Here is a 1,153,433-nt window from a genome sequence, read left to right on the forward strand (position 1 = left end):
GCTGTCCTCTGTGGGAGGCGTATCGTCATCGTCCTGCCTTTCCCCCCAGCCACGCACCAGTGATGGACCCGAGCTGCGTTGGGTGCCACCCCGCTGTGACCATGCTTCATCCTCATCCTCCTCCACCTCCTCCTCATCCTCGTCCTCCTCGTCCTCCAGTAGTGGGCCCTGGCTGGCCACATTTGTACCTGGCCTCTGCTGTTGCAAAAAACCTCCCTCTGAGTCACTTCGAAGAGACTGGCCTGAAAGTGCTAAAAATGACCCCTCTTCCTCATCCTCCTCCTCCTCCTCCTGGGCCACCTCCTGTTCCATCATCGCCCTAAGTGTTTTCTCAAGGAGACATAGAAGTGGTATTGTAACGCTGATAACGGTGTCATCGCCACTGGCCATGTTGGTGGAGTACTCGAAACAGCGCAACAGGGCACACAGGTCTCGCATGGAGGCCCAGTCATTGGTGGTGAAGTGGTGCTGTTCTGTAGTGCGACTGACCCGTGCGTGCTGCAGCTGAAACTCCACTATGGCCTGCTGCTGCTCGCACAGTCTGTCCAGCATGTGCAAGGTGGAGTTCCACCTGGTGGGCACGTCGCATATGAGGCGGTGAGCGGGAAGGCCGAAGTTACGCTGTAGCGCAGACAGGCGAGCAGCGGCAGGATGTGAACGCCGGAAGCGCGAACAGACGGCCCGCACTTTATGCAGCAGCTCTGACATGTCGGGGTAGTTGTGAATGAACTTCTGCACCACCAAATTCAGCACATGCGCCAAGCAAGGGATGTGCGTCAAATTGGCTAGTCCCAGAGCTGCAACGAGATTTCGCCCATTATCACACACCACCAGGCCGGGCTTGAGGCTCACCGGCAGCAACCACTCGTCGGTCTGTTGTTCAATACCCCGCCACAACTCCTGTGCGGTGTGGGGCCTGTCCCCCAAACATATGAGTTTCAGAATGGCCTGCTGACGTTTACCCCGGGCTGTGCTGAAGTTGGTGGTGAAGGTGTGTGGCTGACTGGATGAGCAGGTGGAAGAAGAGGAGGAGGAAGCCGAGAAGGAGGAGGTGGCAACAGGAGGCAAAGAATGTTGCCCTGCGATCCTTGGCGGCGGCAGGACGTGCGCCAAACAGCTCTCCGCCTGGGGCCCAGCTGCCACTACATTTACCCAGTGTGCAGTTAGGGAGATATAGCGTCCCTGGCCGTGCTTACTGGTCCACGTATCTGTGGTTAGGTGGACCTTGCTACAGATGGCGTTGCGCAGTGCACACTTGATTTTATCGGATACTTGGTTGTGCAGGGAAGGCACGGCTCTCTTGGAGAAGTAGTGCCGGCTGGGAACAACATACTGTGGGACAGCAAGCGACATGAGCTGTTTGAAGCTGTCTGTGTCCACCAGCCTAAATGACAGCATTTCATAGGCCAGTAGTTTAGAAATGCTGGCATTCAGGGCCAGGGATCGAGGGTGGCTAGGTGGGAATTTACGCTTTCTATCAAATGTTTGTGAGATGGAGAGCTGAACGCTGGCGTGTGACATGGTTGAGACGCTTGGTGACGGAGGTGGTGGTGGTGGTGTTGGTGGTACATCCCCTGTTTGCTGGGCGGCAGGTGCCAACGTTCCTCCAGAGGCGGAGGAAGAGGCCGAGGCGGCAGCAGCAGAATAGGCCGAGGCGGCAGCAGCAGAAGAGGTAGCAGGGGGAGCCTGAGTGACTTCCTTGGTTTTAAGGTGTTTACTCCACTGCAGTTCATGCTTTGCATGCAGGTGCCTGGTCATGCAGGTTGTGCTCAGGTTCAGAACGTTAATGCCTCGCTTCAGGCTCTGATGGCACAGCGTGCAAACCACTCGGGTCTTGTCGTCAGCACATTGTTTGAAGAAGTGCCATGCCAGGGAACTCCTTGAAGCTGCCTTTGGGGTGCTCGGTCCCAGATGGCGGCGGTCAGTAGCAGGCGGAGTCTCTTGGCGGCGGGTGTTCTGCTTTTGCCCACTGCTCCCTCTTTTGCTACGCTGTTGGCTCGGTCTCACCACTGCCTCTTCCTCCGAACTGTGAAAGTCAGTGGCACGACCTTCATTCCATGTGGGGTCTAGGACCTCATCGTCCCCTGCATCGTCTTCCACCCAGTCTTGATCCCTGACCTCCTGTTCAGTCTGCACACTGCAGAAAGACGCAGCAGTTGGCACCTGTGTTTCGTCATCATCAGAGACATGCTGAGGTGGTATTCCCATGTCCTCATCATCAGGAAACATAAGTGGTTGTGCGTCAGTGCATTCTATGTCTTTCACCGCTGGGGAAGGGCTAGGTGGATGCCCTTGGGAAACCCTGCCAGCGGAGTCTTCAAACAGCATAAGAGACTGCTGCATAACTTGAGGCTGAGACAGTTTCCCTGGTATGCATGGGGGTGATGTGACAGACTGATGGGGTTGGTTTTCAGGCGCCATCTGTGCGCTTTCTGCAGAAGACTGGGTGGGAGATAATGTGAACGTGCTGGATCCACTGTCGGCCACCCAATTGACTAATGCCTGTACCTGCTCAGGCCTTACCATCCTTAGAACGGCATTGGGCCCCACCATATATCGCTGTAAATTCTGGCGGCTACTGGGACCTGAGGTAGTTGGTACACTAGGACGTGTGGATGTGGCAGAACGGCCACGTCCTCTCCCAGCACCAGAGGGTCCACTAACACCACCACGACCATGTCCACGTCCGCGTCCCTTACTAGATTTTTCTCATTGTTATGGTTCACCACAACAACAAATATATTATTTGGCCCAATGTATTGTATTCAAATTCAGCGGGATATAAATTTGAGGCCTAGTATTTAGGCGCTGGGTGACCGGTATGGATTTAGTGACAGAATTAGACTTGGAAATGCACAGAAGCGTGTGTGTGAAGTTATTCTGAATGACCCTATGTGCACCTTCAATATTATATACCCTTTTAGGGATAGATTTCAAATAGCTCTGATATAGCAGAAACCACTAAATTATGAAATTGCTAAATTGGGAATTGTACTTCAACCCAGAACAAAAAATGTGCTTTGACGGACACTAAATATCTTGCCCAGCAACAACAGTACAGTGGTGGGTAACGAGAGATTTAGAGGGATTTAAATTTGAGGCCTAGTATTTAGGCGCTGGGTCACCGGTATGGATTTAGTGACAGAATTAGACTTGGAAATGCACAGAAGCGTGTGTGTGAAGTTATTCTGAATGACCCTATGTGCACCTTCAATATTATATACCCTTTTAGGGATAGATTTCAAATAGCTCTGATATAGCAGAAACCACTAAATTATGAAATTGCTAAATTGGGAATTGTACTTCAACCCAGAACAAAAAATGTGCTTTGACGGACACTAAATATCTTGCCCAGCAACAACAGTACAGTGGTGGGTAACGAGAGATTTAGAGGGATTTAAATTTGAGGCCTAGTATTTAGGCGCTGGGTCACCGGTATGGATTTAGTGACAGAATTAGACTTGGAAATGCACAGAAGCGTGTGTGTGAAGTTATTCTGAATGACCCTATGTGCACCTTCAATATTATATACCCTTTTAGGGATAGATTTCAAATAGCTCTGATATAGCAGAAACCACTAAATTATGAAATTGCTAAATTGGGAATTGTACTTCAACCCAGAACAAAAAATGTGCTTTGACGGACACTAAATATCTTGCCCAGCAACAACAGTACAGTGGTGGGTAACGAGAGATTTAGAGGGATTTAAATTTGAGGCCTAGTATTTAGGCGCTGGGTCACCGGTATGGATTTAGTGACAGAATTAGACTTGGAAATGCACAGAAGCGTGTGTGTGAAGTTATTCTGAATGACCCTATGTGCACCTTCAATATTATATACCCTTTTAGGGATAGATTTCAAATAGCTCTGATATAGCAGAAACCACTAAATTATGAAATTGCTAAATTGGGAATTGTACTTCAACCCAGAACAAAAAATGTGCTTTGACGGACACTAAATATCTTGCCCAGCAACAACAGTACAGTGGTGGGTAACGAGAGATTTAGAGGGATTTAAATTTGAGGCCTAGTATTTAGGCGCTGGGTCACCGGTATGGATTTAGTGACAGAATTAGACTTGGAAATGCACAGAAGCGTGTGTGTGAAGTTATTCTGAATGACCCTATGTGCACCTTCAATATTATATACCCTTTTAGGGATAGATTTCAAATAGCTCTGATATAGCAGAAACCACTAAATTATGAAATTGCTAAATTGGGAATTGTACTTCAACCCAGAACAAAAAATGTGCTTTGACGGACACTAAATATCTTGCCCAGCAACAACAGTACACCGGTGGGTAACGAGAGATTTAGAGGGAATTAAATTTGAGGCCTAGTATTTAGGCGCTGGGTCACCGGTATGGATTTAGTGACAGAATTAGACTTGGAAATACACAGTAGCGGGTGTGTGTGAAGTTATTCTGAATGACCCTATGTGCACCTTCAATATTATATACCCTTTTAGGGATAGATTTCAAATAGCTCTGATATAGCAGAAACCACTAAATTATGAAATTGCTAAATTGGGAATTGTACTTCAACCCAGAACAAAAAATGTGCTTTGACGGACACTAAATATCTTGCCCAGCAACAACAGTACACCGGTGGGTAACGAGAGATTTAGAGGGAATTAAATTTGAGGCCTAGTATTTAGGCGCTGGGTCACCGGTATGGATTTAGTGACAGAATTAGACTTGGAAATACACAGTAGCGGGTGTGTGTGAAGTTATTCTGAATGACCCTATGTGCACCTTCAATATTATATACCCTTTTAGGGATAGATTTCAAATAGCTCTGATATAGCAGAAACCACTAAATTATGAAATTGCTAAATTGGGAATTGTACTTCAACCCAGAACAAAAAATGTGCTTTGACGGACACTAAATATCTTGCCCAGCAACAACAGTACAGCGGTGGGTAACGAGAGATTTAGAGGGAATTAAATTTGAGGCCTAGTATTTAGGCGCTGGGTCACCGGTATGGATTTAGTGACAGAATTAGACTTGGAAATGCACAGAAGCGTGTGTGTGAAGTTATTCTGAATGACCCTATGTGCACCTTCAATATTATATACCCTTTTTGGGATAGATTTCAAATAGCTCTGATATAGCAGGAACCACTAAATTATGAAATTGCTAAATTGGGAATTGTACTTCAACCCAGAACAAAAAATGTGCTTTGACGGGCACTAAATAACTTTCCCAGCTACAACAGGACAACGGTAACGAGAGATTTAGAGGGATTTAAATTTGAGGCCTAGTATTTAGGCGCTGGGTGACAGGTATGGGTTTAGTGACAGAATTAGACTTGGAAATACACAGTAGCGGGTGTGTGTGAAGTTATTCTGAATGACCCTATGTGCACCTTCAATATTATATACCCTTTTAGGGATAGATTTCAAATAGCTCTGATATAGCAGAAACCACTAAATTATGAAATTGCTAAATTGGGAATTGTACTTCAACCCAGAACAAAAAATGTGCTTTGACGGACACTAAATATCTTGCCCAGCAACAACAGTACAGCGGTGGGTAACGAGAGATTTAGAGGGAATTAAATTTGAGGCCTAGTATTTAGGCGCTGGGTCACCGGTATGGATTTAGTGACAGAATTAGACTTGGAAATACACAGTAGCGGGTGTGTGTGAAGTTATTCTGAATGACCCTATGTGCACCTTCAATATTATATACCCTTTTTGGGATAGATTTCAAATAGCTCTGATATAGCAGGAACCACTAAATTATGAAATTGCTAAATTGGGAATTGTACTTCAACCCAGAACAAAAAATGTGCTTTGACGGGCACTAAATAACTTTCCCAGCTACAACAGGACAACGGTAACGAGAGATTTAGAGGGATTTAAATTTGAGGCCTAGTATTTAGGCGCTGGGTGACAGGTATGGGTTTAGTGACAGAATTAGACTTGGAAATACACAGTAGCGGGTGTGTGTGAAGTTATTCTGAATGACCCTATGTGCACCTTCAATATTATATACCCTTTTTGGGATAGATTTCAAATAGCTCTGATATAGCAGAAACCACTAAATTATGAAATTGCGAAATTGGGAATTGTACTTCAACCCAGAACAAAAAATGTGCTTTGACGGACACTAAATATCTTGCCCAGCAACAACAGTACAGCGGTGGGTAACGAGAGATTTAGAGGGAATTAAATTTGAGGCCTAGTATTTAGGCGCTGGGTCACCGGTATGGATTTAGTGACAGAATTAGACTTGGAAATACACAGTAGCGGGTGTGTGTGAAGTTACTCTGAATGACCCTATGTGCACCTTCAATATTATATACCCTTTTTGGGATAGATTTCAAAGAGCTCTGATATAGCAGGAACCACTAAATTATGAAATTGCTAAATTGGGAATTGTATTTCAACCCAGAACAAGAAATGTGCTTGAACGGACACTAAATAACTCGCCCAGCTACAGCACTAGGGACAGATTTAGCTGGATATAAATTTGAGGCCTAGTATTTAGGCGCTGGGTGACCGGTATGGATTTAGTGACAGAATTAGACTGGGATATGGCCAAAAAATGAACAGACTATTGCTGGTTAAATGCACTTGGTGTGACAGCTTCACCCTGATGTAGGCTTTAGCCAAAAAACAACCACACCATTGAGGGTTAAATGCACTTGGTGACAGGCGCAGCTTGCCCCTGATTTTGTATATGGCCAAAAAATGAACAGACTATTGCTGGTTAAATGCACTTGGTGTGACAGCTTCACCCTGATGTAGGCTTTAGCCAAAAAACAACCACACCATTGAGGGTTAAATGCACTTGGTGACAGGCGCAGCTTGCCCCTGATTTTGTATATGGCCAAAAAATGAACAGACTATTGCTGGTTAAATGCACTTGGTGTGACAGCTTCACCCTGATGTAGGCTTTAGCCAAAAAACAACCACACCATTGAGGGTTAAATGCACTTGGTGACAGGCGCAGCTTGCCCCTGATTTTGTATATGGCCAAAAAATGAACAGACTATTGCTGGTTAAATGCACTTGGTGTGACAGCTTCACCCTGATGTAGGCTTTAGCCAAAAAACAACCACACCATTGAGGGTTAAATGCACTTGGTCGCAGCTTGTGCTGGCGCACCACAAGACACAAAATGGCCGCCGATCACCCCAGAAAAATGAGACTGACAAACGGTCTGTGCAGCCTAAAAACAGTGAGCAATTGAGGATCAGCAGCTCAATGATCCACAGCTGCAGATCGATCAGTTAATCAAGTCCTTTGGAGGAGTTAATCTGCCTAATCTCGCCCTACTGTCGCAGCCGCAACCTCTCCCTACGCTAATCAGAGCAGAGTGACGGGCGGCGCTATGTGACTCCAGCTTAAATAGAGGCTGGGTCACATGGTGCTCTGGCCAATCACAGCCATGCCAATAGTAGGCATGGCTGTGATGGCCTCTTGGGGCAAGTAGTATGACGCTTGTTGATTGGCTGCTTTGCAGCCTTTCAAAAAGCGCCAAGAAAGCGTCACAAAAGCGCGAAGAAAGCGACGAACACCGAACCCGAACCCGGACTTTTACGAAAATGTCCGGGTTCGGGTCCGTGTCACGGACACCCCAAAATTCGGTACGAACCCGAACTATACAGTTCGAGTTCGCTCATCCCTACTCCCCAGTATCCATTCAGTTATTTTACCTCCCTGCTACTTAATCCCCGTGGATACCTACTCCTAACAATGGACGTAGACATCTATGTGTATCAAGGACATGTGTACACACACTTCCAGACATTCAGTCTGCTTCTAACCACAAGACTGGTCTACTTAATGAAAATACACACGATAACACTTTGGCCATTGTCTTGGAAAAGAGACAGTGATTGCTTGCAAGCCATGTGACCAAGCCCCTGTTTTGTAAATTGAGTTTCCCTCAGGGGAGGAGTTTGATGCTGTTTAAATTGAATTCCTTTCCTTTTCATAAAAACGTGTTTTGTTTCAGCAGTAAGCTTTGGCTCTTGTGTGGATTATTCTGTGACACCAGTGATATTTTACTCTGTGGATTGGCAATATTATTTCATGGGAATAAGGGAATGTCTGTGAAGGCTCTCATTTATCCAGGTCATGGTATATCTGTAAAGAATAAATCAAGGCAACTGGATTTACAGTAAGTCCAGTTGCCTTGATTTATTCTTTACAGAATAAGGGAATGACAGACGGTAACTAATATTCAGTCTGTTACAAGGAGCATGTGCGGCGTAAGGAAGCCTGGTGCTGGCTGCAGACTCCAATGTAGGACACAAGAATATGGTGGCCATCCCCATTACAAGAAGCCGGGACGGTGGTGGGTATGCAGTACCATCGTGACATTAACTATACATTAGAATGGCCAGAATGTAATTTTCCTTGTAGTGGCCATTGAAAGGGAAAATATATTGTATGATATGGCTAAAAGGGTTGTCTTAAGGGGGATTTGCCACAAAATCAACCAAACGCATCCGAACAGTGAAAGGAAATTGTAGGTTACAAGTAGGGATGGGTTTCTATTCTGAGCTGGTTTCTCCTTGGGGGTTTCTTCACGAAGGTAGGGTGTGTAGGAGTCTTTGTAGGGTACGGGGAGCCCTGTTATCAGTATTTGGAGTAATTCCTTCTCCCCCTCATTTTTTACATCAGATCACTCTATCCCCTATTTCAGGGCTGGCCAACCTGTGGCTCTCCAGCTGTTGTAAAACTACAACTCCCATCATGCTTTGCTGTAGGCTGATACCTGTAGGCAGTCTAGGCATGCTGGGAGTTGTAGTTTTGCAACAGCTGGAGAGCCTCAGGTTGGCCATCCCTGCCCTATTTGTTCCATCTGACAGCCTATCCCGCTCTGCACTCTTGTGTTACATGGTGCTATACTATCATCTTCATATTGCTGCCTAAATGATGGTTATATTTGTGGACCTCCACATTATTATTTGTTGTGGAATATATATATATATATATATATACATACATACACACAGTGCCTTGTAAAAGTATTCACCCCCTTGACTTTTTTCGTATTTTGGTGCCTCACAACCTGGAATTAACATGGATTGTTTGAGGATTTGCATCATTTAATTTACAGAACATACCCATAACTTGAAGATGTTTTATTTATTTATTGTGAAGCAAACAACAAATAGGACAAAATAATAGACAAAGTAAATGTGCATAACTATTCAACCTCCCCCCCTAAAGTCAATACTTTGTAGAGCCACCTTTTGCCACCTTTTGCGGCAATAAAAGCTGCAAGTCGCTTTGGATAAGTCTATAGGAGCTTGGCACATCTTACCACTGGGATTTTTGCCCATTACTACTTGCAAAACTGCTCTAGCAACTTCAAGTTGGATGGTTTGCGCTTGTGAACAGCAATCTTTAAGTCTGATCACAGATTTTATATTGGATTGAGATCTGGGCTTTGACTACGCCATTACAACACATTTACATGTTTCCCCTTAAACCACTCAATTGTTGCTTTAGCAGTGTGTTTGGGGTCATTGTCCTGCTGGAAGGTGAACCTCCATCCTAGCCTCAAATCACACACAGAGGGGTACAGGTTTTGTTCAGGAATATCCCTGTATTCAGCAACATCCATCTTTCCCTCAACTCTGACCAGTTTCCAGGTCCCACCTGCTGAAAAACATCCCCACAGCATGATGCTGCCACTACCGTGTTTCACTGTGGGGATGGAGTTCTTTGGGTGATGTGATGTATTGGGTTTGCGCCAGACATACCATTTTCTTTGAAGGCCAGAAAGTTTAGTCTGATCAGACCAGAGCACCTTCCTCCATACATTTTGGGAGTCTCCCACATGCCTTTTCGCAAACTCACAACATGCCTTATAGTTTTTAGCTGAAAGTAATGGCTTTCTTCTGGCCACTCTGCCATAAAGCCCAACTCTATGGTGCGTACGGCTTATTGTCGTCCTATGTACAGATACTCTAGTCTCTGCTGTGGAATTCTGCAGCTCTTCCAGGGTTACCTTAGGTCTCTGTGCTGCCTCTCTGATTAATACCCTCCTTGCCCGTTCCGTGAGTTTTAGTGGGCGGACGTCTCTTGGCAGGTTTGCTGTTGTGCCATGTTCTTTCCATTTGGTTATGATAGATTGATGATCCTGGGGATCATCAAAGATTTAGATATTTTTTTATAACCTAACCCTGACTTGTACTTCTGAACAACATTGTCGCTTACTTGTTTGGAGAGTTCCTTGGTCTTCATGGCAGTGTTTGATTAGTGATGCCTCTTTCTTAGGTGTTGCAGCCTCTGTGGCCTTTCAAAAAAGGTGTATATATGTAATGACAGATCATGAGACACAGATCATGAGATTGAAAACAGGTAGTCATCATTTCACTAATTATCTGACTTCTGAAGGTAATTGGTTGCACCAGAGCTTTTTATGGCCTTCCTATCATGCACACATGCCAATTTTCTGTTTTCTATTTCTAAACAATAGTCTTATTTATATATTTTTCTTATTTCACGTCACCAACTTAGACTATTGTGTTCTGATCCATCACATAAAATCCAGATTAACAAAACATTGAACTTAAGGCTGTAATGTAACAAAATACGAAAAAAAATCAAGGGGGGGGTGAATACTTTTGCAAGGCACTATATATATATATATATATATATATATATATTTTATTTTATTTTTTTTTGGGGGGGGGGGGGGGGAAATAACCAGCAGCACCACCAAGTAGAGTTGAGCAGACACCTGGATGTTCGGGTTCGAGAAGTTCGGCCGAATTTCCCTGAAATGTTCGTGTTCGGGATCCGAACCCGATCCGAACTTTGTCCCGAACCCGAACCCCATTGAAGTCAATGGGGACCCGAACTTTTCGGCACTAAAAAGGCTGTAAAACAGCCCAGGAAAGAGCTAGAAGGCTGCAAAAGGCAGCAACATGTAGGTGAATCCCCTTCAAACAAATGTGGATAGGGAAATGAATTAAAATAAAAATAAAATAAATAAAAATTAACCAATATGAATTGGAGAGAGGTCCCATAGCAGAGAATCTGGCTTCACGTCACCCACCACTGGAACAGTCCATTCTCAGATATTTAGGCCCCGGCACCCAGGCAGAGGAGAGAGGTCCCGTAACAGAGAATCTGGCTTCATGTCAGCAGAGAATCAGTCTGCATGTCATAGCAGAGAATCAGGCTTCACGTCAGCCACCACTGCAACAGTCCATTGTCATATATTTCGGCCCAGCACCCAGGCAGAGGAGAGAGGTCCCGTAACAGAGAATCTGGCTTCATGTCAGCAGAGAATCAGTCTGCATGTCACAGCAGAGAATCAGGCTTCACGTCAGCCACCACTGCAACAGTCTATTGGCATATATTTAGGCCCAGCACCCAGGCAGAGGAGAGAGGTCCCGTAACAGACAATCTGGCTTCATGTCAGCAGAGAATCAGTCTGCATGTCATAGCAGAGAATCAGGCTTCACGTCAGCCACCACTGCAACAGTCCATTGTCATACATTTAGGCCCAGCACCCAGGCAGAGGAGAGAGGTCCCGTAACAGAGGATCTGGCTTCATGTCAGCAGAGAATCAGTCTGCATGTCATAGCAGAGAATCAGGCTTCACGTCACCCAACATTGGAACAGTCCATTGGCATATATTTATGCCCCGGCACCCAGACAGAGGAGAGGTTCATTCAACTTTGGGTAGCCTCGCAATATAATGGTAAAATGAAAATAAAAATAGGATTGAATGAGGAAGTGCCCTGGAGTACAATAATATATGGTTAAGGGGAGATAGTTAATGTCTAATCTGCACAAGGGATGGACAGGTCCTGTGGGATCCATGCCTGGTTCATTTTTATGAACGTCAGCTTGTCCACATTGGCTGTAGACAGGCGGCTGCGTTTGTCTGTAATGACGCGCCCTGCCGTGCTGAATACACGTTCAGACAAAACGCTGGCCGCCGGGCAGGCCAGCACCTCCAAGGCATAAAAGGCTAGCTCTGGCCACGTGGACAATTTAGAGACCCAGAAGTTGAATGGGGCCGAACCATCAGTCAGTACGTGGAGAGGTGTGCACATGTACTGTTCCACCATGTTAGTGAAATGTTGCCTCCTGCTAACACATTGCGTATCAGGTGGTGGTGCAGTTAGCTGTGGCGTGTTGTCAAAACTTTTCCACATCTCTGCCATGCTAACCCTGCCCTCAGAGGAGCTGGCCGTGACACAGCTGCCTTGGCGACCTCTTGCTCCTCCTCTGCCTTGGCCTTGGGCTTCCACTTGTTCCCCTGTGACATTTGGGAATGCTCTCAGTAGCGCATCTACCAACGTGCGCTTGTACTTGCGCATCTTCCTATCACGCTCCAGTGCAGGAAGTAAGGTGGGCACATTGTCTTTGTACCGTGGATCCAGCAAGGTGGCAACCCAGTAGTCCGCACACGTTAAAATGTGGGCAACTCTGCTGTCGTTGCGCAGGCACTGCAGCATGTAGTCGCTCATGTGTGCCAGGCTGCCCAGGGGTAAGGACAAGCTGTCCTCTGTGGGAGGCGTATCGTCATCATCCTGCCTTTCCCCCCAGCCACGCACCAGTGATGGGCCCGAGCTGCGTTGGGTGCCACCCCGCTGTGACCATGCTTCATCCTCATCCTCCTCCACCTCCTCCTCATCCTCGTCCTCCTCGTCCTCCAGTAGTGGGCCCTGACTGGCCACATTTGTACCTGGCCTCTGCTGTTGCAAAAAACCTCCCTCTGAGTCACTTCAAAGAGACTGGCCTGAAAGTGGTAAAAATGACCCCTCTTCCTCCGCCTCCTCCTCCTCCTCCTGGGCCACCTCCTCTTCCATCATCGCCCTAAGTGTTTTCTCAAGGAGACATAGAAGTGGTATTGTAACGCTGATAACGGCGTCATCGCCACTGGCCATGTTGGTGGAGTACTCGAAACAGCGCAATATGGCACACAGGTCTCGCATGGAGGCCCAGTCATTGGTGGTGAAGTGGTGCTGTTCCGCAGTGCAACTGACCCGTGCGTGCTGCAGCTGAAACTCCACTATGGCCTGCTGCTGCTCGCACAGTCTGTCCAGCATGTGCAAGATGGAGTTCCACCTGGTGGTCACGTCGCATATGAGGCGGTGAGCGGGAAGGTCGAAGTTACGCTGTAGCGCAGACAGGCGAGCAGCGGCAGGATGTGAACGCCGGAAGCGCGAACAGACAGCCCGCACTTTATGCAGCAGCTCTGACATGTCGGGGTAGTTGTGAATGAACTTCTGCACCACCAAATTCAGCACATGCGCCAGGCAAGGGATGTGCGTCAATCCGGCTAGTCCCAGAGCTGCAACGAGATTTCGCCCATTATCGCACACCACCAGGCCGGGCTTGAGGCTCACCGGCAGCAACCACTCGTCGGTCTGTTGTTCTATACCACGCCACAACTCCTGTGCGGTGTGGGGCCTGTCCCCCAAACATATGAGTTTCAGAATGGCCTGCTGACGTTTACCCTGGGATGTGCTGAAGTTGGTGGTGAAGGGGTGTGGCTGACTGGATGAGCAGGTGGAAGAAGAGGAGGAGGAAGCCGAGAAGGAGGAGGTGGCAACAGGAGGCAAAGAATGTTGCCCTGCGATCCTTGGCGGCGGAAGGACGTGCGCCAAACAGCTCTCCGCCTGGGGCCCAGCTGCCACTACATTTACCCAGTGTGCAGTTAGGGAGATATAGCGTCCCTGGCCGTGCTTACTGGTCCACGTATCTGTGGTTAGGTGGACCTTGCTACAGATGGCGTTGCGCAGTGCACACTTGATTTTATCGGATACTTGGTTGTGCAGGGAAGGCACGGCTCTCTTGGAGAAGTAGTGGCGGCTGGGAACAACATACTGTGGGACAGCAAGCGACATGAGCTGTTTGAAGCTGTCTGTGTCCACCAGCCTAAATGACAGCATTTCATAGGCCAGTAGTTTAGAAATGCTGGCATTCAGGGCCAGGGATCGAGGGTGGCTAGGTGGGAATTTACGCTTTCTCTCAAATGTTTGTGAGATGGAGAGCTGAACGCTGCCGTGTGACATGGTTGAGACGCTTGGTGACGGAGGTGGTGGTGGTGTTGGTGGTACATCCCCTGTTTGCTGGGCGGCAGGTGCCAATGTTCCTCCAGAGGCGGAGGAAGAGGCCGAGGCGGCAGCAGCAGAAGAGGCCGAGGCGGCAGCAGCAGAAGAGGGAGCAGGGGAGCCTGAGTGACTTCCTTGTTTTTAAGGTGTTTACTCCACTGCAGTTCATGCTTTGCATGCAGGTGCCTGGTCATGCAGGTTGTGCTAAGGTTCAGAACGTTAATGCCTCGCTTCAGGCTCTGATGGCACAGCGTGAAAACCACTCGGGTCTTGTCGTCAGCACATTGTTTGAAGAAGTGCCATGCCAGGGAACTCCTTGAAGCTGCCTTTGGGGTGCTCGGTCCCAGATGGCGGCGGTCAGTAGCAGGCGGAGTCTCTTGGCGGCGGGTGTTCTGCTTTTGCCCACTGCTTCCTCTTTTGCTACGCTGTTGGCTCGGTCTCACCACTGCCTCTTCCTCTGAACTGTGAAAGTCAGTGGCACGACCTTCATTCCATGTGGGGTCTAGGACCTCATCGTTCCCTGCATCGTCTTCCACCCAGTCTTCCTCCCTGACCTCCTGTTCAGTCTGCACACTGCAGAAAGACGCAGCAGTTGACACCTGTGTTTCGTCATCATCAGAGACGTGCTGAGGTGGTATTCCCATGTCCTCATCATCAGGAAACATAAGTGGTTGTGCGTCAGTGCATTCTATGTCTTCCACCGCTGGGGAAGGGCTAGTTGGATGCCCTTAGGAAACCCTGCCAGCGGAGTTTTCAAACAGCATAAGAGACTGCTGCATAACTTGAGGCTCAGACAGTTTCCCTGGTATGCATGGGGGTGATGTGACAGACTGATGGGCTTGGTTTTCAGGCGCCATCTCTGCGCTTTCTGCAGAAGACTGGGTGGGAGATAATGTGAACGTGCTGGATCCACTGTCGGCCACCCAATTGACTAATGCCTGTACCTGCTCAGGCCTTACCTTCCTTAGAACGGCATTGGGCCCGACCATATATCGCTGTAAATTCTGGCGGCTACTGGGACCTGAGGTAGTTGGTACACTCAGTGGCGTAGCGTGAGTTGCCAGCACCCGGGGCAAGCCAAAAATGTCGCCCCCCAACCCGTGGGCACACCCCTTTTAAAGGGAACCTGTCACCGGGATTTTGGGTATAGAGCTGAGGACATGGGTTACTAGATGGCCGCTAGCACATCCGCAATACCCAGTCCCCATAGCTCTGTGTGCTTTTATTGTGTCAAAAAAACTATTTGATACATATGCAAATTAACCTGAAATGAGTCCTGTCCCCGACTCATCTCAGGTTAATTTGCATATGGATCAAATATTTTTTTTTAACACAATAAAAGCACACAGAGCTATGGGGACTGGGTATTGCAAATGTGCCAGCGGTCATCTAGCAACCCATGTCCTCAGCTCTAAAATCCCAGTGACAGGTTCCCATTAACAGATAATGTAGTAGATCACTTGCAGTCCTATGTAACACCACAGATAACAGTGATAACTCTCCGTGTACAGATAATGTAGTAGATTCAACTGCAGTCCTATGTAACACCTCAGATAGCACAGTGATTTCTCTCTGAGTACAGATAATGTAGTAGATGGGTGTGAGCCCCCAGAATTCAGAACACGCACAGTGTGACCTGAAGTCTGGGGCCGAATGCGGCAGGGTAGGCGATATTCTCAATCTGCTCCCCCAACCCTACCATGAAACAGATATGTGCATGGGCATTATTATTACAGTATAATACCGCCCCATACCTGTTACATCCAGTGACCTCTCCTGTGATGTAGACTTTCCTCAACGTCTTCATTCAGAGATAAGACCTCCATCACACCTTCTTTCAGCCGCTTCTCGTCTCTGCAGAGTTTCACAGAATGTTTTTTAGGTTCCTCACTTTACTATCATCCTCTCCTTCCTGGTGTCTCAACAACTCCTCCTGCTGCCCCCCAATACTGTGCTAGAGCCAGACAGATAGTCCCCCATTCCCCATATTATTATTCCCCCTGTATATAATGGCCCCCTCTTTATTATTAATGTATTTGCCCCCTCTTTGTTTTTAATGTATTATTAAAGTAAATTGCCCTCTGAGATTCTCAGTGAGGCCTGGCTGAGGCATGGGGCCTAATGAGGACTAACAATAGATCAATACAAAGGATTATTACTGTGGGGGCCTAAGTGGAATCTGCTGCACAATAGGCCTATGGGAAAGAATATTACTAGTACTACTCACTGTGCATATTCCACCTAGGCCCCCACAGTAATAATCCTCCATTATTAATACTGGTCCAGTATGACTCCTCCTGAGCCTGGGCTGAGACACATTTTCCCCACAAAAATTACCTCTCTGGGCAGCAAGCAATCGTTACCTGAAGAAATACAACTACTGCTGCCCTCACTCCCTGACTGGTCTGAGTGGTGCAGCAGGCCAGGCTCTGTTTAGTTTATAAAATTGTGCCTCAGCTCAGTGTCTAAGGCTACTTTCACACTAGTGGCAGGACGGATCCGTCAGGCTGTTCACCCTGTCGGATCCATCCTGCCGCTATTTCGCAGTGCCGCCGCTCCGTCCCCAATGACTATAATGGGGACGGGGGCGGAGCGCCGGCGCAGCACTAAAAGGTCAGAAATGCAGTACTTTCAGTCTGGCGGCCTTTCGCCGTTCTGTGCCGGAGCTCAATGGGGACGGAGCGGCGGTCCGGCGAAATAGCGGCAGGACAGATCCGACAGGGTGAACAGCCTGTCGGATTCGTCCTGCCGCTAGTGTGAAAGTAGCCTTAGGGTCCATTCACACGTCCGCAATTTCGTTCCGCATTTTGCGGGAACGGAATTGCGGACCCATTAATTTCTGCTGCCCAGATACGGAATTGCGGACCCATACTTCCGGGTCCGCAATTCCGTTAAGAACATGTCCTATTCTTGTCCGCAATTGCGGACAAGAACAGGCATATTCTATTAGTACCGGCAATGTGCGGTCCGCAAAATGCGGAACGCACATTGCCGCTGTCCATGTTTTGCGGATCCATGGATCCGCAAAACACGTTGCAGACGTGTGAATGGACCCTTAGGCTGAGCCTCAGAGGGACTTAAACTTGGTCAGTGACTGTCTGGACTCTGCAGAGATACTTGTCTGGACCTGAGACTGAGAGGAGGGCAGACCTGGCTGCAGCCCTGAAGCTTACAGGGACCCAGCTCAAAACCTGATTCCAAAGCAGGATATAAAAGACCAAGAGGAAGCTGAAGTGCCGTGAGAGCCAGTCCAAGCAGGACCATGGCAGTCAGGCAGTGCTGGTGAAGTACTGTCTCTGGGATGCCATCTGCCCATCTCTGCTGTCCACTCCATATACCAGGGTAGGCCTGGTATATGGGCAGCAGAGATGGGCAGAAACTGCAGATGGCATCCCAGAAAGGCATACTGTCTCTCTGTCAGTGTCCCTGGGCTGGTCATCCTTCACCAGCACCCTGACTGCCATGATGCCATCTACTTGGCAGCCTTGTCCTGGCTCTCATGGCACTTCACTAGTTCACTCATATATTACCCCTAACGCCTACCCTCAGCCCATGCCAACATACACACTGTGACTGACCTAATTCACTCAGGCTGGGACTGGGAATGACACTGACTGCAGTGTCACATACTCTGTCAGGGTTGCTTTCAGGCTGCCTGTCTGGACTCTGGATAGACTCTCTGACCTGACCGCTACAAATGCTGAAGCAGGGACAGTGCGGCAGCCATCTTCTGCTTCTATCTTCTTCTGGCTCCTGGCTCCTGGCTCCGCACTGTCTTTCCTGCCTGGTGGTGGGCGGAGCCTATCAGTGTGATCGTACTGCGCCCTGCCTCCTCACTCTACTCTGCTGTGCTGTGTGAAGAAAAAAACACAGCATCAGCCATTTAAGATTTTGTTGTTGCAGCTGACAGCGCCCCCCTGCAGTGTGGCGCCCGGGGCAACGGCCCCCCCGGCCTCCCCCCCACGCTACGCCCCTGGGTACACTAGGACGTGTGGATGTGGCAGAACGGCCACGTCCTCTCCCAGCACCAGAGGGTCCACTAACACCACCACGACCATGTCCACGTCCGCGTCCCTTACTAGATGTTTTCCTCATTGTTATCGTTCACCACAACAACAAAAATATTATTTGGCCCAATGTATTGAATTCAAATTCAGGCCTTTTTTTACAGACACCTAACACTATCTGGCTATCTATTTAGGTACCGTATTACACTAATACAGGCACAGCAGTAACCACAGATTTAGCTGAATATAAATTTGAGGCCTAGTATTTAGGCGCTGGGTGACAGGTATAGGTTTACTGACAGAATTCGACTTGGAAATGCACAGTAGCGTGTGTGTGAAGTTATTCAGAATGACCCTATGTGCACCTTGAATCTGATATACCCTTTTAGGGATAGATTTAAAATAGCTCTGATACAGCAGAAACCACTAAATTAGGAAATTGCTAAATTGGGAATTGTATTTCAACCCAGAACAAAAACTGTGCTTTGACGGACACTAAATAACTTGACCAGCCACACCAGTAACGACAGATTTACCTGGATATAAACTTGATGCCTAGTATTTAGGCGCTGGGTGACAGGTATACGTTTACTGACAGAATTAGACTGGGATATGGCCAAAAAATAACCACACTATTGATGGTTAAATGCACTTGGTGTGACAGCTTGACCAACCACACTACTGAGGGTTAAATGCACTTGGTGACAGGCGCAGCTTGCCCCCGATGTAGTATATGGCCAAAAAATAAACAGACTATTGCTGGTTAAATGCACTTGGTGTGACAGCTTGACCAACCACACTACTGAGGGTTAAATGCACTTGGTGACAGGCGCAGCTTGCCCCTGATGTAGTATATGGCCAAAAAATAAACAGACTATTGCTGGTTAAATGCACTTGGTGTGACAGCTTCACCCTGATGTAGGATTTAGCCAAAAAACAACCACACCATTGAGGGTTAAATGCACTTGGTGACAGCTTGCCCCTGATGTAGTATATGGCCAAAAAATAAACAGACTATTGCTGGTTAAATGCACTTGGTGTGACAGCTTTATCCTGATGTAGGATTTAGCCAAAAAACAACCACACCATTGAGGGTTAAATGTACTTGGTGACAGGCTCAGCTTGCCCCTGATGTAGTATATGGCCAAAAAATAACCAGAATATTGCTGGTTAAATGCACTTGGTGTGACAGCTTCACCCTGATGTAGGATTTAGCCAAAAAACAACCACACCATTGAGGGTTAAATTCACTTGGTGACAGCTTGCCCCTGATGTAGTATATGGCCAAAAAATAAACAGACTATTGCTGGTTAAATGCACTTGGTGTGACAGCTTTATCCTGATGTAGGATTTAGCCAAAAAACAACCACACCATTGAGGGTTAAATGTACTTGGTGACAGGCTCAGCTTGCCCCTGATGTAGTATATGGCCAAAAAATAACCAGAATATTGCTGGTTAAATGCACTTGGTGTGACAGCTTCACCCTGATGTAGGATTTAGCCAAAAAACAACCACACCATTGAGGGTTAAATGCACTTGGTGGCAGCTTGTGCTGGCACACCACAAGACACAAAATGGCCGCCGATCACCCCAGAAAAAAGTGACTGAAAAACGCTCTGTGCAGCCTAAAAACAGTAAGCAATTCAATAGCAGCAGTTCAATCATCCACAGGTGCAGATCGATCTCTGAATGAAGTCCTTTGGAGGAGGTAATCACTGCCTAATCTCGCCCTAACGTCGCGGCTGCAACCTCTCCCTATGCTGATCAGAGCAGAGTGACGTGCGGCGCTACGTGACTCCAGCTTAAATAGAGGCTGGGTCACATGGTGCTCTGGCCAATCACAGCCATGCCAATAGTAGGCATGGCTGTGATGGCCTTTTGGGGCAAGTAGTATGACGCTTGTTGATTGGCTGCTTTGCAGCCTTTCAAAAAGCGCCAAGAAAGCGACGAACACCGAACCCGAACCCGGACTTTTACGAAAATGTCCGGGTTCGGGTCCGTGTCACGGACAGCCCAAAATTCGGTACGAACCTGAACTATACAGTTCGGGTTCGCTCATCCCTACCACCAAGCCAAAAAACAGAGTAAGAAGGGTGCAGAAGGATGCACCCTTCTTACTCAGTTTTTTGGCTTGGTGGTGCTGCTAGTTATTTTTCCCAATAATTCATGTGATATTGGCTTAGCACACCTGTAGAGTTTTTTCTATTATCATTTTTTCATTTTTACTGTATTAACATGTCGCAAGATGATACACCTGGTGGTTGCGTCTTTACGCAAGAGGATGCGGAACGCATAATCAATGGCATACAGGGAGATACTGCCTTTCTCACCAACCCATCTCTAAAAGAACTTAGAAGAAAATACGAAAATTTGTCTAAAGGGACATTATCTTTGAAACTACACATGACTACTTTGGGGCACTATTACAGGGAACAGAAAATTCCAAGAGGGATGCTATCTCACCTGCACCCCAATTAATTTTCTAGCAGTGATCCATTTTGCAAACGGTTTGAGGCTTTATCCAACAAATACTCTATGGACTTTATTTTGTTAAATATTGAGTTTTTACAGCAGGAAGTTGCTATGTTGACAAGTGATATGGCGCAGATTGAATTACAGCTACGTGCACTTATGATGGAGGATCAATTCACACAATTTAATGATACTACAAATACACAGCTCCAACAACTACAATTGGAATTGGAAGATGGTAAGAGAATCAAATGGGCCCGGGATATTGAGGATTACAAAAAAGGTGACATCTACAATTGGCAACCTGGGAATTTTGAATTTACCAACGCAAGGGATAATAAAAAAAACAGGAAAAATGTTCAATTATATAAAGGAGAAGCAGAGACTTTTTTAGGGAACAAAATGGACTCAAATTCAACAAAAAGAAGCGAACTAGGAGAGGTGGCCGCAGATACAGAAGGTACCGCAAAAAACGTGCAACATGAAAACACGGACACAGTATCAAAAAACGAAGAAGTAGCAGTCATCAATTTATCTTCTAAAATCTTGACCCCTGCACAGGTAACTGTTTTGTCCAAGGGACTATCCTTTTGCCCTAATACACAAGTGAACTGGCAGGATGTGGAGTCTGATCTAAGTAACTTTTTTCGTTCCCTTAAGTTAAAGGTATGGTTCCAGGGAATAAGTGGTGAACAGATAAAAAGATCTAGTGAGTTCAATTGCAAGATGTTTAACTTGTCTAACAGAAGCTGCTTTCAACCGGTGGTTAATGAACCAGCCATTGAGGCCTACATCTCGGCAGTTAAAGCAGAGATTGGGGAGCTGAAGTCTCTTCCGCAGTCAGGGGGCTTCAGGTATCCTAATCTTACTGCAACAGAGGTGTATGCGTTAAATGAGCTTAAAAGGGATAGTGACTTGACGGTAAAACCCGCCGACAAAGGCGGTGCTGTTGTGGTGATGGACACTGTTAAATATATAAAAGAAATCCTAAGGCAGTTGAGTGATAATAAAGTATATAATCCATTATCACACGATCCAAAATTCCATATTACACGAATGATTGATGAACGTGTTTCTGGGGCCCTGAGGGCAGGTATTATAGATGAGGGGCTCAAGGAATACTTGTTGGTATCTCACCCTATCACGCCGGTAATTTATGTATTACCAAAGGTCCACAAAACAATGGGGACCCACCAGGGCGCCCCATTGTTTCGGGCACTGACTCAGTGTTTGGCCACGTGGCAATCTTTCTTGATAAGGTGCTGCGTGTCTTTTCTACTCAGTCCTATATTAGAGACACTTCGGATTTCCTAACTAAGTTGAGCCAAGTGAATCTGGATGAGACTAGATCAACTATTCTGGTCTCTTTTGATGTCATATCCCTTTACACTTCAATTGACCATACAAAAGGTATCTCTGCAGTCAAAAGCATGTTGGATATGTCATCATTGAGACCTGAAGCTTGCTCTTTTATCATCGAGTTACTCACGATTGTACTGGAACAGAATTACTTTCTGTTTCAGGACACGTATTATGTCCAGAAGCGGGGCGTGGCGATGGGGTCCAACGTGGCCCCAACCTATGCCAACATATACATGCGCCAGTTTGAGGAGGGTGTCGTCTATTACTCCCACCATGCCCAGTATATACTGGGGTGGTGGAGGTATATAGACGACATCTTCCTCATCTGGACTTGGACCGAACAACAACTGCAGGACTTCCACAGATATCTGAATGGGGTGGATGATGAACTACAGTTCACGGTCACTTATTCGGATACTGCCGTTCAGTTTTTGGACACTAATGTAATGGTGTCCAATGGGGTTTTGATTACCGAACTTTATACAAAACCCACTGATAAAAACATGATGTTAAAGTATGAAAGCTGTCACCCCAGGAGTATGGTAAAGCACTTGCCTTATTCACAATTTCTAAGGGCTAGGAGGATTGTGGCAGCAAAAGATACCTTTGAAAAAACAGTGGACAGCATGATTACTAAATTCAAACAACGAGGGTGCCCCAATACACTGCTTGAAGCACAAAAGTTGAAAGTGCTGGCAGTGGACAGGGATACCCTGTTGAGGGGTAAGAAAGAGAGAAAAAACCATAATAGAATTACATTTGTGTCCACCTATTCAGAGCAGAGTAGTGCTATTAACAAAATACTGAAGGAACATTGGGCAATACTAAGATGTTGCCGGACGACGGTACCAGAATTTGGGCCATTACCGCTATGTGCCTACCGTAGGTGCAAAAACATTGGAGATCAGCTGGTGAGAGCTGATGTGGGACCCAAATCAGTCACCAGACAGACAATGTTGGCACCATTGGGTACTGGATGTTTCCCATGTCTCCATTGTGTAAACTGCCGGGTAATATGTAGGTCGAGGGTATTCACACACCCTGGTACAGGACAGATGTATCCCATCAAGTTCCATTTGACATGTGACTCCTCATATGTCATATATATTTTATCATGCCCATGTCAACTTCTTTATGTGGGTGAGACCTCCACCGATCTAAAGACCAGATTGAATAACCACCGTTACACTATTAGAAAGGGACGCACAGATCTTCCAGTTCCTAGGCATTTCGGCTTGAAGAAGCACAGTGAAAAAGATCTTAGGTGCTGGATTATTGATCAGGTGCATATGCCACGGAGAGGTGGGGATCGGGTATCCCTACTTAAAAAAAGGGAAATGTATTGGATACAGACCCTAAATAGTCTGCACCCCAATGGACTGAACATTGACTATAGATATGTTGGTGGGATATGAGTAGGTTGGTTTGCCCTATTATGCTTTGATTGTGTGTGAAGTAATTCACTTGCAGTAGACGGATTCATTGGTAGGGATATATATATATTTTTTTAATTAGTAATAATAAAAAAAAAAGTGAAATAAACCACAGCACTTTGATGTATAGTGCCTTGAATGTGCATCACTTTTAATTTTTTTTATTTCTATTCCCAGGTACACTTACACTTTTGGAGAAGGTATCTTGTAAAATTGATGGACCTGGACAGTGGATGAGAGGCCTACGTAAAAAAAAAAAAATAACATATTCTTTTCTTTTTGAATATTGTTTCCTTGTGATTCTTGCATATGTCCTGAGGGCGTAGAATAGAGAATTGTTTTCCATTTTGTCCCCTCTTTTCCCAATTTCTAGATAGGGTGGAATCTATGTTTGGATTCTTTACTGCCGACCTATTGATCACTGATAATGAGGAGAATCCCTCTTAGTCACGTAGTCTAGCAGGTTTGGGACCCACAGCACTGATGGAACTGACGTGCCCACAGAACTGGGGTAACGACTGGAATTGAGCCTCTACTTGAAAAGGGTCGAGACTCTTCCAACCTGCTGACACATGGGATTGACCCAGAGTGACGTAGTGTGGAACGAGAACAGAAGTCTGTCTAGTATATACTAATAATAGGGCAATGCTCCCTCATCTAATATGGCGGTTAGTACATTGGGGACACCTCATGCGCTTCCCTCTTTGATAGATGTATAGGACGCGTGGGTTATCGCATTGTGCGCCACTCACGTCACTGACATGTGACCTTGCGACGCACGTGCGTCCCCTAGCGGGCGCCGGACAATGACTTGGCAGCCTATCGGGACATGTGCAAAGGCTTTGCAAGGACGTGCTGTACAGCGCGATGGTCTGCGTGGTCGCTAGCACTCTCCCAGGTATCAATTTACTGGTTACCTCCTCCCACACATGTGTATCATTATGATTTATGTGATTATCACGTTTTGTATAATACAGCTGAGAATAATTATGGATTTTGAGGAATTATATGTAATTTTGATGCACCATTTACTGCACGTGTCACTTTATTCATTATATCAAATTGGAAGTATGTTTTTTCCATTTGAAACATTTTTGTTGATATGTTTGTAAGTGTCAATTAAGTTGAAGCACTAATTGTTATGATTGATACACCTTTATATGTAACCTGTTCACTTCTTAGCAATGCTTGAGAAAGGCTCATATGTGAGCCAAAACGTCGCTTGTGCCACCTCATGGGTGAATAAATCCTTTTTTCACTGAAGATCTTTTTGGAGTGCAGTCCGAATTCTTTATTATATATATATATATATAGATAGATAGATATATTAGTAGATTTTGAGTAAAAGTAAATTCTGTGCACTACGTGATATATATTTTTGGATCAGCACGGTGTTTTATTTGTACTTGCAATACTTTATACCTGTTGCCCTGTGATAGCAACCTCCCCAATAGCAACACAAAAAATGAGAAAGGTCAAAATCCATTCTCTGCAGCATCAGATATCACCGTGCAGCACAAAATATCTCCCCAACAGCACCAAATGAATGCCACCATGCAGCCCAAAATACCTTTCCGCACCATTGGCTCTTGACCACCCCTTATCCACTGGCAGCAGCTTTGTCCTTATTTCACCCCTTCCTGATGCAGTGATTTTCAATTTTATTATTTTTGTTTTAGTTGATCCATTGATCCAAAATTCTGTGGGAGTCAGTGGAATAATAAAAAAATAAAATTCCACCATAGTTTAATGGGTTTTGTTTTTACAGCGTTCCCTATGTGGTAAAAATGACATTATCTTCATTCTGCAGGTCAGTACTCTTACAGAGATACCACATTTTTATTGTTTTTCTTGTATTTTTACACAACTTTTAAAATATATATTTTTTTTCTTCGAATAATCATATTCTGACAGCCACAACTTTTCATATTTACATCTACTGTACAAAGTTGTGTGAGGGCTTATTTTTTGCAGGATGATCTGTTTTTTACAATTATACTATTTTGGGATGTGCATGACTTTTTGATCAATTTTATAAAAAAATGTTTTTGAGAGCTAAAGTCACCAGCGAATCAGCCATTTTTGTCTTTTCCCTTACAGCATTCACGGCGGTAAAGGATAAATACCTGTACTTTTATGGCTTTTCAGAGATTTTGATACTGATGACCAATCCTCAGGATAGGTCATCAGTATCTGATCGGTGGTGGGTCTGGCACCAGGGGACCCCCGCTGATCAGTGGTTGAGAAGGCACTCCTGTGAGCATGCAGCCTTCTCGCAGCTTCCTGAGCATAGGTAATCAGCATAAAAATCTAAGAAAATTCCTTTAAAGGTTCCATTCACACGGATCAGCAAAACACGGACACTGGCAATGTGCTTTCTGCATTTTGCGGACCGCACATCGCCGGCACTTAATAGAAAATGCCTAATTGCAATTGCGGACAAGACTAGGACATGTTCTATTTTTTTCGGGAATGGAATTACGGACCCGGAAGTGCGGATCCGCAACTCCAGATCTGGGCAGCACATCGTGCGGCCCAATAGAAATGAATGGGTCCGCAATTCTGTTCCACAAAATGCGGAACGGAATTGCGGATGTGTGAATGGACCCTAATAGTTTGTGCATTTTAGGATACAGTGTTACTAATTAACTTTACTTTTTTATTGCTTATTGCTTTATTTTTATTTCTAAAATGGGACAAAAGGGGGATTTGAACTTTTATACCTTTTTTGGCTTTTTATATATTTTTAAAAACTTTTTCCAACATTTAATTTTGGCCCTAATGGGCCTCTAACATGCATTTGTCTGATTGCTTCTCCTATATTCAGCAATTAGTTAACAATGCACTCTATGGGAGAATCATTCAGTTCATATCAAACCCTGCCAATTCATGTCAGGAGGCCCCCTGACAGACCGGGCCAGCGGGAATCTTCCCAGTCTGGGCTTCAATGTGGACTTCATACAGTACATGTCACAAATCTGTTCCCTTAGTGAAGTCCAAGTTTAGCTAACATATTAAGAATATAGCAAGTCATAAAAGCAGAAGATTAACCATTATCTACACAGAAAATTACTTTCCATCATAGTGGCTCAGAGTCTTGAATATATAAAGTAGCTAACTTGTAAAAAAAAAAAATGTTGGAGAGTGTTCTTAACCCCTTAAGGACACAGGGCGTACCGGTACGCCCTATTTCCCGAGTCCTTAAGGACCAAGGGCGTACCGGTACGTCCTGACTTAAAATCGGCATTCCGGCGCCGCGGGGGTTAATCGGAACGGGATTTCGGCTGAAATCATTCAGCCGGCATCCCGTAACAACGCAGGGGGGGGTCATTTGACCCCCCCGTATCGGCGATCGCAGAAAACCGCAGGTCAATTCAGACCTGCGGTTTTCTGCGTTTCCGGTCCATTCGGGTGTCCGGTGACCCGATGAACCGGAAAAAGACTGCGATCGGTGGCGTAATTATACACCACCAATCGCAGTCCGAGGATTTGAGGAGGCGGTGCTGGCCCTGGTGCTGAACACTGCTGTCCAGGGTGCTGATTGGTGCAGGGGAGAGAGGCGCGAGATTCAAACTTCCTGCGCTCCTCTCTCCCCTCCTCTTCCTGTTCTGCACGAGCACCCGGCAGCATCGTCCAGCACCAGCTCCTGTGTCCCCCTAATCGCCATCCATCACCCTCCTGCACCCATCGCCACCCAGGTAGGTTAGGGTCAGTGAGGGAGAGGCATCGTTAGGCAGGGAAAGAAGGGAAAAGTTAGTTAGGAAAAAAAAAAAAAAAAAAATTTTTTTACTTTTACACAAAACTTTTTTTGATCCATCTATCAGACCCCAGACCCCCCCCTGCCACTTGCCCCCCCCTACCAGCCCCCCACCACCACCAGCCCCCCCACCCCCTCCACCCATCCCCCCACCACTCCCCCCAACCCCCCCCCCCCACCACCACCACTAGCCCCCTCACCACCACTTTTTTTTCTGCGTTCGCTGACTGGTCGGCACTTTTTAGCGTCCGTCCACTGTTAGCGCATCGCCTGCCCCACCGCTGATCAGCGTTGTACCGCTAATCAGCAACTTTTTTTTTTTCCTAACACTTGCCCTTTTTTCCTTTTTTTAGTACGCGAACACCCGTTGCCCCCACACACACGCACATATAATAAAGTTTTACACACACGCACACCTACACGCACACACACCCATGGCCCGCCGGGTGTTCTCGGCCGAGGAGGCATATGCCCAGATTGCCTCCGACTCCGAGAGCCCCAGTGAGGATGAGGATGACCCCACATTCCTCTTATCATCAGCATCCTCCTCATCATCATCGGATGACGATGAGCCACCAAGGCGGCGGAGACGCCGCCAGGCGGAGCCAGGGGCCGCACATGCTAGGGATCCTGTGGCCCACCCTAGTACGAGCCGCCCTGGGGTTCGTACTGGTTTCCCGGCCCACCAAATAAGTTCACCGGAGACCCCTGCCGATGAACTTAGCTGGTGTCCCCCAGTGGACTTTGAGCCTGAGATTCCGGATTTCGCTGGCAATCCTGGAATCCAGATTCCCACAGTGGGGTTTACTGAAATTGACTATTTTAGTTTTTTTTTCAGTAACCCACTGGTGAATTTGATGGTGGAGCAGACGAATCTGTACGCCCAACAGTTCGTCGCTCAAAACCCAGGCTCAGTTTTGGCTAGACCCGGTGGCTGGACGCCGGTCAGTGCAGCCGAAATGAGGACATTTTGGGGCCTCGTGCTGCATATGGGTCTAGTCCAAAAACCCAGTGTCAGGCAATACTGGAGTGGGGACGTCCTGTACCAGACCCCACTGTACAGTATGGTCATGACACGCTCCCGGTTTGAGGCCATCCGGAAATGTCTGCATTATTCCGATAATGCAGCATGTCCACCCCGAGGTGATCCTGCCTATGACCGGCTGTATAAGATACGGCCTGTCATCGATCACTTTGGGGCCACATTTCAGCAGGCCTACGTACCTGGAAGGGAGGTCGCGGTTGATGAGTCGCTCATTGCGTTCAAGGGGAGACTCAGTTTCCGCCAATATATTCCCACAAAGCGAGCGAGGTATGGCGTGAAGCTATACAAAATTTGTGAGAGTACCTCAGGGTACACTTACAAATTTCGTGTGTACGAGGGGCGAGATTCCCGTATTCAACCCCCAGAATGTCCCCCCACTCTGGGTGTTAGCGGGAAACTCGTGTGGGACCTTATGTACCCACTGCTGGATAATGGTTACCACTTGTACGTGGATAACTTTTATACCAGCATTCCCTTGTTCAGGTCCCTTGCCGCCAGATCTACGTTCGCTTGTGGGACCGTGCGGAAAAATCAGCGCGGCCTCCCTGCCTACCCCCTCCAGGTACCTATCCCCAGGGGTGAGACCCGTGCACTTACCAGTGGAAACCTGTTGCTGGTCAGGTATAAGGACAAGAGGGATGTCCTTATGCTGTCCACAATCCACGGTAACGGCACCACCCCAGTCCCTGTGCGAGGTACCGCGGCAACGGTCCTCAAGCCCGATTGTATCGTCGACTACAATCGGTATATGGGAGGAGTTGATCTCTCGGATCAAGTCCTCACGCCATATAACGCCATGCGCAAAACCCGGGCATGGTACAAAAAAGTTGCAGTCTACTTGGTGCAGGTTGCCATGTACAACTCTTTTGTACTATCCCGAAGCGCTGGCAGCACAGGGACATTCCTCCAATTCTATGAGGCAGTCCTCAAGGACCTGATCTTTTCGGACCGGGAAAGAGCAGGCCGGAGTACCTCGGGAACTGGAGGCGCCCGGATCGTCCCTGGCCAACACTTTCCAGGTGTGGTCCCCCATACTGGAAAGAAGGGACGAACCCAAAAAAAGTGCAGAGTGTGTCGCAGGAGGGGGATACGGAAGGACACCACCACTCAGTGCGACACGTGCCCCGATCATCCGGGCCTCTGCGTTATCGATTGCTTCAGGGAGTATCACACTTCCATGGAGTACTAAATTTTTATAATCCCCAACAGTTCACTAGAGAACATAAAACACTATGGCTCTCAGACTTTGGAGACACGAAAACTATTTTTCTTTCCCCCAAAAATATTAGTTTTAGTGCAGGCATCCTCAAACTGCGGCCCTCCAGATGTTGTAAAACTATAACTCCCAGCATGCCCAGACAACCTACAGCCATCAGCAGGGCATGGTGGGAATTGTAGTTTTACAACGTCTGGAGGGCCGCAGTTTTAGGATGCCTGCTTAGTGTCTCCAAAGTCTGAGAGCCATACATATTGGGCATCGTCGCGTGCGTAAAAGTCGTCGCTATAAAAATAACTTTTGACCAAACGCCTCGGATGAACGGTGTTAAAAATATAAAATAAAAACGGTGCCAAAACACCTATTTTTGGGCAAAATTTCAATTTAAATCCATTTTGCCGGTAATAAAGCAAGGGTTAACAGCCAAACAAAACTAAATATTTATTGCCCCGATTCTGTCGTTTGCAGAAACACCCCATATGTGGTCGTAAATGGCTATATAGCCGCACGGCAGGGCATAGAACGAAGGAAACGCCATACGGTTTCTGGAAGGCAGATTTTGATGGACAGTTTTTTTTTTGACACCATGTCCCATTAGAAGCCCCCCCTGATGTAGCCCAGACTAGAAACTCCAAAAAAGTGACCCCATCTAAGAAACTACACCCCTCAAGGTATTCAAAAGTTACTTTACAAACTATGTTAACCCTTTAGGTGTTCCACAAAACTAAATAGCGAATGTAGAAACAATTTTAGATTTTAATTTTTTTGTTACATTGCCTCAAAAAAGAGTAATATAGAGCAACCAAATATCAAATTTACCCCAAAAATAGTCCCAAAACAACAACCACCTTATCCCGTAGTTTCCTAGATGGGGTCACTTTTATGGAGTTTCTACTCTAGGGGTGCATCAGGGGGCTTGAAAGGGTACATGGTGTAAATAAACCAGTCCAGCAAAATCTGCCTTCCAAAAACCATATGGCGTTCCCCTTCTTCTATGTCCTGCCGTTTAGCCAAATAGTAGTTTACCACCACATATGGGGTGTTTCTGCAAACTACAGAATCAGGGCAACCCATTTTGAGTGTTGTTTGGCAGTTAACCCTTGTTTTACTCCTAGAAAAAATTGATTATATTGGAAAATTTTCCAAAAAATTGAAATTTCATAATTGTTTCTCCATCTGCCATTAACTCTTGTGGAACACCTAAAGGGTTAACAAAGTTTGTAAACCCAGTTTTGAATACCTTGAGGGGTGTACTTTCTTAGATGGAGTCACTTTTTTGAAATTTCTATTCTAGGGGTGCAACAGGGGGCTTCAAATGGGACATGGTATAAACAAAACCAGTCCTGCAAAATCTGCCTTCCAAAACCCATATGGTGTTCCCCTCCTTCTATGTGCTACCGTTCGGCCAAACAGTAGTTTACGACCACATATGGGGTGTTTTTGCAAACTACAGAATCAGGGCAACCCATTTTGAGTGTTGTTTGGCAGTTAACCCTTGTTTTACTCCTAGAAAAAATTGATTATATTGGAAAATTTTCCAAAAAATTGAAATTTCATAATTGTTTCTCCATCTGCCATTAACTCTTGTGGAACACCTAAAGGGTTAACAAAGTTTGTAAACCCAGTTTTGAATACCTTGAGGGGTGTACTTTCTTAGATGGAGTCACTTTTTTGAAATTTCTATTCTAGGGGTGCAACAGGGGGCTTCAAATGGGACATGGTATAAACAAAACCAGTCCTGCAAAATCTGCCTTCCAAAACCCATATGGTGTTCCCCTCCTTCTATGTGCTACCGTTCGGCCAAACAGTAGTTTACGACCACATATGGGGTGTTTTTGCAAACTACAGAATCAGGGCAACCCATTTTGAGTGTTGTTTGGCAGTTAACCCTTGTTTTACTCCTAGAAAAAATTGATTATATTGGAAAATTTTCCAAAAAATTGAAATTTCATAATTGTTTCTCCATCTGCCATTAACTCTTGTGGAACACCTAAAGGGTTAACAAAGTTTGTAAACCCAGTTTTGAATACCTTGAGGGGTGTACTTTCTTAGATGGAGTCACTTTTTTGAAATTTCTATTCTAGGGGTGCAACAGGGGGCTTCAAATGGGACATGGTATAAACAAAACCAGTCCTGCAAAATCTGCCTTCCAAAACCCATATGGTGTTCCCCTCCTTCTATGTGCTACCGTTCGGCCAAACAGTAGTTTACGACCACATATGGGGTGTTTTTGCAAACTACAGAATCAGGGCAACCCATTTTGAGTGTTGTTTGGCAGTTAACCCTTGTTTTACTCCTAGAAAAAATTGATTATATTGGAAAATTTTCCAAAAAATTGAAATTTCATAATTGTTTCTCCATCTGCCATTAACTCTTGTGGAACACCTAAAGGGTTAACAAAGTTTGTAAACCCAGTTTTGAATACCTTGAGGGGTGTACTTTCTTAGATGGAGTCACTTTTTTGAAATTTCTATTCTAGGGGTGCAACAGGGGGCTTCAAATGGGACTTGGTATAAACAAAACCAGTCCTGCAAAATCTGCCTTCCAAAACCCATATGGTGTTCCCCTCCTTCTATGTGCTACCGTTCGGCCAAACAGTAGTTTACGACCACATATGGGGTGTTTTTGCAAACTACAGAATCAGGGCAACCCATTTTGAGTGTTGTTTGGCAGTTAACCCTTATTTTACTCCTGGAAAAAATTTATTATATTGGAAAATTTTCCAAAAAATAGAAATTTCAAAATTGTTTCTCCATCTGCCATTAACTCTTGTGGAACACCTAAAGGGTTAATAAAGTTTGAAAAAACAGTTTTGAATACCTTGAGGGGTGTAGTTTCTAGAATGGGGTCATTTTTGGGAGGTTTCTATTATCTAAGCCTCACAATATGACTTCAAACCTGAACTGGTCCATAAAAAGTGGGATTTTGAAGATTTCTCAAAAATTTCAAAATTTGCTTCTAAACTTCTAAGCCTTGTAACATCCCCAAAAAATAAAATATCATTCCCAAAATGCTACAAACATGAAGTAGACATATGGGGAATGTAAAGTCATCACAATTTTTGGGGGTATTACTATGTATTACAGAAGTAGAGAAACTGAAACTTTGAAATTTGCTAATTTTTCAAAATTTTTGGTAAAAAATGTATTTTTTTATGCAAAAAAAATAACTTTTTTGACCCAATTTTAGCAGTGTCATGAAGTACAATATGTGACGAAAAAACAATCTCAGAACGGCCTGGGTAAGTCAAAGCGTTTGAAAGTTATGAGCACTTAAAGTGACACTGGTCAGATTTGCAAAAAATGGCCCGGTCCTTAAGGTGAAAATGAGCCCGGTCCTTAATTAAAATTGGGGGCAAATACTGGACTTGCAGGCTGAATGCTCACTGCCCTGCTAAAGATGAATACACTAAAAGGCTGAATTATTATTAAGCTTTTCTATGTATAACCAAACCCATTTTATGATGACAGATCTGCTGAAAAAGACAAGAGAAGTCTGTAACTTCTGAGAACAATGTGGAAGTCAGCAGGTGGCCCTCTATACAGATATAAAACAGCTCAGATGCTGCTACTAAAAGCTATACTTAAGTAGTCTTTTTATTCCACACTAAACAGAACAAAGAGCTTTCTGGTCTCTGCGATGCAACAGATGGTTGCCATTTGAATGCATTGACATTTTTATTTTTTATTTTTTTATGAAATAATCATTAATCAATAATTTTGTTCTTGCCGTCTACATTTTCTCCCTTTGTTCATAACTTCACATTTTGGATTACGCAAGGTGTGCATGGGTAGGGAGAGTCTACGACACGGATAGGATAGATATTTTGCTGATCTAACAACTGTGTGCAGAACGTCCCCCACATAGTCAAATTCAAAAGAATGTTCTCTATTCTTGCCCTTTATCTGAATGTGAAATTAAATATTAAATATCAACACTGAGGACCATAGCCTATATAGGCACAAAGAACTAAATAGACATTCAGTGTGGTTTTTTAACAAAAGTGCATTTTTAAAGTCATGTATCCAACATGCAGCGTATTTGGAGTCATTTTCATACAGTATATCTCATTAAAGAATTCTGAGGTGCCAAGAGAATAGAGTGGTTGCCCACAGTGCCCCTAGCAATGCAAGACATGCCCTGTAATGCAATAGGCAGACAACTTGTTGATTTGGTACAGCATGATAATTCATTTCACCTGTGGTGGTGCTGCAGGGAAATTAAACACTCACTGCCAGTTTTTTTCACAGATTACAACCAGTGATACTGGCAGCCCCCTGATATTCATCCTTTAAAGAGGACCTGTCGGCTCTCATAACATGCCTGTTTTAATAGCTAGTGAAGAGCGGCAGGGCCTATATTCGAATTCGCAATATTTAACACATTTTTCGGCGAATATTCCTCATATATTCGCGAGTTCGTGAATTCGAGATTATTTACTTGATTGCGAAAAATCAGCAATGTAATATTCGCTTAATGTGTGCAAAATACAGACGTGGGTCACTTTTGCTACATTTTCCAAGCTGCTAGAAGTTTCCTGAGACTGGAGAAAATGGTTGGCATTGCAGATCATTAAACATGGCTTTAAATGCAGTTAGAGTGCTCCAATATATTCATGATGGCGCTAATCAGCTCTAATGATGCGAATATTTTGCCGCAATACGTGAAACTTCACATTTTAGCAGGTCTGCATGTATGTAAGGACAGCAGAACCTATCACACTACCTAACACCCTGCACTGTAACAGCTACACTATATCAGGATATAACCTACACTGACTATCTGTATTATATATATATAAGCTATCTAACTATCTGAACTATATATTCTTGTTTTAGAATATTACGAATATTCTACAAAACGAATATATAGCAATATAGCGAATATAAAAAAAACAAATATAGTGCAATTTAGCTAATATAGTTCTATAATCTTCTTTGTCTAATAGTCGTAATAAAAAAAAAAGATTATAGCACTATATTAGCTAAATAGGTTTACATTATTTTTTTTTATATTCGCTATATTGCTATATATTCTTGTTTTAGAATATTACGAATATTCAAAAAAAGAATATATTAGTTTTTTTAGAATATTCGTCTTTTTTGTTTTTTATCTGCAAAGTTGTTCCACTTTGGCATACTCCTCCCCGACAAGCGTCCCTGTCACCATGGGAACGCCTGGGGGTTAGAATATACCATTGGATCTGAGTTTTCACAATCTCTTTGATTCTCATTATGAAAATTTGCAATCAACCCTACTCCTAAAGTCAAAGATATTGCAGCCATCTCATTGGCCCACAAGCTAGAAGCAGGGAGGGATCATGTGTACTGATAAAAAAAAAAAAATCTTGAACATTCAAAATTCTGAATATATATCACTATATTCTAAATATTCACGAATTCTCAAAGTTCCAATATTCACAATAAAAATGTGCAATTCGAATATTCGTGATCAACGCTAGTAAAAATTAGGGTGTGCACATGCCTGCTTTTTAAGGACCAGGGAACACTGGCACAACCTAGGGGAAGATAGAAGAGGACGGGCAAGGAAGCCAGACCAGTAGCAGTGACAAGGTGAGTAACACAGAACCTGTGCTCGCCTGACGAGGTGGGACAGTGGCGGGCATGGGCCCCCAGTGTAACAATAATATTATTAAAAGTTTTGCACTGTTCTCTGAACAACAGAAAAATGTGTTTGTAGGCCTTCCAGCCAAATGTTTCTCTTCCATTCCCATTATGATCTGTAAGCTCATGTATTGCTGTGGTTAAGCATGCATAGTTTGTTAGGCTCCTCCCCAACGGAGTCTCTAAGAAATGTCTCAACCAATGACTGCGCAGAGTGTCTCATGAATGTGCACTGATGTGCTTCAGGGATTATAGATACTGTAGCATGAGGAACTGGTTTCTTGTCTCATGAGATATGTGGTGCCTAGAGTTGAGCAGACACATGGATGTTCAGGTTCGACGGGTTTGGCCGAACTTCACAAAAAAGTTTGAGTTTGGGACCCGAACTTGAAGTCAATGGAGACCCGAACTTTGGAGCACTAAAATGGCTCTAAAAAAGTCATGGAAAGGGATAGAGGGCTGCAAATGGCAGCAACATGTGGTTAAACGCATGGTAAGTGTTCTGCAAACAAATATGGATAGGGAAATTACTTAAAATAACATAAAATAAGTAAAAATAAAAAATAATAATCTTGATCTAGGAGGACGAGGTCCATATGGAGTAGCAGGTTGAGGAGGCTGTGGATGTGGCGGTGGAGGAGGTAGCCATCACTGGCTTTTGTTTTTGTTTTTTATTTTATTTAATTTTTTTGTTCAAATTTGGGTACACCCCAAAACATTTGGAAATATAAAAAAAAAAAAAAAAAAGAGAAAGTGCGCTTGAGTACAACAATGGCTGGGTGAGGCTGATACACATGTCTATTCTGCACAAGGTATGGACAAGTCCTGTAGGATCCATGCCTGGTTAATTTTAATGAATGTGAGCTTGTCCACATTGGCTGTGGACAGGACCTAGGCTTGTCTGTGATAACGCCCCCTGCCGTACTAAACACATGTTCAGACAATACACTGGCTGCAGGGCAGGCCAACACCTCCAAGGCGTAAAGGGCAAGCTCAGGCCATGTGCCAAATTGGAGAACCAGAAGTTAAAGGGGGAAGACCTGTCATACAGTACGTGTAGGCATGTGCACACATACTGCTCCACCATGTTGGTGAAATGCTGAACATTGGCTGTGGACAGGCGCTAGGCTTGTCTGTGATAATGCCGCCTGCCGGTCTAAACAAACATTCAAACAATACACTGGCTGCAGGCAGGCCAGCACCTCCAAAGTGTAAAGGGCAAGCTCAGGCCATGTGCCCAATTTGGAGACCCAGAAGTTGAAGGGGGCAGACCCATGTTAGTACGTGTAGGCGTGTGCACACATACTGCTCCGCCATGTTGCTGAAATGCTGCCTCCTGCTAAGATGTTCCATATCAGCTGGTGGTGCTGGTTGTTGTGGCGTGCTGACAAAGTTTTTCACATTTTGGCCATGCTAACCCTGCCTTCTGAGGTGCTGGAGGTGCTCCGGCTGCATTGGCGATCTCATCCTCCTCCTCTGCCTTTGCCTTGTGCTTCCACTGTGCCCCCGCTGTCAGGTGGGAATGCCATCAGCAGCATATCTGCCAGCGTGTGCTTGTACTTGCGCATCTTACGATCACGCTCCAGTGACGGAATTATGGATGGTACGTTGTCCTTATAACGGGGATCCAGCAGCGTGGCCACCAAGCAATCAGCACAAGTTAGAATTTGGGCAACTCGGCGGTCGTTGTGGAGACACTGCAGCATGTAATCGCTCATGTGTACCAGGCTGCCCAGAGGCAACGACAAGCTGTCCTCCCTGGGAGGTGTATCATCTGTGTCCTCTGTATCCCCCCAGCCACGCACCAGTGATGGCCATGAGATGGTTTAGGTTCCACTCTGCTGTGAACACAGTTCCTCCTCCTCCATCTCCTCCTCCACCTTGTCATCCTCCAGAACTGTGCCCTGGCTGGACAATTGTGTTCCTGGCGTATGTTGGTTCAGGAACACACCCTCAGAGCCACTTGTGAATGACTAGCCTGAAACCCTTGTAAATAATCCCTCTTCCTCCTCCTCCTGTGCCACATCCTCTTTCATCATCGCCCAAAGCATTTTTTCAAGGAGGCATAGAAGTAGGATAGTAACGCTGAGAACGGCGTCATCGGCACTGTCCATATTGGTGGAGTACTCAAACAGTGCAACAAGGCACACAGGTCTCGCATGGAGGCCCACTCATTGGTGGTGAAGTGGTGCTGTTCCACAGAGCGACTCACTCGTGCGTGCTGCAGCTGAAACTCCACTATCGCCTGCTGCTGCTCGCACAGTTTGGCCAGCATGTGCAAGGTGGAGTTCCACCTTGTGGGCAGGTCGCATATTAGGTGGTGTCCGGGAAGGCTGAAGTTACGCTGCAGCGCTGACAGGTGAGCAGCAGTAGGGTGAGAACGCCGAAAGGGTACACAGACGGCCCACACTTTCTGCAGCAGCTCTGACATATTGGGATAATTTTTCAGGAACCTCTGCATCACCAAATTCCACCCATCAGTCTCTTGTTCCATGCCCGTCCACAGCTCCTGCGCGGTGTGGGGTTCGTCCCCCAAACAGATACGTTTTAAAACTGCCTGCTGTCCTTTACCCATGGCTGTGCTGAAGTTGGTGGTGAAGGTGTTACGCTGACTGGATGAGGTAGAGGATGAGGAAGAGGAGTAGGAAGCAACATGAGACAAAGAGAAATGCCCTGCAATCCTCGGTGGTGGAAGGACATGCGCCAAACTGCTATCTGCCTCAGGCCCAGCCGCCACTGAACTTATCCAGTGTGCTGTTATAGAGATAAAACGTCCCTGACCGTGCTTACTGGTCCACGTATCCATAGTTAGGTGGACCTTGCCACAGAAGGTGTTGTGCAGTGCACACCTGATTTTGTCCCCCACTTGGTTGTGCAGGAAAAGGATGGCACGCCTGGAAAAGTAGTGGTGGCTGGGAACGACATACTGTGGGACAGCCACAGCCATAAGGCTTTTAAAACTCACTGTCTCCACCAGATGGAATGACAGCATTTCAAAGGCCAGAAAGTTTGAAATGCTGACATTCAGGGCCAGGGATCGTGGGTGGGTAGGGGGGTACTTCCTCTTTCGCTCCAGTGTTTGGGAGATAGACAGCTGAACGCTTCCATGGGACATTTTGGACATGCATGGTGACCCATGTGGTGGCGCTGCTAGCACATCCTCTGTTTGCAGGGTGGCAGGTGCCACTGTCACTCCAGAGGTGGATGAAGAGGCCGAGACTGCCTTAGAAGAGGAAGCAGGAGGAGACAGAGACCTTTCTTTGTTTTTGCGGTGTCTACTCCACTGCAGCTCGTGCTTTGCACTTAGATGCCTGGTCATGCAGGTTGTGCTCAGGTTTAGAACGTTTATGCCTCGCTTCAGGCTCTAATTGCACAGTGTGCAAACCACTTGTGTCTTGTTGTCAGCACATTGTCTGAAGAACTGCCACGCCAGGGAACTCCTTGAAGCTGGCTTTGGTGTGCTCGGTCCCTTGGTGCGGTGGGCCGTAGAAGGCGTACTGTCTAGGGGACGGCCGCTTCGCTTTTGCACCCTGCTCCCTCTTTTGCTGTGCTGGTGGCTCTGTGTGACCACCACCTCTTCCGCCGAACTAGACAGGTCTCTCGCATGACCTTGATTCCATGTGGGGTCAAGGACCTCATCGTCCTCCACATCATCTTCAACCCAGTCTTCACCCCTGCCCTCCTTGTCGGTCTGCACACTGCAGAAAGCCACAGCAGTTGGCACCTGTGTTTCGTCATCATCCGAGACGTACTGCGGTGGTCCTACCATGTACTCATCCTGAAACATAAGTGGTTGGGTATCGGTACACTCAATCTCTTCCACTTCTGGGTCAAGGCTATGTGGATGGCCCTGGGAAACCCTGCTAGCAGAGTCATCAAAAAGCAGAAGAGACTGCTGCATGACTTGGGGCTCAGACTGCTTGGCTGATTTGCAAGGGGGTGAGGTGAAAGACTGATGGCCATTGGCTGCAGGAGCCAACTCTGATCTTTCAGCAGGAGACTGGGTGGGAGACAATGTAAAGGAACTGGAGGCACTGTCAGCAACCCAATCTACTATCACCTGTACTTGTTCTGGCCTCACCATTCGTAGAGTCATATTTGCCCGATCAAATACCGCTGAAGGTTCTGTCACCTACTCGCACCTGAGGAAGGGGTTTCACTTGTGCGTGTAGCTGGCACAGATCGACCACATCCTCTCCCTGCAATAGGAGCTCCACTAACACCAGCAGCACCACGACCGGGGCCACATCCCTTATTTGACGCTCTCCTCATTCTTTGCGTTCACCCACCAAACTAACAGATGGTTTATGTCAGGTGACAATATAACCGCCAATAGTCAACAATTAAGTTCACTGACTGTAAGGCAGTGCCGGTGTTATAAAAAGGAAAAATTTATTGAGGTCACACAATTATACAATTACTTAACGGTCACCAAAAAATGTAAATTTGTCATCCAACAATGTAACAGCCGTATTGACTGATTGTATTGGACTGTCAGAAATGCAGAAAAGGCCACAAATGTAGTATCTTGCACAAAATGGGTGTTTTTTTAAAACCAGAATATAACAGCAGTATTTAACGCTTGTATTGGACTGTTACAAATGCAGCAAAGGCCACAAATGTAGTATCTTGCACAAAATGGGTGTTTTTTTTAATCCACAATATAACAGCAGTATTTAACGCTTGTATTAGACTGTCAAAAATGCAGCAGAGGCCGCAAATGTAGTATCTTGCACAAAATGGGTGTTTTTTTAAAACCAGAATATAACAGCAGTATTTAACGCTTGTATTGGACTGTTACAAATGCAGCAAAGGCCACAAATGTAGTATCTTGCACAAAATGGGTGTTTTTTTAAAACCAGAATATGACAGCAGTGTTAAACTCTTGTATTGGACTGTCACAAATGCAGCAAAGGCCGCAAATGTAGTATCTTGCACAAAATGGGTGTTTTTTTAAATCACAATGTAACAGCAGTATTTTACGCTTGTACCGACTCTCAGAAATGCAGCAAAGGCCGCAAATGTAATATCTTGCACAAAATGGGTGTTTTTTAAAACCACAATATAACATCAGTATTTAACGATTGTATTGGACTCTCAGAAATGCAGCAAAGGCCGCAATTGTAGTGTCTTGCACAAAATGGGTGTTTTTTTAAAACCGCAACATTATAACAGCAGTATTTAACGCTTGTATTAGACAGGACACCCTTTTTGGGCAAAGTACTTAATATTGCACCCTCTGCTGCATCTGTGATTGTTAAAAATAAGCTTGAAATAATTCTATTATTTTCTGGGTTTTAAAAAACATTTACCATTTTTGGTAATACCCTCCATCTGGAGTCTCTGCCACATTAGTGAGTGTGCAATTAAAGCTAGAAATACAGCTATAATTTTCTGGGTTTTAAAAAACACCCTTTTTCTGCAAAATACTAAATTTTACAGCCCTTGCTGAATGTGTACGTGTGAAATTCAAGCGTTATATACTGCTGTCATATTCTGTTATTAAAAAAATACTGATTTTGGTCTTGTCTGCATCTGTCAGTGTGAGATACAATCTTTAAATACAGCAATAATATTCTGGGTTTAAATTTTTTGGGGCAAAGTACTTAATATTGCAACCTTTGCTGCATTTGTCATTGTGAGATACACACGTTAATACTGGTGTTCTATTATGTTATTAAAAAAAACACCCATTTTGGGCCAAAATCTTAATTTGCAGCCTTTGCTGCATCTGTTAGTGTGATACATGCAGTAGATACTGCTGTTTTGTTCTGTTATTAAAAAGAAAAAACGCCAGTTTTGGGCCAAAAACTAAATTTACGACCTTGTCTGCATCTGTCATTGTCATACACCCTTGTCATACACCCTTTAGAGACTGTTGTTCTTTTCTGTTATTTAAAAAAAACACCCATTTTGGGCAAGATCCTAAATTTGAGAAATATGAGGAGAGCGTCAAATAAGGGATGTGGACCCGGTCGTGGTGCTGTTGGTGGAGCTCCTGTTGCAGGGAGAGGATGTGGTCGATCTGTGTCAGCTACACGCACAAGTGAAATACCTTCCTCAGTTACGAGTAGGCGACAGATCCTTCGGTGGTATTTGGTCGGGCCTAATGCGGCTCTACGAATGGTGAGGCCAGAACAAGTACAGGCGATAGTAGATTGGGTTGCTGACAGTGCCTCCAGTTCCTCTACATTGTCTCCCACCCAGTCTCCTGCTGAAAGATCAGAGTTGGCACCTGCAGCCGATGTCCATCAGGTTTTTCACCTCACCCCCTTGCAAATCAGCCAAGCAGTCTGAGCCCCAAGTCATGCAGCAGTCTCTTCTGCTTTTTGATGACTCTGTTAGCAGGGTTTCCCAGGGCGATCCACCTAGCCCTGCCCTTATGTTTCAAGATGAGTACATGGGGGGACCACCACAGCGCGTCTTGGATGATGACGAAACACAGGTGCCAACTGCTGTAGCTTTCTGCAGTGTACAGACCGACAAGGAGGGCAGGGGTGAAGACTGGGTGGAAGATGATGTGGAGGACGATGAGGTCCTCGACCCCACATGGAATAAAGGTCATGCGAGTGACCTGTCTAGTTCGGAGTAAGAGGCGGTGTTCGCACAGAGCCACCAGCACAGTAGAAGAGGGAGCGGCCATCCCCTAGACAGTACGCCTGCTACTGCCCACTGCAGCAAGGGACCGAGCACACCAAAGCCAGCTCCAAGAAGTTCCCTGGCGTAGCAGTTCTTCAGACAATGTGCTGACGACAAGACACGAGTGGTTTGCACGCTGTGCAATTAGAGCCTGAAGCGAGGCATTAACGTTCTCAACCTGAGCACCACCTGCATGACCAGGCATCTAAGTGCAAAGCACGAGCTGCAGTGGAGTAGACACCTCAAAAACCAAGAAAGGTCTCTGGCTCCTCCTGCTTCCTCTTCTGATGCAGTCTGCATCTACCTCTGGAGTGACAGTGGCACCTGCCACCCCGGAAACAGAGGATGTGCCAGCAACACCACCACCTCAGCTCTCCATCTCCCAAACACTGGAGCGGAAGAGGAAGTACCCATCTACCCGCACACGATCCCTGTCCCTGAATGCCAGCATTTCAAAATTATTGTCCTTTGAAATGCTGTCATTCCGTCTGGTGTAGACTGAGAGTTTTAAAAGCCTTGTGTCGGTGGCTGTCCCACAGTACGTCGTGCCCAGCCGCCACTACTTTTACAGGTCTGCCATCCCTTCCCTGCACAACCAAGTGTGGGACAAAATTAGGTGTGTACTGCGCAACGCCTTCTGTGGCAAGGTCCACCTAATCACGGATACGTGGACCAGTAAACACAGTCAGGGATGTTATATCTCCATAACAGCACACTGGGTAAATGCAGTGGTGGCTGGGCCTGAGGCGGATAGCAGTTTGGCGCATGTACTTCCACCACCGAGGATTGCAGGGTGCTTCAGTTTGCCTCCTGTTGCTTCCTCCTCCTACTCCTCTTCCTCATCCTCTACCGGCTCCTCATCCGGTCAGCGTAACACCTTCACCACCAACTTCAGCACAGCCAGGGGTAAACGACAGCAGACAGTTTTAAAACTTAAAAACTTTTCTGTTTGGGGGACAAACCCCACACCGCGCAGGAGCTGAGGATAGGCGGGGAACAACAGACCAATGGGTGGTTGGTGCTAGTGAGCCTCAATCCCGGCCTGGTGGTGTGCGATAATGGGCGAAATCTCGTAGCAGCTCTGGGTCTAGCCGGTTTGACGCACATCCCTTGCCTAGTGCATGTGCTGAATTTGGTGGTGCAGAGGTTCCTTAAAAATGACCCCGATATGTCAGAGCTGCTGCAGAAAGTGCGGGCCGTCTGTGCGCCCTGTTGGCATTCTCATCCTACTGCTGCTCGCCTGTCAGCGCTGCAGCGTAACTTCAGCCTTCCCGCACACCACCTCATATGCGATGTGCCCACAAAGTGGAACTCCATCTTGCACTTGCTGGCCAGACTGTGCGAGCAGCAACAGTCGATAGTGGAGTTTCAGCTGCATCACACACGGGTGAGTCACTCTGTGGAACAGCACCCCTCTACCACCAATGAGTGGCCTCCATGCGAGACCTGTGTTCCTTGAAGCGCTGTTTTGAGTACTCCACAAACATGGCCAGTGCCGATAACGCCGTTCTCAGCGTTACTATGCCACTTCTATGCCTCTTTGAAAAAACGCTGCTGGCGAGGATGGAAGAGGATGTGGCACAGAAGGAGGAGGAAGAGGGATCATTTCATAGGGTTTCAGGCCAGTCATTCACAAGTGGCTCCAAGGGTGGGTTACTGCACCCACAAACACCAGGTACACAATTGTCCAGCCAGGGCACAGTTCTGGAGGATGACGAGGTGGAGGATGAGGACGAGGAGATGGAGGAGGAACCGTGTTCACAGCAGGGTAACACCGAAACCATGGCTGGGGAGATACAGAGGACACAGACGATACACCTCCCACAGAGGACAGCTTTTTGTTGCCTCTGGGCAGCCTGGCACACATGAGCGATTACATGCTACAGTGTTTCCGCAACGACCGCCGAGTTGCCCACATTCTAACTTGTGCTGATTACTGGGTGGCCACGCTGCTGGATCCCCATTACAAATACAACATACCATCCTTAATTCCGTCACTGGAGCGTGATCGTAAGATGCGCGAGTACAAGCGCACTCTGGTGATGCGCTGCTGTTGGCATTTCCACCTGACAGCGGGGGCACAGTGGAACCACAAGGCGAAGGCAGAGGAGGAGGAAGAGGTCACCAACGCAGCTGGGGCACCACCAGGACCTCAGAAGGCAGGGTTAGCATTGCCGAAATGTGGAAAAGCTTTGTCAGCATGCCATAACAACCAGCACCACCAGCTGATATGGAACATCTTAGCAGGAGGCAGCATTTCACCAACATGGTGGAGCAGTATGTGTGCACATGCCTACATGTACTGTATGACAGGTCTTCCCCCTTTAACTTCTGGTTCTCCAATTTGGCACATGGCCTGAGCTTGCCCTTTACGCCTTGGAGGTGTTGGCCTGCCCTGCAGCCAGTGTATTGTCTGAACATGTGTTTAGTACGGCAGGGGGCGTTATCACAGACAAGCCTAGGTCCTGTCCACAGCCAATGTGGACAAGCTCACATTCATTAAAATGAACCAGGCATGGATCCAACAGGCCTTGTCCGTACCTTGTGCAGAATAGACATGTATACAGGCCTTAACCAGCCATTTTTATACTACAGCGCAATTGCTCATTGTTGGATATTTCACACTCTTTTGGAGTGTACCTCCACCTCATAAATCAAGTTAATTTTTTTTTTATTTGTACATATTTTATTTTATGTCATTTCACTAATTTGTCTGTTACATTTTCGGGTGAAAATCACCACTTTTTCGGTGTGATATACCACTGCTCTACCTAGTAGACAGGTAACATTTCAATAATTTGTCTGTTACATATTCAGGTGAAATTCACCACTTTTTGGGTGTGATATACCCCTGCTCTACCTAGTAGACAGGTAAAAACATTTCACTAATTCTTCTGTTAGATATTCGGATGAAATTCACAAAACTTTGGGTGTGATATACCCCTGCTCTACCTAGTAGACATGTAACATTTCACTAATTTGCCTGTTACATATTTGGGTGAAATTCACCATTTTTTGGGTGTGATATACCCCTGCTATACCTATTAGACAGAGAGAATGAGACAAATGGTGCAATACCAGAAGGTTCTTGTTGAAAAATTGCTCCAAAAATTTCCATCTGACAACGCTGGCGGCAGACTCCGTACTTCCATGGCTAACCGAGGAGAGGAGAAAAGGGAAACACACACAGCAGTTCCAACAGAGGCAGGGCAACACTCTCCAAAGCCTGGGACAGTTTCATGACACCCCGTAAGCACCCTCACCCTGATGCGCGTCCTACTGTCACACGGAGGGAAAATATTTTGAAGATGGTGAAGGAGTACATAGCATACTGTGTCAGCGTCCTCAACGATCCCTCAGTGCCTTACAACTACTGGGTGTTTTGTCATAAAGGTACTTTAAATGTGTTGGTTATAATGTACTGAATACACTGCATTCCAATGCACCCCTTCCACCACAAACAAGGGTATATGGTTGAATGTTAATTTTCTCATCCTCCTTCTCCTCTTCCATCATATCAACATGCTTATTTGTCGCATATAATACCCTTGCATAAATGAACTCGCATATAATGTTTTACAGGGTCAGCTTACCTGCAGGCCCTCGCATAATTTTTTTTTGAGGGTTAGCTCACCAGCAGGCCCTCACCTACAATCTTTTAAAGGGTCTGCTCACCTGCAGGCCCTCACCTACAATATTTCACAGTGTCAGCTCACCTGCAGGCCCTCACTTACAATCTTTTACAGGGTCAGCTCACATGCAGGCCCTCGCATATAATTTTTTAGAGGGTCAGCTCACCTGTAGGCCATCGCATATAATGTTTTACAGGGTCAGCTCACCAGCAGGCCCTCACCTACAATCTTTTACAGGGTCAGCTCACCTGCAGGCCCTTTCATATAATTTTTTTAGAGGGTCAGCTCACCAGCAGGCCATCAATCATAATTTTTCAAGGGTGTATGATGCCCTTCTTTATGTGTAATAAAGGGTGTATTTGAGTGCCGGTTCCTTGCAATTTTTGGCAGCCCCTTCAATTAGTGCATAGGCTTTATGAGTGTAGGAGTCCCACTACCTGAACAATTGTGCCACAATGTGAATGAGGCCCTTTATGTGATATACATATTGTATAGGAGTGCCTGTTCCCGAATCATTTCAGTGGTGTTTCTATCAAATTTCATCAATTTCTGACCTTTTCTTGTGAACCAGACACCTTCCCCTCCTCAGAGCAGGGGTTGCCTGGTTTAATGCTTGGGTTCACCCATTGACTTCCATTGTGCTCGGGTGCTCGGTAGAGCACCCGAGAATCCCGAAGTGTTTGGCCCGAGCCTTCGAGCACCCGATCAACACTGATCTGGGCCATCCTTCCATTCTGGAGCAATTTTCAAATATGCCTGCTGAATGTAACGTCTAAACTTGCAGCTATTTGTGACGTCATTAAAATGATGATACCTTACAGATTATTTTTTTTTACACATTCTTTTCATAAAACCATTTGCCTCGAAACCCTCAAATACATCTAGTTAGTTAACCAATAAAATACTAAGAATATAAACTATAATCTTTCTTTAAATTTATCATTATAGTATGGTGTGCATGGGAATCAAGTAGAAATAGAGAATAGAGTAGAAAACAACAAAAACAGAGGCGGGAACAGGAAAAAGCAGACTCTAGTATACTAAACTGGAATGCAATTTACAAAGTAAATTTAAACAGCATATTTAATGATTTCCCATGAGGTAGCTTATTTGCTTACAGGAATTTAAGGGTTAATATCTGTGTAACTTTTTTGACCGCAATTAATATCCACTGAAAGTAATCATTATCTTCATGATCTATCAAGCCAAACTATATTTGAACCTATGGATGTTTTGAAACTTTACTCCAGATGTCTGTACTCCCAAAGGTCGAACCTTTGCACATGTGCATGTTCTGTATTGCAAATTTGTGGCTCCCTGCAGTTATCATATCAGACAGATTTCCATTTGATTCTCTTTTCAGCAACACAATGTCATCTTTTAATCTTTTCAAAGCAGACTAAAGGCCTACCGTATATTAAACATCCACTGAAATAAAAGTGGAGCAAATGTAACAAGTGTAAAAACAAAAGTACAGAAGGGGCAAATCCGGAGGACATTTTGGTCTCCTGCTTCAGAATTCAATGGGCCAGATTTATCATTACTCTGACAGCTCACTCCACTTTCACATATGGCTAAAGTCAGTTTTAGCCAAGTCAGATTTATGATCGGCCCTTTAAGACTGTAATAAATGTGGTTTGACGGTAGCAGTTTATCCGTCAGTAAGCAGCTTTACAAAAGTCGCACATCTTTACGAAAAAGTCGCACATCTTTACGAAAAAGTCGCATGTTCTATTAAAAAGTCTCATAAGATAAGCATGTTATAGTAAATCTGTCTAGAGATTCATTTACATAAGAAAACACGCCCACTTAAAAAAAAAATGGTGAGCATAGTGCAGAGCAGAAAAAATGCGCCAATTTTTGCGCAGTTTTAGTGATTGCGCAAAAATTTGCGACTTTTTCACTCCATTATTCTGACTTGAGCTAATGATAAATCTGGCCCAATGTTTCTATTGAAAATGCAATGAGCTCTACGTTCTTATAGCATGCCTACTTTCATATAGCAGCATAAGTAGAAGAAATGTGCAATGAAGCCAACTAATATGCAATATCACTTTCACAATGAAGTTCTTCTGATGGGAGATCAGCTTGTAAGGTGGAAGTGGCAGGTGAGCCAGGCATAGGATTCAGCCAGCTCCCTCTAGTTCTCCAGATCCGGTTGTTAAAATTACAACTGGATCGGAGAACCATGTTACTGGCTGAGTCCTGATCTGATGCTCTGGCGGCAGCAGGGCAGCTGGAAATGTTCACTTCCATTGCTTCGTGCTCCGCTGATAGTTTAGTTGGGTGGTATGTGTGTGTAGTGTATATATAGTGCATTTATGAATGTGTACCATGTATATGGTGTATTTATGTGTATATGTGTTGCATATATATGTTGTATGTATATGTAAACATGTGTCATAATGCTGCATGTCCACAGTTGATTAGGGAACCTGTTAAAAAGTTTAATCTAACCCTTGGGGTGAGCCACAAATAAACCACACTTACCGCCATACAAAAGTAATGTTCTGTGCATATGCCTTAAATAAAAGTTGTTCAATTGTACTGTTAAATATTATTGTACCGTACATTGGAGTTGCGCTCCCTCAGAGTCTGGACAACTGCCTGGGGTAACAGTTGGTGAATCATCATTAGTGGTGTTGCCATCTCCTGCTAGTTGATAACACTAGAAATGAGTTTCCTGGTTGCCTTCCCTCAGGATTAGGAGTATCAGTGTCAGTGGAGGCCATTATCTTGGTGTAGGTCTGACTTAACAGACATTGTCCTCCAGGGAGACTTTAGGCTACTTTCACACTAGCGTTCGGGTGTCCGCTCGTGAGCTCCGTTTGAAGGGGCTCACGAGCGGACCCGAACGCAGCCGTCCAGCCCTGATGCAGTCTGAATGGAGCGGATCCGCTCAGACTGCATCAGTCTGGCGGCGTTCAGCCTCCGCTCGCCTCCGCACGGACAGGCGGACAGCTGAACGCTGCTTGCAGCGTTCGGGTGTCCGCCTGGCCGTGCGGAGGCGTGCGGATCCGTGCGGATCCGTCCAGACTTACAATGTAAGTAAATGGGGACGGATCCGTTTGAAGATGCCACAATATGGCTCAATCTTCAAGCGGATCCGTCCCCCATTGACTTTACATTGAAAGTCTGGACGGATCCGTCCGAGGCTATTTTCACACTTAGCTTTTTTTAGCTAATATAATGCAGACGGATCCGTTCTGAACGGAGCCTCCGTCTGCATTATTACGATCGGATCCGTTCAGAACGGATCCGATCGAACGCTAGTGTGAAAGTAGCCTTAGTCGGACACCTTTTTCTACTGCCGTGATGCTTTTGCTGCATATATCTTTGTTTAATCATGTTCGTAGATCATTTTCTCCCTTTATATGATTAACTCATTGTTAGCCCCCTCCCATGGTCCCGTTTTGTAAATGTATACTGAATCATGCAGACTGCATTGTATGTCTTTTATTAATTGTATTTCAATAAATCTTTTTGTGTTTATTAAATGGTCGTGTGCAGTTTCATGATCTGAGTATACACATTGTTCTGAAGGTGACTAGTAGATCATTTTGAGAGGGGATGGAGGTCAGCATAAATCAGCCAATGAGGAACAAACCAATGAGTGATGGAAGCCTGTGTAAAGAACAGATCTAGTGTAGCTGCAATTTTGGATAGTGCAAGTTAGTGTTAAAGACCATTGGAAAGAGTGATATGTGAGACCTCATTAAAGTTACACAAGTGAACTATCGTGTTAATGAGTCTGAAAGACTGTACTATATGTTCACGGGGTCCTGAGTTTGTGTATTGTGAACAGAGTATTTGGATCTGCCTGGAGGTAAGTTCAGCTGGAATTCAGGGCTGGCTCCCCAATGGCCATTGAAAAACTTACTTTAGTTTCCATATAAAGTGTGCCTGCTGTGACTGGAGGAACAATTTAAACTTAACTGGTCTGTGTCTGTGCTGAAACCTTCTCTTATATAGATGTAAAAAGTGAAACCAAGTGGTCAGAGTGACCAAATTGTGTTCTAAAAAAGAGCAATATTATCTGTGCAAAGCTCAGTTTAAATTGTGTTTACTCTTCTCAAAAGTTGAAGAGAATCAGTTTTCATAAAGCATTGGCATCCCCAACTAGGAATTTGAACTAATATTGAGGTCAGTGACCGCTGTCTAGTTGTCAAACCTCCCAGGGAGCCAGTAGTGGGACGAGGAACCCACTGGCAGTAAGCAGCTGACAGCCCAGAATGCGGTACAAGTTTAGGGATAATCCAAGAGGGGTAGTCAATGTCCAATCCGGGTCGAGGCAGGCAGCGAAGATTCAAGGCGGAAGACTGTCCAGGGGTCAGTAGCCCGGAAGGATACAAAGAAACAACAGGCAATAGGAGGATCTGCAGGGAGGCTAGGTGTTCACCATAAGGTGGAATAACTCAGCAATGAGCCAGAGCTCAGGCCAGGTCTTTATAGCCAGGGAAGGTAGGAACCACCCTCCCCAGGAACCAATGGCAGGCGAGGAAAGTGGAAGGTGTGTACTGAGAATCTCCCTCAGCAAGGCTCACATCTGACAGCCGGATAATGCAGGAACGCTATGCACCCGGAAATGTGCGAGCAGCCTGTGTACTGCGCACGCGCACACGCCGTGCACCCGCACCTCGGTCACCAGGTGTTCTACCGAGCTGAAGGGGAACCCGTGCCCTGCGCCGTGCCCATGGTCCCCGGGTAGGGGTAACACCCCCTGCTTCCTGACACTAGTTGATAATGCAAAGCGTAGTTGGTATGCATGTCTTTATGTCCACAGTCATGAGTGGTCAGTAGGCAATTCATGAGAGAGGTATCAGCCTAGTGGTTGTTAGATACCGAAAATGACACAGTTGGTTTGAGAAGAGTCATCAGCCTGACCTCCCTGGAGGACAAGTGGTGTTGCACACTGTTATCTCGGCACCTTGGGAATAGAACATTAATAATTCCAATACAAGGATAGTGTAGTGTAGTGGTCTGTTCAAATGCAAGTTTTCCACCAAGTAAGAGTCTAACCAATGAGTATTGTGTGCAACTTAAAGTGGCAATAACCAGGAAATATGTTTTGTGTCCATATTAGAGAAATAGTAAAGAGTTCGTTTGAAAACACAGTCTGCAACATTCAACTGATAGTGGTAGTGTTCCACACATAAATGTAAGTTTAGAAACTGTAGATATTGTGACACAAAAGTATTGTCTTGTTCTCTATTCAGCAGATGTTTTCTCCCCCTTTCCTAAACATTCTCTCTAAATTCCTGTGTTAATTCCTTCTTGTGAGATAAAGCTGGTCTACCTACTCACTAAGAGATCAGATTATATCATCCTATAAATCTCTGGAGAGTAGAAGGAGCAGTGACCAACAGTGTTACGAAGAAGATGTAGATCAGCTGTGTCACTGAAATAGATTTGGCTTGGGGTTACTTAGTTATATAAGTTCAGTATTTAAACCCTATATGTACATAGATCTGGACTCTGCTGCAGGATAACCATCAGGCAGCTACCTCCTTGGGGTAGTCTTTGTTAAGGTAATGGATGACCCACGGGGGTCAAAAGATGCCAGTGCAGAGCACCAAGGGATCAAGCAGAACTGTGGTCAGGGATAGGCAGAGTTCATCTGATCTGATACACAGTCTGAGGTCAGGGCAGGCAACTTAGGGTCAGGACAGAGATCATGTAGAGGTCAGACAGTGAAGAGTCAAATCCAGGAAACAGGCAGAAGTCAGTATATGGGCAGATGAATGTAGAAATAGCCTACATTCCCACAGGGGAATGTGCCTTAAGTGCTCCAAAGTAGCCAGCCACATAATACCATAGTAACAGTTCAGTAGACCCTCACTGAGCTGGGAATTAACAGCAGTGTTCAGTCCTATGATGCTTCTTGGTGATCCTGGGTGATTGAGAAAGGCTTGGTGAGCAGAATCTACTGTCTATATATGTAGTCTATGGCATGATATGATGAGCAACTACTCTCCAGTCACCAGCTCAGAGACAACTGAGAATTAGGCCTCTTCCACACAAGTTATTTTTTTTCCGTTTCCGTTCCGCAATTTTTTTTTAATGTACTCCGTATGCATTCCGTTTCTATATTTCCATATTTCCGTTCCACTGAAAGACAGAAATTGTCCTATTATTGCCCGCAAAATAACGATCTGTGGCATTAATGATGAAAAATTGTATGTTTTCATTTGCGATCCAAAAACAACGTATCGCATACAGAAACCATACAGAGATTTTTTGCAGAAAAATTTTGGAACGGAAACACAACGGAATCACAACGGAAACATAAAAATGAACAACAGATTTGTTAAAAACAGACTGCAAAATACTGAAAAAGCCATACGGTCGTGTGAAAGAAATGCCAGATACAAGTCATATAATGGTCAGGTTTAGTGTTATCACTCATGTTTACACACACAGTTTATTCTAAAAAGTTATCTGAAAGTATAGGTAAATTTTAAATTATTAATCTGTTGCACTTTAATGGGCTTTATAAATGTTTTAGTTTTCTAAAATGTACTATATTATGCATTAGATTGCCATGCTTACTAAAATAGAAGAAGGAAAGATTGTCTTTTGCTGCAGGAATTACAAGTTCACAGCAAGCAGCAAATTGATCCCCCATTATAGACACAGCATCCACAGTCATAGCATTTAAAAGCTTCATGGATTGTACCTTCTGGAATTTGGAAGAAAGTGCAGTTAGGCAGTTTGGGACTGTAGACATATGTTTTATAGCAAACAATGTATTTTTTTAACCCTTTCAAGAGATTTTTTCTTAATTTTCCTTTTTTACTCCCAGACTTTCCAAAGCCGTAACATATATATATATATATATAGTAGAATAGACACAGACGGCACTCCTCTTCTCCAGGGGTCCCGGTGCACGCGTCAGGGTAAGACAACCCACTTAATACTTCAGAGAAAAGACCGGGACTCAAGTTGTTTGTTGAAGATAATGCTTTATTCAAGCATACTCCAGCATCAGAGGAACAGAGCAGAAAACAAGCGACACGTGTTTTGGCTCAAATTCGAGCCTTTGTCAAGTATAATACATCTTATCAGAACACAAATTTAAATAGTGCGCCACCCTTAACGTGAATGACGTGTTGACATCACATCATGCGCAACAATTATCCACATTGTTGCTGTATAGAACAAATGCAGTAATTCAATACATTGTTGCAATACAGTTGCAATGGAATTACAATACAACTGAATATTACATTTCTTATATATATCAACAACTAAATGTTACATTTCTTATATCTATCAAGAAAAATAAATCTATAAATCAGTGAAAAGAGAAAAGAGAAACAGCTGATAGTATGAGACAGCAGCATAGATAAAAATCTCATGTTATATAGGATTTTTCACATATAGATTGGAGCTATCTTAGGCTGCTTTCACACTAGCGTTCGGGTGTCCGCTCGTGAGCTCCGTTTGAAGGGGCTCACGAGCGGACCCGAACGCAGCCGTCCAGCCCTGATGCAATCTCAATGGAGCGGATCCGCTCAGACTGCATCAGTCTGGCGGCGTTCAGCCTCCGCTCCGCTCGCCTCCGCACGGACAGGCGGACAGCTGAACGCTGCTTGCAGCGTTCGGGTGTCCGCCTGGCTGTGCGGAGGCGTGCGGATCCGTTCAGACTTACAATGTAAGTCAATGGGAACGGATCCGCTTGAAGATGTCACCATATGGCTCAATCTTCAAGCGGATCCGTCCCCCATTGACTTTACATTGAAAGTCTGAACGGATCCGCTCAGGCTACTTGCGCACTTGCGAAAAAATTTTAAGTTATTAATGCAGACGGATCCGTACTGAACGGAGCCTCCGTCTGCATTAATATGATCGGATCCGTTCAGAACGGATCCGATCAAGCGCAAGTGTGAAAGTAGCCTTAGCAGTATTCTTTCTTTATTTTATTTTTTTATTTTTTCTGTGACTACAGAGGAAAAAAATATAAAAAAGTGTAAAAAAAGGTAATATTTTAATTATTATTTCAGGTTGAAAAACATATTATATTTCACAAAAAAGCATTTAAGTCATACTCTCGATTGAGACCGATTGAGGTCTCGATTGAGACCTCTAGGTTCCAGAGTTTGCAAAGTATGTATCCAGAAACTTTCCAGTTTTTTAAGCATGAGCAATCTGTTGCCACCTCTTCGTGGTATCTGATATTTGGAATCTGAGTTGTGAAACATTGTGAGAACATCTATCAAAATGAAGGGGAACTGGCAACAACAGATTTTTCTTACGTATAGTGGATTTATGATTGCTAAATCTATCTATATATATATATATATTTTTTTTTTTCATTTTCATTTACATGAGGGCTTGTTTTTTGTGGGACAATTTTCTAAAGGCACCATTAATGGTTGTATACAATGTAGTGGGAAAACACACCACAAAAAATGAGTAAACTGAATTCCCATAAAAGTACTGTTTATTAAATAATGCCGATAAAATTACATAGCATTTTTTGCAATAAATATTTGTTCCATATCAACATCCGTAGAAATATCTAATACCACCTTCATTACAAGCATTCTAGGGTAGTATATAGAGTAAATAATCTGGAGCTAGCGACCACTTTCCCAACTACTTTAAGGCTGGGTTCACACCTGAGCATTTTACAGCGCGTTCCTACGCGCTGTAAAACGCTCAACACTGGAAAACCAATGCTTCCCTATGGACCTGATTCACACTTGAGCGTTTTACAGCGCGTTTGAACGCGCTGTAAAACGCCCGACGCATAAACAAGTTCTTGAGCTTTTTTTGGCGTTTGTCGCGTGTTTTGGCCCATAGACTTCAATGGGAACGCGCAACGCTTGAATTTAGCACGTTTTTGACACATAAAACGCGCGTTCGAACGCGCGTCTTGGATTTTGCAACATGCAGGAAAAGGCCCAACACCAGGTGCAAAGCACAGTTTTGTGGAGAGAATCCAGCATGGAGGAGTCTCTCTGTGACACCGAGAACCTCATCAGGCTGGTGCAAGGAAAACGCTGCCTGTATGACACACAGGATGCCAACTACAAAAATAGGAAGAGCAGACAGCAGGCCTGGGAGGATATTGGCAAAAACATCTGGCCAGATTGGAGAAGTTTCACCAAGACAGTGAAACAGGGAAAAGGTATTTCAATGTGTGTTCTAATGTGAAAAGTAAACTCCTTGTGTGCAGTGGTGTCCCAACTATATGTAATAGCCCTGGCCAGCTCTACCTGCAGTCCTCCAGCTGTTGTCAAACGCCACCTCCACAAATGCTGGCCTGTATTTTCCTTGCTGGAGCCTGTGCAGGCATGCATGGACTTGGATTTTAACAACAGCTAGAGGGACGCAGCATCACCATCCCTGTTCTTGTATATGGGCACTCAGTGGCCTTAGTTTACAAAGAATGATGTGCACATTACATGTTGTAATAGTGTCCCCTCACCCATTTAGTTTTTAGTACTGTCCTGGTTCACCCTCCCCCACATTCTGGTACAATGCAATGGCCCAGTATGTTCAATTTGCAGTGGTTCCACTGTCTTGTGCCAGACTGCGCTCTTTCAATCCGCAAATGTAGGCCTAAGTTTGGGTTGAGGGATTTGAATCCTAAGTTGTTATTGATATTGTGTACTTTTTAGCATTAGACTGTTTGTGGGCTATGGGTGGCAAGGCATATGTTAGGTGCTTCGGTTTGTAACGTGCCAGTATTGGGCACCTTGATGGGATCCGTTATTTCACCCTCCTTGGCTTATAGTCTACTGGCCAAGTATTGGCCACTTAAATGGGACACATGATTTCGCCCATATTTATAACCCTTGTTAATGGGCGACTATTGATGGCCACTATAGGGGCATCCTCAAGGGGCACTATATAGGTTAAAAAAAAACAAATGCACAAAAGATCATTTCCAAATTTCTCATTTAGCCCTAGTAATAATCAACCAAATTTGAAAATCAAATAATATCTAAACACTCTTTTCAGACAAAAAATATAAATGAACATAAACTTAGATGGCTTCCAATTGCCAGGGTAACGCCCCATGTGGTGTCAAAAAATATGCGTTGAAGTGGTCCCGGACAGCTGCACCGTGCCGTTTCCCGCGCACACCGCTCGGATTACGACTCTCAAAGGAATGGCTGAGGGAATCTTCAAAATTAAAGCCATCCCGTAGACTGACAAAATTATGCAGAGCACACGCTGCCTTCACGGCCGAGATGGCGGTCTCCAATTTTAAATAAATGGGAGAATGGAGAAAGCGCCATTTGTTAGCTAAAATGCCAAAGGCGCACTCCACCACCCTGCGTGCCCTTGTCAGCCGGTAATTAAATACCCGCCTGGCAATGGAGAGTCCCTGGCTGGAGTACGGCCTCATCAGATGCTCCCCCAGCGCAAAGGCCTCGTCCCCCACAAAAACAAAGGGCATAGCCGGAAAAGTGGTCCCAGGCAGTGTGGTGTTCCCCGGGAGGTCCAGCTCATTATTATTGAGCATTTGCCCAAAGGCAGAATGCCCGAAAACAGCTGAGTCTGAGCTGCTGCCGTAGGACCCCACGTCAATGTACCTGAAGCAATAGTTTGCATCACACACCGCAAAAAGAACAAATGAAAAATATTTTTTATAATTAAAAAATTGACTCCCGCATGGGCTTCTGAACGCGGATGTGTTTGCCGTCTATTGCGCCGACACAGTTTGGGAAATTGCAGGATTCTAAAAACTGATCCGCAATTTGCAGCCAGTCCTCCTTCTGTGGTTGGGCCATCACAGCAGGATGAAGGACGTCCCAAATTGCCACGCAGGTTTCAGGGACGATCATACTGGATGTGGACTTCCCGATGAGAAAGGCGAAGTGTAGACTGGCCAATGACTGTCCGGTAGCTAAATACCTGAAACAAATGTAAGAAAATAAAGAGACATGAACGGATGCTTTTTATTTCGTTTTTCATAGTCAACACTATCAAAGGCAAATGGAAAAGCCTGAAAGACGCCTTTATCCGCCATCGCCGCAAACAAAGGGAGCAGAGGAGCGGATCGTCCCCAGGCGCACGCTCCAGTTATGTGCATGCAGCACAAATGTCATTTTTGATACCGTGCACCGAAATGCGGAGGTGAGTCAAGGGCATACACATTGAGGAGAGGATGTGGTATGACATTACATACATTCAATTTCATATGGGGAACATACTTACCTATATTTTCCACTTCACAGCACCGATAGTAGCTGGGAACACAGCCAGGCGCAAGCTGATGAGGAAGAGGACGAGGGCACAATCATGGACAGTGAGCCCGGACCATCTATGGGGCCAATGAGTCCTCCAGGACCCCCCCACTCCGAGTTTCGTCAGCCCCATGCAGACTGTCCAAGCCGTACCAGAGGCAAGTCGGCAGCCCCGACATAAAAGGAGGAGAACAGAGAGGCAGGAGGACAGGCTAATCGGCTGCCTGGATGCCCTGGCACATCCTGTGCCAAAACTTAGCAGCGATGCCTATTTTCTCCTCAGTCTAGAGGAGAAAATGCTACATGTGCCGAGACATCTGGTCACAAAAGTAAGGGAGGAGGTGACTAACACCATTGATAAGTATTGCCTCCCTTATGAGATAGCAACATCTATCAGTGCCCCACAGCAGGCCCCACAGCATCCCCCACAGCAGCCACCACAGCAGCCACCACAGCAGCCAGCACAATATGGGCAACAATATGGGCCACAATATTGCCCACAATATGGCCCACAATATGGCCCACTACATCCCCAACATGCACAACAACACCCTCACACATACCCAGCACACACATACACACAAAGTAACATACAACACCCTCTTGAGACATGGCAGACACAGCACACATCATACCCATATCCCTCTTCAAGCACGGGCCCAAGCACCTCCACCATCACCACCACTGAAATGCCACCCGCCAATCAGTCTCGCGGAGCCAGAGAGACACGGCTGGATCCCGAGGCAGAATTTTCAGGGCCGCAATATGAAACCCTTTGAGAAACTTAGAAGAGGGAAATTCTCCGGCTCAAGGGTTTGGGAGCCAAAAAGGGCACTTATATAGAAAAATTTGTGTAATATTTTTATGTTATTTATACTACATTGCTTCTTTGTTTGTAAAACAGTTTAAACACATTTTATTTGGAAATGTATGATGTGAATACATTCACCAAAGTTAAAAAAATTGAAGCAACTGTTTGGACTATTTTTGGAAAGTGAGGGGTAAAACATGGCCAAATGTGGATACACGATGCATGTATGGGATATCTATGCCACGCGTTGACAACATACACATCACATACCTCCCGCACAAACACTCATACGTCACAAACAGCAAGAGAAACAGGGCGAAACTCAGATCATGGCACAACACACTGCAAATGGTTTAAATGGCCACAATAATAGGCTACTTACCGCAAAGTAATGACCAGTCTTTCCCGCATGAAGGTGTCCTGACGCTGCAAATGAGGAGACAACAGAACCAGGAGCTCGTCAAAGCTGGGAAACAATAAAATGTTCATGGTTAACTATACAAAAAGCACAAAACACTTAGCTTAACCATTGCAAAAACATTGCAACCACGTATACGTACTAACCTGTGGATGGACATCCTGGTGTAGTCCAAAAACTTGTCCTCATGGGCACGGAGGTTGGCATACAGTGCCCAGAACTGGCCCCTCTCCTGTCTATTCGCAATCACAGGATGGACCCAGAAACGTCGCCTGCTGTCCCGCCTTCTCCTCAAGCGTTCCAGGTGGATAGCTGCAACAAGTGCCGCAACACGTCGCCGTCTATAGCATTCCATGATGACTACAAACCACACACTCTACCAACACACATGGAATTTCACACCTACAATGCCCTAGGATTGGCCAAACTTCATATACACAGGGATATTTGCTCATTGGACAACACTGCAGTCAATCACTGCGTCAAACGCGCGTTTACTATTGCAAAAAACGCGCATAAAAACGCACATAAAACATTAAACGCGCGTCTCAGAAACGCTCAGGTATGAACCCAGCCTAAAGGTATGACGTGCCTCATCACTATTTTCTTAATTATTTAGCAGTCATTAGTATTTGTACACTTGTAGATTCTTGCGGGGGCTGATCTTATCAATGAGGATGTTTTTCTCTAGATGTTACTCCAGACCGCATTGATTCTTTATTACATATACTGCCCTAGAATGCTTGTAATTATTTATTGATTGTGAATGAAGGTGGCGTTAGGTATTAGATTTTTCTATGGATGTTGATATGGAACATATGTTTATTGCAAAAAATGCTATGTAATTTTATCTGCATTATTTAATAAACAGTATTTTTATGGGAATTCAGTTTGCTCATTTTTTGTGGTGTGTTGATATTAGTTTTTGAGTATCCCAGTCACCGCAGCTAACACTAATCTAGACCTTATGGTGTTATATTAAATGTAGTGGGAAGCAGGGGAAAAAATCCAAATGGGGTGGACTAATTTAAAAAAAAACAAAAAAAAAAACAACAACAGTTTTATGGGTTTTGCTTTTACAATATTCCCTAAGTGGTAAAACTGACTTGTCCACTTCATTTCTAGGTCAGTACGGCGTTTTTACAGGCGGCCATGCCCATGATGTTTTTTATTTATTTTTTATGTTTATTTGGATTTTGGGAAAAGGGGGGGTAATTTACATTATATATATATATATATATATATATATATATATATAATTTTTTTTTACACTTTTTAATGGTTCCATAGGAAACTATGACAAGCAATCATTAGATTGCTTCTCTGATTCCAATGCATTAGTATTGGAGTCTATATGGGGGACATTTATTAAGACCAGCGATTTAGAAGTTGGTCTTAATCCCTCTGCACTGCCGGTGGATGCGCCAAAGTTATGTTGTGGCGTGGCCTCTACATAACTTCGGCGCTTGCTACCTCTCCAGCCATGCAACATGCTTTAATCTACGCTAGCTCGCTTGCTGGCGAAATTTAAGCTAATTTTCCACTCCAAACACTGGCGTTGAAAAGTATAAATGAGACGGGCCTGCTGGGCCGCCCTCTTCCTTCAGCATTTTGCAAAGGTGGAGTGAGCGGGGAAAAGTCACAGATTTTGACACAAAACACTTTTGCAACAAAATCTGCAACATAAATACGTCAAAAAGTGGTGTAAAAACCACAGGCAGGCTCTCCACATGAACTAATGTGTGACACCCTATTGTCACTCTGGAGGACAGAGGCTGCTGCACACAGTCCATCTCCCCTGATCCTCGCCAAGGGGAGCCGCTGCACAGCCAGGAGCGCTCTCTCTCTGTCTTTAACCTACCAGATACCATGATAACATTTGACTACGGCATCTGAGGGGTTTAATGTGTGCGTGCGAGTGGGTGCCATATTTAAAGTCCCTACCGCCAACGTAAATTTACGTGAGGCAGTCAGGAATGGATAAACGCTAGTGTTAATCGAGCACCATAGTGCTCGGGGGCTCGGGCCGAACACATCGGGATGCTCGGGTGCTCTACTGAGCACCCGAGTATAATGGAAGTCAATGGGAGAACCCAAGCATTAAACCAGGCACCCCCTGCTCTGAAGAGGGGAGGGTGCCTGGTTCATAGAAAAAGGTCAGAAATTGATGGAAACACACCGAAATTGTTTGGGAACAGCATGGGGAGAATGTTTAAATGACTCTTGTACTCCCAGGTTGCTGCTGAGAACGATGTTGTCCAAGTAGCACGCCATTTTTACAGACTGACAATAATACGCGCAAAACCAAAGATAAAATCGATTTTAGAAGAAAAATTGTTAGGAAACATACTTTCCTGTATATTTATTTGTATTTAATGTGCAAGTGCTGCCAAAAATTACAAGGAAGAGGCACTCCGATACAACCTGTATATCACATAAAGGAGGGCTTTATTCACATTGTTGTACAATTGTTCAGGTAGTGGGACTCCTACAATCATAAAGCCTATGCACTAAGTGAAAGGGCTGCCAAAAATCACAAGGAACCGGCTCTACAATACACCCTTTGCTACACATAAAGGACGGCATCATACACAGCCTTGAAAAATTATGATTGATGGCCTGCTGGTGACCCTCAAAAACATTTGGAGCAAGGGCCTGCTGATCTGACCATCTAAAACATTATGGGCGAGGGGCGGCTGCTGCTTTGGTGACTCTAGATAACTTGGGCCCGATCGTGCGTCCCCATGACGGCGACGATCCATCCGGATGTCTGCTCTATCAACTTTCGATTGTATTTTCAGCGCCAACCATAGTGACCACAGGTAACAGGGAATCAGGGTTTGATTACGGAGAGAGGGAGCCTGAGAAACAGCTATGGCTACCACATCCAAGAAAGGCAGCATATGCGCAAATTACCTATTAGGTATAATTAGGTGAGGGCCTGCAGGTGAGCTGACCCTCTAAAGGATTGTAGGTGAGGGCCTGCTGGTGATCCGACCCTATAAAAGATTGTAGGTGAGGGCCTGCAGGTTAACTGACCCTCTAAAACATTATATGTGAGGGCCTGCAGGTGAGCTGACCCTGTAAAAGATTGTAGGTGAGAGCCTGCAGATGAGCTGACCCTGTAAAAGATTGTAGGTCAGGGCCTGCTGGTGAGCTGACCCTCTAAAAAAGTATATGCGAGGGCCTGCAGGTGATCTGACCCTCTAAAAAATTATATGCGAGGGCCTGCAGCTGAGCTGACCCTCTAAAACATTATGGTTGATGGCCTGCTGCTCAGTTAACCATTTAAAAAATTATGGGAAAGTGCCAGCTTCTTAGCTGACCGTTTAAAAAATTTACAGTGTTCAAAGCAGGCCGGGTCGCCTGAATACTTCAGCTAGGAATAATGGAATAGGACTCCGGTTCTATTTTGCTGGTTTTCGGAACTGGGGTAATGATTAAGAGGGATGGCCGGGGGCATCCGTATTGCGCCACTAGAGGTGAAATTCTTGGAGTGGCGCAAGATGAACCAAAGCAAAAGCATTTGCCAAGAATGTTTTCATTAATCAAAAATGAAAGTCAGAGGTTAGAAGACGATCAGATACCGTCGTAGTTCCGACCATAAACGATGTTGACCAGCGATCCAGCGGCGTTATTCCCAAGACCTGCCGAGCACCTTTTGGAAAAGTATTTGGGTTACGGGTTACGGTTAATATGGTTGCTGAAACTTAAAACAATTGACAGAAGTGCACCACTAGAAGTGGAGCCTGCGGCTTAATTTGACTCCACATGGGAAAGCTCACCCAGCCCAGACACAGGAAAGGATTGACAGATTGATAGCTCTTTCTCAATTCTGTGGGTGGTAGTGCATGGACGTTCTTAGTTGGTGGAACGATTTGTCTGGTTAATTCCGATAACGAACGAGACTGCTCCATGATAACTGGTTACGCGATCCCCGGCGGTGAGGATTATGTTGACCAGTCTATTGGATAGTGAGACTGGACTTGTAGGTGAGGGCCTACTGGTGAGCTGATCTCTAAAAAAATTATGTGCGAGGGCTTGCAGGTGAGCTGACCCTGTAAAACATTATATGCGTGGGCCTGCAGGTAAGCTGACCCTGTAAAAGATTGTAGGTGAGGGCCTGCAGGTGAGCTGACCCTGTAAAACATTATATGCGTGGGCCTGCAGGTAAGCTGACCCTGTAAAAGATTGTAGGTGAGGGCCTGCTGGTGAGCTGACCCTGTAAAAGTTTTTCATTGCGGGCCTGCTGGTGAGCTGACCCTGTAAAACATTATATGCAAGTGCCTGCTGGTGAGATGACCCTGTAAAAGATTTTATGTGCTGCCCTGCTGGTGAACTGACCCTGTAAAACATTGTAGGGGAGGGCCTGCTGGTGAGCTGACCCTCTAAAAAATTATATGTGAGGGCCTGCAGCTGAGATGACCCTGTAAAACATTGTAGGTGAGGGCCTGCTGGTGAGCTGACACACAAAAAAATTATATGCGAGGGCCTGCAGCTGAGCTGACGCCATAAAAAATTGTATGTAAGGTCCTGCTGGTGAGCTGACCCTCTAAAAATTATACGCGAGGGCCTGTAGTTGAGCTGACCCTGTAAAACATTATGCAAAGGGTATATACAGACGTGGACAAAATTGTTGGTACCCTTTGGTCAATGAAAGAAAAAGTCACAATGGTCACAGAAATAACTTTAATCTGACAAAAGTAATAATAAATTAAAATTCTATAAATGTTAACCAATGAAAGTCAGACATTGTTTTTCAACCATGCTTCAACAGAATTATGTAAAAAAATAAACTCATGAAACAGGCATGGACAAAAATGATGGTACCCCTAGAAAACACAGAACATAATGTGACCAAAGGGACATGTTAATTCAAGGTGTGTCCACTAATTAGCATCACAGGTGTCTACAACCTTGTAATCAGCCATTGGGCCTATATATATGGCTCCAGGTAATCACTGTGTTGTTTGGTGATATGGTGTGTACCACACTCGACATGGACCAGAGGAAGCAAAGGAAAGAGCTGTCTCAAGAGATCAGAAAGAAAATTATAGACAAGCATGTTAAAGGTAAAGGCTATAAGACCATCTCCAAGCAACTAGATGTTCCTGTGAGTACAGTTGCACATATTATTCATAAGTTTAAGATCCATGGGACTGTAGCCAACCTCCCTGGACGTGGCCGCAGGAGGAAAATTGATGACAAATCTAAGAGACGGATAATCCGAATGGTAACAAAAGAGCCTAGAAAGACTTCTAAAGAGATTCAAGGTGAACTTCATGCTCAAGGAACATCAGTGTCAGATCGCACCATCCGTCGTTGTTTGAGCCAAAGTGGACTACATGGGAGACGACCAAGGAGGACACCATTGTTGAAAACGAATCATAAAAAAGCAAGACTGGAATATGCCAAACTACATGTTGACAAGCCACAAAGCTTCTGGGAGAATGTCCTGTGGACAGATGAGACAAAAATCGAAGTTTTTGCCAAGGCACATCAGCTGTATGTTCACAGACGAAAAAATGAAGCATATCAAGAAAAGAACACTGTCCCTACTGTGAAACATGGAGGAGGCTCTGTTATGTTCTGGGGCTGCTTTGCTGCGTCTGGCACAGGGTGTCTTGAATCTGTGCAGGGTACAATGAAATCTCAAGACTATCAAGGAATTCTAGAGAGAAATGTACTAGCCAGTGTCAGAAAGCTTGGTCTCAGTCGCAGGTCATGGGTCTTGCAACAGGACAATGACCCAAAACACACCGCTAAAAACACCCAAGAATGGCTAAGAGGAAAAAATTGGACTATTCTAAAGTGGCCTTCTATGAGCCCTGACCTCAATCCTATTGAGCATCTTTGGAAGGAGCTGAAACATGCAGTCTGGAAAAGGCACCCTTCAAACCGGACACAACTGGAGCAGTTTGCTCATGAGGAGTGGGCCAAAATACCTGCTGAGAGGTGCAGATGTCTCATTGACAGTTACAGGAAGCGTTTGATTGCAGTGATTGCCTCAAAAGGTTGCGCAACAAAATATTAAGTTAGGGGTACCATCATTTTTGTCCATGCCTGTTTCATGAGTTTATTTTTTTACATAATTCTGTTGAAGCATGGTTGAAAAACAATGTCTGACTTTCATTGGTTAACATTTATAGAATTTTAATTTATTATTACTTTTGTCAGATTAAAGTTATTTCTGTGACCATTGTGACTTTTTCTTTCATTGACCAAAGGGTACCAACAATTTTGTCCACGTCTGTATATCATGGCATTATATGCAAAGAATAAGCATGTTGATATGATGGAAGAGGAAGAAGGAGGATAATTCAAAAATATACTCTTGTTTGTGGTGGAAGGGATGCATGGGAATACAGTGTATTCAGTACATTATAAAAAACACATTTAAAGTTCCTTCCTCTGGTGGAGTCAAGAGGTCATGGTCAATCCAGGCCTTGTTCATTTTTATGACAGTCAACCTGTCAGCATTTTCAGTTGACAGACGGATACGCTTATCTGTTATAATGCCACCAGCAGCACTAAATACCCACTCTGACAAAACGCTGGCGGCAGGGCAGGTTAGCACCTCCAAGGCGTAGAGCACCTGTTCGTGCCACGTGTCCAGCTCTGACACTCACTCAGTAGTTGTACGGCACTGAGGGATCATTGAGGACACTGACACGGTTTGCTATGCACTCCTTCACAATCTTTCAAAATTTTTCCCTCCTTGTGACAATAGGCCATGCATCAGGGTGAGAGTGCTGGCGGGGTGTCATAAAACTGTCCCAGGCTGTGGAGAGTGTTGCCCTGCCTCTGTTGGAACTGCTGTGTGTGTTCCCCTTGTCTCCCCTACTCGGTTGACCAAGGAAGTACGGAGTCTGCCGCCAGCGTTGTCAGATGGAAATTTTGGGAGCAATTTTTCAACAAGGATCTTCTGGTATTGCACCATTTTGCTGACCCTTCACCACAGAAATGAGAGATAAGTTCTCTTTGTAGCGGAGGACGAGAAGGGTGAACAACCAGTAATCCGTGTTGTCTAAAATGCGTATAACGTGCGGGTCACTGGAAAGGCAGCCTATTATGTCAGCCATGTGTTCCAGAGTACCAATAGGTAATACTTCACTGTCGTCATCAGGAGGATCACTCTCAATCTCCTCATCCTCTTCCTCCTCTTCTGTCCACCCATGCTGAACAGATGGAATTAAACTTCCATGGGTACTAACTACCCTCTGTAGCGGAGGCAACCATCTCCTGCTCTTCCTCCTCTTCATCGCCCAATTCGCGCTGAGAAGACGAACTGAGGGTAGTCTGGCTATCACCTTGTGTAATGTCTTCCGCCATTTCCACCTCTTCCACATGCAAAGCGTTGTTCTTAATTGTGAGCAGCGAGCGTTTGAGAGGACACAGAAGTGGGATGGTTACGCTGATAATAGCATTATCGTCGTTCACAATCTGTGTTGATTCCTCAAAGTTTCTTAAAACCTTACAGAGGTCAGACATCCATGCCCACTCGTCGCTTGTGAATAGCGGAAGCTGATTGGAAAGGCGACGACCATGTTGCAACTGTTATTCCACTACTGCCCTCTGCTGCTCACAAAGCCTGGCCAACATGTGGAAAGTTGAGTTCCAGCCCGTGCTCACGTCACACAACAGCTGGTGAGCTGGCAATTTCAAGCGCTGCTGCAGTGTTGACAAACGGGCCGAAGCTGTCGATGACTTGCGGAAATGGGCACACATGCGGCGCACCTTCACCAGTAGCTTAGGCAAATTGGGATAGTTTTGAGAAACCGCTGAACCATTAAGTTTAAGACCTGGGCTAGTCATGGTAAGTGTGTGAGCTTCCCGAGCTCCAAAGCCGCCACCAAGTTACGGCTATTATCAGACACAACCATGCCTGGTACTAGGTTGGTCTCTTATCCCCTGCCACAGTTCTGCAGCGGTGTGCTGTTTGTCCACTAAGCATATCAGCTTCAGCGCGACCTGTTGCCGCCTCCCCACTGCAGTGCTACACTGCTTCCAGCTACCGACTGATGACTGACTGGTGTTGCACGCGGATAATTCTAAGGTGGAAGTGGTGGAGGAGGATGAGGAGAAGTGGGGGTTGGAGACACTAACGTAGGTGCTGGCAGAAACCCTGATCGACGTAGGGACCGCAATCCTTGGCGTCGGTACTACCTGTAACATCCCAGGGAATGACTCGCTCCCGGCCTCCACAACATTCACCCAGTGTGCTGTCAGGGAAATGTAGCGTCCCTGGCCGAATGCACTTGTCCATATGTCCTTAGTTAAGTGAACCTTCCCAGTAACTGCGTTGGTCAGGGCACGTGTGATGTTACGGGAGACATGTTGGTATAAGGCGGGCGCGGCACACCTTGAAAGATAGTGGCGGCTGGGGACTGCGTAACACGGGACAGCCGCCGTCATCAGGCTGTGGAAGGCCTCAGTGTCCACAAGCCTAAATGGCAACATTTCCACGGCCAGTAATTTGGAAAGCTGAACATTTAGTGCTATGGCCTGTGGGTGGATGGCTGGGCATTTGCGCTTGCATTCAAATGCCTGGGGTAAGGACATTTGTATGCTGCGCTGGGACACGGAAGTGGATGTGGTCTCTGATGGTGCTTGCGAAGAAGCGAGCAGTAAGGGACGGGGCAGTGGCCGTGATGCTGATGGTGCACGCAGAGGCCGTGGCCCTGGGAGTGGTGAAACTGTAGCTGCTGTCAGGGCACAAGAAAAACAATCATCCATGATACCTAGCTTCATGTCCCATGTTACGGTTACTCCCCAGCTAGCTGGGAGCTGGACCGCTTGGATAGTCTGGATCTCGGTTTAGGGAGAGAGAGAGGAGCCGCTTTGTCGCGATATCCAGAAGGATCCTGTAAATGTAGAACAATCCCGGTAACGATCTTTCAGCTATGATAATCCTTCCCCCCTCCACAAACGAGTTGAGGCTGCGATTTGAAGGTTAAGCAAGACAGACGTTTATTGACCCGGGGTCTCCTTTTATGCAATCCTGCCCTGGAAAGGGCGACATTTACATGATTACCACAATACAAAATTACATGTCTGGTACAACCCCCACGGCTCCTCCCCTCAGATAAGCCTTTAACATAATTAACCCACACACAATATTACCCAAGTTCTGGATGTACCCCAAAACGAGGGGGTACATCTTTACATTCGGTATCCTCAGACAGTCCTGGTGTAGGGGAACAACATATCCAAAATCCGGCCTCGTCGGTCCAAGGGTTCGGGAGTTACAGGTCCCTGAAGTCCTGACCGACCGCACAGACTTTTCAGCCGAAAATGGTTCCCCAAGCTTTGGTCCTGCGGCCGGTCTCCGCTCGTGCACCCAAAACCCCCCAAAACCCCTGCCCCCCCACAGCCACCTCGGTGACCGCTGGAATCAGCACTACTCTGCTTTCCAACAAGTCCAGTTTCAGTAGCCAAGAGTCTGCTCAACCCAATCCTCACCCTGATCCTCCTTCCTCCCACCATGGAGAGTCTGGGCAAACAAGTGATCCCACACTCGGATATTCCGAGGAGATCTTCTCAGCGCCATTCCTTGATTTTCTCTGATTCCCAAACTCTTGAACATCCATAATCACAAGGAGATGACGGTGGTGAACAGCAATTACTGTTTAATGAGGTGGATAATGATAAGACACAGTTGCCAATAACTCAACGGCAATTACTGTCTCAAGAGGTTGATGAAGAGGATGAGACACAGTTGTCAATCACTGAGCTTGTGGTTAGGTCAACAAGTCAGGAGGATGAGCAGAGTGAGGAAGTGGAAGAGGAGGTGGTGGACGATGAAGTCACTGACCCAACCGGGGAAGGTGGAAAGCCGAGCGAGAACAGCAATACAGAGGGGGAGGGATCTGCTGCACTGCAAGAGGCTGGAAGAGGCAGTGGGGAGGCAAAAGAGAGAAGGCGGAGCAAACCAAACAGGCCCGCAACTGTTCCCCACAGTCATCTTCTTGTGATTATGGATGTTCAAGAGTTTGGGAATCAGGGCAAATCAAGGAATGGCACTGAGAAGAGCTCCTCGGAATATCCGAGTGTGGGATCACTTGTTTGCCCAGACTCTCCATGGTGGGAGGAAGGAGGATCAGGGTGAGGATTGGGTTGAGCAGACTCTTGGCTACTGAAACTGGACTTGTTGGAAAACAGAGTAGTGCTTAAGCGACTGGAAGCATTATCTGCTGCAATCCAACAGACCACTTGGTCGCACTGGTCTGAATTCAAGAGTGGTGTCCTGTGTCGCCCTGCAAACTAGGACATGAAGCTAGGTATCATGGATGATTGTTTTTCTTGTGCTCTGGCAGCAGCTACAGTTTCACCACTCCCAGGGCCATGGCCTCTGCGTGCACCATCAGCATCACGGCCACTGCTCCGTCCCTTACTGCTCGCTTCTTCATTATAAATGTTATATATGATTGAAAGTCTGTCACACGTACAGTAGCGTAGAATTTGGAACTGTATACGCAATTGAAAAATTACAGTGAATGTAACAGGTGTTTGGGATGAGGAAACGTTATATAGGAGAGGTACCACCGGTAATGTCACTGTCCGCAGTGTCTACGCAAAAAAGTACACTGTATGTCACCGATACATTTTTGAAGCGCACACGTTACACTGCAGATGTGGCCCTGGTAAGGTCACTGTCAGAAGCAGACCCCGTCTACAGAAAAAGTACACTGTATGTCACAGATACATTTTTTCAGCGCACACATTACACTGCAGATGTGGCACTGGTTATGTCACTGTAAGAAGCGAACACCGTCTATTGAAAAAGTACACTGCATATCACAGATATTTTTGGGATGCGCACACTTTACACAGGAGATGTGGCGCAGATAATTTAACTGTCCGCAGTGAACACAGTCTATGGAAAAAGTACACTGGATGTCACTGATATATTAGGGATGCGCACACTTTGCGTGGCACGGATAATTTAACTGTCCGCAGCAAACACCGTCTACGGAAAAAGTACACTGGATGTCACTGATATTTTTGGGATGCACACACTTTACACAGGAGATGTGGCACAGAAAATTTAACTGTCCGCAGCGCCATATTAGATGTATTTTATCACTAAAAATATATTTTGTTGCTGACACACACAATAGTCCTAATATAAATCTTCCAAAACAATCCCTACACTGTCTCTCACTGACTAAGACGCATTCCGGCCAGCCAATCACTGTAATGCCAGTAACCAACATGGCTACAGCATTAAGCCTCATGCACACGACCATTGTGTGCATCCGTGGCCGTTGTTCAGTTTTCCATGATTTTCTGCGGACCATTGACTTTCAATGGGTCCGTTGAAAACTCGGAAAATGTACCGTTGTTCATCAGCGGCCGTGATCCGTGTTTCCTGTCAGTCAAAAAAATAAGACCTGTCCTATTTTTTGGACGGACAACTGTTCACGGACCCATTCAAGTCAATGGGTCCGTGAAAAAACACGGATGCACACAAGATTGGCATCCGCGTCTGTGATTCGTGGCCGTAGGCTACTTTCACGCAGATCCGTCTCCATTAAAACTTTTTCATAATGATGGGGACGCTTCAAGTTAGAATATCCTACGAATTGTGTACATGACTGCCCCCTGCTGCCTGTCAGCACCCGGTCTCTTACAGGGGGCTGTGATCCGCACAATTAACCACTCAGGTGCCACACCTGAGGGGTTAATTGTGCATATCATAGCCCCCTGTAAGGGATCAGGTGCTGACAGGCAGGAGGGGGCAGACCCCCCTCCCTCCCCTGTATTACAGTCATTGGAGGCCAGTGTGGCCCTCCTCCCTCCACAATATTATATTCATTGGTGGCCAGTGCAGCCTCCCCTCTCCCCCCCTAATTAAAATCACCTTCCCACATCATTGGTGGCCAGTGCAGCCTTCCCTCTCCCCCCCACTAGTTAAAATCACCTTCCCCATCATTGGTGGCCAGTGTGGCCTCCCCTCTCCCCCCTAGTTAAAATCACTTCCCCCCATCATTGGTGGCCAGTGCAGCCTTCCCCTCTCCCCCCTAGTTAAAATCACATTCCCCCATCATTGGTGGCCAGTGTGGTCTCCCCTCTCCCACCCCCTAATTAAAATCACGTTCCCCCATCATTGGTGGCCAGTGCGGCCTCACCCCCCCCTAATTAAAATCACGTTCCCCCATCATTGGTGGCAGCGGAGAGTTCCGATCGGAGTCCCAGTTTAAATGCTGGGGCTCAGATTGGTAACCATGGCAACCAGGACGCTACTGCAGTCCTGGTTGCCATGGTTACTTAGCAATTTTTAGAAGCATTATACTTACCTGCGACGTCTGTGACCGGCCGGGCGCTCCTCCTACTAGTAAGTGATAGGTCTGTGCTATAAGCAATGCGCCGCACAGACCTTTCACTTACCAGTAGGAGGAGCGCCCGGCCGGTCACAGACATTGCAGGTAAGTATAATGCTTCTAAAAATTGCTAAGGACTGCAGTAGCGTCCTGGTTGCCATGGTTACCGGTCAGAGCCCCAGCGATTAAACTGGGACTCCGATCGGAACTCTCCGCTGCCACCAATGAGGGGGGAAGGTGATTTTAATTAGGGGGGAGAGGAGATGCCGCACTGGCCACCAAAGATGGGGGAACGTGATTTTAATTGGGGGGGGGGAGAGGGGAGGCCGCACTGGCCACCAATGAAGGGGGAACGTGATTTTAATTAGGGGGGAGGGAGGGGGCCACACTGGCCACCAATGAATATCCTACGAACTGTGTACATGACTGCCCCCTGCTGCCTGGCAGCACCCGATCTCTTACAGGGGGCTATGATACGCACAATTAACCCCTCAGGTTCGGCACCTGAGGGGTTAATTGTGCGGATCACAGCCCCCTGTAAGAGATCGGGTGCTGCCAGGCAACAGGGGCAGTCATGTACACAGTTCGTAGGATATTCTAACTTGAAGCGTCCCCATCACTATGCGAACGCCTCTGTGTTAGAATATACTCTCGGATCTGAGTTTCACGATCTAACTCAAATCCGATGGTATATTCTAACATAGAGGCGTTCCCATGGTGATGGGGACGCTTCAAGTTTAAATATACCATCGGATTGGAGAAAACTCAGATCCAATGGTATAATAGGGACTCCTGACTTTACATTGAAAGTCAATGGGGGACGGATCCGTTTGCAATTGCATCATATTGTGCCAATGTCAAACGGATCCGTCCCCATTGACTTGCATTGTAAGTCAGGACGGATCCGTTTGGGTCCGCACGGCCAGGCGGACACCAAAACGATTTTTTTTTTTTACTTTCCATCATGTCCGTGGATCCTCCAAAAATCAAGGAAGACCCACGGAAGAAAAAACGGACACGGATCACGGAACTACGGGACCCGTTTTTGCGGACTGCAAAAAGAAAACGGTCATGTGCATGATGCCTTACAGTGAGGACAGCACTTACCTGCACGTTTATTGGCTGCGTAGCAGCCAAGAAACATGCGAGGAGGAGACTTGAGCATTGCGCTCGAGCACATGCAGTACTCGGCCAAGTACTGGTGTTCGGCCCAGGATGCTTGATCAACACTAATAAACACTGATTTTCCCTACTGACTTTAATGGGTAGAAGAACATTGCATGCTGTAAAATTCCTTCAAAATATTGTAAAGTGTGAATAGGTATCTCAAACACATTTAATATTTGGCTCCATTTATATTTGTTCACAGAATAACTAATCCATTGGAACATAAGAAGGGAGTATATGTCAGTCAGTAGTCAGAGAAAAAAAACAGACTGCTTTCACACAATCAGCGTTTCGTCAGTGTTTGATCAGTGATTTCCATTAGTGATTGTCAGCCAAAACCAGTAGCGAAGCCTCCGCATACATAAAGATCTGCAATCTGTTCTGTGCTTTTAAACCCACATCTGGCTTTGGATCACAATTAGGGCTCATGCACATGAACATTTGTTTTCCGTGTCCGTTCAGTTTTTTTTTTTTGCAGCCTATATGCGGAACCATTCACTTCAATGGGTCCACAATAAAAGGAAATTAATCCGTGTGCATTACGTCTGTATGTCCTATTCTTGTCCATTTTGTAGACAGGATGCAATACGGATGTCACACGGACGTCATCCATTTTTTTGCATATCAGTGTTTTGCGGACCGCAAAATACATAAAGTGGTGTGCATAAGCCTTAACTGCTGGAAATCACTGATCAAACACTAGGTACTGACTGTGTGAAAGCGGCCTAATACTTCAGGCTCCACACCACTCTGATGACCTTTATTACAATACTGAAGCATCTTTAGATCTAATGAGGACCTATCTACTCATAGATTAAGATTAGAATTGAGCGAATCGAAGCTGATGAAGGGGAAGTCATTACGAATTACAGGAAAAATTTGATTTGCACCGAATGCGAATTTCCACACACTTTGTGGTAACGAATCAAATTTTTTCCTAAAATGGCTGCTGCACATGTGAGGACATAGACAAAGGAACTCTGGGAAGGCAGGATCACCCATAATGACATGCATGCAGCCAATCAGCAGCCAACCAGCCCTGTTGATGTCACAGCCATATAAATAGCGCAGCCATCTTAGATTCTGCCATTTACCAGTGTACTTAGTGCAGGGAAAGACGTCTGCAGGTGCTAGGGACAGTGATAGAAAAAACGTCATTGTGCCAACAAAATAAGATTGACAAGTTCAGGGAAAGATTATTCAAGGTGTAGGGAAAGGATAGGGAAGAATCATTTCACAGAATTTCTGTTGAGCAGGGTTCAGTCGGGGAGGTGACAGCCTGGGTAATAGGAACCATCCTATTACACCTTGCAGCACTGACTGGAGATTCAAATTGCCATTATGTAGCTCTGTAATTCCATCAAAACGTATTTATTAGGGTGCAAGTGCTGTTTGGTACAGGCATTAACAGAGTTTATTACAAGAAAATATTTCTACATTTTATTTGCACTAGAGTGGTGCAGTTATACGTTCTAAAGCATTTTTTGGCTTGTATTAGTGGAAAAAAGGGCTTGTTAGTCGTTGTGTGATGAACTGCAAAAATTACAGCCCTTTTTGTCATTTATTAATTTTAAAGCCCTTTTTTGCATGTATTAGTGGAAAAAGGAAAAATATCTTTGCCGCTCAGCGGTGCACTTATCTGTTTTAAAGTCCTTTTTTGTGTATATTAGTGGAAAAAGGAAAAATATCTTTGCCGCTCAGCGGTGCAGTGGTATATTCTAAAGCCCAGTTTGCCGTGTATTTTTGGCAAAATAAAAATATATTCACCGTTCATCGTTGCACTTATCTGTTGAAAAGCCTTTTGTGTAAAAATAGAAAAAAAATAGGACCTAATTGCCATTGTGCAGTGAGATATTTTAAAGCCCAGTTTGCCATGTATTACTGGCGAAATAAAAATATATTCGTGGTTCATCGTTGCATTTATCTGTTGAAAAGCCTTTTGTGTAAAAATAGAAAAGAATTAGCCGAAATTGCCATTCTGGGGTGCAGTGATATATTCTAAAGCCCAGTTTGTTGTGTATTACTGGAGAAATAAAAATATATTCGCTGTCCAGTGTTGCACTAATCTGTTGAAAAGCCTTTTATGCTGTGTAAAAGTAGAAAAAAATGAGGGCCAAATTGCCGTTCAGTGGTGCAGTTATATGTGGTGAAGCACTTTTCGCTGGATGGACCGAATTACGTAGTGGTCAAATTTTTTATGTGAAACAGGCTTTTTTGGGAAAAGATAATGGGTGATAGTAGACTTTCTGCTGAGTAACGTCCCAATTTTCAATGTGGAGATGGTCAATTTGCAGGATATCAAAAGCTTTGGTCAGGTCTTGAAATGTGGATATGGAAAATCTCTGACCGTTGAATATAAAAGACAGACCGAAAGGAAAAAGCCACTTATACATTACTTTGTTGTTGCGTAACCACATTCAGTTAGTGGCTTCAGGGCCCTCCTTTTCTTTAAAGTGGTTTGTGCTAAGTCCTGATAAATAGAAATCGGACAGTCATCCACAGTCACTTGTGGGGCATTTCTAGCTCTGCTCAATATAGCGTCCGACAGGATAGTGGAGGAATCTACAGATCACATCCCTTTGTGGTTTTGTAGGTTGAGGCTTAGTCTGCAGTGCCCTGTGCGCTCTCTCAATAATGATCTCATGAGAGGAGTCTGGACCCAGCAGCTGCATGCATATATTTGTGACAGCTTCATTTATATCATCTGTGCCCACAGACTCTGGAATGCCTCTAAATCTCAAATTATTGCATCTTCCCCTATTCTCCTGGTCCTCCAGGAGTGTGTACAGGGAATTCAAGTGCTTTTGATGCAGGGACATAGCGGAGGAGGTTTCCTTTTGATGCGATATAATCGCCGATTGTGTGTCCTCTAAAACCTCTACCCTCCTCCCAATGTGTCGCATGTCTTCTTTAATGGAGGCAAGGTCCGTTCTCAGGGGATCCAGCGCTTCACTCAGGGCTTCTTTCAAGAACGATCTTGATATTGGTAAGGAATCGGCCCCAAGGGAGATCTCCCTTACCTTCTCAGAGGCCGCGGCAGCTTTCACACTGTTCCCCGCTGCTCTCGGCGTTCCGGGTGCCATCTTGGAATCCTTGGCCATGCCACATGTGCCTGTGCGGCTTTCTTTATGAATTTATCCATGGATTCTGTAGAAATCTCTTCTTTAAAGTGTCCCTGAGTGTCCACGGGTCTGGGACCACCTATCTTGACCATTCTGGGTCCGCGATGCTGGAGAAATAAGACAGTGAGGGCTCTTTACACAGCAGAGCTGCACTTCAGGCTGCCATCTAGCTCCGGTGCAGGCTCCGCCCCGTAGACTTTCTTCTGTATGAACCGAATTCCATTATACTTTCATTGGTGAAATTTTTTATTTCAACCATGTTTTCTTCGGGAAAATTGATGGGTGATTGTACACCTCCTTTTGCGGTATGGACCTTATTACGTTGTCGTGGGTCCTGCGGTAAACATAATGAAGATGCTAATGACAACACACCAGCAGACTTTGCCTTTACCATCTATTCACAATTAAATCAAGCAGCTTCACTAAGTTGAAAACATTCATGGGTTTTTACCTGCTCCATCTGCATTCGATCTCCACATCACACAAGACATGACAGGACAGCATCTGCTTTGGAGTCCAAGTCCAGTTTCTTAAGATCAGGAGTTCCATCAGAATGTGCATAACATTCTTGCTCCCTGTGCAAAGCCATAACAAAAGGACCCCGTAGGCATACACATCAGAGGAAGCTGAAGCTGGTTGCCCCAATTTTAATTCAGGAGCAGTAAACAGCGGGAAGCAAATAGAGGTGTCTGAACTCTGCTGCTCTGTATCTTTTGTGAAGTCAATGTCTCCAGCAATGCCCCTCTTGATATTTACAGAAAATACATTATTTTTATGTAGAGATCCAAAAGTTATGTTGGAGGCATATAATGTATGCAAGCCATGTGCGACCCCTCTCAATTAAGGGCCTACTTGCCGCTCAGTGGTGCACTTATATGTGGTAAAGCCCTTTTTGCTGTGAAATTCTCTATGCGACACTGGCCTTTTTTCGGAAAATGTATGGGTGAATGTAGACCTCCTTTTGCGGTATGGAACGATTTACTTAGTGGTGAAATTCTTTATGTGACACTGGCTTGTTTTCTGAAAATGTATGGGTGAAATATACACCTCCTTTTAGTTAGCTTATATAAACTGTATAATACAGATAGTTAGTGGGAGATAGTCAGTGTAGGTTAGCTCGTGATATAGTGTAGCTGATAGGTTCTGCTGTCCACACATACATGCTACAGACATAGTGCTGTGATGTCACAAGTTCACATTACTTCGTGCACCAATCAGTATTTATTGTAGTCAGACCTGCTAAAATGATAAGTTGCACGTATTGTGCCAAAATATGCACATCATTAATTACATTGGAGCACTCTAGCTGCATATAAAACTATTGTAATGTTCTGCCATGCCAACCATTTTCTCCAGTCTCAGGAACCTTTTAAAAATGTAGCAAAAGTGACCCAAGCCTGTGTTGCGAACGCAATACGCGCATATTACATTGCCGATTTTCGCAATCAAGAAAATAATGCATAATTCTTGAATTTGTGAATTTATGACAAATATTCGCCCAAATATTTGCGAAATATCGCAAATTCGAATATTGCCCCTGCTGCTTATCACTATTCTTTATGTGACACTGGCTTTTTTCTGCAAATGTATAGGTGAATGTACACCTCCTTTTGTGGTATGGAACAACTTACTTAGTGGTGAAATTCTTTATGTGACAGTTTTTTTTTTCTGCAAATGTATGGGTGAATGTACACCTCCTTTTGTGGAATGGAACGATCTACTTAGTGGTGAAGTTCTTTATGTGGCGCTGGCTTTTTTTCGGAAAATGTATGGGTGATTGCACACCTCCTTTTGCGGTATGGGAGGAATTACGTAGTGGTAAAATGTGTTATGTGAAACAGACTTTTTTGGGGAAAATTGATGGGTGACTGTACACCTCCTTTTGATGTATTGGCTGAATTACGCAGTGTTTAAATTTCAAATTTCAAAGTAAATTCCACTGACTTGTATCTTTTGTGAAGTCGATGTCTCCAAATATGCCTCTCGCAATTTACACCAAATACATTATTTTAATGTAAAGATCCAAGAATTATCTTGGAGGCATGTAGTGTATGCAAGTCATGTGCGACCCCTTTCATCACTCTCATGCTGTTCTGCCCCTGGTTTGCCTGGGCGAATGGAGCCACACAGGGGAGGAACTGCTCCGTGTCCTTCATCAAGAAATCGAATCCTGGCTTTCTCCGTGACAACTGAAAATCTGAACCATGTTGACCGACACGGGAAGAACATGGTGGGGCACTGCGTCAAGGAGGGCTGAGCCATGCGCTCTGCATTGCACATGTGTTCAATCTGATTGTCAAGCGGTTCCTTAAGTATTTCACCCATCTGCAAGACATTCTAAAAATGGCCAGGAAACTTTGCATGCACTTCAGCCACTCGTACACTGCAAAGCACACCCTCCTTGAGCTGCAGTGGCAGAACTGCATCCCCCAACATAGGCTTAAATGCGGCATTTCCAACCATTGGCATTCCACCCTCTATATGTTGGACCAACTGTATGAACAGAGAAAGGCCATCAACGATTTCTTGATTCAAGTGGACAGGAGTACTGTTGAACCCTATGGAAGATTTTAACTACTTCAATGAGCTGATTAAGCTTAAAATTTGAAAGATTAAAAGTGATCATGGCAGTACATAATTATTTGTGCAGCACAGCTCATTGGAAACTAATCACCGAAAAAAACAATCTTCATTATGAGAGCCATCTCTCATTCTTTGACTTACTGTAAATCAACTGTAAACTGATGCTATAGCTGCTTGAAATTAGTGATCAGCTGTAGTCCATGTTCTGGTGGTTATATACTGTATATGAAACAGGCCCTTTCAGACAGTGTTTTAGTCGGACAATACAGGAACACACTGGCAGAGATACAGTTTCCTTCTCCAGGATTTATTGGTCAAAACCAGCAAATTATACAGGGTTGCTCCAGTACTAAGTAAAAGTTCATGAAAAATAGATGTCCTTAAAGTCAGGTAACCACAAGGTGTGGCACAGGTTTCTCACCCACTTTAGGCTCACCTGGAGCTTCCACTTGGCACATTGGTCTTCCCACTAAGTCTTACTCTCAGACCAGCATATACAAAATGCTCAGTGGAAATTTGCCTTTCCTAATTAGTTTAGCACCTAGTTAAAGCAGGATTGAGTATGGGAGTAACTTTCCCACCCAAGCTTTTCAGTCACTCCTGAATCCCAGACCCAAACGCTATCTCTAACCAACAGACTTCTAACTAACAGACTCAGACTTAGCATCACTGGTCACACTTACCCCTCGAATGTTTACAATTAGAGTTGAGTGGACACCTGGATGTTCAGGTTCGACGGGTTCGGCCAAACGTCACAAAAAAGTTTGAAGTCGGGTCCCGAACTTGACCTGAACTTGACCACAAACCTGAACCCCATTGAAGTCAATGGGGATCCGAACTTTTGAGCACTAAAATGGCTGTAAAAAAGTCATGGAATGGGCTAGAGGGCTGCAAATGGCAGCAACATGTGGTTAAGATCATGGCAAGTGCTCTGCAAACAAATATGTGGATAGGGAAAAGACTTAAAATAACATAAAATACTTAAAAAATAAAAATAATCTTGATCTTGGAGGACGAGGTCCAAATGGGGTAGGAGGTTGAGGAGGGGGTGGATATAACCTGTTATAACCCCCTCCAGCCATGCAAAACAAACATTCAGACAATACACTGGCTGCAGGGCAGGCCAGCACCTCCAAGGCGTAAAGGGCAAGCTCAAGCCATATGTCCAATTTGTAGACACAGAAGTTGCAGGGGGCAGACCCATTAGTCAGTAAGTGTAGGCGTGTGCACACATACTGCTCTACCATGGTGCACGTCCCCGTGATGTCCACAATCCAATTGGATATCTTCTCTATCAACTTTCGATGTTCTTTTCTGCGCCTACCACGTTGATCACGGTTCCACGCCGGAGAGGGAGCGTGAGTAAGGGAGACTACATCCAAGGGAGTGTCATGGTCTTACCTCCTTGCTGTTCCCTTCGTTTGACATGTGCTGGCGGCCATCTTGGTTTCTGGGTTTTCTTGTAGCCTCCCACCCTGCGGCTCCTCCTTCCCACTGGGAGGAGCTGGATGCCCAGCTCATATATATAGGAGGTCTGTGGCTTCAGTTCCTTGCTTGGTCCTCCTGTGTTCACATGCTTCCAAGACTGCTGCTGCTTCTGGTTCCTGATCCTGGCCCCGTCTGACTACCCCGTTGGTTCCTGATTCCGGCTTCGTCTGACTACCCCGTTGGTTCCTGATCCTGGCTACGTCTGACTACCCCGTTGGTTCCTGATTCCGGCTTCGTCTGACTACCCCGTTGGTTCCTGATCCTGGCTACGTCTGACTACCCTTCTGGTTCCTGACCTCTGTCTCCGCAAGACCCTGCTTCGGTCTAGCCATCCGTTTGGACTTTGCTTACGGCTTGCTCTTCAATAAAACCTTCTTCTTCTCCACTTATCTCTGTTGTACGTCTGGTTCATGGTTCCTTGACATTAGGACCAAGCCATGAATTCTGACGGTACAGGGCCACCCTCGCTACCTACGCTGGTTGCCAGACTTGATCAGCAGAATCACCTGTTGGGTCGGTTCGCTGTGGCGTTGCAAACCCTGCTTGAACGCACGGCTCATTTAGCTTCCGTTGCCGATGGGTCGGTTGTCGCTCCTGGGCCCGCTCCTACTGCCGCTCCGGTTGTTGCGCCAGAGTCTACCCCGACACCTGTTGCTGCGCCTGTGGTGTTTCGGGGTATGACCGGTTCTGCCCCCCTTCCACAGCGCTTTGGGGGAGAGCCAACTCAGTGCCGAGGTTTCCTTAACCAGGTGGGCATTTACTTCGAGTTGCTGCCACATGCCTTTCCTACTGAGAGATCAAAGGTGGGCTTCTTGATCTCGCTGCTCTCGGACAAGGCCTTGGCCTGGGCCAGCCCTTTATGGGAGAACAACAATCCGGTGGTTGCCGAGTTTTCCGGTTTTGTTGCTTCTCTTCGGAAGGTATTCGATGTGCCGGCTCGTGCTGCCTCTGCTGCGAAGCTCCTTATGTCCATCAGACAGGGTTCACGATCCGTAGCTGAATACGCCATTGAGTTTCGTACCCTGGCAGCAGAGGTGGGCTGGAATAATGAGGCTCTGGTCGCTGCTTTCTCTCATGGTCTCTCGGATGCCTTGAAGGATGAGGTTGCAGCTAAGGACCTACCAGTGGAGCTCGAGTCTCTTATTTCTTTCCTGATTTTGATTGACACCAGACTCAGGGAGAGACCTTCCTTTAAGGAGAGCCTGCGGAGGTCTCCTAACAGATTGGCGCCTACGTTTGCTGTCCCACCCGTGCCTCCCTCTCCTCCCACACCTCCTGGGGATGACTTGTCTGGGGGTGAACCCATGCAGCGGGGGTTTGCTCGCCTTTCCGAGGGGGAGAGGGCACTCCGGAGACGCGAGGGCCGATGCATGTACTGTGGTCTCGGTGGGCATTTTCGGTTGGCATGTCCGAACCGTCCGGGAGAACGCTCGCACCTGAGGTCCTGTCGGGGGCAGATCTTGGGTGGAGTCTCCTCGTCCCCGGTTTCCCGTGTTGACAAACCACTGATTACTGTTGTCCTCTCCTGGGTCGGGGGCTCGGTGACGACCCAGGCGTTGGTGGACTCTGGTGCTGGTGGTTTGTTCATTGATGGTGTGTTCGCCGCCGCCAATTCCATTCCTCTGCAGCCTCGAGGTTCCCCACTGGCTCTTGAGGCGATAGACGGCAGACCCCTTCTGCCGCCACACGTGACTCATGAGACCCTTCCAGTGGGGATGGTCATTGGTGCCGTTCACAGAGAGTCGGTCTGTCTCCAGGTTATTTCGTCTCCACACTACTCGGTGGTCTTGGGGTACCCCTGGCTCCAGAAGCATAATCCGACTTTCGATTGGAAATCGGCCGAGATCCTCTCGTGGTCACCGCAGTGTGGGGCTAGTTGCATCCATGGGCCTGTCAAGTTGCTGAGTACTTCCTCGGACTCTCTGTTGCCTCCTGAATACGAGGAGTACCGGGATGTATTCGATAAGGTGCGTGCGGTTGCCCTACCTCCGCACCGCCCATACGATTGTGCCATAGAGTTACAATCTGGTGCCGTTCCTCCTCGTGGCAAAGTCTATCCACTGTCGGTAGCGGAGAATGAGGCCATGGAGGAGTACGTGAGGGAGGCGCTTTCACGCGGACACATTCGCAAATCCTCGTCCCCGGCAGGGGCTGGATTTTTCTTTGTGAAAAAGAAGGGCGGTGAGTTGAGGCCTTGCATCGATTACAGGGGTCTCAATCGCATCACGATCAAGAACGCTTACCCGATACCCTTGATTTCCGAGCTGTTCGATCGCCTCAAAGGGGCCACGGTCTTTACCAAACTCGACCTGAGGGCGGCATATAACCTGGTAAGGATCAAGGCGGGCGATGAGTGGAAGACCGCGTTTAACACCAGGACCGGTCATTATGAATCCTTGGTTATGCCCTTTGGGTTGTGCAATGCGCCCGCAGTCTTCCAGGAATTCATCAACGATGTTTTCCGTGACCTGTTGCAGCAGTGTGTGGTGGTCTATTTGGATGACATCTTGGTATATTCTGAATCCATGGAGGCCCACATTCTGGATGTCAGACGAGTGTTGCAAAGGTTACGAGAGAACAAGCTGTTCGGTAAGCTTGAGAAATGTGAATTTCACCGATCCCAGGTAACCTTCTTAGGTTACATCATTTCCGCTGAGGGGTTCTCCATGGATCCTGAGAAGGTTTCGGCTGTCTTACAGTGGCCCCAGCCCAGTGGTCTTCGTGCCCTGCAGCGCTTTTTGGGCTTCGCCAATTATTATCGGAAGTTCATCAGGGACTTTTCCTTGCTAGCCAAGCCTCTCACGGATCTGACCAGGAAGGGAAGTAATCCCCAGGTCTGGCCGCCCGAGGCCATCCGAGCTTTTGAGGCTCTAAAATCCGCATTTGTGTCGGCTCCGATTCTGTCGCATCCCAACCCTGGGTTGCCGTTTGTCCTCGAGGTGGACGCGTCTGAGACGGGAGTAGGCGCCCTCCTGTCTCAGCGTAGAACACCGGAGGGTCCTCTGCTTCCTTGTGGGTTTTACTCCCGGAAACTGTCTTCCGCGGAGTGCAACTATCAGATTGGTGACAGGGAGTTATTGGCCATCGTGCAGGCCCTTAAAGAATGGAGGCACTTGCTCGAGGGCTCGGTGGTTCCGGTTCTCATCCTGACGGACCACAAGAATCTGACCTACCTCTCTGAGGCCAAGAGATTGACACCACGTCAGGCCAGATGGGCTCTGTTCTTGTCACGTTTTAATTACGTGGTCTCCTACCTACCCGGTTCCAAGAACATCAGAGCGGATGCCTTATCACGGCAGTACTCCGAGCTGTCCGGGGAGGAGTCGATTCCGACTTCGGTCATACCTCCGAATCAGATCCTGGCCGCCATTCGCACCAGCCTGACCTCTCCCCTGGGTGAGCAGATTTTGGCGGCTCAATCTGGTGCTCCCTCTGGGAGACCCAACGGCAGGTGTTTTGTGCCTGAGGAGTTGCGCACTCGGTTGTTGCGAACCTACCATAACTCCAAGGCCGCGGGGCATCCTGGAAAGAATCAGCTGTCCTGGGCTGTTTCACGTCTGTTCTGGTGGCCTTCCCTACGTTCCGACATCGCCGCATATGTAGCGGCATGCTCCGTTTGTGCCCAGAGTAAGTCCCCTCGGCACCTTCCGTTGGGCCTTTTGCAACCCATAGCCACCGGGGAGCGTCCATGGTCACACCTGGGGATGGATTTCATTGTGGACCTCCCTGCATCCCGAGGCCATACGGTCATTCTCATGATAGTGGATCGGTTTTCCAAAATGTGCCACTGTGTTCCTCTCAAGAAGTTACCCTCTGCACAAGAGTTGGCCTCGATTTTTGCCAGGGAGGTCTTCCGGTTGCACGGTTTGCCCAAGGAGATTGTGTCGGATCGGGGGAGTCAGTTTGTGTCCAGGTTCTGGCGCGCCTTTTGCTAACAGTTGGGGATTCATCTCTCTTTCTCCTCGGCCTACCACCCTCAGTCCAATGGGGCCGCAGAACGATCCAATCAGGCCTTGGAGCAATTCCTTCGTTGCTATGTCTCCGATCACCAAGACAATTGGGTTGACCTCCTGCCTTGGGCTGAGTTTGCCAGGAACACGGCGGTGAACTCTTCCTCTGGGACGTCTCCCTTCATGGCCAATTATGGGTTCCAACCTGCCGTGTTACCGGAGATATTCTCTCCCCAGGATATTCCGGCTGTGGAGGATCACCTTTCCGTCCTACGTGCTTCTTGGGTACAGATCCAGAGGTCCCTTGAGGTCTCTGCGCAGCGCCAGAAACTCCAGGCTGATCGCAGACGAGCGCCCGCTCCTTCCTACCAGGTCGGAGACCGCGTATGGTTGTCCACCCGCAACCTCAACCTTCGAGTGCCCACTCCCAAGCTGGCGCCTCGCTTTGTTGGTCCCTTCCGAGTGCTTCGCAGGGTAAACCCGGTAGCCTATGCCCTTGCGCTTCCTCCTGGCATGCGGATCTCCAACGTGTTTCATGTCTCCCTGTTGAAGCCGCTGGTGTGTAATCGTTTCACTTCCTCGATTCCTCGGCCTCGTCCGGTCCAAGTGGGCAATCGTGAGGAGTATGAGGTGAGCAATATCCTGGACTCACGCCTGGTCCGCGGCCGGGTGCAGTTTTTGGTCCATTGGCGTGGTTATGGTCCAGAGGAGCGTTCCTGGGTTCCCTCCGCAGATGTCCATGCTCCTGTCTTGCTCCGAGCCTTCCACGCACGCTTCCCTCAGAAACCGTTCCTTACTCCGCGGAGGAGGGGCCCTTGAGGGGGAGGTACTGTCATGGTCTTACCTCCTTGCTGTTCCCTTCGTTTGACATGTGCTGGCGGCCATCTTGGTTTCTGGGTTTTCTTGTAGCCTCCCACCCTGCGGCTCCTCCTTCCCACTGGGAGGAGCTGGATGCCCAGCTCATATATATAGGAGGTCTGTGGCTTCAGTTCCTTGCTTGGTCCTCTTGTGTTCACATGCTTCCAAGACTGCTGCTGCTTCTGGTTCCTGATCCTGGCCCCGTCTGACTACCCCGTTGGTTCCTGATTCCGGCTTCGTCTGACTACCCCGTTGGTTCCTGATCCTGGCTACGTCTGACTACCCCGTTGGTTCCTGATTCCGGCTTCGTCTGACTACCCCGTTGGTTCCTGATCCTGGCTACGTCTGACTACCCTTCTGGTTCCTGACCTCTGTCTCCGCAAGACCCTGCTTCGGTCTAGCCATCCGTTTGGACTTTGCTTACGGCTTGCTCTTCAATAAAACCTTCTTCTTCTCCACTTATCTCTGTTGTACGTCTGGTTCATGGTTCCTTGACAGGGAGGTCAGTGGCTGCAATGTGATCAAGCTGAAATGTGGGACAAATTATTGAAGCCGAAGCTTCCAAGTAAAGAAGGGGGCGCGCAGCAATTACCCACTCCCGACTGGTAGTGACGATAAATAACAATACAGGACTCTTAAACTGATCCGGACATAGAACGTACAGGTACACCCTGATGTCCTGGTACTTAAGGACACAGGGCGTACCTGTACGTCCTGTGTAGTTCAGATCACCGCTGCGTGGCGGGCGAGGATCTGAGCTGGGTGCCTGCTCAAATCATTTAGCAGGCACCCTTGTACAATGTGACCCCGCCGTGTCGGCGATCGCAGCAAACCGCAGGTCAATTCAGGATCGACTCTGATTAGTCGGCTGGGGTGGGCGGGCCATTCAAATTACTGCAGCGCTCCTCTCTTCCTCCTTTTGTGTCCGGGAGCCGAAAAGAGAGCTGCACGTCGATCTCCAGAGCCAGCACCCCCATCTGTGCAGGAAACATCAGCCAGCACCCCATCTGTGCCCCAGCACCACCTTCACCAAGGTATTTAGGGAAAGCTTAGGGACAGGTTAGGTTAGGCAGGGATATTCAGGGAAAGTTAGTGGGGGAAAAAAAAAGAAGGTTTTGATTGCATCACCCTAAATCGGTTGACCCTAGAAACCCCCAGGGGTGCAGCAGCTTGCCCCCGTGCCCCCCCACACAACTTTTTTTGGGGGGCGCAAGCATTTTTTTTCTCTGCGTACGCTGACTGTGGCCGGCACTCTTAGCGTCCGGCCACTGTTAGCGCATCGGACACCCCACCGCTAATCAGCTTTGGACGGCTGATCAGCGAATTTTTTTAAAACATTTTTTGCCCTTTTTTTAGTTAGTTTTTTTTTGTCTGTTAGGTTTAGGGTACGTTCGTGAACACCCGTGCCCCCACACATATGCACACCAAATAAAGTTTAACACGCACGCACACACACACACTCCCCTATGGCCCGACGGATGTTCTCGGCCGGGGAGGCATACGCCCAGCTTGCCTCCGAGTCTGAGAACCCTAGTGAGTACGAGGATAATCCCAATTTCCTTTTGTCATCCACGTCCTCCTCATCATCTAGCGATGATGATGAGCCTCCAAGGTGGCGGATACGCCATTCTAGGGACCCTGTGGCCCACACTAGTACGAGAAGGTCTGTGGCTCGTACTGGTTTTCCGGCCCACCAGTTAAGTCCACCAGAGCCCCTACCGGTGAACTTGTCTGGTGTACCCCAGAGCAGTTTGAGCCCACGATTCCTGATTTTGTAGGCCACCCAGGAATCCAGATTTCCACAGTTGGCGTCACTGAATATGACTATATTAGTATTTTCTTTCAGTGACCACTTTGTAAATCTGATGGTGGAGCAGACGAACCTGTACGCCCAACAGTTTGTTGCTCAACACCCGGGCTCCTTTTTGGCTAGGGACGGTGGCTGGACTCCGATCAGTGCAGCCGAGATGAGGACATTTTGGGGCCTTGTGCTGCACATGGGCCTAGTCAAAAAACCTAGTGTCGGGCATTACTGGAGTGGGAACGTCATTTACCAGACCCCACTTTACAGTACGGCCATGACACGTACCCGGTTTGAGGCCATCCAGAAATGCCTGCATTATGCAGATAATGCAGCATGTCCCCCCCCCCCCCCCCAAGGTGATCCTGCCTATGACCGCCTGTACAAAATCAGGCCGGTCATCAATCACTTTGGGGCCAAATTTGTGCAGGCCTATGTTAGGAGGTATTTGGAGCAGGAGTTACGTGAGGACAGACACATATGGCTACCACAGACAGACCACCAGAAGAGAGGATTGCATGTTGAATACATTTGCGTTAATAAATACAAAGGTATTAGGAGAGTGATACCTTATTAGACTAACCAGAAAAAAACATATTGCAAGCTTTCAGAGCACAAAGGCTTCTTCTTCAGGCAAGATTACAAATAAAAGACTGAGAAATAGGTACAACACTTATAAGATGTTACAGCAAAACATGTACATATGGGGATGCATATCTTAATTATGATGCATGGGAGAGCTATTCAAGACTGCATACCACTCCTAGGTTTTCCATTGTTGATTGCAGAGATTTGCCCAATTTATCTGTTGTTTAAAACTGCTATGGCGCTTGCAAGTGGGCTCCATTTTTAAAGACTTGACTTCAAGAGAACATGTAAGGTGGCGGTCTGGAAAGGGTTAAAGCGGATGCAGAGTCAGGGTCCTGAGGCTTGCAACTTTGCTTCCTTTTCTATATGTATGGTGCTGCCTTCTATTTTCAAATCTAACATCCTACAACCTACAATAACCCTGTCTCCTGTCTGCTACCTGTCTGTAGGGATGAGCGAATTGAGCTTCTGATCCAAGATCCGAATTCAACTCGCTAAAAACTTCGTTATCATGCTGTACTGAGATCCGTCTCCGTACAGCATTAAAATGTATGGGCTCCAGCGAGGGAAATTCGGTGTCACCAAAGTCTTGTAGGACTTCAGTGAATAACTTCGGGATTTGATTTTTCAACTTGAAGACCATTTTAAAACTTGGTTCCAAAGTTGACTTCGGTACCAACTTCGGATTCCTGTATTAAATTGGTTTTCAAGTTGAAAAATCAAATCCCGAAGTTATTCACCGAAGACTCGCAACAGTTCGGTGATAACTCATTTCAACTCACCAGAGCCCATACATTTTACTACTGTACAGAGATGAATCTCCGCACAGTATTCAAAAGACGTTTTGACTGAAGTGACTTCAGATCTAGGATCCGAAGCTCACTTCGCTCATCACTACCTGTCTGTTATTATCTTGGTTCATGTTAATTATATTAGTTTTTGCATTGTTTATGTAAATCCTTTTCATCAGAACAATACTGTAAAATGAATGGAACTTTAAAATTAGTAATAATAATTATCTATCTATATCAATTTTCTAAGTACAATCAAGCACTTTGCTTTGAGGTTTATTAGAAAATGTTGATCTGGAGGACTTTGGGAAAATGTAATATACTTACACTTATAGTTTTGGGAAGTGACATTAACAGTATGAAAATTTTATGTGACTATAGTGGAGTGTTTATTTAGGGTGTTAGTTTAGGTTTGTTTGCCAGCATTCTTTGAGACTGTGAGGAAGTTAGCCAGACTCCCTGACCTCATCACCCTTACAATATTTAAAGTTTATTTTTTTCAGTCCAGATAGCAGCACCAGGAAACACATTCTCCTCTTTTGGCAAAAAGGATACTTCCTACATATGGAAAATTATTTAATGTGACAAGTGTGTGATCTGCCTAGTCTCTTTGCACATGAATACCCTCAAATAGAAGTGGTAGGCTGCCTTAACACCACAATGTGATGTTACATAGAGACAGACAGATCGGTCGAACATGACCGATCGGTCGATCGCAACAGATTGATACTATAAGTAGATAGATACACACATACAGTGGCATGCAAAAATGTGGGCATCCCTGATCAAAATGACTGTTGAACAGTTAAGCAATGTGAAGATGAAATGATTTCCAAAAGGCATAAAGTTAAAGATTACACATTCCTTTTGTGTTTTAAGCAAAAATATTTTTTTCCATCTTTTTACATTTTCAAGGTAAGAAAAGGGTCTGAAACAAAACTTTGGGAACTCTGCATGGTTAGTATCTAGTAGCACCCCACATCACAGCTTGTAAACGTTTTTTTTTGTAGCCAACCAAACAATTCATGTTTGAGAGATTTTCATCTATTCTTCTATGCAAAAGTCTAAAATAAAGCTTATTTCAATACTTCAATACCATTTTGATTAAACCCAGGTGATGGTTCAGAGGCTAAATTATGAAAATTCTGTTCTAGTTCAATTACTTTTGGACCCAGCTATACATAAAGTAGATATGGTAGGTTTCCTTCTGGTACAAATGTATGCTTGATTAATTGTGCTTTTTTATTTATTTATAGTGCCTAAAATAGATTACCATGACTCGCAAAGGTGAAGCTGAGTGAAAGCAATTATTTCAATTACCTAATCTTGAGCAATGTACTGTATATAGCCCCTATGCATCATACTGCATGGTGAGAAATGTTTCCAATATTTCTATACTTGATGTACTTTTAACAGTCTGGTAATAGCAGTAGTCTTATTTTTAGGGATGAGCGAACTCGAACTGTATAGTTCGGGTTCGTACCGAATTTTGGGGTGTCCGTGACACGGACCCGAACCCGGACATTTTCGTAAAAGTCCGGGTTCGGGTTCGGTGTTCGTCGCTTTCTTGGCGCTTTTGTGACGCTTTCTTGGCGCTTTTTGAAAGGCTGCAAAGCAGCCAATCAACAAGCGTCATACTACTTGCCCCAAGAGGCCATCACAGCCATGCCTACTATTGGCATGGCTGTGATTGGCCAGAGCACCATGTGACCCAGCCTCTATTTAAGCTGGAGTCACATAGCGCCGCCCGTCACTCTGCTCTGATTAGCGTAGGGAGAGGTTGCGGCTGCGACAGTAGGGCGAGATTAGGCAGATTAACTCCTCCAAAGGACTTGATTAACTGATCGATCTGCAGCTGTGGATCATTGAGCTGCTGATCCTCAATTGCTCACTGTTTTTAGGCTGCCCAGACCGTTTGTCAGTCACATTTTTCTGGGGTGATCGGCGGCCATTTTGTGTCTTGTGGTGCGCCAGCACAAGCTGCGACCAAGTGCATTTAACCCTCAATGGTGTGGTTGTTTTTTGGCTAAAGCCTACATCAGGGTGAAGCTGTCACACCAAGTGCATTTAACCAGCAATAGTCTGTTCATTTTTTGGCCATATACAAAATCAGGGGCAAGCTGCGCCTGTCACCAAGTGCATTTAACCCTCAATGGTGTGGTTGTTTTTTGGCTAAAGCCTACATCAGGGTGAAGCTGTCACACCAAGTGCATTTAACCAGCAATAGTCTGTTCATTTTTTGGCCATATACAAAATCAGGGGCAAGCTGCGCCTGTCACCAAGTGCATTTAACCCTCAATGGTGTGGTTGTTTTTTGGCTAAAGCCTACATCAGGGTGAAGCTGTCACACCAAGTGCATTTAACCAGCAATAGTCTGTTCATTTTTTGGCCATATACAAAATCAGGGGCAAGCTGCGCCTGTCACCAAGTGCATTTAACCCTCAATGGTGTGGTTGTTTTTTGGCTAAAGCCTACATCAGGGTGAAGCTGTCACACCAAGTGCATTTAACCAGCAATAGTCTGTTCATTTTTTGGCCATATACAAAATCAGGGGCAAGCTGCGCCTGTCACCAAGTGCATTTAACCCTCAATGGTGTGGTTGTTTTCTGGCTAAAGCCTACATCAGGGTGAAGCTGTCACACCAAGTGCATTTAACCAGCAATAGTCTGTTTATTTTTTGGCCATATACTACATCAGGGGCAAGCTGCGCCCGTCACCAAGTGCATTTAACCCTCAGTAGTGTGGTTGGTCAAGCTGTGACACCAAGTGCATTTAACCAGCAATAGTCTGTTCATTTTTTGGCCATATACTACATCAGGGGCAAGCTGCGCCCGTCACCAAGTGCATTTAACCAGCAATAGTGTGGTTATTTTTTGGCCATATCCCAGTCTAATTCTGTCACTAAATCCATACCGGTCACCCAGCGCCTAAATACTAGGCCTCAAATTTATATCCCGCTAAATCTCTCGTTACCGCTGTCCTGTTGTAGCTGGGAAAGTTATTTAGTGTCCGTCAAAGCACATTTTTTGTTCTGGGTTGAAGTACAATTCCCAATTTAGCAATTTCATAATTTAGTGGTTTCTGCTATATCAGAGCTATTTGAAATCTATCCCTAAAAGGGTATATAATATTCAAGGTGCACATTGGGTCATTCAGAATAACTTCACACACACCCGCTACTGTGTATTTTCAAGTCTAATTCTGTCACTAAACCCATACCTGTCACCCAGCGCCTAAATACTAGGCCTCAAATTTATATCCTGCTAAATCTCTCGTTACCGCTGTCCTGTTGTAGCTGGGAAAGTTATTTAGTGTCCGTCAAAGCACATTTTTTGTTCTGGGTTGAAGTACAATTCCCAATTTAGCAATTTCATAATTTAGTGGTTTCTGCTATATCAGAGCTATTTGAAATCTATCCCTAAAAGGGTATATAATATTCAAGGTGCACATTGGGTCATTCAGAATAACTTCACACACACCCGCTACTGTGTATTTCCAAGTCTAATTCTGTCACTAAACCCATACCTGTCACCCAGCGCCTAAATACTAGGCCTCAAATTTATATCCTGCTAAATCTCTCGTTACCGCTGTCCTGTTGTAGCTGGGAAAGTTATTTAGTGTCCGTCAAAGCACATTTTTTGTTCTGGGTTGAAATACAATTCCCAATTTAGCAATTTCATAATTTAGTGGTTTCTGCTATATCAGAGCTATTTGAAATCTATCCCTAAAAGGGTAGATCATATTGAAGGTGCACATAGGGTCATTCAGAATAACTTCACACACACCCGCTACTGTGTATTTCCAAGTCTAATTCTGTCACTAAACCCATACCTGTCACCCAGCGCCTAAATACTAGGCCTCAAATTTATATCCCGCTAAATCTCTCGTTACCGCTGTCCTGTTGTAGCTGGGAAAGTTATTTAGTGTCCGTCAAAGCACATTTTTTGTTCTGGGTTGAAGTACAATTCCCAATTTAGCAATTTCATAATTTAGTGGTTTCTGCTATATCAGAGCTATTTGAAATCTATCCCTAAAAGGGTATATAATATTCAAGGTGCACATTGGGTCATTCAGAATAACTTCACACACACCCGCTACTGTGTATTTCCAAGTCTAATTCTGTCACTAAACCCATACCTGTCACCCAGCGCCTAAATACTAGGCCTCAAATTTATATCCCGCTAAATCTCTCGTTACCGCTGTCCTGTTGTAGCTGGGAAAGTTATTTAGTGTCCGTCAAAGCACATTTTTTGTTCTGGGTTGAAGTACAATTCCCAATTTAGCAATTTCATAATTTAGTGGTTTCTGCTATATCAGAGCTATTTGAAATCTATCCCTAAAAGGGTATATAATATTCAAGGTGCACATTGGGTCATTCAGAATAACTTCACACACACCCGCTACTGTGTATTTCCAAGTCTAATTCTGTCACTAAACCCATACCTGTCACCCAGCGCCTAAATACTAGGCCTCAAATTTATATCCTGCTAAATCTCTCGTTACCGCTGTCCTGTTGTAGCTGGGAAAGTTATTTAGTGTCCGTCAAAGCACATTTTTTGTTCTGGGTTGAAGTACAATTCCCAATTTAGCAATTTCATAATTTAGTGGTTTCTGCTATATCAGAGCTATTTGAAATCTATCCCTAAAAGGGTATATAATATTCAAGGTGCACATTGGGTCATTCAGAATAACTTCACACACACCCGCTACTGTGTATTTCCAAGTCTAATTCTGTCACTAAACCCATACCTGTCACCCAGCGCCTAAATACTAGGCCTCAAATTTATATCCTGCTAAATCTCTCGTTACCGCTGTCCTGTTGTAGCTGGGAAAGTTATTTAGTGTCCGTCAAAGCACATTTTTTGTTCTGGGTTGAAATACAATTCCCAATTTAGCAATTTCATAATTTAGTGGTTTCTGCTATATCAGAGCTATTTGAAATCTATCCCTAAAAGGGTATATAATATTCAAGGTGCACATTGGGTCATTCAGAATAACTTCACACACACCCGCTACTGTGTATTTCCAAGTCTAATTCTGTCACTAAACCCATACCTGTCACCCAGCGCCTAAATACTAGGCCTCAAATTTATATCCTGCTAAATCTCTCGTTACCGCTGTCCTGTTGTAGCTGGGAAAGTTATTTAGTGTCCGTCAAAGCACATTTTTTGTTCTGGGTTGAAATACAATTCCCAATTTAGCAATTTCATAATTTAGTGGTTTCTGCTATATCAGAGCTATTTGAAATCTATCCCTAAAAGGGTATATAATATTCAAGGTGCACATTGGGTCATTCAGAATAACTTCACACACACCCGCTACTGTGTATTTCCAAGTCTAATTCTGTCACTAAACCCATACCTGTCACCCAGCGCCTAAATACTAGGCCTCAAATTTATATCCTGCTAAATCTCTCGTTACCGCTGTACTGTTGTTGCTTGGAAAGATATTTAGTGTCCGTCAAAGCACATTTTTTGTTCTGGGTTGAAATACAATTCCCAATTTAGCAATTTCATAATTTAGTGGTTCCTGCTATATCAGAGCTATTTGAAATCTATCCCAAAAAGGGTATATAATATTCAAGGTGCACATAGGGTCATTCAGAATAACTTCACACACACCCTCTACTGTGTATTTCCAAGTCTAATTCTGTCACTAAACCCATACCTGTCACCCAGCGCCTAAATACTAGGCCTCAAATTTATATCCTGCTAAATCTCTCGTTACCGCTGTACTGTTGTTGCTGGGCAAGATATTTAGTGTCCGTCAAAGCACATTTTTTGTTCTGGGTTGAAATACAATTCCCAATTTAGCAATTTCATAATTTAGTGGTTCCTGCTATATCAGAGCTATTTGAAATCTATCCCTAAAAGGGTATATAATATTCAAGGTGCACATAGGGTCATTCAGAATAACTTCACACACACGCTTCTGTGCATTTCCAAGTCTAATTCTGTCACTAAATCCATACCGGTCACCCAGCGCCTAAATACTAGGCCTCAAATTTATATCCCGCTGAATTTGAATACAATACATTGGGCCAAATAATATATTTGTTGTTGTGGTGAACCATAACAATGAGAAAAACATCTAGTAAGGGACGCGGACGTGGACATGGTCGTGGTGGTGTTAGTGGACCCTCTGGTGCTGGGAGAGGACGTGGCCGTTCTGCCACATCCACACGTCCTAGTGTACCAACTACCTCAGGTCCCAGTAGCCGCCAGAATTTACAGCGATATATGGTGGGGCCCAATGCCGTTCTAAGGATGGTAAGGCCTGAGCAGGTACAGGCATTAGTCAATTGGGTGGCCGACAGTGGATCCAGCACGTTCACATTATCTCCCACCCAGTCTTCTGCAGAAAGCGCACAGATGGCGCCTGAAAACCAACCCCATCAGTCTGTCACATCACCCCCATGCATACCAGGGAAACTGTCTCAGCCTCAAGTTATGCAGCAGTCTCTTATGCTGTTTGAAGACTCCGCTGGCAGGGTTTCCCAAGGGCATCCACCTAGCCCTTCCCCAGCGGTGAAAGACATAGAATGCACTGACGCACAACCACTTATGTTTCCTGATGATGAGGACATGGGAATACCACCTCAGCATGTCTCTGATGATGACGAAACACAGGTGCCAACTGCTGCGTCTTTCTGCAGTGTGCAGACTGAACAGGAGGTCAGGGATCAAGACTGGGTGGAAGACGATGCAGGGGACGATGAGGTCCTAGACCCCACATGGAATGAAGGTCGTGCCACTGACTTTCACAGTTCGGAGGAAGAGGCAGTGGTGAGACCGAGCCAACAGCGTAGCAAAAGAGGGAGCAGTGGGCAAAAGCAGAACACCCGCCGCCAAGAGACTCCGCCTGCTACTGACCGCCGCCATCTGGGACCGAGCACCCCAAAGGCAGCTTCAAGGAGTTCCCTGGCATGGCACTTCTTCAAACAATGTGCTGACGACAAGACCCGAGTGGTTTGCACGCTGTGCCATCAGAGCCTGAAGCGAGGCATTAACGTTCTGAACCTGAGCACAACCTGCATGACCAGGCACCTGCATGCAAAGCATGAACTGCAGTGGAGTAAACACCTTAAAACCAAGGAAGTCACTCAGGCTCCCCCTGCTACCTCTTCTGCTGCTGCCGCCTCGGCCTATTCTGCTGCTGCCGCCTCGGCCTCTTCCTCCGCCTCTGGAGGAACGTTGGCACCTGCCGCCCAGCAAACAGGGGATGTACCACCAACACCACCACCACCACCTCCGTCACCAAGCGTCTCAACCATGTCACACGCCAGCGTTCAGCTCTCCATCTCACAAACATTTGATAGAAAGCGTAAATTCCCACCTAGCCACCCTCGATCCCTGGCCCTGAATGCCAGCATTTCTAAACTACTGGCCTATGAAATGCTGTCATTTAGGCTGGTGGACACAGACAGCTTCAAACAGCTCATGTCGCTTGCTGTCCCACAGTATGTTGTTCCCAGCCGGCACTACTTCTCCAAGAGAGCCGTGCCTTCCCTGCACAACCAAGTATCCGATAAAATCAAGTGTGCACTGCGCAACGCCATCTGTAGCAAGGTCCACCTAACCACAGATACGTGGACCAGTAAGCACGGCCAGGGACGCTATATCTCCCTAACTGCACACTGGGTAAATGTAGTGGCAGCTGGGCCCCAGGCGGAGAGCTGTTTGGCGCACGTCCTTCCGCCGCCAAGGATCGCAGGGCAACATTCTTTGCCTCCTGTTGCCACCTCCTCCTTCTCGGCTTCCTCCTCCTCTTCTTCCACCTGCTCATCCAGTCAGCCACACACCTTCACCACCAACTTCAGCACAGCCCGGGGTAAACGTCAGCAGGCCATTCTGAAACTCATATGTTTGGGGGACAGGCCCCACACCGCACAGGAGTTGTGGCGGGGTATTGAACAACAGACCGACGAGTGGTTGCTGCCGGTGAGCCTCAAGCCCGGCCTGGTGGTGTGTGATAATGGGCGAAATCTCGTTGCAGCTCTGGGACTAGCCAATTTGACGCACATCCCTTGCTTGGCGCATGTGCTGAATTTGGTGGTGCAGAAGTTCATTCACAACTACCCCGACATGTCAGAGCTGCTGCATAAAGTGCGGGCCGTCTGTTCGCGCTTCCGGCGTTCACATCCTGCCGCTGCTCGCCTGTCTGCGCTACAGCGTAACTTCGGCCTTCCCGCTCACCGCCTCATATGCGACGTGCCCACCAGGTGGAACTCCACCTTGCACATGCTGGACAGACTGTGCGAGCAGCAGCAGGCCATAGTGGAGTTTCAGCTGCAGCACGCACGGGTCAGTCGCACTACAGAACAGCACCACTTCACCACCAATGACTGGGCCTCCATGCGAGACCTGTGTGCCCTGTTGCGCTGTTTCGAGTACTCCACCAACATGGCCAGTGGCGATGACACCGTTATCAGCGTTACAATACCACTTCTATGTCTCCTTGAGAAAACACTTAGGGCGATGATGGAAGAGGAGGTGGCCCAGGAGGAGGAGGAGGAGGAGGAGGAAGAGGGGTCATTTTTAGCACTTTCAGGCCAGTCTCTTCGAAGTGACTCAGAGGGAGGTTTTTGGCAACAGCAGAGGCCAGGTACAAATGTGGCCAGCCAGGGCCCACTACTGGAGGACGAGGAGGACGAGGATGAGGAGGAGGTGGAGGAGGATGAGGATGAAGCATGGTCACAGCGGGGTGGCACCCAACGCAGCTCGGGTCCATCACTGGTGCGTGGCTGGGGGGAAAGGCAGGACGATGACGATACGCCTCCCACAGAGGACAGCTTGTCCTTACCCCTGGGCAGCCTGGCACACATGAGCGACTACATGCTGCAGTGCCTGCGCAACGACAGCAGAGTTGCCCACATTTTAACCTGTGCGGACTACTGGGTTGCCACCCTGCTGGATCCACGCTACAAAGACAATGTGCCCACCTTACTTCCTGCACTGGAGCGTGATAGGAAGATGCGCGAGTACAAGCGCACGTTGGTAGACGCGCTACTGAGAGCATTCCCAAATGTCACAGGGGAACAAGTGGAAGCCCAAGGCCAAGGCAGAGGAGGAGCAAGAGGTCGCCAAGGCAGCTGTGTCACGGCCAGCTCCTCTGAGGGCAGGGTTAGCATGGCAGAGATGTGGAAAACTTTTGTCAACACGCCACAGCTAACTGCACCACCACCTGATACGCAACGTGTTAGCAGGAGGCAACATTTCACTAACATGGTGGAACAGTACGTGTGCACACCCCTCCACGTACTGACTGATGGTTCGGCCCCATTCAACTTCTGGGTCTCTAAATTGTCCACGTGGCCAGAGCTAGCCTTTTATGCCTTGGAGGTGCTGGCCTGCCCGGCAGCCAGCGTTTTGTCTGAACGTGTATTCAGCACGGCAGGGGGCGTCATTACAGACAAACGCAGCCGCCTGTCTACAGCCAATGTGGACAAGCTGACGTTCATAAAAATGAACCAGGCATGGATCCCACAGGACCTGTCCGTCCCTTGTCCAGATTAGACATTAACTACCTCCCCATAACCATATATTATTGGACTCCAGGGCACTTCCTCATTCAATCCTATTTTTATTTTCATTTTACCATTATATTGCAAGGCTACCCAAAGTTGAATGAACCTCTCCTCTGCCTGTGTGCTAGGCCTAAATATATGCCAATGGATTGTTGCAGTGGTGGCTGACGTGAAGCCTCATTCTCTGCTATGACATGCAGACTGATTCTCTGGTGACATGAAGCCAGATTGTCTGTTACGGGACCTCTCTCCTCTGCCTGGGTGCTGGGCCTGAATTTATGACAATGGACTGTTGCAGTGGTGGCTGACGTGAAGCCTGATTCTCTGCTATGACATGCAGACTGATTCTCTGCTGACATGAAGCCAGATCCTCTGTTACGGGACCTCTCTCCTCTGCCTGGGTGCTGGGCCTAAATTTATGAAAATGGACTGTTGCAGTGGTGGGTGACGTGAAGCCTCATTCTCTGCTATGACATGCAGACTGATTCTCTGCTGACATGAAGCCAGATTGTCTGTTACGGGACCTCTCTCCTCTGCCTGGGTGCTGGGCCTAAATATCTGACAATGGACTGTTGCATTGGTGGCTGACGTGAAGCCTGATTCTCTGCTATGATATGAAGACTGATTCTCTGCTGACATGAAGCCAGATTGTCTGTTACGGGACCTCTCTCCTCTGCCTGTGTGCTAGGCCTAAATATATGCCAATGGATTGTTGCAGTGGTGGCTGACGTGAAGCCTGATTCTCTGCTATGACATGCAGACTGATTCTCTGGTGACATGAAGCCAGATCCTCTGTTACGGGACCTCTCTCCTCTGCCTGGGTGCTGGGCCTAAATTTATGAAAATGGACTGTTGCAGTGGTGGGTGACGTGAAGCCTGATTCTCTGCTATGACATGCAGACTGATTCTCTGGTGACATGAAGCCAGATCCTCTGTTACGGGACCTCTCTCCTCTGCCTGGGTGCTGGGCCTAAATTTATGAAAATGGACTGTTGCAGTGGTGGGTGACGTGAAGCCTCATTCTCTGCTATGACATGCAGACTGATTCTCTGCTGACATGAAGCCAGATCGTCTGTTACGGGACCTCTCTCCTCTGCCTGGGTGCTGGGCCTAAATTTATGAAAATGGACTCTTACAGTGGTGGGTGACGTGAAGCCTGATTCTCTGCTATGACATGAAGACTGATTCTCTGCTGACATGAAGCCAGATCCTCTGTTACGGGACCTCTCTCCTCTGCCTGGGTGCTGGGCCTAAATATCTGACAATGGACTGTTGCATTGGTGGCTGACGTGAAGCCTGATTCTCTGCTATGATATGAAGACTGATTCTCTGCTGACATGAAGCCAGATTGTCTGTTACGGGACCTCTCTCCTCTGCCTGTGTGCTAGGCCTAAATATATGCCAATGGATTGTTGCAGTGGTGGCTGACGTGAAGCCTGATTCTCTGCTATGACATGCAGACTGATTCTCTGGTGACATGAAGCCAGATCCTCTGTTACGGGACCTCTCTCCTCTGCCTGGGTGCTGGGCCTAAATTTATGAAAATGGACTGTTGCAGTGGTGGGTGACGTGAAGCCTGATTCTCTGCTATGACATGCAGACTGATTCTCTGGTGACATGAAGCCAGATCCTCTGTTACGGGACCTCTCTCCTCTGCCTGGGTGCTGGGCCTAAATTTATGAAAATGGACTGTTGCAGTGGTGGGTGACGTGAAGCCTCATTCTCTGCTATGACATGCAGACTGATTCTCTGCTGACATGAAGCCAGATTGTCTGTTACGGGACCTCTCTCCTCTGCCTGGGTGCTGGGCCTGAATTTATGACAATGGACTGTTGCAGTGGTGGCTGACGTGAAGCCTGATTCTCTGCTATGATATGAAGACTGATTCTCTGCTGACATGAAGCCAGATTGTCTGTTACGGGACCTCTCTCCTCTGCCTGGGTGCCGGGGCCTAAATATCTGAGAATGGACTGTTCCAGTGGTGGGTAACGGGAAGCCAGATTCTCTGCTATGATATGAAGACTGATTCTCTGCTGACATGAAGCCAGATTGTCTGTTACGGGACCTCTCTCCTCTGCCTGGGTGCTGGGCCTAAATTTATGAAAATGGACTCTTACAGTGGTGGGTGACGTGAAGCCTGATTCTCTGCTATGACATGAAGACTGATTCTCTGCTGACATGAAGCCAGATTGTCTGTTACGGGACCTCTCTCCTCTGCCTGGGTGCCGGGGCCTAAATATCTGAGAATGGACTGTTCCAGTGGTGGGTGACGGGAAGCCAGATTCTCTGCTATGGAACCTCTCTCCAATTGATTTTGGTTAATTTTTATTTATTTAATTTTTATTTTAATTAATTTCCCTATCCACATTTGTTTGCAGGGGATTTACCTACATGTTGCTGCCTTTTGCAGCCCTCTAGCCCTTTCCTGGGCTGTTTTACAGCCGTTTTAGTGCCGAAAAGTTCGGGTCCCCATTGACTTCAATGGGGTTCGGGTTCGGGACGAAGTTCGGATCGGGTTCGGATCCCGAACCCGAACATTTCCAGGGATGTTCGGCCGAACTTCTCGAACCCGAACATCCAGGTGTTCGCTCAACTCTACTTATTTTACCTATTACAATCAGTGTCAAAATCTAATCTGACAACATAATCTCCATGGTTATCGTCTCACTTTGCACAACAATTTTTCTTATATACAGTATGATCAAATATCATATACGTAAAACATAAATCAAATCCTGTATGGTACTATAAATGTACAGATGAAGTGGATAGATACCAAACAGTATTATTTAGGAGAACGCAATTTCATCCATTTTCGTTCTTTTACATTAGTTTTTTGGTACTCTGTTTTCATAAACCATTTCTATTAGCCAAAACAGTAGCCAAGGATGGGGTGAGAAACTGGCATATGTATGTCTGTTTCCAATGACTACTCTAAATGAGTCTTCAAATTACCATTTGCATCTGTTATTCTGGCTGATAGTTTAGTTCCTAAAACTCCATTACATGCCAACAGTAAAGCTAACATATGTCTCATTATTGTAATGTTCAGCTTCTAATTTTCCCTCCATCCCTACAGAGCACCCAACCAGTAACCAGAGGCTGGGATACACCATAAAAAATTGAGTTACAGCTGTATTTCTGTGTTCCAAAGCCGTGTTTCATGGTAAGCAATCGATTTTTCCTGAAGTGCGGTAAAAATAATAATCATACTAACCTCATTCATTTAAGTGCGAAGAGGCCAGCACAGCTATCTTACTTGAAGATCCCACTCAAAATCTTGTGTGCGGTGATGTATAACGGACTCTTCATGCTCAAATAGATGAGGTTCAATGATGGGGGCCGGGCAATCACTATTTCCTGTCATTACACCCGCTACAAAAACTGCGCTTCATGCCAAATCAAATTTTTAAGAACTTTGCCAATCTGTAGCTATAAGGGATAGGTAATAAAGAACGCTTGTTAGAAGAGATCCGGCAGAGGTAGTAGTTACAACTATGGAGAATGTATCTTTTATCAATATACCAACTATAGTGTCACTGCAGAAATAATCCTTCTCCTGCAATCTAGCTCCTGCCTTCTCATTTCCAGGGTACTATGTAGGGCTATGTAAAGAACAGAGGAAGTGGCACATCAGCATAACAAAGCTGCTGGATCTTATCTGAACCAGATCAGCTCTGCCATTATAAGGGCTATTTTCCTTTGTATCCGACTAAATAAAACAATGCAAAATGTACATATATAACAAAAATATAGGCAAATGTGGCCCATAGTGGCCCTCTTATAATGTGTGCCAGTACCAAACACTCCTTTTTACAGTCACAATGTCCACATAGTGATTTCTCTAGTTACAAAATAATAACCCCCACCCCATTGTGGCTCAATAACATGTTGCCAAATAAAAATAATAAACTCAAATACTTACCTCCATTCTGCTGTCAGCTATGCAGTGCAAAATACTAAATTCTTCTAGTCTGTGCCCTGAGCTCTATGCAGCCAGGCTCAGGCAGAGCGATTATGATGACATCGGGGGGTTTGGCTTGGCAGCCAAGGCTGATGGCCACATGATTCTTGAGCTCCAGCACCCAGCGACTTTCCAACACTTTCAGCCCTCAGAATCTGCCTAATTGAAGCAAACTCCTCTCGCCTTGTGATGGCTCAGGAAAAAAGAATCCTGCAATAACAAGGCAAGTTGGACTTTTATTTTGACAAGGACAAAGTAAACGAGGATGCCAGCCCTCCTTCCCCAGAGTCCCTAGCCAACTCCAGTGGCAAGGAGCATTCTGCAGGGAAAGGATAGGGAGGAATTGTTCCACAGCCTTTATGTAGAACAGGGTTCAGTAGGGGAGGTTTTATAGGAACAATCCTATTACATCTTAGTGCACTGACTGGGGATCCAAATTGCAATTATACAGCTCTGTCATTCCAGCAAACCGTTCTTGTTATTGAGGTGCAAGTTCTGTTTGATACAGCCATTAACAGGGTTTATTACAAGAAAATATTTCTACAGTACGTCTTATTTGCTCTTGTGCGGTGCAGTTATATGTTGTAAAGCCCTTTTTGCCATGTGTTAGTGGCAAAAGAAAAATATATTTGCCATTGTGCGGTGCAGTGATATATTCTATAGTCCTGTTTGCCGTGTATGGATCTACAACTCTGGATCTCCAATGGCCTCTCCACAATCTCTTTCCTCATTGACAAGTCCCAACTGTGCCAATTTTCAGCCCTCCGCAAGAAATTCCATATCCCTTTACAGAGAGTTCTACAAATACCTTAGATTTAGACATCTACTCCAATCCACAGATCCCTTTACTGTACTCTCCTGTAAAGAGATTTTTGAGCTTTCGGACTCGAAAATACTATCTCCTAGGGGCCTAAAACATATATATTCACTTTTGGAATGATATGGATTTCTGCACAAATTGGTCATAAAATGTGATCTTCAACTAAACGTTTCCTGTAGTTGCAGATCAGACATGCACAACGGTCAGGAGTAATTCTTGACCATTTCTCTTTAGAGAACTGTTTCAGTTCAGCAATATTCTTGGGATGTCTGGTGTGAATCGCTTTCTTGAGGTCATGCCACAGCATCTCAATCGGGTTGAGGTCAGGACTCTGACTGGGCCACTCCAGAAGGGGAATTTTCTTCTGTTTAAGCCATTCTGTTGTTGATTTACGTCTATGCTTTGGGTCATTGTCGTGTTGCAACACCTATCTTCTATTGAGCTTCAGCTGGTGGACAGATGGCCTTAAGTTCTCCTGCAAAATGTCTTGATAAACTTGGGAATTAATTTTTCCATCGATGATAGCAATCCGTCCAAGCCCTGATGCAGCAAAGCAGCCCCAAACCATGATGCCCCCACCACCATACTTCACAGTTGGGATGAGGTTTTGATGTTGGTGTGCTGTGCCTCTTTTTTTCCACACATAGTGTTGTGTGTTTCTTCCAAACAATTACATTTTTGGTTTCATCTGTCCACAGAATATTTTGCCAGTACTGCTGTGGAACATCCAGGTGCTCTTGTGCAAACTGTAAACATGCAGCAATGTTTTTTTTTTTGACAGCAGTGGCTTCCTCTGTGGTTTCCTCTCATGAAATTCATTCTTGTTTAGAGTTTTACGTATCGTAGATTCGCTAATAGAGATGTTAGCATATGCAAGAGACTTTTGTAAGTTTTTAGCTGACACTCTAGTATTCTTCTTCACCTCTTTGAGCAGTCTGCGCTGTGCTCTTGCAGTCATCTTTACAGGACGGCCACTCCTAGGGAGAGTAGCAGCAGTGCTGAACTTTCTCCATTTATAGACAATTTGTCTTACCGAGGACTGATGAACAGCAAGGCTTTTGGAGATACTTTTATGACCCTTTCCAGCTTTATGCAAGTCAAAAATTCTTAATCGTAGGTCTTCTGAGAGCTCTTTTGTGTGAGGCATCATTCACATCAGGCAATGCTTCTTGTAAAAAGAAAACCCAGAACTGGTGTGTGTGTTTTTTATAGGGCAGGGCAGCTGTAACCAACACCTCCAATCTCATCTCATTGATTGGACTCCAGTTGGCTGATACCTCACTCCAATTAGCTCTTGGAGATGTCATTAGTCTAGGGGTTCACATACTTTTTCCACCTGCACTTTGAATGTTTACATGGTGTGTTCAATAAAAACATGGTAACATTTAATTCTTTGTGTGTTATTAGTTTAAGCAGACTGTGATTGTCTATTGTTACTTAGATGAAGATCAGATCGCATTTTATGACCAATATGTGCAGAAATCCATATCATTCCAAAGGGTTCACATACTTTTTTTTGCAACTGTATATCCTGGCTCTTCAAATCTCTGTTGGAGAGGATGCGGAGGCAGAGGTTCATTATTTCATATACTCAGGTCTTGCCCTCTCCCGCAGGACGTCTGGCAAACTAGCTTCCAGCTCATATTCTCTATCTCAAGGATGCAAATCAAACCCTCTCTGCCACTAGCCTTACTGTTTCTTGGCATAACAGACTTCCCAACACACCAACGTACTGTAATAGCACATGTTCTACTCTCCACAAAACTAGCCATCACAAGGTACTGGAAATCTTCTGCAACTCCCCTCATCCAAGAGGTGGTAGAAATGGTAAACACTACCTCGGCACCTGGAGGAAAGAAGGTTTGTACACAAACATAGAATAGGATTCTTTACGGTAAGAGCAATGAGACTATGGAATTCTCTGCCTGAGGAGGTGGTGATGGTGAATTCACTAAAAGAGTTCAAGAGGGGCCTGGATGTATTTCTGGAGTGTAATAATATTACAGGCTATAGCTAATAGAGATGGGTTGTTGATCCAGGGAGTTTTCTGATTGCCTGAATGGAGTCGGTAAGGAATTCTTTTTCCTTAAGTGGGGAAAATTGGTTTCTACCTCACAGTTTTTTTTTGCCTTCCTCTAGATCAACTTGCAGGATAACAGGCTGAACTGGATGGACAGATGTCTTTTTTCAGCCTTATTTACTATGTTACCTGCGCCCATGAAAACATTGATAGCTCTTATGAATCACAACATTCCAAGTTTGCCTCTACGTGGCAGATTTGTCTGTCCTCCCCTAAGGCAGTCGTATCTGATCTGTAGGAAACCTCACCCTAAGAAAGCTGGAACCAAGAGTGCTTTGTTACTGTTTTTGTTTATTTATGTTATATTTTGCTTACTGCTTTCTTTTATTATTTTTCTTGCACCACAGTCTGTTGTAATAGACCAGCACTCCCATAAGCAAGGATGCAAAAGAGACTTTATTACCTGCTTTCTCCACTGTAATGTTTTTGAGCCACTATAGTCTCATGTACATGTGTCAAAGTTGCACTATGATCTGAGTGATTTGTATCAGTAATCTGCAATATGCACTCTGTGCAATCTCATATAACTATGTACTTGTTGTAACCTTGTACCTTTGAAAATTAGAATAAAAAACATTTGATGATAATGATGACACTAGCCTCTAATAGGCTACAGGAACTAGGACTAAAGTGTATTAGAGGAAATGGTGGGCCAGGGAGACATCATTCCAGTGCCCTGTCGCTGCATTCAGCTGCATTGCTGTACTCAGTACAGCGATGCAGTTTAATGTGTAGAGAGGAACTTTTCCACAATGGAAGCGCTCCCTGCCCATGGCACTTCCGATGCCCCCCTCTTGCCCCTACTTGGTGCTGTCTGAGGCAGTCGCCTCACTTCGCCTCATTGGCGGTGCACCCCGTAAAAGACATATGAAAGTTTGCAAAAAAGCACCTAAAGGACTCTCAGACTGTGAGAAACAAGATTATCTGGTCTGATAAAACCAAGATTGAACATTTTGGCCTTAATTCTAAGCATCATGTTTTAAGGAAACCTGGCACTGCCCGATACTATTTATACAGTGAAGCATGGCGGTGGCAGCATCATGTGTTTCAGCAGCTGGAACAGGGAGACCAGTCAGAGTGGAGGGAAAGCTGAATGGAGCAAAGTACAGAGATGTTCTTAATGAAAGCCTGATCCAGAGTGCTCTGGAGTCTGGACCTTAGATTAGGCCAAAGGTTCACCTTCCAAAATGAAAATGACTAAGCGCAAAGCCCAGACAATACAGGAGCTGCTAAGAAAAGTCTCTGAATGTTAAGTGGCCCACAAAACCCTGATTTGAACCCAATTTAATATCTCTGAAGAGACCTGAAAATGGCTGTCCACCAGCAGTCCCCATACAACCTGACAGAGTTTGAGAGGATCTGGAGAAAATAAAGGCAGAAAATCCCCAAATCCAGGTGTGGAAACCTTGTGGCATCATACCCAAGAAGACTGGAGGCTATGGGGTACTGAGTACAGAATAAAGGGGAAAACTTAATTTATTTTTTTATTTTAGCACAAGGCCCCAACATAAAATGCGAAAAAAGTGAAGGGGTCTGAAGATTTTCCAAATGCACTGTAGCTGATGGTGCCATGCAGTGTGCAGCATGCAGAGTTATTTATCTTCTCCTCAATTGCACTGTTCCTTGCTTCTCTTCATAGGCAGTGCCATTGACTATATACAGTGTATCCTGATAGTTTGAACAGTGCTACTTCACCACAAGGCTATGAGATAGCCAAGTCATATTATATAATAAAGTCATGTGGCAGCAACTTTGTTACTCTGCTGACAAAAAAATAAATAATAATTTACTGTTTGAAAGGTTTTTCCCACAAATGACATGGTGGAATGGATATTAAATGTCTGGTCGCTGGGGGTCCACCAATTTCTAGAATCTTCCAGTTGCTCAATGTTTGATTTTACCCCTTCTTCTGCTAACAAAAATGATTTTGTACTTAAAGTGGTTTTCTGTGATTTTTATATTGATGGCTTATCCTCAGGGCAGGTTATCAATATGAGATCGGCGGGGGTCAAACCGCTGATAAGCTATTTGAGAAGGCTGTGGTGCTCACCGGATCCCTACTCACAGCTTACCAACCACAGTGCAGTCCATTGGATAGTGGCTTGAATGGAACCGATGAAAGTCACGTCACATGTCCTAGAAAGAGCTCATGTAGCACAGTGACAGCTAATCGCTGATATCATACTGATGGCCAATCCTGAGGATAGGTCTACTGAGACTATGGCATTAAGGCTACTTTCACACTTGCGTTAGGAGCGGATCCGTCTGGTGTCTGCACAGACGGATCCGCTCCTATAATGCAAACGCTTGCATCCGTTCAGAACGGATCCGTTTGCATAACTGTTTTTTTCAGATCTGATTTTTCACTTCGGAAAACTCAGATCCGACAGTATATTCTAAACACAGAAGCGTTCCCATGGTGATGGGGACGCTTCAAGTTAGAATATACTGAGAACTGTGTACATGACTGCCCCCTGCTGCCAGGCAGCAGGGGGCAGACCCCCCCTCCTGTATTTAACTTATTGGTTGCCAGTGCGGCCCCCCTCCCTCCCCAGTATTAATTGTAACCAGTGCGGCTCCCCTCCCTCTATATTCATCGGTGGCCAGTGCGGATTCCCAGTATTAAATATGACCAGTGCGGCCTCCCCCTCCCTCCCTCCCTCCCTCCCCAGTATTGAATATGACCAGTGCGGCCCCCCCTCCCTCTATATTCATTGGTGGCCGGCCAGTGCGGATTCCAAGTTTTGTGATCAGTGCAGCCTCCCCCCCCCTAATTAAAATCATCCCCCCCCCATCATTGGTGGCAGCGCAGAGTACCGATCGGAGTCCCAGTTTAAATCGCCGGGGCTCCGATCGGTTACCATGGCAGCCAAGACGCTATTGCAGTCTTGGCTGCCATGGTTACTTGGCAATAAATACAAGCATTATACTTACCTGAAGAGCTGCGATGTCTGTGTCCGGCCGGGAGCTCCTCCTACTGGTAAGTGAAAGGTCTGTGCGGCGCATTGCCTATAGCACAGACCTGTCACTTACCAGTAGGAGGAGCGCCTGGCTGGTCAGACATCGCAGCTCTTCAGGTAAGTATAATGCTTGTATTTATTGCTAAGTAACCATGGCAGCCAAGACTGCAATAGCGTCTTGGCTGCCATGGTAACCGATCAGAGCCCCAGCGATTTAAACTTGGAGTGCTTTTCCTGTGTCATAGCGGTCTCCTGACATCAATCCGTACTTATCTGGGCAGATGGCAACAGTGTTTCAAATGTACCTGTCTATTGCGTCAAGTATTGATATATGTCACACATAGTGGCGCTTCTTTCTATTCATTGCAGCTTTGGACTCTAGGTGTTACATTTGTCTTTTTACAACTCCTAGTGCGGTACATGGTCATACTGTTTAAAACCTATCTAGGCATGAACGTACAGTTCATTTAGATATGTGTTATTGATTCAACAGGTCTGGATGGACGATATATGTTGATTATTGCCTCATCTTGTTCTCGCTCTTTGATATCTGCCACTCTTATGTTTTAATGTGGCCCTGTCAGGTTTTCTATAGTGCTGGGCTTGAATATTCGAATAGCAGTATTTTGCAGATCTGAGAGAGAGAGCAGTGACATTGCTGTGCTCTGTGCTTTCCTGTGTCATAGATAGTTAGTTAGTTAGTTGGCTTATTTATATATATTTATATATATATATATATATATATATATATATATACAGATCCAGAAAATGGACGGCACTCCAGTAAGATGGGTGTGTTACAAAGATGTGTCATAACACAGGAAAAATAAACAGTGGGATGATAACAATAAAAATACACTGTGAAATTAATAAAAAGATAGGGACATGATCATAAATGTCACATATTCGCATATATAGTGTGGATAAAAGTGGCAAAATAATCGATCAAGTACAGAGGTTGATCGATAAATACATACAGTGAACATGTGTCATACAGGGGGAGGAGCAGGGAGGCGATCGCGCAGACATACCCAGCCGGTGAGAGCCTCACTCCATGCGGCTGTTCGGCGTTGTGTGTACTGTATTGCGCAGGCGTGGCGCTACACCTATCCAGGACTAGCGGCGGCTGGAAGACGTTATCAGGACTAGCCAGCATTTAAACGTCATCCAGGCGTTGCTCCATTCAGCCTTGGTGTATTTTCCGGCGCATGCCCAGTAAAGATCTGATGTCCAACCGCTATCTTAAGAACTGGAGAAGTGCCCATGAGTCATATAATCCTGCAAAAAGCATCAGACCTACTACAGAATTGAGTATTGCGACATTTGACAAGTAGGGCAACTCTAGAGAACAGGATGCCCACATACTATTTCCAGGCAACCTCCCACCACACCCACGGAAAACCGCGGTTTAAAGTGGGGTATTGTCCAGGATGTCAAGCCACAGTCATACTCGGGAGGGTTCTCCTCCTGCAGGTACACAGATGCCACAGGACAGACCCATAACTGATAAAGCAAAGTAATATGCAGATAAGTCACACCATCAAGGCTATTATAACAAAATAAATAGCTCCAAAGGTGTTCGCCAAGCCAGGCAATACCAAATATAAAAACCACACAACAATAAGAATAAATGATAAAATTGCATATTGGAATGACCCCCTCCCAGATGGGATGCTGAGTCCACTTCATCTGCATGCTCCAGCCCTCCTGGTGCTGAATACAAATGATCTATGGGCAGAAAAGAAAAAAAGAAAAAGTTACTATTGAGACAAGAAATATTGAGATATGTAAACTCTCTTTGTGTGTACACAAGTCACTAATGAGCGATCCGCTAGACATAGGAGGCAAACCAAACTTCATAAAATATCCCCAAAGTTAAATTCTACATTTAAACCGTTAGGTTTCAGGCTGTTCAATCTATGAATCCAGCTTAGTTCCTTGCTCTTAAGTAACCTAGACCTGTCGCCACCACGTCTGGGCTGAGGTATGTGATCCAAGATCCAACACCTCAGGTCTCCCTCCCTATGTCTGGCTTCAGAAAAATGCTTGGATACCGGTAAATCAAGACGTTTCTTCCGGATACTCAAGCGATGATTATTTAAGCGTGTTTTCAGCTCAGTCGTCATCTCACCCACGTAAAGTAGGTTACACGGGCAGGATAACACGTATATAACGTAACTTGAGTCGCAAGTAAGATGAAACACAATGTCATAAGACTCACCCGTGCTGGGATGCACAAATGTTTTCCCTTTTCGGATATATCTACAATTGACGCACCCCAAGCAGGGAAAACAACCCAAGCCGGGCTGCGTCAATGTAGTTTGTCTAGAGGACCCCTTAGAGCCAATATCGGCTTTAACCAACTGATCTCGTAAATTCCTTGAGCGCCACTAGGAAAACAGTGGTGGACGTTGAAACTCAGGAATCTCCTTAAAGCAAGAGCCCAGCAGATTCCAGTGTTTCCTAAGGATCATGTTAATTAAGGGACTGAGTTCACTGTACACTTAGACAAAAGGAATCCTATCGGATTTAGCGACAGTTTTCAGTTTAGACAGTAATTCACTCCTGTCAAGACCGTGAACCCTGTCCATGTGTTCTTCCAACAATCGTTTGGGGTAACCCCAATCCCGAAATTTAATGGCCATGGAATCCAGGGTCACATTTAATTTGTGCTCATCGGATGCGACACGTTTCACCCTGAGGAACTGGGAGAACGGGAGTGACTGAACCATTCTCCTAGGGTGGGAACTGTTGTAGCACAAGAAGGTATTGGTATTGGTGGGTTTGGTATATAACTCGGTGTGCAGCACACCTCCACTTAACACAACCTTGGTTCCAAGAACTGGATTTCTGTGTTAGAATAGACGAGAGTGAATTGCAGATTGGAATCATAGCTATTCAAAAAGCCATGAAAATCAGCCAACTCAGTCTCGCTCCCTGTCCAAATGAGTAAGATGTCGTCGATATATCTCCACCACCCCAACACATGTCTAAAGTGGTGGGACAGATAGACGACATCTTCCTCATAACACTGCATGAAAATATTTGCATACGTGGGGGCCACGTGAGACCCCATGGCCACGCCACGTTGCTGCAAATAAAACACATCTTTAAAAAGAAAATAATTATAGTGGAGAACAATATTGAGCAAATCAATTATGAACTCAGAAGCATGAGGAGTGTACAGTGAAGCCGTTAGCATTTTCTTGACTGCCTGGATACCCCTTTCATGTACTATAGATGTGTACAGTGAGGTCACATCAAACGATGCAAGCAACACTGAAGACACATGCGACACATCTGTGTCCCGGAGTTTAACAAGAAAATCTGATGTGTCCTGAATGTAGGAAGACCCCCCAATGGAGAAATCACGTAACACTTTGTCTAAAAAGATAGCTATGTTACTGAAGATGGATTCGCATCCCGAGACGATGGGATCGATGAGGGTCTTGTGAATCTTGGGCAGCACATAGATCACCGGAGTGACCAGATGTGCCACCTCAAGAAATTCACACAGATCCCCAGCAACCATAGCATCCCTCAGACACTTGCGGATAATACCAGCAATCATGAATCTGGGATCAGAGTCTAATACTCTGTATACTTGTGGGTCCCCCAATTGTCGCATGATCTCATGAACATATTTGTTGGTATCCATTAACACGACCGCACCACCCTTATCGGCTGGTTTCAGAGTAAGGGTGGGGTCGGATCTAAGTGATTCAAGGGCCTCAACCTCAGTGGAAGTCAGATTAGGGTGTCTGAAGTCCAGATCTCCCCCAAGAGAAGACCCGAGCTCAGACACTCCCCGTTGGACAGCACCGATGTAGGCTTCAACAGCAGGTTCATTGATACTATATTATATTGATATATATATTACAAAAAGTTAGTGGGACATAGTCAGTGTAGGTTAGATAGTGATATAGTGCTGTCCATACATACATGCTACATACTGTACATACATACATAATGCAGTGATGTCACAAGTTCACAAGAATACTTAGTGCACCAATCACTAATAAGTAGTCAGACCTGTTAAAATGTGAAGTTGCATGTATTGAGCCAAAATATTTGCATCATTGGTGCCGATTTCACAATCGCGAATATATTGGAGCATTCTATCTGCATTTAAAGCTATTGTAATGTTCTGCTGTGCCAACCATTTTCTCCAGCAGCTTGAAAAATGTAGCTATAGTGACTCACGCCTGTATTTCGAGCACATTACAAGAATATTACATTGCCGATTTTTCGCGATCAAGAAAATAATCTTGAATTTTTTAATTCTCGAAAATATGATGAATATTCTACCAAATATTTGTGAATTATCGCAAATTTGAATATTGCCCTTGCTGCTCATCACTAGTTTTGTAGCCGCCTAATGATCCCCCATGCTAAGTTTTCAGAGAATAGACGCATACCTACTATTAACAGCATGCGATCGCGATCCGGGCCATGCTGGCATCTTCCAGACCCTCCTCCCTCTTTGATTGGATGTTGGAGACATCGCCTATCCTTCCTAATCACACCGCTTCCTTATTTTACCAGCGGGAGTCGGCGGCGCGCTTACGGCCATCATAGCACACTGATGCTGCTTCTGACACGTGCAGCGTCCACCGCCGGCTCCTGTCTGTTACAGTCATATATAGAAGTTAGCGCCTTGCTCCTGATGACGTGTCCTGTCCAAAGGAACACAGAAACGCGTTGAGCAGATGAAAGGCTGTATATTCTGATACAGGGCCGGTGCAAGGATTTTTGCCAACACAAGCGAAGCTACATTTTGGCGCCCCCCCTCCACGCTTCTCCTCTCTGTGGTCCTGTATCTTCTCTCTGCTTCAGACAATGGCTGGTTTAAGGATCATATTTTTCGCCCTCTAAGACACACCTAGGTTTTAGAGGAGGATAATAAGAATTTTTTTTTTTCCATGTTGACCATGTTTATAGTTTTGACTCTGACTAGACTGAATACATACCATAGTTTTATTCAGACACTACTCCCGATCTCCCTGTCTTTCTTGGTGATTTTAGCAAGGCAAAACTAGCTGAGTGATTTTACTATAAAAAATGTTTTAATAAAGATTTATTTTGTTATTTTTAACCGTCCATCTAGGCAGTGAAACATTCCTGAGGATAGGCCATCAATATGAAAATCCTGGAAAACCCCTTCAACAATATATGATGTATTCACAGTTTAAGCTATTATCTTTCTGTAAAATATTGTGTCTACAAGGAACAAAAAGAATAGTATTGTTTGGTTGGGTAAAAGGTCTTGTCCACATTTGCGTGGGCCTTTTGGTCTAAACCCCACATCATAGGACCTGCGGAGGGAAGAATACTTTTCTGCTCCCTGTCTCTAGGTTCCAGCTGCCTCAGTCCCTGGTTATCAACATCCGGTTTGACAGACGTCAGGTGTGCTGTTTTAGCCAATAACTAGCCACAAGAGTGACGTATCTCCCATGCATCCCATGACTCATTGATGGGATGCGAGGGGGATACATCACCAGCCAGGCACTGGCTGTAGTAGTACATATGACTCCCGTTAAACCAAATTTTGATACCCAGTTTTGGAGCAAATTTGTGACAATATTGACCTGAAGGAGCAAGAACCCAGTGGCAAGAAGCAGATAAGTATGCTTCCCTCTGCAGATCCAGCGATGTGGAGAAGGTCAGGCTAAAAGACTCCTCAAACGTGGTCAATCATTTTAACCCCATAAAGACTGGGCCCATTTTTATCTTTACATTTTTTATTTTTCCTCCCCACGTTACAATAGCCATAACGTTTTTATTTTTCCGTTCACATAGCCATATGAGGACTTTTGGGGGACAAGAAACATTTTTTTATGCCGCCACTAAATTTATCACATCTTATATTTGTGGGGTAAAATAAAAAATATATATATACAATTCCACCAAGGTTTTTGGGGTTCTGACATCACAGCGTTCACTGTTTGCTAAAATTGACATAATATCCTTATTCTGTGGTTCAATACGATTGCTGCAATACCAAACTTTTATAGTTTGTAGTTTTTATTTTGTTTAAGACAGCCATAACGTTTTAATATTTCGCTCTAAAGAGCTGTATGTGGGCTTGTTTTTTGCATATTGAACTATAGTTTTTATTTGTACAATTTCTGTGGTATGCATGACTTTTTGATCACTGTTATTTATTTTTTGGGGGGCAAGATGACAAAAAAATTGCGAATCTTGTGTTGTTTTTTTTCTGTTGCGATGTTCACCTCACAGGAATAAAAAAAAAAAATTTGAATAGATCATTGATTTTTAAACGCGGTGATACCTGATATCTTTATTTTTTATTGCAAAGAAAAAAATGTGATGGGTTTCAGCCCGCACTACCTGTATGCAGGTGCTCATTGCTATGGCGAAATACAGATACAAACGTAAAAACACAAATGCAATCGCACTCTGCAAACCAGCACTCTGCCCTGCCTTTAAGCTGGATGTTAAATGAGGCATTGGTGTACATTTTGGCCAAAGCGTAATAAGCCACTCACCGCGTCAAGGTCGCCTCCATGAGTGGTCCCTAACACTAGTTCCTACCTGTTGTTGGCCACGGCAGCCACACAAAATCCAGGGAGCGCAGGTACAGCATACACGCCAAGCACACTCTGCTTCTAACCCCGTCCGGTGCCATTACAGCTTTCATCGGATCCAGGGATGCAAGTACCGACATGCTTGCTGAACCCACTATATACTTCTCCTGGAGCCAAAATGGCTACTGGTAGGTGCTATATAAGCAGACTCAGTTTTATACTGACTTTAAAACCAGCCGCCAGGGCAAATTAACTAGTCAGGTGTGCACGGCTGCATGGAGATCGCCACGCCTCCAATATATACTGCAAAGAAAAAAATGTGATGGGTTTCAGCCCGCACTACCTGTATGCAGGTGCTCATTGCTATGGCGAAATACAGATACAAACGTAAAAACACAAATGCAATCGCACTCTGCAAACCAGCACTCTGCCCTGCCTTTAAGCTGGATGTTAAATGAGGCATTGGTGTACATTTTGGCCAAAGCGTAATAAGCCACTCACCGCGTCAAGGTCGCCTCATGAGTGGTCCCTAACACTAGTTCCTACCTGTTGTTGGCCACGGCAGCCACACAAAATCCAGGGAGCGCAGGTACAGCATACACGCCAAGCACACTCTGCTTCTAACCCCGTCCGGTGCCATTACAGCTTTCATCGGATCCAGGGATGCAAGTACCGACATGCTTGCTGAACCCACTTGCTGAACCCAGCGTAACACTGGGTTCACACCTGAGCGTTTTACAGCGCGTTCCTACGCGCTGTAAAACGCACAACAGGCAAGAACCAATGATTCCCTATGGGAATGGTTCTCACCTGGGCGTTTTACAGCGCGTACGATCGCGCTGTAAAACGCCCGACGCTCAAACAAGTGCTTGAGCTTTTTTTTGGGCGTTTGTCGCGCGTTCCCGCACATAGAAATTCGGGAACGCGCGACAATGTGTGAACGCCAGTCTCTGTATGCACGATTGTAAACGCCCGTACAATCGCGCATACAGAGCGCTCGTTTCCAAACGCTCAGGTCTGAACCCAGCGTGAAGCTGCTTTCACATATGGGATTTTGCGGGAATTTTTGAATCATTTTTGCAGCTGTGTTTTTTGTTCATGTTTTGTAAAATGCCAACTCTAGATGTTAAGTAAAGGTCTATGAGAACTAAGAAAAGCAGGACATTCAAGCGTTTTTTGCTACTGTCTATTTTATTTACTAGGTGGAATTTTCCATCTCTCTTCCTTCTTTTCAAAAATTCAGCTTGCTGTGACTCACATTTTTTTCAGACGTCTTCACATCACCATGAAGAAAATACTAGTAGGCAAAAATAGTTTGCAAAAAAAAACAACTCACAAGTAACGCCAGTGTTAAAAGAAAAATGCATTTTTGTTTTTAATGGTCAAAAAATGCACGTGCTAATTTGTGTGTTTGAGGACCCTAAATTTAACAAAAACTTTTGCTTATTCTTTATAAAACATCTAATCTTAAAGAGGCTGCATGTGGTTTAAATTGAGTGCATTTTAAGCACTGTTTGCTTCTAAATGGAAGAAAATTATTGCAAATATATTTTCTCCCGATGTATTAAATCATTTGTATGTTAATTATGTAAACAATTTAATGCGTCCAGAGGAATGGGGTTACACATCCATGGAAGATAATAGACCACAGCTGCTGGCGTACTGCACACCAGCCTTCCCCTTAAACAATGAATTCCATATGATACAGCAGTCGTGTTCAGAGTCAAATAAGTTTATTGTCTACCGTTATTGTCTACTGCATGAATAATGGTCGATGTTATGAAAGGGCTAGTCCAAAATGGTGATGTCTAGGAAAATTATAAATGCTTGACATGCAGTGTGGATGTACAAAGCAGAAATGCCTGCACTTATTTAGAGTGAAAAGTACATTGCTCTGTCAGAACAGAACCATTTAATGTTCCAACAGCGCAATGAGAGTCCGCGCAGCCATCTCTAATTGCATCAAGATGTGTGTTTTATGCTTGGCTGAAGCAGAGACTGAGTTTTCTGAAATAAAAAGAAAACACATGTTATGTGGTGGTTTCTCAAATTTTACTTACTGTTTGAATAGGGAATTTAGAGAGTCAAAAGTTGCAATTAGTATGGGATTGAGTATTGAGAATCAGATTATGTGAAAGGCTTAGGGTCCATTCACACGTCCGCAAAATGGGTCCGCATCCTTTCCGCAATTTTGCGGAAAGGGTGCGGACCCATTCATTCTCTATGGGGACGGAATGTGCTGTCCGCATCCACATTTGCGGATCCGCACTTCCGCATCCGTGCTTCCGTTTCCGCAAAAAAATAGAACATGTCCTATTCTTGTCCGCAATTGCGGACAAGAACAGGCATATTTTATTATGTCGGCAATGTGCGGTCCGCAAAATGCGGAAAGCACATTGCCGCTTTCCGTGTTTTGCGGATCCGTGTCTCCGTGTATCCGCAAAACACATTGCGGACGTGTGAATACAGCCTTAGAAGGAGCCATCATATTTGATAGATCTACGTGATGAAGAATGGACTCTATTGACTTAAATTGGGGTAACTCAGGGTGCTATCAAGATTTCCATCATTTGTATAGCCAGAATGGTGCTACATGTTGCTGTATTCTTTCCATTAAAGTGATGGAAAGTTGGAACTCCCTAATGGAGACTCTAAGTGTAAGTAAATCAAACCTTAAAAACGTAATCACTGTACTGTACATGAGGGGTAAAGAATCAATGTGCAACTTTTTGCAACTTTTTTGGAGTGTTTGTTTTGTAGCCAGTTTTTTTTACAAAAAAATTATAAATAGGCTCATGCAATTTTTTAAACTTTTTTGTACGAGATACAGAGTTTTGAGATTTGAATTTTAAGTCTAATCATATTTCTTACCAAATTTCTGTCAATTTGTACTCCACTGGGGACTGAAAAACATTTTATTTCATGTGATTTTTGCAAAAAGTTTATAATGATAAATCTGCCTAAAAAAAGCTCCGCCCACAAATTATCTGCCTTAGTAAATATAAATTACTGGGCGCAAACCACCCTAAAAATGGTGCAAATACATACGCAGCCATGATGTTGTGATTGATGCAGAATGTGGTCTGGCATTATCTTGTTCAAAAATGCAGGGTCTTCCCTGAAAGAGATGACGTCTGGATGGGAGCATATGTTGTTCTAGAACCTGAATATATTTTTCTGCATTGGTGCATTCTGGTGCCTTTCCAGACATGCAAGCTGCACATGCCACACGCACTCATGCAACCCCATACCATCAGAGATGCAGTCTTCTGAACTGAGCGTTGATAACAACTTGGGTTGTCCTTGTCCTCTTTGGTCCGGATGACATGGCGTCCCAGATTTCCAAAAAGAACTTCGAATCGTGACTCGTCTGACCACAGAACAGTCTTCCATTTTGCCACACTCCATTTTAAATGATCCCTGGCCCAGTGAAAACGCCTGAGCTTGTGGATCTTGCTTAGAAATGGCTTCTTCTTTGCACTGTAGAGTTTCAGCTGGCAACGGCGGATGGCACGGTGGATTGTGGTCACTGACAATGGTTTCTGGAAGTATTCCGTATTCCTGAGCCCATTCTGTGATTTCCTTTACAGTAGCATTCCTGTTTGTGGTGCAGTGTCGTTTAAGGGCCCGGAGATCACGGGCATCCAGTATGGTTTTACGGCCTTGACCCTTACGCACTGAGATTGTTCCAGATTCTCTGAATCTTCGGATGATGTTGTGCACAGTTGATGATGATAGATGCAAAGTCTTTGCAATTTTTCACTGGGTAACACCTTTCTGATATTGCTCCACTATCTTTCTGCGCAACATTGTGGGAATTGGTGATCCTCTACCCATCTTGGCTTCTGAGAGACACTGCCACTCTAAGAAGCTCTTTTTATACCCAATCATGTTGCCAATTGACCTAATTAGTGTTAATTGGTCTTCCAGCTTTTCGTTATGCTCAAATTTACTTTTTACAGCCTCTTATTGCTACTTGTCCCAACTTTTTTGTGATTTGTTGACACCGTGAAAATTTGAATCAACTTATTTTTCCTTTAAAATTATACATTTACTCGGATTAAATGTTTGATCTGTCATCTACCTTCTATTACAAATAAAATATTGACATTTGCCATCTCCACATCATTGCATTCAGTTTTTATTCACAATTTGTTTAGTGTCCCAACTTTTTGGGAATCCAGTTTGTATTTGAGTCAATATATTTCACCTTTATTTATGAAAAAATCCCAAATTTACCTAAAATTTGGAAAAATTCACAATTTTCCAAATTTCAATTTCTCTGCTTCTAAAACAGAAAGTCATAGCTAATAAAATATTTATTACTTAACATTCCCCATATGTCTACTTTATGTTGGCATCATTTTGGAAATGTCTTTTTATTTTTTTAGGACGTTAGAAGGCTTAGAAGTTTAGAAGCAATTCTTAAAATGTTTAAGAAAATTTCCAAAACCCACCTTTTAAGGACCAGTTCAGGTCTGAAGTCACTTTGTTGGGGCTTACATAGTGGAAACCCCCATAAATGACCCCATTGTAGAAACTAAACCCCTCAAGTTACTCAAAACAGATTTTACAAACTTTGTTAACCCTTTAGGCGTTCCACAAGAATTAAAGGAATATGGAGATGAAATTTCAAAATTTCACTTTTTTTGCAGATTTTCCATTTTATAATTTTTTTTTTCTTTAACACATTGAGAGTTAACAGCCAAACAAAACTCAATATTTATTACCCTGATTTCACGGTTTACATAAACACCCCACATGTGGTCGTAAACTGCTGTACGGGCACACGGCAGGGCGCAGAAGTAAAGGAATGCCATTCGGTTTTTGGAAGGCAGATTGTGCTGGATTGGTTTTCTGAACGCCATATGTTTTTTATTTTTCTACCGATCGTCTTGTGCAGGGGCTCATTTTTTGCAGAAAGTGTTGAGGTTTTTATTGGTACCATTTTTGGGTACATAGGATTTTTTGATCATTCATTATTACACTTTATGGGGCAAGGTGACACAAAAATATGCTGTTTTGGAACAGTTTTCATTTATTTATTTATTTTTACAGCGTTCATCTGAGGAGTTAGGTCATGTGATAGTTTTATAGAGAAGATCGTTACGGACGTGGCAATACCTAATATGTATACTTTTTCTTATTTATTTAAGTTTTACACAATAATAGCATTTCTGAAACCCAAAAAATGATGTTTTAGTGTCTCTATAGTCTGAGAGCCATAGCTTTTTTATTTTTTGGGCAAGTGTCTTAAATAGGGTATAATTTTTTGCGGGACGAGGTGATGGTTTGATTGGTACTATTTTGGGGGTCATAAGCCTTTTTGATCGCTTGCTGTTGCACTTTTTGTGATGTAAGGTGACAAAAATAGCTTTTTTGGCACTGTTTTTTATTTTTTATTTTTATGGTGTTTATCGGACGGGGTCTATCATGTGATATATTTATAGAGACGGTCGTTACGGACGCGGTGACACCTAATATGTGTATTTTATTGAATTTTTTCATTTTTTATAGGAAAAGGCAACTTCTTTTTTTAATTTACACTTCTATTTATTTATTTATTTTTACTTTTAATATTGTCACCTTTTTTTTTTTAATCAGTTCCCTCTTGGATTCCAAAGTATAATACTTCCGGATTGCCTGTAGGTGGCAGCACTGGACGCCTTCGCCATGGCAACTGGACGCTTTTGCAAACCGTCCGGTTGCCATGGCAACCATCGGGTGCTGCAATCACAGCGCTGCAGCCCCGATGGTGGAGAGAGGGAGCTCCCTCCCTCTGTTAACCCCATGGATGCCGCAACCGCGGCATCTACGGGGTTACAGGAGAGTGTCAGCATAGAGCTGACACTCTCTGCTGATGGCGGCGGCTCAGTAATGGAGCCGCCGCCATCACACACAGAAGGGGGATCGGGGGCAGCGCTGGAAAGGGGGGGGTCGGGAGGCTGCCTACAATATTGAGGGAGGATGGGGCAGGAGGGTCGGCTAAAAAATGAATGCATGGGGCGGGGAGGGGGTGGACCGCAGATGAGCGCAGGAGGCAGGAGAGGGGTACAGATCGGGGGGGCACAGGTCAGGGGGGGGCACCGAGGGGCACCAAGGGCTTGGAGGGGCACAGATCGGGGGGCATGAGGAACACTATCTGCTTTCAGGCTCTGATCAGAGCCTGAAACCGGCATTTTTTCACTGCCGCGATCCGATTGGTTAGTCTGGCATTGGTTGCCGGCATTACTGCACTGTATGCTGTCCGTGACAGCATACAGGGCAGGGGCAGAAGCTTTAATCCAAGCGCTTTGCAGCACTTGGATTAAAGAGCTGCCAGAACGTTTATATACGTGGTAGCTGCACGGGGTATGTGCAGCTATCACGTATATATACAGATTGCGGTCAGGAAGGGGTTAAGCAGCAAATATTCCATGAAGGAAAGATCTAGCTCTGCGAAGTATCTGTTAAGATCTGTATTTGAGACTAAAACGTTATTATGTACTAAATTCCTTATTGGTGCGAGAAATAATTCTTCCACCTTCATTATCTTATTTTTTTGATCTTTGAGATGGGGAGTGACTATTGTTTTATCTGGCTGCAATATATAATATTAGTGCAACCTGCACTAAATTGTTTGCAATTGTTTTGCCGCTGCTGACAGTGACACAACCTCTGCTACATCTGTTATGTTACATTTGTGCTTCCTAAATATCTGTGACATTCAGCGCAATTGTTTGGCTGACAGCAACATTACCTGCACTACATCTCCTGTATAATGTTTGCGCATCCGGTGAAACTGTGCCTGCTGCCAGAGCACAAGAAACACACTTTTCCAAGATACCTAGCTTCATGTCCCAGTTTGCAGAGCGGCACAGCACACCACTCTCGAAGTCACACCAGTGCGACCAGGTGGTCGGTTCGATTGCAACAGATAATGCTTCCAGTCGGTTAAGCACCACCTTGTCTTCCACAAAGGCCAGTCTCAGTAGCTAAGAGTCTGGTCAAAAGAATTCTCACCATGATCCTCTTTCCTCCCACCATGGAATGTCTTGGCAAACAAATGATCACACACTCGGATATTCTGAGGAGCTATTTTCATTGCCATTCCTAAATTTGGGCCTCTCGCCAAGCCCGCTTGAAGAGGGACATGAGGAGATCTTGTGCACTAATTCCAGAACTCTTGAGCATCCACAGTCAGAAGAAGATGGCGGTGGGGAACGGTAATTAGTGTTTCACGAGGTGTATGATGATGTTGAGACACAATTGCCAATAAGTCAATGGCAATTAGTGTCTCAAGAGGTTGATGATGAGGATGAGACACAATTGTCAATAACTGAGGTTCTTGTTAGAGCAACAAGTCAGGAGGATGACCAGACTGAGGAAGTGGAAGAGGAGGTGGTGGACAATGAAATCACTGACCCAACCTGGGAAGATGACAAGCCAAGCAAGGACAGCAGTACAGAGGGGGAGAGATCTCTAGCACCGCAACAGGCTGGAAGAGACAGTGGGGTGGCAAAAGGGAGAAGGCGGACCACACCAAACAGGCCCGCAACTGTTCCCTGGAGCACCCTCTTGTGGGAATCTCCCTTGCCAAGGGGTAGGTGTTCCGCAGTCTGTCGCTTTTTTGAGGAAAGTGCAGACAATAAAATAATTGTCATTTGCAACTTGTGCCATACCAAAATGAGAAGGGACGTGAACACTAGCAACCTCACCAACACCAGCATGATCTGCCACATAGCATCAAAGAACCCTAATAGGTGGGCCGAAAGCCTGGGCCCACAATCTGTATCTGCGGGTCACACCACTGCCTCCTTTTCCCCTGTGTTACGTGCTGGCCAATCCCATGTCCAAGACGCAGGCCCAGATGCCTCCCACCCTGCACCTGGACTTTCGCAAGCACCATCAGCTTGCACATACACTTCTGTGTCCCAGTGCAGCGTACAGGTGTCCATACCCCAGGCCTTTGAACGAAAGCACAAATACCGAGCCACCCTCCCACAGGTCATGGCACTAATTGCGCACCTTTCCAAATTGCTGGCCCTGGAAATGTTGCCATTTAGGCTTCTGGACACTGAGGCTTTCTGCAGCTGCCGTCCCCCGTTACCCAGTCTTCAACCGTCACTATTTTTCCTGGTGTGCCGTCCCCACCTTACAATAGCATGGGTCCCATAACATCACTGTCCCCTGACCAATGCAGTTATTGGGAAGGTCCACTTAACGACTGACACATAGACAAGTGCTTTTGGCCAAGTATGCTACATTTTCCTGACGGCACACTGGGTGAATGTTGTGGAGGCCGGGAGCGAGTCATACCCTGGGATGGCACAGGTGCTACTGACGCCAAGGATTGCAGGCCCTACTTACATCGGGATTTCTGCCACACACCTACATTAGTAGCTGTAAACCCCCCCTGCTCCTCCTCCACCTCCTCAGTAGCTGGAAGCAGTGTAGCACTGCAGTGAGGAAGCGGCAACAGGCTGCGCTTAAACTATTTTGCTTAGGTGACAAACAACACACCACCACAGGGCTGTGGCATATAAGGGACCAGACTGAGCTGTGGCTCTCACCACTCAACCTACAAACAGGCATGGTTGTGTCTGATAATGACTGTAACTTGGTGGTGGCTTTGGAGTTCGGCAAGCTCACACACATACCATGCCTAGCCCAGTGTTCAACTTAGTGGTTCAAAACCTACCCCAATTTGCCTGAGCTACTTGTGAAGGTGCGCCGCGTGTGTGCTCATTTCCGAAAAGTCATCTACAGCTGCCGCCGGCCTGGCAGCGCTGCAGCAGCGCTTGCAATTGACAGATCACTGACTGTTGTGCGACGTGAGCACGCGCTGGAACTCCACATTCAACATGTTGGCCAGGCTTTGTGAGCAGCAGAGGACAGTAGTGGAATACCAGCTGCAACATGGTCGTTACCTTTCCAGTCAGCTTCCACTCTTCACAAACGACGAGTGGGCATGGATGTCTGACCTCTGTTAAGTTTTACGCAACTTTGAGGAATCAACACAGATGGTGAGCGGCAATGCCGCTATTATCAGCAAAACCATCCCACTTCTGTGTCTACTGAAACACTCGCTGCTCACAATTAAGTCGGATGCTTTGCAGGAGGAAGAGGTGGAAATGGGAGGAGACAGTATGCAGGGTGATAGTATTAGCCAGACCACCCTCAGTTCGTCTTCTCAGCCCAAATTGGATGATGAGGAGGAGGAGGAGCAGGAGACGGTTGCCTCTGCTACAGAGGGTAGTACCTATAGCAGGTTTATTCAATCTGTTCAGTGTGGATAGGCCGAAGACAAGAAGCTAAAGGATGAGGAAATTGAGAGTCATCCTCCTGATGAGGACAGCAAAGTCTTGTCTGTTGGGACTCTGGCACACATGGCTGAATTTATGTTATGCTACCTTTCCCGTGACCCTCGCTTTATATGCATTTTGGCCAACACGATTACTGGTTGTTCACCCTTCTTGACCCCCGCTACAAAGAGAATTTCTCATCTCTTATTCCTGTGTTGGAGAGGACTAGCAAAATGGTGCAATACCTGAAGGTCCTTGTGGAAAAATTGCTCCACAAATTTCCATCTGAGAACGCTGGCGGCAGAGTATGTAGTTCCTTGGGCAACCGAGGAGGGGAGAAGAGGGGAACACACAGCAGTTCCAACAGAGGCAGGGCAACACTCTCAAAGGCCTGGGACAGTTTCATGACACTCTGCCAGCACCCTAACCCTGATGCGCAGCCTAGTGTCACAAGGAGGGAAACATTTTGGAAGATGGTAGAGGAATACGTAGCAGACCGTGTCAGCATCCTCAGTGATCCCTCTGTGCTTTACTATTGGGTGTCCAAGCTGGGCACATGCCACGAACTGGTGCTCTACACCTTAGAGGTGCTGGCCTGCCCTGCCACCAGCGTTTTGTCAGAGCGGGTATTTAGTGCTGCTGGGGGCATAATAACTGATAAGCATATCTGCCTGTCAACTGAAAATGCTGACCGGTTAACTCTTATTAAAATGAACAAGGCCTGGATTGCCCCTGACTTGTTTACTCCACCAGAGGAAAGCGGCTGAACATAAAGGCACTTTAAATGTGGTTTTTATGGTGTATTGAATACACTGTATTCCCATGCACCCCTTCCACCACAAAAAATGGTATATGGTTAAATTTTCCTTTTCTCCTCCTCCTTCTCCATCATATCAACATGCTTATTAGGCTGCCCTCGCTCCTAATGTTTTAGAAGGTCAGCTCAGCAGCAGACCCTCACCCCTAATGTTTTAGAGGGTCACCAGCAGGTCCTTGCGCCAAATGTTTTAGATGGTCAGATCAGCAGCAGGCCCTTACTCCTAATGTTTTAGATGGTTAGCTAAGCAGCAGGCCCTCACCCCTAATGTTTTAGATGGTCAGATCAGCAGCACACCCTCGTCCCTAATGTTTTAGAGGGTCACCAGCAGGCCCTTGCTCCTAATGTTTTTGAGGGTCACCAGCAGGCCATCAATCATAATTTATCAAGGGTGTGTATGATGCCCTCCTTTATGTGTAATAAAGGGCGTATTGGAGTGACGGTTTCTTGTAATTTTTGGCAGCCCTTTCACTTAGTGCATAGTCTTTATGAGTGTAGGAGTCCCACTACCTGAGCAATTGTACCACAATGTGAATGAGGCCCTCCTTTATGTCATATACAGGTTGTATCAGAGTGCCTCTTCCTTGTAATTTTTGGCAGCACTTCCACTTTATATACAAGTAAATATATAAGAAAAAAATGTTCCTAACAATTTTTCCTCTAAAATCAATTTTATCTTTGGTTTTGTGCGTATTATTGAAATAATAAAAGTGGCATACTACTCGGACAACATCGTTCCCAGAAGCGACCTGGGAGTCCAAGATGCATCCAGACATCCTCCCCATGCTGTTCCTGAACCATTTCAGTGGTGTTTCCATCAATTTCTGACCTTTTCCTGTGAATCAGACACTGTCCCCTCTTCAGAGCAGGGGGTGCATGGTTTAATGCTCTGGTTTTCCCATTGACTTCCATTGTGTTCTGGTGCTCTCCATCCCAAAGTGTTCTACTCGAGCACCAGAGCACCCGAGCACTTTGGTGCTCGATCAACACTAGTGCAGAGCACTTGATACATAATCCTTATAATACTTGAATTTAGATCACACATTAGGGAGGCAAAATATCAAGTGCACTGCATCAGAAAAGTGGACGGCAACCAATGATTTTAATAAAGTGAGATCAAAAAGTCATGTTAGTACAGTACCCTCGTTGAAGGCTTGTTTAAACCTGCACCAAACTTATCACAGTGGCTCAGGCCGGATGATGAATGTGGTGCAAGGTTACACAATGGACACTTTTGTCTAACTTTATACCAACTATTTGTTGGCTTACTGTGAGACAGAATTTTATGTCTGAATTGCGCTGCAATTTGCCACAAAATATTGCATCTTAGGACCTGTTCCCATCCCAGCCAAGCTCTTCTCCTGTAAACCCAGCGCCCTGTGTGATTGACAAGCCACCGGCAGAGATGCCTGAGTGAGTGGTAAGCGCTTGCTACTGGCAATGCAGGAGGAAGCTTTTATACAGTATATAGGGACAGTAATATACAGGGAGTGCAGAATTATTAGGCAAGTTGTATTTTTGAGGATTAATTTTATTATTGAACAACAACCATGTTCTCAATGAACCCAAAAAACTCATTAATATCAAAGCTGAATATTTTTGGAAGTAGTTTTTAGTTTGTTTTTAGTTTTAGCTATTTTAGGGGGATATCTGTGTGTGCAGGTGACTATTACTGTACATAATTATTAGGCAACCTAACAAAAAACAAATATATACCCATTTCAATTATTTATTTTTACCAGTGAAACCAATATAACATCTCAACATTCACAAATATACATTTCTGACATTCAAAAACAAAACAAAAACAAATCAGTGACCAATATAGCCACCTTTCTTTGCAAGGACACTCAAAAGCCTGCCATCCATGGATTCTGTCAGTGTTTTGATCTGTTCACCATCAACATTGCGTGCAGCAGCAACCACAGCCTCCCAGACACTGTTCAGAGAGGTGTACTGTTTTCCCTCCTTGTAAATCTCACATTTGATGATGGACCACAGGTTCTCAATGGGGTTCAGATCAGGTGAACAAGGAGGCCATGTCATTAGATTTTCTTCTTTTATACCCTTTCTTGCCAGCCACGCTGTGGAGTACTTGGACGCGTGTGATGGAGCATTGTCCTGCATGAAAATCATGTTTTTCTTACCTTGCAGACTTCTTCCTGTACCACTGCTTGAAGAAGGTGTCTTCCAGAAACTGGCAGTAGGACTGGGAGTTGAGCTTGACTCTATCCTCAACCCAAAAAGGCCCCACAAGCTCATCTTTGATGATACCAGCCCAAACCAGTACTCCACCTCCACCTTGCTGGCGTCTGAGTCGGACTGGAGCTCTCTGCCCTTTACCAATCCAGCCATCTGGCCCATCAAGACTCACTCTCATTTCATCAGTCCATAAAACCTTAGAAAAATCTGTCTTGAGATATTTCTTGGCCCAGTCTTGACGTTTCAGCTTGTGTGTCTTGTTCAGTGGTGGTCGTCTTTCAGCCTTTCTTACCTTGGCCATGTCTCTGAGTATTGCACACCTTGTGCTTTTGGGCACTCCAGTGATGTTGCAGCTCTGAAATATGGCCAAACTGGTGGCAAGTGGCATCTTGGCAGCTGCACGCTTGACTTTTCTCAGTTCATGGGCAGTTATTTTGCTCCTTGGTTTTTCCACACGCTTCTTGCGACCCTGTTGACTATTTTGAATGAAACGCTTGATTGTTCGATGATCACGCTTCAGAAGCTTTGCAATTTTAAGAGTGCTGCATCCCTCTGCAAGATATCTCACTATTTTTGACTTTTCTGAGCCTGTCAAGCCCTTCTTTTGACCCATTTTGCCAAAGGAAAGGAAGTTGCCTAATAATTATGCACACCTGATATAGGGTGTTGATGTCATTAGACCACACCCCTTCTCATTACAGAGATGCACATCACCTAATATGCTTAATTGGTAGTAGGCTTTCGAGCCTTTACAGCTTGGAGTAAGACAACATGCATAAAGAGGATGATGTGGTCAAAATACTCATTTGCCTAATAATTCTGCACGTAGTGTACTATACCTGTCCCTATATACAATAAAATTGCTTCCTCCTGCCTCCGTGCATTGCTAGTGCAATCTCTTACCGCTCACTCAGGCATCTCTGCTGGCGGCTGGTTTATTACACAACGTGCTGTGAATACAGGAGAAGAGCTCACTGACAGCGCTGGTCACCTTGATCAGTGAGCAAGAACTAAATGTATAAATATATATTTATTTTATAGTTATTAGTGTACTGTCCCCACTAATATATGAGGGAACAGTGAGGGCAGACGCCTAGCACCTCCCATCCCTGCCAATCTTTCTAGCCAAAGCAGCCCTGTGTTGTTAGGAAGACAGATGTCCCTTAGCAGCACTCTCTGCTAAGGGACATTTATGCCCAAGTTTTAACTACAAAAAATGTTTTGCCTAAATAAAGTTTATTAGAAAATTTTTCCTATTTCTGTCCCTACACATTAGGGAAAAAAATATGATAGTTACACTTAAAAGGAGTTATCTGGAATCACTATAGTTTTTAACAGATGTGTGCAGTGGGCCAAGGAGGTGAGAGAGCAGGGATGGAAGTGGTAGTGGTGGTGTGGATGGTGGTGGTAGTGCTCACGGGGGCAGTCCTCACTCTGGTGCTCCCTGGCCCATGCAGTGGATGGAGTGGTGCACTTTTTCCTCTTCCTGGGGAAAACCCTAGTTTCATGTCTCTTGCCTGGTCACGGGTTCAGATGCCTTTAGTGTCAATGGGTTTTTGGGTGCAAAGCAGGGATACCTTGTGATTCAGCATGTTATAATGCAGTGGCAGTACAGGTCAGGGTGCAATGTGCAGTACCCCTGAGCAAGGGGTTTTCTGCAAATTGTTCATTTCTTTATGTAATGTTATGTCATGCTATGTATTTAACCCAGTATAACCATGTATGGGTGGCACAGCCAGGGTTAACAATCCTGGCTTAGCCCTTATATGAGGTTAAGTGTGGACCGGCCCAGTGTTAGGGAGACTTTGGAAGGGAAATAAAGCTGTGACTTGAGCTTACTCTTTTCGGGCTAAAAAGCTACAAAGACTCACCGATCTTGGCATGATATACAGCAGGAGAGAAGGAGTAAAACAAATAAGAGAACTAGAGAGCCTAGAGTCTTCCTGGCCAATCATTAGCGTCAGCAACGTAACCTGTTACTAAAAGCTGTTAAGACTTTACTCTAGTGAGGGAAACTGTTACGACACAATTCACAGTTGGACACAACCTGGTCAGCTATCTCTAAAATCTTTCTTCCTTAGTGGACATTACGGTCACTATTTCAAGTTTTCAATTGCCCGCCATAGATTCTGCAGGAAAATATTTTTAGAAAGATAGGTAAGAGGGGCATAGTTCCCATCCTTGCCTAAATTGATACATTGCTCTCTGGGAAGAATTGCACTGGAATAGTTGGAATTGTGTTTTGCTATCATTGGATGTACTATAACTCCCATTTTACATTTATGTGTAATAGAAACGTTTTAAAAAACACTCAGCATCTTAGGCACCCCAGCTACCAGGCAGGAGCCCCAGAACCATGGTGTGTCCCAAGGGAAGAAAGAGTGCACCCTCCTTTTACTGCACTGACCCTGAGGAAAGCCACTGCCACTACCTTCCTCCGCTCCAGTTTTTACTGTCAACCTAGGGTACTTTCACACTAGCGTTTTTCTTTTCCGGTTTTGGGTTCCGTCCTAGGGGCTCAATACCGGAAAAAAACGGATCCGTTTTATACTAATGCATTCTGAATGGAGATCAATCCATTCAGTATGCATCAGGATGTCTTCAGTTTAGTCACTGTACGGTTTTTGGACGTTTTTATTCCGTTCTTAATACCGGAACACTTGCCGGAGTGCCGGATCCGGCATTATTTTACATTGAAATGCATTAATGCCATGCGCAGACCTTTAAAAATGTGAAAAATATAAATACCGGATCTGTTTTTCCAGATGACAACCGGAGAGACGGAACTGATATTGCAATATATTTGTGAGATGGATCCGCATCCGGATCCGTCCACAAATGGTATCCGTTTGCATACAGATTGCCGGATCCAGCAGGCAGTTCCGGCGACGGAACTGCCTGCCAGAATCCAGCGACGCTAGTGTGAAAGTACCCTAGCAGTTCATTAATACATGAATTTTCAAAAATAGGCACAATCTTTTCACACCGCATCAAGTACTTCTCCCAAAAGGCTGTGTAGATGGTAGGAGGAAAAAACTGTATTAAAGAGGACCTGTCACCACTCCTGACATGTCTGTTTTAACAGCTACATGCATTTCCCATGTAATAACAATTCTGGAGCATCTATTCTTGTGGCTCTATGGTGTACCATTCCTCTGTTATTTCTACTAGAAGTTATGAATGAATTGCGAGCAGTCTGCAGTAAGGTTACAGAGGGGAGGTAACCAGTTGGGGGGTGTACCTGCATAGACTCACTCTATCCAATTAGTGCTGCCATTTTCAGACTGTGCAGGTTCTCATAGTGGTGGCTATCAGCAGACAAACCCACCCTGATTAAATATTAATGGAATATGGCACAGGACCCCTTCTGTGATTTAAACTAGTTTCCTTAGACAAGCATGCTCAACCTGCGGCCCTCCAGCTGTTGCAAAACTACAACTCCCATCATACCCGGACAGCCTACAGCTATCAGTCTACAGAAGAGCATGGTGGGAGTTATTTGTTTTCAACAGCTGGAGGGCCACAGGTTGAGCATCCCTGTCTTAGAATATACCTACATGTCCTACTCCTATTGAACTCAAGCAAATAGACAAAAAGAAAAACTGACTATCTGGATTTTGGCATGCTGTTCACATCCGGAAATGGGACATAAAAGATGAGGTCACCTTTTTGGTAATACCAAAATACTACTCATCAATTTTTATTCACACATCTTCTCTAATGCGGCCTACTAGCACCAGAGCATTGCCGAAATTTTTGACTAGTTTGACTAGACTTGAATTCATAAAAGGAAAATGTGCAGAGGAGTCAAGTAAGGAGAAGGGTTCTCATTCCTTCATCTTTTACAGTGTAATAGTAAGTCCAAACATGACACGAAAATACTTGCATATTAGGGGTGCTTGGTAAATAAAACAATCTGTAGGATTAAAACATTATTTACTCTACATATTCTCCTCCACACATTGGTGACTTTGTTGTACTAGCTTTTTAAACGCATCCAAGGAAAAATCTTTTGGTTGTGCTGTAAACTAGTCATCTGCAGTTAATGTGACCTCCTCAAAACTTGAAAAGTTTCTACCCTTGAGATGCTTCTTGAGCTTAGGAAAGGGGTAGTAGTCTGAAAAGGCCATCAGGTGAGCTGGCCAAGTATTTCAGGACTTTAAAGTAAAGATCTGCCAATGTTGGTATGTAATGCCCACTTTATGAGGCGTGGCCTTGTCTTGAAGAGGCAAATTCCTTTCTAAAGCTGCCCTTCAGTGTTTGGAGACTAGATCCTATTTTAGATTCTCAAGAAGTGTAACACAGTACTTTTCCATAGTGGTTGCTACATTTTCCAGGTAATTGTCACGTTTGCGCTGTGACACTGTTGCCACACTTGAGGTTGCCCACGGCAACGTGTTGCTGTGAGAGCATGCGGTGGCAGTGTCTCGGCCTTCTGGGTGATTGCCGGGACACGGTTGCCACGCATGCTGTTGCCGGTGGTAACGTGTGGTTTAGTATGCTTGTGTGTGCACTTCCCCTTTAGTTGTAGCCTTCCCCTGTCTGGTGCAGTAAGGGTTAACTACCTTGCTGGATGTGGCCGCAAGTGTGGCAACAGTGTCACAGCGCAAACTAAAGGCTGCGACAGTAATCTACAGTACAAGTAAAATTTAATCTTTTGTCCAAGAAAACAGATGTTAATGCCTTGCTTGTTAACTTTAGTGTCTTGTACTTTTTGGACATGAGAAACTACTGCCTCCATTCTTTGGATTGTCTCATCCATAGTGATAAGATTCTACTGAATCGGACCAAAATGGTTTGCGAAGCTCAATCTTTTTTCTGACCAACAATTAAATATTTGGGAAAGCATTTGTCTGAGAGTTTTCTCATATGTAGAATCTTGTGGATAATATAGCCTACTCAATTTTTGCTAAATTTTTTGCATAGAAACATAGAAACATAGAATGTGTCTGCAGATAAGAACCATTTGGCCCATCTAGTCTGCCCAATATACTAAATACTATATATAGCCCCTGGCCCTATCTTATATGAAGGATGGCCTTATGCCTATCCCATGCATGCTTAACCACTTCAGCCCCGCTAGGTGAAACCCCCTTCATGACCAGAGCACTTTTTACACTTCGGCAATACACTCCTTTCACCGTTTATCGCTCGGTCATGCAACTTACCACCCAAATGAATTTTACCTCCTTTTCTTCTCACTAATAGAGCTTTCATTTGGTGGTATTTTATTGCTGCTGACATTTTTACTTTTTTTGTTATTAATCAAAATGTAACGATTTTTTTGCAAAAAAATGACATTTTTCACTTTCAGCTGTAAAATTTTGCAAAAAAAACGACATCCATATATACATTTTTCACCAAATTTATTGTTCTACATGTCTTTGATAAAAAAAAAATGTTTGGGCAAAAAAAAATGGTTTGGGTAAAAGTTATAGCATTTACAAACTATGGTACAAAAATGTGAATTTCCGCTTTTTGAAACAGCTCTGACCTTCTGAGCACCTGTCATGATTCCTGAGGTTCTACAATGCCCAAACAGTAGAAAACCCCCACAAATGACCCCATTTCGGAAAGTAGACACCCTAAGGTATTCGCTGATGGGCATAGTGAGTTCATAGAACTTTTTATTTTTTGTCACAAGTTAGCGGAAAATGATGAAGATTTTTTATTTTTTAATTTTTCTTACAAAGTCTCATATTCCACTAACTTGCGACAAAAAATAAAAAATTCTAGGAACTCGCCATGCCCCTCACGGAATACCTTGGGGTGTCTTCTTTCCAAAATGGGGTCACTTGTGGCGTAGTTATACTGCCCTGGCAATTTAGGGGCCCAAATGTGTAAGAAGTACCTTGCAATCAAAATCTGTAAAAAATGGCCTGTGAAATCCGAAAGGTGCACTTTGGAATATGCGCCCCTTTGCCCACCTTGGCTGCAAAAAAGTGTCACACATCTGGTATTGCCGTACTCAGGAGAAGTTGGGGAATGTGTTTTGGGGTGCCATTTTACATATAACCATGCTGGGTGAGAGAAATATCTTGGCAAAAGACAACTTTTCCTATTTTTTTATACAAAGTTGGCATTTGACCAAGATATTTTTCTCACCCAGCATGGGTATATGTAAAATGACACCCCAAAACACATTTCCCAACTTCTCCTGAGTACGGTGATACCAGATGTGTGACACTTTTTTGCAGCCTAGATGCGCAAAGGGGCCTAAATTCCTTTTAGGAGGGCATTTTTAGACATTTGGATCCCAGACTTCTTCTCACACTTTCGGGCCCCTAAAAAGCCAGGGCAGTATAAATACCCCACATGTGACCCCACTTTGGAAAGAAGACACCCCAAGGTATTCAATGAGGGGCCTGGCGAGTTCCTAGAATTTTTTTATTTTTTGCATAAGTTAGCGGAAATTGATTTTTTTGTTTTTTTTCTCACAAAGTCTCACTTTCCGCTAACTTAGGACAAAAATTTCAATCTTTCATGGACTCAATATGCCCCTCAGCGAATACCTTGGGGTGTCTTCTTTCCGAAATGGGGTCACATGTGGGGTATTTATACTGCCCTGGCTTTTTAGGGGCCCTAAAGCGTGAGAAGAAGTCTGGAATATAAATGTCTAAAAATGTTTACGCATTTGGATTCCGTGAGGGGTATGGTGAGTTCATGTGAGATTTTATTTTTTGACACAAGTTAGTAGAATATGAGACTTAGTAAGAAAAAACAAAAACAAAAACAAACAAAAAATTTCCACTAACTTGTGCCAAAAAAAATGTCTGAATGGAGCCTTACAGGGGGGGGGGTGATCAATGACAGGGGGGTGATCAATGACAGGGGGGGTGATCAATGACAGGGGGGTGATCAATGACAGGGGGGTAATCATCCATATAGACTCCCGGATCACCCCCCTGTCATTGATCACCCCCCTGGTAAGGCTCCATTCAGACGTCCGTATAATTTTTACGGATCCATGGATCGGATCCGCAAAACACATGCGGACGTCTGAATGGAGCCTTACAGGGGGGTTATCAATGACAGGGGGTGATCAGGGTGATCACCCCCCTGTCACTGATCATCCCCCCCTGTAAGGCTCCATTCAGATGTCCGCATGATTTTTACGGATCCATGGATACATGGATCGGATCCACAAAACACATGCGGACGTCTGAATGGAGCCTTACAGGGGGGTTATCAATGACAGGGGGTGATCAGGGTGATCACCCCCCTGTCACTGATCACCCCCCCTGTAAGGCTCCATTCAGACATCCGCATGATTTTTTACGGATAAATGGATACATGGATCGGATCCACAAATCACATGCGGACGTCTGAATGGAGCCTTACAGGGGGGTTATCAATGACAGGGGGTGATCAGGGTGATCACCCCCCTGTCACTGCTCACCCCCCCTGTAAGGCTCCATTCAGACATCCGCATGATTTTTTACGGATCCATGGATACATGGATCGGATCCACAAAACACATGCGGACGTCTGAATGGAGCCTTACAGGGGGGTTATCAATGACAGGGGGTGATCAGGGTGATCACCCCCCTGTCACTGATCACCCCCCCTGTAAGGCTCCATTCAGACATCCGCATGATTTTTTACGGATCCATGGATACATGGATCGGATCCACAAAACACATGCGGACGTCTGAATGGAGCCTTACAGGGGGTGATCAATGACAGGCGGGTGATCAGGGAGTGTATATGGGTGATCACCCGCCTGTCATTGATCACCCCCCTGTAACGCTCCTTTCAGACGTCCGCATGATTTTTACGGATCCATGGATACATGGATCGGATCCACAAAACACATGCGGACGTCTGAATGGAGCCTTACAGGGGGGTGATCAATGACAGGGGGGTGATCAGGGAGTGTATATGGGTGATCACCCGCCTGTCATTGATCACCCCCTGTAAGGCTCCATTCAGACGTCCGCATGTGTTTTGCGGATCCGATCCATGAATCCGTAAAAATCATGCGGACGTCTGAATGGAGCCTTACAGGGGGGTGATCAATGACAGGGGGGTGATCAATGACAGGGGATGATCAGGGAGTGTATATGGGTGATCACCCGCCTGTCATTGATCACCCCCCTGTAAGGCTCCATTTAGACGTCCGTATGCGTTTTGCGGATCCGATCCATGTATCCGTGGATCCGTAAAAATCATACGGACGTCTGAACGGAACCTGACAGGGGGGTGATCAATGACAGGGCAGTGATCAATGACAGGGGGGTGATCAGGGAGTTTATATGGGGTGATCATGGGTGATCAGGGGTTTATAAGGGGTTAATAAGTGACGGGGGGGGGGGTGTAGTGTAGTGTGGTGTTTGGTGCGACTGTACTGACCTACCTGAGTCCTCTGGTGGTCGATCCTAACAAAAGGGACCACCAGAGGACCAGGTAGGAGGTATATTAGACGCTGTTATGAAAACAGCGTCTAATATACCTGTTAGGGGTTAAAAAATTCGGATCTCCAGCCTGCCAGCGAGCGATCGCCGCTGGCAGGCTGGAGATCCACTCGCTTACCTTCCGTTCCTGTGAGCGCGCACGCCTGTGTGCGCGCGTTCACAGGAAATCTCGCGTCTCGCGAGATGACGCATATATGCGTGACTGTGCGCAGGGCTGCCACCTCCGGACCGCACATCTGCGTTAGGCGGTCCGGAGGTGGTTAAACTCCTTCACTGTATTTGCAGCTACCACTTCTGCAGGAAGGCTATTCCATGCATCCACTACTCTCTCAGTAAAGTAATACTCCCTGATATTACTTTTAAACCTTTGCCCCTCCAATTTAAAACTATGTCCTCTTGTAGCAGTTTTTCTTCTTGTAAATATTCTCTCCTCTTTTACCTTGTTGATTCCCTTTATGTATTTAAAAGTTTCTATCATATCCCCTCTGTCTCGTCTTTCTTCCAAGCTATACATGTTAAGGTTCTTTAATATTTCCTGGTAAGTTTTATCCTGCAATCCATGTACCAGTTTAGTAGCTCTTCTCTGAACTCTCTCCAAAGTATCAATATCCTACTGGAGATATGGTCTCCAGTACTGCGCACAATACTCCAAATGAGGTCTCACTAGTGCTCTGTAGAGCGGCATGAGCACCTCCCTATTTCTACTAGTAATGCCTCTCCCTATACACCCAAGCATTCTGCTAGCATTTCCTGCTGCTCTATGACATTGTCTGCCTACCTTTAAGTCTTCTGAAATAATGATCCCTAAATCCCTTTCCTCAGATACTGAGGTTAGGACTGTATCACTGATTTTATATTCTGCTCTTGGGTTTTTATGCATCAGGTGCATTATCTTGCACTTATCAACATTAAATTTTAGTTGCCAGATTTTTGACCATTCCTCTAGTTTTCCTAAATCCTTTTCCATTTGGTGTATCCCTCCAGGAACATCAACCCTGTTACAAATCTTTGTGTCATCACCAAAAAGACACACCTTATCATCAAGGCCTTCTGCAATTTCGCTGATAAAGATATTAAACAATATGGGTCCCAGAACAGATCCCTGAGGTACCCCACTGGTAACAAGACCACAACCCTCTGTTGTCTGTCCCTCAGCCACTTCCTAATCCATTCAACAATATGGGAGTCCAAGCCCAAAGACTGCAATTTATTGATAAGCCTTCTATGTGGGAGAGTATCAAAAGCCATACTAAAGTCTAGATAAGCGATGTCTACTGCACCTCCGCCATCTATTATTTTAGTCACCCAATCAAAAAAATCAATAAGATTAGTTTGACATGATCTCCCTGAAGTAAACCCATGCTGTTTTTCATCTTTCAATCCATGGGATTTTAGATGTTCCACAATCTTCTCCTTAAGTAGGGTTTCCATTAATTTCCTGTTGCCAGTGATTGGTTAAATAAATCTGTTAATGGTTTTGCTAGTTCACCGCTGAGCTCTTTTAATAGCTTTGGGTGTATCCCATCAGGCCCCTGTGACTTATTTGTATTCATTTTGGACAGCTGACTTAGACCACTAGCAGAAATGTTTGCAGCACTGGAGAATGGGGCCTTTAGTATTGGGCAGAGTCGTAGCCAGAAAAGGATGGGCCCTCCCGTGGCTAGTCCCATGCTGGACAGGAGGAGGAATTTACAGTATGTCACCCGGGGTCATGTATTACCCCTTATTCCCCAAAACAATAGTTCTGCCCCTGTAGGGTTAATAAAATAAAATAAAAAACAGTAATACTCACCTAGCCCTGTTCCTCCCACACCTCGCTTTCCCCAGAAGTGACATAATCGCACCTGCTGCGTAGAGTAGAGTAGGAGAGAGCACAGACCAGGGGAGTGATCCTCGGTGCGTGCGCTTTTCTATTCTGCCCATAAGGTGCAATCATAGCAATGCATCGCGACTGATGAGGAATGCATGTCAGGGGAATGTCATCCATTACTGCCCGGCTGTCGCCTGCGAGTACAGACACAGTAATCATTACTATGTATTTACTGGCAGGCAAGGCTCGAGACACCCTGCTACATGCTACGGCTGTATTTCCACCACTGGTATCAGAACCACTAGTAAAATTATTGCATCACTTACAGTTAAAAATTATATGGTGTAGCGTCAGAATAAGACTTTTTTTTTAGACCTGCTGTCATACTTTTTTTTTTATGTTGAATGACAATGGACATAGTCAAAACTAGTTGGGCGCATTTCTAGATTATCAATTGCTTATGTCTGGGATGAAAACTATAATATAGAAAATAAAGGACTCCATACATGTTAGACTTTCTTTGGCCAAGAATGTGTTTGGGGGCCACCGGATTCTCCTCCAAAAGATTATCACTAGGTAGAGAAGGACCGAGTGCATTGAATTAAACGCCAGATCCTTTGTTCTGGCAGGGGATGAGTTGCCGCCATACAGCAGTAGCAGCTTTCTCGTCTCTTACCATTGAACATGCTGTACATGCTTGACTGGCCAGAGCTCTAATGTGTATGGAGGAGTCAGGAAAGACAGCTGTCAGCTGAACAAGGTATTGAAGTCAGGGAACCATAGAAATGAAAGCACACTGCTTGCTGGATAAATCATTATTTTAAACATTCAAATGGTGTTAAAATCACCTTATAGATATTGTGAAGAATCTGTGGTGTAGATGATAGTGATCGTGCAGAAGGCTGTTTCATACCCTCACTGCTCTTACTTGTGCTTTGTATTTACTACTGCTTGGGCCGTTCAAAATACATGGCGTGAGTGACGCTCCAATCTAAGTCCTGCTAATTCTCCCAAGTGCATGCTTTATCAGACATAGATTTACCCAAAATTCTTTCCGCTCGTCTTTTATTTCCTTATAATCCCCAGTTATTTCTCAACTGCAGTCCTTATCTCTTAAGTATGTTAAGTACATAAAATAAATGGATTAGAATGATAAAGGTATTAGCGGCGGTTCAAAGGTGGCAGATACACTGTGGATTTGGCTTTGTGGATATTCATGGTGGAAATCCTCACAGTTTCAGCAAAGTGAAAAAGATTTTAAGAAATCTCGTCCACATGCTGCGTTTAAAATCTGCAGCATAAATTAATCTGCAATGCGGATTTGAAATCTGCAGCATGTCAATTTATCCAAGGGATCTCAACTGTGAATATCATCCTCTGCAATGGAGACAGTGAGGTCCACAGCAATTTTCTTGGCAAAAAATGCATGCAAATTCATATGGTTTTGCAGCAGACTTTTCTCGTGGACATACCAATAACAATATATTGGTTTGTTATGATTGTTCCATCACCATGTGCCCTGTGTATAGCCATTACATTAACAGATGTCATATAGTAGAAGAATATTGAGCCTATATATAACGCCATACACTTAACAGAACACTTACCATATTTAGCTGACAGCTACCTCCTCAGCTTCCCTTATACCTCTTTTTATTGCCAAAGGGGTATGGAGATACTGTAAGTGGTTGCTTTATATTTACTGTACATATATCTACATATTTGCTAAAGCAAGAAAGTATCAGATATTTGAAATTCCAAAAAATGCAATCCTTGTTTCCTCAGCACAGATTGGGGGTACAGTGAGTCAAATCAAACCCCATACTGGTAATCTTCCCTACTGGGCAGATTCCCAATGGGGTGGTCTGTCAGGACCCCATCTGACATAATTAGACAATAACTGCACTAATGGTGCAAACCCTGCAGCATTTAATGCAGTTCTGAGTCTAGGAAAGCTGAAGGACCTGTGATGTCATCATCATCATCATCATCACAGACCCTAACTTACTAAGAGAATACTAGAACTGTACTTGCAATTAGTACACTTCGAGGTTAGAGTAGTGCAGAACCTGTGATGACATCATCACAGGTCTTTAGCCCTCTGAAAGTTTGAAGAGGAACTGCAAAGAAGCATCTGCCTCCAACTCCAGCCTACTACCTTGCCCTGCCAGTCTGCAAGACAAGTGAGAAATGTAAATGAGGACAGTGTTGCTACCAGTGTGGAAAGGTTGGTCAGGGGGTCAGTTTTGCTGTCAGTGAGGGAGGGGTGGCCATTAAACAGGACAGTGTTGTTGCCAGTGTGGAAATAATGGTCAGGGGAGCTTTGTTGGAGGAGTGGTTAAGGGGTAATACTGCTACCAGTGGGAAAGAGTTGGTTAATGGACAATGCTGTTGTCCTGCATGGTGGTATCGGAGGTATTAGGAAGGTAATTTGTGCTCCACAGGGATATTAGATGCTGACAAGGATAAGGTATGTATTGTGACTACCCTAACTATCAATGTCCCAAATCCAACTAGTGTGCCCTATCACTGCTCCCTATACTACTGTGTGTAGTAACCACAGGTATATGTAAAGTTCTTCATAATACACACAATATATTTCCCACATAAACAAGTCAATCAGGAAACTACCAGGATTGGTGGCACTGGAGAGGAAGAAGAAGTCCTATGTATGTGGAGTCCTCTTGTATAAGCAAAAATCCACTTAATCAACTTAACCTGCTCTCCTCCAATATAAATTAATATTAGATTTAGGTTCTGGTATATAAATAAGAATGCATAAAAGGCTCCTAAACATTTACTCTACATGAAATGCACAATGACATAGAGGAGAATATGAAAAGCAATATAAACTTCTAAGTATTATAAAAATTTAATAAATACCACAAAGAAAATATATTTCACAGATGAATGGTTGCTAAGGAATAATGTCTTGAACTGGATATTATTAATAAGATTCATAAATAAGAATATGGAGAGATCTTAAAGAACTGTAAAGAAATAAAAAATAGTATAAGAAATGGTCTCACAGTACAAATTGTTGTTAATAATTCAAGGGATTGACTAATAAAGAGCAGGATGTTCAAAATGTTTGTGAAAAATATTAAAGGAGTTATCAAACAGTCTAGCAAGGGAGGGTAACCAGCGTGGGTATCCAGAGAGGGTATCCAGCGTGGCAGGTGGAATCGTCACACCGAACTGGACAAAATTATCTTCCGCAAATGTAGACAATTTTATAACTGTGAACATGAATGAGGCATGCATATATAAGGATCTTCACACACTTTGGGCTGAGGCCAATAAATAGAACTGCCATTGCTGACAGTGACTATTTATGCTCCCAAAAAAAGGGAACGTTTTTGGATGCTTGCTCAGAACTAGAGATGAGCAATGTTTTGAAAAATTTGATTCGGCCAATTAGCCTGTCTTCGAAAAGAAATTTGATTTGCTATGAATTAATTTGCCACAAATCATTATACAAGGTATACCCAGGTCTCCTAGTGTGAAGGCTTGAAAGTTAACCATTTCCATACTCCAAAAGGATGTCTGCTGCTTTAAAGAGCAGAAACCTGGCACTAATGTCTGTGACCGGAGGTAATGGTGGTCACAGACTTTTAACCCTTCAGATGCCATTACACCATACAAGCAACAGCCCCTGTTTGGTGACCATATTATATGGCAGCTAGTTTTCATTGCCCTTATGGCAATAATCCAGCAGCTATGTTTAATCCATCCATCATATTCGGTCCATCTGGTTTTCACCCTATTTGAAAGCAAAATACAATTAGTAGATTCATAGTATGGAGGGATCCTGGACCTTATGGAGGGATCCACATGGGTTAAAATTTCGCTGTAATTGCACAGTGACATAGAATGACATAGAATTTGTTTGAAATTTGTTGTAGCTGTAAGAGTGATGCAGAATAAAATTTTCGCTAACAGAACATGTTAGCTAGGAATGATGAATTTAAGTCCAGTTGGTGAACCAATTTTGACCGTGGTCTAATGCAACAGCTAACAGAAGCCATTCACTAATATAAATTTTGCTCCACTGCACAATTGAACATGGCAAAATATTTAACCGTGGCCTAATACTGATGCTAAGTAATGCAACAGTTAAAGGGGTTGTCCGGGGTCACCCAGGCAGCCCCCCTGATATGAGCATTGGAGCATTTTATGCTCTGATGCTCTCCATTGCCCTGCGCTGAAAGACGCAGGGCAAAGGCTTTTTTTAGGAGATTCAGTGACTTACTGGGCTTTTAATGGGGAAAGTTAGATGGAGACTTCCGTCTAGCAGTGAGCCAGGTGATTTCACTGGCACTAATGAGTGGGCCTTAGCCCTACCCTAGCCTGTAACATGGCTAGGGAAGCTCTAAAGCCCACCCATCAGAGCCGGTGATGTCATTGGCATAACTGGTGGGTGGAAGCCTCTGTCTAGTAGTGTTATAATATAAACAAACATCCCTTACAGCACAGGGCAAGGGAGAGCATTGGAGCATGAAATGCTCTGATGCTCATATAAGGGGGGCTGGAGGAATGAAAATGGGGGTATGTCAGGGTTCAGCTCTGAACCTGGACAACCCCTTTAACAGAGTGTATTTGCTATGATAAATTTGCCTCCACTGCTCAAACAGGGCAAAATATTTAACCGTGGCCTAATACTGAAACTATGTAATGCAACAGCTAACATAATGCATTGAAATATTACACCGTCCTGGTATATGGATGCAAGATAACTGTTTCACTAACATAATGGATTAACTCTGAATGTGTGTGCAGTAGAACGTGCTGCGATATATGTATTACACAACAATATATCTTATCCTGCCCAGGCACCTGCCCAGGCACACTCGGGAAGATTTATAAAAACTGGTGTAAAGTAGAACTGGCATAGTTGCCCATAGCAACCAATCAGATTCCACCTCTCTTTTTTGAAAAGGGCTCTGCAAAATGAAAATTGGAATGTGATTGGTTGCTATGGGCAACTAAGGTCTTTACACCATTTTAGATAAATCTCCCCCACTAACTGTAAGAGTAAAATAACCGATTAACTCTTAATGTGGGTGCAGTAGAACATCATGCACATGGTAATACTCAACCTGCAGTCTCCCTACTGTCTAACTACAGTCTCCCTGCACTCGCCTTCTTCAATATTCTTTTTTAAACCAGGTTTCAGCAACACTGTCCCTAGCGCATGAGTGCTTGCCATGTCTCTCCCTATGCTCAGCTCACAGGATGAGGAATTTATAGGGCTGCGACATCACAGGGGATGGCTGCCTGCAGATTGGCTGGCTGCACTGCATTATGGGCTATCTAAGCATTTACTGGCTGTGTGTATATGTTGTCATCTGAGATAATGTTGAAGAGTGAGTAAACCTTTCCAGTACAGCTGGATTTTTGCTAAAAACACAACTGCTGGATGACATTGGAAGCTCTGACCTGTTTCTGCAACCCTTCTTCTTCTGCTATTTGTGCCAGCTACAACAACATTTTTGTCACTGCCCATTCCTTTGGAGGGCCCAGTCAACTGTCTGTTGGCCATAGTGTGCAGTAACTGTATCAGTAATGTAACAGATTAACTTAAAATGTGTCAGCAGTTCAACAAGATGCAGACAGCAATATATTAGACTACCCTTTAATAGTGAGGCACAGAAATTCTTTATATCAACTAAAAGATTAACAGGGATTTTGTCAGAAGTTGAATAAGATGCAGATGGTGAAATATTAGACTGTCCTTTAATGCTGAGACACAGCAATTCTATATACAGAATAAGAGATTAACTTCGAATGTGTCAGCAGTTCAACAGGATGCAGACAGTGATATATTAGACCGCCCTTTAATACTGAGGCACAGTACTTCTATATATTAACTAAAAGATTAACAGGAATTGTGTCAACAGTTGAACAAGTTGCACACGGCGATATATTAGACAGCTCTTTAATACTGAGGCACAGTACTTCTATATATTCACTAAAAGATTAACAGGAATTGTGTCAACAGTTGAACAAGATGCACACAACGATATATTAGACAGCTCTTTAATACTGCAGCACAGTAATTCTATATATAAAATAAGAGATTAAGTGAAAATGTGTCAGCAGTTTAACAGGATGTAGACAGACCGCCCTTTAATACTGAGGCACAATAATTCAATATATAAAATAAGAGATTAGGGGGGCGTGGTTTGCCGGCCGAGCAAGATGGCTGCGTGAGTTGAAGCTCCGGCACTACCTTAGCGACAGCGGGATAATATACCCACATCCACGCTAACAACTGCAGCCGAGAGATTATAGACGGTCCGGATGATGACTAGAGGCAAGCGGTCCATGAAAAATCAGGGAAAGCTGGACTTTTACCTGGGTAAAGGCGTCCCTCCTGGGGATACTTCTCCACAGCCCCGCCAGCAAAGCCTCGATGCTCCAGAGGCCCGAAACGGCTCTCAGGTCGACACGGTGGTTGACTCATCGGACGCCGCGTCTGACCAGCTCCTACCTGCCTCATCTGAATCCCCGACGGGGTATGTGAGGCCGGAGCGTCCCGCGGATCTCAAGCAGGGAGCCCACAGAAGCGCGCCAATACACCGGCGCCATTTTCAAACTCGCCTAAGGCAGGACAGACGCGACTGCAGCAGGCCAAAGAGACACCAAACGGGGAGGTGAGTGATCACACTACCCCGGCTATACAGGCGATTCCGACTAATGATCAGCCTGCATCCAGTAACCTATTAAAGGACATGTTTGTCCTTTTTAGCGAATCCATGCATAAGGACTTAGCCGTCCTAGTCCGGCCACTTCAAGCAGCAATGGTGGCGGTGGAGACCAGAGTGGATCATATTGAGTCCAAGATGGGGGATTTTGCGTCGTCGCACAACCAGCTCATTGATGCCCACAATCAGAGGCGTACATAGGAATCACTGGGCCCCATAGCAAAAATCTGAATTGGGCCCCTTAACCCCGCCCACTACCCACCATGGCCCCTCCCACTTCCTGACTTTGCTCCTCCCATGCCACACCCCCATTAAATAAATTTATACATGACCTACAGAAACTGTTAGGGGTTTCCTGGGGGTGACCTGTCACATGGGATATCTGCTGCAGCCTGCAGGTCTCCTTATTTGGGGTGCCATGTTAGGCTACTTTCACACTTGCAGTCGGGTCTCCGCTTGTGAGTTCCGTTTGAAGGTTCTCACAAGTGGCACCGAACGGATCCGTCCAGCCCTAATGCATTCTGAGTGGATGCGGATCCGCTCAGAATGCATCAGTATGGCTCCATCTGTCCTCCGCTCCACTCAGCAGGCGGACACCTGAACGCTGCTTGCAGCATTCGGGTGTCTGCCTGGCCGTGCGGAGGCAAACGGATCCGTCCAGACTTACAATGTAAGTCAATGGGGACGGATCCGTTTGAAGTTGACACAGTATGGCTCAATTTTCAAACGGATCCGTCCCCCATTGACTTTCAATGTAAAGTCAAAACGGATCCGTTTGCACTATCATGAACAAAAAAAAAAATGTTTTTTTTTTTTGTTCATGTTAATGCAAACGGATCCGTTCTGAACGGATCTAAGCGTTTGCATTATAGGTGCGGATCCGTCTGTGCAGACACCAGACGGATCCGCTCTGAACGCAAGTGTGAAAGTAGCCTTAAAGGGAATCTGTCACTAGCAATTTACCCCCAATTTTTTTTTCGTGAATCCATGTTTAACAGAGTACCTGTTTTCCATCTGTCTTGTTCTTTTGATTGCGAGTCTTGTAATTTCTTCAAAAAATCGATTCTTATGATATGCAAATGAAGCTGTAAGGAGCGCAGAGGGGCGTTATTCTTTCTCCACTGTGCCCAGGAACGCCCCTCTGAAGTGCCGTGCCCGCCTAAGTTTGAAAACTAATAACGCCTCCAAGTTCATCTAAATCGCCTCCCAGAGGCGCGGCTAAGTGCCGCTCTGCGGCAAACACCCCGATCCTCCTCTCGCCGGCATCCCAAATCCCGCGCAGGCGTAGTGCCGTCAGTCATCTTATCATAGCGCAGGCAATCGCCGGCACTGCGCCTGCACGGGATTTGGGATGCCAGCGAGAGGAGGATCGTGTTTGGGAGGCGATTTAGATGAACTTGGAGGCGTTATTAGTTTTCAAATTTAGCCGGGCACGGCACTTCAGAGGGGCGTTCCTGGGCACCGTGGAGAAAGAATAACGCCCCTCTGGGCTCCTTACAGCGTCATTTACATATCATAAGAATCGATTTTTTGAAGAAATGACAAGACTCACAATCAAAGGAACAAGACAGATGGAAAAAAGGTACTCATGGATCCATGTTTAATAAAGTACCTTTTTTCCATCTCTGTTCTTCTTTTCCATGTCAGTCTTGTCCTTTCTTCTAAAAATCGATTCTTAGGATAAGCAAATGACGCTGTAAGGACTGGAGCCCAGAGGGGCGGTTTTCTTTCTCCACGGTGCCCCTCTGAAGTGCCGTGCCCGCCTAAATATGAAAACTCTAACGCCTCCATGTTTAGCTGAATCGCCTCCCAGAGGCGCGGCTAAGGCCCTAGACACCCGCCCCCCTCCTCAGCGCGGTCTGCAAACACCCGATCCTCCTCTCGTCGGCGTCCCAAATCCCGCGCAGGCGCAGTGCCGGCGATTGCCTGCGCCTGCGCTCTGATAATACGGCTGAGGGCAACAGCTTCAACATCGTCACTGGGCTCGGCGCATGCCCAGTGACGATGTTGAAGCTGTTGCCCTCAGCCGTATTATCAGAGCGCAGGCGCAGGCAATCGCCGGCACTGCGCCTGCGCGGGATTTGGGACGCCGACGAGAGGAGGATCGGGTGTTTGCAGACCGCGCTGAGGAGGGGGGCGGGTGTCTAGGGCCTTAGCCGCGCCTCTGGGAGGCGATTCAGCTAAACATGGGGGGGGCCCTGGGGAGAAAAGCAGCCGCATAGCCGGCTACAGGTCATGAGTGGGCGGGGCCTTATCTGCGCTACGGGCCCCCCAGTGCCGCGGGCCCCATAGCAGTGGCGTGGTCTGCCTCTATGGGCGGTACGCCACTGCCCACAATGATTTATCTGAAGAAATAGACCGGCTTAAAGCTAAAGTGGTGGACCTGGAGGACAGGTCACGCCAAAATAATCTTAACTTCCGAGGGGTCCCTGAGGACATAGCGCCTAAGGATTTAACCCCTTATCTACAGAGCCTCATGACAGCCCTGATCCCAGATCTCTCTCCCCATGATCTTGCCTTGGATAGAGCGCATAGAGTGATGAGGCCAAAGCACCTTCCCAGCACGTCGCCTTCTCCATACAGCCAAATCAAGATCTTCGCAGATTTGTCGGCCGTTACTCTTCAACAGCGGAGATCCCTTAGTGCCTTTACTTCCACTCTACGGCACAATACCATTCCATACAGGTGGGGGTTCCCGACCAAAGTCTTGATCCATCAGCAAGGAGCCGTCCACGTCGTCACCTCCTTAGAATCCGGAAAGAAGCTTCTGGACTCTTGGAACATCCTGATGGAGGTCCCGGACCAAGGACACAGCTCATCTGCTCCCCTGGACTCTGGTTGGCAACTAGTATCCCAGAAGAGGAAATCCCACCGCTGACAGGTGATCGTGGGTCCACAGATGCACTATTGGTCATGGTAGTGCTGTGCAGTTCTTCCCGGCCAGGAGCCGTGATATTTGCCCTACCGAATGGTTTGCGGCAACTTATGCCGTGTTTTTGTTAGTCTCCTTTCGGTTTTGATTTTGAATTTGCTATCTGAGTTATGCAGATTTGATTTTTCTTGTATGTCCTGTTACTCAGTACACTCACATGATGGGATGTTAATAGGCTCTACTGCTACGAGATACCCTTACTTGCAATGCTTCATATCTTATTGGTGTGCTATGCCTACACAGCATGGTCTTCTTCCAACATGGTCTAAAGTGATTGCCATCAACACTAAGAGCTTGAATAGCCCGTTTAAGCGGTCTATGCTGTGGAGGGAGACGAGGGCTTTGGGAGGGGATATCATCTGCGCAACCGAGACACACCTGTTGAAAGACAATGCCCATAGACTCAAAAATACTAATTTCCCCCATATTTTCCACTCCCATTTAAAAAAAAAAACAGAGGGGTGTGATGGTTGCAATCAAGGATTCAGTTGTGTTTCAGTTGTCCAGATCTATAGAGGATCAGAATGGCCGATATATTATCCTGATAATAAATAATGTGACATACACAATGGTATTTGTATATGTTCCTAACAAGCACCAATTGCACTTTTTACGTAAATTAATGAACAAGGTGAATGCAGTGAAGGAACGCTTGGTCCTCTGGGGGGGGGGGGGGAGACTTTAACTCTATATCAGATCCTCATTTGGATTCAATATCCAAAACCAGAGCTCACCCTCAGAGTCTCAACCAAATTTTACTGAGGGAGGACCTCTATGATATTTGGATGCTACATCATGATAGAGAAAGAGACTATTTGTTCTTCTCGAATGCCCACTAAACCTACTCCAGAATAGACATTTTCCTAGTAGATCGTCACCTCCTGCAAAACGCCACACACTCCTCCATAGAATTAATCACATGGTCTGACCATGCGCCCATCACTTTGACTATTAGTGAAACCACCAATAGACCCCCTTACTCCCCATGGCGCAATAAAATGTTCCTGTTGTAACACCCTGAGTATAAATCAACACTACTTGAGGGACTGGAAGAATTCTTTCGTATTAATGATGGGTCTGTATCAAACCCCTTCTCCCAAAGCATTCATGCAGGGACTATTTATAAAGTCTGGATATAGGGCGAAAAAAGATAGAGAAGAGCGTATCCACGCGCTGACCCAACAGATTAGATCCTTAGAATCCAGCAACAAAACCAGCCCTTCCAATATTGTTGGAACCCAACTGCAGAACCTGCGCCTCCAACTAAAAGAATGTCTCCTCTATAAATATGAAAAACACCTAAAAACAATTTGTGCTACATATTATGCGCAAGACAACAAATCAGGAAAGTTACTAGCCCGTAGATTGAAGGAGAGATCTGCTAAGGCTAAGACCCCCTTCATTATGGTACAACAGACTGGTAGAAAGATAATGGACCCTCAGGGAATTGCAAACTCCTTCAAAAGCTTTTATAAAGCTCTATACAACTTATGCCAAATTTTCTGTCAAACTGTGAACACAGGCTGTCTCCCCAAAGAGATGTTAGAAGCAACAATAGTTACCATACCTAAAACTGACCCTCCCGCTGATGACACAAAGAAATATCGCCCGATATCGCTCCTAAACATCGACACAAAAATATATGCGAAGATCCTGGCGAATCGTTTAGCCCCCTACATGCCAATCCTTACCCATGCAGACCAGGTGGGTTTTGTGAGGGGCAGACAGCTACAAGATAACTCCAGACGTAACCTAAATATATTGGACTATGTACAGAGATCAAAACTTCCCGCTCTGCTGGTCACATTAGATGCCGAGCAGGCGTTTGATCGCATTAATTGGTCATTTGCCTTTGCGGTCCTATCATTTGCCTTTGCGGACATCTCCAACGGTACCCGCCAGGGTTGCCCTCTATCCCCTTTGATATTCATTTTGACTATTTAGCCCCTAGCTCAAGCCTTGAGACAGTGCCCGGAGATTACAGGCATTAATATAGGAGACAAAGAGCACACGGTCAGCCTATATGCGGACGACATTATTTTGACATTGACAAATCCCCAAACGTCTCTTACAGCCGCTATCAACATCATATGTCAATTTGGAGATCTCTCCTTTTATAAACGTATTGCTGCTAAGTCCCAGGCCCTTCCAATAAATATTTCCCCTGAGCGTGTAAAAATGCTTAAAAATTTTTTTGACCCGGACTGGCAAGATAGCCAGATTGACTACCTAGGGATAAAGCTGTCAACATCATTCAAGAAGCTATATGCTATAAATGATATCCCATTTCTAGAAACATTAGAGCAAGACCTCTCCAATCTATCCAAATACGAGATGTCTTGGGTGGGTAGAATTGCCTCGTTCCAGATGTTTATCCTTCCCAAACTATTGTTCTTATTTAAAACATTACCTATTACTCCACCTGACAGTTTCTTTAGAAAATGTACCTCGCTGATTAATAGGCTACTATGGAAGGGACACAGGCCTAGGATTGCAACTACGATAATGCAGATGGACAGGCGTCGAGGGGGACTAGGCCTCCCACATATATATGAGTACTTTTTGGCCTCACGAATCTCCCAGCTGAGAGAGTGGTGGATGGACAACCAATCCAAACAGTGGGTACAAATGGAGGAAACTTGATCCTCGGTTGGTAGCCTTAGGTCTCTTCTGTTGGCGGCTCTCCATCCATCATTCCACCGACCCTCCCCATCTTCGACACTAGTATTCATGGCATTAGGAAATTGGTCCCAATTTCACAAATTGTGCTCTCCGATATCCGGACCTTTCCCACCTTCGACTCCAATAACGGTACTTAACCATCTAATCCCCAACATTTCGATCTCATCCTGGGTGATAAATGGATTGGATCTCCTCTCAAAGCTATTTACATCTGATACCCTATGTTCCTTTGAGTTCCTGCACAAGGAGTTCCAGATACCAAACACGGATTTCTATAAATACTTGTGCATTAGGCACTTCCTTACAGCTAATGCTCCCTTCACGCTTCTGGGTAACCAGGAAGTATTCAAAATCTGGTCACTAGCTCCCCCATATTGCACACGCCTCTGTCCACTATACATTATGCTCAGGGATAAAGGGTCCTTTACTAAAACGACCCCTCTGCACACCTGGGAGAAAGACCTGGGACTATCGTTCTCAGATGAGCAGTGGTCTTCAGCATTTGCCTTTATCTCCAAAAACCTTAGATGCGCTTTACATTATGAATCTCTGATGAAAACATCGTTGAGATGGTATTATACCCCTGATCGCCTATGCCATATCTTGCCAGGATCCTCACACCTTTGTTGGAGGGGTTGTGGCCAGAGAGGCACATTATATCATATTCTATGGTCCTGTCCATTGTTGCAGGGTATTTGGGGATCTACTTTCACCCTTGCTTCGGATCTATTGGGTAGCCAGTAGTGTTGAGCGCGAATATTCGAATAGCGAATTTTTTTCGCGAATATCGGCACTTCGCTAATTCGCGAATATTTCGAATATAGTGCTATAAATTCGATATTTCGAATATTCTTTTTTTTTTTTTTTTTTTTTTTAATTGTTATATTTTTTCCTTTCCCACTTCCCTAAAGTTGTTCTTACCTGTCCTTTGGATTCCTGGCTTCCTGGCTGCTCCAGTCAGTGCCCGTTGCCGCTTCTGCCGCCTTCCGTGCTCATGGAGCGTCCCCATCTCCATGGGAACGTCTCCATATACTAGAATGTACTGTCGGATTTGAGAATTACGTTGAAATCGCAATTGCGATTAATATAACACGAAATAATCGCATTTGCGATTTCAACGTAATTCTCAAATCCGACAGTACATTCTAGTATATGGAGACGTTCCCATGAGCATGGAATATAGCATTACTAAGTTAAAATCGCAAATGCGATTATTTCGTGTTATATTAATCGCATTTGCGATTTTTTTTTTTTTTTTTTTTTTACTATGGTTGGCTTCAATGGTAGAATTAGCGAATATGACGAATATATTCGTTATATTCCACAAAACGAATATACGAATGTATTCGTCATATTCCACAAAACGAAGATAACGAAGTATTCTGCGTCTCAATTATATCTACCTATTCATCAACTTCGCTAATTCTAGCAATCATATAGGAAAGTTGACTATAGAGACAGCTAAGTATAATTCGCTATGCGATTATATGACTGCTTTTTTTTATATAAATAGAATAATTATAATACCTGATAATTATTATAATCTATTTATATAAAAAAGCAAAGTAATATAATCGCATAGCGAATTATACTTATCTGTCTCTATAGTAAACTTTCCTATATGATTGCTAGAATTAGCGAAGTTGATGAATAGGTAGATATAACTGAGATGCAGAATACTTCGTTATCTTCGTTTTGTGGAATATAACGAATATATTTGTATATTCGTTTTGTGGAATATAACGAATATATTCGTCATATTCGCTAATTCTACCATTGAAGCCAACCATAGTAAAAAAAAAAAAAAAAAAAAAATCGCAAATGCGATTAATATAACACGAAATAATCGCATTTGCGATTTTAACTTAGTAATGCTATATTCCATGCTCATGGGAACGTCTCCATATACTAGAATGTACTGTCGGATTTGAGAATTACGTTGAAATCGCAAATGCGATTATTTCGTGTTATATTAATCGCAATTGCGATTTCAACGTAATTCTCAAATCCGACAGTACATTCTAGTATATGGAGACGTTCCCATGGAAATGGGGACGCTCCATGAGCATGGAATATAGCAGGGATCAGCAACCTTCGGCACTCCAGCTGTGGTGCAACTACAACTCCCAGCATGCACACCTCCATGGCTGTTCTCAGGACTCCCAAAGAAGTGAATGGAGCATGCTGGGAGTCGTAGTTTGACAACAGCTGGAGTGCCGGAGGTTGCTGATCCCTGGAATATAGCATTACTAAGTTAAAATCGCAAATGCGATTATTTCGTGTTATATTAATCGCATTTGCGATTTTTTTTTTTTTTTACTATGGTTGGCTTCAATGGTAGAATTAGCGAATATGACGAATATATTCGTTATATTCCACAAAACGAATATACGAATATATTCGTTATATTCCACAAAACGAAGATAACGAAGTATTCTGCATCTCAGTTATATCTACCTATTCATCAACTTCGCTAATTCTAGCAATCATATAGGAAAGTTTACTATAGAGACAGATAAGTTTAATTCGCTATGCGATTATATTGCTTTGCTTTTTTATATAAATAGATTATAATAATTATCAGGTATTATAATTATTCTATTTATATAAAAAAAAAGCAGTCATATAATCGCATAGCGAATTATACTTAGCTGTCTCTATAGTAAACTTTCCTATATGATTGCTAGAATTAGCGAAGTTGATGAATAGGTAGATATAACTGAGACGCAGAATACTTCGTTATCTTCGTTTTGTGGAATATGACGAATACATTCGTATATTCGTTTTGTGGAATATAACGAATATATTCGTCATATTCGCTAATTCTACCATTGAAGCCAACCATAGTAAAAAATAAAATAAAAAATAGATAATCGCAAATGCGATTAATATAACACGAAATAATCGCATTTGCGATTTCACCTTAGTAATGCTATATTCCAGGGATCAGCAACCTCCGGCACTCCAGCTGTTGTCAAACTACGACTCCCAGCATGCTCCATTCACTTCTTTGGGAGTCCTGAGAACAGCCATGGAGGTGTGCATGCTGGGAGTTGTAGTTGCACCACAGCTGGAGTGCCGAAGGTTGCTGATCCCTGCTATATTCCGTGCTCATGGAGCGTCCCCATCACCATGGTAACGTCTCCATATACTAGAATGTACTGTCGGATTTGAGAATTACGTTGAAATCGCAAATGCGATTATTTCGTGTTATATTAATCGCATTTGCGATTTCAATAGGAGAGTAGCCTTTAAGTTAAAAAAAAAAAAAAAAACATTAAAAAAATCGCATATGCGATTTCTTAAATCGCATATTATTCGCGATAACTAGAATAATGACGAATTTTCGATTTCGATGAATATAAAACGAATATTCTATCGAATATTCGCGAATTTCGTCGAAATCGAATATGGCACCTGCCGCTCATCACTAGTAGCCAGCTCTCGCCGACTCCCGAACTGGCCCTCCTTTACATTGATCTGAATAAAATGCCATGTGGCGTCAGGGTGGTGTTGGGACGTCTCTTCCTATCCACCAAATTAGCTATCACCCAAAACTGGAAAACCCAGACTATCCCTAGCTTTACATATATTACTCGCAAACTTAATTCCACTTACATACACGAGAAGATGTGGGCTAGGGCTGGTTGTTCATCCGCAGCGTTTGAGAGGGAGTGGATCTCCTGGAGTTCTTCACCGCTTGCATTGCAATCCTCTGACTGACCTTGCTCTGTCTGTTCAATTTAGACCCGATGCATAGGGTATTATATATGTATACACCTATCCCATGTATGTACTGAATGCTTTTCGTTGTTTGTTTATTATTTGTCTGTTTTTCTGACTAAGCAACGATGTACCGCAATACGGTTCAGTTGGCGCTGCCAATGTGGCTATGTGAAGCGTTGACTTTGTAACTGTTCATTGATGATCATTAATATGTCTAAAGTCAATAAAAACATATTGATTAAAAAAATAAGAGATTAACTGCAAATGTGTCAGCAGTTCAGCAAGATGCAGAAGGCGATATACTAGACAATCCTTTAATACTGAGGCACAGTAATTCTATATATAAAATAAGACATTAACTGTGAATGTGTCAGCAGTTCAACAAGATGCAGAAAGCTACTGTATATATGTCACTGTGACATTGCTGTCTTTGCATTAAAGACCTTGGGGGGGATGAAGGGGAAATTTGTAAAAAAATAAAAACAAACAGAGAAAGTCAAGATAGAAAAAAATATGAGAAATATGAGTCCTAGAAGACCTTAGAGTATCATACACAACTTTTAGGGCAATCTGAGCACCTTCGATTTGGGTCAAATTAATTCATACCAACTGATTCATAGCAGGAATTACTTTCAAGAAATTTGCTCATTTCTACTACTTAGCATAGAAAGAAGAGGAATTTAAATAAATGACAAGTTAGGCTGCATGTACACGACAGTAAACACAATCTGTGTGTCATCCTCATTTCCTGGACGGGTGGCGGCTCATCTGACCCGAACTTACTGCATCCTAGGGATTTATGATGCAGTGAGTTCCTATATGACCCTGGGTCTATTTTACTGCAATGACTTCATGTGAATACAGTACAATAGACCCACAGTCACATAGTAACTCACTGCATGATAAATCACTACGATGCATTAAAGGGCCTGGCTGTGTGGTACATGTGACAACAATCTCCCGTATTCTTCATATGTCTGGGCTATAGGGGAGAGTGGCAAGACGAAAGCCTTTTCTTACGAAGAAAAACATCCAAGCCAGGCTACATTTTGCAAAAACACATCTGAAGTCTCCCAAAAACATGTGGGAAAAGGTGTTATGGTCTGATGAAACCAAGGTTGAACTTTTTGCCCATAATTCCAAAAGATATGTTTGGTGCAAAAACAACACTGCACATCACCAAAAGAACACCATACCCACAGTGAAGCATGGTGGTGGCAGCATCATGCCAAGGGGCTGTTTTTCTTCAGCTGGAACTGGGGCCTTAGTTAAGCTAAAGGGAATTCTGAACAGTTCCAAATACCAGTCAGTATTGGCACAAAACCTTCAGGCTTCTGCTAGAAAGCTGAACATAAATAGGAACTTAATCTTTCAGCATGACAACGACCCAAAGCATACATCCAAATCAACAAAGAAACGGCTTCAACCAGAAGAAGTTTTGGAATGGCCCAGCCAGAGCCCAGACCTGGATTTTATTGAAAATCTGTAGGGTGATCTGAAGAGGGCTGTGCACAGGAGATTCCCTCGCAATCTCACAGATTGGAAGCAGGGCCGGTGCAAGGATTTTCTGCCGCCCTAGTCAAAGATCCATTTTGCCGCCCCCTCATGTCACTCACTCACTGAGAGACACACACACACACACACACACACACACTGACAGACACGCACTTAGACACTCACTGAATGACGTACACAGAAACTCACTGACAGACAATCATACACTCACTGACAGACAGACATACACTCACTGATAGACAGACAGACACTCACTGACAAACATACAGACACACACTCACTGACAGACAGGCAGACACTCACTGAATGACATACACAGAAACTCACTGACAGACATACTCACTGACAGACATACACCTACCCACTGAAACACACACACGGAAACTCACTGACAGATACTTACTGGCAGACAAACACACATATACCCACTGACAAACATACACATACTTACTGACAAACACACAGACAATTACTGACCAACAGACATCCACACTCACTGACATACACACACAGACACTCAATGACAGACACACATACATTTACTGACAGAAATGCAGACATACACTCACTCACTGAAATACATACACAGGCAGACACTCACTCAGTCAAACACTTAAACACTCACCTCCCTGGGGTCCAGTGTGGTGCAGCTCCTCAGTCCTCCAGCGCACTGTTTAGTATGCTGGGGCTGGAGTGACTTCATATTCCGGCATCACAGAGGGCGCACAAGGGAGGAGTGGGGAGCTGCTAGAACAGCCTCCCTTGCCACCTGCCTCCTCTCCTCTGTTAATTTATTGGCAGAGCAGGCACCTGCTATCAGGGCACCTGCTGTCACCCAGGGCTGAGGCCCCAGTCAGGGGGAGCCCACCAGGGCACCCCTAGCAGGCCGGCGCCCTAGGCGAACACCTAGTTCGCCTATATGGTTGCGCCGGCCATGATTTAGAGTGTTTTTGCAAAGAAGAGCGGGCAAATCTTGTCAAGTCAAAATGTGCCATGCTGATAGACTCATACCCATAAAGACAGAGTGCTGTAATAAAATCAAAAGGTGCTTCAGCAAAGTATTAGTTTAAGGGTGTGCACACTTATGCAACCATGTTATTTTATTTTTATATTTTTTCTTCCCTCTACCTAAAAGATTTCAGTTTGTTTTTCAATTGAGTTGTACAGTTTATAGGTCACATTAAAGATGGAAAAAGTTCTGAAATGATTAATCTTTGTCTCATTTATTTTTTTCATCACAGAAACCTGACATTTTAACAGGGGTGTGTGGACTTTTTATATCCACTGTAAATGCACCTGTCTGCTCCACCAGCGAGCAGCAAATTGTCAGGAAGGAACGCTTCTCTCCTAACTTGCTGGTATATAGTCCCATGTAAAGGGTCCTTTAGTCTGCGTGAGATTAGCTACTGTCAGTCCAGGAGATGCGACTGACAAAGCGTGAGTTTTCCAGATTGCACATGTGCATGCACTTTATTGAATCTTTTCTCCCACGTACAGTATGTATATCAATCTGCTCAGTTTCTCCTACTCTATAGCATGCTTCCTGCGGATTGGTTTACATTCTGAACGTGATGGCTTCCCTTCAAATTGAATGTTCAGATATAGCTGAATAGTAAGATTTTAGATGTCCGCAGCTACTGCTTGATAATTTAGGAGCTTACTTCATAAGGTTTATATATTTAACTCAATGATAAAACAATCAACATGCTTCCCATTGTTATATGGTAGACAAAATAAAATAATAGATTTTATTTGTTTCATAAATATTTTTTACAATTTTATTTCCAATATATTGTAAGCACCTCTAGATTGTAGCCCAGCGTATGCACCTATATGCTAATTAATTGTAATACAGCAGAAATATAGATCCCAAGAGTGCACTAGTGCATGCCAGAATAAACAACGTAAAGCTCAGATCACACCTCTTTCATTTTTATATTCAGCAGCACCATTTGAAACTGTTCCAACCAACCTATAGCCAGACTCTTGTAAATGTTTTCCAAAACAGTTGCATATGTCTACCATAGGCTGCACTAAAAAAGCATAGAATGCCCAGTAAACAGGTTTTATTTTAATCTATACAGTTGTAATATAAGAGCAGTAGACTTAGCTTTTCAATACAAATGAGGCTGCAAGAGACTTTTCTTAGGCACATTTAGCTTTTATCTGCAGTCCTAGTAGTACAATGAAAACACACAGAAATATAAAATGTGCATTAAAATTTGGCGACACAAAAAGATTTTTAATAAAACAGTTATTTTATGATGCAAAGATAGTAAAAGACAAAAAAGCTATGGTAAAAACATTTGTTATCATCGCAATTGTATCAACCAGAACAATAAAACTAAAATGTCAATATGTATGTCAGTAAGGCCGAATGCCCACGGCTGTTGTTCACGGCCGTGAGCGGTCCGTAGAACCGCGGCCTGGATTCCTGCTGAGTGCAGGAGCGCACGGCGTCATGGGTTGCTATGACGCTGTGCGCTCCCTGCTGCCGCCACAATACAGTAATACACTGGTATAGATCATACCAGTGTATTACTGTACTGTGGCGGCAGCAGGGAGCGCACGGCGTCATAGCAACCAATGACGCCGTGCGCTCCTGCTCTCAGCAGGAATCCAGTTCGTGGTCCCACGGACCGCTCACAGCCGTGAACAACGGCCGTGTGCATTCGGCCTAAATGAAACACACTGACAGAATTGGTATTATTTGTCCACCCTGCCTCACAAAATTGGAAAATTTGGTGATTATAATGTCACATGTACCCTAAAATGGCAAGATGAAGCCTGCATAACAGTTCCGTAAACAGAAAAATAAAAGGTTATGCCTCCTAGAAAATGGCATCACAAAATAGTGATTTATGTTGGTATTGTTGGTATGGTATTGTTGTAATAATATCAACCAAAAGAATAGGAAAAACACTGATATAATTGTATTTTTTCAGATAGATCAAAATAACATCAATCTAAAGTGATCAAAAGGTCATATGTACCCCAAAATGATACCAATGGATATGTAAGCTTGTAGCACAGAAAACAACCCCCCACCAACAGAATATGTAATAACATGTAATATGCAATGAGTCTTAGAATATAGTAACACAAAATTATTTTTAAATTATTTTATATGAAAAAAAACGCATAAAAAAAAAAAATGCTGACAATTGCTATAATTTTGTCCACCTTGCGTTATCAGGTATGGAATAAAAGTCAAATGTACAAACTAATGCAAAGTTATGGCTCTTAGAAAATGTATTCAGGGTTTAACCCTTAGGATACTGGAGTTTTATTCGTTTTTGCTTTTTAATTTTTCTTCCCTATTTTCCTTGAGCCATAACTTTTTTATATTTCTGGTCAGATAGCTGTATGAGGGTTTATTTTTTGAAGGACAAGTTTCACTTTCTAATGCCACCAATAATTATGGCATAAAATGTAGTGGGAAGCAGTAAAAAAAATTCAAATGGGGTGGAATTGGAAAAAAAATGCAATTCCTCCACCGTTTTACGGGTTTTGTTCCCACGGCATTTTGAGGCAAAACTGACCCATGCCCTTCATTCTCTGGGTCAGTACGATTACAACAATACCCTATTTGTATTTTTTATGTCTAAATAGTGTAAAAATAAATTTAAACTTTGATTAATTTTAAAAAATTTTACATCACCATATTCTCACCCCATAACTTTTTTTATACTACTACTGAGCTGTTTAGGAGCTTATTTTTGCGGGACAATCTGTAGTTTTTATTGATACCATTTTGGAGTGTGCGTGATTTTTTGATCACATTTTATTAAATTTTTGGGGGCAAGAGAAGCAGTGAAAAAATGTTAAATCAGCCATTTTGACCCTTTTTCCGTTACGCCATTCGCCGTATTGGATTTTTTTTTTCTATTTTATTAGTATGGGGGTTTTCCGGCGCAATGATACCCATGATGTTTATATCTATTATTACTTAGGTATTTATTTTTTAATTATACGGAAAGGGGGGTGATTTAATTGTTTATATATTCTTTATATATTTTTTTCACATTTTTGTGATAATTTTGAATCTCATATATAAGCCTATAAAATAATATTGTCTTAATTTTAGATTTTGTTCTATCAAAGATTTTTAAAATGAGATTTACACTAGAAATTGCTCATTTTGCCCAATTGCCCAAAATAAGAATTCCAGCATGGACACTTAAAGCCTCGTCAGCGAGGCTTACAGTGTTCAGCACAACTACCGATGCCCACATTGGCCGCATGGGGCATCGGTAGAAAGCCTGGTAGGGCGAGCTTGCGCACTGCATCAAAAGCTTTTAATTACTTTGATCGGCATTGTTGCCGGTCATGGTATTTAGCCACAGGTCTCTGCTGTTTGAAACAGCAGAAATCTGCTGGCCATGGCGACCGCTGCACGTGCGAGCAGGCACCTTGTTCACACATCGCTCCAGCGCTGTACATGTACGGCACTGGTAGTGAACAGGTTAAAAAAAGCATATTCGCCTTATCCATTTGCTTGCGGAGAGGCCATCCCGGCCATCTTGATTGAGCACGAGGAAATTAGGCTTCGTGGCGAATTTAATTAGAGTACAAGGCAATAATAAGAAAAATGTCCCCAAAGGTGTACATAGCCTTTCAGTCTGGTTCTGCATTGGGTGGTAGCACCAAATTTATGAAATGGTGCATAGTTTTCATTTATTTGGTTCAAATGCATTGTGTTCTATAACTTGGCCTTAAAAATATACCAGGGGATTGCCTTGCGTAGGATGCAACTGTTTTGCAAAATTTGTAAGTGTCGTAGATAATAAATGTGCCATAATCCTTGTTTAATCTCACTTATCAGCCTTAAACATAGACAACTTTGAAAACTGTTCTGGCTCCTAAGTTACAGAAAAGTTGCAGAAAAATGTGCATCCAGCGCCAAAAAAAACTGTCTAGTCTAAGTTTACAGAAAGCATTTTCTGTAGATAAATATGTAGAACTTATTTTTAAACCACTGTTCTTGGGAAAATGTGTTAAATGTTCATGGAGATTAAATAAATATTTAGCATTGCATTACCAAGCATTTTCTATTTACATTACCAGGGAAGACCTAGTTCTTCAGAGTTAAATGACTCCTATGGATAAAAATAATGAGGAATCCTCTCTTCAAGGCATTTATTTAGGTTCCCTGCACAGAGATTCCATGAGCCAAGTTAAATAATTTGTATATTTCTGTATTAGAAAGCTGGATGTAGCTGAGGGGAGGGGGTCCAATCACAGTATGCAGCGATTATTTATTTGGAGACATGAAATATTATTAAAAAAATAAGCTGCAAGTATTATGTAAAGAAAACCTTGAAATGTAAACATTTCACTAATTGGATTAGTTACAGTCCATTTGCAATATTCTAGCAGAATTTTTGACAATGCTAAACTGCTGACAGCAGTAGGTAGGGGGAGGGGAGGATAGGACAAACATCATTTGTGGAGCCTGGCCGTTTTCAGCAGATAATGCTAGAGCACATGCTCGATTCACAAGGGAGCTGCTGAGACAGGACACTGGAGACATGACTGGTTCCTACTGTGCAGATGCCAAATGCTGGATATGAAGTCTGTGCAGTAGAAAACAGAAGGGGAGAGCGCACAGCCGTTAGGGCGGGGTTTGCGAAAAGAGCCATTTTCTAAGACATCCTCTAGAAGGGCCAGCACTGCCCAAACAGTGCAAAGGCACTGTCTACAGGATCAGCAGCCCCATCCTAAACCTGCAGGGCAGACATAACAGGAGCAGGGACAGGAAACCAGTAAGTAGACTATAAAAAATGGCCAACCTTTTTAACACAGGTGCTACAGATGGATCTGGAGACATTGTAGGCTTGGTCAAATTAGGTTTAACACAACAAATGCTATGTTATGCACATTGCATGGGAAAATAAATGTCATCATTACATATGCAGTGATCTGAGAGCAGCCAGAACGGAGGAGGAGAGTGGTAGACAATCACAGCAGCTCCCTAGGACCATGTAGTTAAATGAGAAGACACCTATTCTTCCCTTGGGGCAACCCCCTGATCCTGAGGATCCCGTCTGATGGTAGCTGGGGTACCCTTGATATTAGGTGTTTAGATTGGTGCAAGGCAGGGCATGTAGAGTGCAATGGCCAGCATTAGAAATGGCCTTGCGGTTCACCCGGCGGTCGTTCTGCGGCGAACTTTGCGTGTTCGCTGTTCGCCGAACATACGGCGATGTCCACCGGCGCCATATTCTTTTGCATTGCGCCGAACTTTGACCCATGACACATCCATCAGGTGGGAGAGGACAGCCAATTGAGACGTTTCAGCACATGGACACACCTTCACCCTATCAAGAACCCGATCTGGCAGCCATTTTACATTCTGTGTTTTGCCAGTGTAGGGAGAGGTTGCTTTGTGGAGCAGGGATAGGATGTTAGGGACACCAAACGCTGGCTAATAGGGCCACAAAAGTCCTTTTAAGGACTGGTATAGGTGTGCTATCTATATGTGTGATACACAAAGGGGTGTAATATACTTATAACATACTTTCTAACATAGAAAGTATATTATACTGCATTTGTATTGTGCAGCATATGTGTGCAGTTCTGCTAAGATACTGGAGGCTGTGGGACATTGGCTGACAAAGCTGCATGAGTTCACAGGAAACGTTGTGTTTAGCAAGAGCCTGGACGGGCGAGTGTTTATTATTTTGTCATTTTGTTGTTGCTGGTGTTGCACAATAAATGCAATGTTTGGACATTATATACGTGTCTGGTGAAGTGACCCCTGGCGAAGAGCTAAACCCCCACAGGCCTTTTAAGCAGCATCAGCAGCAGAATGGTGATAAAAATGATTGGCAAGGTGTGAGATGTTGTGGAGATGGCAGCATGAGGAGGCCACATAGTGGCACAATGACTGAGTATGGATAAAAGACTAAGGCCACAGATTGTTGAGAAAGATGCAGATTGAAATAATCTGTGGAGCTGTATCACGGTCACCTGCAGATTAATGCAGCCATCAAAATCAAGTTGGATTTGTCAGTTCCACCTCAGCTCACCAGCAGGCCCGCACCCAAAATCTTTTACTGGGTCAGCTCTCATACAAGCCCTCGCATAGAATTTATTAGAGGGTCAGCTCAGCTGTAGGCCCTCGCATATAATGTTTTACAGGGTCAGCTCACCTGCAGGCCCGCAACTCATGCTGCCTTGCTTTGAAGTAGTAGCTGTAGCTGTTTATCAGGCTCCCTCTCCGAAATCGAACAATGATTCCCCGTTACCGGTGGTCACCATGTTAGGCGCATGAAAGTTGATAGGGAAGATATCCAAATGGATTGTGGACGTCACGGGGACGTGCGACCAGCAGAAGTTATCTAGAGTCAACAAAGCGGCAGCAGGGCCTCTACTGTATAACGTTTCCTCATCCAAAATACCGCAGTGACATTCCCTGTAATTTATTATTACTCATTCCAATAACAGCATCTTAACAGTCCTTTATTGTTATTTATAGTCAGGGCTAGGACAACGTCGGCGTATGCAGAGAAACCTGCCCTGAACATAGTGGCTGAATTGTGCCGGAAGCCACGGGCGCGGGTACACCAGTGAGAAAAGGGGGCAAAAACAACAGGTAGGTACAACACTTTTATTTACAAATTACAAAGCCAGTGAACGAAAGGCATGAGATATCTCGGCTTGAGGATTGGGTATATACCTGGTAAAGCAGGAGGACCGCCACCGCCCCATGGATCGGATGACGTGGGCCGGCACCCGATGTCGAGAAGCAGCGGAGGCTGCCCCTATGCGAAATGAGTGCCCTGAAATTACCTTGGGGTCATAGCCTAGTCTCTGGGCGAGGGCACGGATATAAGAGATAAACTGAGAGGTGCTGAGAGGCTTGCCTGCATGTAGCAAGAGTGGGCTATCGGGCAATGAACCTCGGATGAGTGCTGTCAGTTGATGCAGCACTTGAACGGGGCACCAATTGTTCAAGGTTGGGTAGAACTTAACTTCAGAGGGGGGACCCGTCTGATTGGTTTTGGTGGAGGGTAGGAGGAGAGTGTAATGGCCCTGGCCCCAAGACAGATGTTGCTTCAGAGGATGGTTTTTACGATTTGGACCGGCCAGAACCTCTCCGGGCCGGAGGAACCCATAAAAGGTGAGATACATGGCCGCTTTCAGAATCAGGCTAGTGGAGGGCCCAAAAGGATTACCATCCAATGTCGAGGAGAGATCCCTGAACAATTTGCTGGACACTGGTTGCCTATGGCTCACGGACCCCTTCCCCTCCTTTTGAATGCCCCGAAGGGTGGCTTTAATAGCTTGGATGGAAAAAAAGGACCTGTGATGAGGAGTGGCCAGCATGGCGTGATGTTGAAGTCCGGCTAAATAAAGTCTGATGGTACTGTACGACAGAGAGAGATGCGAGTGACAATAGGCCAGGAAGGCCATGATGTAGGAGATTTCGGAGTGTTGACCCCTCGGATGACTCTTAGAGAATTTATCAAACGCTCTTAGGCCAGCCTGATAATTTCTCGCCGTGTTGCGTGACAACAATTTGGCGACCAGACCCTTGGCCTCCTCTAAGACCGAATCTAAACCAGAACGAGGGCGCTGAATTGGGGCACCGGCGTGCCTGACCGATCCGCGTCGGGCATTTCCTGGAAGAAAATCGCAAAATTAGCATGGGAAAGCGCGTCCGCAGCCCTATTCTGTTCGCCTGAGATGTGTACGCAGCGCATGTGAAAATTGTGATGGAGGGATAACCACACTAACTTGCGCAACAACGCCATGATCCTGGGGGACTGGGCCCTGCCCTTTTTGACAATGTCCACCAAGGTCTGACTATCTGTAATGAACGTCACAGAAGTGTTAGACCAGTGGTGACCCCAGACCTGAGCAGCCGCCACTATGGGGTACAGTTCCAAAAGGGGGGAGGATTTTAGGGCTGCAGAGTCTGAGGCTAATTCTGGCGGCCATCCGGCAGCCAGCCAATGAGACCTGAAAATGGCAGCGAACCCGGAGGAACCAGCGGCGTCAGAGAAAACCATGGGGGAAGAGGAGTCCCACTGTGGAACGAACAAAGAAATGCCATTCCAGTCAGAGAGAAAACCGCTCCACATGTCGAGATCTGCAATGGCCTGGCTGTCCAAATAGACAACGGAATCTTGCTCCGGGGCAGAGGACAGGAGACATAGCAACCTGGAAAGGAAGGCCCTGCCTTGAGGCATCATTCTGGAGGCGAAATTAAGCATCCCCAGCAAGGATTGGAGCTCCGCCCTGGTCAGTGAGTGAGACTGAACTGCCCGGGAGATGGCTGAGCGAATCCTGAGCAACTTCTCGCTGGGGAGGCTAGCCTCCATTTTAATGGTATCTAGGATGATGCCCAGGAAGGTGACTGTAGTGGCCACGGGGACCTGGAGTCGGGAAAAAATATCCAGAAGTGAATGGGGAATGGAAGGGACCTGACTGGGCCTTTCAATGAGGAGAAAGTCGTCCAAGTAGTGAACGACCATGGATAAGCCACCGTGATGGTTGAGAATCCAGTGCAGGGCTTTAGCAAGTTGTTCAAAAAGCCAAGGGCTGCTCTTGGAGCCAAAAGTAAGCCGGTTGGCAAAGTAAAATTTATCTGCCCACTGGATGCCGTAGTACTTCCAAAGCTGCGGGTGTATTGGAAGCAGCTTGAAAGCATCGGCAATATCTACCTTGGCCAACCAAGCCCCGACACCTGCTTGAAGAATGTACTGGATGGCCTCGTCGACTGAGGAATACTGCATGGAATATTCCTCAGATGGAATGAGTGAATTAAGACTGGGGATGGAGGACATATGAGGCGCGGAGAGATCGCAAATGAGACGTTTTTTATTTGATGATAACTTCGTGACAAGGCCGATAGGGTTGATGCGCCACGACTGGAACGGGATCTTAATGAAGGGACCAATGACAAACCCTTTGTCGACCTCTGCCTGAATGAGGGTGGTCACCGCCTCAGGGTCACTGGAGGCGGATAGCAGATTGGGGCCCATCCAGCAGCCCTGAGGGCGCGTGATAATGCCGGTGTGAAACCCCTCTCTGCACCCATCCAATAAGAAGGTGACAAAGGAACGATCTGGGTGGCCCTGCAGGAGTGCAGCCAGCAACTCCAAGTTGAGGTCGGCTAGTCAGGAGTCCCTGGCTGACTTCCTGGGACAGGAAGGACGAGGGTGAGCCCGAAAACAAAGGGAGCAGATGTGCAGTGCTCGGCACGCGTTGAAAGCACAGCCCTTGGCATTAAAATTATTGCACACCTGGCTACTGCCGAGGTACACAATAGGCCTGCCCAGTTTATCTAATGACGAGGAAGACCTGGAGGATCCGGAAGGACCTGGAGTGGGTGCTGACTGAGGATCTTGCACCGGATTAGGGCACCATTCCGTGGAATGAAAGATGGATTGGCAGATGGCACACAGGGGAGCCTTCAGACCTGCGAAGTGCCGGCAGAATAACTCCATGTCCAAGTCTGCCCAGTTTGACATGAACTGAAATTGATTCAGGGCCGTGGCGGCTTTGGCAGAAAACGAACGGTGATAGTCGTAAAATGCAGAGCCGCCGTACTTGTGCCCCAAATCCGTAATCCGGTACAAGTAGGTGTCTAATTCTTCCCTGCGGTTAGGGTGAGCGGAGCAAATTACATCCCTGTAGAGGCTGAAGGCCAGGACGAACTCGGAAACCGACAACTTCCTATTTAGCCGAGCATCCTTGGCCTTCACCACCACGGAAACCTCTCCGCAATTAATCACCCGGTTTTCGGAAATATCCTGGGAGGCAATCAAAATGGATGCTAAATTTACGTCCTTGCCTGCCAGGATATCCTTCTTAATATGTTCCGGAACGAAATGGGAAGGAGCAATCTGGGGGGTGGCAGAAGGCCTACCTGCAACGTCCGGAGGAATGGCAGGAATGACTGCCGAACCTGGATATTGCGGTGAAGCTGCTGGCCTGGTTTCTAAAACCGCGACCCTATTCTGAATGTCCGTGACTGAGCTGACGAGTCCGGCGATGGACGACTGGATCTGAGCTAGTGCCAGCCGGATGGAGTCGTTATTGGACCGCTCAGCTGACGGACCCGGAGTGGTCATCAGGAGCCGGTATAATTCGGCCTTGCGGGCAGTCGCGGGATGCCGAATCCCCCTGCGATTGAGTTCGGCGATCAATTTTGGCACAGTCCAACTCCTTAATGATGTGTTGCTATAATGCCCCGAGACGGACGATCCTGGCATGGAGAGGCATGGTGAGACATGATGACCTGGGGAAAAAGGGAACTTATGTTTACCGGAAAAACGAAAGAAGCACAGACGGAAGCGGTAATAGCGTCCGAAAGAAAGTGAGAGACTGAAGCGTGTAAAGTGACCAACGGAAGAACCTACCTGACGGAATGTGAACAGATTTTGAAAGACGACTTCCAAAAAAAAAAAAATAATCGTTTGAGAGGAACTAATAAAAAGAACGGACTTGAGTATCAAACTGACAGTTAACCCTGCCCCAGTGACCATCACTGAGCCGACTTACCTGGAATTGCCTCGAAATTCCTAGATGATACGAAGGAGAGGAAGGAAAATAACAACTGCCCAATCTAAAGGAAGGAACAACCGACATCAGAATAGATGTAAAACCCTAAGAAAACGGAGACAAAACCTGGGCGATCCAGGAACATAGACAACCTGGGCGATCCAGGAACATAGACAACCTGGGCGATCCAGGAACATAGACAACCTGGGCGATCCAGGAACATTGACAACCTGGGCGATCCAGGAACATTGACAACCTGGGCGATCCAGGAACATAGACAACCTGGGCGATCCAGGAACATTGACAACCTGGGCGATCCAGGAACATTGACAACCTGGGTGGTCCAGGGACCCTGGAAAACGGAAAGACCAGGAGACAGAAGCAAATTGAGACAGCAAACAAAAATCCGCTGTCTTAAAACAGTAAAGTGAAATCATCCCCTTCACCTAAACCGCAAATTCTGGTATTATGATGCTATGGCAAAAGGCGAAAGGCTTGAACAGCTTATGTATAGCTGCTCTGAGTTTAAACGGGCACATACATTAAGGGCCGGTGTTTTAGCCCGCAGGTAATCTGTTGGGGGTTGGGGAACACAAATGAAGCTGCGCCCCCCCTAAAAACAGGAGTACTACCTGCATCATAAAACCACAATTGCCAACACCTCCTGTGCTGGAAGCCCTAGGAGCATAACTGGTTTCCAGATAAGATTTAGGAATCGGTATAGGCAGTATAACTGAACGAGCATCTTATTCATTCAATTGACACTCATCCTGAGCCGGCATGTGACCGGCAGATCACGAAGCTAGGATGCCGCTCCCCCAACCCAGCCGCCTGTAATTCTGTGAGCGGAACATACTGGGGGAGAGCGGCATCTCAACCTCGCACCCCAGAGGCTAGAGACCAGGTCGGGCGTGAGGCACAGCTGGAACGGAGGCAGCTGAGCCCCGATTACCTGGCAGGCTGGCGTGTGGCGATGCGGACGTCGGCGGCACGTGAGCACAGTATACCGGAAGTAAAGATACTGTCGGAAGAAGGAGCGCGATACCGCAGTGATGCGTGAGGCTCGGGCTGAACGGAGGGGAGGTGAATAAATAGCCAGACGCCCCTCCCGCAAATGCAGGCTGGTAACAGCCTTACAATTTATCATCACTACCTCCCGAGTCGGGAGTGTGTGATTTGCACGCCACCTGCTTGCCTCCCTTGGATGGTGTAGCCGTTTCTCAGGCTCCCTCTCTGGAATTAAACACTGATTCCCCGTTACCCATAGTTTACAATAGTTTTGAGCTGACAATTACATTGAAAGTTTATAGGCCAGCCATCTCATTTGAATGGATCGTCGCCGTCACGGGGACGTGCCATCGGCCCCAGGTTAACTAGAGTCACCAAAGCGGCAGCAGGCCACTGCCCATAATGTTTTAGATGTCAGATCAGAAGACCCTTGCTCCTAATGTTTTTGAGAGTCACCAGCAGGTCATCAATCATAATTTTTAAAGGGTGTGTATGATGCCCTTCTTTATGTGTAACTAAGGGTGTATCGGAGTGAGTCTTCCTTGTAATTTTTGGCAGCACTTGCACTTTATATACAATTAAATATTCAGGAAAGAATGTTTTCTATATATTTTTCCTTTTAAAATTGATTTTGTGCATATTATTGTCATTATGTAAAAATGGCGTACTATTCGGACAACCTAGTTCCCAGCAGTGACCAGCGAGTTCAAGATGCATCCATTCATCCTCTCCATGCTGTTACAGAACCATTTTGGTGGTGTCACAAACAGTTTCTGACATTTTCTTATTAACCCGGCACTCTTCCCTCTTCAGAGCAGGGGCAGGGCTCCAGAAAAAAAAAAATCAAGGAGCCATTGACTCCTAACCTAAAAAATTTAGGAGCCAAATTTAAAATACATATAATTACTGTACAATAAAAAAAAGTCTTACCTAGGGTTGTCACGATACGAAAATTTAGACTCTATTTTGATACCATTAAAAAGTATTGCGATACTTGATACCACGTGAAAAATATAAAATACAAAAAAAAAGCCGCTTGCATTCCACATTTTATGGAATGTCTGGACCATAATAGAACAGTCCGATCCTAATTTTTGTCGGGACAAGGTGACAAAAAAATGGCAAATTGCATTTTTTTTTTTCTGTAGCGGCGTTCACCACATAGGCCATAGGAGATATTTTTAAATATTTTAATAGTTCGCACTATTTTTGGGTGTGGCGATATGTAATATTTATTTATTGTTTATATGTAAAATTGGGAAAATGGGGTGATTTAAACTTAATATTTTGGTGTTTTTTATTTTTACTTTTTATTTATTTAACTATTTCCCCCCCTTAGGGGCTAGAACCTGGGATCTTTTCATCCCTAGACAGATCTCTATCAGGGTGAATAGGACGTTACACTCTCCCTGCTGCGCTGTGCTCTGTGCACAGAGCAGCAGAGAGCCGACTATGGCAGCCAGGGCTTGAGTAGCGTCCTGGCTGCCATGGTAACTGATCGGAGCTCCAGGCTTACACTGCTGGGGCTCTGATCAGAAGCTGCCACTGCACCACCAATGAGGAGGGGAGGGGGGGACCCTGTGGCCACTGCCACCAATGATTATAATAGTTATAATACTGGGGGGGGTTGGGGGCACACTGCGCCACCAATGATAATGATTCTACTTTATAACACTGCGGTTAAGGGGGGGCACTGCGCCACCAATGATTATACTTTATAATACTGGGGTTGGGGGGGTGTGGTGCACTGCGCCACCAATGAATATCGTTTATGCCTGAATACAAACGCAGGCTGCAGGTGCTGGCCATATTCCATACCTGGCCTCTATGACTGCGTGCCCTGCGATCCACCACAATTAACCCCTCAGGTGCTGCACCTGACGGGTTAATAGCGGCGGATCGCAGCACGCAGTCATAGAGGCTGGCTGCTGGCTATGGGATATGGCCGGCACCCGCAGCCTGCGTTTGTATTCAGGCATAAACTATATTCACTGGCGCAGTGGCCACAGCCCCTCCCCTCCTATCAGTCCATTAGTGGCAGCAGCGGTACAGGGGGGAGGGACTGCCTCTTTCTCCCCTGCGCTGCTGAGGAGAACATGGCACGCGCTGACAGCATTGCGTGCCATGTCAGTCTCGTGTGTGAAAGCAGCAGAGCAGTGGAGGGTCTAGGCGCAAATGGCAACAAAAATACAAAGTCTTGACGCCATTTTGCACTTCTTTTGGAGCCCTGAGCCCATAATGTGTTCGGCCTGCGCACCCGAGCACTATGGTGCTCAATCAACACTATAAATCAGTGAATACTTGAAGACACAGTGATCATCGCTGGTATGGTACACTGCACTTGTCATCTATTGCAGTGTATTGTGCTTGTCAGTTTTACACTAACATGTGGCCCTATCAGGCACATTGTATGCCTTCCAGTCTTCAAAGCTACCATTAAGACCCTGTAATTGTGTTGCAAGGGGCTTCAGGATAGAGAGAGGGACTCCCTCCCACTGTAAGTCACTTACATGCTGTGATTGCTACTGACCAAGGTATCAAAGGGGTTAAATGGCCAGCACCAATCTCGGCTGTTGCAGCATAATGTCCCACTGTATGTTACAGCTGACACCCGTGGCAGTGGCTCAGTTACTGAGACACTGCCCTCTCCAGCCATAAATGTGTATTATGGCTAATGTTCAGCTTACTATGCTATATACAGCATGTACGGCATGATGTGGGAAAAGGTGCTGACAATCATTCAGGCTTTTTTATGCAGTTTTTGGGGCCAAAATCAGGTGTTGATCATAACAGGAGAGAAAGTATTGAGGACAGATATGACTTCTCCACTTTTTTCAATCCATTCCTGGTTTTGGCTTCAAAAACTACATTAAAAAACCTGAATGTGTGTCAGAACCCAAAGGGACAAAATCAAATAAAAATGCTACAAAAAGTCTAGGTCTCAGTTCAGCATTGAAGGGATTTTGCAAGATAATTAACATTTTTGGACAAGCCGTAAAATGGAAAATCACAAAAAATGGTACACTACAATGATAAATGCAATTGACAATATATGGCTAAACCCTCACGCTAATATTAAAATTAGACTTTTGCCAATATATTCTTATATCAAGACCATACCGGAGCCCGAGCACCCCATCAAGGTCTCTCAAAATGGCACGGGACCTAACGCTAACCTACCTATGCCATATGGACAATTTATGATAGGTGCATAGAGTCTGACACACAGCCAGTAGCTCCCATTTACCTCCAGCATGAAATCACACATACTGTACAATGGGACGAGATTGGAGGCTGTGAGTCCCACCTATAACTGGCTCATGTGCCGCACGCCGCACAAGTGCACCTGAATGTTACCCATAGATCAAAATTAAGGCACAATCAAACCTGAGGTTGCCCCACCTCCAGGCATACATATACAGACAAAATCACATGTCTGATATTTTTAATTATCTTGGACAACCCCTTTAATAATCACGATACTAGAGAATTGCATTGATATAGTTGAAATAAGTTTGCCAGTACATGATACAGCCCAGAGTGTGGATATGCATGTGGATTACCATTAAATGCCAGGCTGCACCTGAACTTGCCAGGTGCACCATGGCGTGAAGTGGTAATCAGCATGCAGATCCCGCTGGTGGACTGCACAGTGTATAGGTAGGTACCCTAAGGCCCCTTTCACACGGGTGCAATGTGTGACGTGCACGCATTGCACCCACACTGAATCCTGACCCATTCATTTCAATGGGACTATGTACATGAGCGATGTTTTTCACGCATCACTTGTGCGTTGCGTGAAAATCGCAACATGTTCTATATTCTACGTTTTTCACGCAAAGCAGGCCCCGTAGAAGTGAATAGGGCTGCGTGAAAATCGCATTGCATCCACAAGCAAGTACGAATGCAATGTGATTTTCAAGCATGGTTGCTAAGGAGATGATGAGATGAGCCCCGGGACCCCATTAAAGTCCATTTACTGTACTAGTTTCCATTATAACATGGTTATAATGGGAAATAATAGCATTCTTTAATACAGAATGCTAAGTAAAATGTCCATTAAGGGTTAAAATAAATAAATTACTTACCTCATCCACTTGATCTCGCAGCCGTTATCGTCTTCTTTCTGCTTCTTGCTGGACCTGTGCTGACGTCATCAAGCTAACGTCAGCGCAGGTCCTGCTGAATGAAGTTAGATATCTTCATTCAGCAGGACCTGCGCTGACGTGAGCTTAAAGGGAACCTGTCACCTGGATTTTGTGTATAGAGCTGAGGACATCGGTTGCTAGATGGCCGCTAGCACATCCGCATTACCCAGTCCCCAAAGCTCTGTGTGCTTTTATTGTGTAAAAAAACCAATTTGATACATATGCAAATTAATCTGAGATGAGTCCTGTATGTGAGATGAGTCAGGGACAGGACTCATCTCAGGTTAATTTGCATATGTATCAAATCAGTTTTTTAGCACAATAAAAGCACACAGAGCTATGGGGACGGGGTATTGCGCATGTGCTAGCGGCCATCTAGCAACCCATGTCCTCAGCTCTATACACTAAATTGTGGTGACAGGTTCCCTTTAACCGCTACAGGACCGCCGTACGCAGGATTGCGTCCTGGCGGCGGCCCTGCTCTTCTGGGTGGACGCATATACGCGTCCTCCCGCGATAGCCGAGATTTCCTGTGAACGCGCGCACAGGAACGGAAGGTAAGCGAGTGGATCTCCAGCCTGCCAGCGGCGATCGCTCGCTGGCAGGCTGGAGATGTGATTTTTTTAACCCCTAACAGGTATATTAGACGCTGTTTTGATAACAGCGTCTAATATACCTGCTACCTGGTCCTCTGGTGGTCCCTTTTGCTTGGATCGACCACCAGAGGACACAGGCAGCTCAGTAAAGTAGCACCAAACACCACTACACTACACCCCCCCCCTGTCACTTATTAACCCTTTATGAACCACTGATCACCCCTGATCACCCCATACAGACTCCCTGATCACCCCCCTGTCATTGATCACCCCCCTGTCATTGATCACCCCCCTGTAAGGCTCCATTCAGACATCCGTATGATTTTTAAAGATCCACGGATCCATGGATCGGATCCGCAAAACGCATACGGACGTCTGAATGGAGCCTTACAGGGGGTTGATCAATGACAAGGGGTTGATCACCCATATAGACTTCCTGATCACCCCCCTGTCATTGATCACCCCCCTGTAAGGCTCCATTCAGATGTCTGTATGATTTTTACGGCTCCACGGATACATGGATCGGATCTGCAAAACACATACGGACGTCTGAATGGAGCCTTACAGGGGGGTGATCAATGACAGGGGGGTGATCACGCATATAGACTTCCTGATCACTTCCCTGTCATTGATCACCCCCCTGTCATTGATCACCCCCCTGTAAGGCTCCATTCAGACGTCCGTATGATTTTTACGGCTCCACGGATACATGGATCGGATCTGCAAAACACATACGGACGTCTGAATGGAGCCTTACAGGGGGGTGATCAATGACAGGGGGGTGATCACGCATATAGACTTCCTGATCACTTCCCTGTCATTGATCACCCCCCTGTCATTGATCACCCCCCTGTAAGGCTCCATTCAGACGTCCGTATGATTTTTACGGATCCACGGATACATGGATCGGATCCTCAAAACACATACGGACGTCTGAATGGAGCCTTACAGGGGGGTGATCAATGACAAGGGGGTGATCACGCATATAGACTTCCTGATCACTTCCCTGTCATTGATCACCCCCCTGTCATTGATCACACGCCTATAAGGCTCCATTCAGACGTCCGTATGATTTTTACGGATCCACGGATACATGGATCGGATCCGCAAAACGCATACGGACGTCTGAATGGAGCCTTACAGGGGGGAGATCAATGACAAGGGGGTGATCACGCATATAGACTTCCTGATCACTTCTGTAACGGACCGTTTCAGCAGACAAGGGGTTAAAATCTGTTTAGGCGATAGGCCCCTTTCTGAGAGACAGGCACAGCTACTGCAGAACACCAACCTCCCGAACTGGATACAAAATAGCACTCCAAACTGGAACCTCATGGGGGTCATCCCACTCATGCCTAGCCTCCCTCTCATAGAAAATGTCCTGAAGTCTGGACTGTGCAGGGCTCCCGAAGTCAGGCTCTGCAAAGGACTCCCATAACAAGCCAGGACCATCAAACTCCTCTCCCTCTGGCTTGTCATGCTCAGCTGTCCAGGGTATAAACTGTGCCACAAACCACCAAAGCGCCTGGTAGGCATCCTCCAGCCATAGCTCCTGCCATACCTGGTGCTCTAGTTCATTCACCCATTCCTCCAGGGGCTGCTCTCCGCTGCTCTTCACTGGGGAGACTCTCACCTCGCTGGTATTGTACATTATCCAGGGCCTGGTACCAGATGCCTTTCCTTAATGCATCCCGGCCATCCAGGTCCTCCTCCTCGTATAACACTGCTGGTTCCATCCTGGTGCGTTTAGGGTCACTGTACTGAGACATGCGTTGCCCTTAAATTGTAGAATCCACAGAAATGGTGTCTCCTGTAGCTGTCCTTCTGGCTATAGGAACGATCCCGCTGCTTGCCACCAATGTAACGGACCGTCACGGACCTCGCGAATAGCTGTCAGCAGACGAACAGGAAAAGCGTACCAGTCAGCTTACACTCCTGGCAATCAGTCTCCAACAGCATATAGGGAATCCCCCCAATAACGAGACAAGGCTCCGTCTTGAGGGTCAAACAGTGGTCTGACTGTACTTCAAGTACAGCCTCTTTTATTGATAAAAAACAAACATAGTACTGCCCACAGGGTTTTGAAATCCAACCAATCAGTAATTCACAACACACACAATGTAAATACAGCAACCAATCGTTCCCGCCCCCTAGAGGACCAGAAGGGAGACTGCGACACAGAACAGATACAACATATCCCGAGGGGAGGAAACCATGATGCATTGTGGGGATATGTTGTATCTGTTCTGTATTTGCAAAACTGTAATAAAAACCAGGCTGGGTGTGCCAGCACATCAGACCACTGTTTGACCCTCAAGACGGAGCCTTGTCTCGTTATTGGGGGGATTCCCTGTATGCTGTTAGAGACTGATTGCCAGGAGTGTAAGCTGACTGATACGCTTTTCCTGTTCGTCTGCTGACAGCTATTCGCGAGGTTCCAGTTTGGAGTGCTATTTTGTATCCAGTTCGGGAGGTTGGTGTTCTGCAGTAGCTGTGCCTGTCTCTCGGAAAGGGGCATATCGCCTAAACTGATTTTAACCCCTTGTCTGCTGAAACGGTCCGTTACAACTTCCCTGTCATTGATCACCCCCCTCTCATTGATCACCCCCCTGTAAGGCTCCATTCAGACGTCCGTATGTGTTTTGCGGATCCGATCCCTGGATCTGTAAAAATCATACGGACGTCTGAATGGAGCCTTACAGGGGGGTGATCAATGACAGGGGGGTGATCAATGACAGGGGGTGATCAGGGAGTGTATATGAGGTGATCACCCCCCTGTCATTGATCACCCCCCCTGTAAGGCTCCATTCAGACGTCTGTATGTGTTTTGCGGATCCGATAGTGAACTCACTATGCCCATCAGTGATTATCTTAGGGTGTCTTCTTTCCAAAATGGGGTCATTTGTGGGGTGTTTGTACTGTCTGGGCATTGTAGAACCTCAGGAAACATGACAGGTGCTCAGAAAGTCAGAGCTGCTTCAAAAAGCAGAAATTCACATTTTTGTACCATAGTTTGTAAATGCTATAACTTTTACCCAAACCATTTTTTTTTTTTTACCCAAACATTTTTTTTTATCAAAGACATGTAGAACAATAAATTTAGTGAAAAATTTATATATGGATGTCGTTTTTTTTGCAAAATTTTACAACTGAAAGTGAAAAATGTCATTTTTTTGCTAAAAAATCGTTAAATTTTGATTAATAACAAAAAAAGTAAAAATGTCAGCAGCAATGAAATACCACCACATGAAAGCTCTATTAGTGAGAAGAAAAGGAGGTAAAATTCATTTGGGTGGTAAGTTGCATGACCGAGCAATAAACGGTGAAAGTAGTGTAGTGCCGAAGTGTAAAAAGTGGCCTGGTCATGAAGGGGGTTTCAGCTAGCGGGGTTGAAGTGGTTAATGACGTCAGCGCAGGTCCTGCAAGAAGAAGAAAGAAGATAAGGCTGCGTGATCAAGTGGATGAGGCAAGTAATGTTTGAATTTTTTTTTTATCCCTTAAGAGACATTTTAGGCTACTTTCACACTCTTGCTTTGGCTTTCCGTTTGCGAGATCCGTTTCAGGGCTCTCACAAGCGGTCCAAAATGGATCAGTTTTGCCCTAATGCATTCTGAATGGAAAAGGATCCGCTCAGAATGCATCAGTTTGTCTCCAATCAGTCTACATTCTGCTCTGAAGGCGGACACCAAAAAGCTGCCTGGAGCGTTTTGCTGTCCGCTTGACGAAACTGAGCCAAAAAGATCCGTCCCCATTGACTTACATTGTGTGCCAGGATGGATCTGTTTTCTCTGCCACAATCTGGCACAATAGAAAACCGATCCGTCTCCCATTGAATTTCAATGGAGTTCATGACGGATCCGTCTTGGCTATGTTAAAGATAATACAAACGGATCCGTTCATGACAGATGCATTCAGTTGTATTATTGTAACGGATCAGTTTTTTGCAGATCCATGACGGATCCGCCCAAAACGCGAGTGTGAAAGTAGCCTTACTTAGCATACTGTATTAAAGAATGCTATTTTAATAAAATCTACAGAACACCAAACCCGAACTACAGTGAAGAAGTCTGGATTCGATCCTGGGTACCAAATTCAGTTTTTAATCACGCGGGTGCAAAACGCATTAAAACACTCTGCACTTGCGCAGAAAAAAATGAACAACGCAATGCAATCGCAGACAAAACTGACTGAAATTGCGTGCGCACTCGCGCGGGTTTCCCGCAACGCAACCGGCCCTCACCCGCGACATTCGTGTGAAAGAGGGCTAACAGTGTGCATTCCTGCATTACTCCAGATATTTAGTTTTTTGTGGGACAACTCTTTAATGAAATTAAGATTAAATCAAATGATTATTTATATCTTTATTTATATAGTGGCATGAAGATGACAATGATGTAGAACTGATCCCATATTGGACAGTCAATGAACAATTGTTATTGATTCCCTCATACCTACTTGTGATTAAATGTCAAAAGATTGTAGAGTTTTAACAAACTTGTCTTAATGTACTCCTTTAAAAAAAAAAAAAAATGCAAAAAAAAAAATGCCTTAACATTTATTGACCTCTAAAGGGTAAAAGGTTGAGCTAGGACCAAGTTTCAGATTATCCACCTGGCAGTAAGAGAATGATCCTACATAGGAAAATAATCTCTCCATGTCAGCATATTGTCTGCCTGTGGAACACAACTCATTTACTCAGAGTGCCAAACACAGCTATAAAAGCTAGTATAGTATGACAGCTTATAGGAAGGTAATGTTCTCCAGCTGTTTCCCTGGAAAGTCGACCCTGCCCTCATCCAATACATTTTTCTACCTTTTTCAATTAGAAGTAATCCACAGTCTGGAATATGAATTGTTTTAACAACTGAAAACATACAAAAGGCTTAAACCTTCTTCTCTACATTCAAGAGCAATACATTTTCCCAGCAGTTACCTGTGATGTAGCTCAATATTTAAGAAAACAAAATCATTGCCAAGCGAATTTCACAGCTCCTTCATTTTCATATTTTTGTTTAGAAAAATCTTTTTCCATTGTGAAATAAAATTATTTAGACTCAATATTCACCAGGTTTGGCATATAAGCTTGGAATGACATTTTTAGAGATGAGCGAATCGAAGCTGACAAAGTGAAATTCGATCTAAATTTCAGGAAAAATTTGATTCGCGCCGAAACTGAATTTCCTCACGCTTCGTGGAATTTTTTCCTAAAATGGCTGCTGCACGTGTGAGGACATGGAGCAAGGAACTCTGGGAAGGCAGGATCACCCATAATGCCATGAGTGCAGCCAATCAGCAGCCAGCCAGCCCTGTGATGTCACAGCCCTATAAATAGCCTCAGCTATCTTGGATTCTGCCATTTTCCAGTGTACTTAGTGCAGGGAGATATGTGAGCAGGCGCTAGGGACAGTGCTAGAAAAAACGTAATTGTTCTTCGTTTTTTAGAATATTTGTCATTTTTTTTCCATCTGAAGTCTTGATGCCTCCCTGCTTAAGTTGCTTGTAGGCCAATGACTCATTGGCCCACAAGCCAGAAGCAGGGAGGAATAGTGTTTTCAGATGGAGAAAAATTACGAATATTCGATATAAGGAATAAATAGCACTATATTCGAAATATTCGCGAATTCTCGAAGTTGCGATATTCGCCATAAATATTCATAATTTGAATATTCGTGCTCAACATTAGTAATAGTGGCAAAATAAAAATATGTTTGCCGTTCAGCGGTGCAGTTATATGCAGTTATATGTTCTAAATCCTTTTGTGGCTGTCATGGTCTTACCTTCTTGCTGTTCTCCTTCGTTTGACATGTGCTGGCGGCCATCTTGGTTTCTGGGTTTTTTTGTAGCCTCCCACCCTGCGGCTTTTCCTTCCCACTGGGAGGAGCTGGATGCCTAGCTCATATATATAGGAGGTCTGTGGCTTCAGTTCCTTGCTTGGTCCTCCTGTGTTCACATGCTTCTAAGACTGCTGCTGCTTCTGGTTCCTGATCCTGGCCTCGTCTGACTACCCCGCTGGTTCCTGATCCTGGCTTCGTCTGACTACCCTTCTGGTTCCTGACCTCTGGCTACGCAAGACCCTGCTTCGGTTTAGCCATCCGTTTGGACTTTTGCTTACAGCTTGATTTTCAATAAAGCCTTCTTATTCCCACTTATCTCTTGTTGTACGTCTGGTTCATGGTTCCATGACAGTGGCGTGTATAAGTAGAAAAAGATAAATATATTTGCCGTTCAGCTGTTCTAAAGCCTGAGCTCCCGGTGTTATCTAGCGGTCGTGTCTTGACTAGCAACCCACACCTGTTTTGGATCCACTCTTGTTTTTTTTGGCATTAACAATACCGATGGATTACTGACAAAATGCTGACCGAGCGAAGGCAGATGCTCAAGAGACAGGATCCGTTTTTATTAAGGATCAGAGGAAGGGCAAACTAATCAGTGACATCAACACAAACTTACTGCTGACACCCTCTCCACTCTGTCGGGGGGGCTCTACTTGTATAAGCGTTTAATAGAACAGGTTCTGTAGACATCTATGTGGAATCAGCTGACAACGGTGTAAAAGGAGCACGCTTCTTCTTGACGCTAACATCGATCTGTAAGGCTGAGTTCATAGTTATTTGGTCAGTTTTGGGCCCGTGACTGCCCAAATAAGTTAAAGGGAGTCTTTCACCCATACTGACCGTTTTTGAACACTAACACCATTCTTAGCATTATAGTGCCCATATGTGAATACTACTTACTGTTTAGCTGTCCGTCGCTTATTTCCTTCAAAAAACACTTTAATCCAATATTAAAATTAGGTCTGAAGGCGGCTACTTCCGCTGGCTAGATCGGGATGTTGGGGCCAGCGCATGTGCAATAAACGCTCGGATGCCGATGCCCATAATGGGTAATGCTGTGCGCAGGGGCGGCGATTCGGATGCACGGCACAGGCGCGGCATTTCACACTGAAGGGAGGCGGTAATAAGAAGAACCTAGGGCCGGCCTGAGTATTTAAAGGGGAGGGGTTTCATATGAATAGCGAAGAAGGGCCTGTGCACCGGCCGCTTGAACGCCGCCCCTGGGCACCTTCAGACCTAATTTGAATATTGGATTAATGTGTTTTTTTAAGGAAATAAGCGACGGACAGCTAAACAGTAAGTAGCATTTACATATGGGTACTATAATGCTGAGAATGGTGTTAGTGTTCAAAAACGGTCAGTATGGGTGAAAGACTCCCTTTAGAGCAATACCTGACATCTGCATGTCATACAGACTCACAGTATTATTTCACTACCACAGCACACTCCCTATGCATGTTACTGCAAGGCACAGTGTTCTACACCACTATAAAGGCTCTCTGCAGCCAGGAAATAGCAGTTTTTGCCGCAAATAAATTCAGATCAAACCAGATTTTTTTTCAGAAGATTCGCTCATCTCTGGTTATTATGTAAGAAAATTAAAATCTGAGGGGCCAGCTGAAACCTTTGAAATGTACAAAGGGCTTAAAAAAATCTGTAAAAAAAAAAAAAAAGAGCTAAATTCTGCAAAAATACAAAATGAACAGTAGGTGGCAAAAGAGAGCAAAACAAATCCCAAAAATTATTTAAATATATAAATGCTAAAAATCCAAGGTCAGAGCAGGTAGGTCCCTAAATAGCAGAAAAGGTGTTTGTGTGTGTGTGTGTGGGGGGGGGGGGATCTGAAATGTACAAAGAGCTTAAAAAATCTGTAAAAAGAAAAAAAAGATAAAATCTGCAAAAATACAAAATGAACAGTAGGGGGCAAAAGAGAGAAAAACAAACCCCAAAAATGATTTAAATATATAAATGCTAAAAATCCAAGGTCAGAGCAGGTGTGACCCGAAATAACGGAAAAGGTGTTTGTGTGTTGGGGGGAAGTGTCACTGAAGATAAGGAAAAGGCAGAGTTACTAAATGGGTTTTTAGCTCTATAGATGCAAAAGAAGAGAAAAGAGCTGATATCGGTGGAACCAGGCCTGTTAGTACACCCAGTAATATACTCAGCTGGATAACTGTAATTATGGTCCAAGCTAAGTTAAATAAAGTAAATGTGAACAAGGCTCCAGATCGAGATGGAAGAGTTCTCAAAGAACTCAGTTCGGTCATTGCTGTGCCACTGTTAGAATTTTTGGAGATTCAGTGCCAAGTGACTGGCGCAATGCAAATGTGGTGCCCATATTCAAAAAGGGATCTAGGTCATCCACAGGTAATTATAGACCAGAAACTTCTGTTGTGGGAGAAATGTTTGAAGGACTCTTAAGGGACTATATACAGAAGTATGTGACTGTAAATAATATCATGAGTGAAAACCAACATAGGATTACCAAGGACAAAACTTGTCAGACTAAGGGCTCGTTCACAAGAACGTATTTTGCATTCCATATATGGGGCGTTTTCTGCGTTCTGCTTACGGTCCGTATTGTTCAGCATTGCAACTTCCTCATCTTCCTGCTCCTCGACGGCTTGATTAACCACCTCCCGACCACTGTACGCACCGATGCGTCCGGGAGGTGGTTGTTTAGTTCCTCCTGGACGCATCGGCGGGTCCTCTCGCGAGACGCGAGATTACGTCACAGCCGGCCCGCGCATGCGCATCGCGGGCCGGCATTTCGCAGAAGACTATTTCGTCAGCAGCCTGCCGGCCACGATCATTGGCTGGCAGGCTGCTGATTTTTAAAAAAACCAATCAGCAGCCATATAACCCCACATATTAGTAAATATGATGGGGTTATATGGCTGCTGTGCTCCTCTGCTCCTTCTTTTGGTCGGTTGGTTCCAGCAGAGGAGCAGAGGAGCACATCATTACTGTGAGTACCCACCACACCACATTTAGCCCCCAGATCACCCCAATTAACCCTTTGATCACCCCTTTTATCCCCCCTGTCAATCACTAGTGAAAGGAAAAAAGTGATCAGTGCAAACTGTCACTTTTTTTTTTCACTGTTATTGACCGTTAGGTTTTAGGTATAGTTTAGGTCCCTTGGTTAGGTAGTTAGCGATCAGTTAGCGCCCAGCCCACCGCACCGCAGTCCGTTATTCGCTGATTAGCGTATCGCTAATCAGCATTTGTACTTTTATAGTATCTGAAAGTGATCAAAACTGATCACGGTCAGATCTATAATAGTACTAGTGTCACTTTAGTTCGCCCTCCACCCAAAACGCAGTGTTTGCCCGATCAGGCCTGATCGGTCACCCACACGTGCGTTCGCCCACACCCGCCCCACCGCAGTGACAAAAAAATTTTTTTTTTTTGATCACTGCACATTCACTTTACACGCACTGCGGCGATAAAAAAATCAGTTTTGATATTTTTTATCAACCGCAGCAGCCTCCGGTACTTCGCTAGCCTCCCATTTGTAAGACAGGCTTGCTTTTTTTTTCTTGGGTAGTCTCAGGGAATACCCCTAAATTTAGTTGCCCACATGTCAAACAGGGGGTATTCCTCTGAAGAGGCCTACAGGCTTCTGACCCAGTCGGATGAGGAGTGGGAACCCTCATCTGATGAATCCAGCGGGTCAGAATACGAACCTGTAGAAAGCAGTGGCTCTCTGACCCAAAGTTCGGACGAGGAGGCTGAGGTCCCTGATAGCAGCAGGCGTACCCGGCCCCGTGTCGCTAGACCACAGGTTGCGCAGGATCCGCTTCAAGAGCAGCAGAGTGGGGCTGGTGCTGTCGGATTACGTGGTGAGGCATACACCAGCAGCCCAGCCCTTCCTGGACCTAGTACCAGCACTGCCGTACAACCTGGTGAAGTAGCGAGCACCAGAAGGGCAGTTGAAGCTGGTACGGTGGCACGTGCAGTAGTGACCCCGTCGCAGCCACCGCAAAGACGTGCCCGTAGAGCCCCTAGAATCCCAGAGGTGCTGGCAAACCCTGATTGGCAGTCCCCAACTTCAGCCGCACCCGTAGTTTTCCCTTTCACCGCCCAGTCTGGAGTTCGGGTTGAGACAGCTCAGATCGATTCGGCCCTGGGATTTTTTGAGCTGTTCTTGACTGCGGAGCTTTTAGACTTAGTCGTGGCAGAGACAAACAGATATGCCACACAATTTATCACCGCTAACCCGGAAAGCTTTTATGCCCAGCCTTTCCGGTGGAAACCAGTCCAAGTTTCCGAAATTAAAACTTTTCTGGGCCTCCTCCTCAACATGGGCCTGACAAAAAAGCATGAATTGAGGTCATATTGGTCCACGAACCCGATTCATCACATGCCCATGTTCTCTGCTGCTATGTCCAGGACACGATTTGAGGTCATCCTGCGTTTCCTGCACTTTAGCGACAACACCGCCTCCCGTCCCAGGGGCCACCCTGCTTTTGACCGACTCCACAAAATTCGGCCCCTCATAGACCATTTCAACCAGAAATTTGCAGATTTGTATACCCCTGAGCAAAACATCTGCATAGACGAGTCCCTAATACATTTTACCGGGCGCCTTGGCTTCAAACAATACATCCCAAGCAAGCGCGCCCGGTATGGGGTCAAATTGTATAAGCTCTGTGAAAGGGCCACAGGCTATACCCACAAATTTCGGGTCTATGAGGGAAAAGATCAGACCCTGGAGCCGGTCGGTTGCCCTGACTACCTGGGGAGCAGTGGGAAGACAGTTTGGGACTTGGTGTCACCCTTATTCGGCAAGGGGTACCATCTTTATGTGGACAATTTCTACACAAGTGTGGCCCTCTTTAGGCATTTTCTTTCTAGAACGGATTGGCGCCTGTGGTACCGCGCGGGCTTCCCCCAACGGCTCGTTAGCACCCGTCTTGCAAGGGGGCAGAGGGCCGCACTGTGTAACGAAGAACTGCTCGCGGTGAAATGGAGAGACAAGCGTGACGTTTACATGCTCTCCTCCATTCACGCAGACACGACAATACAAATTGAGCGAGCAACCCGTGTCATTGAAAAGCCCCTCTCAGTCCACGACTATAACCTCCACATGGGAGGGGTCGACTTCAATGACCAGATGTTGGCTCCGTATTTAGTTTCCCGACGCACCAGACGCTGGTATAAGAAGGTGTCTGTATATTTAATTCAATTGGCTCTGTACAATAGTTTTGTTCTCTACAGTAAGGCTGGGAGAACTGGATCCTTCCTCAAATTTCAGGAAGAGATCATCGCGAACCTCCTGTATCCAGGAGGTTCCGTGGCCCCATCCACCAGTGTAGTTAGCCGTCTACACGAGCGACACTTCCCCAGTGTCGTTGCTGGTACCTCAAACCGACCGCCACCCCGAAAAAAATGTCGTGTCTGTAGCAGGAGTGGAATAAGGCGTGACACCCGCTATTTCTGTCCTGACTGTCCCGACCACCCTGCCCTATGCTTAGGGGAGTGTTTCCGAAAGTACCACACACAGGTACACCTAGCATAGGGATCACATCTCACCAGGATAGGCACACAGGGCTATTAGGGCCCATTCACTCACAGCTGCTGCAAACGTCTCCTTTCACATGGGACAAAGTGCATAACGCACTTCGCCACATCTTTGGGCGATTTGCGCTTTGCACATTGACCCATGGGGAAGGAGAGGTTTGTTCTATAAAGGTAAAAAAAAAACAAAAAAAAAAAACAGGTAAGCAAACAGGTTAATGTTTAGTTCCAAAAGTTAAAGTTACATGTTCTGTTCCAAAGTTAATAAAAGTATTGCGTTGTGGCCTGGTTTTTTCATTTTTTTTGTCTTTTTACCTTCCAGGTGGACCAACCGATCTACTAGCTGCAGCACCGATGTGCATTCTGACAGAAGCATTGCGCTGCTGTCAGATTACACGCAAGTCGGTGTATGCGGCGCTGCAAGACGGGATTTTCTCCTCTGCAGTGACAGATACGTTTGCCAAGGCATACGAGCTGAGGAGGAGGCGGCGTTCCTATGCTTTGGCAAGCATTTTGTATATATATATATATATATATAAAAAAAATAAAAATCCCGGCAATGATTTATTCATCCACATCGATTGATGCGAATGGAGAAATCTGGTTTGCCAGGGCATACGAGCTAAGTGGGTATGGATGTAGGGCGGAGCTCCTATGTCCTGGCAGACGCCTTTCCCCTCCATTTTTTTTTTTTGGCAGAGATTTTTTCATCCACATTGATCGATGCGAATGAAGAAATCTGTGCCGTTCATTTTTTTCTTTCAGCCCAGAGGCTGAACGGAAAAAAAAATCTCATTACCTGTATGCTCAATATAAGGAGAATAGCAGAAACTCCTAATGCTGGCCATACATGTAATGATTGCGGAGACCCTCAAATGCCAGGGCAGTACAAACACCCCACAACTGACCCCATTTTGGAAAGAAGACACCCCAAGGTATTTGCTGAGGGGCATATTGAGTCCATGAAAGATTGAAATTTTTGTCCTAAGTTAGCGGAAAGTGAGATTTTGTGAGAAAAAACAAAAAAAAATCAATTTCCGCTAACTTATGCAAAAAAAAAAAAAATTCTATGAACTTGCCAGGCCCCTCATTGAATACCTTGGGGTGTCTTCTTTCCAAAGTGGGGTCACATGTGGGGTATTTATACTGCCCTGGCTTTTTAGGGGCCCTAAAGCGTGAGAAGAAGTCTGGGATCCAAATGTCTAAAAATGCCCTCCTAAAAGGAATTTGGGCCCCTTTGCGCATCTAGGCTGCAAAAAAGTGTGACACATCTGGTATCACCGTACTCAGAAGAAGTTGGGGAATGTGTTTTGGGGTGTCATTTTACATATACCCAAGCTGGGTGAGAAAAATATCTTGGTCAAATGCCAACTTTGTATAAAAAAATGGGAAAAGTTGTCGTTTGCCAAGATATTTCTCTCACCCAGCATGGGTATATGTAAAATGGCACCCCAAAACACATTCCCCAACTTCTCCTGAGTACGGCGATACCAGATGTGTCACACTTTTTTGCTGCCAAGGTGGGCAAAGGGGCACATATTCCAAAGTGCACCTTTTGGATTTTGCAGGCCATTTTTTACACATTTTGATTGCAAAGTACTTCTCACACATATGGGCCCCTAAATTGCCAGGGCAGTATAACTACCCCACAAGTGACCCCATTTTGGAAAGAAGACACCCCAAGGTGTTCTGTGAGGGGCATGGTGAGTTCCTAGAATTTTTTATTTTTTGTCGCAAGTTAGTGGAATATGAGACTTTGTAAGAAAAAAAAAAAAAACATCATCATTTTCCGCTAACTTGTGACAAAAAAAAAAAAATTCTAGGAACTCGCAGTGCCCCTCACGGAATACCTTAGGGTGTCTTCTTTCCAAAATGGGGTCACTTGTGGCGTAGTTATACTGCCCTGGCAATTTAGGGGCCCAAATGTGTGAGAAGTACCTTGCAATCAAAATGTGTAAAAAAAATGCCCTGCAAAATCCGAAAGGTGCACTTTGGAATATGTGCCCCTTTGCCCACCTTGGCAGCAAAAAAGTGTGACACATCTGGTATCGCCGTACTCAGGAGAAGTTGGGGAATGTGTTTTGGGGTGTCATTTTACATATACCCATGCTGGGTGAGAAAAATATCTTGGTCAAATGCCAACTTTGTATAAAAAAATGGGAAAAGTTGTCGTTTGCCAAGATATTTCTCTCACCCAGCATGGGTATATGTAAAATGACACCCCAAAACACATTCCCCAACTTCTCCTGAGTACGGCGATACCAGATGTGTGACACTTTTTTGATGCCAAGGTGGGCAAAGGGGCGCATATTCCAAAGTGCACCTTTCGTATTTCACCGGTCATTTTTTACAGATTTTGATTGCAAAGTACTTCTCACACATATGGGCCCCTAAATTGCCAGGGCAGTATAACTACGCCACAAGTGACCCCATTTTGGAAAGAAGACACCCCAAGGTATTCCGTGAGGGGCATGGCGAGTTCCTAGAATTTTTTATTTTTTGTCGCAAGTTAGTGGAATATGAGACTTTGTAAGAAAAAAAAAAATAATAAAAATCATCATCATTTTCCGCTAACTTGTGACAAAAAATAAAAAGTTCTATGAACTCACTATGCCCATCAGCGAATACCTTAGGGTGTCTACTTTCCGAAATGGGGTCATTTGTGGGGTAGTTATACTGTTTGGGCATTGTAGAACCTCAGGAAACATGACAGGTGCTCAGAAAATCAGAGCCGTTTCAAAAAGCGGAAATTCACATTTTTGTACCATAGTTTGTAAATGCTATAACTTTTACCCAAACCATTTTTTTTTTTTGCCCAAACATTTTTTTTTTATCAAAGACATGTAGAACTATAAATTTAGCGAAAAATTTATATATGGATGTCGTTTTTTTTGCAAAATTTCACAGCTGAAAGTGAAAAATGTCATTTTTTTGCAAAAAAATCGTTATATTTTGATTAATAACAAAAAAAGTAAAAATGTCAGCAGCAATGAAATACCACCAAATGAAAGCTCCATTAGTGAGAAGAAAAGGAGGTAAAATTCATTTGGGTGGTAAGTTGCATGACCGGGCGATAAACGGTGAAAGGAGTGTAGTGCCGAAGTGTAAAAAGTGGCCTGGTCATGAAGGGGGTTTCACCTAGCGGGGCTGAAGTGGTTAATGACATGACGCAAAGCTTGCTCCAGATAGAAGGCGTAAGGTGTGATGTCACTGATGGCGCCCTGGCTGTGACTGATTTGGTGATCTCATCAAATGGCCGCAGAAGTCTGCATGCGTCGCGCATGAGCAGCCACTGGCGTGGTGAAAAAGAAAAAAAAACTCCCCAGAACCTGTCCTGCAACAGTTCGTACAGGTGAATGTCTAATGTTTGGGGCCTATACCCCACTGGCCTGCAGTAAAATTGATATACAATGACCTTCAAATATACCTCCAGCCACACAATGACTTGATCTTTTCTGTACAATGAATGCATAATTTTGGGGGCCTGTAATCTGACTTGCCAACAGTAAAATTGTTATACAGTGACCGCCTAATGTACCTCCAGCTACATAATCGCTTATTCTTTTCTGTATGGTGAATGCATAATTTTTGGGGCCTGTAGTCCACTGGACTGCACTAAAATTGATATCCAATGACAGTCTAATATACCTCCAGCCACATAATCACTTGATGTTTTCTTTCCAGTGAATAAATAATTTTTCAAGCCTGTAGTCTACTGGCCTGCAGTAAAATTGATATCCATTGACCGTCTAAGATACCTCCAGCCACATAATTACTTGTTCTTTTCTGTACGGTGAATGAATAATTTTTGGGACCTGTAGTCCACTGGCCTGCAGTAAAATTGATATCCATTGACTGTCTAATATACCTCCAGCCACATACTCACTTGATGATTTCTGTCCGGTGAATGTCTAATGTTTGGGGCCTGTACTCCAGTGGCCTAAAATAAAAAATCTCTAAGCTCCAGCAGGGCATATTTTTGAGAGTTTCCCTTTAAAAAGCATAAAAATGGTCCCTGAATAAAATACATATTTTTTTGTGGGAATTTCTGCCATTAATCCCCCTCTGGTATGTCACTGTCCATGTTATGGGATGATTTGTGCACTTCTAGTAAGTATTTGGTGGCTGCAAATATGACCGGAAGGTTTTTCAGATTCGCCTGCCATTAAAGTGAATGGGGCCCGACACAGACTTGCGGTTCGCGCAATTGCACTCGCGAATCGTCCCGGCCGATGTTCTTCTATCACTACTGTGCAGTCTATGGAAGATGTCCAAAAACTACAAGCTGACTTGGACACTCTGAGTGATTGGGTATCAACTTGGCAAATGAGGTTCAATGTGGATAAATGTAAAGTTATGCATCTCGGTAGTAATAATCTCGATGCATCATATGTTCTAGGGGAGGTAACATTGTAAGAGTCACTTGTAGAGGATTTGGGTGTACTTGTAGATCATAGATCTACAATGCATAATGCATAAAGCTAGTAGGATATTGTCATGTATTAAACGAGGCATGGACTCACGGGGCAGGGATGTAATACTACTAGTGATGAGCGAGCATACTCGACTGAGTACCGGTTCGGCTAGAGCATCGCTATGCTCGGCAGATCCGAGCGCTCGGCCGAGTACCACATGTGCTCGAGCGCCATGCTCAAGTCTCCTCCCCACACGTTTGGCGCTTTCTAAGCAGCCAATAAAAATGCTGGTAAGTTTTGCCAACACTGTAATGCCATTTGCCATGTTTTCTACTGGCATTACAGTGATTGGCTGGCCGGAACACGTCATCGGGTGCTATATAGCACCCGGTCACGCGGGTACGGCTCATTGAGAGTCAGGGAGAGCTTCTGTTAGGAAGGGACAGACAGTGTAGGGAGTTTGTGATTGTGATTCGCAAAATACTCTTTCTTAAGACGTTTCAAAGATCCAAAAGTCCTACTGTGTGTGTTGGCAGTAATTTAAAGTGCAGATTTTTATTTATTTTTTTACAAAAAGAAATCGCTTAATTGGCTATCTTAATAGAAGGTGTCTGTAGTGACTTCTGACATCTGTGCAATACCTTCTGTGTATCAGAAGCATAGATAGGAAAAATATCAGTGAAGACAATATTTTTTTTCCCCAGAATCTGACATTTTTCCTGTAAGCTGTTTAACCCATTATCCCCAGTGCTCTGCATTAGAATACTGTCTATGCAGGGCCATATATTGGGATATAGTGAAAATCAATATATATATTTCACTGAATCAGCACAGTTTTCTTGTCAGTGGTTGAAACCGTCTATTGCAGTGCATAGCATTTATATACCATCTGTGCACTTCAGGGCCATATATTGGGATATAGTGAAAATCAATATATATACAAATTTCACTGAATCTGCACACAGTTTTATTGTCTACGGTAGCAACCGTTTATCACAGCGCATTGCTATTCTATACCGTCTGTGCACTTCAGGGCCATATATTAGGATATACTGAAAATCAATATATATACAAATCTCACTGATTCTGCACACAGTTTTCTTGTCTGCGCTAGAAACCGTTTATCGAAGCGCATTGCATTTCTATACCATCTGAATGCTTCAATCCCATATATTGGGAAAAAGTGAAAATCAATATATATACAAATTTCACAGAATCTGCACACAGTTTTCTTGTCTGCGGCAGAAACCTTTTTTTGCAGCGCATTGCATTTCTATACCGTCTGAGTGCTTCAGGCCCATATATTTGGAAAAATTGAAAATCAGTATATATACACATTTCACTAAATCAGCACCCAGTTTTCTTGTCTGCGGTTTAAAACGTTTATCACAGTGCATTGCATTTCTGTACCGTCTGTGCTCTTCAGGCACATGTATTGGGAATAATATAGTCATAAATATAAACATCATAAAACAATAATCTGTGGCTAAAATACTGTCCAAAATCTGTGCTGTTCTGTGTCATATACTGCCTTGTATCTGAAAACTGTATTTTGTGGACAGTAAAAAAAAATTGCGTCGCAACCAGTAAAAAATCCATACATATGAAGAAGGCCAGCACCAAGGGACAGGGAAGTGGGCGTTATGCTGATGGTTCAGGCAGAGGTCGTGGCACTGGGCGCAATGACTGCTGACGATATTGGTTCCAGTCGGCTAAGCACCACTATCTCTTCCACCAAGTCCAGTCTCTGTAGCCAAGAGTCTGGTCAGCCAACTCCTCGCTCAGATCAGCCTTCCTCCCACCATGGAGAGGCCTGCCAAATGAGCGATCCCACACTTGGATATTCCCAGGAGCTCTTTTCAGCTCCACTATTAGATTTGGCCCTCGCGGCCAGCATACTTGAAGAGGGACCTGAGATAGTGTGCCCTGATTCCCAACCTTTTGAGCCTTCGCAGTCTCAAGAAGATGACGGTGGTGAACGTCAATCATTAGCTCACAAGGTGGATGACGATGAGATACAGTTGTCAATCACTGAGGTTGTGGTTAGGTCAAGACAGGAAGATGATCAGATTGAGGAAGTGGAAGAGGAGGTGTTGGACGATGAGGTCATTGACCCAACATGGGAAGATGAAAAGCCGAGCGAGGACAGCAGTACAGAGGGGGAGGGATCCACAGCACAGCAACAGGCTGGAAGAGGCAGTGGGGTTGCAAAAGGGAGAAGTCGGCCCACACCAAACAGGCTCGCAACCGTTACACCGATCACCCCCCATGCGTAAACAACCTTAGCAAGGGGTAGGTGTTCTGCAGCATGGCGCTTTTTTGAGGAAAGTGCAGAGGACAAAAGAGTGGTAGTTTGCAACCTGTGCAGTACCAAAATGAACACTAGCAACCTTACCACTACCAGCATGATCCACCACATGGCATCCAAGCACCCTAGTAAGTGGGCCAAACGCCTGTGTCCACAATCTGGGTCTGCGGGTCACACCACTGTCTTCTCTTCCCCTGTGTTTTGTGCTGTCCAATACCCTGTCTAAGACGCAGGCCCAGATGCCTCTCCCCCTGCACCTGGACCTTCGAATAAACCAGCAGCAACAACATTCACTTTCCTGTCTCAGTGCAGCGTCCAAATGTCCATACCACAGTCATTTGAACGCAAGTGCAAATACTCACCCACAGGCCATAGCACTTAATTGCCAACTTTCAAAATTACTGGCCCTTGAAATGTTGCCATATAGGCTTGTGGACAATGAGGCCTTCCGCAGCCTATTGGCCGCGGTCCCTTGGTATGCAGTCCCCAGCCGCCACTATTTTTCACGGTGTGCCGTGCCCGCCTTACACCAACATGTGTCCTAGAACATCACCTGTGCCCTGACCAACGCAGTTACTGAGAAGGTCCACTTAACCACGGACACATGGACAAGTGCTGGTGGCCAGGGACGCTACATTTCCCTGACCGCACACTAGGTGAATGTGGTGGAGGCAGGGAGTGAGTCGTACCCTGGGATGGCACAGGTGCTACCCACGCCCAGGATTGCGGGCCCTACGTCCATCAGGGTCTCATCAAGCAGCTATGTTACTGGCTCCAACCCCCACTTCTCCTCCTCTTCTGCCTCATCCTCCTCCACTTCCACCTCCAGCAGCCATCAGCCATCAGTCGCTAGCTGGAAGCAGTGTAACACTGCTGTGGGTAAGCGTCAACAGGCCGTGCTCAAGCTGATCTGCTTATGGGACAAACAGCACACCACCGCAGAGCTTTGGCAGGGTATAAGGGACCAGACCAAGCTGTGGCTCTCTCCACTCAACCTACAACCTGGTTGTGTCTGACAATGGCCCTAGTCTGCTCAGCTGTAGGCCCTCAACTCCAATGTTTCATACGGTCTGCTCACCTGTAGGCCCTCACTACAATGTTTTATGGGGTTCGCTCACCTGTAGACCCTCACTACAATGTTTTATGGGGTTCACTCACCCTCAGGCCCTCACTACAATGTTTCATATGGTCTGCTCACCTGTAGGCCCTCACTTCAGTGTTTTATGGGGTTTGCTCAGCTGTAGGCCCTCATCTCCAATGTTTCAAACGGTCTGCTCACCTGTAGGCCCTCACTACAATGTTTAATGGGGTTCGATCACCTTCAGGAACCTCACGTCCAATGTTTCATACGGTCTGCTCAGCTGTAGGCCCTCACTACAATGTATTATGGGGTTTGCTTACCTTCAGGCCCTCACTACAATGTTTCATACGGTCTGCTCAGCTGTAGGCCCTCACTACAATGTTTTATTGGGTTTGCTCACCATAAGGCCCTCACTAGAATGTATTATAGGGTTCGCTCACCTGTAGGCAATCACTTCCAATGTTTCATACGGTCAGCTCAGCTGTAGGCCCTCACTACAATATTTTATGGGGTTCGCTTACCTACAGGCCCTCACCTCCAATGTTTTCCAGGGTCAGCTCACCAGCAGGCCCTTAACCATAATGTTTAAGCGGGCCAGCTGAGCAGCAAGCTCTCACCCGTAATGTTTTAGAGGGTAACCAGCAGGCCCTTGCTCCTAATGTTTTTTGAGGGTCAGCAGCAGGCTATTATTAATAATTTTTAAAGGGTGTGTATGATGCCCTCCTTTATGTGTAATAAAAGGTGCATTGAAGTGCCTGTTCCTTGTAATTTTTGGCAGGCCTTTTACTTAGTGCATAGGATGTATGAGAGTATCCAATGTTTCATACGGTCTGCTTACCTATAGGCCCTCACTACAATGTTTTATGGGGTTCGCTCACCTGTAGACCCTCACTACAATGTTTTATGGGGTTCACTCACCCTCAGGCCCTCACTACAATGTTTCATATGGTCTGCTCACCTGTAGGCCCTCACTTCAGTGTTTTTATGGGGTTTGCTGAGCTGTAGGCCCTCCTCTCCAATGTTTCATACGGTCTGCTTACCTGTAGGCCCTCACTACAATGTTTAATGGGGTTCGCTCACCTTCAGGAACCTCACGTCCAATGTTTCATACGGTCTGCTCAGCTGTAGGCCCTCACTACAATGTTTTATGGGGTTTGCTTACCTTCAGGCCCTCACTACAATGTTTCATACGGTCTGCTCAGCTGTAGGCCCTCACCTCCAATGTTTCATACGGTCAGCTCAGCTGTAGGCCCTCACCTCCAATATTTCATACGGTCTGCTCACCTGTAGGCCCTCACTACAATATTTTATGGGGTTCGCTCACCCTCAGGCCCTCACCTCCAATGTTTTCCAGGGTCAGCTCACCAGCAGGCCCTTAACCATAATGTTTAAGCGGGCCAGCTGAGCAGCAGGCCCTCACCCGTAATGATTTAGAGGGTAACCAGCAGGCCCTTGCTCCTAATGTTTTTTGAGGGTCAGCAGCAGGCTATTATTAATAATTTTTAAAGGGTGTGTATGATGCCCTCCTTTATGTGTAATAAAAGGTGCATTGGAGTGCCTGTTCCTTGTAATTTTTGGCAGGCCTTTTACTTAGTGCATAGGATGTATGAGTGTAGGTGTCCCACTACCTGAACAATTGTATTGTGAATGAGGCCCTCCTTTATGTGATATAGAGGCTGTATCTCTTTTTCCTTGTAATTTTTGGCAGCACTTACACTGTATATGCAATTGAATCTACAGGAAAGAATGTTTCTTAATAATTTTTCCTCTAAATTTTTTTATGGGGGCAGGGTTTTGGGCGTTTTTTTTTGTCAGTCTGTAAAAGTGGCGTACAACTGGGACAACATGGTTCCCAGCAGCGACATTGGTGTCCAAGATGCATCCAGACATGGTCCTCCTGCTGTTCCTGATTGATTTCAGAGGTGTTTCCATCACTTTCAGACCTTTTCCTCCCCTCATCCGAGCAGGGGGTGCCTGGTCGCCTCCCATTGACTTCCATTATACTCGGGTGCTTGGCCGAGCGCACGAATATCGTGATGTGTTCGAACTGAACACCTGAACATACGAACACTTTGGTGCTCGCTCATCACTAAATACTACCACTTTACATAGTTTTGGTGCGGCCTCATCTGGAATATGCAGCTCACTTTAGGGCACCAATAGAAAGGATGCTCTGGAACTGGAAAAAGTACAAAGGAAAGTGACGAAACTGATAAGGAACATGAAGGGTCTAAGTTATGAGGAAAGATTAAAATAATTTAACTTATTTAGTCTTGAAAAGAGACATCTAATGGGAACATGATTAACCTATACAAATATATAAATTGTCAGTACAGAAAAATATGCTGAAAAGCTATTTCATGTAAAATCCCCTCAAAATAGGAAGGGGCACTGCCTCCATCTGGAGAAGAAAAATTTCAGTCTCCAGAGGCATCAAGGCTTCTTTACTGTGAGCACTGTGAATCTGTGGAATAGTCTATCTCAGGACGTGGTCACAACAGGAACAATGGACAGTTTTAAAAATGGCTTGGATGAAATAAAGGACATTAATTATTATAAAAATGTGTAGAAATCTGTGTCTCACTCCCTTTTCTAAAATTTGCATCCCATCCTATACCTTGGTTGAATATTAACTATGTATGTAATATGCAATAAGATATGCTTATAGACTTTAAGTACCAAATAGATTGACCTTTGGGCATATGTTAAGTCTATATACATTGCAATCTAGTGATATACCTTCATGGTATGAGACTGCTACAGAGCCAAGGGGGAGTGCCCCCTCCCCCCTCACTGAACTCCTTCTGTTCCTGAAAACTCTGCATATTCATGCAGCCACCACTAGAGGGAACGCAGCACAAAGAGATAATTACAGGTTTCATTGCAGTCAGTGGTAACTGTATCAATTCCTATGCACTGAGCTCACATAGTGGTGGTTAATGGCAACAAATTTAGAAATATATTTTCAGAAGAGAAACAATGATTTAGAGCTGTATGAGGGAGATTTATCAATATATTTATGCAATTAGTCTAGTGTAAATACATTGAGAGATATAATGATCACAATGAGTGCGATATTGTTGAAGCACTTGTTCCAGTTTTCCAACATAGAAGTCAGATAAAGTGGGTGAGGCCAAGGCTTACTTTATTACAAGTTGTTAAATTAAAATTTGTCAGAAATCTGTGGAGTTGCACTTTCAGTTCCGCATTCTTATATTCATTTATGCAAAGTTTGTTGAAATGACAGTCACCATTTTAAGCTAAATGCAAATGTAATTTGTTAAAGACTTAGGCATACTAGGCAATTTACATAAAACGTTATTGTATGATTATGTAATTTATTTTAGAGACCATAAAAGATCATAAAAGAGACCAAAAATATCTTTGGCTTTGTTTCTGAGCAGCAGATTCACTGCAAAATAGATGTGGATTTGCAGTGGAATAGATGTGGATTTGAGGGCATGCTCTGGATTTTAAAAAGCATAAATCTGATTTCTACACAAATAACGTGTACTCAAGGAAATCCATAAAGGTCAGATAAACACACTGCAGTGTTTGATGCAGCTCTTTAATTTTGACAACTATTTCTGGTGTCCATAAGAAAAATATGATGCACCCTTTGTAACAGTGGCTGCCGTGCGCCCCTGTTCTCCTGTCTTCCGACGTGGTCCTGGGCGCCGAGTTCAGCGGGGATCTGCTGCCTGTGATTTCCCATTCACCTCTGCAGTCCTGAGCTCTGTCTTTGCAGGTACTGTTTGTTTTGGGATCCACTCCAGTTTCCTTTCAGACCTGGCCACAGCATGCTTGCTGCTTTTTCCCTGCAGCACTTCCTTAAAGACTGGCGTTTGTCCCTTTCTGTGCTTTATGGGTTAGATCATGTGACCTCGCTGACCAATCCTAGCCCTCCTGCATGTATATAAGTGGCTCAGCCCCCTCCCAGATGCCTGCGTGTCAATGTCCTTGTGTACTGCAAAGATTGCTGATTTCTCTGCTTGTGTTACTGTGTACCTGCTTTTATTTCTGGACTCCGCTACCTGTTTGATCCCTGACTGCTTGCCTTGACCCTGTTGCTGACCCGGACTGCCTGACTTGTAACGGTGCCGCCTGCCCTGACCTATTGCTTGTTTGACTTCACCTCTGTCTCATCCTTCGGTCCTGCACTGTTGCTCCTGGTTATGACTCGGCCTGCTGAATATGTCTGTCTTTCTGAGGTCCCTCCTGGTCTGCCTGGACCAGCTACCTTGTGTGCCAATCCTCCTCAAGAGGTAGAGATCTGGGTACTGTGAAGAATGAGGGGTTCACTTAGACAATGCCCTTAAAGGAAGTAGGACTCGTGGGACGTGGGTTTACACCCTCTGGTTTGTAACACCCTTGACTTTTGTTTTGAAGCAAGAGGAGATTATTGTGATTGTAATTATCATCATTTTACATATCACATTAGATGAGTTCTTAGAATCAGTAGGGGTCCCAGCGGTTTTAGTCCCCAAGATCCAATATTTATAACCTATTCTGAGGATAGGTGGTAAATACTCACGAACCTAGGACCCTACTATCCCTGTAATGCCCTAGGCCTAATGACAGGGCAGAGACCACCCATTCATTCTACACCACGGATGAAAAGGTGTCTCCAGAGGCCCAGTGGCAGACAGGAAGCAAGACCATGGGATAAACAGTACGGCAGGTAAGTTACACAGCAACATAACTATACTATCCACACTTACCTGCCGTAGCCAAGATGAAATGCGGCTCCAGGCTGGGAAACCCACAGTCTTGTCTTCACTTAAACCCCTCCGGGAAAGCACGCCCCTTTCGGAGCCGAGACACCACCAGAAAGCCTCCATACACCAACCACACCAATACAACATACACCAGGTGGGGGAGGAAAACAGAGACACACCGGAGGGGACACACAGCCAGGGCAAGTAAACAATATAATAAGGGTGACTCACACACACACAAAGACATACCGCCAGGGAGCAGAGCACTTACACAGGCAGACAACAAAATAAGACTGACCACAGGCACCAACACACCATGATATAAAGAGGCCTGAGGTCACACCCACCACACCAAGCAGACACACCTAAATTAACCCCATGACAACCAATATGGGGAAAGCACCAAATAAAGGAAAGTGTACGTGCAAACAGAAAACTACACGTTACCCCCGGCAACCAGTCTGCATGCAACAGCATAACGGTCAAACATAAATTGGCCGTGGCACTGCCATGCCTAAACTAAGTGATGGCCTATCCTTAGCACTTGTCCATGTGTCAGTCGTTAAGTGGACCTTCCCAATAACTGCGTTGGTCAGGGCAAGGGTGATGTTATGGGACACATGCTATTGTAAGGAGGGGATGGCATACCAGGAAAAATAGTGGCGGCTGAAGACTGGGTAACGAGGGACGGCCGCTGCCATCAGGCTGCGGAAAGCCTCAGTGTCCTGAAGCCTAAATGGCAACATTTCCAGGGCCAGCAATTTGGAAAGGTGCGCATTTTGTGCTATGGCCAGTGGGTGGGTGGCTGGGTATTTGCGCTGTCGTTCAAAGGCCTGGGCTATGGACATCTGTACGCTGTGCTGGGACACAGAAGTGGATGTGCTTGATGATGGTGCTTGCGAAGGTCCAGGTGCAGGGTGGGAGGCATCCAGGTCTGCGTCTTGGACAGGGGATTGTCCAGCACGTAACACAGGAGAAGAGAAGGCAGTGGTGTGATCCGTAGTCACTGATTGTGGACCCAGGCATTTGGCCCACCTATTAGGGTGCTTTGATGCCATGTGGCGGATCATGCTGGTGGTGGCGAGGTTGCTAGTATTCACGTCCCTGCTCATTTTGGTAAGGCACAGGTTGCAAATGACAATTCTTTTATCATCTGTACTTTTCTTAAAAAAGCACCAGACTGCAGAACTTGTGATTATGTGGCTGGAGGTACATTAGGCGGCCAGTGGATAAAAAATTTATTGTAGGCCAGTATAGGCCCCAAAAATGAGGCATTCACCTGATAGAAAAGAACTTGTGATGATGGGGCTGGAGGTAAATTAGGCGGTCACTGGATAAACATTTTACTGTAGGCCACTGGAGTAGAGGCACCAAAAATTAGGCATTCACCTGACAGAAAAGGTCTTTTATGCCACTGTATATACATAAGACAAGGACCATTCTTTGTTCTGGGTGGTGGTGGATACGTGTCGGCTGGCATGAAGAAATTAAATTACAAGTGGTCGTCACAGGTGTTGAATTCCTCTGAGATCCATGCCTCATTCATTTATAGAAATGTGAGGTAGTCCACACTGTCCTAAACTAGGTGAGTGCTCTTATCAGTCACAATCCCCCCTGCTGCGCTAAACGTCCTTTCAGACAGGACACTTGACGAGAGGCAAGTTAAGAGTTCCATGGCAAATTGTGCCAGCTCTGGCCACAGATCAAGCCTGCACACTCAGTAGTCCAGGGGTTCCTCGCTTCTCAGGGCGTCCACATCGGCCGTTAACTCAATGTAGTCGGACTCCTGTCTGTCTAGTTGTTCCCTGAGGCTGGATCCGGAGGGCGGCTGTCAATGGGTTGGCTGCAAGAATGATCTCATATCTGAAGTGACCAACACATCTTCAAATCGCCTTCTTCTTGCATGCGCAGTAGGATTAGTACCCGCAACTATTTCTCTGTGGGTGGAAATTCCTCTTCCAGCACCTGCAACAGCAGAATGCAGCATCTCTCAAAGTAAGGCCTGGAAATGCTGCATTCTGCCAGCCCTCTGTGATGCTGGTAACATGTCCACCATTTTGTGTTTGTAGCAGGGGTCTAAGTACGTTGCCACCCAGTACTGGTCCTTGCCCTTTATGCTTTTTATATGGAGGTCCCTCTTCAAACACTGGAGCATGAAGGCCCCCTTTTTTTACTAAATTGGATGCAGTGGGGAACTCTGGCTCCTGCTCATCGCCCAGGAGAATGTCGTCTTCGGTCTCCTCCCCCCAGCCACGGACAACACCAGGGATCCACGAACAGTTTAAAGCCCCCCTCAAAGCCTGCTCTTTTTGCTCCTCCTCCCCTCAGCCACCATCCTCCTCTAACCCCTCTTCAGACTTGTCTCAGATGGAGTAGCCCCCACTAGGAATTCATTCAGCATTGCGACTTCCTCATCTTCCAGCTCCTGCTCCTCGACGGCTTGATCAATGACACCAACGCAATGCTCACTCCAGAAAGAAGGCGTAAGGCACAACAGCCACAGCACAGCATGGCAACGTCTCACCTGGCGCATCAAATAGGTTCTGGGGAGCTTGGGGTGCGCAGCGGAAGAGGCGGTAGCAGTGGAAAAAGAGGAGTCAGCCGAGGAGGAGACGGAGGATGGAGTAGGAGGAGGAAAAGAGGCAGGCCTACATGCAATCCGTGGCGGTAACACCAGATTCACATGGGAGCCATGCAGTTCACCCAGTGGGCAGTAAAAGTTATGTACCTTCCCTGCCCATGTTTGCTAGACCACATGTCTGTGGTCAGATGTATCTTGGCACCGTGGGAGGTGGGAGGAAGGAGGATCAGGGTGAGGATTTTGCTGACCAGAATCTTGGCTACTGAGTCTGGACTTTTTGGAAGACAGGGTGGTGCTTAACCGACTGGAAGCATTATCTGTTGCAATCCAACTGACCACCTGTTCGAACTGGTGTGACTTAGAGAGTGGTGTCCTACCCCGCCCTGCAAATTGGGACATAAAGCTAGGTATCCTGGATGAGTGTGTTTCTTGTGCTCTGGCAGCAGGCACAGTTTCAGCAAGCCCAGGGCCACGACCTCTGCGTGCAGCATCAGCAGCACGGCCACTTCTCCGTCCCTTACTGGTTGCCTTGAGCATATTAAATAGTATATATGCTTGCAAGTATGTCACACAGACAGTAGCTCAGGTTTTGCAAGTGTATGCACAAATAATTTACACTGAATGTTACAGATATTTAGGATGCGCAAACGTTATACTGGAGATGTAGCGCAGGTAATGTCTCTGTCACCAGCGGCAAAAAAATTACACTGAATGTCACAGATATTATCTATATACAAACTACAAAAAATCGCGTGGTGTCAAAAGGCCACAAGTGCAGGATCTGCTCCCCTGGGTATAGATGCACAACTGCATATGGGGTTGAGCACTTCCTGCCTTTTGACACCATGCCATTTTTTTGTAGTTTATATACATCTAAACATATCTATATACAAACTACATATTTAAATGTGCCTGATTTTCATCCACAGGCAACATTTAGGTGCACCTGTGAGGCCTGGCCCTTATCAGTCAGTCTTGGGTGGGACTCACAGCCTTCTCCCTCCTCCCATTGCAAGCATGGCTGCATGCTGGAGGTAACTGGGAGTTTGCTGTGAGTCGGACCTTACGCTCCTGTAATTCGCCCACTGGCTCCTGGTATTGCCCATACGGCACAGGTAGGTTAGAGTTGGCTTCCGAGATACTTGACATACGTTAGTGAGGTGCTTGGGCTCAGATGTGTCCTTCATATAAGGATATATTGGCTAAATTCTCAATTTTAACACCAGTTTGAGGGTTTAGTCAGACTTTTATTTTTGCATCCATTGTAGTGCACCCTCCTTAATAATGTTTATTAGAAAAAATTACACTGAATGTCACATATATTTAGGATGCGCAAGTGTTATACAGGAGATGTAACGCAGGTAAATGTCGCTGTCACCAGCTGCTAAGAAAAAATTACACTGAATGTCACAGATATTTAAAATGTGCAAATGTTATACAGATGTAGCGCAGGCAATTTCGCTGTCATCAGCAGCCAAACAATTGCGCTGAATTTCACAGATATTTAGGATGCCTAAATGTAACACAATAGATGTAGCAGAGGTTGTGTCACTGTCAGCAGCAGCTAAACAATTGCACGCAATTTAACACAGGTTGCACCTTTAATATATATTTTAGCCAGATAAAACAATAGTCCTTAAAAGAAATTTTGGGTCTCTAACAACTTTCAACTAGAGTTGAGCGAACACCTGGATGTTCGGGTTCGAGAAGTTCGGCCGAACATCCCGGAAATGTTCGGGTTCGGGATCCGAACCCGATCCGAACTTCGTCCCGAACCCGAACCCCATTGAAGTCAATGGGGACCCGAACTTTTCGGCACTAAAAAGGCTGTAAAACAGCCCAGGAAAGAGCTAGAGGGCTGCAAAAGGCAGCAACATGTAGGTAAATCCCCTGCAAACAAATGTGGATAGGGAAATTAATTAAAATAAAAATTAAATAAATAAAAATTAACCAAAATCAATTGGAGAGAGGTTCCATAGCAGAGAATCTGGCTTCCCGTCACCCACCACTGGAACAGTCCATTCTCAGATATTTAGGCCCCGGCACCCAGGCAGAGGAGAGAGGTCCCGTAACAGAGAATCTGTCTTCATGTCAGCAGAGAATTAGTCTGCATGTCATAGCAGAGAATGAGGCTTCACGTCAGCCACCACTGCAACAGTCCATTGGCATATATTTAGGCCCAGCACCCAGGCAGAGGAGGGAGGTCCCGTAACAGAGAATCTGTCTTCATGTCAGCAGAGAATTAGTCTGCATGTCATAGCAGAGAATGAGGCTTCACGTCAGCCACCACTGCAACAGTCCATTGGCATATATTTAGGCCCAGCACACACACAGGCAGAGGAGAGAGGTCCCGTAACAGACAATCTGGCTTCATGTCAGCAGAGAATTAGTCTGCATGTCATAGCAGAGAATGAGGCTTCACGTCAGCCACCACTGCAACAGTCCATTGGCATATATTTAGGCCCAGCACACACACAGGCAGAGGAGAGAGGTCCCGTAACAGAGAATCTGTCTTCATGTCAGCAGAGAATTAGTCTGCATGTCATAGCAGAGAATGAGGCTTCACGTCAGCCACCACTGCAACAGTCCATTGGCATATATTTAGGCCCAGCACACACACAGGCAGAGGAGAGAGGTCCCGTAACAGAGAATCTGTCTTCATGTCAGCAGAGAATCAGTCTTCATATCATAGCAGAGAATCAGGCTTCACGTCACCCACCACTGTAAGAGTCAATTTTCATAAATTTAGGCCCAGAACCCAGGCAGAGGAGAAAGGTCCCGTAACAGACAATCTGGCTTCATGTCAGCAGAGAATCAGTCTTCATATCATAGCAGAGAATCAGGCTTCACGTCACCCACCACTGTAAGAGTCAATTTTCATAAATTTAGGCCCAGAACCCAGGCAGAGGAGAAAGGTCCCGTAACAGACAATCTGGCTTCATGTCAGCAGAGAATCAGTCTTCATATCATAGCAGAGAATCAGGCTTCACGTCACCCACCACTGTAAGAGTCAATTTTCATAAATTTAGGCCCAGAACCCAGGCAGAGGAGAAAGGTCCCGTAACAGACAATCTGGCTTCATGTCAGCAGAGAATCAGTCTTCATATCATAGCAGAGAATCAGGCTTCACGTCACCCACCACTGTAAGAGTCAATTTTCATAAATTTAGGCCCAGAACCCAGGCAGAGGAGAAAGGTCCCGTAACAGACAATCTGGCTTCATGTCAGCAGAGAATCAGTCTTCATATCATAGCAGAGAATCAGGCTTCACGTCACCCACCACTGTAAGAGTCAATTTTCATAAATTTAGGCCCAGAACCCAGGCAGAGGAGAAAGGTCCCGTAACAGACAATCTGGCTTCATGTCAGCAGAGAATCAGTCTTCATATCATAGCAGAGAATCAGGCTTCACGTCACCCACCACTGTAAGAGTCAATTTTCATAAATTTAGGCCCAGAACCCAGGCAGAGGAGAAAGGTCCCGTAACAGACAATCTGGCTTCATGTCAGCAGAGAATCAGTCTTCATATCATAGCAGAGAATCAGGCTTCACGTCACCCACCACTGTAAGAGTCAATTTTCATAAATTTAGGCCCAGAACCCAGGTAGAGGAGAAAGGTCCCGTAACAGACAATCTGGCTTCATGACAGCAGAGAATCAGTCTGCATGTCATAGCAGAGAATCAGGCTTCACGTCAGCCACCACTGCAACAGTCCATTGTCATAAATTTAGGCCCAGCACCCAGGCAGAGGAGAGAGGTCCCGTAACAGAGGATCTGGCTTCATGTCAGCAGAGAATCAGTCTGCATGTCATAGCAGAGAATGAGGCTTCACGTCAGCCACCACTGCAACAGTCCATTGGCATATATTTAGGCCCAGCACACACACAGGCAGAGGAGAGAGGTCCCGTAACAGACAATCTGGCTTCATGTCAGCAGAGAATTAGTCTGCATGTCATAGCAGAGAATGAGGCTTCACGTCACCCACCACTGCAACAGTCCATTGGCATATATTCAGGCCCAGCACCCAGGCAGAGGAGAGAGGTCCCGTAACAGAGGATCTGGCTTCATGTCAGCAGAGAATCAGTCTGCATGTCATAGCAGAGAATCAGGCTTCACGTCAGCCACCACTGCAACAGTCCATTGTCATAAATTTAGGCCCAGCACCCAGGCAGAGGAGAGAGGTCCCGTAACAGAGGATCTGGCTTCATGTCAGCAGAGAATCAGTCTGCATGTCATAGCAGAGAATCAGGCTTCACGTCAGCCACCACTGCAACAGTCCATTGTCATAAATTTAGGCCCAGCACCCAGGCAGAGGAGAGAGGTCCCGTAACAGACAATCTGGCTTCATGTCAGCAGAGAATTAGTCTGCATGTCATAGCAGAGAATCAGGCTTCATGTCAGCCACCACTGCAACAGTCCATTGGCATATATTTAGGCCTAGCACACAGGCAGAGGAGAGGTTCATTCAACTTTGGGTAGCATCGCAATATAATGGTAAAATGAAAATAAAAATAGGATTGAATGAGGAAGTGCCCTGGAGTCCAATAATATATGGTTATGGGGAGGTAGTTAATGTCTAATCTGGACAAGGGACGGACAGGTCCTGTGGGATCCATGCCTGGTTCATTTTTATGAACGTCAGCTTGTCCACATTGGCTGTAGACAGGCGGCTGCGTTTGTCTGTAATGACGCCCCCTGCCGTGCTGAATACACGTTCAGACAAAACGCTGGCTGCCGGGCAGGCCAGCACCTCCAAGGCATAAAAGGCTAGCTCTGGCCACGTGGACAATTTAGAGACCCAGAAGTTGAATGGGGCCGAACCATCAGTCAGTACGTGGAGGGGTGTGCACACGTACTGTTCCACCATGTTAGTGAAATGTTGCCTCCTGCTAACACGTTGCGTATCAGGTGGTGGTGCAGTTAGCTGTGGCGTGTTGACAAAAGTTTTCCACATCTCTGCCATGCTAACCCTGCCCTCAGAGGAGCTGGCCGTGACACAGCTGCCTTGGCGACCTCTTGCTCCTCCTCTGCCTTGGCCTTGGGCTTCCACTTGTTCCCCTGTGACATTTGGGAATGCTCTCAGTAGCGCGTCTACCAACGTGCGCTTGTACTCGCGCATCTTCCTATCACGCTCCAGTGCAGGAAGTAAGGTGGGCACATTGTCTTTGTAGCGTGGATCCAGCAGGGTGGCAACCCAGTAGTCCGCACAGGTTAAAATGTGGGCAACTCTGCTGTCGTTGCGCAGGCACTGCAGCATGTAGTCGCTCATGTGTGCCAGGCTGCCCAGGGGTAAGGACAAGCTGTCCTCTGTGGGAGGCGTATCGTCATCGTCCTGCCTTTCCCCCCAGCCACGCACCAGTGATGGACCCGAGCTGCGTTGGGTGCCACCCCGCTGTGACCATGCTTCATCCTCATCCTCCTCCACCTCCTCCTCATCCTCGTCCTCCTCGTCCTCCAGTAGTGGGCCCTGGCTGGCCACATTTGTACCTGGCCTCTGCTGTTGCAAAAAACCTCCCTCTGAGTCACTTCGAAGAGACTGGCCTGAAAGTGCTAAAAATGACCCCTCTTCCTCATCCTCCTCCTCCTCCTCCTGGGCCACCTCCTGTTCCATCATCGCCCTAAGTGTTTTCTCAAGGAGACATAGAAGTGGTATTGTAACGCTGATAACGGTGTCATCGCCACTGGCCATGTTGGTGGAGTACTCGAAACAGCGCAACAGGGCACACAGGTCTCGCATGGAGGCCCAGTCATTGGTGGTGAAGTGGTGCTGTTCTGTAGTGCGACTGACCCGTGCGTGCTGCAGCTGAAACTCCACTATGGCCTGCTGCTGCTCGCACAGTCTGTCCAGCATGTGCAAGGTGGAGTTCCACCTGGTGGGCACGTCGCATATGAGGCGGTGAGCGGGAAGGCCGAAGTTACGCTGTAGCGCAGACAGGCGAGCAGCGGCAGGATGTGAACGCCGGAAGCGCGAACAGACGGCCCGCACTTTATGCAGCAGCTCTGACATGTCGGGGTAGTTGTGAATGAACTTCTGCACCACCAAATTCAGCACATGCGCCAAGCAAGGGATGTGCGTCAAATTGGCTAGTCCCAGAGCTGCAACGAGATTTCGCCCATTATCACACACCACCAGGCCGGGCTTGAGGCTCACCGGCAGCAACCACTCGTCGGTCTGTTGTTCAATACCCCGCCACAACTCCTGTGCGGTGTGGGGCCTGTCCCCCAAACATATGAGTTTCAGAATGGCCTGCTGACGTTTACCCCGGGCTGTGCTGAAGTTGGTGGTGAAGGTGTGTGGCTGACTGGATGAGCAGGTGGAAGAAGAGGAGGAGGAAGCCGAGAAGGAGGAGGTGGCAACAGGAGGCAAAGAATGTTGCCCTGCGATCCTTGGCGGCGGCAGGACGTGCGCCAAACAGCTCTCCGCCTGGGGCCCAGCTGCCACTACATTTACCCAGTGTGCAGTTAGGGAGATATAGCGTCCCTGGCCGTGCTTACTGGTCCACGTATCTGTGGTTAGGTGGACCTTGCTACAGATGGCATTGCGCAGTGCACACTTGATTTTATCGGATACTTGGTTGTGCAGGGAAGGCACGGCTCTCTTGGAGAAGTAGTGCCGGCTGGGAACAACATACTGTGGGACAGCAAGCGACATGAGCTGTTTGAAGCTGTCTGTGTCCACCAGCCTAAATGACAGCATTTCATAGGCCAGTAGTTTAGAAATGCTGGCATTCAGGGCCAGGGATCGAGGGTGGCTAGGTGGGAATTTACGCTTTCTATCAAATGTTTGTGAGATGGAGAGCTGAACGCTGGCGTGTGACATGGTTGAGACGCTTGGTGACGGAGGTGGTGGTGGTGGTGTTGGTGGTACATCCCCTGTTTGCTGGGCGGCAGGTGCCAACGTTCCTCCAGAGGCGGAGGAAGAGGCCGAGGCGGCAGCAGCAGAATAGGCCGAGGCGGCAGCAGCAGAAGAGGTAGCAGGGGGAGCCTGAGTGACTTCCTTGGTTTTAAGGTGTTTACTCCACTGCAGTTCATGCTTTGCATGCAGGTGCCTGGTCATGCAGGTTGTGCTCAGGTTCAGAACGTTAATGCCTCGCTTCAGGCTCTGATGGCACAGCGTGCAAACCACTCGGGTCTTGTCGTCAGCACATTGTTTGAAGAAGTGCCATGCCAGGGAACTCCTTGAAGCTGCCTTTGGGGTGCTCGGTCCCAGATGGCGGCGGTCAGTAGCAGGCGGAGTCTCTTGGCGGCGGGTGTTCTGCTTTTGCCCACTGCTCCCTCTTTTGCTACGCTGTTGGCTCGGTCTCACCACTGCCTCTTCCTCCGAACTGTGAAAGTCAGTGGCACGACCTTCATTCCATGTGGGGTCTAGGACCTCATCGTCCCCTGCATCGTCTTCCACCCAGTCTTGATCCCTGACCTCCTGTTCAGTCTGCACACTGCAGAAAGACGCAGCAGTTGGCACCTGTGTTTCGTCATCATCAGAGACATGCTGAGGTGGTATTCCCATGTCCTCATCATCAGGAAACATAAGTGGTTGTGCGTCAGTGCATTCTATGTCTTTCACCGCTGGGGAAGGGCTAGGTGGATGCCCTTGGGAAACCCTGCCAGCGGAGTCTTCAAACAGCATAAGAGACTGCTGCATAACTTGAGGCTGAGACAGTTTCCCTGGTATGCATGGGGGTGATGTGACAGACTGATGGGGTTGGTTTTCAGGCGCCATCTGTGCGCTTTCTGCAGAAGACTGGGTGGGAGATAATGTGAACGTGCTGGATCCACTGTCGGCCACCCAATTGACTAATGCCTGTACCTGCTCAGGCCTTACCATCCTTAGAACGGCATTGGGCCCCACCATATATCGCTGTAAATTCTGGCGGCTACTGGGACCTGAGGTAGTTGGTACACTAGGACGTGTGGATGTGGCAGAACGGCCACGTCCTCTCCCAGCACCAGAGGGTCCACTAACACCACCACGACCATGTCCACGTCCGCGTCCCTTACTAGATGTTTTTCTCATTGTTATGGTTCACCACAACAACAAATATATTATTTGGCCCAATGTATTGTATTCAAATTCAGCGGGATATAAATTTGAGGCCTAGTATTTAGGCGCTGGGTGACCGGTATGGATTTAGTGACAGAATTAGACTTGGAAATGCACAGAAGCGTGTGTGTGAAGTTATTCTGAATGACCCAATGTGCACCTTGAATATTATATACCCTTTTTGGGATAGATTTCAAATAGCTCTGATATAGCAGGAACCACTAAATTATGAAATTGCTAAATTGGGAATTGTACTTCAACCCAGAACAAAAAATGTGCTTTGACGGGCACTAAATAACTTTCCCAGCTACAACAGGACAGCGGTAACGAGAGATTTAGAGGGATTTAAATTTGAGGCCTAGTATTTAGGCGCTGGGTGACAGGTATGGGTTTAGTGACAGAATTAGACTTGGAAATACACAGTAGCGGGTGTGTGTGAAGTTATTCTGAATGACCCAATGTGCACCTTCAATATTATATACCCTTTTTGGGATAGATTTCAAATAGCTCTGATATAGCAGGAACCACTAAATTATGAAATTGCTAAATTGGGAATTGTACTTCAACCCAGAACAAAAAATGTGCTTTGACGGACACTAAATATCTTGCCCAGCAACAACAGTACAGCGGTGGGTAACGAGAGATTTAGAGGGATTTAAATTTGAGGCCTAGTATTTAGGCGCTGGGTCACCGGTATGGATTTAGTGACAGAATTAGACTTGGAAATGCACAGAAGCGTGTGTGTGAAGTTATTCTGAATGACCCTATGTGCACCTTCAATATTATATACCCTTTTAGGGATAGATTTCAAATAGCTCTGATATAGCAGAAACCACTAAATTATGAAATTGCTAAATTGGGAATTGTACTTCAACCCAGAACAAAAAATGTGCTTTGACGGACACTAAATATCTTGCCCAGCAACAACAGTACAGCGGTGGGTAACGAGAGATTTAGAGGGATTTAAATTTGAGGCCTAGTATTTAGGCGCTGGGTCACCGGTATGGATTTAGTGACAGAATTAGACTTGGAAATGCACAGAAGCGTGTGTGTGAAGTTATTCTGAATGACCCTATGTGCACCTTCAATATTATATACCCTTTTAGGGATAGATTTCAAATAGCTCTGATATAGCAGAAACCACTAAATTATGAAATTGCTAAATTGGGAATTGTACTTCAACCCAGAACAAAAAATGTGCTTTGACGGACACTAAATATCTTGCCCAGCAACAACAGTACAGCGGTGGGTAACGAGAGATTTAGAGGGATTTAAATTTGAGGCCTAGTATTTAGGCGCTGGGTCACCGGTATGGATTTAGTGACAGAATTAGACTTGGAAATGCACAGAAGCGTGTGTGTGAAGTTATTCTGAATGACCCTATGTGCACCTTCAATATTATATACCCTTTTAGGGATAGATTTCAAATAGCTCTGATATAGCAGAAACCACTAAATTATGAAATTGCTAAATTGGGAATTGTACTTCAACCCAGAACAAAAAATGTGCTTTGACGGACACTAAATATCTTGCCCAGCAACAACAGTACAGCGGTGGGTAACGAGAGATTTAGAGGGATTTAAATTTGAGGCCTAGTATTTAGGCGCTGGGTCACCGGTATGGATTTAGTGACAGAATTAGACTTGGAAATGCACAGAAGCGTGTGTGTGAAGTTATTCTGAATGACCCTATGTGCACCTTCAATATTATATACCCTTTTAGGGATAGATTTCAAATAGCTCTGATATAGCAGAAACCACTAAATTATGAAATTGCTAAATTGGGAATTGTACTTCAACCCAGAACAAAAAATGTGCTTTGACGGACACTAAATATCTTGCCCAGCAACAACAGTACAGCGGTGGGTAACGAGAGATTTAGAGGGATTTAAATTTGAGGCCTAGTATTTAGGCGCTGGGTCACCGGTATGGATTTAGTGACAGAATTAGACTTGGAAATGCACAGAAGCGTGTGTGTGAAGTTATTCTGAATGACCCTATGTGCACCTTCAATATTATATACCCTTTTAGGGATAGATTTCAAATAGCTCTGATATAGCAGGAACCACTAAATTATGAAATTGCTAAATTGGGAATTGTACTTCAACCCAGAACAAAAAATGTGCTTTGACGGACACTAAATATCTTGCCCAGCAACAACAGTACAGCGGTGGGTAACGAGAGATTTAGAGGGATTTAAATTTGAGGCCTAGTATTTAGGCGCTGGGTCACCGGTATGGATTTAGTGACAGAATTAGACTTGGAAATGCACAGAAGCGTGTGTGTGAAGTTATTCTGAATGACCCTATGTGCACCTTGAATATTATATACCCTTTTAGGGATAGATTTCAAATAGCTCTGATATAGCAGAAACCACTAAATTATGAAATTGCTAAATTGGGAATTGTACTTCAACCCAGAACAAAAAATGTGCTTTGACGGACACTAAATATCTTGCCCAGCAACAACAGTACAGCGGTGGGTAACGAGAGATTTAGAGGGATTTAAATTTGAGGCCTAGTATTTAGGCGCTGGGTCACCGGTATGGATTTAGTGACAGAATTAGACTTGGAAATGCACAGAAGCGTGTGTGTGAAGTTATTCTGAATGACCCTATGTGCACCTTCAATATTATATACCCTTTTAGGGATAGATTTCAAATAGCTCTGATATAGCAGAAACCACTAAATTATGAAATTGCTAAATTGGGAATTGTACTTCAACCCAGAACAAAAAATGTGCTTTGACGGACACTAAATATCTTGCCCAGCAACAACAGTACAGCGGTGGGTAACGAGAGATTTAGAGGGATTTAAATTTGAGGCCTAGTATTTAGGCGCTGGGTGACAGGTATGGGTTTAGTGACAGAATTAGACTTGGAAATACACAGTAGCGGGTGTGTGTGAAGTTATTCTGAATGACCCAATGTGCACCTTCAATATTATATACCCTTTTTGGGATAGATTTCAAATAGCTCTGATATAGCAGGAACCACTAAATTATGAAATTGCTAAATTGGGAATTGTATTTCAACCCAGAACAAGAAATGTGCTTGAACGGACACTAAATAACTCGCCTAGCTACAGCACTAGGGACAGATTTAGCTGGATATAAATTTGAGGCCTAGTATTTAGGCGCTGGGTGACCGGTATGGATTTAGTGACAGAATTAGACTGGGATATGGCCAAAAAATAAACAGACTATTGCTGGTTAAATGCACTTGGTGTGACAGCTTCACCCTGATGTAGGCTTTAGCCAAAAAACAACCACACCATTGAGGGTTAAATGCACTTGGTGACAGGCGCAGCTTGCCCCTGATTTTGTATATGGCCAAAAAATGAACAGACTATTGCTGGTTAAATGCACTTGGTGTGACAGCTTCACCCTGATGTAGGCTTTAGCCAAAAAACAACCACACCATTGAGGGTTAAATGCACTTGGTGACAGGCGCAGCTTGCCCCTGATTTTGTATATGGCCAAAAAATGAACAGACTATTGCTGGTTAAATGCACTTGGTGTCACAGCTTCACCCTGATGTAGGCTTTAGCCAAAAAACAACCACACCATTGAGGGTTAAATGCACTTGGTGACAGGCGCAGCTTGCCCCTGATTTTGTATATGGCCAAAAAATGAACAGACTATTGCTGGATAAATGCACTTGGTGTGACAGCTTCACCCTGATGTAGGCTTTAGCCAAAAAACAACCACACCATTGAGGGTTAAATGCACTTGGTCGCAGCTTGTGCTGGCGCACCACAAGACACAAAATGGCCGCCGATCACCCCAGAAAAATGAGACTGACAAACGGTCTGTGCAGCCTAAAAACAGTGAGCAATTGAGGATCAGCAGCTCAATGATCCACAGCTGCAGATCGATCAGTTAATCAAGTCCTTTGGAGGAGTTAATCTGCCTAATCTCGCCCTACTGTCGCAGCCGCAACCTCTCCCTACGCTAATCAGAGCAGAGTGACGGGCGGCGCTATGTGACTCCAGCTTAAATAGAGGCTGGGTCACATGGTGCTCTGGCCAATCACAGCCATGCCAATAGTAGGCATGGCTGTGATGGCCTCTTGGGGCAAGTAGTATGACGCTTGTTGATTGGCTGCTTTGCAGCCTTTCAAAAAGCGCCAAGAAAGCGTCACAAAAGCGCGAAGAAAGCGACGAACACCGAACCCGAACCCGGACTTTTACGAAAATGTCCGGGTTCGGGTCCGTGTCACGGACACCCCAAAATTCGGTACGAACCCGAACTATACAGTTCGAGTTCGCTCATCCCTACTTTCAACAGTAAACACAGCCTGAAAAAATAAATACAATTCCTGTCCCTACACTATCTGTCCCCTCTGCTGCAGCTCTCCCTGACTAAGACGAACCATGTGTCATCAGGTGCTATATAGCACCTGATTATGCGTTCCAGCCAGCCAATCACTGTAATGCCAGTAAATAACATGGCTACGGCATTACAGTGAGTGTCAGTACTGCCCCGCACGTTTATTGGCTGCGTGCGGGGAGGAGACTCGATGCTCGAGTCAAAATGGTGTTCAGCCAAGCATGCTCGCCCAACACTACTGTAGATCTGTGTAAGATTATAAGCTGTTGTGCTGCACCACAGGCTAGTCCCCCCACATACCCATACAGTGATTCTTGTTCTTTTAGGGTAATAACAGGTAAGGTGCAGCAGTTTAGTTGTTCCCACAAGTAGGTAAATTACTGCTCTTTCATCCTGTATCCATTAGAGGGCACCGTGCTGTGCAGCACAAGGGTCTCAGCCTTCGGGCTCGGTGTATGTAAATTTATTGTAATTTCTCAGCATTTGTGGTTGTGTTTATTTCCACATTTAATTAAAATTCAGTTTTGGCAAAAACTGGTGTTGGGGTTGCTTTCCTCGTTCGTAACTTCACTGTATCCTGGGGAGCCCACCCTGGTAAACGGCTTACACAAGCATCAAAAGAGAATATAAAAAATACAAAAATATAAACGCAACACTTTCGGTTTTGCTCCCATTTTGCATGAGCTCAAAGATCTGAAACATTTTCTACATACACAAAAGACCCATTACTCTAGAATATTGTTCATAAATCTGTCTAAATCTGTGTTAGTGAGCACTAATCCTTTGCCGAGATAATCCATCCCACCTCACAGGTGCGGCATATCAACGTGCTGATTAGACAGCATGAATATTGCACAGGTGTGCCTTAGACTTCCCACAATAAAAGGCCACTCTGAAATGTGCAGTTTGATCACACAGCACAATACCACAGATGTCGCAATGTTTGAGGGAGCGTGCAATTGGCATTCTGACTGCAAAAATGTCTACCAGAGCTGTTGTTCATGCAATGAATGTTCATTTCTCTACCATAAGCCGTCTCCAAAGGCGTGTCAGAGAAGTTGGCAGTACATCCAACCGGCCTCACAACCGCAGACCAGGTTTAACCACACCAGCCCAGGACCTCCACATCCAGCATGTTCACCTCCATTACCGTCTGAGACCAGCCACACGGACAGCTACAGCAACAATCCGTTTGAATAACCAAAGAATTTCTGCACAAACTGTCAGATACCGTCTCAGGGAAGCTCGTTGTCCTCATCGGGGTCTGTACCTGACTGCAGTTTGTCGTCGTAACCGACTTGAGTGGGGAAATGCTCACATTCGATGGCATCTGGCACGTTGGAGAGGTGTTCTGTTTACAGATGAGTCCCAGTTTTCACTGTTCAGGGCATATGGCAGACAGCGTGTGTGGCATTGTGTGGGTGAGCGGTTTGCTGACGTCAACATTGTGAATCGAGTGGCCCATGGTGGCGAAGGGGTTATGGTATGGGCAGGCGTATGTTATGGACAACAAACACAGGTGCATTTTATTGATGGCATTTTGAATGCACAGAGATACCGTGACAAGATCCTGAGGCCCATTGTTGTGCCATTCATCCACGACCATCACCTCATGTTGCAGCATGATAATGCACGGCCCCATATTGAAAGGATCTGTACACAAGTCCTGGAAGCTGAAAACATCCAAGTTCTTGCATGGCCAGCATACTTATCGAACATGTCACCCATTGAGCATGTTTGGGATGCTCTGGATCGGCGTATACGACAGTACAACTTTGCACAGCAATTGAAGAGGAGTAGACCAACATTCCACAGGCCACAAACAACAACCTGATCAACTATATGCGACGGAGATGTGTTGCACTGCGTGAGGCAAATGGTAGTCACACCAGATACTGACTGGTTTTCTGACCACCCCCCCCCCCCCCCCCCCCCCCAGTAAGGCAAAACTGTGCACATTACAGTGTGGCCTTTAAAATTGTGAACAATATTTGAGAGTAATGAGTCTTTTGTGTATGTAGAAAATGTTTCAGATCTTTGAGTTCAGCCCATGCAAAACGAGAGCAAAACGGACAGTGTTGCATTTATATTTTTGTTCAGTGTATGTTAAAATAAATTTGCCTCAACAGTGGTGAAGAACATAATCAATTATGAGACAAAAAAACTGTATTGTACTTATACAGTATCATCAAACCTAGACTAAGACTTCATTATTGTTTTCCACCCTTCAATACTCCTGACTAGAAAAAAGAAATCAAAAACTGAGCCGTACTTCCCTGTATTGCCTATACTGTTTAGGCACTGTTTTTTGCAAAGGAGAATAATGAGATATACATAGTAATATACAACATATCTCACAGGAAGGCTCCACAACATGTTTGTAGCTTTTAAAATAATCTTGAGGTCACTTTTCTTTTTTTTTTCTATTGGGATAAACTAAAGTTACTTTGTGATCACCACAGTGGACTTAGTCTTGTTGTGGAGCTCTAACCAAGTCACTAACTACAGAATCTTTTTGAACTATTGATCAAAAGTATCTAGTTTTTAATTTTCAAAGCCTTTTTATTGCTTTTATACTACTTAACAGTGATATCACAGTAAAGTACCAAAATACAGAAAAATAATAAATCAATTCAAGAACTGTTTTTATGACTTTTCTCTCTTTAATGAAAGGAAGATTTTCTTAATTCTCTGAAAACTACTTTACTCCAAAGAGGAAATTGGGGAGGTGGGAGCCTGCAGGGGATGTAAGGTGTTGAGTGAAATAGCACAAAACAACTTCACCAGAAGAGGTGTCTGGAGTCTTGTGATCAGAGCATGGCGAGGAACAGTGCTAGAGTAACACCTCATCAAGAGTGCACATAAGCAGAAATAAAATGCATTTGTCAGGGGCAGCTTTATTGTATCCAGCTGATCTCTTTGTTTCACCACAGAATATTTTTTTCCGTCTTTGAAGTTGTCTTTAATTGTTGACCTTTGTTTTGTACTATTAATGCCCTTTGTTTTGTGGGTCCTATATCATTAGAGGTAATAGCACTAGAATTTACTGACCAAATTTATGAAGTTTCAGATACTGGGAAGAAGTGGCGTTGTTATTATGGTCTGGGAGGGTTTGTAATTTGTGTGGATAAATTAAGGAGACGGCTGCTAATTCATTCAAGATTCCTAAAAGAAATTCATAATTGTGAACATTTAAGTTTATTACTCTTGAGGGAAGTATAATTAACACAATGTTAGCTACTTCCAATTCTGCAGAGTATTTACAAATAAAATGCATGTGAAAAATTGATTTTCAAATTTACATAAACACAGATAAAGCATCCGGTTAAAAATACAACTGTAATTTAATTCAATTTTGTGAAATGCATATTTTATTACATTAACAGATACTAATTTATCTCTATTGCTGCTAGTGATATGGTCCACCAACAACACTTTATTTAGAAGGTCATGTATATGCAGATTTCTCTCTTCAGTCATATCCCAACAAAGCACTGTATGTTCTGACTGGGACTTCCAGGTTTCCTTCCAGCACATGCACTATAGCTCTCACATTGATTGCTTCATGGGGAACTGTGGAAGAATGGCATCAAGATGACATACCCACACAGCCCGGAAAGACAGGGATCCATCGGAGACACAGAAGTAGACTTTATGTATAGCTAAAAATCTCCCTTGCTCTTGTTCTAAAAAAATTTTTTTTTCGTCTGGGAAAAACTGCTGTGTCATTGCCATTGAGTATCATTGAAGCTCTAATGTAAGTCTATGACAGACAGAAGTGGTAACTTTGTAAGTGTTTGTGCTGAGTTTCTCCACTCAATACCTCCCACCAGAAGGTTCAGTCTAGCTAGAAATAGTGTATAAGGAGAGCAGTCAGAGCCCCTAGTGTTCTGCAGTTAGGGATCAATGCTTGGAGTCATGCTAGTCTGAATAATAAGACGCTGAGATGGGGACACTGAGCCACAGACCATGGGTCACCAGCACTGTGACCAAGGAGCCACCCAGACTACAGAGCTACACACCGTGGGCCTCCTGGCATTGACCAGGGCATCAGCCTTCTGAGAGAGAGGGACAGCTAGCTCTGGACTTTCATCAGCATCAAACTCCTCTTCTGCCCGGGAGGAGACTGGAGAAGCAAGCCCTATGCCTCGCCTGTATTGTTTTGCACATGAGTTCCTCCAGTAAAGAACCACACTGGTTTACTGCAGACCCTGACCTTCTGGACTTATTTTCCATTGGGGTGCACCATTCATTACCATCCCTTCCAGAGAGCAGCAACACGTGGTGACATCTAAATGGTGTCCGGAGAACTTAACATAGCTACTGCATTGACCATGACACACAAAGTGGATATGCTGCACTGTGGCACAAATGTATTGCACTGTAAACGGGTATGTTTTAAACAGCACTTAGTTGATACTGCCATCTAGTGACTAATTGTATTATTACTGTTAGCTAATATGTTGTGTGGATGCACAATGACCTTTTAGTCAAGTGAGGGTGGGTTCACATTACTGTTATGGATTCTGTTTTTGTTTTCCGTTATAACATGGAATCCTTAAGTCAAAACTGAAGCCTTTAAGAAGCATTTTGTTTTCATCCGTCATAATAGAAGTCTATGCGAAACATAACGGATCCGTCTGGTTCCCATTATGCAAACGGAAAACAAAGTCCTGTTGAAAGGACTTCTGTGAGACTGGCAACACGTGGTTTGATCTGACATGTTTTCCTTTTGGATCAGATAACGTATGTGTTGTTTCTAGTGCACTGCTTGCTACACCTTCTTTCCCCAGGTGTGGCTATTGTGGTCATTTACCTTCTCTATTTAGTGTTGTTTCTCCCACTATGCTTTGCGGTTTATAACTTCTGCTGGACTTGTGGTTATCTTGTGTTTGGTTCTCGGCTGAGTTCCTGGTGCTACCAAAACTTCATTGAAGATAAGTGTTTTCTTTCCCTTTTGTATTTTGTCTATATATATATATATATATATATATATATATATATATATATATAATGTGTGTGTGTGTGTGTTGCCTTTCCCTGTTGTTTGTCATTAGGCTTGAGGGACACACCTGTTCATCCTTCCTTTTGGAGGAACAGGTAGACTCAGTCCTGACATTAGTTCCAGGGTCCTCTAGGGTGAGATAGGATTCTAGGTATCCGGTGTATGAACTTGCCTATCTTTGGGGCCTGTTCATACTGGTAGTCTGTCAGGACTGGAGTTAGGGTTTTCTCTAGAAGGTGTCCATCTTGCTTCCCTAGTTTCCAGGCCTTATTCCGGTATACCTTTTCCCTCCTATGCTCGGTGTGGTGTTTTCCTCCCACACACGAGAGTGACAGTCACAGGCCACAGCACTCACCGGAGAGCCAAGGGTGCCAAATGTTGGACCCCCACTGAACAAATATTGATGACATATCTGGGGATAGGTTATCAATATTTAACTCTCAGAAACTCCTTTAAGCTGTTCTCAGAGCATGTCTGGTATAGAAGTGCAAATGTGTTATGAGTAGTGCTGAGCGAAGCAAAGCATTCGAAGCGGAATTCGGTCCAATGTTTAGGAAAACTTCGATATGCAAAGAATCTGAATTTCCTCGTGCTACGTAGTAACGGATCAGGTTTTCCTAAAATGGCGGGTGCATGTGTTACAAAGCAAAACTAATTGCAGAGGAGACAAGCCCAGGAAAGCAAGATTGCCCATAATGCTGTGCAGCCAGCCAATCCGCAGACAGACATCCCCTGCGATATCACGGCCCTATAAAACCCTTATCCCGTGATGTCTCTGTCATTGTCTTGTGAGCTGAGCATAGGGAGAGACATGGCAAGCACTCATGTGCTAGGGAGAGTGTTGCTGAAAACGATTAAAAGAAGAATTCAATACCAATAAGATGGAAGCCTATATTATCATTCCGGTGCCTAGCATGCCAGCCAATATGATGTTCCTGATGACATATTCTGATCGATATTAGATGATGTGGAAAAGGGGGGAAAGCAGACAGCAGAAGAAGGGCTCCCATATGCAGGGCAGGAGAGTCATACAGTTTGAGAAGTGGATATGCCAGCATATTGTGCCCCCAACTAACCAGCCAAAGCCCATACCAGCAACAGTCTCTATTTAAAGGTGCCATGCGGCCAATAACAATGAAGTCTGACAATACAGTGCAGTCTTCATTATTAAATGAAAGGCAGCTGCAGGCTATTTGACTGCGCGGTTCTTCACTGCAGCATGTCTGTAACCTGCCTGCAGCATATATCCGCTCTGTGTGGTCGTACCCTAAGGCAGAGTGGCTTAGGTATACCTTATTTATAATGATCCATGACAATTGAATTCGTAACAAATTTAATTTCTTGGGGAACTTTGGCGAAGCTGCAGAATCAAATTTTTCAAAACTTCGCTCATCTCTAGTTACGAGCAATAGGGATTTCCCCTCATCCATCTGAGCGCGAAGAGGGCCGCTGTGGCCATCTTGCTTAAAGATCCCATGTGAAATCTCGTGCGCGGTGACATATCATGTCACCACACCGGCCAGTGTGATGACGTTATCATGCACCGTATGAGATTTTGCGCTAGATGGCCGGAGGGTCCTCTTCGCTCTCAAATTGAAAGGTAAGTACAATTTTTATTTTTTTTAACTGATCAACCCACCAAAGGCCTTAATAAGAATGTTAGATGCCGCAATCAGTGATGAACACGGAATCTGAGGGGTTCATTGACAGGGGGCGGTGCAATTACTGTTCCCCATCATTGTGCCCGCTACTTACAAAAAAAGTGTTTAGTAAAAAATGTATTTGTAACTAAGCAGATTTTTTGTAAAATTCGGCATGGCAGCCTAATAAGAACTTTGCTCATCTCCCTTCTTACTATGCTTTACCTTTTTATTTGCCTGCTAATTAAGTCACTGTGCTTCTCAACTTATTAGGTTAAAGACTCTAAATGTAAAATTATGCACTAATATAAAATAAAACGGCGTAACATCCTATTGACAACTGACTTGATTTACTGTGTGTCCAATGCCATTTCTTGTAAAACTATGATAACATAATGGCTTTGCTATTTTTGCAAAGACAAGTTTCAGGTCCAAATTTTTTCTGTCGCAGACAAATTGATGGAACTATCACATGACATATTCGTTTTTACCTTATTCAAGAGATGATAAAATCTTTAAATGGTTTGTCTCACTTCAGCAAATTGCATTTTTGTAGAGGAAGTTAATATAAGGCAATTACTAATGTATTGTGATTATCTATATTGCTTCATTTGCTAGCTTGATAAATTTTTCCATCATATTAAACACTGTTCATATCAAGGGGTTACACCCACCCTAAAATCCAACAGCAATGGCTGTGCTTGCACACTATAGGAAAAGCCTCTGGTGGCAAGTAGTGTTGAGCGCAAATTCTAATCGTGAATATTGCCACTTCGAGAATTTGCAAATATTTAGAATATAGTGCTATATATTTGTATTCGTGAATAGTGTTGATAGTGAATATTCGAATCGCGAATTTATTGCAAATTTATCGTGAATATTGACACTTACCAACATCCCTAGAAACCAATAGGAAACTTGCCTACCCCTTAGTGTTGATCATGAATATTCTAATTGCAAATTTTTATCGCGAATATATTACATTGTCGATTTTGGCAATCAAGAAAATAATGACTGGAGATCACAAATTCTCGAATTTGCGAATTTATGGCAAATATTCGGCCAAAATTTGTGAAATATCACAAATTCGAATATTGCTGATGCTGTTCATCACTAGTGGCAAGGACTCTGGAGTTTTGCATAGTCCAGTTTGCGCAGCTGCTGCCTTGTATTAACTTTGTGTACATGATAAATAGCATTTATGGAAGTGAGACAACCCCTTTAACTTTAAAAGGATAAGTTCTGATAAGCAGTACGTTGGCCTTGCAGTACTGGGGTCCTAGGTTCGAATACGACCAAAGGCAACATCAGCATGGAGTTTGTATGTTCTACCCGTGTTTGCGTGGGTTTCCTTTCTGGTTTCTTCTCACAGTAGAAAGAGACACTGATCGGAAAATTAGATTGTGAGCTCCTTTGGGGACAGTGAGTGATGATAATGTCTGTAAAGTAATGTAGAATATGTCAGTGCAACTTAGTAAGAGATAAAAATAAAGCAGCTCAACCCTTACTGGTATGAATGACCTTATTCTTCAAATAATACCCCACAAAGGCTTCAAATCATCAGTTTCAAATCTCACGTTGCAAGTACAAACAACGCTCTCTAAACCCTAATTCTGATGGCAGTTGTGATTTCCATCTGCAAAACACGGACACATCCAGATAGGCTTATGGTATATGGGTGCATACATTTTTTTCCAGACCCCATTCATTTAAACTAATAAGTCTGAGATGGAAAAGACACAGGAATAGTGTTGAGCGAGCATGCTTGGCCGAACACTACTTCGGCTCGAGCATCGCGATGCTCGGCACATTGCGGTGTTCAACCGAATACTGGCATTACAGTGATTGGCTGGCCGGAATGCGTCATTGGGGGCTATAAAGCACCCGATGACACGTAGTTCGGCTCAGTGTTAGTCAGTGAGAGCTGTGCTGTAGAAAGGACAGATAGTGTAGGGAATTGAATTTTATTTTTTTGTTAGGCAGGGTTTGTGTTAGAGACCCAAAAGTCCTTTCAAGGAGTATTGTTGTGTCTGGGAGCAATATATATTTTTAGCGCAACCTGCGCTAAATTGCATGCAGTTGTAGAGACCTAAAAGCCCTTTTAAAGTCTATTGTATCTGGCAGCAATATACACTCACCTAAAGAATTATTAGGAACACCATACTAATACGGTGTTGGACCCCCTTTTGCCTTCAGAACTGCCTTAATTCTACGTGGCATTGATTCAACAAGGTGCTGATAGCATTCTTTAGAAATGTTGGCCCATATTGATAGGATAGCATCTTGCAGTTGATGGAGATTTGAGGGATGCACATCCAGGGCACGAAGCTCCCGTTCCACCACATCCCAAAGATGCTCTATTGGGTTTAGATCTGGTGACTGTGGGGGCCATTTTAGTACAGTGAACTCATTGTCATGTTCAAGAAACCATTTTTCCAGTCTTCAACAGTCCAATTTTGGTGAGCTCGTGCAAATTGTAGCCTCTTTTTCCTATTTGTAGTGGAGATGAGTGGTACCCGATGGGGTCTTCTGCTGTTGTAGCCCATCCGCCTCAAGTTTGTGTGTGTTGTGGCTTCACAAATGCTTTGCTGCATACCTCGGTTGTAACGAGTGGTTATTTAAGTCAACGTTGCTCTTCTATCAGCTTGAATCAGTCGGCCCATTCTCCTCTGACCTCTAGCATCAATAAGGCATTTTCGCCCACAGGACTGCCGCATACTTGATGTTTTTCCCTTTTCACAGCATTCTTTGTAAACCCTAGAAATGGTTGTGTGTGAAAATCCCAGTAACTGAGCAGATTGTGAAATACTTAGACCAGCCCGTCTGGCACCAACAACCATGCCACGCTCAAAATTGCTTAAATCACCTTTCTTTCCCATTCTGACATTCAGTTTGGAGTTCAGGAGATTGTCTTGACCAGGACCACAACCCTACATGCATTGAAGCAACTGCCATGTGATTGGTTGACTAGATAATCGCATTAATGAGAAATCGAACAGGTGTTCCTAATAATTCTTTAGGTGAGTGTATATTGTTAGCGCAATATGCTCTAATTAGCTTGCAATTGTTTGGCCGCTGCAGACAGCGACATTATCTGCCCTAAATCTCCTGTTTAACGTGTGCGCATACTAAAAATATCTCTGACATCCAGTGTACTTTTTTCATAGACGATGTCCACTGTGGACAGTTACGTTACCTGCACTACATCTCCTGTATAACGTTTGCGCAGCCTAAAAATATCTGTGACATCCAGTGTACTTTTTCTGTAGATTCTGTGGACAGCAACATTATCTGCGCTACATCTCCTGTTTTAACGTGTGCGCATACTAAAAATATCTGTGACATCTAGTATACTTTTTCCGTAGACGCTGCAGACAGTGACATTACTTGTGCTACATCTTCTGTATAACGTTTCCACATCCCAAATATCAGTGACATTGACTGTAATTTATTTGCGCATACACTTTTAAAAACTGTGCTACTGTACGTGTGACATACTTGCAAGCATATATACCATTTAATATGCTGAAGGCAAGCAGTAAGGGACGGGGAAATGGTCGGTTCGATTGCAACAGATAATGCTTCCACTCGGTTAAGCACCAGCATGTCTTCCGCAAAGTCCAGTCTCAGTAGCCAAGAGTCTGGTCAACAGAATCCTCGCCCTGATCCTCCTTGCTCCCACCATGTAGAGTCTTTGCAAACAAGTGATCTCACACTCGGATATTCCGAGGAGCTCTTTTCAGTGCCATTCTTTAATTTGGGCCTCTCGCCAAGCCCGCTTGAAGAGGGACATGAGGAGATCTTGTGCCCTGTTTCCGAAACACAGTCAGAAGAAGATGGCGGTGGGGAACGGCAATTAGTGTTTCACAAGGTCGATGATGATAAGACTAGAGTTGAGCCGACACCTGGATGTTCAGGTTCGACGGGTTCAGCTGAACTTCATAAAAAAGTTTGAGTTCGGGACCCGAACTTGACCCCGAACCTGAACCCCATTGAAGTCAATGGGGACCTGAACTTTTGAGCACTAAAATGGCTGTAAAAATGTCATGGAAATGGCTAGAGGGCTGCAAATGGCATCAAAATGTGGTTAAGAGCATCGCAAGTTCTCTGCAAACAAATGTGGATAGGGAAATGACTTTAAATAACATAAAATACGTAAAAAATAAAAATTATAATCTTGATCTAGGAGGACGATGTCCATATGGAGTAGGAGGTTGAGGAGGCGGTGGATGTGGCAGTGTTGGTGGAAGCAGCGGTGGAGGAGGTAGCCTACACTGCTTTTTGGTTTTAAATTTATTTTTTTAAATTAGGATATACCCCAAAACTTTTGGAAATATAACCTGTGATAGCCGCCTCCAGTCGTGCTAAACACACGTTCAGAAAATACACTGGCTTCAGGGCAGGCCAGCACCTCCAAGGCGTAAAGGGAAAGCTCAGGCCATGTGCCCAATTTGGAGACCCAGAAGTAGCAGGGGGCAGACCCATCAGTCAGTTTGTGTAGGCGTGTGCAAACAGACTGCCCACACCATGTCGCACGTCCCCGTGATGTTCACGATCCAATTAGATATCTGCTCTATCAACATTAGATGTTTTTTTTCTGCATCTACCATGTTGATCACGGTTAGCGGCGAATCAGGGTTTCACGCCGGAGAGGGAGCGTTGGAAAAAGAGACCACATCCAAGGGAGATCAATGGATAAAATGTTATTGTGATCAAGCGGAAATGTGGGAGAAGCTATTAAAATGGAAGAATTGAAGGAAAGGAGGGGTGCGTGGCAATTACCCACTCCCGCCTCAGGGAGGTAGTGAAGATAAATAACAATACAGGACTCTTAAGATGCTCTGTTATTGGTATGATTAATACAAAAATTATAGGGAATGTCACTGAGGTATTTTGGATTTGGAAACGTTAGTATCACTGCCAGTTCTGTGAGAAGGTCTGGCAGACGTCCTTCTTTTCAGGTGTCACAGTCTTAGGTACGTGGGCATGCAATTGTCTACCATTGAGACCCTTGCATGGGCATAGCAGTCAGGGAGAGCTCTTAGGGTTTTATTGGGCTCACCTATATGCTCCTTAGTTTGGGATCAAGCCAGTCGGACGTTTATTCATAAGTTCCAGCTATCTGCAACATCATCCGTGATGGTTAGACAGAAGAGGCCCTGCTTCCGCTTTGTTGACTCTAGATAACTTCTGCCTGATCGCACATCCCCAAAATGTCCACGATCCATTTGGATATCTTCTCTATGAACCTTCGATGTTCTTTTCTGAGCCTACCATGTAGATCACGGTTATCGGTGAATCATGGTTCTACGCCGGAGAGGGAGCTTGAGAAAGGGAGACCACATCCATGTAACAGGCAAATTTTTTTTTTTAAAAAAGGTAACAGGCAAATTTGTGAAATGTTTTTACCTGTCTACTAGGTATAGCAGTACTATATCACACCCAAAAATTGGTGAATTTCACCTGAGAATGTAACAGACAAATTTGAGAAATTTGTTTACCTGTCTACTAGGTATAGCAGTGGCATATCACACCATAAATTGGAGAATTTCACCCGAAAATGTAACAGACAAATTAGTGAAATTACAAACAATAAAAAAAAAGTACAAATTAAATAATATAAACTTGATTTATGAGGTGGAGGTCCATATGGAGTAGGAGTTTGAGGAGGCGGTGGATGTATCGGTGTAGGTGGAAGCGGCGGTGGAGGAGTACGAGGCAGCCAACACTGGTTTTTGGTTTACATTATTTTTTTTTATTTTTTATTAGGGTACACGCCAAAAGAGTGTGAAATATCCAAAATACAACAATGAGCAATTGTGCTGTAGTATAACAATGGCTGGTTAAGGCCAGTATACATGTCTATTCTGCAGTAGGTACAGACAAGTCCTGTGGGATCCATGCCTGGTTCATTTTAATGAACGTGAGCTTGTCCACATTGGCTGTGGACATGCGGCTTTGATTGGCCGTGATAACACCCCCTGCCGTGCTAAACACACGTTCAGACAATACACTGGCTGCAGGGCAGGCCAGCACCTCTGAGATGTAAAGGGCAAGCTCAAACCATGTGCCCAATTTGGAGACCCAGAATGTAGGTGTAGGCATGTGCACACATACTGCTCCACCATGTTTTTGAAATGCTGCCTCCTGCTAAGATCTTCCATATCAGCTGGTGGTGGTGGTTGTTGTGGCATGCTGACAAAGCTTTTTCACATTTTGGCCATGCTAACCCTGCCTTCTGAGGTGCTGGTGGTGCCCCAGCTGCATTGGCGACCTCTTCCTCCTCCTCTGCCTTCGCCTTGTGATTCCACTGTGCCCCCGCTGTCAGGTAGGAATGCCACCAGCAGCGCATCTACCAGCGTACGCTTGTACTTGCGCATCTTACGATCACGCTCCAGTGATGGAATTAAGGACGGAACGCTGTCCTTGTAATGGGGATCCAGCATCGTGGCCCCCCAGTAATCAGCACAAGTTAGAATGTGGGCAACTCGGCGGTCGTTGGGGAGACACTACAGCATGTAATCGCTTATGTGTGCCAGGCTGCCCAGAGGCAAATAAAAGCTGTCCTCTGTAGGAGGTGTACCTTCTGTGTCCTCTGTATCCCCCCAGCCATGCACCAGTGATGGCCATGTCCTGGTTTCGGTGCCACCCTGCTGTGAACATGGTTCCTCCTCCTCCATCTCCTGCTCCTCATCCTCCACTTCATCATCCTCCAGAACTGTGCCCTAGCTGGACAATTGAGTACCTGGCATTTGTGGGTGCAGGAACCCACCCTCAGAGACACTTGTGAATATCTGGCCGGAAACCCTATGAAATGATCCCTCTTCCTCCTCCTCCTCCTGTGCCACATCCTCTTCCATCATCGCCAGTAGCGTTTTTTCAAGGAGGCATAGAAGTGGGATAGTAACGCTGAGAACGGCGTTATCGGCACTGGCCATATTGGTAGAGTACTCAAAACAGCGCAACAAGGAACACAAGTCTCGCATAGAGGCCCAGTAATTGGTGGTGAAGTGGTGCTGTTCTGCAGAGCGACTCACCCGTGCGCGCTGCAGCTGAAACTCCACTATCACCTGCTGCTGCTCTCACTGTCTGGCCACCATGTACAAGGTGGAGTTCCACCTTGTGGCCACGTCGCATATGAGGCGGTAAGAGGGAAGGCCGAAGTTACGCAGCAGCGCTGACAGGTGAGCAGCAGCAGGGTGAGAACGCTGAAATTGCTCACAGACAGCCCACACTTTCTGCAGCAGCTCTGACATATCATATATTTTTAAGGACCCTCTGCACCACTAAACTCGGCACATGTGCCAGGCAAGGGATGTGCGTCAAAACGGCTAGTCCCAGAGCTGCAATGAGATTTCGCCCATTATCGCACACCACCAGGCCAGGCTTGAGGCTCACCGGCAGCAACCACTCGTCGGTCTGTTTTTCTATACCCCGCCACAATTCCTGTGCGGTGTGGGGCCTGTCCCCAAAACATATGAGTTTCAGAATGGCCTGCTGAAGTTTACGCCGGGCTGTGCTGAAGTTGGTGGTGAAGGCGTGTGGCTGACTGGATGAGCAGGTGGAAGAAGAGGAGGAGGAAGCCAAGTAGGAGGAGGAGGCAACAGGAGGCAAAGAATGTTGCCCTGCGATCCTTGGCGGCGGAAGGACGTGCGCCAAACAGCTCTCCGCCTGGGGCCCAGCCGCCACTACATTTACCCAGTGGCCAGTTAGGGAGATATAGCATCCCTGGCCGTGCTTACTGGTCCATGTATCTGTGGTTAGGTGGACCTTGCCACAGATGGCGTTGCGCAGTGCACACTTGATTTTATCGGATACTTGGTTGTGCAGGGAAGGCACGGCTCTCTTGGAGAAGTAGTGGCGGCTGGGAACAACATACTGTGGGACAGCAAGCTACATGAGCTGTTTGAAGCTGTCTGTGTCCACCAGCCTGAATGACAGCATTTCATAGGCCAGTAGTTTAGAAATGCTGGCATTCAGGGCCAGGGATCAAGGGTGGCTAGGTGGGAATTACGCTTTCTCTCAAATGTTTGAGATGGAGAGCTAAACGCTGCCATGTGACATGGTTGAGATGCTTGGTGATGGAGGTGGTGGTGTTGGTGGTACATCCCCTGTTTGCTGGGCGGCAGATGCCAATGTTCCTCCAGAGGCGGAGGAAGAGGCAAGGGCAGCAGCAGCAGCAGAAGAGGTAGCAGGGGGAGCCTGAGTGAGTTCCTTGTTTTTAAGGTGTTTACTCCACTGCAGTTCATGCTTTGCATGCAGGTGCCTGGTCATGCAGGTTGTGCTAAGGTTCAGAACATTAATGCCTCGCTTCAGGCTCTGATGGCACAGCGTGCAAACCACTCGGGTCTTGTCGTCAGCACATTGTTTGAAGAAGTGCCATGCCAGGGAACTCCTTGAAGCTGCCTTTGGGGTGCTCGGTCCCAGATGGCGGCAGTCAGTAGCAGGCGGAGTCTCTTGGCGGCGGGTGTTCTGCTTTTGCCCACTGCTCCCTCTTTTGCTATGCTGTTGGCTCGGTCTCACCACTGCCTCTTCCTCCGAACTGTGAAAGTCAGTGGCACAACCTTCATTCCATGTGGGGTCTAGGACCTCATCGTCCCCTGCATCGTCTTCCACCCAGTCTTCCTCCCTGACCTCCTGTTCAGTCTGCACACTGCAGAAAGACGCAGCAGTTGGCACCTGTGTTTCGTCATCATCAGAGACGTGCTGAGGTGGTATTCCCATGTCCTCATCATCAGGAAACATAAGTGGTTGTGCGTCAGTGCATTCTATGTCTTTCACCGCTGGGGAGGGCTAGGTGGATGCCCTTGGGAAACCCTGCCAGCAGAGTCTTCAAACAACATAAGAGACTGCTGCATAACTTGAGGCTCAGACAGTTTTCCTGATATGCATGGGAATGATGTGACAGACCGATGGGCTTGGTTTTCAGGCGCCATCTGTGCACTTTCTGCAGAAGACTGGGTGGGAGATAATGTGAACGGGCTGGATCCACTGTCGGCCACCCAATTGACTAATGCCTGTACCTGCTCAGGCCTTACCATCCTTAGAACGGCATTGGGCCCCACCAAATATCGCTGTAAATTCTGGCGGCTACTGGGATCTGAGGTAGTTGGTTCACTACGACATGTGGCTGTGGCAGAACGGCCACGTCCTCTCCCAGCACCAGAGGGTCCACTAACACCACCACGACCATGTCCGCGTCCGCGTCCCTTACTAGATGTTTTCTTTTTTCAGGTCTTTTTTTACAGACACCTAATACTATCTGGCTATCTATTTAGTAACGACAGATTTAGCCGAATATAAATTGTTGGCCTAGTATTTAGGCCCTGGATGACAGGTATACGTTTACGGACAGAATTAGACTTGGGAATGCACGGTAGCGTGTGAAGTTATTGAGGATGACCCTATCCGCACCTTCAATCTAATATACCCTTTTATGGATAGATTTAAAGTTGGCCTGATACAGCAGAAACCGCTGATTTAGGGAATTGCTAAGTTGGGAATTGTATTTCAACCCAGAACAAAAACTGTGCTTTGACGGACACTAAATAACTTGACCAGCCACAGCAATAACCACAGATTTAGATGAATATAAATTTGAGGCCTATTATTTAGGCGCTGGGTGACAGGTATACGTTTACACACAGAATTAAACTTGGAAATGCACGGTAGCGTGTGAAGTTATTGAGGATGACCCTATCCACACCTTCAATCTAATTTACCCTTTTATGGATAGATTTAAAGTAAGCCTGATACAGCAGAAACCACTAATTTAAGGAATTGCTAAAGTGGGAATTGCATTTCAGCCCAGAACAAAAACTGTGCTTTAACAGACACCAAATAACTTGACCAGCCACAGCAATAATGACAGATTTAGCTGAATATAAATTGTAGGCCTAGTATTTAGGCCCTGGATGACAGGTATACGTTTACGGACAGAATTAGACTTGGGAATGCACGGTAGCGTGTGAAGTTATTGAGGATGACCCTATCCGCACCTTCAATCTAATATACCCTTTTATGGATAGATTTAAAGTTGGCCTGATACAGCAGAAACCACAGATTTAGGGAATTGCTAAGTTGGGAATTGTATTTCAACCCAGAACAAAAATATATCCTTTGCCAGACAGCAGACAGTATTACAATTGGCTAGCCACAGCTGAAACACCAGATTTTGGGTACTGCTATTTTGGCAATTGTATTTCACCCCAATAAAATAGCAAGCACAGCCAAGCCCCTGATGTAGGATATAGCAAAAAAAAAAAAAACAACATACTATTGATGGTTAAATGGACATGGTGGCAGCTTGTGCTGGCACACCACAAGACACAAAATTACTGCCGAAAACCCCAGAAAAAGGTGACTGAAAAACGCTCTGGGCAGCCTAAAAACAGTGAGCAATTGAATAGCAGAAGATGAATGATTCACAGCTGTAGATCGATCACTTCATTAAGTGTTTTTGCTGAGTAAATCCCTGTCTAGTGCCTAATCTCGCCCTAACAGCAGCTGCATCCTCTCCCTACACTGATCATAGCAGAGTGACGTGCGGCGCTACGTGACTCCAGCTTAAATAGAGGCTGGGTCACATGCTGCACTTGCCAATCACAGCCATGCCAATAGTAGGCATAACTGTGATGGCCTCTTGGGGCAAGTAGTATGACGCTTGTTGATTGGCTGCTTTGCAGCCTTTCAAAAAGCGCCAAGAAAGCGACGAACACCGAACCCGGACTTTTACGAAAATGTTCGGGTTCGCTCATCCCTATTTTTAAACTCAAAACCCCTTTAGACTATTTTCATTCAGTATTAACGGCTGCATCAAATCCAGCTGCCTGAAGACATTTGTCTCTTAGCTCAGTGGTTTTAGAAGTTGTCTAGCTAAAATAGCTTTATCCACAGCCCAATTGCCACCAACAACAAGATTGTGTAAAGAAATCTGGCCCTCCGAATAGTTAGTAAAAGTATCATTCATACACTCTTGTGTAAGGTACACCCTTATCCAAAATAAATCTTGTTTCATGTCCATTATTTGCTCTCTTTCGTTTCACTCTGAGACATCCTGATTCATTATATTTCAGTTAAAAAAAAAAGTTTGCATGAATAAAAAGTGTCCAATTTCAGAAAAATTTAAAACCCCTCAGACAGATCACACTTCAGACATAATAAGAGAAGAAACTGAATGTTTTGCAAAAAAATAAATTAGAATGCTTATTAAAGTCAAATGGCTCATACTCTTTTGCTGAAAGATTTCTGGACACAGTGTTCTCTATTTCTGGAGTTTAAAGTTAATTTGTCTTCCAAGCTTAGACTTAACAACTCATAGAAATAGGACTAGAGAACTGCTGCCCAAAATGCAGCACATTCAAGAAGGTGGAGAACATAGAAGTATGCAGTGCAAGACAACAATTTTTACCCCTTTCTCCGTTATTTTAAAAACCAATGAAAGTACATTGATATTCAACATTTGGCACATGGGTAAGAAAAATTTGTGTTTTACATTTCTTTTTTGGATCTACCTTTATCTGAAACTTGTAATTTATACATTCAAATTTCTGCTCATTTTATGATTATGAGTAGGGATGAGCGAACTCGAACTGTTTAGTTCGGGTTCGTACCGAATTTTGGGGTGTCCGTGACACGGACCCGAACCCGGACATTTTCGTAAAAGTCCGGGTTCGGGTTCGGTGTTCGTCGCTTTCTTCGCGCTTTTGTGACGCTTTCTTGGCGCTTTTTGAAAGGCTGCAAAGCAGCCAATCAACAAGCGTCATACTACTTGCCCCAAGAGGCCATCACAGCCATGCCTACTATTGGCATGGCTGTGATTGGCCAGAGCACCATGTGACCCAGCCTCTATTTAAGCTGGAGTCACATAGCGCCGCCCGTCACTCTGCTCTGATTAGCGTAGGGAGAGGTTGCGGCTGCGACAGTAGGGCGAGATTAGGCAGATTAACTCCTCCAAAGGACTTGATTAACTGATCTATCTGCAGCTGTGGATCATTGAGCTGCTGATCCTCAATTGCTCACTGTTTTTAGGCTGCCCAGACCGTTTGTCAGTCACATTTTTCTGGGGTGATCGGCGGCCATTTTGTGTCTTGTGGTGCGCCAGCACAAGCTGCGACCAAGTGCATTTAACCCTCAATGGTGTGGTTGTTTTTTGGCTAAAGCCTACATCAGGGTGAAGCTGTCACACCAAGTGCATTTAACCAGCAATAGTCTGTTTATTTTTTGGCCATATACTACATCAGGGGCAAGCTGCGCCTGTCACCAAGTGCATTTAACCCTCAATGGTGCGTTTGTTTTTTGGCTAAAGCCTACATCAGGGTGAAGCTGTCACACCAAGTGCATTTAACCAGCAATAGTCTGTTTATTTTTTGGCCATATACTACATCAGGGGCAAGCTGCGCCCGTCACCAAGTGCATTTAACCCTCAGTAGTGTGGTTGGTCAAGCTATCACACCAAGTGCATTTAACCAGCAATAGTCTGTTCATTTTTTGGCCATATACTAAATCAGGGGCAAGCTGCGCCCGTCACCAAGTGCATTTAACCAGCAATAGTCTGTTCATTTTTTGGCCATATACTACATCAGGGGCAAGCTGCGCCCGTCACCAAGTGCATTTAACCCTCAGTAGTGTGGTTGGTCAAGCTGTGACACCAAGTGCATTTAACCAGCAATAGTCTGTTCATTTTTTGGCCATATACTACATCAGGGGCAAGCTGCGCCCATCACCAAGTGCATTTAACCAGCAATAGTGTGGTTATTTTTTGGCCATATCCCAGTCTAATTCTGTCACTAAATCCATACCGGTCACCCAGCGCCTAAATACTAGGCCTCAAATTTATATCCCGCTAAATCTCTCGTTACCGCTGTCCTGTTGTGGCTGGGAAAGTTATTTAGTGTCCGTCAAAGCACATTTTTTGTTCTGGGTTGAAATACAATTCCCAATTTAGCAATTTAAAAATTTAGTGGTTTCTGCTGTATCAGAGCTATTTGAAATCTATCCCTAAAAGGGTATATAATATTCAAGGTGCACATAGGGTCATTCAGAATAACTTCACACACCCGCTACTGTGCATTTCCAAGTCTAATTCTGTCACTAAACCCATACCTGTCACCCAGCGCCTAAATACTAGGCCTCAAATTCATATCCAGCTAAATCTGTCGTTAGTGCTGTAGCTGGGCGAGTTATTTAGTGTCCGTTCAAGCACATTTCTTGTTCTGGGTTGAAATACAATTCCCAATTTAGCAATTTCATAATTTAGTGGTTTCTGCTATATCAGAGCTATTTGAAATCTATCCCTAAAAGGGTAGATCATATTGAAGGTGCACATAGGGACATTCAGAATAACTTCACACACCCGCTACTGTGCATTTCCAAGTCTAATTCTGTCACTAAACCCATACCTGTCACCCAGCGCCTAAATACTAGGCCTCAAATTTATATCCAGCTAAATCTGTCCTTAGTGCTGTAGCTGGGCGAGTTATTTAGTGTCCGTTCAAGCACATTTCTTGTTCTGGGTTGAAATACAATTCCCAATTTAGCAATTTCATAATTTAGTGGTTTCTGCTATATCAGAGCTATTTGAAATCTATCCCTAAAAGGGTAGATCATATTGAAGGTGCACATAGGGACATTCAGAATAACTTCACACACCCGCTACTGTGCATTTCCAAGTCTAATTCTGTCACTAAACCCATACCTGTCACCCAGCGCCTAAATACTAGGCCTCAAATTTATATCCAGCTAAATCTGTCCTTAGTGCTGTAGCTGGGCGAGTTATTTAGTGTCCGTTCAAGCACATTTCTTGTTCTGGGTTGAAATACAATTCCCAATTTAGCAATTTCATAATTTAGTGGTTTCTGCTATATCAGAGCTATTTGAAATCTATCCCTAAAAGGGTATATAATATTCAAGGTGCACATTGGGTCATTCAGAATAACTTCACACACACCCGCTACTGTGTATTTCCAAGTCTAATTCTGTCACTAAACCCATACCTGTCACCCAGCGCCTAAATACTAGGCCTCAAATTTATATCCTGCTAAATCTCTCGTTAACGCTGTCCTGTTGTGGCTGGGAAAGTTATTTAGTGTCCGTCAAAGCACATTTTTTGTTCTGGGTTGAAATACAATTCCCAATTTAGCAATTTCATAATTTAGTGGTTTCTGCTATATCAGAGCTATTTGAAATCTATCCCTAAAAGGGTATATAATATTCAAGGTGCACATTGGGTCATTCAGAATAACTTCACACACACCCGCTACTGTGTATTTCTAAGTCTAATTCTGTCACTAAACCCATACCTGTCACCCAGCGCCTAAATACTAGGCCTCAAATTTATATCCTGCTAAATCTCTCGTTAACGCTGTCCTGTTGTGGCTGGGAAAGTTATTTAGTGTCCGTCAAAGCACATTTTTTGTTCTGGGTTGAAATACAATTCCCAATTTAGCAATTTCATAATTTAGTGGTTTCTGCTATATCAGAGCTATTTGAAATCTATCCCTAAAAGGGTATATAATATTCAAGGTGCACATTGGGTCATTCAGAATAACTTCACACACACCCGCTACTGTGTATTTCTAAGTCTAATTCTGTCACTAAACCCATACCTGTCACCCAGCGCCTAAATACTAGGCCTCAAATTTATATCCTGCTAAATCTCTCGTTAACGCTGTCCTGTTGTGGCTGGGAAAGTTATTTAGTGTCCGTCAAAGCACATTTTTTGTTCTGGGTTGAAATACAATTCCCAATTTAGCAATTTCATAATTTAGTGGTTTCTGCTATATCAGAGCTATTTGAAATCTATCCCTAAAAGGGTATATAATATTCAAGGTGCACATTGGGTCATTCAGAATAACTTCACACACACCCGCTACTGTGTATTTCTAAGTCTAATTCTGTCACTAAACCCATACCTGTCACCCAGCGCCTAAATACTAGGCCTCAAATTTATATCCTGCTAAATCTCTCGTTAACGCTGTCCTGTTGTGGCTGGGAAAGTTATTTAGTGTCCGTCAAAGCACATTTTTTGTTCTGGGTTGAAATACAATTCCCAATTTAGCAATTTCATAATTTAGTGGTTTCTGCTATATCAGAGCTATTTGAAATCTATCCCTAAAAGGGTATATAATATTCAAGGTGCACATTGGGTCATTCAGAATAACTTCACACACACCCGCTACTGTGTATTTCTAAGTCTAATTCTGTCACTAAACCCATACCTGTCACCCAGCGCCTAAATACTAGTCCTCAAATTTATATCCTGCTAAATTTCTCGTTAACGCTGTCCTGTTGTGGCTGGGAAAGTTATTTAGTGTCCGTCAAAGCACATTTTTTGTTCTGGGTTGAAATACAATTCCCAATTTAGCAATTTCATAATTTAGTGGTTTCTGCTATATCAGAGCTATTTGAAATCTATCCCTAAAAGGGTATATAATATTCAAGGTGCACATTGGGTCATTCAGAATAACTTCACACACACCCGCTACTGTGTATTTCTAAGTCTAATTCTGTCACTAAACCCATACCTGTCACCCAGCGCCTAAATACTAGGCCTCAAATTTATATCCTGCTAAATCTCTCGTTAACGCTGTCCTGTTGTGGCTGGGAAAGTTATTTAGTGTCCGTCAAAGCACATTTTTTGTTCTGGGTTGAAATACAATTCCCAATTTAGCAATTTCATAATTTAGTGGTTTCTGCTATATCAGAGCTATTTGAAATCTATCCCTAAAAGGGTATATAATATTCAAGGTGCACATTGGGTCATTCAGAATAACTTCACACACACACGCTTCTGTGCATTTCCAAGTCTAATTCTGTCACTAAATCCATACCGGTCACCCAGCGCCTAAATACTAGGCCTCAAATTTATATCCTGCTAAATCTCTCGTTAACGCTGTCCTGTTGTGGCTGGGAAAGTTATTTAGTGTCCGTCAAAGCACATTTTTTGTTCTGGGTTGAAATACAATTCCCAATTTAGCAATTTCATAATTTAGTGGTTTCTGCTATATCAGAGCTATTTGAAATCTATCCCTAAAAGGGTATATAATATTCAAGGTGCACATTGGGTCATTCAGAATAACTTCACACACACACGCTTCTGTGCATTTCCAAGTCTAATTCTGTCACTAAATCCATACCGGTCACCCAGCGCCTAAATACTAGGCCTCAAATTTATATCCCGCTGAATTTGAATACAATACATTGGGCCAAATAATATATTTGTTGTTGTGGTGAACCATAACAATGAGAAAAACATCTAGTAAGGGACGCGGACGTGGACATGGTCGTGGTGGTGTTAGTGGACCCTCTGGTGCTGGGAGAGGACGTGGCCGTTCTGCCACATCCACACGTCCTAGTGTACCAACTACCTCAGGTCCCAGTAGCCGCCAGAATTTACAGCGATATATGGTGGGGCCCAATGCCGTTCTAAGGATGGTAAGGCCTGAGCAGGTACAGGCATTAGTCAATTGGGTGGCCGACAGTGGATCCAGCACGTTCACATTATCTCCCACCCAGTCTTCTGCAGAAAGCGCACAGATGGCGCCTGAAAACCAACCCCATCAGTCTGTCACATCACCCCCATGCATACCAGGGAAACTGTCTCAGCCTCAAGTTATGCAGCAGTCTCTTATGCTGTTTGAAGACTCCGCTGGCAGGGTTTCCCAAGGGCATCCACCTAGCCCTTCCCCAGCGGTGAAAGACATAGAATGCACTGACGCACAACCACTTATGTTTCCTGATGATGAGGACATGGGAATACCACCTCAGCATGTCTCTGATGATGACGAAACACAGGTGCCAACTGCTGCGTCTTTCTGCAGTGTGCAGACTGAACAGGAGGTCAGGGATCAAGACTGGGTGGAAGACGATGCAGGGGACGATGAGGTCCTAGACCCCACATGGAATGAAGGTCGTGCCACTGACTTTCACAGTTCGGAGGAAGAGGCAGTGGTGAGACCGAGCCAACAGCGTAGCAAAAGAGGGAGCAGTGGGCAAAAGCAGAACACCCGCCGCCAAGAGACTCCGCCTGCTACTGACCGCCGCCATCTGGGACCGAGCACCCCAAAGGCAGCTTCAAGGAGTTCCCTGGCATGGCACTTCTTCAAACAATGTGCTGACGACAAGACCCGAGTGGTTTGCACGCTGTGCCATCAGAGCCTGAAGCGAGGCATTAACGTTCTGAACCTGAGCACAACCTGCATGACCAGGCACCTGCATGCAAAGCATGAACTGCAGTGGAGTAAACACCTTAAAACCAAGGAAGTCACTCAGGCTCCCCCTGCTACCTCTTCTGCTGCTGCCGCCTCGGCCTATTCTGCTGCTGCCGCCTCGGCCTCTTCCTCCGCCTCTGGAGGAATGTTGGCACCTGCCGCCCAGCAAACAGGGGATGTACCACCAACATTACCACCACCACCTCCGTCACCAAGCGTCTCAACCATGTCACACGCCAGCGTTCAGCTCTCCATCTCACAAACATTTGATAGAAAGCGTAAATTCCCACCTAGCCACCCTCGATCCCTGGCCCTGAATGCCAGCATTTCTAAACTACTGGCCTATGAAATGCTGTCATTTAGGCTGGTGGACACAGACAGCTCATGTCGCTTGCTGTCCCACAGTATGTTGTTCCCAGCCGGCACTACTTCTCCAAGAGAGCCGTGCCTTCCCTGCACAACCAAGTATCCGATAAAATCAAGTGTGCACTGCGCAACGCCATCTGTAGCAAGGTCCACCTAACCACAGATACGTGGACCAGTAAGCACGGCCAGGGACGCTATATCTCCCTAACTGCACACTGGGTAAATGTAGTGGCAGCTGGGCCCCAGGCGGAGAGCTGTTTGGCGCACGTCCTTCCGCCGCCAAGGATCGCAGGGCAACATTCTTTGCCTCCTGTTGCCACCTCCTCCTTCTCGGCTTCCTCCTCCTCTTCTTCCACCTGCTCATCCAGTCAGCCACACACCTTCACCACCAACTTCAGCACAGCCCGGGGTAAACGTCAGCAGGCCATTCTGAAACTCATATGTTTGGGGGACAGGCCCCACACCGCACAGGAGTTGTGGCGGGGTATTGAACAACAGACCGACGAGTGGTTGCTGCCGGTGAGCCTCAAGCCCGGCCTGGTGGTGTGTGATAATGGGCGAAATCTCGTTGCAGCTCTGGGACTAGCCAATTTGACGCACATCCCTTGCTTGGCGCATGTGCTGAATTTGGTGGTGCAGAAGTTCATTCACAACTACCCCGACATGTCAGAGCTGCTGCATAAAGTGCGGGCCGTCTGTTCGCGCTTCCGGCGTTCACATCCTGCTGCTGCTCGCCTGTCTGCGCTACAGCGTAACTTCGGCCTTCCCGCTCACCGCCTCATATGCGACGTGCCCACCAGGTGGAACTCCACCTTGCACATGCTGGACAGACTGTGCGAGCAGCAGCAGGCCATAGTGGAGTTTCAGCTGCAGCACGCACGGGTCAGTCGCACTACAGAACAGCACCACTTCACCACCAATGACTGGGCCTCCATGCGAGACCTGTGTGCCCTGTTGCGCTGTTTCGAGTACTCCACCAACATGGCCAGTGGCGATGACACCGTTATCAGCGTTACAATACCACTTCTATGTCTCCTTGAGAAAACACTTAGGGCGATGATGGAAGAGGAGGTGGCCCAGGAGGAGGAGGAGGAGGAGGAAGAGGGGTCATTTTTAGCACTTTCAGGCCAGTCTCTTCGAAGTGACTCAGAGGGAGGTTTTTGGCAACAGCAGAGGCCAGGTACAAATGTGGCCAGCCAGGGCCCACTACTGGAGGACGAGGAGGACGAGGATGAGGAGGAGGTGGAGGAGGATGAGGATGAAGCATGGTCACAGCGGGGTGGCACCCAACGCAGCTCGGGTCCATCACTGGTGCGTGGCTGGGGGGAAAGGCAGGACGATGACGATACGCCTCCCACAGAGGACAGCTTGTCCTTACCCCTGGGCAGCCTGGCACACATGAGCGACTACATGCTGCAGTGCCTGCGCAACGACAGCAGAGTTGCCCACATTTTAACCTGTGCGGACTACTGGGTTGCCACCCTACTGGATCCACGCTACAAAGACAATGTGCCCACCTTACTTCCTGCACTAGAGCGTGATAGGAAGATGCGCGAGTACAAGCGCACGTTGGTAGACTCGCTACTGAGAGCATTCCCAAATGTCACAGGGGAACAAGTGGAAGCCCAAGGCCAAGGCAGAGGAGGAGCAAGAGGTCGCCAAGGCAGCTGTGTCACGGCCAGCTCCTCTGAGGGCAGGGTTAGCATGGCAGAGATGTGGAAAACTTTTGTCAACACGCCACAGCTAACTGCACCACCACCTGATACGCAACGTGTTAGCAGGAGGCAACATTTCACTAACATGGTGGAACAGTACGTGTGCACACCCCTCCACGTACTGACTGATGGTTCGGCCCCATTCAACTTCTGGGTCTCTAAATTGTCCACGTGGCCAGAGCTAGCCTTTTATGCCTTGGAGGTGCTGGCCTGCCCGGCAGCCAGCGTTTTGTCTGAACGTGTATTCAGCACGGCAGGGGGCGTCATTACAGACAAACGCAGCCGCCTGTCTACAGCCAATGTGGACAAGCTGACATTCATAAAAATGAACCAGGCATGGATCCCACAGGACCTGTCCGTCCCTTGTCCAGATTAGACATTAACTACCTCCCCATAACCATATATTATTGGACTCCAGGGCACTTCCTCATTCAATCCTATTTTTATTTTCATTTTACCATTATATTGCGAGGCTACCCAAAGTTGAATGAACCTCTCCTCTGCCTGTGTGCTAGGCCTAAATATATGCCAATGGACTGTTGCAGTGGTGGCTGACATGAAGCCTGATTCTCTGCTATGACATGCAGACTAATTCTCTGCTGACATGAAGCCAGATTGTCTGTTACGGGACCTCTCTCCTCTGCCTGGGTGCTGGGCCTAAATTTATGACAATGGACTGTTGCAGTGGTGGCTGACGTGAAGCCTGATTCTCTGCTATGACATGCAGACTGATTCTCTGCTGACATGAAGCCAGATTGTCTGTTACGGGACCTCTCTGCTCTGCCTGTGTGCTAGGCCTAAATATATGCCAATGGACTGTTGCAGTGGTGGGTGACGTGAAGCCTCATTCTCTGCTATGACATGCAGACTGATTCTCTGCTGACATGAAGCCAGATCGTCTGTTACGGGACCTCTCTGCTCTGCCTGTGTGCTAGGCCTAAATATATGCCAATGGACTGTTGCAGTGGTGGGTGACGTGAAGCCTCATTCTCTGCTATGACATGTAGACTGATTCTCTGCTGTCATGAAGCCAGATTGTCTGTTACGGGACCTCTCTGCTCTGCCTGTGTGCTAGGCCTAAATATATGCCAATGGACTGTTGCAGTGGTGGGTGACGTGAAGCCTCATTCTCTGCTATGACATGCAGACTGATTCTCTGCTGACATGAAGCCAGATTGTCTGTTACGGGACCTCTCTCCTCTGCCTGTGTGCTAGGCCTAAATATATGCCAATGGACTGTTGCAGTGGTGGCTGACGTGAAGCCTCATTCTCTGCTATGACATGCAGACTGATTCTCTGCTGACATGAAGCCAGATCGTCTGTTACGGGACCTCTCTGCTCTGCCTGTGTGCTAGGCCTAAATATATGCCAATGGACTGTTGCAGTGGTGGGTGACGTGAAGCCTCATTCTCTGCTATGACATGCAGACTGATTCTCTGCTGTCATGAAGCCAGATTGTCTGTTACGGGACCTCTCTGCTCTGCCTGTGTGCTAGGCCTAAATATATGCCAATGGACTGTTGCAGTGGTGGGTGACGTGAAGCCTCATTCTCTGCTATGACATGCAGACTGATTCTCTGCTGACATGAAGCCAGATTGTCTGTTACGGGACCTCTCTCCTCTGCCTGTGTGCTAGGCCTAAATATATGCCAATGGACTGTTGCAGTGGTGGCTGACGTGAAGCCTCATTCTCTGCTATGACATGCAGACTGATTCTCTGCTGACATGAAGCCAGATCGTCTGTTACGGGACCTCTCTGCTCTGCCTGTGTGCTAGGCCTAAATATATGCCAATGGACTGTTGCAGTGGTGGGTGACGTGAAGCCTCATTCTCTGCTATGACATGCAGACTGATTCTCTGCTGTCATGAAGCCAGATTGTCTGTTACGGGACCTCTCTGCTCTGCCTGTGTGCTAGGCCTAAATATATGCCAATGGACTGTTGCAGTGGTGGGTGACGTGAAGCCTCATTCTCTGCTATGACATGCAGACTGATTCTCTGCTGACATGAAGCCAGATTGTCTGTTACGGGACCTCTCTCCTCTGCCTGTGTGCTAGGCCTAAATATATGCCAATGGACTGTTGCAGTGGTGGCTGACGTGAAGCCTCATTCTCTGCTATGACATGCAGACTAATTCTCTGCTGACATGAAGCCAGATTGTCTGTTACGGGACCTCTCTCCTCTGCCTGGGTGCTGGGCCTAAATTTATGACAATGGACTGTTGCAGTGGTGGCTGACGTGAAGCCTGATTCTCTGCTATGACATGCAGACTGATTCTCTGCTGACATGAAGCCAGATTGTCTGTTACGGGACCTCTCTCCTCTGCCTGGGTGCTGGGCCTAAATTTATGACAATGGACTGTTGCAGTGGTGGCTGACGTGAAGCCTGATTCTCTGCTATGACATGCAGACTGATTCTCTGCTGTCATGAAGCCAGATTGTCTGTTACGGGACCTCTCTGCTCTGCCTGTGTGCTAGGCCTAAATATATGCCAATGGACTGTTGCAGTGGTGGGTGACGTGAAGACTCATTCTCTGCTATGACATGCAGACTGATTCTCTGCTGACATGAAGCCAGATTGTCTGTTACGGGACCTCTCTCCTCTGCCTGTGTGCTAGGCCTAAATATATGCCAATGGACTGTTGCAGTGGTGGCTGACGTGAAGCCTCATTCTCTGCTATGACATGCAGACTAATTCTCTGCTGACATGAAGCCAGATTGTCTGTTACGGGACCTCTCTCCTCTGCCTGGGTGCTGGGCCTAAATTTATGACAATGGACTGTTGCAGTGGTGGCTGACGTGAAGCCTCATTCTCTGCTATGACATGCAGACTGATTCTCTGCTGACATGAAGCCAGATTCTCTGTTACGGGACCTCTCTCCTCTGCCTGTGTGTGTGCTGGGCCTAAATATATGCCAATGGACTGTTGCAGTGGTGGCTGACGTGAAGCCTCATTCTCTGCTATGACATGCAGACTGATTCTCTGCTGACATGAAGCCAGATTCTCTGTTACGGGACCTCTCTCCTCTGCCTGTGTGTGCTGGGCCTAAATATATGCCAATAGACTGTTGCAGTGGTGGCTGACGTGAAGCCTCATTCTCTGCTATGACATGCAGACTAATTCTCTGCTGACATGAAGACAGATTCTCTGTTACGGGACCTCCCTCCTCTGCCTGGGTGCTGGGCCTAAATATATGCCAATGGACTGTTGCAGTGGTGGCTGACGTGAAGCCTCATTCTCTGCTATGACATGCAGACTAATTCTCTGCTGACATGAAGCCAGATTCTCTGTTACGGGACCTCTCTCCTCTGCCTGTGTGTGTGCTGGGCCTAAATATATGCCAATGGACTGTTGCAGTGGTGGCTGACGTGAAGCCTCATTCTCTGCTATGACATGCAGACTGATTCTCTGCTGACATGAAGCCAGATTCTCTTTTACGGGACCTCTCTCCTCTGCCTGTGTGTGTGCTGGGCCTAAATATATGCCAATGGACTGTTGCAGTGGTGGCTGACGTGAAGCCTCATTCTCTGCTATGACATGCAGACTAATTCTCTGCTGACATGAAGACAGATTCTCTGTTACGGGACCTCTCTCCTCTGCCTGTGTGTGTGATGGGCCTAAATATATGCCAATGGACTGTTGCAGTGGTGGCTGACGTGAAGCCTCATTCTCTGCTATGACATGCAGACTGATTCTCTGCTGACATGAAGCCAGATTCTCTGTTACGGGACCTCTCTCCTCTGCCTGTGTGTGTGCTGGGCCTAAATATATGCCAATGGACTGTTGCAGTGGTGGCTGACGTGAAGCCTCATTCTCTGCTATGACATGCAGACTAATTCTCTGCTGACATGAAGACAGATTCTCTGTTACGGGACCTCCCTCCTCTGCCTGTGTGTGTGCTGGGCCTAAATATATGCCAATGGACTGTTGCAGTGGTGGCTGACGTGAAGCCTCATTCTCTGCTATGACATGCAGACTAATTCTCTGCTGACATGAAGACAGATTCTCTGTTACGGGACCTCCCTCCTCTGCCTGGGTGCTGGGCCTAAATATATGCCAATGGACTGTTGCAGTGGTGGCTGACGTGAAGCCTCATTCTCTGCTATGACATGCAGACTAATTCTCTGCTGACATGAAGACAGATTCTCTGTTACGGGACCTCTCTCCTCTGCCTGGGTGCCGGGGCCTAAATATCTGAGAATGGACTGTTCCAGTGGTGGGTGACGGGAAGCCAGATTCTCTGCTATGGAACCTCTCTCCAATTGATTTTGGTTAATTTTTATTTATTTAATTTTTATTTTAACTTATTTCCCTATCCACATTTGTTTGCAGGGGATTTACCTACATGTTGCTGCCTTTTGCAGCCCTCTAGCTCTTTCCTGGGCTGTTTTACAGCCTTTTTAGTGCCGAAAAGTTCGGGTCCCCATTGACTTCAATGGGGTTCGGGTTCGGGACGAAGTTCGGATCGGGTTCGGATCCCGAACCCGAACATTTCCGGGATGTTCGGCCGAACTTCTCGAACCCGAACATCCAGGTGTTCGCTCAACTCTAATTATGAGTCATGTGGGCGATGCCACTCAGTGAAACATACAGGGAAGGCTGACAATCAATGAGTAAGACCTCCCAGCATAAAAAGATGTTTGAGTGTGGAAACAAATGCTGAAAATATGTAGAGATGAAAGTTAAAGGGGAGCTGTTGCCATAAAAATGCAGTGCAATCTGCAGGTTATAGAGCAGGAACAGCTAAACAGATTGATATATACAGTTGATGCAAAAGTTTTAGGCAGATGTGGAAAAATGCTTTAAAAAATGGAAGCGATAATGGTTTACTTTTATCAATTAACACAATGCAAAAATGAATGAAGAAAATAGCAGCTTAAATCAAAACAATATTTCTTGTGATCACCCTTTGCCTCTGAAACAGCATCAGTTCTTCTAGGTGCACTTGCACATAGGGGGAGATTTATCAAACTGGTGTAAAGTAGTACTGGCTTAGTTCATCTTTCATTTTTCACAGCTTCAGCTATTTTCCTACTGCCTCCCATTACCCCACTGTCAGCGCTCAAAGCTATACTCAAATACACATAGTGGAGAGAACTCCGATGCACATGCATAGCAGTCCTGACATTTTATTTCAATGCAGCTTTGAGCACTGACATTGGGGGAACAGGTTGCAGTAGTAAAATAAAAGATAATGATCTGGACTCCTTATCTGCAGTACTAGTCATGTATTAATGTGGATAACAGTTCAAATTCGGGGTGACAGATTCCCTTTAAGAGCAGGGTGGCTGCTCGTAACACAAGATTGCCTGTTGTGTATTTTTTCTTGCTGTTCTGATGTTCTTAATGGGATTCACTAATAATTATCTTGGAGTGGTGGTCAAACTGACACTGCTTTTAAACCATTATGATCGGCCAATGGACAGGAGCACACATACTGATTGGTGAGCCTTTGAAATGCCTAGATTTCTGCATTGGTACTAAAATAAAATGGGGTCTAATTGTTATCTAAGACCCAATTATAAACAAACAAACACATCTAGCTAAATTAATAAGTCATAAACAGGTTCATTTATTGAGCTCATTCAGTAAACATCAAAGCAGGGTGGAAAAGTAATCGAATCCTTGAATTTAATAACCTATAGATCTCGCTTTAGCTGAAATGACCTCTACCAAACATTTCCTGTCCATACAAATAACATTGAAAAAAAAAAACGCAATGCAACAGCACTCTGCTTATTTTGTAATATTGAGATTCTTGGCAAATATATTTTGTACAAAATTATTTGGGCCCGTCTAACACACGGCGATCTCTGTAAGATGGTAACCTAACACTAAATGCTACCTGTTATGTGCCATAACGACCACCATTAAATCCAGGGGATGCAGGTACCAACATGCATGCTGAGCCCACTCTACAGTCGTGGCCAAAAGTTTTGAGAATTACATAAATATTGGAAATTGGAAAAGTTGCTGCTTAAGTTTTTATAATAGCAATTTGCATATACTCCAGAATGTTATGAAGAGCGATCAGATGAATTGCATAGTCCTCCTTTGCCATGAAAATTAACTTAATCCCCAAAAAAACTTTCCACTGCATTTAATTGCTGTCATTAAAGGACCTGCTGAGATCATTTCAGTAATCGTCTTGTTAACTCAGGTGAGTATGTTGACGAGCACAAGGCTGGAGATCATTATGTCAGGCTGATTGGGTTAAAATGGCAGACTTGACCTGTTAAAAGGAGGGTGATGCTTGAAATCATTGTTCTTCCATTGTTAACCATGGTGACCTGCAAAGAAACGTGTGCAGCCATCATTGCGTTGCATAAAAATGGCTTCACAGGCAAGAATATTGTGGCTACTAAGATTGCACCTCAATCAACAATTTATAGGATCATCAAGAACTTCAAGGAAAGAGATTCAATTCTTCTTAAGAAGGCTTCAGGGCGTCCAAGAAAGTCCAGAAAGCGCCAGGATCGTCTCCTAAAGAGGATTCAGCTGCGGGATCGGAGTGCCACCAGTGCAGAGCTTGCTCAGGAATGGCAGCATGCAGGTGTGAGCGCATCTGCACGCACAGTGAGGCGAAGACTTTTGGAAGATGGCCTGGTGTCAAGAAGGGAAGCAAAGAAGCCATTTCTCTCCAAAAAAAACATCAGGGACAGATTGATCTTCTGCAGAAAATATGGTGAATGGACTGCTGAGGACTGGGGCAAAGTCATATTCTCCAATGAAGCCTCTTTCCGATTGTTTGGGGCATCAGGAAAAATGCTTGTCCGGAGAAGAAAAGGTGAGAGCTACCATCAGTCCTGTGTTATGCAGTAAAGCATTCTGAGACCATTCATGTGTGGGGTTGCTTCTCATCCAAGGGAGTGGGCTCGCTCACAATTTTGCCCCAAAACACAGCCATGAATAAAAAATGGTACCAAAACACCCTCCAACAGCAACTTCTTCCAACAATCCAACAACAGTTTGGTGAAGAACAATGCATTTTCCAGCATGATGGAGCACTGTGCCATAAGGCAAAAGTAATAACTAAGTGGCTCGAGGACCAAAATGTTGACATTTTGGGTCCATGGCCTGGAAACTTCCCAGATCTTAATCCCATTGAGAACTTTTGGTCAATCCTCAAGAGGTGGGTGGACAAACAAAAACCAACTAATTCTGACAAACTCCAAGTAGTGATTATGAAAGAATGGGTTGCTATCAGTCAGGAATTGGCCCAGAAGTTGATTGAGAGCATGCCCAGTGAATTGCAGAGGTCCTGAAAAAGAAGGGCCAACACAGCAAATACTCTTTGCATAAATGTCATGTAATTGTCGATAAAAGCCTTTGAATCGTATGAAGTGCATCACAGAAACAACTGAAACAAAGATCTAAAAGCAGTTTAGCAGCAAACTTTGTGAAAACTAATATTTGTGTCATACTCAAAACTTTTGGCCACGACTGTATACCTCTTCTGGTGCCAAATGACTTCCAATGAATGCAATGAGAGTCTACTTGTCACGGGACACCGATGAGACGCTCGCTCTCCTCAGCGCCATTGTAGTCCCGCCTCCATGCTGGAGCGCACGTCTCCTCAGTGTGGCCGTCGTCCTCAGTTCTCCCGGCAACCAGGGGAGGTCTGAGCACCGAGCTGGGCACTCGGTGCTCAGCTGTATTCAGTAGCATGGGTCATGTGATGCTCGCCACGTCACATGACCCCAGCTAGTCAGTGTTTATTAGGCAGCCTACTGGCCACAGGTTGCCTGTTAATTAGGTTCATTTGCGATTCTGTTACCTGGCATACTTACCTGTTCCTGTGTTCAATGACAATCCGCTGCCTGCTCCTCGTGTACTGCGCTGCTCTCCTGGTATTCTGACCCCGGCTTCCACCTGAGGATTCTCTGTGGACTCCTGTGGTAATTTATTACTCTCCTGGTATCCTCCCGAGGCGGATAGGGTCTTGTCACGACCATGGTTGTGGTCATGACTCCTTGGTTTGCATGCTGTTGTCAGCGGTTTGTCTTATGTTGTCTTCCACAGGTGTGGGCTCTGTATCTTGCCTCACATGTGGTTGCCGCTGGCAACATAAGGTTGTTGGCAGTGGAGCGGCCTGAGCGGTTGCTAGGCGCTCGCTGTCACGACATGTGGTTGCCTCTGGCAACATGTGGTTTTAGTGTTCACTTTTTATGTTTGGTGTGCACGGGCGTTTGATGTATGTACACTTCCCCTTTAAGTGACACTTACCTGGTTTGGTGATGGAAAGGTTAAACTCCTTTCCTAGTGTGTGTGTGTGTGTGTGGGTGTGGCCGCTTGGGTTATTTAGCTTCCTGCTGGATGGCAGAAGCTTGAGGGGTACTCCAGGCATGTTGCTGGAGTCGTCCTCCTGGTATCCTGTTACCATCCTTCCAGTAAGGGCCACCCTTCCGGTCATAAAACCGAATCCCTTATGTTTAGTTGATGTCCTATGTTATTGGTTTTTATTGCAGCTATGCATGTCCTGGTTCCTGTGTGTTCTTATGTGTGTGCTGTTTGCCTAATGTTTGTGTGGACAGCGTTTCTGAGCACGGGTTCCAGTCAGCAAGGCTGTGGCAGGTTAGTGTGGAACAATTTGGTTCACCTGTCATATTCATAGGTCTGTTCTTGTTCCCCTCTCCCTGCTGCTTTGGCCAGTGAGACTCCTGTTCCTCCGTGCCTAGAAGGAATAGGTAGTCTTACCCTCCTCCTAGTTCAGGGCCAGCCTGAGGGCTTCTAGGGACTATTATGCTCCAGAGTACCATCAGGGTCGGCTCATGCGGCTAGGAGACAGGGTCAGTGTTAGGGATGCAATAGGAGGTGACCTGCTCCCTAATTCTGTCGTCCTGGCCGAGTAGCGACCGGACATCTTCTGATCATCGCACAGCTGAGGGTTTCCCCCATCCTCAGCCGTGACATGTCTCCTCTGAACTGTGCACAGTTTGGGCTCGGGTTCAATCAAACCTAGAAAAGTCTCAAAGTACTCAGAAAGTCAAGGCCAAAAGGAGACGTTCTAAGGGGGTGAACTTCCAGGTTGGGGATAAGGTGTGGTTGTCCTCCAAGAATCTCTTGCTCAAGGTAGCGTCTAGAAAATTTGCTCCTCGTTTTATTAGACCTTATAAGATTACGGAAGTGATTAATCCAATTTCGTTTAGGTTGGAGCTGCCCGAGTCGTTCCACATTCACAATGTGTTTCATAAATCTCTACTTAAAAAATATTTTTAACCTGTTATACCAGCCGTGCCTCCGCCAGTTCTTGTTAATGATGCTGTAGAGTATGCGGTGTCTAAGATAGTGGATGTCAGGAGAGTGAGTAATTCTTTACAGTATCTGATCCACTGGAAGGGGTAAGGACCCGAAGAGAGATCTTGGGTACCTGCTAGGGAGGTTCATGCTCCTAGACTGGTTAAAATATTTCATTTAGAACATCCTGAGAAGCCGTCGCCTGAAGTCTTGGGTCCGGTGGCCCCGCAGAAGAGGAGGGGTACTGTCACGGGACGCTGATGAGGCGCTCACTCTCCTCAGCGTCCCGCCTCTGTGCTGGAGCGAGGACGCGTGCAGCGTCCTTGTCTCCTAGGTGATAGGGCACACGTCTCCTCAGCGCGGCCGGCGTCCTTAGTTCCCCCAGCTACCAGGGGAGGTCTGAGCACTGAGCTGGGCACTCGGTGCTCAGCTGTATTCAGTAGCGTGGGTCATGTGACACTGGCCACGTCACATGACCCCAGCTAGTCAGTATTTAACAGGCAGCCTGCTGGTCACAGGTTGCCTGTTAATTAGGTTAATTTGTGATTCTGTTACCTGCCATACTTACCTGTTCCTGTATTCCCTGACAATCCGCTGCCTGCTCCTCGTGTACTGCACTTCTCTCCTGGTATTCCGACCCCGACTTCCACATGACTATTCTCTGCGGACTACTGTGGTACTTTATTATTATTCTGGTATTTGACCCCGGCTTCTCCTGACTATTCTCTGCTTACTCCATTTGTACTTCGTTGCTCTCTCATTCCTCAATGCAAATGTGTTATAGTTTATCATAATTTCTGTGATACCTTACAAGCACAGCCCTCTTAATACTTGTCACAGCATCTCAATAGGTTACTTTCACACACAATACATTTTGAAAATCCACCTTCAAAAATCAGTGAGGAATCGATGCTGATTTGAAAATGTTTTTCTTTAAATATGTTTTAGGGGAATTTTTTTATTAATTTATTTTTTTTATCAATTTTTAAGTCATTTTTGACATGGTTTTTTGAGGTGTATACTTTACTTTATTTCCAATCTGCTTTTTCTGCTCACAGTTTTTGGTGCAGGTTCGCATCTCTAAACATAATTGTGTGCATTTGTATTAAACATTTCCACCTATCTGTCCATTAAAACCTTTTGCCAGAAGCATTGTTGGACATCAGGCAAATGTGAGTTTAAGTAGTTGAAGCAGAAAGTTTTTTTTTTTTTTGGACAAAAGCAGCATCCCTTGTAGTGCTCTTCCATAAACACAATTCTTGTTTAATATTTTTCTAATAGTAGACAGTTAGACACATGAAAATATATTTTGTTTGCAATCTCCAGTCTAAAATATTCTAAAGCTCTTTTGCTTGAGTTCTTTCTCCGCTTTGCCTCTTGTGCTCTTTGAGTGATTTAACAGGATGCCCAAAGCCCTGAATTTTCTCTATTTGCAGAGTAGTTGTCTAACTGTGAATGGATGCACACCCAGTTCTTTAGCCATGCTTTTGTAGGCTTTCCCAGCTTCTGGCATCTCTAAGCTTTGTCTTCTGAGGTGTTCAAAAAGTTGTAAACATCCAGGCATAGTTCACAATAACGGATTTTTCTTACGAAGATCAGATCTGTCAGTAACCAGGGTTTTGAGTGCCTTCATTTAGTGGGCAAAGCACATGTAAAACTCACTCTTTCAATCTCTCCTTCTTAAATGGGTTGTATTCAAACTCATTTTTGCCAATAACTTGTTCTTGAAGAAGTCATTAACACTTATTACTTACTTTTTCTTGCACAGTTGCACTGTGAATGTTTACTCAGTGTGCTGAACAAAAAGACACAAAAGTTACAGCAGTTTGCATTAGTTTGTGTCTATAATTTTGACTCTATAATTGTGACTTATACAATAAGTCTATATTTCATTTGTACTCAATACAGTCAACTTGCTCTCCTTCTTGTAAATACGTGTGTGTGTGTGTGTGTGTATATATATATTTATATATATATATATATATATACACAATTTTTAATGAGCTTTTGATCTGCACATTCTTAGAATCATAGGAAATAAGACAGTGTGCCATCATGTTCAGCATACACTGACATTGGGTATTATACTCCATGACAGCATAAAGTAATGGTAACATCTACTGTCACAACATAAAACATTGAGTATTTCATGAAAACAATTCTGTCAAAGGTAATTTTGTTTTGATAGAAGATATGCATGTGGATCTAAAAAGGTTTGAAGGGAATCTTTTTATATTTTCCCCTTTCTGACATGCACGCTATGCACTGTAATACCATAAATGATCACGCAGCATGTCCAAATAAATCAAAAGTCTTATGCATCCACTCATACATACTAGACTTCATGTTAAAAAAAGGGAAAAGGGGTATGGGCTACTTCTCAACTATTTGTCCTGATTTTGCTCTAATGTTTTTACATGAGCCTATTACGCCATCCTTCTGAAAAAAAGAAAATCATGCAAATAACACACTTTGGGGTAACTAAAAGTTTGTTGAAAATCAAAGGTGCAGTAATGCTGCTCAGAGCACTCTATCCCTTCTGCTTTCATTGCCATGTTTAGGTTTTCAGGCATGAGGAGTACAGATTCCATATCCTTTCCATAGATCAATACTCAATACGCTCAAGAAGCCGAGCAGAGTTGATGAAAGCCAAAGGGGCAGAGAGGTTCAGATACTCATCAATAGAGCAGAGTATGTATACAAGAGAAAGCAATGTGATTATTTCTGTACCTGCAACCACTGGTTTAAAACTCTCTTATATCTCATGGTTTTAAATGTTTTGCTCTTTCTATCCAAAGTTCTTAAACAAAATAATCACAGCAATAGTAAATCATGTCTGAGTGACACTGACATACACACCTATGGATACACACATGCTTGATGGTGTTAACAAATAGCTAGTTTAAAAACACACTATGCTATTGCATATTTTATGCTTTTTCATATTAGAAAGCTTTCCAAAACGGTCCTTTATTGGGGCAGATGGTGTTTAAATACAAGGAAAAAAGGGCTTGTTAGGACCAATTGTCCAAAAATTATGCTTCATCAGGGGAAGACCCCTATCCTTAATTATACACAAATGTTAATGTCAGAAGAATGAGTGGTTCATTCTCCACAAGCATCCAATATTATGCCTCAATGGGGTAGATCAATGCCACTGTTTATAAACAAATATGTTAACTTCAGAAGAGTGGCTTGTTCTGAACAAGCCCTTTTAACTGAGAGCAGCAGCAGTACAGTGTCGATGTGGAAAGGCTAGGGAAATAGGGGCATGTGGCCACAATAGTAGCTACAGCAGTATCAGCACAACATGGAACAGACAAGGCAGCATATGTTTGTGAAGCTGTTACCATGTTTTTATTGAACACACCATGTAAACATTCACAGTGCAGGTGGAAAAAGTATGTGAACCCCTAGACTAATGACATCTCCAAGAGAAAATTGGAGTGAGGTGTCAGCCAACTGGAGTCCATTCAATGAGATGAGATTGGAGGTGTTGGTTACAGCTGCCCTGCCCTATAAAAAACACACACTAGTTCTGGGTTTGCTTTTCACAAGAAGCTTTGCCTGATGTGAATGATGCCTCGCACAAAAGAGCTCTCAGAAGACCTCCATTAAAAAAATGTTGACTTGCATAAAGCTGGAAAGGGTTATAAAAGTATCTCCAAAAGCCTTGCTGTTCATCAGTCCACGGTAAGACAAATTGTCTATAAATGGAGAAAGTTCAGCACTGCTGCTACTCTCCCTAGGAGTGGCCATCCTGTAGAGATGACTGCAAGACCACAGTGCAGACTGCTCAATGAGGTGAAGAAGAATCCTAGAGTGTCAGCTAAAGTCTCTGGCATATGCTAACATCCCTGTTAGCCAATCTACAATACAAAAAACACTAAACAAGAATGGATTTTATGGGAGGATACCACAGAGGAAGCTACTGCTGTCCAAATTGCTGCACGTTTGCAGTTTGCACAAGAGCACCTGGATGTTCCACAGCAGTACTGGCAAAATATTCTGTGGACAGATGAAACCAAAGTTGAGTTGTTTGGAAGAAACGCACAACACTATGTGTGGAGAAAAAGAGGCACAGCACACCAACATCAAAACCTCATCCCAACTATGAAGTATGGTGGTGGGGGCATCATGGGTTGGGGCTGCTTTGCTGCGTCACGGCCTGGACGGATTGCTATCATCGAAGGAAAAATGAATTCCCAAGTTTATCAAAACATTTTGCAGAAGAACTTAAGGCCATCTGTCCACCAGGTGAAGATCAACAGAAGATGGGTGTTGGAACAGGACAACGACCCAAAGCATAGAAGTAAATCAACAACAGAATGGCTTAAACACTCTTCTGGAGTGGCCCAGTCAGAGTCCTGACCTCAACCTAATTGAGATGCTGTGGCATGACCTCAAGAAATCAATTTACACCAGACATCCCAAGAATATTGCTGAACTGAAACAGTTCTTTAAAGAGGAATGGTCAAGAATTACTCCTGACTGTTGTGCACGTCTGATCTGCAACTACAGTAAACGTTTGGTTGAAGATATTGCTGCCAAAGGAGGTTCAACCAGTTATTAAATCCAAGGGTTCACATAATTTTTCCACCTACACTGTGAATGTTTACATGGTGTGTTCAATAAAAACATGGTAACATTTAATTATTTGTGTGCTATTAGTTTAACCACTTCAACCCCGCTAGCTGAAACCCCCTTCATGACCAGAGCACTTTTTACACTTCGGCACTACACTACTTTCACCGTTTATCGCTCGGTCATGCAACTTACCACCCAAATAAATTTTACCTCCTTTTCTTCTCACTAATAGAGCTTTCATTTGGTGGTATTTTATTGCTGCTGACATTTTTACTTTTTTTGTTATTAATCAAAATTTAAAGATTTTTTTGCCAAAAAATGACATTTTTCACTTTCAGCTGTAAAATTCTGCAAAAAAAACGACATCCATATATACATTTTTCGCCAAATTTATTGTTCTACATGTCTTTGATAAAAAAAAAATGTTTGGGCAAAAAAAAAAAATGGCTTGGGTAAAAGTTATAGCGTTTACACACTATGGTACAAAAATGTGAATTTCCGCTTTTTGAAACAGCTCTGACTTTCTGAGCACCTGTCATGATTCCTGAGGTTCTACAATGCCCAAACAGTAGAAAAACCCCACAAATGACCCCATTTCGGAAAGTAGACACCCTAAGGTATTCGCTGATGGGCATAGTGAGTTCATAGAACTTTTTATTTTTTGTCACAAGTTAGCGGAAAATGATGATTATTATTTATTTATTTTTTTCTTACAAAGTCTCATATTCCACTAACTTGCGACAAAAAATAACAAATTCTAGGAACTCACCATGCCCCTCACAGAATACCTTGGGGTGTCTTCTTTCCAAAATGGGGTCACTTGTGGCGTAGTTATACTGCACTGGCAATTTAGGGGCCCATATGTGTGAGAAGTACTTTGCAATCAAAATCTGTAAAAAATGACCGGTGAAATCCGAAAGGTGCACTTTGGAATGTGGGTCCCTTTGCCCACCTAGGCTGCAAAAAAGTGTGACACATCTGGTATTGCTGTACTCAGGAGAAGTTGGGGAATGTGTTTTGGGGTGTCATTTTACATATACCCATGCTGGGTGAGAGAAATATCTTGGCAAATGACAACTTTTCCCATTTTTTTATACAAAGTTGGCATTTGACCAAGATATTTTTCTCACCCAGCATAAGTATATGTAAAATGACACCCCAAAACACTTTTCCCAACTTCTCCTGAGTATGGCAATACCAGATGTGTGACACTTTTTTGCAGCCAAGGTGGGCAAAGGGGCACATATTCCAAAGTGCACCTTTCGGATTTCACCGGCCATTTTTTACACATTTTGATTGCAAAGTTCTTCTCACACATTTGGGCCCCTAAATTGCCAGGGCAGTATAACTACCCCACAAGTGACCCCATTTTGGAAAGAAGACACCCCAAGGTATTCCATGAGGGGCATGGCGAGTTCCTAGAATTTTTTATTTTTTGTCACAAGTTAGCGGAAAATGATGATTTTTTTTTTTTTTTCCTTACAATGTCTCATATTCCACTAACTTGCAACAAAAAATAAAAAATTCTAGGAACTCGGCATTCCCCTCACGGAATACCTTGGGGTGTCTTCTTTCCAAAATGGGGTCACTTGTGGGGTAGTTATACTGCCCTGGCAATTTAGGGGCCCAAATGTGTGAGAAGAACTTTGCAATCAAAATGTGTAAAAAATGTCCTGCAAAATCCGAAAGGTGCACTTTGGAATATGTGCCCCTTTGCCCACCTTGGCTGCAAAAAAGTGTCACACATCTGGTATCGCCGTACTCAGGAGAAGTTGGGCAATGTGTTTTGGGGTGTCATTTTACATATACCCATGCTGGGTGAGAAAAATATCTTGGTCAAATGCCAACTTTGTATAAAAAAATTGGAAAAGTTGTCTTTTGCCAAGATATTTCTCTCACCCAGCATGGGTATATGTAAAATGACACCCCAAAACACATTTCCCAACTTCTCCTGAGTACGGTGATACCAGATGTGTGACACTTTTTTGCAGCCAAGGTGGGCAAAGGAGCACATATTCCAAAGTGCACCTTTCGGATTTCGCTGGTCATTTTTTACACATTTTGATTGCAAAGTACTTCTCACACATTTGGGCCCCTAAATTGCCAGGGCAGTATAACTACGCCACAAGTGACCCCATTTTGGAAAGAAGACACCCCAAGGTATTCCCTGAGGGGCATGGCGAGTTCCTAGAATTTTTTATTTTTTGTCACAAGTTAGCGGAAAATGCAGATTTTTTTATTTTTTTTTCCTTACAAAGTCTCATATTCCACTAACTTGCGACAAAAAATAAAAAATTCTAGGAACTCGCCATGCCCCTCACGGAATACCTTGGGGTGTCTTCTTTCCAAAATGGGGTCACTTGTGGCGTAGTTATACTGCCCTGGCAATTTAGGGGCCCAAATGTGTGAGAAGTACCTTGCAATCAAAATCTGTAAAAAATGACCAGCGAAATCCGAAAGGTGCACTTTGAAATATGTGCCCCTTTGCCCACCTTGGCTGCAAAACAGTGTCACACATCTGGTATCGCCGTACTCAGGAGAAGTTGGGGAATGTGTTTTGGGGTGTCATTTCACATATAACCATGCTGGGTGAGAGAAATATCTTGGCAAAAGACAACTTTTCCATTTTTTTTATACAAAGTTGGCATTTGACCAAGATATTTATCTCACCCAGCATGGGTATATGTAAAATGACACCCCAAAACACATTCCCCAGCTTCTCCTGAGTACGGCGATACCAGATGTGTGACACTTTTGCGCATCTAGGCTGCAAAAGTGCCCAAATTCCTTTTAGGAGGGCATTTTTAGACATTTGGATCCCAGACTTCTTCTCACGCTTTAGGGCCCCCACATGTGACCCCACTTTGGAAAGAAGACACCCCAAGGTATTCAATGAGGGGCATGGCGAGTTCATAGAAATGTATTTTTTTGGCATAAGTTAGCGGAAATTGATTTTTTTTTAGTTTTTTCTCACAAAGTCTCACTTTCTGCTAACTTAGGACAAAAATTTTAATCTTTCATGGACTCAATATGCCCCTCAGCAAATACCTTGGGGTGTCTTCTTTCCAAAATGGGGTCAGTTGTGGGGTGTTTGTACTGCCCTGGCATTTGAGGGTCTCCGCAATCATTACATGTATGGCCAGCATTAGGAGTTTCTGCTATTCTCCTTATATTGGGCATACAGGTAATGAGATTTTTTTTTCCGTTCAGCCTCTGGGCAGAAAGAAAAAAATGAACGGCACAGATTTCTTCATTCGCATCGATCAATGTGGATGAAAAAATCTCTGCCAAAAAAAAAAAAAGAAGGGGAAAGGCGTCTGCCAGGACATAGGAGCTCCGCCCAACATCCATATCCACTTAGCTCGTATGCCCTGGCAAACCAGATTTCTCCATTCACATCAATCGATGTGGATAAATAAATCATTGCCGGGATTTTTTATTTTTTTTTGTTATATACAAAGTGTTTGCCGAAGCATAGGAACGCCGCCTCCTCCTCAGCTCGTATGCCTCGGCAAACGTATCTGTTACTGCAGAGTAGAAATCTCGTCTTGCAGCGCCGCATACACTGACTTGCGTGTAATCTGACAACAGCGCAATGCTTCTGTCAGAATGCACATCAGTGCTGCAGCTAGTAGATCGGTTGGTCCACCTGGAAGGTAAAAAAAAAAAAAAAAAGAAAAAACCAGGCCACAACGCAATAATTTTATTAACTTTGGAACAGAATATATAAACTTTAACTTTTTGAACTAAACATTAACCTGTTTGCTTACTGGTGTTTTTTTTTTTTCTTTATAGAACAAACCTCTCCTTCCCCATGGGTCAATGTGCAAAGCGCAAATTGCCCAAAGATGTGGCGAAGTGCGTTATGCACTTTGTCCCATGTGAAAGGAGACGTTTGCAGCAGCTGTGTGAGTGAATGGGCCCTAATAGCCCTGTGTGCCTGTCCTGGTGAGACGATCCCTATGCTAATAGTGTACCTGTGAGTGGTACTTCCGGAAACACTCTCCAAAGCATAGGGCGGGGTGGTCAGGACAGTCAGGACAGAAATAGCGGGTGTCACGCCTTATTCCACTCCTGCTACAGACACAATATTTTTTTCGGGGTGGCGGTCGGTTTGAGGTACCAGGAACGACACTGGGGAAATGTCGCTCGTGTAGACGGCTAACTACACTGGTGGATGGGGCCACGGAACCTCCTGGGTACATTTGAGGAAGGATCCAGTTCTCCCAGCCTTACTGTAGAGAACAAAACTATTGTACAGAGCCAATTGAATTAAATATACAGACACCTTCTTATACCAGCGTCTGGTTCTGCGGGACACTAAATACGGAGCCAACATCTGGTCATTGAAGTCCACCCCTCCCATGTGAAGGTTATAGTCGTGGACTGAGAGGGGCTTTTCAATGACACGGGTTGCTCGCTCAATTTGGATTGTTGTGTCTGCGTGAATGGAGGAGAGCATGTAAACGTCACGCTTGTCTCTCCATTTCACCGCGAGCAGTTCTTCGTTACACAGTGCGGCCCTCTGCCCCCTTGCAAGACGTGGTAACGAGCTGTTGGGGGAAGCCCGCGCGACTAGTTCGCGCGGTACCACAGGCGCCAATCCGTTCTAGAAACAAATGCCTAAAGAGGGCCACACTTGTGTAAAAATTGTCCACATAAAGATGGTACCCCTTGCCGAATAAGGGTGACACCAAGTCCCAAACTGTCTTCCCACTGCTCCCCAGGTAGTCAGGGCAACCGACCGGCTCCAGGGTCTGATCTTTTCCCTCATAGATCCGAAATTTGTGGGTATAGCCTGTGGCCCTTTCACAGAGCTTATACAATTTGACCCCATACCGGGCGCGCTTGCTTGGGATGTATTGTTTGAAGCCATGGCGCCCGGTAAAATGTATCAGGGACTCGTCTATGCAGATGTTTTGCTCAGGGGTATACAAATCTGCAAATTTCAGGTTGAAATGGTCTATGAGGGGCCGAATTTTGTGGAGCCGGTCAAAAGCAGGGTGGCCTCTGGGACGGGAGGTGCTGTTATCACTAAAGTGCAGGAAACGCAGGATGGTCTCAAATCGTGTCCTGGACATAGCAGCAGAGAACATGGGCATGTGATGAATTGGGTTCGTGGACCAATATGACCGCAATTCATGCTTTTTAGTTAGACCCATGTTGAGGAGGAGGCCCAGAAAAGTTTTAATTTCGGAAACTTGGACTGGTTTCCACCGGAAAGACTGGGCATAAGAGCTTCCCGGGTTGGCGGTTATAAATTGTGTGGCATATCTGTTTGTTTCGGCCACAACTATGTCTAAGAGCTCCGCAGTCAAGAACAGCTAAAAAAATCCCAGGGCCGAACCGATCTGAGCTGTCTCAACCCGAACTCCAGACTGGGCAGTGAAAGGGAAAACTACAGGTGCGGCTGAAGTTGGGGACTGCCAATCAGGGTTTGCCAGCACCTCTGGGATTCTAGGGGCTCTACGGGCACGTCTTTGCGGTGGCTGCGACGGGGTCACTACTGCATGTGCCACCGTACCAGCTTCAACTGCCCTTCTGGTGCTCGCTACTTCACCAGGTTGTACGGCAGTGCTGGTACTAGGTCCAGGAAGGGCTGGGCTGCTGGTGTATGCCTCACCACGTAATCCGACAGCACCAGCCCCACTCTGCTGCTCTTGAAGCGGATCCTGCGCAACCTGCGGTCTAGCGACACGGGGCCGGGTACGCCTGGTGCTATCAGGGACCTCAGCCTCCTCGTCCGAACTTTGGGTCAGAGAGCCACTGCTTTCTACAAGTTCGTATTCTGACCCGCTAGATTCGTCAGATGAGGGTTCCCATTCCTCATCCGACTGGGTCAGAAGCCTGTAGGCCTCTTCAGAAGAATACCCCGTTAGACATTTGGGCAACTAAATTTAGGGGTATTCCCTGAGACTACCCAAGAAAAAAAAAGCAAGCCTGTCTTACAAAGGGGAGGCTAGCAAAGTACCGGAGGCCGCTGCGGTTGATAAAAAATATCAAAACTGTTTTTTTTATCGCCGCAGTGCGTGTAAAGTGAATGTGCAGTGATCAAAAAATAATAATTTTTTTGTCACTGCGGTGGGGCGGGCGTGGGCGAACGCACGTGTGGGCGACCGATCAGGCCTGATCGGGCAAACACTGCGTTTTGGGTGGAGGGCGAACTAAAGTGACACTAATACAATTATAGATCTGACCGTGATCAGTTTTGATCACTTTCAGATACTATAAAAGTACAAATGCTGATTAGCTATACGCTAATCAGCGAATAACGGACTGCGGTGCGGTGGACTGGGCGCTAACTGATCGCTAAACTACCTATACTATACCTAAAACCTAACGGTCAATACCAGTGGGAAAAAAAAAGTGACAGTTTGCACTGATCACTTTTTTCCTTTTCACTAGTGATTGACAGGGGCAAGAAGGGGTGATCAAAGGGTTAATTGGGTGCTGGGAGGTGATCTGGGGGCTAAGTGTGGTGTAGTGGGTACTCACAGTGATGTGTGCTCCTCTGCTCCTCTGCTGGAACCAACCGACCAAAAGAAGGAGCAGAGGAGCACAGCAGCCATATAACCCCATCATATTTACTAATATGATGGGTTATGTGGCTTCTGATTGTTTTTTTTGAAAATCATCAACCTGCCAGCCAATGATCGTGGCCGGCAGGTTGATGACGAACTTCTTCTTTGAATTTTGCCGGCCCGCGATGCGCATGCGCGGGCCGGCTTCCCCGGAAATCTTGCGTCTCGCGAGAGGACGCACTGGCGCGTCCACCCAGAGCTGCACGACCGCCAAGAAGACGCAATCCTGCAGTACGGCGGTCGTGAGGAGGTTAAGCAGACTATTGTCTGTCTATTGTTGTGACTTAGATGATCACATTTTATGTGCAGAAATACATATCTTTCCTAAGGGTTCACATACTTTTTCTTGCAACTGCATATATATATATATATATATATATATATGTTGGTAAGGCTGAGGTTCAGCCTGCATTTGTGGGAGGAGCTTGAGCCTTCTTAAACCCCCACTTACCTCATCACAGTGGGCGTTCCGGTTCTTGGTGATCCACTGGCTAGTGTTCGTGTGTTTCCTGGTACCTACGGTCGCCTCTTGCTGAGTTCGTGTCTCCTGGTGGTAAGTAGGGGGGCTCTTTCGCAGGGCAAGAGCTGCGGAGGTCTGGCACCCTCCCTCCGCCTCATGCTGCCGATGCGTTCCAGCGTGGAGCGCACGGGCTTCCGGCTAACCCCCCCCCCCTCCGCTCGTCTCCCTGGGTTCCTGGCGTATGGCGTCAGGGGACGTACCAGGCAGCCGGTCCGGCTCACCCATGCCGGGGGGGGTATGTGTGTGTGTCTCACAGGTCTGGCCGGAATTCCTGTTCCCGGCACGACGCACGGAGGCGTGCGTTCCAGGGTGGAGGGCACGCACTTCCGGGTGCCGGTCCTCACCGCTCCACTAGCTTCCGGCGGCTGCTTGGTCCAACCGGCCCAACAGTGTCTCCCCGATCGTCGAGGGGGGAGGGGCCGGTTTGTCTTCCCAAGCAGCTGCACCTCGGGTCCGGCGAACGCACTCCTCGCCCACAATGACGTCACCCTCCCCTGCCCCGTCGCCCTGGCTGCATGGTGAGCTTGCGTTCCACGCTGGGCGTGGGATCACGGGCAGCCGGGCCGGACGGGGAGAGGAGGGAAGAAGTGTCAAGAATTAAATTAACTATTAAATAAAGCAGTTAGCATGCGCAGCAGACCCACCACATGAAAAAACAAAAACAAAGGGGGGAATGAATTAAGGTACGTTCTGGGAAACCCGCCATATAGTCCGCAAAAAAAATAAAATAAAAATTGGATTCACAGACAAACCCGCCATATAGTAAAAAAAAAAAAAAAATTACTGAAAACCCGCCATATAAATAAAAAAAATAAATAAATATGTATTTACTGGAAACCCGCCATATAGTCTAAAAAATAATAATATATATATATTTTTTTTTATTCGGGTGTCCACATAGGACCGGTCTGGCTCCTTCCCACTTCGGCCATCGGGTCACGTCAGAGGGGTCTGGTTTTCCTGGTTCGCCCAGGCCATCATGTTTTGTCATGTCACCAAGTCGTTGTCTGCCGGTTACAGTCGGGTGTCCGGTCACGGTTGGTGGCGCCCCCTCCTTCCCTGGTACGCCCAGGGCTCGGCTCACTCCTGGTACACCCAGGTCTTCACGTTTCTTGTCTTACACACGGGTTCACGCACCTGTCCTTCGGCTTCTGGTCTCCCTAAGCGGCCATCTTCGGCTTCTCCCCTGGGCATTCTTGCTGTCCGTAAATCCGAAGTTCATGGCTTACCACTGCCCTTCGCGGGCCGCTGCTACGCGCAGCCTCTATTTTCAGGGCTACGCGCCTTCTCTCCTGTCAAACCGCCTCGTTCGCTCAGGCGGCTCTCTTCGGTCAGGTGTCCGATGCGCTCGGATGGTCGCTTGGCCTTAGGGTGAGCCCCAGCCTGGCCAGTTCGCCTGGTTCCGCAGGTTGGGGGACACCCATGGCCTCTGCACTTTCAAATGTTTCGCCTGTTGCTTTATTTACAGGAGTTTGTTCCCAGTTCTCCGTTCCTTTTTCGGTCCTGTTCAGGTAAGTTCGCGCTGGCACCACCTCGGTCCCAATCAAATCATAACCACGCGTTAATTGTCTTCGTCTGTCCGGCTAGGCCAGGTTCGTCTGAACCGTCTTGCGAATTCCGTTACCGGTACGTGTCTCTCTGTCGTGCACCAATCTAATCTCCAAGTACGTCGTCGCCTTCTTCATTTTTTTTTTTTTTCTTTTCTCTTTCTTTTCTCCCTTTATTTTGTCATGCCTTATATTTTTTAGCTGCTCTGCCATGTCTCGAGCCTCGGATATGGAGGACGGCCTTTCCATCTCCGGCTCGATCGTGTCAAGCCAAGCGGGTCCCTCATCCCTTCGGAGCTGGACCATCCCAAAACTATTGGCCGAGTTAAACCGAAGGGGCATTCCACACCCGGCCACCGCAAGAAAGACAGAATTATACAAACTGCTCATGACCAGCCCTAGCACCACGGCGGTGCAACCGGAGGCGTCGGCCATCCAGTTGTCCCTGGTGCAGCTGCAGGCGACCCTGAATTCCCTGGTGGACTCGGTAGCGGACGTTCGGGCTAGAGTTTCGGAGCTCGAATCCTGGCCACCCGTTGTACCTCCGGCTCCCGTTCCGCTGATGACCCCATCTACATCAGGCTGGCTGGCTACAGGTACGCCAAGACCCATTCCACAGGTGTCCCCCTCTCACTTCATTCCTGATAACCTTAAGAGAGACATCCTGGCGGGGAAATATGTCAATCTGGCATCAATCCTCATTGCCGCTCAAGATGTTCCCGAGAACCGGGTCATCAACTGTGGCGATGTGTCGGTGGTCCTTCGGGCCAAGGATTCACGGCTCAACCGCAAGTTGACCATCCCGGAATTTGTCCTGGCCTTCAGCCTCTTCAGGGACATCGTCTGCACCGCACAGGCAGAGAGAAGAGAGGAACTGGACAGCTATTTGTACCTAGTCACTGACCTAGGGCACAAGTATGGTGGGTCGGCCTTCTATGACTACCACCGTTCCTTTGCAGCCAAGGCGGCGGCAGCCCTGGCCCAGTTCCAGTATGTTACCAGCTGGTCCTTGATTGACACCGAACTTTTCTGCCGTCACTTCGCTGGCCTCAGGGCTCCCAACTGTGCGACATGTCAGTCGATTTTCCACTCCTCTGAATGGTGCCCCAATACCGCGCACCCGTCTCAGGACAGGGCCATCCCGGGGACTTCTGGATCATTTCCATACAACCCCTCCACAGACAAGCTCGGCAGACCTATTGTCTACCTGGGGAAGAGCCAGGTCTGCAATAACTTTAATTCAGGGGGGTGCTCTTATGCCAGCTGCAGATCACTCCACGTCTGCTCCCTGTGCTTCAGGGCCCACCCACGGTCCGCCTGCCCAAAGAAGTCTTCCAAAGGTTCCTGACTAGCGGACATCAACGTGGACCTCTTGGCGGCACTCCTTCGCGATCACCACGATCAGGACTTCGTGGCGTTCCTGTTGGCAGGCTTCCGCCAGGTTTTCCACACAGGGCTCATCGCTCTGCCACAGGTGCCCTGGGAGGGCAGGAATCTGCTGTCCGCCACCCTGGACCCTCCAGCAACTAGCGAGTTGCTCCAGTCGGAGGTATCCAAGGGGTTCCTCATAGGCCCGTTCCCACGCATCCCGTTTTCCTCATGGCGCATTAACCCCATCGGCTTGGTAGCAAAGAAGAACACCAATAAAAAAAGATTAATTTATGACCTGTCCGCCCCTCATGTGTCCGGTGTTCCAAGCCTCAATTCTCTGATTCCCTCGGAGGAGTTTTCCATGCGTTATTCCTCAGTGGACGACGCCATCCAGGCCATCCTGTCGCATGGTAAGGGCGCTTGGCTGGCAAAAGTTGACATTGCGGATGCATTCAAACTCCTTCCCATCCTGCCGCAGTTATGGCAGTTCTACGGCATTGAGTGGGCCGGCCAGTATTTTTTCGCCAACAGGCTCACGTTTGGATCCAAGAGTAGCCCATGGTTATTCGACCAGCTGGCCAAGGCGCTACATTGGATCCTGATCCATCACAGGGGCCTCCGGTCGGTCATTCACTACCTCGACGATTTTCTTGTTGTCGAGGATCCGCAGGGCGGGTCCGGCATACTCTCCGTCCTCCTCGGATTGTTTGCCAGTCTGGCTGTTCCGATCGCGGAGTCTAAGACTGAGGGTCCGGCCACGAGGGTATCATTCTTGGGCATCGTCCTGGATTCGGTTCTGTTGCAAGCCAGCCTACCAGAGGAGAAACTCGCTCAGTGTCGGGAGGTCATTTCCCATGCGGCAGCCACGGGATGCCTCACTAGAGTCGAGTTGCAGTCTCTTCTGGGGCGGCTCAACTTTGCCTCCAGGATTATGCCCCAGGGGAGAACCTTCGTGTCAAGGCTGCTCCATCTTCTTCCCTCGGCACCCGAACAGGACAGCATCATCCGATTGGACGGCCAGGCCATGGCGGACCTGGCTATGTGGGAGTTGTTCCTGTCCCGATGGAATGGCGTCTCCTTTTTCGTGTCACCTTGGTCTTCCTCATGCCCGACTATTTTTTCAGACGCAGCTGCATCTTGCGGCTACGCTGCCATTTGGGGTTCCCAGTGGCTAGTGGATCGTTGGCCCAGTGCCATCTTAGAGGAGGCTGAATCCATCCGCACCTCCTCTCTGTTGGAATTGTACCCCATTGTGGCAGCGGCTCAGGCCTGGGGCCACCTCTGGGCTAACTTACCGGTGATGTTTGTGACAGATAACCAGGCCTTGGTCGACATATTGGCCAAGGGCAGGGCCAAGTCCCCCAAGATCATGGCGCTGTTGCGCCAGCTGGTTTGGCTGGCCCTGTCGCATAACTTCCACGTGCATTGTAGCCACATCCCGGGGGAGAGGAATATAGCAGCCGACATGCTGTCCAGATATAATTTCGAACTTTTCTTCCAGGTAATGCCGGAGGCCGAGCCACGCAGATTTCCCACCCCGCCCTTCAGTTCCCTGACAATGGACTAAGCATACTCGTCTCGTCAGCAAGGGACCTGGCGCAGCAGTCCCTTGCCCCAAACACGGCCAGGAACTACCTTTCAGGCCTGAGAACCTTCCAGGAGTTTTCACGTCTGCACCCGCAGGCTGGCCTGGCAGACATTCCTTACGTCATGGCCTTCATCGCCCATTGCCACCACCAGTTACACCTCTCCTACAACACCATTAAGTTGTACCTGGCGGGCGTCCAACACCACACCATGCTCCGCAACCCGGGGGGCGGGTCCATTCTTTCTGCACATGCGGTCAAGGCCACCTTGCGGGGGGTCCAGAAGGGTGGGCCCAATGCCCCGTCCCGCAGGCAGGGCGTCACGGGGGAGATGTTCCGGAAATTATCTTCAGCCCTGGATGGTGCTCCTTTTGGGCCCTTTCCCAGCTTGGTCATCAAAGCTGCCATGTACTTAGCATTTTATGGCTTCCTTAGGCCGGGCGAGTTCACGTGCGGTACGGCGGGACGGTGCAGCCTGCACAGAGAGCAGCTTTTGAGGGTAATTGACCATTACGCGCTGAAGATAATTACCACCAAAACCAGTCAAACTGGCCCCCCGGTGGAGGTCCAGTTTTTTCCCACTAGCAATGAATGGTGCCCGATACAGGTATTTGACCGGCTCATCCTCGCCCTCCGGGAGGCGCCACCTCACAGCCCTCTGCTACCCCATCTGAAGGGAGCTCTCACCACGGCGCAATTCGTTAGCCACATCCGAACGGTGACGGCTGGCTTGGGATTGGACTCAGGAGCGATATCCGGTCATTCCTTCCGCATTGGTGCAGCCTCGGCGGCTTCCCGGCGGGGGGTCCCCACCCATGTCATCCGAAAAATGGGGAGATGGCGCTCGTCTTGCTTCGCCAGATACATACCTAACCCGCAGGTGGAGTTTTCGCAGGCATTTCGGTCTTTGGTGTTATAAGGTAATAAAGTCTTGCACCTTAACTATTGTTGTCATTTTTGCCCCCTTTTAGGCTACTCTCATACCCGGCTCCAGGCACACCCCAGCCGGTTTAGGTTCCAGGCAGGCACTCTGCCCAAAGTCTCGTATTTAGCCTCGACCACAAGTTGGTAAGGCTGAGGTTCAGCCTGCATTTGTGGGAGGGGCTTGAGCCTTCTTAAACCCCCACTTACCTCATCACAGTGGGCGTTCCGGTTCTTGGTCCCACCCACCCATTCCCTTCTTTTCAAGGGTCCTCCTTAGGGTAGCCCCCTTTTAGGCTACTCTCATACCCGGCTCCAGGCACACCCCAGCCGGTTTAGGTTCCAGGCAGGCACTCTGCCCAAAGTCTCGTATTTAGCCTCGACCACAAATATATATATATATATTATAAATAATCAACCATACATTCCTACAACTAAACTCAGTTCCTTGGAGATGATACCATGATACAAGAATAATTTTCAATAGTATGTATAAATCTCCCTGGATTGGAAAAAAAGTCAGAATAATACTGCAGTACAGACTAGCCTTATACCAAACCAGATTCTACACCCAAATTATGGTTAATTGAATATATATGTGCAAATATATTCTTTTTGTTCTCCTATAAAATCTAGGAAAGTTTATACTATACCAGTGTATTGGCTAGCAGAAATCTGTTTCAAGATTCAGGACTATAGACTGGTCTGGTCCTATTTGTCCCAGGACGGTTGTGTCCACCTTAAAAAGAATGAGAAATGGAGTGGTGTTCTCAAGGAATGGGTTGATCCCCCTGGATGACTGGATAGGTGGTCCTAGTTCATTAGATGGTTCTGATGATTTCCCCAGGAAGGTGTATCAGATGGAATCAGATGGCCCCCCTCTGTCAGCTCATGCCACCTTGTTATCCCATTCAAAAATGGGATTGGTCTGGTTTGACCATTAGTGACATCATAAAGGTTAATCCCCCAACTATTTCGTAATACATGTCTTAACTTTTACTCTACCACTAGATGGTTCTAGGGCTCTATGTAAAAGTTTTGACAATTATAGCTATTTTCTATATTTTCCTTTTTCATTTGAAGAAAGGGTAATCTTTAACTGGGATTTTAAACAGAACTTTTAGAACAATAAAATGTATCGGTAAATATAAAGGTGTATCCAGGATTAGACCTCTATTCTCAAGGACTTATAGGTACACAACTCCTAGACATGACTGAACACCTTTCCTAGTCATTGTGATAAAACAGGATTCAGGTGATACTTTGCCCTTTGTCTTGATGAAGACATTGTTTGCTTATGGACATCTGTATTTACAATCCACTTTTCAGACATCTTCGGAGAAACAGTCTCTGACATAGCAATCTGAAACTACATTGGAATTTCCACCTCAATTCTAACACTAAATGAATAACCCTTTATCAAACTTCTAGTTTTATAAAACACCCAATTTTAGAACATATCATATAAAAAAAAACTAAATCCATTCATACGAGGATTAATATAAACATTACAATGAATACTAAATTATATTCTTTTTACTCACTGGGAATAACTCAAAATTCTGCATATTCCCTTATCTGAGTAAATGCATTTTATTATACCTGTGAAATTTTCTTACAAAAACAGACTGTGTAAACACTTTTGCACAGATCACTAATCTCTCAGTTAGTCTTTGAGAGCTTCACCTCCCCTTAACCTTTTAAAACTAGACAAAATGGACCCCCAATGTTCATTTTTTACATATTGAGACAGCCCTTTTTAATATGTATATTTTTATGCTCAATAATTCTGACAGTATCCCGTGATAACTTTGGCACCGCAAAACTCCAGGACCCCACTCCGGGCTAGGGAAAATTTGTTTGTGATTAATGGGGTGCCGCAGTGCGCTGACGCTGATCAGATATTTCCCCACTTCATGGTCAACCAAGAACTGTTATACTGTGTTGACAGGCTGCGGGGTGAGACCTGGGAGCAATTGCTGGTACCCCAGCCTTATCGCTTGTGTTAGCCCATAAACATTTGCTCGGGAGGAACCTAGGCGCCACAAAAATGATGGATCACATCCTGTGGTGGTTTTAAAGTTAGGTTAAACGATATTGTGAGTCGTGTCCCGAATGCCAATTGCATGCTCCTATGGTACATTTACAGAATCCACTGGTACCTCTACCTATCATTGAGGTCCCGTTTGAAAGGATTGCCATGGACTTGGTAGGTCCATTGGTTAAGTCTTCCCAGGGGGCATCAGTATATACTGGTAGTGATGGACTATGCTACCCGTTATCCTGAAGCCATCCCATTGCGGCACACATCGGTGAAGCTCATAGCTAAGGAGCTATTTGCCATGTTTTGCTGAGTGAATCTACCCAAGGAGATCTTCACAGATCAGGGTATACCTTTCATGTCCAAAGTCACCAAGGAACTGTGCAAACTCTTAAACATAAAACAATTAGACACGTTGGTATACCATCCTCAGGCAGACGGGTTAGTAAAGAGGTTTAATAAAACCTTAAAGAATATGCTGAAAAAAGTGGTGAACAAGGATGGGAGGGACTGGGATGTTATGCTACTCTTTTTAATGTTTGCAATCTGTGTGGTGCCACAGGCTTCTACTGGGTTTTCTCCCTTCACCCTATGGCAGACATCCCAGGGGCCTGCTGTACATCGCCAAGGAGACGTGGGAACAGGAACCCACCCCCCACAAAAGTGTTATAAACCACATCGCCAGTATGCATGACAGGGTGGTGGCCATTATGCCCATCATCAAGGAGCATATGGAGGCTGCTCAAAAGGCTCAAAGCCGGGTCTATAACAGGTCAGCGACAGTAAGGACCTTTAAACCCAGTGACTGGGTTTTGGTTCTTGTTTCTACTGTGGAGAGTAAGTTTCTATCCAAGTGGCAAGGACCGTATGAGGTGTTAGAGAAGGTGGGGAAAGTGAACTACAGGGTATGTCAGCACATTGAAAGGAAGCCCAAGCAGACGTACCATGTCAATTTACTGAAAGCGTGGATGGAGAGAGCGTTTGCTTACAGAGAGGTCTCCAGCTAATCTCCCTTCTGAACTACCCCCTCAGGCTACAGTCAAGCCTGCGGCAGCAGACTCTGAGGTGACTGTTGCGGATACCCTCACAAAAGGACAACAACAAGAGGCTAGGGAATTTGTAGCTAGGAATTTAGACGTGTTCTCGGAGTTACCCGGGTACACGTCTGTAATCAAGCATGACATTGTCGCTGATTCACGGGTTAAAGTTCGGTTAAGACCATTTCGAGTCCCTGAGGCTCATGAACAGGCCATTGCAGAGGAGCTACGGAAAAGGCTGCAGCTGGGAGTCATAGAGGAGTCCAAAAGTGAATGTGCCAGGCCCATTGTTCTGATGAAATCACGGGGAAAGAAAATATAAAACATCCTGCACGATATGATAATGAATGTTGAGGATGTACATGGCTGCATTTATACAATCACAGAAAATAATGCACTATAATAATAAATACAAGCATAATATATGGACTAACCCCTTACTCTATTGATAAAATCTGAGACACTTGGTCAATACATTTTGATCAAAACACATCTAAGGCCACTTACCAAGCGACAAGGTGGTCTCAGTTCAGGCGGGTCCTACGCTAAACCTGCCTATGCCGTTATGCATTTATGTTCAGGAGCACAGACTCCACACATATAGTGTGCTGCTCCTAGTTACCTCCATGTGCAGCAGCAACCAGTGGGAGGAGGAGCACACACAACTATATGTACCACATTAATCAAGGTCGCCTATTAGATAGGTGGGGCAAAAGTGCACATGAATACTACTCCCAAGATAGGAACGTATTCAGAAATGAAGGTGCCAATCCTTCAAGAAAAGTTAAACAAATCACGGGAAAATAAAATAAAATAAAATAAAACATCCTGCACGATATGATAATGAATGTTGCGGATGTACATGGCTACATTTATGCAATCACAGAAAATAATGCACTATAATAATAGATGCAAGCATAACATATGGACTAAGCCCTCACTTTAATGATAAAATGTGAGACACATGGTCGATACATTTTGATGAAAACACATCCAAGCCCACCTACCAAGCGACAAGGTGGTCTCAGTTCAGGCGGGTCCTAAGCTAAACCTGTCTATGCCGTTATGCATTTATGTTCTGATCCCCAAACCAGATGGGACATTGCTATTATACAACAATTTCAGGAAGTTGAATGAGGTATCCAAATTTGACGCATCCCATGCCGTGTGTAGACGAGCTTATTGAGAGACTGGGAGGAGCCTGGTATTTAATTACGGTCAATCTCACCAAGGGATACTGGCAAGTACCACTGACAGACAGTACTAAAGATAAGACAGCTTCATCACCCCTAAGGGTCTTTACTCTTTATCACTATGTCGTGTTACCGTTCGGGCTTCACGAGGCCCCCACAATGTTCCAACGTCTAATGGACATAGTGCTGAAGCCTCACAGGAGATATGCCTCAGCATATTGTCACAACCAGACAGCTGAGAAGCTCTGACAGAGGCCTTTCAGAACCTCCTCCTTGAGTTTTCTTTGTTTTGAATTTCAGTTCCTCATCTCGTTAGCCTCTCTCAGCTGTCATGTAGTTGGACTGATTGCATCCCTTTAAATTCTTCCCCATAATGCATTAGTGTGCGGCTTATACAACTTCCTGGAGTGTGTGTGCATGCTGATCCTATTTCCAGCCTTCTACAAGGTAAGTGCTGTACATTTATTTGTGATTTTCTGTTTGCTGGATCCCAGATGACCCTGACTCCCTCCGTGTCTAGTGTAGGGAGCCGGTGGTCGTGTCCCCTCACTATTGTAGGGTGTTCAGGTGGTATATAGTTGAGGTACGTGGATATGCGATTATCCACCATTGGGATTTTCGCATAAGCTGAGCAGACAGGGAGAGTGCCAGGTCTTATGCAGGGGTCTCCCTTTTGTTCCTTAGTTTTGGATCCAGTGAGTCATATATTCATTTTGCATTGTCTTGTTTCCTGTACACCTTCCGTGACACATATCTGGATGATATCATCATCTTCAGCTATGACTGGGAGAGTCACTTGTCCAAAGTACAGGCCGTAGTGAACTCTCGCAGCTGGCTTGACTGCAAACCCCAAGAAGTGTGCTGTCGGGATGGAGGAGATGTGCTATTTGTGGTATGTGAACGGGCGAGGCATAATTAAACTCCAGGTTAAGGCATAATTAAACTCCAGGTTAAACAAGATCAACAATATCCAGGAATGGCCTCAACCTGTGAACACCAAACAGGTCAGAGGATTCCTGGGCATTATTTGGTATTACAGGCAGTTTATATCCAACTTTGCCACAGTATCCGCTCCCATAACTGACCCTTTGAAAGGAAAAGGGTCCGTCATGGTGCGGTGGAATGCACAAACAGAAAGTGCTTCTCAGGCTTTGACGTTGGCGTTGTGTGGATCCCCCATCCTCATTACAGCAAGCTTCAAGAGAGAATTTATTGTGCAGATGGATGCATCAGACATAGGGCTGGGAGCTGTCCTGTATCAGGAGGTAAACGGAGAGGAGCACCCCATTTTACCTACCTGAGTAGGAAACTCATAGAGAAGAAATGTCTAGCAATAAAGTCGGCCTTAGAGGCGTTAAGGTACTACTTGCTGGGGTGAAACTTCCATCTGATAACTGACCGCTCACCCCACACTTGGATGAGTAGATCCAAGGAGAGGAATGCCAGAGTCACGAGGTGGTTCTTGTCCCTGAAATTTTTTTGTCTCAGTGGAGCACTGAGCTGGGAGACTGCAAGACAACGCGGATGCCTTATCTTGAACCCATTATTTGATATCAGGAGTTTGCCCTGATGGGTCTGAACTGAGGGGGAGGGTATGTGAGAAGGATATTGTTTGGGAGAACCGATATCTGCCACTGAAACAGTTAAACTGTGTGTGGTAAGCCTTGGGTGTGTCTCTGGAAACCGAAAGGTTAACCCAGACACAGGATAAGCAGGGTTAATAGCCTATTTTGTCTATTAGCCATAGCTAACATAGACAGATTGTAAAATACATACTGGGACCTGCTTATACTGGAGTGAGTGAGGTTGGCAGTGGGACGCTCACTCCACCCGGACTTCAGTCCTGGGCTTCCATATTCCAAAGCTATGGGTCACATGGGTCATTAGGGCCCAATTTAAAACTCAGTGTAGATCTGAGCAGTGTGGCCATACCTGGAGAAGCTGACTGCTGAACTACAGAAGGTATTGCATGTGCCACCCAATACTTTCCATTTGTACCTGTAGGCCGGGTAGCTGGTCCCATTACTCATTACTCGTTACATAAGCAAGCAAGCAAGCATAGAGCTTGCCATTCTGACCAGCATGTCAGAGGACTCAGTGCTTTCCAGCTCCGCCCCAGCCCCACTGAGATTATTAGCTATTGTGGCCAGTGTCATCTTCATTATCCGCCTCCTGCTTCTCCACCACTGACTCCTCCAGTGGCAGCTCCTCATTCTCCACTCTACTTCCTCCTCCATGGGACTCATCTACAGGGTGGCCAGCATGATGCTTTGCACAACTAAATTGATCACGTGGGCCATGCACAGAGCATGAGTTATTTCCCCCAAATGCAGGGTGTTCACGATGTAACTGTCATTGTCACTGACCACATGGCCCATTTGGACTTGGCGGGCAGACAGGCAGCGTATTGTTTGCTGCTTAATGCACTTTAGTAAGTGATAGTTTATTCCAAGTGTCCACCGTCATTTGCACCTTGGCCCACAGTGAGAATTGCAAATTCAATTGTTTTGAAAAAATGGACAGCTGGGCAGAAGTATGAATATCATACAGCAGAATGAAATTTTGGTGAAGGCGTGATTCTGTGCCACCATTACCACAACTAAGTGGTATGGCAGAAACTGCACCACCAGTAACATGGCCATATGGGGGTTCAGCTTGCACAAGCTAATTGCTGATAAAGAGTAGTTTTCTCATGGCCACACATTCCGTTATGGATGTCTCACAATAGAGCGAAGAACAAGGAGGAGGAGTCTGAGCAGGAGAAGAAGCAGCTGATGATGATGATGACAATGAAACTGTATTGCTAGAGGTAGTCGAGTTTGTAACACCCCAGAGTGGCATTACCACCGGAGCTTATTACAGGTCTGCCCCCACCACTGACTGTGTACGGCTACCACCATGTTCAACTACAGCCAGACAGTGGTGAACTATCAGCTTCCTTGGAAGTTGGCTTCGGCGATAGAGAGAGCCTCCCGAGAGTCATCACCGCGACCGGAGGATTGTCTACCGCCGCCTCCTCAGCCGGACATGCTGAATCCATTTCTCCCGGCAGGAGGTCTCGTTCTTGTGAGACAATGAGTTGCTTCAGCAATGGCCAGTGTCACTATCAGGTCGTCACTCCGATCATCCATAAGAAATCACCAGAGTACTACTGTAGCAGCAAGTCTGGCATACAAGAAGCAGGAGTGCCCTCTTATGTCGTTCAGCAGCTCTAGCAGTGAGGAGGATCCTGGGTACCTCCTATAAGGAGCTCCTCTGCTGCATCCTTCACCAGCATACTGGTGGAAACTTTGGACTAAAGGAAGCCACAATGTGGACTACATTTGATGGTAGCTTGTTTTTATGTCTGGTTGCCCTAGGTCAGGCATGTCCAAACTGCGGCCCTCCAGATGTTGCAAAACTACAACTCCCAGCATGCCCTTATAGCTGTAAGCTATCCAGGCATGCTGGGAGTTGTAGTTTTGCAACAGCTGGAGGGCCACAGTTTGGACATGCCTGCCCTAGGTTGACTCTTTCCCAGAGGAGCACGGTTTGTCAAGATTTCCCCAAGCTACAGAAAAATGACCCCCAGTTGCGCACAATCCCCCCCCCCCCCTTCTCAGGTTAAGTGGGATCCCCCTTTTAAAAGGGTTTTTCATTATTATTGCTGCTATCCTATACCCCATGTGGATTACAAAAAGTGACATTACTACCCCATGTAGATTACAAATGACATTGTGCCTTATGTGGATTACCAATAATGACGTTGTAATTTTCCTGTGGATTACAAAGGACTTTTTGCACTAAATGTTCCAGTTTGGTGCATTTCATCCGCCAGCACTGAAGAAAAGGACTCTGATGTGAATTTATTGCACTATGCTATTGCCTTATACAGGTATATTTGCATTGTGTTTGCACTAACCTTTTGAGTTTCAGCAACATTTAAGTATTTTGCCCATTGTCTGTATTATTTTATAGGAACCGCAATGCGATCTCATACACTTTAAATGGACTCTGGACTTTACAGTATGTAGTTAGCCAGATAGCTAGTGTCCTTACTTTATTGCTGATATGGACTGCCTCTGAGGACGCTAATACTAATAGTTCTTATTTTACCTTGTGTTAGCTCAGAAAGCATAGGCATTGTGTTGTATTTTTACTACACAAGGGTGGCCAAGTGGTAAGTCACAAGCAGATCTAACACTGTCAAGGGTAAGCTCATTGGAGTTCTTGGAGAGAACTGGTTCCTCCTCCTACTTTAGTGTGCCCTAAGGCATTGCGCGCCGCCTTAAGGAAAAATATTTAGCTACCTGTTTAGTCATCAAGGTGACCGTGCAAAAAGCTATTTATAGACATTGGTGCTAGGAAGGGATTGCAGGATGATGTCACCCTTCTATTTGCGGGCATATAATAACATCATGGAGGGATTACAGTACATGACACCCCCATGCTCAATATACGACTATGGCTACGTCATGGAGTATTTGAGTGCTTTGTACAGTCTTGTTGGTTCACTGGTTATTACAGAGAGGGCAAACTGTGAATAGATGCCATATTCATACAGGCAGGAACCTAGTGGTAGCTGTTGCTATGTCAGTCTATGTATGTATGTAATAGTCTATCTTCTCATGCAGCACTTTGACTTTTCCTTGGACACCCTTAGAGCACACCCTAAGCACAAGCCGAGGGCAGCTTTGCTTTATGTAAGGGGGAATGTAATGCCCCAGTGTGGTATTACCACTTCTTCACCCCGCTACTGTACTTAATGGTCTAACATAATGTCATCTTATGTATTTATTCCAGGTCCTCCACACTGTGCATTTCTAATGTTATGTAACTGTTCAAATGTAATGTGCCTGGTTCACCAGCAGGTGGCAGCAAGCATGGCAGAGCTATACTTATATAGAATGTAAATTGCCATTCCATTCTAACCCCCTCTGGAGAGAAGTGGTGAGTCCTACTTCCTGCAGGAAGGGTGGGGAAGAAGTTCCAGTTAATCTAGCTTACCCTCTGCTATGGGAAGGGTGTGTAGGGGCATGTCTCTGCTGGATGTGTCCATGCCAGCCAGAGCACCTTAAGCTCCGCTGGCCATGGAGGCCAAAGCTTAAAGCCTCAGGAGCCAGGAAGAAAGTTCCCTGGCATAACTTAAGAGTCAGACTACAAAGAGAGAAGTGCAGCAGACATTAGAGTCTGATTTATACAGCCAGCCTGTCAGTACAGCAGAGCCAGAGAGAAACAGATGTAGCAGAGATGAGTTTGCCTGCCAAGTTTTAATGCTAAAGCCTTCTGGGATCAAGATAAAGCTTGAAGATTGTCTTGGATGAACATTTATTCAAGTAAATCTGCTGTTCAAATTTATATAAGGTCTGGACTTCAATTCCTCAATTATTCCTCCTATTTATTGCTTTGGAGTCAAAGCCTGGGGTCCGGCCGTATCCAGGTAGGAGCACCGTGACACATAAAGGGACATTTTAGACCGCACTATACCACTCTGCATTTCTACACCTTGGAAGCCCGTCATTACATCTATTAAGGGCCCTGTGGGGAGGCGCCCTTTGCAAGTTTCTCTTAGGTTTGACATGTTTTGAGCCAAAAGAAATAGCCTTGCCAGTTTTTTGGGAGGTTTGGGTCATACATTGCCTCTGCTCTATTGCCACGCTGCCACCGCCCTCGTATTTTGATGTAACCACCTCCTTAGCACTCTGATCTGGCTCTCAGGTCTTCTCCAACACTCAATGATCATTAAAGTCCTCATTCTCCATGACACTTTTATCAGACTGTGAAATGTCACTGTAGGCTCCTTGGCCCCCCTCTTGACTCCCTGCTCTATATTTGTCCTGAGTGCCATTGTTGCTACCTGAGGGTGGGATTAAAATTACCTTATCCTCTCATTATCTTGCAGAAATGTACACCTTGTTCAGTATCAAGACTATAAAATACTGAGCAGCCCAATTACAAAGAGTAAATAGAAAATGGTTTCTAGAAAAAAAGGGGTGCATTTCCTCAGTGCTTGCAAAAAATATAATTTTGTATGGAAGAGTAGAATGCCTGTTTTTGCAGAATGAGTTTCCAGACACTGAGCTGCCAGCAAACAGTGACCTGTTCTCAGTCGCCCAATCTCTTTCCCTGATTATCCACCATAGTATACCCACACTGCAAAATATATCTCCTATTCTCTCTCTATAATATTATTATGTCTTTATCATAGTATATCAGTGGGTTATGGCAGGCAGAGCTACAGCACATCATTAGTGTTGAGTGCGAATATTCGAAAAGCTAATTTTTATCGCGAATATCGGCACTTTGAGAATTTGCTAATATTTAGAATATAGTGCTATATATTCGTAATGACGAAAATTCATATTTATTATTTTTTGTTTGTTTTTAACACAGTACACATCAGGTGATCAACCCTCCCTTCTTCTAGCTTGTGGGCCAATGTGAAGGCTTTGTCACAGCTTAGCAACATCCCTAACAACCAATAGAAAAGTTGCCTACCCCTTATTATATAAGAACCCCCCAGCAGCTATTTTCTAAAGTTTAAAGCACTAATACATTCCTATGGAAAAAAAATGCTGGATCCGGCATACAGGCAAGTCTTCAGTTTTTTTTCGCCGGAGATAAAACCGTAGCATGTTACGGTTTTCTCTTTTGCCTCATCAGTCAAAATGACTGAACTGAAGACATCCTGATGCATCCTGGACAGAATGCTCTCAATTCAGAATGCATGGGGATATTCCTGATCAGTTCTTTTCTGGCATTGAGCCCTTTTGACGGAACTCAGTGCCGGAAAAGAAAAACGCAAGTGTGAAAATACCCTAACATGGAAAAATGATCCTGTTCATTCAAAATGAATCAAAAATATTCGGATTGGTTTTGTGGACACATTTTTATGAAATTCGTAACAAATCTGATTTGTTTGCAAAAATTCACTCATCCTTAGTATAGATGTGTTAGAATGTAGGTAATTAAGGCTCATATAGACTCCAAGGGCCTCCTTTATCAAAACTAACAGGAAAACTGTCTTAGTTGCCCATAGCAACCAATCAGCACTGACCTTTCATTTTTTAACCACTTCACATCCGGGCCATTTGCCACCTTCCTGACCAGAACTAATTTTGCATATGTCACTTTATGTGCTAATAGCTTTGGAGCGCTTTTATCGAAGCCATTCAGAAATTGTTTTCTTGTGACACATTGTACTTCATGATAGTCATTAATTTGAGTAAATAATTTTTAACCTTTAGTCATGAAAAAATCTCAAATTTACCAAAAAATTAGTAAAATTAGCAATTTCCAAAATTTCTATTTCTCTGCTTTTAAAACAGAAAGTGATACCTCATAAAATATTTATTCCCCATATGCCTACTTTACGTTGGCATCATTTTGTAAATGTAATTTTTATTTTTTTAGGACGTTAGAAGACTTCGAATTTTAGAAGCAATTCTTAAAATTTTTAAGAAAAGTGCCAAAACCCACTTTTTAAGGACCAGTTCAGGTCTGAAGTCACTTTGTGGGGCTTACATAGTGGATACCCCCATAAATGACCCCATTGTAGAAACTACACCTCTCCAGTTACTTAAAACTGATTTTACATACTTTGTTAACCCTTTAGGTGTTCCACAAGAATTAATGAAAAATGGAGATCAAATTTTTTAATTTCACTTTTTTGGCAGATTTTCAATTTTAATCCTTTTTTTTCTTTAACATATCGAGGGTTAACAGCCAAACAAAACTTAATATTTATTACCCTGATTCTGATGTTTACAGAAACACCCCACATGTGGTCGTAAACTGATGTAAAGGCACACAACAGGGCGCATGAAGAAAAGGAGCGCCACATAGTTTTGTAAGGTGACAAAAATGGCTTTTTTTGACACAGTTTTTATTTTTTTACGCTGTTCACCCAAGGGGTTATGGCATGTGATATTTTTATACAACTAGTTGTTATGGACGCGGTGATATGTAATATGTATACATTTTTTTTTATTTCACTTTAACACAATAATAGCATTTTTAAAACAAAAAATTATGTGTAAATGTGTCCATGTTCTCAGAGCTATATTTTCTTTTTTTTTTTGCGATTTTCTTATGTAGGGGCTAATTTTTTTGCAGAGTGAGGTGACGATTTTATTGGTACAATTTTGTGGGACAAACTTTTTTGATCACTTGGCGTCACACTTTTTGTGATGTAAGGTGACAAAAATGGCTTTTATTGACACGGTTTTTATTTAAATTTTTTATGGTGTTTATCGGACCGGGTGGATCATGTGATATATTTATAGAGCCGACTGTCACGGATGCGGCAATACCAAATATCTAAATTTTACTTATTTTAAATTTCTTTTTCATTCCTTACTTGGGGGATTTGAAAAAAAAAAACTTTTTTTATTTTAACACTTTACTTTTTTTATTTTTTATTTTACACTTTGCGTCCCCCATTAGGTCATACAAGACCTCTGGGGGACATTTAACTTCACTTTCTTTTTTTTTATATTGATTTCTCCTATAACTGGGGCTGATATAGTAGCCCCAGTTACAGGGGAAATACACCCCCCCCCCCCAGAAAGGCTGTACAGCAGAATACAATGCTGTACAGCCTCAGTGCAGGGCTGATCAAGGTTTATGAAAGACCCAACAGCTCCTGCACTCTCCCGGCCCTGATGGTCACATGACCGCTGGGCTGGAACAGGAAGCGCATAGTGCTTCCTGCTCTGTATACACAGCGCTCGTTGAGAGAACTATCCCTGCCTTCTCTCTGGGTTGCCTTGCTGTCACTGACAGAGGGCAACCCGCTCTGCAGCTGCACGATTAGCATGCAGCTGCGATTTCTGAATGGACGTTCAGAAATGTCCATTCAGAGATAGAGAACCACCTCCCAGACGTTAATAGTCAATAGGCGGAACGGGAGGTGGTTAAAGTGTTCTGAAAAATGACATGGAGTCCCTTGGATGTTTCCTGTTGGGCAAGTAGACCAATTCTACCTTCATAGTTCATTTGCATTGTACAGTTGCCACATGAGCCAAGAAAGATCAAAGGGCATACAGCAACCATATGCATAAGCCATCACTGACACCAACAGAGACCAATAGAGCATCCAGTTTGGGTCCACCAGACCTGTAAATGTTAGAATGTTTTTTTTTTTCCTGTATAGAATAACATAGAAGAATGCAGTAATAAAAAATATATACTGTACTGTGCAGTATATATATTTTTTGCAGTGGGAGCATATGAGCTATGAAAGTCACTTGAGGCCTATACAGTGTTATCCATCAGAGGTATACATCATAGAAACATAGTAACAAAGAATATAAGGCCGAAAAAATACATTTGTCCATCCAGTTCGGCCTGTTATCCTGCAAGTTGATACAGAGGAAGGCAACAACAAAAAATAAGAACTGTAAGGTAGAAGCCAATTTTCCCCACTTAAGGGGGAAAAAATTCCTTCACAACTCCAATCAGGCAATCAGAATAACTCTCTGGATCAACGACTCCTCTTAGTAGCTATTAGGCTGGGTTCAGACCTGAGCATTTTTGATATGCGTGTTTTATGCGCGTTTTTGTCCACAGTCAACGCGCGTAGAACGCGCGTTTGTGTGATTGACAGCAGTGTTGTCCAATGAAAATACAGGCCTGTCTATATGAAAGGTGTCTAATGAGAGAGAAATGGAGGTGATAAATTTCATGTGTGTTGAGAGAGTGGATTGTAGTGGATTGTTTGCGACCATGGAACACTCCCGAAGGCGACCAATTGCGGCAATTGTGTCAGCAATCCTTCTCCGACGTTTGAGGCATAGGAGATAGAGCAGGCGACGCTTCTGGGTCCATCCTGTCATTGCCAACCGACAGGAAAGGGGACAGTTCTGGGCACTGTACGAGACCCTCCGGGCCCATGAAGACAAATATTTTTCATACATGCGGATGTCCATCACCAGGTTTGTACAAATACAATAGTTCTAGGAGTGGGGTTCCAATTCTGAAGGTACCAGTTGTAGTTTTTTGGTATTGTTAAGCCTCACCATTTTCGTTTGCAACAGCTTTGATGAGCTCCTGGGGTTGTTGGGCACCCGTTTACAACGTCAGGACACATTCATGAGGGACAGTATACCACCAGCGGAAAGACTGATCATTACTTTGCGGTAAGTGGACTGTAATTGTGGCCTAATAAAGCATTTGTATTGTGTGTTGACTGGATATTAGTGTGGCCTTTGTTATTTTCTACTGGTGGTTGTGACGTTTCAAGTGTTTTTGAGGGGGGGGGTATTGTATGTGTATGCTTTTTACATTTGGCACATAGATACCATACATAGTTTACCCACATTTTTCCATACCAAACACTCTCTTCGAAATAAGAGTCCCAAAAAGTTTGCAAATGTTTTTATATTTTGGAAAAGTAATAACATCTTACAGTTCCTCCAAAAATGCGCAAACTGTGTTTAACACAATCAACATAAGTTTTGTAATTTTTAACTTAAAATTATTTGGTAATTTTCCGATATTAACAATGAAGGAAGAACACCCCTGATGCACCAAATTATGTATGCTACTTCTCAAAGGTTTTGGTATTGTGGCTCGTTATCCCGCATGGCCTCTCTCATTCCGCCTGATTGCTGGGCAGGTTGCATTTGAGTGGTGGTGGAGGTGTTGGTGCCCATGCTGGTGGAGGGATAGCTGTATGATGATTGTGGTTGTGTGTGCCATGTGTCGTGAGGGTGTGGTATGTTAGTTTGTGGGTATGTTTGTGATGTGTATGTGTGAGTGGGTGGTGGATGTTGTGGTGGATATTGTGGTGGATATTGTGGTGCATTGTTGGGCTGTGTGATGTCATAATGTGTAATGTAGCTGTCTAGAGTCCTTGCTAAGGCGTCCCTCGCTTCAGTTATGCGACTTCGGTGAACTAGCAGCATTTTTTCCTCCAAACTCAGTAAGAAAAGTGCATCACTAGTAAGTTTGGGTGCTGGATGGGCAAGTGCATCCAGGCATGCAATTAGCCGGTCCTCCTGGCGATCGGTTCTTTTCCGTTTTGAACGGTGAGTCCGAATGTTTTCGGGTTCCACGACAGGTGGGGCAGGCTGTGTGGGTGTTTGGAATGTAGGGGCGGGATCGGGTGGAGGATGACTTAGTGGCCCCGTAGACGCACAGGCCTCACTGTCCCTGGTGACCTCCTCCTCTTACTCCTCCTGCTGTTGTCTTTTCGACCAGCTACTATCGGTGCTGTGAACATGAAAATATACATAAGTATGTGCAAGATATGAAAGTGAATGCATGTCATACCACACCCTCTCCTGCATGTGTATGCCCTGGACTCACCTACGCATTTCAGTGCATGGTATTAGAAAGGCCATTTCCTCCGCATGGACATAACTGGACCGTGCACTTGGCGAAGCTCCACTTCTCTGTTCCTTCTCTTTGCGTCGATGACGAATGAAGGCATCTTTGAGGCTCTTCCACTTGCTTTTTAGGAAGTTTACTATAATAAAAATAAAATAACATCCATTAATTGTTGTTTTTGTTTTTCACACATTTTTTTCAGCTATTTAGCTACAGGCCAATCGTTGACTAGTCTTCACTACACCTTCCAGATCGGGAAATCCACAGCCAGTGTGATTGTGAAGGAAACCTGCAGCGCCATTTGGCAGGTCCTTCATGCTGTTGTGATGGACCAACCAAACAAGGAGGAGTGGCTGAAAATTGCAGATACTTTTCTAAATACCTGCAATTTCCCGAACTGTGTCGGAGCAATTGACGGAAAACACATCCGCGTTCTGAAGCCAATGAGGAGTGGCAGTGAGTTTTATAATTATAAAAAATACTTTTCGTTTGTTCTTTTTGCGGTATGTGATGCAAACTATTGTTTCCGTTATATTGATGTGGGGTCCTATGGCAGCAGCTCTGACTCTGCTGTTTTTGGGCATTCTGACTTTGGTCAAATGCTCAGTAGAAATGCCCTTGACCTTCCCGGAAACCCCACACTGCCTGGCACTACTTATCCATCTATGCCTTTTGTTTTTGTTGGTGACGAGGCATTTGGTCTAGGTGAGCACCTTATGAGGCCTTACTCTACCCGTAATTTATCCATTGCGCGGCATGTTTTTAATTATCGCCTGACAAGAGCATGCAGGGTGGTGGAATGTGCATTTGGCATCTTAGCCAACAAATGGCGAGTTCTGCACTCTCCCATAAATCTGAAATTGGAGACCGCCATCTCGGTTGTGAAGGCAGCATGTGCTCTTCACAATTTTGTCCGAGAAAGGGATGGCTTCAATTTTGAGGATTCGTTGAGCCATTCCATGGAGAGTCAGAATCGCAGCGGTGTGCGTGGGACCACACATGGTGCCGCCATTCGGGACCACTTTGCGGCTTATTTTATGTCACCACAGGGGGAGTTACTGTGGCAAATGCAAGCCATATAATTTTATATTATTTTGTCTTTTGCAGCTGCAAAAATTGTTTCTTTAACTTGTAATATTCAATTTTCTTTGTTTATTGTAATGGGTGAATTAAAAGATTTGAAGAGTGAATTTGTGCAATGCCGTTTTTTCACCTATATCGTGCCCCTTGTAGAAGCCCCAATAGTGCCCACCAATACTCGTCCATTAAAACAAGGTAAAACAATGTGGGCGGAATTACGGATCCCATTTATCTGCCTAATACTCGTCCATCAAAACAAGGGAAAACTATGTGGGCGGAATTACGGATCCCATTTATGTGCCCAATACTGGTACTATATAGACCAGGCATGTCCAAACTGCGGCCCTCCAGCTGTTGCAAAACTACAACTCCCAGCATGCCTGGATATCTTACAGCTATTAGGGCCTGCTGGGAGTTGTAGTTTTGCAACAGCTGGAGGGCCGCAGTTTGGACATGCCTGATATAGACATTCAATCAGCTATAATGTGCCAGTGCTGCAATAGCCCACAAGCACAATAATGTTTCAACGTAGACAATATCCATATCAACTTTTTAACCCAAATCCGCACCACTAATGTAGGCCAACATTTGAATTTAAAATACATTGCCAGATTGGAACAAGTGCAAATTGAGCATACTGGCCCACTACATTGTGCCAGAATGTGGGTGATGGGGAACCATTGACTGGCCATATACTAGAACAGGGATGGTGAAGCTGCGGCCCTCCAGCTGTAGCAAAACTCCAAAACTCCATGCATGCTTGAACAGGCTACAGCAAGTAAAATGCAGCACAGCATATTGGGAGTTGTATTTGGACAACAGCTGGAGGGCCGCAGGTAGAGGTGGGCTGGACTATTACATAGAGATTTTACACCAGTCAGGGCCGGCGCTACCATAAGGCAGACCAAGCGGCTGCCTTAGGGCGCGCCCTGCGCAGGGCGGAAGAACGGAAGAATGAATGAATGCCGTTTTTTTTTTTTTTTTTTTTTTTTGCACTTGCTTGTGCTGCAGCGCCGCCACCGTCAGTGAACCTGCCCGCCCCCAGCCTGCGTGTGCCGGCCGGCAGCCGCGGCGCTCGTCATAGTCAGGGCAACATTACCACCCGTCCCCAGCCTGCGTGCGTCGGCCGGCGGCGCTCATCGTAGTCAGGGCAACAGTACACAACACAGTCACCTGCAGAGGGGGCGTGACTGGTGTGAGAGCGGCACGGCGGCGGCGGGTAGCGCAGGTACCATAGGCGAGGCTCGAGCTAACTGATTGTGTCTGAGTCAGACACAGGCAGCCGCGCCCGCCAGTAAGATGAGAGCAGATGATTCAGACGCACACTGGCCCTCTGGCCCTCTGGCAGCCAGCAGCAGCAGGAGACGTGGTCAGGACAGGACAGGTCAGGACTTGTTAGGGTAGGCGTAGGTCTGAATTGAATTTTTAATGCTATTTTATAAAGAGTCACACCAGTTTAAAATTAATTCAAAATGATGAGATGAGCGCCCATGAGCAAAAAGCGCTAGGCTAGCGCACACACTGACTAGCGCCAGAGCAGAGGCGCTCAGGCTTAGCATGGCATCAATGATGTGTTTAAAAAAATTAATTACAAAACAATCATTAATATTGGGGGGGTCACACACCCCGCCCCCCCCCCTAATATTAATTATTGTTGTTTTGTAATTAATTTTTTTAAACACATCATTGATGCCATGCTAAGCCTGAGCGCCTCTGCTCTGGCGCTAGTTTGTGTGACCGTGACATGATGGAGGGAGGGCAGGGGGGACAATGTAAATGTCTGTACTCTGAGTATGCCACTGTATGTGACATGGGAATGGGGCCAGGCCGCCAGGAAGGGTCGGCCGGGGGGGGGGGAATGATGTTCCATGGGGGGGTAAAATGTGACACAATAGGGGGTAATGATGTGATCATGGATGGGGCCAGAGCCGTCCGTCAGGGGGGGGATTAAGTGCCATGGGGGGGGAGAAATGTGACACAATAGCCTATTGTGTGTCACATTTCTCCCCCCCATGGCACATCATTCCCACCCCTCCCGCCCGGTCGGCCCTGGCCCCGGCCCCATCCATGATCACATCATTACCCCCGATTGTCAATAGGGGGTAATGATGTGATCAGGATGGGGCCAGGGCCGTCTGGGCGGGGGTTAATGATGTGATCATGGATGGGGCGCGGGAAAGGGGGGGGGGGGCGCTAAAATGTAGCTTCGCTTGTGTTGGCAAAAATCCTTGCACCGGCCCTGACACCAGTGCACACAAGGAGTTTGTTTTTTTTACACTCAGAACACACATGTAAATACCTTTGCCTTCTTTCACAGTTTTTGATAATGTCTTCCACTGTGGCCAGATGCTTGCTCCAATATCCTCCCATGCCTGCTGCCTGCTTCTCCTGTTCTTGTACTTGGCATCTTGGATGTCATATAGGCAGCATTTTGCCTGCACAAGCCTGATCAGTGTCTCACTATCACTGCCTGCTTCCTCCATCTTGGTCAGGCTAGACACTTGCCGATCACTAGGGTGTGGCCTTTTATGACTGTTGCTATGTGCCAAATGCGCGTTCGGATGCGCATTTTTCTGGTCAAAAACACGCAAAATAACATATTTGCGCGTTCCTATGCAATCCTTTGGCCGCAAACGCGCGACAAAACGCCCCAAAGAAGCTCAAGAACTTTTTTGAGCGTAGGGCACTTTTCAGCGCGTTCAAACGCGCTGTAAAACGCTCAAGTGTGAACCAGGGCCATAGGGAAGCATTGGTTTTCATGTGTTGAGCGTTTTACAGAGCGTTTGAACGCACTGTAAAACGCTCAGGTGTGAACTCAGGGTTAGTGTTGATCACGAATATTCGAATTGCAAATTTTAATCGCAAATATCGGCACTTCGAGAATTCGCAAATATTTTGAATATCGCAAAATATATTTGTAATTGCGAATATTCGATTTTTGGGAAAATACCAGTTCATGTAAAATTTTATGCGAAAATTTGTATGCAAATTTTATGCTGATTTTTGCAATCAAGAAAATAATGTCTGGAGATCATGAATTCGCGAATTCGTGAATATATGGTGAATATTCGCCCAAATATTTGCGAAATATCGCGAATTCGAATATTGCCCCTGCCGCTCATCACTAGTAGCTATAGCCTGTAATATTATTACACTCCAGAAATACATCCAGGCCCCTCTTGAACTCTTTTAGTGAACTCACCATCACCACCTCCTCAGGCAGATTTTTCCATAGTCTCACTGCTCTTACAATAAAGACTCCTCTTCTATGTTTGTGTACAAAACTTCTTTCCTCCAGACGCAGAGGATGTCCCCTCGTCACAGTCACAGTCCTGGGGATAAATAGATGATGGGAGAGATCTCTGTACTGACCCTGATATTTATAGAACAAATTTGTTCACACCGGGTTTTCTCCGCTGTGTATAGGGTTCCCACCCCAATTCGTAATATGATAAAAATCACAGCAGTGAGAGATTTTCTTTGATTGCGATTTATTTTATTTATAAATCGCAATCAAAGAAAATCTCTCACTGCTCTGACCCTGATATAGTTATACATAGTAATTAGATCTCCCCTCAGTCATCTTTTTTCTAAACTGAATAACCCTAATGTTGATAATCTTTCAGGGTACTGTAGTCCCTCCATTCCAGTTATCACTTTAGTTGCCCTCCTCTGTACCCTCTCCAGCTCTGCTATGTCTGCCTTGTTCACAGGAGCCCAGAACTGTACACAGTACTCCATGTGTGGTCTGACTAGCGATTTGTAAAGTGGTAGGACTATGTTCTTATCACGGGCATCTATGCCCCTTTTGATGCAACCCATTATCTTATTGACCTTGGCAGCAGCTGGCTGACACTGGTTTCTACAGCTTAGTTTGCTGTTCACTAAAATTCCTAGGTCCTTATCCATGTCCGTGTTACCGAGTGTTTTACCATTTAGGCCTCATGCACACGACCGTTGTTTAGGTCCGCATCCGTGGCTCCGTTTAGTGGCATTGTTAAAAAAAAATATCATGTCCTATTCTTGTCCGCGCTTTGCGGACGAGAATAGGCATTTATATTGCCGGCGCCTGTTCCGTTCCGCAATTGCGGAAGGCAACATGGGCGAGTTCTGTTTTTTGCGGATCCGCGTTTTGCGGACCGCAAAAAAAGGCACGGCCGTGTGCATGAGGCCTTAGTATGTACTGGTGACTTGCATAATTCCTTCCCATGTGCATAACCTTACATTTGTCAGTGTTAAACCTCATCTTCCACTTCTCTGCCCAAGCCTCCAATCTATCCAGATCCCTCTGTAGCAGTATACTGCCCTCTTCCGTTTCAATTACTTTACACAGTTTAGTGTCATCTGCCAAAATGTATATTTTACTATGAAAGCCTTCTACAAGATCATTAATAAATATATTAAAGAGAATATGGCCCAATACTGAACCCTGAGGTACCCCACTAGTGACAGTGACCCAATCTGAGTGTGTACCGTTAATAACCACCCTCTGTTTTCTGTCACTGAGCCAGTTACTTACCCACATACAGATGTTTTCTCCCAGTCCGAGCATTCTCATTTTATATACTAACCTTTTATGTGGTACAGTGTCAAATGCTTAGGAGAATTCCAGATATACGACATCCATTCAATCGCCGCTGTCAAGTCTAGAACTTACCTTCTTATAGAAACTGATTAAATTAGTTTGACATGACCGATCCCTCATGAAGCAATGCTGATATGGCGTTATTTGCTTATTTTCATTGAGGTACTCCAAGATAACATCTCTTAGAAAACCTTCAAACAGTTTACCCATGACAGATGTTAAACTTCCCGGCCTATAGTTTCCGGGCTCTGTTTTTGGACCCTTTTTGGCACCACATTTGCTATGCGCCAATCCTGTGGAACACTCCCTGTCAGTATAGAGTCAAATATCAGAAATAAGGGTCTGGCTATGACATTAGTTAATTCTCTTAGGATACGGAGGGAAGGGGGGGTGCCATCCGGTCCTGGCGATTTGTCTATTTTAATCTTTTTAATATACCGCTGTACTTCTTCCTGGGTCAGACAGGGCACTTTTAATGGGGAATTTACTTTTACATTCTGCATTTTATCAGCCAGTTTATTTTCTTCAGTGAATACAGTGGAGAAAAAATATTCAATAGCTTTGCTTTCTCCTTATCGCTCTCTGCAATATCAGAAAATCTACATAGCCTGGACACATGTAACTGTGTACACTGCCATCAATTTGTGCTGTTTTATCATACATGTGGTCCATTGTAGGTTATGCATACATCTGAGGCTTCGTTCACATCACCGTTCAGCCTTTCCGTTCTCCTGCTCCGTTTAGGGGCAGGAGAAAGGAAAGGACGGATAAGCACATAACTGAAGCCAAACTGAGTCAAACGGAGCCTGAGGACCCCATAGACTATAATCGGGTACATTATGTTTCCACTCAGAAGATGATTTTTAAGCGGAGACAAAAGTTGTGCATACTTTTGTCTCCGCCTAAAAATCATCTGAGCGGAAACATAACGGCCCCCAATATAGTCTATGGTGTCCTAAGGGCTCCGTTTGACTCAGTTTGGTGTCAGTTATGTGCTTATCCGTCCTTTCCGTTCTCCTGCCCCCAAACGGAGCAGGAGAACGGAAAGGCTGAACGGTGATGTGAACGAAGCCTGAAGTGTATACTTCAGATCAGAAGGGCATCTTTATTCACACCAGTAGTTCAGAGCTGGTGATTAGAGTTGAGCGAACACCTGGATATTCGGGTTCGAGAAGTTCGGCCGAACTTCCCAGAAATGTTCGGGTTCGGGATCCGAACCCGACCCGAACTTTGTCCCAAACCCCATTGAAGTCAATGGGGACCCGAACTTTTCGGCACTAAAAAGGCTGTAAAACAGCCCAGGAAAGGGCTAGAGGGCTGCAAAAGGCAGCAGCATGTAGGTAAATTCCCTGCAAACAAATGTGGATAGGGAAATGAATAAAAATAAAATAAATAAAAATTAACCAATATCAATTGGAGAGAGGTCCCATAGCAGAGAATCTGGCTTCACGTCACCCACCACTGTAACAGTCCATTGTCATATATTTAGGCCCCGGCACTGTCACCACCAGACATCTGAGAAGCTCTGACAGATGCCTTTCAGAACCTCCTCCTTGAGCTTCCTTTGTTTTGCTTTCAGTTCCTCATCTCGTTAGCCTCTCTCAGCTGTCATGTAGTTGTACTGATTGCATCCCTTTAAATTCCTCCCCATAGTGCATTAGTGTGCGGTTTATAGTTCTTCCTGGAGTGTGTGTGCATGCTGATCCTACTTCCCAGTCTTCTACAAGATAAGTGTTGTGCATTCATTTGTGATTTTCTGTTTCCTGGATCCCAGGTGACCCTGACCCCCTCCGTATCTAGTGTAGGGAGCCAGTGGTCGTCTCCCCTCACTATTATAGGGTGTTCAGGTGTTATACAGTCGAGGTACGAGGATTGCGATCATCTACCATTGGGATTTTCGCATAGGCTGAGCAGTCAGGGAGAGTGCCAGGTCTGATGCAGGGGTCTCCCTTTTTGTTCCTTAGTTTTGGATCCAGTGAGTCGTATATTCATTTTGTGTTGTCTTGTTTCCTGTACACCTTCCGTGACAGGCAGCTAGGCAGAGGAGAGAGGTCCCATAACAGAGAATCTGGCTTCATGTCAGCAGAGAATCAGTCTGCATGTCATAGCAGAGAATCAGGCTTCACGTCACCCAACACTGGAACAGTTCATTGTCAGATATTTAGGCCCAGGCACCCAGGCAGAGGAGAGAGGTCCCGTAACAGAGAATCTGGCTTCATGTCAGCAGAGAATCAGTCTTCATGTCATAGCAGAGAATCATGCTTCACGTCACCCAACACTGGAACAGTCCATTGTCAGATATTTAGGCCCAGGCACCCAGGCAGAGGAGAGAGGTCCCATAACAGAGAATCTGGCTTCATGTCAGCAGATAATTAGTCTGCATGTCATAGCAGAGAATCAGGCTTCACGTCAGCCACCACTGTAACAGTCCATTGTCATATATTTAAGCCCCGGCACCCAGGCAGAGGAGAGAGGTCACATAACAGAGAATCTGGCTTCATGTCAGCAGAGAATCAGTCTGCATGTCATAGCAGAGAATCAGGCTTCACGTCACCCAACACTGGAACAGTCCATTGTCAGATATTTAAGCCCAGGCACCCAGACAGAGGAGAAAGGTCCCGTAACAGAGAATCAGTCTTCATGTCAGCAGAGAATCAGTCTGCATGTCATAGCAGAGAATCATGCTTCACGTCACCCAACACTGGAACAGTCCATTGTCAGATATTTAGGCCCAGGCACCCAGGCAGGGGAGAGAGGTCCCGTAACAGAGAATCTGGCTTCATGTCAGCAGAGAATCAGTCTGCATGTCATAGCAGAGAATCAGGCTTCACGTCACCCACCACTGTAACAGTCCATTGTCATATATTTAGGCCCCGGCACCCAGGCAGAGGAGAGAGGTCCCGTAATAGAGGATCTGGCTTCATGTCAGCAGAGAATTAGTCTGCATGTCATAGCAGAGAATCAGGCTTCACGTCAGCCAACATTGGAACAGTCCATTGGCATATATTTAGGCCCCGGCACCCAGACAGAGGAGAGGTTCATTCAACTTTGGGTTGCCCCGCAATATAATGGTAAAATGAAAATAAAAATAGGATTGAATGAGGAAGTGCCCTGGAGTACAATAATATATGGTTAAGGGGAGGTAGTTAATGTCTAATCTGCACAAGGGATGGACAGGTCCTGTGGGATCCATGCCTGGTTCATTTTTATGAACGTCAGCTTGTCCACATTGGCTGTAGACAGGCGGCTGCGTTTGTCTGTAATGACACCCCCTGCCATGCTGAATACACGTTTAGACAAAACGCTGGCCGCCGGGCAGGCCAGCACCTCCAAGGCATAAAAGGCTAGCTCTGGCCACGTGGACAATTTAGAGACCCAGAAGTTGAATGGGGCCGAACCATCAGTCAGTACGTGGAGGGGTGTGCACACGTACTGTTCCACCATGTTAGTGAAATGTTGCCTCCTGCTAACACGTTGCGTATCAGGTGGTGGTGCAGTTAGCTGTGACGTGTTGACAAAACTTTTCCACATCTCTGCCATGCTAACCCTGCCCTCAGAGGAGCTGGACGTGACACAGCTGCCTTGGCGACATCTTACTCCTCCTCTGCCTTGGCCTTGGGCTTCCACTTGTTCCCCTGTGACATTTGGGAATGCTCTCAGTAGCGCGTCTACCAACGTGCGCTTGTACTCTTCCTATCACGCTCCAGTACAGGAAGTAAGGTGGGCACATTGTCTTTGTACCGTGGATCCAGCAGGGTGGCAACCCAGTAGTCCGCACACGTTAAAATGTGGGCAACTCTGCTGTCGTTGCGCAGGCACTGCAGCATGTAGTCGCTCATGTGTGCCAGGCTGCCCAGAGGTAAGGACAAGCTGTTCTCTGTGGGAGGCGTATCATCATCGTCCTGCGTTTCCCCCCAGCCACGCACGAGTGATGGGCCCGAGCTGCGTTGGGTGCCACCCCGCTGTGACCATGCTTCATCCTCATCCTCCTCCACCTCCTCCTCATCCTCATCCTCCAGTAGTGGGCCCTGGCTGGCCACATTTATACCTGGCCTCTGCTGTTGCAAAAAACCTCCCTCTGAGTCACTTCGAAGAGACTGGCCTGAAAGTGCTAAAAATGACCCCTCTTCCTCCTCCTCCTGGGCCACCTTCTCTTCCATCATCGCCCTAAGTGTTTTCTCAAGGAGACATAGAAGTGGTATTGTAATGCTGATAATGGCGTCATCGCCACTGGCCATGTTGGTGGAGTACTCGAAACAGCGCAACAGGGCACACAGGTCTCGCATGAAGGCCCAGTCATTGGTGGTGAAGTGGTGCTGTTCCGCAGTGCGACTGACCCGTAGCGTGCTGCAGCTGAAACTCCACTATGGCCTGCTGCTGCTCGCACAGTCTGTCCAGCATGTGCAAGGTGGAGTTCCACCTGGTGGGCACGTCGCATATGAGGCGGTGAGCGGGAAGGCCGAAGTTACGCTGTAGCGCAGACAGACGAGCAGCGGCAGGATGTGAACGCCGGAAGCGCGAATAGACTGCCTGCACTTTATGCAGCAGCTCTGACATGTCGGGGTAGTTGTGAATGTACTTCTGCACCACCAAATTCAGCACATGCGCCAGGCAAGGGATGTGCGTCAAATCGGCTATTCCCAGAGCTGCAACGAGATTTCGCCCATTATCGCACACCACCAGGCCGGGCTTGAGGTTCACCAGCAGCAACCACTCGTCGGTCTGTTGTTCTATACCACGCCACAACTCCTGTGCGGTGTGGGGCCTGTCCCCCAAACATATAAGTTTCAGAATGGCCTGCTGACGTTTACCCCGGGCTGTGCTGAAGTTGGTGGTGAAGGTGTGTGGCTGACTGGATGAGAAGGTGGAAGAAGAGGAGGAGGAAGCTGAGTAGGAGGAGGTGGCAACAGGAGGCAAAGAATGTTGCCCTGCGATCCTTGGCGGCGGAAGGACGTGCGCCAAACAGCTTCCGCCTGGGGCCCAGCCGCCACTACATTTACCCAGTGTGCAGTTAGGTTGATATAGCGTCCCTGGCCGTGCTTACTGGTCCACGTATCTGTGGTTAGGTGGACCTTGCCACAGATGGCGTTGCGCAGTTTACACTTGATTTTATCGGATACTTGGTTGTGCAGGGAAGGCACGGCTCTCTTGGAGAAGTAGTGCCGGCTGGGAACAACATACTGTGGGACAGCAAGCGACATGAGCTGTTTGAAGCTGTCTGTGTCCACCAGCCTAAATGACTGCATTTCATAGGCCAGTAGTTTAGAAATGCTGGCATTCAGGGCCAGGGATCGAGGGTGGCTAGGTAGGAATTTACGCTTTCTCTCAAATGTTTGTGAGATGGAGAGCTGAACGCTGCCGTGTGACATGGTTGAGATGCTTGGTGACGCAGGTGCTGGTGTTGGTGGTACATCCCATGTTTGCTGGGCGGCAGGTGCCAACGTTCCTCCAGAGGCGGAGGAAGAGGCTGAGGCGGCAGCAGCAGAAGAGGTAGCAGGGGGAGCCTGAGTGACTTCCTTGGTTTTAAGGTGTTTACTCCACTGCAGTTCATGCTTTGCCTGCAGGTGCCTGGTCATGCAGGTTGTGCTAAGGTTCAGAACGTTAATGCCTCGCTTCAGGCTCTGATGGCACAGCGTGCAAACCACTCGGGTCTTGTCGTCAGCACATTGTTTGAAGAAGTGCCATGCCAGGGAACTCCTTAAAGTTGCCTTTGGGGTGCTCGGTCCCAGATGGCGGCGGTCAGTAGCAGGCGGAGTCTCTTGGCGGCGGGTGTTCTGCTTTTGCCCACTGCTCCCTCTTTTGCTACGCTGTTGGCTCGGTCTCACCACTGCCTCTTCCTCAGAACTGTGAAAGTCAGTGGCATGACCTTCATTGCATGTGGGGTCTAGGACCTCATCGTCCCCTGCATCGTCTTCCACCCAGTCTTGATCCCTGACCTCCTGTTCAGTCTGCATACTGCAGAAAGACGCAGCAGTTGGCACCTGTGTTTCGTCATCATCAGATACATGCTGAGGTGGTATTCCCATGTCCTCATCATCAGGAAACATAAGTGGTTGTGCGTCAGTGCATTCTATGTCTTCCACCACTGGGGAAGGGCTAGGTGGATGCCCTTGGGAAACCCTGCCAGCGGAGTCTTCAAACAGCATAAGAGACTGCTGCATAACTTGAGGCTCAGACAGTTTCCCTAGTATGCATGGGGGTGATGTGACAGACTGATGGGCTTGGTTTTCAGGCACCATCTGTGCGCTTTCTGCAGAAGACTGGGTGGGAGATAATATGCATGTGCTGGATCCACTGTCGGCCACCCAATTGACTAATGCCTGTACCTGCACAGGCCTTACCATCCTTAGAACGGCATTGGGCCCCACCAAATATCGCTGTAAATTATGGTGGCTACTGGGACCTGAGATAGTTGGTACACTAGGACATGTGGCTGTGGCAGAACGGCCACGTCCTCTCCCAGCACCGAAGGGTCCACTAACACCACCACGACCATGTCCGCGTCCGCGTCCCTTACTAGATGTTTTCCTCATTGTTACCGTTCACCACAATAACAAAAATATTATTTGGCCCAATGTATTGAATTCAAATTCAGGCCTTTTTTTACAGACACCTAACACTATCTGGCTATCTATTTAGGTACCGTATTACACTAATAAAGGCACAGCAGTAACGACAGATTTAGCTGAATATAAATTTGAGGCCTATTATTTAGGCGCTGGATGACAGGTATACGTTTACGGACAGAATTAGACTTGGAATTGCACAGTAGCGTGTGTGAAGTTATTGAGAATGACCCTATCTGCACCTTGAATCTTATATACCCTTTTAATGAATAGATTTAAAGTAGCCCTGATACAGCAGAAACCACTAATTTAGGAAATTGCTAAGTTGGGAATTGTATTTCAACCCTGAACAAAAATATATCCTTTGCCAGACAGCAGACAGTATTACAATTGGCTGGCCACAGCTGAAACACCAGATTTAGGGTACTGCTATTTTGGCAATTGTATTTCACCTCTCAATAAAATAGCAAGCACAGCCAAGCCCCTGAAATAGGATATAGCCAAAAAATAACCACACTATTGATGGTTAAATGCACTTGGTGACAGCTTGCCCATGATGTGGGATATAGCCAAAAAATAACCACACTATTGATGGTTAAATACACTTGGTGACAGCTTGACCCTGATGTAGGATATAGCCAAAAAATAACTACACTATTGATGGTTAAATGCACTTGGTGACAGCTTGACCCTGATGTAGGATATAGCCAAAAAATAACCACACTATTGATGGTTAAATGCACTTGGTGACAGCTTGACCCTGATGTAGGATATAGCCAAAAAATAACCACACTATTGATGGTTAAATGCACTTGGTGACAGCTTGACCCTGATGTACGATATAGCCAAAAAATAACCACACTATTGATGGTTAAATGCACTTGGTGACAGCTTGACCCTGATGTAGGATATAGCCAAAAAATAACCACACTATTGATGGTTAAATGCATTTGGTGACAGCTTGACCCTGATGTAGGATATAGCCAAAAAATAACCACACTATTGATGGTTAAATGCACTTGGTGACAGCTTGACCCTGATGTAGGATATAGCCAAAAAATAACCACACTATTGATGGTTAAATGCACTTGGTGACAGCTTGACCCTGATGTAGGATATAGCCAAAAAATAACTACACTATTGATGGTTAAATGCACTTGGTGACAGCTTGACCCTGATGTAGGATATAGCCAAAAAATAACCACACTATTGATGGTTAAATGCACTTGGTGACAGCTTGACCCTGATGTAGGATATAGCCAAAAAATAACCACACTATTGATGGTTAAATGCACTTGGTGACAGCTTGACCCTGATGTAGGATATAGCCAAAAAATAACCACACTATTGATGGTTAAATGCACTTGGTGACAGCTTGACCCTGATGTAGGATATAGCCAAAAAATAACCACACTATTGATGGTTAAATGCACTTGGTGACAGCTTGACCCTGATGTAGGATATAGCCAAAAAGTAACCACACTATTGATGGTTAAATGTACTTGGTGGCAGCTTGTGCTGGCACACCACAAGACACAAAATGGCCGCCGATCACCCCAGAAAAAATGCTCTGGGCAGCCTAAAAACAGTGAGCAATTGAATAGCAGCAGTTCAATGATCCATAGCTGTAGATCGATCACTGAATTAAGTCTTTTGGAGGAGTTAATCACTGCCTAATCTCGCCCTAACGTCGCAGTTGCAACCTCTCCCTACACTGATCAGAGCAGAGTGACGTGCGGCGCTACGTGACTCCAGCTTAAATAGAGGCTGGGTCAAATGCTGCACTGGCCAATCACAGCCATGCCAATAGTAGTCTGACGCTTGTTGATTGGCTGCTTTGCAGCCTTTCAAAAAGCACCAAGAAAGCGACGAACACCGAACCCGAACCCAGACTTTTACGAAAATGTTCGGGTCCGTGTCACAGACACCCCAAAATTCGGTACGAACCCGAACTATACAGTTCGGGTTCGCTCATCCCTACTGGTGATGAGTGCCTTTTAAATAACAGAAGAATTTTTTTTAATATTTGACATTTTCTTGGTATAAGCATTTCCTCAAACATCCTTGATTCAATAGAAACATTTCGGTTTAAGACGCCATATCACTTTACCAAGATTACACAATTTCTTTGTCATTTTATATGTCGTTTCATTGAAACTAACAATGTGCTGAGCTCATTTAAAATAGCTGTACATCTAATATTTAGTAAATGCCCTGAAGCAGGCAGATATTGCTTAATATATTCAATAATTTCTTAAAGATCTACAGTGTACTGTAATATCAGCAAGGACTTCCAAAATAAACCCAACATATAGACATTTCCTTATATCAATCATAGCTATTGGCTCCATTGGCTGATGTATTTTCAGTTCCCTGAATGCAGCTTCACATGGATTGCTGCAGACCTTAAAGTACATTTTGACTCTATGTACTATTAATCAAATATGTCTCATGCCTGATGGGACAGAGATATAGCAGCTTAATGTTTGATGCAGAATGCCTCTGCTAATAAATGCAGGCTGTAAAACTCAAAATATTAATGTTCTCTATACTCCTTAACTGGAAAAATCAGATTTGCTCTGCAAACAGTAAAATGACTACTTATAGTTTTAATTCCCAAATACTTTATTCCAAGATGTTGTTGTGGACTTTAAGTTGAGACTTGTATGGTTTATGGATGTAAGATGTCTTATGTTTTCAGAAACTTGTACGACTCAGCCCCAGGGAAAAGTGCAAAGCCATGGGCACAAATCCTGTTTGGTGGCACATAAAGTGTCTACATTATCTGCCTGTATTTCAGAGCTATAGGCATATGCATATGGAGCTTTAGTGATGCACCATATTATTCACATAAAGCAATGCTTCTTGGGGAAAATATCTTCATAAAATGCATTCCACATTTTTTCCTCACAGTGCTGCTGTCTTAGAGTGAGCTGTTTAAAAAGACACGCCCCTTCCCACTCCTCAGCCAACAGGGATTGAAAAAATGAAGTTAAAAATCAACATCTAGGTCCTGCTAAGCCATGTCACTGATCCGGTTAGGCCTCGACCCCTCCCACTCCTCAGCCGACAGGGATTAAAAAATTAAGTTAAAAATCAACTTCTGTCAGCTGCAGAGGTGGGAGGGACAGTTACTTTCTCTCTGCAGCTTACACTCATACAGAACAGTGCTGCTATCTTAGAGTGAGCTGTTAAAAAGGATATCCCTGTGTCCGTCCAGGGCCTGTGCCAGACAGGAAGTCTGAAAACCGGACTGTCCGGCCTAAAACTTGACCTCTGGCCACCCTAGGGGCAGACTGCTGTGGAGGTCACAGTTAAGGGGATGGTCCGCTATGGAGGTCAGTGTTAAGGGGCAGATTATTCGAAAGGCCACTGTTAAGGGGGCGGGCCCCTGTGGAGGTCATTGTCAAGGGGGTGGTGTGCTGTGAAACTCAGTGTTAAAGGGGCAGGCTGCTGTGAAGTTCAAAGTGAAGGGTGTGGGCTGCTGTGGAGGTAAAATTTTAAGGGATGGGGCACTGTTGGGGGGTTAGTATTAAGGGGTAGGGTGCTGAGGAGATCACTGTTAAGGGGGCAGGGCACTGTAGATGTCAGTGTTATAGTTGATAGTGTTGAACAGTGGCGTCGCTAGGTCAAAACATCCGGGGCTTGAGCCCCGGATGTTTTTTTCAGTGCCCCGAATGTTATGCTGCCTGCCTGGTAGCATTCCAGGGCTGCAGCCGGCACGGCAGGACTTTTAATTGATTGGTCCCGACTCCCTAGCCTGGACAGCCAGTGGCGAATCCTGCAAACAACCCCCCAACCAGTACCGCGGCGCGCCCGCACTTACCCACAGGCTACTGGCGCCAGGCAGAGGTTAACTCATTCAGGAGTGGACTCTGCAGCGCAGCGCAGCGCACAGCCACTGACTGCATAGGGGGAGGGGCAGACCTGGCGGAGGCAGAGCGTGCAGGCTGGTGGCAGAGTTGAAAACTCACGTCACGCTGCGTGCCTGCCTGCGCGCCTGCTGGTAGCAAGATGAGGGCGGAAAGAGGCCAAGAGTGTCAGCCAGAGCCTGGTTAACTAGTTAGAACTGTGCCATCTCCCCGACCCTCATCCTGGCCCCAGTGCCCCGCTGAGCCTGTGACTGGAATAAAAATGTATGTACCTTACCCAGCCCTACCTACGTCTGTCCCTGCAGTGCTACTTCAGGGGGTAATAATAACTAGGGGTATCTGGGTACATGAGGGGTAATATAACTGAGGAGGGGTATCAGACATTATACAGGGGTAATATAACTTATATATCACCCCTGTATTATGTCCCTGATACTGATAGCCCTCCTCAGTTATATTACCCCTGTTACCCTGTATAATGTACCCTGATACCCCTTAGTTATATTACCCCCTGTATAATATACTCTGATACCCCTGTACAACTGATAGTTACCCCTCAGTTACATCATATAACTGAGGGGTATCAGGGTACATTATTATACAGGGGTAATATAACTGAGGAGTGCTATCAGGGGACATTATACAGGGGTTAATATAAGTTATATTACCTATGTATTATGTCCCTGATATTGATGGCCCCCCTCAGTTATATTACCCCTGTATAATAATGTACCCTGATACCCCTCTGTTATATTACCCCTGTATAATAATGTACCCTGATACCCCTCAGTTATATTACCCCGCCCTATACAATTAAGGTTACTTTCACACCTGCGTTTGTGCGGGCCCGTACTGTACTTGTACAGGGCGGGTCCGCACCGATAATACAACCGTATCCATCCGTTCAGGACGGATACGTCTGTATTAGACTTGGAGAAAAAATTCAATCCGTCCAATACGGATCCGTCCTGACTTACATTGAAAGTCAATGGGGGACGGATCCGTTTAGAATTGCACCATTTTGTGTCACTGCAAACGGATCCGTCCCCCATTGACGTACATTGTAAGTCAGGACGGATCCGTTTGGCTCCGCATGGCCGTGCAGACACCAAAATTCTGCTTGCAGGGTTTTGGGGTCTGCCTCCTAAACGGAACAGGGGCTGTACGGAGCTGAACGAATGCATTCTGAATTGATCCGCATCAGGGTGGATAAAAATCAATGATTTTTATTTAAAAAAACAGATTTTTTTAATTTAAATCAGATTTTTTTTTATTTAAATTTAGATTTTTTTTTTTATATATAAAATGCTTTTTGAGGAAAATATATTACCATCCAAAGGTTATTCCATCATTAAATAAAGATTTGATTATATAGAATAAGGCTGTATATGTTAAATTATTTTGGTAAATAAATTCCATTAAAGGAGTATTACCATCTTAAACAATGGGGGCATATCGCTAGGACCCGCACCTACAAGGAGAATGGAGCGGAGAAAGTTAAGGAGGGCGCACTGTGCATGCGCAGCTGCCCTCCATTCATTTCTATTGAGTCGGCCCCATAGAAATGAATGGGAGCTACGGCCGTGCATGTGCAGTGCGCTCCCATTCACCTCAATGGGAGAGGCCTGGTGGTGGACGGACCCTGGTAAACCTGGGGTCCTCCAGCCACAGCTCTCCCCGCGCCGTTCTCCTTGTAGGTGCGGGTCCCAGAGGTGGGACCTGCACCTATCAGACAATGGGGGCATATCCTAGCGATATGCCCCCATTGTCTAAGATGGGATAACCCCTTTAATACATTCACAATGTCATGCTCTTCCAGAGGATTTTGTAAGATTATTGGGCAGTTTCTCTGCCTACAAGATATTATCACAGATGCTTGGTTTACTTTTGCAGTTCTCAAAACTGAATTGAGATCACATGCCTCTTCTTCACAGCAAAAATTTTATAACATGAACACAGTTGAGAAAAAGACCTTAATCCTAACTTCTACAAACCTATGAATACAGAATCAACCCCTAAAACTAATATGAAAAGTTGTTATTCTAAAAATCTTCATCTACTTGCATATTATAAGTTATACCAGCAAGAATTAGTCTTTATGTATAAGTGAAAAAAATCAAATCCACCCTGATCCGCATCTGTTCAGAATGCATTGCTGTCAAACTAATCCGTTTGGGGCCGCTTGTAAGATCCTTGAAATGGATCTCACAAGCGTATCCCCAAACGCCAGTGTGAAAGTAGCGTTACCCTGATACCCCTCAGTTATATTATATAACTGAGGGGTATCAGGGTAAATAATGCAGGGGGTAATATATATAAGGGGTATCAGGGTACATTATTATAGAGGGGTAATATAACTGAGGAGGGCTATCAGGGGACATTATACAGTGGTGAATTACCTCCTGTATAATGTCCTCTGATAGCCCCCCTCAGCTATATTACCCCCTGTATAATGTTCCTTGATAGCCCCCCTCAGTTATATTAACCCCTGTATAATGTAACCTGATACCCCTCAGTTATATTACCCCTGTATAACTGATACCCCTCAGTTATATTATATAACTGAGGGGTATCTGAGTAAATTATACAGGGGGTTAATATAACTAAGGTGTATCAGAGGACATTATACAGGGGGTAATAAAACTCTTTCTGGCTGATGGATGACTTTGGTGATACCAGGAGGAGGATATTACCTATCTGACTGCATTGTGCCAGGTGTAAAGCTTGGTGGAGATGGGACAATGGTTGTTTTATTCATCTGAATGAAGGAAAATCATAATGCTTCAGCACACACCAGACATTTTGGACAATTATATCCTTAAAACTTTGTGGGAACAGTTTGGTGAAGGCCCTTTTCTGTTCCTGCATTATTGTGTTCCAGGGCACAAAGCAAGTTCCATGGAAGTATGGTTGGGGCAGTTTAACTGGCAGCATAGAGCCCTGACCTCAACCCACTAAACACCTTTGAGATGAACTACAACAGAGAAACAGCCCTTCTCATCCATCATCAGTATCTGAATGTATGATGTCAAAAATGCTTACTCCAAAATCTTGTATAAAGCCATCCCAGAAGAGTGAAGTTGCAACAACTCCATATTAATACCTATGGATTTAGGATGGGATGATAAAAGCTCATGTACGTGTAATCAGACATTTACTTATATACAATAGAAATCACTTCATAATTTCATTAGAGGATGGCTTTCTCAATAAGAGAAATTAGTTCTTCTTCTCTTTCTATTTATAACAGATAGTGGAAACATCTTGATGTAACAATGGACATCAGAAGATTTTTTCATGGAACAGACACTGTCAGAGGCAACCTTCATTAAACGGAAAGCAGCAAAAATGCACAAAAGCATGGTAGCTCTACTTCTGTGACTGAGACAGAAGAAACAGGAAAATGTTTCCTCAAGCTCTGGAAAAGAACAACCAAGCAGTTCCAAAGCAGTGCAAAGCACAATCATACCTTCTGATCTAGGGCAACGTGAAAATGGTCTTGTACAGCCAAAACTGGCACAGTTTCCATATGAACGTTATGGCCTAAGTAAGAGAGCTTTCAACTACAGTTGGTTTGAAAAGCATAACTGGCTTGAATATTCTGTGCAAGAAAATGCTGCAAAGATTTCCAAAAACATGGAACTATTATGGATCAGCTATATATTGCCAAAGAAAGTCAAATAAGAGAGTGAGAAGTGACTATATGGCAAGACTTGTCAGCATAATAGGATTTTTGGCACGTAATGCAATACCTATTCGTGGACATGATGAGACAGAAAGCAGCCTTAATAGAGGAAACTTTATGGAATGCTTGAGTTTATTACAAAAATGTGATCCATTTCTACAACAATACACCCCCCCCCCTCCTTCCCCGACAATGCTACATATATATCTCCATCTTCCCAGAATGAAATCATTGATTGTTATGCCGAAGAAGTAATTGCCAGAATAATTACAGATACAGTACAGACCAAAAGTTTGGACACACCTTCTCATTCAAAGAGTTTTCTTTATTTTCATGACTATGAAAATTGTAGATTCACACTGAAGGCATCAAAACTATGAATTAACACATGTGGAATTATATACATAACAAAAAAGTGTGAAACAACTGAAAATATGTCATATTCTAGGTTCTTCAAAGTAGCTACCTTTTACTTTGATTACTGCTTTGCACACTCTTGACATTCTCTTGATGAGCTGGTAGTCACCTGAAATGGTTTTCACTTCACAGGTGTGCCCTGTCAGGTTTAATAAGTGGGATTTCTTGCCTTATAAATCGGGTTGGGACCATCAGTTGCCTTGTGGAGAAGTCAGGTGGATACACAGCTGATAGTCCTAATGAATAGACTGTTAGAATTTGTATTATTGCAGGAAAAAAGCAGCTAAGTAAAGAAAAACGAGTGGCCATCATTAATTTAAGGAATGAAGGTCAGTTAGTCCGAAAAATTGGGAAAACTTTGAAAGTGTCCCCAAGTGCAGTCACAAAAACCATCAAGCACTACAAAGAAACTGGCTCACATGCAGACCGCCACAGGAAAGGAAGACCAAGAGTCACCTCTGCTGCGGAGGATGAGTTCATCTGAGTCACCAGCCTCAGAAATCGCAGGTTAACAGCAGCTCAGATTAGAGACCAGGTCAATGCCACACAGAGTTCTAGCAGCAGACACATCTCTAGAACAACTGTTAAGAGGAGACTGTGTGAATCAGGCCTTCATGGTAGAATATCTGCTAGGAAACCACTGCTAAGGACAGGCAACAAGCAGAAGAGACTTGTTTGGGCAAAATAACACAAGGAATGGACATTAGACCAGTGTAAATCTGTGCTTTTGTCTGATGAGTCCAAATTTGAGATCTTTGGTTTCAACCACCGTGTCTTTGTGCGACGCAGAAAAGGTGAACGGATGGACTCTACATGCCTGGTTCCCACCGTGAAGCATGGAGGAGGTGCGATGGTGTGGGGGTGCTTTGCTGGTGACACTGTTGGGGATTTATTCAAAATTGAAGGCATACTGAACCAGCATGGCTACCACAGCATCTTGCAGCGGCATGCTATTCCATCCGGTTTGCGTTTAGTTGGACCGTCATTTATTTTTTAACAGGACAATGACCCCAAACAAACCTCCAGGCTGTGTAAGGGCTATTTGACCATGAAGGAGAGTGATGGGGTGCTGGACCTGAACCCAATCGAGATTGTTTGGGGTGAGCTGGACCGCAGAGTGAAGGCAAAAGGGCCAACAAGTGCTAAGCATCTCTGGGAACTCCTTCAAGACTGTTGGAAGACCATTTCAGGTGACTACTTCTTGAAGCTCATCAAGAGAATGCCAAGAGTGTGCAAAGCAGTAATCAAAGCAAACGGTGGCTACTTTGAAGAAGCTAGAATATGACATATTTTCAGTTGTTTCATACTTTTTTGTTATGTATATAATTCCACATGCGTTAATTCATAGTTTTGATGCCTTCAGTGTGAATCTACAATTTTCATAGTCATGAAAATAAAGAAAACTCTTTGAATGAGAAGGTGTGTCCAAACTTTTGGTCTGTACTGTATAAAAAAATCTGGGATGTATTCTGTTATGGCAGATGAGGCCAGGGATGGTCGTAGAAAACTATTAGCTCTTTGTATACGGTGGTTCAGCCCTGAAAGTTGTACAGTTTCCGAATATTTTCTGGGATTCAAAGAGCTAAGGGAATTTGATGCAAAGACTATCACAGATTCCATGGAGACCAGCCTTAGAGAGCATGGACTGGACAGAATTCTCTGTGTTGCTCAAACTTACGATGGAGCTGCTGTTATGAGTGGGGCGAGTGGTGGTGTACAAGCGCTATTTCAAGACAATCACTCAGAAGCCATATATGTCATTGTTATGCTCATGAGCTAAATCTTGTTCTATGTTACACTTGTAAGGCAGTACATGAGGCAAGTGATTTCTTTGACACCTTAGAGACATTGTATACATTTTTTACTACATCTCTGGTGAACCACAATAAATTCATGGATGTTCAGAGCTCTTTAGGTTTAAGAGAAAGCCAACTTGTACAACTTTCAGACACACGCTGGGCTTTTCAAATCCGGTCTGTCAATGCAGTATATTTCCAATTTCTCTCAAATAATTCAGTGTCTTTCAGAAATTAGATCACTGGTTGCAACTGGTTTACTAAATACCTTGAATTAGCTGTCTACAGTTTTCAGCCTTTTTATGTTTCAATCTCTACTTTCAACAACTGAAGGTTTCCACCAATTGTTGCAAAAAGAAGGTCTGGAATTTGCAACAGCAGTCGATTGTAAAGAGGCTGTGTATAATATGTTAAAAGATATGAGAACTGCTGAAAAGGGAAAGGAAATATATATGATAAATCAGTTGCTTTACTTAACATCAACAATATTCCAATTCCAGAGGCTGGGGCACTGTCACAACCAGACATCTGAGAAGCTCTGAACGATGCCTTTCAGAACCTCCTCTTGAGCTTTCTTTGTTTTGGTTTTCAGTTTCTCATCTCGTTAGCCTCTCTCAGCTGTCTTGTAGTTGGACTGATTGCATCCCTTTAAATTCCTCCCCATAATGCATTAGTGTGCGGTTTATACAACTTCCTGGAGTGTGTATGTGCATGCTGATCCTATTTCCCAGTCTTCTACAAGATAAGTGTTGTACATTCATTTGTGATTTTATGTTTGCTGGATCCCAGGTGACCCTGACTCCCTCCGTGTCTAGTGTAGGGAGCCGGTGGTCGTGTCCCCTCACTATTGTAGGGTGTTCAGGTGTTATATAGTCGAGGTACGAGGATATGCGATCATCCACCATTGGGGTGTTCGCATAGACTGAGCAGAGTCAGGGAGAGTGCCAGGTCTTATGCAGGGGTCTCCCTTTTGTTCCTTAGTTTTGGATCCAGTGAGTCATATATTCATTTTGCATTGTCTTGTTTCCTGTACACCTTCCGTGACATTATAAACCGCCAAAACCGTCTCAAGCATGGATCCGGTTTCACTTTTGGGTCTTTCATTGGAGGTAGCTGATCTCTGTAAGACTCTTTCTCAGTTTCTAGTGACCGGTTCAGCTTGCCTTCATGGAGTTTGTTCTGAGCCTAAGATCTCACTCCCGGATACGTTCTCCGGGGGTAGTGAGAATTTTGGGCGTTTCAGAGAGGCTTGCAAACTCCATTTTCGCCTTCTTCCCCATTCCTCTGGTGATGAGGAACGGAGGGTGGGGATCATTATATCGCTGCTCAGGGGTAACGCTCAGTCATGGGCCTTTTCGCTGCCGGTGGGGGCACGGCCCCTCCGTCCAGTGGATGAATTCTTTTTAGCCCTGGGTCAGATATATGATGATCCGGATCGTGTTGCTTTGGCTGAGTCTAGACTACGTCTGCTATGCCAGGGTAAACAATCCGCAGAGATATACTGCTCAGAATTTCGGAGATGGGCAGCTGATACTGGTTGGAATGATGCTGCACTCCGAAGTCAATTTTGCCATGGTCTTTCAGAGGGATTGAAAGATGCATTTGCCTTTCATGAGAGGCCTATCTCCTTGGACGCTGCTATGTCTCAGGCCGTTCGTATTGACAGGCGTCTTAGAGAGAGAGGAGAGATCTCTCCTTCCTGTCATACTCAGTCCCAGGACAGTGCAGTGGTCTCATTCTGTGCGCAGGGGTCTCAGTCACTGTCAGCCCCTTCTGAGCAGGAGTCCATGCAGCTGGGGTTGATTGCCTCTGACAATAGAAGATTCAGCCCGCATGGGAAGGTTTGTTTTTGTTGTGGTGGTATAAATCATTTGGCAAATGTTTGTCCCTCTAGGAGATTCAGGCAGTTTTCTGGGAGTAATAAAGAAACAAAAAGGAAAAAATCTTTTAAAAATGTTCCATCTGTTACTATTGGCAGGGTTGAGGCGGAAATTGAAGGTTTTCAGTTTGCTTGTAGTTCCCGTTTTGTCCTGCCTGCCAGGGTGGTGCTAGAGAGCAAGAACTTTTTTGTGAGATTTTTGTAGATAGTGGAGCAGCTGTCAATCTCATTGATAATCATTTTGCGATAACTCATGGTTTCCAGGTATGCATTCCGCTCCACTTTCTCAGAAATCATTAAATGGCATAGTTCACAATATTTGTTTAATTGTGAGTGATGCTAATGTTGAGGATGTGTCATGTTTCGTCTTTAGCGGATTACCTACTCCTCTTGTGTTGGGGCTACCCTGGCTCACTAAACATAACCCCACCATTGATTGGCAAGCAATGCAAATAAATGGTTGGAGTGACTTTTGCAGAGAGAATTGCCTCACAACATCTGTTTCTGAGGTTTCTGCTAAGACGCTGGCGCAGGCATTTATTGATCACATTGTCAAATTGCATGGTATTCCTTCAGACATAGTCTCTGATAGGGGCACGCAGTTTGTTTCCAGATTCTGGAAGGCTTTTTGTTCTCGCTTGGGGGTTCGATTGTCATTCTCTTCTGCTTTCCACCCGCAGTCGAATGGCCAGACAGAACGCGTCAATTAGAATCTGGAGACATATCTGCACTGTTTTGTGGCAGAGAATCAGGAGGATTGGTGTTCTTTTTTGTCCCTTGCCGAGTTTGCTTTAAATAACCGTCGTCAGGAGTCCTCTGATAAGTCACCATTTTTTGGTGCATATGGGTTTCATCCGCAGTTTGGGACATTTTTGGGAGAGCGGTCTTCTGGTTTACCTGATGAGGACAGATTCTCCTCATCTTTGTCATTGATTTGGCAAAAGATTCAGGATAATTTAAAGAGCATGAGTGAGAGATATAAGCGTGTGGCAGATAAGAGACGTGTGCCTGGTCCGGACCTGAATGTTGGTGATCTGGTGTGGTTGTCTACCAAGAATATCAAATTGAAGATTCCCTCCTGGAAGTTGTGTCCTAAGTTTATTGGGCCTTACAAAATCCTGTCTGTCATCAATCCTGTTGCCTACCGTCTTGATCTTCCTCAGACTTGGAAGATCCATAATGTTTTTCATAAGTCTTTATTAAAACCTTATGTTCAACCCATTGTACCCTCGCCTTTGCCTCCTCCATCGATTATGGTTGATGGTAATCTTGAATTTCAGGTCTCTAGGATTGTGGATTCTCGTGTTGTCCGCGGTTCTCTCCAGTACCTTGTTCATTGGGAGGGTTATGGTCCTGAGGAGAGGATGTGGGTCCCAGTGACGGACATTAAGGCCACTCGTCTCATCAGGGCTTTCCATAGGTCCCATCCTGAGAAGGTGGGCTCTGAGTGTCTGGAGTCCACTCGTAGAGGGAAGGGTACTGTCACAACCAGACATCTGAGAAGCTCTGACAGATGCCTTTCAGAACCTCCTCCTTGAGCTTTCTTTGTTTGGTTTTCAGTTCCTCATCTCGTTAGCCTCTCTCAGCTGTCTTGTAGTTGGACTGATTGCATCCCTTTAAATTCCTCCCCATAATGCATTAGTGTGCGGTTTATACAACTTCCTGGAGTGTGTGTGCATGCTGATCCTATTTCCCAGTCTTCTATAAGATAAGTGTTGTACATTAATTTGTGATTTTATGTTTGCTGGATCCCAGGTGACCCTGACTCCCTCTGTGTCTAGTGTAGGGAGCCGGTGGTCGTGTCCCCTCACTTTTGTAGGGTGTTCAGGTGTTATATAGTCGAGGTACGAGGATATGCGATCATCCACCATTGGTGTGTTCGCATAGGCTGAGCAGAGTCAGGAAGAGTGCCAGGTCTTATGCAGGGGTCTCCCTTTTGTTCCTTAGTTTTGGATCCAGTGAGTCATATATTCATTTTGCATTGTCTTGTTTCCTGTACACCTTCCGTGACAGGCACCAAGGAGAAAACAGAAAAAAATGGATGACTTTGTGGTTCAGACACCCTGTGTCATGAGGGAAAAATTTAATATGCCAGATACACTAACAAAAAAGATGCTTTACCCATGTTTAAATAGGATGTTATCTGAACTGGACAACAGATTTTCCAGCATAAAACCAGAACTTTTGAATGGGATTCAAGCATGTAATCCAAAGTCAAATAATTTTCTTTCATCTGACCTACGAGCATTAGCTGAACATTATAAAATTGATTTGAAGAAGTACTTGTGGCCAAGAGTTACCTGGCAAGAAAGCACAAAGGTGCAGAAAAGTACACACTGAACACTCTTTATGAAGACCTGGATCCACTAATGTTCCCATCTTTAAAAAAAAAGTAATTCAAGTTGTCCTAACTATTCCAGTAAGCAGCTGCAGCTGTGAAAGATCATTTTCAGTATTATGACGACTTCATACCTGGCTAAGACAGACAATGGGCCAAACAAGACTGAATCATCTTGCCATCCTAGCATTTGAGAAAATAATTCTGCTTTCAGTTTCAGAAGAAGCAGTTATTGACCGTTTTGCTGATAAGCACAAAAGACGCCACTTACTGGTGCATAAGAAATAGAAATGTTTTCATTTGTTTAATAGTTTTATCGAACTTTCATGTAACCAAACAGTACAGATGAATATACGAATCTTTGTAATATATCTTAAATAATATATTGCAAAGAAAATGCCTCTTTGGCTAATAAGTTGCCACTCCTCCTCTCCATTGCTTGGGGGAGGAGTTTATTAATCAGAAAAAAAATATATATGTCATAAGTCAATAAACGAAGTCCCTTTTAGAGACCCTCGGGATATCAACATATTTCAACTTCAATGGTCAGTATAGACCTAGAATCCCTTTAGGGGTCTCTAACTAATGTTAAAATTAATATTTTTATTGATATGTATTAAAAGAAGATTATACTTCACACACACAAGAAAAAGGAGAGTATATAAAATTATCAGTATCTGATGGCATGTGAGCTGAATCCTCTTATGGTGACTGCCACGGTCACTAATTACATATGTCGGTTCACGGACAACAAAGTGGTGGGTGTGTTAATGGGAGTAGTGTAGAGTTGAGCGAACACCTGGATGTTCGGGTTCGAGAAGTTCGGCCGAACATCCCGGAAATGTTCGGGTTCGGGATCCGAACCCGATCCGAACTTCGTCCCGAACCCCATTGAAGTCAATGGGGACCCGAACTTTTCGGCACTAAAAAGGCTGTAAAACAGCCCAGGAAAGAGCTAGAGGGCTGCAAAAGGCAGCAACATGTAGGTAAATCCCCTGCAAACAAATGTGGATAGGGAAATGAATTAAATTAAAAATTAAATAAATAAAAATTAACCAAAATCAATTGGAGAGAGGTTCCATAGCAGAGAATCTGGCTTCCCGTCACCCACCACTGGAACAGTCCATTCTCAGATATTTAGGCCCCGGCACCCAGGCAGAGGAGAGAGGTCCCGTAACAGAGAATCTGTCTTCATGTCAGCAGAGAATTAGTCTGCATGTCATAGCAGAGAATGAGGCTTCACGTCAGCCACCACTGCAACAGTCCATTGGCATATATTTAGGCCCAGCACCCAGGCAGAGGAGGGAGGTCCCGTAACAGAGAATCTGTCTTCATGTCAGCAGAGAATTAGTCTGCATGTCATAGCAGAGAATGAGGCTTCACGTCAGCCACCACTGCAACAGTCCATTGGCATATATTTAGGCCCAGCACACACACAGGCAGAGGAGAGAGGTCCCGTAACAGAGAATCTGGCTTCATGTCAGCAGAGAATCAGTCTGCATGTCATAGCAGAGAATGAGGCTTCACGTCAGCCACCACTGCAACAGTCCATTGGCATATATTTAGGCCCAGCACACACACAGGCAGAGGAGAGAGGTCCCGTAACAGAGGATCTGGCTTCATGTCAGCAGAGAATCAGTCTGCATGTCATAGCAGAGAATCAGGCTTCACGTCAGCCACCACTGCAACAGTCCATTGTCATAAATTTAGGCCCAGCACCCAGGCAGAGGAGAGAGGTCCCGTAACAGACAATCTGGCTTCATGTCAGCAGAGAATTAGTCTGCATGTCATAGCAGAGAATGAGGCTTCACGTCAGCCACCACTGCAACAGTCCATTGGCATATATTTAGGCCTAGCACACAGGCAGAGGAGAGAGGTCCCGTAACAGACAATCTGGCTTCATGTCAGCAGAGAATCAGTCTGCATGTCATAGCAGAGAATGAGGCTTCACGTCACCCACCACTGCAACAGTCCATTGGCATATATTTAGGCCTAGCACACAGGCAGAGCAGAGAGGTCCCGTAACAGACAATCTGGCTTCATGACAGCAGAGAATCAGTCTGCATGTCATAGCAGAGAATGAGGCTTCACGTCACCCACCACTGCAACAGTCCATTGGCATATATTTAGGCCTAGCACACAGGCAGAGCAGAGAGGTCCCGTAACAGACAATCTGGCTTCATGACAGCAGAGAATCAGTCTGCATGTCATAGCAGAGAATGAGGCTTCACGTCACCCACCACTGCAACAGTCCATTGGCATATATTTAGGCCTAGCACACAGGCAGAGCAGAGAGGTCCCGTAACAGACAATCTGGCTTCATGTCAGCAGAGAATCAGTCTGCATGTCATAGCAGAGAATGAGGCTTCACGTCAGCCACCACTGCAACAGTCCATTGGCATATATTTAGGCCCAGCACCCAGGCAGAGGAGGGAGGTCCCGTAACAGAGAATCTGTCTTCATGTCAGCAGAGAATTAGTCTGCATGTCATAGCAGAGAATGAGGCTTCACGTCACCCACCACTGCAACAGTCCATTGGCATATATTTAGGCCTAGCACACAGGCAGAGCAGAGAGGTCCCGTAACAGACAATCTGGCTTCATGACAGCAGAGAATCAGTCTGCATGTCATAGCAGAGAATGAGGCTTCACGTCACCCACCACTGCAACAGTCCATTGGCATATATTTAGGCCTAGCACACAGGCAGAGCAGAGAGGTCCCGTAACAGACGATCTGGCTTCATGTCAGCAGAGAATCAGTCTGCATGTCATAGCAGAGAATGAGGCTTCACGTCAGCCACCACTGCAACAGTCCATTGGCATATATTTAGGCCCAGCACCCAGGCAGAGGAGGGAGGTCCCGTAACAGAGAATCTGTCTTCATGTCAGCAGAGAATTAGTCTGCATGTCATAGCAGAGAATGAGGCTTCACGTCAGCCACCACTGCAACAGTCCATTGGCATATATTTAGGCCCAGCACACACACAGGCAGAGGAGAGAGGTCCCGTAACAGAGAATCTGTCTTCATGTCAGCAGAGAATTAGTCTGCATGTCATAGCAGAGAATCAGGCTTCATGTCACCCACCACTGCAACAGTCCATTGGCATATATTTAGGCCCAGCACCCAGGCAGAGGAGGGAGGTCCCGTAACAGAGAATCTGTCTTCATGTCAGCAGAGAATTAGTCTGCATGTCATAGCAGAGAATGAGGCTTCACGTCAGCCACCACTGCAACAGTCCATTGGCATATATTTAGGCCCAGCACACACACAGGCAGAGGAGAGAGGTCCCGTAACAGAGAATCTGTCTTCATGTCAGCAGAGAATTAGTCTGCATGTCATAGCAGAGAATGAGGCTTCACGTCAGCCACCACTGCAACAGTCCATTGGCATATATTTAGGCCCAGCACACACACAGGCAGAGGAGAGAGGTCCCGTAACAGACAATCTGGCTTCATGTCAGCAGAGAATTAGTCTGCATGTCATAGCAGAGAATGAGGCTTCACGTCACCCACCACTGCAACAGTCCATTGGCATATATTTAGGCCCAGCACCCAGGCAGAGGAGGGAGGTCCCGTAACAGAGAATCTGTCTTCATGTCAGCAGAGAATTAGTCTGCATGTCATAGCAGAGAATGAGGCTTCACGTCAGCCACCACTGCAACAGTCCATTGGCATATATTTAGGCCCAGCACACACACAGGCAGAGGAGAGAGGTCCCGTAACAGAGGATCTGGCTTCATGTCAGCAGAGAATCAGTCTGCATGTCATAGCAGAGAATCAGGCTTCACGTCAGCCACCACTGCAACAGTCCATTGGCATATATTTAGGCCTAGCACCCAGGCAGAGGAGAGAGGTCCCGTAACAGACAATCTGGCTTCATGTCAGCAGAGAATCAGTCTGCATGTCATAGCAGAGAATGAGGCTTCACGTCAGCCACCACTGCAACAGTCCATTGTCATAAATTTAGGCCCAGCACCCAGGCAGAGGAGGGAGGTCCCGTAACAGACAATCTGGCTTCATGTCAGCAGAGAATTAGTCTGCATGTCATAGCAGAGAATCAGGCTTCATGTCAGCCACCACTGCAACAGTCCATTGGCATATATTTAGGCCTAGCACACAGGCAGAGGAGAGGTTCATTCAACTTTGGGTAGCATCGCAATATAATGGTAAAATGAAAATAAAAATAGGATTGAATGAGGAAGTGCCCTGGAGTCCAATAATATATGGTTATGGGGAGGTAGTTAATGTCTAATCTGGACAAGGGACGGACAGGTCCTGTGGGATCCATGCCTGGTTCATTTTTATGAACGTCAGCTTGTCCACATTGGCTGTAGACAGGCGGCTGCGTTTGTCTGTAATGACGCCCCCTGCCGTGCTGAATACACGTTCAGACAAAACGCTGGCTGCCGGGCAGGCCAGCACCTCCAAGGCATAAAAGGCTAGCTCTGGCCACGTGGACAATTTAGAGACCCAGAAGTTGAATGGGGCCGAACCATCAGTCAGTACGTGGAGGGGTGTGCACACGTACTGTTCCACCATGTTAGTGAAATGTTGCCTCCTGCTAACACGTTGCGTATCAGGTGGTGGTGCAGTTAGCTGTGGCGTGTTGACAAAAGTTTTCCACATCTCTGCCATGCTAACCCTGCCCTCAGAGGAGCTGGCCGTGACACAGCTGCCTTGGCGACCTCTTGCTCCTCCTCTGCCTTGGCCTTGGGCTTCCACTTGTTCCCCTGTGACATTTGGGAATGCTCTCAGTAGCGCGTCTACCAACGTGCGCTTGTACTCGCGCATCTTCCTATCACGCTCCAGTGCAGGAAGTAAGGTGGGCACATTGTCTTTGTAGCGTGGATCCAGCAGGGTGGCAACCCAGTAGTCCGCACAGGTTAAAATGTGGGCAACTCTGCTGTCGTTGCGCAGGCACTGCAGCATGTAGTCGCTCATGTGTGCCAGGCTGCCCAGGGATAAGGACAAGCTGTCCTCTGTGGGAGGCGTATCGTCATCGTCCTGCCTTTCCCCCCAGCCACGCACCAGTGATGGACCCGAGCTGCGTTGGGTGCCACCCCGCTGTGACCATGCTTCATCCTCATCCTCCTCCACCTCCTCCTCATCCTCGTCCTCCTCGTCCTCCAGTAGTGGGCCCTGGCTGGCCACATTTGTACCTGGCCTCTGCTGTTGCCAAAAACCTCCCTCTGAGTCACTTCGAAGAGACTGGCCTGAAAGTGCTAAAAATGACCCCTCTTCCTCCTCCTCCTCCTCCTCCTCCTGGGCCACCTCCTCTTCCATCATCGCCCTAAGTGTTTTCTCAAGGAGACATAGAAGTGGTATTGTAACGCTGATAACGGTGTCATCGCCACTGGCCATGTTGGTGGAGTACTCGAAACAGCGCAACAGGGCACACAGGTCTCGCATGGAGGCCCAGTCATTGGTGGTGAAGTGGTGCTGTTCTGTAGTGCGACTGACCCGTGCGTGCTGCAGCTGAAACTCCACTATGGCCTGCTGCTGCTCGCACAGTCTGTCCAGCATGTGCAAGGTGGAGTTCCACCTGGTGGGCACGTCGCATATGAGGCGGTGAGCGGGAAGGCCGAAGTTACGCTGTAGCGCAGACAGGCGAGCAGCAGCAGGATGTGAACGCCGGAAGCGCGAACAGACGGCCCGCACTTTATGCAGCAGCTCTGACATGTCGGGGTAGTTGTGAATGAACTTCTGCACCACCAAATTCAGCACATGCGCCAAGCAAGGGATGTGCGTCAAATTGGCTAGTCCCAGAGCTGCAACGAGATTTCGCCCATTATCACACACCACCAGGCCGGGCTTGAGGCTCACCGGCAGCAACCACTCGTCGGTCTGTTGTTCTATACCCCGCCACAACTCCTGTGCGGTGTGGGGCCTGTCCCCCAAACATATGAGTTTCAGAATGGCCTGCTGACGTTTACCCCGGGCTGTGCTGAAGTTGGTGGTGAAGGTGTGTGGCTGACTGGATGAGCAGGTGGAAGAAGAGGAGGAGGAAGCCGAGAAGGAGGAGGTGGCAACAGGAGGCAAAGAATGTTGCCCTGCGATCCTTGGCGGCGGAAGGACGTGCGCCAAACAGCTCTCCGCCTGGGGCCCAGCTGCCACTACATTTACCCAGTGTGCAGTTAGGGAGATATAGCGTCCCTGGCCGTGCTTACTGGTCCACGTATCTGTGGTTAGGTGGACCTTGCCACAGATGGCGTTGCGCAGTGCACACTTGATTTTATCGGATACTTGGTTGTGCAGGGAAGGCACGGCTCTCTTGGAGAAGTAGTGGCGGCTGGGAACAACATACTGTGGGACAGCAAGCGACATGAGCTGTTTGAAGCTGTCTGTGTCCACCAGCCTAAATGACAGCATTTCATAGGCCAGTAGTTTAGAAATGCTGGCATTCAGGGCCAGGGATCGAGGGTGGCTAGGTGGGAATTTACGCTTTCTATCAAATGTTTGTGAGATGGAGAGCTGAACGCTGGCGTGTGACATGGTTGAGACGCTTGGTGACGGAGGTGGTGGTGGTGGTGTTGGTGGTACATCCCCTGTTTGCTGGGCGGCAGGTGCCAACGTTCCTCCAGAGGCGGAGGAAGAGGCCGAGGCGGCAGCAGCAGAATAGGCCGAGGCGGCAGCAGCAGAAGAGGTAGCAGGGGGAGCCTGAGTGACTTCCTTGGTTTTAAGGTGTTTACTCCACTGCAGTTCATGCTTTGCATGCAGGTGCCTGGTCATGCAGGTTGTGCTCAGGTTCAGAACGTTAATGCCTCGCTTCAGGCTCTGATGGCACAGCGTGCAAACCACTCGGGTCTTGTCGTCAGCACATTGTTTGAAGAAGTGCCATGCCAGGGAACTCCTTGAAGCTGCCTTTGGGGTGCTCGGTCCCAGATGGCGGCGGTCAGTAGCAGGCGGAGTCTCTTGGCGGCGGGTGTTCTGCTTTTGCCCACTGCTCCCTCTTTTGCTACGCTGTTGGCTCGGTCTCACCACTGCCTCTTCCTCCGAACTGTGAAAGTCAGTGGCACGACCTTCATTCCATGTGGGGTCTAGGACCTCATCGTCCCCTGCATCGTCTTCCACCCAGTCTTGATCCCTGACCTCCTGTTCAGTCTGCACACTGCAGAAAGACGCAGCAGTTGGCACCTGTGTTTCGTCATCATCAGAGACATGCTGAGGTGGTATTCCCATGTCCTCATCATCAGGAAACATAAGTGGTTGTGCGTCAGTGCATTCTATGTCTTTCACCGCTGGGGAAGGGCTAGGTGGATGCCCTTGGGAAACCCTGCCAGCGGAGTCTTCAAACAGCATAAGAGACTGCTGCATAACTTGAGGCTGAGACAGTTTCCCTGGTATGCATGGGGGTGATGTGACAGACTGATGGGGTTGGTTTTCAGGCGCCATCTGTGCGCTTTCTGCAGAAGACTGGGTGGGAGATAATGTGAACGTGCTGGATCCACTGTCGGCCACCCAATTGACTAATGCCTGTACCTGCTCAGGCCTTACCATCCTTAGAACGGCATTGGGCCCCACCATATATCGCTGTAAATTCTGGCGGCTACTGGGACCTGAGGTAGTTGGTACACTAGGACGTGTGGATGTGGCAGAACGGCCACGTCCTCTCCCAGCACCAGAGGGTCCACTAACACCACCACGACCATGTCCACGTCCGCGTCCCTTACTAGATGTTTTTCTCATTGTTATGGTTCACCACAACAACAAATATATTATTTGGCCCAATGTATTGTATTCAAATTCAGCGGGATATAAATTTGAGGCCTAGTATTTAGGCGCTGGGTGACCGGTATGGATTTAGTGACAGAATTAGACTTGGAAATGCACAGAAGCGTGTGTGTGAAGTTATTCTGAATGACCCTATGTGCACCTTCAATATGATCTACCCTTTTAGGGATAGATTTCAAATAGCTCTGATATAGCAGAAACGACTAAATTATGAAATTGCTAAATTGGGAATTGTATTTCAACCCAGAACAAAAAATGTGCTTTGACGGACACTAAATAACTTTCCCAGCCACAACAGGACAGCGGTAACGAGAGATTTAGCGGGATATAAATTTGAGGCCTAGTATTTAGGCGCTGGGTGACAGGTATGGGTTTAGTGACAGAATTAGATTTGGAAATGCACAGTAGCGGGTGTGTGAAGTTATTCTGAATGACCCTATGTGCACCTTGAATATTATATACCCTTTTAGGGATAGATTTCAAATAGCTCTGATATAGCAGAAACCACTAAATTATGAAATTGCTAAATTGGGAATTGTATTTCAACCCAGAACAAGAAATGTGCTTGAACGGACACTAAATAACTCGCCCAGCTACAGCACTAGGGACAGATTTAGCTGGATATAAATTTGAGGCCTAGTATTTAGGCGCTGGGTGACCGGTATGGATTTAGTGACAGAATTAGACTTGGAAATGCACAGAAGCGTGTGTGTGAAGTTATTCTGAATGACCCTATGTGCACCTTGAATATTATATACCCTTTTAGGGATAGATTTCAAATAGCTCTGATATAGCAGAAACCACTAAATTATGAAATTGCTAAATTGGGAATTGTATTTCAACCCAGAACAAAAAATGTGCTTTGACGGACACTAAATAACTTTCCCAGCCACAACAGGACAGCGTTAACGAGAGATTTAGCAGGATATAAATTTGAGGCCTAGTATTTAGGCGCTGGGTGACAGGTATGGGTTTAGTGACAGAATTAGACTTGGAAATACACAGTAGCGGGTGTGTGTGAAGTTATTCTGAATGACCCAATGTGCACCTTGAATATTATATACCCTTTTAGGGATAGATTTCAAATAGCTCTGATATAGCAGAAACCACTAAATTATGAAATTGTTAAATTGGGAATTGTATTTAAACCCAGAACAAAAAATGTGCTTTGACGGACACTAAATAACTTTCCCAGCCACAACAGGACAGCGTTAACGAGAGATTTAGCAGGATATAAATTTGAGGCCTAGTATTTAGGCGCTGGGTGACAGGTATGGGTTTAGTGACAGAATTAGACTTAGAAATACACAGTAGCGGGTGTGTGTGAAGTTATTCTGAATGACCCAATGTGCACCTTGAATATTATATACCCTTTTAGGGATAGATTTCAAATAGCTCTGATATAGCAGAAACCACTAAATTATGAAATTGCTAAATTGGGAATTGTATTTCAACCCAGAACAAGAAATGTGCTTGAACGGACACTAAATAACTCGCCCAGCTACAGCACTAAGGACAGATTTAGCGGGATATAAATTTGAGACCTAGTATTTAGGCGCTGGGTGACAGGTATGGGTTTAGTGCCAGAATTAGACTTGGAAATACACAGTAGCGGGTGTGTGTGAAGTTATTCTGAATGACCCAATGTGCACCTTGAATATTATATACCCTTTTAGGGATAGATTTCAAATAGCTCTGATATAGCAGAAACCACTAAATTATGAAATTGCTAAATTGGGAATTGTATTTCAACCCAGAACAAGAAATGTGCTTGAACGGACACTAAATAACTCGCCCAGCTACAGCACTAGGGACAGATTTAGCTGGATATAAATTTGAGGCCTAGTATTTAGGCGCTGGGTGACCGGTATGGATTTAGTGACAGAATTAGACTTGGAAATGCACAGAAGCGTGTGTGTGAAGTTATTCTGAATGACCCTATGTGCACCTTGAATATTATATACCCTTTTAGGGATAGATTTCAAATAGCTCTGATATAGCAGAAACCACTAAATTATGAAATTGCTAAATTGGGAATTGTATTTCAACCCAGAACAAGAAATGTGCTTGAACGGACACTAAATAACTCGCCCAGCTACAGCACTAAGGACAGATTTAGCGGGATATAAATTTGAGGCCTAGTATTTAGGCGCTGGGTGACAGGTATGGGTTTAGTGCCAGAATTAGACTTGGAAATACACAGTAGCGGGTGTGTGTGAAGTTATTCTGAATGACCCAATGTGCACCTTGAATATTATATACCCTTTTAGGGATAGATTTCAAATAGCTCTGATATAGCAGAAACCACTAAATTATGAAATTGCTAAATTGGGAATTGTATTTCAACCCAGAACAAGAAATGTGCTTGAACGGACACTAAATAACTCGCCCAGCTACAGCACTAAGGACAGATTTAGCGGGATATAAATTTGAGGCCTAGTATTTAGGCGCTGGGTGACAGGTATGGGTTTAGTGCCAGAATTAGACTTGGAAATACACAGTAGCGGGTGTGTGTGAAGTTATTCTGAATGACCCAATGTGCACCTTGAATATTATATACCCTTTTAGGGATAGATTTCAAATAGCTCTGATATAGCAGAAACCACTAAATTATGAAATTGCTAAATTGGGAATTGTATTTCAACCCAGAACAAGAAATGTGCTTGAACGGACACTAAATAACTCGCCCAGCTACAGCACTAAGGACAGATTTAGCGGGATATAAATTTGAGACCTAGTATTTAGGCGCTGGGTGACAGGTATGGGTTTAGTGCCAGAATTAGACTTGGAAATACACAGTAGCGGGTGTGTGTGAAGTTATTCTGAATGACCCAATGTGCACCTTGAATATTATATACCCTTTTAGGGATAGATTTCAAATAGCTCTGATATAGCAGAAACCACTAAATTATGAAATTGCTAAATTGGGAATTGTATTTCAACCCAGAACAAGAAATGTGCTTGAACGGACACTAAATAACTCGCCCAGCTACAGCACTAAGGACAGATTTAGCGGGATATAAATTTGAGGCCTAGTATTTAGGCGCTGGGTGACAGGTATGGGTTTAGTGCCAGAATTAGACTTGGAAATACACAGTAGCGGGTGTGTGTGAAGTTATTCTGAATGACCCAATGTGCACCTTGAATATTATATACCCTTTTAGGGATAGATTTCAAATAGCTCTGATATAGCAGAAACCACTAAATTATGAAATTGCTAAATTGGGAATTGTATTTCAACCCAGAACAAGAAATGTGCTTGAACGGACACTAAATAACTCGCCCAGCTACAGCACTAAGGACAGATTTAGCGGGATATAAATTTGAGGCCTAGTATTTAGGCGCTGGGTGACAGGTATGGGTTTAGTGCCAGAATTAGACTTGGAAATACACAGTAGCGGGTGTGTGTGAAGTTATTCTGAATGACCCAATGTGCACCTTGAATATTATATACCCTTTTAGGGATAGATTTCAAATAGCTCTGATATAGCAGAAACCACTAAATTATGAAATTGCTAAATTGGGAATTGTATTTCAACCCAGAACAAGAAATGTGCTTGAACGGACACTAAATAACTCGCCCAGCTACAGCACTAAGGACAGATTTAGCGGGATATAAATTTGAGGCCTAGTATTTAGGCGCTGGGTGACAGGTATGGGTTTAGTGCCAGAATTAGACTTGGAAATACACAGTAGCGGGTGTGTGTGAAGTTATTCTGAATGACCCAATGTGCACCTTGAATATTATATACCCTTTTAGGGATAGATTTCAAATAGCTCTGATATAGCAGAAACCACTAAATTATGAAATTGCTAAATTGGGAATTGTATTTCAACCCAGAACAAGAAATGTGCTTGAACGGACACTAAATAACTCGCCCAGCTACAGCACTAAGGACAGATTTAGCGGGATATAAATTTGAGGCCTAGTATTTAGGCGCTGGGTGACAGGTATGGGTTTAGTGCCAGAATTAGACTTGGAAATACACAGTAGCGGGTGTGTGTGAAGTTATTCTGAATGACCCAATGTGCACCTTGAATATTATATACCCTTTTAGGGATAGATTTCAAATAGCTCTGATATAGCAGAAACCACTAAATTATGAAATTGCTAAATTGGGAATTGTATTTCAACCCAGAACAAGAAATGTGCTTGAACGGACACTAAATAACTCGCCCAGCTACAGCACTAAGGACAGATTTAGCGGGATATAAATTTGAGGCCTAGTATTTAGGCGCTGGGTGACAGGTATGGGTTTAGTGCCAGAATTAGACTTGGAAATACACAGTAGCGGGTGTGTGTGAAGTTATTCTGAATGACCCAATGTGCACCTTGAATATTATATACCCTTTTAGGGATAGATTTCAAATAGCTCTGATATAGCAGAAACCACTAAATTATGAAATTGCTAAATTGGGAATTGTATTTCAACCCAGAACAAGAAATGTGCTTGAACGGACACTAAATAACTCGCCCAGCTACAGCACTAAGGACAGATTTAGCGGGATATAAATTTGAGGCCTAGTATTTAGGCGCTGGGTGACAGGTATGGGTTTAGTGCCAGAATTAGACTTGGAAATACACAGTAGCGGGTGTGTGTGAAGTTATTCTGAATGACCCAATGTGCACCTTGAATATTATATACCCTTTTAGGGATAGATTTCAAATAGCTCTGATATAGCAGAAACCACTAAATTATGAAATTGCTAAATTGGGAATTGTATTTCAACCCAGAACAAGAAATGTGCTTGAACGGACACTAAATAACTCGCCCAGCTACAGCACTAGGGACAGATTTAGCTGGATATAAATTTGAGGCCTAGTATTTAGGCGCTGCGTGACAGGTATGGGTTTAGTGACAGAATTAGACTTGGAAATACACAGTAGCGGGTGTGTGTGAAGTTATTCTGAATGACCCAATGTGCACCTTGAATATTATATACCCTTTTAGGGATAGATTTCAAATAGCTCTGATATAGCAGAAACCACTAAATTATGAAATTGCTAAATTGGGAATTGTATTTCAACCCAGAACAAGAAATGTGCTTGAACGGACACTAAATAACTCGCCCAGCTACAGCACTAGGGACAGATTTAGCTGGATATAAATTTGAGGCCTAGTATTTAGGCGCTGGGTGACCGGTATGGATTTAGTGACAGAATTAGACTGGGATATGGCCAAAAAATAAACAGACTATTGCTGGTTAAATGCACTTGGTGTGACAGCTTCACCCTGATGTAGGCTTTAGCCAAAAAACAACCACACCATTGAGGGTTAAATGCACTTGGTGACAGGCGCAGCTTGCCCCTGATTTAGTATATGGCCAAAAAATGAACAGACTATTGCTGGTTAAATGCACTTGGTGTGACAGCTTCACCCTGATGTAGGCTTTAGCCAAAAAACAACCACACCATTGAGGGTTAAATGCACTTGGTGACAGGCGCAGCTTGCCCCTGATTTTGTATATGGCCAAAAAATGAACAGACTATTGCTGGTTAAATGCACTTGGTGTGACAGCTTCACCCTGATGTAGGCTTTAGCCAAAAAACAACCACACCATTGAGGGTTAAATGCACTTGGTCGCAGCTTGTGCTGGCGCACCACAAGACACAAAATGGCCGCCGATCACCCCAGAAAAATGTGACTGACAAACGGTCTGTGCAGCCTAAAAACAGTGAGCAATTGAGGATCAGCAGCTCAATGATCCACAGCTGCAGATCGATCAGTTAATCAAGTCCTTTGGAGGAGTTAATCTGCCTAATCTCGCCCTACTGTCGCAGCCGCAACCTCTCCCTACGCTAATCAGAGCAGAGTGACGGGCGGCGCTATGTGACTCCAGCTTAAATAGAGGCTGGGTCACATGGTGCTCTGGCCAATCACAGCCATGCCAATAGTAGGCATGGCTGTGATGGCCTCTTGGGGCAAGTAGTATGACGCTTGTTGATTGGCTGCTTTGCAGCCTTTCAAAAAGCGCCAAGAAAGCGTCACAAAAGCGCGAAGAAAGCGACGAACACCGAACCCGAACCCGGACTTTTACGAAAATGTCCGGGTTCGGGTCCGTGTCACGGACACCCCAAAATTCGGTACGAACCCGAACTATACAGTTCGAGTTCGCTCATCCCTAGAGTAGTGTTTATGTTTAACATATATTTCACACGTATATCCAGGTAGGCAGTACGGGTCTCATCCACCTGTCTGTCACAACCATTAAGAGATTCTCAATTAATATTTTGCAGCGATCTCCAGACAAGGTACACCACTTGCTACAAGCGTGCACTCCTGTCAGGGCCCACAGTCTCTATTCCCTGTCAGGGATAGACGTGCTGAAACAATGTTGCCGCGTCTCGCCACTATCTGCACTTGAATTGGTCCTCAGCTAACCTTTGCTGAGGGCCTGCCTCTATTACTGTTGATAGAGGTCTAGCAGTGGCCTATCCCCTCAGTCTAAACACTCCTTACACACTAGCTGTCCCTCGTCCTAACTAAATACGATCCTCACTGCCATACAACTGTCTAAAACCTAAGAACGCGCTATACCACCCCTCCCGACATGTTTCGCCACAACGATAACACACCCACCACTTTGTTGTCCATGAACCGACATATGTAATTAGTGACCGTGGCAGTCACCATAAGAGGATTCAGCTCACATGCCATCAGATACTGATAATTTTATATACTCTCCTTTTTCTTGTGTGTGTGAAGTATAATCTTCTTTTAATACATATCAATAAAAATATTAATTTTAACATTAGTTAGAGACCCCTAAAGGGATTCTAGGTCTATACTGACCATTGAAGTTGAAATATGTCATAAGTGCCGTTCAGCGGGGAAGTTAAATTGTACTACAGCCATTTATGTGGTGTATTAAAAGGAAATATACATACGTCGCATTAGCCGTTCGGCGTTGAATGGTGATTGTTATTGTTACGTAGGAAGGGAAGAGTGCAGCCCTGATTTCCACCCTCACCTCTTTCCCTGCCTACTTACACGGCCCATCCTAACTGACAGCATACAAATTGGCGGCGGTTGCTAGCTTAGATATGTGCAGGGGCCTAAAGGCAAAAGAGAAAACAGTAGCAGAGTAAAGGAAACAAAATGTCAAGGCCAGGAAGTCACGTAGGTACACAGGGAGAAGGCAAAAACAAGGTCAATACAATCCGAAGTCAGAAGACAAGAGGTCACGTCAAATCCAAGGAGGTCACAAGGTTGAGGTAAAAACTAGCCGAGGTCAAAACATACAATAGTCAATATCCAATATGCAGGTGGGGGTAGCAAAAACTAATCACAGACAACCTGTGGCCAGTAGGCTGCCTGTTTAAATAGCCCTAAGTCACGTGTCCAGCGTCATGTGACTCATGTTACACAGTCCAATATAGCTGAGTAGTGTTGAGCGAGCATGCTCGGCCGAACTGCTATTCGGCTCGAGCATCACTATGCTTGGCACATGGCGGTACTCGGCCGAGTACCGCATGTGCTCAAGCGCCATGTTCGAGTCTCCTCCCCACACGTTTCACGGCTGCTATGCAGCCAATAAACATGCAGGTAAGTACTGCCCTCACTGTAATGCCAGTAGCCATATTGGCTACTGGCATTACAGTGATTAGCTGGCCGGAACACGTCATCGGGTGCTATATAGCACCCAATAAAGCATGTTCGGCTCATTTGTAGTCAGGGAGAGCTGCGCTTCGGAAAGGAACAGTGAGTGTAGAGAGTCTGATCGCAGTCCATTCAGTAGAAAAACTTTTCTAAGACCCAAAAGTCCTTTTGAGGACTATTGTGTGTGGTGGCAGTCTGGCAGTATTTTATAGCTACAGTACAATTTATTTTTCCAGCATTTTCAAAATTTATTCTATAGAGGGTGTCCGCAGTGACTAGTGACATCCGTTTTATACCTTATGTGTGTCAGGGCCAGAGATTGGAGAAATATAACTGAAAATTACTATTTTTTCCCATCATTTTTAATACTTTTTATATAGAGGGTGTCTGCAGTGACTAGTGACATCTGTATTATACCTTCTATGTGTCAGGGCCAGAGATTGGAGAAATCTAACTGAAAATTATTATATTTTTTCCATCATTTTCAAGAATTTTTATATAGAGGGTGTCAGCAGGGACTTGTGACATCTATCCAATACCTTCTGTGTCTCAGGGCCAGAAATTTGAGAAATATAACTGAAAATAAATATATTTTTTACATCATTTAAAAAAAAAATTCTATAGAGGATGTCAGCAGTGACTTGTGACATCTGTCCAATACCTTCTGTGTGTCGGGGCCAGAAATTCGAGAAATATAACTGAAAATAAATATATTTTTTGCATCATTAAAAAAATATATTCTATAGAGGGTATCTGCAGTGACTAGCGACATCTGTATTATACCTTCTGTGTGTCAGGGCCAGAGATTGGAGAAATATAACTGAAAATAAATATATTTTTTCCTTCATTTAAAGAAAAATATTCTATAGAGGGTGTCTGCAGTGACTAGTGACATCTGTATTATATCTTCTGTGTGTCAGGGCCAGAGACTGGAGAAATATAACTGAAAATAAATATATATTTTATACATCATTTTCAAAAAAAATATTTATAGAGGGTGTCAGCAGTGACTTGTGACATCTGTCCAATACCTTCTGTGTATCAGGGCCAGAGATTTGAGAAATATAACTGAAAATTACTATATTTTTTCCATCATTTTCAATAATTTTTCTATAGAGGGTTTGCAGAAACTAGTGACATCTGTATTATATCTTCTGTGTGTCAGGGCCAGAGACTGGAGAAAAATAATTGAAAATAAATATATTTTTTCCCTTCATTTTCAATACTTTTTATATAGAGGGTGCCTGCAGTGACTAGTGATATCTGTATTATACCTTCTATGTGTCAGGGCCAGAGATTGGAGAAATCTAACTGAAAATTATTATATTGTTTCCATCATTTTCAATAATTTTTATATAGAGGGTATCAGCAGGGAATTGTGGCATTTGTCCAATACCTTCTGTGTGTCAGGACTAGAAATTCGAGAAATATAACTGAAAATAAATATATTTTTTATATCATTTAAAAAAAATTCGATAGAGGATGTCAGCAGTGACTTGTGACATCTGTCCAATACCTTCTGTGTGTCCGGGCCAGAAATTCGAGAAATATAACTGAAAATAAATATATTTTTTGCATAATTAAAAAAATATATTCTATAGAGGGTGTCTGTATTGGCTAGCAACATCTGTATTATACCTTCTGTGTGTCAGGGCCAGAGATTGGAGAAATATAACTGAAAATAAATATATTTTTTCCTTCATTTAAAAAAAAAATTCTATAGAGGGTGTCTGCAGTGACTAGTGACATCTATATTATATCTTCTGTGTGTCAGGGCCAGAGATTGGAGAAATATAACTGAAAATAAATATATTTTTTTCCATCATTTTCAAAAAAAATTCTATAGAGGGTGTTTGCAGAAACTAGTGACATCTGTATTATATCTTCTGTGTGTCAGGGCCAGAGACTGGAGAAATATAACTGAAAATAAATATATATTTTATACATCATTTTCAAAAAAAATTTTTTATAGAGGGTGTCAGCAGTGACTTGTGAAATCTGTCCAATACCTTCTGTGTATCAGGGCCAGAGATTGGAGAAATATAACTGAAAATTACTATATTTTTTCCATCATTTTCAATAATTTTTCTATAGAGGGTGTTCGCAGAAACTAGTGACATCTTCTGTGTGTCAGGGCCAGAGACTGGAGAAATATAATTGAAAATAAATATATTTTTTCCCTTCATTTTCAATACTTTTTATATAGAGGGTGTCTGCAGTGACTAGTGACATCTGTATTATATCTTCTATGTGTCAGGGCCAGAGATTGGAGAAATCTAACTGAAAATTATTATATTGTTTCCATCATTTTCAATAATTTTTATATAGAGGGTGTCAACAGGGAATTGTGGCATTTGTCCAATACCTTCTGTGTGTCAGGACTAGAAATTCGAGAAATATAACTGAAAATAAATATATTTTTTTCCATCATTTTCAATAATTTATCTATAGAGGCTGTCTGCAGTAACTAGTTACATCTGTATTGCACAGTACCTTCTGTGTGTCAGGGCCAGAGACTGGAGAAATATAACTGAAAATAAATATATATTTTATACATCATTTAAAAAAAAATATATTTATAGAGGGTGTCAGCAGTGACTTGTGACATCTGTCCAATACCTTCTGTGTATCAGGTTCAAAAATTGGAGAAATATAACTGAAAATTACTATATTTTTTCCATAATTTTCAATAATTTTTCTATAGAGTGTGTCTGCAGTGACTAGTTACATCTATATTATACCTTTTGTGTATCAGGGCCAGAGATTGGAGAAATATAACTGAAAATAAATATATTTGTTCCATCATTTTTTATAATTTTTCTATAGAGGGTGTCTGCAGTGACTAGAGACATCTGTCCAATACCTTCTGTGTGTAAGGGCCAGAGATAGGAAAAATATAAGTGAAATCTATTTTCCTTTTTCCATACTTTTAAGTACTTTTTCCATATACTGTGATTGCTGTACACTTTGACATCCATGCCACATCTTGTGTGTCAAGCGTGCATATAACATTTAATATGCGCAAGGCGAGCAGCAAGGGACGGTAAAGTGGCCGTGATTCTGATGGTTCACGTAGAGGCCGTGGCCCTGGGCGCGTTGAAAATGTGCCTGCTGCCAGAGCACAAGAAAAACAATCATCCACGATACCTAGTTTCATGTCCCAGTTTGCAGGGTGTCACAAACTCTTGAAGTCAGACCAGTGCGATCAGGTGATCAGTTGGATTGCAGCAGATAATGCTTCCAGTCAGTTAAGCACCACCCTGTCTTCCACCAAGTCCAGTCTCAGTAGCCAAGAGTCTGCTCAACAAAATCCTCTTCCTGATCCTCCTTCCTTCCACCATGGAGAGTCTGGCCAAACAAGTGATCACACACTCGGAAATTCTGAGGATCTCTTTTCATCGCCATTACTTGATTTGGCCCTCTCGCCAAGCATGCTTGAAGAGGGACATGAGATCTTGTTCCCTGATTTCCAACCTCTTGAGCATCCACAGTCACATGAACATGACGGTGGGGAACGGCAATTAGTGTTTAATGAGGTGGATGATGATGAGACCTTGCTGCCAATTAGTCAACCGCAATTACTGTTTTAAGAGGTTGATGAAGAGGATAAGACACAGTTGTCAATCACTGAGTTTGTGGTTAGGTCAACAAATCAAGAGGATGATCAGAGTGAGGAAGTGGAAGAGGAGGTGGTGGACGATGAGGTCACTGACCCAACCTGGGAAGGTTGGGCCGAGCGAGGACAGCAGTACAGAGGGGGAAGAATCTGCAGCACCGCAAAGGACTGGAGGAGGAAGTGGGGTGGCAAAAGGGAGAAGGCGGGCCACACCAAACAGGCCCGCAACTATTCCACGGAGCACCCCCTTAAGTAAATCTCACTAGCCAAGGGTTAGGTGTTCCGCAGTATGGCGCTTTTTGAGGAAAGTGCAGACGACAAAAGAATGATAGTTTGCAACCTGTGCCACACCAAAATGAGCCGGGGCGTGAACACTAGCAACCTCACCACCACCAGCATGATCCGCCACATGGAATCCAAGCACTGTAATAAGTGGGACGAACGCCTGGGTCCACAATCTGTGTCTGTGAGTCACACCACTGCCTCCTCTTCCCCTATGGTACGTTCTGGCCAATCGCCTGTCGAAGGCGCAGGCGAGGATGCCTCCCACCTTGCACCTGGACCTTTGCAAGCACCATCAGCGACCACATCCACTTCCCTGTCCCAGGAATTTGCAAGCACAAATACTCAGCCACCCACCCATAGGCCATGGCACTAAATGCGCACCTTTGAAAATTACTGGCTCTGGAAATATTGGCATTTAGGCTTGTGGACACTGAGGCCTTCCACAGCCTGATGTCGGTGGCCATCCCGCGGTACTCTGTCCCCTGCCGCCACTATTTTTCAAGGTGTGCCATGCCCGCCTGACACCAACATGTGTCCCGAAACATCACACGTGCCCTGAACAGCGCAGTTACTGGTAAAGTCCACTTAACCAAGGACACATGGACAAGTGCATTTGGCCAGGGATGCTACATTTCCTATTGGGTAAACACTGTGGAGGCCAGGAGTGAGTTGTACCCTGGTATGGCACAGGTGCTACCGACGCCGAGTATTGCTGGATCTAATTCCATCAGGGTTTCCTCCAGCACCTACGTTAGTGTCTCTAACCCCCACTTCTCCTCCTCCTCCACTTCCATCTCAGGATTATCCACGTGCAGCACCAGTCAGCCATCAGCCGGAGGCTGGAAGCAGTGTAGCACTGCAGTGGGGAAGCGTCAACAGGCCTTGCTGAAGCTAATATGCTTAGGGGACAAACAGCACACTGCCGCAGAGCTTAGGGCACACTGCCGCAGAGCTTTTGCAGGGAATAAGAGACCAGACTGAGCTGTGGCTTTCGCCACTCAACCTACAACCAGGCATGGTTGTGTGTGATAATGGCCATAATTTGGTGGCGACTTTGGAGTTCAGCAAGCTCAGAATAATCCCATGCCTAGCCCACGTCTTAAACTTAGTGGTTCAGTGGTTTCTCAAAACCTACCTCAATTTGCCTGAGCTACAGGTGCGCCGCGTGTGTGCACTTTTCTGCAAGTCATCGACAGCTTCAGTCAGTCTGTCAACGCTGCAGCAGCACTTGAAATTCCCAGCTTACCGGCTGTTGTGCGATGTGAACAGGCGCTGCAACTCCACATTCCACATGTTGGCCAGGCTTTGTGAGCAGCAGAGGCCAGCTGCAACATGGTCGTAGATTTTCCAGTCAGCTTTCGCTAATTAGAAGCTAGGAGTGGGCATGGATGTCTGACCTCTGTGAGGTATTACGAAACTTTGAGGAATCAACACAGATATTGAGCAGCGATAAAGCTATTATCAGCGTAACCATCCCTCTTCTGTGTCTACTGACACGCTCGCTGCTCACAATTAAGGACGACGCTTTGCATGTGGAAGAGGTGGACATGGGGAAAGAAGACATTACACAGGGTGATAGCCAGACCACCCTCCGTCTGTCTTCTCAAGGCAAATTGGACGATGAAGAGGAGGAGCAGGAGACTGTTGCCTCCGCTATAGAGGGTAGTACCCATGGAAGTTTAATTCCATCTGTTCAGTGTGGGTGGGCAAAAGAGGAGGAAGAGGATGAGGAGATTGAGAGTGATCCTCCTGATGATGACAGCAAAGTCTTGCCTGTTGGTACTCTGGCACACATGGCTGACTTCATGTTAGGCTGCCTTTCCGGCGACCCACGCGTTATACGCATTTTAGACAACATGGATCACTAGGTGTTCACCCTTCTCGAACCACGCTACAAAGAGAACTTCTCATCTCTCATTCCTCAGGCGGAGAGGACGAGTAAAATGGTGCAATACCAGAAGGTCCTTGTTGAAAAATTGCTCCAAAAATTTCCATCTTACAGCGCTGGCGGCAGAATCCGTAGTTCCTTGGGCAACCGAGGAGGGGAGACAAGGGGAACACACAGCAGTTCCAACAGTGGCAGGGCAACACTCTCTAAAGCCTGGGACAGTTTCATGACACCCTGCCAGCACCCTCACCCTGATGCGTGGCCTAGTGTCACAAGGAGGGAACAATTTTGGAAGATGGAGTACATAGCAGACCGTGTCAGCGTCCTCAATGATCCCTCAGTGCCTTACAACTACTGGGTGTCCAAGCTGGACACGTGGCACGAACTGGCGCTGTACACCTTGGAGGTGCTGGCCTGCCCTGTTGCCAGCATTTTGTCTGAGCGTGTATTTAGTGCTGCTGGTGACATTATAACAGATAAGCGTTTTCGCCTGTCAACTGACAGGTTGACTCTCATAAAAATGAACAAGGCATGGATTGCCCCAGACTTCTCGACTCCACCAGAGGAAAGCAGATAAACAAAGGCACTTTAAATGTGTTGTTTAATGTACTGAATACACTGTATTCCCATGCACCCCTTCCACCACAAAAAAGGGTATATGGTTAAATCTTCCTTTTCTCCTCCTCCTCCTCCATATCAACATGCTAATTTGTTGCATATAATGCCCTTGCATATAATGTTTTACAGGGTCAGCTCAACTGCGGGCCCTTGCATATAATGTTTTACAGGGTCAGCTCAACTGCAGGCCCTTGCATATAATGTTTTACAGGGTCAGCTAAACTGAAGGCCCTCAGATATAATTTTTTACAGGTTCAGGTCAGCTACAGGCCCTCACCTAAAATCTTTTACAGGGTTAGCTCAACTGCAGGCCCTCGCATATAATGTTTTACTGAGTCAGCTCAACTGCAGGCCTTTGCATATAATGCTTTACAAGGTCACTTCACCTGCAAGCCCTCACCTAAAATCTTTTACAGGGTCAGCTCAACTGCAGGCCCTCGCATATAATGTTTTACAGGGTCAATTCATCTACAGGCCCTCATAAAAAATCTTTTACAGGGTCAGCTCACCTTCTGATGATGACAGCGCACTCTTGCCTGTTGGTACTCTGGCACACATGGATGACTTCATGTTAGGCTGCCTTTCCCACGACCCGCGCATTATATGCATTTTAGACAACACTGATTACTAGGTGTTCACCCTTCTCCACCCCTGCTACAAAGATAACTTCTCATCTCTCATTCCTGTTGGGGATAGGACAAGAAAAACAGTGCTATACCAGAAGGTCTTTGCTGAAAAATCGCTCCAAAGTTGATAGGGCTGACATTCAAATGGATCGTCACCGTCACAGAGATGTGCGATCGCCTAGAAGTTATCTAGAGTCAAGAAGGCCCTCACCTACAAGTCCCGTCTCAGTAGCCAAGAGTCTGGTCAACACAATTCTCACCATGATGGCACACTGGGTGAATTTTGTGGAGGCCAGGAGCAAGTTGGCTGCTGGCACCAGACTTGCTCTCCATTAGATCCTCGTTAACAGAAAGTGTACTCATTCCAATAACAGGGCTGCTTAGGAGTGCTATTTTGTTATTTATCATAACTACCTCTCTGAATCGGGAGTGGGTAATTGCCGCGCACCTCCTATCTTTCTTGGATTCTTGTGCTTTAATAACTTGACCCACCCTCTCTGGGTAGTTCCCAATTAGGAAATAAATGGTGCAAGGCAACAACAGCCAATCAGATTTTAGCCATTGACCCCCTTGGATGTGGTAGCCCTTTTTCAGGCTCCCTCTCCGACATCAAACCCTGATTCCCCGTTACCTGTGAGCAACATGGTTGGCACAGAAAAGAACATCTAAAGTTGATGGGGCAGACATCCAAATGGATCGCCGCCGCCATGGGGACGTGCAATCACACAGAAGTCATCTAGAGTCACCAATGCGGCAGCAAGCCCTCGCCACTTATGTTTTAAATGGTCAGATCAGCAGGCCTTTGCTCCAAATGTTTTTGAGCAGGCCATCAATCATAATTTTTGAAGGGTGTGTATGATGCCCTCCTTTATGTGTAACAAAGAGTGTTTTGGAGTGCTGATTCGTTGTAATTTTTGGCAGCCCTTTCACTTAGTGCATATGCTTTATGAGTATAGGAGTCCCACTACCTGAACTATTGTACCACAATGTTAATGAGGCACTCCATTATGTGATATACAGGTTGTATCAGAGTACCTCTTCCTTGCAATTTTTGGCAGCACTTGCACTTTATATACAAGTAAATATACAGGAAAGAATGTTTCTTAACAATTATTCCCCTGAATTTTTTTTTTTTTCGGTTTTGTGCATATTATTGTCAGGCTTTAAAAGTGGCGTACTACTCAGACAACATGGTACCCAGCAGCGTCCTGGGATGCATCGATACATCCTCCCCATGCTGTTCCCGAAACCATTTCGGTGGTGTTTCCATAAATTTTTGACCTTTTCCTATGAACAAGGCACCCTCTCCTCTTCAGAGCAGGGGGTGCATGGTTTAATGCTCGGTTTCTCCCATTGACTTCCATTATACTCGGATGCTCCCGATGTGTTCGGCCAGAGCACCCGAGCACTTTGGTGCTCGATCATCACTACAGCTGAGCGCCGACCCACCATTATCGGCGCTCAGCTCCCCTGCAGCTGCTTGTCTTGGTGATGGAGGACGCTGGTCGCGGTGAGGAGGCGTGCACAGCCGGATCCTCCCCGTCCACTGGTTACTGTGGAGACGAGAACACCGGCCGCATCCCCGCTTCCCTACATGCACGAGATGCTGTTTTGCCTTTTCATAGGTGTATAACATTTATATCTAAATATTCTAGTTATAGTGGATTTGATTATATATAAGAGGCCATATTGTGATATAGTCACTATTTTTGTATGTATTTTAAAGTCGGCCGAGAGAGGTTCATGGAAAGGACACTGTTTATAAGGTTTCTTCTCTATAGATGTGCCATTCTGAGAAGAGTCATTCTTGTCTCCTTATAGATTTATGACTGAGATAAGGATATTCTCTAGATGCATCTGGTACTAATTATCCATACGGTTTAATGTCTATTGATGAAGAAGAAAATCTGTGATATATGTATACATGTATTGTGAACTTTAGTTTTAGTATATGATAATCAATAGGACACATGTATTGTACTATATTATTGGATATTATGAAGGACGTCAATGCATCTATTATCTTATATATTTCTCAGTAGGAACGCATGTGCTCCTAAAATATTATGAGAAGAATTTTAAGTATAGACTTTGTTAATGATTCTCCGTTCAGGTAAGACGGTGTTATTTTAACTAACAATCAATCAATACAGGGAGTGCAGAATTATTAGGCAAATGAGTATTTTGACCACATCATCCTCTTTATGCATGTTGTCTTACTCCAAGCTGTATAGGCTCGAAAGCCTACTACCAATTAAGCATATTAGGTGATGTGCATCTCTGTAATGAGAAGGGGTGTGGTCTAATGACACCAACACCCTATATCAGGTGTGCATAATTATTAGGCAACTTCCTTTCCGTTGGCAAAATGGGTCAAAAGAAGGACTTGACAGGCTCAGAAAAGTCAAAAATAGTGAGATATCTTGCAGAGGGATGCAGCACTCTTAAAATTGCAAAGCTTCTGAAGCGTGATCATCGAACAATCAAGCGTTTCATTCAAAATAGTCAACAGGGTCGCAAGAAGCGTGTGGAAAAACCAAGGCGCAAAATAACTGCCCATGAACTGAGAAAAGTCAAGCGTGCAGCTGCCAAGATGCCACTTGCCACCAGTTTGGTCATATTTCAGAGCTGCAACATCACTGGAGTGCCCAAAAGCACAAGGTGTGCAATACTCAGAGACATGGCCAAGGTAAGAAAGGCTGAAAGACGACCACCACTGAACAAGACACACAAGCTGAAACGTCAAGACTGGGCCAAGAAATATCTCAAGACTGATTTTTCTAAGGTTTTATGGACTGATGAAATGAGAGTGAGTCTTGATGGGCCAGATGGATGGGCCCGTGGCTGGATTGGTAAAGGGCAGAGAGCTCCAGTCCGACTCAGACGCCAGCAAGGTGGAGGTGGAGTACTGGTTTGGGCTGGTATCATCAAAGATGAGCTTGTGGGGCCTTTTCGGGTTGAGGATGGAGTCAAGCTCAACTCCCAGTCCTACTGCCAGTTTCTGGAAGACACCTTCTTCAAGCAGTGGTACAGGAAGAAGTCTGCATCCTTCAAGAAAAACATGATTTTTATGCAGGACAATGCTCCATCACACGCGTCCAAGTACTCCACAGCGTGGCTGGCAAGAAAGGGTATAAAAGAAGAAAATCTAATGACATGGCCTCCTTGTTCACCTGATCTGAACCCCATTGAGAACCTGTGGTCCATCATCAAATGTGAGATTTACAAGGAGGGAAAACAGTACACCTCTCTGAACAGTGTCTGGGAGACTGTGGTTGCTGCTGCACGCAATGTTGATGGTGAACAGATCAAAACACTGACAGAATCCATGGATGGCAGGCCTTTGGGTGTCCTTGCAAAGAAAGGTGGCTATATTGGTCACTGATTTGTTTTTGTTTTGTTTTTGAATGTCAGAAATGTATATTTGAGAATGTTGAGATGTTATATTGGTTTCACTGGTAAAAATAAATAATTGAAATGGGTATATATTTGTTTTTTGTTAAGTTGCCTAATAATTATGCACAGTAATAGTCACCTGCACACACAGATATCCCCCTAAAATAGCTAAAACTAAAAACAAACTAGAAACTACTTCCAAAAATATTCAGCTTTGATATTAATGAGTTTTTTGGGTTCATTGAGAACATGGTTGTTGTTCAATAATAAAATTAATCCTCAAAAATACAACTTGCCTAATAATTCTGCACTCCCTGTAGTTGAAGTAACAGAGTGACATGTCTGTGATAGTACAAGGTCTATTATAGTCTTATCAGTACTATAAATTTGATAGTTTGGAAAATGTCTAAAGTGGCACCTTAACGTCTATGTTTTAATAGGTACAGTTGCAAGAAAAAGTTTGTGAACCCTTTGAAATTACATGGATTTCTGCACAAATTGGACATAAAATGTGATCTGATCTTCAAGTCACAACAATAGACAATAACAGTCTGCTTAAACTAATAACACACAAAGTATTAAATGTTACCATGTTTTTATTGAACACACCATGCAAACATTGACTTAGATGATCAGATCACATTTTATTACCAATTTGTGCAGAAATCAATATCATTCCAAAGGATTCACATACTTTTTCTTGGAACTGTATATGTGTTAAAGATAATCCCTTATCTCTGATTTAGGATTCCATATGTTATGTGTATAGAATGTAAGATTAAATCAGACCTGGACATTTAACCCTTACTAGTGATGATGCTAGTAGCTTAGGCAATAGTGCCACCTAGGTATAAATAAGTAACATTACACAAAGAGAAGAAATTCATTCTGGGTAATGCAGTGACATCACAGTCATTATCATATGTACACGCCTAACCAACATTGATTGGAAAACTCCAAGCTAGGAAGGTGTGCCTAAGTGATAAGTTTTTGGATAATAAACCACACACAAGAGAGAGGGAGGTAGGAAGAGAAAAAAAAAGGAAGAGGGAAAAAAAGAAAGGAGAGAATGATCAGAATGGACTTTAGAGCTGACTTTCCTTAGACTCTGCATATCATCTGCATTCTCGGGTAATGTATAACTTTATTATGTGTAGTACTGATTTAATTAATTGGCTTGAAATTTAGTAACTCCCCGCTGTAGTGCAGATGTATAATGTTAAAAGTGCTATATCAATATTATCACTATTCAGTAAAGATGCATATTAGTAATCTCTGTGAGATTGTGAAAACTCAGATCCGATGGAATATTCTAACCCTCAGGCGTTCCCATGGTGACGTGGATGCTTGTTGAGGAGGAGTATGCCGAAGTGAAACAACTGTACAGATTGAAAAAAATATATACAAATATTCTAAAAAATAAATATATTCGATATAGTGCTATATATTAATTTTTTAGAATATTCGTAATATTCGAATAAACAAATGTAGAGCAATTTAGCTAATATAGTGCTATAATCTTCCTTGTCTAATAGTTGTAATTTTTTTCTCATCTGCAGTTCAGATTTGAAAGAAATTAAAACTATGAAAAAAAGATATTTGCACTATATTAGCTGAATTTTTCTATATTCGCTTTTTTCGAATATTCGCTATATTGCTATATATTCTTGTTTTAGAATATTACGAATATTCTGAAAAAAAAATATAGCACTATATTAGCTATAGCTCTATATATTAGTTTTTTTGAATATTTGGCATTTTTTTCCATATAAAGTCATGATTAGGGATGAGTGAACCCGAACTGTATAGTTCGGGTTCGTACCGAATTTTGGGGTGTCCGTGACACGGACCCGAACCTGGACATTTTCGTAAAAGTCCGGGTTCGGGTTCGGTGTTCGTCGCTTTCTTGGCGCTTTTTGAAAGGCTGCAAAGCAGCCAATCAACAAGCGTCATACTACTTGCCCCAAGAGGCCGTAACAGCCATGCCTACTATTGGCATGGCTGTGATTGGCCAGAGGACCATGTGACCCAGCCTCTATTTAAACTGGAGTCACGTAGCGCCGCACGTCACTCTGCTCTGATCAGCATAGGGAGAGGTTGCAGCCGCGACGTTAGGGCGAGATTAGGCAGTGATTAACTCCTCCAAAGGACTTCATTCAGAGATCGATCTGCAGCTGTGGATGATTGAACTGCTGCTATTGAATTGCTCACTGTTTTTAGGCTGCCCAGAGCGTTTTTCAGTCACTTTTTTCTGGGGTGATCGGCGGCCATTTTGTGTCTTGTGGTGTGCCAGCACAAGCTGCCACCAAGTGCATTTAACCCTCAATGGTGTGGTTGTTTTTTGGCTAAATCCTACATCAGGGTGAAGCTATCACACCAAGTGCATTTAACCAGCAATAGTCTGGTTATTTTTTGGCCATATACTACATCAGGGGCAAGCTGCGCCTGTCACCAAGTGCATGTAACCCTCAATGGTGTGGTTGTTTTTTGTCTAAATCCTACATCAGGGTGAAGCTGTTACACCAAGTGCATTTAACCAGCAATAGTCTGTTTATTTTTTGGCCATATACTACATCAGGGGCAAGCTGTCACCAAGTGCATTTAACCCTCAATGGTGTGGTTGTTTTTTGGCTAAATCCTACATCAGGGTGAAGCTGTCACACCAAGTGCATTTAACCAGCAATAGTCTGTTTATTTTTTGGCCATATACTACATCAGGGGCAAGCTGCGCCTGTCACCAAGTGCATTTAACCCTCAGTAGTGTGGTTGGTCAAGCTGTCACACCAAGTGCATTTAACCATCAATAGTGTGGTTATTTTTTGGCCATATCCCAGTCTAATTCTGTCAGTAAACGTATACCTGTCACCCAGCGCCTAAATACTAGGCCTCAAGTTTATATCCAGCTAAATCTGTCGTTACTGTTGTGGCTGGTCAAGTTATTTAGTGTCCGTCAAAGCACAGTTTTTGTTCTGGGTTGAAATACAATTCCCAATTTAGCAATTTCCTAATTTAGTGGTTTCTGCTGTATCAGGCCTACTTTAAATTTATCCCAAAAAGGGTATATCAGATTCAAGGTGCACATAGGGTCATTCTGAATAACTTCACACACACGCTACTGTGCATTTCCAAGTCTAATTCTGTCAGTAAACCAATACCTGTCACCCAGCGCTTAATAATAGGCCTCAAATTTATAGTCAGCTAAATCTGTCGTTACTGCTGTACTGCTGTGGCTGGTCAAGTTATTTAGTGTCTGTCAAAGCACCGTTTTTGTTCTGGGTTGAAATACAATTCCCAATTTAGCAATTTCCTAATTTAGTGGTTTCTGCTGTATCAGAGCTATTTTAAATCTATCCCTAAAAGGGTATATAAGATTCAAGGTGCACATAGGGTCATTCTGAATAACTTCACACACATGCTACTGTGCATTTCCAAGTCTAATTCTGTCAGTAAACCTATACCTGTCACCCAGCGCCTAAATACTAGGCCTCAAATTTATATCCAGCTAAATCTGTCATTACTGCTGTACTGTTGTGGCTGGTCAATTTATTTAGTGTCCGTCAAAGCACAGTATTTGTTCTGGGTTGAAATACAATTCCCAAATTTAGCAATTTCCTAATTTAGTGGTTTCTGCTGTATCAGAGCTATTTTAAATCTATCCCTAAAAGGGTATATAAGATTCAAGGTGCAAATAGGGTCATTCTGAATAACTTCACATACACGCTACTGTGCATTTCCAAGTCTAATTCTGTCAGTAAACCTATACCTGTCACCCAGCGCCTAAATACTAGGCCTTAAATTTATATCCAGCTAAATCTGTCATTACTGCTGTACTGTTGTGGCTGGTCAATTTATTTAGTGTCCGTCAAAGCACAGTTTTTGTTCTGGGTTGAAATACAATTCCCAATTTAGCAATTTCCTAATTTAGTGGTTTCTGCTGTATCAGAGCTATTTTAAATCTATCCCTAAAAGGGTATATAAGATTCAAGGTGCACATAGGGTCATTCTGAATAACTTCACACACACGCTACTGTGCATTTCCAAGTCTAATTCTGTCAGTAAACCTATACCTGTCACCCAGCGCCTAAATACTAGGCCTCAAATTTATATCCAGCTAAATCTGTCATTACTGCTGTACTGTTGTGGCTGGTCAATTTATTTAGTGTCCATCAAAGCACAGTTTTTGTTCTGGGTTGAAATACAATTCCCAATTTAGCAATTTCCTAATTTAGTGGTTTCTGCTGTATCAGGCCTACTTTAAATTTATCCCTAAAAGGGTATATTAGATTCAAGGTGCACATAGGGTCATTCTGAATAACTTCACACACACGCTACTGTGCATTTCCAAGTCTAATTCTGTCAGTAAACCTATACCTGTCACCCAGCGCCTAAATACTAGGCCTCAAATTTATATCCAGCTAAATCTGTAGTTACTGCTGTGCCTGTATTAGTGTAATACGGTACCTAAATAGATAGCAAGATAGTGTTAGGTGTCTGTAAAAAAAGGCATGAATTTGAATTCAATACGATAGGCCAAATAATATTTTTGTTGTTGTGGTGAATGATAACAATGAGGAAAACGTCTAGTAAGGGACGCGGACGTGGACATGGTCGTGGTGGTGTTAGTGGACCCTCTGGTGCTGGGAGAGGATGTGGCCGTTCTGCCACATCCACAAGTCCTAGTGTATCAACTACCTCAGGTCCCGGTAACCGCCAGAATTTACAGCGATATATGGTGAGGCCCAATGCCGTTCTAAGGATGGTAAGGCCTGAGCAGGTACAGGCATTAGTCAATTGGGTGGCCGACAGTGGATCCAGCACGTTCACATTATCTCCCACCCAGTCTTCTGCAGAAAGCGCACAGATGGCGCCTGAAAACCAAGCCCATCAGTCTGTCTCATCACCCCCATGCATACCAGGGAAACTGTCTGAGCCTCAAGTTATGCAGCAGTCTCTTATGCTGTTTGAAGACTTCGCTGGCAGGGTTTCCCAAGGGCATCCACCTAGCCCTTCCCCAGCGGTGGAAGACATAGAATGCACTGACGCACAACCACTTATGTTTCCTGATGATGAGGACATGGGAATACCACCTCAGCACGTCTCTGATGATGACGAAACACAGGTGCCAACTGCTGCGTCTTTCTCCAGTGTGCAGACTGAACAGGAGGTCAGGGAGGAAGACTGGGTGGAAGACGATGCAGGGGACGATAAGGTCCTAGACCCCACATGGAATGAAGGTCGTGCCACTGACTTTCGCAGTTCGGAGGAAGAGGCAGTGGTGAGACCGAGCCAACAGCGTAGCAAAAGAGGGAGCAGTGGGCAAAGGCAGAACACCCGCCGCCAAGAGACTCCGCCTGCTACTGACCGCCGCCATCTGGGACCGAGCACCCCAAAGGCAGCTTCAAGGAGTTCCCTGGCATGGCACTTCTTCAAACAATGTGCTGACGACAAGACCCGAGTGGTTTGCACGCTGTGCCATCAGAGCCTGAAGCTCAGAGGCATTAACGTTCTGAACCTTAGCACAACCTGCATGACCAGGCACCTGCATGCAAAGCATGAACTGCAGTGGAGTAAACACCTTAAAACCAAGGAAGTCACTCAGGCTCCCCCTGCTACCTCTTTTGCTGCTGCCGCCTCGGCCTCTTCTGCTGCTGCCGCCTCGGCCTCTTCTGCTGCTGCCGCCTCGGCCTCTTCCTCCGCCTCTGGAGGAACGTTGGCACCTGCCACCCAGCAAACAGGGGATGTACCACCAACACCACCACCTCCGTCACCAAGCATCTCAACCATGTCACATGGCAGCGTTCAGCTCTCCATCTCACAAACATTTGAGAGAAAGCGTAAATTCCCACCTAGCCACCCTCGATCCCTGGCCCTGAATGCCAGCATTTCTAAACTACTGGCCTATGAAATGCTGTAATTTAGGCTGGTGGACACAGACAGCTTTTAACAGCTCATGTCGCTTGCTGTCCCACAGTATGTTGTTCCCAGCCGCCACTACTTCTCCAAGAGAGCCGTGCCTTCCCTGCACAACCAAGTATCCGATAAAATCAAGTGTGCACTGCGCAACGCCATCTGTAGCAAGGTCCACCTAACCACAGATACGTGGACCAGTAAGCACGGCCAGGGACGCTATATCTCCCTAACTGCACACTGGGTAAATGTAGTGGCAGCTGGGCCCCAGGCGGAGAGCTGTTTGGCGCACGTCCTTCCGCCGCCAAGGATCGCAGGGCAACATTCTTTGCCTCCTGTTGCCACCTCCTCCTTCTCGGCTTCCTCCTCCTCTTCTTCCACCTGCTCATCCAGTCAGCCACACACCTTCACCACCAACTTCAGCACAGCCCGGGGTAAACGTCAGCAGGCCATTCTGAAACTCATATGTTTGGGGGACAGGCCCCACACCGCACAGGAGTTGTGGCGTGGTATAGAACAACAGACCGACGAGTGGTTGCTGCCGGTGAGCCTCAAGCCCGGCCTGGTGGTGTGCGATAATGGGCGAAATCTCGTTGCAGCTCTGGGACTAGCCGGTTTGACGCACATCCCATGCTTGGCGCATGTGCTGAATTTGGTGGTGCAGAAGTTCATTCACAACTACCCCGACATGTCAGAGCTGCTGCATAAAGTGCGGGACGTCTGTTCGCGCTTCCGGCGTTCACATCCTGCCGCTGCTCGCCTGTCTGCGCTACAGCGTAACTTCGGCTTTCCCGCTCACCGCCTCATATGCGACGTGCCCACCAGGTGGAACTCCACCTTGCACATGCTGGACAGACTGTGCGAGCAGCAGCAGGCCATAGTGGAGTTTCAGCTGCAGCACGCACGGGTCAGTCGCACTACGGAACAGCACCACTTCACCACCAATGACTGGGCCTCCATCCGAGACCTGTGTGCCCTGTTGTGCTGTTTCGAGTACTCCAACAACATGGTTAGTGGCGATGACGCCGTTATCAGCGTTACAATACCACTTCTATGTCTCCTTGAGAAAACACTTAGGGCAATGATGGAAGAGGAGGTGGCCCAGGAGGAGGAGGAGGAGGAAGAGGGGTCATTTTTAGCACTTTCAGGCCAGTCTCTTCGAAGTGACTCAGAGGGAGGTTTTTTGCAACAGCAGAGGCCAGGTACAAATGTGGCCAGCCAGGGCCCACTACTGGAGGACGAGGAGGACGAGGAAGAGGAGGAGGTGGAGGAGGATGAGGATGAAGCATGGTCACAGCGGGGTGGCACCCAACGCAGCTCGGGCCCATCACTGGTGCGTGGCTGGGGGGAAAGGCAGGACGATGACGATACGCCTCCCACAGAGGACAGCTTGTCCTTACCTCTGGGCAGCCTGGCACACATGAGCGACTACATGCTGCATGTGCGGACTACTGGGTTGCCACCCTGCTGGATCCACGCTACAAAGACAATGTGCCCACCTTACTTCCTGCACTGGAGCGTGATAGGAAGATGCGCGAGTACAAGCGCACGTTGGTAGACGCGCTACTGAGAGCATTCCCAAATGTCACAGGGGAACAAGTGGAAGCCCAAGGCCAAGGCACAGGAGGAGCAAGAGGTCGCCAAGGCAGCTGTGTCACGGCCAGCTCCTCTGAGGGCAGGGTTAGCATGGCAGAGATGTGGAAAAGTTTTGTCAACACGCCACAGCTAACTGCACCACAACATTTCACTAACATGGTGGAACAGTACGTGTGCACACCCCTCCACGTACTGACTGATGGTTCGGCCCCATTCAACTTCTGGGTCTCTAAATTGACCACGTGGCCAGAGCTAGCCTTTTATGCCTTGAAGGTGCTGGCCTGCCCGGCGGCCAGCGTTTTGTCTGAACGTGTATTCAGCACGGCAGGAGGCGTCATTACAGACAAACGCAGCCGCCTGTCTACAGCCAATGTGGACAAGCTGACGTTCATAAAAATGAACCAAGCATGGATCCCACAGGACCTTTCCATCCCTTGTGCAGATTAAACAATAACTACCTCCCCTTAACCATATATTATTGGACTCCAGGGCACTTCCTCATTCAATCCTCTTTTTATTTTCATTTTACCATTATATTGCGGGGCAACCCAAAGTTGAATGAACATCTCCTCTGTCTGGGTGCCGGGGCCTAAATGTATGACAATGGACTGTTCCAATGTTGGGTGATGTGAAGCCTGATTTTCTGCTATGACATGCAGACTAATTCTCTGCTGACATGAAGCCAGATTCTCTGTTACGGGACCTCTCTCCTCTGCCTGGGTGTCTGGACCTAAATATATGACAATGGACTGTTACAGTGGTGGCTGACGTGAAGCCTGATTCTCTGCTATGACATGCAGACTAATTCTCTGCTGACATGAAGCCAGATTCTCTGTTACGGGACCTCTCTCCTCTGCCTGGGTGCTGGGCCTAAATATATGCCAATGGACTGTTGCACTGGTGGCTGACGTGAAGCCTGATTCTCTGCTATGACATGCAGACTGATTCTCTGCTGACACGAAGCCAGATTCTCTGTTACGGGACCTCTCTCCTCTGCCTGGGTGCCTGGTTCTAAATATATGACAATGGACTGTTGCAGTGGTGGCTGACGTGAAGCCTGATTCTCTTCTATGACATGCAGACTGATTCTCTGCTGACATGAAGCCAGATTCTCTGTTACGGGACCTCTCTCCTCTGCCTGGGCCTAAATATATGCCAATGGACTGTTGCAGTGGTGGCTGACGTGAAGCCTGATTCTCTTCTATGACATGCAGACTGATTCTCTGCTGACATGAAGCCAGATTCTCTGTAACGGGACCTCTCTCCTTTGCCTGGGTGCCTGGGCCTAAATATATGACAATGGACTGTTCCAATGTTGGGTGACGTGAAGCCTCATTCTCTGCTATGACATGCAGACTGATTCTCTGCTGACATGAAGCCAGATTCTCTGTTACGGGACCTCTCTCCTCTGCCTGGGTGCCTGGGCCTAAATATATGACAATGGACTGTTACAGTGGTGGGTGACGTGAAGCCAGATTCTCTGCTATGGGACCTCTCTCCAATTGATATTGGTTAATTTTTATTTATTTTATTTTTATTCATTTCCCTATCCACATTTGTTTGCAGGGGATTTACCTACATGTTGCTGCCTTTTGCAGCCTTCTAGCTCTTTCCTGGGCTGTTTTACAGCCTTTTTAGTGCCGAAAAGTTCGGGTCCCCATTGACTTCAAAGGGGTTCGGGTTCGGGACGAAGTTCGGATCCCGAACCCGAACATTTCCGGGAAGTTCGGCCGAACTTCTCGAACCCGAACATCCAGGTGTCCGCTCAACTCTACTTACAAATAATGATCAAATACTGATACAAAATACTGACCGTGTGAAAGAGGCCTTATGCTCAACTTGCATTTATTTTGGCCAATTATATCTCAAATCAGTATTTTTCTAACAAGGCAAAACAGACCTGCATGCAGGACTTTAATGGCCTCTTTCACATGGTCAGTATTTGCTCAGTATCTTGCATTAGTATTTGATCAGTATTTGTAAGACAAAAATTAGGAGTGGGTCCAAAACAGAGATAAAATGTGATGGAAATATTTGCATCTCTTCTGTGTTTTGGTCCCACTCCTGCTTTTGGCTTACAAATACTGATTAAATGTTAAGCAAATACTGACCGTGTGAAAGAGGCTTTATGGATGCTCAAAATATAAGACCCCCCCCCCTAATTTTTCTGTTCTTCTGATGGTTAATAAGAATGGGGGGCAAAATAGGGTGAAGGACAATAGTGGCCCCATAACAGAGTGGGGATGGTGGCCAACAGCAGTTACAGTACCACGGACAATAGTGGCCCCATAACCGAGTGTTGAGGGGGGCCATCAGCAGTGGCTGTAAAAGGAACAATAGTGGCCTCATAATAGAGTAGGGGCCAGCAGCAGTGGCAGTAACACTGACAACAGTGGCCCCATGACAGTGGCCCCATGACAGAGTGGGGGGCATCAGCAGTGGCATACAGCACAAGATGGTGGCAGATCACAGTAGTAGCAGAACCTAAAAACAGCATTGTGATAGAAAGGCCCAGTGGGATGCATATTCTTTTAAAAATGTATAATGTTTGTCTCCGGGGCTCACTGCCCCCCCCCCTCCCTCTTCACCCGGCTCCCACATGCGATCGGCTACATTATCATCTGCATCTGTTTGGTGTCACCCTCATCTGTCTCTTACACACATCCCTGACCTCTTGAAACATGTGCTTCTACCCGACTTTCATCAGTAGCTACACTCCTAGAGGAGTCCGCAGCGGACCTCTCCTCCAAGTCCATGCTGGCCTGTAACTGCTGTCTGTCCTCACAAAGCTCATCATCACTGAAAAGTAGCGCAGAGCCAGAGGCTATCATTATTACTCCCTGAGCTGAAAGAGCAGCAGAAGCAAGAAGCAGGTTCAGAACAGGCTACAGTATGCCAACTATGTGTGGTGTCAGAGGAAGATCTTCCTATGTTCCCTCTACAGTCTCAAAAAAACTGTCTCTACGATCTCCCTGCTTTGCCTCTCTCCAATATTCTTTTTTTAACAGTTTACAGCAACACTGTCCCTAGCGTATTCACTCTTGTCACGTCTCTCCCTAAGCTCAGCTCACAGTCAAATGGCAGAGACTGCGTCGGATGAGGCTTTTATAAGGCTGTGATCTCAGCCTGACTGCACTGCATTATGGTTGATCTTATGTTCCTGTTTTTTTAGAAAAAAATATGATTTGTTACCACAAAACCAGAGAAAATTCAAATTTGTGGCAAATCTAAATTTTCCTAAACTTTGGACCAAATTCCACTTCAGATGCTTTGATTCGCTCAACACTACTCCCCACATTCCAAGACCCATACGTTTTCCATTTACACTGTCTTATGAGGACTTATTTTTTACTGAACAAGTAAATTTCACCATATATTGAAAAATGGGAAAAAATTATTTCAGGTGAAATAAAAAAAATAATACATTTCCACGGTTTTTCAGATTTTGTTTTTATGACATTTGTTATATGCTAAAAATTACATTATCTTTTTTTGCAGATCAGTATGATTATGGTGTTACCAAAATTAGATAGTTTTTCATGTTTTACTACTTAAAAAATCTTTGAAAAAATTCATATGCCCATACCTTTTTTTATGTTTTGTTCACAGAGTTGTGTGATAGATTGGTTTTTTTGTAGGATGGGCTTTAGTTTTTAATGATTACATTTTGGGGTACATCCAAATTTTAGATTACTCTTTTTCTGTTTGTTTTTTTGGGAAGTGCAAAAATTGTGAATCTTGCATCTTTAAATTTTTCCATTACAATGTTCAACTCACACAATAAATATTTTTATATTTTAATAGTTCAGACATTTTGGGACATGGTGATACCTATTATATATTTTTTTAAATCTTTTATTTATTTTTACATCTAACACTAGGAAAGGTGGATGATTAGAATTTTTTATATATTTTTTAAGCAATATTAACATTTTTTACTGTAATTTTTATTCCTTAGTGTTTTCATTTTTAGTTTTATGATCACGTGTAGTGATGAGCAAAGTATTGAAAAATTCGACATTGAGCATTACTTTGTCACAAAGCACATTTATTTGTAAGTAGTGATGTCCCGAACTATTCGCCGGCAAACAGTTCACAGCAAACATGGCTTGTTCGTGTTCGCCGCGGCGGGCGAACATATGCGATGTTCGGTCCGCCCCCTATACATCATCATTGAGCAAACTTTGACCCCGTACCTCACAGTCAGCAGACACATTCCAGCCAATCAGCAGCAGATCCTCCCTCCCAGACCCTCCCACCTCCTGGACAGCATCCATTTTAGATTCATTCAGAAGCTGCATTCTTAGTGAGAGGAGGGACAATGCTGCTGCTGCTGCTGATCTAATAGGGAAAGCGTTAGCTAGGGCAGTGTTCTGAACTTCTGTGTCCACAGACTCATCTTCTGTAAGGACAGCGTCCTGACAGCACCCCAAAAAGCCCTTTTTAGGGCTGGTACATCAGTCAGCTTTTTATATATATATATAGATATATATATATATTGCAGTTGCCTGCCCGTGTGTGAGAGGCTGCAGGCTCACAGACAATACTGTGTGCACACCATTCGTTCAGGGTGTCACAGACAATACCTTGCAGATAAAAAAAAAATCTATTTATTATTTATCTGTGACATAATCGCAGTTGCAAGCAAGGGCTGGTACATCAGTCAGCTTTTTATTTTATTTATATATATATATATATATATTGCATGTGTCCTGCCCGTGTGTGAGAGGCTGCAGGCTCACAGACAGTACTGTGTGCACACAATTCATTCAGGGTGTCACAGACAGTACCTTGCAGATAAAAGTCAATTTATTATTTATCTGTGATATAATCGCAGTTGCAAGCCAGTGAGTGTCTGGCCCACAGACTGTATTGTGGCCACTGGCTAGGCCACCACTCATACCGTTACAGGGTGTCACTCACAAATCCCAATAGCTTGCAGATAAAAAAAAAATCCATTTATTATTTATCTGTGATATAATCGCAGTTGCAAGCCAGTGAGTAACTGGCCCACAGACTGTGCTGTGGCCACTGGCTAGGCCACCACTCATACCGTTACAGGGTGTCACTCACAAATCCCAATACCTTGCAGATAAAAAAAAATTAAATTTATTATTTATCTGTGATATAATCGCAGTTGCAAGCCAGTGAGTGACTGTCTGGCCCACAGACTGTACTGTGTGCACACCATTCATACAGGGTGTCACAGACAATACTTTGCAGATAAAAAAAATCTATTTATTATTTATCTGTGATATATATATATAATCGCAGTTGCAAGCAAGTGAGTGTCTGGCCCACAGACTGTACTGTGCCCACTGCCCACCACTTATATAGGGTGGCACAGTACCTTGCACGCATAGTACCACTTAAAAAAAAAAATATGACAGGCAAAGGCAGGCCAATCCGCAGGGGCCGCCATGGTCGTGGTGCTGTGATTTCCACTGGCCCTGGAATAATGCCTAGTGTTCAGAGGCCACATACCCTGAAGCCGAAAAATTATGAGAACATAGTTGACTGGCTTACACAGGACAACCAATCTTCAACAGCTTCCGCTAAGAACCTTGACGCACCATCCTCCTCCAGCTCAGCTTTGGTCACCTGCTCTCAAATTACCACTCTCCCCCCCGCCACTTCACTTGATCCGTCAAAGGAGTTATTTACACATCAGTTAGATGAAATTAGTGATGCGCAACCATTATTGCCAGAACATGTAGATAACAGGGATATGTCTCAGTCAGGCAGCATTACACACATGGACGTACAGTGTGATGATGATGATGATGTTGTACCCGCTGCTGCTTCCTTTGCTGAGGTGTCAGATACAAGTGATAAAGTTGATGATGACGATGTGTCTGTGGATGCCACGTGGGTGCCTGCTCAAAGAGAAATTCAGAAGGGAAGACAGAGAGAAGGAGGAGACGAGTTGGAAGCAGGGGGAGGTCGTCGCAAGGAGCTAGTGGCACAGTCAGACAGCATGTATCGGCACCCGGGGTCAGCCAGACAGCACGCCAATCAACGCATGCTGTTGCCACCACCAGAATTCCGTCATTGCAAAGCTCAGCAGTGTGGCATTTTTTGTGTGTGTCTGCCTCTGATAACAGCAATGCCATTTGCAAACTGTGCCAAAAGAAACTGAGTCGTGGGAAGTCCAACACCCACCTCGGTACAACTGCTTTGCGAAGGCACATGATCTCACATCACAAACGCCAATGGGATCAACACATGAGTACAAGTAGCACACAAACTCAAAGCCACCATCCTCCTCCTGGTCCAGCATCTTCAGCCACGTCAACCACTGCTGTCCTCCTTGCCCCCTCTCAACAACCCGCCACTCTGCCTCTCACCTTCAGCAGTTCCATCTCATCTGCCCACAGTCAGGTGTCTGTCAAGGAAATGTTTGAGCGTAAGAAGCCAATGTCACAGAGTCACCCCCTTTCCCAGCGTCTGACAGCTGGCTTTTCAAGATGTCGTAATGGTTTGTTAATTCGACAATGGTTAATCAATTCGACACACGTCCCCGGATAGGGGACGTAACAGGGATTAAACTGATAGGAATAGTACTAGTTAAGACACCACTCATATAGGGTGTCACAGCACATTGCTCTGTGCACGTGCAGTGCCCCAACTTGGGAGTAAGAGGACCGACCAAGCTGCTTTTTCCATCTCCCGGTTCCTAAAATCAATTCAGTTGGCGGTTCAATTGAAGTCAGTGGCGGTTCGCCCGGTTCGCCCTTCGCGAACATTTGCAAAAATTTGCGCTCGCCGTTCGCGAACGGAAAATTTTATGTTCGCGACATCTCTATTTGTAAGTAGTAGGAGCAATGACAGGGAGCAGCGATTTCATGGCTGCACATTATTGTACCCCTCAGATGCCGCATTCATAGCTGATTGCAGAATTTGACATTGATATTACAGTGTAAATATATATTTTTTTATTTATAAAATCATACTTACCTCATCCATTTGATCGTGAAGACCCGGCCGCCACTATCTAGATTGAAGTTCTTGCACAAAAATCAGTGCACAGTGACGTATGACGTTAACACGCCAGCTGGCGTGTTAAAGTCATACGTCACTGTGCACTGAATTTTGTGCAAGAACTTCAATCAAGATAGCGGCGGCCGGCTCTTTGCGCTCAAACGGATAAGGTAATCATGATTTTTTTATTTATTTTTTACCTCCATTCTAGGCAAATCAATTCTGTACCACAAAGCAAGAGGAGATTCCCTGAATTTTCCCTGAAATTCAGATCAAATTCCACTTGAAGTTTGATTCGCTTAACCTTAATCACATGCACCATAGACTGCAATAGTATAGTACTGCAACGTATAACATATTTTCCTGCCATGTCAGGCCATGCAAGTCACTATGACAAATAAAATAAAATCTCCAGGAACAGAGCTGAATGTCCAAACTCTAAATGAGTTCCTATAATTTCCTGTGACTGAGATAGAACGCCATATAAAAGGTTTTTGTGGAACTTTTAGCATTTAAAAAACTTTCAGTCACTTTACAGGTTTTTTTTCCCGCCACACTCTTCCCATCAGTGATCTAGCTAATTGACCCGGTGAGCCTGATCAACTCCCTAAAAAGCGACAGCTGAATCCAACAGAGGATCTCAATCCACATGCAGTTGATTTCACTTTCCAGAAGCCTAGCTACTACACTGCTTTGATGTCTCACCACCTACCTTCCACCTTCAGTCGACCTTCTGACTCGCACTTGCAAGATTCTCCTAGGTTGGTAATTAGGAAACAACAAGAACAAACGCCACAGGGCATTTGTTATAGTTGCTTCCCAATTACCAAACTAGAACCAAACTTGAATCATACTGTGGATAAGGAGACTCATGTGTGAGTAAGAAGGTGGATTCAAGGTAGAAGGAAAGTGGAGAAGCATCGGAGCAGTGTAACAGCTCGGCTTCTGGAAAGTGAAACTAACCACATGTGGATTGAAATCCTCAGTTGCCTTTTTGGGAGTTGAACAGGCTCATTGGCTCATACTACGAAATGGCTGATGGAAGGAGTGCGACGAGAAATCTAAAACTGCAAAGTGACTAATAGGTCACTATGACAGCAATCATAGTGGTGGCTCCAATCAGAGGGCAGAATGAGCCCCTTCATCTAACTTCTCGGATGCCGTGATTGCTATTGACTGCAGCATCTGAAGTGTTATATAATCAGCATCAACATTATTTTTATCACATCAGGGGGGTGCAAAGAGGATATCAATAGTTATGTATTATATATTTAAATTTCTACACCTGATGTATTCAACCAACATGCATATAATCATTAGTGATGGGCAAAATTCAAATTTGTTATATTTTGCGAAAATTCGCCATATATTCACCAGATTTTTTTATGTACAGTATCTATATCTGCTCCCTCTGTTTCCTACTTTTGTATGTAATCAGGATATAGGGGACAGACGGAAGGGAATATTCCAGGTGGATCAGGCTGCAAAGGTTTTCATTTTAATACATAACTATGAAGACACATAGGTCTGAATAGGAGCTGTAAATACAAAACAAGTAGTAATTAATCAAGATTTGCAAAGTTGTTTCATTTTGTATGCATTGGTGTAATGCTAAAATGGCTGCAAAAGTGAACAAACAGATGTGAGACCCATTGCACACTAGGTGTTGTATCTATGCTATTCATTTAGCATGTCGTTCATTCACTTCTATCTATCTATCTATCTATCTACCTACCTACCTATATTTTACCCCAAGGATAGAAAGCACCTGCACTGCCTAGCAGTTGCATATCTATCTCTGCCGTATTGAAATAACATGCATGCTGATCCAAACATATGATGTCTATGGAAAACTTTAGTCACTGTCCTTTCATTCTTTAGTGATCTCCTATGATGGATATGCATCTCATAAGGCATGGAAAATCACTTACAGAATCCATGATTATGGCAGTGATAAGGAGCTCTTGAGCTTTTTTATGAATTGTTTGCTTTGGCTTGCATAATGTGCGCATCAGCTCACTGTCAAAATGAGTATATATTTTACATAATACACATTTGTACATTTTATGAGGACCAGATGTTGCATTGCAATATAATACTTACAGCACATATTCAATAATGCATTTAGAACATAAAAAGTGACTTCTTATGCGAATTACGATCTCCATTATTTCCGCATGTCAAGAAAAGTATGGTCCATAAACAATGCATGGCAAAGATTAAATGGAGTAAATGAAAGTAGTTCTGCACAATGTGAACTATTGAAGCAAATACAGTGATTTTACAAATTAAACATTAACTGCACCCATTTTTTGGGAGGTGGGGAGGATTAGTATAGTTTTAAATATTGTTTTAACTGATCAGAACTTATCAGAAAATTACATACCATTTAGATTTTCAATTTTTTTTTCCTCCAAATTTCCTGTGTGACTACCCCTTAAAATATCTTTGCACACTAGGACACACACAGTAAGATGCTATTTCTTTATTTTCTGTAGCTAACGTGTCAACTTTGCTGGGTAGACTGGAACAAGTCAGAGGACTGTAGTGTTATTTCTTTGTGTAATTCTCATGTTATGATGAGAATGAGATGTTAATAAAAAATGTATTTACAAATATGTTAATGGGAATTTATCTGATTAGCTATTTGAATAGCAGGGATAAGTATAAAATTGTGGGGGATCATATATTCTGCTGTACCCTGGCTAAGCTCCTTTAAGATTTTTCATATCACCCAATGACAAACCATTGTTGCCATATGTGAGAACAGGGCTTCGCCATTATTCACAAACCTAAACAATGTGCTTTTCAATAGTCAATAAACAATATGGATTGAGTGTTTTCTGTCAGCCTTAAGTGACAGAAGGGGTGGAAAGACAGGCAGGTGTTTTTTGCAAGAATGAAATGACTAAAAACAACTTTTAGACTTAGTTTTAGTATAGAAGGAGCAAGGTAACATGGGGTCATGCAATAAAAAACTTCTAAATCTTGGACCACTAAGGTCAGAAAAGATTCTGTATTCTGAAAATATAAACCTCAATATCTTACAAAATCTTATCATAACCCTAAGAAGTTACATAGCATTATAAAGTATGAGGACCACTATATCCATCAACCATGCATTTACAATATTAGAATCCCAATGTAGACAATTTACCAAAAATGAGATTCTCAGAAAGTGAAGTGACTTCCCTCTGCAACTTTCTGAAAACCCAAAGTGATATGCTCTAAAAGCTAATATATAAAGAAATTTCACTTTGTTATACTATATGATTCCACTATTATATACATTCTTTCATAGTGGAATTCTATTCTGCCCAAACCCCTGAAGAAGCCAGTGATCTGGTGAAACATGTTGGGGGGAAGTTGATTGTTTAAAACAATTGTGTAACGCTCACGTCCACACACACACACAGGGGGAAGGATAGTGAGCACTGCACTCCACCCTCACCCCTGGCCCTGCCTACTTGCCTCACGAGTCCTGATGACAGGGGACAACTGGACGACAGTCCCTTACTTAGGATATGTGCAGGGAAGACAGACAAGACAAAATACGGAACGTGAACGGACCGGGTCAGAACCAAGAGAGCTACGCAGTACAAAGGGTTAAGCAAAGAATGGTCAGGAGAAGCCAGGGTCAAATACCAGGAGAGTAAAGAAGTACCAGAGGAGTCCGCAAAGAGTAGTCAGGTGGGAGCCGAGGTCACAATACCAGGACGGATGCGCAGTACAAGAGGAGCAGGCAAAGGATCGTCAGAGAACAGGATCAGGTGAGTATTCAGTAGTCCAACAAATAGCCAGCTAGCAAAGCCGCCCTGGGAACGAGGCCAAACACAGATCCTCACTCCTGAAGTTAAGCAGCAGGTCTGCGGCTGATGGGAGACGAGTGTGCCTTCGGCACCCTGTTACAAATTGTTGTTCACTTCAATGTTGCTTATTAGCTTAGAAGTCCTTGTGTATGACATTTCACTCAATATAGAAATGTTTTTTGAGCTAGGTGTGTGCAGTGTGTGAATGAGTCTTGACAGCTACTGACGTAGTGTCAGACAAGTGTGCTGTGAACGTTTGTGTGTAGGAGCACAGTTACCTATTTCATTTAATCAGTTTTGCAGGCAACTACATTTAGTTTTGTTACATTAGTGTATCCACACATTTCCCCCCTATGTTCAAGCTCTGCTGATATAGTTGTGTCGAAAAGGAGATAGTGAACATCTCCCTCACCTTGGCAGCAACTAAGAGTCGTCAACTCTTTGGGGTGGAAACAAAGTGTTTTAATTGTTTGTTATGGCTCGCAGCCATTTTATCATTATGTTGAATTAAAAGTGAAGTTTTAATACTCACTTTATACCTGGGTCAAGACAGGTCGAGGCCATTCTTGGCATTAATATAAATGTGTATACAAATACCTTTACCCAGGTTAGCCCCCCCCCCCTTTTTTTTAATGGTTATACTAGGCAGAGACCTGCAGTTTTGCTGAGGGCGGTTCTCTTCTCCCTGGCTGTGAGCGGATCCAATCAGAGCCACTCTTAGCCAGGGAAAATGAGCTCCTCCCTGGCTAAGAGCAGTGCGCTCTGATTGGATGCGCTTATCACTGGCTAAGAGCGGTGCGCTCTAATTGGATGCGCTCACAGCCAGGGAGAAGAGAACCGCCCCCAGCGAAACTGAGGGTCTCCGCCTAGTATAACAGAGTCGGCTCATTATAATATAAGGTGCTGAAATCAACAGGGCCAAGAGCAGATGAACGGGAGGGGGTGTCTTTGGGGAAAAAAAAGTGCCATGGCATCAGTGGGGGACGCCCTATAAGGTAAGACCATAATTAGACTATGGCTAAACTGATGAAAGATCCTTTTTAAATGAATCCTTTGAAGTGTTGACGACATTGGGGAAGTCAGTGATCTCCATCCTGTGACTAAGCAGTACACTAGTCTGAAAAATTTGTGAACTGTAGCAGGCAAAGTATTGAAACTATTAATTTTGCTTACATCAGAAAATTGATCGCCAATATTAGTACATATGTCAGATAGATATCGGGAGATGGGTGTGGGATTAGAGTTTCTGGAGATGCTGCTTTCCTCTCCCATGCAGCTTTAAACAATGTGTCACCAAAAATGTTAACGTCTAGGTGTGCTTATACATAAGTATTACCAAGTATTCCCCAGGTGAAACTAAATCCTAGCTACAACTCTGCATCAGGCAGGCCACAACCTGCAGAAAGTAGCATTGCCAATTGTCGCGAGGAGCGCTTTATAATTATACATTTACCCCATTGATTCCTCAGGGAATGGCGGGAGATCGTAGCTCTGAAGTTTACAGTGCTGTGAATGAAGCCTTTGGCTATACCCTCTCCATACAATTTGAAAACAAATTTCATGAACACTGTCTTGTTGCATTAATCAATAAACTTAATGTTACTTTTATTCTGTAAAGTAATACGGATTTTTATAGCTATAGTTGCTAGTTTTACACATTTTTTATGTACAGTAACCCATTTTAATTTACTCCTGAAGGAATACAGAGCCACATACTCATTGTGCATTCAGTGGCTCTTACACTGTATGACAGATCGTAACTTGCCTCTCAATAGACAGAGTACATTTTTTTCCTGTGTGCCTTGAAAATAACAGTATCTAGAGTTTTTCTCAATCAGTTTATTGACGACGATCCCCAAACTACAGGTCTAATCTTCATGCAACCAGTCAGTGCACATACAGTATCTGGCCAAGGGAGTTAATGGCAGCTACATGGAGAGTAGAGACGGTATACTGGTAATGTTTAAGAAAACACGCAGGATAATTAGGCCTTAAGGGATTGTTTGTGAAGGTTTCCACTTTATGTTGAAATTTAATAGCTGTAAAACAGGAAGTTCAAAGTGCATACCATGCTGTGAAGATGGTAACTCCGCACACAGCTTCACATCTACAGGGAGCCAAGGGGACCTGTAAAACCTTTCATTTAGAATAATGAACATATAAAATACAACAGGCCTCTCTCGCTATGTAGTAAAACACTTCCTTGAAGCTATGAAAGTTATTCTTGGGATTTTAAGGCCACTTCTATTTTAAAAAACGTTTTTGGTGTGAGTTGCCATAAATTTCAGATGCATTTTTACCATATAGTCACTGAACTGCTTCTTCTCTGTCTGATGTGAAAACACTGCATTTCCAGGTAGGGAGAGCTCAAATAGATTACAGCTTCCACAGTAATTGTATAAATTCCAATGCAATGAGCTCCCCCTAGTGGTGGCTGCAGGCAGTCAACTTTGTAATAGAAGGGAAGCAAGAGATCTGTCAGTGTATTTACGCAGGTTGTTTGGCACGAGTACATTGAAAAGTATGAAGGTCAGAAGGAGCTCCATATTTTTGAGGCACCTGTTCCACTTTTTTCAACATACAAGTTAGTAAAAGTGAGTGACGAAAAAAATCCGGCTTTTTTTTATTGCTGTTTGTTTTAAATTAAAATGTCTTCCGTTTGCTAAAAAATAAATGCACATTTGTTAGAAATCTTGGGTGTTGTATTTTGCATTCTAAGAGTGATTGATGCATGCATGCCATTAACTTAGGCGGGGCAGGCAGACTATACTAAGTTTTGCTATGGACCCAATGAGATCCGTGCTCCCCTGGTAGGATGTGTTTTCTAACCTATATCTTTAGATTGCCTAAGCATGCCATAACATACATCATAGCTTAGAGATTAGCGAACATTGCGTCTGGTTCGGTGAATTCTGACAACTTTGGGAGGATCGTCATACGGACCTCCTAAGCAGCTGCCAAAAAGCCCTTAATGGGGGTGGTGGGTTATGTCACGCAATTTCCCGTCCCATGTTACTAAATAATATAAGGTAGCTAGACTAAAGACAACTTTAGGAGGATCATGAGCCTGCATGTGATTGATAGGAAATGATGGGGAACAAGCATTTGACAATTTTTGTGTGAAACTGTTAGAAGATAGTGAGCCTGCATGTGATTGCAGGGGGGGTCAGGGGGACAACGGGGAGCCAGCTTCTGACAACTTTAAGAGGAGTTGGAAAATGGTGAGCCTTCATTTAACTGCCGGAGGGACCTGAAAGTCTACTGGTATAAACTACAGCATTATCATCTCTGTGTAAATGTGTATACAAAGATAATTTTTTGTCACTGATGAGACAGACTCGATGTACAAATGAAGTCAGAAATAGCAGACGTATAAGAGATTGCATTGCATTTTGTGTTGACAGGTCCTCTTTAACTAAAGTAATGGCTATTTGTGTCATAAGGATCCAGCCTGAAGACATGAGAAGGTGGCGGGGTGGCAAAAGATGAGCACTTTTCTGGAGAAATGGTGTAAAATGACCCAGTACCAAAATAGGACTTGTTTGATTATTACTGTAGGTCACACTTTTCTGTATGTAGAGGCTATATGCTGAGTGACCTTAATGGGCCCATGTATGGATAAGGGCCCACTGTCATCTTAGAATGTGGGTCTCTTTTGGACCAGTTCTATTGAGCTTGCAGGTTGTCAGTAGAAGGATGCTGTCAGCCTGGTAGTGACATTTGTTTTACAGCCATTCTAGTGTTTTTCTTTTCCGTGTGCTTTTCATACTGACCCCCGACCAGCTGCTATAGCAGATAGGCCAAAGGCTTTGTGTTCAGATTTTCTCTTAGTAGAATATAATCATCAATAATACATTAGCAATGTAATACCTACACGGATAAGACTATATACAGGTTTATCTTTGCTATGAGATACAAGTAAGCTTCCATTTAATACTCATACAAAAAATGGTATTGTTATGACAAGCAGTCAAGAATTTGACTGCTAGAAAAGTGGCAGAGGAATAGCTGACATTCTCTACAATGAAGTGTCACATTAGTTTATGCAGCTGTCCTTCCTAAGCATACAATGGAGCAAAATAAAAATGTAGTGGTAATACTATGTAATGTGGCTAGTGCGGGAAAAATGCAGAGGTGAGATACCAACAAGCACAACTCATTCAAAATCCACATTCATCTTTTAGAATTTAAAAAGGAATGGATAAGCTTGCACATATAAAATCTGCTGGCGTGTCTATTTTTCTTAGTAAAGGGTGCATGGTACAGCAAAGCTAGAAATGTCCATATTACACAGTAAATTTGTGACAGACACTCTCCATGCCCTTAACATTCACTGCAATGTCTACCCCTGTGACTGCTAACCTCCGGCACTCTAGCTGTGGTAAAACTACGACTCCCAAGATGTACACTTGCTTGGCTGTTCTCAGAACTCTATAGAAATAAATGGAGCATGCTGGGAGTCATAGTTTCACCACAGCTGGAGTTCCGGAGGTTAGCCATCATTAGTCTACTCAATCCTCAGTCACTACCAAGCAAAGTAGGGTACATTTTTGTACATTTGAATCCTTTTTTTTTTTTTTCAGTCTAGTTGCTCTTAAAATGTTGCACTTGCAGGCGGGGTTGGACAAGGACTAAAATTCAGCCTTTCCGTTTTAAAAAAAAGAGGCCCACTTGCTGTTTGGTGAAATACGTTTGTGCCCCCGCCCCCCATGAGCTATCCGCATATTTGAATTGACATTACATTCAGCACTACCAAACATACAGGAGTGTACAGTACTACATATAACTATTATATTTATTGATGTATCCTCTAACATATACAATGCTGCCCATAATTATTCATACCCATGGAAAATTTTGACTTAAAGTTACTTTTATTCAACCAGCAAGTAATTTTTTGATAGGAAATGACACAGGTGTCTCCCAAAAGATAATAAAACGATGTACAAGAGGCATTTTTGTGGAAAAAAAAACAAAAAACTATTCTCAGCTTTTATTTACATTTGAGCAAAAAGAGTCCAGTCCAAAATTACTCATACCCTTCACAAACTGTCACAATCTGTATGAAAATCAAAAGTTCTATACCATTCCAAATAGTCCAAGCTGTTCTAAAGCATCCTAATTACCCTGATTAATTGGGAACATCTGTTTTATTCAACTCAACAGGTGATAAACAGCAGCTCTTTGCAGTTGGTTTGAGGACAGTCATGGCTAAGACAAAGGAGCTCAGTGAAGACCTGCGGCTGCACATTGTGGCTGCTCACAAGTCAGGAAAGGGCTACAAGGCCATTTCTAAATGTTTTCAAGTTCCAGTGGCTACAGTGCAAAGTATTATAAAAAAAAAACAAGATGTTCCGCACTGTGGAAAATCTCAGAGGACGTGGTCTGAAGCCAAAAGTGGCACCTGTGCTGGCCAGGAGGATAGTTAGAAAGGTGAAAAAAGAATCCAAAGATCACCATCAAGGCCATCCTGGTGAATCTGGGCTCTGCTGGTGGCAATGTCAGAAGGCAGACAATCCAACGGACACTGCACACTGCTGGGTTCCACGGATGCAGACCAAGAAGGACGCCACTTCTCCAGATAAGGCACACAAAAGCTTGCTTGGCCTTTGCAAAAGCTCATCTGGACACAGAAGAAGACTTCTGGTCTTCTGTGTTATGGTCAGATGAAACAAAAATTTACTTATTTGGTCACAATGATGTTTCCTTCATTTGGCGTAAAAAAGGAGAAGCAAGTCCAACATGGTGGTGGGAACCTAATGCTTTGGGGGTGTTTTTCAGCCTATGGACCAAGGAACCTAATCACAGTATATGGCACCATGAAAAAAGAGCATTACATGAGGATTCTCAAGGACAACATCAGGCAGTCTGCAGAGAAACTTGGCCTTGGGCACCAGTGGACATTTCAGCATGACAATGACCCAAAACACACAGCAAAAGTGGTGAAGAAATTGTTAGCAGACAACATTAACATTTTGGAGTGGCCCAGCCAGCATCCAGACTTGAATCCAATAGAGAATCTGTGGAGGGAGCTAAAGATCAGGGTGATGGCAAGAAGACCCTCCAACCTGAAAGATTTGGAGCTCATTGCTAAAGATGAATGGGCAAAGATAACTGTGGAGACATGCAAAAAGCTGGTCTGCAATTATAGGAAGCGTTTGATTGCTGTAATAGCAAATAAAGGCTTTTCTATTGATTATTGAGAAGGGTGTGAATAATTTTGGACTGGACACTTTTTGCTCAAATGTAAATAAAAGATGAGAAAAGTTTTTTTCCACAATAATGCTTCTTGTACATCGTCTTATTATCTTTTGGGAGACACCTATGTCATTTCCCGTCAAAAAATTACTTGCTGGTTGAATAAAAGTAACTTTAAAGGGAATCTGTCACCATCGCTATGTTCACTAAAGTACCTTATTTCCAGCAGTCTTATTTTTACTTTATTTTGTTTTGTCCTTTTGATATAAAAGCGCTTTTTATGATATGCTAATGAGGCTCCAAGGTGCCCAGAGGGGCGTTCTTTTCCTTCTCCGGTGCCCAGTGATGCCCCCCTGCAGTGCCCAAGAACGCCTCCTGATCCTCAAATAACCTCCCACAGCCCCGGCAAACGGTTCCACCCCCTCCCCACATCATAGTCTACCTTCTAGAAATGCCCCGTCCTTCCTCCTGTCGGCGGCCAGAAAACTTGCGCAGGCGCAGTACCGCCTGCGGCCTGCGCGATTATCAAGCTCCTGAGGGCAACAGCCTCAAAAGTCTTACTGGGCATGCGCTGAGCCCAGTCATGTAACCTGAGCGCTGTTGCTCTGAGGAGGTTGATGATTACGCAGGCCAGTGGCGGTACTGCACCTGCACAAGTTTTTTAGCCGCCGACAGGAAGAAGGACGGGGCATTTCTAGAAGGTAGACTATGATGTGGGGACCTATAATGTGGGGACCTAAAAGGTCTGAATGGAGCCTTACAGGAGGGTGATCAATGACAGGGGGGTGATCACCCCATATAGACTCCCTGATCACCCCCCAGTCATTGATCACCCCCCTGTAAGGCTCCATTCAGACGTCCGTATGTGTTTTGCGGATCCGCAAAACACATACAGACATGTGAATGGAGCCTTACAGGGTGGTTAGCACCCCATATAGACTCCCTGATCACCCCCCTGTCATTGATCACACCCCTGTAAGGCTCCATTCAGACACCCGTATGTGTTTTTAGGATCCGTGGATCCGCAAAACACATACAGACGTCTGAATGGAGCCTTACAGGGGGGTGATCAATGACAGGGGGGTGATCAGGGAGTCTATATGGGATGATCACCCCCTGTCATTGATCACCCCCCTGTAAGGCTCCATTCAGACGTCCGTATGTGTTTTGCGGATCCGCAAAACCACGGATCCGCAAAACACGGACACCGCAGATCCGCAAAACACGGACACCGCGGATCCGCAAAACACGGACAACGGCAATGTGCTTTCCGCATTTTGCGGATCCGCACATTGCCAGAACTATATAGAAAATGTATTTTCTTGTCCGCAATTGCGGACAAGAATAGGACATGTTCTATAGGCTCTACAAAAAAATGCAGTGTTCGCCCGATCAGGCCTGATCTTGTGCGCACACTTGCGTATAGTCCGCCCCACCGCAGTGACAGACTTTTTTTTATGATCACTGTAAAATCGCTGCGGCGCTATAAAGATCACTTTTGAGGGGCATGGCGAGTTCATAGAAGATTTTTTTTTTTTTTGCACAAGTTAGCGGAAATTTTTGTTTTGTTTTGTTTTTTTTGTTCTTTCTTACAAAGTCTCATATTCCACTAACTTTTGACAAAAAATAAAATCTCACATGAACTCACCATACCCCTCACGGAATCCAAATGCGTAAACATTTTTAGACATTTATATTCCAGACTTCTTCTCACGCTTGAGGGCCCCTAAAATGCCAGGGCAGTATAAATACCCCACAAGTGACCCCATTTTGGAAAGAAGACACCCCAAGGTATTCTGTGAGGGGTATGGCGAGTTTATGTAAAATTTTATTTTTTGTCACAAGTTAGTGAAATATGAGACTTTGTAAGAAAAAAATAAATAATAAAAAGTAATCATTTTCCACTAACTTGTGCCAAAAAATAAAATATTGTAGGAACTCAACATGCCCCTCACGGAATACCTTGGGGTGTCTTCTTTACAAAATGGGGTCACATGTGGGGTATTTATACTGCCCTGGCATTTTAGGGGCCCTAAAGCGTGAGAAGAAGTCTGGAATCCAAATGCCTAAAAATGCCCTCCTAACAGGTACTCATTGGAATTGGGGCCCCTTTGCGCACCTAGGCTGCAAAAAAGTGTCACACATGTGGTATCACCGTACTCAGGAGAAGTTGGGCAATGTGTTTTGGGGTGTCTTTTTACATATACCCATGCTGGGTGAGAGAAATATCTCTCTAAAATGACAACTTTGTATTAAAAAATTGGAAAAGTTGACTTTTAGAGAGATATGTCTCTCACCCAGCATGGGTATGTGTAAAAATACACCCCAAAACACATTGCCCTACTTCTCCTGAGTAAGGCGATACCACATGTGTGACACTTTTTTGCAGCCAAGGTGCGCAAAGGGGCCCAAATTCCAAAGAGTATCTTTACGATTTCACAGGGCTTTAGGTCACCTAAAATGCCAGGGCAGTATAAATACCCCACAAGTGACCCCATTTTGGAAAGAAGACATCCCAAGGTATTTCGTGAGGGGTATGGTGAGTTCATGTAAAATTTTATTTTTTGACACAAGTTAGTGGAACATGAGACTTTGTAAGAAAAAAATAAATAAAAAAAATACATAATTTTCCGCTAACTTGGGCCAAAAAAATATAAATTCTAGGAACTCGCCATGTCCCTCACGAAATACCTTGGGGTGTCTTCTTTCCAAAATGGGGTCACATGTGGGGTATTTATACTATCCTGGCATTCTAGCACCTCAAGAAACATTACAGGTGCTCAGAAAGTCAGAGCTGCTTCAAAATGCGAAAATTCACATTTTTGTACCATAGTTTGTAAACGCTATATCTTTTGCGCAAACCAATAAAAAAACACTTTTTTATTTATTTTTTAATCAAAGACATGTTGAACAATAAATGTAGTGAAAAAATTATACAGAAATGTAGTTTAATTTGAAAATTTTTACAACCGAAAGTGAAAAATGTCATTTTTTTGCAAAAATTTTGGTCAATTTCGATTAATAACAAAAAAAGTAAAAATGTCAGCAGCAATGAAATACCACCAAATGAAAGCTCTATTAGTGAGAAGAAAAGGAGGTTAAATATATTTGTTGCATGACCGAGCAATAAACCGTGAAAGTTGTGAAGTGCCGATTTGTAAAAAAGGGCCTGGTCACTAGGGGGGTATAAACCTGTGGTCCTTAAGTGGTTAATTCATGCACCACCTCCTTTCATTCAATGCCTAAACTTTATCAAGTTGTCCCACATTTGCGCTTTAATACTTTGTCCCACATTTCCACTCTATCATATTTAATTTGAAACAATTAAACTCCCTTGGATGTAGTCTCTCTTTCTCACGCTCCCTCTCCGGCGTGGAACCCTGATTCGCCGATAACCGTGATCAACATGGTAGGCTCAGAAAAGAACATCGAAAGTTGATAGAAAAGATATCCAAATGGATGGTGGATGTCACAGGGATGTGCGATCAGGCAGAAGTTATCTAGAGTCAACAAAGCGGCTACAGGGCCTCTCCTGGCTAACGTTTCCAAATCCAAAATACCACATTGACATTCCCTATAATTTTTTATTATTCATTCCAATAACAGGGCATCTTAAGAGTCCTGTATTGTTATTTATCGTCACTACCTCCCCGAGTCGGGAATGGGTAATTGCCATGCGCCCCCTCTTTAACTTGGAAGCTTATGCTTCAATACTTTGTCCCACATTTTCGCTTGATTACATTTAATTTCTTACATTTACCTCCCTTGGATGTGGTATGCCTTTCTCAGGCTCACTCTCTGCCTGGAACCCTAAATCCCCATCACCCGTGATCACCATGGTAGGTGCATAAAAGAACATCGAAAGTTGATAGAGAAGATATCCAATTGGATCGTGGATATCACGGGGACGTGCGACATGGTGGAGCAGTATGTATGCACACGCCTACTCGTACTGAATAATGGGCCTGCCCACTTCAATTTCTGGGTCTCCAAATTGGGCACATGGTCTGAGCTTGCCCTTTACGCCTTGGAGGTGCTGGCCCTGTGTTTAGCACGACTGGAGGGGGTTATCACAGGTTATATTTCCCAATGTTTTGGGGTGTACCCTAATTTAAAAAAATATAAATAAATTTAAAACCAAAAAACTGTGTAGGCTACCTCCTCTTCCTCCACCGCCGCTTCCACCTACACTGCCACATCCACCGCCTCCTCAACCTCCTACTCCATATGGACTTCGTCCTCCTAGATCAAATTTTTTTTTTATTGTTACGTATTTTATGTTATTTAAAGTAATTTCTCTATCAACTTTAATTTGCAGAGCACTTGCCATGCTCTTAACCACATTTTGCTGGCATTTGCAGTCCTCTAGCCCTTTCCATGACATTTTTACAGCCATTTTAGTGCTCAAAAGTTCGGGTCCCCATTGACTTCAATGGGGTTTGGGGTCAAGTTCGGGTCAAGTTCAGGTCCCGAACTCAAACTTTTTTGTGAAGTTCGGCAGAACCCGTCGAACCCGAACATCCAGGTGTCCGCTCAACTCTATTTGCCAGGGGTATGAATAATTGTGGGCCTACACTTTATGTTCTCTTTTTTCTCATCTTCTCCTCTGAGTGTAGACTGCCATGATGACATCTTTCAGCCACATATTGTCTTTGCCACACAACTATTAGATTTCTCACTTTTCCCCTGCCCCAGTGCCTCAACAGTGGTATCCTGTTGCTACCCCCAATACTGTGTCCACTGTGCTCCCCAATGCCATCAAATAATATACTGAAGAAATAACAATACCGTACAGGTTCCCTTACATACTTTATTGCTCCAGAAAGTCCCACTAATTGTAATTCTCTCCCAGAATGCCCTCATTATTGATAGTGATACATAGTTTGTAATTCAGTGATAATTTTCTGTGAGAGCACCTCCATTAGTAGTAGTACCTTTGATATTGTGCCCAAAATTCATAATGTCCCCCACAGTACCACTCTAAAGTGCTCCCAGTAGGAATAAGGCAACAGTTCCCCAGTATTAATTAGATCCTTTAAAATGCTCCCAATAGCAATAAGTTCCCCCGTAAGGCCACTGTAGAGCCCCCAGTAGTTATAAGGACCATCTATAGTGCCCCCAGCAGTTATAATGCCCTCTTTAGTGACTGAATAATTGTAATGTGCCCTGAAGTGCCCCTAGTAGTAATAATATCCCCTCTAGTGTTCACAGTAGTTATAATGCCCTCTAAAATACCTGAATAGTTGTAATGTGCCCCTGAAGAGCCCCTATGATTTATGATGCCCCCTGTATTGCCCTCAGTAGTTATAATGTCTGCTATAGTGCCCTAGTAGTTCTAATGCCCCCTGTAGTGCCCCCAGTAGGTATAATGTGCCCCCTTGTATTGCCACACTACTAATTTCCCCTGTAGTGCCTCCGGTAGTTATAGTATTCCCCTGTAGTGCCCCCCTGTAGTGCTCCCAGTAGTCTTTTTTTCTCTGTATTGCCCCAACACTTATAATTTCTGTAGCGCCCCCACTAGTAATAATGCCCCTCTTTAGTGCCCTCAATAGCTAAAATGCCTCCTATGTTGCCCCAGTATTTATGTTTCTCTATAATGTCACCACTAGTTGAATAGTCCCCCTGGAGTGTCCCCATTAGTTATACTGCTCCCCTGTTTACCCAAAAAGTGATGGAAAAAATAAATAACTACTGACCTGAGTTAATCTCCATGGTTCAGGCAAAGCAGGCCACAGGTCTTGTTCTGTCTTCATACATGTTCAAACAGTGCGCAGTCTGACATTCAGCATAGACCATTCCTGTCTTCCAAATAAGAGGACTGTTCTGTGTAGTCTAACTTGTTTTTTTGGTAAAACAGGATTGTTGATTGGCAAAACAGGATTGTTTGCTTAAAGGGAACCTGTCATGTGGATATCTGATTATAATCTAACTAATTATATACAATCATTACTAAAACGTGCCTTAGATGTATTCACTTACTGGTGTGACAGATGGTTACCTCATAATATACACACAAAGATGCCACATGTCGCATGCTAATGAGCTGATTTGAGTCCAACGTGATGTCATTGAGTCCAGCATATATTTAATTCAGAGCTCTAGCCACTCCCCTGCCCACCTGCTGCTGATTCATATGGAAAAAAAACTGTCATTCAGCAGCAGGTGGGCGGGAAGAGTCAGGAACTCATGAATTTTCAGGACTCATCTATTATCAGCTGGAGCTTTTCAATACAAGATGTTGGCAGATTGACTGGGTCAATTAAAGAAAGTGACCCAGCATTTTGAAGAGAATCAGTCACTTATTTATGTTGCCCTTAGTTAGGACACCATACAACTGGTGACAGGTTCCCTTTAAACTGCATTAATGCAAATAGAAAGTATAAGAATAAAGTATAGATAGCATGTACTATAACATTTGCATTAACACTGAAGCACATGGTAAAATGGCTGCCTGTACATAAGATTACATGTGTAACATCTAATAGTTATAACTCCCTGAATAACGATTACAACTAGCTGAACAGCTCTGCAACACACAATATCCCTGAAATGAAGGTAGATATTTCACCAGATATGCTTTTACAAGAATAGTGAAGTTTAAGAAGGAGATATGCAAAAGGACAGCTCTGCTGATGTGTCCTGGAGAATGGAGGCTTTTCTTTCCCGGGATGCTTTACTCCCACCATGCAGTGCACCACCAACAATGCAGTAGTCTTTGTAACAGAAAAGCAAAGTTGTAATACAACTTAACACCACTAGATGGTGTTATAACCACACTAATCACTTGAGGAATACCCTGACTCTGGCAGAATTAACTAGAATCATTTTCTAACCCAGCTGGGCATAACCCTCCTCGCCTGGCATCAACAAATGCCACTACTAGATCCTTCATTCTTAGCAACTCATTTTGGTCAATGATGGGATCAAGCTTTTTCAAAGCGCCATCCTTGGAAACTGTTTGGCCTTTGCTGAGGTAGTCTATTTCTTTCGCATAACATTTGTGCTGTATAGTGCAAATTATTCTACTCTTGGACGTTTCCATATTGGGAGCGTTAAAGGCATGTTTGCAATGATGCCAACCTTTGCAGGGCTTCTGACTCACAGGTAATGTTGACTTGTAAGACTGAGCTATATGAACTGCACAGGCTATACCACAAACGAGCAACATCCAGGTGGAGAACCTGTTGAAACTATGGGATTTTAGTTGGTGGTCTGAAGTCACTGTACATAGAACAGATACTTCAGGTCGGACTTCTTCATCAGCATCTGGGTCTACCAGTTTAAATGTGTCGGATCCGATGCTGCAGGACAATGAACGGTACAGGAATGCAGGATCCGTAAACCATGTTGTGTCCTTAAGGTGGATTTACAGAAAAAATGACCCATTTTGGGCTATAATATTACTAAATCAATAGCCAAAAGCTATATCAATTCTGTTTTAGGCCTAAACTGTTTATTCACTTTTTTACAAAATAAAAAATAACCTTTATTATGTGCATTTAAAATAGACACAGAGTGGATTAGTATCTCTTCTATCACATATCTTGTCTTTTCCTCTGTTATATCTTTTCAAAGCCTTTGGTGATATAAAAAAAAACAAAAAAAAACCTAAGAACTACAGTATTAGTGTGTTGTTTTTTTTCTTACTTATTTACAGATCTTTACTGTATATTTACGGTACTGATAGTTGGTTATGGCCTGGGTATATACAGGGAGTGCAGAATTATTAGGCAAGTTGTATTTTTGAGGATTAATTTTATTATTGAACAACAACCATGTTCTCAATGAACCCAAAAAACTCATTAATATCAAAGCTGAATATTTTTGGAAGTAGTTTTTAGTTTGTTTTTAGTTTTAGCTATTTTAGGGGGATATCTGTGTGTGCAGGTGACTATTACTGTACATAATTATTAGGCAACTTAACAAAAAACAAATATATACCCATTTCAATTATTTATTTTTAATAGTGAAACCAATATAACATCTCAACATTCACAAATATACATTTCTGACATTCAAAAACAAAACAAAAACAAATCAGTGACCAATATAGCCACCTTTCTTTGCAAGGACACTCAAAAGCCTGCCATCCATGGATTCTGTCAGTGTTTTGATCTGTTCACCATCAACATTGCGTACAGCAGCAACCACAGCCTCCCAGACACTGTTCAGAGAGGTGTACTGTTTTCCCTCCTTGTAAATCTCACATTTGATGATGGACCACAGGTTCTCAATGGGGTTCAGATCAGGTGAACAAGGAGGCCATGTCATTAGATTTTCTTCTTTTATACCCTTTCTTGCCAGCCACGTTGTGGAGTACTTGGACGCGTGTGATGGAGCATTGTCCTGCATGAAAATCATGTTTTTCTTACCTTGCAGACTTCTTCCTGTACCAATGCTTGAAGAAGGTGTCTTCCAGAAACTGGCAGTAGGACTGGGAGTTGAGCTTGACTCCATCCTCAACCCAAAAAGGCCCCACAAGCTCATCTTTGATGATACCAGCCCAAACCAGTACTCCACCTCCACCTTGCTGGCGTCTGAGTCGGACTGGAGCTCTCTGCCCTTTACCAATCCAGCCATCTGGCCCATCAAGACTCACTCTCATTTCATCAGTCCATAAAACCTTAGAAAAATCAGTCTTGAGATATTTCTTGGCCCAGTCTTGACGTTTCAGCTTGTGTGTCTTGTTCAGTGGTGGTCGTCTTTCAGCCTTTCTTACCTTGGCCATGTCTCTGAGTATTGCACACCTTGTGCTTTTGGGCACTCCAGTGATGTTGCAGCTCTGAAATATGGCCAAACTGGTGGCAAGTGGCATCTTGGCAGCTGCACGCTTGACTTTTCTCAGTTCATGGGCAGTTATTTTGCGCCTTGGTTTTTCCACACGCTTCTTGCGACCCTGTTGACTATTTTCAATGAAACGCTTGATTGTTCGATGATCACGCTTCAGAAGCTTTGCAATTTTAAGAGTGCTGCATCCCTCTGCAAGATATCTCACTATTTTTGACTTTTCTGAGCCTGTCAAGTCCTTCTTTTGATCCATTTTGCCAAAGGAAATAAAGTTGCCTAATAATTATGCACACCTGATATAGGGTGTTGATGTCATTAGACCACACCCCTTCTCATTACAGAGATGCACATCACCTAATATGCTTAATTGGTAGTAGGCTTTCGAGCCTATACAGCTTGGAGTAAGACAACATGCATAAAGAGGATGATGTGGTCAAAATACTCATTTGCCTAATAATTCTGCACGTAGTGTATACTGGTGGCTGTGTTAACTCACACACACCACTACATATTTATCAAATGGTTGCCAAATACTAACATCGATCGCCTATCATTAGCAACGTTCCTGTTGCCAATATTGTAAATTGTTTCCATGTTCCATTTACTTTATTATCACTAGCTCTCTCAGTAATTAGCTACCATTCACATATTCTATTTAGTGCAGGGATGCTCAACCTGCGGCCCTCCAGCTGTTGCAAAACTACAACTCCCAGCATTCCCAGACAGCCTACAGCTATCAGCCTACAGCGGGGCATGATGGGAGTTGTATTGTATTTTTACAAAAGCTGGAAGGCCTCAGGTTGAGCATCCCTGATTTAGGGTACTGTCACACTAGCGTAGTAGCGTTAAAGTTTTCGGCATAAAGTTCCGTCACAGGGGCTCAATACCGGAAAAAAATTATCTGTTGTATCCTAATGCATTCTGACTGGAGAGCAAACTGTTCAGTATGCATCAGGATGTCTTCAGTTCAGTCACTCTAACGGTATTTGGCCGGAGAATATACAGCAGCATGCTGCAGTATTTTCTCCATCCAAAATTCTGGAACACTTGCCAGAATGCTGGATCCGCAGTATTTTCCATTGAAATGCATTAATGCTATATCCGGCACCAAGTGTTCCGGCAAAACGGATCCGGATGCGCAGACCTTTAAAAATGCAAAAATAAATAAATACCGGATCCGTTTTTCCGGATGACACTGGAGAGACGGATCCGGTGTTTCAATGCATTTGTTACACGGATCCGCATCCGGATCTGTCTACAAATGCTATTCGTTTGAACATGGATTTCCAGATGCGGCAGGCAGTTCTGGCGATGAAACTGCCTGCCGGATCTTCACAGCGCAAGTGTGAAAGTACCCTTAGTCATTTGGAGCTTACTCCTTTCTAATATTTCCCTGTCCAACATCCTCTTTTTCAGATCTATTTTTCTTTCCAAATGCTGGGGGACGCCTGCAGGTCGACCCCCTAGCTTATCACCAACACTAAAGTTTTCTGCGATTAAAATAACAGACAAAGCTCCTCCGACATGTTTCACCACAGATATGGCATCTTCAGGGGGTTGGAGCTTAAGCTGTGACCCAGCTTTTTGACTTGTCTTTTACTATTCCTTGATCCATGATATCCAAGAACAGCCTGTCTTCTATGGACATTGCGAGCCTGTTGTCTTCTCTTGTCCTGTGGAAGACTGTGCACCCTAAGTGATCTTGCTCACCATTGCAGGCGTGGTCTTCACAGGAAGGATCCACGAAAGGACAAGGCACAGGAGCGCTGTGTGGCAATTCTTTTATCAGGAAACTGTTCTGACATGACTGGAATAGGGAAGGACGTCCATTTTCAAGTGTGTTGGTGAGCATACTGTTGACTGCGGTCAGCTTGTGTGCTCCTCCTAGACAGATGGCTCCTAAGATGACCCATCCTAGGTCAAGTCTCTGAGCATATGGAGCATTTTGGGGGCCATTAATCTGTCCCCTAGCCTTATGAACTCGTAGTAAGTCTTACTCCTTGGAAGAGACAATCGGGGCTTTCGGGTCCAGTTCCGGTATCAGGTGAGCTATACGCCTCAGGTGGGGGTGGTATGCCGCTACCTCTGGTCTTGGTATCTCATAAAGGTTGTCAGGTATGTGATTGCACTCCAGTATGGTTGGCAGAGACAAGCAGGTCTGACCATCTATCGACTCTACCTTGTAACCAGTTGCTTTCCTCACCACCGTCTCAATGGTACCTGCACATGGCCTTAACACCTTTGGGACACAGCCTTATTTCACCTTAAGGACCAGGCCATTTTTTGCAAATCTGACCAGTGTCACTTTAAGTGGTGATAACTTTAAAACGCTCTGACTTATCCAGGCCATTCTGAGATAGTTTTTTTCATCACATATTGTACTTCATGACACTGGTAAAATGAAGTAAAAAAATTTAATTTTTATTTATAAAAAAATACCAAATCTACCAATTTTTTTTTTAATTGCAAATTTCCAAGTTTCAATTTCTCTACTTCTATAATACATAGTAATACCTCCAAAAATAGTTATTACTTTACATTCCCCATATGTCTACTTCATGTTTGGATCATTTTAGGAATTATATTTTATTTTTTGGGGATGTTACAAGGCTTAGAAGTTTAGAAGCAAATCTTGAAATTTTTCTAAAATTTTCAAAAACCCAATTTTTAGGGACCAGTTCAGGTCGGAAGTCACTTTGCGAGGCTTACATAATAGAAACCACCAAAAAATGACCCCATTCTAGAAACTACACCCCTCAAGGTATTCAAAACTGATTTGACAAACTTTTTTTAACTCTTTAGGTGTTCAACAAGAATTAATGTAAAATAGAGATACAATTTCAAAATTTCACTTTTTTGGCAGATTTTCAATTTTAATATTTTTTTTCCAGTTACAAAGCAAGGGTTAACAGCCAAACAAAACTCAATATTTATGGCTCTGATACTGTAGTTTATAGAAACACCCCATATGTGGTCGTAAATCGCTGTACGGGCATACGGCAGGGCGCAGACGGAAAGTAATGCCATACGGTTTTTGGAAGGCAGGTTTTGCTGGACTGGTTTTTTTGACAACATGTCCCATTTGAGGCCCCCCTGATGCACCCCTAGAGTAGAAACTCCATAAAAGTGACCCCATCTAAGAAACTACACACCTCAAGGTGTTCAAAACTGATTTTACAAACGTTGTTAACCCTCTCTTGTTCCACAAGAGTTATTACCGAATGGAGATGAAATTTCAGAATTTCAATTTTTGGGCAAATTTTCCATTTTAATAAAAAAATTTCCAGTAACAAAGCAAGGATTAACAGCCAAACAAAACTCAATATTCATGACCCTGATTCTGTAGTTTACAGAAACATCCCATATGTGGTCGTAAACTGCTGTACGGGCACACGGCAGGGCGCAGAAGGAAAGGAATGCCATACGGTTTTTGGAAGGCAGATTTTGCTGGACTTTTTATTTTATTTTACACCATGTCCCATTTGAAGCCCCCCCTGATGCACCCCTAGAGTAGAAACTCCCAAAAATTGACCCCATTTCAGAAACTACAGGATAGAATGGAAGTTTTTTTGGTACTAGTTTAGGGTACATATGATTTTTGGTTGCTCTATATTACACTTTTTTGAGGCAAGATAACAAGAAATAGCTGTTTTGGTACTGTTTTAATTTTTTTTTATTTACAACATTAATCTGAGAGTTTTGATCATGTGTTATTTTTATAGACCAGGTTGTCACGGACGCGGCGATACCTAATATGTATACTTTTTTTTATTCATGTTAGTTTTACACAATGATTTCATTTTTGAAGCAAAAAAAAAATCATGTTTTAGTGTTTCCATAGTCTGAGAGCCATAATTTTTTCAGTTTTTGGGCGATTACCTTGGGTAGAGTAGGATTTTTGCGGGATGAAATGATGGTTTTATTGGCACTATTTTGGGGTGCGTGTGACTTTTTGATCGCTTGCTATTACACTTTTTGTGATGTAAAGTGACAAAAATGGTTTGTTTAGCCCAGTTATTATTTAAATTTTTTTACGGTGTTCATCTGAGGGGTTAGGTAATGTGATATTTTTATAGAGCCGATTGATACAGACGCGGCGATACCTATTATGTATACTTTTTTTATTTATGTAAGTTTTACACAATAATATCATTTTTTAAACAAAAAAAAAATCATGTTTTAGTGTCTCCATAGTCTGAGAGCCATAGTTTTTTCAGTTTTTGGGGCGATTATCTTAGCTAGGGTCTCATTTTTTGCGGGATGAGATGACGGTTTGATTGCCACTATTTTGGGGTGCATATGACTTTTTGATCGCTTGCTATTACACACTTTGTGATGTAAGGTGACTAAAAATGGTTTATTTAGCACAGTTTTTATTTTTTACGGTGTTCATCTGAGGGGTTAGGTCATGTGATATTTTTATAGAGCCGGGCGATATGAACACGGAAATACCTAATATGGTATTTTTCCCCCTATTTTTTACCAATTTTTTTAAATTTTATTTGGGGAAAATGACGTTTTTGTTTCTTTTTACTTGAAGCTTTGAATTTTTTTTGGGGGGGGGGGAAACTTTATTTTTCAACTTTTTTTTCACTTAATTTTTTGTCCCTTTTTGGGACTTGAACTTTTGGGGGTCTAATCCTTTATAATGCATTCCAATACTTCTGTATTGGAATGCATTGGTTGTATGAGTAATACTGTGTATTACTTATACAGCTTCCTGGGCCTGTAAGATCCAGGGGGCTGAATCTTCACCAGCAGGCAGCGCGATGCCTCAGTTAGGCATTGCGCTGCCTTCCATGCCATCGGGTCCCCCCCACAGCCCCATGGGGACCCGATGGGACCGCCCACCGCCACCACAATAGGTAAAAGCCTATTTAAAAGGTTTGCGGCGATCGCCGACATGGGGGGGTCACGGGACCTCCCCGGGCATTTAGCCGAGGTGCCTGCTCAATGATTTTAGCAGGCACCGGCTTCCGATCACCGCCCGCTGCACGGCAATGATCGGAAATACACAGGGCGTACAGGTACGCCCTATGTCCTTAAGTACCAGGACTTAAGGGCGTAACTGTACGCCCTATGTCCTGAAGAGGTTAAGGAGTAGAGAGAACCGGGCCCCACGATGTTGAAGGTGTCGAAGAAGGTGGATTTAGTTAAAGACCTGTTGCTTTGATCATCTAAGATTGCTGCATATACCTTGATTGCCTTATCTCGGTGGCCAACCGGATAAACGCTATTACTCAAGTAGTATTGGGTGCTAATATTAATCGCGAAAATCGTCACTTTGAGAATTCGAGACAGCATGGCCATTGCTGTGCTCTGTGCTTTCCACACTACATTAGATAGATAGTTAGATAGCTTAAATATAATACAGATTTAGTGGGAGATAGTCAGTGTAGGTTATATCCTGATATAGTGTAGCTATTGCAGTGCAGTGTGTTAGGTAACATAGTAACATAGTACATAAGGCCGAAAAAAGACATTTGTCCATCCAGTTCGGCCTGTCATCCTGCAAGTTGATCCAGAGGAAAGCAAAAAAAAACTGTGAGGTAGAAGCCAATTTTCCTCACTTTAGGGGAATAAAAATTCCTTCCCGACTCCAATCAGGCAATCAGAATAAATCCCTGGATCAATGATCTCTCTCTAGTAGCTATAGCCTGTAATATTATTACGCTCCAGAAATACATCCAGGCCCCTCTTGAATTCCTTTATTGTACTCACCATCACCACCTCCTCAGGCAGAGAGTTCCATAGTCTCACTGCTGTTACCGTAACGAATCCTCTTCTATGTTTGTGTACAAACCTTCTTTCCTCCAGGCGCAGAGGATGTCCCCTCGTCACAGTCCTGGGAATGAATAGATGATGGGATAGATCTCTGTACTGTCCCCTAATATATATATATATATATATATATATATATATATATATTAATTAGATCTCCTCTCAGTCGTCTTTTTTCTAAAGTGAATAACCCTAATTTTGATAATTTTTCAGGGTACTGTAGTTGCCCCATTCCAGTTATTACTTTAGTTGCCCTCCTCTGGACCCTCTCCAGCTCTGCTATGTCTGCCTTGTTTACAGGAGCCCAGAACTGTACACAGTACTCCATGTGTGGTCTGACTAGCGATTTGTAAAGTGGTAGAACTATGTTCTCATCACGGGCATCTATGCCCCTTTTGATGCAACCCATTATCTTATTGGCCTTGGCAGCAGCTGCCTGACACTATTTTTTGCAGCTTAGTTTGCTGTTTATTAAAATTCCTAGATCCTTTTCCATGTCAGTGTTACCGAGTGTTTTACCATTTAATAAGTACGGGTGACTTGCATTATTCCTTCCCATGTGCATCACTTTACATTTGTCAGTGTTAAACCTCATCTGCCACTTATCTGCCCAAGCCTCCAATCTATCCAGATCCCTCTGTAGCAGTATACTGTCCTCTTCAGTGTTAATTACTTTACACAGTTTAGTGTCATCTGCGAAAATTGATATTATACTATGCAAGCCTTCTACAAGATCATTAATAAATATATTGAAGAGAATAGGGCCCAATACTGACCCCTGAGGTACTCCACTAGTGACAGTGACCCAATCTGAGTATGTACCATTAATAACCACCCTCTGTTTTCTATCATTGAGCCAGTTACTTACCCACTTACAGACGTTTTCTCCCAGTCCAAGCATTCTCATTTTATATACTAACCTTTTATGTGGCACAGTGTCAAATGCTTTAGAGAAGTCCAGATACACGACATCCATTGATTCGCCGCTGTCAAGTCTAGAACTTACCTCCTCATAGAAACTGATTAAATTAGTTTGACATAACCGATCCCCCATGAAGCCATGCTGATATGGCGTTATTTGCTTATTTCCGTTAAGATGCTCTAACATAGCATCTCTCAGAAAACCTTCAAACAGTTTACCCACAACAGATGTTAAACTTACCGGCCTATAGTTTCCAGGCTCTGTTTTTGGACCCTTTTTGAATATTGGCACCACATTTGCCATGCGCCAGTCCTGTGGGACATTCCCTGTCAATATAGAATCAGCAAATATCAGAAATAAGGGTCTGGCTATGACATTACTTAATTCCCTTAGGATACGGGGGTGTATGCCATCCGGTCCTGGCGATTTGTCTATTTTAATCTTTTTAAGTTGCTGTTGTACTTATTCCTGGGTCAGACAGGACACTTTTAATGGGGAATTTATTTTTGCATTCTGCATGTCATCTGACAGTTTATTTTCCTCAGTGAATACATTGGAGAAAAAATGATTTAACAGCTTTGCTTTCTCCTCGTCGCACTCTGCGACTTCCCCCTCATTACTCTTTAACGGGCCGACACCTTTAGATTTATACTTTTTAACATGCAGACCTGCTAAGATGCGAAGTTTCATGTGTTGCACCAAAATATTTCCATCGTTAGTGCTGATTAGTAGTGATGAGCGGCAGGGGTCATATTCGAATTCGCGATATTTTGCGAATATTTTGTAGAATGTTCCTCGAATATATTTGCAAATTCGAATATTCGTTATATTCTATGATTTTTTTTTACTAGAAAAATCGGCAAGGTAATGATCGTGTTATATGCAAATTTTCGTACTGCACATTTTTTTTGTAATGCAAATTTTTATTGCAAATTTTTCAACTTAACAACTATTAGACAATCTGGAGGAGACACAGTATGGGTAAATGTCCGACGTTTCGTTATTGATGAACTGCTTGCATTTGCACTTTATTAAATTATATAATCACGATGAACTAATGGACTGTATCCACTGTATGTTTCCTCCAGTGATGTTGTTTTTTATCTCCTGCACTATTTTCTTTTAATCATGTTTGTAACATATGTGTGATTTTTTGTAATAAAGTATTGAATCAGTATAAGCGGTCTGGCATTCTCTCTGTAGGTTGTGTATATTAGACAAAGAAGATTATAGCACTATATTAGCTAAATTGCTCTATATTTGTTTGTTTTTTCCAAATATTCGCTATATTGCTATAACTTCTTTTTTTGAATATTCGTAATATTCTAAAACAAGAATATATAGCAATATAGCGAATATTCTAAAAAACAAAAAACAAATATAGAGCAATTTAGCTAATATAGTGCAATAATCTTTTTTTTATAGTTGTAATTTTTATCCAGTCTGAACTTCAGATGAGAAAAAAATTACAACTATTAGACAAATAAGATTATAGCACTATATTAGCTAAATTGCTCAATATTCATTTTTTTTTATATTCGCTATATTGCTATATATTCTTGTTTTAGAATATTATGAATATTCAAAAAAACAAAGTTATAGCAATATAGCGAATTTTCGAAAAAAAATACGAATATAGAGCAATTTAGCTAATATACTGCTATAATCTTCTTTGTCTAATAGTTGTAAGTTGAAAAATTCGCAATAAAAATTTGCAGTACGAAAATTCGCAAACAACACTACTCCTAAAGTCAATTATATTGCAGTCTTCTTATTGGCCCACAAGCTAGAAGCAGGGAGGGATCATGTGTACTGATTTAAAAAAAAACAAATATTCGAAATTACGAATATATATCACTATATTCGAAATATTCGCAAATTTTTTAAGTACCTGTATTCGCTATAAAAATTCGAAATTTGAATATTCGTGATCAACACTACTGATTAGAGCAATCGCAAATATATTGGACCACTCTAATTGCATATAAAGCCATTTTTTATGTTTTGCCATGCCAACCATTTTCTCCAGTCTCAGGAAACTTCTAGCAGCTTGTAAAATGAAGCAAAAGTGATCCATCCCTGTATTTCACACGCATTACGCGAATATTACATAATCTCGAATTATGTAATAGGTCTGGCCCAAGTACTTGGCTGTGTTTCTTGGATTTTGGAAACTCCAAGGATTCTAGGAACTCTGTTCTCGTCAATGCGGCTGCCACTTCTTTCTCTGCGGTGAGTTTTTCCAGTAACGCTTGCAGGCATGCTGTCTCTTCTTCCAGTAACACTCTCTCTTTTTCCTTTGACACGCTCTCTTTCTTTAGTTGCATTTCTTGGGCAGCAAAGGAAGACCTTACTTTTGCAGCCTCAGCTTCTGCATAGGCGAGAGCAGCGATTTCTTTTATTGAGAACTTGCTAGAGCAGCTTGCTCGCGACCTGGTCCTAAATGATGATACCCGGCTAGTGGACATTGTTTGTCTGTTTTCTGGCAGCTTAATGTCTCTGTGCCGACTCAGTTTATGTAGAAATGGACTTCAGCATGGTCTGGATCGTGCTGTACTTACTGGGGGCTGCACTCTTACTTCTTGTGACTGTATGGAAGCCGCTGCAACCTTGTACTCAGGACCGCATGTGTGATCGCGGCTCCGTATAGTCAGATCCACTATCGCTGGTGACTAGCATCTGTTTTACTGTTCTGTCTTCATACACATTCACAGTATGCAGTCTGACAATCAGCATAAACCAATCCTGTCTTCCAAATAAGAGGACTGTTCTTTGTAGTCTAACTTGTTTATTGGTAAAACAGGATTGTTGATTGGCAAAACAGGATTTTTTGGGGTAAAACTACAAGAATACAAGTAGCAAGTATAAGTATAAAGTATAGATAGCATGTACTATAACATTTGCATTAACACCTGAAGCACATGGTAAAATGGCTGCAAGTACATAAGATTACATGTCTAACATCTAATAGTTATAACTCCCTGAATAACAATTACAACTAGCTGAACAGTTCTGCAACACACAATATCCATGAAATGAAGGTAGATCTATCGACAGATATGCTTTTAAAAGTATGGTGAAGTTTAAGAAGGAGATATGCAAAAGGACAGCTCTGCTGATGTGTCCTGGAGGCTGAAGGCTTCTCTTTCCCTGGATGCTTTTCACTCTCACAATGCAGTGCACCACCCACAATGCAGTAGTCTTTGTAACAGAAAAACAAAGTGTAATACAACTTAACACTGCTAGATGGTGTTATAACCACTTTAACCACTTCAGGAATACAATGACTCTGGCAGAATTAACTAGAATCATTTTCTAACTCGGCTGGGTAGAACAGGTCTCTTCTGGCCTGCTGCCTGAGTTACCGGTGCAGGTGGTCGCTATGAAGTCATTAAGGCACCTGCGTGCTGTTGCAATGATATCATTGCGACTGTCTCTGCTGTCTCATATACTTCAGGTGGAGTTGCCTCTGATTTATGACATATGTAACCTCTGTTGTCAAACTGCAGTCTTGTTAACTAAAAAAGTCAAATACAAATTAAGTTTTTATGGTCCTTTATATCAATGGCCTCTCCTCAGGATACGTCATCAATATCTTATTGGCGGCTCGGACATCCCACTGTTGTGCAGTAGCCCTGACAGAAGTGGGTTCAGGAACTAGCTGCATCAATTGTGTAGTTAATGGAGGTGCTTACTGCAGAGCTTTTCCCATTGAAGTGAATAGGCACAACACTGCAGCAAACAACTCTGTCCACTAGAAAATGAATGGAGCTATGTGATTCTGGCTCCAAGACTGCTGTAGAACAGCTGACTGGTAGGGGTGCAGTGTCTATGACCCCCTACAATCAGATATTGGTGGCCGATCAATATCATAATCCACTAATATGCACTAATATCATAATCTATTGCTTATAAGTACTATCCTAGAAGTTCAGAAGCTCATTTGTAAACATTTGTAAACTCTGGTTACTATCCAATTATTATTTTGGGGTCTTTTAACATCTCTAGCCTCTTCAAGTCATAAGATGCATCATTTCTCTTCACAGAGTGAATCTGCTCTGAATGTAGAACACTGTTGAGATGTTTCCTAGCCCATATTTTACAGCTTGTCACTCTCTACAGGTTTTTTTAATTGCTTTACTGATGTCTGAGCCTTGCATGTTAACACAACCACTTCTCTGTTCTGCACTATGGACGATGTTTAGTTGACCCTTTGTCATTATACTGTCTTTGTATATGTTGCAAAGAAACCATTTGTCTCTGGGATTATTTTTATAACTGGAGTGGCTTGATATTTTGCATGATATGTTTTACTGACTCCATACAAACAAGGTGGGTGATTTTGAATATAATGTTTGGTGTGCTTTTAGTACCTGTGTACTTTTGGGGTCTTTTATTAAACTGGTGTAAAGTAGAACTGGCTTACTTACTTATAGCAATCAATCAGATTCCAACTTTCATTTTCGAAAGGAACTGTCATAAATGGAAGGTGGAATCTGATTAGTTGCTATTAGTGTTGATCGAGCACTGTAGCTCGGGTGCTCTGGCCGAACACATCGGGATGTTCGGGTGTTCGACCGAGCACCCGAGTATAATGGAAGTCAATGGGAGAAGCCAAGCATTAAACCAGGTACCCCCTGCTCTGAAGAGGGGAGGGTGTCTGGTTCATAGGAAAATGTCAGAAATTGATGGAAACACCACCAAAATGGTTCTGGAACAGCATGGGGAGGATGTCTGGATGCATCTTGTACTCACAGGTCGCTGCTGGGAACGATGTTGTCCGAATAGTACGCCACTAAAAATCTATTTTAGAGGAAAAATTATTAAGAAACATTCTTTCCTGTATATTTACTTGTATATAAAGTGCAAATGCTGCCAAAAATTACAATGAAGAGGTACTCCAATACAACCTGTATATCACTTAATGGAGGGCCTCATTCACATTGTGGTACAATAGTTCAGGTAGTGGGACTCCTACACTCATAAAGCCTATGCACTAAGGGAAAGGGCTGCCAAAAATTACAAAGAACTGGAACTCCAAAACACTGTTTGTTACACATAAAGGAGGGCACACCCTTGAAAAATTATGATTGATGGCCTGCTGGTGACCCTCAAAAACATTTGGAGCAAGGGCCTGCTGATCTGACCATCTAAAACATTAGGGGCGAAGGGCTGCTGCCACTTTGGTGACTCTAGATAACCTCTGGGCGATTGCACGTCCCCGTGATGGTGATGATCCATTCGTATGTCTGCCCTATCAACTTTTGATGTTCTTTTCTGCGCCTACCATGGTGATCACGGTTAATGGGGAATCAGGGTTTGATGCCGAAGAAGGAGCCTGAGAAACGGCTACCACATCCAAGGGAGGTCAATGGCTGAAATCTGATTGGCTGTTGTTACATTGCCCCTTTTTTTCCTAATTGTGAACCACCCAGAGAGGGTGGGTAAAGTTATTAAAGCGCAAGCATCCAAGGAAGGCAGCAGGCGTGCGGCAATTACCCACTCCCGACTCGGGGAGGTAGTGACGATAAATAACAATACAGCACTCTTAAGAGGCCCTGTTATTGGAATGAGTACACTTTCCGTTAACGAGGATCCATTTGGATGTCTGCCCTATCAACTTTGGAGCAATTTTTCAACAAGGACCTTCTGGTATTGCACCATTTTGCTTGTCCTCTCCACCAGAGGAATGAGAGATGAGAAATTCTCTTTGTAGCGGGGGTCGAAAAGGGTGAACACCCAGTTTTCCATGTTGTCTAAAATGCGTATAACGCGTGGGTCGCGGGAAAGGCAGCCTAACATGAAGTCAGCCATGTGTGCCAGAGCAACACATAATGTATCCAAATTGTAACACCCTTACAAAGATGGTATCTCCTCAGAAAGACCGCACACCCTGACGCGCATTTAGGTGGAACACCTTCATCGTGCCCCCAGATGAAGGTGTTCCACCGAAACGCCCGTCGGGGTGTGCAGTTTTTCTGAGGAGATACCATCTTTGTAAGGGTGTTACAATTTGGATACATTATGAGTAACTCTGTATTTATTGGTAGGGTAGGGATACTGCCTCTGACTTGTAATATGGCTTTTTTTGCACATTACTAGTACAGCACTCTGCACTTTATGTGTATGGATGCCCATTCAGTAGGTTACTTGTAGCGTTCCCTCCTCTTACTCCTCTTTTGGTCATACCCATGATATACATCTCCCAGTGGTGTACCACACTCAGTATTTCCACGTTTCTCATCTCTTTTTATATGTTTTTTTAATATACTTTAATAAAATTGTATAGTATTATAGCTATTGAGTCTCAGTGTTTTGTTGTAGGTTTCTTTATGTTGCTAAGCTAGCCTTTTTGAGGGGTTTGTGTGATTTATCACTGTTGATCGATTTATATCTCCCTTTTGGTGTAAACTATCTTCGATTTAAACCCTCTGTAGTGGAGGCAACCGTCTCCTGCTCCTCCTCCTCTTCATCGTCCAATTCGCGCTGAGAAGACTGAAGGAGGGTGGTCTGGCTATCATCCTGAATAATGTCTTCTTCCCCCATTTCCACCTCTTCCACATGCAAAACGTCATCTTTAATTGTGAGTAGCGAGCGTTTGAGTAGACACAGAAGTGGGATGGTTACGCTGATAATAGCATTATCGCCGCTCACCATCAATGTTGATTCCTTAAAGTTTCTTAAAACCTTAGAGAGGTCAGATATCCATGCCAACTCCTCGCTTCTGATTAGCGGAAGCTGACTGGGAAAGGCGACAACCATGCTGCAGCTGGTATTCCACTACTGCCCTCTGCTGCTCACAAAGCCTGGCCAACATGTGGAACAAAGTTAAAGCGCTGCTGCAGCGTTGACAGACCGGCTGAAGCTGTCGACTTGCGGAAATGTGCACACACGCAGCGCACCTTCACCAGTAGCTTATGCAAATTGGAGTAGGTTTTGAGAAACTCATGAACCACTAAGTTTAAGATGTGGGCTAGGCATGGGATGTGTGTGAGCTTGCCGAGCTCCAAAGCTGCCACCAAGTTACAGCCATTGTCAGACACAAACATGCCTGGTTCTAGGTTGAGTGGCGAGAGCCACAGCTCAGTCTGGTCTCTTATCCCCTGCAACAGCTCTGCGGTTGTGTGCTGCTTGTCCCCTAAGCATTTATCCCCTGCAACAGCTCTGCGGTTGTGTGCTGCTTGTCCCCTAAGCATATCAGCTTCAGCACGGCCTGTTGACGTTTCCCCACTACAGTGCTAAACTGCTTCCAGCTACCGACTGTTGGCTGGCTGGTGCTTGCACGGGGATAATTCGGAGGTGGAAATAGAGGAGTGGGCGGCGGTGGAGGAGGATGAGAAGAGGGGGTTTGAGCCACTAACGTAGGTGCTGGCGGAAACCCTGAAGGAATTAAGGCCCGCAATCCTAGCACCTGTGCGATCCCAGGGTACAACTCGCTCCCGGCCTCCACAATGTTCACCCAATGTGCCGTCAGGGAAATGTAGCACCCCTGGCCAAATGCACTTGTTTATGTGTCTGTGGTTAAGTGGACCTTCCCAGTAACTGCGTTGGTCAGGGCACGTGTGACGTTTCGGAACACATGTTGCTGTAAGGCGGACACAGCACATCTTGAAAAATAGTGGTGGCTAGCGACAGAGTACCCCTGGACAACCGCTGACATCAGGCTGCGGAAGGCCTCAGTGTCCACAAGCCTAAATGGCAACATTTCTAGGGCCAGTAATTTTGAAAGTTGCGAATTTAGTGCTATGGCCTGTGGGTGGGTGGCTGGGTATTTGCGCTTGCGTTCAAATGCCTGGGGTAATGACATTTGGATGCTGCACTGGGACAGGGAAGTGGATGTGGTTGCTGATGGTGCTTGAGAAGGTCCAGGTGCATTGCTTGAGGCATCCTCGCCGGCACCTTTGACAGGCGATTGGCCAGCACGTATCATACGGGAAGAGGAGACAGTGGTGTGACTTGCAGACACAGATTGTGGACCCAGGCATTCGTCCCACTTATTACGGTGCTTGGATGCCGTGTGGCGAATCATGCTGGTGGTGGTGAGGTTGTTAGTGTTCATGCTCCGGCTCATTTTGGTGTGGCACAGGTTGCAAACTACTATTCTCTTGTCATCTGCACTTTCCTCAAAAAAGCAACATACTGCGGAACACCTACCCCTTGGCAAAGGAGATTTACACAAGGTGGTGCTCCGTAGAGCAGTTGCGAGCCTGTTTGGTGTGACCCGCCTTCTCTCTTTTTCCACCCCATTGCCTCTTCCAGCCTGTTGTGGTGCTGCAGATCCTTCCCTTCCTGTACTGCTGTCCTCTCTCAGCTTTCCACCTTCCCAGGTTGGGTCAGTGACCTCATCGTCCATCCACCTCCTCTTCCACTTCCTCACTTTGATCATCCTCTTGATTTGTTGACCTAACCACAACCTCAGTGATTGACAACTGTGTCTCATCCTCTTTATCAACCTCTTGAGACAGTAATTGCGGTTGACTCATTGGCAACTGTGTCTTATCATCATCCACCTCATTAAGCATGAATTTCCATTCCCCAACGGGGGATGTGGATGCTCAAGAAGTTGGGAATCAGGGCACAAGATCTCATGTCCCTCTTCAAGCGTGCTTGGTGAGAGGGCCAAATCAAGTAATTGCAATGAAAAGAGCTCCTCGGAATTTCCGAGTGTGGGATCACTTGTTTGGCCAGACTCTCCATGGTGGGAGGAAGGAGGATCAGTGAGAGGATTATGTTAACCAGACTCTTGGCTACTGAGACTGGACTTGGTGGAAGACAGGGTGGTGCTTAACTGACTGGAAGCACTGGTCTGACTTTAAGAGTTTTGTCCTGCGATGCCCTGCAAACTGGGACATGAAGCTAGGTATCTTGGATGATTGCTTTTATTGTGCTCTGGCAGCATGCACAGTTTCAACACGCCCAGGGTCACGGCCTCTGCGTGAACTATCAGCATCACAGCTACTTCCTCATCCCTAATTGTTCGCCTTCTTCATATTAAATGTTATATGCACACTTGACAGACAAGATGTGGCACGGATGTCACAGTTCACAGCAAGCACAGTATATTGAAATAGTACGTAAAAGTATGGAAAAAGGAAAATAGATTTCCCTTATATTTCTCCAATCTCTAGCCCTGACACACAGAAGGTATTGGACAGATGTCACAAGTCCCCGCGACACTGCTATAGAAAAAGTATTGAAAATGATGGAAAAAATATATGAATTTTCACTTATATTTCTCCAAACTCTGGCCCTGACACACAGAAGTTATTTTACAGATGTCACAAGTCACTAGACACCCTCTATAGAAAAAGTATTGAAAATGATGGAAAAAAATATAGTTTTTTTTTTCACTTATATTTCTCCAATCTCTGGCCCTGACACACAGAAGGTATTGTACAGATGTCACAAGTCACTGAAGATACCCTCTATAGAAAAAGTATTGAAAATGCTGGGGGGAAAAAGTGGTACTGTAGCTATAAAATACTGCCAGCCTGCCACCACACACAATAGTCCTTAAAAGGACTTTTGGGTCTTTGAAATGTCTTTGTACTAAATAGATTGCGATTAAACTTCCTACACTAGTAACACTTCCTACACAACTAAGCCAGTTCTACTTTACACCAGTTTGATAAATGATTCCAACTGTCTTTTTGTGTGCACGTTCTACTGACTCCTGGATTACATAGTTTGTGTGTGTTGTCTAGCCCTAGTAAAAGAAAAGTAAGGAGAGAGAGAGAGAGAGCAAAGTTCTAAAGAAGAGTTGAAAGAGTGAGACTCAAAAAAGGAAGCACCCTAGGGATAAAGGAACAGAGAAATGAGCATAGACTGGATTACAGTGCATGCACTTTAACCTTCAGTACAGCAAATAGCATAAAAACCCCACAATCAGATGCTAAGGCAGCTCAAAGAGAAAGAAGATGTAAAAAAGAAAACACAGCAACATAAGCTACAATATTTATTGTAGGCGCCATGCAATTCTATAGCTACATATGATAACTGTAAGCATTCATATAGTCACTTTAGAGCATTATGTGATCTATTTATCCGAGCACTGAAGGCATAATAGGACTTTATAGCACTATTTGCTCATATTAGTTATACCTTTGTATAAACTATCTTGGGCACTATAGGACAACTGTCTGAAAACTAAAGGACATGGCATGTATCAGTCATGTAGGTATTGTGTGCTGTTTATATGGGCAATGTGTACCCTATTTATCTGTACAAGGTTTGTCTGGGAACTTTATCATTGTAACGACTGGCATAACCTTTGGCATTTACTGTAGGTCTAAACTGTACAACTGGACAGTTGCAAGAAAAATGTGTGAAGTAAGTTTAAACTGTGGCAGACAACGGAAATAACTCACCGGTAGATGACAGGAACTGAATAATGATGGTAAAGGATGAGGGAAATGGAAGTTTGGCAATGGAGCAGACTGAGGATGTAAATGGAATTCAGATGGAGAGCAGTGAATGACAGGTCGCAGAAATAAAGATACTTCTCAACCAACTCTGCTATGCAAGATAACAGCCAAGACAGATAAAAACCAAACCGCAAACAAAATCCACAACAATTACTATGCTAGCAGTAAAGAAAAACAGTAGAACCACAGGTCCCAGGATATACTGATGTAATTCCAATATACTAGAATATGATAAAAATAATCTAGAAACCAATGCGCAGAACTTTTGCCATACCCGGCAAAGATACACAGGAATAGAGGAAGACAAGTAAAACAAAAACTCCTCCCTAAGTAACCAGGCTAAGCAAGTAAACCAGATTAAGGTAGGTTTGCTACATTGCTCCTCCCGCCGACTGTTCTATCCCGCTGCACTATGCAAGATACGAGCATCTCTTTCTGAACTGCGGGACGCCCCCAGCTCTGGGCTCTTTGCGTTTTGCTTGACCGGACTCCCGCCTTGTCTGAAGGTGTCTGCTTGCTGCCTCGCTCGCAGATGGAAAGGTTTCACTCCTTCTGATGTTTCAGTCTCCGCTGCTTCCTGCCGACCCCCTCCTTGGATCTTCGGTGTCGGCTGGGACCTGGTTACAGGTTTGAAGTTTGAAGTATTAAATATATGTTGCTTCGTGTTCTCCTCTGCATCCATGTTTGACCCTTCCTCCACCATGCCCTGTGTAATCGTTTTCTCGTTCTCCCCGCTTCTTCTATTCATTTATAGGGAATATGGGACAGAAGGTTAAAATTTCTCAACTTTATAAAGTGTTGCTTAAAACACGATTAAAAAATACACGTTCTCTGGGACAAAAGGCTTGGCAAACTGATTGTCCGGGAATTTCCCTCGAAGATTGGGATAATATATTGCCGAATTTAAGTTTAGTTTCTTATCTTTTTAATCACATTTTGGTTCAATTTAATATTTTGCACCAAATCTATATCACAACCTTTCTGGCTTAATAAATGTGGTTTAAGGGATACTTCTATTTGTCCACGGTGTGATTTATATGGGGCGGATCACTTGCATATATTTTGGTCATGTATAGAGTTGAAACAATATTGGGGGGCAATTTATAATTTTATTATCTGGGAATTGAAAGTTGAGATTCTGTTTACGGTGGAATATTGGGTATTGAGTGACCTCACCAAGGTAGAATGTCCAAAATATAAAAGTATTCTTTTTATTAACACTTCAAGACCAAGACATTTTTCACCTTTGTGACCACGTCTAATTCTGCAAATCTGAAATGTGTCACTTTATGTGCTATTAACTTTGGCATGCTTTTACTTATGAAAACCATTCTGAGATTGTTTTCTTGTGACTAGGGTTGAGCGAACCCGAACTGTAAAGTTCAGGTTCGTACCGAAGTTTAGGTTTTTTGGACCCCGGACCCGAACATTTAAGTAAAAGTTCGGGTTCGGTGTTCGGCAATTTCTCAGCGCTTTTTGAAAGGCTGCAGCCAATCAACAAACATTTAACTCTGTGCCCTTAGAAGCCATCACAGCCATGCCTACTAAATGGCATGGCTGTGATTGGCCAGTTTAGCATGTGACCCAGCCTCTATATAAGCTGGAGTCACGTAGCGCTGCATGTCACTCTTGGAAAACTGCACTAATAATCTGGTTGTAAAAAATAATCACCCTTTTTTGGGCAATATACAACATCTGGTGCATTTGCAGGATTAGTCAGTGTGCAATTTAAGCTAGAAATACACCCATAATTTCCGGGGGGTTTTAAAACACCCTTTTTGTCCAAAATACACTATTTTACATCCCTAGCTGCATCTGGACATGTGAAATTCAAGTTTAATATATACAGCTTTCATATTCTGTTAGTAAAAAAAAAAAAAAACTTTTTGGGCAATATACATCTGGATTAGTCAGTGTGCAATTTAAGCTAGAAATACACCCATAATTTCCGGGGGGTTTTAAAACACCCTTTTTGTGCAAAATACACTATTTTACATCCCTAGCAGCATCTGGACATGTGAAATTCAAGTTTAATATATACAGCTTTCATATTCTGTTAGTAAAAAAAAAAAAAACTTTTTGGGCAATATACATCTGGATTAGTCAGTGTGCAATTTAAGCTAGAAATACACCCATAATTTCCGGGGGGTTTTAAAACACCCTTTTCGTGCAAAATACACTATTTTACATCCCTAGCTGCATCTGGACATGTGAAATTCAAGTTTAATATATACAGCTTTCATATTCTGTTAGTAAAAAAAAAAAAAAACTTTTTGGGCAATATACATCTGGATTAGTCAGTGTGCAATTTAAGCTAGAAATACACCCATAATTTCCGGGGGGTTTTAAAACACCCTTTTTGTGCAAAATACACTATTTTACATCCCTAGCAGCATCTGGACATGTGAAATTCAAGTTTAATATATACAGCTTTCATATTCTGTTAGTAAAAAAAAAAAAAAACTTTTTGGGCAATATACATCTGGATTAGTCAGTGTGCAATTTAAGCTAGAAATACACCCATAATTTCCGGGGGGTTTTAAAACACCCTTTTTGTGCAAAATACACTATTTTACATCCCTAGCTGCATCTGGACATGTGAAATTCAAGTTTAATATATACAGCTTTCATATTCTGTTAGTAAAAAAAAAAATAAACTTTTTGGGCAATATACATCTGGATTAGTCAGTGTGCAATTTAAGCTAGAAATACACCCATAATTTCCGGGGGGTTTTAAAACACCCTTTTTGTGCAAAATACACTATTTTACATCCCTAGCAGCATCTGGACATGTGAAATTCAAGTTTAATATATACAGCTTTCATATTCTGTTAGTAAAAAAAAAAAAAACTTTTTGGGTAATATACATCTGGATTAGTCAGTGTGCAATTTAAGCTAGAAATACAGCCATAATTTTCAGGTTTTTTTTTAAAACATACTTTTTTGCCAAAATACACCATTTTACAGCCCCTGCAGCATCAGCACATGGGAAATTCAAGGCTTATATACTGCTGTCATATTCAGTTTGCTGCATATGTCATTGTGAGATACATCCTTTATATACAGGCGTTCTATTCAGGTATTTGAAATACAGCCATTTTGGGCACAAATCTTTAATTGCGGCCTAGTGTGGGTCAGGGCGTGTGAGATACACCCTTTATATACAGGGGTTATATTCTTTTATTAATAAAACACCCTTTTTGGGGCAAAATACAAAATTTTTCTGCCCTTGCATCATCAAGACGTTTGAAATTCCAAGGTTATATACTGCTGTGATATTCAGTTATTAAACAAACACCCGTTTGGGCAAAAAAAGTTTATTTGGCAGTAATTGCTGCATATGTCATTGCGAGATACACCCTTTATATACAAGGGTTCTATTCAGGTATCTGAAATACAGCCATTTTGGGCAAACAAATTTAATTGAGGCCTAGTCTGGATCAGGGCATGTGAGATACACCCTGTACATACTGTCGTTCTATTCTGCTAGATCCTAAATTTGAGAAATATGAGGAGAGCGTCAAATAAGGGACGTGGCCCAGGTCGTGGTGCTGCTGGTGGAGCTCCTGTTGCAGGGAGAGGACGTGGTCGATCTGTACCAGCTACACGCACAAGTGAAACCCCTTCCTCAGGTGCGAGTAGGCGACAGAACCTGCAGCGGTATTTGGTTGGGCTTAATGCGGCTCTACGAATGGTGAGGCCTGAACAAGTACAGGAGATAGTAGATTGGGTTGCTGACAGTGCCTCCAGTTCCTTCACATTGTCTCCTACCCAGTCTCTGGCTGAAAGATCAGAGTTGGCACCTGCAGCCCATTTCCATCAGTCTTTCACCTCACCCCCTTGCAAATCAGCCAAGCAGTCTGAGCCCCAAGTCATGCAGCAGTCTCTCCTGCTTTTTGATGACTCTGTTAGCAGGGTTTCCCAGGGCCATACACCTAGCCCTGCCCCAGAAGTGGAAGAGATTGAGTGCACCGAAGCCCAACCACTTATCTTTAAAGATGAGTACATGGGAGGACCATTGCAGCACGTCTTGAATGATGACAAAACACAGGTGCCAACTGCTGGAGCTTTCAAAAGTGTACAGACCGACAAGGAGGGCAGGGGTAAAAATTGTGTGAAAGATGATGTGGAGGATGAAAAGGTCATGCGAATCAAGGTCATGCGAGTGACCTATGTAGTTCGGAGGAAGGGTCTGTGGTCGCACAGAGCCACCAGCCCAGCAGAAGAGTGAGCAGGGTGCAAAAGCGGAGCGGCCATCCTCAAGGCAGTACGCCTGCTACTGCCCACCACAGCAAGGGACAGAGCACACCAAAGCCAGCTCCAAGGAGTTCCCTTGCGTGGCAGTTCTTCAGACAATGTGCTGACGACAAGACATGAGTGGTTTGCACGCTGTGCAATCAGAGCCTGAAGCGAGGCATAAATGTTCTCAACCTGAGCACAAACTGCATGACCAGGCATTTGAGTGCTAAGCACGAGCTGCAGTGGAGTAAACACCTTAAAAACCAATAAAGTTCTCTGGCTCCTCCTCCTTCCTCTTCTGCTGCAGTCTCGGCCTCTTCATCCACCTCTGGAGTGACAGTGCCACCTGCCACCCCGCAAACAGAGGATCTGCCAGCAACACCACCACCTGGGTCACCAAGCATCTTCACAATGTCCCACGGTAGCGTTCAGCTCTCCATCTCCCAAACACTAGAAAGGAAGAGGAAGTATCCCTAGCTCTGAATGCCAGCATTTCTAAATTACTGCCCTTTGAAATGCTGTCATTCCGTCTGGTGGAGACTGATAGTTTTAAAGGCCTTATGGCGGTGGCTGTCCCACAGTACGTCGTGCCCAGCCGCAGCTACTTTTCTAGGCGAGCCATCCCTTCCCTGCACAACCAAGTGGTGGACAAAATCAGCACTGTGTGTGCACTGCGCAATGCCATCTGTGGCAAGGTGCACCTCACTACGAATACATGGACCAGTAAGCATGTTCAGGAAAGTTATATCTCCATAACAGCACACTGGGTAAATGTAGTGGTGGCTGGGTGATGATGCGGATAGCAGTTTGGCGCATGTCCTTCCACCACGAGGACTGCAGGGCACTTCAGTTTGCCTCTTGTTGCTTCCTCCACCTACTCCGCTTCCTCATCCTCTACCGGCTATTTATCCGGTCAGCGTAACACCTTCACCACCAACTTCAGAACAGCTAGGGGTAAACGACAGCAGGCAGTTTTAAAACGTATCTGGGGGACAAACCCCACACTGCGCAGGAGCTGTGGACGGGCCTTGAACAACAGACCGATGAGTGGTTTGTGCCAGTGAGCACAAATGGGCGAAATCTCGTTGCAGCTCTGGGACTAGCCGGTTTGACGCACATCCCTTGCCTGGCGCATGTGCTGAATTTGGTGGTGCAGAGATTCCTTAAAAATTACCCTGATATGTCAGAGCTGCTGCAGAAAGTGCGGGCCATCTGTGCACGCTTTCGGTGTTCTCATCCTGCTGCTGCTCGCCTGTCAGTGCTGCAGCGTAACTTCAGTATTCCCGTTCACCGCCTCATATGTGACGTGCCTACAAGGTGAAACACATGCTGGCCAGACTGTGCGAGCAGCAGCAGGTAATAGTGGAGTTTCAGCTGCAGCACGCATAGGTGAGTCGCTCTGCGGAACAGCACCACTTCACCACTAATGACTTGGCTTTCATGCGAGACCTGTGTTACTTGTTGCGCTGTTTCGAGTACTCCACCAACATAGCCAGTGCCGATAACGCCGTTATCAGTGTAACTATCCCACTTCTATGCCTCCTTGAAAAAACGCTGCTGGCGATGATGGAAGATGATGTGGCGCAGGAGGAGGAAGAAGAAGAGGGATCATTTTGTAGGGTTTCCGGCTAGTCATTCACAAGTGGCTCTGAGGGTGTGTTCAGGCACCCACAAATGCCAGGTACACAATTGTCCAGCAAGGGCACAGTTCTGGAGGATGTCGAGGTGGAGGATGAGGTGGAGGATGGGGATGAAGCATGTTCACAGCAGGGTGGCATCCAACGCAGCTCGGGCCCATCACTGGTGCATGGCTGGGGGGATACGGAGGACGTAGACAATACGCCTCCCACAGAGGACAACTTGTCCTTACCTCTGGGCAGCCCGGCACACATGAGCGACTACATGCTGCAGTGCCTGCGCAATGACCGCTGAGTTGCCCACATTCTAACTTGTGCTGATTACTGGGTGGCCACACTGCTGGATCCCCGTTACAGGGACAAGGTACCGTCCTTAATTCCCTCACTGGAGCGTGATCGTAAGATGTGCGAGTACAAGCGCATGCTGGTAGACACGCTGCTAGTGGCATTCCCACCTGACAGCGGGGGCACAGTGGAAGCACAAGGCGAAGGCAGAGGACGAGGAAAAGGTTGCCAACGCAGCTGGGGCACCGCCAGCACCTCAGAAGGCAGGGTTAGCATGGCCGAATTGTGGAAAAGCTTTGTCAGCACGCCACAGCAACCAGCACCACCAGCTGATATGGAACGTCTTAGCAGGAGGCAGCAATTCACCAACACGCCTACACGTACTGAATGACGGGTCTGCCCCCTTCAACTTCTGGGTCTCCAAATTAGGCACATGGCCTGAGCTTGCCCTTTACGCCTTGGAGGTGCTGGCCTGCCCTTCAGCCAGTGTATTATCTGAACGTGTGTTTAGCACGGCAGGGGGCGTCATCACAGACAAGCGCAGCCGCCTGTCCACAGCCAATGTGGACAAGCTCACGTTCATTAAAATGAACCAGGCATGGATCCAACAGGACTTGTCCGTACCTTGTGCAGAATAGACATGTATACCTGCCTTAAACAGTTGTATTTTGGATATTTCACTTTTCGAGTGTACCCTAATTTAAAAAAAATAATAATTAAGACCGAAAACCAGTGTTGGCTACCTTGTCCTCCTCCACCTCCGCTTCCACTTACACCGCTACGTCCACCGCCTCCTCAAACTCCAACTCCATATGGAACTCTACTTCATAAATCAATTTTTTTTTTTTTATTTGTACTACTTATTTCACTACTTTGTCAGTTACATTTTCGGGTGAAATTCACCACTTTTTGGGCACGATGTATCACTGCTATACCTAGTAGACAGGTAAAAAAAAATGTCTGTTACATTTTTGGGTGAACTTCCCAAATTTTTGGGTGTAATATACCCCTCTTCTACCTAGTTGAAAGCTTAATAAATTTCTATAATTTTTCTTTTACATTTTCGGGTGACAATAAACAATTTTTTTCTGTCATAGACCCTTGCTCTACTAAGTAGACAGGTTAATACATTTCTGTAATTTTTCTGTTACATTCTTGGGTTGACAATTTACAATTTTAGATGTGAATAAACCCCTGCTCTGCATAGGTGACAGGGAATAACATTTCTGAAATTCTTCTTTAATTGATGCACGCCACCTCCTTTCATTCAATGATTAAACTTTAACAAGTTGTCCCACATTTGCGCTTTACTAATTTGTCCCACATTTGCGCTTTACTCATTTGTCCCACATTTGCGCTTTACTCCTTTGTCCCACATTTGCGCTTTACTAATTTGTCCCACATTTGCGCTTTACTAATTTGTCCCACATTTGCGCTTTACTAATTTGTCCCACATTTGCGCTTTACTAATTTGTCCCAATTTTGCGCTTCAATAATTTGTCCCACATTTCCGCTTTACTAATTTGTACAACATTTGCGCTTCAATAACTTTTCCCCACATTTGCGTTTCTGCAATTTGTCCCACATTTGTGCCTCAATAACTTTTCCCATATTTCTGCCTCAATAACTTTTCCCATATTTCCACCTTATCCCAAAAAATATATATAAATTTATCTCCCTTAAATGTGGTCTCTCTTTCTCATGCTCCCTCTCCGGCGTGGAACTCTGATTCGCCGATAACCGTGATCAACATGGTAGGCTGGGTAAAGAACATTGAAAGTTGATAGAGAAAATATCCAAATGGATGGTGGATGTCACTGGGGCACCTCTACATAGGTGACAGAAAAATAAATTTAAAAAAATCGGCAATTACATTGTCAGGTGACATTTTTCAAATTTTGCAGGATAGAAACCCCTGCTCTGCATAGGTGACAGGGACTTACATTTCTAAAATTTGTCTTTAATTGGCTCTTTCCTTCGATCCTTCTGCTTTAATAATTTCTCCCACATTTCAGCTTCATCCCATTGCAGCCATTGACCTCCCTTGGATGAGGTCTCCCTTTCTCATGCTCCCTCTCCGGCGTGGAACCCTGATTCGCAGATAATCGTGATCAACATGGTAGGCTCAGAAAAGAACATCGAAAGTTGATAGAGAAGATAGCCAAATGGATGTTGGACGTCACAGGATGTTGTGCGATCACGCAGAAGTTATCTACAGTCAACATAGCGGCAGCAGGGCCTCTCCTGGCTAACGTTTAAAAATCAAAAATACCAAAGTGACATTCCCTATAATTCTTTATTAATCATTTCAATAACTGGGTATCTTAAGAGTCCTGTATTGTTATTTATCATCACTACCTCCCGAGTCTGGAGTGGGTAATTGCCGCGCGCCGCCTCCTTAACTTGGAAGCTTATGCTTCAATACTTTGTCCCACATTTCCGCTCAATTACATTTAATTTCATCCATTCACCTCTCTTGCATGTGGTATCCTTTTCTCAGGCTCCCTCTCCGGCCTGAAACCCTGATTCCCCGCCACCCGTGATCTGCCATGCTAGGCGCATAAAAGAACAATTAAAGTTGATAGAGCAGATATCAAATTGGATCGTGAACATCACGGGGACATGCGACATGGTGAGTCAGTAAGTGTGCACACGCCCACACGTACTGACTAACAGGACCCCTGCAACTTCTGGGTCTCCAAATTGGGCACATGGCCTGAGCTTGCCTTTTACCTCTTCGAGGTGCTGGCCTGCCCTGCAGCCAGTGTATTGTCTGAACGTGTGTTTAGCATGACTGGAGGGGGTTATCACAGGTTATATTTCCCAATGTTTTGGGGTGTACCCTAATTTAAAAAACTAAAAATAAATTTAAAGCCAAAAAGCAGTGTAGGCTACATCCTCCTCCTCGACTGCCGCTTCCACATACACCGCCACATCCACCGCCTCCTCATCCTCCTACTCCATATGGACCTTGTCCTCCTAGATCAAGATTATTATTTTTACATATTTTATGTTATATTAAGTCATTTCCCTATCCACATTTGTTTGCAGAGCACTTGCCATGCTCTTAACCACATTTTGATGCCATTTGCAGCCATCTAGCCCTTTCCATGACATTTTTACAGTCATTTTAGTGCTCAAAAGTTCAGGTCCCCATTGACTTCAATGGGGTTCGGGTTTGGGGTCAAGTTCAGCTGAACACATTGAACCCGAACATCCAGGTGTCCGCTCAACTCTACTCGTAACACATTGTACTTCATGATAGTCATAAATTTGAGTCAATATATTTCACCTTTATTTATGATATTTACCAAATTTACCCAAAATTCTGAAAAATTCACAATTTTCTAAATTTCAATTTCTCTGTTTTTAAAACAAAAAGTGATACCTCATAAAATATTTATTACTTAACATTCCCCATATGTCTACTTTATGTTGGCATCATTTTGTAAATGTCACTTAAATTTTTTAGGACGTAAGAAGGCTTAGAATTTTTGTAGCAATTCTTAAAGGGAACCTGTCACCTCCAAAAACCATCCCAAGCCGCCAGCAGTACCAGACAGTAGCCCGGTGCTTGTTTCCGACGATAATTTACTTCCTGATGGCCAATGTGGCTAAAGCTCAGAAAACTTTCTATTGTCCCCTGCTGGCACGCTTCTCTAGTCATGCTTGAAGTCAAGGGGGTAGCGACCCCTTTGCTTCAAGTCAAGGTAACCACGCCCCCTTCCCTGCCCCTTCGCTGTGACTGACAGCCGGCAGTTCGGCTGGCTATGCCGAACTCTCTGCATAAGTGCTGTCAGTCACAGCAAAGGGGAAAGGGGCGTGGTTATCTTGACTTGAAGCAAGGACGACGCTGCCCCCTTGACTTCAAGCCTGATTAGAGAAGCGCGCCGGCAGGGGATAAAAGAAAATTTTCTGAGCTTTAGCTTTAGCTTTGGCCTTCAGGAAGCTTGAGCTTTGGCCTTCAGGAAGAAAATTATCATCGGAAACACACTGCTGGCTACTGTCAGGTACTGCTGGCTGCTTGGGATGGTTTTTGGAAGTGACAGGTTCCCTTAAAAAAATTTAAGAAAATTTCCAAAACCCACTTTTTAAGGACTAGGTAAGGTCTGAAGTTACTTTGTGGGGCTTACATAGTGGAAACCCCCCCATAAATAATCCCATTGCAGAAACTACACCCCCTCAAGTTACTTAAAACTCATTTTACAAACTTTGTTAACCCTTTAGGTGTTCCACAAGAATTAAAAGAAAATGGAGATAAAATTAACTTTTTGGGCAGATTTTCCATTTTAATAAATTTTTTTAATTTAACACATTGAGGGTTAACAGCCAAACAAAACTCAATATTTATTACCCTGATTCTGCAGTTTCCAGAAACACCCCACATGTGGTGGTAAACTGCTGTAAGGGCACATGGCAGGGCGCAGAAGAAAGGGAACACCATATGGTTTTTGGATAGCAGATTTTGCTGGACTGGTTTTTAGATGTCCCATTTGAAGCCCCCCTGATGCACCCTTACAGTAGAAACTCCCAAAAAGTGGCCCCAATTTGGAAACTAAGGGATACGGTGCCAGTTTTTATTGTTACTATTTTGGGGTATATATAAGTTTTAATTGCTCTATAATTACGTCAGATTCAACTGACAGGGTAGATCATGTTCTATTTGTATAGAGCAGGTTGTTTGTTTGCTTCAGTTTTATATAATAAAGCGGTTTTGAAAAAAGAAATATTATGTTTTTGTGTCTCTATTTTCTGAACGCCTTATTTTTTCTTTATTTTTTTGCCGATCATCTCGTTTTTTGAAGGAGTAGTGGATGTTTTTATTGGTACCATTTTTGGGTACATATGATTTTTTTAATCATTCATTATTACACTTTGTGGGGCAAGGTGACAAAAAAATTGGTTTTTGGAACAGTTTTTATTTATTTATTTATTTATTTTTACACCTTTCACCTGAAGGTTTAGGTAATGTGAAACTTTTATAGAGCAGATCGTTGCGGACATGCCTTATGTGTATACTTTTTCTTATTTAAGTTTTACACAATAATAGCATTTTTGAAATAAAAAAAATTATGTTTCAATGTCTCCATAGTTTGAGAGCCATCGTTTTTTTTTTTTTTTTTTACTGATTGTCTTAGTTAGGATCTCTTTTTTTTTTGTGGGATGAGGTGATGGTTTGATTTGGTACTATTTGGGGTATTTTGGGGGGCTTACACCTTTCTGATCGCTTGGTATTGCAATTTTTGTGATTTAAGGTGACAAAGAAATGACTTTTGGCACAGTTATTTTTTTACGGTGTTAAGCTGAGGAGTTAGGTCATGTGATATTTTTATAGAGCTATTTGTTACGGACGCGGCAATACCAAATATGTCTACTTTTTTAAATTTATTTCACTTTAACACAATAATAGCATATTTGAAACAAAAAAATGATGCTTTAGTGTCTCCATGTTCTAAGAGCTATAGTTTTTTTTATTTTTTTAAGCGATTTTCTTATGTAGGAGCTCATTTTTTTCAGGATGAGGTGACGGTTTTACTGGTACCATTTTGTGGGACATATGCTTTTTTGATCGCTTGGTGTTGCACTTTTTGTGTTGTAAGGTGACAGGGTGGTGTTTATTAGACAGGGTGGATCATGTGATATATTTATAGAGCCGGTTGTTACATACGCGGTGATACCTAATATGTGCACTTTAATATATTTTTTTTTATTTCTTTTAAATGAGCCGATATGGGAAAAGGCAAATTTATTTTCTTTTTAATTTTAATAAAAAAAAATTACTTATTTTTTTTCACACTTTTTTATCAAGTCCCACTTGGATCTTGAAGATCCAGTGGGGCTGATGGCTGTACTATACTTTGCAATGCTCTTGCATTGCAAAGTATAGTACTATCAGGTTTAGTGATGGACAAACATCGTCCGGGACGGTTTGCGAACGCGATAGTGCGAATGCGATCAAATTATTGCGAACCGCAAGTTTGTGGCGGGCCCCATTCACTTTAATGGCAGGCGCACCTGGAAAACCTTCAAGTCATATTTGCAGCCACCAAATACTTACTAGAAGTCCCACAACATGGACAGTGACATACTAGAGGGGGATCAATGACAAAAATTCTCACAAAAAATATGTATTTTAATCAGGAGCTATTTTTATGCATCTTAAAGGGTCACCAGGATTTCACTTACTGAGCTGTTAACATGACCACATCAGTCTTCACGATTTATATTACAATATACTAGTATTACTGCCCTGTGTCATGTAATTTGTCTATAACATCGCTTTTATTAATATGAAAATTACTTAAATAAGGAGCCCAAGGGGCTGTCCCTCTGTCCATTGGAGCCCAGCCGCACCCCTTCTCCTTAAGCCCAGCACTGCTCCACTGCTAATTTACTCACTCCTCATCGCCGACCTCATGTGTAATCTTGCGCATGCGCTGTGGAAAGACAAGTCAGCGCATGCGAAATGTGTTCTGTGAGGCCGATGCCAGGACACCGCGTGGGCGCTGACAATTTTACTGTAGGCTAGTACAAATACATTTCAAATATATATGTTAAAAAAATATAACAATAAAAAATTGGATTAAAAACATGGCTAAATAAATCCCCCCTCTTGAATAAACCCCAAATGATAATAGGTGAAATTCAATAACACGTGGTCATCACAGGTGTTGAATTTCTCCGAGGCCACAGCAATTAGGCATTCACTGTACAAAAAAGATCAAATGATTATGTGACTGGAGGTATATTAGACGGTCATTGGATAACATTTTTACTGTAGGCCAGTGGAGTATAGGCCCAAAACATTGGGCATACACCGGAGACAAAAGGCCTTTTATGCCGCTGTATTTACATAAGACAGGGACCATTCTTTGTTCTGAGTAGTGGCGGGTATGTGCGGGCTGGCATCAGGAAATTCAATTAAACATGGTCGTCACAGGTGTTCAATTCCTCCGAAATCCATGCCTCATTCATTTTTATAAATGTCAGGTAGTCCACACTGTCGTGAGCTAGGCGAGGGCGCTTATCGGTCACGATCCCCCCCTGCTGTGCTGAACGTCCTTTCGGACAGCACACTCGACGAGGGGCAAGCCAAAAGTTCCATGGCAAATTAGGCCAGCTCTGTCAACAGGTCAAGCTTGCAAACCAAGTAGTCCAGGGGTTACTCGCTTCTCAGGGCGTCCACATCGGCCGTTAACCCAATGTAGTCGGACACCTGACGGTCTAGGCGTTCCCTGAGGCTGAATCCGGAGGGCGGCTGTTGATGGGTTGGCTGCAAGAATGATTTCATATCCGAAGTGACCAACACATCTTCAAATCGCCTTTTTCTTGCATGCGCGGTAGGATTGGTACCCGCACCTGTTTCTCTGTGGGTGGAAATTCCTCTGCCAGCGCCCGCAACAGCAGAATGCAGCATCTCTTGCAGCAAGGCCTGGAAATGCTACATTATGATAGCCCTCTGTGATGCTGGTAACATGTCCACCATTTAGTTTTTTTTCTGGGAGTCTATGTATGTTGCCACCCAGTACTATTCCTTGCTCTTTATGCTTTTTATAGGGGTCCATCTTCAAACACCAGAGCATGAAGGCCCCCATTTGCACTAAATTAGAAGCAGTGGAGTGCCCTGGCTCCTGTTCATCGCCCAGGAGAATGTCATCCTCAGTCTCCTCCCCCCAGCCACGGACAACACCAGGGATCCCCAAAAAGTTTAAAGCCTGCTCTTCTTGCTCCTCCTCCTCCTCTTCCCCTCAGCCACCATCCTCCTCTGACTCCGCTTCAGACTCCTGCTGACTTGTCTCAGATGGAGTAGCTCCCTGGGAATTCATTCAGCACTGCGACTTCCTCATCTTCCAGCTCCTGCTCCTCGACAGCTTGATCAATGACACAATGCAATGCACGCTCCAGAAAGAAGACGTAAGGTACGATTTCACTGATGGTGCCCTAGCTGCGACTTACCAGTTTGATGATCTCATCAAATGGCCGCAGAAGTCTGCATGTGTCGCCCATAAGCAGCCACTGAAAAGAAACCAACCTCCCCAGAAACTGTCCTGCTGCAGAGTTCGTACAGGTAGTCGTTAATGGCACGTTGCTGCTGGAGCAGCCTATCAAGCATATACAAGGTGGAGTTCCAGCGCATCGGGCTGTCACAAATCAGATGGATGAGGGGCAGGTGGTGTCACCGCTGAACGTCAGCAAGGCGAGCAATGGCCATGTAAGAGCTCCTAAAATGGCCAGAGATTTTCCTGGCCTGCCGCAAGACATCCTGGACCCGGGGTATTTGGCAACGAATCGCTGCACGACTAAGTTCACGACGTGTGCCATGCACGTGTGTCATTTTGCCCTGTTTTAGCAAGCGCAGCAGATTGGCACCATTGTTGCACACCACTTTACCAACTGTCAAATTGAGTGGCGATGGCCACTGATCGGCCTGTGACCGAAAAGCTGAAAGCAGTGCAGGACCGATGTGGCTCTTTGCTTCCAGGCACAACAGCCACAGAACAGCAACACGTAGAATAGGTTCTGGGGAGCTTGGGGGGTGCAGCTGAAGAGGCAGTAGCAGTGGAAATGAGGAGTCAGCCGAATAGGAGATGGAGGATGGAGTAGGAGGAGGAGAAGAAGAGGCAGGCGTACCTGCACCAAATGCACACGGGTGCCACGGGTTGCATTATTGACAGCCGTCAGAAGGTTCACCCAGTGTGCAGTAAAAGTTATGTACCTTCCCTGCCTGTGTTTGCTAGACCACGTCACTGTGGTCAGATGTATTTTGGCACTGAAACTGTGTGCAAGAGATACATTCACTTGCCGCGGAAAATGGCCATATAGCTCTGGGATGCCCTTCTGGGAGTAATATTTCCTTCTGGGGACCTTCCATTGCGGTGTGCCAATGACCACAAATTTTCTAAAGGCCTCCTTGTCCACCAGATTATATGGCAGTAGTTGGTGGGCTAGCAGTTTCGACAAGCCAGCGGTCAATCGTTGGGCAAGAGGGTTATCCGGCATCATCAACTTTTTACGTTCGAACATTTGGGCCACGGAAGCCTGCCTTTTTCCAGATAAATGCGATGATGGCATAGAGATATCAGAGTAGGCAGAAACAGCAGGGACCTCCGTACTTGGGCTGATCTTGGCACTGTAGTTAGACTGCTGGGTGTCGGCTGTTTCTACCTCCTCTTCCTGATCCGATGCCAAGAATGGCTGAGCATTGTTAAGGTCTTGTAGTAATAGATATGAAAATAATTCCTCTGACTCGAGTGGAGGGGATGTGGTGGTGGTGGTGTCTTTGGGGATGAACACAGCAGAGAGTGAGGAGGGTGCAAATACAGAGGATGAGGAGGGTGCAGAAGCAAAAGGCTGAGCGAGCCACTCAACCAACTTTGGTGCGTCCTCTCATGTAATCGCACACACCTTCTCCAGCTTCCCACTTAGGCTCTGGCCTGGTGCACCTGCCCGACCCCTACCAACCCTGCGGAATGACCTGCCTCTTCCTCTGCCTGTCATTTTCAAAATGACCCTGTGATATAGTCCCTGTAGAAAAGCAGTATTTGTAGAAGCAGGTATATCGCAGGCCTCAATCAATATTTGGTGGAAGCTGGTATATCAAACCCCTTAATCAATATGTGGTCGAAGCCGGTGTATTGCAGGCGTCAATCTATATTTGGTGGAAGCCGGTATATCAATCCCCTCTATCAGTATTTTGTGAAAACAGGTATATGGAACCCCTTAATGAGTATTTTATGGATGCTGGTATATCAAACCCCGTAATCAATATTTGGTGGATGCTGGTTTATAGCAGTCTCAATAATTTTTTATTGGAAGCTGGTATACCAATCCCCTCTATCAGTATTTTGTGGAAACTGGTATATAGAACTCCTTAATGAGTATTTGCTGGAAGCTGGTATATCAAACCTCTTAATCAATATTTGGTGGAAGCTGTTGTATTGCAGGCCTCAATCAATATTTTGTGGAAGCTGGTGTATCGCATCCCTCAATCAATATATTGTGGAAGCCGGTTGTAACAGAACCCCTGTTATTGCCTGGACCACAGACTGTAACTTTGTATAAACCCCCTGGATTCATTACTTTTATTTTGTAATTGTGTCACAGACAATGCCCATTAACCCCTTATTTATATGGCCAGGAATTTACTCTCATCACCGAACACAATCCACTTGTCTGGTTGAACCGAGTTGCAGGGGACAACGGCCGGCTATTGCGATGGAGCTTGGCCCTCCAACCTTACAACTTTTCCATCCAGTAACGGCCCGGCAAGCACAATGAAAACGCAGACGGGTTGTCCAGGCAAATGGAACTTATGCCCTAGCAGCGGCCCGGACATCCCCAAGCTAAGAAGAAAAGGATCAAACCGGGTCTGTCGTGGTGTTCCACAAAAGGGGAGCCATGTAACATAACATGTTATTGCCTGGACCACAAACTGTAACTTTGTATAAACCCCATGGATTAATTATTTTTATTTTGTTAATTGTGTCACAGGCAATGCCCATTGTGTTTGTTGATTGTGTCACAGACAATTGTGTTTTTTAATTGTGTCGCAGGCAATGCCCATTGTGTTTGTTAAATGTATAGTTGGAGTTGCAGAAATGTGTTAAAAAGTATATTGTTTGCTTGGAAATAATTGAGCTGATACCACAAATTAGCTCAAATATCTCCCAAGTAGAGGGGAGTAATGTACAGTGATGAATGGGTGTGTTTAAACTGTAAAACTGTAAATGATTGGCTGCTATGTTCGTGTCCTCAGTTCTAGGGTTAAGAAAACCCGAACTGTAAAGTTTGGGTTCGTACTGAACTTTAAGACTTTTAGACCCCAGACCTGAACCCGAACTTTTCAGTAAAAGCTCGGGTTGGGGTTCGGTGTTCGGCGAGTTAATGGCACTTTTTGAAAGGCTGCAGCCAATCAACAGGAGTTTTACTCATGTGCCCTTAGAATCCTACTAATAGCATGGCTGTGATTGGCCAGTGCAGCATGTGACCAAGCCTCTATATAAGCTGGAGTCACGTAGCGCTGCACATCACACTGCTCTTACTAGTGTAGGCATAGGATGTTGCTGCTGTGAGGGAGAGAATAGGAAAGAATCTTTTATCAGAAGTGTTTGTTTAACTCAGCGATCTACAGCAATTTTGTTTTGCGGGTGCAGTGCACAATTTTTTTACACTGCTCTGAGCCCAGTGACACTGAAAAATAACTTTTATCTGTCTGTTAGTTAGGTGGGCGTCGGCGGCCATTTTATGCAAGTTCAGTGCACCAGCGCAGCATATGTGCAAGCTTGAAATACTGCCATAATATTTTGGGTTTAAGCTCTTGGGGACACAGGGCAAACAGGTACGCCCTGATGTCCCGATACTTAAGGACACAGGGCGTACAGGTACGTCCTGTGTATTTCCAATCACCGGCGTGCGGTGATCGGAAAAGAGTGCCTGCTGAAATCATTTAGCAGGTACTCTGTGACAATGCCGAGGGGGGTCCTGTGATCCCCCCATCGACGATCGCTGCAAACCACAAGTCAATTCAGAACTGCGATTTGCAGCGCTATCGGAAGTTTCTGATCCACGGGGATCAGAAACTTAAAAATTACACATCTTTTTCATTTGTAACCCACACAGGTGCAGGTGCTGTGGGCTGGCGTGCGCACGGTCATCCGCCCACTCCCCCTCTGATTTCCAGGATGGCCGAGCGGTTAGCAGAGTATCAGTACATTGCTGATACTCTGCTTGAATCGGCTGACATCTGTGCTGTATGGAAGGGGTTAACAGGGAGGGAGCTGCCTCCCTCTCCCATCGGGGGCTGCTGTGCCGTTTCAGCACTCGATTCTTGACGGGATCACAGAGGGAGGGTGCCCCCTCCCCATCACCCGCTGCTCTGTTGTAGCAGTGCGTGATGGTTACCATGTTAGTGAAATGTTGACTCCTGCTAACACGTTCCGTATCAGGTGGTGGTGCAGTTAGCTGTGGCGTGTTGACAAAACTTTTCCACATCTCTGCCATGCTAACCCTGCCCTCAGAGGAGCTGGCTGTAACACAGCTGCACTGGCGACCTCTTGCTCCTCTTCTGCCTTCGCCTTGGGCTTCCACTTGTTCCCCTGTGACATTTGGTAATGCTCTCAGTAGCGCGTCTACCAATGTGCACTTGTACTCGCGCATCTTTCTATCACGCTCCAGTGCAGGAAGTAAGGTGGACACATTGTCTTTGTACCGGGGATCAAGCAGGGTGGCAACCCAGTAGTCCGCACACGTTAAAATGTGGGCAACTCCGCTGTCGTTGCGCAGACACTGCAGCATGTAGTCGCTCATGTGTGCCAGGCTGCCCAGAGGTAAGGACAAGCTGTCCTCTGTGGGAGGCGTATCGTCATCGTCCTGCGTTTCCCCCCAGCCACGCACCAGTGATGGGCCCGAGCTGCATTGGGTGCCACCCCGCTGTGAACATGCTTCATCCTCATCCTCCTCCACCTCCTCATCCTCGTCCTCCTCGTCCTCCAGTAGTGGCCTCTGCTGTTGCAAAAAACCTCCCTCTGAGTCACTTCGAAGAGACTGGCCTGAAAGTGCTAAAAATGACCCCTCTTCCTCCTCCTCCTCCTCCTCCTGGGCCACCTCCTCTTCCATCATCGCCCTAAGTGTTTTCTCAAGGAGACATAGAAGTGGTATTGTAACGCTGATAACGGTGTCATCGCCACTGGCCATGTTGGTGGAGTACTCGAAACAGCGCAACAGGCCACACAGGTCTCGCATGGAGGCCCAGTCATTGGTGGTGAAGTGGTGCTGTTCCTCAGTGCGACTGACCCGTGCGTGCTGCAGCTGAAACTCCACTATGGCCTGCTGCTGCTCGCACAGTCTGTCCAGCATGTGCAAGGTGGAGTTCCACCTGGTGGGCACGTCGCATATGAGGCGGTGAGCGGGAAGGCCGAAGTTCCGCTGTAGCGCAGACAGACGAGCAGCGGCAGGATGTGAACGCCGGAAGCGCGCACAGACGGCCCGCACTTTATGCAGCAGCTCTGACATGTCGGGGTAGTTGTGAATGAACTTCTGCACCACCAAATTCAGCACATGCGCCAGGCAAGGGATGTGCGTCAAACCGGCTAGTCCCAGAGCTGCAACGAGATTTCGCCCATTATCGAACACCACCAGGCCGGGCTTGAGGCTCACCGGCAGCAACCACTCGTCGGTCTGTTGTTCTATACCCCGCCACAACTCCTGTGCGGTGTGGGGCCTGTCCCCCAAACATATGAGTTTCAGAATGGCCTGCTGACGTTTACCCTGGGCTGTGCTGAAGTTGGTGGTGAAGGTGTGTGACTGACTGGATGAGCAGGTGGAAGAAGAGGAGGAGGAAGCCGAGTAGGAAGAGGAGGCAACAGGAGGCAAAGAATGTTGCCCTGCGATCCTTGGCGGCGGAAGGATGTGCGCCAAACAGCTCTCCGCCTAGAGCCCAGCCGCCACTACATTTACCCAGTGTGCAGTTAGGGAGATATAGCGTCCCTGGCCGTGCTTACTGGTCCACGTATCTGTGGTTAGGTGGACCTTGCCACAGATGGTGTTGCGCAGTGCATACTTGATTTTATCGGATACTTGGTTGTGCAGGGAAGGCACGGCTCTCTTGGAGAAGTAGTGGCGGCTGGGAACAACATACTGTGGGACAGCAAGCGACATGAGCTGTTTGAAGCTGTCTGTGTCCACCAGCCTGAATGACAGCATTTCATAGGCCAGTAGTTTAGAAATGCTGGCATTCAGGGCCAGGGATCGAGGGTGGCTAGGTTAGAATTTACGCTTTCTCTCAAATGTTTGTAAGATGGAGAGCTGAATGCTGCCGTGTGACATGGTTGAGATGCTTGGTGACGGAGGTGGTGGTGTTGGTGGTACATCCTCTGTTTGCTGGGCGGCAGGTGCCAACGTTCCTCCAGAGGCGGAGGAAGAGGCCGAGGCGGCAGCAGCAGAAGAGGTAGCAGGGGGAGCCTGAGTGAGTTCCTTGTTTTTAAGGTGTTTACTCCACTGCAGGTGCCTGGTCATGCAGGTTGTGCTAAGGTTCAGAACGTTAATGCCTCGCTTCAGGCTCTGATGGCACAGTGTGCAAACCGCTCGGGTCTTGTCGTCAGCACATTGTTTGAAGAAGTGCCATGCCAGGGAACTCCTTGAAGCTGCCTTTGGGGTGCTCGGTCCCAGATGGCGGCGGTCAGTAGCAGGCGGAGTCTCTTGGCGGCGGGTGTTCTGCTTTTGCCCACTGCTCCCTCTTTTGCTACGCTGTTGGCTCGACCTTCATTCCATGTGGGGTCTAGGACCTCATCGTCCCCTGCATCGTCTTCCACCTAGTCTTCCTCCCTGACCTCCTGTTCAGTCTGCACACTGCAGAAAGACGCAGCAGTTGGCACCTGTGTTTCGTCATCATCAGAGATGTGCTGAGGTGGTATTCCCATGTCCTCATCATCAGGAAACATAAGTGGTTGTGCGTCAGTGCATTCTATGTCTTCCACCGCTGGGGAAGGGCTAGGTGGATGCCCTTGGGAAACCCAGCCAGCAGAGTCTTCAAACAGCATAAGAGACTGCTGCATAACTTGAGGCTCAGACAGTTTCCCTGATATGCATGGGGGTGATGTGACAGACTAATGGGCTTGGTTTTCAGGCGCCATCTGTGCACTTTCTGCAGAAGACTGGGTGGGAGATAATGTGAACGTGCTGGATCCACTGTCTGCCACCCAATTGACTAATGCCTGTACCTGCTCAGGCCTTACCATCCTTAGAACGGCATTGGGCCCCACCAAATATCGCTGTAAATTCTGGCGGCTACTGGGACTGAGGTAGTTGGTTCACTATGAAGTGTGGCTGTGGCAGAACGGCCACGTCCTCTCCCAGCACCAGAGGGTCCACTAACACCACCACGACCATGTCCGTGTCCGCGTCCCTTACTAGATGTTTTCTTCATTGTTACCGTTCACCACAATAAGAAAAAAAATATTTGGCCTAATGTATTGAATTCAAATTCAGGCCTTTTTTACAGGCACCTAACACTATCTGGCTATCTATTTAGGTACCGTATTACCTAATACAGGCACAGTAGTTCTGTTTTAAAAAAACACCCATTTTGGGCAAAATACATAATTTGCGGCCTTTGCTGCATCTTTCAGTGTGAAATACAAGCTTGAAATACTGCAATAATATTCTGGGTTTAAAAAAACACCCATTTTTGGCAATACCCTACATCTGGGGTCTTTGCTGAATTTGTCAGTGTGAAATACAAGCTTGAAATACTGCAATAATATTCTGTTAGCAGTATGGCGCATGTCCTTCCAGTATGGCGCATGAGATTGCAGGGCATTTCTCATTGCCTCCTGTTGCTTCCTCCTCCTTTTCCGCTTCCTCATCCTCTACCGCCTCCTCAGCTGGTCAGCGTAACACCTTTACCACCAACTTCAGCACTGCCAGGGGTAAACAACAGCAGACAGTTTTAAAACGTATCTGTTTGGGGGACAAACCCCACACCGTGCAGTAGCTGTGGACGGGCCTTAAACAACAGACCGATGAGTGGTTGGTGCCAGTGAGCCTCAAGCCCAGCCTGGTGGTGAGCGATAATGGGCGAAATCTCGTAGCAGCTCTGGGACTAGCCGGTTTGCCACACACCCCTTGCCTGGCGCATGTGCTTAATTTGGTGGTGCAGAGGTTCCTTAACAATTACCCCGATATGTTAGAACAGCTGGAGAAAGTGCAGGCCATCTGTGCGCGCTTTCGGCGTTCTCACCCTGTCAGTGCTGCAACGTAACTTCAGCTTTCCCGCTCACCGCCTCATATGTGACGTTCCCACAAGGTGGAACTCCACCTTGCACATGCTGGCCAGACTGTGTGAGCAGCAGCAGGCGATAGTGGAGTTTCAGCTGCAGCACGCACGGGTGAGTCGCTCTGCGGAACATTACCACTTCATCACCAATGACTGGGCCTTCATGCGAGACCTGTGTTCCTTGTTACACTGTTTCGGGTACTCTACCAATATGGCCAGTGCTGATAACGCCGTTATCAGCGTTACTATCCTACTTCTATGCCTCTTTGAAAAAATGCTGCTGGCGATGATGGAAGAGGATGTGGCACAGGAGGAGGAGTAAGAGGGATCATTTCATAGTGTTTCAAGCCAGTCATTCACAAGTGGTTCCGAGGGTGAGTTCTTGCACCCACAAACGCCAGGTACACAATTGTCGAGCCAGGGCACAGTTCTGGAGGATGACGAGGTGGAGGTTAAGAAGGAGGAGATGGAGGAGGAGGAACCATGTTTACAGCAGGGTGGCACCCAAACCAGCTCATGGCCATCACTGGCGTGAGGCTAGGGGGATACAGAGGACACAGACGATACACCTCCCACAGAGAACAGCTTTTCATTGCCTTTGGGCAGCCTGGCACACATGAGCGATTACATGCTGCAGTGTCTACGCAATGACCGCCAAGTTGCCCACATTCTAACTTGAGCTGATTACTGGGTGGCCACGCTGCTGGATACCCGCTACAAGAACAATGTACCGTCCTTAATTCCATCACTGGAGCGTGATCGTGAGATGCGCGAGTACAAGCACACGCTGGTAGATGCGCTGCTGACAGCATTCTAACCTGACAGCGGGGGCACAGTGGAAGCACAAGGCAAAGGCAGAAGATGAGGAAGAGGTCGCCAATGCAGCTGGGGCACCGCCAGCACCTCAGAAGGCAAGGTTAGCATGGCACAACTACCAGCACCACCAGCTGATATGGAACGTCTTAGCAGGAGGCAGCATTTCAGCAAAATGGTGGAGCAATATGTGTGGACAAACCTAAACGTACTGAATGATGGGTCTGCCCCCTTCAACTTCTTGGTCTCCAAATTGGGCACATGGCCTGAGCTTGCCCTTTACGCCTTGGAAGTGCTGGCCTATCCTGCAGCCAGTGTATTGTCTGAACGTTTGTTTAGCACGGCTGGAGGGGGTTATCACAGGTTATATTTCCCAATGTTTTGGGGTGTACCCTAATTTAAACAAAATAAAATATATAAAACAGTGTAGGCTGCCTCCTCCTCCTCCATCGCCGCTTCCACCTACACTGTCATATCCACTGCCACCTCAAACTTCTACTCCATATGGACCTCGTCCTCCAAGATCAAGATTATTATTTTTTATTTTTACGTATTTTGTGTTATTTTAAGTCATTTTTATATCCACATTTGTTTGCAGAGCACTTGCTATGCTCTTAACTAGTGCTGAGCAGCAGGGGTCATATTCAAATTTGCGATATTTTGCGAATATTTAGTAGAATATTAGTCGAATATGCGCAAATTCAAATATTCATTATATTCTAATATTTTTTTACTCAAAAAATAGGAAAGGTAATGATCGCGTAATATGCAAATTTCCGTAATGCTAATTTTTATCGCTAATTTTTTAATTGCCGAGCAAAAACATGATTCCTTCCCTGCTTCTTGCTTGTGGGCCAATGACTCATTTGTCCACAGGCAAGAAGCAGGGAGGAATCTTGACTTTAGATGGAAAAAATGCTGAATATTCTCAAAAACAAATATATAGCACTATATCTATTATATTTGTTTTTTCGAATATTTATAATATTCTAAAACAAGAATGTATAGCAATATAGCGAATATTCGAAAAAAACTAATATAGAGCAATTTAGCTAATTTAGTACTATAATCTACTTTGTCTAATAGTTGTAATTTTTTTCTCATCTGAAGTTAGACTAGACTAGAAAAAATGTCAACTATAAAAAAAATAAGATTATAGCACTATATAAGCTAAACTGATCTATATTCTTATTTTTTTTCTTTGAATATTCGCTTTATTGCTATATATTCTTGTTTTAGAATATTACAAATATTTGAAAAAAATATATTCGATATAGTGCTATGACTCATTGGCCCACAAACAAGAAGCAAGGAGGAATCATGTTTTTACTCGGCAATTAAAAAATTGGTGATAAAAATTTGCATTATGAAAATTCGCATTGCGGAAATTTCCAATCAACACTACTCCTAAAGTCAAAGATACAGCAGCCTTCCCGTTGGCCCACAAGATAGAAGCAGGGAGGGATCATGTGTACTGATTTAAGAAAAAATCTCAAATATTCGAAATTACGAATATATATAACTATATTCTAAATATTCACAAATTTTCCAAGTACCTACGTATATTCGCGATAAAACATTTTGCTGCCATTTGCAGTCCTCTAGCCCTTTCCATTACTTTTTAGAGCCGTTTTAGTGCTCCAAAGTTCGGTTCCCTATTGACTTCAATGGGGTTCGGGTTCGGGGTCAAGTTCAGGTCCCGAACTCGATTTTTTTTGTGAAGTTCGGCCGAACCAGTCGAACCCGAACATCCAGGTGTCCGCTCAACTCTACCCAGTTCCCAACAAGGAGCACGTGGGTGGTAACCTTGTAGGAAAATGTGTATAAAAGGAAATGCTTGTGTGGTCATTAAAACAGTTCTGCTTAACCCTCAATATGTGGCCTTGTCTCATTATTGAAGGGTACCTGTTTCCAGCTTAATTACTAGCTCTTTTAAGAGCTCTACTTCTCCCTCTCTACAAGGATCCAGCGGATGAAATATTGAGAATACTCTGCAGCACAGCCTCTCGCTGGGAAAAGGACGTCTCCAACAGCATACACCCTGCTCACAACCTGGGAGGCCGTCACACCGATATATCACACCCCTCAATCAGTATTTTGTAAAATCAGGTATACCAAACCCCCTAACCAGTATTTTGTGGAAACAAGTATATCGCACTCCTTAATAATTTTTGTTTGGGGCAACAGGTATATCACATCAGTTGCAATTAGTTATTCGAATAGCGTTTGTCCCTCTATCTAGCTGTGGTATCTCAGCAGAACCGCACACAACTGCTGCACAATACAAATGCACTATAATATACTTTCTATTTTAGAAGGTATATTATAGGTATATCACACCCCTCAATCAGTTTTTTTTTTTGGGGGGGCGACAGGTTTATCACACCAGTTGCAATTAGTTATTCCAATAGGGTTTGTCCCTCTATCTAGCTGCAGTATCGCAGCAGAACCGCACACAACTGCTGCACAATACAAATGTACTATATTATACTTTCTATGTTACAAAGTATATTATAAGTATATTACACCCCTCAGTATGTCACACCTATCGATAGCACACCTGTACAGTCCTTAAAAGGACTTTTGTGTCCCTATTAGCTAGCATTTGGTGTCCCTAACAGTCTGTCCCTGCTCCACACAACAACCTCTCCCTACACTGGCAAAAAACTGAATGTAAAATGGCTGCCAGATCAGGTTTATTTCTAGGGTAGGGGGTGTGTCCATGTGATGAAACTTCTCAATTGGCTGTCCTGTCACACCTGTGGATATGTCATGGGTCAAAGTTCGGCACAATGCAAAAGAATATGGCGCTGGCAGACATTGTCTAAGACAGGAGAGAATCGGCCAGTCTTCTGGTTAATCGAGAACGTGGCTGCGATGGAGAAAGCATTCCAAAAAACTATTTCTCTCCACCTGGAGACGAAGACTGTCAAGATTGATGAAAGTGCGGTATCGGCTGCTCATCGAGCCAGATACTTCTGGGGGAACCTGCCTGGCATGAACAGGCCTCTACTAGCTACAGACAATGAGAAGACAAAGCTTGAAGATTGCTTGGAGCCCGGAAGAGTAGTGAAGTTCATCAAGATTCAAACCATAACTACCAGCCCCTGGTCTCTTTGTCAGGGAAAACATCACAAGTTCCCAGTCATCATGGATGGGAAGGAGGACATCCTGTGGTGCATGGAAACGTAGAGGGTCTTCAGATTCCCTCCCGCACTATACGGACGTCTCAGAAATGAACCGTTGCTCCCAACAGAAGCTCCTGGAGCTCCTGGAGTGTCCCGGTCATCCGGCATCTATTCGCCCCGCTGAAGGATTATTTTGAAAGTGTGTAGAAGCCACACGGGGCCCCCATGCTGCAGATTTATTATGGAGACACTGGATTTTATAATATTACATTATTATATAAAGATTTTTTTCTTTTTTTTATGAAGCCCCTTCGTCACCCAGCAACACCAGCTCCCAAGCCATTCTCCTCATCACTAGAGATTAGCGAATTTTTTAAAAATTTGATTTGTTGGTTCGCAGAATTTTTGGGGAAAAATTGGATTTGATTCGAATAAATTTGCAGCGAATTACGTTAAAAACCGGCTGCTGAGAGCCTTTATGGTGGTGTAGAACACTGTGCCTTGTAGTAACACGCATAGGGAGTATGCTTTGGTAGTGAAATAATACTGTGAGTCCATATGACATGCAGATGACAGGCGTCGCTCTTAGAATTACAGCAAAAATAGTGGACCAGTCATGAAGTGGGGAGAGTGGGAACAGCATGAGAAGTCCACAGAGTAGACCTATGACATAGTGGTGAGGTGAAAGCAGCATGAGGAGATCACAGATCGGCACAATGACAGAGTCTGAAGATGGTGGCAGCATCAGGAGGCCACAGAGTGGCACAATGACAGTCTCCATGTTGTATCATGCTGTAATTTCCTTATTTCCTTTAACAGGCTGGCAGTGTTATTTACCTTTATTCACCCCTAGGTGATGCTTGCACCACTTATATATATATATCTCTTTAAAAATTGATTAAATCAAGATATTTATGCTGATATGTAACAGCTGATGGCAATCGGCGGCATTTACACTTTATGCTTATTATGTTATTTCACTATATAATTGCGAGATTATGTATCACATCCAGTGGTGTATTATTATTTGTAGTATCTGTATGGTTGTATCAATTATTGTAATCATGATTGCACATTCTTTTTTATGACATTATCTTTATGAATTGTTTTACTCCACCCCTTAATCATGTCACTTATTTATATGATATGTTTCACCTATGTCTTTATGCTTGAGAAAGGCTCAGGATTTTGAGCCGAAACGTCGCCTCTTGTGCCACTGTGGCTGAATAAAATTTTTTGAACATAATTCTCTATTGGATGTGCTGTCCATTTCTACATACAAAAGTTGGGTAAGCAGTGATAACCCTGGACATAGCACCCGTCATTTTGTTATGCTTTGGTGCTGCCACATTTTTCCATTTTTATATATATATATATATATAAAAGTTAGTTTGTCCGATGATAAGGAAGGGATGAGGAAGTTAATGGAGGAGGTGCAAATTTTCACCGAAATAATTAAAAAAAGATTTTAACGCATATAAGTGCAGTGCTTAATGCTGAATGCAAGAATTTTTGTCCACCGAAATAATTCAAAAAAGATTTTACCGCATATAACTGCCGCGCTGAACGCCGAATATATTTTTCTTTTTCTACTGATGTATGCCACTAAAGGCTTTACTACATATAACTGGAACAGTGAATGGCGAGTAATTTTTATTTTTCCACGTATATACGCCACTAAAGGCTTTTCAACAGAGGGTTGTAGGCTGTCAGTTTAAAAAAAAAAATGGCGCCTGAGGCAAAGTGATCTGAAGTGAACGGGACGTAGTAGAGGAATTAGGTCCCTGCTGGAAGAGCGAGACGCGGTCCTCGTGTGTTTTCTGTGCTGCAGAGAAGTCCCTGTAATGTCCAGCAAGCAATACCACAGATAGATGCGGGCTGGTGTGAATTAGTTAGCATTTTTGTGCAGGGTTAGTGCATAGTGTATTCACCTGTATTGGTGCTCCGCTCTTATGGACGTCGTCACGTAAGCGTGCAGTGTGTGAAACGTAAATACAAAATTTCACCACAACGTAATTCAGTCCATACCGCAAAAAGGACTTTCCCACATATAACTGCAACAGTGAACGCTGAATATATCTTAATTTTTTTTACTGAAATATGCCACTAAATGCTTTACCACATATAACTGAAACAGTGAACGCTGAATATATTTTTATTCTTCTACTGATATACATCAATAAAAGTTTTTCAAGATATAAGTGCAGCAGTGAATGGTGAATGTATGTTTCTTTTTCTACTGATATACGTCAATAAAGGTTTTTCTACATGTAAGTGCACCAGCGAATGGCAAATGTATATTTCTTTTTCTACTGCAATACGCCAGTAAAGGCTTTACCAGATATAACTGCAACAGTGAAGTGAGAATACATTTTTCTTGTAGTACTGAAATATGCCCCTATTAGTGTTGAGCGCGAATATTCGAATAGCAAATTTGACATTTCCTGACATTGAAAAACTGCTAGAGATCAACTTAATTGAGAGACTACCCCTGAGGTCAAGAGAACTTATATTTTTCTGATGGCTGAGAGCCACTTTAAAGGCCATGCCCAGAAAAACAGTAAGGTATAGCACATTGACACTGCTTGAGGAAAGTGTATATTGCTTTGGTGCCCACCCCACTTTGAGACGACTCGTTATCCGATCTAAGATTTGCACCCAAAAGCCTGGGAATTGCAGAAAGAGTTAATGAACAATTTCATGCCTGTGGTTATTTGGGAAGATTGAAAAGTGTTCTTAGAATAAACCTCAGAGAGAACTACTACCATTATTGCTGCTGCCTATACATAGCTATTGTGAAAAGCCTACTTTGTAATAAACCTTGTAACTGTGCATTTTGATGCTATATATACTGCTATTCCCATCATCTATTCAGTCAAGAGAGACTTTGTTCATTGTAGTCAAACGGCCTGGTCATTGACTCCACCAATCATCCACTGCTCTCTACATCTGCCCTCCTGCTTTGCACCCATCTATCTAACATCAAAGGCACCCCAGCCACCACCAGGCAGGAGCCCTAGAGTCCAGGGCGTGCCCAGAGGTATGCAAAGTTGTGTTCTCCATTCACTGCATGGCCCCTAGGAGCACTGGAGTGAGGAGAGCTACAGTAAACCACCACCATTTGTATCAATGCCACAACTACCACACCCTTCCTCCAGGCTCTTCCTCTGTGGGCTCACTGCACTACCAATGGTTAGTGAAAACCACCACCACTATCTATGTCAGTGTTTTCCATGGACCTATAGATCTCAATGGGCTTGTTTGGTAAATATCACAGTCCAAAATAGTCCCTATGTCTCTTGTTTTTCCACTGACTGACAGTCAGTGTGAAAAACAAGGATTTGTGAATAAACACATTAAAATGAATGGATATGTTTGCTGTCCGCAGAGTAAATGGACAGCACACATCTGTGATTGTCAGACGTGTGAATGAGGCCTATCGAGATAACTGAGGCATCTTGAATGTTTTAATGGTTAGATTATAAAGTTCACAGCTTGGCTAGTGATGCCTGTATTCATTAACCAAAAATGATTTGTAAAGGTCAAAAGTCCAGGTTATTACATGGGGTCGACATGTGGCTTTTTGACTAAAAAGTCATTAAAATATGTAATGTAGATTCAGCATATATTTTAAACCTTTTTTATCTGAACAATCTCAGAGATAAGGGGGTTGTTGCACTATGTTAATATAATCTGCAAACATTAAAAAGCAAATTACAGTATCTCAAAGCAAAAATATACAGTGATTATCATCTACCAGGGGACAATTTACATTAGAGTCAGCCATGAAAATATGACTGAAAATGAATGATTAATGAGACAGCTCTGCACTGCACACTGACATATAAACTGCTTGTAAATCATATCATGGTAAATTGCTAGATGGAAATCCTCCATTTATATCTTGATTAGAGATGAGCGAACTTCTGTTTTAAGTTCGGCGTCTAAAGTTCGGGGGCGGGTTAGCGGAGAATCCCGATCTGGAACCGGATATGGATTCCGACTTCCGTTGTGGTCCGTGGTAGCGGAATCAATAATGGCCGATTATTGATTCCGCTACCACGGACCACAACGGAAGTCGGAATCCATATCCGGTTCCAGATCGGGATTCTCCGCTAACCCGCCCCCGAACTTTAGACGCCGAACTTAAAACAGAAGTTCGCTCATCTCTAATCTTGATATGATGAAGATAAAAATCTAGTTTACTCCTCATAGATGTTTTGTATTAGCAGACTGATTTCGTACAGATTTTTTCATATAGTCACTTTAAACAACAGGTTTATTTTTTACTCAAACTTGAGTGCTTCCGTGGTATTTCTGTCCGTGCCTCCGCACCGCAAAAAAATAGAACTTGATAAAAATTTTTGCGGTGTGGACGGATCACGGACCCATTCCAGTTGAATGAGTTTCGATCCATCCTGGTCAACGCACGGACGTTGCCCGTGCATTAGGTACCGCAAATTGCGGTCCCCAATGCACGAAACAGATGCACAACGTTCGTGTGCAAGAGGCCTTAGGAGAATGAAAAGATTTCACTAATTACGACACTTTGTAATCATTATATGTTAATATGAATACATGTAAATGTGCATAAAGGAATTAGTGATTGTGATGTTGTAAAGCCACATTCTGATTTGATGTGGATTTTCTGGGCTGATTCCGCATTATAAATTCTCAAGAAAGTTCCATTCAATACATGTGAACAAGGTTTAAAACCCCCCTTTTCACATAGCAGACTTTTACTACTGATTTTAGGTCATGTTTAGGGATGAGCAAATCGACTTCGCTCCATACAGTATTAGAATGTATGGGCTCCGATGAGCCAAAGTTATTACTTTGCAAAGTCTCCTTGAAACCGAACCAAAGTTCGTGAAATGTTTTTTTTTACAGCATAAATCAATTTCTGAAGTTATATGTGAAGTCTAACGAGACTTTGCGAAGAAATAACGTCAGCTCATCGGCGCCAATACATTATAATTCTGTACGGAGCGCTTGCTCCGTACAATATTGAAACAGAGTTTTATGCATCTGAAGTCGATTCGCTCATCCTTAGTCAAGTTACAGATTTTCAGATCCTCAGCATATCCAATATGTCACTGATTTGTTTTTCTTGACCACAGTTTTTCTATCTTTGAAAAAAAAAAGGGTTAAATATACAGAACATCTGCAGCAAAATCCGTATTACTGTATAATCCTTACACATATGTAAGATAGGATAGACCTAAGCCTATGAAGTGACTTCATTATTAAGTATCACAATCTGATTAACCTTTAAAGATGTCCTAACACCATTGTCCCTAAATGAAATAAACATACAAGAATAATCAAGTCATCCATACTGGAAGTTAAAATTTAATGCAAATACTGGTTGCAGGAGTCCCAGGAAGAGAGGAGCCTATGATTACAATTTTTGTTTCTAGTCTTCAAGTCTCTCACTAGACCCAAACACACTCTTGGCTTGATTGAGTGTTCATGTGTGTGAAAGGGGAGAGCCAGGCTGGAATTTATTAGTAGAGTGAAGACTAGAGATGAGTGAATTTCTTGAAATTCATTTAGGGTCTGATTCTAACAAATCAGTCAAAAAATTTGGTTCAGGTCCAGATCAATTCTACCCAAATCAAAAGTTCTCCAATTGCCCTCAAAGTTGGTATATGACACTCTGGGGTCTCCAGAGTCTCTTGTCTTTCTCTCTTTTTTTTTTTCTTTCATTCTCCACCCGCCCCTTTTTAACTCTTTAACACTGTGCTGTTGAATATGTTATACTTTTTAAAATTAAAACTTAAAAAAAATTGCCCCTTATTGGGGTAGATGGTGTTTAAATTAAAAAAAAAACATGGTTTGTTCTGAACTAGAGGTTCAAAAAGTATGCCTTAAAGGGAACCTGTCACCTCCCAAAACCATCCCAAGCCGCCAGCAGTACCTGTGTGTAGCCAGCAGCACCGTTTCTGATGATGTATTACTTCCTGAAGGCAGATGCAGCAAAAGTACTGAAAACGTTGTTTTATCCCATGCTGGCGCGCTTCTCCACACATGCTTGAAGTCGAGGCAGCGGCCTCCTTGCTTCAAGTCACAAGAACTATGCCCCCTTCCCGGCCCCTTCGCTGTGACTGACAGCTCTTTTGCAAGAGAGTTTGGCTGCCTTTGCCGAACAGCCAGCTGTCATTCACAGCGAAGGAGCAGTGAAGGGGGCGTGGACTTGATGCAAGGAAGCCGCTGACTCCTTGACTTCAAGCATGTGTAGAGAAGCATGTCGGGCAGGGGATAAAAGAACGTTTTCAGTACTTTTGCTGCATCTGCCTTCAGAAAGAAAGGCATCATCAGAAACGCTGCTGGCTACACGCAGGTACTGCTGGCGGATTGGGATGGTTTTGGGAGGTGACAGGTTCACTTTAACAGGGCCTTTGTGTTTATACACACAAGATAATGGTAGAAAAAAACTGTGGTTTGTTCTGAAAAAGCATTCAATAATGGAATATGATAGACAATGTTGGAGAACTGTGGCTGTGTAGAAGCAGTAGCAGTAATATTCATAATGGCTGCAGCAGCATTTTATAACCTGATTGATGAGGCAGGAGATGTGTGGCTATTAGGGATGAGCGAACTCGAACTGTATAGTTCGGGTTCGTACCGAATTTTGGGGTGTCCGTGACACGGACCCGAACCCGGACATTTTCGTAAAAGTCCGGGTTCGGGTTCGGTGTTCGTCGCTTTCTTCGCGCTTTTGTGACGCTTTCTTGGCGCTTTTTGAAAGGCTGCAAAGCAGCCAATCAACAAGCGTCATACTACTTGCCCCAAGAGGCCGTCACAGCCATGCCTACTATTGGCATGGCTGTGATTGGCCAGAGCACCATGTGACCCAGCCTCTATTTAAGCTGGAGTCACATAGCGCCGCCCGTCACTCTGCTCTGATTAGCGTAGGGAGAGGTTGCGGCTGCGACACTAGGGCGAGATTAGGCAGATTAACTCCTCCAAAGGACTTGATTAACTGATCGATCTGCAGCTGTGGATCATTGAGCTGCTGATCCTCAATTGCTCACTGTTTTTAGGCTGCCCAGACCGTTTGTCAGTCACATTTTTCTGGGGTGATCGGCGGCCATTTTGTGTCTTGTGGTGCGCCAGCACAAGCTGCGACCAAGTGCATTTAACCCTCAATGGTGTGGTTGTTTTTTGGCTAAAGCCTACATCAGGGTGAAGCTGTCACACCAAGTGCATTTAACCAGCAATAGTCTGTTTATTTTTTGGCCATATACTACATCAGGGGCAAGCTGCGCCTGTCACCAAGTGCATTTAACCCTCAATGGTGCGTTTGTTTTTTGGCTAAAGCCTACATCAGGGTGAAGCTGTCACACCAAGTGCATTTAACCAGCAATAGTCTGTTTATTTTTTGGCCATATACTACATCAGGGGCAAGCTGCGCCCGTCACCAAGTGCATTTAACCCTCAGTAGTGTGGTTGGTCAAGCTATCACACCAAGTGCATTTAACCAGCAATAGTCTGTTCATTTTTTGGCCATATACTAAATCAGGGGCAAGCTGCGCCCGTCACCAAGTGCATTTAACCAGCAATAGTCTGTTCATTTTTTGGCCATATACTACATCAGGGGCAAGCTGCGCCCGTCACCAAGTGCATTTAACCCTCAGTAGTGTGGTTGGTCAAGCTGTGACACCAAGTGCATTTAACCAGCAATAGTCTGTTCATTTTTTGGCCATATACTACATCAGGGGCAAGCTGCGCCCATCACCAAGTGCATTTAACCAGCAATAGTGTGGTTATTTTTTGGCCATATCCCAGTCTAATTCTGTCACTAAATCCATACCGGTCACCCAGCGCCTAAATACTAGGCCTCAAATTTATATCCCGCTAAATCTCTCGTTACCGCTGTCCTGTTGTGGCTGGGAAAGTTATTTAGTGTCCGTCAAAGCACATTTCTTGTTCTGGGTTGAAATACAATTCCCAATTTAGCAATTTAAAATTTAGTGGTTTCTGCTGTATCAGAGCTATTTGAAATCTATCCCTAAAAGGGTATATAATATTCAAGGTGCACATAGGGTCATTCAGAATAACTTCACACACCCGCTACTGTGCATTTCCAAGTCTAATTCTGTCACTAAACCCATACCTGTCACCCAGCGCCTAAATACTAGGCCTCAAATTCATATCCAGCTAAATCTGTCGTTAGTGCTGTAGCTGGGCGAGTTATTTAGTGTCCGTTCAAGCACATTTCTTATTCAGGGTTGAAATACAATTCCCAATTTAGCAATTTCATAATTTAGTGGTTTCTGCTATATCAGAGCTATTTGAAATCTATCCCTAAAAGGGTAGATCATATTGAAGGTGCACATAGGGACATTCAGAATAACTTCACACACCCGCTACTGTGCATTTCCAAGTCTAATTCTGTCACTAAACCCATACCTGTCACCCAGCGCCTAAATACTAGGCCTCAAATTTAAATCCCTCTAAATCTCTCGTTACCGTTGTCCTGTTGTAGCTGGGCAAGTTATTTAGTGTCCGTCAAAGCACATTTTTGTTCTGGGTTGAAGTACAATTCCCAATTTAGCAATTTCATAATTTAGTGGTTTCTGCTATATCAGAGCTATTTGAAATCTATCCCTAAAAGGGTATATAATATTGAAGGTGCACATAGGGTCATTCAGAATAACTTCACACACACCCGCTACTGTGTATTTCCAAGTCTAATTCTGTCACTAAATCCATACCGGTGACCCAGCGCCTAAATACTAGGCCTCAAATTTAAATCCCTCTAAATCTCTCGTTACCCACCGCTGTACTGTTGTTGCTGGGCAAGATATTTAGTGTCCGTCAAAGCACATTTTTTGTTCTGGGTTGAAGTACAATTCCCAATTTAGCAATTTCATAATTTAGTGGTTTCTGCTATATCAGAGCTATTTGAAATCTATCCCTAAAAGGGTAGATCATATTGAAGGTGCACATAGGGACATTCAGAATAACTTCACACACCCGCTACTGTGCATTTCCAAGTCTAATTCTGTCACTAAATCCCATACCTGTCACCCAGCGCCTAAATACTAGGCCTCAAATTTATATCCAGCTAAATCTCGTCCCTTAGTGCTGTAGCTGGGCAGAGTTATTTAGTGTCCGTTCAAGCACATTTCTTGTTCTGGGTTGAAAGTACAATTCCCAATTTAGCAATTTCATAATTTAGTGGTTTCTGCTATATCAGAGCTATTTGAAATCTATCCCTAAAAGGGTATATAATATTCAAGGTGCACATTGGGTCATTCAGAATAACTTCACACACACCGCTACTGTGTATTTCCAAGTCTAATTCTGTCACTAAATCCATACCTGTCACCCAGCGCCTAAATACTAGGCCTCAAATTTATATCCTGCTAAATCTCTCGTTACACGCTGTCCTGTTGTGGCTGGGAAAGTTATTTAGTGTCCGTCAAAGCACATTTTTTGTTCTGGGTTGAAATACAATTCCCAATTTAGCAATTTCATAATTTAGTGGTTTCTGCTATATCAGAGCTATTTGAAATCTATCCCTAAAAGGGTATATAATATTCAAGGTGCACATTGGGTCATTCAGAATAACTTCACACACACCCGCTACTGTGTATTTCTAAGTCTAATTCTGTCACTAAACCCATACCTGTCACCCAGCGCCTAAATACTAGGCCTCAAATTTATATCCTGCTAAATCTCTCGTTAACGCTGTCCTGTTGTGGCTGGGAAAGTTATTTAGTGTCCGTCAAAGCACATTTTTTGTTCTGGGTTGAAATACAATTCCCAATTTAGCAATTTCATAATTTAGTGGTTTCTGCTATATCAGAGCTATTTGAAATCTATCCCTAAAAGGGTATATAATATTCAAGGTGCACATTGGGTCATTCAGAATAACTTCACACACACACGCTTCTGTGCATTTCCAAGTCTAATTCTGTCACTAAATCCATACCGGTCACCCAGCGCCTAAATACTAGGCCTCAAATTTATATCCCGCTGAATTTGAATACAATACATTGGGCCAAATAATATATTTGTTGTTGTGGTGAACCATAACAATGAGAAAAACATCTAGTAAGGGACGCGGACGTGGACATGGTCGTGGTGGTGTTAGTGGACCCTCTGGTGCTGGGAGAGGACGTGGCCGTTCTGCCACATCCACACGTCCTAGTGTACCAACTACCTCAGGTCCCAGTAGCCGCCAGAATTTACAGCGATATATGGTGGGGCCCAATGCCGTTCTAAGGATGGTAAGGCCTGAGCAGGTACAGGCATTAGTCAATTGGGTGGCCGACAGTGGATCCAGCACGTTCACATTATCTCCCACCCAGTCTTCTGCAGAAAGCGCACAGATGGCGCCTGAAAACCAACCCCATCAGTCTGTCACATCACCCCCATGCATACCAGGGAAACTGTCTCAGCCTCAAGTTATGCAGCAGTCTCTTATGCTGTTTGAAGACTCCGCTGGCAGGGTTTCCCAAGGGCATCCACCTAGCCCTTCCCCAGCGGTGAAAGACATAGAATGCACTGACGCACAACCACTTATGTTTCCTGATGATGAGGACATGGGAATACCACCTCAGCATGTCTCTGATGATGACGAAACACAGGTGCCAACTGCTGCGTCTTTCTGCAGTGTGCAGACTGAACAGGAGGTCAGGGATCAAGACTGGGTGGAAGACGATGCAGGGGACGATGAGGTCCTAGACCCCACATGGAATGAAGGTCGTGCCACTGACTTTCACAGTTCGGAGGAAGAGGCAGTGGTGAGACCGAGCCAACAGCGTAGCAAAAGAGGGAGCAGTGGGCAAAAGCAGAACACCCGCCGCCAAGAGACTCCGCCTGCTACTGACCGCCGCCATCTGGGACCGAGCACCCCAAAGGCAGCTTCAAGGAGTTCCCTGGCATGGCACTTCTTCAAACAATGTGCTGACGACAAGACCCGAGTGGTTTGCACGCTGTGCCATCAGAGCCTGAAGCGAGGCATTAACGTTCTGAACCTGAGCACAACCTGCATGACCAGGCACCTGCATGCAAAGCATGAACTGCAGTGGAGTAAACACCTTAAAACCAAGGAAGTCACTCAGGCTCCCCCTGCTACCTCTTCTGCTGCTGCCGCCTCGGCCTATTCTGCTGCTGCCGCCTCGGCCTCTTCCTCCGCCTCTGGAGGAACGTTGGCACCTGCCGCCCAGCAAACAGGGGATGTACCACCAACACCACCACCACCACCTCCGTCACCAAGCGTCTCAACCATGTCACACGCCAGCGTTCAGCTCTCCATCTCACAAACATTTGATAGAAAGCGTAAATTCCCACCTAGCCACCCTCGATCCCTGGCCCTGAATGCCAGCATTTCTAAACTACTGGCCTATGAAATGCTGTCATTTAGGCTGGTGGACACAGACAGCTTCAAACAGCTCATGTCGCTTGCTGTCCCACAGTATGTTGTTCCCAGCCGGCACTACTTCTCCAAGAGAGCCGTGCCTTCCCTGCACAACCAAGTATCCGATAAAATCAAGTGTGCACTGCGCAACGCCATCTGTAGCAAGGTCCACCTAACCACAGATACGTGGACCAGTAAGCACGGCCAGGGACGCTATATCTCCCTAACTGCACACTGGGTAAATGTAGTGGCAGCTGGGCCCCAGGCGGAGAGCTGTTTGGCGCACGTCCTTCCGCCGCCAAGGATCGCAGGGCAACATTCTTTGCCTCCTGTTGCCACCTCCTCCTTCTCGGCTTCCTCCTCCTCTTCTTCCACCTGCTCATCCAGTCAGCCACACACCTTCACCACCAACTTCAGCACAGCCCGGGGTAAACGTCAGCAGGCCATTCTGAAACTCATATGTTTGGGGGACAGGCCCCACACCGCACAGGAGTTGTGGCGGGGTATTGAACAACAGACCGACGAGTGGTTGCTGCCGGTGAGCCTCAAGCCCGGCCTGGTGGTGTGTGATAATGGGCGAAATCTCGTTGCAGCTCTGGGACTAGCCAATTTGACGCACATCCCTTGCTTGGCGCATGTGCTGAATTTGGTGGTGCAGAAGTTCATTCACAACTACCCCGACATGTCAGAGCTGCTGCATAAAGTGCGGGCCGTCTGTTCGCGCTTCCGGCGTTCACATCCTGCTGCTGCTCGCCTGTCTGCGCTACAGCGTAACTTCGGCCTTCCCGCTCACCGCCTCATATGCGACGTGCCCACCAGGTGGAACTCCACCTTGCACATGCTGGACAGACTGTGCGAGCAGCAGCAGGCCATAGTGGAGTTTCAGCTGCAGCACGCACGGGTCAGTCGCACTACAGAACAGCACCACTTCACCACCAATGACTGGGCCTCCATGCGAGACCTGTGTGCCCTGTTGCGCTGTTTCGAGTACTCCACCAACATGGCCAGTGGCGATGACGCCGTTATCAGCGTTACAATACCACTTCTATGTCTCCTTGAGAAAACACTTAGGGCGATGATGGAAGAGGAGGTGGCCCAGGAGGAGGAGGAGGAGGAGGAGGAAGAGGGGTCATTTTTAGCACTTTCAGGCCAGTCTCTTCGAAGTGACTCAGAGGGAGGTTTTTGGCAACAGCAGAGGCCAGGTACAAATGTGGCCAGACAGGGCCCACTACTGGAGGACGAGGAGGACGAGGATGAGGAGGAGGTGGAGGAGGATGAGGATGAAGCATGGTCACAGCGGGGTGGCACCCAACGCAGCTCGGGTCCATCACTGGTGCGTGGCTGGGGGGAAAGGCAGGACGATGACGATACGCCTCCCACAGAGGACAGCTTGTCCTTACCCCTGGGCAGCCTGGCACACATGAGCGACTACATGCTGCAGTGCCTGCGCAACGACAGCAGAGTTGCCCACATTTTAACCTGTGCGGACTACTGGGTTGCCACCCTGCTGGATCCACGCTACAAAGACAATGTGCCCACCTTACTTCCTGCACTGGAGCGTGATAGGAAGATGCGCGAGTACAAGCGCACGTTGGTAGACGCGCTACTGAGAGCATTCCCAAATGTCACAGGGGAACAAGTGGAAGCCCAAGGCCAAGCAGAGGAGGAGCAAGAGGTCGCCAAGGCAGCTGTGTCACGGCCAGCTCCTCTGAGGGCAGGGTTAGCATGGCAGAGATGTGGAAAACTTTTGTCAACACGCCACAGCTAACTGCACCACCACCTGATACGCAACGTGTTAGCAGGAGGCAACATTTCACTAACATGGTGGAACAGTACGTGTGCACACCCCTCCACGTACTGACTGATGGTTCGGCCCCATTCAACTTCTGGGTCTCTAAATTGTCCACGTGGCCAGAGCTAGCCTTTTATGCCTTGGAGGTGCTGGCCTGCCCGGCAGCCAGCGTTTTGTCTGAACGTGTATTCAGCACGGCAGGGGGCGTCATTACAGACAAACGCAGCCGCCTGTCTACAGCCAATGTGGACAAGCTGACGTTCATAAAAATGAACCAGGCATGGATCCCACAGGACCTGTCCGTCCCTTGTCCAGATTAGACATTAACTACCTCCCCATAACCATATATTATTGGACTCCAGGGCACTTCCTCATTCAATCCTATTTTTATTTTCATTTTACCATTATATTGCGAGGCTACCCAAAGTTGAATGAACCTCTCCTCTGCCTGTGTGCTAGGCCTAAATATATGCCAATGGACTGTTGCAGTGGTGGGTGACGTGAAGCCTCATTCTCTGCTATGACATGCAGACTGATTCTCTGCTGACATGAAGCCAGATTGTCTGTTACGGGACCTCTCTCCTCTGCCTGTGTGCTAGGCCTAAATATATGCCAATGGACTGTTGCAGTGGTGGGTGACGTGAAGCCTCATTCTCTGCTATGACATGCAGACTGATTCTCTGCTGACATGAAGCCAGATTGTCTGTTACGGGACCTCTCTCCTCTGCCTGTGTGCTAGGCCTAAATATATGCCAATGGACTGTTGCAGTGGTGGCTGACGTGAAGCCTCATTCTCTGCTATGACATGCAGACTAATTCTCTGCTGACATGAAGCCAGATTGTCTGTTACGGGACCTCTCTCCTCTGCCTGGGTGCTGGGCCTAAATTTATGACAATGGACTGTTGCAGTGGTGGCTGACGTGAAGCCTGATTCTCTGCTATGACATGCAGACTGATTCTCTGCTGACATGAAGCCAGATCCTCTGTTACGGGACCTCTCTCCTCTGCCTGGGTGCTGGGCCTAAATTTATGACAATGGACTGTTGCAGTGGTGGCTGACGTGAAGCCTGATTCTCTGCTATGACATGCAGACTGATTCTCTGCTGTCATGAAGCCAGATTGTCTGTTACGGGACCTCTCTGCTCTGCCTGTGTGCTAGGCCTAAATATATGCCAATGGACTGTTGCAGTGGTGGGTGACGTGAAGCCTCATTCTCTGCTATGACATGCAGACTGATTCTCTGCTGACATGAAGCCAGATTGTCTGTTACGGGACCTCTCTCCTCTGCCTGTGTGCTAGGCCTAAATATATGCCAATGGACTGTTGCAGTGGTGGCTGACGTGAAGCCTCATTCTCTGCTATGACATGCAGACTAATTCTCTGCTGACATGAAGCCAGATTGTCTGTTACGGGACCTCTCTCCTCTGCCTGGGTGCTGGGCCTAAATTTATGACAATGGACTGTTGCAGTGGTGGCTGACGTGAAGCCTCATTCTCTGCTATGACATGCAGACTAATTCTCTGCTGACATGAAGACAGATTCTCTGTTACGGGACCTCTCTCCTCTACCTGGGTGCTGGGCCTAAATTTATGAAAATGGACTCTTACAGTGGTGGGTGACGTGAAGCCTGATTCTCTGCTATGATATGAAGACTGATTCTCTGCTGACATGAAGCCAGATTGTCTGTTACGGGACCTCTCTCCTCTGCCTGGGTGCTGGGCCTAAATATATGCCAATGGACTGTTGCAGTGGTGGCTGACGTGAAGCCTCATTCTCTGCTATGACATGCAGACTAATTCTCTGCTGACATGAAGCCAGATTCTCTGTTACGGGACCTCTCTCCTCTGCCTGTGTGTGTGCTGGGCCTAAATATATGCCAATGGACTGTTGCAGTGGTGGCTGACGTGAAGCCTCATTCTCTGCTATGACATGCAGACTAATTCTCTGCTGACATGAAGACAGATTCTCTGTTACGGGACCTCTCTCCTCTGCCTGGGTGCCGGGGCCTAAATATCTGAGAATGGACTGTTTCAGTGGTGGGTGACGGGAAGCCAGATTCTCTGCTATGGAACCTCTCTCCAATTGATTTTGGTTAATTTTTATTTATTTAATTTTTATTTTTATTCATTTCCCTATCCACATTTGTTTGCAGGGGATTTACCTACATGTTGCTGCCTTTTGCAGCCCTCTAGCTCTTTCCTGGGCTGTTTTACAGCCTTTTTAGTGCCGAAAAGTTCGGGTCCCCATTGACTTCAATGGGGTTCGGGTTCGGGACGAAGTTCGGATCGGGTTCGGATCCCGAACCCGAACATTTCCGGGATGTTCGGCCGAACTTCTCGAACCCGAACATCCAGGTGTTCGCTCAACTCTAGTGGCTATTTAAAGGGGTTGTCCGGGTTCAGAGCTGAACCCGGACATACCTCCATTTTCACCCAGGCAGCCCCCCTGATTTGAGCATCGGAGCAGTTCATGCTCCGATGCTCTCCTTTGCCTTGCGCTAAATCGCACATGGCAAAAGCATTTTCAGGAGTTCCGGTGATGAACAAGGCTCTCCATGGGGCTTCCAGGAAGCCCGGTGATGTCACGGGCACTTATGGGCAGGCTTAAGCGCTTACCGAGCCAGTAAAATGGCTAGAGATGCACTAAAGCATGCCCATCTGAGCCGGTGACATCACCGAACACGCTGCTGGGCGGAAGCCTCCGTCCAAGAGTGTGGTATTGTAAATAAAAGAGTCCTTGCCCTGTGGGATCTAGCACAGGGCAAGGGAGCACATCGGAGCATGAGATGCTCCGATGCTAACATCAGGGGGGCTGCCTGGGTGAAAATATGGGTATGTCTGGGTTCAGCTCTGAAACCTTTAAAGAAAGTAGCAGTGGCATATTTCCAAAAATGGTCCCATATTGGGACAAATACCTGCTGGTGTTGATATATATACTGTATGTATATATATATATATATATATATATATATATATACAGTACAGACCAAAAGTTTGGACACACCTTCTCATTCAAAGAGTTTTCTCTATTTTCATGACTATGAAAATTGTAGATTCACACTGAAGGCATCGAAACTATGAATTAACACATGTGGAATTATATACATAACAAAAAAGTGTGAAACAACTGAAAATATGTCATATTCTAGGTTCTTGAAAGTAGCCACCTATGGCTCTGATTACTGCTTTGCACACTCTTGGCATTCTCTTGATGAGCTTCAAGAGGTAGTCACCTGAAATGGTCTTCCAACAGTCTTGAAGGAGTTCCCAGAGATGCTTAGCACTTGTTGGCCCTTTTGCCTTCACTCTGCGGTCCAGCTCACCCCAAACCATCTCGATTGGGTTCAGGTCCGGTGACTGGAGGCCAGGTCATCTGGCGCAGCACCCCATCACTCTCCTTCATGGTCAAATAGCCCTTACACAGCTTGGAGGTGTGTTTAGGGTCATTGTCCTGTTGAAAAATAAATGATGGTCCAACTAAACGCAAACCGGATGGAATAGCATGCCGCTGCAAGATGCTGTGGTAGCCATGCTGGTTCAGTATGCCTTCAATTTTGAATAAATTCCCAACAGTGTCACCAGCAAAGCACCCTCACACCACCTTCTCCATGCTTCACGGTGGGAACCAGGCATGTAGAGTCCATCCGTTCACCTTTTCTGCATCACACAAAGACACGGTGGTTGGAACCAAAGATCTCAAATTTGGACTCATCAGACCAAAGCACAGATTTCCACTAGTCTAATGTCCATTCCTTGTGTTCTTTAGCCCAAACAAGTCTCTTCTGCTTGTTGCCTGTCCTTAGCAGTGGTTTCCTAGCAGATATTCTACCATGAAAGCCTGATTCACACAGTCTCCTCTTAACAGTTGTTCTAGAGATGTGTCTGCTGCTAGAACTCTGTGTGGCATTGACCTTGTCTCTAATCTGAGCTGCTGTTAACCTGCGATTTCTGAGGCTGGTGACTCGGATTAACTTATCCTCCGCAGCAGAGGTGACTCTTGGTCTTCCTTTCCTGGGGCGGTCCGCATGTGAGCCAGTTTCTTTGTAGCGCTTGATAGTTTTTGTGACTGCACTTGGGGAAACTTTCAACGTTTTCCCAATTTTTCGGACTGACTGACCTTAATTTCTTAAAGTAATGATGGCCACTAGTTTTTCTTTACTTAGCTGCTTTTTTCTTGCCTGTCACGGCTGAGGATGGGGGAAAATCCTCAGCCGTGAGATGCCAGGTGTTGTAAAGGCTACTCGGCCATGCGAACAGGATAGGGAGCAGGTCACCTCCTACAGCGTCCCTACCCTGACCCTAACTCCTAACCTGCATGGGCCGACCTTAAAGGTAGAAGGACCCATGCGCAGGAACCTCGGAGCCCTGTCTTACCCTCCGCAGATCCCTGCGCTAGGAGCTGGGTAAGACGACCTCCTCCTCCTAGGCACGGAGGAGCAGGAGTCTCAACGGCCAAGCTGTTTGGAAAAGGGGAACTCAAACAGCTATACGGGAATGTCAGGCGAACAAGAAGTTCCACCAACCTGCCACAGCCTTGCTGACTGGATCCCTAAGAAGACTGGAATCCAGAACCGTATGCTGCACCAAATACAAAGGAAAGTCCCAACAGAATATAACATACAACATAAACACACAGGCAAACTTAAACATAAACTTAGACCTGTGACCACAGTGGTGGCTCTCACTGGCAGATAGCAACACAGGAGGCTGCTCCAGCTAGCAAGGCTGAAGCAACCTACTGAGCCATGCAAAAGGCCCAGGCTATATAGGCCAAGAAGCCACACCCAACGGAAGGACACACCCAGTGACATCACACACACTGGGAAGGGAGTTAACCCTTCCAACACCACAGAAGGGAAAGTCACAGACAGGGGAAGTGTCCAACAGATCACACTGTGGCTGTTGCCGCTGGCAACGACATGGGTGGCAGCCGTCCAGAGAGACAGCCCGAAGGCCAGGACACTGCCACCACATGTACAACATACCAGACGCTGCCACGGGCAGCCACAGTGAAAGGAAGATGTACGTGCGCACCAATCAACAACAAGTGCACACCAGACAAACAAACAAAGTGCATCCACACACGCACACAACTCCCCGGGAACCGCACACATAGCTGTTGTCCGCGGCAACCGCACTGAGGCCAACTACAATATGCCTCAGCTGCGGTTGACACAACAACCACAACCGCGGGCAACTGTATGCGGCTCCCAAGGAGTCACGACCATAACCGTGGCCGTGACATTGCCATAATACAAATTCTAACAGTCTATTCAGTAGGACTATCAGCTGGGTATCCACCTGACTTCTCCACAACGCAACTGATGGTCCCAACCCCATTTATAAGGCAAGAAATCCCACTTATTAAACCTGACAGGGCACACCTCTTGAAGCTCATCAAGAGAATGCCAAGAGTGTGCAAAGCAGTAATCAAAGCAAAAGATGGCTACTTTGAAGAACCTAGAATATGACATATTTTCAGTTGTTTCACACTTTTTTGTTATGTATATAATTACACATGTGTTAATTCATAGTTTTGATGCCTTCAGTGTGAATCTACAATTTTCATAGTCATGAAAATAAAGAAAACTCTTTGAATGAGAAGGTGTGTCCAAACTTTTGGTCTGTACTGTATATATATATATGTATATATATACAGTGGATGTAAAAAGTCCACACGCCCCTGTTAAAATGTCAGGTTTCTGTGAAAATTAGACAAAGATAAATAATTTCAGAACTTTTTCCACCTTTAATGTGACCTATAAACTGTACAACTCAATTGAAAAACAAACTGAAATCTTTTAGGTAGAGGGAAGAAAACATATAAAAATAAAATAATATTGTTGCATAAGTGTGCACACTTTTAAACTAATACTTTGTTGAAGCACCTTTTGACTTTATTACAGCACAAGTCTTTTTGGGTATGAGTCTATCAGCATGGCACATTTTGACTTGGCAAGATTTGCCCACTTTTCTTTGCAAAAACACTCCAAATCTGTCAGATTGCGAGGGCATCTCCTGTGCACAGCCCTCTTCAGATCATTCCATAGATTTTCAATCGGATTCAGGTCTGCGCTCTGGCTGGGCCATTCCAAAACTTCAATCTTCTTCTGGTGAAGCCATTTCTTTGTTGATTTGGATGTATGCTTTGGGTCGTTGTCATGCTGAAAGATGAAGTTCCTGCAGCTTTCTAGCAGAAGCCTGAAGGTTTTGTGCCAATATTGACTGGTATTTGGAACTGTTCATAATTCCCTCTAGCTTAACTAAGGCCCCAGCTCCAGCTGAATAAAAACAGCCCAAAGCATGATGCTGCCACCACCATGCTTCACTGTGGGTGTGGTGTTCTATTGGTGATGTTCAGTGTTGTTTTGCGCCAAGCATATCTTTTGGAATTATGGCCAAAAAGTTCAACCTTGGTTTCATCAGACCATAACACCTTTTCCCACATGCTTTTGGGAGATTTCAGATGTGTTTTTGCAAAATGTAGCCTGGCTTGGATGTTTTTCTTTATAAGAAAAGGCTTTCGTCTTGCCACTCTACCCCATAGCCCAGACATATGAAGAATACGGGAGATTGTTGTCACATGTACCACACAGCCAGTACTTGCCAGATATTCCTTAAGCTCCTTTAATGTTGCTGTAGGCCTCTTGGTAGCCTCCCAGACCAGTTTTCTTCTCGTCTTTTCATCAATTTTGGAGGGACGTCCAGTTCTTGGTAATGTCACTGTTGTGCCATATTTTCTCCACTTGATTATGACTGTCTTCACTGTGTTCCATGGCATAGCTAATGGAAAAAACAATGGATTCCAGCTCTTCTTAATAAAAATGCTTTATTCGACTTCCATAAAATCCGACATCAAATAGGACACTTTGCTGTGATGCGTTTCAGGCTATAACATCTTAGCCCTTCATCAAGACAAACAAAAACCTCTATTTTATACACAGGCAAAAGACATGCCCACTTGATTGAATAATCCCCATCACCTGGAATCAGCACCTGGTGACTAGGCAAATGTTAACAGAGGGGAAAAATTTAGTCAGGTGGAACGGAGATCCAATATAGATGAAAATATATTATTTATATTGTAGGGTTAGGTCATGTTTTCTATTCAACCCCTTAGGTGTACATGTTCCAAGATTAAACATCCAGTATGTCTCTCTACTAAAAAGTTTCTGTCTGCGATCTCCCCCTCTAATTGGTGTGGTAACTCTTTTGATACCTTGCACGAAAAACACAGAGGTATCGCCCTTATGGACTATCGCAAAGTGTGATGTGGCTGCTGATACATTACGCGTTGAAACATGCGGGATGTCACTCAGGGGTTTGCCAATTCTTACCTTGAGCTGGTTCATGGTACATCCCACATAATGCAACGCGCAGGTTCGACAAGTAATGACATACACAACATATTCTGTATTGCAATTAATATATTGTCGCAATTCATGTGTACTGCCATTCGATGTGGATACAATATTTTTTACTAACTGACATATGTGAACAGCAAATACATTTCTTGCTTCCACATTTAAAATTTCCCTTTGTAATCAGCCACACTGGTTCACAAATCGCGTTCTCCGAAAAAAGGCTGGGACTTACTTTTTGTCCAATAGTCGGTGCTTTCTTCGCTATGCATTTAATGCCTGCCTCTGCAATATCCCCCCAACCTTCATCAAAACCTACAACTGGAAAATGTTTACGTAAAATGTTGCAAATAAGGGGATATTCAGCACTATAGTTTGTGACGAAAGTCACTGGTTTACTCAAACTTCGAATACAAGATCGATCATATTTTCTTCTCTTATATTTTTTCTTATAGATTTGCTTAATGTTCTTAGTTCGAGTGAATACAAGTGAATCTCTGTCCATAATAATCACATGTTCTCTTGCCTTGCAAATATTTTCCATCGAATATCCCCTAATCTGCAACCTTGCTGAAATATCACAGGCTTCCTTCAAAAATAAATCTAAAGTGGAGCAGTTACGTCGAGCCCTCAACATTTTCCCTCTGGGAATGTTTTTGGCTACATGGGGGGGGATGGCAGGATGATGCATGGAGCAGGGTATTGCCCGCAGTGGATTACGATGTGTGCAGGTATAAACCCTATGGTTCCCTCGATCTCCCCACAATGAGAGATCCAAGGATATAATCGAGAAAAAAATCTCTGACCATAGTGAGTTTAATAGAGGGAACACAGTTGTTTAAATACTCCACAAATAGCATCAGATCGTTTACATCACCCTGCCATACCCACAACATGTCATCAATAAAGCGCCCAAACCATTTCATGGACACCGAGTATGGGTTACTGTCCGAAAATAAAAAAAACTATTTTCTCACCACGCCATAAATACGTTGGCCACCGAAGGTGAAAATTTTGCACCCATTGAAACTCCGGATATTTGTAAATAATATGAACCATTAAACATAAAAAAATTATGCTTAAGCAAAAAATCTGTGCAAATGCAAATAAAATCACGGAGTTCCAGGGTGTAATTGCTATATATCCAAAAACCATTTTAATGCTGAAATGGCCAAATGGAATGGGACGTTGGTATATAGTGAATTCATATCGGCAGTAACCCATATATACACTTTTTGCCATGTGAATTGATGGAAATTCTGGAGAACGCTACTTGTGTCTTTAAGATAGCCCGGTATAAGAGGCACAAGGGGTTGCAGGAGGGAATCGACCCATTCCGAAAGTCGTTTCGAATAAGATCCTATTCCTGCCACAATTGGTCTTAAAGGTGGAGGAAAACCCTCCTTTTGCACTTTAGGGAGAGCATGGAATATAGGTGTACTCGGGTGTTCCACATATATAAATTATTTTTATTTTTCAGATAGAATACCTAAGCACACCCTTTCCTGAAGGATGTCGTATAGCTTGGACTGATATTGGGGGAGGGGGATAGTTGCCAGTGACAAATAGACATTTTTTTCTCTGAACATATTATCGATTTGCATTCTGTAAACCTCACTATCCAGCAACACCACTGCTCCCCCCTTTATCAGCCCTACGAACAACGACATCCTTCATATTCAATAACATAGCAAGTGCTGTATGTTCCTCTTTAGATAAGTTCTTATAATGACTATTACGTCTAATATGATTTTGCAAGGAACAGAGATCTTTCGCCACCAATTCTTGGAACCTATCGAGAGCCAAGGATCTAGAGTGAATGGGATAAAAATCCCTATTAGAAGTTTTGAAACTAGCAGAGGAATTCTGCATAGATGTATTATCTGGCTCTCGATACATTCCCTGTAATGAGGAGATCTGAACTAGTTCTGAGAAATCAAACACATTCTGATCAAGTGATATATCAGTGTCCCGCATTATCTTCCCTGATGGGGTGTCACCAGAGGCCAACGATTCTTCCGTAACTCGATCTTTGTCAATGAAGGCAAAATGTTTTCTTAGGGTCAGGTTTCTTGCCAGACGATTCACATCTATACTAGTACGATTGAGGTCAAAATGGCAGGATGGGGAAAAAGAAAGACGGTAATTTCCTTTTCACCTACTTTCATGGTATATCTAATGACTTGGAAATTCTTTTGTACCCTTCTCCTGACTGATACCTTTTAACAATGAGATCCCTCTGATGCTTTGGAAGCTCTCTGTGGACCATGGCTTTTGCTGTGAGATGCGACTAAGAAAATTTTAGGAAAGACCAACTAGAGCAGCTGAACTTTATTTGGGGTTAATCAGAGGAACTTTAAATGATGGCAGGTGTATGCTGACTCCAATTTAACATGATTTTTAATGTGATTGCTTAATTCTGAAGACAGCTACATCCCCAGTTATAAGAAGATGTGCACACTTATGCAACCACATTATTTTAGTTTTTTGTTTTGTTTTCTTTCCTCCACCTAAAATATTTAAGTTAGTTTTTCAATTGAGTTGTACAGTTTATAGGTCAAATTAAAGGTGGGAAAAGTTCTGAAATGATTTATCTTTGTCTCATTTGTTTACATCCCAGAAACCTGACATTTTAACAAGGGTGTGTAGACTTTTTAAAACCACTGTATGTGTGTATATGTATATATATACAGTATATACAGTACAGACCAAAAGTTTGGACACACCTTCTCATTCAAAGAGTTTTCTTTATTTTCATGACTATGAAAATTGTAGATTCACACTGAAGGCATAAAAACTATGAATTAACACATGTGGAATTATATACATAACAAAAAAGTCTGAAACAACTGAAAATATGTCATATTCTAGGTTCTTCAAAGTAGCCACCTTTTGCTTTGATTACTGCTTTGCACACTCTTGGCATTCTCTTGATGAGCTTCAAGAGGTAGTCACCTGAAATGGTCTTCCAACAGTCTTGAAGGAGTTCCCAGAGATGCTTAGCACTTGTTGGCCCTCTTGCCTTCACTCTGCGGTCCAGCTCACCCCAAACCATCTCGATTAGGTTCAGGTCCGGTGACTGTGGAGGCCAGGTCATCTGGCGCAGCACCCCATCACTCTCCTTCATGGTCAAATAGCCCTTACACAGCCTGGAGGTGTGTTTGGGGTCATTGTCCTGTTGAAAAATAAATGATGGTCCAACTAAACGCAACCCGGATAGAATAGCATGCCGCTGCAAGATGCTGTGGTAGCCATGCTGGTTCAGTATGCCTTCAATTTTGAATAAATCCCCAACAGTGTCACCAGCAAAGCACCCCCACACCATCACACCTCCTCCTCCATGCTTCAAGGTGGGAACCAGGCATGTAGCGTCTATCCATTCACCTTTTCTGCGTCGCACAAAGACACGGTGGTTGGAACCAAAGATCTCAAATTTGGACTCATCAGACCAAAGCACAGATTTCCACTGGTCTAATGTCCATTCCTTGTGTTCTTTAGCCCAAACAAGTCTCTTCTGCTTGTTGCCTGTCCTTAGCAGTGGTTTCCTAGCAGATATTCTACGATGAAAGCCTGATTCACACAGTCTCCTCTTAACAGTTGTTCTAGAGATGTGTCTGCTGCTAGAACTCTGTGTGGCATTGACCTTGTCTCTAATCTGAGCTGCTGTTAACCTGCGATTTCTGAGGCTGGTGACTCGGATTAACTTATCCTCCGCAGCAGAGGTGACTCTTGGTCTTCTTTTCCTGGGGCGGTCCGCATGTGAGCCAGTTTCTTTGTAGCGCTTGATGGTTTTTGTGACTGCACTTGGGGACACTTTCAAAGTTTTCCCAAATTTTCGGACTGACTGACCTTAATTTCTTAAAGTAATGATGGCCACTAGTTTTTCTTTACTTAGCTGCTTTTTTCTTGCCTGTCACGGCTGAGGATGGGGGAAAATCCTCAGCCGTGAGATGCCAGGTGTTGTAAAGGCTACTCGGCCATGCGAACAGGATAGGGAGCAGGTCACCTCCTACAGCGTCCCTACCCTGACCCTAACTCCTAACCTGCATGGGCCGACCTTAAAGGTAGGAGGACCCATGCGCAGGAACCTCGGAGCCCTGTCTTACCCTCCGCAGATCCCTGCGCTAGGAGCTGGGTAAGACGACCTCCTCCTCCTAGGCACGGAGGAGCAGGAGTCTCAACGGCCAAGCTGTTGGGAAAAGGGGAACTCAAACAGCTATACGGGAATGTCAGGCGAACAAGAAATTCCACCAACCTGCCACAGCCTTGCTGACTGGATCCCTAAGAAGACTGGAATCCAGAACCGTATGCTGCACCAAATACAAAGGAAAGTCCCAACAGAATATAACATACAACATAAACACACAGGCAAACTTAAACATAAACTTAGACCTGTGACCACAGTGGTGGCTCTCACTGGCAGATAGCAACACAGGAGGCTGCTCCAGCTAGCAAGGCTGAAGCAACCTACTGAGCCATGCAAAAGGCCCAGGCTATATAGGCCAAGAAGCCACACCCAACGGAAGGACACACCCAGTGACATCACACACACTGGGAAGGGAGTTAACCCTTCCAACACCACAGAAGGGAAAGTCACAGACAGGGGAAGTGTCCAACAGATCACACTGTGGCTGTTGCCGCTGGCAACGACATGGGTGGCAGCCGTCCAGAGAGACAGCCCGAAGGCCAGGACACTGCCACCACATGTACAACATACCAGACGCTGCCACGGGCAGCCACAGTGAAAGGAAGATGTACGTGCGCACCAATCAACAACAAGTGCACACCAGACAAACAAACAAAGTGCATCCACACACGCACACAACTCCCCGGGAACCGCACACATAGCTGTTGTCCGCGGCAACCGCACTGAGGCCAACTACAATATGCCTCAGCTGCGGTTGACACAACAACCACAACCGCGGGCAACTGTATGCGGCTCCCAAGGAGTCACGACCATAACCGTGGCCGTGACATTGCCATAATACAAATTCTAACAGTCTATTCAGTAGGACTATCAGCTGGGTATCCACCTGACTTCTCCACAACGCAGCTGATGGTCCCAACCCCATTTATAAGGCAAGAAATCCCACTTATTAAACCTGACAGGGCACACCTCTTGAAGCTCATCAAGAGAATGCCAAGAGTGTGCAAAGCAGTAATCAAAGCAAAAGATGGCTACTTTGAAGAACCTAGAATATGACATATTTTCAGTTGTTTCACACTTTTTTGTTATGTATATAATTACACATGTGTTAATTCATAGTTTTGATGCCTTCAGTGTGAATCTACAATTTTCATAGTCATGAAAATAAAGAAAACTCTTTGAATGAGAAGGTGTGTCCAAACTTTTGGTCTGTACTGTATATATATATATGTATATATACAGTGGATGTAAAAAGTCCACACACCCCTGTTAACCACCTCAGGACCGCCGTACGCAGGATTGCGTCCTGCCGGCGGCCCTGCTCTTCTGGGTGGACGCATATACGCGTTCTTCCGCGAGAGCCGAGATTTCCTGTGAACGCGCGCACACAGGCGCGCGCGCTCACAGGAACGGAGGGTAAGCGAGTGGATCTCCAGCCTGCCAGCGGCGATCGCTCGCTGGCAGGCTGGAGATCCGATTTTTTTAACCCCTAACAGGTATATTAGACTCTGTTTTCATAACAGCGTCTAATATACCTCCTACCTGGTCCTCTGGTGGTCCCTTTTGTTAGGATCGACCACCAGAGGACTCAGGTAGCTCAGTACAGTCGCACCAAACACCACACTACACTACACCCCCCCCCGTCACTTATTAACCCCTTATAAACCCCTGATCACCCATGATCACCCCATATAAACTCCCTGATCACCCCCCTGTCATTGATCACCGCCCTGTCAGGCTCCGTTCAGACGTCCGTATGATTTTTACGGATCCACGGATACATGGATCGGATCCGCAAAAAGCATACGGACGTCTGAATGGAGCCTTACAGGGGGGTGATCAATGACAGGCGGGTAATCACCCATATACACTCCCTGATCACCCCCCTGTCATTGATCACCCCCCTGTCATTGATCACCCCCCTGTCATTGATCACCCCCCTGTAAGGCTCCCCCAATGAAAAACACGCTACAGTGTTAGGGGTTGAGCAGCTCCCCCAGATTTGCCACTATATTTCTGTGTTTTTGTCTTGTTTTATATGTAGTGTATGTGCCTTCACCTGGCATTCAAACACTCTTTGCACCTGGTAGCCTCCATTACATAGTCTGATATGGGTGTGGCTTACAGTCTGGCTTTGTTCACATTGCACTAGTTGTCCTGCTAGGCGGTTGTGTGGAAGCCTGGCTGTGAGCTGGATTACATCACCCTCAGACCTTGTTCACACCATAGGTAGCGTAGTGGTAGGACCCCTTGCCATGCTGAGAACCGTGACGTGGTGCTTGGGGCTCCGATATCTTCCTGACAGGAATATATTGGCAAAAGTCTCAGCTTTTAATATCTGCATTTATGACTAGCCAGTATAGTCAGTGGTATATCCGTGTGGTGCATTTTTTCTGTGATTTATGATTATATTTTCATCCGCACAATGCTCCGTTTTGTGTAGGATGCCTTTGTGGTGCATGTGGACCGCGCCGACATCCTCCACCGTATGCAAAATATTTTTTGCTGGGGATAGTCGTTCGCTGCGGTCCACATGCGGTGGGGCTGCTCCCCCAATGAAAAACACGCTACAGTGTTAGGGGTTGAGCAGCTCCCCCAGATTTGCCACTATATTTCTGTGTTTTTGTCTTGTTTTATATGTAGTGTATGTGCCTTCACCTGGCATTCAAACACTCTTTGCACCTGGTAGCCTTCATTACATAGTCTGATATGGGTGTGGCTTACAGTCTGGCTTTGTTCACATTGCACTAGTTGTCCTGCTAGGCGGTTGTGTGGAAGCCTGGCTGTGAGCTGGATTACATCACCCTCAGACCTTGTTCACACCATAGGTAGCGTAGTGGTAGGACCCCTTGCCATGCTGAGAACCGTGACGTGGTGCTTGGGGCTCCGATATCTTCCTGACAGGAATATATTGGCAAAAGTCTCAGCTTTTAATATCTGCATTTATGACTAGCCAGTATAGTCAGTGGTATATCCGTGTGGTGCATTTTTTCTGTGATTTATGATTATATTTTCATCCGCACAATGCTCCGTTTTGTGTAGGATGCCTTTGTGGTGCATGTGGACCGCGCCGACATCCTCCACCGTATGCAAAATATTTTTTGCTGGGGATAGTCGTTCGCTGCGGTCCACATGCGGTGGGGCTGCTCCCCCAATGAAAAACACGCTACAGTGTTAGGGGTTGAGCAGCTCCCCCAGATTTGCCACTATATTTCTGTGTTTTTGTCTTGTTTTATATGTAGTGTATGTGCCTTCACCTGGCATTCAAACACTCTTTGCACCTGGTAGCCTCCATTACATAGTCTGATATGGGTGTGGCTTACAGTCTGGCTTTGTTCACATTGCACTAGTTGTCCTGCTAGGCGGTTGTGTGGAAGCCTGGCTGTGAGCTGGATTACATCACCCTCAGACCTTGTTCACACCATAGGTAGCGTAGTGGTAGGACCCCTTGCCATGCTGAGAACCGTGACGTGGTGCTTGGGGCTCCGATATCTTCCTGACAGGAATATATTGGCAAAAGTCTCAGCTTTTAATATCTGCATTTATGACTAGCCAGTATAGTCAGTGGTATATCCGTGTGGTGCATTTTTTCTGTGATTTATGATTATATTTTCATCCGCACAATGCTCCGTTTTGTGTAGGATGCCTTTGTGGTGCATGTGGACCGCGCCGACATCCTCCACCGTATGCAAAATATTTTTTGCTGGGGATAGTCGTTCGCTGCGGTCCACATGCGGTGGGGCTGCTCCCCCAATGAAAAACACGCTACAGTGTTAGGGGTTGAGCAGCTCCCCCAGATTTGCCACTATATTTCTGTGTTTTTGTCTTGTTTTATATGTAGTGTATGTGCCTTCACCTGGCATTCAAACACTCTTTGCACCTGGTAGCCTCCATTACATAGTCTGATATGGGTGTGGCTTACAGTCTGGCTTTGTTCACATTGCACTAGTTGTCCTGCTAGGCGGTTGTGTGGAAGCCTGGCTGTGAGCTGGATTACATCACCCTCAGACCTTGTTCACACCATAGGTAGCGTAGTGGTAGGACCCCTTGCCATGCTGAGAACCGTGACGTGGTGCTTGGGGCTCCGATATCTTCCTGACAGGAATATATTGGCAAAAGTCTCAGCTTTTAATATCTGCATTTATGACTAGCCAGTATAGTCAGTGGTATATCCGTGTGGTGCATTTTTTCTGTGATTTATGATTATATTTTCATCCGCACAATGCTCCGTTTTGTGTAGGATGCCTTTGTGGTGCATGTGGACCGCGCCGACATCCTCCACCGTATGCAAAATATTTTTTGCTGGGGATAGTCGTTCGCTGCGGTCCACATGCGGTGGGGCTGCTCCCCCAATGAAAAACACGCTACAGTGTTAGGGGTTGAGCAGCTCCCCCAGATTTGCCACTATATTTCTGTGTTTTTGTCTTGTTTTATATGTAGTGTATGTGCCTTCACCTGGCATTCAAACACTCTTTGCACCTGGTAGCCTCCATTACATAGTCTGATATGGGTGTGGCTTACAGTCTGGCTTTGTTCACATTGCACTAGTTGTCCTGCTAGGCGGTTGTGTGGAAGCCTGGCTGTGAGCTGGATTACATCACCCTCAGACCTTGTTCACACCATAGGTAGCGTAGTGGTAGGACCCCTTGCCATGCTGAGAACCGTGACGTGGTGCTTGGGGCTCCGATATCTTCCTGACAGGAATATATTGGCAAAAGTCTCAGCTTTTAATATCTGCATTTATGACTAGCCAGTATAGTCAGTGGTATATCCGTGTGGTGCATTTTTTCTGTGATTTATGATTATATTTTCATCCGCACAATGCTCCGTTTTGTGTAGGATGCCTTTGTGGTGCATGTGGACCGCGCCGACATCCTCCACCGTATGCAAAATATTTTTTGCTGGGGATAGTCGTTCGCTGCGGTCCACATGCGGTGGGGCTGCTCCCCCAATGAAAAACACGCTACAGTGTTAGGGGTTGAGCAGTTCCCGCAGATTTGCCACTATATTTCTGTGTTTTTGTCCCATTCAGACGTCCGCATGATTTTTACGGATACATGGATACATGGATCGGATCCGCAAAACACATGCGGACGTCTGAATGGAGCCTTACAGGGGGTGATCAATGACAGGCGGGTGATCACCCATATACACTCCCTGATCACCCCCTGTCATTGATCACCCCCCTGTAATGCTCCATTCAGACGTCCGCATGTGTTTTGTGGATCCGATCCATGTATCCATGGATCCATAAAAATCATGCGGACGTCTGAATGGAGCCTTACAGGGGGGGTGATCAGTGACAGGGGGGTGATCACCCTGATCACCCCCTGTCATTGATAACCCCCCTGTAAGGCTCCATTCAGACGTCCGCATGTGTTTTGTGGATCCGATCCATGTATCCATGGATCCGTAAAAAATCATGCGGATGTCTGAATGGAGCCTTACAGGGGGGGTGATCAGTGACAGGGGGGTGATCACCCTGATCACCCCCTGTCATTGATAACCCCCCTGTAAGGCTCCATTCAGACGTCCGCATGTGTTTTGTGGATCCGATCCATGTATCCATGGATCCGTAAAAAATCATGCGGATGTCTGAATGGAGCCTTACAGGGGGGGTGATCAGTGACAGGGGGGTGATCACCCTGATCACCCCCTGTCATTGATAACCCCCCTGTAAGGCTCCATTCAGACGTCCGCATGTGTTTTGTGGATCCGATCCATGTATCCATGGATCCGTAAAAAAACATGCGGATGTCTGAATGGAGCCTTACAGGGGGGGTGATCAGTGACAGGGGGGTGATCACCCTGATCTCCCCCTGTCATTGATAACCCCCCTGTAAGGCTCCATTCAGACGTCCGCATGTGTTTTGTGGATCCGATCCATGTATCCATGGATCCATAAAAAATCATGCGGATGTCTGAATGGAGCCTTACAGGGGGGGTGATCAGTGACAGGGGGGTGATCACCCTGATCACCCCCTGTCATTGATAACCCCCCTGTAAGGCTCCATTCAGACGTCCGCATGTGTTTTGTGGATCCAATCCATGTATCCATGGATCCGTAAAAAATCATGCGGATGTCTGATCGGAGCCTTACAGGGGGGGTGATCAGTGACAGGGGGGTGATCACCCTGATCACCCTGATCACCCCCTGTCATTGATAACCCCCCTGTAAGGCTCCATTCAGACGTCCGCATGTGTTTTGCGGATCCGATCCATGGATCCGTAAAAATTATACGGACGTCTGAATGGAGCCTTACCAGGGGGGTGATCAATGACAGGGGGGTGATCCGGGAGTCTATATGGGTGATTACCCCCCTGTCATTGATCACCCCCCCCTTTCATTTTTCACCCCCCTGTCATTGATCACCCCCCCCCCCCCTGTAAGGCTCCATTCAGACATTTTTTTTGGCACAAGTTAGCGGAAATTTTTTGTTTGTTTTTGTTTTTGTTTTTTCTTACTAAGTCTCATATTCTACTAACTTGTGTCAAAAAATAAAATCTCACATGAACTCGCCATACCCCTCACGGAATCCAAATGCGTAAACATTTTTAGACATTTATATTCCAGACTTCTTCTCACGCTTTAGGGCCCCTAAAAAGCCAGGGCAGTATAAATACCCCACATGTGACCCCATTTCGGAAAGAAGACACCCCAAGGTATTCGCTGAGGGGCATATTGAGTCCATGAAAGATTGAAATTTTTGTCCTAAGTTAGCGGAAAGTGAGACTTTGTGAGAAAAAAACCCAAAAAATCAATTTCCGCTAACTTATGCAAAAAATAAAAAAATTCTAGGAACTCGCCAGGCCCCTCATTGAATACCTTGGGGTGTCTTCTTTCCAAAGTGGGGTCACATATGAGGTATTTATACTGCCCTGGCTTTTTAGGGGCCCGAAAGTGTGAGAAGAAGTCTGGGATCCAAATGTCTAAAAATGCCCTCCTAAAAGGAATTTGGGCCCCTTTGCGCATCTAGGCTGCAAAAAAGTGTCACACATCTGGTATCGCCGTACTCAGGAGAAGTTGGGGAATGTGTTTTGGGGTGTCATTTTACATATACCCATGCTGGGTGAGAAAAATATCTTGGTCAAATGCCTACTTTGTATAAAAAAATGGTAAAAGTTGTCTTTTGCCAAGATATTTCTCTCACCCAGCATGGGTATATGTAAAATGACACCCCAAAACACATTCCCCAACTTCTCCTGAGTACGGCGATACCAGATGTGTCACACTTTTTTGCTGCCAAGGTGGGCAAAGGGGCACATATTCCAAAGTGCACCTTTCAGATTTTGCAGGCCATTTTTTACACATTTTGATTGCAAGGTACTTCTCAAACATTTGGGCCCCTAAATTGCCAGGGCAGTATAACTACGCCACATGTGACCCCATTTTGGAAAGAAGACACCCCAAGGTATTCCGTGAGGGGCATGGCGAGTTCCTAGAATTTTTTATTTTTTGTCGCAAGTTAGTGGAATATGAGACTTTGTAAGGAAAAAAGAGAAAAAAAAAATCATCATTTTCTGCTAACTTGTGACAAAAAATAAAAAATTCTAGGAACTCGCCATGCCCCTCACGGAATACCTTGGGGTGTCTTCTTTCCAAAATGGGGTCACTTGTGGCGTAGTTATACTGCCCTGGCAATTTAGGGGCCCAAATGTGTGAGAAGAACTTTGCAATCAAAATGTGTAAAAAATGACCGGTGAAATCCAAAAGGTGCACTTTGGAATATGTGCCCCTTTGCCCACCTTGGCAGCAAAAAAGTGTGACACATCTGGTATCGCCGTACTCAGGAGAAGTTGGGGAATGTGTTTTGGGGTGTCATTTTACATATACCCATGCTGGATGAGAGAAATATCTTGGCAAATGACAACTTTTCCCATTTTTTTATACAAAGTTGGCATTTGACCAAGATATTTTTCTCACCCAGCATGGGTATATGTAAAATGACACCCCAAAACACATTCCCCAACTTCTCCTGAGTACGGCGATACCAGATGTGTGACACTTTTTTGCTGCCAAGGTGGGCAAAGGGGCACATATTCCAAAGTGCACCTTTTGGATTTCACCGGTCATTTTTTACACATTTTGATTGCAAAGTTCTTCTCACACATTTGGGCCCTTAAATTGCCAGGGCAGTATAACTACGCCACAAGTGACCCCATTTTGGAAAGAAGACACCCCAAGGTATTCCGTGAGGGGCATGGCGAGTTCCTAGAATTTTTTATTTTTTGTCGCAAGTTAGTGGAATATGAGACTTTGTAAGAAGAAAATAAATAAATAAAATCATCATCATTTTCCGCTAACTTGTGACAAAAAATAAAAAGTTCTATGAACTCACTATGCCCATCAGCGAATACCTTAGGGTGTCTACTTTCCGAAATGGGGTCATTTGTGGGGGTTTTCTACTGTTTGGGCATTGTAGAACCTCAGGAATCATGACAGGTGCTCAGAAAGTCAGAGCTGTTTCAAAAAGCGGAAATTCACATTTTTGTACCATAGTTTGTAAATGCTATAACTTTTACCCAAACCATTTTTTTTTTTGCCCAAACATTTTTTTTTATCAAAGACATGTAGAACAATAAATTTGGAGAAAAATTTATATATGGATGTCGTTTTTTTTGCAAAATTTTACAGCTGAAAGTGAAAAATGTCATTCTTTTGCAAAAAAAATCGTTACATTTTGATTAATAACAAAAAAAGTAAAAATGTCAGCAGCAATAAAATACCACCCAATGAAAGCTCCATTAGTGAGAAGAAAAGGAGGTAAAATTCATTTGGGTGGTAAGTTGCATGACCGAGCGATAAACGGTGAAAGGAGTGTAGTGCCGAAGTGTAAAAAGTGCTCTGGTCATGAAGGGGGTTTCACCTAGCGGGGCTGAAGTGGTTAAAATGTCAGGTTTCTGTGAAAATTAGACAAAGATAAATAATTTCAGAACTTTTTCCACCTTTAATGTGACCTATAAACTGTACAACTCAATTGAAAAACAAACTGAAATCTTTTAGGTAGAGGGAAGAAAACATATAAAAATTAAATAATATGGTTGCATAAGTGTGCACACTCTTAAACTAATACTTTGTTGAAGCACCTTTTGACTTTATTACAGCACAAGTCTTTTTGGGTATGAGTCTATCAGCATGGCACATTTTGACTTGGCAAGATTTGCCCACTTTTCTTTGCAAAAACACTCCAAATCTGTCAGATTGCGAGGGCATCTCCTGTGCACAGCCCTCTTCAGATCATTCCATAGATTTTCAATCGGATTCAGGTCTGCGCTCTGGTTGGGCCATTCCAAAACTTCAATCTTCTTCTGGTGAAGCCATTTCTTTGTTGATTTGGATGTATGCTTTGGGTCGTTGTCATGCTGAAAGATGAAGTTCCTGCAGCTTTCTAGCAGAAGCCTGAAGGTTTTGTGCCAATATTGACTGGTATTTGGAACTGTTCATAATTCCCTCTAGCTTAACTAAGGCCCCAGCTCCAGCTGAATAAAAACAGCCCAAAGCATGATGCTGCCACCAACATGCTTCACTGTGGGTGTGGTGTTCTATTGGTGATGTTCAGTGTTGTTTTGCGCCAAGCATATCTTTTGGAATTATGGCCAAAAAGTTCAACCTTGGTTTCATCAGACCATAACACCTTTTCCCACATGCTTTTGGGAGATTTCAGATGTGTTTTTGCAAAATGTAGCCTGGCTTGGATGTTTTTCTTTATAAGAAAAGGCTTTCGTCTTGCCACTCTACCCCATAGCCCAGACATATGAAGAATACGGGAGATTGTTGTCACATGTACCACACAGCCAGTACTTGCCAGATATTCCTTAAGCTCCTTTAATGTTGCTGTAGGCCTCTTGGTAGCCTCCCAGACCAGTTTTCTTCTCGTCTTTTCATCAATTTTGGAGGGACGTCCAGTTCTTGGTAATGTCACTGTTGTGCCATATTTTCTCCACTTGATGATGACTGTCTTCACTGTGTTCCATGGCATAGCTAATGGAAAAAACAATGGATTCCAGCTCTTCTTAATAAAAATGCTTTATTCGACTTCCATAAAATCCGACATCAAATAGGACACTTTGCTGTGATGCGTTTTAGGCTATAACATCTTAGCCCTTCATCAAGACAAACAAAAACCTCTATTTTATACACAGGCAAAAGACATGCCCACTTAATTGAATAATCCCCATCACCTGGAATCAGCACCTGGTGACTAGGCAAATGTTGACAGAGGGGAAAAATTTAGTCAGGTGGAATGGAGATCCAATATAGATGAAAATATATTATTTATATTGTAGGGTTAGGTCATGTTTTCTATTCAACCCCTTAGGTGTACATGTTCCAAGATTAAACATGCAGTATATCTCTCTACTAAAAAGTTTCTGTCTGCGATCTCCCCCTCTAATTGGTGTGGTAACTCTTTTGATACCTTGCACGAAAAACGCAGAGGTATCGCCCTTATGGACTATCGTAAAGTGTGATGTGGCTGCTGATACATTACGTGTTGAAACATGCGGGATGTCACTCAGGGGTTTGCCAATTCTTACCTTGAGCTGGTTCATGGTACATCCCACATAATGCAACGCGCAGGTTCGACAAGTAATGACATACACAACATATTCTGTATTGCAATTAATATATTGTCGCAATTCATGTGTACTGCCATTCGATGTGGATACAATATTTTTTACTAACTGACATATGTGAACAGCAAATACATTTCTTGCTTCCACATTTAAAATTTCCCTTTGTAATCAGCCACACTGGTTCACAAATCGCGTTCTCCGAAAATAAGCTGGAACTTACTTTTTGTCCAATAGTCGGTGCTTTCTTCGCTATGCATTTAATGCCTGCCTCTGCAATATCCCCCCAACCTTCATCAAAACCTACAACTGGAAAATGTTTACGTAAAATGTTGCAAATAAGGGGATATTCAGCACTATAGTTTGTGACGAAAGTCACTGGTTTACTCAAACTTCGAATACAAGATCGATCATATTTTCTTCTCTATTTTTTCTTATAGATTTGCTTCATGTTCTTAGTTCGAGTTAATACAAGTGAATCTCTGTCCATAATAATCACATGTTCTCTTGCCTTGCAAATATTTTCCATCGAATATCCCCTAATCTGCAACCTTGCTGAAATATCACAGGCTTCCTTCAAAAATAAATCTAAAGTGGAGCAGTTACGTCGAGCCCTCAACATTTTCCCTCTGGGAATGTTTTTGGCTACAGGGGGGGGGGATGGCAGGATGATGCATGGAGCAGGGTATTGCCCGCAGTGGATTACGATGTGTGCAGGTATAAACCCTATGGTTCCCTCGATCTCCCCACAATGAGAGATCCAAGAATATAATCGAGAAAAAAATCTCTGACCATAGTGAGTTTAATAGAGGGAACACAGTTGTTTAAATACTCCACAAATAGCATCAGATCGTTTACATCACCCTGCCATACCCACAACATGTCATCAATAAAGCGCCCAAACCATTTCATGGACACCGAGTATGGGTTACTGTCCGAAAATAAAAAAAACTATTTTCTCACCACGCCATAAATACGTTGGCCACCGAAGGAGAAAATTTTGCACCCATTGAAACTCCGGATATTTGTAAATAATATGAACCATTAAACATAAAAAAATTATGCTTAAGCAAAAAATCTGTGCAAATACAAATAAAATCACGGAGTTCCAGGGTGTAATTGCTATATATATCCAAAAACCATTTTAATGCTGAAATGGCCAAATGGAATGGGACGTTGGTATATAGTGAATTCATATCGGCAGTAACCCATATATACACTTTTTGCCATGTGAATTGATGGAAATTCTGGAGAACGCTACTTGTGTCTTTAAGATAGCCCGGTATAAGAGGCACAAGGGGTTGCAGGAGGGAATCGACCCATTCCGAAAGTCGTTTCGAATAAGATCCTATTCCTGCCACAATTGGTCTTAAAGGTGGAGGAAAACCCTCCTTTTGCACTTTAGGGAGAGCATGGAATATAGGTGTACTCGGGTGTTCCACATATATAAATTATTTTTATTTTTCAGATAGAATACCTAAGCACACCCTTTCCTGAAGGATGTCGTATAGCTTGGACTGATATTGGGGGAGGGGGATAGTTGCCAGTGACAAATAGACATTTTTTTCTCTCAACATATTATCGATTTGCATTCTGTAAACCTCACTATCCAGCAACACCACTGCTCCCCCCTTTATCAGCCCTACGAACAACGACATCCTTCATATTCAATAACATAGCAAGTGCTGTATGTTCCTCTTTAGATAAGTTCTTATAATGACTATTACGTCTAATATGATTTTGCAAGGAACAGAGATCTTTCGCCACCAATTCTTGGAAACTATCGAGAGCCAAGGATCTAGAGTGAATGGGATAAAAATCCCTATTAGAAGTTTTGAAACTAGCAGAGGAATTCTGCATAGATGTATTATCTGGCTCTCGATACATACCCTGTAATGAGGAGATCTGAACTAGTTCTGAGAAATCAAACACATTCTGATCAAGTGATATATCAGTGTCCCGCATTATCTTCCCTGAAGGGGTGTCACCAGAGGCCAACAATTCTTCCGTAACTCGATCTTTGTCAATGAAGGCAAAATGTTTTCTTAGGGTCAGGTTTCTTGCCAGACGATTCACATCTATAATAGTACGATTGAGGTTAAAATGGCAGGATGGGGAAAAAGAAAGACGGTAATTTCCTTTTCACCTACTTTCATGGTATATCTAATGACTTGGAAATTCTTTTGCACCCTTCTCCTGACTGATACCTTTTAACAATGAGATCCCTCTGATGCTTTGGAAGCTCTCTGTGGACCATGGCTTTTGCTGTGAGATGCGACTAAGAAAATTTTAGGAAAGACCAACTAGAGCAGCTGAACTTTATTTGGGGTTAATCAGAGGCACTTTAAATGATGGCAGGTGTATGTTGACTCCAATTTAACATGATTTTTAATGTGATTGCTTAATTCTGAAGACAGCTACATCCCCAGTTATAAGAAGATGTGCACACTTATGCAACCACATTATTTTAGTTTTTTGTTTTGTTTTCTTCCCTCCACCTAAAATATTTAAGTTTGTTTTTCAATTGAGTTGTACAGTTTATAGGTCACAATAAAGGTGGGAAAAGTTCTGAAATGATTTATCTTTGTCTCATTTTTTTACATCCCAGAAACCTGACATTTTAACAAGGGTGTGTAGACTTTTTAAAACCACTGTATGTGTGTATATGTATATATATATACAGTATATACAGTACAGACCAAAAGTTTGGACACACCTTCTCATTCAAAGAGTTTTCTTTATTTTCATGACTATGAAAAATGAAGATTCACACTGAAGGCATAAAAACTATGAATTAACACATGTGGAATTATATACATAACAAAAAAGTCTGAAACAACTGAAAATATGTCATATTCTAGGTTCTTCAAAGTAGCCACCTTTTGCTTTGATTACTGCTTTGCACACTCTTGGCATTCTCTTGATGAGCTTCAAGAGGTAGTCACCTGAAATGGTCTTCCAACAGTCTTGAAGGAGTTCCCAGAGATGCTTAGCACTTGTTGGCCCTCTTGCCTTCACTCTGCGGTCCAGCTCACCCCAAACCATCTCGATTAGGTTCAGGTCCGGTGACTGTGGAGGCCAGGTCATCTGGCGCAGCACCCCATCACTCTCCTTCATGGTCAAATAGCCCTTACACAGCCTGGAGGTGTGTTTGGGGTCATTGTCCTGTTGAAAAATAAATGATGGTCCAACTAAACGCAACCCGGATAGAATAGCATGCCGCTGCAAGATGCTGTGGTAGCCATGCTGGTTCAGTATGCCTTCAATTTTGAATAAATCCCCAACAGTGTCACCAACAAAGCACCCCCACACCATCACACCTCCTCCTCCATGCTTCAAGGTGGGAACCAGGCATGTAGCGTCTATCCATTCACCTTTTCTGCGTCGCACAAAGACACGGTGGTTGGAACCAAAGATCTCAAATTTGGACTCATCAGACCAAAGCACAGATTTCCACTGGTCTAATGTCCATTCCTTGTGTTCTTTAGCCCAAACAAGTCTCTTCTGCTTGTTGCCTGTCCTTAGCAGTGGTTTCCTAGCAGATATTCTACCATGAAAGCCTGATTCACACAGTCTCCTCTTAACAGTTGTTCTAGAGATGTGTCTGCTGCTAGAACTCTGTGTGGCATTGACCTTGTCTCTAATCTGAGCTGCTGTTAACCTGCGATTTCTGAGGCTGGTGACTCGGATTAACTTATCCTCCGCAGCAGAGGTGACTCTTGGTCTTCCTTTCCTGGGGCGGTCCGCATGTGAGCCAGTTTCTTTGTAGCGCTTGATGGTTTTTGTGACTGCACTTGGGGACACTTTCAAAGTTTTCCCAATTTTTCGGACTGACTGACCTTAATTTCTTAAAGTAATGATGGCCACTAGTTTTTCTTTACTTAGCTGCTTTTTTCTTGCCTGTCACGGCTGAGGATGGGGGAAAATCCTCAGCCGTGAGATGCCAGGTGTTGTAAAGGCTACTCGGCCATGCGAACAGGATAGGGAGCAGGTCACCTCCTACAGCGTCCCTACCCTGACCCTAACTCCTAACCTGCATGGGCCGACCTTAAAGGTAGGAGGACCCATGCGCAGGAACCTCGGAGCCCTGTCTTACCCTCCGCAGATCCCTGCGCTAGGAGCTGGGTAAGACGACCTCCTCCTCCTAGGCACGGAGGAGCAGGAGTCTCAACGGCCAAGTTGTTGGGAAAAGGGGAACTCAAACAGCTATACGGGAATGTCAGGCGAACAAGAAGTTCCACCAACCTGCCACAGCCTTGCTGACTGGATCCCTAAGAAGACTGGAATCCAGAACCGTATGCTGCACCAAATACAAAGGAAAGTCCCAACAGAATATAACATACAACATAAACACACAGGCAAACTTAAACATAAACTTAGACCTGTGACCACAGTGGTGGCTCTCACTGGCAGATAGCAACACAGGAGGCTGCTCCAGCTAGCAAGGCTGAAGCAACCTACTGATCCATGCAAAAGGCCCAGGCTATATAGGCCAAGAAGCCACACCCAACGGAAGGACACACCCAGTGACATCACACACACTGGGAAGGGAGTTAACCCTTCCAACACCACAGAAGGGAAAGTCACAGACAGGGGAAGTGTCCAACAGATCACACTGTGGCTGTTGCCGCTGGCAACGACATGGGTGGCAGCCGTCCAGAGAGACAGCCCGAAGGCCAGGACACTGCCACCACATGTACAACATACCAGACGCTGCCACGGGCAGCCACAGTGAAAGGAAGATGTACGTGCGCACCAATCAACAACAAGTGCACACCAGACAAACAAACAAAGTGCATCCACACACGCACACAACTCCCCGGGAACCGCACACATAGCTGTTGTCCGCGGCAACCGCACTGAGGCCAACTACAATATGCCTCAGCTGCGGTTGACACAACAACCACAACCGGGGGCAACTGTATGCGGCTCCCAAGGAGTCACGACCATAACCGTGGCCGTGACATTGCCATAATACAAATTCTAACAGTCTATTCAGTAGGACTATCAGCTGGGTATCCACCTGACTTCTCCACAACGCAACTGATGGTCCCAACCCCATTTATAAGGCAAGAAATCCCACTTATTAAACCTGTCAGGGCACACCTGTGAAGTGAAAACTATTTCTGGTGACTACCTCTTGAAGCTCATCAAGAGAATGCCAAGAGTGTGCAAAGCAGTAATCAAAGCAAAAGATGGCTACTTTGAAGAACCTAGAATATGACATATTTTCAGTTGTTTCACACTTTTTTGTTATGTATATAATTACACATGTGTTAATTCATAGTTTTGATGCCTTCAGTGTGAATCTACAATTTTCATAGTCATGAAAATAAAGAAAACTCTTTGAATGAGAAGGTGTGTCCAAACTTTTGGTCTGTACTGTATATATATATATGTATATATATACAGTGGATGTAAAAAGTCCACATGCCCCTGTTAAAATGTCAGGTTTCTGTGAAAATTAGACAAAGATAAATAATTTCAGAACTTTTTCCACCTTTAATGTGACCTATAAACTGTACAACTCAATTAAAAAACAAACTGAAATCTTTTAGGTAGAGGGAAGAAAACATATAAAAATAAAATAATATTGTTGCATAAGTGTGCACACTTTTAGACTAATACTTTGTTGAAGCACCTTTTGACTTTATTACAGCACAAGTCTTTTTGGGTATGAGTCTATCAGCATGCCACATTTTGACTTGGCAAGATTTGCCCACTTTTCTTTGCAAAAACACTCCAAATCTGTCAGATTGCGAGGGCATCTCCTGTGCACAGCCCTCTTCAGATCATTCCATAGATTTTCAATCGGATTCAGGTCTGCGCTCTGGCTGGGCCATTCCAAAACTTCAATCTTCTTCTGGTGAAGCCATTTCTTTGTTGATTTGGATGTATGCTTTGGGTCGTTGTCATGCTGAAAGATGAAGTTCCTGCAGCTTTCTAGCAGAAGCCTGAAGGTTTTGTGCCAATATTGACTGGTATTTGGAACTGTTCATAATTCCCTCTAGCTTAACTAAGGCCCCAGCTCCAGCTGAATAAAAACAGCCCAAAGCATGATGCTGCCACCACCATGCTTCACTGTGGGTGTGGTGTTCTATTGGTGATGTTCAGTGTTGTTTTGCGCCAAGCATATCTTTTGGAATTATGGCCAAAAAGTTCAACCTTGGTTTCATCAGACCATAACACCTTTTCCCACATGCTTTTGGGAGATTTCAGATGTGTTTTTGCAAAATGTAGCCTGGCTTGGATGTTTTTCTTTATAAGAAAAGGCTTTCGTCTTGCCACTCTACCCCATAGCCCAGACATATGAAGAATACGGGAGATTGTTGTCACATGTACCACACAGCCAGTACTTGCCAGATATTCCTTAAGCTCCTTTAATGTTGCTGTAGGCCTCTTGGTAGCCTCCCAGACCAGTTTTCTTCTCGTCTTTTCATCAATTTTGGAGGGACGTCCAGTTCTTGGTAATGTCACTGTTGTGCCATATTTTCTCCACTTGATTATGACTGTCTTCACTGTGTTCCATGGCATAGCTAATGGAAAAAACAATGGATTCCAGCTCTTCTTAATAAAAATGCTTTATTCGACTTCCATAAAATCCGACATCAAATAGGACACTTTGCTGTGATGCGTTTCAGGCTATAACATCTTAGCCCTTCATCAAGACAAACAAAAACCTCTATTTTATACACAGGCAAAAGACATGCCCACTTGATTGAATAATCCCCATCACCTGGAATCAGCACCTGGTGACTAGGCAAATGTTGACAGAGGGGAAAAATTTAGTCAGGTGGAACGGAGATCCAATATAGATGAAAATATATTATTTATATTGTAGGGTTAGGTCATGTTTTCTATTCAACCCCTTAGGTGTACATGTTCCAAGATTAAACATCCAGTATGTCTCTCTACTAAAAAGTTTCTGTCTGCGATCTCCCCCTCTAATTGGTGTGGTAACTCTTTTGATACCTTGCACGAAAAACACAGAGGTATCGCCCTTATGGACTATCGCAAAGTGTGATGTGGCTGCTGATACATTACGCGTTGAAACATGCGGGATGTCACTCAGGGGTTTGCCAATTCTTACCTTGAGCTGGTTCATGGTACATCCCACATAATGCAACGCGCAGGTTCGACAAGTAATGACATACACAACATATTCTGTATTGCAATTAATATATTGTCGCAATTCATGTGTACTGCCATTCGATGTGGATACAATATTTTTTACTAACTGACATATGTGAACAGCAAATACATTTCTTGCTTCCACATTTAAAATTTCCCTTTGTAATCAGCCACACTGGTTCACAAATCGCGTTCTCCGAAAAAAGGCTGGGACTTACTTTTTGTCCAATAGTCGGTGCTTTCTTCGCTATGCATTTAATGCCTGCCTCTGCAATATCCCCCCAACCTTCATCAAAACCTACAACTGGAAAATGTTTACGTAAAATGTTGCAAATAAGGGGATATTCAGCACTATAGTTTGTGACGAAAGTCACTGGTTTACTCAAACTTCGAATACAAGATCGATCATATTTTCTTCTCTTATATTTTTTCTTATAGATTTGCTTCATGTTCTTAGTTCGAGTGAATACAAGTGAATCTCTGTCCATAATAATCACATGTTCTCTTGCCTTGCAAATATTTTCCATCGAATATCCCCTAATCTGCAACCTTGCTGAAATATCACAGGCTTCCTTCAAAAATAAATCTAAAGTGGAGCAGTTACGTCGAGCCCTCAACATTTTCCCTCTGGGAATGTTTTTGGCTACATGGGGGGGATGGCAGGATGATGCATGGAGCAGGGTATTGCCCGCAGTGGATTACGATGTGTGCAGGTATAAACCCTATGGTTCCCTCGATCTCCCCACAATGAGAGATCCAAGGATATAATCGAGAAAAAAATCTCTGACCATAGTGAGTTTAATAGAGGGAACACAGTTGTTTAAATACTCCACAAATAGCATCAGATCGTTTACATCACCCTGCCATACCCACAACATGTCATCAATAAAGCGCCCAAACCATTTCATGGACACCGAGTATGGGTTACTGTCCGAAAATAAAAAAAACTATTTTCTCACCACGCCATAAATACGTTGGCCACCGAAGGAGAAAATTTTGCACCCATTGAAACTCCGGATATTTGTAAATAATATGAACCATTAAACATAAAAAAATTATGCTTAAGCAAAAAATCTGTGCAAATACAAATAAAATCACGGAGTTCCAGGGTGTAATTGCTATATATATCCAAAAACCATTTTAATGCTGAAATGGCCAAATGGAATGGGACGTTGGTATATAGTGAATTCATATCGGCAGTAACCCATATATACACTTTTTGCCATGTGAATTGATGGAAATTCTGGAGAACGCTACTTGTGTCTTTAAGATAGCCCGGTATAAGAGGCACAAGGGGTTGCAGGAGGGAATCGACCCATTCCGAAAGTCGTTTCGAATAAGATCCTATTCCTGCCACAATTGGTCTTAAAGGTGGAGGAAAACCCTCCTTTTGCACTTTAGGGAGAGCATGGAATATAGGTGTACTCGGGTGTTCCACATATATAAATTATTTTTATTTTTCAGATAGAATACCTAAGCACACCCTTTCCTGAAGGATGTCGTATAGCTTGGACTGATATTGGGGGAGGGGGATAGTTGCCAGTGACAAATAGACATTTTTTTCTCTCAACATATTATCGATTTGCATTCTGTAAACCTCACTATCCAGCAACACCACTGCTCCCCCCTTTATCAGCCCTACTAACAACGACATCCTTCATATTCAATAACATAGCAAGTGCTGTATGTTCCTCTTTAGATAAGTTCTTATAATGACTATTACGTCTAATATGATTTTGCAAGGAACAGAGATCTTTCGCCACCAATTCTTGGAACCTATCGAGAGCCAAGGATCTAGAGTGAATGGGATAAAAATCCCTATTAGAAGTTTTGAAACTAGCAGAGGAATTCTGCATAGATGTATTATCTGGCTCTCGATACATTCCCTGTAATGAGGAGATCTGAACTAGTTCTGAGAAATCAAACACATTCTGATCAAGTGATATATCAGTGTCCCGCATTATCTTCCCTAATGGGGTGTCACCAGAGGCCAACGATTCTTCCGTAACTCGATCTTTGTCAATGAAGGCAAAATGTTTTCTTAGGGTCAGGTTTCTTGCCAGACGATTCACATCTATAATAGTACGATTGAGGTCAAAATGGCAGGATGGGGAAAAAGAAAGACGGTAATTTCCTTTTCACCTATTTTCATGGTATGTCTAATGACTTGGAAATTCTTTTGTACCCTTCTCCTGACTGGTACCTTTTAACAATGAGATCCCTCTGATGCTTTGGAAGCTCTCTGTGGACCATGGCTTTTGCTGTGAGATGCGACTAAGAAAATTTTAGGAAAGACCAACTAGAGCAGCTGAACTTTATTTGGGGTTAATCAGAGGCACTTTAAATGATGGCAGGTGTATGCTGACTCCAATTTAACATGATTTTTAATGTGATTGCTTAATTCTGAAGACAGCTACATCCCCAGTTATAAGAAGATGTGCACACTTATGCAACCACATTATTTTAGTTTTTTGTTTTGTTTTCTTCCCTCCACCTAAAATATTTAAGTTAGTTTTTCAATTGCGTTGTACAGTTTATAGGTCACATTAAAGGTGGGAAAAGTTCTGAAATGATTTATCTTTGTCTCATTTTTTTACATCCCAGAAACCTGACATTTTAACAAGGGTGTGTAGACTTTTTAAAACCACTGTATGTGTGTATATGTATATATATACAGTATATACAGTACAGACCAAAAGTTTGGACACACCTTCTCATTCAAAGAGTTTTCTTTTTTTTCATGACTATGAAAATTGTAGATTCACACTGAAGGCATAAAAACTATGAATTAACACATGTGGAATTATATACATAACAAAAAAGTCTGAAACAACTGAAAATATGTCATATTCTAGGTTCTTCAAAGTAGCCACCTTTTGCTTTGATTACTGCTTTGCACACTCTTGGCATTCTCTTGATGAGCTTCAAGAGGTAGTCACCTGAAATGGTCTTCCAACAGTCTTGAAGGAGTTCCCAGAGATGCTTAGCACTTGTTGGCCCTCTTGCCTTCACTCTGCGGTCCAGCTCACCCCAAACCATCTCGATTAGGTTCAGGTCCGGTGACTGTGGAGGCCAGGTCATCTGGCGCAGCACCCCATCACTCTCCTTCATGGTCAAATAGCCCTTACACAGCCTGGAGGTGTGTTTGGGGTCATTGTCCTGTTGAAAAATAAATGATGGTCCAACTAAACGCAACCCGGATAGAATAGCATGCCGCTGCAAGATGCTGTGGTAGCCATGCTGGTTCAGTATGCCTTCAATTTTGAATAAATCCCCAACAGTGTCACCAGCAAAGCACCCCCACACCATCACACCTCCTCCTCCATGCTTCAAGGTGGGAACCAGGCATGTAGCGTCTATCCATTCACCTTTTCTGCGTCGCACAAAGACACGGTGGTTGGAACCAAAGATCTCAAATTTGGACTCATCAGACCAAAGCACAAATTTCCACTGGTCTAATGTCCATTCCTTGTGTTTTTTAGCCCAAACAAGTCTCTTCTGCTTGTTGCCTGTCCTTAGCAGTGGTTTCCTAGCAGATATTCTACCATGAAGGCCTGATTCACACAGTCTCCTCTTAACAGTTGTTCTAGAGATGTGTCTGCTGCTAGAACTCTGTGTGGCATTGACCTGGTCTCTAATCTGAGCTGCTGTTAACCTGCGATTTCTGAGGCTGGTGACTCGGATTAACTTATCCTCCGCAGCAGAGGTGACTCTTGGTCTTCCTTTCCTGGGGCGGGCCGCATGTGAGCCAGTTTCTTTGTAGCGCTTGATGGTTTTTGTGACTGCACTTGGGGACACTTTCAAAGTTTTCCCAATTTTTCGGACTGACTGACCTTCATTTCTTAAAGTAATGATGGCCACTCGTTTTTCTTTACTTAGCTGCTTTTTTCTTGCCATAATACAAATTCTAACAGTCTATTAAGTAGGACTATCAGCTGTGTATCCACCTGACTTCTCCACAACGCAACTGATGGTCCCAACCCCATTTATAAGGCAAGAAATCCCACTTATTAAACCTGTCAGGGCACACCTGTGAAGTGAAAACTATTTCTGGTGACTACCTCTTGAAGCTCATCAAGAGAATGCCAAGAGTGTGCAAAGCAGTAATCAAAGCAAAAAGGTGGCTACTTTGAAGAACCTAGAATATGACATATTTTCAGTTGTTTCACACTTTTTTGTTATGTATATAATTCCACATGTGTTAATTCACAGTTTTGATGCCTTCAGTGTGAATCTACAATTTTCATAGTCATGAAAATAAAGAAAACTCTTTGAATGAGAAGGTGTGTCCAAACTTTTGAAGAACCTAAAATATGACATATTTTCAGTTGTTTCACACTTTTTTGTTATGTATATAATTCCACATGTGTTAATTCATCGTTTTGATGCCTTCATTGTGAATCTACAATTTTCATAGTCATGAAAATAAAGAAAACTCTTTGAATGAGAAGGTGTGTCCAAACTTTTGGTCTGTACTGTATATATATATATATATATATATATATACAGGTCCTTCTCAAATAATTAGCATATTGTGATAAAATAAATTATTTTCTGTAATGTACTGATAAACAGTAGACTTTCATATATTTTAGATTCATTACACACCAACTGAAGTAGTTCAAGCCTTTTATTGTTTTAATATTGATTATTTTGGCATACAGCTCATGAAAACCCAAAATTCCTATCTAAAAAAATTAGCATATCACGAAAAGGTTCTCTAAACGAGCTATTAACCTAATCATCTGAATCAACTAATTAACTCTAAACACCTGCAAAATATTCCTGAGGCTTTTAAAAACTCCCAGCCTGGTTCATTACTCAAAACCGCAATCATGGGTAAGACTGCCGACCTGACTGCTGTCCAGAAGGCCATCATTGACACCCTCAAGCAAGAGGGTAAGACACAGAAAGAAATTTCTGAACAAATAGGCTGTTCCCAGAGTGCTGTATCAAGGCACCTCAGTGGGAAGTCTGTGGGAAGGAAAAAGTGTGGCAGAAAACGCTGCACAACGAGAAGAGGTGACCGGACCCTGAGGAAGATTGTGGAGAAGGACCGATTCCAGACCTTGGGGGACCTGCGGAAGCAGTGGACTGAGTCTGGAGTAGAAACATCCAGAGCCACCGTGTACAGGCGTGTGCAGGAAATGGGCTACAGGTGCCTCGTTCCCCAGGTCAAGCCACTTTTGAACCAGAAACAGCGGCAGAAGCGCCTGACCTGGGCTACAGAGAAGCAGCACTGGACTGTTGCATGTCATTCGGAAATTAAGGTGCCAGAATCTGGAGGAAGACTGGGGAGAGGGAAATGCCAAAATGCCTGAAGTCCAGTGTCAAGTACCCACAGTCAGTGATGGTCTGGGGTGCCATGTCAGCTGCTGGTGTTGGTCCACTGTGTTTTATCAAGGGCAGGGTCAATGCAGCTAGCTATCAGGAGATTTTGGAGCACTTCATGCTTCCATCTGCTGAAAAGCTTTATGGAGATGAAGATTTCATTTTTCAGCACGACCTGGCACCTGCTCACAGTGCCAAAACCACTGGTAAATGGTTTACTGACCATGGTATTACTGTGCTCAATTGGCCTGCCAACTCTCCTGACCTGAACCCCATAGAGAATCTGTGGGATATTGGGAAGAGAAAGTTGAGAGACGCAATACCCAACACTCTGGATGAGCTTAAGGCCGCGATTCCCGACCAAGTATTGAGTGCATAACTGAACATAATTATTTGAAGGTTGACTTTTTTTGTATTAAAAACACTTTTCTTTTATTGGTCGGATGAAATATGCTAATTTTTTGAGATAGGAAATTTTGGTTTTCATGAGCTGTATGCCAAAATCATCAATATTAAAACAATAAAAGGCTTGAACTACTTCAGTTGGTGTGTAATGAATCTAAAATATATGAAAGTCTAATGTTTATCAGTAAATTACAGAAAATAATGAACTTTATCACAATATGCAAATTTTTTGAGAAGGACCTGTATATATATATATATGTATATATATAATCCTCACAGACCCATGTCTTATTGATTTTGACAAATGTGATGTTTTGTTTTTTAGGGTGTAACATAACCTGCCGTGCTGAAAACCCTCTCTGAGATGACACTGGAGGCTGGACAAAACACTAAGCGAAAGCAAGCTGGGACAGTTCTGGAAAATCTACCATTCTGCCTGCCAAGAAAGTTATGGGGTCAGGAAGCAGGGTATGTGCCAGAGAAAGGCCACAGTCCAGGTAGGACTGAACCTGGCTGTTTAGGCAGTACATATCCATTTTATGATTTCCATCAGCCATCGTTAGTGCCCCTCAGTATTATTCATTCCCCATTTGTGTTGCCCAGTATTATTAATTTCCCCATAAGTAGTCCCTAGTATGATTTATGCCTCCTTAATGCCCCCATTATTATTTATGCTTCATTAGTGCCCCCAGTATTATTAATAACACATTCATGCCTACCCAGTATTATTATTGCCCCCATTAGTTTCTCATAGCATAAAAAATACCCCCACTATGCTTGTGGGGAAAAAAAAACGAACTCATCTACTCGTTGAATGCAGAAGGATTTGCACTACCAGTGTGTTGATGCTGCTGTAGCAGTTAAATGCTCACAGGCAGTTAAAAGCCATCGACATTACCACTACCATCATCTAAGCTCGACCCAGGTCTGACACAGCTTTTCAGCCTGCACCAACAGACCAATACTTCAGGTTAGGTACAGTACACTTGTATGTGCTAAATAGAATTTATGTAATAAAAATTTCAAAAGTTTATTTGGAGAAAAAGCATAAATGGACTTGGTATGTGTCAAAATTATATGCTATCTGTGATATTGGAAAATAGGCTAATTTGTGCACTTAAATGGAAGAAAAATTGGAATTTTTTTTTTTTTTGAGTAATAGACAGACATTTAAACATCCCCTGCTATGAACACACTGTACATTGGTATTGACACACTAAAATGTGGTGAATTTACACTGGTCTATCAACACACTAAAATACATTGGATTTACACTGGCATACTGACACAATAAAAAAGGCAGAAATGACACTGGTATATTGACATACCAAAATGTGATTAATTTACAGTGGTATTGACACACTAGAATGCAATGAATTTACGTTGGTATGTTGCCATACTAAAATGCAGTATATTTGTGCTGGAATATTTATGCACTAAAACATGGTGAATTTACATTGATATTAATGGACTAAAATGCACAGAATTTACACTGGGATATCGATACACTAAAATCTGCTGAATTTACATGAGTATTGTTACAGATTTGCAAGTGTGGACCCACTATTCCAACCTACTGGTTTGGCTGTGGGCTAAACCCTAAAGCTACTTTCACACTAGCGTTCAGAGATAAAAAATTGCCAGACACTGCCTGAACTATAATGGGGACCAGCAGTGATCTAGCCACAAACTGGCAAACATACAGTTGCAATAAAAAGTATGTGAACCCTTTGGAATTATATGGATTTCTGCACAAATTGGTCATAAAATGTGATCTGATCTTCATCTAAGTCAAAACAATAGACAATCATAGTCTGCTTAAACTAATAACACACAAAGAATTAAATGTTGCCATATTTTTATTGAACACACCATGTAAACATTCACAGTGTAGGTGGAAAAAGTATGTGAACCCTTGGATTTAATAACTGGTTGAACCTCCTTTGGCAGCAATAACTTCAACCAAACTTTTCCTGTTGCAGATTAGAAGTGCACAACCGTCAGGAGTAATTCTTGACCATTCCTCTTTACAGAACTGTTTCAGTTCAGCAATATTATTGGGATGTCTGGTGTGAATCGCTTTCTTGAGGTCATGCCACAGCATTTCAATCGGGTTGAGGTCAGGACTCTGACTGGGCCACTCCAGAAGGGGTAGTTTCTTCTATTTAAGACATTCTGTTGTTGATTTACTTCTATGCTTTGGGTCGTTGTCCTTTTGCAACACCCATCTTCTGTTGAGCTTCAGCTGGTGGACAGATGGCCTTAAGTTCTCCTGCAAAGTGTCTTGATAAACTTGGGAATTCATTTTTCCTTCGATGACAGCAATCCGTCCAGGCCCTGATGCAGCAAAGCAGCCCCAACCCATGATGAACCCACCACAATACTTCACAGTTGGGATGAGGTTTTGATGTTGGTGTGCTGTGCCTCTTTTTCTCCACACATAGTGTTGTGTGTTTCTTCCAAACAACTAAACTTTGGATTCATCTGTCCACAGAATATTTTGCCAGTACTGCTGTGGAACATGCAGGTGCTCTTGTGCAAACTGTAAATGTTCAGAAATATTTTTTTGGGACAGCAGTTGCTTCCTCTGTGGTATCCTCATATGAAATCCATTCTTGTTTAGTGTTTTATGTTTCGTAGATTCGCTAACAGGGATGTTAGCATATGCCAGAAACTTTTGTAAGTCTTTAGCTGACACTCTAGGATTCTTCTTAACCTCATTGAGCAGTCTGCGCTGTGCTCTTGCAGTCATCTTTACAGGATGACCACTCCTAGGGAGAGTAGCAGCAGTGCTGAACTTTCTCTATTTATAGACAAATTGTCTTACCGTGGACTGATGAACAGCAAGGCTTTTAGAGATACTTTTATAACCCTTTCCAGCTTTATGCAAGTCAAGAATTCTTTATCGTAGGTCTTCTGAGAGCTCTTTTGTGCGAGGCATCATTCACATCAGGCAATGCTTCTTGTGAAAAGCAAACTCAGAACTGGTGTGTGTTTTTCATAGGGCAGGGCAGCTGTAACCAACCTCTCCAATCTCATCTCATTGATTTGACTCCAGTTGGCTGACACCTCACTCCAATTAGCTCTTGGAGATGTCATTAGTCTAGGGGTTCACATACTTTTTCTACCTGCACTGTGAATGTTTACATGGTGTGCTCAATAAAAACATAGTAACATGTAATTCTTTGTGTGTTATTAGTTTAAGCAGACTGTGATTGTCTATTGTTGTGACTTAGATGAAGATCAGATCACATTTTATGACCAATTTGTGCAGAAATCCATATAATTCCAAAGGATTCACATACTTTTTCTTGCAACTGTATAAGAATCGGCCTGACAAATACCTCACGTTAGTGTGAAAATAGCCTAAGGGTGTTATTCCAGTGCTCTCCTGGTATTCACCATTTAACCCTGTACAGGGATCTAGACTTTGCAGTACAGTTGCTTCCCTACAGTAATCTACTGGGATACTCTAGTGAGTCTTTCCAATACTGACCCCTGTGGTAACTCACTAATGACAGTGACCCGATCTGAGTCTGTACTCCTTCTGTTTTCCTTCCGTTTTGTATCACTGAGCCACATACATACATTTTCCCTGAGTTCAAGCATTCTCATTTTATGAACCAATCTTTTATTTGGCACAATATCAACTGCTTTGGAAAAATCAAGATATTTATGATTAAAGGGCTGCTGCTAATAGTTTATCATCCAGAATATCAGATAATTTAATACAATAAAATGTTTTATTTATATTCTACCAACATATTCTGCAGAACTTTACAATCAGAGGGCACCTGTACAAACAGAACCAGAAATTACATAGTATGAAAAACTAACCAAACAATAGAATTGAAGGCCCCGCTCACAAGAACTCACATTCTACTTTATTGTATTTATATAACTTTTTCTTTTAGAGGCGCAACTTTAAGCTACTGGATCTACAAACCGGATTCCCAAAAAGTTGGGACACTAAACAAATTGTGAATAAAAACTGAATGCAATGATGTGGAGATGGAAAATGTCAATATTTTATTTGCAATAGAACGTAGATGACAGATCAAACGTTTAATCCCAGTAAATGTATAATTTTAAAGGAAAAATACGTTGATTCAAATTTTCACGGTGTCAACAAATCCCAAAAAAGTTGGGACAAGTAGCAATAAGAGGCTGGAAAAAGTAAACTTGAGCATAAAGAAGAGCTGGAAGACCAATTAACACTAATTAGGTCAATTGGCAACATGATTGGGTATAAAAAGAACTTCTCAGAGTGGCAGTGTCTCTCAGAAGCCAGGATGGGTAGAGGATCACCAATTCCCACAATGTTGCGCAGAAAGATAGTGGAGCAATATCAGAAAGGTGTTACCCAGCAAAGAATTGCAAAGACTTTGCATCTATCATCATCAACTGTGCATAACATCATCCGAAGATTCAGAGAATCTGGAACAATCTCTGTGCGTAAGGGTCAAGGCCGTAAAACCATACTGGATGCCCGTGATCTCCGGGCCCTTAAACGAGACTGCACCACAAACAGGAATGCTACTGTAAAGGAAATCACAGAATGGGCTCAGGAATACTTCCAGAAACCATTGTCAGTGAACACAATCCACCGTGCCATCCGCCGTTGCCAGCTGAAACTCTACAGTGCAAAGAAGAAGCCATTTCTAAGCAAGATCCACAAGCTTAGGCGTTTTCACTGGGCCAGGGATCATTTAAAATGGAGTGTGGCAAAATGGAAGACTGTTCTGTGGTCAGACGAGTCACGATTCGAAGTTCTTTTTGGAAATCTGGGACGCCATGTCATCCGGACCAAAGAGGACAAGGACAACCCAAGTTGTTATCAACGCTCAGTTCAGAAGCCTGCATCTCTGATGGTATGGGGTTGCATGAGTGCGTGTGGCATGGGCAGCTTGCATGTCTGGAAAGGCACCATCACTGCAGAAAAATATATTCAGGTTCTAGAACAACATATGCTCCCATCCAGACGTCATCTCTTTCAGGGAAGACCCTGCATTTTTCAACAAGATAATGCCAGACCACATTCTGCATCAATCACAACATCATGGCTGTGTAGGAGAAGGATCCGGGTACTGAAATTGCCAGTCTGCAGTCCAGATATTTCACCTATAGAGAACATTTGGCGCATCATAAAGAGGAAGGTGCAACAAAGAAGGCCCAAGACGATTGAACAATTAGAAGCCTGTATTAGACAAGAATGGGAGAGCATTCCTATTTCTAAACTTGGGAAACTGGTCTCCTCGGTTCCCAGACGTCTGTTGAGTGTTGTAAGAAGAAAGGGAGATGCCACACAGTGGTGAAAATGGCCTTGTCCCAACTTTTGGGGGATTTGTTGACACCATGAAATTCTGATTCAACATATTTTTCCCTTAAAATGGTACATTTTCTCAGTTTAAACTTTTGTTCCGTGATTTATGTTCTATTTTGAATAAAATATTAGAAGTTGGCACCTCCACATCATTGCATTCAGTTTTTATTCACGATTTGTATAGTGTCCCAACTTTTTAGGAATCCGGTTTATAGATGGAAAATCTGTAACATGGCTTCCCAATTACCATGTGCCATTAATAATACTGATCAGACATGATCGTGGCATCTGAGTGTAAAAACGGTGTAAAATTTATATAAAAAGAAAAAATTTATCAAACTTACCGCCTCCATTTACTCGTGGCAAGTCAGCCGCCATCTTTCTTGAAGATGTGGCGTGAAATCTCATGCTGCGCGAGATTACGTCATCACACCAGCAGGCGTGGTGAGGTCATACATTACTGTGCACGGGATTTCGGCCGAGATCTTCAATCAAGATGGAGGCTGGTGTCATGTCGCAAGCAAATGGAGGAGGTAAGTATGATTTTTTTTGTTTTTACACTATTTCAGGTTAAATCGATTCACTAACACAAAGCACAAGGAAATTTGGCTTCGAGGTGAATCAAATTTATCCTTAAATTCAGATCGAATTCCACTTTGTGGAATTCGATTCGCTCATTTCTAACTACCACTGCACCTTCTGTAACTGTGACACTGCTTCCTATTAATTGCATTTAGATTTTCTAGCTATGTATAGATAATGTACAGTATATGGATAATAGTACCTATGATGTGAGACTCAATATACCACCTCTGTGTGGTGTAGACTGGAGGAAAATGAAGTAAACTACGATTCAGTACTAGTAATTGGTCATCCATTCTGATTTATCTTGATATAATTGATGTTTCCTTAATAAGCTGCTTCTATTCTATGAAATATCTCTTTTCTCACCTGCCCACATACCTAAACACAATTTCCTGTCCACAATTACTTTCTAGGTTGACAGCACAATTGCCATCTTTAGCTACTGCTAATGGAGTCACCTTCAATATTACAATGAAAGATTCATGAGGTTCAGACATCTAAATAATCCATCCCAAATGTAATTCACGGACAACTTTGGAGGGCAAGGAACCAGAAGTCATTCATGTTGCTGACAAACAATAAGGATATATCAAATCATCAGTGCTTATGGGCCATTTCTTACACCAAGATTTAATATGAAGAAATACTGGAAAATTAAATAGTAATTTATATATTTAGGCAGAAATATTCACAAAGCATTGAATAGAGTTTTAAGTGGTTACTACAGATCTCCATTGAGTAGTTTTATTATTTCACTATACGCATTAGATTAATATTGGTCAAACTCCTTTGATTTGGACAGGAATAGCAGAGCACTAGCTGATTTTGAGTGAAAGAAGCATGAGGCAGTTGGATTTCAACATGCCCTATCCTTTTGTTCCTGGGAAATAAGCTGCTGCCAGATATACTCTCAATTCGGAACACATTCAAGCACGGCTGACCTTGGGGCGGGGGAGTGTCAGGATAGGTAGCTTTCAACCCAATGAGCATTCGGCCCAACCTTTATAATATATATGTTAAACTTTAGGCTAAATTGACACCATAATCAGCGCTCACACTTAGATTTTTTTTTTAACAGTCTCATATAGTCAAAAATGCATTGTACTTCTAAACATTGTGCTTCTAAATATTGTTAAAGTGGTTTTCCTGATTTTAATATTGATGACCTAACATCAGATTGTATATCAGATCAGACACTTGTATAGGTAGGAGCCGTCCCATAAAAGTAAATGGGATGGCTTCTTATAATTACACCTGCCACCCACTGCGATGTCGACGGCGAGCAGGTAAACAATGGAGGGAAAGCAGCCTTCTCTTCAAACAGCTGATCTGGCAGGGGTGCAGCGTGTCGGAATCCCGCCAATCTGATATTGATGACCTATCCTGAGGACAGGTCACCAATAATAAAATACCGGAAAACCTCTTTAAGGCTGTAGGATTCTGATATATACTGGTCGGATGTGCCAGAAGGGCACACTTTTGGCATACATTTGGCCTTAAAAGTCATTTTAAATTTTTAGTGCAGATATACTGTAGGCAGAGAAGAATGTACAGAAATATAAAAGATCTGATCTTCTAAATCATTACAATTTCCAGATCGGAAGAGGATGACACTTATTGCCAGAATAATATTCACATTAATTACATTTCCTAAGTTGTCTTTTTTTTGTGAAGCGGTTTAATACAGCATTTGTTCAGGAAGATCTAAATGATCTTGTTTCTGTTTTATAGAGATAATAACCAATAATGGCAGCCATTACAGTGTCTAAATGATGACATCTTTCCTACTTTATGTGTGTCAGACTTTATACCAGGTAATATCTGAATAAGCAGTGCTTATGATTAGTGGAGGGACTCCCTTCTGGAATTGTTGGGACTGTTGCTTTATGTACATCCCAAGCAGTATCATAGTCCATCAGGTTTACCTGTGATTTAATTATTGCAAATTGAAAAGTGTTCCCAAGGATCATGGCACAATGCCTTATATTGTTGTGCTTATTAATTTCCTTTCCCCTTGCCACAGGAACTGGGAGGGGGACTAATCACAGGTATGATATTGTTACAGTTGGTGGTGTTCTTTTTCTTTTAGATGTGTTGGTTCTAAAGTCTATTTGGCTATGCTAACATGGTGCTAGGAAAATCTAGCCCTTGATGCCATGATTGTTCAGTAGATACTCAGCGATTGATCTAGGTGTGTTGCAGTTGCCAATGAAGGGATCTGGTTCTACAGATAACTCAATGTTGACAGCTGAATATTGTGGACATTAATCCTGGAATTGCTTTAGAAAGCTATGGGGAAGACTTTGCATTATGTGCAGATGTTACGGAGACACTAACTAATAACTCGCAAATAAAGACCGGCACTCGCTGATGAATATTCTTGTAGGTTTATTCAGTCACATATTCCATCATAGTGACGCGTGCGTTTCAGCAAATCATATGCTTTCATCAGACATGTGTAAATACCTTACCACTAGCTCTGATATACACTCACCTAAAGAATTATTAGGAACACCTGTTCTATTTCTCATTAATGCGATTATCTAGTCAACCAATCACATGGCAGTTGCTTCAATGTATGTAGGGTAGTGGTCCTGGTCAAGACAATCTCCTGAACTCCAAACTGAATGTCAGAATGAGAAAGAAAGGTGGGCTACAACAGCAGAAGACCCCACCGGGTACCACTCATCTCCACTACAAATAGGAAAAAGAGGCTACCATTTGCACGAGCTCACCAAAATTGGACTGTTGAAGACTGGAAAAATGTTGCCTGGTCTGATGAGTATCGATTTCTGTTGAGACATTCAAATGGTAGAGTCCGAATTTGGCGTAAACAGAATGAGAACATGTATCCATCATGCCTTGTTACCACTGTGCAGGCTGGTGGTGGTGGTGTAATGGTGTGGGGGATGTTTTCTGGGCACACTTTAGGCCCCTTAGTGCCAATTGGCCATCGTTTAAATGCCACGGGCTACCTGAGCATTGTTTCTGACCATGTCCATCCCTTCATGACCAGCATGTACCCATCCTCTGATGGCTACTTCCAGCAGGATAATGCATCATGTCACAAAGCTCGAATCATTTCAAATTGGTTTCTTGAACATGACAATGAGTTCACTGTATTAAAATGGCCCCCACAGTCACCAGATCTCAACCCAATAGAGCATCTTTGGGATGTGGTGGAACGGGAGCTTCGTGCCCTGGATGTGCATCCCTCAAATCTCCATCAACTGCAAGATGCTATCCTATCAATATGGGCCAACATTTCTAAAGAATGCTCTCAGCACCTTGTTGAATCAATGCCACATAGAATTAAGGCAGTTATGAAGGCAAAAGGGGGTCCAACACCGTATTAGTATGGTGTTCCTAATAATTTTTTAGGTGACTTTATATACAAAGGAAATGACATCACAATCCCACAATCAGGTGTCTGGGGAGTATGCGAATCAACTCAATCAACAGGTGAAACATATTGTCAGAAACATCTAGTTTCATCACAAAAAAACTGAGCAAAATTATCATACAAATAATCGTATTACATGAATCTACTGACATTATAATCTCTATTGAGACCTTTTGGATCCATTGTTTGTAACCGATGGATCCAATATGCCTCTCTTTTCAAAAGCAACTTATTTCGGTAAACATAAATCAACAATCACAAAGGAGAACTTGCTACTCCCACTACCATACCACTTTCATCAAAAGGGCCACACTATAGCACAATTGCGCTACCAGGTCATAGAGGGCGTTACTTTACCTCGACGCGGTGGAGACCGAAATAAGTTGCTTTTGAAAAGAGAGGCATATTGGCTCCATCGGCTACAAACAATGGATCCAAAAGGTCTCAATAGAGATTATAATGTCAGTAGCTTCATGTAATAAGATTATTTGTATGATAATTTTGCTCTGTTTTTTTGTGATGAAACAAAATGTTTCTGACACTATGTTTCACCTGTTTGATTGAGTTGATTCGCAGACTCCCCAGACACCTGATTGTGGGAGGGGCCTATAATAACAATGTGATGTAATTTCCTTTGTATATACTGTATATCAGAGCTAGTGGTAAAGTATTTACACGTTTGATGAAAGCATATGATTTGCTGAAATGCAAGCGTCACTATGATGGAATATGTGACTGAATAAACCTACAAGAATATTAATCAGCGAGTGCCGACTGTCTTTATTTGCGAATTATCTACTGGGATCCCTGCCCGCAGACACGTGCACCGCTACACCTCCTGAGTAGTGCCGACCTTCTTTGGAACACTAACTGATAACTGTCACTATGTCCCTGTAGCAGGGGAGCTGTAATGATGCTGGTTGTTTGCAAGACTGCAGATATTGACTTCACCTATAGCAATCACTTTTCCTAAGTCCTAATCAATGACTCTTGGTCAGAGCCATCAATAGGTCAAAATGGACGTCTTGTCCAAGGCACAAAACATGATGGCCACTGACTACTCAGATGACGATACAGGTGGGGCACAGGATCCAATGGCTACCTGTCCTGCCATTCATCCTGTCCCATAGGCTTCAGGCTACAAGGTGGAAGAATGACACAGGTGGTCATGGTGTGATGATGTCATCTCAACCATCTGCATGAGCTGGAATTCAGGCAACTCAGGCCTTAGACCAGAAGAAGCTAGTGGCTTGGAATGCAGATGGCGGTGTGGAGTGGGAGTAAAGCTTGAATTTCTTTTGTTTTTGTCATATTGGGGCTAGACAGAACTATGGGGGTAGCAGGAAGCACTGTAAGTACTGTGGGCATTATAACTACTGGAGGATCTACAGGGTGGTACTATAAGTACTGTGGGCACTACAAGGGGCACTACAAGTACTGGGGCACTACAGAGGGCATTATAACTAGTAGGTGGACTACAGGAGAACATTATAACTAATGGGTGCACTACTGAGGGCTATAATTCCTACTGGGGCATTATCTGGGAATTATACCTAAAGGCACTACAGGGGGGGAAATAACTAATAAAAGCATTACAGGGAGACACTATATGCACTGTGGCACTGCAGGACTTCCATTATAATAACTTAGGGCACAATAGGGTACATTATACCTACTGGAGATATTAGAGGGGGGCATTATAACTGCTGGGGCCACTATAGAAGGCATTATAACTACTGGATACTCTACAACCAGCTGCTGTAAGCAGAATGTATGCAATTTTCCATGTACTTATTGAGAATAATTTCTGTACCTCAAACTGTTGGCCGAACCTTCTGTTTTCACATTGCTCAGACCAACAGTAACATTTCAGTTGCTGAGAAAGACTGTGTCTGTTCCACTTGCCTGGGTCACACCACTCATAAACATGGGGACATTGCCAATAAGCAATGGCCACAATGTTACATAGTAAAAGCATTATGGGAGGGCAGGCAGTTCATTTAAATGACACAAAAAATATTTGCAGTTATTAAACCATGCTTAATTTATGGTTGCAATCTATTTTAAAGTATTGTAATAAAATGTGAATTTAATATCCCGTTCATAAGCTGTAAATGTCCATAATAGGAAACCTTTAATACACTTAAAGGGGTTGTCCCACTTCATTAAATCGGTTTATCCTAACTTATTGTCCCCCAGTGAACATTTCTTCCTATATATGTGTTTAAAAAAAAACTTTCCTTCACCCTAAAACAGCTTATATTACTATCCTTTGTTTACTAGGATCTCCCCTGGATACGGCCGCTTTTCGCCGGCCGCATCCTTTTGCCGCGCCTGCGCACTACAGTGGAGTAAATTTATCGTCCGCCCTCTCCACTACATGAACGCGCACGACCGCGCATGCGCAGTATATCCGCCGCGTCTTGGATAAAGCTGCGCATGCGCGGGCGTCACAACAGTTCGGGCGAGTCAGCGGAGTGAGCGGACGGACGTCAGAGGAACAGGATACTGTAAGTATAATATCTGCTGACCCACTAATCGACCAACGATAATTGAATATTCTGCAATAAAGGGGTTTCATAGGAAATTCCATGGGGGCATTTTTATGTACACTGGGGGGGCAAATGTATTCTATCTATGGACACTGGGGGCAACTATATTATATTTATGCAAACTGGGGGCAACTATATTATATATTTGGACATTGGGGGCAACTATATTATATGTATGGACACTGGGGGCAACTATATGAATTTTATGCAGACTGGGGGCAACTATATTATATCTATGGACACTGGGGGCAACTATATGAATTTTATGCAGACTGGGGGCAACTATATTATATCTATGGACACTGGGGGCAACTATATTATATGAATGGACACTGGGGGCAACTATGTGAATTTTATGCAGACTGGGGGCAACTATATTATATCTATGGACACTGGGGGCAACTATATTATATGAATGGACACTGGGGGCAACTATATGAATTTTATGCAGACTGGGGGCAACTATATTATATCTATGGACACTGGGGGCAACTATATGAATTTTATGCAGACTGGGGGCAACTATATTATATCTATGGACACTGGGGGCAACTATATTATATGAATGGACATTGGGGGCAACTATATTATATGTATGGACACTGGGGGCAACTATATGAATTTTATGCAGACTGGGGGCAACTATATTATATCTATGGACACTGGGGGCAACTATATTATATGAATGGACATTGGGGGCAACTATATTATATCTATGGACACTGGGGGCAACTATATTATATGAATGGACACTGGGGGCAACTATATGAATTTTATGCAGACTGGGGGCAACTATATTATATCTATGGACACTGGGGGCAACTATATTATATGAATGGACACTGGGGGCAACTATATGAATTTTATGCAGACTGGGGGCAACTATATTATATATATGGACACTGGGGGCAACTATATGAATTTTATGCAGACTGGGGGCAACTATATTATATCTATGGACACTGGGGGCAACTATATTATATGAATGGACATTGGGGGCAACTATATTATATGTATGGACACTGGGGGCAACTATATGAATTTTATGCAGACTGGGGGCAACTATATTATATCTATGGACACTGGGGGCAACTATATTATATGAATGGACATTGGGGGCAACTATATTATATCTATGGACACTGGGGGCAACTATATGAATTTTATGCAGACTGGGGGCAACTATATTATATCTATGGACAGCAGGGATAACAGGGATATGTAGCAGAGCTAGGTCTGCGCTGGTACATTCTCAGTGATCGGTGAGGTGGGTATTATCAATATATGGCATATAAAGAATGGTGGAGAGATATTACAGGTGTAGGACTGAGATAACAGGGATATGTAGCAGAGCTAGGTATGCGCTGGTACATTCTCAGTGATCGGTGAGGTGGGGATTATCAATATATGGCATATAAAGAATGGTGGAGAGATATTACAGGTGTAGGACTGAGATAACAGGGATATGTAGCAGAGCTAGGTATGCGCTGGTACATTCTCAGTGATTGAAGAGGTGGGGATTATCAATATATGTCATATAAAGAATGGTGGAGATATTACAGGTGTAGGACTGAGATAACAGGGATATGTAGCAGAGCTAGGTATGCGCTGGTACATTCTCAGTGATCGGTGAGGTGGGGATTATCAATATATGGCATATAAAGAATGGTGGAGAGATATTACAGGTGTAGGACTGAGATAACAGGGATATGTAGCAGAGCTAGGTATGCGCTGGTACATTCTCAGTGATTGGTGAGGTGGGGATTATCAATATATGGCATATAAAGAATGGTGGAGAGATAGTACAGGTGTAGGACTGACATAAAATGGATATGTAGCAGAGCTAGGTATGCGCTGGTACATTCTCAGTGATTGGTGAGGTGGGGATTATCAATATATGGCATATAAAGAATGGTGGAGAGATAGTACAGGTGTAGGACTGACATAAAATGGATATGTAGCAGAGCTAGGTATGCGCTGGTACATTCTCAGTGATTGGTGAGGTGGGGATTATCAATATATGTCATATAAAGAATGGTGAAGAGATAGGGTAATACACTGATATGTGGCCGAGTTCCATATAAGCTGGGTAATAGGTCAGTGATAATATCAGACACCGGGAAAGCTGGGTAATAAGTCTATAAGACTTATTACCCAGCTTTCCCGGTATCAGATATTATCACTGACTTATTACCCAGCTTTCCCGGTATCAGATATTATCACTGACTTATTACCCAGCTTTCCCGGTGTCAGATATTATCACTGACTTCTGACTTATTACCCAGCTTTCCCGGTGTACAATATTATTACAGACTTATTACCCAGCTTTCCCGGTGTACAATATTATCACTGACTTATTACCCAGCTTTCCCGGTGTACAATATTATTGTACACCGGGAAAGCTGGGTAATAAGTCAGTGATATTACCCAGCTTTCCCGGTATCAGATATTATCACTGACTTATTACCCAGCTTTCCCGGTGTACAATAATATTGTATACCGGGAAAGCTGGGTAATAAGTCAGTGATAATATTGTACACCGGGAAAGCTGGGTAATAAGTCAGTGATAATATCTGATACCGGGAAAGCTGGGTAATAAGTCAGTGATAATATCTGATACCGGGAAAGCTGGGTAATAAGTCAGTGATAATATTGTACACCGGGAAAGCTGGGTAATAAGTCAGTGATAATATCTGATACCGGGAAAGCTGGGTAATAAGTCAGTGATAATATCAGACATCGGGAAAGCTGGGTAATAAGTCAGTGAATATATCTATCTATATCTAGCACAGATCATATGGCTACTAGCTAACATGCATTTGGGCTGTAGTGATTTATTGTTTTTGCTGCACAGAATGGGTTTGTAACACAGGTTTTATGTGTAAAAGTGCATTAGAATGCAGGACAGCCACAAGTTACTCCATTAGTTCACTAGCATTGGTCAGTGGTCACTGAGTGATTCCCCAGCAGGGGGATGGGCTTTACATACTCTGCAGGCTCCATGTGGATGACTCATCCACATGAACGAGCAGGACTGAGCTCTGAGGGTGAGTCATGAGGGGGCGTGGCCTTCACTCAACTGCCTGAGAACCAGGAAGTTATCAGGACATTTACTGCTGGTAAGATTGAAACAGCAAAGTGGGACAACCCCTTTAAGGTCTACTTTGAATCTCATGTGTTATTCTTGGATCTTCCACTAGACTCTTGTCCCAACACTAATAAATCACTGATAGAATAACAAGAGCTATTATAAGTTGGCATCATGTGCCAGTCTGTATGTAAAAGAGTACTGTTGTCTATCATTTTTTTTTTTTTTCTTCTTTTTTTCTGTTATGTTTTTACACATCTGCTTGATGGGGGAAGTGCTTTGGTTTGCAGATTGCTTTTTCTGAAACTGGGATAGCTTCCATACTATTGTGATGACCTTCCTGTAATATGTAAAACAAATGTAGGTCTCTCTAAATTGCCTGGCTTATCTATAATGGTTGGTGAAAGTCAGTTTAAGAGATTATTTGAACATAAAACGATTTATTATGCCATTAGATAGGTTCTTGTTTAAATAAACACTTGGACTAATTGCCAATAAATTTCATAACTTCAGTGGAATATTCATATTAATAATTTCCTGTGTTAATCGCTGTCCAGGAGCTTTAGCGGAAGCCAAAAGATTTTACGCTTTGGAGGAACCACCCTGTAACCCATATATTCCTGCCAAAGTAAACTTCCTTACAGCTAATGTTCACCTCGCCTGTAATACCCTGTGTGGTCAAAAGTTTGCTGACACAATCTGTGCTTGTTGAGCATCTCATACCAAGCCATTAGTAATATAGAGCTGATCCTTCATTGCTATTATGGCCTCCGCTATGGTAAGACTTTCCACTTGATTTTGGGACATAATAAAAATGATTCAAATCAATTCAGTATTTCAGAGTTCAGGCATTGATGTTGAATGATAAAGCCTGGCTCTAGTATTAAAATTCATTTTGGGAGTCCACCTCTGTCTTCTTCAAGATTGAAGCTAAAACATGCACTAGAGATGGCAATATGACAACTAAGCAAAACTGTAATCTGACAGCTGTTAGATTATATCAGAAATAATACTCCATATACTTCAGTTAGCGGTGGTCTGTTGGCCTTGTGTACAGGACTAGTAGGCGCTCATTAGTGAATTTTAACAAACGCTATTTATGTGCTTGATACTTTATCCGTTCTCTAAAGTAGATGTCTACTTTGCAACATCATGTTGTATTTAGTAAGAAATTCTGTGCTGGTTAACTTCATGATTTATCTTTTATAGTGTATGGAGCTCTATTTTTCTTATCCAAATTCCCTGCATAGACATAGATAAGAGATGATCAAATTTCTTAAAATTTGTTTTAGAGAGTGAGAGAGAGAAAGAGAGAGAGGCAATATGTGGGGACACAAGCAAGGCAATAGATAAAAATATTATTATGAAAAAGCACTACATGGTAACATAGTAACAAGATCAGTCCATCCAGTTCAGTTTGTTATCCTACAAGGTGATCCAGAGGAAGGCAAAAAAAAACAAAAACCTGTGAGGTAGAAGTAAATTCCTTCCGACTCCAATCAGGCAATCCAAATAACTTCCTGGATCAACGACTTCTCCAGAAACCTAACAGCGATAACCTGCAATATTACACTCCAGAAATACATCCAGGCCCCTCTTGAATTCCTTCATTGTACTCACCATCACCACCTCCTCAGGCAGAGAGTTCCATAGTCTCACCGCTCTTACCGTAAAGAATCCTCTTCTATGTTTGTGTACAAACCTTCTTTCCTCCAGACGCAGAGGATGTCCCCTCGTCACAGTCACAAACCTGGAGATAAATAAATGATGGGAGAGGTCTCTGTACGTCATAAAATCAAAACCCCCAAAATAATGGCAGAATTGCTGTGTTTTTTACATCACCCTAAAAAATGTAAAGGCTGTATATGGTATTATTAAAAAAAATAACTTTCCCCGCAAAAAACAAGCACTCATACAACTATGTTAGTGTAATAATACAAAAGGTCTGGCTTTTGAAATGTGGAGAGGAAAAAGTGACAAGAAATCACTGAGTCCTGAAGTCCAAAACAGTTTGCATCCTTAAAGGGGTTTGACTCTTAAGCTAGAATTAATACTCGGAATGCTTTTAAAATAAAAAAAAGAACCCAGCTCCCCTGTTCACTGGCACTCCATTCCAGTGGTCAGGATCCCATCTCTGCTGCTTCCAGTCTCCTATGGACCGGAGCCATGCACTAAGCTCAGCGATGATGTGACCCTGAGCGGCATGTGACCCCAGATGTCACTGCCCCTGTTTGATACACCAATGGTTATAACATCACAGGCCATAAGAACTGTGGCATGGACATGGTCGTATAAAGATAGACAGATAGATGCATAGATAGATAGAAGGATGGGTGGATAGATTGATAGGTAGATAGATAGATAGATTATTTTCTTTATCTTAATATTGCAGGTCAATTCCCAGTGATTTCCAATGGGCATGTTGTAAAATGACTGGTGTGGTTGACATTCCCTAGTGGCAGTTTAGCATATGCTGCCGGAAATTACCTTCCTGTGTTCTAGTTTCTTAACATTACACTTTAAATTATGCATGGATCGAGAGAATAGGCCACGGTTCACTAATGTCTGTCCTAATTACTCTTCTCTAATGCTCTATGCTCTACCAGTGGCTTCATCTCCACAAGACATTCCAGTGGCAAGGGACCCCAATCATATGGCGGTGAAAGAGTTAAATATATGCTATAGTAAAATGACTGCTCGCCTGTACAGCCGTTGGAACATTTTTTATTTTTTTATGTTAAGAGTTATTCACTCTTCCCTTTATGCTAAAAATTATATATCTATGTGCACTTATTACAATTTGTTGTTTTTCATTTGGGTCCGGCAGCTGAACATACTGATCTCCATCTCCAATTTTCCAGCGACATGAGCAGCTGTTCTAGACATCGCAGTGTCGTATTTTCAACGTTAACAAAATATGATGGTTTCATTTGTGATAGTCCATGGCCGCTAGCCTGAAGCAATGAACCGTAATCTGCCTTTGACTGTGATTGAAAACATATTACATTTTTCCAAGTTGTTCAAAGTGAGCCAAATGCCATCCTTCAGAATATGCAAAATATGCAATGATTGGCAAGTTATCAGAAGCAAAATATGTTAATTCAATAATGCTGTGCCACAGAGGAGACTATGGTCCTGACTCCATCACCTAGCAATGGAAATTGGAAAAAATGAAATATTAGTCATGCAGTATAAATGCACTTTCCAAACAGATGGACTACCAAGGAGTTACAGATGATCTACCAAAAATAATTTACACTTATTAGTACGCATACCCTCCATCAACAGATGATACTGAGCAGGAAACTAAGAACGTCCACATAAATATAGAAAAATAGGTCAGACTGATATTCATTTTTACATATAGAAATAGTTTGTAATTTAAATATTTCCCCCTCCTCTTCAAATATCCACTATTTGTATGTATATTTTACTCTAAAAGTATGATGACCACACAGTCAGGTTTCTGCATGCAGTTTTGGAAGCCAAAATCAGGAGTTGATCATAAAAGGAGATAAAGGACAGATACAACTCCTCCTAATTTTATTTTAATTCACTCCCAGTTTTGGCTTCCAAATCTCCATTAGGAAACTTGAGTTCTCGTTAGAGGAGTAGAACAACGAAAATGGCGGAAATGGCGGATTCAGCACCTAGCTGACATGAACGGAGCGGAACAAATCACATAATAGGGTCTGTTCAGTTTCTGTTTGGGATACTGCTTTTTTTCACCAGAGAAAAATAAAACTCTTACATACAGGACTTTTCTCTCTGCTATTTTTGACGGCATCTGCTACGGAGGCCATGTACAGAGCCTCCAAAGCAGAGGTGAACATACAGTACCTTAATTGGCTCCCATCTTGGGGTGAGTTCATATCATCAATATTTATTTTTGTTGTTCTGCTTGTTAGAGGATCAGAACAATTAAAATAACAGGAATGACAGATTTGGCACATAACTGACCAGAACAGAGCCGAACAAATCCCATCGACTATAATAGGGATTGTTTGGTTTCTATCTAGGATCCTGATTTTTTTTAACAGGAAAATTCTTGCATACAGGACTTTTCTCTCCGCTGTTTTTGACAGAATCTGCTACGGAAGCCATGAACGGAGCCTCCAAATCAGGTGTGAACAAGTCCTTAAATATATAATATATGTTACTATGGTGGCCCATGCCCTCTGCTGTTCCGCTTCTCCAAGTGGGCATGGGTGCCACCTAACTCGTGTGCATGAGGCCTTAGACAACCACTTTCAAAATATTGTAGTAATGATAGCATCCTTTCCCACAGTTTACAGATAAATTGTAGCCTTTTGACCCATTACGATGGCTAGGTCTCTATCTAGTTTAGCTTGATAAAGCCACAGTAATGAAATGTTTCTATTTCTCTATATGCCGTTTTGGTAAAAGGTGATCTTTGAAAAAGATGCTGCAGCTTCTGTCAGTTTTTGCAATTTGTTCCAGGGAGTTAAACTGAAGGTCTCATAGGAAAATAAAATATTTGATTAAATAAAAATTTTATGTTAAACATATTTTTAAAGAGTTTTTTTAATGTTATTTTTAACTTGCCATGTCACTACCTATATTGAAAAAGAAATCCTAAGATCCTGCAGTTTTCTGCACTGGCCATTAACGCTGATAATAGGCACCACTACTTGGTCTGTACAGATCAGTTTTTAAAAGTCATCTTACTATCTTCACGCACAGGATTACAATGACAGACATCACCTCTGTATAAATAACACAGGATCCAACATTCACAATAGGTGATCATTGTCTATTGCACAACCCTATTAAATATATCTACTAGTGATGATCGAGCACCAAAGTACTCAGATGTTCGGCCCGAACACATTGCTATATTCGTGTGCTCGGCCGAGCACGCGAATATAATGGAAGTCAATGGAAGACAACAATGAGAGACAACCAGGCACCCCCTGCTCTGAAGAGGGGAGGGTGCCTGGTCCATTGAAAAAGGTCAGAAAGTGACAGAAACACCACTGAAATGGATTGGGAACAGCATGGGGACAATGTCTGGATGCATCTTGGACTCCCAGGTAACTGCTGGGAACCATGTTGTCCGAGTTGTATGCCGCTTTTACAGACTGACAAAAATACGCACCAAAAAAATATCTATTTTACAGGGAAAATAGTTAGGAAACATTCTTTCCTGTATATTCAATTGTATATAAAGTGCAAGTGCTACAAAAAATTACAAGCAAGAGGCACTCCGAAACAGCCTGTATATCACATAAAGGAGGGCCTCATTCACATTGTGGTACAATTCTTCAGGTAGAGGGACTCCTACACTCATAAAGAATATGCACTAAGTGAAAGGGCTGCCAAAAATTACCCTTTGTTACACATAAAAGAGGGCATCATACACACCCTTGAAAAATTATGATTGATGGCCTGCTGGTGACCCTCAAAAACATTTGGACCATCTAAAACCTTAGGGGCGAGGGCCTGCTGCCGCATTGGTAACTCTAGATAACCTCTGGGTGATTGCACGTCCCCATGACGGCGATGATCCATTTGGATGTCTGTTTGATGTTCTTTTCTGCGCCTACCATGGTGACTACGGGTAACGGGGAATCAGGGTACGATGCTGGAGAGGGACCTTGAGAAAGGGGTACTACATCCAAGGGAGGTCAATGGCTGAAATGTGATTGGCTGTTGTTGCCTTGCCACTTTTTTTTTCCTAATTGTGAACCACCCAGAGAGCGTGGGTCAAGTTATTAAAGCACAATATTCTAAGGGAGGCAGAAGGAGTGCGGCAATTACCCACTCCCGACTCGGGGAGGTAGTGATGATAAATAACAATACAGCACTCTTAAGTGGCCCTGTTTTTGGAATTGGTACACTTTCCGTTAATGAGGATCTATTGGAAGGCAAGTCTGGTGCCAGCAGCCAACTTTCTCCCGGCCACCACAACGTTCACCCAGTGTGCCATCATGATGACGATTGTGTTGAACAGACTCTTAGCTAATGAGACTGGACTTGTAGGTGAGGGCCTGCTGCCGCTTTGTTGACTCTAGATAACTTCTAGACGATCGCACGTCCCCATGACGGCGACGATCCATTTGGATGTCTCCCCTAAATTTGGAGCAATTTTTAAACAAGGACCTTGCTTGTCCTGTCCACCAGAGGAATGAAAGATGAGAAGTTGTCTTTGTAGCGGGGGTCGAGAAGGGTGAACAACCAGTAATCTGTGTTGTCTAAAATGCATATAACACGCGGGTCACGGGAAAGGCAGCCTAACATGAAATCAGCCATGTGTGCCAGAGTACCAACAGGCAAGACTTTGCTGCCATCATCAGAAGGTGACCTGACCCTGTAAAACATTATGTGTGAGGTCCTGCAGTTGAGCTGACCTTGCAAAACATTATATGCAAGGTCATGCAGTTGAGCTGACCCTGTAAAACATTATATACGAGGGCCTGCTGCTGAGCTGACCCTCTAAAACATTAAGGGCGAGGGCCTGCAGTTGACCTGAACCTGTAAAACATTATATGCGAGGGCCTGCTGCTGGGCTGACCTTCTAAAACATTTTCTCTTTGTAGCGGTGGGTGGAGAAGTGTGAACACCCAGTAATCCGTGTTATCTAAAATGCGTATAACGCAAGAGTCTCGGGAAAGGCAGCCTAACATGAAGTTAGCCATGTGTGCCAGAGTGCCAACAGGCAATACGTCGATGTCGACATCAGGATGACTCCATCTCCTCCTCCTCCTCCTCTTCTGCCCATACACGCTGAACAGATAGAATTAAAGTTCCATGGGTACTACCCTCTGTAGCAGAGACAATTGTCTCCAGCTCCTCCTTCTCTTCATGGTCCAATTCGCGCTGAGAAGACGAACTGAGGGTGAGTTGGCTATCACCCGGTGTAATGTCCTCCCCATTTCCTCGTTTGCCACATTCAGAGCGTCGTCCTTAATTGTGAGCAGCGATCGATTGAGTAGACACAGCAGTGGCATGGTCACGCTGATAATAGCATTATCACCACTAACCATCTGTGTGGATTCATCAAAGTTTTTTAAAACCTCACAGAGGTCTGACATCAATGCCCACTCCTCTCTTGTGAATAGTGGCAGTTGACTCAAAAGGCGACGACCATGTTGCAGCTGGTATTCAACAACTGCCCTCTGCTGCTCACAAAGCCTGGCCAACGTGTGAAACGTAGAGTTCCAGCGCGTGCTCAGATCGCACCACTGTCGGTGAGCTGGAAGCCTCAAACAGTTTTTGGATGGAGAACTATATATGTCACGGATGTGTATTACACGCACACACTACAGAGACAGCAGAGGACTGGCCCCTGATTATTTAAATTTACGCTAAAGAAACAGTTTTCGGATGGCGTACTGTATATGTCACAGAAAGCCAAACACTATGAACACTATATTAGGCTCAGATTATTGGAATTTGCAATAGAAACTCAGTTTTCTGATGCAGGACAGTATATGTCACAGAAACCCACAGAATATGGACACTATATTAGGCCCAGATTAGTTAAATTTGCCCTAAAAAAACAGTTTTCGGATGGTGTACTGTATATGTCACAGAAAGCCACACACTATGGACACTAGATTAGGCCCAGATTATTAAAATTTACGCTAAAGAAACAGTTTTCAGATGGTGTACTGCATATGTCACGGATGTGTATTACACACACGCACTACAGAGACAGTAGATGAGGACTGGCCCCTGATTATTTAAATTTATGCTAAAGAAACAATTTTCTGATGGCGTACTGTATATGTCACAGAAAGCCACACGCTATGGACACTATATTAAGCACATATTATTGGAATTTGCCCTAAAGAAACAGTTTTTTCGGATGGCGTACTGTATATGTCATAGAAAACAACACACTTTGGACACTAAATTAGGCCCAGATTATTTAAATTTACGCTAAAGAAACCGTTTTCGGATGGAGTACTGTGTATGTCATGGATGTGTATTAAACGCACACTATAGACAATAAATGTGGCGCTGATTATTTGAATTTATGCAAAAAGACGGTCTGCGGATGATGTACAGTATATGTCACTAATAGGTATTAGAGAAAAATATCTTGCTGCTGTCAAACACACACAGTAGTCCCTAAAAGGACTTTAGGGTCTTTGAAAATCTTTTAGTAGTAAAAACAGCACATTTCTCTCCCTGCACTATCTGTCCCTTCCTCAGCACGGATGTCTTTGAGACTGATCTATTTAGCGCAGGTAAAAATTTATTGCTGCTCTAAAACACACACACACAGTAGTCCTTATATGGACTTTTGGGTCTTTGAAAAGCTTTCTGCGAATAATAACTGACCCGATGACGCGTTCCGGCCAGCCAATCACTGTAATGCCAGCAGCCAACATGGCTACTGGCATTACAGTGATGGCAGTACTTACCTGCACATTTATTGGCTGCTTAGCAGAGAATGGAGCTCAAGCACATGCGGTACTTGGCCGAGTACCGCCATGTGCTGAGCATAGCGATGCTCGAGCTGAACCGGTATTCGGCCAACCATGCTCGCTCATCACTAATATCTACACTAAGTCATTATACCAGTTATAATTGATTAAAATCCATTCTAAGCTTACATATCAATCTTTCCCACTATTCTTGAGGATATCTCTGAACCACTGCTCATGCCAGGTCTAGATGAAATGGACACAAACAGTTGTTGCACTAGATCAGTCGTGAAAGATTTATAAGCTCTTTTTAAAGAGCCATTATTTCCCAATGGAGAGGACAGATAAATTCTACTAAGGAGCCATCAATAGGCATTGAAGAAAATAAATTAACTAAAAATTCCAAGAAAATCATACTTAGTCAAACATAACTGTGGTTTGAAAAGTCAGAAATGTCACAATCTCACTCCAGGATGGATAAGGAAAACTGGAACAGTTTTTCTAGACAAATGTGTTAGGTTTAACCCCTTCAGGACCTGCCATTTTTTGCAAATCTGACATGTGTCGCTTTATGTTGTGATAACTTTAAAACGCTTTTACTTATCCAAGCCATTCTGAGAATGTTTTCTCGTCACATATTGTACTTCATGACAGTGGTAAAATTGAGTAAAAAAAATGTATTTTTATTTATAAAAAATGCCAATTTTACAAAAAAAAAATAGCAAATTTCAATTTAGCTACTTTTATAATAGATAGTAATACCTCCATAAACTTTACATTCACCGAATGTCTATTTCATGTTTAGATCATTTTGTGAATGCCATTTTATTTTTTGAGGACGTTAGAAGGCTTAGAAGTTTAGAAGCAAATCTTGAAATTTTTCAGAAAATTTCTAAAACCCACTTTTTAAGGACCAGTTCAGGTCTGAAGTCACTTTGTGAGGCTTACATAATAGAAACCACCCAAAAATGACCCTATTTTACAAACTAAACCCCTCAAGGTATTTAAAACCGATTTTACAAACTTTGTTAACCCTTTAGGTGTTCGACAAGAATTAATGGAAAATAGAGAGAAAATTTCACTTTTTTAGCAGATTTTCCATTTGAATCCATTTTTTTACAGTTACAAAGCAAGGGTTAACAGCCAAACAAAACTCAATATTTATGGTCCTGATTCTGTAGTTTACAGAAACACCTGTCATGGTCTTACCTTCTGCTGTTCTCCCTCATTTGACATGTGCTGGCGGCCATCTTGGTTTCTGGGTTTCTTGTAGCCTCCCACCCTGCGGCTTCTCCTTCCCACTGGGAGGAGCTGGATGCCTAGCTCATATATATGGAGGTCTGTGGCTTCAGTTCCTTGCTTGGTCCTCCTGTGTGCACATGCTTCTAAGACTGCTGCTGCTTCTGGTTCCTGATCCTGGCCTCGTCTGACTACCCCGCTGGTTCCTGAGCCTGGCTTCGTCTGACTACCCTTCTGGTTCCTGATCCTGGCTTCGTCTGACTACCCCTCTGGTTCCTGACCTCTGGCTTCGCAAGACCCTGCTCCGGTTTAGCCATCCGTTTGGACTTTTGCTTACAGCTTGATTTGCAATAAAGCCTTCTTATTTCCACGTATCTCTTGTTGTACGTCTGGTTCATGGTTCCTTGACATTAGGACCAAGCCATGAATTCTGACGGTACAGGGCCATCCTCGCTACCTACGCTGGTTGCCAGACTTGATCAGCAGGATCACCTGTTGGGTCGGTTCGCTGTGGCGTTGCAAACCCTGCTTGAACGCACGGCTCATTTCGCTTCCGTTGCCGATGGGTCGGTTGTCGCTCCTGGGCCCGCTCCTACTGCCACTCCGGTTGTTGCGCCAGAGTCTACCCCGACACCTGTTGCTGCGCCTGCGGTGTCTCGGGGTATGACCGGTTCTGCCCCCCTTCCACAGCGCTTTGGGGGAGAGCCAACCCAGTGCCGAGGTTTCCTTAACCAGGTGGGCATTTATTTCGAGTTGCTGCCACATGCCTTTCCTACTGAGAGATCAAAGGTGGGCTTCTTGATCTCGCTGCTCTCGGACAAGGCCTTGGCCTGGGCCAGCCCTTTATGGGAGAACAACAATCCGGTGGTTGCCGAGTTTTCCGGTTTTGTTGCTTCTCTTCGGAAGGTATTCGATGTGCCGGCTCGTGCTGCCTCTGCTGCGAAGCTCCTTATGTCCATCAGACAGGGTTCACGATCCGTAGCTGAATACGCCATTGAGTTTCGTACCCTGGCAGCAGAGGTGGGCTGGAATAATGAGGCTCTGGTCGCTGCTTTCTCTCATGGTCTCTCGGATGCCTTGAAGGATGAGGTTGCAGCTAAGGACCTACCAGTGGAGCTCGAGTCTCTTATTTCTTTCCTGATTTTGATTGACACCAGACTCAGGGAGAGACCTTCCTTTAAGGAGAGCCTGCGGAGGTCTTCTAACAGATTGGCGCCTACGTTTGCTGTCCCACCCGTGCCTCCCTCTCCTCCCACGCCTCCTGGGGATGACTTGTCTGGGGGTGAACCCATGCAGCTGGGGTTTGCTCGCCTGTCCGAGGAGGAGAGGGTACTCCGGAGACGCGAGGGCCGATGCATGTACTGTGGTCTCGGTGGGCATTTTCGGTTGGCATGTCCGAACCGTCCGGGAAACGCTCGCACCTGAGATCCTGTCGGGGGCAGATCTTGGGTGGAGTCTCCTCGTCCCCGGTTTCCCGTGTTGACAAACCACTGATCACTGTTGTCCTCTCCTGGGTCGGGGGCTCGGTGACGACCCAGGCGTTGGTGGACTCTGGTGCTGGTGGTTTGTTCATTGATAGTGTGTTCGCTGCCGCCAATTCCATTCCTCTGCAGCCTCGAGGTTCCCCACTGGCTCTTGAGGCGATAGACGGCAGACCCCTTCTGCCGACACACGTGACTCATGAGACCCTTCCAGTGGGGATAGCCATTGGTGCCGTTCACAGAGAGTCGGTCTGTCTCCAGGTTATTTCGTCTCCACACTACTCGGTGGTCTTGGGGTACCCCTGGCTCCAGAAGCATAATCCGACTTTCGATTGGAGATCGGCCGAGATCCTCTTGTGGTCACCGCAGTGTGGGGCTAGTTGCATCCATGGGCCTGTCAAGTTGCTGTGTACTTCCTCGGACTCTCTGTTGCCTCCTGAATACGAAGAGTACCGGGATGTATTCGATAAGGTGCACGCGGTTGCCCTACCTCCGCACCGCCCATACGATTGTGCCATAGAGTTACAATCTGGTGCCGTTCCTCCTCGTGGCAAGGTCTATCCACTGTCGGTAGCGGAGAATGAGGCCATGGAGGAGTACGTGAGGGAGGCGCTTTCACGCGGACACATCCGCAAATCCTCGTCCCCGGCAGGGGCTGGATTTTTCTTTGTGAAAAAGAAGGGCGGTGAGTTGAGGCCTTGCATCGATTACAGTGGTCTCAATCGCATCACGATCAAGAACGCTTACCCGATACCCTTGATTTCCGAGCTGTTCGATCGCCTCAAAGGGGCCACGGTCTTTACCAAACTCGACCTGAGGGCGGCATATAACCTGGTAAGGATCAAGGCGGGCGATGAGTGGAAGACCGCGTTTAACACCAGGACCGGTCATTATGAATCCTTGGTTATGCCCTTTGGGTTGTGCAATGCGCCCGCAGTCTTCCAGGAATTCATCAACGATGTTTTCCGTGACCTGTTGCAGCAGTGTGTGGTGGTCTATTTGGATGACATCTTGGTATATTCTGAATCCATGGAGGCCCACATTATGGATGTCAGACGAGTGTTGCAACGGTTACGAGAGAACAGGCTGTTCGGTAAGCTTGAGAAATGCGAATTTCACCGATCCCAGGTAACCTTCTTAGGTTACATCATTTCCGCTGAGGGGTTCTCCATGGATCCTGAGAAGGTTTCGGCTGTCTTACAGTGGCCCCAGCCCAGTGGTCTTCGTGCCCTGCAGCGCTTTTTGGGCTTCGCCAATTATTATCGGAAGTTCATCAGGGACTTTTCTATGCTAGCCAAGCCTCTCACGGATCTGACCAGGAAGGGCAGTAATTTCCAGGTCTGGCCGCTCGAGGCCATCCGAGCTTTTGAGGCTCTAAAGTCCGCCTTTGTGTCGGCTCCGATTCTGTCGCATCCCAACCCTGGGTTGCCCTTTGTCCTCGAGGTGGACGCGTCTGAGACGGGAGTAGGCGCCCTTCTGTCTCAGCGTAGAACACCAGAGGGTCCTCTGCTTCCTTGTGGGTTTTACTCCCGGAAACTGTCTTCCGCGGAGTGCAACTATCAGATTGGTGACAGGGAGTTATTGGCCATCGTGCAGGCCCTTAAAGAATGGAGGCACTTGCTCGAGGGTTCGGTGGTTCCGGTTCTCATCCTGACGGACCACAAGAATCTGACCTACCTTTCTGAGGCCAAGAGATTGACACCACGTCAGGCCAGATGGGCTCTGTTCTTGTCACGTTTTAATTACGTGGTCTCCTACCTACCCGGTTCCAAGAACATCAGAGCGGATGCCTTATCACGGCAGTACTCCGAGCTGTCCGGGGAGGAGTCGATTCCGACTTCGGTCATACCTCCGAATCAGATCCTGGCCGCCATTCGCACCAGCCTGACCTCTCCCCTGGGTGAGCAGATTTTGGCGGCTCAATCTGGTGCTCCCTCTGGGAGACCCAACGGCAGATGTTTTGTGCCTGAGGAGTTGCACACTCGGTTGTTGCGAACCTACCATAACTCCAAGGCCGCGGGGCATCCTGGAAAGAATCAGCTGTCCTGGGCTGTTTCACGTCTGTTCTGGTGGCCTTCTCTACGTTCCGACATCGCCGCATATGTAGCGGCATGCTCCGTTTGTGCCCAGAGTAAGTCCCCTCGGCACCTTCCGTTGGGCCTTTTGCAACCCATAGCCACCGGGGAGCGCCCATGGTCACACCTGGGGATGGATTTCATTGTGGACCTCCCTGCATCCCGAGGCCATACGGTCATTCTCATGATTGTGGATCGGTTTTCCAAAATGTGCCACTGTGTTCCTCTCAAGAAGTTACCCTCTGCACAAGAGTTGGCCACGATTTTCGCCAGGGAGGTGTTCCGGTTGCACGGTTTGCCCAAGGAGATTGTGTCGGATCGGGGGAGTCAGTTTGTGTCCAGGTTCTGGCGCGCCTTTTGCTCCCAGTTGGGGATTCATCTCTCTTTCTCCTCGGCCTACCACCCTCAGTCCAATGGGGCCGCAGAACGATCCAATCAGGCCTTGGAGCAATTCTTTCATTGCTATGTCTCCGATCACCAAGACAATTGGGTTGACCTCCTGCCTTGGGCTGAGTTTGCCAGGAACACGGCGGTGAACTCTTCCTCTGGGATGTCTCCCTTCATGGCCAATTATGGGTTCCAACCTGCCGTGTTACCGGAGGTATTCTCTCCCCAGGATATTCCGGCTGTGGAGGATCACCTTTCCGTCCTACGTGCTTCTTGGGTACAGATCCAGAGGTCCCTTGAGGTCTCTGCGCAGCGCCAGAGACTCCAGGCTGATCGCAGACGAGCGCCCGCTCCTTCCTACCAGGTCGGAGACCGTGTATGGTTGTCCACCCGCAACCTCAACCTTCGAGTGCCCACTCCCAAGCTGGCGCCTCGCTTTGTTGGTCCCTTCCGAGTGCTTCGCAGGGTAAACCCGGTAGCCTATGCCCTTGCGCTTCCTCCTGGCATGCGGATCTCCAACGTGTTTCATGTCTCCCTGTTGAAGCCATTGGTGTGTAATTGTCATGGTCTTACCTTCGTTTGACATGTGCTGGCGGCCATCTTGGTTTCTGGGTTTCTTGTAGCCTCCCACCCTGCGGCTTCTCCTTCCCACTGGGAGGAGCTGGATGCCTAGCTCATATATATAGAAGGTCTGTGGCTTCAGTTCCTTGCTTGGTCCTCCTGTGTTCACATGCTTCTAAGACTGCTGTTGCTTCTGGTTCCTGATCCTGGCCTCGTCTGACTACCCCGTTGGTTCCTGATCCTGGCTTCGTCTGACTACCCCGTTGGTTCCTGATCCTGGCTTCGTCTGACTACCCCGTTGGTTCCTGATCCTGGCTTCGTCTGACTACCCCGTTGGTTCCTGATCCTGGCTTCGTCTGACCACCCTCCTGGTTCCTGACCTCTGTCTACGCAAGACCCGGCTTCGGTTTAGCCATCCGTTTGGACTTTTGCTACGGCTTGATTTCCAATAAAGCTTTCTTATTTCCACTCATCTCTGTTGTACGTCTGGTTCATGGTTCCATGACATTAGGACCAAGCCATGAATTCTGACGGTACAGGGCCATCCTCGCTAACTACGCTGGTTGCCAGACTTGATCAGCAGGATCACCTGTTGGGTCGGTTCGCTGTGGCGTTGCAAACCCTGCTTGAACGCACGGCTCATTTCGCTTCCGTTGCCGATGGGTCGGTTGTCGCTCCTGGGCCCGCTCCTACTGCCGCCCCGGTTGTTGCGCCAGAGTCTACCCCGACACCTGTTGCTGCGCCTGCGGTGTCTCGGGGTATGACCGGTTCTGCCCCCCTTCCACAGCGCTTTGGGGGAGAGCCAACTCAGTGCCGAGGTTTCCTTAACCAGGTGGGCATTTATTTCGAGTTGCTGCCACATGCCTTTCCTACTGAGAGATCAAAGGTGGGCTTCTTGATCTCGCTGCTCTCGGACAAGGCCTTGGCCTGGGCCAGCCCTTTATGGGAGAACAACAATCCGGTGGTTGCCGAGTTTTCCGGTTTTGTTGCTTCTCTTCGGAAGGTATTCGATGTGCCGGCTCGTGCTGCCTCTGCTGCGAAGATCCTTATGTCCATCAGACAGGGTTCACGATCCGTAGCTGAATACGCCATTGAGTTTCGTACCCTGGCAGCAGAGGTGGGCTGGAATAATGAGGCTCTGGTCGCTGCTTTCTCTCATGGTCTCTCGGATGCCTTGAAGGATGAGGTTGCAGCTAAGGACCTACCAGTGGAGCTCGAGTCCCTTATTTCTTTCCTGATTTTGATTGACACCAGACTCAGGGAGAGACCTTCCTTTAAGGAGAGCCTGCGGAGGTCTCCTAACAGATTGGCGCCTACGTTTGCTGTCCCACCCGTGCCTCCCTCTCCTCCCACGCCTCCTGGGGATGACTTGTCTGGGGGTGAACCCATGCAGCTGGGGTTTGCTCGCCTGTCCGAGGGGGAGAGGGCACTCCGGAGACGCGAGGGCCGATGCATGTACTGTGGTCTCGGTGGGCATTTTCGGTTGGCATGTCCGAACCGTCCGGGAGAACGCTCGCACCTGAGGTCCTGTCGGGGGCAGATCTTGGGTGGAGTCTCCTCGTCCCCGGTTTCCCGTGTTGACAAACCACTGATCACGGTTGTCCTCTCCTGGGTCGGGGGCTCGGTGACGACCCAGGCGTTGGTGGACTCTGGTGCTGGTGGTTTGTTCTTAGATAGAGTGTTCGTTGCCGCCAATTCCATTCCTCTGCAGCTTCGAGGTTCCCCACTGGCTCTTGAGGCGATAGACGGCAGACCCCTTCTGCCGCCACACGTGACTCATGAGACCCTTCCAGTGGGGATAGCCATTGGTGCCGTTCACAGAGAGTCGGTCTGTCTCCAGGTTATTTCGTCTCCACACTACTCGGTGGTCTTGGGGTACCCCTGGCTCCAGAAGCATGATCCGACTTTCGATTGGAGATCGGTCGAGATCCTCTCGTGGTCACCGCAGTGTGGGGTTAGTTGCATCCATGGGCCTGTCAAGTTGCTGTGTACTTCCTCGGACTCTCTGTTGCCTCCTGAATACGAAGAGTACCGGGATGTATTCGATAAGGTGCGCGCGGTTGCCCTACCTCCGCACCGCCCATACGATTGTGCCATAGAGTTACAATCCGGTGCCGTTCCTCCTCGTGGCAAAGTCTATCCACTGTCGGTAGCGGAGAATGAGGCCATGGAGGAGTACGTGAGGGAGGCGCTTTCACGCGGACACATTCGCAAATCCTCGTCCCCGGCAGGGGCTGGATTTTTCTTTGTGAAAAATAAGGGCGGTGAGTTGAGGCCTTGCATCGATTACAGGGGTCTCAATCGCATCACGATCAAGAACGCTTACCCGATACCCTTGATTTCCGAGCTGTTCGATCGCCTCAAAGGGGCCACGGTCTTTACCAAACTCGACCTGAGGGCGGCATATAACCTGGTAAGGATCAAGGCGGGCGATGAGTGGAAGACCGCGTTTAACACCAGGACCGGTCATTATGAATCCTTGGTTATGCCCTTTGGGTTGTGCAATGCGCCCGCAGTCTTCCAGGAATTCATCAACGATGTTTTCCGTGACCTGTTGCAGCAGTGTGTGGTGGTCTATTTGGATGACATCTTGGTATATTCTGAATCCATGGAGGCCCACATTATGGATGTCAGACGAGTGTTGCAACGGTTACGAGAGAACAGGCTGTTCGGTAAGCTTGAGAAATGCAAATTTCACCGATCCCAGGTAACCTTCTTAGGTTACATCATTTCCGCTGAGGGGTTCTCCATGGATCCTGAGAAGGTTTCGGCTGTCTTACAGTGGCCCCAGCCCAGTGGTCTCCGTGCCCTGCAGCGCTTTTTGGGCTTCGCCAATTATTATCGGAAGTTCATCAGGGACTTTTCCATGCTAGCCAAGCTTCTCACGGATCTGACCAGGAAGGGCAGTAATTTCCAGGTCTGGCCGCTCGAGGCCATCCGAGCTTTTGAGGCTCTAAAGTCCGCCTTTGTGTCGGCTCCGATTCTGTCGCATCCCAACCCTGGGTTGCCCTTTGTCCTCGAGGTGGACGCGTCTGAGACGGGAGTAGGCGCCCTTCTGTCTCAGCGTAGAACACCAGAGGGTCCTCTGCTTCCTTGTGGGTTTTACTCCCGGAAACTGTCTTCCGCGGAGTGCAACTATCAGATTGGTGACAGGGAGTTATTGGCCATCGTGCAGGCCCTTAAAGAATGGAGGCACTTGCTCGAGGGCTCGGTGGTTCCGGTTCTCATCCTGACGGACCACAAGAATCTGACCTACCTTTCTGAGGCCAAGAGATTGACACCACGTCAGGCCAGATGGGCTCTGTTCTTGTCACGTTTTAATTACGTGGTCTCCTACCTACCCGGGTCCAAGAACATCAGAGCGGATGCCTTATCACGGCAGTACTCCGAGCTGTCCGGGGAGGAGTCGATTCCGACTTCGGTCATACCTCCGAATCAGATCCTGGCCGCCATTCGCACCAGCCTGACCTCTCCCCTGGGTGAGCAGATTTTGGCGGCTCAATCTGGTGCTCCCTCTGGGAGACCCAACGGCAGGTGTTTTGTGCCTGAGGAGTTGCGCACTCGGTTGTTGCGGACCTACCATGACTCCAAGGCCGCGGGGCATCCTGGAAAGAACCAGCTGTCCTGGGCTGTTTCACGTCTGTTCTGGTGGCCTTCTCTACGTTCCAACATCGCCGCATATGTAGCGGCATGCTCCGTTTGTGCCCAGAGTAAGTCCCCTCGGCACCTTCCGTTGGGCCTTTTGCAACCCATAGCCACCGGGGAGCGCCCATGGTCACACCTGGGGATAGATTTCATTGTGGACCTCCCTGCATCCCGAGGCCATACGGTCATTCTCATGATTGTGGACCGGTTTTCCAAAATGTGCCACTGTGTTCCTCTCAAGAAGTTACCCTCTGCACAAGAGTTGGCCACGATTTTCGCCAGGGAGGTGTTCCGGTTGCACGGTTTGCCCAAGGAGATTGTGTCGGATCGGGGGAGTCAGTTTGTGTCCAGGTTCTGGCGCGCCTTTTGCTCCCAGTTGGGGATTCATCTCTCTTTCTCCTCGGCCTACCACCCTCAGTCCAATGGGGCCGCAGAACGATCTAATCAGGCCTTGGAGCAATTCCTTCGTTGCTATGTCTCCGATCACCAAGACAATTGGGTTGACCTCCTGCCTTGGGCTGAGTTTGCCAGGAACACGGCGGTGAACTCTTCCTCTGGGACGTCTCCCTTCATGGCCAATTATGGGTTCCAACCTGCCGTGTTACCGGAGGTATTCTCTCCCCAGGATACTCCGGCTGTGGAGGATCACCTTTCCGTCCTACGTGCTTCTTGGGTACAGATCCAGAGGTCCCTTGAGGTCTCTGCGCAACGCCAGAGACTCCAGGCTGATCGCAGACGAGCGCCCGCTCCTTCCTACCAGGTCGGAGACCGTGTATGGTTGTCCACCCGCAACCTCAACCTTCGAGTGCCCACTCCCAAGCTGGCGCCTCGCTTTGTTGGTCCCTTCCGAGTGCTTCGCAGGGTAAACCCGGTAGCCTATGCCCTTGCGCTTCCTCCTGGCATGCGGATCTCCAACGTGTTTCATGTCTCCCTGTTGAAGCCGTTGGTGTGTAATCGTTTCACTTCCTCGGTTCCTCGGCCCCGTCCGGTCCAAGTGGGCAATCATGAGGAATATGAGGTGAGCAATATCCTGGACTCACGCCTGGTCCGCGGTCGGTTGCAGTTTTTGGTCCATTGGCGTGGTTATGGTCCAGAGGAGCGTTCCTGGGTTCCCTCCGCAGATGTCCATGCTCCTGCTTTGCTCCGAGCCTTCCACGCATGCTTCCCTCAGAAACCGTTCCTTACTCCGCGGAGGAGGGGCCCTTGAGGGGGAGGTACTGTCATGGTCTTACCTTCGTTTGACATGTGCTGGCGACCATCTTGGTTTCTGGGTTTCTTGTAGCCTCCCACCCTGCGGCTTTTTCTTCCCACTGGGAGGAGCTGGATGCCTAGCTCATATATATAGAAGGTCTGTGGCTTCAGTTCCTTGCTTGGTCCTCCTGTGTTCACATGCTTCTAAGACTGCTGTTGCTTCTGGTTCCTGATCCTGGCCTCGTCTGACTACCCCGTTGGTTCCTGATCCTGGCTTCGTCTGACTACCCCGTTGGTTCCTGATCCTGGCTTCGTCTGACTACCCCGTTGGTTCCTGATCCTGGCTTCGTCTGACCACCCTCCTGGTTCCTGACCTCTGTCTACGCAAGACCCGGCTTCGGTTTAGCCATCCGTTTGGACTTTTGCTACGGCTTGATTTCCAATAAAGCCTTCTTATTTCCACTCATCTCTGTTGTACGTCTGGTTCATGGTTCCATGACAGTAATCGTTTCACTTCCTCGGTTCCTCGGCCTCGTCCGGTCCAAGTGGGCAATCGTGAGGAGTATGAGGTGAGCAATATCCTGGACTCACGCCTGGTCCGCGGTCGGTTGCAGTTTTTGGTCCATTGGCGTGGTTATGGTCCAGAGGAGCGTTCCTGGGTTCCCTCCGCAGATGTCCATGCTCCTGCCTTGCTCCGAGCCTTCCACGCACGCTTCCCTCAGAAACCGTTCCTTACTCCGCGGAGGAGGGGCCCTTGAGGGGGAGGTACTGTCATGGTCTTACCTTCTGCTGTTCTCCCTCGTTTGACATGTGCTGGCGGCCATCTTGGTTTCTGGGTTTCTTGTAGCCTCCCACCCTGCGGCTTCTCCTTCCCACTGGGAGGAGCTGGATGCCTAGCTCATATATATGGAGGTCTGTGGCTACAGTTCCTTGCTTGGTCCTCCTGTGTGCACATGCTTCTAAGACTGCTGCTGCTTCTGGTTCCTGATCCTGGCCTCGTCTGACTACCCCGCTGGTTCCTGATCCTGGCTTCGTCTGACTACCCTTCTGGTTCCTGATCCTGGCTTCGTCTGACTACCCCTCTGGTTCCTGACCTCTGGCTTCGCAAGACCCTGCTCCGGTTTAGCCATCCGTTTGGACTTTTGCTTACAGCTTGATTTGCAATAAAGCCTTCTTATTTCCACGTATCTCTTGTTGTACGTCTGGTTCATGGTTCCTTGACAACACCCTATTTGTGGTCATAAACTGCTGTACGGGCACACAGTATTGTGCAGAAGGAAAGGAACGCTATTTGGTTTTTGGAAAGCAGATTTCACTGGGATAATTTTAAGCTGCCATGTCACATTTGAAAACCCTCTGATGCACCCCTAGAGTAGAAACTCCAAAAAAGTGACCCCATTTTATAAACCACACACCTTAAGGTATACAAAACTGATTTTACAAACTTTTTTAACCCTTTAGGTGTTCTACAAGAATTGATGTAAAATAGGGATGACATTTCGGAATTTCACTTTTTTGGCAGAATTTCCATTTTAATATTTTAATCCATTTTTTCCAGTTACAAAGCAATGGTTAACAGCCAAACAAAACTTATGGCCCTGATTCTGTAGTTTACAGAAACACCCTATATGTGGTCGTAAATTGCTGTACGGGTACACAGCATTGCGCAGAAGGCAGGTTTTGGAAGGCAGATTTGGCTGAACAGTTTTTTTGACACCATGTCCCATTTGAAGCCTCCCTGATGCACCACTAGAGTAGAAACTCCAAAAAAGTGACCCCATTTTGGAAACTATTGGAATATGTGGCAGTTTTGTTGGTACTATATTAGGGTACATTTTTGGCTGCTCTATATTACACTTTTTGTGAGGCAAGGTAACAAGAAATAGCTGTTTTGGCAACGTTTTTATTTTTTGTTATTTACAACATTCATCTGACAGGTTAGATCATGTAGTATTTTTTTAGAGCAGGTTGTTACGGATGCGACAATACCAAATATAACAACTATTTTTGGTTGTTTGTTTCAGTTTTACATAACAAAGCATTTTTGAAAAAAAAGATTTTTTAGTGTCTCCACATTCCAAAAACTAGTTTTATTTAATTTTTTGGTGACTGTCTTGTTTAGGGGCTCATTATTTTTGGAATGAGATGACAGTTTGATTGGCACTATTTTGGGGTGCACATGACTTTTTGATCGCTTGCTATAACACTTTTTATGATGTAAGGTGACAAAAAATGATTTTTTTTTACACCGTTTTTATTTTTATTTTTTACGGTGGTCACCTGAGGGGTTAGGTCATGTGGTATTCTTATAGAGCAGGTTGTTACGGACACGTAAATACCTAATACGTGTACTTTTTTTATTTACTTAAGTTTTACACAATAACAGTATTTTTTAAACAAAAAAACCCTGGGCCTAGTGTCTCCATATTCTGAGTAATATTTTTTTTTTTTTTTTTTAGGGCGATTGTCTTAGGTAGGGGCTCATTTTTTGAAGGATGAGGTAACGGTTAGATTGGTACTATTTTGGGGGATACACGCCTTTTTGATCGCTTGGTGTTGCACTTTTAGTGATGTAACGTGACCAAAAAAGGGTTTATTTAGCACAATTTATATAATTTTTGGACGGTGTTTACCTAAGGGGTTAGGTCATGTGTTAGTTTTATAGAGCCGGTCAATACAGACGTGGTGATACCTAATATGTGTACTTTTATTTTTTCCCCTATTTTTTACAAATTTTTTAGCCTTTTTTTTGGCAAAAGAATATTTTTATTAATTTTTTAACTTGAAACTTTAAAAAAACATTTTTGGGAAAACTTTTGGGATTTCAACTTTTGGGGGTCTGATCTCTTTTACAATGCATTCCAATACTTCTGCGTTACATGTCCTCCCACATGTTCTTCACGGCAACCATCCATTCTAAAAAGGAAGAAAAAAACTCAAAATAAAGACAAGACACAGTACATCCCATTGGCAAACACTTATCAAAATAAAAAGAACCCTGAACATGAAAACCAAGTGAACTAAAAGCTGAAGGATGCATCGGCAAGAGGTGAAAAGCCGACTTAATGTCAGCTTTCGCCATTAATGCCCCTTTTCTGAGCATAATGACTTAACTGAGCATAATGACCTGTCAATCTCATCATTCAGCGATGCTCCGTAGGGAAAGGACAAATGATTAATTAAACGGTAAGCATTAGGCTCCTTTTTCAGAACCACACCTAGTGGGCAAAGACGAAAATAAGAAAAAGGAGGGTAAGGGAAAGGACCAGCAATCCTATCCATAGCCAACTCCTTTAACAATTTTGACTGCACTACCAAAGGAAATTGAGTCACAGAAGAAAATGATTTACCGACTCATAACCCACTCCCGAAAATTATGGCATCTTGCACTTTGAGTAATGCTCTAGCCATGGACGCATGCTCTCCAAATTTACCGGCGTCCATGCTCTTTGCAACAAATTCTTTGGTAGATGGCTGAGTGGGCAAATGTGCTTTTGTGAAGCAGCGTACCATTGGGTGGCTACCTCCACAAATTGCACATTCGTGACGATATTTGCACGAGGAAGGCCATCGACACTGCGCTTCATTAAACGCAAAGCAGGCGCCCTTCCGAAAAACAGAAGACTGCTGAGCTGATGCAGAAGGCTGCTGCTTGGCGGCAAAAAAGATGTATGCTGCGGCACCAACAGGTTAAGCCACAAACCCACATCTTTTGTACGCCATCGCACTTTAGGGTATACTGACAACCAACCCAATCCTCCAAAATTCTTATATGCTTCTAAAACATTATCCAAATGTTGAAATAAACCCGAACATCTTTGGGGGTATTTTTCCCCATCACACTACAGAATATACAGTAAGCCTGCAACCCTTGATTAAATGTTCTAGGGATCGGGCGTCTCCTGTCCTCTTCCGATTTCTCCTCCCGCTTTTCCAATTTAATGACAAACTCCTTAGATGCAGGCAACAGAGATAATATGTCAACAAATTCATTTTTCTATATCTTCTCTTTAACAGACATGGACAAATGAAAGCTGAGAGGAGATATATCGCACGGACACGACTCTTTGTAGCAAATCTCCGCCACCCCTCCGACCAACGGGAGAGAGAGGGAATCCTCACCATCTTAATCCTGACCATCCCTCTGCTCTCCTGACTTCCAGGCATCCGCAACGTCATTTGCCACAGCCGCCAGACCAGCAGATGGAGGCAAGAGGGGAACCAAACTCTTTAAAGAGGATAAAACAGTGGACAGGGGCTCAAGAACAGTGGCTAAGCCATTCTGACACTTACCAACTGATGACGCCCCGGGCAGGACCAATAGAGCTGGCGAATCCAAGGAAGGCAGGGCAGGATCATCTAAGCACACGTTCTCCCGTTGCTCAACCCGACTCCTGCTCTTGCGGCGGCACGGTGCAGAGGATGGCTCCAGGGACACACTGGCTGGCTGGGAACTTCTGTTCAGTAACTGGCATCCGGAACCAAAATGCTGCTCACAGTTCCTGTCATGGAACCATGAACCAGACGTACAACAAGAGATAAGTGGAAATAAGAAGGCTTTATTGAAAATCAAGCTGTAAGCAAAAGTCCAAACGGATGGCTAAACCGAAGCAGGGTCTTGCGTAGACAGAGGTCAGGAACCAGAAGGGTAGTCAGACGAAGCCTGGATCAGGAACCAGCAGGGTAGTCAGACGAAGCCTGGATCAGGAACCAGCAGGGTAGTCAGACGAAGCCAGGATCAGGAACCAACGGGTAGTCAGACGAGGCCAGGATCAGGAACCAGAAGCAGCAGCAGTCTTAGAAGCATGTGAACACAGGAGGACCAAGCAAGGAACTGAAGCCACAGACCTCCTATATATATGAGCTAGGCATCCAGCTCCTCCCAGTGGGAAGGAGAAGCCGCAGGGTGGGAGGCTACAAGAAACCCAGAAACCAAGATGGCCGCCAGCACATGTCAAACGAAGGAGAACAGTAAGAAGGTAAGACCATGACAGTACCTCCCCCTCAAGGGCCCCTCCTCCGCGGAGTAAGGAACGGTTTCTGAGGGAAGCGTGCGTGGAAGGCTCGGAGCAAAGCAGGAGCATGGACATCTGCGGAGGGAACCCAGGAACGCTCCTCTGGACCATAACCACGACAATGGACCAAAAACTGCAACCGACCGCGGACCAGGCGTGAGTCCAGGATATTGCTCACCTCATATTCCTCACGATTGCCCACTTGGACCGGACGGGGCCGAGGAACCGAGGAAGTGAAACGATTACACACCAATGGCTTCAACAGGGAGACATGAAACACGTTGGAGATCCGCATGCCAGGAGGAAGCGCAAGGGCATAGGCTACCGGGTTTACCCTGCGAAGCACTCGGAAGGGACCAACAAAGCGAGGCGCCAGCTTGGGAGTGGGCACTCGAAGGTTGAGGTTGCGGGTGGACAACCATACACGGTCTCCGACCTGGTAGGAAGGAGCGGGCGCTCGTCTGCGATCAGCCTGGAGTCTCTGGCGCTGCGCAGAGACCTCAAGGGACCTCTGGATCTGTACCCAAGAAGCACGTAGGACGGAAAGGTGATCCTCCACAGCCGGAGTATCCTGGGGAGAGAATACCTCCGGTAACACGGCAGGTTGGAACCCATAATTGGCCATGAAGGGAGACGTCCCAGAGGAAGAGTTCACCGCCGTGTTCCTGGCAAACTCAGCCCAAGGCAGGAGGTCAACCCAATTGTCTTGGTGATCGGAGACATAGCAACGAAAGAATTGCTCCAAGGCCTGATTGGATCGTTCTGCGGCCCCATTGAACTGAGGGTGGTAGGCCGAGGAGAAAGAGAGATGAATCCCCAACTGGGAGCAAAAGGCGCGCCAGAACCTGGACACAAACTGACTCCCCCGATCCGACACAATCTCCTTGGGCAAACCGTGCAACCGGAAGACCTCCCTGGCGAAAATCGTGGCCAACTCTTGTGCAGAGGGTAACTTCTTGAGAGGAACACAGTGGCACATTTTGGAAAACCGATCCACAATCATGAGAATGACCGTATGGCCTCGGGATGCAGGGAGGTCCACAATGAAATCTATCCCCAGGTGTGACCATGGGCGCTCCCCGGTGGCTATGGGTTGCAAAAGGCCCAACGGAAGGTGCCGAGGGGACTTACTCTGGGCACAAACGGAGCATGCCGCTACATATGCGGCGATGTCGGAACGTAGAGAAGGCCACCAGAACAGACGTGAAACAGCCCAGGACAGCTGATTCTTTCCAGGATGCCCCGCGGCCTTGGAGTTATGGTAGGTTCGCAACAACCGAGTGCGCAACTCCTCAGGCACAAAACACCTGCCGTTGGGTCTCCCAGAGGGAGCACCAGATTGAGCCGCCAAAATCTGCTCACCCAGGGGAGAGGTCAGGCTGGTGCGAATGGCGGCCAGGATCTGATTCGGAGGTATGACCGAAGTCGGAATCGACTCCTCCCCGGACAGCTCGGAGTACTGCCGTGATAAGGCATCCGCTCGGATGTTCTTGGAACCGGGTAGGTAGGAGACCACGTAATTAAAACGTGACAAGAACAGAGCCCATCTGGCCTGACGTGGTGTCAATCTCTTGGCCTCAGAAAGGTAGGTCAGATTCTTGTGGTCCGTCAGGATGAGAACTGGAACCACCGAACCCTCGAGCAAGTGCCTCCATTCTTTAAGGGCCTGCACGATGGCCAATAACTCCCTGTCACCAATCTGATAGTTGCACTCCGCGGAAGACAGTTTCCGGGAGTAAAACCCACAAGGAAGCAGAGGACCCTCTGGTGTTCTACGCTGAGACAGAAGGGCGCCTACTCCCGTCTCAGACGCGTCCACCTCGAGGACAAAGGGCAACCCAGGGTTGGGATGCGACAGAATCGGAGCCGACACAAAGGCGGACTTTAGAGCCTCAAAAGCTCGGATGGCTTCGAGCGGCCAGACCTGGAAATTACTGCCCTTCCTAGTCAGATCCGTGAGAGGCTTGGCTAGCATGGAAAAGTCCCTGATGAACTTCCGATAATAATTGGCGAAGCCCAAAAAGCGCTGCAGGGCACGGAGACCACTGGGCTGGGGCCACTGTAAGACAGCCGAAACCTTCTCAGGATCCATGGAGAACCCCTCAGCGGAAATGATGTAACCTAAGAAGGTTACCTGGGATCGGTGAAATTCGCATTTCTCAAGCTTACCGAACAGCCTGTTCTCTCGTAACCGTTGCAACACTCGTCTGACATCCATAATGTGGGCCTCCATGGATTCAGAATATACCAAGATGTCATCCAAATAGACCACCACACACTGCTGCAACAGGTCACTGAAAACATCGTTGATGAATTCCTGGAAGACTGCGGGCGCATTGCACAACCCAAAGGGCATAACCAAGGATTCATAATGACCGGTCCTGGTGTTAAACGCGGTCTTCCACTCATCGCCCGCCTTGATCCTTACCAGGTTATATGCCGCCCTCAGGTCGGGTTTGGTAAAGACCGTGGCCCCTTTGAGGCGATCGAACAGCTCGGAAATCAAGGGTATCGGGTAAGCGTTCTTGATCGTGATGCGATTGAGACCCCTGTAATCGATGCAAGGCCTCAACTCACCGCCCTTCTTTTTCACAAAGAAAAATCCAGCCCCTGCCGGGGATGAGGATTTGCGAATGTGTCCGCGTGAAAGCGCCTCCCTCACGTACTCCTCCATGGCCTCATTCTCCGCTACCGACAGTGGATAGACTTTGCCACGAGGAGGAACGGCACCAGATTGTAACTCTATGGCACAATCGTATGGGCGGTGCGGAGGTTGGGCAACCGCGCGCACCTTATCGAATACATCCCGGTACTCTTCGTATTCAGGAGGCAACAGAGAGTCCGAGGAAGTACACAGCAACTTGACAGGCCCATGGATGCAACTAGCCCCACACTGCGGTGACCACGAGAGGATCTCGGCCGATCTCCAATCGAAAGTTGGATTATGCTTCTGGAGCCAGGGGTACCCCAAGACCACCGAGTAGTGTGGAGACGAAATCACCTGGAGACAGACCGACTCTCTGTGAACGGCACCAATGGCTATCCCCACTGGAAGGGTCTCATGAGTCACGTGTGGCGGCAGAAGGGGTCTGCCGTCTATCGCCTCAAGAGCCAGTGGGGAACCTCGAGGCTGCAGAGGAATGGAATTGGCGGCAGCGAACACACTATCAATGAACAAACCACCAGCACCAGAGTCCACCAACGCCTGGGTCGTCACCGAGCCCCCGACCCAGGAGAGGACAACAGTGATCAGTGGTTTGTCAACACGGGAAACCGGGGACGAGGAGACTCCACCCAAGATCTGCCCCCGACAGGATCTCAGGTGCGAGCGTTTCCCGGACGGTTCGGACATGCCAACCGAAAATGCCCACCGAGACCACAGTACATGCATCGGCCCTCGCGTCTCCGGAGTACCCTCTCCCCCTCGGACAGGCGAGCAAACCCCAGCTGCATGGGTTCACCCCCAGACAAGTCATCCCCAGGAGGCGTGGGAGGAGAGGGAGGCACGGGTGGGACAGCAAACGTAGGCGCCAATCTGTTAGAAGACCTGCGCAGGCTCTCCTTAAAGGAAGGTCTCTCCCTGAGTCTGGTGTCAATCAAAATCAGGAAAGAAATAAGGGACTCGAGCTCCACTGGTAGGTCCTTAGCTGCAACCTCATCCTTCAAGGCATCCGAGAGACCATGAGAGAAAGCAGCGACCAGAGCCTCATTATTCCAGCCCACCTCTGCTGCCAGGGTACGAAACTCAATGGTGTATTCAGCTACGGATTGTGAACCCTGTCTGATGGACATAAGGAGCTTCGCAGCAGAGGCAGCACGAGCCGGCACATCGAATACCTTCCGAAGAGAAGCAACAAAACCGGAAAACTCGGCAACCACCGGATTTTTGTTCTCCCATAAAGGGCTGGCCCAGGCCAAGGTCTTGTCCGAGAGCAGCGAGATCAAGAAGTCCACCTTTGATCTCTCAGTAGGAAAGGCATGTGGCAGCAACTCGAAATAAATGCCCACCTGGTTAAGGAAACCTCGGCACTGAGTTGTCTCTCCCCCAAAGCGCTGTGGAAGGGGGGCAGAACCGGTCATACCCCGAGACACCGCAGGCGCAGCAACAGGTGTCGGGGTAGACTCTGGCGCAACAACCGGAGCGGCAGTAGGAGCGGGCCCAGGAGCGACAACCGACCCATCGGCAACGGAAGCGAAATGAGCCGTGCGTTCAAGCAGGGTTTGCAACGCCACAGCGAACCGACCCAACAGGTGATCCAGCCCAGACGTGAAACAGCCCAGGACAGCTGATTCTTTCCAGGATGCCCCGCGGCCTTGGAGTTATGGTAGGTTCGCAACAACCGAGTGCGCAACTCCTCAGGCACAAAACACCTGCCGTTGGGTCTCCCAGAGGGAGCACCAGATTGAGCCGCCAAAATCTGCTCACCCAGGGGAGAGGTCAGGCTGGTGCGAATGGCGGCCAGGATCTGATTCGGAGGTATGACCGAAGTCGGAATCGACTCCTCCCCGGACAGCTCGGAGTACTGCCGTGATAAGGCATCCGCTCGGATGTTCTTGGAACCGGGTAGGTAGGAGACCACGTAATTAAAACGTGACAAGAACAGAGCCCATCTGGCCTGACGTGGTGTCAATCTCTTGGCCTCAGAAAGGTAGGTCAGATTCTTGTGGTCCGTCAGGATGAGAACTGGAACCACCGAACCCTCGAGCAAGTGCCTCCATTCTTTAAGGGCCTGCACGATGGCCAATAACTCCCTGTCACCAATCTGATAGTTGCACTCCGCGGAAGACAGTTTCCGGGAGTAAAACCCACAAGGAAGCAGAGGACCCTCTGGTGTTCTACGCTGAGACAGAAGGGCGCCTACTCCCGTCTCAGACGCGTCCACCTCGAGGACAAAGGGCAACCCAGGGTTGGGATGCGACAGAATCGGAGCCGACACAAAGGCGGACTTTAGAGCCTCAAAAGCTCGGATGGCCTCGAGCGGCCAGACCTGGAAATTACTGCCCTTCCTGGTCAGATCCGTGAGAGGCTTGGCTAGCATGGAAAAGTCCATGATGAACTTCCGATAATAATTGGTGAAGCCCAAAAAGCGCTGCAGGGCACGGAGACCACTGGGCTGGGGCCACTGTAAGACAGCCGAAACCTTCTCAGGATCCATGGAGAACCCCTCAGCGGAAATGATGTAACCTAAGAAGGTTACCTGGGATCGGTGAAATTCGCATTTCTCAAGCTTACCGAACAGCTTGTTCTCTCGTAACCGTTGCAACACTCGTCTGACATCCAGAATGTGGGCCTCCATGGATTCAGAATATACCAAGATGTCATCCAAATAGACCACCACACACTGCTGCAACAGGTCACGGAAAACATCGTTGATGAATTCCTGGAAGACTGCGGGCGCATTGCACAACCCAAAGGGCATAACCAAGGATTCATAATGACCGGTCCTGGTGTTAAACGCGGTCTTCCACTCATCGCCCGCCTTGATCCTTACCAGGTTATATGCCGCCCTCAGGTCGAGTTTGGTAAAGACCGTGGCCCCTTTGAGGCGATCGAACAGCTCGGAAATCAAGGGTATCGGGTAAGCGTTCTTGATCGTAATGCGATTTAGACCCCTGTAATCGATGCAAGGCCTCAACTCACCGCCCTTCTTTTTCACAAAGAAAAATCCAGCCCCTGCCGGGGACGAGGATTTGCGAATGTGTCCGCGTGAAAGCGCCTCCCTCACGTACTCCTCCATGGCCTCATTCTCCGCTACCGACAGTGGATAGACTTTGCCACGAGGAGGAACGGCACCAGATTGTAACTCTATGGCACAATCGTATGGGCGGTGCGGAGGTAGGGCAACCGCGCGCACCTTATCGAATACATCCCGGTACTCTTCGTATTCAGGAGGCAACAGAGAGTCCGAGGAAGTACACAGCAACTTGACAGGCCCATGGATGCAACTAGCCCCCCACTGCGGTGACCACGAGAGGATCTCGGCCGATCTCCAATCGAAAGTCGGATTATGCTTCTGGAGCCAGGGGTACCCCAAGACCACCGAGTAGTGTGGAGACGAAATCACCTGGAGACAGACCGACTCTCTGTGAACGGCACCAATGGCTATCCCCACTGGAAGGGTCTCATGAGTCACGTGTGGCGGCAGAAGGGGTCTGCCGTCTATCGCCTCAAGAGCCAGTGGGGAACCTCGAGGCTGCAGAGGAATGGAATTGGCGGCAGCGAACACACTATCAATGAACAAACCACCAGCACCAGAGTCCACCAACGCCTGGGTCGTCACCGAGCCCCCGACCCAGGAGAGGACAACAGTGATCAGTGGTTTGTCAACACGGGAAACCGGGGACGAGGAGACTCCACCCAAGATCTGCCCCCGACAGGATCTCAGGTGCGAGCGTTTCCCGGACGGTTCGGACATGCCAACCGAAAATGCCCACCGAGACCACAGTACATGCATCGGCCCTCGCGTCTCCGGAGTACCCTCTCCCCCTCGGACAGGCGAGCAAACCCCAGCTGCATGGGTTCACCCCCAGACAAGTCATCCCCAGGAGGCGTGGGAGGAGAGGGAGGCACGGGTGGGACAGCAAACGTAGGCGCCAATCTGTTAGAAGACCTGCGCAGGCTCTCCTTAAAGGAAGGTCTCTCCCTGAGTCTGGTGTCAATCTAAATCAGGAAAGAAATAAGAGACTCGAGCTCCACTGGTAGGTCCTTAGCTGCAACCTCATCCTTCAAGGCATCCGAGAGACCATGAGAGAAAGCAGCGACCAGAGCCTCATTATTCCAGCCCACCTCTGCTGCCAGGGTACGAAACTCAATGGTGTATTCAGCTACGGATCGTGAACCCTGTCTGATGGACATAAGGAGCTTCGCAGCAGAGGCAGCACGAGCCGGCACATCAAATACCTTCCGAAGAGAAGCAACAAAACCGGAAAACTCGGCAACCACCGGATTGTTGTTCTCCCATAAAGGGCTGGCCCAGGCCAAGGTCTTGTCCGAGAGCAGCGAGATCAAGAAGCCCACCTTTGATCTCTCAGTAGGAAAGGCATGTGGCAGCAACTCAAAATAAATGCCCACCTGGTTAAGGAAACCTCGGCACTGAGTTGTCTCTCCCCCAAAGCGCTGTGGAAGGGGGGCAGAACCGGTCATACCCCGAGACACCGCAGGCACAGCAACAGGTGTCGGGGTAGACTCTGGCGCAACAACCGGAGCGGCAGTAGGAGCGGGCCCAGGAGCGACAACCGACCCATCGGCAACGGAAGCGAAATGAGCCGTGCGTTCAAGCAGGGTTTGCAACGCCACAGCGAACCGACCCAACAGGTGATCCAGCCCAGACGTGAAACAGCCCAGGACAGCTGATTCTTTCCAGGATGCCCCGCGGCCTTGGAGTTATGGTAGGTTCGCAACAACCGAGTGCGCAACTCCTCAGGCACAAAACACCTGCCGTTGGGTCTCCCAGAGGGAGCACCAGATTGAGCCGCCAAAATCTGCTCACCCAGGGGAGAGGTCAGGCTGGTGCGAATGGCGGCCAGGATCTGATTCGGAGGTATGACCGAAGTCGGAATCGACTCCTCCCCGGACAGCTCGGAGTACTGCCGTGATAAGGCATCCGCTCGGATGTTCTTGGAACCGGGTAGGTAGGAGACCACGTAATTAAAACGTGACAAGAACAGAGCCCATCTGGCCTGACGTGGTGTCAATCTCTTGGCCTCAGAAAGGTAGGTCAGATTCTTGTGGTCCGTCAGGATGAGAACTGGAACCACCGAACCCTCGAGCAAGTGCCTCCATTCTTTAAGGGCCTGCACGATGGCCAATAACTCCCTGTCACCAATCTGATAGTTGCACTCCGCGGAAGACAGTTTCCGGGAGTAAAACCCACAAGGAAGCAGAGGACCCTCTGGTGTTCTACGCTGAGACAGAAGGGCGCCTACTCCCGTCTCAGACGCGTCCACCTCGAGGACAAAGGGCAACCCAGGGTTGGGATGCGACAGAATCGGAGCCGACACAAAGGCGGACTTTAGAGCCTCAAAAGCTCGGATGGCCTCGAGCGGCCAGACCTGGAAATTACTGCCCTTCCTGGTCAGATCCGTGAGAGGCTTGGCTAGCATGGAAAAGTCCATGATGAACTTCCGATAATAATTGGCGAAGCCCAAAAAGCGCTGCAGGGCACGGAGACCACTGGGCTGGGGCCACTGTAAGACAGCCGAAACCTTCTCAGGATCCATGGAGAACCCCTCAGCGGAAATGATGTAACCTAAGAAGGTTACCTGGGATCGGTGAAATTCGCATTTCTCAAGCTTACCGAACAGCCTGTTCTCTCGTAACCGTTGCAACACTCGTCTGACATCCATAATGTGGGCCTCCATGGATTCAGAATATACCAAGATGTCATCCAAATAGACCACCACACACTGCTGCAACAGGTCACGGAAAACATCGTTGATGAATTCCTGGAAGACTGCGGGCGCATTGCACAACCCAAAGGGCATAACCAAGGATTCATAATGACCGGTCCTGGTGTTAAACGCGGTCTTCCACTCATCGCCCGCCTTGATCCTTACCAGGTTATATGCCGCCCTCAGGTCGAGTTTGGTAAAGACCGTGGCCCCTTTGAGGCGATCGAACAGCTCGGAAATCAAGGGTATCGGGTAAGCGTTCTTGATCGTGATGCGATTGAGACCCCTGTAATCGATGCAAGGCCTCAACTCACCGCCCTTCTTTTTCACAAAGAAAAATCCAGCCCCTGCCGGGGACGAGGATTTGCGAATGTGTCCGCGTGAAAGCGCCTCCCTCACGTACTCCTCCATGGCCTCATTCTCCGCTACCGACAGTGGATAGACTTTGCCACGAGGAGGAACGGCACCAGATTGTAACTCTATGGCACAATCGTATGGGCGGTGCGGAGGTAGGGCAACCGCGCGCACCTTATCGAATACATCCCGGTACTCTTCGTATTCAGGAGGCAACAGAGAGTCCGAGGAAGTACACAGCAACTTGACAGGCCCATGGATGCAACTAGCCCCACACTGCGGTGACCACGAGAGGATCTCGGCCGATCTCCAATCGAAAGTCGGATTATGCTTCTGGAGCCAGGGGTACCCCAAGACCACCGAGTAGTGTGGAGACGAAATCACCTGGAGACAGACCGACTCTCTGTGAACGGCACCAATGGCTATCCCCACTGGAAGGGTCTCATGAGTCACGTGTGGCGGCAGAAGGGGTCTGCCGTCTATCGCCTCAAGAGCCAGTGGGGAACCTCGAGGCTGCAGAGGAATGGAATTGGCGGCAGCGAACACACTATCAATGAACAAACCACCAGCACCAGAGTCCACCAACGCCTGGGTCGTCACCGAGCCCCCGACCCAGGAGAGGACAACAGTGATCAGTGGTTTGTCAACACGGGAAACCGGGGACGAGGAGACTCCACCCAAGATCTGCCCCCGACAGGATCTCAGGTGCGAGCGTTTCCCGGACGGTTCGGACATGCCAACCGAAAATGCCCACCGAGACCACAGTACATGCATCGGCCCTCGCGTCTCCGGAGTACCCTCTCCCCCTCGGACAGGCGAGCAAACCCCAGCTGCATGGGTTCACCCCCAGACAAGTCATCCCCAGGAGGCGTGGGAGGAGAGGGAGGCACGGGTGGGACAGCAAACGTAGGCGCCAATCTGTTAGAAGACCTCCGCAGGCTCTCCTTAAAGGAAGGTCTCTCCCTGAGTCTGGTGTCAATCAAAATCAGGAAAGAAATAAGAGACTCGAGCTCCACTGGTAGGTCCTTAGCTGCAACCTCATCCTTCAAGGCATCCGAGAGACCATGAGAGAAAGCAGCGACCAGAGCCTCATTATTCCAGCCCACCTCTGCTGCCAGGGTACGAAACTCAATGGTGTATTCAGCTACGGATCGTGAACCCTGTCTGATGGACATAAGGAGCCTCGCAGCAGAGGCAGCACGAGCCGGCACATCGAATACCTTCCGAAGAGAAGCAACAAAACCGGAAAACTCGGCAACCACCGGATTGTTGTTCTCCCATAAAGGGCTGGCCCAGGCCAAGGCCTTGTCCGAGAGCAGCGAGATCAAGAAGCCCACCTTTGATCTCTCAGTAGGAAAGGCATGTGGCAGCAACTCGAAATAAATGCCCACCTGGTTAAGGAAACCTCGGCACTGAGTTGGCTCTCCCCCAAAGCGCTGTGGAAGGGGGGCAGAACCGGTCATACCCCGAGACACCGCAGGCGCAGCAACAGGTGTCGGGGTAGACTCTGGCGCAACAACCGGAGCGGCAGTAGGAGCGGGCCCAGGAGCGACAACCGACCCATCGGCAACGGAAGCGAAATGAGCCGTGCGTTCAAGCAGGGTTTGCAACGCCACAGCGAACCGACCCAACAGGTGATCCTGCTGATCAAGTCTGGCAACCAGCGTAGGTAGCGAGGAAGGCCCTGTACCGTCAGAATTCATGGCTTGGTCCTAATGTCATGGAACCATGAACCAGACGTACAACAAGAGATAAGTGGAAATAAGAAGGCTTTATTGAAAATCAAGCTGTAAGCAAAAGTCCAAACGGATGGCTAAATCGAAGCAGGGTCTTGCGTAGACAGAGGTCAGGAACCAGAAGGGTAGTCAGACGAAGCCTGGATCAGGAACCAGCAGGGTAGTCAGACGAAGCCTGGATCAGGAACCAGCAGGGTAGTCAGACGAAGCCAGGATCAGGAACCAACGGGTAGTCAGACGAGGCCAGGATCAGGAACCAGAAGCAGCAGCAGTCTTAGAAGCATGTGAACACAGGAGGACCAAGCAAGGAACTGAAGCCACAGACCTCCTATATATATGAGCTAGGCATCCAGCTCCTCCCAGTGGGAAGGAGAAGCCGCAGGGTGGGAGGCTACAAGAAACCCAGAAACCAAGATGGTCGCCAGCACATGTCAAACGAAGGAGAACAGTAAGAAGGTAAGACCATGACAGTTCCCAGGGGCCATGATCTTTGCTGCACATCTGGCTGTGACGTCAGACTTCTGCTGCCACTTCTGGTCCGGACTCCAGATGACGGACGCTTTTCTCCTCTTCGCCGCACTTGGCCCGACCTAGAAGGGGATGGAGAGAAACATGTGCACTGCCTCCTCTCACGTTGTGAGTAGCGCAGTGTCGGCAGCGCAACAGAGGGACCCGCATCTTCGGCAGCCGCATTTTGCGATCCTCCAGTGACATCTTCAGCACCGGACAGCTCCGCAGGCACTGCATGATTCTCCAGGTCAGCTAGGCAGGCTTCCAACCAGGCAGATGTTCCCCCAGCTCAGGCTCGTCCCCTGAGCTCCGCGATGAGATCCTTCATGGTAAGTGGACGTCAAACAGCAGGGCGAAGCGCACAGCAGGACGACACACAGGGCGGCAGATGGGCAGCAGCTCCTCAGATTGCGATCCGGCAGACAGCACAATGCTGTCGGCCGCCGCCATTATATACACCTTTGGCCCTAAACACTCCTGACCATTAGCCAATGCCCTACTGTTGCTGGGTTTCCTAATCTTCCTGACCCCAGCAACAATCCCAGGATAGGACATATAACCATCCAATCCGGCCTCACCTTTCCTACCCTGGATACAATGGCTATTTCTAGCCATCCTGACCATCCACTTTCGGCGGAAAAAATTCCTGCCAAAACTAATAGCCATCTAACCTGGGATGCTCATAATTCCATGAGGACCACGCAATATTGTCATATATGGGATCCTGACAATCATTGCATGGGCAACAGCTCTGGTAGACATTCCTGCAGTCAGCATGCCAATTGCACGATCCCTCAAACATTGCGACATCTGTGGCATTGTGCTGTGTGATCAAACTGCACATTTTAGAGTGTTTTTTTTATTGTGGGCAGTCTAAGGCACACCTGTGCAATATTCATGCTGTCTAATCAGCACCTTGATATGCCACACCTGTGAGGTGGGATGGATTATCTTGGCAAAGGAGAAGTGCTCGCTAACACAGATTTAGACAGATTTGTGAACAATATTTAAGAGTAAAGGGTCTTTTGTGTATGTAGAAAATGTTCAGCTCATGCAAAATGGGAGCAAAACCGAAAGTGTTGAGTTTATATTTTTTTCTCAGTGTAAATAAAATAGATGCCGATTTACAGCAATACCATTTTTATCTGCTGGAATTAATTGTCATCAATTGGTTGCGCTGGCATTGGAAAATGCAGTCCAATATCTGCTGGGTTATAATTAGGCACAATATCACTTCACTTGTTCGTAGCTATTTTGATGCCTACAGAACATAAATTCACACTTTGTCAAATCCATTCAACTGAAATTGTGATGGAAAATACATTGCAATATGTATTTCTGTCCCTGTTTTACCAGTGCACGTTCTCTATGTAGATTTTGGGGGTCATTTATCAAACTATTGTAAAGTAGAACTGATCTAGTTGCCCATAGCAACCAATCAGATTCCAACTTTAATTTTGGACAGCTCCTTTGGAAAATTAAAGGAGGGATCTGATTGGCTGCTATGGGCAACTAAGCCAGTTCTCCTTTAGTTTGATAAATGACGCCCTTTGTATTTTAGGCTCCTTTTGATTCGCTGTACTGTCTAATACAAGCCAAAGGCCAGTATCAATCCCTGAATACTTCAACAAGAAATGTGATTTGTTACAAATTACTTTGTAACAAATTTCATTTCATTGTATGGAGCGGGCACAATGATGCGGATCGCGCACCCCTCCATCATTTAACCCCTCAGATGCCGTGTTCAATGCGGATTGCAGCATCTATCAGGGGGTTAATCAGAGGTTAAAACAAAAAAATATATACTCACCTCATCCATTTGATCGCGGAGAGGCCATCGCGGTAATCTTGATTGCAGAAACCGCACCAATTCTTGCACACACTCATCATGCTGGGCGTATGCAGTGATGTCATAACCGATGCCGTCACCACGTCATCCCAATGTGATAACGTGGTGACATCACATGTCAGTGCACATGAGAATGGGCACATTTTCTTCAATCAAGATGGCCATTACGGCCTCGCCGTGATCAATTGGATTGAGGTGAGCATGTTTTTTTAATGCCATTATAGGAAAAATTGTTTAGTTATCATTAAGCGCCAAGAAATTTAGATTTATGGCGAATTGATTTTTTTCTGAAATTCGGATCCAATTTCACTTCGTTAACTTTGATTTGCTCAACACTATTGGTAATACATAATTTACACGAACCACCAATATTAAAAACACTCCCAACTATAATTGTTATCTAATATATATAGCTGAGTGTATGTGTGTATTTCCGCTAAATGTATCCACACCGTCGCGAAATTTGGCACACAGGTACATCAGGTGTCCGGGGACATTTTAGACCGGGTTTTAGCTCTCAAGCACATACCGTTCCTGAGATATTCCCCAAAAATGCATTAGTCAATAGAAGCCTGGTCACATGACTATTATTAGCCAATAGAAGCTTGCAGGCCCTTAGTCTCCACATACACACAGTTTTACAGCATGTTTCCATAACAACCCAGCCATTTCTCTTCACTACTGTATGTCAGCGTTAAAGAGGCAGGGTGCTGTAGATGACACTGTTAAGGGAGCGGAGTGCTGTAGAGGTCACAGTTCAGGGGGCAGGTAGGGTGGCCATTCAAAAAACAGACTTAAAATGCCTGTCCCCAGGTGCCACTAAGCCACGCCCAGACTCGGTTAGGCCACGTCCTTCCCACTCCGCAGCCGACGAAGATTGAAAAAATGAAGGTAAAAATCTACTTCTGCTGCAGGGGTGGGAGGGAGGGTGACTTTCTCCCTGCACCTCACGCTCAGACAGAACAGTGCTGCTGTCTGAGAGTGAGCTGTTCAAAAGGACATCCCTGTGTGCATCCATGTCCTGCGCCAGACAAAGGACAGGTAGTCTGAAAGCCGGACTGTCCCGCCTAAAATTAGACCTCTGGCCACCCTAGGGCCAGGATGCTGTGGAGGTCCCATTTATGGGGACGATCCGCTATGGAAGTCAGTGTTAAGGGGCAGATTTCTGTAGAGGCCACTGTTAAGGAGATGGGGTACTGTGGAGGTCACTAATAAAGGGGCAGGCACTGTGGAAGTCTCTGTTAAGGGGGCAGAAAACGGTGGAGGTCACAAATTAAGGAGACGGTCTGCTATAGAGGTCAGTGTTAAGAGGCAGGGTGTTGTAGAGGTCACTGTTAAGGGGTTGGGTGTTGTGGAGGTCACATTTTAAGGGAACGAAGCACTGTGGTGGTCACTGTTAAAGGGGCGAGTTATTGTGGAAACTAGATGGGGTACTGTGGAGGTCAATAATAAAATGGGGTGGCCACTGTGGACGTCACTGTTAAAGGGGAGGGCGCTGTGGATATTACTCTTAAGCGGGAAGGCCACTGTGGAGGTCACTGTTAAAGGGGCGGGGTACTGTATATGTCAGTGTTATAGTGGATACTGTCTATCTTTCAATGACAAAACTGAACTGAACAAAATGGAATGCACCAAAATGCATTATATTCCATTTGGTTGCGCTCCCATCACGGACAGAATAACACTGCAAGCAGCGATTTTCTGTCCGCGATGTGGTGTGGAGCAAGACGGATCTGTCCTGGCACACAATGTAATTTAATGGGGACGGATCTGTTTTCTCTGACACATTAGAAAACTGATCAGTCCCCCATTGACTTTCAATGGTGTTCATGACGGTTCCGTCATGGCTATAGAAGACATAATACAACCAAATCAGTTCATGACGGCTGCATGCTGTTGTATTATTGTAACGGAAGTGTTTTTACAGATCCATGATGGATCCGAAAAAAAATGCTAGTGTGAAAGTAGACTTACTTTACTGCAGCTTAAGAGGTCTTCTCACTTCAGCAAATAGAGAAAGTTAATGCAAGGAACTTACTAATGTATTGTGATTGTCTATATTGCCTCCTTTGCTGGCTGGATTCGTTTTTCCATCACATTATACACTACTCATTTCCATGGTTACAATCACCCTGTAATCCAGCAGCAGTGGTCATGCTTGCATACTATAGGAAAAAATACTAGTGAAAATACTATGTGAGCTCCCGCGGTCTCAGCCACCAGAGAGGCCGACATATTTTCCTATAGTGTACAATCACGGCCACCACTGATGGATTGCAGGGTTTACGTGACTATGGAAACGAACAGTGTATAATCTGATGGAAAAATGAATCCAGTCAGCAAAGGAGGCAATATGGACAATCACAATACATTAGTGTCTTGTATTAACTTTATCTACATGATAAATGCCACTTGCTGAAGTGAGACAGCCCCTTAAACTTATTCTAAATATGCCTGTAATGATACAGTATCAGCTCTGTGTATGGCTAAGACAGGATCCACCATTTATAATAAGTGATTGTCAGAGCTTATCGCTTCTTTCCTTGTACAATGACCTCTGCACAGGTCACAGAGCATGTATAGAAAACCATCCCATAGAAGTCAATGACCATTGTGTCTATGGCCCATGGGGCTGCCGTTAAGCAATTTTCTTAATGTTTTCTAAATGTTCTTAAGAACAGAAACAAGATGGCTGCTCCCATACTCATGATCAGGAAATAGAATAAATAAATTTGCAATCTGAAAATAAAAACAGATTAGTAAAAAAGGATATGTGTTGCTATCTGCTTTTAACTGGCAGATACAATTTTTGGTTACACATTTCCTTTAAAGAGGACAACACTCCTGACATGGCTGCTTGTATTCCCCATGAACTAACAATTCTGAAGCATCTTTTAACCCCTTAAGGACTTAGGGCGTACCGGTACGCCCTATTTCCCGAGTCCTTAAGGACTCAGGGCGTACCGGTACGTCCTAAGTTTAAATAGCGATTGCGGCACCCCGGGGGTTAATCCGAACAGGATGCCGGCTGAAATCATTCAGCCGGCATTCTGTCACAACGCCAGGGGGGGTCATGTGACCCCTCTGTATCGGCGATCGCAGCAAACTGCAGGTCAATTCAGACCAGCGGTTTGCTGCGCTTTCTGCAGTTTCTGATCCCTGCGGTCCCTGTGGGCGATGGGGGCGTTGCGGGAGGCGGGCGGTGCGGCAGACGGGATCGCGATCCCCCGCCCGCCTCCGCTTGAAAATTCATTGGTGTACAGTGGTTATACCAGAATGTCAGCACATTGCTGACACTCTGGTTTAAACGGCTGACATCTGTGCAGATGTCAGCCGTTTAACCCTTTCCATACCGCGGTCCGTACGGACCGCGGTATGTAAGAGGTTAACTGTCAGGGTCAGGGGGCTCCCTCCATCTCCCATCGGGGGGCTGCTGTGCCTTTGCAGCCCCCAGACAGGATGGGGTCACAGAGGTAGGGAGCCCACCTACTTACCCTTCCCCGTCTGCGAATTTGTGGCCACAACTGCTAAAGGCATAGATCTGTTCAGACAAAGTGTAAGTAAAATACAGCACAGTACACTATATAGTGTACTGTACTGTATTATACAGACATCAGACCCACTGGATCTTCAAGAACCAAGTGGGTGTGGGTCAAAAAAATAAAAAAAAAGTGAAAAAAAAACACATTTATCACTGAATAAAAATTAAAAAAAATTAAATACACTACACATATTAGGTATGGCCGCATCCGTAATGACCTGATCTATAAAACGGTCATGTTACTTTTCCCGCACGGTGAACGCCATAAAAAAAAATAATAATATGAGAAAATTGAAATTTTGCCCACCTTACTTACCAAAAAAGGTAATAAAAGTGATCAAAAAAGTCGCATGTACGCCAAAATAGTACCAATCAAACCGTCATCTCATCCCGCAAAAATCATACCCTACCAAAGATAATTGCCCAAAAACTGAAAAAAACTATGGCTCTTAGACTATGGAAACACTAAAACATGATTTTTTTTGATTCAAAAATGAAATCATTGTGTAAAACGTACATAAATAAAAATAAAGTATACATATTAGGTATCGCCGCGTCTGTATCGACTGGCTCTATAAAAATATCACATACTCTAACCCCTCAGGTGACCACCCAAAAATAGTGCCAATCAAACCGTCATCTCATCCCGCCAAAAAAACCCTACTTAAGATAATCGCCCAAAAACTGAAAAAACTATGGCTCTTAGACTATGGAGACACTAAAACATTTTTTTTGTTTTAAAAATGAAGTCATTGTATAAAACTTACATAAATAAAAAAAATTGTATACATATTAGGTATCGCCGCATCCGTGACAACCTGCTCTATAAAATTACCACATGATCTAACCTGTCAGATGAATGTTGTAAATAACAAAAAAAACATGCCAAAAAAGCTATTTCTTGTTACCTTGCCGCACAAAAAGTGTAATATAGAGCAACCAAAAATCATATGTACCCAAAACTAGTACCAAAAATACTGCCACCCTATCCCATAGTTTCTAAAATGGGGTCACTTTTTGGAGTTTCTACTCTAGAGGTGCATCAGGGGGGCTTCAAATGGGACATGGTGTCAAAAAAACCAGTCCAGCAAAATCTGCCTTCCAAAAACCGTATGGCATTCCTTTCCTTCTGCGCCCTGCCGTGTGCCCGTACAGGAGTTTACAACCACATATGGGGTGTTTCTGTAAACTACAGAATCAGGGCCATAAATAATGAGTTTTGTTTGGCTGTTAACCCTTGCTTTGTAACTGGAAAAAAAATATTAAAATGGAAAATCTGCCAAAAAAGTGAAATTTTTAAATTGTATCTCTATTTTCCATTAAATCTTGTGCAACACCTAAACGGCTAACAAAGTTTGTAAAATCAGTTTTGAATACCTTGAGGGATGTAGTTTCTTAGATGGGGTCACTTTTATGGAGTTTCTACTCTAGGGGTGCATCAGGGGGGCTTCAAATGGGACATGGTGTAAAAAAAAACAGTCCAGCAAAATCTGGCTTCCAAAAACCATACGGCGCACCTTTCCCTCTACGCCCTACTGTGTGCCCGTACAGTAGTTTACGACCACATATGGGGTGTTTCTGTAAATGTCAGAGTCAGGGCACTAAAGATACAGTCTTGTCTGGCTGTTAACCCTTGCTTTGTTAGTGGAAAAAATGGGTTAAAATGGAAAATTAGGCAAAAAAATGAAATTCTCAAATTTCATCCCTATTTGCCAATAACTCTTGTGCAACACCTAAAGGGTTAATGAAGTTTGTAAAATCAGTTTTGAATACCTTGAGGGGTGTAGTTTATTGAATGGGGTCATTTTTGGGCGGTTTCTATTATGTAAGCCTCGCAAAGTGACTTCAGACCTGTAGTGGTCCCTAAAAATTTCAAGATTTGCTTCTAAACTTCTAAGCCTTGTAACGTCCCCCAAAAATAAAATATCATTCCCAAAATAATTCAAACATGAAGTATACATATGGGGAATGTTAAGTGCTCACAATTTTTTGGGGTATTACTATGTATAACAGAAGTAGAGAAACCGAAACTTTGAAATTTGCAAATTTTTCCAAATTTTTGGTAAATTAGGTATTGTATTATGCAAAGAAAATTCTTTTTTTTACTTCATTTTACCAGTGTCATGAAGTACAGTATGTGACGAAAAAAACAATCTCAGAATGGCCTGGATAAGTCAAAGTTTTTTAAAGTTATCAGCACTTAAACTGACACTGGTCAGATTTGCAAAATAAGGCCTTAAGGTGAAATAAGGCTGAGTCCTTAAGGGGTTAATAAAACTCTGCGTTGTTCCGCTCCTCAATTATTCCTGCTAGAAGTTTATGGATAGATCTGCAACTGGGTGTTACCCGTTGACATTATTTCTGTTTAATAATCTCTGTCCTGCCTTTCTCTGTTCCACATCTCTTTTTTTCAACAAATAAACCATAGATCGATAGGTCCAAAATGTTTCTTTTTTGTCATTAGAATTTTAGATTTAGGACAATTAAATGCTAAGATTTGTAGAGGCAATGACATTTGACAAAAAATAAACAAATTTGAAAACCTGAATTTAAAGAAAACCCATCAGCAGGATCACCCCTATCAACTGTGTGCAATGCTCGGTAGAGTTGATCATGCTAAGTAAATTGATACTGCTGTTATACAGATCCATTGTGTCATTCATGAGAAATTTCACATTTATTAAATATGTAAATTTGGTCACTCCCCTTGATTAGTTACCCTGTAATCTCATGCCTGCACATGGGCAATAGATCTGTCTCTACTTTCCTTGCATTGCAGTAGACTACTACACTAGTGTAGATCGAGCACCGTGGTGCTCGGGGGCTCAGGCCAAACACATCGAGATGTTCGGGTGCTCGACCACCTGAGTATAATGGAAGTCAATGGAAGAACCCGAGCATTAAACCAGGTACCCCCCGTTCTGAAGAGCGGAGGGTGCTTGGTTCATAGATAAATATCGGAAATTGATGGAAACACCACCGAAGTGGTTCTGAAACAGCATGCGGAGGATGTCTGGATGCATCTTGTACTCGCAGGTCACTGCTGGGAACGATGTTGTCCGAATAGTACGCCACTTCTACATAATGACAATAATACGCACAAAACCAAGGAGAAAAATCGATTTTAGAGGAAAAATTTATAGGAAACATTCTTTCCTGTATATTTACTTGTGTATATATAGTGCAAGTGCTGCCCAAAATTGCAAGGAAGAGGTACTCCAATACAACCTGTATATCACTTAATGGAGGGCCTCATTTCCATTGTAGTACAATAGTTCAGGTAGTAGGACTCCTACATTCATAAAGCCTATGCACTAAGTGAAAGGGCTGCTAAAAAATACAAGGAACCGGCACACCAATACACCCTTTGTTACACCTAAAGGAGGGCATCATACACAGCCTTGAAAAATTATGATTGGTGGCCTGCGGGTGACCCTCAAAAACATCTGGAGCAAGGGCCTGCTGATCTGACCATCTAAAAAATTATGGGCAAGGGAGTGCTGTTGCTTTGGTGACTCTAGATAACCTGGGGACGATCGCATGTCCCTGTGATGGTGACGATCGATTCGGATGTCTGCCCTATCAACTTTCGATGTTATTTTCAGCCCATACCATGTAGACCATGGGTAACGGGGAAATGATGGTTCTATTCCAGAGAGGGAGCCTGAGAAACAGCTACGACTACCACATCAAAGCAAGGCAGTATCCTCGCAAATTACCTATAAGGTATAATTAGGTGAGGGCCTGCAGGTGAACTGACCCTGTAAAAGATTTTAGGTACGGGCCTGCTGATGAGCTGACCCTGGAAAAGATTGTAGGTGAAGGCCTGATGACGAGCTGACCCTGTAAAGAATCATATGCGAGCGCCTACTGATGAGCTGACCCTGTAAAAGAGTTTAGGCACCGGACTGCTTGTAAGCTGACCCTCTAAAACATTATATGCGAGGGCCTTTAGGTGAGCTGACCCTTTAAAACAATTATATGCAAGGGCATGCAGGTGAGCTGACCCTCTAAAAAATTAAATGCGAGGGCCTTCATGTGAGCTGACCCCGTAAAAGATTTGAGGTGCGGGACTGCTTGTGAGCTGACCCTCTAAAACATTATATGCAAGGGCCTTCAGGTGAGCTGACCTTGTAAAACATTATATGGGAGGGCAGGCAGGTGAGCTGACCCTCTAAAAAAATTAAATGCGAGGGCCTTCAGGTGAGCTGACCCTGTGAAAGATTTGAGGTGCGTGCTGCTGCTGAGCTGACCCTGTAAAATATTTTATGTGAGGGCCTGCAGGTGAGCTGACCTTTAAAAAATGTATTACGAGGGCCTTCAGGTGAGCTGACCCTGTGAATGAATTAAAGTGCGCTCCTGCAGGTGAGCTGATCCTCTAAAACATTATATGTGAGGGCCTTCAGGTGAGCTGACCCTGTAACAGATTGTAGTTGAAGGCCTGCTGGTGAGCTAACTCTGTAAAACATTATATGAGAGAGCCTGCTAATGAGCTGACCTTCTAAAAAATTATATGCGAGGGCCTGCTGGTGAGCTGACCCTCTAAAAAAATTATATGCGAGGGCCTGCATGTAAGCTGACCCTGTAAAACATTATATGCGAATGGCATATATGCGAGGGCATTATATGTGATGAATAAGCATGTTGATATGATGGAAGAGGAGGATAAGAAAAGGAAGATTCAACAATATACCCTTGTTTGCAGTGAAAGTGGTGCATGGGAATACAGTGTATTCAGTACATTATAAACAACCCATTTAAAGTGCCTTTATGTTCATCTGCTTTCCTCTGGTGGAGTAGAGAAGTCATGGTCATTCCAGGCCTTGTTCATTTTTATAAGAGTCAACCTGTCAGCATTTTCAGTGGACAGGTGGATACGCTTATCTGTTATAATGCCACCAGCAGCACTAAATACCCGCTCAGACAAAACGCTTGCGGCAGGGCAGGCCAGCACCTCCAAGGCATAGAGTGCCAGTTCATGCCAGCTTGGACACCCAGTAGTTGTAAGGCACTGAGGGATCATTGAGGACGCTGACACAGTCTGCTATGTACTCTTTCACCATCTTCCAATTTTTTTTACTCCTTGTGACAGTAGGCTACGCATCAGGGTGAGAGTGCTGGTGGGGTGTCATGAAACTGTCCCAGGCTTTGGAGAGTGATGTCCTGCCTCTGTTGGAACTGCTGTGTCTTCCCCTTGTCTCCCCTCCTCGGTTGCCCAAGGAACTATGGACTCTGTCGCCAGCGTTGTCAGATGGAAACTTTTTTGAGCAATTCTTTCTGGTATTGCACCGTTTTGCTCATCCTCTCCACCAGAAGAATGAGAGATGAGAAGATCTCTTTGTAGTAGAGGTTGCTCAAGCAAATTGGGGTAGGTTTTGAGTAACCGCTGGTACGACCATGTTGCAGCTGGTATTCCACTACTACCCTCTGCTGCTCACAAAGCCTGGCCAACATGTGGAACGTCAAGTTCAAGTCTGTGATCACGTTGAACAACAGCTGGTGAGCTGGCAATTTCAAGCGCTGCTGCAACGTTGACAGACCGGCTGAAGCTGTGGTTGACTTGCGGAAATGTGCACACACGCAGCGCACCTTCACCATTAGCTTAGGCAAATTGGGGTAGGTTTTGAGAAACCGCTGAACCACAAGGTTGAACACGTGGGCTAGGCATGGAATGTGTCTGAGCTTGCTGTGCTCCAAAGCCGCCACCAAGTTATGGCCATTATCAGAGACAACAATGCCTGGTGGTAGGTTGAGTGGCGAGAGTCACTGCTCAATCTGGTATCTTATCCCCTGCCACAGCTCTGTGGCCGTGTGCTGTTTGTCCCATAAGCATATCAGCTCCAGCACGGCCAGTTGCCGCTTCCGCACTGCAATGCTACACTGTTTCCAGTTACCGACTGATGGCTGACTGTTGCTGCACGTGGATGATTCGGAGGTGGAAGTGGAGGAGGAGGCAGATGAGGAGAAGTGGGGGTTGGAGCCACTAACTTAGGTCCTGGCAGAAACCCTGATCGACGTAGGGCCCGTAATCTTTGGCGTCGGTAGCACCTGTGCCATCCTAGTGTACGACTCTCTCCTGGCCTCCACAATGTTCACCCAGTGTGCCGTCAGGGAAATGCAGCATCCCTGGCCACCAGCACTTGTCCATGTGTCCATGGTAAAGTGGACCTTCCCAGCAACTGCGTTGGTCAGGGCATGTGTGATGTTAGGGGACACATGTTGGTGTAAGGCGGGCACGGCACACTGAAAAATAGTGGCAGCAGGGGACTGCATAATGAGGGACTTCCGCCGACATCAGGCTCAGTGTTCACAAGCCTAAATGGCAACATTTCCAGGGCCAGTAATTTGGAAAGTTGCAGATTTAGTGCTATGACCTGTGGGTGAGTGTCTGGGTATTTGCTCTTGTGTTCAAATACCTGGGGTAAGCACATTTATACGCTGCACTGGGATGTGGTTGCTGATGGTGCTTGCGAAGGTCCAGGTGCAGGGCGGGATGCATTCGGGCCTGCGCCTTCGACAGGTGATTGGCCAGCATGTAACACAAGGGAAGAGGAGGCAGTGGTGTGACCCGCAGACACAGATTGTGGACCCAGGTATTTGTCCCACTTATCACAGTGCTTTAATGCCATGTGGCGGATCATGCTTGTAGTGGTGAGGTTGCTAGTGTTCATGCCCGGCTCATATTCGTATGGCACAGGTTGCAAACTACTATTCTTTTGTCGTCCGCACTTTCCTCAAAAAAGCTCCATACTGCGGAACACCTACCCCTTGGCAAGGGAGGTTTCTGCAAGCGGTTGCTCTGTGAAACAGTTGCAGGCCTGTGTGATGTGGCCCACCTCCTCCCTTTTGCCACCCCACTGCCTCTTCTAGCCTGTTGCTGTGCTGCAGATCCCTCCACCTCGGCTTTCCACCTTCCCAGGTTGGGTCAGTGACCTCATCGTCCACCACCTCCTCTTCCACTTCCTCACTCTGATCATCCTCCTGATTTGTTGACCTAACTACAACCTCAGTGATTGACAACTGTGTCTCATTATTTTCATCAACCTCTTGAGACAGTAATTGCGGTTGACTCATTGGCAACTGTGTCTCATCATCATCCACCTCATTAAACACTAATTGCTGTTCCCCACCGTCATGTTCTTGTGACACAATAGTCCTGAAAAGTTTTTTGCATAAAAATCTTCCTATTAAAATCCCTACACTGTCTGTCCCTTCCTATGCACAGCTCTCCCTAACATTGAGCAATTTAGCGCAGTTTGCGCTACAAACATATATTGCTGCTGTCACACACAATAGTACTTACAAGGAATTTTGGTTTATGAAAATTTTTTGTAGAAAAATCACATTCAATTGCACTCCCTACACTCTTTGTCCCTTCCTATGCTCAGCTCTCCCTGACTTAGAATGAGCCGAACATGCATCATTCGGTGCTATATAGCACCCGATGACTCGTTCTGGCCAGCCAATGACTGTATTGTTATTATCAATTTGACTGCAGGCCATTGTAGTAGAGGCCCCAAACATTAGGCATTCACCTTACCGAAAACATCAAGTGATTATGTGGCTGGAGATATATTTGACGGTCATTGGATAACAATTTTACTTCAGGACAGTGGAGTACAGGCCCCAAAAATTATTCATTCAACGTACAGAAAAGAACAAGTGATTATGTGGATGGAGGTATATTAGACGGTCATTGGATATTAATTTTACTGCGGGCCAGTAAAAATACATGTCAAAATCATATGTTTAAAAGAACTACAAATATAAAATTGGATTAAAAACATGACTAACGAAATCCCCCCTCGAAAAAAAAAACAAATGAAAGTTGAAATTCGATAACACGTGGTCATCACAGGTGTTAAATTCCTCCGTGGCCCCAAACATGGCAAATTGTGCCAGCTCTGGCCACAGGTCAAGCCTGCACACCCAGTAGTCCAGGGGTTCCTCGCTTCTCAGAGCGTTGACATCACCCGTTAACCTGATGTAGTCGGACACCTGTCATTCCCTGAGGCTGGATCCATAGGGCGGCTGTCGATGAGTTGGCTGCAAGAATGATCTCATTTCCGAAGTGACCAACACATCTTGAAACCGCCCTCTTCTTTCATGTGCTGTAGGATTGGTACCCTTAACTGTTTCTCTGTGGGTGGAAATTCCTCTGCCAGCGCCCACAACAGCAGAATGCAGCATCTCTCGAAGCAAGGTCTGGAAATGCTGCATTCTGACAGCCCTTAGTGATGCTGGTAACATGTCCGCCATTTTGTTTTTTTGTACCGGGGTTCTAAGTATGTTGCCATGCAGTACTGTTCCTTGCCCTTTAAGCTTTTTATACTGGGTCCCTCTTCAAACACTGGAGCATGAAGGCCCCCATTTGCACTAAATTTGAAGCGATGGAGTGGCCTGGCTCCTGCTCATCGCCCAGGATAATGTCGTTCTCTTCCCTCCAGCCACGGACAACACCAGGGACCCCAGAAAAGTTTAAAGCCTGCTCTTCTTGCTCCTTCCCCAGGCACCGACCTCCTCTGACTCCTCTTCAGACTCCTGCTGACTTGTCTCTGATGGAATTAATTCAGCATTGCGACTTCCTCATCTTCCAGCTCCTCAACGGCTTGATCAATGACACAACACAATGCACGCTTCAGAAAGAAGACGTAAGGTACGATGTCACTGATGTCACCCTGGCTGCGACTGACCAGTTTGGTGATCTCATCAAATGGCCGCAGAAGTCTGCATGCATTGCACATGAGCAGCCACTGGCGCGGTGAAAAAAAATAAGCTCCCCAGAACCTGTCCTGCCGCAGAGTTCGTACAGGTAGTCGTTAACAGCACATTTCTGCTGGAGCAGCCTATCAAGCATATACAATGTGGAGTTCCAGTGCATCGGGCAGTCACAAATCAGACGTCTGACGTGCAAGTGGTGTCGCCGCTGAACATCAGCAAGGCGAGCCATGGCCGTGTAAGATCTTCTAAAATGGGCAGAGAATTTCCTGGCCTGCTGCAAGGCATCCTGGACCCTGGGGTATTTGGCAACAAATCGTTGCATGACTAAGTTCAGGACGTGTGCCATGCATGGCGCGTGTGTCATTTTGCCCTGTTTCAGCATGCTTAGCAGATTGGCACCGTTGTTGCACACCACTTTACTAACTGTCAAATTGAGCTGGGTTAGCCACTGATCAGCGTGTGACCACAGAGCTGAAAGGAGTGCAGGACCGGTGTGGGTCTTGACTTCCAGGCACAACAGACGCAGCACAGCATGGCAACGTCTCACCTGGCACATCGAATAGTTTCTGGGGAGCTGGGGGGGGGTGCAGTGGAAAAGGCAGTAGTAGTGGAAAAGGAGGAGTCAGCTGAGGAGGAGAGGGAGGATAGAGTAGGAGGAGGAGAAGAAGAGGCAGGCCTGCATCCAACCATGGCGGTAACACCAAATCCACACGGGTGCCACGGATTACATGCTTGATGGCTGTAAGAAGGTTCACCCAGTGGGCAGTAAAAGTTATGTACCTTCCCTGCCCGTGTTTGCTAGACCACGCCATGTGTGGTCAGATATATCTTGGCACCAACACTGTGTGCCAGAGATACATTCACTTGCAGTTTAACATGGTCATATAGCTCTGGGATGCCCTTCTGGGAGAAATATTTCCTTACGGGGACCTTCTATTGCGGTGTGCCAATGGCGACAAATTTTCTAAAGGCCTCTGAGTCCACGAGTTTATATGGCAGTAGTTGGTGGGCTAGCAGTTCCGACAAGCCGGCGGTCAGCCGTTGGGCAAGAGGGCTTTCCGGCATCATCAACTTTTTACGTTCGAACATTTGGGCCACGGAAGCCTGCCTTTTGCCAGATAAACGCGACTACGGCATGGTGAAAGGTGGAGTGGAGGACAAATGGGAGGAGAAGGAGAAGAAGAGGCAGGACATAGAGCATCGGGAGTGTGGCTTTGTGGGTTCTGATGGTGTTGCTCCCACTTGGCTCGGTGATGGGAGGCCAGGTGCCTTCTTAAGGCAGTCGTTCCTAGGTGAGTGTTGGGCTTACCGTGAATTATGCGTTGACAGCACAGGCTGCAGATGGCAACACTATTGTCAGCAGCTGACACGTTAAAGAAAGCCCACACTGCGGAGCCAGGTGCCGGCGTCCTGGGAGCTCCAGATGTGACCGTGCATGGTGGATGGCTAACTCCAGATACATTTGCAGTCTGCTTTTTGCCTACTGTACACTGCGAGTTCTGCCTGCTTCTCCTCATTCTCCTACCTATCTGCTGCTCTGTCTCTCCCTCTGAAATCCCCTCCTCTTCCTCTCTTGTGGGCACCCACATGACTTCCATTGACACATCATCATCGCCACCTTCACCACCACTGACGTAAGAGATTTTGGAGTAGGCAGCAACAGCAGGGAACAACCTCCTTGGGCTGATCTGGGTACTGTCGTCAGACCACTGGGTGGTGGCTGTTGCTACCTCCTCTTCCTCATCCGATGCCAAGAATGGCTGTGCATCGGTAAGGTCTGGGAATGGATAGGAAAATAATTCTTCTGACTTGAGTGGAGGGGCTATGGTGGTGGTATTGGTTGTGGTGGTGGTGTCCTTGGGGTTGCACCCCTTTATCAGTTTTTTGGGGGGCAACAGGTATATCACACCAGTTGCAATTACTTATTCCAATAGCGTTTGTCGCTCTATCTAGCTGCGGTATCTCAGCAGAACTGCACACAACTGCTGCACTATACAAATGCACTATAATATACTTTCTCTGTTAGAAGTATATTATAAGTATATCACACCCCTCTGTATGTCACACCTATCGATAGTACACCTATACCAGTCCTTAAAAGGACTTTTGTGGCACTATTAGCTAGCGGTTGGTGTCCCTAAGAGTCTGTCCCTGCTCCACACAGCAACCTCTCCCTACACTGGCAAAAAACTGAATGTAAAATGGCTGCCAGATTGGGTTTATTTATGGGGGGGGGGGGGGGGGGGAGGGGGCCCATGTGCTCAAATATCTCAATTGTCTGTCTTGTACCACCTGATGTATATGTCATGGGTCAAAGTTCTGCACAATGCAAAGAATATGGCGCTGGTGGATATCGCCATATGTTCGCCTGTTCGGCAAACCGTGAACACCGTAAGGCCATCTCTACCTGTTAGTATGAATAGACTCTGAAGGTGGGATTATTCATACATTGTAAACCTAGGCCCTAGTAACACTGAAAAGCTCTAGAATAAAGACAGGATCTGAGACTACTGGTTCCTTCCCAGATGAACCAACCAGTGTCTCCCTGAGGCCTAGTAAACAACGAGCAAATGGGAGCAACAAAATACCAAGATAAGTACACTTATCCTCAATAGAAAATGAATGAGCAGGAACTCAGATGAGGAGCACACACTAGCTCTTCCAACTCCAGGCAGAGAATATCAACCGCATGGTATGAAGTGTGAGTCCAGACTAAATAGAAGAGCAGTAATGATCACACACTACACCTGAGACAAAAGGTGTGGTTATTACCAAAAACAACACTGCAACAAGTGAAAACAGGCTGTCAGATGATTTAATGTTCAGCCAGTCTCTCAGATCTTCTAACTTCTGTCACTGGAGGGACCGTGATAGTATTCCCCCTTCTACGGGTGACCTCCAGACACCCAGGACTGACCTTATCCAGATGGGCCCTGTGAAAGGCTTTCACAAGGCCACTAGCATTAACGTCGTCTGCTGGAACCCACATTCTTGCCTCTGGATTGTAACCCTTCCAGTGAACGAGGTACTGAAGGGATCTGCAGAGAATTTGTGAGTCCACTATCCTGGCGATCTGAAATTCGAGCTTGCTGTCCATCATGACAGGAGCGGGAAGCAAGGAGGACGGTTCAGCAGGTTTGACATATCTCTTCAGCAATGATTTGTGGAAAACATTATGAATTATTAAAGCCTGTGGAAGTTCAAGGCAAAAGGCTACTGGGTTAATAATGGCAGAGATCTTATATGGACCAATAAACCTTGGACCCAACTTCCAAGAAGGTACCTTCAACTTAATGTTTCTTGTGGACAGCCACACAGAATCACCCAGTCTCAGGTCTGGACCGCTCATACATCTCTTGTCAGCCTTCCGTTTATACTTGTTGCCCCTTTTTATTTATTATTATTATTATTATTATTATTTAGAATTTTCCGCCAAATAGATCACAAAGAAGAGGAAAATCTTTCCTCTTCAGGTATACCAGAAGCCTCAATACCATAAAATGTGCCAAACTGTGGATGGAACCCATATGCCCCTAAAAACAGCGACTTATCAGTGGACTCCTGCTTACGGTTATTTATGGCAAACTCGGCCAAAGACAAAAATGAAGACCACTCCTCGATGTTATCGACAAACACTTGTGCGAGAGTTTTAGCATTAGGTAGATCTGATAATGCTATAAAGTGTGACATTTTGCTGAAGCGATCAACAACCACCAGAATCAAATGTTTTTATGAGGAATTCAGCAAATCTGTGATAAAGTCTATGGACAAATGAGTCCAAGGTTGGGACGGGATGGACAACGGAAGTAGAGATCCTGAAGGCCGAGTATGTGTCACCTTAGCATGTGCACAAGTACTACAAGCTGACACATAGCGCTCAACACATTTACGCAATCCCATCCACCAGAATCTACGAGAAATGAGATTGACCGTGGATCTGCTCCCATGGTTCCATCCTTTTTCTTAAAAGAAGAACCCTGCAGCCACTAGGGCTTTGGATGGTATAATATGACCTTTAGGGTACTTTCACACTTGCATCAGAGGATCCGACTGACAAATGCATTAAAATGCCGGATCCGTCTCTCCGGTGTCATTCTGGAAAAACGGATCCGGTATAAAAAAAATTGCATTTTTTTCGGTCTGCGCATTTTGCCGGAACACTTAATGACGAATCTGGCACTAATACACTTCAATGTAAATTAATGCATTCCGGCAAGTGTTCACTCTTTTTGGACGGAGATAAAACCGCAGCATGCTGCAGTATTTTCTCCGTCCTGAAATGGCAAAAAGACTGAACTGAAGACAACCTGATGCATACTGAATGGATTTCTCTCTATTCAGAATGCATTAGGATAAAACTGATCAGTTCTGTGGTGAAACCAACGCCTCTTGCCTCAGGATTATGGCCCATACTAACTTTTAAACCCCTGAACCTATTCCAGGGAATTTTGGATAGGTTTGTCCCCAAGTTATACTGTTTAAATTGATGTAAGTTATATATATGGACAATGTAACCTCACAAAGTTGTAACAATTTATAATAAGTGTAACTTGTCAGCTTGGGAGGAATATGCTGGGTGTGTTTCTATTATCCCATTGTGCCATTGTCCCATTGTGTGTTTAAATGGTGATGTCTGTCCTGTTGTCTCCACATGTGTATTGGCGATCTCCCTTTGTCCTGAGAGATAATTGGATTGCCCTCGGTTGTCTCCGGGACAAGAGAGTTTTAGCATTAGGTAGATCTGATAATGCTATAAAGTGTGACATTTTGCTGAAGCGATCAACAACCACCAGAATCAAATGTTTTTATGAGGAATTCAGCAAATCTGTGATAAAGTCTATGGACAAATGAGTCCAAGGTTGGGACGGGATAAAACTGATCAGTTCTGTGGCGAAACCAACGCCTCTTGCCTCAGGATTATGGCCCATACTAACTTTTAAACCCCTGAACCTATTCCAGGGAATTTTGGATAGGTTTGTCCCCAAGTTATACTGTTTAAATTGATGTAAGTTATATATATGGACAATGTAACCTCACAAAGTTGTAACAATTTATAATAAGTGTAACTTGTCAGCTTGGGAGGAATATGCTGGGTGTGTTTCTATTATCCCATTGTGCCATTGTCCCATTGTGTGTTTAAATGGTGATGTCTGTCCTGTTGTCTCCACATGTGTATTGGCAATCTCCCTTTGTCCTGAGAGATAATTGGATTGCCCTCGGTTGTCTCCGGGACAGAGAGGAGGAAACCATGATGCATTGTGGGGATGTGTTGTATCTGTTCTGTGTCGCAGTCTCCCTTCTGGTCCTCTAGGGGGCGTGAACGATTGGTTGCTGTACTTGCATTGTGTGTGTTGTAAGATATTGATTGGTTGGATTTCAAAACCCTGTGGGCAGTACTATGTTTGTTTTTTATGAATAAAAAAGGCTGTACCTGAAGTACAGTCAGACTACTGCTTTACCCTCAACACGGAGCCTTGTCTCGTTATTGGGGGGTATTCCCTGTATGCTGTTAGAGACTGATTGCCAGGAGTGTAAGCTGATTGTATGCTTTTCCTGTTTGTCTGCTAGCAGCTATTCGCGAGGTTCCAGTTTGGAGTGCTATTTTGTATCCCGTTTGGGAGTTTGGTGTTCTGTAGTAGCTGTGCCTGTCTCTCAGAAAGGGGCATATCGCCTAAACGGATTTTAACCCCTTTTCTGCTGAAACGGTCCGTTACAAGTTCTTTTCCGGTATTGAGCCTCTAGGACGGAACTCAATGCCAGAAAAGAGTAACGCTAGTGTGAAAGTACCCTTAGCCAAACTCTTGGTGATATATTCTTACATGGCTGCTTCATCACAAAGCCTTTTCCTGGCAAAACGCGCGTCGAGGTACTGATCTGCCCAGACATCCGGCGCTTCCACACATCATGGGTAATTGATACATTCCTATGTTTGTCTTTTGTGTGATCATGTATCAGTGATTGTCACAGTATACCTACCATTGCCGGACCTTTTCTCTGTTTATATTTTTGCACAGCTGTGACCAGACCTCGTGCTCTTTAGTAATTGTAGGCTGGCCATTGTTTTTTATGTGTTACCTTGACACGGCAGTGGTAGCAGTGGATACAATTCACATCTATTTATTTGTATATGTATCTAGTTACATGCTATGTTTGGGTACTCTATATTGAACCCATTGTGTGTGGTTGACTACTTTCGGATTTTCTGGTCTGTTTCCTTGTTTGTGCGGTACGTGGGAGGGTGGGGATTATTTCCCCGTTACACGGAGTTCCACGTCTTCCCATGACCGTGTGCCTTAAGTTATTTTTGTGTATATTGTATGTACTAATAAAACTGCATATATTTTATGAATGTTCTTCAAACTTTTTGGGGGTTATTGGTTGTTTTTTTTTGGGTTATACTAAGTACTATTAGGCCATGGCTTTGCTTCAATAGTGATTATCCTGGTGACAGATTTCCTTTAAAATTAATCTACAGCAGTGAAAATAAATGGCTGGGTTGTTATGGAATCCCAAACTGCAAAAACTCATTTCAGGGAGGCGCACTTCTCATTTCAGGGAGGTTTTCTTTTTTTTTTCTTTCACAAACTTAATTATTACATTTTCCAAACATATGCAGTATCTGCACACTTTGCTCTATGGTGTGGAGGACTGGGCTCATTACCCAGCCCCAAATTATCATATTTATGTATATGATTAAAGGGATTCTGTCACCACCTAAGCCCTGTGAGCTAAACATATGCTCATGTCCAGGGTAGCATTCTGATTTCTAAGGTGGCCTTATAAAAGCTATCTGTGGCTTTATTCTGTGGAAAAACTGGTTTTACTAACCTTTCAATAATTGAATTAAGGTGCCCAAGCAGGGGAGGTCTGTGGATGCATGTTGCCCGGCCGCAAGCATCACCGTTCGTGCCCAGCGCCGCCTTCTACTCCTTAGTGCCACCTCTCCCTTCCTCCTTCCGCTTTGAGATCCTGCGCGTGCGCACAGGCTCAGCCGATGCGCCGTTATGGACTGCTGGCATCAGCTTCTTCTTGCACTGTGCGCACGCGCTGATAAGGGGACACTGCTACAGGTTGCCGGAAAGGTTTACTGCGAGTAAACCTTTCCGGTCCATTCAAATGAACCGATTCATGAATTGAATCTTTGGTTCACTTGCTGAGTCTACTGACTGCTGAGCTGAGACGCAAGTGAATCGAAGAGCTTAGGTGGTGCGCATGCGCGGATGCTTCGATTCACTTGCTGACTAGCTGAGCCGACTCTTGGCACTTGGTCTGAGCTCTGACTGAGTGAGGAAGGGAAGGGGACAAGACTCAGGACAGAATGCATTGTTAATAAAATAGTCCACAGTCCGCACAAACATAACACAGGACAATAACTAGTGTGAACCCACCCTTAGTTATATAGCTACTGAATCCAAAAGGGTTAATTCAACCTGTAATCTAAACTGTGTGTCCTGTCACTTCTCTTATCTCTCTGCTGACCCTTATCACTACTGCAACAGAAGCATTAGCCTCAGTGTAAATGCAACACGCCAGACCTGCAAGGTATAGCGACAGTGAGGTCACAGTATGGGCAATCGAGGGTTACTCACTTTCTGGAGAACCCTGGGCAGGCATGTAGCAGTGAATGAGAGGCAGACACTAATTCCTCTGGGGCACACTCTGGGTGTAGAGACCTGGCCTGATGTTGGGTGAGGTGCTCTGGTTGTTGCAGGTGGTTAGAGTGCCTGAGGCAAGGTTCCTTTAAGGTTCGTGACGCCAGTGCCTGTAACGGTGGCACACCGGTTTCCAGTAGCAATATGTGAGGTACACGGATGATATGGTGAACCTAACGTTGCTTTACTTGGTAACAACAGTCCAACTTTATACATGCAGAACAGAAGAGGTTAATGCAGTCCTTTACAGTTCCAAAAGCACAGCAGGTTTATCACAGCAGGTTTCAATCTTGCAAGATACTTGGAGGGTATATGATTAATGCTTGGCAGTGCTATGCTGCTCTATCCCCACAGCTATTCTAGCTGGCTGGATCCCAAGGCCCGGATGCCTATTCGCTGGCTTAAATCCTTGGTATGAATTCCTTCCTCCAGTATTGGCACTTGCTTAAGGTTACAATACCTTTTACTTCCTAGCTGTCTCTCTCTGCTTCAGGTGACAGATGACTGCGGGTTGCTCCCAGGAGGTGCTGTCCTACTACTGGGGTATCTCAACTGAGCTATCCTTAGCCTCAGGAGCTTCAGGCTGACAAGGTAACTCCTCTAGTCCCCTGGAATACACTACGGTCTCCAAGCAGGCTGTACTCCATCCAGCCTCCTGGTGCAGCTAGAAACCAGGACTATCCAGCTGCATGTCAGGAGGAGGCTCTCAGCATATCTTGGGCTGGTGCCTTCTCACTTCTGTCTCCACAGACTCCTGACTATGACCTTCCCACTCCCTGTCTGGGCCTGGACATTTATACTAGGGGCTCCCTATCTCCCTCTAGTGTCTGGGAGGCTAAATTACACCCAACTAGGCCTGATAAACATATGACAGGGGAAACATAGCATGTAAAAACACACAGTAAATTACATTAAATGCATAGATCAATACAATATCACTGTCCCTTGTTCTAGAGACTCACGGTTCTTTTAACTCAAAGAATCAAATGAGTCTCTAACTAAGGCAGAATGCACACGGCCGTGTTCGGCGGCCGAGAGCGGTCTGTGGTATGCCGGGCTAGATTCCTGTTCAGAGCAGGAGCGTACAGCGTCATTGGTGTGCATTCGGCCTAAGTCGGATCTTTAGATTCTTTTAACTTGTGACTCATTCGATTCTTAGACTCCCTCCTGTACAGTGTGTGACTCAGAGCTGCTTGCCTGAGCTCTGATTGGTTGCAGGCCGGGGTAGGCGGGAAGGGGCTGGCTTCCACTCTAGGGTCAGATTACACTCCTCCCTGCTGCCAGCGTCTCTCTGCTCTGCTATCTGACTGAGCTGTTTCACACGGATCAGCTCAGTCGGAGGATACCGGGATATACAGGGAGTGCAGAATTATTAGGCAAATGAGTATTTTGACCACATCATCCTCTTTATGCATGTTGTCTTACTCCAAGCTGTATAGGCTCGAAAGCCTACTACCAATTAAGCATATTAGGTGATGTGCATCTCTGTAATGAGAAGGGGTGTGGTCTAATGACATCAACACCCTATATCAGGTGTGCATAATTATTAGGCAACTTCCTTTCCTTTGGCAAAATGGGTCAAAAGAAGGACTTGACAGGCTCAGAAAAGTCAAAAATAGTGAGATATCTTGCAGAGGGATGCAGCACTCTTACAATTGCAAAGCTTCTGAAGCGTGATCATCGAACAATCAAGCGTTTCATTCAAAATAGTCAACAGGGTCGCAAGAAGCGTGTGGAAAAACCAAGGCGCAAAATAACTGCCCATGAACTGAGAAAAGTCAAGCGTGCAGCTACCAAGATGCCACTTGCCACCAGTTTGGCCATATTTCAGAGCTGCAACATCACTGGAGTGCCCAAAAGCACAAGGTGTGCAATACTCAGAGACATGGCCAAGGTAAGAAAGGCTGAAAGACGACCACCACTGAACAAGACACACAAGCTGAAACGTCAAGACTGGGCCAAGAAATATCTCAAGACTGATTTTTCTAAGGTTTTATGGACTGATGAAATGAGAGTGAGTCTTGATGGGCCAGATGGATGGGCCTGTAGCTGGATTGGTAAAGGGCAGAGAGCTCCAGTCCGACTCAGACGCTAGCAAGGTGGAGGTGGAGTACTGGTTTGGGCTGGTATCATCAAAGATGAGCTTGTGGGGCCTTTTCGGGTTGAGGATGGAGTCAAGCTCAACTCCCAGTCCTACTGCCAGTTTCTGGAAGACACCTTCTTTAAGCAGTGGTACAGGAAGAAGTCTGCATCCTTCAAGAAAAACATGATTTTCATGCAGGACAATGCTCCATCACACGCGTCCAAGTACTCCACAGCGTGGCTGGCAAGAAAGGGTATAAAAGAAGAAAATCTAATGACATGGCCTCCTTGTTCACCTGATCTGAACCCCATTGAGAACCTGTGGTCCATCATCAAATGTGAGATTTACAAGGAGGGAAAACAGTACACCTCTCTGAACAGTGTCTGGGAGGCTGTGGTTGCTGCTGCACGCAATGTTGATGGTGAACAGATCAAAACACTGACAGAATCCATGGATGGCAAGCTTTTGAGTGTCCTTGCAAAGAAAGGTAGCTATATTGGTCACTGATTTGTTTTTGTTTTGTTTTTGAATGTCAGAAATGTATATTTGAGAATGTTGAGATGTTATATTGGTTTCACTGGTAAAAATAAATAATTGAAATGGGTATATATTTGTTTTTTGTTAAGTTGCCTAATAATTATGCACAGTAATAGTCACCTGCACACACAGATATCCCCCTAAAATAGCTAAAACTAAAAACAAACTAAAAACTACTTCCAAAAATATTCAGCTTTGATATTAATGAGTTTTTTGGGTTCATTGAGAACATGGTTGTTGTTCAATAATAAAATTAATCCTCAAAAATACAACTTGCCTAATAATTCTGCACTCCCTGTATTGTTTCACATGCGGGCGTCAGGGAGCCGCTATTTAATAGCGGGATACTCCCTGAACGTCCGGGAGACTTGAGATCTCTGCACACATACACTCAGCTTTATATATTAGATATATAATATATTATAATATATTATGGCTAAAAACATTAGTAGTAGTTTCCCACATATTATGTATTCATATATATCAGAAGTATGATTATAAATATATATATATATATATATATATATATATATATGTAGAAGGAAATGGACAGCACTTCCAATAGAAAAATTATGATTTATTCAGCCACAGTGGCGCAGTGAGGCAACGTGCATCCACATGCAGTCAATGGCCAAACTTGGCGTCTGTCAACTCACAATGCGCAGGTGCCAGGTAGATGTCCCGCACATCACGTTCCCATTCGGTTGCGGCCAGACCGAAAATTTCTCCCAGTGTTCCAACGTGCATGCCCACATAAAGCCATGTCCAGAAGCGCCATATTGGATACTGGCAAAGTAACCCCAAGTTGTACTACTCTTATAATAACAGCTCGCAGGAAGCAAAAACAGGAGGTGGACACTCCTGTTCAAGGGGGTACACCATCCTAATAATGGACATGCAATGCATCATCGCTACCTTGCCGATCGCGTATTCAAGCGCCGCCCCATACACGCCTCCTGACACAGCCAAAGACAGGGTTCTCCTGACAACTATGAGGTATATTCTACAATATATAAAAATATCTATCAGGGCTCAACCTGGGCTATAGCTCAAAAATAAGGAATAACCATAACATTACTAGACAGGCATGGGATAACGATGTTCATCCATATAGTATGCTATTATCTTCTCCATATTGCTCCCCATCTTGCATCAGAAATTCTACAAGAGAAAGAAAATAGGATCATGAGTAAGATCTTATATAATCACTTATGTATAACATCAATCACCACTACAGGACAAAGACAAAACAGAAAATGCAAAAGGACATTATGGGGCAAACCAACCCCTTAAGAATATACCCCTAAGTTATAATCTATATTCAGACCAATTGTTACTGTAATCATTATGCTGATTGATTGATCCACCCCCTAATCATGTTTGCCTATTTATACCTTGTATTACACTTATGGTTTATGCTTAAGAAAGGCTCTGTGTTCAAGCCGAAACGTTGCCTCACTGCGCCACTGTGGCTGAATAAATCACAATTTTTCTATTGGAAGTGCTGTCCGTTTCCTTCTACATTTTTTGGGTAAGCAGTTAAACCCTAGGACATAGCACCCGTGATTACTACTGTGAATTGGTGCTGCCATACAGTTTCCAACCTTGTACATTAGAGGCAAGGATGTTATCCACTACACTATAGAGCTACATGTTAACCTGCAGAGAAATAGAAAAAAAAGTATTCTGCTGAATAGGAATACTCACTACATCACACACTTCTATAAGGTTTTTCTGACAGTTTATCATTCAGCTTTATAGCTGAGTGGGTAAGGTCCTTGCCTCTAATGTACAGCATTGGGAGTTCAAGTCCTGGCAGAAACTTTTCAGAAATTAGTTTTAAATACACTGGGGTGTCCCCAAGTACTCACTCTATATAAGCATATAGCTATATATGGAGTCAGACACCCTCCCCTCTTCAGAGCAGGGGTGCCTGGGGTTCTTCCATTTTGCTTAGGTGCTCGGTAGAACATCCAAGCATCGCAAAGTGTTTTGGTGCTCGATCAACACTAGCAATCATACTCTCGATGGGGAGGTAACTCCTGGTTTCCACTTTCAGAGAATACATCAGAAAAATCAGAAATAAACAAAGGTACAACTTTAGTGGTTACAACAGAAGGTGATGTGCTGAGACAGATATCTATGCAATAATCACTCCACTCAAGAATCTGTCTCGCTTGCCAATTGATGGTAGGATTATGTTTGCGTAACCATGGTAGCTCTAGCACCAAGAGAGCAGGCAGACCCTCCAGCACAAAACACGAAATTGATTCTTGAGGAAAATCACCCACTTTTAAATGGATGTCCTGCATCATTTGTGACAAGCACTTCTGTGTGAGTGGATCGGAATTAATTGCAAACACCAAAATATTTTAGTCGAATGCATACGGACAAACTGACCATCAACTAGGAGGGTTAACCCTGCCCCACTGTCAATAAACAATTCAATTCCCACAGTTTTGCAATCTATAGCCACCTCAGGAGACAGGAGAAACTACCGACAAATAACAAAAGTAAATTCTCCGATTCCCCACCCACACCACCAAGAGTGAGATGAGAATTAAGCATTTTTTTTATTTTTCACCTTGATGCTGAACATAAGGAAATATGTTAACAAAATGTCCCCTTTTTTCACAGAAAAAGCAGAGTCTCTTCTTAAGCCTAAAGATATTATCACCAGCTACCAGAGTAGCTCCTCCCAGCTGCATTGGTTTGTCACCAGACATGAACTCAAGTGTCTCTCTACCTAAAGTGTCGGAAGAGGCCGCCACCTTATATGATAAATTGAAAACAAAAACGACCCAGGGTGTCCCGAGGAAAAGAGAGGGAGAGTGCCCACCCAATATGGCCACAGAGGGCACCCGTGGAAGGTAACTCGGTACAAGCTCCCGAGTACAATAGCGAAAATACAAGAGAAATGGAGCTCAAAGTACCAAAGAATAAATATTTATTTAATTACATAGAAACATGATTAAAAATACATACATATGATGCCATAAACAGGATAAATGGGAGAAGGGGAAGGAAAAGGCGCCACCCTGGGAGAACACACAGGTCAAAAATATATGTGGGTATATATAGGAGTCATAGGAGAATGTTAAGTACAATGACCAACCTATGAACCAAGTACATCCAAAGTTATATGAATGAGTGAAAGGTCAGCTAAAGACCAACCACGGCAATGAAACATGGTATGTTGAGCAAAAAAGCTAAAAAGTAAAAGGTAAGCAACAAACCAAAAGGAATAAAGACCAGGTGTAATGAAACACCAAAGTCCAGAAACCGTGGGGTAAAGGCTGCGACCACAGCTCACCTAAAACAGACCGTGTGTGGAATAACCCAGGATGGCGCTAACCCAACGCGCGTTTCGGCGTGCCTTCGTCAGGGGGCCCCTGCGGTTATATCAAATTATAATTTTGGACTGGATTAAAATATGTAGAATTGATAGCCTGCAAATGGAATATGAACATGAAAATATAGACAATTTTAAAAATACTTGGTAAATAGATTGCATTTTACAGTTCTGTATGTAATCCCTGGACTCAATAAATCTTTGAAATACAAGTCAAGATGAAGTCAGAAAGTGTGTTTTAATAATTAATTTACATTTCCTCACTATCCAGGAATCTTGTTGAGCTCAGAACTGCTAATTGCTTCTTTCACCCTGTTGAAGAATGCTTCGAAAAGCATGTTTACAGTTCAAATAAGGTAGAACAAGAGAATCCTTAAAGGGGTTGTGTCACTTCAGCAAATGGCATTCATTATGTAGAGAAAGTTAATACAAGGCACTTACTAATGTATTGTGATTGTCCATATTGCTTCCTTTGCTGGCTTCATTCATTTTCCAGCACATTATATACTGCTTGTTTTCATGGTTACAACCACCCTGCAATCCATCATGGGAAAAAGCTATGGGAAAAAGCACTAGCCTATGAGTGCTCCCACAGTCCCGGTCACCAGAGAGGCAAGCATTTTTTCCTATAGTGTGCAAGCATGACCAACACCGATGGATTTCCCCACCATGGAAACAAGCAGCAAAGGAGGCAATATGGACAATCACAATACATTAGTAAGTGGCTTGTAGTAACTTTCTCTACATGGTAAATGCAAGGTCCTGAAGTGACACAGCCTCTTTAAGCACAAAATATAATATAAAATAAAGAAAAATTCTAGGTTTAAAAAGGATCTGTCACCTCTCCTGACATGCCTGTTTTAGTAACTTTTGCAAAGTCCTGGGACCTACAGAGCTGGTGATGGAGCGACAGAGCTGGAACCGAGGGGAGGGATTAGGTAAATATGATAACCACTGCAGATCTGTCCACGCTGGAGGGTCTGGAAAAAAGGTGGGCAACCCCTGTATTATATCAATGTTCATTGAGTTTTGGGTTGCTGTCATCAACAATTTCAGGCCAGTAGGCACTATCTATGAACCGAGACACACCAGCAGTGTCCCCTATGCACCTCCCACTGAGACCCCTTCCTCTCCTATCTACTCCACTATTTTTGCCTCCTTTCACTGATCTACAAGTCAATGACAGAGACAGTGGCATGCTGCCCTCATTTACACAGTCACTTCAGTCCTCAGGACTCAACCCCATGTTGTGCAGACTCTGCACTCTGCTCAGGATAACTGCGTGCTGCCGCTGTGTTCCTCTTCTGGTCTAAACTGTTTCAGGGAGGGGTGGGCACTGCATAGGAAAACAACTTGACAGGCCTGAGGTGCCATGTCATAACGTTCTTTACCTTCGCTAGGTGCTCCGGAGTCCTGGCATTTACTAGCACAATGCTGGACACAGGAGTCTGTCTACCAGTGCCACTATAGGTTATATGTGCCAGGCCCTGGTCCCCTGCTGCTGCACATGGCGGGCCCTGAAAGTAATTAGTCATAGGGTGGACACTTTCATGACCCCAAAAAAGAGGACATAACACCCTCAAAAGGATGACATCATACCCGGGACAGTGGGGCAAAATACTTCACAATGGAAACCATGATCTATAAAACAGTGTCAGACAAACTTAGTGCCTACATGTGATATTTAAATAATAATATAGGCTGGCTCACAGTATTTTTGCATCAAATGCAATATTTATTGTTATAAAATACAACTACGTATATGTCAACATATCAGCACAAATACATATATGTGTATACTGTATAAATATAAACAGTGCGGAGCTCACGCACTAACTTATACAAACTGGAGTACTCCTAAAATAGATAAGACCTTATGACTATACTGGACCTGCAAACTTTCAATTGGAACCACAGAAAATGTCCTTGGAATATATATCAATTTGCCAGTTTGTTGGAACCAAATAGGTTCAAAAGTTATCCTTATATTAGTAAGCTCTGTGTTTCGGTACCTTTTGACGGTGATGGTAATACTGCCTTACAGATTGCAGCGTTCGCTCTCTCTCCACTCTATGAGCGGGCTTCCGACTCGTTCTCTCAGCGACCCACGTGACCAGCTGGATGGCAAGTCGCTGGTTAGTGACGTAGGTGCTTGGAGCCGGAGGGTTGGCGGAAGTTAATGCAGCTAAGATGTTACTTGCTTGAGCCCGTCAGGTTACCGGAGCTTGATGTAGCAGAGTTTACTCAGTAGTTTGACTCTGTTCTATGGTGTTGATATACAAGCGGACAAGTAGATGATAGCATAGGATTTCTTTCAATGGTTGAAAAAGTCCTTTGTTTAGCAGGATAAAAACCACACCAGTAGCCTTGGTCTAATACACACTAGACACGTTTCGGAACGTTGTTCCTTCCTCAGTAGTTGAATGTAAAATGCTGAATGTGAACCTACTAGTCATGAGTTTAAATACCCTTTCGGGTTTGACATAAGATATGGGTTGGATCCTGGAGCTACTTGAGAAACCTTGGCGTGGTGCTCGGGCTCAGACATGTCCTCCAAGCAGGATATGTTGGCTAATTCTCAATTTTACATCAGTATGAGGGTTAGTAAGACCGCATAGTGCACCTGTCTCTGTTTTTGTTATGTTATTTTGACTGTTTATCACATCCACACAATTGCTATCCTGTGTAGGATGTCCATTGTGGTACTTGTGGTCCGCTGCAGGCATCCTCCATTGTATGCATTTTTGCTGGGGATTGCCATTAGCAACGGGCCACAAGTGCAGGATCTGCCCCCCCAGTATAGATGCACCACTGCATATGGGGTTGAGCACTTCCTGCTTTTTAATACCACACCAATTTGTAGTTTGTATTCTGAATTTTTGGAGGTGTAGAAACTCCTAGTCTGAATGTGCCTTTATTTCCATCCACAGGCAGCATTCTGGTGCACATGTGAGGCCCGGGCTATATCAGCCAGTCTTGGGTGGGGCTCAGAGCTCTCTGCCTCCTCCCATTGTATGCATGGTCACATGCTGGAGGTTACTGGGAGATTGCTTTGAGTCGGACCTTGCGCACCTGTAATTCGCCCACTGGCTCCTGGTATTGCCCATACGGCCCAGGTAGGTTTAGCGTTAGGTTCCCGAGCTACTTGAGAAACCTTGGCGTGGTGCTCGGGCTCAGACATGTCCTCCAAGCAGGATATGTTGGCTAATTCTCAATTTTACATCAGTATGAGGGTTAGTAAGCCCGCATAGTGCACCTGTCTCTGTTTTTGTTATGTTATTTTGACTGTTTATCACATCCACACAATTGCTATCCTGTGTAGGATGTCCATTGTGGTACTTGTGGTCCGCTGCAGGCATCCTCCATTGTATGCATTTTTGCTGGGGATTGCCATTAGCAACGGGCCACAAGTGCAGGATCTGCCCCCCCAGTATAGATGCACCACTGCATATGGGGTTGAGCACTTCCTGCTTTTTAATACCACACCAATTTGTATTTTTTATTCTGAATTTTTGGAGGTGTAGAAACTCCTAGTCTGAATGTGCCTTTATTTCCATCCACAGGCAGCATTCTGGTGCACATGTGAGGCCCGGGCTATATCAGCCAGTCTTGGGTGGGGCTCAGAGCTCTCTGCCTCCTCCCATTGTATGCATGGTCACATGCTGGAGGTTACTGGGAGATTGCTTTGAGTCGGACCTTGCGCACCTGTAATTCGCCCACTGGCTCCTGGTATTGCCCATACGGCCCAGGTAGGTTTAGCGTTAGGTTCCCGAGCTACTTGAGAAACCTTGGCGTGGTGCTCGGGCTCAGACATGTCCTCCAAGCAGGATATGTTGGCTAATTCTCAATTTTACATCAGTATGAGGGTTAGTAAGACCGCATAGTGCACCTGTCTCTGTTTTTGTTATGTTATTTTGACTGTTTATCACATCCACACAATTGCTATCCTGTGTAGGATGTCCATTGTGGTACTTGTGGTCCGCTGCAGGCATCCTCCATTGTATGCATTTTTGCTGGGGATTGCCATTAGCAACGGGCCACAAGTGCAGGATCTGCCCCCCCAGTATAGATGCACCACTGCATATGGGGTTGAGCACTTCCTGCTTTTTAATACCACACCAATTTGTAGTTTGTATTCTGAATTTTTGGAGGTGTAGAAACTCCTAGTCTGAATGTGCCTTTATTTCCATCCACAGGCAGCATTCTGGTGCACATGTGAGGCCCCGGCTATATCAGCCAGTCTTGGGTGGGGCTCAGAGCTCTCTGCCTCCTCCCATTGTATGCATGGTCACATGCTGGAGGTTACTGGGAGATTGCTTTGAGTCGGACCTTGCGCACCTGTAATTCGCCCACTGGCTCCTGGTATTGCCCATACGGCCCAGGTAGGTTTAGCGTTAGGTTCCCGAGCTACTTGAGAAACCTTGGCGTGGTGCTCGGGCTCAGACATGTCCTCCAAGCAGGATATGTTGGCTAATTCTCAATTTTACATCAGTATGAGGGTTAGTAAGACCGCATAGTGCACCTGTCTCTGTTTTTGTTATGTTATTTTGACTGTTTATCACATCCACACAATTGCTATCCTGTGTAGGATGTCCATTGTGGTACTTGTGGTCCGCTGCAGGCATCCTCCATTGTATGCATTTTTGCTGGGGATTGCCATTAGCAACGGGCCACAAGTGCAGGATCTGCCCCCCCAGTATAGATGCACCACTGCATATGGGGTTGAGCACTTCCTGCTTTTTAATACCACACCAATTTGTAGTTTGTATCCTGGACTGTGTAGCTTAATAGGCCACAAAATCCTGATCTTCACCCTGGCTATTAGTAACACATAGACAATCAATATTAAACACCAGTATATCTTGCACTGGAGTCTATGATGTCACACCATATGAATATACATTAAAAATCATTCATAAAAAATGACATAAAAAATGTTTAATGTCATTTTTTATGAATGATTTTTAATGTATATTCATATGGTGTGACATCATAGACTCCAGTGCAAGATATACTGGTGTTTAATATTGATTGTCTATGTGTTACTAATAGCCAGGGTGAAGATCAGGATTTTGTGGCCTATTAAGCTACACAGTCCAGGATCCAACCCATATCTTATGTCAAACCCAAAAGGGTATTTAAACTCATGACTAGTAGGTTCACATTCAGCATTTTACATTCAACTACTGAGGAAGGAACAACGTTCCGAAACGCGTCTAGTGTGTATTAGACCAAGGCTACTGGTGCGGTTTTTATCCTGCTAAACAAAGGACTTTTTCAACCATTGAAAGAAATCCTATGCTATCATCTACTTGTCCGCTTGTATATCAACTCCATTGAACAGAGTCAAACTACTGAGTAAACTCTGCTACATCAAGCTCCGGTAACCTGACGGGCTCAAGCAAGTAACATCTTAGCTGCATTAACTTCCGCCAACCCTCCGGCTCCAAGCACCTACGTCACTAACCAGCGACTTGCCATCCAGCTGGTCACGTGGGACGCTGAGAGAACGAGTCGGAAGCCCGCTCATAGAGTGGAGAGAGAGCGAACGCTGCAATCTGTAAGGCAGTATTACCATCACCGTCAAAAGGTACCGAAACACAGAGCTTACTAATATAAGGATAACTTTTGAACCTATTTGGTTCCAACAAACTGGCAAATTGATATATATTCCAAGGACATTTTCTGTGGTTCCAATTGAAAGTTTGCAGGTCCAGTATAGTCATAAGGTCTTATCTATTTTAGGAGTACTCCAGTTTGTATAAGTTAGTGCGTGAGCTCCGCACTGTTTATATTTATACAGTATACACATATATGTATTTGTGCTGATATGTTGACATATACGTAGTTGTATTTTATAACAATAAATATTGCATTTGATGCAAAAATACTGTGAGCCAGCCTATATTATTATTTGATTTATCTGTTTTCTTTCAGTTGGTAACTGAAAGGCTGAGCTCCAGTAGTTTGCTGGTGGAGCCTTTCTAATAGTATTTACATGTGATATTTAACTCCTTTCCTCACTGCCTCCAAGAGTTTGTGAGTTTGAACATTAGAGGGAGGAGGTATAAGAGGAGAGGACTATAACTTCCAGCATGTCCAAGCTGTTATTATGTGATATTAGAGGACATTACAGGGGTGATGTATAAGAGAAGATGACTACAACTCCCAGCAGAGGACATTCCAGGCATGAGGTTTTAAGACTAGAGGACTACAACTCCCAGCATTTTCAGTCCTTTATTTTGTAATATCAGAGGACATTACAGGCATGAGGTTTTGAGGAGAGAACTACAACTCCCAGAATTTCTCTGGATCACATTGAATCCATCGCTTCTCCACACAAAGTCTCTTTCATGTCACATGATGTCATCACAGGTCCTTCATCTCCACTTCTCCCCTTCACAGATGAGCTCCGCCCCTCTTGCATTACTCACATGACAGTGACTTCTTCACAGGTCCTTTAGCAGGTCCTGTTCTATAGTTGTTGTGTCTGCAGCTCTCTTGCTCTCTATGTTATCAGTCATCAGCATAGCCTGCCGGCCAGGCTCCTTGCCCCCGGGTTTGCTACAACAATATTTACACTCCTGGGCATGTTTCTGCACAGTTTTACACTGGCAGCCTTGATTTGATAATGCCTATTTGGTTGGGCAACCCCTTATATTTTGTTGTGAACGAACTTTACCCAATATTGTATTAAAAATGTTTTCCAGGAGTATAACAGTGATGACCTATCCTCAGGATAGGTTATCACCAGCTTATTGGTGGGGATCCCACTCCCGACACTCCCACCAATCAGCAAGGAGCTTTGGGTCCCACTATTACATCAGAGTACTTTTAGTACTCTGGTTGGCCAGTCAAAGTAAGGGAGGTAGAAATTATGCTTATTTACAATGGATAATCGTGTAGAAGGAGTAATCACTAATGTCAGGTAAAAGGCAGCTTATAAAGATGAGTAGTTTATAGAGTTAACTCTTTATGACAAGTGCTGGATGCTGTGTAACATGCTGTACAGCCATCTGGATGCCCCCCCCCCCCCCCTCCATTGGGAGCCATACAATAACATGGTTTTCTAAGAATTGTTCAAGCCCATTAGTTGTAAGATCTTTGGCCTCACACAGCAGTCTTAAACCTTATAAAATATTAAAAAATAGCCACAGATGATTCCTCTGGCAGCAAGATTACATGTCTTTTAGATTTTTTACTTGTGTAAAAATGTCCAGATAAAAATGAAAGCTGGAAACATTTGACTGGTCGTTGTGGACACATTGTTGCAAAGAAAACCATGCCAGGAAAAAAAAAGGAAACGCACAAAGGAAAGCATTGTGCTGAGAGTCCTTGCTGTGCTTAAAAACCCATGAATAGACATATCTGAGTTTTTAAACACGAAGACCTCAGCCTGTTGAATCCATTAGCTCAATTCAAGTAGAAGTGAAATTATGGCATTGTTGTTCCCTGTGATGAACAAAGTGACGCAGTGGTTGGGGCATTTTTTGCTTCCTTGAGTGACAAAGGTTTTCTTTGGCAATGCTAATGTAAACAGGAGCATTTCAGAATATAGCCACCCTCCCCCTCTTTATCCACTGCTGTAAAGACAGCAGGCCCCATGGGTATAACAATTGTGCTAAATCTGACAGACACAAATGCTAAGAAACTAATTGGTTTTCTCAACAAAGCTTTTGTAGAACATTGGAGATCCATAACTGGGGTTAACGTTGTATCGAAGATTCAGAGACCAGTGCAATTCCCATAGTAGAATTACAACATCATCCACTAACCTTAATCTTTGATATTTTAAATTTTTTATATTAAAAAATATTTAAAAAATGCTGATAAAGATTTCCAACCACACTGTATTATCTTGCGAAAAGAAAATGGGACGTGTCAGTGGATTATAACAAGGGTGTTCAAGCATAGAAGATAAGACAGTTTGACTAAGGACTGATTCAAATTACAGTATCCGTTTTTGCAGACCACAAATTGTGGATCCAAAAAACATGGATACCGGCTATGTGCCTTCCGCATTTTACGGAACAGAACATCCTTCTCCATGATAGAAATGCCTATTCTTGTCCGCAAATACGGGCAAGAGTAGCACATGCTCTATATTTTTGCAGAGCCACAGAACGGACATACGGATGCGGACAGCACATAGTGTGCTGTTCGCCTCTTTTGCGGCCTTGTTGAAACGAATGGGTCCGCATTTGATCCGCAAAATTGCGGACGGATACGGACAGAAAAATATGGTCTTGTGAATGGGCGCTTAAAGTTGTACTTTTTACGTTTCTGGCTCCAGCATACTGAAGCTCAGCTCCTATTTACTTGAATGGGAGCTGAGCTGCAGTACCCCAGTATGGCCACTACACAGTGTTTTCTGCCAGCTGCATGTAATATACAGTTTACAGTTCCGCTGCTGCCAAAATGATCGATGTCAGACCATCACCAATCTGATACTAATCACTTATGTGTACGATAGGTCATCAATATGTCATCAATATGTGTAGCCTGGAGAACCCCTTTAAGGGGTTACCACAAATGACCTGGTACCTAAGGTTTGCTACCAATTCTTAATAGAGGTCAAGATATTGATGTCCTAGCCTCAGGGTAGGAAATCAATATTAGATCTGTAGGGGTTTGTTTCTCCACTGTTATAAGTGGCCATGACACTGCTGCGGCCTAGTTATTGTATATATGTGACTGTATATATTGTTGCCTGCTTAGTAGCAGCGGTGTAGGGTATTGCAGGTTCATCCCATTCACTTCAGTAGGGCATCATAGAAGTATCCCACACTGCCAATTATGAGTCCACCCTCAAATTTTTCTAATACAGCTTGTCATGATGCTAATTCAGTACAATCTCACAACATCCACTCATACAAGCTAATGTTAACATATGCAATTTTTTTTACCTGGGAGCTTATGGATGATACATGACCAATGAATGTCATCCATCAGAAGCATCCATTGCAACAAACCAGTGGAAAAGTGTATATATTAAACTCTTTTCAATATGAGACAGGTGTCCAACAGATGGCACCTGACGAGGCATCTATCAGATATTTGGTTGTCCCATACTTGTGTAACCTGCAATGGAACTTGAAAGGCACAGAATAAGGCCCCATTCACACGTCCGCAAAAGGGTCCGCAACAGTTCCGCAATTTTGGGGAACGGGTGCGGACCCAGTCATTCTCTATGGGCCCAGACGTGAAGCGGAGAGCACACTACGTGCTCTCTGCTTCTGCATTTGCAGAGCGCGGCCCCGAACTTCCGGGTTTCGGCCCGAGCTTCCGGTCCGCAGCTCCGCAAAAGATAGAACATGTCCTATTTTTGTCCGCAGCTGTGGACAAGAATAGGCATTTCTATAGGGGTTGCTGGCCGGGTGTGTTGTGGATCCGCAATTTGCGGGTTAGCAACACACCACGGATGTGTGAATGGACCCTAAGAGGAATTGATTCCTGGAGAAACAGTTTTGCAGAGAGCAGGAGAATACTGATACTCGAGCAGGATGACTGCCGGGCTGTGAGACAAGAGGAACATGTGTGGCATTGAGCTGCAGAAAAAAAGCAGAAAAGCAGCAAGATGTCACAGTAGACAAGCAGCAGCAGAGAAGCAGAGAAGTGTCACAGTCAGAGCCTACATGTTGGTGGCTACCATATCGGTGCTTTCAGAGACAAAAACCACAGAGAATAAGCAGTCAGTGTGTGTGTCCGGATGGAATCAGCAGCAGGAGGCACCAGGTGTAATAGCACTGCCACTGAGGAGTAAGATGAAAGAGATTGGGGATAATTTCACATGCCAGCTTTAGTAAGAAGCCCATTGGTGAAAGATGCAACCAATTTTAGCAAGAGACCTGCACCTTTTTATAAATTGCTACTAGAAGTTTATTAAAGATGTTCTCTAGGCTACAGATATTTATGACCTATCCTCCGGACAGGTCATCAAGATATCAGATAAGTGGGGGTCTGACACCCATCACCCCCACTAATCAGCTGTTTTGTGCTGCTGCTGCTTTGGGAGCTAACAGTGTACTCAGCTAGTGGCAGACAGCCCCATACAGTGTGTAGTGGTCATGTAGGGGTACTGCAGCCCAGCTGCCATTTCAGTGAATGTGAAATAAGTTTCAGTATGCCAGCATGGACAGCAAAAATGTGTATGCCGCCTTATGCTTTTGCTCTATACACTGGTAGCGATCAGCATCAAAACAGCCCAAAATAGTTGACCAGTGGGGGACCTATCCAGAAGTCATCAGTATCTGTAGCCTGCAGAACCCCTTTAATAAATCTGCAACTTGGCATTATGTTATCAAAGGGAGTTGTCGCTGCACAGTTTGGCATTGTACGATCAGTGCTGCCACTGTGAGACTGTGTAGGGACATGTCCCCCTCTGCAGCAGATTCATTACGGAACTTCTAGTAGCAATAACTGAGGAACAGGACAACATAAAGTAATATGAAAAGATGCTTCAAAATTGCTATTACATGGGGAATGCAAGTAGTTACTAAAATAGACAAGCCAGAAGAGGTGATATAGGTGATAGGTCTTCTTTAAAGTTGTCACATTTATTTTTATATGTCTTAATCTTATCGCTCAAGTCAGGAAAAGTATATTCATATATGAAAGATACATAAAATGTGAGCAGAGAAGATGTCTTCTAGAAGGTCTACTTACAAATTATTAAAAGGTTTTACATGGACTTATAGGTTACTCTACATCTGGTGGCACTAGAGCCAGACCTTAGAGGCTCATTTGCATACCCTCTTCCCAGAATTCCAGAGGATTGTTTCCTGGTCCATAAGTCTCCTCACGTCGATTATGAGCTCTCCATAAGGAGCTATAGTACCCCCTAAATAAAGAGATCACACAAAATGTTTATTGTATTACTATCACACATGCCTAGTGTAATCTTCTAAGTTTCTGAGTATGTGAGTCATCAAACAGTTGCATATTTTAAGCCTCTGGTGGTACAAACAAGCTCCTAAATTTACATCATTGTGATGTCATGTAGTGCTGTGATGTCATATGGTGTTGTGATGTCATGTCAGGTCATGTCAACCGATTTGCTTACTGAAAACCATTTTGCTATTTGGATTGAAGTCATTAATAGCAATAAATTCATGAAATGATTTGAAATGTATAAAAGATTATAGCTAAGGCCTCTTTCACACTTGCGTTGTCCGGATCCGGCGTGTACTCCACTTGCCGGAATTACACGCCGGATCCGGAAAAACGCAAGTGTACTGAAAGCATTTGAAGACGGATCCGTCTTCAAAATGCTTTCAGTGTTACTATGGCACCCAGGACGCTATTAAAGTCCTGGTTGCCATAGTAGGAGCGGGGAGCGGCATACTTACCATCCTTGTGGCTCCCGGGGCGCTCCAGAATGACGTCAGGGCGCCCCAGGCGCATGGATGACGTGATCACATGGCACGTCATCCATGCGCCTGGGGCGCCCTGACGTCACTCTGGAGCACCCCGGGAGCCGCACAGATGGTAAGTATGCTGCTCCCCCGCTCCCCGCTACACTTTACCATGGCTACCAGGACTTTAGCGTCCCGGCAGCCATGGTAACCACTCTAAAAAAGCTAAACGTCGGATCCGGCAATGCGCCGAAACGACGTTTAGCTTAAGGCCGGATCCGGATCAATGCCTTTAAATGGGCATTCATTCCGTATCCGGCCTTGCGGCAAGTCTTCAGTATTTTTGGCCGGAGCAAAAAGCGCAGCATGCTGCGGTATTTTCTCCGGCCAAAAAACGTTCCGTTCCGGAACTGAAGACATCCTGATGCATCCTGAACGGATTTCACTCCATTCAGAATGCATTAGGATAATCCTGATCAGGATTCTTCCGGCATAGAGCCCCGACGACGGAACTCTATGCCGGAAGACAATAACGCAGGTGTGAAAGAGCCCTAAAAAAAAAAAAATCTCTTCTTTTTCTTATAGTCATACATTGTGTCCCCAACAAGAGTTTGCAGGTTGAATGATCAATTGGATACTTCCTCTGAACACAGAGCCCACTTCTCTGCCATACCTGTCGGCAGTGGGCGCGCCCATACACAGGCAGACACTCTAGGCATTGGTATCAATGCTGCTAATAACAGCTAGCAGTGGACAGCAAGCTGACAGGAAGGAAGACCTTTTAGAACCTGTTAGAACCTTTTAGATGATTTTTTGCATAGGCAAACTTACTCTACAGATAAAGATGTCAATTTTTACAATTTTATTATGTATATCATTATGTTTTATTTAGCGCTAAGTTGTTTGAAACACCAGTGACCATTTAAGATAAGGAATATGTGGCACAGTGGGTTGAACAAGTACCTTGAAGTGCCAGAGAATTGATCTAAATCTAAGGATACCTAATCCTTTGCTGAAAACTATAAGTTATTAAGTGCTGCTCAGAGCGCTCTGCACCTTTGATTTTCATCGGCTCTTCTCAGATTTTTGAGCCTGCTGAGTATGGATCCCATATACTTTTTGTGGATCCTGAAAAGCAAGGAAGTGCTGATAAAAGCTGAAGGTTCAAGGCGCTCTGAGCAGCACTTCTACGCCTTCGTGTTTTCACCAAAGATTGAAGTACCCTTTGAATTGTTTTTTATGTATGTTTATTGAGTCCATCACCCGCATCTCCTAGTGTGTGTTTAGTCCTGCTTTGCTTCTAGTAGAAATATTTGAGATGGATGAATGTTCTGTAGGGTGAAGAAAGTGTAAATGAACATATTGTTTTCAGACAAATGCCATATCTACTCAAGCAGAAGACAGTCATATGGAGGCCTTTGGTTCCATTATGTAATTTCTAAAGGTCTTCCAGTAAAATGTTTTCACTAATTATAAAATAAACCCTAGAGAATGTGCCTGTCTGATTGAAGGGTGTGTGAATCCAGTACTACAGAATCACTCTGCAATAGATAACTGATTTGCCTATGAGCAAATAGCATTGCATCGCTCAGAATTACAGTACGGCAATATCCTACTAGTGTAGCAGTTTGAGGGAAGAAGGGGCTGTGTGCTTCCTCCCTGAAACATTTGGAACCCCATGCAGGAAGTTACATTGCATGATTCCTGGTTGCACACAATCTATGGTGGACCAGCTTGACGTGCCTGTGCCCTTCATATCTAAGAAACTGTGGGAATTAGCTCCCTGCAATTTAATAGACAACCCCTGTCCTCATACCCTATCAGAGCATATGGATGTCATCGAAGGGGTTTCTTTGATAAGTGTCCCCTCCATAAGTCAGAACAGTTCTTCTGTAAGAGCAGGTTCTATCCTGGCAGACTCAAGCTGTCCATATACTGTATTACAAGGATGACATTACATTGGAATGTCTTCCATGTAATACATTTTTCCCACATCACTCGCTGCACCCCCTGTCAAAATCACCTTTGGCAGGGGCGCAAAGAGCCAGACCTACAGTGATCATCTGATCATTGCAGTGGCTCCTTTCTTTTTAATTTTTCTTTTTAATTTTTATTTCAGCAGACCACTAGGAATCCCAGCAGTAGGATATCTTGCTTTTAGCTAGGGGCGTACACAGAACCCATAGCAAAATGTATGTATGGTTTTCTATTACAAAGTGTCTGCAGCCAAAACTAGGGGGAGCTCAGCAAATAGGAATTAATACAACTACCATGGAAGTTGTAATAATCTCTTTGCAATAATATTTCTTTTTATAGTTTTCGTAGTTTTATTCCTGCCGCCTCCTGCCTTATAGTGAATGGGGCCGGAGCAGACTTCCAGCGGCACAGGAATCCATGATGCATTGTGGGGATGTATTGTGTATGTGTATCCTGAATTGCTGCATATCTGTCCTGTGTCACAGTCTTCCTTTTGGTCCCCTAGGGGCGTGTCCACCAGATGGGGACCTGCATAAATACGGGCGGGTAGCCCTCAATAAAGAGTGTCTGTTTTATCCTTCATCATGTTAAGGCTGGTGTTTGGGTAACTGATCGACACTGGGAGATTGCTATACGCTGGAGATTTGCTATACTCCCCTGGCATAACTATTAGCTCTTGTAAGAGCTGTTCCTGCTCTCTGGCTGTAGGAGAGGTTTACCCACTGGAAGCTGAAGCCCGGTCTTGGCTCCAGCGTGGGTGGAGGACAGTGAGACCCTAACAAAGCTGCGGTGGTTCGTGGGGTCTGCAGTGCGTACAGTGTCAAGTGGAGTGCTTGGAGTCCTTGGGAAGCACTAGGAGCATCTATCGATGAAGGTACCCGGTCGGGGTGCCAGGAGATCCGTTACAGCTACCGCTAGTGTGAAACTAGCCTAAGTTGTTTGAAATGATTGCTATATAACATCATTGCTTCCATTTTGTAAGCCTTTAAGGCCCCTTTTACATGAACTATACGGATTGTGTCTGGATCTGTTCAGGAAAATAAATGAAGGTTTTGCACGCAAGTTCAGTCAGTTTTGTCTGCGTTTGCATTCAGTACTTCAGATTTTTCTGCATGGGTGCAGTTTTGATTAGTGTTGATCGAGCACCAAAGTGCTCGGGTGCTATGGCTGAACACATCGGGATGCTCGGGTGCTCTACCAAGCACCCAAGTATAATGGAAGTCAAAGGGAGAACCTGAGCACTAAACCAGGCACCCCCTGCTCTGAAGAGGGGAGGGTGCCTGGTTCATAGGAAAAGGTCAGGAAATGATGGAAACACGTCAGGAATGGTTCGGGAACAGCATAGCTGCTGGGAACGATGTTGTCCTAGTAGTACGCCACTTTTAGAAAATTGTTAGGAAACATTCTTTCCTGTATATTTACTTGTATATAAAGTGCAAGTGCTGCCAAAAATTACAAGGAAGAGGCACTCCGATACAACCTGTATATCACATAAAGGAGGGCCTCACTCACATTGTGGTACAATTGTTCAGGTAGTGGGACTCCTACACTCATAAAGCCTATGCAGTAAGTGAAAGGGCTGCCAAAAATTACAAGGAACCGACACTCCAATACACCATTTTTTACACATAAAGGAGGGCAAATTACAAAAACTTGAAAAATTATGATTGATGGCATGCTGGTGACCCTCAAAAACATTTGGAGCAAGGGCCTGCTGATCTGACCATCTAAAATATTATGGGCGAGGGCCTGCTGCCGCTTTGGTGACTCTAGGTAACCTGGGGCCGATTGCACGTCCCCGTGACAGCGAAAATCCATTCGGATGTCTGCACTATCAACTTTCGATGTTATTTTCAGCCCGCACTATGTAGACCATGGATAACGGGGGAATCAAGGTTCGATTCAGGAGAGGGAGCCTGAGAAAAATCTACGGCTACCACATGCAAGCAAGGCATCATGCGCGCAAATTACCTATTAGGTATAATTAGGTGAGGGCCTGCAGGTGAGCATACCCTGTAAATGATTGTAGGTAAAGGCCTGCTGGTGACACTCAAAAACATTTGGAGCAATGGCCTGCTGATCTGACCATCTAAAACATTATGGACGAGGGCCTGCTGCCTCTTTGGTGATTCTAAATAAGCTGGGGCCGATCGCATGTCCCTGTGACGGGGACGATCCATTCGGATGTCTGCCCTATCAACTTTCTATGTTATTTTCAGCACAAACCATGGTGACAACGGGTAACGGGGGAATCATGGTTCGATTCTGGAGAGGGAGCCTGAGAAACAGCTACGGATACCTCATCCAAGCAAAGCAGCATGCACACAAATGACCTATTAGGTATAATTAGGTGAGGGCCTGTAGGTGAGCTGACCCTGTAAAAGATTTTAGGTGTGGGCCTGCTGGTGAGCTGACCCTGTAAAAAAATTATATGCGAGGACCTACTGGTGAGCTGACCCTGTAAAAAAATATATGTGAGGGCCTGCTGGTCAGCTGACCCTGTAAAAGATTTTAGGTGCAGGTCTGCTAGTGAGCTGACCCTGTAAAAGATTTTAGGTGAAGGCCTGCTGGTGAGCTGACCCTGTAAAAAATTATATGCGAGGGCCTGCTGGTGAGCTGACCCTGTAAAAAAATATATGCGAGGGCCTGCTGGTGAGCTGACCCTGTAAAAGGTTGAAGGTGAGGGCCTGCAGGTGAGCTGATCTTCTAAAACATTATATGCGAAGGCCTTCAAGTGAGCTGACCCTGTAAAAGATTTTAGGTGCGGGCCTGCTGGTGAGCTGACCCTGTAAACGATTTTAGGTGCGGGCCTGCTGGTGAGCTGACCCTTTAAAAAGTTGTAGGTGAAGGCCTGCTGGTGAGTTGACCCTGTAAAACATTATATGCGAGGGCCTGCTGGTGAGCTGACCCTGTAAAAAATTATATGCGAGGGTCTGCTGGTGAGCTGACCCTCTAAAAAATTATATGTGAGGGCCTGCTGGTGAGCTGAACCCTGTAAAACATTGTAGGTGAGGGCCTGCTGGTGAACTAACCTTCTAAAACATTATATGCGAAGGGCATATATACGACGGCATTATATGCGACGAATAAGCATGTGTTGATATGATGGAAGAGGAGGAGGATGAGAAAAGGAAGATTCAACCATATACCCTTGTTTGTGGTGGAAGGGGTGCATGGAAATACAGTGTTTTCAGTACATTATAAACAACACATCTTTACACAGGAGTAGGGATGAGCGAACTCGAACTGTATAGTTCGGGTTCGTACCGAATTTTGGGGTGTCCGTGACACGGACCCGAACCCGGACATTTTCGTAAAAGTCCGGGTTCGGGTTCGGTGTTCGTCGCTTTCTTCGCGCTTTTGTGACGCTTTCTTGGCGCTTTTTGAAAGGCTGCAAAGCAGCCAATCAACAAGCGTCATACTACTTGCCCCAAGAGGCCATCACAGCCATGCCTACTATTGGCATGGCTGTGATTGGCCAGAGCACCATGTGACCCAGCCTCTATTTAAGCTGGAGTCACATAGCGCCGCCCGTCACTCTGCTCTGATTAGCGTAGGGAGAGGTTGCGGCTGCGACAGTAGGGCGAGATTAGGCAGATTAACTCCTCCAAAGGACTTGATTAACTGATCGATCTGCAGCTGTGGATCATTGAGCTGCTGATCCTCAATTGCTCACTGTTTTTAGGCTGCACAGACCGTTTGTCAGTCTCATTTTTCTGGGGTGATCGGCGGCCATTTTGTGTCTTGTGGTGCGCCAGCACAAGCTGCGACCAAGTGCATTTAACCCTCAATGGTGTGGTTGTTTTTTGGCTAAAGCCTACATCAGGGTGAAGCTGTCACACCAAGTGCATTTATCCAGCAATAGTCTGTTCATTTTTTGGCCATATACAAAATCAGGGGCAAGCTGCGCCTGTCACCAAGTGCATTTAACCCTCAATGGTGTGGTTGTTTTTTGGCTAAAGCCTACATCAGGGTGAAGCTGTGACACCAAGTGCATTTAACCAGCAATAGTCTGTTCATTTTTTGGCCATATACAAAATCAGGGGCAAGCTGCGCCTGTCACCAAGTGCATTTAACCCTCAATGGTGTGGTTGTTTTTTGGCTAAAGCCTACATCAGGGTGAAGCTGTCACACCAAGTGCATTTAACCAGCAATAGTCTGTTCATTTTTTGGCCATATACAAAATCAGGGGCAAGCTGCGCCTGTCACCAAGTGCATTTAACCCTCAATGGTGTGGTTGTTTTTTGGCTAAAGCCTACATCAGGGTGAAGCTGTCACACCAAGTGCATTTAACCAGCAATAGTCTGTTTATTTTTTGGCCATATCCCAGTCTAATTCTGTCACTAAATCCATACCGGTCACCCAGCGCCTAAATACTAGGCCTCAAATTTATATCCAGCTAAATCTGTCCCTAGTGCTGTAGCTGGGCGAGTTATTTAGTGTCCGTTCAAGCACATTTCTTGTTCTGGGTTGAAATACAATTCCCAATTTAGCAATTTCATAATTTAGTGGTTCCTGCTATATCAGAGCTATTTGAAATCTATCCCAAAAAGGGTATATAATATTGAAGGTGCACATTGGGTCATTCAGAATAACTTCACACACACCCGCTACTGTGTATTTCCAAGTCTAATTCTGTCACTAAACCCATACCTGTCACCCAGCGCCTAAATACTAGGCCTCAAATTTAAATCCCTCTAAATCTCTCGTTACCCACCGCTGTACTGTTGTTGCTGGGCAAGATATTTAGTGTCCGTCAAAGCACATTTTTTGTTCTGGGTTGAAGTACAATTCCCAATTTAGCAATTTCATAATTTAGTGGTTTCTGCTATATCAGAGCTATTTGAAATCTATCCCTAAAAGGGTATATAATATTGAAGGTGCACATAGGGTCATTCAGAATAACTTCACACACACGCTTCTGTGCATTTCCAAGTCTAATTCTGTCACTAAATCCATACCGGTGACCCAGCGCCTAAATACTAGGCCTCAAATTTAAATCCCTCTAAATCTCTCGTTACCCACCGCTGTACTGTTGTTGCTGGGCAAGATATTTAGTGTCCGTCAAAGCACATTTTTTGTTCTGGGTTGAAGTACAATTCCCAATTTAGCAATTTCATAATTTAGTGGTTTCTGCTATATCAGAGCTATTTGAAATCTATCCCTAAAAGGGTATATAATATTCAAGGTGCACATAGGGTCATTCAGAATAACTTCACACACACGCTTCTGTGCATTTCCAAGTCTAATTCTGTCACTAAATCCATACCGGTGACCCAGCGCCTAAATACTAGGCCTCAAATTTAAATCCCTCTAAATCTCTCGTTACCCACCGCTGTACTGTTGTTGCTGGGCAAGATATTTAGTGTCCGTCAAAGCACATTTTTTGTTCTGGGTTGAAGTACAATTCCCAATTTAGCAATTTCATAATTTAGTGGTTCCTGCTATATCAGAGCTATTTGAAATCTATCCCTAAAAGGGTATATAATATTGAAGGTGCACATAGGGTCATTCAGAATAACTTCACACACACGCTTCTGTGCATTTCCAAGTCTAATTCTGTCACTAAATCCATACCGGTGACCCAGCGCCTAAATACTAGGCCTCAAATTTAAATCCCTCTAAATCTCTCGTTACCCACCGCTGTACTGTTGTTGCTGGGCAAGATATTTAGTGTCCGTCAAAGCACATTTTTTGTTCTGGGTTGAAGTACAATTCCCAATTTAGCAATTTCATAATTTAGTGGTTTCTGCTATATCAGAGCTATTTGAAATCTATCCCTAAAAGGGTATATAATATTGAAGGTGCACATAGGGTCATTCAGAATAACTTCACACACACGCTTCTGTGCATTTCCAAGTCTAATTCTGTCACTAAATCCATACCGGTGACCCAGCGCCTAAATACTAGGCCTCAAATTTAAATCCCTCTAAATCTCTCGTTACCCACCGCTGTACTGTTGTTGCTGGGCAAGATATTTAGTGTCCGTCAAAGCACATTTTTTGTTCTGGGTTGAAGTACAATTCCCAATTTAGCAATTTCATAATTTAGTGGTTTCTGCTATATCAGAGCTATTTGAAATCTATCCCTAAAAGGGTATATAATATTGAAGGTGCACATAGGGTCATTCAGAATAACTTCACACACACGCTTCTGTGCATTTCCAAGTCTAATTCTGTCACTAAATCCATACCGGTGACCCAGCGCCTAAATACTAGGCCTCAAATTTAAATCCCTCTAAATCTCTCGTTACCCACCGCTGTACTGTTGTTGCTGGGCAAGATATTTAGTGTCCGTCAAAGCACATTTTTTGTTCTGGGTTGAAGTACAATTCCCAATTTAGCAATTTCATAATTTAGTGGTTTCTGCTATATCAGAGCTATTTGAAATCTATCCCTAAAAGGGTATATAATATTGAAGGTGCACATAGGGTCATTCAGAATAACTTCACACACACGCTTCTGTGCATTTCCAAGTCTAATTCTGTCACTAAATCCATACCGGTGACCCAGCGCCTAAATACTAGGCCTCAAATTTAAATCCCTCTAAATCTCTCGTTACCCACCGCTGTACTGTTGTTGCTGGGCAAGATATTTAGTGTCCGTCAAAGCACATTTTTTGTTCTGGGTTGAAGTACAATTCCCAATTTAGCAATTTCATAATTTAGTGGTTCCTGCTATATCAGAGCTATTTGAAATCTATCCCAAAAAGGGTATATAATATTGAAGGTGCACATTGGGTCATTCAGAATAACTTCACACACACCCGCTACTGTGTATTTCCAAGTCTAATTCTGTCACTAAACCCATACCTGTCACCCAGCGCCTAAATACTAGGCCTCAAATTTAAATCCCTCTAAATCTCTCGTTACCGCTGTCCTGTTGTAGCTGGGAAAGTTATTTAGTGCCCGTCAAAGCACATTTTTTGTTCTGGGTTGAAGTACAATTCCCAATTTAGCAATTTCATAATTTAGTGGTTCCTGCTATATCAGAGCTATTTGAAATCTATCCCAAAAAGGGTATATAATATTCAAGGTGCACATTGGGTCATTCAGAATAACTTCACACACACGCTTCTGTGCATTTCCAAGTCTAATTCTGTCACTAAATCCATACCGGTCACCCAGCGCCTAAATACTAGGCCTCAAATTTATATCCCGCTGAATTTGAATACAATACATTGGGCCAAATAATATATTTGTTGTTGTGGTGAACCATAACAATGAGAAAAACATCTAGTAAGGGACGCGGACGTGGACATGGTCGTGGTGGTGTTAGTGGACCCTCTGGTGCTGGGAGAGGACGTGGCCGTTCTGCCACATCCACACGTCCTAGTGTACCAACTACCTCAGGTCCCAGTAGCCGCCAGAATTTACAGCGATATATGGTGGGGCCCAATGCCGTTCTAAGGATGGTAAGGCCTGAGCAGGTACAGGCATTAGTCAATTGGGTGGCCGACAGTGGATCCAGCACGTTCACATTATCTCCCACCCAGTCTTCTGCAGAAAGCGCACAGATGGCGCCTGAAAACCAACCCCATCAGTCTGTCACATCACCCCCATGCATACCAGGGAAACTGTCTCAGCCTCAAGTTATGCAGCAGTCTCTTATGCTGTTTGAAGACTCCGCTGGCAGGGTTTCCCAAGGGCATCCACCTAGCCCTTCCCCAGCGGTGAAAGACATAGAATGCACTGACGCACAACCACTTATGTTTCCTGATGATGAGGACATGGGAATACCACCTCAGCATGTCTCTGATGATGACGAAACACAGGTGCCAACTGCTGCGTCTTTCTGCAGTGTGCAGACTGAACAGGAGGTCAGGGATCAAGACTGGGTGGAAGACGATGCAGGGGACGATGAGGTCCTAGACCCCACATGGAATGAAGGTCGTGCCACTGACTTTCACAGTTCGGAGGAAGAGGCAGTGGTGAGACCGAGCCAACAGCGTAGCAAAAGAGGGAGCAGTGGGCAAAAGCAGAACACCCGCCGCCAAGAGACTCCGCCTGCTACTGACCGCCGCCATCTGGGACCGAGCACCCCAAAGGCAGCTTCAAGGAGTTCCCTGGCATGGCACTTCTTCAAACAATGTGCTGACGACAAGACCCGAGTGGTTTGCACGCTGTGCCATCAGAGCCTGAAGCGAGGCATTAACGTTCTGAACCTGAGCACAACCTGCATGACCAGGCACCTGCATGCAAAGCATGAACTGCAGTGGAGTAAACACCTTAAAACCAAGGAAGTCACTCAGGCTCCCCCTGCTACCTCTTCTGCTGCTGCCGCCTCGGCCTATTCTGCTGCTGCCGCCTCGGCCTCTTCCTCCGCCTCTGGAGGAACGTTGGCACCTGCCGCCCAGCAAACAGGGGATGTACCACCAACACCACCACCACCACCTCCGTCACCAAGCGTCTCAACCATGTCACACGCCAGCGTTCAGCTCTCCATCTCACAAACATTTGATAGAAAGCGTAAATTCCCACCTAGCCACCCTCGATCCCTGGCCCTGAATGCCAGCATTTCTAAACTACTGGCCTATGAAATGCTGTCATTTAGGCTGGTGGACACAGACAGCTTCAAACAGCTCATGTCGCTTGCTGTCCCACAGTATGTTGTTCCCAGCCGGCACTACTTCTCCAAGAGAGCCGTGCCTTCCCTGCACAACCAAGTATCCGATAAAATCAAGTGTGCACTGCGCAACGCCATCTGTAGCAAGGTCCACCTAACCACAGATACGTGGACCAGTAAGCACGGCCAGGGACGCTATATCTCCCTAACTGCACACTGGGTAAATGTAGTGGCAGCTGGGCCCCAGGCGGAGAGCTGTTTGGCGCACGTCCTGCCGCCGCCAAGGATCGCAGGGCAACATTCTTTGCCTCCTGTTGCCACCTCCTCCTTCTCGGCTTCCTCCTCCTCTTCTTCCACCTGCTCATCCAGTCAGCCACACACCTTCACCACCAACTTCAGCACAGCCCGGGGTAAACGTCAGCAGGCCATTCTGAAACTCATATGTTTGGGGGACAGGCCCCACACCGCACAGGAGTTGTGGCGGGGTATTGAACAACAGACCGACGAGTGGTTGCTGCCGGTGAGCCTCAAGCCCGGCCTGGTGGTGTGTGATAATGGGCGAAATCTCGTTGCAGCTCTGGGACTAGCCAATTTGACGCACATCCCTTGCTTGGCGCATGTGCTGAATTTGGTGGTGCAGAAGTTCATTCACAACTACCCCGACATGTCAGAGCTGCTGCATAAAGTGCGGGCCGTCTGTTCGCGCTTCCGGCGTTCACATCCTGCCGCTGCTCGCCTGTCTGCGCTACAGCGTAACTTCGGCCTTCCCGCTCACCGCCTCATATGCGACGTGCCCACCAGGTGGAACTCCACCTTGCACATGCTGGACAGACTGTGCGAGCAGCAGCAGGCCATAGTGGAGTTTCAGCTGCAGCACGCACGGGTCAGTCGCACTACAGAACAGCACCACTTCACCACCAATGACTGGGCCTCCATGCGAGACCTGTGTGCCCTGTTGCGCTGTTTCGAGTACTCCACCAACATGGCCAGTGGCGATGACACCGTTATCAGCGTTACAATACCACTTCTATGTCTCCTTGAGAAAACACTTAGGGCGATGATGGAACAGGAGGTGGCCCAGGAGGAGGAGGAGGAGGATGAGGAAGAGGGGTCATTTTTAGCACTTTCAGGCCAGTCTCTTCGAAGTGACTCAGAGGGAGGTTTTTTGCAACAGCAGAGGCCAGGTACAAATGTGGCCAGCCAGGGCCCACTACTGGAGGACGAGGAGGATGAGGATGAGGAGGAGGTGGAGGAGGATGAGGATGAAGCATGGTCACAGCGGGGTGGCACCCAACGCAGCTCGGGTCCATCACTGGTGCGTGGCTGGGGGGAAAGGCAGGACGATGACGATACGCCTCCCACAGAGGACAGCTTGTCCTTACCCCTGGGCAGCCTGGCACACATGAGCGACTACATGCTGCAGTGCCTGCGCAACGACAGCAGAGTTGCCCACATTTTAACCTGTGCGGACTACTGGGTTGCCACCCTGCTGGATCCACGCTACAAAGACAATGTGCCCACCTTACTTCCTGCACTGGAGCGTGATAGGAAGATGCGCGAGTACAAGCACACGTTGGTAGACGCGCTACTGAGAGCATTCCCAAATGTCACAGGGGAACAAGTGGAAGCCCAAGGCCAAGGCAGAGGAGGAGCAAGAGGTCGCCAAGGCAGCTGTGTCACGGCCAGCTCCTCTGAGGGCAGGGTTAGCATGGCAGAGATGTGGAAAACTTTTGTCAACACGCCACAGCTAACTGCACCACCACCTGATACGCAACGTGTTAGCAGGAGGCAACATTTCACTAACATGGTGGAACAGTACGTGTGCACACCCCTCCACGTACTGACTGATGGTTCGGCCCCATTCAACTTCTGGGTCTCTAAATTGTCCACGTGGCCAGAGCTAGCCTTTTATGCCTTGGAGGTGCTGGCCTGCCCGGCAGCCAGCGTTTTGTCTGAACGTGTATTCAGCACGGCAGGGGGCGTCATTACAGACAAACGCAGCCGCCTGTCTACAGCCAATGTGGACAAGCTGACGTTCATAAAAATGAACCAGGCATGGATCCCACAGGACCTGTCCGTCCCTTGTCCAGATTAGACATTAACTACCTCCCCATAACCATATATTATTGGACTCCAGGGCACTTCCTCATTCAATCCTATTTTTATTTTCATTTTACCATTATATTGCGATGCTACCCAAAGTTGAATGAACCTCTCCTCTGCCTGTGTGCTAGGCCTAAATATATGCCAATGGACTGTTGCAGTGGTGGCTGACATGAAGCCTGATTCTCTGCTATGACATGCAGACTAATTCTCTGCTGACATGAAGCCAGATTGTCTGTTACGGGACCTCTCTCCTCTGCCTGGGTGCTGGGCCTAAATTTATGACAATGGACTGTTGCAGTGGTGGCTGACGTGAAGCCTGATTCTCTGCTATGACATGCAGACTGATTCTCTGCTGACATGAAGCCAGATCCTCTGTTACGGGACCTCTCTCCTCTGCCTGGGTGCTGGGCCTAAATTTATGACAATGGACTGTTGCAGTGGTGGCTGACGTGAAGCCTGATTCTCTGCTATGACATGCAGACTGATTCTCTGCTGACATGAAGCCAGATCCTCTGTTACGGGACCTCTCTCCTCTGCCTGGGTGCTGGGCCTGAATATATGCCAATGGACTGTTGCAGTGGTGGGTGACGTGAAGCCTCATTCTCTGCTATGACATGCAGACTAATTCTCTGCTGACATGAAGCCAGATTGTCTGTTACGGGACCTCTCTCCTCTGCCTGTGTGTGTGCTGGGCCTAAATATATGCCAATGGACTGTTGCAGTGGTGGCTGACGTGAAGCCTCATTCTCTGCTATGACATGCAGACTGATTCTCTGCTGACATGAAGCCAGATCCTCTGTTACGGGACCTCTCTCCTCTGCCTGGGTGCTGGGCCTAAATTTATGACAATGGACTGTTGCAGTGGTGGCTGACGTGAAGCCTGATTCTCTGCTATGACATGCAGACTGATTCTCTGCTGTCATGAAGCCAGATTGTCTGTTACGGGACCTTTCTCCTCTACCTGGGTTCTGGGCCTAAATTTATGAAAATTGACTCTTACAGTGGTGGGTGACGTGAAGCCTGATTCTCTGCTATGATATGAAGACTGATTCTCTGCTGACATGAAGCCAGATTGTCTGTTACGGGACCTTTCTCCTCTGCCTGGGTTCTGGGCCTAAATTTATGAAAATTGACTCTTACAGTGGTGGGTGACGTGAAGCCTGATTCTCTGCTATGATATGAAGACTGATTCTCTGCTGACATGAAGCCAGATTGTCTGTTACGGGACCTTTCTCCTCTGCCTGGGTTCTGGGCCTAAATTTATGAAAATTGACTCTTACAGTGGTGGGTGACGTGAAGCCTGATTCTCTGCTATGATATGAAGACTGATTCTCTGCTGACATGAAGCCAGATTGTCTGTTACGGGACCTTTCTCCTCTGCCTGGGTTCTGGGCCTAAATTTATGAAAATTGACTCTTACAGTGGTGGGTGACGTGAAGCCTGATTCTCTGCTATGATATGAAGACTGATTCTCTGCTGACATGAAGCCAGATTGTCTGTTACGGGACCTTTCTCCTCTGCCTGGGTTCTGGGCCTAAATTTATGAAAATTGACTCTTACAGTGGTGGGTGACGTGAAGCCTGATTCTCTGCTATGATATGAAGACTGATTCTCTGCTGACATGAAGCCAGATTGTCTGTTACGGGACCTTTCTCCTCTGCCTGGGTTCTGGGCCTAAATTTATGAAAATTGACTCTTACAGTGGTGGGTGACGTGAAGCCTGATTCTCTGCTATGATATGAAGACTGATTCTCTGCTGACATGAAGCCAGATTGTCTGTTACGGGACCTTTCTCCTCTGCCTGGGTTCTGGGCCTAAATTTATGAAAATTGACTCTTACAGTGGTGGGTGACGTGAAGCCTGATTCTCTGCTATGATATGAAGACTGATTCTCTGCTGACATGAAGACAGATTCTCTGTTACGGGACCTCTCTCCTCTGCCTGTGTGTGTGCTGGGCCTAAATATATGCCAATGGACTGTTGCAGTGGTGGCTGACGTGAAGCCTCATTCTCTGCTATGACATGCAGACTAATTCTCTGCTGACATGAAGACAGATTCTCTGTTACGGGACCTCTCTCCTCTGCCTGTGTGTGTGCTGGGCCTAAATATATGCCAATGGACTGTTGCAGTGGTGGCTGACGTGAAGCCTCATTCTCTGCTATGACATGCAGACTAATTCTCTGCTGACATGAAGCCAGATTGTCTGTTACGGGACCTCTCTCCTCTGCCTGTGTGTGTGCTGGGCCTAAATATATGCCAATGGACTGTTGCAGTGGTGGCTGACGTGAAGCCTCATTCTCTGCTATGACATGCAGACTAATTCTCTGCTGACATGAAGACAGATTCTCTGTTACGGGACCTCCCTCCTCTGCCTGGGTGCTGGGCCTAAATATATGCCAATGGACTGTTGCAGTGGTGGCTGACGTGAAGCCTCATTCTCTGCTATGACATGCAGACTAATTCTCTGCTGACATGAAGACAGATTCTCTGTTACGGGACCTCTCTCCTCTGCCTGGGTGCCGGGGCCTAAATATCTGAGAATGGACTGTTCCAGTGGTGGGTGACGGGAAGCCAGATTCTCTGCTATGGAACCTCTCTCCAATTGATTTTGGTTAATTTTTATTTATTTAATTTTTATTTTAATTAATTTCCCTATGACTTCAATGGGGTTCGGGTTCGGGACGAAGTTCGGATCGGGTTCGGATCCCGAACCCGAACATTTCCGGGATGTTCGGCCGAACTTCTCGAACCCGAACATCCAGGTGTTCGCTCAACTCTACACAGGAGATGTGGCGCGAATAATTTAACTGTCTCCAGCGGACACAGTCTACGGAAAAAGTGCACTGGATGTCACAGATATTGTAGGGATACGCACACTTTACACAGGAGATGTGGCGCAAATAATTTAACTGTCCGCAGCAGCCTATTACACGGTATTTAGCGCAGAATGCGCTAAAAATATATATTGCTGCTGTCACACACAATATTCCTTAAAAGGACTTTTGGGTCTCTGAAAGGTTTTTGGGATCAAAATCTTCCTATTACACTTCCTACACTGTCCCTTCCTATGCACAGCTCTCCCTAACACTGAGCAATTTAGCGCGGGTTGCGCTACAAGCATATATTGCTGCTGTCATACACAATAGTCCTAAGGCCTATTGCACACGACCGTATGGCTTTTTCAGTGTTTTGTGGTCCGTTTTTCATGGATCCGTTGTTCCGTTTTTTGTTCCCTTTGTGTTTCCGTTTCTGTTCCGTTTTTCCGTTCCGTTTTTCCGTATGGCATATACAGTATACAGTAATTACATAGATAAAATTGGGCTGGCCATAACATTTTCAATAGATGGTTCAGGAAAAAACGGAACAGAAACGGAAGACATACGAATGCATTTCCGTATGTGTTCCGTTTTTTTTTGCGGATCCATTGACTTGAATGGAGCCACGGACCGTGATTTGCGGGCAATAATAGGACATCTTCTATGTTAAAACGAAACTGAAAAACGGAAATACGGAAACGGAATGCATACGGAGTACATTCCGTTTTTTTTGCAGAACCATTGAAATGAATGGTTCCGTATACAGACCATATACGGAACGCAAAAAAGGGCCAGTAAACGGGGGGAAAAAACGGCCGTGTGCAGGAGGCCTTACAAGGACTTTTGGAAACGTTTTTGTACAAAAAAAAAAAAAATATTCAATTACACTCCCTCCCTACACTCTCTGTCCCTTCCTATGCTCAGCTGTCGCAGACTACGGATAAGCCGAACATGCGTCATTGTGTGCTATATAGCACCCGATGACACGTTCTGGCTAGCCAATCACTGTAATGCCAGTAGCCAACATGGCTACTGGCATTACAGTGAGACAGTACTTCCCTGGCTGTTTATTGGCTGAGTGCCGCTATGTCCCGAGCATCGAGATGCTCGAGCCGAACAGGTGTTTGGCCGAGCATGCTTGATCAACACTAGTCTTGATGTGTTTTTCATGCAAGTGAAAAAAAAACTGAAGAATTAAAAACATCTCCTAGCAATCATCAGTGAAAAACACTTTGCATCCAGGCTGCATCTGGATTGAATCCGGGTGCAATGTGTTTTTCACAGAAGCCACATTTACTTCTATGGGATCAGGGCTTTGTGAAAAATGCAGAATATAGAACATGCTGCGATTTTCACATAATGCAGGGATGATGCGTGAAAATAAACGCTCATGTACACAGACCCATAGAAATTAATTGGTCAGGATTCAGTGCAGGTGCAATGCTTTTAATTCACGTATCGCACCCGCACGGAAAACTCACTCATGTGAAAGGGGCCTTAAAGGTATCAGACCTTATGAGAGCAATAAATCAATAACGGTGCTTCCACACATCACGGCTGTGCTGAATTTTGGGTTCTGCAAAAAAAAAAAAGGCATGGAAAAACGCATGTAGTTTATAGTGCGTTTTCTACCAGAAAGGAAAAAAACACACCAGACTTACATTAATATAACTGAGTTGTCTCAATTTTTCTAATTAATGTCATTCAGTTTTGCTGTTTGCGATTTGCATGTTTTCTATTACTGGAAGAAAGCACAACATATATGCAGGTATACTGTTGCAAAAACTGCATGTATTTTTTATGTGTTTTTTTCCCATACCCAACACAGCACAGCTTCAATGTGTGGCAGCACCCTAAGGGCTCATGCACACAACCGTATGGCTTTTTTAGTGTTTTGCAGGACTTTTTTAATGGATTAATTTTTCAGTTTTTTGTTTCAGTAGTGTCTCCAATTCCGCTCCATTTTTCTGTTCCGTTTTTCCATATGGCATATACAGTATGCAGTAATTACATTAAAAAAAAATTGGCCTAGGCATAACATTTTGAATAGATGGTTCTGCAGAAATGGAACGGATACGGAAGACATACAAAACACATTCTGTATGTGTTCCCTTTTTTTACTTGAATGGAGCCACGAAACGTGATTTGCGGGCAATAATAGGACATGTTCTATCTTTGCACAGAACGGAAAAACAGAAATACGGAAACGGAATGCACACAGAGACACTTCAGTTTTTTTTGCTGACCCATTGAAATAAATGGTTCAGTATAAGGCTGGTTTCACACGGGCGTTGCGGAAAAATGTGCGGGTGCGTTGCGGAAACACCCGCGATTTTTCCGCGCGAGTGCAAAACATTGTAATGCGTTTTGCACTCGCGTGAGAAAAATCGCGCATGTTTGGTACCCAAACCCGAACTTCTTCACAGAAGTTCGGGCTTGGGATTGATGTTCTGAAGATTGTATTATTTTCCCTTATAACATGGTTATAAGGGAAAATAATAGCATTCTGAATACAGAATGCTTAGTATAATAGCGCTGGAAGGGTTAAAAAAATAAAAAAGTTAACTCACCTTATCCCCATGATCGTGTAGATCCCGGTCTGTTCTTTAGCTGTCTGCTGAATGACCTTTGGTGATGTCAGATCACATGCTCCAATCACATGGTCCATCACCATGGTGATGGAGCATGTGATCTGACATCACCACAGGTCCTTTAGCCACAGCTAAAGAACAGACCGACCGGGAACTAGGCGATCGAGGGGATAAGGTGAGTTAACTTTTTTTATTTTTTTTAACCCTCCCAGCACTATTATACTATGCATTCTGTAGTCAGAATGCTATTATTTTCCCTTATAACCATGTTATAAGGGAAAATAATACAGTGAATAGACTGTCATCTAGAACCCATGCGTGGAAATCGGATGCTTGCGATTTTCACGCAACCCCATTCATTTCTATGGGGCCTGCGTTACGTGAAAAACGCTGAATATAGAACATGCTGCGATTTTCACGCAACGCATAAGTGATGCGTGAAAATCACCGCTCATGTGAACAGCCCCATAGAAATGAATGGGTCAGGATTCAGTGCGGGTGCAATGCATTCAACTCACGCATCGCACCCGCACGGAAATCTCGCCCGTGTGAAAGGGGCCTAAGTAACGCATACTGAACTAAAAAAAAGGCCAGTATACTGAACGCAAAAAACTTTTGTGTGCATGAGCCCTAATAGAAAGGTATTGTTCAAAGCAGAGAATACTTCAATAGGTAAAATGTACAATTATGTGGATAGGGTTACGTGTTTTTATTTGGTTAAAAGCCTGTTTCACATACAAATAAATCAATAAATAACAATGTATACCAAAAGTATTCTTTTTATATTCAATGCAATGAAATATATCAATGTTACAAGCTTTAAGGCACATACATAATAGTAGCAAGGACACACTGTACTGTTAGTTTACAGCTGTCATTTTCGAGCATCTGAGTATGGCGTCATGCTAAGTGCATTTACCTGCCATATCATTCACTCACAACTCTTGTGCATTTTCTATGACCTAAGAGCCATAAGTTGCCTGCATAATTATACTAAGTGTTCCCCTATAATAATGCCGTCATCGTATTTCACTTTGCTTGTGCTGTACTGTTTTATCTACCCTACCTAGTATTCCATTCATTAACTATGAAAAGACTAAAGAATATCAACAGACTCTACATCTTCTTTTAATGCTGTTTTCCTTATCAAAAAAATGTACAATATATTAATTTATATGATATTTTGTTTGTGCGCTTGTACAAGGCCCTTGTCACATGGCTACCATTGCCAAAAAATAACCTGGTACCATAGCATGAATCATAACAAGAATCACATTTGGATCTTGCATACAATTCTACTTCTGTAAATTAGGCCGGTCCTTTATCATACTGGTGTAAAGTAGAACTGGCTTAGTTGCCCATAGCAACCAATCAGAATCCACCTTTCATTTTCCAAAGGAGCTGTCAAAATGAAAGGTGGAATCTGATTGGTTGCTATGGGCAACTAAGCCAGTTCTACTTTACACCAGTTTTAAAAAAAAATCCATTCGTTTTTTTAAGGAAATGAATAGAGAAAGGTATGATCGGCTCTGCATAGTGTGGTTCACAATCCTCATCTGAAACATTGCAAGGGATGAAAGATTATCTGTACCAGTTTCCAAAAAAGACTGGATTCACACCAGCACTAGTGCCAGATTCAACACATAACTGAACCAAATGGAGCCCAATAGACTCCATTGACTATAGTGGGGTCTGCTCAGTTTTCTATATGGATGCCCTTTGATATCAAGCAAAAAAATCCTGCATTCTGGACTTTTTGCCTGCAAATTTTTACGAAATCTGCGATAGGGGCCCTGAACAGAGCTTGTGGAGCGGATGTATGCACAACCTAATAGACACAAAATATATTGTCTCCAGCACATTTTAGTTGAAAGGTTAAAAATGCATGGATATTCACAAAAAAAAGGTTAATTTCCACCCCAAGAAAAGGTTGTTCCTGGAAAGACAAAGAAGCTGTCTCATGGCCCACATATGGTCAAAATAATACGTTAATATGTATTTATACTCACCATTCTGATGGTGTCCATGTCTTGACAGCAGGAACTGGCTGAGTATTCTGCTCAGCCAATCACGAGCTGCAGAGATGGACCACTTCAGGCAGTTTCCTCCCAAGCCAAGTTTCCTGCCATGAGAAGATGTCAGCTGGCGCGGGCAAACAGAAGTGAAAAGGGCAGCGGAGGCGATCATAAGCTTGTTTATTTTTGTAACAATTTCAGGGCATGCAGCATTTTTTTATTATCAGAATATGCCTTTAATCATAGCATAATGGCTTATATGCTTATTAGACTCGTATAATTCCCACTACTTGTAGCAGCCTGTGTAATGCAATCAAATGTGTGTATAGGGTATATTTGCATATTTAATTAGCCATGTCAAAACCATGAGAATTAGGGTGCTTGTAAGTTATCTACATATACATACTGGTCAAAAACATGTCATATAAGTCACATGTACAAGTTATATAAGTTACATATATATATATTGTATACTTACTTCTATATGTCTGTGAAGGTTCTCATTTATCCAGGTCATGGTATATATCTGTAAAGAATAAATCAAGGCAACTGGACGTACTGTAGATTTCTTGAAAACGTTTCACTCGATCTTCCAACGAGCTTTCTCAGTTCTGAATTGATGACCTATCTGATCGGATGGAGTCTAAGGCCTCTTTCACATGAGCATGACAGATTGGCTGCAATGCATTTTGATGCGTTTTTGACACGTGTGATAAAAAACTGAAGGTTTACAGACAACATCTCTTAGCAACCATCAGTGAAAAACGCATCACATCCGCACTTGCTTGCGGATGCCATGAGTTTTTCACGCAGCCCCATTCACTTCTATGGGACCAGGGCCGCGTGAAAAACGCTGAATATAGAACATGCTGCGTGTTTCACACAACGCAGAACTGATGCGTGAAAAAAAAATGTACACAGACCCATTGAAATGAATAGGTCAGGATTCAGTGCGGGTGCTATGAATTCACGTCACAGATTGCACCCGCCCGGAAAACTTGCTCTGCACTCCCGCCGTTAAGCTGTTTGAAGGGGCCAATGCATCCTGTACAGTGTTTACCTGCACACTGTCTCCTTCTTGTAGCAGTGGTGCAGTGTAATTGCAGATGTTAATCCCAATCAAGTGAATGGGAGAGAAAGTTGCAATTATTCTGTTGTGCAGGTTATTCTGTTTGCACAAGTGCCACAGCTCCTTCAAACAGCTGATGGGAAGAGGTGTTGGGAGTTGATCCCCTGTCTCAAGGAAAGATCATCAGATTAGAATACCTTTAAGTCTTTATTTATGATGTGGGACTTTTTTTTTTGTGTCACATCTCCAAGATATGCAACACTCTGGTGTACTTTTACAGACTTAGGTTTACACCACATTGCACTAGAGCCAAATATAGTTTTACTGTGGGCCATTTCATAAATTTGGCGCAACCTCACAAAGCAAAAAAACTGACTTAAAACTGATACCAAAACCACCACAAACAATAAATTCTCCCCATAATCTCCCTGAGCAAAAATATATTCCCTTCTATCTTAGAATTGACAACATCCATTGCTCTATGCAACATGTTAGTATAGCTACATGTCCTCAGCTCTTATCAACACATTGCATTCCAATACATGATCCATTTGAGAGCTGCAAACACATCTGGCTGTAATATATTCACCAACAGGAAGATTTTGTATTCCATGACTGGGTTGCAGCTGGATGGATATAGGATTGAAAAGATGCTATATCACCTTATGTAAATTCCAATTTCCCTGAAAGCTTGGTCTCCATATTCAAGTTTTTGTTACGTCTGCCTTTGAAGCCAAAGCCAGGAATGTATAAAAAACTAAGGACTCATATATTCGTTAATTTCTAACGATAATTTGTTTTCCCTTAGTCCTAACAGCAGCACAGATGGGGTTAACTGCCCCTGTGGACTGGTAGGACCAGCGGAATTTTAATGAGCCCAAGAACCAATAAACGATCTTCAGCTTCCTGAAAGGGAGGAGATCACCCCCCAGCCCACCGTGTTTTTAACAAGCAGAATGTATTTAGGGTGGGATATTTGTGTGCTGCTGTTAGGACTAAGGGAAAACAAATTATCGTTAGAAATTAACGATTCCCTTACGTCCTCAACAGCAGCACAGATGGGGAGATAGCAAGAAGAATCCCCTAGGGAGGGTCCTCATGCCTGGCAGAACTAAGAACAGTCTGCCCAAAAGCCGAAAACTCTGCCATCCTAGCATCTATCCTATAATGGGAGATGAAGGTTGACTCAGAGCTCCAGGAGGCCGCCTTACAGATCAACTCTAAGGGGAGGAGTCTTCTCTCCGCAACCGAGGTGGAGACCGCCCTAGTAGAATGGGCCCTCACAAACTCGGGAGGATCTAAGGATTGGGAGACGAAAGCTTCCATAATTGCCTCCTTGATCCAGCGACTAATGGTGGCTTTAGACGCTTTACGGCCTTTAGACTTACCGGCAAACAGGATAAGAAGATTCTCATCTATCCTGAACTCTCTGGATCTATCCACATAGATCTGGAGGCATCTTGAAATATCCAGCGGATCTCTAGCTGGAGTATCAGAGGAGGAGGCTGTAAACAAAACTGGTAAAGATATTACCTGATTGATGTTCTGGAAAGTAGGCACCTTAGGCCTGAAGTAAGGTAAAAACTTCAGGAGAACTCTATCCTGTAGAAAAATAATGTACGGGTGATTTGCGGAGAAAGCCTGCAATTCAGAAACTCTTTTGGCTGAAGCTATAGCCAGAAGAAAGACCATCTTTAAAGTCAAAAATTTTAAATTTACCTCCTCCAAGGGCTCGAAGGGGGGAGATGCTAGCCCCCTGAGCACTACTGAAAGATCCCACTGGGGGATAGGTTTCAGTATAGTAGGCTTTAGTCTTTTAGCTCCCTTCAGGAAGCGTTTGATGAGTGGGTCCCGAGAATGTGGCCTGTTGAGACAGGCCGAGATGGCATAAACCTGTACCTTCAAGGTAGCTGGAGATAGGCCTCTATCTAATCCATCCTGAAGAAATTGAAGTATCGCAGGAAGGGGCGGATCTGCAGACGCCACCTGTCTGGAATCACACCATGCCTCGAAGATTCTCATGATCCTGGAGTAGGCCTTCTTTGTAGACTCTGCTCGGGAATGCGACAAAGTTCTCAGGACCGACTCGGAAAGCCCTTCTATATTGGGAAGGGACTGATCAACCTCCAGGCTGTCAGGTTGAACCTGTGCAGATCTGGGCAGAGGTGAGTGTCCCACGACACCAGGGTCTGCTCCGGGGGGAGTCTCCAGTATTGTCCCCGACTCATCTGAATGAGCTGGGTAAACCAGGATCTTCTGGGCCAAAACGGTATGATGGCTATTACCGAGGCCTGATCCTGACGGATTTTCATCAATACCCTCGGTATCATGGAAAAGGGAAGGAAGATGTAAGCCAGCCTGAACCTCCACGGTATTGACAGAGCATCTATCGCCAGGGGGTTGTCTTCCCTGTAGAGGGAACAGAACCTCATCACCTTGGCGTTGAACCTGGTTGCCATGAGATCCACTTATGGCATACCCCATCTGTGAACTAGCTGCCTGAAGATCTCCGGATGCAGAGACCACTCCATGGTCGGTAAACCTCGACTTAAGCGGTCCGCTATCATATTGAGGGAGCCTCGAATATGAACGGCAGATAGATGGGAAAGGTTCAGCTCTGCCCACCGAAGAATTACCCCGATCTCTGACAGAAGGGGCAATGATCTTGTGCCTCCCTGTTTGTTTATATAGAGGACTGCAGTCATATTGTCTGACTGGACTTTCACTGCTTTGCCCCGGATCTGAGGCGCAAAGTGAAGGAGGGCTAGCCGGATAGCTCGCATCTCGCGAAGATTGGAGGAAAGATGCCGCTCCAGAGGAGACCAAGATCCCTGAATTGGGGATCCGTCCAGGTGAGCGCCCCAGCCTACAAGGGACGCGTCTGTAGTCAATATGACCCAAGCTGGTTGGGTCATAGACTTCCCTGCTGGTAGCTGAAACCACCATCTGAGGGAATTTCGGGTTTGACCGGACAGGGAGCACAGGGAATCTAGCCCCGCAGGGCTGCCGTTCCATAGGTGTAAGACCTCCGACTGAAGAGGACGGAGGTGCCATAATGCCCAAGGGACCGCATCCGCAGCCGCTGACATGAGCCCCAGCATCTTCATGAGAGTCCGGATAGAGACTCGACGGGAGACATAAAGGACCTTTGCCAGGTCCTGAATCCGCGCTCTCCTTTCTGGAGTCAACCGGAGGGACATCTCCACAGAGTCGACCACAAATCCTAAGTAATGGATTGAAGTCGATGGGCTCACATTCGACTTCTGCCAGTTGATAACCCAGCCTAGGCGGAAGAGAAAGGAGACTGCGACCTGAAGATGGTGGGTAAGGATCGGAACTGAAGAGGCTATGAAAAGCCAATCGTCCAGATAAGGAATAATAGTCAGTCCTTGGAGTCTCAAAGCTGCCACCACCGAAACCACCACCTTGGTGAAGATGAGGGGGGCAGAAGAGATTCCGAAGGGAAGCACGGCGAACTGAAGGTGCCTGCAAACCCCTGAGATCTGGACCGCGATCCTGAGGAGTTTCCGGGAAGCGGAATGGATCGGAATGTGAAGGTACGCATCCTTGAGGTCCAGAGTAGCCATGACGTCCCCAGGATTGAGGATATGGCTGACTGACCTTATGGTTTCCATGCAAAACCTTGTTTTCCTTATAAATCGATTGAGGAATCTCAAATCGATGATCATCCGGAGATCTCCTGTCTTCTTGGGAACCAGGAACACTGGTGAATAAATCCCTAGGCCCCTCTCCCCTGCCGGTACCTCCTCCAGGGCTCCCTTGGAAATATAGTCCTGAATGTAAGATTCTAGGACCACCTGTTTGGCAGACCCGAAGCTTCGTGTGGCGATGAATCTCTCTGGGGGGAGAGAGATAAGATCTACCCGGTACCCGGCGGAAACTATGTCCTGGACCCAGGGGTCTGCAATCAACCGGCTCCAAGAGTCTTTGAAATGGGTAAGACGGCCCCCCACGGGAATCTGGGGGCTGGGTACGGGAAAATCTAGAGGAGACACTGCAGGGGCAGCAGGGCTTATCCAAGAGCCTCGAGGAGGCCCATAGTCAGGAGGGTTTTGCCTCCCTGGTGGGTTTGCGGGGGCGTCTCGGATATTTACGAGACGGCCCCCCCCCAATCTCTGCGCCTAGACTGCTGCCCAGAACGACCTCCGCCCTTCTTTTCCTGTCTGGGGCGTCCCCGAAAGGGCTGCTGGGGGAGGCTCTTCCCTTTTTTATCGGAGAGCCCCTCCATTATTTTGTCCAATTCGGACCCGAATAACCTATCTGGTTCGAAGGGGAGCCCACAAAGGTTAAACTTGGATGCGTTATCCGCGATCCACGGTTTCAACCAGAGTGGTCTGCGGGCAGCTGAAACTAGGGCCATAGTTTTGGCGGCCAGCTTTAGCTGCATCTGGGAGGAATCAACTAAAAAGTCCATAGCCAGGTTGGCTGACTTGAAGGCTGCCAGAATGTCGTCTCTTGATACGCTCTGGTCCACATCTGTCTGGATTTGATTAAGCCTAGAGCGTAGATAGGTGGCTACCTCAGTGGCCGCAATGGAAGTAGATGCGGAGGCAGCGGCCGCCGCGTAACCCCTCCTAAGGGTGCACTCTGCCCTCCAGTCTAGAGGGTCCTGCAGGCTAGACCCATCGTCTGCAGGGACTAGAGTGCGCCGGGACAACTTGGCTATAGCCATGTCCACCTTGGGAACGGAACCCCACGATTCCACCAAGGGTTTAGCCATCGGGTACATGAGTCTGAATTTTCTGGTAAGCACTGGACCCTTCTCAGGCTTTTTCCACTCTGTGCGCATCACAGAGAGGAGGGTCTCATCCGCTCTAAAGACACGCTGTGTCCGACCGGCGGGATCAGAGGACTCCCCCATGTCAACATCCTGGTCCCCCGACCTGATGGACTTGAGTAACTTCTGCGTCTTTTCTGGAGGAAAAAAGCAAGAAGTAGATTCTTCTTCCTCAGAAGAAGAAGACCCCACTGAACAGGGGGTAGGTCTTTCGACCGGTGCGACCACCTCCATGGGAGTCTGAGAGGGACCTGGTAGCCTCTCATTAAGTAGCTGAACTACTCCCTTGATGGAATCATCCACGTATGTCTTGGTCCATTGGAACATCTCCTGCATCGTGGGTTCCGTGGATGCCGTGCGACAACTCTCACATCTGGAGTAAGGACAGCTGTCAACTTCCTCTTGGCCCCAGCCTTCCGCTGATCCTCCTTAGGGGAAGCCATAGTCTGTAATGGAAGAAACAAAACAGGTCATAACACCTACAACATCAGAAGGTGGAGAAAACCAGACCTTAAGGGGGCCCACCAGCACTAGAAGAAATAGAGCTGAAAGAAGAGGAAGTACAAAACCCAAGCAAAGCAATACTGCAGGAATATCACAAAGCACAGGAGAGCTCTGGAGCTAACTTGTGAAAGCAACGCAACCAGAGCACTAACTGATGGGCTCTGGGCGCTTAAAAGGAGGAAACCCTGCCCAATGGGCGGGTTCCTGAAACGAGATCAGCACCACTCCCCTTTTTTTTTTGTATATGTGCTGCCAAAGCAAGCACTCAGAAAAACCAGAGCCTATACTGGCTCTACCTAAACGAAAAATTGTCTCCCCAGACTAATCCTAAGTCCAGGATGTCATTCTAGGGAGCCAGTTTAAAGAAAGGTGAGTTTTATACATCACCGCATTGCTTCGGAAAACCGGAAGTGACGTAGCGCACCTAGGGCGCGTCACTTCCGGAAAATGGCGGCGCCCATAGCGCCGCACACATGCGGTAACAGAGGAACGGAGCACCGTCTACAGATGATGAAAGAAGAGGGGAGGGGACGCCCCCCTCCCCAACGGTACCCCAGACCGAAATCGCCATGATCAGGCCTAAAATAAAGGCACTGAGATCCATAGAAAGCGAGCTGAGCTTTAAGAAGGGAAAAAAGAACCCCTAAGCAATCTTCAGCTCCCAGAGAGGGAGCGACACGCCAGTCCACCTGTCCAGAGGACAGAAAAAAACACAGTGGGCTGGGGGGTGATCTCCTCCCTTTCAGGGAGCTGAAGATCGTTTATTGGTTCTTGGGCTCATTAAAATTCCGCCGGTCCTACCAGTCCACAGGGGCAGTTAACCCCATCTGTGCTGCTGTTGAGGACGTAAGGGAAGACTGAGTTTTCTTCTCTCTTTGAAATCAGTCCTGCACCAAAAAAGCATGTGAAACCTAGCATAAGGAGAAAACCAAGAAATTGGATGGATTTCTTCTAAGATTTAAAAGTAATAATGAGTTATCCTGATTATTGTGACATATATGCTGCATGAACAGATTGTCTACGTTGGGTCCATAAAATCATATTCAAAGACAGTCAAATAGGGATTATTGGCATCATACACAGTCAAGTCACATTGTTATGACCACTTCCTACTTTCGAGCTGAGCTGGCTTGATGGCTATATATAGTGTGTGACAGGCTGTTTGCACATACTTCAGATTGTTCTACATGTGGTGATACTAATTATTAGTGTTGAGTGAATCAAAGTGAAACTAATTGACTTTGATCCAAATTTCAGGAAAAATTTGATTAGCTGCGAAGCCGAGTCTCCTCACACTTTGTGGTAGCAAATCAATTTTCCCTGAAATGGCAGTAAAAAAAATACATACCCGCCTCATCCATTTGCTCTTGGAGAGGCCATTGTGGTCATCTTGATTGAACAAACCGCGTGATATCTCAAGCGATGACATAATGACGGGTACGGGCCCCACAAAACCCTGTGAACCCCAAACCCCCTGCAGATCCAATGTTCATGTCCGAACTTTCAAGTAGAAAATTATTGGCATTGGCCTTTATCAAAAAACAAAATGCTACTGACCTCTTAGCTGCAATTATAGGTGTGATGTACCAGCAGGTTGGATACGAAATCTATTTGATAATGGACTCTACAAAAGCATGAGTTGAATTGAATCCAAACATTATTTGTCTTCAAGGTGCAACCGAATTTGAGCTTTAAAGCGAAGAAGCAGAAGGACTCTTTATGTCTCCACCATGCCACTTGTGTGCTGAGTAAATCACTTCATATTGTATGAAGAGGTCAGAGAGCACCTTTCCAGATGTTTTTGTGTCTGCATGGAGAATGCATGTAGCTACTTTACAAAAGTTTTTTTTTCACTTTTTTCTCATCCCCTTTCATTATTCTCTTTTTTACCAGCCATAAATTATTCTTGAGAATTAAGGGACCATATATAATTATATATAATTTATAACTATTTCCTCTAAATTCTGTGGAAAAGCATGCACCCAGAGTAACAACATGTAAAAAATATACATTTATATAACTGTAGATTAGTGTTCTCTAAAATTGAACTAAGGTGCAGTACAGTACAAGTATTAACCAATTATAATAACACCTTATGATGAACATTAAAAATCTCACCATATTTCTATGGGGCAAAATTTATCACACTGTGTACTCCAGAATTCTGGCTTTACAAGGTCTCAAATAAATGTGTGCCTTTTTGCATTGTCACTTCACTCACTCCAGTTCTGAAAAGTGGGTCGGAAAGTGGGTGTGATTAGGTATGTTAAAGCCCACTGGCTAGGGCAGTGCTAGAGCCCACTGATCCGAAGCCTCCTCCTAGCAGTGTAAAAGCATAAACAAAATATCCAGTGCAGGGCAAGGGAGTGCATTGGACCATGAAATCCTCCGATGCTAATCTCAGGGGGGCTGACTGGGTGAAAATAGGGGTATGTCCGGGTACAGAGCTCTTTAAAGCTGCATCAAATTTAACAGTCACCTTGACTTTTATAAATTTAGCAGAAAAGTACACCATCGCAGACTAGCACAAACTGACTTCATTACCAGGAGCTCTTCTGTAGATTGTCTAAACAGAACAAACTCAGTAAAGGATGGGACCCAGAATGTCTTTACATGAAACACAATTCACCCATCCTTCGCACAGCACTGTAACCAATAAAGCATCAAGCAAAAGTCCAGTTGTGATTCTTTAGTAACCCTTCATTTGCCTATGAGAGTGCTTAAAAGTAAACCTATACCGTTCAATAAAAATAGATGTCAGCTCTTTTATTACATGCCAGCTCTTTCAAGACGGCTGTTGAAAGACTGCTGCTCCTGCTTTTAGAAGACTAATCCCCTGTTGTTAAATGTTTTACATCATCTTTGGACTATGTGTTTTATACCAAAGCTGTTCATCTCTGAAAAAAAAAAAAGATACCGCATTCTCTAGTCATGTCAGTGGAATATATGATGTAACCTCATTGGATTGGTATAATTATAGAAACATATAATCAAACCAGAAACCTCATGATTTTTTTTTCTCTGAAGATTTTAACAGCATCAGCAATTGCAATGTGTTTTGGTGTAAGGCAATCTACCAGAAAGCCAAAGTCTCTGAGGAGGGCTGACATGCATAATGCATTAGCAATGATGTTTGCTAGACATGTCCTCTCACATCTCTGACGTTGAGAGATGTATGAGCAATAAACTTAGATATCTTAAGAAAACTGCTCCAGTGCTACAGCATTCACAGAAATATACTTAAAAATGAGCTGTCCATTTGACCTAAATTTTAAAATAAAAAAATGAAGACCAGGCAGCACTTTTCCTATTTTTTGAGAGTGGGTGTGCACTTTGGGTGGGATGACCACATTCTATCCAATATACATTCATTGACAAAAACAAAAAACAAAAACAAACACAGATAAAAATGTTGGATTGTTGCAAAACTTGGCCTATATGTAAATGATTACACATGTGGTCTAATTAGTTACAAGAGGCTATAAAGGTGCTTACCCTATTGCCCAATAAAATGGCTGTCAGAGGTTACTTTTATGTAGTGTGCATCTTGGTGAGAGTAGCTCTTGGTGACTGCCAGAAATGCTTCTTCAGTGCACTCGAAGGCAATTTGCCCAGTTGACAGACTTTGAAAGGGATCACCTCATTGGACTGAAAGAAGCAGGATGGTCATTTTGACAAATTGCCCCAAATCTAGTCCATTCTGACCTAGCTGTTAGGAGGTACTGGAGGCAGAGGGCTTTTGTGCTAAGGTCCAAGGAACCTTAGCTAGGCCTCAGCAGAGCTAGAAAAATGGATCTACAGCTCAATCTTCTGAATCTTCACATTCTCTACATGGCGTATAACTGCTTTATCAACCTTTTTCTGAATTGTCCTACATTGAACAATCAAGTAAATATAACATAAAAGCTAAGACCAAGCAGGTGAAATGATGGGGAGGGGACAAACAGGGCATTTGCATAGGGCTGCTTTCCCAACAGGGCCCCCAAGAGATCTGAGGCATTGAATCACTTTGGGAAAACCAACTGAAACCTATGGCGGAGTTGTGCAGATTGTTTTCAGTGTCTGTGTTTATACAGTACAGTACATTTCAGGGTGGATAGTAGGGGAAGCATCCCATGTGTCTGCCTGTGCAGAAACCGTTCAGTTTTTAGTGTGGAAACTGTTCATCCTCCTGCATGAAGGGGATGCCACTTGGCCAGCTCTGCTATGCCGATTGTAGGCATGCTTTTCTTCTGTTCCTCTATATATATACTTGAATTGCATCATCCATAATCTGCAGTAAAAAGAGTGTTCTTTGTTACCATCATCTGCCACCCCCTGCTTCTTACCTTCTGTCTGGCACCCTAGCAAGCATCCACAATCAAAGGCACCCCACATAACATCATGCAGGAGCCCCTAAAAAGTCCAAGGAGACCCTGATAGAAGAAAGGGTGCACCCTTTATTTTACACACTGTCCATAGAGAACCAGGATGAGGACTGCCACCATGAACTGTGAGTATTACTAACACTATCATAGTGACTACCACTCCTCCCATTCTTGCCTATGCTCCAAGTCCCTGCACACAGAAATCTCTTTTCACGTTTCCCTCCATCTGCGGCCATGTTATGTATAGAGCTGTTTTACAATGCCACTTCCTGCTCTGGTCTAATAAATGCCACCAAAATGGTCTTGTTTAAAAAAAAAAGACAAAAAAATAAAACACAATAAAAAAGAAAACACCACTATCTCCGCCCACAACCACAATAACCCATACATCCCATGTATAAAAATGACTGCTACGGTAAGAGGAAATAATTAAAAAAAAAATTGTTGCACGTTGTCCTATTTACAGACAATTTTTTCCCAATTTTTTCATTTTTCCTTTTTATTTAAAAATTACAAAAAAAATACTAAAAGTCCCATAGTCATAAAACAGTGGCGAAATATGCAATATTAAATAGTGCCATTAGAAAGTACACCTTGTCCCACAATAAAAAAAAGCCCTCATATGGCTATGAAAATGGAAAAAAAAATAAAAAAAGTTATATCTCCAAGAAGGCCAGGAAAAAAAAAGAAAAAAAAAAAGAAAAGAACATTGCATTGTCAGGAAAGGGTTAAAGTGGCCAACCCCTTTAAATCTAAAGGATATTAAATGCTAACTATCATGTCCATACATGTTTTATAAAGCCATCTAATATAGCTGTTAGCGTTGAGCAAACCGGATTAACTGAAGTAGATTTCGATCAAATGTTATGCACCACAAAGCCAAATTTCCTCGCACTTCTTGGTAGCAAACCAATTTTTCCTAAAATGGCGGCTGCTAATTATATTCACCCCATCCACTTGCTCGCGGAAAGGCCGTCTGCTTCCGTCTTGATTGAAGAAAACTCGCCAAAGGACCTGCAGCAAGCGTGATGACCTCACCACGTTGTGAATGAGGTGAGTATAATTTTTGAACACCTGATTAACCCCTGAACAGCTTAATGTGAGTCACAGATGCCGTGATCAGCATTGAACGTGGCATCTGAGGGGTTCAGCGACGTAGGGTGGTGCCATCGCCTTTCCCATCATTGCACTGGCTCCATACAATGTAATTTGTAAGGAATAGAATTTCTTGTTAAAGTTCGGGGAAGCAGCCAAATTGAATTTTTCCAAGCTCTGCTCATCTCTAATAGCTATGGTTGGTTATCTATTCCCAGTGCTACATTGGCCATTGTCTGAATAGAGATCATAACAATGCTGTTTTCTCTGATACTCCTTTAGCTCACACTTTTGACAAATTAAAGGTTAATATGGCCTATTGCTTCTTGATTAGAACTTAGTACATATCAGTGTACATTATATTTGCCCTCACTTTCATGTAATCAACAAAACTATATGCACGTAGAGCCAGGCGGCAGGCAGACAAGACTGTAATATGACATCTATCAGACAAATAATTGTTCTGTTATGTGGAAAAACATAAACATGAAAAAGGAGGCTGATAAATGATAATATATCAGCTGTCAAAGAGCCTAGGTGTTCTGAATAGAAAGATCCTATCCAAACAGAATGGAGAATTGTAATTGTAGATTTTATGCTGTCTATAGCTGTGCAGAATAACAGAGAGCTAATTTATGTTAGCATTGCCTTATGTTCTTCTTGAAAAAGTAATAAAATATTATAAAATATTGTCTTTGGTAGCACAATCTCTTTTCATCTTAAATGCAGGAGGTTAGGCATCAGATAGAGATGAGGAGTTTTCATCCTTTCCCTGTGTCCATGGGTTTCTTCTGGTATGAGTGTGTGGCTATAGCTACTGCAAATTGAGAATTTACAACCTGATGTGGCCACAAAAAAGTGGGGAATTTATCATGAAGGTAATACCTGAAGTCATTTTTTCTTGAGTCTGTGTTTGCATGAAATGTATCAAATTGCGCATTGTTTTGCATTGTTTTGACTCATCTTCAAACGTAACCCTTCCATCTAGAAATGCTACTCCAGTTTTTTAACACCCACTACCCCCCCTCCCTCCCCAAATGAAGTGATTTGGGGAATTTTTTGAGACTTCTTTAAAAAAGTTTCAGTTATAAATCTGGAGTGAAACTAATTAACATAGCCACCATGCCCACGTCCACACCCACTTTTCATAACTGGAGTGAGTGGTTAAAAAAATGCAAATAGTCCCATGTTCGCACAGTGTGCAGTCTGGCATTTAGCATAAACCATCCCTGTCTTCCAAATAAGAGGACTGTTCTTTGTAGTCTAACTTGCTTATTGGTCAACAGGTTGTACTCTCTGTGCGGTGCACGTGAGTGAGAGATTGTATATGTGTGGTAATACTGCAAGAATGCAAATAACATGTATAAGTATTTAGCAGAGGATAGCATATACTATAACATTTACAAAGGTAGATCTCTCACAATATATGCTTTTACAAGGATGGTGGAGTTTGAGAAGGAGACATGCATAGGTCAGCTCTGATGGTGTGTCCTGGAGACTGGAGACTTCTCTTTCCTAGGATGCCTTGCAATAACCCACAATGCATTGCATTACCCACAATGCAGTAGTCTTGTAACAAGAAAACAAAGTGTATTACAATTTAACACCACTAGATGGTGATATAACCCCACTGAACACTTCTGAATACCCTGACTGTGGCAGAAGATGAACTATAATCATTTTCTAATCCTGCTGGGCAGAACACTCCACGCCTGGCGTGAACAGATGTCACTACTAGGTACTTCATTCTTAGCAGCACATTTTGGTCAATGATGGGATCAAGCTTTTTCAAAGTGCTATCCTTGGAGACTGTTTGGCCTTTGCTGAGGTAGTCTATTTCCTTAGCATAACATTCACGTTGTATAGTGCAAATTATTCTGTTCTTGGACTTTTCCAGATTAGGAGCGGTAAAGGCGTGTTTGCAGTGATGCCAACCTTTGCAGGGCTTCTGGTTGACAGGAAATGTCGACTTGTAAGACTGAGCTATATGAACTAGACAGGCTATAGCACAAACGAGCAGCATCCAGGGGGAGGACCTGTTGAAACAATGGGATTTGAGTTGGTGGTCCGAAGTCACTGTACGTAGAATAGACACTTCAAGTTGGATTTCTTCAGCGGCATCTGGGTCTACCAATTCAAATGTGTCAGATCCGATCCTGCAAGACTTAAGGTACAGGAATGGAGGACCAATAAACCATATTGTGTTGTTAAGCTGGCTCTGTGCGATGGATCTAGTCGCGTGGTCTGCAGTGATGAGCGGCAGGAGCAATATTCGAATTCATGATATTTTGCGAATATTTGCACCCACTAAAATAATCGCTATAGGTCACCCACAGAATTAACAGCCAGATTAATTATTATATTTCTTTGTCAGACGTGCAAAGCTGGTGTATCGCACCCACAAAATAGGGAAATATTACTGCCCAGTGCGCAAGTGCGGCTAACTCCAGAAGCTGCCTCCGATCTCCGCGCCTGCGCAGTGTGGGGGTAGGGAGACCTCTTGGCCATATTTTCTGTTAAATAAGGATACATTTATAGATAAATAATTATGGATTTATAAATATATATATATTTATATATATATAACAGAAAATATGGCCATGAGATCTCCCTACCCCCACACTGCGCAGACGCAGAGATCGGAGGCAGCTTCTGGAGTTAGCCACGCTTGCGTACTGGGCCATAATATTTCCCTACTGAGGCTCTCCGGCACATGCGCAGTGTCCTGGTGTGCAGCTGAACTCCGCTGAGATTTTCCCTAAATTGTCCGTCTGCGCATGTGCAGATCATCAAAACTCAGGAACGCCTCCTCATGTCATTAGCTGTGCGACCGGAAGGAAGGAGGTAGGGAAATCTCACGAAGTAGGGTAATGTAACGTTACACCTGCCCTGTAGCATTTCAACAAGCTTTATTAAATGCCCGAACTGCAAACTCGAACGCTCAACACAATTTGGTATTGATAACTTTCAGATTCACTAATGTCCATGGATGTTTTAATTCATCAGTAGTAGTGTTGGGCGAGCATGCGATATGCTCGAGTCTCCTCCCCTCACGTTTGTTGGCTGCTATGCAGCCAATAAATGTGCAGGTAGGTGCTGCCATTCACTTTAATGCCTAGCCATGTTGGCTACTGGCATTACAGTGATTGGCTGGCCGCAAAGCGTCATCAGGTTCTATATTGCACCCGATGACACGTGTTCGGCTCAGTCTTAGTCAGGGAGAGCTGGAGAGCAGAAGGGAGATATAGTGTAGGGAGGGAAATAGGAATATTTTAGCTTTTATACTTGTTACAGACCCAAAAGTCCTTTTAAGGACTATAGTTGTATCTGGCAGCAGTATATATTTTTTGCGCAACCTGTGCTAAATAGCTTGCAATTGTTTGGCCGCTGCAGACAGCGACATTATCTGCGCTGTAACATCTCCTGTGTAACGTGTGCGCAGCCTAAAAATATCAGTGACATTCAGTGTACTTTTTCTGTAGACGGTGTCTGCTGCGGATAGTTACATTACCTGTGCTACATCTCCTGTATAACGTTTGCGTATCTGAAATATCAGTGACATTCAGTCTATTTTTTTTGCTGCTGGTGGCAGCGACATTCCCTGCGTTACATCTCCTGTATAACGTTTGCGCAGCCTAAATATCAGTGACATTAATTCAGTGTAATTTTTTATTAGCCACTGGTGACAGCGACATTACTTGCGCTGTACCGCCTGTATATTGCTTGTGCATCCTAAATATCAGTGACATTCATTCAGTGTAATTTTTTATTAGGCTGATGTTTTAGATGGTCAGATCAGCAGCAGGCACTCACCTCTAATGTTTTAAAAGGTCCGCTCAGCAGCACGCCCTCACCCCTAATGTTTTAGAAGGACAGATCAGCAGCAGACCCTCACCCATAATGTTTTAGAGGGTCAGATCAGCAGCAAAACCTCACCCATAAAGTTGTAGAGGGTCAGCTCAGCAGCAGACCCTCACCCCTAATGTTTTAGATGGTCACCTCAGCAGCAGACCCCCCCCCAACTGTTTTAGATGGTCAGATCAACAGCAAGCACTCACCCCTAATGTTTTAGAGGGTAAGCTCAGCAGCAGACCCTCACCCCTAATGTTTTGGATGGTCAGATCAGCAGCAGGCACTCACCTCTAATGTTTTAAAAGGTCCGCTCAGCAGCACGCCCTCACCCCTAATGTTTTAGAAGGACAGATCAGCAGCACGCCCTCACCCCTAATGTTTTAGAAGGACAGATCAGCAGCAGGCATTCACCCCTAATGTTTTAGAGGGTAAACTTAGCAGCAAACCCTCGCCCCTAATGTTTTAGATGGTCAGATCAGCAGGCCCATGCTCCAATAGTTATTAGAGTCACCAGCAGGCCATAAATCATAATTTTTCAAGGGTGTGTATGATGCCTCCTTTATGTGTAATAAATGGTGTATTGTAGTTTTTGGCACCCCTTTCACTTAGTGCATAGACTTTATGAGTTAAGACCTTTATGTGATATACAGGCTATATCAGAGTGCCTCTTCCTTGCAATTTTGGGCAGTTTATATACAAGTAGAGTTGAGCGAACACCTGGATGTTCGGGTTCGAGAAGTTCGGCCGAACATCCCGGAAATGTTCGGGTTCGGGATCCGAACCCGATCCGAACTTCGTCCCGAACCCGAACCCCATTGAAGTCAATGGGGACCCGAACTTTTCGGCACTAAAACGGCTGTAAAACAGCCCAGGAAAGGGCTAGAGGGCTGCAAAAGGCAGCAACATGTAGGTAAATCCCCTGCAAACAAATGTGGATAGGGAAATTAATTAAAATAAAAATTAAATAAATAAAAATTAACCAAAATCAATTGGAGAGAGGTTCCATAGCAGAGAATCTGGCTTCCCGTCACCCACCACTGGAACAGTCCATTCTCAGATATTTAGGCCCCGGCACCCAGGCAGAGGAGAGAGGTCCCGTAACAGAGAATCTGTCTTCATGTCAGCAGAGAATTAGTCTGCATGTCATAGCAGAGAATGAGGCTTCACGTCAGCCACCACTGCAACAGTCCATTGGCATATATTTAGGCCTAGCACACAGGCAGAGGAGAGAGGTCCCGTAACAGAGAATCTGGCTTCATGTCAGCAGAGAATCAGTCTGCATGTCATAGCAGAGAATCAGGCTTCACGTCAGCCACCACTGCAACAGTCCATTGGCATATATTTAGGCCCAGCACACACACAGGCAGAGGAGAGAGGTCCCGTAACAGAGAATCTGTCTTCATGTCAGCAGAGAATTAGTCTGCATGTCATAGCAGAGAATGAGGCTTCACGTCACCCACCACTGCAACAGTCCATTGGCATATATTTAGGCCTAGCACACAGGCAGAGCAGAGAGGTCCCGTAACAGACAATCTGGCTTCATGACAGCAGAGAATCAGTCTGCATGTCATAGCAGAGAATGAGGCTTCACGTCACCCACCACTGCAACAGTCCATTGGCATATATTTAGGCCTAGCACACAGGCAGAGGAGAGAGGTCCCGTAACAGAGAATCTGTCTTCATGTCAGCAGAGAATCAGTCTGCATGTCATAGCAGAGAATGAGGCTTCACGTCAGCCACCACTGCAACAGTCCATTGGCATATATTTAGGCCCAGCACCCAGGCAGAGGAGGGAGGTCCCGTAACAGAGAATCTGTCTTCATGTCAGCAGAGAATTAGTCTGCATGTCATAGCAGAGAATGAGGCTTCACGTCAGCCACCACTGCAACAGTCCATTGGCATATATTTAGGCCCAGCACACACACAGGCAGAGGAGAGAGGTCCCGTAACAGAGAATCTGGCTTCATGTCAGCAGAGAATCAGTCTGCATGTCATAGCAGAGAATGAGGCTTCACGTCAGCCACCACTGCAACAGTCCATTGGCATATATTTAGGCCCAGCACACACACAGGCAGAGGAGAGAGGTCCCGTAACAGAGAATCTGGCTTCATGTCAGCAGAGAATCAGTCTGCATGTCATAGCAGAGAATGAGGCTTCACGTCAGCCACCACTGCAACAGTCCATTGGCATATATTTAGGCCCAGCACCCAGGCAGAGGAGGGAGGTCCCGTAACAGAGAATCTGTCTTCATGTCAGCAGAGAATTAGTCTGCATGTCATAGCAGAGAATGAGGCTTCACGTCAGCCACCACTGCAACAGTCCATTGGCATATATTTAGGCCCAGCACACACACAGGCAGAGGAGAGAGGTCCCGTAACAGAGAATCTGGCTTCATGTCAGCAGAGAATCAGTCTGCATGTCATAGCAGAGAATGAGGCTTCACGTCAGCCACCACTGCAACAGTCCATTGGCATATATTTAGGCCCAGCACACACACAGGCAGAGGAGAGAGGTCCCGTAACAGAGAATCTGGCTTCATGTCAGCAGAGAATCAGTCTGCATGTCATAGCAGAGAATGAGGCTTCACGTCAGCCACCACTGCAACAGTCCATTGGCATATATTTAGGCCCAGCACACACACAGGCAGAGGAGAGAGGTCCCGTAACAGAGAATCTGGCTTCATGTCAGCAGAGAATCAGTCTGCATGTCATAGCAGAGAATGAGGCTTCACGTCAGCCACCACTGCAACAGTCCATTGGCATATATTTAGGCCCAGCACACACACAGGCAGAGGAGAGAGGTCCCATAACAGAGAATCTGTCTTCATGTCAGCAGAGAATTAGTCTGCATGTCATAGCAGAGAATGAGGCTTCACGTCACCCACCACTGCAACAGTCCATTGGCATATATTTAGGCCTAGCACACAGGCAGAGCAGAGAGGTCCCGTAACAGACAATCTGGCTTCATGACAGCAGAGAATCAGTCTGCATGTCATAGCAGAGAATGAGGCTTCACGTCACCCACCACTGCAACAGTCCATTGGCATATATTTAGGCCTAGCACACAGGCAGAGCAGAGAGGTCCCGTAACAGACAATCTGGCTTCATGTCAGCAGAGAATCAGTCTGCATGTCATAGCAGAGAATGAGGCTTCACGTCACCCACCACTGCAACAGTCCATTGGCATATATTTAGGCCTAGCACACAGGCAGAGCAGAGAGGTCCCGTAACAGACAATCTGGCTTCATGACAGCAGAGAATCAGTCTGCATGTCATAGCAGAGAATGAGGCTTCACGTCACCCACCACTGCAACAGTCCATTGGCATATATTTAGGCCTAGCACACAGGCAGAGCAGAGAGGTCCCGTAACAGACAATCTGGCTTCATGTCAGCAGAGAATCAGTCTGCATGTCATAGCAGAGAATGAGGCTTCACGTCACCCACCACTGCAACAGTCCATTGGCATATATTTAGGCCTAGCACACAGGCAGAGCAGAGAGGTCCCGTAACAGACGATCTGGCTTCATGTCAGCAGAGAATCAGTCTGCATGTCATAGCAGAGAATCAGGCTTCACGTCAGCCACCACTGCAACAGTCCATTGTCATAAATTTAGGCCCAGCACCCAGGCAGAGGAGAGAGGTCCCGTAACAGACAATCTGGCTTCATGTCAGCAGAGAATTAGTCTGCATGTCATAGCAGAGAATCAGGCTTCATGTCAGCCACCACTGCAACAGTCCATTGGCATATATTTAGGCCTAGCACACAGGCAGAGGAGAGGTTCATTCAACTTTGGGTAGCATCGCAATATAATGGTAAAATGAAAATAAAAATAGGATTGAATGAGGAAGTGCCCTGGAGTCCAATAATATATGGTTATGGGGAGGTAGTTAATGTCTAATCTGGACAAGGGACGGACAGGTCCTGTGGGATCCATGCCTGGTTCATTTTTATGAACGTCAGCTTGTCCACATTGGCTGTAGACAGGCGGCTGCGTTTGTCTGTAATGACGCCCCCTGCCGTGCTGAATACACGTTCAGACAAAACGCTGGCTGCCGGGCAGGCCAGCACCTCCAAGGCATAAAAGGCTAGCTCTGGCCACGTGGACAATTTAGAGACCCAGAAGTTGAATGGGGCCGAACCATCAGTCAGTACGTGGAGGGGTGTGCACACGTACTGTTCCACCATGTTAGTGAAATGTTGCCTCCTGCTAACACGTTGCGTATTAGGTGGTGGTGCAGTTAGCTGTGGCGTGTTGACAAAAGTTTTCCACATCTCTGCCATGCTAACCCTGCCCTCAGAGGAGCTGGCCGTGACACAGCTGCCTTGGCGACCTCTTGCTCCTCCTCTGCCTTGGCCTTGGGCTTCCACTTGTTCCCCTGTGACATTTGGGAATGCTCTCAGTAGCGCGTCTACCAACGTGCGCTTGTACTCGCGCATCTTCCTATCACGCTCCAGTGCAGGAAGTAAGGTGGGCACATTGTCTTTGTAGCGTGGATCCAGCAGGGTGGCAACCCAGTAGTCCGCACAGGTTAAAATGTGGGCAACTCTGCTGTCGTTGCGCAGGCACTGCAGCATGTAGTCGCTCATGTGTGCCAGGCTGCCCAGGGGTAAGGACAAGCTGTCCTCTGTGGGAGGCGTATCGTCATCGTCCTGCCTTTCCCCCCAGCCACGCACCAGTGATGGACCCGAGCTGCGTTGGGTGCCACCCCGCTGTGACCATGCTTCATCCTCATCCTCCTCCACCTCCTCCTCATCCTCGTCCTCCTCGTCCTCCAGTAGTGGGCCCTGGCTGGCCACATTTGTACCTGGCCTCTGCTGTTGCAAAAAACCTCCCTCTGAGTCACTTCGAAGAGACTGGCCTGAAAGTGCTAAAAATGACCCCTCTTCCTCATCCTCCTCCTCCTCCTCCTGGGCCACCTCCTGTTCCATCATCGCCCTAAGTGTTTTCTCAAGGAGACATAGAAGTGGTATTGTAACGCTGATAACGGTGTCATCGCCACTGGCCATGTTGGTGGAGTACTCGAAACAGCGCAACAGGGCACACAGGTCTCGCATGGAGGCCCAGTCATTGGTGGTGAAGTGGTGCTGTTCTGTAGTGCGACTGACCCGTGCGTGCTGCAGCTGAAACTCCACTATGGCCTGCTGCTGCTCGCACAGTCTGTCCAGCATGTGCAAGGTGGAGTTCCACCTGGTGGGCACGTCGCATATGAGGCGGTGAGCGGGAAGGCCGAAGTTACGCTGTAGCGCAGACAGGCGAGCAGCGGCAGGATGTGAACGCCGGAAGCGCGAACAGACGGCCCGCACTTTATGCAGCAGCTCTGACATGTCGGGGTAGTTGTGAATGAACTTCTGCACCACCAAATTCAGCACATGCGCCAAGCAAGGGATGTGCGTCAAATTGGCTAGTCCCAGAGCTGCAACGAGATTTCGCCCATTATCACACACCACCAGGCCGGGCTTGAGGCTCACCGGCAGCAACCACTCGTCGGTCTGTTGTTCAATACCCCGCCACAACTCCTGTGCGGTGTGGGGCCTGTCCCCCAAACATATGAGTTTCAGAATGGCCTGCTGACGTTTACCCCGGGCTGTGCTGAAGTTGGTGGTGAAGGTGTGTGGCTGACTGGATGAGCAGGTGGAAGAAGAGGAGGAGGAAGCCGAGAAGGAGGAGGTGGCAACAGGAGGCAAAGAATGTTGCCCTGCGATCCTTGGCGGCGGCAGGACGTGCGCCAAACAGCTCTCCGCCTGGGGCCCAGCTGCCACTACATTTACCCAGTGTGCAGTTAGGGAGATATAGCGTCCCTGGCCGTGCTTACTGGTCCACGTATCTGTGGTTAGGTGGACCTTGCTACAGATGGCGTTGCGCAGTGCACACTTGATTTTATCGGATACTTGGTTGTGCAGGGAAGGCACGGCTCTCTTGGAGAAGTAGTGCCGGCTGGGAACAACATACTGTGGGACAGCAAGCGACATGAGCTGTTTGAAGCTGTCTGTGTCCACCAGCCTAAATGACAGCATTTCATAGGCCAGTAGTTTAGAAATGCTGGCATTCAGGGCCAGGGATCGAGGGTGGCTAGGTGGGAATTTACGCTTTCTATCAAATGTTTGTGAGATGGAGAGCTGAACGCTGGCGTGTGACATGGTTGAGACGCTTGGTGACGGAGGTGGTGGTGGTGGTGTTGGTGGTACATCCCCTGTTTGCTGGGCGGCAGGTGCCAACGTTCCTCCAGAGGCGGAGGAAGAGGCCGAGGCGGCAGCAGCAGAATAGGCCGAGGCGGCAGCAGCAGAAGAGGTAGCAGGGGGAGCCTGAGTGACTTCCTTGGTTTTAAGGTGTTTACTCCACTGCAGTTCATGCTTTGCATGCAGGTGCCTGGTCATGCAGGTTGTGCTCAGGTTCAGAACGTTAATGCCTCGCTTCAGGCTCTGATGGCACAGCGTGCAAACCACTCGGGTCTTGTCGTCAGCACATTGTTTGAAGAAGTGCCATGCCAGGGAACTCCTTGAAGCTGCCGTTGGGGTGCTCGGTCCCAGATGGCGGCGGTCAGTAGCAGGCGGAGTCTCTTGGCGGCGGGTGTTCTGCTTTTGCCCACTGCTCCCTCTTTTGCTACGCTGTTGGCTCGGTCTCACCACTGCCTCTTCCTCCGAACTGTGAAAGTCAGTGGCACGACCTTCATTCCATGTGGGGTCTAGGACCTCATCGTCCCCTGCATCGTCTTCCACCCAGTCTTGATCCCTGACCTCCTGTTCAGTCTGCACACTGCAGAAAGACGCAGCAGTTGGCACCTGTGTTTCGTCATCATCAGAGACATGCTGAGGTGGTATTCCCATGTCCTCATCATCAGGAAACATAAGTGGTTGTGCGTCAGTGCATTCTATGTCTTTCACCGCTGGGGAAGGGCTAGGTGGATGCCCTTGGGAAACCCTGCCAGCGGAGTCTTCAAACAGCATAAGAGACTGCTGCATAACTTGAGGCTGAGACAGTTTCCCTGGTATGCATGGGGGTGATGTGACAGACTGATGGGGTTGGTTTTCAGGCGCCATCTGTGCGCTTTCTGCAGAAGACTGGGTGGGAGATAATGTGAACGTGCTGGATCCACTGTCGGCCACCCAATTGACTAATGCCTGTACCTGCTCAGGCCTTACCATCCTTAGAACGGCATTGGGCCCCACCATATATCGCTGTAAATTCTGGCGGCTACTGGGACCTGAGGTAGTTGGTACACTAGGACGTGTGGATGTGGCAGAACGGCCACGTCCTCTCCCAGCACCAGAGGGTCCACTAACACCACCACGACCATGTCCACGTCCGCGTCCCTTACTAGATGTTTTTCTCATTGTTATGGTTCACCACAACAACAAATATATTATTTGGCCCAATGTATTGTATTCAAATTCAGCGGGATATAAATTTGAGGCCTAGTATTTAGGCGCTGGGTGACCGGTATGGATTTAGTGACAGAATTAGACTTGGAAATGCACAGAAGCGTGTGTGTGAAGTTATTCTGAATGACCCAATGTGCACCTTGAATATTATATACCCTTTTTGGGATAGATTTCAAATAGCTCTGATATAGCAGGAACCACTAAATTATGAAATTGCTAAATTGGGAATTGTACTTCAACCCAGAACAAAAAATGTGCTTTGACGGGCACTAAATAACTTTCCCAGCTACAACAGTACAGCGGTAACGAGAGATTTAGAGGGATTTAAATTTGAGGCCTAGTATTTAGGCGCTGGGTGACAGGTATGGGTTTAGTGACAGAATTAGACTTGGAAATACACAGTAGCGGGTGTGTGTGAAGTTATTCTGAATGACCCAATGTGCACCTTCAATATTATATACCCTTTTTGGGATAGATTTCAAATAGCTCTGATATAGCAGGAACCACTAAATTATGAAATTGCTAAATTGGGAATTGTACTTCAACCCAGAACAAAAAATGTGCTTTGACGGACACTAAATATCTTGCCCAGCAACAACAGTACAGCGGTGGGTAACGAGAGATTTAGAGGGATTTAAATTTGAGGCCTAGTATTTAGGCGCTGGGTCACCGGTATGGATTTAGTGACAGAATTAGACTTGGAAATGCACAGAAGCGTGTGTGTGAAGTTATTCTGAATGACCCTATGTGCACCTTCAATATTATATACCCTTTTAGGGATAGATTTCAAATAGCTCTGATATAGCAGAAACCACTAAATTATGAAATTGCTAAATTGGGAATTGTACTTCAACCCAGAACAAAAAATGTGCTTTGACGGACACTAAATATCTTGCCCAGCAACAACAGTACAGCGGTGGGTAACGAGAGATTTAGAGGGATTTAAATTTGAGGCCTAGTATTTAGGCGCTGGGTGACAGGTATGGGTTTAGTGACAGAATTAGACTTGGAAATACACAGTAGCGGGTGTGTGTGAAGTTATTCTGAATGACCCAATGTGCACCTTCAATATTATATACCCTTTTTGGGATAGATTTCAAATAGCTCTGATATAGCAGGAACCACTAAATTATGAAATTGCTAAATTGGGAATTGTACTTCAACCCAGAACAAAAAATGTGCTTTGACGGACACTAAATATCTTGCCCAGCAACAACAGTACAGTGGTGGGTAACGAGAGATTTAGAGGGATTTAAATTTGAGGCCTAGTATTTAGGCGCTGGGTCACCGGTATGGATTTAGTGACAGAATTAGACTTGGAAATGCACAGAAGCGTGTGTGTGAAGTTATTCTGAATGACCCTATGTGCACCTTCAATATTATATACCCTTTTAGGGATAGATTTCAAATAGCTCTGATATAGCAGAAACCACTAAATTATGAAATTGCTAAATTGGGAATTGTACTTCAACCCAGAACAAAAAATGTGCTTTGACGGACACTAAATATCTTGCCCAGCAACAACAGTACAGCGGTGGGTAACGAGAGATTTAGAGGGATTTAAATTTGAGGCCTAGTATTTAGGCGCTGGGTCACCGGTATGGATTTAGTGACAGAATTAGACTTGGAAATGCACAGAAGCGTGTGTGTGAAGTTATTCTGAATGACCCTATGTGCACCTTCAATATTATATACCCTTTTAGGGATAGATTTCAAATAGCTCTGATATAGCAGAAACCACTAAATTATGAAATTGCTAAATTGGGAATTGTACTTCAACCCAGAACAAAAAATGTGCTTTGACGGACACTAAATATCTTGCCCAGCAACAACAGTACAGCGGTGGGTAACGAGAGATTTAGAGGGATTTAAATTTGAGGCCTAGTATTTAGGTGCTGGGTGACAGGTATGGGTTTAGTGACAGAATTAGACTTGGAAATACACAGTAGCGGGTGTGTGTGAAGTTATTCTGAATGACCCAATGTGCACCTTCAATATTATATACCCTTTTTGGGATAGATTTCAAATAGCTCTGATATAGCAGGAACCACTAAATTATGAAATTGCTAAATTGGGAATTGTACTTCAACCCAGAACAAAAAATGTGCTTTGACGGACACTAAATATCTTGCCCAGCAACAACAGTACAGCGGTGGGTAACGAGAGATTTAGAGGGATTTAAATTTGAGGCCTAGTATTTAGGCGCTGGGTCACCGGTATGGATTTAGTGACAGAATTAGACTTGGAAATGCACAGAAGCGTGTGTGTGAAGTTATTCTGAATGACCCTATGTGCACCTTCAATATTATATACCCTTTTAGGGATAGATTTCAAATAGCTCTGATATAGCAGAAACCACTAAATTATGAAATTGCTAAATTGGGAATTGTACTTCAACCCAGAACAAAAAATGTGCTTTGACGGACACTAAATATCTTGCCCAGCAACAACAGTACAGCGGTGGGTAACGAGAGATTTAGAGGGATTTAAATTTGAGGCCTAGTATTTAGGCGCTGGGTCACCGGTATGGATTTAGTGACAGAATTAGACTTGGAAATGCACAGAAGCGTGTGTGTGAAGTTATTCTGAATGACCCTATGTGCACCTTCAATATTATATACCCTTTTAGGGATAGATTTCAAATAGCTCTGATATAGCAGAAACCACTAAATTATGAAATTGCTAAATTGGGAATTGTACTTCAACCCAGAACAAAAAATGTGCTTTGACGGACACTAAATATCTTGCCCAGCAACAACAGTACAGCGGTGGGTAACGAGAGATTTAGAGGGATTTAAATTTGAGGCCTAGTATTTAGGCGCTGGGTCACCGGTATGGATTTAGTGACAGAATTAGACTTGGAAATGCACAGAAGCGTGTGTGTGAAGTTATTCTGAATGACCCTATGTGCACCTTCAATATTATATACCCTTTTAGGGATAGATTTCAAATAGCTCTGATGTAGCAGAAACCACTAAATTATGAAATTGCTAAATTGGGAATTGTACTTCAACCCAGAACAAAAAATGTGCTTTGACGGACACTAAATATCTTGCCCAGCAACAACAGTACAGCGGTGGGTAACGAGAGATTTAGAGGGATTTAAATTTGAGGCCTAGTATTTAGGCGCTGGGTGACAGGTATGGGTTTAGTGACAGAATTAGACTTGGAAATACACAGTAGCGGGTGTGTGTGAAGTTATTCTGAATGACCCAATGTGCACCTTCAATATTATATACCCTTTTTGGGATAGATTTCAAATAGCTCTGATATAGCAGGAACCACTAAATTATGAAATTGCTAAATTGGGAATTGTATTTCAACCCAGAACAAGAAATGTGCTTGAACGGACACTAAATAACTCGCCCAGCTACAGCACTAGGGACAGATTTAGCTGGATATAAATTTGAGGCCTAGTATTTAGGCGCTGGGTGACCGGTATGGATTTAGTGACAGAATTAGACTGGGATATGGCCAAAAAATGAACAGACTATTGCTGGTTAAATGCACTTGGTGTGACAGCTTCACCCTGATGTAGGCTTTAGCCAAAAAACAACCACACCATTGAGGGTTAAATGCACTTGGTGACAGGCGCAGCTTGCCCCTGATTTTGTATATGGCCAAAAAATGAACAGACTATTGCTGGTTAAATGCACTTGGTGTGACAGCTTCACCCTGATGTAGGCTTTAGCCAAAAAAACAACCACACCATTGAGGGTTAAATGCACTTGGTGACAGGCGCAGCTTGCCCCTGATTTTGTATATGGCCAAAAAATGAACAGACTATTGCTGGTTAAATGCACTTGGTGTGACAGCTTCACCCTGATGTAGGCTTTAGCCAAAAAACAACCACACCATTGAGGGTTAAATGCACTTGGTGACAGGCGCAGCTTGCCCCTGATTTTGTATATGGCCAAAAAATGAACAGACTATTGCTGGTTAAATGCACTTGGTGTGACAGCTTCACCCTGATGTAGGCTTTAGCCAAAAAACAACCACACCATTGAGGGTTAAATGCACTTGGTCGCAGCTTGTGCTGGCGCACCACAAGACACAAAATGGCCGCCGATCACCCCAGAAAAATGAGACTGACAAACGGTCTGTGCAGCCTAAAAACAGTGAGCAATTGAGGATCAGCAGCTCAATGATCCACAGCTGCAGATCGATCAGTTAATCAAGTCCTTTGGAGGAGTTAATCTGCCTAATCTCGCCCTACTGTCGCAGCCGCAACCTCTCCCTACGCTAATCAGAGCAGAGTGACGGGCGGCGCTATGTGACTCCAGCTTAAATAGAGGCTGGGTCACATGGTGCTCTGGCCAATCACAGCCATGCCAATAGTAGGCATGGCTGTGATGGCCTCTTGGGGCAAGTAGTATGACGCTTGTTGATTGGCTGCTTTGCAGCCTTTCAAAAAGCGCCAAGAAAGCGTCACAAAAGCGCGAAGAAAGCGACGAACACCGAACCCGAACCCGGACTTTTACGAAAATGTCCGGGTTCGGGTCCGTGTCACGGACACCCCAAAATTCGGTACGAACCCGAACTATACAGTTCGAGTTCGCTCATCCCTATATACAAGTAAATATACAGGACTGAATGTTTCCTAACAATTTTTCCTCTAAAATCAATTTTATCTTCGGTTTTGTGCGTATTATTGTCAGTCTGTAAAATTGGCGTACTACTCGGACAACATCGTTCCCAGCAGCAATCTTGGAGTCCAAGATGCATCCAGACATCCTCCCCATGCTGTTCCCGAACCATTTTAGTGGTGTTTCCATCAATTTCTGACCTTTTTTATATGAACCAGACACCCTCCCTTCTTCAGAGCAGTGGGTGTCTGGTTTAATGCTCGGGTTCTCCCATCGACTTTCATTGTACTCGGGTGCTCGGTAGAGCACCCGAGCATCCCGATGTGTTCTACTCAAGCACCTCAGCACTTTGGTGCTCGACCAACACTAATCAGTAGGTTTTATTTTTGTGTTGTACAGGCGTGTTCAGCCTTTGAATATATTATGTTAATTCACTTATTAACCCCTTAACCTCTTCCGGACATAGGACGTACAGGTACGCCCTTATGTCCTGGTACTTAAGGACACTTACAAGTACACTTACAAGTTTCGTGTATACGAGGGGCGAGATTCTCGCATTCAACCCCCAGAATGTCCCCCCACTCTGGGTGTTAACGGGAAACTGGGACCTTATGTACCCACTGCTAGATAAGGGTTACTTCCATGGAGTACTAAATTTATATCCCAATTTAGCCACTGACATCGGATAAAAAAAACTGGTTCTCAGACTTGAGACACCCCAAAAAAGATTAACACGGTCCAAAAAAAAAAAAAAAAAACACGGTGCAAAAAAAAGAACTTTTTTGTCACCTTACACAACAAAAATTTTAATAGCAAGCGATCAAAAAGTCCTATAGCCCCCAAAATAGTGCCAATAAAACCGTCCTCTCATCCCGCAAAAAATGAGCCCCTACATAAGATAATCGGCAAAAAAAAAAAAAATGACTCTTAGACTTTAGAGATACAAAAACATTTTTTTTGTATCAAAAAGGATAATATAGTCTAAAACCTAAATAATTGTAAAAAAAGTACACTAATTAGGTATCGCCGCGGCCGTAAGAATCTCCTCTATAAAAATACCTCATGACCTAACCCCCCAGATTAACACGGTCCCAAAAAAAAAGATGCAAAAAAAGAACTTTTTTTGTCACCTTACCCAACATAAATTTTAATAGCAAGCGATCAAAAAGTCCTATAGCCCCCAAAATAGTGTCAATAAAACCGTCCTCTCATCCCGCAAAACATGAGCCCCTACATAAGATAATCGGCTAAAAAAAAAAATGACTCTTAGACTTTAGAGATACAAAAACATTTTTTTTGTATCAAAAAGGATAATATAGTCTAACTTATTAGGTATCGCCGCATCCGTAAGGTAAGAATCTCCTCTATAAAAATACCCCATGACCTAACCCCCCAGATTAACATTGAAAAAAAAAAAAACTGTGCCACAACTGCTATTTTTGGCACTTTTCCATTTCAATCGTTTTTTTCCGGTAACAAAGCAAGGGTTAACAACCAAACAAAACTTAATATTTATTACCCTGATACTGCAATTTACAGAAACACCACATTTGTGGTCGTAAACTGCTGTATCAGTAAAAGGAGGGCGCAAAAGGAAAGGACCAACATGGTTTCTGGAAGGCCGATTTTGATGGCCTTTTTTATTGACACCATGTCCCTTTTGAAGCCCCCCTGATGCCCACCTAGAATAAACACTCCACAAAAGTGACCCATCTAAGAAACTACACCCCTCAAGGTATTCAAAACTGATTTTACAAACTTTATTAACCCTTTAGGTGTTCCTCAACAGTTAATGGCAAATGGAGATGAAATTTCAGAATTTCCATTTTTGGTAACCTTGCCTCACAGAAATGTAATATAGAGCAACCAAAAATCATATGTACCCTAAAAATAATCCCAACAAAACTGCCACCTTATTCCGTAGTTTCCAAAATGGGGTCACTTTTAAGGAGTTTCTACTCCAGGGGTGCATCAGGGGGGTTGAAACAGGACAAGGTGTAAATAAACCGGTCCATAAAAATCAGCCCTCCAAAAACCAAACGGCACACCTTTCCCTCTCCGCCCCGCTGTGTGGCCATACAGTAGTGTACGACCACATATGGGGTGTTTCTGTAAACGGCAGAGTCAGGGCAATAAAGATACAGTCTTGTTTGGCTGTTAACCCTTGCTTTGATAGTGGAAAAAATGGGTTAAAATGGAAAATTAGGCAAAAATATGAAATTTTCTAATTTCATCCCCATTTGCCAATAACTCTTGTGCAACACCTGAAGGGTTAACGATGTTTGTAAAATCAGTTTTGAGTACCTTGAGGGGGGCAGTTTCTTAGATGAGGTCACTTTTAGGGAGTTTCTACTCCAGGTGTGCATCAGGGAGGTTGAAAAAGGACACGGTGTAAATAAACCGGTCCATAAAAATCAGCCCTCCAAAAACCAAACGGCACACCTTTCCCTCTACGCCCCGCTGTGTGGCCGTACATTAGTGTACGACCACATATGGGGTGTTTCTGTAAACGGCAGAGTCAGGGCAATAAATATACAGTCTTGTTTGGCTGTTAACCCTTGCTTTGTTAGTTTAAAAAAATGGGTTACAATGGAAAATGTGGCAAAAAAGAAATTTTCAAATGTCATCCCCATTGTCATCCGCCAATAACTATTGTGCAACATCTAAATGGTTAACAAAGTTTGTAAAATCAGTTTTGAATGCCTTGAGGGGTGTAGTTTCTAGAATGTGGTCATTTTGGGGTGGTTTCTATTATATAAGCCTCACAAAGTGACTTCAGACCTGAACTGGTCCCTAAAAATTGGGTTTTTGAAAATTTCTGAAAAATTTCAAGATTTGCTTCCAAACTTCTAAGCCTTGGAACATCCCCAAAATATAAAATATCATTCCCAAAATGATGCAAACCATAAAGTAGACATATGGGGAATGCAAAGTAATAACTATGTTTGGAGGTATTACTATGTATTATAGAAGTAGAGAAATTGAAACTTGGAAATTAGCTATTCTTTTCAAATCTTTGGTAAATTTGGTATTTTTTTTATAAATAAAAATATTTTTTTTTACCTCATTATACTAGTGTCATGAAGTACAATATGTGACGAAAAAACAATCTCAGAACGGCCTGGACAAGTCAAGGCGTTTTAAAGTTATCACCACTTAAAGTGACACTGGTCAGATTTGCAAAAGATGGCCTGGTCCTTAAGGTGAAATAAGGCTGTGTCCTTAAGGAGTTAAAGACTGGGCCTATTTTCATTTTTGCAATTTAGATCCCCCCCCCCCCCACGTTCCAACAGCTATTACTTTATTTTTCTGTTCATATGAGGCTAATTTTTTGAGGGACAAGATTTTTTTTTATTAATGGCACCATTTCATTTATCATGTCATATTGGAAAACGGGGAGAAAAAATCTTTGAAATTCTTTAAAAAAAAACAAACCAAAAAAACATGACGTTCACTATGCACTAAAAATGACACAATGTCCTTATTCTGCAGCTCAGTATGATTATGGCGATACCAAACTTTTGAGATTTTGTTTTTTACTAGTTTTTATTTTGTTTTATTAATCTAAAAAACTAAAAACCTTTGAAAAGAAAAAACTAAATTTTCTATGTATCCTCATTTTTGTACATAACTTTTTTTGTCTATATTTCAGTCTGTGTTTTGCAGAATGAACTGTAGTTTTTTTTTGTACCACTTTTGTGGTATGTATGACTTTTCTATCCATGTCAAGGACAAGGTGACAAAAAAAATGGCAAATCATGTCTTTTTCTCTTTTTTTTTTTTGAAGTTCACTACATAGGATTTTTTTTTACATATTTTAATAGTTCAGACATGTTCAGACATTTTCGGACCCAATGATACCTAATATGTTTATTGTTATTACATTTTTGTATTTAAGATTTGGAAAGGGGGGGGGGGTGAATTAAAATTTTAATATTTTAATGTTTTTTTAATTTTTTTATTTAATAACTATTAGCCCCCATAAGGGGGTAGAGCCTAGGATCTTTTGTTCCCTTGTCCTATTCACCCCAATACAGATCTATTAGTGTGAATAGGATTTTGATGCACTCCCTGCTGAGCTATGGCTTGTGTACAGCTCAGCAGGGAGGTTACTATGACAGCTCTAGAAAGCCTCAGCAGGTCGAGTGATCCCAGAGGGAGCCAAATCCCTCTGCCTTAACTCACAGATGCCGCTACCTCTGTTGATCCCGGTGACTGAGAGGGTTCGGCATGAACGCTGTTCCCCATCATTGCGGCCCGGTGCCTGCTGTATTATACAGCCAGCACCCACCGCATATGGAGTGGGCTCACAGCAGCAGCCCACTCCATACTACTGCTGGCATTATGCGTTAAGGGGTTAATGGGATGGGGGATGTGGTATTTAAGAACACACTTTTTTTGATATGCCATGACTAAGATAATTTTTTTTGTGTTCTGGACGACTTTTAAACGTGAAATTTGGTATTTAGTAAGTCCTAGGTAGAGGGAGTTTGCATAGTGAAGTTGGGAATTGATGGTTGTTCCAACTACTGCTGCTGCATCTCCTTCAGGGATGAAGGGGATGAGTCTACGCAACAGGCGAAGAAGGTGGTGGGATCCGCTGACTACTGATCCTATTTGTGCATCCATTGTCATATCTGAGTCTAAGATGACTCTGAGGCTTTTGGCTTTGGTGCTGGGAGTGATGGTTTGTCCGAGGATAGTGGGTGGCGTGCACGTCGTGCTATGGTTTTTCTTTCGGTTTGCATGAAGGAAGAGGAGTTCTGTTTTGGACAGGTTGAGTTTGAGGGAGCTCTCAGTCATCCAATCGTCGATCAATGTGAGGCAGATTTCCAGGGCGTGATATTGGTCTTTTTTGTTAGTGATGCGTAGGTAAAGTTGAGTGTCATCAGCGTAGGAGTGATAGAGCAGGTCCTGGTTGCTGATGATTTTGAGGAGTGGTCGGAGGTAGATGTTGAAGAGCACGGGCAACAGGGGTCCTTGGGGGACTCCGCATGTGATTTTACATGCTTCTGAGATGAAAGCTCCTAATTTCACTTTCTGGGATCGGTTCTCCAGGAAGGATGCGAACCAGGGTAGATCCCAGTCTGTGACTCCGGCTACTTCTGTGAGACGAGTGAGCAGGGTTTGATGGTCTACTGTATCGAAAGCTGCACTAAGGTCCAACAGCACCAGGAGACATAATTCTCCTTCATCTGCTGCTTCGAGGGCATCATCCCAGATTTTGAGGAGCGCCGTTTCTGTCCAGTGGCCAGGGCGGAAACCAGATTGAAGTGGGTCCAAAAGATTATGGGTGTCCAGATGGGGTTGTAGCTGTTGTACTACTGCTTTCTCGATAATCTTAGAGATGGTGTTGAGGCTTGTGACCGGTCTGCGGTAGTTTGGGTCTTTGGGGTCGTAGTTGGGTTTCTTTAGAAGGGGTTTGATTATGCCTTGCTTGAGGGAGATCAGGACTATTCCTTCTTTGAATGACTGGTTTATGAGGTGTGTTATGGTGGGAGCCAGAATGTCGGTGCATTCTTTCAGAAGTTTTGTGGGAATAATGTAATTTGGGGATGTGCTGTCTCAGAGGCTTCTGATGATGGTTTTAGTGTTATCGATGGTAATTGGGACCAGGGTAAATCTCGGTGATTGTAGAATATTTGTATGGTTTTTGTCTTCTTGCCTTACCCGGGTGGGGTTGCTTGCTATGTTCTGTTGAATTATTTCTCGAATGTTTGCGATTTTATCAATGAAAAAGTCGGATAGCTCATTTCAGAATTCTTGTGTTTCATTTGCTGGAGGCTCTAGACAAGTAGGGTTCATAGTCTGAGCGACTAGTTTGAAGAGTTCGCGGGGGCGGTTTATGGCTTTTGAAATGGTGTTGAAGAAGTGTTCTTTTTTTGCGATGAAGATGGCTTTGTGGTATTTTTTAGTGAGTGATTTGTAATTTGTGTGGTGTTCTGTTGTTGGGTTCCTTCTCCAGGCTCCTTCAGCTCTTCTGCGTTCTTGTTTCAGTGAAGTAAGGGAGTCGTTGAACCAACCTAAATTGTTTTTACGGGTGGGTGCTCTACGTATTGGTGCGACTGTGTCTGCTGTCTTTAGTAGTGCTGTGTTGAGGGTGTTAAGTGTGTCTTTAGTTGTGCAGTTTTGTGTTAGCGCAGCTATTTTGTTAGATGGTGTGGTTTTGAAAAGTTGAGAGTATAATTTCTTCTATGATCTTGTCCAGTGTGTAGTTTTTAAGTGTGTTGGTTTTTGGCAAATGGTGTTAGTGGTTATTTTGAATTTGATGGCATGGTGGTCCGTCCATGGCAGTGGCATGTTGTCTAGTGTGTTGATGTCAATATTTTGTTTAAAGATGAGGTCCAGGATGTGGCCCAAATCGTGTGTGGGAGCCCTTATAAGTTGTTGCAGACCTAATGTTTCCAGTTGGCTGATGCAGGCGGTGGCGATGTGGTCCTGGGAGGAGTTGGCCCAGAGGTTAAAGTCCTTGAGTAGCAGGAGGTTTTTGGTTTTCAAGGTGAGTGTAGAAATGAATTCCGTGAAAGGTGTGAGGAGGTGTATCTTTGGTCCCGGTGGTCTGTAACATAGTAATATGTGGATAGTGTCCTGGGGTGTTGTTTGGAGTTGAAGTGTGAGTGTTTCCATGAATAGCAGTGTGCTCTGTAGAGTTGATTTGGTGAGGATGAGATAGGATTTGTAGATCACCGCTAGGCCGCCTCCTCATTGACTGACTCTATGCTCAGTTAGGATGCAGTAGTTCTTCGGCACTAGTTCTTCTAAGATGGTGTTACAGTCCGGCATTAGCCAGCTTTCTGTGATAAATAGACAGTCCATGTTGTGTTGAGTGATGAAATCGTGAATTTTGTGTTTGTGCTTCACTGCTGATCTGGTGTTGATTAGGGCACATGATAAGTGTTGTACTGGAAGTGATGTGGTCCTGTTTTGGGTCGGTGGTTGCAGGTTAGTTCTTAAAAGTTGTTAAACATAAAAATATGACAGTTACCCTTACCCTTTAATATGGCATTGGTCAATATAGTATAGGGGAGTGTCACCAACAAACACATATTTTGATTTCTGCAACAAAATGTCATCTAAATCTGCAAGCTACCATAATGATATACAGTTAAATGTTTAGAAGATCATGAAAAAATTATATTAATAGGCAAGGACGTTAGTAGCTGAGGTATTTCTGTGACATCCCCCTTATTTGTCATAATTAGTAGAAAAAACAAGGTCAAATATTAGCTAATGCAGTGATTAACCAACGATTACCATGTATTTTTAAGTAGGTCCTTGCATGAACTTAAATCTTTGAAGACCAGTACATGCACGGTGGAAGTAGTCACCTTAAATATGTTACTCACTTGCGGGAGCAGTAGGTTCCATAGCAGCTAGTTTTTGCTGTTTTAAAAAGCAGAGACTTGGAGCTAATGTTTGCGATTAACAAAAATGCAGATTGCAGACATTTAACACCTAAGATGCTGTGGTCAAATGTGACCACAGCATCTGAGCTTTGAACACCCGGAAATCAGGAGATGCCGTTTGTTTGCTCTGATTCATTGGGTCTCTCTAAAGAAACCCAGCATATCAGAGCTGTAGTTTCTATAGCAGCGAAGGAGTTTACAAGGAGTGCTAATTCACTGCAATGTAAGCTAAAAGCAATATAAAGATCGTGTATTAAAATCTAAATGTATTTATCCCCTACAGTGATCGCTGTAACAGAAAAAATCCAAATGGATAATTTGCTGTTCTTTCTTCTTTTTTTTTTATTCTTTATTTATGAGTTTCAAGAATATGATGAAACTTGAAATATGTTAAATCACATATAACAATGTGGTAAAATCGAAAGCAGTCCAACAAACAGTCATGAGTAACATATTGTTATTCGGACAACGAAATCTGAATATATGTAGCATATGATATCCATGATAATGAATGAGTAACATAAAAAATAAAAAACAAAAGAAAAACCAAGAGAAAAACAAAAAACAAACCACTCTCTGAAAGTGGCACATCACATTGTAGTCTCAACATAATACTAATAAGACCAAATATAGCAGAAGAAAAGACAGGACAAACCCACAAAAGGTAGGGTAGGAAATCTACGGCAAAAGAAAACAAAAGAGGAGGGTTAGGCGGACTATTAGATGACAGAGATAACATCATCAGGCAAGCAAGGATTGGTACTCTGTTGAATCCTGAAAGATAAACCAGGTGGTTACTCTTCAAGGACGCTGTTAGTTCCTCCATTCTCCGGATCTCTTCCACTTTCTGAATCCACAACTCAGTGGATGGTGGAGTAGGGGATTTCCACTTCACAGGGATGCAAGACCTAGCCACAATGACCAGATGGCGCAAACAGGAGCAACGGAATAAACTCAATGGTAAATCCGAGTAGAACAATAAGAAAAATCCTGGTGTGTTTGGTATGGGGAAAGAGAAAATAGACGCCAAGGCCCTATGAATTGAGTCCCAAAAAAGCTTGATTTTGTCACATTGCCAGAAAATATGGAAAAGCGAACCCTGAGACGTTCCGCAACGCCAGCACAAAGGGGACACTGTCGGAAACATTCTCTGGAGACGGGTCGGAACATAGTACCATCTGGACAGTAGTTTATAACTAGCCTCTTGATACTTACTGGCAATGGAGGATTTATGAGCTAATTGAAATATTTTGAGCCATTGGTCGGAGGAGATATCAACTTGCAGATCTTGAGTCCACTTGTCAGAGTAAGAAGGGTGGAAATCGGCATCAGGCATTACCAACATTTTATATACTTCCGAGAGAGAGTGGCGGTAAACTCCTGAGCCTATGCAAGTTTTTTCAAAAGAAGTAAGAGCTCTATCAAAGCCCGGGGAAGAGGGAATAGAGGAAAGGAAGTGGTGTAATTGCCTAGTTCTCCATGGACCAAAAGTACAGGGCTTAGATTGCAGCGTGAGTGAACCAGCGTCCCAAGGTCCTAAAGAAAGGCGCACGACACCTCCCACTCCGTCTCCTTGCTGTTTTTTCATTGCTTCCTTTCCCCAAATTTTTTTAATGAAAAGTGATCAAAAAGTCAAACACCCCAAACTGGTGTCACTAGAAATGACATATAATCCCACTAAGGCCTCTTGCACATGACCGTATGGTTTTGCGCTCCGTTTTAAGTGGATCAGTTTTTCTGTTTTTTTGTTTCAGTTGTGATTCCGTTTCCGCTCGTTTTGCCATTTCGTTTTTCCGTTTGGTTTCCGTTTGTGATCCATTTTTACAAATCGCAAATGGAATCGGAAGCATACAATAATGTTTAAACAGTGAGTACATTTAAAAATTGGGCTGGACATAACATTTTCAATAGATCAGGGATGGCCAACCTGCAGCTCTCCAGCTGTTGCAAAACTACAACTCCCAGCATGCCCAGTCTGCCCACAGCTATCAGCCTACAGCAGGGCATGGTGGGAGTTGTAGTTTTACAACAGCTGGAGAGCCGCAAGTTGACCAGCCCTTCAATAGATGATTCAGAAAAAATGGAATGGATACAGAAGACATACGGATGCATTCAGTTGTTTTTTTTTGCGGACTTAAATGGAGCCGCGTGATTTGCGGGCAATAATAGGACATGTTCTATGTTTGAACAGAATGAAAATGCGGAAATACGGAAGCGGAAGGCATACGGAATACCTTCCGTTTTTTTACAGAACACAAAAAACAGAGTGGAAATAAAAAAAGTTAGTGTGCAGGAGGCCTAACAACGAGCCTACAACTTTATACATATAACTATAAAAAGTTATGGGGGTCAGAATATGGTGATGAAAAGAAAGAAAAATTATTTTCCCAAAGTTTTTATTTTTTCAGTATTAAAATTTATGGAACAAATCTATATATGTGGTATCATTGTAATCGTACTGACTAGGAGAATTAAAGTAACAGATCAGTTTTACCACATAGGTAGCATAAAACCCATAAAACTGGCGGAATAGCATTCTTTTACAGCTTCCTACTACATTTTATGCAACAATAAATTGTGCCATTAGAAAGTACAACTTGTCCTGCAAAAACAAGCCCCATATGTCTATGTAAACAGAAAAATACTAAATAAGTTATGGCTCTCAGCAGACAGGAAGTTAAAAATTTAAATGCAAAAACAAAAAAATTCATCTGGGGCTCAAGGGATTAATTAAACCGGTTGCTATGTTATATAAGATCGGAAGAACGCAGGTAGATCTGTCATCTTGCTTTCTGGAAGGAAAAGATATTCCAACCTATGACACCTCAAAGTGAAGGCAACTGGGAAGGAACCTTGTCAGAATTCAGACACAAGCAGCCTACTCTTAATGACTCATCATGAACAAGTGATGACATTTTTGGACTGTTCATACTGCACCATCTTTCGGAGGCAGTTTATCATGTTAATAATATAATGTCACTTGCTGTTACTGTCACTTCAGTTGTTTTGTACATATTTTTTCTTCTTACTTTTTTGTTAAAGACTGGATGCAGCAAGTCACTAATGTAAATGCCTGTTCCTTGGCATCACAGCCAAAGTAACATGGGTGAGGATATTCAGGTCTGATTTCATAGGATTCCAGTTGGCTTCTCTACTAACAGAGAGCTATGTGGGGATTCTCTTGATAGGAATTTCCCATTTATTTCTGGATTTTTAATTTAAAGGCACTCTGTGTTGCAAATTGCGGAAGGCACAAGAGCGGCTTATGTGTTTTGCGGATCCGCAATTTGCGGACCACAAAAAACGGAACATGTCGTGTGCATGAGGCCTTAGACTCAGAGATGACCTTGACATCATCCTGCTGTGACTAACCTGCTACTACTACAACTACCGACTGCATGGCTGGTGCTGCTTCTGCTGTTTTTACTACTATAGCCCCCTCCTTCAGTATCCATCTCAGATGACAAGGCATGGATCTTTCATTTTACACTCCTCGATTTACCAAGCATTTTATTATGAATCATCTATCTATCTACAGTATCTATCTGTCTCATATCTATTTATCTATCTCATATCTATCTATCTATCTCATATCTATCTATCTATCTAACGTCTATATCTATTTATCTATCTCTCATATCTATCTATTTCATATATATCTATCTCATATTTATATCTCATATCTATCTATCTCATATCTATCTCAGTCTACTTTCACACTAGCGCTTTGGCTTTCCATTTGTGAGATCCGTTCCGGGCTCTGACAAGCGGTCCAAAATGGATCAGTTTGCATTCTAATGATTTTGAATGGAAAAGGATCCGCTCAGAATGCATCAGTCTGCATCAGTTCAGTCACCATTCCGCTTTGGAGACGGACACCAAAACGCTGCTTGCAGCGTTTTGGTGTCGGTCTGATGAAACTGAGCCAATCCATCCTGGCACACAATGTAAGTCAATGGGGAGGGATCAGTTTTCTATGACACAATAGAAAACTGATCTGTCCTCCATTGACTTTCAATGGTGTTCAAGACGTATCCGTCTTGGCTTTGTTAAAGATAATACAAATGGATGCGTTCTGAATGGATGCGCAAAAAGCGCGAGTGTGAAAGTAGCCTGCTGACCATAAGAGATGTCATTGTTTGTCTGTATATCTATCTATCTCATATCTATCTATTTCATATCTATCTATCTATTTATCTCATATCAAATCAAATAAGCTTTATTGGCAGGACTAAATACATTTAAGCATTCCCAAAGCAAGTGGGAAATAGTTGGGTAGGGTTGGGGAATGGGGACACATCCAGGGTCGGGGTATAGGGTAAGTTTGGGGGATGGGGACACATCCAGAGTGGGGTGTCCATGGTATATCAGGCTCCTCTCAGTCTATGGCAGGCAGTAATATATTGTGCTGCTATGGCTGCTGTGTTCTCCTCTTCCCCCAGCAGTATGGAGAGTCTATCTTCCTCCTCCATGGATGTGAAGTCTGGGCAGAGATCAGACAGTCTCCTGAAGTGAGAATCCCTCACTGTTGAGTATTTGGGGCACCTCAGCAGGAAATATGCCTCATCCTCCACAGCCTCCTGGTCGTACTGCTGGCACAGTCTGCTCTCCCTGGGCTTGTACCTCTGTCGGTGACGCCCGGATTCAATGAGCAGGCTGTGGACGCTCTGTCTGTAGTGGTCAGGATTAGGGATGAGCGAACCCGAACTGTATAGTTCGGGTTCGTACCGAATTTTGGGGTGTCCGTGACACGGACCCGAACCCGAACATTTTCATAAAAGTCCGGGTTCGGGTTCGGTGTTCGTCGCTTTCTCTGCGCTTTTTGAAAGGCTGCAAAGCAGCCAATCAACAAGCGTCATACTACTTATCCCAAGAGGCCGTCACAGCCATGCCTACTATTGGCATGGCTGTGATTGGCCAGTGCAGCATGTGACCCAGCCTCTATTTAAGCTGGAGTCACGTAGCGCCGCACGTCACTCTGCTCTGATCAGTGTAGGGAGAGGATGCAGCTGGTGCTGTTAGGGCGAGATTAGGCACTAGGCAGGGATTTACTCAGCAAAAACACTTAATGAAGTGATCGATCTACAGCTGTGAATCATTCATCTTCTGCTATTCAATTGCTCACTGTTTTTAGGCTGCCCAGAGTGTTTTTCAGTCCCTTTTTTCTGGGGTGATCGGCGGCCATTTTGTGTCTTGTGGTGCGCCAGCACAAGCTGCCACCAAGTCCATTTAAAAATCAATAGTGTTTTTTTTTTTTTGCTATATCCTACATCAGGGGCTTGGCTGTGCTTGCTATTTTATTGAGGGGTGAAATACAATTGCCAAAATAGCAGTACCCTAACTCTGGTGTTACACCTGTAGCTAGCCAATTGTAATACTGTCTGCTGTCTGGCAAAGGATATATTTTTGTTCTGGGTTGAAGTACAATTCACAACTTATCAATTCCCTAAATCAGTGGTTTCTGCTGTATCAGGCTAAGTTTAAATCAATCCATAAAAGGGTATATTAGACTGAAGGTGCGGATAGTGTCATCCTCAATAACTTCACACGCTACCGTGCATTTCCAAGTCAAATTCTGTCCGTAAACGTATACCTGTCACCCAGCGCCTAAATAATAGGCCTAAAATTTATATTTAGCTAAATCTGTCGTTATTGCTGTGGCTGTTCAATTCATTTAGTGTCCGCCAAAGCACAGTTTTTGTTCTGGGTTGAAATACAATTCCCAACTTAGCAATTTCCTAAATCAGTGGTTTCTGCTGTTTCAGGCTAAGTTTAAATCGATCCATAAAAGGGTATATTAGATTGAAGGTGCGGATAGGGTCATCCTCAATAACTTCACACGCTAACGTGCATTTCCAAGTCTAATTCTGTCCGTAAATGTATACCTGTCATCCAGTGCCTAAATACTAGGCCTACAATTTATATTCAGCTAAATCTGTCATTATTGCTGTGGCTGGTCAAGTTATTTGGTGTCCGTTAAAGCACAGTTTTTGTTCTGGGTGGAAATACAATTCCCAACTTAGCAATTCCCTAAATTAGTGGTTTCTGCTGTATCAGGCCAACTTTAAATCTATCCATAAAAGAGTATATTAGATTGAAGGTGCGGATAGTGTCATCCTCAATAACTTCACACGCTACCGTGCATTCTCAAATCTAATTCTGTCTGTAAACGTATACCTGTCATCCAGGGCCTAAATACTAGGCCTACAATTTATATTCAGCTAAATCTGTCGTTACTGCTGTGCCCGTATTAGTGTAATATGGTACCTAAATAGATAGCCAGATAGTGTTAGGTGTCTGTAAAAAAAGCCTGAATTTGAATTCAATACATTGGGCCAATTTTTTTTTTTTCTTATTGTGGTGAACGGTAACAATGAGGAAAACATCTAGTAAGGGACGCGGACATGGTTGTGGGGGTGTTAGTGGACCCTCTGGTGCTGGGAGAGGACGTGGCCGTTCTGCCAAAGCCACATGTCATAGTGAACCAACTACCTCAGGTCACAGTAGCTGCCAGAATTTACAGCGATATTTGGTGGGGCCCAATGCCGTTCTAAGGATGGTAAGGCCTGAGCAGGTACAGGCATTAGTCAATTGGGTGGCCGACAGTGGATACAGCACGTTCACATTATCTCCCACCCAGTCATCTGCAGAAAGCGCACAGATGGCGCCAGAAAACCAAGCCCATCAGTCTGTCACATCACCCCCATGCATATCAGGGAACCTGTCTGAGCCTCAAGTTATGCAGCAGTCTCTTATGCTGTTTGAAGACTCTGCTGGCAGGGTTTCCCAAGGGCATCCACCTAGCCCTTCCCCAGCGGTGGAAGACATAGAATGCACTGACGCACAACCACTTATGTTTCCTGATGATGAGGACATGGGAATACCACCTCAGCACGTCTCTGATGAGGACGAAACACAGGTGCCAACTGCTGCGTCTTTCTGCAGTGTGCAGACTGAACAGGAGGTCAGGGAGGAAGACTGGGTGGAAGATGATTCAGGGGACGATGAGGTCCTAGACCCCACATGGAATGAAGGTCGTGCCACTGACTTTCACAGTTCGGAGGAAGAGGCAGTGGTGAGACCGAGCCAACAGCGTAGCAAAAGAGGGAGCAGTGGGCAAAAGCAGAACACCCGCCGCCAAGAGACTCCGCCTGCTACTGACCGCCGCCATCTGGGACCGAGCACCCCAAGGGCAGCTTCAAAGAGTTCCCTAGCATGGCCCTTCTTCAAACAATGTGCTGACGACAAGACCAGAGTGTTTTGCACGTTGTGCCATCAGAGCCTGAAGCAAGGCATTAACGTTCTGAACCTTAGCACAACCTGCATGACCAGGCACCTGCATGCAAAGCATGAATTGCAGTGGAGTAAACACCTTAAAAACAAGGAAGTCACTCAGGCTCCCACTGCTACCTCTTCTGCTGCTGCCGCCTCGGCCTCTTCTGCTGCTGCCGCCTCGGCCTCTTCTGCTGCTGCCACCTCGGCCTCTTCTGCTGCTGCCGCCTCGGCCTCTTCCTCCGCCTCTGGAGGAACGTTGGCACCTGCCGCACAGCAAACAGGGGATGTACCACCAACACCGCCACCTCCGTCACCAAGCATCTCAACCATGTCACACGGCAGCGTTCAGCTCTCCATCTCACAAACATTTGAGAGAAAGCGTAAATTCCCACCTAGCCACCCTCGATCGCTGGCCCTGAATGCCAGCATTTCTAAACTACTGGCCTATGAAATGCTGTCATTCAGGCTGGTGGACACAGACAGCTTCAAACAGGTCATGTCGCTTGCTGTCCCACAGTATGTTGTTCCCAGCCGCCACTACTTCTCCAAGAGAGCCGTGCCTTCCCTGCACAACCAAGTAGCCGATAAAATCAAGTGTGCACTGCGCAACGCCATCTGTGGCAAGGTCCACCTAACCACAGATACGTGGACCAGTAAGCACGGTTAGGGACGCTATATCTCCCTAACTGCACACTGGGTAAATGTAGTGGTGGCTGGGCCCCAGGTGGAGAGCTGTATGGTGCACGTCCTTCCGTCGCCAAGGATCGCAGGGCAACATTCTTTGCCTCCTGTTGCCTCCTCCTCCTACTCGGCTTCCTCCTCCTCTTCTTCCACCTGCTCATCCAGTCAGCCACATACCTTCACCACCAACTTCAGCACGGCCCGGGGTAAACGTCAGCAGGCCATTCTGAAACTCATATGTTTGGGGGACAGGCCCCACACCGCACAGGAGTTGTGGCGGGGTATAGAACAACAGACCGACGAGTGGTTGCTGCCGGTGAGCCTCAAGCCCGGCCTGGTGGTGTGCGATAATGGGCGAAATCTCGTTGCAGCTCTGGGACTAGCCGGTTTGACGCACATCCCTTGCCTAGCGCATGTGCTGAATTTGGTGGTGCAGAAGTTCATTCACAACTACCCCGACATGTCAGAGCTGCTGCATAAAGTGCGGGCCGTCTGTTCGCGCTTCCGGTGTTCACATCCAGCCGCTGCTCGCCTGTCTGCGCTACAGCGAAACTTCGGCCTTCCCGCTCACCGCCTCATATGCGACATGCCCACCAGGTGGAACTCCACCTTGCACATGCTGGACAGACTGTGTGAGCAGCAGCAGGCCATAGTGGAGTTTCAGCTGCAGCACACACGGGTCAGTCGCACTGCGGAACAACACCACTTCACCACCAATGACTGGGCCTCCATGCGAGACCTGTGTGCCCTGTTGCGCTGTGTCAAGTACTCCACCAACATGGCCAGTGGCGATGACGCCGTTATCAGCGTTACAATACCACTTCTATGTCTCCTTGAGAAAACACTTAGGCCCCTTTCACACGGGCGAGATTTCCGTGCGGGTGCGATGCGTGAGTTGAACGCATTGCACCCGCACTGAATCTGGACCCATTCATTTCTATGGGGCTGTTCACATGAGCGGTGATTTTCACGCATCACTTATGCGTTGCGTGAAAATCGCAGCATGTTCTATATTCTGCGTTTTTCACGTAACGCAGGCCCCATAGAAATGAATGGGGTTGCGTGAAAATCGCAAGCATCCGCAAGCAAGTGCGGATGCGGTGCGATTTTCACGCATGGGTTCTAGGTGACAGTCTATTCACTGTATTATTTTCCCTTATAACATGGTTATAAGGGAAAATAATAGCATTCTGAATACAGAATGCTTAGTATAATAGTGCTGGGAGGGTTAAAAAAAATAAAAAAGTTAACTCACCTTATCCCCATGATCGCCTAGTTCCCGGCCGGTCTCTTCTTTAGCTGTGACTAAAGGACCTGTGGTGATGTCAGATCACATGCTCCATCACCATGGTGATGGACCATGTTATTGGAGCATGTGATCTGACATCACCAAAGGTCATTCAGCCCAAGCCCACAGCTAAAGAAGAGACCGACCGGGAACTTACACGATCATGAGGAGAAGGTGAGTTAACGTTTTTATTTTTTTTTAACCCTTCCAGCGCTATTATACTAAGCATTCTGTATTCAGAATGCTATTATTTTCCCTTATAACCATGTTATAAGGGAAAATAATAGAATCTTCAGAACATCAATCCCAAGCCCGAACTTCTGTGAAGAAGTTCGGGTTTGGGTACCAAACATGCGCGATTTTTCTCACGCGAGTGCAAAACGCATGACAATGTTTTGCACTCGCGCGGAAAAATCGCGGGTGTTTCCGCAACGCACCCGCACATTTTTCCGCAACGCCCGTGTGAAACCAGCCTTAGGGCGGTGATGGAAAAGGAGGTGGCCCAGGAGGAGGAGGAAGAGGGGTCATTTTTAGCACTTTCAGGCCAGTCTCTTAGAAGTGACTCAGAGGGAGGTTTTTTGCAACAGCAGAGGCCAGGTACAAATGTGGCCAGCCAGGGCCCACTACTGGAGGACGAGGAGGACGAGGATGAGGAGGAGGTGGAGGAGGATGAAGCATGTTCACAGCGGGGTGGCACCCAACGCAGCTCGGGCCCATCACTGGTGCGTGGCTGGGGGGAAACGCAGGACGATGACGATACGCCTCCCACAGAGGACAGCTTGTCCTTACCTCTGGGCAGCCTGGCACACATGAGCGACTACATGCTGCAGTGCCTGCGCAACGACAGCAGAGTTGCCCACATTTTAACGTGTGCGGACTACTGGGTTGCCACCCTACTGGATCCCTGGTACAAAGACAATGTGCCCACCTTACTTCCTGCACTGGAGCGTGATAGGAAGATGCGCAAGTACAAGCGCACATTGGTAGACGCGCTACTAAGAGCATTTCCAAATGTCACAGGGGAACAAGTGGAAGCCCAAGGCGAAGGCAGAGGAGGAGCAAGAGGTCGCCAACGTAACTGTGTAACGGCCAGCTCCTCTGAGGGCAGGGTTAGCATGGCAGAGATGTGGAAAGGTTTTGTCAACACGCCACAGCTAACTGCACCACCACCTGATACGGAACGTGTTAGCAGGAGGCAACATTTCACTAACATGGTGGAACAGTACATGTGCACACCCCTCCACGTACTGACTGATGGTTCGGTACCATTCAACTTCTGGGTCTCCAAATTGTCCACGTGGCCAGAGCTAGCCTTTTATGCCTTGGAGGTGCTGGCCTGCCCGGCGGCCAGCGTTTTGTCTGAACGTGTATTCAGCACGGCAGGGGGCGTCATTACAGACAAACGCAGCCGCCTGTCTACAGCCAATGTGGACAAGCTGACGTTTAAAAAAATGAACCAGGCATGGATCCCACAGGACCTTTCCATCCCTTGTGCAGATTAGACATTAACTACCTCCCCTTAACCATATATTATTGTACACCAGGGCACTTCCTCATTCAATCCTCTTTTTATTTTCATTTTACCATTATATTGCGGCGCAACCCAAAGTTGAATGAACCTCTCCTCTGCCTGGGTGCCGGGGCCTAAATATATGACAATGGACTGTTCCAGTGTTGGGTGACGTGAAGCCTGATTCTCTGCTATGACATGAAGACTGATTCTCTGCTGACATGAAGCCTGAATCTCTGTTATGGGTCCTCTCTCCTCTATCTGGGTGCCGGGGCCTAAATTATATGACAATGGACTGTTCCAATGTTGGGTGACGTGAAGCATGATTCTCTGCTATGACATGAAGACTGATTCTCTGCTGACATGAAGCCTGAATCTCTGTTATGGGACCTCTCTCCTCTGCCTAGGTGTCGGGGCCTAAATATATGACAATGGACTGTTCCAGTGGTGGGTGACGTGAAGCCTGATTCTCTGCTATGACATGAACACTGATTCTCTGCTGACATGAAGCCTGAATCTCTGTTACGGGACCTCTCCCCTCTGCCTGGGTGCAGGGGCCTAAATATATGACAATGGACTTTTAAAGTAAACCCCTCAAAATCCCAAGTCCTACATATTGGTCTCTCTCCCCAGTGTTTGTCATCCCTCCAGGCAAATTCCCCATTCAATTGGCAATCCCAACAACTAACGTACCTAGGAGTGAAGATTTCCCCTCACTTAACAGATCTGTTTAGTTTAAACTATAAGCCCCTCCTAGCATCTATTCAGGCCCAGTTGGATCCATTAGATTTCCCTTACCTCTCCTGGTTTGGGAGAAAAAATTTGCTTATGTCTCTAATTCTGCCCAGACTTACCTATTTGATGCAGGTGCTCCCCATCGAAATCCCTAAATCTTATTTCACCTCCTTAAATAGGCTAATACGCAAATTTATTTGGCAAGGTAAGCACCCCCGCATTTCTTTTAGCACTCTGACTAGACCTAAGGCTAAAGGTGGAATTGGGCTTCCGGACCCGGAGACATATCAGATGGCAGTGCAACTCTCTAGAGTCATAGATTGGATTAGAATGCCGACACATAAATCTTGGCTTATAGTGGAGAATGCCTTTCTGCCAAACCCCATCAGGGCCCTCCTGCTGGCTGACAAGCTACCTCTCACGCCAGCCTCTGTTCCCAACCCTCTCATTCGTAACACCTTAAAAATCTGGAGGCGTTATCTGTCATACTCTGGGGCACCGACCCTACCTTCCCCTATGATGCAGATAAAAGATGTTATTAGTTTGGCCCCCAGGGATCTGAGAGACAGCTGCCCTATTGCTCTGAGGTCCTCGGAGTTAGCTTTTACACAGATTCTGGGTCAGGATGGAAGTGTGCTCGCTGACTCTGAACTCCTCGAAGTAATGGACGTGCGGAATCTCAACCCTATTCTTTTGAATTTTCTTAAATCTGAAACCCTCCTTCTTGCTAAGAAAACCCCCTCACCCAGCGTGTCTAGTTGGTTTGAAGTGTTGCTAAGTAGCAAGAGTTATCCACGCAAATCCATCTCTACAATATACAAGCACTTGATATCCCCCCCTTCAGCACCTAAACCAGCTATAATCGGTTTGTGGGAAAAGGATCTTCACCGTGCCCTATCACCACTTGAGATAACCAAAATCTTGATCTCTCCCCACAGACTATCTAGGTGTGTGCGCATTCAAGAGAATAGTTACAAGATTCTCATGAGATGGTATAGAACCCCAGATAAGACGTGTCTTTATAGTCCTGGTGCCCTCGATACCTGCTGGAGGTGTAATAGGGCCAGAGGCTCCTTCTTACACATCTGGTGGTCATGCGAACTTATTAACCCATGGTGGCACAATATAATTTCCTTGTGCAATCAGATATGCCAGACCTCCTTTATTTGCTCGCCAGATCTTGTTTTGCTATCATTAGGTATAATTGGAGTTGGTTCCTTTAAGTCCTCACTCTTTTCGCTGTTGGTTGCTGCAGCTAGACCGCTACTACCCGTCCATTGGCTATCTCCTGAGATACCTAGTACTGAACACTGGGTTGATAGAGTGGACCAAATTTACAGAATGGAGGAGATCTCACATTGGGAGGCACGTACTAGACACATCTTTCTCCAGATCTGGTCCCCCTGGAGGTCATATAGGGGCTTCTCCTGACTCTCCTAACTTTCCACCCCCCTACACTTGTGGAATAGTCGTTAATAGTCTGGGTCTCTTCAGGCTGGTCAACCCCACCTCTTGTCACATTGATCTGCCCATAGTATACCTGTCATGTTGTTTGTTTTATTTTACATGATGGTTTATGTTCATTTACCCATGATCTATGTGGCCCTGCAAGCCTATTTCTCATTCTTCAATGTCGCTTAGAGGCCTTTTGTACTTAAGATACTTCATGGCATGTATTTTGTATGTGTTTTGTACATGATATGTACTTGACTGTGTTAAATTGAAAAACAATAAAAAATTGTCAATAAAAAAAAAATATATATATATGACAATGGACTGTTCCAGTGTTGGGTGACGTGAAGCATGATTCTCTGCTATGACATGAAGACTGATTCTCTGCTGACATGAAGCCTGAATCTCTGTTATGGGACCTCTCTCCTCTGTCTGGGTGCCAGGGCCTAAATTATATGACAATGGACTGTTCCAATGTTGGGTGACGTGAAGCATGATTCTCTGCTATGACATAAAGACTGATTCTCTGCTGACATGAAGCCTGAATCTCTGTTATGGGACCTCTCTCCTCTGCCTGGGTGCCGGGGCCTAAATATATGACAATGGACTGTTCCAGTGGTGGATGACGTGAAGCATGATTCTCTGCTATGACATGAAGACTGATTCTCTGCTGACATGAAGCCTAAATCTCTGTTATGGGACCTCTCTCCTCTGCCTGGGTGCCGTGGCCTAAATATATGACAATGGACTGTTCCAGTGGTGGGTGACGTGAAGCATGATTCTCTGCTATGACATGAAGACTGATTCTCTGCTGACATGAAGCCATATTCTCTGTTATGGGACCTCTCTCCTCTGCCTGGGTGCCGGGGCCTAAATATATGACAATGGACTGTTCCAGTGGTGGGTGACGTGAAGCCTGATTCTCTGCTATGACACGAAGACTGATTCTCTGCTGACATGAAGCCTGAATCTCTGTTATGGGACCTCTCTCCTCTGCCTGGGTGCCGTGGCCTAAATATATGACAATGGACTGTTCCAGTGGTGGGTGACGTGAAGCCTGATTCTCTGCTATGACATGAAGACTGATTCTCTGCTGACATGAAGCCTGAATCTCGAAACGACTGCCGGGTGAACCGCAAGGCCATCTCCCTTCTTCTGATCACTGTCAGTAATTTGACATTAAAGCAGTCTATTTGAATTAAAGCACTGTATTTGAATACATTTCACATGCATGTTAGAGCAATCGCTGTATATGCAAATGGAGTGTTTAAAAAAAAGCCACTGATCGGCCTGTGACTGCAAAACAGAAGGGTGTGCAGGACCGGTGTGGCTCTTGGCTTCCAGGTACAACAGGCACAGCACATCATGGCAATGTCTCACCTGGCACGTCGAATAGGTTCTGGGGGGTGCAACGGAAGAGGCGGTAGCAGCGGAAAAGGAGGAGTCAGCTGAGGAGAAGGGGGAGGATGGAGTAGGAGGAGGAGAAGAAGAGGCAGGCCTGCATGCAATGCGTGGCTGTAACACCAAATCTACACGGTGCCACAGGTTGCATGCTTATGGGCAGTAAAAGTTATGTACCTTCCCTGCCCGTGTCTCTGTGGTCAGATGTATCTTGGCACCGGCACTGTGTGCCAGAGATACATTCACTTGCCGCTGAACGTGGCCATATAGCTCTGGGATGCCCATCTGGGAGAAATATTTCCTTTCGGGGACCTTCTATTGCAGTGTGCCAATGGCCACAATTTTTTTAAAAGCCTCCGAGTCTACCAGTTTATATGGCAGTAGTTGGCGGGCTAGCAATTCTGACAAGCCAGCAGTCAGCCGTTGGGCAAGAGGGTTATCCAGCGTCATCATCTTTTTCGCTCGAATATTTGGGACAAGGAAGCCTGCCTTTTGCCAGATGAACGCGACGACTGCACAGTGGAAGGTGTAGTGGAGAACAAATGGAAGGAGAGAGGAGAAGGAGAAGAGGCAGGACAGGGAGCTCCGAGAGTGTGGCTTTGTGGGTTCTGATGGTGTTGCTCCCACTGTGCTTGGTGATGGGAGGCAGGTGCCTTTTTAAGGCGGTCGTCCCTAGGAAAGTGTTGGGCTTACCGCGTTTTATGCATTGCAAGCACAGGCTGCAGATGGCAACACTATTGTCACCAGCGGACACGTTAAAAAAAGCCCACACTGCGGAGCTATGTGCCTGTGTCCTGGGAGCGCCAGATGCAACCGTGCATGGTGGATGGCTAGTTACAGATACATTAGAAGTGTGCTTTTTAGCTCCTGTGCCTTCTTCTCCTCCCTCTCTGCTGCTCCGTCTCTTCCTCTGAACTCCCCTACTCTTCCTGTCTTGTGGGCACCCAGGTGACGTCCATCGACACGTCTACATCGTCACCTTCACCACCACTTGGACTGATCTGGGTACTGTCGTCAGACTGCTGGTTGGCGGCCGTTGATACCCCCTATTCCTGATCCGATGCCAAGAATGACTGCGAATTCGTAAGGTCTTCTTGGAATGGATGAGAAAATAATTCCTGTGACTCTGGCGGAGGGGATATGGTGGTGGTGTCTTTCGGGGTGCACACAGCAGAGAGTAAAGAGGGTGCAGATAGAGATGATGAAGAGGGTGCAGAAGCGGAAGGCTGAGTGAGCCACTCAACCAAGTCTGGTGCGTCCTTTGACGTAATCGCACGCACCTTCTGCGACTTCCCACTTTGGCTCCTACCTGGTGCACGTGTCCGACCCCTACCACCCCTGCGGAATGGCCTGCCTCTTCCTCTGCCTGTCATTTTCAACATGACCATGTGACAAATATCCCTATAGAAGAGCAGTATTTGTGGAAGAAGGTATATCACACCCCTGCCTCAATCAGTTTTTTGGGGGGGCAACTGGTACTGTATATCACACCAGTAGAAATTATTTGTTCCAATAGCGTTTGTCACTCTGGGTAGCTGAGGTAATGCAACAAAACCGAAGACAAATGCTGCACTACCTAAATGCACTATCTTATTGGTATATAACACCCCTGCTTTAATCAGTTTTTTGGGGGGCAACTGGTAAATCACACCAGTAGAAATTATTTGTTCCAATAGCGTTTGGCACTCTGTGTAGCTGCAGCAGAACCGCACCCAACTGCTGCACAATACAATTGCACTATAATATACTTTCTATGTTAGAAAGTATATTATAAGTATATTACACCCCTCAGTATGTCACACCTATTGATAGCACACATATTCCAGTCCTTAAAAGGACTTTTGTGGTCCTATTAACTAGCGTTTTGTGACCTAACAGTCTGTCCCTGCTCCGCACAGCAACCTCTCCCTACAATGGCAAAAGACTGTATGTAAAATTTCTGCCAGCTATTTTTTTTTTGAGGGTGGGGGTGTTTCCATGTGCTGAAACATCTCAATTGGATGCCCTGTACCACCTGATGGATGTGTCATGGGTCAAAGTTCTTCACAATGTAAAAGGCGGGCGCGAATATCGCCATATGTTCGCATGACCACCAGGCGAACTGCAAGGCCCTCTCTACTGGTAATTACACTGCTCTTCTGAGATGATGGGCAGTGTAATGAATAGGAAGCAGCGCTCGCATGGGCTGGGTGTCAGACCCCCACCGATCAGATATTGATGACCTATCCAGAGAATAAGTTCATGATATATTAACACCAACAAGTAGAAAGAGGCAAAACAACTGAATCCCTCACAATATGTCTTGTATCCAACTTTTACACTCAGTAAATGTTTTTATTTTAGGTGAAGCAGCTGTTGGAAGTTAGGTTAATATAACTTTGTAAAAGTAAGGTCACATTCACATGGGCGTATTGTGCTAATGTCATATAACATCTTAAAATATAATTCTAAAGTGGTTCTTTCATATGAGTTTTCATTCAAAACAGGAGTTTGAATTCCTAGTGGTGTTCCTCAAGAGATCAAGGAAACAGTAGGAAGTGTGTAAACCACAGTCTTTATCCACATGACATAATATAATTCCTGTTGGAAATATCATACACATCCTTTTGCTTTTTGGCTCCTTTTCCTTTCATTTCCTTAAACATACATATAGGATTTATTTACACACTGGGTGGTATATATCACTGGGAATTTCAACTGAAACACTTTCCAAGTAACATTTTATCAACAATTCGGAAGCAGGAAAAATGAGAAAGTCCTTTATATACTCCAGCCTTCTGGTGCCAGAAAATGGGGTTGAAGGGAGAACCTCTACAACTGATGGTGAACAGCATGAAGCAGAGTAGAGCCCCTTTAGGTACTCTACAGAAAATGGGAACCGTGTTGTCTCTCCTACAAGGAGGCTGGAAGTTAAGAATGGACAAGTCTCAAGGCTCTGTTGAAGTGACACAAAGCAGCTCTGAGATGATGTAAAGGGAAATCTTTGATGGGTGTAATATTCTCTGTGTGTACTAAGAAACCATGTTACTTTCTTCCAAAAACATCCCCTTCTTGTCTATGGACTATATTTAATATATCTAATATTGCTACTCAGCCCTGTTCACGTGACTACTAGACTTACCCTACAAAATGAGTTTTTTCTACCATAAAGTGTAATGGGAAATGGGATATGCAATCACTTCCTGTCTGATGGGGTCTTGGCAGTCAGACAGAGTCTAAGGATAATGGATCTGCAATGCTAATTATTTGCTGCTGTTCCTTCAAGTATTTTCCTGCAAAGTGGGTGGCATATCTGTCTCTTTGTTTTAAGGAACGCCTATATTTAATATAATAATAATAATAATAATATCATTATTTGGCATATCCTAGCATTGCACCATACCAATAGTAAATTATAAAACCCTTTTTACAGTTCTATCACTTGGATTGAAAATGACAAAAAGAAGTAGGGGATTATCACAAAAAGTGATAAGTGGTTTCCACATACTGCAAAGTTAAAGAGCATCTGTCAGCATGATCAACCCTATTAAACGAATCATATACCCAGTTAGGGTTGATCACGCTGATAAAATCATACCCTTATTAGGATTTTCCAGGGCCCCATTACTGAGCAAACTGAATTTTTATTTAAATACAATTGACCAAATTTGAGCACTGAGATGCTTGCCAGAGCCCTCAGAGAACCAGTTTGTTTCAGCTTTGGTCCCATTCCCAACAATCCTTTCAGCTTCGGTCCCATTCCCCTTCCCCTGGATTGACAGGGAGAGTCTTCTAGTGCCTGCTGCTCTCCTAGCACCCAGACCTGTCACCTCATGCCTGCGCTGTATCTTCCAGTCTCAGGGCCACAGAGAGTCATAATAAGGGTAACATTTTTATTAGCATGATCAACCCTACTAGTCTGTATGCCTTGTTTAAGGCCTCATGCACACGACCGTTTTTTTTAAGGTCCGCAAAAATGTGGTCCGTAGGTCTGTGATCCGTGACCGTTTTTTCGTCCGTGGGTCTTCCTTGTTTTTTGGAGGATCCACGGACATGAAAAATGAAAAAAAAAATCTAAGTCAAGTTTGCCATTGAAATGATAGGAAAAAACAGACACGGATCACGGACACAGATGACAATCTTGTGTGCATCCGTGATTTTTCACGGACCCATTGACTTGAATGGGTCCGTGAACCGTTGGCCGTGAAAAAAATAGGACAGGTCATATTTTTTTCACGGCCAGGAAAAACGGATCACGGATGCGGCTGCCAAACGGTGCATTTTCCTATTTTTCCACGGACCTATTGAAAGTCAATGATTCCGCGAAAAAAAAATGGAAAACGGCACAACGGCCACGGATGCACACAACGGTCGTGTGCATGAGGCCTAATAGGGTTGATTATGTCAACAGATGCTCTTTAAAAATTCTGGGAATTCCTTGTATAGAAATCAAACTTTTCACTCAAGTGTAGGTAACTAGGAACTAGGGATGAGCGAACCCGAACTGTATAGTTCGGGTTCGTACCGAATTTTGGGGTGTCCGTGACACGGACCCGAACCCGGACATTTTTGTAAATGTCCGGGTTCGGGTTCGGTGTTCGTCGCTTTCTTGATGCTTTTTGAAAGGCTGCAAAGCAGCCAATCAACAAGCGTCATACTACTTGCCCCAAGAGGCCGTCACAGCCGTGCCTACTATTGGCATGGCTGTGATTGGCCAGAGCACCATGTGACCCAGCCTCTATTTAAGCTGGAGTCACATAGCGCCGCCCGTCACTCTGCTCTGATCAGCATAGGGAGAGGTTGCAGCTGCCACGATAGGGCGAGATTAGGCAGTGATTAACTCCTCCAAAGGACTTCATTCAGAGATCGATCTGCAGCTGTGGATGATTAAACTGCTGCTATTGAATTGCTCACTGTTTTTAGGCTGCCCAGAGCGTTTTTCAGTCACTTTTTTCTGGGGTGATCGGCGGCCATTCTGTGTCTTGTGGTGCGCCAGCACAAGCTGCCACCAAGTGCATTTAAGGCTACTTTCACACTAGCGTTTCACGGATCCGCTTGAAGGGCATTTCAAACGGATCCGTCAATAAACTGACTAAACGGAGCCAAACGGAAGCAATTCAGACGGATCCGTTTGTATGGATCCGTCTGTATTACGGATCCGTTTGTCACGTTGGTTTCTGTTTTGTCATCCGTTTAGCGGATCCGTTTTGAAAGGAAAAGCATCTCTAGGTTCCATCTTCATGTATTGACATCTATAGGGTTGTAATGCTCCTATATTTCTCCATGGCTATCTTGTTGAAGTTCCAAAGCTGGTCCGACTTTGATAATGGACCACACCTTTCGGACTCTTGTACACGACTACATGCACTTAAAGATGTATAGTGTTCGTTAGCGGGCCATATGTCCCTGATCGTCATTGATAGTACGTACAGGAGTACAGAGCATCATGATGCTGACCATGTTGTGCCGCAAATTGGGCTATTGTCCTGCACTCATATGATCTATTAGTGCAAGACTATATCCTCGCGGGCAGCTCAACTTGCACAGGATGATTGTATACTATGATGCTGTGTACTCTCGTGTGCACGATCAATGCCACTATGGGACATATGGCCCGCTCACGGACCATATGTTTCTTGTGGCATACAGTCGTGTGCAAGAGGCCTTAAAGGGGTTTTCTCATCTCATACAATGGGGGCATACCACTTTAAGGATATACCTACATTGTCTTATAGGCGCGGGTCCCACGGCTGGTACCCTCACATATATTGAGAACAAAGCTAAGAAAGTAGATGAGGTCGCACTGCGCTGCCGCCCTCCATCCATTTCTATAGTTGAGCCGGGGATTAGCGTTTGGCGGTGGACATACCATGGGAAATGTGTCCTACAGCAACTGTGCTCCCCGCTCCGTTCTCAATATAGGTGCGGGTCCTACCAATGTTACCCACACCTATCAGACAATGGGGGCATATTCAAGTGAAATCCCCCCATTGTCTATGTGAATACCCCTTTAAAAACTCTATGTCCTTTGTGTGTCCCTTGTGGTAATCACACTAGTTATATTAGCGTCATCGGGAAATCATTAAACGTTAAAATCACAATTTATGAATTCCTGATGATGCTGACAGACCGTGACTCCCACAAGGGCTCATATGAAAGGGCACAAGATTGAACAACGAAATTTAGCTCATTATTGATGGTCAGGTTTTAATGGATCTTACGACATTGGCACTAATGCTGTTTTGATATAAAAACTACCAAGGGTGTTGTAATAAACGCACAGTAGTGAGACTAGGGTAGTTTTTATTTCAACACAGCTAGAGTGCCAATGTTCCCTGTACAGGACAATAAAAAGACAGACACAGTGCAGTAAAGTATAATATATTTTTTTTTCTGTCAATAAATAAATAAATAAAATATAAACTTTTTTTTTTTTTACAACTGTTCATAACTGGTAGGTGAGGTGGACTGTCGTGGACTCGGTGCTCTGGGGCTGGCAATGGTAGCCCCCCTGTCCTGGCGAGCCACTGAGGTTAAACTACGGGCCATAGGAAAGGATGCAGGGCGTAATTGAGGGGTGTGGAGAAAGGAAGGGTCTGAGGAGGAGGAGGGGACCCGAGCATGTGTAGAGGTGGAGGGAGTTTGAAAAGAAGTAGGAGGAAAAGGGGCAGGAGAAGAAAAAGAAGAAGAAGGAAACACATGCTCGGGGGTGGGGTGGGAAGGGAAAGGTTGGCGGTACTGGCCACTGCTGTGGGATGGCGGGTAGGTGTGGGATGGGGGTGGGGGTGGGGGTTGGGGGCGGTGCATGATTTCCTATGACCCGTTCTCTACCATGATTTTAAACTGATGTAACTGCTCGGGCGTCATTGAGTCCATCAAACCGATCATGTTTAGCCCATAATGGTAGTTTGGGCTGCGTTGATACGCCGACTCCGCCCCTTCCCAGCAGCGAATCAAGTCAGCACCAAACTCCATTTGATGTCGGTGCAAAACCTTCTAGAGCGTCGGAAACGACCTCTACAAGGTTCGCATAATCGGCTCGACTTGGCCTACCAGATCTCTGCCCGCTCACCAGGGCTCTTAAATTTTGACGGAAACCTAAGAGCCTCTGTTGAGCGGAGGGACCCGGCAGGGGACCCGGATTATCCTGAGCCGATGCATCAGGGACAGGAGGGCTGGCGCTGGCGATCTGTACTGGTTCCGCCTCAGGAGGTTGGTCAGGCTCCCGAGTGCTGCTGGCACTTCTGTAGAAAAAAAAAGAAAAAGTTAGGAATTGTTCTTTAAATAAAACATCCATGTTCTATGCTATGTCTACCGTATAGCATAGGGGGCTGGCCAAAACAGGGGAGCCAAACGCTACCCTGTCTCAGACAGCCCCTTACACTCAGACGGAGAGAACAGTTGTCCATCTGACTGTGGGGGGCTGTCCAAAACAGGGGAGCCAAACGCTACCCTGTCTCAGACAGCCCCTTACACTCAGACGGAGAGAACAGTGGTCCATCTGACTGTGGGGGGCTGTCCAAAACAGGGGAGCCAAACGCTACCCTGTCTCAGACAGCCCCTTACACTCAGACGGAGAGAACAGTTGTCCATCTGACTGTGGGGGGCTGTCTAAAACAGGGGAGCCAAACGCTCCACTGTCTCGGACAGCCCCTTTACAATTTATTTTTTAAACAGTTGTTATAAATATTTACCTTTTTGGTGCCATAGCCTTTCGTAGGAACCCCAGGGCCGCCGTATGGATGTATGTGGCCCCTGAGGTTCCTCCGGAGCCACTCGGGGCCTGACCCTCCTTGTTGTAATCCCTCCTGAAGCGGTCCCGGATAGATCGCCAACGCGTTATAACCAGTTTGACTATGGAAAAAAAACAATAAAAACTAAAATCAGCATGATGAAAGGAAAACAACAATATTTTAATTTATTAAAATGCATATTGTTTTACTTACCATATTTCTCCTGAGCCGCCGCATCTAGATCCCCCCAGGTCTCTAAAACTTCTGCAGAGATGTCCCTCCAGAGCCGCTGGGTATGGCGATAATCGGCGTGGTGGCGGTCGGCGTGGTCCCATAACGCTGGACGCGCCTCCACCAGTCGGATGAGGAGCAGGTTATCGATGCTCGGAACCCCGAACTCCTCATCCTCCCTGGTGGAGCCTAGGGAACCCTGAAAAAAAAGGAAATACAAAATTTAATGTAAATCCTAATACAAAATGCTATTTAAAACTACTAAATTCAATACTTACACGTCTACGACCGCCACGATCATTCCCGTGGACTCTGGAGGCGACTGGGGGATCCTCGCTGGCGGCTCTAGGTGCAGATTGCTAATACAAATAAAAAAAAAATTAGAAGACTGTACTTAAACCAATTTTTAAGAAATATATATATATATATACTTACTTCTTGACAGCCCCGGTCCGGGCTTGGTCCACCTCCCCTGGACGCTGGCGATGCTGGTGAGCTGGCCCCGGCAGCCACTTCGGGAGAGCCCTCCGCAGAAGATGATGAAGAAATCTATAATAAGAGCACATACTGATTAATGCAACGAATCAAACAGTAAAAAGTCCAAGTGTTGATTTTATACTTACGGGCCACTGGATATGGCGGCGCCTTCTGGGTGGGTTACGCCAGTCTATGGTTGTCTTCTTTGATGACATCTGTACGCAACAGAATACCAGACAAAATGCAGATAACGTTAAAGGAACTTGTAGAGCACTATTTCCTCATATATCAACATTTTTTTAGTTTTTTTTAATACTTACTTTTTAAAATATGGATATGGGCTTCCCCACCGCAGATGTCTTTCTTTTTTTTTTTTTTTTTTTGGAACGACCCTAATAATAAAATGATTAAAAAAATTAATCCGACAGAAGCCATAATCCCCCCAAGTTACATAAACAACCCGAGAGACAGCAGCCCCGCATAGTACCAGCAGCCCCCCACAATGACATCAGGCCCCCAGTTCCAAACAACTCTCCCACAGTGCCCTCAGCCCCCCCAATGCCAGCAGCCCCCACAGTTCCAGTCACAAACACCCCCGCAGTGCCAGCAGCAGACACAGTTCCAGCCACAAACACCCCCGCACTGCCAGAAGCACCGCACAGTTCCAGCCACAAAAAACCCTGCAGTTCCATCCAGAAGCACCGCAAAGTTCCAGCCACAAACACCCCCGCAGTGCCAGCAAACCGCACAGTTCCAGCCACAAACACCCCCGCAGTGCCAGCAAACCGCACAGTTCCAGCCACAAACACCCCCGCAGTGCCAGCAAAACGCACAGTTCCAGCCACAAACACCCTCGCAGTGCCAGCAAACCGCACAGTTCCAGCAACAAACACCCCCGCAGTGCCAGCAAACCGCACAGTTCCAGCCACAAACACCCCCGCAGTGCCAGCAAACCGCACAGTTCCAGCCACAAACACCCCCGCAGTGCCAGCAAACCGCACAGTTCCAGCCACAAACACCCCCTCAGTGCCAGCAAACCGCACAGTTCCAGCCACAAACACCACCGCACTGCCAGCAAACCGCACAGTTCCAGCCACAAACACCCCCGCAGTTCCAGCAAACCGCACTGTTCCAGCCACAAACACCCCCGCAGTGCCAGCAGCAACCACAGTTCCAGCCACACGCGCCCTCCCCCCCCCCCCGGTGCCAGAAGCCCCCCATAAAGGCAGCCCACACCACCAGTGCCAGCGGCTCCCATTGTTCCAGACACACACACCCCTTCCCAAGTGCCAGCAGCCCCCCCACCCTAGAAATAGAGAGAGAGATAGATAGATAGATGGATAGATAGTAAAAAAAGAGAGATAGACAAACAGACAAAACTTCATACCAGTCTCACCAAGTCGATTATCCAAAATGGCCGACGATGAGGGGGAGGGACAGATGAGGGGGAGGGACAGGAAGTTACTGGGCATGCGCAGAAACATGAACGTTTTCGAACGGATCCGTGTCAAAGCGGAGCCAGGACAGACGGATCCGTCCCCATTGACTTCCATTGTAACTATGAACGGATCCGTACGCCTCCGCACGGCCAGGCGGACACCAAAACGCTGCAAGCTGCGTTCGGGTGTCCGCCTGCTGAGCGGAACGGAGGCCAAACGCTGCCAGACTGATGCATTCTAAGCGGATCCTTATCCATTCAGAATGCATTGGGGCAGTACGGATCCGTTCGGGGCCGCTTGTGAGAGCCTTTGAACGGAACTCACAAGCGGAGCCCCGAACGCAAGTGTGAAAGTAGCCTAACCCTCAATGGTGTGGTTGTTTTTTGGCTAAATCCTACATCAGGGTGAAGCTGTCACACCAAGTGCATTTAACCAGCAATAGTCTGTTTATTTTTTGGCCATATACTACATCAGGGGCAAGCTGAGCCTGCCACCAAGTGCATTTAACCCTCAATGGTGTGGTTGTTTTTTGGCTAAATCCTACATCAGGGGCAAGCTGAGCCTGTCACCAAGTGCATTTAACCCTCAATAGTGTGGTTGGTCAAGCTGTCACACCAAGTGCATTTAACCATCAATAGTGTGGTTATTTTTTGGCCATATCCCAGTCTAATTCTGTCAGTAAACCTATACCTGTCGCCCAGCGCCTAAATACTAGGCCTCAAATTTATGTCCAGCTAAATCTGTCGTTACTGCTGTACTGTTGTGGCTGGTCAAGTTATTTAGTGTCCGTCAAAGCACAGTTTTTGTTCTGGGTTGAAATACAATTCCCAATTTAGCAATTTCCTAATTTAGTGGTTTCTGCTGTATCAGAGCTATTTTAAATCTATCCCTAAAAGGGTATATAAGATTCAAGGTGCACATAGGGTCATTCTGAATAACTTCACACACACACGCTACTGTGCATTTCCAAGTCGAATTCTGTCAGTAAACCTATACCTGTCATCCAGCGCCTAAATACTAGGCCTCATATTTATAGTCAGCTAAATCTGTGGTTATTTCTGTGGCTGGTCAAGTTATTTAGTGTCCGTCAAAGCACAGTTTTTGTTCTGGGTTAAAATACAATTCCCAATTTAGCAATTTCCTAATTTAGTGGTTTCTGCTGTATCAGAGCTATTTTAAATTTATCCCTAAAAGGGTATATCAGATTCAAGGTGCACATAGGGTCATTCTGAATAACTTCACACACACGCTACTGTGCATTTCCAAGTCTAATTCTGTCAGTAAACCTATACCTGTCACCCAGCGCCTAAATAATAGGCCTCAAATTTATAGTCAGCTAAATCTGTGGTTACTGCTGTGCCTGTATTAGCGTAATATGGTACCTAAATAGATAGCCAGATAGTGTTAGTTGTCTTTAAAAAAAGGCCTGAATTTGAATTCAATACATTGGGTCAAATAATATTTTTGTTGTTGTGGTGAACGATAACAAGGAGGAAAACATCTAGTAACGGACGCGGACATGGTCGTGGTGGTGTTAGTGGACCCTCTGGTGCTGGGAGAGGACGTGGCCGTTCTGCCACAGCCACACATCCTAGTGTACCAACTACCTCAGGTTCCCGTAGCCGCGATAATTTACAGCGATATTTGGTGGGGCCCAATGCCGTTCTAAGGATGGTAAGGCCTGAGCAGGTACAGGCATTAGTCAATTGGGTGGCCAACAGTGGATCCAGCACGTTCACATTATCTCCCACCCAGTCTCTTGCAGAAAGCGCACAGATGGCTCCTGAAAACCAAGCCCATCAGTCTGTCACATCACCCCCATGCATACCAGGGAAACTGTCTCAGCCTCAAGTTATGCAGCAGTCTCTTATGCTGTTTGAAGACTCCGCTGGCAGGGTTTCCCAAGGGCATCCACCCAGCCCTTCCCCAGCGGTGGAAGACATAGAATGCACTGACGAACAACCACTTATGTTTCCTGGTGATGAGAACATGGGAATACCACCTCAGCATGTCTCTGATGATGATGAAACACAGGTGCCAACTGCTGCGTCTTTCTGCAGTGTGCAGACTGAACAGGAGGTCAGGGATCAATACTGGGTGGAAGACGATGCAGGAGACGATGAGGTCCTAGACCCCACATGGAATGAAGGTCGTGCCACTGACTTTCACAGATCGGAGGAAGAGGCAGTGGTGAGACCGAGCCAACAGCGTAGCAAAAGAGGGAGCAGTGGGCAAAAGCAGAACACCCGCCGCCAAGAGACTCCGCCTGCTACTGCCCGCCGCCATCTGGGACCGAGCACCCCAAAGGCAGCTTCAAAGAGTTCCCTGGCATGGCACTTCTTCAAACAATGTGCTGACGACAAGACCCAAGTGGTTTGCACGCTGTGCCATCAGAGCCTGAAGCGAGGCATTAACGTTCTGAACCTTAGCACAACCTGCATGACCAGGCACCTGCATGCAAAGCATGAACTGCAGTGGAGTAAACACCTTAAAAACAAGGAACTCACTCAAGCTCCCCCTGCCACCTCTTCTGCTGCTGCTCCCTCGGCCTCTTCTGCTGCTGCCGCCTCGGCCTCTTCCTCCGCCTCTGGAGGAACGTTGGCACCTGCCGCTCAGCAAACAGGGGATGTACCACCAACACCACCACCTCCGTCACCAAGCATCTCAACCATGTCACACGGCAGCGTTCAGCTGTCCATCTCACAAACATTTGAGAGAAAGCGTAAATTCCTACCTAGCCACCCTCGATCCCTGGCCCTGAATGCCAGCATTTCTAAACTACTGGCCTATGAAATGCTGTCATTTAGGCTGGTGGACACAGACAGCTTCAAACAGCTCATGTCGCTTGCTGTCCCACAGTATGTTGTTCCTAGCCGGCACTACTTCTCCAAGAGAGCCATGCCTTCCCTGCACAACCAAGTATATGATAAAATCAAGTGTGTACTGCGCAACGCCATCTGTGGCAAGGTCCACCTAACCACAGATACGTGGACCAGTAAGCACAGCCAGGGACGCTATAGCTCCCTAACTGCACACTGGGTAAATGTAGTGGCAGCTGGACCCTAGGCGGAGAGCTGTTTGGCGCACGTCCTTCCGCCGCCAAGGATCGCAGGGCAACATTCTTTGCCTCCTGTTGCCACCTCCTCCTTCTTGGCTTCCTCCTCCTCTTCTTCCACCTGCTCATCCAGTCAGCCACACACCTTTACCACCAACTTCAGCACAGCCCGGGGTAAACGTCAGCAGGCCATTCTGAAACTCATATGTTTGGGGGACAGGCCCCAAACCGCACAGGAGTTGTGGCGGGGTATAGAACAACAGACCGAGGAGTGGTTGCTGCCGGTGAGCCTCAAGCCCGGCCTGGTGGTGTGCGATAATGGGCGAAATCTCGTTGCAGCTCTGGGACTAGCCGGTTTGACGCACATCCCTTGCTTGGCGCATGTGTTGAATTTGGTGGTGCAGAAGTTCATTCACAACTACCCTGACATGTCAGAGCTGCTGCATAAAGTGCGGGCCGTCTGATCGCGCTTTCGGCGTTCACATCCTGCCGCTGCTCGCCTGTCTGCGCTACAGCGTAACTTCGGCCTTCCCGCTCACCGCCTCATATGCGACGTGCCCACCTTGCACATGCTGGGACAGACTGTGCGAGCAGCAGCAGGCCATAGTGGAGTTTCAGCTGCAGCACGCACGGGTCAGTCGCACTACGGAACAGCACCACTTCACCACCAATGACTGGGCCTCCATGCGAGATCTGTGTGCCCTGTTGCGCTGTTTCGAGTACTCCACCAACATGGCCAGTGGCGATGACGCCATTATCAGCATTACAATACCACTTCTATGTCTCCTTGAGAAAACACTTAGGGCGATGATGGAAGAGGAAGTGGCCTAGGAGGAGGAGGAGGAGGAAGAGGGGTCATTTTTAGCACTTTCAGGCCAGTCTCTTCGAAGTGACTCAGAGGGAGGTTTTTTGCAACAGCAGAGGCCAGGAACAAATGTGGCCGCCCAGGGCCCACTACTGGAGGACGAGGAGGACGAGGATGAGGAGGAGGTGGAGGAGGATGAGGATGAAGCATGGTCACAGCAGGGTGGCACCCAACGCAGCTCGGGCCCATCACTGGTGCATGGCTGGGGGGAAAGGCAGGACGATGACGATACGCCTCCCACAGAGGACAGCTTGTTCTTACCTCTGGGCAGCTTGGCACACATGAGCGACTACATGGTGCAGTGCCTGCACAACGACGCAGAGTTGCCCACATTTTAACGTGTGCGGACTACTGGGTTGCCACCCTGCTGGATCCACGCTACAAAGACAAATTGCCCACCTTACTTCCTTCACTGGAGCGTGATAGGAAGATGCTCGTGTACAAGCACACGTTGGTAGACGCGCTACTTAGAGCATTCCCAAATGTCACAGGGGAACAGGTGGAAGCCCAAGGGCAAGGCAGAGGAGGAGCAAGAGGTCGCCAAGGCAGCTGTGTCACGGCCAGCGCCTCTGAGGGCAGGGTTAGCATGGCAGAGATGTGGAAAAGTTTTGTCAACACGCCACAGCTAACTGCACCACCACCTGATACGCAACATGTTAGCAGGAGGCAACATTTCACTAACATGGTGGAACAGTACGTGTGCACACCCCTTCACGTACTGACTGATGGTTCGTCCCCATTCAACTGCTGGGTCTCTAAATTGTCCACGTGGCCAGAGCTAGCCTTTTATGCCTTGGAGGTGCTGGCCTGCCCGGCTGCCAGCGTTTTGTCTGAACGTGTATTCAGCACGGCAGGAGGCGTCATTACAGACAAACGCAGCCGCCTGTCTACAGCTAATGTGGACAAGCTGACGTTCATAAAAATGAACGAGGCATGGATCCCACAGGACCTGTCCATCCCTTTTGCAGATTAGACATTAACTACCTCCCCTTAAATATATATTATTGTACTCCAGGGCACTTCCTCATTCAATCCTCTTTTTATTTTCATTTTACCATTATATTGCGGGGCAACCCAAAGTTGAATGAACATCTCCTCTGTCTGGGTGCCGGGGCCTAAATATATGCCAATGGACTGTTCCAATGTTGGGTGACGTGAAGCCTGATTCTCTTCTATGACATGCAGACTGATTCTCTGCTGACATGAAGCCAGATTCTCTTTTACGGGACCTCTCTCCTCTGCCTGGGTGCTGGGCCAAAATATATGACAATGGACTGTTGCAGTGGTGGCTGACGTGAAGCCTGATTCTCTGCTATGACATGCAGACTGATTCTCTGCTGACATGAAGACAGATTCTCTGTTACGGGACCTCTCTCCTCTGCCTGGGTGCCTGGGCATAAATATATGCCAATGGACTGTTCCAATGTTGGGTGATGTGAAGGCTGATTCTCTGTTATGACATGCAGATTGATTCTCTGCTGACATGAAGCCAGATTCTCTGTTACGGGACCTCTCTCCTCTGCCTGGGTGCTGGGCCTAAATATATGACAATGGACTGTTGCAGTGGTGGCTGACGTGAAGCCTGATTCTCTGCTATGACATGCAGACTGATTCTTTGCTGACATGAAGCCAGATTCTCTGTTACGGGACCTCTCTACACTGTCTGGGTGCTGGGCCTAAATATTTGCCAATGGACTGTTCCAATGTTGGGTGACGTGAAGCCTGATTCTCTGCTATGACATGCAGACTGATTCTCTGCTGACATAAAGCCAGATTCTCTGTTACGGGACCTCTCTCCTCTGCCTGGGCTCTGGGCCTAAATATATGACAATGGACTGTTGCAGTGGTGGCTGACGTGAAGCCTGGTTCTCTGCTATGACATGCAGACTGATTATTTGCTGACATGAAGCCAGATTCTCTGTTACGGGACCTCTCTCCTCTGCCTGGGTGCTGGGCCTAAATATATGCCAATTGACTGTTCCAATGTTGGGTGACGTGAAGCCTGATTCTCTGCTATGACATGCAGACTGATTCTCTGCTGACATGAAGACAGATTCTCTGTTATGGGACCTCTCTCCTCTGCCTGGGTGCCTGCGCCTAAATATATGCCAATGGACTGTTCCAATGTTGGGTGACGTGAAGCCTGATTCTCTGCTATGACATGTAGACTGATTCTCTGCTGACATGAAGCCAGATTCTCTGTTACGGGACCTCTCTCCTCTGCCTGGGTGCTGGGCCTAAATATTTGACAATGGACTGTTGCAGTGGTGGCTGAAGTGAAGCCTAATTCTCTGCTATGACATGCAGACTGATTCTCTGCTGACATGAAGACAGATTCTCTGTTACGGGACCTCTCTCCTCTGCCTGGGTGCTGGGCCTAAATATATGACAATGGACTGTTGCAGTGGTGGCTGACGTGAAGCCTGATTCTCTGCTATGACATGCAGACTGATTCTCTGCTGACATGAAGACAGATTCTCTGTTACGGGACCTCTCTCCTCTGCCTGGGTGCCTGGGCCTAAATATATGGCAATGGTCTGTTCTAATGTTGGGTGACGTGAAGCCTGATTCTCTACTATGACATGCAGACTGATTCTCTACTGACATGAAGCCAGATTCTCTGGTACGGGACCACTCTCCTCTGCCTGGTTGCTGGGCCTAAATATCTGACAATGGACTGTTGCAGTGGTGGCTGACGTGAAGCCTGATTCTCTGCTATGACATGCAGACTGATTCTCTGCTGACATGAAGCCAGATTCTCTGTTACGGGACCTCTCTCCTCTGCCTGGGTGCTGGGCCTAAATATATGACAATGGACTGTTGCAGTGGTGGCTGACATAAATCCTGATTCTCTGCTATGACATGCAGACTGATTCTCTACTGACATGAAGCCAGATTCTCTGGTACGGGACCACTCTCCTCTGCCTGGTTGCTGGGCCTTAATATCTGACAATGGACTGTTGCAGTGGTGGCTGACGTGAAGCCTGATTCTCTGCTATGACATGCAGACTGATTCTCTGCTGACATGAAGACAGCTTCTCTGTTACGGGACCTCTCTCCTCTGCCTGGGTGCCTGGGCCTAAATATATGCCAATGGACTGTTCCAATGTTAGGTGACGTGAAGACTGATTCTCTGCTATGACATGCAGACTGATTCTCTGCTGACATTAAGCCAGATTCTCTGTTACGGGACCTCTCTCCTCTGCCTGGGTGCTGGGCCTAAATTTATGACAATGGACTGTTGCAGTGGTGGCTGACGTGAAGCCTGATTCTCTGCTATGACATGCAGACTGATTCTCTGCTGACATGAAGACAGATTCTCTGTAACGGGACCTCTCTCCTCTGCCTGGGTGCCTGGGCCTAAATATATGCCAATGGACTGTTGCAGAGGTGGCTGACGTGAAGCCTGATTCTCTGCTATGACATGCAGACTGATTCTCTGCTGACATGAAGCCAGATTCTCTGTTACGGGACCTCTCTCCTCTGCCTGGGTGCTGGGCCTAAATATTTGACAATGGACTGTTGCAGTGGTGGCTGACGTGAAGCCTGATTCTCTGCTATGACATGCAGACTGATTCTCTGCTGACATGAAGACAGATTCTCTGTTACGGGACCTCTCTCCTCTGCCTGGGCCTAAATATATGCCAATGGACTGTTCCAATGTTGGGTGACGTGAAGACTGATTCTCTGCTATGACATGCAGACTGATTCTCTGCTGACATGAAGCCAGATTCTCTGTTACGGGACCTCTGCCCTCTGCCTGGGTGCTGGGCCTAAATTTATGACAATGGACTGTTGCAGTGGTGGCTGACGTGAAGCCTGATTCTCTGCTATGACATGCAGACTGATTCTCTGCTGATATGAAGACAGATTCTCTGTTACGAAACCTCTCTCCTCTGCCTGGGTGCCTGGGCCTAAATATATGGCAATGGACTGTTCTAATGTTGGGTGACGTGAAGCCTGATTCTCTACTATGACATGCAGACTGATGCTCTACTGACATGAAGCCAGATTCTCTGGTACGGGACCACTCTCCTCTGCCTGGTTGCTGGGCCTAAATATCTGACAATGGACTGTTGCAGTGGTGGCTGACGTGAAGCCTGATTCTCTGCTATGACATGCAGACTGATTCTCTGCTGACATGAAGCCAGATTCTCTGTTACGGGACCTCTCTCCTCTGCCTGGGTGCTGGGCCTAAATATATGACAATGGACTGTTGCAGTGGTGGCTGACGTGAAGGCTGATTTTCTGCTATGACATGCAGACTGATTCTCTGCTGATATGAAGACAGATTCTCTTTTACGGGACCTCTCTCCTCTGCCTGGGTGCTGGGCCTAAATATATGACAATGGACTGTTGCAGATGTGGCTGACGTGAAGCCTGATTCTCTGCTATGACATGCAGACTCATTCTCTGCTGACATGAAGCCAGATTCTCTGTTACGGGACCTCTCTCCTCTGCCTGGGCCTAAATATCTGACAATGGACTGTTGCAGTGGTGGCTGACGTGAAGCCTGATTCTCTGCTATGACATGCAGACTGATTCTCTGCTGACATGAAGCCAGATTCTCTGTTACGGGACCTCTCTCCTCTGCCTGGGTGCTGGGCCTAAATTTATGACAATGGACTGTTGCAGTGGTGGCTGACGTGAAGTCTGATTCTCTGCTATGACGTGCAGACTGATTCTCTGCTGACATGAAGACAGATTCTCTGTTACGGGACCTCTCTCCTCTGCCTGGGTGCCTGGGCCTAAATATATGCCAATGGACTGTTTCAATGTTGGGTGACGTAAAGCCTGATTCTCTGCTATGACATTCAGACTGATTCTCTGCTGACATGAAGCCAGATTCTCTGTTACGGGACCTCTCTCCTCTGTCTGGGTGCTGGGCCTAAATATATGACAATGGACTGCTGCAGTGGTGGCTGACGTGAAGCCTAATTCTCTGCTATGACATGCAGACTGATTCTCTGCTGACATGAAGACAGATTCTCTGTTACAGGACCTCTCTCCTCTGCCTGAGTGCCGGGGCCTAAATATCTGAGAATGGACTGTTCCAGTGGTGGGTGACATGAAGCCAGATTCTCTGCTATTGGACCTTTCTCCAATTGATATTGGTTAATCTTTATTTATTTTATTTTTATTTTAATTCATTTCCCTATCCACATTTGTTTGCACGGGATTTGCCTACATGTTGCTGCCTTTTGCAGCCCTCTAGCCCTTTCCTGGGCTGTTTTACAGCCTTTTTAGTGCCGAAAAGTTCGGGTCTCCATTGACTTCAATGGGGTTCGGGTTCGGGACGAAGTTCGGATCGGGTTCGGATCCCGAACCCGAACATTTCCGGGAAGTTCGGCCGAACTTCTCGAACCCGAACATCCAGGTGTCTGCTCAACTCTACTAGGAACTAGAAGGTGACTTGAATAAGGAAGCTAAAGGAACCTTTTTTTGGGCAGAAAAGATGCCAACAGGATATATAGAAAGTAGGTTCGTATTGAACTTTAGGATTTTTGGACCCCGGACCCGAACATTTCAGTAAAAGTTAGGGTTTGGGTTCAGTGTTTGGCGCTTTCTTGGCGCTTTTTGAAAGGCTGCAGAGCAGCCAATCAACAAACGGTTAACTGTCTGACCTTAGAAGCCATCACAGCCATGCCTACTAATGGCATGGCTGTGATTGGCCAGAGCAGCATGTGATCGATGCTCTATATAAGCTTGAGTCACATAGCGCTGCACGTCACTCTGCTGTTACAAGTGTAGGGAGAGGATGCTGCTGGACATGTGATTTCAGGGAGAGAATAGGAGAGAATCTAACTTGGTGATCTACATAGAAATAGTTGTGTGGGTGCAGGGCACAATCGTTTTACCCTGCCCTGAGCTCATTGACCAAAAAAAAAAAAAATTTATAATTCTGTTAGTTAGGTGGGTGGCGGCGGCGGCCATTTTATGCAAGCTCAGTGCTCCAGCACTGCATCTTAGCTTTTGGGACATTGCAAATCACAATATTTTTGGGCAATCTATAACATCTGGATTAGTCAGAGTGCAATTTAAGGTAGAAATGCACCCATCATTTTCTGGGGTTTTAAAAACACACTTTTTTGCCCAAAAACTGTATTTTCCAGATCTGCAAGTGTTAAATTCAAGTTTAATATATACAGCTTTTATATTCTGTTATCAAAAAAACACTTTTTTGGCAATCTGCAACATCTGAATTAGTCAGTGGGCAATTTAAGCTAGAAATACACCCATAATTTTCTGTGGTTTTTAAAAAAGATTTTTTTTGTCAAAAAAAAACTGTATTTCCTGATCTGCAAGTGTTAAATTCAAGTTTAATATATACAACTTTCATATTCTGTTACCCAAAAAACACCTTTTTGGCAATCTACAACATCTGGATTAGTCAGTGTGCAATTTAAGCTAGAAATACACTCATCATTTTCCGGGGTTTTAAAAACACACTTTTTTGCCAAAAAGAAATTTCCTGATCTGCAAGTGGTAAATTCACGTTTAATATATGCAGCTTTTATATTCTGTTACCAAAAAAAACATTTTTTTCTGTTACCCAAAAAAACATTTTTTGGGCAATCTACAACATCTGGATTAGTCAGTGTGCAATTTAAGCTAGAAATACACCCATCATTTTCTAGGGTTTTAAAAACACTTTTTTGACAAAAAACACTATTTTCAGGCCTTGCAGCATCAGCACGTGTGAAATTACAGGCTTATATTCTGCTGTCAAATTCAGTTGTTAATCAAACACTGGTTTGGGAAAAAAATAAAATAGTTTTTTTTACCAGCCTTTGATGCAGAATGTCATTGTGAGATACACCCTTAATACATTTGGGTTAGATTCAGAGATTTGAAATACAGCCATTTGGTGCACCAATATTGAATTCAGGCCTACAGAGGTTCAGGCCCTCTGAGATACTACCTCTACATACAGGGGTTTGATTCAGGCATTTGAAATACAGCCATTTGGTGCACCAATACTGAATTCAGGCCTTCACTGGTTCAGGCCGTGAGAGATACACCCTCTACCTACAGAGGTTTGATTCAGGCATTTGAAATGCAGCCATTTTGGGCAAATAAATATTTAATTAAGGCCAACATTGGTTCAGGCCCTGTGAGATACACCCTCTACATACAGGGGTTTTATTTAGGCATTTAAAATACAGCCATTTGAAATACAGCCGTTTTGGGCAAATAAATCTTTAATTCAGGCCTACACTGGTTCAGACCGTGTGAGATACACCCTCTATATACAGGGGTTTGATTCAGGCATTTAAAATACAGCCATTTTGGGCAAATAAATCTTTAATTCAGGCCTTCACTGGTTCAGACAGTGTGAGATACACCCTCTACATACAGGGGTTTGATTCAGGCATTTGAAATACAGCCATTTGGTGCACCAATATTGAATTCAACCCTACACTGGTTCAGGCCGTGTGAGATACACCCTCTACATACAGGGGTTTGATTCAGGCATTTGAAATACAGCCATTTGAAATACAGCCATTTTGGGCAAAGAAATATTTAATTTAGGCCTACACTTGTTCAGGCCATGTGAGATACACCCTCAACATACAGGGGTTTGATTCAGGCATTTGAAACACAGCGTTTTGAAATACAGCCATTTTGGGCAAAGAAATATTTAATTCAGGCCTACACTGGTTCAGACCGTGTGTGATACACCCTCTACATACAGGGGTTTGATTCAGGTATTTGAAATACAGCCATTTGAAATACAGCCATTTTGTGCAAAGAAATCTTTAATTCAGGCCTACACTGGTTCAGGCCGTGTGAGATACACCCTCGACATACAGGGGTTTGATTCAGGCATTTGAAACACAGCATTTTGAAATACAGCCATTTTGGGCAAATAAATATTTAATTCAGGCCTACACTGGTTCAGACCGTGTGTGATACACCCTCTACATACAACGGTTTAATTCAGGCATTTCAAATACAGCCATTTTGGGCAAAAAAATCTTTAATTAAGGCCTAGTCTGGTTCAGGCCATTTGAGATACACCCTTTACATACTGTCGCTCTATTCTACTATTAATTAAACACCCATTTAGGGCAAGATCCTAGATTCGAAAAATATGAGGAGAGTGTCAAATAAGGGACGTGGCCCAGGTCGTGGTGCTGCTGGTGGAGCTCCTTTTGCAGGGAGTGGACGTGGTCGATCTGTGCTAGCTACACGCACAAGTGAAACCCCTTCCTCAGGTGCGAGTAGGCGACAAAACCTACAGTGGTATTTGGTCGGGTCTAATGCTGCTCTACGAATGGTGAGGCCTGAAGAAGTACAGGCGATAGTTGATTTGGTTGCTGACAGTGGATCCAGTTTCTTCACATTGTCTCCCACCCAGTCTTCTGCTGAAAGACCACAGTTGGCACCTGCAGCCAATGTCCATTAGTCTTTAACCTCACCCCCTTGCAAATCAGCAAAGCAGTCTGAGCCCCAAGTCTTGCAGCAGTCTCTTCAGCTTTTTGATGACTCTGTTAGCAGGGTTTACCAGGGCCATCCACCCAGCCCTGCCCCAGAAGTGAAAGAGATTGAGTGCACTGATGCTCAACCACTTATCTTTCAAGATGAGTACATGGGAGGACCATCGCAGCACGTCTCGGATGATGACGAAACACAGGTGCCAACTGCTGGGGCTTTCTAAAGTGTGCAGACTGACAAGGAAGGCAGGGGTGAAGACTGGGTGGAAGATGATGTGGAGGATGATGAGGTCCTCAACCCCACATGGAATCAAGGTCATGCGAGTGACCTATGTAGTTCGGAGGAAGAGGTGGTGGTCACACAGAGCCACCAGCACAGCAGAAGAGGGTGCAAAAGCGGAGCGGCCGTCCTTTAGACAGTACGCCTGCTACTGCCCACCACAGCAAGGGACAGAGCACTCCAAAGCCAGCTCCAAGGAGTTCCCTGGTGTGGCAGTTCTTCAGACAATGTGCTGACGACAAGACACGAGTGCTTTGCACGCTGTGCAATCAGAGCATTAAGCGAGGCATAAATGTTCTCAACCTGAGCACAACCTACATGACCAGGCATTTAAGTGCAAAGCATGAGCTGCAGTGGAGTAGACATCTCAAAAACCAAGAAAGGTCTCTGGCTCCTCCTGCTTCCTCTTCTGCTGGAGTCTCGGCCTCTTCATCCACCTCTGGGCCACCTGTCACCCCGCAAACAGAGGATCTGCCAGCAACACCAACACCTGGGTCACCAAGCATCTCCCCAATGTCCCACGGAAGCTTTCAGCTCTCCATCTCCAAAACGGTGGAGAGGAAGAGGAAGTACCCCCCTACCCACCAGCGATCCCTAGCCCTGAATGCCAGCATTTCTAAATTACTGGCATTTGAAATGCTGTCATTCCGTCTGGTGGAGACGGATCGTTTTAAAGGCCTTATGGTGGTGGCTGTCCCACAGTACGTCGTGCCCAGCCGTCCCTACTTTTCAAGATGAGCCATCCCTTCCCTGCACAACCAAGTAGGGGACAAAATCAGGTGTGCACTGCGCAACACCATCTGTGGCAAGGTGCACCTGACTACGGATACGTGGACCAGTAAGCACAGTCAGGGCTGTTATATCTCCATAACAGCACACTGGGTAAATGCAGTGGTGGATGTGCCTTAGGCGGATAGCAATTTAGCGCATGTCCTTCCACCACCGAGGATTGCAGGGCGCTTCAGTTTGCCTCCTGTTGCTTCCTCCACCTACTCTCCTTCCTCATCCTCTAACAGCTCCTCATCCGGTCAGCGTAACACCTTCACCACCAACTTTAGCACAGCCAGGGGTTAAAGACAGCAGGCAGTTTTAAAACTTATCTGTTTGGGGGACAAACCCCACACCACGCAGGAGCTGTGGACGGGCCTTGAACAACTGACCGATGAGTGGTTTTTTGCCAGTCAGCCTCAAGCCTGGCCTGGTGGTGTGCGATAATAGGCGAAATCTCGTAGCAGCTCTGGGACTAGCTGGTTTGACGCACATCCCTTGCCTGGCGCATGTGCTGAATTTGGTGGTGTAGAGACTCCTTAAAAATTCCCTCGATATTTTAGAGCTGCTGCATAAAGTGCAGGCCGTCTGTCTGAGCTTTTGGCGTTCTCACCTTGATGCTACTTGCCTGTCAGAGCTGCAGCGTAACTTCGACTTTCCCGCTCACCGCCTCATATGCGACGTGCCCACAAGGTGGAACTCCACATTGCACATGCTGACCAGACTGTGCGAGCAGCAGCAGGCGATAGTGAAGTTTCCGCTGCAGCACGCACAGGTGAGTCGCTCGGCGGAACAGCACCACTTCACCACCAATGACTGGGCATCTCCATGCGAGACTTGAGTTCCTTGTTGCGCTGTTTCGAGTACTCCACCAACATGGCCAGTGCCGATAACGCTGTTCTCAGAGTTACTATCCCACTTCCATGCCTCCTTGAAAAAACACTCCTGGCCATGATGGAAGAGGATGTGGCACAGGAGGAGGAAGAAGGATAATTTCATAGGGTTTCCAGCCAGTCATTCCCAAGTGGCTCCGAGGGTGGGTTCCTGCACCCACAAACCCAAGGTACACAATTGTCCAGCCAGGGCACAGTTCTGGAGGATGACGAGGAGGAGGGTAAGGAGGAGGAGATGGAGTAGGAGGAACCATGTTCACAGCAGGGTGGCACCCAGACCAGTTCATGGCCATCACTCGTGCGTGGATGTGGGGATACAGAGGACACAGGCGATACACCTCCCACAGAGGACAGCTTTCCGTTGCCTCTGGGCAGCCTGGCACACATGAATGATTACATGCTGCAGTGTCTCCACAACGACCGCCGAGTTGCCCACATTCTAACTTGTTCTGATTACTGTTTGGCCACGCTGCTGGATAACCGTTACAAGTACAACGTACCGTCCTTAATTCCCTCACTGGAGCGTGATCGGAAGATGCGCGAGTAAAAGCGCACGCTGGTAGATGCACTGCTGGTGGCATTCCCATCTGACAGCGGGGGCACAGTGGAAGCACAGGGCGAAGGCAGAGGACGAGGAAGAGGTCGCCAATGCAGCTGGGGAACCGCCAGAACCTCAGAAGGCAGGGTTAGCATGGCCGACATGTGGAAAAGCTTTGTCAGCACGCCACAACAACCAGCACCACCCGCTGATATGGAACGTCTTAGCAGGAGGCAGCATTTCACCAACATGATGGAGCAGTATGTGTGCACACGCCTACATGTACAGAATTTTTTGTGTGTATAGTACCACTGCTATACCTAGTAGGCCGGTTAAAAAAAAAAATTGTCATTTTCGGGTGAAATTCACCAATTTTTGGGTGTATAGTACCACTGCTATGTGAGATTGTGAAACATCTATTTCTGCATAATGTCTTTACTTAAACTGTCATTTGGCATTCCGGGCACTAGAGGCCACTGTTTTGCAGCTACAGCAGCACGCTCTGAGATTTAAAGGGAATCTGTCACTAGCAATTTAACCAATTATTTTTTTTCATGAATCCATGTTTAATAAAGTACCTTTTTTCCATCCTCCTCCTCAGCGCCGCGCTCCGCTGCAAACACCCCGATCCTCCTCTCGCCGGCATCCCAAATCCCGTGCAGGCGCAGTGCCGTCAGTCATCTTATCATAGCGCAGGCAATTGCTGGCACTGTGCCTGCGCAGGATTTGGGATGCTGGCGAGAGGAGGATCGGGGTTTTTGCAGCAGAGCGTGGCACTGAGGAGGGGGGTGTTGAGCACTTAGCCGCGCCTCTGGGAGGCGATTTAGATGAACTTGGAGGCGTTATTAGTTTTCAAATTTAGGCGGGCACGGCACTTCAGAGGGGCGTTCCTGGGCACCGTGGAGAAAGAATAATACCCCTCTGGGCTCCTTACAGTGTCATTTGCATATCAGAAGAATCGATTTTTTTAAGAAATGACAAGACTCACAATAAAAAGAACAAGACAAATGGAAAAAAGGTACTTTATTAAACATGGATTCATGAAAAAAAAATTGGGGTAAATTGCTAGTGACAGATTCCCTTTAAGTATGCAAAAGAGATGATGACTCATGCTGATGACTCGTTCTGCTGCCTGTGAGTGAACCAGGAAGTATGTTGATCTGGCATGGTGGAAGGATTGTGCTGTGAGGGACTGAATCCGATTCCATCCTGGCTTGCAGATGTCTGGCAGTTAATGGACACTCAGAAGAAGGAAAGTAGCTGTTATGCCCTGACTGAATCCAGCTCTTCTGAAAGAGAGGTTGTCCCAGAAAGACCAGTTCAGTGTGTGGACAAAAGGGCTCATCATCAAGGAAGGCCGCACGGTTGCTAAGAGGTTGGTGGCCATCCCTGGTAGGCTGCATCCTTGGGCCCAGAACGGACGCAGGTCAGTACACCTGGTTCCTTATTGTTATATTGTGTGGCGCCTGAAGATACAGAGACTAGCCTAGGCCTAGCATTAGTTAGTTAGGATTAAATCGTTTTGCTAGGCTGTACTGTACTGTACTGCAGCGCAGTTATTGACTTGCAAGCTCTGCTCCGTTTGCCATCGACTAGGGGTGTCTTCTGTAGCGGCACAGCACGACTTGCAGGCTCTGCTGTTTCCACCATCAGCTAGGTCTGTCCAGTGGGCAGGGACGTTGACTGTGGGTCCAGGGATATAGCGTTTTCTATGCATGTTTGTATTGTTCTTATGTTATTACTCGTTGTCTAAATAAAGTTTCTGTTCTTGCATAGTAAGCTGGTGTCAGTGTCGCTTTCCTTCTCTGTAACTTCGCTGTATTCTGGGGAGCCAACCCCGGTACACGGCTTACAGCCATACCTAGTAGGCCGGTTAAAAAATTAAATAAAATTCTCATTAACATTTTCGGGTGAAATTCACCAATTTTTGTGTGTATAGTACCACTGCTGTACCTATGCTGTCTTGACACTTTTTTCTGGGAAGTCTTTATCACCTACTGACTCCAATTAGGATAATGGAATCAACGCGTTTGACCTCATGCTGGGTATAATTACCAGATGTTGATTCAGTTACATATTTATTCCCAGAAGTCTTGTACAGTCACTCAGAATTGAGAAAGCTCGTTGGAAGAATGAGTGAAACGTTTTAAAGAAATCTACAGTACGTCCAGTTGCCTTGATTTATTATTTACAGATATACCATGACCTGGATAAATGAGAACCTTCACAGACACTGCTATACCTAGTAGGCCGTTTAAAAATAAAAAAATAAAATTGTCATTAACATTTTAGGCTGAAATTCACAAATTTTTGGTGTATATGGTACCACTGCTATACCCAGTAGTCCAGTTAAAAAAAATTATAATTGTCATTTACATTTTAGGGTGAAATTCACCAATTTTGGTGCATATAGTACCACTGCTATAGCTAGTAGACCGGTATAAAAAAAAATGTAAAAAAATTGTCAGTTACATTTTTGGGTGAAATTCACCAATTTTGGGTTGTAATATACCCCTCCTCTACCTTGACAGCTTAATAAATTGCAATAATTTTTCTGTTACATTCTTGGGTTGACATTATACAGTCGTGGCCAAAAGATTAGAGAATTACACAAATATTAGTTTTCACAAAGTTTGCTGCTAAACTGCTTTTAGATCTTTGTTTCAGTTGTTTCTGTGATGTAGTGAAATATAATTACACACACTTCATACGTTTCAAAGGCTTTTATCGACAATTACATGACATTTATGCAAAGAGTCAGTATTTGCAGTGTTGGCTTTTTTTTTTTCAGGACCTCTGCAATTCGACTGGACATGCTCTCAATCAACTTCTTGGCCAATTCCTGACTGATAGCAACCCATTCTTTCATAATCACTTCTTGGAGTTTGTCAGAATTAGTGGGTTTTTGTTTGTCCATCCGCCTCTTGAGGATTGACCACAAGTTCTCAATGGGATTAAGATCTGGGGAGTTTCCAGGCCATGGACCCAAAATGTCAATGTTTTGGTCCCCGAGCCACTTAGTTATCACTTTTGCCTTATGGCACGGTGCTCCATCGTGCTGGAAAATGCATTGTTCTTCACCAAACTGTTGTTGGATTGTTGGAAGAAGTTGCTGTTGGAGGGTGTTTTGGTACCATTCTTTATTCATGGCTGTGTTTTTGGGCAAAATTGTGAGTGAGCCCACTCCCTTGGATGAGAAGCAACCCCACATATGAATGGTCTCAGAATGCTTTGCTGTTGGCATGACACAGGACTGATGGTAGCGCTCACCTTTTCTTCTCCGTACAAGCCTTTTTCCTGATGCCCCAAACAATCGGAAAGAGGCTTCATCGGAGAATATGACTTTGCCCCAGCACTAAGCAGTCAATTCACCATATTTTCTGCAGAAGATCAATCTGTTCCTGATGTTTTTTTTGTAGAGAAGTGGCTTCTTTTCTGCCCTTCTTGACACCAGGCCATCTTCCAAAAGTCTTCACCTCACTGTGCTTGCAGATGCGCTCACACCTGCCTGCTGCCATTCCTGAGCAAGCTCTGCACTGGTGGCACTCCGATCCCGCAGCTGAATCCTCTTTAGGAGACGATCCTGGCGCTTGCTGGACTTTCTTGGATGCCCTGAAGCCTTCTTAACAAGAATTGAACCTCTTCCCTTGAAGTTCTTGATGATCCTATAAATTGTTGATTGAGGTGCAATCTTAGTAGCCACAATATCCTTGCCTGTGAAGCCATTTTTATGCAACGCAATGATGGCTGCACACGTTTCTTTGCAGGTCACCATGGTTAACAATGGAAGAACAATGATTTTAAGCATCACCCTCCTTATAACAGGTCAAGTCTGCCATTTTAACCCAATCAGCCTGACATAATGATCTCCAGCCTTGTGCTCGTCAACATTCTCACCTGAGTTAACAAGACGATTACTGAAATGATCTCAGCAGGTCCTTTAATGACAGCAATGAAATGCAGTGGAAAGGTTTTTTAGGATTAAGTTAATTTTCATGGCAAAGAAGGACTATGCAATTCATCTGATCACTCTTCATAACATTCTGGAGTATATGCAAATTGCTATTATAAAAACTTAAGCAGCAACTTTTCCAATTTCCAATATTTATGTAATTCTAAAAACTGTACTATGCATAGGTGACAGGGAATAAAATGTTATATATCATTCAGTAATTAATGCACGCCACATCCTTTTAATTAATGCTTAAACTTTGAAAAGTTTTTACACTTTCACGCTTTAATAATTTCTCCCATATTTAAACTCTATAATTTTACATTTAAAAAAATGAATCCTCCCTTGGATGTGGGCTCTCTTTCTCACGCTGCCTCTCTGGCCTGGAACCCTGATTCCCTGCCACCTGTGATCACCATGGTAGGCGCATAAAAGAACATCAAAAGTTGATAGAGCAGATATCAAATTGGATCGAGAACATCACGGGGACATGTGACATGGTGGGGCAGTAAGTGTGCACACGCCTACACGAACTGACTGACATGGGTCAGCGCCTGCAAATTCTGGGTATCCAAATTGGCCACATGGTCTGAGCTTGCCCTTTACCCCTTGGAGGTGCTGGCCTGCCCTGTAGCCAGTGTATTGTCTGAACATGTGTTTAGCATGACTGGAGGGGGTTATCACAGGTTATATTTCCCAATATTTTGGGGTGTACCCTAATTTAAAAAAATACAAATACATTTAAAAACAAAAAGAAGTGTAGGCTACCTCCTCCTCCTCCACCCCCACTTCCACCGACACCGCCACATCCACCGTCTCCTCAACCTCCTACTCCATATGGACCTGGTCCTCCTAGAGCAAGATTATTAATTTTTATTTTTATGTTATTTTAAGTAATTTCCCTATCCACATTTGTTTGCAGATCACTTGCCATGCTCTTAACCATATTTTGACGACATTTGCAGCCCTCTAGCCCTTTCCATGACATTTTTACAGCCATTTTAGTGCTCAAAAGTTCGGGTCCCCATTGACTTCAATAGGGTTCAGGATAAAACTTACCAGGAAAGATTAAAGGAACTTAACATGTATAGCTTGGAAGAAAGACGAGACAGAGGGGATATGATAGAAACTTTTAAATACATAAAGGGAATCAACAAGGTAAAAGAGGAAAGAATATTTAAAAGAAGAAAAACTGCTACAAGAGGACATAGTTTTAAATTAGAGGGGCAAAGGTTTAAAAGTAATATCAGGAAGTATTACTTTACTGAGAGAGTAGTGGATGCATGGAATAGCCTTCCCGCAGAAGTGGCAGCTGCAAATACAGTGAAGGAGTTTAAGCATGCATGGGATAGGCATAAGGCCATCCTTCATATAAGATAGGGCCAGGGGCTATCCATAGTATTTAGTATATTGGGCAGACTAGATGGGCCAAATGGTTCTTATCTGCCGACACATTCTATGTTTCTATGTTCGGGGTCAAATTCGGGTCAAGTTCGGGTCCCAAACTCAAACTTTTTTGTGAAGTTCGGCCGAACCCGTCGAACCCGAACATCCAGGTGTCCGCTCAACTGTAATAGAAAAGAAGACCATTGCTGAGCTACACTTCATTCAAAAAGAGCATACTTTATTGCATCAGTCATTAATGGTCACTGAAGTCTGGTGAAAATGAGAGTTTTATGAATGTGAATGCCCTTGTTCAATCCTCCAAAAAAAGGTATTGTGTCATGTAGCTCTAAGGAGTCAACAATGGCCTAATAAAACTAAGGTGACCAAATTTCCCAGATTGAGGATGCTTTATGGTTGAAAACTACATGCTTTTGAGGCAATAAATAATTTAGGGTGTTTGGAAAGGATGTCTTTACTCTTTTCCTCCTCTCTGGCGAAGAGTCAGTATTGCCTTTTAATATTATTAAAATTCTCCTAGTAGAAACAAAATTCAGCAAAGCTGTTCTTGTGGTGTGAGCTTTGCCTCTTTGATGCAACTGGATAGTCATAATGTATGTCATTGCCTGTCTAGATATAGAACTCTTTCCAGAAACCTCCCACTCCTATCTCAATGTTAATAATATAGATGTTGAATGCAATCTTAAGCACAGAGATATTTGTGATCTAAGAGATTCCACAGGGCGATGAGTCAAACCATGCTAATTTTAGCATAAAGAACAGTTATATTTCCAGCTTGAATCATCATCAGTGTAAAAGCATAAGAAATAAGGACCACTATTTTCAAAGCCTCCTATTGAATATGTGGGCTAGTGATGTCTGATGAAACTATAGCCACAAAATTAAAAATTAAAAACATTGGCCGAGATTTTGATATTGATGGCCTAGTGTCACGGTGGGGAGTGGGGATAAACTCCCCACCAAACAACGAGGTAGCGGGAGTTGAAACTAGGCCTGAACATAGGGAAAAGGGAGCAGGTCACCTCCATTGCAACCCTGATCCTAGCCCTGACTCTAATACATATGAGCAGACCCAGATGGTAGGAGGGCTTATTCACAGGAACCTCAGACCCTGAGTCACCCTGATGATCCCTGAAATTAAGGTCAGGAACTAGAAACGACCTGTTCCTCCACAACACGAATGAACAGGAGTCTCCACAGCCCTAGAAGCAAAGATAGGGGAAGACAGTGAACAGCAACAGGATCAGCAGGTAAGAACCCAGTAATACAACACCCCGGAAAAACAAGCACTTACCTGCCGCAGGAATAGGGTGGAACACCAACAACAATAACTATCTGGACCCCCATACGGACAGGATGCATGGTGGCACCAGGCAGAGCTGCTCACTGACTTGTAGGCACTCGAAGGCACAGACAAACACGGGAAATGTCTAGCAACCATGGTGGACTACAAACACCAAACAGACCAGACATGGAACACCAAATTAGACATAACAACACACCCAGAACAAAAACCACACCAAACAAAACAACACGTGAGGATGGGTAAAGGACATAGAAACAAGGGGAAGAAATAGGAGAGACATTGATGTAAAACTAGGTGGCCTTCACACTGGACAGATGGAATATCCAGGAAAGGAGCAAGGCTCCAGCACCAACTAAGGCTGGAACACAACTGACCTCAATCTCACAGCAACAGGATAATTAGAGCCAGAAGACCACACCCAGATCCACACCTTAACCCCATAACCACCAAACTGGGTAGAGACCATGAAATAGGAGCAGTGCGCACACATGGAGAAAAAAAACGTTTCCCCAGGCAACTGCATGCACGGCAGAAGTGTCACAGCAAACTACACCGGGACCGAGACACAGCCGTGATGCCTATCTCTAGATAGGTCATCAATATCAGATTAGTGGGGTCCAATTCTCAGCACAGCAAATCAGCTGTTTGAAAAGACTGTGGCCTTAGATATTATGTTTATCAGTCACATGGCCTAGGCGCAGTTCAGCCCCATTCAAGTGAGCCCTAACAGATGTGACAGTTGAATAAGGTTTATATGCAGTGTCCCACTACCCTCGTGGGTACTGCAAAGTTGTTGTGTATTGCTTTCTATGCTGTATATAACTTGTGTTATGCTGCAATGCATCTTTATGCATAATCCCTGCCTACAGGTGTGTCAGATTGCACTAGATTGAGCCTACCACTATGAGGAGACAACACCTCCCATATATATAGCCTAGCTCAGGCCTAGCTAGTTCTGTCCAGTTCAGTCTAGAGTGTGTGTTCAGTCTTGAGTCTTCAGCCCTGAACTAAAGTGGGTCACATACTCAGCACTATATTAATTCAGAAAGCACTAAAGAAGCAGACACCCACAGGGTTACGGCCATCGCTATAAGTGCCTTAGGACCTTTGGAGCTAAAAGTGAAGGATTTACCAGCCTCCGGCAGCCTCACTAACCTGCATTGGGATAACAAGGACCAGCTTAGAAGTCCTCTACCAGTAAGCATAAAATCTAATTAATGAGAGACAGAAATCACACCTGTAAGCAGTGGACCTCTTGCAGCTTTACCTCTGTCCATCTTAAAGAGACTGTTTAATACTTGGATGTTACTGTTATCAGGAGCAACGTTCAGTAAAAGTTATAAGTTGTCTCAGTCTCCAATTTCTCAGTTAACACTACAGTAAATGGTTGTACCACCACAAAAGGTACTGGCGTCCCGACTACAAGGGACCTTGCCATAGACACATTTATACAGATTATCAAGGGCCCCTCGAATCACCATCTGGCCTGTGTGCCTTACACCAGAGTGTGCCCCAGAGAATTCCTGTGCCGTTCTCCTTATCACTTATGCGAGCCTGCCCAGGGACGACATAACCGTGAGTAACCAGAACTGTAATGACCTCGGCCCACCTATTGCTCACACCGTGACCTCACATGAAATTCCCCTGTTGGTCTGGCATACCGCATATATAATAGTTTAATTTCTCCTTGACCCACTGACTCTTGAGCAAGGTTTTTTCTCTGATGCCTATTTTCAGTGTCCTCCAGGTAAGTTAGATTACAGGAAATGTATAAAGTGTTGGACTACCTTTTTCTTTCATGATTAATTCAGCCAGTTATAAAGGCTTTTGTGGACTTTTTCTACATCCTCTTCTTGGTGGCCAAGATGAATGATACCCCCCTTTCAAGGTTTCCAGTACCATTCAATATGTGACTTGCCGCATAGAAATATAGGGCATCATTTATTGACTGCAGATAACTAAAAACCCAACCGCTAACGAATGTCTTCCCCGCCTAAACCAAATAACGACAGAGGCACATGTTTTGTGGAGCAGCTTTATTTATCTTTTTAATCTCTTTTTTTACCAAAACCACCAAACTCTTATCACCAGAAACCACTTCCAGGAGTATGAGAAGCGATATGCCCCACAGAAACCACAGTGGGCAAGTCCGCCTTCTCCTCCGGTCTTAGTAATTTATTTCCACCAACCTCCACGGAGGAGCCCATGTACTCCTACGCTGCGCTCCGACCCTCACTCAACAAAAACAAGGCCTGTTCCACTGCATCTTGAAGACCGGAATGTCCAGGCCAATTTCATTCAGGTGGACACCATCAGGTCGCATAAGGCGCTGGTTGTCCCCTTCCAGCTGATGATGGCAGATTACAACACCCCCACTGGAGTGAACAAAGCTAGAGATCCTCGCATTCACCATGCGTCTAGCTCTCTCAATAGCACCCTGCCATGTAACTCTAGAGATCATTTCAGACCAGAATAACTTCTGGAAAGAAAGACGGAATTCTTTCCAGATCGGCTCTAATGAGGGTGATGAGCTCAGCAACCTTGAGCATGCAAAGGTCATTCCCCCCAGCGTGAATTACTAAAACAACCAGAGGTTGTTTTACTGTACTGACATTAACAGTCTCCGAAAGTACTTGCGACCAGCGAAGACCACGAATGCCACGGCACATTACTTCCACATTTCAGAAACTCAGGCTTCATCCACCAGGCCTGAACTCCGCTCTTTGGCCGGCCCAGAGAATGTAGGAATGCCCCATAAAACAAACCGTGGGGCGAGGAGAATCTGTGAAGAAAATAATTATAATAGCTCAGGGCGAACATAAGAGACAAAGCATACTGACTTCCACCTACCAATCCGTTGTACCTCAGAATCCGGTAAACCCACCCTGGTGGCCTCCGTGGCCGCACCGATGCAAAACGAATGAGATCTATATTCCATGACAGGCATACCCAATGATACGAGGCAACGTTCCCAAAATGGCGCCGAAACCAGAGGATCCCGCAGCATTGGTAAAAAGGGACAGGTCGGAGCTAGCGATTTCAGGAAGCTGCCAGCACGTGTAGTCGTTATAACACTTGAGGAAATCACGCCACACATATAGGTTACGCTTCAATTGCAGGGTTAAACGGACGTGGTGATGGGGATTAGAGACGCCTCGTGTCACCAGTGAAAAAATGTCGTGAGAAGACCCTACCCATGGGCATAAGCCGACAAGCAAAAACTAGGAGCCCAAGAAGGGACTAAAGCTGCTTGAGGATGACAGATTTTACCGCGCAAAAAACTTCAATAAGGGCGAGGAGCTTAAACAACTTATCCTGGGGAAGTCAAAAAACCATTGCAGATAAGTCAATTTCAATACCTAAAAAGATAATAGAAGTGGCTGGGCCCAGGGTCTTATCTGCAGAAATAGGGATGCAAACCTGGACATTAGAAAACAAAAAGAGTTCAAAGGAAATTCACACTGGGAGAAATCTCCTGGGGAAACAAAAAGAAAATCGTCCAGGTAACGAATGATGGATTTATTGCAGGGGTATTGCTTGCAAAGCGCATCAGAGCGGGAGCACGCGATGCAGGAGCAGAGGGCAGGGCCACAGAACACGCTGCCAGAAGGGAAGCAGAGTTTCCCCCCGCTTGTCAGCACTGAACAATTTATGGCTGGAGGAGGAGAGGTGAGTGAGGCTGCTTGTAGTAGCAGGGGAATAGATACCCACTGGGACACTGCCTACAGTGTGCGTCGGAATGGGAGTGCAAGGTACAGAAGCGGTGGGTGGGGCCACAGAACGAGCTGCAAACAGGACAGCAAATGTCCCAGCGGTTGCGCTGGATACAGCGCCCCCTCCCCCCCCCCCCGCTTGCACCCACGGGTTAATCTATTAAGGGAGGGAGGGTGGGGGATATGGCTGGGACTTAGACGATAAGAAGGGCGAGTACGCTATGTAGTTCGCCGGCTCTCCTGCAAGCCAGCCAATAATCGGGACAAGAAATCCGGCATCGCTTCATTTCCGGGTGTAGTCTGACGTCATCGTCGCAGGTGCACTGAGGATGGAGGGGGCAAGAGAGCTTCCTTCTCTCGGACCCCCTGCGCCGAATGAGGACCAGTACGGCACAGGCGTGGGATTTTATGGGCAGAGAGGGCCAGCGAGAGGAGGAGAGCGCTCGCTGGCCCTGTTGATCAAGTGGAGGAGGGGGCGTGTTTATAGTCCTAGGATGTGGCGGCTACCAGCAAGTAACCGCCCAACTTGCTGGTAGTGAAGTAATTTGAATATTTTAAAAGTATGATTTTTACTGAAATTACAGCACAGAGACAGGTAACAGTTAAGTATATGGACTCATCTGACATTAGCAAATAGCTAATGTCCGATAATGAAAATTGCTAAATGGGGGGTGACAGAAGCCCTTTAAGCCTCACCTCCTGTAAATCCCTTTTTCAGTGTTTTCATATTAGAAATATTAATTTTATATTTTTGGATTATAAACCACATTTTTTACATGTAAATTACAGTTCATAAACATTTTAAATCATAATGCACCCAAGCATATATTTTAGAAATGTAGCATTGAATTTTAAAATAGCATTTTATTCTTCAGCAAATTTACGCAGATGGAAACTAAACAGGAATCTGTCAGCAATATTTGCCATATTTCTGTTTATGAATAAATGTAGCTTTAGGCTTAATTACATATAAATGTGTAGTCTGCCATTATGATTTCAGCTACATGCCTGGAATGCACTTGTAATATCTGTTTCAGAAATTAGGAAATAAAAATCCTTAGCGTATGGATGGAAAGTAATGTTTGATTATGGTCGTGGCTATGGATACTGGAGCTTGACGTGATGGTGCCAAGGATTGAACTATCCATATTCTGCTGATTAACTAAAAGGCCCGGATTGTGCCCATAGCCACGAACGTAGGTAAGCCTATAAGGGGGCATACCCGAGGAAAGACAGTAAAAGGGGGAGGAAGGGTGGGGCACGGAGTGACGCCAGCGATGAGGCCTGTGGGAGAGGAACTTATAACTAGGGATGAGCGAACTCGAACTGTATAGTTCGGGTTCGTACCGAATTTTGGGGTGTCCGTGACACGGACCCGAACCCGGACATTTTCGTAAAAGTCCGGGTTCGGGTTCGGTGTTCGTCGCTTTCTTGGCGCTTTTGTGACGCTTTCTTGGCGCTTTTTGAAAGGCTGCAAAGCAGCCAATCTACAAGCGTCATACTACTTGCCCCAAGAGGCCGTCACAGCCATGCCTACTATTGGCATGGCTGTGATTGGCCAGAGCACCATGTGACCCAGCCTCTATTTAAGCTGGAGTCACATAGCGCCGCCCATCACTCTGCTCTGATTAGCATAGGGAGAGGTTGCGGCTGCGACAGTAGGGCGAGATTAGGCAGATTAACTCCTCCAAAGGACTTCACTTGATTAATCGATCGATCTGCAGCTGTGCATCATTGAGCTGCTGAAATTCAAATGCTCACTCACTGTTTTTAGGCTGCCCAGACCGTTTGTCAGTCACATTTTTCTGGGGTGATCGGCGGCCATTTTGTGTCTTGTGCGGTGCTGCGACCAAGTGCATCCAAGCTGCGACCAAGTGCATTTAACCCTCAATGGTGTGGTTGTTTTTTGGCTAAAGCCTACATCAGGGTGAAGCTGTCACACCAAGTGCATTTAACCAGCAATAGTCTGTTCATTTTTTGGCCATATACTAAATCAGGGGCAAGCTGCGCCTGTCACCAAGTGCATTTAACCCTCAATGGTGTGGTTGTTTTTTGGCTAAAGCCTACATCAGGGTGAAGCTGTCACACCAAGTGCATTTAACCAGCAATAGTCTGTTTATTTTTTGGCCATATACTACATCAGGGGCAAGCTGCGCCCGTCACCAAGTGCATTTAACCCTCAGTAGTGTGGTTCGTCAAGCTGTGACACCAAGTGCATTTAACCAGCAATAGTCTGTTCATTTTTTGGCCATATACTACATCAGGGGCAAGCTGCGCCCGTCACCAAGTGCATTTAACCCTCAGTAGTGTGGTTGGTCAAGCTATCACACCAAGTGCATTTAACCAGCAATAGTCTGTTCATTTTTTGGCCATATACTAAATCAGGGGCAAGCTGCGCCCGTCACCAAGTGCATTTAACCAGCAATAGTCTGTTCATTTTTTGGCCATATACTACATCAGGGGCAAGCTGCGCCCGTCACCAAGTGCATTTAACCCTCAGTAGTGTGGTTGGTCAAGCTATCACACCAAGTGCATTTAACCAGCAATAGTCTGTTCATTTTTTGGCCATATACTACATCGGGGGCAAGCTGCGCCCGTCACCAAGTGCATTTAACCAGCAATAGTGTGGTTATTTTTTGGCCATATCCCAGTCTAATTCTGTCACTAAATCCATACCGGTCACCCAGCGCCTAAATACTAGGCCTCAAATTTATATCCCGCTAAATCTCTCGTTACCGCTGTCCTGTTGTGGCTGGGAAAGTTATTTAGTGTCCGTCAAAGGACATTTTTTGTTCTGGGTTGAAATACAATTCCCAATTTAGCAATTTCATAATTTAGTGGTTTCTGCTATATCAGAGCTATTTGAAATCTATCCCTAAAAGGGTATATAATATTCAAGGTGCACATAGGGTCATTCAGAATAACTTCACACACACGCTACTGTGCATTTCCAAGTCTAATTCTGTCGCTAAATCCATACCGGTCACCCAGCGCCTAAATACTAGGCCTCAAAATTATATCCCGCTAAATCTCTCGTTACCGCTGTCCTGTTGTGGCTGGGAAAGTTATTTAGTGTCCGTCAAAGCACATTTTTTGTTCTGGGTTGAAATACAATTCCCAATTTAGCAATTTCATAATTTAGTGGTTTCTGCTATATCAGAGCTATTTGAAATCTATCCCTAAAAGGGTATATAATATTCAAGGTGCACATAGGGTCATTCAGAATAACTTCACACACACGCTACTGTGCATTTCCAAGTCTAATTCTGTCGCTAAATCCATACCGGTCACCCAGCGCCTAAATACTAGGCCTCAAATTTATATCCCGCTAAATCTCTCGTTACCGCTGTCCTGTTGTGGCTGGGAAAGTTATTTAGTGTCCGTCAAAGCACATTTTTTGTTCTGGGTTGAAGTACAATTCCCAATTTAGCAATTTCATAATTTAGTGGTTCCTGCTATATCAGAGCTATTTGAAATCTATCCCTAAAAGGGTATATAATATTCAAGGTGCACATAGGGTCATTCAGAATAACTTCACACACACGCTACTGTGCATTTCCAAGTCTAATTCTGTCGCTAAATCCATACCGGTCACCCAGCGCCTAAATACTAGGCCTCAAATTTATATCCCGCTAAATCTCTCGTTACCGCTGTCCTGTTGTGGCTGGGAAAGTTATTTAGTGTCCGTCAAAGCACATTTTTTGTTCTGGGTTGAAGTACAATTCCCAATTTAGCAATTTCATAATTTAGTGGTTCCTGCTATATCAGAGCTATTTGAAATCTATCCCTAAAAGGGTATATAATATTCAAGGTGCACATAGGGTCATTCAGAATAACTTCACACACACGCTACTGTGCATTTCCAAGTCTAATTCTGTCGCTAAATCCATACCGGTCACCCAGCGCCTAAATACTAGGCCTCAAATTTATATCCCGCTAAATCTCTCGTTACCGCTGTCCTGTTGTGGCTGGGAAAGTTATTTAGTGTCCGTCAAAGCACATTTTTTGTTCTGGGTTGAAGTACAATTCCCAATTTAGCAATTTCATAATTTAGTGGTTCCTGCTATATCAGAGCTATTTGAAATCTATCCCTAAAAGGGTATATAATATTCAAGGTGCACATAGGGTCATTCAGAATAACTTCACACACACGCTACTGTGCATTTCCAAGTCTAATTCTGTCGCTAAATCCATACCGGTCACCCAGCGCCTAAATACTAGGCCTCAAATTTATATCCCGCTAAATCTCTCGTTACCGCTGTCCTGTTGTGGCTGGGAAAGTTATTTAGTGTCCGTTAAAGCACATTTTTTGTTCTGGGTTGAAATACAATTCCCAATTTAGCAATTTCATAATTTAGTGGTTTCTGCTATATCAGAGCTATTTGAAATCTATCCCTAAAAGGGTATATAATATTCAAGGTGCACATAGGGTCATTCAGAATAACTTCACACACACGCTACTGTGCATTTCCAAGTCTAATTCTGTTAGTAAATCCATATCGGTCACCCAGCGCCTAAATACTAGGCCTCAAATTTATATCCCGCTGAATTTGAATACAATACATTGGGCCAAATAATATTTTTGTTGTTGTGGTGAACCATAACAATGAGAAAAACATCTAGTAAGGGACGCGGACGTGGACATGGTCGTGGTGGTGTTAGTGGACCCTCTGGTGCTGGGAGAGGACGTGGCCGTTCTGCCACATCCACACGTCCTAGTGTACCAACTACCTCAGGTCCCAGTAGCCGCCAGAATTTACAGCGATATATGGTGGGGCCCAATGCCGTTCTAAGGATGGTAAGGCCTGAGCAGGTACAGGCATTAGTCAATTGGGTGGCCGACAGTGGATCCAGCACGTTCACATTATCTCCCACCCAGTCTTCTGCAGAAAGCGCACAGATGGCGCCTGAAAACCAACCCCATCAGTCTGTCACATCACCCCCATGCATACCAGGGAAACTGTCTCAGCCTCAAGTTATGCAGCAGTCTCTTATGCTGTTTGAAGACTCCGCTGGCAGGGTTTCCCAAGGGCATCCACCTAGCCCTTCCCCAGCGGTGAAAGATATAGAATGCACTGACGCACAACCACTTATGTTTCCTGATGATGAGGACATGGGAATACCACCTCAGCATGTCTCTGATGATGACGAAACACAGGTGCCAACTGCTGCGTCTTTCTGCAGTGTGCAGACTGAACAGGAGGTCAGGGATCAAGACTGGGTGGAAGACGATGCAGGGGATGATGAGGTCCTAGACCCCACATGGAATGAAGGTCGTGCCACTGACTTTTCACAGTTCGGAGGAAGAGGCAGTGGTGAGACCGAGCCAACAGCGTAGCAAAAGAGGGAGCAGTGGGCAAAAGAACACCCGCCGCCAAGAGACTCCGCCTGCTACTGCCCGCCGCCATCTGGGACCGAGCACCCCAAAGGCAGCTTCAAGGAGTTCCCTGGCATGGCACTTCTTCAAACAATGTGCTGACGACAAGACCCGAGTGGTTTGCACGCTGTGCCATCAGAGCCTTAAGCGAGGCATTAACGTTCTGAACCTGAGCACAACCTGCATGACCAGGCACCTGCATGCAAAGCATGAACTGCAGTGGAGTAAACACCTTGAAACCAAGGAAGTCACTCAGGCTCCCCATGCTACCTCTTCTGCTGCTGCTGCCTCGGCCTCTTCTGCTGCTGCCGCCTCGGCCTCTTCCTCCGCCTCTGGAGGAACGTTGGCACCTGCCGCCCAGCAAACAGGGGATGTACCACCAACACCACCACCACCACCTCCGTCACCAAGCGTCTCAACCATGTCACACGGCAGCGTTCAGCTCTCCATCTCACAAACATTTGAGAGAAAGCGTAAATTCCCACCTAGCCACCCTCGATCCCTGGCCCTGAATGCCAGCATTTCTAAACTACTGGCCTATGAAATGCTGTCATTTAGGCTGGTGGACACAGACAGCTTCAAACAGCTCATGTCGCTTGCTGTCCCACAGTATGTTGTTCCCAGCCGCCACTACTTCTCCAAGAGAGCCGTGCCTTCCCTGCACAACCAAGTATCCGATAAAATCAAGTGTGCACTGCGCAACGCCATCTGTGGCAAGGTCCACCTAACCACAGATACGTGGACCAGTAAGCACGGCCAGGGACGCTATATCTCCCTAACTGCACACTGGGTAAATGTAGTGGCAGCTGGGCCCCAGGCGGAGAGCTGTTTGGCGCACGTCCTTCCGCCGCCAAGGATCGCAGGGCAACATTCTTTGCCTCCTGTTGCCACCTCCTCCTTCTCGGCTTCCTCCTCCTCTTCTTTCACCTGCTCATCCAGTCAGCCACACACCTTCACCACTAACTTCAGCACAGCCCGGGGTAAACGTCAGCAGGCCATTCTGAAACTCATATGTTTGGGGGACAGGCCCCACACCGCACAGGAGTTGTGGCGGGGTATAGAACAACAGACCGACGAGTGGTTGCTGCCGGTGAGCCTCAAGCCCGGCCTGGTGGTGTGCGATAATGGGCGAAATCTCGTTGCAGCTCTGGGACTAGCCAATTTGACGCACATCCCTTGCTTGGCGCATGTGCTGAATTTGGTGGTGTAGAAGTTCATTCACAACTACCCCGACATGTCAGAGCTGCTGCATAAAGTGCGGGCCGTCTGTTCGCGCTTCCGGCGTTCACATCCTGCTGCTGCTCGCCTGTCTGCGCTACAGCGTAACTTCGGCCTTCCCGCTCACCGCCTCATATGCGACGTGCCCACCAGGTGGAACTCCACCTTGCACATGCTGGACAGACTGTGCGAGCAGCAGCAGGCCATAGTGGAGTTTCAGCTGCAGCACGCACGGGTCAGTCGCACTACAGAACAGCACCACTTCACCACCAATGACTGGGCCTCCATGCGAGACCTGTGTGCCCTGTTGTGCTGTTTCGAGTACTCCACCAACATGGCCAGTGGCGATGACACCGTTATCAGCGTTACAATACCACTTTTATGTCTCCTTGAGAAAACACTTAGGGCGATGATGGAAGAGGAGGTGGCCCAGGAGGAGGAGGAGGAGGAGGAGGAAGAGGGGTCATTTTTAGCACTTTCAGGCCAGTCTCTTCGAAGTGACTCAGAGGGAGGTTTTTGGCAACAGCAGAGGCCAGGTACAAATGTGGCCAGCCAGGGCCCACTACTGGAGGACGAGGAGGACGAGGATGAGGAGGAGGTGGAGGAGGATGAGGATGAAGCATGGTCACAGCGGGGTGGCACCTAACGCAGCTCGGGTCCATCACTGGTGCGTGGCTGGGGGGAAAGGCAGGACGATGACGATACGCCTCCCACAGAGGACAGCTTGTTCTTACCCCTGGGCAGCCTGGCACACATGAGCGACTACATGCTGCAGTGCCTGCGCAACGACAGCAGAGTTGCCCACATTTTAACCTGTGCGGACTACTGGGTTGTCACCCTGCTGGATCCACGCTACAAAGACAATGTGCCCACCTTACTTCCTGCACTGGAGCGTGATAGGAAGATGTGCGAGTACAAGCGCACGTTGGTAGATGCGCTACTGAGAGCATTCCCAAATGTCACAGGGGAACAAGTGGAAGCCCAAGGCCAAGGCAGAGGAGGAGCAAGAGGTCGCCAAGGCAGCTGTGTCAATGCCGGCTCCTTTGAGGGCAGGGTTAGCATGGCAGAGATGTGGAAAACTTTTGTCAACACGCCACAGCTAACTGCACCACCACCTGATACGCAACGTGTTAGCAGGAGGCAACATTTCACTAACATGGTGGAACAGTACGTGTGCACACCCCTCCACGTACTGACTGATGGTTCGGCCCCATTCAACTTCTGGGTCTCTAAATTGTCCACGTGGCCAGAGCTAGCCTTTTATGCCTTGGAGGTGCTGGCCTGCCTGGCGGCCAGCGTTTTGTCTGAACGTGTATTCAGCACGGCAGGGGGCGTCATTACAGACAAACGCAGCCGCCTGTCTACAGCCAATGTGGACAAGCTGACGTTCATAAAAATGAACCAGGCATGGATCCCACAGGATCTGTCCGTCCCTTGTCCAGATTAGACATTAACTACCTCCCCTTAACCATATATTATTGGACTCCAGGGCACTTCCTCATTCAATCCTATTTTTATTTTCATTTTACCATTATATTGCGAGGCTACCCAAAGTTGAATGAACCTCTCCTGTGTCTGGGTGCCGGGGCCTAAATATATGCCAATAGACTGTTCCAATGTTGGGTGACGTGAAGCCTGATTCTCTGCTATGACATGCAGAATGATTCTCTGCTGACATGAAGCCAGATTGTCTGTTACGGGACCTCTCTCCTCTGCCTGTGTGCTGGGCCTAAATATATGCCAATGGACTGTTGCAGTGGTGGCTGACGTGAAGCCTCATTCTCTGCTATGACATGCAGACTAATTCTCTGCTGACATGAAGACAGATTCTCTGTTACGGGACCTCTCTCCTCTGCCTGTGTGCTGGGCCTAAATATATGCCAATGGACTGTTGCAGTGGTGGCTGACGTGAAGCCTCATTCTCTGCTATGACATGCAGACTGATTCTCTGCTGACATGAAGCCAGATTCTCTGTTACGGGACCTCCCTCCTCTGCCTGGGTGCTGGGCCTAAATATATGCCAATGGACTGTTGCAGTGGTGGCTGACGTGAAGCCTCATTCTCTGCTATGACATGCAGACTGATTCTCTGCTGACATGAAGCCAGATTCTCTGTTACGGGACCTCCCTCCTCTGCCTGGGTGCTGGGCCTAAATATATGCCAATGGACTGTTGCAGTGGTGGCTGACGTGAAGCCTCATTCTCTGCTATGACATGCAGACTAATTCTCTGCTGACATGAAGACAGATTCTCTGTTACGGGACCTCTCTCCTCTGCCTGTGTGTGTGCTGGGCCTAAATATATGCCAATGGACTGTTGCAGTGGTGGCTGACGTGAAGCCTCATTCTCTGCTATGACATGCAGACTGATTCTCTGCTGACATGAAGCCAGATTCTCTGTTACGGGACCTCCCTCCTCTGCCTGGGTGCTGGGCCTAAATATATGCCAATGGACTGTTGCAGTGGTGGCTGACGTGAAGCCTCATTCTCTGCTATGACATGCAGACTGATTCTCTGCTGACATGAAGCCAGATTCTCTGTTACGGGACCTCCCTCCTCTGCCTGGGTGCTGGGCCTAAATATATGCCAATGGACTGTTGCAGTGGTGGCTGACGTGAAGCCTCATTCTCTGCTATGACATGCAGACTAATTCTCTGCTGACATGAAGACAGATTCTCTGTTACGGGACCTCTCTCCTCTGCCTGTGTGCTGGGCCTAAATATATGCCAATGGACTGTTGCAGTGGTGGCTGACGTGAAGCCTCATTCTCTGCTATGACATGCAGACTGATTCTCTGCTGACATGAAGCCAGATTCTCTGTTACGGGACCTCCCTCCTCTGCCTGGGTGCTGGGCCTAAATATATGCCAATGGACTGTTGCAGTGGTGGCTGACGTGAAGCCTCATTCTCTGCTATGACATGCAGACTGATTCTCTGCTGACATGAAGCCAGATTCTCTGTTACGGGACCTCCCTCCTCTGCCTGGGTGCTGGGCCTAAATATATGCCAATGGACTGTTGTAGTGGTGGCTGACGTGAAGCCTCATTCTCTGCTATGACATGCAGACTAATTCTCTGCTGACATGAAGACAGATTCTCTGTTACGGGACCTCTCTCCTCTGCCTGTGTGTGTGCTGGGCCTAAATATATGCCAATGGACTGTTGCAGTGGTGGCTGACGTGAAGCCTCATTCTCTGCTATGACATGCAGACTAATTCTCTGCTGACATGAAGACAGATTCTCTGTTACGGGACCTCTCTCCTCTGCCTGTGTGTGTGCTGGGCCTAAATATATGCCAATGGACTGTTGCAGTGGTGGCTGACGTGAAGCCTCATTCTCTGCTATGACATGCAGACTGATTCTCTGCTGACATGAAGCCAGATTCTCTGTTACGGGACCTCCCTCCTCTGCCTGGGTGCTGGGCCTAAATTTATGACAATGGACTGTTGCAGTGGTGGCTGATGTGAAGCCTGATTCTCTGCTATGACATGCAGACTGATTCTCTGCTGACATGAAGCCAGATTGTCTGTTACGGGACCTCTCTCCTCTGCCTGGGTGCTGGGCCTAAATATATGCCAATGGACTGTTGCAGTGGTGGCTGACGTGAAGCCTCATTCTCTGCTATGACATGCAGACTGATTCTCTGCTGACATGAAGACAGATTCTCTGTTACGGGACCTCCCTCCTCTGCCTGGGTGCTGGGCCTAAATATATGCCAATGGACTGTTGCAGTGGTGGCTGACGTGAAGCCTCATTCTCTGCTATGACATGCAGACTAATTCTCTGCTGACATGAAGCCAGATTCTCTGTTACGGGACCTCTCTCCTCTGCCTGGGTGCTGGGCCTAAATTTATGAAAATGGACTCTTACAGTGGTGGGTGACGTGAAGCCAGATTCTCTGCTATGGGACCTCTCTCCAATTGATTTTGGTTAATTTTTATTTATTTAATTTTTATTTTAATTCATTTCCCTATCCACATTTGTTTGCAGGGGATTTACCTACATGTTGCTGCCTTTTGCAGCCCTCTAGCTCTTTCCTGGGCTGTTTTACAGCCTTTTTAGTGCCGAAAAGTTCGGGTCCCCATTGACTTCAATGGGGTTCGGGTTCGGGACGAAGTTCGGATCGGGTTCGGATCCCGAACCCGAACATTTCCGGGATGTTCGGCCGAACTTCTCGAACCCGAACATCCAGGTGTTCGCTCAACTCTACTTATAACACCTCCGACCCTCCCACAATTACAGGCTGAAATCAGCCTTGACAATTATGGTTGTGGCTACGGATACTGGAGCTTGACGTGAAGGATTGAACTATTCATATTCTGCTGACTAACTAAAAGGCCTGTATTGTGCCCATAGCCACGAATGTAGGTACGCCTTTAAGGGGCAAAGAAGTCAAGCAGGGTATTTTTAGGATTTTATTAAATACCGTATGTATGTGGTTTACAAAGCTTCCGAAATTTCCTGGTGTGGGTTAGTAATATACCTGGTAAAGGGACCCATTTTACGAATGATATGTGCACATTGTGCTTGGAAGCCGCGGAGGCGGCTCCGATCCGAAAAGAGTGTCCTGATATAGTTTTGGGGTCAAAACCTAAGTCGGTAGCTAAGATGCGGATGTGAGATACAAACTGCACTGTGGTGAGGGGCTTGGTTTTGAAAGGCAATAGCGGGCTGTCAGGGGAGGAATTACCCAAGGATATTACTAATTTATTTAAAACCTGTACAGGGCACCACTTATTGAAAGTTTTAAAATATTTAACTTGAACGGAAGGCCCTGTTTGTGATGTTTTGGTAGACGGTAGTTGTAAGATGAAATGGTTGTGATTCCATACTAGCTGGGTCTTAGTTAAGTCTTTGAAATTGGGATAGAAACCTGTGAATTCTCCTGGTAGTAGAAAACCATAGAAACCTAAATACATAGCAGCCTGAATTACCGTGCTGGGTTGGAGCCCAAAAGGGTTGCCGTCTAGGGAGTTGGAGAGCTTCCTGAACAGTTCCCCTGAAACTGGTTGTCTGCTTGGAGTGGTGTTTTTGCTACTTTTTTGAATGCCCCTAAGAGTTGCCTTGATTGCGGGGGAAGTAAAGATTGCCCTACTATCTGGATCTTTCAAAGTTGAGTAGTATTGCACCCCCGCCAGATATAATGTGCTAGAATTATAAGCGAGTTTGAGGTAACGCCATTAAATAAGTGGTCTTATCTGTGTCGCTCCTTGGGTGGAGAAGAGAATTTTTTTTGAAGATGTTCCAGCCGGTCTTGTAGTTTCTGAACGTTTTGGCAGACAGCGATCTTCGTACGAGGGATTTGGCTGTTGAAATGAAGTGTGCTAATCTATTCACAGGGTATTGGAATCTGGAGGGGATAATCCTGTTTGTTCCACCTCTGGCATGACCTGGAAATGTTTTTGGAAATTGAAGCGTGATACTGCGTCAGCGGCTAGGTTCTGAATGCCCTGGATATGTCCGCATGATAATAGGCCCATTGCCTACCCCAGACTTGGGAGGCAGCTACGATTGGGTAGATTTCTAATAGCGGGGAGGATCTGAGGTACTCATTGAGTGAAGAGATTTCTGGCGGCCAATGGCCTGCTAACCACTGGTTTTTATATATGGCTGCGAAACCTCTGGAGGCAGCTGCATCTGAGAAAATTGCAAGGGGAGGAGGTACTCTATTGGGGAACAAATAAGAAGATCCCATTCCAGCTGGTCAGGAAGGTATTCCACATGGCCAAGTCGATTATTGCTTGAGCATCCAGGAATACCGTGGAGTCCTGCTCTGTAGCTGCCTGCAGTAGATCCAATAATCTGGACAAAAAGGCCTTGCCCTAGGGCATCGAGTTAACAGGGTTTGATGTCGGGTTGCTCTAACAACAGAAAATCGTCTAAACAGTGAATGACGATTGGGCATTCGCAGTGGTTCACCAGGAACCAGTGCAGAGCCTGTGCAAACTGATCAAATAGCCAAGGACTGCTTTTGGAACCGAAGGTTAGGCGGTTGGCGAAGTAATACAGACCGTCCCATTTTAATCCGTAAAATTTCCAAAGTTGTGGGTTGATAGGCAGCAGCTTGAAAGCATCCGCAATGTCTGCTTTGGACAGCCATGCCCCTGTGCCTGCCAAAAAAATAAGTGATGTGGCTTTGTTAAGTGAGGAGTATTTCATGGAGAATTCCTCGGACGGGACTAAAGAGTTGAAACTAGGAATATCTAAACCATGAGGCGTTGAGAGATCATAGATCAATCGTTTTTTATTTGCGAATTTTTTTATTACAATGCCAATGGCGTTTCCAATAATCGAAAGGAATCATAGAAAAAGATTCAATAATAAAACCTTTCTCTACTTCTGCCTGAATTAGGGGACCTACTGAAGTGGCATTGGTGACTGCTGACATGAGGTTAGGGCCTTCTCAGGAAGATTGAGGGAGGGCAACGAGACCCGTATGAAAACCCTCCGTGAAACCATTGATTAAGGATTGTACCTGGGGAGAGTTGTGACGGTCGCGGAGGAGTATTGCTAACAGGTCCACGTTGACTCCGCCTAGTCATTTATTCCTGGCGGTTCTAGTCAGGCAAACCGAAAGGGGGTGAGCTCTGAAGCAGGTGGAACAGACGTGGAGCGCTCTGCATTGGTTATAACTACATGTTGCCAGGTTATAATTATTGCATACCTGGCTGTTACCTAAAAAGACTATGGGACCACCCATTTTTTCTGTGCCAGTGTTTTGCCTTTGTTGAAACCCTGAGGTGCCTGCTGAATGTCTAATTTGGGCTACTGAACGGCTAGAATTCAGACACCAATCGGAGGAATGTAGGATTGACTGGCATAAAGTGCAAGCTGGGGCTTTTCAGCCAGGCGAAATTACGGCAGAAGAGTTTAATGTCCAGGGATGCCCAATTGGTGATCCATTGGAACTGGGCGAGAGCTGCCGCTGCTTTTGCACTAAAGGAGCTGTGGTAGTCATAGAATGCGTACCCTTCATACTTATGCCCCAGGTCCGTGACCCTGTACAGGTATAAATCCAGTTCTTCAAGTCTCTCTGGGTAGGCTGAACAGATTATATCCCTAAACAGGTTAAATGCCAAGACGAACTCTGGAATTGACAATTTTTTATTCAGTCGGGCATCCCTGTATCTGAGAACTATGGAAACGTTTTCGCAAACTATGGTTCTATTTTCTACCGTGTCATGGGTAGCTATTAGAATAGCGGCCAGATTAATATCTTTTCCTTCCAAGATGTCCCTTTTGCTGCTATCTGTCACGAAACGGGACAGGGCTACTTCAGGCATGTTGAGAACCCTACCTGGGGGGCGTAGACTGGGACATGGAAGTGATTGGGAGAGGCGGTGTGGGTATGCTGAGTGCGAGACCTCTGGATTCCACTACCAACAGCCTGTTCTGAATATCCAAGATTGATAAGGATAAGTTATTAATTGTGGCAGGCAACTGTGTCAAAGACAACTGGATTGTTGACATCGACACTTGCTCCCTTGATGAAGAAGAGGATTCGGATACTAAGAGTCTGAATAACTCCGCCTTCTGAGCCTAAGCTCGGAAGGCGGATCCCTCTTTTGTTCAGCTCCGCTATTGGGAACCGTCCAGCTCCTAAGCGACCCATTGCTAGCATGCTCGGATGCCGAGGTTTCTGGAATGGATGAGGCTTCTTCACTGTCTGACAGATGTGACATACTGAAAACCGAAATAGAAAACTATTAGTGTCCGTCGCAAACTAACATCAGCCTCTTGAAACGTGTAGAACCTTAAACCTGTGTTTGCGCTTAGTGATTTACTATGCCAAGTTGATGCCAACTGGAGAGAGAACAAGCAAACTATGTGGTACACCGTGACGTTGGCTCCGCGAGTGTGGTAGAACCTGGTAAAGAGAGGCCAAATAACTAATGTCCCAACCTGGTGAGCAAGACTTTAAAAAGGAAAACTCTGGTCCTGGTTTGTCTCGTGGAGGCACTACCGTGATTGAATCTTTAAATTAGATAAGTATTGAAACTTTTAGTAGGTGGCCTGACTGAAAATAGCGATGATGGCAGAAGTGACTGACTAGCAAGAAGTGTGAAAATATAGACACATAGCCTGAATAACGTAAACAGGCAATATAAAAGAGATGAGGGAACGTAGCCTGAATAACGCAAACAGGCTGCAGACCTTAGAGAGAAAAGCGGCCTGAATAACGTAATCAGGCGGCAAACAAGGACATGACAATACGTAGCGTGAAATGACGTAAACAGGTGGTAGACAAATAGAAGAAAAACATGGCCTGAATAATGTGAACAGGCGTGAGACATGGTTATGACACAGTACGCAGCCTGAATAATGAAAACAGACTCTGGACATTAAAAGATAAGCGGCCTAAATAACGTAAACAGGCGTGAGACATGGAATGACACCGTATGTAGCCTGAATAATGAAAACAGACTGTGGACATTGAGAAAAGTGGCCTGAATGACATGAACAGGCGGTAAACAAGGACATGACAACGTGTAGCATGCGATAACGTGAACAAGTGTTAGACAAACAGAAGAAAAAACATGGCCTGAATAACGTAAACAGGCGTGAGACATGAAAATGACACCGTACATAGCCTGAATAACAAAAACAGGCTGTGGACTTTAAAAGAAAAGTGGCCTGAATAACGTAAACAGGTGTGAGACATGGAAGGACACCGTATGTAGCCTGAATAACGTAATCAGGCGGTAAATAATGGCCTGAAAAGACGTAGCGTGATAACTAACAGGCGGTAGGCAAGTAGATGAGTGAACGGGCCTGAGTAAAGTAGGCGTGAAACATGAATATGACACGGTATGTAGCCTGAATAACAAAAACAGGCTGTGGACAATGAGAGAAAAGCAGCCTAAATTACATAAATAGGCAGTAAACAATGACATGACAAACGTGGCATAAACAAGCTGAACAGACGTGAGACAAACATTTTTTAGTTTTTTTGTTATAAAAATAGGAAATTGGTATGAATAAGGTGAACCGGCAGCGTATATTGAAGAGAGAAGTGTGGCGTGATTGAGCAACAGATAGCGTGATCAGTTTAGAAAATAAAAGTGACTGGAATGCGAGATTACAAACCTTGCATTATGAATTAAAAATTTGACCTACGCATCATGAGTAGGTGTGGAAATTCCTGTTAAGTTGGCCTGGATAGGCGTTATGCGTGGCCGGAAGTAAAACCAGAAAACTCTAAGTCTAAAATAAACTAAATCAAATATGGAAAGGTATGGCATGCCTGAATGATACTGAAATAAAGTGAAACCTGAAGCATATATACATATATATGCATGTATATACACAAGTATACACCTACATAAATACACACCCATTTTTTATTTTTTTTTGCAGCCAAACGTTATTCAGTTCATTTTAAACAATATGATGACCAGAAGCCTGCCGATATGCTCAGATCTTCCAGGCCCAGCTGTGAAATGCAACTTAGGAGAGAGAGATACGGCGACGGGTGGAGCCTCAACTCACCCATCGCCTGGGATCTCGCGGCGCACGTGACCCAGACCGGCCAACAATGGAAGGTGAGAACGGCGTGTCCCCGGCCTCCGAAGCGCAGAGTGCCGCAGCTGCCGACTCCCCCCTCCCACAACGCGACCTGGATGAGTGATAGCGTGAGAGGGAGGAACCCTTCAGCGCTGGAGGGGTGACCGCTCTGATAGCGGTTGTGAAGGGTGGGGAAAAGGAGGCTCCCTGAGGAGAAGGGGTGGGCAGCTGGGGCGCCAGCAGCCATACTTTCCCGGCTGAACACTTGAATGGATGAAACTGATGTAATCCCTGAATAGGAAACCCTCTACACGGAGTGACGCCAGCGATGAGGCCTGTGGGAGAGGAACTTGTAAAGCCTCCTCCCATCCCACAATTACAGGCTGAAATCAGCCTTGACAATTAGCAGCCAAAGTTTTGTGAGCCAACAAATGAAGCACCCACAGCCTCTAGTTTTATATTTGTGTTGTATTGATATATAGAGACATCTAAACCTTCTGATTGTCAAGCTTGGCCAAAAAAGGAAGAAATTACTTTCTGAAGAAAATGCATGGCAAAATATGAGTAGACAGAGGAAAGCATAATTTTGCTAGTTATTATATGCTACATGAAGTTTACTGTCATAGGTTTTGGAATTCCTATAAGATATAAGAGCTCTATGCATACTGGTGGTCTTTCGGAAACTTAGATTACTCACTAGGTTTGGGCTTAATAGTTTATGCAGCAGTAATGGGTGTATTGTCACTCTAGTTAGTGCAGTGCTGTAAGCTTTTTTGTTAAGCACTAGTGTTGATCGAGCACTAGTACCGGTTCGGCTCAAGCATCGCTATGCTCGGCACATGGTGGTACTCGGCCGAATACCACGTGTGCTCGTCACATTGCTCGAGTCTCCTCCCCGCACATTTGGTGCCTTCTAAACATCCAATCAACGTTCAGGTAAGAAGGTAAGACACAAAGATTTGATATTAGTGAGAGGTGAGATCTACAGTATACCATCAGAAAGCAGTGTGTTTAGCAGACATTATAAAAAGGGGCTCATTCCCTAGAGTGTGCCTGCTAGTGAGAAATACACCATGCCTTCAGAGAAAAAAAAGATCAATGGAAATTAACCTAATTTGTGCCACATGAATCCACAAACGTACAGTACAGACCAAAAGTTTGGACACACCTTCTCATTCCAAGAGTTTTCTTTATTTTCATGACTATGAAAATTGTAGATTCACACTGAAGGCATCAAACTATGAATTAACACATGTGGAATTATATACATAACAAAAAATGGTGAAACAACTGAAAATATGTCATATTCTAGGTTCTTCAAAGTAGCCACCTTTTGCTTTGATTACTGCTTTGCACACTCTTGGCATTCTCTTGATGAGCTTCAAGAGGTAGTCACTAGAGTTGAGCGAACACCTGGATGTTCGGGTTCGAGAAGTTCGGCCGAACATCCCGGAAATGTTCGGGTTCGGGATCCGAACCCGATCCGAACTTCGTCCCGAACCCGAACCCCATTGAAGTCAATGGGGACCCGAACTTTTCGGCACTAAAACGGCTGTAAAACAGCCCAGGAAAGGGCTAGAGGGCTGCAAAAGGCAGCAACATGTAGGTAAATCCCCTGCAAACAAATGTGGATAGGGAAATTAATTAAAATAAAAATTAAATAAATAAAAATTAACCAAAATCAATTGGAGAGAGGTTCCATAGCAGAGAATCTGGCTTCCCGTCACCCACCACTGGAACAGTCCATTCTCAGATATTTAGGCCCCGGCACCCAGGCAGAGGAGAGAGGTCCCGTAACAGACAATCTGGCTTCATGTCAGCAGAGAATCAGTCTTCATGTCATAGCAGAGAATCAGGCTTCACGTCACCCACCACTGTAAGAGTCCATTTTCATAAATTTAGGCCCAGCACCCAGGCAGAGGAGAGAGGTCCCGTAACAGAGGATCTGGCTTCATGTCACCAGAGAATCAGTCTGCATGTCATAGCAGAGAATCAGGCTTCACGTCACCCACCACTGCAACAGTCCATTTTCATAAATTTAGGCCCAGCACCCAGGCAGAGGAGAGAGGTCCCGTAACAGAGGATCTGGCTTCATGTCACCAGAGAATCAGTCTGCATGTCATAGCAGAGAATCAGGCTTCACGTCAGCCACCACTGCAACAATCCATTGGCATATATTTAGGCCTAGCACACAGGCAGAGGAGAGAGGTCCCGTAACAGACAATCTGGCTTCATGTCAGCAGAGAATCAGTCTTCATATCATAGCAGAGAATCAGGCTTCACGTCAGCCACCAATGCAACAGTCCATTGTCAGATATTTAGGCCCAGCACCCAGGCAGAGGAGAGAGGTCCCGTAACAGAGGATCTGGCTTCATGTCAGCAGAGAATCAGTCTTCATGTCATAGCAGAGAATCAGGCTTCACGTCACCCACCACTGTAAGAGTCCATTTTCATAAATTTAGGCCCAGCACCCAGGCAGAGGAGAGAGGTCCCGTAACAGACGATCTGGCTTCATGTCAGCAGAGAATCAGTCTGCATGTCATAGCAGAGAATGAGGCTTCACGTCACCCACCACTGCAACAGTCCATTTTCATAAATTTAGGCCCAGCACCCAGGCAGAGGAGAGAGGTCCCGTAACAGAGGATCTGGCTTCATGTCACCAGAGAATCAGTCTGCATGTCATAGCAGAGAATCAGGCTTCACGTCACCCACCACTGCAACAGTCCATTTTCATAAATTTAGGCCCAGCACCCAGGCAGAGGAGAGAGGTCCCGTAACAGAGGATCTGGCTTCATGTCACCAGAGAATCAGTCTGCATGTCATAGCAGAGAATCAGGCTTCACGTCAGCCACCACTGCAACAATCCATTGGCATATATTTAGGCCTAGCACACAGGCAGAGGAGAGAGGTCCCGTAACAGACAATCTGGCTTCATGTCAGCAGAGAATCAGTCTTCATATCATAGCAGAGAATCAGGCTTCACGTCAGCCACCAATGCAACAGTCCATTGTCAGATATTTAGGCCCAGCACCCAGGCAGAGGAGAGAGGTCCCGTAACAGACAATCTGGCTTCATGTCAGCAGAGAATCAGTCTGCATGTCATAGCAGAGAATGAGGCTTCACGTCACCCACCACTGCAACAGTCCATTTTCATAAATTTAGGCCCAGCACCCAGGCAGAGGAGAGAGGTCCCGTAACAGAGGATCTGGCTTCATGTCAGCAGAGAATCAGTCTGCATGTCATAGCAGAGAATCAGGCTTCACGTCAGCCACCACTGCAACAGTCCATTGTCATAAATTCAGGCCCAGCACCCAGGCAGAGGAGAGAGGTCCCGTAACAGACAATCTGGCTTCATGTCACCAGAGAATCAGTCTGCATGTCATAGCAGAGAATGAGGCTTCACGTCAGCCACCACTGCAACAATCCATTGGCATATATTTAGGCCTAGCACACAGGCAGAGGAGAGGTTCATTCAACTTTGGGTAGCCTTGCAATATAATGGTAAAATGAAAATAAAAATAGGATTGAATGAGGAAGTGCCCTGGAGTCCAATAATATATGGTTATGGGGAGGTAGTTAATGTCTAATCTGGACAAGGGACGGACAGGTCCTGTGGGATCCATGCCTGGTTCATTTTTATGAACGTCAGCTTGTCCACATTGGCTGTAGACAGGCGGCTGCGTTTGTCTGTAATGACGCCCCCTGCCGTGCTGAATACACGTTCAGACAAAACGCTGGCTGCCGGGCAGGCCAGCACCTCCAAGGCATAAAAGGCTAGCTCTGGCCACGTGGACAATTTAGAGACCCAGAAGTTGAATGGGGCCGAACCATCAGTCAGTACGTGGAGGGGTGTGCACACGTACTGTTCCACCATGTTAGTGAAATGTTGCCTCCTGCTAACACGTTGCGTATCAGGTGGTGGTGCAGTTAGCTGTGGCGTGTTGACAAAAGTTTTCCACATCTCTGCCATGCTAACCCTGCCCTCAGAGGAGCTGGCCGTGACACAGCTGCCTTGGCGACCTCTTGCTCCTCCTCTGCCTTGGCCTTGGGCTTCCACTTGTTCCCCTGTGACATTTGGGAATGCTCTCAGTAGCGCGTCTACCAACGTGCGCTTGTACTCGCGCATCTTCCTATCACGCTCCAGTGCAGGAAGCAAGGTGGGCACATTGTCTTTGTAGCGTGGATCCAGCAGGGTGGCAACCCAGTAGTCCGCACAGGTTAAAATGTGGGCAACTCTGCTGTCGTTGCGCAGGCACTGCAGCATGTAGTCGCTCATGTGTGCCAGGCTGCCCAGGGGTAAGGACAAGCTGTCCTCTGTGGGAGGCGTATCGTCATCGTCCTGCCTTTCCCCCCAGCCACGCACCAGTGATGGACCCGAGCTGCGTTGGGTGCCACCCCGCTGTGACCATGCTTCATCCTCATCCTCCTCCACCTCCTCCTCATCCTCGTCCTCCTCGTCCTCCAGTAGTGGGCCCTGGCTGGCCACATTTGTACCTGGCCTCTGCTGTTGCCAAAAACCTCCCTCTGAGTCACTTCGAAGAGACTGGCCTGAAAGTGCTAAAAATGACCCCTCTTCCTCCTCCTCCTCCTCCTCCTCCTGGGCCACCTCCTCTTCCATCATCGCCCTAAGTGTTTTCTCAAGGAGACATAGAAGTGGTATTGTAACGCTGATAACGGTGTCATCGCCACTGGCCATGTTGGTGGAGTACTCGAAACAGCGCAACAGGGCACACAGGTCTCGCATGGAGGCCCAGTCATTGGTGGTGAAGTGGTGCTGTTCTGTAGTGCGACTGACCCGTGCGTGCTGCAGCTGAAACTCCACTATGGCCTGCTGCTGCTCGCACAGTCTGTCCAGCATGTGCAAGGTGGAGTTCCACCTGGTGGGCACGTCGCATATGAGGCGGTGAGCGGGAAGGCCGAAGTTACGCTGTAGCGCAGACAGGCGAGCAGCGGCAGGATGTGAACGCCGGAAGCGCGAACAGACGGCCCGCACTTTATGCAGCAGCTCTGACATGTCGGGGTAGTTGTGAATGAACTTCTGCACCACCAAATTCAGCACATGCGCCAAGCAAGGGATGTGCGTCAAATTGGCTAGTCCCAGAGCTGCAACGAGATTTCGCCCATTATCACACACCACCAGGCCGGGCTTGAGGCTCACCGGCAGCAACCACTCGTCGGTCTGTTGTTCAATACCCCGCCACAACTCCTGTGCGGTGTGGGGCCTGTCCCCCAAACATATGAGTTTCAGAATGGCCTGCTGACGTTTACCCCGGGCTGTGCTGAAGTTGGTGGTGAAGGTGTGTGGCTGACTGGATGAGCAGGTGGAAGAAGAGGAGGAGGAAGCCGAGAAGGAGGAGGTGGCAACAGGAGGCAAAGAATGTTGCCCTGCGATCCTTGGCGGCGGAAGGACGTGCGCCAAACAGCTCTCCGCCTGGGGCCCAGCTGCCACTACATTTACCCAGTGTGCAGTTAGGGAGATATAGCGTCCCTGGCCGTGCTTACTGGTCCACGTATCTGTGGTTAGGTGGACCTTGCTACAGATGGCGTTGCGCAGTGCACACTTGATTTTATCGGATACTTGGTTGTGCAGGGAAGGCACGGCTCTCTTGGAGAAGTAGTGCCGGCTGGGAACAACATACTGTGGGACAGCAAGCGACATGAGCTGTTTGAAGCTGTCTGTGTCCACCAGCCTAAATGACAGCATTTCATAGGCCAGTAGTTTAGAAATGCTGGCATTCAGGGCCAGGGATCGAGGGTGGCTAGGTGGGAATTTACGCTTTCTATCAAATGTTTGTGAGATGGAGAGCTGAACGCTGGCGTGTGACATGGTTGAGACGCTTGGTGACGGAGGTGGTGGTGGTGGTGTTGGTGGTACATCCCCTGTTTGCTGGGCGGCAGGTGCCAACGTTCCTCCAGAGGCGGAGGAAGAGGCCGAGGCGGCAGCAGCAGAATAGGCCGAGGCGGCAGCAGCAGAAGAGGTAGCAGGGGGAGCCTGAGTGACTTCCTTGGTTTTAAGGTGTTTACTCCACTGCAGTTCATGCTTTGCATGCAGGTGCCTGGTCATGCAGGTTGTGCTCAGGTTCAGAACGTTAATGCCTCGCTTCAGGCTCTGATGGCACAGCGTGCAAACCACTCGGGTCTTGTCGTCAGCACATTGTTTGAAGAAGTGCCATGCCAGGGAACTCCTTGAAGCTGCCTTTGGGGTGCTCGGTCCCAGATGGCGGCGGTCAGTAGCAGGCGGAGTCTCTTGGCGGCGGGTGTTCTGCTTTTGCCCACTGCTCCCTCTTTTGCTACGCTGTTGGCTCGGTCTCACCACTGCCTCTTCCTCCGAACTGTGAAAGTCAGTGGCACGACCTTCATTCCATGTGGGGTCTAGGACCTCATCGTCCCCTGCATCGTCTTCCACCCAGTCTTGATCCCTGACCTCCTGTTCAGTCTGCACACTGCAGAAAGACGCAGCAGTTGGCACCTGTGTTTCGTCATCATCAGAGACATGCTGAGGTGGTATTCCCATGTCCTCATCATCAGGAAACATAAGTGGTTGTGCGTCAGTGCATTCTATGTCTTTCACCGCTGGGGAAGGGCTAGGTGGATGCCCTTGGGAAACCCTGCCAGCGGAGTCTTCAAACAGCATAAGAGACTGCTGCATAACTTGAGGCTGAGACAGTTTCCCTGGTATGCATGGGGGTGATGTGACAGACTGATGGGGTTGGTTTTCAGGCGCCATCTGTGCGCTTTCTGCAGAAGACTGGGTGGGAGATAATGTGAACGTGCTGGATCCACTGTCGGCCACCCAATTGACTAATGCCTGTACCTGCTCAGGCCTTACCATCCTTAGAACGGCATTGGGCCCCACCATATATCGCTGTAAATTCTGGCGGCTACTGGGACCTGAGGTAGTTGGTACACTAGGACGTGTGGATGTGGCAGAACGGCCACGTCCTCTCCCAGCACCAGAGGGTCCACTAACACCACCACGACCATGTCCACGTCCGCGTCCCTTACTAGATGTTTTTCTCATTGTTATGGTTCACCACAACAACAAATATATTATTTGGCCCAATGTATTGTATTCAAATTCAGCGGGATATAAATTTGAGGCCTAGTATTTAGGCGCTGGGTGACCGGTATGGATTTAGTGACAGAATTAGACTTGGACATGCACAGAAGCGTGTGTGTGAAGTTATTCTGAATGACCCTATGTGCACCTTGAATATTATATACCCTTTTTGGGATAGATTTCAAATAGCTCTGATATAGCAGGAACCACTAAATTATGAAATTGCTAAATTGGGAATTGTATTTCAACCCAGAACAAAAAATGTGCTTTGACGGACACTAAATATCTTGCCCAGCAACAACAGGACAGCGGTAACGAGAGATTTAGCAGGATATAAATTTGAGGCCTAGTATTTAGGCGCTGGGTGACAGGTATGGGTTTAGTGACAGAATTAGACTTGGAAATACACAGTAGCGGGTGTGTGTGAAGTTATTCTGAATGACCCAATGTGCACCTTGAATATTATATACCCTTTTAGGGATAGATTTCAAATAGCTCTGATATAGCAGAAACCACTAAATTATGAAATTGCTAAATTGGGAATTGTACTTCAACCCAGAACAAAAAATGTGCTTTGACGGACACTAAATAACTTTCCCAGCTACAACAGGACAGCGGTAACGAGAGATTTAGCAGGATATAAATTTGAGGCCTAGTATTTAGGCGCTGGGTGACAGGTATGGGTTTAGTGACAGAATTAGACTTGGAAATACACAGTAGCGGGTGTGTGTGAAGTTATTCTGAATGACCCAATGTGCACCTTGAATATTATATACCCTTTTAGGGATAGATTTCAAATAGCTCTGATATAGCAGAAACCACTAAATTATGAAATTGCTAAATTGGGAATTGTACTTCAACCCAGAACAAAAAATGTGCTTTGACGGACACTAAATAACTTTCCCAGCTACAACAGGACAGCGGTAACGAGAGATTTAGCAGGATATAAATTTGAGGCCTAGTATTTAGGCGCTGGGTGACAGGTATGGGTTTAGTGACAGAATTAGACTTGAAAATACACAGTAGCGGGTGTGTGTGAAGTTATTCTGAATGACCCAATGTGCACCTTGAATATTATATACCCTTTTAGGGATAGATTTCAAATAGCTCTGATATAGCAGAAACCACTAAATTATGAAATTGCTAAATTGGGAATTGTACTTCAACCCAGAACAAAAAATGTGCTTTGACGGACACTAAATAACTTTCCCAGCTACAACAGGACAGCGGTAACGAGAGATTTAGCGGGATATAAATTTGAGGCCTAGTATTTAGGCGCTGGGTGACCGGTATGGATTTAGTGACAGAATTAGACTGGGATATGGCCAAAAAATAACCACACTATTGCTGGTTAAATGCACTTGGTGACGGGCGCAGCTTGCCCCTGATGTAGTATATGGCCAAAAAATGAACAGACTATTGCTGGTTAAATGCACTTGGTGTCACAGCTTGACCAACCACACTACTGAGGGTTAAATGCACTTGGTGACGGGCGCAGCTTGCCCCTGATGTAGTATATGGCCAAAAAATAAACAGACTATTGCTGGTTAAATGCACTTGGTGTGACAGCTTCACCCTGATGTAGGCTTTAGCCAGAAAACAACCACACCATTGAGGGTTAAATGCACTTGGTGACAGGCGCAGCTTGCCCCTGATTTTGTATATGGCCAAAAAATGAACAGACTATTGCTGGTTAAATGCACTTGGTGTGACAGCTTCACCCTGATGTAGGCTTTAGCCAAAAAACAACCACACCATTGAGGGTTAAATGCACTTGGTGACAGGCGCAGCTTGCCCCTGATTTTGTATATGGCCAAAAAATGAACAGACTATTGCTGGTTAAATGCACTTGGTGTGACAGCTTCACCCTGATGTAGGCTTTAGCCAAAAAACAACCACACCATTGAGGGTTAAATGCACTTGGTGACAGGCGCAGCATGCCCCTGATTTTGTATATGGCCAAAAAATGAACAGACTATTGCTGGTTAAATGCACTTGGTGTGACAGCTTCACCCTGATGTAGGCTTTAGCCAAAAAACAACCACACCATTGAGGGTTAAATGCACTTGGTGACAGGCGCAGCTTGCCCCTGATTTTGTATATGGCCAAAAAATGAACAGACTATTGCTGGTTAAATGCACTTGGTGTGACAGCTTCACCCTGATGTAGGCTTTAGCCAAAAAACAACCACACCATTGAGGGTTAAATGCACTTGGTCGCAGCTTGTGCTGGCGCACCACAAGACACAAAATGGCCGCCGATCACCCCAGAAAAATGTGACTGACAAACGGTCTGGGCAGCCTAAAAACAGTGAGCAATTGAGGATCAGCAGCTCAATGATCCACAGCTGCAGATCGATCAGTTAATCAAGTCCTTTGGAGGAGTTAATCTGCCTAATCTCGCCCTACTGTCGCAGCCGCAACCTCTCCCTACGCTAATCAGAGCAGAGTGACGGGCGGCGCTATGTGACTCCAGCTTAAATAGAGGCTGGGTCACATGGTGCTCTGGCCAATCACAGCCATGCCAATAGTAGGCATGGCTGTGATGGCCTCTTGGGGCAAGTAGTATGACGCTTGTTGATTGGCTGCTTTGCAGCCTTTCAAAAAGCGCCAAGAAAGCGTCACAAAAGCGCCAAGAAAGCGACGAACACCGAACCCGAACCCGGACTTTTACGAAAATGTCCGGGTTCGGGTCCGTGTCACGGACACCCCAAAATTCGGTACGAACCCGAACTATACAGTTCGAGTTCGCTCATCCCTAGTAGTCACCTGAAATGGTTTTCACTTCACAGGTGTGCCCTGTCAGGTTTAATAAGTGGGATTTCTTGCCTTATAAATGGGGTTGGGACCATCAGTTGCGTTGTGGAGAAGACTGTTAGAATTTGTATTATGGCAAGAAAAAAGCAGCTAAGTAAAGAAAAACGAGTGGCCATCATTACTTTCAAAAAATGAAGGTCAGTCAGTCCGAAAAATTGAGAAAACTTTAAAAGTGTCCCCAAGTGCAGTCACAAAAACCATCAAGCACTACAAAGAAACTGGCTCACATGCGGACCGCCCCAGGAAAGGAAGACCAAAAGTCACCTCTGCTGCGGAGGATAAGTTCATCCGAGTCACCAGCCTCAGAAATCGCAGGTTAACAGCAGCTCAGATTAGAGACCAGGTCAATGCCACACAGAGTTCTAGCAGCAGACACATCTCTAGAACAACTGTTAAGAGGAGACTGTGTGAATCAGGCCTTCATGGTAGATTATCTGCTAGGAAACCACTGCTAAGGACAGGCAACAAGCAGAAGAGATATGTTTGGGCTAAAGAACACAAGGAATAGACATTAGACCAGTGGAAATCTGTGCTTTGGTCTGATGAGTCCAAATTTGAGATCTTTGGTTCCAACCACCGTGTCTTTGTGCGACGCAGAAAAGGTGAACGGATGGACTCTACATGCCTGGTTCCCACCATGAAGCATGGAGGAGGAGGTGTGATGGTGTGGGGGTGCTTTGGTGGTGACACTGTTAGGGATTAATTCAAAATTGAAGGCATACTGAACCAGCATGGCTACCACAGCATCTTGCAGCGGCATGCTATTCCATCCGGTTTGCGTTTAGTTGGACCATCATTTATTTTTCAACAGGACAATGACCCCAAACACACCTCCAGGCTGTGTAAGGGCTATTTGACCATGAAGGAGAGTGATGAGGTGCTGCGCCAGATGACCTGGCCTCCACAGTCACCGGACCTGAACCCAATCAAGATGGTTTGGGGTGAGCTGGACCGCAGAGTGAAGGCAAAAGGGCCAACAAGTGCTAAGCACTCTGGGAACTCCTTCAAGACTGTTGGAAGACCATTTCAGGTGACTACCTCTTGAAGCTCATCAAGAGAATGCCAAGAGTGTGCAAAGCAGTAATCAAAGCAAAAGGTGGCTACTTTGAAGAACCTAGAATATGACATATTTTCAGTTGTTTCACACTTTTTTGTTATGTATAGAATTCCACATGTGTTAATTCATAGTTTTGATGCCTTCAGTGTGAATCTACAATTTTCATAGTCATGAAAATAAAGAAAACTCTTTGAATGAGAAGATGTGTCCAAACTTTTGGTCTGTACTGTATATACAATATTCCAGCAGAGAATAACTTTTATTTTGGACAAATTTAACTAGTTTTAGACACATCTATGTGTGCGTTCAATCCACAAACGTTATATATAGGGTTGAGCATACCCGAACTGTAAAGTTCAGGTCCGTATTGAAATTTAGGATTTTTGGACCCCGAAACCAAACTTTTTCATTAAAATTTCGTGTTTAGGTTTGGTGTTCGGTGCATTTTTGGTGCTTTTTGAAAGGCTGCAGAGCAGCCAATCAACAAGCGGTTAACTGTGTGCCCTTAGAAGCCATCACAGCCATGCCTACTAATGGCATAGCTGTGATTGGCCAGTGCAGCATGTGACCCAGCCTCTATATAAGCTGGAGTCCCGTAGCGCGGCACGTCACTCTGCTGTGCTTAGTGTAGGGAGAGTCTGCTGCTGGTGACTTCAGGGAGAGAATAGGGGTTAATCTTTGCTCAAAACCTGAATCTAACTCAGCAATCTACAAACATTGTGTTTTGTGGGTGCAGGGCACAATTTTTTTATCCTGCCCTGAGCCCAGTGAACAAAAAAAAATTAAACTTTTATAAGTCATGGGCGGCGGCCATTTTATGCAAGCTCAGTGCACTAGCACTGCATTTGAGTTTTTGGGACATTGAAAATCAAATTTTTTTTGGGCCATTTACAACATCTGGTGCATTTGCAGGCTTAGTCAATGTGCAATTTAAGCTAGGAATACAGACATCATTTTCTGTTTTTTTTTAAAACACTTTTTTGCACTGTTTTGGCAATATACAACATCTGGATTAGTCAGTGTGCAATTTAAGATAGAAATACAGCCATCATTTTCAGGGTTTCTAAAAACACACTTTTTTCCCCAAAAACACTATTTTACTGATCTGCAAGTGTTAAATTCAAGTTTAATATTTACAGCTTTCATATTCTGTTATCAAAAAAACACTTTTTTGGCAATATTCAACATCTGGATTAGTTAGTGTGCACTTTAAGCTAGAAATACAGCCATCATTTTCTGGGTTTTTAAAAACAATTTTTTTTGCCAAAAAACACTATTTTCCAGATCTGCAAGTGTTAAATTCAAGTTTACTATATACAGCTTTCATATTCTGTTACCAAAAAAAACACTTTTTTGGCAGTATACAACATTTGGATTAGTCAGTGTGCAATTTAAGATAGAAATGCAGCCATCATTTTCTTGATATTAATTTTTTATTTTTTTGCCAGATTCCACTATTTTTCTGGCCTTGCAGCATCAGCACGTGTGAAATTCCAGGGTTATATACTGCTGTCAAAATCAGTTATTAAGCAAACACCCGTTTGGACAAAAAAAAAAAAAATTGTTTGCAGCCTTTGCTGCAGATGTAATTGTGAGATATTGCCTTTACATACTGTATTTCTATTCAGTTATTTGAAATAAAGCCATTTTAGGCACAATTCTTTGATAGCGTCCTAGTGTGGATCAGGGCGTGTGAGATAAACCTTTTTTAAAACAGGGCTTCTATTCATGTATTTTAAATACAGCCATATTGGGCAAACAAATTTAATTGCGGCCTAGTGTGGATAAGGGCGTGTGAGATACACCCTTTAAATACAGGGCTTCTTTTCAGATATTTGAAATACAGCCATTTTGAGCAAACAAATTTAATTGTGGCCTAGTGTGGATCAGGGCGTGTGAGATACACCCTGTATATACAGGTGTTCTATTCAGGTATTTGAAATACAGCCATTTTGGGCAAACAAAATTAAAAGAAGGCCTAGTCTGGTTCAGGGCGTATGAGATACAACCTTTAAATACAGGGGTTTTATTCTTTTATTAATAAAACACCTTATTTTGTGCAAAATACAAAATTTGTCAGGCCTTGCAGTATCTTGACATTTGAAATTCCAGGGTTATATACTGCTGCCATATTCAGTTATTAAAAAAACACCCGTTTGGGCAACAAAAAAAAGAAAAAATTGCCAGCCTTTGCTGCATATGTCATTGTGAGATACACCCTATATACATTTGGGTTATATTCAGATATTTGAAATACCTCCATTTGGTGCACAAATCTTTAATTGAGGCCTAGTCTGGTTCAGGGCGTGTGAGATACACCGTTTAAATACAGGGCTTCTATTTAGGTATTTGAAATAGAGCCATTTTGGGCAAACAAATTTAATTAAGGCCTAGTGTGGGTCAGGCCATGTGAGATACACCCTGCATATACAGGGCTTATATACTTTTATTAATAAAACACCCTTTTTGGGGCAAAATACACAATTTTTCAGGCCTTGCAGCATCAAGACGCTTTGAAATTCCAGGGTTATATACTGCTGCCATATTCAGTTATTAAACAAACACTTGTTTGGGCAAAAAAAGTTTATTTGGCAGCCTTTGCTGCATATGTCATTGTGAGATACAACCTTTATATATTTGGGTTATATTCAGATATTTGAAATACCGCCATTTGGTGCACAAATCTTTAATTGAGGCCTAGTGTGGGTCAGGCTGTGTGAGATACACCCTGTGTATACAGGGCTTATATTCTTCTATTAATAAAACACCCTTTTTGGGGGAAAATCCACAATATTTCAGGCCTTGCAGCATTAAGATGTTTAAAATTCCAGGGTTATATACTGCTGCCATATTCATTTATTAAACAAACACCCGTTTGGGCAAAAAAAAGTTTATTTGGCAGCCATTGCTGCATATGTCATTGTGAGATACACCCTTTATATATTTTGGTTATATTTAGATATTTGAAATACCGCTAATTGGTGCACAAATCTTTAATTGAGGTCTAGTGTGGGTCAGGCGGTGTGACAGACACCCTGTATATAGAGGGGTTTGATTCAGACATTTTGGGTAAACAAATCTTTAATTAAGGCCTAGTCTGGTTCAGGCCATGTGAGATACACCCTTTAAATACAGGGGTTTGATTCAGGTTTTTGAAATACAGCCAATTTTGGCAAACAAATCTTTAATTCAGGCCTAGTCTGGTTCAGGCCGTGTGAGATACACCATTTAACCTCCTCAGGACCGCCGCACGCAGGATTGCATCCTGGCGGCGGCCCCGTTGTTCCTCCTGGACGCGCCGGCGCGTCATATCGCGAGATGCGAGATTTTGAGCAGAGCCGGCCCGCACATGTGCAGTGCGGGCCGGAAATCGTTACATCAGAAGTTCGTCACCAGCCTGCCAGCCAATGATCAGCGATGGCAGGTTGGTGACTTTTAAAAAATCGAATCAGAAGCCATTTAACACCTTATATTTATAAATATAAGGTGTTAAATGGCTTCTGTGCTCCTCTGCTGGTCCTTTTTGTAAGTTGGTCCCAGCAGAGGAGCACACATCACTGTGAGTACACCAAACACTACGCTTAGCCCCAGATCACCTCCCATCACCCCAATTAACCCCTTGATCACCCCTGTCAATCACTAGTGAAAGGGAAAAAAGTGATCAGTGTAAACTGTCACTTTTTTTTTTTCACTAGTATTGACGGTTAGGTTTTAGGTTAGTTTAGGCCCCTTTGTTAGGTACTTAGCATCGGTTAGCACCCAGCCCACCGCACCACAGTCACTGATTCGCTGATTAGCGTATCGCTAATCATCATTGGTACTTTCATAGTATCTGTAAGTGATCAGAACTGATCACAGTCAGATCTATAATAGTATTAGTGTCACCTTAGTTCGCCCTCCACCCAAAACGCTGTGTTTTCCCGATCAGGCCTGATCAGTCGCCCACACTGCACAATCACTTTACAAGCGCTGCGGCGATAAAAAAAATCTGGTTTGATATTTTTTTATCAATTGCAGCGGCTTCTGGTACTTTGCTAGCCTCCCATTTGTAAGACAGGCTTGCTTTTTTTCTTGGGTAGTCTCAGGGAATACCCCCTAAATTTAGTTGACCAAATGGCAAGTAAGGGGTATTCTTCTGAAGAGGCCTACAGGCTTCTGACCCAGTTGGATGAGGAATGGGAACCCTCATCTGATGAGTCCAGCGGGTCAGAATACGAACCTGTAGAAAGCAGTGGCAGTCTGACCCAAAGTTCGGACAATGAGGTTGAGGTCCCTGATACCACCAGGCGTACCCGGCCCCGTGTTGCTAGACCACAGGTTGCGCAGGATCTGCTTCAAGGGCAGCAGAGTGGGGCTGGCGCTGTCGGATTACGCGGTGAGGCATACACCAGCAGCGCAGCCCATCCTGGACCTAGTACCAGCACTGCCGTAGAACATGGTGAAGTGGCGAGCACCAGAAGGGCAGTTGAAGCTGGTACGGTGGCACGTGCATTAGTTCCCCTGTCGCAGCCACCGCACAGACAGGTCTGTAGAGCCCCTAGAGTCCCTGAGGTGCTGGCAAACCCTGATTGCCAGCCCCCAACTTCAGCCACACCAGTAGTTCCCCCTTTCACCACCCAGTCTGGAGTTTGGGTTGAGACAGCTCAGATCGGATCGGCACTGGAGTTTTTTTAGCTGTTCTTGACTGCGGAGCTCTTAGACTTATTTGTGACAGAAACAAACCGGTATGCCAGGACATGATTTGAGACCATCCTGCGTTTCCTGCACTTTAGTGACAACAGCACCTCTCGTCCCTGAGGCCTCCCAGCTTTTGACCGGCTCCACAAAATTCGGCCCCTCATAGACCACTTTAACACCAAATTTGCAGATTTGTATACCCCTGAGCAAAACATCTGCATAGACAAGTCCCTTATACATTTTACGGGGTGCCTTGGCTTTAAGCAATACATCCCAAACAAGCGCACCCGGTATGGGGTCAAATTGTATAGGCTCTGTGAAAGGGCCACAGGCTATACGCACAAATTTTGTGTCTATGAGGGAAAAGATCAGACCCTGGAGCCGGTCTGTTGCCCTGACTACCTGGGGAGCAGTGGGAAGACAGTCTGGGACTTGGTGTCACCCTTATTTGCAAGGGGTACCATCTTTATGTGGACAATTTTTACACAAGTGTGCCCCTCTTCAGGCATTTGTTTTTAAAACAGATTGGCTGCTGTGGCATCTAGTCGCGCGGGCTTCCCCCAACGGCTCATTTCACCATCCGTCTTGCAAGGGGGGAGAGGGCTGCCTTGTGTAACGAAGAACTGCTTGCGGTGAAATGGAGAGACAAGCGTGACGTTTACATGCTCTCCTCCATTCACGCAGACACGACAATCAAAATTGAACGAGCAACTGGAGTCATTGAAAAGCCCCTCATAGTCCACGACTATAACCTTCACATGGGAGGGGTGGACTTCAATGACCAGATGTTGGCTCCGTATTTACTTTCCCGCAGAAGGTGTCTGTATATTTAATTCAATTGGCACTGTATAATAGTTTTGTTCTCTACAGTAAGGCTGGGAGAACAAGATCCTTCCTCAAATTTCAGGAAGAGATCGAGAACCTCCAGTATCCAGGAGGTTCCGTGGCCCCAACCACCAGTGTAGTGAGCCGTCTACACGAGCGACATTTCCCCAATGTCGTTACTGGTACCTCAAACCAAGCGCCACCCCGAAAAAAATGTTGTGTCTGTAGCAGGAGTAGAATAAGGCGTGACACCCGCTATTTCTGTCCTGAATGCCCTGACCACCCTGCCCTATGATTAGGGGAGTGTTTCCGGAAGTACCACACACAGGAACACTATTAGTATAGGGATTGCGTCACAGGACAGGCACACAGGGCTCTTAGGGCCCTTTCACTCACAGCTGCTGCAAACCTCTCCTTTCACCTGGGTCAAAGTGCATAATGTACTTCGCCACATCTCTGGGCGATTTGTGCTTTGCACATTGTTCCATGGCAGTGTGGTCTCTTATCCCCTGCCACAGCTCTCTGCCACATATCATCTTTAGCACGGCCTGTTGCCGCTTCCCCACTGCAGTGCTACACTGCTTCCAGCTACTGACTGATTACAGACTGGTGCAGCACGCGGATAATTCGGAGGTGAAAGTTGAGGAGGAGAAGTGGGGGTTGGAGCCACTAATGTAGGTGGTGGCGGAAACCCTGATGGAATTAGGGCCTGCAATCCTTTTCGTCTGTAACACCTGTGCCATCCCAGGGTACGACTCGATCCCGGCCTCCACAACATTCATCCAGTGTGCCATCAGGGAAATGTAGCATCCCTGACCGGATGCACTTGTCCATGTGTACGTGGTTAAGTGGACCTTCCCAGTAACTGCATTGGTCAGGGCATGGGTGATGTTACTGGACACATGTTGGTGTAAGTCTGGGACTACACACATTGAAAAATTGTGGTGTCTGGGGACTGTGTAACGTGGGACGGGCGCCGATATCAGGCTGCAGAAGTCCTCAGTGTCAACAAGCCTAAATGGCAACATTTCCAGGGCCAGTAATTTGGAAAGCTGTGCATTTAGTGCTATGGCCTGTGGGTGGGTGGCTGGGTATTTTCGCTTGCATTCAAATGCCTGGGGAAAGGACATTTGGATGCTGCGCTGGGGCGCAGAAATGGATGTGGTCGCTGATGGTGCTTGCGAGGGTCCAGTTGCAGGGCGAGAGGCATCCTGGCCTGCGCCTGCAACAGGGGATTGGCCAGCACGTAACACAAGGGAAGAGGAGGCAGTGGTGTGACCGAAAACACATATTGTGGACCCAGGCATTCACTTATTACGGTGCTTGGATGCCATGTGGCAGATCATGCTGGTGTTGGTGAGGTTGCTAGTGTTCACGCCCCGGCTCATTTTGGTACGGCATAGGTTGCAAACTATTATTCTTTTGTCGTCTGCACTTTCCTCAAAATAGCGCCATACTGCAGAACACCTACCCCTTGGCAAGGGAGGTTTCTGCAAGGGGGTGCTCCATGAACAGTTGTTTGGTGTGGCCCGCCTTCTCCCTTTTGCCACCCCACTTGCCTCTTCCAACCTGTTGCGGTGCAGCAGATCCCTCCCCCTCTGTACTGCTGTCCTCGCTCGGCTTTCTACCTTCCCAGTTTGGGTCAGTGACTTCATTGTCCACCACCCCCTCTTCCACTTCCTCACTCTGCTCATCCTCCTGACTTGTTGACCTAACCACTACCTTAGTGATTGACAACTGTGTCTCATCCTCTTCATCAACCTCTTGAGACAGTTATTGCGGTTAAGTTATTGGCAACTGTGTCTCATCATCATCCACCTCATTAAACAGTAATTGCCATTCCTCACCGTCATCTTCTTGTGATTGTGGATGCTCAAGAGTTTGATAATCAGGGCACAAGATCTGCCCCTCTTCAAGCGTGCTTGGCGAGAGGGCCAAATCAAGGAATGGCGCTCAAAAGAGCTCCTCGGAATATCCGAGTGTGGGATCACTTGTTTGCTTAGACTCTCAATGGTGGGAGGAAGGAGGATCGGGGTGAAGATTGGGTTGAGCAGACTATTAGCTACTGAGACTGGACTTGGTGGAAGACAGGGTGGTGCTTAACCGACTGGAAGCATTATCTGCTGCAATTCAACGGACTACCTGGTCGTACTGGTCTGACTTCAATAGTGGTGTCTTGCGCCGCCCTGCAAACTGGGACATGAAGCTAGGTATCGTGGATGACTGTTTTTCTTGTGCTCTGGCAGCAGGCACAGTTTCACCGCACCCAGGGCCATGGACTCTGCATTCAGCATTAAGGCCACTACCACGTCTCTTGCTCGCCTTCTTCATATTAAATGTTATATATGATTGAAAGTCTTTCATACGTACAGTAGCGTAGGATTTGGAAGTGTATGCGCAAACAAATTGGAAACATCACACAGTAGATATCCTACAGTTAATGTCAATGCTATCACCAGCGACTAATTAAAAATTTCACGGAATGTCACAGGTATTTGGGATGATGAAACGTTATACAGGAGAGGTACCACCGGTAATATAACTGTCCGCAGCGTCTACGCAAAAAAGTACACTGTATGACACAGATAAATTTTGGAAGCGCACACGTTACACTGCAGATGTGGCCCTGGTAATGTCACTGTCAGAAGCAGACACCGTTTATTGACAAAGTACACTGTATGTCACAGATATTTTTGGGATGAGCACACTTTACACTGGAGATATGGCGCAGCTAATGTCACTGTCCCCAGAGGACACCGTCTACGGAAAAAGTACACTGGATGTCAGATATTTGTTGGATGCGCACACTTTACACAGGAGATGTGGCGCAGCTAATGTCACTGTCCGCAGCGGACACTGTCTACGGAAAAAGTACACTGGATGTCAGATATTTTTGTGATGCACACACTTTACACTGGAGATGTAACATAGTAACATAGTAACATAGTACATAAGGCCGAAAAAAGACATTTGTCCATCCAGTTCGGCCTGTTATCCTGCAAGTTGATCCAGAGGAACGCAAAAAAAAAAAATGTGAGGTAGAAGCCAATTTTCTCCACTTTAGGAGAATAAAAAATTCCTTCCCGACTCCAATCAGGCAATCAGAATAACTCCCTGGATCAACGACCCCTCTCTAGTAGCTATAGCCTGTAATATTATTAAGCTCCAGAGATACGTCCAGGCCCCTCTTGAATTCCTTTATTGTACTCACCATCACCATGTGGCACTGGTTATGTCACAGTCAGAAGTGGACACCGTCTATTGAAAAAGTACACGCTCTATATAGCCCCGATCTACCTATTGGACGAGGAAATACATTTCACTAATTCGTCTGCTACATTCTTGGGAGACATTTTACCATTTTTGCCATGAATAAACCCCTGCTCTGCATAGGTGACCGTTAACCGTGATCAACATAGTAGGCACAGAAAAGAACATTGAAAGATTGATAGAGAAGATATCCAAATGGATGGTTGAAGTCACGGGGAAGTGCGAGCAGGCAGACGTTATCTAGAGACATCAAACGGCAGCAGGGCTTCTCCTGTGGAACGTTTAGAAATCAAAAATACCCCAGTCACATTACCTATAGTTTTTTATTAAGCATTCCAATAACAGGGCATCTTAAGAGTCCTGTATTGTTATTTATCGTCACTACCTCCCCAAGTCGGGAGTGGGTAATTGCCGCGCGCCCCATCCTATACTTGGAAGCTTTAGCTTCAATAACTTGTCCCACATTTCAGCTTGATCACATTGAAGCCATTGACCTCCCTTGGATGTGGTCTCCCTTTCTCACACTCCCTCTCCGGCGTGGAACCCTGATTCACCGCTAACTATGATCAATATAGTAGGCGCAGAAAAGAACATCGAAAGTTGACAGAGCAGATATCTATTTGGATCGTGGACATGGTGGAACAGTTGGTGGAACAGTATGTGTACACACGCCTACACGTACTGACTGATGGGTCTGCCCCCTTCAACTTCTGGGTCTCCAAATTGGGCATATGGCCTGAGCTTGCCCTTTACGCCTTGGAGGTGCTGGCCTGCCCTGCAGCCAGTGTATTGTCTGAACGTATGTTTAGCAAGGCTGGAGAGGTTATCACAGGTTATATTTCCCAATGTTTTGAAATGTTTTGGGGTGTACCCCAAAAAAATAAACATAAAAAATAAAACAGTGTAGGCTACCTCCTCCACCTACACCGCCACATCCACCACCTCCTCAACCTCATACTCCATATGGACCTTGTCCTCCTAGATCAAGATTATTGTGTTTTTTTTGCGTATTTTATGTTATTTTAAGTCATATCTCTATCCACGTTTATTTGCAGAGCACTTTCCATGCTCTTAAACCACATTTTGATGCAATTTGCAGCCCTCTAGCCCTTTCCATTACTTTTTTAGAACCATTTTAGTACTCCAAAGTTCGGGTCCCAATTGACTTCAATGGGGTTCAGGGTCAAGTTCGGGTCCCGAACTTGAACTTTTTTATGAATTTCAGCCGAACGCGTCGAACTCCGTACATTCAGGTGTCCGCTCAACTCTAATATGTGCCTTTATTTCCATCCACAGGCAGCATTCTGGTGCACATGTGAGTCCCGGGCTATATCAGTCAGTCTTGGGTGGGGCTCAGATCTCTCTGCCTCCTCCCATTGTATGCATGGTCACATGCTGGAGGTTACTCGGAGATTGCTTTTAGTCGGACCTTGCACTCTTGTAATTCGCCCACTGGCTCCTGGTATTGCCCATACGGCCCAGGTAGGTTTAGCGTTAGGTCCCGAGCTACTTGAGAAACCTTGGCACAGTGCTCGGGCTCAGACATGTCCTCCAAGCAGGATATGTTGGCTAATTCTCAATTTTACACCAGTATGAGGGTTAGTAAGACCGCAGAGTGTGCCTTTGTTTTTGTTATATTATTTTTACTGTTTATCATGTCCACACATTTTCTATCCTGTGTAGGATGTGTGGTCCTCTGCAGGCATCCTCCATTGTATGCATTTTTGCTGGGGATTGCCATTAGCAGCGGACCACAAGTGCAGGATCTGCCCTCCCTATATTAGATGCACCACTGCATATGGGGTTAAGCACTTCCTGCTTTTTAATACCACGCCAATCTGTAGTTTGTAGTTTGTATTTTAAATATTTTTTGACACAAAGTTTCAGGTAGTTTTGCACAATGGTGCTATTTACATGGCAGTTTGGCACTACTCGTTACTTTTGAGATTGCTGTACCCTCAAATTTTCTGAAATAAAAAAAATATATAAGTTAAGACTTAATGGATGTTTTTATGCAGGGGACAGTCAGGCATGGGGACTCTTTTTCAAGATTTGTATACTGATTTTCAGGAACATCAGAACATTTCAATTAGAACAAAAAAATACATAAGCAATCTCCAGTAGCTATCACTCATAATCTGTCATTATTCTATTGCTGTTCAGGAAATGAAAGAAAAATCTGATTATTTGCTATGGACAATACCACCGCCTGCATTTGCATTAGTTTACACACATTATCCCAGCCGTCTGCCCATAATGAGCAGATCTTTTTTTCTCTCTGAGATTATATCTACTACAGTATGCCACTTTTTGTATATTTCATACGGCGGCCATACACATTAGATGAACCATCTAATTTGTAATTTGTATGAGTGTATCTAACTTTCCCTCCATGGCAGATATTGGGGGGAAGAATGATCAGACACATTGGATTTAAACATGTCCTATTCATTGGTCTACTGTTAAGATAAGCCACCATCAGCCAAAGCCATGCCTTGACTGACAGGGCCAGACAGTGGCAAAGCAGCGAGGGAGGGCATGACCACAAAAAGAAGTGAGCTTGGGTGCAACCCTCGTTTCCCAAATGCCTAATTTGCATATTAAGAAAATGGATCATAACTGAGGAATGGAGCCTAAGATCAACAAAAGAGAAACTATTTTAATTAGGCAAACCACAGCTATATGGCCATGCAAATAGTTTAAACAAAAAAAACAACAACACTATTTGCATTATTAGGCCATTAAGCCTAATAATATGTTGAGACTTCCAGTTCTGCACATATCACTTTTCAGTAGTCATCTCACTATCATCACAAGAAGGATTAAAATATATATAGATATACACAGGAACTACCATTTACAATAGATAAATGGTCTATCCAGCACTCCAGCTTTGGTAAAAATACTCCAAAGATGCACACTTGCTTGGCTGTTCTCAGAAGTCCACAGAAATAAATGGAGCATGCCGGAAGTTGTAGTTTCTCCACAGCTGGAGTGCCGGAGGTTAGCCATCACCACTGCTGTACACAGTTCAAGTGAGCTCTAGTCTATTGTACATATGGCCCAATTGGCTGCTGTAAAGCGCATTTCTGAACAGCAATTCTTGACTTATTATTAGTCCTACTGGTTAGCGTAAAGACTGCATGATTTGGAACATTTTTTTAACTATAGATAGTAACAAGGAAAATATTGAAAAATTCACTAACATAAAAAACTTTTATATAAAAACATAATTTAAACAATACGTAATTTTCTGATGAAACATTCGCTTTAACCCCTTAAGGACACAGCCTTATTTCACCTTAAGGACCAGGCCATTTTTTGCAAATCTGACCACTGTCACTTTAAGTGCTGATAACTTTAAAACGCTTCGACTTACCCAGGCCGTTCTGAGATTGTTTTTTCGTCGCATATTGTACTTCATGACACTGCTAAAATTGGGTCAAAAAAGTTAATTTTTTTGCATAAAAAAATACCATATTTACCAAAAATTTTGAAAAATTTGCAAATTTCAAAGTTTCAGTTTCTCTACTTCTGTAATACATAGTAATACCCCCAAAAATTGTGATGACTTTACATTCCCCATATGTCTACTTCATGTTTGTAGCATTTTGGGAATGATATTTTATTTTTTGGGGATGTTACAAGGCTTAGAAGTTTAGAAGCAAATTTTGAAATTTTCAGAAATCTTCAAAATCCCACTTTTTATGGACCAGTTCAGGTTTGAAGTCACTTTGTGAGGCTTACATAATAGAAACCACCCAAAAATGACCCCATTCTAGAAACTACACCCCTCAAGGTATTCAAAACTGTTTTTACAAACTTTGTTAACCCTTTAGGTCTTCCACAACACTTCATGGCAAATGGACATACATTTTTAGAATTTAGATTTTTTGGAAAATTTTCCAATATAATCAATTTTTTCCTGGAAAAAAACAAGGGTTAACTGCCAAACAAAACTCAAAATGGGTTGCCCTGATTCTGTAGTTTCCAGAAACACCCCATATGTGGTCGTAAACTACTGTTTGGCCGAACGGGAGGACATAGAAGGAGGGGAACACCATATGGGTTTTGGAAGGCAGATTTGGCAGGACTGGTTTTGTTTATACCATGTCCCATTTGAAGCCCCCTGTTGCACCCCTAGAATAGAAATTTCAAAAAAGTGACTCCATCTAAGAAAGTACACCCCTCAAGGTATTCAAAACTGGGTTTACAAACTTTGTTAACCCTTTAGGTGTTCCACAAGAGTTATTGGCAGATGGAGAAACAATTTAGAAATTTCTATTTTTTGGAAAATTTTCCAATATAATCAATTTTTTCCAGGAGTAAAACAAGGGTTAACTGCCAAACAAAACTCAAAATGGGTTGCCCTGATTCTGTAGTTTGCAAAAACACCCCATATGTGGTCGTAAACTACTGTTTGGCCGAACGGTAGCACATAGAAGGAGGGGAACACCATATGGGTTTTGGAAGGCAGATTTTGCAGGACTGGTTTTGTTTATACCATGTCCCATTTGAAGCCCCCTGTTGCACCCCTAGAATAGAAATTTCAAAAAAGTGACTCCATCTAAGAAAGTACACCCCTCAAGGTATTCAAAACTGGGTTTACAAACTTTGTTAACCCTTTAGGTGTTCCACAAGAGTTATTGGCCGATGGAGAAACAATTTAGAAATTTCTATTTTTTGGAAAATTTTCCAATATAATCAATTTTTTCCAGGAGTAAAACAAGGGTTAACTGCCAAACAAAACTCAAAATGGGTTGCCCTGATTCTGTAGTTTGCAAAAACACCCCATATGTGGTCGTAAACTACTGTTTGGCCGAACGGGAGGACATAGAAGGAGGGGAACACCATATGGGTTTTGGAAGGCAGATTTTGCAGGACTGGTTTTGTTTATACCATGTCCCATTTGAAGCCCCCTGTTGTACCCCTAGAATAAAAATTTCAAAAAAGTGACTCCATCTAAGAAAGTACACCCCTCAAGGTATTCAAAACTGGGTTTACAAACTTTGTTAACCCTTTAGGTGTTCCACAAGAGTTATTGGCAGATGGAGAAACAATTTAGAAATTTCTATTTTTTGGAAAATTTTCCAATATAATCAATTTTTTCCAGGAGTAAAACAAGGGTTAACTGCCAAACAAAACTCAAAATGGGTTGCCCTGATTCTGTAGTTTGCAAAAACACCCCATATGTGGTCGTAAACTACTGTTTGGCCGAACGGGAGGACATAGAAGGAGGGGAACACCATATGGGTTTTGGAAGGCAGATTTGGCAGGACTGGTTTTGTTTATACCATGTCCCATTTGAAGCCCCCTGTTGCACCCCTAGAATAGAAATTTCAAAAAAGTGACTCCATCTAAGAAAGTACACCCCTCAAGGTATTCAAAACTGGGTTTACAAACTTTGTTAACCCTTTAGGTGTTCCACAAGAGTTAATGGCAGATGGAGAAACAATTTAGAAATTTCTATTTTTTGGAAAATTTTCCAATATAATCAATTTTTTCCAGGAGTAAAACAAGGGTTAACTGCCAAACAAAACTCAAAATGGGTTGCCCTGATTCTGTAGTTTGCAGAAACACCCCAAATGTGGTCGTAAACTACTATTTGGCTAAACGGCAGGACATAGAAGAAGGGGAACGCCATACGGTTTTTGGAAGGCAGATTTTGCTGGACTGGTTTATTTACACCATGTACCCTTTCAAGCCCCCTGATGCACCCCTAGAGTAGAAACTCCATAAAAGTGACCCCATCTAGGAAACTACGGGATAAGGTGGTTGTTGATTTGGTACTATTTTAGGGGTAAATATGATTTTTGGTTGCTCTATATTACACTTTTTTGAGGCAAGGTAACAAAAAAATTAAATTCTAAAATTTTTCTACATTTGCTATTTAGTTTTGTGGAACACCTAAAGGGTTAACAAAGTTTATAAAGTAACTTTTGAATACCTTGAGGGGTGTAGTTTCTTAGATGGGGTCACTTTTTTGGAGTTTCTAGTCTAGGCTACATCAGGGGGGGCTTCTAATGGGACATGGTGTCAAAAAAAAAACTGTCCATCAAAATCTGCCTTCCAGAAACCATATGGAGTTCCCTTCGTTCTATGCCCTGCCGTGCGGCTATATAGCCATTTACGACCACATATGGGGTGTTTCTGCAAACTACAGAATCAGGGCCATAAATATTGAGTTTTTTTTGGCTGTTAACCCTTGCTTTATTACTGGAAAAAAAGGATTCAAATGGAAATTTTGCCCAAAAATGGGTGTTTTGGCACCGTTTTTATTTTATATTTTTAACACCGTTCATCCGAGGGGTTTGGTCAAATGTTATTTTTATAGCGACGACTTTTACGCACGCGACGATGCCCAATATGTATGGCTCTCAGACTTTGGAGACACTAAGCAGGCATCCTAAAACTGCGGCCCTCCAGATGTTGTAAAACTACAATTCCCACCATGCCCTGCTGATGGCTGTAGGTTGTCTGGGCATGCTGGGAGTTATAGTTTTACAACATCTGGAGGGCCGCAGTTTGAGGATGCCTGCACTAAAACTAATATTTTTTTGGGGAAAAAAAATTGTTTCTGTGTCTCCAAAGTCTGAGAGCCATAGTGTTTTATGTTCTCTAGGGGACTGTTGGAGATTATAAAAATTTAGTACTCCATGGAAGTGTGATACTCCCTGAAGCAATCGATAATGCAGAGGCCCGGATGATCGGGGCAAGTGTCACACTGAGTAGTGGTGTCCTTCCGTATCCCCCTCTTGTGACACACTCTGCATCTTTTTTGGGTTCGTCCCTTCTTTCCAGTATGGGGGACCACACCTGGAAAGTGTTGGCCAGGGACGATCCGGGCGCCTCCAGTTCCCGAGGTACTCCGGCCTGCTCTTTCCCGGTCCGAAAAGATCAGGTCTTTGAGGACTGCCTCATAGAATTGGAGGAATGTCCCTGTGCTGCCAGCGCTTCGGGATAGTACAAAAGAGTTGTACATGGCAACCTGCACCATGTAGACCGCAACTTTTTTGTACCATGCCCGGGTTTTGCGCATGGCATTATATGGCTTGAGGACTTGATCAGAGAGATCAACTCCTCCCATATACCGATTGTAGGCGACGATACAATCGGGCTTGAGGACCGTTGCCGTGGTACCTCGCACAGAGACTGGGGTGGTGCTGTTACCGTGGATTGTGGACAGCATAAGGACATCCCTCTTGTCCTTATACCTGACCAGCAACAGGTTTCCACTGGTAAGTGCACGGGTCTCACCCCTGGGGATAGGTACCTGGAGGGGGTGGGCAGGGAGGCCGCGTTGATTTTTCCGCACGGTCCCACAAGCGAACGTGGATCTGGCGGCAAGGGACCTGAACAAGGGAATGCTGGTATAAAAGTTGTCCACGTACAAGTGGTAACCCTTATCCAGCAGTGGGTACATAAGGTCCCACACGAGTTTCCCGGTAACACCCAGAGTGGGGGGACATTCTGGTGGTTGAATCCGGGAATCTCGCCCCTCGTACACACGAAATTTGTAAGTGTACCCTGAGGTACTCTCACAAATTTTGTATAGCTTCACGCCATACCTCGCCCGCTTTGTGGGAATGTATTGGCGGAAACTGAGTCTCCCCTTGAACGCAACGAGAGACTCATCAACCGCGACCTCCCTTCCAGGTACGTAGGCCTGCTGAAATGTGGCCCCAAAGTGATCGATGACCGGCCGTATCTTGTACAGCCGGTCATAGGCAGGATCACTTCGGGGGGGACATGCTGCATTATCGGAATAATGCAGACATTTCCGGATGGCCTCAAACCGGGAGCGTGTCATGACCATACTGTACAGTGGGGTCTGGTATAGGACGTCCCCACTCCAGTACAGCCTGACACTGGGTTTTTGCACTAGACCCATATGCAGCACGAGGCCCCAAAATGTCCTCATCTCGGCTGCACTGACCGGCGTCCAGCCACCGGGTCTAGCCAAAAATGAGCCCGGGTTTTGAGCGACGAACTGTTGGGCGTACAGATTCGTCTGCTCCACCATCAGATTCACCAGTGGGTTACTGAAAAAAAAACTAAAAAAGTCTATTTCAGTAAACCCCACTGTGGGAATCTGGATTCCAGGATTGCCAGCGAAATCCGGAATCTCAGGCTCAAAGTCCACTGGGGGACACCAGCTAAGTTCATCGGCAGGGGTCTCCGGTGGACTTATTTGGTGGGCCGGGAAACCAGTACGAACCCCAGGGCGGCTCGTACTAGGGTGGGCCACAGGATCCCTAGCATGTGGGGCCCCTGGCTCCGCCTGGCGGCGTCTCCGCCGCCTTGGTGGCTCATCGTCATCCGATGATGATGAGGAGGATGCGGATGACAAAAGGAACGTGGGGTCATCCTCATCCTCACTGGGGCTCTCAGAGTCGGAGGCAATCTGGGCATATGCCTCCTCGGCCGAGAACACCCGGCGGGCCATGGGTGTGTGTGTGTGCGTGTGTATGTGCGTGCGTGTAAACCTTTATTCTATGTGCGTGTGTGTGGGGGCACGGGTGTTCGCGTACTAAAAGTCCAGGCAAAAAAAATGGGCAAGTGTTAGAAAAAAAAAAAAAAAAGTTCAAACTTGCTGATCAGCGGTTCAACGCTGATCAGCGGTCGGTGGGGTGGTGGGGCGGTGGGGCGGGCGATGCGCTAACAGTGGACGGACGCTAAAAAGTGCCGGCCAGTCAGCGCACGCAGAAAAAAAAAAGTGGTGGTGGGGGGGTCTGGTGGGGGTGGGGGGGTCTGGTGGGGGGGGGGGGGCTGGTGGTGAGGGGGGGGCTGGTGGTGGGGGGGATGCGGGGGGGGGGCAAGTGGCAGGGGGGTCTGGGGTCTGGTAGCTGGAAAAAAAATTTGGAATAAATGTGATTTTTTTTTTTTTTTTTTTTTCTAACTTTTCCCTTCTATCCCTGCCTAAAAGTGCCTCTCCCTCACTGACCCTAACCTACCTGGGTGGCGATGGGTGCAGGAGGGTGATGGATGGCGATTAGGGGGGACACAGGAGCTGGTGCTGGACGATGCTGCCGGGTGCTCGTGCAGAACAGGAAGAGGAGGGGAGAGAGGAGCGCAGGAAGTTTGAATCTCGCGCCTCTCTCCCCTGCACCAATCAGCACCCTGGACAGCGGCGTTCAGCACCAGGGCCAGCTCCGCCTCTGCAAATCCTCGGACTGCGATTGGTGGTGTAAAATTACGCCACCGATCGCAGTCTTTTTCCGGTTCATCGGGTCACAGGACACCCGAATGGACCGGAAACGCAGAAAACCGCAGGTCTGAATTGACCTGCGGTTTTCTGCGATCGTCGATGCGGGGGGGTCAAATGACCCCCCCCTGCATTGTTACAGGATGCCGGCTGAATGATTTCAGCCGGCATCCCGTTCCGATTAACCCCCGCGGCGCCGGCATCGCTATTTAAAGCCATGACGTACCGGTACGTCATGTGTCCTTAAGGACTCGGGAAACATGCCGTACCGGTACGTCATGTGTCCTTAAGGGGTTAAACGTACTAAGCCAGCACACAAGTACATGTCATTTTTGTTGAGTCTTTTGAGTTACAGCTTGTATTGAAAAAGAGGGAAAAGTGTAAGGGTGCGTCCACATTGCTGTTATGTACCAGCAAAGTGGATGAGATTTTAGAAATTGGGCTTGTGCACCTACATAATCTTATACCGTCAGCTAAAAAAGAACAATGTATAGTTACACAGCCAATTTGATAAGGAAGCAGAAAATAATGATAGAAGAAATATACAGTAGTTGGCCTCCCTGTCTGTCCATGTGCAGCATTTTCTACATAATCGTAAATCGTCTCGAAGAAATCCTGCAGAGAATATAGAGGTCAATCTCTTGCTGATCTTTTCCATCTTTAGCTGGAGACTTAGAGGGAGTAGCCTAGCTACTGTAGGAGGTAGGGCTTAGCAATCCTTTTGTCCTACTGCAGACAGAGCAGAGGGAGGTGGCTCCTGCTCCAGCCAGATGTTTACAGTCAGTCACAGGACAATAAAGAAGGAGGGAGGATATTGCTCATATCTTGGGATACATAGATATATACATTATATATTTATCTGTATTAATTGCAATACGAGACAAAATAGGATCAATAGGATCAAAATAGGATCAAAGAAAAGTGTGTGATTTAGGGATGATTTTTTGAAAATTTTCTGTGTTTAATATTCCTTTAAAAGGACTTTGACACAAACAACCATAATAACCTATACACAAGATAGGTGATGCATTTTAGATTTCTAGGAATACAGTAATCATTAGTATTGGTAATCCGAGTTTCCTGTTGCTGCTCAGTAGGAGCTGTACCTGTCAAGCCTACGTACATTCTGTTGCTACATACAACTCTATGGAGTCAGCCATGTCAGCCTATCTCCCATTTCATAATTGTATAAAGGGGCAAGGTGTAATCTCAACCAGCACCCTATATAGCTCCTCCTGAGGAGGGGGACTCGGATCCCACACACTAGTGACCTTTGGATTCCTAATTATATTTAACTCACGATTGGAAACTGTTGAAATGTTCGCTGTATATTTTCAATAAATGTCAAAGCAAATTTGGTGAGTTATACACTGGATATACATGATCCCTTTAAATGAAAAAAAAAAAGCTTTCTCTATGTTTAAGTAATTGCTTTGTTTGTTCATAGGAACTGCTGAGTGTTGTTGAGACCGATAACGTTGGTGTCTATCTCATCATGCTTTATAAATAGGTCCCGATGAAGCTGTAGATACACATTAGTATTCATATTCATCTAGCAGTGGCTTTGTTTCCCAAGAAAACATGGCTAATTTACATAAACAGAACATGAGCAATGAGTCAGTAGAAAATTACAGATTACCATGAATAATAAAGCAGAAGATACTACTGTATTCTAGAACAGGTAAGGCTAGTTTCACATCGGCAGGATATTTTTCCTTTCCAGTGTAATAACAAGAAAAAGGGTTAATTGTACTATGGTAAAAGGGTTAATTGTACTATGCAATGCATTGTAATTCCCTAAAGTTGCATGTGGGATAAGGGCCAAGGTTAATTTACCAGCCCTAGATTCCATTGCCCTCCTCGTCTGGGTACTGTATATAGTGTGTGAGGAGTAGCTGGTGAGTGAGGATGTGAAAATAAGCAAGCTGAGAGATAGCAGAAAATGTTTGAGCCAATGCTCAAGTGCTAGCCACATGTGTAGAATTGAACCTAATATAAGTTAAGGCCATCATTACAAGGTGTGATGCAGGAAAAAAAAAGCCAGTAAATGTACCACAAGTATATTGGCTATGGACTTTACTGCAATTTTGACTAGTTTAGAAGATTCAGGCACCCTTCCATCTGTTAAAGATGATACCCCTTGTTTGGTTGAGTGAGAATTTGCACTTCTTTGGTTGGATTTTGCCTCACTCCACAGCACTAGGCCTCAAGCTACAGAGACTAACCATCTCTGCATGATCTATCGAGGACCATTTTTATATTAAAATAGAAAGAGGTTTTGAATAATCTAGAGCTAGGTCACCTATATTTATAAAGTACAATAGGATCAACTTGCAGGATAACAGGCCGAACTGGATGGACAAATGTCTTTTTTTGGCCTTATATACTATGTTACTATGTAAATGAAGGTTGAAGTGGTGATCTTGATTAAAACGTAACTTTTAATTGGTATAAGGATAGAAAAAAGTCCCTACATTTAACACAAGTAATCAATCTAGTGCACACTTACACATTAAATTATTGGTACACGGCGGCACCTAAAAATGTAACCGGTTGTCCTACCGTAACCCAGGTGTCTTCCGGTCTTTACAGATATTCAGTAGATGATGATCTTGCTGAAAAGTAATATGGCAGGAACCAGATGGGGGTGATGGTGGGCTCTAAGTCCCTATATCAATCTAGGATAGCGGTGCTACCGTGACCCTGGCATCCTAGCCACGTTGCACCCGTCCTGAAAAGAACGACCCCGTCCGGAACCTTGCCCCCACGCTACTTGGCCCTGTTGTGCCCTAGTGCAGTTGATCCCTACATGCATGTTTCATGTAACAATCATCAGGGGAATATTGTGCAGTCGAGCAGGGCATGAATCACATATGTTAATCCAGATGATTCTATAGTTAACACTGAGGATATTTAGATGCAACAACAAAGGACACTTACATCAAATACAAATGTAAGCCCATAGTGTGGGCTCCATTAGGTATCAGGGCTAACGCTGGCCTAAAGATATGAGGTCATATATGTTGCAGGGAGGTCTCTTGATAAATTGCTCCCTGATGCACAGCGTGCCGCAATATGTCCTGAGGCTGTGATGTAGCCTAGCTAGGGACGCTCGCCCGCGCTGTTTTGAACCTACCTACGCCTCCGAGCGAGGCTTGGAATGCAGCGCAGTGATGTGAGGGGGGTGGTCTGCGCATGCGCAGTCCGCGCTGGAGATCAGCAGCGCTTAGAGGACTAGACCTTGCAGTCTGACGTAGCTGATTGGACATACATAATTTGCAAGCGACCATGGATTATGTAATCAGCCCCAGACACATTTTCTCCCATGGTGGATCGTGTTGCCATGCAACCGGGACTATTTATGGCAACCATCACCAGAACAGCGCTTGCATAACCTTAGGACAGCGCTCCAAATATCAGGCATTTTGTGGCAATTAGATTAAGTAAAAAGGGTTTAGAAACATAGAATGTGTCGGCAGATAAGAACCATTTGGCCCATCTAGTCTGCCCAATATATCTGAATCCTATGAATAGTCCCTGGCCCTATCTTATATGAAGGATAGCCTTATGCCTATCCCATGCATGCTTAAACTCCTTCACTGTATTTGCCGCTACCACTTCTGCAGGAAGGCTATTCCATGCATCCACTACTCTCTCAGTAAAGTAATACTTCCTTATATTACTTTTAAACCTTTGCCCCTCTAATTTAAAACTGTGTCCTCTTGTGGTAGTTTTTCTTCTTTTAAATATGCTCTCCTCCTTTACCGAGTTGATTCCCTTTATGTATTTAAAAGTTTCTATCATATCCCCTCGGTCTCTTCTTTCTTCCAAGCTATACATATTAAGGTCTTTTAACCTTTCCTGGTAAGTTTTATCCTGCAATCCATGTACTAGTTTAGTAGCTCTTCTCTGAACTCTCTCTAGAGTATCTATATCCTTCTGGAGATATGGCCTCCAGTACTGCGCACAATACTCCAAGTGAGGTCTCACCAGTGTTCTGTACAGCGGCATAAGCACTTCACTCTTTCTACTGCTTATACCTCTCCCTATACATCCAAGCATTCTGCTGGCATTTCGTGCTGCTCTATTACATTGTCTTCCCACCTTTAAGTCTTCTGAAATAATTACTCCTAAATCCCTTGTGTCAAATATTCTATATTCTGCCCTTGGGTTTTTACGCCCCAGGTGCATTATCTTGCACTTATCCACATTAAATTTCAGTTGCCAGAGTTCTGACCATTCTTCTAGTTTTCCTAAATCCTTTTCCATTTGGCGTTTCCCTCCAGGAACATCAACCCTGTTACATATCTTTGTGTCATCAGCAAAAAGACAAACCTTACCATCGAGGCCTTTTGCAATATCACTTATGAAGATATTAAACAAAATTGGTCCCAGTACAGATCCCTGTGGAATCCCACTGGTAACATGACCTTGTTTTGAATGTTCTCCATTGACTACAACCCTCTGTTGTCTGTCACTCAGCCACTGCCTAATCCACTCAACAATATGGGAGTCCATGCTCAATGACTGCAGTTTATTGATAAGTCTTCTATGTGGGACAGTGTCAAAAGCCTTACTAAAATCTAGATATGCGATGTCTACTGCACCTCCACCGTCTATTATTTTAGTCACCCAGTCAAAAAAATCTATAAGATTTGTTTGACATGATCTCCCTGAAGTAAACCCATGCTGTTTTTCATCTTGCAATCCATGGGATTTTAGATGTTCCACAATCCTATCCTTTAATAGGGTTTCCATTAATTTGCCTACTATTGATGTCAGACTCACTGGTCTATCGTTGCTCGATTCCTTTACTGATCTAAGAAGCCCACACACGGGGGCATGATCAAACAGAGGTATAGAGGACATGTCCCACCTAAAAAAAATCGGTTGGGCCGATAAATTAGGCACTATAGATGGAAATTTATGCCTGTAAGGTTTATTCCACAATAGAAGGTGTATTCATGGTCTCACATTATGATTAAATGAAGCGGCTATAGCAGAGCTGTTCATTTAGGCCTAGGGGGGCTACGGTGCGCAAAGTATGGATCTATCGGGCCTCGTGTTGGAGAAGCACATGGTCCCAGTTTTCTACCCGTTACAGGGGGGCAACCTCAAAGCCTATAGCCTTAATGCTCTGGGGGTCCCAATGATGATGCTCCTGTATATGGCGAGACACAGCTGTGTCTCTCTTATTAGAGATATCTCCCAAATGTTCACCAATCCATCTACGTAATTCTCTCTTTGTTTTCCCTATGTATTCTATAGGGCACTCACATGTTATTTTATAAATAACTCTCGAGTCCTGCAATTCACAAAGTCCTTAATTACAAAGGATCTTTGTAGATTGACACTGGTAAATGTTTTACCTGTCTGGATAGTGCTGCAGGCAACACACCCACTACATCTAAAACAACCCACGGGCCTTCGATCTAGCCAGAAACCCCCCCTGGCTGGTGTATTGCAGTGGCTATGTACCAGTAGGTCCCTGAGGCTGTTACCCTTCCTGAATGTTATCTGTGGGTAATCATGAATCCTATCTTTGATGTCTGGATCCATTAATAGTATTGACCAATGTTTCTGTAAGATATTTATGACTTCATTGGCTGCCTCATCAAAGGTACCTATTAGTCGAATTTTCTGTTCGGTTTGAGGTTTAATTCTGGGTACCAGTAATTCAGTACGTTTTGATGAGAGCGCTGCCTGGTAGGCTGGTCTTAATACTGTATCAGGATACCCCCTGGAGAGAAATCTACTTCTGAGGATAGCGGCCTGTTCCACAAACTCGGGTTTATCTGAACAGCAAAGGCAAGGTTCTGGACGGGGTCGTTCTTTTCAGGACGGGTCCTCTGTGGCTAGGACGCCAGGGTCATGGTAGCACCCTATCCTAGATTGATAAAGAGACTTAGAGCCCACCTTCACCCCCGCCTGTTTCCTGCCATATTTCTTTTCAGCAAGATTATCATCTACTGAATATCTGTAAAGACCGGAAGACACCTGGGTTACAGTAGGACAAACGGTAATATTTTCAGGTGCCGCCGTGTACCAATAATTTAATGAGTAAGTGTGCACTAGATTGATTACTTGTGTTAAATGTAGAGACTTTTTTCTATCCTTATACCAATTCAAAGTTAAGTTTAATAAAGATCACTCCTTCAACCTTCATTTGCCATTTTTATATTAGAATACTATTTGGCGGGGTGGGGGGCAGAGAGAGGGAGAGAGAGAGGATCTTTTATGGCAGAGAAAACTGAGTCAGTAAGGAACACTGCTAACAAAAGCTATAGACACTATTCACACTTGGCCGGTCGTTTCCCTAGATCTGTACTTCTCTGTAGCATATTACAGCTATCTTACCATTATTGTAAGTGTTATATACTTAAGTATTATTGTCAGTTTCAGATTCTGCAGAAGAAGAGAGATGGAGTACATTGAATCTAAACCTGGCCTATACCCATAAAAAACCATCTGGGGACGATTTGCACTAAAAATTGTTGTAATCTTTTGAGACTGTTGGAAGTACTACGAACCACATTTTGTACTACAGTAAAGATAGACATTAATTTTGTTGAACCCATAAAAAACAACATTACAAGTAGAGATGAGTGAATCGAAGCTGACGAAGTGAAATTCGATCCGAATGTCAGGAAAAATTAGATTCGCAAGAAATGCGAATTTCCTCATGCTTCGGGGTAACGAATCACATTTTTACTAAAATGGCTGCTGCATGTGTGAGGACATGGAGAAAGGAAGTCTGGGAACGCGGGATCACCTAGACTGACATGCATGCAGCCAATTAGCAGCCAGCCCGGTAATGTCACAGCCCTATAAATATGGCGGCCATCTTAGATTCAGACATTTGTCAACGTTCTGAGTGTAGGGACAGACGTGAGAAGGCGCTAGGAACAGCAATTGGAAAAACCTCATTGTGAAAATGAAAAATCGATTTAGAAGTGCAAGGAAAGGATAGGGAGTAATCATTTCATAGCATCTTGTGCAGGGAGACATAAGAAGGCACTAGGGACAATGTTAGAAAAGCAATTTAAAAGTGCAGGGAGAGGATAGGAAGGAAACATTTCAAAGCATCTTAGTGCAGGGAGAGACATCAGAAGGTGATAGGGATAGTGCTAGAAAAGCGATTTACAAGTGCAGGGAGAGGATAGGAAGGAAAAATTTCATAGCATCTTAGTGCAGGGAGAGATGTCAGAAGTCGCTAGGGACAGTGCTAGAAAAGCGATTTTCAAGTGCAGGGAAAGATTATTGGGGGATCCAAATAGCCATTATGCAGCTTTGTCATTCCAGCAATTTGTTCTTGTTATTAGGGTGCAAGTTCTATGTTGAAAAGCCTTTAGTGGCCTATTTTAGTACAAAAATAAAAATTTGCAACTTTTGCAGTTATTTGAGGTGAAAGCATTTAGTGGCTTATTTCAGTACAGAAAGAAAAATATTTTCTCAGTTCACTTATATGTGGTTACAGGTATATGTGTTGAAAACATTTAGTGGCCTATTTCGGTACAGAAAGAAAAATATATACGCATTTCATTTCTGAGGTTACATGCGGTGAAAGCGTTAGTGGTCTATTTCAGTACAGAAAGAAAAAGATATACGCATTTCAGTGTTGCATTTATATGTGGTGAAAGAATTTAGTGGCCTATTTCAATACAAAAATATAAATATGTTCTCAGTTCACTTCTGCAGTTATACAGTCAGGTCCATAAATATTGGAAATCAACACAATTCTAACATTGTTGGCTCTATACACCACCACAATGGATTTGAAATGAAACAAACAAGATGTTCTTTATCTGCAGACTGTCAGCTTTAATTTGAGGGTATTTACATCCAAATCAGGTGAACGGTGTAGGAATTACCACAGTTTGCATATGTGCCTCCCACTTGTTACGGGACCAAAAGTAATGGGACAGAATAATAATCATAAATCAAACTTTCACTTTTTAATACTTGGTTGCAAATCCTTTGCAGTCAATTACAGCCTGAAGTCTGGAAAGCATAGACATCACCAGACACTGGGTTTCATCCCTGGTGAGGCTCTGCCAGGCCTCTCCTGCAACTGTCTTCAGTTCCTGCTTGTTCTTGGGGCATTTTCCCTTCAGTTTTGTCTTCAGCAAGTGAAATGCATGCTTAATGGAATTCAGGTCAGGTGATTGACTTGGCCATTGCATAACATTCCACTTCTTTCTCTTAAAAAATTATTTGGTTGCTTTTGCAGTATGCTTTGAGTCATTGTCCATCTGCATTGTGAAGCGTTGTCCAATGAGTTCTGAAGCATTTGGCTGAATATGAGCAGATAATAGTGCCCGAAATACTACAGAATTCATCCTGCTGCTTTTGTCAGCAGTCACATCATCAATAAATACAAGAGAACCAGTTCCATTGGCAGCGATACATGCCCACGCCATGACACTACCACCACCATGCTTCACTGATGAGGTGGTATGCTTAGGATCATGAGCAGTTCCTTTCCTTATCCATACTCTTCTCTTCCCATCACTCTGGTACAAGTTGATCTTGGTCTCATCTGTCCATAGAATGTTGTTCCAGAACTGTGAAGGCTTTTTTAGATGTTGTTTGGCAAACTCTAATCCGGCCTTCCTGGTTTTTAGGCTCACCAATGGTTAACATCTTGTGGTGAACCCTCTGTATTCACTCTGGTGAAGTCTTCTCTTGATTGTTGACTTTGACACACATACACCTACCTCCTGGATAGTGTTCTTGATATGGTCAACTGTTGTGAAGGGTGTTTTTACCACCAGGGAAAGAATTCTTCGGTCATCCACCACAGTTGTCTTTTGATGTTGCCGAGCTCACCGGTGCGTTCCTTCTTCATAAGAATGTTCTAAACAGTAGTTTTGGCCACGCCTAATGTTTTTGCTATCTCTCTGATGGGTTTGCTTTGTTTTTTCAGCCTAATGATGGCTTGCTTCACTGATAGTGACAGCTCTTTGGATCTCATCTTGAGAGTAGACAGCAACTAATTGAAAATGCAAATAGCACACTTGAAATGAACTCTGGACCTTTTATCTGCTTATTGTAATTGGGATAATGAGGGAATAACACACATCTGGCCATGGAACAGCTGAGAAGCCAATTGTCCTATTACTTTTGGTCCCTTAACAAGTGGGAGGCACATATGCAAACTGTTGTAATTCCTACACCATTCACCTGATTTGGATGTAAATACCCTCAAATTAAAGCTGCCAGTCTGCAGTTAAAGCACATTTTGGTTGTTTAATTTCAAATCCATTGTGGTGGTGTATAGAGCCAAACATTTTAGAATTGTGTCGATGTCCCAATATTTATGCACCTGGCTGTATGTTGTGAAAGCATTTAGTGGCCTATTTCAGTATAAAAAGAAAAATATATATGCATTTAACTGTTGCAGTTATTTGTGGTGAAAGCGTTTAGTGGCCTATTATATAGTACATAGTACATAACATAACATAGTAACATAGTACATAAGGCCGAAAAAAGACATTTGTCCATCCAGTTCAGCCTGTCATCCTGCAAGTTGATCCAGAGGAAGGCAAAAAAAAATCCTGTAAGGTAGAAGCCAATTTTCTCCACTTTAGGGGAATAAAAATTTCCCTCCCGACTCCAATCAGGCAATCGGAATAACTCCCTGGATCAACGACCCCTCTCTAGTAGCTATGGCCTGTAATATTATTACACTCCAGAAATACATCCAGGCCCCTCTTGAATTCCTTTATTGTACTCACCATCACCACCTCCTCAGGCAGAGAGTTCCATAGTCTCACTGATCTTACCGTAAAGAATCCTCTTCTATGTTTGTGTACAAACCTCCTTTCGTCTAGACGCAGAGGATGTCCCCTCGTCACAGTCACAGTCCTGGGGATAAATAGATGATGGGATAGATCTCTGTACTGACCCCATATATATTTAAACATAGTAATTAGATCTCCCCTCAGTCGTCTTTTTTCTAAAGTAAATAACCCTAATTTTGATAATCTTTCGGGGTACTGTACTTGCCCCATTCCAGTTATTACTTTAGTGGCCCTCCTCTGGACCCTCTCCAGCTTTGCTATGTCTGCCTTGTTGACAGGAGCCCAGAACTGTACACAGTACTCCATGTGTGGTCTGACTAGTGATTTGTAAAGTGGTAGGACTATGTTCTTATCACGGGCATCTATGCCCCTTTTGATGCAACCTATTATCTTATTGGCCTTGGCAGCAGCTGCCTGACATTGTTTTTTACAGCTTAGTTTGCTGTTTATTAAATTTCCTAGATCCTTTTCCATGTCAGTGTTACCGAGTGTTTTACCTTTTAGTATGTACGGGTGACTTGCATTATTCCTTCCCATGTGCATAACTTTACATTTGTTAGTGTTAAACCTCATCTGCCACTTATCTGCCCAAGCCACCAATCTATCCAGATCCCTCTGTAGTAGTATACTGTCCTCTTCAGTGTTAATTACTTTACACAATTTAGTGTGATCTTCAAAAATTTATATTTTACTATGCAAGCCTTCTACAAGATCATTAATAAATATATTGAAGAGAATAGGGCCCAATACTGACCCCCTGAGGTTCCCCACTAGTGACAGTGACCCAATCTGAGTGTGTACCATTAATAACCCCCCTCTGTTTTCTATCACTCAGCCAGTTACTTACCCACATACAGACATTTTCTCCCAATCTGAGCATTCTCATTTTATATACTAACCTTTTATGTGGTACAGTGTCAAATGCTTTGGAGAAGTCCAGATATACGACATCCATTGAACTTACCTCCTCATAGAAACTGATTAAAATAGTTTGGCATGACCGATCCCTCATGAAGCCTTACTGATATGGCATTATTTGCTTATTTCCGTTGAGATGCTCTAAGATAGCATCTCTTAGAAAACCTTTAAACAGTTTACCCACAACAGATGTTAAACTTACCGGCCTATAGTTTCCAGGCTCTGTTTTTAGACCCTTTTTTAATATTGTCGCCACATTTGCTATGCGCCAATCCTGTGGGACATTCCCTGTCAGTATAGAGTCCGCACATATCAGAAATAAGGGTCTGGCTATGACATTACTTAATTCCCTTAGGATATGGAGGTGTATGCCATCCGGTCCTGGCGATTTGTCTATTTTAATTTTTTTAAGTTGCTGTTGTACTTCTTCCTGGGTCAGACAGGACATTTTTAATGGGGAATTTATTTTTACATTCAGCATTTCATCTGACAGTTTATTTTGCTCAGTGACTACATTGGAGAAAAAAATATTTTACAGCTTTGCTTTCTCCTCGTCACTCTCAGCGATTCCCCCCACATTACTCTTTAAAGGGCCGACAGCTTCAGATTTATACTTTTTAACATTTATAAAGAACATTTTAGGGTTAGTTTTACTCTCTTTGGCAAATAATCTCTCGCTCTCTAGTTTGGCTGCTTTTATTTGTTTTTTACATGTTCTATTTTTTTCCTTATAGTTTTTCAGTGCTTCCTCCCATCCCTTCTGTTTTAGTGATTTATATGCTTCTTTTTGTCATTGATTGCTTTCTTTAAAGTTCTATTTATCCACATTGGTTTCTTTTTGTTCCTTAACCTTTTATTCCCATACTGTATGTACCTCTCTCAATGAGATTTTAGGATGCTTTTAAAGATATCCTATTTTGTGGCTGTATTTTTATTTTTGAGGACTTTGTCCCAGATAGTTAAGCCTATGGCCTCTCTTAGTTTGCAACATTTAGCATTTTTGAAGTTTGTCCCCCAACATGCACGTCTGTTGTTCTGTCAGGTGTGAGACGGGACCACTCAAACAGTCTCTTTTCAGAGTTTTATTCGGCACACGGTACAGTACAGGCTTGCTTTCTTCAAATAACAGAACAGTCCAAATTAAATAACAACAAACAGTGATACAGGCTCCTCACCAGCGGCAGTCTTCTCCCAGCAAATCCTCACTGCCAAGAGGTTTGGTTCAGTAGTCTTCCTCTCAGACCACCATCCACACCCTGCTCTCTGGCAGAGTGTCCTTTTTAAAACCACCATCGCACCTGTGTGTGTGGTGGTAACACCCGAGATGGAGTATGGGAGTGACCTTCCCACCCAAGCTCTTCAGTCACTCCTAAATCCCGGACCCAAATTCCAGCTACCACCAACTCAGTGATCTACCACCACTGGTCACTACTTACCTCCGGGATTTACATCACTGAGCGTAGCAGCCTCAGTGACACATACCTACCATCCATGATGTCACCCACTGCATGCTTACATACCCCCCCCCCACACTGCCTAAAGCCGGGGGGCTTGGCACCTTCCATAACCAAACAATGGACTCTTGACAGGGCATCTGCATTGATGTGCAATTTGCCCGGCCTGTGTTCCACCACATAGTCAAAATCCTGTAATGCCAGGAACCACCTTGTTACCCTAGCATTATTTCCCTTGTTTTGACTCATCCACTTCAGTGGGGCATGGTCTGAGAAGAGTCTGAACTTTCTGCCTAGCAGGTAATACCTTAGGGACCCTAGGGCCAATTTTATTGCCAGACATTCCCGTTCCACAATCGAGTAATTCCTCTCACAGGGGTTCAGTTTCCTACTTAGATACATGACAGGATGCTCTTCTCTGTTAACCTCCTGGGTCATAACAGACCCTAGTCCCACCTCTGATGCATCTGTCTGTACTATAAATTCCTTGGAGAAATCTGGAGCTATTAGCACTGGTTGCCTACAAAGAACGGACTTTAGTTCTACAAACGCCTTTTCTGCCTCCGGGGACCACTGAACCATAACTGACTTTTTCCCTTTCGTGAGGTCAGACAAAGGAGCCGCAATACTGGCAAAGTTGGGGACAAATCGCCGGTAATACCCGACTATCCCTAAGAAGGCCTGCACTTGTTTTTTTGTAAGAGGCCGAGGCCAACTCTGTATGGCTTCTACCTTGTTGGCCTGGGGTTTAATCATGCCTCTTCCCACAACATAACCCAAGTATTTGGCCTGCTCCATACCTATGGCACACTTCTCTGGGTTGGCTGTAAACCCTGCTTCTCTGAGTGAGTCTAGAACGGCCTGGACTTTACTTAGATGGCTTTTCCAATCCAGGCTGTAGATAACAATGTCATCTAAGTAGGCTGCTGCATATTCCCTGTGGGGAAGCAAAATGTCATCCATTGCCCTTTGAAATGTAGCAGGGGCCCCTTTCAACCCAAATGGCATCCTCACATAGTGGAAACATCCCTCTGACGTAGAAAAGGCTGTTTTCTCTCGGGCCTCTTTTGCTAATGGTATTTGCCAATACCCTTTGGTGAGGTCTAATGTGGTTATATACCTGTCGGGACCCAACCTTTCAACCAGTTCATCTACCCTAGGCATAGGGTAAGCATCCATCTTGGAAACCTCATTAAGTTTCCGAAAGTCATTACAAAAGCGCCAGCTTCCATTTGGTTTTGGGACCAACACAATTGGGCTGGACCATTCACTTTTGGATCTTTCAATTACCCCTAGTTATAACATTCTCTAAACCTCCTCTGAAACTGCTTGTCTACGGGCTTCTGGGATGCGATATGGTTTTACTTTAACCCTTATGTGGGGTTCAGTGATGACATCATGTTCCACCACATTAATGCAACCTGGTAAGCTAGAGAATATGTCCGTATTACGTTGCAACATCTCTTTAGTTTCCTGTCTTTGGGGACGTGATAAGGAACTAGCAATTGTCACCTTTCCAAACTCAGGACCGGAAACAGTGGGAGATAAGAGCGTAGCTGACAAGGACTCCCGTTCTCTCCAAGGTTTCATTAAGTTCACATGATAGACCTGCACTGGTTTCCTTTTCCCTGGCTGATGGACTCTATAATTTACTTCCCCAACTTTTTCCATCACCTCAAAAGGTCCCTGCCATCTAGCCAATAACTTGCTCTCAACCGTAGGTACCAGAATTAATACCCGATCCCCTGGCTTGAACTCTCTAATTCTGGCAGAACGGTTGTACACACTTCTCTGAGCTTCTTGGGCCCACTGGAGATGTTCCTTCACTATGGGCATCACCTTGGCAATTCTCTCTTGCATTTGTACCAAATGACCAATGACACTCCTATATGGAGTAACTTCAGTCTCCCATGTCTCCTTAGCTACATCAAGCAAACCCCGAGGGTGTCTACCATAAAGCAACCCGAAAGGCGAGAACCCTGTAGAAGCCTGTGGAAGCTCCCGGATTGAAAACAACAGATATGGCAACAAACAATCCCAATCCTTGCCATCTTTCTCAATGGCCTTTTTTAACATGGCTTTCAAGGTTTTATTGAACCTTTCTACGAGGCCATCAGTTTGGGGATGGTACACTGAAGTTTTTAACTGTTTAATTTTCAATAGTTTACACAGCTCGAGCATGACCCTGGACATAAATGGGGTCCCTTGGTCAGTCAAGATTTCTTTGGGGAGTCCCACTCTCGTGCATATGTGAAACAACTCCCGAGCAATAGTTTTAGCGGAGGAGTTTCGTAACGGCACGGGCTCTGGATACCGGGTAGCATAATCCAGCACTACTAGAATATACTGGTGTCCCCTAGCTGATTTGTCTAACGGTCCCACTAAGTCCATGGCGATCCTTTCAAATGGTATCTCAATAATAGGAAGTGGCACCAACAGACTTTTAAAATGAGACCGCGGGGGCTTTAATTGGCATGTAGGGCAGGATTTGCAGTATTCGTCTATTTCTTTATAACACCTCGGCCAATAGAACCTCTGAAATATTCGTTTGCGGGTTTTATCTGTACCTAGATGACCCCCTAACACATGAGTATGAGCCATTTCTAGGACCATTTTCCGATAGGGCCCGGGAACCACCAACTGTTCTACCACCTCATTTTGAGCTTTGGTAACCCGATACAAAAGGTCATTGTGTATTTCAAAATACAGATACCTGTGGTCAGCATTCGGCTCTTGGGGAACACCATTTAGAACAGTCACATTTGCTAAAGCCCCTTTTAGAGTGGGATCTTGCGCCTGAGCCATCCCAAAATTCCCTTGTGGGATATCCAGAACGGGTAAGGTCTGTTCAGATTCTACGGCCTCACTCTCGTCTCCCACCAAGACAGATAGCGGAAATCCCTCAACTACCTCAGCTGGTTCACTAGGCATAGCCTGGTTTGTGATTTCCTCAACATGAGACACATCATAAGCAGGTGCAAACTTTACTTGTTTGGGTGACATTTTACCCCACAGTTCCCAAAACAACGGAAGATCCTGCCCTATTATCATGGCATGCAATAAGTTCTTCACCATGCCCACCGTATGCAATACAGTCCCACATTCAGTGGCTATGGTGACCTGAGCAACTGGATAGTTCTTAACATCCCCATGCACACACATCACCCCCATGCCCTGTCCAGGTGCCGGCAATACGGGAACAAGATTTTTTCTAACAAGTGTCACCAGGCTTCCTGAGTCTAGTAGGGCAGTCACAGGGCTAGCATTGACAGTCACCTGGCACATATGAGGCCCGGTTGCCTGGTACTGGATGGCACTGCAGGCGGGATGGGCAAACAGGGAGCACCGTCGTGCCATGTCACAATCCATACGTTCATTTGTCATGGGACAGTGAGCTGCAATGTGCCCGAGGTTATGACACCTCCAACAAACAAGACGGCGGGGTGGAGGTCTAGAACCAGTTTCTGGTGATTCTTTTTTCATTTCCACGGGCACTTGTCCCAGTTCTCCCCTGGGTTTAAACCCCCTCCTACTGGGTTCCGCATAAACTTTGGGGTTGCCGGGCGTTATTTTTATTTTCTCAGCTCCTGCAAGGAGGTTCTCCGCTGCAGTGTACCTCTCAAACAGGTTTATCAGCTGGTCAGCATTCTGGGGATCTCCCTGGGCCACCCAGCGTTGTACTGGCCCGGGAAGAGAGTGCAGGTAACGATCCATTACCACTTTTTCCACCATCTGCTCTGGGGACGACGACTCTGGTTGCAACCACTTCTGTACCAAGTGGAACAGATCAAACATCTGTGACCTCGGTGGTTTGTCCTGGCAAAAGATCCACTGTTGTACCCGCTGGGCCTGGAGTGCAGGACTGACTCCCATGCGAGCCAGTATTTCCGCTTTTAATTTGCGGTAGTCTCTCGAATCCTGCAAGGTCAGGTCATAGTATGCTTTCTGCGGCTCCCCAGTCAAATATGGAGCCAGCACCTCAGCCCACTGATCCACAGGCAGTTTCTCCCTGTCTGCAATACGTTCAAAGACAGTTAAATAAGCCTCCACGTCGTCCTCATTTGTCATTCTCTGTAAAGCCGACTGCACAGTTTTCCGAACCCCACCTGAAGCTTGCCCAGCCATATGCACCACTTGAGGTGCTGTCACAGCGTCTCTGAGGGCCGCAATTTGCTCAGTCAACAGGCGGTTAGTCTCGTGTTGCTGTGCATTAGCCTGCCGTTGAGCCTGTAAAGCCTCTGTATGGGCTCTTTGTTGCTGCTCCAGTGCCTGCCGCTGCTGCAGATTGCTCTGCACCATCTGCTTGAGGAGCTCCTCCATTTCAACAGATTCTTGTTGCAATCCTGCTGCTGCCTTAACCCACGACATTCACCACTGACAGGTTTTTCTGTCGTTGCTCCTAGCAACCAAATGCCCGCATCCTCCACCATATGTGAGACAGGACCACTCAAACAGTCTCTTTTCAGGGTTTTATTCGGCACACGGTACAGTACAGGCTGGCTTTCTTCAAATAACAGAACAGTCCAAATTAACCTCTTAAGGACATAGGGCGTACAGGTACGCCCTTGTGCCCTGGTACTTAAGGACACAGGGCGTACATGTACGCCCTGTGTATTTCTGATCACTGCCGTGCGGCTGGCAGTAATCGGAACCCGGCGCCTGCTCAAATCATTGAGCAGGCACCTAGGCTAAATGCGCCGGGGGGTCCCGTGACCCCCCCATGTCGGCGATCGCGGCAAACCGCAGGTCAATTCAGACCTGCGGTTTGCTGCGATTTCTGCAGTTTCTGATCCCCGCGGTCCCTGACCGCGGGGATCAGAGACTTTAGTATTCCTAAAATGCATCTGTATCCCTCCCCCCTGCACCCCTTAGTGATTTTTGCCGGGTGGGAGGTGCAGGGGGAGGGTTGCGGGCGGTGCGGGCGGTGCGGGAGGCGGGCGGTGCTGCAGGCGGCATCGCGATCCCCCGCCCGCCTCCCATTGTGTAATCGTTGGCGTCTAGTGGGTATACCAGGGTGCCAGCACATTGCTGGCACCCTGGTATAAACGGCTGACATCGGTGATGCGATGTCAGCCGTTTAACCCTTTCCATACAGCGGTCCGTACGGACCGCTGTATGGAAAAGGTTAACAGCGCAGGGAGCTCCCTCCCTCTCCCATCGGGGGGCTGCTGTGCCTTTGCAGCCCCTCCGAATGGAGAGGGAGAGAGCTCCCAGGCAGCCCCCCAAGCCCCGTCCTTACCCTTCCCCGTCTGCGCAGTTCTGAACACTACTGAGCAGACGGGGAAGGTTCCCATGGCAACAGGACGCCTTCTCAGGCGTCCTGCTGTCCATGGTGCTGAACAGATCTGTGCTGAAAGGCATAGATCTGTTCAGACAAAGTGTAAAATACAGTACAGTACTATATATTGTACTGTACTGTATTATACAGACATCAGACCCACTGGATCTTCAAGAACCAAGTGGGTCTGGGTCAAAAAGAAAGTGAAAAAAAGTGAAAATAAAGTAAAAATCAAAAAACACATTTATCACTGATTAAAAAAAAAAAAATGAAATTCCCTACACATGTTTGGTATCGCCGCGTCCGTAACGACCTGATCTATAAAACGGTCATGTTACTTTACCCAAACGGTGAACGCCATAAAAATAAAAAATTAAAAACTATGATGAAATTGAAATTTTGCCCACCTTACTTCCCCAAAAAGTTAATAAAAGTGATCAAAAAAGTTGTATGTACTCCAAAATTGTAACAATCAAACCGTCATCTCATCCCGCAAAAATCATACCCTACCCAAGATAATCGCCCCAAAACTGAAAAAACTATGGCTCTTAGACTATGGAAACACTAAAACATGATTTTTTTTGTTTCAAAAATGAAATCATTGTGTAAAACTTACATAAATAAAAAAAAGTATACATATTGGGTATCGCCGCGTCCGTATCGACCGGCTCTATAAAAATATCACATGACCTAACCCCTCAGATGACCACCGTAAAAAAAAAAAAAAAAACGGTGTAAAAAAAGCAATTTTTTGTCATCTTACTTCACAAAAAGTGTAACAGCAAGCGATCAAAAAGTCATATGCACCCCAAAATAGTGCCAATAAAACCGTAATCTCATCCCGCAAAAAATGAGACCCTACTTGAGATAATCGCCCAAAAACTAAAAAAAACTATGGCTCTTAGACTATGGAGACACTAAAACTTTTTTTTGTTTTAAAAATTAATTCATTGTGTAAAACTTACATAAATAAAAAAAATTGTATACATATTAGGTATCGCCGCGTCCGAGACAACCTGCTCTATAAAATTACCACATGATCTAACCTGTCAGATGAATGTTGTAAATAACAAAAAAAAAACGGTGCCAAAAAAGCTATTTCTTGTTACCTTGCCGCACAAAAAGTGTAATATAGAGCAACCAAAAATCATATGTACCCTAAACTAGTACCAACAAAACTGCCACCTTATCCCGTAGTTTCTAAAATGGGGTCACTTTTTTGGAGTTTCTACTCTAGGGGTGCATCAGGGGGGCTTCAAATGGGACATGGTGTCAATAAAACCAGTCCAGCAAAATCTGCCTTTCAAAAACCGTATGGCATTCCTTTCCTTCTGCGCCCTGTCGTGTGCCCGTACAGCAGTTTACGACCACATATGGGGTGTTTCTGTAAACTACAGAATCAGGGCCATAAATAATGAGTTTTGTTTGGCTGTTAACCCTTGCTTTGTAACTGGAAAAAAAATATTAAAATGGAAAATCTGCCAAAAAAGTGAAATTTTGAAATTGTATCTCTATTTTCCATTAAATCTTGTGCAACACCTAAAGGGTTAACAAACTTTGTAAAATCAGTTTTGAATACCTTGAGGGGTGTAGTTTCTTAGATGGGGTCACTTTTTTGGAGTTTCTACTCTAGGGGTGCATCAGGGGGGCTTCAAATGGGACATGGTGTCAAAAAAACTGTCCAGCAAAACCTGCCTTCCAAAAACCATACGGCGCACCTTTCACTCTACGCCCCGCTGTGTGCCCGTACAGTAGTTTACGGCCACATATGGGGTGTTTCTGTAAACAGCAGAGTCAGGGCAATAAAGATACAGTCTTGTTTGGCTGTTAACCCTTGCTTTGTTAGTGAAAAAAATGGGTTAAAATGGAAAATTAGGCAAAAAAATGAAATTCTCAAACTTCATCCCCATTTGCCAATAACTCTTGTGCAACACCTAAAGGGTTAGTGAAGTTAGTAAAATCAGTTTTGAATACCTTGAGGGGTGTAGTTTCTTAGATGGGGTCACTTTTATGGAGTTTCTACTCTAGGGGTGCATCAGGGGGCTTCAAATGGGACATGGAGTCAAAAAAACAGTCCAGCAAAACCTGTCTTCCAAAAACCAAACGGCGCACCTTTCACTCTACGCCCCGCTGTCTGGCCGTACAGTAGTTTACGGCCACATATGGGGTGTTTCTGTAAACGGCAGAGTCAGGGCAATAAAGATACAGTCTTGTTTGGCTGTTAACCCTTGCTTTGTTAGTGGAAAAAATGGGTTAAAATGGAAAATTAGCCAAAAAAATGAAATTCTCAAATTTCATCCCCATTTGCCAATAACTCTTGTGCAACACCTAAAGGGTTAACGAAGTTTGTAAAATCAGTTTTGAATACCTTGAGGGGTGTAGTTTATAGAATGGGGTCATTTTTGGGTGGTTTCTATTATGTAAGCCTCGCAAAGTGACTTCAGAGCTGTAGTGGTCCCTAAAAATTGGGTTTTTGTAAATTTCTGAAAAATTTCAAGATTTGCTTCTAAACTTCTAAGCCTTGTAACATCCCCAAAAAATAAAATATCATTCCCAAAATAATTCAAACATGAAGTAGACATATGGGGAATGTAAAGGCATCACAATTTTTAGGGGTATTACTATGTATTACAGAAGTAGAGAAACTGAAACTTTGAAATTTGCAAATTTTTCCAAATTTTTGTTTTTTTTAACTTCATTTTACCAGTGTCATGAAGTACAATATGTGACGAAAAAACAATCTCAGAACGGCCTGGATAAGTCAAAGAGTTTTAAAGTTATCAGCACTTATAGTGACACTGGTCAGATTTGCAAAAAATGGCCTGGTCCTAAGGTGTAAAAAGGCTGTGTCCTTAAGGGGTTAAATAACAACAAACAGTGATACAGGCTCCTCACCAGCGGTAGTCTTCTCCCAGCAAATCCTCACGGCCAAGAGGTTTGGTTTAGTAGTCTTCCTCTCAGACCACCATCCACACCCTGCTCTCTGGCAGAGTGTCCTTTTTAAAACCACCATCGCACCTGTGTGTGTGGTGGTAACACCCGAGATGGAGTATGGGAGTGACCTTCCCACCCAAGCTCTTCAGTCACTCCTAAATCCCGGACCCAAATTCCAGCTACCACCAACTCAGTGATCTACCACCACTGGTCACTACTTACCTCCGGGATTTACATCACTGAGCGTAGCAGCCTCAGTGACACATACCTACCATCCATGATGTCACCCACTGCATGCTTACACAGGCCAATTGGTTAATACTAAGTCCAGTATGGCCGTCCCTCTAGTCGGGTCCTGAACCAGTTGGGAGAGGTAATTGTCTTTGGTTATTGCCAAGAACCAGTTTCCTTTATGTGATGTACAGCTTTATATCTGGGTAGTTGAAGTCCCTATAATAACCACCTCATTATGATTTGCTGCCTTGTCTATCTTGTTTAGTAGTAGATTTTCTGTGGACTCTGGTATATAGGTGGTTTATAGTAAACTCCTATTAGTAATTTATTATTGTTTTTAGCTCCATGTATCTCTACCCACAGTGACTCCACATGTTCATGTCTCTCACTTATATCTTCCTGGGGTGTGGCCTTTAGACAGGACTTTACATAAAGACAGACCCCTTCCCCTTTCCGGTTTTGACAACCCTTCCTAAACAGACTGTAACCTTGTACATTAACTGCCCAGTCATAGCTATCATCCAGCCATGTCTCAGTTCTTCCCACTATGTCATAGTCCTCCTCACACATCACTAATTCCAGTTCCCCAGTTTTATTAGTCAGGCTTTTGACATACAGTACAGACCAAAAGTTTGGACACACCTTCTCATTCAAAGAGATTTCTTTATTTTCATGACTATGAAAATTGTAGATTCACACTGAAGGCATCAAAACTATGAATTAACACATGTGGAATTATATACATAACAAAAAAGTGTGAAACAACTGAAAATATGTCATATTCTAGGTTCTTCAAAGTAGCCACCTTTTGCTTTGATTACTGCTTTGCTCACTCTTGGCATTCTCTTGATGAGCTTCAAGAGGTAGTCACCTGAAATGGTTTTCACTTCACAGGTGTGCCCTGTCAGGTTTAATAAGTGGGATTTCTTGCCTTATAAATGGTGTTGGGACCATCAGTTGCGTTGTGGAGAAGTCAGGTGGATACACAGCTGATAGTCCTGCTGAATAGACTGTAAGAATTTGTATTATCGCAAGAAAAAAGCAGCTAAGTAAAGAAAAACGAGTGGCCATCATTACTTTAAGAAATGAAGGTCAGTCAGTCCGAAAAACTGGGAAAACTTTGAAAGTGTCCCCAAGTGCAGTCACAAAAACCATCAAGCACTACAAAGAAACTGGCTCACAGGCAGACCGCCCCAGGAAAGAAAGACCAAGAGTCACCTCTGCTGCGGAGGATAAGTTCATCCGAGTCACCAGCCTCAGAAATCACAGGTTAACAGCAGCTCAGATTAGAGACCAGGTCAATGCCACACAGAGTTCTAGCAGCAGACACATCTCTAGAACAACTGTTAAGAGGAGACTGTGTGAATCAGGCCTTCATGGTAGAATATCTGCTAGGAAACCACTGCTAAGGACAGGCAACAAGCAGGCTTCCTATAAGGAGGAGGGGGCCTGTTGGGGACGGGACATCGGAGTATATTCGTGTTTTCGACACCCCGATCTCCTCTCCCTGCATGCCCCCTTCTCCTATTCCATCTGGACCACTCGACATTTGAGCCTCATTTTGGATCTAGACAAACCGACCACCATGTCTTGATAAGAGATATATGCGCAAATTCCCCCCCCCCCCCCTTCAATAAATTCTCTCCCCTACCTTCTTAAGAAGACTGTCATTGATGTTGGTATTATATACTACAAATAGCAAGTTGCCACTAAAGGCCTGCCTGCATAGGAATTGTGGTGTTTTAACTACACATGTATTGTTTTTTTAAATCAAATTTTAATACATTTTACATATTATTATTGCAAAATATGAGGAGGAAAGTATATATGTATATATGTATAACAATGCAGCACTATATACAGATGATGACAAAGAAAAAGATTATCAACAGGGATTCCAGTCCAGATTTTGGATGTGAACCATTAATAACATGGATTGACAAGCATCCGCCTATAAAAGGATCAGTACTACAGCTCACTCCTGATATCCACTGAGGAAGGGGTTGTCCCCAAAACGTGTATGGTCCCAGAAAGTGAGCGCAAACAATTGATGTATATATAAAGGACATTCTATTTTAAAATGACAGGCTTGTCTAAGAAATAGCCCAAGCCCAGTCAGGACCTCCGGCAAGTAAAATCAGCTGACCGGCAAGGAGAGCTTCTTCCGCATCACGTGATACGCCAAGCCGACGCTGGCTTCGTCACCACGTGGCACGCTGCGTGAAGGGTGAGAAGCAGGACAGAGGTGGACGCCGTGAAGCGGGAGGCCGGTAAGAGACGCCGATCATCAGGAGGCGGGCGAGGGGCATACTTGGGAGTCCGGTAAGAGAAATCTATACCTAACAGCGCATTTTCCAGCCGGCTGGCTGATACATCCAGCGCAACAGAGTATGTTGATTTGACTAATACCTTAGGAACAAAACCGGATTACCATACATTGGGTTGCATAGGTTATTTGCACCCCTAATAACGAACGGCACTGTTGCACTTTAATGAAATCAGGACACTGACCACTATTCCTGAAAGTATAGTGCTGCATTTGGAATTCAAGGACATAATTATTCCTGAAAAGGAGCAATATATACTGTAAGCATCCAAAGGGTGAGGTTATTGATGGTATGTATGTGTCACTGAGGCTGCTGCTCTCAGTGATGTAAATCCCGGAGGTAAATGGCAACCAGTGATGTTAGATTGCTGAGTTTGTGGTAGCTGGAATTTGGGTCCGGGATTTAGGAGTGACTGAAGAGTTTGGGTGGGAAGGTCACTCCCATACTCCATCTCCTGTGTTACCACCTCACCCAGCTGAAAGCTAATTTAAAAGACTCACTGTCAGTGTGTGGTTGGTGTTGGTCTGCAGAGGACTTAGGAGCATTCATCTCCACAGTGTTCCTGAGAAGGGAAAAGACAAGATTCTGCAGAAAGGTGACTCCTGCATTTTTGCCTGTGTAAAATTTGATCGGTTATATGACACATGAGGGCTGAAGATAAGTGCTTTATGTGACTGAACTTTGATGGGCTGAAGCCAAGCCATCCTGTTGGAACAAATTTGAGTTGTGTTTTTTCCAATAAAACCCTTATGTTGCATCCAATCCTGCCGACTGCCTACCATTTTTACAGCTAACCTCCACATTACATATATATACATACCAACAGTGGATTAATATTTGTCTTCCATAGAAAGGCCTATTTTCTATTGCATTTTTATTGCATTGTGATATTAATTGATGTGGTGTTATCTTTTGTGTGAGAATATTTTATCATTTTAGTATTTTAGGGATTGCATACTTTGCGTTGTCATTTGCAGTAAAGACATTAAATATAATATATTATTACCAAATCACATTATATGTTCCATGTGTGATCCCTTATGTAGAGAGTGCCCCTCTTAATTCTATAAACAAGCAGAAGAGACTTGTTTGGGCTAAAGAACACAATGAATGGACATTAGACCAGTGGAGATCTGTGCTTTGGTCTGATGAGTCCAAATTTGAGATCTTTGGTTCCAACCACTGTGTCTTTGTGTGACGCAGAAAAGGTGAACGGATGAACTCTACATGCCTGCTTCCCACCGTGAAGCATGGAGGAGGAGGTGTGATGGTGTGGGGGTGCTTTGCTGGTGACACTGTTGGGGATTTATTCAAAATTGAAGGCATACTGAACCAGCATGGCTACCACAGCATCTTGCAGCGGCATGCTATTCCATCCGGTTTGGACCATCATTTATTTTTCAACAGGACAATGACCCCCAAACACTCCTCCAGGCTGTGTAAGGGCAATTTGACCATGAAGGAGAGTGATAGGGTGCTGCGCCAGATGACCTGGCCTCCACAGTCACCGGACCTGAACCCAATCGAGATGGTTTGGGGTGAGCTGGACCACAGAGTGAAGGCAAAAGGGCCAACAAGCGCTAAGCATCTCTGGGAACTCCTTCAAGACTGTTGGAAGACCATTTCAGGTGACTACCTCTTGAAGCTCATCAAGAGAATGCCAAGAGTGTGCAAAGCAGTAATCAAAGCAAAAGGTGACTACTTTGAAGAACCTAGAATTTGACATATTTTCAGTTGTTTCACACTTTTTTGTTATGTATATAATTCCACATGTGTTAATTCATAGTTTTCATGCCTTCAGTGTGAATATACAATGTTCATAGTCATGAAAATAAAGAAAACTCTTTGAATGAGAAGGTGTGTCCAAACTTTTGGTCTGTACTGTACATTTGAAAGGTTTATGTATATTTTTTACCCTACACCTTTCCTTCTGAACTGTTCTAGTCCCTCCTTCCATTCCTCTCCCAGTCCAACTACCTTGCCCCCAGTTTCTATCTGCACTATTTTCCCCTCATGTTATGTAATTTCTTTTCCCCCCAGTCCCTAGTTTAAACGCTCCTCCAACCTTCTAGCCATCTTTCTCCCCAACACTGCTGCCCCTTCTCCATTGAGGTGCAGTCCGTCCCTACGATAGAGCCAGTTGCCGATAGAGAAGTCGGCCCAGTTCTCCAGGAACCCAAACCCCTCCTTCATACACCAGTTCTTGAGCCACTTGTTAATCTCTCACTGCCTTTCTTGTGTGGCCCGTCAAACAGGCAATATTTCAGAAAATACTTAATTTCAGGACCTTGCCGTAAGCTTTTGACCTAAATCCCTGAAATCATTTTTAAGGACTCTAACTTTGTCATTGGTTCCGATATGGACCATGACCGCTGGATCTTCTCCAGCCCCTCACAGTAATCTGCCAACCGGATCCACGATGTGTCGAACTATAGCACTTAGGATGACAGCACACTGTTCGGCGATCATGGTCTTTGTGACAGATTGCCCTATCTGTTCCCCTAATGATGGAGTCTCCCACTACCAGCACCTGTCTGCATTTCCCTGCTTTCCTGGTCCCCTGCTTACTGGAGCTGACATTCCCCTGACTGGCAGAGGAAGTGTCTGGCTGCAGCAGTGCCATCCCTGAACCGACACCCCCCTCATCTGCCATACGTGCAAACTTGTTGGGGTATGTCAGATCAGGGCTAGCCTCCCTGGCACTCTTCCCTATTCCCCGCTTTCTAACTGTTACCCAGCTAGCTACCTCACTTTCCTCAGCCTCCTCTCTGTCATCCTCCCCATCTACCCCAAAGAGTGCTTGCTCAATGATAATGCCTCTCAGTGTTGCAACTTGCACACTTAGTGTCACGATCATGGTCGTGACTCCTGATCCGCATGCAGTTGCCTGTGGTTTGGTTTTAGTCAATCACATTGTGAGGGCGGCTGGATTGTTGCCTCACATGTGGTTGCCGCTGGCAACATGTTTGTACTTGGCAGTATAGCAGCCTGAGCTGTTGCTAGGCAGTTTGCTGCAATCTGCATGCGATTGCACTTGGCAACATGTGTTTATATGTGTGCACTTTCCTTGTCTGGTGTGCACGGGGTTTATTGTGTGTGTATTCCCCTTTTAGTTGCTGTCTTCCCTGGTGTTGGAAGGGTTAACTTCCTTCCTAGTGTGTGTGCACTGGGTGTGTCTGAGTGTGGGTGTGGCTACTTGGGCCTATATAGCTTCTGCTGTGATTCAGAAGTCTGAGGGGGTACTTCACCTATGTAAGCTGGAGTCATCCTCCTTCTTATTTTCAATCTGCCAGTGAGGGCCACCCTTGTGGTCATAAATGTTAGATGTTTATATGTTCAGTTGATGTATACCTTTTGTTATTTAATGCAGCTATGGGTCTGGGTTCCTGTGTGTGTATGTGTGTTGGCTGTGTCCATTTAAGTATGGTGTGGACATCAGTGTGTCAGCACAGGGATCCAGTCAGTAAGGTTGTGGCAGGTAGGTGGAACTAGTGCAGTTCACTTGCCATATCCATAGGTCTGTTTTTGTACCACTTTTCCTTGCAGCTTGGCCAGTGAGACTCCTGTTCCTCCGTGCCTAGGAGGAACAGGTCATCTTACCCTACTCCTAGTTCAGGGCCACGCTGAGGGCTAGCAGAGACTATTAGGTTCCGGTGTATGAGCCCTCCCACTATGAGGGTTGGCTCATATGGTTAGGAGTCAGGGTCAGGTTAGGGACACGATAGGAGGTGACCTGCTCCCTAATTCTGTCCTCCTGGCCGAGCAGCCACTAACATCTTCTGACATAGCACGGCTGAGGGTTTTCCCCATCCTCAGCCGTGACACTTAGAGACTCGATTTGCGATTCCAAACAGGTAATTTGCTCACATTTTGAACAAAGATATACACCCTCGAAAGGCTGTTCCAGGACTGCATACATCATGCAAGATGTGCACTGGACTGCATTGTCAATTGTGCAACACATACTAAATGGGGATTACACCACAAAAGCGAAAAATACAATATATAGTAATAAGAAACTGGCTAATTGCAGTCACCCACTGAAGTCTCTGAATCTAAAGTCACTTAATATTAAGTCGCACACTTACACAACCACACACTTAATCAACCACGCGTCGTGGTCAAACTCGCGTTTTATATCGGCTTATATAAATATAAATGAAGCTCACTACACCAGCCGTTTTTTTACCCCATTGTATTTCAGTATGAAAAGAAAAATATTTTCGTCGCTTTTAGGAGTGTTTTAATTTGCTCTTAATTTATTTAGTTTAGCCAAAAATATGTCAGCCAGAGAAGTGTTAGGCCATGCACAGAGGAGTGGCAGAGGCCTAAATGTTTCTGGGGCAGACAGAGGTCAAAGCAGAGTAAGGAGGCGCGGCAGCAGGAGTTGCAGCGAGAGGCCTGAGCTCCCGGTGTCATCTAGCGGTCGTTTCTTGACCAGCAACCCAACGTTTCTTGATTTGTTAACTCAGTCATCCACTTCATCCCCAGCCAACAGTCAATGGGTTCATCAGACACAACCCTTAGTTGGCATGGCCTGAGAGCAGACCCTGTGCCCTCACCTGTCCTCAACCTGCCTCTGTCCTTTACTGTTCCCTCAGCCACAGAAGTATTCTGTGCTGTGGGTTCAGCTCCACTATACAGTGAGGACGAGCTACTAGAGGACAGTCAGCAGCTACTGCCCAGCCAAGATCTGGAGGAGACATCTGCCGCTTCCACTGCTAGGCGGGCAAGTAGTGATGAGGAGAGTGGCATGGGAGGTGGTGTGGTGAGGAGAGCCGCATGCGAGCTGTCAGAGACTGAGACTGTTGAGGAGGACATCAGTGACGTGCAGACACTACTCAATGATGATGAAGCCTATCGCACTTGGGAGCCCGGTGCAGAAGGGGCTTTATCATCATCAGGAAAAGAGGGTGGCAACTTGCCCATGAGGCAGCAGTAGAGCCAGCAAGGTGGTAGAATGGCTGGGAGTCAGCAGGGTGGCAGCAGTGGGAGGTCGGGAGTCAAACTTGCCTGGGGTGGACCACCTGCTTCACAGCAGCCTACCTGCCCAGGAAGAAGTGGTGCAGGGGGTTCAAGGAGGCAGCGGCCGTAGCAGTCAGTGCGGACTGTTGGGGGGAAAATCACCTACTCAGCAGTCTGGCAGTGTTTTATTACGCCGACGGAGGAGGTGAACGTGCCCATATGTAGAATCTGTAGGCAGAATGTGAGGCGTGGCCAGAGTGCCAATGTTGGCACTGCGTGTGATGCTTTGCGATCCACAGCGATACTAGGAAATCGCAAATGCGCCATATTTCGCAATCACAGAGACACCAGAGCCGTCACTAAGAATCTTCTCTTTTCATTAAAGGAGTAACTCACAGAGCAGAGGTGCCATTATCACTTCCTTGTGACAAACCTTTCCTGCCCCATGCCAAGTTGAGTAGTAATCAATCTAGTTCTCTTATGACAGAACCTCCTAAACCTGGTCTTTCTGCAGCCATAGTGTCTCCAATACCAGCAGGGTTCTCACACCTTCAGTCTTGCCAGTGCGCTTCAAAGAGAGCAGGACAGATGCTTATCAGACAGCTGTTTGAGACACAAAAAGAGGTCACCAGGCAGCCACCTCTAATACATAGCTTTCATATTTGCATCCATATTTCCTCATATTTCTGGGTTCAGAACCAATGCACTGAACCATCTCTTCAGGGATTATTCCGGCCCCAATAATACACCTTTCAGGAAATCGGCCAGTCAATCAGAGATTCTCTCTCTCAGATATCAAAGCTCTCAGGGAATCCAAATGGTAATTCTATCCTGTTTTGTATCAGAGGATCTGTAAAATTGTGCTTATTCTCAATATGACCTCTATGTCCTAATTTGACCCACGGGTACGGAGAAACTGTCACAGCAAAGATTCAGCCAGATTTCCTCTGTCCAGGGCAGGAACTGCCCCTCTTCCAATTACTCAAGGCTGGACTTGTGCGGGTCACAACCCCTCCCCACTACAGAGTGGGTAAAACCCTGTGACACATTCAGCCCTGGGTCCTTCTTCAACCATCTGACGTCGACTAACATCACGACCGCCCGCTGGACACTGGCACACCTCACCATCTTGGATTATTCTACGAAGACTTTGCATTTTACTGGACTTTACCACGGTAATTCTGAACTTAGACATTCTATTCCCTTCCACCTCTTACCTATTTCTATCCAAAACAATCTGTTCAACTGGCAGGTATATTTATCTGTCAGCTTTAATGTATATATATTTTTGTGTGCAGTTTTGGAATAAAAACTAACGATTTCATCAATCCAGTTTTGCCCTTGTTACTTGATGACCTGATCTATGCTAAGAACTCTGTCCTCAGAAGACATACTAGCAAATTGTTTTATTTTTATAAATTGTTAATGTACTAGCTAGGTTGCAAATAACCGTTTTGTCCTTTTAGGATTAGCTAGCTGGGGTCTCTTCGCCCGATTCAATTCGAAGAGTGGTGGCAGCAAATTAATTTGATTTCCAGCGTGAAATCAGTAATTTTATTTTTACCGATTGTACATACAATCGTGATTGTATCCTGTCTGGGGCCACCAACCAATCTTAAACGTCTTCTGTGCTCACAGTGGATTCGCCTCCAGAAGTCTCTAGTGGAGACCTGTATGGCAACTGTGGCTTAGTATGACGGGATTGGTGGGTGGTTGTCACTGCGGTTCTGCTTTAACATATGCAGCATCATCATACAGTGGTCTGGGAGAACCGTGGCTCCGATATGGTGGTCCAGCCTGCTGCAGTAACCTCTGCATCACCCAGTGGCACGCACCCGGTTTCTGGCATTTAAGGCTACACCACCTCAGCCAAAGGAAGTTGTCTGTTACATATTCGGGTGAAATTCACTACTTTTTGGGTGTGATATACCCCTGCTGTACCTAGTAGACAGGTAAAAACATTTAACTAATTTGTCTGTTACATTTTCGGGTGAAATTCACAAATGTTTGGCTGTTTATATACCACTGCTATACCTAGTAGACAGGTAAAAAAAATCATGAAATTGTCTGTTACATATTCGGGTGAAATTAACCAATTTTTGGGTGTGATATATGCTTGTACCTAGTAGACAGGTAAACAAATTTCACTCATTTGTCTGTTACATTCTTGGGTGACATTTGACCATTTTTGCCGTGATTAAAGCCCTGCTCTGCATAGGTGATAGGGACATAAATTTAAAAAAATCATCTATTACAAGGTGACATTTTACCAATCTTGCCGTTTACAAACCCCTGCTCTGCATAGGTGACGGAATTAAATTTTAAAAATTCTTCTTTAATTGATGTTTGCGCCCTCCTTTCATTCAATGCTTAAACTTTAACAACTTGTCCCACAATTGCGCTTCAATAATATGTCCACCTTTTCTTCTCGATCTTATTTAATTTAAAAAATCAACCTCCGTCTCTCTTTCTCAAGCTCCCTCTCTGGCGTGGAACCCTGATTCGCCGATAACCATGATCAACATGGTATGCTCAGAAAAGAACTTTGAAAATTGATAGAGAAGATATCGAAATGAATCGTGGACGTCACGGTCACGTGCGATCAGGCAGAAGTTATCTAGAGTCAACAAAGCGGGCCTATCCTATCTAACGTTTCCAAATCCTAAAATCCCAGTGACATACCCTATAATTTTTTATTTACTATTCCAATAACAGGGCATCTTAAAAGTCCTGTATTGTTATTTATCGTCACTACCTCCCCAAGTCGGGAGTGGGAAATTTCCGCGTGCCCCCTCCTTTCCTTCGATTCTTTAGTTTTAATAACTTTTCCCACATTTCCGCTAGATCACAAGTAAATTTCATCCATTGATCTCCCTTGGATGTGGTCTCTCTTTCTAACACTCCCTCTCCGGCGTGGAACCCTGATTCGCCACTAACCGTGATCAACATGGTAGGTGCAGAAAAGAACATTGAAAGTTGATAGAGCAGATATCCAATTGGATAGTGGCAGTATGTGTGCACACTCCTACATGAACTGACTGATGGGTCTGCCCCCTGCAAATACTGGGTCTCCAAATTAGGCGCATGGCCTGAGCTTGGCCTTTACGCTGGCCTGCCCTGCAGCCAGTGTATTGTCTGAACGCGTGTTTAGCACGACTTGAGGGTGTTATCAAAGGTTATATTTGCCAATGTTTTGGGGTGTACCCTAACAAAATAAAAAAAATTAAAAAATTAAACCCAAAAAACAGTGTAGGCTACCTCCTCCTTTCACCGCCGCTTCCACCTACACCGCCTCCTCAACCTCCTACTCCATATGGACCTCGTCCTCCTGGATCAAGATTATAATTTTTTTATGTATTTTATGTTATTTAAAGTCATTTCCCTATCCGTTGTCCAATTATATACATTCCCTGTGTTGTAATCTAAGGCATCTCGCTGCCACTTGCTTCACTTTGTATCTTGTATTTCAGTCCTTAGTTTGTCCAAAAAGGGTTTGAACTTGGACATATATTCTTGGTACTCATCAGCTGATAGTAAAGAAATGAGTGTAGCCTGTAGTGCGTCCCTCTTCTCTATAGTATCCGTCAAATCTTTTTGGAGGAATTCCATGTTCAACAAAATTTAATATAAAGAAAACTTGTTAGCAATGGATTCAGATTTCAATCTGAATTCATTGTCATGCATATACATGGTGGGTTGTGAATGAGTCCTCAATCCTTTGGGTACTCTGTTGGCCTTAAAGTATTAACTAATTGTAGTGAGATGTAATTCCAGGCCCACCAATTTTTTGGTGATGTTTTCAAAATTTCTCTTAGTGTCTATAATGTTGGGGGTAGACAAAAAATCGGGATCTCCCTTGTAGGCGTTAAGGATTCTACCGGCTTCTTGGGAGTATGGAAAAACGCCTGGTGTGGATAAGTCCCCAGTGGCAAAACAATTACCTGTAGTCATCTTGTATATAGAGGTGTGCTTGACTCCACTGATTCAGCAATAGACAAAAAAGGAAGGTTGGGCAGCACAGCTGTGTAACAGGTACAGACGGAGTGCCAGCGGCTGTGGAGTCGATCCCCCTCCAAATATTAGGCTGAAGAAATTCCATGGCACATCCAAAGCGTAAAATAGTAGAAAAACTTTATTCACCAGACTCGCAACGTTTCGATCCGCTTCCTGGGATCTTTCTCAAGCAGTGACAACATTTAGCAATTCATTGTGCACATTTATACAGTTTCACATAGTTAATTAATAATGATCTTAAGTACATCAATCAATGGATCTCCAAACTAAACACACTGAAACCTCAGGGGTTAAATTTAGACTATAAGCCTTGGCTATTGTCCTGAGTAGGCGTGAGTTGGATTCTGTTGCTTTCGTTTCTGGGAGGTATTGTTTGTGCCCCTTGTTGAATAACAGGGTGATTTTAATACTTGTTTTCATCCCTTGCAGGTATTGGTTCTTCTGTGAAGAGTGAGCAGTGGAATGTGGGTCAACTGGGTTGATATGGTTCCTGATCTTAAATATGAACACACATGTATTTGGAACTAACAGTACTGTATTTAATTGTCCTGTTTGTATTTAACATTTTTTTTTTTACCTGTATCTGTTCCCGCTAGCTATACTAATGATATCTGCTTCTTTACACCACTTGCATGGGAATTACTGTTTGTAGTGAGCACGGTGGTTTCCATCCAGCGCCCAATGCTATGTGGTTAGATACACGTTTTATACAGCTCTAGTTGGGGGCTTAGTTTGTGTGACAGCAGAGATCAGTTGTGGTTCAATGGGAGGGCGATACATGTCGCTAGATGAATATACAATTGACACCGCCCCCGTAATCAAGATGATGGTACCCCCACCAGTCAGATTGGACATCCAGGAATGGCGGCCCACTGACAGTGGTGGTGTTCCGACTTGATGTCGTGTGTAACTAGCACACGTCGTACATGTTGGACTCCTTGTATGACTAGGGGTTGAAGTAACAACATTGATGTTGTTATATTGTAGTTTTCTATGGATGGATTTTTGATCCTGCACATGATCTGGAGGACACTGATATCTCCTTATTCAGTCTCTCAACAGATTATTTGCATGTTATATGCGGTACTTCCGCTATATCCTTTATCCTTACATAGAGTGGCTACATTAAGGACTGTGATATCGCCTCTTATCCCTCGATTCCATACTTGATCCCGCTGCACATGACTACAGACCCAACTAAGCAGATTCACCACACTGTGCGCTGGCGGAGCCTGGATCTATGATGGACGGGTTAACAGTGGTTCTCATGCGATTGACTGCTGGATCTTCATGGTGTAGTGCGCGGTTCACAATATGGTGGAACGCATGATGCCTCACCACACAATTACTTGCGAGAACGCTAGCTAGGGCACGTGACAGGAGAGTCCCGATCACATGGTCGGATACACGATCATGTGACCGAAAAGTTTCAAAAGGTCCTTTTAATATGCACAGTAGAGTGATCTACACGCCGACATCCATGTGGACCGCATCCATCGGCCGCTCTAGGACCTTCCTCATCTCGATTATTTTTAAGGTACACCTGCACTAAATTATTTGATTTTGAAGATATTCACAGATGTAACAGGTTACAATTATGGGGATTGTTTACACGTATATGAATTTATAGTGTTTTTTTCTGTCTGGCAACAGTGCCTATATCACTACACTGTATGTAGTGTAAACACGTCCGCACTATGAGATATGATGAATGTTGACATATGATGTCTATTTTTGATATTTTGAGGAATTTTTTTATTGATTGATGTACTTAAGATCATTATTAATTAACTATGTGAAGCTGTATAAATGTGCACAATGCATTGCTTAAGAAAGATATCAGGAAGCGGACCTAAACATTGCGGGTCTGGTGAATAAAGTTTTTCTGCTATTTTACACTTTGGATGTGATGTGGAATTTCTTCAGCCTAGGCTGTTAGAGACTCCTGCCACCTCCAGGTCCTGAAGGAGCAGACTGCCTCTTTCCCCCTTTCACTATCTTAGGGAATCTTCAGCCTAGGCATGAGGACATGCTCATTCCCACTTCAGGGTCTGAACATGGGCATAGAAGTCTAGGAAGAGCTAGTAGGAATTTGTCAGGAGGTGACCTTTATCCCCAGCTTCTTGCCTAGACACTTGTTTGGTGGTATTCTGTGTATCTTATATATTGTCCAGCGTGACATTATAACCCGCCAATACTTTGACTGCCATTGCTCAGATGTTTTGAGATGGAGTCAATTGATGCGCTAGTTGATCGCATGCAGGGATTATCCCTAGAGGTTGCTGATCTGCGTAATTCGGTCACACGGTGTCATAATGCTCTGGCATCAGGTGCAATAGGAAGAAGGCAACTTTAAGGGGAGGCGCGTCCATCTTCGTCTGGTGATGAGAGTCAGAGGGTAGGGATAATCATATCCCTGCTTAAAGGGGATGCGCAATCCTGGGCCTTTTCTCTGCCGTCCGGTTCTCTGGCCCTCCGGTCTGTGGAAGAATTTTTTAAAGCCTTGGGATTAATTTATGATCCAGATCGGGTCTCGATGGCAGAATCTAAATTGTGTAATTTATTACAAGGTGAACATACTGCACAGGCTTACTGCGTTGAGTTTAGAAGATGGGCTACTGAGTCAGAGTGGAATGACCCCACGTTACGTAGTCAGTTTTGTCAGGGGCTATCTGAGAGATTAAAATATGCTATCCGTTCTGGTAGTCGGAACTTTAGGAGGTTGCATAAACTGTTATTATTGTGGGAAAAGTGGTCATTTTATTTTTGCCTGTCCTTTTGTTAAACCGCATGTTGATGAGAAAGAATCACAAAGAGCTTTACTTAAAGAAAAAAAAATACATCTCTGACTCTTGGTAGTGTGAATGAGGTGGTGGAGCAAGCAGGTATGCAAGCTCCCTGTAATACTCGTTTTCTCCTTCCAGCTATGGTGGCGCTAGACTCAATAATTTTTTGTTGTTGAAGTATTCATTGACTGTGGTGCTGGGGTAAACCTTATTGATTTTCTTTTTCTTCAAAATCTGGGTCTAAGTACTTTAGAAAGAGAGATTCCGGTTTTCGCAATTGATTCTTCCCCTCTTTCTCAAAGGAGTCTCACTCATATTGCTCATGGTATTCAGTTAAGGGTGGGCGATTCACATGTTGAGATCATGTCTTGTTTTGTCATGAAGGACTTGCCCGCTCCTATAGTCTTAGGTTTACCGTGGTTGACAAAACATAACCCAATTATAGATTGGCAAGCAAGAAAGATCATTGGTTGGAGTGATTTTTGATTGTCCAGTTAATCTCATCCCAGGAGCTAAGTTGCCAAAGTCTCGGCTTTACATTCTTTCTCAACCTGAAAGAGAGGTCATGCGGAAGTATATTGCCGAGAGTTTGGCAAAAGGTCATATTAGGCCATCTAAGTCTCCGGTTGCAGTTGATTTATACTTTGTAAAAAAAAAAAGGATGGATCGCTGAGACCTTGTTTGGATTTCCGGGAATTGAACCGTATTGCGGTCCATGATCCGTATCCCCTTCCTTTTGATATCCAATCTGATCAGAATCAAGGAAGGGGATGAGTGGAAAACGGCCTTCAACACGCATGAGGGTCATTTAGAGAATCTGGTTATGCCTTTTGGGTTAACTAACGCGCCAGCGGTATTTCAGCGATTTGTCAATGACATTTTCCATCATTTTGTGGGGAGGTTCGTGGTAGTTTACTTGGATGACATTCTAATTTACTCTCCTGATCTGAAGACCCATCAGGATAACGTGAGACAGGTTTTGTCGATCCTTCGGGAGAATAAATTATATGCCAAATTTGAGAAATGTGTGTTTTCTGTGCAGGAGCTTCCGTTTTTGGGATATCTGCTTTCTGACTCTGGTTTTCGTATGGACCCCGAAAAGGTCCGGGAGGTTCTGGAATGGGACTGACAGGAGAATGAGAAAGCTTTGATGCCGTTTTTGGGATTTACTAATTATAGAAAATGTATCTTGAACTATTCTACCATTGTAAAACCTCTGACCGATATGACTAAGAAGGGCGTTGACGTCTTTGTCTGGACGGATGAGGCATTGCAGGCCTTTTCTGCTATTAAGGAATGTTTTGCGTCTGCTCCCATTCTGGTGCAGCCCGATGTGTCTCAGCCTTTCGTGGTGGAGGTTGATGCATCAGAAGTGGGGGTTGGAGCAGTGCTGTCGCAGGGTTCATCTCCTGGCAAATGGGTTCCGTGTGCTTTTTTTCCCAAGAAGCTCTTGGTCGCCGAGAAGAATTATGATGTAGGAGATAGGAAATTGCTGGCCATCAAATTGGCCTTTGAGGAATGGTGTCACTAGTTGGAGGGGGCGGCTCATCCCGTTACGGTATATACTGATCATAAGAATTTGGCTTACCTGCAATCTGCCAAGCATCTGAATCCTAGACAGACTAGATGGTCACTGTTCTTTACCAGGTTCAATTTTGTAGTTACTTTTCGCCCAGGGGTTAAAAACGTCAAGGCAGATGTGTTGTCTCGCAGTTTTCCTGGGGGATGTGATTCAGAGGATCCTGCTCCGATTTTGGCTGATGGGTGGTGGTCTCCGCTCTGTACCCCGAATTAGAGATGGAGGTGTTGGGAGGCCAGGAGGGGGCTCCTGGTTCTTGTCCCCCGGGGAGGTTGTTTGTTCCTGATGGACTGCAATACAAGGTATTCAAGGAACATCACAATACTGTCCTTGCTGGACATCCTGGTGCTAAGTCCACCTTTGATCTTGTGTCCCGGAGGTTCTGGTGGCCCGGGTTACGTAAGAATGTTGAGGACTACGTAGCAGCTTGTGAAACCTGTGCATGGTCAAAGGTTGCTCACACTCGACCTTCTGGTTCACTTCTTCCTTTGTCTATTCCGTCTCGTCCTTAGACGCACTTGTCTATGGACTTTATTACGGATCTGCCGAGTTCCTCTGGGAAAACAGTAATTTTGGTGGTTGTTGACCGTTTTTGTAAAATGGCTCACTTTGTATCGTTAGCTAGTCTGCCCAATGCCAAGACTCTTGCTCATATTTTTGTTGATAATATCGTGAAATTACATGGCATCCCCTTTGGATGTGGTTTCTGATAGGGGCACGCAGTTTGTCTCCAGGTTTTGGAGGGCGTTCTGCTCTCGGCTTGGCATTCAACTTTTGTTCTCTTCGGCTTTTCATCCGCAGTCGCATGGGCAGACAGAGTGTACTAATCAAAACCTGGAGACCTACTTGAGGTGCTTTGTGGCTGAGAATCAGGAAGACTGGTCCTCATTCTTATCCCTAGCAGAGTTTGCTTTGAATAACCGTAGGCAGGAGTCCACGGGTAAGTAGCCATTTTTTGGCTCATATGGTTTTCATACTCAGTTTGGTACCTTTTCTGGGACTGGTTCCTCTGGGATGCCGGAGGAGGAGAGATTTTCTTCTGCCTTGTCTTCTATCTGGCGGAGGATCCAAGTGAATTTGGAGAAGATGGGTGAGAGGTATAAGCGAATGGCTGACAAGAGACGTATGACTGGTCCGGACCTGTGTGTGGGTGATCTGGTGTGGTTATCTACTAAAAATATTAAACTGAGAGTACCATCTTGGAAACTGGGTCCAAGATTTATTGGACCTTACCAAATCTCTGCGGTGGTCAATCCAGTAGCATTTTGTCTAAATCTTCCGCAGACTTGGAGGATCCATGATGTGTTCCACAGGTCTTTTCTGAAGAAATATGTGAAACCGGTGGAACCATCGCCATTGCCTCCTCCCCCTGTTCTGGTTGATGGTAATTTAGAGTTTGAGATCTCTAGGGTTCTCGACTCAAGAGTTCTTTGGGGTTCCCTTCAGTACCTGGTATACTTGAGGGGATACAGCCCTGAGGAGAGGATGTGGGTTCCGGCTGTGGATGTTAGTGCCAGCCGACTGGTAAGCGCTTTTCACAGATCCCACCCGCATAAAGTTGGGCTGGGGTGTCTTGAGGTCACCCGTAGAAGGGGGGGGGGGGTACTGTCATGCCCTGCTCAGGTTATGTGCGGAGGTCTGCCAGGTTAGCAGCATGTGTGTAGCCTTTTGTTTTTGTTTTGGAATTGAGCTGTATCCGCCTCCCTTCAGGTGCACTGGGTGGGGTCGTTGGTATGAGTTTAAATTAAGCCCACTCCTAGTGTCCTGTGAGGGTTATAGCTTCTGTCTTGCTCAGTGGAAGGAAGAAATGATTTGCTGTTCTGCTCAGTACAAGATAAGCAGTTTTTTTTTTTTTTTTGTGGTTGTCTGTCTAGGCTGTTAGATAGATGCCTGCCACCTCCAGGTCCTGAGGGAGCAGGCTGCCATTTTTCCCCATTTCACCATCTTAGGTATTTTAGCGAATCTTCAGCCTAGGCACGAGGACACGCTCATTCCCCCCTTCAGGGTCTGAACGTGGGCATAGAAGTCTAGGGAGAGCTAGTAGGGATTTGTCAGGAGGTGACCTTTATCCCTAGCTTCTTGACTAGACACTTGTTTGGTGGTATTCTCTGTATTTGTATCCTGTCCAGCGTGACACATTTTATGACCAATTTGTGCAGAAATCCAGATCATTTCAACAAAGCCTTTAGCGACTACCTTTACGAACTCTGCAGCAGGACAGGTTCTGGGGAGCTTGGTTTCTTTTCACCGTGCCAGTGGCTGCTCATACACGATGCATGCAGACTTCTGCGGCCATTTGATGAGATCACCAAACTGGTCAGTTCTGGGGAGCTTGGTTTCTTTTCACCGTGCCAGTGGCTGCTCATACACGATGCATGCAGACTTCTGCGGCCATTTGATGAGATCAGCAAACTGGTCAGTCGCAGCCAGGGCACCATCAGTGACATTGTACCCTACTCCTTTCTGGAGCGTTAATTGCGTTGTGTCATTAATCAAGCCGTTGAGGGGGGGCTACTCCATCTGAGACAAGTCAGCAGGAGTCTGAAGAGTTGTCAGAGGAGGATGGTGGCTGGAGGCAGGAGAAGGAGCAAGAAGACAGGCTTTCAACTTTTCGGAGATCCCTGGTGTTGTTTGTGGCTGGGGGGAGGAGACAGAGGACAACATTCTCCTGGGCAATGAGCAGGAGCCAGGGCGCTCCACCATTTCCAATTTAGTGCAAATGGGGGCCTTCATGCTCCAGTGTTTGAAGAGGGACCCCCGTATAAAAAGCATAAAGGGCAAGGACCAGTACTGGGTGGCAGCGTACTTAGACCCCCGTTACAAACGCAAAATTACCAGCATCACAGAGGGCTGTTAGAATTCAGAATTCCCATGCCTTGCTAAGAGACATGCTGCATTCTGCTGTTGCGGGCGCTGTCAGAGAAGCAGGTGCGGGTACCAATCCTACTGCGCATGCAAGAAGAGGGCGGTTTGAAGATGTGTTGGTCACTTTGGATATGAGATCATTCTTGCATCCAACCCATTGACAGCCGTCCTCCAGATCTAGCCTCACGGAATGCCTAGACCGATAGGTGTCTGACTACATCGGGTTAACGGCTGATGTGGATGCTCTGAGAAGCGAGGAACCCCTGGACTACTGGGTGTGCAGGCTTGACCTGTGGCCAGAGCTGGCACAATTTGCTGTGGAACTCTTGGATTGCCTCTCGTCGAGTTTCCTGTCCGAAAGGACGTTCAGCGCAGTAGGGGGGGATCGTGACCAATAAGAGCATTCGCCTAGCTCACGACAGTGTGGACTACCTCACATTTCTAAAAATGAATGAGGCATGGATCTCGGAGGAATTTAACACCTATGACGAACATGCTTAATTGAATTTCCTCATGAAAGCCCACACATATCCGGCACCACCCAGAACAAAGAATTGTCCCTGCTTTATGTAAATACAGCAGCATAAAAGGACTTTTCTGTACGGTGAATGCCTAATGTTTGGGACCTGTACTCTAACTGGTCAACAATAAAATTGTTATACGGTGACCGCCTAATGTACCTCCAGACACATAATCACTTTTCTATATGGTGAATGCATAATGTTTGGGGCCTGTACTCCACTGGCCTGCAGTAAAATTTATATCCAATGACTGCCTAATGTACCTCCAGCCACATAATCGCCTGTTCTTTTCTGTGCGGTAAATGCCTAATGTTTGGGGCCTGTACTCTACTGGCATTCAGTAAAATTGATATCCAATGACCGTCTAATGTACCTCCAGCCACATAATCACTTCATCTTTTCTGTATGGTGAATGGATAATTTTTGGGCCATGTAATCCTACTGGCCAACAGTAAAATTTTTATACGGTGACCTCTAAGAAGGGATACATCGGGGTGACGCAAAACTGGTGAGGAAGCAAAGTACTCCTTTAATTGAACGAAAGCGGCCTCTGTCTCAGGAGTCCAGTCCTTGGCATTTACCCCTTTCCTCTTCAGAGCGGAGATGTAAGGGATGAAAAATTTGGAATGAATTGCCAATAGAAATTAGCGAATCCCAGGAAGCGCTGTATGACCCAAAGGCCCTGTGGACGGGGCCAGTCCATTACCGCCTTTACCTTTTTGGGATCCATCTGCAAGAGAGGTAGACTGACAACTCATGGTCACAGCCTACCCTCAAGTCACAGCCACACACAGCCCCACCCACATATTGCTTCGCCCACATCACCTACACTTTGTACAGAATTTTTTACCATCCGCCCCACCTTCTCCAACCACCCAGCACCCTTACTCGCATGAAACAAGTAATATATATAATATAGCTTACAGTGAATTACTGTAAATACTTACAGTTCAGAAGACTCCAGCAGGCTCAGGATCAGTGCTCTGGGCAGCTAGGCTCAGGGCTGGAAGTGGGCACTGCTCTGCAGTTCAGAAGACCTATAAGAGGCACCTAGGTTTTAGAGGGGGACAATAAGAAGAAAAAAATTTTTCATTACACCTCAGGTCAGAACACCAATCAGACCCCCTATGTATATAAGACCCCAATAAGACCTCAAATCAGACCTCAGCTCAAACCGAATGTAAATTACCCCCAATCAGACCTCAGATGAGAGCCCCATGCCTCTCATCACTCCCCATTATCAGCCCTTATGTCTCATCAGACCCCATTATGCCTCTCAGTCCCCAGATTATGTTCCCCTCACAGTAGATATGCCCAGATATGTGGTCCCTCACAGTAGGTATGCCAGATATGTGCCCCTCACAGTAGATATGCCCAGATATGTGCCTCCTCACAGTAGTTATGCCAGATGATGTGCCTCCTCACAGTAGTTATGCCCGATTATGTGCCCACTCACAGTATGTCACCGCCAAATATCTGAGAAGCTCTGACAGACATTCTTCAGTACCTCTTGCTTGAGGTTCTTTTTTTTTTGTTTTCATTTTGTCATCTCATTTCCCTCTCTCAGCTGTCATCTAGTTGCACTGATTGCATCCCTTTATATTCCCTCCCATACTGCATCACTTTGCGGTTTATACAACTTCCTGTATTGTGCTCACTGCTAGATGCTGCAACTGCCTGGTTCCTCAGTTAAGTCTGTTCCTTTATTTGTGTTTTCCTGTTGGCTTGATCCTAGGTGACCCTGACTCCCTTCGTATTAAGTGTAGGGAGCCGGTGGTCGTGTCCCCTCACTATTATAGGGTTTTCAGGTGTCACAACAGTCTAGGCACGAGGGCATGCAATTTTCTATCATAAAGGTCTTTGCATGGGCTGAGCAGTCAGGGAGAGCTCTAGAGCTTTTATAGGGCTCACCCTTATGTTCCTTAGTTTGGGATCTGCTTGATTGGGAGAAGGTCTGCTTGATTGGGAGCTTCCTGAGAATCAGAAGGCACTGATGCGCTTTTTGGGTTTTGCCAATTATTTCAGGAAGTTAATTTTGAATTATTCCTCGGTTGTTAAGCCACTCACTGATATGACTAGAAAGGGGGTGGATCTTTCCTCCTGGTTGGTTGATGCGCGTAAGGCCTTTTCTAGTATCAAAGAGAGTTTTGCTTCCGCTCCCATTTTGGTACAACCTGATGTCTCTCTACCTTTCATTGTTGAGGTGGACGCTTCTGAGGTGGGTGTGGGTGCGGTCTTGTCTCAGGGTCCCTCTCCTGCCAAATGGCGACCGTGTGCCTTTTTCTCAAATAAACTCTCCTCCGCAGAGAGAAATTACGATGTGGGAGATAGGGAGTTGTTGGCCATCAAATTAGCTTTTGAGGAATGGCGCCATTGGCTAGAGGGAGACAGACACTCTATTAGCGTGTTTACCGACCATAAGAATCTGGCCTACTTGGAGTCAGCCAAGCGTCTGAACCCGAGACAGGCCAGATGGTCTTTATTCTTTTCCAGGTTTAATTTTGTTGTCACGTTCCGCCCTGGGGTTAAAAATGTGAAGGCCGATGCCCTGTCACGTTGTTTTCCGGGAGGGGGGAACTTTGAAGACCCCGGTCCCATTTTGGCTAAAGGGGTGGTCGTCTCTGCTCTTTACCCTGATTTAGAGGCAGAGGTTCAGGCAGCCCAGGCAGAGGCTCCTGATCAATGTCCTTCTGGGAGGTTGTTTGTGCCTCTCGCTTTATGACACAAGGTTTTTAAGGAGCATCATGATACTGTCCTTGCTGGGCACCCGGGGAGCAGAGCCACAGTGGATCTCATTGCTCAGAGATTCTGGAGGCTGGCTCTTTGTAAGACTGTTGAGGGTTTTGTGGCAGCCTGCGAGACCTGCGCTTGTGCAAAAGTCCCTCATTCGCTGCCATCGGGTCCTCTCCTCCCGTTACCCATTCCTTCCCATCCTCGGACACATCTGTCCATGGACTTCATTACGGACCTGCCTCGTTCCTCAGGGAAGACTGTGATTTTGGTAGTGTTAGAGCGTTTTAGCAAAATGGTGCTTTTTATTCCTTTTCCTGGGTTACCCAATGCTAAAATGCTGGCGCAGGCATTTGTTGATCACATTGTCAAACTGCATGGCATTCCTTCAGACATAGTCTCAGATAGAGGCACGCAGTTTGTTTCCAGATTCTGGAAGGCCTTCTGTTCTCGCTTGGGGGTTCGGTTGTCGTTCTCTTCTGCTTTTCACCCACAATCGAATGGCCAGACAGAGTGCGTCAATCAGAATCTGGAGACATATCTGCGCTGTTTTGTGACTGAGAATTAGGAGGATCGGTGTTCTTTTTTGTCCCTTGCGGAGTTTGCTTTAAATAACCATAGCCAGGAGTCCTCGGATAAGTCACCATTTTTTAGTGCATATGGGTTTCATCCGCAGTTTAGGACATTCTCTGGAGAGGGGTCTTCTGGTTTACCTGATGAGGAGAGATGTTCCTCGTCTTTGTCATTTATTTGGCAAAAGATTCAGGATAATCTGAAGAGGATGAGTGAGAGATATAAGCGTGTGGCGGATAAGAGACATGTGCCTGGTCCAGACCTGAATGTGGGTGATCTGGTGTGGTTGTCTACTAAGACTATCAAATTGAAGGTTCCCTCCTGGAAGTTGGGTCCTAAGTTTATTGGGCCTTACAAGATTCTGTCCATCATCAATTCAGTTGCCTTTCGTCTTGATCTTCCTCAGACTTGGAAGATCCATAATGTTTTTCACAAGTCCCTGTTAAAACCTTATGTCCAACCCACTGTACCCTCCTCTCTGCCTCCTCCTCCGATTGTGGTTGATGGTAATCTTGAATTTCAGGTTTCAAGGATTGTGGATTCTCCCATTATCTGCGGTTCTCTCCAGTACCTCGTTCATTGGGAGGGTTATGGTCCTGAGGAGAGGATGTGGGTCCCAGTGGCGGACATTAAGGCCACTCGTCTCATCAGGGCTTTCCATAGGTCCCATCCTGAGAAGGTGGGCTCTGAGTGTCTGGAGTCCACTCGTAGAAGGAGGGGTACTGTCCCCTCCAGATATCTGAGAAGCTCTGACAGACGTTCTTCAGTACCTCTTGCTTGAGTTTCTTTTGTTTTGGTTTCGTTTTGTCATCTCGTTTCCTTCTCTCAGCTGTCATCTAGTTGCACTGACTGCATCCCTTTTATATCCCTTCCCATACTGCATCACTTTGCGGCTTATACAACTTCCTGGATTGTGCTCACTGCTAGATGCTGCAACTGCCTGGTTCCTGAGATAAGTCTGTTCCTTTATTTGTGTTTTCCTGTTGGCTTGATCCTAGGTGACCCTGACTCCCTCCGTATTAAGTGTAGGGAGCCGGTGGTCGTGTCCCCTCACTATTATAGGGTTTTCAGGTGTCACAACAGTCTAGGCAAGAGGGCATGTGATTTTCTATCATAAAGACCTTTGCATGGGCTGAGCAGTCATGGAGAGCTCTAGGGCTTTTATAGGGCTCACCCTTATGTTCCTTAATTTGGGATCAAGTCAGTCGGATCTTTATTTGTATTTTCTAGTTTTCTGAAACACCGTCCGTGACACAGTAGTTCTGCCAAATTGTGTGCCTCTTCACAGTAGCTATGCTAGATTATGTGCCTCTCGCAGTAGATATGCCCAGATATGTGCCCCTCACAGTAGTTATGCCCAGATATGTGCCCCTCACAGTAGTTATGCCCAGATATGTGCCCCTCACAGTAGTTATGCCCAGATATGTGCCCCTCACAGTAGATATGCCCAGATATGTGCCCTTCACAGTAGATATGCCCAGATAGGTGCCCCCTCACAGTAGTTATATCAGATTATGTGCCCACTCACAGTAGTTATATCAGATTATGTGCCCACTCACAGTAGTTCTGCCAAATTATATGCCTCTTTACAGTAGCTATGCTAGATTATGTGCCTCTCGCAGTAGATATGCCTAGATATGTGCCCCTCACAGTAGTTATGCCAGATATGTGCCCCTCACAGTAGTTATGCCAGATATGTGCCCCCTCATAGTAGTTATGCCAGATATGTTCCCCTCTGATAGTAGTTATGCCCACAGCCCCCTCACAGTAGTTGTTGCCCCCAGTCTGCAGCTTTATAAAAAAAGAAACACATACCTTTTTTCCTGGTGTGCTGGAGGCCGATTCCCGGGCGTTCAGCGCTCCTCCCACAGCCAGCAGCCTGATGTGTGGACAGCAGGGGGGCTTCACTATGGAAACAACAGCCCAGAAGTGATAAGAACTTCCGGGTGTGTGAGTGCGCCCCCCGTTGCCTCTATGCCAAGCCCCCCTTACTTGCCTCTTATTATACATGTTTGAGGAGTGCTCTGACAGCGCCCGGCATGGTCACTGTACTTAATGCCGGGCTCCGTCAGAGAGCTCCATTACATATGAGTGCAGAAGATTGCCCTGACGGGGCACCTTAGTGGCCGTGGGCCCTCGGTCCATGCCGGAGTGCCCGAATGGTCAGTCCGCGCCTGATCTGCAATCCGGCATCTGAGATGACATATCCGAGAAACAGTACAGTATTTTTCTTGAAGAGGCACTTCTCGAGTTTGTCAAAAAGGATATTTTCTCTCAACCATTGTAATACTAAACGTACATTTCTCCGTTGAGTGGTAAAATCCGGGAAGAAAATCAGGATATCTTCCAGGTACACAGTTACGCAGAAATAAAGCAGATCCCGGTGGATGTTGTAAACTCCTGGAATACTACGGGAGCATTACACAGACCGAAGGGCATGACGAGATACTCGTAGTGTCCGTCACAACTGTTAAAAGCAGTCTTCCACTCATCACCCTTTCAAATGCGGAAAAGATTATATGCGCCGCGTAGGTCCAACTTGGTGAAGACCTTAGCTCCCCGGATCCTGTCGAAGAGTTCTGAGATCAGCAGTAGAGGGTATTGGCTCTTTATTGTGACCTTATTCAGCCCACGATAGTTGATACAGGGCTGTAAGGATCTATCTTTCTTTTGCACAAAGAAGAGCCCAGGAAAGGCGGGCGACGTTGATTTTTTTGGATAAACCCTCTCTCAAGATTTTCCTTAATGTATTCAGACATTGCTTGGGTCATGGGCAGTGAGAGAGGGTAGACTCGATCATGAGGAGGAGTGGCACCAGGCAGAAGGTCAATCGGACAGTCATGACTGACTCAGAGTCCAGGAATGCAGCCACAGACAGTACGACCCCCTTGTGTGAGAGAGCCACTGGAACTGAAAGTTTCAGAGAGTACTTTTCCTTGTCTAGGACCACTTCTCCAACTGATCCTAGAAATTGGCGTTTCCCCTCTTCTGTGGGCAATTACGCACAAAATGAGCCTTGCCTCCACAATACAAACACAGGCTCTCTGCCTTATGGACTAAACGTTCCTGTTCAGACAATAGAAGATGCTAAATCTGCAAGGGATCTTCAGGAGGAACGGATGGTATTGGATGAACCGGCCTCTGAAATGAAGGAGCCAGACTAGGTGGTCTTCTGTTGCATGCGGCCTGCTTACAGCGTTCCCTGAAATGCACATCAATCTGTGTAGCCAACATAATCAGGTTGTTCAGAGACGACGGGCGGTGGCGCCCAGCCAACTCACCCTTAATACAGTCAGAAAGACCCTCCCAGAACACCACCAGTTGAGCCTCATCATTCCGCGCAAGTTCGGCCGCCATGGTGCTGAACTGGATAGCGTACTGACCCACAGACGCGGAACCTTGATGTAGATGTAGCAGGGCTGAGGCAGCAAAGGACGTGAGACCCGGCTTCTCAAAGGCCTTCTGGATGGTAGTCAGGAAGGATTGCAGATTAGTTGTCTCTGGACCTCCACGTTCCCAAATAGGGTTTGCCCAGGCAAAGGCCTCATCAGACAGCAGAGATATGATGAAGGCAACCTTGGACCACTCCGTAGGGAACCTCTGCCCATGTAACTCGAAATGGATAAGGCACTGATTAAGGAATCCCGACACGTTTTTTGGATTACCACCATAGCAGAATTTCAGCGGAAGTTGCACTCCGGCAGCACTCTGTTCCAGAATCACCAGTGGCATCATAGTAGGTGGAGGAGCGACTGGCAACCCTGCCGTCCCTGGATGAGAGACGGTATCCAAACGAGCAGCAGCATTTTGCATGAACTGCATCAATCCGTCTTGTCGTTCACTCTGGCACTGTAATTCCTGTAAAAGATCATGAACGGTGGTCTTGGGATGACCAGCGGGTTCCATGAGCTCAGAGTACTGTCACGGATCAGTGGATGTGAACCCACTGTTCCACCGACTAGCAATACTCGAGAGGGGCGTGACTAAGCAACTGCCCGGAATTCACTAGAGCCTCAGATGATGAGGATAGGCTTGACCATCGGTAATTGCCAGGGGCTACTCTGGAGCGTAAACCAGACAGTGACAGCTGGTTCAGGAAGACCAGGAGGTACCGGCGAAGGTACCCACAGTATAGACGTAGTAAGCCAGGCAGGGTCGTTACCAGAAGCAACAAGACAGGAACCAGAGGATGAGGCAGAGATAAAGTCAGGACGAGCAAAGTCAGGGCAGGCGGCACAAGAGCAAGGTCAGACAATCCTGGTCGGCAACAGGAGAGACAAAGCCTGCAGGCAGGGATCAGACAGAAAGAAGAGTCCAGGAACGAAGTACAGGTCAGGAGCACAAGTGGTTATCAAGCTCTTTAGGAACAGACTAGGAACTTGACTCTGAGGCATCCAGGAAGAGGGCTGAGCCACTTAAATACCTGCCAGGGTTGGTCAACAAAGTCACCTGACTTAACCCACACAGCCCAAGGAGTGATGCACTCTGCCCTTAGGGCAGTGAAACCAGACAGCTGCTGGTGGCAGCGACATTACCTGTGTTACATCTCCGGTATAACATTAGCGCATCCGAAATATCAGTGACAATCAGTGCCATTTTTTTGCCTCTGGTGACACGACATTATCTGTGCTATATCTCCTGTCTAACGTGTGCGCGGCCTAAAAATATCAGTGATATCTAGTTAACTTTTTCTGTAGACGGTGTCCTCTGTGGACAGTTACATTACCTGCGCTACATCTCCTGTATAACATTTGTCCATCCTAAATATCAGTGACATTAATTCAGTGTAATTTTTAATTAGCCACTGGTGACAGCGAAATTACTTGCGCTATACCTCCTGTATAACGTTTGTGCATCCTAAATATCAGTGACATTCATTCAGTCAAATCTTTTATTAGGCAGTGGTGACAGCGACATTACTTCCGCTATACTGCCTGTTTAACGTGTGCGCATCCTAAATGTCAGTGACATTCATTCAGTGTAATTTTATATTAGGCGGTGGTGACAGCGACATTACTTACACTATAGCTCCTGTTTAACGTGTGCACATCCAAAATTTCAGTGACATTCAATCAGTGTAATATTTTATTAGGCGGTGGTGACAGCAACATTACTTTTGCTATACCTTCTGTATAACGTTTGTGCATCCTAATTTTCCAAATTGTCAAAGCTTCTCAGTGTTGAAATTTGCCGGTTTAGATACACGATGTGCGATTCCAAACGGGCAATTTGCTCACATTTTGAACAAAGATACGGCTGAAACGGCTGTTCCAGGACTGCATACCTTAGACAAGATGTGCACTGGACTGCGATGTCAATAATGGAACACATACTAAGTGGGGATTACGCAAGAAAAAAGAAAAATACAATATAGTGCAGTGATAAGAATCTAACTTACTGTAGTCCCCTCCTAAAGTCCCTGAATCTCAAGTTATGTAATCTAAAGTCACACAACAAACACACACTAGAACTCAAAAACGTGAACGCTCACAAACTCATGTTCCCTTACATTCTACCAGCAGCACAGATGGGGTTAACTGCCCCCTGTGGACTGGTAGGACCGGCAGAATTTTAATGAGCCCAAAAGAACCAATGAACAAACTCCAGCTCCCATAAAGGGAGGGGATCACCCCTCTTTTGGGGGGAGCAGGAGGCTGTATTTTTAATGGGGGTTCCTTTCTTTTTTCTCCCCCATTTATCTCATTTTTTCTTTGCTGTCTGCGCTTATTGTCGCGCTCATTTACCCCCTCATCGGACTTTCCTCTGGTCCTACGGCTTACTTGGGGTAGTGCGGTACCATTTCTTGGTGCGGCACTCTCCTCCTGTGGCTGGCGGTGCCGCGCTCTCTCCCGGCGCTCCGATGCCGGCGGGGCATGGGCGCCGCCATGACCGGAGGTGACGAGTGGCCGGCGGCGACGTCACTTCCGGTTTCTCTGTTCCCGGCCAGCGACGCTTTCTTCTGCTGCCGGCTGGAGCATTTCACAAGAGGAGGGCATTTCTTTTATTATTATTAAATATAAATATAAAGATAATATTAGGTTATTTTAAACCTAAATTATATATAGACGGTGGGGGTGATGCTTTCAGGGGGCTGGATTTCAACAGGAAATCCTACCCCTAGGCGGAGCGTTTCCTTTTTAAGCTCCCTGATCCCACCATTCTGTCTCTGGTTGCGCTGCTTTGACAAGCTAGCTCCAGAGTCCTTTTGCGCTTTGACTGAGAGTTTCTCTGTCTTCAGACTGTGATTTCTTCAGCCACTGGTTTTTCCAGTGTTGTGATGGCTTCTCCTAGAGAGTCAGATCAGCAGCGGAAGTCGTCGGCCAAGAGGAAAGACCTGGCCTGTTATGACTGCAACACGCCCTTAGACAACAGTTGCCCCTACTCCAGGTGTGACAGTTGTCGCTCCCGCACCACCACTGAACCCACTATGCAAGATATGTACCAGTAGGCGAAGACGTATGTGGACGACTCCATCAAGGGGGTAGTGCGTTTACTGAATAGGAGGCTACCGGTTCCCTCCCAGACCCGATGGAAGTTGCCACCCCTGCTGACAGACCCACGCCCTTCTCAGTGGGGTTATCTTCCTCTGAGGATGAGGAATCAACTTTGTGCTTTTTCCCACCCGAAAAAACGCAGAAGTTATTGAAGTCCATCAGGTCGGGGGACCATGATGACACAGGTGAGTCCTCCGATCCCGCCGGTCTGACACAGCGTGTCTTCAAGGCGGATGAGACTCTTCTTTCTGTGATGCGCACAGAATGGAGGAAACCGGAAAAAGGTCCAGTCCTCACCAGAAAGTTTAAATTGATGTTCTCAATGGCCAAACCCTTGGTGGAATCATGGGGTTCCATTCCTAAGGTGGACATGGCTATAGCCAAATTGTCCAGGTGCACTCTCGTCCCTGCGGACGATGGGTCTAGTCTGCAGGACCCTCTCAATAGGAGGGCAGAGTGCACCCTGAGAAGGAGCTACTCGGCAGCCGCAGCCTCGGCCTCAACGTTTATTGCAGCTACAGAGGTCACTTCCTTTTTGCGTTCCAAGTTGAAACAGATTCAAATGGATGTCGACCAGAGTGTCTCCCGGGACGATATCCTGGCCGCATCTAAATTGGTTAATTTGGCCATGGACTTCTTAAGTGACACGTCCCAGTTACAACTGAAGTTGGCAGCCAAAACAATGGCCCTAGTGTCTGTCGGCTGCCTGAAGACCTTTTATGGCTGAAACCCTGGAATGCGGATAACGCTTCTAAATACAATTTGTGTGGGGTCCCCTTCGAGCCGGACCGCCTGTTCGGTTCGGAATTAGACAAGATCATGGAGGGACTCTCCGATAAGAAAGGGAAGAGTCTCCCCCAACAACCCTTTCGGGGTCGTGGCAGGCAAGATCGCGGAGGCAGATCAGGACAGCAGGCCAGGGCACGTAGAGATTGGGGGGGGCAGTCTCGAAGATCCTCGAGATGCTCCCGCAAACCCACCAAGGAGGCAAAACTCTCCTGACTATGGACCTCTCAGAGGCTCTTGGTTAAACCCTGCTGCCCCTGTCGTTACGCCTCTGAATTTTTCTGTACCCCTCCCCCAGCTTCCCGTGGGGGGACGTCTTTCCCACTTCAAACATGTATGCGCCCAGGAAATTTCAGACTCCTGAGTTCAAAGCATAGTTTCTGCCGGTTATCTAATAGATCTCGTTTCTCTCCCCCCAGAAAGATTCATCGCTACTCAAAGTTTTCTGCCTGCCAAACAGAGGATCCTAGAGTCCAATATTCAGGACTACATTTCCAAGGGAGCCCTGGAGGAGGTACCGACAGGGAAGAGGGGTCTAGGGATTTATTCTCCAGTATTCCTGGTGCCCAAGAAAGCAGGAGATTTCCGGATGATCATAGATTTGAGATTTCTCAATCGATTCGTAAGGAGAACCAGGTACCGGATGGAAACCATAAGGTCAGTCAGCCACATCCTCAACCCTGGAGACGTGATGGCTACTCTGGACCTCAAGGATGCTTACCTCCACATCCCGATCCACCCCTCCTCTCAGAAATTTCTCAGGATCGCGGTCCAGATTTCAGGAGTGCGCAGGCATTTTCAGTTTGCCGCCCTCCCTTTCGGAGTCTCATCTGCCCCTCTTATCTTCACCAAGGTGGTAGTGTCGGTGGTGGCAGCTCTGAGACTTCAGGGACTGACCATTGTTCCCAACTTGGACGATTGGTTTCTTCTAGCCTCTTCAGATACTTACCCATCATCGTCATGTCGCAATTTCCTTTCTGCTCCGCCAAGGCTGGATCATCAACTGGCAGAAGTCGAATGTGAGCCCATCGACTTCAATCCATTACTTAGGATTCATGGTCGACTCTATCGAGATGTCCCTCCAGTTGACGCCAGAAAGAAGAGCGTGGATTCAGGACCTGGCGAGGATCCTTTCTGTCTCATGTCGAGTCTTCATCCGGACTCTCATGAAGATGCTGGGGCTCATGTCAGCGGCTGCGGATGCAGTCCCTTGGGCTTTATGGTACCTCAGTCCTCTTCAATCGGAGGTCTTAGGCAAATGGAACGGCAGCCCTGCGGGGCTAGATTCCCTGTGCTACCTATCCAACCAAACCCGGAATTCCCTCAGATGGTGGTTCCATCTGCCAGCGGGAAAGTCTATGACCCAACCAGATTTGCTCATATTGACAACAGACACGTCCATTGTAGGCCTGGGCGCCCGTTTAGACGGATCCCCAGTTCGGGGATCTTGGTCTCCTCAGGAGCGGCATCTTTCTTCGAATCTCCGCGAGATGCGCGCTATCCGGCTAGCCCTCCTCCACTTTGCCCCTCAGATCCGGGGCAAGGCAGTGAAAGTCCAGTCAGACAACATGACTGCGGTGCTTTATATAAACAAGCAGGGAGGCACAAGATCCTTACCCCTTCTTTCAGAGATCGGGGTAATTCTGCCGTGGGCAGAGCTGAACCTATCCCATCTATCTGACACTCACATCCAATGCTCCCTAAACATGATTGCGGATCGCCTAAGTCACTGCATCCGGAGATTTTCAGGCAGTTAGTCCACAGATGGGGCATGCCAGAGGTGGATCTCATGGCAACCAAGTTCAACGCCAAGGTTCAGAGGTTCTGTTCCCTATACAGGGAGGACAACCCCCTGGCGATAGACGCTCTGACGATACCGTGGAGGTTCAGGCTGGCTTACATCTTCCCTCCTTTTTCCATGATACCGAGGGTATGGATAAAAATCCGTCAGGATCAGGCCTCGGTAATAGCCATCATACCATTTTGGCCCAGGAGATCCTGGTTTACCCAGCTCATTCAGATGAGTCGGGACAATATTGGAGATTTCCCCCGGAGCAGACCCTGGTGTCGTGGGGCACTCATCTCAGCCCAGATCTGCACAGATTCAACCTGACAGCCTGGAGGTTGATCAGTCCCTTCCCAGAGTGGGAGGGCTCTCTGAGTCGGTCCTGAGAACCCTGTTGTATTCCAGAGCAGAGTCTACGAAGAAGGCCTACTCCTAAGGTTCCTAAGGTTCCAACTTTTCAAAATGTTAACCAGGTAATCTCTCTACTTGTGTTATTCTCCGCCTCCTCCTCTGATGCTCCTGTTAGACATCCACTGGACATCTCTAGATGCCTCCAGGTCTATGTGAATAGATCCAGGGAGTTCAGGATAGATGAGAACCTCTTTATCCTGTTTGCCGGTAAGTCTAAAGGCCGTAAAGCGTCTAAAGCTACTATTAGTCGTTGAGTCAGGGAAGCCATCAGGGAGGCTTTTATGTCCCAATCTTTAGATCCTCCAGAGTTTGTGAGGGCCCATTCTACTAGGGCCGTTGCAACCTCTGTTGCGGAGAGAAGCCTTCTCCCCTTAGAGTTGATCTGTAAGGCGGCTTCCTGGAGCTCTGAATCAACCTTCATCTCTCATTATAGAATAGATGCTAAGGTAGCAGAGTTTTCGGCCTTTGGGCAGACAGTTCTTACTTCTACCAGGCATGAGGACCCTTCCTAGGGGATTCTTCTTGCTATCTCCCCATCTGTGCTGCTGGTAGGACGTAAGGGAATTGTTAATTTCTAACAATAATTTGTTTTCCCTTAGTCCTAACAGCAGCACACAAATTTTCCCACCCTAAGTACATTCTTGTTATAGACACGGTGGGCTTGGGGGTGATTCCCTCCCTTTATGGGAGTTTGTTCATTGGTTCTTTTGGGCTCATTAAAATTCCGCCGGTCCTACCAGTCCACAGGGGGCAGTTAACCCCATCTGTGCTGCTGTTAGGACTAAGGGGAAAAAAATTATCGTTAGAAATTAACGATTATTTGCCTGCTTGTATAAATGCAGCTCTCTAACCAGCCTGCTTTTTTTCCTCTGGATTCAAAGGACTAAGCTGCCCTCAAGGCTGGCTATTTAACTTCTCCAAATTAGACAGCCTCACCCTAATTCAACACCCTGGAGAAGAAAGAGGAAAAAAATATATATGTAAGAACAGTATACTGATGATTTCCGCATTGGTATGTTAGCAGTCTTTCAAGACTGCTAGGTAAAATTTAAAAGCTTGGAGGGACTAATCACAGAAAAAAACTGAATTGTGCTCTAATAATTACAATGTCAATGCTGTTTTTATTTTATGTTTTTCTGTAATCCAAAAACGTTAATTGGCACAATAGGAAAATCACATTAGGATTGCACAATACAGTTCTCTCAGCCATTCTTTTCAGTATATCTGAATATTTTAAGAGCATTTCATGGGCTTTGCTCTTCTGATACATTCTCTATGGGAAGTAATATACATGCAAATAGTAGTGCCATTAGACTTTTTATTTAATTTACTGGAAACTTCTGACTTTAGCATACAGCATACTAATCATCCAGCACTATTTGTTTTCCTGCTTCAATACTTTTTTCATTGCACTAATGTTGTAAAACAAAACTTAAAGTGTGATTTATGTTTTTATTAGTAGTTACAATGATATCATAGTTGAAGAAAAACTGAGGAATAGTAAAGTACCTTTTATAGAGGCCTAAAAAACACCATCAATTTGTAACAATTCCCTTTAGGCTGGGTTCACACAAGCGTGTCCGGATTAGGTCCGGATGCGTCCCGGTGTATTGCGGCAAACCCGCGCGATAAGGTACGCAATTGCAGTCAGTTTTGACTGCGATTGCATTCCGATGTTTAGTTTTTATCGCGCTGGTGCAATGTGTTTTGCACGCGCGTGATAAAAAAACGACTGTGGTACCCAGACCCAAACTTCTTCACAGAAGTTCAGGTTTGGGTTCGGTGTTGTGTAGATGTTATTTTCCCTTATAACATGGTTGTTAATGGATATCAATATTACTGAAGGCGAGTACGAATACAGGTCAAATACATATGTTTAAAAGAACTAAAAATATAAAATTGGATTAAAAACATGGCTAACAAAATCCCCCCCCTCTTGAAAAAACTCCTAATGATAATAGTTGAAACATGTGTTTGTCACATGTGTTGAATTCCTCTGAGGCCCAAAACATTAGGCATTCAAAATACAGAAAAGATGCCACTTCATTTACCTAAGAAAGAGACCAATATTTGTTCTGGGTGGTGGCTTATATTTGTGGGCTGGCATGAGGAAATTAAATTAAACGTGGTCATCACAGGTGTTAAATTCCTCCGAGATCCATGCCTCATTCATTTTTAGAAACGTGAGATAGTTCACACTGTTGTGAGGTAGGCAATAGTGATGTCCCGAACTATTCGCCGGCGAACATAGCTTGTTCGCGTTCACCACGGCGGGCGAACATATGCTATGTTCGGTCCGCCCCCTTTAAATCATCATTGAGCAAACTTTGACCCTGTACCTCACAGTCAGCAGACACATTCCAGCCAATCAGCAGCAGACCCTCTCTCCCAGACCCTCCCACCTCCTGGACAGCATCCATTTTAGATTCATTCGGAAGCTGCATTCTTAGTGAGAGGAGGGACAGTGCTGCTGATGATGATCTAATAGGGAAAGCGTTAGCTAGGGCAGTGTTCTGTGTCCACAGACTCATCTGCTGTAAGGACAGCATCCTGACAGCACCCCAAAAAGCCATTTTTAGGGCCGGTACATCAGTCTGCTTTTTATTTTTTATATATATATATATATATATATATATATATATATATATATATATGTATTGCAGTTGCCTGCCCGTGTGTGTGAGGCTGCAGACAGTACTGTGTGCACACCATTCATACAGGGTGTCACAATACCTTGCAGATAAAAAAAATTATATTTATTATTTTTCTGTGATATAATCCCAGTTGCAAGCCAGTGTGTGTCTGGCCCACAGACTGTACTGTGGCCACTGGCTAGGCCACCACTCATACCGTTACAGGGTGTCACTCACACATACCTTGCAGATAAAAAACATTCAATTTATTATTTTTCTGTGATATAATCCCAGTTGCAAGCCAGTGTGTGTCTGCCACACAGACTGTATTGTGGCCACTGGCTAGGCCACCACTCATACCGTTACAGGGTGTCACTCACAAATACCTTGCAGATAAAAAAAATTGGTGTGGCGGAAGCTACCTCGCCACAGTGTTTTCCCGCCTCCTGCCCCTGGATTATGGCCCTTTAAGAACCATCTGGGGACATACTTTGGAGTTACTGGATGGCCACCATTTCATGTATCAGAGGCACACGGTGAGAACAATGGATGAAGCACATGGTGAGAACAATGGATGGCGGCCATTTTTAACTCACAGCCACTGTTTGGATTTTTCTACACAGTGCCATCTCGCCGGTATTTGGTGCATAAAGACATCGGGCAGTAGTTTTAAACTATATAACAGGGGACACATTATACAGTAATTATTTTTTATATAGACTGTATATGTTCTGCGGAATCTGCATTAAACTGTATCTTCCATACTACTGAACGGATCTGGGTGAATTTTGGATATGTGGTTCACCCAGATCCCCCGGTTCCGAGGATATACTTGTTATGGGGTTATTGCATGTTTTGGGGTTCATGTGATATGTTTTATAAAACTGTATTTCTCTGCCTGTGATAATTATATTACCCATTGTTTTCAGTAATGTTATCACAGGCAGAGGGGAGGATTTTGTGTGGGAGTGACTGTGTGTATTGTACGGATTGATTGGTTGTATTTCAAAACCCTGTGGGCAGTACTATGTTTGTGGATTGCGAATAAAAGAGGCTGTATGTGCCAGTACAGTCAGTTCTGCTTGACCTCAAAACGAAGTGTTTTCTCGTTATTGGGGGAATTGGATTGTATGCTGATTGCCAGGAGTGTAAGCCAATTGTATGCTTTTCCTGTTCAGCGGTTTCCAGTGTTCGTGTGTTTCCTGTTCCGGAGTTGAAGGATTCGTGTAGTTTGCAGTTCGGGAAATTGGTACTTGCAGTAACTGCCTGTCAATCTGAAAGGAGGATATTGTCTGAATGGAGTTCGGAGTGTGCTGAACGGTCCGTTACAACTGGCTTACACAGGACACCCAATCTTCAACAGCTTCCGCTAAGAACTTTGACGCACCATCCTCCTCCTGCTCAGCTTTGGTCACCTGCTCTCAAGTTACCACTCTCCCGCCCGCCGTCACCACCACCACTACCACCACAGCCGCTTCACTTGATCCCTCAGAAGAGTTATTTACACATCAGTTGGATGAAATTAGTGATGCGCAACCATTATTGCCAGAGGATGTAGATAACAGGGATATGTCTCAGTCAGGCAGCATTACACACATGGACGTACAGTGTGATGATGATGATGATGATGATGTTGTACCCGCTGCTGCTTCCTTTGCTGAGGTGTTAGATACAAGTGAAGTGGTTGATGATGACGATGTGTCCGTGGATGCCACGTGGGTGCCTGCTCGAAGAGAAGAAGAAGAAGGGGAAAGTTCAGAAGGGGAGACAGAGAGAAGGAGGAGATGAGTTGGAAGCAGGGGGAGGTCGTCGCAAGGAGCTAGTGGCACAGTCAGACAGCATGTATCAGCACTCGGGGTCAGCCTGACAGCACGCCAATCAACGCATGCTGTTGCCACCACCAGAATGCTGTCATTGCAAAGCTCTGCAGTGTGGCATTTTTTTTGTGTGTCTGCCTCTGATAACTACAATGCCATTTGCAACCTGTGCCAAAATAAACTGAGTCGTGGGAAGTCCAACACCCACCTCGGTACAACTGCTTTACGAAGGCACATGATCTCACATCACAAATGCCAATGGGATCAACACATGAGTACAAGCAGCACACAAACTCAAAGCCACCATCCTCCTCCTGGTCCAGCATCTTCAGCCACGTCAACCACTGCTGTCCTCCTTGCCCCCTCTCAAGCACCCGCCACTCTGCCTGTCACCTTCAGCAGTTCCATCTCATCTGCCCACAGTCAGGTGTCTGTAAAGGAAATGTTTGAGCGTAAGAAGCCAATATCACAGAGTCACCCGTTGCCCGGCATCTGAAAGCTGGCTTGACGGAACTCTTAGACCGCCAGCTTTTACCATACCAGCTGGTGGAGTCTGAGGCCTTCAAAAAATTTGTCGCAATTGGGACACCACAGTGGAAGGTACCGGACGATAAGATTTTTAAAAAAAGGCAATCCCAAACCTCTACTCAGTGATTGAAAGAGAAGTCATGGCATCTCTGTCATACAGTGTTGGGGCAAGGGTCCATATGACCACTCATACCTGGTCTGCAAAGCACGGTCATGGCAGGTATATCACCTACACTGCGCATTGGGTCAACCTGCTGACGGCTGCCAAGCATGAAATGCGTGGCTCTGCAGTGGAGTTGGTGACACCGCCATGACTTGCAGGCAGGCCTACTGCCACCTCCATAACCTCCTCAGCTGAGTCATCTTCTGCTGCGGCATCTGGCTGCACATCAACTGAATCCCCCCCAGCTCCCAAGGGGCTATTCCATATCCCGGATACCACAGTGTCACGCTGTCTTGGGGTTGACTTGCCTGAAAGCAGAGAGCCACATGTCATGGTCTTACCTTCTTGCTGTTCTCCTTCGTTTGACATGTGCTGGCGGCCATCTTGGTTTCTGGGTTTCTTGTAGCCTCCCACCCGGCGGCTTCTCCTTCCCACTGGGAGGAGCTGGATGCCTAGCTCATATATATATAGGAGGTCTGTGGCTTCAGTTCCTTGCTTGGTCCTCCTGTGTTCACATGCTTCTAAGACTGCTGCTGCTTCTGGTTCTTGATCCTGGCTTCGTCTGACTACCCTGCTGGTTCCTGATCCAGGCTTCGTCTGACTACCCTGCTGGTTCCTAATCCAGGCTTCGTCTGATTACCCTCCTGGTTCCTGACCTCTGGCTTCGCAAGACCCTGCTTCGGTTTAGCCATCCGTTTGGACTTTTGCCTTACAGCTTGATTTTCAATAAAGCCTTCTTATTTCCACTTATCTCTTGTTGTACGTCTGGTTCATGGTTCCTTGACACCACACCGGACCAGCACTCCTGTCCGCCTTGAACGCACAGGTGGATCAGTGGCTGACCCCGCACCAACTGGAGATCGGCAAAGTGGTGTTTGACAATGGAAGCAATTTGTTGGCGGCATTGAATTTGGGCAAGTTGTCACATGTGCCGTGCATGGCACATGTGTTGAATCTTATCGTACAACGCTTTGTGTCTAAGTATCCAGGCTTACAGGACGTCCTCAAGCAGGCCAGGAAGGTGTGTGGCAATTTCAGGCGTTCCTAAACGGCCATGGCGCACTTTTCAGACATTCAGCGCTGAAACAACATGCCAGTGAGGCGCTTGATTTGCGACAGCCCGACACGTTGGAATTCAACACTCCTAATGTTTGACCGCCTGCTCCAACAAGAAAAAGTCATCAACGAGTATTTGTATGACCGGGGTGCTAGGACAGCCTCTGCGGAGCTGGGAATTTTTTTGCCACGTTACTGGACGCTCATGCGCAATGCCTGCAGGCTCATGCGTCCTTTTGAGGAGGTGACAAATCTAGTCAGTTGCACCGAAGGCACCATCAGCGACTTCATCCCATTTGTTTTCTTCCTGGAGTGTGCCCTGCGAAGAGTGCTGGGTCAGGCTGTAGATGAGTGTGAAGAGGAAGAGTTGTGGTCACCATCACCACCAGAAACAGCCTTGTCATCATCGCTTGCCGGACCTGTGGCAACGCTGCAAGAGGAGTATGAGGAAGAGGAGTCAGAGGAGGAATGTGGCTTTGAGGAGGACGAAGACCAACCACAGCAGGCATCCCAGGGTGCTCGTTGCTTTCACCTATCTGGGACCCGTGGTGTTGTACGTGGCTGGGGGGAAGAACAGTCCGTTAATGACATCAGTGAGGACGAGGAACGGGAAATGAGTAGCTCAGCATCCAACCTTGTGCAAATGGGGTCTTTCATGCTGTCATGTCTGTTGAGGGACCCTTGTATAAAAAGGATGAAGGAGAACGACCTGTACTGGGTGGCCACGCTACTAGACCCCCGGTATAAGCAGAAAGTAGCAGAAATGTTACCAAATTACCGAAAGTCAGAAAGGATGCAGCAGTTCAAAACTTTACACAGCTTATAAGCGGGATGTCACAGCACAACGGGAATCTAACTAAGGAAGAGGTAAAAGTAATCCTCCTCCTACCACGACCACGGCGGCAAGGACAGGACGCTTTACAGATGTGTTGTTGATGGAAGACATGCAGAGCTTTTTCAGTCCTACATATCGCCACAGCCCTTCGGGATCCAGCCTTAAAGAACGACTCGACCGACAGGTAGCAGATAGAGATGAGCGAACTTCTGTTTTAAGTTCGGCGTCTAAAGTTCGGGTTTGGATTAGCGGAGAATCCCGATCTGGAACCGGATATGGATTCCGACTTCCGTTGTGGTCCGTGGTAGCGGAATCAATAATCGGCCATTATTGATTCCGCTACCACGGACCACAACGGAAGTCGGAATCCATATCCGGTTCCAGATCGGGATTCTCCGCTAATCCAAACCCGAACTTTAGACGCCGAACTTAAAACAGAAGTTCGCTCATCTCTAGTAGCAGACTACCTCACCTTAACTGCAGATATCGACATTCTGAGGAGCGATGAGCCCCTTGACTACTGGGTGTGCAGGCTTGACCTGTGGCCTGAGCTATCCCAGTTTGCAATAGAACTTCTGGCCTGCCCCGCTTCAAGTGTCCTGTCAGAAAGGACCTTCAGTGCAGCAGGAGGCATTGTCACTGACAAAAGAAGTCGCCTCAGTCAAAAAAGTCTTGATTACCTCACCTTCAATAAGATGAATGAGGCATGGATCCCGAAGGGACTGACAGTGGGGGATACGTTTGACTAACAAAAGGCCTGATGACATGCCTTGGCCTCAAAATGGCCCCTACACTGCTGTATTTAATGTCTGCATACCAGATGACTTTCGTGAATTCTCCGCCACCAACTAGTGTTCAAACCGCAATGTTTTAGTCACCTTTCTGCCTTGAAAACATATTTTTTTTTGCGGCCGCTGCTACAACAGCGGCTGCAACAATAACATTCTTTTTCAGGCATATGTACATGCCTACATTTTTCTGGCCTCTGGTGCTGCACTGTGGCTGCAAAAACAAAACAAAAAAGGCACATACAAGTGTCAATTCCCCTTTCGGGATCGTTACCTTGTTGTGGTGAAGGGGCTTGCGTATCACAATGAAGTGATCATCACCTCTGAGTGTGTTGGCAATGTTGCCACACCCCAGATGATAAGGCCGTTGCTTCATTATGATCAGACCAAAAGCGATCGGCTGGATAATTTTATTTTTATTTTTTTGTATGGGTTTTTAATACATAAAATAAAAAAATCATAATAAAGTCTCTTAATAGTTTATTAGAAATAATGCAGACAATTTAAAAAATCCCCATTAATTCCAATACAAAGCAAGTACAAAGCTCAGAAATAAATTATTGCAGGATGTCGTAATGGTTCGTTAATTCGACAATGGTTAATCAATTTGACACACGTCCCTGGATAGGGGACGTAACAGGAATTAAACTGATAGGAATAGTACTAGTTAAGACACCACTCATATAGGATGTCACAGCACATTGCTCCGTGCACGCGCAGTGCCCCAACTTGGGAGTAAGAGGACCGACCAAGCTGCTTTTTCCATCTTCCGGTTCCTAAAATCAATTCAGTTTGGTGTATCAGAGTTTGGTCTGTCACTGTGCAGGCAGTCAAAGGTACCCGGCCTACATTTTATTTCACAAAAGGCAATCCCTGATATGGGACGCAACAGGGATTAAACTGATGAGAAGAGAACTACTGAAAATACCACTCATATCGGGTGTGACCGTAAATTGCACGGCGGAGACACAATGACCGATGAATTCAAACAAAGGGGAGGGAGCCAGCGTTTTTTTTAACCATCTCCCCGTTCGAAAAATCTATTCAATAAATGGACCCCACATTGGGGACGTAACAGGGATTAAACTGATGAGAAGAAAACTACAGAAAATACTACTCATATCTGGTGTGACAGTAAATTGCACGGCGCAAACGGAGTGAACGTGGATTCAAACAAAGGGAAGGGAGCCAGCGTTTTTTTAACCATCTCCCTGTTCAAAAAATCTGTTCAATTCACCTTTTGGGGACCCTTGGTGTGGTACATGGCTGGGTGGAGGAAGAAACCTTCAATGACATCAGCGGGACATGGCTAGCTTGGTATCCAACCTTGTGCAAATGGGGAGTTTGCGATTGGGCAAATTGACTGTGGTTGTTTGCGGTGCATTAAAAGGGGAGTTTGGTCTGTCAATGTCTGTGAAGCGGGCATAACCCTTACACTACCTGATTGATACAACATCATACCTGATTGTATACACACACTGGATGTTTTACACCACGTTGTTCAAAATGTTTTAGGATTGTTAGGTGATTTATGCCCTTTATGGATTAAAATCCAACTCTGCGTCAACTATGTAATTTTCAATGGGAGTTTTGCCATGGAACCTCTCCGGCATGCCACAGTCCAGGTGTTAGTCCCCTTGATCCATTACTACTGTGACTAGAAAGAGTCCCTGTGGGTTTTGAAATTCGCCTGCCTATTGAAGTCAATGGTGGTTCGCCCGGTTCGCCCGTTCGCGAACATTGGCATTCGCCGTTCACAAATGGAAAGTTTTATGTTCGCGACATCTCTAGTAGGCGAGTGCGCTTATCGGTCACGATCCCCCCTGCTGTGCTGAACATCCTTTCGGACAGGACACTGGACGAGGTGCAAGCCAAGAATTCCATGGCAAATTGTACCAGCTTTGGCCATAGGTCAGGCCTGCACACCCAGTAGTCCAGCGGTTCATCGCTTCTCAGAGCATCCACATCGGCCATTAACCCGATGTAGTCGGACACCTGTCAGTCTAGGCGTTCTGTGAGGCTGAATCCAGAGGGTGGCTGTCAATGGGTTGGCTGCAAGAATGATCTCATATCCGAAGTGACCAATACATCTTCAAACTGCCCTCTTCTTGCATGCGTTGTTTAAATTGGTACACGGAACTGTTTCTCTTAGTGGAAATTCCTCTGCCAGCACCCGCAAAAGCAGAATGTAGCATTTCTCAAAGGCCTAGAAGTGCTGCATTCTAACAGCCCTCTGTAATGGTGGTAACATGTCTGCCATTTTGTGTTTGTACCAGGGGTCTAAGTACGTTGCCACCCAGTACTGGTCCTTGACCTTTATGCTTTTTATACGGGGGTCCTTCGTCCAACACTGGAGCATGAAGGCCCCCATTTGCACTAAACTGAAAGCAGTGGAGTGGCCTGGCTCCTGCTCATAGTCCAGGATAATGTTGTCCTCAATATCTTCCCCCCCCAGCCGCAGACAACACCAAGGATCCCAGAAATTTTTAAAGCATGCTCTTCTTGCTCCTCCTTAGCCCCGGCACCATCCTCCTCTGACTCCTCTTCAGGCTCCTGTTGACTTGTCTCAGATGTGGTAGCCTCCCCTAAGAATTCATTCAGCATTGCTACTTCCTCATCTTCCTGCTCCTGATCCTCGACGGCTTGATCAATGACACAACCCAATGCACGCACCAGAAAGAAGGCGCAAGGTATGATGTCACTGATAGCACCCTGGCTGCGACTGACTAGTTTAGTGAGCTCATCAAATGGCCACAGATGTCTGCATGCATTGCGCATAAGCAGCCACTGCCGCGGAGAAAAAAAAAAGCTGGCTGATTTCCATCATGTCGGGCAGTCATAAATCAGACGTCTGATGGGCATGTGGTGTTGCCACTCAACGACAGCAAGGCAAGGCATGGCCGTGTAAGAAATTTCTAAAATGGCCAGAGATCTTCCTGGCCTGCCGCAAGACGTCCTGGACCCCAGGGTATTTGGCAACAAATAGCCGCATGACTAATTTTAGGATGTGTGCCATGCATGGCACGTGTGTCATTCTGCCCTGTTTCAGCGCGCTCAGCAGATTGGCACCATTGTCGCACACCACTTTAGCAACTGTCAAATTGAGCAGAGTTAGCCACTTAACGGTCTGTGACCGCAAAGCTGAAAGGAGGACATCAGCCACAGCACAGCATAGCAACATCTCACCTGGCACGTCAAATAGGTTCTGGGGAGCTTGGGGGTGCTATGGAAGAAGTGGTAGTAGTGGAAAAGGAGGAGTCAACCTAGGAGAAGATGAAGGATGGAGTAGGAGGAGGAGAAGAAGAGGCAGGCCTGCATGCAATCCGTGGCAGTAACACCAAATCCACACGGGTCCCATGGGTTGCATGCTTGACGGCCGTCAGAAGGTTCACCCTGTGGGCAGTAAAAATTATGTTCCTTCTCTGCCAGTGTTTGCTAGACCACGTGTCTGTTGTCAGATATATCTTGGCACCGACACTGTGTGCCAGAAATACATTCACTTGCCGTTAAACGTGGCAATATAGCTCCTTGATGCCCTTCTGGGAGAAATATTTCCTTCCGGGTACCTTCCATTGCGGTGTGCCAATGGCCACACATTTTCTAAAGGCCTCCGAGTCCACCAATTTATATGGCAGTAGTTGGCAGGCTATCAGTCCTGACAAGCCGTTGGTCAGCCGTTGGGCAAGATGTTTAACCGGTGTCATCATCTTTTTTCACTCTAACATTTGGGCCTATGAAGCCAGCCTTTTGACAGATGAATGCTATGACGGCACAGTGGAAGGTGGAGTGGAGGACAAATGGGAGGAGAAGGGGAACGAGAAGAGGCAGGACATGGAGCACCAGGAGTGTGTCTTTGTGGGTTTTGATGGTGTTGCTCCCACTGGGCTCGGTGATGGGAGGCCAGGTGCCTTCTTAAGTGATCTCCAAGTAGGCAGTAATAGCGAGGACCACCCTCCTTGGGCTGATCTGGGTACTGCCGTCAGACTGCTGGGTGGCGACCGTTGATACCTCCTCTTTCTCATCCGATGCCAAGAATGGCTGCACATCGGTAAGGTCTGGTAATGGATGGGAATATAATTCCTCTGACTCGAACTGACGGGATATGGTGGTGGTGTCTTTTTGGGGGTTCACACAGCAGAGAGTAAGAAGGGTGCAGATAGAGAGGATGAGGAGGGTGCAAAAGCAGAAGGCTGAGTGAGCCACTCAACCAATCTGGTGTGTCCTTTGACGTAATCGCACGCACCTTCTGCATCTTACCACTACGGCTTCGGCCGGGTGCACCTGCCTAACCCCTACCACCCCTGCGGAATGGCCTACCTCTTCCTCTGCCTGTCATTTTCAAATTGACCCTGTGAAAAAAGCCCCTATAGAAGAGCAGAAGGTGTAGAAGGTGTATCACAGGTGCCTGCTCAAATCGTTGAGCAGGCACCTTGGCTAAATGCAAGGGGAGGTCCCGTGACACCCCCGTGTCGGCGATTGCCGCAATCCGCAGGTCAATTCAGACCTGCGGTTTGCGGCTTTACCTGCAGTTTGTGGCGGTAATCGGCGGTGCCATTGGGTCCCCATGCGGCTGTAGGGGGGACCCGATGGCATGGAAGGCAGCACTATGCCTAAGGAAGGAATCGTGCTGCCTTCCGGTGACGAGCCTGTGAGATCCAGCCCCCTCACAGGCCGGAAGCTGTATGAGTAATACACACAGTATTAATCATACAGCCAATGCATTACGATACAGAAGTATTGGAATGCATTGTAAAGCATTAGACCCCCAAAAGTTCAAGTCCCAAAGTGGGACAAAAAATTAAGTGAAATAGAAAGTTAAAAAAATAAAGTCTTCCCCCCAAAAAATTCTATGTTTCAAGTAAAAATAACAAAAACGTCATTTTCCCCAAATAAAGTTAAAAAATTGGGAAAAATAGGGGGAAAAAAAGTATACATATTAGGTATCGCCGTGTCCGTATCGACCGTCTCTATAAACATATGAAATGACCTAACCCTCCAGATGAACACTGTAAAAAATAAAAAAATAAAAACTGCTAAATAAAAAAAAAAAATGGTCACCTTACATCACAAAAAGTACAACAGCAAGCGATCAAAAAGGCGTTTTCCCACCAACATAGTACCAATATAATTGTCACCTCATCTGTCAAAAAATCTGCCTCTACCTGAGACAATTGCCCAAAAAAAATAATTATGGCTCAGAATATGGAGACACTAAAACATAATTTTTTTGTTTTAAAAAAGTTGTTGTTAAACTTACATCAATAAAAAAAAAGTATACAGATTGGGTATCGCCGCGTCCGTATCGACTGGCTCTATAAAAATCTCACATGACCAAACCCCCAGATAAACACCGTAAAAAATAAAAACTGTGCTAAATAAAAAAATTTTTAGCACCTTACATCACAAAAAGTGTAATAGCAAGCGATCAAAAGTCACACACACCACAAAATAGTGCCAATAAAACCGTCAACTCATCCCGCAACAAATCATAGCCTACCCAAGGTAATCGCCCAAAAACTGAAACATTTATAGCTCTCAGACAATGGAAACACTAAAACATGATTTTTTTGCTTCAAAAATGAAAAATGGTGTAAAACTTACATAAATAAAAAAAGTATACATATTAGGTATCGCAGCGTCGGTAATAACTTGCTCTATAAAAATATCACATGACCTAACCTCTCAGGTGAATATCGTAAAAAAAAAATAAAAAAAAACGGTGTAAAAAAAGCTATTTTTTGTCACTTTGCATTACAAAAAGTGCAATAGCAAGCAATCAAAAAGTCACACGCACCCCAAGATAGTGCCAATAAAACCATCATCTTATTCCGCAAAAATCATACCCTACCCAAGGTAATCGCCCAAAAACTAAAAAATGTATGGCTCTCAGACTATAGAAACACTAAAACATGATTTTGTTTTTTGTTTAAAAAAGAAATCATTGTGTAAAACGTACATGAATAAAAAAAAGTATACAAATTAGGTAACACCGAATCCGTGACAACCTGGTCTATAAAAATATCACATTATCTAACCTGTCAGATGAATGTTATAAATAACAAAAAATAAAAACTGTGCCAAAACAGTATTTCCAGTTACCTTGCTTCACAAAAAGTATAATATAGAGCAACCAAAAATCATATGTACCCTAAACTAGTACCAACAATACTGCCACCCTATCCTGTAGTTTCTAAAATGGGGTCACGTTTTTGGAGTTTCTACTCTAGAGGTGCATCAGGGGGGCTTCAAATGGGACATGGTGTCAAAAAAAAAACAGTCCAGCAAAATCTGCCTTCCAAAAACCGTATGGGATTCCTTTCCTTCTGCGCCCTGCCGTGTGCCCGTACAGCAGTTTACCACCACATATCGGTTGTTTATGTAAACTACAGAATCAGGGCCATAAATCTTGAGTTTTGTTTGGCTGTTAACCATTGCTTTGTTACTGGAAAAAATTGATTAAAATGGAAGATTTTATAAATCACAGAAAAAATGCACCAAACGGATATGCCACTGACTATACTGGCTAGTCATAAATGCAGATATTAAAAGCTGAGACTTTTGCCAATATATTCCTGTCAGGAAGATATCGGAGCCTACATGCACCACGTCACGGCTCTCAGCATGGCAAGGGGTCCTACCACTGCGCTAACTATGGTGTGAACAAGGTCTGAAGGTGATGTAATCCAGCTCACAGCCAAGCTTCCACACAACCGCCTAGCAGGACAACTAGTGCAATGTGAACAAAGCCAGACTGTAAGCCACACCCATATCAGACCATGTGATGGAGGCTACCAGGTGCAAAGGAGAGTGTTTAAATGCCAGGTAAAGGCACATACACTACATATAAAACAAGACAAAAACACAGAAATATAGTGGCAAATCTGGGGGAGCTGCTCAACCCCTAACACTGTAGCGTGTTTTTCATTGGGGGAGCAGCCCCACCGCATGTGGACCGCAGCAAACGACTATCCCCAGCAAAAAATATTTTGCATACGGTGGAGGATGTCGGCGCGGTCCACATGCACCACAAAGGCATCCTGCACAAAGCGGAGCATTGTGCGGATGAAAATATAATCATAAATCAAAGATGAAAAACACGCTACAGTGTTAGGGGTTGAGCAGCTCCCCCAGATTTGCCACTATATTTCTGTGTTTTTGTCTTGTTTTATATGTAGTGTATGTGCCTTTACCTGGCATTTAAACACTCTCCTTTTGCACCTGGTAGCCTCCATCACATGGTCTGATATGGGTGTGGCTTACAGTCTGGCTTTGTTCACATTGCACTAGTTGTCCTGCTAGGCGGTTGTGTGGAAGCTTGGCTGTGAGCTGGATTACATCACCTTCAGACCTTGTTCACACCATAGGTAGCGTAGTGGTAGGACCCCTTGCCATGCTGAGAGCCGTGACGTGGTGCATGTGGGCTCCGATATCTTCCTGACAGGAATATATTGGCAAAAGTCTCAGCTTTTAATATCTGCATTTATGACTAGCCAGTATAGTCAGTGGCATATCCGTTTGGTGCATTTTTTCTGTGATTTATGATTATATTTTCATCCGCACAATGCTCCGTTTTGTGCAGGATGCCTTTGTGGTGCATGTGGACCGCGCCGACATCCTCCACCGTATGCAAAATATTTTTTGCTGGGGATAGTCGTTTGCTGCGGTCCACATGCGGTGGGGCTGCTCCCCCAATGAAAAACACGCTACAGAGTTAGGGGTTGAGCAGCTCCCCCAGATTTGCCACTATATTTCTGTGTTTTTGTCTTGTTTTATATGTAGTGTATGTGCCTTTACCTGGCATTTAAACACTCTCCTTTGCACCTGGTAGCCTCCATCACATGGTCTGATATGGGTGTGGCTTACAGTCTGGCTTTGTTCACATTGCACTAGTTGTCCTGCTAGGCGGTTGTGTGGAAGCTTGGCTGTGAGCTGGATTACATCACCTTCAGACCTTGTTCACACCATAGGTAGCGTAGTGGTAGGACCCCTTGCCATGCTGAGAGCCGTGACGTGGTGCATGTGGGCTCCGATATCTTCCTGACAGGAATATATTGGCAAAAGTCTCAGCTTTTAATATCTGCATTTATGACTAGCCAGTATAGTCAGTGGCATATCCGTTTGGTGCATTTTTTCTGTGATTTATGATTATATTTTCATCCGCACAATGCTCCGTTTTGTGCAGGATGCCTTTGTGGTGCATGTGGACCGCGCCGACATCCTCCACCGTATGCAAAATATTTTTTTCTGGGGATAGTCGTTTGCTGCGGTCCACATGCGGTGGGGCTGCTCCCCCAATGAAAAACACGCTACAGTGTTAGGGGTTGAGCAGCTCCCCCAGATTTGCCACTATATTTCTGTGTTTTTGTTTTTTTAAATGGAAAATTTGCCCAAAAATTGAAATTCTGAAATTTCATCTCCATTTTCCAATAACTCTTGTGGAACACCTAAAGAGTTAACAACGTTTGTAAAATCTGTTTTGAATACCATGAGGGGTGTAGTTTCTTAGATGGGGTCACTTTTATAGAGTTTCTACTCTAGGGGTGCATCAGGGGGGCTTCAAATGGGACATGGTGTAAAAAAAAAAAAAACAGTCCAGCAAAACCTGCCTTCCAAAAACCGTATGGCATTCCTTTTCTTCTGTGCCCTGCCATGTGCCCGTACAGCGGTTTACGACCACATATGGGGTGTTTCAGTAAACTACAGAATCAGGGCCATAAATATTGAGTTTGGTTTGACTGTTAACCCTTGCTTTGTAACTGAAAAAAAATATTAAAATGGAAAATCTGCCAAAAAAGTGAAATTTTGAAATTGAATCTCTATTTTCCATTAATTCTTGTGGAACACCTAAAGGGTTAACAACGTTTGTAAAATCAGTTTTGAATACCTTGAGGTGTGTAGTTTCTTAGATGGGGTCACTTTTATAGAGTTTCTACTATAGGGGTGCATCAGGGGGGCTTCAAATGGGACAGGGTGTCAAGAAAACCAGTCCAGCAAAAACTGCCTTCCAAAAACCGTATGGCATTCCGTTCCTTCGCCTCCCTGCCGTGTGCCGGCACAGCGGTTTACGACCACATATGGGGTGTTTCTGTAAACTACAGAATCAGGGCCATAAATATTGAGTTTTGTTTGTCTGTTAACCCTTGCTTTGTAACTGGAAAAAAAATATTAAAATGGAAAATCTGCCCAAAAAGTACAATTTTGAAATTGTATCTATTTTCCATTAATTCTCGTGGAACACCTAAAGGGTTAACAAAGTTTGTAAAATCAGTTTTGAATACCTGGAGGGTTTGAGTGTATAGAATGGGGTCATTTCTGGATGGTTTCTATTATGTAAGCCTCGCAAAATGACTTCAGACCTGAAATCAAATTGGGTTTTTGAAAATTTCAGAAAAATTTCAAGATTTGCTTCTAAACTTCTAAGTCTTGTAACATCCCCAAAAAATAAAATATCATTCCCAAAATGATCCAAACATGAAGTAGACATATGGGGAATGTAAAGTAATAACTATTTTTGGAGGTATTACTATGTATTATAGAAGTAGAGAAATTGAAACTTGGACATTTGCAATTTAAAACATTTTTTAGGTAAATTTTGTATTTTTTTATAAATAAAAAATATTTTTTTTACTTCATTTTACCAGTGTCATGAAGTACAATATGTGACGGAAAAACAGTCTCAGAATGGCCTGGATAAGTCAAAGCGTTTTAAAGTTATCAGCACTTAAAGTAACACTTGTCAGATTTGCAAAAAATGGCCTGGTCCTTAAGGTGAAATAAGGCTGTCCCCTGAAGGGGTTAAAATAGAAAAGACACGCATCAATAAATCCAGTGACTCATAGGTGACATCTCCTCTGATCATGGACATTTGCTTTTATTCTCAGTCTTAAACTGCTGAGACATCTTTGACCCATAGCTTCTGTGGTCAATCCCAAGCCTCTATGTCAACACAAATAAATTCCTACCCCAATTCCTCAGACCACTTAATGTTTTGGTTAAAAGGGTTTTCCTCCCCATGAAAAACATATATCACCTATGCACAGGATGTGATAAATATATGATTGTTGGGTGTCCGACTTCTGGGACCCCTACTGATGACAAGAACCAGGGACCCTGTGTGAATGGAGTGGTAGTGCACATTGTGACTACCGTTCCATTTACTTCTATAGGACTGGCAAGTATAGCGCTCAGTTATTTTCATCAGTCTCATAAATAGTGAACAAAGCAGGGGTCGCCCATGTACACTACTGCTCCGTTCACACAGAGGATCCTTGGGATGAATAGGGGTCCCAGCAGTCAGTCCCTCACTATACTGTTGATAGGGGATGAATGTTGAATGGTTATAGTAGAATAGTGGGGTTTGTTGAGGGCTACAATGGTCTTTCACTTTGCATAATAGTCTATTGTGAAATATATTAGAATTGATGGGGGTCTGGAACCATTAATAATGTGGGACAGAACAGCATGGGCTGATATGATTTCTATATGGACTGATGCAAAATTCATGGTACAGAAATTATGACAGAACAATACAGCAGGGAGTCTGGATCTGGTCAGCACTGATAAGAGGAGAGGGAGGAGCAGCCAATACTTTCATTAGGGGCAGAGCTTAGCATGCATTTTGACACCATCAGGACCTTGTGTGCCAATGGTCTCTTATAACCATGTTATAAGGGAAAATAAAAATGATCGGGTCCCCATTCCAATCGTCTCCTAGGAACTTTCGTGAAAATCGCACCGCATCCGCACTTGCTTGTGGATGCTTGCGATTTTCACGCAGCCCCATTCACTTTTATGGGGCCTGCGTTGCGTGAAAAACGCACAAAATAGAGCATGCTGCGATTTTCACGCAATGCACAAGTGATGCGTGAAAATCCCAGCTTGTGTACACAGCCCCATAGAAATGAATAGGTCCAGATTCAGTGCGGGTGCAATGCGTTCACTCGCTCGTGTGAAAGGGGCCTTAGTCCCTTGCCACTCCCTTACATGTAAACCATGTTGAATAAAGAAACACCTTATGATATGGTCAGAGGTAGACAACACTTATTATATTTGGGATAGATGAACACTACCACAATACAAGCATTAATATAACAAATAAAACCGCCATGCAGTGGTCAGATACCAGGTGCACACAATGTACAGAGTTCTTTTCTGGTGCCTGACGTGAAAACTTAAAGTTTACCTAAACTTCCACTGACACTTTATTGAAACCTATTGTAAACATGCAGCATAATGTGAACCCACACATAGCATATTTGCAGTTTATGAGGGGGGGGGGGGTGCGATTTAAAGTGTGCCTAAACCTTTTTCTAATACACAAAAGGGGGTGGGGAGGTGGCAGTGCGTTTTTGGGTTCAAGTACCAATGAGTGCTTCCATTATGGAGGCGGGCATTAGCATGTAGGAGGCGCAGGGTGTGGTGAGTGAAGCATTGTGCTGGCTGGACTCAGCGTGCAGCGTCAGGACATAGTTCACGTAGGCGTGCAATATAAACTGACGCTGTATGAAGTCATGTCACAGTGAAGAACGGGCTGGAACAAAATCAGGGAGTTCCGGATCTGATGACAAATATTTATGTTTTATTTTACTCCTCTGCGTATTATAGTCTGGTGTGTCCTATAGTCTGAAAAATACTGTACTTTTTTCAGACCCGAAATAATTTCAAGAAATTCCCTCATCTCTTGGAGGATCTCATTTTTCCCCAAGTATTAAATGTAAAAAATAAAATAATAATAATATTATATCTGCCACTCCTCTCCTATGTGTATCATCACAAAGCAGGTTGAAATATTTTCTAGTGGCTATAGACTCACACCCTATAGTCTATAGTCTATAATCCCTATAGTCTATAGTCCCTCATGATGGGTGAGGCTGCCTGAAAAGAACTATGGGAGAAGCCCAGCGGGCCGTTGCATGAGGTCATGTGATCCTTCTACACTGTATTTTGAACTGTAAAGTGGCTGCTGCCATTTTTAGCAATTTGTGCAGAACAAATCCCAATGGTTTTAGATTTGTTGAAATCCCCAAATTTATAATGGTAAATTTGTACAGAATCATATTCCTGCTAGATCGATTTTCTCTTTGCTAGTCCTTATCTGTTTTGTAGGACCATCATTTCCAATATATGAAGAAATCATATACAGACTACCCATTAGCAAACAGACCTTATTCCGAGGTCCCTGGTTATTTTACAACATGTATTTTTACAATTCCTAAGTAAACTAGCACATGTATGGAGCAACCCTCTCGTCAGTGTAATAAGAACTATCAAATGGAAAGAGTATAATGTGTATTTTGAATAACGTGTTCTATCTTGAGTAGAAAAATGATTATGTGCTGTCATTCTTTCTTCTCTTTTAGAAATAATTGTGTCATTTTGCTGCTATATGAGCCGGTCATTAGCCTACAGTTAGAACATCTCAGTGGAGATCTGAAAGTCTTTAACCACTTCAAGAACAGGCCATTTACCCCGTTTCCTGACCAGGCACATTTTCTTTTTTTTCCCACATACATCTTTGGAAGCCACAACTTTTTCCGTTTTGGTTATGTAAAAAATGTTTTGCCCATACATGTGACTTTATTTTTTGCTGTTTTTATTTGAGTATTTTTGTTTTTATTTTTGGAATCCAGGAAAATGTAATGAAAAAGAGAAAAAGTATTTTTTACATTTTTTTTTTGCATTTTTGTTTGTTAATAGCAAAGTAAATTATTTTAAAAAAATCATTTTGATATATATGGGATACATGGGTTACGGTCGCTAGAGGTGGGGCAAGAAGCTTCGGTGTGGCATGTGGTGGTGGGTTTTTGTTATTTTTTTTATTTTGTAATTTATTTTTTTATTAAGTCTTTATTTTTTATTTTACCCTTTGTATGTGTCCCTCATAAGTCATACAAGATCTTTGGGCGACATTTAAAATTACATTTTATTACATTATATTTTTTTGATGATTTCTCCAGTAAATTAAGCTGAGAAATAAGCCCCAGAGGTACAGGGGTACTACAGCCTCCAGAGAGGTTGTACAGGGCTGTATAGCCTCACTGCATAGCTGATCTGGTTTTGTCCGGCAATCATGTGACCTCTGCCACTGGGACTGGAGCAGGAAGCAGCATTGCTGCTTTGGATCTCTAAACATAGCACTGTTTACAGAGTGATCCAAGTGTCCCTGCCTTCTCTATTGGTAGTCCTGCTATCACTGATAGTGAGTGTCTAATTCCGCTACAGGACACAGACTCAATGCAAGGATGAGGTCCCACCACCACACAATTAAAGAGAAGAAGCTACACTTTCCTGTGGCTAAGCATTTCTGTAGCCCAGGACACAATGTAGAACATATGAAAGTTCTCATATTAAAAGGTAACTTCAAATCCCAAAAAGCTAGAAGAATTTGGGAATACAAATTTATAACACTGCTTGACACTTTGAATACTGGACTGAATTTGTCCCCGGGATTTATGACACACTACAAGATCTAAAGAGTCTTCTGAAGACATAGTCGGGGCACCAGGTCTCTGAGATAACATCAATTTAGAGACCATAAAACTTTCACACCCCTTATCTGTAAGATAATTAAGGACTCATTCTCAAGATCTTAATATGTTGTTCTGTTTTTTTATTTATTTTTTTCAAATGTCCATTCATTACCCCCATGCCTCTGTTCTTATTGTATATATATTGCTGTTTCTTCATATATTCTTGTAGTACGCCTGATAAAGAGACTGGTGATGTCTCGAAAGCTTGCTATGTAACATCATTACTTCTATTTTTGTTAGCCATTAAAAGGTATCAAACCTGCAATACTCTTATTTTGTTTCTCTTAATGAGAGCACTAAACCATTTTTCTATTGGCTAACACGGTACCAGACTTTTTCCTTTTTGTCTAATTCCGCTGCATGTTTAGAGCACAACCTCAATCCCTGCAAGGACATTTTAAAAAGCCTGTGCAGAGATGAAGGATGATCACTCAGGCGTATATAGTCAAAGGGCAGTCAGGAACTGGTTAAATTATCTAAACTTTCTCTTATGCAGTTTGATAGGTACCAAAATCTATCTCCTGGTTAAAGAGAACCTGTCACCACAAAGTGGCTCTCTGCAGGCAGCATGTTATAGAGCAGGAGGAGCTGTGCAGATTGATATATAGTTTTGTGAGAAAGAGTCAATAACATTTGTAATTTATACCTTTACTCTATGACTCTGAACCTAATATTACTCTTTTTCTAAATGTAATACTACCCCCATGTACAGCAATCAGTGACTGACAGCTATCTCTGTATACACACATACTCAGAGAATACTATCAATCACTGATAACACCTCATCCTTGTACAACTATCAATGACTGACAGCTATCTATGTATACACACTTGCACAGAATGCTATCAATCACTGAAAACACCTCCCCTCTATACAGCTATCAGTGACTGACATCTATCTATGTATACACACTTACACAGAGAATGCTATCAATCACTGATAACACCTTCCCCGTGTGCAGCTATCAGTAGCTGACAGCTATCTCTGTATACACAATGTCAGGCAGTGACAGGCCTCCATGATAGAGGTGTAGACGGTGTGGATATTTCAGTCCACACCACTATTCCACCACAGGTGAGGCCAGCTGGCTGTAATCAATCAGGGATAAACCAACCCTTAGTGTAGGAGTCCAGTGGAGAGGAAGCGATCCTAGAGGGGGGGGGGGGGGGCCTGCAGAGGCTCTGCGTGGTCTCAGCCAGGAGGGCTGAGGGGTAGGCTTGAGCTAACCTTTAGGATTCGAGTTCGGTGTTCGGCGAGTTAATGACGCTTTTTGAAATCAAAAAGCATTTAACTTGTGTGCCCTTAGAAGCCATCACAGCCATGCCTACTAATGGCATGGCTGTGATTGGCCAGTGCAGCATGTGACCCAGCCTCTATATAAGCTGGAGTCCCGTAGTGCTGCACGTCACTCTTATTAGTTTAGGAATAGGACGCTGCTGCTGTGAGGGAGAGAATGGGAAAGAATCTGTTATCAGAAGTGCTTGTTAACTCAGCAATCTACAGCGATTTTGTTTTGTGAGTGCAGTGCACAATTTTTTAACCCTGCCATGAGCCCAGTGAAACAGAAGAATACATTTTATACGTCTGTTAAGTGCACGTGGGGGGCCATTATATGAAAGTTCAGTGCACCAGCACAGCATATGTGCATTTGTGACAGTCAAATACAAGGTTTAAATACTGCAGTTATACTCAGGGTTTAAAAAAGGACAATTTTTTTGCAAGAAAATACATTTTGGGTCCTTTGCTGAATTTGTGACAGTCAAATACAAATGTAAATACTGCAGTTATATTCTGGGTTTAAAAAAACACCATTTTTTTTAAAGACCCTACATCTGGGGCCTTTGCTACATTTGGCACAGTGAAATACAATCTTGAAATACTGCAATTATATTCTGGGTTTGAAAAAAACACCCATTTTTTGATGACCCTACATCTGGGGCCTTTGCTGCATTTTTCACAGTGAAATACATGCTTGAAATACTGCAAATATATTCTGGGTTTAAAAAAAAAACACCAATTTTTTGCAAGACCCTACATCTGGGGCCTTTGTTGCATTTGTCACAGTGAAATACAAGCTTGAAATACTGCAATTATATTCTGGTTTTAAAAAAAACACCCATTTTTTTGCAAGAGCCTACATCTGGGGCCTTTGCTGCATTTGTCACAGTGAAATACAAGCCTGAAATACTGCAGTTATATTATGGGTTTAAAAAAAAACACTATTTTTTTTAAAGACCCTACATCTGGGGCCTTTGCTGCATTTTTCACAGTGAAATACAAGTTTGAAATACTGCAATTGTATTCTGGGTTTAAAAAAACACAAATTTTTTGCAAGACCCTACATCTTTTGCCTTTGCTGCATTTGTCACAGTCAAATACAAGCGTTAGATACCGCTGTTATATTTTGGTTTTTTTTAAAAACACCCATTTTGGGGAAGATCCTACATTTGGGGCCTTTGCTGCATTTGTCACAGTCAAATAAAACCAGTGAATACTGCAGTTACATTGTTGGTTGACAAATTAAAATGCTTTTTATACGGGGGTCCCTCGTCAAACACTGGAGCATGAAGGCGCCCATTTGCACTAAATTGGAAGCGGTGGAGTGCCCTGGCTCCTGCTCATCGCCCAGGAGAATGTCGTCCTCGGTATTCTCCCCCCAGCCACGGACAACACAAGGGATCCCCGAAAAGTTTAAAGCCTGCTCTTCTTGCTCCTCCTCCTCCCCCCAGCCACCATCCTCCTCTGACTCCTCTTTAGTATCCCACTGACTTGTCTCAGATGTAGTAGCCCCCCCCCCCCCCGGGAATTTATTCAGCATTGCGACTTCCTCATCTTCCAGGCTCCAGAAAGAAGGTGTAAGGTACGATGTCACTGATGGCGCCATGCCTCTGACTAACCAGTTTGATGATCTCATTAAATGGTTGCAGAAGTCTGCATGCGTCGTGCATAAGCAGCCATGGTGCAGTGAAAAGAAACCAAGCTCCCCAGAACCTGTCCTGCCGCAGAGTTCGTACAGGTAGTTGTTAACGGCATGTTTCTGCTGGAGCAGCCTATCAACCATATACAAGATGGAGTTCCACCACGTCGGGCAGCCACAAATCAGATGTCTGACGGGCAAGTGGTGTCACCTCTGACTGTGTGCAACCTCTCCCTACACTGGCAAAACACATAATGTATAATGGCTGCCAGATCAGGGTTCTGTTATAGGGTTCGGGGTGTGTCCATGTGCTGAAACGTCTCACTTGGCTGTCCTGTCCCACCTGATGGATGTGTCATGGGAAAAAGTTTGGCGCAATGCAACAAAAATGGCGGGTGCGGACATCGCCATATGTTCGCATGTTCGGCAGATTGCGAACGCGCAAAGTTTACCGTGAACCGCAAGGCTATCACTAATAGTGACGACACATTATATTAGGTAGAGCCCGGACGGGCAGGTGTTTATTTTGGTTTGTGTTTGTGCTAGTGCTGAAGTGCCAGAATAAAACACCATTTGGACTTGAACCCCATTGTCTAAGAAGGAATCTGTCATCGCTGTCCTGCTTGATAGAGTGATCCCTTACAACACTTATACAGAGAATGCTATCAATCACTGATAACACTTCCCCCATGTACAGCAATCAGTGACTGATAGCTATCTATATATACACACATGCAAAGATAAGATCTCTCCTGTGTACTGAGACTCCTTCACATGGGTGATATTCAGTTTGAAAAGCAGATAAACATATTTAACATGGAAACTTACAATTACTTGGCTTGGCCCTTGGGGATCTCGGACACCACTTCAACACTTTTGCTGTGGGGCTCGGTGGAGCGGATGTTGTGTTTTATCCTAATGAGAAAGATTTCATAATAAGGATTTGGAGAAAGGGCAGTGGGATCGCAGAGCAGGGAGAGTCTGGTGCTGCTACTAGAGGGATCATACCATGGGGGAGTAATAAAGCCCACCATAATGCCCCCCACAGTAGAAATAATTCTCCTTGAGCTAATGTCCCCAAAGTACCCCCATAATGTGCCAGTATAAAATACCCCTATATAGTGCCCCCAGTAAATGACCCCATAGTGCTCCTCTTCCCCCTTCCTCCTAGTACCCCCATAATGTACTAGTATAAAATGCCCCAGTGAGGGGGCGGAGCCAACGGCTGAGCTGTGAGGACATGCTTTGCTGAGCTCCGTTAACTCTCCTGCTAAAGGGACCTGATTACGATCGCCTTTGTACTCCAAGATGGTGAAAATAGGAGGACAGAAGACTACAGACCAAGCTGTGATCCCGAAATGCCCTAATCCGGGCACAGGAATGGTGAAATACCTAAAGAAACAGGCCGCTTCTCCTGCTCCTAAAGAATCCAAGATGGCGCCGGCAGACGAGCGCTCTGAAGCAGGAGCTGAAGGAGGCACGTCTGAGGGGGAAAGCGATGGTGGTGAGTCAGTATCCTCCCGCTCCCGACCTGTGTCCAGGCGATTTATCAAGCAGGCTCTAGCTGAAGCCCTTTCACCCCTGATGCAAGAAATCTCCATACTCACACAGGAGGTGCAGCACGTCGGCCACAGGGTAGAATCTCTGGAGACTATCACTCAGGCCACCGAATGTCTCTCACTCCCTTTCCTCCTGTCAGCAACACATTAATAATCTGCATGCTGCAATGGAGGACCAGGAAAACAGGGGCAGGAGGAATAACCTCCGATTCAGGGGCATACCAGAGACTGTGCCTAGTGAGGAGCTAAAGTCCACCATTAAACAGATAGCTGCAAAACTTCTGGGGAATGAGGATTTGTCTGATATGATCATTGAAAGAGCTCACAGAGCCCTCAGACAGAAACCAAAAGACACAGAACCTCCCAGAGACATTATCTGCCGTTTTTTAAACTATGCAGACAAAGAGAAGATCTTTAATGCAGCCAGAGCTTCTAACTCCATTTCTTTTGGGGACTTTATCATCAAGATTTTTCAAGATCTCTCCCCTGTCACATTGAATAAGAGGAAAATCCTGAAACCCCTTACAGACCATTTGCGCAGCAAAAATATCTTATACAGATGGACCTTCCCTTTTGGTCTGGCGTTTAAATACGCGGGAAAACAGATGAAGATTTCCTCATATCCGGATCTGCAAGAAGCATTTTCTTCTGTGGACTTTCCACCAATGGACATAGCAAGCTGGGATGCTGTGACCGAGATTTCTAATCTGCCTGATCTTCCACGAATGACCCCCTGGGAGAAGGCTTCTACTCCAAAACGACAGCGGATGAAGAATCGCAGTGGCAACCTGACTCCAAGGAGGATAACTGGGACTGTGTCTTAGATCCTTTTCTCTTTACTCCTGTGAGCATGTTGTAAGCTATACACATATCTCCAGCTCCCACTGGATCTACCTTCCTAGCTTTCTCTCAATCTCATCCCCTACCATGTCTTTACTCATCTGTACCCCTATATCTCTACTCATCCCTCCTTTACTTTTCTCCTTCTTTGGTCTGGAGTACATGACTAAAAGCTTAAAATGTTCCCATCACTAGCAGGGCCATATACTTGGGTTAACCCCAATAATTCCCCCCCCCCCCTCTCTGTAGAAGCCGTCACGCTTCATGTTACTCTTAAAGCGGCAATTTGATTTTCCTATGCCGCATTACTGTTTTACCATTGTTTATGGTCATGTTTTTCTTTTATGTTTTTTCAGTTACGGAATACCCGGATACCGGTTGTGCCTATATATGTCAAGTGGAGGGAATGTACTCGCTTCTCTAGGGGCCGCTAATACGGTCCAATCATTCAGCCATGACTGACCTTAAATTAGCATCCTTTAATGTGAAGGGCCTCAGATCTCCATCTAAGAGATCCCAAATTTTTTCTCTTCTTTGGAAGGAAAGATGCTCAATCTTATTTTTACAAGAAACCCACTATAAGCATGGCAATTACCCGGACCTCTCATTCTCCAAGTATCCTACTTGGTATCACTGCGGTGCGGGAGGAGCGGCCTCTAGAGGAGTGAGTATAGGTTTCAAAGGTAATGTTCCTTTCACTTATTCTGCACATACACAGGACCCAGAAGGCAGATATATCATCCTTAAGGGCACTATTGGTCGCAAAATGTACACATTTGTCAATGTCTACGCCCCAAACACTGACCAGATAAACTGGTTTTTGACCCTTCTAACCCTTGTGGAGGACGTGCAGGAGGGTACATTAGTCTTGGCAGGTGACTTCAATGTCGCCTTACAGCCCCTTGTTGATACATCCACTAAGAAATCCTCTTTTTCTGCTAAATCTCTTAAAAAACTGAACTCCAGACTATACGATTTGGGACTTATAGACATATGGCGGTGCCTCAACCCAAGCTACACTGACTATTCCTTTTACTCTGCTCCAGGTCACTCCTATAGCAGGATAGATTATATACTTGTACCAAAGGATCAGATACCTACTTTTTTAGATGCAAAAATTGGCAACATCACCATATCTGATCATGCCCCTATTTTCTGCACTATCCGGCCACCCGCAGAATCAGGTAGAACTCCTGTTTGGAGATTAAACGAATCCGTGCTGAGCAGCGATGGCCTTAAAAAACATTTCAAGTCCCTCTTGGAAGAGTACTTCTCTCTGAATAATACCCCAGAGATTTCCCCCCAAACCCTTTGGGATGCCCATAAAGTCTTTATGAGAGGTCATTTCATCAGTAAATGCTCCTATTTGAAAAAACAAGCGGATAAACAGCTTTCTTCTCTTCTGGACCAGATTCATGTGTTGGAGTCTCTCCACAAGAGATCCCTAGCAGCCCAACATCTATCGGAACTCACAGCTCTTAGAACAGAGCTCAAAAATCTCTTGAATACTAGAGCCGCTAAATACTACTTATCTTCCCAGCATAAGTGTTTTGCACATGGCAATAAAGCCTCAAAGTTCATGATGCAGCGTATTAAACGTAGGAAATTAGCTAGGCATGTTTCTTCCATTAAAACACCCCAGGGCCAGCAGCTCTTCTCCTCGGAGACTATAGCCGAACAATTTAAGCTTTTCTATGAAGCCCTGTACAACCTACCTCCCCCCTCAGGGAACCCCCATGCTCATAATAGAGACTCGTCAATTAAGGCCTTTTTGGCGACACTTAACCTACCTAAACTATCCCCAGACCAGCAAGAAACCCTACAAAAGCCATTCACGGCATCCGAATTGGCTGCAGCTCTCAAATCCTCCCCAAAAGATAAATGCCCGGGCCCGGACGGCTTTCCTACCGCTTACTACACCTCCTTCCAAGACTCTCTAATCCCATATTTTCTCCCAGTCTGTAATTCTTCCCTCGGTAATAAACCTTTATCAGCCGATATGACTACTGCCCTTATTACTATCATACCTAAAGATGGCAAAGACCCCTCCTCCTGTGCTAATTACCGTCCTATTTCCCTTTTGAACATAGACTTGAAAATCTTAGCAAAAATGTTGGCCACTAGACTCCAAACTTTCCTTCCTGACTTGATCCACTCTGATCAAGTGGGATTTGTGAAGGGTCGTGAGGGGAAGGACAATACTACGAAAGTTCTTGATGCCCTCTTCTATGCCTCCCACAAGAAGAAACCCTTGGTTCTGCTAGGCACCGATGCTGAAAAAGCATTTGATCGAATAGACTGGTCTTACATAAAACATACCCTATACGAATTCCAATTTCCTGCCCCATATGTTAATGCGATTTTCGCAATGTACACGAATTCCTCTGCTTCAGTCTTGGTCAATAGTCTCATTTCTGCCAGATTTTTGATCAAGAACGGAACCCGTCAAGGCTGTCCCTTATCTCCCCTTATATTTGTTCTAGTGATGGAAACCCTTTTGCAGGCCTTGAGACAGGAGGAGGGCATCAATGGACTAAAATTAGGCCCAAAAGATTTTAAACTAGCTGCTTTTGCAGACGATATGCTTATTCTTACAACAAATCCTATAAGGTCCATTCCTCTTATATTGTCCCTTTTAAATAGATTCGGTCTTCTTTCAAATTTCAAAATCAATCCCCAAAAATCCCAAATTCTTCACTTAGGCTTATCCCCTGTTGAAATTTCAGCCCTCCAATTGAACTCGCCTTTTGACTGGTCCAATAGACATTTAACCTACTTGGGCGTCAAATTAACTTCTAATCTCTCTGAATTGTTTCAGCTCAACTATACCCCCCTATTGAGGGCCATCGTTGCTCAGCTGGATTCTCTAGACCTTCCTTACCTGTCTTGGTTTGGAAGAAAAAATCTAGTAATGTCCCTGGTAATTCCAAGACTCACTTACCTCCTGCAGGTCCTTCCTATTGCTATCCCTAGGTCCTTTTTTAGGTTGTTAAATGCCCAGATCCGAAAATTTATATGGCAGGGTAAAAAACCCAGGATCTCCTTCTCTACTTTGACAAAACCCAAACACCGTGGGGGGATAGGCTTGCCTGACCCGGAACTTTACATGAAGGCTATACACTTAAATAGAGTGATTGACTGGCTTCGACCCTCTGGCCACAAGCAATGGCTACCGCTGGAAAATATTTTATTTCCCTCTACCATTAGGGCCCTGTTGTTGTCGGACAGTCCACTTCCTGCCCTTTCCTCTATCCCAAACCCTATAGTGCGCACTTCCTTGAAGGTTTGGAAGTGGTTCTCCTCCAATTGCTCTGCCCTGCCCCTACCCTCCCCTCTCCTCCAGGTGGGGGATATTATCTCGTTAGCTCCAAAAGAACTGAGAGACACATGCCCTATAGGGATTAGATCTTCCAATAAGTTAATAACTGACCTACTGGACGGAGATGGATGTGCCCTCTCTGGAGAATCCCTCTTAAACAAATTGGGAATCGATTCCGCACATGCCCTATTCCTCTCCTATATCAGTAAGGAAGTTAGCGTCAGAGCCAAATCCTTAAACCTGCAAAAACCCCTGGACTGGTTCGAAAATATGTTGAAGTCCAATACCTATCCTTCTAAATTGATCTCAGCCCTTTATAAGAAGCTGAATTTACCTGCCCTAAGTGTTAAACCTGCAGTAATTGCACTGTGGGAAAGAGACCTGGGAAGGCAACTCTCCCAACCCGAAATAACCAAACTCTTCATCACTCCACACAAACTTTCAAGATGTGTCCGAGTCCAGGAAAACGGCTACAAAGTCCTAGTTAGATGGTATAGAACCCCAGACAAGATCTCCTCATTCTATCCCAATATCCCAGATAATTGTTGGAGATGCGAAAAGAATAAGGGGTCTTACTTCCATATTTGGTGGGAATGCCCTTTGTTAAAACCCTGGTGGGGGGAAATCTTCAAATTGAGCAACACCATATGCGACACTGACTTTCCCATCTCCCCTGAGATAGCGTTGCTCTCTTTGGGTATACAAGGGGTAGACAAGCACAAAAAAACCCTCTTTTCATTTCTGATATCAGCGGCACGTCTACTTGTCCCCTTGAACTGGCGTAGCTCGGACATACCCACCATAGATATGATAGCTAAGGCCGATCAATTTTATCGTCTTGAGGAACTCTCACATTGGGAATTGAAAACCAGAAATACATTTCTCAATATATGGTCTTTCTGGAAAAAATACAGGAACTTCACTTGACTGGGTACGGTTATGTTCTCAACCTAGGTATTCCGTCGTTCTTAGGTTTTGTTTCTATGCACATTACATTGTATGTGAATGAGAAAAACACTGTATCTACATATGTATGTAATGTTTGTTACTACAGACTGTGCATTATGGCTATTTTTATTGCTCCATGATATACCTTTTCTGTAATGTACAATCTATTAATATTTAAAAAAACAAAAACAATAAAAATTGTTTATACAAAAAAAAATGCCCCAGTAGATGCCCTCAGTGTCCCCCATAATTTTCAAGTATAAAATACTCCTTCTTAGTGCCCCCTGTAGATGACCCCACAGTACTCCTCTCCCCCCTTCCCCATAGTACCCACCATAATGTGTCCCAGTATAAAATTCTACTGTACAGAGCCCCCCATATAAAATACCCCTTATATGTGGCCTCAGTAGATGCCCCTATAGTGCCCCCAATAATGTGCCAGTAATAGCCCCCCAATAATGTGCCAGTAATAAAAGCACTCCCCCCATCATGTTCCAGTAATAACAGCCCCCCAATGTGTATCAGCATGTAACAAAACAGGTTCTGTAGAAATCTATGAGAAATCAGCCGACGAAACGAGTGAGCTCTTTCACTTTACAATAGAATCTTGGACCACTGCATGGTTCATTATTAGTGTTGAGCGCGAGTATTCGAATATCAAATTTTTTTTGCGAATATCGGCACTTCGCTAATTTGAGAATATTTCAAATATAGTGCTATAAATTCGATATTTCAAATATTAGTTTTTTTTCAATTTATTTTTTATTGTTATATTTTTTTCTTACCCACTTCCCTAAAGTTGTTCTTACCTGTCCTTTGGATTCCTGGCTTCCTGGCTGCTCCAGTCAGTGCCCGTTGCCGCTTCTGCCGACTTCCGTGCTCATGGAGCGTCCCCATCACCATGGGAACGTCTCCATATACTAGAATGTACTGTCGGATTTGAGAATTACGTTGAAATCGCAATTCAATTATTTCAAGTTATAATAATCGAATTGCGATTTCAACTTAACTCTGCTATATTCCATATTCGTTAATTCTAGCCTAATATGGAATATTGCAGTGCTAAGCTGAAATCGCAATTCGAATAATTCAAGTTATAATAATCTCATTGCGATTTCAACTTGGACCTGGTTTACTATGGTTGACTTGGTAGAATTAGCGAATATGACGAATGTATTCGTCATATTCCACAAAACGAATATGGCGATTGTATTCGTTATATTCCACAAAACAAAGATAACAAAGTATTCTGCATCTTCGTTTTAGCTACCTATTCATCAACTTCGCTAATTCTAGCAATCATATAGGAAAGTTTACTATAGAGACAGCTAAGTTTAATTCTCTATGCGATTATATTACTTTGCTTTTTTTTTTTTAAATAGAATAATTATAATAATTATCAGGTATTATAATAATTATATATATTTTTTTAAAAGCAGTCATATAATCGCATAGCGAATTAAACTTAGCTGTCTCTATAGTAAAGTTTCCTGTATGATTGCTAGAATTAGCAAAGTTGATGAATAGGTAGCTGAAACGAAGATGCAGAATACTTCATTATCTTCGTTTTGTGGAATATAACGAATACATTCGCTATATTCGTTTTGTGGAATATGACGAATACATTCGTCATATTCGCTAATTCTACCAAGCCAACCATAGTAAACCAGGTCCAAGTTGAAATCGCAATTCGATTAATTCAAGTTATAATAATCAAATTGCGATTTCAACTTGAACCTGCTATATTCCATATTAGGCTGGAATTAACGAATATGGAATATAGCAGTGCTAAGTTGAAATCGAAAGTCAATTATTATAACTTGATTTAATCGCATTGCTATTTCAATAGGATAGTAGCCTTTTCGTTAAAATTGCAATACGCGAATTTTTAAATCGCATATTAATCGCGATAACTAGAAAAATTATGAATATTCGATTTTGACGAATATAAAACGAATATTCTATCGAATATTCTCGAATTTCATCGAAATCGAATATGACACCTGCCGCTCATCAATATTCATTATACCTGGAGCTAACATTGACATGTAAGGCTGAATTCACACTTAACTTATTTTCTCAGTTTTGGCCCCGTAACTGCCCAAATAAGTGAAGTGATTCTAAGAGCGACGCCTGTCATCTACATGTCATACTGACTCAGTCACTGGCGGATCCAGGGGGGGGGGGCGGTAATTGCCGGTAATTGCGCTTGACATTGTGGAAGCGCGCATCTCCATAGTCATCTGTATCGCTGTCCTCAGGACAGCGATACAGATGGCTGTGCTGAGGCAGGGGAGGGTGGGGCGTGTCCGATTCCCTTCCTCTTATAGGCTGCAGGCACTAGGCCGTACAGCGCGGGACACAGGCCGGAAGAGGCCTGCATCTCATCGCTGACATCGAGGTAAGTATACAGTAAGCGTTTTTTATTTATTTATATATACAATACTTTTACTGGCACATGGGGGGCTGTTATTACTGGCACATGGGGGGCTGTTATTACTGACACATGGGGGGGCTGTTATTACTGGCACACGGGGGGGCTGTTATTACTGGCACACGGGGGGGCTGTTATTACTGGCACACGGGGGGGCTGTTATTACTGGCACATGGGAGGGGCTGTTATTACTGGCACATGGGAGGGGCTGTTATTACTGGCACATGGGAGGGGCTGTTATTACTGGCACATGGAGGGGCTGTTATTACTAGCACATGGAGGGGCTGTTATTACTGGCACATGGAGGGGCTGTTATTACTGGCACATGGAGGGGCTGTTATTACTGGCACATGGAGGGGCTGTTATTACTGGCACATGGAGGGGCTGTTTTTACTGGCACATGGGGGGGCTGTTTTTACTGGCACATGGGGGGGCTGTTTTTACTGGCACATGGGGGGGCTGTTATTACTGGCACATGGGGGGCTGTTATTACTGGCACATGGGGGGGCTGTTATTACTGACACATGTTGGGGCTGTTATTACTGGCACATAGGGGGACTGTTATTACTGGCACATGATTGGGGGGTTTGCTCTTGTTATTGGCACATTATTGGGGGCACTATAGGGGCATCTACTGAGACCACAAATAGGGGGTATTTTATATTGGGGCTCTGTACAGTAGTATTTTACAGTCATGTGAAAAAATTAGGACACCCTTTGAAAGCATGTGGTTTTTTGTAACATTTTTAATAAAAGGTTATTTCATCTCCGTTTCAACAATACAGAGAGATTAAAGTAATCCAACTAAACAAAGAAAACTGAAGAAAAGTCTTTTCAAGATCTTCTGTAAATGTCATTCTACAAAAATGCCTATTCTAACTGAGGAAAAAGATAGGACACCCTCACATGTATTCCCTCTTAAATTGGCTCAGATCTCACACAGGTATATCACACCAGGTGCACATAATTAGTAGATCGTTACTCTGCATGTTGAATGAGGCTTGCCCTATTTAAACCTCAGACATTTAGTTTGGTGTGCTCCTGACTGTTGAAGTGAGAGTGAGCACCATGGTGAGAGCAAAAGAGCTGTCAGAGGACTTCAGAAAAAAGATTGTAGCAGCCTATGAGTCTGGGAAGGGATTTAAAAAGATCTCAAAAGCTTTTGAAATCAGCCATTCCACTGTCCGGAAGATAGTCTACAAGTGGAGGGCTTTCAAAACAACTGCCAACATGCCCAGGACTGGTCGCCCCAGCAAGTTCACCCCAAGAGCAGACCGCAAGATGCTAAAAGAGGTCTCCAAAAACCCTAAAGTGTCATCTCGAGAACTACAGCAGGCTCTGGCTACTGTTGATGTAGAAGTACATGCCTCTACAATCAGAAAGAGACTGTACAAGTTTAACTTGCATGGGAGGTGTGCAAGGAGGAAACCTTTGCTTTCCAAGAGAAACATCGAGGCCAGACTGACATTTGCCAGAGATAAAGTTGACAAAGACCAGGACTTCTGGAATAATGTTCTTTGGACAGATGAGTCCAAAATTGAATTATTTGGACACAACAGCAGAGGACATGTTTGGCGTAAACCAAACACAGCATTCCAAGAAAAGAACCTCATACCAACTGTGAAGCATGGAGGTGGAAGTGTCATGGTTTGGGGCTGCTTTGCTGCAGCAGGACCTGGTCAGCTCACCATCATAGAATCCACGATGAATTCTACTGTGTATCAGAAGGTGCTTGAAGAACATGTGAGACCATCAGTTAGAAAATTAAAGCTGAAGCGGAACTGGACCATGCAACATGACAATGACCCAAAACATACTAGTAAATCAACCAAAGATTGGCTGAAAAAAAAGAAATGGAGAGTCCTGGAATGGCCAAGTCAAAGTCCAGATTTGAATCCCATTGAGATGCTGTGGGGTGACTTGAAAAGGGCTGTACGTGCAAGAAACCCCTCAAACATCTCACAGCTGAAAAAGTTCTGCATTGAGGAGTGGGGTAAAATTTCCTCAGACCGATGTCGAAGACTGGTAGATGGCTACAAGAACCGTCTCACTGCAGTTATTTCAGCCAAAGGAGGTAACACTCGCTATTAGGGGCAAGGGTGTCCTATCTTTTTCCTCAGTTAGAATAGGCATTTTTGTAGAATGACATTTACAGAAGATCTTGAAAAGACTTTTCTTCAGTTTTCTTTGTTTAGTCGGATTACTTTAATCTCTCTGTATTGTTGAAACGGAGATGAAATAACCTTTTATTAAAAATGTTACAAAAAACCACATGCTTTCAAAGGGTGTCCTAATATTTTCACATGACTGTATACTGGGACACATTATGGTGGGTACTATGGGGAAGGGGGGAGAGGAGTACCATGGGGTCATCTACGGGGGGCACCAAGAAGGGGTATTTTATACTGGCACATTATGGGGGCAGTATGGGGACATTAGCTCACCTGGGGGCATTACAAGGGGGTATTTTTTGCACTGTCACATTATAAGGAGAATTATTTCTACTGGGGGGGGGGGCATTATGGTGGGCTTTATTACTCCCCCATGGTATGACCCCCTAGTAGCAACACCAGCCTCTCCCTGCTCTGCTATCCCTCTGCCTCTTCTCCAAATCCTTATTATGAAATCTTTTTCATTAGGATAAAACACATCAGCTCCGCCGAGCCCCCCAGCCAAAGTGTTGAAGTGGCGTCCGAGATCCCCAATGGCCAAGCCAAGTAATTGTAAGTTTTCATAAGAAATATGTTTGTTATACACATATAGGATACACTGTGCCACAGAATATGCAGTATACCACTACACTGTGGAGTCTGTTCTATAAGCACCATTGTTTTGTGGTGGCGGACAGAAAATAATCTGGAAGTGCATCTCCCGAGACCAAGCTCTGGATCCGCCACTGCTCACAGTATTGTTTTACTACCACAGCAGACTCCCTATATGTGTTACTGCAAGGCACAGTGTTCTACACTTCTATACAGGCTCTCATCAGCCAAGAAATAGATCTTTTTTAACTCAATTCATCACAAATAAATTCTGATCGAATGAAAGCTTTTTGGAAAATGTGGTGAATCATCCGAAACAAATTTTTGAGAAATTCGCTCATCTCCACACGCCAGTCTTGCGAGAGTTAAGCAAAATGCTGTCTCCAGTCATCTAAGGTGAGCAATCATGACAATTTGCCATTAAGATTAAGTAATACTCAGACATTCCTGTCTGATGTAGGTTTGCAACTGCTGGGAAATTTAATAGGGTTACATTATCTCCAATGGAGATCTATCCTGGGGCTCCCCTAGAACCTGTACCACAGTCTAGCGAATGCTAAACCAACCGCTGTCTCCAGTCATCTAAGGGGAGCAATCATGAAAACTTGTCATGCAGATTAAGTAACACTCAGACATTCTTGTCTGATGTACGTCTGCAATTACTGGGAAATATAATGGGGTTATATTATCTCTAATGGTGTAGGCAACGTGGAAAAATAACAAAACTACCAAGTAACAGAACACTGTAGTTTAAGGAGGAAACAGGGATTTGATTTCATTATTGATTTGCAGATGACCTGACTCTGAATCACGGATCTGAGAAATGTCACAATGTTTCATACTGACCGCCTTGACATCCATGAAATATTGTAGTGCCACCTTTCTGATACTTGTCAAACCATTCGATAGTTAATAAAAACAAGGCTTTATTTGCTTTGGAACATTTTGTAAAATTTAGTACCAGCCTGATTCAAACACACAATCTTTTTTATACTTTAATTTGTAGGCCGATGCATAATAACATTGTTATAAAACTCAGCTTGCTATTTTGCAGGATAAAATATTTTTGCAATGCAAATTAGAGTGCTTCATCTTTGGGATCGGTAAGCGAAGTTCCCGCGTATATCATTGTAATCCTTGACAGAATAATGAAGTAGCAGAGTAAAAGGCAGTAAATTGCATCTTGTCTTTGTGAACACAAGAGCTCTCCAATTAACTTGTAATTACGGAGTGAATATTAAAGGTTTCAAAAGTCATGTTATGGTTCTCAGATGGAGAAATACATTTCTTCTGAATCTGGGCATCAGAGAATACAGAGAGAGATTACAACTCACAATCTTCAGCTTACCCAGAAGCCACTTTTTCCTGACATGAAATTTGTTCTTTAGTGAATTTAGGTGTCTAAATATTCTTGCAACTATTCAGGAAGTTACAGCAAAGCTAATCTGTTAAAAGGGGGCTTAGAATTCCCAGTTAAGGAGACAGAAATCTAGATATCAGTTAGAAAATATTCTTGGGATAAAATTATTTTTTGACAGTGTCAGAATGGGTTGGTTTGCGCCCCAGAGTAAATCAGTATGAGGGGCCAGAAGTCTTATGTCCATGTTTTATTACAAAATAATCACCAATAAGTCCCAGACAAAGTTCTTTAACCCCTTAATGACCGGGCCATTTTTCACCTTAAGGACTAGACTGATTTTTGAAAATCTGACATGTGTCACTTTATGTGGTGATTAGAGTTGAGCGAACACCTGGATGTTCGGGTTCGAGAAGTTCGGCCGAACATCCCGGAAATGTTCGGGTTCGGGATCCGAACCCGATCCGAACTTCGTCCCGAACCCGAACCCCATTGAAGTCAATGGGGACCCGAACTTTTCGGCACTAAAAAGGCTGTAAAACAGCCCAGGAAAGAGCTAGAGGGCTGCAAAAGGCAGCAACATGTAGGTAAATCCCCTGCAAACAAATGTGGATAGGGAAATGAATTAAAATAAAAATTAAATAAATAAAAATTAACCAAAATCAATTGGAGAGAGGTTCCATAGCAGAGAATCTGACTTCCCGTCACCCACCACTGGAACAGTCCATTCTCAGATATTTAGGCCCCGGCACCCAGGCAGAGGAGAGAGGTCCCGTAACAGAGAATCTGTCTTCATGTCAGCAGAGAATTAGTCTGCATGTCATAGCAGAGAATGAGGCTTCACGTCACCCACCACTGCAACAGTCCATTGGCATATATTTAGGCCCAGCACCCAGGCAGAGGAGGGAGGTCCCGTAACAGAGAATCTGTCTTCATGTCAGCAGAGAATTAGTCTGCATGTCATAGCAGAGAATGAGGCTTCACGTCAGCCACCACTGCAACAGTCCATTGGCATATATTTAGGCCCAGCACACACACAGGCAGAGGAGAGAGGTCCCGTAACAGAGAATCTGGCTTCATGTCAGCAGAGAATCAGTCTGCATGTCATAGCAGAGAATGAGGCTTCACGTCAGCCACCACTGCAACAGTCCATTGGCATATATTTAGGCCCAGCACCCAGGCAGAGGAGAGAGGTCCCGTAACAGACAATCTGGCTTCATGTCAGCAGAGAATCAGTCTTCATATCATAGCAGAGAATCAGGCTTCACGTCACCCACTACTGTAAGAGTCCATTTTCATAAATTTAGGCCCAGCACCCAGGTAGAGGAGAGAGGTCCCGTAACAGAGAATCTGTCTTCATGTCAGCAGAGAATTAGTCTGCATGTCATAGCAGAGAATGAGGCTTCACGTCAGCCACCACTGCAACAGTCCATTGGCATATATTTAGGCCCAGCACACACACAGGCAGAGGAGAGAGGTCCCGTAACAGAGAATCTGGCTTCATGTCAGCAGAGAATCAGTCTGCATGTCATAGCAGAGAATGAGGCTTCACGTCAGCCACCACTGCAACAGTCCATTGGCATATATTTAGGCCCAGCTCACACACAGGCAGAGGAGAGAGGTCCCGTAACAGAGGATCTGGCTTCATGTCAGCAGAGAATCAGTCTGCATGTCATAGCAGAGAATGAGGCTTCACGTCACCCACCACTGCAACAGTCCATTGGCATATATTTAGGCCTAGCACACAGGCAGAGCAGAGAGGTCCCGTAACAGACAATCTGGCTTCATGACAGCAGAGAATCAGTCTGCATGTCATAGCAGAGAATGAGGCTTCACGTCACCCACCACTGCAACAGTCCATTGGCATATATTTAGGCCTAGCACACAGGCAGAGCAGAGAGGTCCTGTAACAGACAATCTGGCTTCATGACAGCAGAGAATCAGTCTGCATGTCATAGCAGAGAATGAGGCTTCACGTCACCCACCACTGCAACAGTCCATTGGCATATATTTAGGCCTAGCACACAGGCAGAGCAGAGAGGTCCCGTAACAGACAATCTGGCTTCATGTCAGCAGAGAATCAGTCTGCATGTCATAGCAGAGAATGAGGCTTCACGTCACCCACCACTGCAACAGTCCATTGGCATATATTTAGGCCTAGCACACAGGCAGAGCAGAGAGGTCCCGTAACAGACGATCTGGCTTCATGTCAGCAGAGAATCAGTCTGCATGTCATAGCAGAGAATGAGGCTTCACGTCAGCCACCACTGCAACAGTCCATTGGCATATATTTAGGCCTAGCACACAGGCAGAGGAGAGAGGTCCCGTAACAGACAATCTGGCTTCATGTCAGCAGAGAATCAGTCTGCATGTCATAGCAGAGAATGAGGCTTCACGTCACCCACCACTGCAACAGTCCATTGGCATATATTTAGGCCTAGCACACAGGCAGAGCAGAGAGGTCCCGTAACAGACGATCTGGCTTCATGTCAGCAGAGAATCAGTCTGCATGTCATAGCAGAGAATGAGGCTTCACGTCACCCACCACTGCAACAGTCCATTGGCATATATTTAGGCCTAGCACACAGGCAGAGCAGAGAGGTCCCGTAACAGACGATCTGGCTTCATGTCAGCAGAGAATCAGTCTGCATGTCATAGCAGAGAATGAGGCTTCACGTCACCCACCACTGCAACAGTCCATTGGCATATATTTAGGCCTAGCACACAGGCAGAGCAGAGAGGTCCCGTAACAGACAATCTGGCTTCATGTCAGCAGAGAATCAGTCTGCATGTCATAGCAGAGAATCAGGCTTCACGTCAGCCACCACTGCAACAGTCCATTGTCATAAATTTAGGCCCAGCACCCAGGCAGAGGAGAGAGGTCCCGTAACAGACAATCTGGCTTCATGTCAGCAGAGAATTAGTCTGCATGTCATAGCAGAGAATCAGGCTTCATGTCAGCCACCACTGCAACAGTCCATTGGCATATATTTAGGCCTAGCACACAGGCAGAGGAGAGGTTCATTCAACTTTGGGTAGCCTCGCAATATAATGGTAAAATGAAAATAAAAATAGGATTGAATGAGGAAGTGCCCTGGAGTCCAATAATATATGGTTATGGGGAGGTAGTTAATGTCTAATATGGACAAGGGACGGACAGGTCCTGTGGGATCCATGCCTGGTTCATTTTTATGAACGTCAGCTTGTCCACATTGGCTGTAGACAGGCGGCTGCGTTTGTCTGTAATGACGCCCCCTGCCGTGCTGAATACACGTTCAGACAAAACGCTGGCTGCCGGGCAGGCCAGCACCTCCAAGGCATAAAAGGCTAGCTCTGGCCACGTGGACAATTTAGAGACCCAGAAGTTGAATGGGGCCGAACCATCAGTCAGTACGTGGAGGGGTGTGCACACGTACTGTTCCACCATGTTAGTGAAATGTTGCCTCCTGCTAACACGTTGCGTATCAGGTGGTGGTGCAGTTAGCTGTGGCGTGTTGACAAAAGTTTTCCACATCTCTGCCATGCTAACCCTGCCCTCAGAGGAGCTGGCCGTGACACAGCTGCCTTGGCGACCTCTTGCTCCTCCTCTGCCTTGGCCTTGGGCTTCCACTTGTTCCCCTGTGACATTTGGGAATGCTCTCAGTAGCGTGTCTACCAACGTGCGCTTGTACTCGCGCATCTTCCTATCACGCTCCAGTGCAGGAAGTAAGGTGGGCACATTGTCTTTGTAGCGTGGATCCAGCAGGGTGGCAACCCAGTAGTCCGCACAGGTTAAAATGTGGGCAACTCTGCTGTCGTTGCGCAGGCACTGCAGCATGTAGTCGCTCATGTGTGCCAGGCTGCCCAGGGGTAAGGACAAGCTGTCCTCTGTGGGAGGCGTATCGTCATCGTCCTGCCTTTCCCCCCAGCCACGCACCAGTGATGGACCCGAGCTGCGTTGGGTGCCACCCCGCTGTGACCATGCTTCATCCTCATCCTCCTCCACCTCCTCCTCATCCTCGTCCTCCTCGTCCTCCAGTAGTGGGCCCTGGCTGGCCACATTTGTACCTGGCCTCTGCTGTTGCCAAAAACCTCCCTCTGAGTCACTTCGAAGAGACTGGCCTGAAAGTGCTAAAAATGACCCCTCTTCCTCCTCCTCCTCCTCCTCCTCCTGGGCCACCTCCTCTTCCATCATCGCCCTAAGTGTTTTCTCAAGGAGACATAGAAGTGGTATTGTAACGCTGATAACGGTGTCATCGCCACTGGCCATGTTGGTGGAGTACTCGAAACAGCGCAACAGGGCACACAGGTCTCGCATGGAGGCCCAGTCATTGGTGGTGAAGTGGTGCTGTTCTGTAGTGCGACTGACCCGTGCGTGCTGCAGCTGAAACTCCACTATGGCCTGCTGCTGCTCGCACAGTCTGTCCAGCATGTGCAAGGTGGAGTTCCACCTGGTGGGCACGTCGCATATGAGGCGGTGAGCGGGAAGGCCGAAGTTACGCTGTAGCGCAGACAGGCGAGCAGCAGCAGGATGTGAACGCCGGAAGCGCGAACAGACGGCCCGCACTTTATGCAGCAGCTCTGACATGTCGGGGTAGTTGTGAATGAACTTCTGCACCACCAAATTCAGCACATGCGCCAAGCAAGGGATGTGCGTCAAATTGGCTAGTCCCAGAGCTGCAACGAGATTTCGCCCATTATCACACACCACCAGGCCGGGCTTGAGGCTCACCGGCAGCAACCACTCGTCGGTCTGTTGTTCAATACCCCGCCATAACTCCTGTGCGGTGTGGGGCCTGTCCCCCAAACATATGAGTTTCAGAATGGCCTGCTGGCGTTTACCCCGGGCTGTGCTGAAGTTGGTGGTGAAGGTATGTGGCTGACTGGATGAGCAGGTGGAAGAAGAGGAGGAGGAAGCCGAGAAGGAGGAGGTGGCAACAGGAGGCAAAGAATGTTGCCCTGCGATCCTTGGCGGCGGAAGGACGTGCGCCAAACAGCTCTCCGCCTGGGGCCCAGCTGCCACTACATTTACCCAGTGTGCAGTTAGGGAGATATAGCGTCCCTGGTCGTGCTTACTGGTCCACGTATCTGTGGTTAGGTGGACCTTGCTACAGATGGCGTTGCGCAGTGCACACTTGATTTTATCGGATACTTGGTTGTGCAGGGAAGGCACGGCTCTCTTGGAGAAGTAGTGCCGGCTGGGAACAACATACTGTGGGACAGCAAGCAACATGAGCTGTTTGAAGCTGTCTGTGTCCACCAGCCTAAATGACAGCATTTCATAGGCCAGTAGTTTAGAAATGCTGGCATTCAGGGCCAGGGATCGAGGGTGGCTAGGTGGGAATTTACGCTTTCTATCAAATGTTTGTGAGATGGAGAGCTGAACGCTGGCGTGTGACATGGTTGAGACGCTTGGTGACGGAGGTGGTGGTGGTGGTGTTGGTGGTACATCCCCTGTTTGCTGGGCGGCAGGTGCCAACGTTCCTCCAGAGGCGGAGGAAGAGGCCGAGGCGGCAGCAGCAGAATAGGCCGAGGCGGCAGCAGCAGAAGAGGTAGCAGGGGGAGCCTGAGTGACTTCCTTGGTTTTAAGGTGTTTACTCCACTGCAGTTCATGCTTTGCATGCAGGTGCCTGGTCATGCAGGTTGTGCTCAGGTTCAGAACGTTAATGCCTCGCTTCAGGCTCTGATGGCACAGCGTGCAAACCACTCGGGTCTTGTCGTCAGCACATTGTTTGAAGAAGTGCCATGCCAGGGAACTCCTTGAAGCTGCCTTTGGGGTGCTCGGTCCCAGATGGCGGCGGTCAGTAGCAGGCGGAGTCTCTTGGCGGCGGGTGTTCTGCTTTTGCCCACTGCTCCCTCTTTTGCTACGCTGTTGGCTCGGTCTCACCACTGCCTCTTCCTCCGAACTGTGAAAGTCAGTGGCACGACCTTCATTCCATGTGGGGTCTAGGACCTCATCGTCCCCTGCATCGTCTTCCACCCAGTCTTGATCCCTGACCTCCTGTTCAGTCTGCACACTGCAGAAAGACGCAGCAGTTGGCACCTGTGTTTCGTCATCATCAGAGACATGCTGAGGTGGTATTCCCATGTCCTCATCATCAGGAAACATAAGTGGTTGTGCGTCAGTGCATTCTATGTCTTTCACCGCTGGGGAAGGGCTAGGTGGATGCCCTTGGGAAACCCTGCCAGCAGAGTCTTCAAACAGCATAAGAGACTGCTGCATAACTTGAGGCTGAGACAGTTTCCCTGGTATGCATGGGGGTGATGTGACAGACTGATGGGGTTGGTTTTCAGGCGCCATCTGTGCGCTTTCTGCAGAAGACTGGGTGGGAGATAATGTGAACGTGCTGGATCCACTGTCGGCCACCCAATTGACTAATGCCTGTACCTGCTCAGGCCTTACCATCCTTAGAACGGCATTGGGCCCCACCATATATCGCTGTAAATTCTGGCGGCTACTGGGACCTGAGGTAGTTGGTACACTAGGACGTGTGGATGTGGCAGAACGGCCACGTCCTCTCCCAGCACCAGAGGGTCCACTAACACCACCACGACCATGTCCACGTCCGCGTCCCTTACTAGATGTTTTTCTCATTGTTATGGTTCACCACAACAACAAATATATTATTTGGCCCAATGTATTGTATTCAAATTCAGCGGGATATAAATTTGAGGCCTAGTATTTAGGCGCTGGGTGACCGGTATGGATTTAGTGACAGAATTAGACTTGGAAATGCACAGAAGCGGGTGTGTGTGAAGTTATTCTGAATGACCCAATGTGCACCTTGAATATTATATACCCTTTTAGGGATAGATTTCAAATAACTCTGATATAGCAGAAACCACTAAATTATGAAATTGCTAAATTGGGAATTGTATTTCAACCCAGAACAAAAAATGTGCTTTGACGGACACTAAATAACTTTCCCAGCCACAACAGGACAGCGTTAACGAGAGATTTAGCAGGATATAAATTTGAGGCCTAGTATTTAGGCGCTGGGTGACAGGTATGGGTTTAGTGACAGAATTAGACTTAGAAATACACAGTAGCGGGTGTGTGTGAAGTTATTCTGAATGACCCAATGTGCACCTTGAATATTATATACCCTTTTAGGGATAGATTTCAAATAGCTCTGATATAGCAGAAACCACTAAATTATGAAATTGCTAAATTGGGAATTGTATTTCAACCCAGAACAAAAAATGTGCTTTGACGGACACTAAATAACTTTCCCAGCCACAACAGGACAGCGTTAACGAGAGATTTAGCAGGATATAAATTTGAGGCCTAGTATTTAGGCGCTGGGTGACAGGTATGGGTTTAGTGACAGAATTAGACTTAGAAATACACAGTAGCGGGTGTGTGTGAAGTTATTCTGAATGACCCAATGTGCACCTTGAATATTATATACCCTTTTAGGGATAGATTTCAAATAGCTCTGATATAGCAGAAACCACTAAATTATGAAATTGCTAAATTGGGAATTGTATTTCAACCCAGAACAAGAAATGTGCTTGAACGGACACTAAATAACTCGCCCAGCTACAGCACTAAGGACAGATTTAGCTGGATATAAATTTGAGGCCTAGTATTTAGGCGCTGGGTGACAGGTATGGGTTTAGTGACAGAATTAGACTTGGAAATGCACAGTAGCGGGTGTGTGAAGTTATTCTGAATGTCCCTATGTGCACCTTCAATATGATCTACCCTTTTAGGGATAGATTTCAAATAGCTCTGATATAGCAGAAACCACTAAATTATGAAATTGCTAAATTGGGAATTGTATTTCAACCCAGAACAAGAAATGTGCTTGAACGGACACTAAATAACTCGCCCAGCTACAGCACTAAGGACAGATTTAGCTGGATATAAATTTGAGGCCTAGTATTTAGGCGCTGGGTGACAGGTATGGGTTTAGTGACAGAATTAGACTTGGAAATGCACAGTAGCGGGTGTGTGAAGTTATTCTGAATGTCCCTATGTGCACCTTCAATATGATCTACCCTTTTAGGGATAGATTTCAAATAGCTCTGATATAGCAGAAACCACTAAATTATGAAATTGCTAAATTGGGAATTGTATTTCAACCCAGAACAAGAAATGTGCTTGAACGGACACTAAATAACTCGCCCAGCTACAGCACTAACGACAGATTAAGCTGGTTTTGAATTTGAGGCCTAGTATTTAGGCGCTGGGTGACAGGTATGGGTTTAGTGACAGAATTAGACTTGGAAATACACAGTAGCGGGTGTGTGTGAAGTTATTCTGAATGACCCAATGTGCACCTTGAATATTATATACCCTTTTAGGGATAGATTTCAAATAGCTCTGATATAGCAGAAACCACTAAATTATGAAATTGCTAAATTGGGAATTGTATTTCAACCCAGAACAAGAAATGTGCTTGAACGGACACTAAAAAACTCGCCCAGCTACAGCACTAACGACAGATTTAGCTGGATATAAATTTGAGGCCTAGTATTTAGGCGCTGGGTGACAGGTATGGGTTTAGTGACAGAATTAGACTTGGAAATGCACAGTAGCGGGTGTGTGAAGTTATTCTGAATGTCCCTATGTGCACCTTCAATATGATCTACCCTTTTAGGGATAGATTTCAAATAGCTCTGATATAGCAGAAACCACTAAATTATGAAATTGCTAAATTGGGAATTGTATTTCAACCCAGAACAAGAAATGTGCTTGAACGGACACTAAATAACTCGCCCAGCTACAGCACTAACGACAGATTTAGCTGGATATGAATTTGAGGCCTAGCATTTAGGCGCTGGGTGACAGGTATGGGTTTAGTGACAGAATTAGACTTGGAAATGCACAGTAGCGGGTGTGTGAAGTTATTCTGAATGACCCTATGTGCACCTTGAATATTATATACCCTTTTAGGGATAGATTTCAAATAGCTCTGATACAGCAGAAACCACTAAATTTTTAAATTGCTAAATTGGGAATTGTATTTCAACCCAGAACAAAAAATGTGCTTTGACGGACACTAAATAACTTTCCCAGCCACAACAGGACAGCGGTAACGAGAGATTTAGCGGGATATAAATTTGAGGCCTAGTATTTAGGCGCTGGGTGACCGGTATGGATTTAGTGACAGAATTAGACTGGGATATGGCCAAAAAATAACCACACTATTGCTGGTTAAATGCACTTGTTGATGGGCGCAGCTTGCCCCTGATGTAGTATATGGCCAAAAAATGAACAGACTATTGCTGGTTAAATGCACTTGGTGTCACAGCTTGACCAACCACACTACTGAGGGTTAAATGCACTTGGTGACGGGCGCAGCTTGCCCCTGATGTAGTATATGGCCAAAAAATGAACAGACTATTGCTGGTTAAATGCACTTGGTGACGGGCGCAGCTTGCCCCTGATTTAGTATATGGCCAAAAAATGAACAGACTATAACTGGTTAAATGCACTTGGTGTGATAGCTTGACCAACCACACTACTGAGGGTTAAATGCACTTGGTGACGGGCGCAGCTTGCCCCTGATGTAGTATATGGCCAAAAAATAAACAGACTATTGCTGGTTAAATGCACTTGGTGTGACAGCTTCACCCTGATGTAGGCTTTAGCCAAAAAACAAACGCACCATTGAGGGTTAAATGCACTTGGTGACAGGCGCAGCTTGCCCCTGATGTAGTATATGGCCAAAAAATAAACAGACTATTGCTGGTTAAATGCACTTGGTGTGACAGCTTCACCCTGATGTAGGCTTTAGCCAAAAAACAACCACACCATTGAGGGTTAAATGCACTTGGTCGCAGCTTGTGCTGGCGCACCACAAGACACAAAATGGCCGCCGATCACCCCAGAAAAATGTGACTGACAAACGGTCTGGGCAGCCTAAAAACAGTGAGCAATTGAGGATCAGCAGCTCAATGATCCACAGCTGCAGATCGATCAGTTAATCAAGTCCTTTGGAGGAGTTAATCTGCCTAATCTCGCCCTACTGTCGCAGCCGCAACCTCTCCCTACGCTAATCAGAGCAGAGTGACGGGCGGCGCTATGTGACTCCAGCTTAAATAGAGGCTGGGTCACATGGTGCTCTGGCCAATCACAGCCATGCCAATAGTAGGCATGGCTGTGATGGCCTCTTGGGGCAAGTAGTATGACGCTTGTTGATTGGCTGCTTTGCAGCCTTTCAAAAAGCGCCAAGAAAGCGTCACAAAAGCGCGAAGAAAGCGACGAACACCGAACCCGAACCCGGACTTTTACGAAAATGTCCGGGTTCGGGTCCGTGTCACGGACACCCCAAAATTCGGTACGAACCCGAACTATACAGTTCGAGTTCGCTCATCCCTAGTGGTGATAACTTTAAAACGCTTTTACTTATCCAAGTCATTCTAAGACTTTACTCGTCACATATTGTACTTCCTGACAGTGGTACATTTTTTTTTTTTTTTTTAAATACAAAATTTACCCAAAATTTAGAAAAATGTGCAATTTTCCAAATTTCTATTTCTCTGCTTTTAAAACAGATAGTGATACCTCATATAATAGTTATTACTTTACATTTCCCATATGTCTACTTCATGTTTGGATCATTTTGTGAATGCCATTTTATTTTGTATGGATGTTAGAAGGCTTAGAATTTTAGAAGCAAATCTTGAAATTTTTCAGAAAATTACCAAAACCTACTTTTTAAGGACCAGTTTACGTCTGAAATAACTTTGTGATGCTTACATGATAGAAACCACCCAAAAATGAGACAATTTTAGAAACTACACCCCTCAATGTATTCAAAACTGATTTTACAAATGTTGTTAACCCTTTAGGTGTTCCACAAGAATTAATTGAAAATTGATTTTTTTTGCAGATTTTCCATTTTAATCATTTTTTTCCGCTAACAAAGCAAGGATTAACAGCCAAACTAAACTCAATATTTATTCCCCTGATTCTGTACTTTACAGAAACACCCCATATGTGGTCGTAAACTGTTGTACGGGCACACAGCAGGGTGCAGAAGGAAAGGAACGCCATATGGTTTTTGGAAGGCAGATTTTGATGGACTGGTTTTTTGATGCCATTACCCATTTGAAGCCCCCCTGATGCACCCCTAGAATAGAAACTCCAAAAAAGTGACTGCATTTTAGAAACTACATCCCTTAAGTGTCACGACCATGTTTATGGCCGTGACTCCTTGGGAGCCGCATACAGTTGCCCGCGGTTTTGGGTTGTTGTGTCAACCGCAGCTGGAGGCATTATGTTGTTTGCCTCAAGTGCGGTTGCCGCGGACAACAGGTATGTGTGCGGTTTCCTTGGAGTTTGTGAGCGTGTACAGGGAGTGCAGAATTATTAGGCAAGTTGTATTTTTGAGGATTAATTTTATTATTGAACAACAACCATGTTCTCAATGAACCCAAAAAACTCATTAATATCAAAGCTGAATATTTTTGGAAGTAGTTTTTAGTTTGTTTTTAGTTTTAGCTATTTTAGGGGGATATCTGTGTGTGCAGGTGACTATTACTGTGCATAATTATTAGGCAACTTAACAAAAAACAAATATATACCCATTTCAATTATTTATTTTTACCAGTGAAACCAATATAACATCTCAACATTCACAAATATACATTTCTGACATTCAAAAACAAAACAAAAACAAATCAGTGACCAATATAGCCACCTTTCTTTGCAAGGACACTCAAAAGCCTGCCATCCATGGATTCTGTCAGTGTTTTGATCTGTTCACCATCAACATTGCGTGCAGCAGCAACCACAGCCTCCCAGACACTGTTCAGAGAGGTGTACTGTTTTCCCTCCTTGTAAATCTCACATTTGATGATGGACCACAGGTTCTCAATGGGGTTCAGATCAGGTGAACAAGGAGGCCATGTCATTAGATTTTCTTCTTTTATACCCTTTCTTGCCAGCCACGCTGTGGAGTACTTGGACACGTGTGATGGAGCATTGACCTGCATGAAAATCATGTTTTTCTTGAAGGATGCAGATTTCTTCCTGTACCACTGCTTGAAGAAGGTGTCTTCCAGAAACTGGCAGTAGGACTGGGAGTTGAGCTTGACTCCATCCTCAACCCGAAAAGGCCCCACAAGCTCATCTTTGATGATGCCAGCCCAAACCAGTACTCCACCTCTACCTTGCTGGTGTATGAGTCGGACTGGAGCTCTCTGCCCTTTACCAATCCAGCCACGGGCCCATCCATCTGGCCCATCAAGACTCACTCTCATTTCATCATTCCATAAAACCATAGAAAAATCAGTCTTGAGATATTTCTTGGCCCAGTCTTGATGTTTCAGCTTGTGTTTCTTGTTCAGTGGTGGTCGTCTTTCAGCCTTTCTTACCTTGGCCATGTCTCTGAGTATTGCAAACCTTGTGCTTTTGGGCACTCCAGTGATGTTGCAGCTCTGAGATATGGCCAAACTGGTGGCAAGTGGCATCTTGGCAGCTGCACGCTTGACTTTTCTCAGTTCATGGGCAGTTATTTTGCGCCTTGGTTTTTCCACACGCTTCTTGCGACCCTGTTGACTATTTTGAATGAAACGCTTGATTGTTCGATGATCACGCTTCAGAAGCTTTGCAATTTTAAGAGTGCTGCATCCCTCTGCAAGATATCTCACTATTTTTGACTTTTCTGAGCCTGTCAAGTCCTTCTTTTGACCCATTTTGCCAAAGGAAAGGAAGTTGCCTAATAATTATGCACACCTGATATAGGGTGTTGATGTCATTAGACCACACTTCTTCTCATTACAGAGATGCACATCACCTAATATGCTTAATTGGTAGTAGGCTTTCGAGCCTATACAGCTTGAAGTAAGACAACATGCATAAAGAGGATGATGTGGTCAAAATACTCATTTGCCTAATAATTCTGCACTCCCTGTATGTATGCACTATTGTATGTCTGTGTGCACTCTGTTTTATGTTTGGTGTGCACTGACATCTTCCCTTCACTGTGGTTGCCCGTGGCAACGTTTGGTTGTATTGTGTACATGTGGTGGCAGTGTCCCGGCCTTCGGGCTGACTCCCAGGACATGGTTGCCACCCATGTCGTTGCCTGCGGCAACAGCCACAGTGTGTACTTGGGTTGGACACTTTCCCTTTAAGTTTGTGTTTCCTTCCCTGGTGCTGGAAGGGTTAATTCCCTTCCCAGTGTGTGAGTCACTGGGTGTGTTTGTGGGGTGTGGCTACATGTCTAAGAGTTGCTTCAGCCATGCTTAGCTGGAGCAGCCTCCTGTGTTTTCCACCTGCCAGTGTTGGGGCCACCCTTGTGGTCATAAAGATTATGTCACATAAAGATTTATGTCACATTAAGTTTATGTTAAGTTTATGTGTGATGTCTATTTGATGTTTTCCTTTGTTGTTTGGTGCAGCTTATGGATCTGGATTCCTGTGTGTGGATATGTGTTTGCCAGCACAGGGATCCAGTCAGCAAGGCTGTGGCAGGTAGGTGGAACTAGTTTAGTTCACCTGCCATATCCGTAAGACTGTTTGTGTTCCCCTTTACCCTGTAGCTTGGCCAGTGAGACCCCTGTTCCTCCGTGTCCAGAAGGAACAGGCCGTCTTACCCTGACTCCTAGTCCAGGGACCGGTCGGAGGGTGAGTTAGGGATCCGAGGTTCCTGAGCATGGGTCCTCCTACCTTAAAGGTCGGCCCATGCAGCTAGGAGTTAGGGTCAGGTTAGGGACACGTTAGGAGGTGACCTGCTCCCTAATCATGTCGTCCTGGCCGAGCAGCCCAACATCATCTGGCATCGCACGGCTGAGAGTTTTCCCTATCCTCAGCCGTGACATTAAGGTAAAATTATTTTCAAACTATGTTAACCCTTTAGGTGTTCCACAAGAATTAATTGAAGATGGATATGACATTTCAGAATTTCACTGGGATCATTTTAACTTGCCATGTCACATTTGAAGACCCCTGATGCACCCCTAGAGTACAAGCTCCCAAAAAGTGACCCCATTTTGGAAACTACGGAATAAGGTGGCAGTTTTGTTGGTAATATTTTAGGGTATAGATGATTTTTGGTTGCTCTATATTACACTTTTTGTGAGGCAAGGTAACACAAAAATAGCTGTTTTGGCACTGTTTATATTTTTTGTTATTTACTGTATTTTTCGCCCCATAAGACGCACTTTTTCTTCCCCCAAAATGGGGGAGAAATGCCCCTGCGTCTTATGGGGCGAATGCGTGCAGTTTTACATTGCTGGTAGCGATGTATCAGTGAGCGGGGACTCGGGGAGGGACTGGGGGCTGGCAATAGCGGCGGGGCGGTGCAGTCAGTGTAGTATAGCACCGCCCCGCCGCTCCTGTATACTAATATAAGATGTCATTTTCAAATAATAGTTATTAAACTTGCCCCCTTAGTCCTATTACTAACTTACATCCTAATCGCGGCAGTAGAATTCAGGCTGGGCGGGCGGCAGCGTAACTCTTGTCACGTGCCTGCGCCGCCTACTTTATGAATGAAGCAGGCGGTGCAGGCAAGTGGCTTCAGTAAGAGACGCGCCGGCCGCCCGTCCTGCCTGCCTGCATTCTACAGCAGCGATTCGGATGTAAGGTAGAAATAGGACTGAGGGGGCATGTTTAATAAGTATAAATTGAATATAACATCTTATTTTAGTATACTGGCGGCGGGGGCGATCTGTGGATGGCACAGTTATGGGCTGGGGGGGTCTGTGGATGGCACAGTTATGGGCTGGGGGGGGTCTGTGGATGGCACTGTTATGGGCTGGGCGGGGTCTGTGGATGGCACATATATAACAGTGCCACCCACAGGTCCCCCCCAGCCCATAACAGTGCCATCCACAGATTCCCCCCTGTAACAATGCCATCCACAGATCCCCCTGTAATAGTGCAAGCCACAGATGCCCCCATAACAGTGTCCGTCATCCACAGATCCCCCCCATAACAGTGTCCGTCATCCACAGATCCCCCCATAACAGTGTCCGTCATCCACAGATCCCCCATAACAGTGTCCGTCATCCACAGATCCCCCCATAACAGTGTCAGTCATCCACAGATCCCCCCATAACAGTGTCCGTCATCCACAGATCCCCCCCATAACAGTGTCTGTCATCCACAGATCCCCCCCATAACAGTGTCCGTCATCCACAGATCCCCCCCATAACAGTGTCTGTCATCCACAGATCCCCCCATAACAGTGTCCGTCATCCACAGATCCCCCATAACAGTGTCCGTCATCCACAGATCCCCCATAACAGTGTCCGTCATCCACAGATCCCTCACATAACAGTGTCTGTCAGTCATCCACAGATCCCCCACATAAGTGTCAGTCATCCACAGATCCCCAGTAATAGTGCCATCCAGAGACCACCATTCGTTCCAAACCCAACAAACACACAGCACACCATATGGTTAAAAAAAAAAAATCTTATTTTCCTCCCCAAAAACCTAGGTGCGTCTTATGGGCCGATGCGTCTTATAGGGCGAAAAATACGGTACAACTTTCATCTGACAGGTTAGATCATAAGCTATTTTTATAGAGCAGGTTGTTATGGATGCACTAATATCAAATATGACAATATCAAACAAATTTTGGTTGTTTGTTTCCATTTTCCATAATAAAGCAATTTTTGAATAAAATAAAAATTGTGTCTCCATATTCTGAAAGCCATAGATTTTTTATTTTTTGGGTGACTGTCATATGTAGGGGCAAATTTTTTTTCGGTATGAGATGACTGTTTGATTGGTACTATTATAAGGTGCATATGACTTTTTGATCGCTTGGCATTACACTTTTTGTTATGTAAGGTTACAAAAAAAAATCTCTTTTGACAGTTTTATTTAATTTTTCCACGGTGTTCACCTGAGGGCTTAGGTCATGTGATATTTTTATAGTGCAGGTCGTTACGGATGTTGAAATACCTAATATGTATATTTTTTATTTCTTTAAGTTTATACAATAACAGCATTTTTTTAACAAAAAAAAATCATGTTTTAGTGTCTCCATACTCTGAGAGCATTATTTTTTTTATTTTTGGGGCAATTGTCTTAGGTAGGGGCTCACTTTTTTGTGGGATGAAATGATGGTTTTATTGGTATGATTTTGGGGTGCTTATGACTTTTTGATCACTTGGTATTACACGTTTTGTGATGTGAGGTGACGAAAAAATGGCTTTTTGACACCGTTTGATTTTTTAAGTCATGTGATATTTTAATACAGAAGGTCGTAATGATGTGGCAATACATAATACTGTATTTAAACTTTTTTTATTTATTTAATTTTTACACAATAATATCTTTTTTGAAACAAACAAAAAAATCATGTTTTAGTGTCTCCATAGAGCCATAGTTTTTTTTATTGTTTAAGCGATAATTTTAAGTAGGGTATCATTTTTGCAGGATGATGGGACAGTTTCATTGGCACTATTTTGGGGTATGTATAACTTTTTGATCGCTTGCCATTATACTTTTTGTAATGTAAAGGTAACAAAATGGCTTTTTGACACCATTTTTATTAGATTTTTTTTCACGATGTTCACCTGAGGGGTTAAATCATGTGATATTTTTATAGAGCAGGTCGTTACGGATGCGGAGATACCTAATATGTATACTTATTTTTATTTATTTAAGTTTTATACACTAATATCATTTTTGAAACAAAAAAAAATCATGTTTTGGTATCACAATAGTCTGAGAGCCATAGTTTTTTTTATTTTTTGGGCTATTGTCTTACGTAGGGTATCATTTTTGCAGGATAAGCATTTGATTGGTACAATTTTGGGTAGTGTATGACGTTTTGATCGCTTGCTATTGCACTTTTTGTGATGTAAAGTGACAGAAAAATAGCTTTTTTTACACTTTTTTTTTAAGGTGTTCATCTGAGGGGTTAGGTCATGTAATATTTTTTTTATAGAGCATGTTGTTACGGATGCAGCAATACCTAATATGTATACTTTTTTAAAACAAAATGGTACTATTTTGGGGGGCATACGCCTTTTTGATCGCTTGGTGTTGCCCTTTGAGTGATGTAAGGTACAAAAATGGCTTTTTTGACACTGTTTTTTTAATGGTGTCTATCAGACGGGGTGGATCATGTGATATATTTATTTATGGTCAGGGCTAGGAAAAACGTCGGCGTACGCAGAGAAACCTGCCATGAACATAGTGGCTCAATTGTGCCAACACTTTATTATAAGATTTACAAAGCCAGGGAACGAAAGGCACGAGATATCTCTACTTGAGGATTGGGGATATATCTGGTGAAACAGGAGGACCGCCACCGCCCCATGGACCGAATGACATGGGCTGGCACCTGATGCCGAGATGCAGCGGAGGCTGCCCCTATGTGGAACGAATGCCCCAAAATAACTTTGGGGTCATAACCTAGACCCTGGGCAAGGGCACGGATATAGGATATGAACCGAGAGGTGTTGAGAGGCTTGCCTGCGTGCGGCAGGAGCGGGCTGTCTGGCGGTGATTCTTGGATATATTATTACAGAAAAATGTCACACTAGAATGAGAGGTAATCAGGCAGAGGTGCTCCCACCGACAGACAACACCCGGTCTGACAATAATAAGTACAATAAATAGATAATGGTGGGGCACTCTCTATTAGTAAAGGGGTCTTTATTGAAACAAGATAAAATGGACAATGTATGTCACAAAATATGGCATTAAATAATAGCAATAGTTGGTAATAATATTGATAAAAAAATCTAAAAACATACATACATATTTAGATCCCAATAATCAAATATCTAAAATCTAAGAAGCAATAATGTGTGGTCTCCAATCCTGAAGATAAAAATGGCAATAATACTTATGAAAGGTGGTCGATCATAAATATTCGACAGTGATATTCGATTATAATGTTCGATAAAATTCTTCAATATACAATATTCGATATTAATGTTCGATATAATTACTGGAATGGGAAGAAATCGCAGATGAGAATTATCGATCTCTCCCAAATATTTCAAAAAAAGTTCCAACTGTTAGATAGTTCCCAACTCACATTCATTCGGTAACCAAAATTCGAAACATAGAAACGGCGGCGTCCCGCTGTGTTTAACTGAAAAGCGATCGCTTAGTTTGGAATCTGTACGATCTTACCAGGAGGTCTTCCTTGGCTGGACTGTTGGCCCTCGACTCGGTCCGATTTCAATGGAAGTTTAAGGTTCTGGTCTCAAAGGCTGTTTGGTCGGATTCGAATTTAGCGCCAAACGAACTGCTGAATACACGTGGTCCTATATTTAAAATCGGAAGTCTTTCGTGTACTGATGAATTGTCCTCTTTGGCAATTCGATATACTTCGAAAATATCCAAGCCTCCTCTGTCTGGTAATATCCTTCTTCCAAATAGGGGGGGGGGGGGGGGTTTGCACCAGACGCGCTTCGGGTTTTTTAGAACAGTGACCCCTTCATCAGTGGTTGACATCCCCCTCTTCATGTCCCACCTTTATAGTGGTAAAGGTGCATATGAAAATCTGGTCTGGAATAAAAATCTGTCAAAAAAGTGTCAATTATCACGAATTCACATATCTTTGCATATAGGGAAGTTGTTCTTCTTACTTATCATGCATAACTGATCATACATAGATTAGCCATCTTATTGTTATCAAGAAATGGGAGACACTAAAACATAGGTAATAGATAAAAAATATATATATATATATATATATATATATATATAAAAAAGGAATGTGGGCAGCACCACTGTCTGTGTAGTATACTCGGAGTGCCAGCGGCTGAGTAGGCGATCCACCTCCAAAGATACAGAATGAAAGAATTCCGCAGCACATCCACGTAGTAAAGAAAATGAAAAAACTTTATTCACCAAGCATGCGACGTTTCAATCCTCTCAATGGGATTTTCCACTGCTTGAGGAAAATCCCATTGAGAGGATTGAAACGTCGCATGCTTGGTGAATAAAGTTTTTTCATTTTCTTTACTACGTGGATGTGCTGCGGAATTCTTTCATTCTATATATATATATATATATATATATATATATATAGATACATAAATAGAAAACATCTAAAATAAACTGTTTGCAATTGAGTACATAAAAAACCTTTCATATGGTTACTTGACATTTCCTTAGGGATCATATGCTGTAAAAAAACGCATCAATATCGCATGCGTTTTCAATGCAGTTTTGGTGCGTTTTCCTAAAAAATAATTTAAATTTAAAAGAAGAGATATTCTCATAGGTTCCTCTAGTTTATAATCAACTAAAAGATAATAATACACAATCAAAGTTAAAAATGAAATAAGAATATATTCTATATAGGCTGATGACAACTTTGCTTCACATGTCACTTTAATTTAGTTATATGTAGAATAATTTCTTGGTAGACTTTGAATATGCTTTATGTAGATTGTGTAGTTATTGGATGGGGGCTGAATGTAGAGTAGAAACTGGACAAATTAAAGAATATCATCCAGTTACTCATCGACAGACAGCGCCCATCCTACAAAAAGCCAAAAATACAAATAATTCAAAGTCTGCATTCAGCCCTGATGGTTGCAGTGTGTTTAATTCAAAGATTTGTTTTGTTTCCAAACGCGACATTTTCTCTACATGATTTCCACCCCTCCAATCCTTATGTACTTTATCGATTGCTGTAAATCTTAAACATGAGGGGTCTTGGTTATGCGTGGTTTTAAAGTGGTATGATAAAGAATGGTTTTCAAAACCTTTCCTTATGTTGCCGACATGTTGTGCAATACGTTTTTTCAACGATCTTTTAGTTCTCCCTACATATTGATATTTGCATGGGCATTCTATCACGTATATAACATCCCTTTCTCTTATTAAACTGATCATTAAAAGAAGACTAGAAATTTTAGATGAAACTACTAATAAGATAAGTGAACTACGCCCAGTGGTAGATAGACTACCACAGAATACAGATTTTCTCACCTTCCAATCCAGATTATGTGTTAATCTGGATAGGATAGAACAAGAAATCATAGATAAAAAAAAACAAAAAAATTATGAGAGTAAAATACCTGGTGCTCTGGCAACGATATATCGATGACGTATTTTTTATTTGGCAGGGAGGCAAAGATACTTTGGATCAATTTTTAAAGGATATTAATACTAATGAGTGGAATTTAAACTTTTCGGGCAGCATAAGTCAAATATCGTTGGAATTTTTAGATATAAAGATTTTAAATCAAGATGGCAAATTGCAATGTACTACTTTTATTAAACCAACCGCATGGAATAGCTACATCCTATTCAACAGCTGTCATCTCCCCAATTGGTTAATCAACATCCCAAAAGGACAATTGCGTAGGGCAAAACGTAACTGTACACTAGATATTGAATTCGAAAAGGAAGCCAAAATCATGACGGATCAATTTCTTGACAAAAAATACCCTGTAGAAATTCTTAATGCAGCCCTTAATAAGGTTAAAGAAATGGATAGGAAGGAATTTTTCACTGAAAAAAAGGTTAAAGAAGTGAATTGTCACGGCCATGGCTATGACCGTGACTCTTCAACCGCATGCGATGGTCAGCGGTTTGGTTTTGTTGTCAATCACAGGTGAGGGCAGTGGTATTTGCCTCACCTGTGGTTGCCGCTGACAACGTATGTATGTGGCAGCTTTCCTGCTGTGCATGCGGTTGCACCTAGCAACCTCTATGTTAGGTGTGTGTGTGTTGTGTTCACGGTGTTGTATGTCTGTGTGCACTCTGTGTAGTGTGTTGTGTGCACTGACACTTTTCCTGCACTGTGGTTGCCCGTGGCAACGTTTGGCTGTCTATACATGTGGTGGCAGTGTCCTGGCCTCCGGGCTATCTCCCAGGACACGGTTGCTACCCATGTCGTTGCCAGCGGCAACAACCACAGTGTGTGACTACTGTTGGACACTTTTTTCCCCTTTATGTGTGTTTCCCTTCTCAGGTGCTGGAAGGGTTAACTCCCTTCCCAGTGTGTGTGATGTCACTGGGTGTGTCCAACTGTGGGGTGTGGCTTCTTGGCCTATATAGCCTTGGTGTTTGGCATGGCTCAGGGATTCCTGTTTGCTCAGGGATCCAGTCAGCAAGGCTGTGGCAGGTTGGTGGAACTACTAGTTCGCCTGCCATACCCGTAAGGCTGTATGAGTTCCCCTTTTCCCAACAGCTTGGCCATTGAGACTCCTGCTCCTCTGTACCTTGAAGGAGTAGGTCGTCTTACCCAGCTCCTAGCTCAGGGATCTGCGGAGGGTAAGTCAGGGCTCCGAGGTTCCTGCGCATGGGTCCTCCTACCTTAAAGGTCGGCCCATGAGTTAGGGTCAGGTTAGGGATGCTTGAGGAGGTGACCTGCTCCCTATCCTGTTCTCCTGGCCGAGCAGCCACAACATCACCTGGCATCGCACGGCTGAGGGTTTTCCCCATCCTCAGCCGTGACATGAATACAGTGGATTCCAATTTTCGCCTGGTTTTGCCTTTTAATGGGGACTTTAGGAAGGTTCAGTCTATTGTTAATAAACACTGGCATCTACTGAAAAAAGATAAGATGCTGAGTACATTGATACCACCAAAACCTAGAATCACATTTACTAAGGCCCCAAATCTGAGCATGAAAATAGCACCCACTGTCCAGAAGAAGAAGGTTAATACCTCCTCCATTCAGTCTTGGGCAGGCATTCAGGGCTTTTTCCGTTGTGGCAGATGCAATAACTGTAAATTAACTTCATTTCCTAAAAAAACTACCGAAATAAGGTCAACAACAAATAAACACTGTCACAAAATCAGTGAATTCCTCACTTGCAGTACGGAGGATGTTATATACATGATAGAATGCCCATGCAAATATCAATATGTAGGGAGAACTAAAAGATCGTTGAAAAAACGTATTGCAGAACATGTCGGCAACATAAGGAAAGGTTTTGAAAACCATTCTTTATCATACCACTTTAAAACCACGTATAACCAAGACCCCTCATGTTTAAGATTTACAGCAATCGATAAAGTACATAAGGATTGGAGGGGTGGAAATCATGTAGAGAAAATGTCTCGTTTGGAAACAAAACGAATCTTTGAATTAAACACACTGCAACCATCAGGGCTGAATGCAGACTTTGAATTATTTGGCTTTTTGTAGGATGGGCGCTGTCTGTCGATGAGTAACTGGATGATATTCTTTAATTCGTCCAGTTTCTCCTCTACATTCAGCCCCCATCCAATAACTACACAATCTACATAAAGCATATTCAAAGTCTACCAAGAAATTATTCTACCAAAACCGCTTTGAAAACACATGCGATATTGATGCGTTTTTTACAGCATATGATTCCTAAGGAGATGTCAAGTAACCATATGAAAGGTTTTTTATGTACTCAATTGCAAACAGTTTATTTTCGATGTTTTCTATTTATGTATCTTTATATATATATATATATATATATATATATATATATAATTATTTTTTTATCTATTACCTATGTTTTAGTGTCTCCCATTTCTTGATAACAATAAGATGGCTAATCTATGTATGATCAGTTATGCATGATAAGTAAGAAGAACAACTTCCCTATATGCAAAGATATGTGAATTTGCGATAATTTTGACACTTAGAGACTCTAATCCCCCAAAAAACGCATTCCAGACCAGATTTTAATATGCATCTTTACCACTATAAAGGGGGGACATGAAGAGGGTGATGTCAACCACTGATGATGGGGTCACTGTTCTAAAAACCCCGAAACGCATCTGGTACAAAAACCCCCCCTATTTGGAAGAAGGATATTACCAGACAGAGGAGGCTTGGATATTATCGAAGTATATCGAATTGCCAAAGAGGACAATTCATCAGTACACGAAAGACGTCCGATTTTAAATATAGGACCACGTGTATTCAGCAGTTCGTTTGGCGCTAAATTCGAATCCGACCAAACAGCCCTTGAGACCGGAACCTTAAACTTCCATAGAAATCGGACCGAGTCGAGGGCCTACAGTCCAGCCAAAGAAGACCTCCTGGTAAGATCGTACAGATTCCAAACTAAGCAATCGCTTTTCAGTTAAACACAGCGGGACGCCGCTGTTTCTATGTTTCGAATTTTGGTTACCGAATGAATGTGAGTTGGGAACTATCTAACAGTTGGAACTTTTTTTTAAATATTCGGGAGAGATCAATAATTCTCATCTGCGATTTCTTTCCATTCCAGTAATTATATCGAACATTAATATTGAATATTGTATATTGAAGAATTTTATCAAACATTATAATCGAATATCACTGTCGAATATTTATGATCGACCACCTTTCATAAGTATTATTGCCATTTTTATCTTCAGGATTGGAGACCACACATTATTGCTTCTTAGATTTTAGATATTTGATTATTGGGATCTAAATATGTATGTATGTTTTTAGATTTTTTATCAATATTATTACCAACTATTGCTATTATTTAATGCCATATTTTGTGATATACATTGTCCATTTTATCTTGTTTCAAAAAAGACCCCTTTACTAATAGAGAGTGCCCCACCATTATATATTTATTGAATCTTGGATATGTGTTAGCAATTGATGCAGCACTTGAACCGGACACCAATTGTTCGAGGTCGGGTAGAATTTGACCTCCGTGGGGGGACCCGTCTGATTGGTTTTGGTGGAGGGCAGCAGGAGAGTGTAATGGCCAAGACAAATGTTGCTTCAAAGAATGGCTTTGACGATTTGGGCCGGCCAGAACCTCCCCGGGCCTAAGGAACCCATAAAAGGTAAGATACATGGCCGCTTTCAGAATCAAGCTAGTGGAGGGCCCAAAAGGATTACCATCCAATGACGAGGAGAGATCTCTAAACAACTTGCTAGACACTGGTTGCCTGTGGCTCACGGACCCCTTACCCTCCTTTTGAATACCCCGAATGGTGGCTTTAATAGCCTGAATGGAAAAAAAGGACCTGCGATGAGGAGTGGTCAGCATAGCGTGATGTTGTAGTCCGGCTAAATAAAGTCTGATGGTACTATACGACAGAGATAGATGTGAGTGACAATAAGCCAAGAAGGCCATGATGTAGGAGGTTTCAGAGTGTTGACCCCTCGGATGACTCTTGGAAAATTTATCAAAAGCTCTTAAGCCGGCCTGGCAATTCCTCGCCGTATTGCGTGACAATGATTTTGTAACCAGACCCTTGGCCTCGTCTATAAGCAAATCTAATCCAGAATGAGAGTGCTAAACTGGGGCACGGGCGTGCCTGACTGATCCGGGTCGGGCATTTCCTGGAAGAAAATCGGAAAATTAAAACGGGAAAGAGCGTCCGCGGCCCTATTCTGTTTGCCTTAAATGTGGACACAACGCATATGGAAATTGTGGTGGAGGGATAACCAACCTAACTTGCGCAACAAGGCCATGATCCTGGAGGACTGGGCCCTGCCTTTGTTGACAATGTCCACCAAGGTCTGACTATCCGTAACAAAAGTCACAGAAGTGTTAGACCAATGGCGACCCCAAACCTGGGCTGCCGCCATGACAGGATACAGTTCCAGAAGGGGGGAGGATTTGAGAGCTGCTGAGTCTGAGGCTAAGACCTGAAAATGGCGGCGAACCCGAAGGAACCTGCGGCGTCGGAAAAAAACATGGGAGAAGAAGAGTCCCACTGCGGAATGAACAAAGAAATGCCATTCCAGTCAGAGAGAAAACTGTTCCACATGACAAGGTCTGCAATGGCCTGGCTGTCCAGATGGACGACAGAATCCTGCTCTGGGGCAGAGGGCAGGAGACATAACAACCTGGAAAGGAAAGCCCTGCCTTGAGGCATAATTCTAGTGGCGAAGTTAAGCATCCCCAGCAAGAATTGTAGCTCCACCTTGGTCAGAGCGTGAGACTGAACCGCCTGGGAATTAGCTGAGCGGATCCTAAGCAACTTCTCGCTGGGGAGGCTAGCCTTCATCTTGACGGTATCTAATATGATGCCCAGGAAGGTGACCTTGGTGGCCGGACCCTCAGTCTTAGCCGTAGCCACAGGGACCTGAAAACGGGAAAAAATGTCCAGGAGTGTATGGGGAATGGAAGGGACCTGACTGGGCCTTTCAATGAGAAGAAAGTCGTCCAGGTAGTGGAAGACCATGGATAACCCGCTGTGATGGATGAGAATCCAATGCAGGGCTTTGGCAAGTTGTTCAAAAAGCCAAGGGCTGCTCTTAGACCCAAAAGTGAGCCGGTGGGCAAAGTAGATTTTATCTGCCCACTTGATGCCATAGTACTTCCAAAGCTGTGGATGGATTTGAAGCAGCTTGAAGGCATCGGCGATATCTACCTTGGCCAGCCAAGCCCCGACACCTGCTTGTAGAATATACTGAATGGCCTCATCAACTGAAGAATATTGCATAGAATATTCCTCAGAGAGGATGAGCGAGTTGAGACTGGGGATGGAGGACATATGAGGCGCGGAGAGGTCATAGATGAGACGCATTTAATTGGAAGATTGATACGCCATGACTGGAATGGAATCTCTAGAAAGGGACCAATGACGAACCCCTTGTCGACTTCCGCTTGAATGAGGGTGGTCACCGCCTCAGTTTCACTGGAAGCGGATAGCAGATTGGGGCCAACCCAGCAGCCCTGGGGGAGCGTGACAAGACCAGTGTGGAACCCCTCTCTGCACCCATCCAACAAGAAGGCTACGAAGGGACGGTCGGGGTGGACCCGCAGAAGTGCAGCCAGTAACTCCAAATTGAGGTTGACTAGCCAGGAGTCCCTGGCTGACTTCCTGGGACAGGAGGGACAGGGGTGGGCCCGAAAACAAAGAGAGCAAATGTGAAGCGCTCGGTAAGCATTGAAGGCACAGCCCTTGGCATTGAAAAATTATTACACACCTGGCTACTACCGAGGTACACAATTGGCCTGCCCAGCTTATCTAAAGATGATGAAGACCTGGAGGACCCGGAAGGACCTGGCGTGGGCACTGACTGCGGATCTTGCACCGGAATAGGGCACCATTCAGTGGAATGAAAAATGGACTGGCAGATGGCACACAGAGGAGCCTTTAGACCCGCAAAGTGTCGGCAAAACAACTCCATGTCCAAGTCTGCCCAGTTTGATACGAACTGAAATTGGTTCAGGGCAGCAGCGGCTTTGGCAGAAAACGAACGATGGTAGTCGCAAAATGCCGAACCGCCATACTTGTGCCCCAAATACGTAATCCGGTACAAATAAGTGTCCAACTCTTCCCTGTGATTAGGCTGGGCAGAGCACACCATGTCCCTGTAGAGGCTGAAGGCCAGGACGAACTCGGAAGCAGACAACTTCCTATTTAGCCGAGCATCCTTGGCCTTCAAAACCACAGAAACCTCTACGCAGTTAATGACTCGGTTCTCAGAAATATCCTGGGAGGCAATAAGAATGGACGCCAAATTTACATCCTTGCCTGCCAGGATATCCTTCTTGATATGCTCTGTAACAAAATGAGAAGGAGCAATTTGAGGGGTAGCAGAAGGCCTACCTGCAACGTCCAGAGGAATGGCAGGAATGACTGCCGAACCTGGATATTGCGGCGAGGCTGCTGGCCTGGTTTCCAAGACCGCTACCCTAGTCTGAATGTCCGTGACCGAGCTAGCGAGTCCGACGATGTAAGATTGGATCTGAGCTAGCGCCAGCTGTATGGAGTCGATATTGGACTGCTCAGCTGTCGAATCCAGAGTGGTCATCAGGAGACGATGTAACTCGGCCTTGCGGGCAGACGCGGGATGCCGAATCCCCCTGCGATTAAGCTTGGCAATCAACTTTGGCACTGTCCAATTTCTTAAGGATGTGCTGCTGTTGTGCCCCGAGATGGAAGTTCCTGGCATGGAGATGTCATCCATATCGGACATATGAGACATGTTTGACCTGAGAAAAAAAGGAGAATTATGGCTACCTATAATAACGGAAAGATAAGCTCAGACGGATGCGGAGGGAGCGGCCGGGAGAATGTGAGAGACTGAAGGCGTGTGAAGTGACCATCGGATGAACCTACCTGACGGGACACGAACTGATTTGGAAGCACGGCTCCAAAACCTCAATCGATTATGTTGGAACTAATGAGAAAGAACGGTCCTGAATATCGAAACTGACGGTTGACCTCGCCCCAGTAACCATGTCTAAACCGACTTACCTGGGAGCGCCTCGGAATTCCTAGACGAAACGAAGGAGAAGAAGGAAAAATAACTACTGCCCAATCTAAAGGAAGGAACCAAACGACATCAGAACAGATGTAACAACCCTGAATAAACAAAAGACAGACACCCTGGGCGATCCAGAAACACTGACAACCTGGGCGATCCAGGAACACTGACAACCTGGGCGATCCAGGAACACTGACAACCTGGGCGATCCAGGAACACTGACAACCTGGGCGATCCAGGAATACTGACAACCTGGGCGATCCAGGAACACTGACAACCTGGGCGATCCAGGAACACTGACAACCTGGGCGATCCAGGAACACTGACAACCTGGGCGATCCAGGAACACTGACAACCTGGGCGATCCAGGAACACTGACAACCTGGGCGATCCAGGAACACTGACAACCTGGGCGATCCAGGAACACTGACAACCTGGGCGATCCAGGAACACTGACAACCTGGGCGATCCAGGAACACTGACAACCTGGGCGATCCAGGAACACTGACAACCTGGGCGATCCAGGAACATTGACAACCTGGGCGATCCAGGAGGCACTGAGACCCCGGGAGGACCAGGGAACCCTGACCATATGGAAAGACCAGGAGGCAGAAGCAGATTTGATACAGAACACAAAAATCCACTGTTTTACAAAGCAGTAAAGTGAAATCACCAACTTCACATAAATCGCAAATTCTGGTATTATGATGCAATGGCAGATGAACTTAAATGAATCGTACATAGCCCCAAACAAACTGGCAGGGGGCTCAAATGAAAACTGCACCCCCCCCCCCCCTGGAAAAACAGGAGTGCTACCTGCATCCCAAAACCAGAATTTGACAATACCTCCTGTGCTACAAAAGCCCTTGAAACATAAATTGGTTTTCAAAAAAGATTCTAGATTTAGTATATAGCATAACTGAATGAGCATTCTACCTATAAAACAAAATCTTATTTAATAGACACTCATTCTGAGCCGGCATGTGACCGGCAGTTCACTTAACTAGGATGCCGCTCCCCCTCCCCCATCATGCTGGGGGAGAGCGGCAACTAAGTTTGCACCACCAGGGGGCTAGAGACCAGGTCGGGAGCGAGACACAGCTAGAGCGGAGCCAGCTGAGCCTCGATTACCTGGCAGGCTGGCGTGCGGCGAGCCGGACGTCGGCGGCGCGTGAGCACGGAATACCGGAAGCAAGATTCGGGTCGGAAGAGGAGGGAGCGCGATACCGCAAGTAGTGCGTGAGGCTCGGGCGCCTGGCTGAGCGATAGCTGGGGGAATAAGTAGCCAGACGCCCCTCCCACAAATGCAGGCTGATAGCAGCCTTAACTATAGAGCCGGTCGTTACAGATGCAGCGATACCTAATATGTGTTTTTTCTTTTTTTTCAATTTTTTATTATAAAATCAGGGGATAGCGGCTTTTTTTTCTTTCTATTTTTCCTTTTTTTTTTCCTTGAAAACACTTTTTTTTTTTACTTTATATCTGTCCAACTCTGGGAATTCAACTTTTTCGGGTCTGATCCCCTCTGCAATCTGTACTGTAATGCATTGCCTGTTAGTGTATTACACAGAGTAATACATTAACAGGTTGCCTGTCAGCGCTGACTGCGGCATAGAAGGGGTTAATCCGCCGGCATCGCTGTAAACAGTGATGTCAGTGGATACAGCAGGGACTGCTGGACCCCTGCAGTGATCGGGCAGACGCAGCTCCTGCACCCGCCCGATCAGCCCGCCGTGCATGTATGGCGGAATGCGTTCTGGCACAGCATCGCCCGCTGTACATGCACAGCATTTCGCGTTAAGGGGTTAATATGAGAGCTGCCAAATCTACAACCCTACCCATGCTCTGCAAATGATTTTAAACTAACATCCACCATAATCAGAACCTCCTACTCATGTCTCCATGACTTCTCTCAAGCTGCACCAGTTCTCTGGAATGCCCTACCCTGAGCAATTCAGTTAAAGGGGTTGTGCCAAGTTTTGAAGTTATCCCGATTCGCCTGTTCCGATTCAGTCTCTAAGGAATGGTCAGAGATAGCTGAGTACGGCCTGTGGGGGATAACTTCAAAAGTTGGAACAACCCTTTTAATTCTCAAAATTCAGTTCTAGGAACTTAATAAAAACACATTTTTAGAGAGGTCTATCACATCTCCCAATCTAACTCTTCTCTATTCATCACCTCACTACCAACAATATCATCTTTCAAAGCCTGATCCATCATCCAACACTATACATTAGACCAGACTGCATTCCAAAGCACTACAGATATCAGATAGTGACTGGCTAATGCAGATTTATATGTACTCCTCTATTTTGTTAAGATGGTTGGACCTTTGTACCAAACAAGTACTTCATACCTTTTGTGTCACCCCTATCTCTCCCATTGACTTCGAGCACCCGAGCACAATCGAAGTCAATGGGAGAACTCGAGCATTAAACCAGGCACCCCCTGCTCTGAAGAGGGGAGGTTGTCTGGTTCACATGAAAAGGTAAAACACCACTGAAATGGTTCGGGGACAGCATGGAGAGGATTTCTGGATGCATCTTGGACTCCCAGGTCGCTGCTGGGGACAATGTTGTCCAAGTAGTACTCCAATTTTATAGACTGACAATAAATACGCACAAAAACAAAGATAAAATCGATTTTAGAGGAAAAGTTGTTAGGAAACATTCTTTCCTGTATATTTACTTGTATATAAAGTGCAAGTGCAGCCAGAAATTACAAAAAATAGGCACTCCGATACAACCGGTATATCACATAAAGGAGGGCCTCATTCACATTATGGTACAATTGTTCAGGTAGTGGTACTCCTACACTCATAAAGACTACGCACTAAGTGAAAAGGCTGCCCAAAATTACAAGGAACCTGCACTCCAATACACCCTTTTTTACACATAAAGGAGGGCATCATACACACCCTTGAAAAATTATGATTAATGGCCTGCTGGTGACCCTCTAAAACATTAGGGGCGAGGGCCTGCTGCTGATCTGACCATCTAAAAAAGTAGGGGTGAGGGTCTGCTGCTGAGCTGACCATCTCAAACATTAGGGGTGAGGGTCTGCTGCTGAGCTGACTCTTTAAAACGTTATTGCCTGGGGGGGGGGGCGTGGCCAGCTGCGCATGAAGGCAGACGTGTGAACCCTGCACTCCTGAGCTGTCGGCCTCACACCGGGTCTAAAGCGGCTAATTGCCGAACTTCTTAAGCCCTAAGAGGGGCATAAGACACTCTGGAGGCGCACACTTCGGTGGACATACCCGGAGGTAGAAGACGCTGCAGCCCCATGAAGCTCACCAGTAGGGATGAGCGAACCCGAACTGTATAGTTCAGGTTCGGACCGAATTTTGGGGTGTTCGTGACACGGACCCGAACCCAAACATTTTCGTAACAGTCCGGGTTCGGGGTCGGTGTTCAGCGCTTTCTTGGCGCTTTTTGAAAGGATGCAAAGCAGCCAATCAACAAGCATCATACTACTTGCCCCAAGAGGCCATCACAGCCATGCCTACTATTGGCATGGCTGTGATTGGCCAGTGCAGCATGTGACCCAGCCTCTATTTAAGCTGGAGTCACGTAGAGCCGCACGTCACTCTGCTCTGATCAATGTAGGGATAGGATGCAGCTGCTGCTGTTAGGGACAGATTAGGCAGTGATTTCGTCTTCGAAAACAATTACTGAAGTGATCGATGTACAGCTGTGTATCATTCAACCTCTGCTATTTAATTGCTCACTGTTTTAAGGCTGCCCAGAGCGTTTTTCTGTCACTTTTTTCTGGGGTGATCGGCGGCCATTTTGAGTCTTGTGGTGCGCCAGCACAAGCTGCCACCAAGTACATTTAACCATCAATGGTGTTTTTTTTTTTTTTTTGCTATATCCTACATCAGGGGCTTGGCTGTGCTTGCTATTTGATTGAGGGGTGAAATACAATTGCCAAAATAGCAGTACCCTAAATCTGGTGTTTCAGCTGTGGCTAGCCAATTGTAATACTGTCTGCTGTCTGGCAAAGGATATATTTTTTTCTGGGTTGAAATACAATTCCCAAATTAGCAATTCCCTAAATCTGTGGTTTCTGCTGTAGCAGGCCACGTTTAAATCTATCCATAAAAGGGTATATTAGATTGAAGGTGCGGATAGGGTCATCCTCAACGACTTCACACGCTACCGTTCATTTCCAAGTCCAATTCTGTCCGTAAACGTATACCTGTCATCCAGCGCCTAAATAATAGGCCTACAATTTATATTCAGCTAAATCTGTGGTTACTGCTGTGCCTGTATTAGTGTAATACGGTACCTAAATAAATAGCCAGATAGTGTTAGGTGTGTGTGTAAAAAAGGCCTGAATTTGAATTCAATACATTGGGTCAAATAATTTTTTTCTTATTGTGGTGAATGGTAACAATGAGGAAAACATCTAGTAAGGGACGCAGACATGGCCGTGGTGGTGATAGTGGACCCTCTGGTGCTGGGAGAGGATGTGGCTGTTCTGCCACAGCCACACGTCCTAGTGTACCAACTACCTCAGGTCCCAGTAGACGCCAGAATTGACAGCGATATTTGGTGGGGCCCAATGCCGTTCTAAGGCTGGTAAGGCCTGAGCAGGTACAGGCATTAGTCAATTGGGTGGCCGACAGTGGATCCAGCACGTTCACATTATCTCCCACCCAGTCTTCTGCAGAAAGCGCACAGATGGCACCTGAAAACCAAGCCCATCAGTCTGTCACATCACCCCCATGCATTTCAGGGAAACTGTCTGAGCCTCAACTTATACAGCAGTCTTTTATGCTGTTTGAAGACTCTGCTGGCAGGGTCTCCCAAGGGCATCCACCTAGCCCTTCCCCAGCGGGGGAAGACATAGAATGCACTGACGCACAACCACTTATGTTTCCTGATGATGAGGACATGGGAATACCACCTCAGCACGTCTCTGATGATGAAACACAGGTGCCAACTGCTGCGTCTTTCTGCAGTGTGCAGACTGAACAGGAGGTCAGGGAGGAAGACTGGGTGGAAGACAATGCAGGGGATGATGAGGTCCTAGACCCCACATGGAATGAAGGTCGTGCCACTGACTTTCAGAGTTCGGAGGAAGAGGCAGTGGTGAGACCGAGCCAACAGCGTAGCAAAAGAGGGAGCACTGGGCAAAAAGCAGAACACCCGCTGCCAAGAGAGTCTGCCTGCTACTGGCCACCGCCATCTGGGACCTAGCAGCTTCAAGGACCCCGAAAGCAGCTTCAAGGAGTTCCCTAGCGTGGCAGTTCTTCAAACAATGTGCTGACGACAAGACCCGAGTGGTTTGCACGCTGTGCCATCAGAGCCTGAAGCGAGGCATTAACGTTCTGAACCTTAGCACAATCTGCATGACCAGGCACCTGCATGCAAAGCATGAACTGCAGTGGAGTAAACACCTTAAAAACAAGGAACTCACTCAGGCTCCCCCTGCTACCTCATCTGCTGCTGCTCTTACTCCGCCTCTGGAGGAACGTTGGCACCTGCCGCCCAGCAAACTAAGGATGTACCACCAACACCATCACCAAGCATCTCAACCATGTCACATGGCAGCGTTTAGCTCTCCATCTCACAAACATTTGAGAGAAAGCGCAAATTCCCACCTAGCCACCCTCGATTCCTGGCCCTGAATGTGAGCATTTCTAAACTACTGGCCTATGAAATGCTGTCCTTCAGGCTGGTGGACACAGACAGCTTCAAACAGCTTATGTCGCTTGCTGTCCCACAGTATGTTGTTCCCAGCTGCCACTACTTCTCCAAGAGAGCCGTGCCTTACCTGCACAACCAAGTATCCGATAAAATCAAGTGTGCACTGCGCAACGCCATCTGTGGCAAGGTCCACCTAACCACAGATACGTGGACCAGTAAGCACGGCCAGGGTCGCTATATGTCCCTAACTGCACACTGGGTAAATGTAGTGGCTGCTGGGCCCCAGGCGGAGAGCTGTTTGGCGCACGTCCTTCCGCCGCCAAGGATCGCAGGGCAACATTCTTTGCCTCCTCTAACCTCCTCCTCCTACTCGGCTTCCTTCTCCTCTTCTTCCACCTGCTCATCCAGTCAGCCACACACCTTCACCACCAACTTCAGCACAGCCAGGGGTAAACATCAGCAGGCCATTCTGAAACTCAAATGTTTGGGGGACAGGCCCCACACCGCGCAGGAGTTGTGGCAGGGTATTAAACAACAGACCGACGAGTGGTTGCTGCCAGTGAGCATCAAGCCCGGCCTGGTGGTGTGCGATAATGGGCGAAATCTCGTCACAGCTCTGGGACTAGCCAGTTTTACGCACATCCCTTGCCTGGCGCATGTGCTGAATTTGGTGGTGCAGAAGTTCATTCACAACTACCCCGACATGTCAGAGCTGCTGCATAAAGTGCGGCCCGGCATTCACATGCTGCCGCTGCTCGCCTGTCTGCGCTACAGCGTAACTTCGGCATCCCGCTCACCGCCTCATATGCGAAGTGCCAACCAGGTGGAACTCCACCTTGCACATGCTGGACAGACTGTGCGAGCAGCAGCAGGCCATAGTGGAGTTTCAGCTGCAGCACGCACGGGTCAGTCGCACTGCAGAACAGCACCACTTCACCACCAATGACTGGGCCTGCATGCGAGACCTGTGTGCCCTGTTGCCTGTTTCGAGTACTCCACCAACATGGCCAGTGGTGATGACGCGGTTATCAGCGGTACAATATCACTTCTATGTCTCCTTGAGAAAACACTTAGGGCGATGATGGAAAAGGAGGTGGCCCAGGAGGAGGAAAAGGTGTCATTTTTAGCACTTTCAGGCTAGTCTCTTAGAAGTGACTCAGAGGGAGGTTTTTTGCAACAGCAGAGGCCAGGTACAAATGTGGCCAGCCAGGGCCCACAACTGGAGGACGGGGAGGACGAGAATGAGGAGGCGGTGGAGGAGGATGAGGATGAAGCATGTTCACAGCGGGGTGGCACCCAACGTAGCTCGAGCACATCACTGTTGCGTGGCTGGGGGGAAACGCAGGACGATGACGATACGCCTCCCATAGAGATCAGCTTGTCCTTTCCTCTGGGCAGCCTGGCACACATACTGCAGTGCCTGCGCAACGACAGCAGAGTTGCCCACATTTTAACGTGTGTGGTCTACTGGGTTGCCACCCTGCTGGATCCCCGCTGCTGGATCCCCGGTAAAAAGACAATGTGCCCACCTTACGTCCTGCACTGGAGCGTGATAGGAAGATGCGCGAGTACAAGCGCACGTTGGTAGACGCGCTACTGAGAGCATTCCCAAATGTCACAGGGGAACAAGTGGAAGCCCAAGGTGATGGCAGATTAGGAGCAAGAGGTCGCCAACGCAGGTGTGTCACGGCAAGCTCCTCTGAGGGCAGGGTTAGCATGGCAGAGATGTGGAAAAATTTTGTCAACACGCCACAGCGAACTGCACCACCACCTGATACGGAACGTGTTAGCAGGAGGCAACATTTCACTAACATGGTGGAACAATACTGACTGATGGTTTGGCCCCCCTCCACGTACTGACTGATGGTTTGGCCCAATTCAACTTCTGGGTCTCCAAATTGTCCACGTGGCCAGAGCTAGCCTTTTATGCCTTGGAGGTGCTGGCCTGCCCGGCGGCCAGCGTTTTGTCTGAACGTGTATTCAGCACGGCAGGGGGCATCATTACAGACAAACGCAGCCGCCTGTCTACAGCCAATGTGGACAAGCTGACATTCATAAAAATGAACCAGGCATGGATCCCACAGGACCTGTCCATCCCTTGTGCAGATTAGACATTAACTACCTCCCCTTAACCATATATTATTGTACTCCAGGGCACTTCCTCATTCAATCCTCTTTTTATTTTCATTTTACCATTATATTGCGGGGCAACCCAAAGTTGAATGAACCTCTCTTCTGTCTGGGTGCCGGGGCCTAAAAATATCTGACAGTGGCTTGTTCCAGTGTTGGATGACATGAAGCATGATTCTCTGCTATGACATGAAGCATGATTCTCTGCTATGGGGGCCTCTCTCCTCTGTCTGGGTGCCGGGGCCTAAATATCTGACAGTGGCCTGTTCCAGTGTTGGGTGACATGTAGCCTGATTCTCTGCAATGGGAATTCTCTCCTCTGTCTCGGTGCCGGGGCCTAAATATCTGACAGTGGCCTGTTCCAGTGGTGGGTGACATGAAGCCTGATTCTCTGCTATGGGACCTCTCTCCAATTTATATTGGTTAATTTTTATTTATTTTATTTTTATTCATTTCCCTATCCACATTTGTTTGCATGGGATTTACCTACATTTTGCTGCCTTTTGCAGCCCTCTAGCCCTTTCCTGGGCTGTTTTTGCAGCCTTTTTAGTGCCAAAAAGTTCAGGTCCCCATTGACTTCAATGGGGTTCGGGGCGAAGTTCCGGTCGAGTTCGGCCGAACTTCTCGAACCCGAACATCCAGGTCTTTGCTCAACTCTACTCACCAGCTTCTTCCCAGTAACCGGCGCGTCCCAAGATGGCACTTCCCGCGCTCCTGACACCGATGCTGCGCCACCATCACGAGCAGCTCCACATACCTCTTCTCTAGCGTCCCACCACTCTAGTGGGGCCCAATCCTCATCACCCTCCTCACAGCTGTCGGTGCCTTCACCTCTCCCTCACCAGCACAGCAGCAGCTCAGGAAAAAGGCACAACAACTATGCTGACGCTGTCTCTCTGGGAGAGAACCACTGCAAACCTAACAATAGCTCCCATTCCTCAGGGGGAATCTTGGGGGATGCCCTTATTACAGAAGCTACAATGAGGATCCTGATATCTGATCTTCAAAAGTCCTTGCAAAAAGATTTGAAAACTGCATTCCATCAGGTTCAACAAGAAATCTCCTATATAGACTCCAGAACCTCCCATGTGGAATCTAACGGATGCCCATAATGAAATTGTGGACGTTACCAATTCCATTGAGGAAGAAATAGCAGCACTAAAATAAAAAATTGCTGATATGGAGGACCGTTCCCATAAGAACAACCAGTGGTATTCCAGAATCTGACCGCGGAGAGGACCTGACAACCTGCCTACAGGACTTTTTTGCCGGTCTCCTACCACAAGCAAGTACAGGAGACCTTCTTATTGATAGAGCACACAGGCTTCCTAAGCCTAAATCACTGCCTGCCTCAGCGCCAAGAGATACCATTGTCCGCATACATTTTTTCCATATTAAGGAGCAAATACTGAGGGACTCCAGAAGTCCCCCCTCTCTGCCTGACCGTTTCAAGGAACTTTCCATATACGCTGATTTATCAGCAGCTACTTTGGCGCGATGCAGAGAATTCACTCCGAATACAACAATTCTGTGTGGGAAAGGAATCCCCTACAAGTGGGGCTTCCCTGTCAAACTACTCATCTCCTACAATGGGAATCAATATGTGGCTCTTATACCAGCATCGGCCTTAAAGCTCTGTCAAGAGTGGAATTTAACCCTTCAGGAGCAACATAACTCTCAACCAACTTCTCCATCCCCTTGACATTTGTATGAAGAATGGATGACGGTTGTTCATCGCAAGCGAAAGACTGTCTAACTCGGATGGGTGGGAAACTTTACGTACACCTGTCTCCCTCAGGGACTCACAAGTTGTTTATGACTTTTTTGTGGCAGGGCATTATTTTCGCTTTCTAGGCTGACCCTAGCTCGCGGTTATGTCTCAGTATTTTATATGCTGTCCCCACTGTTCTATTATCTTTCCTAAATGATGCATTCTATGTGTTCTTCTTCTGTTTACGTAGGAGTAATCTACCTATATTTTTCTTAGTTTTGTTATTATGATAGCTTTTTTGTATATGCTACACCATCATTTATCCTATATTGACATTTTACAAGCTCCCATTACTCACATATCTGCTCCTTTTGTGTTGGATCAGCATGTAGGGAACCAGATGTGGAGTAGCGCCATCCTCTATCTCCTACTATGGTGTTTAAAATTGTTTCCTTGAACACTAAGGGGCTTAATTCCCCCTACAAACGATCATTATTATGGAGGGATTCTATGTGTTCCAAAGCAGACATATTCTGCATACAAGAAACTCATCTGTTGTCCAAAGATATTCCCAGACTAACACTCAAAAATTATCCGCACATATACTCCTCTCCTGCAATTGGGAGGAAAAAAAGAGGTGTATCTATTGCGATTTGGGATTGCTTGGCTTTTACACAAGATAGGGCGGAGGTAGATGATGGCGGTAGATATATTATCCTAATTGGGTCGATTAATAATGTTTACTACACATTGGTATCATTATATGCCCCTAACAAACGTCCCTCAGCCTTTTTCCGCTCTCTTATGTCTAAAGTTACTAATGTGCGTAAAGGACACCTAAAAGTAATGGGGGATTTTAATGCCACCATGTGGCCTTCTGCGGATTCCACTTCATCATCCAAATCTAGTGAACCAACAGAGGTGTCTCAGATTGCGCATACATATGATTTGTACGATGCCTGGCAGTTTCAGCACCCTAGCGAGCGAGACTTTACAATTTTCCTTGTGCACACAAGATTTATACCCATATTGATTACTTTCTAGTGGACAAGCAATTGCTCCCAGCAGTAGACTCCACGGCCATTCACACTATTAAGTGGTCTGACCATGCACCCATCTCCATGTCAGTGACGGAACAATACTCTTCCTCACCCTTCTCCATCTGGAGACTCAATTACATTTTACAGAGCCCGCAATATTCTCCCCAAACTACCCAGTGTTTTGAAAATTGACACTGACAATGGCCAAACTGTGGATAGCATTCTCTGGTGCGCAATAAAGGCAACTGTAAGGGGCCATTTCATTAAGCAAGCTTCATATGATAAAGAAAATAGGTCACAGACCTTGCTTCATCTACAAATGCAATTATCAGATCGCCAGAACAAAGATGTTTATTCTCCTAGCAGTGCAATAGAGATAGCATTAATCCAATCTCGCCTGCACAAACTTAATTCTTTTCAATACGATTTAATGTTGTGGAGACTTAAGCTTAACCATTATTGGCAGGGTAACAAGAACTGAGCCTTACTAGCTAAGCAGCTGAAGTCCTGTACAGCAAAAACTAAAATCCCCTTTTTGCTGCGGTCAGATGGCTCGCAGGTGCTGGATCCGCAGGACGTGACGAGTTTCCCAGTTATTATGCCACGCTATATAACTTGTCATCTGATGCGTCTACCCCGCAACCTTCATTATATGGTATACAAAGCTTCCTAGACCATCTTAATCTGCCCACTTTGACAGAAGCACAGATTACTTCAATATTCTTGGCATTTTCCCTACATGAACTCACCTCAGCGATTGAATCCCTAAAACTTGATAAATTCCTAGGCCCAGACGGTTTTACCAATGAATTCTATAAAGCTTATAAAGAACTACTGGCCCCATATCTAGCCTGAGTTTTTAATTCAGCAGCCTCATCTTTGCCTTTCCCAAGGAAATATTAAAGGCTCTGATTGTGACACTTCTGAAACCAGGTAAATCTCCAGATGTTCCTCCCAATTTCAGACCGATATAACTATTAAACGTTGATTTAAAACTCTATGAAAAGATTATCTGATGTTATCCCAACTTTGATAAATGCAGATCAAGTGGGGTTTGTGAAGCAACGCCAAACAGTAGATGGTACATGTAATTTTTTTAACATTATATCCTCAGTGGCTGAAGGTCGAACACCTTCTCTGCTTCTGTCTCTGGATGCCGAGAAGGCGTTCGACCGGATACATTGGGGCTATCTTGGATTGGTTCTGAGTAAATTCGGGCTCCCTCCAAAACTGATAACCTCTATTTTAGCTTTATATACATGTCCATCAGCACAAGTTTTCTCCTCCTCCTTTAACATAACAAATGGCACCCGTCAGGGGTGCCCTTTATCGCCCCTTCTATTCGCCTCGCTAATGGAACCTTTTGCTCAACATATTCGTATGTCTCCATCTATAAAAGGTATCTTAGTGGGAAAAACAGAACATAAAATAGGCCTTTTTGCTCATGACGTCATTGTCTCGGTTACTGACCCTGTGACTTCTCAGGGATCGGTGAAAGAGATAATTGATCAATTCAGCCAAGTCAGCTACTACAAGATCAATTCTCATAAATCGCTCATGTTGGGCATGAACTTGCCAGAAGAACTAACGCAAGTAATATCATCGCAATCCCAGTTTAGGTGGGCCTCAGACAGTATCCCTTACCTGAGCATTACTTTAACATTTCCCCTTAGCAAATTACAAGCTTCTAACTACGCCTCTCTTACCGACCAGCTTAAAAAAAGATATCTCAGCGTACTCTCATTATCCTCTTTCCTGGGTAGGCCGTATTGCAGGGTAGGCCGTATTGCAATGTTTTTCTTACCCAAAATGTTATACCTATTTCGAAATTTGCCCATGCATGTCCCACGCCAAGTGATTGTCTCGCTGCAAGAACTTCTCATGCAGTTCATATGGAACTAACTAAAAGCGAGAGTGCCAGCTGACATACTATATCAACCTGTCAAATTAGGGGGACTAGGTTGCCCTTGTCTCATGACCTATTATAGAGCTGCTATCCTGGACCAATTAAAAAGCTGGTGGATTAATGATACTACAAAACGCTTGGTACAGATGGAGGCTAGCCTGCTGCAAGCCCCTTTCCTGCAAAATGTACCCTAGCAAGGAGTTCTCTCAATTAAATCCCCACATTCTCCCTCAGTGACTAGTCAAGCCGGAATATCGCTATGGAATAATTGCCCACTCATATCCAAAATTCTCCCATTTAGAAATATAGATGCTCCTTTATCGGCTTTCACAGCCTGTTTACCAGACACAAAGTTTACGCAATGGGAATCCAGGAGGGTACTGTCTGTGGCCCACATGACACTTAGCAGTGACCTCCTCTCCTTTCTGGAATAAAGACACAACTTCCAGAAACCTAGGGAAGACTTTGATAAATATCTTCAGCTTCGGCATCTATTGTCATCTATGAATATTACTCATAGCAATGTATCTACCCCATATACAGTACATCCTACTTTTAAAATCTCCTTGTTTCCAAAAAAGGCATCTCTATGGCATACAGGGAACTGCAAGCTTCTGTCACCCTAAAAAAATTCCCGTTTCAAGTTAAATGGGAAAGAGATCTTAAGAAAAACTTTACTTCTGCCCAATGGTTATTTGTGTTTTTACTGAGCTATAGCACGTCACGTTGTGTTAGCCACTTAGAAGCATCACGGAAACTAGTGGTACTATACACCTTATAGACTGTCTATTATGTATCCTATGGCGCCCAGCCTCTGCGGGTTTTGCTCATCAGCTACAGGCACTCTTATGCACATTTGGTGGCATTGCCCCACCATAAATTTGTTCTGGTCTCAGATTACATCCTTACTGAAGTGTGTGGTGGGAGTTGTGGTTCCTTATGATCCTTATGATCCAGAGGTAGTCTTACTATCTCTGGGCCTAGACAAGTTCACACTAGCAGATATCACACTTCTTTCTCATATTTTAACTGTGACAAGAGTTGCAATAGCTAACAGATGGAAAAGTAGACAACTTCCGACCATCTCAGAAATTGTGGCTTAAAGTGCACTACAACTATGGAGTTAGTAATTGCCAAAACATTTACCAGTTACCTAGATATAGCACACAATGGAAAAAGTGGTCTACATTTATAAACGACAAATATCCCTTCCTGCCAAAACCACAATTGAGATATATGACACTGTGACTAGAGATGAGGGAATTTCTCAATAATTCGATTCGGCTGGTTCAGAGAATTTTCCGAAAAAATTAACTTCGATCTGAATTTATTCGCGGCAAATCGCGTTAAAAAATGGCTACTTCCAGGCTGCAGAGAGCCTTTATATGGATGTAGAACACTGTGCCTTGCAGTAACATGTATAGAGAGTGTGCTGGGTTAGTGAAATAATACTGTCAGTGAGGATGACATCGCTATTAGAATCACTGCACACATCACTTATTTGGGCAGTCACAAAACTGACCAAATAACTTAAGTATTAACTCAGTCTTACAGGTCCATGTTCACGTCAAGAAAGTTACAGAGTGTCTAAATGACAGAGACTCAATGACACATTCTGGAGTTGGCGATAACAAGAGGAGACCACAGAGTGGCACAATGACAGTGTCTGGATAAAAGACTGAGATTGTTGAGAAAGATGCAGATGGAATGTTATCTGTAGAGCTTTACGACTGTATTTTGCAGATTAATGCAGCCCTCAAAAGCAAGTAGGTTGTTACAAAACCTAAATTAGATTGTGGGGCTGGTGAAAAGTCTAAGGCCTTTTAAGCAGCAGCAGCATGATGATAAAAATGAGTGGCAAGGTGACAGTGTGGAGATGGCAGCATGAGAAGGCCACATAGTGGCATGGTGACATAGTGTTGAGAGGGCAGCAACAGCAGCAGCATGACACCACAGAGTGGCACAGTGACATAGCCTGGAGATGTCAGCAACAGCAGCAGCATGACACTACAGAGTGGCACAGTGACATAGCTGGAGATGTCAGCAACAGCAGCAGCAAGATACCACAGAGTGGCAAGTGACATAGTGTGGAGATGGCGGCAACATCAGCAGCATGATACCACAGAGTGGCGAGGTGACAGTGTTGAGATGGCAGCAACAGCAGCAGCATGACACCACAGAGTAGCACAGTGACATAGCGTGGAGATGTCAGCAACAGCAGCAGCATGATACCACAGAGTGGCAAGTGACATAGTGTGGAGATGGCAGCAACAGCAGCAGCATGACACTACAGAGTGGCACAGTGACATAGGCTGGAGATGTCAGCAACAGCAGCAGCATGACACTACAGAGTGGCACAGTGACATAGCTGGAGATGTCAGCAACAGCAGCAGCAAGATACCACAGAGTGGCAAGTGACATAGTGTGGAGATGGCGGCAACATCAGCAGCATGATACCACAGAGTGGCGAGGTGACATAGTGTTGAGATGGCAGCAACAGCAGCAGCATGACACCACAGAGTAGCACAGTGACATAGCGTGGAGATGTCAGCAACAGCAGCAGCATGATACCACAGAGTGGCAAGTGACATAGCCTGGAGATGTCAGCAACAGCAGCAGCATGATACCACAGAGTGGCGAGGTGACATAGTGTTGAGATGGCAGCAACAGCAGCAGCATTATATCAGAGAGTGGCATGGTGACATAGTAAGGAGATGGCAGTAAAGCAGCAGCATGATACAACAGAGTGGCAAGGTGACATAGTGTTGAGATGGAAGAATCAGGAGGACACAGAGTGGCATGGTGACATGGTGTGGAGATGGATGATCTAATCTGCTGCATCAGGCATCAGTGGGTGGAAATCCTTGTCGATCCACGCCTGATTCATCTTGACAAAAGTAAGTCTCTCCACATTTTGAGTGGACAGGCCAGTTCTTTTTGGGGTAACTATGGCTCCCGCCTCACTAAACACCCGCTCTGATGCCACACTACTGGCCAGGCAGGACAGCTTTTCCAGGGCAAACTCTGCCAGTTGCGGCCACAAATCCAGTTTGGCTGCGCAGTAGTCCAGCAGAACTTCAATGTGGGGTGGCAGGGTGCTGTCCAAGTATGCCATTACCAGGTCCTGCTCCAGGTCTACCTGCTGCTGTTGGTGAGTAGTTTGTTCACTATGCGGGTGAAGAAAGCTGCTCATCATGGACTCTAGACTCTGGCTTCTGCTGATGGAGCTGCTACTGTTCCTGACACTGCACCCCTCCCCAGCAGCCATGGCAGTGGAATGTGAGTGCAGAGGGCCTCCCCAGTCAGACCTGCGAGAGGATGGACGATGGCGCAGATAGGCAGGGGCCAACTGACTACATAGGATGTCTCTGTAGTACTTCAGTTTGTCCTCCCTCTCAGTGAGTCTAAAAAAGGCCCACATTTTGGAATGGTAGTGTCACGGATGTAGTAGGGGAGAACACCAAAAGACAACAAGAAGGAAGGGAAAAGACACTAGGCCTCACCGCTAGGGAAGGAAAAGGGTCACCACCTATAAAACCCTGCTCCTGGCCCTAACTCCTAACCGTATGGGCACCTCTCAATGGTAGAGATGCCCATACACAGGAACCTAAAAAACCCTTGTGGTCCTCGGATTTCCTAATGGTAATGACAGGGCAGAGACACCCCGCTCCTTGCCTAGTGAAGGAGCCAGCATCTTGCTGAGGCCTAGTAAACAGCAAAGGTGGGGGGAATACAAAATACAACAAGCAGAACACTTAACTTCTATGGATGATGGATGATGGATGAACAGGACTTTAACTAGAACTACACTCCAGCTCTTCCAAAAACCAAATGAAGCTATCCAGAGCAAGGTGTGACAGGTAGCAAGGGTCCAACATGGTGGAGAGCCAGAAGTCGTCCCTCTGCCGAATGGTGACAATTCTGCTGTCGCTACGCAAACAAGTGAGCATACAGCGGGCCATTTGTGGAAGTGACTCTGAGGGATTCCCTGCATCCATCTCCACTGCATACTGCCACTGTGTGTCTGGGTTCTCTGTCTCGTCTTCCTCATCGCCCTCTTGCTCCTCCAGCTGCTCCTGCTCCTCCTCTCCTATCACCGCAATAGAAAAACTACTCAATTGGCTACATATTGTCGCCTTTGCTCCAATGTCCTCCTCCCCCTCCTCCTCCTCTATGAACTCAGCCCCCACAGGGCTCACGTGGCCGTAAGATCTAGGCGCCACATGTCCAGTCCCCTGACAAGCCATATTCACCAGCATCTGTTCCAGGACATGAAGCAGTGAAATGATGGCGTTAATCCCGTAGTCCTGGCGACTGACAAATAACGTAGCCTCCTCAGGGCCTGAGCAAATGGCAGATGTCACACATAAGCTGCAACTGGCTGACATCGAAGTTACAAAGGGGAGTACGCCTATCCGCTTGGATCATCAAGAAATCGTTGATGGTTTTTCTCTGTTCATACAGTTGGTCCAACATATGGAGGGTGGGATTTTAACTGGTGGAAACGTCGCATATCAGCCTATGTTGGGGGATGCCATTCTGCCGCTCAAGGAGAGTGTTCTTTGCGGTGTATGAGTGGCTGAAGTGCATGCAAAGTTTCCTGGCTATATTTAGGATGTCTTGAAGATTGGTGGAAGACTTCAGGAACTGCTTGACAACCAGATTGAACACGTGTGCCATGCAGGGCACATGGCTCAGCCTTCCTTGATGCAGCACCGACAACATGTTCTTCCTGTTGTCAGTCACCATGGTTTTGATTTTCAGTTGTCACGGAGAAACCCAGCAGTCAATTTCTTTCTGAAGGACACGGAGCAGTTACTCCCCTATGTGACTACGTTTGCCCAGGCAAACCTGGTGCAGAACCACGTTACACCACTGTGCCCTGCACATGTGGAGTGCTGGAGGGGCACTGTAACTAGTCCCTGCAGTGAGCCTGAGGACATGGTAGAGGATGAGGAGGCTGAGGCGGACATTGTGGCAGGACCTTCGGCGTGACAATGTGGAGGCGGAAGCGGCGTTACCTGGCCAAGTTGATGGTGTGGCTGTGCGGGACCCACATTCACCCAGTGGGCCGTAAAGGACATGTATTGTCCCTGACCATAGTTATAGCTCCACAAGTCGGCACTACCATGCACTTTGGCAGACACAGACAGGCTCAAGGACTGGCCCACCTTCTGTTCTACATACGTGTGCAGGGATTGTACTGCCTTTTGTGAAAAGAAATGACGGCTTTGGACTTTCGACCTCGGCCCGGCACAAGACATCAGTTCTATGAAAGGTGCATTTGTAACACCCCAGAGTTGTGTTACTAAACTCTTCTACCCCGCTACAATCTGTTAAGAGCATTAACCTTGTCATCTGATGTGATTTTGATTATGTCATTCACAAATGTGCATAAAACCATGTTAAAGGAAATTTGTTCCTTGTAATGTTCCAAGTTGACCAGCAGGTAGCAGCATCATTGGTAGGGATCGTTTTAATGTTATGGCCGTTCAGAGTGGGACGATCATGTTCTCTTCTGCCCCCCCTGCTGAAGGGAAGTGGGGGTTCCCACATCCTGCAGCAAGGGAGAAAAAAAAAAAAAAAAGATCTAGTTTGCCCCTGCATAGGGAAGACAGCAAGAACCAAGTCTCGTGCTGAGACTTGATCAAATTCCGAGTCTGAGCCCTGTAGCTCAACAGGATGAAAATAAGTAGAAAGCTGCAGATAAACCCAAGTTCCAGATAGAAATCATCCCCTGTAAAGATAACTGTGAGTAAAGGCCAGAGACCCAAGAGAAATATTCCTCCTCAGCTAGTCAGTCCCTAGACAGCAGAAGATAGAGAGTGCAGAAGCCAAATTCCTGCCACATGTGCTAACAAAGCAGACACCCTTTACTGCAAGCTCCAGGTTGATAGAGCAGAAGATAAAATCCCTGCCAACCATTGCCAATACCTGCTGGGACCTAAGATAAAAGCTGTATCTTGCTTGGATGAAAGTTACAATCAGTAAAGACAAGTTTGAACTTCACCTAAAGGTCTGGACATCAATTTCTGCTGCAAATTCCTCTATTATAAACTTCACAGCGGTGGCTCACTCTGGGCGAGATTGTGGATTAGGTGCTGCTAACCCAAAATCGAGGCACACCCACCCTCTAATGATAAGTGTTAGTATAAAATTAAAATTATGGGTGAGCACACTGCATTTTGACCTTTAAAATCAATAGAATTTAATCAAATCACAATGGTTATATGGTACGTGTGCAATATATTAAGAACAATATACAATAAAATACATTAAAATATACCATATTTTTTGCCGTATAAGACGCACTTTTTCCCCCAAAAAAAGTGGGGGGAAAATAGCAGTGCGTCTTATACGGCGAATGCAGCTTATTTTGCGATTTGCGAATTTTCGTGCGAATTTGCGCGCGAATTTTGTTGCGCAAATTATTTTGCGATTTTCAATGATACACCCGCCGCGATGCCGCGCGGCGGGTGTATCAGCTGTGAGGGAGGAGGGGCTGGGGGCCTGCGTCTGCTTTTATAATGACAGCGGGCCCCGCTCACTGTATAATCGTATGTCTAATAGTAAATAGTTATGTACATAATCGCATAATGAGCGGAGTACTTACAACTACAAACGCTCGCCGAGAGGAGGGAGGAGGCAGGCTGGGAGGACGGGCGCTGGCAGTGTGTGAGTCTTACGTCACGCGCCTGCGCCGCCCACTTTATGAATGAAGCAGGCGGCGTGGGCGCATGACGTATGACTCACGCTGCCAGCGCCTGTCCTCCCGGCCTGCCTCCTCCCTCCTCTCGGCGAGCGCTTGTAGTTGTAAGTACTCCGCTCATTATGCGATTATGCACATAACTATTTACTATTAGACATACGATTATACAGTGAGCGGGGCCCGTGTAGTAGAATACAGTCACTGCACGGGCCCCGCTGTCATTATAAAACCAGGTGCCGGCCCCCAGCCCTGTATTGAGGGTCATTCACTACAAGGACACTTATGGAGGGGATCTGTGGATGACACATAGCATAAGATGCTATATATGTGTCATCCACAGATCCCCCCCCATAACTGTCATACACAGAGACCCCAATAAGAGCCACCCACAGATCCCCCATAAGTGTCACCCACAGATCCCCCATAAGTGTCACCCACAGATCCCCCATAAGTGTCACAGATCCGCCATAACAATGCCATCCACAGACCACAATTAGTTCAAAACCCACCAAAAGCACACCTTTTGGTTCAAAATATTTTTTTTCTTATTTTCCTCCTCAAAAACCTATAGGCCGGTCTTATAGGCCGGTGCGTCTTATACGGCAAAAAATACGGTACACTTCTCAAAATATGAAAAAGTCCAATGGGATAAATTGTGGTAATAGGAATAGTTCCTGGTTTATATAATGCACGTTACAATATTTAGGTCACTGCACTATAATGAAGTGCTCTGCCATTGTTCTGTTCTAGTATTGTCACTTCAATACTATTTGTGCGCTGATATAGTCTAATGGCTACTGCGATAATTTCAGTCCCATGCCAGATGTTGGGTGCTCTATTGGCGAGTTAAATCTTCTTACCTTCCTTGCTGTTGGCATTCTTACTTCAATGAGGATCGAGAAGCTGCCGGTGTCTCGCTGCGTCCTCCTCCAGCCAACTTACCCGAGATATCGCGGGAATTCGAGCAGGATTTTGGCTTTACTTAATACACAATATATCCGTTCGATGTAATAGCAAGGCAAAGATTTTTTCGATTTGTTCATCTTAGTTCAGATCATTTCGACAGTCCGTCATTCCGACTTTATAGCATGGCCATGCTTGTAGATACGGAGGTGCTTTTCTAGAAATGTGCGATCCATCCCAGGTGCGTTTCGGGAACTCTCCTTCCCTTCATCAGTGGTACAGCATCACCTGTTTGCCTCCGCCTTTTATTTCGTAAATAGCACCAACATATGGATCACTGGATTTCCTTCTTAAACAGGACTTATCTTGCGTTTTTAGTATATGCGTTTTCTGTGCGTCTTTTTTATACATATGCGGTTTTTGCACTATATGTTCCTTTCATCTGTCTCAACATCTTGTATGAACAGAATTCCTATGTCAAATTGCTTGTCCGAGTTATTTGATTTTGAAGTTGTACCAATACATATAGTATATAATGCCTGCAGTTTCATATATCAGCAATTCTTGTAGATTATTCCTTAGAAGTGTATTCAATACATTTATTACAATAATACACCATAACATTGATAAAATGTTAAAATTTAGACTTATAAATGAATACAATATAATATGAGAGGATCATTTTCTCCACTATAATTGTTGTATGTGTTTCTACTTTGGGTCATATAATGTATACCTTCCAACACTTATAACATTTTTAGAGATTGTTAAAAAAAACTTAAAAAAATTAAATTTGTTTGGGGGGTGAAACAGTTAGTCATATGGAATGCCACTGAAAATTCCTCTATTACTCCTACTATCACTACACTCAATACATTGCAAGTTAGCCAGGAGCCAGGTGTCCAAGCGTACCTAGGTAGGAGACACCATTGACACCATTATCACTATGATACAGAGACATTACACCACTCTGGCATTCCTAAACTGGGACGTGCGTTATAACACCTTTAAAGGACCCTGTGACAATATCCTGCGCACGCTGCAATTGGCGTCACAAACAAAATGCAGACTATTATTCCCCTGACCCAGCCATTGCATTAAAGTGGCGTCAGTATACCTGCATCCTGGTCACTGCATATTGTCCACCACTTGGAAAGGGTGCTGCAGCACCAGCAACTTGGACAGGAGCACGTTCAGCTTCTGCGACGTTGGATGCGTGCATGCATACTGCTGTCTCTTGGCAATCGCTTCAGTGATTGATTGCTGGTGGAATGACTGATGAGGAATAGAAGGAGGAAGAGCAGGAGCTTCAGGACCAGCAGACGATGGGACAGACAGACAGCTCCCTTCTGCTGAGCCGGTGGAGCCTTGACTGCCTGTAATGGGTTGCGTGCCACTAGGTGATGCAGCGGTGGCTGCGGCAGGCTGACCACCACATCAAAGCCTCGATTGTCCCAGGCCACTTTATGGTGTTGCTGCATATGTTGTCGCAGGGCAGTGGTGCCAACATTGGCCCCCTGGCCACGCTTCACTCTCTGCCCACAGATTTGACATATGGCCATGTTCACCTCCTCCGGAGTCTTGACAAAAAAAACTGCCACGCCGCCGAGTAGCTGATTCCCTCCCCCCAACACTCCGCACTGACTGACTGACTGCTAGTGCCATTGCTTGCGTGAACCCATGGCAGCTAGGCTGCTGTGAAGTGGGTAGTTTACCCCAGGCCCGTTTGGCTGCTGACCTCCCACTGCTGCCACCTTGCTGACTCCCAGCCATGCTACCACGTTGCTGGCTCAGCCGCTGCCTCGTGGACAAGCTGCCATTATCTTCTCATGATGATGATGATGAAGCCTCTTCTTCACCCGGCTCCCAAGTACGATCGGCTTCATCATCATTGAGTAGTGTCTGCAAGTCACTAGTGTCTTCCTCAACGGTCTCTGTGTCAGGAGCCTGACCACTCACAACACCACCTCCCATGCCACTCTTCTCATCACTACATGCCCGCCTAGCGGAGGAAGCGGCGGATGTCTCCTGCAAATATTGGCTGAGCATTAGCTGCTGACTGTCCTCGAGTAGCTCGTCCTCACTGAATAGTAGAGCTGAGCCCACAGTAGATAGTACTTCTGTGGCTGAGGGAACAGCAAAGGATAAAGGGAGTTTGCGGACAGGTGAAGTAGTGTCCCACTAGGTAAAGGTGCGCACTACACAAGGGTTAAAATGTTTATTGCATTAATATGATGTTTAATGTGCATTTTCCCTGTATTTTCTGGGTGTCAGGCCTGTCAGGGTGTAGTTTAGCCTCCCAGACGTTAGAGGGAGCTATAGAGCCCTAGATATATATAGGTAGGCCCAGACAGGGGAGAGTTAGTGTATGCCAGGGGACTAGAAGTGCCACCTAGTCAGCCTGAAGCTCCTGAGGCTAAGCTTAGCTCAGTAGAGACACCCCAGTAGTAGGAGAGCACCTCCTGGGAGAGACCTGCAGCCACCTTCCAAACCAGCAGAGAAGTAAACTGAGAGGCAGAGGTACTGTGATATATAGAGCAAGTGTCAATACTGGAGGAAGATTATATATACCAAGGATTTAAGCCAGCAATTAGGCATCCGGGCCTTGGGATCCAGCCAGCTAGAATAGCTGTGGGGATAGAGCAGCATTGTACTGCAAAGCATTAACTATTTACCCTCCAAGTATCTTGCAAGATTGAAACCTGCTGTGCTGTGAAGTAAACCTGCTGTGCATTTATACTGTAAAGGACTGCATTATCAACTACTGCAATCGCTTGTATAAAGTTGGACTGTTTCCTAAAGTAAAGCAACGTTTGGTTTACCATCTGTGTACTCCATTAATCCTCCTGCAAACCGTTACAGGCACTGGCGTCACGATTCTTACCTCACCTAAGGCACTCAAACACCTGCAACATCCAGGGCACCTCACACACCATCAGGCCTGGTCCCTATCTACAGAGTGTGCCCCAGAGGAACTAGTGTCTACCTCTCTTTCACTGTCGCATGCCTGCCCAGGGTTCCCCTCTAAAAAGTGAGTAACCCTCGATTGCCCATAACCGTGACCTCACTTTCGCTATACCCTGCAGGTCTGGCGTGCTGCAGTGAGAGCAAAGTGCCTGATCCCGGGCCATGCCAACTAAGAGTTATGTCTGACGAACCCACCGACTGTTGCCTGGGGGTGTCTGATGTCACTTGGGATGAATTGGATGAGAGAGTTAACCAATCAATAACCGCTGGGTTGCTGGTTAAGACACGACCAGTAGATGACACTGGGAGCTCAGGCCTCTCACTGCGACTCCTGCTGCCACAGCCCCTTAATCTGCTGTAACCTCTGCCTGCGCCAGAAACATTTATTCCTCTGCCACTCCTTTGTGCATGTCCTGACACTTCTGTGTCTGACATACTTTTAGCTGAACTAAAATAATTAAAAGCAAATTAAAACAACCCTAAAAGCCCAGAATATATTTCTCTTTTTGGACAGAAATAGGCTACTAACCACTTTTAGCACAAATTCAAGTAAACATGACCTGTGTATATATTTCTCATATTCGACTGAAAAAGGCCAATAAATGATTATAGCGGAAATAACATGAAAAGATAACTGCGTATATTTTTTCGCTTTTGTTTCTTACATATGGCAATAAACGCTTTTAGCGCAAATAACACCAAAATGTGAACTTTGTATATTTTTCTCTTATTGTGCTGAACTGGCAATAAATGGTTTGAAATAACACCAAATGTCAACTGTGTGAAGGAAATAATTGCAGAAGTGACTTGAGTAAATATATTTCTTGTTGAACTGAAATAGGCCATTATACGCTTTCACCAGAAATTACTGCAACAGTGTAGTGGGTATATATTTTCCTTGTATTAATGAAATAAGTCCATTATATGCTTTCACCAGAATATAACTGCTACAGTGCAGTGGGTATATATTTTTCTTGTATTACTGAAATACATCCTTATACTCCTTTACCAGAAATTACTACAACAGTGCAGTGGGTATATACTTTTCTTGTTTTACTGAAATACGGCGAGTATACGCTTTTACCAAAAATAACTGGAACAGTGCAGTGGGTATAAATTTCTATTTTATTAATGAAATACTGCACTATATGCTTTCACCAGAAATTACTGCAACAGTGCGGTAGGTATATATTTTTCTTGTATTACAGAAATACGTCCCTACACGCTTTCACCAGTAATTACTGCAACAGTGCAGTGGGTATATATTTTCCTTGTATTAATGAAATAAGTCCATTATATGCTTTCACCAGAATATAACTGCTACAGTGCAGTGGGTATATATTTTTCTTGTATTACTGAAATACATCCTTATACTCCTTTACCAGAAATTACTACAACAGTGCAGTGGGTATATACTTTTCTTGTTTTACTGAAATACGGCGAGTATACGCTTTTACCAAAAATAACTGGAACAGTGCAGTGGGTATAAATTTCTATTTTATTAATGAAATACTGCACTATATGCTTTCACCAGAAATTACTGCAACAGTGCGGTAGGTATATATTTTTCTTGTATTACAGAAATACGTCCCTACACGCTTTCACCAGTAATTACTGCAACAGTGCAGTGGGTATATATTTCTCTTTTTTTTACTGAAATACTGCCCAATACGCTTTCACCAGATATTACTGCAATATTGCAGGGGGTGTTTAGTTTTCTTGTATTACTGCAATAAGGCCACTATACGCTTTCTCCACTATTTAATGCAACAGGGCAGTGGGTATATATTTTTCTTGTATTACTCTAAATACGGCCTTATACTCTTTCACCAGAAATTACTGCAACAGGGCAGTGGGTATATATTTTTCTTTTTTTAACTGAAATACATTCCTATACGCTTTCAACAGTAATTACTGCAACAGTGCAGTGTGTATCTATTTTTCTTTGTTTACTGAAATACATCCCTACACGCTTTCAACAGAAAAAACTGCAGAAGTGACCTGAAAATGTATTTTTGTGTTGGAATGAATAGGCCATTATAAGCTTTCACCAGCAGTGCGTATATTTATATATATTTTTCATGAAATAAGCCCTATACTCTTTCACCAGAAATGAATGCAACCGTGCAGTGCGTTTAAATGTTTTGTGTATTACTGAAATACAATGCTCTTTCACCAGAAATGACTGCAAATGATTTTAGCGTAAATAACAACAAAAGTGATCTGCGTATATATTTCTTGTACTGTATTGAAATAAGCCACTAAATGATATCAACGCAGCAAAAGTGACCTGCGTATATATTTATCTTTTTCCACAGATAAAAGCCACTAATGGCTTTTCAACATAGCACTTGCACCCCAATAACTAATTGCTGGAATAACAGAAAGGCATTATGAGACTATCTGGATCCCCAAGTAATGTTTCCCTGCACTTGTAAATTGATTGTTTTCACAATGAGGATTTTACTATAACTCTCTCTAGCATCTGCACGTCTCTCCCTGACTGTGAAAGGATTCCTCTCAATATCCTTTCCCTGCACTAGTAAATCGCTTACCCTTCTTTTTTTTAATTAAAGGGTTTCTACCACTTCGGTGTCACATATTTAGCTGTCAGACACTAGCGATCCGCTAGTGTCTGCTCTGCCCAACCATCCTAATATAATTGCTTTTGGGGCAGCCGTTTTGCTAAAAAAAGAACTTTTATTAATATGCTAATGAGCCTCTAGGTGCTATGGGGGCGTCATTAGCACCTAGATGCTCCGTCTACCTTCAGAAACTGCCGCCGCCGAGCGCGTCCCTCCAGCCCGCCCATCTCTTCCTGAATGCGATCCTCCTTGTGAGCGTATGTCTTCTGCGCATGCGCAGTGAATGTCTGACCGCTTCCTTGCTCAGACATCTCCACTGCGCCTGCGCGATGACGCCATAGTGCTCCGAGGAACAGGCGCAGTGGAGATGTCTGAGCAGGGAAGCTGTCAGACATTCACTGCACATGCGCCGAATACAGGCGCTCACAAGGAGGATCGCATTCAGGAAGAGATGGGCGGGCTGGAGGGACGCGCTGGGCGGCGGCAGTTTCTGAAGGTAGACGGAGCCTCTAGGTGCTAATGACGCCCCCATAGCACCTAGAGGCTCATTAGCATATTAATAAAAGTTCTTTTTTTAGCAAAACGGCTGCACAAAAAGCAATTATATTAGGATGGTTGGGCAGAGCAGACACTAGCGGATCGCTAGTGTCTGACAGCTAAATATGTGACACCGAAGTGGTAGAAACCCTTTAACAATTAGTTTTTCTTTCACTCTCCCTAGCGGCTGCATACACGTCTGTCCCTGACCAATGTACGATGGTTAATGGCAGCATCTAAGATACACACCGTATTTATAGGACTGTGACATCACCGGGCTGGCTAGCTGCTGATTGGCTGCATGCATGGCATTATGGGTCATCCCGCCTTCCCAGAGTTCCTTGACCCATGTCCTCACACGTGTAGCCGCCATTTTAGCCGGCATTTTAGCTGCCCGACGTTGTAGGAAATAATGCGATTCGTTACCCCAAATTGTGAGTAAATTTGCATTTATTCAGAATCAAAATTTTCCTGAAATTCGGAATGAATTCGAGTTCGTCAGCTTCGATTCGCTCATCTCTAATTACCAGTGCCACATCTGCAGTGTAACGTGTGCTTTTCAAAAATGTGTCTGTGACATACAGTGTACTTTTTCAATAGACGGTGTACACTTCTGACAGTGACATTACCAGGGCTACATCTGCAGTGTAACCTGTGCACTACAAAAATGTATCTGTGACATACAGTATACTTTTTCAATAGACGGCCTCTGCTTATGACAGTGACATTACCAGTGCCACATCTGCAGTGTAACATCTGTGCTTAAAAAATGTATCTGTGACATACAGTGTACTTTTTTGCATAGATGCAGCGTCCCACTACTTAAAAGCATTTGTTATATTATTACAAGCACTAGGTTGTTCATGTATAACTTTGCATTTGTGTAACTGCAAAATCCCTGTTAACAGGCCTATTAGGTGCAATTTATACATCCTGCCACTAGATGGGGATAAAGTTCAGGTCCTATATATACCCAGGTCAGGCCTAGTGAGACAGATTAGTCAAGGCAGATCAGATTAACTAGGATGTAGTTCAGAAGTGAGCAGATCTGAGGTAGTCAGATCAAGGTAGTGGGAGGAAAAATAGCGTGAAGACTTCGCAACACAGATTAGTGAGTGGAGCCAACTTCGCTAGAAGGTGTTTAATCAGATGTTTAGGCGCAGAAGAGTGTTTTCCTTCTGTAGCTGGACTATAGACTTGCATCCATGACCAGTAGGAGAAGCGTTTGCCTCCCTGGAAAAGAAAACAAGCATTCCTAGGAATTCATCGATGATAAGAGCCATTATTGAGGGCCACAGACACCTTTGCATGGTGGAGGTTTATTAGCTTCTGGCAGCCACACCAGCCTTCTAAAGGACAGTAGAGTTTTCCTGTCTACCAATATTTAGATTGTAGGGAAAGCCAAGGAATAGGATCCAAAGCATCTAAAGGAACCAGGTACACCTAACCCACTGCTCCAAAACCAACCACAAACCTGACAAGCCTTAAACAGTGGATTTGCAGTATTGTCTCTGTACCATCTAAAGACTAAATAATTGTACTACAGCAAACTGAAAAACCTCTAAAGTAAAAGTTGTGAGTTGTATCTTACCACTGTCTACCTTATTATTACTACCTATGGTTGTACCACCATTAACGGTACTGGCGTCACGACAAAAAAACATCAAAGGACTCAGCCTCAACAAGCACCCTAAGCACCCTTAACATCAAGGGCACCTCAACCACCATCTTGGCTGATGCTTCCAACCACAGAGCGTGCCCTGGAGGATTTTGTGCTGTCCACGTCAACACTGTGCTGCCAGCCCAGGGAGGCTATCTGCTAACCGTGAGTTAACTTTTGAACTGTGTTATACTATTTGACCCCTCATCGGTCTACCGTGAACCTCACGTGTACCCCCTGCGACTGGCTGGCTGCATAGATGCTGTGGACAGTGACATTACCAGTGGTACGTCTCCTGTATAACGTTTCCTCATCCCAAATACCTGTTACATTCCCTGTAATTTTTCATTAGCCACTGGTGACAGCATTGACATTATCTGCGGGATATCTCCTGTGAGACGTTTCCACATCCCGAATACCTTTTTAAATTTGTTTGCGCATACACTTCCAAATCCTACGCTACTGTACGTGTGACAGACTTTCAATCATATGTAACATTTAATATGAAGAAGGCGAGCAGTAAGGGACAGTGCAGTGGCCGTGATGCTGATTGTGCACGATGAAACTGTGCATGCTGCCAGAGCACAAGAAAAACAATCATCCATGATACCTAGCTTCATGTCCCAGTTTGCAGGGTGGCACAGGACACCACTATTGAAGTCAGGCCAATGCAACCAGGTGGTCGGTTGGATTGCAGCAGATAATACTTCCAGTCGGTTAATTACCGCCTTGTCTTCCACCAAGTCCAGTCTTGGTAGCCAAGAGTTTGCTCTACCCAATCCTCACCCTGATCCTCCTTCCTCCCATCACGGAGAGTCTGGGCAAACAAGTGATCCCACACTCGGATATTCCGAGAAGCTCTCCTGTGCCATTCCTTGATTTGGCCCTCTTGCCGAGCACGCTTAAAGAGGGACAGATATTGTATCGTGATTCCCAAACTCTTGAGCATCCACAATCACAAGAAGATTACAGTGGAGAATGGCAATAACTGTTTAATGAGGTGGATGATGATGAGACACAGTTGCCAATGAGTCAACTGCAATTACTGTCTCAAGAGGTTGATGAAGAGGATGAGACACAGTTGTCAATCACAGATGTAGTGGTTAGGTCAACAAGTCAGGAGGATGAGCAGAGTGAGGAAGTGGAAGAGGAGGTGGTGGACGATGAAGTCACTGACCCAACCTGGGAATGTGGAAAGGCTAGTGAAGACAGCAGTACAGAGAATGAGAGGGATCTGCTGCACCGCAACAGGCTGGAAGAGGCAGCAGGGTGGCAAAAGGGAGAAGGCAAGCCACACCAAACGATTCCATGGAGCAACCCCTTGTGGAAATCTCCCTTGCCAAGGGGTAGGTGTTTCACAGTCTGGCGCTTTTCTGAGGAAAGTGCGGACGACAAAAGAATTGCATTTTGAAACCTGTGCCATACAGAAACAAGCAGGGGAGTGAACACTAGCAACCTCAAAACCACCAGCATTATCCGCCACATGATATCAAAGCACCCTAATAGGTGGGCCGAACTCCTGGGTCCACAATCTGTGTCTAGGGGTCACACCACTGCCTCCTCTTCCCCTGTGTTACATGCTGGCAAATCCCCTGTTGAAGGCGCAGGCCCGGATGCCTCCCGCCCTGCATCTGGACCTTCGCAAGCACCATCAGCGACCAAATCCACTTCCATGTTCCAGCTCAGCGTACAAATGTCCTTACCCCAGGCATTTGAATGCAAGCGCAAATACCCAGCCACCCACCCACAGGCCATAGCACTAAATGAGCACCTTTCAAAATTACTGGCCCTGGAAATGTTACCATTTAGGCTTGTGGACACTGAGGCCTTCCGCAGCCTGATGTCGGCGGCCGTACCCCGTTACACAGTACCCAGCTGCCACTATTTACACCAACATGTGTCCAGTAACATCACACGTGCCCTGTCCAATGCAGCTGATTGGAAGGTCCACTTAACCAGGAACATAAGGACAAGTGCATTCGGCCAGGGACACTACATTTACCTGACGGCACACTAGGTGAATGTTGTGGAAGTGCTACTGATGCCAAGAATTGCGGGCCCTACTGTACGTTGATCAGGGTTTCCACCTGCACCCACGTTAGTGACTCCAACCCCCACTTTTCCTCCTCTGCCTCCTCCTGCACTTCCACCTCCGAATTATCCAGCACCAGTCAGTCATCAGTCGGTAGCTGGAAGCAGTATATCAATGCAGTGTGGAAGCGGCAACAGACCACGCTGAAGCTAATATGCTTAGGGGACAAACAGCACACCACTATAGAGCTGTGGCAGGGGATAAGAGACCAGACTGAGCTGTGGCTCTCGCCACTCAACCTAGAACCAGACATGTTTGTGTCTGATAATGGCCGTAACTTGGTGGCAGCTGAGGAGCTTGGCAAGCTCACACACATCCCATGCCTAGCCCACGTCTTAAACTTAGTGGCTCAGTGGTTTCTCAAAACCTACCCCAATTTGCCTGAGCTAACGGTAAAGGTGCGCCGCATGTGTGCACATTTTAGCAAGACATCGACAGCTTCAGCCGGTCTGTCAACGCTTCAGCAGCACTTGAAATTGACAGCTCACCGGCTGTTGTGCGATGTGAGCACACGCTGGAACTCTACATTTCACATGTTGACCAGGCTTTCTGAGCAGCAGAGGGCGGTACTGGAATATCAGCTGCAACATGGTCGTCGTCTTTCCAGTCAGCTTCCACTATTCACAAGCGAGGAGTGGGCATAGATGTCTGACCTCTGTGAGGGTTTAAGAAACTTTGAGGAATCAACAAAGATGGTGAGCGGCGATAACGCTATTATCAGCGTAACCATCCCACTTTTGTGTCTAGTCAAACGCTCGCTGCTCACAATTAAGGACAATGCTTTGCATTTGAAAGAGGTGGAAATAGGGGAAGACATTACAAAGGGTGATAGCCAGATCACCCTCAATTCGTCTTTTCAGCATGAATTGGACGATGAAGAGGAGGAGGAGCAGGCAACGGTTACCTCCGCTACAGAGGGTAGTACCCATGGAAATTTAATTCCATCTGTTCAGCGTGGGTGGAAGAGGATGAGGAGATTGAGAGTGATCCTCCTGATGACGACAGCGAAGTATTGCCTGTTGGTAATCTGGCACACATGGCTGACTTCATATTAGGCTGCCTCGCGCGTTAAATGCATCTTAGAGAACACAAATTACTGGTTGTTGACCCTTCTTTTTTTTTTCTTTTTTTTTTTTTTGGTTTTAAAATATTTTTATTCTGAATCATGAGCAGAAAATACAAAAGATACATAATCCCCACACTGGGGTACTTGCCGTACAGCCAAAAATGAAAACATAGTTAAGTACCATCAATATAGGGGAAGGAGGGGAGGAGGAAAAAAAAAGAAAAGTAAGACGGTAAGGTGAGTAATGGGGGGGATGGTATAGAGGGGGGGGGGGGATGGTATAGAGGGGGGGGGGGGAGGGGAAAATACCTACAACCCAGATACAAATACTGTATACAAATGCTGTATAGCCCTAACCACTATTCGGACGTGAAACCTCTAAATTTTTTCCATGGGGACCATGTGGCTTCAAACACTTGTGATCTTTTGGATTCCCACCCAGCAATTTGCTCCAATCTGTAAAGCGCATCACATTTCGCAGTCCACTGGGAGATAGAAGGGGCCCTGCTACTCTTCCAGTTAAAGGCTATGAGGATCCTAGCAGCCGCTAGTAATTGACCCAGCAAGGAGATGATATGCCTATTCCCTTTAAAGTCACCCAACAACCCCAACAGACACCCTTTAGCTGAAGGGAAAAACTGTATCCCACTAATCTGTGAACATATAGTACATATCCTTTTCCAATACTTGACAATATCAGGACACCTTCGTGTCCCCTCGTGTTCTTTGTCGTGAGGCTAAGTGTTCTAATCTGCTGAGGCATATCTTTAGGGGGAGAAAGAAGAAATGATCTCAGAGGGAGTTTCCTATCACCCGCTTCTGCTAGGATGTCGAGTCTATTTTCCGGGCCTCTAATCCATTCCAAGCATCTCATCCCCTGAATTGCCCTATAGTATTCTGCCATATCAGGTAGCCCTATCCCCCCCATCCTATTAGGCTGAATCATTGTCGCATGTGGAATACGAGGTCTGGATTTTTTCCAAAGAAATCTGGAAAAACATTGTCTCAGCTGGACAAAAAAGGATTTTGGCAAGTGAATTGGGAGTACTAGCATGTGATACAGGATTTTGGGGACTAACACCGATTTTATCAATGTACGTCTTCCAAACCACGAGGTGAAGGGAATACACCATGAGTCAATAGTGGCTGATATTGATCTATGGAGATTACTGAAATTCTCCTCAAATAGTTCTTCAGGATCTGAGGTCAAGTTTACCCCTAAAAATGTTATAGAACGCGTTGTCCAGCCATATGCATATTGCCTTTCCAGTGTCGTCTGTAAATCTCTACCAGCTGTAACATTTAAAGCTTGGGATTTCGAGGGGTTGATTTCGAAGGAAATTAGACAAATTCCCAAACCTCTGAAATAATTCCTGTACTGCAGGAAACGCCTCCAAGGGATTGGTTATTATGACCAACTGATGAGAGGTATTACCCACCCTCATACCCCGGATTCTATCCTCCTGACGGATCGCCTGAAATAAGCATTCCACCACAAGGATAAAGAGCAGGGGAGACAAGGGGCATCCTTGCCGTGTGCCGTTGCCAATGGTAAAGCTGGGAGATAGGGTGCCATTAACCATCACACTGGCCGTGGGGGAAGCATACATAGCCATTGTGGCAGTAATGAACTGGGGCGGAATCCCAAACTTAGCCAAGGCCAGACGCATAAAAAGCCAATCAATGCGATCAAACGCTTTTTCTGCGTCTGTCCCCAGGAGAACCAGAGGAATGGATTTCTCCCTAGCTTGGTGTATAACATTCACAATCCTAACAGTATTCATCCTTCCTTCCCTGCCAGCCACAAAACCCACCTGTTCTGCATTAATTAAATTGGGTAAGAAGGGTTGCAACCTAAGAGCTAGCATCTTGGCATACAGCTTCAGGTCTGCATTCAAAAGCGAGATAGGCCTGTAGCTGGCGCAGGAGGAAGGATCCTTACCCTCTTTTGGCAGGATGGTTATAAGGGCCGACAACATTTGTGATGGTAGCGGATTACCCTTGTACACCTCATTGTATACAGCAAGCATCCTAGGTAGCAATAATGCTGAGAAAGTAGCATAATAACCCGCAGTTAATCCATCTGGCCCAGGACACTTATGTCTAGGGACCGTACTTAATGCCTTATTCAATTCCAGCAATGTGAATGGTTGAGCCAGGGACAGGGCTTGAACATGGGAAATGACCGGGAGGCGCAACTCTGACAGCCACTTTTTAATGTCTTCTGTTCTTCTAGCAATGTCCGCTTCGCTATCATTCTTCCTAAGATTATATAAGGAGCTATAATAATTGCAAAACTGTTTTGCTATAAGTTCAGTAGAAATAAGTGTTTTAGCTGAGGCATCCTTAATAGAGTGTATATATGATTTGACTCTACGTTTTTTCAGGCTTGACATCATAAACTTCGATGCCTTGTCCCCATGTGCGTAGTATTTGAACTGCGCCGACAAATAAAGTTTGGCCACCCGGTTATTCAGCACGTTCTTAAGCTCCGCCCTCAATTTATTTAGTCTATCTAGTACTTCTGGCGTCATCCGTTTCTTGTGCAATAATTCCAATTTTTTAATCTGGTCCTGCAACAACACAATAGAGGCTTCCCTCTTCTTCTTTATATGTGCATTCAGTGCAATGAAATGCCCTCTCACAACTGCCTTGTGTGCCTCCCAGACCAGACCCGGCGACACATCCTCCGTCTCATTTAAACTGAAGTATTCTTCCAGATGTTTACTTATGCCTTTAATATATTCCTGTTTGCTCAACAAGGTCTCATCCAATCTCCAAGTGAACTGCGTTCTGGGTAGGGACTTAATCCTCATTGTCAGATATACCGGAGCATGATCCGACAACAGGATATTGCCTATTGACGTTTGAGAGCAATCACCCAAAGACCCTGGGGTGACAAACATGTAATCCAACCTCTGGTAGGACACATGTGCCACTGAATAGTAGGTATAATCCTTTGAAGTAGGGTTCATAGCCCTCCAGACATCTACTAAACCTAAGTCAGCTAACTTTTTCTTAATTCTCCTGATGGTAACCTGGGACATTGCCGAGGAGCCTGTTGATGTGTCTAGCTGGGGATTTAAAGCCACATTAATATCACCTCCTACCACTACAGTACCTTCAGCAAATTCCTGCAATTTAGGCCTTATGCACACGACCGTTGTGTGCATCCGTGGCCGTTGTGCCGTTTTCCGTTTTTTTTTGGAAAAATCGGAAACTGCACCGTTTGGCAGCCGCATCCGTGATCCGTTTTTCCTGGCCGTGAAAAAAATATGACCTGTCCTATTTTTTTCACGGCCAACGGTTCACGGACCCATTCAAGTCAATGGGTCCGTGAAAATCACGGATGCACACAAGATTGTCATCCGTGTCCGTGATCCGTGTCCGTGATCCGTGTCCGTTTTTTCCTATCATTTCAATGGCAAACTTGACTTAGATTTTTTTTTCATTTTTCATGTCCGTGGATCCTCCAAAAAACAAGGAAGACCCACGGACGAAAAAACGGTCACGGATCACGGACCAACGGAACCCCGTTTTGCGGACAGTGAAAAAATACTGTCGTGTGCATGAGGCCTAAGCCAATGTTTTTTCCATCCATAGTGCCTGAGCTACGTTAGGGGCATATAAATTGCCTATAGTGATGTTCTGATTACCTAATGACCCTTTCAAAAACAAATATCGACCTTCTTCTTCATCTTGGAGGGTTGAATGCACCACCAGCGGGACATTTTTGTGAATCGCTATAGAAACCCCTTTTGAGACTCCAGAAGGGGATGTACCGTGGAACCATTGATTGTATATCATATGAGATAGGCGCGGAACATGGTCTCTCTTAAAATGGGTTTCTTGCAAGAGAGCAATGCTCACTTTTTTCCTGTTAAGAAGCTGACAAATTTGAGTACGTTTGGGTGGTGCATTCAATCCTCTCACATTATAGGTACATATTTTTAATTCAGCCATATTTTACCCATGGTAATCTTCTCTCGTTCATAGTACTTAGAGCCGGTAAACCTACTGGTTATTGCCTGGGGCGTAGGAGGGAGGGGAAGAAAAGTGAGAAAAAAAGAAAAGTGGGGATCACATACAAAACATATAAAACACATTGAGATTTCTAGTGATAAAACCTCAAAAACCCACTGTCTATTCCCAACAGTACATTTGGAAACAAGCAACGCTACTGTGGGCATCTATAGGGGGTAGAGAGGACCAAGAAACGGGTCCTAAGTGTGAATAACGAGTATCATGACATAAATGGTAAGACATAGCCCTAAAATCACATGTGATCAAAAAACCATAGTGAATTCACCCTGCGGCCGAACAGAGGAGAGCGCATGTAAGGTGGTGCCCACACTGCCGCACCATAGCTACTAATTCCTTTCCAACTGGGAAGGGTTAAACTTTAGGAGGAATAATAACTGAGCTCCTAACTGATCATTATAACAGTCAACCCACTGGAACACAGGCGTTGATACCGGCCCAGATCGGCCCATTAAGAAAGTCCCATACCAGATGCAGAACGTAGATGAGACTTCTCACTCAGTGTCCATTCCTGGTGTTGCCAGCAAGGGGTCCCCGGACCTCCTACCCCTGCGGCGTTCCTTCGAGCGGCTCAACTGGATCCACAGTTCTCCTCCTGGTAAGTCCGGTAAATCGGTCAAATCCCTTGCCGCATGCCAATTCGGGACCTCTACAGAGCCCACTCCCAGAACATCACAGACTAGTGGAATGTCCGCAGGTGATCGCACCGTCAACCTTCTGCCGGGTGCGTTTATCAGCAGGCCGAAAGAGTGAAGCCAGCGATAGGTGATGCTCTTGCTCCTCAAGATGAGATCATAGTGAGATCTCCCACAGAATCGGGGCCCACCAGAGCTGTAAACATCTCGGTCACCGCGTCACGCAAGGCTTCAGGCCCTATCTCTTCTGGTAGGCCTTTCAGCCTGATATTATTGCGGCGGCCGCGGTTGTCCTGATCCTCCACCATCTCATACAGGTGGTTGATATGGGCCTGTGTTCTGTCCAAACTGGTTGCCACCGCCGCGATGTGCAGAACGAGCGCCTCTTGTCGGTTTTCAACCCCTTCCACCTTCTCCTTCACTTGCCTGAGGTCTTTCTTAAAGTCCTGTAGGTCTTTTCGGAGAGGGGAAATAGTGTCAGCCAGGAGCTCCTTCATAAATTTACGTGATAGCGGCAGATTGTCACCTTCCCGCTCCTGTTCATGATCGCTGTCTCTATCAGATTCGGCCGAAGCCTCCGATGCTGCAGGGGTTTCCGCTCTCGGCGCCATCTTGGAAGCCTGCTTGCCTCCAGCCACGCTCTGCTTGCGGACAAATTTATCCATATCTCCGTGTCTAGAGCCGGATTTGTTCGGTCCTGGCGTGTCCTTGGACCTATCTCTAAGCGTCTTGCCCATTTTCTGGCTTGGATCTGTGCAAAAGAACCTCGTTTTCACCGGACCCAGAGCAGAGCTCACAACGACATGTGTGTCTCGCTCTGCTGCCAAGCTCCGCCCCCCTGGTTGTTCACCCTTCTTGACACCCGCTACAAAGAGAACTTCTCATCTCTCATTCCTCTGGTGGAGAGGACGAGAAAAATGGTGCAATACCAGAAGATCCTTGTTGAAACATTGCTCCAAAAGTTTCCATCTGAGTCCATAGTTCCTTGGCCAACCGAGGAGGGGATACAAGGGGAACACACAGTAGTTACAACAGAGGCAGGGCAACATTATCCAAAGCCTGGGGCAGTTTCATGACACCCCGCCAGCATCCTCACCCTGATGCGCGGCCTACTATCACAAGAAGAGAAAATTTTGGGAAGTTGGTGAAGGAGTACATAGCAGATTGTGTCAGCGTCCTCAATGATCCCTCAGTGTCCTACAACTGCTGGGAGTCCAAGCTGGACACGTGGCACGAATTGGCACTCTACGCTTTGGAGGTGCTGGCCTGCCCTGCCACCAGCGTTTTGTCTGAGCGTTTATTTAGTGCTGCTGGTGGCATTATAATAGATAAGCGTATCCGCCTGTGAACTGAAAAATGCTGACAGGTTGACTCTTATAAGGATGAACATAAAGGCACATTAAATGTGTTTTCTTTAATGTACTGACTACACTGTATTCCCATGCACCCCTTCCACCACAAACAAGGGTATATGGTTGAATCTTCCTTTTATCATCCTCCTCGTCCTCTTTCATCATGTCAACATGCTTATTCGTCACATATAATGCCCTCGTATATATGCCCTTCAAATATGTTTTACATGGTCAGTTTAGCTGCAGGCCCTCGCATATAATTTTTTAGAGGGTCAGCTCACCAGCAGGCCCGCACCTCAAATCTTTTACATGGTCAGCTAACCAGCAGGCCCACAACTCAAATCTTTTACAGGGTCAGCTCACCTGAAGACCATCGCATAAAATTTTTTAGAGGGTCAGCTCACCTGCAGGCCCGCACCTCAAATCTTTTACAGGGTCAACTCACCAGCAGGCCCGCACCTCAAATCTTTTACTGGGTCATCTCACCTGCAGGTCCTCACCTAATTATACCTAATAGGTAATTTGCATGCATGCTGCCTTGCTTGGATGTGATAGCCATAGCCGTTTCTCAGTCTACCTCCCCGGAATCGAACCATTCCAACATTACCCGTAGTTACAATGGTTTTCGCTGACAATAACATTGAAAGTTGATAGACAAGACATCCAAATGAATCGTCGCTGTCACTGGGACGTGTGATTGGCCCTAGATTAACTAGAGTCACCAAAGCGGCAGCAGGCCCTCACCCATAATGTTTTAGATGGTCAGATCAGCAGGCCCTTAATCCAAATGTTTTTGAGGGTCACCAGTATGCCATCAATCATAATTTTTCAAGGGTGTGTATGATGCCCTCCTTTATGTGTAATAAAGGGTGTATTGGAGTGCCGGTTCCTTGTAATTTTTGGCAGCCCTTTCACTTAGCGCACAGGCTTTATGAGTGTAGGAATCCCACTACATGAACAATTGTACCACAATGTGAATGAGGCCCTCCTTTATGTGATATACAAGTTGTTTCGGAGTACCTATTCTTTGTAATTTTTGGCAGCATTTGCACTTTATATACAAATAAATATACAGGAAAGAATGTTTCCTATAAATTTTCACTCTAAAATCGATTTTTTTTTATTCGGTTTTGTGCGTATTATTGTCAGTCTGTAAAAGTGGCGTACTATTCGGACAACATCGTTCCCAGTAGCGACCTGCAAGTCCAAGATGCATCCAGACATCCTCCCCATGCTGTTACAGAATGATTTTGGTGGTGTTTCCATACATTTCTGACATATTTCTATGAACCAGGGACTTTCTTGTCTTCAGAGCAGTGTGTACCTGGTTTAATGCTCGGGTTCTCCCATTGACTTTCATTATACATGGGTTCTCGGTCGAGCATCGGAACATCCCGATGTGTTCGGCCCGAGTACTACAGTGCTCGATCAACACTACCTCCAGCCACATCATCACAAGTTCTTTTCTGTCAGGTGAATGCCAAAATTTTGGGGCCTGTACTCTAGTGACCTACAGTAAAATTTTTATCCAGTGACCGCCTAATATACCTCCGGCACATCATCACAAGTTCTTTTCTGTTAGGTTAACTCCCAATATTTGGGGCTTGTAATGGTCTACAGTAAAATTTTAGCCAGTGACCGCCTAATGTACCTGCAGCCACATAATCACTAATTCTTTTCTGTCAGGTGAATGCCTAATTTTTGGGGCCTGTACTCCAGGGGCCTATAGTAAAATATTTATCCAGTGACCACCTAAAATCCAACAACATAATCACAAGTTCTTTCCTGTCAGATGAATGCCGAATTTTTGGGGCCTGTATTGGCCTATAGAGATGGCCTTGCAGTTTGCCCAGGGGCCGTTTCACGGCATTCTTTGCTCGTTCGCAGTTTGCCGAACAAGCGAATATATGACGATGTCCGCCGTCCAGTGGCGTCGCCAGGGGAGGGCCAGAGGGGGCCACGGCCCCCCCTACATCATTCTGGGCCCCCTCATGTGCCCCCCCAACTAAACTGCGCCCCCCCCTTCCCAAAGTGAGCCGCCGCCAGGCACAGAGAGATGAGCGCTTCCATTGCTCTCTCTCTCACCTCACGCTGCTGGCAGCAGGGACTCAGGGAGCCGGAGCCTGAGGGAGGGACGGGGAGGAGCGTAATATGATCTCAGAGTGGAAGCTGGCTTCTGCCAGCCCCACCCCTCCCCGCCCACCAACCAATCACCGACCAGAGCTGAGGGGGCGGGGCAAGCACAGCACACTAGCAGCTCTGACTGTCGTCTGAGTCACACAAGTGCAGGGAGTCTAAGAATAGAAAGGAATCGAATGAGTCACAAGTAAAAGAATCTAAAGATCCGACTTAGTTTGTGACTCATTCGATTCATTGAGTTAAAAGAGCCGTGAGTCAGACTGTAGAGCAGGTTACATTACACTGAGGCTGTGGCTGCTTTTGTTGCAACAGTGATAAGATTAAGGGATAGGAGAAGTGACAGATGACACAAGAGTTTAGATTACAGGTTGAATTCAGGCTACTTTCACACTAGCGTTCGATCGGATCCGTTCTGAACGGATCCGATCATAATAATGCAGACGGAGGCTCCGTTCAGAACGGATCCGTCTGCATTATATTGGCAAAAAAAAGTGTGAAATTAGCCTGAGCGGATCCGTCCAGACTTTTACATTGAAAGTCAATGGGGGACGGATCCGTTTGAAGATTGAGCCATATTGTGGCATCTTCAAACGGATCCGTCCCCATTGACTTACATTGTAAGTCTGGACGGATCCGCACGCCTCCGCACGGCCAGTGGAGCGGAGGACAAACGGTGCCAGACTGATGCAGTCTGAGCGGATCCGCATCCATTCAGACTGCATCAGGGCTGGACGGAAGCGTTCGGGTCCGCTCGTGAGCCCCTTCAAATGGAGCTCATGAGCGGACAGCCGAACGCTAGTGTGAAACTAGCCTAAATTAACCCTTTAGAATCAAATTGGCTTCTCAGGAGATATATATGTTAAAGGCATCTCATTCAGTAGCTATATAACTAAGGCCTCTTTCACACTTGCGTTGTCCAGATCCGGCGTGTACTCCACTTGCCGGAGGTACACGTCGGATCCGGAAAAACGCAAGTGTACGGAAAGCATTTGAAGACGGATCCGTCTTCAAAATGCTTTCAGTGTTACTATGGCAGCCAGGACGCTATTAAAGTCCTGGTTGCCATAGTAGTAGTGGGGAGCGGGGGAGCGGTATACTTACAGTCCGTGCGGCTCCCGGGGCGCTCCAGAGTGACGTCAGAGCGCCCCATGTGCATGGATGACGTGCCATGCGATCACGTCATCCATGCGCCTGGGGCGCCCTGACGTCACTCTGGAGCGCCCCGGGAGCCGCACGGACGGTAAGTATGCTGCTTCCCCGCTCCCCGCTACACTTTACCATGGCAGCCAGGACTTTAGCGTCCCGGCAGCCATGGTAACCATTCAGAAAAAGCTAAACGTCGGATCCGGCAATGTGCCGAAACGACGTTTAGCTTAAGGCCGGATCCGGATCAATGCCTTTCAATGGGCATTAATTCCGGATCCGGCTTTGCGGCAAGTGTTCAGGATTTTTGGCCGGAGCAAAAAGTACAGCATGCTGCGGTATTTTCTTTGGCCAAAAAACGTTTCGTTCCGGAACTGAAGACATCCTGAACGAATTTCTCTCCATTCAGAATGCATAGGGATAATCCTGATCAGGATTCTTCCGGCATAGAGCCCCGACGACGGAACTCTATGCCGGATCCGGACATCGCAAGTGTGAAAGGGGCCTATGGGTGGGTTCACATCACCTTTATGGATTGTACTGTCAGTGTCAGACTGTTGTCACTGTGGGTAACAATGCACAACAGACAACAATTCACATTGCACACCACAGTGACAGCTTCTGACTCCTGTCTGACTCCTGAGTCCTCCTGTCTGGCGTCAGCCTCAGCTTCCCTTTACTATAATAAATCACTCTTCCTGACTCACTCAATACTAGTAATCAGTTCAGAGAGAGCTGAAGAAGACGAGCCGACTGCACTGAGTCAGCAGTGCAGCAAGTAGTGAGTGAATCGAATGTACCAAGCATCTGCGCATGCGCACCGGCACCTAGAGTCTTCGGTTCACTTGCGAGTCAGCTCAGCAGTCTGACTCACCAAGTGAACCGAAGATCCGATTCATGAATCGGTTCATTTGAATGAACCGATTCACCTAAAAGATCCGAACTTCCCATCACTAATGCGGCGGTGCAGGGGAGGGAGAGGCGTGTCCCTTCCCCTTGCTCTGATAGGCTGCAGGCACTAGCCTATCAGAGGCCGGCGCAGGCGGCGCGATGACGTCATCGCGCCGCCTGAGCCATACAGCGTGGGACACAGGCCAGAAGAGGCCTGCATCGCATCGCTGACACTGAGGTAAGTATAAGTGTTTTTTTGTTTTTTTGTTTTTTTTACAATAGTGATACTTGGGGGGGGAGACTTAATAATGGCACATGATGGGGGGGGGGCTTACTTAATAATGGCACATTGGGGGGACTTACTTAATAATGGCACATTGGGGGGGACTTACTTAATAATGGCACATTATAGGGGTGGTACTTACTTAATAATGGCACATGATGGGGGGGGTACTTACTTAATAATGGCACATGATGGGGGGGACTTACTTAATAATGGCACATTGGGGGGGGACTTACTTAATAATGGCACATGATGGGGGGGTACTTAATAATGGCACATGATGGGGGGACTTAATACTGGCACATGATGGGGGGGACCTAATACTGGCACATGATTGGGGGGGCTTATTACTGGCACATGATGGGGGTCTTATTACTGGCACGTAATGGGGGTCTTATTACTGGCACGTAATGGGGGTCTTATTACTGGCACGTAATGGGGTCTTATTACTGGCACGTAATGGGGGGCTTATTACTGGCACGTAATGGGGGCTTAATACTGGCACATTATTGGTGGGCACTATAGGGGCATCTACTGAGGCAACACAAAGAAAGGGTGTTTTATATGGGGGGCTCTGTACAGTAGCATTTTATACGGGGACACATTATGGCGGGTACTATGGGGAAGGGGGGAGAGGAGTACTATGGAGTCATCTACGGGGGCACTAAGAAGGGGTAATTTATACTTGCAAAATTATGGCGGACATTGAGGGCATCTACTGGGGCATTTTATAGAAACATAGAAACATAGAAACATAGAATGTGTCGGCAGATAAGAACCATTTGGCCCATCTAGTCTGCCCAATATATCTGAATCCTATGAATAGCCCCGGCCCTATCTTATATGAAGGATGGCCTTATGCCTATCCCATGCATGCTTAAACTCCTTCACTGTATTTGCAGCTACCACTTCTGCAGGAAGGCTATTCCATGCATCCACTACCCTCTCAGTAAAGTAATACTTCCTTATATTACTTTTAAACCTTTGCCCCTCTAATTTAAAACTGTGTCCTCTTGTGGTAGTTTTTCTTCTTTTAAATATGCTCTCCTCCTTTACCGAGTTGATTCCCTTTATGTATTTAAAAGTTTCTATCATATCCCCTCGGTCTCTTCTTTCTTCCAAGCTATACATATTAAGGTCTTTTAACCTTTCCTGGTAAGTTTTATCCTGCAATCCATGGACCAGTTTAGTAGCTCTTCTCTGAACTCTCTCTAGAGTATCTATATCCTTCTGGAGATATGGCCTCCAGTACTGCGCACAATACTCCAAGTGAGGTCTCACCAGTGTTCTGTACAGCGGCATAAGCACTTCACTCTTTCTACTGCTTATACCTCTCCCTATACATCCAAGCATTCTGCTTGCATTTCGTGCTGCTTTATTACATTGTCTTCCCACCTTTAAGTCTTCTGAAATAATTACTCCTAAATCCCTTTCCTCAGATACTGAGGTCAGGACTGTGTCGAATATTCTATATTCTGCCCTTGGGTTTTTACGCCCCAGGTGCATTATCTTGCACTTATCCACATTAAATTTCAGTTGCCAGAGTTCTGACCATTCTTCTAGTTTTCCTAAGTCCTTTTCCATTTGGCGTTTCCCTCCAGGAACATCAACCCTGTTACATATCTTTGTGTCATCAGCAAAAAGACAAACCTTACCATCGAGGCCTTTTGCAATATCACTTATGAAGATATTAAACAAAATTGGTCCCAGTACAGATCCCTGTGGAACCCCACTGGTAACATGACCTTGTTTTGAATGTTCTCCATTGACTACAACCCTCTGTTGCCTGTCACTCAGCCACTGCCTAATCCACTCAACAATATGGGAGTCCATGCTCAATGACTGCAGTTTATTGATAAGTCTTCTATGTGGGACAGTGTCAAAAGCCTTACTAAAATCTAGATATGCGATGTCTACTGCACCTCCACCGTCTATTATTTTAGTCACCCAGTCAAAAAAATCTATAAGATTTGTTTGACATGATCTCCCTGAAGTAAACCCATGCTGTTTTTCATCTTGCAATCCATGGGATTTTAGATGTTCCACAATCCTATCCTTTAATAGGGTTTCCATTAATTTGCCTACTATTGATGTCAGACTCACTGGTCTATAGTTGCTCGATTCCTCCCTACTACCTTTCTTGTGAATGGGCACGACATTTGCCAATTTCCAATCTTCCGGGATGACTCCTGTTACTAATGATTGGTTAAATAAATCTGTTAACGGTTTTGCCAGCTCACCACTAAGCTCTTTTAATAATTTTGGGTGTATCTCATCAGGCCCCTGTGATTTATTTGTCTTCACTTTAGACAGCAAACTTAGAACATCTTCCTCTGTAAAGACACATGCATCAAACGATTTATTAGTCATCCTTTCTAGTGGAGGTCCTTCTCCTTCTTTTTCTTTTGTAAAAACTGAACAGAAGTATTCATTAAGGCAGTCGGCTAGCCCTTTATTCTCTTCTACATACCTTCCGTCCTTTGTTTTTAATTTAGTTATTCCTTGTTTTAATTTCCTTTTTTCATTTATATATCTGAAGAATGTCTTATCCCCTTTTTTCATAGACTGAGCTAGTTTTTCTTCTGCCTGCGCTTTAGAAGTTCTTATAACTTGCTTGGCCTCTTTCTGCCTAATCTTGTAGATTTCCTTATCTTCATTGCTCTGTTTTTTTTTATAATTACAAAATGCTAGCTTTTTATTTTTAATGATTTGGGCCACTTCTGCCGAGTACCACAGTGGTCTCTTCCTTTTTTTGCTTTTACTGACAAGTCTAATTGAATTTTCTGTTGCCTTCAATAATGCACCTTTTAAGTAGTCCCATTTCTCCTGGACTCCATGTAATCCGTTCCAGTCTGATAAGGACTCATTTATGACTAATTTCATTTTTGAAAAGTCTGTTTTTCTAAAATCTAAAACTTTTGTTTTTGTGTGGTGGGACTCTTTCACAGTTCTTATATTAAACCACACTGACTGGTGATCACTAGATCCCAAGGTTTCGCCTACAATGACATCATATACCGAATCCCCATTTGTGAATATCAAATCCAAAATGGCCTCCCTCCGGGTTGGCTCCTCAACCATTTGTTGTAGGGATAACCCCAGTAGGGAATTTAGAATATCTGTACTCCTGGTAGAACTTGCTATTTTGGTTTTCCAGTTTATATCTGGAAGATTGAAATCTCCCATAATGATAACTTCTCCTTTCATTGTCATTTTAGCTATTTCTTCAACTAGTAGATCATCTAGTTCTTTAACTTGATCAGGTGGTCTATATATCACACCTACACGAGTTACTGCATGATTAGCAAACTGCAACGTAACCCAAACTGACTCTATGTTGGCCTCACCAACTTGTATTAGGTTAGATTTAATGCTATCTTTCACATACAGGGCCACTCCTCCTCCTTTCTTGCCTTCTCTGTCTCTTCTGTATAAAGAGTACCCTGGTATGGTTATGTCCCAGTCATTTCTTTCATTAAACCATGTCTCCGTAACAGCCACTAAATCTACATTCTCAGATGCCATTATTGACCCAAGTTCATTGATTTTTTTACCTAAACTGCGAGCATTTGTAGAGAGGACTCTGAGCTTATCATTTCTTAACCTCTGTGCATCTGACCTGTTCTGGCATTGTTTCGGGGGGCAATTGGACTCTTTTATTTTCACTCTTTTGCCCCCCCTTCCTAGTTTAAATACTCTTTCGCAAATTCTTGGAGTTGTTCACTAAGTACATTTGTTCCTTTGAGAGAAAGATGCAAACCATCTTTTTTGTACAGTTCCTTTCTGTTCCAAGTAGAGCTATTATGAGAAACAAAGCCAAATCCTTGCTCTTGACACCATTTACCAAGCCATATGTTAAACTCCTTTATGCGCCTCTGCCTATCATTCTGAACATTATGTACAGGCAGAACTTCAGAAAATGAAATGGTGGATGCAAAATCCTGTACGTCATTACCAAGTGTGATAAAAGATTTTTTCACCTCTGACACTTCATTGCAAGCCAGGTCATTTGTCCCTAGATGGACAAGAACATCCACGTCCCCTTCCTGCTTTGCTTGCTTAACAATATTAATAATACGTCTTCTATCTCTTCTAGCAGTAGCCCCAGGGAGACATCTCACAAAACCATTTTCTTTAAGCTCCACACTTCTTATGATTGAATCACCCAGCAACAGCTGCTTCCTTTGAGACTTCACTTTATCTTTTTTGTCCTTGGCTGCAGTCTTGCCTACATTAGTCATAGGAGTCGATGGTTTCTCACCCTCTACGCTTGAGTCCATAACCATGTTGTCCTTACATTCTGAGAGTGCTGCAAATGAATTTTGGAGAATCACCGACTGTGGGACATGTCTTCTATCCACCACTCCAAGTCTTCCAGAACCTACTGGTTTATACTGGTACATTATGGGGGCACTAGGAGGAAGGGGGAGAGGAGCACTATGGGGCATTTACTGGGGGCACTATATAGGGGTATTTTATACTGGCACATTATGGGGGACATTAGCTCAACTGGGGGCATAAGGGGGTATTTTTTGCATTGTCACATTATAAGGAGAATTATTACTACTGGGGGGCATTATGGTGGGCTTTATTACTCCCCCATGGTATGACCCCCTAGTAGCAGCACCGGCCTCTCCCTGCTCTGCTATCCCTCTGCCCCTCCTCCAAATCCTTATTATGAAATCTTTCTCATAGGATAAAACACAACATCAGCTCCGCTGAGCCCCCGGCCAAAGTGTGGAAGTGGCGACCGAGACCCCCAAGGGCCAAGCCAAGTAACTGTAAGTGTTCATGTGAAATATGTTTGTTATACACATATAGCCTACACTGTGCTCCACAATATACAGTATACCGCTACACTGTGCCACACAATATACAGTATACCGCTACACTGTGCCCCACAATATACAGTATACCGCTACACTGTGCCCCACAATATATAGTATGCCTCTACACTGTGTAGTCTGTTCTATAAGCACCCTTGTTCTGTGGCGGCGGACAGAAAATAATCTGGAAGTGCCCCTCCCGAGACCAGGCTCTGATCCGCCACTGGACCGCTCACAGGAGTGTACATTTCTTCTAAACTGTAATCCGTATGCTCTGACCTGCAGAAATCAGCACTCGCTCAATAACAACTAACAGGCAGGACCTGTAGGCTGTAGCCTGGCCCTGTTACCAAAGCTAGAGTGGTGTAAGGTTAAGGTACTAGTAGAGATGAGCGGCCGCTTAATCCTGATTTAAAGTTAAAGTTACTGCAGGATATGGATTACGGTTTAGAAATGTCAAATGTACACTCCTGTGAGTGGCGGGGAGGGGGATCTGTGGATGACACTGTTATAGGGAGGGGCATCTGTGGATGACACTGTTATAGGGAGGGGCATCTGTGGATGACACTGTTATAGGGAGGGGGAAATGGGGATGACACTGTCATGGGGTGGATCTGTGGATGACACATATAGCATAAGATGCTATACATTACACGGTATGTGGCATCCACAGATCCCCCCCATAGCAGTGTCATCCACAGATCCCCCTCTCTATAAAAGTGTCATCCACAGACCGCTGGACTTTTCTTCCCTGTTGCGGTTTTAGGTATTGGGTAAAGTATTGCAGCATTTCTAAGCGTACTTGTGTAAATGTATCGTTGCTATAGTTGCCCCCCCTACTTTTGTCCTGGCCCCCAGTGTGCCCCCCCAAAATTTGAAAGCTAGAGACGCCACTGCCGCCGGCGCCATATTCTTTTGCATTGTGCCGAACTTTAACCCATGACACATCCATCAAGTGGGACAGGACAGCCAATTGAGACATTTCAGCATATGGACACACCCCTACCCTATAAATAAATCTGATCTGGCAGCCATTTTACATTCTGTTTTTTGCCAGTGTAGGGAGAGGTTGCTGTGTGGAGCAGGAACAGACTGTTAGGGACATCAAACGCTGGCTAATAGGGCCGCAAAAGTCCTTTTAAGAACTTGTATAGGGGTGCTATCGATAGGTGTGGCATACTGAGGGATGTAACATACTTATAATATACTTTCTAACATAGAAAGTATAATATAGTGCATTTGTATTGTGCAGCAGTTGTGTGCGGTTCTGCTGAGATACCGCAGCTAGATAGAGGGACAAACACTATTGGAATAACTACCGTAATTGCACTGGTATGTTATACCGTATTTTTCACCCTATAAGACGCACCGGCCCATAAGACGCACCTAGGTTTTTGGGAGGAAAATAAGAAAAAAAAAATTTAACCAAAAGGTGTGCTGTGTGTTTGGTGGGTTTGGAACTAATGGTGGTCTGTGGATGGCACTATTACTGGGGATCTGTGGATGACTGACACTGTTATGGGGGGATCTGTGGATGACGGACACTGTTATGGGGGGGATCTGTGGATGACAGACACTGTTATGGGGGGGATCTGTGGATGACAGACACTGTTATGGGGGGGATCTGTGGATGACAGACACTGTTATGGGGGGATCTGTGGATGACGGACACTGTTATGGGGGGATCTGTGGATGACGGACACTGTTATGGGGAGGATCTGTGGATGACGGACACTGTTATGGGGGGCATCTGTGGCTTGCACTGTTACAGGGGGTTCTGTGGCTGGCACTGTTACAGGGGGGGATCTGTGGGTGGCACTGTTATGGGCTGGGGGGATCTGTGGGTGGCACTGTTAGGGGGGATCTGTGGGTGGCACTGTTATATATGTGCCATCCACAGACCCCCCAGCCCATAACAGTTCCATCCACAGACCCCCCCAGCCCATAACAGTGCCATCCACAGACCCCCCCAGCCCATAACAGTGCCATCCACAGACCCCCCCCCCCCCAGCCCATAACTGTGCCATCCACAGATCACCATTTTGGGGGAAGAAAAAGTGCGTCTTATGGGGCGAAAAATACAGTACCTGTTGCCCCGAAAAAAGCTGATCAAAAGTTTAAGAAATCTTATTTTACATTGTTGGATCTTAACAAGGTTCTAAGTAGAGCTTCAACATGCAACAAGAAGAAATGGGAGAGAGACAAAACATTTTTTGAGCATTCAATTTAATGAAAACAACGAATAAACTGAAACAGGCTGTTTTTCAGCTGATCAAAAGTTTAGGACCACACCTCCAAAAAAAAAAAAACCCCCCCAAAACAGAAATCCAACTTCCAAACATGAACTCAGTAATGAGTAGCTCCATTGTTATTGTTTATCACTTCAAAAATTTGTTTTGGCATGCTTGATGCAAGCGTTTCCATTAGGTGAGTGGGAACATTTCTCCAAGTGGTGAAGCCACATGAAGGCCATCTACTGTCTGGAACTGTTGTCCATTTTTGTAAACTTCCCTTGCCATCCATCCCCAAAGGTTTTCAATTGGATTTAGATCAGGGGAACACGCAGGATGGGCCAAAAGAGTGATGTTATTCTCCTGGAAGAGGTCCCTTGTCGTGTGGGCATTGTGTACTGTAGCATTGTCCTGTTGAAAAACCCAGTCGTTACCACACAGACGAGGGCCCTCAGTCATGAGGAATGCTCTCTGCAACATCTGGACATAGCCAGCGGCCTTTTGATGCCCCTGCCCTTCCTGAAGCTCCATTGTTCCACTGAAGGAAAAATCACCCCAGACCATTATGGCGCCCCCTCCACTGTGGCGCGTAGAGAACATCTCAGGTGGGATCTGCTTGTCATGCCAGTAACGTTGGAAACCATCAAGACCATCAAGGTTAAATTTTTTCTCATCAGAGAATGAAACTTTCTTCCACCTTTGAATGTCCCATGTTTGGTGCTCTCTTGCAAAGTCCAAACGAGCAGCAGCGATGGCACGCTGTGAGAGACCCTGCTTATGCAGTTCAACAACCCGACCACGTTCAAAAAGGGAGAGTTTTTTTGCCTTTGTCATCACAACATGTGACTACCTGACAGAAAATGACAATGAATCCACATCTTTGCACAGATTTGGCCTTTTAAAGGCATGTGGTCATAAAATTTGGATCAGCTGAAAAACAGCCTGTTTTAGTTTAATCGTTAGTTTCAATTAATTAAATGCTCAAAAAATGTTTTGTCTCACTCTCGTTTCTTCTTGTTGCATGTTGAAGCTCTACTTGGAACCTTGTTAAGATCCAACAATGTAAAATATGATTTTTTGCCATTTTTCAAGTGGTCTTAAACTTTTGATCAGGACTGTACCTGCTTACACAAAATACTGATTAAGGGGTTTGATATACCTGCTTTTTACAAAATACTGATTAAGTAGTGTGATACATAAGCTTCCACAAAATATTGATTGAGGGGTGTGATACACTAGCTTCCGCCAAATATTGATTAAGTGGTTTGATATACCTTCCTTCCAGCAAATACTCATTAGGGATTCTATATACCTGTTTCCAAAAAAATACTGATAGAGGGGATTGATATACCGGCTTTCACTAAATATAGATTGAGGCCTGCGATATACCGGCTTCCACCAATTATTGATTAAGGGGTTTGATATACCAGCTTCCAGCAAATACTCATTAAGGGGTTCTATATACCTGTTTCCACAAAATACTGATAGAGGGAATTGATATATCGGCTTCCACCAAATATAGATTGAGGCCTGCGATACACTGGCTTCCATCAAATATTGATTAAGGGGTTTGATATACCGGCTTCCAGAAAATACTCATTAAGGGGTTCTATATACCTGTTTCCACAAAATACTAATAGAGGGGATTGATATACTTGCTTTCACCAAATATTGATTAAGTCCTGCGATATACCTGCTTCCACAAATACTGCTCTTCTATAGGGACTTTGTCACAGGGTCATTTTGTAAATGATAGGCAAAGGAAGAGGCAGGCCATTCCGCAGGGGTGTTAGGGGTCGGGCAGGTGCACCAGGCCGGAGCCTAAGTGGGAAGTTGTAGAAGGTGCGTGCAATTACATCCAAGGACACACCAGAGTTGGTTGAGTGGCTTACTCAGCCTTTGGGTTCTGCACCCTCGGCATGCTCTCTATCTGCACCCTCCTCACTTTCTGCTGTGTGCACCCCCAAAGACACCAACACCACCACCATAGCCCCCCCACTCGAGTCAGAAGAATTATTTTCCATCCTTTCCTAGACCTTACCGATGCACAGCCATTCTTGACATCTGATCAGGAAGAGGAGGTAGCAATGGCTGCCACCTAGCGGTCTGCCTGCTCCGAGATCTCTAATGTCATTGGTGGTGAAGGTGACGATGATGACATGTCGATGGATGTCATGTGGGTGCCCACAAGAGAGGAAGTGGAGGGGAGTTCAGAGGGAGAGACAGAGCAGCATATAGGGGGTAGAAGGAGATGAAGCAGGCAGAACTCGCTTTGAACGGGAGACAAAAAGCAGACTGCAAATGGAGCGAGCCATCAACCATGCACGGTCACATCTGGGCTCTGCAGTGTGGGCAGATGCTGACAATAGTGGTTCCATCTGCAGCCTGTGCTGTCAACGCATAAGTCGCGGGAAGCCCAACACCCACCTAGGGACAACCGCCTTAAGAAGGCACTTGGCCTCCCATCACCGAGCCCAGTGGGAGCAACACTGTCATAACCCACAAAGCCACACTCCCTCCACTCCACGTACTGTCTCTTCTCCTTATTCTCTCTCCTTTTATTTGTCCTCCACTCCACCTTCCACCATGCCGTCATCACGTTCATCTGGCAAAAGGCAGGCTTCCATGGCCCAAATGTTTGAATGTAAAAAGTTGATAACGCCGGTTAACCCTCTTGCCCAAAGGCTGACTGCTGGCTTGTCGGAACTGCTAGCCCGCCAACTACTGCCATATAAACTGGTGGACTCGGAGGCCTTTAGAAAATGTGTTGCCATTGGCACACCGCAATGAAAGGTCCCTGGAAGGAAATATTTCTCCCAGAAAGGCATCCCAGAGCTATATGGCCATGTTCCACGGCAAGTGAATGTATCTCTGGCACACGGTGTCGGTGCCATGATACATCTGACCACAGACATGTGGTCTAGCAAACACGGGCATAGAAGGTACCATATATAACTTTTACTCCCCACTGTGTGAACCTTCTGACAGGTTTCAAGCATGTGGCACCATGAGGATTTGGTGTTACCGCAACGGATTGCATGCAGGCCTGCCTCTTCTTCTCCATCCTCCTTCTCTTCCTTGGCTGACTCCTCCTTTTCTACCGCTACCGCCTCTTCCGCTGCTTCCCCTAAGCTCCCCAGAACCTATTTGTTCTCTCAGGTGAGACGTTGCCATGCTGTGCTGCGGCTGTTGTGCCTGGAAGCCAAGAGCCACACCGGCGGTCACAGCCCCATCAGTGGCTAACCCCGCTCAATTTGACAGTTGGTAAAGTGGTGTGCGACAACGGTGCCAATCTGTTGAGCGCTCTGAAACAGGGCAAAATTACACACGTGCCGTGCATGGCACACGTCCTGAACTTAGTCGTGCAGCGATTCGTTGCCAAATACCCCCGAGTACAGGACGTCTTGCGGCAGGCCAGGAAAATCTCTGGCCATTTTAGAAGATCTCACAACGCCATGACTCGCCTTGCTGAGGTTCAGTGGAGAAACCACCTGCCCGTCAGATATCTGATTTGTGACAGCCCAACGTGCTGGAACTCCACCTTGTATATGCTTGATAGACTGCTTCAGCAGCAACGTACCGTTAACGACTACCTGTATGAACTCTGCAGCAGGACAGGTTCTGAGGAGCTTGATTTCTTTTCACTGTGCCAGTGGCTGCTCATGCACGATGCATGCAGACTTCTGTGGCCATTTGATGAGATCACCAAACTGGTCAGTCGCAGCCAGGGCACCATCAGTGACATCGTACCTTACACCTTCTTTCTGGAACGTGCATTGTGTCGTGTCATTGATCAAGACATCGAGAAACAGGAGCTGGAAGATGAGGAAGTCGCAATGCTGAATGAATTTCCAGGGGGGTCTACTCCATCTGAGACAATGAGACAAGTCAGCAGGAATCTGAAAAGGAGTTAGAAGAGGATGGCATCTGGGGGAAGGAGGAGGAGCAAGAAGAGCAGGCTTTAAACTTTTCAGAGATCCCTGGTGTTGTCCGTGGCTGGGGGGAGGAGACCGAGGTCGACATTCTCCTGGGCGATGAGCAGGAGCCAGGGCGCTCCACCGCTTCCAATGTAATGCAAATGTGGGCCTTCTTTCTCTAGTGTTTGAAGAGGGACCCCCATATAAAAAGCATAAAGGGCAAGGCTCAGTACTGGGTGGCAATGTATTTAGACCCCAGGTACAAACACAAAATGGCAGACATGTTACCAGCATCACAGAGGGCTATCAGAATGCAGCATTTCCATGCCTTGCTGTGAGACATGCTGCATTCTGCTGTTGCTGGCACTGGCTGGGGAATTTCCACCCACAGAGAAACAGGTGCGGGTACCAATCCTACCGCGCATGCAAGAAGAGGGCGGTTTGAAGATTTGTTCGTCACTTCGGATATGAGATCATTCTTGCAGCCAACCCATTGACAGCCGCCCTCTGGATCCAGCCTCAGGGAACGCCTAGACCGACAGGTGTCCGACTACATCGGGTTAACGGCCGATGTGGACGCTCTGAGACGCGAGGAACCCCTGGAAGGACGTTCAGCGCAGCAGGGGGGATTGTGACCAAAAATCACACTAGCCTAGCTCACGACAGTGTGGACTCAAAGGAATTCAACACCTGTGACAACAATGTTTAATTTAATTTCCTCATGCCAGCCCACACATATCCGCCACCACCCAGAACAAAGAATGGTCTCTGTCTTATGTAAATACCTAGATATAAAATGCCTTTTCTGTCCAGTGAATGTATTTGTACTGGCCTACAGTAAAATTGCTATCCAAAGACCGTCTAATATACCTCCAGCCACATAATCACTTGATATTTTCTGTACAGTGAATATACAAACTACAGATTGGCGTGGTATTAAAAAGCAGGAAGTGCTCAACCCCATATGCAGTGGTGTATCTACACGGGGGGCATATCCTGCACTTGTGCTCCTGTAATTTGCCCACTTGCTCCCAGTATTGCCCATACGGCCCAGGTAGGTTTAGCGTTAGGTCCCGAGCTACTTGCGAAACTTTGGCAAGATGCTCGGGCTCAGACATGTCCTCCAAGTAGGATATGTTAGCTAATCTCTCAATTTTACATCAATGTGAGGGTTAGTAAGACCGCATATTGCACCTGTCTTTGTTTTTGTTATATTACTTTGTTTTTGTTATATTATTTTTACTGTACGGTGGATGAATAATGTTTGGGGCCTGTACTCCACTGGCCTGCAGTAAAATTGAATTTCAGGTCTCTAGGATTGTGGATTCTCGTGTTGTCCGCGGTTCTCTCCAGTACCTCGTTCATTGGGAGGGTTATGGTCCTGAGGAGAGGATGTGGGTCCCAGTGACGGACATTAAGGCCACTCGTCTCATCAGGGCTTTCCATAGGTCCCATCCTGAGAAGGTGGGCTCTGAGTGTCCAGAGTTCACTCGTAGAAGGAGGGGTACTGTCACCACCAGACATCTGAGAAGCTCTGACAGACGTCCTTCAGAACCTCCTCCTTGAGGTTCCTTTTGTTTTGCTTTCATTTTCTTATCTTGTTAGCCTCTCTCAGCTGTCATGTAGTTGCACTGATTGCATCCCTTTAAATCCCTTCCCATACTGCATCACTTTGCGGTTTATAGAACTTCCTGGAGTGTGTGCATGTTGGATGCTACTACTGAGTCTTCTACAGATAAGTTTTGTTCATTCATTTGTATTTTCCTGTTTGCTGGATCCCAGGTGACCCTGACTCCCTCCGTATCAAGTGTAGGGAGCCGGTGGTCGTGTCCCCTTACTATTATAGGGTGTTCAGGTGTTATACAGTCGAGGAACGAGGATATGTGATCATCTACCATTGAGATTTTTGCATAGGCTGAGCAGATAGAGAGAGAGCCAGGTCTGTTGCAGGGCTATCCCTTTGGTTCCTTAGTTTTGGATCCAGTCAGTCGGATCTTCATTTTGTGTCTTCTAGTTTTCTGTACACCTTCCGTGACACCGCCAAATGTACCTCCAGACACATAATCACTTTTCTGTATGGTGAATGCATAATGTTTGGGGCCTGTACTCCACTGGCCTGCAGTAAAATTTATATCCAATGACCGTCTAATATACCTCTAGCCACATAATCACTTGATTTTTTCTGTCCTCTGAATCCCTATTGTTTGTGGCCTATACTCCACTGGCCTGCAGTAAAATTGATATCCGATGACTGCCTAATGTACCTCCAGCCACATAATCGCTTGTTCTTTTCTGTACGATGAATGCCTAATGTTTGGGGCCTGTACTCCACTGGCCTTCAGTAAAATTGATATCCAATGACCGTCTAATATACCTCCAGCCAGATAATCACTTGATCTTTTCTGTACGGTATCTGCATAATTTTTAGGGATTGTAATCTAACTGGCCAACAGTAAAACTGTTATCCAATGACCGTCTAATATACCTCTAGCCACATAATAACTTTATCTTTTCTGTTCGGCGAATGCCTAATGTTTGGGGCCTGTACTCCAGTGGGCTACAGTAAACTTTTTATCCATTGACCGCATAATGTACCTCGAGCCACATAATCACAATTTCTTTTATGTCAGGTGAATGCCTAATTTTTAGGGCCCGTACTCCCGTGGCCTAAAATAAAAATTTTCTAGGCTCCACCAGGGCACATTTTTGAGAATTTCCCTTTAAGACGCTTAAAAATGGCCCCTGATTAAAATACATATTTTTTGTGGGAATTTTTGTCATTGACCCCCCTCTAGTATGTATTTGTCCATGTTGTGGGACTATTTGTGCGCTTCTAGTAAATATTTGGTGGCTGAAAATATGACCTGAAGGTTTTCCAGGTTCGCCTGCCATTAAAGTGAATGGGGCCCGCCAAGAACTTGCGTTTCGCGAACATTTGATTGTGTTCGCGAATTGTCCCGGCCGATGTTCGTCCATCGCTACTGGCCTACAGTAAAAAATTTTGCCAGTGACCATCTAATGTACCTCCAGCCACATAATCACAATTTCTTTTCTGTCAGGTGAATGGCTAATTTTTGGGGCCTGTACTGGCCTACAGTAAAATTTTTAGCCAGTGACCGCCTAATGTACCTCCAGCCACATAATGAAAAGTTATTTTCTGTCAGGTGAATGCCAAATTTTTGGGGCCTGTACTCCTGTGGCCTAAAATAAAAATTTTCTAGGCTCCAGCAGGGCACATTTTTGAGGTTTTTCCTTTAAGATGCATAAAAATGGCCTCTGATTAAAATATATATTTTTTTTGTGGGAATTTTTGACATTGATCCCCTTCTAGTATGTCACTGTCCATGTTGTGGAACTATTTGTGCATTTCTAGTAAGCATTTGTTGGTTGCAAATATGATCTGAAGGTTTTTCAGGTTCGCCTGCCATTAAAGTCAATGGGGAACGTGCATTTTCGTGATCATGTTCGCGAACCGTCCCGGCTGATGTTCGTCCATCACTAGTGGGAGATAGTCAGTGTAGGTTAGATCGTGATATAGTGTAGCTGTAGTCAGTGTAGGTTCCAGCGCAGGGTGTTAGGTAGTGTGATAGGTTCTGCTGTCCATACATACATGCTACAGACATAGTGCTGTAATGTCACAAGTTCACAACAATATTTAGTGCACCAATCAGTAATATGTAGTCAGGCCTGCTAAAATGTATTTGAGCACTCTATCTGCATATAAAGCTATTGTAATGTTCTGCCGTGCCAACCATTTTCTCCAGTCTCAGGAAACTTCTAGCAGCTTGAAAAATTTAACAACAGTGACCCACGCCTGTATTGTGTGCGCAATACGTGCATATTACATTGCCAATTTTTGAAATCAAGAAAATAATCACTAATTTTCTAATTTGCGAATATATGATGAATATTCACCCAAATATTTGCAAAATATTGCAAATTCGAATATTGACCCTGCCGCTCATTACTACTAGATAGTAAGAACGCAACTGGTCGTCAGTCCTACTTCTAAGGTGCAGAGAAAGACAAACCAAGAAACAAGACAAGTCAAAACACAAGCCAAGAGACAGAACCAAACTATATCTAACTATCTATCTATCTATGTATGTATTCAAGCTGATAAAACTAAAGTTGTGAGTCAACAGTTAACAAACTTTCCTGCAATGTTGTATGGATAAATATGCCCTTTAATGCTACATAATTGATCCGGCATGGTTGAACTGAATGGACCTGTCCATTTAAAAAAAAATATAACTAGCATATGTAGCAGGCCACTGAAAGACTTTGGGCTTCAGAATTGTAGAACACCAGTGGTGTATATAAAAAACAACAACTTTATTTTATGCTCATTTGTTCATTTGTGAGTACCTTTAATGAGAATAATCAGTATGTGAATGGAGCAGATGATTTAATTTACACCCAGAGAGTTTCTAATGTGTCTATCAGTTGAGAACAATAAGTGCAGAGTGTATAAACCAGTAAATGGTTCATTGTTTTTCATAGTGGCAGTTAATTAAACAAGACATGGAGAGTGTAGCCTCCTGGCCCTTTGTTCTGTATATAATTCAAAGCATAATATTTTCCTGACAAACCATCTTTTTCATTAGATAACATGTTTTCATTTATTTATTTTCATTCCATCCTTTGCACTGGACTGTAATTTTCTCACTTCGGTTTTCTTTTATTTGATCTGTGGCATGGGGGCTCGCAATGGAGTCTTATAAGTGACATGGGAGCTCATAAATAGCACTGGGACTTATAGATGGCATGGGGGATCATAATGGGGCTCATAATGGAGGCTCACAGATGGCACTGGGGCTCATAGACGGCATGGATGCTCATAATGGAGGTGATAAATGGCATGGGGGCTCATAATGGGAACTGGTAAATGGCATGGGGGCTAATCTGAGGCATGTGGGGCTGATCTGAGGCATGGGGGGCTGATCTGAGGTCTTACTCGGGTCTTATTAACATTGGGGGTCTGATCTGAGGTCTGATTGAGGGTCTTATTAACATTGGGGGTCTGATCTGAGGTCTGATTGAGGGTCTTATTAACATTGGGGTCTGATCATATATCCGAAACTCTGAAATCCTGGCAATCTCCCTTTTTGGGGAAGACGGCAACATGATCCATAAAGATCACTTTGTCTCCTTCTTTTCTGAGGCCAAGATATTCCCTTCCCTCTATTCATTTATACATGCCAGCTTAACAAAGTTTGTTCCCTACCATGCCTTTTTAAGACCCCTAACCTGGTTTGAAAACCTCATTAACTCAAAACATCCCCCTAAAAAATTAATTTCTCAGCTATATAGAAAATTGAGCTCCCCTATATGTCCCCCTAAACAGGCATTCATTGGAGCTTGGGAAAAGGATTTAGATACTCTATTTTCTAAGGAAGACCAACTTAGACTTTTTAGAGAGCCTCATAGCTCTTCCAGGTGTGTTAGGATACAAGAAAATGGCTATAAAGTACTCACCAGGTAGTATAAAACACCTGATATCACCTGTAGATATAACAGTACTGGCTCTGACGCATGCTGGAGGTGTGGCGAGGGGGGCAAATTCCTTTACATTTGGTGGACCTGCTCACCTCTATATAAATGGTGGTCTGAGATCTTTAAACAATGCAACATAATTTGCAAATCCAAAACTCCTCTTTCTCCCCAACTTGCTCTCTTAGGCCTCCCCCCCTCCCACACTTCCACCGGTCTCACTCCACTGTTTAAAAATTGTTATCAGCAGCACGCCTTTTAGTTCCCAGATACTGGCTTTCGTCAGACCTCCCACCACTAAACCACTGGATAAACAAGGTGGACTCCATCTATAGATACGAAGAGCTGTCCGCTTGGGAAAACCGTTCTCATAACAAATTTGCCGCCCTTTGGAAACCCTGGATAGATTTCAGACACTTTAATGAAGTCCATTAAAGGTATTAGGGTATACAGTTTTTTATTAGCAATATAAGTTACTATTGTTAATACTTCTGCAATGTGACTGGAAAAGACATCTACTGTGTTAATTTTGTTAACTTAGTTATTTTGTTGATAGCTAAGTAGTACAATATTGTATACGGCTGTGTACTGTCCATTGATGTGGAATTGCTTGTACTGCTGATTTACACCTTCAATAAAGCGTTGAAAAATAAAAAAAAAAGACAAAAAAAAAACATTGGGGTCTGATTGCTGGCCTGATCTGAGGTGTAATGAAAAAAAAAAAATCGTATTGTCCTCCTCTAAAACCTAGGTGCATCTTATGGGCCAGTGCTTCTTATAAGTTGAAAAATACGGTGACTGCATTGGTGAACAGCAAATAATATATATATTTATTTTTTTGCCACTAATACACGCCAAAAAGGGCTTTAGAACATATAACTGCACCGCTGAAGGCAAATAATATATATATATTTTTTTGACACTAATACACGCCAAAAAGGGCTGTAATTTTCTCACTTCACCACACAACGGCTAAAAAGCCCTTTTTCCCCCACTAATACAAGCCATAAAATGCTTTAGAGCATATAACTGCACCACACAAGGGCAAATAAGACATAGAATAAGACATAGAAGGGCAAAGGGCAAATAAGACATAGAAATATTTCCTTTTAATAAATCCTGTTAATGGCTGTATCAAACAGCACTTGCACCCCAATAACAAGAACGGTTTGCTGGAATTACAGAGCTGTATAATGGCAATTTGGATCCAGAGTTAGTGCAGCAAGGTGTAATAGGTGTAATAACCTTCCCTACTGAACCCTGTTTTGCTTCAATACTGTGATGGAATAATTTTATGTGATGGATCAGAACACAAGTCTAAGTTGGTGAAGTGAAATGAGAAAAATATATAAATAAAACAATTGTTTAGAAATAGAAACCAGAAAATTGGCATGTGCGTATGTATTCACCCCCTTTGTTAGGAAGCCCATAAAAAGCTCTGGTGCAACCAATTACCTTCAGAAGTCACATAATTAGTGAAATGATGTCCACCTTTGTGCAATCTAAGTGTCACATGATCTGTTATTACATATACACATCTTTTTTGAAAGGCCCCAGAGGCTGCAACACCTAAGAAAGAGGCATCACTAACCAAACACTGCCATGAAGACCAAGGAACTCTCCAAACAAGTAAGGGACAATGTACTTGAGAAGTACAAGTCAGGGTTAGGTTATTAAAAAAAATTTAAATCTTTGATGATCCCCAGGAGCACCATCAAATCTATCATAAACAAATAGAAAGAACATGGCACAACAGCAAACCTGCCAAGAGACAGTCGCCCACAAAAACTCATGGACCGGGCAAGGAGGGCATTAATCAGAGAGGCAGCACAGAGACCTAAAATAACCCTGGAGGAGCTGCAGAGTTCCACAGCAGAGACTAGAGTATCTGTACATAGGACAACAATAAGCCGTACGCTCCTTGGAGTTGTGTTTTATGGCAGAGTGGCCAGAAGAAAGCCATTACTTTCAGCTAAAAAACAAAAAGGCGACTCCACAAATGTATGGAGGAAGGTGCTCTAGTCTGATGAGACTAAAATTTAACTTTTCAGCCATCAAAGAAAACGCTATGTCTGGCGCAAACCCAACACATCATATAAGCCAAAGAACCCCATCCCCACACTAAAACATGGTGGTGGAAGCATCATGCTGTGGGGATGGTTTTCAGCAGCCGGGACTGGGAAACTGGTCAGAGTTGAGGGAAAGATGGATGGTGCTAAATACAGGGATATTCTTGAGCAAAACTTGTACCTCAAACACACTGCTAAAGAAACACTTGACTGGTTTAAGGGGAAACATTTAAATGTGTTGGAATGGCCTTGTCAAAGCCAAGATCTCATTCCAATAGAAAATCTATGGTCAGACTTAAAGATTGCTGTTCATAAGCGCAAACAATCCAACTTGAAGGAGCTGGAGCAGTTTTGCAAGGAGGAATGGGCAAAAATCCAAGTGGTAAGATGTGGCAAGCTCAGAGACTTATCCATAGCGACTTGGATCTGTGATTGCTGCAAAGGTGGCTCTACAAAGTATTAACTTTAGGGGGGGGGGTGAATAGTTATGCACATTGATTATTTCTGTTATTTTGTCCTATTTGTTGTTTGCTTGACAATAAAAAAAAAACATCTACAAAGTTGTGGGCATGTTCTGTAAAAATAAATGATGCAAATCCTCAAACAATCCATGTTAATTCCAGGTTGTGAGGCACTAAAATACGAAAAAAATCAAGGGGGGTGACTACTTTTGCAAGGCACTGTATGTATTTATATATACACATATATATCCAGAAAAAGGACGGCACTCCAGCAGGATGAAAGTGAAAAACTTCTTTTAATCGACCATACGGTGCAACGTTTCGGCTCAACTGAGCCTTTCTCAAGCAAAGGTACAAATCAGGTGAAGGCAAATATAAAGACTGAATCAAATCATGTGATCTCACCACACCCTGTGGGCGTGTTACAAAAGTGACAATTGCACAAACATAATATAATACACAATACAGGTGTCAGATAAGGTAAATGAAAAAATTACATGCATCAGGTATTAGCACATCTGGCTATAAATACATCAATCCAACATACATGTATGACATTTGCATATGTGAACGGGCGGATCCACAGAACAGGCACATAGAGAGTGTAAACAGTCTGTGGATGCGTCCAGTGAGTATAAAAAAACCAACAGAGGGAGGAGCGAAAGGATGATCCGGAAGATACATATTATCGGCGAGGGGTCCCAACTATGCGATCAATGAGCACTGTGCACATAACACTGGACAGAAGCGGCGTGACTTCAATCAGGGGGCGGTGGCAGCTGGAGGACGCCGAAGCATCATCAAGGACAGCCTCCGCTCTTGCGTCACTACAGCGTCACACGAGTCAGCCTTGGTGCGTTGCGGCGCATGCCCAGTATGTATCCAGTCTCGGGACGCCATCTTGGAGACTGGAATATTGCCATTCCCCTGTATTCCGACACCAGACCTGTTATATTCGGATATCACGACTCAGACCAGTACAGACAGACCTGAAACCAGATTGTCTACATACTGTGTATTGACCACAGCCCACCAACATCACAGAAACCACGATGTGGAGGACAGTGTTAATCAAAACTGTCTGGTTGCGCTCATATCCAAGAGGGCTCTCCTCCAGCAGGTCCCCAGGTGTCTCAGGGAGCAAATCTGTAATGGGGATAGAAAAAATAGCACCTGCACCATAATGGCCCAAAATAATCCCCCAACACACACCGCGTCCAATGGAAAAATTATATATGTGAAACAACATAGTTTAAAAAAATCTTTCTCAAAAAGAACCGCATAGTTGTTGGCAGTATCACCCTCCCGTGTAGAACAATGCATCCGCTTCATCCGTAAGTTCCATCCCTCAGAATAATGGGTGCAAGTGAACTGTGAAGAGAAGAAAAAAAAGGAGAAATTAAAATGAGTACATACTCTCAGTGTGTGCACAGAAGACATCGCAGCACAACCTGCTAGACACTGGGGGCAAGCCAGCCCTCACACAACCTCCCCAAAGTTGAATTCTACGTTTAATCCATTTGGTCTGAGGCTATTGAGCCTATGGATCCAACCTAGTTCCCTACGCTTAAGTATCCTGGACCTATCCCCGCCACGTCTGGGCTGCGGCACATGGTCGATGATCCAAACTTTCAGATCACCTTCCCTGTGCCCAGCCTCAGAAAAATGCTTAGAGACCGGTAGATCAAGGCGTTTCTTCCGGATACTCAAGCGGTGGTTGTTCAGGCAGGTCTTGAGATCGGTCGTCGTCTATCCCACATAGAGTAGATTGCACGGACAGGAAAGTACATAAATAACGTAGCTGGAGTTGCAAGTCAAATGAAACAGAATATTATGGGGTTCACCCGTGAGGGGATGAATAAAAGTTTTTCCCTTCCGGATGTACCTGCAGTTGACGCCCCCCAGGCAGGGAAAACACCCCAAGCCTGGCTGCGTCAGTGCAGTCTGTCTGGATGGCCCCTTGGAGCCAATGTCGGCCTTGACCAACTGATCACGGAGATTTCTTGAACGACGGTAAGAAAATAGCGGTGGACACTGAAACTCTGGTATCTCCTTGAAACAAGTCCCAAGGAGACCCCAGTGCTTCCTAATGACCTTATTGATAGATGAGCTAAGTTCATTATAGATAGATACAAAAGGAATCCTGGCTGTTTTCTGCACGGTCTTGCGCTGGGACAGCAGAGTATCCCTATCAAAACCACGTGCCCTGACCATGTGTTGTTCCAATAGTTGTTTCGGGTACCCCCTATCGCGAAACCTCTTTGCCATGGACTCCAGGGACACGTTGGACTCCTGTTCATCGGAGACGACACGTTTAACCCTCAAAAACTGTGAGAAAGGAAGTGACCGAACCATGCTCCTCGGGTAAGAGCTATTGTAGCACAGGAAGGTATTGGTATCTGTGGGTTTAGTGTACAGTTGAGTATACAACACACCTTCATTGAACACAACCCTGGTATCCAAGAACTGAACATCCTTTTTGGAATAAACGAGGGTGAACTGTAAATTGGAGTCACGACTTGGATCTGTGATTGCTGCAAAGGTGGCTCTACAAAGTATTAACTTTAGGGAGGGGGGTGAATAGGTATGCACATTGATTATTTCTGTTATTTTGTCCTATTTGTTGTTTGCTTGACAATAAAAAAAAAAACATCTACAAAGTTGTGGGCATGTTCTGTAAAATAAATGATGCAAATCCTCAAACAATCCATGTTAATTCCAGGTTGTGAGGCACTAAAATACGAAAAAAATCAAGGGGGGTGACTACTTTTGCAAGGCACTGTATGTATTTATATATACACACATATATATATATATATATATATATATATATTTATATAAAATTTCCCCCCAAAAAATTCTAAAATTAAATAGCTCATCTAGAGATGAGCGAATCAAAGCTGACGAAGTCAAATTCGTTCCGAATTTCAGGAAAAATGTAATTCTGAACGAATGCGAATTCCTCACGCTTCGTGGTAACGAATCGCATTATTTCCTACAATTTCGGGAGGCTAAAATGGCATCTAAAATGGCGGCTACACGTGTGAGGACATGGGTCAAGGAACTCTGGGAAGGCGGGATGACCCATAATGCCATGCATGCAGCCAATCAGCAGCCAGCCAGCCCGGTAATGTCACAGCCCTATAAATACGGCAGCCATCTTAAATGCTGCCACTCAACATCGTACATTGGTCAGGGACAGACGTGTATGCACTCTCCTAATTAAAATCACCTGGCCGAATGAAAGGAGTGCTGATCCAGGGACAGAATCTCTATACATATATAAAAATATATATGTAGAGACAACCTTGGCGTGGTGAGTGGGCTTATGCCTTTTGATCAAAATGTGCACTAATGCCTCATTTAGCATGTAGCACAGGAGGCAGCACACATGCACTATTTAGCACTGTTTCTGCAAAAGTAGCAGGGATGAGATCAAAGCATAGCAGCTGGATGTGCGATTCATTTCTTTTCTTTTTTATATATAAATAGAGATTGGTCCCTGGATCAGCACTCCTTCCATTCGGCCAGGTGATTTTAATTAGCAAGGTATTTTGCAGTAGGGGTTAAATTAACCTACCATGCTCTCAGTTGAAGCTCCTGAGAGCTTCAGGTAAGGTGAGCTTTGACAACTGTTCATATGGTGCGGTGTGCACGGGGGCCACTGTCCTGTTTTTCTGGCGGGTTGCTGGGGCCCAGTGCTAGGTATGACTAAGCAGACAGCAGGGGTGCTGTTTGGCTGCTGGATTGGCGCCACAGTGGTGGTGGTTGTTGCAGTGCAGCGCCGTGACAATTTTAGAGTAGGACCCACCCGTGGTGAGTGGGCTTATGCCTTTTGATCAAAATGTACACTAATGCCTCATTTAGCATGTAGCACAGGAGGTGGTACACATGCACTATTTAGCGCTGTTTTCTGCAAAAGTAGCAGGGATGAGATCAAAGCATAGCAGCTGGATGTGTGATTCTTTTCTTTTCTTTTTTTATACATAGAAGAAAAATATATACCCTCAGCACTATTGCAGTTATTTTGGTGAAAGCGTATGGGGATGTATTTCTGTAATACAAGAAAATATATATACCCACTGCACTGTTGCAGTTATTTTAGGTGAACGCGTATAGTGGCCTTATATCAGTAATAGAAGAAAAATATATACCCACAACACTGTGGCAGTAATTTCTGGTGAAAGAGTATAAGGCCGTATTTCAGTAATACAAGAAAAATATATACCCACTACACTGTTGAAAGCGTATAGTGGTCTATTTCAGTTCAACAAGAAATATATTTACTCAAGTCACTTCTGCAGTTATTTCAAACACACAGTTGACATTTGGTATTATTTGCGTTCAAACCATTTATTGCCAGTTCAGTACAATAAGAGAAAAATTTACGCAGTTCACATTTTTGTGTTATTTGAGATAAAAGTGTTTATTTCCATATGTAAGAAACAATAGCGAAAAATATACGCAGTTACATTTTCCTGTTATTTACGCTAAAATCATTTATTGGCCTTTTTCAGTTGAATACGAGAAATATATACGCAGGTCATGTTTGGTTTTTATTTCCGCTATAATAATTTAGTGGTCTATTTCAGTCCAAAGCGAGAAATATATAGGCAGTTAACGTTTACTTGTATTTGTGCTAAAAGTGGTTAGTGGCCTATTTCTGTCCAAAAAGAGAAATATATTCTGGGCTTTTAGGGTTGTTTTAATTTGCTTTGAATTATTTTAGTTCAGCTAAGGCTACTTTCACACTAGCGTTCGGGCGGATCCGTTCTGAACGGATCCGCTCATAATAATGCAGACGGAGGCTCCGTTCAGAACGGATCCGTCTGCATTAAAATGGCAAAAAAAAAGCTAAGTGTGAAAATAGCCTCGGACGGATCCGTCCAGACTTTCAATGTAAAGTCAATGGGGGACGGATCCGCTTGAAGATTGAGCCACATTGTGGCATCTTCAAACGGATCCGTCCCCATTGACTTACATTGTAAGTCTGGACGGATCCGCACGGATCCGCACGCCTCCGCACGGCCAGGCGGACACCCGAACGCTGCAAGCAGCGTTCAGCTGTCCGCCTGTCCGTGCGGAGGCGAGCGGAGCGGAGGCTGAACGCCGCCAGACTGATGCAGTCTGAGCGGATCCGCTCCATTCAGACTGCATCAGGGCTGGACGGCTGCGTTCGGGTCCGCTCGTGAGCCCCTTCAAACGGAGCTCACGAGCGGACCGACGAATGCTAGTGTGAAAGTAGCCTAAAAGTATGTCAGAGAAGTGTCAGGACATGCACAGAGGAGTGGCAGAGGTATAAATGTTTCTGGCATAGGCAGAGGTTACAGCAGATTATGGCAGCAGGAATCGCAGCGAAAGGCCTGAGCTCCTGGTGTCATCTACTGGTTGTGTCTTGACCAGCAACCCAGCGGTTATTGATTGGTTAACTCTCTCATCCAATTCATCCCAAGTGACATCAGACACCCGCAGCCAACAGTCGGTGGGTTTCTTAAGACACAACCCTTAGTTGGCATGGCCAAGGATCAGACCCTGTGCCCTCATCTGTCCTCAAAGCGTCTCTGCCTTTGCTGTTCCCTTTAGCCACTGAAGTACTATCTGCTGTGGGCTCAGCTCTACTATTCAGTGAGGATGAGCTACTCGAGAACAGTCAGCAGCTAATGCCCAGCCAATATTTTGAGGAGACATTCGCCGCTTCCTTCACTAGGCAGGCATGTAGTGATGAGGAGAGCATCGTGGGAGGGGGTGTTGCAAGAGGTCAGGTTCCTGACCAAGAGAGTGTTGAGGAGATCACCAGTGACTTGCAGACACTAATCGATGATGACGAAGCTGATCGCACTTGGGAGTCGGGTGAAGAATGGACTTCATCTTTATCTGAAGAAGTGGGTGGCAGCCGCTGAGCCAGCAACGTGATAGCATAACTGAGAGTCAGCAGGGTGGCAGCAGTGGAAGGTCAGAATCCAAACAGGCCTGGGGTAGACCACCCACTTCGCAGCAGCCTAGCTGCCCAGATAGGAGTGGTGCACGGGTTCACGCAAGCAATGGCACTAGCAGTCAGTCAGTGCGGAGTGTTGGGGGGAAAATCAGCTACTCGGCGTTGTGGCAGTTTTTTTGGTCAGGACTCCGGAAGAGGTGAACAGGGCCATATGTCGAATCTGTGGGCAGAAGGTGAGGCGTGGCCACGGGGCCAATGTTGGCACCACTGCCCTGCGACAACATATGCAGCGACACCATGAAGTGGCCTGGGACAATCGTGGCTCTGATGTGGTGGTCCAGCCTGCTGCAGCCACCGCTGAATCACCTAGTGGCAAGCACCCCATTGCAGGCAGTTAAGGCTCCACCGGCTCAGCAGAAGGGAGCTGTCTGTCAGTCCCATCATCTGCTGGTCCTAAAGCTCCTGCTCCTCGTCCTTCTACTCCTCATCAGTCATTCCACCAGCAATCAATCACTGAAGCGATTGCCAAGAGACAGCAGTATGCATGCACGCATCCAACGTCGCAGAAGCTGAACGTGCTCCTGGCCAAGTTGCTGGTGCTGCATTCCCTCCCTTTCCAAGTGGTGGACTCTGCACCTTTCATATAACTGATGTATTGTGCCGAGCCGAGGTGGAGAGTCCCAAGCCGTCATTTATTTTCACAAAAGGCAGTACCAGCCCTTCACACGTATGTAGAACAGAAGGTGGGCCAGTCCTTGAGTCTGTCTGTGTCTGCCAAAGTGCACGGTAGTGCCGACGTGTGGAGCTGTAACTATGATCAGGGAAAATACATGTCCTTTATGGCCCACTGGGTGAATGGGGTTCCTGGACAGCCACATCAGCAACTTGGCCAGGTGACTCCGCTTCCCCCTCCACGTTGTCACACCATTTGTCCTGCGAAAATGTCTGCCTCTGCCTCCTCATACTCCACAAAGTCCTCAGCCTCCAGTGCAGGAACAAGTCACACTGCATTCCACATGTGCAGGGCACGGCGGTGTCACACTGTTCTGTACCTGGTTTGCCTGGGCGAACGTAGTCACACAGGGGAGGAACTTCTCCGTGTCCTTCAGAAAGAAATTGACTGCTGGCTTTCTCCGCGACTACTGAAAATCAGAACCATGGTGACCAACAACGGGCAGAACATGTTGTCGGCGCTGCGTCAAGGAAGACTGAGCCATGCGCCCTGCATGGCACACATGTTCAATATGGTTGTCAAGTGGTTCCTGAAGTCTTCCACCCGTCTGCATGACATCCTAAAAATGGCCAGGAAAATTTGCATGCAATTCAGCCACTCATACACCGCAAAGCACACCCTCCTTGAGCTGCAGCGACAGAACGGAATCCCCCAATATAGGCTGATATGCGACCTTTTCGCCCTCCATATGTTGGACCTACTGTACGAACAGAGAAAGGCTATCAATGATTTCTTGATGATCCAAGTGGATAGGAGTACTCCCCTTTGTAACTTTGATGTCGGCCAGGGCAGCTCATACGTGACACCTGCCGTTTGCTCAGGCCCTTTGAGGAGGCCACGTTATTTGTCAGTCGCCCTGACTACAGGCAATATGTAGCCAATTGAGTGGTTTTTATACTCTGCCAGTAGCGGCCACAAATCCAGTTTGGCTGCCCAGTAGTCCAGCGGACCTTTAATTTGAGGTGGCAGGATGCTGTCCAAGTATTCCATCACCTGCTGATTCAGGTCCTGCTCCAGGTCTACCTGCTGCTGCTGGTGAGTAGTTTCTTCACTATGTGGGTGAAGAAAGCTGCTCATCATGGACTTTAGACTCAAGCTGCTGCTGTTGGAGCTGCTACTGTTCCTGCCACCGCACCCCTCCCCAACAGCCATGGCAGTAGAATGTGAGAGGAGGAGCAGGAGCAGCCGGAGGAGCAAGAGGGCGATGAGGAAGATAAGAGAGAGGAACCAGACACACCGTGGAAGTATGCAGTTGAAATGGATGCAGGGAATCCCTCAGAGTCACTAGCACAAATGGCCTGCTGCATGCTCACTTATTTGCATAGCGACAGCAGAATGGTCATCATTCGGCAGCAGGCTGACTTCTGGCTCTCCACCATGTTGGACCCTTGCTACCGTTCCAAAATGGGGGCCTTTTTTAGACCCACTGAGAGGAAGGACAAACTGAAGTACTACAGAGACATCCTATGTAGTCAGTTGGCCTCTGCCTATCTGTGCCATCGTTCATCCTCTCGCAGGTCTGACGGGGGAGCCCTCTGCGCTCACATTCTACTGCCATGGCTGTTGGGGAGGGGTGCGGTGGCAGGAACAGTAGCAGCTCCATCAGCAGCAGCTTGAGTCTAAAGTCCATGATGAACAGCTTTCTTCACCCACATAGTGAAGAAACTACTCACCAGCAGCAGCAGGTAGACCTGGAGCAGGACCTGAATCAGCAGGTGATGGAATACTTGGACAGCATCCTGCCACCTCAAATTAAAGGTCCGCTGGACTACTGGGCAGCCAAACTGGATTTGTGGCCGCTACTGGCAGAGTTTGCCCTGGAAAAGCTGTCCTGCCCGTCCAGTAGTGTGGCATCAGAGCAGGTGTTTAGTGCGGCGGGGGCCATAGTTACCCCAAGAAGAACTCTCCTGTCCACGCAAAATGTGGAGAGACTTACTTTTGTCTAGATAAATCAGGTGTGGATTGACAAGGATTTCCACCCACCGATTCCTGATGCAGCAGATTAGATGAGCCATCTCCACACCATGTCGCCATGCCACTCTGTGTCCTCCTGATGCTTCCCTCTCCACATTATGTCACATGCCACTCTGTGGTATCATGCTGCTGCTATTTCTGCCATCTCCACACTGTGTCACCTTGCCACTCTGTGGAATCATGCTGCTGCTGTTTCTGCCATCTCCACGCTATGTCACTGTGCAACTCTGTGTTATCATGTTGCTGCCATCTCCGCACTATGTCACCTTGCCACTCTGTAGTACAATGCTGCTGCTATTGCTGCCATCTCCACACTGTCGCGTTGCCACTCTTTGGTATCATGTTGCTGCCATCTCCATGCTATGTAACTGTGCCATGTCGCCATGCCACTCTGTGTCCTCCTGATGCTTCCCTCTCCACGCTATGTCACATTCCACTCTGTGATATCATGCTGCTGCTATTTCTGCCATCTCCACACTGTGTCACCTTGCCACTCTGTGGTATCATGCTGCTGCTGTTGCTGCCATTTTAACACTATGTCACCATGCCAGTATGTGGCCTCCTCATGCTTTTATCTCCACACTGTCACCTTGCCACTCATTTTTATCATCATGCTGCTGCTGCTGCTTGAAAGGCCTTAGACTGATCACCCACCCCACAATCTAATTAAGGTTTTGGAACCGACAAATCCAACTTGCTTTTGAGGGTTGCATTCATCTGCAGGTTACTATCGTATAGCTCTACAGATATCTGTAAAGAATAAGTCAAGGCAACTGGACTTACTGTAGATTTCTTGAAAACATTTCACTCGTTCTTCCAACGAGCTTTCTCAATTCTGAGTGAATGTACAAGAATTCTTTGGGAGTAAATATGTAACTGAATCAACACCTGGTAATTATACCCAGCATGGGGTCAGAGGTCATTATACCCAGCATGGGGTCAAAGGTGTTGATTCCATTATCCTAATTGGAGTCAGTAGGTGATAATGACCTCCCCAAAAAAGGTGTCAAGACAGTTACATATTTATTCACAGAGAATTCTTGTACAGTCACTCAAAATTGAGAAAGCTTGTTGGAAGAACAAGTGAAACGTTTCAAAGAAAACTACAGTAAGTCCAGTTGCCTTGATTTATTCTTTACAGTTATACCATGACCTGGATAAATGAGAACCTTCACAGACAACTCTACAGATAACTTTCTATCTGCATCTTTCTTAACAATCTGTGCCCTCAGTCTTTTATCCAGACTATGTCATTTTGCCACTATGTGGCCTCCTGTCGTGCCCTGCTGAGGCTATGTGCGGAGGTCTGCCAAGTTAGCAGCACGTGTGTAGTCTTTTTGTTTTGGAATTGAGCTATATCCGCCTCCCTTCAGGTGCACTGGGTGGGGTCGTTGGTTTGAGTTTAAATCACGCACACTCCCAATGTCCTGTGCGGGTTATAGCTTCTGTCTGGCTCAGAGTAAGGAAGGAAGGAAGGAAGGATGGATTTGCTGTTCCTGCTCAGTAAAGATAAGTTGGTTTTGTCTTCTTGTGGTTGTCTGTCTAGGCTGTTAAAGAGACACCTGCCCCCTCCAGGTCCTGAGGGAGCAGGCTGCCTCTTTCCCCCTTTCACCATCTTAGGGATTCTAGGGAATCTTCAGCCTAGGCACGAGGACACGTTTTTTACCACCTTCAGGGTCTGAACGTGGGCATAGAAGTCTAGGGAGAGCTGGTAGGGATATGTCAGGAGGTGACCTCTATCCCCAGCTTCTTGCCTAGACACTTGTTTGTTTATATCCTGTGTATCTTGTATCCTGTCTGCCGTGACATTATAACCCGCCAATACTTTGACTGCCATTTCTCAACTGTTTTGAGATGGAGTCAATTGATGCGCTAGTTCATCGCATGCAGGGATTATCCCTAGAGGTTGCGGATCTGCGTAATTCGGTCACACAGTGTCAGAATGCTCTGGCATAAGGTGCAATAGTAGGAAGTCAAATTTATGGGGAGCCTAAAGTCGCTCTCCCTGATAGATTTGCAGGGGGTGTGGATGACTTTATCCGCTTTAAAGAGTCATGCAAGTTGTATTTTCGGCTGTGTACATCTTTGTCTGCTGATGAGAGTCAGAGGGTAAAGATAATCATTTCCCTGCTTAAAGGGGACGCGCAATCCTGGGCCTTTTCTCTGCCGCCCGGTTCTCTAGCCCTCCGGTCGGTGGAATATTTTAAAGCCTTGGGATTCATTTATGATGATCCAGATTGGGTCTCGATGGCGGAATCTAAATTGCGCAATTTATTACAAGGTGAACATACTGCAGAGGCTTACTGCGTTGAGTTTAAGAGATGGGCTACCGAGTCAGAGTGGAATGACCCCGCGTTACGTAGTCAGTTTTGTCAGGGGTTATCTGAGAGATTGAAAGATGCTCTAGCTTTTCATGAGTGCCGGGATACATTGGAGAATGCTATGTCTTTGGCAGTACGGTTAGATAGACGTATTAGAGAGAGGTGTAAAGTTCCCTTCACGCAAGGGATCCCTTCTGTGAGTGGTTTCGTCTCACCTGCTCCCCAGGGTGATATGACATGTAACTCTGGGGTCGGGGTGGAACCCATGCAGTTGGGTCAGGTATCTATCCATTCTGGTAGTAGGAACTTTAGGAGGTCGCATAAGCTATGTTATTACTGTGCAAAAAGTGGTCATTTTATTTTTGCTTGTCCTTTTGTTAAACCGCATGTTGATGAGAAAGAATCACAAAGAGGTTTACTTAAAGAGAAAAAAGAAACATCCCTGACTCTTGGTAGTGTGAATTGGAGCAAGCAGGTATGCAAGCTCCCTGTAATACTTGTTTTCTCCTTCCAGCTATGGTGGCGCTAGACTCAAGAATTTTTTGTTGTTGAAGTATTGACTGTGGTCCTGGGGTAAACCTTATTGATTTTCTTTTTCTTCAAAATCTGGGTCTAAGTACTTGCACTTTAGAAAGGGAGATTCCGATTTTCGCAATTGATTCTCCCCCTCTTTCTCAAAGGAGTCTCACTCATATTGCTCATGGTATTCTGTTAAGGCTGGGTAATTCACATGTTGAGATCATGTCTTGTTTTGTCATGAAGGACTTGCCCGCTCCTATAGTCTTAGGGTTACCGTGGTTGACAAAACATAACCCAAGTATAGATTGGCAAGCAAGACAGATCATTGGTTGGAGTGAATTTTGTTCGGACAATTGTCTTGGCACATCTAACTCTGGTGTGTCCACTACGGCTTTACCTCAGTATCGCTCAGATTTTGCAGATGTCTTTTCGGAGGGTGGGGCTCAGAAATTGCCCCCTCATCGTGACTATGATTGTCCAGTTAATCTCATCCCAGGGGCTAAGTTGCCAAAGTCTCGGCTTTACAATCTTTCTCAACCTGAAAGAGAGGTCATGCGGAAGTATATTGCAGAGAGTTTGGAAAAAGGTCATATTAGGCCATCTAAGTCTCCGGTGGCAGTGGGTTTATTCTTTGTAAAGTAAAAGGATGGATCACTGAGACCTTGTTTGGATTTCCGGGAATTGAACCGTATTACGGTCCATGATCCGTATCCCCTTCCTTTGATCTCCGATCTTTTTGATCAGATTGTTGGAGCCAAAGTGTTCTCCAAGTTGGATTTAAAAGGGGGCTACAATCTGATCAGAATCAAAGAAGGGGATGAGTGGAAAACGGCCTTCAACACGCACGAGGGTCATTTCGAGAATCTGGTTATGCCTTTTGAGGTAACTAACGCGCCAGTGGTATTTCAGCGATTCTTCAATGACATTTTCCATCATTTTGTGGGGAGGTTCGTGGTAGTTTACTTGGATGACATTCTAATTTACTCTCCTGATCTGAAGACCCATCAGGATCACGTGAGACAGGTTTTGACGATCCTTCGGAAGAATAAGTTATATGCCAAATTGGAGAAATGTGTGTTTTCTGTGCAGGAGCTTCCGTTTCTGGGATATCTGCTTTCTGGCTCTGGTTTTCGTATGGATCCTGAAAAGGTCCAGGCAGTTCTGGAATGGGACCGACCGGAGAATCAGAAAGCTTTGATGAGTTTTTTTCGGGTTTACTAATTATTATAGAATAGTTCAAGATACATTTTCTATCATTGTGAAACCTCTGACCGATATGACTAAGAAGGGCGCCGATGTCTCTGTCTGTTCGGATGAGGCATTGCAGGCCTTTTCGGCTATTAAGGAATGTTTTGCGTCTGCTCCCATTCTGGTGCAGCCCGATGTGTCTACGCCATTCGTGGTGGAGGTTGATGCATCAGAGGTGGGGGTTGGAGCAGTGCTGTCGCAGGGTACATTCCCTGGCAAATGGGTTCTGTGTGCTTATTTTTCCAAGAAGCTCTCGGTCGCCGGGAGGAATTATGATGTAGGAGATAGGAAATTGCTGGCCATCAAATTAGCCTTTAAGGAATGGCGTCACTGGTTGGAGGGGGCGTCTCATCCCGTTACAGTATATATGGATCATAAGAATTTGGCTTACCTGCAATCAGGGCCAGATTCAGAGCATCATGGGCCTGGTGCAGAAGATTTTAATGGGCCTTTTTTATAGAAAAAAAAACGCAACGCAGAGCAACTTTTTATAGCACAAATAAAGTGTGAATTTACGCAAAATTACACATGTGAAAATACGCATGCATAAAGTTTGAAGTGTGAACGGGTCTGCGTAATCCCATTCAAGTCTATTGGACTAAAGTTCATGTGTAATTTTGAAGCAGATTTACGCACGGGTTTGCATGTGAAAAATCTGCTGTGTGAACTTAGCCTAAGTGTACATCCCTGGCCACAGTTTAAATATACAGCCATCTATATAGATGGCTGTATTATGTATAGCCACCCCCCAAGGAGTTAACTAGTGCTGCTGGATATGTCATTCAGGAGCATGAAAAAGCTATTCACGTCTAGCTTTTCCATGCTCCTGAATGGCATATGTGTTTATAAAAGCTAATCTATTATAAGCAGATATGCCATTGAGGAGCTTGGAAAAGATAGGTAGGCAAGAAATAGTCACCTAGCTTTTCCATGCTCCTGAATGGCATATCTGCTTATATGCATACATGTTTATAATAGGCAAGCTATTATATGCAGATCTGCCATTCAGGAGCATGGAAAAGCTAGGTGAGAAACAGTCACCTAGCTTTTCCATGCTCCTGAATGGCAAATCTGCCTTTAGGCATATGTGTTTATAATAGCTGATCTATTATAAGCAGATATACCACTCAGGAGCATTGAAGAGCTAGGTAACTATTTCTCACTTAGCTTTTCCATGCTCCTGAATGGCATATCTGTTTATAATAGATCAGGCTCAGCTATTATAAAGATATATATGCCTATAAGCAGATATGCAATTCAGGAGCATGGAAAAGCTAGGTGAAAAAAATCATCACCCAGCTTTTCCATGCTCCTGAATGACATGTATAAATTATACTGTACACAGTATAATAGGCGAGGTGAGCCAATGCTGATTTACTTACCGCCTATGAGTTGTTTTCTGGGCAGTACACTGAAGGCTGCTGAACGCGACTCACCGCTGGCAGCACCCCTGACTCCACACAGGAAGAATTTTGAACTTCCCGCGCGCAGCAGCCGTCACGGTCTTTCACTTTACGGCATGGCCTACCTAGGCCCCAGGGGAGGAGTCTGACGTGACGACGCAGCGCGGCGTGCACAGCTGACCTGTCACCTGACCTGATCTGTCAGCTGTCACTGTCCTGGTAAGTTCTGTAAAGGGGCGGCCTGGGAGATTTCTTCTTGCGCGCCGGCCCTGTCATCATCTGACAGTCGGCACGGTTCGGTCCTACTCAGCGAGGCGGCCTATGCTGGCCTAGCTCCGGTTGGCCTATGCGGGCTGCTGCCCCTACGTTAATCCGGCCCTGCCTGCAATCTGCCAAGCGTCTGAATCCTAGACAGGCCAGATGGTCACTGTTCTTAACCAGGTTCAATTTTGTGGTTACTTTTCGCCCGGGGGTTAAAAAACATCAAAGCTGATGCGTTGTCTCGCAGTTTTCGTGGGGAATGTGATTCAGAGGATTCTGCTCCGATTTTGGCTGATGGGGTGGTGGTCTCTGCTCTGTATCCCGAATTGGAGATGGAGGTGTTGGGAGCCCAGGAGGAAGCTCCTGATTCTTGTTCCCGAGGGAGGTTGTTTGTTCCCGATGGACTGTGATACAAGGTATTCAAGGAAAATCATGATACTGTCCTTGCTGGACATCCTGGTGGAAAGTCCACCTTTGATCTTGTGTCCCAGAGGTTCTGGTGGCCTGGGTAACGTAAAAGTGTTGAGGATTATGTAGCAGCTTGTCAAACCTGTGCATGGTCAAAGGTTGCTCACACTCGACCTTCTGGTTCACGTCTTCCTTTGTCTATTCCGTCTTGTCCTTGGACGCACTTGTCTATGGACTTTATTATGGATCTGCCGAGTTCCTCCGGGAAAACAGTAATTTTGGTGGTTCTTGACCGTTTTAGTAAAATGGCTCACTGTCATGGTCTTACCTTCTTGCTGTTCTCCTTCGTTTGACATGTGCTGGCGGCCATCTTGGTTTCTGGGTTTCTTGTAGCCTCCCACCCTGCGGCTTCTCCTCCCCACTGGGAGGAGCTGGATGCCTAGCTCATATATATATAGGAAGTCTGTGGCTTCAGTTCCTTGCTTGGTCCTCCTGTGTTCACATGCTTCTAAGACTGCTGCTGCTTCTGGTTCCTGATCCTGGCCTCGTCTGACTACCCCGCTGGTTCCTGATCCTGGCCTCGTCTGACTACCCTGCTGGTTCCTGATCCAGGCTTCGTCTGACTACCCTTCTGGTTCCTGACCTCTGGCTACGCAAGACCCTGCTTCGGTTTAGCCATCCGTTTGGACTTTTGCTTACAGCTTGATTTTCAATAAAGCCTTCTTATTTCCACTTATCTCTTGTTGTACGTCTGGTTCATGGTTCCATGACATTAGGACCAAGCCATGAATTCTGACGGTACAGGGCCATCCTCGCTACCTACGCTGGTTGCCAGACTTGATCAGCAGGATCACCTGTTGGGTCGGTTCGCTGTGGCGTTGCAAACCCTGCTTGAACGCACGGCTCATTTCGCTTCCGTTGCCGATGGGTCGGTTGTCGCTCCTGGGCCCGCTCCTACTGGCGCTCCGGTTGTTGCGCCAGAGTCTACCCCGACACCTGTTGCTGCGCCTGCGGTGTCTCGGGGTATGACCAGTTCTGCCCCCCTTCCACAGCGCTTTGGGGGAGAGCCAACTCAGTGCCGAGGTTTCCTTAACCAGGTGGGCATTTATTTCGAGTTGCTGCCACATGCCTTTCCTACTGAGAGATCAAAGGTGGGCTTCTTGATCTCGCTGCTCTCGGACAAGGCCTTGGCCTGGGCCAGCCCTTTATGGGAGAACAACAATCCGGTGGTTGCCGAGTTTTCCGGTTTTGTTGCTTCTCTTTGGAAGGTATTCGATGTGCCGGCTCGTGCTGCCTCTGCTGCGAAGCTCCTTATGTCCATCAGACAGGGTTCACGATCCGTAGCTGAATACGCCATTGAGTTTCGTACCCTGGCAGCAGAAGTGGGCTGGAATAATGAGGCTCTGGTCGCTGCTTTCTCTCATGGTCTCTCGGATGCCTTGAAGGATGAGGTTGCAGCTAAGGACCTACCAGTGGAGCTCGAGTCTCTTATTTCTTTCCTGATTTTGATTGACACCAGACTCAGGGAGAGACCTTCCTTTAAGGAGAGCCTGCGGAGGTCTTCTAACAGATTGGCGCCTACGTTTGCTGTCCCACCCGTGCCTCCCTCTCCTCCCACGCCTCCTGGGGATGACTTGTCTGGGGGTGAACCCATGCAGCTGGGGTTTGCTCGCCTGTCCGAGGGGGAGAGGGTACTCCGGAGACGCGAGGGCCGATGCATGTACTGTGGTCTCGGTGGGCATTTTCGGTTGGCATGTCCGAACCGTCCGGGAAACGCTCGCACCTGAGATCCTGTTGGGGGCAGATCTTGGGTGGAGTCTCCTCGTCCCCGGTTTCCCGTGTTGACAAACCACTGATCACTGTTGTCCTCTCCTGGGTCGGGGGCTCGGTGATGACCCACGCGTTGGTGGACTCTGGTGCTGGTGGTTTGTTCATTGATAGTGTGTTCGCGGCCGCCAATTCCATTCCTCTGCAGCCTCGAGGTTCCCCACTGGCTCTTGAGGCGATAGACGGCAGACCCCTTCTGCCGCCACACGTGACTCATGAGACCCTTCCAGTGGGGATAGCCATTGGTGCCGTTCACAGAGAGTCGGTCTGTCTCCAGGTGATTTCGTCTCCACACTACTCGGTGGTCTTGGGGTACCCCTGGCTCCAGAAGCATAATCCGACTTTCGATTGGAGATCGGCCGAGATCCTCTCGTGGTCACCGCAGTGTGGGGCTAGTTGCATCCATGGGCCTGTCAAGTTGCTGTGTACTTCCTCGGACTCTCTGTTGCCTCCTGAATACGAAGAGTACCGGGATGTATTCGATAAGGTGCGCGCGGTTGCCCTACCTCCGCACCGCCCATACGATTGTGCCATAGAGTTACAATCTGGTGCTGTTCCTCCTCGTGGCAAAGTCTATCCACTGTCGGTAGCGGAGAATGAGGCCATGGAGGAGTACGTGAGGGAGGCGCTTTCACGCGGACACATTCGCAAATCCTCGTCCCCGGCAGGGGCTGGATTTTTCTTTGTGAAAAAGAAGGGCGGTGAGTTGAGGCCTTGCATCGATTACAGGGGTCTCAATCGCATCACGATCAAGAACGCTTACCCGATACCCTTGATTTCCGAGCTGTTTGATCGCCTCAAAGGGGCCACGGTCTTTACCAAACTCGACCTGAGGGCGGCATATAACCTGGTAAGGATCAAGGCGGGCGATGAGTGGAAGACCGCATTTAACACCAGGACCGGTCATTATGAATCCTTGGTTATGCCCTTTGGGTTGTGCAATGCGCCCGCAGTCTTCCAGGAATTCATCAACGATGTTTTCCGTGACCTGTTGCAGCAGTGTGTGGTGGTCTATTTGGATGACATCTTGGTATATTCTGAATCCATGGAGGCCCACATTATGGATGTCAGACGAGTGTTGCAACGGTTACGAGAGAACAGGCTGTTCGGTAAGCTTGAGAAATGCGAATTTCACCGATCCCAGGTAACCTTCTTAGGTTACATCATTTCCGCTGAGGGGTTCTCCATGGATCCTGAGAAGGTTTCGGCTGTCTTACAGTGGCCCCAGCCCAGTGGTCTCCGTGCCCTGCAGCGCTTTTTGGGCTTCGCCAATTATTATCGGAAGTTCATCAGGGACTTTTCCATGCTAGCCAAGCCTCTCACGGATCTGACCAGGAAGGGCAGTAATTTCCAGGTCTGGCCGCTCGAGGCCATCCGAGCTTTTGAGGCTCTAAAGTCCGCCTTTGTGTCGGCTCCGATTCTGTCGCATCCCAACCCTGGGTTGCCCTTTGTCCTCGAGGTGGACGCGTCTGAGACGGGAGTAGGCGCCCTTCTGTCTCAGCGTAGAACACCAGAGGGCCCTCTGCTTCCTTGTGGGTTTTACTCCCGGAAACTGTCTTCCGCGGAGTGCAACTATCAGATTGGTGACAGGGAGTTATTGGCCATCGTGCAGGCCCTTAAAGAATGGAGGCACTTGCTCGAGGGTTCGGTGGTTCCGGTTCTCATCCTGACGGACCACAAGAATCTGACCTACCTTTCTGAGGCCAAGAGATTGACACCACGTCAGGCCAGATGGGCTCTGTTCTTGTCACGTTTTAATTACGTGGTCTCCTACCTACCCGGTTCCAAGAACATCAGAGCGGATGCCTTATCACGGCAGTACTCTGAGCTGTCCGGGGAGGAGGCGATTCCAACTTCGGTCATACCTCCGAATCAGATCCTGGCCGCCATTCGCACCAGCCTGACCTCTCCCCTGGGTGAGCAGATTTTGGCGGCTCAATCTGGTGCTCCCTCTGGGAGACCCAACGGCAGATGTTTTGTGCCTGAGGAGTTGCGCACTCGGTTGTTGCGAACCTACCATAACTCCAAGGCCGCGGGGCATCCTGGAAAGAATCAGCTGTCCTGGGCTGTTTCACGTCTGTTCTGGTGGCCTACTCTACGTTCCGACATCGCCGCATATGTAGCGGCATGCTCCGTTTGTGCCCAGAGTAAGTCCCCTAGGCACCTTCCGTTGGGCCTGTTGCAACCCATAGCCACCGGGGAGCGCCCATGGTCACACCTGGGGATGGATTTCATTGTGGACCTCCCTGCATCCCGAGGCCATACGGTCATTCTCATGATTGTGGATCGGTTTTCCAAAATGTGCCACTGTGTTCCTCTCAAGAAGTTACCCTCTGCACAAGAGTTGGCCACGATTTTCGTCAGGGAGGTCTTCCGGTTGCACGGTTTGCCCAAGGAGATTGTGTCGGATCGGGGGAGTCAGTTTGTGTCCAGGTTCTGGCGCGCCTTTTGCTCCCAGTTGGGGATTCATCTCTCTTTCTCCTCGGCCTACCACCCTCAGTCCAATGGGGCTGCAGAACGATCCAATCAGGCCTTGGAGCAATTCCTTCGTTGCTATGTCTCCGATCACCAAGACAATTGGGTTGACCTCCTGCCTTGGGCTGAGTTTGCCAGGAACACGGCGGTGAACTCTTCCTCTGGGACGTCTCCCTTCTTGGCCAATTATGGGTTCCAACCTGCCGTGTTACCGGAGGTATTCTCTCCCCAGGATATTCCGGCTGTGGAGGATCACCTTTCCGTCCTACGTGCTTCTTGGGTACAGACCCAGAGGTCCCTTGAGGTCTCTGCGCAGCACCAGAGACTCCAGGCTGATCGCAGACGAGCACCCGCTCCTTCCTACCAGGTCGGAGACCGTGTATGGTTGTCCACCCGCAACCTCAACCTTTGAGTGCCCACTCCCAAGCTGGCGCCTCGCTTTGTTGGTCCCTTCCGAGTGCTTCGCAGGGTAAACCCGGTAGCCTATGCCCTTGCGCTTCCTCCTGGCATGCGGATCTCCAACGTGTTTCATGTCTCCCTGTTGAAGCCATTGGTGTGTAATCGTTTCACTTCCTCGGTTCCTCGGCCCCGTCCGGTCCAAGTGGGCAATCGTGAGGAATATGAGGTGAGCAATATCCTGGACTCACGCCTGGTCCGCGGTCGGTTGCAGTTTTTGGTCCATTGGCGTGGTTATGGTCCAGAGGAGCGTTCCTGGGTTCCCTCCGCAGATGTCCATGCTCCTGCTTTGCTCCGAGCCTTCCATGCACGCTTCCCTCAGAAACCGTTCCTTACTCCGTGGAGGAGGGGCCCTTGAGGGGGAGGTACTGTCATGGTCTTACCTTCTTGCTGTTCTCCTTCGTTTGACATGTGCTGGCGGCCATCTTGGTTTCTGGGTTTCTTGTAGCCTCCCACCCTGCGGCTTCTCCTCCCCACTGGGAGGAGCTGGATGCCTAGCTCATATATATAGGAGGTCTGTGGCTTCAGATCCTTGCTTGGTCCTCCTGTGTTCACATGCTTCTAAGACTGCTGCTGCTTCTGGTTCCTGATCCTGGCCTCGTCTGACTACCCCGCTGGTTCCTGATCCTGGCTTCGTCTGACTACCCTGCTGGTTCCTGATCCAGGCTTCGTCTGACTACCCTTCTGGTTCCTGACCTCTGGCTACGCAAGACCCTGCTTCGGTTTAGCCATCCGTTTGGACTTTTGCTTACAGCTTGATTTTCAATAAAGCCTTCTTATTTCCACTTATCTCTTGTTGTACGTCTGGTTCATGGTTCCATGACACTCACTTTGTATCGTTAGCTAGTCTGCTCAATGCCAAGACTCTTGCTCAGTTTTTTGTTGATAATATCGTGAAATTACATGGCATTCCCTTGGTTTCTGATAGGGGCACGCAGTTTGTCTCCAGGTTTTGGAGGGCGTTCTGCTCTCGGCTTGGCATTCAACTTTCGTTCTCTTCGGCTTTTCATCCGCAATCCAATAGGCAGACAGAGCGTACTAATCAAAACCTGGAGACCTACTTGAGGTGCTTTGTGGCTGAGAATCAGGAGGACTGGTCCTTATTCTTATCCCTAGCAGAGTTTGCTTTGAATAACCGTAGGCAGGAGTCCACGGGTAAGTCGCCATTTTTTGGCGCATACTGTTTTCATCCTCAGTTTGGTACCTTTTCTGGGACTAGTTCCTCTGGGATGCCAGAGAAGGAGAGATTTTCTTCTGCCTTGTCTTCTATCTGGCGGAGGATCCAGGTGAATTTGGAGAAGATGGGTGAGAGGTATAAGCGAATGGCTGACAAGAGATGTATGACTGGTCTGGACCTGTGTGTGGGTGATCTAGTGTGGTTATCTACCAAAAATATTAAACTGAGAGTACCATCTTGGAACCTGGGTCCAAGATTTATTGGACCTTACAAAATATCTGCGGTGGTCAATCCTGTAGCGTTTCGTCTGGATCTTCCGCAGACTTGGAGGATCTATGATGTGTTCAACAGGTCTTTACTGAAGAAATATGTGAAACTGGTGGAACCATCACCATTGCCTCCTCACCCTGTTCTGGTTGATGGCAATTTAGAGTTTGAGATCTCTAGGGTTCTTGACTCAAGAGTTCTTCGGGGTTCCCTTCAGCACCTGATACACTGGAGGGGATACAGCCCTGAGGAGAGGATGTGGGTTCCGGCTGTGGATGTTAGTGCCAGCCGACTGGTGAGGGCTTTTCACAGATCCCACACGGATAAAGTGGGGCCGGGGTGTCCGGAGGTCACCCGTAGAAGGGGGGGGGGGGTACTGTCATGCCCTGCTCAGGTCATGTGCGGAGGTCTGCTAGGTTAGCAGCACATGTGTAACCTTTTGTTATTGTTTTGGAGTTGAGCTGTATCCGCCTCCCTTCAGGTGCACTGGGTGGGGTCGTTGGTATGAGCTTAAACTACGCCCACTCCCAGTGTCCTGTGCAGGTTATAGCTTCTGTCTTGTTCAGAGGAAGGAAGGATGGAAGGATTGCTGTTCCTGCTCAGTACAAGATAAGTTGGTTTTGTTTTCTTGTGATTGTCTGTCTAGGCTGTTAGAGATGTCCAAAAAATTAAATAAAAAAAATGGAGACAGCATGTCCAAAAAGGTGAGTTTTAATTCCAGATGCAACGTTTCGGCTTAGTGATAGCCTTTGTCAAGCATACATAAACACCAGAGGGTGGGGATTAAATACCCACATACAAAACATGTGAGGGGGAGAGTCCGGCACCGGAAGAGTCCGGCACCGGAAGTGACGTCCCCGGAAGTACTTTACTGGAACGCAGAAGCGCTCCATTAGCATCTCGCATGGCCTGGCGTCCCACATGGCAGCTGTTCATGGCCACAGAACCATAGGGCACCCGCCCTAACTCACCTGCACACAACATACAAGGTATGTCACCATTGTTTTGTTTTATGCATTACCTGCTGATATCAATGAAGGTAATAGGATCATAGGTCTCTCCCCCTCACATACACCCTCTGGTTTTTATGTATGTTTGACAAAGGCTATCACTAAGCCGAAACGTTGCATCTGGAATTAAAACTCATCTTTTTAGACGTGCTGTCTCCATTTTTTTATTTTTTGGACATCTACAAGTTGTTAATATTGGGGGGCCTTTTACCACCTCCCTTGGAGACGAGCACCCGGAGCATTTTTACTTAGGAGTGCTGTCCACCCGTGTTTTTTCTAGGCTGTTAGAGAGAGATGCCTGCCCCCCTCCAGGTCCTGAGGGAGCAAGCTTCCTCTTTCCCCCTTTTACCATCTTAGGGATTTTAGGGAATCTTCAGCCTAGGCACGAGGGCACGTTCATTCCCACCTTAAGGGTATGAATGTAGGCATAGAAGTCTAGGGAGAGCTGGTAGGGATTTGTCAGGAGGTGACCTTTATCCCCAGCTTCTTGCCTACACATTTGTTTTGTTGTATTCTGTGTATCTTGTATCCTGTCCAGCGTGACAGTAGCAATGTTAATAATAGAGTAAGTTTTACCTCTTTCCTGTGCAAAACATGCTACCTTATCTCCCGGCTTTATTACTCGTGGAGGTCAGTGTTCGGCATACCACATGGTTCATTGGTTCGGAGCCTGGCGTCTCACGTGAGCCGGCACTCCACTCCTGCCCCCACAGCTTGTGAATGGAGAGATGGGAGAAGAGTTGCAAGTTCCATACAGCGCTTGTCTTTTAGCTTGACAAATTGTGGCTACAGATCTTTCTTTATACATTGATATTCCGAATGGGTCTTCAGATGTGCAAGTATAGTATACACTAGACGCGTTTCGGAGTGTTAACTCACTCCTTAATCAGTGATTACCTGCTTCGCCGTATCCTGCCCATTTATATTGTCAACTGATAGGTCACCTGGGGTAGTGATCACTTCAAAAATCCATACTGCACCCATACTTGTCTCCTATGTTTTTTATTGTTGTTTATCATGCCTTAATCTATCATATTTATGACTTAACCACATAATTAACTTATAGGTAATAAAGAACGCAATATTCTGCAACCTCTGGCAAAAAAAACGCAGTAGCGGTTCCTCTGCGTTTCTGATGCGTTTTTTGCACCTTGATGCGTTTATCACTATATCATTACTATTGATTATCAGTGATGGCCAGCTCGCATTGTTCTCCAGCGAACACATGCGGGCTGCCATCTTTTCTCACAATTCCAGCGAGGCACAGGAAAACCCTTACCTGTGCCTGTGCCGCGAGCCAGTCTGAAACAACTGCGGTCAGAAGGATGAGGCAGTTCAGAGAACAGCCCGATGAAGGCCCCTGGCGGCTGTTCTCGGAACTGCCTGCTCCCGGTGACCGCATTTTATTTCAGACCAGCTCGCGCACAGGCACAGGTTAGGGCTTACCTGTGCCTTGCTGGACTTGTGAGAAAAGATGGCAGCCCGCATGTGTTCGCGGGCGAACAATGCGAACTGGCCATCACTGTTGATTATATAGTTTATATCCAAACATTCTGTTATAATCTTTTACCTCAAAATTTATTGTAAATCTATCTAACATTTGATAGTTGGAACACAATATATTACAGTAGGTACGGCCAACCCACAGTGCATTGCCCTCCCTTCATATGTTAACCATAACTCATTGTTAATATTGTTGATGTCTCTATTCTTTCCTTTGCCTACCTTCTTAGGAGTTAACAAGAATACCACCAACTGATTCAAGAAGGGATACCACCAAATGATTCAAAAAGGATTGATCCAAAAAGTTGATTCAAAAACGCAAGAGAACCTCAACGACATTATGTAGTTATTATTTCTTTATTTTTAGCAAAATACGTCCAGAAGACAATATGAACTGATAGGTGACGGCACATACTAATCACGTTTAAACCAAAGTGAAATAAGAAAAGCTGTCACATTATACTAATGAGGGAACCTTCCCCCGACGGGTTAATGACTTTCATAGGACTTCCGGAATCAGAATCCGTATCGGGTCTTGCAAAGTCCTTCTGTAGAGTACAAAAGGACGATCTTTTGGGGAGGTCGGATAGCCACTGAGGAAGGGGACACTATAGCCCCGAAACGCGTCTGGTCTGACCCCCCAACTTGATGCGAGTGCACCGCATCTAATCTACTTAAGGACTACTCTAAACTAACGTATTCAACGTAGCCGATCTGAAACCTTCGCCCGGAAGGTTGGTATATTTGGATCCAAACAAGCGGGACCACGTGCAGCAACCGCACTGCCAACAAGTGACCCACACTAACAACTGCTGGATTCACCTAACCGCAAAGAGAAAAACCGGGAGTAAGTTTCGACAGACGGCTGAGGTTTCTCCTAAATAGGAGAACCCTCCAACATTGGTAAGAGCGTTCCTAAACTAACTGTTGCTTTACTGCTGGATCGATCTCTGACTGAAAGCGGGACGCCGCTGGGTCAGTGACGGAGCAACCTTGACTTTTGAACATTGTAACTTTTAACTCTGCACATTGCAATTACTATATAACATTATCCTGCCGCCTCAAGTTGGTTACAACATCTGAGGGATTCCAACTTGTCGTATCTAGACATTCAGATTTTTCTTATCTATATTGCATTTTAATTTCTAAAATTATTGCTATTTGAATTATCACCATTGGATTTTATATATTCCACTTGTCTGCTTTAAATTGTGTTTGCAATGAGGCTGTTAGATAATAATACCACCTGTGAATGACCAACTTGAGCTTCATTTCGGCCGCAAATACGCAGAATTCTCACCTTGAATGCTGCCCAATTACGTGGAAGTTACGCTAATTAATATAGCTGTTTTGTGATTCAAAATATTTTAACCATTATAATAAATATTAGTTACCAAATATCTTAGGTGTGCCCAGTCATTCCCTTTTATATTTCTGTCTTTTCTAGCAGCGGGGTGACGCTGCAAGATTGAGAGCACCCTTTTTGGTGTATCAACCACCCTGTGCATCTAACTAACATACTGTTTTTAATTACAGTATTAACAGCCAAGTTTGATGCTAATGTCCTGATTCATTCACTGCAGTAATGTTACATAATGTAACATTCACTTACTGTACTTGGAGACAAGGTTATCAGTCCAGAGATACGTGGGGCTGTACAGTTACCCTACCTCTTTCTACTTAAGCGCTGAATAGTTAAATTTTTAGAATGTTTATCTTTATAACTGCAGTCTTATAGATATCAATAAATAGTTAATCCAATTCAACTAATCCAAACTTGGCTTTCCCTTTTACGTTGGATATTTCAATGGCCACGGGTTGCTTCCAGAGTGGATACTTGCTCTTTTCTTTTAGGTCCAGACCGTATAGAAAACAATCATGGATGCATATGCTTTCATATATACATATAAGAATATAATAAAAGTACAAGGATACATAAGGATATGAAAAAAAAAAATAAAATTAGAAAATATATGTATAAAAAACATTTAAAAACTAAAAATTATGCACTAAAAATACAAAGAAAATACTTGGCAATTAGTACAGTGTCTTCATATATAAAGGGTTGTATGCTTGCTTTTAATTCTCATATCAGTTGACTTTTGTGCCTTTTTATTTTATTTTAACTGCTTCAATACATAAATACACTGGGATCTTCCTCTGACAGAGATACAGAGATAGATAGGTAGATGGGTAGATATTGAGCTTGGCTTGGCGGCATTCAGCGCTGGCTCGTACCGGGTCACACCAGGGTAAAAATAATATATATAAACATATATATAGGATAAAATAATTGGTGTAGATGGTAATATACTGTACTGAAATGCAAAAAACATAAAAATAAATTATATATATATATATATATATATATATATATATATATATATACTGTGTGTGTATAGATACACAGTTGCAAGAAAAAGTATGTGAACCCTTTGGAATGATATGGATTTGCACAAATTGGTCATAAAATGTGATCTGATCTTCATCTAAGTCACAACAATAGACAATCGCAGTCTGCTTAAACTATAAACACACAAAAAAAGAAATGTTACCATGTTTTTATTGAACACACCATGTAAACATTCACAGTGCAGGTGGAAAAAGTATGTGAACCCTTGGATTTAATAACTGGTTGAACCTCCTTTGGCAGCAATAACTTCAACCAAACGTTTCCTGTAGTTGCAGATCAGATGTGCACAACGGTCAGGAGTAATTCTTGACCATTCCTCTTTACAGAATTGTTTCAGTTCAGCAATATTCTTGGGATGTCTGGTGTGAATCGCTTTCTTGAGGTCATGCCACAGCATCTCAATCGGGTTAAGATCAGGACTTTGACTGGGCCACTCCAGAAGGCGTATTTTCTTCTGTTTAAGCCATTCTGTTGTCGATTTACTTGGGTCGTTGTCCTGTTGCAAAACCCATCTTCTGTTGAGCTTCAGCTGGTGGACAGATGGCCTTAATTTCTCCCGCAAAATGTCTTGATAAACTTGGGAATTCATTTTCCTTCGATGATTGCTGCCTCAGGGCCTGGATGGATTGCTAAGCAGTCCCAAACCATGATGCCCCCACCACCATACTTCATAGTTGGGATGAGGTTTTGATGTTGATGTGCTGTGCCTCTTTTTTTCCACACATAGTGCTTTGTGTTTCTTCCAAACAACTCAACTTTGGTTACATCTGTCCACAGAATATTTTGCCAGTACTGCTGTGGAACATCCAGGTGCTCTTGTGCAAACTGTAAACGTGCAGCAATGTTTTTTTTGGACAGCAGTGGCTTCCTCTGTGGTATCCTCCCATGAAATCCATTCTTGTTTAGTGTTTTACGTATCGTAGATTCGCTAACAGGGATGCTAGCATATGCCAGAGACTTTTGTAAGTCTTTAGCTGACACTAGAGGATTTTTTTTCACCTCATTGAGCAGTCTGCGCTGTGCTCTTGCAGTCATCTTTACAGGACGGCCACTCCTAGGGAGAGTAGCCATGGACTGATAACAGCAAGGCTTTTGGAGATACTTTTATAACCCTTTACAGCTTTATGCAAGACAACAATTCTTAGTAAAAAGCAAACCTAGAACTGGTGTGTGTGTGTGTTTACTTTTTCCACCTGCACTGTGAATGTTTACATGCTCACCAGTTACCTCCAGCATGTAACCATGCTTGCAATGGGAGGAGGGAGGAGTCTGCGAGTCCCACTCAAGACTGACTGATATGGCCCACAGGTGCACCTAAATGTGGCCTGTAGATGGAAAACAGGCACATTTAAATTGGAGTTTATACACCTCCAGGAATCTATATATACAAACCAAAAAGACAGGGTGGCATTAGCAGGAGGTGCTCAAACCCACATGCAGTCGTGCATATATACAGGGGAGCAAATCCTGCACTTGTGGCCCGTTGCTAATGGTGATCCCCAGCAAAATGCATACGGTGTAGGATGCCCACGGCGAACCACAAGTACCATGCTTGCAAGTGGGACTCGCAGACTCCTCCCTCCTCCCATTGCAAGCATGGTTACATGCTGGAGGTAACTGGTGAGCTGTTTGTGAGTCGGCCTCATGCTCCTGTAATTTGCCCACTGGCTCCTGGTATTGCCCATACGGCTCAGGTAGGAGAGTGTTAGGTCCCGGGCTACTTGAGAAACCTTGACGTGGTGCCCGGGCTTAGACATGTTCTACACCGTAGGACATGTTGACTAATCTCTCAATTTTAAAATCAGTTTGAGGGTTTAGTAAGACTGCAGAGTGCACCTGTATTTGTTATTGTTTTGTTATATTGTTATATTAATTATGACATCCGCACTTGTTACCTTGTGTGAGATGTCTATTGTGGTACTTGTGGTTCGCCGCGGTCATCCTCCACCATATGCATTTTGCTGGGGATCGCCATTAGCAACGGGCCACAAGTGCAGGATTTGCTCCCCTGTATATATGCATGACTGCATGTGGGTTTGAGCACCTCCTGCTAATGCTAGTGATGAGCGGGAGGTGCCATATTCGATTTCGCGATATTTCGCGAATATTCGAATGAATATTCGTGTTATATTCGTCAAAATCGAATATTCGTAATTATTCTAATTATCGCGAATAATATACGAATATTTTTTTTTCGCGTATTGCGATTATTTATCTTGATAGTATAAAGCAACGTTCCTATGCTAATTGACTATGGCTAGGCTAATATGTGTATTTTACGAAATTTCGTGATTTGCTCTAACTTCGTCTCTTAGAATATTACGAATATTCTAAAAGACGAAGTTAGAGCAATATTACGAAATTTCGTAAAATACACATCTAGATTGTAATTTAGCTAATATAGTGCTATAATCCCTTTTTTTGCCTCAATTTTTTTTTTGCCTCTTCTGAACTTAAGTTTTGTAAAATATGTACACTATTAAAAAATATTACTATAGCAGTATATTAGCTTAAATACAATCTATGTGTATTTTACGAAATTTCGTAATATTGCTCTAACTTCGTCTTTTAGAATATTCGTAATGTTCTAAAAGACGAAGTTAGAGCAATATTAAGAACATTTGCAAAAGCCGAAATTGTGATGCGAGTAATATAATACGAAATAATCGCATGAAGATTTCAACTTAGCACTGCTATATTCCATATTCTAGCCTAATATGGAATATAGCTGTGCTAAGTTAGCACTGCTATATTCCATACTAGGCTAGAATATGGAATATAGCAGTGCTAAGTTGAAATCTTCATGCGATTATTTCGTATTATATTACTCGCATCGCAATTTCGGCTTTTGCAAATGTTCTCAATATTGCTCTAACTTCGTCTTTTAGAATATTACGAATATTCTAAAAGACGAAGTTAGAGCAATATTACGAAATTTCTAAAAGACGAAGTTAGAGCAATATTACGAAATTTCGTAAAATACACATAGATTGTATTTAAGCTAATATACTGCTATAGTAATATTTTTTAATAGTGTACATATTTTACAAAACTTAAGTTCAGAAGAGGCAAAAAAAATTAGAGGAAAAAAAAGGGATTATAGCACTATATAAGCTAAATTACAATCTATATGTGTATTTTACGAAATTTCGTAATATTGCTCTAACTTCGTCTTTTAGAATATTCGTAATATTCTAAAAGACGAAGTTAGAGCAATATTAAGAACATTTGCAAAAGTCGAAATTGCGATGCGAGTAATATAACACGAAATAATCGCATGAAGATTTCAACTTAGCACTGCTATATTCCATATTCTAGCCTAGTATGGAATATAGCAGTGCTAACTTAGCACAGCTATATTCCATATTAGGCTAGAATATGGAATATAGCAGTGCTAAATTGAAATCTTCATGCGATTATTTCGTGTTATATTACTCGCATCGCAATTTGCGAAATTTCGTAAAATACACATATAGATTAGATTGTAATTTAGCTAATATGGAATATAGCAGTAAGTTGAAAACGCCACTGACTGGAGCAGCCAGGAAGCCAGGAATCCAAAGGACAGGTAAGAACAACTTTAGAGAAGTGGGAAAGAAAAAAAATTTAATAATAAAAAAATAAAAAAACGAATATTCGAATTCGCGAATATATAGAACGATATTCTAAATATTCGCGAAATCTCGAAATTGCGATATTCGAGAAAAAAATTCGCAATTCGAATATTCGCGCTCAACACTAGCTAATGCCACCCTGTCTTTTTGGTTTGTATATATCCACTCAGGCCATACAGTCTAATTCGTTCTAGGGCCAACCTAGCACGTCGGCCAGGTTTACGTTTATTGATATCTCGCCTCGTTCGTCACAGGCCTCGTAGTTCATATCTTCAGGATAATCCCGCCCAACCAAGCCAGGCCTCGGTCACCGCCTGCCACAACAATCAGGCCTCGTAGTCAATTTGCATAGGGACAACCTGCCACGTCGGTAGGTTTATGTTTATTAATTTCTCGCTTGTTACGACCCAGTCCATGTAGCTAAAAATTTTAGGATCAACTAGCCACCCAGGCTGTGCCTCTGTTGCTGCCGTACCCTCCAGCCAGGTCTCATAGTTAATTCGCATAGGGACAACCTGCCACGTCGGTAGGTTTACGTTTTATTAATCTCTCGACTGTTACGTCGCAGGCCACGTAGCTCAAATTTCAGGATAAAGCGGCCTCCCAGATCAGGCCTCTGTTCCCACCTGCCTCTCCAACCAGGTCTCATAGTCAATTCGCATAGGGACAACCTGCCACGTCTGTAGGTTTATGTTTTATTAATTTCTCACCTGTTACGTCGCCGGCCACGTAGCTCAAATTTCAGAATAAAGCGGCCTCCCAGATCAGGCCTCGTAGTCAATATCACTGCCTGTCTCACTAACCAGGTCTCACGGCCCCAATTCCCATAGGGTCAACCTGCCACGTCGGACAGTTTTCACGTTCCCAACTCCACCGCCTGCACGCTTCCAAGCCACGTAGTTCAAATTCTGCTAGGGTCCACTCATTGCACTCTCTCTTGTAATTCTGGTTCACCCCAGGTCGTTCTGCTCTCATCTCTTCTGGGCCTCGCCCGGCAGCACTTCTCAGTTCCCTCGTCTGTCTCACTAATATTCATCTGCCTTATTCTCCATCATCATCAATTGTTGTATCCATGTTTTTTCTTCTCCAGTATTTCAGACAGCCATGTCTCACGTGTCCGACATTTAAGATGCCATCTCCATGCCAGAGTCCCAAGTCTCTGAGCATCCTAGTTGCATGTTACTGCGCAATTGGACCGTGCCAAAGCTAATTGCTGAGCTGAATCGCCGAGGCATTCGCCACCCAGCCTCCGCCAGGAAGGCCGAGCTATAAAGAATTTTGGTCACCTGGTAGCCCGTCAGTATTCTCTTAGCACGCACTTAAAGCTACCCTCAGGGGTATTTAGAAATCTAGTAAGGAGACTGCCCCCGTCAGGCAGACGGTATCAGGTGACCTTTTCAGGAAACTGTCCACCTCACTAGACGGGAATCCTTTTGGGCCATACCCTAGCTTCCTCATTAAAGCCGTCATATATTTACGTTTTTACGGCTTCCTGAGACCAGGAGAGTTTACCAGCACCTCCTCTAGAAACAGGGGACCGTCAAAGGGCCAGCTAGAATGGCAGCACAACCACTTTATCTTCCGTCTCCCGTCTTTAAAAACCTCCCAAACAGGTCCTCCAGTGATCATTAGGTATTTTGAAACTCAACGCTTGGTGCCCAGTCCAAGTCCTCAGAAAACTTTTTACTGTATTGGGCGACACTCTGGCCGACAGTCCCCTGCTTCCTTTCAAGAACGGACCTTTAACCTCTTCCCAGTTAATTTTCCATGTATGGTCCTTAGCTTCTGGCCTAGGCTTCGATCCTGCCGCCATATCCGGGCATTCCTTCAGAATCGGATCTGCCTCCGCGGCTTCGAAGCACGGGGTGCCCGGTCATGTCATTAAGAAAATGGGTCGTTGAAAGTCCTCCTGTTTTTCCCGGTACATTCCTAATCCTCATGCTGAGATATCAAAAGCCCTTTGTCATCTGGCCCTTTGAGCTTGCATGCTCTTTGAATTTACAATAAAAATATTTATTTTCCTACACTTGTTTTTTTGCCCCCTTATAGGCCTACCCGCGCTCATGGCTCAGGGCACACCACCAGCCATCAGTTAGTTTCCTTACTAAGCTTTTTCCCCCCTCAGCTAACATATCCTATTTTCCATAGCCTCGACCACAAATTAGAGGGCTGAGTTAATCAGCCCGCATTTGTGGGAGGGCCGCAGGTGCGCTTATTACTCGCACAGGGTGTTTCACACCCTACATGCGCTTCCGGTGCCCCTCACTACCTCCCTTATTTATTCCTTTTCTCCTAGGGTATGCCCCCTTATAGGCCTACCTGCGCTCATGGCAAAGGGCACACCACCAGCCATCAGTTAGTTTCCTTACTTCTTCCCCCCTCAGCTAACATATCCTGTTTTCCGTAGCCTCGACCACAAATAAATAAATATATATATATATATATATATATATATATATATCAAATACCATCCACATATATGCATGAGCCTATTAAAAATAAAAATGGAAAAAATTATCCTATTCGGAATTAATACACAAAGTCTTAATAAGAACAAAGTGAATAGGCTTTATTAATACAAATATTTATAGAAAAATATACAAAAAAAATCTATGTACTAGATTATTAACATACTGGAGCGCTGAGCAGCACAGCCTCTCAATGCCCAATATAGATATATACTGTACATAAGACATGCACATTAATACACACACATACATGTACACACTCATACAGTACACTGCAGACCTTGAACATAATCTGTTTGCTTCTAATTCTTAATATTTTCAGTAACATTTATAGACAATTTTTTATTTCCAGCCCTGCACAGACAGAGGCTCCTGGACCCCCCACTTCCCCTCTTATGGATACTTATGCAGATATAGTGTGAGAATTCCGAGTGCAAGGACAAGAAGCGATGGGCAATTAGTGTAATTGTGCTGTAGGTTTGTGTCAATGATATACAGTAAGTGTTTTCTGCAGAGAGATGATTTATCGGTGATGCAGTAATAAGCGCTACACAAGTGTAAAAAATTAAAAATATATATACGTAAATATACAAGACAGTTAGAGACAATTATTTATTCCGTGATCCATATAATGAGGTATAGTGATGGTAGTACAAGGCAGTGATATACAGACGTGGACAAAATTGTTGGTACCCTTTGGTCAATGAAAGAAAAAGTCACAATGGTCACAGAAATAACTTTAATCTGACAAAAGTAATAATAAATTAAAATTCTATAAATGTTAACCAATGAAAGTCAGACATTGTTTTTCAACCATGCTTCAACAGAATTATGTAAAAAAATAAACTCATGAAACAGGCATGGACAAAAATGATGGTACCCCTAGAAAACACAGAACATAATGTGACCAAAGGGACATGTTAATTCAAGGTGTGTCCACTAATTAGCATCACAGGTGTCTACAACCTTGTAATCAGCCATTGGGCCTATATATATGGCTCCAGGTAATCACTGTGTTGTTTGGTGATATGGTGTGTACCACACTCGACATGGACCAGAGGAAGCAAAGGAAAGAGCTGTCTCAAGAGATCAGAAAGAAAATTATAGACAAGCATGTTAAAGGTAAAGGCTATAAGACCATCTCCAAGCAACTAGATGTTCCTGTGAGTACAGTTGCACATATTATTCATAAGTTTAAGATCCATGGGACTGTAGCCAACCTCCCTGGACGTGGCCGCAGGAGGAAAATTGATGACAAATCTAAGAGACGGATAATCCGAATGGTAACAAAAGAGCCTAGAAAGACTTCTAAAGAGATTCAAGGTGAACTTCATGCTCAAGGAACATCAGTGTCAGATCGCACCATCCGTCGTTGTTTGAGCCAAAGTGGACTACATGGGAGACGACCAAGGAGGACACCATTGTTGAAAACGAATCATAAAAAAGCAAGACTGGAATATGCCAAACTACATGTTGACAAGCCACAAAGCTTCTGGGAGAATGTCCTGTGGACAGATGAGACAAAAATCGAAGTTTTTGCCAAGGCACATCAGCTGTATGTTCACAGACGAAAAAATGAAGCATATCAAGAAAAGAACACTGTCCCTACTGTGAAACATGGAGGAGGCTCTGTTATGTTCTGGGGCTGCTTTGCTGCGTCTGGCACAGGGTGTCTTGAATCTGTGCAGGGTACAATGAAATCTCAAGACTATCAAGGAATTCTAGAGAGAAATGTACTAGCCAGTGTCAGAAAGCTTGGTCTCAGTCGCAGGTCATGGGTCTTGCAACAGGACAATGACCCAAAACACACCGCTAAAAACACCCAAGAATGGCTAAGAGGAAAAAATTGGACTATTCTAAAGTGGCCTTCTATGAGCCCTGACCTCAATCCTATTGAGCATCTTTGGAAGGAGCTGAAACATGCAGTCTGGAAAAGGCACCCTTCAAACCGGACACAACTGGAGCAGTTTGCTCATGAGGAGTGGGCCAAAATACCTGCTGAGAGGTGCAGATGTCTCATTGACAGTTACAGGAAGCGTTTGATTGCAGTGATTGCCTCAAAAGGTTGCGCAACAAAATATTAAGTTAGGGGTACCATCATTTTTGTCCATGCCTGTTTCATGAGTTTATTTTTTTACATAATTCTGTTGAAGCATGGTTGAAAAACAATGTCTGACTTTCATTGGTTAACATTTATAGAATTTTAATTTATTATTACTTTTGTCAGATTAAAGTTATTTCTGTGACCATTGTGACTTTTTCTTTCATTGACCAAAGGGTACCAACAATTTTGTCCACGTCTGTAACTCCACTATAGTGCTTGTTAATATCATACTTATCTATCTATCTATCTATCTATCTATCTATCTATCGCTCTATCTATCTGTCTATCTGATCAATACAGTAGCATCGCAGGATAATAGTGGGAGTAGTATATTAATAAATCAATACAGCAGTAGTGCTGGGTAAGGTGTAAAATACACCAAAGGTTGACAGGCTAAAATAGACCAATATATACAGTGCTGCTACTATATTGATTTATTTATTGATTATATATTGTGACAGAGTGTCTGGAGAAGTAGTGGACGGGGTCTATGTGTGCCCAAGGTTCCTCACTTCTGTCATAAAAAAAAAGAAAAAGCAACCAGGGAAATGTTCAGCAGATGTCTCTGCAATTCGGGTTTGTATAAAAAAAGTTTTTTTAGGGCCTGTGTTGCTGGAGTGGGAAGAGAAGGGTTGGTCCCCCAACTCCATCCGGACAGTCCAGGATTTGGACTGTCAGGTAATCACTTATTGCTAGCCTGATATAAGGTTGAGAATACAGACATGTCGCTCTGACTCTGCCTGGGAACAGGACTGCTGGGAGCATAGCAGATGGTACAAACAATATGGTTATGTTTGGTGCCCAGTGTTAGGCTGGCACCAGGTTAGTCAGGAGTTCCTGATAGTGATGAGTGAGCATGCTTGGCCGAATACCAATTTGGCTCAAGCATTGCTATGCTCGGCACATGGCTGTATGCTCTACTCCTTCCCGCACGTTTCGTGGCTGCTAACCAGCCAATAAACATGCAGGTAAGTACTGCCATCACTGTAATGCCAGTAGCCATGTTGGCTGCTGGCATTACAGTGATTGGCTGGCGGGGGCTATATAGCACCCGATGACACGTGCGCTGATCAGTCATAGTCAGGGAGAGCAGAGGGTAGGAAGGGAAAGGCAGTGTAGGGAGCAAAATTCAGTTATTATTCGAAGAAAGCTTTTTTGTACAATACTGGCGTCTACTGATATGAGGGGGAGCTCTGACTACTGGCACATGATGGGGGGGGGCCTTTGGCTACTGGTACATGATGGGGGGGGCCTCTGGCTACTGGCACATGATATGGGGGGGTTCTGGCTACTGGCACATGATATGGGGGGCTCTTGTTACTGGCACAAGATGGTGGGGGGGGGCTCTTGTTACTGGCACATGATTGGGGGGCATCTTTGGGGGCACATTTTACTGGCACATTATTGGGGGGGCACTATAGGGGCATCTACTGAGGCAAAAAAGAAGGGGTATTTTATATGGGGGCTCTGTACAGTAGCATTTTATACTTTGACACATTATGGTGGGTACTATGGGGTCCTTTATGGGGGCACTAAGAAGGGGTATTTTATACTTACAAATTATGGGGGACACTGAGGGCATCTACTGGGGCACTATATATGGGGCATTTTATATTGGTACATTATGAGGGCACTAGGAGGGGGGAGAGGAGCACTATGGGGGCATTTACTGGGGGCACTATATAGGGGTATTTTATACTGGCACATTATGGGGGCACTATTTGGAACATTAGCTCAACTGGGGGCATTACAAGGGGGTATTTTCTGCACTGTCACATTATAAGGAGAATTATTTCTACTGGGGGGCATTATGGTGGGCTTTATTACTCTCCCATGGTATGAGCCCCCTAGTAGCAGCACCAGCCTCTCCCTTATTATGAAATCTATCTCATTAGGATAAAACACAACATCAGCTCCGCCGAGCCCCCGGCCAAAGTGTTGAAGTGGCGTCAGAGATCCCCAAGGGCCAAGCCAAGTAACTGTAATATACAGTTTCTTCTGTATGAACGTCCACAAATTAAATCTCCAGACTCAATACGGAACGTTAAAGTCAGCAAGTGTCATGGGGGGAGGGCCCTTATTGTTTTTCGCCCCTGGGCCCCATTTCACCTAGAATCGGCCCTGTGTGCGTGTAATACACATCCGTGACATATACAGTACAGTACTTCATCCAAAAACTGTTTCTTTAGCGTGAATTCCAAAATTCTGGCCTAATTTAGCGTCCATAGTGTGTGGCTTTCTGTGACTTATACAGTACGCCATCCAAAAAACAGTTTCTTTAGGGCAAATTTAACTAATCTGGGCCTAATATAGTGTCCATATTCTGTGGGTTTCTGTGACATATACTGTCCAGAATCCGAAAACTGTGTCTTTAGCGAACTGTAAAACAATCTGCGCAACATCTAGTGACAAAACCATTAATATGAAGAAGGCGAGCACTAAGGAACGGAGAAGTGGGCGTGATGCTGATGGTGCACGCAGAAGGCGTGGCCCTGGGAGCAATGAAGCTGTGCCTGCTACCAGTGCACCATAAAAAACATCCACCGTACCCAGTTTCATGTCCAACTAAGCTGGGCGGCGCAGGACAACGCTGTCCATGTCGAACCAGTGCAAACAGTTGGTCAGTTGGATTGCTAAAGATAATGCTTCCAGACGGTTAAGCACCGCCCTCACTTCCACCAAGTCCAGTCTCTGTAGCCAAGAGTCTTGTCAACCGAATGCTCACTCTGATCATCCTTCCTCCCACCATGGAGAGGCTTGCCAAACGAGCGATCCCACATTTGGATATTCCAAGGAGCTCTTTCCAGCTGTTCCTGCCTTACACCATCGTGTGTCCCAGAACATCACCCGTGCCCTGATCAATGCAGTTACTGAGAAGGTCCACTTAACCACAGACACATGGACAAGTGCTGGTGGCCAGGGACGCTACATTTCCCTGACTGCACAATGGGTGATTGTTGTGGAGGAAGGGAGTGAGTCGTACCCTGGGATGGCACAGGTGCTACCCACACCCAGGATTGCAGGCCCTACATCCATCAGGGTCTCCGCCAGCAGCTATGTTACTGGCTCCAACCCCACTTCTCCTCCTCCACTTCCACCTCCAGCAGCAGTCAGCCATCAGTCGCTAGCTGGAAGCAGTGTAACACTGCTGTGGGTAAGCGTCAACAGGCCTTACTGAAGTTGATCTGCTTAGGGGACAAATGAAACACCGCCGAAGAGCTGTGGCAGGGGATAAGGGACCAGACCGAGCTGTGGCTCTTGCCACTCAACCTACACCTAGGCATGGTTGTGTCTGACAATGACCGTAACTTGCTGGCGGCTTTGTAGCTCTGCAACCAGACACACATCCCATGCCTAGCCCACATCTTAAACTTAGTGGTTCAGAGGTTTATCAAAACCTCCCCCAATTTGCCAGAGCTACTAGTGAAGGCACGCCGCGTGTGTGCCCATTTCTACAAGTCATCCACAGCTTCAGCCGGTCTGTAAACACTGCAGCAGCGGTCGCGGCTTCCAGCTGACTGACTGTTGTGCGATGTGAGCACACGCTGGAACTCTACGTTCCACAAGTTGTTCAGGCTTTGTGAGCAACAGAGTGCAGTTGTGGAATACCAGCTGCAACATGGTCATCGCCTTTCGAGTCAACTGCCACTATTCACAAACGAGGAGTGGGTTTTGATGTCAGACCTCTGTGAGGTTTTAAAAAACTTTGATGAATCCACACAGCTGGTTAGTGGCGATAATTCTATTATCAGCGTAAACATCCCACTGCTGTGTCTACTCAAACGATCGCTGCTCACAATTGAGGATGACACTCTGAATGTGGCAGACGAGGAAATTGCGGAGGACATTACACAGAGTGATAGCCTGACCACCCACAGTTCGTCTTCTCGGCGCAAATTGGACCATGAAAAGGAGGAGGAGTAGCTGGAGACAGTTGCCTCTGCTACAGAGGGTAGTACCCATGGAACTATAATTCCATCTGTTCAGCGTGGATGGGCAGAAGAGGAGGGGGATGAGGAGATGGAGAGTCATCATGATGTTGACATCAACGTCTTACCTGTTGGTACTCTGGCACACATGGCTGACTACATGTTAGGCTGCCTTTTCCGCGACCCTCGCGTATGCGCATTTTAGATAACACTGATTACTGGGTGTTCACCCTTCTCGACCCCCACTACAGCAGTCCTAAAAAACGCAGGGCAACACTCTCAAGGCATGGGACACTTTCATGACACCCCACCATCAACCTCACCCTGAAGTGCGGCCTAGTGGTACAAGGAGGGAAAAGTTTTGGAAGATGAACAAGGGCTGGATTGCCCCTGACTTCTCAACTCCACCAAAGGAGAGCTGAGCTGAAGATGAACATAAAGGCAAATTCAATCTATCATTTATTATGTACTCAATCTACTGTAGTGTATTCCCATGCACCTTTTCCACCACAAAAAAAGAGTATATGGTTGAGTCTTGTTTTCTCCTCCTCATCCAGATTGTATATTTTTTATAGGGTCAGCTCAACTGCAGGCCCTCAACTAAAAATTTTTTATAGGGTCAGCTGAACAGCATGCACTTGCATATAATGTTTTAGAGCATCAGCTGTACAGCATGCACTCGCATATAATGTTTAAGAGAGTCAGCTCAACTGCAGGCTCTCAACAAATTTTTTTATAGGGTCAGCTGAACAGCATGCACTCACTTATAATGTTTTAGAGCGTTATTTGAACAGCATGCACGTGCATATAATGTTTTAGAGCATCAGCTCACTTGCAGGCACTCACATATAATGTTTTAAAACGTCAGCTCACCTGCAGGCACTCACATATAATGTTTTAAAGCGTCAGCTCACCAGCAGGCACTCGCATATTTTCAGTTGTTTCACACTTTTTTGTTATGTATATAATTCCACATGTGTTAATTCATAGTTTTGATGCCTTCAGTGTGAATCTACAATTTTCATAGTCATGAAAATAAAGAAAACTCTTTGAATGAGAAGGTGTGTCCAGATTCCAGGCAACCTCAGTTTTGCATCAACTGTCCAAATTTATTGTCAGCGGGTGGTACATAAAATAAACAAACAAAACAAAATGTTATGCCTGTCCGGCTCTAACTATACAAATCAGAAACTAGTGATGATCGAGCACCAAAGTATTCAGGTGTTCGGCACGAACACATTGCTATATTCGTGTGCTCAGCCGATAATGGAAGTCAATAAGAGACAACCAGGCACCCCCTGCTCTGAAGAGGGGAGGGTGCCTGGTCCATTGGAAAAAGACAGAAAGTGACAGAAACACCACCAAAATGGATCGGGAACAGCATGGGGACGATGTCTGGATGCATGTTGGACTCCAGGTCGCTGCTGGGAACCATGTTGTCAGAGTTGTACACCCCCCAAAAAATCTATTTTACTGGAAATTTGTTAGGAAGCATTCTTTCCAGTATATTCAATTGTATATAAAGTGCAAGTGCTGCAAAAAATTACAAGCAAGAAGCACTCCGAAACAGACTGTATATCACATAAAGGGGCCTCATTCACATTGTGGTACAATTGTTCAGGTAGTGATACTCCTACACTCAAAGACTATGCTCTAAGTGAAAAGGCTGCCAAAAATTACAAGGAACCGGCACTCCAAAACACCCTTTATTACACATAAAGGAGGGCATCATACACACCCTTGAAAAATTATAATTGATCCTCAAAAACATTTGGAGCAAGGGCCTGCTGATCTGACCATCTAAAACCTTATGGGCGAGGGCATGCTGCCACATTGGTGACTCTAGATAACCTTTGGGCCATTGTACGTCCCCGTGACAGCGACGATCCATTTGGATCTGTCTGCCCTATCAACTTTCGATGTTCTTTTCTGCGCCTACCATTGTGATCACGGGTAACGGGGAATCAGGGTTTGATGCCGGAGAGGGAGCTTGAAAAAGGGATACCACATCCAAGGGAGGTTAACGGATTAAATCTGATTGGCTGTTGTTGCCTTGCCCCTTATTTTTCCTAATTGTGAACCACCCAGAGAGGGTGGGTCGTTATTAAAGCAGAAGAATCTAAGAAGGGCAGCAGGTGCGCGGCAATTACCCACTCCCGACTCAAGGAGGTAGTGACGATAAATAACAATACAGTGCTCCTAAGCGGCCCTGTTATTGGAATGAGTACACTTTCCGTTAACGAGGATCTATTGGAGGGCAAGTCTGGTGCCAGCAGCCAACTTGTTCCCGGCCTCTACAACGTTTACCCAGTGTGCCATCATGGTGAGGATTGTGTTGACCAGACTCTTGGCTACCGAGACTGGACTTGTAGGTGAGGGCCTGCTGCCACTTTGTTGACTATAGATAACTTCTAGGCGATCGCACGTCCCCGTGGCGGCGACAATCCATTTGGATATCTATCCTACTAACTTTGAAGCAATTTTTCAACAAGGACCTTCTGGTAGAGCACCGTTTTGCTTCTCCTCTCCACCAGAAGAATGAGAGATGAGAAGTTCTTTGTAGCGGGGGTCGAGAAGGGTGAACAACCAGTAATCCATGTTGTCTAAAATGCGTATAATGCGCGTGTCGTGGGAAAGGCAGCCTAACATGAAGTCAGCCATGTGTGCCAAAGTACCAACAGGCAAGACTTCGCTGTCGTCATCAGAAGGTGAGCTGACCCTGTAAAAGATTGTAGGTGAGGGCCTGCAGTTGAGCTGACTCTGTAAAAAAAACATATGTGAGTGCCTGCAGGTGTGTTCACCCTGTAAAACATTATATGCAAGCTCCTGCGGGTGAGCTGATCCTGTAAAACATTATATGGGAGGGCCTGCTGCTGAGCTGACCCTCTAAAACATTAGGGGGCGAGGGCCTGCTGGTGAGCTGACCCTCTAAAACATCATATGCGAGTGCCTGCTGGTGAGCTGACGCTTTAAAACATTATATGTGAGTGCCTGCAGGTGAGCTGACGTTTTAAAACATTATATGTGACTGCCTGCAAGTGAGCTGATGCTCTAAAACATTATATGCACGTGCATGCTGTTCAAATAACGCTCTAAAACATTATAAGTGAGTGCATGCTGTTCAGCTGACCCTATAAAAAAAATTGTTCAGAGCCTGCAGTTGAGCTGACTCTCTTAAACACTATATGCGAGTGCATGCTGTACAGCTGATGCTCTAAAACATTATATGCAAGTGCATGCTGTTCAGCTGACCCTATAAAAAAATTTTAGTTGAGGGCCTGCAGTTGAGCTGACCCTATAAAAAAAATATACAATCTGGATGAGGAGGAGGAGAAAACAAGACTCAACCATATACTCTTTTTTTGTGGTGGAAAAGGTGCATGGGAATACACTACAGTAGATTGAGTACATAATAAATGATAGATTGAATTTGCCTTTATGTTCATCTTCAGCTCAGCTCTCCTTTGGTGGAGTTGAGAAGTCAGGGGCAATCCAGCCCTTGTTCATCTTCCAAAACTTTTCCCTCCTTGTACCACTAGGCCGCACTTCAGGGTGAGGTTGATGGTGGGGTGTCATGAAAGTGTCCCATGCCTTGAGAGTGTTGCCCTGCGTTTTTTAGGAACTGCTGTGTGTTCCCCTTGTCTCCCTTCCTTGGTTGCTTAAGGAAGTACAGACTCTGCCGGCTGCAATATCATATGGGAAATTTTGGAGCAATCTCTCAAAAAGTACCTAATGGTTTTGCACCGTTTTACTCGTCCTCTCCACAACAGGAATTAGAGATGAGAAGTTCTCTTTGTAGCGGGGGTCGAGAAGGGTGAACACCCAGTAATCAGTGTTATCTAAAATGCGCATACGCGAGGGTCGCGGAAAAGGCAGCCTAACATGTAGTCAGCCATGTGTGCCAGAGTACCAACAGGTAAGACGTCGATGTCAACATCATGATGACTCTCCATCTCCTCATCCTCCTCCTCTTCTGCCCATCCACGCTGAACAGATGGAATTATAGTTCCATGGGTACTACCCTCTGTAGCAGAGGCAACTGTCTCCAGCTACTCCTCCTCCTTTTCATGGTCCAATTTGCGCAGAGAAGACGAACTGTGGGTGGTCAGACTATCACTCTGTGTAATGTCCTCCTCAATTTCCTCGTCTGCCACATTCAGAGTGTCATCCTCAATTGTGAGCAGCGATCGTTTGAGTAGACACAGCAGTGGGATGGTTACGCTGATAATAGAATTATCGCCACTAACCATAATTTAAAGTAGCCACCTTTTGCTTTGATTAGTGCTTTGCACACTCTTGGCATTCTCTTGATGAGCTTCAAGAGGTAGTCACCTGAAATGGTTTTCCAACAGTCTTGAAGGAGTTCCCAGAGATGCTTAGCACTTGTTGGCCCTTTTGCCTTCACTCTGCGGTCCAGCTCACCCCAAACCATCTCGATTGGGTTTAGGTCCGGTGACTGTGGAGGCCAGGTCATCTGGTGCAGCACCCCATCACTCTCCTTCATGGTCAAATAGCCCTTACACAGCCTGGAGGTGTGTTTGGGGTCATTGTCCTGTTGAAAAATAAATGATGGCCCAACTAAACGCAAACTGGATCATTTTCCTATATCCATATGCATCCATGATTATTTTCTATACAGTCTGGACCTAAAAGAAAAGCGCAAGTATCCACTCCGGAAGCCACTGCCGCCATTAAAATGTCTAACTTGAAAGGGAAAGCCAAGTTGCTGGAAATTGGATTAACTATTTGTTGATATCTAGAAGACTGTAGTTATAAAAATAAACATTCGAAAAAGTTAACTATTCAGCACTCAAGTAGAAAGAGGTAGGGTAACTGTACAGCCCCACGTATCTCTGGACTGAAAAACTCATCTTCAAGTATTGTAAATTAATGTTACATTATAAAGAAAAAAGAGATAGACAGGCACTCTATAACTGGAAACACCCAGATAAAAAATATAAACCAAACGGAACCTTTAATATATAAAACATGTATAAAATGTATAAAAAAAATTTAAAAACATAAATCAGGAACCTGTAAAGTACGCACCACAATATTGCATTAAGCTAAAACACTTATGGACAGTTAGTTCAAAGCCACATAGGGTAGGAAGAATCAAACATCGATGCATATATTTCCACAAACTTATAGAAAATCCAACTTCTATAGATAGAGGATGTTTCCACCCAATTATAGCCACAAATATAGATATAGATGGTGTAAGTTGTACCAGTATAGAAAGTAATAATGAAACTATGTTGCAACAATGTGTTGTATCGAATTGCTACTATTAGTCTAACACTGAATGTCTTAGTGCGGTGGAGCGTATCACTCCCAATAAAGCATATCTAGTATCGGAACAATCCCCTTTAAGTATATCTTGCCATAAAGTGCAGTTCACATAATAATTTACAAATGTCTCTTAGAGTAAATTGCATGACATTATTCACTGGGCCATTTTATGAGCCTGATGCATCCATGGGTAAGGTAAATATATACACAATTATTATTAGGATTAGGTTTGCAGTCCGGTACTAGCTGGTGCCTACAGTGGCATCCCACCTGGCATTAGTACCGTAACCGCAATTACCTGTCCCGTCGATCCAGCTACCCACTTTCCTTGTGAGTCCCGTTCTCTGTCTCAGCTCCCAAGTGTTAATAGAGTACTCGCGTCCCGGCTGGCAGGCTGTGTGATTGCGGACCGGAATCGGCAAGATACCAATGGGTGAAGCGCTTCAAGTTGTATTTCTTCCAAACACAAACTTGCGGGTATATTGATATTTCACCAAACGCGTTTCGGAGTCTAAGGCTGACTCCTTATTCAGTGGTCACCCACATATGGTCAATCTCGTCCTTTTTATACTATCCATTCAGTAATAATGAAGATCCGGAGTGGAGATCATTATTTGTTCTCCTTCTTACTTATTTGGGCTATTAACATTAGGACTTATACGTCGAAATAGTTGTTACATTGGTCCTTATGTCCATAAGGTTAATAAATAAATATATTACACATATTGCGTTTTTGATGCGTTTTTACTGCAGCATGGCTGCGTTTTTTCTTTATATGCCTTTTTTGGTATGCGTATGCTACTAGTTCAGTCTGGTACTTTGGATATAGCAACATCCCTTAAAAAGTGTCTTAAAAAGTTTAAAACCTTTCAAGTCAAGAATAAGTACTTGTACACAATGAATATTTCAAATGCAGTGTGTTCTGTTGTATTATATTGTCTTCACTTACTCAGGTGTACAAACCAAAAGTACCTAAGACCATAGGAAGTGACAAGAGACAACTGGGGATTTTTACGAAGACGGGGGTAGGGGCCTTCCGCCAAGGGAAGATCAGGGAACTCCCCAATCTACAGGAAGCCAAACAGTTCGGGTTTGGCATTAAGGCCTTCAGGTAAGAGGGTATTAAATTCTAAGATATATCTAGACTCTACACTGGACATTCTCTTAATATGGTTCTCTCCCCTCCAATGTTCCCTACCTTTTCAATTGCTGCAAAAAATATGCCCTTTGGATCTTGGTTAGGAGGTGTCTTACAATTCTTTTGATAGTGAGTGCTTATCATATCCTTTTTAAATGTTCTTCCAATATATTGTCATTTGCAATGACACTGTATAATATAAATGATGTTAGTAGAATTGCAGATGAGAAAGTCCCTTATTTCTAACTTAAAAGTGTTGGTTGTCGAGTAGTGTTGATCACGAATATTCGAATTGCAAATTTTAATAGCGAATATCGGCACTTCGAGAATTTGCAAATATTTAGAATATCGCAAAATATATTCATAATTGCGAATATTTTATTTATTTTTTATTCCTGTTCATGCAAATTTTTTATGCGAAAATTTATGCAAATTTTCAATCAAGAAAATAATGCCTGGAGATCACGAATTTGCGAATTCTCGAATATATGCCGAATATTCGCGAAATATTGCAAATTCGAATATTGCCCCTGCCGCTCATCACTATTGTCGAGGAGACATAATCAATTTTCCTTGGGGAAAGTCACCTTACAATTACTTCATGTGTTACATCTGTAAAATCCCTTAAAACTAACCAGCCTTTTACTGAGTGTTACTGTTTTTATATCTCAATTTAGTGGAAGGTGCAATCTTCAGTCCCAAATTTGGAGCCTTAGTGTATATTATACAAGGATTGGTGGCGAGAGATGTACCTATTAATTTATCTTTCAGAATATGATGCCAGTATTTATTGATAATCTGTTCCACTTTTTTATTTTATATTGAGCATTGAAAGGTAATATAATATGTGGAGTGTCTTTTTCTATGACTTCTTGTAGGTTTCTATTGTCTCTATTAAAGAAAGAAAGTCTATCTAGATTCCTTACTTTCTTTAAAGAGGCTTCTATGTTGATTGTGGGATACTCTTTTGCAGTGAATTGTTCCTTTAAAAATTTAGCCTCATATTAGAATCTTTCATCAGTTGTACAATTCCATTTTGAAAGCGACGGGATTCACCTGTAGGTATATTAAGGAGCCACCTGGGCAGGTGGAAACTCGAATAGAGAATGTAACTATTTCTAGCCATTAGTTTTTGGAAGGTGCAACAAATAAATTTGTTATTGTCTACCTTAATTTGTAGATCTAGGAATTCTATCTGCACTCTGCTCATAACAGACGAAAAGCTTAAATTAATTTAATTGTTATTGATTTGCTCGAGGAATAATATTAATTCTGCCTCACTCTTCTGCCAAATAAAGATAACGTCATCTATATATCGGTGCCATAGCACCAGGTCCGTCCCCAGTCTGGGACCAATATACTGATCCTCACATTCGGACATGAATACATTTGCATAACTAGGGGCGAACTTAGTGCCCATAGCCACGCTCTTGGTTTGTAGAAAAAATTCAGACTCAAAACAGAAGTAATTGTGTGTCAAAATAAAATCAACTGCCGCTACTAGAAATTCAATCTGTTCTTCATGATATAGATTACTTTTTTCTAATTGTTTCTTCATAGAACTTCTCTATTCATGATCTATTATTGTATATAATGATTTTACATCAAGAGTGCCTAGAATCCAATCAGTTTTCAAAATTCAGGCCTTCAATAATTTTTATAATTTGTGTGGTATCTTTTATGTAGGATTTCGTTTTTTTGACCACAGGTTGCAGTAATTTGTCTATATATTATGACAAATTGGACATTAAAGACCCGATGCCCGAAATGATTGGACGTCCAAGCGGTTTAATTTAAAAACTGGTAGTTTTAATTCTGTATTTGAAATAAATTTAGCTTCCTGTTCTCAAATAATATTACTATCTACACCCCTTTGACCCAATTTTTAAAGAATGCAATTATAATCTTTGGTGGGATCATTAGTTAGTTTTCTATATGTAGTTTGATCAAGCAATTGTCTCTTGCATTCCTGGTTGTAATTTTCCGTATCCAGGATTACAATTGCCCATCCCTTATCCGCCGGTCGAATAGTAATGTTACTTTTGTGTTTGTAGTTCTTTTATTGCCTGGATCTCATAACTTCAGAAACGGGGAAGGCCCTGTCTAGGAAGGGTTTACAATATATAACAATCAAAAAACTCAATTAGGCTAGTTACCACTCTTGTCCGAGACACTAAAACATAACTTTTAATTAATTGGTTTAAGATTAATAGAAAAAAGTTAGCAAACTGAAAGATTAAAACTATCTGAAACCCTGTAGATACTATATTTCAATGGTATCACCACAGGAGTGCAGGCGGGGGTGCACTTCCCTGTGCTGCCTTTCCTTGGAACCGCTCTACTAGTTTATGTATTTTCAGTACCCCACTGTATTAAACACACTGTTGTGAAGTGATTCTATGAGGTAATCACTGTCCTCACTGAGTACATGACATGGAATACTGTATTGCAACTGGCACACTACTAGCACTGTCTGTAGAGTTCAGAGTTTAAAACCTTACTGACCCCCAACATGTTTTGCCAGCTAATCTGGCTTTATCAGGGGTAACGGGCAGACTTGAATACTGGACGATGAAGCTAAGTTTATAAAGGCTCCCACCCCCTTGTGTGCAGAGGGGAAAGTGGTCCTAATTTTGATTTACATTTTTGTTCCTCAAATTGTATTGATGTGGAATTGGTGAAGGTGAATGGTGTATTTCGTTGTTGTGATTGACGCGGTGTCCGTTGATTGCATTTTTTGTGATGTGCTGTCTAAAAAATGTTCACCTGTGAGTGTTTCAAATCTGTTAGTGGCTGGTAATTGTGTGCTGGTTTGATCTGTCTCCTCTCTTATCATATTATCACGTGTCTGTTGATTGTGATTCCTTTGTGCTTTCTTATATTATTATCTACATCGTTTTTTATTTTATTTTTTTCTCTAATTTCCCGCTCTAATTTATCCAGGCTTTTACACAGTATATCTTGCCAGATATGATATTCCTCTTTCTTTGGAAACTTCTCTATCGTTTCTTTTATCTGGTTTATTTTCTCGGTTGTGTTATCCAGAATTCATATCCTTCTTTTTATGATCAATTGGATCAATGCCATAGATTGAGTTGGGATTCCCATTTCTTGTTAAAATTTATATCACAAAGATCTTGTGCTGGGATTTTGAATAGACACAAACCTTTTGGAATTCTACCACTTTCTACATATTGTTTTAGGGACGTTATCTCACACCTTTGTTTCAATTGTTTGTGTCTCCTCAACAACCAACACTAAAATTGAAATAAGGGACTTTCTCATCTGCAATTCTACTAATGTCATCTATATTATACAGTGCCCATGCAAGAGACATATATTGGAAGAACTAAAAGGTCTCTCAAAAAAAGAATATCAGAACACATTAACAACATTTGAAAAGGATATGATAAGCACTCACTATCAAAACATTTTAAGACACATCATAACCAAGATCCAAAGGGCATATTTTTTGCAGCAATTGAAAAGGTAGGGAAATTAATACATTAGAGGGTGGGAGGGGGGGCCGGGGGGGCCGCACACGGGCCACCAATGAAATTAATACAATAGAGGGAGGGGGGGGGGGGGGCGCACAAATGAAGTTAATACAATAGAGGGAGGGGGGGCCGGGGGGGCCGCACTGACCACCAATGAAATTAATACAGTAGAGGGAGGGAGGGAGGGAGGGGGGGCCGCACTGGCCACCAATGAAATTAAAACTGGGAGGGAGGGGGGTCTGCCCCCTGCTGCCTGGCAGCCCCTGATCTCTTACAGGGGGTTATGATACGCACAATTAACCCCTCAGGTGCTGGCATCACAGCCCCCTGTAAGAGATCGGGTGCTGCCAGGTAGCAGGGGGCAGTCATGTACACAGTTCGTAGTATATTCTAACTTGAAGCGTCCCCATCACTATGGGAATGCCTATGTGTTAGAATATACTGTCGGATCTGTGTTTTCACGAAGTGAAAACTCAGCTCTGAAAAAGCTTTTATGCAGACGGATCTTCGGATCCGTCTGTATGAAAGTAGCCTACGGACACGAATCACGGATGCCAATCTTGTGTGCATCCGTGTTTTTCCACGGACCCATTGACTTGAATGGGTCCGTGAACCGTTGTCCATCCAAAAAATAGGACAGGTCATACACGGATCACGGAGGCGGATGACAAACGGTGCATTTTCCGAGTTTTCAACTGGCCCATTGAAAGTCAATGGGTCCGCAGAGAATCACGGAAAACAGAACAACGGCCACGGGTGCACACAACGGTCGTGTGCATGAGGCCTTAGACTAAGAATTGGTAACTTGCTGGTTCCGGTCCGTGATCATACAGCCTGCCAGCTGGGACACAAATACTCTATTGACACGTGGGACGCCGATCCAACCAGCAGCACGTGGGAAGCTGTCAGCGGAGCTGAGACAGAGGACCAGAGTCACAAGAAAAGCGGGTAGCTGGAGCAACGGGACAGGTATTTGCAGTCAGGGTACTAATGCCAGGTGGGATGCCACTGTAGGCACTAGCTAGTACCGCACTGCGAACTAAATCCTAAAATAATTGTGTATATATTTACCTGACCCATGGATGCATCAGGCTCATAAAATGGCCCAGTGAATAATGTCATTCAATTTACTCTAAGAGACATTTATACATTTTTATGTGAACTGCACTTTATGGCAAGATATACTTAAAGGGGATTGTCCTGATACTGGATATACTCTAACTATTGGGAGTGATACACAGGGCCGGTGCTACCATAAGGCAGACCAAGCGGCTGCCTTAGGGCGCACTCTGGGGGAGGGCGGTAAAATGTGACATGGAGGGGGAGAAATGTGACATGGAGGGCTGATGTGACATAAGGGGGTGATTTGACATGGAGGGGGAGAAATGTGACATGGGGGGCATGATGGCTTACATGGGGGCATGATGGCTTACATGGGGGGCTGATGGATGAGGGCTGATGGCTGACATAGTGGTATGATGGCTGACATGGGGGGCTAATGGCTGACATGGCGGCATGATGGCTGACATGGGGGCTGATGTCTGACATGGGGGTCTGATCTGAGGTCTGATTAACATTGGGGGTCTGATTGCTGGTCTGACCTGAGGTGTAATGAGAATTTTTTTATTTTTATTATTATCCTCCTCTAAAACCTAGGTGCGTCTTAGAGGGCGAAAAATACGGTCCTCAAACCAGCGATTGTCTGAAGCAGAGAGAAGATACCAGGACCACACAGAGGAGAAGCCAGCTGGTGCAGATGGGATCAGGGCTAGGTGAGCTGGGGGGGGGGGGGGGGGCGCCAAAATGTAGCTTAGCTTGTGTTGGCAAAAATCCTTGCACCAGCCCTGGTGATACACTCCACCGGACTAAGACATTTAGTGTTGTTAGACTAATAGGAGCAATTTGATACAACATATTGGTGCAACACAGTTTCATTAATACTTTCTATACTGGTACAACTTACACCATCTATATCTATATTTGTGGCTAGAATTGGGTGGAAACATCCTCTATCAATAGAAGTTAGATTTTCTATACGTTTATGGAAATATATGCATCAATGTTTGAGTCTTCCTACCCTATGTGGCTTTAAACTAACTGTCCATAGGTGTTTTAGCTTGCTGCAATGTTGTGGTGAGTACTTTACAGGTTCCTGATTTATGTTTTTTAACATTTTTTATTTGCCTGTTAGATTTGTAAACATGTTTTATATATTAAAGGTTCCTTTCGGTTTATATTTTTTCCTCTGGGTGTTTCCAGTTATAGAGTGCCTGTCTATCTCCTTTATTCTTTTTAAATTTTTCTGACTGGGTGAGTCAGTTTGACATTGAGCACAGGAAAACAGACAGGTGAGCTGTGTAGACTTTGTATTTCAATGTTACATTATGTAACATTACTGCAGTGAGTGAATCAGGACAGTAGCATCAAACTTGGCTGTTAATACTGTATTTACCTCACTCCTCACTTTTTATTGCGATATGTTCTGTGTGCTTGACTTGCTGCTTACTATGAGTCAGTGCTTACCTGTTTAATCAGTTAACCCCTTTTGTTTAACACTGTGGAGTTACTGTCTCAATCTCGTAGAATACCTATGAGGATTATGGATTAATTGTAATTAAACAAATCTGTGTGTACAGTATGTGTGTGTATTAATGTGTATTTTTTTTGTATGTATATATTTGTGTATATTAATGTGTATGTTTTAAGTGTATGTGTACAGTCGTAGGTATGTGTGTATTCATGTGTGTGTGCATGTACATGATCTTTTGCTTTATTCATCAGATGATATTGTAGATCACTGTATACATGTAATGGGGGGTGGGGAGCATCATCTGTGCATTGTGTGACCTGAGCTCCTCTGTAACATCCCCAGTTCACACTGGGCCAGATGACAAGCTCAGCATATTATTGATTACGTTGTTGTCTTTATTTTTTATTGCTTTTCCTTTAGAAGTTTATGATGTTCTCGGGTTCACATATACAGTCCTGCATTAAGATACTGCGGTGGAGGATGTACGAGCCACAAGTGGGGTGCACACACACATATCACCTACAAGCACAAAAGTACATTTTACAGTTTGATATTACTCCATCATGAAAGCCTCAGAGTTACGAAAGCACGCAGCCATTGAGAGTTCAATGACAAATTCGGCTCGGCTAGATATGTCGAAGGTCTGTGTCTGGTTCACATATGACATTCATTGCTGCACAATTGTCTTTTATATTTATGTATACAGTATATATTTTTATTTGTTATTTTTTACACTTGTGTGGTGCTTATTAATATCATACTTGGTTTGGTTTGTGCCAGTATGATATAGACACAGACCTGGACAAATGTAGCAGAGCCGCAAATTTGTCATTAAACTCTCTGAGGACTGCGTGCTTTCGTAACTCTCAGACTTTCACGATGGAGTCTGCCGGCTGTCTTGTGTAATTTCTCCTTGCTTAACAACCATCCCGGCTCTGCTACATCGACCTACTGTATGCAGAAAAACTAACTGTAAAATGTACATGGTGCTTTTAGGTGTGTGTGTGTGTGAGTGCATCCCACTTGTGCTGTGTGGGGCTCCCTTTGGCTGCAGCAGGGAGCTGCTTGCAGACTGGTTGCATAAGCGAGTGTGGAAATCCCTGGGGTATAGCAGGTTATATGCTGCAATCACCCCGGGAAGTGCTTCGGACGGCCTGTATTTATATCCTAGATGGATCTACAGTATAAATGTACACACACCTACGCTGCCAGTACAAGGATTACCACCTGCCTGACAGCAAGCTCAAAAGCGCTAGTATATGTGAATGCAAAAGCAGCTCCATGCGCCATCTGCTGTTTACAAACACAAATTGCACACTTATTTTTCTTACTACTCTATTTACGCACTTCGTTCTCAAATGAAACATGATCTCGCTCTGTGTTCACGCGATTCTAGTGTGATCGCTAGCGCTGCTACATCTGTACTTTCTTCACTATGCGGGTGAAGAAAGCTACTCCTCAGCGACTGTAGACTCAGGCTGCTGTTGATGGAGTCTACAGTCCATGGCAGGGGAACGTGAGTGCAAAGGGCCACCTGGTCAGACCTGCGAGAGGATGGACGATGGTGCAGATAGGCAGCGGCCAACTGACTACATAGGATGTCTCTGTAGTAGTTTAGTTTGTTCTCCCTCTCGGTGGGTGTAAAAAAAGGCCCCCATTCTGGACCGGTAGTGAGGGTCGAACAAGGTGGAGAGCCAGAAGTCATCCCTCTGCCGAATGGTTGAATCAGAATTTCATGGTGTCAACAAATCCCCAAAAAGTTGGGACAAGGCCATTTTCACCACTGTGTGGCATCTCCCCTTCTTCTTACAACACTTAACAGACGTCTGGGGACCGAGGAGACCAGTTTCTCAAGTTTAGAAATAGGAATGCTCTCCCATTCTTGTCTAATACAGGCCTCTAACTGTTCGATCGTCTTGGGCCTTCTTTGTTGCACCTTCCTCTTTATGATGCGCCAAATGTTCTCTATAGGTGAAAGATCTGGACTGGCCATTTCAGTACCCGGATCCTTCTCCTACGCAGCCATGATGTTGTGATTGATGCAGAATGTGATCTGGCATTATCTTGTTGAAAAATGCAGGGTCTTCCCTGAAAGAGATAACGTCTGGATGGGAGCATATGTTGTTCTAGAACCTGAATATATTTTTCTGCATTGATGGTGCCTTTCCAGACAAGCAAGCTGCCCATGCCACATGCACTCATGCAACCCCATACCATCAGAGATGCAGGCTACTGAACTGAGCATTAATAACAACTTGGATTGTCCTTGTCCTCTTTGGTCCGGATGACATGGCGTCCCAGATTTCCAAAAAGAACTTCGAATCGTGACTCGTCTGACCACAGAACAGTCTTCCATTTTGCCACACTCCATATTAAATGATCCCTGGCCCAGTGAAAACGCCTGAGCTTGTGGATCTTGCTTAGAAATGGCTTCTTCTTTGCACTATAGAGTTTCAGCTGGCAACGGCGGATGGCACGGTGGATTGTGTTCACTGACAATGGTTTCTGGAAGTATTCCTGAGCCCATTCTGTGATTTCCTTTACAGTAGCATTCCTGTTTGTGGTCAGTGTCGTTTAAGGGCCCGGAGATCACGGGCATCCAGTATGGTTTTACGGCCTTGACCCTTACGCACAGAGATTGTTCCATATTCTCTGAATCTTCGGATGATGTTATGCACAGTTGATGATGATAGATGCAAAGTCTTTGCAATTTTTCGCTGGGTTAGACCTTTCTGATATTGCTCCACTATCTTTCTGCGCAACATTGTGGGAATTGGTGATCCTCTACCCATCTTGGCTTCTGAGAGACACTGCCACTCTGAGAAGCTCTTTTTATACCCAATCATGTTGCCAATTGACCTAATTAGTGTTAATTGGTCTTCCAGCTCTTCGTTATGCTCAAATTTACTTTTTCCAGCCTCTTATTGCTACTTGTCCCAACTTTTTGGGGATTTGTTGACACCGTGAAATTTTGAATCAACGTATTTTCCCTTTAAAATTATACATTTACTCGGATTAAACGTTTGATCTGTCATCTACGTTCTATTACAAATAAAATATTGACATTTGCCATCTCCACATCATTGCATTCAGTTTTTATTCACGATTTGTATAGTGTCCCAACTTTTTTAGAATCCGGTTTGTATATTTTTCTTTTTTTACTGTTATACGCCCCTATATGCTTTGACCAGAAATAACTGCAACAGTGCAGTTTATATATATTTTTCTTGTTGGACTGAAATACGCCCCAATATGCTTTTAACAGAAATAACTGCAGAAGTGAAATGCGGATATATTTTTCTTGTCGTACTCAATAGGATACTACGATATAAGCCACTAAAGGCTTTCCAACATAACATTTGCAGCCCAATAACAAAAAGCTGGAATGACAGAGCTGTCTAATGACTATTCGGATCCCCAAATAATCGTTCCCTGCACTTGTAAATCACTTTCCTATCAATGCCTATAGTGGCTTCTGACGTCTCTCCCTGCTTTAAGATGCTGTGAAATGATTCCTCCCTATCCTTTCCATGCGCTTATAAATCCTTTTTTCATATTTTTTTTTTAAACATAGAGGTTTTTCCAATTGCTGTCCCTAGCGCCTTCACACGTCTGTCCCTGCACTCTGAATGCTGTGACATCACAGGGCTGGCTGCTGATTGGCTACATGCAGCCATGTCAATCTGGGTGATCCCGTCTTCCCAGAGTTCCTTGCCCCATGTCCTCAGTCCTCACACGTGTAGCTGCTATTTTAGGAAAATTGCGATTTGTTCCCACTAGAGTTGAGCGGACACCTGGATGTTCGGGTTCGACGGGTTCGGCCGAACTTCACAAAAAAGTTGAAGTCAATGGGGACCCTAACTTTTGAGCACTAAAATGGCTGTAAAAATGTCATGTAAAGGGCTAGAGCGCTGAAAATGCCAGCAAAATGTGGTTATGAGCATGACAAGTGTTCTGCAAACAGAAGTGGATAGGGAAATTACTTTAAATAACATAAAATACGCACACAAAAAAAATTATAATCTTGATCTAGTTGGACGAGGTCCATATGGAGTAGGAGGTTGAGGAGGGGGTTGATGTGGTGGTGTAGGTGGAAGCGGTGGAGGAGGAGGAGGTAGCCTACACAGTTTTTAGTTTAAATTTACTTTTATTTTTTTAACCCCTTAGGGACGCATGACGTACCGGTACAGCATGTTTCCTGAGCCCTGAAGGACCCATGACTTACCGGTAATTCATCTATAGTTCTGATCACCGCCGCCTGGCGGGTGGTGACCGGAACACGGTGCCTGCTCAAATCATTGAGCAGGCACCACGGCTAAATGCGGGGGGGGGGGGTTCCCGTAACCCCCCCCCCCCCGTGTCGGCGATCGCCACAAACCGCGGGTCAATTCAGACCTGCAGTTTGCGGCTTTTTATTGTGTGGGCAGCGGTAGTCAGCGGTGCCATTGGGTCCCCATGGGGCTGTGAGGGGGACCCGATGGCATGGAAGGCAGCACGATGCCTAAGGAAGGTATCATGCTGCCTGTCAGCGCCCTGGATCTCACAGGCCGGAAGCTGTATGAGTAATACACACAGTATTACTCATACAGCCAATGCATTCCAATACAGAAGTATTGGAATGCATAGTAAAGGATTAGACCCCCAAAAGTTCAAGTCCCAAAGTGGGACAAAAAAATAAAGTGAAAAAAAATTTGAGAAAATAAAGTTTCCCCCCCCAAAAAATTAAAGTTTCAAGTAAAATTAAAGGGAACCTGTCACCTGGATTTGGGGTATAGAGCTTAGAACATGGGCTGCTAGATCGCCCCTAGCACATCTGGAATACCCAGTCCCCATAGCTCTGTGTGCTTTTATTGTGTAAAAAAAAAAACGATTTAATACATATGCAAATTAACCCGAGATGAGTCCTGTCCCTGACTCATCTCTTGTACAGGACTCATCTCAGGTTAATTTGCATATGTATCAAATCGGTTTGTTTACACAATAAAAGCACACAGAGCTATGGGGACTGGGTATTGCGGATGTGCTAGATGCCATCTAGCAACCCATGTCCTCAGCTCTATACACAAAATCCCGGTGACAGGTTCCCTTTAAACAAAAACTTCATTTTTCCCAAATAAAGTTAAAAAAATTGGTAAAAAATAGGGAGAAAAAGTATACATATTAGGTATCGTCACGTCCGTATAGACCAGCTCTATGTCCATAATCCAATTGGATATCTTCTCTATCAACTTTCGATGTTCTTTTATACGCCTACCATGGTGATCACTGGTGGTGGGAATTCAGGATTCCAGGCCGGAGAGGGAGCCTGAGAAAGGGATACCACATCCAAGGGAGGTCAATGGATGAAATTAAATGTAATCGAGCGGAATTGTGGGACAAAGTATTGAAGCATAAGCTTCCAAGCTAAGGAGGGGGAGCGTGGCAATTACCCACTCCCGACTCGGGGGGGTATTGACGATAAATAACAATACAGGACTCTTAAGATGCCCTGTTATTAGAATGGTTAATAAAAAAATATTTGGGATTTGTAAATGTTAGTCAGGAGAGGCCCTGCTGCCGCTTTGTTGACTCTAGATAACTTCTGCCTGATCGCACGTCCCTGTGACATCCACCATCCATTTGGATATCTTCTCTATCAACTTTCGATGTTCTTTTCTGAGCTACCATGTTGATCACGGTTATCGGCGAATCAGGGTTCCACGCCGGTGAGGGAGCGTGAGAAAGAGAGACCACATCCAAGGGAGATAAATGGATTAATTTTTTTGGGGATAGAGCGGAAATATGGGAAAAGTTATTGAAGTGTAAATGTGGGACAAATTATTGAAGCGCAAATGTGGGACAAATTATTGAAGCGCAAATGTGGGACAACTTGTTAAAGTTTAAGCATTGAATAAAAGGAGGTGGCGCGCCTCAATTAAAGAATTTCAGAAATATTATTCCCTGTCACCTATGCAGATCAGGTGTTTTTTCACGTCCAAAATTGGAAAATGTCAACCCAAGAATGTAACAGAAATTTTTTTGAAATTTATTAACCTGTCTACTTGGTAGAGCAGGGGCCTATGACAGATAAAAATTGTTTAATGTCACCCAAAAATGTAAAAGAAAAGTTAGTAAAATTTATTAAGCTGTTAACTAGCTATAGCAGTGGTACATCACACCCAAAAATTAGTGAATTTCACCCGAAAATGTAACAGAGAAAGTAGTGAAATTGCATAAAATAAAATCTGTACAAATAAAAAAAAATAAAAAAAAATAAAAAAAAATTTAAGAGGTGGCGTACCATATGGAGTAGGAGTTTGAGGAGGCGGTGGACTTAGCCGTGTAGGTGGAAGCAGCGTTGAAGGAGGACGAGGTAGCCAACAGTGGTTTTTGGTTTAAATTTTTATTTGGGTACACTCCAAAAGAGTGTGAAATATCCAAAATACAAGAATGAGCAACTGCGCTGCAGTATAACAATGGCTGGTTAAGGCCGGTATACATGTCTATTCTGCACAAGGTACGGACAAGACAAGTCCTGTGGGATCCATGCCTGCTTCATTTTAATGAAAGTGAGCTTGTCAACATTGGCTTTAGACAGGCGGCTGCGCTTTTCTGTGATAAAGCCCCCTGCCGTGATAAACACACGTTCAGATAATACACTGGCTGCAGGGCAGGCCAGCACCTCCAAGGCGTAAAGGGCAAGCTCAGGCCATGTGCACAATTTGGAGACCCAGAAGTTAAAGGGGGCAGACCCGTCATTCAGTACATGTAGGCATGTGCACACATACTGCTCCACCATGTTAGTGAAATGCTGCCTCCTGCTAAGACGTTCCATATCAGCCGGTGGGGCTGGTTGTTGTGGCGTGCTGACAAAGCTTTTCCACATTTTGCCATTGCTAACCCTGCCTTCTCAGGTGTTGACGGTGCCCCAGCTGCGTTGGTGACCTCTTCCTCGTCCTCTGCCTTCGCCTTGTGCTTCCACTGTGCCCCCACTGTCAGGTAGGAATGCCACCAGCAGCGCGTCTACTGGCATGCGCTTGTACTCGCACATCTTACGATCACGCTCCAGTGAGGGAATTAAGGACAGTACATTGTCCTTGTAACGGGGATCCAGCAGCGTGGCCACCCAGTAATCAGCACAAGTTAGAATGTGGGCAACTCGGCGGTCGTTGCGGACACTGCAGCATGTAATCACTCATGTGTGCCAGGCTGCCCAGAGGCAACGAAAAGCTGTCCTTTGTGGGAGTTGTATCGTCTGTGTCCTCTGTATCCACCCAGCCATGCACCAGTGATGGCCATGAGCTGTTCTAAGTGCCACCCTGCTGTGAACATGGTCCCTCCTCCTCCATCTCCTCATCCTCCACCACGTCATCCTCCAGAACTGTGCCCTGGCTGGACAATTGTGTATCTGGTGTTTGTGGGTGCAGAAATCAACCCTCGGAGCCACTTGTGAATGACTGGCTGGAAACCCTATGAAACGATCCCTCTTCCTCCTCCTCCTGTGCTATATCCTCTTCCATCATCGCCAGCAGCGTTTTTTCAAGGAGGCATAGAAGTGGGATACACTGAGAACTGCATTATTGGCACTGGCCATGTTGGAGTACTCGAAACAGCGCAACAAGGAACACAGGTCTTGCATGGAGGACTATTCATTGGTGGTGAAGTGGTGCTGTCCCGCAGAGCGACTCACCCGTGCGTACTGCAGCTGAAACTCCACTATCACGTGCTGCTGCTCGCACAGTCTGGCCAGCATGTGCAACGTGGAGTTCCACCTTTAGGGCACGTTGCATATGAGGGGGAGAGACGGAAGGCCGAAGTTACTCGCAGAGCAGCAGAAGGGTGAGAACGCCGAAAGCTCGCACAGACGGCATGCACTTTATGCAGCAGTACTGACATATCGGGGTAATTTTTAAGGAATCTCTGCACCACCAAATTCAGCACATGCGCCAGGTGCGATAAACCGGCTAGTCCCAGAGCTGCTACGAGATTTCGCCTATTATCGCACACCACCAGGCCCGGCTTGAGGCTCACTGGCACCAACCACTCATTGGTCTGTTGTTCAAGGCCCGTCCACAGCTCCTGCGCGGTGGGAGGTTTGTCCCCAAAACAGATACGTTTTAAAACTGCCTGTTGTCGTGTACCCCTGGCTGTGCTGAAGTTGGTGGTGAAGGTGTTATGCTGACCGGATAAGGAGTCGGTAGAGGATGAGGAAGCAACAGGAGGAAAACTTAAAGAGGACCTTTCACCAGAATTAAACTTCTAAAGTAAATATACAGGCATGTAGAGTGGCACCCAGGGACCCCCCTGCACTTACTGTTATACCTGGGCGCCGCTCCATTCTCCCGTAATTGCCTTCGGTATCTTTACAGTTAGGCTCCACCCAGGGGAACCTGCCGGCGCCTCCTTCTCCCATGCTGCAGCGCTGGCCTATCACAGCGCTCAGCTCATAGCGCTGAATATGAGACGGAGGCCGATGCCCACAGGATTGTATTGGGCATGCGCCGGATCTTGTGAAGTCGGGGACAGTAGTAGCCGCCCAGCGAAGTGAATATTGATGAGCTGGGCGGCGCTTCAAAACGGCAGTTGGGGGCGGCTGGCTGGGCGCAAGTGGAGATGAAACGCCGCCCCTTGGGCAGATTGAAGACGCTTCAACCAGGTTATAAAACTTCAGTTTTCTGTATTTATAAGGTGGACAGGGGGGATACTTAGATGATTTTAATACACTTTATAAGACCTGTACTGTGATATATATACCTAAATATGCTTACTGGGCCTGTCAGTGTCCCTTTAAAGACTATGTACACCTTTGGGGGGCAAATTTTTTTATTATTGCATTATTATTATTTTTATTTATTTATTTATTTTGAGCTAAAAATTATTTTTACAATTGGCCGAGCTGACGTGCTCTAGCAGCAGACCGTGAATTTTTTGCCTTTTCTGTCTGGGGTGCAGATGGATTTCTTATCTCTCTGACACTATAAACACTCATTAAAGCTCAGTTCTTATCTTACTGACAAGAATGTGGCTTAAATAAGTGTTTATGACCTCTTAGTTTAGAGATAAAGGTTAGTAGATAACCCAAAGTGAAAGTGAAAAGTATCAGTCACACAGTTAGAAAAACATTGGCACATACACCCCCTGAGGAAGCTTACGCGAAACGTGCGTTGGGGTTCATTGGATCACTACTTTGGTATTTATTGATGTTATTTTTTTATTCACTATATTGTACAATTTATTGTCCATGTACATTGTATTTCATGCACTTTGCACTTTAAATGTATGTACTGTATCTGGCTCCAATATCTTGTTCATTGTTGGCGAGGTAATTTATACATATCCCCCACTTGGGTATTTATTTATTAACTATCTAGTATCTCTTTGGCCTTGTCTATTCTTTCAAATCTTCATGTTGTCCATTCTGTGATCCTCTCCTACAATGTGTGTCTTTTCATCCACTATTGTATTGTATTGTCTGTCATTGTATTTTATTGGATTTTCCCCCCTTTGGGAACCATAATAAAGTTTATATATATATATATATATATATATATATATATATATATTGTTAGTCATTCTTTGCCTTCTCTCTCCTTTTTGGTGTCGATACTTAGTATACAGGCCTAGTACGCATACTCACTTTGTGAGTTATCTACGATGTTTATTTACAGTTAGAAAAACAGTTAACCTTTTGTGACAGAATGGCTCAATATTTTTAATAAAGGCCAATTGAAAATATTATTTTTAGCCAAAAATGAGTAAATTGCCTCCAAAGGTGTACATATCATTTAAGGTGCTGCCATACAAAAAAATAAAACAAAAAAAACTGTGGTGATGCAATGATGTACTATGTGACTGAGCCAAAAGCTCTTTCCATTGATTGATGGATCACCAGATTTTACATAAAAGTAGCTGAATGAAGGCACACATACAACCCTTGTTTAGGAGAAATGAAATGGAGGTTGGATGATCATCACATGCACAAAAATGAGCATAAGTTATTGGACATGGACAAAGTTTCTTATATTTTTTTAAGGATTCAAATTTCTATTAAATGTACTTAAATGGCAAAATGTGTTTCCCCATCTGATGCTGATCTGGATGGATTCTGTGTAAACAGCAGGCAGACACTTGTAAGTTCATACAAGAGGACAGCTTTGTCTTTCTCTTATATTATGTGGCAGATGCTTTGACTTACTGTTGGAGATAAAATATTCTGTATCATTTTCCTCTCTGTATTTTTTTAGCACTTGATGATGTATGCTCCCTGTGTGCCACAGCTTAACCATGGAAATATCATTCAGTGTGATGACATCTTGGCTAGTTCCATTAAAAGTATTTTTGCTGGGGGCCATGAAAATCAATCATCTGAGATCGCCTTTGTGCATTCAAGAACTGGAAGATGTGCGAGAGGAAACCTGGGACCATTACATCGTTATGCTAACGTGTGCCAAGTCATAGTGAAGTTATTGAAACGCTGCCATCATCTTAGTGTTGGTAGGACCATATGTCATATGGCAAGCCTGACAACATGTTTCATAGACGTATCTATTTTACATATAAAAATGTATTATTTAAACAGACAACAGGGGGCACACCTATAAGTATAATGAAAGAGTGCAGGCCTTGGTATAAAAAATCTGACATGAACACAACCAGAGAAAGAAATACCACAGCTAGGCAGCACCTCTGAAGATAAAAAGTAATTTATTGAAACACACTAATTAAAAACAACAATTCATGGAGAAAATCCCACTAGTGGGTAAGATCATATGCATAATGAATCCAGTACCACCACCTAGCAATAAATATGAATGAGTATCAAAAATATAACATACATATTGTTGAGGGAAGTGTTGGATTCAAATATATATGTATATATGCCCTTACATATATGCATATATTGGCATTTTGTATGGGCCAGTCCAGGTGGTACATGTATACATAGAGATGTTTGTATGCCCCCTTGTCAGCATACATCTCTATGTATATAATATATACAGTACAGAGTAAAGAGTTTTCTTTATTTTCATGACTATGAAAATTGTAGATTCACATTAAAGGCATCAAAACTATGAATTAACACATGTGGAATTATATACATAACAATAAAGTGTGAAACAACTGAAAATATGTCATATTCTAGGTTCTTCAAAGTAGCCACCTTTTGCTTTGATTACTGCTTTGCACACTCTTGGCATTCTCTTGATGAGCTTCAAGAGGTAGTCACCTGAAATGGTTTTCACTTCACATGTGTGCCCTGTCAGGTTTAATAAGTGGGATTTCTTGCCTTATAAATTGGGTTGGGACCATCAGTTGCGTTGTGGAGAAGTCAGGTGGATACACAGCTGATAGTCCTACTGAATAGACTGTTAGAATTTGTATTATGGCAAAAAAAAAGCAGCTAAGTAAAGAAAAACGAGTGGCCATCATTACTTTAAAGAGTTACTGAGTGAAACTAGAGGTTATAGAAGTATCACCGATATTTCAAGAAACAAAATTTACCAGGGACCCACAGAAGAATCGTGGGGAAATATCCTTTTCTAAAATTTAACTTTTATGAGGTATACAATAAAAATTACAATACACCAAAGGATGTAACAAATTGACAGACGTACATACATATAAGTGGTTCAAGAATAGATACCCCAATGCTGGTGAGGCAAAAGATAATGAATTAAACTGCTGCGCCTGGGTGGACGCCAGCAGTCTTACCTGACCAACCAAGTAGCTCAGATCAGCAGACGTATTGCCTGGGTCAGACAGAGTCCTGTGTAGGCGTGCAGTCAGGGAGGAGGTTCTGTGCCCTATCTCACCCTAAACTTGGGGGAAGGAGTTTGCTCCCATACTGCCTGTCTACACAGAGCACTCGCCCTAAGAAGGGCGACCCCGTCAGGATACCTGTCCCTAGTTATGGACCTGATCGCTGGCACTAGAATTAATTATTTACTACAGACCTCCCGACGTGGCACGTTTCTGTCGTGTCGACTCCTCAGGGGAAAGCAAGTACATGTAGAAAAAGACTCACTAGATACCAATTGTATCCGCAGGTAAAAAGATGCAGACTCTGTGGTCAAATGGTACTAGAAAGAAAAAAGGGGGGCTCAGATGGTTTAGATCTCAGCCTAGACTATATGACATCCGTGGTGCAGGACTGCCATGTTGCGGAGGGAGTGATAACCCTCTGCTCTTAGGTGTGTAAGGATATGGTGGTCCTCTCTCAAGGTAATGTCCCTATGATTTAGGGGGTTCCTCAGCCAATACCAGCCACAATACTACATACCTTGATGGTGTTTAAATAAAGCCCATTCGCGCCTCTTCCTTGAAGCCCGCCCTGTCAGCATCTGCGCCGGCGTCCGACGTCACGCGCATGCGCCGGCGCATGATGTCACGCTCGTGCGCCGCGTAGTGAGGTACCAGATGCCGACGCCGATACCACATGACAGCGGCGGCCAATAGGTGTGGGGAGGCGGAGGGAGTGATCGGTTGCCTAGGAGACATAGCAACAATATGGAAACCGCACGGTACGTCTATTGATAAAAACGTTCATTAGAGACATGACACAGAATCATAGCAAGATTAAACTGACATTTTTTACAGGCATAATTGGAACGGGAGTCAGTGACAGAGTATACTGGGCCTGGTGCCAGAGTAGTATGACACCTTGAGATATCTCATATGGACACCTCCCATCGCGGTAGATGGGGTAACACCGTTATTATGAGATGCAAAAATCACCACAGTTTATATAAAGCACCCAAAGTCTAATCTCTCATTCAGACCCAGGGGTGCAGACGTTTTGAGGCAAAAGATCCAACGAGTTTCACGTTGCAGGAGACATTTGTCCCAATCACCCCCTCTAATGGGAGGCTTAACGAGATCAATGCCCAGGAATTTCAAGGAGGCGTTACCATTATGGGCAGTGTGTACATGCTTTGATAGTGGGGTATCCCGCTGATGTGAGATATCCCCCATATGTTCCCCTATCCACTTCCTGAATTCCCGGATCGTCTTGCCTACATATTCAATCCCACATTCACATTGGATGCGGTATACAACCCCTCTCGATTTACAATTAATGAAATGTGGGATTGAATATGTTTTACCTGTAACGTGGCTAACAAATGACTTGGTCGTTTGTATGCGCTTGCATGCCAAGCAGTTTCCGCATTTGTAACATTTGTAACATTTGTAATCGGAACCAGATAGGTATGCATTTTACCTGCGAATCGCATCCCAATACTTTTCCATTCCTGGACATTACAATCTCCAGGAATGACAAGGGGGAACTGGACACATCCATATATAGAAAGGCTAGTTCTACCAATTCCCTCCTGAGATGGGAGAGCAACCATCCTCTCCCTCTCAGGAGAGGAATTCCTAGGGGCCAATACCTGCGACTCAGACGCAATTGTTCAGACAAGCACGACTTTATCAATCAGGCAGCTGACTTGAGGATGAGATTTTTATCCAGGGGCTATCCTGATCATGTCTTGAGATCGGCTTACCAGACAGCCCTGTCCCGACCGAGATCCTCCTTGCTTACTCCGAACCAACCGTCTACCGCACAAACTAAAATCTTTAGAATTATCACCAGTTTTGATAGGGGGTCCAAACAAGTCAAAGACATCATTAAACGTCATTGGGAGGTCCTCAAAATGGACCCTGACCTTAATGATGCTTTGGGCGATCAGCCTCAAATTACCTACCGAAGGGGACCCAACCTGCGTGATAAATTGGTGCATAGTCACTATGCACCAGACCGCACCAATTCCAACTGGTTGCGGTCTAAGATTGTGGGCTGTTACAAATGCGGAAACTGCGTGGCATGCAAGCGCATACAAACGACCAAGTCATTTGATAGCCACGTTACAGGTAAAACATATTCAATCCCACATTTCATTAATTGTAAATCGAGAGGGGTTGTATACCGCATCCAATGTGAATGTGGGATTGAATGTGTAGGCAAGACGATCCGGGAATTCAGGAAGCGGATAGGGGAACATATGGAGGATATCTCACATCAACGGGATACCCCACTATCAAAGCATGTACACACTGCCCATAATGGTAACGCCTCCTTGAAATTCCTGGGCATTGATCTCGTTAAGCCTCCCATTAGAGGGGGTGATTGGGACAAATGTCTCCTGCAACGTGAAACTCGTTGGATCTTTTGCCTCAAAACGTCTGCACTCCTGGGTCTGAACGAGAGATTAGACTTTGGGTGCTTTATATAAACTGTGGTGATTTTTGCGTCTCATAATAACGGTGTTACCCCATCTACCGCGATGGGAGGTGTCCATATGAGATATCTCAAGGTGTCATACTACTCTGGCACCAGGCCCAGTATACTCTGTCACTGACTCCCGTTCCAATTATGCCTGTAAAAAATGTCAATTTAATCTTGCTATGATTCTGTGTCATGGCTCTATCATGGACGTTTTTATCAATAGACGTACCGTGCGGTTTCCATATTGTTGCTATGTCTCCCAGGCAACCGATCACTCCCTCCGCCTCCCCACACCTATTGGCCGCCGCTGTCATGTGGTATCGGCGTCGGCGTCTGGTACGTCACTACGCGGCGCACAAGCGCAACGTCATGCGCCGGCGCCTGCGCGTGACGTCGTACGCCGGCGCATGATGCTGACAGGGCGGGCTTCAAGGAAGAGGCGCGAATGGGCTTTATTTAAACACCATCAAGGTATGTAGTATTGTGGCTGGTATTGGCTGAGGAACCCCCTAAATCATAGGGACATTACCTTGAGAGAGGACCACCATATCCTTACACACCTAAGAGCAGAGGGTTATCACTCCCTCCGCAACATGGCAGTCCTGCACCACGGATGTCATATAGTCTAGGCTGAGATCTAAACCATCTGAGCCCCCCTTTTTTCTTTCTAGTACCATTTGACCGCAGAGTCTGCATCTTTTTACCTGCGGATACAATTTGGTATCTAGTGAGTCTTTTTCTACATGTACTTGCTTTCCCCTGAGGAGTCGACACGACAGAAACGTGCCATGTCGGGAGGTCTGTAGTAAATAATTAATTCTAGTGCCAGCGATCAGGTCCATAACTAGGGACAGGTATCCTGACGGGGTCGCCCTTCTTAGGGCGAGTGCTCTGTGTAGACAGGCAGTATGGGAGCAGACCCCTTCCCCCAAGTTTAGGGTGAGATAGGGCACAGAACCTCCTCCCTGACTGCACGCCTACACAGGACTCCGTCTGACCCAGGCAATACGTCTGCTGATCTGAGCTACTTGGTTGGTCAGGTAAGACTGCTGGCATCCACCCAGGCGCAGCAGTTCAATTCATTACCTTTTGCCTCACCAGAATTGGGGTATCTATTCTTGAACCCCTTATATGTATGTACGTCTGTCAATTTGTTACATCCTTTGGTGTATTGTAATTTTCATCATTACTTTAAGAAATGAAGGTCAGTCAGTCCGAAAAATTGGGAAAACTTTGAAAGTGTCCCCAAGTGCAGTCACAAAAACCATCAAGCGCTACAAAGAAACTGGCTCACATGCGGACCGCCCCATGAAAGGAAGACCAAGAGTCACCTCTGCTGCGGAGGATAAGTTCATCTGAGTCACCAGCCTCAGAAATCGCAGGTTAACAGCAGCTCAGATTATAGACCAGGTCAATGCCACACAGAGTTCTAGCAGCAGACACATCTCTAGAACAACTGTTAAGAGGAGACTGTGTGAATCAGGCCTTCATGGTAGAATATCTGCTAGGAAACCACTGCTAAGGACAGGCAAAAAGCAGAAGAGACTTGTTTGGGCTAAAGAACACAAGGAATGGACATTAGACCAGTGGAAATCTGTGCTTTGGTCTGATGAGTCCAAATTTGAGATCTTTTGTTCCAACCACTGTGTCTTTGTGCGACGCAGAAAAGGTGAACGGATGGACTCTACATGCCTGGTTCCCACCGTGAAGCATGGAGGAGAAGGTGTGATGGTGTGGGGGTGCTTTGCTGGTGACACTGTTGGGGATTTATTCAAAATTGAAGGCATACTGAACCAGCATGGCTACCACAGCATCTTGCAGCGGCATGCTATTCCATCCAGTTTGCGTTTAGTTGGACCATCATTTATTTTTCAACAGGACAATGACACCAAACACACCCCCTGACTGTGTAAGGGCTATTTGACCATGAAGGAGAGTGATGGGGTGTTGTGCCAGATGACCTGGCCTCCACAGTCACCGGACCTGAACCCAACCGAGATGGTTTGGGGTGAGGTGGACCGCAGAGTGAAAGCAAAAGGGCCAACAAGTGCTAAGCATCTCTGGGAACTCCTTCAAGACTGTTGGAAGACCATTTCAGAGAGGCTAACGAGATGAGAAAATGAAAGCAAAACAAAAGGAACCTCAAGCAGGAGGTTCTGAAGAACGTCTGACAGAGCTTCTCAGATGTCTGGTGGTGACAGCTCATTAGGAGGATGACTCTCAATCTCCTTATCCTCTTCCTCCTATTCTACCCATCCATGCTGAACAGATGGATTAAAACTTCCATGGGTACTACCCTCTGTAGCGGAGGCAACCATCTCCTGCTCGTGCTGCTCCTCCTCATCATCCAATTTGCGCTGAGAAGATGAACTGAGGGTGGTCTGGCTATCACTTTGTGTACTGTCTTCCCCCATTTCCACCTATTCCACATGAAAAGCATCCATCTTAATTGTGAGTAGCGAGCGTTTGAGTAGACACAGAAGTGGGATGGTTACGCTAATAATAGCGTTATCACCGCTTACCTTCCGTGTTGATTCCTCAAAGTTGCGTAAAACCTCACAGAGGTCAGACATCAATGCCCACTCATCGCTTGTGAAGAGCGGAAGCTGACCGGAAAGGCGACAACCATGTTGCAGCTGGTGTTCCACTACTGCCCTGTGCTGCTCACAAAACCTGGCCAACATGTGTAACATCGAGTTCCAGCACATGTTCATGTCACACCACAGTCGGCGAGCTGGCAATCTGAAGCGCTGCTGCAGCGTTGCTAGACCAGCGGAAGCCTTTGATGACTTGCAGAAATGAGCACACACGCGGCGCACCTTCACCAGTAGCTCAGGCAAATTAGGGTAAGTTTTGAGTAGCCACTGAACCACTAGGTTGAACACGTGGGCTAGGCATGGTATGTGTGTGAGCTTTTCGAGCTTCAAAGCCGCCACCTAGTTACGGCTATTATCAGACACAACCATGCCTGGTTCTAGGTTGAGTGCCGAGAGCCACAGCTCAGTCTGGTCCCTTATCCCCTGCCACAGCTCTGCTGCGGTGTGCTGTTTGTCACCTAAGCAGATCAGTTTAAGCTCGGCCTGTTGCCGCTTCCCCACTGCAGTGCTACACTGCTTCCAGCTGCCAACTGATGGCTCACTGGTGCTGCTAGATGAGAATTCAGAGGTGGAGGTGGAGGAGGAGGAGGAGGAGGAGAAGGGGGGGTTGCAGCCACTAATGTAGGTGGTGGCAGAAACCCTGATTGAAGAAGGGCCCGCAATCCTTAGCATCGATGGCATCTGTGCCATACCAGGGTACAACTTGCTCCTGGCATCCACAAAGTTCACCCAGTGTGCAGTCAGGGAAATGTTGCATCCCTGGCCAAATGCACTTGTCCATGTGTCAGTCGTTAAGTTCCCAATAACTGCATTGGTCAGGGCACGGGTGAGGTTACGAGACACATGCTGGTGTAAGGCTGGGACTGCACACCGCGTGAAAAATATTAGCGGCTGGGGACAGAGTAACGCGAAACGGCCGCCGACATCAGGCTGCGGAAGGTCTTAGTGTCTACAAGCCTAAATGGCAACATTTCCAGGGCCAGCAATTTGGAAAGATTTATTTAGTGCTATGGCCTGTGGGTGGGTGGCTGGGTATTTGCACTTTCGTTCAAAGGCCTGTGGTATAGACATTGGTATGTTGCGCGAGGACACAGAAGTGAATGTGCTAACTGATGGTACTTGCAAAGGTCCAGGTGAATGACGGGAGGCATTAGGGCCTGCGTCTTGGACAGGGGATTGGCCAGCACGTAACACAGGGGAAGAGGAGTGGTGTGACCCACAGAGGAAGTGGTGTGCCCACAGACACTGATTGTGGACCTAGGCGTTTGGCCCACCGATTAGGGTGCTTTGATGCCATGTGGCGGATCATGCTGGTGGTGGTGAGGTTGATAGTGTTCACGCCCCTGCTCATTTTGGTGCGGCACAGGTTGCAAATTACAATTCTTGTGGTTTGTATTTTCGTCAAAAAAAGCACCAGACTGCAGAACACCTACCCCTTGGCAAGATAGATTGCCACAAAGGGGTGCTCCAGGGAACAGTTGCGGGCTTGTTTAGTGTGGCCCGCCTTATCCCTTACCCCACTGCCTCTTCCAGCCTGTTGCGGTGCTGCGGATCCCTCCCCCTCTGTACTGCTGTCCTCGCTTGGCTTGCAACTTTCCCAGGTTGGGTAAGTGACTTCATCGTCCACCACCTCCTCTTCTACTTCCTCACTCTGGTTATCCGCTGGACTTGTTGACCTAACAACAACCTCAGTTATTGACAACTATGTCTCATCCTCATCATCAACCTCTTGAGACACTAATTGCGGTTGACTTATTGGCAACTGTGTCTCATCATCCACCTTGTGAAACACTAATTGCGGTTCCCCACCGTGATCTTCTTGTGACTGTGGATGCTCATGATTTGGGAATCAGGGCACAAGAGCTCCTCATGTCCCTCTTCGAGTGGCCTTGGCAAGAGGGCCAAATCAAGGAATGGCGCTGAAAATAGCTCCTCAATGGGATCACTGATTCACTTGTTTGCCAAGACTCTCCATGGTGGGAGGAAGGAGGATCAGGGTGAGGATTCTGTTGAATCTTGGCTACTGATACTGGGCTTTGTGGTGCTTAACCGACTGGAAGCATTATCTGCTGAAATCGAACCGACCAACTGGTCGCACTGGTCTGACTTTGAAAGTGGTGTCCTGCACCGGCCTGAAAACTGGGACATGAAGCTAAGTATCGTGGATGAGTGTGTTTCTTGTGCTCTGGCAGCAGGCACAGTTTCACTGAGCCCAGGGCCACAGCCTCTGTGTGCACCATCAGCAGAACGGCCTCTTCCCCGTCCCTTACTGCTTGCCTTGCGCATATTAAATGGTATATATGCTTGCAAGTATGTCACACGTATAGTAGCGTAGGTTTTGTAAGTGTATGTGCAAATAAAGAACACAGACTGTCACAGATATTTTTAGGATGCGCACACGTTAAACAGGAGATGTAGCACAGATACAATTATACTGAATTAATGTCACTGATATTTAGGATGGGCAAACGTTATACAGGAGGTATAGCGCAAGTAATGTCGCTGTCACCACTGGCTAATAAAAAATTACACTGAATTAACTACCTCCCGTCCGCACGTTGACTATAAACGTCTGGGAGGTGGTTCTCTATTTCTGAATGGCCGTTCCTAATCGTGCAGCTGCTGATCGGGTTGCCCGCTGTCAGTGACAGCAGGGCAACCCAGAGAGAAGGCAGGGACAGTGCCCAGGTGTCCCTGCCTTCTGGATCGCTGCATACACAGCGCTCGCCGAGCGCTGTGTATGCAGAGCAGGAAGCGCTATGCGCTTCCTGTTCCGGCCCGGCAGTCATGTGACCGCCGGGACCGGAGAGTGCAGGAGCTGTGTGAAGTCTTTCAGAGACCTCGATCAGCCCTGCACTGAGGCTGTACAGCGCTGTATTGCGCTGTACAGCCTCTCTGGGGGGTGCATTTCTCCTGTAACTGGGGCTACTATGTCAGCCCCAGTTACAGGAGAAATCAACAGTGAAAAAAAAAATGATAAAGTGAAGTAAATGTCCCCCAGAGGTCTTGTATGGCCTTATGGGGGATGAAAAGTGTAAAATAAAAAATTAAAATAAAGGTTTCACATGTAAAAAAAAAAAAATCCCCAAGTAAGGAATAAAAAAATAAATGTTAAAAATAGAAAAAATACAATAAAATAGACATATTTGGTATTGCCACGTCCGTGACGGTCGGCTCTGTAAATATATCATATAATCGACCCAGTCCAATAAACACCATAAAAAAAAATAACTGTCAAAAAAAGCCTTTTGTCACCTTACATCACAAAAAGTGCAGCACCAAGTGATCAAAAAGGCGTATGACCCATAAAATGGTACCAATAAAACCGTCACCTCATCCTGCAAAAAATGAGCCCCTACATAAGAAGATCTCTAAAAAAAGACACTAAAACATCATTTTTTTTGGTTACAAAAATGCTATTATTGTGTTAAAGGGCTTCCTTCACCCCACTAAACTGGAGCCTGTGCCGTACCTGTCTTCAATCGGCGCAGTTGTACTGAGAGGCAGACGCTCGCTTGGCCGCTCCATCCTGAATGCGCCTTCGCCGGCGCAGGCGCGAGATTTTGAATGCAAACAGGGCCAGCAGAGAACGATCCCGTTCGCTGGCCCTGTCAATCAACATGCGGAGGGGGCGTCATTATGATAGGAGGATGCGGCTGCTACCAGCAAGTAGCCGTCCTACTTGCTGGTAGACAGGTAATTTACATATTATAAAAGTACATTTTTAGCAAAATCTACTGAACCAAAATGATTAATCACATTATGTATGGATGAATCGCAGTATAGGGATTATAAGTACACACAAAAAAACACTGTTTAGTGGGGTGAAAAAAAAAAAAAAAAAAAAAGTATACATATTAGGTATTTCCACTTCCGTAAAAACCAGCTCTATAAAAATATCACATGACCTAACCCCTCGGGTGAACAACGTAAAAAAAACAAAAACAGTTTCAAAACAAGCATTTTTTGTCACCTTACATCACCAAAAGTGCAACACCAAGTGATCAAAAAGGTGTATGTCCCACAAAATGGTACCAATTAAACCGTCACCTCATCCCGCAAAAAATGAGCCCCTACATAAGAAAATCTCTCATAAAATAAACTATAGCTCTCAGAACATGGACACATTAAAACATAATTTTTTTGTTTCAAAAATGCTATTATTGTGCAAATAAGAAAAAGTATACATATTGGGTATCACCACGTCCGTAACAATCTGCTCTATAAAAATGTCACTTGACCGAACCCATCAGGTGAACACTGTAAACATAAATAAATAAAAACTATGCTTAAACAACCAATTTTTTGGTCACCTTGCCCCATAAAGTGTTATAATGAATGATCAAAAAATTATATGTACCCAAAAATAGTACCAATAAAACTGGCACCTTCTCCCCTAATTTCCAAAATGGGATCACTTCTTAGGAGTTTCTACTGTAAGGGTGCATCAGGGGGCTTCAAATGGGACATGGCATCTAAAAACCATGTGGAGTTCCTTTTTGTTCTGCTCCCTGCCGTGTGCCCATACAGCAGTTTATGACCACATATGGGGTGTTTCTGTAAACCTCAGAATCTGGTTAATAAATATTGAGTTTTGTTTGGCTGTTAACCATCAATGTGTTAAAGAAAAAATTGGATTAAAATGGAAAATCTGCCCAAAAAGTGAAATTTTAAAATGTGATCTCCATTTTCCTTTAATTCTTGTGGAACGCCTAAAGGGTTAACCAAGTTTGTAAAATCGGTTTTAAGTAACTTGAGGGGTGTAGTTTCTACAATGGGGTCATTTATGGGGGTATCCACTATGTAGGCCCCACAAAGTGACTTCAGACCTGAACTGGTCCTTAAGAAGTGGGTTTTGTCAATTTTCTTAAAAATTTGAAGAATTGCTTCTAAACTTCTAAGCCTTCTAACGTCCTAAAAAAAAAAAATGACATTTCCAAAATGATGCCAACATAAAGTAGACATATGGGGAATGTTAAGTATCAAATATTTTATGAGTAGAGTTGAGCAAACACCTGGATGTTCGGGTTCGAGAAGTTCGGCCGAACTTCCCGGAAATGTTCGGGTTCGGGATCCGAACCCGATCCGAACTTCGTCCCGAACCCGAACCCCATTGAAGTCAATGGGGACCCGAACTTTTCGGCACTAAAACGGCTGTAAAACAGCCCAGGAAAGGGCTAGAGGGCTGCAAAAGGCAGCAACATGTAGGTAAATCCCCTGCAAACAAATGTGGATAGGGAAATGAATTAAAATAAAAATTAAATAAATAAAAATTAACCAAAATCAATTGGAGAGAGGTCCCATAGCAGAGAATCTGGCTTCCCATCACCCACCACTGGAACAGTCCATTCTCAGATATTTAGGCCCCGGCACCCAGGCAGAGGAGAGAGGTCCCGTAACAGAGAATCTGGCTTCATGTCAGCAGAGAATCAGTCTTCATATCATAGCAGAGAATCAGGCTTCACGTCACCCACCACTGCAACAGTCCATTTTCATAAATTTAGGCCCAGCACCCAGGCAGAGGAGAGAGGTCCCGTAACAGAGGATCTGGCTTCATGTCAGCAGAGAATCAGTCTGCATGTCATAGCAGAGAATCAGGCTTCACGTCAGCCACCACTGCAACAGTCCATTGGCATATATTTAGGCCCAGCACCCAGGCAGAGGAGAGAGGTCCCGTAACAGACAATCTGGCTTCATGTCAGCAGAGAATCAGTCTGCATGTCATAGCAGAGAATGAGGCTTCACGTCACCCACCACTGCAACAGTCCATTTTCATAAATTTAGGCCCAGCACCCAGGCAGAGGAGAGAGGTCCCGTAACAGACAATCTGGCTTCATGTCAGCAGAGAATTAGTCTGCATGTCATAGCAGAGAATGAGGCTTCACGTCAGCCACCACTGCAACAGTCCATTGGCATATATTTAGGCCCTGGAACCCAGACAGAGGAGAGGTTCATTCAACTTTGGGTAGCCTCGCAATATAATGGTAAAATGAAAATAAAAATAGGATTGAATGAGGAAGTGCCCTGGAGTCCAATAATATATGGTTAAGGGGAGGTAGTTAATGTCTAATCTGGACAAGGGACGGACAGGTCCTGTGGGATCCATGCCTGGTTCATTTTTATGAACGTCAGCTTGTCCACATTGGCTGTAGACAGGCGGCTGCGTTTGTCTGTAATGACGCCCCCTGCCGTGCTGAATACACGTTCAGACAAAACGCTGGTTGCCGGGCAGGCCAGCACCTCCAAGGCATAAAAGGCTAGCTCTGGCCACGTGGACAATTTAGAGACCCAGAAGTTGAATGGGGCCGAACCATCAGTCAGTACGTGGAGGGGTGTGCACACGTACTGTTCCACCATGTTAGTGAAATGTTGCCTCCTGCTAACACGTTGCGTATCAGGTGGTGGTGCAGTTAGCTGTGGCGTGTTGACAAAAGTTTTCCACATCTCTGCCATGCTAACCCTGCCCTCAGAGGAGCTGGCCGTGACACAGCTGCCTTGGCGACCTCTTGCTCCTCCTCTGCCTTGGCCTTGGGCTTCCACTTGTTCCCCTGTGACATTTGGGAATGCTCTCAGTAGCGCGTCTACCAACGTGCGCTTGTACTCGCGCATCTTCCTATCACGCTCCAGTGCAGGAAGTAAGGTGGGCACATTGTCTTTGTAGCGTGGATCCAGCAGGGTGGCAACCCAGTAGTCCGCACAGGTTAAAATGTGGGCAACTCTGCTGTCGTTGCGCAGGCACTGCAGCATGTAGTCGCTCATGTGTGCCAGGCTGCCCAGGGGTAAGGACAAGCTGTCCTCTGTGGGAGGCGTATCGTCATCGTCCTGCCTTTCCCCCCAGCCACGCACCAGTGATGGACCCGAGCTGCGTTGGGTGCCACCCCGCTGTGACCATGCTTCATCCTCATCCTCCTCCACCTCCTCCTCATCCTCCAGTAGTGGGCCCTGGCTGGCCACATTTGTACCTGGCCTCTGCTGTTGCCAAAAACCTCCCTCTGAGTCACTTCGAAGAGACTGGCCTGAAAGTGCTAAAAATGACCCCTCTTCCTCCTCCTCCTCCTCCTCCTCCTGGGCCACCTCCTCTTCCATCATCGCCCTAAGTGTTTTCTCAAGGAGACATAGAAGTGGTATTGTAACGCTGATAACGGTGTCATCGCCACTGGCCATGTTGGTGGAGTACTCGAAACAGCGCAACAGGGCACACAGGTCTCGCATGGAGGCCCAGTCATTGGTGGTGAAGTGGTGCTGTTCTGTAGTGCGACTGACCCGTGCGTGCTGCAGCTGAAACTCCACTATGGCCTGCTGCTGCTCGCACAGTCTGTCCAGCATGTGCAAGGTGGAGTTCCACCTGGTGGGCACGTCGCATATGAGGCGGTGAGCGGGAAGGCCGAAGTTACGCTGTAGCGCAGACAGGCGAGCAGCAGCAGGATGTGAACGCCGGAAGCGCGAACAGACGGCCCGCACTTTATGCAGCAGCTCTGACATGTCGGGGTAGTTGTGAATGAACTTCTGCACCACCAAATTCAGCACATGCGCCAAGCAAGGGATGTGCGTCAAATTGGCTAGTCCCAGAGCTGCAACGAGATTTCACCCATTATCACACACCACCAGGCCGGGCTTGAGGCTCACCGGCAGCAACCACTCGTCGGTCTGTTGTTCAATACCCCGCCACAACTCCTGTGCGGTGTGGGGCCTGTCCCCCAAACATATGAGTTTCAGAATGGCCTGCTGACGTTTACCCCGGGCTGTGCTGAAGTTGGTGGTGAAGGTGTGTGGCTGACTGGATGAGCAGGTGGAAGAAGAGGAGGAGGAAGCCGAGAAGGAGGAGGTGGCAACAGGAGGCAAAGAATGTTGCCCTGCGATCCTTGGCGGCGGAAGGACGTGCGCCAAACAGCTCTCCGCCTGGGGCCCAGCTGCCACTACATTTACCCAGTGTGCAGTTAGGGAGATATAGCGTCCCTGGCCGTGCTTACTGGTCCACGTATCTGTGGTTAGGTGGACCTTGCCACAGATGGCGTTGCGCAGTGCACACTTGATTTTATCGGATACTTGGTTGTGCAGGGAAGGCACGGCTCTCTTGGAGAAGTAGTGGCGGCTGGGAACAACATACTGTGGGACAGCAAGCGACATGAGCTGTTTGAAGCTGTCTGTGTCCACCAGCCTAAATGACAGCATTTCATAGGCCAGTAGTTTAGAAATGCCTGCATTCAGGGCCAGGGATCGAGGGTGGCTAGGTGGGAATTTACGCTTTCTCTCAAATGTTTGTGAGATGGAGAGCTGAACGCTGCCGTGTGACATGGTTGAGACGCTTGGTGACGGAGGTGGTGGTGGTGGTGTTGGTGGTACATCCCCTGTTTGCTGGGCGGCAGGTGCCAACGTTCCTCCAGAGGCGGAGGAAGAGGCCGAGGCGGCAGCAGCAGAAGAGGCCGAGGCGGCAGCAGCAGAAGAGGTAGCAGGGGGAGCCTGAGTGACTTCCTTGGTTTTAAGGTGTTTACTCCACTGCAGTTCATGCTTTGCATGCAGGTGCCTGGTCATGCAGGTTGTGCTCAGGTTCAGAACGTTAATGCCTCGCTTAAGGCTCTGATGGCACAGCGTGCAAACCACTCGGGTCTTGTCGTCAGCACATTGTTTGAAGAAGTGCCATGCCAGGGAACTCCTTGAAGCTGCCTTTGGGGTGCTCGGTCCCAGATGGCGGCGGGCAGTAGCAGGCGGAGTCTCTTGGCGGCGGGTGTTCTGCTTTTGCCCACTGCTCCCTCTTTTGCTACGCTGTTGGCTCGGTCTCACCACTGCCTCTTCCTCCGAACTGTGAAAGTCAGTGGCACGACCTTCATTCCATGTGGGGTCTAGGACCTCATCATCCCCTGCATCGTCTTCCACCCAGTCTTGATCCCTGACCTCCTGTTCAGTCTGCACACTGCAGAAAGACGCAGCAGTTGGCACCTGTGTTTCGTCATCATCAGAGACATGCTGAGGTGGTATTCCCATGTCCTCATCATCAGGAAACATAAGTGGTTGTGCGTCAGTGCATTCTATATCTTTCACCGCTGGGGAAGGGCTAGGTGGATGCCCTTGGGAAACCCTGCCAGCGGAGTCTTCAAACAGCATAAGAGACTGCTGCATAACTTGAGGCTGAGACAGTTTCCCTGGTATGCATGGGGGTGATGTGACAGACTGATGGGGTTGGTTTTCAGGCGCCATCTGTGCGCTTTCTGCAGAAGACTGGGTGGGAGATAATGTGAACGTGCTGGATCCACTGTCGGCCACCCAATTGACTAATGCCTGTACCTGCTCAGGCCTTACCATCCTTAGAACGGCATTGGGCCCCACCATATATCGCTGTAAATTCTGGCGGCTACTGGGACCTGAGGTAGTTGGTACACTAGGACGTGTGGATGTGGCAGAACGGCCACGTCCTCTCCCAGCACCAGAGGGTCCACTAACACCACCACGACCATGTCCACGTCCGCGTCCCTTACTAGATGTTTTTCTCATTGTTATGGTTCACCACAACAACAAAAATATTATTTGGCCCAATGTATTGTATTCAAATTCAGCGGGATATAAATTTGAGGCCTAGTAATTAGGCGCTGGGTGACCGGTATGGATTTACTAACAGAATTAGACTTGGAAATGCACAGTAGCGTGTGTGTGAAGTTATTCTGAATGACCCTATGTGCACCTTGAATATTATATACCCTTTTAGGGATAGATTTCAAATAGCTCTGATATAGCAGGAACCACTAAATTATGAAATTGCTAAATTGGGAATTGTACTTCAACCCAGAACAAAAAATGTGCTTTGACGGACACTAAATAACTTTCCCAGCCACAACAGGACAGCGGTAACGAGAGATTTAGCGGGATATACATTTGAGGCCTAGTATTTAGGCGCTGGGTGACCGGTATGGATTTAGTGACAGAATTAGACTTGGAAATGCACAGTAGCGTGTGTGTGAAGTTATTCTGAATGACCCTATGTGCACCTTGAATATTATATACCCTTTTAGGGATAGATTTCAAATAGCTCTGATATAGCAGGAACCACTAAATTATGAAATTGCTAAATTGGGAATTGTACTTCAACCCAGAACAAAAAATGTGCTTTGACGGACACTAAATAACTTTTCCAGCCACAACAGTACAGCGGTAACGAGAGATTTAGCGGGATATAAATTTGAGGCCTAGTATTTAGGCGCTGGGTGACCGGTATGGATTTAGCGACAGAATTAGACTTGGAAATGCACAGTAGCGTGTGTGTGAAGTTATTCTGAATGACCCTATGTGCACCTTGAATATTATATACCCTTTTAGGGATAGATTTCAAATAGCTCTGATATAGCAGGAACCACTAAATTATGAAATTGCTAAATTGGGAATTGTACTTCAACCCAGAACAAAAAATGTGCTTTGACGGACACTAAATAACTTTCCCAGCCACAACAGTACAGCGGTAACGAGAGATTTAGCGGGATATAAATTTGAGGCCTAGTATTTAGGCGCTGGGTGACCGGTATGGATTTAGCGACAGAATTAGACTTGGAAATGCACAGTAGCGTGTGTGTGAAGTTATTCTGAATGACCCTATGTGCACCTTGAATATTATATACCCTTTTAGGGATAGATTTCAAATAGCTCTGATATAGCAGGAACCACTAAATTATGAAATTGCTAAATTGGGAATTGTACTTCAACCCAGAACAAAAAATGTGCTTTGACGGACACTAAATAACTTTCCCAGCCACAACAGGACAGCGGTAACGAGAGATTTAGCGGGATATAAATTTGAGGCCTAGTATTTAGGCGCTGGGTGACCGGTATGGATTTAGTGACAGAATTAGACTTGGAAATGCACAGTAGCGTGTGTGTGAAGTTATTCTGAATGACCCTATGTGCACCTTGAATATTATATACCCTTTTAGGGATAGATTTCAAATAGCTCTGATATAGCAGAAACCACTAAATTATGAAATTGCTAAATTGGGAATTGTATTTCAACCCAGAACAAAAAATGTGCTTTGACGGACACTAAATAACTTTCCCAGCCACAACAGGACAGCGGTAACGAGAGATTTAGCGGGATATAAATTTGAGGCCTAGTATTTAGGCGCTGGGTGACCGGTATGGATTTAGTGACAGAATTAGACTTGGAAATGCACAGTAGCGTGTGTGTGAAGTTATTCTGAATGACCCTATGTGCACCTTGAATATTATATACCCTTTTAGGGATAGATTTCAAATAGCTCTGATATAGCAGGAACCACTAAATTATGAAATTGCTAAATTGGGAATTGTACTTCAACCCAGAACAAAAAATGTGCTTTGACGGACACTAAATAACTTTCCCAGCCACAACAGGACAGCGGTAACGAGAGATTTAGCGGGATATAAATTTGAGGCCTAGTATTTAGGCGCTGGGTGACCGGTATGGATTTAGTGACAGAATTAGACTGGGATATGGCCAAAAAATAACCACACTATTGCTGGTTAAATGCACTTGGTGACGGGCGCAGCTTGCCCCTGATGTAGTATATGGCCAAAAAATGAACAGACTATTGCTGGTTAAATGCACTTGGTGTCACAGCTTGACGAACCACACTACTGAGGGTTAAATGCACTTGGTGACGGGCGCAGCTTGCCCCTGATGTAGTATATGGCCAAAAAATGAACAGACTATTGCTGGTTAAATGCACTTGGTGACGGGCGCAGCTTGCCCCTGATTTAGTATATGGCCAAAAAATGAACAGACTATTGCTGGTTAAATGCACTTGGTGTGATAGCTTGACCAACCACACTACTGAGGGTTAAATGCACTTGGTGACGGGCGCAGCTTGCCCCTGATGTAGTATATGGCCAAAAAATGAACAGACTATTGCTGGTTAAATGCACTTGGTGACGGGCGCAGCTTGCCCCTGATTTAGTATATGGCCAAAAAATGAACAGACTATTGCTGGTTAAATGCACTTGGTGTGATAGCTTGACCAACCACACTACTGAGGGTTAAATGCACTTGGTGACGGGCGCAGCTTGCCCCTGATGTAGTATATGGCCAAAAAATGAACAGACTATTGCTGGTTAAATGCACTTGGTGACGGGCGCAGCTTGCCCCTGATTTAGTATATGGCCAAAAAATGAACAGACTATTGCTGGTTAAATGCACTTGGTGTGATAGCTTGACCAACCACACTACTGAGGGTTAAATGCACTTGGTGACGGGCGCAGCTTGCCCCTGATGTAGTATATGGCCAAAAAATGAACAGACTATTGCTGGTTAAATGCACTTGGTGTCACAGCTTGACGAACCACACTACTGAGGGTTAAATGCACTTGGTGACGGGCGCAGCTTGCCCCTGATGTAGTATATGGCCAAAAAATAAACAGACTATTGCTGGTTAAATGCACTTGGTGTGACAGCTTCACCCTGATGTAGGCTTTAGCCAAAAAACAACCACACCATTGAGGGTTAAATGCACTTGGTGACAGGCGCAGCTTGCCCCTGATTTAGTATATGGCCAAAAAATGAACAGACTATTGCTGGTTAAATGCACTTGGTGTGACAGCTTCACCCTGATGTAGGCTTTAGCCAAAAAACAACCACACCATTGAGGGTTAAATGCACTTGGTCGCAGCTTGGATGCACTTGGTCGCAGCACCGCACAAGACACAAAATGGCCGCCGATCACCCCAGAAAAAAGTGACTGACAAACGGTCTGGGCAGCCTAAAAACAGTGAGTGAGCATTTGAATTTCAGCAGCTCAATGATGCACAGCTGCAGATCGATCGATTAATCAAGTGAAGTCCTTTGGAGGAGTTAATCTGCCTAATCTCGCCCTACTGTCGCATCCGCAACCTCTCCCTACGCTAATCAGAGCAGAGTGACGGGCGGCGCTATGTGACTCCAGCTTAAATAGAGGCTGGGTCACATGGTGCTCTGGCCAATCACAGCCATGCCAATAGTAGGCATGGCTGTGACGGCCTCTTGGGGCAAGTAGTATGACGCTTGTTGATTGGCTGCTTTGCAGCCTTTCAAAAAGCGCCAAGAAAGCGTCACAAAAGCGCCAAGAAAGCGACGAACACCGAACCCGAACCCGGACTTTTACGAAAATGTCCGGGTTCGGGTCCGTGTCACGGACACCCCAAAATTCGGTACGAACCCGAACTATACAGTTCGAGTTCGCTCATCCCTATTTATGAGGTATCACTTTATGTTTTAAAAGCAGAGAAATAGAAATTTAGAAAATTTTGAATTTTTCAAAATTTTGGGTAAATTTGGGATTTTTTCATAAATAAAGGTGAAATATATTGACTCAAATTTATGACTATCATGAAGTACAATGTGTCACGAGAAAACAATCTCTGAATGACTTGGATAAGTAAAGGCGTTCCAAAGTTATTATCACATAAAGTGAGATATGTCAGTTTTGCTAAATTGGGCCTGGTCAGGAAGGGGGCAAATGGCCCAGATGGGAAGTGGTTTATGTCACTGATATTTAGGATGGGCAAACGTTATACAGGAGATGTAGCGCAGGTAATGTCGCTACCACCAGCAGAAAAAAAAAATTGACTGAATGTCACTGATATTTCGGATACGCAAACATTATACAGGAGATGTGGAGCAGCTAATGCCACTGTCCGCAGCGGACACTGTCTACAGAAAAAGTACACCGGATGTTACAGATATTTTTAGGCTGCGCACACATTACACAGGAGATGTAGCGCAGATAATGTCACTGTCACCAGCGGCAAAAAAAAATTACACTCAATGTCACTGATATTTCAGATATGCAAACGTTATATAGGAGATGTAGCGCAGGTAATGTAACTGTCCGCAGCGGACACAGTCTATGGAAAAAGTACACTGGATGTAAGAGATTTTTAGGCTGCCCACACGTTAGACAGGAGATGTAGCACAGATAATGTCGCTGTCTGCAGCGGCCAAACCATTGCAAGCTATTTAGCGCAGGTTGCACTAAAAATATATATTGCTGCCAGATACAACTATAGTCCTTAAAAGGACTTTTGGGTCTCTAACAAGTTTTTTCAATAAAAATATTACTATTTCACTCTCTACACTATCTGTCCCTTCTTCAGCACAGCTCTCCCTAAGACTGAGCCAAACACGTGTCATCGGGTGCTATATAGCACCGGATGATGGTTCCAGACAGTCAATCACTGTAATACCAGTAGCCAACATGACTACGGCATTACAGCCAACAAACGTGCGGGGAGGAGACTCGAGCATCGCAATGCTCGAGTAAAATTTGTGTTTGGCCAAGCATGCTTGCCCAACACTGTCATCGATATCTCATCAGGGGGAGTCCGTCTCCTGGCATCTTGTATCTGTGGGTTTGACTACTGGCACTCCTGCTTCTATATTATGCTCCACATGCTGTGAAAGATGTAATGAGACACTGCTATCTTGGCTTTTCCTGAACTTCTTGACTAGAGGTTAAAAAATTCGATTCGGATGCTTCGCCAAATTTTCCCCAAAAAATATATTCGATTCAAATAAATTTGTGACGAAGTATGTTATAAATCAGCTATTTTCTGTCTTGCAGGGAGAGAGTATCTCGGTGTACATCACTTTGCATCACAGATATATGCATTGCTAGTCCATTGTGGTAGTAAAACAGTTACTGTGCATCTGTATGACAGGCAGGTGACAGACATCACTCTGAGACTCAGTTCACACTTCACTTATTTGGTCAGTTATGGGTCAAAAACTGTCCAAATAAGTGAAGTGTGAACTCAGCTATTCAGGTCAATGTTAGCATCAGGTATTCTATACTTAACCGTGCAGTGGCCCAAGATTCTACTATTTTACACTATCTGCTGATTCCACATAGATTGCTAGCGAACCTGTTCTGTTACACGCTGATGCAAGTAGACAGAGTGGAGAGGGTGTCAGCAGTAAGTTTGTGTTGATGTCACTGCTTATTTTTGTTGATCCTGTCTTTTGAGCATCCGCCTTCACACATTCAGTATTTTGTCAGTAATTGATCATTATTGGTAAGTCGAAAGAAAACAGCAGTGAGTCCAAAACAGAGATAACATGTGATGGAAATATTTGCATGTCTTCTGAGTTTTGGACCCACTCCTGCTTTTGGCTTCCAAATCATGATCAAATCCGGATGTAAAATACTGACCATGTAATAGAGGCCTTATGGATGCTTTTTTTTTCATTTTTCAGTTATTTCGACAGATCAGAAAAAGGGTAAAATAAAGATGATGTTAACAAGGCCAAACAGGGACACTAGTGGCCCAGTCACAGAGTGGTGAGGGTGGCAACAGCATGAGGAGTCACAATAGTGGGCCAGTCAAAAAGTGGTGAGGGTGGCAACAGCATGAGGGGTCAACACAGTGGCCCAGTTACATAGTGGGGAGAGTGGCAACAGCATGAGGAGTCAACATAGTGTGGAGGGCGGGAGACAACAGCAGTGGCAGTAAAAGCCCAAGAAAGTGGGTGGCAGTAGGAGAAGATGGCAGCAGGTGTGTGGCAGCATTAGAATAGTGGCTGAAGCACGTGGTCAGAAGTAACATGCCATAGTAACATGTTATTGTGTGACAGCACAGTGCAGTCAGGACATTACTGCCAGAATGATCTAGTCTGATGCATGAGGCACCTGTGTGTGGAAATCCTGGCTGATCCATGCTTGATTCATGTTTAGAAAGGTTAATCTCTCAACATTTTGTGTTGAAAGGCCAATTCTCTTTGGGGCAATAAGAACCTGCTCTGATGCCACACTGCTGGCTGGCAGGAAAGCTTTCCCAGGGTAAACTTGGCCAGTTGCCACCACAAATCAAGTTTGACGGCCAAGTAGTCCAGGGGATCTGGGGTGGCAGAGTGCAGTCCAAATATGCCACCACCTGCGGATTCAGGTTCTGCTCCATGTCCTGCTGCTAGTTGTGGATCCTTCAGTAGGTGGGTGAAGAAAAGACCATTAGAGACTCAAGAATCTAACTGAAAATAGATAAACTTGTTGCCGCCTATATAAATTAAAATGTATCACTGCCTGCATTAGACAGTTAAAAATAGAAAATAATAATAGCTTATTAATATGTTGTTAAAACATTATGCAATTCATTCTTTTAGTAGGAAACAGGCAACAAGGAGGACTACTTACCTATAACAGCAATTAGGTGCTAAAAATAAAGAGGAGAACCTCTGTCTATTACTGGCAAAAGTTTATATCTATTAGAGGTGAACTTGATCAGCCTGTGCCCCTTCCAGTAAACCCAGATAACATGTGGGTATGAAAGTGTACAGATATATTTCTCCAAAAGGTACGTCATGTGGCCCCCTGCAAAAACTTGTTTGGTGTCTATTTGAGCAGGTTTAGGCACACCCTCACCCCTAATAGATATACACTATTGCCAGTAGTGTAATTGCAGGTATAGGTAGTAGTCCTCCTTGTTGCCTGTTTCTTACTAACGGTATGACTTGCATAATGTTTTAACAACATATTAATAAAGCTATTATTTTGTTCAATTTTTAACCGTCTAATGCAGGCAGTGATGCTCTATAGAGACTCAAGACTTAAGTTGTTGCTGATGAAGCTGGTGTTGCTCCTGCCCCACAACAACCCCCTCCAGTGTTTATGGCAGTGGAGCATGAGCACAAGGGGGTGTCCTCGGTCAGACCTTCGTGAGGATGGACATAGAATGTCTCGATAGTAGTTGAGTTTTTCTTCTCAGCAGGTATAAAAAAGTCCCCCATTTTGGCCAAATAGCAACTTCGCGAAGAGCCAGTAAACATTCCTTTACCAAATAGTGATAATGCAGCTATCCCTTTGCAAGCAACTTGACATGCATCCGGCGATTTGCACAAGGGAACTGGAAGGACTCCCTGCCTCCATCTCCACTGCATACTGCCATGGTCTGTCAGAGTCATCTGCCTGGTCTTCCTCATCGCCCTCCAGCTCCTCATGTTCCTCCTGTTCCTCTCCTGTCACTTAGGAAGATAACCCACCTATTTCTGTATACAATTCCTGGGTTAATTTCCTCCTCCTCCACCAGTTCAGCCACACAAGGCTCAGGTGGCCGTGAAAGGTAGGCATCACGTCTCTTGTCCTCTGGCCATCCAGATTTATCAGCATCTGTTCCAGATTGTGAAGGAGTGGAATGACATCATTCACCCCACAGTCATGGCAACCGACAAATAAAGTGGCCTCATCAAAGGGCCTGATCAAACCACAGGTGTCATGCGGAATCACATTTACCCAGTGGGCTGTAAAGGACATATATTGTCCTTTACCATAGTTACAGCTCCATATGTCGGTACTGCTGTGAACAGTACCAGACAATGACAGGCTCACTTTCTGCTGTATGTACGTATGCAGAGCTGGTACAGCTTTTTTTGTGATGGCTTAGGAAATGTACAGAGTCAACCACATGGAAAGGGAGGGACTGTAGTACCAGCAACTTTGGCTCCAGATCTCACACTGCTGCTTCCCTGCTTATGCACAGCCAAGCTTGCACCCTGCTGACTCAGCAGTACACTTCCACTGTCTCAAGCACAAGCTGCTACCCTCACTCCCTGATGATGATGATGATGAAGCCCCCTCTTCACCCGGTTCCCATGTGTGATCGCTTACATAATCAACTACTGTCTGCTCCTCACTTATGTCACCCTTATCAGTTTCATGTTTGTGTCCCTGACCGCTCGCAACACCTGAATCCACCCACTCTCATTGCCACTACTTGCATGCCTACAGGAGAAAGCAGCAGACCTTTCCTCCAGAACTGGGCTGAGTAGTAGCTTCTGACTGTCCTCAATTAGCTCATCCTCGATGAAAAGGACCGAACAGAAGAAGCAGTAAAAGAAAGATGCAGGTTCAGGACAGGTGAGGGCACAGAGCTTGTTCCTGTGCCATGCCAACTAAGTGTGGTGTCAGAAGAAGCCACAGACTCCTGGCTGTGGGTTTCTGATGTCCGTTGAAATGATGTTGAAAACTGAGTCAAACATTCCAGGACAGCGGGATTGTTTGTCAAAACACAACCGCTGAATGACGCTGGCAGCTCTGGCATGTTGCTGCAGCTGCTGTTACCACGACCCCTTCTTTTGCTGCTACTTCTGCTTTTTGCAACTGCCTGTTCCTTTGCAGGGTCCAGGCAACTCTTTATGGGACATACTGTACGGTAACATTAGCTGTATAAGTAAAATAAATGATTCAGTGCTTAATAGAATTGCTAATCTATTAACCCCTTAAGGACACAGGAAGAGAATGCTCATCCTAAATTGTCGGTACTTGGTGGCCCAGGACGAGCATTTTCATCCTGTGGTCCTTCTCTTCCCCCACATGTAGCGCCGCGATTACTGACAGCCGGACCCCTGCTACATCCACCAACATTGGTGATAACGCCGATGCCGGTGGATTTTTTTTTTCAAAAATGCTTTATTATGTAAAACTGAAACAAAAGAAAAAGGAAAATAGACATATTTGATATTGTCGCCTCCATAACAACATGCACTATAAAAATAGCACATCTAACCTGTCAGAACAGCCATTTTTTGGTTACCTTGCCTCACAAAAAGCGTAATACAGAGCAATGTAAAGTCATATATACCACAAAATAGTACCAATACAAATGTCACCTTATCCTATAATTTCTAAAATTTCTACTCTAGGGATGCATCAGGGGGTCTTTAAATGTCATATGGCAACTTAAAATGATCCCAGTGAAATATGCCCTTCAAAATCCATATGGCGCTTCTTTCCTTCTGCGCTCTGCCGTGTGCCCGTACAGCAGTTTACAACCACATCTGGAGTGTTTCTATAAACTCTAGAATCGGGGTAATAAATATTGAGTTTTATTTGGCTGTTAACCCTTGATACAGGAAAAAAAATAATTAAAATTGAGAATCTGCCAAAAAACTTAAATTTAAAAATGTCATTTTTTTTCCCTTTAATTCTTGTGGAACACCTAAAGGGTTGACAAAGTTAGTAAATCTTGAATAACTTGAGGGGTGTAGTTTCTACAATGAGGTCATTTATGGGTGGTTTCTACTATGTAAGCCCCACAAAGTGACTTCATAAGTGAAGTCCCCCTGCAAAAAAGAAATGGGTTTCGGAAATAAAAAATGTAAACATTTGCTTCTAAAATTCTAAGCCTTATAAGATCCTAAAAAATAAAATTACATTTACAAAATGATGCAAACATGAAAGTGGACATATGGGAAATGTAAAGTAATAACTAGAGTTGAGCGAACACCTGGATGTTCGGGTTCGAGAAGTTCGGCCGAACATCCCGGAAATGTTCGGGTTCGGGATCCGAACCCGATCCGAACTTCGTCCCGAACCCGAACCCCATTGAAGTCAATGGGGACCGGAACTTTTCGGCACTAAAACGGCTGTAAAACAGCCCAGGAAAGGGCTAGAGGGCTGCAAAAGGCAGCAACATGTAGGTAAATCCCCTGCAAACAAATGTGGATAGGGAAATTAATTAAAATAAAAATTAAATAAATAAAAATTAACCAAAATCAATTGGAGAGAGGTTCCATAGCAGAGAATCTGGCTTCCCGTCACCCACCACTGGAACAGTCCATTCTCAGATATTTAGGCCCCGGCACCCAGGCAGAGGAGAGAGGTCCCGTAACAGACAATCTGGCTTCATGTCAGCAGAGAATCAGTCTTCATGTCATAGCAGAGAATCAGGCTTCACGTCACCCACCACTGTAAGAGTCCATTTTCATAAATTTAGGCCCAGCACCCAGGCAGAGGAGAGAGGTCCCGTAACAGACAATCTGGCTTCATGTCAGCAGAGAATCAGTCTTCATATCATAGCAGAGAATCTGGCTTCCCGTTACCCACCACTGGAACAGTCCATTCTCAGATATTTAGGCCCCGGCACCCAGGCAGAGGAGAGAGGTCCCGTAACAGACAATCTGGCTTCATGTCAGCAGAGAATCAGTCTTCATATCATAGCAGAGAATCAGGCTTCACGTCAGCCACCACTGCAACAGTCCATTGTCATAAATTCAGGCCCAGCACCCAGGCAGAGGAGAGAGGTCCCGTAACAGACAATCTGGCTTCATGTCAGCAGAGAATCAGTCTGCATGTCATAGCAGAGAATGAGGCTTCACGTCACCCACCACTGCAACAGTCCATTTTCATAAATTTAGGCCCAGCACCCAGGCAGAGGAGAGAGGTCCCGTAACAGAGGATCTGGCTTCATGTCACCAGAGAATCAGTCTGCATGTCATAGCAGAGAATCAGGCTTCACGTCACCCACCACTGCAACAGTCCATTTTCATAAATTTAGGCCCAGCACCCAGGCAGAGGAGAGAGGTCCCGTAACAGAGGATCTGGCTTCATGTCACCAGAGAATCAGTCTGCATGTCATAGCAGAGAATCAGGCTTCACGTCAGCCACCACTGCAACAATCCATTGGCATATATTTAGGCCTAGCACACAGGCAGAGGAGAGAGGTCCCGTAACAGACAATCTGGCTTCATGTCAGCAGAGAATCAGTCTTCATATCATAGCAGAGAATCAGGCTTCACGTCAGCCAGCCAATGCAACAGTCCATTGTCAGATATTTAGGCCCAGCACCCAGGCAGAGGAGAGAGGTCCCGTAACAGAGGATCTGGCTTCATGTCAGCAGAGAATCAGTCTTCATGTCATAGCAGAGAATCAGGCTTCACGTCACCCACCACTGTAAGAGTCCATTTTCATAAATGTAGGCCCAGCACCCAGGCAGAGGAGAGAGGTCCCGTAACAGACGATCTGGCTTCATGTCAGCAGAGAATCAGTCTGCATGTCATAGCAGAGAATGAGGCTTCACGTCACCCACCACTGCAACAGTCCATTTTCATAAATTTAGGCCCAGCACCCAGGCAGAGGAGAGAGGTCCCGTAACAGAGGATCTGGCTTCATGTCACCAGAGAATCAGTCTGCATGTCATAGCAGAGAATCAGGCTTCACGTCACCCACCACTGCAACAGTCCATTTTCATAAATTTAGGCCCAGCACCCAGGCAGAGGAGAGAGGTCCCGTAACAGAGGATCTGGCTTCATGTCACCAGAGAATCAGTCTGCATGTCATAGCAGAGAATCAGGCTTCACGTCAGCCACCACTGCAACAATCCATTGGCATATATTTAGGCCTAGCACACAGGCAGAGGAGAGAGGTCCCGTAACAGACAATCTGGCTTCATGTCAGCAGAGAATCAGTCTTCATATCATAGCAGAGAATCAGGCTTCACGTCAGCCACCAATGCAACAGTCCATTGTCAGATATTTAGGCCCAGCACCCAGGCAGAGGAGAGAGGTCCCGTAACAGAGGATCTGGCTTCATGTCAGCAGAGAATCAGTCTTCATGTCATAGCAGAGAATCAGGCTTCACGTCACCCACCACTGTAAGAGTCCATTTTCATAAATTTAGGCCCAGCACCCAGGCAGAGGAGAGAGGTCCCGTAACAGACGATCTGGCTTCATGTCAGCAGAGAATCAGTCTGCATGTCATAGCAGAGAATGAGGCTTCACGTCACCCACCACTGCAACAGTCCATTTTCATAAATTTAGGCCCAGCACCCAGGCAGAGGAGAGAGGTCCCGTAACAGAGGATCTGGCTTCATGTCACCAGAGAATCAGTCTGCATGTCATAGCAGAGAATCAGGCTTCACGTCACCCACCACTGCAACAGTCCATTTTCATAAATTTAGGCCCAGCACCCAGGCAGAGGAGAGAGGTCCCGTAACAGAGGATCTGGCTTCATGTCACCAGAGAATCAGTCTGCATGTCATAGCAGAGAATCAGGCTTCACGTCAGCCACCACTGCAACAATCCATTGGCATATATTTAGGCCTACCACACAGGCAGAGGAGAGAGGTCCCGTAACAGACAATCTGGCTTCATGTCAGCAGAGAATCAGTCTTCATATCATAGCAGAGAATCAGGCTTCACGTCAGCCACCAATGCAACAGTCCATTGTCAGATATTTAGGCCCAGCACCCAGGCAGAGGAGAGAGGTCCCGTAACAGAGGATCTGGCTTCATGTCAGCAGAGAATCAGTCTTCATGTCATAGCAGAGAATCAGGCTTCACGTCACCCACCACTGTAAGAGTCCATTTTCATAAATTTAGGCCCAGCACCCAGGCAGAGGAGAGAGGTCCCGTAACAGACAATCTGGCTTCATGTCAGCAGAGAATTAGTCTGCATGTCATAGCAGAGAATCAGGCTTCACGTCAGCCACCACTGCAACAGTCCATTGTCATAAATTCAGGCCCAGCACCCAGGCAGAGGAGAGAGGTCCCGTAACAGACAATCTGGCTTCATGTCAGCAGAGAATCAGTCTGCATGTCATAGCAGAGAATGAGGCTTCACGTCACCCACCACTGCAACAGTCCATTTTCATAAATTTAGGCCCAGCACCCAGGCAGAGGAGAGAGGTCCCGTAACAGAGGATCTGGCTTCATGTCAGCAGAGAATCAGTCTGCATGTCATAGCAGAGAATCAGGCTTCACGTCAGCCACCACTGCAACAGTCCATTGTCATAAATTTAGGCCCAGCACCCAGGCAGAGGAGAGAGGTCCCGTAACAGACAATCTGGCTTCATGTCAGCAGAGAATTAGTCTGCATGTCATAGCAGAGAATCAGGCTTCACGTCAGCCACCACTGCAACAATCCATTGGCATATATTTAGGCCTAGCACACAGGCAGAGGAGAGAGGTCCCGTAACAGACAATCTGGCTTCATGTCAGCAGAGAATCAGTCTTCATATCATAGCAGAGAATCAGGCTTCACGTCAGCCACCAATGCAACAGTCCATTGTCAGATATTTAGGCCCAGCACCCAGGCAGAGGAGAGAGGTCCCGTAACAGACAATCTGGCTTCATGTCAGCAGAGAATCAGTCTGCATGTCATAGCAGAGAATGAGGCTTCACGTCACCCACCACTGCAACAGTCCATTTTCATAAATTTAGGCCCAGCACCCAGGCAGAGGAGAGAGGTCCCGCAACAGAGGATCTGGCTTCATGTCAGCAGAGAATCAGTCTGCATGTCATAGCAGAGAATCAGGCTTCACGTCAGCCACCACTGCAACAGTCCATTGTCATAAATTCAGGCCCAGCACCCAGGCAGAGGAGAGAGGTCCCGTAACAGACAATCTGGCTTCATGTCACCAGAGAATCAGTCTGCATGTCATAGCAGAGAATGAGGCTTCACGTCAGCCACCACTGCAACAATCCATTGGCATATATTTAGGCCTAGCACACAGGCAGAGGAGAGGTTCATTCAACTTTGGGTAGCCTTGCAATATAATGGTAAAATGAAAATAAAAATAGGATTGAATGAGGAAGTGCCCTGGAGTCCAATAATATATGGTTATGGGGAGGTAGTTAATGTCTAATCTGGACAAGGGACGGACAGGTCCTGTGGGATCCATGCCTGGTTCATTTTTATGAACGTCAGCTTGTCCACATTGGCTGTAGACAGGCGGCTGCGTTTGTCTGTAATGACGCCCCCTGCCGTGCTGAATACACGTTCAGACAAAACGCTGGCTGCCGGGCAGGCCAGCACCTCCAAGGCATAAAAGGCTAGCTCTGGCCACGTGGACAATTTAGAGACCCAGAAGTTGAATGGGGCCGAACCATCAGTCAGTACGTGGAGGGGTGTGCACACGTACTGTTCCACCATGTTAGTGAAATGTTGCCTCCTGCTAACACGTTGCGTATCAGGTGGTGGTGCAGTTAGCTGTGGCGTGTTGACAAAAGTTTTCCACATCTCTGCCATGCTAACCCTGCCCTCAGAGGAGCTGGCCGTGACACAGCTGCCTTGGCGACCTCTTGCTCCTCCTCTGCCTTGGCCTTGGGCTTCCACTTGTTCCCCTGTGACATTTGGGAATGCTCTCAGTAGCGCGTCTACCAACGTGCGCTTGTACTCGCGCATCTTCCTATCACGCTCCAGTGCAGGAAGTAAGGTGGGCACATTGTCTTTGTAGCGTGGATCCAGCAGGGTGGCAACCCAGTAGTCCGCACAGGTTAAAATGTGGGCAACTCTGCTGTCGTTGCGCAGGCACTGCAGCATGTAGTCGCTCATGTGTGCCAGGCTGCCCAGGGGTAAGGACAAGCTGTCCTCTGTGGGAGGCGTATCGTCATCGTCCTGCCTTTCCCCCCAGCCACGCACCAGTGATGGACCCGAGCTGCGTTGGGTGCCACCCCGCTGTGACCATGCTTCATCCTCATCCTCCTCCACCTCCTCCTCATCCTCGTCCTCCTCGTCCTCCAGTAGTGGGCCCTGGCTGGCCACATTTGTACCTGGCCTCTGCTGTTGCCAAAAACCTCCCTCTGAGTCACTTCGAAGAGACTGGCCTGAAAGTGCTAAAAATGACCCCTCTTCCTCCTCCTCCTCCTCCTCCTCCTGGGCCACCTCCTCTTCCATCATCGCCCTAAGTGTTTTCTCAAGGAGACATAGAAGTGGTATTGTAACGCTGATAACGGTGTCATCGCCACTGGCCATGTTGGTGGAGTACTCGAAACAGCGCAACAGGGCACACAGGTCTCGCATGGAGGCCCAGTCATTGGTGGTGAAGTGGTGCTGTTCTGTAGTGCGACTGACCCGTGCGTGCTGCAGCTGAAACTCCACTATGGCCTGCTGCTGCTCGCACAGTCTGTCCAGCATGTGCAAGGTGGAGTTCCACCTGGTGGGCACGTCGCATATGAGGCGGTGAGCGGGAAGGCCGAAGTTACGCTGTAGCGCAGACAGGCGAGCAGCGGCAGGATGTGAACGCCGGAAGCGCGAACAGACGGCCCGCACTTTATGCAGCAGCTCTGACATGTCGGGGTAGTTGTGAATGAACTTCTGCACCACCAAATTCAGCACATGCGCCAAGCAAGGGATGTGCGTCAAATTGGCTAGTCCCAGAGCTGCAACGAGATTTCGCCCATTATCACACACCACCAGGCCGGGCTTGAGGCTCACCGGCAGCAACCACTCGTCGGTCTGTTGTTCAATACCCCGCCACAACTCCTGTGCGGTGTGGGGCCTGTCCCCCAAACATATGAGTTTCAGAATGGCCTGCTGACGTTTACCCCGGGCTGTGCTGAAGTTGGTGGTGAAGGTGTGTGGCTGACTGGATGAGCAGGTGGAAGAAGAGGAGGAGGAAGCCGAGAAGGAGGAGGTGGCAACAGGAGGCAAAGAATGTTGCCCTGCGATCCTTGGCGGCGGAAGGACGTGCGCCAAACAGCTCTCCGCCTGGGGCCCAGTTGCCACTACATTTACCCAGTGTGCAGTTAGGGAGATATAGCGTCCCTGGCCGTGCTTACTGGTCCACGTATCTGTGGTTAGGTGGACCTTGCTACAGATGGCGTTGCGCAGTGCACACTTGATTTTATCGGATACTTGGTTGTGCAGGGAAGGCACGGCTCTCTTGGAGAAGTAGTGCCGGCTGGGAACAACATACTGTGGGACAGCAAGCGACATGAGCTGTTTGAAGCTGTCTGTGTCCACCAGCCTAAATGACAGCATTTCATAGGCCAGTAGTTTAGAAATGCTGGCATTCAGGGCCAGGGATCGAGGGTGGCTAGGTGGGAATTTACGCTTTCTATCAAATGTTTGTGAGATGGAGAGCTGAACGCTGGCGTGTGACATGGTTGAGACGCTTGGTGACGGAGGTGGTGGTGGTGGTGTTGGTGGTACATCCCCTGTTTGCTGGGCGGCAGGTGCCAACGTTCCTCCAGAGGCGGAGGAAGAGGCCGAGGCGGCAGCAGCAGAATAGGCCGAGGCGGCAGCAGCAGAAGAGGTAGCAGGGGGAGCCTGAGTGACTTCCTTGGTTTTAAGGTGTTTACTCCACTGCAGTTCATGCTTTGCATGCAGGTGCCTGGTCATGCAGGTTGTGCTCAGGTTCAGAACGTTAATGCCTCGCTTCAGGCTCTGATGGCACAGCGTGCAAACCACTCGGGTCTTGTCGTCAGCACATTGTTTGAAGAAGTGCCATGCCAGGGAACTCCTTGAAGCTGCCTTTGGGGTGCTCGGTCCCAGATGGCGGCGGTCAGTAGCAGGCGGAGTCTCTTGGCGGCGGGTGTTCTGCTTTTGCCCACTGCTCCCTCTTTTGCTACGCTGTTGGCTCGGTCTCACCACTGCCTCTTCCTCCGAACTGTGAAAGTCAGTGGCACGACCTTCATTCCATGTGGGGTCTAGGACCTCATCGTCCCCTGCATCGTCTTCCACCCAGTCTTGATCCCTGACCTCCTGTTCAGTCTGCACACTGCAGAAAGACGCAGCAGTTGGCACCTGTGTTTCGTCATCATCAGAGACATGCTGAGGTGGTATTCCCATGTCCTCATCATCAGGAAACATAAGTGGTTGTGCGTCAGTGCATTCTATGTCTTTCACCGCTGGGGAAGGGCTAGGTGGATGCCCTTGGGAAACCCTGCCAGCGGAGTCTTCAAACAGCATAAGAGACTGCTGCATAACTTGAGGCTGAGACAGTTTCCCTGGTATGCATGGGGGTGATGTGACAGACTGATGGGGTTGGTTTTCAGGCGCCATCTGTGCGCTTTCTGCAGAAGACTGGGTGGGAGATAATGTGAACGTGCTGGATCCACTGTCGGCCACCCAATTGACTAATGCCTGTACCTGCTCAGGCCTTACCATCCTTAGAACGGCATTGGGCCCCACCATATATCGCTGTAAATTCTGGCGGCTACTGGGACCTGAGGTAGTTGGTACACTAGGACGTGTGGATGTGGCAGAACGGCCACGTCCTCTCCCAGCACCAGAGGGTCCACTAACACCACCACGACCATGTCCACGTCCGCGTCCCTTACTAGATGTTTTTCTCATTGTTATGGTTCACCACAACAACAAATATATTATTTGGCCCAATGTATTGTATTCAAATTCAGCGGGATATAAATTTGAGGCCTAGTATTTAGGCGCTGGGTGACCGGTATGGATTTAGTGACAGAATTAGACTTGGAAATGCACAGAAGCGTGTGTGTGAAGTTATTCTGAATGACCCTATGTGCACCTTGAATATTATATACCCTTTTTGGGATAGATTTCAAATAGCTCTGATATAGCAGGAACCACTAAATTATGAAATTGCTAAATTGGGAATTGTATTTCAACCCAGAACAAAAAATGTGCTTTGACGGACACTAAATATCTTGCCCAGCAACAACAGTACAGCGGTAACGAGAGATTTAGCAGGATATAAATTTGAGGCCTAGTATTTAGGCGCTGGGTGACAGGTATGGGTTTAGTGACAGAATTAGACTTGGAAATACACAGTAGCGGGTGTGTGTGAAGTTATTCTGAATGACCCTATGTGCACCTTCAATATGATCTACCCTTTTAGGGATAGATTTCAAATAGCTCTGATATAGCAGAAACCACTAAATTATGAAATTGCTAAATTGGGAATTGTATTTCAACCCAGAAGAAAAAATGTGCTTTGACGGACACTAAATAACTTTCCCAGCTACAACAGGACAGCGGTAACGAGAGATTTAGCAGGATATAAATTTGAGGCCTAGTATTTAGGCGCTGGGTGACAGGTATGGGTTTAGTGACAGAATTAGACTTGAAAATACACAGTAGCGGGTGTGTGTGAAGTTATTCTGAATGACCCAATGTGCACCTTGAATATTATATACCCTTTTAGGGATAGATTTCAAATAGCTCTGATATAGCAGAAACCACTAAATTATGAAATTGCTAAATTGGGAATTGTACTTCAACCCAGAACAAAAAATGTGCTTTGACGGACACTAAATATCTTTCCAAGCAACAACAGTACAGCGGTAACGAGAGATTTAGCAGGATATAAATTTGAGGCCTAGTATTTAGGCGCTGGGTGACAGGTATGGGTTTAGTGACAGAATTAGACTTGGAAATACACAGTAGCGGGTGTGTGTGAAGTTATTCTGAATGACCCAATGTGCACCTTGAATATTATATACCCTTTTAGGGATAGATTTCAAATAGCTCTGATATAGCAGAAACCACTAAATTATGAAATTGCTAAATTGGGAATTGTACTTCAACCCAGAACAAAAAATGTGCTTTGACGGACACTAAATAACTTTCCCAGCTACAACAGGACAGCGGTAACGAGAGATTTAGCGGGATATAAATTTGAGGCCTAGTATTTAGGCGCTGGGTGACAGGTATGGGTTTAGTGACAGAATTAGACTTGGAAATACACAGTAGCGGGTGTGTGTGAAGTTATTCTGAATGACCCTATGTGCACCTTCAATATGATCTACCCTTTTAGGGATAGATTTCAAATAGCTCTGATATAGCAGAAACCACTAAATTATGAAATTGCTAAATTGGGAATTGTATTTCAACCCAGAAGAAAAAATGTGCTTTGACGGACACTAAATAACTTTCCCAGCTACAACAGGACAGCGGTAACGAGAGATTTAGCAGGATATAAATTTGAGGCCTAGTATTTAGGCGCTGGGTGACAGGTATGGGTTTAGTGACAGAATTAGACTTGAAAATACACAGTAGCGGGTGTGTGTGAAGTTATTCTGAATGACCCAATGTGCACCTTGAATATTTTATACCCTTTTAGGGATAGATTTCAAATAGCTCTGATATAGCAGAAACCACTAAATTATGAAATTGCTAAATTGGGAATTGTACTTCAACCCAGAACAAAAAATGTGCTTTGACGGACACTAAATATCTTTCCAAGCAACAACAGTACAGCGGTAACGAGAGATTTAGCAGGATATAAATTTGAGGCCTAGTATTTAGGCGCTGGGTGACAGGTATGGGTTTAGTGACAGAATTAGACTTGGAAATACACAGTAGCGGGTGTGTGTGAAGTTATTCTGAATGACCCAATGTGCACCTTGAATATTATATACCCTTTTAGGGATAGATTTCAAATAGCTCTGATATAGCAGAAACCACTAAATTATGAAATTGCTAAATTGGGAATTGTACTTCAACCCAGAACAAAAAATGTGCTTTGACGGACACTAAATATCTTTCCAAGCAACAACAGTACAGCGGTAACGAGAGATTTAGCAGGATATAAATTTGAGGCCTAGTATTTAGGCGCTGGGTGACAGGTATGGGTTTAGTGACAGAATTAGACTTGGAAATACACAGTAGCGGGTGTGTGTGAAGTTATTCTGAATGACCCAATGTGCACCTTGAATATTATATACCCTTTTAGGGATAGATTTCAAATAGCTCTGATATAGCAGAAACCACTAAATTATGAAATTGCTAAATTGGGAATTGTACTTCAACCCAGAACAAAAAATGTGCTTTGACGGACACTAAATAACTTTCCCAGCTACAACAGGACAGCGGTAACGAGAGATTTAGCGGGATATAAATTTGAGGCCTAGTATTTAGGCGCTGGGTGACAGGTATGGGTTTAGTGACAGAATTAGACTTGGAAATACACAGTAGCGGGTGTGTGTGAAGTTATTCTGAATGACCCTATGTGCACCTTCAATATGATCTACCCTTTTAGGGATAGATTTCAAATAGCTCTGATATAGCAGAAACCACTAAATTATGAAATTGCTAAATTGGGAATTGTATTTCAACCCAGAAGAAAAAATGTGCTTTGACGGACACTAAATAACTTTCCCAGCTACAACAGGACAGCGGTAACGAGAGATTTAGCAGGATATAAATTTGAGGCCTAGTATTTAGGCGCTGGGTGACAGGTATGGGTTTAGTGACAGAATTAGACTTGAAAATACACAGTAGCGGGTGTGTGTGAAGTTATTCTGAATGACCCAATGTGCACCTTGAATATTTTATACCCTTTTAGGGATAGATTTCAAATAGCTCTGATATAGCAGAAACCACTAAATTATGAAATTGCTAAATTGGGAATTGTACTTCAACCCAGAACAAAAAATGTGCTTTGACGGACACTAAATATCTTTCCAAGCAACAACAGTACAGCGGTAACGAGAGATTTAGCAGGATATAAATTTGAGGCCTAGTATTTAGGCGCTGGGTGACAGGTATGGGTTTAGTGACAGAATTAGACTTGGAAATACACAGTAGCGGGTGTGTGTGAAGTTATTCTGAATGACCCAATGTGCACCTTGAATATTATATACCCTTTTAGGGATAGATTTCAAATAGCTCTGATATAGCAGAAACCACTAAATTATGAAATTGCTAAATTGGGAATTGTACTTCAACCCAGAACAAAAAATGTGCTTTGACGGACACTAAATATCTTTCCAAGCAACAACAGTACAGCGGTAACGAGAGATTTAGCAGGATATAAATTTGAGGCCTAGTATTTAGGCGCTGGGTGACAGGTATGGGTTTAGTGACAGAATTAGACTTGGAAATACACAGTAGCGGGTGTGTGTGAAGTTATTCTGAATGACCCAATGTGCACCTTGAATATTATATACCCTTTTAGGGATAGATTTCAAATAGCTCTGATATAGCAGAAACCACTAAATTATGAAATTGCTAAATTGGGAATTGTACTTCAACCCAGAACAAAAAATGTGCTTTGACGGACACTAAATAACTTTCCCAGCTACAACAGGACAGCGGTAACGAGAGATTTAGCGGGATATAAATTTGAGGCCTAGTATTTAGGCGCTGGGTGACAGGTATGGGTTTAGTGACAGAATTAGACTTGGAAATACACAGTAGCGGGTGTGTGTGAAGTTATTCTGAATGACCCTATGTGCACCTTCAATATGATCTACCCTTTTAGGGATAGATTTCAAATAGCTCTGATATAGCAGAAACCACTAAATTATGAAATTGCTAAATTGGGAATTGTATTTCAACCCAGAACAAAAAATGTGCTTTGACGGACACTAAATACCTTTCCCAGCTACAACAGGACAGCGGTAACGAGAGATTTAGCAGGATATAAATTTGAGGCCTAGTATTTAGGCGCTGGGTGACAGGTATGGGTTTAGTGACAGAATTAGACTTGAAAATACACAGTAGCGGGTGTGTGTGAAGTTATTCTGAATGACCCAATGTGCACCTTGAATATTATATACCCTTTTAGGGATAGATTTCAAATAGCTCTGATATAGCAGAAACCACTAAATTATGAAATTGCTAAATTGGGAATTGTACTTCAACCCAGAACAAAAAATGTGCTTTGACGGACACTAAATAACTTTCCCAGCTACAACAGGACAGCGGTAACGAGAGATTTAGCAGGATATAAATTTGAGGCCTAGTATTTAGGCGCTGGGTGACAGGTATGGGTTTAGTGACAGAATTAGACTTGAAAATACACAGTAGCGGGTGTGTGTGAAGTTATTCTGAATGACCCAATGTGCACCTTGAATATTATATACCCTTTTAGGGATAGATTTCAAATAGCTCTGATATAGCAGAAACCACTAAATTATGAAATTGCTAAATTGGGAATTGTACTTCAACCCAGAACAAAAAATGTGCTTTGACGGACACTAAATAACTTTCCCAGCTACAACAGGACAGCGGTAACGAGAGATTTAGCGGGATATAAATTTGAGGCCTAGTATTTAGGCGCTGGGTGACCGGTATGGATTTAGTGACAGAATTAGACTGGGATATGGCCAAAAAATAACCACACTATTGCTGGTTAAATGCACTTGGTGACGGGCGCAGCTTGCCCCTGATGTAGTATATGGCCAAAAAATGAACAGACTATTGCTGGTTAAATGCACTTGGTGTCACAGCTTGACCAACCACACTACTGAGGGTTAAATGCACTTGGTGACGGGCGCAGCTTGCCCCTGATGTAGTATATGGCCAAAAAATAAACAGACTATTGCTGGTTAAATGCACTTGGTGTTACAGCTTCACCCTGATGTAGGCTTTAGCCAGAAAACAACCACACCATTGAGGGTTAAATGCACTTGGTGACAGGCGCAGCTTGCCCCTGATTTTGTATATGGCCAAAAAATGAACAGACTATTGCTGGTTAAATGCACTTGGTGTGACAGCTTCACCCTGATGTAGGCTTTAGCCATAAAACAACCACACCATTGAGGGTTAAATGCACTTGGTGACAGGCGCAGCTTGCCCCTGATTTTGTATATGGCCAAAAAATGAACAGACTATTGCTGGTTAAATGCACTTGGTGTGACAGCTTCACCCTGATGTAGGCTTTAGCCAAAAAACAACCACACCATTGAGGGTTAAATGCACTTGGTGACAGGCGCAGCTTGCCCCTGATTTTGTATATGGCCAAAAAATGAACAGACTATTGCTGGTTAAATGCACTTGGTGTGACAGCTTCACCCTGATGTAGGCTTTAGCCAAAAAACAACCACACCATTGAGGGTTAAATGCACTTGGTGACAGGCGCAGCTTGCCCCTGATTTTGTATATGGCCAAAAAATGAACAGACTATTGCTGGTTAAATGCACTTGGTGTGACAGCTTCACCCTGATGTAGGCTTTAGCCAAAAAACAACCACACCATTGAGGGTTAAATGCACTTGGTCGCAGCTTGTGCTGGCGCACCACAAGACACAAAATGGCCGCCGATCACCCCAGAAAAATGTGACTGACAAACGGTCTGGGCAGCCTAAAAACAGTGAGCAATTGAGGATCAGCAGCTCAATGATCCACAGCTGCAGATCGATCAGTTAATCAAGTCCTTTGGAGGAGTTAATCTGCCTAATCTCGCCCTACTGTCGCAGCCGCAACCTCTCCCTACGCTAATCAGAGCAGAGTGACGGGCGGCGCTATGTGACTCCAGCTTAAATAGAGGCTGGGTCACATGGTGCTCTGGCCAATCACAGCCATGCCAATAGTAGGCATGGCTGTGATGGCCTCTTGGGGCAAGTAGTATGACGCTTGTTGATTGGCTGCTTTGCAGCCTTTCAAAAAGCGCCAAGAAAGCGTCACAAAAGCGCCAAGAAAGCGACGAACACCGAACCCGAACCCGGACTTTTACGAAAATGTCCGGGTTCGGGTCCGTGTCACGGACACCCCAAAATTCGGTACGAACCCGAACTATACAGTTCGAGTTCGCTCATCCCTAGTAATAACTCTTTTATAACGTATCACTATCTGCCTTAAAAGCCGAGAAATTCTAATTTTGAAAATTGCAAATTTTTCCGAAATTTCAGTAGATTTGGGATTTTTTAATACATCAAGAGGAATTATCTACTAAGATTTTTCACTTTGTATGAAGTATAATGTATCGGGAGAAAACAATCTCAGAATGATTTGGATAAGTGAAAGCATTCCAAATGATACATGTCACATTTCCTGGTCCTTAAGGTGAAAAATGGCAATGTCCTTAAGATGTTAAACAAGGTGGGTACCACAACAATGGTTATATTGCACAGCTTATTCACCTCAAGTTGAGAAAAAAGGTTTAATAGAATTGCCTATCTATTAAACAAGGTGGGCATCCAAATAGCGGTTATATTACGCAGCTTATTGATCCTAATTGGGGAATAAAGGTGCAATAGAATTGCTTATCTATTAACTTCTTCCTGCAATATCACATATATGTACGTGAGGGAATGCGGTCTCTTGCCGCATCCTCACATGCATGTACGTTATGTGATTGGGTGGGTACAGGAGCTGCGCCCACCTGATCAGCAGCACAGGCCACACTGTTTCTGACAGCTGGGCCCCTGCTGTATCCACCAGCATAGCTGTATCTGCCGATGCCAGCAGATTAACGCTTCACTTGCCACAGTCAGCACTGACTGCGGCATGTGCAGTGTTTACAGAGGGAAGGGGCTCCCTCTGATTCAATCGCCCCAGCGCGGGCCAGTGACAGAGGACGGATGGATGCTATGGTTGACATATTAGCTATCGCCGCATCCATAATGACCAGCTCCATAAAAATGTCACATGATCTACAACCTCAGGTGAACTCCGTAAAAAAAAATTAAAAATAAAGACTGTGTAAACATTTTTAACACCTTACATCACAAAAAATATAATATCAAGCAATCAAAAAGATATTTGTATCCCAAAATAGTTCCAATCAAACCACCATCTCTTCCCGCAAAAAAACAATCACTGGAAAAAAAAATATATATAATATCTCTTTCAGAATATGGAGACACTAAAACATGACTTTTTTTTCAAAAATACTGTTATTGTGTAAACTGGAGTACATTTAAAAAAGTATACATATTAGGTATTTACAAAAGTATCAGATCATCTACCCCCTAAGGTTAAGTCTGTAAAAAATAAAATAAAAACAGTGCCAAAACAACAATTTTTTTTTAACTTTGCCCAATAAAATTAAAAAAAAAATGGGACCTATAAAAATGGCAACTCTTCCAACAAAAAATGAGCCCCTGAACAATACAATCTGCAGAAAAAAAAAAAATATATATAGCTTTCAGAAAATGGTGTAACAAAAAATGACTTTTTTTCAAAAATGTTTTTATTGTAAAAAACTAAAATAAAAATGAAAAAATAGACATATTAGGTATTGATATATCCGTAATCACCTGCTCTTTGAGAATATCCCCTCAGGTGAACACGGTGAAAAAAATAATAAATAAAAAACTATGCCAAAATAGCCATTTTTTTGCCACCTTGCCCTAAAAAGGTGTAATTTTGAATGATAAAAATAATATGTACCCAAAAATAGAACCAATAAAAACATCAGCTCTTCCTGTTTTTCACTTTCACTTCAATGGGGCCGCAAAAGATGCAGACAGCACTCCGTGTGCTGTCCGCATCTGTTGCTCCGTTCCGTAGCCCCGCAAAAAAAATATAACATGTCCTATTCTTGTCCGTTTTGCGGAAGGCACACGGGCGGCTTCCATTTTTTGCGGACTGCAAAAAACAGAACAGTCGTGTGCATGAGGCCTTATTATGTAAAACTGAAACAAAAAAAATAAATACACATATTTAGGATTATCGTGTCTGTATCAACCTGCTGTATAAAAACAACACATGATCTATCCTGTCAGGAGAACTCAGTAAAAAACAGCCATTTTGTGGTTACCTTGCCTCATATAAAGCATGATATCGAGCGATCAAAAATCATATGTCACTCTAAGATAATGGAGACACTAAAATATGTTTTTTTTTGCTTCAAGACTGCTATTATTGAGCTAAAGTAAAATAAAAATAAAAAGTAGACATATTAGGTGTTGCCATGTCAGTAACAATCTTCTCTATAAAAAAATCACATGACCTAACCCCTCAGATGAACGTAAAAAAGTAAAATAAAAACAGTGTCAAATAAGCCATTTTTTGTCACCTTACATCACAAAAATTGCAACACCAAGTGATCAAAAAGGCTGGAAAAATAAATAAAAACTGTGCCAACATTTTTTGGTCACCTTGCCCCATAAAGTGTAATAATGAATGATCAAAAAATCATATGTACCCAAAAATGGTACTAATAAAAATGTCAACTGTTCCTGGAAACAACGAACCTCTGCACAAGACGATCGGCAAAAAAAAAAAAATGGCTTTCAGAAAATGGAGACAAAAACATACTTTAAAAAAATGAAAACAAAGGAAGTAGACAAATTTGATATCATTGCGTCTGTAACAACTTGCTCTATAAAAATAGCACATGATCTACCCTGTCAGATAAATGTTGTAAAAAATATAAAATAAAAACAGTGCCAAAACAGCAATTTTTTTGTTATATTGCCTCAAAAAAACATAATATAGAGCAATTAAAAATCATATGTACCCCAAAATAGTACCAATAAAACTGGCACCTTATCCCCTAGTTTCCAAAATGGGGTACCTTTTTGGGAGTTTCTACTGTAAGGCTGCATCAGGGGGGCTTAAAATGGGATATGGCATCTAAAAACCAGTCCAGCTAAATCTGTCTTCCAAAAACCATATGGCGTTCCCTTTTTTCAGTTTATGACCACATGTGGGATGTTTCTGTAAACCACAGAATCATGGTAATAAATATTGAGTTTTGTTTGGCTGTTAACCCTTGATGTGTTAAAGAAAAAAATGGATTAAAATGGAAAATCTGCCAAAAAAGTGAAATTTAGAAATTTCATCTCCATTTTCCTTTAATTCTTGTGGAACACCTAAAGGGTCAACAAAGTTTGTAAAATCAGTTTGTTTTGAGTAGCTTGAGGGGTGTAGTTTCTACAACGGGGTCATTTATGGGGGGGGGGGGGGGTTCACTATGTAAGCCCCACAAAGTGACCTGAACTGGTCCTTTGAAACGTGGGTTTTTGGAAATTTTCTTAAAGAGATTCTGTCATGAGATTTTACCCCTATAACCTAAACATATGCCTATGTCCGTACTAATAACATGAATCCTAAGCTGGCCTTATTAAACCTGCTTGTGGCTCTATTAGCCCAAAAAACAGATTTTTATAACTTGTCAATTACCTACCTAAGGTGCCCAAGGGGACGTTCGTTAATACAGGGTGCCCAGCTGCACCCATCGCCTTCTGGTGCCCAGCGCCGCCTTCCCTGTCTTAATCGCCGCCCTCCCTGTCTACAGTGCCGCCTTCCTCACTTCAACGGCGCCTCCGCAATTCTCCCGTCCTTCTGCCTGATCCCGCGCGTGCGCACTAGGCTCAGCCTGATGCGCCCGTGCGGACTCCAGGCAGCGGCTTCGTTGAGTGGTGGGGAACAACGGTGCGGTGCGGAACAAAGGAAAGAAACACCACGGAAGCACTCCATAGTGCTTCCGGTGTTCCGTTCCGTGACTCCGTTCCTCATCTCTGGAATTGCAGACCCATTCAAGTGAATGCGTGATGTGTGGGTTTGCGGGTCACAATACGGCCACGGCCACCCAACGGCAGTGTGCATGAGGCCGAAAGTAGACATATGGGGAATGTTAAGTAATAAAAATTTTATGAGGTATTATTTTCTGTTTTAACCTCCTCAGGACCGCCGTACGCAGGATTGCGTCCTGCCGGCGGCCCTGCTCTTCTGGGTGGACGCATATACGCATCATCCCGCGAGAGCCGAGATTTCCTGTGAACGCGCGCACACAGGCGCGCGCGCTCACAGGAACGGAAGGTAAGCGAGTGGATCTCCAGCCTGCCAGCGGTGATCGCTCGCTGGCAGGCTGGAGATCAGATTTTTTTAACCCCTAACAGTAGAGTTGAGCGAACACCTGGATGTTCGGGTTCGAGAAGTTCGGCCGAACATCCCGGAAATGTTCGGGTTCGGGATCCGAACCCGATCCGAACTTCGTCCCGAACCCGAACCCCATTGAAGTCAATGGGGACCCGAACTTTTCGGCACTAAAAAGGCTGTAAAACAGCCCAGGAAAGAGCTAGAGGGCTGCAAAAGGCAGCAACATGTAGGTAAATCCCCTGCAAACAAATGTGGATAGGGAAATGAATTAAATTAAAAATTAAATAAATAAAAATTAACCAAAATCAATTGGAGAGAGGTTCCATAGCAGAGAATCTGGCTTCCCGTCACCCACCACTGGAACAGTCCATTCTCAGATATTTAGGCCCCGGCACCCAGGCAGAGGAGAGAGGTCCCGTAACAGAGAATCTGTCTTCATGTCAGCAGAGAATTAGTCTGCATGTCATAGCAGAGAATGAGGCTTCACGTCAGCCACCACTGCAACAGTCCATTGGCATATATTTAGGCCCAGCACCCAGGCAGAGGAGGGAGGTCCCGTAACAGAGAATCTGTCTTCATGTCAGCAGAGAATTAGTCTGCATGTCATAGCAGAGAATGAGGCTTCACGTCAGCCACCACTGCAACAGTCCATTGGCATATATTTAGGCCCAGCACACACACAGGCAGAGGAGAGAGGTCCCGTAACAGAGAATCTGGCTTCATGTCAGCAGAGAATCAGTCTGCATGTCATAGCAGAGAATGAGGCTTCACGTCAGCCACCACTGCAACAGTCCATTGGCATATATTTAGGCCCAGCACACACACAGGCAGAGGAGAGAGGTCCCGTAACAGAGGATCTGGCTTCATGTCAGCAGAGAATCAGTCTGCATGTCATAGCAGAGAATCAGGCTTCACGTCAGCCACCACTGCAACAGTCCATTGTCATAAATTTAGGCCCAGCACCCAGGCAGAGGAGAGAGGTCCCGTAACAGACAATCTGGCTTCATGTCAGCAGAGAATTAGTCTGCATGTCATAGCAGAGAATGAGGCTTCACGTCAGCCACCACTGCAACAGTCCATTGGCATATATTTAGGCCTAGCACACAGGCAGAGGAGAGAGGTCCCGTAACAGACAATCTGGCTTCATGTCAGCAGAGAATCAGTCTGCATGTCATAGCAGAGAATGAGGCTTCACGTCACCCACCACTGCAACAGTCCATTGGCATATATTTAGGCCTAGCACACAGGCAGAGCAGAGAGGTCCCGTAACAGACAATCTGGCTTCATGACAGCAGAGAATCAGTCTGCATGTCATAGCAGAGAATGAGGCTTCACGTCACCCACCACTGCAACAGTCCATTGGCATATATTTAGGCCTAGCACACAGGCAGAGCAGAGAGGTCCCGTAACAGACAATCTGGCTTCATGACAGCAGAGAATCAGTCTGCATGTCATAGCAGAGAATGAGGCTTCACGTCACCCACCACTGCAACAGTCCATTGGCATATATTTAGGCCTAGCACACAGGCAGAGCAGAGAGGTCCCGTAACAGACGATCTGGCTTCATGTCAGCAGAGAATCAGTCTGCATGTCATAGCAGAGAATGAGGCTTCACGTCAGCCACCACTGCAACAGTCCATTGGCATATATTTAGGCCCAGCACCCAGGCAGAGGAGGGAGGTCCCGTAACAGAGAATCTGTCTTCATGTCAGCAGAGAATTAGTCTGCATGTCATAGCAGAGAATGAGGCTTCACGTCAGCCACCACTGCAACAGTCCATTGGCATATATTTAGGCCCAGCACACACACAGGCAGAGGAGAGAGGTCCCGTAACAGAGAATCTGTCTTCATGTCAGCAGAGAATTAGTCTGCATGTCATAGCAGAGAATCAGGCTTCACGTCACCCACCACTGCAACAGTCCATTGGCATATATTTAGGCCCAGCACCCAGGCAGAGGAGGGAGGTCCCGTAACAGAGAATCTGTCTTCATGTCAGCAGAGAATTAGTCTGCATGTCATAGCAGAGAATGAGGCTTCACGTCAGCCACCACTGCAACAGTCCATTGGCATATATTTAGGCCCAGCACACACACAGGCAGAGGAGAGAGGTCCCGTAACAGAGAATCTGTCTTCATGTCAGCAGAGAATTAGTCTGCATGTCATAGCAGAGAATGAGGCTTCACGTCAGCCACCACTGCAACAGTCCATTGGCATATATTTAGGCCCAGCACACACACAGGCAGAGGAGAGAGGTCCCGTAACAGACAATCTGGCTTCATGTCAGCAGAGAATTAGTCTGCATGTCATAGCAGAGAATGAGGCTTCACGTCACCCACCACTGCAACAGTCCATTGGCATATATTTAGGCCCAGCACCCAGGCAGAGGAGGGAGGTCCCGTAACAGAGAATCTGTCTTCATGTCAGCAGAAAATTAGTCTGCATGTCATAGCAGAGAATGAGGCTTCACGTCAGCCACCACTGCAACAGTCCATTGGCATATATTTAGGCCCAGCACACACACAGGCAGAGGAGAGAGGTCCTGTAACAGAGGATCTGGCTTCATGTCAGCAGAGAATCAGTCTGCATGTCATAGCAGAGAATCAGGCTTCACGTCAGCCACCACTGCAACAGTCCATTGGCATATATTTAGGCCTAGCACACAGGCAGAGGAGAGAGGTCCCGTAACAGACAATCTGGCTTCATGTCAGCAGAGAATCAGTCTGCATGTCATAGCAGAGAATGAGGCTTCACGTCAGCCACCACTGCAACAGTCCATTGTCATAAATTTAGGCCCAGCACCCAGGCAGAGGAGGGAGGTCCCGTAACAGACAATCTGGCTTCATGTCAGCAGAGAATTAGTCTGCATGTCATAGCAGAGAATCAGGCTTCATGTCAGCCACCACTGCAACAGTCCATTGGCATATATTTAGGCCTAGCACACAGGCAGAGGAGAGGTTCATTCAACTTTGGGTAGCATCGCAATATAATGGTAAATTGAAAATAAAAATAGGATTGAATGAGGAAGTGCCCTGGAGTCCAATAATATATGGTTATGGGGAGGTAGTTAATGTCTAATCTGGACAAGGGACGGACAGGTCCTGTGGGATCCATGCCTGGTTCATTTTTATGAACGTCAGCTTGTCCACATTGGCTGTAGACAGGCGGCTGCGTTTGTCTGTAATGACGCCCCCTGCCGTGCTGAATACACGTTCAGACAAAACGCTGGCTGCCGGGCAGGCCAGCACCTCCAAGGCATAAAAGGCTAGCTCTGGCCACGTGGACAATTTAGAGACCCAGAAGTTGAATGGGGCCGAACCATCAGTCAGTACGTGGAGGGGTGTGCACACGTACTGTTCCACCATGTTAGTGAAATGTTGCCTCCTGCTAACACGTTGCGTATCAGGTGGTGGTGCAGTTAGCTGTGGCGTGTTGACAAAAGTTTTCCACATCTCTGCCATGCTAACCCTGCCCTCAGAGGAGCTGGCCGTGACACAGCTGCCTTGGCGACCTCTTGCTCCTCCTCTGCCTTGGCCTTGGGCTTCCACTTGTTCCCCTGTGACATTTGGGAATGCTCTCAGTAGCGCGTCTACCAACGTGCGCTTGTACTCGCGCATCTTCCTATCACGCTCCAGTGCAGGAAGTAAGGTGGGCACATTGTCTTTGTAGCGTGGATCCAGCAGGGTGGCAACCCAGTAGTCCGCACAGGTTAAAATGTGGGCAACTCTGCTGTCGTTGCGCAGGCACTGCAGCATGTAGTCGCTCATGTGTGCAGGCTGCCCAGGGATAAGGACAAGCTGTCCTCTGTGGGAGGCGTATCGTCATCGTCCTGCCTTTCCCCCCAGCCACGCACCAGTGATGGACCCGAGCTGCGTTGGGTGCCACCCCGCTGTGACCATGCTTCATCCTCATCCTCCTCCACCTCCTCCTCATCCTCGTCCTCCTCGTCCTCCAGTAGTGGGCCCTGGCTGGCCACATTTGTACCTGGCCTCTGCTGTTGCCAAAAACCTCCCTCTGAGTCACTTCGAAGAGACTGGCCTGAAAGTGCTAAAAATGACCCCTCTTCCTCCTCCTCCTCCTCCTGGGCCACCTCCTCTTCCATCATCGCCCTAAGTGTTTTCTCAAGGAGACATAGAAGTGGTATTGTAACGCTGATAACGGTGTCATCGCCACTGGCCATGTTGGTGGAGTACTCGAAACAGCGCAACAGGGCACACAGGTCTCGCATGGAGGCCCAGTCATTGGTGGTGAAGTGGTGCTGTTCTGTAGTGCGACTGACCCGTGCGTGCTGCAGCTGAAACTCCACTATGGCCTGCTGCTGCTCGCACAGTCTGTCCAGCATGTGCAAGGTGGAGTTCCACCTGGTGGGCACGTCGCATATGAGGCGGTGAGCGGGAAGGCCGAAGTTACGCTGTAGCGCAGACAGGCGAGCAGCAGCAGGATGTGAACGCCGGAAGCGCGAACAGACGGCCCGCACTTTATGCAGCAGCTCTGACATGTCGGGGTAGTTGTGAATGAACTTCTGCACCACCAAATTCAGCACATGCGCCAAGCAAGGGATGTGCGTCAAATTGGCTAGTCCCAGAGCTGCAACGAGATTTCGCCCATTATCACACACCACCAGGCCGGGCTTGAGGCTCACCGGCAGCAACCACTCGTCGGTCTGTTGTTCTATACCCCGCCACAACTCCTGTGCGGTGTGGGGCCTGTCCCCCAAACATATGAGTTTCAGAATGGCCTGCTGACGTTTACCCCGGGCTGTGCTGAAGTTGGTGGTGAAGGTGTGTGGCTGACTGGATGAGCAGGTGGAAGAAGAGGAGGAGGAAGCCGAGAAGGAGGAGGTGGCAACAGGAGGCAAAGAATGTTGCCTGCGATCCTTGGCGGCGGAAGGACGTGCGCCAAACAGCTCTCCGCCTGGGGCCCAGCTGCCACTACATTTACCCAGTGTGCAGTTAGGGAGATATAGCGTCCCTGGCCGTGCTTACTGGTCCACGTATCTGTGGTTAGGTGGACCTTGCCACAGATGGCGTTGCGCAGTGCACACTTGATTTTATCGGATACTTGGTTGTGCAGGGAAGGCACGGCTCTCTTGGAGAAGTAGTGCCGGCTGGGAACAACATACTGTGGGACAGCAAGCGACATGAGCTGTTTGAAGCTGTCTGTGTCCACCAGCCTAAATGACAGCATTTCATAGGCCAGTAGTTTAGAAATGCTGGCATTCAGGGCCAGGGATCGAGGGTGGCTAGGTGGGAATTTACGCTTTCTATCAAATGTTTGTGAGATGGAGAGCTGAACGCTGGCGTGTGACATGGTTGAGACGCTTGGTGACGGAGGTGGTGGTGGTGGTGTTGGTGGTACATCCCCTGTTTGCTGGGCGGCAGGTGCCAACGTTCCTCCAGAGGCGGAGGAAGAGGCCGAGGCGGCAGCAGCAGAATAGGCCGAGGCGGCAGCAGCAGAAGAGGTAGCAGGGGGAGCCTGAGTGACTTCCTTGGTTTTAAGGTGTTTACTCCACTGCAGTTCATGCTTTGCATGCAGGTGCCTGGTCATGCAGGTTGTGCTCAGGTTCAGAACGTTAATGCCTCGCTTCAGGCTCTGATGGCACAGCGTGCAAACCACTCGGGTCTTGTCGTCAGCACATTGTTTGAAGAAGTGCCATGCCAGGGAACTCCTTGAAGCTGCCTTTGGGGTGCTCGGTCCCAGATGGCAGGCGGTCAGTAGCAGGCGGAGTCTCTTGGCGGCGGGTGTTCTGCTTTTGCCCACTGCTCCCTCTTTTGCTACGCTGTTGGCTCGGTCTCACCACTGCCTCTTCCTCCGAACTGTGAAAGTCAGTGGCACGACCTTCATTCCATGTGGGGTCTAGGACCTCATCGTCCCCTGCATCGTCTTCCACCCAGTCTTGATCCCTGACCTCCTGTTCAGTCTGCACACTGCAGAAAGACGCAGCAGTTGGCACCTGTGTTTCGTCATCATCAGAGACATGCTGAGGTGGTATTCCCATGTCCTCATCATCAGGAAACATAAGTGGTTGTGCGTCAGTGCATTCTATGTCTTTCACCGCTGGGGAAGGGCTAGGTGGATGCCCTTGGGAAACCCTGCCAGCGGAGTCTTCAAACAGCATAAGAGACTGCTGCATAACTTGAGGCTGAGACAGTTTCCCTGGTATGCATGGGGGTGATGTGACAGACTGATGGGGTTGGTTTTCAGGCGCCATCTGTGCGCTTTCTGCAGAAGACTGGGTGGGAGATAATGTGAACGTGCTGGATCCACTGTCGGCCACCCAATTGACTAATGCCTGTACCTGCTCAGGCCTTACCATCCTTAGAACGGCATTGGGCCCCACCATATATCGCTGTAAATTCTGGCGGCTACTGGGACCTGAGGTAGTTGGTACACTAGGACGTGTGGATGTGGCAGAACGGCCACGTCCTCTCCCAGCACCAGAGGGTCCACTAACACCACCACGACCATGTCCACGTCCGCGTCCCTTACTAGATGTTTTTCTCATTGTTATGGTTCACCACAACAACAAATATATTATTTGGCCCAATGTATTGTATTCAAATTCAGCGGGATATAAATTTGAGGCCTAGTATTTAGGCGCTGGGTGACCGGTATGGATTTAGTGACAGAATTAGACTTGGAAATGCACAGAAGCGTGTGTGTGAAGTTATTCTGAATGACCCTATGTGCACCTTCAATATGATCTACCCTTTTAGGGATAGATTTCAAATAGCTCTGATATAGCAGAAACGACTAAATTATGAAATTGCTAAATTGGGAATTGTATTTCAACCCAGAACAAGAAATGTGCTTGAACGGACACTAAATAACTCGCCCAGCTACAGCACTAGGGACAGATTTAGCGGGATATAAATTTGAGGCCTAGTATTTAGGCGCTGGGTGACCGGTATGGATTTAGTGACAGAATTAGACTGGGATATGGCCAAAAAATAAACAGACTATTGCTGGTTAAATGCACTTGGTGTGACAGCTTCACCCTGATGTAGGCTTTAGCCAAAAAACAACCACACCATTGAGGGTTAAATGCACTTGGTGACAGGCGCAGCTTGCCCCTGATTTTGTATATGGCCAAAAAATGAACAGACTATTGCTGGTTAAATGCACTTGGTGTGACAGCTTCACCCTGATGTAGGCTTTAGCCAAAAAACAACCACACCATTGAGGGTTAAATGCACTTGGTGACAGGCGCAGCTTGCCCCTGATTTTGTATATGGCCAAAAAATGAACAGACTATTGCTGGTTAAATGCACTTGGTGTGACAGCTTCACCCTGATGTAGGCTTTAGCCAAAAAACAACCACACCATTGAGGGTTAAATGCACTTGGTCGCAGCTTGTGCTGGCGCACCACAAGACACAAAATGGCCGCCGATCACCCCAGAAAAATGTGACTGACAAACGGTCTGTGCAGCCTAAAAACAGTGAGCAATTGAGGATCAGCAGCTCAATGATCCACAGCTGCAGATCGATCAGTTAATCAAGTCCTTTGGAGGAGTTAATCTGCCTAATCTCGCCCTACTGTCGCAGCCGCAACCTCTCCCTACGCTAATCAGAGCAGAGTGACGGGCGGCGCTATGTGACTCCAGCTTAAATAGAGGCTGGGTCACATGGTGCTCTGGCCAATCACAGCCATGCCAATAGTAGGCATGGCTGTGATGGCCTCTTGGGGCAAGTAGTATGACGCTTGTTGATTGGCTGCTTTGCAGCCTTTCAAAAAGCGCCAAGAAAGCGTCACAAAAGCGCGAAGAAAGCGACGAACACCGAACCCGAACCCGGACTTTTACGAAAATGTCCGGGTTCGGGTCCGTGTCACGGACACCCCAAAATTCGGTACGAACCCGAACTATACAGTTCGAGTTCGCTCATCCCTACCTAACAGGTATATTAGACGCTGTTTTGATAACAGCGTCTAATATACCTGCTACCTGGTCCTCTGGTGGTCCCTTTTGTTAGGATAGACCACCAGAGGACACAGGTAGGTCAGTAAAGTAGCACCAAACACCACACTACACTACACCCCCCGTCACTTATTAACCCCTTATGAACCCCTGATCACCCCTGATCACCCCATATAAACTCCCTGATCACCCCCCTGTCATTGATCACCCCCCTGTCAGGCTCCGTTCAGACGTCCGTATGATTTTTACGGATCCACGGATACATGGATCGGATCCGCAAAACACATGCGGACGTCTGAATGGAGCCTTACAGGGGGGTGATCAATGACAGGCGGGTGATCACCCATATACACTCCCTGATCACCCCCTGTCATTGATCACCCCCCTGTCATTGATCACCCCCTATAAGGCTCCATTCAGACGTCCGCATGTGTTTTGCGGATCCGATCCATGTATCCATGGATCCGTCAAAATCATACGGACGTCTGAATGGAGCCTTACAGGGGGGTGATCACCCATATACACTCCCTGATCACCCCCCTGTCATTGATAACCCCCCTGTAAGGCTCCATTCAGACGTCCGCATGTGTTTTGCGGATCCGATCCATGTTTCCATGGATCCGTAAAAATCATACGGACGTCTGAATGGAGTCTTACAGGGGGGTGATCACCCATATACACTCCCTGATCACCCCCTGTCATTGATAACCCCCCTGTAAGGCTCCATTCAGACGTCCGCATGTGTTTTGCGGATCCGATCCATGTATCCATGGATCCGTAAAAATCATACGGACGTCTGAATGGAGACTTACAGGGGGGGTGATCAATGACAGGGGGGTGATCACCCTGATCACCCCCTGTCATTGATCACCCCCCTGTAAGGCTCCATTCAGACGTCCGCATGTGTTTTGCGGATCCGATCCATGTATCCATGGATCCGTAAAAATCATACGGACGTCTGAATGGAGCCTTACAGGGGGGTGATCAGTGACAGGGAGGTGATCACCCATATACACTCCCTGATCACCCCCTGTCATTGATCACCCCCCTGTAAGGCTCCATTCAGACGTCCGCATGTGTTTTGCGGATCCGATCCATGTATCCATGGATCCGTAAAAATTATACGGACGTCTGAATGGAGCCTTACAGGGGGGGTGATCAATGACAGGGGGGTGATCACCCTGATCACCCCCTGTCATTGATCACCCCCCTGTAAGGCTCCATTCAGACGTCCGCATGTGTTTTGCGGATCCGATCCATGTATCAGTGATCATGTGTCAGTGATCAGTGACAAATGCCAACTTTGTAAAAAAAATTGGAAAAGTTGTCTTTTGCCAAGATATTTCTCTCACCCAGCATGGGTATATGTAAAATGACACCCCAAAACACATTCCCCAACTTCTCCTGAGTACGGCGATACCAGATGTGTCACACTTTTTTGCAGCCAAGGTGGGCAAAGGGGCACATATTTCAAAGTGCACCTTTCGGATTTCGCAGGCCATTTTTTACACATTTTGATTGCAAAGTACTTCTCACACATTTGGGCCCCTAAATTGCCAGGGCAGTATAACTACCCCACAAGTGACCCCATTTTGGAAAGAAGACACCCCAAGGTATTCCGTGAGGGGCATGGCGAGTTCCTAGAATTTTTTTATTTTTTGTCGCAAGTTAGTGGAATATGAGACTTTGTAAGAAAAAAAAAAATTAAAATAAAATCATCATTTTCCGCTAACTTGTGACAAAAAATAAAAAGTTCTATGAACTCACTATGCCCATCAGCGAATACCTTAGGGTGTCTACTTTCCGAAATGGGGTCATTTGTGGGGTTTTTCTACTGTCTGGGCATTGTAGAACCTCAGGAAACATGACAGGTGCTCAGAAAGTCAGAGCTGCTTCAAAAAGCGGAAATTCACATTTTTGTACCATAGTTTGTAAACGCTATAACTTTTACCCAAACCATTTTTTTTTGCCCAAACATTTTTTTTTATCAAAGACATGTAGAACAATAAATTTAGCGAAAAATTTATATATGGATGTCGTTTTTTTTGCAAAATTTTTACAGCTGAAAGTGAAAAATGTCATTTTTTTGCAAAAAAATCGTTAAATTTCGATTAATAACAAAAAAAGAAAAAATGTCAGCAGCAATGAAATACCACCAAATGAAAGCTCTATTAGTGAGAAGAAAAGGAGGTAAAATTTATTTGGGTGGTAAGTTGCATGACCGAGCGATAAATGGTGAAAGTAGTGTAGTGCAGAAGTGTAAAAAGTGGCCTGGTCATGAAGGGGGTTTTAGCTAGCGGGGCTGAAGTGGTTAAAAGCAGAGAAATTGAAATTTTGAAAATTGCGAATTTTTCAAAAGTTTGGGTAAATTTGGGATTTTTCCATAAATAAAGGTGAAATATATTGACTGAAAGCAAAGAAATTCTAATTTAGAGAATACAGCATTTTTTCAAATTTTCGGTATATTTGGTATTTTTTTTATAAATAAAGGAAAAACATATGTTAACTTCGATTCGCTCAACACTACTTTTGACCACGCATGTGCCAAAAGTTGGAAAATAATTTTTATCATCTTCAGCTATGAAGGCGACTAGTAATTATAAACCTTTATAAAATGAATTATTACAAGTAATAGACTATGCACATGCTGTCTGTTTTTTTTTATATTATATTGTACACAAAATGTACCAATATACATTTGACCATTGACTCTTATGTACACCTGAAAATAGCAGAGTTTTGCTCACCCCCTTTATGACTTGAATTGCATTGATAATTTTTGAAATCATTAGACTTCTTTGACCTCTTATGTGTAATACTTTGCCATCCATTAAGGCATTACCCACTTGGACATTACATGCATCATAAATGAAATATAGATTTTTTTTTTCCTCTTTGGCACAAATTGCTTTATGGTTTCATCATAAATAATTCCTATTTGTCACACAGTTTTGTTTAAAAAAAAAAAAAAGATGCAGGATAACGTGTTTCCTTGTAGAGCAATGTGGCCCTATAGACTCAGCATAATAGTGTCATAAAGCATTGGCGCATTCTATAATGTAGCTTCAGGTCATTTGAACGTAATAAAATGGGGGGATCGCTCAGTCTGTGTAAGTACCTGGATGCACATCTACTAATCTTTTAGTAAAAGATAATCAATAGGTCATTAAATCTCTCAACTGGAAAATGTACTTTCTAATGTAGCAACATTGCACTTTATGTTTTGATACACAAGGTTATACTAATAAAAGATATCTGTTTATGCTCCATCAATTAAGATTATTGTGGTTATTCACTTGAAAATTAATGAACTGCACATTACAAATCTCTAAATTAATTGATATTATCAAGGCAAGGAGCCTGTTAAAATAGTAAAAAAAAAACATAATCTTACCTTCCCAAGTACCCTTCAATCCAGCGTCCTATTCACTTGGCTGTAGACATGGCATATTGTTTTGGCTGCAGAGGTGACATGTTGCATAGCACGTGTCTACTGCAGATAATCACTGGCCTTAGTGGTGTCATGCCATATACTGCTGTCTGCAGTTGTTTACTACAGCACTATACAGGATGTCATCACTACAGCTGTTGGACCAGTGATGAGCGGCAGGGGCAATATTCAAATTTGCGATATTTAACGAATATTTGGGCACATATTCCTCATAAATTAGCGAATTCAAGAATTTGCCATTATTTTCTTGATTGCGAAAATCGACAATGTAATATGCGCTTATTGCGCACGCAATACAGGCCTGGTTCACTTTTGCTAAATTTTTAAAGCTGCTAGAAGTTTCCTGAGACTGGAGAAAATGGTTGGCTCGGCAGAACATCACAATAGCTTTATATAGATAGAGTGCTCCAATATATTCGCAATTGCGCAAATCAGCAATTAATGATGCGCATATTTTGGTACAATACGTGCAACTTCATATTTATCAGGTCTGACTACATATTACTGATTGGTGCACTAAGTATTGACGTGACAGCACTATGTCTGTAGCATGTATGTATGGACAGCAGAACCAGCTACACTATATCAGAATCTAACCTACACTGACTATCTCCCACTAACTGTCTGTATTATATATATATGAGCTAACTATCTAATGTAGTGTGGAAAGCACAGAGCACAGCAATGTCACTGCTCTCTCTCTAAGAACTGCAAAAAACTGCAGAAAATGGCTGCTGGGAGGTTCTTATATAGTAAGGGGTAGGCAACTTTCCTATTGGTTGCTAGGGATGTTGCTAAGCTCAAACAAAGACATTGCAGCCTTCTCATTGGCCCCCAAGCAAGAAGAAGGGATGGATCATGGGATCAGATGAAAAAAAAATCTAGAATATTTGCGAATACAAGTATATAGCACTTTATGCTACATCTTCGTGAATTCTCGAAGTGGCAATATTCAAGATTAAAATTCGCGATTCAAATATTTGCTCCAAACAATAGTTAGGACTTAGGAGTTAACTGGTAATAACCTATAATCACAGATGTGCACTATATGAAACAGAGCTTTTTTTCACCCCAGTATGAGAAAGCCGTATTTCTGGCCTAAATTGAACAGTCACTTATGCAGCGATAATCCTTGATGTGCACTATATGAAACAGAGGGGTTTTTTTTAACCCCAGTGTCTCAAAGCAGTATTTCTGGACTTGCAGATATCCTGTGCTGGTGCACTATCGTTGCATAAAATGGCTGCCGATTATGTATTTACTAACTGAAGGAAAAAAAGTTTGTTTTCAGTAGTAGTTGGCTCAGGACAGGCTTAAAACAATTGTGCACTGCACCCACAAAACACATTTGCTGTAGATCGCTGAGTAAAGAAGCAGTTCTTCATAAGATTCCTCCCTGATCTCTCCCTCACAGCTGCAGCCTCTCCCTACACTAATCCGAGCAGAGTGACGGGCGGCGCTACGTGACTCCAGCTTAAAGGGAACCTGTCACCGGGATTTTGTGTATAGAGCTGAGGACATGGGTTGCTAGATGGCCGCTAGCACATCCGCAATATCCAGTCCTCATAGCTCTGTGTGCTTTTATTGTGGAAAAAATACCGATTTGATACATATGCAAATTAACCTGAGATGAGTCCTGTATGTGAGAGGAGTCAGGGACAGGACTCATCTCAGGTTAATTTGCATATGTATCAAATTCTTTTTTTTCCACAATAAAAGCACACAGAGCTATGGGGACTGGATATTGCGGATGTGCTAGCGGCCATCTAGCAACCCATGTCCTCAGCTCTATACACAAAATCCCGGTGACAGGTTCCCTTTAAATAGAGGCTGGGTCACATGCTGCAGTTGGCCAAGCACAGCCATGCCCATAGTAGGCATGGCTGTGATGGCCTCTTGGGGCAAGTAGTATGACGCTTGTTGATTGGCTGCTTTGCAGCCTTTCAAAAAGCTCCAAGAAATCACCGAACACCGAACCCAAACCCGAACTTTTACGCTAAAGTTTTTGTCTCCTAAAGTGCTTTGTTTTAAAAAAAATCCTGCAACATTCCTGTTGGAATTCCAATTCCCAACACCCCACATCACCATGTTTTTTTGTGGATTATGCATCATAACAGGAATATTTTATGCACCAGTGACAGTAACTTTTATGACTCAGCTTTCCCCTCTACCATTATTTGAAACAATAAGATATGCAAGAATGCAAAAACTAAAATCTTTATACAAACATACATGTATATACCATACACATAAAAAAGATACAACAAATAATCTGGATATTTCAGTGTTTTTTTTTTTTTTTTATAGAACCATGGCAGTAAAATCTTTGATTGTTTTTACTCATCAGACCTGCAGGGGAAAACACATCCATTTTAGCTGGAAGATTGTTACCTTTTAAATGTCTGTTATCCAGGGTAAATTTTTCTAATCCCCATTCAAAACATTGAACATCATGATTGATTTTCTTTTTTTCTTAGTATTGATTTTTAAAACAACATTAGTCTCAGTCTCTCAGCCCACCACAATCCCCAAGGACATGGAATCTTGCACCATGGAATCAGAGACCTGTTTTTAATAAAATCTTTAGCATAACTGCTGATAATTCAAGAGATGCCAATCCAGACAGAGCCAATATGAAGACAAAATCCTGTTGAATTAATTTTCTTCTCAGTGAGCTTTTCTTTGCACAGTCTCCTGTAGATCTCCTGACCTCTGCTGCCCTGCATCTCTGCCTGTCCATCATGTGGAGCTCACAGTACTTCCAGTATAAAAATAGCTGATTTGGAGCTTTAACCATTGGTTGGTTTCGTAATACGGCATGACTTTGTGTGAGAAAAATAGTGAAGAGCATAAGGGGAAGCCTAAGGGAAATGAATGATGGATAACAGCATATTAGTTTAAATTAGTAAATTACATAAATAGTCTATGTGCTCATTCAAGATCTTGAGAAATGTATAAAGAAAGCAAATGAGAAACATTACATATTTGGCTCTAACTCCATGACAGATTTCAATGTATGTCTCCAACAGGATGTAGTTTCTGAATCATGCCATACATGCAAGTCATCGTTGATCACCTATGCCTATGCTAGAGGTGTGTGGCTGTGATGGCCAAATTCCGACAGTAACAGTCGGGATCAGAAAGTCCCTCTCAGGCTTAGGCTAGTTTCACACTAGCGTTCGTCGGTCCGCTCGTGAGCTCCGTTTGAAGGAGCTCACGAGCGGACCCGAACTCCTCCGTCCAGCCCTGATGCAGTCTGAATGGAGCGGATCCGCTCAGACTGCATCGGTCTGGCGGCGTTCAGCCTCCGCTCCGCTCGCCTCCGCACGGACAGGCGGACAGCTGAACGCTGCTTGCAGCGTTCAGCTGTCCGCCTGGCCGTGCGGAGGCGAGCGGATCCGTTCAGACTTACAATGTAAGTCAATGGGAACGGATCCGTTTGAAGAGGTCACCATATGGCTCAATCTTCAAGCGGATCCGTCCCCCATTGACTTTACATTGAAAGTCTGAACGGATCCGCTCAGGCATCTTGCGCACTTAGAAAATTTTCTAAGTTATTAATGCAGACGGATCCGTACTGAACGGAGTCTCCGTCTGCATTAATATGATCGGATCCGTTCAGAACGGATCCGATCAAGCGCTAGTGTGAAAGTAGCCTTAGAATCAAGATCTCCAGGCCTGACTGAAACACAGTGGCATGCCTAAAGTATTTGACACCCGGAGAAGTGACTTTCTCTGGCACTCCCGTTGAATGAAGTGAATGGAGCTCAGCTTCCATACCAAGCACTGCTGCTATCAAATGGACAGCGCTGTGCTTGGTAGGCAGGGAGAAGGCAAAAAAAATGAAATGCCCCCCAATGCCAATTTATTAATCCAACTCCTCCCCCAGCCCTACTGTTAAAGAGATATTTGAGTGGACATTACATACATATATATTACATATATATATATATATATATATATATATACCCTGCACATGTAGAGACACTTATATTGCATTTACATTTAGTACAAGACTATTGATTGCCTACTAACTTTTATTATTTGCTTTTTTAATAAATAATGAACATTTAATGATATCTAACCTACTGCTTTAAAACTGTCTACAGAGACCCATTGTGTGCTGTAATTTTATTTTTTCTATGACTAATATTTTGGTAGCGGCGCACTTGCTACACTTGCTACCCGGTAATTGCCTGCTTTCACACTTAGTCTGCTATAATTCTGGTGGCGTCGCACTTACTTTCTTTGCTACCTAATAATTTCTCAGTGTCTGCCTACTTTCACACATTAAGGCCTCATGCACACGACCGTTGTGTGCATCCTTGGCCGTTGTGCCGTTTTACGTTTTTTTTCGCGGACCCATTGACTTTCAAAATGCACTGTTTTGCAGCCGAGACCGTGATCTGTGTATCCTGTCCGTCAAAAAAATATGACCTGTCCTATTTTTTTGACGGACAACAGTTCACGGACCCATTCAAGTCAAAGGGTCCGTGAAAGAACACGGATGCACACAAGATTGGCATCCGTGTCCGTGATCCGTGGCCGTAGGTTACTTTCATACAGACGGATCCAAAGATCCGTCTGCATAAAAGCTTTTTCAGAGGTGAGTTTTCACTTTGTGAAAACTCAGATCCGACAGTATATTCTAACACAGAGGCGTTCCCATGGTGATGGGGACGCTTCAGGTTAGAATATAGTAAAAGAACTGTGTAGATGACTGCCCCCTGCTGCCTGACAGGTGCTGCCAGGCAGCAGGGGGCAGACCCCCCCTCCCCCCCTGTAGTTAACACATTGGTGGCCAGTGCGGCCGCCCCCCCCTCCCTCCCCTGTAGTTAACTCATTGGTATCCAGTGGGCCCTCCCCTCCCTCCCCTGGAGTTAACTCGTTGGTAGCCAGCCCCCCTTCCTCCCCTGTAGTAAACTCATTGGTGTCCAGTGGGCCCCCCTCCCTCCGCTGTAGTTAACTCGTTGGTGGCCAGTGGGCCCTCTCCCCTCCCTCCCCCTCCTAATTAAAATCTCCCCCTATCATTGGTGGCAGTGGAGAGTACCGATCGGAGTCCGAGTTTAATCGCTGGGGCTCCGATTGGTAACCATGGCAACCGGGACGCTACTGCAATTTGTAGAAGCATCATACTTACCTGCGAGCTGCGATGTCTGTGTCCGGCCGGGAGCTCCTCCTACTGGTAAGTGACAGGTCTGTGCGGTGCATTGCCTAATGATCTGTCACTTACCAGTAGGAGGAGCTCCCGGCCGGACACAGACATCGCAGCTCGCAGGTAAGTATGAAGCTTCTACAAATTGCTAAGTAACCATGGCAACCGGGACTGCAGTAGCGTCCCGGTTGCCATGGTTACCGATCGGAGCCCCAGCGATTAAACTGGGACTCCGATCGGTACTCTCCACTGCCACCAATGATAGGAGGGGGAGATTTTAATTAGGAGGGGGAGGGAGGGGAGAGGGCCCACTGGCCACCAACGAGTTAACTACAGCGGAGGGAGGGGTGGCCCACTGGCCACCAACGAGTTAACTACAGCGGAGGGAGGGGGGGCCCACTGGACACCAATGAGTTAACTACAGGGGAGGGAGGGGGGGCTGGCTAACAACAAGTTAACTACAGGGGAGGGAGGGGGGCCCACTGGCCACCCATGAGTTAACTACAGGGGAGGGAGGGGGGCTGGCTACCAATGAGTTAACTACAGGGGAGGGAGTGGGGGTCCACTGGCCACCAATGAATTAACTACAGGGGAGGGAGGGGGGGGTCCACTGGCCACCAATGAGTTAACTACAGGGGAGGGAGTGGGGGTCCACTGGCCACCAATGAATTAACTACAGGGGAGGGAGGGGGGGGTCCACTGGCCACTAATGAGTTAACTACAGGGGAGGGAGGGGGGGCCCACTGGCCACCAATGAGTTAACTACAGGGGAGGGAGGGGGGCCCACTGGCCACCAATGAGTTAACTACAGGGGAGGGAGGGGGGGCCCACTGGCCACCAATGAGTTAACTACAGGGGAGGGAGGGGGGGCGGCCGCACTGGCCACCAATGAGTTAAAAACAGGGGGGGGGTCTGCCCCCTGCTGCCTGGCAGCACTAACATAGAGGCATTCCCATGGTTATGGGGACGCTTCAAGTTAAAATATACCATCGGATTGGAGAAAACTCCGATCCGATGGTATAAAAGGGACTCCTGACTTTACATTAAAAGTCAATGGGGGACGGATCCGTTTGCAATTGTACCATATTGTGTCAACGTCAAACGGATCCGTCCCCATTGACTTGCATTGTAATTCAGGACGGATCCGTTTGGCTCCGCACGGCCAGGCGGACACCAAAACCTCCGTGGATCCTCCAAAAATCAAGGAAGACCCACGGACGAAAAAACGGTCACGGATCACGGACCTACAGACCCCGTTTTTTGCTGACCGTGAAAAAATACTGTCGTTTGCATGAGGCCTAACTTGGTCTGCTGTAGCCTAAAAGCCTAATCACTGTCCCCCGACATGTTTCGCCATCTACATGGCGCCTTCAGGGGATCGAGCAGTCTGCAATGAGATTGATGTGGCGAGATATATTTGATACCTCCTGTTTTGTGACGCTGTCGGGTGCTGACTAATAGTTTTTCTCCTTCTTGAATTGCTTTCTATTACGGTCAATTGATTTGTTGATTTTTCCTTTAGATCCTCCTTTTTGCATGACGTGCGTGTTCACGCGATCACTCTCAAATCCCGCGCATGTCATTGAACTTTGAAACTTTTGCTAGTTCCGATCAGTAGTTTAACCTATTATGACTATTGAGGTTCTTGCGATTTTCTTGTAAGTTCATTGTTGGTTCGTATGGATTTTATTTTCTCTAAAGTGCTTGAAGCTGATTATCACGATATGTGTCTCGATCTTGCGCATATTTTCGTCCTTATACTAAGGGGTTGCCGATCTGAAGTTCTGCGCATGTCCTAATACTTATATAGATTTTCGGCTGGTATCTCTGATGCTTTTCTCCCATTCTCTTGTGCATGTTCAGACACGTAGTTTTTATATCGTGTTTTTCTTACTAGTGTTGTACTCATGACTTATTTTTAGGACTGATAGATTATTCTAGTTATTTTTAATTTTATGAACATATTATTCAGTGATATACTATTAATTTGGTTTATTATTTTCTTTTATTTTCTTTTTTCTTTTCTTTATTTTTGGTTTGATAAACCCATTATTCAATAAAGTACTATTTCTTTGATTTATTGTTTATTATGTTATTATTCCTTATCATGTGACTGATCTCTTAAATTTGGTCCTTATTCAGGGTGCATGATTTTATTGTGGATTTCCTATGTACTTATTTTATATTTTTTTATTTTTTATTATTTATTATTAATTAAATGTTTATTCTCCTATTCCTAATTATATGATTTTTGTTTTCTATATATTAATATTGTATTTTCCCTTTTATTTGTCTTTTAGGTTAAACTGGATCCTTTGGAAGGTAATATACTTTTCTTTATTTCGTTTTTTAGTTACTTTTTAGCTCGCCACTACTCTATTGTTTTGTTGAAGGTCAGATTTCAATTTTTCATCTTTTTATATCTTTGCATTTTTCTATTAGTTTTGTCGCTTTTACAGAAAAGATGCATAAGTGAAACCTTCATTCAGTCCCAGGGGTGAGAGACTTTTTAATCTATATATCCAGCGGGTTTCTTCCTGCTGTAATTTTTTATCAATGTCTCCCTGTCTCGGGCCAGATTTGATTTTAGTTATCTTTATATTTTCAAGCTGTCACTTTTACCGCTATGCTCTGCTTGTATGTGTCTAGATAGTGTTGTATCAACTTTAAGGTTAATGTCACTGAAGTGTTTAGATACTCTTCTCCTGAGTTCTTGTATAGTTTTTCCCACATATATTTTGGGGCAGCTGCATTGGATAGCGTACACTACCCCTGTTGTTTTACAGTTTATATAGTGGGTGATTTTGTATTTTTTGTGATCAACTGGATTTTCAAATTCCTTACATACTAGAATTTTGCTGCAAAATTGGCAATCTCCACATGGGTAAGACCCTTTTGTGGTTAGCCATGTTGTTTTTTCTGCTTGTTGATAATTCCACATTACATACACTGCTACAAAACATACAGGAGAATATAGCACCACATACCTCTTACATCCAGAGATATCTCCTCTGAGGTAGACATTCTCTTTTCTCATCTTCTCCAGTTGGAGATCAGACCGCTTTGGAGATTCAGTCGCACCTTGTCTCTGCAGAATTTACCACACAAACATCTTACATTCCTCACTTTTCTATCATCGTTGCCCTCCTGGTGCCCCAACACTATCATCCTGTTGCTACCCCCAGTACTGTGACTGATGTTGCTCCCCAATGCCCCCAAATACTATACTGCAGAAACAACATTGCCATACATGTGGTATTGACTTCAATAGTAATAGTGTCCATACAGTACCCCCAATAGCAACTCCATTAGTAATACCCTTCATATTGTGCTCAATAATTATTCTCCCACAGCACCCCTAATATGATAATGCCCCCATGGGGCCCTTAGTAGAAATAATGACCCCTATAGTGCCTCCAGCAGTAACAAGGCCCCTCTTTAAGGCACCCCTATAGAGCCTACAGTAGTAATAAAGCTCCCTTTAATGTCTCCAGTAGTTATAATGCCCCTCTAGTAGCCCTAATATTTATAAAGCCTCTGCAGTGCCCCTTTAATTATTATGACCCCCCTGTAGTGCCACTGTATTATAATGCCCCCATGTGTAATGCTCCCTTTAAGTATATACCAATTATATACTTTCTATATAGTGCATTTGGGTAGTGCAGCATTTGTTTGCGTTATTGCTGCATTACCTCAGCTACAGATAGTGACAAACGACATTGGAACAAATAATTTCTACTGGTGTGATATACCAGTTGCCCCCCCCAAAAAAACTGATTGGAGCAGGGATGTGATATACCTTCTTCCACAAATACTGCTTTTCTGACTTTTGCCACAGGGTCATTTTGAAAATGACAGGCAAAGGAAGAGGCAGGCCATTCCGCAGGTGTGGTAGGGGTTGGGCAGGTGCACCAGGCTGGAGCCTAAGAGGGAAGTTGCAAAAGGTGCGTGTGATTATGTCAAAGGACGCAGATAGTGCCAAACGACATTGGAACAAATAATTTCTACTGGTGTGATATACCAGTTGCCCCCCAAAAAACTGACTGAAGCAGGGGTGTTATATACCAATTACAGTCATGTGAAAAAATTAGGACACCCTTTGAAAGCATGTGGTTTTTTGTAACATTTTTAATAAAAGGTTATTTCATCTCCGTTTCAACAATACAGAGAGATTAAAGTAATCCAACTAAACAAAGAAAACTGAAGAAAAGTCTTTTCAAGATCTTCTGTAAATGTCATTCTACAAAAATGCCTATTCTAACTGAGGAAAAAGATAGGACACCCTTGCCCCTAATAGTGAGTGTTACCTCCTTTGGCTGAAATAACTGCAGTGAGACGGTTCTTGTAGCCATCTACCAGTCTTCGACATCGGTCTGAGGAAATTTTACCCCACTCCTCAATGCAGAACTTTTTCAGCTGTGAGATGTTTGAGGGGTTTCTTGCACGTACAGCCCTTTTCAAGTCACCCCACAGCATCTCAATGGGATTCAAATCTGGACTTTGACTTGGCCATTCCAGGACTCTCCATTTCTTCTTTTTCAGCCAATCTTTGGTTGATTTACTAGTATGTTTTGGGTCATTGTCATGTTGCATGGTCCAGTTCCGCTTCAGCTTTAATTTTCTAACTGATGGTCTCACATGTTCTTCAAGCACCTTCTGATACACAGTAGAATTCATCGTGGATTCTATGATGGTGAGCTGACCAGGTCCTGCTGCAGCAAAGCAGCCCCAAACCATGACACTTCCACCTCCATGCTTCACAGTTGGTATGAGGTTCTTTTCTTGGAATGCTGTGTTTGGTTTACGCCAAACATGTCCTCTGCTGTTGTGTCCAAATAATTCAATTTTGGACTCATCTGTCCAAAGAACATTATTCCAGAAGTCCTGGTCTTTGTCAACTTTATCTCTGGCAAATGTCAGTCTGGCCTCGATGTTTCTCTTGGAAAGCAAAGGTTTCCTCCTTGCACACCTCCCATGCAAGTTAAACTTGTACAGTCTCTTTCTGATTGTAGAGGCATGTACTTCTACATCAACAGTAGCCAGAGCCTGCTGTAGTTCTCGAGATGACACTTTAGGGTTTTTGGAGACCTCTTTTAGCATCTTGCGGTCTGCTCTTGGGGTGAACTTGCTGGGGCGACCAGTCCTGGGCATGTTGGCAGTTGTTTTGAAAGCCCTCCACTTGTAGACTATCTTCCGGACAGTGGAATGGCTGATTTCAAAATCTTTTGAGATCTTTTTAAATCCCTTCCCAGACTCATAGGCTGCTACAATCTTTTTTCTGAAGTCCTCTGACAGCTCTTTTGCTCTCACCATGGTGCTCACTCTCACTTCAACAGTCAGGAGCACACCAAACTAAATGTCTGAGGTTTAAATAGGGCAAGCCTCATTCAACATGCAGAGTAACGATCTACTAATTATGTGCACCTGGTGTGATATACCTGTGTGAGATCTGAGCCAATTTAAGAGGGAATACATGTGAGGGTGTCCTATCTTTTTCCTCAGTTAGAATAGGCATTTTTGTAGAATGACATTTACAGAAGATCTTGAAAAGACTTTTCTTCAGTTTTCTTTGTTTAGTTGGATTACTTTAATCTCTCTGTATTGTTGAAACGGAGATGAAATAACCTTTTATTAAAAATGTTACAAAAAACCACATGCTTTCAAAGGGTGTCCTAATTTTTTCACATGACTGTATATACTTACTATATAGTGCAGTTGGGAAGTGCAGCATTGGTTTGCGGTTGTGCTGCGTTACCTCAGCTACAGATAGTGACAAACGACATTGGAACAAATAATTCCTACTGGTATGATATACTAGTTGCCCCCCAAAAAATACTGATTGAAGCAGGGGTGTTATATACCAATAATATACTTTCTATATAGCGGATTTGGGTAGTGCACCATTTGTTTGCAGTTTGCTGCGTTACCTCAGCTACAGATAGTGACAAACAACATTGGAACAAATAATTTCTACTAGTGTAATTTACCAGTTGCCCCCCAAAAAAACTGATTGAAGCAGGGATGTAATATACCTTCTTCCACAAATACTGCTCATTTATAGGGACTTTTGTCACTGGGTCATTTTGAAAATGACAGGCAGAGGAAGAGGCAGGCCATTCCGGAGGGGTGGTAGGGGTCGGGCAGGTGCACCAAGCCAGAGCCTAAGAGGGAAGTTGCAAAAGGTATGTGCGATTACGTCAAAGGAGGCACCTGACTTGGTTGAGTGGCTCACTCAGCCTTCCGCTTCTGCACCCTCCTCATCATCTCTATCTGCACCCTCTTCACTCTCTGCTATGTGCACCCCCGAGGACACCACCACCACCGCCATATCCTCTCCGCTTGAGTCAGAGGAATTATTTTCACATCCATTATAAGACCTTACCGATGCGCAGCAATTATTGGCATCGGATCAGGAAGAAGAGGTATCAACGGTTGCCACTCAGCAGTCTGATGACAGTACCCAGATCAGCCCAAGGAGGCTGGCCCCGCTGTTGCTGCTTACTCCGAGATCTCTAATGTCAATGGTGGTGAAGGAGACGATGATGATGTGTCTATGGACGTCACTAGGGTGCCCACAAGAGAGGTAGAGGAGGGGATTTCACAGGGAGAGACAGAGCAGCAGATAGGGAGGAAAAGGCGGAGAAGCAGGCAGAACTTACAGGAGCAGGAGCAGGAAGATGAGGAAGTCGCAATGCTGAATGAATTCCTAGGGGGGGCTACTCCAAGTCAGCAGGAGTCTGAAGAGGAGTAATAGGAGGATGGTGCCTGGGGGGAGGAGGAGGAGCAAGAAGAGCATGCTTTAAACGTTTCTGGGATCCCTGGTGTTGTCTGTGAATGGGGGAAGGAGAACAAGGACGACATTATCCTGGATAATGAGCAGGAGCCAGGCCACTCCACCACTTCCAGTTTAGTGCAAATGGGGGCCTTCATGCTCCAGTGTTTGAAGAGGGACCCCCGTATAAAAGCATAAAGGGCAAGTACCAGTACTGGGTGGCAACGTACTTAGACCCCCGGTACAAACACAAAATGGCGGAAATGTTGCCACCATCACAGAGGGCTGTCAGAATGCAGCACTTCCAGGCCTTGCTTCAAGAAATGCTGCATTATGCTTTTGCAAGCGCTGGCAGAGGACTTTCCACTCACAGAGAAACAGTTGCGGGTACCAATCTAAAAGCACATGGAAGAAGAGGGCGGTTTTAAGATGTGTTAGTCACTTCGGACATGAGATCATTCTTGCAGCCAACCCATCGACAGCCGTCCTCCAGATCCAGCCTCAGGGAACTCCTAGACCAACAGGTGTCCGACTACAACGGGTTAACGGCCGATGTGGACGCTCTGAGAAGTGATGAACCCCTGGACTACTGGGTGTGCAGGCTTGACCTGCAGCCAGAGCTGGCACAATATATACCTAATGCAAAGAATGCCTCTTGTCCTAATAGTTCTCTTCTGTGAACCCTGCCCTATAATGCATATTATCCCTCTCAATCCCTATACATACTGTATGAATGAGGTTACATTACTGTTATCACATTAGAGAAAATGTTTAGAAGCAGAGGAGGGAATTCTGGCATTATCATTGACAGCATCAGATCAATGTTTTATAAACCTTTCCTTTATGTGCTCATGCACACAACCATTGCCTTATTTGCGTTCTGAAAATTGTGGATCCAGAAACACAAATACCGGCCGTGTGAAAGTCTGGCCTTTATTAGAACAGTCCTCTTCTATCCAGGGGAACAGCCTGCCGGATCCGTACTAACGCTTGCAAAAGTGTGCGGCTGGAAGCCCGGACCCATTTTGGGATGTGTACAAGTTTTTGATGAATTTTTATTTAATTTATTGTGGGAGGAGAAGTAACCGAAAAACAAATTGGCCATTTTGACTTTTGACAGTTTTGCTTATGGGCCACAGGCAGGGGCTCCGTAGAAATTACTATGCAGCAGCCTCCTGTCACACAGGAGGACAGGGGCTGCTGCTAACACACTCCGGCTCCCCTGATCCCTGTAGGGGGGAGCCGGAGCACACTCAGAAGTGCACGCTTCTGAGTTTTCAGCAATCAGATGCCGTGGTCATAATTGACCACAGTATCTGAAGTGTTAAATGACATTAGCCTAGGGTGTCTGCGGTATGAAACGACAGTCACGCGGCGGCTATGGTACCCACTCCGCTCAGAAGTAGGCGCCATCTTTAAAATTTCGACTGCCGACGTAAATAGCCATATGGCAGTCGAGAAGAGGTTAATATCTAGAAAACAAATGCGTTTGGGAAACTCCGTTGCCAGTGGATTAACCTCTTAGATGTCCCGGTCAATCCTGAACATTCCCAGAAAGCTCTTTTTGATCATCACCCATTTTTAATGGACACGTATGGGCACTTTGAACAACTATAGCAGCCAATATAGACTAAAACAGTATGTGTATTTCCATTTCTGTGAAATTAATGTTCACTAGATGTTTGTTTGTTCAACTGCTGTTCAACCATCAACCTACTTCTATCTAATGCTTAAGACCACCTTACGACAAAAGGATCAGACTACACATGATCAGCTTGTTGTCTGTCACCATCCATAAGCTTGCATACGAGCTGTAGGCACAAAATGAAAGGACATTTTTAATCAAGACAATTTGCTATGTTTTTATTTTTATTTTATTGTAGATGTACAATAAAAAATAAAAACACTGCAAAAATACGTAGCCCATAACATGTTTTTTTTTCTGATTGTAAATCCCTTTACGGTATGGCCACACATTCAGGTTTCTCAAAATCTGGAGTGGATCATAAAAAGAGACAAAGTACTAAAGTAGGTACTAATCAGTAGTGAAATCCATAACCAAACCGTAATGGGCAAAGCCACACCTAGGTTACAAGCGTTTAAGATGGAAAGAATGACATTCACTCGTGAACTCTGAATCTTGAGTCTAATTCCTCTAGGATGGACACTTAGCACCAGTTTATTTTAGGGGAAGGTGGAGAAGAATGTGTGCTTGGGGTATATTTGTGCTTATCGGTACGACACATACGAGCACTGCAGACAAAGCAAAATAAAGAACTAAGCCTGGCCAAGATTAATAGTGTCGGCAATTACTGTGTGCTGAGTCTAAAAATAAACTGCTATTATGGCTGGTCCATAATTTAAAGCGTTGTGTAAGACTATTATCAGAACAGGCAAAGCAGTCTTGGTGCACAGAAGTCACACCTGTGGAGAACAGAGCAGCATGGGGTTCATGTATTGGATCAGGCAACACTTCAAATGGGCTTCCCTGCTGCTTCCTAAACCAGAATGAATCTGTGTTCTGTAATGGATTAATGTGACAATCCCCAGCACCGCTGCTACGGTAATGACTTACCATGAGGCAGTTATGAAAATGTGGTTAATGGCCTTCCCACAGAAAAGGCCAGGGGTGTACCTAAACCTGTTACAAGAAAAATGAAAACAATATTGTTTCAGTTTAACACTAACTGAAAAACGGACAGATAATCATCATGCTTACAAATGTACTATAGACTATAAAATTATAAGGAGAGTCCTGCTGATAAATAAAAAAAACATTAGCAATGTCCAAGCGTATACTAGATTTCCAAAAATACTACTGACATTATAATAAGACCTGAAAATGCTCAAATACAGCATAGTGAAAGAAAAACTCTTGTTCAGATAAATTTGTTTTATACAAACCATCCATATTTTGTGGAGCCAGGTGCTGCAGTACTACTAAAAATCAATACATAGGTATTAAGAGACCAGAAGTCACTGCCGGTGATTGACAAACCTAAGTATAAAGTCCATTAACAGAGGATCAGCTTGGTCAAGCCTCTAAGAACCAAGGCTAAGTTCATACCACGTTTGTGAATTACAGTCGGCGGGGCTGTTTGACACATTATTCAGTTTAACTTACTTTCTCGATGTATGAAACTTTATACCTGTACAGTGTCTGCCAGTGACTAGCACTGAAAACTATATGCTTATTTTCTTATTACATACAGGTATATTAATAAATGCAAGCAGTTAGGCTTTTCAGCACAGTTGAAGCAACTATACCATGACGTTTCTAGGCCAAACATATGTCAAAAGGACCCTCTTTTGGTATATCTTTGACTAATAAACATGGGACACATAAAATGTAAACATCAAAATTTCACCCCAAATGGGTGTAAACCTAACCAGTATCAAACTGCCAGATACTGATGGTGTGGCCTAAGGCTAGTTTCACACTAGGGTTAAAATCTTTCAGCAGGCTGTTCGGGCAGAGGAAAGACCTGCTGGAGTTCATCATATCTAGCATTGCAGGAAATGTCTTTCCCTGTTGGAGCTTATTGACTATAATGAGATGGGCATCTGGTCTGTTTCTGGCATTGGTGCCGGGATTCGCCTAAACAAAAAACGCTGCAAGCATCAGTTTTTGTCCTGCTGAATCCTGAAACTTATAATAAGTGATCCGGTTCTTCCTGGAACCCAGTGCGTTCATCTACATAACTCATATTCATTGAGATTCCTATCTCCATACAAGCACTAGAATGTATGAGGCTCTCAATAAGGCCGCTGTTAACTTGAGACTTCTGTAGTCTTGTGCATGCGTCAATAATAAGAGTAGCGGCCCACGCATTAATGCATTTCATAACTAATCCAAACCCCATGGCACTCACCATAATCATTAACAAATAGAGATGGCCTTGCGGTTTGCCTGGCGGTCATTTCGCGGTGAACTTTGCTCTTTCGCGATTCGCTGAACATGCGAACATACAGCGATATTCGCACGCACCATTTTCTTTGCATAGTGCCGAACTTTGACCCATGACACATCCATCAGGTCGGACAGGACAGCCAATTGAGATGTTTCAGCACATGGACATACCCCCAATCCTATAACAGAACCCGATCTGGCAGCAATTTTACATTATGTGTTTTGCCAGTGTAGAGAGAGGTTGCATTTTGGAGCAGGGACAGTTAGGGACACCAAACGCTAGCTAATAGGGCCACAAAAGTCCTTTTAAGGACTGGTATAGGTGTGCTATCGATAGGTGTGATATAGAGGGGTGTGATATACTTATAATATACTTTCTAACATTATATTATAGTGTATTTGTATTGTGCAGCAATTGTGTGCGGTTCTGCTGCGATACCACAGCCAGATAGAGGGACAAACGCTATTGGAGTAACTAATTGCAATGGGTGTGATATACCTGTTGCCCCAAAAAAACAGATTGAGGGGTGCTATATACCTGTTTCCACCAAATACTGATTGAGGGGTGCCATATACCTTCTTCCACAAAATACTGATTGAGGGCTGCGATATACCTGCTTCCACAAAATACTGATTGAGGACTGCGATACACCTGCTTCCACAAAATACTGATTGAGGGGTGCCATATACCTGTTTCCGCTAAATACTGTTTGAGGGGTGCTATATATCTTCTTCCACAAAATCCTAAATGAGGGGTGCTATATACCTGTTTCTGCCAATTACTGATTGAAGGCTGCTATATACCTTCTTCCACAAAATTACTGATTGAGGAGTGCTATTGCTATATACCTTCTTCCACCAAATACTGATTGAGGGCTGCGATACACCTGCTCCCACAAAATACTGATTGAGGGGTGCTATTGCTATATAAAGTTGTGTTCAAAATTATTCAAGCCCCAATGCTGTAAAGGGTTTTAGGGAATTTAGTGTACATTTGTAATTGTGTTCAGAATTAAATCTTACAAGGACTTTTTAAAGAACCACATGCAACTAAAATTACATCAATTGTTTTTGTAATACAGTATTAAATGTTTTTTTTTGTGATTTCTTCATTGATACAATTATTCAACCCCTTAAAGACTACCATTCTTAAGAACAGAGGTTCATACAAGTGTTTTCGATCAGATATTGAAAACACCTGTGGATGTCAAGGAGCAGCAATCAAGCATAATAAGCACCAATTAGGCAGATTTAAAAGGACTGTGATACTCAGCTTCTTCTAGACATTTACTGGTGTGTTTACAAACATGGTGAAGTCAAGAGAATGGTCCAGGAAGACAAGAGAAGAGGTGATTTCTCTTCACAGAAAAGGCAATGGCTATAAGAAGATTGCAAAGATGTTAAACATACCAAGAGACACCATAGGAAGCATCATTCGCAAATTCAAGGCAAAGGGCACTGTTGAAACGCTACCTGGTCGTGGCAGAAAGAAGATGCTGACTTTGACTGCTGTGTGCTACCTGAAGCGCAAAGTAGAGAAAAGTCCCTGTGTGACTGCTGAGGAACTGAAAAAAGATTTGGCAGATGTGGGTACTGAAGTTTCAGCTCAGACAATAAGGCGCACATTGCGTAATGAAGGCCTCCATGCCAGAACTCCCAGGCGCACCCTCTTGCTGTCTCCAGAGAATAAGAAGAGTCGACTGCAGTATGCCAAAAGTCATATGGACAAACCACAAAAGTTTTGGGATAGTGTTCTGTGGACTGATGAAACAAAATTAGAACTGTTTGGGCCCATGGATCAACGCTATGTTTGGAGGATGAAGAACACGGCCTATGAAGAAAATAACCCCTTGCCTACTGTGAAGCATGGCGGGGGGTCAATCATGCTTTGGGGCTGTTTTGCTTCTACAGGTACAGGGAAGCTTCAGCGTGTGCAAGGTACCATGAATTCTCTTCAGTACCAGGAGATATTGGATGAAAATGTGATGCAGTCCGTCACAAACCTGAGGCTTGGGAGACGTTGGACCTTTCAACAGGACAATGATCCCAAGCATACCTCCAAGTCCACTAGAGCATGGTTGCAGATTAAAGGCTGGAACATTTTGAAGTGGCCATCACAGTCACCAGACTTAAATCCGATTGAGAACCTCTGGTGGGACTTAAAGAAAGCAGTTGCAGCGCGCAAGCCTAAGAATGTGACTGAACTGGAGGTTTTTGCCCATGAAGAATGGGCGAAGATACCAGTAGATCGCTGCAAGACACTTGTGTCAAGCTATGCTTCACATTTAAAAGCTGTTATAACTGGAAAAGGATGTTGTAGTAAGTAATAAGATTGAATGTCACTTGGGGGTTGAAAAAAACTGATAATGATGTGAGCACAGAAAATACATTTGTGGTTATTTCATTATAATTGTTATGTTATATTTGTCTGACTTACAAGTGCCTCTTTGATTTAATTGTAAACAAGACAAGTGCCTCTTTGATTTAATTGCAAACAAAACATGACTGAAATGATCAAAATCAATGTCAAACTGGCCAAAACACTCAATTTCAGTGGGGGTTGAATAATTTTGAACACAACTGTACCTTCTTCCACTAAATACTGATTTAGGGGTGCAATACACCTGCTTCCACAAAATACTGATTGAGGGGTGCCATATACCTGTTTCCGCCAAATGCTGATTGAGGGTTGCTATATACCTGTTTCTGCCAAATACTAATTGAGGGGTGCCATATACCTTCTTCCACCAAATACTGATTGAGGGCTGTGAAACACCTGCTTCCACTAAATACTGATTGAGGGGTGCCATATACCTGTTTCCACCAAATACTGATTGAGGGGTGCTATATACATTCTTCCACAAAATCCTGGTTGAGGGGTGCTATATACCTGTTTCCGCCAAATACTTATTGAGGGGTGCTAATTATCAGTTTTTGCCAAATACTGATTGAGGGGTGCTATATACCTTCTTCCACAAAATACTGATTGAGGGGTGCTATTGCTACATACCTGTTTCCACAAAATACTGATTGAGGGCTGCGATACACCTGCTTCCACAAAATACTGATTGAGGGGTGTCATATACCTGTTTCCCCCAAATACTGATTGAAGGGTGCTATATACCTTCTTCCACAAAATCCTGATTCAGGGGTGCTATATACCTGTTTCCACCAAATACTGATTGAGGGGTGCTAAATACCAGTTTCTGCCAAATACTGATAGAAAATAGCATTTTTCTAGGCTCCAGCAGGGCACATTTCTGAGAGTTTTCCTTTAAGATGCATAAAATGGCCCCTAATTAAAATACATATTATTTTGTGGGAATTCTTGCAAATGATCCCCCTCTGGTATATCACTGTTCACGTTGTGGGACTATTTGTGTTCTTCTAGTAAGTGTTTGCTGGCTGAAAATATGACCTGAAGGCTTTTCAGGTTCGCCTGCCATTAAAGTGAATTGGGCCCACCGCGAATGCGTGCATCACTATTAACAAATCCCGGTTCGGATTCACTATGTTATACAAATGCATTTGTCGCTATTCACAGGCTTTATAAACACCAAAAGCCTCATGCATTAGAAGATAAGCTCTGATCGGCTACAATAAAACTATACGAGAGGTCCGGGCACTGCAAGGTAGTAAGAATCTTACACACAAGAGCAACTTTTATTTTTTATATATTCTTTTCTCATTTTGTGGCAAGGGTCCTGCTATTAACTACTGTATGTATAACCTTTAAATTAATTATTTATATTTATTCTGCATTGTTTGGTCCAATCCATCCAGGTGGACGTGTGCGCAATCATTTTTACATACAGATGTAGTAGAGTTAACACACATACTTAACGTGTTAACTAAACTAGTTGTGTTAAGCTGACACCTTCAATTGCTTTTCAATGGCTTTTGTTTCGGGATATCATGAATGATGAGTTAAGAAATTTGAGTTAAGAGTTTGAGTGTTAACTCTGCTACATTTGTACACTGTCTTTTGCTGGCAGTGGGCTGGCCAGCTAGTGGAGCACCCCCTGTGAATCCATAGACCTAGAAGGGTGAGCCGCACATTGCTTTACTCTAGTGTGAACCTAGCCTAAGGATACCTCCACACATAGCTGAAATGTTGCATATTTCCTGTTGTGGATGCTGTTTTGTTTGCTCAATTTTTCAGCATTTTCACCCTGTGGCATTTCTATAAGATGTGAAAATACCAGGAAATTCATATAACAAACATATGATTGAAGAATAGCACAAAAACATTGTAAAAGACTTATATGTGCAAAAAATAAATAAAAAATTGGGGTACCAGGTGCAGTTCAAAAATTGGCTGTAAACCACATGCAGTTGCAACAGCTTAGCTGCAACATGTACCCTAAATCAGATGGTAACGTGCAGCCAAAACCAAGTAGGCAACAATGAGCACAACCACACCCATACCAGTGGCGGATTCAGAGACTGGTCTCGGGAGGGGCACTTCCAGATTGTTTTGTGGCGGCGGACATATGCCATATGCCTGTCCCGCCAAACTGAGGGACGAACTGAAATGTCCCAGTCCCCATGGCTAGTTAATCACATTACATATAATCTAAGAGCCTGTCTGAAGTACTGGTACGGTCTTCTACCAGTCCCTGGTAATAGTCTTTGACCACACGGGGCAGTAAATGATTTGTTTTTCCTTGGGGCCCTCAGATCTGATCAGTTACACACACTGGTCTTCTGCAGGTCTTCCTGGGGGTTGGGCAGCTCAGGGCCAGTCTGATCACACTCTGCACTGAGGAGACAGATCGCAGCATTCCCCCCGCACCGCAGACAGAGATAACACAGGACCCCCACACCTTACCGCAGACTCACACACAACACCCTGCTGCAGGCGCTCATACACACGCAGGCTCCCGAGGCACAAAGTGAGAGACAGGCAGTGATGTCCCCGTCAGGCTGTCAGTGACAGTGTGAGCACAAGAAATGCTCTGTCTATAACTAAGGAGTATCAGGAAACATTATGCAGGGGTAATATAACTAAGGAAGGGTTATCAGGGTACATTATACAGTGGTAATATAACTGAGGAGGGGTATCAGGGTACATTATACAGTGGTAATATAACTGAGGAGGGGTATCAGGGTACATTATGCAGTGGAAATATAACTGAGGAGGGGTATCAGGGTACATTATACAGGGGGTAATATAACTAAGGAGGGGTATCAGGGTACATTATACAGTGGTAATATAACTGAGGAGGGGTATCAGGGTACATTATACAGGGGGTAATATAACTAAGGAGGGGTATCAGGGTACATTATACAGGGGTAATATAACTGAGCAGGGGTATCAGGGTACATTATACAGGGGGTAATATAACTAAGGAGGGGTATCAGGGTACATTATACAGGGGTAATATAACTGGGGAGGGGTATCAGGGTACATTATACAGGGGTAATATAACTAAGGAGGGATATCAGGGTACATTATACAGTGGTAATATAACTAAGGAGGGGTATCAGGGTACATTATACAGGGGTAATATAACTGAGGAGGGGTATCAGGGTACATTATACAGGGGGTAATATAACTAAGGAGGGGTATCAGGGTACATTATACAGGGGTAATATAACTGGGGAGGGGTATCAGGGTACATTATACAGGGGTAATATAACTAAGGAGGGATATCAGGGTACATTATACAGTGGTAATATAACTGAGGAGGGGTATCAGGGTACATTATACAGTGGTAATATAACTGAGGAGGGGTATCAGGGTACATTATACAGTGGAAATATAACTGAGGAGGGGTATCAGGGTACATTATACAGTGGTAATATAACTGAGGAGGGGTATCAGGGTACATTATACAGTAAAAATATAACTGAGGAGGGGTATCAGGGTACATTATACAGGGGGTAATATAACTAAGGAGGGGTATCAGGGTACATTATACAGTGGTAATATAACTGAGGAGGGGTATTAGGGTACATTATACAGGGGGTAATATAACTAAGGAGGGGTATCAGGGTACATTATACAGGGGTAATATAACCGGGGAGGGGTATCAGGGTACATTATACAGTGGTAATATAACTGAAGAGGGGTATCGGGGTACATTATACAGTGGTAATATAACTGAGGAGGGGTATCAGGGTACATTATACAGGGGTAATATAACTGAAGAGGGGTATCAGGGTACATTATACATGGGTAATATAACTGGGGAGGGGTATCAGGGTACATTATACAGGGGTAATATAACTGAGGAGGGGTATCAGGGTACATTATACAGGGGTAATATAACTAAGGAGGGATATCAGGGTACATTATACAGTGGTAATATAACTGAAGAGGGGTATCAGGGTACATTATACATGGGTAATATAACTGGGGAGGGGTATCAGGGTAGGGTACATATGCATTATATACTGTTACTGTGTGTGTGTATATATATATATCACTTAATTATACAGAGGTAGTAAGGGTCACGGACTCACGGGTCTCAGCCAGGGCAGCAGTGTTCTTCTTGTATCCTGTAAGGGAGCAGCAGCAGCTGGGCACAAACACTATCACGCCACCACCCTCACCTCACTAGCACTAGGCGCGAGGCTGGGCAAGCAGCTCAGGCTCTTCCTTCCACTCCCTGACCTGGCTGTATGCGCCTGCACGCACGGCTCTTCTGCCTCCACCCTCCAATGTGAACTTAGCAGAAGCCCGCAGGACTGTAGGACAGGTATTGTAATTGCGGTGCAGCGGCGGCAATTGCACCGTTGCCCCCCCCTGCATCTGCCACTGACCCAAACCATATATAGAAACTGTATTACGACGATGACTGAAAGCGGCGTTAAACAATTGATATGAGGGTGTTTCATGTAGAGGCTGCCACATGGCTGAACCAATGCTATTTTAATGGCCATGCAACAAGTTAAAGTAGTTATCCTATAACTAATGCATAAAATGATAATCTAATATATAAAGCTGAGTGTATGTGTGTGTCCGCTAAAGGAATCCGCACCGTCGCATTTACAATCACAAAATTTGTCCCACAGGTACATCAGGTGTCCGGGAAGGTTTTAGACCAGGTCTCCGCTCTCTAAGATATTCCCCCAAAAAATGCATTAGCTAATAGAAGCTTGGTCACATGACCATTATCAGCCAATTGAAGCTCTCAGGTCCTTCAGCCTCCACATACAGTTTTACTTCAGGTTTCCATGACAACCCAGCCATTTATCTTCACTTCTGTAGATGAGTTTTAAAGGAAATCTGTCACCAGGATAATTTCTATTGAAGTAAAGCCGTGGCCTAATAGCACTTAGTACCTTATTTCCAGATGTGCCTTTGTTCCAGATATATATTTTTTTATCCTCTGAAAAGCCAGTTTATTTGATATGCAAATGAGCCAGTAAGGTGGCCAGAGGGGCGTCACTCTTGCAAGAAGGAGCCCAGACACGCCCCCTGCCACAATGTGCTCACCCTCAAAAGACTTTAAACCCCTCCCCCAGGCCCAGTTAGGCCACGCCCCCTCCCACTCCTGAGCTGGCAGGGATTGAAAAAATGAAGGTAAAAATCTTCTTATGTCAGCTGCAGGAGTGGAGGGAGGGTGACTTTGTCCCTGCAGCTCACACTGACTTAGGCTCCACTACACTTAGGCTCCATTCAGACGTCCGTAGTGCATTGCGGATCCACAATACACCCGACCGGCACCCCCATAGAAATGCCTATTCTTGTCCGCAATTGCGAACAAGAATAGGACATGCTCTATTTTGTTCCGGAGCTGCAGACCGGAAGATCGGGGGCCGCGCTCTGGAAATGCAGATGCGGACAGCACACTGTGTACTGTCCACATCTCTTCCAGCCCCATAGAGAATGAATGGGTCCGCACCTGTTCCGCATAATTGCGGAATGGATGCAAACCCATTCTACGGACGTGTGAATGGACCATTAGAGTGAGGTTTTCAAAAGGACACGCCCCTGATAGGCCTTGCCCACTCCTCAGCCGACTGAGATTTAAAAAATCAACTTCTAGGTCCCACTAAGCCACGCCCTTATCTGGTTAGGCCACGCCCCATCCACTCCTTAGCCGACAGGGATTTAAAAAATGAAGGTAAAAATCAACTTCTGTCAGCTGCAGAGGTTGGAGGGAGGGTGATTTTCTCCTTGCAGCTCAGACAGTACAGTGCTGCTGTCTTAGAGTGAGCTGTTCAAAAGGACACGCCCCCGATCCAGTAAAGGCCACTGTTAAGGGGGTGGTATGCTGTGAAAGCCACTGTTAAAGGGGAAGGCTGTTGTAATGGTCAAAGTTAAGGGGGTGATCTGCTGTGGAGGTCCAATTTTAAGGGACGGGGCACCGTGGGGGGGTCAGTGTTAAGGGGTGGGGGGCTGTGGAGGTCACTGTTTTAGGGGCGGGGTGCTGTAGATGTCAATGTTATAGTTGATAGTGTTGATATCTTTTAACGACACACAAACATGAAATGAAATAGATTAAATATACCCAAGCGAAGCCGGGTCCTTCAGCTAGTTAGATCATATAGTACATGACAATCTCTTTCTAACAAAGCTAGAATCAGCCCTGTACCTTACATGGATCCAGAGATCTGCACATTCACTGCTCAGCTAGATTTATATCAAGCTGACAGCTCAAGGGGAGTGTCTTTCTGCTTCAGCTAAGGGGGCGTGTCCATGTTCTTCCTATCACATCTGAGGAGGCAGTTGAGGGAAGAAACTGAGCATGTGCGGCCATCTCAGTGAGCAGGTCAAAGAAATAAGATCAAACAGCAGGTGGCGCTATACAGTTTTTTTTAATAACTCAATGGCTATGCAAATTTTTTTATTACATGCAAATACAAAAGTATTCAGATCCAGGTGCTGGTTTGAAAACTGTAGCACATTTTTTGTGGGACAACCCTTGTAACACTTTATTTCATTATCTTACTGTGTGTATACATGAATTTTATGCAGAACTCAGCCATCCAAAGTGCAATAGGACTTTACCCACAGAGTTTGTGAAATGAAAAGCAAGTCTTTTTTTTTCCAACAATTGACATTTTTAATTATACCTTACAGACTTTTTTTTTTATAGTCATTTGTAGCAGTAATCCTGTAATTGGCCAAAATGGTGTATTTTGGTTGGATTAAATTATGCACACTAAATGACAGGTTAAAGTTTCCTCATTATGCAACAAACGTTTTAGATATATAGTGAAAGACATCCATAAATTCTCCTAGAAGTGCTATCATTCTACCGAGAGCAATGAATATTTATAAACCAATAGAAAGTGCTTGACTGCAAGGAAAGCAAAAATGTTTTAGGAATCTTCCCAACAAAGAGGCAATGGAATACGTACGAAAAAGGAGTAACTCACAACCTTTCTTAAGGTTTTGATACTTTATTATATGTTACAGTGAAATGGAGTTAAAAGCATTGAAAACACATGCTAATACACATTCCCAGCAACTCAGCTTTATAACTGGATCAGTTCAGCATCTGTATTTCAGTAAGTATAAGCCCTTAGGAGACAATTGCAAGCCTGGCCTGTATCTGAGTGCTATAATGTCAGACACAGAGAACATAGCACAGCATGGTGTCTAGGGACATGGAAAGGCAATCCGGAGGCTGTCCTACTTTCTTGTGCAAAATAGGTCAAAAGAGCTAACATAATCAAATGTTTCTATTGCATGCTAATTAATAAATACAGTAGCTCTGCACACCATTGCTGATGTGGAAAAAAAGGAAATGTTCTATTATGTTGGAGCACTGCTTTAGTGACATTTTAGTTTGAATAGGAGACATCTCTCTTTCAGATGTAGAGTGGCTTAAGGCTTTGATTTTTTCCCCGATTGTATCTAAGGTATCTTAGAGATGACTCGAGCTAATCTCTCAAAATTCAAGTTGGGTTTGATCTGAACAACTCAATCGACTAATTTGATTTGGGTCCGAATAAATTGATTTGATTCCCAAAACAAAGGTGCTCCAATTGGCCTGAAAATTAGTGTATGACACTCTGAGTTCTCCTAGGACTATTTTTCTCTCTCTCACTCCCCAAAATCCGTTCACATCAAACCATCCAAATTCAGATTTTGAAGCAACTCAGATTTTTATAAATTCCAGCTTGAATACAATTTGTTTAGAATTGATTCGCTCATCTCTAATCTTTAATTATTATTTTTTTTAGCCAACTGTTAACACTTTATGTCCTACAAGGGGTTCCTCAGATTCCTCATTGCCATGATCAATATTGAAACAAAAATCACAGAAAAAGATATAAAAAACATCCTACACAATGTAATAAATGAATATGCAGATGTGCATGGCTACATATATAAGAAAAATCACAAAAAATAATGCACTAATACAATAGATGGAAACATTATATACTGTATGGACTAAGCCCACATTCTGATATGATAAAATCTGAGACTCTCAGCCAATATATTTTGATCAAATCACATCTGTGCCCACCTACCAGCACCATGGTGGTCTCAATCAGGCAGGACCTATTCTAATCCTATGCCATTGGGAGAGCAGACCCTTCACATACTGTGACACTAACATATGAGATAGATTCATTAAATGCAAAGCGAGGTATTTCAGGCCTTTATTTGTTATAATTTGGATGATTATGGCTTACAGCTTTTAAAACCCCAAAGTCTAAATTTTGAGGTACCCTTTGCTCAGGGGGTATGGATTAATTAGCTGACTAGAGTGTGACACTTTGAGCCTAGAATATTGAACCTTTTCCCTAAATTCAAATTTTAAGCTACAGTAATGCAATCCTTTTAATTTGCATTACTGAAATAAATGCACTTTTGCACGATATTCTAATTTTTCACGTTTCATCTGTAGTGTCCTGCTTCTTGTTACCTCTGAGTACATCAATGGACCAATGAGAGGAGGAGCATGCACAGCTATATGTACCACCCAATCAAGGTCGCCTATTGGCTAGGCGGGGCAAAAGTCCACAATTATGCTACTCCCAAGATAAAATAGAAGCACATTCACACAATGTAATAAATTAATATGTGCAGGTTTAGAGTAGGTCTTGTCTGACTGAGACCACCTTGATGCTGGTAGATGGGCACAAGTGTGTTTGCATTATTTTTTGTGATTTAAAAAAAAATCATAAATGTAGCTATGTATATCCATATATTAATATTTTTTTATTGTGCAGGATGTTTTTCTATCTTTTTCTGTGATTTTTGTTTAGTCTGTACTATACAATTGAAGGAGTGGCACCTTTGAGTCTGAATGTGCGTCTACCTTATCTTGGGAGTAGCATTTTTGTGCACTTTTGCCTTGCCTTTCCCACATGTGACCTTGATTAGGTGGTATAGCTGTGTGAACTCCTCCTCTCACTGTTTTCTTAGTGCACATAAAGGTAACAAGAAGCAGCACACTATATGTGCAAGGTCTGCTCTTCTGAATGTAGATGCCCAATGGCATAGATAGGTTTAGAGAAGTCCTGCCTGACTGAGACTATTTTGATGCTGGTAGGCGGGCACATATGTGTTTTGATCAAAATATATTGGCTGAGAGTCTCGGATTTTATCATATCAGAGTGTGGGGTCAGTCAATATATAATGTTTGCATGTGTTATTTGTTATGTGCATTATTTTTTGTGATTTTTCATGATCAATATCTGAATAAGACTCTATGACTGTTACCAGGGGTTGCTAGGGTCTCAAAAGATCCGTGTCTCAAGCCCCAATGAATATAGCCCAGTTCTCTAAGTCGCTCACACCCCACCCCACACACCGCATTTTGCTGTACTTGCTATACAGCAGCACATACCTGTCACATCCAGTGCCTCCCAGGTAACATCTCCTCTGATGTAGATCTTCTCTGTCATCATCTTCTCCATTTGGTCCGTACAACTTCTTTCAGACGCACCTCATCTCTGCAGAGTGTGACACACAGACATCTTAGCTTCCTCACATTTCTATCATCATCTCCCTACTTGGAGTACCCACAGTGTTATCTTGCTGCTCGCTGTGCTCCCCAATACCCCCAAATACTATCCTGAAGAAAAATTGGTGCCATACAGATAGTAATAGTGCTCCTCAGAGTCCCACCAATAGTAATTCCCTTCTAGAATGCCCCCATTAGTGATACTGTCCCCTACAGTGCCCCCAACTGTGATAACGCTCCCCTAGAGTGTTCCCATTAGTAGAAGAGCTTTCCAGTATTACCCTCACAGAGCCCCCAGTATAAATAAGGCCCCCCTATTGTTCCCCCAGTGGTAATAAAGCTCTCTACAGGTGGATCTAAGGTGGATCTATAATTCACTCCTATAGAGCCTTCAGTAGCAATAAGAATGCCTATAATGTCCCCTGAATTTGCAGTGCCTCCTGTAGTTATATTCCTCCCTCCACCATACAGTTCCATGTAAATAACATCACACCATTCCTCTTGCCTCCTTCAAAATACAGTCCTATGTAAATAGCATCACTCCCTTTCCTTCAGCCCCTACAACATTTAGTCCCATGTAAACAACACTATTTCCCTCCCTCCGCCATAGAGTCCCATGTATATAACATCCCACCATCTCTCCAGCCACTTTCAATATACAGTCCCATGTAAATAACATTGCACTCTATCTACAGCCCCCTCCAAAATACAGTCCCATGTAAATAACATCACCTTCTCCCCAGACGCCTTCAACATACAGACCCAAGTAAATAATATCATCCCCTCTTCATCTGCCTCCAACATGAAATCCCATGTAAACATCACCCCCTCAACATTCCGTCCCATGTAATAGCCTAACAACCCCCACCAGCCACCTTCAACATACAATCCTATGTAAATAGCATCGCCCTATCAACATTCAGTCCCATGTAAATGACATTACTCCCTTCATCATACCCCTGTAACATTCAGTCCCATGTAAATAACATCACTCCCTCCAACAGCCGCCATCAACATACAGTCCCATGTAAATAAAATTACTTCCTCCCCAACCCCCTTCGACATACAGTCCCATGTAAATAACATCACTCCCTCCCACAGCCGCCTCAAACATACAGTCACATGTAAATAACATAATCCCCTCTCACAGCCGCCTTTAACATGCAGTCTCATGTAAATAACATCACCCTGCCCCAGCCCCCTCCAACATTCAGTCCCATGTAAATAAAATCACTCCCTCCCCCAGGCCCCTCCAACATACAGTCCCATGTAAATAACATCACTCCCTACTACAGCCACTATCAACATACAGTCCCATGTAAATAAAATAACCCCCTCCCCAGCCCCCTCCAACATACAGTCCCATGTAAATAACATAACTCCCTCCTACAGCCACCATCAACATTCAGTCCCATGTAAATAACATGAACCCCTCCCCAGCCACCTCCAACACACAGTTCCATGTAAATTACATCCCTCCCTTCAGCCCTAACATTCAGTCCCAGGTAAATAACCACAACTCCCAGCATTGCTCTGCCTTTCCCTTCACTTCCCTCTCCTTATGTAGCAGACTTCACCGCAGCTTCCCCATGACTTGTCCTCTTCACTGTGGTCCTCTCCTGCACTGGCCACATGATGGTGACATCATCGCAGGCCCTTCTCAACCACTGCCTGTTTTACTGGTCACATGACTTGTGATGCCACTACAGGTAGATATGAGTGAATGTTTCAAAAATTTGATTCACCAGTTAGCTGAATTTTTCAGAAAAAATTCTGTTTGATCCGAATACATTCGCTGCGAATTTTGTTAAAAAACGGCTATTTCCAGTCTGCAGAGAGCCATTATAGTGGTGTAGAACACTGTGCCGTATGACATGCAGATGACAGCCGTCACTCTTAGAATCACTGCACACCTCACTTATTAGGGCAGTCTTACAGGTCAATGTTAGCGTCAAGAAGAAACGCACTCCTTTTACACTTTTGCCAGCTGATTCCACATAGATGTCTACAGAACCTGTTCTATTAAACGCTTTTACAAGTATAGCCCCCCGACAAAGTGGAGAGGGTGTCCGCAGTAAGTTTGTGTTGACATCACTGATTAATTTGCCCTTCCTCTGATCCGTCAGAACAATAACCCACAAAAAACGGATCCAGTCTGTTTAGCATACGCCTTCACTCGGTCAGCATTTGCTCAATAATCCATCAGTATTGCTAATGCCCCCCAAAAAAACAGGAGTGGATCTAAAACAGAGATGACACGTGAATGGAATATTTGCATGTCTTCTATGTTTTGCACCCACTCCTGCTTTTGGCTACTAAATCCTAAGCCAATTCTGATGGCACCATACAGGCCTTACAGCTGCTACACAGACAGGATCCGTTGTGTGTCTCATTTTTCCTTCCTTCTGACAGATAAAAAGAAAGGTCAAATAAATCATGATGTCAGCCAGGAGTGGACCTATGACTTAGTGGTGAGGTGGACACAGCATGAGGAGACCACCGAGTGGCCTAAAGGCAGAGTCTGGAGGTGACGGCAGCAGCAGCAGCAGCAGCACCAGGAGGATACCACAGAGTGGCAAGGTGACATAGTGTGGAGATGGCAATAGCAGCATCAGGATACCACAGAGTTGAAAGGTGACATAGTGTGGAGATGGCAGCAGCAGCATCAGGATGCCACAGAGTGGCAAGGTGACATAGTGTGGAGATGGCCGCAGCAGCAGAAGGAAACCACAGAGTAGCAAGGTGACATAGTGTGGAGATGGCAGCAGCAGCATCAAGTGACCACAGAGTGGCAAGGTGACATAGTGTAGAGATTTGAAACAGAAGAAACGTCCAGCACGTAGTAGGTTAAAACGCGGCATCATCTTTATTCCATTGTAGATACAACCAGTATACAAAGCAGTAGTCGTCACCTCCCATCACCTCCCGTCAGACCGACACGTTTCGAACCATAAAGGTTCTTAATCATGATCTGTAAATGGCCGGAGCTCAGACAAACTTGTAGAAACCATCCTCCAATCAGATGCGAGAAAAGAAATGGGGGGGGGGGGGGAAACCGTAGGTGATTGGACGCGTGGAACAAGAGAGTTCAAGCCCTGACAATCCTTTTTCCACACATAGTAATAATCCCACCCAAACTCGTGTATATATATATATGAAAACTAGAATATGTATAAACACAGTTATCAATAAGAGGAGAACATGTCAAATACAGACAAATATTGTATAAAAACACTGTGCAATTAAGAATAATAAACACAGTGCACACGTCTCATTATAACAGGAAGGGAAAAAATAAAAAAGGTGGGGGGGAGAGAAAAAGGAATAGCGCACCTAAAAGGAAAAATGGGGTTATAAATGAGAAAACGTATGCAACGTTAAACTCAGATGAACCCCCATAATTCAGACAATAAAACGGACACAGGCAAATAATACAGCCAAAAACACACATGTCTGAAGAGAAGAAATAATAAAAATGCACGAGTTCCTTTTTAAGGTCAAGACCGTGTGGGACTCTAGCTTGAAGTTAAAAAAAATCCAGTGCGCTTCTCGTAGTAAAATCTTATTTTTGATGTCACCCCCTCTGACCGGAGATTTAACCTTTTCTATACCGTAAGTGCACAGACCGTCAATATTCCGATTATGAGATTTGATAAAGTGCTGGGCTACATTGGATATATTCACAGCCTGGGGATTTGAAATCTAATTAAGATGTTCTCTAAATCTTGTTTTAAATTGGCGACTAGTACTCCCCACATACAGCAGGTCACATATAGTGCACTTAATAATGTAGACAACACCTGAGGTATTACAATTGATATAATCTTTGATAGAAAATGTGTCAGTATGTAGGGAGTTATCAAACTCCATCATTTTACGGGTAAATCCACAGGACTTACAGGGGTGACACATTTAGTGAACCCAACAAATTTAAGCCATGTATCGCTAGATGTTGTGGGGGTGCGGGAAAAGAAAGAAGGTGATAAAATGTCGCCTAAAATTCTAGGCCTTCTAGACACAATACGACATCCATTCTTGAGATAATCAAAAATAATTTTATACGGTATAGGAAGGCATTTTCTAATTTCTTGCTGTAATTCAGGAAATTGGTGACTAAACGTAAGTACCAAGGTAGGTATATCCTTCTTATTGGTCTCAGTTGTTATGCACCTGATATTTTAACTTTTACTTTTACTGGCATTATTGGTATTAACCAATTGACTTGGATATTTTCTGTCTTTTTTAAATAGTAAATCCTCGGGTTGCAGCATCAAAGTAGTAGCTGAGGCAGGTAGTCAGAAGAAACCGATCTCTTTTATCAAAGTGTTGTGTGGCACCATGGATAATCTAGTCTAATGCATCAGGAATAGTGTTGAGCGGCAGGGGCAATATTCAATATATTTCGCGAATATATGGTAGAATATTCGTCATATATTTGCAAATTCGCTATCTTCGTACACTAAAATTCGCTTAATACGCATGCGCAAGGAGCGTGGCCTAATTCGAACTGTTTTCAAACTACCCAAAGTTTGAGAAGATTTGAAAAGATGGTCGAAGCAATTTTCACGACAGTGACAAATAATTAATTATTACTGTAAGTAATTTGACATTACAGCAGTGTATTTGATTACATTTCACATGCATGTCAGAACAATCGCTTTATATGCAGACAGAGTGTTATAAAATATTTATGATTGCGAAAATTGCCACTTATGACGGTAACATTAAATCTAATATTTCCTCTTCGAAGACAAAATACTTTTTGAAGTTTTGCTGAGGACATTATTTAGAATACTTGTATTTAAAAAATTGGGATTATATGCTTGCATCTTTATCCTGCAGCGCATGTTGGAGCGGGGCTATGACCGGATCCGGGTGCATACTGAGAAGCAGGCCATTGTGAGTGAGATCCTTTCCAATGTCCAGAGGAAGTTTATGGGCAATCACCCTTGGATGGCCCTATTGAAAAAATGGTCCGATTTGAAGCGTCGGAACTTGGATCTGATCAAAGGTACAATGCTTACATTGCTTTTGCATCTCTCTCCAACACTCTGTAATGTATATATACAATTATGAAAATAAGTATTTCATCCCTTTACACAGTAGTGTAGCTACCAGGGAAACAACTGCTTCAGGGCCCAAGCTCAGAAGGGGCCCGGGAGCACAGGGCTGGTGACAAACAGTAGTCAAATGACAGCAACACTATTAAGTTTATTTTGCAAGACTGCCTCCTCTCCCTGGTCTGTGTGGCGATCTCAGCCCCAGCTGTGCTCCTAGCAGATCTATTCCCCTTTGCTGAGAGGATCAAGGGCACTGCACATGGAATCAGCCAGAAGCAGTGCTGGAGATGGCACCACCAGGAACATCTCAGCAATGCAAGGGACCGCCCCCTTAGCAAGGAGCAGGCTAACCAAATACAAATGATTACTTATTAACTGGTGTGACATGTTGCAAATCAGCTGGTTACATCATACATACATCTCTACCTCGACATGAGTATATATATATATATATATATATATATATTTATACACACAGCGAGGTACAAATGTATGATTTAACCAGCTGATTTTGTGCATTTTACACGCACAGAAATATACAAACCGTATTCCCAAAAAGTTGGGACACTATACAAATCGTGAATAAAAACTGAATGCAATGATGTGGAGGTGCCAACTTCTAATATTTTATTCAGAATAGAACATGAATCACGGAACAAAAGTTTAAACTGAGAAAATGTACCATTTTAATGGAAAAATATGTTGAATCAGAATTTCATGGTGTCAACAAATCCCAAAAAAGTTGGGACAAGGCCATTTTCACCACTGTGTGGCATCTCCCCTTCTTCTTACAACACTCAACAGACATCTGGGGACCGAGGAGACCAGTTTCTCAAGTTTAGAAATAGGAATGCTCTCCCATTCTTGTCTAATACAGGCCTCTAACTGTTCAATCGTCTTGGGCCTTCTTTGTTGCACCTTCCTCTTTATGATGCGCCAAATGTTCTCTATAGGTGAAAGATCTGGACTGCAGACTGGCCATTTCAGTACCCGAATCCTTCTCCTACGCAGCCATGATGTTGTGATTGATGCAGAATGTGGTCTGGCATTATCTTGTTGAAAAATGCAGGGTCTTCCCTGAAAGAGATGACGTCTGGATGGGAGCATATGTTGTTCTAGAACCTGAATATATTTTTCTGCATTGATGGTGCCTTTCCAGACATGCAAGCTGCCCATGCCACACGCACTCATGCAACCCCATACCATCAGAGATCCAGGCTTCTGAACTGAGCGTTGATAACAACTTGGGTTGTCCTTGTCCTCTTTGGTCCGGATGACATGGCGTCCCAGATTTCCAAAAAGAACTTCGAATCGTGACTCGTCTGACCACAGAACAGTCTTCCATTTTGCCACACTCCATTTTAAATGATCCCTGGCCCAGTGAAAACGTCTGAGCTTGTGGATCTTGCTTAGAAATAGCTTCTTCTTTGCACTGTAGAGTTTCAGCTGGCAACGGCGGATGGCACGGTGGATTGTGTTCACTGACAATGGTTTCTGGAAGTATTCCTGAGCCCATTCTGTGATTTCCTTTACAGTAGCATTCCTGTTTGTGGTGCAGTGTCGTTTAAGGGCCTGGAGATCACGGGCATCCAGTATGGTTTTACGGCCTTGACCCTTACGCACAGAGATTGTTCCAGATTCTCTGAATCTTCGGATGATGTTATGCACAGTTGATGATGATAGATGCAAAGTCTTTGCAATTTTTCGCTGGGTAACACCTTTCTGATATTGCTCCACTATCTTTCTGCGCAACATTGTGGGAATTGGTGATCCTCTACCCATCTTGGCTTCTGAGAGACACTGCCACTCTGAGAATCTCTTTTTATACCCAATCATGTTGCCAATTGACCTAATTAGTGTTAATTGGTCTTCCAGCTCTTCGTTATGCTTAAATTTACTTTTTCCAGCCTCTTATTGCTACTTGTCCCAACTTTTTTGGGATTTGTTGACACCGTGAAAATTTGAATCAACGTATTTTTCCTTTAAAATTATACATTTACTCGGATTAAACGTTTGATCTGTCATCTACGTTCTATTACAAATAAAATATTGACATTTGCCATCTCCACATCATTGCATTCAGTTTTTATTCACAATTTGTTTAGTGTCCCAACTTTTTGGGGATCCGGTTTGTATATATATATATATATATATATATATATATATATATAAAGAAAAAAGCCAGCAGCACTCCAAAAAATCAAAAGAACACTGGGTGAATAAACCACACGTGTTCTTTTGATCTTATTGGAGTGCTGCTGGCTTTTTTCTCTTTATTGAATGGGACCTTGGTGCTGGTTCGTATTGGACTGATTTTGCACCCGACATTGTGCTGCGTCTTCATCTTCCGTTTATATATATATATATATATATATATATGTGTGTGTGTGTGTGTATATATACATAAACTGCAATCATCATTCTGTATTCCAATAAAAGGCCCCGTACATCATTACATCCCAGTGACGTAAATTACTGTGGGGTGATCAGGCGGGTGCAGGAGCTGCGCTCGCCCGATCGGGGGCAGGGGTCCGGCAATCAGTGATAGTCGGAACACTGCTGTATGCGCCGGCATCAGTGAGATCACGGATGCCGGTGCATTAACCCCTGCATGGCCACGGTCAGCGCTGACCATGGCACGTGCCAGCTTTAAACATGTGCAGTGTGTCCATCGGGTCCCCACACTGCTGTGACGGGGACCCGATGACAGGGAAGGTAGCCCGATGCCTTCCTTAGGCATCATTGCTGCCTTCCGGGAGGGCCTATGAGATCCAGCCCCCTGTATTACACCGGTAATACATGTACAGCCAATGCATTACAATACAGAAAGGGGATCAGACACCCAAAAGTTGAAGTCCCAGAGGGGGACAAAAAAAATAGCTGAAAAAAACTGTAAAAAAATTAAAGGTTTCCCCAAAAAATTAAAAATACATTTTCAAGTAGGAAAATAAAGCATCCTTTTCTCAAAATAAAGTTAAATAAAAATTGGAAAAAATAGGGAAAGACTACCTAAGACAATTGACCAAAAAATAAAATATGGCTCTCAGAATATGGAGACACTAAAACAATATTTTTTTCGGTTACAAAATGCTACTATGGTCTAATATTAAAATCCAAAAAATACAGTATGCATAATAGGTATCACCACGTCAGTAATAACCAGCTGTATAAAAATATTACATGACCTAAGCCCTATGGTGAACATTAACAAAATTAACACGGTGTAAAAAAAGTCATTTTTTGTCACCTTACATCACAAAAAGCGTGATTCCAAGTAATCAAATTTTTGGTAATTTTGGTATTTTTTAAATATAAAAATTCTATTTTGAGAATAATTTTTACCATTGTCATGAAATACTATATGTGACGAGAAAACTATTTCAGAATGCCATGGATAAGTAAAAGCGTTTTAAAGTTACTACCACATATGTAAAGTGTCAATTGTCAGATTTGCTAAAAAAATGGCCTGGCCAGAATGGTGAAAAATGGCCCGGTCATTAAGGGGTAAATTTGCATATGTTTTTAGTTCTAAGTTGTTTGTCTAAATTCTGAATATTGTGTGATTACAGGGGTTCCACTTCCCTCAGTGCGTAGCAGGTCTTCGACGGACGAGATAGAGGTGGTGGTGGTGTCAGGGAAGGAGGTATACCAGGCCGGTCCCTCCCAGCAAGAGCCAGACGCACCACCACACCACCAACACCACCTAAAGTGGGTGAGGAGGTTGTGGTGGAAGAGTTTGGTCCCTCACAGAAGCCAGATTCCACACACCCAGCTCCTGATGAGGAGGAGGATGAAGTTGTGACCAGCCACCACCAGGAGGGTAAATATGTTCACAAAGCAATATCATTTGGTATCCATGCATCTTAATCTGAATTGCACTTAAATGAAAAAATAAAAAATTATATCCCAACAGTACTAATTCAATAGCAAAAAAAAATGGCCCAGCTGCAAGCCAAACAAGATACAAGCATGCAGGACATACGCAGACAGTTGCAGAACATGCAAAGCCAGCTGCGAAAGATAAGGTGCAGAGTGAAAAAATAAATGTCAGACTTCCATGAAATGTTGAAAAAGTTTCCTTAGAGGCCTATTTGTAAATAAATATTGTTTTCCTGCTAGAATGTGTGGTTACGTTTTTTAATATTGTTATGTTTTCCTGTAATTTAAACTGATAAGGTTGCAGTAAGGACCCTTTAGTCCTGAGTAAAACTTATCAGGATCAGAACAGGCAGCAGCAGCTAAATGGTAACGTGGTAGTATAAGGCCTACACATAGCTCCACCACACTCATCAGAATAAACATAAGCAGGTAAATGGTAAAGGTGTAGTATAAGGCCTCTACATAGCTAGGCCAAACACATCAGGACAAACAGCAGCAGGTATGGTAATGTTGTAGTTCAGGCATGTCCAAACTGCGGCCCTCCAGCTGTTGCAAAACTACAACTCCCAGCATGCCCTAATAACTGTAAGCTATCCACCAGTAGGAATGTGTTCCCATGCATACAAATTTCAAAATATTACTTTGCCAATTTTTATTTTAAAGCATTTTTCAGATTGTAAAGCCTACAAGAAATAATAATAATAATAATAATAATAATAATAATAGTAATAATAATAATAAAATATATATGTGTATATATATATATATATATATATATATATATGTATATATATATATATATATATATATATACATACAGTACAGACCAAAAGTTTGGACACACCTTCTCATTCAAAGAGTTTTCTTTATTTTCATGACTATGAAAATTGTAGATTCACACTGAAGGCATCAAAACTATGAATTAACACATGTGGAATTATATACATAACAAAAAAGTGTGAAGCAACTGAAAATATGTCATATTCTAGGTTCTTCAAAGTAGCCATCTTTTGCTTTGATTACTGCTTTGCACACTCTTGGCATTCTCTTGATGAGCTTCAAGAGATAGTCACCTGAAATGGTCTTCCAACAGTCTTGAAGGAGTTCCCAGAGATGCTTAGCACTTGTTGGCCCCTTTGCCTTCACTCTGCGGTCCAGCTCACCCCAAACCATCTCAATTGGGTTCAGGTCCGGTGACTGTGGAGGCCAGGTCATCTGGAGCAGCACCCAATCACTCTCCTTCATGGTCAAATAGCCCTTACACAGCCTGGTGGTGTGTTTGGGGTCATTGTCCTGTTAAAAAATAAACAATGGTCCAATTAAACGCAAACCGGATGGAATAGCATGCGGCTGCAAGATGCTGTGGTAGCCATGCTGGTTCAGTATGCCTTCAATTTTGAATAAATCCCCAACAGTGTCACCAGCAAAGCACTCCCACACCATCACACCTCCTCCTCCATGCTTCACGGTGGGAACCAGGCATGTAGAGTCCATCCGTTCACCTTTTCTGCGTCGCACAAAGACACGGTGGTTGGAACCAAAGATCTCAAATTTGGACTCATCAGACCAAAGCACAGATTTCCATTGGTCTAATTTCCATTCCTTTTGTTCTTTAGCCCAAACAAGTCTCTTCTGCTTGTTGCCTGTCCTTAGCAGTGGTTTCCTAGCAGATATTCTACCACGAAGGGCTGATTCACACAGTCTCCTCTTCTTAACAGTTGTTCTAGAGATATGTCTGCTGCTAGAACTCTGTGTGGCATTGACCTGGTCTCTAATCTGAGCTGCTGTTAACCTGCGATTTCTGAGGCTGGTGACTCGGATGAACTTATCCTACTGGGGCGGTCCGCATGTGAGCCAGTTTCTTTGTAGCGCTTGATGGTTTTTGCGACTGCACTTGTGGACACTTTCAAAGTTTTCCCAATTTTTCAGACTGACTGACCTTCATTTCTTAAATTAATGATGGCCACTAGTTTTTCTTTACTTAGCTGCTTTTTTCTTGCCATAATACAAATTCTAACAGTCTATTCAGTAGGACTATCAGCTGTGTATCCACCTGACTTCTCCACAATGCAACTGATGGTCCCAACCCCATTTCTAAGGCAAGAAATCCCACTTATTAAGCCTGACAGGGCACACTTGTGAAGTGAAAACCATTTCAGGTGACTACCTCTTGAAGCTCATCAAGAGAATGCCAAGAGTGTTCAAAGCAGTAATCAAAGCAAAAAGTGGCTACTTTGAAGAACCTAGAATATGACATATTTTCAGTTGTTTCATACTTTTTTGTTATGTATATAATTCCACATGTGTTAATTCATAGTTTTGATGCCTTCAGTGTGAATCTTCAATTTTCATAGTCATGAAAATAAGGAAAACTCTTTGAATAAGAAGGTATGTCCAAACTTTTGGTCTGTACTGTATACATATATATATATATATATATATATATATATATATAATGTAAATACCGGCAGCACTCACTTTAGCGGTTCTGTGGTGCACGCGTCTCACCCTTGACCTCGGGCTTGTATATTCATAAAAAATCAACGCAGCACTCTTCTTTGTAAAAAAACGCAGTGTCTTTATTCACACATGTGACACAAAATAGGCAACGTTTCAATCCCCTTCCAGGATCAACTTGGCTTGAGAAGGATCCTGGAAGGGGATTGAAACGTTGCCTATTTTGTGTCACATGTGTGAATAAAGACACTGCGTTTTTATACAAAGAAGAGTGATGCGTTGATTTTTCATGAATATATATATATATATATATATATATATATATGTATACAGTGGGATGCGAAAGTTTGGGCAACCTTGTTAATTGTCATGATTTTCCTGTATAAATCGTTGGTTGTTACGATAAAAAATGTCAGTTAAATATATCATATAGGAGACACACACAGTGATATTGGAGAAGTGAAATTAAGTTTATTGGATTTACAGAAAGTGTGCTATAATTGTTTAAACAAAATTAGGCAGGTGCATAAATTTAGGCACCAAAAAAAAATTTTTTTTATCAATATTTAGTAGATCCTCCTTTTGCAGAAATTACAGCCTCTAAAAGCTTCCTGTAGGTTCCAATGAGAGTCTGGATTCTGGTTGAAGGTATTTCGGACCATTCCTCTTTACAAAACATCTTTAGTTCATTCAGGTTTGATGGCTTCCGAGCATGGACAGCTCTCTTTAAGTCACACCAAAGATTTTCAATTATATTTAGGTCTGGGGACCGAGATGGCCATTCCAGAACGTTGTACTTGTTCCTCTGCATAAATGCCTTAGTGGATTTTGAGCAGTGTTTGGGGTCGTTGTCTTGTTTAAAGATCCAGCCCCGGCGCAGCTTCAGCTTTGTCACTGATTCCTGGACATTGGTCTCCAGAATCTGCTGATACTGAGTGGAATCCATGCGTCCCTCAACTTTGACAAGATTCCCAGTCCCTGCACTGGCCACACAGCCCCTCAGCATGATGGAACCACCACCATATTTTACTGAAGGTAGCAGGTGTTTTTCTTGGAATGCTGTGTTCTTTTTCCTCCATGCGTAATGCCCCTTGTTATGGCCAAATAACTAAATTTTAGTTTCATCAGTCCACAGCACCTTATTCCAAAATTAAGCTGGCTTGTCCAAATGTGCTTTAGCCCTGTGGGTGGAGAAAAGGCTTCCTCTGCATCACTCTCGCAATGAGCATCTCCTTGTGTAAAGTGCGCCGAATGGTTGAACGATGCACAGTGACTCCATCTGCAGCAAGATTATGTTGTATTTCTTTTGTGCTGGTCTGTGGGTTGACTCTGACTGTTCTCACCATTCGTCGCTTCTGTCTATCCGAGATTTTTCTTTGTCTGCCACTTCGAACCTTAACTTGAACTGAGCCTGTGGTCTTCCATTTCCTCAACATGTTCCTAACTGTGGAAACAGACAGCTGAAATCTCTGAGACAGCTTTCTGTATCCTTCCCCTAAACCATGATGGTGAACAATCATTTGTCTTCAGATCATTTGAGAGTTGTTTTGAGACCCCCATGTTGCTACTCTTCAGAGAAAATTAAAAGAGGAGGGAAACTTACAATTGACCCCCTTAAATACTCTCTCATAATTGGATTCACCTGTGTATGTAGGTCAGGGGTCACTGAGCTTACCAAGCCAATTTGAGTTCCAATAATTAGTTCTAAAGATTTTGGAATCAATAAAATGACAACAGTGCCCACATTTATGCACCTGCCTAATTTTGTTTAAACAATTATAGCACACTTTCTGTAAATCCAATAAACTTCATTTCACTTCTCAAATATCACTGTATGTGTCTCCTATATGATATATTTAACTGACATTTTTTATCGTAACAACCAAAGATTTATACAGGAGAATCATGACGATTAACACGGTTGCCCAAACTTTCGCATCCCACTGTAAAATTAGGCAGGGATTACTATAAAATGCTCTTCATAATTTTTTACACACTGGGTATTTATTCCTTATAGTATGTACAGGATGTAAAGGATCCTGTGTTTTGAGTATCCATATGACCTCTTTCACATAGTCAGAATTTGTCAGCCAAAACACAGGAGTGGGTCCAAAACACAGATGAGATTCCAATAATTCCATTACATTTTATCTCTGTTTTGGACCTACATCGTTTTTGGCTTGCACATACTGAATAAATACTGATGCAAAATACTGATCAAAGACTGACCATTTGAAAGAGGCTTTATGGATGCTCAAAATACAGGTTTCTTTCTTTTGTTTTTAGTTTTCTATTCTTATAGCGGATCACAAGAACAGAAAAATAAACAGTGATGTTAACACCACATTACTGCCACTTCTGCTGCCCGCCCAGTCTGTCATGGGACTACTACTGTCACTGTCTCTGCCACGTTCCCCACCATGTCATGGGGCTACTACTGCTGCTGCTGCCAACATCGTCCCCATTCTGTCATAGGACCACTGCTGCCACCACCATCCCGCTCTGTCATGGGGCCACTACTGCTGCTGCCACCATTGCTACTCTGTCATGGGGCCACTTTTGTCACTTTGACTGGCACTGATGCTGCTGCTCCTATCCCCACTCTGGCATGGGGCAACTACTGCTCATGCCACTGTCTCCACTCTAGTATTTCAATAAGGGTCAGCCGGCACTCCGTTTGTAGGCGTGGTGCACGAGTCCAGGGCCGAAGTCCAAGTACAAGCAAAGGAAAAGACCGGCACTCACTTTATCTTCAAAAGTTTTTCTCTTTATTCGCCACACATCAAATGTTCAGTGACGCGCGTTTCGGCTCTGCTGCGAGCCTTTCTCAAACCAATGGCATATAACAAAGTCAGACAATATACGTGATTTAAATAGACCGCCACAGCGGAAATGACATAGTGTAGTCATGGTGATTTAAACAAACAAATGGACTGAAAAGAAAAAAGAAAGCGAAAGGGGGAGGGAACACAGGGAAGAAAAGGGAAAAACAAAGTAACAATTTAAATAATCAGATACACGTGAGAAGCAGCCCAATCGCAACAGCATCAATGAAAATAATAGTAATTATAGATTCTTATGAATTTCTCTAGATAATCGTAGTAGCTTGCAATTCAGATGATGCGGTTGGGGAGTTCCTCACGTTTTCTGTAAAAATACAAAAAAACAAAGTATAAGCTTAACATACACTTAAAAAGAAAAAACATCTACAGGAAGCTATGGAGATCATACTCCCGGTTTAACCCCATGGGTTCCAGTGTCTGAAGTGTATGAATCCAATAGGATTCACGCTTCTTTAACATCTTCAATCGATTGCCCCCTCTTCGAGGTTGTTGTACCTGCTCAATAATTTGAAAGCGCAATTGCGCAATATTGTGCTTACAGCGATCAAAATGGTAAGGGACCAGTAAGAGTAAATTGTTTTTTCTGATAGTGGACTTGTGCTTGGAGAAGCGGTCCTTCATACGCATAGATGTTTCACCTATATACAACAATCCACAAGGGCACTTGAGTAGATATATGATAAAATTGCTATTACATGTGAAAAGGCCTCGAACTGGAAAGCGCTTGCCTGTATGGGGATGCGTAAAATATTCCCCTTTGATTACACTTGAACAGTGTATACACCCTAGGCAAGGGAAGACAGTAGCCTGATTTTCAAGCCTGCTGACAAGGGGGGTGCTCTTGTCCTGATGGACAAGGAGTATTATGTTAATGAGATTCTGGGCCAGTTGGCCAATACCGATGTATATCGTCCACTGGATGGCGATCCGGTATATATTATTAAAAAGAAATTGTGTACTCTGGTTGATATATTCATTTCACAGCAGATTATTGATCCCAAATTGGGGGAGTATCTGATTAATCATCATCCTGTAACACCGGTGTTTTATACACTGCCCAAAGTGCACAAATCTTTGTCTCAGCCACCGGGTCGGCCTATTGTCGCCTTGACTGACTCCATTTTGTATCCACCAGCTATTTTACTTGAAAAGGTTATGACACCCCTGACTAAAAATATGCCATCTTTCCTGCTTGATACGAATAAATTTTTACGTGAGGTTGGGACCCTGGTGTTACAGGATGATGATTTATTAGTAACCTTTGATGTTTGTTCTTTGTATACTTCTATTGTTCACTGGAAGGGTATACGGGCTGTTGAGTGGCTTCTATCCTCCTCCTCTCACAGTGAAGGTGCCAAAGAATTTTTCCTGAAGTTACTTGAAATTATTCTGACTGAAAATTATTTTTTATTTCAGGACACCTCCTACCAGCAGTGCTGTGGGACCGCGATGGGCTCGAATGCCGCACCGCCATATGCAAATTCATACATGTCATGGTTTGAAGACAAATATATTTACAGCAATGATCTATTTAAAATCCATTGTATTTTTTGGCGAAGATTCGTCGATGACGTGTTTTGTATATGGCGGGGCGGCATTCGATCCCTTCGTGCCTTTTCAGATTTTTTAAATTCGATTTGGCCCGAGCTGCAGTTTACTCTGCATCATAGTGATCATGAGATTAATTTCTTGGACACCCCGGTCATTAAGGGTGCAAGTGGGTCAATTGTGACTGATCTGTATATTAAAAATACCGACAAAAATTCCCTTCTCCATTTCTCAAGCTATCATCCTCCCACAGTAAAAAAAGCATTACCCCATTCCCAGTTTCAAAGAGTACGTAGGATTGTTTCCAATACTGAAGTGAGAGAAAAACGTCTTGATGAAATGTCTAAGAGATTTGAGAATAGAGGGTATCCCACAGCACTGCTGGATAGTGAGAGAGGTAGGGTTACCTCCTTGACCCCTAAACAGGAGTCTAGGGGGTCACGTATACCATTTGTCACCAAGTTTCATCCATGGGTTAACAGGTGTCGTTTTATTTTTTCTAAGCATTGGAACATTTTGTCCAGAGCTTATCCCTCTATTGAGGAATTTAAAAATCCTCCATTATTGTGTTACAAACGTAATAAAAACATTCGCGATATGGTAGTAAGGGCAGATGTGGGCAGTGCTCAAACTGAGAAGCTAGAAAGGGCACATTCCCTTGCCTAGGGTGTATACACTGTTCAAGTGTAATCAAAGGGGAATATTTTACGCATCCCCATACAGGCAAGCGCTTTCCAGTTCGAGGCCTTTTCACATGTAATAGCAGTTTTATCATATATCTACTCAAGTGCCCTTGTGGATTGCTGTATATAGGTGAAACATCTATGCGTATGAAGGACCGCTTCTCCAAGCACAAGTCCACTATCAGAAAAAACAATTTACTCTTACCGGTCCCTTACCATTTTGATCGCTGTAAGCACAATATTGCGCAATTGTGCTTTCAAATTATTGAGCAGGTACAACAACCTCGAAGAGGGGGCAATCGATTGAAGATGCTAAAGAAGCGTGAATCCTATTGGATTCATACACTTCAGACACTGGAACCCATGGGGTTACACCGGGAGTATGATCTCCATAGCTTCCTGTAGATGTTTTTTCTTTTTAAGTGTATGTTAAGCTTATACTTTGTTTTTTTGTATTTTTACAGAAAACGTGAGGAACTCCCCAACCGCATCATCTGAATTGCAAGCTACTACGATTATCTAGAGAAATTCATAAGAATCTATAATTACTATTATTTTCATTGATGCTGTTGCGATTGGGCTGCTTCTCACGTGTATCTGATTATTTAAATTGTTACTTTGTTTTTCCCTTTTCTTCCCTGTGTTCCCTCCCCCTTTCGCTTCCTTTTTTTCTTTTCAGTCCATTTGTTTGTTTAAATCACCATGACTACACTATGTCATTTCCGCTGTGGCGGTCTATTTAAATCACGTATATTGTCTGACTTTGTTATATGCCATTGGTTTGAGAAAGGCTCGCAGCAGAGCCGAAACGCGCGTCACTGAACATTTGATGTGTGGCGAATAAAGAGAAAAACTTTTGAAGATAAAGTGAGTGCCGGTCTTTTCCTTTGACTGTCTCCACTCTGTCATGGAGCCACTTTTGTCATGGTTACTGACACTGCTGCTGCTGTCACCATCCCCACAATGTACAATGTACTGGTATGCCCTGTTTCCTGAGTCCTTAAGGACTCAGGACATACCGGTACGTCATAAGTTTAAAAAAAGATTGCGGCGCGGCGGGGGTTAATTGTAACAGTATGCCTGCTGAAATCATTCAGCGGGCATCCTGTCACAACGCCGGAGGGGGTCATGTGACCCCCGTATCGGCGATCGCCGCAAACCGCAGGTCAATTCAGACCTGCGGTTTGTGGCATAACCTGTGGTTGCGGCGGCGGTGCCATCAGGTCCCCATGAGGCTATAGGGGGGACCCGATGGCATGAAAGGCAGCGCGATGTCTAAGGAAGGCATTGCGCTGCCTTCCGGTGATGAGCCTGTGAGATCCAGCCCCCTGGATCTCACAGGCCGGAAGCTGTATGAGTAATACACACAGTATTACTCATACAGCCAATGCATTCCAATACAGAAGTATTGGAATGCATTGTAAAGGATTAGACCCCCAAAAGTTCAAGTCCCAAAGTGGGACAAAGAATAAAGTTAAAAAAGTTAAAAAATAAAGTCCCCCCCAAAATTAATAGTTTAAAGAAAAAATAAACAAAAACGTCATTTTTCCCAAATAAAGTTAAAAAAAAAGGTTAAAAATAGGGGAAAAAAGTATACATATTAGTATCACTGCGTCCGTATCGACCGGCTATATAAACATATCACATGACCTAACCCCTCAGATGAACACCGTCAAAAAAAAAAAAAAAGTGTCACCTTACATCACAAAAAGTACAACAACAAGCAATCAAAAAGGTGTTTGCCCACTAAAATAGTATTAATCTAACTGTCATCTCATCCTGCAAAAAATGAGACCCTATCTAAGATAATTGCCCAAAAACTGAAAAAACTATGGATCTCAGAATATGGAGACATTAAAACATGATATTTTTTTTGTTTCAAAAATGATATTATTGTGTAAAACTTACATAAATAAATAAAAAGTATACATATTAGATATTAGGTATCGCCGCGTCCGTATCGACTGGCTCTATAAAAATATCACATGACCTAACCCCTCAGATGAACACCGTAAAAAAAAAAAACTGTGCTAAATAAACCATTTTTTGTCACCTTACATCACAAAAAGTGTAATAGTAAGCGATCAAAAAGTCATATGCACCCCAAAATAGTGCCAATAAAACCGTCATCTTAACCCGCAAAAATCATACTCTACCCAAGATAATCGGCCAAAAACTGAAAAAAATTATGTCTCTCAGACTATGGAAACACTAAAACATGATTTTTTTTGCTTAAAAAAAATCATTGTGTAAAACTTACATAAATTAAAAAAAAGTATACATATTGGGTATCGCCGCATCTGTGACAACCTGGTCTATAAAAATATCACATGATCTAACCTGTCAGATGAATGTTGTAAATAACTTAAAATAAAAACGGTGCCAAAGCAGCTATTTCTTGTTATCTTGCCTCACAAAAAGTGTAATATAGAGCAAACAAAAATCATATGTACCCTAAACTAGTACCAACAATACTGCCACCCTATCCCGTAGTTTCTAAAATGGGTCTACTTTTTTGGAGTTTCTACTCTAGGGGTGCATCAGGGGGGCTTCAAATGGGACATGGTGTCAAAAAAAACAGTCCAGCAAAATCTGCCTTCCCAAAACCATATGGCATTCCTTTCCTTCTGCGCCCTGCCATGTGCCGGTACAGCTGTTTACAACCACATATGGGGTGTTTCTGTAAACTACAGAATCAGAGTCATAAATATTGAGTTTGTTTTGGCTGTTAACCCTTGCTTTGTAACTGGAAAAAAATTATTAAAATGGAAAATCTGCCAAAAAAGTAAAATTTTGAAATTGTATCTCTATTTTCCATTAATTCTTGTGGAACACCTAAAGGGTTAGTGACGTTTGTAAAATCAGTTTTTAATACCTTGAGGGGTGTAGTTTCTAGAATGGGTTCATTTTTGGGTGGTTTCTATTATGTAAGCCTCGCAAAGTGACTTCAGACCTAAACTGGTCCCTAAAAATTGGGTTTTTGAAAATTTCAGAAAAATTTCAAGATTTGCTTCTAAACTTCTAAGCCTTGTAACATCCCCAAAAAATAAAATATCATTCCAAAAATGATCCAAACATGAAGTAGACATATGGGGAATGGAAAGTAATAACTATTTTTGGAGGTATTACTATGTATTTTGGAAGTAGAGAAATTGAAATGTGCCATTTAAAAAAAATATTTGGTAAATTTGGTATTTTTTTATAAATAAAGAAGAATTTTTTTAACTTTATTTTACTAGTGTCATGAAGTACAATATGTGACGAAAAAACAATCTCAGAATGGCCTGGATAAGTCAAAGCGTTTTAAAGTTATCAGCACTTAAAGTGACACTGCTCAGATTTGCAAAAATGGCTAAGTCCGTAAGGTGAAATAGGGTTGAGTCCTTAAGGGGTTAAAAAGCATGTGTTTGTACTGCCACAACTTGCAGTATTATAAAAAAAAATCTCCATACATTATTGGCGCTGCATCTATTTCTTTATTTTGTTCCACTAAGGAGCCATTTGGACACAGCTCTTACACCGTTTTTTTTTTTTTTGCCTTACTAAAAGGTGCTGTATGGTTTTCTTTTTGCTTAACGGGAGGGATTAGCTATGGATCTTGGTGCACACTGTTACTGCCACTGCTGCTAATGACTTGAATCTGGGTGCACTGTAAAGTTAATGAAATGGCGATAAATTAGACCTCATGTTTTTCTGGACCTGATGCACAGTAATTCGACAGTTAACAGAAGGGATTAGCTATGAATCTTGGTGCACTGCACAGTGATAAAGACGGCGATAAATTACACTTGCCTTTAAGACTGATGGCACAGTACCTACAAAACGGTTTAACTGTTTAACACTATCCCTGTAGTCTTCCTGCACTCTACCTGCCGTTTTAATTTCCAAGCCTTCACGCTGAGATTGGGCCAACAAGTTGGATGAATAGGAGTAAGCAGAGGGGCCTGGCTATACCATATGTATTGCTATTCTTGACTAAATAATTCGTAACAAATCAAATTTCTTGACAAATTCTGAATCAAATTTTTCAAAACTTTACTCATCTCTAATTATTACATATCAGAAATTGAAATTATTTGTGTGCTATAATGTTTAATTTTCTCTATAAAACTGAAATCAGTTACTCCTAAAGAACAACATAGACCAAATCTTGCTTTGAAGAAAATCAAACATAAAATTATTTTATAGGTGTTTGTAGCTTGAGGTCTGCTTTGAATTCCAGCCTCAGCAGAGGAGAAGCGATGGACAATGAGTTCTTTTCATTAAAAAACGTTTAGCACAGTCTAGCTTATTTCCTTCCTGCACAGGCCTTCAAAATCAGTTTAATAAAATATTTGTTTCTTGAAGCTGGCTACTTGCCCTCTTTTGCTTATTTTTGCTCTAACTTCGTTTATACAGGGATGCAAATAGAACACTTGTCTAAATACAAAAAAAAATAATTAAATGCCCTAAATGTTATTCACATAGTCCTGTTTTAGATCCCAGTCCAGGACCTTGATTTAATATGACATAATTTATTTTTACACTGCTAGATTGTCAAGGAAATTATTGGGGATATCGTTCCTGATAATCTGCCAGTGTGAAAAGTTGCGGCAATGACCCGATGAACAAGCAGTCATTCATTGGGTGATCCTAACGTTCTGCTGGCAAGGAAAATCATTATTCCTATGCAGCAGATCGGTCTGTCAAAACAATGATCTGCTGTGCAGGAATAATGATTCTCTATGGGGACATGCAATCACTACATCGACCGTTTGTCCCAATACTGCAGAGGTAATTCCCTCATCTCAGCGGATGATCTGACAGATATCTGTAGTGTCTGCTTTGTTCCCAATAATCTGCCAGATCATCTGCACATGTAAAAGGATCCTTAGTGTCAAATTCACATACCTTATCACATGGGAAAGGGCAAACATCTTTGGTGCTCTAGGTATAGGCTTCAGAATGCAACATCTGTTGCCCTCCTCAGCAACAATCCCTAGTGTTGTCGTTTAAAGTACCGGTACATTGTTCATTTTTTATTTCATACATGTGCATTTCTGACCATCTTGAAACTCTGCTACAAATCTGTAGTAGGGTGTGCTTACTACTACTTTCCAGCTTCATCCTTGACCTTTCCAGTATGCTTAATGATAACTTTCTTGAATCAGATTCTTCTCTCTAGAGGGTAGCACTGATTGGTTTCAGTAGGTACCTGTTGTATAGTGACAGGTACTCAAAAAAAGTATATTCCTGAACTACATAGACTATTTCCTCACCCTCGTACAAGAGGGCAATTGTAACCCAGAACCAAAGGCATTCTCGCCAACTCAGACACAGTCCACTGTACAATGAATTTAAAGGTGGGGTTTTTCAGTAAAGATTGCAAATTTGCAAATCAACTTTTGCCTGGTTGAATGTAATGGACATAAGTTATTTTTTAACTATACTGTATATGTGACCCCAATAGGTGCCACATACCTGAAGTCTTGGAAATGTATTGTTGCACATTTAATACAAATTATATTCTTAGCTCTGCTAAGAGAAAAAAAAAGGGTTTTCTACATCACACAATCCCTTTAAATACAGTCCTGATCAAAAGTTTAAGACCACTTGAAAAATGGCAAAAAATCATATTTTACATTGTTGGATCTTAACAAGGTTCCAAGTAGAGCTTCAACATGCAACAAGAATAAATGAGAGTGAGACAAAACATTTTTTGAGCATTCAATTAATTGAAAATAAAGATTAAAAACTGAAACAGGCTGTTTTTCAGCTGATCAAAAGTTTAGGACCACATGCCTTTAAAAGGCCAAATCTGTGCAAAGATGTGGATTCATTGTCATTTTCTGCCAGGTAGTCACACGTTGTGATGGCAAAGGCAAAAAAACTCTCCCTTTTTGAACGTCGTCGGGTTGAACTGCATAAGCAGGGTCTCTCAAAGCGCTCCATCGCTGCTGAGGTGGGAGACGCAGTAAGTCATTTGGAATTTCTTAAATCATCCTGAGGGTTATGGAACAAAAAAGTCAAGTGGAAGACCCAAAAATATTTAATCAGCACTGAGCCGGAGGATCCAATTGGCTGTCCGTCAAGACACTCGACGATCCTCGGCCCAAATTAAGGCCCTTACTGGTGCTGACTGCAGCCCCATAACCATCAGACGGCATCCTAGACTGAAGGGCTTCAGAAATGCTCGTTTGGACTTTGCAAGAGAGCACCAAACATGGGACATTCGAAGGTGGAAAAAAGTTTTATTCTCTGATGAGAAAAAATGTAACCTTGATGGTCCTGATGGTTTCCAACGTTACTGGCATGACAAGAAGATCCCACCCGAGATGTTTTCTACGCGCCACGGTGGAGGGGGCGCCATAATGGTCTGGGGTGCTTTTTCCTTTAGTGGAACAATAGAGCTTCAGGAAGTGCAGGGGCATCAAATGTCCAGATGTTGCAGAGAGCATTTCTCATGACTGAGGGCTAGAGTTGAGCGAACACCTGGATGTTCGGGTTCGAGAAGTTCGGCCGAACATCCCGGAAATGTTCGGGTTCGGGATCCGAACCCGATCCGAACTTCGTCCCGAACCCGAACCCCATTGAAGTCAATGGGGACCCGAACTTTTCGGCACTAAAAAGGCTGTAAAACAGCCCAGGAAAGAGCTAGAGGGCTGCAAAAGGCAGCAACATGTAGGTAAATCCCCTGCAAACAAATGTGGATAGGGAAATGAATTAAAATAAAAATTAAATAAATAAAAATTAACCAAAATCAATTGGAGAGAGGTTCCATAGCAGAGAATCTGGCTTCCCGTCACCCACCACTGGAACAGTCCATTCTCAGATATTTAGGCCCCGGCACCCAGGCAGAGGAGAGAGGTCCCGTAACAGAGAATCTGTCTTCATGTCAGCAGAGAATTAGTCTGCATGTCATAGCAGAGAATGAGGCTTCACGTCAGCCACCACTGCAACAGTCCATTGGCATATATTTAGGCCCAGCACCCAGGCAGAGGAGGGAGGTCCCGTAACAGAGAATCTGTCTTCATGTCAGCAGAGAATTAGTCTGCATGTCATAGCAGAGAATGAGGCTTCACGTCAGCCACCACTGCAACAGTCCATTGGCATATATTTAGGCCCAGCACACACACAGGCAGAGGAGAGAGGTCCCGTAACAGAGAATCTGGCTTCATGTCAGCAGAGAATCAGTCTGCATGTCATAGCAGAGAATGAGGCTTCACGTCAGCCACCACTGCAACAGTCCATTGGCATATATTTAGGCCCAGCACACACACAGGCAGAGGAGAGAGGTCCCGTAACAGAGGATCTGGCTTCATGTCAGCAGAGAATCAGTCTGCATGTCATAGCAGAGAATCAGGCTTCACGTCAGCCACCACTGCAACAGTCCATTGTCATAAATTTAGGCCCAGCACCCAGGCAGAGGAGAGAGGTCCCGTAACAGACAATCTGGCTTCATGTCAGCAGAGAATTAGTCTGCATGTCATAGCAGAGAATGAGGCTTCACGTCAGCCACCACTGCAACAGTCCATTGGCATATATTTAGGCCTAGCACACAGGCAGAGGAGAGAGGTCCCGTAACAGACAATCTGGCTTCATGTCAGCAGAGAATCAGTCTGCATGTCATAGCAGAGAATGAGGCTTCACGTCACCCACCACTGCAACAGTCCATTGGCATATATTTAGGCCTAGCACACAGGCAGAGCAGAGAGGTCCCGTAACAGACAATCTGGCTTCATGACAGCAGAGAATCAGTCTGCATGTCATAGCAGAGAATGAGGCTTCACGTCACCCACCACTGCAACAGTCCATTGGCATATATTTAGGCCTAGCACACAGGCAGAGCAGAGAGGTCCCGTAACAGACGATCTGGCTTCATGTCAGCAGAGAATCAGTCTGCATGTCATAGCAGAGAATGAGGCTTCACGTCAGCCACCACTGCAACAGTCCATTGGCATATATTTAGGCCTAGCACACAGGCAGAGGAGAGAGGTCCCGTAACAGACAATCTGGCTTCATGTCAGCAGAGAATCAGTCTGCATGTCATAGCAGAGAATGAGGCTTCACGTCACCCACCACTGCAACAGTCCATTGGCATATATTTAGGCCCAGCACCCAGGCAGAGGAGGGAGGTCCCGTAACAGACAATCTGGCTTCATGTCAGCAGAGAATCAGTCTGCATGTCATAGCAGAGAATGAGGCTTCACGTCACCCACCACTGCAACAGTCCATTGGCATATATTTAGGCCCAGCACACACACAGGCAGAGGAGAGAGGTCCCGTAACAGAGAATCTGTCTTCATGTCAGCAGAGAATTAGTCTGCATGTCATAGCAGAGAATGAGGCTTCACGTCAGCCACCACTGCAACAGTCCATTGGCATATATTTAGGCCCAGCACACACACAGGCAGAGGAGAGAGGTCCCGTAACAGACAATCTGGCTTCATGTCAGCAGAGAATTAGTCTGCATGTCATAGCAGAGAATGAGGCTTCACGTCAGCCACCACTGCAACAGTCCATTGGCATATATTTATGGCACATTGGCATATGACCATGCTTCATCCTCATCCTCCTCCACCTCCTCCTCATCCTCGTCCTCCTCGTCCTCCAGTAGTGGGCCCTGGCTGGCCACATTTGTACCTGGCCTCTGCTGTTGCCAAAAACCTCCCTCTGAGTCACTTCGAAGAGACTGGCCTGAAAGTGCTAAAAATGACCCCTCTTCCTCCTCCTCCTCCTCCTCCTCCTCCTCCTCCTGGGCCACCTCCTCTTCCATCATCGCCCTAAGTGTTTTCTCAAGGAGACATAGAAGTGGTATTGTAACGCTGATAACGGTGTCATCGCCACTGGCCATGTTGGTGGAGTACTCGAAACAGCGCAACAGGGCACACAGGTCTCGCATGGAGGCCCAGTCATTGGTGGTGAAGTGGTGCTGTTCTGTAGTGCGACTGACCCGTGCGTGCTGCAGCTGAAACTCCACTATGGCCTGCTGCTGCTCGCACAGTCTGTCCAGCATGTGCAAGGTGGAGTTCCACCTGGTGGGCACGTCGCATATGAGGCGGTGAGCGGGAAGGCCGAAGTTACGCTGTAGCGCAGACAGGCGAGCAGCAGCAGGATGTGAACGCCGGAAGCGCGAACAGACGGCCCGCACTTTATGCAGCAGCTCTGACATGTCGGGGTAGTTGTGAATGAACTTCTGCACCACCAAATTCAGCACATGCGCCAAGCAAGGGATGTGCGTCAAATTGGCTAGTCCCAGAGCTGCAACGAGATTTTGCCCATTATCACACACCACCAGGCCGGGCTTGAGGCTCACCGGCAGCAACCACTCGTCGGTCTGTTGTTCTATACCCCGCCACAACTCCTGTGCGGTGTGGGGCCTGTCCCCCAAACATATGAGTTTCAGAATGGCCTGCTGACGTTTACCCCGGGCTGTGCTGAAGTTGGTGGTGAAGGTGTGTGGCTGACTGGATGAGCAGGTGGAAGAAGAGGAGGAGGAAGCCGAGAAGGAGGAGGTGGCAACAGGAGGCAAACAATGTTGCCCTGCGATCCTTGGCGGCGGAAGGACGTGCGCCAAACAGCTCTCCGCCTGGGGCCCAGCTGCCACTACATTTACCCAGTGTGCAGTTAGGGAGATATAGCGTCCCTGGCCGTGCTTACTGGTCCACGTATCTGTGGTTAGGTGGACCTTGCCACAGATGGCGTTGCGCAGTGCACACTTGATTTTATCGGATACTTGGTTGTGCAGGGAAGGCACGGCTCTCTTGGAGAAGTAGTGGCGGCTGGGAACAACATACTGTGGGACAGCAAGCGACATGAGCTGTTTGAAGCTGTCTGTGTCCACCAGCCTAAATGACAGCATTTCATAGGCCAGTAGTTTAGAAATGCTGGCATTCAGGGCCAGGGATCGAGGGTGGCTAGGTGGGAATTTACGCTTTCTATCAAATGTTTGTGAGATGGAGAGCTGAACGCTGGCGTGTGACATGGTTGAGACGCTTGGTGACGGAGGTGGTGGTGGTGGTGTTGGTGGTACATCCCCTGTTTGCTGGGCGGCAGGTGCCAACGTTCCTCCAGAGGCGGAGGAAGAGGCCGAGGCGGCAGCAGCAGAATAGGCCGAGGCGGCAGCAGCAGAAGAGGTAGCAGGGGGAGCCTGAGTGACTTCCTTGGTTTTAAGGTGTTTACTCCACTGCAGTTCATGCTTTGCATGCAGGTGCCTGGTCATGCAGGTTGTGCTCAGGTTCAGAACGTTAATGCCTCGCTTCAGGCTCTGATGGCACAGCGTGCAAACCACTCGGGTCTTGTCGTCAGCACATTGTTTGAAGAAGTGCCATGCCAGGGAACTCCTTGAAGCTGCCTTTGGGGTGCTCGGTCCCAGATGGCGGCGGTCAGTAGCAGGCGGAGTCTCTTGGCGGCGGGTGTTCTGCTTTTGCCCACTGCTCCCTCTTTTGCTACGCTGTTGGCTCGGTCTCACCACTGCCTCTTCCTCCGAACTGTGAAAGTCAGTGGCACGACCTTCATTCCATGTGGGGTCTAGGACCTCATCGTCCCCTGCATCGTCTTCCACCCAGTCTTGATCCCTGACCTCCTGTTCAGTCTGCACACTGCAGAAAGACGCAGCAGTTGGCACCTGTGTTTCGTCATCATCAGAGACATGCTGAGGTGGTATTCCCATGTCCTCATCATCAGGAAACATAAGTGGTTGTGCGTCAGTGCATTCTATGTCTTTCACCGCTGGGGAAGGGCTAGGTGGATGCCCTTGGGAAACCCTGCCAGCGGAGTCTTCAAACAGCATAAGAGACTGCTGCATAACTTGAGGCTGAGACAGTTTCCCTGGTATGCATGGGGGTGATGTGACAGACTGATGGGGTTGGTTTTCAGGCGCCATCTGTGCGCTTTCTGCAGAAGACTGGGTGGGAGATAATGTGAACGTGCTGGATCCACTGTCGGCCACCCAATTGACTAATGCCTGTACCTGCTCAGGCCTTACCATCCTTAGAACGGCATTGGGCCCCACCATATATCGCTGTAAATTCTGGCGGCTACTGGGACCTGAGGTAGTTGGTACACTAGGACGTGTGGATGTGGCAGAACGGCCACGTCCTCTCCCAGCACCAGAGGGTCCACTAACACCACCACGACCATGTCCACGTCCGCGTCCCTTACTAGATGTTTTTCTCATTGTTATGGTTCACCACAACAACAAATATATTATTTGGCCCAATGTATTGTATTCAAATTCAGCGGGATATAAATTTGAGGCCTAGTATTTAGGCGCTGGGTGACCGGTATGGATTTAGTGACAGAATTAGACTTGGAAATGCACAGAAGCGTGTGTGTGAAGTTATTCTGAATGACCCTATGTGCACCTTCAATATGATCTACCCTTTTAGGGATAGATTTCAAATAGCTCTGATATAGCAGAAACGACTAAATTATGAAATTGCTAAATTGGGAATTGTATTTCAACCCAGAACAAAAAATGTGCTTTGACGGACACTAAATAACTTTCCCAGCCACAACAGGACAGCGGTAACGAGAGATTTAGCGGGATATAAATTTGAGGCCTAGTATTTAGGCGCTGGGTGACAGGTATGGGTTTAGTGACAGAATTAGATTTGGAAATGCACAGTAGCGGGTGTGTGAAGTTATTCTGAATGACCCTATGTGCACCTTGAATATTATATACCCTTTTAGGGATAGATTTCAAATAGCTCTGATATAGCAGAAACCACTAAATTATGAAATTGCTAAATTGGGAATTGTATTTCAACCCAGAACAAGAAATGTGCTTGAACGGACACTAAATAACTCGCCCAGCTACAGCACTAGGGACAGATTTAGCGGGATATAAATTTGAGGCCTAGTATTTAGGCGCTGGGTGACAGGTATGGGTTTAGTGCCAGAATTAGACTTGGAAATACACAGTAGCGGGTGTGTGTGAAGTTATTCTGAATGACCCAATGTGCACCTTGAATATTATATACCCTTTTAGGGATAGATTTCAAATAGCTCTGATATAGCAGAAACCACTAAATTATGAAATTGCTAAATTGGGAATTGTATTTCAACCCAGAACAAGAAATGTGCTTGAACGGACACTAAATAACTCGCCCAGCTACAGCACTAGGGACAGATTTAGCTGGATATAAATTTGAGGCCTAGTATTTAGGCGCTGGGTGACAGGTATGGGTTTAGTGCCAGAATTAGACTTGGAAATACACAGTAGCGGGTGTGTGTGAAGTTATTCTGAATGACCCAATGTGCACCTTGAATATTATATACCCTTTTAGGGATAGATTTCAAATAGCTCTGATATAGCAGAAACCACTAAATTATGAAATTGCTAAATTGGGAATTGTATTTCAACCCAGAACAAGAAATGTGCTTGAACGGACACTAAATAACTCGCCCAGCTACAGCACTAGGGACAGATTTAGCGGGATATAAATTTGAGGCCTAGTATTTAGGCGCTGGGTGACAGGTATGGGTTTAGTGCCAGAATTAGACTTGGAAATACACAGTAGCGGGTGTGTGTGAAGTTATTCTGAATGACCCAATGTGCACCTTGAATATTATATACCCTTTTAGGGATAGATTTCAAATAGCTCTGATATAGCAGAAACCACTAAATTATGAAATTGCTAAATTGGGAATTGTATTTCAACCCAGAACAAGAAATGTGCTTGAACGGACACTAAATAACTCGCCCAGCTACAGCACTAGGGACAGATTTAGCTGGATATAAATTTGAGGCCTAGTATTTAGGCGCTGGGTGACAGGTATGGGTTTAGTGCCAGAATTAGACTTGGAAATACACAGTAGCGGGTGTGTGTGAAGTTATTCTGAATGACCCAATGTGCACCTTGAATATTATATACCCTTTTAGGGATAGATTTCAAATAGCTCTGATATAGCAGAAACCACTAAATTATGAAATTGCTAAATTGGGAATTGTATTTCAACCCAGAACAAGAAATGTGCTTGAACGGACACTAAATAACTCGCCCAGCTACAGCACTAAGGACAGATTTAGCGGGATATAAATTTGAGGCCTAGTATTTAGGCGCTGGGTGACCGGTATGGATTTAGTGACAGAATTAGACTGGGATATGGCCAAAAAATAAACAGACTATTGCTGGTTAAATGCACTTGGTGTGACAGCTTCACCCTGATGTAGGCTTTAGCCAAAAAACAACCACACCATTGAGGGTTAAATGCACTTGGTGACAGGCGCAGCTTGCCCCTGATTTAGTATATGGCCAAAAAATGAACAGACTATTGCTGGTTAAATGCACTTGGTGTGACAGCTTCACCCTGATGTAGGCTTTAGCCAAAAAACAACCACACCATTGAGGGTTAAATGCACTTGGTGACAGGCGCAGCTTGCCCCTGATTTTGTATATGGCCAAAAAATGAACAGACTATTGCTGGTTAAATGCACTTGGTGTGACAGCTTCACCCTGATGTAGGCTTTAGCCAAAAAACAACCACACCATTGAGGGTTAAATGCACTTGGTCGCAGCTTGTGCTGGCGCACCACAAGACACAAAATGGCCGCCGATCACCCCAGAAAAATGTGACTGACAAACGGTCTGGGCAGCCTAAAAACAGTGAGCAATTGAGGATCAGCAGCTCAATGATCCACAGCTGCAGATCGATCAGTTAATCAAGTCCTTTGGAGGAGTTAATCTGCCTAATCTCGCCCTACTGTCGCAGCCGCAACCTCTCCCTACGCTAATCAGAGCAGAGTGACGGGCGGCGCTATGTGACTCCAGCTTAAATAGAGGCTGGGTCACATGGTGCTCTGGCCAATCACAGCCATGCCAATAGTAGGCATGGCTGTGATGGCCTCTTGGGGCAAGTAGTATGACGCTTGTTGATTGGCTGCTTTGCAGCCTTTCAAAAAGCGCCAAGAAAGCGTCACAAAAGCGCGAAGAAAGCGACGAACACCGAACCCGAACCCGGACTTTTACGAAAATGTCCGGGTTCGGGTCCGTGTCACGGACACCCCAAAATTCGGTACGAACCCGAACTATACAGTTCGAGTTCGCTCATCCCTACTGAGGGCCCTTGTCTGTGTGGTAACGACTGGGTTTTTCAACAGGACAACGCTACAGTACACAATGCCCGCAGGACAAGGGACTTCTTCCAGGAGAATAACATCACTCTTTTGGCCCATCCTGCGTGTTCCCCTGATCTAAATCCAATTGAAAACCTTTGGGGATGGATGGCAAGGGAAGTTTACAAAAATGGACAACAGTTCCAGACAGTAGATGACCTTCGTGCGGCCGTCTTCACCACTTGGAGAAATGTTCCCACTCACCTCATGGAAACGCTTGCATCAAGCATGCCGAAACGAATTCTTGAAGTGATAAACAATAACGGTGGAGCTACTCATTACTGAGTTCATGTTTGGAAGTTGGATTTCTGTTTTGGGGGGGGTTTGTTTTTTTTGGGAGGTGTGATCCTAAACTTTTGATAAGCTTTAAACTTTTGATAAAACAGCCTGTTTCAGTTTATTCGTTGTTTTTATTAAATTGAATGCTCAAAAAATGTTTTGTCTCACTCCCATTTCTTCTTGTTGCATGTTGAAGCTCTACTTGGAACCTTGTTAAGATCCAGCCATGCTAAATATGATTTTTTGCCATTTTTCAAGTGGTCTTAAACTTTTAATCAGGACAGTATGTCTATTTGTGATAGGATCATACATACATCTTCTTCTCAATAATGGTTCTATTTTCATTTTTATGTGTTTTATCAATGATCATAAAGCAGAAAACCTAACCTCGATTACATTGTTTTAGCAGATTTTAAAAAATAGCCAAATATTAATTTTAGTACCACTGTGGAATCTCCCAGAAAACATGGCATATTGTGATTTTCAGCCCAGTAAAAAGTGAATATTTTGTAAACAGTGATTTGCAGCCTTTTGTACCCTGAGAGCCAAATTCGGTACGGAGAATTGGTTACCAGTAGAGTTGAGCGGACACCTTGATGTTTTCGTTCGACGGGTTCAGCTGAACTTCACAAAAAAGTTTGAGTTCGGGAACCAAACTTGACCCGAACTTGACCCCAAACACCATTGAAGTCAATGGGGACCCGAACTTTTGAGCACTAAAATGGCTCTAAAAAATTCATGGAAAGGGGTAGAAGGCTGCAAATGGTAGCAAAATGTGGTTAAGAGCATGGCAAGTGCTCTGCAAACAAATGTGGAAAGGGAAAAGACTTAAAATAACATAAAATATGTAAAACAAATATATAAATCTTGATCTTGAAGATTGAGGTCCATATTGAGTAGGAGGCGGTGGATGTGGCGGTGTAGGTGGAAGCGGCAGTGGAGGATGAGGAGGTAGCCTACACTGCTTTTTGGTTTTATATTTTATTTTTTGTTTAAATTAGGGTACACCACAAAACATTAGGAAATATAACCTGTGATAACCCCCTCCAGCCGTGCTAAACAAATGTTCAGACAATACACTGGCTGCAAGGCAGGCCAGCACCTCCAAGGCGTAAAGGGCAAGCTCAGGCCATATGCCCAATTTGGAGACCCAGAAGTTGAAGGGGGCAGACCCATCTGTCAGTACGTGTAGGCGTATGCACACATACTGCTCCAGATATCCAATTGGATCCCGTGATGTCGACGATCCAATTGGCTAGCTGCTCTATCAACTTTCAATGTTTTCTGCGCCTATTATGTTGATCATGGTTAGCGGAGAATCAGGGTTCCACACCAGAGAGGGAGCGTGATAAAGGGAGACCACATCCAAGGGAGGTCAATGGCTGTAATGTGATCAAGCTGAAATGTGGGACAAATTATTGAAGCCGAAGCTTTCAAGTAAAGGAGGGGGCGTGCTGCAATTACCCACTCCCAACTCGGGGAGGTAGTGACGATAAATAACAATACAGGATTCTTAAGATGCCCTGTTATTGGAATGATTATTAAAAAATTATACGGAATGTCACTGCGGTATTTTGGATTTGTAAACGTTAGACAGGAGAGGCCCTGCTGCCGCTTTGTTAACTCTAGATAACTTTTGCCTGATTGCATGTCCCCGTGACGTCCACGATCCAATTAGATATATTGTCTATCAACTTTCGATGTTCTTTTCTGCGCCTACCATGTTGATCACGGTTAGCAGCGAATCAGCGTTCCATGCCAGAGAGGGAGCTTGAGAAAGGGATACCACATACAAGGGAGGTCAATGGCTGCAATGTGATCAAGCTGAAATGTGGGACAAGTTTTTAAAGCGGAAGGATCGAATGAAAGGGCCAATTAAAGACAAATTTTACAAATGTAATGCCCTGTCACCTATGCAGAACAGGGGGTTTTCATCGCCAGAAATGGGTTAATGTCACCCACCAATGGAACAGATGATTTTTAAAAATTTCGGTCCCTGTCACCTATGCAGAGCAGAGGTTTATTCACAGCAAAAATGGTAAAATGTCAACCAAGAATGTAACAGAAAAATTTGTGAAATTTATTAACCTTTCTACTAGGTAAAGCAGGGGTATATCCAGTGGCGTCTCTAGCTTTCAAATTTTGGGGGGGGCACACTGGGGCCCAGGACAAAAGTAGGGGGGCAGCTATAACAACGATACATTTACACAAGTACACTTAGAAATGCTGCGATACTTTACCCAATACCTAAAACCGCAACAGGGAAGAAAAGTCCAGCTGTCTGTGGATGACACTTTTATAGAGAGGGGGATCTGTGGATGACACTGCTATGGGGGGGATCTGTGGATGCCACATACCGTATATAGCATCTTATGCTATATGTGTCATCCACAGATCCACCCCATCACAGTGTCATCCCCATTTCCCCCTCCATAACAGTGTCAATCACAGATCTCCCTCCCTATAACAGTGTCATCCACAGATCTCCCTCCCCGCCTCTCACAGGAGTGTACATATATAACATAAACATATTTCACATGAACACTTACAGTTACTTGGCTAGGCCCTTGGGGATCTCGGACTCCACTTCAACACTTGGCCGGGGGCTCGGCGGAGCTGATGTTGTGTTTTATCCTAATGAGAAAGATTTCATAATAAGGATTTGGAGAAGGGGCAGAGGGATAGCAGAGCAGGGAGAGACTGGTGCTGCTACTAGGGGGTCATACCATGGGGGAGTAATAAAACCCACCACAATGCCACCCAGTAGAAATAATTCTCCTTATAATGTGCAAAACATACCCCCTTATGCCCCCAGTTGAGCTAATGTCCCCCATAATGTGCCAGTATAAAATACCCCTATATAGTGCCCCCAGTAAATGCCTCCATAGTGCTCCTCTCCCCCCTTCCTGCTAGTGCCCCCCATAATGTACCAGTATAAAATGCCCGATATATCGTGCCCCAGTAGATGCCCTCAGTGTCCCCCATAATTTGCAAGTATAAAATACCCCTTCTTAGTGCCCCCCGTAGATGACTCCATAGTACTCCTCTCTCCCCTTCTCCATAGTACCCACCATAATGTGTCCCAGTATAAAATGCTACTGTACAGAGCCCCCCATATAAAACACCCCTTCTTTGTGGCCTCAGTAGATGCCCCTATAGTGCCCACTAATAATGTGCGAGTAATAAGTGCCCTCAATAACGTGCCACTGCCAGTAACAAGAGCCCCCCATCACGTGCCAGTAACAAGAGACCCCCCAATGTGCCAGTAATAAGCCCCACAATGTGCCAGTAATAAGCCCCCCCATTACGTGCCAGTAATAAGCCCCCCATTAAGTGCCAGTAATAAGCCCCCATTACGTGCCGGTATTAAGCTCCCCCATCATGTGCCAGTATTAAGCCCCCTATGTTCCAGTATTAAGCCCCACAGCATGATGTAGGGGGGGCCGTGGCCCCCTCTGGCCTCCCCCTGGCGACACCACTGGGTATATCACAGCCAAAAATTGGTGAATGTCACCCAACTATGTAACAGAAAAATTAGTGAAATGTATTAACCTGTCAACTAGGTAGAGCAGGGGTATATCGCAGCCAAAAATTGGTGAATGTCCCCCGACAATGTAACAGAATTTTTTTTGAGATTTATTAAACTGTCCACTAGGTAGAGCAGGGGTATATCACAGCATCGTTATGGTCTAGGAATGGATGGGAAAAAAATTCCTCTGACACGAGTGAAGGGTCTATGGTGGTGGTGTCTTTGGGGGTGCACACAGCAGAGAGTGAGGAGGGTGCAGATACAGAGGATGAGGAGGGTGCAGAAGTGGAAGGCTGAATGAGCCACTCAACCAACTCTGATGCGTCCTTTGACGTAATCACATGCATCTTCTCCAACTTCCCACTTAGGCTCTGGCCTGGTGCACCTATCCGACCCCTACCACCCCTGTGGAATGGCCTGCCTCTTCCTCTGCCTGTCATTTTCAAAATGACCCCGTGACAAAGTCTGTATAGAAGAGCAGTATTTGTGGAAGCAGGAATATCGCAGGCCTCAATCAATATTTTGTGGAAGACGGTATATCAATCCCCTCTATCAGTATTTTGTGGAAACAGGTATATAGAACCCAATTATGAGTATTTACTGGAAGCCGGTAAATCAAACCCCTTAATCAATATTTGTAGGAAGCTGGTGTATTGCAGGCTTCAATCAATATTTGGTGGAAGCCAGTATATCAATACCCTCTATTAATATTTTGTGGAAACAGGTATATAGATCCCAATAATTAGTATTTGCTGGAAGCTGGTATATCAAACCACCATCAATATTTGGTGAAAGATGGTGTATCGCAGGCCTCAAACTATATTTGGTAGAAGCCGGTGTATCACACCCCTCAAACAATATTTTGTGGAAGCCGGTATATCACACCCCTCAATCAGTATTTTGTGAAAGCAGTTATATCACACCCCTTGATCAGTTTTTTGGGGGGCAACAGGTATATCACACCAGTTGCAATTAGTTATTTGAATAGCGTTTGTCCCTCTATCTAGCTGCGGTTGTTTTAGCAGAACCGCACACAACTGCTGCACAGTACAAAGGCACTATAATATACGTCCTATGTTAGAAGGTACATTATAGGTATTTCACACCTCTCAATTAGATTTTTTTTTGGGGGGGGGCAACAGGTATATCACTCCAGTTGCAATTAGTTATTCCAATAGCGTTTGTCCCTCTATCTAGCTGCAGTATCGCAGCAGAAACACACACAACTGCTGCAGAATAAAAATGCACTATAATATACTTTCTATGTTAGAAAGTATATTATAAGTATATCACACCCCTCTGTATGTCACACCTATTGATAGTACACCTATACTAGTCCTTAAAATGACTTTTGTGGCCCTATTAGCTAGCGTTTAGCATCACTAACAGCCTGTCCCTGCTCCACACAGCAACCTCTCCCTACACTGGCAAAACACAGAATGTAAAATGGCTGCCAGATCTGGTTTATTTATAGGGTAGGGTGTGTGTCCATGTGCTGAAACATCTCAATTGGCTGTCCTGTCCCACCTGATGGATGTGTCATGGGTCAAAGTTCGGCTCTATGCAAAAAAAAAGGCACGTGCGAATATCGCCATATGTTCGCATTTTTGCGAATCGCGAACAAGCAAAAACAACTGCTGGGTGAATCACAAGGCCATCTCTAAATTCCAACACTGCTGTAAGGTGAGGGACTACAGCTCAGATACTTATCACTCAAGACTATAACTAGGCTAGTCTAAAGTCTAGGCTGCACTTTAAATCTGCTGCTATTGAATGTACCTGAAGTTATACTTTGAACTTAGGAAAAATAGACTTTTATTCATTCACTTCTGGCTTCATTCTTCAGACCACACTTCATCAGGGCCACTACCACTCCCATCTGTTGCACCGGCTCCCCAGGTTCTCGCTGCACTTGGTGCGCATGGTGAGAGATATATAAACAGAGCTAGAGCAAATTGGTGATTGGACCGCGCATTTGAAGGAACAGATGGCAAAGTTCGCTTCCTCCTACAATTATTTTATATATGCTAATGAGGCCTTAGAAGCAGAGGCAGCATGATAAGCACTCAAGCTACATGATATGGAAGACCGCAGTAGGCGAAATAATGTGCAGCTAAGAGGTGTTCCTGAAACCCTGAATATGATGCCTTGCCCATCACTGACATTTATCTCTTTACTTAACAGGAGAGAGTCACTTCTTATGAATTCTGTCTTAAGTAATACTTCCAACTTAAAGGGATTGTCTCACTTCAGCAAGTGGCATTTATTATGTAGAGACAGTTAATACAAGGCGCTTACTAATGTGTTGTGATTGTTCATATTGCCTCCTTTGCTGGCTGGATTCATTTTCCATACACTGTTCATTTCCATAGTTACAACCACCCTACAATTTTTCAGCGGTTGTCGTGCTTGCACACTGAAGGAAAAAGTGCTGACCTCTCTGGTAGTAAGGATCATGCATAGGATGGTGCTCTTTCCTATAATGTGCAAGCACCATCACCAATGCTGGTTTGCAGGGTGGTTGTAACCATGAAAATGAGCAGTGTATAATGTGATGGAGAAATGAATCAAGCAGCAAAGGAGGCAATATGGACAATCACAATACATTAGTAAGTGCCTTGTATTAACTTTCTCTTCATAATTATTGCTACAGTATTGGCTGAAGTGAGAAAACCCCTTTAATGACTCCACAGATCACCCTATGCCTTAGGTGCGCCCATATATAAGGGCAATCTTTGTTAAATCTGAAAAGGGAGCTGGAGGAGCAACTAAATAATTTACTAAATTACATAAAAAAGCTAGAATCACAATATAGGACAATCCCATCTTTAACTAATAGTGATCAATTACGTATTCCACCTTAGATCTCTCCCACTTTATCAATATGAAGGAGCTTTGAGGGTATCATAAAGCTCATTTGTATCACTAAGGAGATAAAGCAGGGGTATTGTTAGCTAGGAGAGTAAACAAATGGATAGTAGCTTCTAGGATAGAAACCCTCAAACTCTCAGATTGCTCTTCATTAACTCACCCCCGAAAAATTGCTGATACTTTGCAGATTATTATAGATCTTTGTACAACTTCAAAGAAAGCCTTTCAATCCCTCCGCCAACACCCCATCTTATTGCAGAATTCTTGATTTCAGTATCCCTGTCTAGTATGTCTGCAGATCAGTTATCTGAACTTAACTCTACAAATGTTGTTAAATCTGCCAAACTACAAAAAAAAAAAAACCTTCCTAAAGTGGGCAAATTTACTGCTAACTAGATACAAAAATCTAGTGTCCCAACTAAATACTATTCTTCTCTCATTACTTTCTCCAGATAAAGTGGGATTTTTATCAGGTCAAAAGTGAAGGGATGGTATTCGACAAATGATCAATCTGTTGCAGCTTGTGGAGCTCTCCAGGACCCCTACAGTGTTTTTTTCTTTTGATACTGAAAAATAATTTTACAGTGTTCACTGGGGGGTCCTGGGGGCAGTTCTGCAAAAGTTTGGCTCCCAGAAAGTTATCCTGAATGCCATTTAAGTCTCTATATTACCCCCATGGCTTCTGTCCTGACCTCAGGGTTTGTGTCTAAGCTATTTTATATCTCTAATGGCATGTGGCAGAGATGCCCACTGTCAACCCCCAACTTTGAGCTCACCATGGAGCCTTTAGCTGAAAAACTTAGGACATCTGAAGAAGTATGAGCATTGACAGTGGGGGACAAGCCACATATCAACAGTTTATATGCTGGCTATGTATGTTATTTTGTCAATCACATCCCCAGAATCCTCTCTCAAAACTGTTATGTCTATTCTTAATACATTTTCACATGTCTTAAAATAAAATTAAAGGGTTTTTCTTGGAATTAAGAAAATAAAAATACATAAATATTGCTTTTTAATAAATATATTCCCAAATACCTTTCATTATTTATAATGGCTCATGTTGTCTGGGGAGCAATCATCAGGGGAAACAAAATGGCCTCCATCCCATTAGTTTACACAAAACCTGTCCTAATCAAAAGGAGGACAAGTTAATTCACAACACTGAGCTAAAGAGCTGCCTCATCCTCCTCTCTGCCATACTGGTCAGGGATTATGATCCTGAATATAGTGGATAAGAACTTTAGGGGAATTTCTGGGGAATTTAGTACAGATAGGATGGACAGGGCAGACTGTGGCTATGGTAATAGAGACTGCATACAAATGCTGCTGATCATTAGTCACACCCCACAATCATCTCCTGTCTCCTCATCATCTCCATTCCCGCAGAGATTCACCTGTATTCAGGATCATAATCCCTGACAAGCAGAGCAGAGAGGAGGATGAGGCAGATGTTTACCTCAGTGTTGTGAAGTAAATTATTTTCCTGTATGATTAGGACAGGTTTTGTGTGTACTAATAGAATGGCGGACATTTTATTTCTCCTAATAATTGCTCCCTAGACAAAATGAGCCTTTATAACTAATGAATAGTATTTGAAAATCTATTTATAATAAAGTAATATTTAAATATTTTCATTTTCTTAATTCCCGGAGAACCCCGTTAATATCTTCAAATTTAATTTACTTCCTGTTCATGTACCAATTGATCTTAAAACTAGATTAAAATATAACTAAGATTTGTCTTGGATTTCAGACCATATATTATATTTAGATATTTTACTAACACTCCCTATTCCCAACATCAATCAGAGTAAATTTTAAAACATTGATATTGGATGTTAAAAAGACTATACTGCCTATGCTGACTTCACTTTTTCCTAGATTGTTAAAATCAACTTATTTTGCCCCAAATTTTATATAAGCTCCACTGTATCCCACTTAATATACTTCTCCGATTTCTACGCCAATTAAAATCTGACCTACCGTACTTACATTCACATGGGGGAATGTGCAGCCAAGTATTTCTAGTAGTGCTCTCGAACCTTTGATTCGCAATTGAGGCTTAGGAGTTTGGAATCTGATTCAATATCATTATACTTGTTTTGTAGATCAGTTTAGGGACAGTTAGTGCACTGGGCATGTCATTACTCACATTCACTGCCGTGCAGGACCTGCTGGCGTTATTGTTTTTAAAGTGTTTTTAATTGGTTATACACACTGTTTTGTACCAAGGGCTTATGTGTTTTATACTGTTTATTGCACACCCGTGGAAAAATTGCAGCTATGCTGGTGCATCAGGACTCCATATACGGCTTTTATGTGAGGGAGGATATATCTGTTTAATTCCCTGTTTGTATTATAATTGCGCCTGTCTTTCCCCAGAATATATTGGCACTATATGATAGTTTTCTATAGTCTGAAATTCGGGCTGTTATTAGTTAACATAGGGATAGTGCATGGGAGACATATATATAAGTATTGGTGATCGTGGGTGATATGGAAGGCGCTTACACTTACTGTCATCCTTACAATGATACAGTAAACTAGGGGCAATGATCTGCTGTGGCACATTAGATAATACATATGAAACTGACAGCTGTTTATATTGTTTAGAGACACTTTCCCCTATTAGCAGGATCGAGCAGGTGGGCAGGGACTTGGCAGTCATGTGGTCATCACATGATTGTCATGGAGGACACGCCCACTCCCCAGGTCCTGAACGGCAGTGAATGTGAGAAGTGACATGTGCAGTGCACTTTTGCAGATGCTATGTTGGAGTCCTGATGTCCCTTAGTGCATGGTTACTTCCGGGTGTCACTAGATAAGGTGAGCACAGGCGTAAGTAATTGGTTCATAGCTGAAAGCAACTTCATCCAATGAGTATTTGCTCTGGATTGGTCATGTTATTAAATGTGTGGGCGATGTTTGTATTGTATTGGCTCTCCCAGTATGTGGGGGGAGCTGCATGCACTTTAAAATGGTGGATAGTGTCACTCTGTATTAGGCTTGACAAAGGCTATGTAGTATCCGAAACGTTGCTGTTTATTTTTATGGCACAATTTCTGTGAAGTCTGTCCAATAAAGAATTTGCTGGAGATGCTGCCGTTGCCTGTTTGTTTGTAATATACACCCCAGTAGTCACTTCTTACTGTACAGAGATCTGTAAAGGACTCTCAGGAGGAAAGTCCTGCTAAAAAAATCTGCCTTGTCAGAGTTAATCCAGTCGGCCACTGAGATAAGGAGATCAAGGTATATGCAATCTTAGGCCTCTTTCACACTTGCGTTGTCCGGATCCGGCGTGTACTCCACTTGCCGGAATTACACGCCGGATCCGGAAAAACGCAAGTGTACTGAAAGCATTTGAAGACGGATCCGTCTTCAAAATGCTTTCAGTGTTACTATGGCACCCAGGACGCTATTAAAGTCCTGGTTGCCATAGTAGTAGTGGGGAGCGGGGGAGCAGCATACTTACCATCCGTGCGGCTCCCGGGGCGCTCCAGAATGACGTCAGAGCGCCCCATGCGCATGGATGACGTGTCCATGCGATCACGTGATCCATGCGCTTGGGGCGCCCTGACGTCACTCTGGAGCGCCCCGGGAGCCGCATGGACGGTAAGTATGCTGCTCCCCGCTCCCTACTGCACTTTACCATGGCTGTCAGGACTTAAGCGTCCCGGCAGCCATGGTAACCATTAGGGCTGCGCATCTTCACTCGTCTCACGATTCGATGCGATTACGATTATCAAGTCCACGATTCGATTCGATTCGATTCGGCGATGCATCACGATGCATCAAGATTATTACCCAAGTCCCCTTGTTTTTCAATTTTACATCAAAAAATTAATTCAATCAGTCAGAAATTGCACAAAAATATTTATTTGTATCTATTGTCAGGCGGATCCGTCTGACAAATGCATTGAAATACCGGATCTGTCTCTCCGGTGTCATCTGGAAAAACGGATCCGGTGTTTATTTTTTTCACAGATTTAAAGGTCTGCGCAGATCGGAAGAACGGATCCGTCAATGCAGCAATTTTAATGCCGGATCTGGCACTAATACATTTCAATATAAGTTTAAAGCTGGATCCGGCAAGTGTTCAGGATTTTTGGCCGGAGAGAAAACTGCAGCATGCTGCGGTATTCTCTCCGGTCAAAAAACGTAAGAGGGACTGAACTGATGCCTCCTGAACGGATTGCTCTCCATTCAGAATGCATTAGGATAAAACTGTTCAGTTCTTTTCCGGTATTGAGCTCCTAGGACGGAACTCAGCACCGGAAAAGAAAAACGCAAGTGTGAAAGAACCTGAGAGACCATCAGTATTAGGCTAGTTTCACACTAGCGTTCGTCGGTCCGTTCGTGAGCTCCGTTTGAAGGGGCTCACGAGCGGACCCGAACGCCTCCGTCCAGCCCTGATGCAGTCTGAATGGAGCGGATCCGCTCAGACTGCATCAGTCTGGCGGCGTTCAGCCTCCGCTCCGCTCGCCTCCGCACGGACAGGCGGACAGCTGAACGCTGCTTGCAGCGTTCGGGTGTCCGCCTGGCCGTGCGGAGGCGAGCGGATCCGTCCAGACTTACAATGTAAGTCAATGGGAACGGATCCGCTTGAAGATGTCACCATATGGCTCAATCTTCAAGCGGATCCGTCCCCCATTGACTTTACATTGAAAGTCTGGACGGATCCGCTCAGGCATCTTGCGCACTTAGAAAATTTTCTAAGTTATTAATGCAGACGGAACCGTACTGAACGGAGCCTCCGTCTGCATTAATATGATCGGATCCGTTCAGAACGGATCCGATCAAGCGCTAGTGTGAAAGTAGCCTTAGTCCTGGAGGTTTCAGGTTGATAGATCCTGTGTATCCACAATCACCATCCTCTCAGTAGGGACTGATACACGTGTGAAGGGGCTCTGATGGTGCAGGATCAGTAACTGTCAGTAAATCTGACACCCCAGCAGTTTCAGATCCCTGCCCTTAGCTGAGAGTTGTCAGTGTGGATCACCTCCTGCTGGGAGCAATCTCCTGAATAGTGTGAGATAAATGTAGACATTCCCAGACTGGCCACTAGGGGCCGCTGTTTGACCGCCTTTCATAGACCCGGAACCTAAAGTTCCGTCCACTGTAGACGGAGGGGAAGAATAAGAAGATACACAACCGGAAAAATAAAGAAGAAACATGGCGCGGGCGGCAAAGGTATGAGAAGCGGCAATATGAGCTGTGTAGGTGGCAGGCGGTAGGTGTATATGCTGTGTAGGTGGCAGGCGCTTTGGAGGTAGATAACTCACCTCGCCGCCAGCCACCGCACGTCCGCACTGCCGCCTGCTTCTGAGTGTCTGACTGGGAGCCGGAGATGCGCGGAAACCACGCCTCCGGCTCCTCCTCACTCAGTCAGACCCGGCTCACTCAATGTTGTGGCCACCCCCTCTGACACGTCAGCGGGAGGCGGGAAAGAAGGCGCCCAAAAACTTTTTTCCGACTCGGCTGCACGGCGGACGCGTCGCTAACGTCATTAACATGCATCGATTATTTAAAGCAACCGCATCGATGCAGAATCGCCGGGGGTCGAATCGCGATGCATCGCTGCATCGATTATATTCGACAGCCCTAGTAACCATTGAGAAAAAGCTAAACGTCGCATCCGGCAATGCGCCGAAACGACGTTTAGCTTAAGGCCGGATCCGGATCAATGCCTTTCAATGGGCATTCATTCCGGATCCGGCCTTGCGGCAAGTGTTCCGGATTTTTGGCCGGAGCAAAAAGCGCAGCATGCTGCGCTATTTGCTGCGGCCAAAAAACGTTCCGTTCCGGAACGGAAGACATCCTGATGCATCCTGAAGGACAGACTGTCCATTCAGAATGCATTAGGAAACTCCTGATCAGTATTCTTCCGGCATAGAGCCCCGACGACAGAACTCTATGCCGGAAGACAATAACGCAGGTGTGAAAGAGCCCTTAGATGATCAAAGCAACTGGTCTTTAGCTAAATCTACTTTCTTCGACACCTTCAACATTGTAGGGCTCCTTGGAAGAGACATACTAGCAGTTCATAAGGCTAGAGGACGGATTAATGGTCCCCACAACGCTCCATACGCCCAGAGACTAGACCTAGAATGGGTCATCAAAGGAGATGTCTATCTATGAGGAGCACACAAGCCGACCTCAGTCAACAGTATGCACACCAACACACTTGAAAATGGATATCCTTACCTATTCCAGCCATGTCAGAGCAGTTTCCTGGTAAAATAATTACCACACAAAGCTCCTGTGCCTTGTCCTTTTACAGATCCCACCTGTGAATACAAAGCCTGCGATGGGGAGCAAGATCAATTAGGGTGCACAGTCTTCCACAGGACAAGAGAAGACAACAGGGTCGCAATGTCCATAGCAGACAGGCTGTTCTTGGATATCATGGATCAAGGAATAGTAAAAGACAAGTCAAAAAGCTGGGTTGCACCTTTACCGTTTAGACCCCAGAGACAACGCTTACCTAACAACAAAGAACTTGTCTACTGTAGATTTGTCTCCCTCAAGCACAACATTCAGAGGACACCAGAGACAAAAGAACATTTCTTTACCTTCATGGAAAGAATATTCCAGAATAACCATACAGAACTGGCACCCATGCTCCAAGACTCCAAGGAGTGTTGGAACTTACCCATATTTGGCGTGTATCATCCTAAAAAACCAGGGCAGATACGAGTAGTATTCGACTCGAGTGCCAGGTGCGAAGGCGTCTTGCTATACAATGTCTTACTCTCTGGTCCAGACCTCAACAACAGACTTCTTGAGGTACTGCTCCGTTCCGTAGAGATTCCATAGCATTTATGGCCAAGATACAACAGATGTTCCACTGCTTCCTCATCAAGGAAGAACTACTTGAGGTTCTTCTGTTACTACAACAACGACCCCAATGAAGACATTATAGAGTAACAAATGAGTAACCGTTATTCTGGAGGACATAACAGAAACCGGACGGATCCTTATGCAGGCCATAGATTTCTATTATTTTTTTATTATTAATTTTTTTTTATTGTTTTAAGGATATATATCAAATACATAAAAGATATATTACAACAATTATGTAGACAAAGCGATTGGTCATTATAAAGACAATCATAGATCAAATATAGTAACATAATTGATTACAGAAGTGCTAGCTTTGATAAAGGAGCATAGAGTGAGATTCATAATAATAAATCTGACATATTGTAGTAGTTAAACACATAATAAAAGGAAACAAAATAGATCAGAAGGGCATGAATAATGCAATGTATACCATACAGCCACAAATGCGATTCGGCGCTGGGCTCTTCCCTCTTCACTCGCCGTTACTGAGGGAATCCTGGTTAGTTTCTTTTCCTCCGCTTAGTAATATGCTTAAATTCAGCGGGTCGCCACGTCTGATCTGAGGTCTGAGTCGGAAAAAAGGAGGCATCGAGGAGGGTGGTGCGAGCGCGCCGCCGGCGGCCCGGCCCCCCGCGACAGGCAGCCCTGTGTCGCCACAGACAGCCTGGGGGGAGCTCCGGATGCTACCGGGGCACGGCTCGCGAGGTCTGGCCTTAGGGGGACGAAGGGGTGGGCGTGGGGCGCGCGGAGCAGAGGGGGAACCGCTTTCCCCGCTCTCCCTCCCCAACCCCGAAAACCCGCCCCTGCGACCGACCCCAGCCGCGCCGCTGCCGCCGGGGCGATCGACGGAGAAGCGACCCTCAGACAGGCGGAACCCGGGGCCGCAAGGTGCGTTCGAAGTGTCGATGATCAATGTGTCCTGCAATTCACACTAATTCTCGCAGCTAGCTGCGTTCTTCATCGACGCGCGAGCCGAGTGATCCACCGCTAAGAGTCGCTCACAACTTTTTTTTGTTTTCGCGCCGAGGGAGGACGAGGCCTCCCAGCGGCGAGTAGGGACGTCGGCAGGTGAGACACTTCCCCTCGCCGTCACGCGGGCGGCCTCTCGTTTCCGAGAGGGCCCTCCGGCGGCCGCTCGGGTACGCGTTTGTATTTTTTCCGTCCTGCTCGGTGAGCCGGGGCCCTGGTGTCCGGGCGCTCGGCCCCTCACCCTGGTTCGGGTCGAGGGACTGCGAGGCTTCGAAACCTACCGCCTGACGGCGTGCGGTACCCGGATCGGCCTGCACCCGCGGCGAGGCACCGCGCCTCGCCCCGGGATTTGGTTCCCTGCGCCCACGCCGGGGGGGGGGCTGACGGAGGGGGAGGGTCGGAGGACGGCACCGCGCGGGAGGCAGCGGTAGCGTCGACCCGGTCGGGAGAGGGACACGGAGGGTCGTCCGGGGACCTGCTCGGAGCCCCCCCGCGGGCCCCGGCCGTCCCCGTCTCCGCGCCGCCTCCCCGCCCCGGGGGTTTTCGACGTACCGCGCTCCCGGACGCGGACGCCTCCTTACTTCCTCTAGATAGTCAAGGGTTGACCATAGATAACCCTCCTAGTCTCCTTGTGCGGTAAGTCACCTCCCTCTTGATCAGGTTCAGTCTATTCCCCCATAAGAGCTGGAAGAACAGACTATAAACCCGAGTCCAGAGAGGCTCTGGCAAGATACACACGCTACCCAAATAGATAAGCAAAGGGAGTAAGTAGGTCTTGATCAGGTTTACCCTTTCCCTGAGGGTCAAAGACCAACCCTTCCACTGGTCGACCTTTTGAGCGGCGATTTTAAGCCTGTCGTCCCAATTTTGGGTGGGATAATCCCCATGGCCAAAATGGATGCCTAGGACTTTGGCTGACGACTTGGGCCCTGGGAGGGTGTCCGGGAGATCAAAAACTGGATCACCCCCTCCCAGCCAGAGACTCTCACACTTATCCCGATTGATCATGGACCCGGATGCCTCCGAGTAGCGGTCCACTTCAGACATCACGTATTCCGCCTCCCCTCTCGAGGACACAAAAATGGTGACATCGTCAGCGTACGCTACCACCCTCAGAGTGGCCTCCGGCGCCGCCCGATCCATCCCGACTCCCGCCAACGGTCCACGATCGATCCTCTTAAGAAAGGGATCAATCGCAAACACGTATTAAAGCGGGCTCAAAGGACAGCCCGACGACAGCAGAGGAGGCGCCCGGCCGCCGCGCGGGGGGACGCCGCGGAGAAGGAACGACCAGGGTAACTGGGGAGCGGCAGAGGGCAGACATCCCACGCATCCCTTAGGCCCGAAACGAATCGGGTGACTGGGGAGCGGCGGAGGGCACACGACCCAAGCGTCCCTTAGGCCCGGGAGGTCCTCCCGCGGCGAGACCGTGCGACTTCAGACGCCTTTTTTTCTGGAAGTACGGGCATACGGGCGTCGACCGCAGAGAAGCAGCGCAGCCGCCACGCGGAGGGCGCCGTGGGAACGGAACGACCGGCCCGGGTTACTGGGGAACGGCGACGGGCAGACACCCCACACATCCCTTAGGCCCGAAGTAAATCGGGTCGCTGGGGAGCGGCGGAGGGCGTTCCACCCGCGTGTCCCTTAGGCCCAGGAGGCTGTCCTCCCGTGGTGAGACAGCACGACTTCAAGCGCAATTTCCCTGCCCGTCAGGGTGTCGACCGCAGAGAAAGACGTGCCTCCGCCGCACGGGGAACGCCGCGGGGACGGAACCAACCCGGGTTACTGGGGAGAGGCAGAGGGCAGACAACACCCCACCGATCCCTTAGGCCCGAAACTAATCGGGTGACTGGGGAGCGGCGGAAGGCGTGCGACCCACGCGTCCCTTAGGCCCGGGAGGCCCTCCCATGGGGGCGAGACCGCACGGTTTCAAACAATTTTTTTCTGCCCGTTCGGGTTGTTAGGAGTATCGACCGCGGAGAAGATGTGCCGCCGCGCAGGGCACACCGCAGGGATGGAACGACTCGGGTTACTGGGGAGAGGCAGAGGGCAGACACCCCACGCATCCCTTAGGCCCGAAACAAATCGGGTCGCTGGGGAGCGGCGGAGGGCGTACGACCCACGTGTCCCTTAGGCCCGGGAGGTCCTCCCGCGGCGAGACCGCGCGACTTCAGACACTTGTTTTTCTGCCCGTTCGGAGCGAGCTCGACAGGACAGCCAGAGGGGTTCCCCCCCAAGCACCCACCGCCGGCAGCAGGAGCTGGGCGACGGGGTCGAACGGGTGAGGGGACCGCCACGAGAGCTGCGAAAACGCAGCGTCGGACCCGGGCTAGAAGGGAGAGAGGACACGCTCGCCGTATGCCGGCACGGACTCCAAAGTCCGGCCGAGCGAGGGTCCCTACCCGCCGGGTCGCGACATGCCAAATCGATCGAGGGTGGAGGAGGCAGAAGGGAGGAGTGGGGGACTCCTACCCAGGCCCCTGGAACTGCTGGTCGGCTAAAAAAAATAATCCAGATTCGTTCTCATAGCCGGTCCTCTTGCTCAAACCGACAGATTCTACCTTCTCTGCCGGCAGGAGGAGCGAGGAACTCCTGCCCAGGCCCCTGAACTGCTCGGTGGGATGCTTCCACCCAGTTCGCTCCCCGGGGCCTCTCTACCTTCTTCCGGGAGGTGTTGGAAAGGGGGCCCCCCTCCCGTGCAACGCCACCCCTGTGACCCAGGGGTGGCGGGCCGGCATGCCCAGGCTCTGGAACTGCTGGTCAGATAAAAAAATCCAGATTCATTCTCATAGCGGTTCTCTTTCTCAAAACTGCACCGCTCGTGGAAGTTTTGCCGGGGACAAAGTCAGACCGCCTTACCCGATCACGCTTCCATGAGCCCGGGGGGGCTGCTGGCGGGACAACCCCATCGAGTTCTCTCTCGTCGGTCGCACGCTTCAGAAGCGCAAGTCCCTTGCCCAGGGGTGGCGAAAGGCCGGGGCGGTGGACTCCTGCCCCAGCCCCTGGAACTGCTGGCAGAATGCGCCCCTCCACTCCGTCTCCTTGTCATGATACCCTCTCTCTCAAAAAAATGACAAAGTCCACACTTCTCTGAGCCAGCGGGAGGAGTGGGCGACTCCTACCCAGGCCCCTGGAACTGCTGGTGGGATGTGACCACCCAGTTCTCCCCTGGAGGCTAGGAAGCCGAGACTTGCATGGGCTTGTGGAGGGGGACTTGTGCTCCAAGAGGAGACCTCCAGCTAGTCTGGCCCACCTTGCCTCCGGTAATGGCAGGGGGTGAAATTCAGAAATTCTTACCCGCCTATAGCGCTCCTTTCCTGGGTAGAAATTTCCAAAAATTCCCCCTGCCGTTGAAGTCCCCACCTCAGAGGGCCCCCCCGCGGGGTCTCTGAAGTTCTGGAACTGATGGTGGGATGCAAACACCCTGCCCACCCCCCAGGGTCTCTCTACCTTCTTCCGGGAGGTGTTGGAAAGGGGGCCCCCCTCCCGTGCAACGCCACCCCTGTGACCCAGGGGTGGTGCGCCGGCATGCCCAGGCTCTGGAACTGCTGGTCGGATAAAAAATCCAGATTCGTTCTCATAGCGGTTCTCTTTCTCAAAACTGCACCACTCGTGGAAGTTTTGCCGGGGACAAAGTCAGACTGCCTTACCCGATTACGCTTCCATAAGCTCGGACACATTTTGTGCAAAATCCCCCTCCTACATGGAAGTACCACACGGCGACTTCCCTTGGAGCTAGGAAGCCAAGACTCGCAGGGCTAGTAGAGGGGGACTTGTGCTTCAAGGGGAGACCTCCAGCTAGTCTGTTCCACCTTCACTTCCATAATGGCAGAGGGGCAAAGTCTGACTTTTTTACCCGAAAACACTTCCATAAGCTCGGGTACATTTTGTGCAAAGTCCCCCTCTTCTGTGGAAGTTCAGACCGGGGGAACAGACGCTGAAGTCATGGAACTGATGGTGGGATGCAAACACCCTGCCCACCCCCCAGGGTCTCTCTACCTTCTTCCGGGAGGTGTTGGAAAGGGGGCCCCCCTCCCTTGCAACGCCACCCCTGTGACCCAGGGGTGGTGCGCCGGCATGCCCAGGCTCTGGAACTGCTGGTCGGGTAAAAAATCCAGATTCGTTCTCATAGCGGTTCACTTTCTCAAAACCGCACCTCTTGTGGAAGTTCGGCCCGGGACAAAGTCAGACTACCTTACCCGAAAACACTTCCATAAGCTCGGGTACATTTTGTGCAAAATCCCCCTCCTACATGGAAGTACCACACGGCGACTTCCCTTGGAGCTAGGAAGCCAAGACTCGCAGGGCTAGTAGAGGGGGACTTGTGCTTCAAGGGGAGACCTCCAGCTAGTCTGTTCCACCTTCACTTCCATAATGGCAGAGGGGCAAAGTCTGACTTTTTTACCCGAAAACACTTCCATAAGCTCGGGTACATTTTGTGCAAAGTACCCCTCTTCTGTGGAAGTTCAGACCGGGGGAACAGACGCTGAAGTCATGGAACTGATGGTGGGATGCAAGCACCCTGCCCCACCCCCCAGGGTCTCTCTACCTTCTTCTGGGAGGTGTTGGAAAGGGGGCCCCCCTCCCGTGCAATGCCACCCCTGTGACCCAGGGGTGGTGCGCCGGCATGCCCAGGCTCTGGAACTGCTGGTTGGGTAAAAAATCCAGATTCGTTCTCATAGCGGTTCTCTTTCTCAAAACTGCACCTCTTGTGGAAGTTCGGCCAGGGACAAAGTCAGACTACCTTACCCGAAAACACTTCCATAAGCTCGGACACATTTTGTGCAAAGTCCCCCTCCTACATGGAAGTACCACATGGCGACTTCCCTTGGAGCTAGGAGGCCAAGACTTGCAGGGCTAGTAGAGGGGGACTTGTGCTTCAAGGGGAGACATCCAGCTAGTCTGTGCCACCTTCCCTTCCCAGATGGCAGAGGGGCAAAGTCTGACTTTTTTACCCGAAAACACTTCCAGAAGCTCGGGTACATTTTGTGCAAAGTACCCCTCTTCTGTGGAAGTTCAGTCCGGGGGAACAGACGCTGAAGTTATGGAACTGATGGTGGGACGCAAACACCCTGCCCACCCCCCAGGGTCTCTCTACCTTCTTCCGGGAGGTGTTGGAAAGGGGGGCCCCCTCCCGTGCAACGCCACCCCTGTGACCCCGGGGTGGTGCGCGGGCATGCCCAGGCTCTGGAACTGCTGGTCGGGTAAAAAATCCAGATTCGTTCTCATAGCGGTTCTCTTTCTCAAAACTGCACCTCTTGTGGAAGTTCGGCCCGGGACAAAGTCAGACTACCTTACCTGATTTCACTTCCATAAGCTCGGACACATTTTGTGCAAAGTCCCCCTGCTACATGGAAGTACCACACGGCGACTTCCCTTGGAGCTAGGAGGCCCAGACTTGCAGGGCTAGTAGAGGGGGGCTTGTGCTTCAAGAGGAGACCTCCAGCTAGTCTGTGCCACCTTCACTTCCATAATCGCAGAGGGGCAAAGTCTGACTTTTTTACCCGAAAACACTTCCAGAAGCTCGGACACATTTTGTGCAAAGTACACCTCTTCTATGGAAGTTCAGCCCAGCGGCTTCCCTTGGAGCTAGGAAGCCCAGACTTGCACAGCTTGTAGAGGGGGACTTGTACTTCAAGAGGAGACCTCCAGCTAGTCTGTGCCACCTTCACTTCCATAATGGCAGAGGGGCAAAGTCTGACTTTTTTACCCGAAAACACTTCCATAAGCTCGGACACATTTGGTGCAAAGTACACCTCTGCTATGGAAGTTCAGCCCAGCGGCTTCCCTTGGAGCTAGGAAGCCCAGACTTGCAGGGCAAGTAGAGGGGGACTTGTACTTCAAGAGGAGACCTCCAGCTAGTCTCTACCACCTTCACTTCCATAATGGCAGAGGGGCAAAGTCTGACTTTTTTACCCGAAAACACTTCCAGAAGCTCGGACACATTTGGTGCAAAGTACACCTCTTCTATGGAAGTTCAGCCCAGCGGCTTCCCTTGGAGCTAGGAAGCCCAGACTTGCACAGCTTGTAGAGGGGGACTTGTGCTTCAAGAGGAGACCTCCAGCTAGTCTCTACCACCTTCACTTCCATAATGGCAGAGGGGCAAAGTCTGACTTTTTTACCCGAAAACACTTCCATAAGCTCGGACACATTTGGTGCAAAGTACACCTCTGCTATGGAAGTTCAGCCCAGCGGCTTCCCTTGGAGCTAGGAAGCCCAGACTTGCAGGGCAAGTAGAGGGGGACTTGTACTTCAAGAGGAGACCTCCAGCTAGTCTCTACCACCTTCACTTCCATAATGGCAGAGGGGCAAAGTCTGACTTTTTACCCGAAAACACTTCCATAAGCTCGGGTACATTTTGTGCAAAGTACCCCTCTTCTGTGGAAGTTCAGTCCGGGGGAACAGACGCTGAAGTTATGGAACTGATGGTGGGACGCAAACACCCTGCCCACCCCCCAGGGTCTCTCTACCTTCTTCCGGGAGGTGTTGGAAAGGGGGGCCCCCTCCCGTGCAACGCCACCCCTGTGACCCCGGGGTGGTGCGCGGGCATGCCCAGGCTCTGGAACTGCTGGTCGGGTAAAAAATCCAGATTCGTTCTCATAGCGGTTCTCTTTCTCAAACTGCACCACTCTGTGGAAGTTCGGCCCGGGGCAAAGTCAGACTGCCTTACCCTGATTTCACTTCCATAACCTCGGACACATTATGTGCAAAGTCCCCCTGCCTACATGGAAGTACCACACTGCGACTTCCCTTGGAGCTAGGAAGCCCAGACTTGCACGGGCTAGTAGAGGGGGACTTGTACTTCAAGAGGAGACCTCCAGCTTAGTCTGTGCCACCTTCACTTCCATAATCGGCAGAGGGGCAAAGTCTGACTTTTTTACCCGAAAACAGCTTCCATAAGCTCGGACACGTTTGGTGCAAAGTACACCTCCTCTATGGAGGTTCAGCCCAGCGGCTTCCCTTGGAGCTAGGAAGCCCAGACTTGCACAGGCTTAGTAGAGGGGGACTTGTGCTTCAAGAGGAGACCTCCAGCTAGTCTCTACCACCTTCACTTCCATAATGGCAGAGGGGCAAAGTCTGACTTTTTTACCCGAAAACACTTCCATAAGCTCGGACACAGTTTGGTGCAAAGTACACCCCTGCTATGGAGGTTCAGCCCAGCGGCTTCCCTTGGAGCTAGGAAGCCCAGACTTGCAGGGCTAGTAGAGGGGGACTTGTACTTCAAGAGGAGACCTCCAGCTAGTCTCTACCACCTTCACTTCCATAATGGCAGAGGGGGCAAAGTCTGACTTTTTTACCCGAAAACACTTCCATAGGCTCGGACACGTTTGGTGCAAAGTACACCTCCTCTATGGAGGTTCAGCCCAGCGGCTTCCCTTGGAGCTAGGAAGCCCAGACTTGCACAGCTTGTAGAGGGGGACTTGTGCTTCAAGAGGAGACCTCCAGCTAGTCTGTGCCACCTTCACTTCCATAATCGCAGAGGGGCAAAGTCTGACTTTTTACCCGAAAACACTTCCATAAGCTCGGACACGTTTGGTGCAAAGTACACCTCCTCTATGGAGGTTCAGCCCAGCGGCTTCCCTTGGAGCTAGGAAGCCCAGACTTGCACAGCTAGTAGAGGGGGACTTGTACTTCAAGAGGAGACCTCCAGCTTGTCTGTGCCACCTTCACTTCCATAACTGGCAGAGGGGCAAAGTCTGACTTTTTTACCCAAAAACGCTTCCATAAGCTCGGACACGTTTGGTGCAAAGTACACCTCCTCTATGGAGGTTCAGCCCAGCGGCTTCCCTTGGAGCTAGGAAGCCCAGACTTGCACGGCTTGTAGAGGGGGACTTGTACTTCAAGAGGAGACCTCCAGCTTGTCTGTGCCACCTTCACTTCCATAACGGCAGAGGGGCAAAGTCTGACTTTGTTACCCGAAAACGCTTCCATAAGCTCGGACACGTTTGGTGCAAAGTACACCTCCTCTATGGAGGTTCAGCCCAGCGGCTTCCCTTGGAGCTAGGAAGCCCAGACTTGCACGGCTTAGTAGAGGGGGACTTGTACTTCAAGAGGAGACCTCCAGCTTGTCTGTGCCACCTTCACTTCCATAACGGCAGAGGGGCAAAGTCTGACTTTTTTACCCGAAAACACTTCCAGAAGCTCGGACACGTTTGGTGCAAAGTACACCTCCTCTATGGAGGTTCAGCCCAGAGGCTTCCCTTGGAGCTAGGAAGCCCAGACTTGCACAGGCCTAGTAGAGGGGGACTTGTGCTTCAAGAGGGAGACCTCCAGCTAGTCTCTACCACCTTCACTTCCATCAATGGCAGAGGGGCAAATTCTGACTTTTTACCCGAAAACACTTCCAGAAGCTCGGACACGTTTGGTGCAAAGTACACCTCCTCTATGGAGGTTCAGCCCAGCGGCTTCCCTTGGAGCTAGGAAGCCCAGACTTGCACAGCCAGTAGAGGGGGACTTGTGCTTCAAGAGGGAGACCTCCAGCTAGTCTCTACCACCTTCACTTCCATCAATGGCAGAGGGGCAAATTCTGACTTTTCTACCCGAAAACACTTCCAGAAGCTCGGACACGTTTGGTGCAAAGTACACCTCCTCTATGGAGGTTCAGCCCAGCGGCTTCCCTTGGAGCTAGGAAGCCCAGACTTGCACAGCCTAGTAGAGGGGGACTTGTGCTTCAAGAGGAGACCTCCAGCTAGTCTCTACCACCTTCACTTCCATCAATGGCAGAGGGGCAAAGTCTGACTTTTTTACCCGAAAACACTTCCAGAAGCTCGGACACGTTTGGTGCAAAGTACACCTCCTCTATGGAGGTTCAGCCCAGCGGCTTCCCTTGGAGCTAGGAAGCCCAGACTTGCACAGGCCAGTAGAGGGGGACTTGTGCTTCAAGAGGAGACCTCCAGCTAGTCTCTACCACCTTCACTTCCATCAATGGCAGAGGGGCAAAGTCTGACTTTTTTACCCGAAAACACTTCCAGAAGCTCGGACACGTTTGGTGCAAAGTACACCTCCTCTATGGAGGTTCAGCCCAGCGGCTTCCCTTGGAGCTAGGAAGCCCAGACTTGCACAGCCTAGTAGAGGGGGACTTGTGCTTCAAGAGGAGACCTCCAGCTAGTCTCTACCACCTTCACTTCCATCAATGGCAGAGGGGCAAAGTCTGACTTTTTTACCCGAAAACACTTCCATAAGCTCGGACACAGTTTGGTGCAAAGTACACCCCTGCTATGGAGGTTCAGCCCAGCGGCTTCCCTTGGAGCTAGGAAGCCCAGACTTGCACAGGCAAGTAGAGGGGGACTTGTGCTTCAAGAGGAGACCTCCAGCTAGTCTCTACCACCTTCACTTCCATCAATGGCAGAGGGGCAAAGTCTGACTTTTTTACCCGAAAACACTTCCATAAGCTCGGACACATTTGGTGCAAAGTACACCTCCTGCTATGGAAGGTTCAGCCCAGCGGCTTCCCTTGGAGCTAGGAAGCCCAGACTTGCAGGGCAAGTAGAGGGGGACTTGTGCTTCAAGAGGAGACCTCCAGCTAGTCTCTACCACCTTCACTTCCATAATGGCAGAGGGGCAAAGTCTGACTTTTTTACCCGAAAACACTTCCAGAAGCTCGGACACATTTGGTGCAAAGTACACCTCCTCTATGGAGGTTCAGCCCAGCGGCTTCCCTTGGAGCTAGGAAGCCCAGACTTGCACAGCTTGTAGAGGGGGACTTGTACTTCAAGAGGAGACCTCCAGCTAGTCTGTGCCACCTTCACTTCCATAATGGCAGAGGGGCAAAGTCTGACTTTTTTACCCGAAAACACTTCCATAAGCTCGGGTACATTTTGTGCAAAGTACCCCTCTTCTGTGGAAGTTCAGTCCGGGGGAACAGACGCTGAAGTTATGGAACTGATGGTGGGACGCAAACACCCTGCCCACCCCCCAGGGTCTCTCTACCTTCTTCCGGGAGGTGTTGGAAAGGGGGGCCCCCTCCCGTGCAACGCCACCCCTGTGACCCCGGGGTGGTGCGCGGGCATGCCCAGGCTCTGGAACTGCTGGTCGGGTAAAAAATCCAGATTCGTTCTCATAGCGGTTCTCTTTCTCAAAACTGCACCTCTTGTGGAAGTTCGGCCCGGGACAAAGTCAGACTACCTTACCTGATTTCACTTCCATAAGCTCGGACACATTTTGTGCAAAGTCCCCCTGCTACATGGAAGTACCACACGGCGACTTCCCTTGGAGCTAGGAGGCCCAGACTTGCAGGGCTAGTAGAGGGGGGACTTGTGCTTCAAGAGGAGACCTCCAGCTAGTCTGTGCCACCTTCACTTCCATAATGGCAGAGGGGCAAAGTCTGACTTTTTTACCCGAAAACACTTCCAGAAGCTCGGACACATTTTGTGCAAAGTACACCTCTTCTATGGAAGTTCAGCCCAGCGGCTTCCCTTGGAGCTAGGAAGCCCAGACTTGCACAGCTAGTAGAGGGGGACTTGTGCTTCAAGAGGAGACCTCCAGCTAGTCTCTACCACCTTCACTTCCATAATGGCAGAGGGGCAAAGTCTGACTTTTTTACCCGAAAACACTTCCATAAGCTCGGACACATTTGGTGCAAAGTACACCTCTGCTATGGAAGTTCAGCCCAGCGGCTTCCCTTGGAGCTAGGAAGCCCAGACTTGCAGGGCAAGTAGAGGGGGACTTGTACTTCAAGAGGAGACCTCCAGCTAGTCTCTACCACCTTCACTTCCATCAATGGCAGAGGGGCAAAGTCTGACTTTTTTACCCGAAAACACTTCCATAAGCTCGGACACGTTTGGTGCAAAGTACACCTCTTCTATGGAGGTTCAGCCCAGCGGCTTCCCTTGGAGCTAGGAAGCCCAGACTTGCACAGCTAGTAGAGGGGGACTTGTGCTTCAAGAGGAGACCTCCAGCTAGTCTGTGCCACCTTCCCTTCCATCAATGGCAGAGGGGCAAAGTCTGACTTTTTTACCCGAAAACACTTCCATAAGCTCGGACACGTTTGGTGCAAAGTACACCTCTTCTATGGAGGTTCAGCCCAGCGGCTTCCCTTGGAGCTAGGAAGCCCAGACTTGCACAGCCAGTAGAGGGGGACTTGTGCTTCAAGAGGAGACCTCCAGCTAGTCTGTGCCACCTTCCCTTCCATCAATGGCAGAGGGGCAAAGTCTGACTTTTTTACCCGAAAACACTTCCATAGGCTCGGACACGTTTGGTGCAAAGTACACCTCCTCTATGGAGGTTCAGCCCAGCGGCTTCCCTTGGAGCTAGGAAGCCCAGACTTGCACAGCCAGTAGAGGGGGACTTGTGCTTCAAGAGGAGACCTCCAGCTAGTCTCTACCACCTTCACTTCCATCAATGGCAGAGGGGCAAAGTCTGACTTTTTTACCCGAAAACACTTCCATAAGCTCGGACACGTTTGGTGCAAAGTACACCTCTCTATGGAGGTTCAGCCCAGCGGCTTCCCTTGGAGCTAGGAAGCCCAGACTTGCAGGGCTAGTAGAGGGGGACTTGTGCTTCAAGAGGAGACCTCCAGCTAGTCTCTACCACCTTCACTTCCATCAATGGCAGAGGGGCAAAGTCTGACTTTTTTACCCGAAAACACTTCCAGAAGCTCGGACACGTTTGGTGCAAAGTACACCTCTTCTATGGAGGTTCAGCCCAGCGGCTTCCCTTGGAGCTAGGAAGCCCAGACTTGCACAGCCTAGTAGAGGGGGACTTGTGCTTCAAGAGGAGACCTCCAGCTAGTCTCTACCACCTTCACTTCCATCATTGGCAGAGGGGCAAATTCTGACTTTTTTACCCGAAAACACTTCCAGAAGCTCGGACACGTTTGGTGCAAAGTACACCTCTTCTATGGAGGTTCAGCCCAGCGGCTTCCCTTGGAGCTAGGAAGCCCAGACTTGCACAGCCAGTAGAGGGGGACTTGTGCTTCAAGAGGAGACCTCCAGCTAGTCTGTGCCACCTTCCCTTCCATCAATGGCAGAGGGGCAAAGTCTGACTTTTTTACCCGAAAACACTTCCAGAAGCTCGGACACGTTTGGTGCAAAGTACACCTCCTCTATGGAGGTTCAGCCCAGCGGCTTCCCTTGGAGCTAGGAAGCCCAGACTTGCACAGCTAGTAGAGGGGGACTTGTGCTTCAAGAGGAGACCTCCAGCTAGTCTCTACCACCTTCACTTCCATCAATGGCAGAGGGGCAAAGTCTGACTTTTTTACCCGAAAACACTTCCATAGGCTCGGACACGTTTGGTGCAAAGTACACCTCCTCTATGGAGGTTCAGCCCAGCGGCTTCCCTTGGAGCTAGGAAGCCCAGACGTGCTCAGGCAGTAGAGGGGGACTTGTGCTTCAAGAGGAGACCTCCAGCTAGTCTGTGCCACCTTCACTTCCATCAATGGCAGAGGGGCAAAGTCTGACTTTTTTACCCGAAAACACTTCCATAAGCTCGGACACGTTTGGTGCAAAGTACACCTCTCTATGGAGGTTCAGCCCAGCGGCTTCCCTTGGAGCTAGGAAGCCCAGACTTGCACAGCCTAGTAGAGGGGGACTTGTGCTTCAAGAGGAGACCTCCAGCTAGTCTGTGCCACCTTCCCTTCCATCAATGGCAGAGGGGCAAAGTCTGACTTTTTTACCCGAAAACACTTCCATAGGCTCGGACACGTTTGGTGCAAAGTATACCTCCTCTATGGAGGTTCAGCCCAGCGGCTTCCCTTGGAGCTAGGAAGCCCAGACTTGCAGGGCTAGTAGAGGGGGACTTGTGCTTCAAGAGGAGACCTCCAGCTAGTCTCTACCACCTTCACTTCCATCAATGGCAGAGGGGCAAAGTCTGACTTTTTTACCCGAAAACACTTCCAGAAGCTCGGACACGTTTGGTGCAAAGTACACCTCCTCTATGGAGGTTCAGCCCAGCGGCTTCCCTTGGAGCTAGGAAGCCCAGACTTGCACAGCTAGTAGAGGGGGACTTGTGCTTCAAGAGGAGACCTCCAGCTAGTCTGCTACCACCTTCACTTCCATCAATGGCAGAGGGGCAAAGTCTGACTTTTTTACCCGAAAACACTTCCATAGGCTCGGACACGTTTGGTGCAAAGTACACCTCCTCTATGGAGGTTCAGCCCAGCGGCTTCCCTTGGAGCTAGGAAGCCCAGACTTGCAGGGCTAGTAGAGGGGGACTTGTGCTTCAAGAGGAGACCTCCAGCTAGTCTCTACCACCTTCACTTCCATCAATGGCAGAGGGGCAAAGTCTGACTTTTTTACCCGAAAACACTTCCATAGGCTCGGACACGTTTGGTGCAAAGTACACCTCCTCTATGGAGGTTCAGCCCAGCGGCTTCCCTTGGAGCTAGGAAGCCCAGACTTGCAGTGCCAGTAGAGGGGGACTTGTGCTTCAAGAGGAGACCTCCAGCTAGTCTCTACCACCTTCACTTCCATCAATGGCAGAGGGGCAAAGTCTGACTTTTTTACCCGAAAACACTTCCAGAAGCTCGGACACGTTTGGTGCAAAGTACACCTCCTCTATGGAGGTTCAGCCCAGCGGCTTCCCTTGGAGCTAGGAAGCCCAGACTTGCACAGCTAGTAGAGGGGGACTTGTGCTTCAAGAGGAGACCTCCAGCTAGTCTGTGCCACCTTCACTTCCATCAATGGCAGAGGGGCAAAGTCTGACTTTTTTACCCGAAAACACTTCCATAAGCTCGGACACGTTTGGTGCAAAGTACACCTCCTCTATGGAGGTTCAGCCCAGCGGCTTCCCTTGGAGCTAGGAAGCCCAGACTTGCACAGCTAGTAGAGGGGGACTTGTGCTTCAAGAGGAGACCTCCAGCTAGTCTGTGCCACCTTCACTTCCATCAATGGCAGAGGGGCAAAGTCTGACTTTTTTACCCGAAAACACTTCCAGAAGCTCGGACACGTTTGGTGCAAAGTACACCTCCTCTATGGAGGTTCAGCCCAGCGGCTTCCCTTGGAGCTAGGAAGCCCAGACTTGCACAGCCTAGTAGAGGGGGACTTGTGCTTCAAGAGGAGACCTTCAGCTAGTCTCTACCACCTTCACTTCCATCAATGGCAGAGGGGCAAAGTCTGACTTTTTTACCCGAAAACACTTCCAGAAGCTCGGACACGTTTGGTGCAAAGTACACCTCCTCTATGGAGGTTCAGCCCAGCGGCTTCCCTTGGAGCTAGGAAGCCCAGACTTGCAGGCCAGTAGAGGGGGACTTGTGCTTCAAGAGGAGACCTCCAGCTAGTCTGTGCCACCTTCACTTCCATCAATGGCAGAGGGGCAAAGTCTGACTTTTTTACCCGAAAACACTTCCAGAAGCTCGGACACGTTTGGTGCAAAGTACACCTCCTCTATGGAGGTTCAGCCCAGCGGCTTCCCTTGGAGCTAGGAAGCCCAGACTTGCACAGCTAGTAGAGGGGGACTTGTGCTTCAAGAGGAGACCTCCAGCTAGTCTGTGCCACCTTCACTTCCATCAATGGCAGAGGGGCAAAGTCTGACTTTTTTACCCGAAAACACTTCCAGAAGCTCGGACACGTTTGGTGCAAAGTACACCTCCTCTATGGAGGTTCAGCCCAGCGGCTTCCCTTGGAGCTAGGAAGCCCAGACTTGCAGGGCTAGTAGAGGGGGACTTGTGCTTCAAGAGGAGACCTCCAGCTAGTCTCTACCACCTTCACTTCCATCAATGGCAGAGGGGCAAAGTCTGACTTTTTTACCCGAAAACACTTCCAGAAGCTCGGACACGTTTGGTGCAAAGTACACCTCCTCTATGGAGGTTCAGCCCAGCGGCTTCCCTTGGAGCTAGGAAGCCCAGACTTGCACAGCTAGTAGAGGGGGACTTGTGCTTCAAGAGGAGACCTCCAGCTAGTCTCTACCACCTTCACTTCCATCAATGGCAGAGGGGCAAAGTCTGACTTTTTTACCCGAAAACACTTCCATAGGCTCGGACACGTTTGGTGCAAAGTACACCTCCTCTATGGAGGTTCAGCCCAGCGGCTTCCCTTGGAGCTAGGAAGCCCAGACTTGCAGGGCTAGTAGAGGGGGACTTGTGCTTCAAGAGGAGACCTCCAGCTAGTCTCTAGCCACCTTCACTTCCATCAATGGCAGAGGGGCAAAGTCTGACTTTTTTACCCGAAAACACTTCCATAAGCTCGGACACGTTTGGTGCAAAGTACACCTCCTCTATGGAGGTTCAGCCCAGCGGCTTCCCTTGGAGCTAGGAAGCCCAGACTTGCACAGCTAGTAGAGGGGGACTTGTGCTTCAAGAGGAGACCTCCAGCTAGTCTGTGCCACCTTCACTTCCATCAATGGCAGAGGGGCAAAGTCTGACTTTTTTACCCGAAAACACTTCCATAAGCTCGGACACGTTTGGTGCAAAGTACACCTCCTCTATGGAGGTTCAGCCCAGCGGCTTCCCTTGGAGCTAGGAAGCCCAGACTTGCAGGCCAGTAGAGGGGGACTTGTGCTTCAAGAGGAGACCTCCAGCTAGTCTCTACCACCTTCACTTCCATCAATGGCAGAGGGGCAAAGTCTGACTTTTTTACCCGAAAACACTTCCAGAAGCTCGGACACGTTTGGTGCAAAGTACACCTCCTCTATGGAGGTTCAGCCCAGCGGCTTCCCTTGGAGCTAGGAAGCCCAGACTTGCACAGCCTAGTAGAGGGGGACTTGTGCTTCAAGAGGAGACCTCCAGCTAGTCTGCTACCACCTTCACTTCCATCAATGGCAGAGGGGCAAAGTCTGACTTTTTTACCCGAAAACACTTCCATAAGCTCGGACACGTTTGGTGCAAAGTACACCTCCTCTATGGAGGTTCAGCCCAGCGGCTTCCCTTGGAGCTAGGAAGCCCAGACTTGCAGGGCAGTAGAGGGGGACTTGTGCTTCAAGAGGAGACCTCCAGCTAGTCTCTACCACCTTCACTTCCATCAATGGCAGAGGGGCAAAGTCTGACTTTTTTACCCGAAAACACTTCCATAGGCTCGGACACGTTTGGTGCAAAGTACACCTCCTCTATGGAGGTTCAGCCCAGCGGCTTCCCTTGGAGCTAGGAAGCCCAGACTTGCAGGGCTAGTAGAGGGGGACTTGTGCTTCAAGAGGAGACCTCCAGCTAGTCTCTACCACCTTCACTTCCATCAATGGCAGAGGGGCAAAGTCTGACTTTTTTACCCGAAAACACTTCCAGAAGCTCGGACACGTTTGGTGCAAGGTACACCTCCTCTATGGAGGTTCAGCCCAGCGGCTTCCCTTGGAGCTAGGAAGCCCAGACTTGCACAGCTAGTAGAGGGGGACTTGTGCTTCAAGAGGAGACCTCCAGCTAGTCTGTGCCACCTTCACTTCCATCAATGGCAGAGGGGCAAAGTCTGACTTTTTTACCCGAAAACACTTCCATAAGCTCGGACACGTTTGGTGCAAAGTACACCTCCTCTATGGAGGTTCAGCCCAGCGGCTTCCCTTGGAGCTAGGAAGCCCAGACTTGCACAGCCAGTAGAGGGGGACTTGTGCTTCAAGAGGAGACCTCCAGCTAGTCTGTGCCACCTTCCCTTCCATCAATGGCAGAGGGGCAAAGTCTGACTTTTTTACCCGAAAACACTTCCAGAAGCTCGGACACGTTTGGTGCAAAGTACACCTCCTCTATGGAGGTTCAGCCCAGCGGCTTCCCTTGGAGCTAGGAAGCCCAGACTTGCACAGCCTAGTAGAGGGGGACTTGTGCTTCAAGAGGAGACCTCCAGCTAGTCTCTACCACCTTCACTTCCATCAATGGCAGAGGGGCAAAGTCTGACTTTTTTACCCGAAAACACTTCCATAGGCTCGGACACGTTTGGTGCAAAGTACACCTCCTCTATGGAGGTTCAGCCCAGCGGCTTCCCTTGGAGCTAGGAAGCCCAGACTTGCACAGCCAGTAGAGGGGGACTTGTGCTTCAAGAGGAGACCTCCAGCTAGTCTCTACCACCTTCACTTCCATCAATGGCAGAGGGGCAAAGTCTGACTTTTTTACCCGAAAACACTTCCAGAAGCTCGGACACGTTTGGTGCAAAGTACACCTCCTCTATGGAGGTTCAGCCCAGCGGCTTCCCTTGGAGCTAGGAAGCCCAGACTTGCACAGCCAGTAGAGGGGGACTTGTGCTTCAAGAGGAGACCTCCAGCTAGTCTCTGCCACCTTCACTTCCATCAATGGCAGAGGGGCAAAGTCTGACTTTTTTACCCGAAAACACTTCCAGAAGCTCGGACACGTTTGGTGCAAAGTACACCTCCTCTATGGAGGTTCAGCCCAGCGGCTTCCCTTGGAGCTAGGAAGCCCAGACTTGCATGGCTAGTAGAGGGGGACTTGTGCTTCAAGAGGAGACCTTCAGCTAGTCTCTACCACCTTCACTTCCATCAATGGCAGAGGGGCAAAGTCTGACTTTTTTACCCGAAAACACTTCCAGAAGCTCGGACACGTTTGGTGCAAAGTACACCTCCTCTATGGAGGTTCAGCCCAGCGGCTTCCCTTGGAGCTAGGAAGCCCAGACTTGCACAGCCAGTAGAGGGGGACTTGTGCTTCAAGAGGAGACCTCCAGCTAGTCTCTACCACCTTCACTTCCATCAATGGCAGAGGGGCAAAGTCTGACTTTTTTACCCGAAAACACTTCCATAGGCTCGGACACGTTTGGTGCAAAGTACACCTCCTCTATGGAGGTTCAGCCCAGCGGCTTCCCTTGGAGCTAGGAAGCCCAGACTTGCAGGGCTAGTAGAGGGGGACTTGTGCTTCAAGAGGAGACCTCCAGCTAGTCTGTGCCACCTTCCCTTCCATAATGGCAGAGGGGCAAAGTCTGACTTTTTTACCCGAAAACACTTCCATAAGCTCGGACACATTTGGTGCAAAGTACACCTCTTCTATGGAAGTTCAGCCCAGCGGCTTCCCTTGGAGCTAGGAAGCCCAGACTTGCACAGCTTGTAGAGGGGGACTTGTACTTCAAGAGGAGACCTCCAGCTAGTCTGTGCCACCTTCACTTCCATAAATGCAGAGGGGCAAAGTCAGACTTTTTTACCCAAAAACACTTCCATAAGCTCGGACACATTTGGTGCAAAGTACACCTCTTCTATGGAAGTTCAGCCCAGCGGCTTCCCTTGGAGCTAGGAAGCCCAGACTTGCAGGGCTAGTAGAGGGGAATTGGACTTCAAAAGGAGACCTCCAGCTAGTCTCTACCACCTTCACTTCCATAACGGCAGAGGGGCAAAGTCTGACTTTTTTTACCCGAAAACACTTCCATAAGCTCGGACACATTTGGTGCAAAGTACACCTCTGCTATTCGGCGCTGGGCTCTTTTTATTTAGATGAGTAAACTCAAAGGATCTGTTTGGATGTAAATGGAAAGTAAGGGGGGAGGGGGAGCGGGAGGAGGAGGGGGGATCATGAAAAACCTCAGAATTTTTTCCAAGGAGACCAAATAGCCAGAAAAGAAGATTGCGAGTGGAGTTCCCAGTGGGAGAGTTCTTCTAGTCTGTAGATCTGGTCTACTTTTTGGATCCATTTTGGCTACATCTGGGACTTCTTTGGAAAGCCAGGAGGACGCTACCAGGATTCTGGCTGCAGCTAGCAGTATAAGAAATAGTGATCTGCACCATTTGTTTAAACCTGTGAGGCCTTAATTGAGGAGGGTTAAGTCCGGGGAACAAGGGAGGGCGGTATTGCAAATATGATTGCATTTTTTTATTATGATGCACCACCAGTCTTTAATGGTCTGACAACTCCACCAAATGTGGAAGAAAGAGCCTTTAGAGGCTTTGCATCTCCAGCATAAGTCAGAATTACTTGGGAAGTAAATAGAGATTGTATCTGGTGTTTTGTACCATCTTGTCATAATCTTATAACCGTTCTCTTGAATTCGAATACACCTGGATATTTTGTGAGGGTTTGAAAAGACCGTCGAGATCTCTGTGGGAGATAAAGAACGGCCCAAGTATTTTTCCCAGATTCCAATTATTGCTGGTTTGATAAGAGATATGGGAGTTTTTTAAACGTTTATATAAGGTCGAGATGATTCTTTGGGGTGGTTGCTTTGTACCAAGTGTTGTGTCAAACCAGGAGGACAGGGTATGTTGGGGGGATGTCTTGAGCAAGGATGTGATCTCAAAATTGAGGAAGTTTTGTATGAAGGTGAGAACCATGGATTTCCCTAGGTCTTCAAAGAGGAGTGGCAGGGAAATGACATATCCATCTTTGTCCAGTAGTTCTGATAAAGGTATATTTGAATATCTAATTGAAGAGGGACACATCTCCTTCAAGGCTGTGGGGGCTAAATCTATTATGTCCTGTAAGGTGAGGAGAGGAGTGGGAGTAGCTAGTGATTTATTGTGCGAAGAGAACCAGTCCCAGACTGATAAAGTGCTGCTTATCATGGGGTTTGGAATTTGTTGAGGTGATGGGAGGGTTTTTGCTGCTAGTAAGAGAGCTCGGGGGGAGAAATAATTTTTCCATATAGACACATACATTATGTGGAGGAGATCTAATCCAGTCCACTACTCTGGCTAGATGTATGGCTTTCATATACATTTCTGGATTTCCTCCCAGTCGTTTAGGCCTAGAGTGTCGAAGGAGATTCTAGAACGCCGTCCTTTCCAGATGAACTTACGAACTGCTTTATTAAAATTATTTAAAAAGGATTTTGGTATTTTGATTGGGAGGGTTTGCATTACATAAGTCAATCTGGGTAGAACCAATGCTGAGACCATGTTTTTCCTTCAAACCATGAGAGGTATGGGAGGTCCAATGAGTCCATCTGTGAGATCATAGAGTGCAGGAGTGGTATATAGTTAAGTTTGTATAAATCTGCAATGTTGGGAGAGATTTTCATGCCAAGGAAGGTTAGTTGTTGTGTGGACCAATTAAATTGAGAGTGAGATTTGAGGGACTTAATAGCTGACAAGGGAAAGCCTTTGTGAAGGAGTTGGGATTTAGCTGGGTTGACTTTAAAGTTAGATAGAGAACCAAAAAGTTCTAGTAGAGATAGTATGGCTGGAAGAGATTTTTTTCTGATTAGTTGTAAGGATCAGAAGGTCGTCGGCGAAAGCAGCCAGTTTAATTTCTTGATCCCCAACACTGAGACCCTTACTATCTTTTTGTTGTCTTAGAGCTTGTAATAGTGTTTCCATGACCAATACAAAGATAAGGGCGGATAGGGGACAGCCCTCTCTAGTGCCATTTTTAATGCGGAAGCTAGAGGATAGAGTGCCATTTACTGATACAGATGCCGAAAAAGAGTGGTACATAGCCATAACCGTGTTAGAGAATTGTTCCGGAATATAGAATTTTGCAAGGGTAAGGTTAATATATAACCAGTCAATTCTGTTGAAAGCTTTTTCGGCATCTGTACCTAGCATGACTAGAGGGATCGCCTTATGGGATGAAAAATATAAAGTATTCAGTATTTTCATTACATTATCCTTCCCCTCTATCCCTTTTACAAATCCTACCTGATCTGGGTGAACTAAAGAGGGAAGGAACTATTGTAATCTGTTTGCTAACATTTTGGCTAGTAGTTTAAGGTCAGTGTTTAATAAAGAGATGGGGCGGTAATTGGAACATAATGAAGGGTCTTTGCCAGGTTTGGGGATGATCATTATTGTGGCTCTAGACATGTCAGCTGAGATAGGGGTATTGAGAAGGGCACTATTGCATATTGGGAGGAATTGGGGTAGAATGATATCAGAAAAAGATCTGTAATAAGACAGTGGCAAGCCGTCTGGGCCTGGGCATTTTCCTGATGGGGAAGATTTTAGTGCCTCCTGTAGTTCAGACAGGGTAAAGGGAGCAGCTAGTAAGTCATGTTGCGGAGATGAAAGGGTTGGAAGATCTAGTGAATTGAGGAATGAGGATATATTATCCTTTTTGTCGTACTGAGGGTTAGGGAGGGGTGTGGAGGGGAGGTTGTAAAGGGATTCATAGTAGAGTTTAAATAGATCTGCTATCTCTTTGGTTCGAAACAACGTAGAACCAGAAGGGGTGGTAATGTTCTGCACATAGCTCGCTAGTTTTCTACGTTTAATTCTCTGCATTTGGTACTTTGTAGCTTTGTCACCATGGGCGAAGATTTTTTGCTGAGAGGATAAGAAAAATTTTGCTCATTTAGCATATTTTTTAATTCCGTTTTAAGGGATATCAACTCAGATAGATGGAGCTGGAGTAAGGATATTTTGTGAGTTTTTTCTAGGGAGTTGATCCTAGAGAGAAGGGAGTTTAGCTTTTTTTCAGATTCTTTTTTCAGATAAGAGCTAAGACTAATCAATTGACCTCTTATATAGGCTTTGTGTGCATCCCACAAAGTATTAAGAGAGTATTAAGAGAGGTGGAGGGGTTTTGATTGATGGAGAAATATTCTTTTAGGAGAGATGCTATACCGTTTTTATGAATATCATTGTTCAGAATGGACTCATTGAACCTCCAGCAGGATTTCTTACCCGATCCCGAGGAAAAGCGGAGGGTGCATAAGATGGGTGAGTGGCCCCTATTCGTACTGAAGAACAAAGTTGTAGATGCTCCTTCAACATTAGTATATAGTCAATTCTACTGTAAGAATTGTTAGTTGAGGAGAAAAAAGAGTAATCAATTACATTAGGGTTCAAGCATCTCAATACATCAACAAGCCCTAGATTGAACATTCTAGCCAGAGTAGCACGGATTGCTCTAGATGATAAGGCAGACTTTTTTGAAGAAGTGTCAATCAGGGGGTTCAGGGCCATCTTTAGATCTCCTGCCAAAATTAGGATGCCCTCGCTATGGGTCTCCACTAGCGCAAGGGGGCCCAAATTCCAATGAGTACCTTTTAGGATGGCATTTTTAGGCATTTGGATTCCAGACTTCTTCTCATGCTTTAGGGCCCCTAAAATACCAGGGCAGTATAAATACCCCACATGTGACCCCATTTTAGAAAGAAGACACCACAAAGTATTCTGTGAGGGGCATGGCGAGTTCCTAGAATTTTTTTTTTTTTGCACAAGTTAGCGGAAAATGATTTTGTAAGAGAAAAAAAAAAAAACATTTTCCGCTAACTTGTGCCCCCAAAAAATTCTAGGAACTCGCCATGCCCCTCACGGAATACCTTGGGGTGTCTTCTTTCCAAAATGGGGTCACTTATGGGGTATTTATACTGCCCTGGCATTTTAGGGGCCCTAAAGCGTGAGAAGAAATCTGGAATATAAATGTGTAAAAAAATTTACGCAGTTGGATTTCATGAGGGTATGGTGAGTTCATGTGAGATTTTTTTTTTTTTCACAAGTTAGTAGAATATGAGACTTTGTAAGAAAAAACAAAAAAACAAAAAAAAAATTCAGGTAACTTGTGCCGAAAAAAAAAAAAATCTTCTATGAACTCGCCATGCCCCTCAAAAGTTAAAGCACATTGCCGGTGTCCGTGTTTTGCAGATCCGCGGTGTCCGTGTTTTGCGGATCCGCAAAACACATACGGACGTCTGAATGGAGCCTTACAGGGGGGTGATCAATGACAGGGGGGTGATCAGGGGTTAATAAAGGGTTAATAAGTGACCGGGGGGTAGTGTAGCTTAGTGTGGTGCTTGGTGCTACTTATTACAGAGCTGCCTGTGTCCTCTGGTGGTCGATCCAAGCAAAAGGGACCACCAGAGGACCAGGTAGCAGGTATATCAGACGCTGTTAACAAAACAGCGTCTGATATACCTTTCAAGGGTTAAAAAAATCGCATCTACAGCCTGCCAGCGAATGATCGCCGCTGGCAGGCTGTAGATCCACTGGTTTACCATCCGATCCTGTGAACGCGCGCTCCTGTGTGAGCGCGTTAACAGGAAATCTCGCCTCTTGCGAGATGACGCGCCGGCGCGTCCAAGAGGAAAGCTCGGCCGTCCGCAGGACACAATCCTACGTTAGGCGGTAGGGTAGTGGTTAATGAAGCGGCGGGAGATCGGGAGGTTTTGCGACTCACTGGCTTCTCCCGATTCATCTTCGCAGTCAGATTGGCTTGGTGCGCCGCAACACGCAGTGCTGTTGAGAGCCGCGGCCATCTTGGGATCTTTGGCCGGTCTGGCTGTTTGCTGCTTTTTCAGGAATTTGGTCATATCTGACACAGCGGGGGATTCTTTAGCTTGTGGGGTAGGATCCCCATGCTTCGGTCAACAAGCATCTGCAGGCTCAAAAATGCCGTCCCCACAGCAGGTTGAAAGGAGGAGCTTCAGCTGGATGTAGCCAATCAGCACAGGCACTAGCTCCGCCCCCCCCCATAGACTTCTATTATGATGAAATGAATAACGGAATACCTCTAAGGGCATTCCGTTATGCATTCAGTCATGGAATTGTGTTATGGTCCGTGGTAATGGAATACATAACGCAATTCACATGATACCACAACCCGAACCGAAAACTAATTTCAAAATATGACATTCGCTCATCCCCATTTATCATACAAAAGTACTCAGCCTGCCTTGACTATTGGACTGTTCAGACTGTTTTTTGCCTGAGTCTTGGTGTTTCGCACTGGTGTCTCTTACCCCGGTGGTCTGCAGCCAACTACACTAGGACTACTCCAGAAAGTACAGGCCTGGTTGATTCCTTGCAGCGAAGTTCAGATCCTTGTACAGGGGTTAAAGGGTGAATACCAGGGAACCGTCAGGATAACGCCTTTAGGTTTAGCCCAAAGCCGAACTGGTTAGTTGGCACAGTGGGTTACCCACTGACCGTAGCAATTTTACAGGACTAAAACATGTGCTGTAACATTTGCTTTTTTGTTTAGTGAGAGGGTCTTACTTGTATAATATGATAATGGTACATATCAATTGGAGAAAAACAGAACTGGATCGCACATCCGCAATGCTATGCTTAGATCTAATTAAACTCGCTTCTCAGCACAATATTAAAGTGTACAGCCCCCCATACTACATGCTGTACAAGAGGCATTAGTGTATGTTTTGATCAAAAGGCATATACCCACTCACCACGCCAAAGTCGCCTCAGCACAATGCAGTGACAAAGCGGCACTGCCCTAGTAGGCGGCAGGACCCAGGAATCAACCAGCAACCCTGCTGTCTGACAATGCCGCCCATGGCACTGGGCCCCACCAACCCACTAGCACAGCGCCACAAAAACAAAGGCCACCACGCAGTACTGCACCATGTGAACAGTTGTCCATACAGCATGTAGCTTTGCCCCGCATTGTGCTGCACCTTTTTGTCAGAGTAGGTCCCACTCAAAGAGGCGACCTTGGCGTGGTGAGTGGGTATATGCCTTTTGATCAAAATGTACACTAATGCCTCTTGTACAGCATGTAGTATGGGGGGCTGTACACTTTAATATTGCGCTGAGAAGTGAGTTTAATTAGATCAAAGCATAGCATTGTGGATGTGCGATCCAGTTCTGTTTTTCTCCCCCTGATATATATAATATGATAATGGACTGCAAGCAAAATTTCCCTTATGAAATAAATGTAATTATTAAAACCAGAATACTTCTTTAAAGTTTCCTTTAAACGTAGCCATTTGCACCTAATAATCACTGCATATTTTCTTCATAATACATCTAGCAGCCGTTTAGTTTCACAGATTACTGTAATGAGTCGTTTAAAGTTATACTTAATTAGCACATAAGCAAACAGAATGATTGGAGAGATTAATTGTATTTTTGCAGCTTTCTTGTTTTTTCATGTTTTAAGTTACAGAGCATTCGGCTATTAGTAAAATAGCTTATCAAAAGGCATCAGAGGCGGTAAAATGTGTGCATGTGCTCATGTACTCACATCAAGTACTTTACACAAAAACCTGGAAAATATAATAGAGAGCAGTAGTGTCATGGACGTTCCGAGACATACGGATGTCCTCGCGACAGTGAGTGGCAGGAGATCTTTGAGACTGACAACATGTGGTTTGGTTTGATATGTTTACCTTGTGGATGAATAGGCGTCTGTGTTGTTTCTGGTATTGGCCACACCCTGAACCTTTAGGTGTTGCTATTGTGGTAATTTAACTTTACCTATTTATAGTTGTTTCTCCCACAATGCTGTGCGGTTTATAGCTTCAGTTGGACCTGTGGATAGCTGGTGTTTGGATCTCGGCTGAGTTCCTGGTGCTTCCATAGCTTCTTGGACGTTAAATGTTACCTTTAATGGATCCAAAAAAGGGACGGCTCAAGGTCTGACAATGTATGGATGTAGGTGCAACCAACCGACCTGGCTCACCCTGCCAGTATAAATACAGGGAGTGCAGAATTATTAGGCAAATGAGTATTTTGACCACATCATCCTCTTTATGCATGTTGTCTTACTCCAAGCTGTATAGGCTCGAAAGCCTACTACCAATTAAGCATATTAGGTGATGTGCATCTCTGTAATGAGAAGGGGTGTGGTCTAATGACATCAACACCCTATATCAGGTGTGCATAATTAGTAGGCAACTTCCTTTCCTTTGGCAAAATGGGTCAAAAGAAGGACTTGACAGGCTCAGAAAAGTCAAAAATAGTGAGATATCTTGCAGAGGGATGCAGCACTCTTAAAATTGCAAAGCTTCTGAAGCGTGATCATCGAACAATCAAGCGTTTCATTCAAAATAGTCAACAGGGTCGCAAGAAGCGTGTGGAAAAACCAAGGCGCAAAATAACTGCCCATGAACTTAGAAAAGTCAAGCGTGCAGCTGCCAAGATGCCACTTGCCACCAGTTTGGCCATAATTCAGAGCTGCAACATCACTGGAGTGCCCAAAAGCACAAGGTGTGCAATACTCAGAGACATGGCCAAGGTAAGAAAGGATGAAAGACGACCACCACTGAACAAGACACACAAGCTGAAACGTCAAGACTGGGCCAAGAAATATCTCAAGACTGATTTTTCTAAGGTTTTATGGACTGATGAAATGAGAGTGAGTCTTGATGGGCCAGATGAATGGACCCGTGGCTGGATTGGTAAAGGGCAGAGAGCTCCAGTCCGACTCAGACGCCAGCAAGGTGGAGGTGGAGTACTGGTTTGGGCTGGTATCATCAAAGATGAGCTTGTGGGGCCTTTTCGGGTTGAGGATGGAGTCAAGCTCAACTCCCAGTCCTACTGCCAGTTTCTGGAAGACACCTTCTTCAAGCAGTGGTACAGGAAGAAGTCTGCATCCTTCAAGAAAAACATGATTTTCATGCAGGACAATGCACCATCACACGCGTCCAAGTACTCCACAGCGTGGCTGGCAAGAAAGGGTATAAAAGAAGAAAATCTAATGACATGGCCTCCTTGTTCACCTGATCTGAACCCCATTGAGAACCTGTGGTCCATCATCAAATGTGAGATTTACAAGGAGGGAAAACAGTACACCTCTCTGAACAGTGTCTGGGAGGCTGTGGTTGCTGCTGCACGCAATGTTGATGGTGAACAGATCAAAACACTGACAGAATCCATGGATGGCAGGCTTTTGAGTGTCCTTGCAAAGAAAGGTGGCTATATTGGTCACTGATTTGCTTTTGTTTTTGAATGTCAGAAATGTATATTTGTGAATGTTGAGATGTTATATTGGTTTCACTGGTAAAAATAAATAATTGAAATGGGTATATAATTGTTTTTTGTTAAGTTGCCTAATAATTATGCACAGTAATAGTCACCTGCACACACAGATATCCCCCTAAAATAGCTAAAACTAAAAACAAACTAAAAACTACTTTCAAAAATATTCAGCTTTTATATTAATGAGTTTTTTTGGGTTCATTGAGAACATGGTTGTTGTTCAATAATAAAATTAATCCTCAAAAATACAACTTGCCTAATAATTCTGCACTCCCTGTAGAATTGAGAACAAAAGAATTGTGGGTGGGCACTCAAACTATGGACTTGGCAGAAAGAAATTTATTACGAGGTCAATAAAATATTAAATGTTACAATAAAATACAAACATAAACAGTCCTAGTATTGATGGGTAAATAGCATGTATATTACTTATAAAATATATAATCCTAGTATGCTAGGCAATGCAAAATGTATATCCTTAGACCTGCAACATGTACAATCCTTAAGTTGCAGGCAATGCAGATCGCAATGTGTGTACTAGGACCTGCAACAGTATAGCAATGGGACTGAAACTTGCAGCAATGTGAAGAGTAAGTTGCTTGAGACATCCAAACAGTCAGTGAGGACCAATCTTAGTGAATGCTATCCCAATGTCTCTAGTCATAGAGTTCAGCAGTGGTATATTATGACCCAATGTCTCTGGTAATATGTGCAAGGCTAAAAAGCCATCAACTGAATTCCTTCTGGATGAAATCCGGTATGGATCAAATAGCCAGCCTATATATAGATAGATATAAGAGGGAGTGTAACAACTTACGTACCGATATCTTCCTGTGCGGCGTCCCGCATCAGCGGTGCAGTGGATTCACCTCTATGTCCATGTATTAGATATTGGAAGCTGCCCTCCTCTCTGCTGAAAGTTCAGCAGTTTCACTTGTCAGTGGTGGCGGGGGAGCAGACTGCAATCACTGTTCAGCTGGTCGATTTTCATGCACCAGTCTCACGATAGTTTGCAGTGTTGGTTTTGGCTATATTGTCGCTCCAGCTGGAAAATTTCCTCAAACAAATTCCTTCGACTGTGTACAGCTTGGTAATTCCTGCAGCATATATTTCCACACCAAACGCGTTTCGAAACAACATTCCCTCAGTAAGCCTCAGCCCAGAGATGCATCTTGATGGTGGGTACACTCTGTCCCCGTACCTAATTTTATTGTGAAATTGAAAACCCTATTTTGTAGATAAAAATAACAAAATCCCAATCCCCTTCAAATGAGAAGAATGGTCATCAGGGGACTAAATAAATCCATATAGAGAAAATAAGATAAAGGGATGATGTGGAGTTACCTCTATCACAACCCCTTATGCTAATGACAATAATTAGACAAATATACATAAGGGCACACAGTTATTATAAACCATTATAGGAATCCAGGTAAAATAGATACACTTACCATTATGTTATGGAGTCTCATGCTATGGAGTCTTCTCAGCCCTGCCGATGGGCACACATGAGTGTATCTATTTTATGTATTGCGGCTCCTACAGGGGCCTGTTTTATGATTGTATTTATTAAAAGTTATGTTTTAGGTATTGCCTACTGTGATAGGATTTGTTACTAACATTACCTTTGTGTTTATTATCAACACGATCAGTGATTTCAATGAGTTTCATTGCTTTCACACATGTCCTCTAAACTATGGCTTCACAGTGTTCATTTGACACAAGCTTTTACTGTAAAGGTGTACAGTGTGTAAAAGTGATGTAAAGGTGTTTGACAATCCCTTAACCTTTTCTTTGTTATATGACTTAAAAATGTTATTTCACTGCATATGCCTTTTTGATGCCATGTGTGCAAAATCACTGGTTATGTGATTACATCTACAGGTCCTTTATTAAGTGGCATGTGCTGCTCATGGTAGGAGGAGTTGATTTTGTAGGTAGGAAAGTTTTGGTACCAATGGAGAGTTTATACATTTACCCAGTGTGCACTCCCACAACCCTTCCCCGCTGTGGGACATGTGTCAGTAGTCCAAGCTGTGAACTTCATTAAGAATTTCATTGAGTTACTGTTGAGCATGGAGCATCAGAGAGACAGATAAAGTATGAGTATACAACTGTAGAGAAATATACTAATGTGATACCCAAGGATGTTAAAAAATCCTACAGTCTCAGGACTGGGAGTGGGTCAGACTGGTGGTAAAGAAGATTGATTGCTAATGTCACTGAAAGGCAAATCACCATATCAATTTCCGCAATGAACTTCCCATGTGCCGCAAGTCTAGGACAGGCCGAAGTGGCCTAAGAGCAGTGGCGTAGCGTGGGGGGGACAGGGTGCGGTTGCCCCAGGTGCCAAATTACAGGGGGCGCCAGGCAGCAGGCATTTCACTGAGGGCCACGGAAGCCTATAAGGCAGTAGTGCGATGCAGGAGATTGTGATTACCTCACCGTGACCTCCTGCATCGGGTCTTGCGAAATGATGTCATAATGCGGTGCAGGAGGGCACGTTGATGTGTTTGTGACCGCCTGTGCTGGGATGCCACAAGCAGTGATGGAGTGAGGAAGAAAGGTAAGTATATATATTTTTTTTAAATGTAAATAAGTAAGGCAGGCTGCAGTAGGGGCACTATGGAGGTGGGGGAGCATTCTCACAGGAGAGAAGGGATACAAAGGAGGCAATTATATATAGAAAAAATGGGGCCATTATTGCATAAATTATACAGAGAGTCCATGATAATACTACAAAGGGGGCTATTATAATAATACAGTGGGGCCATTATAATAATAAAGAGGGGCCATTATATTTAATAATTATACAGAGGGGCCATAATAATAATACTACAGTGGGGGCCATTATAATAATAATACAGATGGGGCCATTATAATTATATTAATACAGAGGGCGCCATTATATATTTATAATACAGAGGGGGGCATTATATATAATAATAGAGTGGGGGTCATTATATATAATAATTATACAGAGGGGCCATTATAATTATAATAATAAAGAGGGGGCCATTATAATTATAGTAATACAGATGGGGCCATTATAATAATAATACAGGGGGACTATAATACAGACCATAACGCAATTCCATGACGGAATGTCTTTAGAGGCATTCTGTTATACATTCCGTCATCATAGAAGTCTATGGCCTGCATAACGGTTCCGTACGGTTTCTGTTATGCATGAGAGGACTCCAGTATAACGAAAACCAGACGTATCCGTTATGCTGGCCATAGATTTCTATTATGACAGTCTTCTATTATGTTATCTGTCATGTTACGTAGAACTGCAGGTGACATCTATTGCATTATCTGTAAAAAAAAAAGGGTCTTTACCACAGGTTGGGGGAGTGCAATACTTGGCTTGCCCCGGGTGCTGGCAACCCACGCTATGCCACTGCATAAGAGTTCTGCTATAAGTATTATAACAGTCTGTGAGAAAGTCACACCATGTCTTGATACCATGTATATAGACTGTTCAAAGTTATGTAGTTGCCATGCTGTGTGCCTCAATTTGAAGAACAGCTATACAGCTATAAACATTGTGTGCATCAGAGAAGTTGAACTGTTCTTTCAGTTTAGCAACTTCTCCAGTCTATTCTTTCTGTGCCATTTTCCAATTTCAGGACAGTCACTACCAGACCCCTTGCCTTTGACCCAGACAACCCAGAATAAACCTCTTATATACTTTTTTTTATTTATGTAAGTTTTACACAATTATTTCATTTTTGAAACAAAACAAAAAAAAAAAACAAGTTTTAGTGTCTCCATATTCTGAGAGCCATAGTTTTTTTTTTTTTTTGGGTGAATATCTTAGGTAGGGTCTCATTTTTTGCGGGATGAGGTGACGGTTTGATTGGTACTATTTTGGCGTACATACGACTTTATTGATCACTTTTATTACCTTTTTTGGGAAGTAAGGTGGCCAAAATTTCTATTTCATCATAGTTTTTTATTTTGATGGCGTTCACCGTTCGGGTAAAGTAACATGACCGTTTTATAGATCAATTCGTTACGGACGCAGTGATATCAAACATGTGTAGGGAATGATATTTTTTTTTTTCATTTTTAATCAGTGATAAATGTTTTTTGACTTTTACTTTTTTCACTTTTTTTTTACCCAGACCCACTTGGTTCTTGAAGATACAGTGGGTCTGATATCTGTATAATACAGTACAGTAGCCTATATAGTGTATTGTACTGTATTTTACTTACACTTTGTCTGAACAGTTCTATGCCTTTAGCACAGATCTGTTAAGCACCATGGACAACAGGATGCCTGAGAAGGCGTCCTGTTGCCATGGGAACCTTCCCTGTCTGTCACAACTGAGCAGACGGGGAAGGGGAAGGAGGGGAGCGCCCTCCCTCTGTGACCCCATCCTGTCTGGGGGATGCAAAGGCACAGCAGCCCCCCGATGGGAGAGGGTGGGCGCTCCCTGACTTTTAACCCTTACCATACAGTGGTCCCATCACCTCAGACTGAGGAGGGTGTCAGCAGTAAGTTTGTGTTGATGTTACTGTTCATTTTTCCCTTCTTCTGATCTATCCGAAGAAAAAACTAAAGCAAAAAACAAAACAAAAAACAATCCTGTCAGCAAAAAAATAAAGAAGATCCTGTAGTTTGAGCATCCGCCTTCACATGGTCAGTATTTGGTCAGTATTGGTAAGGCAAAACAGGAGTGGGTCCAAAACAGAGATGACATGTGATGGTAATATTTGCAAGTCTTGTGGGTTTTACAAAATACTTACCATGTGATAGTTTTGCATGAGTTTTGACTATTTGCCTCTAAAATCAGTTTTATTTATTTATTGGTTAGTTTTTTTGCACCAGTATTTGATCAGCATTAGTAAGGCAAAAACAAGAGTGGGTCCAAAACAGAGATAACATGTGATGGAAATATATGCATATATTCTGTGTTTTGGACCCACTCCTGCTTTTGGCTTCTAAATCATGATCAGATCCCGATACAAAATGCTGATTAGAAGAAGGGTAAAATAAATGGTAATGTCAACTAGCTGGAGGAGTCAACATAGTGGCCCAGTCACAGAGTGGGGAGGGTCTCAGCAGCATGAAAAGTCAACTGCAAGACGTCTTGCAGTTAGATGGAAGAATTTAGCAACGGGTTACAACTAGATTATAGATGTGCACCAGTGTCAGCCCTCCTTGATACAGGACCAACAGAATGTTCTTCCCGTTATTGGTGACCATGGTTCGATCTTCAGTTGGTGAGGAGACAGCCAGGATTCGATTTCTTGGTTGATGATGTGGAGTAGTTCCTCCTCCCCGATGTGACTCCGTTTAGCCAGGTGCAGAACAGCCATGACACTGCCATGCTCTGCATATGTGGTATGCTGGAGGACCACACATAACTGTGCCTACAGTGGATGCTGAGGACCAGGTGGAGGATGAGTAGGCAGAGGAGGACATTGTCATCATAATAATAGCATTAGAACGTGGAGGTGGCATTGCCATTATCTGGCCAAGTTGCTGATGTGCCTGGGCAAGAACCACATTTGCCAGTGGGTCATAAAGTACATAAAGTGGATATAAAAAGTCTACACACCCCTGTTAAAATGTCAGGTTTCTGTGCTGCAAAAAGATAAATCATTTCAGAACTCTTTCCACCTTTAATGTGACCTATAAACTGTACCAATCAATTGAAAAACAAACTGAAATCTTTTAGGTACAGGGAAGAAAAAATATGAAAATAAAATAATATGGTTGCATAAGTGTGCACACCCTCAAACTAATACTTTGTTGAAGCACCTTTTGATTTTATTACAGCACTAAGTCTTTATGGGTATGAGTCTATCAGCATGGCACATTTTGACAGATTGAGAGGGCATCTCCTGTGCCCAGCCCTCTTCAGATCACCCCACAGATTTTCAATCGGATTCAGGTCTGGGCTCTGGCTGGGCCATTCCAAAACTTTCATCTTCTTCTGGTGAAGCCATTCCTTTGTTGATTTGGATGTATGCTTTGGGTCTTTGTCATGCTCAAAGATGAAGTTCCTCTTCATGTTCTGCTTTCTAGCAGAAGCCTGAAGGTTTTGTGCCAATATTGACTGGTATTTGGAACTGTTCATAATTCACTCTAGCTTAACTAAGGCCCCAGTTCCAGCTGAAGAAAGACAGCCCCAAAGCATGATGCTGCCACCACCATGCTTCACTGTGGGTATGTGTCACGGCTGAGGATGGGGGAAACCCTCACCCATGCGATGATAGAAGATGTTGTTCGCTGCTCGGCCAGGACAGAAATCAGGGAGCAGGTCACCTCCTAATATGTCCCTAATTCTGACCCTGTCTCCTAGCAATATGAGCCGACCCTGATGGTAGGAGGACTCATACTCCGGAACCTAAGATTCCTACTAGCCCTCAGGGTGGCCCTGGACTAGGAGCAGGGTAAGACTACCTGTTCCTCCTGGAGAAAGAGGGGGCTCAGCGGCACTCCTTGTTGGAGATTGGCAGGTGCTCAGTGGTAAGGGTCCGTACAAAATTCATCAAAAGACCACGGCACTCTGTAAATATTTTAGTTGCTTATTTTATTTCATATCTTTCTTATATAAATTTTTCTTTTGTATATCCATCCAAAAGTAATAGCCACTGGCCAACGTTTCGGTCTAAATATAGACCTTGTTCACGGCCTTAGTTCTGTGGAGTAGGGAGTAAAGTTGCCATCCACTTTACTCCCTACTCCACAGAACTAAGGCCGTGAACAAGGTCTATATTTAGACCGAAACGTTGGCCAGTGGCTATTACTTTTGGATGGATATACAAAAGAAAAATTTATATAAGAAAGATATGAAATAAAATAAGCAACTAAAATATTTACAGAGTGCCGTGGTCTTTTGATGAATTTTGTTCCTCCTGGAGACGGACGAACAGGAGTCTCAATGGCCAAGCTGCAAGGAAAAGAGGAACACAAACAGACATATGGATATGGCATGTGAACTACACTAGCTCCAAACCTACCTGCCACAGCCTTGCTGACTGGATCCCGTGCACATAAACTGATGTCCACACTAAACATAAATGGACACAGCACACACACATATACACACAGGAACCCAGATCCATAGCTGCATTAAACATGAAAAGGAAAACAACATCAACCAAACATCATGAATAACATTTATGACCACAAGGGTGGCCCTCACTGGCAGATAGTAAAAGACCAGGAGGATGACTCCAGCTTACCATGGCTGAAGTACCCCTCAGACTGCTGATCACAGCAGAAGCTATATAGGCCCAAGTAGCCACACCCACACACAGACACACCCAGTGTTCACACACTAAGAAGGGAGTTAACCCTTCCTACACCAGGCAAGGGTAGACAGCAACTTAAAGGGGACGTGCACCCATAAATAAACCTTGTGCGCAAAAACAAAGACAAGGCACACCTACATAGACAGGTTGCCAGGTGCAACCGCATGCAATGACAGCGAGCAGCCTAGCAAACAGCTCCAGCTGCTACACTGCCAACCACATCATGCTGCCAGCGGCAACCACACGTGAGGCAACATACACAGAGCCCTCACCTGTGATTGACGACAAAAGGAAACCGCTGACAACTGCATGCGACCAAAGAGTCACGACCATAACCATGGTCGTGACAGTATGGTGTTCTTTTGGTGAAGTGCAGGGTTGTTTTTGCGCCAAACATATCTTTTGGAATTATGGCCAAAAAGTTCAACCTTGACCATAACACCTTTTCCCACATGCTTTTGGGAGACTTCAGATGTGTTTTTGCAAAATGTAGCCTGGCTTGGAGGTTTTTCTTCGTAAGAAAAGGCTTTCATCTTGCCACTCTACCCCATAGGCCAGACATATGAAGAATATGGGAGATTGTTGTCACATGTATCACACGGCCAGTACTTGCCAGATATTCCTGCAGCTCCTTTAATGTTGCTGTTGCCCTCTTGGTAGCCTCCCAGACCAGTTTTCTTCTCGTGTTTTCATCAATTTTGGAGGAACGTCCAGTTTTTGGTAATGTCACTATTGTGCCATATTTTCTCCGCTTGATTAATGACTGTCTTGACTGTGTTCCATGGTATATCTAATGCCTTGGAAATTCTTTTGTTCCCTTCTCCTGACTGATACCTTTTACAATGAGATCCCTCTGATGTTTTGGAAGCTCTCTGTGGACCATGGCTTTTGCTGTGGGATGCGACTAAGAAAATTTCAGGAAAGACCAACTAGAGCAGCTGAACTTTATTTGGGGTTAATCAGAGGCACTTTAAATGATGGCAGGTGTATGCTGACTCCTACTGTATTTAACATGATTTTGAATGTGATTAATTCTGAACACAGCTACATCCCCAGTTATAAGAGGGCGTGCACACATATGCAACAACATTATTTTTTATTTATTTATTTTTCTTCCCTCCACCTAAAAGATTTCAGTTTGTTTTTCAATTGAGTTGTACAGTTTATAGGCCACATTAAAGGTGGAAAAAGTTCTGAAATTAGTTATCTTTGTCTCATTTTTTTTACATCACAGAAACCTGACATTTTAACAGGGGTGTGTAGACTTTTTATATACACTGTATATAGTCCTTGACAGTAGCTACGGCTTCACAAATCAGTGCTACCATGAACTGTACCAGACACCGATAGGCTTAAGTACTGGCCCACTTTCTGCTGTATGTACAGGTGAAACTCGGAAAATATGAATATCGTGCAAAAGTCCATTTATTTCACTAAAGCAAATTAAAAGGAATTGCATTAAAGCAGCCTAAAATTTGAATTTTGTGAAAAGGTTCAATATTCTAGGCTCAAAGTGTCACACTCTAGTCAGCTAATTAATCCATACCCACTAAGCAAAGGGTACCTCAAAATTGTGACTTTGGGGTTTCATAAGCTGTAAGCCATAATCATCCAAATTAAAACAAATAAAGGCTTGAAATATCTCGCTTTACATATATTAGTTTCACCTTTTAAGCTGCATTACTGAAATAAATAAACTTTGCACGATATTAAACATTTTTTGAGTTTCACCTGTATGTATGCAAGGCTTGCACAGCTTCTTTAAAGAAGTAGTGACAGATTGGGACTCTCCACCTTGGCTTGGCACAAGTCATCTGTTCTCTGAAATGTACAGAGTCCACCTCATGGAAGGGAGGGACTGTAGTACCAGCAACTTGGCCAGAATAACATTTAGCTTCAGTGCACGCATACTGTTGTCTTTTTGCAATCACAATGTGATCGATTGCTGGCGAAACAAATGATGAGAAGAAGGAAGAGAAGCAGAAGAACCAGGACCAGTAGATGATGGGAAGGAAATACAGTTCCCTTCTGCTGAGGTGGTGGAGCTTTGAATGCTGGAGAAGGGGTGCAGACCACTGGGAGATGCATCTGCCACCCTCGCCCCCTAATGACGAAGCTCCGCTTCATCCAGTTTGCAAGTGCGATCAGCTACATCATCATCCAATACTGTGTACTCTTCACTGTGTGCATGTCACTCTCACCGGTCTCATGGCTGACAACACCTGCTCCCACGCGACTGTCTTCGTCGCTACTTGCACACCTACTGGAGGAAGCAGCAGACCTCTCTTCTACATCTCGGCTGGGCAGTTGCTGCTGACTGTCCTCAATAATACTTTCCTCACAGAAAAGCGGAGCAGTGCCGGCGGCATTCATAACATGCCTGACAGAAGGAGCAGGAAAGAGGCAGGTTTAGGACAGGTGAGGGAAGGGAACAGAGCTTTTCCCTGGGCTATGCTAACTAAGTGTCGTGTCAGAGGAACTCACCGACTCCTGGCTGCAGGTGTCTGATGTCAGATGAGATGGTGTTGAAGACCATTCCAGGACAGCAGGATTGGTCATCAAAACACGTCTCCTGGATGACAATGTGTCATGGTCTTACCTTCTTGCTGTTCTCCTTCGTTTGACATGTGCTGGCGGCCATCTTGGTTTCTGGGTTTCTTGTAGCCTCCCACCCTGCGGCTTCTCCTTCCCACTGGGAGGAGCTGGATGCCTAGCTCATATATATAGGAGGTCTGTGGCTTCAGTTCCTTGCTTGGTCCTCCTGTGTTCACATGCTTCTAAGACTGCTGCTGCTTCTGGTTCCTGATCCTGGCTTCGTCTGACTACCCTGCTGGTTCCTGATCCAGGCTTCGTCTGACTACCCTGCTGGTTCCTGATCCCGGCTTCGTCTGACTACCCTTCTGGTTCCTGACCTCTGGCTTCGCAAGACCCTGCTTCGGTTTAGCCATCCGTTTGGACTTTTGCCTCACAGCTTGATTTTCAATAAAGCCTTCTTATTTCCACTTATCTCTTGTTGTACGTCTGGTTCATGGTTCCATGACATTAGGACCAAGCCATGAATTCTGACGGTACAGGGCCATCCTCGCTACCTACGCTGGTTGCCAGACTTGATCAGCAGGATCACCTGTTGGGTCGGTTCGCTGTGGCGTTGTAAACCCTGCTTGAACGCACGGCTCATTTAGCTTCCGTTGCCGATGGGTCGGTTGTCGCTCCTGGGCCCGCTCCTACTGCCGCTCCGGTTGTTGCGCCAGAGTCTACCCCGACACCTGTTGCTGCGCCTGCGGTGTTTCGGGGTATTACCGGTTCTGCCCCCCTTCCACAGTGCTTTGGGGGAGAGCCAACTCAGTGCCGAGGTTTCCTTAACCAGGTGGGCATTTATTTCGAGTTGCTGCCACATGCCTTTCCTACTGAGAGATCAAAGGTGGGCTTCTTGATCTCGCTGCTCTCGGACAAGGCCTTGGCCTGGGCCAGCCCTTTATGGGAGAACAACAATCCGGTGGTTGCCGAGTTTTCCGGTTTTGTTGCTTCTCTTCGGAAGGTATTCGATGTGCCGGCTCGTGCTGCCTCTGCTGCGAAGCTCCTTATGTCCATCAGACAGGGTTCACGATCTGTAGCTGAATACGCCATTGAGTTTCGTACCCTGGAAGCAGAGGTGGGCTGGAATAATGAAGCTCTGGTCGCTGCTTTCTCTCATGGTCTCTCGGATGCCTTGAAGGATGAGGTTGCAGCTAAGGACCTACCAGTGGAGCTCGAGTTTCTTATTTCTTTCCTGATTTTGATTGACACCAGACTCAGGGAGAGACCTTCCTTTAAGGAGAGCCTGCGGAGGTCTTCTAACAGATTGGCGCCTACGTTTGCTGTCCCACCCGTGCCTCCCTCTCCTCCCACGCCTCCTGGGGATGACTTGTCTGGGGGTGAACCCATGCAGCTGGGGTTTGCTCGCCTGTCCGAGGGGGAGAGGGCACTCCGGAGACGTGAGGGCCGATGCATGTACTGTGGTCTCGGTGGGCATTTTCGGTTGGCATGCCCGAACCGTCCGGGAAACGCTCGCACCTGAGATCCTGTCGGGGGCAGATCTTGGGTGGAGTCTCCTCGTCCCCGGTTTCCCGTGTTGACAAACCACTGATTACTGTTGTCCTCTCCTGGGTCGGGGGCTCGGTGACGACCCAGGCGTTGGTGGACTCTGGTGCTGGTGGTTTGTTCATTGATAGTGTGTTCGCTGCCGCCAATTCCATTCCTCTGCAGCCTCGAGGTTCCCCACTGGCTCTTGAGGCGATAGACGGCAGACCCCTTCTGCCGCCACACGTGACTCATGAGACCCTTCCAGTGGGGATGGCCATTGGTGCCGTTCACAGAGAGTCGGTCTGTCTCCAGGTTATTTCGTCTCCACACTACTCGGTGGTCTTGGGGTACCCCTGGCTCCAGAAGCATAATCCGACTTTCGATTGGAGATCGGCCGAGATCCTCTCGTGGTCACCGCAGTGTGGGGCTAGTTGCATCCATGGGTCTGTCAAGTTGCTGTGTACTTCCTCAGACTCTCTGTTGCCTCCTGAATACGAGGAGTACCGGGATGTATTCGATAAGGTGCGTGCGGTTGCCCTACCTCCGCACCGCCCATACGATTGTGCCATAGAGTTACAATCTGGTGCCGTTCCTCCTCGTGGCAAAGTCTATCCACTGTCGGTAACGGAGAATGAGGCCATGGAGGAGTACGTGAGGGAGGCGCTTTCACGCGGACACATTCGCAAATCCTCGTCCCCGGCAGGGGCTGGATTTTTCTTTGTGAAAAAGAAGGGCGGTGAGTTGAGGCCTTGCATCGATTACAGGGGTCTCAATCGCATCACGATCAAGAACGCTTACCCGATACCCTTGATTTCCGAGCTGTTCGATCGCCTCAAAGGGGCCACGGTCTTTACCAAACTCGACCTGAGGGCGGCATATAACCTGGTAAGGATCAAGGCGGGCGATGAGTGGAAGACCGCGTTTAACACCAGGACCGGTCATTATGAATCCTTGGTTATGCCCTTTGGGTTGTGCAATACGCCCGCAGTCTTCCAGGAATTCATCAACGATGTTTTCCGTGACCTGTTGCAGCAGTGTGTGGTGGTCTATTTGGATGACATCTTGGTATATTCTGAATCCATGGAGGCCCACATTCTGGATGTCAGACGAGTGTTGCAACGGTTACGAGAGAACAAGCTGTTCGGTAAGCTTGAGAAATGCGAATTTCACCGATCCCAGGTAACCTTCTTAGGTTACATCATTTCCGCTGAGGGGTTCTCCATGGATCCTGAGAAGGTTTCGGCTGTCTTACAGTGGCCCCAGCCCAGTGGTCTTCGTGCCCTGCAGCGCTTTTTGGGCTTCGCTAATTATTATTGGAAGTTCATCAGGGACTTTTCCATGCTAGCCAAGCCTCTCACGGATCTGACCAGGAAGGGTAGTAATCCCCAGGTCTGGCCGCTCGAGGCCATCCGAGCTTTTGAGGCTCTAAAGTCCGCCTTTGTGTCGGCTCCGATTCTGTCGCATCCCAACCCTGGGTTGCCTTTTGTCCTCGAGGTGGACGCGTCTGAGACGGGAGTAGGCGCCCTTCTGTCTCAGCGTAGAACACCAGAGGGTCCTCTGCTTCCTTGTGGGTTTTACTCCCGGAAACTGTCTTCCGCGGAGTGCAACTATCAGATTGGTGACAGGGAGTTATTGGCCATCGTGCAGGCCCTTAAAGAATGGAGGCACTTGCTCGAGGGCTCGGTGGTTCCGGTTCTCATCCTGACGGACCACAAGAATCTGACCTACCTCTCTGAGGCCAAGAGATTGACACCACGTCAGGCCAGATGGGCTCTGTTCTTGTCACGTTTTAATTACGTGGTCTCCTACCTACCCGGTTCCAAGAACATCAGAGCGGATGCCTTATCACGGCAGTACTCCGAGCTGTCCGGGGAGGAGTCGATTCCGACTTCGGTCATACCTCCGAATCATATCCTGGCCGCCATTCGCACCAGCCTGACCTCTCCCCTGGGTGAGCAGATTTTGGCGGCTCAATCTGGTGCTCCCTCTGGGAGACCCAACGGCAGATGTTTTGTGCCTGAGGAGTTGCGCACTCGGTTGTTGCGAACCTACCATAACTCCAAGGCCGCGGGGCATCCTGGAAAGAATCAGCTGTCATGGGCTGTTTTACGTCTGTTCTGGTGGCCTTCTCTACGTTCCGACATCGCCGCATATGTAGCGGCATGCTCCGTTTGTGCCCAGAGTAAATCCCCTCGGCACCGTCCGTTGGGCCTTTTGCAACCCATAGCCACCGGGGAGCGTCCATGGTCACACCTGGGGATGGATTTCATTGTGGACCTCCCTGCATCCCGAGGCCATACTGTCATTCTCATGATTGTGGATCGGTTTTCCAAAATGTGCCACTGTGTTCCTCTCAAGAAGTTACCCTCTGCACGAGAGTTGGCCACGATTTTTGCCAGGGAGGTCTTCCGGTTTCACGGTTTGCCCAAGGAGATTGTGTCGGATCGGGGGAGTCAGTTTGTGTCCAGGTTCTGGCGCTCCTTTTGCTCCCAGTTGGGGATTCATCTCTCTTTCTCCTCGGCCTACCACCCTCAGTCCAATGGGGCCGCAGAACGATCCAATCAGGCCTTGGAGCAATTCCTTCGTTGCTATGTCTCCGATCACCAAGACAATTGCGTTGACCTCCTGCCTTGGGCTGAGTTTGCCAGAAACACGGCGGTGAACTCTTCCTCTGGGACGTCTCCCTTCATGGCCAATTATGGGTTCCAACCTGCCGTGTTACCGGAGGTATTCTCTCCCCAGGATATCCCGGCTGTGGAGGATCACCTTTCCGTCCTACGTGCTTCTTGGGTACAGATCCAGAGGTCCCTTGAGGTCTCTGCGCAGCGCCAGAGACTCCAGGCTGATCGCAGACGAGCGCCCGCTCCTTCCTACCAGGTCGGAGACCGCGTATGGTTGTCCACCCGCAACCTCAACCTTCGAGTGCCCACTCCCAAGCTGGCGCCTCGCTTTGTTGGTCCCTTCCGAGTGCTTCGCAGGGTAAACCCGGTAGCCTATGCCCTTGCGCTTCCTCCTGGCATGCGGATCTCCAACGTGTTTCATGTCTCCCTGTTGAAGCCACTGGTGTGTAATCGTTTCACTTCCTCGGTTCCTCGGCCTCGTCCGGTCCAAGTGGGCAATCGTGAGGAGTATGAGGTGAGCAATATCCTGGACTCACGCCTGGTCCGCGGTCGGGTGCAGTTTTTGGTCCATTGGCGTGGTTATGGTCCAGAGGAGCGTTCCTGGGTTCCCTCCGCAGATGTCCATGCTCCTGCCTTGCTCCGAGCCTTCCACGCACGCTTCCCTCAGAAACCGTTCTTTACTCCGCGGAGGAGGGGCCCTTGAGGGGGAGGTACTGTCATGGTCTTACCTTCTTGCTGTTCTCCTTCGTTTGACATGTGCTGGCGGCCATCTTGGTTTCTGGGTTTCTTGTAGCCTCCCACCCTGCGGCTTCTCCTTCCCACTGGGAGGAGCTGGATGCCTAGCTCATATATATAGGAGGTCTGTGGCTTCAGTTCCTTGCTTGGTCCTCCTGTGTTCACATGCTTCTAAGACAGCTGCTGCTTCTGGTTCCTGATCCTGGCTTCGTCTGACTACCCTGCTGGTTCCTGATCCAGGCTTCGTCTGACTACCCTGCTGGTTCCTGATCCCGGCTTCGTCTGACTACCCTTCTGGTTCCTGACCTCTGGCTTCGCAAGACCCTGCTTCGGTTTAGCCATCCGTTTGGACTTTTGCCTCACAGCTTGATTTTCAATAAAGCCTTCTTATTTCCACTTATCTCTTGTTGTACGTCTGGTTCATGGTTCCATGACACAATGGCAGCTCTGGCATGTTGCTGCGGCTGCTGCTGCCAACCTTCCTGCTTCTTCTGCTGCTACTTCTGCTGGCTCCAGCAACATTTTTTCCACTGACCGTTCTTTTGTTGGACATACTGTACAGCAACAGTAACTTTATATGTAAAAATAATTTATTCAATATCAATGTGGACACCCCAATAACAGTAGGATTAGACAGCTTATTCTCCCCAGTTTAAGAATCAAGGCGTAATAGAATTGATTATCTATTAAAGAAGGTGGGCACGCCAATAACAGTTAAACTGGACAGGCTATTCACCCCAATTTGAGAATCAACGCCTAATGGAATTTCTTATCTATTAAGCAAAGTGGACACCCTAATAACAGTTAAATGAGAAAGCTTATTATAGTAACATAGTAACATAGTAACATAGTACATAAGGCCGAAAAAAGACATTTGTCCATCCAGTTCGGCCTGTCATCCTGCAAGTTGATCCAGAGGAAGGCAAAAAACCCCTGTGAGGTAGAAGCCAATTTTCCTCACTTTAGGGGAATAAAAATTCCTTCCCGACTCCATTCAGGCAATCAGAATAAATCCCTGGATCAACGATATCTCTCTAGTAGCTATAGCCTGTAATATTATTACGCTCCAGAAATACATCCAGGCCCCTTTTGAATTCCTTTATTGTACTCACCATCACCACCTCCTCAGGCAGAGAGTTCCATAGTCTCACTGCTCTTACCGTAAAGAATCCTCTTCTATGTTTGTGTACAAACCTTCTTTCCTCCAGACGCAGAGGATGTCCCCTCGTCACAGTCACCGTCCTGGGAATAAATAGATGACGGGATAGATCTCTGTACTGACCCCTGATATATTTATACATATTAATTAGATCTCCTCTCAGTCGTCTTTTTTCCAAAGTGAATAACCCTAATTTTGTTAATCTTTCAGGGTACTGTAGTTGCCCCATTCCAGTTATTACTTTAGTTGCCCTCCTCTGGACCCTCTCCAGCTCTGCTATGTCTGCTTTGTTCACTGGAGCCCAGAACTGTACACAGTACTCCATGTGTGGTCTGACTAATGATTTGTAAAGTGGTAGGACTATGTTCTCATCACGGGCATCTATGCCCCTTTTGATGCAACCCATTATCTTATTGGCCTTGGCAGCAGCTGCCTGACACTGTTTTTTGCAGCTTAGTTTGCTGTTTATTAAAATTCCTAGATCTTTTTCCATGTCAGTGTTACCGAGTGTTTTAGCATTTAATAAGTACGGGTGACTTGCATTATTCCTTCCCATGTGCATAACTTTACATTTGTCAGTGTTAAACCTCATCTGCCACTTATCTGCCCAAGCCTCCAATCTATCCAGATCCCTCTGTAGTAGTATACTGTCCTCTTCAGTGTTAATTACTTTACACAGTTTAGTGTCATCTGCAAAAATTGATATTTTACTATGCAAGCCTTCTACAAGATCATTAATAAATATATTGAAGAGAATAGGGCCTAATACTGACCCCTGAGGTACCCCACTAGTGACAGTGACCCAATCTGAGTATTTACCATTAATAACCACCCTCTGTTTTCTATCATTGAGCCAGTTACTTACCCACATACAGACGTTTTCTCCCAGTCCGAGCATTCTCATTTTATATACTAACCTTTTATGTGGTACAGTGTCAAATGCCTTGGAGAAGTCCAGATACACCACATCCATTGATTCGCCGCTGTCAAGTCTAGAACTTACCTCCTCATAGAAACTGATTAAATTTGTTTGACATGATCGATCCCTCACAAAGCCATGCTGATATGGCGTTATTTGCTTATTTCCGTTAAGATGCTCTAACATAGCATCTCTCAGAAAACCTTCAAACAGTTTACCCACAACAGATGTCAAACTTACCGGCCTATAGTTTCCAGGCTCTGTTTTTGGACCCTTTTTGAATATTGGCACCACATTTGCCATGCGCCAATCCTGTGGGACATTCCCTGTCAATATAGAATCTGCAAATATCAGAAATAAGGGTCTGGCTATGACATTACTTAATTCCCTTAGGATACGGGGGTGTATGCCATCCGGTCCTGGCGATTTGTCTATTTTAATCTTTCTAAGTCGCTGTTGCACTTCTTCCTGGGTCAGACAGGACACTTTTAATGGGGAATTTATTTCAACATTCGGCATGTCATCTGACAGTTTATTTTCCTCAGTGAATACATTGGAGAAAAAAATATTTAACAGCTTTGCTTTCTCCTCGTCGCTCTCTGCGACTTCCCCCTCATTACTCTTTAACGGGCCGACACCTTCAGATTTATACTTTTTAACATTTATATAATTGAAGAACATTTTAGGGTTAGTTTTACTCTCTTTGGCAATTAATCTCTCGGTCTCTAGTTTGGCCGCTTTTATTTGTTTTTTGCATGTTCTATTTTTTTCCTTATAGTTTTTTAGTGCTTCCGTGCTACCCTCCTGTTTTAGTGTTTTATATGCTTTCTTTTTGTCATTTATTGCTTTCTTTACAGTTCTGTTTATCCACATTGGTTTCTTTTTGTTCCTTAACCTTTTATTCCCATACGGTATGTACCTCTCACAATGAGATTTTAGGATGCTTTTAAAGATATCCCATTTTGTGGCTGTATTTTTATTTGTGAGGACTTTATCCCATTTAGTTAGGCCTATGGCCTCTCTTAGTTGGCTAAATTTAGCTTTTTTGAAGTTTGGTATTTTTGTTCCTCCCTGTAGAAACACTCTTTTGAATGATAATTGGAAGGTTATTACTTTGTGGTCACTATTTCCCAGGTGTCCCCCAACCTGCACGTCTGTTGTTCTGTCAGGCCTATTGGTTAATACTAAGTCCAGTATGGCCGTCCCTCTAGTCGGGTCCTGAACCAGTTGGGAGAGGTAATTGTCTTTAGTTATTGCCAAGAACCTGTTTCCTTTATGAGATATACAAGTTTCAGTTTCCCAGTCTATATCTGGGTAGTTGAAGTCCCCCATAATAACCACCTCATTATGATTTGCCGCCTCGTCTATCTCGTTTAGTAGTAGATTTTCTGTGGACTCTGGTATGTTAGGTGGTTTATAGTAAACTCCTATTAGTAATTTATTATTGTTTTTAGCGCCATGTATCTCTACCCACAGTGACTCCACATGTTCATGTCCCTCACTTATATCTTCACGGAGTGTGGTCTTTAGACCGGACTTTACATAAAGGCAGACCCCTCCCCCTCTCCGATTTTTACGATCTTTTCTAAACAGACTGTAACCCTGCACATTAACTGCCCAGTCATAGCTATCATCCAGCCATGACTCAGTTATTCCCACTATGTCATAGTCCTCCTCACACATCACTAATTCCAGTTCACCAGTTTTATTAGTCAGGCTTCTGGCATTAGTATACATACATTTGAGAGGTTTATGTATTTTTTTTACTCTACACCTTTCCTTCTGAACTGTTCTAGTCCCTCCTTCCATTCCTCCCCCAGTCTCACTACCTTGCCCCCGGTCTCTATCTGCACTATCTTCCCATTCTATAACATAATTACCCTCCCCCCCAGTCCCTAGTTTAAACACTCCTCCAACCTTCTAGCCATCTTCCTCCCCAACACAGCTGCCCCTTCCCCATTGAGGTGCAGCCCGTCCCTACGATAGAGCCTGTAGCCGACAGAGAAGTCGGCCCAGTTCTCCAGGAACCCAAACCCCTCCTTCCTACACCAGTTTTTGAGCCACTTGTTAATTTCCCTAATCTCCCACTGCCTCTCTTGTGTGGCCCGTGGTACAGGTAGTATTTCGGAAAATACTACCTTTGAGGTCCTTCACCCCACTTTGAGAATCAAGGTCTAATGGAATTGCTTATCTATTAAACAACTTGGACACCCCGATAACAGTAGTTTTAACAGCCTATTCACCCCAGTTTGAGAATCAAGGTGTAATAGAATTGCTTATCTATTAAACAAGGTGGACACCCCAATAACAGTAGTATTAGACAGCTTATTAACCCCAATTTAAGAATCAAGGCCAAATGGAATTGCTTATCTATTAAATAAGGCAGACACTGTTTAATTAGATACTGTAGCTGTGTGCCCTATACAGGGATTGATGCAAAGTGGGTTGTCTCGTATGGATGCCTTCAGCTTCGGATGACAGAGCCTGCGCTGTCCCTGCACTGTCCCTAGCGCTTGTAACGTATCTCCCTATGCTCAGCTCACAGTGAAATGGCTGACACTGCAGAGGATGAGGCTTTTATAGAGCTGTGGCTCACATAAGTTGACTAGCTGCTGATTGGTTGTCTGCATGGCATTATGGGTGATATTGGATTCCCGAGCTTCTTATTTTCACTTTGTAACGCATGTAGCTTCCATTTTAGGAAAAAAAACGATTCATTACCATGAAGCGGGAGGATTTGTTTAAATTCCACTTCAGATGCTTTGATTCGGTAAACACTAGTCATAGGCACAAGTCTGCTGACAGGTGCCTTTAAGGTATGGAGTTGCCTCAGCAATAATCCTTCCACAGCAACAAAGTCTTTCTTCCTTAACGAAGCGCAACACCTTGCTATCTGAAGCTTGCACAACCTTGCAAGTTCTAGACCTTCTCCACATGTCTGGTCTCTCTCTTTTCAGGGGTATTTTAGTAGTAGGGTTGCATCCTCAGCAACTGTAGGCTCAGAGATTAGGGTTCTCTTGGAACTAGATGTGCATGAGCTATAACAAATATGTCTTCTTCTTTGCATTGCTCAGACTAGAGTTCCATAACACTAACTAGTCAGGAAGCAGACCTGGTCCATCCTCTGATAACCTAACACAATTTGTTAAGTTGTTAACCATATGCTCTTGCGACGTACCGGGCCATATGGGCAACACGGTGGGCCGATGGGGGTAGTAGTTAATTTACTCACGGTTAGCAGAGCCTGCGTGGGCCGGCAGTGAAGTAGAGGGAAGGACAGCACTAAATTCTCCTGGGCACTCTCTATTGCAGGGAAAACCAGCCAGATGGAGGTTGAGGTGCCCTTGATGGTATAGGTGTTTAAGGTGCTTTGGTGGCTGGGCCCCTGTGTTCGTGACGCCAGCACCGTAAGGGCAAATGTTGAGGATAGTAGAAAAGATGAGGAGTCAGTTGTAATAAAAACAGTTGAACTTTTACTGAATCAATAGTCTCAGGACAGTTGGTACAGTTCATTGATATATCAAAGGTAATAATCCAGATGTTAATTTAGCTGGGATCATTATAACAGGTCTGGCAATTGTTAGTTGAGAAGTTTTCCTAATGTTGTTACTTTACAGGCAAGACAAAAGTTCTCTTCTAAGATAGTTCTACTTTAAGTCCAATCTCTAGCACTTAGCTACTGAATATAATGGTGTCCTTACTTTTATATTGAGCAATCCAATAAGGGTGTTCTCCCTCATGGCACGCAAACTCCTAACATTATTTGATGTAGGATGGTCTCCTGAAGTATTCAGGTTCACTAGTGGCGTCACTAGAGGGGGGCGAGGGGGCAGAAGGAGGGTTAATTGCCCCACCCTATGTTGTTTTTTGCCCCCCCGGTTGCCCCCCCCCCCCCCCCGCTGATTCCCCAAAGCAGCTGAGCTGCCTCTTGAGCCCCAGGTGAATACTAATGAGCGCTTCCATTATGAAAGCGCTCATTAGTACCGAAGGACCAGGAAGTGGTGAACGTTATGTACTTACCGATTCCTGGTCCTCGGCTGTCGGCTGTGTAGGGCTGCGCAGAGCGCGAGGGCGCTCTGTGACCTCACACTGTGCGCGCCATTTCAGAGCGCTGCTCAGGGGCATAATAGGGGCTAATGAGAGGCATCATGGGGGCTAATTAGAGACACAATGGGGCTAATGAGAGGCATCATGGGGGCTAATTAGAGACACAATGTGGGCTAATTAGATTAGTAGAGGCATAATGGGGCTACTGAGGCATATAGGAGCTAATGAGGCATATAGGGGCTAATGAGGCATATGGGGCTAATAAGATGCATAATGGGGGCTAATGAGAGGCATCATGGGGCTAATTAGAGACACAATGGGGGCTAATGAGGCATATGGGGGCTAATGAGGCATATGGGGGCTCATGAGGTATATGGGGGCTAATAAGATGCATAAAGGGGGCTAATGAGAGGCATCATGGGGGCTAATTAGAGACACAATGTGGGCTAATTAGATTAGTAGAGGCATAATGGGGCTACTGAGGCATATAGGAGCTAATGAGGCATATAGGGACTAATGAGGCATATGGGGCTAATAAGATGCATAATGGGGGCTAATGAGAGGCATCATGGGGCTAATTAGAGACACAATGGGGGCTAATAAGGCATATGGGGGCTAATGAGGCATATGGGGGATAATAAGGCATATGGGCACTAATAAGAGGCATATAGGGGCTAATGGGGGCTAATTAGAGACATAATGGGGCTAATTAGAGACATAATGGGGGCTAATTAGACTATTAGAGACATAATGGGGCTAATGAGGCATATAGGAGCTAATGAAGCATATGGGGCTAATGAGGCATATGGGGGCTAACAAGATGCATAATGGGGGCTAATGAGAAGCATCATGGGGGCTAATTAGATACACAATGGGGGCTAATGAGGCATATGTGAGATAATTAGGCATATGGGGGCTAATAAGAGGCATAATGTGGGCTAATGAGGCATAATAGCTTATATGGGGGCTAATGAGGCATCAGGGCTGATATGGGGGCTAATGAGAGGCATAGTGGCTGATATGGGGGTAATGAGAGGCATAATGGGAGCTAATAAGAGGCATAATGGGGGCTAATAAGAGGCATAATGGGGGCTAATAAGAGGCATAAGGGATGATATGGGGGCTAATGAGAGGCATGGGGGCTGATATGGGGGTGATAAGAGGCATAATGGGGGCTAAAAAGAGGAATAATGGGGCTAATGAGGCATAAGGGCTTATATCAGGGGCTAATGAGAGGCATGGGGGCTGATATGGGAGTGATGAGAGGCATAATGAGGGCTAATGAAAGGCATAATGGAGGCTAATGAGAGGCATAATAACAGTGTCATACACAGATGCCCCCATAACAGTGTGTCTTCCACAGATCCACCATAACAGTGAGCCTGTGCACTGACGAGAGACAGAAAGAAGGGGAAAGAATCCGCGGAAGAAAGCAAAGGACGGCACAGCAGACGACTGAATAGCTTCTTTTGAAAGTAAATTGTTTTATTATAAATGTATCCCTGCATACTGCAAGTGACAGGCCAGAAAAAGATTCGGACAGGTAGGAGAGCGGTGAGCTCGAGTTCTAACCTCATATTCACGAAGGCAAGCGACCGGACACAAGTCAGGCCTGGCCGCAAAAGCCGGGTAAGAGATCGTGCGAGAGGAGGATTTAGTGTGCCTAGAAACTAAAAAGGACACCCCCTCGGGCGTAAAAGACCTAGCCGAAATGTCCAGGGCCTGGACATCGGAAACCCGCCTGCAAGACACTAAACACAGCAGGGAGACCAGCTTGGCCAAAAGGTGGCGCAAGGAAAGATCCGAGTTAGAAGGCCAGGACAAAAAAAGCGACAGAACCAATGACACGTCCCAGGTAGAATACTTAGGCTTAGGGGGACGAGATAGCCGCGCGCCCTTCAGAAGACGGCACACCAGAGGATGTTGACCCTCGAAACCCTGGTGGGAAGAAGAAATGGCAGACCGATACACATTGATGGTCCGATAGGCCTGGCCCTCCTCAAACAAGGCCGTCAGGAAATTAAGGACAGCTGAAACAGGTGCTGATATGGGATCCAAGTCTTTTCCCATGCACCAACCAGCCGAAGCCTTCCAGGCGGAACGATATGCGCGTCTAGTGCCAGGGGCCCAAGCGTTGGCCAGTAGGCGCCTGGTCGAGACCGGAAGTTCCTGGAGTTCTCCGGAGATCCAGAGATCCTCCAGGCCAGGAGAGACAGGGATCCCCCCGTCAGAAGCGGGTGAAATTGACAGAGGGGGCCCAAAATCAGGTCCGGAAGGGCCGGCAACAACCTGGGGATATCCACCGTCAACTCGAGGAGCTGAGGGAACCACGCCTGAGACCTCCAAAACGGGGTCACCAACACCAATTCGGCCAACTGGTGCCTGACCTGAAGGAGAACCCTGGGAATGAGAGCGAAGGGAGGAAAGGCATAAAGGAGCTCGCTGGACCAGTCCTGGAGGAACGCATCCACAGCTTCCGCCGCGGGATAAGGCCTCCAGCTGAAGAACCGCGGGAGTTGGGCATTGAGCCGAGATGCAAAAAGGTCGACCGACGGAGAACCCCACAGAGAGCAGACACCGCAGAAGACTTCCACGCTGAGCTTCAAATCGCTGGAGTCCGCCCAATGGCGAGAGCTCCAATCCGCCTCTGTGTTGTGGAGGCCCGGAAGGTAGTCCGCCCGGACAACCAGATTCTTGGAGAAACAATAGTTCCAAAAATCCTTCGCCAATCGTGCTAGCAAGGCGGAGCGAGTGCCGCCCAAGTGATTGACATACCTCACGGCGGACAGGTTGTCTATCCGGAGGCGAATGCAAGCATTCACCTTGTCGCACGTAAAACTCCGGATCGCAAAGGACCCGGCTAGCAACTCCAGGGCATTGATATGGAGGTTGTACTCCTCCTGAGACCAAAGGCCCCCCGTGGACACCCCGTTGCAGTGGGCACCCCAACCGAGAAGGCTGGCATCGGAGTCCACCGTGAACTCTGGGCGAGAGACGAAAATGGCCCTGCCGTTCCAGGCCGACAGGTTGTGGATCCACCAGGACAGCTCGTCCCGTGTCTCTACATCCAACAAGACGACATCCGCATAAGAGGCACCCCCCCGAAGGTGGGCGATCTTCAAGCATTGAAGAGCCCGATAGTGGAGGGGTGCAGGAAAAACCGCCTGGATGGATGCTGAAAGGAGGCCAATTATGCGGGCTAAATGGCGCAGGGAAACCTGGGGGCGCCGCAAAGTTCGTTGCAACTCCTTGCGAATGGCGCGCACCTTCTCCAACGGAAGGCTGAGAGACTCGGACTCCAAATCCACTAGGAAACCCAGGAACTCCATGCGCCTGGACGGTGATAGGCAAGACTTCTCCCAATTGAGCAAGAAACCCAGCTGCGAGAGGAGGTCTGTCGCCCACCGAAGGTGGGACAGGAGCAAGTCCCTGCTCCGGGCCATTATCAGGATGTCGTCCAGATACACAATGAGACGGACACCCCTGGCCCGAAGCCAGGCCACAACCGGCCGCAGGAGCTTGGTAAAACCCCAAGGGGCGGAGGAGAGGCCAAAGGGCAGACAAGTAAAGCGCCAAGTCTCCCCATTCCAGAGAAACCTGAGAAGGTCTCGGGAGAGAGGCGCAACCGGGACTGTAAGATAAGCGTCTTGGAGGTCCAGTTTGACCATCCAATCTCCCAGGAGAAGAAGGTCCCGCAGGAGGTGGATGCCCTCCATTTTGAAATGCCTGTAGCGAACAAGAGCGTTCAGGGCTCGGAGGTTGATAACCGGGCGCATCTGACCTCCCTTTTTCTCGACCAGAAAAATGTTGCTTACTACTCCTGGGGAGGAGGCGAGCGCAGGCTCCACGGCTCCTTTTCTGTATAGGGTAGAGAGTTCCTCCTGGACCAAGGCGCGGTCCACTGCGGAAAAAACTATCGGGTGGGAGCGCGGGATGCGGTTCAGGGAGGAGACTAGTTCTATCTGGAAGCCTAGGACCGAGGAAAGGACCCAACTGTCCGATGTAATGGCCTGCCAGGCAGGGAAAAAATGTTGGAGTCTGCCCCCTACAGGTGGATTGAAAGAAACATGAGGAAGCGGCAATCTTACCATACGGACGTCTTGATTCAGGAGTGCCTCTGAAACCTCTGGAACGCCAAGGTCTTCCACGGGAAGGGAAGAACAGGGTTGGTTGGCGTGAGTCCTGGTAGGAGGGACCTTGGAAACCAGCTGGTTGGGAGAAGGAGCCTCGGCCCCCGATACGGGCCTGGTAGGATGAACGGCCGGACAGGCGGCCCCTGACACTGCCGGCCCTGGAAGAGACCCGTCCCTGAAAAACCTTCCTCATGGAGGACTGCGCCTTATCCAAGGCCGTGAAGGCACCTACATAACGACCCAGGTCTTTAATAAAAGAGTCCCCAAATAAGAGGCCCTGGGCGTCCTTGCCCGGTTCAGTGAGGGCGAGATTCGCCAATTTAGGCTCAATTTTAAAGAGGATGGCTTTACGCCTTTCTATGGAGAGCGAAGTATTGACGCTACCCACAATACATATCGCCCGCTGCACCCAACCTCGGAGATCTTCCGGGTCCACCTGCCTATTCTCAGCCCTAGCGGACTCTGCTAGGTCAAATAACTTTGCCTGGGGCCCAAAGATATCGAGCAGCTTGTCCTGGCAAGCCTTCAACGCAGAATCCAGGCCTTTACGTGGATTCCAGCCCAGTTTCGCAAGAAACTGCGTCATCTTGGGATCCACGGTGGGGGTATCACACACTTTATTAGGGATGATAGGCCTAGGGCACTCAGCTTTAAGCTTATTGCGCGCCGCTTTGCTAAGCGGGCGACGGACCCAATTTTCCAGGTAACTGGATACATGTTCTGCAGGGAGCCATTCCGCCGACCTGGGATGGTGTAAGGCGTCAGGGTCAAAAAGCGGATCCCCATAAGGGTCTAGAAGCGCACCTTCCGGAGCAACAGGAAGGGTGCCCGATGCGCCAGAAGGCCGTACGGTTAGGGGCGAGGGGTCCGAGGGACCTGGGCCCTCTGTGTCCGTGGCATCCCCAGAATCAAGAACGTACTCATCCTCCTCACTAGACCCGATTTCTGAGTCTGAGTCGCTCTCAAATTGTGCTCTGGCGCATTTCCACTGCCGCGCCCATTCCGCCTGGCGTGGTAAGGCTCTTTTGCGTGTCCGCGGCACGCTATCCTGTGGGTGAGACAAGTCACCAGTCAAAGGGGTTCTGGAGGCCTGAGTATCTTGGTGGGGCTCGTTCATGGCGGTGGGTGGGTTAGGGCCAGAGGGTGACACATGCTGTGTAACCTGCGCGTCACCGGAATGGGTCCGGAGTGCCTGGGATAGGGTGTGAGAAATGGTGGCTGACATAGAGCCCATAGCCGAGGCAATGGCCTCCGCCACCGCCTTCTGGAGAAAGGATGCGGCATCAGGGACCGGATCCATGTCAGAGGAAGATGCGCTAGGCACCCCAGTCAGGGGGACAACAGGGACAACAGGAGGGACAGTGTCGCCAGGAGAAGGGGAGAGACAGACGGGGCAGACATCATAGAGGACCCTAAGGAGGCCAACTAACTACTTTGGGCAAAGCTAAAAGGGGCCGCAGTAAGAAAAACCAGAGGGAGACGGAGGAACAGGGTCCGCAGGGCACAGCAGGTCGCAGGCGGCTCCCAAGATGGCCACCGAAGTCACGCGAGACTACCGGTCAGCGAGAAGCGCGCACGGCCGAGATCTCGCGAGACTTCCGGCGCAACCGCCGGAGCCGCAGCGAGACCACAAGACGGGGAAGGAGAGAGGCCGTAGAGAAAACAGGGCAAGGATAAACCTAAAGGTACTGAAAGAACGAATCCCCCCTGGCGAAACAACGCACAGGGGGAACACCAGACAACCAAGGGAAAGGAAAAACAGCGTTCACTGTAAGGAAAAATATATATATAACAGTTAAATGACAGTACACATTAACCTGATACTCATCTTCCTGTGAGCAGCAAGAAAGAGGAGGACTGTGTGGTGGAGCTGGCTCTTATACCGGCTGGTCTGGGGGAGTGGCTGGTTGCCTGGGTTACAGGGGCACTTTTTTCTCTTCCTGTGTTTGCTGCTATATTTTAAGTAAAGAAAGAGAATAGCAATACGAAGCCTCCGTGTCTGTTCTAAAATTGTAAGTTTCCCTCCTCTTTTAATTTTCTCTGAAGAGTAGCAACATGGGGGTCTCAAAACAACTCTCAAATGACCTGAAGACACAGATTGTTCACCATCATGGTTTAGGGGAAGGATACAGAAAGTTGTCTCAGAGATTTCAGCTGAACATATTGAGGAAATGGAAGACCACAGGCTCAGTTCAACTACTCACTGTAGTTTATATTCCTCCACAAGCTAATGCTAAGCTGGCACTGTCCAAATTGCATGATATTACGAACAGTCTGCAAAATATCCATCCAGATGGTGTGTTCATCTTAGCGGGTGATTTTAACCAAGCCAATCTCAAAACTGTGCTCCCCAAATTCTACCAGTTTGTTAAATTCCCAACTAGGGGGAGAAATACATTGGACCGTGTTTATTGCAACATAGCAAATGCTTATACAGCATCACCTGCCCCCCATCTTGGCAGGTCGGATCACATTTCTTTGTTTTTAGCTCCAGCATACAAACCTCTTATCACCAGGATTAAGCCTACTTTGCATACAATCAGAGTTTGGCCTGAAGGAGCCACAATGAGACTACAGGATTGTTTTGGGATTTGTTTAAACAGGCAGCTACAGTACAAAGGAAAATCAAACAGACTTAAACATATATGCCTCCTCTGTCCTATCGTATATTAAATTTTGCATAGACAATGTCACTGATATAAAAATCATTCGGACCTTCCCAAATAGGAAACCATGGATAAACAGAAATGTCCAAAACCTTTTGAAGGCACGTGACATTGCTTTCCGAAAGGGAGACCCAGAGGAGTACAAAACAGCCAGGTCCAATCTGCAGAGGGGCATTAAGGAGGCGAAGCACTGCTACAAAACAAAAATACAACATCATTTTACAAGCTCTGATTCCCGACGCATGTGGCAGGGTATTAAGTCCATTACGAATTATAAGAGCAACAACTGTTCTATCAACACTGGAAATTCTTTCTCTCCTGATGACCTAAATAATTTTTTTGCACGATTTGACAAAGACAAAAAGCTGCCTATCATCAAATTTGCCCAGCAAGAGGCTCCATCATGTTCCCTTATGCTGAGAGCACATGAGGTAGAATGGGCCTTAAACCACATTAATCCCTAGAAAGTAGCTGGCCCTGATGAAGTTCCTGGAAAAGTCCTAAAAAACGGTGCTAAACAGCTGAAAACAGTGTTTACCAGTATGTTTAACAGCTCACTAGAGCAGGTCGTTGTCCCGACTTGCCTGAAGTCCTCCACAATTGTCCCAATTCCAAAACAGGCCGGGGTGAAGACCTTAAGTGATTATCGCTTGGTGGCTCTCACTCCTATTGCTATGAAGTGCTTTAAACAACTTGTCCTCAGGCACATGAAGAGCAAGATCTGCACCTCCATGGACCAATACCAGTTTGCTTACAGAGCACATAGGTCAACTGAGGATGCTCTCTCACTTACCCTTCACACTGCGCTGTCACACCTGGAGCAGAGAGACAGCTATGTGCGGATGCTGTTCATTGATTACAGCTCGGCCTTTAACACTATCCCCCCAACAAGTTGGCAACGAAACTGAACAACTTGGGTCTCAGCTCACACCTGTGCAACTGGATACTGGATTTTCTTACAAAAAGATCACAAATTGTACGCATAGGCAATCACTTTTCTTCATCCTTAACACTAAACACTGGGGTACCGCAAGGCTGTGTGTTGAACCCTCTCCTTTACTCCCTCTTCACAAATGACTGTAAACCTATTCACAATATCAATACCATTATAAAATTTGCAGATGACATGACCGTGATAGGCCTAATCTCCAACAATGATGAAACAGCCTATAGGAAAGAGGTTGAGAACCTAGAGAGATGGAGTAAGAACAACAACCTCATACACAATACCAAGAAAACAAAGGAGCTAATTCTGGATTTTAGGAAGAAGAAACAAAATGGACACCATCCCATTAGCATTAATGGTGGAAACGTGGAGATAGTTCAAAGTTTCAGATTCTTGGGAGTTCATATTAGTCAGGACCTGTCATGGATAAAAAAACACAACAGAAATTACCAAAAAAGGCCTTCAAAGGCTTTATTTTCTGAGGAGTCTGAAGAAAGCACAACTCTCAAGACAGCTGCTAGTTAATTTTTACAGGTGCACCATAGAATCTGTTATCACATACTGCATCACAGTGTGGTACTCCGGCTGCTTTTCTGAGGACAAGAAGACCCTCAAGCGCATCATCAGAATGGCTTGCAGAATTACTGGTACTCAGTTACCATCACTGGATGACATTTCACTGCTCGCTGCAGCAACAGGGCAAAAATTATCTGCGGGGATCCAACTCACCCCAGCCACAGCCTTTTCATTCCCCTACCCTCTGGTAGGCGTCTTAGAGCCCTACATGCCCGCACCACTAGGCTGAAGAACATCTTTTACCCCAAAGCAATCAGTCTCCTAAATGCTCGGACATTATTGCCCCTTCCTAGGATAGAAACTACCACAGACTGAAAGTGACTGCTGCATTCATGAACCCACGATGACCTCTTGTCTGTAGTGGTGTCTGATTCAGTGTGTATATATACTCATAAGCACTTCCTACTTTGCTCTTGCTATATATATGCCGTGAACTGTGAATAGTAATGCCTTCTAGTGCAATGTTTTGTTTTTTTCAAGTGTAATGCTTTAGTTTAAATGTCAGTTCTTGTTCCTCTGTCCATGGCATCTAGGATTGCTCCAAACAACATTTAATTGTATTGTACATTGTATTACATTGTATTGTACAGTGACAATAAAGGCATATTATCTTATCTTATCTTAGTTAAGGCTTGAAGTGGCAGACCAAGAAAAATCTCGGATAGACAGAAGCGACGAGTGGTGAGAACAGTCAGAGTCAACCCACAGACCAGCACCAAAGACCTAAACATCATCTTGCTGCAGATGGAGTCATTGTGCATCGTTCAACCATTCAGTGCACTTTACACAAGGAGATGCTGTATGCGAGAATGATGCAGAGGAAGCCTTTTCTCCGCCCACAGCACAAAAAGTGCCGCTTGAGGTGGGCTAAAGCACATTTGGACAAGCCAGCTTCATTTTGGAATAAGGTGCTGTGGACTGATAAAACTAAAATTGAGTTATTTGGCCATGGCCACAAGGGGCATTATGCATGGAGGAAAAAGAACACAGCATTCCAAGAAAAACACCTGCTACCTACAGTAAAATATGGTGGTGGTTCCATCATGCTGTGGGGCTGTGTGGCCAGTTCAGGGACTGGGAATCTTGTCAAAGTTGAGGGACGCATGGATTCCACTCAGTATCAGCAGATTCTGGAGACCAATGTCCAGGAATCAGTGACAAAGCTGAAACTGCGCCGTGGCTGGATCTTTCAACAAGACAACGACCCTAAACACTGCTCAAAATCCACTAAGGCATTTATGCAGAGGAACAAGTACAATGTTCTGGAATGGCCATCTCAGTCCCCAGACCTGAATATAATTGAAAATCTGTGGTGTGACTTAAAGAGAGCTGTCTATGCTCAGAAGCCATCAAACCTGAATTAACTAAAGATGTTTTGTAAAGAGGAATGGTCCAAAATACCTTCAACCAGAATCCAGACTCCTGGAACCTACAGGAAGCGTTTAGAGGCTGTAATTTTTGCAAAAGGAGGAGCTACTAAATATTGATTTCATTTCTTTTTGTGGTGCCCAAATTTATGCACCTGCCTAATTTTGTTTAAACAATTATAGCACACTTTCTGTAAATCCAATAAACTTCATTTCACTTATCAAATATCACTGTGTGTGTCTTCTATATGATATATTTAACTGACATTTTTTATCGTAACAACCAACGATTTATACAGGAAAATCATGACGATTAACAAGGTTGCCCAAACTTTCGCTTCCCACTGTATATTGTTCCTAGAGTCGCCCCTGAGGTTCACTATGTCCCAGAAGGCCTTTAGTGAAAAATAATAATTCTGCGCACTAATCATCCAGTTGAGTACAGGTACCTTTAAGTTCCTGCTGGTCACTGGTGCTTGTAAAGTCCCTTGGATAGACTCAGCTCTAATCTTCACTAGACTTGCTCTATATTCGTACATAGACTCACTTGTCTGAGCTGGGTGCTATGATTACTTGGTCTGTCCTCTCCAGGCTTGATCAGGGCCCAGAGAAAAGAAAGGCAGCTACATCTTGGACTTTTGATGTTCACCTCCTCCATACACTTCATTCCTTCTCTTCTCTGTTTTTCTACATTACTCAACTTTAACTAACTTTTTTTTAGCAAATCCCAAGCTATATATAGCATGTGGCGCCAGCACCACCTAGGGAAGAATAGTATGATGACAATGCCAGCCTAATATTAGGAATTGCAATACATATGACATATAGTGGGACACTGCACTCTCAATACAATGCCATTAAATGCATGTACATAAATTACATTCAACTCAAGAAACATTGCATTAACTTTGTCACTGGTAATTAACACTTTGCAGTAGATCTTCTAGGACAATGCAGTAGTAGTGTATGAAAAAGTTGGATGTGAGAAGTGGGAACTATGGGGAGAAAGACAAAGGGGAGCATGGGGAATAGTATGTGTGAGAAATAGGGAGACATGGAGGAGCAGTCTGAGAAAAAGCAGAGCAGTCATTATCATTAGTGATGTTGGGATGCACTGGATACATAAGGAGCGATGGGATGCTGCTCATGATGTGTTGTAAGTATGTGAGTGTAGTGTGTATCTAGTGTGGTTTGTTATGTAGTGCAGTGTACAGTATGTGTAATGTAGTGCCTGCGTGTGAAGTGTGTTAGTGATAAACAGTGAGGTCTGGTGCTAGTTAGTTATATTTTATTTTGTCTGATTGGGATCTGAATTTGTTCAGGTGGTCAAAGTAGTGAGGGGTATGACCAAGTAAAGCAAAATTTGCCATAGCATATATTGCATGCTGCTAATTTTAATTGATATGATCAGAGGAGATATTGTATGGTGGCTGTGGGGGTTAGGGTGCCAGGGCTGCTTTTTAGTCCTAGCTTGGCAATGCATAACATTCTTATATAGGAATACTCTAGAGATGAGCAAATTTCTCAAAATTTATTTCAGGTGTGACTTTCCAAATTTCCTTTAAAAAAAATGATCCTATCTGAATCAAAAGCACTAAACAGAGAGAGAGAGAGAGAGAGAGAGAGAGAGAGAGAGAGAGAGAGAGATTCACACGTAATACTCCACTAAAAAAGAGACATGCAAGTCAGTTATCCTTTCAAAAGGGAATGTCACCATATTACACTTCTATGAATGAGTGTCTGAAGAGAAAATTGCCTGGTTAGCTGAGTGGCCTTTGTCTTGGTCTTGAGGGAGATGCTTTTTCTCTTCAGGAAGACCACCTAATATCCATAAGGAGTATTGTATTCTAGCCATTGCTGATCTGTGCTTCTGGGAAAAATATATGCAAATTAGCATATCTTACTTGTGCAACTAATTTGAATATCTTTCACAGAAACCCTAAGGTATAAAAATTAGCTTTTCCTTTATTAAATTAAATAAAACAAAAAACAAAGCACTGATTGAACAGTTCGTGGTTACCACCATGGGAAAAGCTAATCATGAAAAAGCACTGAACAGTTCTAGGCTACCATCATATTATCCCCTGGCCCCTCTGGTGTCTGAGACTCTGAAAGTGTGTACTTTTTCCTATGGTGTGCAAGTACGGCCACTGCTGCTGGATTGCAGGGTGGTCGTTGTGGCGAAACCAACCTCGCCACGGTGTTTTGGAGGGGGCTGTTTGCCAGCCTCCTGCCCTGGGATTATGGTCCCTTAAGTTATTGGGTCTTAAGGCACTTGGGACTGAGTCCTCTGTCCCTGGATTGCATCATTTGCCTTACTTGCTTGGATTTTACTATTCCCATGGTGAGAACAATGGATGAAGCACATGGTGAGAACAATTGATAGCGGCAATTTTAACTCACAGACCACTGCTAGACCCTCAACACAGAGCCTTGTCTCGTTATTGGGGGGATTCCCTGTATGCTGTTAGAGACTGATTGCCAGGAGTGTAAGCTGATTGTATGCTTTTCCTGTTAGTCTGCTGGCCGCTATTCGTGAGGTTCCAGTTTGGAGTGCTATTTTGTATCCAGTTCGGGAGGTTGGTTTTCTGCAGTAGCTGTGCCTGTCTCTCAGAAAGGGGCATATCGCCTAAACGGATTTTAACCCCTTGTCTGCTGAAACGGTCCTTTACAATTGGTGGCAAGCAGCGGGATCATTCCTACAGCCAGAAGGACAGCTACAGGAGACACCATTTCTTTGGATTTTACAACTTAAGGGCAACGCATGTCTCAGTACAGCGACCCTAAAAGCACCAGGATGGAACCAGCAGTGGAGTAAAGATACTCTGTTGAGGAATTTGACCGTATGATGTGGTTGCGGCTGAACTTCTTCGGACCCAATCCAGCTGAGAAATAGGTGAAGTTCGAGAGGAGTCTAGTGTTCAAGACCCTACTATACCGTGCAGAAGGTGACGGTCAGCTGCCACGTTGGGTGGACCTCCATCGGAAGTTACAATTGCGGGACAGAGGGAGCCCAGACTCCATTCCCCAGCGGCAGTGTGAAGTGCAGGGCGAGGAGAGCAGCGTCCTCCCTCCCCAGTGGCAGGCTGAGTTACAGGGGGCAGAGGTAGTTGTTCCTGCCCCCCAGCAGCAGAGTGATATGCCAAGAAGGCAGTGTGAAATGCAGGGAGAGGAGAGCAGCGTCCTCCCTCCCCAGCGGCAGGCTGAGTTACAGGGGGCAGAGGTAGTTGTTCCTGCCCCCCAGCAGCAGAGTGATATGCCGGGAAGGCAGTGTGAAATGCAGGGAGAGGAGAGCAACGTCCTCCCTCCCCAGCGGCAGGCTGAGTTACAGGGGGCAGAGGTAGTTGTTCCTACCCCCCAGCAGCAGCATGATTTTTTGGGAATTGGGAGCCCAGTCTCCATTCCCCAGCGGCCGTGTGATGTACAGGGAATTGGGAGCCCAGTCTCCATTCCCCAGCGGCAGGCGGAGTTACAGGGGGCAGAGACAGTCGGTCCTGTCCCCCAGCGGCAGAGTGTCCAGCAGGGAATAGAGAGCCCAGTCTCCTTTCCCCAGCAGCAGGACACTGTATTGGGAGCGGAGACAGTCGGTCTCCCCCTCCAACAACCAGGCTCCAACCAGGCTTCTTCCATGGTAGTGCTGACACCAGGGCAGAGTCCCGCTGATCCCTGCCCACAAAGCAACCTCCACTCCAAGCCAGGGAGCAGCTTAGAGACCGGGAGTACCAGCTACCAATATAAACTTGGTGGATTCACTGGACAGAGAAAGGCTACTAAATTCAACAGGTCCAGTATTGGGTTGTGGGTGGGCTGCCAGACTAACTCAGGTACCGACCGGCGTGAGGTCAGGTATCTGGTTAGTCTTTCCTGGGAGGGGGAGATGTGTGGCGAAACCAACCTGTTTGCCAGCATCCTGCCCTGGGATTATGGTCCCTTAAGTTATTGGGTCTTAAGGCACTTGGGACTGAGCCCTCTGTCCCTGGATTGCATCATTTGCCTTACTTGCTTGGATTTTACTATTCCCATGGTGAGAACAATGGATGAAGCACATGGTGAGAACAATAGATAATGGCCATTTTAACTCACAGACCACTGCTTGACCCTAAACACAGAGCCTTGTCTCGTTATTGGGGGGATTCCCTGTATGCTGTTGGAGACTGATTGCCAGGAGTGTAAGCTGATTGTATGCTTTTCCTGTTCGTCTGCTGGCAGCTATTCGCGAGGTTCCAGTTTGGAGTGCTATTTTGTATCCAGTTCGGGAGTTTGGTGTTCTGCAGTAGCTGTGCCTGTCTCTCAGAAAGGGGCATATCGCCTAAACGGATTTTAACCCCTTGTCTGCTGAAACAGTCCGTTACAGTCGTAACCCCTGTAAACAAGCACTGTATAATTTGATAGAAAAATGTATCACACCAGCAAAGGAGGCAATATGGACAATCGCAATATATTAGTAAATGCCTTGTATTAACTTTCTCTACATGATAAATGCCAGTTGTTGAAGTGAGACAACCCCTTTAAGGTCCACTGCTAGTGTACCTGCACCAGTGTTTTGTTATCAGCTCTGCAGGCATATCCTGGGCCCTAGCAGCCAAGTCCATCATGCTTTGCATTAGCTCTGGTGAATACCTAGGGATAGCCTTCAGGGACAGACAGACCATAGACCCTATAGGGAAATTTCTCAGTAGGCTGATGCTCAGGGGGCCATCGAGCACTTATCATGGCTTCTGGCCAAGTACATAATGATCTGATGCTGTCCGAATTAATTAATGCTAGAAGCATCAGATACTTATGCACCTGGCCAGCAGCCAGAGGTGCTCTTCTGAACTGTGTCATGGTCCTCAGAATGGTGATACAGCAGTATTTTATGCTGCACTGTGGTATTTGGTTTTGCTTGGGTGGTATTTGTGCTACACTACAGTATTGCTTGCCCCACTTGCTTCTGTTGTCCCTGCCTACTCGTGGCTTGTGTTGGCCCTGCCTACTAGTGTTGCCTACCTTATGTCAATTTATACTTCCCTTTAACATGGGGCCACTTTTAGTTTTTTTCCAGGGCCACTTTAAGTTCCCAGTCCACCCCTGGTAGCCTTAGTTTCATACTACCTGAAGTGGTTTTGAAAGACTTTTAATAGTTTTGGGCCTCACTGCTGTGGTCCGGACGATGAGTTATGTTCTCACTAACAGGATGTGTGTTATTGTCCAGTGCTTCATCATAGCCTGAAAAATACCCTAGAAAAACTTATAATGTGTAGAAAGAGCATAGACTGCCAATTTCAACCACTTTACGTAAACAAAGGTAGTCTTTTAATGCACTTACATGCCACTACTATTAGCCATTTTGATCATTAATCACACTTAATTTATTGTATTTCTTTTGGCACTTACATAAAAGCTCTACTTAAAAAAAAATAGATATATTTGTTCTAAAGTATGTTCAGCTAGATTTTAAGAACATATCATATTGGGTTTCTTTCTGTTGGCAAATTCTTGACTGTTGAGAAATTTAGTTTTTCTGTGCAATGAATAGGCTGATGATAAAAAAGAATAAGTACTGATATGATGAATCATGTTTTGCATTATAGATGTATAAACTCAGATGGATTTGAGCTGATGGCGAAGTGCAGACATTTGTTTGGTCTTCTTGTAAGAGAATCATTCCTGAAGGGAATACAAGCCAGACATGTCAGAATGGCCAAAGACTAAAGTTCACTGTGCCCATATGCGTGTTATGAGGACATACGTATATATTTTTTACATCAGTTTAGCAGTATAGTTATATAAAATCAGATAAGTATAGTTATATAAAATAAAATAAAAACATTTTTGGATGTGGTCTTATATTTTCTTTTCTTTTTTTTTGCATGAATAGCTGGATATACTGATGAAATTGAGGGCTTTTCAGGGGGTTTATACACTGTACATATAAGTCATACAATGGATTGTGACATACTTCTGCTTTGTTAGTAGCCTCCTGTTTTCTATTAGGCAGTGGCAGTAGTCTTCCAGAATATTCATCATGATCAGTGTCCTGTTTTTAGGTAGCATTGCCCTGTCTTTTTTCCCAGTGGTCAGTGGTATTTCCAGCATCCAGTGCTTGGTGAGCCTTGGTAGCATGGTGATTAATGGGACATTTGCAGTAAGCTGGAGGGAAGGCACAGGGCAGAGAGGATGGGGCTGTGGCTCTGAGAGGGGTAGTAGTACTCACAGTTCATAGTGGCAGTCCTCTGGCGCTCTCTGGGGCCTTGCAGTAACATAGTATATAAGGCCGAAAAAAGACATATATCCATCCAGTTCGGCCTGTTATCCTGCAAGTTGATCCAGAGGAAGGCAAAAAATAAAATGTAAAGTAGAAGCCAATTAAGGGGAAAAAATTCCTTCCTGACTCCAATCAGGCAATCAGATAACTCCCTGGATCAATGACCCATCTCTAGTAGCTATAGCCTGTAATATTATTACACTCCAGAAATAAATCCAGGCCCCTCTTGAACTCTTTTAGTGAACTCACCATCACCACCTCCTCAAGTAGAGAGTTCCATAGTCTCACTGCTCTTACCGTAAAGAATCCTCTTCTGTTTGTGTACAAACCTTCTTTCCTCTAGACGCAAAGGATGTTCTCTCGTCACAGTCCTGGGGATAAATAGATGATGGGAGAGATCTCTGTACTGACCCCTGATAGATTTATAGTAATTAGATCTCCCCTCAGTCATCTTTTTTCTAAAGTGAAAAACCCTAATGTTGATAATCTTTCAGGGAACTGTAGTCCCCCCATTCCAGTTATTACTTTAGTTGCCCTCCTCTGTACCCTTTCCAACTGTTGCTATGTCTGCCTTGTTCACAGGAGCCCAGAACTGTACACAGTACTCCATGTGTGGTCTGAATAGTGATTTGTAAAGTGGTAGGACTATGTTCTCATCACGGGCATCTATCCCCCTTTTGATGCAACCCATTATCTTATTGGCCTTGGCAGCAGCTGCCTGACACTGGTTTTTACAGCTTAGTTTTCTGTTCACTAAAATTTCTAGGTCCTTTTCCATGTCGGTGTTACCCACTGTTTTACCATTCAGTATGTACGGGTGACTTGTATTATTCCTTCCCATGTGCATAACCTTACAGTGTTAAACCTCATCTGCCACTTATATGCCCAATCCTCTAATCTATCCAAATCCATCGGTACCAGTATACTGTCCTCTTCAGTGACAATTACTTTGCACGGTTTAGTGTCATCTGCAAAAGTTTATATTTTACTGTGCAAGCCTTCTGCAAGATCATTAATAAATATATTAAAGAGAATAGGGCTCAATACTGACCCCTGAGGTACTCCACAAGTGACAGTGACCCAATCTGAGTGTGTACCGTTAATAGCCACCCTCTGTTTTCTATCACTGAGCCAGTTACTTACCCACATACAGACATTTTCTCCCAGTCCAAGCATTCTCATTTTATATACTAACCTTTTATGCGGTACAGTGTCAAATGTTTTGGAGAAGTCCAGATATAAGACATCCATTGATTCGCCGCTGTCAAGTCTAGAGCTTTCCTCCTCATAGAAACTGATTAAATTAGTTTGACATGACCGATCCCTCATAAAGCAATGCTGATATGGCTGTAACAGTCCTACAGGCTCACCTGTGTCAGAGGACCGCTGGCTGGAGGTAGGAGTGGAGCCCAGTGGCAAGGACCGCAGGCAGGTAGTAAGCGTGGTCAGACAATCCGGATGGCAACGGTGGTAGCAGTTCAGTAGGTAGGGATAAGGCAGAAGAGTAGTCGGTAGGCAGGCGGTGGGTCAGGGCAGGCGGCAGTAAGCGTGGTCAGACAATCCGGATGGCAACGGTGGTAGCAGTTCAGTAGGTAGGGATAAGGCAGAAGAGTAGTCGGTAGGCAGGCGGTGGGTCAGGGCAGGCGGCAGTAAGCGTGGTCAGACAATCCGGATGGCAACGGTGGTAGCAGTTCAGTAGGTAGGGATAAGGCAGAAGAGTAGTCGGTAGGCAATTCCTGGTCAGCAGTGGACTTCCAGCAGTAGCAAGAGCAACAGATGAGGAGAAGCTTGATCAAGGCTCAGGAGCTCAATAATCAGCAAGCTAGAGTGCAAGGGGCTGGACTTATATAGGGAAGTACCAGGTGTGGGGAATCAAGGGTGATGAGCAAGGCTTGGCAAGACTGAGGTTAACTAATAGGTTTCAGGGAGGAATGTCCAGAGAGGATGGTAGCCTAGTAAGCAGGGCTACTGCCTGGGATGTGGCTGGCCACGGGTTCGAATCCCGACAATGGCATTATTTGCTTATTTTCCTTGAGGTACTCTAAGATTGCATCTATAAGAAAACCTTCAAACAGTTTGCCCACGATAGATGCTAAACTTATAGTTTCCGGGCTCTGTCTTTGGACCCTTTTTTAATATTGGCACTGCACTTGCTATGCGCCAATCCTGTGGAACACTCCCTGTCAGTATAGAATCCTTAAATATCAGAAATAAGGGTCTGGCTATGACATTATTTAATTCCCTTAGGATTTGCGGGTGTATACCATCTGGTCCTGGCGATTTGTCTATTTTAATCTTTTTAAGACGCTGCTGTATTTCTTCCTGGGTCAGACAGGGCACTTTTAATGGGGAATTAACTTTTACATTCTGCATTTATCTGATAGTTTATTTTCTTCAGTGAATACAGTGGAGAAAAAAATATTTAATAGATTTGCTTTCTCCTCATCGCTCTCTGCAACTCCCCCCTTATTACTCTGTTACTCTGTACAGGGCCGACACCTTCAGATTTATACTTTTTACCATTTATATAATTGAAAAACATTTTAGGGTTAGTTTTGCTCTCTCTCTGGCAATTAATCTTTCGGTCTCAAGTTTGGCTGCTTTTATTTGTTTTTTACATATTCTATTTTTTTCCTTATAGTTTTTCAGTGCTTCCTGGCTCCCCTCCTGTTTTAGTGATTTAAATGCTTTTTTTTTGTCATTTATTGCTTTCTATTTATCCAGATTTTTTGTTCTTGTTACTTAACCTTTTATTCCCATAAGGCATTTACCTCTCACAATTAAATTTTAGGATGCTTTTAAAAATATCCCATTTTGTGGCTGTATTTTTATTTTTGAGGACTTTGTCCCAGTTAGTTAGGCCTATGGCCTCTCTTAGTTGGCTGAATTTAGCTTTTTTGAAGTTTGGTATTTTTGTTCCTCCCTGAAGAAAAACACTCTTTTAAATGATAATTGGAAGGTTATTACTTTATGGTCACTATTTGCCAGGTGTCCCCAGACCTGCACATCTGTTGTTCTGTCAGGTGTATTGGTTAATACTAAGTCCAGTATGGCAGTCCCTCGGGTCCTGAACCAGTTGGGAAAGGTAATTGTCGTTAGTTATTGCCAAGAACCTGTTTCCTTTATGAGATATACAGTTTCAGTTTCCCAGTCTATATCTGGGTAGTTTAAGTCCCCCATAATAACCACTTCATTATATGATTTGCTGCCTCATCTATCTAGTTTAGTAGCAGATTTTCTGTGGACTCTGTGGTATATTAGGTGGTTTATAATAAACTCCTATTAGTAATTTATTATTGTTTTTGCCTCCATGTATTTCTACCCTTACTGACTCCACATGTTCATGTTCCTCACATATATCTTCCCGGAGTGTGGGCTTTAGACAGGACTTTGCATAAAGGCAGATCCCCCCCCACCGCTCCGGTTTTGGCAAGCCCGTAGCCAACAGAGAAGTCGGCCCAGTTCTCCAGGAACCCAAACCCCTCCTTCCTACACCAGTTCTTGAGCCACTTGCTAAGCTCCCTAATCTCTCGCTGCCTTTCTTGTGTGGCTCATGGTACCAGTAGAATTTCGGAAAATACTACCTTTGAGGTCCTTGCCCTAAGCTTTTGACCTAAGTGGATGGAAGATGCATCATTTCTTCCCTTAGGGCACACCCAGGTATTCATGCTCCTGCCTGGTGGTAGCTGGGGGCCCTTGATGGAGGATCTTTGGCTGGGTGCAAGGGAGGGGTGCAAATAAATTAGCCAGCAGATGGAGTTAATAACCAGGCCACAGGTTGCAATAAATAACACTCTTTACTGAGTTGATGATAGAAGTAGTAGTAGTACATATAACAGAAAAAGTACAGTTCCAAAGTGTATCTGAGTAGCAGTGTAGAAGTAGCAACAATGATGGTAGTTGTAGTACTCCCTAAAGCTACACTTTGCTATCTTCCCAAGACAACCACAGGCATGCTATACCCTTCTTATTAACTCCTGCAGTTGCCGAGCTGAGGGGTAAAGAAACTTTATATACGGATGACCTGTCCATCTCAAATTTGTGATAGGTATCAGAAGCAATAATCCGTTACACAGCAGCAAATCCTTTCTGCCATAAAGCAGTGAAAACCTTGCTGTCTGAAGCTTGCACGCCTGGATGGCTCTGAACCTTCTAAGATGACTGGATGATTTTTCTCAGGGGTCCTGTGGCAATAGAGTTGCCTCTTTCACAGCAGAAGTCTTAGAGACAACAGTTCTCTGAACTGGGGTCTAGCTCCCAGGAGCTTACACATGTAGGCCTCCTCCCTTGCTAGACCCACAAACAATAAATAAATACAAAAGACCAAACATGCAAAGCACACATGATAGATAAGTCAACAGTGTGCAATACACTTCTAAGTGCTTACATTTACAGCGGTCAGTGGTGATAACCACGGTATAAGCCCAAAAAAGCCATAAATAACCTACATAGAGAAAAATAGCCCACACAGTACCCATTATATGTAATAAATCTTTATTGTAAGTGTGGTAAGGTGAACAGAAAAGTGTATGGGGTGTATATCCCACCCAGCTTCCTCAACTGGGTGAGGTGAATAAAATCCAGAAGGTTAAAATGGTCTCAGCAATGTGTAGGTTGCCAAAAAAGAGTAAAGTACAACTAGATCCCGGCTCATATAGACCAATATCCTTGTTGAATACGGATGTGAAGATTCTAGCAAAGGTTTTGGCAGGTAGGTTCTCTAAGGTGATTAAAGGTATAATCCAAGAAGATCAGACAGGTTTTAGACCCGGAAGTATAATATATTCAAATATTAGAAGGCTGTACCTTAATATTGAAGCTAATAAAACAGAAGCTGGCGAAAAAGCTATACTCTCACTGGATGCACAAAAGGCGTTTGATTGCATCGAGTGGGAGTATTTATGGGCAGTATTAAAAAGGGTGGGTATAGGGGAGGGATTTATAAGATGGATTTAACTCATATACTCCAATCCTAGGTCCAGGGTGATGGCGGATGGGAGCTTGTCCCTGCCTTTTGCCCTTCATAGGGGCACTAGGCAGGGATGCCCTCTCTCCCCATTATTATTCGCCATTGCAATAGAACCTTTGGCATGCTTGATAAGAAATAATAGGGAGTGCAACGGCTTTCAATATAGGGACGGAAAGGAAAAACTAATAATGTATGCCGATGATATTTTATTATTTTTTCACAATACGGGGGATGAGTTCAATAGAGTTATAGATATAATAGTTTTTTTTTTTTTTTTTTCGGGGTTAAATATAAAATGGGAGAAGTCCCAAATGATGTTATTAGGGAAGGGGGTATCACAGAATTCCGCAAGGGTGCATGTGCTTGAGCAACACGAGAGTTTTAAATATTTAGGTATACAGATTTCTACAAATATTTAAGATTATGAGAAATTAAATGTACTCCCTTTAATAAAAGAACTTAGAACTAAAATACACATCTGGAAAAAGCTGCCATTGTCAATTCAGGGCCGGGTGAACTTAATAAAAATGATTTTCCTTCCAAAAATATTATATGTTTTATAAAATTCCCCAACGTGGTTGCCGAAAAAATTCTTCAGGTTGTTAGATAGTTTAATGGGGGATTTTATCTGGAAAGGTGATACTCGCTAAGGAGAGAAGATCTTCAGCTCCCAGTAAGAGAAGGTGGTTTAGCAGTTCCAAATTGTTTTTTTTATTATTTAATAACACAATATAAATGGAACTTTAAAATGAAATAGTGGGGGGGGGGGCGAGTTAATAAAAATGGGGTGGATAGGGGACACAAACTATTTAGAGGTTTTGGAGTCAGGAACACTAGGGAAAAATAGCACAGGAAATAGGATAATGAATTTAATGGGAAACATATGGGTGGAACTTAAAAAATCTATGGATATTAAAGGGTATCTGCACTACACACCTATTTGGAAAAACATAAATTTAAAGGAAGTGCAAAGGATTAAATCTTATATAGATTGGGGAAAAAAAGGGGGTAAAATATTTAGTGAAAAAAATATTTGAGGAAGAAAAACTGAAAGACTTCTCTACCTTGGCAACGGAGTTTGGGATCCATCAAAAGGATAGCTTTAAATATCTCCAGCTAAAAAATGCAGTTAGGATACCAGTTAATCCAAATAAATATAGAAAATAACAATCAAATAGAATATATAAATTTACTATGGAGGGGTAAAAAAAGAAGGGATTATAATATCAGTTAGAGGAAACTGGGAAAAGGAGCTTCTATCTTTTATGGAAGAAAAATAGAATGATGCCCTTAGAAGTTATACTAGGGTCTCAGAAAGGGCCTCCCATAAAATTTCGCAATTCTTTATACTCCATAGGTTACATCGATCTCACTGGGTGCTAATGAAAATGGGGGTTAGAACCTCGGATAAGTGTCCAAAATGTAGGGCTGAGAGGGCGGATCTTATACATTGTTTTTGGAGATGCCCGAAATTGATAAGGTATTGGAAAGAGATTGTAGAGATTACATCATTATTCTTGGGTATTCAAGTTTTGGAAGACCCCGTAGTCTGCATATTGGGGGCTACTGCACATCTTAAATTAAATAGAGAGCTACAGTTGGTGTTGAATAAAGTACTGTTTCAGGCCAGACTGTTGATACTTCGGAAATGGATAAATAAAGACCCCCCTACAGTGGACAGTGGCAGGAAGCAGTGCTTAATCTGATTAGATTGGAACAGGTCTCTGAGAGATTGAGTGATAGACAGGAAAAAACTGACAAAATTTGGAAGAAGTGTTTGAACCAGGGCCGAGGTGCTTGAACCAATTTTTTTTTCCCCTCGTTCTCTCTCTCTCTCTCTCTTCAATGCGGCGGGTGGGTATTTGGGGTAAAATGTTAATAAATGATAGAGTTTTGTAATATGGACCTTTTGGACGGTCCATTAATGTATTTGCTTTTTTGTATTTTGGAAAAAAAAAATAGTAATATAAAAAAAGAAGAGCTAAAAACTCAACTAACCCAGAATTTCTGTAGTCTGAAGATGTCATTGTATGTCAACTGGGTTTCCTGCAAGAGAACTATATCAGGATGTAAGTGCTTCAGATGTCTTAAGAGTTTGATGCACTTTTGTGGGGAACGTAACCCCTTAACATTCCACAATAGTATGTGCCTATAAATTCTGGGCTGGTCGCGGGAAGGAAGGAATTAAGGAAGGAAGGAAGTCAAAGGTAGCAGAGAAACTGCAACAGTAAAAGTTATGCAATATCTGCTAATAGGGAACAACACTTAGGCTACACCTTCTGTGGAAGCCAAGTTGTTCCGTAAACTTCCAGGTACTAAGCTATGGACTTTTTTTTCTACCACGGAGGACTCCCTGCTAACCCACTAATCAACATTCATGTCTGCTGTTCCTCCATGATACAATAAAACTATCTGGGGGCCTTAGAGTCTTAAGCTTGTATGTCCTCAAGGGTACTCCTTCTAACTGAGGTTAATTCTCCTGGGAACTAGTCAGATCAATGACGAGAAAACATGTTCAACAAGCCAGAGGTCAGTCTCCTGGTGCTTTGGGAGTGCCCCATTGACCTTCTCACCGATCAACCCCTGCATTGGCGGTCTACTATCTTCCTCTGAAAACGAGAAGGGGACCTCTCAGGAGAGGCTGCTGGGCTTGAGGCTGTTATGGTAGGAACAGTGTTCAAGGCTTCTTTCACTGTAGCAGGGGATTCGAATGTGGAGATACGACCATGAGCAAGGTAGACCTTTAACAATACCGGATAGAGAAGCTGGAAGTGGATATTTTTATGGAATAGCATGGTTCATATGGAGCTGAATGCATTGCAGCATTTTGCAACCTCTGCTGAATAATCCTCATATAACATGATTTCGTAGACTCGGATAGTGATTGGATGTTGGCGCCTTCGGAAGTTGCACATCATGGCTACCTTATCATCAAAGTCCAACAGGTGCAATATTATTTGTCAGGGTCACCCATATGGGTCATGCATGATAGGGTGCAGTCCAAGTATGCTACCACCTGCTGGTTGAGGTTTTGCTGCATGTCCTGTTGCTGCTGGGTAGTTTCTTTAGAGGGTGGCTGAAGAAAAATGCTCATCATAGACTCCTAACTGAAGCTGCATATGAAGCTGGTGCTGCTGCTGTTGCTCCCCCACCCTCACCAGTCATGGCAGTGGAGCGTGAACACAGAGGGTCAGACATCCCTGAGGACGGCAAAGGTGCTCATAGGCAGCGACCAACCCTAGACACAGCAAGTCTCTGTAGTAGTCCATTTTTGCATCCCTCTCATAAGATCTAAAAAATAACACAATTTTAGATCGGTAGTCTAACAATGTGGATAGACAATAGTCATCCCTCTGCCAAATCCTGCCAATGAGATTGTCGCTACACAAACATGACAGCATGCAGCTAGCCATTTCCACAAGGGACTCAGAGGGCATCCCTGCCTCCATCTCCATTGCATACTGCCATGGTCTGTTGGAGTCATCTGTGTCGTCTTCATAGTCGCCCTCTAGCTCCTCCTGCTCCTCTCCTGTTGCTTGGGAAGATAAACCACCTAGTTCTGTATAAAATTCCTGGGCATTTATGTCCTCCTTGTCCTCATCCTCCTCAGGGCCAAGGTGGCGTGGCCATGAGTTGTAGGTACCATGTCTTCTGTCCCCTCGCCAATAAGAGTTGACAGAATCCCCTCCAGAACGTGAAGAAGTGGAATGACATAATTCATTCCATAGTTTTGCTGACTGTGGGTGGCAATACAGTTGTATCTAGAAGGGAGGCAGGAGATTGGGGCCTGGGACAAAACATCAGGGGCCCAGGTCCAGAATGTTTTAACCTAGCAACTCCCCTGGTGACAACTCCTAGCTTTGCATAGGTGACATGCGGGAGGACCACTGTGAACTGTTCCTACATTGGAGGATGAGGAGGCAGAGGAGGACATTTGCACAAAAATTCCAGCATTACAACATGACATCACCTGGACACGTTGTTGGTGTGCCTGGTCCGGAAAGACATTTAACCAGTGGGCAGTGAACGACATAGTTGCAACTCCATACATCTGAGTTGGTTTCATTTCTACCAGACACGGAGAGACCCAAGGTGTGGCACACCTTCTGCTCAACGTACGTGTGCAGAGCTACACAGACAGCTCGAAAAGTAGTGTCGGCTTGAGATTATCCACCTCGGCTGGGCACACGCCATCAGTTCTCTGAAATCTGCAGAGTCAACTACATGGAAAGGGAGGGAGTAGTAGCACCTTAGCCAGGTGCACGTTTTGCTTCTGCGCCATTAAATAAGTGCATGCATACTACTGTCTTTTAGCAATCGCCTTGGTTAACGATTGCTGTCGAAACAAGTGATAAGGAGTAGGAGGACCATCAGGAGCTACAGACGACATTGAAGTCGATGGAATGAAATGATAGCTTCCTTCTGCTAACATTGATGAGCACTGACTGCTAGAGAGCGGGTACAGGCTGTAACACTAAATGAGTGGCATGGCTCTCCCACAGCATATTATGGTGATGTTCCATGTAGTCCTTGGTTGAACTTGATGGACTTATGTTTTTTTTCAACCGTATTAACTATATAACTCCTTAGTAGCTGACAGCAATATATTACACCGCGCTTTAATAATTATATGTATAAATTAAAAGATTAACTGTGATTTTTGGCAGCAGGTGAATAAGATGCACACGGCGAGTACACTTAGTCTGCACTGTCCCTACAGTCTCCCTATGCTCTTCCTATGCTCTCCCTAGAGTGTCTAAAAACTCACGTTACAATCTCCCTACACTGTCCCTGCATTCTCCCTATACAATATTTATAGCTTTATGAAACATATGCACTTCTCACGTTTGTCCCTGAGCTCAGCTCACAGTGAAATGGCAACAGGCTTTTTATAGGGCTATGACATCACAGAGGATGGCTATCTGCTGATTGGTTGGCTGCACGGCATTATGGCTGATCTCGCAATCTCAAGCTTCTTACTTTCACTTGTAACACATGCAGCAGCCATTTAAAAAATCAATTTTAAAAATAAGATTTCTTAACATGAAGCACAAGAAAATTCAGATTTGTGGTGAATCTAATTTTTCCTAAACTTTGGATCGAATTCCACTTCAGATGCTTCAATTAGTCAACATTAAAGGGGTATTCCCATCACAATGATCACTGTTAAATCTCTTAATGATTTGACAGGGATCATTTTTCTAAATACATTGTATTACCCAATTCCTTGTTGTCTTTCATCTTCCCTGTTTACGGCCACCTCTCCTCGAATCCCGCCGGGCCGTGCTTGCGCAGAAGACTGAAGATTCTCTCCCGGCCAGACCACGCAATGTCCTGAACGCGCACGCTGCCGCGCATGCACCATGATGACCGATGAGGGGCCAAATGATATAACACACAGTTCATCAGTTTACTCATGGTTAGCAGATAGCCTCCCTGGGCTGGCAGTACAGTGTTGAGGTGGACAGCACAAAATCCTCCGGGGCACGCTCTGTGTTAGGAAGCATCAGCCAAGATGGTGGTTGAGGTGCCCTTGATGTTAAGGGTGCTTAGGGTGCTTGTTGCGGCTGAGTCCCTTGATTGTTTTTGTTGTGACACCAGTACCGTTAATGGTGGTACAACCATAGGTAGTAATAATGAGGTAGACAGTGGTAAGATGCAACTCACAACTTTTACTTTGGATGTCTCTTGGTTGCAGCAGCACAATTATGCAGTCTCTAGATGGCACAGACTTAATTCCGCAAATCCACTGTTTTAGGCTGTTTAGGTTTCTTGGTTTTGGAGCAGTGGGTTAGGTGTACCTGGTTCCTTTTTATGTGTTGGATTCTATTCCTTGACTTTCCCTACAAGCTGAATATTTTAGACAGGAAAACTCAACTGTCTCTAAGGCTAGGTCTACACGACGACATTTGTTGCGCGACAAAAAGTCGCGCGACAGATAGGGCGCAACATTTGTCGCACGACATTTTGTTGCACTAATGTTGCGTGACAATTTTTACAATGGCAGTCTATGGTGTCGCAATGCGACATGATGCGACTGCGACGCGACAGTCACAGAAAAATCCATCTCGAATGGATTTTCTGCGACTGTCGCGTCGCAGTCGCAGCATGTCGCATGTTGCAGTGCGACAGCATAGACTGCCATTATAAAAATTGTCGCGCGACATTAGTGCAACAAAATGTCGCGCGACAAATGTCGTCGTGTAGACCTAGCTTTAGAAGATTGCTGTGGCTGCCTGAAGCTATAAAACCTACACCATACAAAGGTGTCTGTGGCCCTCAATAATGGCTCTTATCACCAATGAATTCCTAGGAATGCTTGTTTCTTTTCCAGGGAGGCAAACTCTTCTCCTACTGGTCAGGCATGCAAGTCTATAGTCCGGCCACAGAAGGAAAACTCTCTTTTGCGCGTCACATCTGAGTATCACCTTCTAGCGAAGTTGGCTTGACTCTATCTTTCCTCCCACAAATTTGATCTGACTACCTCAGATCTGTTCTCTTCTGAACTACATTTTTACTATCATCTAATCTCAACTCCCTCCTGATCTCAACTCTTCTGTCTCACTAGGCCTGACCTGAGTATATATAGGACCTGAACTTTATCCCCATCTAGTGGTGGGATTTATAAATTACACCTAATAGGCCTGTCAACAGGGATTTTGCAGATGCACAAATGCAAAGTTATACATGACAATCTAGTGCTCTTAATAATATAAAAAGTGCTTTTAAGCAGTGCCCACACACATGTAGTGGGATGCTGCATACACCCATGGTAAAATGTAAGTCGCCCTCAACGTTGGTATTGTCTGAAGCTGTGGATCTCTAAGCCGTGTCCTGAAATACACCAAATACACTTCACTAAATATGCACAGTCGTGGCCAAAAGTTTTGAGAATGACACAAATATTAGTTTTCACAAAGTTTGCTGCTAAACTTCTTTTAGATCTTTGTTTCAGTTATTTCTGTGATGTAATGAAATATAATTACACGCACTTCATACGTTTCAAAGGCTTTTATCGACAATTACATGACATTTATGCAAAGAGTCAGTATTTGCAGTGTTGGCCCTTCTTTTTCAGGACCTCTGCAATTCAACTGGGCATGCTCTCAATCAACTTCTGGGCCAATTCCTGACTAATAGCAACCCATTCTTTCATAATCACTTCTTGGAGTTTGTCAGAATTAGTGGGTTTTTGTTTGTCCACCCGCCTCTTGAGGATTGACCACAAGTTCTCAATGAGATTAAGATCTGGGGAGTTTCCAGGCCATGGACCCAAAATGTCAACGTTTTGGTCCCCGAGCCACTTAGTTATCACTTTTGCCTTATGGCACGGTGATCCATTGTGCTGGAAAATGCATTGTTCTTGACCAAACTGTTGTTGGATTGTTGGAAGAAATTGCTGTTGGAGGGTGTTTTGGTACCATTCTTTATTCATGGCTGTGTTTTTGGACAAAATTGTGAGTGAGCCCACTCCCTTGGATGAGAAGCAACCTCACACGTGAATGGTCTCAGGATGCTTTACTGTTGGCATGACACAGAACTGATGCTAGCGCTCACCTTTTCTTCTCCGGACATGCCTTGTTCCTGATGCCCCAATCAATCGGAAAGAGGCTTAATTGGAGAATATTACTTTGTCCCAGTCCTCAGCAGTCCATTCACCATATTTTCTGCAGAAGATCAATCTGTCCCTGATGTTTTTTTAGTAGCGAAGTGGCTTCTTTGCTGCCCTTCTTGACGCCATGCCATCTTCCAAAAGTCTTCGCCTCACTGTGCGTGTAGATGCGCTCACACCTGCCTGCTGCCATTCCTGAGCAAGCTCTGCACTGGTGGCACACCGATCCCGCAGCTGAATCCTCTTTAGGAGACGATCCTGGCGCTTGCTGGACTTTCTTGGACGCCCTGAAGCCTTCTTAACAAGAATTGAACCTCTTTCCTTGAAGTTCTTGATGATCCTATAAATTGTTGATTGAGGTGCAATCTTAGTAGCCATAATAACCTTGCCTGCATTTTTATGCAATGCAATGATGGCTGCACACATTTCTTTGCAGGTCACCATGGTTAACAATGGAAGAACAATGATTTCAAGCATCACCCTCCTTTTAACAGTTCAAGTCTGCCATTTTAACTCAATCAGCCTGACATAATGATCTCCAACCTTGTGCTCGTCAACATTCTCACCTGAGCTAACAAGACGATTATGGAAATGATCTCAGCAGGTCCTTTAATGACAGCAATGAAATGCAGTGGAAAGCTTTTTTGGAGGGATTAAGTTAATTTTCATGGCAAAGAAGGACTATGCAATTCATCTGATCACTCTTCATAACATTCTGGAGTATATGCAAATTGCTATTATAAAAACTTAAGCAGCAACTTTTCCAATTTCCAATATTTATGTAATTCTCAAAACTTTTGGCCACGACTGTAGACATTGCAATGCATTATCATGACTTTTCAATAACCTCCTGTAAATAAAGGATTATGCACAAAATTACATTCTAGGCAAATATAGAAAAATATATCACATACATTTTTCTCTTTATATGGCAGATGTGTTACGGCCAAAATTGTTATTAGAGAATGATCTCACATAAGGGCAGTAAAGTCCATGATATGGTTTTAGAAGACAAAGTCCATACCTAAGATGGGATATAAAACATGTATAAAATGTTTTTAAAGTGCAAAGAATTTGTTGTAAAACAATTGAGCACAGAAAAGTCATTCTGTGTACTTCACTTTAACCGTTGCATTAAATAAGTCCCTTGATAACCTGAAAATGGGGTAAAAAAGGGGTTAAACATGGTAAAACACACAATTATAGTGCAACATTCTTGAGGTAGAACTTAGAGAGGGGCTCAATACAAAACAAGAAAAAAAGTCCTATCAAACAATGGCAGCTCCTGCTCCATATTACTGATAAGACGGCCTACCTAATTGTAGTGATCTGAGCAGGAAGACACATCTGTCAGAATAGAGCTCCCAGAATCCCAGGAATCACGGGATGATCCTTCTGGACGTCCCTCCATTACTTTCTGTTGAGGGGTTGCTGTCAAGTTGAGGTCTTGCTTGACTTTTTCAAAGACAGGGGGCGGTTCCTTTTTCTCTTTGCAAACTAGCCCAGCAGTAGGGTCACTCCTGGTCACAGGATTTGGACTCTCAGACGCAGGGGCGTACATAGAAATCACTGGGCCCCATAGCAAGAATATGAATTGGGCCCCCTAACCCCACCCACTACCCATGCCTGGCCCATCCCACCTCCTGTCCTGGCTCCTCCCTGCCACACCCCCATTTGCCAATAAAGAAATGTATATATACGTTTGTACGTATTCGTACTGACCCAGAGAATGAAGGGCACAGGTCAGTTTTGCGGCAAAGGGAATGCTGTAGGAACAAAACCCTGTGGTAAATGTATCTGACTTCTGTGGATATTCCATAAAAGTTTTATCTGCAGTCCTATGTAACACTACAAATAACACAGTGATAACTATCTAAGTACTGATAATGTAGTAGATGTCACCTGTAGTCCTATGTAACAGCACAAATAACACAGTGATGGCTCTCTGATTACCTAAAATGTAGTAGTATTACCTGCAGTCCTATGTAAAACCACAGATAATACTAGTGTAGATCATGTGGTAGTGTTACTTACGTCCTTAGTGTGCCTCCCTGTGTCTCTCCCATGGGACTCCATGTTGGCGGCGCTGCCTCCTCTTCCATCTTCTTCTTCTTCTTGCCCCGCACAGAACATCCTGATGCAGCTGTGTCAAGACATAGGAACACTGTGGGCATGGTGATGGTGACACACAGGGACCGAAACACACACACAGGGACAGACAGACAAACACACACACACACACACACAGGGACAGACACACACACACACACAGGGACACACACACACAGGGACAGACACACACACACACACAGGGACAGACACACACACACACACACACACACACACATACATAGAATAAATATGATCACATCACACATCACTGCTCCTGCCTGTCTGCTTTGGTAAAGCCGGGCATAGATGGGCTATGTTAGGATTTAGCAGAGCGGGCACAGGACAGTGGATACAGGGCACGATATGTATGTGAGCACAGCTGAACAAGTGCAGGGCAGGAGCCCACATACACATAGCTCCTGCCTGTGTCATACCCCTCCCCGGGCATTTTGGGGGGCATTAGGGGTTAGTGACTTATGTGCTGGTGGGGGGGGGGGGGATATGATTGGTGGCTATGTGCACACCCAGCATCAGTGTCAAGGAGTTAAAACCCCTATAATGCCCCCCAAAATGCCCGGGGGTGGGGGGTGAGGAGTAGGAGGAAAGCACACTGGAGCACATTGTCCTCCTGAATCCTCTATGAGCCTACAGACCCCCCCCCCCTTAAAAAACTAAAAAACAAAAACAAAACAATGCTTGCTGCTGCCCTCCCCTATCAAGAATACCCTTACATTGTCCTCCTAAGTAATCTCTACGAGTCTACAGGGCCCCCCTCCCCCTCTTACTGTGGCACTGGCACACTAGACAACAGTGTGTTTATGTGCACTGTTCACTGTCCGGACGGAGTGGTCCTTCAGTCTAGCCGGGGGGGGGGGGGGGGGTCGGGGCTGCAGTTGAACTCACTGTAATGATGAATTGAGGCAGACAAGAGCACAGCAGAAGGATACTACTCTGGGTGCACGCCTCTGTCTGTGCTTCAGCGGCGCCTGCTCCTGCTGCCTGGCCAATCAGCAGCAGGATCTTTGAGCTGCTAAACGCTGATTGGCCAGTGTAAAATGCAGGGAACGGTCGAGCCCGCAGCCCGGATCATGGAGCGGTCGGGGAGGGGGGAGCAGGACGGCCGGACCCGAGGGAAAACTTAAAAAACTGTGCAGAGTAGACATAGGGGGCGGAGCCTTCCATGCGCTCCGGGCCCCCCTGTGCCGCGGGCCCCATAGCAACGGCATGGTCTGCCTATATTGGCGGTACGCCACTGCTCAGACGACTTATTTGGTATTGAGGGACCAGCCGGTTCCCCTCTGTAAAGTGGGACTACGATTCTTTGTGGTGGCTGTACAGCTAGCTGCTGAAACAGCATTTCACAGTCCTCTGCAGTAGTATTGAGGGTTTGTGGCTCGGGCCTTTTTCTTCTAACCCTTTCCCTTTGGGGTTTGGGTTTGGTATCTATATCTTTGGTGATAATGGCGGGTTGCCAAAGGATATTGGTTCCTGCAAACCCAGTAGCGTATTGGTTCTGGATTGTACTGGGTGGTATGTACTTTGCTTCAGGCGGTAGCGCAGGGGCGGTAGGAAGTTTGTTTTCTGACTCTTCCCCGGATTCAGAGTCTGGAGTAGGCTCCTGGGGCTCTGTAGGTTGTCCAGGCCTATGGACTGCAGTGGCATAGCCCCACGTGTACCCTCTGCAGGGGTGAACTCAACCACCTTGCCAATATACAGGTCCTTCTAAAAAAATTAGCATATTGTGATAAAGTTCATTATTTTCTGTAAAGTACTGATAAACATTAGACTTTCATATATTTTAGATTCATTACACACCAACTGAAGTAGTTCAAGCCTTTTATTGTTTTAATATTGATGATTTTGGCATACAGCTCATGAAAACCCAAAATTCCTATCTCAAAAAATTTGCATATCATGAAAAGGTTCTCTAAACGAGCTATTAACCTAATCATCTGAATCAACTAATTAACTCTAAACACCTGCAAAAGATTCCTGAGGCTTTTAAAAACTCCCAGCCTGGTTCATTACTCAAAACCGCAATCATGGGTAAGACTGCCGACCTGACTGCTGTCCAGAAGGCCATCATTGACCCCCTCAAGCAAGAGGGTAAGACACAGAAAGAAATTTCTGAACTAATAGGCTGTTCCCAGAGTGCTGTATCAAGGCACCTCAGTGGGAAGTCTGTGGGAAGGAAAAAGTGTGGCAGAAAACTCTGCACAACGAGAAGAGGTGACCGGACCCTGAGGAAGATTGTGGAGAAGGACCGATTCCAGACCTTGGGGGACCAGCGGAAGCAGTGGACTGAGTCTGGAGTAGAAACATCCAGAGCCACAGTGTACAGGCGTGTGCAGGAAATGGGCTAGCCACTTTGAACCAGAAACAGCGGCAGAAGCGCCTGACCTGGGTTACAGAGAAGCAGCACTGGACTGTTGCTCAGTGGTCCAAAGTACTTTTTTCGGATGAAAGCAAATTTTGCATGTCATTCGGAAATCAAGGTGCCAGAGTCTGGAGGAAGACTGGGGAGAGGGAAATGCCAAAATGCCTGAAGTCCAGTGTCAAGTACCCACAGTCAGTGATGGTCTGGGGTGCCATGTCAGCTGCTGGTGTTGGTCCACTGTGTTTTATCAAGGGCAGGTCAATGCAGCTAGCTATCAGGAGATTTTGGAGCACTTCATGCTTCCATCTGCTGAAAAGCTTTATGGAGATGAAGATTTCATTTTTCAGCACGACCTGGCACCTGCTCACAGTGCCAAAACCACTGGTAAATGGTTTACTGACCATGGTATTACTGTGCTCAATTGGCCTGCCAACTCTCCTGACCTGAACCCCATAGAGAATCTGTGGGATATTGGGAAGAGAAAGTTGAGAGACGCAAGACCCAACACTCTGGATGAGCTTAAGGCCACTATCGAAGCATCCTGGGCCTCCATAACACCTCAGCAGTGCCACAGGCTGATTGCCTCCATGCCACGCCGCATTGAAGCAGTCATTTCTGCAAAAGGATTCCCGACCAAGTATTGAGTGCATAACTGAACATAATTATTTGAAGGTTGACTTTTTTTGTAGTAAAAACACTTTTCTTTTATTAGTCGGATGAAATATGCTAATTTTTTTAGATAGGAAATTTGGGTTTTCATGAGCTGTATGCCAAAATCATCAATATTAATAAAATAAAAGGCTTCAACTACTTCAGTTGGTGTGTAATGAATCTAAAATATATGAAAGTCTAATGTTTATCAGTACATTACAGAGAATAATGAACTTTATCACAATATGCTAATTTTTTAGAAGGACCTGTACAGGCTATGGAGCCAACAGGGAAGTTCCTTTCTCTTTACAGACCGGCAGTTCACGTAGTACTCACGGTCTCTTGATAAGTCACGGATGAACCCGAATCCTCTCTGCTTACAGAAATCCAACACTCGGCCCAGTTTACGTACCGGTACCAGGAAATCCTTTACCGGTGCCTCCAACAGTTTATGGGTAAGTCCTTCATTGTAATGCTTACAAGCATGATTGCCTGGCAGCCGGGCAGCTTTTATTTCTGCAGACAGCTTTGCCCAGAGCGCGGTGTGCTCCATAGTGGGCCACGCTATGGTGGGTACATTCTCAGAGTGACCGGACCTTTCGGCTGATTTATGAGACTGGGGTCGAGGCGTCGCGGCTGCATGCTGACCTGCACTGTCTTGGGGGTCCAAGGTAGATCGGTGACCGGTTTCCGTCCGGAATCACTTTCAGGGGCAGAGCGCTCTAATTTTTCAGCCATGCTGCTCCTGCACTTTCTCTCTCTCTCTCTCTGTGCAGCGATCAGCACTTCTTCTTCTTATGTGCGCACACATGTCACGCTCTTCCAAAGTTTCAGGCCCGCCTCCCAGGTCTGTTTGAATGACGGGAACGGCGCAACCACTATCCACCACACGGGGGGCGGTCTCAGCAGGTTGGATCTTCAGCACAGTATCAGTCAGTACCTCTATTGGGTTTGGTTGTTCAGTTACACACAATGCTGGGGCAGTCTTTAGTGCATAAAGAGGTTCATAGGGGACTGTATCTGTGTCTGTGCTTTCGTCCCAACTGTTAATAGGTAGGCACATTGTTAAGCCACACATAGTTCAACCCATTTTGGTGCAATGGTAGGACTCTTCCTAGGGCAAAGAGGGCAGAACCCACACAGTACAGGTAGGATGGGCTTTAACCGAACAACTTTGCATAAGGGGCGGCACACTGATTTCCCAGCGCAGTATTATTTTTCAAATCGTAGCTCTGGCGGCCATATCAATTGAACAGTAACAGTCTATTCACTGACAGAAAGCTGTTATAGTGACACACAAATGTTGAATTTGCTCACTTTTAACACTGCGGTTCTGATGCTGGGGACTATTATAGCACCTCCATATACTTTGCAATCAGTTTGAACAGTTCTGGACTCCAAAACAGCACACAATCAGCAAAAGTCTCTCAAGCAAATAAAGGGGCTTATTCACATGCGACAGTCTCTCAAATATGGCGCAAGGGTTAATTATCCTGTTCGTGACGCCAATAAAAAGTTATGCAGCCAGCCAGTCACAGGGGCAACACGTGAGGTGCACGGTGGACCGATGAGGGGCCAAATGATATAACACACAGTTCATCAGTTTACTCACGGTTAGAAGATAGCCTCCCTGGGCTGGCAGCACAGTGTTGAGGTGGACAGCACGAAATCCTCCGGGGCGCGCACTGTGGTAGGGAAGCATCAGCCAAGATGGTGGTTGAGGTGCCCTTGATGTTAAGGGTGCTTAGGGTGCTTGTTGCGGCTGAGTCCCTTGATGTTTTTTGCCGTGACGCCAGTACCGTATTGGTGGTACAACCATAGGTAGTAATAATGAGGTAGACAGTGCTAAGCTGCAACTCACAACTTTTACTTTGGATGTCTCTTGGTTGCAGCAGTACAATTATGCAGTCTCTAGATGGTACAGAGTTAATTCTGCAAATCCACTGTTTTAGGCTGTTTAGGTTTCTTGGTTTTGGAGCAGTGGGTTAGGTGTAACTGGTTTCTTTATATGTGTTGGATCCTATTCCTTGACTTTCCCTACAAGCTGAATATTTTAGACAGGAAAACTCAACTGTCTCTTAGAAGGTTGGTTTGGCTGCCTGAAGCTATAAAACCTCCACCATGCAAAGACGTCTGTGGCCCTCAATAATGGCTCTTATCACCAATGAATTCCTAGGAACGCTTGTTTCTTTTCCAGGAAGGCAAACTCTCCTCCTACTGGTCAGGGATGCAAGTCTATAGTCCGGCCACAGAAGGAAAACTCTCTTTTGCGCCTCACATTTGAGTATCACCTTCTAGCGAAGTTGGCTCCACTCACTAATCTGTGTTGCAAAGTCTTCACTCTATCTTTCCTCCCACTAATTTGATCTGACTACCTCAGATCTGCTATCTTCTGAACTACATTTTTACTATCATCTAATCTCAACTCCCTCCTGGTCTCAACTCTTCTGTCTCACTAGACCTGACCTGAGTATATATAGGACCTGAACTTTATCCACATCTAGTGATGGGATGTATAAATTACACCTAATAGGCCTGTCAACAGGGATTTTGCAGATACACAAATATTTGACAACCTAGTGCTCTTAATAATATAAAAAGTGGGGGGCTGCTTGTTAGCAGAGCTCTCGCCACCAGAACCTATCTTAGCCTCTGTCATAGCACTATCCTACGTCCGGCATGAAGATTCAGCCGAAGGACTGCACACAGACTACTTCAGGGCACAAGGAGGACCCAAGCCCAAGGTCGGATATGGAGAACTCAGCAGTGAAAGAGTCCCTGCACTCCCATACCAGAGCGATGAACACTCTCCTGCTGCAAATGGAGGATCAGGAGAACAGAAACAGGCGGAGGAATATTAGGCTTAGGGGCCTGCCCGAGGCTGATGATAAAGAGGACCTATTCCAAGTCATGGACTCCCTCTTCCACTTGTTGCTAGGCCCAGACCAAGCGGTCCATGTCACTGTTGAAAGAGTCCACCGGGCCCTGAAACCGAAACCGGCTTCCCGCGATAACCCAAGGGACATAATATGTGGTATTCTGAGCTACAGGGATACCGAACTGATTTTACAAGCTGCAAGGAAGAAAGGTGAGGTAAAATTCCAGGGGGTAAATGTCCAGATTTACTAGGACTTGGCAGCCTCCACCTTACAAAAAAGGAGACTATTAAAGCCTTTCACTGATCTCCTTCGCTCCTCCAAGTTCCCGTATAGGTGGCTTTTTCCATTTGGGATCCTGATTACGGCAGGGAACCGTCGCATAACTGTTCGCACGCCTGAGGACCTTCCACCGGTCTGGGAAGCGCTACAACAGTCGCCAATGGAGATTCCTTCCTGGTTGCCTATTCCATCTATGGAGGACTTACCACCACTACCATCGGTGTCAAAATGGATGAAGCCGAAACCCCAGAGATCTGGAAAGAACAAGAGGGCTTGGTCCCAAGGAGCACCAGAATGAGGGTTTGCCACAAGAGTTATCTCTTATTTCTTTTTTTGATGTGGTGCCCCCATTATACCTGGACTGCGTCATTGTAGTCATAGACCCACCTATGATAGCAGTTTCTCAGCCTTTCATAATTTGTTTTTTTTCCCCCTCTTAAAAATAGTAATATGCTAACTTCACATTCCAGTTTAATATGCCTGTAATGCTGTAATGTTTAAGAATGTCTTCTCCTAACTAGAAAAGGAGTCGTAAGGATGGTATAGATGCACCTTGTGTTACAGTAACCAGTAAGGCTAGGAGTAAGAGTTCTGGGCTGGTTGGGATACACATGGTATCAGCATGTGTGTTTATTTTTCTCCCACCCCAGCTCAAAACTCAGATTTTCTCAGGAATTGTCTTTTAGTTATGTTTATTGTTATAAGGTTATAACAGATTCGATATGTACACCCTTGTCATCTGGTCAGATGTATGGTCTGAGTCCGTGGTTATGTAATCAACCCCAATGGCTCCGCTAACTTTATATTTTTCCACCTTTAATGTGCATGGAAGTAATAACCCCATGAAACGTAGCAGAATCTTCCAAGTCCTTAAGAAAATTGCGGTCGATATATTACTCCTCCAAGAGACCCACTTTTCCAATTCTCATGTACCTAACCTCAACAATTCCCCTTTTAATGTTTGGTACCACGCCACCTCCGGCAGCTCTGCAGCTAGAGGAGTCAGCATTGGCTTCAAGCGAGGTGTCCCCTTCACACTGCACTCAGAGGTAAAAGATCCAGAAGGTAGATGTCTTTTCTTGAGAGGCGAGATAGGCCATCTCACTGTCACGATTTACAATGTGTACGCGCCTAATGTAAAATTGGTTAGCTGGTTAAAGGATGTTTTAGGTAAAATTAATGCATTTGCTACGGGCATCCTTTTAGTGGGGGGTGGGGGGGAGGTGGGGCTCAATTTCACCCTGAATCCCTTGTTTGAGTCCTCTACCCAGAAATCAGCCATCTCGTTTCGTACTCTCAAATCAGCCCAATCACATCTTAGATCTCTCCATCTCAGCGATATTTGGAGGTCGGTGCATGGTGACAGGCGTGATTACACATTATACTCTAATCCCTACAGGTCATATCAGAGGTTAGACTACTTCTTTATTTCTGATAGATTTCTACCAGCGGTGCAATCTTCACAGTTCACAACATCACGGTCTCTGACCATGCACTGGTCTCCTTTGTTATCAATTTCCATGACCTATGTGGTAGAGAATGGACCTGGAGACTGAATCATACCCTTCTAGACTCACAGAGTCAGATGGAGTCCATATCACAAAAATTGCAAGAGTATTTTGCCATTAATACAGAGCCCAATACGTCTAGTGCCATAGTTTGGGAGGCGCACAAAGCGGTAATCAGAGGGGAATTCATTGCGCTTGGCTCCTATATGAAAAAGGGTAGAATGATCAGAATGTCAGACCTGCTATCCCGCATTGCCATACTTGAAATGTCGCATAAACGCTCACTTGCATTGAAGGACTTGGAAGAACTAAAAGTCTTGAGACAGGAACTTAAATGGCTGCTAAACATAAAAATGTCTAGGGTCTACTTGAGGGTTAAAGGGAGTCTGTCACCAGCAATTCACATTTTTAACCCTTCCCACAGTTCTCTAGCATGCTTACAGTTAATAAAAACGTTACCTCTGGCATAAATCCTGGACTTATAGAACTATCAAAAACAATCTTTATAAGATATGCAAATGAGGGCTCGCAAGTGCCCAGGGGCGGCGTTACTCTCTTAGGTGCCCTGCTAGCTCAGCCTTTTCATTGCGTCCCCCCGCCCCTCGGCATCACAGTAATTTATGCACATGCGCTGATGTTGTGTTTTCACGTCGTTAGCCAGCACATGCGCAATAGTTACTGTGATGCCATACAAGGAATGGGCATCTCAGTGCGCATGCGCCGGCCAAAGGAATGAGTGCGCAGGCGTGGGATATCGGCAGAATAACAAGTTAGTAGAAAGGCGGTCAGAGGGAAAGGATGGGCGGGCGGAGGGTAGGAAGGGGCGGGGGGACGCAATGAAAAGGCTGAGCAAGCAGGGCACCTAAGAGAGTAACGCCGCCCCTGAGCACTTGCGAGCCCTCATTTGCATATCTTATAAAGATCGTTTTTGATGGTTCTATAAGTCCAGGATTGATGCCAGAGGTAACGTTTTTATTAACTGTAAGCATGCTAGGGAGCTTTGGGAAGGGTTAAAAAAGTGAAATGCTGGTGACAGACTCCCTTTAAGCACAAAAAGTATGTTCATGGCAATTATGTCAGCGCTCATCAAAAAACGAGATGATCAAGTTTTTATTAAACACATGAGAACACAAGAAGTGTCTATTACTACAGACACTCAAAAGATATCTAAAATATTTAGAGATTATTACTATGCTCTGTACAATCTTAGACCTGAGGAACAGGCGGACATAAAGTTGGCGAGGGACGAGGAAATAGGTAAATTCTTGCAGCAGCTGAATCTGCCGGTCCTTAATAGTGATGAGCGGCAGGAGTCATATTCGAATTCACGATATTTCACGAATATTTTGTAGAATATTTGTCAAATATTAGCAAATTCGAATATTTGTTATATTCTACTATTTTTTTTACTCTAAAAATCGGCAAGGTAACGATTGTGTAATATGCACATTTTCGTAATTCGAATTTTCATAATACAAATTTTTTTATTGCGAATTTTTCAAATTACAACTATTATTGTTTGAAATCTCTTTTTATTAGACAAACAGTGATCATAATTCAGTATAGAAGTACAATGTTGAGTGAATCACATCGTAATGAAAGCAAGACATAAATCATCAAAGGCATAGCCTAACAATACAGGTAACTGCGAGGCAACCACTCATCTAGGAACAAGGAGTCCTTTAGACAAATGATCTTACACTCATAGAGAAGGAACAAAAAATGATATACGTAACAAGTTAACAGAGCTGTCAGCCCTAACATTGTGTCACTTCACGTTACAGTCTAGATTCTGCTTAGGATTAGAAATAAAAATGTGGTTTACTACGTCTACCAGATCTTTACACATGCCGGTTCTGATCAGTACTCCCCTGCGAGAGGCGGGAACAGTTGGGTGGGGGGGGAGAGGAGAGGGTGAGGGGGGGGGATGTGCTAAAGCTAAATGGATTCCAGAAAGGGCACCTCACATCCCGTAGTTCTAAGTAGTTCCTGGCTGCAGGGAGTTCAGGTAGCTTGTTTTGTAATGTAGCCAGGGCTGCCAAAGCTGCAGAAAATGGTCTCTACTATGGTATGTCCATCCGATCAGTTCCTCCATTTGGCACATCTGGTGGACCCTATCCCTCCACATGTCTAAGGTCGGTGGATCCATTGACCTCCATTTTACCGGGATTAGAAGTTTAGCGGCCATTAGCAAGTGTGTGATTATTTTTCCCCGGGCGAAAGGCTGGGTTGGGCAACCAAAGCAATATTAACTGGGCTGTGAGCTTCAGGGTTGTGCCATATATCGTGTTGATGGTACGTTCTACCTCTGCCCAGAAGGGACCAATGACTGGACAGGACCACCAGATATGAGAAATGGAGCCGGTAGCAATATTGCATCGCCAACACAGATCTGTGGGGAGTAGCCGAATTTTGTAAAGAAATTCAGGGGTGCTAAACCACCTGAACGCTACCTTTACAGAGTTTTCTTGTATTTTTATACATTTATAAAAGCTGTGTGAGCACTTTTGGATCCATTTCCTGTCGGATTCATTCAATGTGAGGTGTAGTTCCCTCTCCCAGTCGGCAACCCATGGTGGCAAATTGGAGTCCCTGGCATAGAGAATTTGTGTATATATAAGGGTGGTGCATTTGTAGGACAAACGCGGGAGTAGAACAAAGTTCTCCAGCCACGTCGGGTACTTGGAGGACCTGAACTGTCTGCAGATGGTCTCAAAATCATTCTTTTGGATAAAATTTTTCCCAGGTTCTGTATCACCCGAGAGGGTATTGAAAAAATCAGCAGGAGCCTCAAGTCCCACCAAGCTCCCTAGCCTGTGATTCGACATTGAGAGCCATACATCGGAGGGATATTTAGTTTGTGGGCACATAAGAACGGGTAAAACTGAGATAGGGGCCAAAGGGGAGACTCTAGTCTGTCCCGAATTAAGTTCCTTTGATTTGTGGCAGGCCTGTAGCATTCCCCTGGTGAATTCACTATCAAGTTTGGTCCCTTCTCCGGCTTTCCCAGGCAGCCGCAACCTATGGAATGAGTCTTTGCCCAAGAGGGCTAATTCTAAGTCAACATGCATATAATGAGACTCCTATCTGGTCAGTGTAAGCCATCTTTCTAGATTAATGGCCTGTATATAGGTTGGAATGTCCGGGAGAGAAATGCCTCCTTGTTTTTTCCTGCGAGAGAGCAAGCGGAGGGACATTCTAGGGTGACCTCCATTCCAGAGGTATTTAGTCATAATGGATTGTAATTTATTTATAAATTTACCAGGGATTGAAATGGGGAGGGCTCTAAGGGTGTACAAAAGCAATGGAAGAATATAGGTGGTCAAAACATTCTTCCTGCCTAGCCAGGTGAGAAACGGAGAGGAGCTTTTTGAGAGGATGGAGGTGACTTTTGAGAGTAAAGGAGGGAAATTGAGCTTAAATAAGAGTTTGGGATCTGTTGGGATCATGACGCCCAGATATTTGATTGCCTGCAGAGGCCATTTAAATGGGGTGAGGGCCCTGACCCTATTATGCAAGGCAGGTGATAAAGAAATACCCAAGGCTTCCGACTTATCAAAGTTTATCTTGAAATTTGAGAGTTGCCCAAAAGATTCAAATTTCTGCATAACCTCCGGTAAAGCCTCCTCAGGGTTTGACATCAAAAGCAAAAGGTCATCCGCGAAGGCCGCCATCTTATGGGTAAACTTCCCCAACCTTACTCCCTTGATCACAGGGGACTGGTGAAATTTTAGAAGTAGCGTCTCTAGGACAAGGACAAACAAGGTAGGGGATAGCGGGCATCCTTGGCGAGTACCATTTTTTATTTGGAAGGCGTTCAATAGGGTCCCATTGACCATCACTCTCGCGGAAGGTGCCAAATATAAAGTAAAGATGGCTCTGATAAAATCTTCAGGAATGCCAAAACCACTCAAAGCCCTTTCCATATAGCTCCAACTAACTCTATCAAACGCCTTCTCAGCATCTGTGCCCAGGAGCACAAGGGGGGACTTGGTCTTAATAGCATCTGTAATCACGTGCACCACTCTACTGATGTGTCTGCCCTCTCTGCCCGTAACAAAACCTACTTGCTCTTCACCCACAAGCCCAGGAAGCAACTTCAAGATTCTGTTATTAAGCAATTTGGCCCACCATTTCAGGTCAGTGTTCAGCAGCGAAATTGGCCTATAGTTACCACAGGCCTCTCTATCCTTCCCTTCCTTATGAATAATTGTTATGTGTGCCTCCTGGGCTTGCAGGGTCAGAGAACCACCCCTGAGGAGGAGATTGCAAACATCTACAAAGTGGGGGATAAGAATCTCCCTAAACCTTTTTTAGTAGGAGATTGGGAACCCATCAAGCCATGGACTCTTACCCGAAGGAATAGAGGATAGGACTTGGTCTACTTCTAGCACCGTAAAAGGCAAAAGCATTCCTTGTATGTCATTTGCGGTTAGCTTCGGGATGTCAATAGAGCCTAAGAACTCTACAATATGTGACCATTGAGGGGTGTCGGGAGGTTATACAGAGTCGAATAGAAGGAGCAGAACTCTTGAGCTAACACGGGGGTATTGATAAGTCGGGAGCCCAAGGTCGATTTGACCGCTGAAATAAAGGATCTGTTCCTTTGGCCCTTCAGAAGGTTAGAGACTAATTTAGAGCCCCTTTTTCCATGCAAATATTGCTTGAAACGTAACGTCTTCAGCGCTCTAGCCGTTCGCACATTTAGTAAGTCAGTAACCTCGTACCTCAATCGTTTAAGTGATTCTAAGACCTCGTCTGATCTCGCCCATTTGTGCAAGGTTTCAAGTGTGGAGATCTGTTGAAGGAGGGAGTCTAGTTGCTTCTGCCTACTTCTCTTGACTCTGGAGCCCAAACTAATGAGCTCCCCTCTAACCACCACCTTATGTGCTTCCCATAAGGTTGACCCTCTAGCTAGACCTCTGGCATTTTCCCTAAAGTAATTTTTGAGACATTGTTCTACCACTCGCTTGTGCGAGTCGTCCTCCAGAAGCGTCTCGTTCAATCTCCAGACCCAGAATTTCGGAGGGACATCATGCAATCTCACCTTCACACTCACCGGCGCATGATCGGAAATAACTATGTTCCCAATGCTAGCCTCTGAAACTGAGGTTAGCAATTGGTTAGTTAAAAAAAGGTAATCAAGACGTTGATATGTGTTATATGCCCGTGAGTGGAAGGTGCAGAATGCGCCAGACATATGAAACCCCGAGACCTGAGAGTGTGAGAAGAAGCCTTCTCATTTGCTTTTTGGAGGGAGGACGGCCTATAGAGGTCGAGTCTTTAAAAGAATCAAGTGTGAGATTGAGGTCTCCTCCTAGGAGAAGGTGTCCTTCCCTAAAGGACTTCAGAACCTCAAGAGTGCGGAGTATCCAGGTGAACTGGCCACTATTCGGGGCATAGAGATTAACTAGTGTGAACATGGAATTTGCTACCTTGCCTTTCAAAAATAGATACCGGCCATCAGGGTCCACCAGTCTAGTCACCAAAGTGAAGGGGAAATTCTGTCCAAAGCCTATTGAAACACCTCTGGCTGCTGAGGAGTACGCGGCATAATGCCACACAGGGAAGGTTTTACTTATTACGTTAGGCAAGTGTAGGTGCCTGAAGTGGGTCTCTTGTAAAAGAACCAAGTCAGCCCCTTCTTTACAGAGCAGATGGTAAATTTGACTCCTCTTTTGCGGGGTGTTCATGCCATTTACATTAAATGAGACAACCTTTAAATCAGACATGGGGACATTTTGTAAATCTGCTCTGGAGGACTGATCAGAGGGTGACACAGGGCAACAGAAAAACAAAAATACATAAAATGAAATATAAACATTGTGCTCTGCAGTAAATTCAAACTACAGTAACTACCTAGGAGGTTGAAAACCTCGTTAGGGGAGGGGGAATTAGTGTGGAAGTACCCAAAAACCATGCCCCACACACTAATCCCATCAAAGTGAAGGCATATAGTGGACATATACAGTTGTGTTCAAAATTATTCAACCCCCAATGCTGGAAAAGGGTTTTAGGGAATTTAGTGTACATTTGTAATTGTGTTCAGAATTAAATCTTACAAGGACTTTTTAAAGAACCAAATGCAACTAAAATGACATCAATCAAAATTAGAACTGTTTGGGCCCATGGATCAACGCTATGTTTGGAGGAGGAACAACAAGGCCTATGAAGAAAAGAACACCTTGCCTACTGTGAAGCATGGCGGGGGGGTCAATCATGCTTTGGGGCTGTTTTGCTTCTACAGGTAGAGGGAAGCTTCAGCGTGTGCAAGGTACCATGAATTCTCTTCAGTACCAGGAGATATTGGATGAAAATGTGATGCAGTCCGTCACAAACCTGAGGCTTGGGAGACGTTGGACCTTTCAACAGGACAATGATCCCAAGCATACCTCCAAGTCAACTAGAGCATGGTTGCAGATTAAAGGCTGGAACATTTTGAAGTGGCCATCGCAGTCACCAGACTTAAATCCGATTGAGAACCTCTGGTGGGACTTAAAGAAAGCAGTTGCAGCGCGCAAGCCTAAGAATGTGACTGAACTGGAGGCTTTTGCCCATGAATAATGGGCGAAGATACCCGTAGATCGCTGCAAGACACTTGTGTCAAGCTATGCTTCACATTTAAAAGTTGTTATAACTGGAAAAGGATGTTGTACTAAGTACTAAGATTGAATGTCACTTGGGGGTTGAATAAAACTGATAATGATGTGAGCACAGAAAATACATTTGTGGTTATTTCATTATAAATGTTATGTTATATTTGTCTGACTTACAAGTGCCTCTTTGATTTAATTGTAAACAAGATGACTGAAATGATCAAAATCAATGTCAAACTGGCCAAAACACTCAATTTCAGTGGGGGTTGAATAATTTTGAACACAACTGTGTATGAAGCAACAAGGAGCATAAGCATGAAACCGCAGTCAGGATAAGGGCTCCGCAATTTCAACATACATCTGTCTCTTTGGACTCCAATCACATCTGGATGGGGTAAATCTTGTGGGCAGCTGCCAGCATATGATGGAAATAAAAGCAGCACAAGAGTGATGAGGAGAGTGTAGGAGATGAATCGGGCACAGGAGAGGAATGTGGGGGGGGGGGGGGGATGTAGGGGCAGAGGGAAAGTAAGGAAATAGGATGACGTGGGTAAGGGTTGTAGCAGCAGTAAATAGAAGCCAGGCGGCCGTTAGAAATAACAGAGAAGGAAGAGAGATCGACCCCATAAAAAGGCACTGGGCTAGATAGAACCTGAGTTCCGCCAGACGGAGGTGCGGCCGTACGGTTTCAATGGCGACAAACCTCAAAGTCTCTCTTAATTGCAAAGTTTGCTTCCTTATCTTCGGATGGAAGCATTTCAATAGGCCCTTTTCTTCGGCGATTTTTTCTTCTGCGCCAGACGCCATTCCTCCGGCTGTGGCAGACTGGGGAGGTCCGGTGTCGGGTTGCAGGGGAGCCAGGACGGAGTGTCCAGGGCGTCGGTTCCCAAGACCTCCCACATAGGCGGTAAGTCCTCCGGGGTTCTCACAGTATATTGCTTCGCCCAGATCAAAGTGCACAGGCCGAAAGGGAAGAGCCATCTGACCGGCAGCTTTTTGTCCTTCAATAGCAAGGTCAACGGGCGCAAGTTCCTGCACTTGGCCAATGTGCTTGCCGCCAGGTCCTTATGTCCATCTAGAGTGGCGTCTCCTTTCTCTCTAGCCACTCTCAAGACGGCAGCTGTATCCAGAAAGTTCATCAGGGCACATACAGCGTCTCTAGGTGATTCTCCCGCGGCAGGTTTTGGCCTGAGAGCTCTATGGACCCTTTTGATAGTAATGGCGGCAGCCTGTTCCTCGCCCACCAAGGTTGCAAATAGGCGGCGGACCGTGTCCGTCAGGTCTTCAGCCTGCGCTAATTCGGGTATACCCCGCAGCTGAATATTTTTCCTCCGGCCTCTGTTTTCCTGGTCCTCCAGGTTGAAGACGGCTGTATTAATCATTTTAGACATGGCCGTCAGATGATCGTGAACTCCTTTCTCATGCTGGATAAAGAGGTCATGGCTGTCTTTCAGATGTTCGACCCCATTGCCGAGCTGTTAAAACTCAGACTTTATGTCCGAAAGTTCATTCATGACTGGTGAGAGGGCTTGGGCAAAGGATTGCTGCAAGAAGCCGCGGGTGAGAGGGAGGGAGTCCGCATCACCTCCGGTGTATGTCTCAGCATCCGAGCTGTCGGCCTCTGAGTCAGCTCCTTCTCTCTCGGAATTGATTTGCGCCTCGCGCGCCATCTTTCCCCAGTCAGGGTGCGAGGAGGATCTCCTATTAAGGTATTTTGTCAGGTCACCCTGCATCGTTTTCATCTTCAGGGTGTTCCCTGATGCACCCTCTTTGTCTCGCTAGGTTTTCCCCATCTTGAATCTGTGTCCACTCGATTATAAGCTAAAGAAGCTGGGTTAGTGGTGAGGAGCTCCGGCAGACACGTCCTACACCATGGCTTGCTGGCTCCGCCCCCAACTTACAACTATTAGACAAAGAAGATTATAGCACTATATTAGCTAAATTGCTCTATATTCGATTATTTTTTTCCGAATATTCGCTATATTGCTATAACTTGTTTTTTTCGAATATTCATAATATTCTAAAACAAGAATATATAGCAATATAGCGAATATTGGAAAAAACGAATATAGAGCAATTTAGCTAATATAGTGCTATAATCTTTTTTTTATAGTTGTAATTTTTTTCCAATCTGAACTTCAGATGAAAAAATGTACAACTATTAGACAAAGAAGATTATAGCAATATATTAGCTAAATTGCTCTATATTTGTTTTTCTCGAATATTAGCTATATTGCTATATATTCTTGTTTTAGAATATTACGAATATTCTAAAAAATAATCGAATATAGAGCAATTTAGCTAATATAGTGCTAAAATCTTCTTTGTCTAATAGTTGTAAGTTGAAAAATTAGCAATAAAAAATTTGTATTACGAAAATTCGCAAACAACACTACTCCTAAAGTCAAATATACTGCAGCCTTCTCATTGGCCCACAAGCTAGAAGCAGGGAGGGATCATGTGTACTGATTAAAAAAAATATTGAATATTCGAAATTACGAATATATATCACAATATTCTAAATATTCGAGATTTTTCGAAGTACCTATATTTGCCATAAAAATTTGAAATTCGAATATTCGTGATCAACACTAGTCCTTAATGATTCCTCTAGATTATCCCTGTTAGCCCCTGTAACTTTGGAGGAGGTGAAAAAAGTCCTTAGATCTACGCTGTCTGGCAAAAGCCCAGGCCCAGATGGTCTTACGGTGGCTTATTATAAAACGTTCCTCCCAGTCTTAGGCCCACAACTGGTAACTTTTTTCAATTCTCTTATGAATGGGACTCCTCTGACTAAACAGGCATTGGAAGCACATATCATTGTTTTAACAAAGCCGGGCAAGGACTTGGAAGTTCCATCTAGCTTTAGACCGATTTCACTGCTTAATGTATACGTGAAATTATGGGCGAAACTTTTAGCCAATAGACTCTCCCCTCTGTTGCCAGGGATTGTCTCTCCTGAACAGTGTGGCTTTGTGGGGAACAGGGAGTGTAGAGACAGCACCTTTCGTGTCTTACAGGCCCAGCAATTCGCCTTAAAAAAAGAGAAGAAGCTTGTGTTCCTTAGCAGTGATACTGAAAAGGCGTTTGATAGAGTGGATTGGAATTATATGAAATCTGCACTGCTGAAATTTGACCTCCCCTTTCAGTTTGTTGGCGCGGTGCTGTCTCTGTACTCTAGCCCTTCTGCAAAGGTTCAGGTCAACGGCATACTGTTGCCTACCTTTAAGATATCTAATGGGACTCGACAGGGTTGCCTGCTCTCGCCCACACTGTTTATATTGTGCTTGGAGACATTAATTCAGGCTTTGAGACAAGACCCCGCAATTAAAGGGTTAACAGTGGGTAAAGAGGTCCACACTGTGGCCGCGTTTGCGGACGATATGCTTCTTTTTTAACAAAACCAAAAGAGGTGTTACCATCCCTTCTAACAGCTAGACATCTGTGGATCATTGTCCAATTTTAAAATCAACCTCTCTAAATGCACAGCCTTAGGTATCAACATTTCCCGCTCGTCATCAGAGAACTTTAAGAGAGATTTCCCTTTCCAATGGCATAACTCACACATTAAGTATCTAGGAATCAAAGTAATAAAAAACCCTAACCAATTGTTTCACCAGAACTACTCACCATTGCTATCTGGAATCAAACAACAGTTGGCAGATATCAAAATCCCCTTTCTGTCTTGGATAGGGAGGAAAAATCTACTAAAAACTTAGATCTTGCCCAAATTATTATACACTATGCAGACCTTGCCCATACCTCTCCCTCAATCTTTCCTAGCACAAGTTCGTAGTCTCTTCCCCTCCTTCATATGGGGTAGCAGCAGAGCTAGGTTGGCATACAAAGTCTTAGCTAAACCCATGTTTAGAGGGGGTTTTGTACTCCCAGACGCGGCCACCTATTATAGAGCAATTCAACTCAGACTACACTCCGAAATTAGCAACCCTACGACAAATAAGTTGGAATGTAAAATTGCTAGGAGTTTACTGGGCCCTGGAGGTTTGGCGAGCTTATGGGATCCCAAAACTGTATTGAAGAGTAACAATGGTAGGGATAGAGTCAACCCTCTTAAAAGAGTTTTGGCCACATGGTCTAAGATTTCAATACTTATACGTCTGTCACCATTCACACCTATTTGTTGTATACCATACTTACTAGTAAAGGGTTTCCAAGACAACCTAGGAATGTGGGCGGCTCTGGGCACTGATGCGAGAGGCGACATTTTAAAACAACGAATAG

The 1,153,433-nt window shown here is 45.1% G+C and overlaps 1 pseudogene; it reads right to left on the minus strand.

Moving 5' to 3' along the window:
* Window positions 1–1,056,904: 1,056,904 nt before the first annotated feature.
* Window positions 1,056,905–1,057,046, minus strand: LOC122929902 (annotated as a pseudogene).
* Between the last annotated feature and the right edge of the window lie 96,387 nt (window positions 1,057,047–1,153,433).

This window comes from Bufo gargarizans, chromosome 2 (assembly GCF_014858855.1).
Source record: "Bufo gargarizans isolate SCDJY-AF-19 chromosome 2, ASM1485885v1, whole genome shotgun sequence".
Taxonomy (NCBI): domain Eukaryota; kingdom Metazoa; phylum Chordata; class Amphibia; order Anura; family Bufonidae; genus Bufo; species Bufo gargarizans.